The following is a 1147031-nucleotide window of genomic DNA, read 5'->3' as shown; positions in this document are numbered from 1 at the left end:
CATTCAGTTCAGTTCAGTTCAGTCGCTCAGTTGTGTCTGACTCTTTGCAACCCCATGAATTGCAGCATGCCAGGCCTCCCTGTCCATCACCAACTCCCAGAGTTTACCCAAACTCATGTCCATCGAGTCGGTGATGCCATCTACCCATCTCATCCTCAGTCGTCCCCTTCTCCTCCTGCCCCCAATCCCTCCCAGCATCAGGGTCTTTTCCAATGAGTCAACTCTTTGCATGAGGTGGCCAAAGTATTGGAGTTTCAGCTTCAATATCAGTCCTTCCAATGAATACCCAGGATTGATCTCCTTTAGGATGGACTGGTTGGATCTCCTTGCAGTCCAAGGGACTCTCAAAGAGTCTTCTCTAACACCACGTTTTAAAAGCATCAATTCTTCAGTGCTCAGCTTTCTTCACAGTCCAACTCTCACATCCGTACATGACCACTGGAAAAACCATAGTCCTGACTAGACGGACCTTTGTTGGCAAAGTAATGTCTCTGCTTTTGAATATGCTCTCTAGGTTGGTCGTAAGTTTCCTTCCAAGGAGTAAGCATCTTTTAATTTCATGGCTGCAATCACCATCTGCAGTGATTTTGGAGCCCAAAAAAATAAAGTCTGACACTGTTTCCACTGTTTCCCCATCTATTTCCCATGAAGTGATGGGACCAGATGCCATGATCTTCGTTTTCTGAATGTTGGACTTTAAGCCAACTTTTTCACTCTCCTCTTTCACTTTCATCAAGAGGCTTTTTATTTTTAGTTCCTCTTCACTTTCTGCCATAAGGGTGGTGTCACCTGCATATCTGAGGTTATTGAGATTTCTCCCGGCAATCTTGATTTCAGCTTGTGCTTCTTCCAGCCCAGCGTTTCTCATGATGTACTCTGCATATAAGTTAAAGAAGCAGGGTGACAATATACAGCCTTGACGTACTCCTTTTCCTATTTGGAACCAGTCTGTTCCATGTCCAGTTCTAACTGTTGCTTCCTGACTAATCATTCAGTTCAGTTCAGTCACTCAGTGATGTCCAACTCTTTGCGACACCATGAATCGCAGCACACCAGGCCTCCCTGTCCATCACCAACTCCCGGAGTTCACTCATACTCAGGTCCATCGAGTTGGTGATGCCATCCAGCCATCTCATCCTCTGTCGTCCCCTCTTCCTCCTTCCCCCAATCCCTCCCAGCATCAGAGTCTTTTCCAATGAGTCAACTCTTCACATGAGGTGGCCAAAGTACTGGAGTTTCAGCTTTAGCATCATTCCTTCCAAAGAACACCCAGGGCTGATCTCCTTTAGAAGGGACTGGTTGGATCTCCTTGCAGTCCAAGGGACTCTCAGGAGTCTTCTCCAACACTGCAGTTCAAAAGCATCAATTCTTCTGCACTCAGCTTTCTTCACAGTCCAACTCTCACATCCATACATGACCACTGGAAAAACCATAGCCTTGACTAGATGGACCTTTGTTGGCCAAGTAATGTCTCTGCTTTTCAATATGTTATCTAGGTTGCTCATAACTTTTCTTCCAAAGAGTAAGCGTCTTTTAATTTCATGTCTGCAGTCACCATCTGCAATGATTTTGGAGCCCCCCAAAATAAAGTCTAATCATTAGAGGAATTCAAATCAAAACTACAATGAGGTACCACCTCACAGTGGTCAGAATGGCCATCATTTTAAAGTCTACAAATAACAAATACTAGAGAGGGTGTGGAGAAAAGGGAACCCTCCTGCACAGTGGGAATTTAAGTTGGCGAAACCACTGTGGAATACAACATCAAGTTTCCTCAAAAAACTTAAATGAGAGTCGCCATATGAACCAGCAATCCCACTTCTGGGTATATATCTGGACAAAACTACAATTCAAAAAGATACATGCACCCCTATGTTCATAGCATCACTACTCAGAATAGCCAAGACATGGCAACAACATAAATGTCCATTGATAGATGAATGGATAAAGAAGACATGATACATACATACAGTGGAATACTACTCAGCGCCCCCCGCCCCCAAAGAAAGAATGAAATAGTGACATTTGCAGCAACATGGATGGACCTAGAGAGTATCATACTGAGCACAGTAGGTCAGAAAAAGAAAAATACTATATATTATCGCTTATATGTGGAATCTAAAACGTGGCACAAATGAAACTATCTGTGAGACAGACAGACACAGAGAACAGACTTGCGGTTGCCAAGAGCAGGGGATGGGGAGGGGATGGAACTGGAGTTTGGGGTTAGCAGGCACAAACTATTATACATAGAATGGATAAACACCAGGGTCCTACTGCATAGCACAGGGAACTATATTCACTATCCCGAGATAAACCATAATGTAAAAGAATATATATATAACTGAATTACTTTGCTGTATACCAGAATTAACACAACATTGTAAATCAACTATGCTGCTGCTGCTAAGTCACTTCAGTCGGTCCGACTCTCTGCGACCCCATAGACGGCAGCCCACCAGGCTCCCCCGTCCCTGGGATTCTCCAGGCAAGAACACTGGAGTGGGTTGCCATTTCCTTCTCCCATGTATGAACGTGAAAAGTGAAAGTGAAGTCGCTCAGTCGTGTCCGACCCTCAGTGACCTCATGGACTGCAGACTTCCAGGCTCCTCCGTCCATGGGATTTTCCAGGCAAGAGTACTGGACTTCAATTTAAAAGATGACTTCAAGATATTATAGCATATTTCATTACAGTAAAGTTGACCAAGTCTCTCTCTCTCCTTTTTTTTCCTGATAAAGTATTTTATAGGGATTCAGGGTTACCATTCTTTATACCAAGTTTCAATCTCTAAAGTATACCAGTAGGAGAATAAACAGCGTGTATTGACCTCAAGGAAACATTTGACATGTAGGGATTGCTTTCACAAGATACTTAAATTGACATCCTGTTCTCATCATCTACCCCTTTCTCTGAAAATATGTCACTGCCACACTGTCATGGTTATATTGGGGTGGGGGTCTATTATGTCTAGTTTTACTTTAACCATTCTTTTTTTGACCAGTATCTTAAAAAGCAAGTCTAAGGAGAATAATCATTTAATATTATGAAACATTTAACCTCTTTCTGATTCCATTTTCTGACTTTTCGTGTGAAAATTTAGCACTAAGGACTCAGAGTATTTTTCATAATTTTTTTTTCACCAGGAAGGGCAGAAATTCTCTAATACAAAAAATAGAGAAAGATTTTATAGCTACAAGCATATGGAATTTTTAGGCATACAGGTAACTTACTTTTCTTCTTGGTTTCCAATTTCTGCCTACACATGCTATCGAGTTTGTTTTATATATTGAATACATACATATATTGATATATATATATATATCACCACTGAGTACACATAATCTCAGAGATGAAAGGGTTTATCATCTACAGTACAAGAAATAAGACATACAGTACTTACTTATCTTGGGTACTCAGTAGTGGTGAGCCTATACTTGCTTCCAGTTTTTTCAGAAAGAAGTATTTCACCTTAAAAGGTGAACCCAGAGGATACAATTTCTGTACTAGTTATGATACTGTTTGAGTGTTTTTGAACAACAGTCTCTCCTAAAATTATTTCCTGAAGAGTAAGCAAAAATTCAGCCTTAAAAAAAAATCATCTAATAATTTTTTTTCAAAAGTGGGCACTAGTATGATAAATTGTTAAAATATGAGGTGCTTAATAAAAGTTTTGAGTAATAATGTAAAATGTTGCATCTGTTTGTACAGCTTATAAATAATAGCTATGTGGAAAAAATGGCCTTCCAACAAATACATAATTATATAAGGACAGTTTATGATTTTAAGATATAAATATCATTTTTCATTTGTTTTTTGAAATTTCTGAATTGTTATTTGGTAGCACAGAGCATCATGACAGATAGAAGTAAAATGCTCCTAAGCGGCAGCTTAAGGCAGTAATAAGACTTTGGAGTTGGACAGAAATGCATGAGTTAGGAGAAGGAAATGGCAACCCACTCCAGTACTCTTGCCTTGAAAATCCCATGGACGGAGGAGCTTGGTGCAGGCTGCTATCCATGGGGTCGCAAAGAGTTGGGCACGACTGAGCGACTTCACTTTCACTTTAAAACCATAAATGTAATTGATTTTCCTACCTTTTCATGCCAATTTATTCCATTAAAAATATAGTGAAATATGCTTTAAAGAAAAAAAAAAAAGAAATGCATGAGTTAGAAAAGAAGATCTAGCTTAACTAGCCTATTTAATATAAGAATAACAACTTCTAGTTCATAGGTTTATTGTGAAAACAAAATGGAAACATGCAGATACAAAACCACTCACCACCTGGCAGGTGGGTAAGTGTTCTGCCAGAGGAGACATATGACAGTGATGCTGTGCTAACCTGTTGAAGGTCTTAAAACTGTCAAAGGACCATACCCTTTTCTGGAGACTGAAAGAAAGATTGTGAGAAATAAGCAGTAGTGTTTGTATTGGGGGGGAAAGAAAGGTTGCTCTCACCCGCTAAATATTTCCTCTCTTTTCATCTGCAGTGTTCAGCTCCATAGTTCAGAAACAGAGCAAACTGTTCTCAGAAGTTAAAACCCTTAATGAATGTCATTCCCATGGAAACTTCTGAGGAAGTCATGCTGATCAAGGGTAACTGATGATGTATAGAGTCAGACACAAAATTCAGCTCTCCCTGCTTTTCAATCTATGTCTGCTTCTTTTACATCCATCAAGGATTCAGCCTGGCCTTTGCTTGTGCTCATAAGAAATACAAAAGATACTTAGCTTATTATGTTCACAAGCAGAACTGAGTCTTTATTTCTGTTTATCTCTACCAAGTCACTTCACAAATCTTCTTCATAACATAGTCCTGTACTTCTGCACTGTGTAAAGCTTTGGGCCAAGAGACAAGCAGTTCTAACCACGGTGCAGTAACTGAATATAGTTTTGTCTTCATTTTTAACAGTCACGATAAAAGAAAATTCAGTTGTGTCAAATAGCTTAGAGAGTGGTTAGTCACATCAAAATTCCTTTATCATTAGCTTCTTGAAGAAAACAAAGGGCTGGTTGAGAAACATGAAGTTAAAATGTCAGGGGCTCCTAAGCAATGAAACAATGGAAAAATAATCAATTTACAAAACTTTTATTTACAGAGAGTTTGTCAGGGCAAATTTACCTCTGTATACTCCTGGATCTCTTTCAATTTGCTTTAATAATATTAAACAGTTTTTTATAGACGCAATAACTTAGTATATAAATGATTCTGCTAAAAAGATAAATATTCAGAGTCAAGTTAACTTTAAAATCTCTTTCATATATGAAATGAAACCAACCCCTGGGGGATGTCAACTAAAAAAATGCACCTAAAAATTGAGAATTATGTCTTATTCAGCAGACTTTCTGAGGACTTCAAGCCCAAGAGAAAACCTCTCTGCTCAGAGACAGTGCTCCCAAGAGGTAGGGGTGGAGTCAGGATATATAGAAATTTTGCATCAAAGGCCAGGTAGTCCGAAACTTCAAAAGATTACTGTTAAAGAAAACTAGACATCTCACGCTGATGAATTTAGCATTTTTTCTGTGAAGATGCAAGAGTCAGGGCTCATTGAAATCATTCCTTTGATATGCACCTTAGCTCTCTCAGGCCAGAATCCTCTCCTTTCCCATCCTGACTCCCCTCAGGCTGTAGTGGCTGATGGCTTGATGGCCACAGCATCCTTAGTTTGCTTATATGGCTGGCAACATTTTTCATTCACAGGAGCAATGAACCAAAAACACTAAAAGGGGTTCTTATAATTAAGGAGAAATATTTAGAAAACATGGCAAAGAAGTTTTTGCTTCTTTATCAGTCTTTTCGATCAACATCTAACTGAAAGTCAATGACCTGAGTGGTTCTGGAGTCTGGTGGTGTCAGAATCAGTTAGAGGATTAGTCTTCAGTATGCGTTGGCACAGATCTTGCTCTCAGCTGTACGTCACTTTGTTGCTTTCGGACCGCGATAAAATAACAGTTAAGAATAATTGTTCTTTGCTTGAGCTTAATGACATCACAGAATTTTCTAGTTTTGCTTCTGGGCCACTATCAACTTACTGATTCAAATGAATTAGGACATGTACTATGACAGACTAATCAACCCCAATATTTCTTTTTTACAATCTGAACTCCACAGAAGTGAACACTTAGAACTATGGGCTTTTGACATGAATCTTATGCAATATAGAAGAAAAATATCACCCAAAGCAGGGATTTTCAAACATATTTTTTTTACCATGTCCCATGTTAAGAAAAGTACTGTATATCACAACTCAGTGCAAGCAAACTTGTAGATACAGTTGGCGCATATCCACGGATTTGCATCCTCAGACCAACCAATTGTGGATCAAAAGTTTGATATATACAGTATATTTGATATATTTTATAAATGTGACTATTTATACACACATAGGCATGTGTTTAAAAAATTTTACACAACATGAGAGTTACCAGTTAAGTTTTATTGGGGCCAAAATGAGGACTGCAGCCTGGGAGACAGCATTTCAGATAGCTCAGAGAAACTGCTCTGAGGAGGTGAGGGAAGGAGCTAGAGTACATAGGAGTTCTGCAACAAAGGACAGGTACTAAGGAACAACAAAAGATTACTGTTAAAGAAACCAGATATCCCAAGTTCAGAAATGTAGTGCTTTTCTGTGTATGAAAGATGTAAGAGTCTGGGCTCACTGAAATCTTTACTTTGATATGCACCTCAGCTATCTGGGGGCTTCCCTGGTGGCTCAGTCTGTAAAGAATTAGCCTTACCTGCAATGCAGGAGACCTGCTCTTGACCCCTGAGTCAGGAAGATCCCCTGGAGAAGAGAATGGCTACCCACTCCAATATTCTTGCCTGGAGAACCCATAGACAGAGGAGGCTGGTGGGCTACAATCCATGAGGTCACAAAGAATCTGACATGACTGAGCAACTAACGCCTTCACTGGCCGGTATCCTGTGTTTTCACATCCTAAGCTCCTCGGGGCTCATCATATGGAGTGCCTGCAGGGAGTGACTCTAGTCTGATGGCTACTAGGTGGCAGGTATTCTTTCCTTTCTCAGTTCCCTCAGGGCTCATCGGCTCATCATCCATGATTGGCTGCAATTGCTGGTAACTGTGACATCCTTGTTTATTAACACGCAAGAAATAAATCACTGCGGACAGTGACCACAGCCATGAAATTAAAAGACACATGCTCCTTGGAAGGAAAGCTATAACAAACCTAGACATTGTAATGAAAAGCAGAGACATCACTTTGCTGACAAAGATCCCTATAGTCAAAGCTATGGTTTTTCCAGTAGTCGTGTACAGATATGAGAGTTGGACCATAAAGAAGGCTGAACCCCAGAGAATTGATGCTTTTGAATTGTGGTGCTGGAGAAGACTCTTGAGAGTCCCTTGGACTGCAAGGTGATCCAACCAGTCCATCCTAAAGGAAATAAGTCCTGAATATTCATTGGAAAGACTGATGCCGAATCTCCAATACTTTGGCTACCTGATGCGAAGAACTGACTCATTGGAAAAGACTGATGCTAGGGAAGATTGAAGGCAGGATAAGAAGGGGACGACAGAGGATAAGATGGTTGGATGGCATCACTGACTCAGTGGACATGAGTTTGAGCACACTGTGGGAGATAGTGAAGGACAGAGAAGCCTGGTATGCTGCAGTTCAAGGGGTCACAAAGAGTCAGACACGACTTAGCGACTGAACGCCAACAATTCCATTTCTCATATGTGTGATACTATGATTTGTAAGTAAAAAATATATATGTGGTCTTCCCTTTCTGGCAGAGAGCTCCTAAAACTGTTGGAATTTCCTAAGTGCTGAGTGCAATCAATGTGTCTCTTGTCATGTTAATAAGCTGAGTCCTGGAAAGCACCTAAGAATGGGAGTTGGTTGCCTGTGCAGTCTATTGTCTGATTAGAGGACTGGAACTTTCAATCCCACCCCTCCCTTAACCTCCAGGAAAGAAGAGGTTGGAGCTATGCGGGCAGTTAGGTGATCATAATCAGGGAGCACTTCTGTCTGTCATAGCAGAAATGTGGAGAGATGGATGTGACAGAGCTTAGACTCAGAAAACTGGGTTTGTAGCTTCCGCTCCTTGTGTATTACACTGCCTTGAAAATAAAACATTTCACTTCTCTTAGCTTCAGACTAATGACAAACATTTAGGGTATTATCATGTGCCAGATATAGTGCTAGATTTTAAAAGACAAAGATGACTAAATAATAGTGCACACCCCTAACATAAAAATGATAAAACTAGAATAATGTTCTCATAGTATTATTATGAGAATTAAAAGGGAGCAAACAGGGAATATGTTGCACACATGTTAGGATTATTTTTGTTTCTCTCTTTTTGCATTTGAATCCACTTGTTTATGAAATAGCACAGAAACTTTGAAAAGTGCAAAAACACGTCTGTTCCACTAAATGAATTATTAAAAAAGCAAATACTCATTTAACTGAAACCAAGATATAGAAGTAGAATATTGCTGTTTACCCCAGAAATCCCTCTTTGCTTTATCAAATCACAACCTCTCTCTCCCAGAAGGTAGCCATTTGCTTGACTTTTATAGTTGTCACTGTCTTGTTTTCTTCACATATATGTGTGTGTGTGTGTGTGTGTGTGTGTGTGTTGGTGATGCCACCTAACCATCCCATTCACTATCACCCCCTTCTCCCACTGAGTCCAAAAGTCTGTTGTTTGTCTGTGTTTCCTTTGCTGTCCTGCATGTAGGATTAATGTACCATCTTTCTAGATTCCATATGTATGCATCAGTATACGATATTCGTCTTTCTCCTTCTGACTTACTTCACTGTGTGTAATAGACTCTAAGTTCACCCACCTCATTGGAACTGATTTGGCCATGTCATGTGGGTTGCAGGAATTTCATTCCCTGACCAGGGATCGAAGCTAAGCCTCAGCAGTAAAAGCACTGAGTTCTAACCATTGGACCATCAGGGAATTCCTTATACTTATCACATTTTAAAAATTATTTTAAAAACTACCCTCATTGTAAATGTGAGTTGTAGTTAGTTCATTCTGTTGCTGTATAATATTCATTGGAATAAACATACCACATCTTCTACTTTGATCTACTTTATCATTTGAACATTTGCTTTGTTTTTACTCTTTGGCTGTTACACGAAGTGCAGTGATTAAAATTCTTGTCCATGTCTAAGCCTGCATTTCTGTACAGTATATACTTAGGAGAAGAATTGCTGGGTCATACAACATATATATCTTTGTTCCTGCTACATAATGTCTGTTTCCCAAAGTATTTACATCAATTTACACTCTTGAACTTCCCTGACGGCTCAGATGGTGAAGAATCCACCTGGAATGCGGGAGACCTGGGTTCAATCCCTGGGTTGGGAAGATCCCCTGGAGGAGGTCATGGCAACCCTCTCCAGTATTCTTGCCTGGAGAATCCCCATGGACAGAGGAGTCTGGTAGGCTATGGTCCGTAGGGTCGCAAAGTGCTGGACACGACTGAGTGACTAAGTACAGAATACAGCACACTCTAACCAACAGTGGATAAGAGTTGCTTTTGTAGCACTTTCTCACCAACTCTTGGTTATTATCAGACTTCGGCTATTCCAGTGGGTGTAGATCTCATTATAGTTTAAATCTTGCATCCCTGATCACTAGTAAGATTGAACACCTATCAGCCATTTGAGCATTTCTTCTTATGCGAAATGCCTGGTTAAGATTTTGCCCCTACTTTTTTTTTGAGTTGTCTTTCATCATGCTTTGTATATAATCTTTTTGTTAGTATCTATAATATAAATGTTATGTAAATGACTTCTCCCACCCTGTACCTTGTCTTCAATATCTTCCTAGTGTCTTTTGGTGAACAGAAGTTCATAATTTTAATATTAGCCCACTATATCAAATTTTTCCTTTAAGAGCTTTTCTTTGTCCTAATTATGCCTTTTGAAAAATCTTTTCCCTTATTATACTCCAGTGCTCCTTCCGTTATAAATCAAGCGCCCATATATGTGTAGTTCTGTGTGCAGTTTCTTTTTATGTTTCCATTGATCCATGTGTCTATCACTGTAATAATCCCACAAATCTTCTAAATCCTCAGTGATTTTTATCTGCTTATTTAGTCAGCTACTGAAAACTATATGGTATGATTTCTCAATATGATTGTGGGTTTGTATATTTCACTTCATAACTATCAATTTCTACTTCCAACATTTTAAGTCTAAGTTATTAGATGCATACAATTTTTTATTTGCTATAAAATTTCTTACAAATTGAACTTATAATTCTTCTTTATTTCTAGTAATTGAAATAGAAACTTTTTTCATACCATCCATGTTTTTATTTTCTAAATCTGTTACTTATATAGCACCTAGTTTTAATTATCTCAAAGTTTTTGTCTTTTAATTAAATCATTTGATTTATTTACACTTAACACAATTATGGATTCATTGGCTTATACTATTATCAATCTATTGCCTCTCTGCTCCACATTCACTCTTCGCTGCCAAGTTTATGATACTGAGACATTTCTCCCTTGTCAGCTGGCACAGTGCTTAGCGTCATCACTGGAGGCCACTGGAGACACACAGGGGAGTGCAGACGTCAAAAGTATGTAGTATCCCCCATGGACAGCTTCCTCTGGCAGTTAGAGGAAGGCTTCCAGTGAGTTTTGTCATAGGGGAACCTCGCTGGGCTCTGTCATACTTTAACCAGTCCCTTCTCTATGCTATTTCTAGTGTTGAACTTTTCACAGTGCATTATAATTTGTCCAGGTGTCAGAATGTCCACTACTAGGACACAAGCTCTGTAAGAATAGGATCTGTGTGTCTGTGACCTCTGTTCTCCAGTGCTCATCACTGTTCTAGGCAACAGCAGTAATAGCTAACCTATTGTTTATGTTGACCTAGACTATGTAACCTAATGTCTATGTTAGACGTCATCTGGTATGTTTGAATACAGTGGACATTTGTGCAATGTTTGTTGATAAAAGTGTAACTTATTATTCCCATTTTTCAGGAGAAGTAAGTAAGGATCATAAAGGGAAAGTAACTTGCTGAAGGTCACATAACTAGGAAATGGCATGGTTAAAATTTAAACGTAGATATGTTTCTTTCCTCTCTTCTGTGCTCGTTAAGATACAAGAATGATAATGCCAAGAGGGACTGTTTTTATTTGTTGCTTTAGAGTAGAATCCTCTGTTGAATTTGAACTCATTAGTAGGGAATAGTGGAGAAGGCAATGGCAACCCACTCCAGTACTCTTGCCTGGAAAATCCCATGGATGGAGGAGCCTGGTAGGCTGAAGTCCACGGGGTCGCTGAGAGTTGGACATGACTCAGTGACTTCACTTTCACTTTTCACTTTCATGCATTGGAGAAGGAAATGGCAACCCACTCCAGTACTCTTGCCTGGAGAATCCCAGGGATGGCGGAGCCTGGTGGGCTGTCGTCTATGGGGTCGCACAGAGTCGGACACGACTGAAGCGACTTAGCAGCAGCAGCAGTAGGGAATAGGGAAGTGTCTTATGTCACTTTGATTATATGCAACCACTTTTCATACATGCACTGATAAGATGGGTGTTATTATCATCATGATACAGAGAAAGACACTGAAATCCAGAGAAGTTAAGCAGAACTTCTCAAGCCACACAGTTTCCAAATGGCAAAGACAGAATTCAAATCAAGTTGATCAGGGTCTTGAATTTATACTTGACTATCATGAGAAACTCTGGACTGGAAGAAACACAAGCTAGAATCAAGATTGCCGGGAGAAATATCAATAACATCAGATATGCAGATGACACCACCCTTATGGCAGAAAATGAAGAGGAACTCAAAAGCCTCTTGATGAAAGTGAAAGGGGAGAGTGAAAAAGTTGGCTTAAAGCTCAACATTCAGAAAACGAACATCATGGCATCTGGTCCCACCACTTCATGGGAAATAGATGGGAAAACAGTGGAAACAGTGCCAGACTTTATTTTTCTGGGCTCCAAAATCACTGCAGATGGTGACTGCAGCCATGAAATTAAAAGACGCTTACTCCTTGGAAGGAAAGTTATGACCAACCTAGATAGCATATTCAAAAGCAGAGGCATTACTTTGCCAACAAATGTTCGTCTAGTCAAGGCTATGGTTTTTCCTGTGGTCATGTATGGATGTGAGAGTTGGACTGTGAAGAAGGCTGAGCGCCGAAGAATTGATGCTTTTGAACTGTGGTGTTGGAGAAGACTCTTGAGAGTCCCTTGGACTGCAAGGAGATCCAACCAGTCCATTTTGAAGGAGATCAGCCCTGGGATTTCTTTGGAAGGAATGATGCTAAAGCTGAAACTCCAGTACTTTGGCCACCTCATGTGAAGAGTTGACTCATTGGAAAAGACTCTGATGCTGGGAGGGATTGAGGGCAGGAGGAGAAGGGGATGACAGAGGATGAGATGGCTGGATGGCATCACTGACTTGATGGACATGAGTCTGAGTGAACTCCAGGAGTTGGTGATGGACAGGGAGGCCTGGTGTACTGTGATTCATGGGGTCGCAAAGAGTCAGACATGACTGAGCGACTGATCTGATTAATATACTGACTGACCAGGTACCAAAAAGGTAAGGAAAATAATATAATAAATACCTATATATCTATCATTCAACATGAGAAATAAAACATGACCCCATGTATGGATTACATTGTTTAGAATTTGGTGGCTATCATTCATATGCATGTCTTTAGGTTTTTCTATATATATAAAAATACTCTGCAATATACAGTATTATTTTCATGTAGTTATATAAATGACATTCCTCAGTAAATATTTGAATGCGTATTCTGTGCCAGCCACTCTTAAGTACAGAGAAAACAGTAGTGACAGAACAAAATCCCTGCTCTCATGAAATTTAATTCTGGACTGGGAAGACAGACAATAAAGCATAAAAAAAGCAATACATACTATATCTGGTGGTAGCAAGTAAAACAAAGTAATACATAATAAGGGATAAAGAGAGATAGGGCTGAAGAAAAAGGTGAAGTCCTCTTTTATCAAGGGATATTTGAGCAGATATCTGAAAGAGATGAGCAAGTGATGTCTCGCATTATAAAACAAAACAAAAAAACACTCTTATCAGTATGGAGAATAGATGGCGGTGAGCCAGGAATGGAAACAGGGAGATCAGTTTCAAAAAGTCCAGTTGAGAAATGATGGTGGCTTGGATTGTTTAGTAGTCAGATTTTGCTTGTGTTTGGAAAGCAGCATTTATAAAATGGGATGGGGTGGAGTGGACGTCTTTGACTACCATTTTGATTTTTAAAATACTTACTGCTTTCTTCTGATTCTCACTTTTTAATGTCAACATCTTACTTTTCTTTGAATTTTTCCATTTCATTAAACTTTTCTTTTTAAATTACTTTAATTGGAAGATAATTACTTACAATATTGTGATGGTTTTTGCCATATATCAACATGAATCGGCCATAAGTATACATGTGTCCCCCCCAATCCTGAAACCCCCTCCCACATCCCTCCCACCCTAACAAGTTGGCTAGTGTACACTTGTTTGTATTACCATGTTTGCATTTTCACCCCTTTTTTCATTCTGTATTTTGTTTTCATTTTCTCTCTTTTCATGTATTAGTCTTGCATGACTATCTAATTAAACGTTTTGAAGAACAAGGTCTGCAGTTTTTTAAAGCTTCACAGTTTTTATCATTGTCATTTTTTATCCATTTCAAAGTGAGAAGATAAGTCATATTTCCTAACATTTTGTTTTTCTAGATGTTCCTTTATGATTCTCTCTACCCCAGCTTCCTCACTGAATGCTCAGCTTATTCTCATGATTCAAAAGCTCAAAGTACAAAACATTTTACAGTGGAAAGCCAATCTCCTATTGTTATTGTTGGTCAGTCGCTCAGTCATGTCCAGCACTTTGGGACCCCATGAACTGCAGCACTCCAGGCTTTCCTGTCCTTGACTATCTCCTGCAGTTTTCTCAAAGTCATGTCCATTGAGTCAGTGATGCCATCCAGCCATCTCATCCTCTGTCACCCCCTTCTCCTTTTGCCTTCAATCTTTCCTTCAATAAGAGTCTTTTCCAATGAGTCAGCTTTTCACATCAGGTGGCCAAAGTATTGGAGCTTCTGCACCAGTCCTTCCAATGAATATTCAGGGTTGATTTCCTTTTAGGATTGACTGGTTTGATCTCCTTGCAGTCCAAGGGACTCTCAAGAGTCTTCTCCAGCACCACAATTCAAAAGTATCAATTCTTTGGCACTCAGCCTTCTTTATGGTCTAACTTTCTCATCCGTTACTGGAAAAACCATAGCTTTGACTATATGAACTTTAGTCAGCAAAGCAACGTCTCTATTTCTTAATATGTTGCCTAGGTTTGTCAAAACTTTTCTTCCAAGGAGCAAGCATCTTTTAATTTTGTGGCTGCAACCTCCCAAACTTGTACCCATATGCTCAGCTCTTACCATGGTATCTACAGGTGAATAATGTTCTTAGTTCCCCATGTATCATTATAGATTGTCTTTATGTGTACTAAAAGATATGGTTTCATTTTCCTATTTTTTAACAAAAGGTTGCATATTACAAATACTCACCCTGACCCTTCTGATTCACTGAATCATATGTGTTATAGATTTTCCATAACACCACATAAGATACTTTCTAATTTTTTAGAGCTTCATAATATTAAATGCATTTTGTGCAGTCATTCTCCTATTGATAGCCTTTGGGTTGCTTCTCATTTTTTTGCTGTTATAAATGATGTTTGTAACAGACATCACTAGGATCTTTTCAGCCTCATCAGGGTCCTTTTTCACTATTTCCCCACCTTGTGCTCCTATGATGACCTATCTGGAATGAGCTATGGTTTACTCCAACTAGACAGTGCCTCGTCACTTGTCCAACACATGTGAATTTCCCTCCTGACATAGGGTCCCCCTGCTGCTCCTAAGGCATGAGATGTCTCAGGACAGGCTCAGCACACACGCATTCAAATCAGAATTGCAAGAAAGGGAATCTTAAAGAGAATCACAGAGAGCAAATCGTAGAACAAAGAGACATGGAAACCAGCAGAAAAATGATTAATCCTCACTCCTTCCATCTCACAGACTACCCTAAAATGCAGTAGTTTATAGACTCTTAGGATCCCACAAGATCAAGCAATGAGTTTATTTGAAACTGGATGGAAGGCTGCTCAGTAATATACCTTGTGCTGCCTCCCCCTACCTCTTTCTCCCTTTCCTTTGCTCTTGATCTTGTATTTTTGAGTTAAGGTAGCAACATACAGGTGTTTGTCCTGGAGAACTTGGCTAAGAGCTGGATCCAAGGACAGTCCTTGAAAGCAGACCCTTCAGAACATGATTTTGGAGTTTTCTCTCCAGCCTTATGCCAATGGGCTTCCCAGGTGGCTCAGTGGTAAAGAATCCACCTACCAACCAGGAGACACGGGTTCAATTATTAAGTCAAGAAGATCCCCTGAAGGAGGAAATGACAACCCACTCTAGTGTTCTTGCCTGGGAAATCCCATGGACAGAGGAGCCTGGTGGACTATAGTCCATGGGGTCGCAAAAGAGTCAGACAGTTGTTTAGTGAGTAAACGACAGCAATTTAATCCCAATAGGGACTGTATTGCTGATAGTAAGTGGAGGTGGCATTAACTCCTGCTTGAAGTAGCATCAGAATCACTAAGACTTTCATCTAGGGTCAGGTTAGGATGAGGTGTGGTGCAAACTGAGACTCTAGCATGTGCTGAGGTTGTAGCACATTGCATGTCTCAGTGGTACAGGAACAGTCACAAGGGTGAGTCTTATGGAGGAGACTGGGTCCTGTTCACAGCCTTGGGCAACTCATATACGGCCACATTGAGCCAATCGCCAGGGTGATAGTCTGAGAGGTACCATGCTGATTATTTAGCTGTTGTTTCCCAGCTCCAATCCGCTTTTCTTTATAATGCTTTGTGATGCTCTATGAGCCATGTTTCTGTTTTAGCAGCTGGCTCCCTGTTAGGTTTTTCCAAAAGGGAACACTAGAGGGAGACTGAAAGCCTAGAGGAGAAACCACCAAGTCCTCGGTTTGCGTTTGTGCCTGTCAACATCACCCTCTCAAACATACTGGCTTCTAGCACCCCTCCTCAAAGGCCTCAGTTCTTGCTCTATGGAGGCTGCCCAAGGCTCTAAATTTTAATGAATCCAATCTCTTTCCTTTGTCTCCCCCTGTCCCTGGAATGCTGGCTTCTTTCCTTGTCATTATTTCTGTGTTATTGTTTTCCTTTTGCCTTTTCAGTCTCTTAAGTATCTGTTTAACCAATTCCTTATGATACATTGTTTCTTATATAACTGAATTAAGTCAAATAAATTGAATGAGGTACCCTTTCCAGAGATTGTGGAAGTAAAATGCATTACTTTGTACATACAGAAATGGTTCTAACAGTTTACTTGGTTGGTTGACAGAACTTGGGTTCAATGGAAGCGTGCATTCATTGAGATGAGGATGTAGAACTTTCCCCAGTAATGCAGAGGATGGAATTTAAAGGTTTCAGTGGGTGGGGGGTGCAGTGGATTTATCATCAGTGACCTGTACACTAACTCCCTGGACCCCTCCTCATTACGTCATCTTTGATACCTCGGGGGATGCTTCAAGGGCTAACCAAAATTCTTGACCACCAGCCACAGAAATGAAATTGGTAGACATTCTACTGAAATGTTACTTGATCATCATAACAGAAAAAAGTAATCCAGGTCTTGTGGCCAGAGAGTTGACATGAGTCGTCACAATGGAGAGTCAAGACCTTCCATCTAACTTGCAAACCTAAGCCAGTTCAAAAACTCAAAGACCTTTGATTGAAAAGGAGGATGGGTCCCTTGGGAAATACCTGCAAGTATATACTGTCCACAAGTATATACTGTAAATCTTCCTCCAAGCTTTTCTCAGAGATAGAGCAGTCAATTACTATCATGACTGTGTGCTGAGGAAGAGGAAATACTCAGAATCAGCTTCTAGAATGGATTGAAAGAAAATGCTCAGCTCCTGCAGCCGCAAGGCAGACTGTGCTGAAAATCAGGCTCTGGATCTGATTTTAAGGGTGGAGATGATGCAAAGGATGTTATGCACACTTGACAGATTTCCTCTGTAAATGAAAGAGCTTTGATACAAAAAGGATAAGGTCCTGAGATCTGGATTTTAGATAGGTGAGCTTGAGAGTCTGTGACGCCTAAATTCCTCTAAACTCTCTACGCTGGCAAAAGCAGACACTTGCTAGGGCTTCCCAGGTGACACTAGTGGTAAAGAAGCTCCCTGCCAAAGCAGGAGACATAGAGATGAGAGTTGAATCCCTGGGTCAGGGAAGATCCCCTGGAGAGGGGCATGGCGACCCACTCCAGTGCTCTTGCCTGGAGAATCCCATGCACAGAGGAGCCTGGTGGGCTACAGTCCATAGGGTTGCAAAGAGTCAGACATGACTGAAGCGACTTAGCATGCACACATGCATCACTTGTTAGGAGAAAGGCCTTCTTGTACCTGGAGACCAAGCAATGATCTCAGCTATAGCAAGTATCTTACAAAATCTTGCTGATTATTAACACACACACCCCCACCTCATTACCCAGGCAGAAAACCAGGGTCATATTTCAGCACAGGTTGAATGAAGAAGTACTCTGCTCCAGGAAGAAATAGTTTATGTGTCAAGGGAATTGAATAATGTGGATCACATATACAGGCTTGAACTAGGGGAACATGTGAGGGACTAGGTTTTTAGGGCATTGGGGAGGAGTTTGAAATACAAGGCCAGATGGGGTAATTTACTGATATGGGGACACTCATCTATGACTTGGGATTCAGTGCTTTGGCAAAGACAACAGGACCTTGTCCTCCTAGTCTGCTTGCTGAGATGGCTCTTTGAAGTTTGGCTAGAGCAATAGCTTATAGTAAATGAAGAGGTATTGCTAGAATTTCCTTGGCATGAGACTGGGAAAGCATTCAGAGGGCTCAAGCTTATGAGAAGTTTTGAAGGACCCACCACCTAACAGTTAATGAGCGGTCCTAAAGGATGCTTCTTTTGTAAAGCAACAAGATGTACTTAAAGGAGTCATTAGTATCTTTGAGAAGTATGATGGTTTCTGTCCCACATGGGCTGGGTTGACAGTATAAGATGCTGCATGGCAACTGTAATCTTTGGAATTCAGGAGAATGAAAGGATTAAGAAATGGCAGAAGCCAGGTGGCAGCCCTGAATCTTTGGAGGCAAGATGGAACCAGTGACCAGAATGAGTAAGGCAACATACATCATAGTTTGGTCAGGACAATTTTCACTTGTTGTCCCAGTATTATTATTAATGATAGTCCCAACTTTCACTCCCAACATCCTGGTTTAGACAATAAGTCTTTGGTTATAGTAATGGACAGAAAGAGTGAAATGGCCATCAGGATGCCTTCATCCATAGGAATCTAGGGTGAGAGCTAGGTGATGTTTCTAGGGTCAAAATACAAGGATCATGGAATGAAAATCTAGTTGATTTGTACAACAACAAAACAATTTTTAAAAGTGAGAGTTGGTGTGTAGTGAGCTGATGTCAGCTACTATAACAGAAAATTACAATTTCTCATTCATTTTCTAGAGCTAAGACAATTCACAGACCCAGAGCCAACAGATTGAAACAGAGGGTGTATGCCCTTGAGGAAGTACCCTGTAATGTTATCACAAGCATGTCTTTTTCTAGTCATTGCCCCAAAACAATCTGTGATTTTTTTTTCCAGGATAACTCCCCACTGGAGCATGTAGAATGTTCAGACTTTTCAAGGTAAAAAGTAAAATTTATGCAGGCTAGTTGGTAAATGGAGTCCTGGCCCATGTCCATCTCACAGTTTATCTCATGAATCCGCAGATCTATCTTGTGCTAATTTTCTTGGTCCTGAATATAAAATTGGAATAAATATTCTTGGCACAAACAGTAATTTTACATTTGACCATAAGATTTGCAAAGTAAGGACCATGATGCTAGTAAAAGCCAAGTGAAAGTCCCTAAAATTGTCACTCCCCCACTTGGCAAAGATAGTAAGTCAGAAGCATTACCTTCCAAGAGACACTGAAGAGATAAGTAGCACTCTAAGACTGAAAGGATGTAGGAATGGTGCTCCCTATCATCTCAAGGTTTAATTCTTTCTCCTGTAAAAAACATATGACTAATGGGGGATATTATTGGAATATTGTAAATATAAACAGGCGGTAGCCCCAGTTGCAAATTCCATGCCAAATACGGTAGGTTTATTGGAGCACATCAATGTAGCCAATGGTATTTGGTATCCAACTATTAATTTGCTTAATTTTCATCAGTAGAAAGGATCAAAAGCAGTTTGCTTTTATATAGTAAACTCATTGCCTTGACCCGGATCTATGTTAAGTTTCTTGTTCTCAGTCATGTGTCTGCATGCTGTATCAAATCATCTTGATATTTCATGGAACATCATGGGTCTGCTATATTGATGACATTATACCAATTGAATCTGGTGAGCAAGAAGTGGCAAGAATCCTGAATAATGGCATAGCACTAGAAAGTGGAAGAAAAGCCCCAAGGAGAGTCAAAAGCTTGCTATATTGGTAGAATTCTCTGGAGTCACTGGACTGGGAAATACTGGGATACCTCCTTCCAAGATGAATATACTATTGCACCTCACACCTTGTGCCACAGGAAAATAAGAGCTGTGTTTTGTCAGCCTCTGGAGTTCGGAGGAAGTACGTACTGTAGTACAAAATACGGCTTTGATCCATTTATTGGATCATTTAGGAAGCTTCCATTTTCTAAGACATCCAGAACAAGGGAGGGCTTGGCCATAGGTCTGTGATAAGATGCCAGAAGTTTCTGTGCTACTCAGGCCATGTGATCCAGTCATTTACAGTATGTGTCTTTCACATCTTTTTACAGATTTATCCCTAAGTATTTCATATTTCTGATGCTATTTGAAATGTTTTTTTTTCTCAATTTCTGGTGGTAAAATAATGTATATAAAAATACAGTTTATTTTCATATATTATGCTCTGCAATCTTGCTAACCTCATGCATTAGTTGATTGGAAGCCAGATTTTGAAACTCTACCTCATTAAGTACATGTTTTTTATTCCTGTAAATATTTCTGAGAGTTGTTTTGGGATCCAGTGAATTTAGATACAAGGATAGGTTCTTGATGATTCTGAGCAGCTATCACAGTAACATGAGTATAAAACTCTTTTTGTATAAAAGACAAACTTCTTTCTCTTTTAAGCCGTTGTCACTTGGAAGTTTTCTGTATTTGCTTTACATCATTCTATCCTGTACATTAAGTTTGCCAAATTGCCCAAAACCTAAACAAACACCTAGAGACCAAACTTGCCACAAAATATTTTAAGGTTGGAGAAATTTATTTGTGATGATTAAAGCTCATCATTTGGTGTCTTTTTGCCACTTTTCAATCATCATATATGCTCAGTGCTTTCATACTATTTCCTTGTCATCAAAATTGCTTTCAAAGAAAAGATCCAAAACTCATTTACTAGGGTTATTTTCATATTAATAAGGATCAGTACTTTCATCTAAAGAAATTACATTCTAATTGTGGCTTTTGCAACAAGCAGGGTAACTGAAAAAAATTACCAGATTTGTGTGTGTGTGTGTGGGTGGGGGACACTCTTAAAATTCTATCTGTATAGGAGCCTGTACTCAAATGGGAAAGATGGCTTCACCTAACAAGTGGATTTTTAATGATATGCTTTAGAGAGTCAATATGCAAATACACAACTCATAAATGGGCCTGCAGCCTGAATTCAAAACCAGAGGGTAATATCTAGGGGAGATCCTATTACTCCAATTTTCCTCCAAGCTTTTCTCTGAAACTATATTGTATAATTTTGACATGTCTCATGATCATAGAGTTTCTCTTTCTCTCTAGTTTACTCTGGAAAGCTGATGTTTTATACAGAATAGACTCGAGGCTCAGTTGACATCCATGTCTAGTTAAAACATTGACATGTGACCAGTCACAGCAGGTAGAGATAGATAGACAGGTGTTATCTGCTGACCTATATATTTTCATTTTGAATATAGTCCTCTGAGCTTTTGATGGAGGAAAAAAGATCTCTAAGACACAAATGTTAATTTTTTAATTTTTGGTTTTTGTTTTTAATTTTTTGGCTGTGCTGGGTCTTTCTTGCTGCTCAGGTTCTTCTGTAGTTGCAGCAAGTTGAGGCTGCTCTCTAGTTGCAGTGCCTGGGCTTCTCCTTGCAGAGGCTTTTCTTGCTGCAGAGCACAGGCTGTAGGCTCAGGGGCTTCTGTGGCTGCGGCACGGGTCCAGTAGTTGTGGCTTCCGGGCTCTAGGGCACAGGCTCAATGGTTGTGGCACAGGGGCTTAGCTGCTTTGCGGCATGTGGGATCTTCCCAGATCAGGGATCGAACCCATGTCTCCTGCACTGACAGGTAGACTCTTTACCACTGAGTTGCCAGGGAAGCTGTGAATGTTATTTTGATCAATTTTCTCCTCTGCTCTAGCAGCATTTGCTTACTTTACATCTACTCTATGTAGAGGGATGATAAGATAATCCCTTTCCACTCCTTGTGGGATTTATACAAGACTATAACTTTGTGGAGTTGGCAGAGACTCGCTGAGAATTTCTTAGCCCTTGGGATATATTTAATTCTTGGACCTAGTAAACAAACTCATTCATAACTCATATGTATACAATTTAATAGGGCTGCCAAGGACTGCTTGCCTGGTTATGAATTTATATGTACAAATGACAGGTGCATAACATGTTTTTTTAAAGAAGGAAAATGCACTTTGAAAATTTTATATTTTCACATGCCTGGCAATTGGGGGGAAGCATCTGAAAGGGAAATATCCAAAAAATAGTAATGTACATTGCGAACTAAATTATCATTGGAACACTATTAACCAACGGATACTATTAATTCATCTGTAATGCATGCATTTGTCAAGGACATTTGCTCTTGTCTCTGCTCAGAATACTCTTCTCCAAGCTCTCTGTATGGCTATTTCATTCTGATCCTTCAGTTGTTGGCTTAAAGTCCACCTACTTAGAAAGGCTTTCCCTGGCCACCCTGTCTAAGGTGTCTCCCCTGATTACTCTTTATCTCATTTGTTTTATCTCCATCATAAAATGTATCACAGTCTATAATGGTCTTGCTTATTTACATTTTTACTTATTTAATACCCGTCTTCCTGAGAAAAATTGAGCTTTATGAGGGTAGAGAATGTTTTTAATCTTCTTCCTCTCTTAATTTACAGTCTAGCATAGAGTCAAGTATCTGGAATGATCTCAGTTAAATACATATAGTTGGATAAGTTGTAGGAGTGAAACATAGAGTTAGCTCCTACTCTGTGCCAGGCTTTACTGAGCCAAGTGCCCTTGATATACTCAAAGTCTTACAAGGAAAGAAGGACTTGTAAATAGTAAATATCAGCAATATAATAATAGATGTATACATTCTCAAAACATCCTGCATGTACCCAAACCTACTTCTAAGTTTTCTACCACATCATCTGTGAGTAAACATCATTATACTTCTTCCTTTCCAAACTGCACAACTTGATTTTTTCTTCCTCTTGTTTTATGGCTCTGGCTAAGAACTCCAGTGCAATGTTGATTACAAATGTGGAAATGAACATATTTACCTTGTTCCAACTACTGTCACAATGGTTCATAATAATAAAAACATGAACAATGATTTTATTTCAACATTTTATCGAGCCTTTTTACAATGTGCCCAGGGGCATTCTTCTGTGTACTTTTGTAATCAGTCCCCACAACAACTCCTTATGTGTCATGCTCATTTCCATCTTACAAATAGAGAAATCAGGCTGCAGAGAGATGCACTCATTTGCTCAAGATTACGCAGTGAATAAGCGGGGGGTGGGGCGTGTGTGTTATAATTTGGATACCGAGGATTTGAGTTGACTCCAGAACTGGTTTTTACCTCTGCATTTCAAAGCCATAGAGTAGCTGAACAGTAGAAGATAGAGCAAAGACCTTCGCAAGAGAAAAGTTGGGTTTGAATTCTGTCTCTGTATTAGTTTACTTCAGGTCCCTCACATTTAAAAAGGGCAATAATACTTATGTCACACAGAGCTTTTAGGAGAATTGAGTTTTACATAATAAAGTATGTAACACATCATTGGTGCTAAATTTCTTTTTTTTTTTAACTCTTTTATCTATTTTAGGTTTAGTGGTGTTTTTCTCTGGTAGAGTAAAAAATGCACAATATTTTTGATGTGTATCCTTGACTTACTCTCTTCTATCTTTTGGCGTCTTCTCCATCCCAAAATAACATTACTCAATGCAAACTTGAGCGGGCAGTGCACATGACAGAAAAGACTACTGTGAGAAGAACACAGTCATCAGTCTTGCTGTGACCATCAGAGCTGCTAATAGTTCAGGTGCTTTGTGGCGATTCTGTACAAGACACTTATAAGTACATTTTCGTTATCTTGATAAAGGGTCTTCCCAGTACTTTATAATAATAGTTTTAGGAATGTTAGGTATAGTGGAGGGAAGAGAGGCCAAATGTCCAAAAGTAAAAGGGGTGGGCTCTGAAAGCTGAAGGTCTGTGTTCAAGCCCTTCCCTGGCCTCGTTTGTTCGCGATGCAACTTTGAACAAGCTACTCAATCTGTCTATAGTTTGTTTCCTCCTCAACTAGTGGGGATGTTAGCAGCTCTTAACCCTTTGGATTTTTATGAGAATTAATTGTAGTATATAATAAGTGCTCATTAAGAGTTGATTTTGAGACCTAAATAGACATTTCTCCAACGAAGATATAGAGATGGCCACTAGGCACGTGAAAAGATGCTCAACAACATTGTTAATTATTAGAGAAATGTAAATCAAAACTACAATGAGGTATCTCCTCACACCGGTCAGATTGGCCATCATTAAAAAGTCTACAAAGAACAAATGCTGGAAAAGGCATGGAGAAAAGGGAACCCTCATACACTGTTGATGGGAATGTTAAGTTGGTATAGCCAGTGGGGAAGACAGAGTGGGGATCCCTCAAAAAACTAAAAATAGACTTGTCATATAATCTAGCAATCCCACTGCTGCATTACCAGACAAAACTATATTTCAAAAAGATATGTGCACTCCTGTGTTCATAGCAGCACTGTTTACAATAGCCCATATGTACCAATAACCTAAATATCCACTGACCAATAAATGGATAAAGAAGATGTGGTACACATATACAATGGAATATTACTCAACCTTAAAAAGAATGAAATATTGCCATTTGCAGCAACACAGATGGACCTAGAGATTATAATATTAAGTGAAGGAAGTTAGAGAAAGACAAATACCATATTACTTATATGTGGGATCTAAAATATGATACAAACGAACATATCTGTGAAACATAATCAGACTCACAGACATAAAGAACAAATTTGTGTTTGCCAACGGGTAGGGGGAGGGGGGAGAAGGCAATGGCACCCCACTCCAGTACTCTTGCCTGGAAAATCCCACGGACGAAGGAGCCCGGTAGGCTGCAGACCATGGGGTCACGAAGAGTCGGACACGACTGAGTGACTTCACTTTCACTTTTCCCTTTCATGCATTGGAGAAGGAAATGGCAGCCCACTCCAGTGTTCTTGCCTGGAGAATCCCAGGGACGGGGGAGCCTGGTGGGCTGCCATCTATGGGGTCGCAAAGAGTCGGACACGACTGAAGCGACTTAGCAGCAGCAGCAGCAGCAGGTGGAGGGAAGGATTGGGAGTTGTGGATTTGTAGATGCAAACTAGTATATATAGGTTGGATAAACATGGTCCTACTGTATAGCACAGAGCTCTATATTCAGTATCCTGTGATAAACCAAAATGGAAAAAATATGAAAAGAATATGTATATTATAACCAAATCATGCTGTTATACCAAAAACTAACACAACATTTTATTAATAAATCAACTATACTTCAATAAAATAATTTTTTTAATTTTATTTTATTTTTAAACTTTACATAATTGTATTAGTTTTGCCAAATATCAAAATGAATCCACCACAGGTATACATGTAAAATAATTTTTTTAAAAAAAGATAAAAGTTAACATTTGTCACTTTTTAAAACTCATAGAACTCATTTTGAAATTTGAAATGTATGTTGATGTTTTAAAAGTTGTCCTGTTATTTAGTGTTGTTGTTTAGCCACTAAATCATGTCTGACTCTGCAACCCCATGGACTGTAGACCACCAGGTTCCTCCCTGTCCATGGGATTTCCCAGGCAAGAATACGGGAGTAGGTTGCCATTTTCTTCTCCAGGGGATCTTTCTGACCTAGGGATTGACCCAGCATTGGCAGGTGGATTCTTTGCCACTGAACCACCAGGGAAGAATCACAATATTTCTACTTACACAGTAGTATTACTCCCAATGCTAATAGAGTGTGCTCTGCTTGTTTTTTTCCAAGAATTTCTTAGTTTTGCTTGAGTTAATTCTATAATTTTGTCCAGGACTTTTTAACCTTCAGGTTATGAAGCAGCTGGGAAATTTGCCTATAGTTTAGAAGTAAGGGTAATACAAGGCTAATACAAAGCTGATCTTGTCTATAAGTCTACACATTGTAAAAAAAAAAAAAAAAAGGGTATTTGGGTTGACTAAAGATTTAGGTCAGCAACGGAAAGAGAGAATTCATGTTGACTTCATAAAGTTACAAATCAAGGAATTTCTGTTGACTTATTCTTCCCTTAAATCAAGTTCACTGACTGGTATGGTAGAAGTAGCAGAGTAAACATTCTACATTCCTCTTTCTAAGCCCCCAAAGTGTTGCCATCCTTGAAAAAAAGTCTTTCTTCCTTCAATTTTTCCTTCCCTAATTCCTTCTATGCGTGTCTCTGTAAATCCTAAACGTTTGTTGGTCCAAGTACTATGTTTCTCAGCAATTTGATTTTATCTATTAATTTGGGACAAAGAAGCAAATACCTTTCAGTTCTGCAATGGCATATCAAACTATTTTTAGGAAACAATTTAAAAATCCAAAAAGAAAGAGGGGTGACAGCAGTATTTCCAAGACTCAAAAAACTCTAGATTAGAGGAATGCAGAAAGCTGTTTTCACTGTATCAGTGCCCACCTGGATGTGCTTGATAAATAATTCACAGCTAATTTGCTTGTTTGAAAGATTAAAAATGGATTTGAAGGGCTGTTTTCACTCAGTCTGCCTGGTGTTGATCTAAACAGTAAAGACAATAATGAAAAATCTCTCAAGAGATTACACTCCAAAGGAGGCATTTTGGGAGCTGGCATGAAGCCAGTTTTTGTCCAGGACTATAAAAAGCATTTCTGAAACTAAATGCTAAGAGTCTTTGCAACCATCCCCAATTTCTCTCTTGATGTGTTTGGTATAACATTGATCTCTGTATTTTCAGCCAAAAGATGTGTACATCTGCCTCTCAAAGATTAAACCATGGCTGTTGACAAGAAATAGGCATTGGGGAAACATATTTGTTGTTAAAAAGGCATGTTTTCTTTACACAAAGTGTTAAGGGAATGACAATAAATTAGCACTCTCCTGCTTTGTATTACGCTATAGAGTAAATTTTTTGCTGTACAACATTAATCTCAGGAGACAGGATGTCTTGATTAATACAGAAGGGTATAACCATTGGCATCAGCATGAATGGACCTAGAGATTATCATGTTAAGTGAAGGAATCCAGACAGAGAAAGACAAATGCCTTATGATATCACGTGAACATGGAATCTAAAATACGCCACAAATGAACCTGTCTACAAAACAGAAACAGACTCACAGACATGGAAAACAGACCTGTGGTTGCCAAGGGGAGGAGGGCGGGGGAAGGATGGTTTGGGAGTGTGGAATTAGCAGATACTACTATATAGAGAATGGATAAACAACACGGTCCTACTGTATATATAAGAAACCATATTCAATATCACTTGAGAAACTATAATGGAAAAGAATATGAAAAAAGTATGTATAACTGGATCACTTTGTTGTAAGTAAAAAGCAACACTTTGTAAATCAACTACACTTCAATAAAATAATTTTTAAAAAATATCAGAGGGCATAAGATCAAGAGAAAATCAAGAGAAAGTCCAGTAACCTACCTATAATAGTCATAAAACAATATTTAATCCAAAATCATATACTGACTGCAAACAATTATAGACCTCTTATTATAGACACATTCCTCAAGGAATATATATATATATTTTCTTTCTTTCCAATCCCAGCTAGAATTCCCATGTCATCTAAATCAAAAAAGACAAAAAACACAAAAATTAACATTTCAATTAATAATTCTTTGTACATCAGGTATGGTTTTTAAATTATTCAAATGATGTAAATAGTTTGATTTATCTTGACTTTGGGTTTCCTTCTATTTGTAATTATATGTCACCTTGATTTTTTTATTCATTTTAACTACAGGGGAAAAGATAAATAGTAAGAGAACTATCTTGAATATTTTATTTAGTTTTCAAGCATAAGAATTGAGATATAATTTCTTAATTATATATAAGCATTACAGTGGTGCTAGTGGTAAAGAATCTGTCCGCCAATGCAGGAGATGTAAGAGACACAAGTTCCATCCCTAGGTTGGGTAGATCCCTGGAGAAGGAAATGGCAACTCACTCCAGTATTCTTGCCTGGAAAATTCCATGGACAGAGGAGCTTGGTGGGTTACGGTCCATGGAGTCACGAAGATTCGGATACAACTGAGCAATTGACTATATTAATAAACAAAATTTAAAATTTCAGCAAAATCATGATTAAAGGTCCTCCTACTGAGGGGAGGAAACAAAAACAAGACTAAAGGGCAAGAGATACTTACATATAAAAATAGAGCTACTTTTCAATAGATGCACTGAAATACTATCTAGATACTTGTATTTCAGAATTATGCAGAGGAGAATATTCCTAAAATTTATAACACATAATTCAATGAAATAATAGAGAACCAGGAATGCAAATTCTTAAGAGAACATGATCAAAGTGTGAAGGGTTTCTCAGGTAATACCTTTTTTGTTTGATTTAATTGAAAAATATAGGCATTGTCTTATATATTTTCACTATCATCATTAAAAATTGTGTTATTGTTCCTGTTTTTGTTGTTTAGTCACTCAGTCATGTCCAACTCTTTTGCAAACCTATAGACTGCAGTCCACCAGGCTGCTCTGTTCATGGGATTTTTTAGGCAAGAGTACTGGAGTGGTTGTCACTTCCTTCACCAGTTATTAGTTTTAAAATGCTTTTAACAACTGAATACCAAAGATCTAACCAATTAAATCACACAATTAAGTTTGGGATCATAGGGTGGATAGTTTGGAGAATACATCGGGATCATATTCTTTTTGTTGTTTGGGGGAATTATTCCCTTTACTAGTAGTAGTATCTTTTCTTTAACCCTTTCAATGTTGTTCACTAAGCTATTCTATTTTTATGATTTGGACATTGCTATGTCAGTTTCTTGATGTTGATATTTGTCAAAATATTTTTTTTATGCTATTATCTATTTCTGAGTAATTCTGGGGACAGAACACTGATGGAATTACTAATTCTGAGAGTTTCTGTCTTTTAGAAGATAAGTTTGATGCTCATTGTATGATTGCTAATATGTTTGTTCTTGTGTCTGCCATACTATTTTGTGTTTTTAATCTATTATCCCTTTCCTTTGCTTGTTTTTTCTTATTTCTTTTTCCTGTCTCGTCAACTGATTAGTTCTCCCTTTCCCATCCACATATTTGCATATTATTTATTCCTTCCCTTCCTACAATTTTTCTTCCTTTCTTTTTCTTTTACTGTTGACCATTAAAATTTTTAACATTTGTACATATATTTATATTTTCTTAAAGTTCAAAGTTAATTGGCATCTCTCTCCCCTTCTGAAGAAGACAATAATCTTAGCATATTTCACTTTTCTTCAAGCTTTTCTCCAACTGCTATATACTTTCTACTTAAAATATTTACTAAAAATAAAAATTTTTTTTGTTTACAAACAGAATTCATTTTAATTTTTCATTATGGTTTTCTGATTCTTTGCCCATTTTTAATTCTTGTACATCCCTATATATTTAGTTAGTTGAAAAATAGACCTTCAAAGTTTTCCTAATGATGGTCATTGTCTTAGAGGTATAAGTTTGCTTTAAAATATATTCATATATTATAGGCTGGTTATAGAACTATGGTATGGTTACTTTAGGTTTTTTCAGAAAGCTTGCATATAATCTATTTTCTTAGGCATCTTTTCTTTTTAAATTTTGGTCACACCTTGAGACATGCAGGATCTTAGTTCCCTGACCAAGGATGGAACCCATGGCCTTTTCAGTGGAAGCACAGTCATAACCTCCGGACCACCAGGGCAGTCTTTATAGGCATCCATTTTTACTAAGAAAAAGATATAGAATTAATCTGATTTTTATTTTTCTTTTGCAGGATTTTCTCTTTATCTTACTTAATATTCTGCAATCTTGCTATCATATGTCTAGAAGTCAATTTTTAAAGTATATTTACCAGTTTGACACACGGTGGAATCCATCAGTCCAAGGACCCTAATCTTTTTTTCTTTCTTCTTCTATTTTTATTGAGATATAATTTACATACAGTACTGTGTAAGTTTAAGGTGTACTTTATGATAACTTGATAAATATACATCATGAAATGATTTAATAAACATCAATCATCTCATATAGATATAACTCCTTGTCCTTCATTCTGAGAAATTCTCGGCATTCTCTCTTGCCATGTTGCTTTGGGCCCATTTTCTCTGTCCCTCCTTTTGTAGCTCCTGTTAGATTATGCCAGTCTCTCACCTTCAGTTGCCTGAACCAAACATGTTTCTGTTTGATTTTGTTTTGTTTTGCCATTTTTATGGTAATATCTTGGTTTCTGGACCACATATTTCCCCTCCTTGTTTTTAGGTGTGTCCATGAGATCAAATTGCCAACATCCACTGGATCATCGAAAAAGCAAGAGAGTTCCAGAAAAACATCTATTTCTGCTTTATTGACTATGCCAAAGCCTTTGACTGTATGGATCACAATCAATTGTGGAATATTCTGAAAGAGATGGGAATACCAGACCACCTGACCTGCCTGCTGAGAAATCTGTATGCAGGTCAGGAAGCAACAGTTAGAATTGGACATGGAACAACAGAATGGTTCCAAATAGGAAAAGGAGTACGTCAAGGCTGTATATTGTCACCTTGCTTATTTAACTTATATGCAGAGTACATCATGAGAAACGCTGGGCTGGAAGAAGCACAAGCTGGAATCAAGACTGCCAGGAGAAATATCAATAACCTCAGAGATGCAGATGACACCACTCTTACGGCAGAAAGTGAAGAGGAACTAAAAAGCCTCTTGATGAAAGTGAAAGAGGAGAGTGAAAAAGTTGGCTTAAAGCTCAACATTCAGAAAATGAAGATCATGGCATCCGGTCCCATCACTTCATGGGAAATAGATGGGGAAACAGTGGAAACAGTGTCAGACTTTATTTTTGGGGGCTCCAAAATCACTGCAGATGGTGATTGCATCTATGAAATTAAAAGACGCTTACTCCTTGGAAGGAAAGTTATGACCAATCTAGATAGCATATTCAAAAGCAGAGACATTACTTTGCCAACAAAGGTCCATCTAGTCAAGACTATGGTTTTTCCTGTGGTCATGTATGGATGTGAGAGTTGGACTGTGAAGAAAGCTGAGCGCTGAAGAATTGATGCTTTTGAACTGTGGTGTTGGAGAAGACTCTTGAGAGTCCCTTGGACTACAAGGAGATCCAACCAGTCCATCCTAAAGGAGATCAGCCCTGGGATTTCTTTGGAAGGGATGATGCTAAAGCTGAAACTCCAGTACTTTGGCTACCTCATGCGAAGAGTTGACTCATTGGAAAAGACTCTGATGCTGGGAGGGATTGGGGGCAGGAGGAGAAGGGGACACCAGAGGATGAGATGGCTGGATGGCATCACCGACTCGATGGACATGAGTATGAGTGAACTCCAGGAGTTGGTGATGGACAGGGAGGCCTGGCATGCTGCGATTCATGGGGTTGCAAAGAGTGGACATGACTGAGCGACTGAACTAAACTGAACTGATGTGCTTTTCAATTTCTAAAATCTAGTTTATCAAGCTGTCCTATTTTTAGCTGAAAATGGGAGTTTTAGCATTGGTTTCATTCACCATCCTGACCTGGAAGTCACCAGAACTTATTAAAAAGAGACAAAATAAATAACATACCATGGGTACATGAAAATACAGTATGCTAAACTTATGCATCCACTTACTTAACCCGAATCAATATTGCTTTCTCTTCCATAAAATAAGAAGACTAAATTTTAGCTGAGTCACTCTAGCAGTTATGATTGAGTTACAAGAGCATAATTTCATAGCCTCCATTATCTACTCTTAACTGAAGAAAAAGACAACTTCTTCCTTCTAATTCTCTAAGCCAATAGTTGCCATGACTCAAACCCTATTTCCCCTGCAGTTCATATTCCTTCTAGATCTTCAAGGAAGAAGAAGACCATTATCCCAGGTAATTGGCTAATGCAGCCATGCAGTTCTGCAGAAAACAAACGCAGAGCAAGAAATGGCCTCTGATACAGCAGAAAGTGAAAAACGGGAGAAGTATATAGAACAGAGGAAGAAAATATTTGCCATTTTATAAGTCATAGTCAGGAGAAAGACTTTTGAATTATTACATTTGGATCCTTCCAGGTAGGCTGGTAATAGCAGTAGCTGTTCCCATGACAACCTACAGATGATGTTAAAATTCTCCAAATCATGAGGCACTTATATTGTCAATAACAAAGCCTAAAGGAAGCAACTTTCAGTTTTTTGCTTACTTTTAAATATTTAGCATTATTCTGACATTGTGCCATGAGCACATGCTCCCAAATGATTATGCTCCACAGTTTTCTAAAGTAAGCTTAAATAAATGAATAACTCCCCCATAGAAACAAAGATGTTCAGATACAAAGATCAGAGATTACCAGCCTGAATTCCAGAGAAGTGTCAGTGAAAGACCTCATATGTATGAATGTATTGACTCTATGGCTCATAACATAGCACTTAAATCTTCTTCATCCTCAGACCCCAAGATAGCAGTTCTGATACACATACACACACATACCCATGATCCCTGAAGTCAGTAAAGCCAAATCTCTAAATACCATCTTTCTTGGCAGAAGAAAATGCATCATTTGTTATCTGATTTTTTTCTTCAGATCATCTTCCAAGTGATAATTAAATTAATGTCCCAGACTGCACTGAATGAGCTACACATATAAAATTCTAGGAAAATTTCAGAAAGATAATTCTTGTTAGGGTTGGGGAAGCCATGGAAAGAAATATAAAATGCAAGAAGCTATTTTAGTCTAATGTCTACACAGATGAGACATTAAATATCAGAGAGTTTAAACAACTTATTTAAGGTCACACAATTTGTGGGCAGAGTCAAGAAGAGAAAACTTGCTTTCTTAACTTCCAGAGCAGGGCTTTTTCTATTGTATCACACTGCCTATGATTATTTCCTCCCTTAACACAACTGACAGAGTTTGACAGATTACTAGGCAGGTGGGAGTCAGTAATTTGCCGTGGTAGTCATCCTTTGCCTGTTATTTTCATAGGTGGAACAGAAAATCTAACTTTTGTCATGCTAAAAGTAGCATGCGTGTGTGCATGCTAAGTCACTTCAGTCGTGTCTGACTCTTTGCTATCCTATGGACTGTAGCCCACCAGACTCCTATGTCCATGGGATTCTCCAGGCAAGAATACTGGAGTGGATTGCCATGCCCTATAAATGAACTTTCAATTTACATTCTACCAAGCCTGATTTCTCTGTGGCAAGTAATTGTATATCTTAAAATTCAGACTGTTAGGGAAATAGAGAATCAGATATTACAGTGAATTTGAACACTGTTTCTGACAGTACAAAGAGAAAACTCATGGTCACTACTAAAATTACTACCTTTGAGTGACCTTCCACAGTAGCAGAGCAATCAGCCCACTTGGGAGGTGCTTGTTTGGCTGCAGTAGCTCAGCCGTGCCATAGTCCAAGCCTTTGGTCTGGCTCAGTTCCTAGCGATGTTTCCTGATAGCAAATATTCTATCTTTTGAAGACTATCCATGGTTAAAAGACACATAGCCCATCAGAGGCATTTACCACCTCAGCCACAATTGTTTTTTCCACTGCTCATTTTTAATAAACATTTTAAAGAAACAGACTTAACTTTAACCTTCCACTGGGATCACCTGATGAGTCATGGCACATTGAGAAAGGAAAGATGTCAAGAATGTTTAATCAGCAGTGATTTAAACAAGGGACATATTTGAGGAAATTAACAAAATCAGTATGCACATGGCTCCAGGGTGATTTTTCTTGCTGGTAAGACTAAATGAAAATCAGAACCCAAAGCAGTAGAAAGCTTTCAGGTCCAATTCATGCTGCCAAAGTTAAAAGACTGCCAGGATTGAAGACTGAATCACTCCCTATGCCAATTACAGCTGTGTTTTTCATATTTATAATGAATTTCTTGATTCCAACGTTAAAAAAATTCACTCATCCTCCAAAATTTTATTCTTATCTCACACCCTCCATCCCTTCCCTTTCCCCCATGCCCACTCCATTCCTGGGAATTGATTGCAGAGCAGTTAAAGGCATTTAGTATAATAACATCAGTTCAGAATGTCCTGATTTAGCTTGATGTAAACATCCTGAGGTAGAATATTCAGAAGGAGGGCTAAATCGATGACTGGTGATTCTTCTTCTTAGTGAAGCCATCAAAGACAAGTGGGCCAGAGAAAGTGCTTAAAACTAGTAAGACAGAATATATTTGGGAAAAACTATAAACTGTAAGTTAAAAAAAAAATCAATGGTAAAAGTGCAGAATGTGCAACTGATTTAACAACCATCCATGGAAGAGAAGCTGTGAGATTTTATTGACTGAAAGTTCAGTAGGAGCCAGAGAAGTAGTGTGGCAGACGTTTGTTGCATTCTGAGAAGCATGGTGTCCAAGACTAGCCTGGGAAAGATTTAATTCCACCTTGCAGTAGTTCTATGCTACCTGAATCATCGTCTAGAGTTCTGGCAGCCAGATTTTCAAGGAATGTTTCTGGCTGATGTTTTTGGACCCTTTCATGTGACACTTAATTTTCATAATGTGTGCCTGTGCTCTGAACCCATCTACTGAGAATTAGTAGCTCTTCATACTTAGGGGGGAAATGTCAGATAACATATGAAGAAGAATCAAGTGACAAAGAGTGGGCCTATGAATACCCAATCGAAAATTCAGTTCCGTTCAGTTCAGTTCAGTCGCTCAGTCGTGTCCGACTCTTTGCGACCCCATGAATCGCAGCACGCCAGGCCTCCCTGTCCATCACCATCTCCCGGAGTTCACTCAGACTCACATCCATCGAGTCAGTGATGCCATCCAGCCATCTCATCCTCTGTTGTCCCCTTCTCCTCCTGCCCTCAATTCCTCCCAGCATCAGAGTCTTTTCCAATGAGTCAGCTCTTCGCATGAGGTGGCCAAAGTACTGGAGTTTCAGCTTCAGCATCATTCCCTCCAAAGAAATCCCAGGGCTGATCTCCTTTAGGATGGACTGGTTGGATCTCCTTGCAGTCCAAGGGACTCTCAAGAGTCTTCTCCAACACCACAGTTCAAAAGCATCAATTCTTCAGCGCTCAGCTTTCTTCACAGTCCAACTCTCACATCCATACATAACCACAGGAAAAACCATAGCCTTGACTAGATGGACCTTTGTTGGCAAAGTAGAGATGGAGTACTGCCTCACAATCAAATGCTTTCTTCAAGTAACATTAAGATTCCGATGAAGATGAAATTAATCTTTACTGTTCTGCTTAGGACTTCAGATCTCATGGATGCAAAATAAGCAATATGTTTGCTTAATAATGGAAACCAAATGGGATATCAAAGCACTATATCACAGATGCAGAGCCTATTAACTAGAAACCTGATCTCTTTCAGTATGTGTGGGAATTACGACCATGTTTGTATTGTGCTAAATAAATTGTCATATCCAGATGTTTTATCCAAACCACTGTACTTGTTCTATTAAAAGGTGATAAGCTTGGTTAATTATTGCTAGACCTGAATGTTTAGCTTGGGAGCAAGGGTAAGATATCCATGTCAGTGGTTAAGAGTTATTTTCTTCACTTGTGTCTATTGCTTGCTTTGTATGATCCAGGTCCTTCAGAAAGAAAACAGAGGACAAGCTAAGGTGACTTGGCAGCATCAGGAAAGTGATTCAGGTTTATAGCACCATCTTTTGAGCAGGTGTAGAAAGACAAGCTGACCTGGTCACTACCAGTGGCAGTACAGACAACTCACACGGACCATAGCAAACAAAGGAGCAGTTGTTAAATGGTGCACAATTATCCCTCTAAGGCTCAGCAAAAAGGAAGCGGGCAAATTCACCAGTCTCCCAGTCTCTCATAGAAAGCGGTCCATCTGTACACTTGGAAAGCTGCTGCCTGAGGCTCAGACTTGTACTCTAGCCTAACATCTACAGGCTGCCTGCAATCCTCCCTGGAGACCTGGGAAATGTGGAGGAGGGCAGGAGGGCATTATGCTAAGTGAAATGAATCAGATAGAGAAAGACAAATACTGAATGGTATCACTTCTATGCAGTATCTAAAAAAAGGGAACTGAAAGAAACAGAGAATAAAAAAGTGGTTGCCAAGAGCTGGGGGCAGGGGTGGAGGAAATAGAGAGAGATTGGTAAAAGGTACAAACTCAGTTAGAAGGTGAATAAGGACTGAGGATCTAACGTATAATATGGTGATGATAGTTGATACTACTGTTATTGTACAACTGAAATTTACTGAGAGAGTAGAATTGAAATGTTCTCACCCAAAAGAGGGGTAAATATATGATGTAGTGGGTGTGGTGATTAACTTGATGCAGGCAATGCTTTCCCAATGTATACATATATATAATTATCACATTACCTCAATCAAGCTGAAAAAGAAAATAAATAGATTATATCTGGATCCAGAACCAGTGATCTAAATAAACTCAGTAAATAGCTTTCTACAGAGAAGACTTCTACCGTAGTTAACATGATTAAATCACAAGGAAACTTACTGACCCTCTTCTCTTAAAACTGACCTTTTCTAAGGTGAAGTGCTCAATTTAGGAAGGGGAGAAGTTGCTTTGAAACTGCGTATTTTTTTCTTCTTCCAGTTTTATTGAGATATAATTGACACAGTACACTGTGTAAGTTTAAGGTATACTGTATAATGATATGATTTATATGCATCATGAAGTATTATAGTAAGTTTAGTGAACACCTTATCATCTCATATAAATACCACCTTAAAGAAATAGAGAAAACTTGCCTTGTGATGAGAACTCTGGATTTACTCTCTTAACAGCTTTCATATATAATATACAGCAGTGTCACATTTATCATGTTGTATGTTACATCCCTTCCATCATTCTTTTTTGAAAGTTAATTTATTGTGCTGGGCTAGGTCTTGGTTGCGGCATTCAGGATCTCCGATCATTAGTTGTGGCATGCAGACCCTTACTTGTGGCGTCCATCCTTCTTAAATGCCACTCTGTATAACTTAATTAAAGGTGGGGAGAGTGGACTCACAGGCTGCAGATATGAGCGAATGTCACATTTGGAAAATTTCAAATGGTTTGGAATGGTGATGATGAGAAAGTAAGTGACAAGGGATGAGGCTAAACAGAAAAGGGGCTGCCATAAAGAGCTTGCTGGCCTCACTGAGGAAAATGAATTTCTGAGGGTTAGGAAGATTAATTCGTGTGGTTCAGCAGCTGTGTCTTAAATCAGATATACAATTTAGAAAGACCACTTTCACTACAATACAGAGAATGGGGCACTGCTGGGCAAGCCAGCATCTTGGAGGAGACCAGAAGAGATTAGAAAGTTATTCCAATAATTCAGCAAGAATCTGGTGGATGTTGACCAAGTTGGTAGTAGGCATGACACAAAGAAGTGAAGAGAATCAAAGAGATCTTTGAGAGGCAGAACTCATAGGCACTGGAGTCTAGTTTGATTTTGGGACGAGAGAGATAGGGTTAAGGATGACTCCCTGTCTTGGGCAGTGATGTAGATGGAGGAGTCTTCTTGGAGAGGAGACTACAGGAAGAGAGATCAAGTCTTGGGAGAGAAAGACAAAGATATTAGGTTTCATTTTGGAGATGCTGAGTTGAAGTGCCTGTGGGACATGTAAGTGGAGATGTCTGGTAGCACTTAAATGCATGTCCCTGGAGGTCTGAAGGGAGAATGTGCTGGAGCTCCGGACTTGGGAGTTATTGGTATATATGAATGTTAGTTGGAGTCAATGGAGCAAATAAAGTAATATTGGATGCATCTGTAGAATGAAGTGAGAAGCAAGTTGATCCCTGAAGAACATCAACTTCAAAAATGTTGTCAGAAAAAAGGAACCCATGAAGGAATACGAGCAGATGCAGCTTGAGATTGGAGAACTAGCTGAGTACAGGATCACAGAAACCAAGGAGATTTCAAAAAGGAAGATGTGGTAACTGCTGATATTCACATCTGAGAGGTCAAGTAAGATAAGGCCTAAAAGAACACACTGTATTTAGCAATGATTAAAATAGCAATGAGCTGGCCCTCAAGTTTCTTACAATTTACATGGGATTGGCAGGGAACTGGCATAGCAAATACATGGGAAGACAACAATAAAAGCATAAGAACATGCAAATTATGCTATAAGTATATATAAACATAAGAACTTAAAAGGTCTGAATCACATTCCATATAATTAATATAGAAAGGCTTAAAAACAGAATTTAAATGAAGTTTTACAAGAGAGAGAAATTTGGCATCATAAGGAACTTCCCATAGGAGAAACAGAAAATTGATTGCGTTTCTATAAACTTTTGTTGGAGTGCTCTGAATTCTCTTCTCATGTTTCATGTGTTCCAGGTAACTTTCCAAACTGACTATTTTACAGTAGCGATATATCACATTTGTGACACTTGGACTCATTGACACATAGTATGTAAAAGTTTTCTCCCTATGGTCACTGTTGGTTTCATTTCATATATTGTTTTCAAGCCTAAGTTTTTCCCTTTTTTTCCCACAGGAAAGAATAAAGAAAAAAGATTTACTGAGCTAGAGGGCTAAATCTCGGCATGGCAAGTGAAGAAGTTGAGCCTTAGAGGGATTCAGTAACTTGCTTACAATGAAGCTGAATTTTTTCTAACATATGTTATTCTGCTGCCTCTTCTCTTTGTCATTCTTCATATTTTGCAAAGCTGTCACTAAAATAATGGCAAGATTCCCATTCTTTCCTCCTAATAGGTTTCTGATAATATTTCTTCATTCAAATGCTGTCTTATATGCCTAAATTAAAAATCTTTGCAGGTACATACTGCTCTGAAAGAAAATGAAATGCAGAGCTCTTTGCCTGATGACACTCTAAGCAATTAGGATAATTATAATTGTTACCGCCAGCATCATCACTGTTACTATCTCACTGGCAGTTTATTCAGACACCAATAAAACATTTAAAAAGACCTTACAAGGTGGTTCAAAAATCAAAAGTGATTTAAGGTACATTCAGTTAATGAGCTATAATCTCAGTGGTCCAAGAAGGCATGTTTATTTCTCAGATATCATCCCTGCGCCCACATGTATATTCGCTGATGTTTAAATTTCTATGAACTTTCATGTTTAAGATTTTATTAACAGGGAGTAAAGACTTTCATTTCACTAGAGAGATGAGACTTAAGGACATGTCTTTTGGAAAAGGGAAACTGGATGAATAGAATGGACTTCGAGATGTAAATTACTATTTTAATTAGATCTGAATGGTAGAGAATAGAGAATAGAAGTCACTTCATGACTCAAGTGTCAGAAGTTAGAGGATGCCCTGAAAGGGAAGAGGGGAACACAGGCTGAGAGGACCAAAATTCGCAGCATCATGTTTTTGCTTACAAGCATCTTTTAGAAGGCTAACATGCTTTTAACTCATTCTCTTCATATTTTGCAAAAAAAAAAAAAAATTGCAAAATGTTTCTTTTAAATTGTAAATAGATATTGCTTTCTTTAGAAGCTTGTCTCTGCCTTCCACCTCTAGATTTATTAGGCAGCCCCTTTCTTGTTGACATGTGCTTTGGAATGTTTATCCTTATTGATGATTTTAAATTATAAATGCCTTGAGTCCAGGATCTAACTACCTTGCTTACCATAGCAGAATACTATTGGTACATATCTGCTAAACACATAGCAAATATCACTTGGTTTAGTATATGAAAATCAGGAGTATTTGTCCTCTGATTACTTCCCGTAGATGCTTCAAAGTTTGGGAATGGATTGCTACTGTTCTAGGCTCTTGCCAAAAAGGCATCATCTAAACTTAAGAAAAGAGAAACAAGAGAGTGAAGAGGTCAAGGAAGAGCCCAGATAGTTGAAACAAGTGTTGTTGTGACCCAAATTGCTTCTGAGTAGGTGATATAAATTTAAAAAAAAAATTATTTAATCTCTTGAATTGACAAAGATATGGACTTTGTCTATTTAAAATTTTTTTAATTTCTTGAATCCTTGATGTTTGCACTTTTGTATATTGCCTTCTGAGTAGTGACTAGTGAACACTTTTATTTATCCTTTGGACATTCCCTTTCTCAGCAATTAATTCAAAATTTTCATTTGAAATGCCTCTGAATGGAAGTCACCCGAATGTTGCAAGGAATGATTTTTGATCAGAGCATATCAGAAAGTGTTTTTATGTTTTTTAAAACCTACAAATACCTTAATAGAACATTTTTATGTTTCTGACAAAGTACTTGGACTATCTCCATGTGTCTTTTCAGATGAACTCAACTACCAGGGTTGATCAGCCATAGAAAGTGAGAGATTTATTTGAAAGAGCAATAAAGCAAGATGCTGCCTTGTTAGGGACTTTTTTTATGCTCTTAATTGGTCCAAGCACATTTTTTGGTAAAGATCCCAAAAAGGACTGCCAAAGAAATTTCACATAGAACACATAGAATATAATGAAGACCACACGGTGGCCCTGTTTCAAAACACATGGGCAGTCTCCCAGTTCTGCTTTTTGTTCCTCACCATCTTTTCATGCCTCCCATTTTCCTTTCCTATATCTTCACTCAAGTTGGTACAAGAGATTGGTATTGAATGGTCAGAAGGAACCACATTCTCATTCTCTTGATGGAGAATGAGATGAGTGAGCAGTTTAAGGCTGTGTGAGAGGTGAGAGAAGGTCTTCAAACCCTCAAGGATTTCAACTCAATCCAATGTTGTTTGGTACATCCTAGAGAGAAAGGAGTCTCTACCAAGATTCCAGTGGCCAATTCATTGTCAATAAGACCAGCTTAAGTCAGTAGAATATTGAATGATGGTTTGAAAATGTCTCCTTGGGGATTTAGATTAAACATAATGCCGGATTATTTTCTTTCTGTTTTTAGCCTTATTTTTAAATTAGAAATCACCTTATTGAACATTTCATGAACTCAGATTATAACTTAACCTATAAAACATCTAAGTTAAGAATCAGAGATCATATTTTAATAAAATCCCAATTAACCTCACAGAATTTAAAGTATCCTGCAAGACAGTATGGTACTGGCACAAAGACAGAAATATAGATCAATGGAACAAAATAGAAAGCCCAGAGATAAATCCACGTACATATGGACACCTTATCTTTGACAAAGGAGGCAAGAATATACAATGGATTAAAGACAATCTCTTTAACAAGTGGTGCTGGGAAATCTGGTCAACCATTTGTAAAAGAATGAAACTAGAACACTTTCTAACACCATACACAAAAATAAACTCAAAATGGATTAAAGATCTAAACGTAAGGCCAGAAACTATAAAACTCCTAGAGAAGAACATAGGCAAAACACTCTCTGACATACATCACAGCAGGATCCTCTATGACCCACCTCCCAGAATATTGGAAATAAAAGCAAAAATAAACAAATGGGACCTAATTAACCTTAAAAGCTTCTGCACATCAAAGGAAACTATTAGCAAGGTGAAAAGACAGCCTTCAGAATGGGAGAAAATAATAGCAAATGAAGCAACTGACAAACAACTAATCTCAAAAATATACAAGCAACTCCTACAGCTCAACTCCAGAAAAATAAATGACCCAATCAAAAAATGGGCCAAAGAACTAAATAGACATTTCTCCAAAGAAGACATACAGAGGGCTAACAAACACATGAAAAGATGCTCAACATCACTCATTATCAGAGAAATGCAAATCAAAACCACTATGAGGTACCATTTCACACCAGTCAGAATGGCTGCGATCCAAAAGTCTACCAATAATAAATGCTGGAGAGGGTGTGGAGAAAAGGGAACTCTCTTACACTGTTGGTGGGAATGCAAACTAGTACAGCCACTATGGAGAACAGTGTGGAGATTCCTTAAAAAACTGGAAATAGAACTGCCTTATGATCCAGCAATCCCACTGCTGGGCATACACACTGAGGAAACCAAAGGGAAAGAGACACGTGTACCCCAATATTCATCACAGCACTGTTTATAATAGCCAGGACATGGAAGCAACAGATGTCCATCAGCAGATGAATGGATAAGAAAGCTGTGGTACATATACACAATGGAGTATTACTCAGCCATTAAAAAGAAAACATTTGCATCAGTTCTAATGAGGTGGATGAAACTGGAGCCTATTATACAGAGTGAAGTAAGCCAGAAGGAAAAACACCAATACAGTATAATAACGCATATATATGGAATTTAGAAAGATGGTAACAATAACCCTGTGTACGAGACAGCAAAAGAGACACTGATGTATAGAACAGTCTTATGGTCTCTATGGGAGAGGGAGAGGGTGGGAAGATTTGGGAGAATGGCATTGAAACATGTAAAATATCATGTATGAAACGAGATGCCAGTCCAGGTTCGATGCACGATACTGGATGCTTGGGGCTGGTGCACTGGGACGACCCAGAGGGATGGTATGGGGAGGGAGGAGGGAGGAGGGTTCAGGATGGGGAACACATGTATACCTGTGGCGGATTCATTTTGATATTTGGCAAAACTAATACAATTATGTAAAGTTTAAAAATAAAATAAAATTAAAAAAAATAATAAAGTATCCTGCAGCAAGTACAATCTTTGGGACAGAGGAGGGTGAAATAAAATGGTGATTTGAACATGGGCACGGAGCTCACAGGAATACAAACTGACCTGATACCAGAAGTATAATGAACGGAGGCTAACAAGTGTTTTCAATCAAGAATGAGCCCAAAACTAAGAGAGATGAGAGAGAAGATAAAACACAGAAGGTCATTTGGGTCATCTAAAGAATAAAATTCTTTTTGAGGAAAACATTCTATTAAGACACTGCAAAATAAATTCATGAATTGAACAGCTGTGCTTTACTTCTGAAAGATTCCATGGAGAATTTATTAGTATGCATCACATCTAAAAGACTGAAGTTTAATTATACAAAATTATTAAAAAGAGAAAACTTGTGTTTCTCTTTCTTTCAATGATAGAGCAAAATAAGTGCTCAACTGGATACCTTCAGGCTTTTTCACAAATTGAATTGGAAACATCTTTTCTTTTATAGTCTTGGGCTCTGCTCATATCAATCTCTACATTTGAGGAGAGAAAATGCATGCTGGCAAGAGACAATAGTGTATAAGGATAGCATACAATCCAACACCACTCCATTCCATAATTAATACAGTATGATTCCATGTTGCTAAAGCTTTAAGTGGATATGAAAGGTTGATGAGATTTATTTCCTATTCTCCCATCTCAAAAAAAGGAAAGAGTCTAAAATATTAAGACCATGACACTAAAGTTTCACAGTTCAATCCAAGTCAAAGTCAATGAATGAGATGGCTCCATGTTTCTGAAAGCTGACAAGAAGAGAAGTCCCCCAGTAAATAAAGATTAGTAGATCTGTCCAGGGTCCTGACCCCATTCAGCAACATTTCTGGCCCCCTGTCTCCTCTGTCACTATGTTTTCAACACTAATCATCCTAACCCTCAGTGTTCTTTTCAGAAATGCTGACAACTCTTGCCTATTACTCCAGATCACTTCAATACCTTCTTGTGCAACCCAACTGTAGAAAATCTTAGTAGATGTGGCTTTCTTGCCCCTCAACCTGTGGACATCAAGGATAGGGAGCCTGGTTGTTGTTGTTGTTCAGTCGCCCAGTCATGTCCGATTCTTTGTGACCCCATGGATTGCAGCACATCAGGCTTCCCTGTCCTTTGTCATCTCCCGGAGCTTGCTCAAACTCATGTCCATTGAGTTAGTGATACCATCCGACCATCTCATCCTCTTTTGTCCCCTTCTCTTCCTGCCTTTGATCTTTCCCAGCATCAGGGTCTTTTCTAATGAGATGGCTTTTTGCATCAGGTGGCCAAAATACTGGAGCTTCAGCTTTAGCATCAGTCCTTCTAATGAATATTCATGATTAATTTCCTTTAGGATTGACTGGCTTGATCTCCTTGCAGTCCAAGGACTCTCAAGAGTCTTCTCCAAACCACAAAATATGGTCCACTGGAGAAGGGAATGGCAAACCACTTCAGCATTCTTGCCTTGAGAACCCCATGAACAGTTTGAAAAGGGAGCCTAGAACTCTGGATTAAGTGCATGCTTTGATGACCCTGGAAAGACTAAGACCACTCATTTTTTCCTAAGGACAAAGTAATTTACTTACATTTCAAATTTATTTCCTAAGTTGAACTTCTAGATTTTAAAAACATCCATGATTTGATATTCTTGTCCCCAGTGCCTACCAGCATAGTTAGTTATTAAAAGATAAAGTATGACAACATACTCATGGTCATGGAATCAAGGTCAAGATTAAATGGCCAATATAGCCATGGTCACCATCCATCACACACATGTTCCTACACTAGAGCAAACACTACTAACAGGGGAAAACAGCCAGATATTATTACATAACACAGTCTAGTTACCAGGAGGTATTACTGCCACATTTTCTGTCTAAACAAAGAATAGGAGAGACCAAAGAAAGTGTTCTGAAACTTCATTAGGTAAGAATATTCAATTGTCTACTGTAATTTAATATCTATCCTTTATAAATTTATCTTAAGTCTTTCTCTTGAAGCCATAAATGTTTGAAACCCCTCATGTTCATGTAATTGATATGATGGTTTGTGGTTGGATGCTATTTTCCTCTACTCTGGAGATCTAGATCATTATTGAAAATAATATAAATCCACATGGCTAATTTTCCAAAAGCTTCTTTTAAAATCCAGTAAATTTATTCTTAAATAATGCAACTTCTGACCTGCTTAGTATTCAAAACCAAAAACTGAAATTTTGCCACACTCTTTGCAGTCTATTGATTTGAGAACTACAGCTGCTGAAATTAAACTTTATTGTTAGCATAGAGCTTTCAGCTGAGGAAGCAATTTCAAATTGGTTTCTTTTCTAGCCCAGCCTAATATTAAGTAAATATGTGCCTATAAGTATCTCTAGCAGTTTATTACCTAAAGTGGTACAAGCAACTTTGCAGGTGCAGCTCTGAGAAACTAAAATCTACTTTGGTGGTGAGTCTTACTACCCAATGGATAAACGTTAATATTGAAACTCAATACACAGTTACCCTCAGAGCTCTAAGAGTGATTGCAAGTTAGACATTTCTTCATTTAACATACTTTTAAATTTAGTACTCTAAGATACGTGCATACAGCAAGGAAATGGCCACAGTCCCTGTCTTTGGGGAGTGCCCCATCTAGAAAGAAGACAGAAACAGAAATAAATATAATGTAGCATGTCAATAAAGAGAGATTTGTACTTTATATGATGGGAAAGGCTTCTCACTTATTTAGGGGGTAGTTTTAGGGAATGGAAAAGACTCCTGAGAGGAAATCAAGTAAAGATTGATGAGAAAGATGTCTTTGCTTTATTTCTCTAAAATAGCAAGATCAATTTCCTGTTTCAAGAAATAGCTCTTATTCTCTAAAAATAATAAAATAATGTTTCCCCTGCTGGCATAAACACTAACTGAAGTAGCAGAAATAATAACCCATCATTTTATAGACATTCTGAAAGACAACAGGGAAAATGATGAATAGAAGAATAAGATGAAGAGCTGTGAATTTTAAATAACAAGATCAGTAAAGATACCGCCTATTTTGATCTCAAATCTATAGGCAGCAAAAGTTTGGGAACTAGAGGAAAGAAACACAATGCTTTTTGTGAATGCCCTATTTTTTAAAAGAATACCCTGCTTTTTCAAAGTTATGCTTTGAAATATGATGAACAAAAATCTCTCAAAAACTTGTCTTGGAAATCAATAAAACTTGACTTAGTTTGATATTGTACCAATTTAAACTTACATCTGAATTCTATCAGACTTCCCTTCTTAGTAGAGAAAGCCATGGTTACTAGTCTAAGCAAAGATAAATCTCTACCTCAAAAATTCTCATACCAATTTACCTGCTGTGATACATTTTTTATGCCATAAAAAGACTAGGCTGAGAGTATTGAGTGAAACTATTTGTAAAACCCACTTTTATCAATTGACTAAAAAACAAGGAAAAATGGTACAAGCTGTACCCTGTGTCTTTATAACACAAAGATGAGTGACAGCTTGTCACCTTTCTACATGATATGAACAAAAGAAAAAATTAATCTGGGTAATTCAATCCAAGTGTATTTGAGTACAAGACTCAGGAATGAAGAATAAGAATGGAAAACCAGTATATGTGGTCCACAAATCAAAGAGACAAAGCTATAAATGGCAATGAAGTCCAGGGACAACTTTGTCTCCCAGTAAGAGTACATGGGCCAAGCCATACACACATTCTTATTTATATGCAGTGTAACCATCACTACCCCCACCATACCAACTAATGTTTACTCAGCATTTATGCATTTTGTGCCAGGCACTATTCTGAATGACACATCTTTATTAGTTTATTACATCTCTGCAATAACAACATGAAAGTTGTATTTCCACATTCATAGAATCTAAGATATCACTGACAGTGAGATAATGCCACTGTTTTACATGCGTACTGTTAAGAGAATGTAAACAAACTATGATTTGCTTTCCATTTAAGCCACATTTAGATTTTTAAATACAAAATAATGTGCACTTGGGAATCAATGAAATTCAATACTCTGCTCTTTATTTTACAAAAAAGCAAACGAAAGCCAGGAAGATTAAGATAAGTTTCCCAAGGTTATATTCAAGCAAAGAAAGAAAGTGGAGGAGCCAGAGTATTAGCCTGGAAATTAGAGGCCTCGACCAGGAACACTGTCTATTTCTGTGATCCTGAATGATCAACACCTCTTTGTGCCTCAGCCTCTTCTGAAGCAGGATTTTTAGTCTTGAACTAGATTATTTCTAATATCCCATTCAACTCTTACATCTTGGATTTTTATCTTTACAAACAATCAGTGGTTTGGAATTTAATGAGAGAGAGAGAGAAAAAAAAAAGGGGGGGGATCATGCACAGCATAATTTCATGACCATGGAAATGAGAATGGGTCCTTGGAAAGAAATCAGACTTTGGGGCAATGAATCAGTCAAAGCAGCAGTGGCTTTTGATCCAGAAAAAACTGACTTCCAGCCCAAAGACCAGTTCTCCTTTAGCTATGTGACACAGAGATGCTTAGTCTTTTTGAGCTGAAGTTTCTTCATCTAAAATGTAAGAATATGCCTACTTCAAGGGCTATTGTAAAGATGAACTATTACAGTGAAAGTGAATCCCTTGACAAGGGACATTTGCTCCAAAAAGGTCAGCTCCCCATATTCTCAGAGAAGCAGTCTAAAATAACAGTATAGTCTAGGCACAGCATTTTGTGGCTATGTGTATTCTCTTCTTATAAATGTCATATGACAATGGTACCAGAAAGTTGAAAAGTATGGGGGAAATCGTGTATGTATTATTGGTAGATAGACATTTTGGAAAGTAACAGTTGTAGACATTTGTTATTCCCTGCTCCACCCACAGTGTCCACGTCTCCCTTCTCCTGGTGATAGTACCATGGCCACCACTCTTATCCATTCTCAATCCACGTGTTTGAATGTAGTTGGCTGAAACTTCAGGGAGGGGCATGAGACTCAGGCTTGGAAAATGAAATATCTCATCAGATCTGAAGAGCTACAACACGGAAAGTTTTGCAACAACTATTTAGAGGACGTGTGTGCTCTTTCCCTTGGACTTGAACTTGAATTTAATGATGGCCATCTTACTGGCATGGGAGTGTAAGAAATAACGGTGCAGTTGAGAATAGAGTTGAGAGACAGAGACACACAGTGTCCTGATGGCATCACTAGTGGCCACACTGACCCCATGTATGACTCCTGCCTTAGTTCAGGCTGTTATATAAAAAGTACAATAGACTGAGTAAATTTGTTTCTTACAGCGCTGGAGGCTGGAAGTTTGAGATCAGAGTGACAGCATGGTAAGGCTCTGTTATCCTCTCTGTATAACAGACTTCTCACTGTACCCTCAAACAGCAGGAAGAGGGTGAGGGAACTCTCTGGGGTCTCTTTTTTGAGGCACTAATTCCATCATGGGGGCTCCACTTTCATGATATTGATTACCTTCCAAAGGCCCTACCTCCTAATGCCATCACATTGGGGGTTAGATTTCAACATATGAATTTTGGGAGGGACTCATTTAGTTCATTGCAACCCCTGTGAACTAATAAGTTCACTTCTAGCTTAAGCCTTTTTGGGTTAGGTTGTCTGAAATGGCAACCCAGTCCAGTGTTCTTGCCTGGAGAATCCCAGGGACCGGGGAGCCTGGTGGGCGGCCGTCTATGGGGTCGCACAGAGTCGGACACAACTGAAGCGACTTAGCAGCAGCAGCAGTCTGTTACTTATTGCTTGAAGGAATCTGTCTACTGGAAAGAGGAACTGCTACTACTAATTCCCTTACCTAATTCTCTTACTAGGACTGGACAGAATCAGGACTACCAGTATCATTTTGCAAAATTCACTTGCAAGCATCGATGACAGGAAGTCGGGTGGGATTCTGAAGAAGAGCCATGGCACTTTCCTGGTTCCAGTGTGTGGACTACACGGCTTCTAGCATCATCCTTCTTTATCTTCTTAGATACAATCATGACATAATCAAAGGCCATATTCTAGAGATTGCTTTCAGGTTTTTGGGGGTTTTTTCCCTAAACCTTTTAGTTAAACAGGCAAAACTCAACTTCTGTAAAATGGATTGGAGTCAGTTCCATTTTCTCTTACTTGGTACAAGCACTGAGAAGAGGGCCAGTACAGATGACAAGCAGCCTTCGAGAGAAAGAGGAGGAGCCGTGGGGCCTGCGCCAGCTCAGAACAGGTGAGAAAAAGAACACTCAGTGTGTGGGAAATGGGTCACATGAAACACTGTTCACACAGACTTGGAGTTGCTCCTTTTATTTTTTAAAATTGAAGTAGAGTTGATTTACAGTGTGTGTTAGTTGTAGGCATACAGTAAAGTAATTCAGTTCTACATATAAATATATATATGTATATTCAGGTTATTTTCCATTATAGCTTATTACAAGATACTGAATACGGCTCCCTGTGTTACACAGTAAATCCTGTTGCTTATCTATTTTATGTAGAGTAATGTGTATCTGTTAATCCCATACTCCTAATTTGTCCCTCCCTCCCCCTTTTCCCTCTGATAGCCATAAGTTTGTTTTCTCTGCCTGCCACTCTGTTTCTGTTTTGTATATAGATTCATTTGTATTATTTTTTAGATTCTACATATACATGATCATATAATGTTTTTCTTTCTCTCACTTACTTCTGTCCATGTTGCTGCAAATGGCAATATTTGACTTTTTTTTTTTTTATGGCGAAGTAATATTACACTGTATATATTTGCTACGTTTTCTTAACCTAATTGTCTGTCAATGGGCACTTGGGTTGCTTCCATATCTTGGCTGTTGTAAATAGTGGTGCTATGAACATTGCAATGCAAGTTTCTTTACGAATAAGAGTTTTCATTTTTTCTGGACATACACCCACCCAGGAGTAGGACTGCTGGATCATATGGTAACTCTGTTTTTAGTTGTTTAAAGGAACCACCATACTGTTCTCCATAGTAGCTGCACCAATGCACATTCCCTTCCCAGAGTTACTCCTTTTAAGTCAGAACTTTCATTAAGTGGTGCTCTAAATCCTATATGTAATTTAGATAAAATCCAAAGGTATATCTAATCCACATTCCTTAGTCAGCTTTTAAGACACTCTGCTCTGACCCTAGACTAGTTGTTTAGTCTCGCTTTTCCCTCCGTTTCCATATTAACCAGCTATCTTAGCCAGACCCATCCACTTCCATCTCTTGAATCCATTTAGCAGTCTCCTATTGCTATGACTTTTATCTTTCCACCCAAAGAAACTTCTCATTTCATTTTAGCTCTCCTTTCACAAAGATCAAATCAATTTCCTCTTGTCTCATGAAGCTTTCCCTGACCTCCTCAACCAAAAGAGATTTTTCTTTTCTCTCAACACTTAGAAGATTCATCTTCCCTCATTTGACTTGCACTTATATGCTGCCAGGCACCATGGGTTGTCATTGAATGTCTATCTATTTCATTTCGATTGCTTACTTTCTGAGTCCAATCAAGTCAATCATGATTGTATTTTATGTTTCATAATAAGCTCAGTAGTGCCTGGCACAGTGATTTGTATATAGGAAATGTTCAAAAAATAAATTACAGAGGTGTAATGTACAGGCACTACTTCATAATATTTTATAATAACTTTGTATGGAGTATTGTCTATTAAAAAATCAAATTACTATCTTGTACTCCTGAAATTAGTGCAATATTGTAAGTCAACTATATTTCAATTTTTAAAAAATATTAAAAATAAACATTTTAGAAAATAAAAAAACAAGTGTAATAATAGGGCATAATCTGAGTTGCTGTGTCAAAAAAAGCCAAAAGAGTGACTCAAACTAAGTAGAAACTTATTTCTGTCTCATATAATTGGATGAGAAACCATCCAAGGCATGTGGATAGTTATGATCCAAGAGGGTGTTAAGGATTTGTCTCCTTTTGTTTTGATTGTTCCACTATTTTTCAGGGTGCTCCCCTTGTCCTTATGGACAAAGCTATCTTATTATCACCGTATCTGTATTTAAGTCTATAGGGAGTGGGAAAGAGAGAAGTGGGAATTCCCAATAAGAATGTGATTTGGAAGTTGCAATTACAGCTGCTATCCATTTTCCAATGGTCTAAACATAGTCATATAACAATAATTTGCTGCAAGTGAGGTTAGGAATACAGTCCTTTGCTAATTCAGGCCATTATCCCATCTGAAATTCATGATGAAGTTCTCTTAAAAAAGAGAGAGGGAGAGAATGATGTATACTAGGGAGCATCTAATAGTCTCTTCCAAAATACTCAGACAAATTAATAACCCATGGACTAGAAATTTTGAAGAAGTAAGAAGACATAAAATCATCAGGAGGAAAGTAAGGAATCTTATGGGTGGCGTGAAGCTTCAACTCAGCATTAGGATTGTAATACAAATTAGGACTATTGCTAGGCTATTTGTAAATCAGAGAAATGCCAAGTGGCGATCTGAACAGGTAGTGTCTTGTTTTTCCAGTTTGTGGGGAAAAAAAAAAAAAACAATACTGTTATCTAAGTAACTGTATAATCCCTGCCTGTAATAAAGATGCCTTAATGTTTAACATTAAAAATAATAATTAATGATAATAATAAATTGTAGAGTGAGGGTTGAGGTTGAATAAAATGCTTCCCTGTACATGTTTTTCTCACAATCTCTTTCAATAAGGGAGTTGGTGATTGAGTGTCAGATTTGAAAGAGGCAGAAATGTGGCTGTTTGGGAGGGAATGATGAAAGGGTAAATGTTAAATGGAAAGGAATGAAGGGAAAGACAGGGTCAGCTGAAATGAAATACATATGACAGCAGACATGGGGTCTGTGTAGGCACTTCATACTCAAGACCCACAAACTGCACTTAACACAACCTCAAGTGCAGCCGAATTAACCTATATATACACAGGGAATTGTTCAGTCCAAGTTCCCCGTCTTCTTACGGATGCTGAAGCATCTCTTTGCAGACAGAAAGTGATCAATCCTGAGAGAGCATAACAGTTCACTAAGTACACGAGAAAGATCAGCCTTAGGGAAACCAAGCCTAGAATTTTAGGCACATGCACTACAGAGGGTGGACAGAGCTCAGGACCTGGTCGTGAGCTTAGCACTTTGGAGATCTGGTTCCCTCGGCTGTAAGATGTAAGATTACTCTGAAAGAGACCACTACCAGCTTAGCCAATATGCATTTTCCTCCCTCTTCTTACTAGTAGGAACTCTGTATTATTGGGGAGCAGAATATGATCAGCTAAAAGTATATTTCCCATCCTTCCTTGCAGACAGGGGTGAGATCATGGTTCAAAAATCACTGCATGGGGCTTTTTGGAAATCTCTTTAAAGAGAACGTGGAACTTGAAATCTTTAAAGAGAGTTAGGGGGTGTTCCCTCCTAGCTTCCCAGCTTTCTTTCTTCTTCTTCCCACAGGGAACATAAGATGTGATGGTCAGAGCTATAGTGGCCGTCTTTGCAACCACGAAGCAGTCATGAGACTAGAAGCCATTCACTAAGTCTAATGAACAGGGAAATGAAAGAAGCCAAGCCTGGGCCTCTGGAGTTGGACTGGGACTGATTATCTTTAGAGGTTTTTAATGTGAGAAAAAAATAATTCCTTCTCTTGTTTCAGTCAGTTTCCTATCTCTTTTACCAGTGGTAGTGGGTTTGTTGCTAAGTTGTGTCCAACTCTTGTGACCCCACGGACTGTAGCCCACCAGGCTCCTCTGTCCGTGGGATTCTCCAGGCAAGAATACTGGAGTGGTTTGCCATTTCCTTCTCCAGGGGATCTCCCCAACCCAGGAATCAAACCAAGGTCTCCTGCATTGCAGGCAGATTCTTTACCAACTGAGCTACAAGGGAAGCCCCCTTTTACCAGTAACCAAATGCAATTCCTACTTCACAAAACTGATATATAAATTAAATGATACCATATATGTAAAGAATCCATATATGTGCTATTGTTTTTTTCTTTATATCACGCATAAAAGACTTAATTTTGGAATAAATAATGTTGGTACATGAACTTTAATTAAAACAGTCATTTAAGGGTGGTTTTTTTGGTCTACATGTCAGGTTGATGAATATTTTAAAATATTATTACTTCACATACACATAATAATTGCAAACTCTCCACTTCTACTTATCAACTGGTCAACTGCCCTTCTGGGTGTTTTTGTGGGTTTTTTTGGCATTTGTAGATAGGTTCATAGGATCACAGTACTTAATTATATTTATTGCCGTCTCTGTTCTAATCAGGCTGTGGACTCACTTTTTCTCTACCCTGTCCATTTTCCCCTGTTGCTTCTCACACACAGAAAGTCCCTGTCCAACTGTCTACTCAATGCCCATTCATTCTTCAAGCTCATCTGGTTCCCAGCTCATGGTAACCATGCTCCATCAATGCTGCGCACAGATCCTTCCACACCTGAACTCCACTATCAGTTCACTACAGCAAACTATTCACACTGAATAAGGTCCTTCTTACCTTGCCTTTTAGTTGTTTAAAATGTGGAATCCTTATCTTCTGCAGTAAACTGTTACACTCTTGAGAGAGGAAACCACAATCTTTAAGGAGTGTCCAAAGGAGATTAATGCACAGGAGACACACAAGTATATCATTTTTGTTGCTTCAGACTCCACACAACTTGGATTGTTCCTCCCATCCCCCAGTCTCACATAGTCTCCAGCACAGAACTTGGCACAGAGATGAGGCTTGATAAATACATGCTTAATGAAACTGAAAACTCTTTGCTGTGTTTAGGTCATGATGCCAGAGTGAAAAACATTCGAATTATGTTTCATCAAGAACTTTCATCTAAAAATTCAAAGTGCCTGCCCAATGAACTGGATGTACTAGGACAAATAAGTGCAATTGAAAAGAACACTTAGTTAGCCAGAGACGGACGGAAAAATACCAGGCTGGTCAAGAACCATTTCCAAGTTCTCTGGAACTTGGAAAAAAATTTATTTAATCCAATCAAAAAAGTACTTCAATTGAATGCCAGTAAGTTTCTTCCTACCTGGGAGAGACAAAGACTGAGTTTCTCATTTTAGGAGTAACCTACATGGGCATATTTAAAATTTTCTCTTAGAATGGCTGGCACAGAACAATTATCATTTCCACCTATCTCTTGTTTGGAGGAGGTATTTTTATGCTAAGTCAGAGATTAAGCGTAACATTTAATTTTCACTTTTTCATTTCATTTACAGCTTTGAAACAGAAATTACTTTTATTAAAAGTATGAATTGAAAAGTCAAAACAAAATGTGGTGGTAGAGTTTGAAATTCAAGTGTATGAAAAAAGAGTCAAAGGTAAGGACTTCATTTCCATGTCCGAGAATTAAAGCAAGTTGTATGTAAACTAAAATGTGATTAGTAAAAACTCAACGAATATTTTTAAGGGGCTCTAGCAACTGTTGTGGAGAAGGCAATGGCAACCCACTCCAGTACTCTTGCCTGGAAAATCCCATGGACAGAGGAGCCTGGTAGGCTGCAGTCCATGGGGTCGCTAAGAGTCAGAAACGACTGAGCGACTTCACTTTCACCTTTCACTTCCATGCATTGGAGAAGGAAATGGCAACCCACTCCAGTGTTCTTGCCTGGAGAATCCCAGGAATGGGGGAGCCTGGGGGGCTGCCTTCTATGGGGTCGCACAGAGTCGGACACAACTGAAGCGACTTAGCAGCAGCAGCAGCAGCAGCAACTGTTGGGTTTCCCTGGTAGCTCAGCTGGTAAAGAATCCACCTGCAATACAGAGACCCCAATTCAATTCCTGGGTCAGAAAGATCCCCTGGAAAGGGATAGGCTGCCCACTCCAGTATTCTTGGGCTTCCCTGGTGGCTCAGACGGTAAAGAATCTGCCTACAGTGTGGGAGATGTGGGTTCAACCCCTGGGTTGGGAAGACCCCCTGGAGGAGGGCATGGGAACCTACTCTTGCCTGGAGAAGCCCCATGGACAGAGGAGCATGGTGGGCTACAGTCTATAGGGTTGCAAAGAGTCAGACATGACTGAGTGACTAAGCACAGCACAGCAACTCTTAGCTAATACAGTAGAACATGCAGAGAAATTTATTTATATTATACAGTGAATATGTAGTCATTAGGGGATTAGAAAATGTGGATGGAGGGGAAAAAAAAGACAAAATGTTTACAAATCATCCAAGAGCCTACCAGCATAGAAGGGAAGAGCAATGGTAGAAGTCTAGGGGCAGACCCATTAAGAATATGTGTCCTGTTAACAAGGTGATGAGATAGATTCTTCCTGTTCTCACACATTTGAGAATAATGTCATTTGAGGATGAGCAGCAATCAGTACTTTACACTCCAGCCTCAGGGGCCAGCCTTCCTCCTGCATCCTTGCTGGGAAGTACCAGTAGCGTACCTAATACTACCCACACATTTTACAGATGATGAAGAGGAAAGTCAGCAGGATCCTTCATCCTCCACCTCCTGGAGATGAGGAGGCAGTTTTCTCCTCCTGAAGGCCAGTGAGGGGAACTCCAAAAGAATCACCCCTAAATATCAGAGGTGTTATAAGGTGAGCACCAGCACCTCACTCTTTGGCTGGATGCTAGCTCAGGGTCAGGCCCTTGTGTGTGCATCCTGTCTGGAAGCAGAAGACGGTGAGGGGGTTCTTGGGAAGGCATTTGGGGCTCAGAACCTAAGAATATGGTACTGTGATTTTAGCAGATCTTTCCGTCCATGAGGAAAGAGGTTTGCTTGCCATATGTCCCTTGAGGTTTGGAGATACACTTGGTTTGGAGAGCTCTGGAAGTAGGAGACCCTGTTTGGAAGGCCCTATTAGTAGTGCTTGAGTGTAAAGTACTTAGAAAGGAGAGTGGTCCAACACCTTATTTTCCTAGGCGACTTAGAGGGCACACAGACCCTGGTAATGATCTGTGTGTGTGTGTGTGTGTGTTAGTCCCTCAGTCGTGTCCAACTCTTTGCAACCCCCATCGACTGTAGCCTGCCAGGTTCCTCTGTCCATGGAATTCTCCAGGCAAGAATACTGGGGTGGTTTGCCATTTCCTTTTCCAGGTAATGATCCTAACTGCACATAAAGAAGTATGGGAATTTTAAGACAATAACCGTGAGGCTGCCCAGATGTGTATCTGGCAAGTCAAGTAGTGAGGTATTCAATGTTGAGAAGGTATTCAGTTCAGTTCAGTTCAGTCGCTCAGTCATGTCCGACTCTTTGCGACCCCATGAATCGCAGCACACCAGGCCTCTCTGTCCATCGCCAACTCCCAGAGTTCACTCAGACTCACATCCATTGAGTCGGTGATGCCATCCAGCCATCTCATCCTCTGTCGTCCCCTTCTCCTCCTGCCCCCAATCCCTCCCAGCATCAGAGTCTTTTCCAATGAGTCAACTCTTCGCATGAGGTGGCCAAAGTACTGGAATTTCAGCTTTAGCATCATTCCTTCCAAAGAATTAGGAATACATATAGCAGTTGGGCAAAGAGGAGACACTCCTGGTCTCTAAAGGAAGCTCTTGAGCAATGGAAAGGTCCAGGTGCAGGCAATCTTCACCCTAAGAACATCATACTCCAAGCCTGTGAGGAACTCGCCACAACAGCTGAGATCACCAGTATCAGATCAAACCAAACTGAGCCAGAGCAAAAATAGGGGCTTGTTAACACATATGTGAGGAGGGTTCTGCACACTCTTTTGTCTGGATCACCAACACTGGAAGAATTAGTGCCTGGAAAAGGAAGGGAAGGGAGATGGCTTAGACTCTAACCATGTTTCCAACACTTCCACTCCCTACCGGAAGCAAGCAGGGAGAAGGGGAGAGGCCACGCTTTGACTCAAGAATTAAGCACAACATCTTAAACTCAGAAATAAGATTTTTCTAGAAACTGAAAGTGACTGAAAAGGTATAGAATCTAGCCTAGACCTCACAAGCAACCACACACTCATTTATGTCCTATTTGGTGTGTGTGTGTATGCACAAGTGCTGTGATAATATGTAGCACTCTGTTGAACTCTCCTGTTGAAAACAACTAAAAATGATAGATAAGGTTTTAAAAATAAACCTCTTTAATAAACCTGAAGAGCATGGAAAAGACATGAATTATTACTAAATTAAAACTTAAGTATAAGAAACAACTCAGAATGGTAAGTCAAGGACAAAGGCCCTTTTTGTCTTGAGGACATTTGCCTAAGCAGAAGATAATGAGCTGTAGCTTGCATGGCCTGGATGGCACAGGGAAGGAGGTAACGGCCAAGAACTTATCCATAGCTTGTAAAACTTGGATCCCAAATAGCAACACACTCAGTGTTGAGATAAATCATAAGAGACTATCAAACAACTGTGTCTACCCCATTTAAAGAAATGAAAATTAAACTTGAAAATATCTGTAAGAAATAGATAATTGTGAAAAGTGATCTAGATTTTTTTTACTGTTTTTAAAACTTTATTTAATTAATGTATTTATTTTTGGCTACGCTGGATCTTTGTTGCTGTGCACAGACTTTCTCTAGTTGGAGTGCACGGGTGTCTCAATTGTGGTGGCTTCTCTTGTTGTGGAGCTCAGTTAAGAATCTGCTTAGCAGTGCCATGGACATGGGTTTGATCCCTGATCCAGGAAGATTCCACATGCTGCAAGGCAGCTAAGCCTGTGTGCCACAACTACTGAAGCCCGTGTACCCTAGAGTCCTGTGCTCTGCAATAAGTGTGGGTATTTTTAACAGCAACTCAGACACTGAGGAGAGAATTGGTGAACAGAAAGATGGGTCAGAAGGAGTTATCCAAAAGACTGAACAGAGAGAGCAAAAGATAAAAAATATGGAAGAGAGATTAAAAGTCATGAAAAATAAATGGAGAAGTTTAATGTATATTTAGTTGGAGTTCTAGAGGAGAGAGTGAGACAGGGACGTATCTCGATAGATTATGGGCAGAAATCTTTCTAGAGGTGGAAGTCACCAACCAATCCCTTCTAGAAGTCCAGTGATTCCTGAGTAGGGTAAGAAGAAATTCACATTTGAACACACTAGAGTAAAATTGCAGAAAACCAAGCAAAGTAAATCTTAAAACAGACCAAAAGAATTCTAAGTGGAATTACCCTCATACCAGCAAAACAGCATCAGTTATATTGACAGACTTCTCAAGAAATACTGGAACCTGGAAAAGAGGAAAATGATCTACTGAATGTATTGGGAAAAAGAACGTCAACAGATTTTACACACAGCAAAATGTTCTTTTAAGAATAAAGGAAAAATAAAGAAATTTTCAGTTTCAAATTTCAACAAACACTAAAAGAATGTGTGACCATTTGACCCTCTCCAAAGAAAATTCTCAAGGAATACTTCAGGCAGGCAGGAAATAATTCCAGAGAAAAGTTTTGAGGGGTAAGAATTGAAGAACAAAGAACGTGTTAAATAGGGCGTAAAACTAAGTGTCCCTTAAACGTTATAATAATGTGCTTAATGATGGCATTAAAATACATTTAAAAAAATCAGATGGGGTTAAACAGAGTTTAAGTATTTAAGTCAATAACAACAGTAATTTATTGGCTTTACATATTTATAAGTTAAAGTGTGCATGTTGCAAATCTAAAGTATCAACTAAATGAATAGAAATAAGGTAAACAATATCACAACTTATGGGCAGGAAAGCAAGTCCAAATAAGGCAATACAGAAAGAAAAATCAATACACAGAACAAAATTTTAAAATAACAAAATATATAAAAAAACTGAACTAGATAAAATTATTAGTAAATGCTCAAAATAAAGGACAAAGATGGTCCTGAAAAAATACCTTGTATTTTGTCCATATATATAGGGATATGTTTGAAATACAATGATAAAGAAAGGTTAAAAATAAAATGATTTAAAATATATACCATATATAAACTACATACATACATACAAACTATAGTATATGCCATATAAAACTACAATTCCTTCCCTCCCACAAAATCTGGTGTTACAATATTACAAAGAATGGATTTCAAAACAAGAAAACATTACCAGAGAATCAGATAACAATATACCAGAAATACTGTTTTTTCAAATTTGTATGAAATATATAATGTGGTAAAATTCATGAATCAAAAATTTATATACCTATAAGAGAAAATTAATGAATTCATGATTATAGTAGGACCTTTAAGACACACTTCTTTTAGTTAACTGTTCAACATAGAGGCAAGACTTTATTATAAAAACAGAAAAAAGATCAGTATAATTAACGCATTTGACCTAGTGGGCATATATCAAAAGCAGCACCAACATCTGCTGAATATATATTCTTTTGAAGGGCACAGGAAAGTTTATGAAATAAATTACTGACCCATCAAAATTTAAGTAATTGAAATCTTTTGACCACATTGTAATTTAGCTAGAAATGAAAGTGAAAAAGAGAACGAGAAAATCCCCATATATTTGGAAATTTTTTAAATATGTTTCTAAAATAACCATATTATGTCAAGAAAATCATAATGGCAATTAGAAAATAGTTAACTAAATGATAATAAACATACCATATATCAAAAATTGTGGGATATAGCCAAAGCAAGAAGAAAATTTATATTCTTATATGCAAATATTGGGCTTCACTGGTGGCTCAGATGGTAAAGAATCTGCCTACAATGCAGGAGACTAGGGCTGGATCCCTGGGTCAGGAAGATCCCCTGGAGAAGGAAATGGCTACCTGCTCCAGTATTCTTGCCTGGAGAATTTCATGGACAGAGGAGTCTGGTGGCCTACAGTCCATGGGGTCACAAAGAGTCAGACACGACTGAGTGACTAACACTTTCAAATCACTTTTCAACTATGCAAGTATTAGGAAACAGGCTGATAATGAGCTAAGCACACATCTAAAGAGGTTTTGCTGCTGCTGCTAAGTCGCTTCAGTCGTGTCCAACTCTGTGCGACCCCATAGACAGCAGCCCACCAGGCTCCCCCATCCCTGGGATTCTCCAGGCAAGAACATTGGAGTGGGTTGCCATTTCCTTCTCCAATGCATGAAAGTGAAAAGTGAAAGGGAAGTCACTCAGTCGTGTCCAACTCTTCGAGACCCCATGGATTGCCGCCTACCAGGCTCCTCCGTCCATGGGATTTTCCAGGCAAGAGTACTAGAGTGGGTTGCCATTGTCTTCTCTGAAAGAGGTTTTAAAAAAGACCAAAATAAACCCAAAGGAAAAAGAAAACAGAAGTAGAATAAAGAGCAAAAATTTATGATAATGAAAATAAACATACAGGAGAAAGAATCAACAGAGCCAAAATTGATTTTCTGAAAAAAATATTATTGCGTTACAAATTGTGGTGAAAATGATCAAGAATTTAAGATAGTAGATCTTAAGTGAGTCACAGAGATGCTCATTATCACTGCTTCTATCCCATGTGCTAATGAAGGTCTTTACTATCGAGGCCCCAGACTTGAAGTATAAAACCTAAGGCCATATCATCTTACCAGAGAATCAACTTAGAATTGGAACAGTACTGGCAATCATCTCATCTGTTATTTAGAGAACTAATAAAGTGACTTGTTTATGGTCAGTTACATTGGATATTAAGTAACTTTAGCAAAGAACTCATCTATCTGTTAATTCATCCATTTGTCTATATGTCCATCCCATTCATTTATCCTCCCATCTCTTCTATTCATTATCTACCTGTTTGAAAATGCAATTTGAATCCATTTCCTGAAAGGACTCAATATTATTAAGATTTCAAACCTCCCTTAATTGATTTATAGATTCGATGTAATTCTAGTAAAATCTCAATAGATGTCTTGGGGGGGCTGTATTAATATAAGCTATTATTATATTTATATGAAAATACAAAGAGCTAAAAGTATCATGACCTCTTGAAAAAGAAAAATTAAGTAGGAGGACTTACTCTATCAGATAGCAATACTTAATGTAAAAGGGTGGGAAAGATATTTAGACCAGTAGGACAAATAGAGCCAAAAAAAAGCTGTAAGTATAAAAATAGCTGCAAATATATAAAAGATGATAAGGATTATACATAGGATGGATAAACAAGGTCCTGCTATATAGCACCAGGAACTATATCTAATATCCTATAATAAAATATAATAGAAAAGAATATGAAAAATAATATGTATAACTAAGTCACTTTGCTGTACAGCAGAAATTATCACATTGTAAATACACTATAATGAAAATTTTTAAAATAGCTGCTAGTATATATGTATGCTTGATATATATATATATGTATATGTATATATATATATATATATATATATATATATACACACACACACAGTAAGAAGCACTGCCAATCACTGAGAATATTGCAATATTCAATCATGAAGCTAAACAATTGCTAAGAAAATTAATCCTTTACTTCACATCATATGCAAAATTAAAGACCTATAGTTGAAGGAGAAACCCAATAATGCTTTAAAATGTCAACATGTTGCTGCTGCTCGGTTGCTTCAGTTGTGTCCAACTCTGCAACCCCATGGTCTGTAGGCCTCCAGGCTCCTATGTCTGTGGGATTCTTCAGGCAAGAATATTGGAGTGGGTTGCCATGCCCTCCTCCAGGGGATCTTCCTGACCCAGAGATTGAACACATGTCTCCTATGTCTCCTGCATTGCAGGAGGATTCTTTACCCAGTGAGCCACCAGGAAAACTCCAAAACATTAACAAAGAATATCTTCATAGCTTTGAAAGAGGGAAGGAATCATCTAACTATACACAATTATTAATACTCCTAAAGGAAAATAATTAAATCCAACACTGTTGACCCTTGAACAGCTAAGGGTTTAGGGATACCAACTCCCCATGCAGTAAAAAATCCACATATAATTTTACAATCAGCTATCTATACCCAGATTTCCTCCATCTAAGGAGGAAGCATTCAAGCAAACAGAGATCATGTAGTACTGCAGTAGATTTTTTCCTTTTTGGCCATGCCACATGGCATGTAGGATCTTACATGCAGGGATAGAAACTGCATCCCCTGCAGTGAAAGTACAAAGTCTTAACCACTGGATTGTCAAGGAAGACCCATAGTACATATTTATTGAAAAACATTTCTGTGTAAGTGGACCCATGCTGTTCAAACCCATGTTGTCCAAGAGTTAACTACATACTAAAATTAAGAACTTCTATTAACCAAAACCATCATAGAAACAGTGAAAAGATGTGCACAGAGTAGGAAAAAAATTACAACACACATAACTGATAAAAGTATGTATAAAAATGTCATATATCTAACATATATGATAGTTTAAACTTTTGAATAAATTATTTATATGAATACTACATTTTTATATATCTCACATACCAGTAAAGTAATGCTCAAAATTCTCCAAGCCAGGCTTTAGCAATACATGAACCGTGAAATTTCAGATGTTCAAGCTGGTTTTAGAAAAGGCAGACGAACCAGAGATCAAATTGACAACATCCGCTGGATCATAGAAAAAGCAAGAGAGTTCCAGAAAAACATCTATTTCTGCTTTATTGACTGTGCCAAAGCCTTTGACTGTGTGGATCACAATAAACTGGAAAATTCTGAAAGAGTTGGGAATACCAGACCACCTGACCTGCCTCTTGAGAAACCTACATGCAGGTCAGAAAGCAACAGTTAGAACTGGACATGGAACAACAGACTGGTTCCAAATAGGAAAAGGAGTACGTCAAGGCTGTATATTGTCACCCTGCTTCTTTAACTTATATGTGGAGTACATTATGAGAAACCCTGGGCTGGAAGAAGCACAAGCTGGAATCAAGACTGCTGGGAGAAATCTCAATAACCTCAGATATGCAGATGACACCACCCTTCTTGCAGAAAAGTGAAGAGGAACTAAAAAGCCTCTTGATCTTGATGAAAGTGAAAGTGGAGAGTGAAAAAGTTGGCTTAAAGCTCAACATGATCATGGCATCTGGTCCCATCACTTCATGGGAAATAGATGCGGAAACAGTGGCTGACTTTATTTTTTTGGGCTCCAAAATCACTGCAGATGGTGATTGCAGCCATGAAATTAAAAGATGCTTACTCCTTGGAAGGAAACTTACGACCAACCTAGATAGCATATTCAAAAGCAGAGACATTACTTTGCCAACAAAGGTCCATCTAGTCAAGACTATGGTTTTTCCAGTGGTCATGTATGGATGTGAGGGTTGGACTATGAAGAAGGCTGAGCGCCGAAGAATTGATGCTTTTGAACTGTGGTGTTGGAGAAGACTCTTGAGAGTCCCTTGGACTACAAGGAGGTCCAACCAGTCCATTCTAAAGGAGATCAGCCCGGGGTGTTCTTTGGAAGGAATGATGCTGAAGCTGAAACTCCAGTACTTTGGCCACCTCATGCAAAGAGCTGACTCATTGGAAAAGATTCTGATGCTGGGAGGGATTGGGGGCAGGAAGAAAAGGGGACGACAGAGGATGAGATGGCTGGATGGCATCACTGACTCGATGGACGTGAGTTTGAGTGAACTCCGGGAGTTGGTGATGGACAGGGAGGCCTGGTGTGCTGCGATTCATGGGGTTGCAGAGAGTCAGATACGACTGAGCGACTGAAATGAACTGAACTGAACTGAACTGAACATATACAAGGCACTGGTCTAGGCAATGGTAATATATTCCAGTAGGGACAGAGAAAATAAAGTAGGTAAATAGATAAAATATATGTAGTATGTTAAACAGTGATTACTGCCAATGAGAAAAACAGCAAAAGTCATCATTTTTTTGTTGTCAATAAATATACAAGTACATTGTAACTCATTCACAGGTGCCTGTTCTGAGTCTGGGGTAAGTTGGGCCAACCCCAAGACATACATAGGCTTAGGGAAGTCATCCATCAGCACCTATTTCCCCTCCACACACTTCCCTGTGCATAGACACACCTACCTCACTCTTCTGCTTGTGGGTATATGCAATGCCATAAAAAGAAACAAAGCTTTTACTTTTAAAATGCAAAGATGTTTTATAAATATTTAAGTTCATTTGTATTATTTCTTTTTAGATTTTACCTAAAGGATGTCATATGATATTTCTTTCTCTGTCTGACTTACTTTACTCAGTATGACAATCTCTAGGCCCATCACTTTGCTGCTAATGGCATTGATTCTTCTTAATGGCTGGATGATATTCCATTGTAAGAAGAAACAGATCACAGGCTTAGAGAATGAATTTATGGTTACCAGCCAGGAGGGAAGGGTAGAGAAAAGGGATAGTTAGGAAGTTTGTGATTGACATGTATACACTGCTATATTTTAAATGCATAACCAACAAGGGCCTGCTGTATAACACAGGGAACTCTGCTTAATGTCACATGGCAGCCTGGATGGGAGGGGAGTTTTGGGAAGAATGAATACATGCATGTGAATGGCTGCACCACTTTGCTGTGCACCTGAAACGATCACAACATTGTTACTTGGCTATTCTCCAATATAAAATAGTTTTTTAAAAATGCAAAGATGTGTTAGAGGGGTAACTCTGTATTGAATTTACATTTAATTTCAAATTGCCCATTATAGACTATTTACCATGAGAATACATGGACAGAGACAAGGAAGAACTGATTTCTGGTGTTGCCATCAGCAGTGGAGGGGGGCTGAATAGGTGGGCTGTAGAAAACAATGATCATGCAATGTAACTTACAGTTCCTGGAGACTCAGCAAACAAGTGTTTATCCCATTGTTGGGAATGTGTGATGTACATGATGGGACTGGGGCTGGACTGGATGCTGAAACAGGGCATCCGAGTATAATTTAAGATAATTTGAAATGAGGGTGTCAAAAGGAGCTACAGGGGAAAAAATTTCAGGGTGGAAGGAGTTACCTGCAGTAACAGAGCCTTTGTGCCCATTAATGCATAATAAGTAGGAGAACACTTGACTGTCACCTTCTATCATGCACTCCCATATCCTAGGTGTGACTATCTGGGGGAAGATCCCCTGGAGAAGGGAACAGCTACCCACTCCAGTATTCTGGCCTGGAGAATTCCATAGACTGTATAGTCTATGGGTTGCAAAGAGTCGGACATGACTTAGTGACTTTCACTTGACTTCACTTCAAGGTGATCATAATCTCAATAATAAAGTAGTTGTAATCTGGAGCAGACTCAGCTGTGTTGGCACTGCTGAATCTCTGACATAAGTTGGGAATAACTCAGTTTTCATCCCTTTTATTTAATGTTTTCAGCAAAATAAAATATCCATAAAACAGACATTTACATATGCGTGTCTTTCCAAGTTCCTAGCAAACCAAAACATGAGTTTGACAAGAAAATGGAGGTGAGGTCCAAAGAATGAGCACAAATACTCATGAAGCCTGAAAGGAGGGATCAAATATTATCAAGGCAAGAAAATGTCCAGTAGAGAAATTATAGGGGCTTGAAATAAACCCTCGCTTATTACATTGTTTTCCTATGTCCTGGCAATGTTCTCCATTTTTCTAGCCTAGTCACTCTTTCCCTTCCCCAATGCTCTCTAAACAGCTTTAGCTGATGACTTCAAAATGGAGGTAAATGTGTGGGGTGAGCCACATGGAAAGCTGAAATAATTGGGAGCATCCTGTGTCTCCTCCTGTTGCTGCCAAATGCCTGTGTCATTTGATTCCATTCAAGCACAGAATCAAAATCTTTGAAATACATGCTGGCATCATTTGGGCTGAATATCTTGGATTTGGATAATTTCTCATAATAACTCCATTATTCCCCTAAAGCAAGAAAAAGTGAGATTTTTCAGTCATGGCTATGATAACTTTGATTGCTGTTTAGTTCTGAAAAATCAAAAAGCTTTGAAAGTCTGGCATTCCTCTTCCATTAATTGTGAATACACCAAGGTCACTGAAAGCCAACCGCAGCATGCCAACATCTATTCCTTGGTACCACTGAGTTGATTTTGATTTGTTTTCATCAGTCTGTGAGACCATTACTATCCTGCTGTATAATTGAATTGTTCTATATTAGCATCAAGTTTTCTCAAAATGCATTTACCAACAGTGAGTGGGACATTCAGTAGCAACGATTATCTGGGTGTATTTCTCCCTAGCAACTTTTCTTATGGAATGTTCGACTTATGTTGGAGAGTACAGTCTTTTATTGATAGCTTTTTACTAAATCCTCCTTTTCAATTCCCTCCCATCTCTCTATCATAGATACCAAAAATAAAAACCCAATTTTTGGAATGGATGAGTTAGCATATGGCAATTATTCTGTGTATGATTGTCTCAAATCTTTGATCTCTGTAGTCCTTTCATTTGGGGTTTTTATATAAAATTGCCATTGACCTTGCAAGTACCAGCTGTCCTCTTGAAATATGAGGCCGGTAATGATGATATACAGTATTGATAATAACAAATGGTAGTTCATATTTCAGCTGAGTTGGACTTTTATGCTCTGCTATTAAACCCAAAGTATTCAGTATGAATAGAAAATATTAAAATGTAATTCAACTGGATGATATCTTCTTTTTGCTACTGAGCAAGACATCTGGAATTGAAACCTACATTGAGACTGCTCACGAATCAGGTCAGATCTGGCATTGGGGTTAGGTGACTCTCTTAAATGGAAGATTTGAAGTTCTTATTTGGGGAGATTGGATTTTTATCTAAGATGGAGACCATTTTAACATGACTCTCAGCTCTGTCATAGATTGCAGGACAAATTTACAAAACCCTGGACTCTTTCATAGTTTAGAATGAAAATTAAGCCAAAGCAAGGCCTTAGGAATAGCAAACTAGCAAATAAACAAAATAAAAGAAATCTGGATTCAAATTAAATTATTTTGACTAGAAAAGAGAATGTTTCTCTACCCTGTCTTGAAATACTGATCTCTGGAAAAGTTTTGCCTTTTTAAGCACATCCTTATATGGATCTTTCTTCTGGTCATGAAGAGATATTCATACTACCTTGATAAAAAAATTTTTTTATGGCATGGATATAAAGAAAAAGGATTTACAAATGTTTAGTTTTTCTTTTTTTAACTAAGAAAAGACCTTTGATATGTGAAATTTAATTTAAATAAATGATACAATGAACTTATTTACAAAACAGAAACAGACTTACAGATACAGAAAACAAACTTATGTTTTTACCAAAAGGGAACTGTGGGAAGGAGGGCTATGAGCTTGGAATTAACATACACACACTACTATATATAAAATAGATAACCAATGGAAAAGATTTAGAATAGGAGGAGAAAGGGACAACAGAGGATGAGATGGTTGGATGGCATCACCGACTCGATGGACATGAGTTTGAACAGCTCCGGAAGTTGGTGATGGACAGGGAAGCCTGGCGTGCTGCAGTCCATTGGATCACAAAGAGTCAGACACGACTGAGTGACTGAACTGAACTGAACCAACAAGGACTTACTGTATAGCACAGAGAACTCTACTCAATATTCTGTAATAACCTATATGAAAAAAAGAATCTGAAAAAGAATGACGATATGTATAACTCAATCATTTTGCTGTACACCTGAAATGAACACAATGTTAGAAATCAACTATACTCAAAAAAAAAAAAAAAAAAGACCTTTGAGAAAGAGAAGTTCCTAAGGACATAGCATTTAACTGTTAACCATTGTGATGGAACTGGGCTACGCCTTAGATCTCCCTCCAAGACAGGACTTGTGTCTCCTGCAGCTGGAAGTGCTATGAGTTGAGAGCCTTCAGCTGTCAGCTCCTTCAGGAATTGCCCAGCGACAGAGAACTACCTCACTCAAGGTCACAACCTTTGTGAGACAGTCTACTTCGAAGGGTGGATAAAGGCAAGAGTTCAATGATTTGGTCCTTTTGTCTCAATGCCAGGACCCTTTGACCAGCCATTTTAGATCCAGAGTTTCCCCTGCGGCACAAGGCAAGGCTGTCAGGTTACAAAGAAGCTTGTCTTCACTTCTGAGTCAAATCCCACCTCTCTCCTTCCTTGTCACAAGTATGGAACCCAGAAGGACACACCTAATAAACATTCTGCACACAGTGTCAGTTTCAATATCCAACCTGCAACAAGGATAAAACAGAAAATAGAGAGGAGTGAGAGGCAGATGATACTGTCTCTGAACATTTCTGATGAGAGTTTCTTGGACTGGGAAAGAGAGGAAAGCATGATGTGTGCTTGGGTGTGTTGGGGTGGGAGGAATAATGGTCTTAAAGAACCTTAGAGGAGGTAAAATTACAAAGACTCTGTACTAGATGACCAGATGGGAAAGAGATATTAAGTTCTGATATCAATCGAGCATGTGTAGGGTGGAAATGGGGGTCTCCCACATGACACCAAGCAATTTTCACACACCAACTGAGTGTCTCAGAACTCATTTCAGTTCTAACACCATCTACTGGGAGAGAACATCGGATTCCACAGGTCAAGTGTTCAGTCTTACAAGACTGGCCCTCACCCCCACGTCACATGCCAGTTGTTACCTGTGCTTCTGATCTAGCCTTCACAGCATCTGCTACCGAATAAATATTTAATAATGCCTCAGAGAAGTCTAGTCACTTTATGAAATATACCTGCAGTCTTCGTTTAGCAGCCTGCTGGTTGTTTCCATTCAACTCAACAAGCAATTATTTGTACCTGCGATGTAAAGGTGCTAAGAACAGGAAAAAGACCTGGGAGCTTTGATCCTCTGCCAAGAGACCTGCAGTCAGCTGTAAAAAGAAAAGGCATAAACACATGGAATGGCAGTGAATGATCCAAGAAGGGTATCATTAAACGGTACAGGGCTCCAGGACTTCTGATAAAGGAGAGACCAATAAAAATTGGATCCAGGAGGGAAGACTGAGGTGAAGAGACTCGATCAGTACCAGGGATAGATAAGGGAGAAGAGGTACCTGAATACTCCAGAAGATAAAACCAATGTTTTATGGTTTGAGCACAGAATTTGCCCTTTCTGCCAAGATGAAAAATCTTTATTGGGAATTCTAACTCTTCACAACACAGGACATCAGATAACTTAAAACAACAATTGATGTATTAATTATTGATCTTTCAAAACTATATAGTACACAGTGCCCCCCCATTTAAGAAAAAATATATAAATCCAGATTAACCTTTTATGTTAGAATAATTCACTGATATTAGAATTAGTGAAGATATTGAAATAAAATTGTTAAAAGTTATTTTTTTTATTTCTGGGATTTTATAAGGGGTTGAAAAGATCTAGAATCATAGGTACTTAGTAGCTCCCTTCTTTGGGCCTCCACAGCATTTTGTACTTAAATCTTTTTCACACTATATCTTGTAAAATAGAAGCTTAAAAAAAAAAAGAACTGACTTCCATTTAACCAGGTTAAACGGTCATGATGCTCTCTATTCTGTCTGTGAAACATGCTGACTGATGCTTATGACACTTAATGCTTAAAAGATTCTACTCTTCAATTTGCCTTCACAATATTCACATCAGTTGAGCTATTTGCTTACCAAGTCAGTTGGGTTAATTCCCAAAGCCCCTTAATCTGTGAAAATTAATAAAAGGAAACTTCATGGAGTTGGGAGGCTGGAAGGGGGGACCACTCAACATTAATACAGATCCCAACAGGAGGAGACATACTTTGCATGTTCTGGAGGACCAAGCTGGAGGAAGAAAAAAAATTTTTCCTTGCCTGGCAACAGCTCAGCCAATGAGACACTATCACAACTCAGCCAATGAAAAGCCATTATACTTCAAACTTCCAGTTTCCTGCAATGGACCTTTTATTTATCATAGCCCCTCCCAACTTATTCTTCTCCTTTATAAAAGATTTTCCTCTTTAGTAGTTTTACCTAGACTTGCTTGTGGTTCACCATAGTTGCATTGCAATTCTGAAACTACTGTTTTTTAATAAACCTGTTTTGCTGGTAAAAATAACTTGCTGGTTTTTTGCTTGTTTGTTTGTTTTAGGCTAGCGAGTCCAACTATACTTGTTATCTCAATATTATATTTTAACTATTGGGTATGTTAATAAAATATAGGCACAAAAGGGTCATTTCTAAGGGGGAAAAATGGATGATTTAGAAACTATTAGTAAGGCCAAGCCACTAAAAAGACCCTGTGGGAATAGATGTGACATTATTATTTTTTAAAAACTGGGTAAGGGAATCAGACATTATCTTGCACTCAGCTTGATGGAAAATGCCTATAAATTCCTGCTCCACTTTAAAGAATTTGAAACTGGATGTATTTATACACTAAGTGATGGGACCATACTTTTGGGGACTCCATATCAAAATTTTGGTGATATGGACAGACTTACAGATTATCATACTAAATGAAGTCCGCAGAGAAAGACAAATATCATATCACTTATATGTGGAGTCCAAACTATAATATACTATATATAAAATAGATAGCCAACAGTGACCTACTACATAACACAGAGAACCAGAGAACTACGCTCAATGTTTTGCAATAACTACAGGAGAAAAGGACATGGAAAAGAATATATATATATATATATATATATATATATATATATATATACACACACACACACACATATATGTTAAGATATATGGTATGTATATATATGTTAAGATATATGTTATGTATGTATCTATATATGTTAACATATATATGTTATATATACCAAGATGCCATGATCTTAGTTTTCTGAATGTTGAGCTTTAAGCCTACTTTTTCACTCTCCTCTTTCACTTTCATCAAGAGGCTCTTTAGTTCTTGCTGTACACCTGAAACTAACACAACATTGTGAATCAACTGTACTTCAGTTTTAAAAAAGAAAAAAATGATACAAGTAAACTCATTTACAAAACAGAAATAGATTCACAGATAATAAAATATGTTTGCTAAAGGGAAAAGAGGGAATAGAGGGAATTAGGAGCATAGAATTAATTGATACACACCATTATATTTATAATAGATAAATAACAAGATTCTACTGTATAGCACAGGAAACTGTTTTCAATATCTTGTTCAATTCAGTTCAGTCACTCAGTTGTGTCCGACTCTTTGCGACCCCATAAACTGCAGCACACCAGGCCTCCCTGTCCATCACCAACTGCCAAAGTTTACCAAAACCCATGTCCATTGGGTTGGTGATGCCATCCAAACATCTCATCCTCTGTCGTCCCCTTCTCCTCCTCCCCTCAATCTTTCCCAGCATCAGGGTCTTTTCCAATGAGTCAGCTCTTTGCATCAGGTGGCTAAAGTATTGGAGTTTCAGCTTCAACATCAGTACTTCCAATGAACGCCCAGGACTGATCTCCTTTAGGATGGACTGGTTGGATCTCCCTGCAGTCCAAAGGACTCTCAAGAGTCTTCTCCAGCACCACAGTTCAAAGCATCAATTCTTCTCTGCTCAGCTTTCTTTATAGTCCAACTCTTACATCCATACATGACTACTGGAAAAACCATAGCCTTGACTAGACGGACCTTTGCTGACAAAGTAATGTCTCTGCTTTTTAATATGCTGTCTAGGTTGGTCATAACTTTCCTTCCAAGGAATAAGCATCTTTTAATTTCATGGCTGCAATCACATCTGCAGTGATTTTGAAGCCCAGAAAAATAAAGTCTGACACTGTTTCCCCATCTATTTGCCATGAAGTGATGGGACCAGATGCCATGATCTTTGTTTTCTGAATGTTGAGCTTTAAGCCAACTTGTTCACTCTCCTCTTTCACTTTCATCAAGAGGCTTTTTAGTTGCTCTTCACTTTCTGCCATAAGGGTGGTATCATCTTCATATCTGAAGTTATTGATATTTCTCCCAGAAATCTTGATCCCAGCTTGTGCTTCTTCCAGCCTAGTGTTTCTCATGATGTACTCTGCATATAAGTTAAAGGAGCAGGGTGACAATATACAGCCTTGACGAACTCCTTTTCCTCTTTGGAACCAGTTGGTTGTTCCATGTCCAGTTCTAACTGTTGCTTCCTGACCTGCATAGAGGTTTCTCAAGAGGCAGGTCAGGTGGTCTGGTATTCCCAACTCTTTCAGAATTTTCCACAGTTTATTGTGATCTACACAGTCAAAGGCTTTGGCATAGCCAATAAAGCAGAAATAGATGTTTTTCTGTAACTCTCTTGCTTTTTCAATGATCCAGTGGATGTTGGCAATTTGATCTCTGGTTCTTCTGCCTTTTCTAAAACCAGCTTGAATATCTGGAAGTTCATGGTTCACATATTGCTGAAGTGTGGCTTGGAGAATTTTGAGCATTACTTTACTAGTGTGTAAAGATTCAGATATATATATATATATACATATATTCAGTTATGTATATATATAACTGAATCTTTTTGCTATACACCAGAAACTAGCACAACATTGCAAACCAGCTATGCTTCAATTAAAAACAAGAAAAAAAATGTCAAATACTGGTGAATTAACATACATTATTTGTATTAAGTGAGAAAAAAATGACTATGTGTGTATCATACTTTAAATAACCTGTTTTAATTAATATTTTTCTATTAACTGACCAACTACCTGTCTAAGTTACAAGGGAATCCACTATCTTGTAATCACTGGTTTACAAGCTCCTGTGTGGTTGAGGCAGCCACCTAAGGTCAAAAGTTCTGAACTGAACAAGTGGTCCCAGTGTCAGAACACTGGAGACAGAGGATCAGAGATTACAGTGGGCTCCAGAGGACCAAGACAAGCAGGGGTTCATCCCTTTGAAACATCCTGAACTGGTATAATTTTATCGTAACATTTTGTTAAGTAAAGCATTAAATAAGCCTACCATGTGTTACCACCAATATTTTATAAGAACAAGTTTAATCTTACAAAAAAGTAATAATATCAGTTAGACATTTGTTCAAGTGGAATATTATTCTGTTGTTCAATCACTCAGTCATGTCTGACTCGTCACAACCCCATGGACTGCAGCATGCCAGGCTTTCCTGTCCTTCACTATCTCCTGGAGTTTGCTCAAACTCAGGTCCATTGAGTTGATGATGCCATCCAACCATCTCATCCCCTGCCATCCCCTTCTCCTCCTGTCCTCATTCTTTCTCAGCATCAGGGTCTTTTCCACTAAGTCAGCTTCAGCATCAGTCCTTCCAATGAATATTCTTAATACTGTCCTTATTCTGCCCATTTTTTCTCAACTACATTAAAACCTTCATTCACAGTCTGTGCTGATTCAAAGCCTGGAATTCCTGAGGTCCTAAGTATGTTGGTTGTTTAATGTAGTTTACTAAACTTGAATAATGTGTATTCTCAATTTAAATGGAAAGGCATGCACGCCTGCAGATACACCTCTCCCCATGCTGCCTTACACTATTTTATCATAATGTAAAAATATGCACATATTTTATGTGAATATAAAAGAAATACATGCTCATACCTTTTATCCAACTAAAAACAAAAGCAAGTTTGCAAATTACATACTAACAAAACTGTGAAATCATTAAAATTCAAATTAACAGCACTAATTTAATATGATATATGAGGTTGTGTTTCTGCAACTACATTGCTAATGTAGGCTTTAATATACAAGGTTGCCGCCTCAGGTCAGGTTCTATATATAATTGACTTTCATATTTTGACTTCAACCATACTAATGCAAGATAAAATACGCTTTCCCCTAAGTATGATTTTGTTTCCTAATTCAGAATAAACAACCTTCCTGTAGAATCAAAACTCTTCCAGTGAACAATGGTCCTAGAACAATTGTCATGGAGTGTCAGTTCTGTAAATTGTTCAAGATAATTTTAACATTGTGGCATTAAACATGGATCTCTGCATGGGTACTTAATCCAGTTAGTGAAATAATGAATACTTCATGACATATTTATTGTTAATGAATTTTCCGGGTTAGTAACCAAACAATACATCCACTTATAAAGTAAACATGATACCAGATGCTACAGTACAGTTTCTTTTCTTCTTTTGATTTTCTGTATCCACACTCTTATATTTCACATGACCCAGTGCTCTCACCACTTTCCTCTACTGTTATAACATTGAAACCTTCAGTCAGGCAGCACTCCATGATGCCATGTGATGCAAACACAATCATAAATACAAACCCAACTCAGGCACTTGGTTTGCAAGGAACTGGTCAGTTAGAATGTCATCATTTTGATGTCAGAATATGCTTTCATTAATTTTTAAATTTATCAGTGGAATAAAAACATTAACAACTTTTGCCAAACACTGAGATTCCACAGACCATATCCATGGCTATCTCAGGGTTCCAAAGACTAGATTTTAAAATTCTGGTCCAAGGCATATAAAGGGAAGAAGGCCAATGAAATAAAAAGGATTGGGGGTTTTCACAAACTTTCTAGAATAAAGCGTCAATTGTCAATCACTTTTAAATTTAAAAACAAAGGAATACGATTGGCGTGATACAAGAATGGAAAATAAACTTAGAGTGAAAGATTAAGAGGACAAAGACTATAAACAAAGAGGAAGTCAAGAACTAAAGACAAAGGGTATATTCCAAAGGAAAGACCCAACTGATGGGAGAATTTGACAGGTAAGCCCAGCAGGACCTAAGCACAGCAGAGCCAGCAGCGCCTAGGTGCTTAGGAGTTCACCCTGAAAGCTGTCAGACAAGCAGGAATCACCACAGTTCTTAACTCTTTGTGGATCTTTCCAGTTCAGTGTTCCTATCCCCAGGTATTAAGAAAAGGCATTGATCCCATGTCAGTTTTCCTCTTTAGATTGTAAACATAGCAAGAGCTGGAGCATTGTCTTATTAATATCTGTCCCTCCACCACCTCAGACAGTCTCAGGTACACAGTACAGCTCCAGAAAAATATGTAGAATGAAAGCATTCCTGAATTGGAAGGGAACTTAAAGACCTCTAAACCAGGATTTCACAAATTCCAAGCTACCGATTAGGAGGTAAATTTTAAACTCTAGCAAGAGCTACTGTTTCATGAAGGCAAGAATATTTTGATAACATTTATTGAGCATTTACTCTTCAAAACCAGGTCCTTCTGATTCTAGAGACTGAATTGTTAACCATTTTGTTATAAAACCTCCAAACACATTTGAAGTCATTAGTCAAGTTACTAACATTTTTAAAATTTTATTTTTAATTGAAGGATAATTGCTTTACAATATTGTGTTGGCTTCTGCCATACATCAATATGATTCAGCCATAGGTATACATATGTCCTCTCTCTTTTGAACTTCTTTCCAAGTTACTAAAAGTTTAATTTTAGAATAAGCCACAGCATGGGCATTATGGGTTGACCAGCTCTCCACCAACATTCTTACTCCCCTTTGTATAACAGAGTTATTGGAAAGTGGCAAAGTGGCTGCTGGGCCACAGAGTCAGTTCAGTTCAGTCGCTCAGTTGGGTCCGACTCTTTGTGACCCCATGAATTGCAGCATGCCAGGCCTCCCTGTCCATCACCAACTCCCGGAGTTCACTCAAACTCACGTCCATTGAGTCAGTGATGTCATCCAGCCATCTCATCCAGCCTCTCATCCCCTTCTCCTCCTGCCCCAATCCCTCCCAGCATCAGGGTCTTTTCCAATGAGTTAACTCTTCGCATGAGGTGGCCAAAGTACTGGAGTTTCAGCTTTAGCATCATTCCTTCCAAAGAAATCCCAGGGCTGATCTCCTTCAGAATGGACTGGTTGGATCTCCTTGCAGTCCAAGGGACTCTCAAGAGTCTTCTCCAACACCACAGTTCAAAAGCATCAATTCTTTGTAACTCATCTTTCTTCATAGTCCAACTCTCACATCCATACATGACTACTGGAAAAACCATAGCCTTGACTAGACGGACCTTTGTTGACAAAGTAATGTCTCTGCTTTTTAATATGCTCTCTAGGTTGGTCATAACGTTCCTTCCAAGGAGTAAGAGTCTTTTAATTTCATGGCTGCAGTCACCACCTGCAGTGATTTTGGAGCCCAGAAAAATAAAGTCTGACACTGTTTGCACTGTTTCCCCATCTATTTGCCATGAAGTGATGGGACCAGATGCCATGATCTTTGTTTTCTGAATGTTGAGCTTTAAGCCAACTTGTTCACTCTCCTCTTTCACTTTCATCTAGAGGCCTTTTAGTTCCTCTTCACTTTCTGCCATAAAGGTGGTGTCATCTTCATATCTGAAGTTATTGATATTTCTCCCAGCAATCTTGATTCCAGCTTGTGCTTCTTCCAGCCCAGGGTTTCTCATGATGTACTCTGCATAGAAGTTAAATAAGCAGGGTGACAATATACAGCCTTGAAGTACTCCTTTTCCTATTTGGAACCAGTCTGTTGTTCCATGTCCAGTTCTAACCGTTGCTTCCTGACCTGCATAGAGGTTTCTCAAGAGGCAGGTCAGGTGGTCTGGTATTCCCAACTCTTTCAGAATTTTCCACAGTTTATTGTGATCCACACAGTCAAAGGCTTTGGCATAGTCAATAAAGCAGAAATAGATGTTTTTCTGGAGCTCTCTTGCTTTTTCAATGATCCAGTGGATGTTGGCAATTTGATCTCTGCCTTTTCTAAAACCAGCTCGAACATCTGGAAGTTCACGGTTCACATATTGCTGAAGCCTGGCTTGGAGAATTTTGAGCATTACTTTACTAGTGTGTGAGATAAGTGCAATTGTGCAGTAGTTTGAGCATTTTTGGCATTGCCTTTCTTTGAACTAAAATGGAATGGAATGGTTAAATTTAACTCAGATGACCATTATATCTACTACTGCGGGCAGGAATCCCTTAGAAGAATTGGAGTAGCCTTCATGGTCAACAAGAGTCCGAAATGCAGTACTTGGATGCAATCTCAAAAACAACAGAATGATCTCTGTTCATTTCCAAGGCAAACCATTCAATATCACAGTAATCCAAGTCTATGCTCCAACCAGTAATGCTGAAGAAGCTGAAGTTGAACAGTTCTATGAAGACCTACAAGACCTTTTAGAACTAACACCCAAAAAAGATGTCCTTTTCATTATAGGGGACTGGAATGCAAAAGTAGGAAGTCAAGAAACACCTGGAATAACAGGCAAATTTGGCCTTGGAATATGGAATGAAGCAGGGCAAAGGCTAATAGAGTTTTGCCAAGAGAACGCACCGGTCATAGAAAACACCCACTTCCAACAACACAAGAGAAAACTCTACACATGGACATCACCAGATGGTCAACACTGAAATCAGTTCGATTATATTCTTTGCAGCCAAAGATGGAGAAGCTCTATACAGTCAGCAAAAACAAGACCAGGAGCTGACTGTGGCTTAGATCATGAACTCGTTATTGCCAAATTCAGACTTAAATTGAAGAAAGTGGGGAAAACCAATAGACCATTCAGGTATGACCTAAATCAAATCCCTTATGATTATACAGTGGAAATGAGAAATAGATTTAAGGGACTAGATCTGATAGATAGAGTGCCTTATGAACTATGGACTGAGGTTTGTGACATTGTACAGGAGACAGGGATCAAGATCATCCCCACGGAAAAGAAATGCAAGAAAGCAAAATGGCTGTCTGGGGAAGCTTTACAAACAGCTGTGAAAAGAAGAGAAGCGAAAAGCAAAGGAGAAAAAGAAAGATAGAAGCATCTGAATGCAGAGTTCCAAAGAATAGCAAGGAGAGATAAAAAAAAGCCGTCCTCAGTGATCAATGCAAAGAAATAGAGGAAAACAACAGAATGGGAAAGACTAGAGATCTATTCAAGAAAATTAGAGATACCAAGGGAACATTTCATGCAAAGATGGGCTTGATAAAGGACAGAAATGGTATGGACCTAACAGAAGCAGAAGATATTAAGAAGAGGTGGCAAGAATACACAGAACTATACAAAAAAGATCTTCATGACCAAGATAATCATGATAGTGTGATCACTGACCTAGAGCCAGACATCCTGGAATGTGAAGTCAAGTGGGCCTTAGAAAGCGTCACTACGAACAAAGCTAGTGGAGGTGATGGAATTCCAGTTGAGCTATTTCAAATCCTGAAAGATGATGCTGTGAAAGTGCTGCACTCAATATGCCAGCAAATTTGGAAAACTCAGCAGTGGCCACAGGACTGGAAAAGGTCAGTTTTCATTCCAATCCAAAGCCACAGACTACATTTCTCTATTCTGCACACATCTAGATGAGGCCATGTGAGGATGGAATATGAATGCAATTTCTGCATGGTGTTTCTAGAGCAGGGCTCTCAGAAGTACTGCACCTTCTCCACACTCACTTTCATCTTCTTCCAGCTGGATTCAGGTGACAATTTTTAGATCCTAGGGCAGCGGTCAGCAAACATTTTCTGTACAAGTTCAGAGAGCAAATAATTTAGGCTTTCAGGGCATAATATCTCTGTTACAACCATTCAGGTCTACCATTATAATGTAGCCACAGACAATACATAAATGACTGGGCATGGCTATGTTTCCATAACATTTGATTTACAAAAGCAGGCAGTAGTTCAGATTTGGCCCACTGGCTATAGTTTGCTTATTCCTGCTCTAGAGAATGGTAGGACAGCAATACTGAAAGCTTGTATTTTCCATTCTTTTTTTATCCAAATGAGAGCTTTGATGGCATATATCCTATCCCTGCTCTGCCACTACACATTTTCTTTTTCAGTTTGTAGACTGCCTGACCTAAAGAAGACCATGAGACCTGGTGAAGAGAAACGTGCATCACCAAGAGATTGTGGAGTTGAGGTGACTGCAGAAAGTGGATGGTACTGAGGCTTAACTTTTCTGGGGAGCAGTAAGCATGTCCTACGGGTACAAAGAAGGGTGACCACAGATATTTGGCATTAGAGGAGCAGATTGTGCAGAGAGCTAGATGAACATAAGTTTGAGTACTGTGTTCAGAGCATGGAGTTTTCCCCAGGAAGGCACAAATTTCTCTGCTGCTCTTTCATCATAGTATGAGTAGGTGACTAATTCTCACCAAAGGAATGTTTGTGAAAATGACATGTAGCATTTCTGGGCCAAGGCTTATAAGAAGTGGATTATTTCCTTATTTCCCCATCCTCCCCCCTTCTGTTGGCTAGATGCAGATAATAACAATGAGGACTGACAGAAAGATGGAATGACAAGAGAGAAGAGCTGCCTGCTGATCAGGAATCCTGTGTATTGATATATGAGCAAGAAATTAACTTCTATGGTATTTAAATCACTTTCAAGTTTTAAGTCTATTTCTTATGGTACCTAGTGTTACTCCAACTAATACAAAAATTAGAATAATTACTGGATTTTTTTTTTTTGCCTCACCACAAGGCTTGTGGGATTTTATTTCCTCAAGCAGGGATTGAACCTGGGCCTCAGGAGTGAAAGTGCTGAGTCCTAACCACTGGACTACCAGGGAATTCCTGGATTCTTTATTGTTGGGAGCATTAAATGAGGTAAAGCACTTAATACAGTCCTGGAATATTTTGATGATTAATTTTATGTGTCAACTTGACTGGGTCACTGGGTGCCTAGATATTTGGTCAAATGTTTTTCTGGGTGTGTCTCTGAGGTTGTTTTTGATCTGGTTAACATTTGAATCAGTAGGCTGAGTAAAACAGATTGTCTTCCCTACAGTGGGTGGGCCTCATCAAATCAGTTGAAGGCTTAAGTAGGAGAAAAAGGCTGACCCTCCCAGGAGCATGAGGGAACTCCTACTGCCTGACTGCATAAGCTGGAGCATTGATCTCTTCCTGCCTTTGGACTTAAACATCAGCTCTTCTCAGATCCCGATCCTGTCAGCCTTTGGACTGGAATTTACAACATCAACTCTCCTGGCGCAGGCCCTCAGGCTTGGGCTGCAATTGTGCCAGTGGCTGTCCTGGATGTCTAATTTGCTGACTGCAGATATTGGGACTTCCCAGTCTGCATAGTCATGCAAGCCAATTTCTTGTAATAAATTTCTTTCTATACACACACACCCTGTTGGTTCTGTTTCTCTGGAGAACCTGAGTAATACACATATATTAATTGTGCAATAAATATATCGATGCATTCATTCTATTTCTTAGTAGAGCAATTAAATCCTATTTTCTCGTCTGCTACTTCACATCTGCTTGCTTTTATTTCTCATTTATGTGGCAGAGGATATTTGCTTCATTCTGGCCTCTTCAAAGGGATCTTTCTTGCCCAAAGTGAGAATGCACTAAAAGCTTATAAAAGCTAGCCTTGGCTATTAGCTATGGTCTCTGGAAATCATCCAGAACATATCTCGGTGCATTTTATTCCCATGCACAAATCTTTGTCATCTTCCATCATATAACAACCTTCGCTGGGCAGTCTACTGCCTCAATCCAGATTTTTACTTCAGAATCTGATCTTGCATACTGAAGAATATGCATCACCCCTCTTGTGCTCCTGCACCACGCACCCACTACTGGGCCCTGTCCACCATCCCCTTCCCACTTCCCATATCTCTTCGGAGTCCAGAATCTCTTCAGAAAATAAGACTTTTGCATTCAGTCGATTTAAAAGTGGCTCCCTACTACATTTAGTACAAGACTGATTCCAATAGAATCAAGGACATCGTGTAAGCTTCATGGATCATGCTCTTATCCAGGGAACTTTGAAACTTGACCAAATGACTTTACTATGTAAACAAAGAATTGTTACCTACCCCAAGTTGGAAAACCTATCAAGATGTCAAAAAACAAAAGGAGTCCCTTGTGTGCTGTGTGCTTAGTCCCTTCACCCATTTCCAGCTCTGTGTGACCCCATGGACTGTAGCCTCCCAGGCTCCTCTGTCCATGGGGTTATCCAGGCAAGAATACTGAAGTGGGTTGCCATGCCCTCCTCCAGGGGATCTTCCCCACCTGGGGATCAAACCTGTATCTCCTGTATCTCCTACCCTGCAGGTGGATTCTTTTCTTACTGAGCCACCTAGGAAGCCCCTTGGAGTCCTTTATCCATTATCAAAATTCCCCTTTATCACCACCCTCTCCAGTTTAAAGATGTTAGCAACTTGAAGGCAGGAATCTCGGCTTGTTTGCTGATGTTTTCTCAGTCCCAGAAAAGCTTTTAGCACATAAACATTTGTTAAATTAGTGACTACAGATCCTTGCACCTCATATTCTTTTCTTCAGCTGGAAATTTGGCCACCAGCACTACTTATACCTTCATTAAGTCTTCGTCTCACTTATGCCCCATTCACTAAGTTATCTAAGTTGGCAACAAATGAAGAAGCAGGGGAATTACCCTTGTGTGAAACTGTTAGTAACTCAGGCATTTCTGACTCTCTACAGCCCTGTGGACCATAGACCACCAGGCTTCTTTATCCACAGGATTCTCCAGGCAAGAATACTGGAGTGGGTAGCCATTCTCTTCTCCAGGGGATCTTCCCAACCCAGGGATTGAACCCGGGTCTCTTGCATTGCTGGCAGATCCTTTACTGTCTGAGCCAGTAGTTAGTTCCAGTGTGTGAGTAAACAATGGATCTAGTACCTGATTCCAGCAAAGCAGACATATTTACTTTCATTGCTCAAAGCCAAGGATTTTGCAAGTTCAAAGACACTAATTGTGGTGGTGGTCCCTCAGACCAACTCCCACTAGTGCAGTGGAGTCCTGTTAGGATTACTAATGCTTAGAATTACAATATCATCTGAGACAATTACTCTCATTAGTACTAATCTAGAGAGCTGGTTATAGACCAACTCTATAACATTTTGATGAGCATGAAGAAGTAAGACTTTCATGCAATCTACAGCTTTGGGCAAAGCAGAAAGAATAAGTGATGACAGCTTTGCAGAAACACCTCAACCAACTCACATATTCGCTGACAACTCTTCATCTGGTCCAGCATCCCTGCCTTCCAATGAGTCATAAAGGGGATACTCCATGACTTTCTGGAATGGAAGGTTTCTTTATGCACATGAATTTTAATGAATACTTGGTTCAGCTGACCCAGCTGTAACACTGAACCTATTCTGTCTAAAATAGATGAGTCAATGATATCTGAAAAAGCGATTGCTATTTTAACATATTCTACAGAATCAAGAACAGCAGTTTATTCCAAGATTTTTGTGGCTATGAGATTTCTAGGGTTTTCTCGTGATCTACTTCTCATGTCTCAAGGCCAATGGTTCTCCAAGTGTATTTTCCACACTAGCACCATCATTTCAGAACCTGTTACAAATTTGCAATTTCAGGCTCCATCTCAGACCTACTTAATCAGAAACTCTCATGGGCAAGCCCAGCAATGTGTGTTTAACACGCCCTTCAGGTAAATCTGATACTTGCTTAAATTTGAGCACCACTAACTTGATGAATTTTGAACATTACTTTACTAGCATGTGAGATGAGTGCAATTGTGTGGTAGTTTGAGCATTCTTAGGCATTGACTTTCTTTGGGATTGGAATGAAAACTGACCTTTTCCAGTCCTGTGGCCACTGCTGAGTTTTCCAAATTTGCTGGCAGATTGAGTGCAGCACTTTCACAGCATCATCTTTCACGATTTGAAATAGTTCAACTGGAATTCCATCACCTCCACTAGCTTTGTTCATAGTGACGCTTTCTAAGGCCCACTTGACTTCACATTCCAGGATGTCTGGCTCTAGGTCAGTGATCACACCATCATGATTTTCTTGGTCGTGAAGATTTTTTTTGTACAGTTCTTCTGTGTATTCTTGCCACCTCTTCTTAATATCTTCTGCTTCTGTTAGTTCCATATCATTTCTGTCCTTTATCAAGCCCATCTTTGCATGAAATATTCCCTTGGTATCTCTAATTTTCTTGAAGAGATCTCTTGTCTTTCCCATTCTGTTGTTTTCCTCTATTTCTTTGCACTGATCGCTGAGGAAGGCTTTCTTATCTCTCCTTGCTATTCTTTAGATCTCTGCATTCAGATGCTTATATCTTTGCGAAGAGTCGACTCATTGGAAAAGACTCTGATGCTGGGAGGGATTGGGGGCAGGAGGAGAAGGGGATGACAGAGGATGAGATAGCTGGATGAAATCACTGACTCGATGGATGTGAGTTTGAGTGAACTCCGGGAGCTGGTGATGGACAGGGAGGCCTGGCATGCTGCGATTCATGGGGTCGCAAAGAGTCGGGCACGACTGAGCGACTGAACTGAATTGAACTTGATGAAAGTGAAAGGGGAGAGTTAAAAAGTTGGCTTAAAGCTCAACATTCAGAAAACAAAGATCATGGCATCTGGTCCCATCACTTCATGACAAATAGATGGGGAAACAGTGGAAACAGTGTCAGACTTTATTTTTTTGGGCTCCAAAATCACTGCAGATGGTGATTGCAGCCATGAAATTAAAAGACGCTTACTCCTGGAAAGGAAATTTATGACCAATCTAGATAGCATATTCAAAAGCAGAGACATTACTTTGCCAACAAAGGTCCATCTAGTCAAGGTTATGTTTTTTCCAGTGGTCATGTATGGATGTGAGAGTTGGACTGTGAAGAAAGCTGAGCGCTGAAGACTTGATGCCTTTGAACTGTGATGTTGGAGAAGACTCTTGAGAGTTCCTTGGACTGCAAGGAGATCCAACCAGTCCATCCTAAATGAGGTCAGTCCTGGGTGTTCATTGGAAGGACTGATGCTAAAACTCCAGTACTTTGGCCACCTCATGCGAAGAGTTGACTCATTGAAAAGACTCTGATGCTGGGAGGGATTGGGGGCAGGAGGAGAAGGGGACAACAGAGGATGAGATGGCTGGATGGCATCACCGACTCGATGGACATCACTGACTCGATGGACATGAGTTTGAGTAAACTCTGGGAGTTGGTGATGGACAGGGAGGCCTGGTGTGCTGCGATTCATGGGGTCGCAAAGAGTCAGACACGACTGAGCGACTGAATTCAACTGAACTTGACTATACTTTGGAATTCTTTACATGGAGCAAAGGGTTTTCTTGGCACCTAGACATGACTGTGACTTCACAGTCATTGAAAATCTCATCCTTTCAGCTCTAAACCTTACCTACTCTGGTTCTTCATTAGCTTTGATGATACATTATTGGAGGAAAGAACATTCTTTTAGAAGCAGATCTAAGCTCAGGTGGCCTCTGCCCTGTGATTCTTCTAGAAGTTGATCTCAGCCTAGGCCAATTATTCTATGTGGAAACAGGTAGTATTAGGGGTTACAGCTACCTTTAAAATCTGTGGACACTCCCCTAAGGGCCCCTGAATGATGTCTGAGACAACCATGAATAACAGAGGCAAATGTACACTATTTATGCTGATTAAAATAGACCCATTCAAGCTGATACCTGAATCACACGCTCCGCAAACAGATCTGCCTGATTTTAGTATGAAAAACAGAATGTGAGGGGACAGAAGACTCAACCCCAGAAAATCCTCTGACACCTGAAGATAATGTGCTCAGGCAGCAGTGCTGGGCAGAAATCCAGTTCTACATTCTGATGGCCCTGAGGCCATGAAGTATGGTAAATCCAGACCAAGTATGTCTAATGCATAGAAACCCTTTCAAATTTATAATGCAGTCCATCAGGGTTTTTGATGGTATCTAACTTGATCTGAAACCTTCTTTCTAATCCTTCCCTGTCATATCTATCACGAGTCAAGGGACCACTGGACATGCTCACAAACTCAAATGTCCCTGCAATATCATCACCTTCACTTCTCCAACCTCCCCTTTTTTCCTCTAGCCACAACTTCATCTATAGATGGGGCACCTTCTCCATTAAAATGACACATTTCCTTTTCAATATACATCCCCCACCCCAATAGGCCTGTCTCTGCACAATACTATTGCTATTTTGTTCATTTTCTTTCTATCTTTTGTGGCTTAGTTATCTGGTTCATATTTGTCATCCTTTGTCTGTCTTTTCAGCATTAATTTATTGCAAATATTGGTTGAACACCTAGTATACATCCAGGGCTTCCCCAGTGGCTCAGTGGGTAAAGAATCTGCCTGCGATGCAACAGACACAAGAGACATGGGTTCAATCGAGTGGGTTGAGAAGATCCCCTGGAGAAGGAAATGGCAACTGACTCCAGTATTCCTGCCTGGAAAACCCCATGGACGGAGGAGTCTGGCGGGCTACAGTCCATGGGGTTGCAAAGAGTCGGACATGACAGAGTACGATGCACAACAAGTATACATCCAGCATTAAGAACATAGAAATAAATAAGGTTATTTCTTCCTGCCCCACTCTAGTTTTGAACCCATTTATTGAGTACTTGCTATGCGCCAGGCCCTAGGATGATAGATTTATATACATGTACAACATTGAACATGTTGGCCTTTGAGCATAAGTCTACTTACACCAGAATTTTTCTCAATTGTAAATATTACAGTACTGCACAATCCATGGTTGGTTGAATCTGTGAATGCCAAATGATGTCTAGGAGGAAACAAACAGGATATGAAGATCTGATTCTAAGTTATACATGGATTTTCAAGTGTGCAGAGGATCAGTGCCCCAACACCTGCATTATTCAAGGGTCAACTGCATATGATTTTTTCCTTTAACATATGAGGCATGTAAAATTAATGTTTTATTTTAGACATAAGTCAATTAAGGCTCAGATAAGTAATTTTGCCAAGGTTATGTAGCTGGTAATTGGAAAGATTTGGATGACATCAAGTTACATAAAATACATATTAGCTGCTCTAACATAGCCATTCCACTTGTTAGTGACAATTTGTTCAGCTTCTCTCCAAAATAGTGACTCCATCCTATCATGAGCCCTTTAGGTAAGTTCAAGATAGCTGGGTAAACAAGTTTGAGAAGAGCAAGAAGAGCCCATTACCTTACATGGATGGAACTAATGGGCTTGGTCTTATGTCATCTATTGGGATCAACAACTCAACTAACTTTGTCCTCCAGCTTCTGTTTCACTTCATATCATCTAACAACACTTTTGAATAATGTAACTTGGATAAACTAGCATTTTCCCTGAGATCTTGGCATTTGTCCTTAGGCGCTTTGCATCTTGCCAGTGGCTAAGTTACATTTCCAGGCTGTTAGTACTACAGGAATGACTAGTTTCTGATCAACCTCCCCACCAGCGAAAGAACTGGTTAGACAGAAAATTATATAACTTAAAAAAATATTCAAATTTTAAAAACATTTTTTAAAAAACCTAATTGTTCTGGAAAACTGTGGAGAAGTTCAACTTTGCTTGAATTTAACAAGATTACAATCCTGCTAAGTCATTCCTCCAAGACAAACTTTTACACAGCCAGTGTGGAATTGTGGACCATTCCATCTCTGGACAACTCTTAATTATACTGATTCTACTAAATCCGAACTGTGCTTTGCTTTGCGTTGTTTAATCCTTTGTGGTCATGTAGATCAAAACTATTCCTTTTTGCATAGTACTGTCAAATATTTTAATCATCTGTCATGTTCCTTGCTGTGGCCAGGAAACCCTCTCACCCCCAGGTCTTCTCTATTTGGCTAAACTTCCCCTAGTTCATTCAACTTTTTTCATACCAGTCTCGTCCTTATATCAGAATCACCTTCTAAACGTTCTCATCAGTCTAAATCTCTGCTAAGTATAGCATCCAGATTATTACATGATCTTTTGGAACCATCTTTCTTTTAAATGTGATTATGAAATGTTCCAAACAACACACATAAAGAATAGTATAAATAACACCTATTTACCTATTAGCCAAGTTTAAATAGAGTATTATCAAATGATGAAGCCTCCTAAATATTCTCCCCTTCAGCCTCCCCTTATCCTCTAGAGGTAATCACTGGAGGTTATTCTAACAAACAGAATGATAATCACTGTTCTCCATTCCAGTGTATTTTCTTATGTCACCAAAAACCATTTTATGTTGTCTATGCCATCTCAAGCTGATAACTATCAATCTTGTTTTAAAAAATTAATTTTGATATTTGGCAAAACTAATACAATTATGTAAAGTTTAAAAATAAAATAAAATTTTTTAAAAAGTAAAAAAAAAAATAAAAAATTAATTAATTTTAATTGGAAGCTAATTACTTTACAATATTGTGATGATTTTTGCCATACATTTCAATCTTGTTTTTATAAACCTTCCAGAAGAGAGTTAGTGAAATAGCTCTTAATCTCTGTTTACAGTTTTTCATTATCATTCCTCTCAATGATTTTTTTTAAATGTTTAACTTAAATTCTTACTATATTAATCAAGACGATTAAATCTAGAATGGACAACAATGAAGATGAGGACACTTCTTCCCCATCTTCTGATGTAATACTTTCATATAACTTGAAGGCATGTTTTAAATGTTTTATGTAAATATCTCTTCACCAGTCTAGGTAGGTACTAAATATGATCACTTTGTGTTTTCTTTTCAGGAAGTTTCAGCCTTGAAAACTGTAATCTTTTCCCATTATCAGAAGTAATATTAGTTTGGTAGTCTAAGCCTCTCTTGGGAAGATTAAAATTTCCCCCATATCTCTGTGGTCCTGGAAGTCTATTAATAGGTTAATCTTCAAGTTGGATCTAGCAGATATCCACGTAAGCTTTCCTGAAGAGCCTTAAACTTATTGGACATAAAACATATTGTCTGTTTCAAAGTAAGTGGGAATTGACTAAATTTTCCCATATTTAGGCACTGTTGATTCTGCTGAAATCTCAAATTTTTCAAAGGACTTGATTAATAAAATAGAATATGTAGGGAGATGATAGGCAGCTTAGATCTATTTTTTAACACTGTAGCTTCAAGAATATTATGAATATAAATTTCAGAATATTTTCAATTTTCTGTTATTTTAAATAGACCCTTCAGGGAATTGATGTTTGATTTATATGCTGTTGCAATTGAAATAAAACTAATTTTGAAAGTGCTGTTTTTCCATATTAAAGAAAAATGGTTTTAATATCTATTACTATCTGGATTCTGTCTTCATTAGTCAGAAGGCAACAGACAAATCTCTTCTGGCAGATTATACAAAGAGAAAGGAGTTAAATATAGTTTATAGCCTCTAGAAAGATTATATTTAAACATTTAATATTAAATAATCTGGAAAATGTACATATCTCTGTAGTCATCAGAGCAGAATGCTAAATCAAATGAATTCTATAGTTTCAGTATTCGTAACAAAGTTGTACCCTTAATTTGTCCAAAAGAGAAGCTTATGAAACAGAATCAACAATTTCTAGAAAAATTGTTTTAAATTAGTCACAAATGCAAATAATAGAATTAAATAACATGATTTCTCCCCTTTTCAAAAATTATTAAAATATAGAAATTAATTAACCAATTCCTATATATTATTAAACACCAAAAATTAACAAGTGCTGTTAAACATTTTAGCTTCAGTTTTTAAATTTAATAAAGGAAATAAAATATTTCAAATGAAGCTAAAATTACCTTTGTCTCCCCCACCTCAGTTCCAGTGGCCTCCTTTCCTTCTCAGAGGCAATTTCTACTTCACTGATCATGCATGTGACGTGTATCCTTTAGTTCATGTTTTATACTGTTCACTGACAAAAAACACACAACTTACAATTGAGAATTATTTACTGGACATTTTAAGGACTTAAGCTTGGGAGGCAGTCTCTCAGAATAGCCCTGAGGGACTGCTATGGAGAGGTAAGGGGGGACCTGGGATATAAAGGAGTTTTGAAACAAAAAGTGGTCAAAAGATTACTGCTAATTAAAGAAAACCAGATATCTCAACTTAATGAATTTAACACTTTTCTATATATAGGAAGATGCAAGAGTCTGGGCTCATTGAAATTATTCCTTTGGTATGCATCTCAGCTATCCAAGGCCAGTACCCTGCTTGGGTTTTTTTTGTTTGTTTGATTGTTGTTTTTGATGTTGTTGTTGTTTATCCGAAGCCCCTCAGGATCCAGTGGGGGAGAGTATGCCTCAGGGGCTGATGGCTCAAGGCCACAACATACTTTGTTTACTGATATGGCAGGTGACATTCTTTGTCTACAATACTCACTACATTTATGTGCTCCTTTCATTTATTTTTAATTTACATAAATGTTTTCATATGGTATCTATCATTTCTGAAATTTTTTTTAACCATCCTGTTATGTAGAACCATCAACATTGATTAGTATAGATCTAGGTCATTCACTGGAATTGCTATGTATATTTCATATCATAACACAATTTATTTTTCCATTAATGGAAAGTTTGGTCGATTCTAATAGTTTGCTGTTTTAAACATGCTGCTGTTGACATCTTTTACATTTTGTCTTTTGTCTTGTGCTGGAGTTTCCCCAGAAATACATGCTGTTGCATGGGTGCAATTACCAAAACACTCTCCATATCAGTTGTACCATCTACAGCTCCACCCAGTGTTCTTGTTTCTCTTCATCTCCTCCAGGATATGGAGTGTCAGTGTAGTGAACCCAGCACCCCAAAGATCCTCTTACACTTGGAGAATCTCCAATTATGAGTCTCTGCCTCCCACTATAGACATCAAGAAGAAGACTCTCCTTCCCACTCTCCCTAGATTGTTGGTCAGACTCACTCACACCAGATCATGAATGGAAAACCAGTGATTTCACAGGAAACACGTGCTCCTTGGAATTCACTCCCACGGGCAGCAGTGATATTGGTATCCTGTCTCCTGGTATTGGGGACATGAACAGTTGTCGATATTTAGGATTTCTGAATGGCTGTGGAGTTTTCAGTGACCTGGAGTAGTGTGTTTTCTAATAGATAAATGAACACACCTTTAATCAGGGTTGACCCAAGAAACATGCTGCTATGTTGAAACCATTGTTTCTTGACAGACTAGCTGAGTTCAGTTCAGTTTAGTTGCTCAGTCTTGTCCAACTCTTTGAGACTCCATGAACCACAGCACGCCAGGCCTCCCCATCCATCACCAACTCCTGGAGTTTACTCAAACGCATGTCCATTGAGTTGGTGCTGCCATCCAACCATCTCATCCTCTGTCGTCCCCTTCTCCTCCCACCTTCAATCTTTCCCAGCATCAGGGTCTTTTCAAATGAGTCAGTTCTTTGCATCAGATGGCCAAAGTATTGGAACTTCAGCTTCAGCATCAGTCCTTCCAATGAATGTTCAGGACTGATTTCCTTTAGGATGGACTGACTGGATCTCCTTGCAGTCCAAGGACCTCTCAAAAGTCTTCTCTAACAACACAGTTCAAAAGCATCAATTCTTCAGAATATAGCTTTCCTCATAGTCCAAATCTCACATCCATACATGACCACTGGAAAAACCATAGCCTTGACTAGATGGACCTTTGTTGGCAAAGTAACATCTCTGCTTTTTAATATGCTGTCTAGGTTGGTCATAACTTTTTTTCCAAGGAGCAAACATCTTTTAATTTCATGGCTGCAGTCACCATCTGCAGTGATTTTGGAGCCCCCCAAAATAAAGTCTGTCACTGTTTCCATTGTTTCCCCATCTATTTGCCATGAAGTGATGGGACCAGAGGATATGATCGTAGTTTTCTGTATGTTGAGTTTTAAGCCAACTTTTTCACTCTCCTCTTTCACTTTCATCAAGAGGCTCTTTAGTTCTCTTTCTGTGTAACCTCAGGCAAACTAAGCAAGTCTCCGCTTCCCATTCTACAATGTGTGGGAAATAATGACACCTATTTTATAGGGTTGTTGTGAAGATTAAATGAGCAAATACATATAAAGCACTTAGAACTGTACCTACACACAGGGAACAGTGGTAAATGTTAGCTATTATGATTTAATACATTCTTTTTCTGTTTAAACTGTGGTTGGTTTCTATAGTTTGCAACTACAGCACCATGTCTGATCTATTCAGATGCTTTTATTTATTTTTTCTAACTTGATGGATGTGAAATTGTATCTTATGAATTTTATTGCATATTCCTTAATGCTAATGAGTCTAAGTCTTTTTTTTTTCATGTTTATTGGTCATTTGAACTTCATCTGTGAATCTCTTGTTCGTAGCCTTTGTGCATTTTCTACGGGGTTATCTTTCTTTTTCTTATTGAATTGCTGCTGTCTATATATTCTGGATACTAAACCTTTGCTTTATGTGTTGCAAATAGCTACTCCCAGTCTGTCCCTTGCCTTTAACTTTGTTTATAGTGTCTTTTATCATGCTGAAGTTTTAAATTTTGATGTGATCCAATTTATTACACTTTTCTTTTTATCAGTTAGGTTTTTTGTGCCTCATTGAAATTCTTTTCTATCCTGAGGTCATAAATATATTATCTTGTTTTTCCTTCTAAGAGATTGAAAGTGTTCTTTTTTAAAAAAACTTTTCAGTGTTTACACTATATGGACCATGATTATTTTAAATAAATAATAGGTTATAGCAATAATAAGTTTCCATTATTTCTTAGCTGCTAGCTTACTAGCAAGGAGTGCAGCAGAATTGTCTGTTCAGAAATTTTAGAGCCATTTTACTAAGACACAGGAAGCAAAGAGGCTGACTCTCAGGAAAGACAATACAAGCTGACCGGAGTCTAGTTTTTTAGGACCTTACTTAGTATTGAGTAAGTATACTATCTTGCCTTTTTAAAGCTCTTCCAATTGTGTGCAGACACTCCTCACACATGTTTTAAATATATCTCACAAAACATAGATCAGCACTTAGGAGGTAGTGCTTATGTCAGACTAAAATGAGTTTTCATTTTCCCTCAGGTAGGTGTCCCCACCCTCCAGGATCTAATGCCTGCTGATCTGAAGCAGAGACGATATAATAATAACAGAAATGGGATTTCCCAGGTGGTCCAATGGTTAAGAATTCACCTGCCAATGCAGGGGACATGGGTTTGATCCGTGGTCTGGGAGGATTCCACATGCTGTGGGGCAACTAAAGCTAATACGCCACAGCTACTGAGCTTGCGCTCTAGGCTCCACGAGTTGCAACCTCTGAGCCTGCTCCACTAGAGCCCATGCACCACAACAAGGAGTAACCCTCGCTCACCACAAATAGAGAAAGTCCTCACAAAGCAACGACGACCTAGTGCAGCCAAAAATAATTTTTTAAAAAAATTGAAATACGGTGCACAATAAATATAATGCACTTGAATCTTCCCGAAACCACCCCCCTCCTGCAGTCTGTGGAAGCATTATCTTTCACAAAACCAGTTCCTGGTGCCAAAAAGGTTGGGGACCACTGCCCTAAGGGAATTCTAGGCTGAAAGGGTTAAGAACTGAATGAAACGGCAGCATAGGAAAAGCTTCTGGAGCTTAAAGCTGCCAACAGCCTTGCTCTAGCCCTGCTCATGATCGGCACAATGTCCTCGAGCCTCTGCATCAGTGCTCTCGGCTGAGGCTTGAAATGGATTGTGTCATTTTAAATTAATCATTTCCAAACTTCTTTCCATATCTATTTTGGCCCAGAATAGACGTCTGGTGTTTCAAATTCTATCCACCACTCGAATAAAAATGACTGTCTTCATTTGCTTCCATATCTCTCACCCAGGAGTCCATATGAAGCTGAATTTTGGGCACATAAAATATAAATATTCATTTACTTAAAACTAGGTTAGTTTTGCTTGAAATTGAAATCAGCTGGGGCACCACAGTGTAGTGGGAAGGCCAAGCCAAGACCTCTGCAGTTACGTAGTGCCAGTCTGTCCTGGGCTTAAAGTCCTACAAGTAGATATTGAATTGGCCAAAAAGTTTGGGTTTTTCTATAAAAAGCCCAAGAGACTGAGTATTAAGTATTGTTACCCTATACTTGAGACTTATACTAATGGGTTAAGGCATTTATTGTCAAAGGCTAGGATCCATTAGAAACAGCTGGAGAGTTTCTGAAGGTAAGATTGTGGCTTGGTAGGTCCAGAATGAGGGCCAGGCATCTGCATTTTTACATGCATGCCTAATAAAGATAGTCCATGAATTTCTTTGAGGAAATAGAGGTTATGCTAGTTCATCTCTTAGAATCTTCTGTTGAGTTCTAAACACCCCAGAACAGGGTAATACATTGTATGTTAATGTGAACCAATGATCAGTTTTGCTAGTCATTTAAGAACGTTGACAGAAAGGGATCTGGAAAGGAGGTGTTGGTGGGTCAGAACGATGAAAGTACCAGGAAGGACACAAGAAATTTGTGGACTCTGCACAGGGAGTAGAGATGGGTTAGTGGTCATGTCTCACTGGCTGATCCAGCCTTTTCAGCTCTGCCTATCAATGCGCCTTGGTTCTGCACCCTTTTCTCAAGCTACATTCTCTCCCAAGCTGATCTCACATTAATGGGCCAATTTTATCATATGTAAATTGTTTCTCAGTAAAGTTGCTTGGTTTTGTTAAAAAAAAAAAAAAGCTTATTGTATTCTGCAAAAGACAAAGCTAGGGAACTCAAAAAGATGGGTCAACAGAACGTAACCAAAATGAAGCCCCCACACGCAAAAACATCCCCCCCCCACAAAAAAATACACACACAACCCCCCCCCAAAAAAAACGAAAATGCACAAAGAACTTTAAAAAAGAAAAAAAAAGGGATAACAAAGAGTATAAGACATGTGGACTAGGCCAGAAGATCTAACCACAGGTGATTGGAATCCCACAAGGAGAAAAGAGAACAGGGTAGTAGCAATATTTGAAGAAATAATTGTGCAGTTTCTGAAACTGGTAAAAAAAAAAAATCCACACTTAGGAATCTCAGTGAATCCAAAGCAATATAAGTAACAAAGCAAACTACATCTTGGTATATCATAATCAAACTGATGAACACCAAAGATGTTCTTAAAAAACTTAAAAACACTGCAATCTCTCTTATCTGCATTTTGAACACTGGTTCGGGAAGGAATGAATGGGAGAGGAGAAAGTGTTGAGAGAATCTGGACCAAGTGATGACCTTCTCATGACTGGTGACAGACCTAGTACAAAAGATAAATCTTCAGTTTTCTACCTCCTATGTAGGAAAAAAGGCAGTTCTTCCTACTGTTTCTTCTTCCTTCATCCTACTGTTTCTTCATCTTGTGCATCTCTTTTACCGCTCACAAAGGACACTTCCCTCTGACACTCTAGTCTCCAAAAGTGAGAGGGTTTTCCCCACAGCAACAAGTCTCTGACACCAGTTGGGTGTCCTGCAATGTAACTCCATTCTGACACTATCTACCCAGAGCTGCCATCAGACCCCTGGGAAGGACTCAGTCCCACAAGACTCATCCTGCCCCCATTTCAGATGCCAGTCAAAAACTTAGGTTATCACTTGTGCTTCTGAGTGGCTACAGATCAAATGTTTCAGTGACCCCTCCTCAGGTTCAATTAATTTGCTAGAGCAGTGCACAGAACTCAGGGAAACATGTTTGCCAGGTTGTTAAAGGATGTGATAAAGGATGAAACGATACATAGGGTGAAGTCTAGGAAGGTCCTGAGCACAGAAGCTTCTTTCTGTCCCCGGGGAGTTGGAGTGTGTGATCATCCCGGTGTGCATATGTTCACTCAATGGGAAGCTGTCTGAACTCTGTACTTCTGGGGGTTTTATGGAGGCTTCCCTGTGTAGGCATGATAGATCATTAACTCCATTTTCAGCCCTTCTCACGTCTCAAGAGAAAGGGGGAGGGGTGAGGCTGAAGTAACCAGTATTCATCCAAGAACCCACCCAGAGTCATCTTATTAGGCAACAAAAGACATCCCTATCACTCGTATGGCAGTGCCAGGTGCTGGGATCGAAGAACAAATACTAGAGCAAAAGATGCTCCTAGGGCTCTGATCACTTAGGATATCAGAAGGTTTCAGGAGTTCTGTGCTAAGCAGTGGGGGCAGAGAACAATCCATCTGTTTTCTATTATGTCACACCTGGTTGGTATCCACCATGGTTAAATAGGGGTCATAGAAATAGAGCTGAAAGGAAGAGCACTCTCAAAGCCAGGTTGGCACATGTCTTCTGGCTAGCCATGTCCAGCCTCAAGGATCTGGTGAATGTAAGCTTGCTTTGAGTGCACTTTGGTAACAATGTTGGAATTTATACTCATTGATTTAAGCCAATCACAGAAGCTACTAGTAATAAAATTATGGACCACACAGTCAAGTTGGGGGTGGGGGAGGATTAACTCCACAGGGACCTCACCCGATGCACATTAATAAAATAGCCTCCTGAACAGAGGAAAGCAAGACGCCTTAGAACAACATACAGCTGGGTTTGAATTCTAGCTCTAGCACTGACTGATCATGTGACTCAGACTTTGCCAGGTTTGATGTCTTCATCTAGCAAATGGAGATAGTATTTATCTTGGAAAAGCCCTTGAGAAGGTTAGATGAGAATATCAATTTTGATATAAATAGAGGGGGCTTCCCAGGGCACAGTAGTAAAGGATCCGCCTGCCTATGCAGGAGATGCAGGTTCTATCCCTGAGTCGGGAAGACCCCTTGGAGAAGGAATGGGAATCCACTTTAGTATTCTTTCCTGGAGAATCCCATGGACAGAGGAGCCTGGCAGGCTACAGTCCAGGGGGTTGCAAAGAGATGGACATGACTGAGCACACACGCACATAAATGTATAAAATAGATAAGAATTTACATAATCCTGGCATATTGGGTTATCTACAACATTCGTTTATCTTCAACTAGAAAATAAGAGGGTTCATTTCCCAGAATCCATTTCTGATACCACATCATGGTGGCATAGCTCTTGGTACACTCTGGCAGAGCTAATAAAAATGACCTTTGTCTTAAAAGAGAGATTTCTACCTGGTTACTTTATATTAGTTTTATTTCCCAGAGATATGACTTTTTTTCAGTTAATTCAAAATTGTTTGCTCTATCACTATAGTGGTAAGGAAGCTTTTGGCATATTCAACAGAATAGAATGAATACATTTTTGAAAAATTATCTCCAAGGACCTTTTTGCATAAAAGAAAGTAAAATGCTAAAAAGATATCTAGAATGGATTGGCTACTTGAGTTTTAAAATAAATATAATAGAACTCAATCACCACCCCTCCAATTTGTTACATGGATAAACAGTTAACCTGTGGCTTTTGCTTATAAAATTAAATTTAAGAAATAAAAATTTCCCTATTCAGCATACATTCAAACTCAGCTCTGAAGAGCTGAAATTTACTCATTATAAATAATTTCAGGTGTTTCTTTCAGAGTTTTGAATATTTTGTCATATATTTCCTACTTCCTTGCAAGAGAATTCAAATCTGAATGCATTTTTCTTTAGCCTTATTATAAAGATGACTCAAAGACAGCCTCAGGTGGAATTATCCCTGTAACATTTTCTGTGTTAGATACAGTCACTGTCTTAAAAATATATTGCTATATTTGGGGAATTTACTTCCAATGACATCATTTACTTCTAATGCCATCAATTTCACTATATGCATTTTTGTTAATAAGGTTCCCAAAGATTAAAAGTTCATTAGGAGTAAAAAAATAATCTCCAAGATAGAGGAGTTTTGTGCTTTCTCACTTTAGGGAAGTATTGAGTCCTTAAGTTCACTCATAAGTATTTTCTTAAATGTCCTTGGTATAATTTCATTTAAAACTTCTCACTCTATTGTGTATTATTATAGTTAATTGTATTATTTAATCTATGACAGTGTTCTCTACAGAGAACAAAACATTTTAAAATTCAGTTCTTATCTAGTTGGGTGATTTTATATATTCCTTCTTTTGAAGGAGTAATTACTTTTTTCTTTGTGGTCAAGGGCGACAATTTCATTATTATCTGTAATTTAGCAAACACATTAACTATAGTGTTGTTGGAGAGTTACTCCATACACCCCTCCTAGGAAAGTTTTCAACATGCTATAGAGTTAAGAGAAGTGATAAACAAATATCAAAGACCACAGTGTTCGCTCCTGAAATGCTATCTCCCCTAGGGAGAAATTGCCACTGCTTAATAGTGTAGAGTGATGTTTCATGCTGCTTAGGGGAAGTAAGCAAGAAAGAATAGGCCAAGTCACATTTCCAGCCAATAGGAATTCCTTATATTTTAGCAATGTATTCAAAAATCTCTGGAGTCCCATGAACTATGACTCAGGTCTCGGTCCTTTGTGCCCAGTTGAAATGGCATGGATGCCTGAGCTGACAGAATGTCAAACCTATATATAAGCTAGTCTTTAGGACATGAAAGCTGAAGTCTGTACATTGAGCCATACCCATACTGGCAAAGCAAGATGGAGAATTTAATTCATGAGATGGAGAGAAAAAATAATTAAGGTATTTCAGGACAAAATTTCCAAGTAAATAGAATGCTCTTATTAGTTCTGAGAGAACATAGTCTTCCAATGTAAACTGAAATTACAGTGAAATACTATGATCTCTATCTCCTGGTATTTACACCTTTGTGAAAACCCTTGACTGCAAACAAGATGTGTGCTGCTGCTGCTGCCAAGTCGCCTCAGTCGTGTCCGACTCTGTGCGACCCCATAGACAGCAGCCCACCAGGCTCCCCCGTCCCTGGGATTCTCCAGGCAAGAACACTGGAGTGGGTTGCCATTTCCTTCTCCAATGCATGAAAGTGAAAAGTGAAAGTGAAGTCACTCAGTCGTGTGCAACTCTTCGAGACCCCATGGACTGTAACCTACCAGGCTCCTCCGTCCATGGGATTCTCCAGGCAAGAGTACTGGAGTGGGGTGCCATTGCCTTCTCTGACAAGATGTGTGAGATGCTTCTAATTGATAAAATATGGCAAAGATGGGGTGTCACTCATGCTATATAAGACTATTAACATACTGGAGATAATGTGACTGTGGTTCAGTAAGTAGTCAAATAAGAGAAACCTGTGTAGCAAGAACTGAAGGTAGCATCTAGGAACTATGGACAACTTTTAGGACCAGAAAACTTCCAGCCAACAGCCAGCAAAAACCCAGGGCTTTCAACCACACAGTGGGATGAAAACATATTTTGCCAACAATCTTTGGAGGTTTGGAAGCAGATTCTGGCCCAATCAAGCCTACAGATGAGAATGCAACCCAGCTGATATCTTAACTGCAACCTTATAAAACTCTGAACAGGTGACTCAGGTAAATTGTACTCCTAATGCACAGAAACAGTGTTATCATAAATTTGTATTATTTTAAGATACTAAAATTTGTGATTTGTTATATAGCTAGAAAACTAATACACTCATCAAAATCGCAAAAATGTAACACAGAGAATACCAAGTGTTGGCAGGGATGTTGGCAATAACTGGAATTGTCAGGTACTATTGGAGAGAGTATGAATTAGTTTAGCTACTTCAGAAAATTATTTGGCAGCATCTCTTAAAACTGAATATATGAGCATCCTATGATTCAGCAATTTCATTTCTAGATACAAGAATAAATTAAATGTACATGAGTACCAAAAGACATGTCTGATAATATTCTTAATCACATTATTTATAATAATCCCAAAGTGAAAACGACCCAAATACCCATCATTAGTGTACTTGAAAGAATAAATTGTGGTTTATGTATAAATGGAATGCTGTACAGCAGTTAAAATAAATGAACCACAAATATATACAACATGGAACTTACAAACATAATATGATAAAGAAGTTGATAGTTCAAGAACAGGCAACACTAAACTGTGCTATTAGAAGTCAGAATGGTAATTATGCTGGTGGGTATAGTGAGAGGGGCTGGTAGGGGCTGGTTAAGTTCCATTTCTTGACATGGATGTTGTGATACATGGATATTTTCACTTTGTGATAATTCATTGAGTTATACACTTATTATGTGTGTACTTTTCTGTAAGAATGTTATACTTTAACTAAAAGGTTGATCTAAAGATAATCATATTTCTCTATATAGCCTCTCTAAACATTTTATGCCTCCAATTTACCTGTCCCTTTGTACTTTGAGTGCAAAAGGAAAAAGAGAAAGAGGAAAAATTAAAACAGTTAATAAGTGGTAAAACCAGGAAGCAAAAACATGTCCCGTGTTTGTCTAATAGAAGACTTCAGGCTCTTTTATATAGCATGTGTGCATGCATCCAAAGCCGTGTCTATCTCTTCGCAGCCCTTTGGACTGTAGCCCACCAGGCTCCTCAGTCCATGGGATTCTCCAGGTAAGAATACTGGAGTGGGTTACCATGCGATCCTCCAGGGAATCTTCCCAACCCAGGGACAGAACCCGCATCTCTTATGTTTTCTGCATTGGCAGGCAGATTCTTTACCACTAGTGCCAGTGGGAAGCCCTTTACACAGTATACATTTCTGAATTATCAGAGTGTAGGTTGTATATACCATGCCCTTTTATCCTTCAATAGTCCAGTGTGTTTGCTTCTAAGAAAATATATTCTTAACCACAACTTAGTTACCAAGTTTTGGAAATTTAGCATTATCCAATGGAAATTTTCCATTATCCAATACTGAAGCTCCAATACTTTGGCCTCCTGACTTGAAGAGTGAACTCATTAGAAAAGGCCCTGATGCTGGGAAAGATTGAAGGCAGGAGGGGAAGGGGACGACAGAGGATGAGATGGTTGGATGGCGTCACGGACTCAATGGACATGAGTTTGAGCACACTCCAGGAGATGGTGAAGGACAGGGAAGCCTGGCACACTGCAGCACATGGGGTCGCAAAGAGTTGGACACAACTGAGTGACTGAACAGAGCAACAATGATAATTTTATTTAGTCACAGTCCATATTCTAATTTTATCAATCTTCTCAGTAATGAGATTTCTAGCATTTTTCCTTCCTTCTCCCCAATTTGTCTATTATCAGTATGAATTCATGGGTTTTCAATGGTTAATATAACTCATTATTACTCTTAATTATTTTGATGCTTAACTTCCCCAGAAACTGAGGTCCCTATGGAGGTCCCTTCAAACAGTCTCTGTACCCTTTCGCTGCATTCCATAATTTTTGAGCACTTCCTCACCTTCTCATAGAAGATGTACTAGGTTCACATTTTATTTTTCCTACCCCAGCCCTGAAGTCAGCCTTTCTCCAAGGTACTCGGTTTGCTTTTAGTGGAAAATGATATTTTTTCATACAGTGAAAATGTATCTGTTTATATTTAATATTATAATAAAATGACCCAATATTTGGGCCAGGGTGGTCATTGTTACTGGGGTGACTTACTTCTAGCTCTCTTGAAAGACAGAGATGAAGATAGGTTGATACCTATAATCCCACAGACACCTGGAGGTGAGATAGCATCGTTATTATGTTGTGATTTCTTTGGGGTTATGATTCCTACTTATCTTATATGAAACGTATAGGATTTAAGCCATGTTAAGTAGTTCAAAATGGAGTCACAGAAACCCAGGTGAATTTCCATGTTAGTTGTTTTGGTATGTCTGTGGTAGGGCTGTGACTGTCTTAGAATCTGAGTTACTTTAGAGATTTGTTTGACAACTGGAACAGAAGAAACACCTGACAAAGACAAGGCTTCCAGGGCACAATGATTACACTCTACTGACAGATTCCTTAAAGTGATACCCAGCAACTTGAATGAAGGCTCTTTGCTGGGGGACCTGACTCTTTGCTGATGAGAGCTGATCCAGAGGATGCTGCCAGAGGCCCTGTTGGAGCAGAGGGCGATTCCCCACTCATCTTTGTTGTGAGACCCTCTGCAGGACTGGAGCCTCTGCTTAGGCTGAAATGCCCCCTTCCCAGACTTCTCCTTGGAGTAGTTCTTTACCACCTTTTTCCCTACTTAAAGTAACCCGTGCTGTGTGCCAATTGTGTTCAAGAAACCAAGAGATTCATGAATTGAATGTTGCTACCTTTCATACAATATCATGAAACATATCTAATCCCCTGATTCTTACCTTGCCCTGCCACTGGGCCCTGCCACCAACAATATGAAACTGATAGGGCTTCCTGTCAGTTCTATTGCCTCTTTACTTCTGAATTCCTAACCTTTCCTCTAGTATCTCCCAGCCCAGTCTTCCCACCTCCATAAATGCAATAGCATAGTAACTTGTAGTTTGTGAGACACTTTTGTGGACATTCTTTCCTTTGATCCTCAAAACAATCTTCTGATAGAGCCTGGGAAACATATTCTTACCGATTTCCAAATGAGGAAACTAAAACTCCTAAAACCCAAGTGACAAATTCAGGGTCACATTGTAAGGGCCTAAATCCCAAGTCTGGTGTTGTTACAGCTTACATTCCACATGGGAAAGCCCATTGGCCTTCGAACATGGCTGGACACTCTCGGTCCAGGTAATGTAAAGGGAAGTCGGAAGTTCTCTCCCCATCTATGTGACTACTCTATCTCCCTTAGCCCACACCTACACACGTGATGGGTGAGAGAACTGAGCTGCTTCATATCCAGCCTTAGGTTGAACAATATAGTTTCTCCTCCTTAGTTTCTGTCCAAAATATTGTGGCAAACAAGTAACACACTGAAGTTCATCATTTTGAAAACAGTCAGAGCCCCCAGTGGCTAATGAAAATATGACATAAATGGAAATACAAACAGTCTGCATCTTTACAAAATCGTATCAAAAAGATTCCATGTCTTATCATTTTTGAGCTTAAAGAGTCTCTGCCAATAATATAAGTCATGAGAACATTACTTTTGAGAAGAGCTCCAGTTACTTGGAGATAATTTTACAGCATTGTGTTATTATACATAGTATGTGTATCTATCTTATCTAATACCATTTTCTCCACAGAAGTCATATTGAATGAATTCAGTTCTATATCCATGTTTATCTCTAGCTTTATAACTCTGACATTTATACAAAAGATAGAATTTTATGTGACAGTTGTGAAAGATCATGACTTCCTACATTTGCATTACATTTCTCCTAAGAGGAGCTCTTTCTTGAGCATAGAAAATTGATTTGATTTATCTAAGTAATGGGGCAACCACAAAACCCCTCAGAGCTTCTTTTCTTTGCTTTGAGTCGCTTTGCTTATAAGAGGATTAATGCTCTCCTTCGGGGGGCAAAATATCTCATACCTGTTATAGGTGAAATAGCTGTGCTGTGTTAGGGTTTCCTACTTTATGAGCTTTATCCTTTTTTTTAAATTTTTTATCCTGCTTTAAACAGAGCTTCCTGATTTTATGGGCTGTTGCTGTTCTCCTCATTTTAGACTACAGGTAGTGTATATCACCACTTCCTGATTCTGTGGGAGACACTGTTTTTCCGACTTTCTCCAACCATCCACCATCCTTTCCAAACACCTCTCTCCTCTATTGTTCATTCATATTTACCCTCACAGTTTATAGAGGGATCATAGTTCAGTAGGAAAAGTATGGTAATGGTAATGGAAGTCAGTACGCCTGGATTGTGTCTCTGCTTTGTTCAGAAATATCTGCGTCACTTCGAGCTATATCACATTACTTCTCTTGGTTTCAGTTATCCACCACCATGAACATCATCCTTGAAGTTCTTCAAGCTCTGAAATTCTGGATTCTATTTCAAGTACAATGGTACATGCTAGTTTAATGGTAACTAGTTTAATAAGAGGAATTCCTCCACTCTACTTGATTCTGATATGTGCCTTTATGCACATAAATATGAGGCCCAAATAAAACTGAGTATTGTGATTCTCACTTAGGAAGTTAGGCAGAGAGCCTAAGTGAGAGCTTTATTCACTCATCTCTCAAGTATTTTTTTATTTCTATGAGCCAGTTATTCTTTTAGATATCACATATTTAGCAGTAAACGATTGCTCAAGGACCCTGTTGTGATGAAGTTTCCATGTTTAGAATATGTGGAGGACAAAGAATAAATATATGAAGATATTTTTTAAAAACACAATTTCAAATAGTGATAAATATTATAAAAAATAAAACAGGAAAATGAGATTAAAAAGAGCCAGAAAGATGAGCAGATAATTCAGAATGAATCATCAGGGAAGGCTTCTCTGGGATGGTCACAGGGAAACTGGGTCCTCTGGCCAGTTATACAAAAATTTGGTCATAGAATTCTGAGGCAAAGGGAGCAGCACATCCAAAGAAAGCTTTTCCAAGATGGCTTTGTTTGTTGGAAGAAGAGAATGAAAGCCAGTCACTGCAGTGTAGTGAATGATGGCAGAGTGTTGGGACCTGAGGCCAGGGTGGTGAGCAGAGCAGATGAGGAGTCCATGCAGACAGGAGAACCCCTTCTCTGCATGTGCCAGGAATGATGCTTCCAGGGAAGGGTTCTTTCTCCTTGGGAAGAACCAAGTGTGTCCTAGGTATGAGATCAAGAGACATCAACTGTCAGACCAATGGGCTCATCGTTGATTTAGATCTCATCTACAGAAAACCTAAATGCAATTGGAAATCTGAAGATGGAAATCCAAGTTTCAGTCTAAGGCATTTACCATACTTTTCCTCTGGAAAGGCACAGTGTGTCAACAGAGGAAACTTCAGCCTTTCCCTGAAAGGTGGATTGTGAAAGCTGGTAATTGAGAGAGAGAGGAAAAGAGAGAGAGGGAGGGAAAGAGAGAAGGAGAGAAAGAGAGAGGGACAGAGAAAGAGAGACAGAAACAGAGAGAGAGACCAGTAACAGATGATGCAGCATTAAATCATGCAGCTAATTTGTTGGGAGCCTGGGAAAGACGCTTTACCTCTCTTGATGTCTGTTTTGACAGCTATAAAACGAAGGCTTAGACAAGGTAATCTTGAAGTTCTTTTCCCATTCTGTAGTGAAATTGCTTATTTGTAACTCTAAAATAGCTTTTTAAAAAAGGTTTTCTTGCTATTTAAACAATCTGCCACATTAGACTTAAAATTGAATAAGAAACATATACTTTTCTAAGACAGATTGTAGTTTACACTTCTAGCCTCAATCCTATACATAAGTAATTCATATTATTCAGATTATTTCCATTAGCACATGTGTTCTCATTAAATTTCATTATGTTAGCTTGTCATCCATATTTTTAGCAGGATAAATTGAGGACTGAGTTGTGTTACACTCCACCAGAGACCATGATTTAAGGTCACTCATCTAATCATATGGAAACCTCTATATTTCCTTTATTCCCATTATATCATGAAAACTTGCGGTCACTCATCAGGTGAGAATCTACATTATCTCCTTCATCACTAGTATATCATACAAATTCTATCTTTAAAAAAAAAAACAAAAAACCTTTTGTAAAACTCAAGGCAACATTTCCCAGTTTCTAGATATCCAGAAACTCTCCTATTCTGCAAACTTCCTTAAAAAGCAGTCAGCTAATCCATAGAACTAGGACTTGACATTTATTCAACTCATTTAACCTCCTGGAAGGGTAAACTCACTCAAAAGTAAATTCTCTCTGATAACTCTAAACATAGGTAGGATTTCAATTCTTTTCCCCCAATGTCTAATCTACATTTCTGGTATGGCCATCAATCTCCATCACAGAGAATATAGAGTAAAATCAATATATTCTTATTCTTCTCTTCAAGTTAGACCCAATAAGAATGCCCTTTGTTATTTTTTTTATAAATTTTCATTCTTTCTGGATGTTTATCTTTCTGATAATATTATAGTTTGGTCCATGTCATTCTTTAAAGAGTTTTAAATTGTGTGTTCTTTTCATATTTTTTGTTCATTTGCATTAAAATACCATTTTATGAGGCAAAGATATTAAATAGGTAGTTCACAAAGGAGGAAACATAAATGTGGACAAAACATGGGAATATGTGGTTTAGCTCACTAGTAATCAAAATAGTACAAATTAAAGCAATGAAAAGACATATTTACCTGGGATACTGGAGAAGTTTAATAGATAGTATAGTGAGGGAGGGGGGAGATGGAACCTGTCCTAGTCTGATGGTTGGAAAGTAAACTTGTATCATCTTGTCATAAGGCACCATTTGATATGCACTTTTGAGCTGGCTCTTCCCTTGCAAATAATTTTTCTTAAGGAAATAATCAGTTATGGACACAAAGTTATGTCTAGAAAAATACTTACCATAGGCCCATTAGTAATTCAAAGCAATATAAACATCTAACAGTAGGGAGTATGACTTAGAGTAAGGGGATTATGGTACATACTTTCTATGGAATTCTATAAATCTATTAAATTTACATATTTTTTATTTAAAAAATATTTGGCCACATCATGTGGCGTGAGGGATCTTACTTCCCTGACCAGGAATCAAACCCACACTCTGCATTGAAAGTGTAGAGTGTTAGCCACTGGACTACCAAGGAAGTCCCACATCTACTAAATTTAAATTGTTTCTATAGAAAAGAACAGTCTTATGGACTCTGTGGGAGAGGGAGAGGGTGGGAAGATTTGGGAGAATGGCAATGAAACATGTAAAATATCATGTAGGAAACGAGTTGCCAGTCCAGGTTCGATGCACGATGCTGGATGCTTGGGGCTGGTGCACTGGGACGGCCCAGAGGGATGGTATGGGGAGGGAGGAGGGAGGAGGGTTCGGGATGGGGAACACATGTATACCTGTGGCAGATTCATTTTGATATTTGGCAAAACTAATACAATTATGTAAAGTTTAAAAATAAAATAAAATTAGAAAAAAAAAAAAGGAAAAAAAAAAAAAAGGAAATCCTAAATTTAAGCCAATCATGGCAGTTCTCTTCTCGCACTTCTGGTCAGTGTGACTTTAAAGTCTGTGGGTATGTATGGAGGTTGCTTCTGGGAAAGGCGTTCTGCCTTTAAAGAATCACATTGAAAAAGATGAAAAAAAAGTTAAGAACAGTTACTTTGGCTTGATTTTATCTTTTCCAAATATGATGCAAGGAACTGTTCCAGCCTTTCATGTCCATGAGAATAATTAACTATTTCCAGCACTCTTTATTCTTTTGAGTAAATCCATGTTTCTGTCCATTTTATTTTCTGTCTAAAGTGTTTCTTTAACATTTTTTGTACTGTGAGTCTACCGGAGATGAAATCTTCCAGCTTTTGAATGATTGAAGAAGTCTTTATCTCATCTTCATTATTGAAACATATTTGTTGGATGTAGAATTCAATGTTGAAAGTTTTCTGTCTACTTGAAGATTTTTCTCCATTGGGTTTTCACATACATTGTCTCCAACAAGAAATCTGCTGCCATCTTTATCTTTGTGTTCTTATATATGTGCTGCTGCTGCTTCTAAATCACTTGAGTCGTGTCTGACTCTGTTCGACCCCATAGACAGCAGCCCAGCAGGCTCCCCCATCCCTGGGATTGTCCAGGCAAGAACACTGGAGTGGGTTGCCATTTCCTTCTCCAATATGTGACACATATATAAATGTGTTTTTACCTCAGGTTGCTTTTAAGATTTTCTCTTTGCCACAGATTTGGAGCACATTAATTATAATGCACCAGGGTGTGTGGTTATCTTCGTGTTTCTTGTGCTTAGGGTTGATTTGGTTTCTTAGATTTGTGGGTTAATACTTTTCATCAATGTGGACAATTTTTGACCATTATTTTTTTCAAATTTTTTCCATTTCTTCATCTCTCTTCTCTCCTGCGTAGACACTAATGACGTGTATATTAGGCTGTTTGAAGTTATCTCACAACTCATTGATGCTGCTGCTGCTGCTGCTGCTAAGTCGCTTCAGTCGTGTCCGACTCTGTGAGACCCCATAGACAGCAGCCCACCAGGCTCCCCCGTCCCTGGGATTCTCCAGGCAAGAACACTGGAGTGGGTTGCCATTTCCTTCTCCAATGCATGAAAGTAAAAAGCGAAAGTGAAGTCGTTCAGTCACGTCTGACTCTTAGTGACCCCATGGACTGCAGCCTATCGGGCTCCTCCGTCCATGGGATTTTCCAGGCAAGAGTACTGGAGTGGGGTGCCATTGCCTTCACTGATGCTATGTTCATTTAAAGATTTTTTTTTGTCTCTGTGTTTGATTTTAGATACTTTCTATTGCTTTATGTTCTATAAGTCACTAAAATTTTCTTCTATGGTGTCTGATGTACCCAAATATCCATCCAGTATATTTTTCATCTCAGCCATTGCAGTTTTCACATCAAGAAATTTTATTTGAATATTTTTTATACCTATCCTGTCTCCATTTAATTTTCTGAACTCATGGAATATAATCATAATAACTTTTTAAATGTTTTGCTTGGTAATTATAGTATCTGCATCAGTACTGAGTCAGTTTCAATCAATTGATTTTTCTCCCCATCATTGTTCATAGATTTTTGCTTTTTCATTCCTGGTAATTATTTATTGGATGCCAGATATTGTGAATTTTACTTTGTGGGTGCTGGATATTTTTGTATCCCTGTAAATATTCCTGAGTCTTGTTTTAGGATACAATTAAGTTATTGGAAAGAGTTCAGTCCTTTGAATCTTGTTTTTAAGATTTGTTAGGCAGCATCAGAACAGCATTTAGACTAGGACTAATTATTTCTCACTGTGGAAGACTACTCTTCTGAGTAGTCTACCAAGGCTCTAAGAAGAGTGAAGCTTTCTGGTATGGCTAATGGTAACAGGCACCATTCCCAGTCTTGTGTCAGTACTGGGCACAATTACCTCTCATCCTTTTGAGTGCTTCTTTCCTCAGCCTCTGGTAGTTTCCTTATTTACGTGCACTGATCAGCACTCTGCTGAATACTGTGGGGCAACTCTCTGCTTACCTCCAGAGTTCAATCTCTGTGAGATTTCTTTGCTCTGTTCCTCTGTCATATGAATTATAGCCTCCTGAAATCTCTAAGACTCTCACCTCTGTCTTCTCATTTCAGACTTGACTTGGGTCCGACTTTCCTGAACGACAGTCTGGAAGTGATCTCAAGGCAGCAATCTGGGGGCAATTGTAGGAGTTTGGCTTATATGTTACTCATCTTTCAGGGATCACTGTCCTTAGTCACCTAATGTCCTATTCCTTAAAAACAACTTTTTCATGTGTTTTGTCCATTTGTTTTGTTATTTCAGGTGAGAGAATAATCCTAGTCCTTGTTACTCCAATATTTTTTCATATTTTAAAATCTCTATAGTCACATTGGTCTTTCTAAATGCTTCCCATTTGTCTTCCTCATTTACAGTAAAATATTTCTTCATATACTCATTCTAACAATGTAATATCATTATAATCTCTGTATACTATCCTGAGACTATCTTACATTTAGATTCATGGATATTTTGGTGCATTAACTGTCCTCTGAATTTCCATTTGCTTTATCACATATCCTTGAGGTTAGGCTGGGCCATGAGATGAATTCTAATGAATAGCCTAAGAGTAGAAGTGACATGTGCTGTTTAAGGTCAAAGATTTAAAAAGAAAGAGTGAGTTCTCCATCACTCTTCACTGTTACAGGGAAGGCTGAAACCCCAATTTGAGATGGCAGCAGCAGGAAATGGTGGACATTCCATCAGTTTGAGTCTTGGCTCCCTACTAACCTGCCATTCAACATGTAGTGTGGCCAGAATAAACAACTGTAGTTTAAAACCACTGGGATCTGGAGTTAATTTCTTAATGTAGTAAACATGGTTTAATCTGATTGACATTCTAAAATAATATATATCTTTTCTACAAACAAACTTGTTTTATTAATATCAAAATTATAGTAACAGAATTTCAAACAAATCTCAGCTTCTTGGAGATAGCAATAATAAATAAACTAATTTTGGAACAAAAATGTTATTATAAGCAATTTAAGAAATAATGACATGAGGACGCTTTATAAAAATAAATGGAATGCTGCAAAAGCTATTTGCAAAGAATTATTAGTAACTGATTGAATTTAATACTGGAAAATGCATATGACCAAATAAGCTTTTTCCAAGCATGATTTAATGTTAGGAAATTTACTAATATAAAGCATCCATACCAAAAGGTTAAAGAAGAAAAATAATCTCCAAAGATGTTGCACAGAAATCTTTCACTTTAATTTTAAAAAAAGGAAAGAAAAACCCTTAGCCAATGAGGATAAGGAAAGTGATTCTTTAAAATTATAATGAAAAATTGATCTCAAAACAACTATTAATTCCAGTATCATGCTTAATGACTAAACACTGAGATTCCTTATTTAGAAGTAATAAAGAGACAAAGACTTCCTTTATCAGCACTCCTATTTATCATTTCCCCACAAATTTTGGCCAATGTAAGACAATAAAAAGCATGAAAATTTAACTGTCATTATTTGAAGAATCGGTTACCTAGAAAACTCAAGAGAATCCACTGAAAAGATTTTAGAAGCAGTAAAAAAGTTTAGCAATGCAACTATAAATAAACAAAAATTAGATTTTTGTATACCAGCAAAGAGGAGAGTGAAAAAGTTGGCTTAAAACTCAACATTCAGAAAACTAAGATTATGGCATCCGGTCCCATCACTTCATGGCAAATAGATAGGGAAAAAAATGGAAACAGTGACAGACTTTATTTTCTTGTGCTCCAAAATCACTGCAGATGGTGACTACAGCCATGAAATTAAAATATGCTTGTTCCTTGGAAGAAAAGCTATGACCAACCTAGATAGCATATTAAAAAGCAGAGACATTACTTTGGCAACAAAGGTCCATCTAGTCAAAGCTATGGTTTTGCCAGCAGTCATGTATGGATGTGAGAGTTGGACTGTAAAGAAAGTTGAGTGTCAAAGAATTGATACCTTTGAACTGTGGTGTTGGAGAAGACTTTTGAGAGTCCCTTGGACTGCAAGGAGATCCAAGCAGTCAATCCTAAAGGAAATCAGTCCTGAATATTCATTGGAAGGACTGATGCTGAAGCTGAAGCTCCAATACTTTGGCCACCTGATGAGAAGAACTGACTCATTGGAAAAGACCCTGATGCTGGGAAAGATTGAAGGCGGGTGGAGAAGGGGACAACAGAAAGTGAGATGGCTGTATGGCATCACCGACTTGATGGGCATGAGTTTGAGTAAGCTCTCAGAGTTGGTGATGGACAGGGAAGCCTGGCGTGCTGCAGTCCATGGGGTCTCAAAGAGTCAGACACGCCTGAGCAACTGAACTGAACTGATACCAGGGAACCCCAATTTGGGGCAGATGAAGGCAAATTGCCAGAGGGCACACAAGGAGACTTCTGTAACATTTATTGAGGAAACATTATAGAGACTGAAGCAGTAGCATGGTCTGTGAATTTAATATTGCCCTTCACATTCCAAAAAAGCACATGGAGGTCTAATAGGACCAAGTGTCAGATACCAGGAGAGGGCTCCTGGCTCAGGGATAGATACATGACTTATAAATGCTTAACTGGAGAAACACCAGTCTCTCATCAAGCATGATCAAGAGAACAGAAGCTTATTCTCCATCATTGCATGGCCACCTCAGCATTCACAGTTTGGGAAGCACCAATCTTTTAGATATTATCTGGGGACAGTGGAAGATCCTATTACCCAAAAATGGCCACAGCAGTATTTCTGATCCCACATGCTCTAGTAGAACCTTGCCACACTCCACCAAGAGTAGGGTCTATCTATCCTCTCCTTGTGGCTCAGACGGTAAAGCGTCTGCCTGCAATGCGGGAGACCTGGGTTCAATCCCTGGGTCGGGAAGATCTCCTGGAGAAGGAAATGGCAACCCACTCCAGTATTCTTGCCTGGAAAATCCCATGGATGGAAGAGCCTGGTAGGCTACCGTCCATGGGGTCACAAAGAGTCTGACACGACTGAGCATGGAGACACATATCCTGTCCTTGAACCAGAGTGTGCATGTGACTGCTCTGACCAATAGGATACAGAGGAAGGAATATTATATGAGACAAAAGTGCTTCATCTGGTGCTTTCTGTTTGAGAGGCTGGCATTGGGGAAATTAGCCACGATGCCATGAGGAAGCCCAAACTAGCCTACCTGGAGAGACCACATGGAGAGACCTACATGGAGAACTGAGGCTCCCCCAACCAACAGCAAACATCAGTGGGGGCATGTGAGTTAACAAGGCTTCAGATGACTTCAGTCTCCAACCTAAAATCTTCCAGTGAGCCCCAGACATTCAGGGGACAGAGAGGAGCTATATATACTCTGTCCCACCTGGATTCTTAATCTGTAAGTGTAAGAAATGGTTGTCTTATGCCACTAAATGTTGGACAAATTGTTATGCAACCACAGTAACTAGAACAATGACAAGTGTTTACATTTTGCATTTGAAGCTTATTTGATTTGTGATGCATCCACCACCTCATATCATGGCAAAATTGATTACTTTAACATTTGGCTTTACCTAACTAAGTTCCACAAAGTTCTGCAGAAGGCCAGATCTCTGAGAGCCAAATTTCAGGAGATCAATCAGGTTAATCATTACCTCTGAGCCAAACAGAAAATATAAGGGGAAAATGATCACATTCATAATAACAGTCAACAAAACATGTAGAAGTTAACAAAAAATCTGGAGGGCCTAAATATAGAAAATAATTTCTTTTTCTGAAGAACAGAGAGAACTGGTTTCTCTAGAAGAAAACCAATATTCAATATTAAAAATATGGTAACTTTTGGGAATTCCCTGGTGGTCCAGTGGTTAAGATTCTATGCTTTCATTGCCAAGAGCATAGGTTTGATCTCTGGTAGGGGAACTAAGATCCCACAAGCTGAGCAGTGCAGCCAGTATATATATATTATATATCCACACACACACACATATATATACACACATATATAAACTTTCACAAATTAATGTATAAGATTAATGTAATTATAATGGAAAATCTAAGAGGATTTTTCTTGAATTTTACATATCCCAAAATTCATCTGGAAAAATAAAAAGATAATTTATGAGGTTTTGGAAAAAGAATGGTATTGTTGAGGGTCCAATCAGGAGACAGAAAGAAAACAATAATTCAAACAGGGAAGATTTAATAAGAATTATTAACTTTAAGAAGGGGCTTAGTTGAAGTAATGAGGGCTTAGCCAGTGAGAAGTAAAGAGAGTTAAGAATATAAAATTAGCATCTATACTAAGCAGTCATGGGTTTTAGGGCTATTATAAGGAAGAACGGAGAAGGCAATGGCATCCCACTCCAGTATTCTGGCCTGGAAAATCCCATGGACAGAGGAGCCTGATTGGCTGCAGTCCATGGGGTCACTAAGAGTCGGACACGACTGAGTGACTTCACTTTCACTTTTTACTTTCATGCATTGGAGAAGGAAATGGCAACCCACTCCAGTGTTCTTGCCTGGAGAATCCCAGGGACGGGGGAGCCTGGTGGGCTGCCGTCTGTGGGGTCGCACAGAGTCGGACACGACTGAAGCGACTTAGCAGCAGCAGCAGCAGAAGGAAGAATCTCTTAAGAGCTGAGATCTAGACCTTGCTGAAGGCACAGCTGGGGCTCACTGAATGGCAAAGAAGTCATTGTGGTACTTCACCAGTGGAACTTGCTTGAAATTTGCATTCTAGATGTTGGGGAAAGCTGTTCACTGTAAGATAGCTCATTAAAATCTTTTTATCACAAAACTGCCCAAAAGGAGTGCTGGCGGAGCGGAGGTGGGTTGCGGGGTGCGGTGGATCTGTTGGCTGCTACATACCTCACGCTGCTGTGCACTGCCAGAGCTGGGCATTAGAGAAGCCCTGCCTGCTGCCTGTCAAGGGAGCAAGCACTCCAGGACTGAGAGGGCAGGCATCTTCTTTTGCCACGTCTCTTTACTGCCCTCTACTGACAAAGACTACTATCATGCCAGCGAACCAAGAGAAATATTTAAAAGAGCCAGCTCCATTTTCCCAGAGCATTCGATGAAGGGTAAATCTGGAGCTGAGAGGCAATGCATTGATTACTGGCACAAAGATGGTTTGAAGTGCCGCTATCTGATGTTAAAATATGCTTTAACACTGTAATGATGAAAAAATATGAGAGTGACACAAGACTGAAGAAACTGACTAATGGAAAAGAATAAGGGAAGGAAAACCTCAGAAGCAGATACATGTGTATATATGTATGTGTACATATATCTGTGTATACATAAATATATAAATTTAATGTACAAAAGAAGTAGCATTTTGAATCATTGAGAAAATAAATCATTACTTGTTAAAAACTAGCATAAGAGTAGATTTCCATTTCATACTATACCCCAGAGTAAATTTCAGATATATTAAAAAATTAAATTCCAGAAAGTTGGATCCTTTAATTATTACTACATCAGTTCAGCCTGGTCCCATCAAGGCAGCACAGCTTCCAACACAACCCCACTTGCTGGCATCCATGACAAGCAGGACTCTGATAGGGCCAATAGTCCTCTTTCAATTTACTTGAAGGAACTTAATCTGGAAATCAAGGGCTCTGCTGGAAGAGTTTCCATAGACACGTCCTCCAGAGTGATGGGAAGAAAATAAAGGTACAAATAGAGGATGCTGTAGGATAACAGCGATGCTGAGCTATCGTATGCCACCACAGAGAAATAGGTAACTTACCACTTACAAAAATGCTAAGTATGTCACAAATGTAGAATGGTAGGTGAAAGGTCGAAAAGATTACGCCAACAGAAACACCATAATGTGAGGAGCAGGAATTATTTACTTCCTCTTAAGGCAGTCCCAGTAGATGAAGCACAGGATTTTACTAGAGAGAACGGTCTGTCATCTACTGAGACACCTACTCTGAACTGCACGAAGTTAGAGTTGCCTTGTAGGCAATGCTTGCTTCTCAGAGACAAATGAATGATGTGAATATGATCTGTCTCTAAACAATGTAACCTAATTATGTTTCACCAACCACTAACAAACAGTAAAAGGTACAAGGAAGTCATAACATGTAAATCAATTCTCTTCTACCCTAGAGTGCTGTGTATAATTTAATTTACAGGTCACATACTTTAAAATATGTAAGATTGACACAGCTGAACAGTCTTATGGACTCTGTTGGAGAGGGAGAGGGTGGGAAGATTTGGGAGAATGGCATTGAAACATGTATAATATCATTATGAAACGAGTTGCCAGTCCAGGTTCGATGCACGATACTGGATGCTTGGGGCTGGTGCACTGGGACGACCCAGAGGGATGGTATGGGGAGGGAAGAGGGAGGAGGGTTCAGGATGGGGAACACATGTATATCTGTGGCGGATCCATTTCGATATTTGGCGAAACTAATACAATATTGTAAAGTTTAAAAATAAAATAAAATTAAAAGAAAAAAGAACTGGATTCAATTTTTAAAAGAAAGCCTTTTTATTTGCTCAAAAATAGGATTAAATATTTGTCTGAACTCAGAGAATGCAAAGCCTTTCTGATCACAATACAAACAGAAAACAATAGTGGAAAATAGTGATATATTACTAAAGTTTAAAGTCTCAAACATAAAAAGGTACCATAAATAAAAATTTAAGGCTAATTTTTAGAGGAAAAGCTTGAAAATTTTATGAAAAAAGTTGACTATTATTAATATGTAAAGAGTTCTTGTAAATCAATAATAAAAATGTAAAAGTCAGTAGAGATTATGCCAAAAACATTATCATGTATTTTTAAAGTAATCTAAAGCCAATCTAATGCCTCACGAGTAATCTCAGAAATACAAATTTAAACAAAAGTACATTTTTTATCAAATTGGCAAATATATTTTCAACTATATCAAGCATCTTTAGATCATTATATTCTTTCATCCAGCAATTTTATTTCTTAATAGCTTTATCTTAAGGCAATAACAATGGATATTTACAAAAGTATATGACCAAAGTTGTTAAAGACAGTGTTATTTGTAATTGCCTGAAAATGTAAATCCTTTAGAAGTTAAACAACAGGAGATTGGAGTAAATTAATTTTGATAAATTTCTATAATGGGAGAAATACCATAATGTAGCTGTTAAAAGCACAGTGCTCGGTCATGTCTGACTCTCTGACCCTATGGACAGTAGCCCAGCAGGATCTTCTGTCCATGGAATTTTCCAGGTAAGAATACTGGAGTGGGTTGCCTTTCCCTTCTCCAGGGGATCTTCCCAACCCAGGGATCAAACCCAGGTCTCCTGCATTGCAGGCAGATTCTTTACCATTTGAGCCACCAGGGAAGCCCAGTTTTAAAGTAGCTAGATTCAAATTTGAATATTAAAATTCTTACCTTCAGAGCCTTGAGCAAGTTATTTATTTTCCCTAAATCTTAATATAAATAGAGATCCTAAAAGTGCTAACATGATGACTGACGTGAACATTAACTGAGAGACTCCAGTAATGCCTTCATTACGTACTGTCTAGCACATAGGGCTGATGAAAATTAACTCAGTATTTTCTTTTAATAGTGTATCATGTAGACATTAACATAATGCCTCAGTAGAACATGTAATAAAATGGGAAACTGTTTATGATGTATTGTTAATAGATGAAAGCAGGATATAAAATTTTATGTAAAGTATAACACAAATTGCTTAACAAGAGAAACGTAATGCAGGTATTAAAAAGTCAGGAGTGTGCATCAAAATGTTAACAGTGTTCTCTGTAGATTACTATTCTATTTATTCCTTTGTAATTTTCTACATTTTTAAAATTTGTCTGCTCTGAACACCTATTTTGTAATAAAAATAATGATTATCATGAAATAAAATGTAATCTGATACATGTCTAGTTTTCTTCTCCCTGACTATCACAAAATATTATGCCACATCATTCTATTTTTCCAAGGTTCTAGCACTTAATCGACAAATTCTTTCATGGAGGTTATGATTAGATCCAAAGTAGCAATTTTCCCCCTTCACTGCTTTCCTTGCCTTTTGGCAGATAGAATTATCAGGGAGGTATGTCAAGAATGTATTTTCCTGGTAATAGCTGATTTAATGGCAGTGTCACTTTGAAAGTGGTAGCTTAATTTTTTTCCTTTGGACCCTGATATGATTTAGGATACAGATATAACAGCCCACTGTTGATTTGCCAATATGCAGAAGAAATTTTTTTCCATTGTTAGAAATAAAGCCAACACAGTATCTATTTGCACCTTTTTTATATTATCTATTTTAAGTTGCCTAAACAAGTATGAAATAATGCTAATAATATTAGTGATGATGGTGATAAAATGATAGTATTTTAAGTGCCAAGCACATAATATATGATCAACAAATATTTGTTTAATAAAATAGGACTGAAATTGTTATCAGGCACTGTTAAAACATTTATATTAAACTTATTAAATTGTTAATAAATTTCAGAGATGTGTATTTCATTACTTTTGGACAGTAGACTTCTATAAATATTTGCCTAGGGGACACATATTTAGCTTTGGGGACCTGTTTAAGATTTAACTTGGGGACTCATACTTTGTCAGTGGGCTGTGTTATTCAGGGCATCTTTGACAATAGCAATTAGTGACTTTTTTTTACACTTTTAAAATAAATATCTTGGCATTTCTGCCCATCCTACAGAAATCCCTGTCTCCACTTTTCTTCTCCTAGAGTCTCCATTCTAAACCTTTTGCTCAGCAGAGAATTCCATATTTATTATTAGGTATTGTTATGCTTTCTGTTATTATTGTTTGGGTGCAAAAGATCATCTTCTTAACTCACATTTATCGGCATGTGATGAATGCTCAGGAATTAGCAGTTTCACTCATTTTACTCCCTAAACCTCTCTTCAAGATTTAACCTAATATAAAAACAATAAGCTCTTTCTTTTAAAGTCTCTCAGAGATATTACTTTCTTTTCATTCACAATATAATTATCTTTACACAACCCTCAATATATCACATCTAGAGATAATCCCTTTCTTAATTACAATATCTCCTCCTTAAATTCACCCTAAAAAACTTTACAAGATAGATCTTTGTAAAGAGCTGCAGAAAGAGCAGGAAGAATAGGAATTTGGGAACTTGGGATCCAGTTTCAGCTTTGCTCCTTCAAACGGTGTAACCTCATGAAAACCACAAACTCCTTTAAGATTCAATTTCCTCCTCTGTGAGGGAGAGGGGTTGTCGAGGAGGGATGAATTGGGAGTTTGGGATCAGCAGATGCAAAAATATATATCCATCATATATAGGATGAATAAACAACAAGGTCCTACTATATTGCACAGGGAGCTGTATTCAATATCCTGTGATAAACCATAATAGAAAAGAATATGAAAAAGATATATGTATATTGGCATAACTGAATCACTTTGCTGTACAGCAGAAATGATCACAATGTTGTAAATCAATTATATATCAATAAAATTGAAAAAATTTCCTCCTCTGCAGTTTTAAGACCAAAGTAGGAATACAATAAAGTTCTCCAATGATGGAAGGGATAGAAGCAGCATGCCTTACAGCTTTCTCGACTCGAGATACCACAGTCTCCAAAGTGACACAATAATAATCAGTGGTTTAAATCCAAGTGAGAATATACCCCTAGCACAGCCACTGATAAATGGGTAAGGAATGCCCTAGTCTCATTGCCCAGGTACCCTACAATTTCACTGCCCCATGACTCTCCTAAATCACATGCGTCCCTAACGCAGAGGCCACTGATGGCTTCCCATTGCCCATTCATTCATTAATTTAAAAAATATGCATTGAGCACTCACATGTTCCAGTCTTTCCTGGGTGCTTAGTGAGAGGATGGTGTCCTCAGACCATTTGAGTTTAACGGGAAAATCACAATTTAAGAAGCAGTAGCAATAAAATGTGATATATGTTTGGTAAAAAAAAGATGTGTAGGCACTTAATTGGAGCGTTTAACCTCATCTGGAAAGATCAGAGAAAGGAAATAAAGCCGAATCTGCTTTTCTTCCAAACTTTCCGTCTTCTAATCCTAACTACACACACACACACACATATATATACGTAGAATTAGAAGATGGGAAACACATATTTAGCTTTGAGGACATATATAGATATAGATATGGATTTAGATATAGATATACCCTGGAGTGTGAAGGCAAGTGGGCCTTAGGAAGCATCACTATGAACAAAGCTAGTGGAGGTGATGGAATTCCAGCTGAGCTATTTCAAATCCTAAAAGATGATGCTGTGAAAGTGCTGTACTCAATATGCCAGCAAATTTGAATAACTCAGCAGTGGCCACAGGACTGGAAAAGGTCAGTTTTCATTCCAATCCAAAAGAAAGGCAATGCCAAAAAACGTTCAAACTACCATTCAATTGCACTCATCTCACAGGCCTGCAAAGCAATGCTCAAAATTCTCCAAGCTAGGCTTCAACAGTATGTGAATGAAGATGTTCAACCTGGATTTAGAAAAGGCAGAGGAACCAGAGATCAAATTGCCAACATCTGTTGGATCATAGAAAAAGCAAGAGAATTCCAGAAAAACATCTACTTCTGCTTCATTGACTATGCTAAAGCCTTTGACTGTGTGGATCACAACAAACTGTGGATAATTCAGAAAGAGGTGGGAATACCAGACCACCTAACCTGCCTCCTGAGAAACCTGTATGCAGGTCAAGAAGCAACAGTGAGAAACAATTATGGAACAACAGACTGGTTCAAACTTCGGAAAGAGGTACGTCAATTGGGAAAGGAGTATATTGTCACCCTGCTTATTTAACTTCTATGCAGGGTACATCATGCAAAATGCCAGGCTGGATGAAGCACAAGCTGGAATCAGGATTGCAGGGAGAAATATCAACAACCTCAGATATGCAGATGACACCACCCTTATGGCAGAAAGTGAAGAGCCTCTTGATGAAAGTGAAAGAGCCTCTTTATGGAAGTGAAAGAGGAGAATGAAAAAGTTGGCTTAAAACTCAACATTCAAAAAACTAAGATCATGGCTTAGTCCCATCACTTCATGGCAAATAGATGGGGAAACAATGGAAACAGTGAGAGCCTTTATTTTCTTGGGCTCCAAAATCACTGCAGATGGTAACTGTAGCCATGAAATTAAAAGACACTTGCTCCTTGTAAGAAAAGCTATGACAAACATAGACAGCATATTAAAAAGCAGAGACATTACTTTGCCGACAAGGTCTGTATAGTTTTCCAGTAGTCATGTGTGGATGTGAGAGTTGGGCCATAAAGAAGGCTGAGTGTCAAAGAAATTATGCTTTTGAACTGTGGTGTTGGAGAAGACTCTTGAGAGTCCCTTGGACTACAAGGAAGGAGATCAAACCAGTCAATCCTAAAGGAAATTAATCCTGAATATTCATTGGAAGGACTGATGCTGAAGCTGAAGCTCCAATACTTTGGCCACCTGTTGCGAAGAGACAACTCATTAGCAAAGGCCCTGACACTGGGAAATATTGAAGGCAGGAGGAGAAGGGGACGGCAGAGAATGAGATGGTTGAATGGCATCATCGACTCAATGGACATGAGTGTGAGCAAGCTCCGGGAGATGGTGAAGGACAGGGAAGTCTGGCATGCTGCAGTCCGTGAGGTCGCAAAGAATCGGACATGACTGAGTGGCTGAACAACAACAAATCTTCAAGATTTAAGGTAATATCAAAACAACAGGCTCTTTCTTTTTAAAATCTCTCAGAGCCATTACTTTCTAATGGTAATGGTAAAATATAATACCATATATGTATATGTGTGTGCATATATATAATGTGTGTTTGTTACTTTTCCTTGCATATCCTGCTTTCCAATCAAATAGAGAATCTATTCTATGTTGAATATACTCTGCACTCTGTAAGACTGTCTTCTAGATTAGAAAGATATTAATACATACTCTGGAACCCCTCTCTCTTGCCTATTGCTGACATAGTTATTTCCAAGCAGTATTTTAGATATTGGAGAGCTTTTTATTCTAGCCTAGCAGTAAAGTTTTGGGGCCATATTCTTCTGGACTGATTTTACAACGAGTTTGTCTCCTTTACACTTATTTCAAACTCTGCTGTTTAGCCACCACTGCACAACAGTCTCTAATCCACAAAGTAACTTATTGGACTTGTTCTAAGGTACAATCATTTGCTCTAAGAAGTTCATCAATGGCCCCCTCAAGGATTCTGGGGATGTTTGAAATCCATCAAGACAGAGGAGTATACTGAAGACTTTGAATTACATTCTAAAATAGCAACTGAATCCCTTGTTCTAACGTCAGGCATGGGTGCATAAAATAGATTAAGTCCAACCATACTCATTAAGTACCTGTGCTTCACACCATTAATGATGGGAGAGAAATCCAGTTAAGCATTTCCAGCACTACCTCAACAAGCCATTCCCCCAGGAAATCATCACCTTTGGTCAGTCAGATGCTATGAAGTCATTTCAAGTTATTCCATCACTCCTATTTCAGCTGAATGTTTGCTATATTTCCAACAGTACAATCCTTTCTGAAAATAGTGTAAGATACAAATTGACATCAAAGGATTAGCCAGAACAGCGGTTGAACTCTTCTGAGCTTGGATTTCTGCTACTCATCAGCTACATGCCTATCATCAAACATCAATCCACCCACACCTGTTTTTCCATTTGGAACTGGAAATTGATGGCTCTGGGGAGGTATGTACCTAAAAGAGTGTCTGTGAAATTTGTGGAATGCTTTGAAGAGACTGTCATATAATTTCAGTTTATCATTATATTAATCAGCCTTTTTTCTTGATGCATTATTCATGTCAATTAATATAATTATTAATACTCAGCTTTGTCTTTCACAATGAGCATAGCACCTCTTTGTTTTTATTTTTTTCCTCTTATTTGCATTTAGCCTTTTACTTAGCAGTAATCAACGCTACATACTCGACTCATGGAAAAAATAACACATTTATCAATATGAGTCATTAAATAAATTCCTTTATTTTTTAGAAAAAAATTCTCCCTCCCCCAAATAATCTCTACTGTCTGCCAAGATTTAATACAGTGGCTGTTAATAATTGTTCCTGCCATTTACACCCGTAAAAAGCTGAGGGTCTGGAAGCTAGCAGCATTTGATCACCTTTTTCATGTCTTATGTAATAATTCATTCACCTTGAAAACATCAGGACTGGCCTCAGTGATGGACTGAAAATTCTCTTCACTGCAAGACTGAGGCATAGACACAGCCTGAGTGACTTTCAAGTTTTGACTTGGAATTTACATCAAACTCTGGCACCATCACATAGCTGGGGGTTAAGGAAATATTGAGCCAACCTAAGGCAAAAATCATATAAAAGGTAAAACCTACTTTGAATGCTGTCCTTCTATCTTCTATTTTTATTCTATCCCAGTATTCTTATGCTGTCTATAGTTACCCATTTCTTCCCAGCTCTCTTCCCTACTTATGTTTTTCTCTTCACCTATGGAGGGTCTTCCAGTCCAATATTATAAAAATGCTAGAATCTCAGAGCCAAAGAAGAATGCAAGCTTGTCTAGTTCAAACATCTATCCAGCACATCAATTGTGCTTACAATATTTATTACAATATTTTGCAGCCTCTGCTTGAAATCTCCTGAAATGGGAAGTTCACATCCTCTGGAGGTAGCCCATCTTATTATAAAGATGAAAAGGATCTTAATCTAATTGGTTAATGGAATTTTTCCCATTGAATCAAAATCCTCTGTTAGTTTCTACTTGTGTCATCTGATCCGTTTTGTTCGTTTATTAAGGAGTAGACTATTGGACAGAATCATTCAGGATTTCCAGAAGAGAGATGTCCTCACCTCCAGCTGGACAGAGAAAGCAGAAAGAGCAGGCTATGAGAAAGCACAGAAAGTCTAGCTGCAAGTGGTTTAGGGTAGATAGCTTAACCCTCCTTATCTGTTTCTTTTATGCCTTGGAGAATCTTTCATCCTTTACCAGCTATGTTCTTCTCCAGGACCTTGTGCTACCAGTGATCACCTGTGTTATCTTCTGTATTTCTGTCTCTCCTGCATCCTTTCAATAATGCTTGGGTCTTCCCCAACATAAATGCCTTCCATCGACCCTGCCTGTCCTCAAGTTTGCTACCCTCCTTCTTCCTTTCATAAACAATTCATGGCAAGAGTACCTCCATGCTCCTTAAGGTATGGTTTATGAACAACTCACACCAGACTCAACCAAGTCCTTGTTTAAAAAGCAGCCTTCTGAGACTCAGCCCCTGAATTTATAAAAGGTGTGTGGCAAACTGTCATTTTTTTCTTTTAAAACAAAGTTGCACACCACTATATATAAAGTAGATTATCAACAAGGACATACTGTATACCACAGGGGACACTACTCAGTACTATGTAAAAACTTATATGGGAAAATAATCTGAAAAAGAATGGATACATGTGTATGTATAACTGAATCACTGCACTATATATCTGAAACTAACATTGTAAGCCAACTATACTCCAATATAAAATTAAAAAAAAAAGTTGCTCTAGGATTTGAGAACCACCAAAGTAACCAATACTCCCAGTGTCCTCGATCCAATGTTAGAAGCCTCCTCCTCATTTATTTACTAGAGCAGTGCTCTTCAAGGGCATCAATGAACCCCACACTGCTAAACCCCACGGTCTCTTCTCTACAGCAATTACCTTTCCTTTTTAGAGTCAAAAAGTGCAATAACTTAAATATTTACTAAATGATGTTCTCTAAAAGTTTAAATCATTTTTTATTGAAGTATACCTGTGGTTATGTATGGATGTGAGAGTTGGACTGTGAAGAAGGCTGAGCACCAAAGAATTGAAGCTTTTGAACTGTGGTGTTGGAGAAGACTCTTGAGAGTCCCTTGGACTGCAAGGAGTTCCAACCAGTCCATTCTAAAGGAGATCAGCCCTGGGATTTCTTTGGAAGGAATGATGCTAAAGCTGAAACTCCAGTACTTTGGCCACCTGATGCGAAGAGTTGACTCATTGGAAAAGACTCTGATGCTGGGAGGGATTGGAGGCAGGAGAAGAAGGGGACAACAGAGGATGAGATGGGTGGATGGCATCACTGACTCGATGGACGTGAGTCTGAGTGAACTCCGGGAGTTGGTGTTGGACAGGGAGGCCTGGCATGTTGCGATTAATGGGGTCGCAAAGAGTCGGACACGACTGAGCGACTGATCTGATCTGATCTGATAGTTAATACAATATAGAAATATATATATATATATATATATATATATATATACACACACACACATTCTTTTTCAGATTCTTTTCCCTTGTAGATTATTATAAGTATTGAGTATAGTTCCCTGTGTTATATATATGTCTTTGTTATTTATCTGTTTTATATATAATAGTTTGTATCTGCCAGTTCCAAATTCCTAATTTATCCTTCCTCCGCTTCCCCTTTGATAATCATAAGTTTGTTTTTGAAGTCTGTGAGACTGTGTCTGTTTTGTAAATAAGTTCATTTGTATCAGTTTTTAGATTCCACATATAAGTGATATCATATGATGCTTATCTTGCTCTGTCTGACTTACTTTACTTAGTATTATCATCTCTAGGTCCATTCATGTTGCCGCAATGGTGTTATTTCATTCTTTTATGGCTGAGTAATATTCCATTGCATTTATACACCACATCACCTTTATCCATTCATCTGCCGATGGACATTTAGGTTGTGTCTATGTCTTGACTATTGTAAATAGTGCTACTATGAACATAGGGGTGCATATATCTTTTCAAATTAGAGTTTTCTCAGGATATATGCCCCAGAGTGGGAATGCTAGATCATATATAGTAGCTCTATTTTTAGTTTTAAAGGAAACTCCATACTGTTTCCAGCAATTATCCCTTCTTTAAGTTCTATCCCCTTGGTTTCTGAAGTTGCCACCTTTTGATGATTTTTCTCCTTACTTTTGACTCTTTTTTCTGACTTTTCACTTGCTCATGGTTTAAATGAAATTGCTTCCCAGGCATTCATCAACTCAAGTGTAGTTTAATTACACAAAGAAATACAAAAGCAGACAATCCAGGACAGTTGTATTAGCTCCATAAAGTGATGAGGGGGTCTGAGCTCCCTCTAAACTTTCTGCTCTTCTGTCTGAGGCTTTCAGGCCACAGTCCAGCCACATCTTCACTCTAGGCAACAGGGTAAAAATGAAAGAGAAGGGTCCAATCTCTCTCTTCTAAAGAGACTGCCCAGACGTCCTGGTAAGATTTCTTCTCACATTGCAAAGGAGGCTAACAAATGTCATTTTTAGCCTGAGACATTGTCCAAGAAAGAAGTTCTAATGGGAGGCAACCAGCAAACCTGCTATGGAGTGAATGGTCACACAGGCAGTCAATCATGTCTGCTACTGCCCTCGACCATCCCTCCAAGCCATCCCAGCTAGAGACGAAGCATATTCTTTGTTTCTTATCACTTGACATATTATGATTTGTGTGTGTGTGTGAGAGAGAGAGAGAGAGAACATTTAAGATCTATTCTTTAGCAAATCTCAAGTAAACTTCTTTAAGGTGTACCTTGTGATTAATTGATACATGTATGTATTGTGGAATGACAACTGCAATAAGATTAGTTGACACATCCTTTACCTCACATAATTACCATTTTGTTTTCATTGTTGTTATTATGTAGAGAGCTTTTAAGATCTATTCTGTTAGCAACTGTCGAGTATATAACATAGTATTGTTAACAATAGTCACTGTGCTATAATTAGATTCCTAGAACTTATTCCACTTATAACTGGAAGTTCAAACCTTTTGACCAACATCTTCTCACTTCCCCTGCCCCTGGCAACCACGGATCTATTCTGAGTTTGGCTTTTTTAACTTCCACATATAAGGGAGATCTTACAATATAAAATGCAGATTCAAGACATCCTCAAGGAGATCGAGGGTAAAAAAGAGTAGCAATCATCAGATAATTAGGCTCAGTGAAAGTCCTCTGACATTTGAGAAGCACTATAAATACTAGTGCAGACCAGGAGGATTAACTATGTATTATTTAAGCTGGAAGATGCTTAGGTTGGAGACACATCATGACTGAAGAGATCTGAAGACAAATAAAGACAAACAGCTGGGAGATGATACTGAGAAAATACTCCCCCAAGTTTACGTTATAATAACCCGTGTTTATTGATTTAGTTAGTGCCTTTATTTTATCCCACCTTCATGTACTCACTGCTGCTGCTGCTGCTAAGTCGCTTCAGTCGTGTCCGACTCTCTGTGACCCCACAGATGGCAGCCCACCAGGCTCCCCCGTCCCTGGGATAGGCAAGAATACTGGAGTGGGTTGCCATTTCCTTCTGCAATGCATGAAAGTGAAAAGTGAAAGTGAAGCCGCTTAGTCGTGTCTGACTCTTAACGACCCCATGGACTGCAGCCTACCAGGCTCCTCCATCCATGGGATTTTCCAGGCAAGAGTACTGGAGTGGGGTGCCGTTGCCTTCTCCATCATGTACTTACAGGCAAATACAAATTTATCATGAAGTTAATTAAGCTTATGCATAAAGACCCCACAAGTACAAGTGTTTCTTGAGTTTATGGCAGGGTCATAGCTCTGTATTCATGTAGTTGGGTAGATGTTTTTAATAATTTAAAAGTGAGAGCAAAATTTCAAAACTGCACTTGGCTATTGCCAATTATGTGCTTTTATAGAAAACATAGGGTGATGTATTGCATTTACTTTCTTTGGGAATCTCTGTTTTAAAAAAATTTTTTTTTTAATTTATTTTTGGCTTTGCTGGGTCTTCATTGCTGTGCAGACTGTTCTGCCGTTGTGGCGCGTGGTGGCTTTTCTCTAATTGTGGTGGTGGGCTTCTCATTGCGATGGCTTCTCTTATTGTAGAGCACAGGCTCTAGGTGCGTGGAGTTCCATAGTGCAGCACATGGGCTCATTAGTTGCAGCTGCCGGGCTCTAAGCAGAGGCTTAATAGTGTTGGTGCATGGGCTTAGTTGCCTCAGAGCATGTGGGACTTTCCCAGGTCAGGGATGGAACCTGTGTCTCCTGCATTGGCAGGCGGATTCTTTACCACTGAGCCACCAGGGAAGCCCTAGGGAATCTCTTTTTTTCAAACTGAAGTATAGTTGATTCACAATGTGCTAGTTTTGGGTGGACAGCAAAGTGACCCAGTTCTACACATACAGATATATCTATTCTTTAACAGATTCTTTTCCATCATAGGTTATAAAAGATATTGAATATAGTTTCCTGTGCTACAGTAGGCCCTTGCTGTTTATCTACTTAATATATGTTGCTGCTAAGTCGCTTCAGTCGTGTCCGACTCTGTGTGACCCCATAGACGGCAGCCCACCAGGCTCCCCCGTCCTTGGGATTCTCCAGGCAAGAACACTGGAGTGGGTTGCCATTTCCTTCTCTAATGCATGAAAGTGAAAAGTGAAAGGGAAGTCGGTCGGTCGTGTCCGACTCTTAGCGACCCCATGGACTGCAGCCTACCAGGCTCCCCCGTCCCTGGGATTCTCCAGGCAAGAACACTGGAGTGGGTTGCCATTTCCTTCTCCCATGCATGAAAGTGAAAAGTGAAAGGGAAGTCGGTCGGTCGTGTCCGACTCTGTGTGACCCCATAGACGGCAGCCCACCAGGCTCCCCTGTCCCTGGGATTCTCCAGGCAAGAGTACTGGAGTGGGGTGCCATTGCCTTCTCCGACTTAATATATAGTAGTGTGTATCTGTTAGCCTTAAACTCCCAATTTATCTTGTCTTACACGTTTCCCCTTTGGTAACCACAAGTTTCTGCTCCGTGTCTGTGAATCTATTTCTGTTCTGCAAGTAAGTTCATTTGTATCATAGATTCCACACGAGTAACATCATATGAGACTTGTCTTAGATTTACTTCACTTAATATGATAATCTCGACGTCCATCCATGTTGCTGCAGATGGCATCATTTCATTCCTTTTATGGTGAATAATAGTAATATTCTATACACACACACACACACAGCACATCTTCTTTATCCATTCATCTGTTGGTGGATATTTAGATTGTTTCCATGTCTTGGCTATTGTAAAGAGTGCTGCTATGAATACTGGGTTACATGTATCTTTTTGAATGAGAGTTTTTGTCTTTTCTGGATATGTGCAGAGGAATGCCGGATCATATGGTAATGCAATTCTTAGTTTTTGAAGGAACCTCCATACTGTTCTCCACAGTGGCTGTACCAGTTTACATTCCCACCAACAGTGCAGGAGGGTTCCCTTTTCTCCACAGCCTCTCCAGTATTTACTATTTGTAGACTTTTTGAAGATGGCCATTCTGACTGGTGTGAGGTGATACCTCATTGTAGTTTTGGTTTGCAATTCTTTAATATAGCGATACTAAGCATCTTTTCATGTGCTTCTTGGCCATCTGTATGTCTTCTTTGGAGAAATGTCTATCTACCTCTTCTTCCCATTCTTAGATTTGTTTTTGTTTTCTTTTTTGATATTGAATTGTATGAGGTGTTTGTATATTTTGGAAGTTAATACCTTATTGGTTGCCTAGTTTTGCATTCACTCTTAAATCTTTTTAGACTCCTTCAGTCTGGAACTCTTCCTTACTCTTTTCTTGACTTTTCTTGATGTTGATGTTTTTGAAAATTATAGGCTAGTTATTCTGTAAAATTTCCCTCAGCTTGGGTTCATTTGGTATTTCCCTCATGACTAGAGTCAGCTTTTGCATTTTTAGCAGGAACATCCGGAGAAGGCAATGGTACCCTACTCCAGTACTCTTGCCTGGAAAATCCCATGGACGGAGGAGCCTGGAAGGCTGCAGTCCATGGGGTCGCTAAGAGTCCGACACAACTGAGCGACTTCATTTTCACTTTTCACTTTCATGTATTGGAGAAGAAAATGGCAACCCGCTCCAGTGTTCTTGCCTGGAGAATCCCAGGGACGGGGGAGCCTGGTAGGCTGCTGTCTATAGGGTCACACAGAGTCAGACACGACTGAAGTGACTTAGCATAGCATAGCAGGAACATCACAGAAGTAATGCTGTGTTCTCATTGCATCTTCTTGGATAGTACATGATTTCCATTTGTCCTACTACTGCTGATGTTAACTTTGATCATGACTGAGGTGGTGTTTATTGGGTTTCTCTAGTCTAAAGTTACTCTTTCCCCTTTGTAATTAATGTCTTATGGAGAATTATTTTAAGACTATGTAAATTTCCTGTTCTTTCAACCATTCATTTTATTTATTTATTTGTTTTGGCAATGCTTACAAATCTAGAGTTTATCTCAGGTAAAGGGTACAAGATAGCAACACCATTAATGTAAGGAAGGGTATCACAGCCAAAGGCTGTCACCCTATGTGCACAGAACACCTGGGAACAGGACCTGTTCATGTAGAGAATCTAGACGTGCATGCATATTTCAACCATTAGTTTTAGCATTCATTAATGACTTGAACTATTACTGTAATGGTTGCCCAAAGATGATTGTCTAATTCGCTCATTCTTTCTTCATGTATTAGTTGGTATTCTACCAACTAAGAGCTTTCTCTTCTTCCCCATTTATCATTCATTAGTTAACATATATTGGTGTGAATTCATAATCGTTATTCAATAAGCAATGATCTGCTATTATCATACTTTATTTTGATTTAAAGTTGTTCCAGATTTGGCCAGTGGGCACCCATTCAAGTTCATCTGTGTGAATCTTGACACGTCCTCAGAATCTCTTGTTTTCTAAAATAACAATATTTTAGATTTCCAATCTTAGAATGGCCCTGCTCCAAACCTGCAAGGGTATTGACAAACCAAGATCTGCACACTGGGGGTGCTCATTCCTTTGGGAATGTTGCTATTCCCAGGCCTTCTCAGTGGAGAAGTGTATGTGAGGTATGGGCAAGTCAGTCTGGCTTATTCTTGGTTTAACTTAAACTTGATGCTAACTAGGACAGCTTGTCTTATGGCTGGTCAAACATGCATTGTACAGCTGCTTTAATCATTAAAAAAAGAAAACGCTTTTAAAAATAAGAATGGAATAACTGTAGTTCAAGCATCCAAAACGGAGACAGATGACCATAGTGATTGTGGTTTCAGACACATTCCTGCATCACTGAGAACTTAAATTTTCTGAACTGTATCAGACTCAAGGATACTACCAGTCATTCTCAAAACAGTATCTATAAGCAGCTGCCAGCTGCAACCTTATGGTCTCAAGTTCTCCCCGTGTAACTATGCAGGCAATTTACACCCCAACCAATCCTTCCTGTAACAAGCACCCTGACTTCTTGCCAGCTTCAATCCTAATTCTTAGCAAAGGACTTAATCATTTTGCAGTGTTTGCCTTTCTAAGCCTCCTCTATTTTGTAGTCTGGCAGAACACAATTCAAACAGTTATTGTCTTCAGTTTGGCTCAAATAAAACTCCTGGTTTATTCTTATCATTGGTTGGTTTATCAGTTATTTCCATCAACAATCCCCTGTATTGACTGGCACTGGAATGGCCATCAGCATTTTGGGGATTCAGCTAAGGAAAAACTCACTTGGCATTATATTCAGTTGGGGTATAGTAGAATATATTTGTGTGGAATAAATATTGCATATTTGTATTTAACTTTATTTAGCCACCTGAAAAGCATTTATGTGTGACTTAATTTAACAAAGTAAAACAAATCTGTTCAGCTACAACCTGCCACTAGGCAAAATCACAAACACTGTGACTACACAACTGTTATAAAATGTGAGAAGATCTTATTATTGATCATTAATAAGTTTGCAGAATATGTGCCATGTGCAGCTTATTCCGTAGTCCTGCTGGAGAAAACACTGGCCCCACCATTCCTGAGGTTATTGATTACCTTGGTACTTTCTAAAAGCTATATGCTTTCTGGTTCATCTAAATAGAGTTCTAAACCCATAAAACCAATTTGGTTTTATTTTCAGTCTGGATATAATAGTGTGATCTACTGTTATGTTATCTACATTATGAAGCGGTTTGGGATTCGCAACAGGGACACAAGTAAGATGCAAAAAGTTTGCTTAAATTTAAAAGACTCAAAAAGAGAATTTGGTTGTAGTTTGGCAGTTGTTTTATAGATATTTCAATAAAACTAGGGAGAAATTGCAGATTCCTGATTTGGATATATATGACGGGTACTTCCTTTTATCATAATTCAATTTATTTATAAAGAAATATAAAATATGCAGATAAAATTAATGAAATATGAAACATGATAAAACTGAGTGAGTGGTAAAATCTATAGAAATTATTGTGAAACTGAAAACTGATTCACATAAAGAGATAAATTTGGAATCAAAGTAATAAAAAGTCTCATGGATATTGTTTGATAATCTAATTAATTAAAGTGAGTAAAGCATGTGAATATAATGGAAAAAATATTAAATTTCTTGCTGATGACACACTAGCACTGAGGAAGATGATATAAAACACATGATATGTCACCATAATGAAAAGATTATTAATAACAGGATGATCAGATCAGATCAGTCGCTCAGTCGTTTCCGACTCTTTGCAACCCCATGAATCGCAGCACACCAGGCCTCCCTGTCCATCACCAACTCCCGGAGTTCACTCAAACTCACGTCCATCGAGTCAGTGATGCCATCCAGCCATCTCATTCTCTGTCATCCCCTTCTCCTCCTGCCCCCAATCCCTCTCAGCATCAGAGTCTTTTCCAATGAGTCAACTCTTCACATGAGGTGGCCGAAGTACTGGAGTTGCAGCTTTAGCATCATTCCCTCCAAAGAAATCCCAGGGCTGATCTCCTTCAGAATGGACTGGTTGGATCTCCTTGCAGTCCAAGGGACTCTCAAGAGTCTTCTCCAACACCACAGTTCAAAAGCATCAATTCTTCAGTGCTCAGCTTTCTTTATAGTCCAACTCCCACATCCATACATGACTCCTGGAAAAACCATAGCCTTGACTAGACGGACCTTTGTTGGCAAAGTAATGTCTCTGCTTTTGAATATGCTATCTAGATTGGTCATAACTTTCCTTCCAAGGAGTAAGAGCCTTTTAATTTCATGGCTGCAGTCACCATCTGTAGTGATTTTGGAGCCCAGAAAAATAAAGTCTGACACTATTTCCACTGTTTCCCCATCTATTTCCCATGAAGTGATGGGACCGGATGCCATGATCTTCGTTTTCTGAATATTGAGCTTTAAGCCAACTTTTTCACTCTCCACTTTCACTTTCATCAAGAGGCTTTTTCGTTCCTCTTCACTTTCTGCCATAAGGGTGGTGTCATCTGCATATCTGAGGTTATTGATATTTCTCCTGGCAATCTTGATTCCAGCTTGTGTTTCTTCCAGTCCAGCGTTTCTCATGATGTACTCTGCATAACAGGATGATAAATATCATTAATTCAAAGAGAACTGAAGATGAGCCAAAAAGATACAAAATCTTACAGCTTAGGCATAAAAGTACCTTGACACTGTTTCCCCACATTTGAAAACACTCCTAAAAATTTAACATGGCATTAGCAACAAAAAGTTGTAAACTTGAAACATTTTTTCTAAACTGATAATAAGAAAAATCAAATTTTGTCAACTATCACAGGAAAGTTAATGGATTATCTTTCTTTTTTTCAATACATACCACATTGCAAAATTGTTGCCATATGAAGAGGCTATCAAAGAGTGTAAGCTCCTCCAAAATGATAGGAAAAAATATTACAGACTTATGTTAGACAGCTGGTTCATTCACTAATATTCCTTCGGTATTATTGAATATTATTCAATATTGTTTTCCTGGATTTTGTGAGCTTTGCAATATTTGTCAGCTTTTACAGACATAAGTTGTCATCTATTGTCTCTTTCTAAATACATCTTCACTTTAATAAATAATTTTATATTATAAATTTTTACCATTTTTATTAAAAAGATTCCCTCAAGTATATAATCTCCATGCCTCATATCATCTGAATCTACCCTTATAGAATTTATACTATTCAAGCAGGCTGCCAAGTCTTCACAGAGGCTGTTCCCTGTGCTTGGACTTGCCACACACTCTTCTTTTGTTACTTATTAATCAAGATGTAACTCATAGGTAGACTCCTCTCCCTGTAAGGGGAAACCTTATAGCCCCTACCCATCTCCCAGGCAGAGTGCTTTCAGAGCAGTTATATATATCTTATTGTAATAAGATATAGTAATATAATTATATCCCCTAGCCAGGCTTCAGCAATATGTGAACCGTGAACTTCCTGATGTTCAAGCTGGTTTTAGAAAAGGCAGAGGAACCAGAGATCAAATTGCCAACATCCGCTGGATTATGGAAAAAGCAAGAGAGTTCCAGAAAAACATCTATTTCTGCTTTATTGACTATGCCAAAGCCTTTGACTGTGTGGATCACAATAAACTGTGGAAAATTCTGAAAGAGATGGGAATTCCAGACCACCTGATCTGCCTCTTGAGAAATTTGTATGCGGGTCAGGAAGCAATGGTTAGAGCTGGACATGGAACAACAGACTGGTTCCAAATAGGAAAAGGAGTACGTCAAGGCTGCATATTGTCACCCTGTTTAGTTAATTTATATGCAGAGTACATCATGAGAAATGCTGGACTGGAAGAAACACAAGCTGGAATCAAGATTGCCGGGAGAAATATCAAAAACCTCAGATATGCAGGTGACACCACCCTTATGGCAGAAAGTGAAGAGGAACGAAAAAGCCTCTTGATGAAAGTGAAAGTGGAGAGTGAAAAAGTTGGCTTAAAGCTCAGCATTCAGAAAACGAAGATCATGGCATCCGGTCCCATCACTTCATGGGAAATAGATGGGGAAACAGTGGAAACAGTGTCAAACTCTATTTTTGGGGGCTCCAAAATCACTGCAGATGGTGATTGCAGCCATGAAATTGAAAGACACTTACTCCTTGGAAGGAAAGTTATGACCAACCTAGATAGCATATTCAAAAGCAGAGACATTACTTTGCCAACAAAGGTCCGGCTAGTGAAGGCTATGGTTTTTCCTGTGGTCATGTATGGATGTGAGAGCTGGACTGTGAAGAAGGCTGAGTGCCGAAGAATTGATGCTTTTGAACTGTGGTGTTGGAGAAGACTTGAGAGTCCCTTGGACTGCAAGGAAATCCAACCAGTCCATTCTAAAGGAGATCAGCCCTGGGATTTCTTTGGAAGGAATGATGCTAAAGCTGAAACTCCAGTACTTCGGCCACCTCATGTGAAGAGTTGACTCCTTGGAAAAGACCCTGATTCTGGGAGGGATTGGGGGCAGGAGGAGAAGGGGACAACAGAGGATGAGATGTCTGGATGGCATCACTGACTTGATGGACGTGAGTCTGAGTGAACTCCGGGAGTTGGTGATGGACAGGGAGGCCTGGCATGCTGAGATTCATGGGGTCACAGAGAGTCAGACACGACTGAGCGACTGAACTGAACTGAATAGGTATGAGCTCCTTGAAGCCAGGTCAGTGCTGCATTGTCCTCAGCTTTATATTTGTTACTTAGTAAGACTTAGTAAATACTAAGTGACAGATGAATTTATGAATGAGTTGCAACATCACACAGTAGGCTAAAATATTAAGACATACAGTTGCCAATAACCAGAGATGTATGGTGTTTTGTTTTTTAATTTAATATTGTTACTGAGATTTCTGGATCTTTGCCTGAGCTCTTTTGTGCCTGTAATCCAACTCTTATGGCAGGTTTTCTGGTAGAAGAACATTTTGTATTTTCTAAAGTTGTTGTTAAGGTATCTTTACAAACTAGTAATTCATTAGGGAGAATAAAATGGAAGAAAAGAAGAAAGTTGAATCCACAATTTAAGGGCGAGTTTGTCCATTCTTTGTAGTGTAGACAGAGGAACAGGACCTTTTGGAAAGAATTTCATTTCCTGATTCATACAGCAATCTATTAACTTTTCCCCCCTTATACACACTGAGCTTTTTTTTTTCTGCTTTTCTTTCTCTTTCCTCCGAGGTATATTTCATTTCCTCCCTACAGTTCAAGACATTAGCTGATTCTCTGTGTCAGCTCTCATGCACTGCTTAATATCAATGTGTTTAACCGCAGAAGTCACTTGTCAGGCATGCCTGCTACGATTCCTGTTTGTTCTCACCATTGGTTCCAGTCCAGGCTGACTTGCACAAATCCATGCTGGTCTTCTCTCTGGTCTTTAATGTACATGGTGTCCTAGACTGAGTGGGCCACCATGCCCAACACTCACCTGTTCTGCTGTGCACTGCAAAGTTAACTGGAGCCTATCATTTATAAACAGCATGTTCCCCATGTTCTGTATCTGACCATTGTTTATTGAACTGGGGACATAACACTGAATAATATTTAATATGCCTGTTCCTCCAATTCCCACTTTCCAGGCACTTAGTGTGGTGAACATAACCTTGACAGCAGCTCTTGGCTGCTGTATGCTGTTGTATGAATAACACTGAAAGAACTAACTGCCTAACATAATTCTATAACTCCTATTTATCACTGAGTAGTTTGATTATTGGAGAAGGCAATGGCACCCCACTCCAGTACTCTTGCCTGGAAAATCCCATGGACGGAGGAGCCTGGTAGGTGGCAGTCCATGGGGTCGCTAAGAGTCAGACACGACTGAGTGACTTCACTTTCACTTTTCACTTTCATGCATTGGAGACCCACTCCAGTGTTCTTGCCTGGAGAATCCCAGGGATGGCGGAGCCTGGTGGGCTGCCTATGGGGTCGCACAGAGTCGGACACGACTGAAGCGACTTAGCAGCAGCAGCAGTTTGATTATTGCCTTGTGCTTACACTTACTCATAAGTGAAAGTAGCTCAGTCATATCCTACTCTTTGCAACCCCATGCTCTGTAGTCTATCAGGCTCCTCTGTCCATGGAATTCTCCAGGCAAGAATTCTGGAGCGGGTAGCCATTCCCTTCTCCAGGGGATCTTCCACCCAGGGATCAAACCCAGGTCTCCTGCATTGCAGGCAGATTCTTTACCGTCTGAGCCACACAGGAAGCCCACACTTACTTATTCATATGCATTCATTTATTCAACAAACTATAATTGAGTACTTTATATGGATTAGGACCTATTAAGACATTGGGGCTATGTTTGTAGGACTAAGTCTTTGTCTACCAGGAGTTTTGTGTGTAATTAGAAATTTAGGGGAAGGCAGAGGGACTTTGGAGCCAGAACATTTGGGTTTGTGTCCTGTCTCTGCCTCCAACCAGTTGTGAAAGTTTTTATCAATCAGCTTTGTTATACATAAGATGGAGAAAATAATATCCATGTTCTAGTGTTGCTTGGATTAAATGATATAACTTCCAAAGCATTATTAACTGAGATTAGGGAAGGGAGGATTAAGACATGCAAATATCTCAAAGTTTTCTCTATTTTAACTATAAATGTCCTTTTTCCCCCGCATGCTGGATCTTAATTTTCTGACCATGGATTGAACCTGTGCCCCCTGCAGTGGGAGTGCAGAGTCTTAACCACTGGATTGTCACGGAAAACCCTCTGGTTTAATTACAAATACACCTTTTCCTCCTCGAGAACAAAGAAGGGGCCTCAGTGCCAAACCCCAGCCCCAGGAGAGGCCAGCCCAACACAAGGCAGAGGAGATACCTCCTTGTTCCTTCCTAAGCCTTTTCAAAATCAGGCCCCAGGTGCAGAGCTGGCAGCAGTAGTGGCTGGCACTTGATAGTGACACTGACTGGAAGAAGCATCAAGGAGAAAGCTGCTGTGACAGCTACCCCCAGCCCCAGAGCAGCAGCAGGTGTGACAGCACCCAAGACAGGAAGAGTCCAAAAAGAGAGCCCGGTTCCTAAGATTCCCAGCTTCTAGGCACTTAGTACAGTGAACGTGACCTTGACCGCAGCTCTGGCTGCTGTAGGAGGAGCCAATGACTTATCCCTTGTTGCAAAAGGAAACAAAATGGTCAAGGGTTGGGACACAGGAGGGTGGTGTAAGTCCAGAATGATCGTCTAGGAACAGTGGTAACTTGGTTTTGCTGAGCTCTTGTATTTCCTATAACCGCACACCAGCTTCGTGGTTGGGAGACACCCACTTCCTGATCAGAACTGCAAGCCTAGTATATTGAGTGCTTTCCATATACCAAACACCTTTCTAGATATTTCTGTATCTATTCTATCCAAAGGAGATCAGTCCTGGGTGTTCATTGGTAGGTCTGATGTTAAAGCTGAAACTCCAATACTTTGGCCACCTGATGCGAAGAGCTGACTCATTTGAAAAGACCCTGATGCTGGGAAAGATTGAGGGTGGAAGGAGAAGGGGACGATAGAGGATGAGATGGTTGGATGGCATCACCGACTCAATGGACATGGGTTTGGGTGGACTCTGGGAGTTGGTGGTGGACAGGGAGGCCTGGCATGCTGCAGTTCATGGGGTCACAGAGTCGGACGTGACTGAGTGACTGAACTGAACTGATTCCATCTTCACAGCATCACAGGAGCATTATTCCCATTTCACAGATGAAGAAGAGAAGGTAAGTTTCTTTTCCAGGATCACACAGGGGAGACCCTGAATTTCAACCTGGGTGACTGACTCACAAAGCCAAGCTGCTTCCAGCTCCCACTTGGTAGGTGTTTGGCTTTTATGGTTTGAATTGAGTGAATCATGGGCCTGTTTCCCTTTTCACAATGCCCAAGAGATTCAGATATGGGCACTTAGAGTTTTCATGGCTATTACTTACTTTGTCATCTCATGAGGAGGGCAATGGAACTGTGGATTGTACCCTGGGGAACTGCTGAAAGTACTGTTCAATGACCTTGCTCCACTTTAGATAACTCCCTGTGGAGGAGTGTGTGTGTGTGTGTGTGTGTGTGTGCCTGTGTGCACGCACAATGACTGCCTGAGCTAACATTACACAGAGGAGACTGAAGGCTCACAGTCACCAGTAGGAACAGAGCAATATTCCTCTCTAGTGTCTATATCACCTCGCTTCTCCAAGAAACCGACCCCGAATGAATCCGCCAGGTTGTTCAGTCTCACACAATGGCTGTATACAATGATTAAGCTTAATGGATACTTCTTGTTTCATTCTGCTTCATTTTTTAAACACAGGATTACTCCCAAACTAGACTAAATAATGCAAAAGCCTTTTCTCGGTTTTATTGATATCCTTGGTGAAAGCTCAGGAAGTATGGTCACATTTAAAGCGCTGTGATTGTGTTGGCGGCGGGGGTGGGGGGTGGAAAGGAGAAAGCAGTGAGAAGAACTGGGCTTTTGAATAAAAGGTGCTTGCGTGCGTAACCTGCATTTCCCCAGCCGTACCAGCCTTGGAGTAGTGTTGTTCATTCACTCAGTCATGTCCAGCTCTACGACCCCATGAACAGCAGCACACCAGGCTTCCTTGTCCTTCACTATCCCCTGGAGTTTGCTCAAACTCTCCTCTGTTGAGTCAATGATGCCATCCAACCATCTCATCCTCTGTTGCCCCCTTCTCCTCCTGCCCTCTCTTTCTCTCTCTCTCTCTCTCTATATATATATTTATTTATTATTATTATTTTTTAATCAAGGGATTTTTAACAAAATAGTAGCTATCTGGCCCAGTCCTTACAGACGAATCATGGGAAGCTCAGCCCCCTCCAGGGCTTCCTAGGATAGCTCAGGAATCCTCAGAGGGTGTGTGACCTCAGGGACCCCAGGATTTAATCCTCCTGGCTGCACGTGGGAGCCTCTGCTCCCTCTTCCCCAGAGGTACTTGCTCAGGTGTCAGGTTGTGGTCATACCCGGTAACCAGGTGCCCATGGTCCCTGCTCTTTACTTGGGTAACATGGCCCAAGGGATCCCAGGTGGCTGACCCAAATGGCATTTCTGGCGAATAACCACTGCAACCTGTGCCAACCGCCCTCAGGCTGAACTGAGGAATTTACCCTGTCCCCTCCCCCGCATTCAGGTTGTATCCTGTTACAGGCCATGGAGCCGCGCTGCCCGACCTGTATTTTACAAGATGCTGGTGATTAGCTTCTTATCAGACACTCTCCCTCCCTGGACTCTGATCTCCGGATACAGCAAGGACCACAGGGAATCTGAGCAACATAAACCTTGCTAACCTCCGCTCTAACAACGACCCACTGTCCTTGGGCCAGGGGTGCACACCTCAGTCTTTGAGTGAATTCATCCACAAGGTTCCATGGTTCCTCTTGCAAATAACTCCTTGGCAGGCAGGACTGCTTGGCAGATTCTCCAAATCTGGTTGTGGATTATCAGCCTTTGCACTGGTTTCCCTGAGCCAGATCTCACTCTAGAATTTACTAGACCTCTGCTCCCTTTAGTTATTTTCAACAGTGGATTCTGAAGCATTTCTGTGTGCTGTGAGTGCTGCTCTCTAAGATTATGCCCACTCACTCTCTTTACCCACATGAGAGTTACACCCAGCTTGGAATTTTTTTCAGGTTATATCATAAGACTCCTGTTTAGAAAGCTATTTCATTCCTAAATTTTCACTAAAAAAAATAGTCTTTAAATTATTTAGTAACTAATCCCTATATTAAATCCATTGGAATGGCTTAACTACTTTATGCTAAATATATGTGAAATTAGTTATTAGTAAGGGTTATCCTATTTATGAAAAAAAAATGTGGAAAATTAGAAACTTGGCAGTCAGCCAGGAGAGAGCAGTCCATTTTAAACCTTTTGTTTTTTCATTTGGAATAAAGTCCATGCTATCCATCTTCAGTCTTAACTCTTTTTTTTTTTTTTTTTTTTTCTGTCTTGTGACTTGTAGAATCTTAGTTCCCTCACCAGGGATTGAACCTGGGTCCCTGCAGTGGGAGCATGGACTGTCAGGGAAGTCCCCATGCTATCCATATGTAAACCACAGATTTCTCAAAAGTCTATTGAAGAAGGGTTAATGCATTCCCATGGAGGCCAGGATGAAAATTCGGGGCATGAAATTACTTTGGAAAATTTTGAAAAACTCTCCACTTTAGAGACTCTATGGAGAGAAAAGCTAAATTTCAGGCACTTTTCCTACAACTATTAATATCCTTCCCACCAAAAAAAAAAAAAGTTATTTAGAATGTAAGCAATTAAACACAATCACAACACACAAAACAATCATTAACACCAAAAAAACCAAAAACCTTTTCTTAAGTTTGGGTATTTTGAGGAGTTAGCTTCAATTTTTGAAATATTTAAATTAAATAAGTGGAATCTTAATGTATTATCTTAGTTGTTTGGGCTAATCTTGGTTAAGCTTGTAATGTGTTGCTTAGAAAAAGACAACTTAATCTTCTTATTTCTTATCCCCCAAGAAGTTTATGTATTTATAATCAGAATAATCCTAATAATTAAACTAAGGGTCTTTCAGCTTCATGATATTGTGAACTTATAATTTTTTCACTCTCTCCAGCAGTTGTTTTAATTTGGATGTTGTCTATATGAAGTTAGGTGTGTAGAAGTGAATTGTGATGTTTTGCATGAATTTTTTCCTTGACTCATTGAACTCATTTTTATCGAACTAAATGCAAGAGACCAAGAGAAAAATATGCCAGGGATATACTTGTTTGCATGGAGTAGGAAGGACAGCTCTACTGCACAGTAAACAAAGATCAAATGCCATATGGAAAAGAAGCAAGTGAAGGTCAGTCTCTGAGAGGCAGAGAGAGAGAGATGGAGGCACACTGACAGCAACTGATAAACACAAGACCTGAGGCTGATAGGCAGAGAGTGTCAGCACATTAAATACTTTCAAATAATTTATGTAAATTCAACTATGCTTGCTTGGGAGAGAGATGTTAAAATAGCACTTGCCTGCCATCCCCCTCTACCGTCATCCTCCCCAGAGTGAGTCAGACAAGAGACATGAGTCTTCTATGACCTGAGTCTCTGTTCCCTGGGAACCTCTTACTAAATAATAGTCAGTGTGTCCCTTCAATGTAAATCAGTTCTGTTACCCGACGCTCAACCAAAGAAACAGAAATCTACTCCAATGCCGAAAAATGATCTGGCAATGCTAAATTCTTGAGAGATGGTCTGATCTCCAGTAGGCAACTTCCACAGAAGTTTTAAGGTTAATTTTCAACATCCTCACTTGTCTTGAGCTGATTTGAATAATTTGCTCCTGTGACATACAACCATCTCATTACCATTTACCTCCGTCCCTATTTCCACCACCTCTGTGTGAAAGCCTGTGATTTCTATGTACACTTGGCAAAGTATGAGACTAAGTGATTTGCCTCCAGATTGTTCCTCATCCAGGAGGAGCCCAGCAACGCCATCCAAAGCTGGACCACTGCTGACAACACACATGCACCAGTTGCTTCGTCAGTTTCTGCTCAATTTCAACTAGCAGAAGCCCCGATTCCAACTTTTCCAGTCTGGGATTCCACTGTCACCTTCGCAGTGAGGCCTGCCCCCACCAAGCTGTTTAAAACAATATCACTTATCAACCTTCCCAGTGCCTCTTGTCTTGGTGTCATTTTTTTCATTTTCTCATGGCACTATCACCATATCACTTTTCATTCTGGTTATTTTAGTCAGACTTTTATGCTGATACTTCTGACTTTCTTATTATTTTATTGTTTGTTGCCTGTCCCTGCAGGGCTTCCCTGATGGCTCAGCAGTAAAGAATTCCCCTGCAATGCAGTAGCCGCAGATATGGTTTCCATCCCTGGGAGAGGAAGATACTCTGGAGGAGGGCATGGCAACCCACTCCAGTATTCTTTCCTGGAGAATCCGATGGACAGAGGAGCCTGACTGGCTACAATCCATTGGCTCGCAAAGAGTCAGACGGGAGTGAAGTGACTTAGCACACATGCCCATGCCTGTCCCCGCCTCGTGCCCCATAATAGAAGTAAACTCCATAGGACAGGGATCTGTATCAGTCTGTCCACTGATACATCTTACTCACCTAGAACTGTGCCTGGCTTATGACAGGGATTTAACACATAAATGCTGAATGAATATGTGAGGTTTCTTCATCTGAACTTCCTGGGGAGAAATAAGTTCAAGGGTAGTACTGGCTTAAAGCTGATTTTACATCTACACTAAATTCTTTCACTTAATCATCATAAAAACAGGCCATTTTCAAATAGCAAATACTTTCAAAAGTTGCTCATTGGTTACTACACTCACATAAAGGTACAATGTCCAAAACAATGGACCATTTTTATACTAGATCCCAATCCATTACTGCGAGTAGATGTGGAGCAGAAATTTGTATGACAAAAATGTCTAAATCTAGCCAATAGCCCATTTGTTTTAAATTAGGTTCTTAACCACAAAATCCTATTACTGCAAAGTGATTTAAAAAGATTCTTTGTCTTCTCTTTAATGTAACTTAACCTGGGTATTAAGAAGACTTCAATTAAATGGTTTGATGAGAAATCTACATTTTCTAGACCACAAGAGTAATTTAAAACAAATGGCACTTTCCTAAACTCTTTTGTTACTAAACTTTCAATAATGGCTGTCTCTTTCTGAAGTGTCTTAGTTGTGACTTAGGCAAGACTTGAGTTTTTGCCTCTTTAGTTTTCACCGACAAGTGCCCTCAAAGGGTAAAAATAGTATTTTTAAATGTTAGAAGAATTATTTAAAACACCAACCCACATTTTTCTTAATAATGTTAGAAATAGAACACTGCCTGCTCACTTCAGGTGTACCAGGGTGTATCTGATGGAACTGATATCAGTAAATCAATGAAGTGCCATTTCAGCACTGTGGGTCACATTTTTCTTTTTATTAAAAGTCTAGTCCAGAGTCCCATCTTGTCATGTTCAGCCATTGTAATTTGTACAGCTGATTTGAGTCACAAATGTATGGAGATCATATTTTCTGAAATCCAAAAAAAGCATTATGTTGTAACAGTTTTGAAAATCAAATATAGGTTGCTTAGTATTCTCTAGGCACCCCTCCCAGGCTGGGCCTGACCTTTAGGCATGTTGTCTAACTATCCTGAGACTGTTTCTTCATCCATAAAATGAGCCTATTAACACCCAGATTACAGGATTACTGGGCTTGCCTTGTGGCTCAGATGATAAACAATCTGCTCAGAAGACCTGGGTTCGATCCCTGGATTGGGAAGACCCTGTGGAGAAGGGAACAGCCCACTCCAGTATCCTTACCTGGAAAATTCCATGGACAGAGGAGCCTGGCAGGCTACAATCCCATGGGGTCACAAAAAGTTGGACATGACTGAGCGACTAACACACACGCGCATACAGACTCGTATTACTATGGTTAAAGTCTCAATACAGCGTCTGACACTTAGAGGCTATAAACCACAAATCGTAACTGTAATCAAAATCATTAATTTTCCTGACTTGGTCATTAATTTATCTATGAAATTTCATATGGGCATGAAACATAAATCTCTTTTAATTATGTTTAATCAATTGCTTTTATAGAAAAACATTACATGGAGTCAATGTTATCCTAAAAATCCAGGTCATAGAATCATTCTTTATAGATCCTGACTCTTGCACAGGATCTTGGAAGTGATTTTAACATTGTAGGAGACCCAAGGATCACTATTGGTTTGTGTTTAAACAAAGGAACATACACAATGAGTTTCTCATTGTTTTCAGTAGAATTGTGTCCCCCACAAAAAGATGTCAAATCCTAACCCCAAGTACTTGTGAAACTGATTTTATTTGAAATAGGGACTTTGCAGATGATCAAGTTAAGATGAGGTAATTAGGACAGGCCTCATTCAATAAAGGGGAAATTTGAACACAGAGACCACGGCACCCAGGGAGAACACCATGTGGAGATGGAGGCAGAGATCGAGGTGATGCTTCTATAAGCCAACAGAGACAAAGCAAGGAACACCAAATATTGTCAGAAAAATGCCAGAAACTAGGGGAGAAGCCTGGAACATGGCCCTTCCTGACAGCACTCGGAAGGGACCAACCTGCTGACATCTTTCTTAAACTTCTGACCTCCAGAACCATGAGATATTAATCTTTGTTGTTTAAGCACCAGCCTGTGGTACTTTGTTATGGCAGCTCTAGAAAACTAATATATTCACCCAAGTCACACGGTGCCTGTCAATGAAAGAGGGAAGCAGCTTATTGGCAATTCCCAGCATTGTTGCAACTTCTAGTTCTGAGACAGTGAGCAGAGTCTAGAGTGTATATTTCACCTGGAAGTCTAAATATACCTTATTATCTGGTCCTCAGTTGGAAAGATAGAGAAATAAGGTGAAGACGAGTAAGCTTGCTGAAGTGTTCCCCAAAACATGGTGCTGATACAGAAGTCTTAATACCCTTTTTCTGAAGCCTCAGCTTCAGACAGAGAAGTCTTGCGACCATCAGGGCAGGGATTTTTTTCATTTTAGCCTAAGAACACTTTTAGTAACCATACTTTCACTAGTTGCATAAAGTGAGCTTAAGCAGCAGCAGCTGAACATTTACTACAGGGCTATCCCTCTTTGGCCAGCCTTAGCCTGCAAAGCGGAGAAGGAAATGACAACCCACTCCAGTGTTCTTGCCTGGAGAATCCCAGGGATGGGGGAGCCTGGTGGGCTGCTGTCTATGGGGTTGCACATAGTCGGACACGACTGAAGCGACTTAGCAGCAGCAGCAGCAGGCTAGAAGGAGATTCACTGCTTCCCACTTACTCACCAAAGAGCAGACTTCTTCCAGCACTAGCTTCGATCCCTGGGTTGGGAAGATCCCCTGGAGAAGGGAATGGCGACCCACTCCAGTATTCAGGCCTGGAGAATTCATGGAGTGTATTCAGTTCAGTCGCTCAGTCGTGTCTGACTCTTTGTGACCCTGTGGACTGCAGCACGCCAGGCTTCCCTGTCCATCACCAACTCCCGGAGCTTATTCAAACTCATGTCCACTGAGTCCGTGATGCCATCCAAACATCTCATCTTCTGTCGGCCCCTTCTTCTTTCACCTTCAATCTTTCCCAGCATCAGGGTCTTTTCAAATGAGTCAGTTCTTCCCATCAGGTAGCCAAACTATTGGAATTTCATCTTCAGCGTCAGTGCTTCCAATGAATATTCAGGACTGATTTCCTTTAGGATTGACTGGTTAGGTCTCCTTGCTGTCCAAGGGACTCTCAAGAGTCTTCTCCAACACCACAGTTCAAAAGCACCAATTCTTTGGTGCTCAGCTTTGTTTATAGTACAACCCTCACATTCATACATGACTACTGGAAAGACCATAGCTTTGACTAGACAGACCTTTGTTGGCAAAGTAATGTATAGTACGTGGGGTCGCAAAGAGTTGGACATGACTGAGAGACTTAGACTTCACTTTACTCCTCAACCCAGAGTAGACCCCTTCCAGCCCCTGTGGCTAATGTGCCCAACAGAGCTATCAGCTGTTGGCACTTACCTTGAATCAATCAGTGGGGTGTTGAAAAGCATCCATCAGGATGCACACATATATAAATTTGGGGTTACTAAACTATGTAGTTGGGGTTTCCCAGGTGGCTTAGTGGTAAAGAATCTGCCTACCAGTGCTGGTGACACAGGAGACATGAGTTTGTTCCCTGGGATGGGAAGATCCCCTAGAGGAGGAAATGGCAACCCACTCCAGTATTCTTGCCTGGAGAATCCCGTCGACAGAGGACACTTGCAGGCTTACAGTCTGTGGGGTCGCAAAGAATAGGACATGACTGAGCAACTGAGCATGCACTCACGAACGATATAGCTACTAGTAATCATCATTAATCAACTATCCGGTTTACACTAAGCACGTAGCTAAGCATTTCACATGCATCATTTTTGTTTTTATTTATTTATTTTTGGCTGTGCTGGGTCTCCGTTGCTTTTGCTCAGGCTTTCTCTGGTTGTGGTGGGTGGGAGCTACTCTTCATTTCCATGGGCAGGCTTCTCATCATGGTTTCTTCTCTTGCTGCAGAGCACAGGTTCTGGGGCACGTAGTCTTCACTAGAGTGCAGGCTCAGTAATTGTGGCGCATGGGTTTAGTTACTCCATGGCATGTGGAATCTTCCTGGACCAGGGATTAACCCCATGTCCCCTGCACTGGCAGGCATATTCCTATCCACTCCACCAGGGAAGTCCTTGGATGCATTATTTAGCAAACATTCATGCACAGCAATTAAGAGCCTACAGTGTAGAAACCACTGAACTGGGTGCAGAAGACAAAATAAGACAGATGCAGTCCCTGCCTTTACCAGAAATTATTTTTGCTTACAAAATATTCACTACAACCAGTTATGGCCAAGCTCCAGAATGGAAAGTTTGCTTTCGCACTAAAATGAGTCAGATATGGCTAGCTTCAACCCTTTTCCTTTCTTCCAGCTTTGTTTTGGATGTGATGGCTGGAGCTGCAGCCACCCATGAAGTAAAGCCCAAGAGAGTCAAAGGGACATCATGATATTGTTGAGCCTCTGATATATTACCAGTAGCCACTTCTTTTTAGATGAGGAAAGTGGATCTCTATTTGTTTAAGCTACTATTAGTCAGATTTCCTGTTAGTTCTTACTGAATGCACTCTAAAATAAATTCAGTTGCTTTGATGACACTCGTAATCTACCTAACCAACTTATTTCACAATAATTATTTAATTGGCAGTGTGACAAGTGCTATAAAGGAGAATTATAGGGCACTAGGAGCATGTAACGGGTCTATCCAATTCCAAAGTCTATGCTCTCTGAGCTGGGTATAAGCCAGTTTCTGCCACTTAACTAGTTGCATCACTTTGAGCAAATTACTTAACCTGTCTAAGCCTGAATTACTTCTGTAATCTGTGAAATGGGGAATATAATACTATCTCTCATAATACTATTTTGAGGATTAAGTGATAAAATACATGTAGTTTGTAAGTTCCTGGCATATAGTAAGCATAATTATTGTTTAAGTAAGCATTATTATATTATAGTTTTATATTATGTATCACATGTATGTTAATACTACATGATTTCATGGGGTCGAAAAGAGTCAGACACGACTGAGCGACTCAACTGAACTGAACTGAAGTATTCTTATAGTAGGTAGAATTCTGAAATTCCCACTCTGGTACAGAAACCCTGTATAGCCTGCTTCCTTAAGGGTAGATAGAGCTTTTATATAATAGTATAGATTCTGGGCAGAAAACTATATTGACAGAGGTAAGGAATGAATAAGGAGTAAATTGAGTAAAATTTCTTATCATATGTAGAAGTGATATAAAATGTTGATTCCTTTTTGAGTTCAAAAATAAGAGAAATATATTTTAAAGGGTATTAAAAATTTAAACATATCCTTGGGAGAATTAATAACAAGATGTCTACATTCTAAATCACAAAAAAGTAGGCAAAAATTTGTTTATATTTTCAAAAAAACTCAAATCATTATGAAAAGCAGGAAAACATTAAAAATGATCATATCAAACAAGATGATATAAGACCAAACCTAACAGTTATTACAATAGATGTAAACATATTAAACATGGCTCTTTAGAGGTTAAAAGTTCAAGATAGAGTTAAAATTTGAAATTCAAACTAAACCCTAGCATACAAAGTTGGCAGATCTGGGATTCTGTCTTTCTTCTCTTTGGCATTGATGCTTATGCATTTTTTGCTACATAATGCTGTTTATCTAAATATGTTAATGAAATTAAATTATTTACATTTCAGATTTTAAGTTCATTTTACCTATATATGTAAATAATATGTGCTAATTAAATAGTATAATACTTCTTTTATTGTTGAGGGAGTAAATGGGTTTCCTAAAAACAGATCCATTGTGTATATAATACACAAAAATACAAAAATTATTTTTAAGTACTTGAAATTGATGAGATATTGCTCTTGTTATTATATCACCTAGTATGGAGAAGGCAATGGCAACCCACTCCAGTACTCTCGCCTGGAAAATCCTGTGGACGGAGGAGTCTGGTAGGCTGCAATCCATGGGGTCGCTAAGAGTTGGACACAACTGAGCAACTTCACTTTCACTTTTCACTTTTATGCATTGGAGAAGGAAATGGCAACCCACTCCAGTGTTCTTGCCTGGAGAATCCCAGGGACGGGGGTAGCTTTGATAGACTACCATCTATGGGGTCGCACAGGGTCGGACACAACTGAAGCGACTTAGCAGCAGCAGCAGCAGCAGTATGGTGAAAGGAAGGTTATCAAGGTGAGACTGCCCTAATCAGTCAAGTTCTTTTTTTTTCAATTTGTGGTTTTTTTTTTTTGGCTGTGTGGCATGTAGGATCTTAGTTCCCTGACCACGCATTGAACCCACCCCACCCTTCATTGGAAGCATAGAGTCTTAATTAACCACTGGAGCACCAGGCAAGTACCTGGCAAGTTCTTCAAAAGCAATTTTCTCCAGATCATAGGAATCTGAGAAAGAAGTCAGAGATGAGCTCCTGATGGCTTGAAAGGAACAACAACCATGCTGTGAACTACCTGTAGGGGCCATGCAGCAGGGACCTGCAGACAGGCTCCAGGAACTCCGAATGGACCTGCCCTAAAGCCAGCAAGAAAACAGGAACCTCAGTCTGCAGCAGTAAGGAAATGCTTTCTATTCACAACTCGGGAGCTTGAAAGAGGGGACCATGAGCCTTAGATGAGATGGGAGCCCCAGCCAACACATTGATTTCAGCCCGGAGAGACCCTGAGCAGACAACTCACCTAAGCATGACCTACAGATCTGTGAGATCATAAATTTCTCTTGTTTATGGCACTAAGTTTATGGTAATTTGTTATACAGCTATAAAAATGAATATTTTTATTATATTTTTGTGGAAAGATATATTGCACAATGTATTGCATCAGGGTGAAGTCCAAGATGCTTTATCAAAGAGATCCAAAAATACAATGGATTAGAAAATACCGGCATTTATTTCCCTCACACATGGAGGTCCTGAAGTGGGCAGTGCCGTTCGAGGCTGGCTTTCCTCTGCACATGCACTCAGGTACTCATGTTTCTCCCATTTTGTTACCCCTGCAGCCACACTGTTCCCCAAAAGAGTCCTGATTTCAGCTGCATGGTCAAAGATGGGTCCTGGGCAGACTGGGAAGAGTGAGAGAGGTCAGGTCCAGAACACCAGTTTCAATTTAAGTGAATGATGCAGGAGTCGTACTCAGCACTTCCACTCACATTCCATTTTGGAGAACTGAGTCCTGTGGCCACAAACTCATAATCCTCAAATTCACAAATTTGGCCTCTGGTCTCAAAAGAGAGAGGGAAATGCAGTCTTGGGGTGGAATGGGGAAATGCCTAGGAGAGGAGAATGGATCTGTGTTAACAATGAGCAGTTGGTACCACAAATCTTATAAAATAATAATAATCCCTGTGCTATACCACCAGATTACTCTCCAGCCTTGCTTTCCTGTTGAGCTCTTTGTTTTGATCACTTCAGTGAGGGCCACACTGGATTGCAGCAGTGACAACTCACAATTTGCTTTGCTGAGTCACTCATTCACGAGGCAATGTTGACCTCTGCCTGGAAGAGCAGTAACATTAACATCAACTGAACTGTTCACTGCTAATTAGTGCAATTCATAATCAAGTGTACTCTTCCTAGTGAACAGATACAAACATGTTCTAGTCAATGGTTTTATCCACCTACCCATCTTCACCTGTGACCTGGCAGGAAGAAGGGGACTGATGGAAAAGCAGGAGGCGGAGCCCTCCCTACACACAGCCCTGCATGTCCCTACCCTTCATCTGGCTCCCCCTTTGGAGGATTTTAGGAAAAGGCACTATACAGGATATGGGCCATTTTCCAGTCACTTAGTCAGTGAGCTAAGAGAGCTGTGCATTGCTGGGCTGCATTGTATTTGTGGCAAGAAAAGCCATAAAGGAAGCTTCAGGTTTGGGCTTTGTTTGTTTATTTATTTATTTATTTATTTTTGAAGATTAGGTTGATTAAACTACTATACCCCAGACTTCCCTGGTGGTTCACTGGTTAAGAATCCTCCTGCCAATGCAGGGGACATGGGTTCGATCCCTGGCCTGAGAAGATTCCACATGCCCTGGAGCACCTAAGCCTATGTGCCACAACAACAGAAACCACCGCAATGAGAAGCCCACGCGCTGCAATGAAGAGTAGTGCTCGCCCGCAGCAATTAGAGAAAACCCGTGCGCAGCAATGAAGACTTGGCACGGCCAAAAATAAAACTGAAAAAAGGAACAACGCTGTGCCCCTTTGCTGAGACTCCCCCAGGGACTTGCAGATGGGTGTTTTACAAAGATATGGGGAGAACAAATCTCTTTATTTATTAATGAGAGTAGAATGGAGAATCATTCAATAAATGTGAGTGATGTCAATCATAGTATATACATGCAAAATTATCCATTTTAAGGGAAAAAAGGAACATTTCTAGCAAATTTTCAGAATTCCTGTCACAGAATCTTATTGATTGCTTATTTCCTTTCGTCTAAAGGTAGAGCCCAGTGTCAAGGATATTTTTCAAAATATCATGTATTTTGCCAACTGTATACAACTTATGTTATTTCATCCACAGGACTTGTTTCTAATGCTCTTTCCCCTGGGCTGTAAGTTAATGATACTGCCAGGCCTTGAGAAAAAATCAGTCTTCCGACAGAATTGTTATCAAGTAGCAAAAGTTCCCAGATTCTAAAAGCATCTTTTATAAAGGAACTCAAAGCATCTTTCCAATTGATAAGCCCCTTTTCTTGTTCTGTTCTACACTCCCACAGCAAACAAGACACTTTGTTATTAGCAATATTTAGTTAATGTTTTCCTCCCAAGAATTTTTCTTGCTTTCTTTCTTTTTGTTGCACCACATGGCTTGTGGCATCTTACTTCCCCAACCAGGGATTGAACCTGGGCTCTCGGGAGTGAGACTGCAGAGTCCCACCACTGGACTGACAGGGAATTACCCAAAGAGTATTTCTTAAGGAGCAGAATTCATTTTACTTTCAGTCAACCCATCTCAACCAATGGTTCAGTTCTCCCTATGCTGAATTCAATTTCTGCAGAGGCAGAAAGCTGGTCTTTGTAACTGGCTAGTCTTATGTAAGAAAGGAGATCATGAGCCTTTGGAATGGCTCAAAGTATGGTTAATATACTGACCAGACAGCCTGAGAAGGATGGGATCTAAGTCAGGGTAAGGAGGAACTAAGGAATGTGACTCTCCAATTGCTGTCTCCTTCCCAACATTTCTGAATCCCAAGGACAAGGGATGGATCTGTGCTTTATTAAAATACTAGGCAATCATTCAGGTGTGGAGCATGACTGCCAGCAGTGTTAGCTCTCTATCCGATCAGGTCCATACAAAGAAGAAATAACTTTCTTCTCTAAATTTCTGAAAACACAAGTTCTAGGTACCAGTACAGAAGGAGTACTCATTCCCATTATGGTTTGAGAGTTGGTTTTTTCCAGACCTCTGATGAGCTGTTGAGGTAGGTCTAATTAAGCATTAAACAAACTAGCAATATTTTGAATCTGCTTGGCCATCTGTAAATTTTACAGCACTTCAAATCTTTTATCTTAGATGTTCCTTGTGGGAATTTCATGTCTTTTATCTCAAATATTCCTCACAGCAGTTCATGGGATTAATAGGAGTTCTGTCATTGGGCATTAGCTGTGTGCTAAGTGTATATACATGCTCACTCACTGATTGGGTTCTATTCTTAGCCCCATTTTACAGATGAGGCTTATAGAGGCTGAGATTCCGGGGTTTACATAGTGATACGTGACAGAATCAGCAGTGAGAATCAAGGCTCACCACACTTCATTGGCTCCATGGCATTTAGAATATAAATGACCAGTTACAAGTAGCATTGAATCTAAGACCTGTTTGTCCTTTTTCCTTTTTATCTCAGCATTCTGCTGGTGTGGTGGCCTCTGGTACTTTATGCTCCAGATAATATTCCTGCTTAGATCCGCTGTGGCTGTGGTTTCCTCCACAGTGGTTACTCAGGAATCAACCTTTTCTCTCAGGTCAAACTCAGTATTTGAAAACTTTAATTTCCTTCAAGTTGACATTTTACCGTTTCATAGTCTCAAGCCTCCTGCAGTTTATAAAGGAGCGATTTAAGACATCTACTCCCCACAGCTCAGAGAACAATTCATTTCAATCTTGGGACATTGCCCAGAATTCAAGAAAACTAGATGATCCTTTCAGGCTGGCTTTTCATTTCCCTTATTGTCAAAAGCTCTGTGTACAGACACGAACTACTAGGTAAGCGGTGGGGAAAAACAGTGTTCTAGATAAGAGCCTTTACTTGGTGTTTTGTGTTGGGAAAACAAAAAGTCCAGATAACTGATGAGTTTATTTATTCATCTGGATATTGGGGATCATGTATACATTGGAAAATATATTCTATAAGGATTTATTACCATTTAAAGAATGGTAGTATGAACCCACCCAATTTAATCTTAATACAATCTGTTCAATGGATCTAAAATCAAACCAGTGAGTCTAGGAAAAAGAAAAGTTCTAATTGTTTGTTCCAAGGAATGACTTAAAAAAATAAATGTTAGGGAAGGTTCTATAATGGTCTTTTGGTAACCAAAAAACATTCATAGAGCAGAGAGAACAAATACAGTAGAAATGTCACCAGTGACTTAGCTTGAAAAGAACAAAATTATAGCATTCTCCTGGGGACTCATTCTTGATAGGATGGTTATTGATCAAAAACAGTCTTGAAAAAGTGATAAAGAGACTCTGAGGTTGAACATTTATTTTCCCTGTTCCTTAAAGTCTGCATATTTACTATTGGTCACTTTTTAAAAATTCAGCCAAAATTTAGAGTTCTCAGCAGCTAACCTCGTAAGACATTTAAAATTAAATTCAATAACAAAATTCTATTACTATATTAAACATCATTCAGGTGATTCTTTTAAAAAATAAGTATAAAAACCCATTGCCCCAAGTCAATAACAACTCTATAGATTGTTCTAATGAAAAGTAAGGCTATTTATAAGTGTCAGAGTTAAACATTATTTGCAAATTAATAATTTTTTAACATGTCATAAATTTATTAGCAAAGGTGCTGGCGATCTTTAACATACTTGGTAGAGATGACATGGAAAGAAGAAAGGAGGTAGCGTTTAGTGACCCAGAGCTATATATTGAGGAATAATATTAAAAAGCATAAAAACCTTTATGTAGACAAGCAAAAATTTTGCAGCATATCAGTTGCACACCATAACAGTCTATAGATATCCACACCTCACAGCCCACCCAGAGCAGAGCCATCCCTCAACCTGGACTTCTCACTTAAGGATTACAATATGTGAGGGCAATAAACTCCTCATACATTACATACATTCTTTAATCCTGCATAATTTTGGATCTCCTTGAAAAAGCGTCTTAGACTTTACTTGACACGGTGCTCCAGCTAATTGCTTTAGAATGACACCCTTGCCCCAGCCCAAAGGAATTCATTTTTTTAATGCTTTTATGAGTTTATTCTTTGTGTGTGTGTGTGTGAGTGTGTGTGTGTGTGTATGTATCACTTAGGCTACTTGCTTCTTGGGAATCCAATCGATTGGCAATGTTGAGAATTATAGACTAGCTAGAAAAACAAAAAGTCCTTTGGACAAGATCACAATCAGCAAGAAACTCCCTCCCAGTTCCCTTACTTCTGTGAAGATGGGATGGGCAACTACTGGGAAGAGTCTGGGCAAGGTACTGTAATATTTTGACTCATAAAATTTTCACAAAACCAACTCTTTCCCAGTCAAGTTTGGACAGGTCAAGTACCTGACTTTCTTGGTATGGGGATGCCACGTGCTAATAAAACCTTCCAAGATTCAGCTGCCTCTCAGTGTATCTTGTTTCCATTTATCCCAAGACCCCAAGTGACCCAAAAACAAGTTTAAAAAAAAGGAAGAGTGGGGTTCCTGGTGACTTTAATAGTATATTTTATGGCCCATTTTAAATTTCATTTTCATAACAACCCTTCAAGTTAGATAATACCCTGTTCATTTTACAGACAATAACACACTGCAAAAGGACAGGAAACTTTCCAGAAGCCAGTGAGGTGGGAAAACATAAAGCAGGATTTAACGCAGGTGAGTCTGCCTCTAGAGTCCTAAGCATTCCCATCGACTCTTCCCTCTGTGCCATGTCGGCTGTCTTCCACGGCCCCCTAAATACATGCATGTGTGCTAAGTCACCTCAGGTGACTTCTTTGCAACTTCTTTCACTTCTTTGCGACACTATATAAGGGCTTGGCACTTAACAAGGGGTTGCATGGGATACAGAGACAAGAACTGCACCAAGTGGCTGGAACAGAGATGCTCGTTAGAGGACTCTTCCACATACCCAGTCAGTTCAATGAGCTGGGAGGCAGAGAGTACAACAGAAAAAGGGAAGATCTGGAACTCAGATTGTAGAGTTCAGAGCAGGGTTTGGATTCCATCACCACCATTACTGAATGGTATCTATTTCCTGGAATTAGTGTGGTTACATGTGATGTCATATTCCTAAGAGATGCATAATCATTGCACCACACCCTCTCTGCTATCCACTGCATCTCCTCCTCTCTCCTGGCAGAGTTTTGTATGTTCCTGACCCTGGAGCTCCTCCTGCACATTAGAGTATACAGCAGGGGACTCTGAGTCCTCTTCCCCAGTCCTGCCAGGCCTGAGAAGTCTTGTGGTGGCATCTTATTCCCAACCTACCTAGCTTTCATTCTCATTTTAGCCAGGATTAGAACTAAACTTGTCATGGTTTGAGCTTCTTGATGTAGACGGTAGACTCCCTAGAAATCTCCAGTTCCTTTGTTCTCAGTGTCCTCTGATCCTAGCTCCTTCAGTGGCAGCTTACTCACCCCTCCCAGTGCCAGCACAGAACTGCCAGCATGCCCGGTGGCTGTGGTTCCTCAGGTCATTTCCAAGGTCCCAGGAACATTTGCTGAGCAGCACCTGGCATTGAAGGGGATTTGTGCTCACTTGGATCTGCACAGATTGCCTTCAGCCTGAAACTCCACACCCCTCTCCAGAGTGGTGAGGACAAAGCAGAGAGTCTCCAAAACCAGGAGATAAACCTGCCACTTTCCTGGTGAACACCTTTCTTCCCACCTCCCGTCATTCAGTGTCTACATTTCAAAAGACAACACCATATTTTCTGAGGTTTTCTGGGAAGAAAGAGAAGAAAGTGGGCTGAGAGTATCCCTCCACTCCTACAGAATAGATTCCATTTTGATAAGGTAATTTCTAGAACAAGCTTCTCTCTTGACAGTAGAGCTCTTTTTGCATTTGCAGAGAAATGTATTAGTTACTGAATCTTTCACCACTTTGTATTATGATACATTTTCAACATATTCTAAAGTGTATAGAATAGTATAATGAGCAACCATGTAGCCATCACCAGCTTCAATAACTGTCAATTCATGGCCAATCTTCTTTCATTTATATCCCATTCCACATCTCCCATCCCCTAGATTATTTTATACAAATTCAGTTCAAGTTAAATCACTTTATCCCTGAATATTTTATTTATTTATTTTTAATCTCACCTCAGTTCTTTAATGTGCATTTAAGTTTGGTAAAATATATGTTTTTTTATTCCTGGTATTTGAAGTGAATTAAAAACATTTTTTTAATTTAATTGGTGGAAGATTAAATCAGTCATAATTATATATAATACATATTTATTATATAATTACTATATTATGTAATATAGTAAATTATATATAACATATTTATTACACAATTAATTATGTATATATTATATTACATAATTAATATTATATATTTATTACATAATATAATGTATATTTATAATATATGTTGATTACATAATTGTATACATAATTTTATATCCCATAATATATGCATCCCATAAATATATATCCCTTCCCTCCTGAGCTTCCCTCCCCTTCCCCCATCCCACCCCTCTAGGTCAGCATAGAACAACAAGTTGGGCTCCTTGTGTTATTCAACAACTTCCTAATAACAGTCTATTTTACGCATGGCAGTGTATACTGTCAGTGTTACTTTTTCAGTTTGTCCCACCCTCACCTTGCTCTGCTATGTCCACAAGTCCATTCTCTACTATTAATAGGTTCAACAGTGCCATTTTTCTAGATTCCATATATATGTGCTAATATATAATACTTGTTTTTCTCTTTCTGACCTACTTTATATAAGACAACATCCGCTGGATCATGGAAAAAGCAAGAGAGTTCCAGAAAAACATCTATTTCTGCTTTATTGACTATGCCAAAGCCTTTGACTGTGTGGATCACAATAAACTGTGGAAAATTCTGAAAGAGATGGGAATACCAGACCACCTGATCTGCCTCTTGAGAAATTTGTATGCAGGTCAGGAAGCAACGGTTAGAACTGGACATGGAACAACAGACTGGTTCCAAATAGGAAAAGGAGTACATCAAGGCTGTATATTGTCACCCTGCTTATTTAACTTATATGCAGAGTACATCATGAGAAACGCTGGACTGGAAGAAGCACAAGCTGGAATCAAGATTGCCAGGAGAGATATCAATAACCTCAGATATGCAGATGACACCACCCTTATGGCAGAAAGTGAAGAGGAACTAAAAAGCCTCTTGGTGAAAGTGAAAGTGGAGAGTAAGAAAGTTGGCTTAAAGCTCAATATTCAGAAAATGAAGATCATGGCATCTGGTCCCATCACTTCATGGCAAATAGATGGGGGAACTGGAAATAGTGTCAGACTTTATTTTGGGGGGCTCCAAAATCACTGCAGATGGTGACTTCAGCCATGAAATTAAAAGACACTTACTCCTTGGAAGGAAAGTTATGACCAACCTAGATAGCATATTCAAAAGCAGAGACAGTACTTTGCCGACAAAGGTCCGTCTAGTGAAGGCTATGGTTTTTCCTGTGGTCATGTATGGATGTGAGAGTTGGACTGGGAAGAAGGCTGAGCGCCGAAGAATTGGTGCTTTTGAACTGTGGTGTTGGAGAAGACTCTTGAGAGTCCCTTGGACTGCAAGGAGATCCAACCAGTCCATTCTGAAGATCAGCCCTGGGATTTCTTTGGAAGGAATGATGCTGAAGCTGAAACTCCAGTACTTTGGCCACCTCATGTGAAGAGTTGACTCATTGGAAAAGACTCTGATGCTGGGAGGGATTGGGGGGCAGGAGGAGAAGGGGATGACAGAGGACGAGATGGCTGGATGGCATCACTGACTTGACAGACGTGAGTCTGAGTGAACTCCGGGAGTTGGTGATGGACAGGGAGGCCTGGCGTGCTGTGATTCATGGGGTCGCGAAGAGTCAGACACGACTGAGCGACTGAACTGAACTGAACTTATATAAGAGGCTCTAATTTCATCCACCTCACTACAACTGACTCAAATTCTGAGTCAGTTGGCTGAGTAATATTCCATTATATAAATGTACCACAACCACTTTGGCTATTCCTCTATTGATGGACATCTAGGTTGCTTCCATGTCCTGGCTATTGCAAATAGTGCTGCGATGAACACCGGGGCACAAGGTCTTTTAGAACTGTGTTTTTCTCAGAGTATACGCCCAGTAGTGGGATTGTTGGGCCATACGGTAGATTTATTCCTAGTTTTTGAAGCAATCTCCATGCTGTTTTCCATAATGGCTGTATCATTTGTACATTCCCACCAACAGTGCAGGAGGGTTCCCTTTTCTACACATCCTCTGCAGCATTTATTGTTTGTAGATTTTTTGATGATGGCCATTCTAACTGGTGTGAGGTGATGCCTCACTGTAGTTTTGATTTGCATTTCTCTAATAATGAGCAGGAGAAGGCAATGGCAACCCACTCCAGTACTCTTGCCTGGAAAATCCCATGGACGGAGGGGCCTGGTGGGCTGCAGTCCATGGGGTCGCTTGGAGTTGGACACGACTGAGTGACTTCACTTTCACTTTTCACTTTCCTGCATTGGAGAAGGAAATGGCAACCCACTCCAGTGTTCTTGCCTGGAGAATCCCAGGGATGGGGGAGCCTGGTGGGCTGCTGTCTATGGGGTCGCACAGAGTCGGACACGACTGATGCGACTTGGCAGCAGCAGCAGCAATATGAGCAACGTTGGGCAACTTTTCATGTGTTTGTTGGCAATCTGTGTGTCTTCTTTGGAGAAATGTCTGTTTAGGTCTTCTGCCCATTTTTTCATGAATATTTTTGATCTTTTAAAGATATGGATTCTTTCTTTAAGAAATAATAACATTTATTAAACCTAGAAATGAATCATAATTCCCTAATATTCTCAAATTCCTAGTCTTCAGATTTCTTTGATTATTTAGCCTAAGAGATCATTTGTTTACAATGCTTTGTTCAAATCAGGAGCCAATATTGCACATGCATTATTGCATTAATGTATACAGGAGCATATGTTACACATTAATATGTCTCTAAAGTTCCTTGGAATATACATATATCTTTTCCTTTTTTTTCTTGCAATTTGTTGAAGAAAGATATTTTGCCCTGTAGAATTTCCCACATTCTGAATTTTGCTAACTGCCTTCCTGGGATATCCTCTGTCTCCTGTTTTTTTCTATAAAATTGACAGATCTAGAAGCCTTGATAAGAATCTCATTCAATTTTTTATGAGTATTTTACGGTTAGTGTTGTATAATTTTTTGCATCACACAAGGAGGCACAGACTGTATAATTGATTCCCTTTTGTATTGTTAAACTGGATCAGTGGGTTCTGTTATGATCAGCTTAGGAAATTTTTTATGTAAACTTCTCCATTAGTTTTCCACCTGTGGGTTTAGATGTATACAGGAGCAATTGATGATCATTGCCCAGATTCTTTATTTCATTAAGGATCACGAAGTGGTGATATTTAAATTCTAGTGTCCCTTCTGCATTTATTAACTGCGATTCATTAAAAGAAACAAATGAACTTGACTTCATCAACTCTTTGGTTTCTGTGAGCTAACCATGGTTCTTTTAGTAAAAGGATGCTAAGAGCACGATAAATGCTTGATTCTGTCTCTCCTCCTCCTTTTAGTTACCAGTTTACAAAGATGACTCATGAGTATTTTTAAGTATCATTATAAACTTGGGTATCTTTAATACATTTAATAAATTTATATATAGCTAAACATTCTTTAGACTATAAATATGGATATGTAATTACAGATAATGGAAAGGCAAGGGCTAATTCTAATCTAAATTGGGAAATTATGAAAGTATTAATAGACAAAGGACAGACATTTAATCAAGTTACAAAAAGCGATCAACTGTAAAAAAAAATCCTAAAAGATTTTTCTCCAGCAAGTAAGGAGACAGGGAGGATGGAAAGTCCAGGAGTGATGGGGAGATTAAGGAGAGGGCAGAGCCAGTGAGTTAGCACTGGGGGTGGGGTTGTAGTGAGAAATGGACTTTGAATCCGAACTAAAGAAGTAGAGCTGGGAGCCCCTGAGGAAGGTTTGAGTAAACCTGGGATCAAAGGGAGGAATGTGAGGAGGAAACCCAGCAGGGAAGCTTGAGCGACAGCTTTTGAATGAGAGTCAGTCAGGAGTTAGATTACAACAACCTCATCTAAGCCAAAGCAACTGTGCATCTGCTCATTGGCTAATCACATAGGAGATAAGAGGTGCTCACTTACGCTGTTGTGAAGTCTTGCTGAGCACATATTACACCTCAGAGGTAATAACAGGAGGAAGGGAGCACAAGCAGAGGAAAGGAAGGAAGGAAAAAGACTTAGGTTCAATAACATGATTCTCCCAGCAGAAATCTTTCTACTGTTCCCTTTTCTCATACAGCAACCCAAAGACACCAGGAAAATTCTATAGAGCGGTGGTCCCCAGACTTTTTGGCACTAGGGCCTGGTTTCGTGGAAGACAATTTTTGCAGGGACTGGGCAGGGGGATGGTTTCGGGATGATTCAAGCATGTTACGTTTATTAGGCCTTTTATTTCTATTGTTTTTACATCAGCTCCACCTCAGATTATCAGGAATTAGATCCCAGAGGTTGGGGACCCCTGCAAGATTGTTGCAAATCTGTGTTATGTCAACAGAAAGCCATAGTTGACACAAATATTTTCATATTCTGCTTTAAGCTAGTATAAAAATGAATGTCACAACAAATTTGATAAAGATTTCTGCCATTAATTTTAAGGAAAGGTATAATAAAATCCTCAGAGATTACAGTGTAGGAAAGGCTCTTAAAGGTCATATAGTTGTAGTCCTAAATGAGAATAACACAAAAGTCTCATTCCATTAGAAAATGTTGACCTTTAGATGAACTAATTCAATAGAGGGCTAAACTCTTGCCTCCTGGGCATGGATGAAATAACAGCTTTATGAAAGTGTTTTAATAATAAAAAGTAACAAACAAAACAAATATAACTCACAATCAATGTAAATTTTTATTACAAGAAATATTCTCAGTTTTGAAATTGTAGACTGCCTGTTTGATTTCCCTTTTAGAATTAGTAGTTTCAAACCACTTATAAAAGATCAACATTGAGACTAGAATTTAGAATAAATATGGAAGTATTTTGAACTGAAATATGAAATCAAACATGTGGATTTGGGGGAAATTATATTTTGCTGATAGTTTCCTTTTTATTGTCATTGATCTACCCCTAACAAGAAAAGAGAAATTTTATGTTTTTAAAAGATGGTTATCTTTGTGCCTTATTTTATCCTTCCTTTTATTTAAATATAATATTAAGATCTCTGAAAAACAGAAGATTACCAGACAGTCTATTTTCACTTAAGATGTTGTGAACATTTCTAACATGTCTTATGACAACATGGTCATGGGCTTAACGTTAGCCTTTTTTTCCTAATTTTTAGCTGCTAGAGGAAGCACCCTTTCCAGAAATGCCTACAAAAAGTGACATTTAATATTTAAAAGCATAACTTGACTTTTGAAAATATTTTCACTTTTTTATAAAGTAAATCCTCAATGTGAACACAGTATTTTAGGGAAAGTTCAAATATGAAGTTGGAGCTCACTCTTCACCAACATTCCTCCCTAAATATGCAATCTATTTTTTTTTAAGGAAAGGTAAGATGAATAAACATCAATATATGCATGCATAAATCTGAAAATAAGTGTTTAAACATAACACACGTTATTTAAAAGAACATATTTGATTCAGGATGGGAAACAGTGGATTCATGTCAATGTATGGCAAAACCAATACAATATTGTAAGGTAAAAAAATAAATAAATAAATAAAACTGAAAAACAGAACATATTTGAAAAACTGTTTTAATGGGTATTTCATAAGGCAATATTATCACTTCAAATTGTGTGTGTGTGTGTGTATGTGCACGTGTGTATATCTTATGTATGTAACCAACCATTACAGTATTATGGAGTATTATTTTGAGAATAGAAGTGAATTCCATAACTATTCTCTAAAAAATTTGGTGTTACCCTCCTCTTCCCTACAATAGTTTTCAAATATAATTTTAATTATGCTGTGCAGACACTTATGAGCTTAAATGAACCAAATGCTGTCCTTGCATTGAGTGTCAGAAGACTAAGCCACAATATCCAATATTCTATTCAAACAGTAGTAAGAAATTCTGAAGGCCTCATTGTTCTTATTTTAACAGAAATCACAATATATTTCACATGGATATTAAAACCTCAAGCACCAATAATTTTAATTTTCCCATCTAAATAAGATATGATTTATTTAGATATGAAATATCTTAAATCAGATTTGACATATCTATAGAAGGTATTACAGCAAAATAGTTACATGAATTCCATCAGCCAGGACTGAAAACATATCAGGCTTCTTCTGAAGTCCTGAGTTACTCTGTATCCACTTCCTATCTCCCAACACTGTCTTTACCAAAGGAGGTAGTATTCTTAGAAATTCTTTACTCTTGGAAGTGACTGTTACATTATTTGTCAAAGTAAAAATGGTATGGAAAAACTGACCTGACTTAGATAAGAATTACTGATTCCTTCAAACTGCCCACCCTTCTTTACTTTTGTTAAGTGAAGCATAATATATAGACAAAAATAGAGTAAGTTATATGTGTGTGTGTGTTGTGTTCCAGGAAGATTACTTTAAACCAGAGATAAGTTTAGCAATTTTACAGAAAATAGTTGTATGTTTCTCCATGGATCAGTGATAGTCTCATTTTTGACCTCTTGCAGCACAACTCAAATAATAAAAAATTCAAGTTAGACTTGCCATTCATTCCAAAGTAAAACAGACTTTCAGATCCTTATCAGAACAAAAACTCAGTAAACAAACTTTTGAACCATGAAACAAATAACTCCCAGGCAGTACCTCCTAGAGTCAGGCAATTCTAGCCTTCATTCTGGAATACAGAAAATGTTCCCATAGAAGCAAGCCTGTGTCAGCGTCTCAGTTCTATAATCCCCTCTGCCTCTTCATCTTAGGAGTAGGGTGATTTTCAAAGTAAAGCCTGGAAAACCCCTCTCCCAATATTTGTCATTGTTTTAAGGTAGTCATAATCACTTTTAAATAGGTACTGCATTAAATAGGTACTGCAAAAAAAAAATAAAATAAAATAAAAAAATAAAAAAAAATTAAAAAAAAAAAAAAGTGGGCAGAGGAACTGAATAGACATTTTCCCAAAGAAGACGTACAGATGGCCAACAGGCACAATGAAAGATGCTCAACATCCTCATTGTCAGACAAAAGCAGATCAAAACCATAAGATATCATCTCACACCTGGCTATTGTGAAAAACACAAAAAACAAGTGTTGGTGACGATGTGTAGAAAAGGGAACCCTCATGGTGGGAACGTAAATTGCTGTAGCCACTGTGGAAAACAGTATGCAGGTTCCTCAAAAAACTAAAAAGACAACTGCCATAGGACCCAGCAATTCTACTCTGAGACATTTATCCAAAGAAGACACAAAGACTAATTAGAAAAGACATATGCAAAAAAATAAAAAAAATAAAAAAATAAATAGGTACTGCATATCATCATGTAGCAGTGTTGAGTCTGGGGGATGTATAAGGAAGAGGTCCAAAGAAATATGTTTCTGCTGCCTACCTGACTACTTTGGTCCGGTTGCACATAGGAACCCCAACAGGCCAAGAGCATCACCTTCTCCTAACTTGTCTGTCTATGCTAATTAGGTCTCTGTCCAGTAAGAAGGACTTAGCTGATACACAAAACATGGAAATGAGTCCACCCCTTTCAGTCTGAATTCACTGCACCAGTAGTAGGACAGATCTGCATATGACCCATTGCAAAATTTAAATGGTGCTCTATCAGCTTACGGGCTTCCCTTGTGACTCAGCTGATAAAGAATCCGCCTGCGATGTGGGAGACCTGGGTTCTATCCCTGGGTTGGGAAGATCCCCTGGGGAAGGGAAAGGCTATCCACTCCAGTATTCTGGCCTGGAGAATTCCATGGACTATATAGTCCCTGGTTGCAAAGAGTTGGACACAACTGAGCGACTTTCACTTTCACTATCAGCTTATACAATGAAGAAATTAAAATTCAGAAATGCAAAACTGAACAGGCTACTATTTCACAGCAACTTCTGCCTTGATTTTATTATTTACATTAGTTGATCCCTACATATAATTGTTTTGAGGCTTTGGAAGACTAAGGACTATGTTGCATGATTGTTTTACATGTAATTTCATAATCATCTGTACCAAAACTGAGCTTTTAAATAAATAGTACAGAAATTCACAAGTTAGTCTATCTCTCTAACAAAGAGGTATATCATATAAAGGAAAAAAATAGGAATTATATTTCTTTTGTATTCATAAAGCAACTGTCCCAGCACTAAATGCCTTGTAGACATATGGTTCCTTGATTATAACTTATTTGTTAAACTGTTCCATGGTAGCTCTCTCTATAACTGCAATGTTTAAAACCTTTAAATCACGGAAGTAAATTCTAGTAGAATTTACTAGTATCATCTAATTAAAAAATTAGTAACAGCTAACTTATGGGGTACTTATTATATTCCCCAAAGTATAAGTACTGTTACTAGCCCCATTTTACAGCAGAAAAACAGAATCTCAATAAGGTTGCTCAAGTTTACATAGACAGTATGTGATGGAACTGGGATTCCATTGCAGTTCTGTTGAATTCTATCCTGTTGACCACTGTGTTACTCTTTCTACCCTATTTACACATTTAATGTGAACTCGCTATTCTTAAATTTCTATTTTTCATCTTCAAGTTTTTCTAATTAAAAAAAAAAGATGACCTGTTATAGGAAAGAATTTCAAATGGGACTGGTGTGAGGTAGCTATTGGTTGTCCTTGATTCCTTAAGTTTATCTGCCCACCCATGAGGGTTACTGTGTTTTCCATCTTTCTCACTGTCTGCACTTCGAAGGAGCCTGAGAGTATAAAGGCTTCTTACTCATCAGTGCCTTCAGAGTGGATCAAGGGAGAGCAGGTTGATGATGTTCCCCCTGATGTTGGTTCTGGCAAATACCAATGATTTTTATCCGATTAGAAGTCAGGCAGTCTACTGATATTGCTATCAGAATTGAAATCAACTCCAAAGCTGCAAAAACAAAACAAAACAAAACCTCTGGAGCTGGGGGAAAAATACTTCTCAGGAAAGTTGTAATGTTGTAGTGAATATATTTTGCCCTTTTTGCTGCAGACTGGATATTTTATTTAAAGAGCTGCTTGGAAACAGTAGTCTCAGAATTGTGATGGATGGGGTTAGTCTCTGGAGTGGCCCTTCAACATTGGCTGACTCCCCGTCTCCTAGTTGGGCAGTGTCTCCCTGCCTATTGTCCAGGGACCCTTTCCACCTTTACACACTAAGTCTGCCTTCCAAAGGCCAACTCCCCATCTGGTTTCTTCTGTCTCCATAATCTCCATGCAATTTCTACTTGCCAAGCTGCTTGCTAGTTGGTCAAAATGCAAAAAATCAATCTCTGATTATGTCATGATGTTATTAAGTTAATGTTTTACATACCTCAGGTATGTTTTAATGTGAACTTCACAGAGATCATGCCACCTTGACCCAAAGGTTCTCTTTCTAGGAGTGGTAAGTGTAATCTCAGTAAGAGAAGAAAGAAAAACACCACAGTGGTCTCAGAGTCTGTAGGATTAAACTCAGAGGCAAGAATAAAAAAAAATTACTGCTCAGAAAAGAGCACTGGTTGGTGCTTATGTCAAATGATTGGGATCACTGAACAGATCAGATGGGAAAACCATAATAACACAAAGCTCTTGACCCCAATCTATACTTTGGTTAACAGTTTTCCCCTTTTAGAGAATATATGCTATAATGAGTCTTTTGAAAAGATTTCTTTTCTTTTTGGTGTCTTAATAAATCTATAACAGTAGTATAAACATGAATGAGAAATTCTTAATCTTGGTTTAGTAGATAAAGTTTAATAAATTATATTCTCATGAGCAACAATTGAAACAATAAAAATTGCTAGCCTTCTACTACGACAGAAAGCCTTCCTCTGAGCAAGTTATTCAAACATGTTCAGAGATGCTTATCATGGGAACAAATAAGAGGATAAATTGGCTGTGGAAAAGGCAGGGGTTAGTCACTCACAAGCTGACAGTGTAAAGACCAGGTAAAGGGCTGTACACCAGACTGACAACCATGAGATGCTGACAAACAGGCGTCCTGGTTTCATTTGGATGGGCACTTATTTCTTAATGAATTAATGATTTTCCACAGACTTTATTAATAAAACTGCCAAAGAAAGAAGTTTGGAATACAGTTTAATAAAGGGTATTTAAAGAGTTCTCTATTCATGGTATATTCCCTAGGGATTTTTGATTTCCCAATAGTAAAAACAATGGTTAACCCAATTGGGTAAAGTATGAAACTACAAATAAGTGAATACTGAACATGAAGTGAAATGAAGTGAAAGTCTCTCAGTCATGTCCAATTCTTTGTGACTCCATGGACTACACAAGTCCATGGAATTCTCCAGGCCAGAATACCGGAGCGGGTAGCCTTTCCCTTCTCCAGGGAATACTGAGCATGTCAAGTATCAAATGCTAATGTAATGAGAACACATGTTATGCAATTACTTGATTACCTCAAAATACCTGGTCTAGGGTGAAGTCTTGGAGAAGGCAATGGCACCCCACTCCAGTATTCTTGCCTGGAGAATCCCATGGATGGAGGAGCCTGGAAGGCTACAGTCTGTGAGGTCGCTGATTCGGACACGACTGGGTGACTTCACTTTCACTTTTCACTTTCATGCATTGGAGAAGGAAATGGCAACCCACTCCAGTGTTCTTGCCTGGAGAATCCCATGGATGGAGGAGCCTGGAAGGCTGCAGTCTATGAGGTCGCTGAGTCGGACACGACTGAGCAACTTCACTTTCACTTTTCACTTTCATGCATTGGAGAAGGCAATGGCACCCTACTCCAGTACTCTTGCCTGGAGAATCCCATGGATGGAGGGGCCTGGAAGGCTGCAGTCTATGAGGTTGCTGAGTTGGACACGACTGAGCGACTTCACTTTCACTTTTCACTTGCATGCATTGGAGGAGGAAATGGCAACCCACTCCAGTGTTCTTGCCTGGAGAATCCCAGGGATGGGGGAGCCTGGTGGGCTGCCATATCTGGGGTCCCACAGAGTCGGACACGACTGAAGCGACTTAGCAGCAGCTGCAGCAGGGTAAAGTCTTACTACACAGCCATCTTGGTGTTCAGGTATCCAACATAACCAATATAACCAACATAACCAATAAACTACATATAAGGCTACTTTATTTGCTATGTGCTTCTGAGATAAGGCTGATGTTAGCAAGTATTTTATCACTAAACACACTTTACGAGTTCCCTTCCATATCACATGCTGCCACGGTCCACTGTGGATAGGACTGTGTAGAAGCTGGTGAATTGGAAGTGATTTTAGGAAGGGAAGGGTCAGTCTGAGGCTTAAGGAGTTTAGAAGCATCAATGAATATTCAAAAAGGAAAGTATCATTTTCTTTCTGGAACAGAGATGGTGGAAGTAGATAAATGTAAAAGTACCTATTCTTAAAATCCTCAACCCATTCAGCATTTGCAAAAACAAAGTAAGGCCGACTTTCCCCCTCCTACCTCCAGGATTACTGGTATGTATATCAGAGAGAACATATTTCAAAGATGAAATAAACTAAAGACAAATTACATGGTGATATTCCCCTTACCAGTCCTTTTTTTTTTTTTTTCTAAATCTAGTTTAATCTTACAGCATGAGCTCCTAAATTCTTACCTGTAGCATCAGCCAGTATCCAATTCATTCCTCATTATTTCTACAAATCATGATAGTTTTATCCAAAATGCATATAAACACAATACAGAATATTTGAAGTATTTTCCATCGCCCCCATCATGTAAGCCCAATTAAAAATTTCTTGTTAAAATTCATTACAAAATGCAGAGACCTATATGAATATTTCTGATGTTTTGCATTATGCCCCTAATATTTTTTTTGAAATAGCCAGAAAAGAACAGATTATAAAATGCAGTGATTCATTTCTCAGACTTCATTATTCTGTCTTCACAATGTACAACACAATGAAATGACTGACTAAGGACTTTGAATACAAGTAAATATAGAAGCTCTATGTAAATACGCTTGTCGAATCAGGAGACAAGAAGAAAAAGCTCCGAGGAGTTGCTTATGCTTTCTTTCATCTAAAGTGTCATTTTCTCTGTACATCAGATAACATATTGATTTCAGTGTGCTTCAATTCTCAATTTTCCATAAACCATAAAAACCTTAATGACTTCTCCAAATCGGGTAAGAAACAATCAATTAATTTTCCCAGTAGTTCAACTCTGTCAAAATTCAAGTGCTATTTTAATGAATTTTTCAGACATTTAGGATCTACACAGCAGCAGCTTAATGCCTAAAGCCTTTCTTTTACCATTGTGAGAAAAGTTTAAATATATGCCAATTAAATAGAGAGTTCAAATGTTTTAACCTTTGGTATAGACATGAAAATGCAAGTCACTTTACATGGCTTTCTAGGATTTAACCTAATGCTGAATCCACAGCTCTGCAGCTCCAGACAGAACTGTTGCAGAATCATCCATAATATAATAGTCGAATGCATCAGCTACAACCCTTGTGACACCATCCCTCTGTGCTCTGAGTTGAAGAATATCCAAAGGGCTTTCTGGTTTTTCCCCCATAAGTCTCATATCTTACCTAAAATACACACTGCTAACACTACCTCTTTGAGATGAGTCAATCTTTTTTCTTTTTTTATTGAAGTATAAATGATTAACAATATTGTGTTAGTTTCAGCTATACAGAAAAATGATTTGATTATATATATGTATATATTTATACTTTTTTATTCTTTTACACTATAATAGTTTATTATTATATATTGAATACAGTTCCCTGTGCTATACTGTAAATCCTTGTTTTTATATTTTATATATAGTAGTGCGCATCTATTAATTTCGTACTCCAATTTATCCCTTCCCCCTTTCTCTTTGGTAACCATAACTTTGTTTTCTATGTCTGTGAGTCTGTTTCTCTGTTGTAAATAAGTTCATTTGTATCATATTGCTTGGATTCAACATATAAATGATATCATATAATATTTGTCTTTCTCTGTCTGACTGACTTCCCTTAGTATCATATTCTCCAGGTCTGTCCCCATGTTACTGAAATAAGGCATTCTTTAAAAGGCCCCAGGAAAAAAAATAAAAATAAAAAAATAAAAAATTAAAATAAAATAAAATAAAAGGCCCCAGGAAAAATTCCTAGAAGGGAAAAGAGGATAGGAAACCAGCATGCTTTCCTTTGCACAGTAGTGACTGATAGTACGTTAGCACAGTAGCATGGATTTGTTTATCAGATTTGTCAGTTGTGAGTTAGAAAGCAGAGCTCACAATTGAGACAGGTGTAGTCTGGAGATGGTAGAGAGGAGGTGAGGTCTGTGTTTTGAAGTGACAATATGGAAGTCTCCAGGGATAAAAGAATAGTGATGGAAAAGTGGATGCTGAGAAAGGTCAGAATTTCAAAAGTTAGGGGCAGCCTCAGAGTAGAATTTCTTTCAGGCTGCTCTGAATATGACTAGGAAGAATAAAACACTAGTTATTGAAATTGTGAAATGAGTTTAAAATAGAACTAATGAACAAAATGATAGTCTTGTCAATGTTTCACTAGTAGCATGTCGACTGTACTTTGTTGAAGTACAAGTTCAATGGTGTTGCTGGTTTGATAAAATTCACTTTGTTTGGGGGCTGAAAAGATCAGCTATGATCCTGAGAGGATGCCATCATGTCGTTTCACGCAGGGGTAGTTCTGTTTTCATTCTAGCTTCAGTTTAGTTTTCTGATTTGCTGTTTCTGGCTTCATTTGGATTATCATGTAATAATGCTCATTTAATAACAGTGAACTGAGAGGGGTTGTTTTGAAACATCTTTATCTTCTTTATACTTTTCTCTTTTTGCAAGGATCGCATGGAGGAGATATTTCTCTCACACACAACAGTCCCAACAGACTGATTTGCAATTTGCTACTTCTCATTAGACTTCAAGGTGGCTGTAGACAGTCCCATTTTTTGGTGTTCACCTAGTCTATTGTTCCTTCAGAAACTAAAACACTTCCTTTGTCTGCCGTTTAATCATCTATAAGCATTTCCAGAGTAAAGGCCCTTTCTGAAGTCCTCTAGGGCTGACTGCAAATACAGGGCTTGGGTAGCTTCTAAGTCAAGCTCTGGGACTTCTTGCTCCTTCACTTCCAGAAAGCAGGCTGGTATTTCTTCTTGGAAGCTGAACTGCCTCATGGTTTCTAGGAGGAAGCTATTGTCATTCTGAGCTAAGTGCAGTTATGTCTACCCCCGCCTTCATTTCCAGTCGCACTGTTTCTTAAAGCTTAGGCTACTTTGTGGGTGGGCAAAAGGAAGGGCTGATTTTCATTCAGGGCATAAATAAAAAGCAGGAGGCAACCCAGTCACCAAGCACAAGAAGGAAAATCACGTCATAAATCTCGGAAGTTATTTTCCATTTACATAACCAGTAGCAAATATCACTTGCAGGGCTTAAATAATGTAAATATAAACTAGGAGCGACTCTATCCATGGATCTTAATGAAACATCGTATATAATAAGTATGGAATAAAAAGGCTCATTGAACAGATTTTTAAAAGTCAAAGAGAATATAAACAAATGCTCATACATGCATAATACATATGTGTCAGGCACTTTGCATTCAACGCTGAGACTAAAATTTTCGGGTTGTAAAAATAAAGAAGCTTACAAATCGCTAAGGGGCATTTTTTTTTTTTTTAAATGTCTTTTGGTACATAAGACAGAAACTGATCTGAGGTTGGTGTTCCTGGGGATTGCAGTAGATTGGCTGGTCTGGACCCCACAGCTAGCACAGAGACGGATGCTGCTTAGTGATAAATTAAAGGAGAGCTAGATTTGCCTTCACAAAATGCCTTGTTCAATGCTAGGATTCACTGTAATTATGATATGATCTATTTGTTTCATTCTGGATGTTCACTCCCTGCTACTTTGAAGTAGGTGAGTGAGCATTACTGGGTATTTCTTACACATGAGAATAGGAAAATTCTAGAAAACTCAAACTGTTTGTAAATGGCTAGGCTGGCAGAAGAGAAAATGAAACCCAAACTTCTCAAATACAATTTTTTGGCTTATTGACTATAGAATTGCTGATAGATATTCCAATTCCAGAGTAACTGGAAAAAAAATTTTATCTTCAACCATTTGCTTTCATCATTGTTTTTTAAAATAGTATTTACTAATATTTCCCTATTTAAAATGTAATATTGCCCTTTAGAAAAAAAATGTATAAAAAGAGAATAAAATTCACAGATTAATGCTAATATCTAGAGAGAACATATTTTGACACAGCTAGTCTCCTCTAAAAAAGCTAGATTTACACTATATGTAAGTATTATTTTTCATTAATGTAGTAGGCCACACCTATTATATTATAAGGACTTCTATTTTATGTACTATTAAGAAACAAGAGAAATTGCTGATAAAATGACGCAATGCTTAACGATTTAGGATTATTATTTTATACTTGTTGAAAAAATCCTCTACACATAGGTTTCTTTCAAATATTTTGATCTTATATAAATAAAAATAAGTGAAATTGATTGGCTAGGTATTCTAAAACTTTTTAATATTCAAACACCAACTCATGATTCACCCTGTGATTCAGACTTTTTAATATTTGTATTTTTTTACACCGTTATCTTCTGTTTCTGCTAGCCTATTGGTGATGCAGCATTTTTTGAAACTGTTCTAGAACATGCCTTTAAGTTGGTATCCCCTAGCTGTAAGTTTTAATATACACGTACAAGCAATGAAACTTTAAGAAACACAATGACCTTAGATATGTAAAAATACAAAAAACTATGCATCTTAGAGGGCTTTCCTGTTGGCTCAATGATAAAGAATCTGCCTGCCAATGCAGGAGACACAAGAGACATGGGTTTAATCCCTGGGTTTGGAAGATTCCCTGGAGTATGAAGTGGCAACCCACTCCAGTATTCTTGCCAGGAAAATTCCATGGACAGAGGGGCTTCCCAGGCTACAGTCCATGAGGTTACAGAGTTAGACATGAATGAGCAACTGAGCACACACATGCCTCTTAGAATCTATAAAATATGGTATATGCACCTTCTTTTTTGCTGAACTTTGTATCATTAGAACTTATTGCTACCTTTTAAATTAATGATCTTTTAAAAAAATTAATGATATTTAAGAGCTATATAGCATTCAATATAATTTATGTAAACAATTTCCTATTATTGCACATTCAGGACCTCTCCGATTTTTTTTGCCATCATAAATTAAAATATGATAAACATCTTTGAGTGTAAACCTTTGTCCACATCTTTGATAATTTCCTTAAGACAGAGTTCTAAGTTTGCCTAACTAGGCAAAATGATATGCAGTTTCCACTTCCTATACATTGTCAAATTGCTTTCTAAAATGACTTTCTAAAATGTAATCAACTTGTACACTAACTACTAGACTATGCAGGCACACAGCGTTTGCTAACCACTGCTATTCTCTATTCACCAGCAGTATGTACAAGTTAAAGCTTGCCTCTTAATCAACCTACTCTTTCCTTACATTTCTTTTATTTTTACTTATCACCTGCCAGCATGATAAATAATTTCTTTCTCGTTTTGGTATTTACTCCTTTCCTCAGTTCAGTTCAGTCATTCAGACATGTCCAACTCTTTGCGACCCCATGGACTGAAGCACACCAGGCTTCCCTGTCCATCATCAACTCCCGGAGCTAGCTCAAACTCATGTCCATCGTGTCAGTGATGCCATCCAACCATCTCATCCTCTGTCATCCCCTTCTCCTCCTGCCTTTACTCTTTCCCAGCATCAAGGTCTTTTCCAATGAGTCAATTCTTCACATCAGGTGGCCAAAGTATTGGAGCTTCAGCTTCAGCATCAGTCTTTCCAATGAATATTCAGGAATGATTTCCTTTAGAATGATTTCCTTTGGATCTCCATGCAGTCCAAGGGACTCTCAAGAGTTTTCTCCAACGCCACAGTTCAGAAGCATCAATTCTTTGGCGTTCAGATTTCTTTATGGTCCAACTCTCACTCCTTTCCTAAATCCATGAATTTTAACCAAGAGAGTTCTTAGTTATCACTTAGCCAAATTATACTAGATGTAGCTAGCTATCTTTTTTTTTTTTGCTAGCTACCTTAATTTTCCCTCTGCAGTTTCCTTAATCACCTCACTGCTCTAATTTTTTAGATACTCAGGGGGCTAAACCTGAATTTATTATTAGAAGATTTTTGTCATGAAGGTAGGACGAATCTATTTAATTTTCTTGATGAAATGCTTATTTATGTCTAGTCCTCCATTAGATTACATATGTTGGCTTTTTTCATAATAATAGTAAAAATGATAAAAAGTCATTACTCTCCATTCTGACCTAAAAGATTTCTTCTAGAAATATTGTCAAGCCTTGTTGAAATAAGTAAAATTTCCATTACTAGCACATTTACGGTCCAGGTCTTCATGATCATTGGAGACTTATTTAGGAAATGAAAGCTATTTTTAATATTCATCTTTTCAGCAAGCATCCATTGGGTGCACATTACGAGGTGCAGTATTTGATGTTTGCAGTAATGCCAAGAAGAATAAGCCACATTTCTCACCCTATAATGATAATAATAATAATAACAATGGAAATTCATTTCTTCCTTTATGCCAAGTACTGGTCTAAATGCTTGACATGCACTAACTCATTTAATCCATCCAACAACAGTATGAGATTGGTTTTATTATTATCTTTATTTTATAGATAAGGAAACAAAGACAGGGAGAAGAAAGTAATTACCAAGAACCACACAGATGGATTTGAACCTGGACTACTTTACTCCAGAATTAACTTGCCTAACATATACTTCCCTATAAAAACTTAGAGTACAATAAGATAGATTAGACTTACACAACATAACTTGCAAGTAAACACTATTACCAGGAAAATATGATAATACAAGGGGGTTGGGAACTTAGAGAAATCAAGATCCAAAGAAGAAGTAGAATATGAATGGACCTTGAAAGATACAAACAATATTGCTTTGAATTGAAATGAAAGTGCATAGTTACATGGTGGGTGGAAAGATAATAAACTCTAGGGCCCAATACCCCTGGGTTCAAATTATGTCCACAGCACATACTAGTTGTAAGGCAACTTCTCTTAATCTCAGAAACGCAAACTCTTTTAGTTCTAATGAGCAAAGATATAAAAGTTTGGAAGCAGATGATATGTTTAGCGAATGGAAGTGATGCAAAGAAGAGAGGGCTACCGGGGGCAGTTCAAGAAAGGAAGGAGGGGAGGGAGGGAAGAAAGGAAAGGAGAAAGGAAGGAAGGAAGGTAGGGCAAGCATATGTGGGGAGCAGTTGTGGCTGAAGACAAACTGAAATAGATATGAAGAATTGTTGGAAGACTTGAGACAGCAGAAAGAAAGTAGGTCATTTTACTCAAAGCGAAGCCACAAAGGTGGTAGCAGTATTATTTGGAGCAAGGAGAGGCTGAAGAAGTAAACGTGAAGGAGACTATGGGGATTGTCCAGTTGAGCGATAATAGTGGCAAGAATCAGGGCAATGTTTATGGAAAGGAAGGAGAGAGATCCAAGAATAATTTCAAAGGTAGATTTGAAAGAACTTGTTAACCAACTAGGGATTTGGGACGGAGTCAAATATTCCTCTGGTTTTCGCCCTACGGGCCTGAAGTGATGATCATGCCTTTTTTTCAGAGAGAAATTGGAATTAGTTTAGGAGTGAATCAGAACTGCAAACTTGGGTGTCAGCAGAATGGATGACTTTGTGAAAAGTTTGAATGCGAAGGGAAAGAGAAGATGGGAGTTTCAGTGTCATAATCCTAAAGCTAATTTAGGAAAAAGAATCTCTTTTGAATCAGTGCTTTTCTTTAGCAAAACCAAAAGTTAATTCTATTATGGAGTCTTCCTCTCATTCTTTTCAGGGAACTTTATTCTCTTTTTTGGATTAGACATTCCTGTGAGAACTTGATAGGAACTATAGATGTTATTGTATCCCCAAGTGTGTATGTGCCTGTGTGGCAAGGAGGTGTGGGAGGATGGAATCATAAACATACATACAAAAATTTACATACCATTTCAGAGAGTTCTTCTACTCTTTGAAGCTGAGCCCACAAATCTCAAGAGTTTGCTTTCCATAACTTCTTTTTTAACCAATGTATTCCTATTTTTCCAACTATAATTAACTACATTTTAAGTGCTGTGCTAAGTGTCTAAGTATCAGCTCATTTAATCCTCACCATCACATTGCCATATAGGTATTACATTTCAAACATGCAGGAACACAAAGGTTAAATAAATTGCCCTGAGTTACGGAGAAGGCAATGGCAACCCACTCCAGTACTCTTGCCTGGAAACTCCCATGGACAGAGGAGCCTGGTAGGCTGCAGTCCATGGGGTCGCTAAGAGTCGGACACGACTGAGTGACTTCACTTTCACTTTTCACTTTCAGGTATTGGAGAAGGAAATGGCAACCCACTCCAGTGTTCTTGCCTGGAGAATCCCAGGGACGGGGGAGCCTGGTGGGCTGCTGTCTATGGGGTCGAACAGAGTTGTACACGACTGAAGCGACTTAGCAGCAGCAGCAGCATAGAGCTATTATGTGGTAGAGGCAAGAGTTGAACCTAGATCTCTGTATTAGGTTTCTCCAGAGAAACAGAATCGTAGGGGGTATGTGTGTGTCTGTGTGTATATGTAAGTATGTGGGTATGTGTGTGTGTTTTTGTGTCTGTGTGTATGTATGTGTGTCTCTGTGTGTATATCCCTGTATGTTTGTGTTTATAAAGAGACTTAGTCTAAGGAAGTGGCTTATGTACTTAGGGAAGGTGACAAGTCCCAAGACGTGCAGTCAGCAAGTCGGTGACCCAGCAGAGCTGATGCTATAGTTCTAGTCCGAGTCCAAAGGCCTGAGGACCAGAAGAACCAATGATGCAATTCCTGTCCAAAGACTGGGAGGCTTGAGATTCAGATAGAGGTGAAGTTTCAGTCTGAGTCCAAGGACAGGAAAAATCTGAGGTCCTACTTCAAAGAATGTCAGGTGGGAGGGAATTCTCTCTTACTCTGGGGATGGTCAGCCTTTTTGTCTATTTCAGGCCTTCAGCTGATTAGCTGAGGGCCATCTGCTTTACTCAGTCCATGGATTTAAACACTAACCTCATCCAAAACACACTCACAGACATACCTGAAATAATGTTTGACCAAATATCTGGGCATCCAGTAGTCTAGTCAAGGTGACACATAAGATTAACGACTAATAGTTCCAACCGCTGAGACCCATAAGTGTTAGTTGCTCAGTTGTGGCCAACTCTTTGCAACCCTATGGACTGCAGCCCACCAGGCTCCTGTGTCCATGAGATTTTCCAGGCAAAGATACTGGAGTGGGTTGCCATTTCCTTCTCCAGGGGATCTTCCCAACCCAGGGATTGAACCCCAGTCTCCCGTACTGCAGGTAGATTCTTTACCGACTGAGCTACAAGGGAAGCCCATACTGTCATTTAAAAATACATTCTAAAGTTTTTTGTGAATGAACTTTGATTTGGCTTTCACATGTGCCTTACTTAAATTACTCATGTTAGAGCTGCTGCTTCTTGCCCATTTCCCCTTTCCCCATAACGTTCTCCTAATTGAAGATTTTATAGTAATATCCACCTGGATTCATTCTGTTTGCTTTCTGCCCTGTTTTTTTCCCTAGGAAGATAAACTAGCCAAGGAATCTTCCTCTTTCATTTTAAACGTTCAAAGAGGGTTTTGCAGCTAAAAGTGAGTTAACAACATCTAAAAGAATCCTCGGTACCTACTAGGAGTGCATAGCAGGTGTTAAAAGAGTTTTCACATTCACTGCATGCAATAGAAAAGAATCGCTGCATTCTGGTAGCAGTATCGAAACGTTCAGGTGGCTGTTTAGCATGCAGCGTTTGTGTTCGTAAAAGTCAATGCACGATTAAAAAAATATATTGTGGCCATTTTTAGGCCCTGGAGCCAATCCAGAATAACAGCTGGGGTTTTACATCTCCTGGGGGACTCCTCAAACTCATGAAATTCAGTCCCAAGAAGTCGTAACACTCTGTTAGTGTGAAAGGCCCTGTGAGCAGGAGACTGGAAGCTCAATTGTCAGAGTACAAAGGAAACAGAAGGGCAGCTGTGTACTCTCTGCATCACACACATTTCCAAATTTCTTTAATGAACTGAGCGCATCCACATAAGCTTGAAATAGTGATTAAGCAGTCAAATTAAAGCCTTTGGCTTACAGGTTGTGTTTCTTTTCTACCAGGTGAGGGAGGCACTAGTAGTGGGAGAACACGTCTCTTCTTCACTTTACTTTGAAAATTGTAAACAGAAAAATAGATCAACTGAGGCCATGTTTAGGAGTGTGTCTTATGGACTGTGCATTCAACTGTGTACCAGTCAAGGTAAAACAATTAATTTAAATTAACCTTTGATTTCTGTAAACACAGACTGCAAAGCTATTGAAAGTGCATAGAAAACTTGGAAGAAATTATGTTCAGAAAAGGAGCATAAATTCTTAATTTAAGTGAGCTGATGTCTAGAAACAGGCAATGCAGTTGTACTGGGTTGGCCAAAAGGTTCGTTCATGTTTTTCCACAGTATCGTACAGAAAAACCCAAATGAACTTTATGGCCAATTCAAAGTTGTAGTTGAAGTCTGACTTTCAAATTTAGAAAAGAAGAAAAATAATATATCTTATGTCCTGCTGCTGCTGTTAAGTCACTTCAGTCGTGTCTGACTCTGTGCGACTCCATAGACGGCAGTCCACCAGGCTCTGCCGTCCCTGGGATTCTCCAGGCAAGAAAGTAACACATGAACACAAACAATTGTAATGGAGGGTGGTTTCTGATAAATATCATGCTGCTGCTACTGCTAAGTCGCTTTAGTCGTGTCCGACTCTGTGCGACCCCATAGATTGCAGCCCACCAGGCTCCCCCATCCCTGGGATTCTCCAGGCAAGAACACTGGAGTGGGTTGCCATTTCCTTCTCCAATGCATGAAAGTGAAAAGTGAAAGTGAAGTCGCTCAGTCGTGTCCAACTCTTAGCGACCCCATGGACTGCAGCCTACCAGGCTCCTCTGTCCACGGGATTTTCCAGGCGAGAGTACTGGAGTGGGTTGCCATTGCCTTCTCCAATCTTATGTCCTACTGGTTGGTGGATATCTCTTCCATAAAGGTCCCAATAGGACTGCAACTTCCTTGGAGTAGGTTTTTAAATATAATGCTTTGAATATGATGTGGCTTTGGGCAATGGAACAAAATATATCAGCCTCAAGTCTTAAATGATTTAGTTTTTTTTTTTTGGTTTGAAATTACCAAGTGATTTCAAAGTGTCAAGGCCTATTTTCCCTAGATAACATGCTGAAGGTAGCCCAAGTGAGGTTAAATGCCATTATCATCTACCATCATTGACTGAGACATTACCATCACTGGCTCTGGAGATGCAAAGAGAAAAGACCTATTTCCCCCTGCAGAGCTTAGAGCCCAACTGATGACTTAGATGTACATACAAAGATGATACAAGGCACTGGATATTACTGAATATGAGTTGAGACAATAAGTACTTTGAGGTTGGGGAAGATAGGAATCCATTCTTAAAGAGCTTCTTTGCCAGTCTCAGTTGTATAATCTGTGAAGTAATATGTATGAATTTGATCTTCCATTACTAAACATCAATTTCCTCTTATATCTCTGGCTTTTAGCTCAGAGTCTAACACATGGTAGGAGTTTTGTCTACCTCAATTAAAATACTATTATTTTAACAGTTGTGAGCTGGAACTCTCTAGCAACTGTAATCTATCACTCATCTTGGCAGGATAACCGTACCACTGATTGCAATATAAGAATATGGTTTAGTCCCTACCTTATTGAGTATGTCTTCTGGAATTATGCTTGTTAGAGCAACCACATACATATAAAATGCTATGTAACATGCAATTAAAACAAAAAGCAAGCATGCCAATGCTGTAGTCATTTCTATGTCGTCAAAGCCTAAGTCTTTGCCTGTGTACAGACCTGCAGTTCTGGTTAGGGCTTTCCCTTTTGTTGTTTAGCTGCTAAGTCATGTCCAACTCTTTGTGACCCCGTGGACTATTGCCCAGCAGGCTCCTCTGTCCACGGGATTTTTCAGGCAAGCATAGCGGAGTGGGTTGCCATTTCCTTCTCCATTGTCCCTTTGGGATAATCCATGACAAATGCTGTTCTTTACATAAGACTGCTGAGACTCGATCTTGAAATAAGAGTAGGACAAGAGGAAACTACCCAAGGAATCTTGTTAATTTCAGGATGGAGAGTCGGTCATTTAAGGGTGACAGGTGCAACATTCATATTGATTTTCTGGATTTTACTTCTCAAAGAGTCTGGAAGGAAGATTTGAGCAGCTCAGACAGGATTTCTACTGATAACCCCAGGGATGGTTTGACTCTGGTCTTCTTTAGCCCTTCAATTCCATTACTCACTGAGGTGCCTGGGCCTGGGCCTCTCCTTTGTTTAGGAGTGACAGCCACTTGTCTTTGGCAGCTTGGCAGTTCTGTAATGACAGACAGCCACCCAGCCAAGGGGGCAGCAGCAGGAGCAAACATCCCAGCTTGATAAGACTGCTTATGCAGCCGCAGGGGAAAAAAGATTCTATCTTTCTGTCTTTTGTGGTTATTACCTTCCTCTGGCTGTATTATTATGTCTCCGAGGAGAGAGAGAGAGAGAAGTCTGTCGAGAGCCAACGTCCTCAATTTGGGAGGACAAACTGCAGTTCCTTCAGAGGCCAAAATAAACTGCTCGGCAGAAAGAGTCCTAGTAGTGCAGTGGTTGGTCTCTGACAACTACAAACCGGTAGTTATTGCCTCAGGGGCCCCGAATTCTTCAGTCCCCATCAGACACTCAGGAGGTGAAGACTTAGGTGTTATCTAGCCAGAACCCCAGCCTCGGGGCAGATGGATGTCCTAACCCTGCAGGACAGACAATTGCCAAGTGGCATCAGAAAGACTGTCAGAAGCCCCTCCTAGCACTGTTCTTTTGAAATCACAAGCCAGCGCCCCCAAGTCCGGGCGGAATCTTCCAGGCTCTATCGAAAAGCTGCCCCCTCCCCCCTAATTCATTCTTGCACGGATATTCTATGAGCCTATGACAAGGGGAAGAAACTAATCATAAAACCTGTTCATAAAATCCTTCTGATACTTAAAGACTGCGATTAAATCTCCCGGCTTCATTTAAAACAAAGGAGGTTCTCTATTCACACCCTTCCCACCCCAGCAGGAAATGTATTCCGGGCCCGGCGCTGACCATCCGAAAGTTGAGATTTCTCTTAGTCGAGGGCAAAGTTAGCGAATCTGTAGCTGAAAAGTCTCAACTTGGGGGAGGGGGCGACAGCACGGGCGGGGGGAGAGCGGCGGGAGGAGGGACTAGAGGGAGAGACACTGCCCCCTACTTCAGCGAGGTCGTCGCCCGAGCCGGTGGAGCCGCCGGTTTGGGTTTTGGGAGGAGGAGCGGCGTGGGCTCGGCAGCCTCGGCTGGGCGTCAGCTCGGTACCTTGCAGGCCGGCCGCCCGGGGCGCGGAGGGTGTGAGCGCGCGCGCCCTCTTCGTGCCCGCTCGCCTCGCGCGCGTCTCGGGGGAGGCTCCGCCGCCAGGCGCCCGGGGAGCTTGCAGCCTCAGTCCTGCCGCCCGCGGAGCTTTGTGCAGCGGCGGCGGCGACGGCGGCTCCGAATCCCACCTGCTGGCGGCGGAGAGACAAGGAAGGGGAAGAAGGAGGAGGAGGAGGGGACAGAGGCGACAGCGCGAGCCCACTCCCTCCGCCCGCGCCCAACCCCCGGGGGCTCTGCAGTCCCTGCGCTCGGCCTGCACGCGCCCCCGCCCCCGGCCCGGCCTCCCGGCCACACCGCGGCCACCGCGGCTGCAGCCCCTTCTGCCCGGCCCGGCCCGCCCGGCCCGGCCACCGCCACCCGGAGCCGCCGGCGAGTTTGCGGCGAGCGCGGGGCGCGCGGCGCCGCCTCGATGCGCCCGGGAGCCGCCTCGGTGCCCCAGCCCTACTGAACAGTCCCGAGAGCGCCGCGGCCAGCCCGGGAGGGCGAGCGGGGAGGCGCGGGGTGACTCGGCCGGCCCGGGAGACGGAGAACGAGCGGGCGAGGAGGAGCGAGCCGGAGAGCAAGCCCCGGGAGCAGACACCATGCCGGGGTGGAAGAAGAATATCCCCATCTGCTTGCAGGCGGAAGAGCAGGAGAGAGGTGAGCGGGGCGATCGGGCCAGGAGGGCCGGGGAGGGGGTCTGGGCCGGGGGCCGCCCCGGTGCCTCCCTCTCCCCGGGCTCCCTCCCTCCTGTCCGCGGAGGACGGGGGAGGGGCGCCGCGCCCTCGTGGGCCGCGGGCGAGTCCGGGCGGCGGCTTGCGAACTCTATAGGTTTTTTATGGGGAGGGGGGAGGGTGTGGAGTGGAGAGGGTAGGGGGAAGAGGGAAGAAAGAGGTGCTGCAACAGGGAACTTTTCGGTTGTGCAAAGATTTTCTTTCTGGAGAGGACTTGTGAGGACCTGGAGAGCGTCTCCTGGGCCCGCTCGCACGTGGAGCCCCGGGCGGCCGTCTGTGAGCTGGGTGCTGAGGAGGGACGGGGGCGGTCCTGCGGTGCTTGAAGTGACTTCTCAAACTTTCCTCCTCGCTGCCGCGACCGCCTCGGCGGTGTCCCGGCCTATGGCTGGGCTTTGATGGTACTGCCAAGCCCAAAGTTGCTGGGGAATTCAGCAAGGAGAGGAAGAAGAGCTTGGGGGCGAAAAGTGGGCGCTGCCGCATGTCTCCGCAGGGGAAGGGCGAGAGGGGGAAAGCTGCCCCCGGAGGCTGAGGGTCCGGGGCTGGGAGTGATGCCTCGGAAATGAGAGTTATGCCCCAGCGCAATCCCCGCTGTCAAGTTCATACCGCAGGACTGCGGGCTTTTCATAATTGCTGTCTATTTTCTTCGTAAAAAGCGGCTCTCCGTGCCAGGTGGCCTGGAGACCTTTTGTGCTTCAGCCTGACCAGTGTACTGGGCACGTTGCTTTTAAGTGGCTTGCGGCGGAGGAAAGTTGAAGGCCTTTGACCACCTTTAAGGCTCGGTTCTGTTGAGGTCATTTCACAGTGTTTGGATTGTGCGGAGGTCGGCTGGGGAGTTCAGCTCGGTAACCTGGATATGATGTACTGAGTGCACCAGAATTTCCTCTAGCCCCCGGCGGCTAGAGAGGTGTGCGCCGCGGCTGTGTTAGCGTCCAGCGGGAGGATGGCTGGCATGGTCCACAGGCTTTATTCCTCGGCTCCTCTCACCCTGGCCTGCAGTGCTTCGAGGAAAATGCTTTAGGATTGGAAGGGTTTCAGGATGCCGGGTCCGCAAGGGCTGTGCAGCCGTCAGTGCTGAGGTTAAATGAAGCTGCTTGGGTGCGTGGGCGGGGAGAGCAGGTGGGAGTTGCGATCTGGTGAGTGGAGAAGGCAGAGTGGTCAGTGGAGCTGAAGCCAGCTGAGTGATGAGTGGGCATGGAGGGTGGTTTGGTTATTGGTCATGCCAAAAGTTTCAAGCTTTGGAAATAATGCCTACTACTGAAGAACGAATGTACGCTTTTCAGTTTTTCTCTAGGTGGCACAACCTGTCTTTGGTTTATATCCTGTTTAATGACTCAGGGAATTCATCCCTTTTTAACCACTTCCTTATTCGAGATTAGAGATGCATTCATTTTCCAGCACACATTCTGGTGACCGAATTTAGTGTTCATCCACTCAAAAAGACACCCCTGCTATAGAAACACCTCTGCTTTTTCCCTTCGTGGATAGTATCTTAAAAGGTGCAAATAGTAGTACCAACAATTTATAACCAGCTAAAAAGCACTAATGAAAGCCTTCTGTCAGGCATGGAGTCCCTGGGCTCTGAACCAAAAGTCAGGGCACTTGGTGTTAAATGTATCTGGCAGTGCTGCCAGCAAGGTTTATCAGAATGCTGAAATGGGTAGATTTTTGGATTGTGACAAAATGTACCTGTATGTCTTTTAGAAATAAACTTTGGAAGATGATCACCTTGTCTGCTGGATGGAGATAAGACTGAATTTCCTCCAGAACATAACAATGGAAGTCAGACTGGATATTCTGCCTTATCTTCTCCAGTAGGAGAAAACAGGGACCATTTGTTACTTGGTGTCTTTTTTCACTTGAAATGTTTCTTACTTCTTGCTTATATTATGCGATGCTTTTCTAATTAGTATTGTTTTTGTTTGGTTGTGGCATTTCTTTTTGAGGTCCTGCTTCATTGGAAATGTACACATATGTGTGTTTTGTTTCTTTTAAAATCTCCCACCTGATGTTTGTGTTTCAGTTGTGTGTGTGTGCATGGGTGTGTGTGTGTGTGTATTTGAATGAGCTGAGCTGCCTACATGATTTCTAATGCAAATGTCAGAGGACGTTGCTTGAGATGATCATATCCTTTTGAAAGAATTTTATTGTAAAATAATGAGCAGTTTTCTATTCGAATTTGAAATCAGATTTTATTTAGCTTTTTTCTTTTTAAGTGATTCAAACAGTGTTGAATTAGGTTCTTGTCAAATATAAACAGAAATATTAAACTGTCAGGTTGCTTTGGAAAGTAATGAGCGTGGAGGAAACAAATACATTTAAAATTTTGTCTGAGAATAACATTGACTAAAAAGTCGATTTCTAGAATCTTTTAAATTCTAAGGTTAGTTGTGCTCATAGAACCATTGTTCATTCCTCATTTCCCCGGCCCCCAACTCCAATTTACATTTAAACATTCTAAAATCCATTATGGAGACTACTCTAGCATAACATTTTTTTCCTGTAGATTTTATTTAGCTAAATCTCTTTCTGCAACTTAATGCAAATTAATACAGGCTGCTGGCTTCTTTAAGGACCACATACTTGAACATGTATTTTTTAGCATTATTCTTGAAAAAAATGCTAATCTCAATTCAAAGATTTAGGGAAACTGCCTCTTGGTATTGTCACATACAAAGAGAGGTTTGGCCAATCTCTTTAATTTCAAGCCATTCCTACACACCATTCATAACTTGGGTTCATCTTGAATGCCTCTGTCAAAATGATACCGAGTAAACTATTGCTACTGCATGCAGTGCTGAGCAGAGAAACTGTAACATATGGGTTGTTGCAGTAAATGCAGTCACTTCCAAAATGACAGGTTAAGATTCACCCATGTATGGTAAAAATTCACCCACGTACTATTAAAATTCAAGACACATTTCTCTGTCCTCCCCCCGATTTTTTGCCTGAGCTGATAAACCCAATCCTTTAAGAAACCACCTAATACACTTTGGGTAAATGTTTTAGGAGAGGAGAAATGATTCTGAAACCTATTCTATTGAATATTCCTTCCAATCAAATTAAATTAAGCAATTTATTCTTTGTTTTAATCTACTTATTAGCTGATCATCTGTAATAAGAATGGAAGGAATATCTCAATGTAAAGGAATAGGTGCCTCAGTAATTAATGATGCCTTTCTTTTGCCTTGTAGCTTCCCTACTGATTTGTGTGGATTTGGTTAGTGTGTGTGTGTGTGTGTGTGTGTGTGTGTGTGTGTACAACATTCTCTAGAGGAAAATGCATGCGTTTGTATAGCTCCTTTCCCCCTTGCCTTTCTGTGCTTCTCTTAAATTTTGAAGGTCTACAAGTGAACCCGAGAACTTCGCTTTGAACATTTGTAGGAATGATTGTGTCTGGGGTTTTGCTTCTGTCTTGTCAGATGAGAGTATTTCGATCATTTTGGACATAAAGAATTAGTTTTTATAAAACATCCATGTGAAAGTACAGGGGGCTTACGAAGCGTGCCTTTGTTACATCTGCGGCTTGTTTCACTTGGGCCTAGGTAGTGTGCCTTTATTACATCTTTGGTTTGTTTCACTTTCCATATCACAAGGAGATCTGGTGATCTAGAAAGCTGAGTGCTGAAGAATTGATGCTTTTGAACTGTGGTGTTGGAGAAGACTCTTGAGAGTCCCTTGGACTGCAAGGAGGTCCAACCAGTCCATCCTAAAGGAGATCAGTCCTGGGTTGTTCATTGGAAGGACTGATGGACTACCTACCCCACATAACCCACTTAATAAAAAAGTCCAATTTGAAATTGATTTTTGATCAGGGAGTGGCATGGGGAAAAGAGAAGAAATCAAAATGTACAGAAAGTCTGCTATGCATTGACCATGTGTGTTTGACATTTCGTGAGCATTATTTGGTACCGTCCTTACTATATGCCAGTAAGGTAGGTATTATAACTTCCTCTGGAAATGGGACAAATTAATGCCCAGAGAATGAAAAAATTTGCCTAAAGTGACAAAGCCAAGACTTAGGACATCAGTTTCTAAAAAGAAGATAATTTGAAAAAGAAATTGTTACATTTCCTAAGATACAGTTGTTAGCATTATATTAACATTATAATGTCTTATGGGTTTTTTGGACTGAATTTTAATAAACTGCCACCAAATATTTCATTAAGAATTCACAAGAAGAGTTTTATAGTTATATATACTGTGGAAAAGCTTCCAAAGTATATTTTGGACTTTTGACAGACTGACTTTGCTAGATAGGTTTGCTAACTGTAACTGTAAGGATTGGCATGCCAACATATTTCTAAGTGGAATTATTTGATTAAACTTAAACTCATGTAAATGAATGGCTTTTCCCCACAGGACTTGAAATATTACATAGTTTTCCTTTTTTTTCAGAGTGTTTGCCATGAAGGCAAGAATGAACAGGAATTAGGTACTTTTCCTAACTGATGAACTAGGAAACTCTTAATACTATATTGTTAATAACCACTGTGCATTTGCTAGTTTGCCAGCATTTTATTTAATTAAAGCCATCCATCTGAACTCTTAGTCTGGTATGTATCAGAAGGCCAAGTGGCCAAAGGGACTTCAGATAATGCTTTCTTCTGTCGCAGCCTGTTTGGTTTTTCAAGAAGAAAAAAGCATCAAGTTAACTTGGCAAAGGATATTGAGAATTGAATATCATGGGTTTTAAAATAGTTCTATTAGATGCTGTATGATGGCTGATGGTTTAAGGCATTTAGGAACTGATCAGTTTATTTCCAGTTAAATTACAGTAGTATTTTAGTAATACAAAATACAAGAAGAGTAGTAATACAAAGTAGCACGTCTAACAGAGTATGCTGTTCAAACACAAGAGTAAACCTGAGTTTAAACTTCATGTTTTATCTTTTAAGAAAGTTTATTTCTTCTTAAATTGAAAGGTGTCCTAAATGTAAGTATAAAAATCTATTGGTACAAAATTCCGTATTCATGACATCTACTTGTTTAGACAGGTTAGTTGCCAAAGGGTGTTTTGTCAGTTTCATGGGAAAGTTAAGTTCTTTAAGTACATCTGCTGATTAAAATGTTCCTGATTGAATTTCTTACTGCCTTTCAACAGTGATTAAACATTAAGCACCAAATCAGTTGTTGAGTAGAATGTGGAGACAAGGCTAGTGTCCTAGATAGATTCCTTCGCCTCACCCAGCACAGTGGTGGGGAACAAGATATTTGAAGTCACACAGCAGTAAGTTTAAAGCCATTTCAGTGCCTCCTAGCTCTGTGATCTTTTAACTTCTCAAAGTTCCTTGTGTTCTCTTCTTTAAAATGAAGACAGGTAACATCTACATCATGGGAGGAGTAAATGAAATTAACAAGAGTAGGTGAATTTCTGTCAGTTCCTTGTATATAATTCAAGGCTCAGTAATGGCATCCAGTATTATTTTTTTATGATATTTTGGTATAGATCTGTAAACTTGACATCTCAAGGTGTCCTGATGATGAAATTATATGTTTTTATCCTCTAAAAACTTCATAAACCGTTTATAAAGAAAGCCCAGTGTTTTGTGAAAAGTTGTGCTAAAACCAGAGCTCTATGAGGCCAAGGTCTTTGATATATTCTAGTCTGACCTCTCATGAAAAAGAAGAAACTCTGGTATAGGGGCAAATGTGCCCAAGGCCACATATCATACATTTAGAAAACATTTATTGACATCCGAATTACATGATGGGTGCTGAGGATGAGAAGAATCATTGTTCCCATTGTCAAGGGGATTATTAAATATAGAGTCATGGATATGATAGCCTATCTCCTTCTGTACAGATTAATGCCAGGGGAGCAGAGAAGAGGGGTTGAATGTGCTGAGTGCAGGTGGGAAGAGTGAAGCTTCTTGGAATGCTCTCAAAGGATGTGGCACAGATGAGATGGTAAAGGACTTGAAGGAAGGGGAAGAGTTCAGAAGGTTAGGAGGGGATGTGAGGACAGATATTTCAGGCAGGGGGCATAGTGTGTTTCAAGGCATTATGAGACGAAATATTCTAAGAACCACTACTGGTTTCTTAAGGGGCTGAAGTATAGAACATGAGCATGCATATGGACTGTAGAATAAGAATATGTATTTCATGACAAGGTGGGGAAACTGAGTTGGAGAAGATGAGACCAGAGATGGCCAGATTTGGAAGGTCTTTGTATGCCAGGTGGCATACAAAGGTGGCAGAGTTCAGATTGTATCCAGCCAGGGATGAAAAGTTAATTGAAGGCTTTCCAACAGAGAAGTGAAAGGATCAGATTTGCATCTTAGAAAGGTCACCTCGGTAGCAAAGAGGAAAGATTAGGAAAATGAGGGACTGGAGAGGTGGGAATCAGGTAGGAGGCTACTGCCCTGTTTGTTGCAGGCCATGCAGAGATTCTCAGAAGAAGGACTTGGTGAGCAGGTGAACGCAGGGACATGTAGAGGGCATAGGTCTCTGGTGGGAGGTAGTGATTAGGTTCACAGTTGTGGCTTGAGACCCAGCATCTTGATACAAAGCCTGGTATTCCTTCCACAACATGTTGCCTTTCTTTACTCCCTCCTTTACAGTCTATGTAAAAGGAGGGGGAAAATGTAAGTCTAATCTGGTAGAATGAAGTAAAAATAGAGGACCACCAAAGTGACTGGGTGCCAGGCTGGGTCATGATGATAGTTTAATATGCACTAGTTTTTCTTCTAATCATATAAAATTCATATACTGTATAATCCTAAAGGAAAAATAATTATTATTCTGCCCACTTATTTCCTAATACTGATCTGGAATTTAAAATGATTTTTTAACCAAAAAAGAGAAAAGTGGTAGTTATTATCTTACAGAATTGGATGAGGTTTTAAAAAATTATTATTTTCTAAAAATAACAAAATTCTCTGTGAATCAAATTTAAAAATACTTCTAATACTGGACTCAAAATTAGGAAAGTGGATTAAAGTCCTCTCTTGGCCATGTTCTTATTTATCTGGTCTAGGCACAGACCGTGCCTCTGAACCTCCATTTCCTTATCTGAAAGTAGTGATGATTCTTGGCATACTGACCTCCTAAAATTGTTACGGGGTCAGAGCCATTATTGCTACATGGTTATATTACAAACGGAAGAAGTTGTTGAAAGACTGGCATTCTTAATCACATCTATTAGTTGGCCATTTCTGGAGGCGTTCTTTGCCTAAGTTCTGTTTCATAAACTGGAAACTTTCATTAAAGAAATCTTAATTCTTCAGTTCAGTTCAGTTCAGTCGCTCAGTCGTGTCCGACTCTTTGCAACCCCATGAATCACAGCACGCCAGGCCTCCCTGTCCATCACCAACTCCCGGAATTCACTCAAATTCATGTCTATCGAGTCAGTGATGCCATCCATCATCTCATCCTCTGTCGACCCCTTCTCCTCCTGTCCCCAATCCCTCCCAGCATCAGGGTCTTTTCCAATGAGTCAACTCTTTGTATGAGGTGGCGAAAGTATTGGAGTTTCAGCTTCAACATCAGTCCTTCCAATGAACACCCAGGACTGATCTCCTTTAGGATGGACTGGTTGGATCTCTTTGCAGTCCAAGGGACTCTCAAGAGTCTTCTCCAACACCACAGTTCAAAAGCATCAATTCTTTGGTGCTCGGCTTTCTTCACAGTCCAACTCTCGCATCCATACATGACCACTGGAAAAACCATAGCCTTGACTAGACAGACCTTTGTTGGCAAAGTAATGTCTCTGCTTTTGAATATGCTATCTAGGTTGGTCATAACATTCCTTCCAAGGAGTAAGTGTCTTTTAATTTCATGGCTGCAGTCACCAACTGCAGTGATTTTGAAGCCCCCCAAAATAAAGTTTGACACTGTTTCCACTGTTTCCCCATCTATTTGCCCTTAAGTGATGGGACCAGATGCCATGATCTTAGTTTTCTGAATGTCGAGCTTTAAGCCAACTTTCTCACTTTCCTCTTTCACTTTCATCAAGAGGCTTTTTAGTTCCTCTTCACTTTCTGCCATAAGGGTGGTGTCATCTGCATATCTGAGGTTATTGATATTTCTCTTAATTCTTAGTCTCCCAAAATGAAGTTCAACCCTGTTATGAAGTTCCCAGCTTAGGCTCCTGTTTATAACAAAATAACTCAAATGATGTAACTAAATTACAATACATGCTTACAGGCTGCCCAGTTCTTCCAGGCAGCCTCTTTCCCCAGTGGGCTTGGAAATGTTTAGTACAGATGCTGACTGCACCTTGCCACCACTCCCTATTCAGTTTCTGCTGTTCTCCCGTCCAGGCTTCTGACCTTAACACAGTGCCCAAGACACCATTACTTCTCAAATTGAAATTGTGCATGGAATCTTTTTAAAGAAGGGAAAATTCTTGCAGACCTCCACTGCAGACTTTATTTCTGTTACGTTACTTAAATATGTATTAATGTAAAACTACATGTAAACTCCTGATGCTTATAACTCTCATGCAACCACAAAACCCAAACAGATTTTACAAATGAAATATAAACAAAACTACTGAAAAATCAGTCTTTGAAATGAACATATATTTCATGCCATTTGATGTTATTTGCCTGGAACAAAATTCCTTCTGGTGGTATGAGTGTGGTACTTGCTGCTATGGAAAATAGTATTGTCACTTATTCTCTGGTTAAACTCCCATGGAACATTGGTCTTAATAGTCTGATGTCATCTGGTCTTTCTTGGGCATGAGCACATCATCATTTTCTTGTGAAGTCCTCCATTCTCATTGGCCTCTTTTGCGCCGTTGTGGTCCTAAATGCAAGCCCAGTATTGGCAGTGCAGCTGGTGATAGAATTAGGCTGATCTACAGTGCACTCATCTCACATGCTAGTAGTGCTCAAAATTCTCCAAGCCAGGCTTCAGCAGTACGTGAACGGTGAACTTCCAGATGTTCAAGCTGGTTTTAGAAAAGGCAGAGGAACCAGAGACCAAATTGCCAACATCTGCTGGATCATTGAAAAAGCAAGAGAGTTCCAGAAAAACATCTATTTCTGCTTTATTGACTATGCCAAAGCCTTTGACTGTGTGGATCACAATCAACTGTGGAAAATTCTGAAAGAGATGGGAATACCAGACCACCTGACCTGCCTCTTGAGAAACCTGTATGCAGGTCAGGAAGCAACAGTTAGAACTGGACATGGAATAACAGATTGGTTCCAAATAGGAAAAGGAGTTCGTCAAGGCTGTATATTGTCACCCTGATTATTTAACTTATATGCAGAGTACATCATGAGAAACGCTGGGCTGGATGAAGCACAAGCTGGAATCAAGATTGCTGGGAGAAATAACAATAACCTCAGATATGCAGATGACACCACCCTTATGGCAGAAAGTGAAGAGGAACTAAAATGCCTCTTGATGAAAGTGAAAGAGAAAAGTGAAAAAGTTGGCTTAAAGCTCAACATTCAGAAAACGAAGATCATGGCATCTGGTCCCATCACTTCATGGGAAATAGATGGGGAAACAGTGGAAACAGTGTCAAACTTTATTTTTCTGGGCTCCAAAATCACTGCAGATGGTGATTGCAGCCATGAAATTAAAAGACGCTTACTCCTTGGAAGGAAAGTTATGACCAACCTAGACAGCATATTGAAAAACAGAGACATTACTTTGCCAACAAAGGTCTGTCTAGTCAAGCCTATGGTTTTTCCAGTAGTCATGTATGGATGTGGGAGTTGGACTATAAAGAAAGCTGAGCACTGAAGAATTGATGCTTTTGAACTGTGGTGTTGGAGAAGACTCTTGAGAGTCCCTTGGACTGCAAGGAGATCCAACTAGTCCATCCTAAAGGAGATCATTCCTGGGTGTTCATTGGAAGGACTGATGTTGAAGCTGAAACTCCAATACTTTGGCCACCTGATGTGAAGAGCTGACTCATTTGAAAAGACCCTGATGCTGGGAAAGATTAAGGGCAGGAAGAGAAGGGGACGACAGAGGATGAGATGGCTTATGGCATCACCAACTCAATGGACATGAGTTGGGGTGGACTCCGGGAGTTGGTGATAGACAAGGAGGCCTGGCGTGCTGCAGTTCATGGGGTTGCAAAGAGTTGAACATGACTGAGTGACTGAACTGAACTGAACTGACATTAGTACCTCTGACTGCTCATGGTGAAGGGCTGGATTTCCCCCAGTCTGTGTGGAACTAGAGTGATTGCATCATATGAAACTCTCTACCTGAGTCTGTCCACATTGCATCCTGTTCAATAAGATGAGCCCATTCATCACAGATTTAGATGTTGGAGCAATGCCAAATTGCTGCAGGAGTTTCTAAACACCTACCCTCATTTTTACTATTCATCTAACCGTGGACAGGTAACAAGCAGTTTCCTGACCGGCACTGTCTACAGTGCCTGTGTGGACAGTACTGGTTTACTTTGAATAGTGCTGGTTTAGAATATGTTTATGTAGCTGGGGTTGGGAAGCAGAATTCTGAAAGGTGGATGTATGTACGTGTGAAAATGGACTTACTATGGTTTTTCCAGTAGTCATGTATGGATGTGAGAGTTGGACTATAAAGAGAACTGTGGTGTTGGAGAAGACTCTTGAGAGTCCCATGGACTGCAAGGAAGTCCAACCAGTCCATCCTAAAGGAGATCAGTCCTGGGTGTTCATTGGAAGGACTGATATTGAAGCTGCAACTCCAATACTTTGGCCACCTGATGCAAAGAGCTGACTCATTTGAAAAGACCCCGATGCTGGGAATGATTGAGGGCAGGAGGAGAAGGGGATGACAGAGGATGAGATGGTTGGATGGCATCACCAACTCAGTGGACATGGGTTTGGGTGGACTCTGGGAATTGGTGATGGACAGGGAGGCCTGGCATGCTGTGGTTCATGGGGTTGCAGAGTCGGACATGACTGAGTGACTGAACTGAACTGAACTAACAAATGAAATGTAATTTATTTTCTGTAGCTGCTTTCACTTTACCTTCAAGATCTCATTCCTACTGAAGATGGAAAACACCTGACTTTGTCCATTAAGAGCACATTAGTCTCAGTTTAAAGGCTTTTTCATTGTTTCATTTCTGAAGGGTTTCCCCTTTCTCATTCCAAGATGGTGATTAAATGAACAGGAAAGCTTAGTATCCTCATGGCCCTGGGTGAAGGGCATTTTATTCATTGTGTGATCCTCACTGCATCCACTGCCCTGGAGTTGGCATGCTTGGTGACTGGGCCTTGTGTCCTGGTATCCACTGAAGTGAGATTGTTCCCATTTGGCCTTTGAATGTCATTCTGGCAGCTCATTTGGGCTTCCTGGACCTTGCCATTGAGTCTGGTTGTAAGATCCTTATAACTTGTGACCTTTCTGTCAAAACCCAACCTAGGTTGCAGTCCTATCAACATTTCTGTATCCCTCCTGGAGGCCAGAGAACAGAGCAGTTTCCCCTGACACTTTATGGAGTTTGAGGAATGTTGGGAGGTACCATCATCCTTCCCTGTGTTACGGCTCCCTCTGCGTATATACTGTATTGTCCCGATGCCACCTTGAGTTCTGCCTGTGCCCAGTAAGGGACCTTCATGCTAGCAAAGAGGATCATTGGTCAGAGTATTCACTAATGTCCTCAAAGCTGAACAGACATCAGATTTTCTCTCCTCTTGTACTTGGCATGCGTCTTGAATCCTTGCAGGAGAGTGAGTACTTCCATCTGATCTTTTGTCCCTCTCTTCTCTTTTTTTCTTCTTTCTCTGCTGTTCCAGATATCTGGAGTGACTTAAATGACTTGAAAGCTTAAAACTGGAAGGGATGGGAGTCAGAGAGGTGAATAATAGATAAGGGGGGAGAGTCCAGTAGGCCATAATTAGGTGGGCACCTGGCCCTAGGATCTGAATGTCAGGTATTCTTGCTACCTTCTGATGTCAACATCTAAACATATAGAGAAGAACTGTCTAACAACCCAGAGATAACTTAGCTTGAAGCTGGCAAGTAATTTTGACCAATACCTTCTGTCAACCTACCTTGTACACAAACTTTCTCACCTAATAGTTTTATTAGAAATCTGCCCTTTGTATTTCATCAGCAAACGTGTGAAAGTGAGAACTGACGTATTTCTTCTCATGGCTGGCCGTGAAATTACAGTGTGCATGTTCTGTTAGATATTGATGTATTTTAAAGATTTACTTTGTATTTTGAGTAAAGATCTTTAGGAAAGATCACTAGGTACAGTCAAGACTTTTTATATGAATTAATGTTAGAATTAATAAATATATATGTTTTACTGGCAAAGTGTTCATTTCACAGTTGTTAAATATAGCAGACAATATGAAAATTTGGTAGTTTGACAGCATAAACTACTAGAATTTATATCTTGTTTTAGGTACAGTTCATCATTTGAGAAAAGATTAGTAAATGTAGCTTTCACTTTATCACATTAAAAATAACAGCAAAAGAATAGAAATTAATGTAGGTAAACATTCAGATAATAATGTGATAGATATTAATTTGTTTGTGTATCCTGAACGTAACTTGTGACTAGTTCTCCTTGATGCCCTTCTGTTGGCTAGGATTTCTCTTGTTCCCAGTATTCAGAGGTTCCATTGAAAAAGACAGATGTGTGCACGGATGTCCTGAACTTTGATCACCATAAGGATGTCTACCTTGCCCTCTTCTCAAGGGTCACGTTTGTTCATTAAAAGACAGTGGCATTTGAAATTAGACTTTCAGATAAATTCAAGTGTTCCTTTTTAAATATTTACTTTTCTGTGCAGGGCATATTTGCATTAAACGAGAACCTTAAACAAGGGAATATAAATTTGGTCTCTTGGTAACTATTTCACTACCCTTCCCCCCCCAGCTATAATTTTAGTTGAGAGAATGAAAATTTGCCTGGTTGGAATCAGACACCTGTAGTGCCACATCTTCTAAGAAGTAAGGAAGCACCTCATCTGGCTTTTTAGTGAATTTGAATGCTGAGATATATCTCTGTCCCTGTCTATCTCTCTGTCTGTCCTTACCCTGCTACCAAAAAGCAGTCCCAGTTTTTTCACCAACAGTCATGTAAAATTATCAAGTGTGATCTGGGCTCTGCCTTCAGTGACTGCATTTACTCAAAATCCTTACCTTCTCAGCTTCTGTTGCTCATACTGTCAACAAAAAAGGAAGGAGGGCAGTGTATTAGTCTGTCTGAGCTGCCATAACAAAACATCACAGGCTGGGAGGCTTAAAGCACTGAAATGCATTTACTTAGTTCTGGAGGCAAGAAGTCCTTATCACGGTGTCAGCTTGGTCAGTTTCTGGTGAGAGCTCTCTTCTAGTGTCTCCAGTGGCTGCGTCCTCACTGTGTGTGCTCATATGGCCTTCCCTTCAAGTGGGAACATGATCGGGGGTTGGGGTGGAGAGAGTTCTCTACCGTTTCTTCCTTTAAGGACACTAACCCTGTTGGATCAGGGCCCCACCCTTATGATCTCGTTTAATGTTAATGACTTCCTTGGGTGCCCTGTCTCCAGCTACAGTCACACTATGGATAAGGGGTTTCAACAAATGAATTGGCAGGGTTGGCCATGGGGAGGAGTCACAGACATTCAGTCCATAACAGGCAGGAACAGAAGATGAATCAGTGGTTTAGGGAATGTTCCTATGAATTGCGTCTTTAGGTGTCTGAAAACTGCTCCTTTTGAAGAGAAGATGACATAGTCATAGCTTCCTCTGTGCCCTCTCAGTTGGTGGCTGTTTTCTCCCACACACTCTTGGAGGAGGAGCAGAAGGTCCTCTTTGTCCTTCTTTGCTTCTTCCAGACCATTCCTCCCTCCTTTCTAAAAATCCTGAATTTTGAGTATCATGCCATGAGACCACACAAAACCGTGGTTCCTCCTTGTTGCAGTCACTTTCTGTGGTCTTTGACCATATTAACTCCTGGCTTACTATTACTTGTTCCAGCCCTACTTCTAGCATAATTCTTGTGATTTCAGTATGCACATAAGTTGTCCCTCTCGTTTCTTCGTTTTTCAGTCCTGTATCCTCTCTTTCAATTGTGATATCTGCCACATGGCCATACCCTAGACTGGCAAATCTCAAAGTGAGGTCTGGTGGCCTCTGGGGGTCCCTAGGATGCTTTCAGAGAGGCTGTTATTTCCATAGCAATGCTTAGAGATTAGCTGCCTCTTGCACTGTCATGCTCTTGTGAGTGCTCAGGCTCGGTAGTTTTCAGAGGTTCCGTGACGTGTGATGAGCATCTTCATCCTGGTGGCTAGTGGGATGTGTACTTGTGTACTCTTATGTTTAAAAATATTCCCTTTTAATTTGAATTTGGTAAATATGAATAGACCTAACTCACATCACCAAAAACTCACTAATTCTTAAGACTGTTGTAAAGCCATCCTGAGACCAGCATGTTTGAGGGCAGGGTTTTTTTTTTTTTTTATGAGTTAATTAACTATATAATTTATTTTTACTGAAGGATAATTGCTTTACAGGATTTTGTTGTTTTCTGCCAAACCTCAACATGAATCAGCCATAGGTATACATATATCCCCTCCCTTTTGAACCTCTCTCCCATCTCCCTCCCCATCCCACCCCTCCAGGTTGGTACAGAGCCCGTGTTTGAGTTTCCTGAGCCATACAGCAAATTCCTGTTGGCTGTCTATTTTACATATGGTAATGTAAGTTTCCATGTTGCTCTCTCCATACATCTCACCCTCTCCTCCCCTCTCCCCATAAGTCTGTTCTCTGTGTCTGTTTCTCCACTGCTGTCCTGTAAATAAATTCTTCAGAACCATTTTTTCTAGATTCCTTATATGTGCGATAGGACACTATATTTATCTTTTTCTTTCTGACTCACTTTAGTCTGTATAATAGGTTCTAGGTTCATCCACCTCATCAGAACTGACTCAAATGTGTTCCTTTTTATGGCTGAGTAATATTCCATTGTGTATATGTACCACAACTTCTTTATCCATTTGTTAATGGACATCTAGGTTGCTTCCATGTTCTAGCTATTGTAAATAGTGCTTCAATGAACAATGGGATACATGTGTCTTTTGAGGGCAGAGTTTTTTTCACTGTACCACCCCCAGCACACAAAAGAGTACTTGGCTCCCAGTAGGTGCTTAGTAAATATCTGTTGAATGAATAGAGGTGCCAAGGCAGTGATACTGAGAAAGCAAGAGGAATGGTTTTCAGATGATGGAGTAGTTATGTTCCTATTTACATTTTGATTGCAGGGTATGTGTTTGAGCTTCATGCATTTTGATTCTAGGGGAAGAGAAACCAGGAAAAATTTTAGTACCATAAGGTATTTCCTGGTGGCTCAGTAGTAAAGAATCCACAGAAGACATGGGTTCGATCCATGGGTCAGGAAGATCCCCTGGAGAAGGAAATGACAGTCCACTCCAGTATTCTTGCCTGGGAAATCCCATGGACAGAGGAGCCTGGCAGGCTAAGTCCATAGGATCACAAAAAAAGTAGGATGTGACCTGGTGACTACAACAACAGCCGTATCAGTCCCAGTCTCCCCTTTGGGGTTGAAGAAGAAGGAGGATGGCAGATGAGGAGAGAGAGTTTCCCTTCCATTACTGGCAATCTGTAGACTGGCTCTTGAAAAGTGCTCTTTAATGTCTTAAAGCTATAAATATTTTCCTGCTAGAATATACCTCTGTTGATGGTACAGTTAGTGTTGTAAAGCAGAAAAATGACAGAGGAACATTTTACAGTGAAAATCTTTTTCCTGATGTTCTAAAATATGATTGTTGTGTCAGCAGCTCTGTCATAGTCTTATTTGTGTCCACCCCATCTACCATGGTGCAAGGCACTGTGTAGATATTTAACACTTGTAAAATGAATGAATAAGTCAGTTGGCATTGTGAGAAATCATGGTAGGAAAGGAATAAGTCTATTTGTTCTCCTCTCTCTAGAGGCAAAAACCATGTTCAAGTCAAGGGTAAAGTGTTTTTTACCACCTGATGTTAGGACTTAGCATTGGATTGTATCATGCAATTGCTTTAAGTAAAAAATATTTTTTGTTTTTGTTATATGTGGCATTTGAAGAAGTTATGCCAAGGACAAGATGTTTTTAAAAAACAAGTCTGAGTAGTTTACATATTTCCTTATTTATACTTTTTTTTCATTCTTGATTTTAAAAGAGAACTGAAGGCAGTATCTTTCAAATAACTTCCTTCCACCCCTAGATGAGTCCAGTTGGTTTTACCAAGTGTGTATTAACATGCCAGTAAAGATTAGTGTTTTTGCCCTTTTTTTTCTAAGCCAATTCATTGTACTCTAATGGAGTAAAATAAAAAACAGCCTTTAATTGAATAATTTATTATGTCATTTGTTTTTTTTTTTCCTTAATGTGAAATACAGGAAGTAGTACTTAATCAATTTCCTTGTTTATTACTGAAACCAAAGGGCTGCATAGTTATATAGCAAACCTATTAGGGAATATATATATATATATATATATATATACATTTTTTTTTAGGAAAATATAGTGTTATTATATAGCATCATTTTTTTTTTTTTTTTCTGGTTGCACTACACAGCATGCGGGATCTTACCCATGCCCCCTGCAGTGGAAGTATGGAATCTTAACCACTGGACTGCCAGGGAAGTCCCTATATAATTCTAAGCTGTTTTCATAGGTACATGCACTCTTAACTATTAATAATGCAACGTTTTTTCTTTAGATATGATTGATTGCATGGGAGATAATCTCAAATTTCATCATGACCATAAATCATACCTAGAGAAAGGAAACCTATTTAATGCAATTGTTCCTCCCTACAAAGTACCTTTTTAGCAACTAATTTTCCTGTGGAAACTGTCATTTGCTTGTTTATCAGTGATTCTTTATCCTCTCAAGATCCTACTTTATCTCTTTCTAAATTCCCAAAGTATTTGCTTGGTTTCCCTCCTCATGCCCCAACATTAAAATATCAGAGTAATGATCAATTCTTTTCCTTCCTTATTTTTTTTTTTTTTTTTAATGCCTGGCATGAAAAGTCTCAGGCATTAGGAGTCACTTGTTGATGGACTAATCTAAATGGCTATACCTCCTGCAGACTATTTAACTCAAGTGAAAGTCGCTCAGTTGTGTCTGACTCTTTGCAACCCCGACTATACAGTTCATGAAATTCTCCAGGCTAGAATACTGGAGTGGGTAGCCTTTTCCTTCTCCAGGGGATCTTCCCAACCCAGGGATTGAACCCAGGTCTCCTGCATTGCAGGCGGCTTCTTTACCAGCTGAGCCACAATGGAAGCCCATTTAACTCAAGGGAGATACCCAAATGAATCAAAGGCCCCTCATGGGTTCCTTATCATGTCAGTTAGAGTTGGGGTATATGCAGTGGATGAGGAACAATATTCAATGATCAAAATTTTACTTTCTATAGTGGGAAAACAGTTTAGGAAACTTGATTATACTGCAGGATAATTAGAGATTTTGGCTTTTAGAGTTAGAATTGAATTTGAATACTGACTCCTACACTAACTGGTTCTTTGGTCTTAGACAAATTATTTGACATCTCAGTTTCTTCCTTTGTAAAAAGACCATAACAATATCTACTCTGCAGGGCTGTAGTAGATTTTAAGAGTAGGTGTAAAAATGTGTACATGCTAAGTCACTTCAGTCGTGTCTGACTCTGTGTGACCCTATAAACTGTAGCTCACCAGGCTCTTCTACCCATGGGATTCTCCAGGCTAGAATACTGGAGTGGGTTGCCATGCCTCCTCAAGGGGATTTCCTGACCCAGGGATCAAACTGCGTCTCTTGTTTAAAAGTATGTGTCAGTAAAATCTAGAATGTACTAATTATAAGATCACATACAAGACAAGTCCAGGTTTTCTTGTAATTGTGAATGATTAATTTACCTGAGGATTGCTTTTCAAAGTGGGTTCCAGGATATTTGGAGATCCTTGTATCTCATGAGGAGGATAGGGGTTATTCACAAATTTCTCCTGCTAAAATAAATATTTGGTAACAGCAACAATTGGTTAAAATATTTGAAAAATTAATTATGAATATAACCTAGAAGCTCATCTAGACTAATTTGTATCCGACTTAAGGACCTGCAACTTGTAGAATATACATATGTGGATGAAAGGACTGACTTTAAAACCATATGCCTCTATTTATTTTATTGCTGATATGTAGTTTGGTTTGACATCAAGCTCTTGAATCACAATTTCCAGTTCTCTTCCTTGTCAGTGACTTCATTTGAAGAATAGCTTTGTTCAGTTCAAGGCTTTCAAGATATATTAAACCAAGATAATAAACTAAATGTTCCGAATAAACTCTTATCCTTCAGTGTAGAGAACCTGCAATGATGTGATGATTTAGATTTTGTTTCAATGCTCCAGTTATATGGTTACAGAAAAACAAAGGAGAAACAGCAGAGTCACTCTCTGGCAAGGTTGTGGCCGACCTAACCTGGGAACTGAGGGATTGCTTTTGCAAGCCCAGACTCCTTCTGCCACTGGGATCTTGCATTATTTACAGCCAGAGGAGCTGCCTGATGCCTAGGTGTACCTCTTTGACCCCACACTGTTCATTGTCTAGCCTGGTTCCAAGTCTCCCAGGGGAACCCTGCCTGGTGGAACTTGATTTGTTGTCAGAGTCCTCGCTGATGGCTCCTTCTACTTGGTACTCTCTGTCCCATCACAACAGGTTCAAAGAAACTGCTGCCAGGGTACTAGTCCAGGCGGATGATACCCATCACTGAAATAAATCAGGAACGTGGTACTGGCTACAACCAAGCTTTCACACATAACTCCTTCTGCCATATCGGACAGATCATCAAGGGGAAAATTAAAAAAAGAATCCCTCTGCAGAGTGCATTGTCCTGCTCCTAGTAATGAGTGTTGAATAATCAGGCTGTCTTGGAAGCAAATGATTGGCATCCATAGGGATCCCACTTCATGTTGTAGTGCAGCCCAGCTCTTGGTTGGGATGACATGATTGCCATGTCCTTCTGTTGCATCTTCAGGCTCTCACTGCGTCCCTGCTTCCTGTTTTGGGGTCCTGCTGCATGGTTTTCCAGGGTGCTTCCATGTTTACTTTCTTTTTCTGACATTTTAAAAAAGTTTTCCATGTTAACTTTTTTCTCATTCCATTACACTGCCTATGTCCTGACAACATCCTTCAGTGTCTCTTGCCTGGTCTGGCTCTCTTCCAGTCATTGGTCTTTTTCTGTGTCCCCAGTATGTGCTTTGTCCAGGATCCTCCTGAATTCCAGGATACTGACTAGGACCCATCATTTCCCTGGTTCCCTCTTTTCTGTCTGTGCACCCTGGACAAACTCGACTCAGCTTCCTCTCTGTCTCCTTTGAGAATGAGTACCTGCAGAGTTTCTCTGAGGGTTTTTTGTGCAGAAGTTCATTGTGTCTGTGGTATGTGGGTGAGCTGAGGAGGAGGGGTATAGCAATGTGAAGTGGGTGCCAAATTTATTTGCTCACAGGACTCGCTGTTGGAGGGTAATGTAGTTCAGTGCACACTTAGAGAAATGCTACCCCCTAGACTAGTAGTGATATTTGGGGCTTGAAAAACTGTTAAGAGCAGGTGTTATCCTCTCAGCAACAGAAGAGCATCTGTGTTTGATTTTGAACTTTCTTGATGTTTTCTTTGTAGTACTGTAGGGTCACTGTAATTAAAATCTTTCAATTCCGACATTTGGTTCCTGATTGCTCTAGTTTATCTAATTGAGCAAGCTCAGCATTTGTTGACAACCTACCACGTGTCATAATATGCTGTGCTCCATGCCAGAAACACAAATATGAGTAAACTAGGCCTGCTTTTGAAAAACAAATTATAGGGTAAAACAAATATTTTATAAAAGTGGTTCTATATCAGACCAATTATTATATATATATATATTTTTTCATTTCAGACCTCAGACTTTTTTTAAAACAGGGTTTTTCAATCCAAATAATAAAGGATTCCCTTAGGATAGAGAAGGAATTTCTAAGCATGTTACAAAAAATAAGAACTAGAATAAGTGCATAAAAATTTAATATTTCTATACATCAAAGCCTACCGTAAACAAAATTAAAAGGCAAACTGTGCACTAGAAAGAACATTTTGCAACATAAAAGACAAAACTTAACTATCTTTAATAAAATAAGTACATAGTAGATTTTAGTAAGTCATTGTTGGAAGAATGAGTGAGTGAATAAATGAGCAAATGAATTTAAAGCCATAAGAAGGAAAACACTACAGTAGAAATATGAAAAAAAGATGTGAAGAGTTGGCACAGGACAAATCACCCGTGCAGATGTTCACACATGGGGACACACACACACACAGAAGTACAAATCCAAATATACAAGACGAGCAAAGAAATGGAAATTAAAATAGAAGAAGGTTTTAATGATCCTTCATTAATTTGATAATGAAAAGTAAAAGAAAAGTGAAAGTGAAGTCGCTCAGTTGTGTCCAACTCTTTGCAACTCCATGGACTGTAGCTCACCAGGCTTCTCCATCCATGGGGTTTCCCAAGCAAGAGTACTGGAGTGGGTTGCCATTTGCTTCGCCAGGGGATCTTCCCCCACCCAGGGACTGAACCCAGGTCTCCTGCATTGCAGGTAGACGCTTTACCCTCTGCGCCTCCAGGGAAGCCCTGTTAATTTGATAAGTGATTATTAAATACCTATTACTACCATACTGTTAAGTTGCTTTATAAATTGTATTATTTAATTTAAATAAAGTCCATAGAAAATAGTTATCCTCATTTACCAATGAACAAAGGGCTTAAAAAAACTGAGTCTCATAATTGGGGTTTTGGAGGCAAGATTTGAACTCATGCCCGTTTGCCCTTATAGTCCAGGCTCTTACTTACAATGGACTATTACAGGCATGAGTTCCAATACCTAGCACCTACCATAGTGCTCTGTTAGCATTAAAAACACCATGCAGGGCATTTGATGGTGTGGTAAGTTGTCTGTGAAATAGAGTTAAGTAAAAAAACAATTGCAAAGCAGTGTGCATACAGTGTGCACATATGTTCTTTTAAAAATGGTGTAGCATAGAGCAAAGTGTGGAAAGATATACTAAAATGTGAACAGTGCTTATCCGTGACTTTCTGTTTATATTTTCTGTATTTTCTACAATATGTATATATTGTGTTATAAGCAACAATATTTTTACAGTTTTGTCAAATAGGGTGTGTGTATGTCTGTGTGTGAACGTGACACATGTTTTAAAGTTTAGAGAAAAGAATTAATGGAACCAGCTTTGTCCAAAAGAAGACAAAAGAGGAAACATCAGGAAACAGAAGATAGCTACTGGTGCAAGAAATACAGAGTGACTGAGTAAATTGTTAAATAATATGGCTAGGCAGCTCAGAGAGCAGGAAATACAAATGTTTAATACATATTTGGAGAAATAGTCAATACTGGTAATTAAAGACATACAGTAGAACTACCACGAGATAACTTTTTACCTATTAGAGCAGGAAAGCCCTTTCAAACAGAGTGCTGAAATAGATACTCCAAAGGTACAGCTTTGGAGAAAGCAATTTGATGATAGGTATCAGAAGACTTAAAATTGTTTATATAAGACTTGACCCAGTAATTCAACTTCTTGAATTTGATACCAAGTAAATAAATCCTGAAAATCTTTATGCAAAAAGATACATGGCATTACCTATAATAGTGAAAAATTCAGAGCAACCTAAGTATGCAGAGCTACAGTCATGTAGTTATAAATGGTAAGATAAATCATCTGATGATTGATTCATCTGATAAATAGCCAGCCAGTGCTTTGGTGCTAAGGGTACAGCAGTGAACCAAATCTTTTTGCCAAATGATTTTTAAAAAGAGGATTTGCATAACATGGGAAATGCTGCCTTTAAATGTTAGGCATAAAAAGTAAGATATTAAATTGTATATCTTTTGACCTCAATTGTATAAAAAATAAATAGAAAAAAGCTTAAAAGAAAGTACATGAAAATATTAACAGTTATCTGGCAATTGGATTGTGGATGTTTTCTTTATATTTTTCACTGTGTTCTAGATTTTCTACAATGAAAATATATTGCTTTTTAAGTTAGAAGAATATACGTAAACTTAATTGCCATTTTTATTATATGTTTGCAATACTATCTTTAAATAGGAAAATAGAAACTTATGTCCAAGCTATGTTATGAATTTAATAGACCTAAATAAAACTACCAGAATTTGTGATTTTATTGAGCTCCTAAAACATCTTTGGTTTTACTGATATGGTTAAAAGCCTGTAAGATGCTACTTTCATTAAAACACTTCTGTAGTGAATAGTAATTGTGTATCGAATAGATAAAAACTTACATTCAACAGATCAAAAAGTCCAACACAATGTCAATTTGATTAGGTAAATGCAAATTTAACAGAATTACTAAATGTAATTCTTTAGTCTTATTTTGCATGCCGTAGAGAGTGCAGTAATATAATTAAAATTCTGAAAATGGCTGTTTAGGATAATGGTGTGTTTTTTCTTTTTCCTCTTTTAAAGTAAGATGAGGGAATTTAAATTTCCACTCAGGCATTATTTCCTATAGTGAAGGATCCCACTACTGTGATTCTAAGTAAACTTTAATTATGTTCCATACTTACACATAGATTTATTTCATGTAATTCATTTGTGTTTTGAAATGTTTTAGAGTCCCTTAAGTTTAGGCATTGTTTTTATATTTTGTGTTTGAAAACTGGGTTTGAATTAAAAATAAAGATATTTTAAATTTAACTTAAAATTATGAATCAATATTATCAATAACAGCTTACAATGTTGAGAAAGGTCAGGACATTCTATATTTTGGTTGTATCAGAATTTATTATGACCTATGTAAATGCTCCATAAAATTTAAAACTCAGGGCTCGGAATTATTAAAACTAGCCTGAAATTCAGTTGTGTTAGAGTTAGTTGTAGAGCAAAAAGCCAGGTTGCTGTCGTTATTTGGTCACTAAGTCATGTCCAGCTCTTTGCTACCCCATGGACTGCGGCATGCTAGAGATAGAGAGCTGAAGCAGTGCCAAGAGTTTTGGGTAGACCAGAACCCCTGAGACTTGGATATTTGCTCTTTCACATGAGATTCCATCATGGAGGGGAGCGCCAAGGATGGAGGTCCTCTGTCTATATAGCCACTGCTCTCAGCACCATCCTGCACATGTTCCTGCCCCTTCCAGCAGGGCAGGAGATGAGGACTTGTTGGCTTTGACTCGGAAGCTGAATTCAGGAAGCAGAGTTCTGTGAAGAGAGCTCAGGTTCTTTCCAGATTCATCAGATGATCAGGTGGCCGCTGCCCCTCTGCCTCCATCGCTTCTCTGCAGAGTGTTCTCCTTCCCAGAGAGCTGAGTAAAGACAGCTTCACCAGTGGGGTGTGCTTGAGACATCAAAATGTGTATCCCCGAATTGGGGAAGTTGTGTGTGTTTCAGGCTCACGCTCCCTTTCTAAGGAGTCCACTCTTCAGGCTCGACCAGGGTGTCCAGGCATCCCTCTCCTTGGCCCTGGTGCCATGCCAGCATCTGTCTGGTGTTGGTGATCCTGGGCAAAGCTCTCAGCTGGTGTGAAGTGTCATGTGCGAGTGCTGCCTCCAAACAGAGTGGTCTGGACTGGCCCACAGCCAGCATGGCCATCTTCCTCTCTGTCTTTTACTTAATGGAAGTACAACTGTGAGTTGTAACGTGAGGCTAATTCCTTATGGCCTGGGAATTCTGTGGAGTCTCAGACTGGCTTCTGCAGCTGTCTCCTCTCAGTGTGGAGTTTGGTCTCCCCAGACCCCCACACTGGGCAGGGGACTCCTTTTTTACCTCAGGGAATTAAAACATCAGGACACGGCCTTCATGATGGCCTTCATGATGGCCCTTACAGGAAGGCTTCATCCTGTTACAGACGGGCTGTGGGAATGGAAGAGTAACACAGCAGAAAGAACATTTTCTCAAGTAACACAGCCCTTCCTGTCAACTTATTTGGGTTCTAGGCAGTAGTGTGATCTGGATTTTTCTGTTTCCTCAAAACTCAGCAAAAATTGATGTAGGACCTCTGTCTCTCTCTCTCTCTCCCTGCTCCCTTTCCTTATCCCCCTTTATCTCCCTGACACAGGATCAACACGATTTTGCTTGTTAATTAAAGGAAAAAAGAAATCTAACAAAAGGACTCATGTTCCCCAGTGTAGACATGTCTTGATTTTTTCCTAAACAACATATTTTATTTACTTACATTCCTTTATAATTTTTTATTTTTCAGGTGCTAATTATTTTTTAAAATTTGAAAAATTGCTTTTTATTGGAGCATAGGTGATTTGCATTGTTGTGTTAATTTCTGCTGTACAGCAGTGAGTCAGGCCCCATTGCCTCTATGCTGTTTGATTTTTCCTATGGATAGAGCTAAGGTAGGGTTGACGGCACAGACCCTAGAGATGGCCTGAAAAGTGAAAGTGAAAGTTGCTCAGTTGTGTCCAACTCTTTGCCACCCCATGGACTATACAGTCAATGGAATTCTACAGGCCAGAGTACTGGAGTAGGTAGCTGTTCCCTTCTCCAGGGGACCTTCCCAACCCAGGGATCGAACCCAGGTCTCCTGCATTGCAGGTGGGTTCTTTATGGCCTGCTTCCATTCACATTCTGGCCCTGCCATGTATGGGCTGTGTGGTCCTACGCAAGTCTTTCATGCCTTTGTGACTCAGTTTGCTAGTGGTTGAAGTGGAGATAATTACAATACCATCCTCTGGTTATGGTTAATAACCATCTGGTTGTTGTGAGGATTAAATGAGCTAACATATGTAAAACTCTCCGTGCATAAGAAGGGCTCAGTAAAAATTATGATGCTGGCCAGTTCAGACTCTCTTTCTGGATTAGTACATGCAAAAAGCATTTTAAAATAATGTCTTTAGGGCATGGATTGTGTTGTAGAATTCTTTGAGGGTTTTTAAAGAATGTAGAATAGTATAGTACATGACTCTGAATTAGAATCTGTTTAAATTCTGAAACAGAAACGTTGTGACAGTCACTAGAGGAGAATTAGAAGTAGCTGGTGTCAGCTTGAACACAGCAGAATGAGATAAAGAGCAATTGTGATACATAACACATCCTGGGAATCAATGGGAATTTTACAGTAATTATGATTATGACAACAGTTGTACTAGGTTTTCACAGGAGCTTTTTATTTCAAAGATTTTGAAGGGAAATGTACAGTCACTTAGTAAAAGCTATATGAAGAAAAAAAACAGTCATCACTTTAATTTTCTGCAGAAAGTGAATGTGAGCAAGAAAATAGTTGAGAGGTTTAATAATACCAGATCAATAAGTGGTAAATCCAAGCTGCTTAATTTCTGATTTACTTCTTTAGTACCTGCAAATCCTCGTTCTCTCAAAATGGGAGCAATTTGCATGTGAAATTTAGGAGAAAAGTTCTTTAGGTTAAATCTCTTGGGAGAATGTGGCATGGCTTCCTTCTGCAAAGATATATAACTGATTGAAGAAATTCCCTAACTTGTTTCTCCTCCTCCAGTAGGACCCCTGTCCCCCCAGGAACAAACTGATGGAAATAGCTCTGGGGAGAAATTGGAAGCATCATAAGCTTTTGTCTAAGCGTTAGTGTGTCTTTCTAGTTCTTTTAGAGTTGAATATTCAGAATTAATGGGCAAATCTCTTAAGATTAAAACTCATCGCTCTATTACAGAAGGTTGCTCACAGGGTCAGTCTTATTCGTGGGTGGAGTGGGCTCTAAATAAGTTGCTTCAATTCAGTGGCTGAGAAATGCCTTTGAATTCCTTCCAAATGGCTTTTTAAAAAATCTATTCAGTTTGAAATTCCATATTAGATTCTCCCCCTTTTTTTAAACTTCACGTTTTGTGTCTACTGCATATGCAAATATTGCAGGCATGACTAAATAATATGTCCAACTTTACAGTAATCTATTAGTGAATTTATAAACTCTTTTCCAGATTATGGTGTTTTTGTTTGGCCTTGCACAGTTCTGAGTAAAGACAGTGCACCGTGATTCTCTCCATGTTGGGAGAAGAGGCAGGGAGTAAGAAGGTGACACTCTGATGGTGGTGGGTGCATAAAAGAAAATCAGGGTGGCTTGGAGGCCACATGTCACCTTCTTTGTCCCTTTGCTGTGGGATACACCTTCTTTTTTGATCTTTGAGTAAACAAACAAACAAACAAAAAACCCTCTAACTTTATGCCTCCACACTTTCCACTGTATCTCTCTTAAGAGTGGCTGATATATTTTGATCTTGACTAAGAACGTAGTCAAAATTCTCTTGTCCTTTGAGAAGAAAGAAGATATTTGGAGACCAGACACTGACAGTTTTAGTGAAAGTGGGAGGGTTTTCAGATTCTAACATTCCCCTAGCAGGCTTTAGGACTTTTTTCTAGTGTTTAGCCATTCTTCCCATCAGCAGGCTCCAGGAGATAATTCTGTATAATAAAAATGAATATTTAATCCATAGTCCTTAAAAGACTGAAAACCAAAAGAAGAATCTATGCTGCATCGGTTGTAGCGATGGCAGTAGACCTGCAAAGGATCCCAGAGGACCACCCTCTCGGCGGCCGTCCCCGCACCTGCAGAGCCAGCCTTGGCCTCTGTCAGTGAACAGTGCACCTGCTAGCCTTTATCTCCCCACACTAGTGAGGCCATTTAAAGCCAAGACAGCGGGCAGATGGCCCTGCCCTGGGATCCTTTGTCATTCCAAATTGTGCTGTCGTGTGGACAAGTCCATTTGTCCCTCAAGAGGCTCTTCTCTGCCGGTTTCCTTGCAACTTGCCTGAAAGATGTGTTCTGTTCCTGTCTAGACCATCCCTCTGAACACTGACTCTTTCCTTCTCGCTCATATTTAAGAGTCTAACCCATTGTCCTTCGCTCCGTCCCAGCTCCCGTTGCTTAGACTTCACTCATATGCTCACGAATCACAGTCATGGTACACCCCCTGCCTGTCAGACTTCACTGTTCCAACCTGATGCCCCCCATAATTGTTCTCACCACTGAATTATTCTCAGCCCTGGTCTCCCAAATGCTTGCAACCTGGCCTTCTCATAGAGTTATGTTTCTGATAATTGAAGAAACAAAGACATTTAAAGCCAAATACCAGGTAGGAGACTGGAAATTTAGGACACACAAACCATGAGAAACGAGCAAGGAAAGAAATAAAATGCCTGGCAGAGAAATAAAAGTATTTATATCCTGTGAATTGAAATCGAACAAAATTATAGGGTTTGGAGATATCTTTTGCTGCTGCTGCTGCTGCTAAGTTGCTTCAGGTGTGTCCGACTCTGCGTGACCCCATGGACTGCAGCCTACCAGGCTCCTCTGTCCCTGGGATTTTCCAGGCAAGAGTACTGGAGTGGGTTGCCATTGCCTTCTCCGTATCCTTTGACCCTTTGCTAAAGAAAAAATACGGAAAGAGACTGTGAACAATTCTGTATTTCAAAGACATGAAGCTGATTTATTTTATTACCTTTCATAGAGAAAGGGGTTTCGTCTTATGATAGTTTTATGAGCAAAGCCCAGATCACAGAAGCATATGCCTACAAAATCAGTAGGTCATAAATGGATAATCATGTTGTTAACATCACTGTCATTTTTCTAGAATGATGCAAGCATTGGATATGCTCTGAAGGAGCTTACAGTGTAACATAAATTCAACAATAAAACATATAAAATGATTAATTTACTAATTGCAGGTCTTACTTAGCTGTCACTTTTCTTCCTTAAAATTTCTTATAAAAATGAGACAGGCATATGAAAGTTGTTACAATTTATCTGCAATTCTTAGGAATGGGTTCACACTGACATTTTGATACCAAATCATACTTGGATGCTAGGGGAACTACTTTGGGACATTTACTTGGATATCTGGTTTTGCTGAGTATTGATTATCCAGCCCTTTTTTGATTTGAAGAAGTTCAAGGTTAATTAAGCATTTCTTCATTCCTATCTCCTTTGTAGTTGAAATTATAGGATGACCAGAGTATTTGGTTGAATAGTGTAATAGTGATGATGATTAAAAATAATTATGATAGTAATCATATTAGGGTTCTCCATATATGTATGATCCTGGAGAAGGGAATGGCAACCCACTTGAATATTCTTGCCTGGAGAATTCCATGGACAGAAGAACCTGGTGGGCTACAGTCCATAGGGTCACAAAGAGTCAGACATGACTGAACAACCAATACACAGATATATATATGATGACAGAGGAGGGAGATGTTGGGGACTCGTGGGGAAGAGAGAGAAAGAGATATTGATATTTATTATGGAATTGTGTCATACGATTTTGGAGATTTTGCAAGTCCAGAATGTGGTGGTGAAGGCTAGTAGGCTGGAGGTTCAGTGAAGAGCTGCAGTTTGAGGCCAGAGGGAGTCTGTTGGCAGAATTCCCTCTTGCTGGGGAAGGTCAGGCCTTCAACTGTGTGAATGACACCCATGTACATTATGCGGGGGAAGGTGCTTTACTTAAAGTTCACCAATTTCAATGTTTTTTCAGCCAAAAACCATCATCATGAAAACATTCAGAATGTTTGACCAAGTATCTGGGCACCATGGCCAAGCCAAGTTGACACATAAAATTAACCATCATAGTAACCAACCTTCACTGACCATACTTTGAATGCTAGTTCTTTCTGAGTATTATTTCAAGTCTCTTATTAACTCCATCATTGGGCATCTCCATTCCACAGTGGAGGATACCTTAGGGATGAAGTAGATGAATTACCTATCCAGGAGCACATAGAATGTAAGTGGTTGGACTGGGATTCACGTGTCTTTTTAAAATTTTTTATATTTTTTAAACTTTTTATTTTATATTGGAGTATAGTTGATTAACAGTGTTGTGTTAGTTTCAGGTATTCAGCAAAGTGATTCAGTTATATGTATACGTGTATCTGTATCTGTTCTTTTTCAAGTTCTCTTCCCATTTAGGTTGTTACATAATATTGAACAGAGTTCCCTGTTCTATACAGTAGGTTCTTGTTGGATATCCATTTTAAATATGGCAGTGTGGACCTATCAATCCCAAACTCCCTAACCATCCCTCTCCTCACCCTTCCACACTGGTAATCATAAGTCCGTGAGTCTGTTTCTGTTTTGTAAATAAATTCGTTGGTATCTTTTTTTTTTTAGATTCAAAATATAAGCAATATCATAGGCTATTTCCTTCTCTGTGTGACTTAACTTCACTCAGTAGGCCAATCTCTAGGTCTCTCCATTTTGCTGCAAATGGCATTATTTCATTCTTTTTAATAGCTGAGTAATATAGCTCATAGAGTATTTGTACCACATCTTCTTTATCCATTCATCTGTTAATGGACATTAGGTTGCTTCTGTGTCTTAACTATTGTAAACAGTGCTGCAATGAACATTGTGGTGCATGTATCCTTTCGGACCATGTGTCTCTCCAGATATATGACCAAGAATGGGATTGCAGGGTCATATGGTAGCTCTATTTTTAGTATTTTTAAGGAACCTCCATACTGTTCTCCACAGTGACTGCACCAATTTACATTCCCACCAAGGTGGAGTGTGGAATTCATATTTCTTATCTCTCTCTTTAAACCTGAAAAGGACAGATGGGTAACAACTCCTGGGGTCCTATGAAAGGGACATCTAAATTGAGTTCCAAAACACTCTCTCTGAGAGCAAATAGTTTATTCATTTCCTGCGATTTTGATCAAAATAGAGATTTATATCTTCATGGGACAGATCCTAGGACAGGGCTCAGAAAGATTCCCTTGAAAGTGAGCTGACAGACTAAGAAGCATAGTTTGTAAATAGTGTGTTTTGTGTTTGTGTTTGAGGTTGAGGCAGAATCTTTATCTAGTTGTGTGCATTCTCATTTGCTTCAGCTGTGTCTGACTCTGCCACCCGATGGACTAGGCCACCAGGCTCCTCTGTCCATGGGGATTCTCCAGGCAAGAATCCTGGAGTGGGTCGCCATGCCCTCCTCCAGGGGATCTTCCTGCCCAGGGATACAAGTCATGTCTCCTGTGTTGGAGGTAGATTCTTTACCACTGAGCCACCAGGGAAGCCTTTTTCTAGTTACATGGAGTTAAAGACTATTTCAGCTTGCTAGAGTGAGGGCTGGCCATGCACTATTGATGCTCACATAATACACCTTGCTGGAGAAGAATGAGGCATGGGATGGACTCTGCGTGAGCTGCAATTACTCTGCAATTATCTGGAACTTGGCTAATAACCAGAGAGTATGTGAAAAAGGCCCACAGATGCCATAAACATCATGGATTGTAACCATGAGTCAATCTGTTTGCTCTTACCAGAAACACTGGTGTCTAAGCTTAGGGCAATGTAAGAGGCTGTCAGTTAGAAAGGAAGGAGGTGGGGAGAAACCCTCGTGTGGGCAGACAGCTGAAGAGTAGTAAGAAATAACAGCTGGTTGATTAAACTGTTGTTGTTCAGTTGCAAAATTGTGTCCGCCGCTTTGCAACCCTATGGACTACAGCAGGCCAGACTTCCCTGTCCTTCACTATCTCCTGGAGTTTGCTCAAATTCATGTCCATTGAGTCGGTGGTGCTGTCTAACCATCTCTACTTCTGCGTCCCCCTTCTCCTTTTGCCTTCAGTCTTTCCCAGCATCAGAGTCTTTTCCAATGTTGACTCTTCGCATCAGGTGGTCACAGTATTGGAGCTTCAGCTTCAGCATCAGTCCTTCCAATGAATATTCAGGGTTGATTTCCTTTAGGATTGACTAGTTTGATCCCCTTGCTGTCCAAGGGACTCTCAAGAGTCTTTTCCAACACCACAATTCAAAAGCATCAATTCTTCAGCTCTCAGCCTTCTTTATTGTCCAGCTTTCACATCCATATACGACTACTGGAAAAACCATAGCTTTGACTAGATGGACCTTTGTCAGCAAAGTGATGTCTCTGCTTTTTAAAATGCTGTCTAGGTTTGTCATAGCTTTTATTCCAAGGAGTAAGCATCTTTTAATTTTATGGCTGCAGTCACTATCTGCAGTGATTTTGGAGTCCATGAAAGTAAAATCTGTTATTGTTTCCCCTTCTATTTTCCATGAAGTGATGGGACTGGATGACATGATCTTAGTTTTTTTTTTTTTTTTTAATGTTAACTAAACTGGGTAGAAGAGAAAAGCTTAATGAAAGCAAATATAAACCTAAAGCATACCACAACCAGATGTTATGCATATGTAAAACATCCTTTCACATCAAAGACGTTTGACACCATATAGTAATTGTCATTCATAATAAGTTGCCAGGAGTTCAAATCAGGTTTTGAGCACTTAGTTAAGTTAGCCCTGGAAGTTAAGTTAAGAAGCCCTGGAAGTATGTAGTACATTCCAGAAGGATCCTCTGAAAAATTGGTAAGATTTTTTTTCATGCTTAGCCTTCATTTATTTATAAATAGATTTCTCCATAATGTTTCACACTCCTAGAGTTCTGAATATAGTTATCTTTATGAAAAAATAATTATTATTATGAGGCTCTTTTGAATTCCTCCTATTGGTCCAGACCTGGTGTTGTAGTGCTTTTTTGGAAGTGGAGCTGTCAGCCTTAATTGACTTTTGACTAGCACCCATGTTGGCTGTAGTTTAAATAGAGTTAGAGAACCCAGCTGTGCTGAATTCATTTCCAATGTTAGAACTCAAATTCCTTTTGCCTGTGCAGCTAGCCTGACTGCCTTTTAACCTGTCTGAAACAAATTTATTTTCATTTTGTATACTCATAATGGAAGAATCACTATTTAGAATTTATTTTTTTATGTTCCTGTCTGGTAGAATGTGGCATGTATAAAAGACCCAGAGCCTGTTTTCTTTTATCTAAACATGGTTCTCAAATGTCTGAAATAAGCCTGGTATTTAAGCAGTAATTGAATTCGAATGGTGTATCTACGGGTTGTGCTTTGGGGAACTGCCACACAGTTAAAAATGTAAATTCCACCTGATTCAAGTATAAATCTTGTCTAACTCCTGATGTTCAGTAAGATTGTTTATAACTTTAAGTTTTCAAGACCTCTGTTTTTCATTTAAAAAGTGTTTTGGGAATAAGTGCTAAGTCTCTGGCTTATGGCTTTTTTATTGTTATCTGTGCGTAGAGATTTGAGGATGAGTTTGGTCATACTGCTGTGCAGCATAACAAGGCCTGAGGATCTGTTGGAGTATGAATTTGAAGTGAGTACATAGTTATGTTACATTGAAGCACTGATTGATTATATTCTTAGTCAATAGAAGTTAACATATAAGATAAAATGTTTGTTTGTAGCAATCTAACTCTGAGGGGGAAAATGCCCTCTTGATTGGTATAGAATCAGCCTTTGCTAAGAAGGAAGGGGCAGATGCTTGTGTGATGGATATTTTTGGGGTTTCTTCCTCCAACCTTCCCATTCACCACCATATTTTGAAGTTAAATGTGAAATGCCATGGTCTTTGAGAAAACACATTGTATACATTTATACTAACTTATCCATCATTGTCTTTTGGAATAGGCTTGAGGAGCAGTAGCTCAAGGGTTGTTCAGTTCAATTCAGTCACTCAGTCGTGTCTGACTGTTTGCAACCCCATGAATCACAGCATGCCAGGCCTCCCTGTCCATCACCAACTCCCGGAATTCACTCAGACTCATGTCCATCAAGTTGGTGATGCCATCCAGCCATCTCATCTTCTGTCGTCCCCTTCTCCTCCTGCCCCCAATCCCTCCCAGCATCAGGGTCTTTTCCAATGAATCAACTCTTTGCATGAGGTGGCCAAAGTACTGGAGTTTCAGCTTTAGCATCATTCCTTCCAAAGAACACCCAGGGCTGATCTCCTTTAGGATGGACTGGTTGGACCCCCTTGCAGTCCAAGGGACTCTCAAGAGTCTTCTCCAACACACAGTTCAAAAGCATCAATTCTTTGGCGTTCAGCTTTCTTCCCAGTCCAACTCTCACATCTATACATGACCACAGGAAAAACCATAGCCTTGACTAGATGGACCTTTGTTGGCAAAGTAATGCCTCTGCTTTTCAATATGCTGTCTAGGTTGGTCATAACTTTTCTTCCAAGGAGTAAGCGTCTTTTAATTTCATAGATGCAATCACCATCTGCAGTGATTTTGGAGCCCCCAAAAATAAAAAGTCTGACACTGTTTCCACTGTTTCCCCATGAAGTGATGGGACCGGATGCCATGATCTTCGTTTTCTGAATGTTGAGCTTTAAGCCAACTTTCTCACTCTCTTTCACTTTCATCAAGAGGCTTTTTAGTTCCTCTTCACTTTCTGCCATAAGAGTGGTGTCATCTGCATATCTGAGGTTATTGATATTTCTCCCGGCAATCTTGATTCCAGCTTGTGCTTCTTCCAGCTTAGCAATTCTCATGATGTACTCTGCATAGAAGTTAAATAAGCAGGGTGACAATATACAGCCTTGATGTACTCCTTTTCCTATCTGGAACCAGTCTGTTGTTCCATGTCCAGTTCTAACTGTTGCTTCCTGACCTGCATACAGGTTTCTCAAGAGGCAGGTCAGGTGGTCTGGTATTCCCATCTCTTTCAGGATTTTCCACAGTTGATTGTGATCCACACAGTCAAAGGTTTTGGCATAGTCAATAAAGCAGAAATAGATGTTTTTCTGGAACTCTCTTGCTTTTTCAATGATCCAGCGGATGTTGGCAATTTGATCTCTGGTTCCTCTGCCTTTTCTAAAACCAGCTTGAACATCTGGAAGTTCACAGTTCACGTACTGCTGAAGCCTGGCTTGGGGAATTTTGAGCATTACTTTGCTGGTGTGTGAGATGAGTGCAGTCGTGCGGTAGTTTGAGCATTCTTTGGCATTGCCTTTCTTTGGGATTGGAATGAAAACTGACCTTTTCCAGTCCTATGGCTACTGCCGAGTTTTCCAAATTTGCTGGCCTATTGAATGCAGCACTTTCACAGCATCATCTTTTAGGATTTGAAATAGCTCAACTGGAATTCCATCACAAGGCCCACTTGACTTCACATTCCAGGATGTCTGGCTCTAGGTGAGTGATCACACCATCGGCTGTGCTTTCCTGGAGCAGCCGTGAAGAGATAACCCAAGTCCAAAGGTAAGAGAAATCCAAGTAAGATGGTAGGTGTTGTGAGAGGGCATCAGAAGGCAGATACACTGAAACCACAATCACAGTAAACTAACCAATATGATCACACAGACCCCAGCCTTGTCTAACTCAGTGAAATTAAGCCATGCCATGTGGGGCCACCCAGTATGGGCAGGTCGTGGTGGAGAGGTCTGACAGAATGTGGTCCACTGGAAAAGGGAGTGGCAAACCACTTCAGTATTCTTGCCTTGAGAACCCCATGAACAGTATGAAAAGGCAAAATGATAGGATACTGAAAGAGGAACTCCCCGGGTCAGTAGGTGCCCAGTATGCTACTGGAGATCAATGGAGAAATAACTCCAGTAAGAATGAAGGGATGGAGCCAAAGCAAAAACAATACCCAGCTGTGGATGTGACTGGTGATAGAGGCAAGGTCCGATGCTGTAAAGAGCAATATTGCATAGGAACCTGGAATGTCAGGTCCATGAATCAAGGCAAATTGGAAGTGGTCAAACAGGAGATGGCAAGAGTGAACATCGACATTCTAGGAATCAGAGAACTAAAATGGACTGGAATTGGTGAATTTAACTTAGATGACCATTATATCTACTACTGTGGGCAGGAATCCCTTAGAAGAAATGGAGTCACCATCATGGTCAAACAAAGAGTCCGAAATGCAGTATTTGGATGCAATCTCAAAAACGACAGAATGATCTCTGTTCGTTTCCAAGGCAAACCATTCAATATCACAGTAATCCAAGTCTATGCCCCAACCAGTAATGCTGAAGAAGCTGAAGTTGAATGGTTTTATGAAGACCTACAAGACCTTTTAGAACTAACACCAAAAAAGATGTCCTTTTCATTCTAGGGGACTGGAATGCAAAAGTAGGAAGTCAAGAAACACCTGGAGTAACAGGCAAATTTGGCCTTGGAGTACACGGGTTGTTAATAGATACAAAAAAAGCTCAACTGGTGCCCTTAGTTTCTGCAATACTGTGGGAGTTGTCTGATGCTTTTATATTAATGTACATTGTGAAACTCTAAGGATAGACTATATACTCTTTTAATAGTTAAAGGTGTTTATTCCAAGCCACAGACACCCACTGGAATTAAATTGAAACGTGAGAGAGAATTTATTAAGAGGGTTCAGAGATGTCTCATGAAATATGACAGTGGGAATGGAGCCTGGATCACCAGAATGGGCTGGAAAACCTTCAGCGTTCTCTCACATCTCTCTTTCTGTTTCTCTCAATGCCTTGCCTCAATTTCTTCTCTTTCTCTGTTGTTAGCCTTCTGCAGTGAGTCTCCTCAGAAGTCCTTCTTTTGTAAATAATAACAATATAGAAAGTTCTTAAAATGTCATTGGTTACTCCATCATTAGCTGGCTTAGTATTGGGTGGACATATAGCACTTAACAGGTGTCAGATGGCCAATGCAAAATGTATTGATGAGTTTGTTTATCATCAACTTGACTATTTGAAGTTGACAAATAGCTTTTGTCAATTTCAGTTTATTTAGTTCAGTGTATAGCTTCAAGTAGCTTTAGTCATACTAAACCTCCATCTGTTGAAAAGTTGCTTAAAGAAAAGTCTGTGTAGAGTTGTAGTTGATCTAATTTAGCAATCAGATCAAACTTGCTACAGTCTACTTAATGTCCCACTGATAGACTGAATTATAAAATGAAATAAAATTCATAACCTTAACCTTTGCTTGAGAATAAAAGGTTGAGTAAACTTTTCTGGTCATCACCCATGCTAAATGCAATTATACTTCAATAGTTTAGCAGCTAGATTTTGAGTCTTTTACATGTAAGGAAATGATAAATATTTAACTATTTTTGCTTGAAATGTGGCTCATTTTCTTTATGTCTGCTTTTGCTTTATATGAAGAACACCATAATTCCTCTTTGTCACAGTGCTATAAAGTTCCATTTATTCGGAATCCAAGAGCTTAAATAATCACATTTTCTTTCTACTGCAGTGTATAGGGAGAATCAGTGTTCAAAATAATGCCCTTCAGGCACTGCAAGAATTAGCTCCTAAATCTCCAAAGGAAGATTACATTATGTTGTTTATAGCATCAGTGTTAGAATATTTTATTCTCATTCATAGAACATTGGTACAGTACTCAATTTTGTGCTCATAGCACCCAAACCATCCCAGTTTACATACTTGCTATAAATGCTGTGGGATTTTCATGCCTCTGGAAATAGGTATAACGTTTATTTAGTGTGTTTATGTCTTTGGATTCATATTTTTGTGAAATTTAGAAGGAGAATAGGGGCAGGAGGTGGTCAGGAGACAACTTGGAAACCTTGTGGAGAGTGGTTAAAGCTTCGGGACTTGAAGTGCTATGTAGAAAGGGTCTTAGAAGCATTGGATTGGAACGTTAGTAATTTGGAGTTACAAGAAGGGAGGATTTTAGAGGCCAGTGATTTATGAAAAGTGGCTTCCCAGGTGGTGCTGCCTTCCAATGCAGGTTAGATGTAAGGTTAAGAGACGAAGGTTTGATTCCTGGGTCGAGAAGATCCCCTGGAGAAGGGAATGGCAATTCATTCCAGTATCCTTGCCTGGAGAATCCCATGACGAAGAAGCCTGGCAGGCTACTGTCCATAGCATTACACAGAGTTGAACATGACTGAAGCGACTTAGCATGGCACAGATTTATGAAAGAACTTTAATTACGATGCCACATATGAGAGTGCTGTGAAGGTACAAAAGTGCAACCATCTTTAGCCTCTGTTATTATGATTGTTGGAGAAGGCGATGGCACCCCACTCCAGTACTCTTGCCTGGAAAATCCCATGGGCGGAGGAGCCTGGTAGGCTGCAGTCCGTGGGGTTGCTAAGAGTCAGACACGACTGAGCGACTTTATTTTCACTTTTCACTTTCATGCCTTGGAGAAGGAAATGGCATCCCATTCCAGTATTCTTGCCTGGAGAATCCCAGGGATGGGGGAGCCTGGTGGGCTGCCGTCTATGGGGTCGCACAGAGTCGGAAACGACTGAAGTGACTTAGCAGCAGTAGCAGCAGCATTATGACTGTACTCCCTGAGTAGAACTTCAGGTAAGTAGGAGGGGACCCAATCTATTCTCATGATGGTGACTCTGACGGAAGCAAAACAGTATAATGAATTGCAAAAGTTGGCTTCTAAGTTTTTTGTCTGTGTCCAGGCTAATTAATTAGACTTGGACAAGTCATTTAATCAGCCTAAGCTTCCAGTTCCAGTGGTGAAAAGATGGGATTGAACTTGACATCATCCAGTTGTCAATATTGAATGATTTTTATGAAAATTTTAGATAAAGAAAAGTTGTACTTATACCAACTCTCTTCACTATGTATTATAATCCATATATATTTTTTAACTTATTGTAGAATAAATTGCTTTACACTTTTGGGTTAGTTTCTGCTGTGCAACCAAGTGACTCAGCCGTGTATACCCTCTCCCTCTTGAGTCTCCCTCCCACCCACTCCATCCTACCCCTCTAAGTCGTCACAGAGCACCGAGCTGAGCTCCCTGTGCTATGCAAGTTCCCACTAGCTCTCTGTTTTACACATGGTAATGTATTTATGTCAAACCTAATCTCCCAGTTCATCCCACCGTCCCCTTTGCCCACTGTGTCCACATGTATTTATTTTTATCCATTTATCTCTTTAACAACAAAAAAAAAATTTCAAATTTTTTTCAAAAGATTTTTCAAATTTCAAAAAAAAATTTTTTTTGAAAACCAAGTATGTGGAGAAACTGGGCAGTGTTCTAGTGAGAATATAGCATGTCCCTGCTGTCTTAGAACTTATGTTCTATGGGCAGCGGGGCACAACACACACAAGTTAAAAAATCTGTATATATAACACGTCAGAGAGGAAGTGAGCTATTTTAGAGAGGCTAGTTAAGGAAGAGAATTTCCAGTCTTCAAGCAGAATCTCATTATTTCCTCTCTCCTGTTTTCCTGATATTTTTTGATGTCCCCTCAGCAGCCTCACGTCCCCTTGCTAACCTCTCCACTCCACAGGATCACGTTTTCCAGCACATACACCACGGACACTTATTTAGATGCCTCATCACTGGCAACCAAGCAGCTGTGTTCATCATTGTCAGTCCTGATTTGTACGATGTTCCCATCCAAACTTACCTCAGGGTACATTTGCACATCTAATTACAACATTAAAACTATTAATAGCCCGATAAAATACGACTCAGACAAATGTCTAAGCAAACAGCTGGCTGTGCTATTGTGCCCTGAAGGACAGGCAGCTTCAGACTTTGTTCCCTAACTCGAGGGCCTGAATTCCAAACTGCACGGTGAACACCCTGCTGAGGGGAAGCTTAGGCAGAAAGTATCTAATTCAAAGAGATGTCCAGAGATAAAAGAGCCTGCTTGAAACCAGAGCTTGTGGAACTGCATGGAAGAAAAAAAGTGATCCTTTTTCCTTTTATCCAGAGAAAGACTGTGAATAAATTTACATTAGACCAAAAGACAACAGATTATTGGTACAAGATGTTAATAAAGTGCCCAACCATTTTACAGAACCCAGAAAGTTAATATCTAAAATTTCTGAAGAAAGGCTGGTGGTGCTGGTTTAGTCATTAAGTCATGTCCAGCTCTTTGCAACTCCATAGACTGTGGTCCACCAGGCTCCTCTGTCTGTGGGATTTCCCAGGCAAGAATACTGGAGTGGGTTGCCACTCCAGGGGATCTTCGCAATCCAGGAATTGAACCCTCATCTTCTGCGTTGGCAGGCACCTGGGAGGTGGCAGTGGGCGGGGGGTGGGGTGGGGGGGGGCTAGGAATAATTTAATCAGGCTTTTTACATATTGGAAGGAATCATGCTGTTTCTCACTTGCAAGCAATGGCAGGCTCAATTTTCCACAAGTGATTGAGGCTGTGCTTTTATTAAGAGAGAGAAAATTTGGTAAAATTGGTTTTAAAATATCTTAGCCTTCCTACTAGCCAAACCAGTAAAGTGGAATATTTAGGAAATAGAAGTTAATCTTTCTTCCATGGTAAATCTGAGTGCAAGAGGCAGTCTGTGATCCTAACCCAGTGAGGGAGTAAGGACTCCTTCCTCTAGGATTGACCCACGTCCTTTGGCAGATTGTGTTTGCCCAGGTGGATTGAAGCTAATAATTAAACTCTTTTTTGTTGTTCGTGTTTCTGAAACATTGACTGAAAAATATAGACCTCTAGGAAAACTTTTGGATTACAAGAGTTATCCCTTACTGGAATGTACTGTTGAAAGAGGTTTTATAATCTCTTCCTTAAAGCTTTTATTTTTTAAAAATTACATATTCATCAGCCTTGATAGATTAGATATAATACTCCTGAGGGGGAAAGAATGGATTGATACAAATCTCCAAGCTGCTTCTTACCTTCTGGCTCTATTATGTGCTACCTTTTCAGACTCAGCAAGCATTTAGAAATGCGAGACCGCTGAGCTTGATATTTTCAAGTGTATTAATTTGAAGTAATTGTCACAAAGCAAAGGAGATATCATTGTTTCTGTTGTTGGGATGAAGAAACCCAGGGTCCAGAACGTGAGTAAAGTTGTTCATTGAACACAGCACAGAAAGGAAGGGGTTGGGCAAGAGAGCTTGAAACCCTGGCTCAGGACCTGGATGCTGGCTTAGATGGCCCATAATGAGCTCTGAGGTCTCAGCCCATTTCTGGTTGTTTTTAGACTCTAGTTGCTTCATTGGTAGAATGAAAGGGTTGGGATGAGGGGATTTGGAGGAAGTAACACATGATCCTACCTCTGTAACACATGATCCAGGGGGAACTTGAGAGAGGTCAGTATTAATGACCAGAATTTCATAAATACTGTGAGAGCACCTTCTTTAGGGCACAGAGATATATGTTAGATAATAATAGAGCTATTACTAATAGAGGTGTATTCCTGGGCTGGGGATTGTGGGTGTGGAACGCAGATAAAAACTGACATGTCTATATGACCTACTGGTCAGATGCACAGAGCTAGTGGAGGGGTGACATTGTCTTACAGACATCTCTTGATTTTCCTAATCTTCTTCTGCATCTGTTTTCCTATCCCAGATCCCTTACCATCCATCTCCTTTAAAATTTTCTGATCCTGAAACTTGCTATATTCGATTATAGCTATGAGTAAATAGGAGGCAAGGAAAGAAAAAAAATATTATTCTTTAAAAACTGAGTTCTCAGCCTGGGGAAAATTATCTAGGTCTGAGCTGTCCAACTTGGTGGCTGCTAATTGCAAACTCCTGTTAAGTAAACGAAATGTGACTAGTCAACTAATACATACTAGATTTTGAGGACTAGTAAGAAAAAAGAACACCACATACTTCATTCATAATTAAAAATGTTGATTATGTGTTGAAATAATAATATTTCGAATATTTTGGGTTAAATAAAATATAAAACTAAAGCTAATTTAGTTTGTCTCTATTTTTTAATGTAGCTTCAGGGATATTTAAAATCATACAAGTAGCTTGTGTTTGTAGCTTTCATTATTTATCTGTATCATAGTGCTGGTTGAGATGATTCTCAGCCACAGGCAGCTCCCTCCTCTCACTACCCCTTGCATCCTCCAAGGTACATTTGGCAGTGTCCAGGGTTCTGTGTGATTATCACTGCGTCTAGTGGATGGACGCTGCAGATGCTGCTGAGTATCCTGCAGTGCGCAGGACAGACATGTCCCTCTCCACAACAAGAATTGTCGGGTCCAAAATGTCAAGAGTGCTGAGGTTGAGAACTCCTATATAGATGGCTCAGAAAGGAGAAGCAGCGGGGGAAAGATTGGGAGCTAAAACTGCTTATAGGTTAATCTGATTTGAATATTAGACTGAATAAATATTTCACAGCACCAAAGAATGACTTATTGTAGGTAAGATGAAGGAATTGGAGAGGGTTAGTGTTAAAGCAATAGGTTTTGTTAGTTATTTCAAGCAATATTTATTGAGTGACTACAAATCTTTTTTTTGGAACAAGATGAGGAAATAATAAACACATGTATAAACATATACAAAAACTGAAATCTGAATTTTTGCAAAGCTTCTGCAGAGAAAATAGAGATAAATAAAATACGACTCCTGCCTTCAAAAAGCCTGCAGGCTGGTAGGGGATGGCATGAGGAATATACTGTCTGGTGAGCAGCATGTGATGTGAGAAGAGAGATGTGGGAAAAATAACAACAAAAAGAAATGGATTTCAAAGGGAAATATACCAGTGTTGGTTGCAGAGATCAGGTAAAGGCTTCATGAGACTGTTCTGTTTGAAATGTACCCACAGTGGACAGGATAACATCCCACGGAGTTGATGGCAAGGCATACACAGCAGAGAACACACATGGCCCAAGGCAAAGGGGAGTGTATTTGGGGAGCATTCAGTAGTCAGGTTGACTTAAAATCCTAGTGGAAAGCAGTTAAAAATTGAAAACCCCAAACTAAAGAAGTAAATAGAAACAAATTAAGACTGAAGTCGTTTATAACAGATTGTTGTTGTTGTTCAGTCATGTCCGACTCTTTGTGACCCCATGGACTGCAGCATGCCAGGCTTCCCTGTCCTTCACCATCTCCTGGAGTTTGCTCAAACTCATGTCCATTGAGCCATCCAACCATCTCGTCTTCTGTTATCCCCTTCTCCTCCTGTGTTCAATCTTTCCCAGCATCCGAGTCTTTTCTAATGAGTTGGCTCTTCCCATTAGGTGGCCAAAGTATTGGAGCTTCAGTTTCAGCATCAAGTGTCATTCTAATGAATATTCAGGGTTGATTTTCTTGACAAGGTGAAAAGAGAGAAAAGACACATAGAGACAAAGTGTCTAGGGTGAGGTACTTGCCTGGAGGTTGGTAGATAAAGGAAAGGAAGGAATCAGAGATGATCCTGGGGTTTTAAGCTTAGGTGTCTGCGGACATTAATAGGGGTAGGCCAGGAGGGTGGGTTGGTTTGGCAAGAATGGAAAGATGATGAGTTCAAGGTAAGAGTAAGTATTCAGGTGGTAGAGAGCTTGAGGGAGGCCCTAGGAAGGAGATTTGAGGCCAAGACAGTAGTAAGGACAAGAAATAGAAATTTGGGGGATCATCTCAGGTAAAGTCATCACTGAAGTTTTGAGAATGGAGAAGGTGACTTGAGGAAGGTGGTACCCAGTGAGACGGCTAGGATACATCCTTAGGTGTGACGGTCTTTAGATGATGAAATGAGAAGTCGGGGAAGGAAATAAAAGTTGAGGCAGAAGACACAAAGAAAATTCTGTGTAATTTAGCATCACAGAAGTTATCATAGAAGCTGAGAGGAGTTTGCCTTGGGCGTGTTCCTCAGTGGTCAGCAGTACTAAATGTTGAGAATGAAGCTCAAGCAATGTCAAGGAGAGTTGGATTTCACCATCCAAAGGCTACTGGTAGCCTTCTCGTCTCTGTGGAAAGCAGATGGTAAGGCATGAGCAAACCTCTTCTAGGGGACCCAGACTGTCCTGAAGCTTCTGTTGGGAGAACAAGCACATTCTAATTTTGTGACATTCTTTCTCTAGGGTCATTCATTTCTTCAGCAGATATTCATTGAGCTGCTGCTAAATTGCTTCAGTCATGTCCGACTCTGTGTGACCCCATAGACGGCAGCCCACCAGGCTCTGCCATCCCTGGGATTCTCCAGGCAAGAACACTGGAGCGGGTTGCCATTTCCTTCTCCAATGCATGAAAGTGAAAAGTGAAAGGGAAGTCGCTCAGTTGTGTCCTACTCTTAGCGACCCCAGGGACTGCAGCCCACCAGCCTCCTCCATCCATGGGATTTTCCAGGCAAGAATACTGGAGTGGGGTGCCATTGCATGTACCTGCTTATTTTCTCTACACAGGGTGAGTGATTGAAAGTGAAAGTGAAGTCGCTCAGTTGTGTCCGACTCTTTGCGACCCCGTGGACTGTAGCCCACCAGGCTCCTCCGTCCATGGGATTCTCCAGGCAAGAATGTTGGAGTGGGTTGCCATTTCGTTCTCCAGAGTGATTAGATGTGTCCAAAACAACTAAGCTGTAATCTCTACTGCTGCCTCCAACTCAGGACTCAAGAAAACAGAGCTAACAGGGCCACTGCTTGAAAACAAATGACAAAAGGAAATTTTTAGTGATTAGGCTCCTAAGTCCTAGAAGTATGTAATGGTCTTTATTTCTTCTCTGTCAAAGCTCCAACAGTCTTGAGCTGACATCCTAAATAAGGGGGATATGAAAGTGTTAGTTTCTCAGAGGTGTCCAACTCTTTATGACCCCCTAGACTGTAGCCCACTAGGCTCCTCTGTCCATGGAATTCTCTAAGCAAAAATACTGGAATGGGTAGCCATTCAGGATCACATCTAATTCTACTTGCCTTCATGCATTTGGCCTAAGGAGAGTGTTTCTGGTAAAACACATGAAATGGAAATGATGGGTAGGGGTTTAAAATATGTAAGTAAACTCTTCCTGGCACTGATCACCTTTTCATAGTTAGAAGTAAAGTAATTTGAAGTTGTTATTTTATCTACTGTTTTTAAAGAGTTGGTGAAACTGGAGGTCTGACTGCTTCATTTTAATATTTCTTCCTTAGGGAGACCTGGGAAATAGCTGAACAGGTTTTTATGAATTAAAAAGAGAAAATAAGACTTTAAAGTACAGCTCCGAATTGGAAACTTTTGCCATTTGAATATTTTTTTAAAATGTTAAATGGTTATTCTTGTTCTTTTCTACATGTTCCTTGTTGCTAGCGTTATGGTAGCACAATGAGGTAGTGTTTTTCAATCTGGGCTGGGTGGGGGATGTATTTATATTAATATCTTACCTTAAGGTTTACATCCCTGTGCATATTGTGATGCATAACTTTTACTTTGCTATAGCAATAATCTTTTGATATTCTAAGAAAGGTTTATAGTAAGACTCTGGATAAGATTTTTTTTTTGTATATTATTGTTACTGGAAATACATAAATGAAGACATGTAACCAACTCACATTTGAAGAACATAAACACTTTAAAAAGACAAAAGGTATGGGAAAATATAAAAATAGAAACATGGTTGCTAGAAATTGCCTGCCCCATAAATAGTCAAGTTTTAGTCACCATGACTGACAGACGTCCTGCTTTTGTGGGACTTTTATTTTGAAAATAGATGGAAAAGTTAAAACAGTGTTACGTGGTTGCCAGAATTTTGGCTTTGTAGTAAAAATAGATCAACTTTACTTCTGAATTGTCGGAGGTTCATTATTTGACCTTGGTTACGTTTTATGTAAATCTATTTAATATTTAAGGCCAAGATTTCATGTTTATAAAATGAGAATACCAATGAATCTCATTATAAACTTCCCAGAGATTGTCTATCTTAGGTGCTGCGATAAATAACAATCACAAAAACTGGGAAAGTTCTATAGCCAGTGTTCCCCACAAATGGTGTTCACTAATTACTTAAAAAGTTGACTTGTAAAGTATTAGTTATATAAAATGTAAAAAGTGCATTGACTAGGAATGTAGCAAATAGTAAGGGTGCTTCTGATCTTTGCTTTTGGGAAATTATTATACTTCTTAAATTATTGACATTAAAAACATGATATGGAGAAAAAGGGAGAGGAAGTCACAGCATTTAAACTTTTGAGTTAAAGATATTAGAGAGGTAGAAACTATTGAATGATGAGATCTCTTAGAAACTACTCATAAATGCCTGTCTACCAAGCTAGCTATATTCTGCGTAAGAGCAGATAACAGGGGTCTGGGTGATGTTTCCTTTCCAGCAGTCTTTTTACAACACTTTCTACTTATTTGAATATTGAAAATTGCTGACATAATTACGAGTGTCCATTTGATCCAAAATATGCTGGTGAAAAGACTACTAAAAATATCTATTTAAAAGTGCTTCTGTTTAGAGACGGTTCTTTAATTGAAATGTTCAGTTTTTAGAAGGCAATGTTTGAAATCTCTGGGTTTGGTGATTGGTGTAAGCAGAGACTCCAGTTCTCCCCCAAATTCCTAGCAGAATGACTAGAAGGGTATAAAATAGGAAAATCTGCATTCACAAGAGGAAGCAGAAACGAGGAAGGATATAGTCCCTGTGGCAGAAAGTGAGGGAATTTGTGTTAGCATTTCCTTGATGGGTCTGGATTGAAGGGTACCCCAGAGCGTTTTTCTCTCACTGGATCCAGAAAATAGGCAAGTGACTGAGGGAGGCAGCATTTGGCAGTGAGGGCAGGGTGAAGGCTGGCTGGCGAGCATGTGAACGCAGCATCTTGAGACTGAAGTTGCCTCTGTTTGGCTTCCCGCATTACCCTTCTTCCGATTGCTTCTACTCACTGGACTCCAGGGTCCTTTGAAGAGGGAGGTGTGTCAGGTGATTGCTTTGCTTAGTTGCCTCCAGGGATTTGCTTGTATTTTAGGATCAAGGCAGACATCCAGAGCAGGGACCTCTCCTGCCTCGGGTCCACTGTGCCTTCCATGCTGCAGCCACTCTGACCTCATGGGCACCTCTGGCTCTGGCTCTTTGCACTGGCTTGGAACTAGTTCAACCACCTGGACATCGTCTTGCCCCTCTTTCCTAGGTAATTCTTAATCATCCTTCAGGCCGTGGCTCCATCCTTATTTCCTTAGGGGTGTCCGAGATCTGTGCTGTCATAGCGTGCTGTGATTAGAATTGTACAGTCATTTTCATGATTATTTACTTAGTATTTATCTCCCCTGTTAAACTGTGAGCTCCACTTAAGAGTAGTATCTGGCTGGGTGTACCATTGTATCCGTAGCAGTTAGGACAGCACTTGGAATATATTAGATATTCAGTAAATATTTATGGAATCAATGGATGGACTGATGGACAGTAGCGTTTGGATTTCAGCAGCCACCTGAGATACACTTTTGACTTTAGCTTCCTAAACAGGCAACTGCCACAAGCCAAGGACCAAGCAGGGTGACAGGATGTCGAGTGGCTGCCACATCAGACAGCAAAACCTGGGTGTGCGTGCTCAGTCGTGTCTGACTCTTCGTGACCCTATGACCCATAACCCACCAGGCTCCTCTGTCCTTGGGATTTTACCAGCAAGAATACTGGAGTGGGTTGCCATTCCCTTCTCCAGGGGATCTTCCCAACCCAGGGATCGAACCCGCGTCTCCCGTGGTTCTTGCATTGCAGGTGGATTTTTTTGTACTGCTGAGCCACTGGGGAAGCCCCTGCCACATCAGGCAGAAGTTTTAGAAAATGGGGCATTTTCCAAAGAATAGGATCCACACTGGAGGCCCAGAGATGTACATTCTGGTTCCTTTACTGTTCCCACGGGCTGCTGGATATCCTTATCTGATAAAACAGTCTTCTTCCTCCTCCTCTTCTGCTCATGATCATTTTCTCCTCAGTCTAGATAAAGATATGTCTCTAAGAAAGATTTGGATGAGTTCAGTTCAGTTCAGTCACTCAGTCATGTCTGACACCTTGTGACCCCATGGACTGCAGCACGCCAGGCTTCCCTGTCCATCACCAACTCCCAGAGCTTGCTCAAACTCATGTCCATTGAATCAGTGTTGGCATCCAACCATCTCATCCTCTGTCATCTCCTTCTCCTCCTGCCATCAATCTTTCCCAGCATCAGGGTCTTTTCCAGTGAGTCAGTTCTTCGCATCAGGTGGCCAAAGTATTGGAGCTTCACCTTCAGCATCAGTCCTTCCAATGAATATGTAGGGCTGATTTCCTTTAGGATGGACTGGTTTGATCTCCTTATAGTCCAAGGGACTCAAGAATCTCCAACACCACAGTTCAAAAGCATCAATTCTTCGGCACTCATCCTTCGTTATGGTCCAGCTCTCACATCTGTACATGACTACTGGAAATCTGCAACAAATTTTGCCAGAAAGAAGCTCAGTTCCTATTAGGAGATTATTTTATCAGAAAAATAAAAATGGAAATAAAAATGGATTCTATTAAGAGATCCTGTTATTCAAAAGAAAAGGAGCACCATTTTCTCTAAGGCTTCAGAGGAATGGTTTCCTCTGTGATAGCGTGACCATGAGACTTGAGACAGTCTTAGCACACATGCCTTCCTGCTTTTATTTATTTATTTATTTATTTTCCTTCCTGCTTTTAGCAACGCTTGAGGGGATGTTGGTTGTATGAAATTACAGCAAGCTAAACAGGCCATTAGGTGAAGGAAGGATTATATACAGCGGAAAGATGTGGGAGCCAGCGTCAAAGAAATAGTGACAAGAGCTAATGTTTACTGAGCACATACCAGGGGCTTGGCATTTTTCTAAGGGCAGATGTGTTTTAACTCATTTAATCTTCATAACAGCCCTATGAGGGATTTGCAGTTATTAACTCCATTTAGAAAACCTTTGTCGAGGAGTCAGCAGACAGTGGCACGCTGAGAAATAGTCACAAAAAAGTCAAATGGGAAACAAACTTAAAAAAAAAAATCAAACATAAAAGGGATGGAAATGTGGAACATGTGAACTCGGGGGAAACTGTAGTAGCTTTTAAAGGTGTTATACTTGGGTGGTGAGATTAGAGATGGTTTTTACTTTGTTCTTGATACTTTTCAATATTTTAAGCAGAAACTTTTAAAAAGACACTGTTTTTTGAACAAAGAACATAGTTGGCAGAATGCATCAAAGGTTTTCAATAAATAATCTTAAGTAATTCAATGAAATTGCACTAGAGAATGTTTAGGGAGTTAGGCAAGAGTGAAGCAGCCCAGGTAGGAAGTAAACCTCCTAGTTGGGAAAGCAGACCAGAGATTCATGCTGCTGAAGAATGGTGACTGTGCACTTTCAGTCTTCCAACTGGAAAAAAAAAAAAAGGAAAAGAACAGCACTGGTTAGTTAAGAGTATTTTGAGAATTCAGATTAGAGTGCTGAGAAAGCATTGCTGTACACAATAATCAGAAGCTAGTTAATAATGTATGCTTGTAATTTCAATAATTTATTTATTTTAATAGAATGTGCATAATTGCCTGAGTTATGTGTTCTTTCATTTACCCACACCTGGGATAAGGGTCAGGAAACTGACCCTTGCCATCATGACCAAGATACCACCTGGTGGCAGGTGTAGAAATTGCAAGCCCTAGGGAGAAGTAAACCTGAGCTAGTCCCTAGAGGAGAAGGCAATGGCACCCCACTCCAGTATTCTTGCCTGGAAAACCCATGGACGGAGGAGCCTGGTGGGCAGCAGTCCATGGGATCACAAAGAGTCGGACTCGACTGACCGACTTCACTTCACTTCAGTCCCTAGTGGCTCAGACAGTAAAGAATCTGCCTGCAATACAGGAGACCAGGGTTCCATCCCTGGGTCAGGAAGATTCATTCCCCTGCAGAAGGGAATGGCTACTTAGTCCAGTATTCTTGCCTGGAGAATTCTATGGACAGAGAAACCTGTCAAGCTGCAGTCCATGGAGTTGCAAAGAGTTGGACACAATTAAGCAGCTAACACTTTCACTTTTTTCTTTCAGTTCCGCCTTAGAAATTCAAGTCCGTGAATTGACTCTAAAGGTAATGAACATTGAAAAGTGCTAGAACTATCTTTGTAATGCACATTCATTTCTTCTAGCTCATATTTCTATAGAAATAGAAGGATAGATTGTAAGCTTGCCCAGAAGAAAAAAATAATTATAAATTAAATGAATATGGAATTTAGAATTCTTTATGTTCTTAGTTTCTTATGGTAGTCTTCTGTTTTTTGAGTTGCAGAATTTTTTCACAGGCTGTATAATTGCTCTCTTTGGTTATTCTCATAGAAAGGGTTTTATGCTTTCTCATAGTCAAGTAGAGATGGACTCATTCAGAAACTGGCACAGGTTCTCAACCACATCTTTTGGAGGAATCTCTTGGACTAAATTTAAGAAAAACATAGCAGTGAGAAAAATGTTATAATTTCTTTAAATTGAAACAAATTTTTGAATACTGTTGGTGGGAGAACCACTGACGAGGAATACTTACGACAAACATTATTGTGATGATCCTTTGGTTAAAAATGCACGTGTGTCAATCATTTTCTTCCTCTAATTGTACCAGGAATTAAGTTAAAGATGGAAGAGTGGCCATTTGTATTTCTGATGTTTTGTGAGTTACTAGGACTTACTAGAGATCTAAAAGATTTCATAAGTGAAGTGATGAGGGTCATAATACTTTTCCTCTCTACATTTATAATTCAGACTGGGTGCTTGAGGCACAAATAAGATGGTAAGAGCGTTTCAAATGGCTGTTTTATTACAGAGGGAGCCCCTGACTTACAAATAGGTCTGTGAATGGCAAAGGCTGTGAGGAACAATGAACTGGTCAGTTTTATTTCAGATATGCTGCCTCTGCCAGAATGGCCCTCCTTACTCCTCCATGTCTCTTCCATTGCTCTGGTTTAAACACTCTCCTTTCTTTCCCAGTGGTTTTTTCTGTTTCTCCCCCAACTCACTGTAGCTGCAGGTCTGTTCTTTCTACTCTTCCCCTTGCTTATCCCAGTGTAGCCCCAGTCAGATGTCTTTTGAGACACTTTCCTCCTTAGGAGGAATCTTCACATGAATCTTAGTATTTTGGTCCGTCACGGTTAGGACCCTTTGTTTTATCGTTCTCTAGAATGGTGGAAAGTACAGAAAGGCAATATGATGAGCAACGGGAGAGAAACGTTATTACTTTTGATGATTCGTAACTACTTGTTCAGGGAGGATCCAGTGTTCTCCAAATGCAGATCTTCTCAAAAGGGCTTTTCGCTTGCTTCAAGAATCTGAAAGTTGAGAAATGGCTGTGAAGCTTTGGTTTCCAACCATAGCTGAAAGGTGCTGAGGTTAACAGTGGAAAAGAAAGTCAGGGAGCTTGTCTGTAATATCCTCATGAAAGTTAAGAAAGAAGAAGGAAAAAGGAAAACTTAAAGGACAGAGAGCAAAGAAAAAGGAGAGAAACGGTGAAAGAGGGATCTAACCTTGGGTCTCCACTGGGACACACTGGCCAGAGACACCTTACCCTCTGGTTTGATCTCAGACTCTCGCTTTCTAGCCCCTAGTCCACTGCTGGCACGAGATTGATGGGAAGGGATGGGAGTGGAAGTTCTGGATTCCACTGCCTTAGATTCCTTCTGCCCAAACTGATACACAGACCCAGTGTAATCTCAATCAAAATTCCAGCAGACATTTTTTTGTGTGTGTGTTAATTGACAAACTGATTCTAAAATTCCTATGGACATGCAAAGGACTTAGAGTAGCCAAAAACAATTAGAATAATGAAAAAAAAGTTATATGACTAGGTAACTGATTTCAGCATTTATTATAAAGCTATAGTAATCAAGGCAATGTGGTATTGGTATCAAGGTAGATGAATAAGTGAGTGGAACAGAATGGAAATCCAGAAATAGATCCACATGTACATGGACAACTTCTTTTGGGTGAAGATGCAAAGGCAACTCCATGGAGAAAGCATTGTCTCCAACAAATGGTGCTGAAAAAAATTAGATATCCATATTTAAAATTTGTGTTTCAGTCTACATCTTTCTCTCCTCCCTGGCTGCACTTCAAGGCATCTGGGATCTTAGTTCCCTGACGAGGGTTCAAACCCATGCTCCCTGCAGAGCAAGCATGAATTCTTAAAAACTGGACCACTAAGGAAGTCCCTACATCTGATATCATAAAAAATTAACACAAAGTGTGTCATAGGCCTAAATATAAAACTTCAGAAAACATAGAAGAAATCCTTTGTGACTTTGAGTTAGGTAAACATTTCCTAGATACATCACCAAAAGCATAATCTAAAGACAAATAAATTGGACTGCTTTAGAATAAAAAGAAAATTTGCTCTTCAAAAGACACTGAAATGTCTTTTGTTAGTAAATGAAAAGACAAGCCATAGACTAAGAGGAAGTATTTATAAGGCATAATATATCTGATTTTGTATACAGAATCTAAAGAACTTTCAAAACTCACTAAGTAAACAGACAATCCAGTTTTTGAAAATAGGTAAAGGATTCAAACACTCAGGCAAAGAAGATATATGGATGGCAGTTTGGCACATAAAAACATGCTCAGCATAATTAGTCATTCAGTTCAGTTCAGTTCAGTTGCTCAGTTGTGTCTGACTCTGCGACCCCATGAATCGCAGCACGCCAGGCCTTCCTGTCCATCACCAACTCCCGGAGTTCACCCAAACCCATGTCCATCGAGTCGAGAAATGCAAATTAAAGCCACATTGAGATACCCATGCACATCTAATAGGTATAAAATGAAAAGACTAACCATACAGGTGTTGGCAAAGAAGTGGAGACCCTGGGACTCTACTGCATGCTGATGGGATTGTAAGATGGTACAAACACTGTGAAAAACAGTTTGGCAGTTTCTTAAAAGGTAAAATTTTACCTACCAAATAATCTGGCCATTCACTTTTAGGTGTTTGTGCAAGAGAAATAAAAGCATGTATATATTTGAATACTTGAATATTCATATCAGCTTTATTTGTAATAGTAAAAAAACCCCAAACAACACAAATATCTATCAACAGTAAATGGATAAACTGTATCCATACAGCAAACACTACTCAGCAATAACAAGAAATGAACTATGAATACATGCTACAACATGAATGAGTCTCAAAAGAATTACCTCTGCTCTCAAAAAATAGTGCATACTATGTGTTCTCATTTATATTCAATGTGAGAAATAGAAAAGCAGATTGGTTTTTGTTTAGCAACAGGGAAATGGGGTGCAGTGGGTAGAAGGGATTAACAGGAAAGTTGTGAGGAAATTTATAGGGGTGACATTTATTATCATGATGGTGGTGATGATTCCTTGGATGTACACAGAAGTAAAAGCTTATCAAATTACACATTTTAACTATATGCAGTTTATTGTATGCCCATTATACTATGTTAGCTTCCTGATGGGTCAGTGGGTAAAGAATCCACCTGTAGTGCAGGAGACACAGGAGACATGGGTTTGATCCTTGGGTCGGGAAGATGCCCTGGAGAAGGAAATGGCAACCCACTTCAGTATTCTTGTCTGAAAAATCCCATGGACAGAGGAAACTGGCAGGGTATAGTCCAAAGGTTCGCAGTCAGACACAACTGAGCGAGTAAGCACACATGCACTATACTTTAGTTGATAAAAGGAAAGAAAAAAGCACATTAAGTTTAATCCACTAATGTGGATTTATTCTTCTTGATTTAAAAGTGCTTTTGAAAAGTTTCTGCTCCTAGGTTAATATTTTCTGATAGTTTAAGTTGATGATTCTTTTAGTGTCTGTGATATTTAAACATTTTTAGTCATTAAATGTTATACATAGGGCTTCCCGAGTGGCTCAGATATTAAAGAATGTGCCCCACAATATGGGAGGCCTGAGTTTGATCCCTGGGTTGCGAAGATCCCCTGGCGAATAGAATGGCTACCCACTCCAGTATTCTTGCCTGGAGAATCCCCATGGACAGGGGAGCCTGGTGGGCTACAGTCCATGGGGTCACAGAGAGTCGGACACAAGTGAGTGACTGACTTAACTTATAGGTTTAAAATGACACAAACATTGGAAAACCAAAATTTCATCAGAAATTGTGAAATAAACCAAGATTAATTATTCAATCCAAACTTTCTCCACATGACATTGTAGAAAGTACAATAATGTCATGTTATGCTCTGTATTAGGGTTGAGCACTATCATCCTGATTTATTCATTCTTCCTTCAAGTACTTCTGTATGAAGAGCCTTTTGTTTACTTGTGCAAAAACAGAAATTACCAAAAAAAGAACCAACCGCCAGAGGGGTTCACATTTTAGTTGTAAGGTGAGATTAATGTACATAAGTAAATAGCAATTAAGATCATTGAGTATGAATTGAGATCAAGAGTATGGTGGCTGGCATTTGTTTCCTGTAATACTTACCTTTTCAGGCATCAATTGAGAGCTCCAGATTTCTGCAGAAAATAATGACATTTTCTCACGTTCAAGTCTCTACATTAATCTTTCATGTGCACACATTTTATCACGAACCACCTGTCTCTAGTTTAGTAATTACATCTAAGGATTATAGGAGAATTTATTCTGCATTTATCCTCCTCTTTAACATATCTACCAGAGACCTGACTTGATAAATCACTAATGCTGTTGCTGGCCTCGTCACCCTCTCTTGAAATGATAGCAGGGGCTTTCAGTACTATTAGCATTTTTTCTAGACGTTTCCTCTCCAGCTGTGAAGATTTTCCTTATGATTCATGGGACACTTGGAAACTGAAGGGACTTTCTGGAGAAGCACTTACCTTTTCTCCTGCTCTTATTTGGAGTGGCTTTGCAATGACCGTTGATCATGGTGTATGTCGTTAACGTATTTCCCTTCCTTCCGTCGTATTTCAAAATCCTCCAGCACCGCAGCTCTGCATCGTCAGGGCCAGAGGAGCCGCTGAGTGCCTGTGGCTGGCTCCCAGGACAACTGGGTGAGAAGGAAGTGTCTGTATTTACATCTTGTCATCACACCGGGGCCCCTGAGGTGCCCACTATGGTGGCTTGCATTATGTAGCTGCTCACCAGATTCTCAGACAGTGCGCTTCTCATGTAGATTATATACAAGTGTGATTCTGTGTGACAGGTGTGGGCAGAATTTTTAGTAGGCCGTTGGCCTGTTGTGCCTGAAGCCTCATTTTTGAAATGGTTTCTCTGTCCCCAATTCAGGACCCTTTTTTACCCCTTTTCACCCCTTTTCAGGTTCACCAATTGTGTGCTCTGTTCTCCTTATTAAGGGGCTTCCCAGGTGGCTCAGTGGTAAAGAATCCACCTGCCAACGCAGGAGATACAGGTGACGTTGGTTCGATTCCTGGGTCGGGAAGATCCCCTGAAGAAGGAAATGGCAACCCACTCCAGTATTCTTGCCTGGGAAATCCCATAAACAGAGGAGTCTGGTGGCCTACTGTCCATTGGGTCACAAAGAGTTGGGCTCTACTGAGCACGCATGTACACTCCTCATTAAAACCTGTTCTTAGGGAAAAAAAAAAAAAAACCCTCTTATCAGCACCATTTAATGTGAGTGTAAGTCAACTTTCCTTTGATGCATTTGCATTTTAAACTCTTATTTCTGAGTTTGGTGTGCAAGCTTTTCTATCCTTAGAAAGGTTTCGGGCTGGGGGAACAAGTAGTTGGGGGAGTTATGGGGAGGATAGCCTGCCTGGTGCCTCTGAAGTCATGCTATTGATCAGTGGCCTTCTGTTTTCAGTTGCATATCTCTTTCTGCAGAAGCTCGGTGTATAAAATTAGTTTTGAAAAGTGCAGCTGACTGACTGAGACAGGAATAGAGGGTTCAGAGGCCCACGTACCCCCTACCCTTTGTCTCAGCTGCCCTGAGGCCCCACTGTGGACCTTCTAGAGTTCCCTGGGTCATGGTTTAAAAAGGAGTTTCACACTTCTGGCTTCCACCTGGTATGTACAAACCTGACCCAAGAAGTAATATCCGAAATCACAACTTTTCTTGAACCCATCACAGGGCTGAGGTTGCAGGGCAACAATCTGAAATTCACGAGGGAAGCAGCTCTCTCCTCTACACCCCAGGAGAGATTGAATGAAGGCCTTGGCTTTTCTGTTGCAAAACCCAAGAGGGAGGAAGGCAGGACTGCCATGGAACAGGTCCGCTGAATTCAGCTAAAATTGTTCATTACTTGCTAAAGGCCAGATGTGGAATAGTGTAAGGATATGCATCCACTTGAAGTTCTCCTCCACAGGCTTCACTGGGTGGTCATAACAAAGACTGAAGCCCGGGCAGGAGACCGAGAAGGCCTCTTTGGTGGTGTAGGCCTGGAAGAGGAGGGAAAATGGTATTGGTGGCCTTCTACCCCTGGGGGAAGGACAGAATCCTCACTAGAAGGTCCACCTCTGAGACACAGGGACACAGAGCTTTCCTAAGATCAAGGCTGGGCAGGACAACACAGAATATGCACCTCGCTTAGTCAAGCTTAAATCCTCACACTCTGCTGACTTACTGTTTCAGGTGTCTAGATTATCCATCGTCCTAAGTTGGCTATGTTTTCATTTCCTGCCCTTGTTTTTGACTTTCTTGTTATCCTCCTCTAATAATATTCTCTTCCAAATCTGCATCCATTGAAATATTACCCATCCTTCAAGGTCTAGCCTAAATGCCACCACCTTTATGAAAAGGCCGATCATGTAATTTTTCATACAAATGAGGGCTTTTGAAGGTGGAAAAGGCAGCTAAAAGGACAAGTATAAACTAGGATTGTTCCTGACTAACTGGGACATATTACGTCTATTCATGAGCCTCTCCCTAGTTTTTCCATTTGTGAATAATCTTTCCCTTCTGCTGAATTTGTTCATATCTTTGATGGAACACATTCTTCCTGGTATTTTGGGTGCAAATAACTGTCAACACTCTCTTAAATTGTAAATTCCTGGAAAGCAGATTCCTTGTCTTATTTGCTTTTCTCAGAGCATTTAGCACAGGGCTGTGCATATAGTAAGGGCTCAATTGGGAACTGAAGACGAGAGTGGAAAACAGAAAAAACCAATGCTAATATGCTTAGGTCCTAAACAGTGTCTCATGGAATTGACCAGCTGCCATCTGATCTAGGTCCAAGTCATTCTACCTCCTTTCCTAACCTTTCATGTGACCCTGAGCAAGTGATTTAGTATCTGAGCATCTGGGTTTCTTTGTCTCAAAAATGGAGGAAATCACACCTCTGCTGCATATTTTATGGGGATAAGTAAAGGCAAAGGACGTGAGGTATACCAAAGCACTTTAAAATATGACACATGAAAGTGCCTCTGCAGATACAAGGCAGTATCATTATTTCATTTTGTTTAGTTGTTTCCAACTGAGTAGTCCAGATAACCTCTTCATCAGTTGCTAACTTGTTCTTTTCAGTGGAAGTTTAGGCATTGATTCCTTTTTTTCCAGAATTCTGTCTCTGGTTAAAATAAGGTGAAGGGGATAACAGGTCAGGAGTAACCAGGTGCAAGTCTCAACCCAGCCATTTCTGTCTACTGCTGAGTGTGGGAGCAAGTCACTTAGTATCTTTGGATCTCCTTCTGAACTTTTAAAATGAAATAATACCTATTCTGCCCAAGAGGACAGTGTGAGGCTTCCATTAAGTGCTTGTGAAAATGCTCCTGATATAAGTATAAAGGGTCAGGCTATTAGTGATTATTTCAGAATACTCCTTTGTTCGATGGCTGCTTGCCTTATGTTTGGTTATCTTCCAGTTTGTTTATCTATCTACCTGTCAGCAGTAGTTCTTTCTGTTTACCTATCTATGCATCTATGTATCTATCATTTTATCTGTCAATTATCTATCAGTCATTCTTTCTATTGGTGTTCAATCTGTATGTCTATGTGAGTGTATAAGTGAATTTCAGGTTATCCGCTGCTTTTGTCTCTGCTCTTCAAGTGTTTCGCAGGTTTTCGTAATTTCTTCTGTCTTCTTTAGAGGAAGGAACCATTTCAACCTACTTTCTTACATTTACACAAACACAAGCTATGAAGCAAAGTGCTGTTTCTCTTTCAAGGGATGGTATCGTGTGCATCTTAAAGAAATATATAGGCAATTGAAAATACCGTGCTGCAAATGGCACGAAGGACCTCTGACCTCCTAGTAACCCATAGTTACGTGGTTCTGGACTGGAGATGTTATTGTGCCCTTAAATCCTTCCTTCAGCCTCTGGAGAGGTCCACAGAAGCAGATCACAGCAACTGTGGTGCTGCTGGTGGGGCCGGCCATAAGCTACAGCTGGGAGTGCTGGTAGCCAGAACTCATCGTAATTGACCATCAGGTCATTTCTGCTTCGTGCTCTGTGCTAATGCCACATTGTTTTTGCATCTCGTGTGGGGATGATGTTGCTTCTGAGGCCCAGCAGCACTTTCTGATTTTATGCCAACTGTTCTGCTGTCAGCTGCCAAGACTCCTCCTGAACCGTAAATCATGTATTCCTCCTCCTGTAGAAATTGAAGGGAAATCGCTCTCTCGCCATCACAACATGGCTGCGGCCCTGAAGCCAAATTGTTTGCACACGGCCTCCATCAAGGATTATTTGCTTCCTTCTTTGCAAGGCTTTGGGTATTTGACGTTCTAGTCAAGCCATGCATTCTTGCTGCGTTCTCGCTCGCTCCTCGCTCTCTCAATTTAAGATACCCAATGTGGAATTCTTGTCAGAAGTCTTTTCAGAGCGATTCTGCAAAGCTCTGCGGCCTTGCTGAATTCTAAGAATTCGCCAGACCCGAGCTGTAGTGAAGATGCCGGTCTGTCTGCTGTGAGCAAGATTGATTTTAGGGCATCTCTGAAGCTTTTTGTTTTATTCTACTCAGAGTCAAGAGAATGTCTCTTGAGGACAGTGAAATATGCCCTGGCACATTTCTCCTGAGCACATGTTTATATTTCAGCATGAAAGAGCCCCCTAAGCGTGCTAAGAATTTATCTAGCGAAGGTTGCAATTTCTCAAGTCCCTTGTAAAGTCATTACGGTTGATTTGACCTCTGGGATAATGCACATCTTAACAGTGCAGGAGAATATCATGTACACATTTTTTGATCAGAGTAGAGCTCTACTTAAATATAATTACTGATGTGTATGAGTGCATGCTTTTGTTCCTTTTTTCTCTCCCACGTAAGTAGGACCCGTAGCCTTCAAAAAGTCATAGCACCTTAGAAGGCGCTTGTTCAGTTACATAGTAGAGATTCTGTTATTCACCACTCTTAATGAGTCACCACGAAGAGGTGAGGTTTTATTTACTCTTAAAAATGCTAACCATCTTGTAAGGAAATCTTTCTAGAATGTTAAATACTTTTCAACTTTTTAGACAAAAAAAACCACTAAGTGTAATTTGATGACTTTCTTTTGGATGATTCAGAGTCATCAATTACTGACTGCACCTTTTCCCAAATTGGTGTCAGCAGAATTGCATATTAATAGGTGTCTTTGAGCAGCAATGCTCTGTGATCAAATAAATTGGATATGTACTGGGTAAACAAAATTAATAAATTAATTTTTTTTTTAAGGATTACTCAGAACCTGTACCATGTTCATGTATATTTTAACTCTCCAAGGAGAGTTAGAGAATGGAGCTTTTCTCAGAGTGAACCAACAGAGGACCCCTTTGTGTGAGATTGCTAAAGTTCTTGAAGAAAGTCTTTAGAAAATTTAGGGAAAATGCTACTTTATTGTGATAAGCCTCTAGGACCATCGATAACATGTGGGCTTATTTGCCTCTATATTGAATGACTCAAACTGCTGCTAAATTGTGATGTCTCTATTTTCTGTGCATTCTTTGTTTTTATTGTTTTCAGTTGTCACTGTGAGTGTTTTGTCTTCTCCTAAATGCTGGATACTCTCCCCTCACCTCATATCAATTATAATTTGGGCATCCATATAATTGGTTATGGGGCTTCCTTGGTGGCTCAGCAGTAAAGAATCTGCTTGCAGTGCAGGAGATGCAGGAGACGCAGGTTCCATCCCTTGATGGGGAAGATCCCTTGGAAGAGGAATGACAACCTGCTCCAGTATTCTTGCCAGGAAAATCCCATGGACAGAGGAGCCTAGTGGGCTGCAGTTTATAGGGTTGCAAAGAGTTGGACATGACTGAGCAACAGCACACAACACGTAATTAGTTATTCAAACCAGAATACTTTCAGAAGGGAAAGGGAAGTCTGTAATAGTTATACAGGGACAAAAGCTGTAAACTCTGACTCCCCAGGGTGAACCAAGATTCTGATGACTAACACAAAATGAAAACAAACTAACTTAATTAAACAATAGAGGAGTTTTATTGGCTCCTGAAACCAAAAAATTGCAGAGGCTGAGTTGGTGTCTGGTGTGGTTTGATCAGAGATCTGGCTTCATTCTCCTGCCTCCGGGTGTGTGATTTTTATCTTTGCAATGGCCTGCGTCATGGTGCAAAATAATTGCATTATTTTCAGGTTTTACATCTGGTCATTCGTATTGCACAGTTGACCATCAGAAAAGAAGAGCATCTTTGCTCAGAATTATTAGTAGAAATCCTGAGCTTTGTGCTGATTGAACAAACTTGTAAACCAGTCCCCAAGGAATTCTAAGTGGTTATTGGTTTGGATATAGTACAACCATTAGTGTGAAAGGGAGACGGGAAATTCTGATACTACCATGGTTATCAGAGAATATCCTTGGAGGAAGGACTCAAATTCAACTAGATAGAGAGGCTGGTACACATTGGATGTCAGATGGAATGGATGCTGGGCACACACATCTACTGTCTATCCCTCCTTATTTAATTCCCCAATTCTGTAAGAGATTTCATTATCAGACATTTAAGTTTATTATAATTTTTTGTAAAATAATAAGATGGACTCAACAGGCCCAGGAATGTGTGTGAATACTGGATTTATCACATACATGTCTTGGGGCTGTCTAGTGGCTTTTTGCTTTCTTCTTAATTCTCAGTTTTCCAGGAAGTTGAGGCCAAATAACTGAGCAGTAGATAGATAGATGGAATAATTAAGAATTTGGTCAGTAAATTACTGAGAAGTTATTAGAATATATAAGGCTTCCCCAATGGCCTGGTGGTAAAGAATCTGCCTGCAAAGTCGGAGATGCCGGAGATGTGGGTTCCATCCCTGGGTCAGGAAGATTTCCTGGAGGAGGAAGTGTCAATCCATTCCAGTTTTCTTGCCAGGGAAATTGCATGGACAGAAGAGCCTGGCCGTCTACAATCTATAGAGTTGCAAAGAGTTGGACACAACTGAGCATCCATGCATGCTTTTTGGACTACATCCCCTAATCGTATTGTTTTTGATGTTTTATTACACACATAATATATTTTCATCTTTAAAAATATAGAAAAGATAAGCTATTTGAAGATAATAAAAAGCATTTGTAATCCCATTGCTCTGACTCAAAACCAAGAATAATTTTTTGACATCCTTCTGCAACAAAAATGCCTGTTTTTATATATGCTTTTGTGTTTGGAAATGTGAAGTCTACTCTGTCTTTGAAAACCAGAAAAAGCAATATTTATTCTGTGCCGCACCTGATATTTTCTTTGCCCAGCAAATGTTACCCCAAATTACATGATGTGGTAATTTATAATGTTACCTGACTAATGCTTTAGCTACCTGGTTTACCTTCTATGAAATGTAGATTGAAAAATAATAGGTTTTCTCACAAAGGTGAAAATGTTTCTCTTAGACATAAATTAGTTTCTATTTACAAAGCTGCTATATTTATTCAGCATATCTCAAAGGAAAATTGTTTTCCAAAATGATTGTTATGAGACACACATTTCTTCATCATTCCGTCAGAGTCCTGTAATGGATTTGATGCAGATTTCTTTTAGAGAGGCTTATCTTTTGGTCCTAATATATAGGGACATGCTGGGAATTGCATGTCTGCAAATATCGGGGTCTTGGGGAAGGGACATGAGAAGAGACTAGCATAGCCAGACCAGGCAGTGCAGTTGTGATAAGAATACATCACAGCTCCTTCTGGCTCCTGGTTCTCCTTCTTCCCCTTTGCCTGACCATCTCTGAGTCTCAGCTTCCTCTCTGCAAAATGAGGATAATGCCATTCATACATAAATGGTTGTTCAGGATTTAGATAGATCGTGTCACATTAAGTTCTTGTCCCAAAGTAGGACATAGTTTCAGTTCAGGTTTTGGTTCAGATAAGGAGGTGAAAGCAAGGAAATGAAAATGACTGTTCTGCAAAAAGGCTGAGGATATGGGGGGTTAGGTAGTTTCTGAAGTCCCGAGGCCACAGTTGAGGGCACAGGAGGATGGGGGTTGTGTGGTCATTGGCAGGGAGAGAGTGCCTGTTGGAGTCGCTGGGGAGATGATAGCCGTGGTGGTCTGCATCATTAGTGGCTCCAGTGAACCCTGCCTCCCCGTGTCCTGCCCTTACATATCCTCCTTCTCTTGAATTTCTTTTTAAAGAGTTTTGTTGTTGTTACTGTTTAGCCATGCCATGTGGCACATGGGATCTTAGTTCCCTGAACAGGGATCAAACCCGTGCCTCCTGCATTGGAAGCTTTGACTCTTAACTACTGGACCACCAGGGAAGCACCCTCTTCCCTTGATTTTGATCTGAGTCTGTGACTTGCTTTAACCAGTAAAATGTGGCCTTAATGAGGCAGTGCCAGTTCTGGGACTAAGCTTTTACTTATGTGAAAGCCCTAAGATACCATTTAAAAGTCTGGCTTTCTTACTGGAGAGACTACCTGGAAAGGCCAAGTGGAAAGAGAACCCTTTACCCTCCATGGGGAGAGAGGGGGAGAGGGGAGAAAGATGGAAGGAGAGAAGCCCAGGTCATCTTAGCCGAGTCCAGTCCTCAGCCAATCTGTCAGCTGAATGCAGCCACCTGGTGACCATTAACAAGGTCCAGCTAAGCTTAGTCTAAAGTGAAAGTAAAAGTAAAGTCGCTCAGTCGTGTCCGACTCTTTGCGACCCCATGGACTGTAGCCCACCAGGCTCCCCCGTCCCTGGGATTCTCCAGGCAAGAATACTGGAGTGGGTTGCCATTTCCTTCTCCAGAGCTTAGTCTAAACTGGACTATAATGAGAAAAAAGATTATTTTAGCCTCTAAGTTGCAGGGGAGTAGCAGGTAACTGAAGTGATATCTGAGTGAGTTAAAGTGTTAGCCGCTCAGTCATGTCCAACGTTTTGCAACCCCATGGACTGTAGCCTGCCAGTCTCCTCTCCACGGGATTCTCTAGGCAAGAATACTGGAGTGGGTTGCCATGCTCTTCTCTGGGGGATCTTCCCAGAGAAAGATCAAACTGGGGTCTTCCTCACGGCAGGCAGATTCCTTATTGTTTGAGCCACCAGGGAAGCCCCGTTATTTGAGTAAAGAGGCCTAAGTTTAGGAGACAACTAGGGAAAGTGGAGAATGTAAGGCACTTTGGTAGATTTGGTTTTGATGTTCCCCTAGAAGTAGGTGAGCCCAGCACATAACAGCATTCAGCTGTGGCCAGGACAAGAGGTTCAGGAGTTGTGGTATGGAGCCCACATTTCCGTTTCTGCACTCAGCTCTTACTGACAGGTGAGTTTTAATGAGGAGATGTACACACCACCACTAGCCTGTTCTTCCAAAGGTGTTTGGTCTGGCTGGTATCTTCATTCCTTCGGTCCTTATTCATCTGTCTGGTTTTGAAACACCTTAACATCGTTAGCACCTTACCCAGGTATATTCCAGCTTGTCAATGGCTTTCTCAAATATGGCACCCATAACAGAAATCGTCAATTCCTAGTGTGGTTATAGCTTTCATAACAGAAAGGAATTGTTGCATTTTCTCACTTTAGGCACTTCTCATTTAAAATGTAATTTCAGATTGCTTTAACTTTTGGGGGAAGCTGTAATACTGTTGACTCATATTTAGCTTTAAGGCAACTGAAACACTTCTATCATCGTTATTTTTTTTTCTTAACACTGATGGCTATTAGGTCAAATCCTATACTTGTGCAGTCAATTTTTTAATCTAGGAATATAAAATTAAGTTTAATTTGCTGTGTTCTGGCTCATTCATGTAATCTACAGTCACCATGTTGAATCCTGTTTTTTTTTCTTTTATATTACCTGTACTCTTAGCTTCACATAATCCACAAGTTTTAGTGTGTATGTGTATGCTTGTCTGTTTTTTGTTATGGAAAAGAGAGGTTTGGAGACAATGCTATGGCATGCCCAAGGAAGCTTTGTCTAGGTTGACACCAGACAATTGGAAAACAGTTTCAAGTGTTGGTTCAACATGCTTCCTTTCTTTGCTTACTCCTCTCCTGTTAGTAAAAGCTCAATGCTGCTACTGCTAAGTCACTTAAGTCGTGTCTGACTCTGTGCGACCCCAAAGACGGCAGCCCACCAGGCTCCTCCATCCCTGGGATTTTCCAGGCAAGAACACTGGAGTGGGTTGCCATTTCCTTCTCCAATGCATGAAAGTGAAAAGTGAAAGTGAAGTCTCTCAGTCGTGTCTGACTTAGCGACCCCATGGACTGCAGCCTACCAGGCTCCTCCATCCATGGGATTTTCTGGGCAAAAGTGCTGGAGTGGGGTGCCATTGCCTTCTCCGAAAATCTCAATGGGGAGGTTATTTGAAAGTCAAAAGAGAAGTAGCAAGTGCCTGAGGGTATCAGGAGAACTTTTGAAATTCTCTTCCAAGTGGTAGATCTTGCTATTGGTCCCTCAACTAGAATTTCTTTAGAATGGATTCAAAGTTTAGAAAAAACTTTTTTAAAAGGGTGGCATTCGGTTATCGCCAATTCCAGATCCTGTTCTCTGGGTGCACATTCAGGATGTACAACCTCAGAAGCCTTCGTTGAGTCCTGTGTCTGTCTTGACTGGGGATCAACAGATTGTCATCCATTTCAGTCATATGTTGAGAAGCCATGAAGGACATTGACACCATTGAGCAATCCATCTGTAGTCAGTTTTTAATTCACAGGCAGAACCGTTTTGGGGCCAACTATAATTGAGCATGAATCACAAGCTGTTCGTGCATCTGAAGAGTCTGTGTCATATAAAACCATTCTGAGAATGATGGTGGGTAAGAATACGCTCTTTGTGTGTTGAATTCCAATCCTCAATAATATAAAACAAAAGTAGTGTCTTCTAGCTACACTGAATTTTAACAGCACCAATTACATCCCACGTAGCTTTTAGAAGAGCTGTGTACCTGCCTTCCTGCCCAAGTTAAGTGAAAGATAATCATCTACGTCCATGTTTTTAGCAAGGCAGGTGAATCCAGGGGCTAATTACTCTCAGAAAGAAAGCTAAACAATCCCTTTGGTCAAATCTTCAGTAATTAGAGTTACAATACCAAATAAATTACTTTTTTTCTTGCTTCTCAAGGTAAACAGTTTGTAGCTAAGTCAGTCTAGGGACACAAGAAGATGCAGTTTTTAAAAATAGAAATCTTGATTAAAGTAGCCAGCTGCTAGGTAGTTCCTGCTCTTAAAATCTTTCAAACCAAAATCACGGCTGTTTGATGTATAAAACTCTGGTGTCTCAACTGCTTAGACCATTCAAACACAAATGAAATCTTAATGCAAAATGAATTCTTAAACCACATTTTATATCCTGTTTGCACGTTTTCTTCTAGGCCACGAGGTGAAATGACTTTTTTCTTGGAGACAGGAAGGGGTCCGTTTCTTTAATTTTTATAGCTATATGGCATTCATATATTTGTTAGTGAAAGATACAGACTTTTTCTTTTTTAGTTAATAAGGACAACCTGGCAGTTCAGAGAGTCTTCTAGAAGCTTTTATTATAATTAATTGCAAAATACAACATCTGTAGTTTCTTAATTACTATTTGAATCCTAGCTTGGCGCTGGCACTTTATGTATGTTACGTATGTTATTTCAAACATAGCCCTATGAAATCAGATGGTATTCTTTTTGTTTTACAGGGAAGAAAATTGAGGCTTAGGGATGTGAAGTAGCTTGTTTAAGGTCACAAAGCTAGTAAGTTGCAGTGCTGGAGTTCAGGTCCCATCGGCTCTACCTCCAGAGTCTGGGCTCATAGCCACTGTGCTAAATTGCTATTATATCTGCTTGGATTGGATGTGTGTTTTGTTGTGCATGGGTGCTAAGTCACTTTAGTTGTGTCCAACTCCTCTGTAGTCTTGTGGACTGAAGTCCGCTAGGCTCCACTGTCCATGGGATTCTCCAGGCAAGAACACTGGAGTGGGTTGCCATGTCCTCCAGGGGATCCAGGGATCAAACTCACATCTCTTGTCTCCTGCATTGGCAGGCTAATTCTTTACAATCTGAGCCACCAGGGAAGCCCATCTTTTATTGTACATTAAATCAAATTCATTTTTGAAAGTAAGCAGGATGTAAATAGTAAAGTATTGAGTGGCCTTCTGTTAAATGAATTCCTAGCCTTATTTTTGGAAGTCTTTAATATAAGTCTTTATATGCAATATGGTGAATAAATTTGGGACTTGCTTATCTAAACTCCACACTTCCCCCCCCCAGAGATTGGGCTATTTCTGCAGATGTTCTTTTACTTTTATACAGTTTTCTACGTGTGAAGCTATATTCTGAGCCTTAATGTGAGCATTAACGAGGCAGTATGCCTCATCCTCCCCTTTTTCTACCACATGTGAAGAGGCAGTGGATGTTGTCAGCATTTAGACTGGCAGTATCTTTTCAATGAATGTGGAAGAATTTGATGATATTCTGTCATTTGTCAAAAAGAAAAGTTTAAATACATGCATATTATCCTACGTCACGAAAGCCTTTAATATAATTGATTCTTTCTGAAGCTGTATATGATGCAGATGTTTTATTCATGAATTGTTATTTCTGCAGAAACTCTGTGGGCTATTTCGTTTTCCATGGCTGAATATGCCATGATTTGACTTTTTCTTGTTTAACTTATCCTTATAGAGGCAGTGTTATTTCTGAGATGTTAATGCACATCGTAGGGCTGGGACACAGCTGTTTGTAAAACTTAATGATTGTTGACTACAGTTACATCCCCATGAGCTTATGGTATATATTTCAAAGGCGTTGATTGTACAAGAAAATCCTATCTTTGATTTACGTGGCAAAACTTCTATTACACTATGACCTTAATTTTCCTGTGGTGCCAGTGATGTTGGTGGGGAAGGCATCAAAAAGGAAAGATGTGACTAATGATAGTAACAGGAGCAACAAGGGGTATGAGTGAACACATCTGTCTAATAAGCTTTTAACCATTGCATATTTATGAAAATAATCACATCCCTAAGTCTGGACAACATATTATCTTTGCTTGTCGCTCTTCTTTTATATTGCCTCACTCTTTTTGGGGGGAAGAGAAGGGTACCTCTTTGCATTGCTTTTCTACTCAAATAAGAAGGGCTTCCTGGTGGTTCAGTGCTAAAGAATCCGCCAGCCAATGCAGGAGACGTGGGTTCAAGTCCTGGTTTAGGGAGATTCCCTTGAGTAGGGAATGGCTACCCCCTCCAGTATTCTTGCCTGGAAAATTCCATGGACAGAGGAGCTTGGCTGGCTGCATTTTATGGGGTCGAAAAGAGTTGGATATGACTGAGTGACCGAGCCCCCACACATGCATATAAGAAATGTAGTGGATTATTAAAAATTATGAAAGAGGAAGATAGATTGTTTCTTACTGGTCACACAAATTTTGGATATTACTTTTCTGAATAAATGCTGAATAGATTTCTTTTCTTCTCCCATATAAATCTTGTTGTTCTGCATTTGGGAGGATACAGGCATTCCTTGCAGCTGTTATGTGTTCAGTTCCAGACCCCCACAGTAAAATGGATATTGCAGCAGAGCTAGTCACATGATTTTTTTTGGTTTCTCAGTGCATATAAAAGTTATACTATACTGTACTCTGTTAAGTGTGCAGTAGCATTATGTCTAAAATAACAATGTATATACCTTAGTTTAAAAGTACTTTATTGCTAAAAAATGTCAACCATCATCTGAACCTTGGGAGATGGCATTATCTTTTTGCCTCCATGTTAATGACTGCTGACTGATGAGGGTGGTGGTTGCTGAAAATTTGGGTGGCTGTGGCAGTTTCTTAAAGAAGACAACAATGGTATTTGCTGTGTTGATTGACTTATTCTTTCACAAATGAATTCTCTGTAACATGCAATGCTGTTTGATTGTACTTTACCCCTAGTAGAACTTTGAAAATTAGAGTCAATCCTCTCAAGCCCCACCTTTGCTTGATTAGCTAAGTTTATGTATTATCCTAAATCTTTTGTTGTCATTTTAACAATCCTCATAGCATCTTCACCAGGAGTAGACTCCATCCCAGGAAGCCACTGGCAACTCCTCATATGTTCAGTTTTATCATGAGATGGCAGCATTGTAATCCCGTCTTCAGACTCCACTTCTAATTCTAGTTCTCTGTTTCCTCCATATGTGCAGTTGTTTCCTCCACTGAAGTCTTGACCCCCTCAGAGTCAACCATGAGGGCTGGAATCAACTTCACCCAAAGTCAAACGTTTATACTGATATTCTTACCTCTTCCCATGAATCACAAATGTTCTTCATGGCACCTAGAATGGCGAATCCTTTCCAGAAGGTTTTCAATGGACTTTGCCCAGATCCATCAGAAGAATCACTGTCTGTGGCAGCCATATAGCCTTGTGGAATGCATTTCTTAAAACTTGAGAATTGAAGTTACTCCTTGATCCATGGGCTGCAGAATAGATGGTTTTTGTTAACAGACCTGAAAACAAGATTAATCTCATTGTATATTCCCATCAGAGCTCTTGGGTGACCGGGTGCTTTGTCAATGTGCAGTTCTATTTTAAAAGAAATTTGTTCTTTCTGAGTAGTAGGTCTCAATAGTGGGCTTAAAATATTCATTAAATCATGTTGTAAACAGATGTGCCGTCATCCAGGCTTTGTTGTTTCATTTATAGAGCACAGGCAGAGTAGATTTAGCATAATTCTTAAGGACCCTAGGATTTTTCTCAATGGAAAATGAGCATGGACTTCAAGTTAACGTCACCAGCTGCATTAGCCCCTAACAAGAGAGTTAGCCTGACCTGTGGAGCTTTGAAGCCAAGCATTGACTTCTCTTCTTTAGCTATAAAAGTCCTAGATGGCGTCTTCTTCCAATATAAGGCTGTTTCATCTACATGGAAAATTTGTTGTTTAATGTAGCCACCTTTGTTACTTAACTCACGTCTTCTGAAAAACCTGCTGCAGATTTTTGTGTCTTGTTTTCGACTCATACATCAACACTTTCTGCTTCACCTTGTACTTTGATGTTATGGAGACAGCTTTTTTTTCCCCTTAAACCTGAGGAATCAGCCTCTGCCGGCTTCAAATTTTTCTTCAGCAGCTTCCTCACTTCTCTTAGCCTTAGCAGAACTGAAGAGACTTAGGGCTTTGCTCTTGAATAGGATTTAGCTTAAGGGAATGTTGGTGGCTGATTTGATCTTCTATCCAGATCACTAAAACTTTCTCCAATCAGTGCTAAGACTGTTTTGCTTTCTTATCATTTATGTGTTCACTGGAATAGCGCTTTTCATTTCCTTCTTCAAGAGCTTTTCCTCTGCATTCACAAGCTGGCACAAGAGGCTGATTTTCTCAGCCCATGTCAGCATTTGACATGCTTTCCTCACTGAGCATAACTGTGTCTAGCTTTTGGTTTAAAGTGAAAGGTATGTGGCTCCTCCTTTCACTTGAACACTCAGAGGATGTTGCAGGGTTGTTAAATGGCCTTACTTCAGGATTGCTGTGTCTCAGGGAACAGGGAGGCCTGAGGAGAGGGGGAGAGAAAGGGGAATGGCTCATGGTGGAGCCGCCAGCACACACACATTTATCCATTGTTTGCCATCTTATGTGGCCGTGATTTATGGTGCCCCCAAAATAATTACAGGGGTAACATCCGAGATCACTGATCACCTATCACTGTAACAAATACCATCATGATGAAAAAGTCTGAAACATTGCAGGAGTCACCAAAATGTGACACTGAGACATAAAGTGAACAAACGCTGTTGGAAAAATGGTGCCGGGAGACTGACACAACACAGGGTGGCCATAGACTCTCAGTTTGTAAGGAAAAGGCATGTCATAAAAGGAGGCATGATTTTATTTGCAAAGCAGAAGTAGAGACACAGACACAGAGAACAAATGTATGGATACGAAGGGAGTAAGGAGCGGTGGGATGAGTAGGGAGATTAGGATTGGCATGTATCCACTACTGGCACTATGTATACAGTAGATGGCTAATGAGAGCTTCCTGTAAGCGCTGAGAGAACACTCAGTGCTCTTTGGTGATCTATTGGGAAGAAAATCCAAAAAAGAGGGGATATATGTATAGGTGTTGGAAGAAAAATTATGACCAACCTAGATAGCATATTGAAAAGCAGAGACATTACTTTGCCAACAAAGGTCCGTTTAGTCAAGGCTATGGTTTTTCCTGTGGTCATGTATGGATGCGAGAGTTGGACTGTGAAGAAAGCTGAGCGCCGAAGAATTGATGCTTTTGAGCTGTGGTGTTGGAGAAGACTCTTGAGAGTCCCTTGGACTGTAAGTAGATCCAACCAGTCCATTCTAAAGGAGATCAGCCCTGGGTGTTCTTTGGAAGGAATGACGTTAAAGCTGAAACTCCAGTACTTTGGCCACCTCATACGAAGAGTTGACTCGTTGGAAGAAGACCCTGATGCTGGGAGGGATTGGGGGCAGGAGGAGAAGGGGACGACAGAGGATGAGATGGCTGGATGGCATCACTGACTCGATGGACATGAGTTTGAGTGAACTCTGGGAGTTGGTGATGGACAGGGAGGCCTGGCGTGCTGCAATTCATGGGGTCGCAAAGAGTCAGACACGATTGAATGACTGAACTGAACTGAACTGATAGCTGAATTCACTTTGCTGTATAGTAGAAACTAACACTGCAATGTAAAGCAAATATAGTCCAATAAAAATTAATTTTAAAAAACTCACAAAAAATAAAATGAGGCATGCTTGTAATTGTATTGGACATTGGTACAGAGTGTCCTTTTGTCCTTCGTGTGTGTGTGTGTATGTGTGTGAGACAAGAAGAAAATCATAACTGCTACCTAGTTAGTAATTTGAGTTTTTTTTTGCCTCTCCCCACCCCATCCCCTAGCCTATCACAACCATGCTCTCCCTCCCATTATGGACATTAAAAGGAAGTTGTAAAGGTGAGCACTGGTTGCTCATCCCTCATCCTAGCTCTGGATTTCCAGGAACTGGAGGAAACATTCCCCTTGCTTGAATTTGGATCTACAAACCAAGGCAATAGATTGTGTTCATGAAGTTTCTCATGGTAAATGGAAAAACAACACACACACACACACACACACACAAAAGCCCCTTTTGGTTTACTTGTTGCTTAGCTCTGCTTTGGACCAAATTATTTCCTCTCTTCCTCCCTCTGTCTTCAGGTTTATGCCAGCCAGCAGCCTCTTCAATATACCTGAAAGACTCCTCAGATAAAGGCTGGCAGTGTAGCTTTTTAAAAAAGTTGATGCCTACATGACTGAACACAGGTAGTGGTGGGAAAGTGATTTTTGACTTGCCTTTGGTGCTTGCATTTTTTTTCTGACTTGTTTATAGGTGCCTCTTTCTATTCCTTTTCTTATGTTTACTTATGCTTAGCACATCAGGTCATTAGAAAACCTGGCAGCATTTTCCCCTTCAAAATGTATTAAAAGTGACAACGCTACTTAATCCTCACCTTTGGAAAGCCATGGAACTGGCATGTGGATGTGAGGCTAGAAGTGAGGGGAGGTGGAGGTTTAAAGTAGTCATTCCTCACCAGGCAGATTAGCTGTGTGGGTTCCTTTTCTGTACTTGGTCTGAGAAGGTTTTAGGAAATGTGACAAAAATCACTAAGTCTTTATTGTTGGTGCACTTGGCAAGGACACTACCTTTAGAATTTCCCTTCCTGTGTTGAAATGTTGATCTACCTGTGATAGATCAACACGTTTACTAACTGTGTGGCCATGGGCAAGCTGCATAATCTTTTTGTGTGGCAGTTTCCTTAACTGGCTTTACTCTTAGGTATCTAACTCCCAGGGAGGTCGGAGGCATATCTTCATCTGGGTGGTTGTCTTGGGCAGTTCCAGGTGTGCAGTGAGCATTCAGAAAGAGAACTGTGCCATCAGACAGCAGCAGCAAGAGGGAGTTCCATCTGGAGTTAGACTCAGCATTCAAATCGTCACTCTGCTATTTCTAGTCTTGGGATCATGACTTTATATGCTTGTTGGCTGCAAAGTTTCCATGCACATGGTACTTCCCTCATAAGACTTTTGTGAGGACTTAAAGAAATCATCAAAGTTAGCACAGTGCCTGGATAATAGTAGTGTTAGTCACGTCAGTCATGTCTGATTCTTTGTGACCCCATGGCCTGTGGCCACCCAGGCTCCTCTGTCCATGGGATTCTCCAGGCAAGAATACCGGAGTGGGTTGCCATTTCCTTCTCCAGGGGATCTTTCCAACCCAGGGACTGAACCCAGGTCTTCTGGATTGCAGGCAGATTCTTTGACATCTGAGCCGCCAGGGAAGCCCTGGCTAATAATAAGCACTCAATAAAGTCAAATGAACTCAAATCATGTGAATTTCTGATAATTCCCTGACTGTCTGTATTTCAGGACTTTTCAGCTCATAGTGCTTGTGTTTTCAACATTATATTTATGAAGACCTGCTATCTGATGTTGGAGAAGGCGATGGCACCCCACTTAGCAGCAGCAGCAGCAGCAGCAGCAGCTATCTGATGTTATCGCCAGACTCTAATCTGAAAATTCAGATTAGATGTAGAAGAAGGGATGAAAACTTGGTATCTGAAATATCTGAGTATTTCTCTGAGGTGCCAACAGGGAAGAGAGAAGCAAGCCGTTAAGAATATTTCCCCCCATCCTACTTACGAAAAGACTGCCTAGGTCAGATGTTCATAAGGAAGTAAAACTTACTTTCAATGCCCCCAGTGATGAAAATAAGTTGATATTTTATTTGTCTTCTTTTGAAGTTAATGCAGCAAGTCTAGCTTGCTGCTCAGTCACTTCAGTCGTATCCGACTCTGTGTGACCCCATAGATGGCAGCCCACCAGGCTCCCTGTCCCTGGGATTCTCCAGGCAAGAACACTGAAGTGGGTTGCCATTTCCTTCTCCAATGCATGGAAGTGAAAAGTGAAAGTGAAGTCGCTCAGTCGTGTCCGACTCCTAGCGACCCCATGGACTGCAGCCTACCAGGCCCCTCCATCCGTGGGATTTTCCAGGCAAGAGTACTGGAGTGGGGTGCCATTGCCTTCTCCGAAGTCTAGCTTATGACCTTTAAAAATGCTTCCATGGTTTCACTTGAAGATAGTTTTCTCCCATTGCTTTGAATCCTGTGATAATATATTAAATTCATCTCTCTTTCTGGTTACACACATTTCAAATGTTTGTCCATGACTGTGGCCTATCTTAGATAAAACTTGATCAAATTATTTATATTCTATCTTCATTGTTTTCTCAACGCTGAATTTCATTCCCAATTCTGTAATATTTTATTCCTTCCCTTTAAACTTAAGAATTATTTATAGTAGGTTTTGCTCTCACGCAACGCTCCACATTTCACTTGTGGGTTTTCATGTGGTGTCCTAGAAAGTATATTTTGTTTTCTCCCCTGTCCTTTCATTTGCATCCAAACCAGAGTATCCTGGGTGGATCACATTTCAACATATTATATTCTCTGTTTAGCCAGACGTATTAGTTTTGTAACAGTAGACCTTTGTCCTATTCATGAAGTGCTTTCTGAACAGGGTCCTTATCAAGTTCTGAGAGGTATAGTTTTGCCTGCTGAACAATTTCTTAATTTAGTTCAACTCACTTTGCCATTCAGGTGATTTTCCAGATTAAGAATCTTGACTCTTTCAGCTGCTAAGTGCTAAAGGATGACTTTTACAACTGGGGCTTGTTTAGTAAGAATGTAGTATCTCCAGTACACTATGTAATTGAAAGACAGCGTGTAGCTGGCTGGTGCTTCTCAGCCAGTTAAGCCCGTTCCCATCTAGCACTGTGCTCATCTTGTAGTAGGTTGAATAGTGGCCACCCCAAGACACAAGTCCTACTTTTTGTGATTTGTAAATACTACTCTGTTTCAACAGAGAGTTTGTGGATGTGATTAAGGATTTTGAGATGGGGAGATTACCCTGGTTTATTCAGGTGAACCCTATTTGCCATTGCGAGTGTCTTTATGACAGAGAGAGGAGGGCAGTCACATGGCGAGAAGGTGGCATGAAGGTGGAGGCAGAGATTAGAATGATGCAGCCAGAAGCCCAGAAAGGTGGTTTTCCACTTACATTTTGCTTTTATGTTGCATGTATAGGATTGTAGCCCATTTCCTTAGATGGGATTGAAGGCAGGTGCTGCCTTTCCAGACCTTCCAGACAACTGGCACGTCCTCCTAGGACCCAGGACACAGAGGGGCCTGTCATCTGCCAGTGCTCAGCCAGGGAGAGTAGAGGCACGTGGTATGGAGAAACCACGGTGCTGACGGGCAGGGTGGAGGTGTGAGTGAGGACTGACTCTCTCTTCCCCAAGCATCCTTTCCTGGTAGTGACAAGCCAACTGTAATTGATATAACCCTGATAGGGACAAAGGACTTTTGCTTTAGAGATGGAGTTAAATATTAAGGCAAAAGGAAAGAAAGCAAAGGCAAAAGAAACTAATTTTAAAAAAGGAAAGTGGAAAATCTGTTGCCCAGAAAAAAGGTTTGTCTGGGTTATCTTAAAAAGGATTGTGTGACTATCTAAAAATGAGATAAAACTACACATACTACGTCCTGAATCATGAACCTAATTATTCATATAAGGCTATGCTAATAAAAGAAAATTGTGGTTTGTGTTGTTAACCCAATTGAGTGAGTGAGTGAGGAAAAGTCGCTCAGTCATGTCCGACTCTTTGCCACCCCATGGACTATACAGTCCATAGAATTCTCCAGGCCAGAATACTGGACTGTATAGCCTTTTCCTTCTTCAAGGGATCTTCCCCATCCAGGGGCCAAACTGAGGTCTCCTGTATTGCAGGTGGATTCTTTACCAACTGAGCTACCAGGGAAACCTATTAGAGAATTTTAATTTATTTTGGTATAGGAATTGACTTCTGAAAAATGTATCATCTGCTGTTGAGCACCTTGGATGACAGAATCCTTGTGAGGTTGCAAGCTTAGGAGGTTTGCCAAATAAATGTGAAATAATGCACTATACCAGGCTTCTCTTTTCTAGTCTGTTCTGTTACTGGTGTGCAATGTTTACCAATTATTCTACTGGTGTAGTCTATGGCAGTTTTTAATTTACCTTCTTTGTAATATCTGGGTCAGTGAATTTCAACATGAAGACTTGCTGATATAAATGCTTTGCTTCAGGTTGTCTTCAAGTGTTGATGGATTGTACAGTTTACAAACACCATTTTGAGCAGGAAAAAAAAAACCAGTTGTGCTACAATTGATTCGAATAAGGAGGACTGGTTGCATTTGTCATTGCTCTAATGATAACTAATGAAGATACTACATATGGTTCAGTTGAATTTGAATCTGATACTGTTCATTTAATATAAGGACTTAGGGATTCTAGATTCTAAACCTCACATTTCCCTCTTGATTTATAACTTGCTACATATTTTTTCCAGGGTATTTTCCCCCTATCTCATGTGCAGAACTCTCTATCTTGGTTTGTAATCAGCTTTGTTTTACATCTGGGCAAACATACTCTTTCTCTCTCTCTCTTTTTTAATCACATCACATGGCATATGGGATCTTAGTTCCCTGACCAGGGATCAAACCCATGCCCCCTGCAGTGGAAGCATGGAGTCTTACCCAGTGGACCACCAGGGAAGTCCCTGGGCAAATATACTCTTTATCCAGCTAGGATGTCATGCAAATGATTGGTAGGGACAGGGGACCTACTAGGTGTGAGATGTCTAGTTAGCTCATGGAATCTCTGCAGATGGGAAGCAGGAGCCAGGATGGTTGGTTGCATGTGCTTGTGAAAAGTGAAGGGTTGGTTTGAAAGGGTCATACACCCCACAGCAGCTTGTATGTACAGGAGGATGCAGGTGGGGTAATAGTGAGTGGAGTCTTTGGGGATTCTGGGGTACCTCTTGGCTCTGATCTCTGGTTATCATTTAGGAATACAAGACCAGAATTGCGAGGCCTTCTTTTTCAAGAAAAAAAACACAGAGCGAGTTTCAGGATATTATCATTATTAAGTTTGAGTAATTAATTGATAATTCTTAAAACAAAAAAAACACCAAATCCCAAGGATTAAACTCTGTGGGTCATACAAAGCCTGTCTGGATCTGTGAGCCCGTGACCTCTGGTCAACACTGATTGAATGGACTGATTGGAGTTCTCCAAACCCCAGTCTTACGGAAAATATTTATTGCCTCACATCTTCTGCCTCTCTCTCCTCCATGACTTCAGATGTATTGTGACTATTTTTTCTTCTCTCTTTCACTTGTGGAGCCTGCGGAAGAGAATTTCGATAGCTCATCAGCCTTCAGTATAATTCATGTTGGGAAATACTGGTGGTGACTTGGCCCTTTTAAAGCAAAGAGCTGAGCTAGAGCAAAATCTGAAGAGATAATCAGAACTCATTTGAAATATCTCCAGTAGGAACAGAACAAGGATAAGCAAGAGGCAGAGAGATTGGATTAGCTGGAAAGCATCTCTACAGAGATATGTATGACATCAGTGCTAAGTGAAGATGGTTCCGGAAATACGGAAAGTCTGACATTTTATCCTTTAGGGTAGAGTTGCCCTATAAAATACAAACCAGCCAGTTAAATTGCAATTTCAGATAAACAACAAATAATGTTTTAACATAAATATAACCTCTGGAATATTTAAAAAGTATAAGTGTACCCCAAGCATCATAACTGTACTAAAATTTTTTGTTGTTTATATAAAATCCAAATTAAATTTGACATCTTGTTTTTGTGTTGTTTTTATTTGCTTAATCTTGAAACCCTATGTTACAAGCCTGGGTAAAATTCAGAGTCTAAGGCAGAATACCTAAAATTTATAAGCTGGAATATAGTGAAGAATTATAACAAGTTCTTTCAGTTGTACTTGAATTGATTGTCTGCTGTTGAATTGTCCTTATGAACTTGCTGACTTTTAAAATAACCTTTACTAGAACTGCTGCAGGTATGGAGGCAGACCGATCTCTGTGTGTGCAGAGCTATATGGAAGTTCACAGGAAAATACAGTTTACATTTTTGTTCGTAGTTGATTAAAGGCTCTCCAAAGGGATAACAATTTTAAGGAGGTGTTGGAGGTCGATAAAAATGATTAGTTAGACATATTAGCAGATACACAATAATGGAAAGTGATCAGATATTAGTAATGGCCAATATCTAATTCCTATTAACTGGACTAGCAAAGAAATAAAGACTTAGGGAAAATATTGCTAATTCCCATACATTTTATTTTTCGTAGAAACATGGTATTCTTTTTTATATGAAACTGCCACTAAGTATTAGATAATTAAATACATATGGTTTTCTTCTTGCCTTCTCCTGTTCACCTAATTTATTTATAAAATACTATGGTATTTCTCTTTCCCTGGGGAAAGAAAGAGCAGTACAAGACAGAGTTGCCTTCCCCAAAGGTCCCAGGTTCGTTTGAAGGGACACTCAACTTGGGAAAAGGTAGAAAAATACATGTAAATGTATGTGCTGTCATGTAGCTTTTTGCACTGAGTGTTGTATATAGCAAAGATTTTAACATCAAAAAGGAGAGAACTCTTTGAGCCCCTCAGTCTGAAAAATGTAATGGGAGGGAGGAAGAAAAGTTGGGGCTTTGAAATAAAAATGGCATGAGAAAAGTTACGGGTTCAGGAAAGTATAGGACAAACATTTAGGGGAGCAAGTGTCCGGTGTAGTACCTGTGATCAAACCTCTTATTATTAAGACATCTCTCATTGCAAACACAAATGAAATATTGTGAGTAGATGGAGCCATCATTTATAATTATATCTTGATTTTCTCAATATTTTTATTTTTGCTGTTTTTACTATGAATCCTTTTTTGCAGTTTTTTCCTTTAGCCTTCTCTTTTTGCTCCCGTATATGCATTTATTATATAGATAGCTCAATATTATACTTTTCTTTATTGGTGGTCAAGTCATCATTATCCTTGTAACCTTTATTCACTCCCTTAATCCTCTCATTCTTGAAAGAGGGTTTTGTTTTGTTTCTTGATGACTTGACTAAAATATCCATTCAATGAACAGACAAAAAAAAGTGTATGTAGAGTATCTGTTGTAAGGAGGAGCCAGTGAAATATGTTGGTTGAGAGCAAGGGCCATAGGGACAGCCTGCTTAGGTTTGACTCTGGCTTTAGCACTTACTAGTTGTATGGCCTTGGGCAACTTACACCACCTTCCTGGGTCTTAGTCTTCTGAGCTGTAAAATGAGACATTAATAAGATGTTCCTCAAGGCTGTGAAAATTGAATGAAATGACTCATACTCAGACCATGGCACAGTAATTACCATTACTTTATTATTTTTTGCTCCGTTGGAGATGAGCGGTATGAACAAGGCAGACAAGTCTGCAGTCTTAGAACTGTTTTTCCTACTGATATATGTGTTATGAAGAAAACATCCCAATGTAATAGAAACTGTGGATGTAGGTGTGGGCAGCTTTGGAAAGGATGGTCAGTGAGAGGCACCTTGAGGAGATGTCCTTTGAACGGAGACTGGAATGAGGGGAGCAGAAAAAAATGGGGTTATAGCTGGAGGTTCTTAGGGTCCAACCATCCTTTAATAAAAAGTTTTGAGCATGTTTTTATGCTGGTGGGCATGACCTCGTGGAGAGGAAGACTGGTTGCTTCCGAGGAAAGAGGAAGAGTGGCCGAAGTGCAGTCTCTGAAACGTGCAAGAAACTGAGGTGCAGTCGAAGGGGCTGGTCTTTCTAGAAGCTGGGGCTCCTCTTCATTTACACATGCACATGAACCTGACCCAGGAGGGTTCGTGTTCAGCTGCTTTATTTGCTCTTTGAGGAATGAGGTGAAGGTCTTTGGTTAAGAAGGAGCTGTGGGGATTGGAAAGCGAGAGATGGACAGGGAAGAGGATGAAGAAGTCAAGCTTGAAAGGAGAATGTGATTCATGTCGATGTATGGCCAAAACCACCACAATATTGTAAAGTAATTATCCTCCAATTAAAATAAGTTAATTGATTTTAAAAAAAGAATGTGTGAAATGCTACCATGTGTAAAATAGGTAGCTGGTGAGAAGTTGCTGTATAACACAGGAAGCCCAGCATGACAATCTGTGCTGACCTAGAGGGTTGGAATGGAGGGAGGGGAGGGAGGCTAAGAAGGAGATGGTATATATATAATTATGGCTGACTTATGTTATTGTATGGCAGAAGCCAACAGAAAACAGAAAACAGAACATTGTAATCTTCCTTCAATTAAAAAAATGATATTGGGGAGGAGAAAAAGAAAGACTAATGTATGAAATGAAGTTATCAGGGATAGGTAGTGGAAATTCAGGCAATTGAATTGAATCCCACAATTCAATTCCATGTGGGATTTGTGGTCTGTTGAGACTTGTCTGCAGGGTTGCATATACAAGCATTTTTCTCAGAAAGGTACAAGGGTAGTATATTTTCTGAGATTTGTACAGAACTAAAAAATATCTTCTCTACCCTTAAAACAGAAATTCCAACTTCCTTATACAATTACTTGGTTAAGAACTTTTACTTAAAACTCTATGATCTAGCCTGTCCAATATGACTTTCTGCAGTGATGGAAATGGTATGTATCTGTGATGTCCACTATAATAGCCAGTAGCCGTATATGGCTGTTGAACACTTGAACAGTTACTAGTGCCACCGAGCAACTACAAAAAAAAATTTTGTTTTTTTGCTTTCCCTAATTTAAAGTACTATTCTGGACAGCACAGTTGTAGAAATTACCCCACTGTTTTCTCCATTTATTATTGCAGAAGAGACTCTAAACTCTGTCTTGCTTTTAGAAATAGTGCAATTTTATAAATGATGGATATGACTTCTAGATTCTTAAAAATAACTTGCTGAGCACATAGCAATTGCAACTCCTTTCCCAGGTTTTGAAAATTTTCTTTTAGCATCTTTTGGATGCTGTGATTAACAAAACACATACATTTAGCGATCATATACATCTGGATTTGTATCCCAGCTGCACAGATTATACATGTGGCCTTTGGAAAATGCCTTAACCTTTCAGAATTATTTTCCTCCAAGAGAAAAATCAAGTCAAAATACAGGGTGTGTTCCTTTTCCCTTCTCTGTTTAACTCCTTAATTCCTTTAATAATATCTGTTATTCATAGGCAGGTTTTCTGCTCAGACCTTCAGAATGGTTACCTGCAGACTCATCCTTTCAGTTTCTTCTTTTCTTTTGAGTACTTTCTCAAGTCTGTTCTTCATTCCATTTCCTGTTGTGTAAAGTCTGTTTTATATTGCCTCTGGTGTGAATTAAATTTCTTCTGCTGTGCTTTTTCTTTTACTACCCACTTTTCTTATTCTGCCCATTCTTGTTTAACAGAGATGACATCTTCTTGAATCTTAGTGTGAGCAATAAACACTTATGCTCTATGTACTGCATGACTTGTTGTAAAAATACTCCAGAGGAGGATTTTGCATTAAATTCTTAGGCAGTGCCACTCTTATGCTGTAGATTTTTTTTCCAAAGGTTTCATTTAAAGCAAAACAATACAAAACAATGAAACCTTTCTTGGGTAAAGGCAGAACTCCATTATTGGAGAACAGTCAAGATTTAAGAAGTACTTGTTTCTCTGTCAGTCTCTCTGTTCCAGGATTGCCAAGGTCTTCAATTGGAAGCTGTGTGGTGAACTGTTACCACAATTCATGGGATATGACATCAGTGCTGGTTCTTCCTTCTTCCTTTTAAGTGAAAAAGCTTTAGCAAGACTTTCTGGAAATGAAGGTTTTTCTCAGATTTGGAATGAGATGTGAGAGGTAAACGAGGTGAAAGAACTTCTTTCAGTAGGTGGAATTTCATTTAAAGGAAGTGAGAAGGTGAGAGAAATCCATACAATTCCAAAATACTCAGAGGAAAATGGAAACAATGGGATATGGTTTTAGGTAAGGTTCTAATTTCATTCTGCTGTGCCTTCCAGGATAGGCCAATCTCTATCAGCAGCCAGTTCCTTTACGTCATGCCATTTTTTTTTCCTGTGGTCCTGGGCAGGGCTATCAGTGAGTTTGTTTTGGGCTCTGCTGTTCGTTCAAGTACCAAGTGAGCTATTGGAGTGAGGAGGTCATGGTGGTGTGGAAGGGGTGATTCAGCAGGTTCTTTCTAGAGACTCCAAGGCCATTAGGTAACCTCGAGGCAACCAGAGTGTCTCAGTCCCACTGCTTTGCCTGAGGTGGTGGCTGGCCTCTAAAACCTGTATGCAGTCAGATGTCTCTCTTTCTTTTTTAATTGTGAGTTTTAGACCATTAATTTACATTTTTAACAGACTTAATGAGGTCTAATTTATATACCCAATTCACTCATTTAAAGTGTACAATTCAATTTCTTTTAGTATATTCAGAGTTGTACAACCATTACTGGAGTCAATTTTAGAGCATTTCATTGCCCCCAAAGAAAACCCACACTCATTAATAGTCACTCTCTATCCCTGATCCTTCAACTACAAGCACTTGTACACAAATGTTTTCTTTTGGGGATATATCTAGGAGTGAAATTGCTGTGTCATGTAATATCTCTGTTATGCTTCTGCTGCATCTCATAAGTTTTGGTATGCTGTATTTTCAATTTATTTCAAAGTATTTTCTAATTTCCTTTGTGATTTCTTCTTTGATCCATTGTTTACTTGGAAGTGGTTTTTGATTTCCACATATTTTTGAATCTCCAGATTTCTTTCTTATCGATTTTTAGTTTCATGCGATTGTGGCCAGAAAGCATCCTTTGCATAATTTCAGTCCTTTTAAATATGTTTGTAGGTTTGTTTTATGGCCTATCGTATGGTCAGTCCTGGAGAATATTCTTTGTGCACTTGAGAAGAATATGTATTCAACTGTTGCTGGGTGGAGTGTTCTATAGGTGTGCATTAGGTCTAGTTCATTTATAGTACATGTCTTATCTTAAACATTCATTGAATAGACTTACCAAGCTGTTTAATTGGGCCGTGTTGGTAATGTCTCTGAAAGAGCCAACTGCCTGTTTGATCTCAACTTTCTCCCTGAATTGACATATATCCAAACACACTGAAATTGAAATTGCATTAAAAAGTCAAACCAAAACAAGGAATTTTTCTTTAAAAAAATCCCTTAAAATTAGTATTCTAGCAGTCAGGTTTTAAACTTTCAGTGAGGGATGCAGTTTCCAAAAGCATCTTGCTTATTCAGTTTCTGTTACTGAATTATCTTGAAATCAATAGAATTATTGCTTCTCTAAGAATTGTGCAGCACACTGACCAAATTCAGTTTTAGAAGGGATTTACCTTCTAAATTCATGTTCAGGTTTTGCTGAACATGAATCCTGCCTTACATCTCTGTCATTGGTCCTGGATATCTGCATTAGCAGACCACAACCCTTAGTGTGGATGGGATTCAAGATTCAGCTGAGTGCTGTCAACACTATTAAGAAAACATACCCACAATATTCTTGGGAATTTGAGTATGGCTAAAAGCATCTCACTACTACCATGAAATTTCTGTCTATTTAAAGCATATTTGGATGGGATCTGAATGTGTACTGTTCTGTGAAAGTATTTTCTCTTTCATGAAACTGCTGAAATTGAGGCCAAGATCTCCCATTAGTGCTGTTAAACTGGAATCCAGATTGACATGGGCTCTGGCTGAATATACCCTAGAGAGTTAAAAAAAAAATCAGTTTGACAAATTCCAGTGTTTTCGCTGATGTAGTTAATATTGATTAAAGTATACTTATTATCATTAAGTATCATTTTAGGTAGAAGAAATTGTTCTGGCACAGCATTTATATCACCATTGAATATCTAACTGGCTGTATTTCAACTTCGCTATTAATAAATCATTTGGTCCCACAATATGAATTTGTGACTACGTTGCCCTTTATTGAAACAGTCGGTTGTGCCCAAGCTGACTTTCTTTTTTTTTTCTTTACTCTCTCCAGAAATAATAATTTGCAGGAAACACAGTATTTGGACTAATAATTTCATTTTTCACTTTGGCCCTTGATGTTATATACAACTTCTTGCTTTTCCGTCATGCAGGTATATGGAAGAAATATTTGTTTCCTCCATTATTCTCTTTAATTTGGAATTGAAGCCACATCTCTAATCATGACTAAACATTTTTTTATTGCACATTTTTTGGTAGAGTTCACAGAACTGCAGAACTGATTATTCATGAGCATTGTTTAATCTTTTAAATAACCTTTGCTCCCTAGCTCGTTCTCTATTATATCAGACATATTTGTGTATGTAGTGGAAGAACTTGATATAAGGGATTCAAATCCCATCTTGACCACATTATTGTGTGATCCTGGGCACGAAACCCCAAATTTCTGAGCTTTTGGTGAGCCCTACGTGAAATGGGAATGATGCTGGGAAAATAATGTGACATGAGAATAATCATACAGGGTGTTGTAAGTGTTACACGGGTTTGTGGCTGCAAAGCACCTAGTATAGTTCTTGGTGTGCGGAATAGTCTACGGCTGTTAGCTTCCTTTTCTTTCCCGATTCTCCTTTCCAGTGGTTAATGAGCTTCTTCATGTTGATAGGCTTCTGTTCCTCTATATTTTTCAAACTTGACCTAGAACTGGAACCTAAGTGTGTAAGTATTTTATACCTTTCTTTTACACCTGTAACCACGTCTCCTCAGAACTTCCAAAACGACTCCTGTCTCCCTAGGTTTCTAACTTTTCAGAATCTGAGGCAGTATTTCCCTCAATCTTGCTATGGATCATGCTTTTACTAGTCAGGAATAGGCATAATATAATGATTTTAGAACTAGCAGTAACACTTTCATTTATTTTATGAAATCTTACCAAACATCTGTGTACTTGCAGTTTTATCATTTTTCCTTGGAATTAGCAATTTCTTTAACATCATTTATCCTTTTCTTCCCTGCCTCCCACATTGCCACAATCGATAGAGCTGATTGTATTTATTTCTCCAGTTGTAACTAAAATTCCATTAAAAAGGTTTTGGTGCTGTCAGCCAGATCATGCTGGAGCCAGGGATTCCATTTCCCACTAACAAACTAATACCTTCCATTATTTTTCTTCCTTGTGTAGTGACAGTTTATTGTCATTCCAAAACCAATTTAAAGCTTAACTTTAGAAATGCTATATTTTAATCTGACCATAATAAACTTTAAAAAAAAGTCTCTGAGTGTGAGAGAAAGGTTTTCTGTATAATGATGATTAATAACCTATTTAGATGTATTCATCTGAGGAAGTGAGGATAATTTTGCTATCAGGCCATTTGTATTAGGGCACAAACAGATGGATCTTATTCTGAACCCTGATGGCAAACGGATCAGACACCCTTTAATTGCTTGGGAGAGATTTTTCATGGCTCTTTCCCAAGGACACAGTGATCTTCAGTGTGACAAATCTCAAGTCTGATACTTTTCAACAAGGCAAAAAACCCGACTGCATTCATTTGGTAAAAACTTCTCCTGCTGTGCTGCAATTTGTCACTCAAGAGTAACAACAAAGAAGAAGCTCTCCCTGGTGACTCAGATGTTAAAGAATCTGCCTGCAGTGCTGGAGACCTAGGTTCGATCCCTAGGTCAGGAAGATCCCTTGGAGAAGGGCGTGGCTACCCACTCCAGTATTCTTGCCTGGGAAATTCCGTGGACAGAGGAGCCCAGTGGGTTACGATCAAGGAGTCACGAAGAGTCTAGATGTGAATGAGTGACTAACACCAATGAATAAGTTTGTATTTTAATTGTGAAACTGTGGCAAGTTTACATGTAAGAGTATCACATTAACACAGAAATTTAGAAATGTTAGAACACTGGTTGAAAACTGCTGTGACCCTTGGAAATGATGGCGTGAGAGTCCGGAATTTGTGATTCACATGACAGTCTTCTCCAGCCTCTTGTCTCTTTTGCTGTCTGTTCTATGGGACTAGTTATACCTTTTTTAGAAGACTGTTTTAGAGGTAGAATATAAAGTGAGAGTCCGGAATTTGTGATTCACATGACAGTCTTCTCCAGCCTCTTGTCTCTTTTGCTGTCTGTTCTATGGGACTAGTTATACCTTTTTTAGAAGACTGTTTTAGAGGTAGAATATAAAGCACTGGTTCATCATAAGTGTTCAGCAGGTGATAGTTATGATAGCTTTTAGTTTCTGGAAATATTTTTAAATGAAGGTTGTGATCACCAGATACCTTGCCCATCCATTATTCGAGTTCATAAAATTAAGAAAATCTCAAAAAGTCAGCTCTTCCCTTATAAAATTGTCAAATCAGTCCTTTATTGAGAGTTAACCAATAAGCACTTAGCTTCTTAACTAACTGTCTCTTGAATAACTGGATCAGTGAACAAACCACACAATATATCAGAATTTGGGACAGGAACCATCAGAATTTGGGACAGGAACCTAAAGTTCCCAAAGTAAAAGTGAAAGTGAAAGTGTTAGTCAGTTGTGTCCTACTCTTTGCCACCCAATGGGCTATCGCCCGCCAGCCTCCTCTGTCCGTGGAATTCTCTAGGCAAGAATACTGGAGTGGGTTGCCATTTTCTTCTCCAGGGATCTTCTCAAATCCAGGGGTCGAGCCCAGGTCTCCTGCATTGCAGGCAGATTCTTTACCGTCTGAGTCACCAGGGAAGCCCCCAAAACATGGATCAAAAGTCAAGTGGTTGTTATTCAAACATACAAGTTCTGGAACATCAGAGAGGTAGCCCCACACTGTGCATCTGGTGCGTGCCTAGTAAACATTGGTTATATATTGGGCAGGGAACTAAGTGGCACCATTAGATTACAAGAAAGAGTTAATTAGCTCCATTATTCTACACTAGCAGAAAGATTATTGTGTGGACTCCTTTCTTAATTACTTATTGATTTGAAGAATTTGTGACTAGAGGAGACTTAAGTTTATCTGTTTCCGATCTCTGCCTTTATAAATGAAGAAACAGAGGCCCTGGGGGTTAAATGACTTGGCCATAGGTCACAACTTAGTGACTGAGGTCGGCTTGGAAATCAGGGTAGATTTACTGAGAGCATAAAAGAAGAGAAAAGCCCATCTTGTGGCCTTATACACTGTAGTGCTCTTGACTGGCAATTCTGAAAGCAGAGGTGGCATCAAAACTGGCAGAGAAAAGGGGCAGTCTTCTACAAAAAAGACCTTAAATGAAGGGAAAACCTTTTCCTTGCTTATTTTTGGTGGGGCCAGCAAGAGCGTGAGTACTAAGCTTTGGGTCTACTCTGTGGCCTCTCAACCATGTAAATGGAAAGTCAGCTTAATGTGCTCCAGGTAGAGCCCCTTTCCAGAAGGGGTGGGGATTCTTGCAGCTGGACCACAAGGATGACATGTTGAATTCACCTGGGTAGATTTTCTATGTTGGCAGATATCAGTAATGAGAAGACACAGCCCTGCACTGCACTCCAGCTGTCTTCTCCAGACAGAAGTTAGCATCTACAATGGTTGAGACCGGTGACCGGGGAGAATGAGTAGGCTGATAAGTGGGCAGAGGTCTAAAGGGCAGAGTCAGCCATCAAGAGAGGAAAAACTTGGATTCCCATCTCTAAGTGAAATGAATCTCCAGAATTACTACCATCTATCAATACCATTCATTCGTTCAACAAATACTGGTTAAGTTGTTTTAGGTGCTGGATGTATCAACTGTGAACAAACCAACAACTCCCCTTGTCTTCACAGAACTTATATTCTGGCAAGAGGAGACAATAAATCCTGTGTCTCTCCTCTCCTACCTGCTCACCTTGAGGTGCTACCTTCTGGGTTCTTATTCCTCACTCCTTTGTAGAAAACAGCCAGGAGTTCAGCTCTATTCCAGTTTATTTCACCTTCTTCTGACCCTGGTAAGCTTTATCCTGTTAAGCCAGAAAGCTCAAATACTCTTGCTGAACCCTTTATTTGCCTGGCAGACCCTAAATAGGGAAAACTGTTGTATGTCTCTTTACATTTATAGGATGTCTCTGAGCTTCTTGGAATTTCCTTATGTCTCCACATCATTTTCAGATCCCAATTTTGTTAACACAAGTGTATCTCTGCGTGTGGATTCAGAAGGAGTGCAGAAATCAAGATTTCCAATCAAGTTAAGTAACATATAAGATTTAGGTCAGATGGGGGAAGGGCATCTCAGGCTGGAGAACAGTATGTCTCAAGGGCAAAGTGATGATGAAGAGAAAAAGTAAGCAGCACATTTAAAAAGATGACCCTGAATTTTAGACACAAAATGACTCAGCACTTGTAATCAGAATGAAATCAGTAACTGCTGCTGATCATTGAGCAGAGGCACAGGAATTAGTGTTGGAGTTGTTTTCTGGTGTCCTCAGTGAAGGATCTCTAAATGGCATGCCATTTTGGTAAAGTGATCTGAGATTTTGATTTACAGTGTTTTTTAGGGCAGGAGGAAATGTTTCAGAGGTAGTAGGTGTTACTTGAAAATGACGTTTTATCTTTGAAACCAGGGTGGCAGTATACGTTTGTCCAGTTTAACGTGATAGAAAAATTCTAATCTTTCATGATACCAGTCCTGTTTCCTTTTTACCATTAGAGGAGTGATTTAACCTCAGATTAGGTTCCCAGAAGGTTGAACTTGGATCACATACCTTTAAGTTTTAAATGGAAATGTCTTGGAGCTTTATAGTAGGAAATTTAAGCAGTGAAAATTTTATTTTAAAAATAACTTGTGAGGTATTAGGATGTTGTTGACATCACTTATTTTATTCATTTATTTATTGTGTAGGTCTGTTTAGCTTTTGGAAAGCTAATTGCCTTGTTGTGACAGATGATATTTTCCAAAGATGGCTGCCACAATATATCTCCTGCCACCAGCTGGTCTTACAGTATGACTTTGGCACCCTTTCCATCGAGTGGTAGGGTCTGTGTCTTCTTGCTTTGAACTTGAGCTGAATTTATGATTGCCTTGACTAGTAGTTGGAAGTGATACCACGTGACTTCTGAAGCTAAGTCATAAACATGCCATGGACTTCCACTTTATTCTTTGGCATGCTTACTCTTGGAATTCAGCCATCCTCAAGTAAGGAAATGTATAGGTATGTTGGTTGACTGCCCGAGTTAAGGTGTTCTCTGATGACAGTGATCTACTGAATGAGTGAGTGGCTTTTCAGATGATTTGAGCATGCATCCTCCTGCCCCATCAGCCTTTCAGCTACCCCTGGTTGATATTGATATGTGCAACAGAGACATTTGCTGCCCAGACTGTGGTTTCATGAGCAAAAATAAAATGGTTGTTGTAGTTTTAAGCCACTAAGTTTGGGGTGGTTTGAGATATTTTATTTCCCAGCAATAGATAACCAGAATACATGGTTAGCATACCCAAACTTAAGTCTTATTAGTCATATTACTACAAGATGGGTTGCTTACTTAGTTTTCCCACAGTAGAGAACAGTCTCTTGACTCCAGTAGCCAGATTAAGTCTGATCTAGTCAATAGATAATAAAATTTGAATGTATTTTTTTAGTGTAATTTAGAGTGGGATTATCTACACAGCTCTATCACCTCCTAGTTGTTGTTGTTGAGTTGCTAAGTTGTGTCTGACTGTTTGTGACCCTGTGGACTGGAGCATGCCAGGCTTCCCTGTCCTTCACCATCTCCCCGAGTTTGCTCATACTCATGTCCATTGTATTGGCGATGCCATCCTTCCATCTTATTCTCTGTCACCCCCTTCTCCTCCCACCTTCAGTCTTTCCCAGCATCAGGGTCTTTTCCAATGAGTCAGTTCTTCCTATCAGATGGCCAAAGTATTGGAGTTTCACTTTCAGCATTTGTCCTTCCAATGAATATTCAGGGTTAATTTCCTTTAGGATTGACTGGTTGGATCTCCTTGCTATCCATGGGACCCTGACGAGTCTTCTCCAGCACCACATGTGGTTCAAAAGCATCAATCCTTCGGTACTTAACCTTCTTTAAAGTCCAGCTCTCAAATTCGTACATGACTGTTGGAAAAACAATAGTACCTCCTAGTTTATGGAAAAGTGACTTAGTTTCTTCATCCGTAAATTGGGGATGATACTAAAACATTTAACTCATAGAGATGTGAGGATTAAATGAATTGGTCCATGTAAAGCACTTAGAACAAAACTTGGCACACAGTAAGCACTCAATAAATGTTAGGTACTGTTAGCATCATTTTAATTCTGATGCTTTGTGAACACAATTTGAGGATTTATTGAGAACAGTTGAACTCACTACATATTATGACTGTTTTATAGCTGTCTGCATGTTCTTAAGTGTGATACATTGTATATGCTACATAATGGTTTTTTACATTGGTCCTAGCCCATTCCAGTGTTCTTGCCTGGAGAATCCCAGGGACGCAGGAGCCTGGTGGGCTGCCGTCTCTGGGGTCGCACAGAGTCGGACACGACTGAAGCGACTTAGCAGCAGCAGCAGTAGCAGTAGGTAAGGACCCCTGATAAAAGTGGGGACATAGAAATAATCTGAGTCCAAACTAAATTTTTCCTATGCTTTTGCATCTGCTGAGATGTCTGCTTTTTGCTGTAGGCTCATTATAACTGTGTTTTCTTCCTCTTTGCTTATGCTCTTGAAATACAGTCCTTAAGTGCAATCTTGATTTATCTGTGAATTTCTAAGTGTGGCTTTGCTTCTCATGAGTTTGTTCTGCAAATTGCTGGCTGTGGTCATGTAATGCTGTAACTCTAGCCTGAACATCCCCATCTGTGTTTTCTTTGCTGTAATCGATGTCTTCTGTATGCTGCAAAGATAGGAGGTGGGTTTTAAATCTCCCTTGGTGGGAAGAAATGCTTCCTGTTTGGAGTCTGATTTGAAAATAGACACCCCACTGTGCAAAAACAAAGACACCAGGATACTTCTCGGGTAGCATCCTAAGTATACCCTGGATAGCAGTAGCCCAGGGCAATACTGTTTCATCATTTTGTGGGCAATATGCTGTCAGTTACATTGATGATACTGGCTGGTGATGTATTAAGTATCAAACTTAATTGGCTACTTATTGGGCTTATATTTCTGATTTTCTTGTGAACTGTTTTGGAAACATAGAAACAGCTTCATCAAAATTGTATATCACATAAGGGAGAGCTTTAACACCTTATATTGGTATTATTGTTGAATTACATTACAATTTTTATGATCCAGTTATTAAAATAATTACCTACACATTTATTTTCAAATACTTAATAGTAAACTAAAAATACTGCTAAAAGTTAATTATTTAAACGTATCTATTTATTGTCAGTAATTTTATTCGTGGTCTTGACATTAAATGTTAATAATATTTTAGATTTTTTTCAAAAAAAGAGCAATAATGCTTTGTTTTTATTTTATGTGTTTTTGAGAACAAAACAGTTCAATACACCTGTCTGGGTAGAAAGGGAGGCTGTCATTAACCTCCAATTTTATAGAGAAAATTGAACATCCAGCCAAAGCTGAAAATGATTAAATTAGTTAGAATTGCATTTCACTCTAAAGAACAGCACTCAAAGAATGTTTCTTTTTCTTTTGCCACAAAATGTCAAGAGGAAGGCATTCCAGTGTTGGTATGACAGCTCCATGATGCCTTAAGGGGCCTGGATTTTCCCTCTCTTCTTTCTCTACCTTTCTTAGCACGTAGGTTTTGTACTCATGGTTACAAGATGATGGCTCCAATTTCAGGTATCATCTACATTCCAGGAAGAATGAAGGGACAAAGGCAAGTGTCAAAAACTCATGACTGCTGAGTTCATCCCTTTTTATCAGGAAAACAGTAGCTTTACCTGTAGTCCCATTCCCTGGACTTCTTACATGTCATAGGTCATATAGCCTGTACCAACTTCAAAGAAATGGTGTTAGTTATCTGTCATTGCACAGAAAATAATCCTGCTTTAAAAGCTGAAATCACAAACATTTGTTATTGTTTCTGTGGGTCAGGATAGAGTCTTATCTGGGTGCTTGTCTTATTCTCTTAAAGTCATCCTTTGGGGCTATGGTTTCGTTTCTTGAAGACTTGACTAGGGGAGAAGCTACCTCTGAGCTCACTCACATGGTTGTTACTGTTGTTTGTTATTTAGTCAGTCATGTCCAACTCTTTGAGACCCCATGGACTGTAGCCACCAGGATCCTCTGTCCATGGGATTTTTCAGGCAAGAGTACTGATGTGGGGTTGCCCTTTCCTTCTCCAGGGGATCTTCCCTACCCAGGAATCAAACCTGTGTCTCCTGCATTGGCAGGAGGATTCTTTTCTACTGAGTCACCTGGATTGTTGGCAGGATTCAGTCCCTGATGAGTTGTGATCTGCTGGTCTCAGTTTTTCCCTACCTGTTGCTCAGAGTTGCTCTGTTGTCTGTGATGAGATCCTTTTCACAGGTCAGGTCACACAATGGCAGTTGGCTTCCCTCAGAGAGAATAAGGGAGGAGGGAGGGTAGCCCCAAATGGAAGCCCCAGTCCTTTTTTAACCTAATTTTGGGAATGACATCACTTTTGCTCTATTCTACTTACTTAAAGTATCAGTAGGTCCAGCCCACACTCAGTGGGAGGCTCCAGACAAGCACTAAAGGGGGAAATCATTGGGTGCCATCTTAGAGGCCAAATACTTTTAGTTGGGATGTTACCATCACACACAAAGTCAAAAAGAGGCGGAGAAGGTCTGTCAGGTAGGCAGCTGCCTGTTGCTACCACATAGAAACTGACAAAGAATATAGAGTTTGGAGGTAGAAGGAAGTGGATTTGAGACCTAGAACTGCCATCTCTTAAATGAACCTTTGCCACCTATAAAATAAGATCTTTGACCTACTTCCTCAACAATCACAGCATTATTGTCCTAATTAAATAATATAGCATAAAAGTGTACTTTTTAAATTTTCAATGAATGGTAGCTCTTTTATTATTATATAGTGGAGCTGGAACTAGAATCCAGTTTTCCCAAAGGTAAAAGGAGTGCCTCCCCCCAGAATAACACAGTGCAGCCCAGACATGCGAATTCTAAGACTGAGAGTTAGGAAACCTGAAATCTGGGCCCTTTACTCCCTTATTTGGAAGTTATCCTCTTTTTGAGTAGGCCATCTCACCATCTAAGCAAATGGAAAGGACTTGCATATGGCAGAACAGAGTCCTTTCTGCAAATATGCTGTTAGAATATCTTTACCAATTGAAGTATGTGCTTCCTTTATCTTTGAAAAATTATAGTTTTTGTTTGTTTGTTCATTTATCCTTTTAAATAAAGTCTTTATCTTCTTGTCTCTAACCAAAGACAGATTATCTTAGGACCTTGCACCAAAGCTACATTTTTCTTTTCTGCTTTTTAACCTTAAATCTAAGTTACAGGTTTTGTAATAGATAGTAACTGATTCTTGAGGGAAAATTCCTTTATGTCATTTTCAGTGAGTTGAATAATCAATCTATGTCTAGTATTCAGCATATTATTATAGTCGAATCACTAGCCTACAACTATGGCCATTATATATTTATCCAGATATTCACTCAACAAATGTATTTTGAGGGTCTACTTTATGCAAAACACCAAGAAGTTTACTGTGGGAAAGACAGACCTAAAATGTGGCATTGGCATCAAGGAATTTATACTGCAAAAAAGAAAGTAACACAAGAACACAAACAATTGTAATGGAGGGTGGTTTCTGATAAACATCATGCTGCTGCTGCTGCTTAGTCGCGTCAGTAGTGTCCGACTCTGTGCGACCCCATAGACGGCAGCCCACCAGGCTCCGCCGTCCCTGGGATTCTCCAGGCAAGAACACTGGAGTGGGTTGCCATTTCCTTCTCCAATGCATGAAAGTGAAAAGTGAAAGTGAAGCCGCTCAGTCGTGTCTGACTCGTAGCAACTCCATGGACTGCAGCCCGCCAGGCTCCTCTGTCCATGGGATTTTCCAGGCAAGAGTACTGGAGAGGGGTGCCATTGCCTTCTCCGATAAACATCATAAGAAGTGCTAAATGTTAAGGGGATTTAGAGAGAGGCCAGAACCACTTGCAGCTTGTGGATCTTTGGGAAAGCCACTCTAGTCATGGCCAACTTCTGATTAAGTATTATGCACATTAAGCATGTGAAAGAAGACTTGCTGACATTGTCACCTTCTCTGCGTAAGTGCTTGGTTGACATAAATAGGAGCTTTGTTTACTATAATTCAATTGGAATAGAAGGCCTTTTACATCAAAATACTTAACCTCTCTGCCCTAGAAAAGAGTAGGAAACAGCACATTTGAGGAAGAATTGAGCTCTGCTGTGTATGGGTCCTTTGCATTGCCTAGTGGGGATTTGGCCAATGCCCAAAACAGGGTAATGGAGAGCATGGCAGGAAGAATGGAGGAAGATGAAATGTACCAAGCAGAAACAGTGGCCTGGATAAGCTGAATAGTCAAAACTTCATCAGTGCCAGAGAAGCTATTGCATGCCGGCAAGAAAGTCTTGCCGGCTGGAGTGGACTGCCACACTTTTCAAACTGTGGTTCTCCTGCTTTCTAATTATGTGACCTTGGGCAAGTGAACTCCTTCTTGTCTGAGTTCCCTCATTTATATAATCAGGATAACAATATTTTTGTTTCATAGGGGAGGTAATGCGTATGAATTCTGAGAAGAGGGCCTGCCCCACGGTAACTACCCAGTGTATGCTAGTTATGATTGAAGTGTGGTGAATTTCTAGAATGCTCATTACTCCTGTTCAAATAGAAGTACCAGATAGTTTTTCAAAAGGAAATAGATGAACTATTTTTAGTATTCCATCTCATCAGAGAGAACTGAGAATTGAGCAAATCTAGTGGGTGTCACTCAGCCTGATCAGTTTCCTTGAGCTGCCACAACAATGTTCTGTAAACTTGGTGGCTTAAAACAACATGAATTTATCCTCAGAGTTCAAGGCAGACTGAAAGTCCAAAATCAAGAGCCAAGAGGGCTGTTGATCCTCTGAGACGCTGGGTGGCATCCTTTTTAGCCTTGTCCTAACTTCCCATGTTGGGCTTTGATCCTTGTCTTTCTTGGCTTACTGCTGCCTGCCTCTGTATCCTGTGGAGGTCTCTCCTGTGTCTCTATTTTCACAGGGCTTTTTTTCTCTTATAAGGACACCTGTCATATTGGGTGAAGTGAAGTGAAGTGAAGTGAAAGTTGCTCAGTCATGTCCGACTCTTTGCGACCCTGTGGACTGTACAGTCCGTGGAATTCTCTAGGCCAGAATACTGGAGTGGGTAGCCTTTCCCTTCTCCAGGGAATCTTCCCTACCCAGGGATCGAACCCAGGTCTCCTGCATAGCAGGCGGATTCTTTACCAACTGAGCCACAAGGGGAGCCCAAGAATACTGGAGTAGGTAGCCTATCTCTTCTCCGGCATATCTTCCCAACCCAGGAATTGAACCTGGGTCTCCTGCCTTGCAGGTGATTCTTTACCAACTGAGCTATCAGGGCTTACCCTAATGACTTCACCTTAATTTGATTACATCTGCAAAGACCCCATTTCCAAATAGGTCACATTCCCAGGTCACATTTTAAATAAGATCGCATTCACATTCATAGGTACAGGACCATATCCTCTGGGGAGATACAGTTCAGCTGATAGCAGTATCTCTCAAGACTGAGATTTGAAACCTTTGGAGGCACTGCGAGATGTTTGGATGAGCTCGTGAAGACAGAAGCTGTAGAGCTTTGGCTGACCTTTACTGCTGGCTAGTTTGGGCTGTTGCTATGTAAACTACGTTACACTCCCGGGTCCACTCATTGAGTATCTTCCCACCTTCCCCAAATGTATGAATTCACACACACACACACACAAAGCAAAAATAATTCCAGAATCGCCCAGTGGTGATGGTACCTGGAAGATGACAAGTCATTATTTTGTTTTGCTGTTTTTATTTTTAATAGAAGAGAGGCTTTATGGTTTGGGGGTTGTTGTGTGAATCTTCAGGCGGGGTCATGGGAATCAAAATGTTTGAGATTTATTGCTGTTTAGGGAGAGAAGTGTATTTTCTCTTTAATTCTTGGGAAGAGTCACACATGGGATCCCAGCAGGTTTAGCAAATCATATATCCCGGGGCGGCCACCCAGATGGTGTAAAGCTTGTGACCCAGCACAGAGGGCGGAGGCACGCTGCCCAAGGCGCTGAGCCCGGCTGGCCTCCGCAGCTCGGGCTGTGGCCGTGTCATGGTCCTCCACTTTGCCATTGGTCCCCGTGGATCCTGAAAGCTGCAGATAAAATTTTCAGAGGCTTAGCCGCCTGTAATTTAAGAATGAACTTGGTTAGAAGTCAGATCAAGTTAAGAGAAAATGAAAATGTCATTGCACAAGAGAAAAATGAACAAGCTGGTGGAAATGCGGCATTTTTTACAAGCATTTTTGTTTTTTCTTTAGGTGTTTTTGTTTGCTTTTTATCTTTGCTTTTGAGGCAGAGACTTCTCTTTTTGGCTTTAATCTAGTAGTCTTTAAAGTTTGGGGGGAAAATAGAAAACAGCTGGTCTGAAACAGATGAAGGAAATGCTGAAGTGTGCACAAGGACACAATATCTCATATGGTAACATTGCCTCCTTGGGAAAATTAAGACCAGTTTGGAGCTGCTGATGTAACTGTCCAAAGACAGAGGCTTATAGGGAAGAGAGGGATCAGTTTCAGATTATAATTTCAGATGTATGATATGAAATTATGTAATCTGAAATTATATAATCAAAATTACATAATTTTGATATACCTACATTGATTTGACCTACAATCAAAATAGTTTATTTCTGTAGAAGTGCTTTCAAGTTGAACTTTAAAATATTTTAGAGTATAGTACTTTATTATTACTTTTTTCAATGTAATAAAAAGAAGATGCTTTCTTGTATGTGTGAATATGTACTCTACATGATCAAAAAAATCCCCCTAACACCACCCTCTTCTTGGGTTGAATCTGTTTATTAACTCTTGCTGAGATAATTTCTGGATTTGGAATTAAAGTCTAAAATGGAACTCTTTATTAAAAGAAGAGCCCCAACTCTGGAACTAACTATAGTGACTGAGGAAGGCATTCATTAATGACTTATTTTAAAACTTTGAGTGTTTGGGCTATTATTGTTACATGCAGCAACATAATTATAAGAAAAAAGAAACCAGATACAAAAATGTGTTTATTGGATAATTCCCACTATGTTCAAACATAGTCAAAACTAATCTCTGGTGTTAAAGGTCAGAATAGAGGTGAACTTTGGGGAGATATAGTGACTTGTAATGAGCTTAGTAGGGGCTTCTTAGCTTCCAGTAGTGCTGTGCTTCATAGCCTGGGAATTGATGAGTTGAAGGGTTCATTTTGTGAAAATTCATCAAGCTATAAACTTAACCACATGTGTTCTTTTCTGCTGTATTCCTTTTATATTTTATTTATTTAAAAAATTTTTATTTTTTGGCCACACCACGCAGCATGTGGGATCTTAGTTCCCAGACCATGGATTGAACCCTCGTGCTCTGCATTGGAAGTGTGGAGTCTTAACCACTGGACTGCCAGAGAAGTCCCTATTTTACATTTTAAAAAATTGGAAAGATGTGTTAGAGAACTTAATGGACATTCAGAACTCTTAGAATAATTTTACCCTGAAAAATTTTAATTTTGTAGGCTTGCTGATATATCTTGATGAAAATTTGACCCAATCTTGAACATGACAGACTTAAGAATTCTAATGTCTATATTTTGTTTTTTCATAATTGCACCAAAATTGAGGAATCTTTCTCTGGGAGCTGCCTATTGATACACCTTGTAATTAGCAACCTGCTTCTGTTTCTGAAAAAGAAAGCAGTGTCAATTGGTACTTTCAATCATATAAGTGTATTAAAATTAGCTACAGTCTGTATTCAGTGGGGTCAGAATTAGCTACAATTTATATTCAGTTCAGTACATAGAATTTGTCAAATTTCTCACTAGTTCCCAAGGTTCATAAACTTGAATGTATGTATGTGAGTTTTAAAAATCTAAGGACTGGACAAAAGAGAAAAATTAAGAATATGGATGTGGTATAGGAGAATTCAAGAAAAGCAAGGGTAAGTGGAAATAATGAAGACACAAATTTCAGATGTTCGTTTAAAAGGGAGAAAATGAAACATTCTTTTTTTTCTTGGCCAGATGTATGACAGATTCAGTGAGGCATTTGTATTTGACTCCTATTGATTTTGAATGGATTTAGCTGTTTAAACTGTAGAAAGAAGTGGTGATGGTGGTGTAAGGAGTTTAGATTGTATTTAAATATTGCTCATTTAAAATATTTTGGTGGGTGCTAGGTTAGGGATATGAAATAGAAAATATAATTTGTAATATAGTATAAGTCTTCCCATTAAGAACTTCTCCTACTTATTAATAATGTATCATCTAGTTGGAGAAACAAGGCATTTAGAGGTAAAGTGTTTAAATGACATGTATTGGATTGGCCAACAAGTTCTTTCAGGTTTTTCCATATGATGTTACGGAAAGTCTGAATGAACTTTTTTGGCCAACTCAATATATGCGCGATAAATGGAGTAAATACATACAGGGTAACAGTAGTTGACACTTAATGATTGTTTGTGTGCCAGTCAAGTGACAAAGACAGACTTTCTAACAGAAAAATGGCAAAGAACTAGACCCTAAGGTAACCTGTAAGGAAAGATTTGCAAATGAGGAATATGCATATATTAATAGAAATAAATAAGTTCAGCATCCCTCATAACCAAAGAATCTTAAATATTCATCTCTCAGATTGGCCACATTTAGAAAGAATGATAATAGCTGATATTAACACAATTTTAAGGAAACCGGGGGTGTCGATTGGTATAATCTTTCCAGTGGGAAATTGATCGGCCTACATCAAAATTTACAATGTACATACTCTGTGACCCGGGGCAGATAGAGGCTTTGTAGAGCCTGAGGCTTGTACATTGGGAAAAGGGGAGAAGGGGTCCTTAAAAAAAAGGATTCTAAAGTTATGAATACAGCATTGGGTATGAAAGTAAACATTTAGTTTTAACAAGAAAGAAATCACAACTAATTTTTGTAAAGTTGGTGAATACCAGAACATCACAAAATTCATCACTAAGTGGCAAACTTGATTCAGTCTGATTCTTAGCCTTGGCTTAGGACATCTTTGCTTGGACTGCCTCAGAGTTCATCACCATATATGACTGTTGACTATTAAAAACCAAAAGGTATTTGCAACTTCTCGCCTCCTCTCCTGCCTGTGCCCTGATCTAAACCTCCATCTTGTCTTTCCTAGACCACTGAAATAGCTTCCTAACTGGTCTCTGTATTTCACCCTTGAATGGAATTTATGTGTTATGTTTATTAACATTTTTAGTAATGAGCTTCCTGACATTCTTCTATAATAATTTATTTCTCTATTATGTTGTTTACTCTTTGATTGTCTTTTCAGATGACAACGGTTTTGTATTTTCTACAAAGGCATAGGAAAGATAATTAAGTCTTCTAGAATGGTAGATGAAAATTTCTTGTTATTGATAGTTAGGATGCATAGAATGTAAAAGTTCACATGCACACATGCGTGCTGTTTGCAGTACAGCTATGGGTTTTTTGTATTTAAGATTGATATACCATTATTGAGTATATTCTCAACAGGAAATTGCTTCTATTTAGTCTAGGCACTGAAAATGGAATCGAATATTTTGCTTTGATTTTAGATGGCTGATGATTGAAATAATTTTCTACAGACTAGCTCCTGGCACTGTAACTTTCAAATCTTGTTCCTTCTCTGTTGTCCACATACTTCTAGGCTTGACTAGAGGCATTCTCATCATTATATGTGACCTTCGGCCCTAGAGGATGAGTTGGAATGATGGGCAGTAGGCATATTCCTCGCTATTTCTTGTTTGTGATAGCTGTCACTGTCTTTGGAGGTGACCTCAAAGTCCACATGTAAACACCAGTAAACAAAACTGAAATATAATTCCCAATTCAGTTTGCCCTTACTGAATTCTGAAAATGCCAATGGCCATGAGATAGCCACTCAGTATAAGGCGCGACTTGGTGAAAGGGAAAGTGGGAAAGTTGAAAGCAACAGTAGTCATAACAGATGCAGCTCAAGTATCTTATATTTACAGATTTTACAAAAACATATGGCCATGTGAATATATTTTGATGACCCTTCTCATGTCTTGGAGGAGGCTATAGCAAATGAGAGCCCCTGATGATTAAGTTTTATTAGGCACTTAATATATATGCCTTTCTTTATGACTAACAATTGTACTTCCAAGAATTTATTCTAAGACAAGTGTGTAATAAAAATCAATAAGAGCAAACATTTGTTGAGTGCTTACCATGTGCCAGACACCCTGCTAAGGCTTCATTTTGATTTTTCAATAATGAGTATTTTGATTATCTTCTAACAAAAGCTGTATTTCTATTTTTTTAAAAATTCCAGAGAATAATGCCAGTTTAAATGAGGGTGTGAATTTAGACAATGTTGAAATTATAGTCATTTTTACATACCTTTTCACTCCATCCTGTGTATGAACCTGTTCAGTAGATTTAAAAACTAATTTCTTACTGAATGCTAGTGAGGGTTCTATATATTCAAATCCCTGCCTTCATGAAGCTTACATTTTAGATGGGGAAGGTCTAGATAAATAAGTCAACAAATTGAAATGAATTAAGTAAAATCCAGTGTACATTAGATACTTGTAAGTTTTAAGGAAAAATAATATAGCAGACAAGAAGATACAAATGCAGGTGTGTTAGGAGAAGGGATTGAGATTTAAATGGGTCACACAGTAGAAAAGGTGACATTTGAGTAAAGATCTGAGGGAACTAGGCAACTTTGTGGGGCAGAGTCAGGATTTTAGCTTTTTTTTCTTTTTTTGAGTGTGAAGTGTTTGAGGCATGTTGGAGAGTAACCTGACTTAAGTTTTAAAAGTATCTTTCTGGAGGGAATTCTACTCCGTCCTCTGTAGTTACCTAAATGGGAAGGAAATCCAAAAACAGAGGGGATATATGTATACACATTGCTGATTCACCTTGCTGTACATTAGAAACAATTAGTGGCTTCCCAGATGGCTCTTGGAGAAGGAAATGGCAACCTACTCCCATATTCTTGCCTGAAGAATTCCATGAACAGAGAAGTCTGGTGGGCTATAGTCCATGGAGTCACAGAGTTGGCCATGACTGAGTGACTTTCACTCAAGTGCACTAGTGGTAAAGAGTCTGCCTGCCCAAGCTGGAGACATAAGAAACACAGGTTCCATCCCTGGGTGGCGAAGATTCCCTGGAGGAGGGCACAGCAGCCCACTCCAGTATTCTGCCTGGAGAATTCCCATGGACAGAAGAGCCTGGTGGGCTACGGTCCATAGGGTCGCAAAGAATCGGACATGACTAAAGTGACTTAGCAGGTAGTCAGGCAAGCAGAAACTATTAGTAACACAACACTGTAAAGGAACTATATGCCAGTAAAAATTATAAAAATAAAAATACCCCGTAAACAAACAAACAAAAAAAAGTGCTTTCCTTTCCTTGCTGTGTGGGGACTTGCACATGACTCTTCATGGTTGCAAACCCCTAATTGCAATTCTCCACTAATTTTGAGTGAACCCATCTTTACTGGAGAAATTAAAAAAAAAAAAAGATTAACAGTATCTTTCTAGCTTTTGGGTTGAGAATAAAGAGAGGTCAAGAGTGGTATAAAGTGATGGGCTAGTGAACATTCTAGTGATATGACTGGGGAGTCATGGGCCTGTGGTCCAGGGAGGCAGTGTTGTAGGGGGTGTTACTAGTTAAATAGACATCTGAGTCGAGGATTCAAAGACAGTCACAGAGAGTTCTTAAGGGCCAACTCCAGACTCCAGTGGTCAGACTGACTCCAGGTTCTGCCACTCAAGATGATCTAGGGGGACTTTTGTGCATCTATCATGGTGATTTCTTTCTTTAGAACTAGAAAGACAAAAATAAATGTTCTAAAGTTTGTGCAGCAAGATCTAATTTCAAGGAGATAAATTGACATCTTTCTTGCTCTGTCTTCTAGTCAGCTGTTACTAAAAAGTAACCTTCCATGTAGACTTAAATATATAATGTTCCTAGAAATGGTGGCTATAGTAGATGCTCATATTTATTGAATGAATCAGTAATTAGGTCTCACCATAAATGTACATTATATATGTGGTAAGATTGTATTTCAATTTATTTGGCAAGATTAGATTATTGAATAAAAGCTGGGAAAATGGAAAAAAATCTAATAAAACAAGAAGTAACCTTATAAATAATGTCAGGATGGGATTTTCTTTTTCACTTGTTCATTTAGAATTTTTATATTGTAATCACTGCAATTGCTTATTTAATATTTTAAAAAGAGAGAAAAAGAAATGAAGAGAAGGGAGAAAGAAAGTATTCCCCCAAAGCCTGGAATCTAGGGAAACTCTGGACTTTTAATATTCAATATGCCAAAGCGTCTCCTTGTATTTCAATTTATTTGGCAAGATTAGATTATTGAATAAAAGCTGGGAAAATGGAAAAAAATCTAATAAAACAAGAAGTAACCTTATAAATAATGTCAGGATGGGATTTTCTTTTTCACTTGTTCATTTAGAATTTTTATATTGTAATCACTGCAATTGCTTATTTAATATTTTAAAAAGAGAGAAAAAGAAATGAAGAGAAGGGAGAAAGAAAGTATTCCCCCAAAGCCTGGAATCTAGGGAAACTCTGGACTTTTAATATTCAATATGCCAAAGCGTCTCCTTATATAATTTTAAAGCCAGAATTAAATTTGGATGCTAGTAAAGAGAAACTACAGCTGTTCAAATAGATGATGTACTTTTACTTGATATATACTTTTGGTAAGAAGCAATATCTACCTACAAAGTTATTTTAGTGTTATATTACATTTCATCTTTTATGAATGGCATTGGAATGGAATTGCTATTTAAGGTAACAGAATAGCTTTCCTGGAGTTCTTCAAAAATAGGATAAACACTGGCATAGCTGTGATGTTTTGATTTAGGCCAATAGAGGTCAGATTACTTTGACAGACTATAGGTCCTTTGATTTAGTAAGGTGACTTCATTCAGAATTCAGAAATCTTTTCAAAATCAGCCTTCTATATGGAGGCAGCAGGATCTGAATCAAGGGAATTACAGATGTCTTTATTAGACTGGAAGAAGGTTTTTGAAGTGTGTTTTCCTTTTTTAAAAAGTTGTCTTGTCAGTCAGAAAATTTTAAAAGTATTCCAAGACTCTGAACAGGCTAGATGGTGTCTGTGTGGGTTTTTTTTCGTGGTGGGGGGAGGGGAGTGTTAAAGAATGCTTTTCTTAAAAAAGTACTTTTAACCATAGTTCTCCTGAAAATAACATTTACATGACACATAGATTTATAAAAATTACATGTTACCATGTTTATAAAAGAAAAACGATGGGCTATGTTTTAGAAAGAAATTGAAGCAACTTTTGTGTGAAAACTTCTAGCTGGTATTAAAATAGAAGTAGGACTGGGCACTAGAGGGGTCCTGAGGTTTGCTTTCATCTCAGGCTCTTAAGAGTTTTGTGCTATGTTTGAGCTACCTTTAATAGTATCATTGCGTCCCATTTTCTTTTATCTTCCTCTCCTACCCCAGCCCCTGTTGAGGGGGTCAGGGATTTCTTTAGGAATCTGAAGGCAGCTAGGAAACTGTCCTGTCAAAAATGCACATGTATACATAAGAGATTTATATGTAAATTCAGGTGGTGTTTCATGGTTTCTGGAAACCATCTGTAGACCTTAGCTGAGTGTGAGTGAATTAGAATGTGTCAGTAAGAACATGGGATGTTACTCAGCAGAAACTAGCACAGCATTGTAAAGCAATTATACTCCAATTAAAAAAAAGAAGAGAGCATGGAGGCTACAAGATATGCCATGTGAACAATGGTTAGAGCACCTCAGGGTGATTAGAGAACGAAAACTCAGGAAACGAGCCAATAATGAACTATTATACATATTTGTGGAGTTGTCAAGTGGAAGAACTAAGCTTACTCTGGAATGCTTTAAGGTAGGTAATCCAATATTGTAGCTGCTGGCCACATGTGGCTATTTCAAATAAAATAAAATAAGATAAAATTCAGTTCTCCCATCATAGTGGCCACATTCCAAGTGCCCAGTGGCTACTGAATTGAGCAGATATAGGATATTTTATTATTGCAGAAAGTTCTACTGGACACAACTGCTCCAGAGTTTTAAACTTTAAACAGAGTGGATTATGGAAAGGCAGATTTCACCTTATTATGAGCAAAAGCATTTGGTCAATGTAACTGTCCAATGCCTGTTCTGTTGAGTTGGCTGCCATGAAGAGTAGTGAGCTTCTTGCATTGATGGACTCATCCAGAGACTGGACTCCTCCCTATTTGGATTGATGTGGAAGACATTCCCACAGAGAACCTCAGGGTATTTAAATGGGAAGAGCACTCAGGGAGTCAACATTTTTTTGAAAACTAAGGATGAAGATGTACTCAGAGCCAAGTGATGTTGCCCAAGGATCTGCGACTGTTCAGTGGCAGAACCTCGGTGTCTATATGAATGCTAGACAGTATTTTCTTTTTTTCTGTTCCACTCACTGTCTAATGTTTTAATACAAGATTCTCATGGTTCTTGTTGAACAACACATTTCTGAGTCTGGTGTCAGCCAGTGTTTCTGCTGTTCTTTCCTACTGCTCCGCAGCCAAGCTGTAGTGGAACACGTTATTGTGTTATATTGTGTTAGCTGCATTGGAACATGATATTCTCATTACTGCTCCAAGTCTCTCCTATAGCTGTGCCCTTTATCAAAGTGACACTTCTTCAAAACCTTAGTGCTACGTATTTTCTATATTTTTCTCAAGCCCGAGAATGCTTCAACTCACACAGTTCCTTTTCTTTGCTGAACTACCTTATTACAGTGTCCTCCAACATATAATCTGTATGCCTATTACCTTTTGTTTTGTCAGTGTGATTAGCTTCTTAAAGGCTGAGGTTACAGTTTTCATGTGTATATCCTTTTTCTGTCTTTCTTACTAGAATATAAGTTTTGTGAAGGCAGGGACCATAGCTGTCATCTTCATCACTCTATCCCTGCTCTGCAGCACATAGCCTAGCATCATAATAAATGCTTAATAAATGTCATTGAATGAATGAATTTTTGTCTTTCGAAGTCTCTGGTACTATGTTTTGAGTTCTCAGATACTTTCTGTTCTCTATAAAAATAAAATTTAAAATATGAGTATGAAAAGACAACATAAGGAGCTTGGAAATCTTTGCTTCTATTCTTACAATAAACAAAACATGAGCAAACTGAAAGTCAGTGATTTTTCCCTTAGCCCCATCAGCAGTTTCAAGGCAAATACCACCCCAAAATTGGGAGCAACAACTACATCTGACAGTCACAGCTAAGATTTGGTTGCCTGCAGCTGAAGCAGTGGGAGCCATAAGCTGGAGGAATTGCTTAAATAGTAGTTTTGCTGAATTATAGGAGCTAAATGTAGTTCAGCTTTACACTGAGAAACTCCTGGGCACAACAGTTTTAGAGGGGGTCTCACACTTGGATTTTGCCTCTAAAACCCTATCAGGGTCTCATGGTGAAGAGTCGAGAAAGATACTTTGCTTTTTCTGGCAAGAGGAGGAGAAAAGTAACTGCTGTGAAATACTCTCAGAACATTTTCTATAATAAAGGTCTACTCTCTAGGGGAAGTGACTTTAGCAGAGTCTTATACCACCTAGGGAGAGGACATTTTCTGACTCAGGCCCTCCCTAGCTTTTCTGTATCACCTAAGGCAGGAGGGAAAAATCTAAGAAACACTGGTAAAGGTCACAGCACAGCAACACAAGCCTACCAAATGACTGAGATTTAATCATAAGATTCTAGACTGCTTCCCCTTTCCCATTCTATACTACTGCAGCCACAGGGTTCCCCTGTAATAACAACAGATTACAGCTGAAAGAGCTGTGGGATGCAGACTCTACCTTGCCAAGGCGTGCTTCTTAGGAAAGCCCAAAGATAACCGGAAATATCTCCGGATACAGGAGAAATTTGAAGCTTCTGGCACCTATGTCTACAACAAACAGTAAACAAAGCCCAACTCCTGGCCAGCTTCATATAATACCTCACCCTGAAGTTCTGTTTACCTTAGTTCCTGTTATCCCATATATGATGCCTGGCTTTCAACAGAATATTCAAGATATGCTAAAGGGCAAGGGAAAACACAGTCCAAAGAAACCAAGCAAAGCATCAGAACCAGACTCAGGTATGATGCAGGGTTTGGAATGATGAGACAAGAAATTTAAAATATCCATGATTCATACTTTAAGGACTCTAGCAGAAAAGGTAGGTAACATACAGGACAAGTGGGAAATGTTTGTTAACAAATGAAAATGTAAGAAAGAATCAAGAGGAAATGCCAGAAATCAGAAATGCAGTCACAGAAATCAGGAATACCTGTGATGGGCTCATCAGTAGACTGGACATGGCTGGGGAAAGTCTGAGTGAGTTTGGAGTACGTCAGAAGAAGCTTCTCAAACTGAAAGGCAAAGGGAAAAGATTTAAAAAAAAAACGAAAAAACAAAAACAGAACATTCAATGACAATTTCTGAAAGTGAAATCTTTGTGTAATTGGAATTTCACAAGGAGGAAAAAAATAGAACAATGTCAATATTTGAAGTAATAATGACTAATAACTTTCTAAAATTAAGGACAGACACCTAACCTCAAAAAGAGCACAACAATCATCAAGCAATATAAATACCAAAAATCTATGGGACTTCCCTGGTAGTTCAGTGGTCAGGACTCTGCACTTCCACAGCAGGGGGCATGCGTTCAATCCCTGGTAGGAAACTAAGATCCTGCTTGCCGTTCATTGTGGCCAAAAAACCATAAAAAACTGAAAACAAAACCAAAATTCTGTATACATAGATATATGATATTCAAACTGTAGGAAACTGAAACAAAGAGAAAATCTTGAAAGAAATCATAGGGGTGAGTTGAGTCAGGGGGAACCTTACCTATTAGAAGAATAAGAATTACAGAGGACTTCTTATCAGAAACCATGCCAGTGGAGTGAAATATTTAAAAGTATTGAAAGAAAAAAAAGTCAGTTTTAAATTCTATATCCAGAGAAATTGACCTTCAAAAGTAGAGGATAAATAAAGGCTTTCTTAGGCAACAAAACTGAGGAAATTTATTACCAGAAGCCCAGCTCTTCATGAAAATAAGTTCTTCAGAAGAAAAGAAAAGAAAGTTTAGAAACTTGGATTTGCTTAAGGAAAATATGTCAGAGGAGAAGTAAATGAAGGTAAAAATAAAATATTTTTGTTTTCTAATGGTTCTAAAAGAAAATTATTTGTTTAGATGCATACTGGTAATCATGTATTTGATGATTACAGCATGTGGATAAATGAAATGAATGACCACAATATCCTAAGAGATAGAAAGGATTAAATGGCAATATGGCTGGCTCTCAGTATCTGTGGACGCAGTACCCAAAGACATGGAGGGCCAACTGAACTACACCATTTTATATAAGGGACTTGAGCATCCATGGATTTTGCATAGAGGTCCTGGAACTTACCCTTGTGGACACTGAGGGATAACTGTACTGTGTTATAAAGTATAAGCGTGACACATGAAGTGGCACAATGTTGCTTGAAGGTGGTTTGGATCAGCTTGAAACGCTTATTGCAAGTTCTAGGCAACCACTAAAACGATTTTAAGAAGCATAATTGATATACTCAGTGAGAAGATAAAATATCATATAAGAAACTCAATTAAAATAATAGAAGGCAGAATAAGGGAAAAAAGAGGAAAACAAATAGAAAACAATTATAAACATTGTAGATATTGATCCAGCCATATAAAAAATAAATTTAAATGTGAGTGGTTTAAATATATCTAGTAACCAATTAGATTATCAGTGGTGGCGGTTTAGTTGCTAAATCGTGTCCGACTCTAGCAACACCATGGACTGTAGCCCCCCAGGCTTCTCTACCATGGGATTCTCCAGACAGGAATACTGGAGTGGGTTGCCATTTCCTTCTCCAGGGGATCTTCCTGACCCAGGGATGGAACCAGGGTCTCCTGCATTGCTGATTCTTTACCAACTGAGCCACCACAGAAGCCAGAGTAGATTTTAAAAAATAGATGCTACTCTCTGTTGTTTACAAAGAAGCACTTTTAATATAAAGCCTCAAGTTAAAGTAAAAGGATGGAGAAAGATGTACTGTGTTAACACTAATCAAAAGAAAGAATTACTACCTTAATTTCAGACAGAGAAAACTTCAGTACAAAGAGAATTATATGGGATAAAGAAAGACATTCAAGAATGATAAAAGTGTTAATTCTCCAGGGAGACATAACAATCTTAAACATCTATGCACCTAATAACAGAGCATCAAATACATGAGACAAAAACCGATGGGACTGCAAAGAGAAATATAATAGATAATTCACCATTGTAGCTGTAGATTTCAGCAACCCATCAAAGAGGCAAAAACTAGTCAGGCTATAGTTGACTCGAGTAGCACTGTCAATCAACTTAATCTAATTGTCATATGGAGTACTCCATCCAACAAGAACAGAATCCATGTTCTTCTCAAGCTTTCATGGAACATTCACCAAAATGGATCACATTTTGAGCCATAAAGCACATCTTAATGCATTAGAAATGTAGAAACCTTATGAAGTGTGTAATGAGAATTAAACTAGGAATCAGTAATAGATCGGAGAAGGCAATGGCACCCCACTCCAGTACTCTTGCCTGGAAAATCCCATGGACGGAGGAGCCTGGTGGCTGCAGTCCATGGGGTCGCTAAGAGTCGGACACGACCGAGCGACTTCACTTTCACTTCTCACTTTCATGCATTGGAGAAGGAAATGACAACCCACTCCAGTATTCTTGCCTGGAGAATCCCAGGGATGGGGGAGCCTGGTGGGCTGCCGTCTATGGGGTCGCACAGAGTCGGACATGACTGAAGCGACTTAGCAGCAGCAGTAATAGATATTTGAAAATCCCAACATATTTGGAGATTAAACAATACTCATAAATAACACTGGATTGAATAATTCACTACATAAATTTAAAAATATTTTCAACAAACTGAAAGTGAAAATACAACTTGTCAAAATTTATAGGATGCAGCAAAAGCAGTATTTAAAGGAAAATTCAAAGTCTTAAGTGTATATATTAGAAAAGAAACAACAAAACAGCAAAGACATCTTTCAGTAGGTAGATGCATAAGCAAATGGTGGCATAGCCATATAAAAAATAAGTAAATGGGAGAGAAGAGGCTGTCTCATCTGCACAATTCCAAATATTGATGTTGCTACTTTGCCCTTGAGAAGGTGGGCATAACTCTCTACTCCTTAAGTGAGGGCTGTGTGAAGTGACTTTGTTCTAAAAAGTACAATATAGAAAGGATGAAAAGGTAACTTTACAGTGGTTATATTACAAATATACTTCAGCCAGGTGATCAAGATTGACAGCATCAGGCATAAGTGGTGTTGATATTAAATATATACTCTTTATGGGATGTAGTGAAGTGGCTTTTACTTCTGTGGTCTTCATCCCCACACCCCACAAACCTAGTCTAATCATCAGACAAATCTGAATTGAAAGACAGCATACAAAAGTGAGTACTCTTCAAAACAAGAGAAGTCGGGGCTTGCTTGGGGTCCAGTGGTTAAGAATCTATCTTCCAGTGCATGGAACACAAGTTCAATCCCTGATCAGGGAACTAAGATCCCACATGCCCCAGGACAATTGAGCCCACTTTCCACAACTAGGAAGAAGCTTACACTCTGCAACGGGAAGATCTCGCCTGCCGCAACTAAGACCCAATGCAGCCAAAAATAAATAAATGAATAAATGAATATATATTTTTAAAAAATAAATAAATGAGGAAAGTCTAAAAAATTGTTAGAACCAAGAGGAACCTAAGGAAACATGACAACTAAATGAAATGTGTTATCTTGCATGGAATCCAGAAATAGAAAAGGATACTAGTTAAAAACAAAGGAAATTTAAATAAAGCAGGGACTTCAGTTACTGGCTGCAGTCACCATCTGCACTGATTTTGGAGCCCCCAAAATAAAGTCAGCCAATGTTTCCACTGTTTCCCCATTTATTTGCCATGAAGTGATGGGACCAGATGCCATGATCTTCGTTTTCTGAATGGTGAGCTTTAAGCCAACTTTTTCACTCTCCTCTTTCACTTTCATCAAGAGGCTTTTGAGTTCCTCTTCACTTTCTGCCATAAGGGTAGTGTCATATGCATATCTGAGGTTATTGAGATTTCTCCCAGCAATCTTGATTCCAGCTTGTGTTTCTTCCAGTCCAGCGTTTCTCATGATGTACTCTGCATATAAGTTAAATTAGCAGGGTGACAATGTACAGCTTTGATATACTCCTTTTCCTATTTGGAACCAGTCTGTTGTTCCATGTCCAGTTCTAATTATTGCTTCCTGACCTTCATACAGGTTTCTCGAGAGGCAGGTCAGGTGGTCTGGTATTCCCATCTCTTGAAGAATTTTCCACAGTTTATTGTGATCCACACATTCAAAGGCTTTGGCATAGTCAATACAGCAAAAATAAATGTTTTTCTGGAACTCTCGCTTTTTCCATGATCCAGCAGATGTTGGCAATTTGATCTCTGGTTCCTCTGCCTTTTCTAAAACCAGCTTGAACATCAGTTACTAATAATGTATCAATATTGAAAGACTGAGGGCAGGAGGAGAAGGGGGTGACAGTGAATGGCATGGTTGGGTGACATCACCGACTCAATGGACGTGAGTTTGAACAAACTCCGGGAGATAGTGAAGGACAGGGAAGCCTTGCGTGCTGCAGTACATGGGGAGGCAAAGAGTTGGACAGGACTTAGCGAGTGAGCAGCAACAATTGTTATCAGTTGTAGCAAATGCATGTGGAGGTTGTTAATAATATCAGAAACACTGAGGTTATAGGAACTCACTGTACCATCTGCACAATTTTTCTGTAAGTCTAAAACTGTTCTAAAGCTACATTTTATTTAAAAAAAATCACTTTTAGTGTACTTACACTTTTCTTTTGCAGAACTCTTCCCAAGGCCATTTGATCCAGTTTCAAGAATTTCTGCTGAGTAGAACTTTTGGTATTGTATATATATAGTTTACATTTGGAATGTAGCAATTCTTTTATTCCCTCTACTCCCCACAAACATTTGCAAGGACAAAATTGTCTTTCAGTTGTGAAAATCCTGTGTCTTCCATGTATTTTTTCAGTGCTGATGTTATTCATTGTCATTTTACAACTTGCTATTCAAGAACAAAACATGTTGAGTTACAAACGAAGGAAAAAGTCCATCTCTTTCATCTACCCTTTATTTTATCATCACGTTATGAAGTGCCGATATGGAGAAGGCGTCACTTTGAAAGCAGACGGCCTGGCAGAAGCTGTGTTTTGCAAGGGTGTCATCCAAACTCGGGGGAGATCTGTTATTCAGAAGTCTTCCCCGGTTCATTCATGCATTAAGAGGATGAGCCTTTCCGCTTTCTCATCCTGACAGAGGAGAATGTTGCCATGACAGCTGTTAGGAGAGTGGAGATGCTCTAAAGAGCATCCATAATGAGAAGAGAAAATAGCCTAGCTTCTTGGATCTCACTGATGATGCATGGAAGAGCTTCCTTGGATTCTCAAAAGGTACCTTAAAAAATCTGTTAGCAAAAAAAAAAAAAAAAAAAAAAATCTGTTAGCTTCATTTAAGGCATCGTATTTTAAAGACACACACAAATACATACACACAGAGTTCATTTTTCAATAGCCTAAGCAGCAAGTAGAAGAATTAAACATGAACCAAAACCATTTGTAGAGTCCTCCTCTTCCATCTTTAGGATATAGACCAGTCAATGGTAAAGGAAATCAACCCTGAATATTCACTGGAAGGACTGATGCTGAAGTTGAAATTCCAATATGTTGGCCACCTGATGCAAACAGCGGACTCAATGGAAAAGACCCTGATGCTGGGAAAGATTGAGGTCAGGAGGAGAAGGGGACAACAGAGGATGAGATGGTTGGGTAGCATCACCAACTCAATGGACATGAGTTTGAGTAAACTCCGGGAGATGGTGAAGGGCAGGGAACTATGGCGTGCTGCAGTCCATGCGGTTGCAAAGAGTTGGGCACGACTGAGTGAATGAACAATAACCAATCTAATGTAGTGAAGATTTTACAAAGTTGTTTTGTAAGTGATTATTATAAAGGGAAATGTTTTTCAAAAGGAGAAAATCTTTGATTAAAAAATCATTGCTCCTCAAAACCTGAGAAGAGGTTAATGAATTATCTGGGAGCCAAATAGGACTTATCTCATTTGTCCCAGAGAGAAAAATTTGTTATCTTCATCCAAAGACATTGAAAGAATGTTTACTGATGAAAGGATATGGTGTCTGGGCATTTGCTTCACAATAATGTGGGAATGGGGATAGTGGTTAGGACTACAGGTGAAACAAGACTGGCTGTGAGTTGGTTATGGAACAATGTTAGGGGCTGAATTGTATCTCCCCACCTCATTCATAGGTTGAAGCACTAAGCCTCTGCACCTCACCATATCATTGAATTTAGAGACAGGACCTTCAGAGAAGTGATTAAGTTAAAATGAGGCCCTGCCAGTGGGTCCTACCCCGGTCTGACCGGCGTACTTATAAGCTGAGGTTATTTGGACACACAGAGACATCTAGGAAGCACGCCATGGAGGAATGAGCACACGAGGACACAGGGAGAAGGCACCCAGGTCCAAGCCGAAGAAAGAGCTTCAGAAAAAACACAAATACAGCCGCCAGCTTGATCTTGAACTTCTGGCTTCCAGAACTGTGGGAAAATACCTTTCTGTTGTCTATACCACCCAATCTGTGGTATTCTGTTATGGCAGCCCTAGCGAACTGATACACATCCCTAACACATTATAGAGCACATGTCCTCTGCTTTCTGGGCACTTACAGATTAGATCGATGAGTAAAAGAGGGTTTCCCTCGTGGTACTAGTGGTAAAGAATCTGCTTGCTAATGCAGAAGACACAAAAGATGTGGGTTTGATCCCTGGGTCGGGAAGATCCCCTGGAGGAGGGCATGGCAACCCACTCCACTCTTCTTGCCTGGAGAATCCCATGGACAGAGGAGCTTGGTGGGCTACAGTCCATGGGGTCACAAAGAGTTGGACAAAACTGAGCGACTAACATGTATGTATACATAGGGTATGAGGCAGAAGAGGGGAATCCAGGGTCACTCCCAGGCTCCAGTCTTAGGCTCTGAAAGAAGGATAGGTGATGGCCTGAGGCAAGAAGCAGCATGTTAAGAAAGGTAGACTTGGGGGTGAGCTGGAGGAACTGAGTTCAGTGATTGTTGTGTTTAGCTTTGGTTAGCAGAATGCTATCTACGTGGAGATAATCTGCTTGGCTATGTCTGTACAGGAGGGCTGTCTGGGCTGGATCTACAGTTAGGAACCCTTGATTCCAAGGTAAAACAAAAGCCAGGGAGATGATGAAGTTATTCTAGAAAAGTATGTAGACACAGAAGGTAAGAACAAGGAGTTTTGAGAGTGAAATGGAAATAGAGACTCAGAAGGGGCAGTGGGAAGGTTAGTGGGCTCCCCCAAAGTTCTGTGAATTCCTATTGCTATGTTTGTTATTCCTTTTAGAATTTTTTTTAAATTTTATTTTATTTTTTAACTTTACAATATTGTATTGGTTTTGCCATATATTGAAATGAATCTGCCACAGGTATGTATACATGTGTTCCCCATCCTGAATCCTCCTCCCTCCTCCCTCCTTCCTCCCCATACCATCCTTTTAGAATTTTAAGAAGAATGTGTATTTTAAATTGTAGCTCTGACGCTTACAATCTTGGTAAGTTACTTAACCACTTACTACCTTGTTCTTCATCTGTAAAATCGGTCCAGTGATAATATCTGTCTCTATCATAGGTTTGTTGTGAGGAAGAGATGAGGTAGATATAAAGCTTGTAATACATAGTGTGCACCCAATAACTGTTAACTCTTATCATTATTATTTTTAATTATTGTTGTGTTTCTAGTTTGGGACATTAGTGCTTATGGCTTCCAAGATCAACCACAAGAGATGTCTCTAGATTTGGATTGTGGAGTGGGATGGAACACTTCTTTATGTTATGCTTGTGCCTGTATGTGTGTGAGTAATTATTAAAATATACAGTATACATACTAATTACTATTTACAAATTATAAACCAAATGGTATTAAATTCAAAGCAACACTTAATAAAATGCAAACTCCAGGATAAATTAAGTGTGCCATTGACTAAACCTTATTTACTGTTTAATCAGAATTTTACTGTTTTCTCATTTTTGTTTTCATATGGACTTTTGTATTAGTCCTTTAAATATTCCAAAGTCCCAGACTTGTACACAGTTATTGGCTCATTAAAGTGTGTATTTGCAATTTTTAAAAAAATCTGTTGTCTCCTTTAGCTGAGCTTTCCTGGTGGCTCAGCGATAAAGAACCTGCCTGCTGGTGCAGGAGATGTGGGTTTGATCCCTAGGTCGGGAAGATCCCCTGGAGAAGGGAATGGCAACCCACTCCAATATTCTTGCCTGGGAAATCCCATGAACAGAGGATCCTGGTGGGCTATAGTCTATGGGGTCAAACATGCAAAGAGTCAGACATGACTGAGTAACTAAAAAATTCCCCCCAAATTCCTTTAACTGATATCTTGATGGCAGACCTTCCCAGTTCTTGATGGCAAAGAACTGGGGTGCCCAGTTCTTCCTGCCTATTTTCTGCAGACAAGCTGCTTTCATTCTCAAATATCATGCTTTGGTCTAAATGGCATCATTTAGCTATAAGAAAAGCTCATTGCAAAGGCCTTATGCTTGAGTTCACTGCAAAACGCTCCCCTCTGACTATCTTTACCTCATCAGAAAAGTCCTCCCCACCTGGCCCACTTTTCCCATCTCAATTCCATTCCCCTTTGAAGTCCAATGTGGAAGTTTCTTTGCATAAAATTGTTTACGATAATACATTAATCCTGTTAGTAGGTTTCCATACATTTCAAAAAGTCACCACTCCTGAAGATTTCCTTTTATTATTAAAAATAGACTGTTTCCTCTTATGCTTGCATCACTATTATCATGGCTATGGCAAAAATACATGTTTTAATATCCAAGAGGGAGGAAGAAAACTATGACTATAAATATATATACCATTTGAATGAGGCTGACCCCAAGGGTAGGCTCTCAGGCAGGACTGGCCTACTTATGGGTGACCTTTCTGCCTTGAAACATCATTCTTCATGATGTCAGGCTATTTTCTAAAAAGTTTTTACAGTAATTCTGCATAAAAGTCATCCTTTTGAAATACATTAGGGTAAATGTCATTTTAAGAAATAGAAATATATTCATTTGTTTTTTCATCACTCACTCCATAATCAGTTATTATCCTTAGGATGCCAGGCAGTAATGGTAGTTTCTTAGCACTTAGCAGTGACTAGAGAGGGTGTGAGGTGGACTCTCATGAAGCTTATAATTCAGTGAGGGACGTGGACATTAGACAAGTCCTACACAAGTATTTAAGAAATCTCTGATGAACAAATGAGCTGAAAAATATTGGGATTGAAGGTGACCCCAGGAAAGGGGAAGTCAGCTGGCTTTTTCCCCAAACCTCCTAAACCCCCCAAGCTCAGGTCTTCTACAACTTGGACTGTCCGCAGTATCAAAAGATATCACAGGCAAAACAGGCTTTTGTGGTTTTTCCTCCAACTTAACTACTTCTCATAACACTGTGGGAAGATGCATACAGAATTCCAAGTAACAGACTCTTAAACAATCACTTGGAATGCTTCATATCTGTAGGCCAAGCTTCCTTTGTTTCCCCATATAAAGTTATTCATTCTTTCTCCTACCCAAATTCTCTGTCTCCTTCATCCCTCCACCCCTGAAATAGTGATTATCTTGAAAAATAGAAAAATTTAGGAAGTTGACTAAGGCTGGGATTAATGAGAAGTGGGGCAAAATTCCATGTCTTTCTCTCTCTCTGTTTGCCTGTGCTGTGGCTTGTTAAATTATAGCAGAGGTTTGAATATAATTTAGGGGAGATTATAAAAAATATTCTCTGTATGAATAAGACTCTGAACCACTATATATAATAGTTTGTTTTTCAGTATCGGCATTTAGCACTGGTGGTGTTCAGGGCACCAGATACCCCTGGAGTTCCTTCTGGTTCTGTGGCTCTTCCTCAGTCTCTATTCCTGACCCATCATGGTCTTCAGGAGGAGTTCCTAAAGCCCTCATGTCATCACACTTTATGTTGAGGTTTCTCAACCTGGACACTATTGAGATTTTGATTTGGCAGTCATTGTTGCGAAGGCCTGCCTTGTGCATTCGTTGAAGGATGTTTAGCAGCATCCTAGGGTCGCAGAGTCGGACACGACTGAAGCTACTTAGCAGCAGCAGCAGCAGGCCTCTCTTCATTAGGTACCCCCATTCATGACAACCAAACATATCTTCAGACATTTTCAAATATTTCCTGATGGTCAAAATAATGCCCTTAGCCCTGGTTTGTACTCTTCGTAAGCAACTCTGTCCACAGTCTTGGATTCTGTGATGGTCTACATGTTCATCTTGCTCATTGTACCGTCTCAGTTCAGACTTTGTTTCTGATCTCTAGTGACAACACATCTTCTTGGGTATCTGAGAGAGACTGCAAAGCTAAAAGTCACAATGCTGATCTTCTTACTGTACTTCCTCTCTTGCTATTTTCTGTCTGATGAGGCTCTACCATCCACCCAGCTCCTTCATTCTGTTTCTAGTCAGTCAGTAAATGCTGGGGGATTGCGTATTCCCACTCCGCTCCAGTTCCAGTTCCGTCTCTTCATATTTATCCTCCTTCTCACCCCACCCCTTAGCGACTCCAAGTCACGCCACCATCATATATTGCCTGGACCACTCAAAGACCTCAACCCTGGGCTTCAGGGATTTCTACCGCCCTTCAATCCATGCTCTGTGTCATTCAGAGGATCTTGCAAAACAATAAATTTGAACAAGTCACTTACACATGCTTCCGTTTGCTTTTAGGTTAGCGATGCAAATCCTTAACAAGACCAGCTGGCCTGTGTGGCCTGACCCTGCCTACCTTTCCTTCATTTCCTGAACATACCACAGATCTTCCCACATGGCATGCACGTGATCAGGACAGTTTTAGCCAGTTCCTCCTCACCCTACCATTGTAGCTAATCCCTAGTATTAGGGACATATATTTATATTTTGTCTCTTCTCATTTGAAATTTCACTAATGCTACTATAAAGAAGATGGTTCATCAGATCCATTTTCTATATGTGCGTGTTTCCTTTATCCAGAAAATTAGAGAAGTAATTTTATATTCTGTATGACATAGAGAGTATCTATGTTATATCATTTTCTTAAAATGAGAAGAATATATTTATAAAAATATGAAACTACCACAAGAAATGAGGAGATGGAATTATGTACTATACATATTACACATATACATATCTATTGAAAATTATCTTTAAAAATGGTACTTTCTACAGATCAATTTTTGGTGTATGTTTTCCGATTTTTGTCGTTGTTGTTGTTAGACTGTATCAAGATATTTGAAAAATGCTCTGGCAAAAAGTGTACTATATCATAAAGATTCAAGAAGAGATAATTTGTGGCTACTGAGCCAGAAATGTGCATGAGTCATAAATTAAACCTGACAAACTTGTCATAAAATATAAGTTTTAATAGAAGCATAATATTTGCTTTCATGACTATGTCAGAATCAATAATACATCATCAGCTCTTTTTCACATTGGCTCATATAATGCAAAGATATGAAAGCAAACACATTTTTAGTCCATGAGCAAAATTGTAATGTAAAGTGTATTTTACAAAACAAAATTACAAAAATGTAAATATAGCTTAGGCCCCTCAAAACTCTATAAATTTGTTTAAATTATAGAATACAGAATATGGAAGTTTATTGTTTAAAAAGAAATAGGCCATAAGCCAAATTAGAAGACAAATGACAAACTGGTAAAAGATAGTTAAATATGAATATATATAAAACAGGAAAAGAGTTAATTTCTTTAATATACAAGCACTGTTACATAACAATTTAAAAATCAGTCCAACAGAAAAATGGGCAAAGTACTTGAACAGAAAAAAAGTTTAAAAGGAAATTCAAATGGCGAATGTTTAAAACATTGTTCATCCTGGATAGGAATCATTTATAACTACAAAGAAAATTCTGTCCATTAACTAGAAAGTGACCAAAAAAATGATAGATGTTAACACCTGATGTTGGAAAGCATGGACCAATGAGCAGTCATTCTCTGCAGATCAGACTCTGGAAGCCTCCTTCACAATATGCCTCAAAAGCCTTAAACCCATAATTTCTAATTCTAGGAATTTATCCTAAAGAAATAATTAGTCGGGAGTATGATGATTTTGATGCCAGAAGGTTTATCCCAACTTTGTTTACAGTATCAAAATGTATAGAAATAGTGCAAATATAGATGATTAGATGATAGATAATGCATTATGATTTATCCATAAAGTAGAATATGATGCTTTTCAGAAAAAGATCATTTAAAGTGTGTATTTACGTGGGAAAATTACTCATGATGAATTTTTAGATCAAAATGTAGTACACACCTAGCACCCAAATCTTGGTTCCCTTTTTAAAAAATAATTTTATTTATTCATTTATTTTTGGCCGTGCTGGGTTTTTGTTACTGTGCGGGCTTTTCTCTAGCTGTGGTGAGCAGTAGCTGTGGGCTTCTTATTGCAGTGACTTCTCTTGTTAAGCATGGCGTCTAAGGCACCCGGGGTTCAATAGTTGCCACTCCTGGACTCTAGAGCACAGAGCTCAATAATTGTGGTGCATGAGCTTAGTTGCTCCAAGGTATGTGGGATCTTCCTAAATCAGGGATTGAGCCCATGTCTCCTGCATTGGCAGGCAGATTTTTTTTTTTTTTTGAACCATTGAGATATCAGGGAAGCCCCAGATCTTGGTTCTTAAGACCATTTTCTAATGAAAGATATCAGGAGTCACTGGAGAAATAACTGATTCTAGGACTATTTCAGAAAATATACATAATGACCTTCTTGTTGTTTAGTTGCTCAGTCATGTCCAACTCTTTGTGACCCCATGGACTACAGCACTCCAGGCTTCCCTGTCTTTCACTAACTCCAAGAGTTTGCTCAAACTCGTGTCCATTGAATCGGTGATGCCATCCAATCATCTCATCCTCTGTCATCCCCTTCTCCCCCTGCCTTCAATCTTTCTGAGTGTCAGGGTCTTTTCCAATGAGTCAGCTCTTTGCATCAGGTGGCCAAAGTATTGGAGCTTCAGCTTCAGCATTAGTCCTTCCAATGAATATTCAGAATTGATTTCCTTTAGGATTGACTGGTTTGATCTCCTTTCAGTTAGTGGAACTCTCAAAAGTCTTCTTCAGCACCACGATTTGAAAGCATCAATTCTTTGGTGCTCAGCCTTTTTTATGGTTCAACTTTCACATTTGTACATGACTACTGGAAAAACCATAGCTTTGACTCTATGGACCTTTGTCAGCAAAGTGATGTCTCTGTTTTTTAATATGCTATCTAGGTTTGTCATAGCTTTTCTTCCAAGGAGCAAATGTCTTTTAATTTCATGGTGGCGGTCACCATCCATGGTGATTTTGGAGCCCAAGAAAATAAAGTCTGTCACTGTTTCCATTTTTTCCCCATCTGACCTTGGGGCATCTTATAGTGCCTGAAAGTAAGGAAGTGTTAAACTAACAAACTCACAGTGATGGACTATTTCAAAGGAACATGGGAACCAACTGAAAGAGCTCCTAGTGCCCCAAGCTGGTATGATTTGAGCAACAGAATAAGGTGTTGGATTATAATCCAAAGTGTGAAATAAATATTCATGAGTGCACACTAATATAAATAAATGAGTGAACAAATAAATGGAGAGCAAGAGATAAATGGTCCCTACAGAGGAATTCGAAGTAATTTATAAAGATACTCCACCCTCAGGGAGATGGAATGAAGCACTCTATTCATGAGTGTAGCCTGCTAAAAGGGACTTCTTCCGAAGAACACATTATGGAAGAGGGCAGCGAGCAAAAGGGTAACTGTACTGCGGAGGATTATGAGAACATTACCTCAGCCATGTGATCAAAGTAAATATCAGTAGTGGTTAGTTAGGTTGACTGTATGCACCTTTGATATAATGTGGTGAAATGACATTTTATGTCCTCTGATCTTCCTTCTCCAAATTCCAAAGTGTTGGTCCTTCAGTTGTATCTGACTCTTTGAGACCCCATGGACTATAGCCCGCCAAGCTCGTCTGTCCTTGGGGATTCTCCAGGCCAGAATACTGGAGTGGGGTGTCATTCCCTTCTCCAGGGGATCTTTCCAACCCAGGGACCGAACCTAGGTCTCCTTCATTGCAGGCAGATTCTTTACCACCTGAGCCACCAGGGAAGCCCTCTCCAAATCCCAAACCCCAGTCTAATCATGAGAAGGAAACACCAGACAAATCCCAATTTAGGGAAATTCTACAACAAATCTGACCTGGAGTCCTTAAATCTGTCAAGGTCATCAAAAATAAAGAATATCAAGGAAACTGTCACAGCCAAGTGTGGCTCAGGGAGAAATGATGACTCAGTGCAGTGTGTTAAACTGGATAGAGTTTTGGAACAGAAACAGGACATTAGGTTAAAACTTGGCCGACTCTTTGCGACCCCATGGACTGCAACCTGCCAGGCTCCTCTGTCCATAGGATTTTCCAGGCAACAATACTGGAGTGCGCTGCCATTTCCTTCTCCAGGGGATCTTCCCAACCCAGGGATCAAACCCAGGTCTACCGCATTGTAGGCAGATGCTTTTACCGTCTGAGCCACCAGGGAAGTTCCTAAGGAAATCTTAATAGTATGGACTCTACTTAATAGTACATCAACATTGACGATTTAATTGTAATTACTTGAAGACTGAAATGAAGCTGCTGGCAGAGTCAATTCCTTCCAGGGGCCGTGAGGAAAGGATATGTATTAGGTCTCACTCATTGGCTTGTAGATGGCTGTCTTCTCTTTGTGTCTTCACATTGTCTTCCTTCTGTGCATATCTGTATTTGAATTTTCTCTTCTTAGAAGGACACTGGTTGTATTGGATCAGGGCCCACCCTAATGTCCTTGTTCTAGTTTTGTTACCTCTTTAAAGATCCTGTCTCCAAACGTGGTTATTACAATCTGAGATGCTGGGGGTTAGGAACTCAACATAAGTATTTGGGGGCATGTTGCAATTCATCTCATGGTACCAGGTTTCTCACTGTCAGAGAACAGAGCAACAACAGAGGAAGAGCCGCCACCCTGTGGTGTTAGACGAGGGTTGGAGATGTTAGTGGGGACTCGTGCTCACTTTAATATATATGCATATAGATGCAGAAATAAATAGTTATGTGTGGACTCATGGTTAGTGTATATGAACATATCACATAGCTCATGCGCTGAGAGTTGCTAGAAGCTGTGACATTCCAGTAGCAAGAAGCATACCTACTACCAGTTAGTTTCTGAATACCATTGTTTAAGCAAAGGAGAAATGGCTAATTCTAGGAGCGAGACAAGAAAAATACGATTAGTTTGGGAGAAAACTAAAGGAGAAAAAGGATATGTACATAGTCTCGAACTATCTCAACCACCCCAAGTACTTGTTAGTTACTGTGGTGGTGTTTACATATGTCCACAAACACCTTCATATGCCTCCCTCCAAGAGGTGGAGCTCAGTCCTCTTTCATTTGAATGTGGACTTAATGATTCACCTTCTAAAATTATAGAAAGAAAAAGTAGGAACTTTTCAGCGGTGAAACCAGCTGGACACCACCTTAACCAAGTGATCAAGTTCAACATCGCCAGTGGTAAGTCCTGTTGATATTGATATCCTGTATCACTGGTAGGAGGAAATGGGAAGAGCATTTTACTTCTGTCCTGTTCTTCCTCCAAATCCATAACCCCAGTCTATTCATGGGGGGCGGGGGGAAAGAACACTCTCAGATTAAGGGACATTCTACAATATGTTTGACCAATTTGTTTCAAAAGTGTCAAGGTCATGAAAAATAAGGAAAGACTAAAAAACTGTCACAGACCAACATAATGACTAGATGCCACATGTTATCCTGGAGTGGAAAAGAACATTAGAGGGAAAACTGTTAAAATCTGAAACTGAAGGTTAGTTATTAGTAGTGTATCAGTGTTAATTTCTTAGTTTTGAGAAATGTTAAGATGTTATCATTAGGAGAAGCTACTTGAAGGGTATATGGGAATTCTTTATACTATCTTCAAAACTACTACAAACCTAAAATTACTGTAAAAAAGTTTGAAAATGTAGCATACATAATAGCATTGATTCACTCAAAAGCTCTTTATTAAGTACTTGATATGTGCCAGATATTCTTCTATGTGCTGAGAATATTACAATGAATCAGATATTATTCTTGCTCTTATAGAGTTTTTTTTTATTTTATTACCAATTGGTCCTTTTTTTAAAAAAAAAAAAAAAACTATAGTTATATAATATATACTATGGGCTTCCCTGGTAGCTCAGACGGTAAAGAATCTGCCTGCAATGCAGGAGACCTGGGTTCAATCCCTGGGTCAGGAAGGTTCCCTGGAGCAGGAAATGGCAACTCACTCCAATATTCTTGCCTGGAGAATCCCATGGGCAGAGGAGCCTAGCGGGCTATAGTCCACGGGGTCGCAGAGTCAGACATGACTGAGTGAGCAAGCACACGATATATACTATAATGTGCATTTTGCTTTTAAAGTTTAATTTGAGTATAAATGGAAACTTTTGGGTGAAGGTGTTGTTGTTGAAAGAGAAGGTGTATAATTTAGACCAGAATATGGAGATTTGGGGGCTTCCCTGGTGGCTCAGTGGTAAAGAATCTGCCTGCAATGCAGGAGACTTGGGTTTGATCCCTGGATTGGGAACATCCACTGGAGAAGGGAATGGCAACTTACTCCAGTATTATTGCCTGGAGAATAATGGACAGAGGAGCCTGGTGGGCTACAATCCATACGGTCACAAAGAGTCGGACATGCCTGAGCGACTAACACACACACATAGGGATTTGGAGACAGGTCTTGCAGAGATTACCTCATTCCTTTAAATCAGTGGTTTTTGAAGTATGCTGCAGGAACCAACAGCATTAATGAGAGATTGTTAGAAGGGCAGATTCTCAGGCTGACCCCCAGTTTTGTTAAGTTGGAAACTCTGGTGATCAGGTTCAGCAGTCTGTGTTTTTAACAAGTCCTCCAGGTAATTCTGTTTCTCCAAATCACAGTATCCATGCAAATAATACTACTACCAGCCTCTGATGGTCTTATATATAATATGAGTGTGCAGTGTAAACCAATTTAGCAATTGCCTGGCATATTGTAAGTGGTTCAGTAAAAGGTACCAATAAATGCCAGTTATTGCCACTCCTTCCCTCAGGTATCTTCCCAGCTAACTCCCCTCCCTGCTCAGGGGCATTGCTTGAATGGCACTTTATCAAGGAGGCCCTCTTTATAACTGCAATATGCCTGTCTCTCTTGCCCTGCTGTCTGGAACTCCCAATCTCCTTTTGTCCCTGGTGTGCCCCTCCCCCACCCCTCATAGCACTTATCACTGTCTCATCAATAATATAATTTGCACATTAATTATTGTGTTCCTAAACGTATGTCTCCCCTGGCTAGACTGTAACTCCTCAAGGGCAGGGGATCTTTGTTTTCATGTATGGAGCCCAAGTGCTAAAATCAAAGCCTGGCACATGGTAGGCATTTTAATATTTGTTTCCACAATGAATGGTTGATGTGACTGCTTTATGAAAGCAGGCTTCTAAGTACTCTTCAAGCACTTTAGGTGTTCTGAATGTTTGATTTGACTTGTGAAATGCTTCCAATAATTAGATTGTGCTTTTGGCACTGGTTGATGATCTCTGCACCCCAAAGCCATCTGGAGAGCTGCTGGGGTTGAGGCAAGAATGGGGTTCCAGTTCCCTTGTATGCCACAGTCATCCACCCTTCCCTTAGTGCTCTAGTCCCAAATAGTTAGATTCTGGGGGGAATTTCACTGACCACAGAATTGTGTATCTGAAAGAGTTTGAAGCTTGCTTCTCTGTACCATTAGGTTGGAATGAGTTTGTTTTGCCAAATGCTGCTGAAGTCTGCAAGCCATTTTTCCTTGGTGAGAATGGTAGTTAAGAGCTGAGGATTGGTTCTTGGCAGAAGGAAGTAAGTAGAGATGTCAAGAGGAAAGAATTAGGAGATGGAAGAGATGAGACTGGGGGGATTTAGATGGACCAGGCAGAAGCGCAGATCATGGTGAATGAAGTAGGAGAGGTGATAAAGGCAAAGCCCATGTGAGGAAAAGATGTGGAAACCCCATAAGAGAAACGTGAACCCCATGCATCAAATCAGCGGAGGATTCTGAGTGAGACGTGTTGTGACAAGCTGCAGACGAGATGCGTTTTGACAATATTTTTTAACAGATTGGGCATGGGAAGAATCTACTGAGCAAGAGACCAGATCTTAAGTGTGAAGTTTTACTAGAGGATCCTCACTTCCTAGGTGGGAAGTGGCGTGTGCTTGTGTATATATGTGTGTGTATGTATGTATCTGTGTATTTGTATGTATATGTTTGAATGTTTATGTGTATGTTTTTATGAATGTGTATTTTTGTGTATGTTTCTGTGTATATATGTGTGTGTTTATATGTGTATGTACATGTGTATTTGTGTGTATGTATATATGTGTGTTTTGTGTATAGATGTGTGTGTGTGTGAGACTCTCTTTTTGGTCTGTCATTTAGTAGTTGGTACAGGATCACCCAGTGTTATTCACTTTTATTTATTCTTTTTCTTGCCTTCCTATTCCTTCTTACTTTTTCCCTAATCTTTTATAGTACTGCCCTTTTATTTTTTTTTAATTTTATTTTATTTTTAAACTTTACATAATTGTATTAGTTTTGACAAATATCAAAAAGCCACAGGTATACATGTGTTCCCCATCCTGAACCCTCCTCCCTCCTCCCTCCCCATACCATCCCTCTGGGTCATCCCAGTGCACTAGCCCCAAGCGTCCAGTATCGTGCATCGAACCTGGACTGGCATCTCGTTTCATACGTGATATTTTACATGTTTCAATGCCATTCTCCCAAATCTTCCCACCCTCTCCCTCTCCCATAGAGTCCATAAGACTGTTCTGTACATCAGTGTCTCTGTTGTCTCGTACACAGGGTTATTGTTACCATCTTTCTAAATTCCATATATATGCGTTATTATACTGTATTGGTGTTTTTCCTTCTGGCTTACTTCACTCTGTATAATAGGCTCCAGTTTCATTTAATCTGTCATCCTTGGGGAGAAAGGAGAGTCTTCCTAAGAAACCACTGATACCTGCGAGCATTAAGGTAGTGACAAAATCATGACTGTGCTTTAGTGATAGCACTTCCAAAACCCTGCTTCCTCTCTTGTTCTGCTGAGCAGAATTTGTTTTCTTGATGTCTCCGGCTAACCATTGTGAGCATTATGATTTATACCCCAAACAATCAGACTCAAACTACCTCTCTGTTACTTTTCTTATCTAAAAACGGGACTAAGGACATTATTACGCAACTCAGAGTGACTTTGAGGTTCGAATGAGATCATCTTTATGGAGCCTCCTCAGGGCCTGGTGCAGGTGTAGGTCCTGAGTGTACGACATGGCACGCAGCGACACCATCACCACGTTCCAACCCCCAGCTAGTTCTTTCCCTCAGAGCTTTGGCTCACGTGGAACATATCTGTTTGTTCATGCTATGGTTTAGTGTTCAGCACATGGTAGACACTGGATAAATATTGACAAAACAAATCAATGAATACATGATTATGTTGGATTTTTTTAGATTAAAAGACATTCTCAAAAAATGCCATTTTCCGTTTGTTGCTGGCTGGGTGATTTCTCTGGAGATGTGGTGCACTTTCTATACTTTGCGAGCATCCCCCAGTATAATCTTTCCTCTTCTGATTTGGGTTGCAGCTATGCTCAACCAGCTTTGGAATTTAAATTTCTATGTGCAGCAGAGTGGAGCTATACAGAATATTTATAAAAGTCCTCATGTAACTCTGCTCATAAACTTGAATCACTTTGCAAGGGTGCACAATAAAAATGAACTAAAAATGGCAGATGTTTACTCATCAGAATCATGTTCCTTTCAGTCGTCTAGGGCCTGGATCATGTATGCAATTTATGAAATCACTCATCTAGCAGCAAATAAAGAATGTCTTTAATGAGATGTCAAATCAGATTGAATTGTGGTCATGAAAGATGTTGACTATATTGAGTCAGAGAAATTTGAACTCCACTGAGATGAAATATTATGCTTTGTATTAAAATGAAAAAGCAAATGTTTATCTGCCATTCCTATTGTTATTAAGTCCTATTTCACCATAGTGAAGGGCAAGAGGATGCGATTAATCCCAGAAAAAAAAAATGAACAGATTCTGGGGATATTATTTATACTTCTGTTATAAAAGGAGATCGTTGTTCATGCATTTATTGGGTCCTATTAATAGGCCATTGATAAATAATACTTTATGTGATTTTCATTCATAATCTTAAGCTCTGAAACTCTACATTTAAATAAGAGGAAATCAGTGCTTTCTTGATCACTGAGATCTCTGATGCCCTCCATGTCTGAGATCTAAAAGACTCTTTCAGTTCTCATCTTATTGACTCTCTCAACAGCTTTCCACCTGACGGCCACTCCCTCTTTGAACTGCTCCTTCCTTTGACTCTGCTACATGATTTTCCTTCCTGCTTTCTGTCTACTCCTTTTCTGTCTCCTCTGCCCGGCTGCTTATCCTCAAGGTTCAGTCAGCCGCAGTGCTTCTTTCCTCTTCTCTTTCCCTCTCTGTCCTTCCCTTTCCCTCTCATCGCTTCTCACTTCATACTTTTTTTTCTAAATCATCTCATCTTTGTCCCTATCTATCGTCAGTTACCTGCACTGTGCTGTTGATTCCAAAGTCAAAATCCTCAGCCCAAGCTTTTTCTCTGAAGACCAGACCTCCCATCCAAACATCTCCACTTTGCCTATAGGGCATGTCCATGTCTCAGTGTAAAATTCTCTTCCACATCACCACTGCCCACCCAGGTCTCTAAACGAGATATTCCTCCTAGGTATCCTGACTGCACTTCCCTTTGACTTACCCTTTCAAGGCTACTCTGTCACCTGTTTATTTCATCCTCTAATAGCTTCACTTCATCATGAGTGCACCTGTCTTGACACTCTCGGCTAAGGCAGCAAAATCTTTCATATGGACTACAATCGGGATTGCTATTGTAGACTAATCTCCAGACTGGTTTTCTCTTATTCGTTCTTGTTTGTCGCAACTACTATCCATGCAGCTTTCATGTTGCAGCCAGAGTAATTATGTCAAAACAGAAAGTTGATATCCCCTTGCTAAGATAAAAATCTTTAACATGACCACAACTTCCTGTGTGGACCCCTACAACCTATGTCATAGATTCTCCTCACTGTGGTTTCTGCCAGAGCCACATTGTCATCTGTTCAGTTGCTGGAAATGTACCCCGCTGTCTCCTGCCACAAGACCTTTGCACCTGCTGTTTCCTCTGCCTGGAATGTTCTTCTCCCTCCCCCAGCTCTCACTGCACAGGGCTGCTTGTGGTTTACTGCTCACTCTCAAAATCTCAGTTTGAATACCTTTTCCTCAATGAAGTTAATACCACTTAAATATTGTTAATATAAAAATCATTATATTTTTAAATTATTTATTAAAGTATAGTTGATTTATAATGTTGTGTTAATTTCTGCTATACAGCCAGGTGACTCACTTTTACACATATATGCATTCTTTTTTATTTTTTTTTCCATTATGGTTTATTCCAGGATATTGGATATAATAGTTTCTCATGATATACAGTAAGGCTTTGTTGTTTATCCATTCTATATATAATATCTTACATCTGCTAACCCCAGACTCTCAGTTCATCCAGCCCCCACCTCTGTTCCCCTGTGGCAAATATGTTCTCTAGGTCTTGAGTCTGTTTGCAGGCAGCTTCTTCACCCACTGAGCCATCGGGGAAGCCTTCTGTTTTGTAGGTAGGTTCATTGGTGCCATGTTTTAGGTTCCACATATGAGTGATATCATATGGTATTTGTCTTTCTCTGACTTACTAGGATAATCTCTTGTTGCATCTATGTTGCTACCAATGGCATTATATTGTTTTTCTTTTTTAGGATTGAGTAGTATTCCACTGTGTATATGTAGCATATCTTTTTTATCCATGCATCTCTTGGTGCACATTTAGGTGGTTTCCATGTCTTGGCTGTTGTGAATAGCACTGCTATGAACATAGGGGTGCATGTATCTTTTTGAATTATAGTTTTGTTTGGGTATGTGCCCAAGAGTGGGATTGTTGGATCATATGGCAACTCTATTTTTAGTTTCTTGGGGAATTCCCATACTGTTTTCCATAGTGCCTGCCCCAGTTTGCATTCCCATCAACAGTGTAGTAGGGTTCCCTTTTCTCCACATCCTCTCTAGCATTTATTTGTAGATATTCTAATGCTAACCATTCTAAATAGGGGCTTCCCAGGTGGCTCAATGGTAAAGAATTCACCTGTAAAAGCAGGAGATGTGGGTTCTATCCCTGGGTCAGGAAGATCTCCTAGAGGAGAAAATGGCAACACATTCCAGTATTCTTGCCTGGAAAATCCCATGGGCAGAGGAGCCTGGCAGGCTGCAGTCCATGGGATTGCAGAGTCAGACATGAATGAGCACATACACATTCTGACCGGTGTGAGGTGACACCTCGTGGTAGATTTGATTTACATTTCTCTAATAATTAGTGATATTGAGCATCTTTTCTTGTGCTTATTGGCCATCTGTGAAAATAGTATTAAATTAGCGTAAGATATAATACTATTATTTATATCATGATGTTAATAATTGATTTTATTTCTTCACCAGGTGAGGCTTATGCATTACCTTTTTTTCACACATCATAGCATTTAACAGCTTTTGTTATTGTTGTTTAGTCACAAAGTTGTGTCTGACTCTGCGACTCCATGAACTGTACACCATCAGGCTCCTCTGTCCGTGGGATTTCCTAGGCAAAAATACTGAGTGGGTAGCCATTTCCTTCTTCAGGGGATCTTCCCCAGCCAGGCAGGATTTGAACTCATGTCTCCTGCGTTGGCAGGCAGATTTTTTTTTTTTTTTTTTTTTTACCACTGAACCACCAGGAAAGTCCTTAAAGCTATACTTTTACCTTATTTGTGTGTTTATTTGCTTAATATTTGCTTATTATAAGCTCCATGACAACAGTGACCTTGGCTTTTTTTGTTCATAGTTTCCTTCCCTGGGTCTGTCATGGGGCCTGTATAAATTTTTCTTCATAAATGCAGGTTACATGATTGAATGAAAGCCAGAGATACTCAGATATTTGCAACTTATTCTTTTAGGAGCCAATGTTATTAGTCTTCAATTTTGACATATTATCAACTATTTCTTTAGTAGCATCTTCTTTAATCTTGCAGGATGAGCTCAATGGCCAAGCTACACATGACTCACTGTTTCTGAGACATAGAATAAATGGCCATATGCTCATCTGTATTAAATTATTAAAATACGTATTAAATTAAATACTTAAAAATTTTTTATGGAGCATAGTTGCTTTACAATATTGTGTTAGTTTCTACTGTAAAGTGGATCAGATATGTGTATACATATATCCCTTCCTCTTTAGATTTCCTTTCCATTTAGGTCACCACAGATCACTGAGTATGGTTCCCTGTGCTATACAGTAGTTCTTCCTAATAAATGTAATACAATTAGATATCAGCATGTCTTGGAACATTGTTTTTTCAATGTTTTGGGCCACGAGCCAGCTTACCTCATGATTGATATAGATACATGTGCACACACATGACTGAAAACCCCAGAAGCCAGTATTTTCCCTGGCTACATGCAGCGTACTAATTTCTATTCTGTTCTTTTCTATTTTATGCTTTTCTATATTATTTATTGATTAATATGGGTTAGAACTAAATTGATTTCACAGTTAGAAAATATTTTATTTTTAAAGCTGTGACTTTTCATAGATATTAAATGTTAAAATCAAGTAATAAATTAAGATTGGATAGACATTTTATTTCTGAGTCAAGAAAATTATTTTGAGTAAAGAAAAGAAAATGTTTTTGAGGGTCTAAGACACAATCTCATTGAAAGTATAAGAAAGTTAATATATCAAAATTGTTTTCCAGCTAGTACTGGGAAATATTAGTTTTGAGAACTATTGGCTGTTTTGAAAGTCCCTTTTCTTCATATCTAAAGCTATGTAGTACAGTAGGGATATTAAATTTGGTTTTGTGTCCCTGCATTAGTGGAGTCAGAAAGGTTTTGATAATGTTTTGATGAAACTTTGAATGGAGAAAGACAAACAGTAGAGAAGAAAAATTTAAAGAAAAGAGAAACTCTTGATGTCTGTTTATTTCATGACCTTGGATTGTACAGCCAATTTTTGAGAAGCGAAGCATAAAACACCAGGTTGGTGGGACCCACGGCTCATCAAAGTGAGGATGGTTAGTGTTAACACACTTTCCTGTCTACTTTTTAGAATAAGATATACAATTTGTCATTAAGACAGCTAAATTTTAATAAGACCAACATTCTTTCAGAATAAGTTTTAAAAGAAAAAGATAGATTTTCCATTCATCTTTAACTTCTATCAGTTCACTGTGACCATTAGCTGTTGGGCTTGCTAAGTGGTGTCTTAGCCAGAGGTTTGCATTCATGGCACTTTCTGAGCTGATTGTACATAGACCTCTCATTGGACATCTCAGCCTAGTAGTTCAGAGTAAAACTGGAGGAAAATGGCTTTATGAGTCTTGCCCCCAGTAAGAAGGATCATTCTACTTAATCTTTTTGGTTTCCTTTTTTCTTTGCCGAAAGTCTTAAAATTTTTTCTCCCATAACTAGTACAGCTAGTTTAATATACATACTTTTTTCTAACAGCTTTTTATAATTAATAATTTAAAATATGATATAGGGTACTTGAAATTATGTCTTCATATAATGTTCTTAAAGAGCCAAAACCCTCATATAAAACATTTTCAACAAAATTTAAGCAATTGCTGTTTGATGTTTAAGCTAGTTTAATCAGATTAATTTGCTTTTTAAAAAAGGACAGATAATGCTGAATTGTAGGGGCAGCATTCATTTTCTTCTTACTCTTCTCTTTCTTTCAGGTCAGCTATATGCTTCTAGTTTATGCTTTTAGCTGCAACACATCTTTAGTAATTTATTAGAGAGATTCCATAACATTGGCTAAAAATGGAAGTGAAAGTAAGTGTAAAGTGAAATTCTACAGTTCTGACTTTCTGTTATAGGAAGTTAGGAATTTGTCCTTTATGCAAATTGAAGGAAAGATAGAACCTGTATGAATGTTTTTCCTTTCTCTCCCTTTCTCTTCTTCCATTTGCTAATACATCCTTGGAAACTCAGCTCAGCCAAAGCCTCCATTTGAAGTCACCTTCATATCCCTAGGAAGTGAATCTCTCTTTACCTAGCATTCCCAGTATAGGTATTTGTTCATTAGTTTTACAGTAATTTATCTAGTTATATGTCTGTCTCTCCCTCTGAACTATATTCATCTTTAAGACAGGTACTATCACATATCCATCTTGGGCATCCTTCTGTATGACACTGTTTATAAGACAGTCTCTACCCAATAAGATTTGATGATTAAATAATAAGTTTCCATGTCACGAGTTCTTAAGTATAATCATGCTCCAGATCATTGAGCTAAACAAAGTAGAGAAGAACAAGAGAAGAAAGAACAAACAGGTATCTAACAAACCCAGTGTCAGAGGAACTGACTGAATATTGGACAGATTTAGAAGTTCACTGTCCCCCAGAAGGATATATAATGGCCATTTAAAGTGTTAAAATATTTCTAATATCTGAGAAACATACATTCTATAAATCAGTCTTTTAGTGTGTGCCAAGTAATCAACATTAATCTACTCTACACGTTCATCACCTGAGCATACAGGTTTTCTGTTTTCATGAAAAATCACCTCATGATGCTACCTTAGCCCCCTCCTCCTCTTTTCCCAGTAAATCAGACAGAGATTTCAAGCTATCACCCATGAAAAATTTATCTGTGACTAAAAAGACATATCTGTTATTTTAAAATTAAATTTAAAAAAATCTATTTAATTCTCATGCCAGCTGAATTTCTAGCATCTCTAAGAACAGGTTGGTAAGAGTGAAAAAATGGGACTTCTCCATACCAAAAAAAAAAAAAAAAATCACATTTAATGTAAACCTTTAAACCCTGGCCTTGGAAATAAGGAGCTTCCCAGGTGGTGCTAGTGGTAAAGAACCCACCTGCCAATGCAGGAGATGTAAGAGATGTGGGTTCGATCCCTGGGCTGGGAAGATCCCCTGGAGGAGGGCATGGCAACCCATTCCAGTATTCTTGCCTGGAGAAACCCCATGGGCAGAGGAGCCTGGCAGGCTATAGTCTGTGTAGTCGCAGAGTCAGACACAACTGAACTGACTTAGCATGCACCCATTTGGAAATAAGCACAGCATCTGATTTTTAGTTTTAAGGGTTTTTTTTTTTTTTTTTTTTGCTGTGCTGGAAGGGGCTTGTATATCTTGATGTGATCTGACACTCTGGGGTGAACCCACTTTGAAGAAGAGTTTTACTGGCCATTTTTATATAAACAATAAGGTCATGGAGTCAGGAAAGAGAGAATATGGGAGAAACTTCGCTTTCTGCACTGAACCATTAAGGTGATTCTTTAATTTCAGCCACAGATGTTTCTTACAGAGCCTGTCACTGTGTTGTGTGAGTTTATGTATTATACATGCTTATCGATTAGGTTGGTAAATTTAAGCAATCCTGCAGAAACATCTGATTTCAGGAGAAATTTCACTGGTAAGAAGATGCTGAGTAGTTGATGCTGAACAGTGGCTAAAATTTTGATTGTGATTCTTGTTCACAAAGCCTTGTCAATGATGTCCTGGGAGCACCCATCAAATCAGAGCATCAGTCCTTTCTATGCCTGAAGTCACCCATCTGTCACCTGCTCAAAAGAATACAAAAATTATTATCATGTTTACACACTAAACACATGAAGCATCGAGTACCATATCAACTGTTTTCATCTACCTCAAAATTTTCATTCTTTACATATTGTCTCCCACCAGCATTCCAGAGTAATCAGCAACAATCACCGTGATTAAGGGAAAACTATAGGGATGGAAATAAACATCATCTTCTACAGTTTCACATTTATAATGTAAGCCTTGAGCATATCCTTACTGTGATGACAGGGGTCTGGGCAGGATGATTAATGTGAGACCACACGGGCCCTCGCTCAGTAGATCTTACAGGAAATAGACTAGAATCTGTGGGAACAGCATGATTCATCACTCTATGTGGGCTGAAAGGGGACAGGTGAAAGTATTTGCTACCTACCCCTTTGGCAGAAAGCTCCAGCCATTATGTTCCTAAAAGCACTCTGATGCGCTTCTGCCCTTCTCAGGTGGAGGGATGAGAACTTGTGTTAAAGCAGGGATGTTTAAAGGGCCAGTATTAGCAATGCACAGAACAAGTTGAAATGCAAATTTCCAAACGGTCCAAAACTAAGACTCTGGAGATGAGGCCCAAAAATCTATGTTTTGCCAAGCTTCCTAGTTGATTTGGATATGTTCTCAAGTTTGAGAATAACTGTATTAATGTATAAGATTATAATGAGTAATACACTTGTAATGTCCCCTTTGGAAGTCATGATATTATAATACACCTTAGGCTAACTTTTGTTTAGAGTTGATGTCCATCATTTAGGGCACATATTTGAAGATATCTGTAATGGTAAAATGTCATTATTTAAAACCAGGACACTATGTTAGACTTTGTGATTATTTTTAAGGAAAGGCTCTCCACTGGGTTTGCATTTTTTAAAACTGGGCCTGAAATTGAGTTTATAAGAGGAGCATGGAGAGAATTGAATTGCTCTAAATAATAAAGAGAGATTATGTAGAATTTTCTTGGGCAAGGTGGGAAATAGAGGGAGAGAGACGGCAAGCAAAGAGTGAGAAATCTAAATAGAATGGCTCCATGAGAATTCTTGGAGGGAAGGAAGCAGAGAGATCTTTCCTCTCCCACCCGCCACACACAGGACCTTCTCACATAGATCAGCATGCTCTGCTGCGTGCTAGCACTCAGAGTTGTACCCCTCCTTTGTCTTCATTGCTTCCAATGGGTAGACTGGCCCCTCTTTAATAAAATGGCCCATTAAAAATATAAAGTCTTGTGACTAAATGAATCACTTGATCAGTGTGAATTTCTAGCCTGTATGTCACATCTGCCTAAAAGGACATAGCCTTTTACATGGCTAAGATAGACTTTTTAATGGTAGCCTCGAGGTCAAGCTCTCTGTCACACTCCACGTCTATCAAGGAGGAAACCAAGTTGGCCACAGTTCACACAATCATTGCACATGAGAGCAGAGAGGACCTTAGAGATTGTATTGTCTAACCTCTTGATCTAACAGATCGAAAGCCTGAAGGGTAAATGAGTTGCCTCTGCTAAAGAGTGTGCGTGGTTTCACAGTACAAAAGCCTCTCAAGGTCCTTTCTATCAACAACAAAGAGAAAGGCATCAGATGGCCCTGCCACTGGCAGTCTGCACAGAAGAATCTGTAGTAATGTAACATTAACTCCTGAAAAGCCTGGGAGCTGGAATTATTGATCATCTCAGGGTATCAGGGAAATATTAGGGATGGTATATTTTTAACAGTATTGGCTTACATGAGTCAAAGTGAACTTTTAAAAAATGATTAGCCTATGAGGATATTGGAGAAGGAAATGGCAACCCACTGCAGTATTCTTGCCTGGAGAATCCCATGGACAGAGGAGCCGGGTGGGCTACAGTCCATGGAGTCGCAAAGAGTTGGACATGACTGAGCAACTAACGCACGTGAGGACATTAGTCAGGATCCAGCTCTCTTCTTCAAATGGTACAAAGGGAACTTGAAGGCTAATATTGCAGCTATACGATTATATGTGCGTGTGTATGTATATATATGTAATGAAATTCTTCTACTGATTTTGTAGATTTTTAGTTAGGCTACATTTTTAAGGGACCGCTGAAGAGCCTTTTTAATTCAAAACCCAAAACACACAAACCAAAAGACCTTTTAAACGTTTCACGGTCCAGAGATTAAGAAGATGGTGATATCTATCAAATGAAATTTCACAAGTGGAATAATCTATAAATGCATTTTATAATGGTGCTTCCCTTTTAAAAATTTAATCAGGGAGATGCTTGCTGCCTTTCTTTCCTTTTGCGTTTATTATGAACTGAAGCAACTTCACGGAAAAGAAGACTATAGATAATATTAAATTCTAAATATTTGTAATGCTACCTTCTTAATAAAGATGTCTTTAATGCTTATAATACTTAAATAGAGGGAATCAATTAGTGAATATGTTATGTTGCTAAATATATTGTGGTTCCTCATTTCACTCAAAGACCCTCCCATCAGAAAGTCCCTCCTTGGCAGTATTCCTCTCCCTTCCCTCTCCCTCAGCCTGGTACTTGTTCCTGGAAAGCACCAGCCTCCCCAGCTTGGCATCTTGTACATGCTGGGCCTCTTGCTGTGAAAACCCTAACTCCCTGTTCTCTGCCCCATTCCTTTCCTTCTGGGCTTTCCATGTGGCTCAGTTGGTAAAGAATCTGCCTGTAATGCGGGAGACCTGGGCTCAATCCCTGGGTTGGGAAGATCAAGATCCCCTGGAGAAGGGAAAGGCTACCCACTCCAGTATTCTGGCCTGGTGAATTCCATGGATAGAATAGTCCATGGGGTCACAAAGAGTTGGACATGACTGAGTGACTTTCATTTCTTCCTTAGTCCCTAGTGGCTCAGATGGTAAAGCATCTAAACCCGGGTTCAATCCCTGGGTTGGGAAGATGCCCTGGAGAAGGAAATGGCAACCCACTCCAGTATTCTTGCCTGGAAAATCCCATGGATGGAGGAGCCTGATAGGCTTCAGTCCATGGTGCCACAAAGAGTCAGACGTGACTGAGTGACTTCACTTTTAGGCAGCTGAGAAATAACAGAAAAACTGAAAGAAAGAAAGAAAAGACTGGAAAAAGAAAGAGAAATTACTTTCTTTGAAATTCTTACCCCAGGCCCTGGTGGCAGCCACTACTGGCTTGGGGGTCTTGGGTAAATTCCCCTGTGTCTTTGGGACTCAGTTTCCTTATCAAAAAATGATGATCACAATAGCACCTACTTCTGGTCATTGTGAAGATTAAGTGAGTTAATGCATGTAAATGTAAATCACTTGAAACTGTGCTTAGTACACCGTAAATGCTCAGTGAAAGTTATATGATGATAATAATACTATTAACCTTTTTTAGGTTAGTACCAGTTTTTCTATGGGTAGTGCTTGTCATGATCAAGGCATAGAACGTGACATGTAGTTGGTATTCAGTAAATGCTTATTGTGTGATTGGATGATTCTGTCTTTGAATGTGAAAGATGAAGAGATTTGATAACTGTTGATCCTGACAGAGAGAAATTATAAATAATCTTCCATGCAAGAGCGCCACATATTTCAGGAATATCAATAATCCAGGATGAGTGTAGTTATTGATACTGGTTGCCTTTTAATTTTACATTGCTTTATTTGTCAGTCTATGCATGATTCCATTTTAAACACCTCAGGGGTATTATGAAATGAAAATAGAAAGGTGGCAGGAAATGGGAAGGTAGAAATGAGCAAGGATTTTCTGACATCGTACTTTGATGACACCCATAGCAGCACCTCATGGTAAAAGCAGATGGGAGGAAGGAATGTTTAGCTTTTTTTTTTCGTTTTTTGGCTGCTCAGCATATGGGATCTTAGTTTGCCGACCAGGGATCAAACCTGTGCCTCTTGCATCAGAAACAGAATCTTTTACTTACTGGACCACCAGGGAAATCCCAGCGGTGTTTAGTTTTGATATACAGAGAGTTCTAGAGGACACCCCCTTTGTGGAGGAGGGATTAGATTTATGCTGTGTGGCTCAGGGCCAAAGGCTAAAAATAACTGGGGAGACGATTTAGATTTCAGAAATGGCAACAGTGACCTTATAAAAAGAGTGAGTCATTGGACCTATTAAATAGAGAGCAAATAACCACATGTCAAGAATGTTATTGAGAGGATTCCTGTGTGGCCTGGGAAGCTGAATAACTTCAGTGGGGTTCCAACACTAAGTGTTTAAAGGAGAGCAAATAAATCAGTTGATGTGAGTTCTGGTCCACGTAGGCAGTGTGACCTTGGGCAAGTCACTCACCTCTCTGAGCATTCTCACCCATATAGTTGGTTTAAAAATATCTACTTGTTCTAAATGACTTTAAAAAAAAAAAATTACATGAATTGATGTATGGCCTTGTAACATGTTGTTAAGGCATACTTGCTTTTTCTGCTTGTTTGTCATTTCCTGCACATTCAGTAAGTGTTCTAATCACTGGAGACTGTGCTCAGCATTGTGATTTATTTTAATCAAATGGAGTATTATTTTCCCTAGGAACTTTTTTGTGGAAATTATACTTACTCAAATTAAAAAAAAAAAAGACGTTGCTATCAAAAATTGAAAAGCTTTGCTCAATAAAAAATAAGTTTATATCTTATTTCTTTTTACAGATGCCTTAAGGTAGGTTATTTTTCTGATAAAACACACCCTCTTAGGGTTATTTTAAGACATAGTTCTTCTATTGAATTTTAGACTGTTGGAATTCAGTGAATGAAGTTTATGAGCCTTTATTCATGCTGATAAGGAGATTCTCATCACAACTTTCTATAATTTGCTTTTCAACTTTGTAGAAACTGAATCAATAGTCTGTGATGGCCCTCATGATTTTCCTGCTCTTCAAGGACTATTCAATTAGCTTGGATTAATTTTGCTAGAAAATCCTTAAGCAGTTAATTTTTACAGAAATTAATGACAGTTTTATTTTAGAACCATGTTCTTTCATTTTAATACACAGGATGTGGTTGACTGCTTTCACTGATGCACTGATACCTTTAGAAGAATAGCTATTCTGCTGCTTGATACAGCTTTGTCATTCTTTTGGAGGTAGATGGCCATGACCAGGTCTGAAGGGGCAGTGAAGTTTGTAGGAAAGAAACATTGGAGAACTGACACTGAGTGCCTTCCTATTTAGCAGATTATTCATTTAATTTTCACACTGCTCTGGGTGTGAAGCATATGAGCTCCATTATCTTGGTGATAAAACTGAAATTCTGAGAAGTTGTTCACATTCCCAAGGTTCTAAATTTAGTAAGCCATAGAGATAAGATTTGGATCCAGTTTATTCAGATTCTAACACCCTTTGCCTTTGCTCCATCATGGACTTGTTCTAACCACAATAACTAGAGCCCCAGAGATGGTCAGTTCTTGCCCCAAACACACATGTATGTGCGCCGCCCCCACCCCACTCAATAAACACATGCAAACCAGTTGTTATTAAAAGTTATCTTCACCTGACTGTGGTACCTTTGAACAATGAGAAGAACCAGAAAGGTCAACACAGGCTGATTTGTTTATGCTAAGGAGATTTTGCTGTTTCACATTATACCTTTTAGAAACTAACTGTACCAAACACACTGTATTTTATTTTTTAAAAGAAGTTAGGAAAATGAAAGAAATATCCTCTCTTGTAACCATCTGGCATCTTAAGATAGTGAAAGCAGGTAGCAGTTGTGTGCATATTTTGTTTTATAGAAAGTCTTCTAAAAATAATATTGCAGGATATAAGCTGGTGTTTTTAAATTTTTTTTGAATGAAGGATAATTATAGTTTAAATGAGAAACAGTTGAGTACGTTTGTAAACTATCAGTTATTTTCCTTTATATTTGTAAAAGTAGTATGGGAAAAACATGTTTTCCCCCCAGTCAAAAGGTTTAATGTTTTTAAGTAAAAGAAGGCATGACCCTTTTGTCGCTAGAATTGAAACTGTGCTGAATGGACTCTTTCTACCACACATGACCCAATGGAAACAGCACACAGGCCTTAAGCTGTGGATATCTCACTGTCAGCTCTGACCCCAGGGCTTAGTTTACACACAATTATTGTACTTGCCACGATTTGTATTGGAGTTGGACTTCACTGGTGGCTCAGATGATAAAGAATCTGCCTGCAGTGCAGGAGACCTGGGTTCTATCCCTGGGTTGGGAAAACCCATGGAGGAAGAAATGGCAACCCCCTCCAGTATTATTGCCTGGAGAATACCCATGGACAGAGGAGCTTGGTGGGCTACAGTCCATGGGGTTGCAAAGAATTGGACATGACTGAGCAACTAAGCACAGCACATATTGGAATTTATCTATTTTTATATTCTTGTTTATCCTACTAACCTGAGAACAACTTGTGGGCAGGAACTTACTCATTTTCAGATCTCTAGAGCCTAGGATGTGTTAAATCCTTAATAAATGTTTGCTAATTGACTGTATTATAGTTGGATGACTTATTCATCCACCTTACTTTCCAAAAAGAAGTTGGTCTTAACTAAAGGAAATGCTATCAGCTTTGGAATCAGCCTGGGGGTAGGTGAATGTCAAAGTCCCTGCCTCTATTGTGATTTTATTTACCAACCTGCCCCTGACACTTGAACTATACCTATTTTTTTTTTTCTCTCTCTCTTTTTTTTTTTAAACTGAAATACAATTGACATAGCACTGTGTAAGGTGGGGCTTCTCTGGTGGTTCAGACTGTAAAGAATCTACTTGCAATGCAGGAAACTCAGGATCGATCCCTGGGTCGGGAAGATCCCCTGGAGAGTGGGATGGAAACCCACTCCAGTATTCTTACCTGGAGAATCCCATGGGCAGAGGAGCCTGGCGGGCTACAGTCCATGGGATCGCAGAGTTGGGCATGATTGAGCAGCTGAGCACACCTGCACACACTGTGTAAGGGTAAAGTGTAAAGGGTGTTGATGTGATACATTTATATGTTGCAATATGATCCTTACCTTGGCACCAGGTAATACCTCTGTTACACTCTATCACATCCTTTTTTTCAAATAACCCTTTACTTCCTTCCTGATATTGAAAATCAGCTTTCCCATGAAGACATTGCTTCTTTAGCAGACTTCTCTAATGATAGCCATGCTTTCTTTCATTTCTTCAGATTCATTGAACTGATACTAAACACTTAGAATCCGTCATATACCCCTAGACACATCTAAACATGTCTGTAAGTGCTCCCAACAGAAATACAATGCTAGTCCTCAGATGTCATTGAAGATGTTCCTTTAGCCACATTAAAAAAATTAAAAGTATTAATTTTATTTATTTTAGTCTAATATATCCCCCAATTGTCATTTTAACATGTATTAATAGCCAATATGAAAAATTTTAATGATATATATTCCATTTTAAAATTCATACTAAATCTTTGAAATCTGGTCTTCGTTTCACACATTCCAGCACATCTAAGTCCAGAGTAGTCACATTTCAAGGGCTTAATAACCTCTTGTGTATAACAACTACTGTATCCAACATCTGGTTTCAATTATTGTTCCCCTGCAATTTCTCACCATTTCAAAGCCTTTCTCTTATATCACCTGATTTTCATTATCTTCACTGTGACCAACAAGCACTTTTTGGAATTATAGTAGCATCAGGTGCTATCCACTTTCCCCCTGTTCCTTATCCTGTTATCCATCCTGTGGTCCTACATCTCTCAGTGGCTTAGCTCATCCCCACCTCACTCATCACCATCTTCACTCCTAATATCTCTTAACCTGCACAGTTCCTTTCTCTGAGCATTCTGTTGTAACCTATCGTTGTACTTTGCCTCCTTTTTGAACTGTGGGGAAATCATTTTTACAATTACTTCAGAAATAAGCCTGTGAATTACCAGCAAATACAATGGCCTCAAACCTGTTTGTGAACTGTTGCTAATAGGAGGCTGTAGAGAAAATCATCCCGATGAAAAAGCAATCCTTGTTTTCTCCTCCAAACTGAGGCCTAATGGTAACAGTGAGAGAGAGGAAATCGCAGAAGCCACTACCGAGTCCAGCCCTTTCATTCTACTGAGGAGAAAATTGACACTCAGAGCAGTTACGTGACTTGTCAAGAGCACAGAGATATTAAATGGCAGGTTTGATCCTGGACCCAGCTCCCCTGACTCTAGACCTGATTTTTTTTTTTTTTTTAATTCATGCTGAATCAATATGGCACTTGTGTAGTTACCATAGTAGAACAGTATCATACCACCACTACCTCCTGGAGATTCCACAGGTCAAGGGCAGAGTTCCCAGCAAGGCTGCCTTCACTTCAGATGCCAGTTGCAAGTTCTGGGTTTCTCCGGGCCACCTTCACTTATGATCAGCTGACTACAAATTCAGGGGTTCCTATAACCCCTTAAGGTTTGATGATTCACTAGAATGACCCACTTAGGAACTTAGGAAAGCACTATTGTTTATAGTTACAGTTGTATTATAAAGGATACAAATCATAGAGTCTCCTGGACTGCAAGGAGATCAAAGCAGTCAATCCTAAAGGAAATCAATCCTGAATATTCATTGGAAGAACTGATGCTGAAGCTGAAGCTCCAGTACTTCGGCCACCTGATGCGAAGAGCTGACTAATTGGAAAAGACCCTGATGCTGGGGAAGATTGAAGGAAAGAGAAGGGGACAACAGAGCATGAGATGGTTGGATGGTATCACTGACTCGATGGATATGAGTTTGAGTAAGCTCGGGGAGTGGTGATGGACAGGAAAGCCTACTGTGCTGCAGTCCATGGGGTCACAAAGAGTTGGACTGAACGACTGAACTGATCTGAACAAATCAGAACCAGCCAAATGAAGAGACTTATAGAGCAGGGTCCAGAGGGAGCTTTCAAGTGTTCTCTTCTTAGGATCAGGACAGTGCCTTCCAGACACATCAGTTTGTCCATCTACCAGAAATCCCACCAGAGCCTTAGGTCCGAAGATTATATTGGGGTTTTTATTGCATAGGCGTGGCTTACTGAACCATTGGCCATATGATTGAATTCAATCCTTAGCCCCACTTCCCTCCCCAGAGGTCAAGTTTTTTATCACAGGGCTTTAAGTCCCATCCTTGTAATCTCATGGATGATCTTTCTAGCACTACTGGCCTCCAACCCAAAACTAGGAGCCCACCTAGAGTTGCTTCATTAGCATAAACTCAGGCATGGTCTGAGAATCTACCATGAGTAACAAAGATACTCCTGTGACTTGGGCAGTTCTGAGTTTGGAAGCTCCCTTCCAGGAAATCAGGACAAAAGCATTCTTCATTATATATTGGAAAAGACTCTGATGCTGGAAAAGATTGAGGGCAGGAAGAGAAGGGGGCGACAGAGGATGAGATGGTTGGATGGCATCATCAACTCAATGGACATGAGTTTCAGCAAACTCCAGGAGATGATGAAGGACAGGGAAGCCTGGTGTGCTTCAGTCCATGGGGTTGCGAAGACTCGGACACAATTCAGCGACTGAACAACAATTATATAACATTCTTTATTATACATTATTATACAACAGACAGAAATTCAAAACCTATTTGGCTTAGGAATTTTACTAAAAAGATAGCTGGCCCCAAAATAAGAAAGTAGCAACTGAAAGAGGCAAAAAGAAAAAAAATAAAGCCTGCCTGTGAAGGGGATCCGTAACCAAAGTGCAAGTTCATCTTTTTGTTAGAAGGACAGCTGCTCAGGGTGGGAAAAAACCATGAATGAAAACGGGGCTAACTCCCATTTCTCATCCAGGCCCCTTCTGGAGGACATGGCATTGCAGATAGATTCAGATTGCTCAGGATAAGGTTGATGTCACCCGTTCCTTGCCTTGAGGGCTTTGGCAATTCCCTTTTCATTACCTCATAGGTGAAGGAAGATCTTTGCTAATGAAGTTCTTCCTGGTGTCTCCTGGGCAGAGGGTAAATCTCATAACAGATATTTGTTCAGTTGCTTACTGTGTTTCCTCTATCAACTTCCACGATCCCTGTAGGATTTTTCAAGTTTAAACAAGCGTTTACTTGTGTTTAATATCTAGTTAAAACCCAGAGCTTAAAAAATAGACAGCTTGTGTTGAAAAGAAGGAAAACATTGGGACCAAGTTAAGAAGCATTCTTTCGTTTAGGGATCTTGATAATTTTGTAAGTTTTTGTCACTTGCTGTTTTTTCTGTTAAAGAATTTTACTGAAGCATGTTTTTAAATTCACTGAAGTGTTTATTGGGCAAATATGTCTTTATTGGGCAAATAGTATCTGGCATATGGAGGGCACTGTGCAAGACATAAGTTCACAAACATGACCAGGACTTGAATCTTTCCTTTTAGATCTGCTGCCAGATGATTATAATACCGTGTGGCAAGTTCAGTTAATATAGTTCGTTCTTGTGTACTGTGCCAGCACAGAGAACTTAAAGGACTCCTGGGGAGCCCAGATATAAAGCTCAGAAAAAGTTTCTTGGAGAAGGTAGAGTCTGAACTAAGTATTCAAGGATGAAAAAGTGTTTTGCCCCAGAAAGAATGTGGCCAAAGCCTGTTCCAGGTGGCATATAAAGCATGAGCAAGGGCTTTGGGGGTAAGACGGAGCATGCGTGTTTGAGAAATAAAAGCCATATTGTGGACTGTAAAGTGAGTTGTAAGAAGTGACCTGAAAAGATAAGAAGTGATCACACTTTATGCCACATTAAGGAGACTTTGGAGATCTTGTAAAAGACGAGATCAAGGCCAAGAAAGTACCATTCAAAACAAGGTCCTGTCATATGAACATACAATCTGCAAAAGAATATTTAGTACACTTTGGGAGAATGAGTAATGCTGCAGGGGGAGGGTTGGTGAGGTTAAGACTGGGAAAAAATAACCTCCATTAAAGGTAACTTATGCAAGGGAGAACAATGTGCGGTAGGGGGAAAAAGCCCACTGAATATCACACGAATCTGCTAAAAAGTTGCTGAGTGACTTCACTTCAGTATGCAGATGTTTCCAAAGCTAAGAAAGAAAGCAGATCTCACTGTGATGGAAAGCACTGCTGCGCTGTTTAGTAGATGGTGCATTTGCGTATCCATCCACTAAAATGTAAGCTCCGTGTAAGTTCCATGAAGGCAGAGAGCTTCTTCCTTATGTTTCCTTATGATGTCCTCAGAGCCTGTTATAGCAGCTAGCTATAGTAGGCCTATTAACTTTTCAATTAATTTCTGTTAAAAGGACTGAGTATGCAGAAACTAAGATGTATACCCTGGTTAAAATATGTAGAAGAAGGAGTTAAATAATTGATGTTATGCATTTAGTAGGATAAATGAATTTCAAAATCAACAAAATGCTAGGCTGCTTTTATCCTCAGCCTAGAGTTATGTGTGGGGAAAATGTCAGCAGTCATTTCCATATAATATGACAGAATTTATTTTTAGTTTAATTACGCACAAGTGAGCTCATCTTATACTGTAGATTTCTCTGGAGAATTAACATGTTGATGATCCCAAACTCCTCTACAGCTCCTCTGGGAAGAGGTACACTCTTGGTCATGCTTGTATATTGACATACGACTTGAAAAGTGGTGTCAGCCTCCATTTATGTTGACTGTACTTAAGAAATAGGTTAGGTCAGATCATCGAAAGGTTCTTTGCTATGGAAAGTTAGGCTCAGTTGACAAGCCCAGTATCCGGGAGAAAAATTAGATTAGAGGCTGAAAGATGTTATAGGAAAGATTCTTAATAAAAATGGCAGTTGCCACCTATGAGAATAATGTCATCCCTAGGTGGGTTTACTGTCACTTAAGCACATGGATAACCTGTGAGTCTTTTCTCTCCCTCTGATTTTAGCCCCTTGAGCCTAATGCTTTGGATATTGTTTCTTAGTATATATGATCTTTATCCTTCTGCTCACATAACGAAGAGACTAGGTTCAGTATTGGTGCCCAAATAAATGACCTGTTTCCTCCAGTCTTAGAGCTGAAACATAGGAGTCTTCAAATATTACTTGTATGAGTGCATCTCATTTTATTTTACTGTTTTTTTTTTTAGTATTGAAGTATATATTTGATTTACAATGTTGTGTTAGTTTCAGGTATACAGCAAAGTGTTTCAGTTATACATATATATGTTTTTTCAGATTCTTTTCCCTTATTGGTTACTGCAAAATAGCAAGTATAGTTCCCTGGGCTGTATAGTAGCCCTTTGTTGGTTATCTATTTTATATATAGTAGTGTGTATATGTTAATCCCAAACTCCTAATTTATCCCCCACTTTGCACTTTGGTAACCACAATTTTGTTTTCTATATCTGTGGGTCTATTTCTGCTTTGTATATACTTTCATTTGTATCTTTTCTTTCTTTTTTTTTTTTTAGATTTCACATTTATGCAGCATATGATATTGGTCTTTCTCTGTCTGGCTTACTTGAATGAATCCCTTTTTAGAAGTTAAAATAGTTAAGCAGTTGATGGGTTGAGGATTCTTCTCCAGGGCAGGAATTCTCCAGTGGCAGAGTTTGCAATTCTCTACCTTTCTCAAGTGACACATGAAGTAAAAGTGGCTAATAGATGGTTAGACTAATGGAGTGATTGTCTGCTAGTGTGTGCTTTTGTTGTTCCTGGATGGGTGGGATCTTCTTGGGGCTGTCTTTGGGGTTGTAGATCATAGCTGAGATGCACAGTACTCCTGGTTCTTGGGTTCCAACACTTTTACCAAATTTGCTGGTGGCCAAGATCCTTTGTGTTGTCACTTAGTCTTGCTGGATGGTGGTTGAAAAGCATAGCTCTTTGATGCTCTCAGCATGTGAGAGATGAAAGGTAGTATTTAATGACTTTTCCTTACCTATAAAATGCATATATTTTAAACACTCTTCAATGGAATTTCACTTTTTCTTCTGTTATAATCTTTGTGCTCAGTGAGTATGGTAATGTCTAGCCATCAAGTCATACAAGTTCAGTGTTCTATTTAGTTATAAGAAGCCTTCAGTATTTGGCAAGAAGCCTACAGAATAACCTGTAGTTGGTATTGGAGCCATATAACAGTTTTACAAAATTCTAAAAAGAGAGGTCCCCAAATTCCATGGTACTTAGTGGAATTAAGGGAGAAATTATTGGATGCAGTGTTCAAAAAGCCACGGAACTTCCCCTTATAGATTTTTTACCTAGTTTTCTCAGATTTCTAATTTCTGGAATTGTGTTCTTTCCCCTCATCCCACTTATGACCCTTTATTTTAAAAAAGAGTGTACTCGTGGCTCCTCTTATGTTTTCTAAACCTGAGATAGTCTTCCCCAATGCAAAAAGGGCAATCACACCAACTATTTTTACTTAGAGATTTAAATAGTGCTCACAGATTTTAACATCTCTCCTACAACATTGAAATAGACACCCACTCCCTATTTCTCTCCTGTATTTCACTGTCAATCTTTCTCAGCAAGCATGCCCTGGTTTTCCTTTCTTCATCGTTTTATTCATTGCTTAATTACCTGCCAGAGTGATCCTCTTCATTATCCCTCTGAAGAGTCCACGGACATGAGGACCTCCCAGTCACGCAGTATTCATTCTTTTTCCCTGATGCAATCGCTGACGCTGATGGTCACGTCTTCACAGTATTTCAGCTTTCCTTCTGCCTCAGGTCATCTCTGTGACATTACATGGCTGTCATTTAGCTCTTGGACTGCTGCTTCTCTCTCCCTCTCTTCCTCCAGTCCTTAATTTTTGCAAATGGTAAGGTTCAGTTCTTGGCCTCTTGCTTTTATTCTTTTACTTCATTTCCTGTGAAGAGGCTTAAATTCTGTTCCCGTTGCTTTCAGTATCCATGTGAAGGCAATCCATTTAGAAAGCAACAGAGTGAAACACAGCGTAGAGGGGGCTGGAGGAAGAGTGCACTGCGTCTTAGGGAATATTTCACCGCATGCACATTGGTGGCCGTGGCTTTTCCAGTTCTTCTGAAATCCATCATTTGATAAGAATTGGGAGTATATCCCACGTAGGTCCATTGGAGCTGCTCTAAATTAGGCTAGATTCTTGCAGCCAGGAGAGAGCCAACACACCAAACCTCCCTTTGCTTTACATCCAGGATTAGCCCTCTTCTCTACCAGACAGTGATAGGGATAAGAGCTCTCTGAATAACCTGTTTGGTCAATATATGAATCTGACTAGAACTCCCCTCCTTCTAAAGATGAAAACAGGGGAACTTCTAAGTCTGGGGCCCACACAATAACAGCGGAGGCTAAGCGGAAGAGGTGTCAAGCTGAAGGATCAGAAGAAGAGAGTACTTCTGAGGAAAATTTATTACAGGAAATAGCATGCTATTTTAAATAACTTAGGCATCCTCATCAACTACAAAGAAACAGAAGCTCTCTAACAGCACAGAAAGCCCAAAGGAAAGAATACTGTGAGGTAAAAAAGAGAACCTGGATGACAGGAGGAAAAGGACACATTGGGGAGGGGGGGAACAAATGAAATGACAGAATTAAAATTTGCATTGAAGTGTTTAAGGAACAGAATTGGCATAATGGAAAATACAGTTAGTCATGTGTAGGATAAGCTTGATATGGTCTTCTAGAACCAGAAAAAAATGCACTGAGATGAGAAAGGCAAATGAGCAGGTGATGGGAGGGAAGGGCTAGAATCAAAGGTCCTCCTATGTTAGGATCTGGGTGTATAAACATGAATAAGACAAGTTTCCTATTCTCCATGTCCTCACTAGCTAGTTGGGTAAATAGATCTAAGGGAGGCTTCCTGAAAGAAGTAAGATTTGGGTTGTCCTTAGTATGGATAATACTTGAAAAGCCAAAGATGAAGGAGGAAAGTTGTTGTAGGAGAGTGGGAGCTTGGAAAAAGAGATAGGACAGCATAGTGTCCTTATTTACAATTAAAAAGTATTTCTCAAACATCTTCTATGTGCATACTCCCAATTCTGGTGTTAACAATAACAGAAAAGGTCTGTTCTGTGTAGAACTTATGTTCAAGCAGGAGGGAACCAGAAAGGGAACAAATACATACATAATTTCACATTGTGGTATGTTCTATGAAGGAACCAGATCAGATTGATATGGTAGAACATAGCTGGAGGTGGGAGGACCACTTCAGATAGGGTGGTCAGGGAAAGCTGCTTTTGTAGAACAGTAATGTCTCAGCTGGGGCTTCCCAGGTGGCTCAGTGGTAAAGAATCCACCTGCCAATGCAGAAGACAGAGGTTTGATCCCTGGGTAGGGAACATCCACTGGAGAAGGAAATGGTAATCCACTTCAGTATGCTTGCCTGGGAAATCCCACGGACAGAGGAGCCTGGTGGACTACAGTCCATGGGGTCACAAAAGAGTCAGACATGACTTAGCAACTAAACAATAACAACAAGGTATGAGCTGAGATAGAGATGCTGGGATGCACCCAGCCATGGAGGGAGTTAGAAGAGTCTTCTAGACAAAAAGCAGAGCAAGTGCAGTCATTGAGGTGGGCATTTCAGCATATGACCCACAGTCTCATGAATTTGGGGACACCTGTTGCTAAACTTCCAATTTATATTTGGTCTTATTTTCTTACAAAGATCAAAAGAAGCATTTGGTCTTGGAAGTTACAGTGAGCTTGAGTCTGTTTTCAGCTCTGCTAGTAATATCTTATGACCTATGGTCAAGTTATTTAACCTCTCTTGGCCTCTGTTCTCTGATCTGTGACATGAGAGTAATGGTTGGGTAAACATACCATCTGCCCGTGGGGACACACAGTGGTATGTCTGCAGGACAGCCTGCAGACAGAGCAAAGACAGTGCTCATCTTCCTGGGCTATTAATTTCACTAAGGGCTTGGGAAAGATTATATGTGAATAATATTCTGCCCTAGAATACAAAATCCCCTTGCTTTTTAAAGATTAAAAAGTCAAGTGTCGAAGATATTTCACACTTTTGACAGGTCACTTTAGGCATGATTTCCATTCTCATAAACATTTCCCTTGTGGTTTTCAGTGAAAGAGTTTGAAAGGCATTCATCTAGACACTCTTGTAAGGTTTACTTCCACCTGTGATTCTATGACCATGATTCTTTTAGAAGTTTTTCATCTTTGAGTTTTTTATTATTAATTTTTTGCCTCTATGAATGAATGAATTATCCAATGAATATTGCTTTTTGTTGCTTTTAACTTAAAGGAAGTCCTTTTCAAATCACAAAAGAAACTTTAAAAGCAAACATCAAGGGTATTAAATATCAAATTTTGAGAGAGGGAAAAGAACCTTATAAATTATTAATAGTAAATGTTGTTTGGACTTTACAGCAATAATCATGGATGCTTCACTCTCTAGCTGGGTCTTGGAGCAGATATTCTGCCCTTCTGGTCAGAATTTAAATTTAAATGCATTCTTGTATTCTAAAAGCACATTTCTTTTCCCATAATGTGGAGGTCAACAAATAGCTTCCAGAGGATTTTATCAAGATACTTTTAACTATAGGCAACGAAAAACTCCACTTAAAATGCTGTAAATAATAAACAGATATATTACCACACTGGAAGCCAGAAGTCGGACAGTTCTGGCTTCATTTTTCTAATATCTCAGATCTACTCTGGTCTCCATGTCATCCTTTTTCTAAAGCTAGCTCCCACCATGGTTACAAGATAATTGCCACCACTGGCAGCAGTTGTCCCTAATTATAGTGGAAGAAAGGACTACTTCTCTGGCCATAGACTAAAAATCATTTCCTTTGGTCTGACTGGTTGACTTAGGTATGTGCTTACTTCTGAACCATCAACACCAAGGTCATTGAGATGATCACAGAAAGAGTACGTTGTCTAGACTCAGCCGTGGATCTGGGAGAGGATCGGCTTCCTCTGAGAACTATGGGCCACATTGAGAGGGGGAGACTTGAACTAAATCGTGGCTCCATTAGGGAAGGGGAAGGGGAGGATGGGTACTAGGAGGCAACCACGCCTATGAGGTGGATGTCCACAGAAATGTCTAAAGATGTTTTAATAATGAGTGCTGGTTTGTTCTTTACTGGTGGTAGCCAACTCTATGGAGTTAGCAATATCCTTGTGATCAGAAACAGAAATTTAGAAACTTCTAAATGAACTTTTTCATTTAGAAAGTATTTACGAGTTCCTACTGTTTTTCAGGAACTCAAAGCCACAGGACAGTCACATAAATAAATAATAGGAATAGTGATGAGAATGGCCAAGAACATAGGACCACATCTTACGGATCTTACACACTTTTCATCAATATCTGCTCAATGATAAGTCTATAGCATGGTTACCCCACTGCTGTGTTCACTGTGTATATCTAACACCTAACATGCTGCTTGACACATACTAACCTTACCACACATATTTATTGAAAAAATGTTCATTGGAACCAGAATCATTAATAAATTCTGAAAGGATCATGGCATAATAGAGACATGTATAACAGAAGTCCAGTTATGGGCTTGAGTAGTTGAGGTTCTGTAAGGTAAGAAGTCTGAGGGGATAAACCAACTCTTTCTCCGCTGGAGGATATTAGCATATAGTGAGGGTCTTCTGATGTCAAGAAAGCTCAGAGACTTTAGCATAATGTAATGAGTTGGGTGATATCTATGCTTTAGAAAGCTTTAAAAAAATTTTATTGAATGTGTACCATGTGTCTAAGTGCTGTGCTAAATATAAAACTATTATAAATATAAAATTTAGCACAGCACCTAACACATAGTACACATTCAATAAATAATGAATGAATGAATGAATGAGCAAATAAATGGTGAGCCATCTAAACAGATTTACAGAAACATCATGATTGGATTAAACAGTTCATATCCAACTGTACCTCCATGAATTTATTTTTTTCTTTGCTTTAGTGGTATGATTTGTGATAATATTAGTCCTGTATGATTTTAATGGCAAGCGTATTTCTAATGGAAAAATGTAACTGAGTGAAATGTGCTTTGACTCAATATTCCATGTTAAAAAAAAAAAAAAAAGTCAGTTATTCAGAGAACACGGGAATAGACTTCACACCTAAAAGAATTGCCTTCTTAATGTCTGAAAGCAGGTAACCTCAAGGTCTGCCAATCAAATATGCAAATGGACATCTAAAATCATGTAGAAGAGCTTGACAGTGTATTTGGGAAGAACTTGAAAGACCATTTCATCAAACCCTCCCATCTTGCAGATGGAAAACATGGGACCAGGCGAGCAGGGTGAGGGCATGCTACTTCATTGCTGGTAAGGGGAGAGGCAGAACCCAAACTCAGGTTTCTCAACTGAACTTCAACCCTGTGAAGAAATAAAGGAGAACTGAGAGCAGCAGGCTTATTTTAAAAGTTTGATTTTAGGCAATAGCTTAGTTTGGAGCCATGGGGGTTCTTGCAAGTGTTGAATAGGCCTTTATTTCACTAATGGGCCATTTGGAATAAGGAGCAATCTCCTTAGGTGGTGGAGAACATTGTTATGTGTAAAAGACTGAAGTTATTGTCAGAGGACCTGGTAACACTGACTGTATAACACTGAGAATTTTAAACAAAACCCCCTCGGTGACTCCTCCTGAAGTGCATGGCGGGTAACGACTTTGCTGACATTGAGGAAGGAAGCATGCCTTTGAAATGCTGCTTTAGTCGCCTGTGTTAAGGAGTCTATCAGTTTACTTCTTAGAATATCTGTTATCGTTGTTCCAATATTAAAATATCTAATACTTTTAGTCAGTTTATTCATTCACAATTCCTACCTTCGTGCTGTTTATTCATATAGTTCAGGAAATTTCTCAGACAGATTTAACTATAATCCATATGGTTTTAGGACATCCAGGCCGTCCTGTCACTCCTTACCCTCTCTAATGACCCAGACAGATGAAACCTCAGTGTATATTCATTCACTCTACTTTGTGATATAAGAAGGATATTGTGTTATACTTCCCATAGGCCATGCATACTCTCTTTTTCAAAATAATTATTTCCTGGAGTGTCATTCCTGACCAAACTGATGGTAAGTGTGGGTACTTTGCATTGGCTCTGGTGATCTGTCCTAAACCATTTCCTTGCTGTTAAATTTTGTGTCGCTTGAGGCATCACTGTGTTCGTATAGATCTTTACTCAGCTATTTTTTTTTTAACATCTCTGCTTTTGTGTATGGGATGGTGATTTAAAAATTCTTCTGGCGTGGTTTCTTGAACTCATAGCATTCTGTGGATTTATTCACTTACCTTCCCAAGTGCCCCAAATCTGTTAGAAAAGTAAGAGTCTCATCATTTCTTTTAAGATAATATCAGTTATAGTATAATTTACTTATATTTTGAAAGGGAAAATTCTTATGTTGTTGTATTAACTTTTATACAGCTTCTCTTCTGAGCTGGCATCATTTGCTTTGTGATATGTCTCAGCGTTCTTTCAGTTCAATATGTTAGAATAGGAAACAGGAGTCCAGAAGGGTGGTGGCTAAAAGACAAGGAAGAGAAAAGCCCGGGAAAATAGAACAAAGGAAGGTCCGAGGACTGGAGTGAGGGCCTCAGGTAGAATAAACAGCACTCCTGGCTAGCCCAGTTTACCTAGGGCAGGCCCAGGAGGAGGAAAAGACATATAAAAAGAGGAGCCAAACGGCCGGGGGTCTCTCTCTCTGTCTCTCTCTCCTGCGTGCTGGGGTGCTTTTCTCTTCGCGTCTTTGGGTCGACATGCCCTCACGCCTCAAGGATGGATTTTCTTACTATTATATAAATGAAATAGAGCTGTAACACGGAGCTGTAATACTGATTTGTCTAAGAGCTGTAACACGGTCTGTTTGAGACCTGAGAGCTATAACAGGGTCTGTCCAAGACCCGAGAGCTGTGACACACCGAGGACTTTAATGTCCATCACTTCAAATCTTTGTTGTGACGAGGCAGAACCGAGGAGCATACACTCGCCTGACAAATACAAGATAACTGTTTTCTCTTTTTAAATTGCTTTGTTTGACAAGAGGTGAACCTTGTTCACATAAATGCCCTATCATTTTGTTTTTGGCCGCACCAGTAGGCACATGGGATCTTAGTTCCCCGACCAGTGATCGAACATATGCCCTGCAGTGGGAACAGTGGGAACTCAGAGTCTTAACCACTGGATCGCCAGGAAAGTCCCAAGATCACTGTTTAAATCAGCCAAGCACATCTTCATACTGTCAGGCGAGTATTTTCTCCTTGTCCCAACAAAAATTTGAAGCTACGGACATTAGAGCCCTCAGCATGTCATAGCTCTCGGACAGACTGTGTTATAGCTCTCGGGTCTTGGACAGACCATGTTATAGCTCTCAGGTCTCGAACAGACCGTGTTATAGCTCTTAGATCAGTGTTACAGCTCCTTGTTACAGCTCTATTTTATTTAGAAAACAGCAGAAAAATCCATCCTCGAGGCGTGAGGCCATGTCGACCCAAAGATGCGAGGTGAAGAGAGTAGGGGAGTGTGCCAGCACCCGGGGGAGAGAGAGAGACCCCCAGCCCTTTGGCTCCTCTTTTCATAGGTTTTTCCCTCCCTTGGGCCTGCCCTATGTAAATTGGGCTAGCCAGGAGTGCTGTTTGTTCTACCTGAGGTCCTCCCTCCGGTCCTCAGACCTTCCTTTATTCTATTTTCGTGGGCTTTTCCCTTCCTTATCTTTTCGACACTGCCATTCTGGTCTCCTGTTCCTATTTTAACTACCTAACAATACCAAGTCTGTCACCTAGAAAAAGGCAAAAGAAATCAGAGAATGTGATCGTGTCCGTTGGCTTGTGGTGCACCTCTGGATGAGTTACACAGACATGTATATCACTTTACCTGTAATATGGGCTCAATTTATTTTCCAGGGATTTTCCCTAGATTTTAAATGGAATTTGTTTTAATGGATAGTTCATTCAGCAAATGTTTATTATGTGCCTCCAGTTTATCAGGCTCTTTACCTTGTGGTGACTGTGACAGATAGACTTAATTACAGTAGGAACTAACATTGTTTCAGTGCTTTCTAGGTTCCAGGCATCAGCATGCAAAACATTTATCTCCTTTAATCCTTTCAAAAGCTCATGAAGTACAGATACAATTGTTTGCATTTTATAGCTGAGTTGAAGCTTAGGCAGGGTAAGGAATCTCCCCAAGGTTTCTCAGAGAGTGGACAGGGTTCCAACCTGGTCTTTCTGCATCCAGAGTCTGGCCTCTTAACCCATACTGACTCAGAAGTAAGAGAGGGTTTATGAATTTCCTGGAGGGAGCTGTGTTGGCCCTTATCTGATGATTTCTACATTTCTTTTCTCCTAAAGTAGAAGATGAGGTTGTTGAGAGGTGAGTGGGATTCAAAAGACGATGGAGGTTTGTGGAAAGCTGAAGAGATTTGGAAGAACTCTTGTTCAGTTGGAAGGTCAGATGATGGTGGGAACTGAGTAGTGTGCCAGGCATTTCTGAGGAATCAGTTGATATTGCGGAGCATGAACTAGTGGTGGTCTCAATCAGCCAAATAATGTATAGTGTTGCAAGACAAATTTCTTTAAAAAGGAGTCAAATAACTTCTAATACTGTATTGAGAAAGTTTCAGCTGCCAGTCATAGAGACCTGAGATACTAGTAACTTTAGAGGTTCATTTTTTTCTTATGCAGAAGAAATCTTAAGGTCGGTAGATTTTTGATATGATACACACAGACACACACACACAGACACACACACACACACAATCATCAGTGGCTCAAGTGTTTCTATTATATTGTTCCGTTCTTCTTAGGCCAGGCTTTCCATTTTCAAGGTCACTTCCATTCACAAGATAGCTGCTGGAGTTCTGGCCATCATGTCCACTTTCCAGAGAGTAGGAGGGATAAAGGTGAAGGCTGTCAACCCTTTGAATAGCATTTTCTAGAAGCCTGTCAATGACATTTGTTCAAATCTTTATATTCTCCTTTATACAAGAGAGTTTGGGAGTTATAGATTTTTTAAAACTCAATTACATTGCCACCCATAACAATATGGCAATCTGCTTTTAAAGAAAAACAAAGAAAAGAGGTATGTTGAGAACAACTGCAGTCTCTGCAAAACTTTTCTATTCCCAAACCTTTTGTTGTACACCCAACATTTGGAAACTTGAGATGAAAATTAGACATCAGATAGGTACATTGTGAAATTCTCTCACAAGTTTAGAATGTAAACAGCTACTATTGTTTTTTATTTTAATATGACATAAGACCATGGAGTCATGATTTTATACAGGAGAAAAAAGGGCAAAAGAAATTGATGCTTCCTCCTCCCGCCCGCCCCCCCCCCCACCCCCAGTACAGGCTTAGCACTATGTAAATTGTTCTAGGGTTACTGATGTATTCCAGAGGCAGGGAAATTGGGTATATTAAAAAAGTGGTTACTGCTGATTGTTCTGTGTATTTATTAATTGGTCTTTTACATTCTTTCCCAAAGAGAATTTCACAGTCCTTGGTTCTTCTTATAAACAGTTGGCTTCCAAATGAAATATAAACTCGATACATCCTTTCTAAAAAAATAAACACTTTTGAAATGAACACAGTTTATTTATTTCAGATTAATAATTTTCCGTACTTCTGTTCTTGGAAGCAGTGGTCCTTTTCCTAATTCTCTTTTCTTTCACATGGCAGGCAAGTGGAAAAATTAGCAGGAGCCTCTGTAGCTACTTGATAGTGACAAGAGGAAGAAACTAAAGATAACCTGAAATCATAAGGACCTGTTGAAGAGAGCTGAGGAAAAAATAATACCTTTAGATCTCTAGAACTGATCCTTCAAATGTTGAAGTGCCTCCAGATTGAGCTTCTGGTCTCTCTGTCTAGTTTTAAGCAGGTTCAGATTGATAATTTGCATTTTCAGTCCTGGTTATCTCCTGCCCCGAAGGGGACAAACAGGTGATGGAGTGTGATTAGAGGTGGGAGGCACCCAGGGGGTCTGCAGTGTGTGCAACAGGGCAGGTCAGTAGCACTGGGAGACAGAAGTGCAAAGGGCCTGGGGGTGAGCAAGTAGGTTTAGGTAGGAATTAGAAATGAAAATGGGAAGGAATTACTCAGAAGCCTGGCTGGAAGGCAGCCCAGGTTCCTTCAGATGGTCTTTCTGGGATTGTTTTGTTCTTATGTATCAATGTGTCAACCAGAGGCCCAGAGCCAGGAGCTAGGAGCAGTCCCCTTTGTCAGTCTTGTGTGTGAAGTCTTGCATGGGGCTTTAGGCAGCTGACACATCCTGGATTTATGGGAAACAGTTTTCCTGGATATTTTGTCTGTCTTTCAGGATGACATATCAGGCGGGAGGCTCTGGTAGTGTTTTCTTTGCTGTTATAAATGGTTGTATGAGCTGAAAGACTTCCGAACTCATCTCTCATTTCCCTCAGGGTGGCAAGTGATGTCTCATGATTGGTAACGAAGGTTCACATGTCACCTGCCTTTCATGGTAACATCAGGGCATCTCATTTCCCTGTAGTATGACCTTAATTGCCTGTCAATCTGGGTGGTGGTTTTCAGGGGCTGGGTTGTGCCATGACAAATGAAAGGGGATGATAGGAAGCATCCTCACCTCAAGTAACAGTACGCCACAAAGCATTCTGAGGAGTCCTTTTGTGCCTTATGCCATGTGAATGGAGCCCACTGTTGAATTCCCACTGTTTGATGATGGGACAGGGGTGTTGGAGAGGTAGAGACTGTTAAACCCAGAATAAGTGGGAGTCTCAGCAGGGGAGCAAGTAACCCTCATGGACACTGATAAGCTGTGAAGAGGCTATTCATGCCCACCAATGAAAAAAATATTTTTGAATTAACATAATTTTTTTGCACTGAAACCATGAAAATACTGAGTGATCAGTGATAGGGAGATGATTCTGAACTAGACACCAACAGGTCTTCTTAGTCTTTGAGTTTCTTCCATTGTTTTCCTAAAGGGACTTTTCACTCAGGACAAATTTTCTTGGTATCTCTGAGAGTCACCAGATGGTGCTGAGTGCCTTTTGAGCTCTTGGGACATGGATATAACATGTGCCTTGTTACTGTGGTTGTGGGTTTTTCTTTAGCCAGTTCAGCTACTTGGGGAGAGAGAGGTTTAGGTATAATCAAGTGATCCTACTGTTGAGGGAGAAGGGTCGGGGTGAATACGAAGGGGTGATGACAGTAGTGGGCTGGGAGACGTGAAGCTGGGTAAACAGGAGAGTGGGGACACCAGAGAGGTGAAGAGCAGATTACTGACATCCTGCATTAATATAGATGGAAGAGAACATGTGTTGACAGTTCCAGGACAACTGAAACATTAATATTTAATCTAGGTCAATTAAAATTGGGCATTTAGGGGGCTTCCCTGATGGTCCAGTGGTTAAGACTCTGAGCTTGCAATGCAGAGGGCCTGGGTTTGATCCCTGGTAAGGGAACTAGATCCCATATGCTGAAGCAAAGATCCTGAGTGCTGCAACTGAGACCTGGTACAGCCAAATATATAAAAAGAAAATAAATTTTGAAAAATTTTGGCATTTTGGGATAACTTAATTTTTTTCTAGCTTCATCCTAATTTTTGATAATCTTTATGGGCGTTATGATTCAAATTGATTTATAATTGCCAAAATTAAATGCACCAGCAAATAACCTATTTATATAAAATTTCTTTATATATCTATAAAATTTTCATCTCCATTGGATTTATATTACTGATAATTGTTTGTTCATCTAATATTTCTGGTTAATTGGCATTATTTGAGTAAGTTTATGTAGTATCTCCAAGGTACTATTTTCACCTAGAAATATTTTAGCTTTACCAAGATAGATTTTACTTAAGGTGTTTTTGTATATAAGACTTAAAAAATCTGTTAATAGTTCCTTAACACATCCAGTCTTTTTCCTTATTTTAATGTCTACTGCCTCCTCCATCGTAGTCTGGTGGAAAGGTACATCAATATTATACATGGTGACACATATTTCTGGTTTACTTCCTGTCCTTATCCTCTCATTGGAATGAATAATTGAGGTAATTCTCGGAGGGTAAAATCAAGCCCCAGACCAAATTCTTGCTTCATTACACTGGTGTCATTGAGGTGCCTCCCTTTATATTATTAGGAAACAGACAACAGTCTATTACGTAAGCCAGAATAAAGGAGAATGAGGTAAGAATTGTAGACAAGTTCTTGTGCAGTCTAGAAAAGAAAAGGGAGTTGCATAGAAAAAATCTGTAATTTTTCTCCAACACTACCCAGAGGGCAGGTGTTCTGATTATTAGTGAATTATCCTGCTCTTTCCACAAAAATATATCCCCAAGGTAGAGAGGGCTCCACCGCTCAGCTCAGCTTCCCTAAGGAATATCATAATCTGTGCTCTCTTCTGTTCTCACCAGGCCAACTTCCAGTTGCTAACTTGGCTTTCAGGTGAATATCCTGCCCTTCTCTGAGCCCCAGCAAAGACCTGTTCCATAGAGAGATGTCTCTAGGTCTTGGGTCAAACAATATCTTACACTTAAATAGTTGATGATTTAGGATTTAAATGGGTTTCTTTCTCATTAGATTCGTGTGAATCCATTACATTATACACATTACAGCATGGGGGAACCAAACAAAGCTGCTTTTCTGAAACTGTAAAAAGTCAGATCATGAATCATAGTGATGACAAAGGTTCAGCCGCTAGTGAGCCTGAAGCTCAAATGACCATCTGGCTTCACCCATTTATGAACTATTGATGATGGATGTTCAATATTTCTGGTTTATTTTTTCATATACATTGTAAGGTTGTTATAAAGCTCTAAATGCTTAAGTGATAAGATTCTGTGACATTTGTATTAATTTATTCATGTATTCTTACTCTTCATTTTACATTTTTATAAAATGTCTTTACCTGATATCTTTAATGATATCCTGGAAGCTTGGAGACAAGTTTCCAAATGAAGATTGGTATTTAAATATAGGCTTAACATTTTCTTTTAGTTTATCTTGAGGGTATCGCTACTTTATTGTGAGAGCTAGCTAACATAAATAATATGGAACTTTATAAATATGAGAAAGGAAATATCATTTTTCTGCTTGAGGAGAAAACTTATTGGTGCTGATAAGGTTTTTCTGAATAATTTAGAAGAACTGTTGTTTGGAAACATATCAATCCTCCAAAACTCAGAAATTTGGGAGAATTGGGGGAAAATATATCAATAACCTCAGATATGCAGATGACACCACCCTTATGGCAGAAAGTGAAGAAGAGCTAAAGAGCCTCTTGATGAAAGTCAAAGAGGAGAGTGAAAAAGTTGGCTTAAAGCTCAACATTTGGAAAACTAAGATCATGGCATCTGGTCCCATCACTTCATGGCAGATAGATGGGGAAACAGTGGAAACCGTGGCTGACTATTTTTGTGGGCTCCAAAATCACTGCAGATGGTGACTGCAGCCATGAAATTAAAAGATGCTTACTCCTTGGAAGGAAAGTTATGACCAACCTAGACAGCATATTGAAAAGCAGAGACATTACTTTGCCAACAAAGGTCTGTCTAGTCAAGGCTATGATTTTTCCAGTGGTCATGTATGGATGCGAGAGTTGGACTATAAAGAAAGCTGAGCACTGAAGAATTGATGCTTTTGAACTGTGGTGTTGGAGAAGACTCTTGAGAGTCCCTTGGACTGCAAGGAGGTCCAATCAGTCCATCCTAAAGGAGATCAGTCCTGGATGTTCATTGGAAGGACTGATGTTGAAGCTGAAACTCCAATACTTTGGCCACCTGATGTGAAGAGCTGACTCATTTGAAAAGAGCCTGATGCTGGGAGGGATTGAGGGCAGGAGGAGAAGGGGACGACAGAGGATGAGATGGTTGGATGGCATCACCAACTCAATGGACACGGGTTTGGGTGGACTCTGGAAGTTGATGATGGACAGGGAGGCCCGGCGTGCTGCGGTTCATGGGGTCGCAAAGAGTCGGACACGACTGAGTGACTGAACTGAACTGAACAGAATAAAAGGTAGCATACATGGGATATCATTGTTTGGTCTGATGGTTAATTTTATGTCAATTTGTATGGGTGACCATACAATCTTTATGGCCACCAGGGTGCCCAGATATCTGGTTAAGCATGAATCTGGATGGTTCTGTGATGGTGTTTTGGCTGAGGTTAGCATATAAATCCATAGACTGAGTAAAGCAGACTGCCTTCCCTACTCTGGGTGGGCTGCACCAAATCAGTTGAGAGCTTGCATAGAACAAAATGGCCAATCCTCTCATGAATATGAGTAAGAGAGAATTCAGCCTGCTTGACTGCCCTTGACATGGAACGCAGGATTTTTTCCTCTTTCTTCAGGCTGAGGGTGGAAACTTTGGATGTTCTTCCGCATCTTGAGCCTACTGGCCTTTTGGCCTGGAGCTGTACCCTTGATTCTCCTGGTTTTCAGCTCTTTGGCCTCAGACTAGAACTACACCATCAGCTCTCCAAGGTCTGCAGCTTGATGAGTCACCTTAGGTCTTGTGACTAACACTGTATAACTGTGTTAGCCAATTACTTGTCACAGGTTTTTTTCTGTCTATAGAGGGGTCTGTCTGTCTATCCACATCCTTTTTGTTTTGTTTCTCTGGAGAACCCTGACTAATACAGTTAAACTAAGTAGTTTTGATTCAGAGATATAAAGAGAGAGATGAGTAATTATTTTGAAAATTACAAACACCAGAGGGAACATTATATAAAATGACTTAATTTGTCCAGTTTAATGTTTCCTAGAATATCTGATTTAAGAAGAATTATTCTGAGAAAACAGGGGAAATTGAAATGATGTATTAAATGTGGCTCAGAACGTTCTTTAAAATGTCTTGTGATTGAAATTAATGCAGTAAATTTCCCCTCTGGCAGATTTTAGGTGTTGGATAAATAATGATTAAAGCAGTGCACTTGGCATGTGATAAAGGAAATCATGTCTTTACCTTGCGTTTATCAATTAATGTCATACTTTAATTATCATGAAAATATACAATTATAAACCCTGATTTATGCTCAGTAGGCATCATGGCATAGTTTTACCATAAGCAATTAAGAGTAGATCCTATTTGATGAGATTTTTTTACTCTCCTGTTACTCAACAGTTCTTTTCTGGAATAAGGAAAGTGCCTTCACAATATTGGGAAACTCTTTGCTTTGCAGAAGGTACTGTATTTGAAACTATGTGTTAGGAAAGCATAGAGATTATTGATTACTGAGCTTTGTTGTTTTTCTATTGATCAGAATGGCAACATGTGACTGTGTCCTGAATTAGGGCTATGCTGATAAAGTATAGAAAGGTTAAAAATAAGCATAAATAAAACATGAGATGAACTCAAAAGTATTCTTTAAATATATGGGATGCAATTTGAAGATTATTGTAGACTCCCAGAAATCCCTCTCTGCATTAAATTTTGTAAATCCTCTAGATATGTTTCATATCTCTTGAAAATATATCTTGAAACTTGGAACGTTTGTAAGGAAAATATACTTTCTAGCTTTAACCAAACAAACAAACCAAAGTCTATGCTGATGTATTTTATAAAGATATTTTCCTAGTGCTATGTGCCATCTTCCTATCTTGTGCTGAACAGAGTTAATTTTAACACAGCAAAGGTGATGTAAATGATCTTTTCAGAATATCAGGCCTCCAGGTAAAGTAAATGCCATTTGATCCTAGGCCAAAGGGCATGTAGAAGAAACTCTATTTAATGTTAAGATTTTTTTTCTTTACTCAAATCTTCATTTCCTAGATATTCTTAACTTTTTTTTTTTTCTGATGTGGCTCCCTTAACATTTTTGTAAAATAAAATAAAGATTTTAAGCACTCTTTGTTTTTTTTTTTAATCGCCTAAGAAACTTGTTGGAATGTGAGATTTTTAAGTATGTGCATTTTTGCCTGTAAAAAACAAAACGCTTCTAATACTTTTTGTTTGAAGGTGGGATATTTTAAACATGAAAGGCACTTTATAGTACACGGGCAGCTTCCAAGGGGGGTTGCTGGAAGGTGCTGAGACTGTTGTCTGTACAAAATCAGGACCTCCCGGGGGATGTGAGCTCTACATGCCTCGACCTGATTAGGTCTAAACTGTGTGTGGGTGGAGGGGAGCGTGAACACACAGATGCTGGCTCTCAAATTCTCCAAATACGGACATCCCAGACCCTGAGAGGGCAGCCATACAGATATCCTTTTGTCATTCGTGGGTGTCAGGACCTAAAACATCACATAGGACACTTTGTCTTTTAGTTGTGAATTTAAAAGATCATTTCATTTACCATTTTCCTTTTTTATGAGGCTTTCTTATAACATGGTTTAATAGGTAGAGTGGGGGTGGGCATCCTCAGTGCTCAGAGGGGCCACACCATGCACTCTTCTGAGCATGTGCACACACACGTGCTTGTGTGCACGTGCCTGGGGTGCCATGGTATTCAGCCAAAGCTCAGTAGGTCCCCAGCCACCTACCCTTCCTGCCTACCCCCAGTGGTGTCTTCCGGCAACACTAGTCCTTCGCAAAGGGCTTCTGCGGAAAGAGTGTTCTGTATCCTTCTTTGCACTTTGCTTCCAGTTTTTGTTGTTGTTTTGTTTGTTTTTGGCCGTACCAGGAGACTTGTAGGATCTCAGTTCCCCTGACCAGGGATCAAACTGGCACCCTTTGCATCGGAAGCACTGAGTCTTAAGCACTGGGTGGCCAGGGAATCCCTGCTTCCAGTTTTGATTGAGTGTTAATAGGTGTAGGACCACCTGAAGGTAGACGGGCTTAGACTTGGCCTCACCCTCTGTGCCAAGCCCAGTGTCTGGCCCACACTGTTAACTCGTTAGCTTTGTTTATGGAGCAGCAGGAAACAATCCTGAGGAAAAGTCAGGCTTGCAGCTTGGCTCGCTTATTATCCAGCATACAAGACGTCAACCCCGCCCTAATTCACCCCATTTAATATCTTCCTCATTCACTGAAAACCCCATGCGAAGCAGCTTCCCAGTTGGGAGATCTCGGGCACCTGCCTGGTTGGCACACGGTACCAGGATGAGAGCAGTATCCAGGCTGCTGTTCTGTTTGATGCCCACCCACATCCCAGGCCTGCGGAGAACATGGGCTCTGCATGATCTCACCCTTTTTCTGTATCACTCCCCTTTGCCACAATAGACTTTTTGTTTTTCTTTCCAAGAGCTAGCTGTCTTCTTGTCTAGACAACCCCCTCTTCCATCTCCAGATGGCTTTGTCTGGAAAATCCATACACTTTCTCACTAGAGCTCCTTCCTCGGGACGCACAGGCAATTAAGCTAGTCTGATTCTCAGGGTGTTACTCCAGTTAGTAAGCCTTTGCCAAATAAGTAAGATTTTGCCAAAAAGAAAACGACAGTATTTTTTCTCAATCAGTGAATGTCTTTAGGATGTTTATTCCTTTCAGTGGTTAAGACGGTTTACTTGGAACATGTCAGGATGGGCATCTCAAAGGCAAGGTGCTGGTCTTGTTCCAATGGGACTTCATGTAGAGGGCCTGGAGTTTAGGAAATGAATTTCCCAAAGATGGGGTAAATTGGGAGATACAAACTGGGATATCCAGAGGCATGCTTTATGTCTCTCATAAAATAGGAAGGCTTGTTTTCTTTCTCAGCTTTAATCTGATTTTGATTTAGCTTTCTGATTAGATCCACCTTCAGTGCCCTCGTATTTGTTTTTCTCAAGCCAAGGTGCATGCAGCTTCCTTGGCTTTCAGGTCGTGGGGTCATGATCATTATGCAGTCTGTGATCCACCAAACTTGGGCTGGGCAGCCCTCTCCAAGGGCAGTTTTTAGTACAGACATGTTTTTCACACTGTGACATGATGTACTAACTGATCAATGATGCCGTAACAGATCCCAGGATTTTCTAATGATTTTCTTTTTTATTTAGATTCTGATTTATGCCTATGATGCTGCTAATTGCTTTATGATGTTCTTTCTTAGGTAGAAGAAAAAGAGTAGAATAGAAACAAGTAGAACATGAGTTGCCAGTCCTCTGTGGTTATTATTGTTGTACCAGTAAAAGTTTTGATAATTGCCTGGTATATTAATGTCTACATCACAGTTATTAGCAGAACAGCAGGAAAGATGATGATGCAAGTGATATTTGCAAAAACATGATTTATACTCATTACAGGTTAAAAATCTGTAAGTTCTATGTGATTTGAAAAAACAAGACAATGTATTTTTTATGTTTATTCTTCAATAATGTATGCCTTTTGTTTAATCAACTTACCTGTAGAATAGCTTTGGGAAAATAACCTCACATTGAGTCAGTGTATGTTTTGAAATAGTAGTAACTTTATTCATTTTCTCCTGCATAAAATGACAAAATTTTGAGGTCTTGAAAATTGCAGTTTCTTGACCCATATGCCTATAAAATACTTTTATAAATACCATAGCAAAAATTCTATCATACTCTCAGTTTATTTTATCAGATTTGGTTTTGTCAAAAATAGGTTGAGGGAAAAAATAGGGAATATGTCATATGTGAACCTCATCTGTTGAATGTGGTGTGGAGAAAATAAAGGTAAAGAATTGTTTCTAGACATAATAAATTGAATCAATCAAAAGGAAAATGCCTATTCAAGAGTATTTATAACCTTTACCAGTATTGTTAAAAACAAACAATGATATCCCAAAAGAATTAAGTAGTGAAGAAGGATTTAGCTTATCATGCCTGAAGCCAGCATTATTGATTATTTGCCTCCCACAGTCTTTGAGATAGATATCATAGATCAAATTAAAAGCCCTTATGATCCCAGAATTTGCTATTTGCACAATGAGAAAAATGGTTAAAATTTAGAGATAAAGAAAAGATCTCCTTATTTCTAATAGTGTCCTTCTGTAGTCCATAAACCATTCCTCATTGGTTAAACAGAGGTGGCAATAATAATACCACTCTCTTAGGATTGTTATGAGAATTTAATGACTTACCATGAGTCTATCATGACATACAGCACGTAAGTATTGGCTGTTATCATTATCGCACCCAGCCTGATGATGATTCTTCAAAACCAATATTTATCTTTCTTTTTAAAAATGGAAGTATAGTTGACTTACGTTATATGAGTTTCTGTGGTACAGCAAAGTGATTCAGTTATACATTCTTCTAATAATATTTTCTGTTATGGGTTATCTCGGGATATTGAATGTAGTTCCCTGTGCCCTGCAGTAGGACCCTGTTGTTTATCCATTCTATGCATAATAGTTTGTGCCTGCTAACCCCAAATTCCTGTTCCATCCCCCCTCCACCTTTCCAACCCTTGGCAACCATAAGTCTGTTCTCTATGTCTGTTAGTCTGTTTCTGCTTCAAAACCAGTATTTCTGCTTTTTTTGATGACAAGAATGAAAAGAAATTATCTGCTTAGTAGACTAGATTTCAATATCAAATGATATGTTGTTATTTAGTCGCTAAGTCGTGTCCGACTCTTTCACAACCTCATGGACTGTAGCCTGCCAGGCTCCTAGGTCTGTGGGATTTCCCAGGCAAGATTACTCGAGTGGGTTCCCATTTCCTTCTTCAGGGGATTTTCCCGACCCAGGAATCGAACCGACATCTCCTGTATTGTTGGGTGGGTTCTTTACCACTAAGCCACCAGGGGCATTCATTCTCCATTAAAACAACCTCACTAAATGGCATTAATACTATGCCGTCAAATTTTACACATCTATGTCATACATGAAATTATTGGGATTGTTTTCCAGCCTTTTACTGTGTGTTTTTGTTGAAGACATGGTATTACTAAGTGTTCCATGTTTAAATTTCCTTGATTAGTACATCTTGATAAACTCTGGAATTTAGTAGTAGAAATGTTTGTTTTTTCCTTAAAAAAAAAAAAATCCCTTGAATATTTGATCTTATCGGAAGCATCAAGTATAATTAAGTATTCTTTCATGTTTTCCTTTTTGCCCAGACTGCCAGAAAGATCAAAGTCAAATTTAATACACACCATAGTAATATCTGCATGTGCTTTTTAAAATTTAAACAGGCCCATATACTACTTTAATTCCCTTGGAATTAGGTGGTGCTTAAATTTTATGTGAACAGTGAAAGATACTTCTTATGCAGCCTGTGTTCACAGAAAATTTATCTTCAAAACGTTTTAACTGATAAATTTTTTCATGAAAGTAATGTTACGTGTGTGTGAGATTTCATGCTGGCCTTCAAAGCTTAATTCATTACATAGCAAAATTACCATGCACAGAGATTGAAGTTAAAAAGAAAAAGAAATACTGAAATGCTTTATAAAATTACATATGTAAAACAGTTTGGAAATTTTTTTTAAGCATGATGATTTTCTAAAGGTTTCAATAATTAAAAAGTAATTAAAAATAAAAGTAAAATTTTAATGAAAAATAGATTCTGGCTATGAAATCTACAAAAGTAGGTAATATTACTTTCTTGTTTGTTGTAGATTGACCTTCCTAGATTACTTCTTGGTGTAGGTTTATTTGGTGAAAATCCAAGACATAGTTATCTCAAGCCGTGGAACTCAGATGCTCATGCAGGCATTGATGGGAACTGTTGGTACTCTGTGTTCATTCTGCTTTTCAACAGCATATTGAGCTATGCATTTTAATGATGGCCAATACCTTAAACGTGTCATGTGTTGTAACTTAACATCAGTAAACCATTTTTATGTATGTTCTTATATGTTTTTTGTCACGCTGTAGATTTCCATTAATTTTGAATGTTAATTATTAAGAAAAATGAGTGTTCACAGTCTGCAGTCACATTTTATTATGTCTAATTTCGGTTTACATATTTTTTCTTGTTCCATGATAGTACCAGGACCACTCTTAAAACTATCCCCCAGAAAACAAAGTTTTCACATAGAGAAAAATGATTTCATCGAGTCCTCATTCTCCCCAAATTCTCTGCCTTTTTTTCACATGAAGCTATAATACAATTGGTATAAATGGAGGCTGTATAGCTAGAGAGCAGAGGCTCCAAAAAAGGGAATGATGACTGAACTCAAATCTTTAGAGGCAGTTTTGTGGAAAAGACGAACAGACCTGTCTATGTAGACTTAGAACCAGAGCCGATGGGTTGAAGCCACAGGAACATAGATTTCAACCCTAAGGAGGAAAATTGCTAATAATTACAAGTGTTAAAAATAGAATTGGCTACTTTATAGAATTACCCACCACTGGATATATCTAAGCAGAGTTTCAAAGTCAATTTCCAAGCCAGTTTCCAGATGTTACGGCATCTGTTTAGTGTAATCTCAATGTCCCCTGTTTTTCCCGCTCATAGCACCCAGTCACATTCTGCCCTGATTTTTGCATCCTTTGTCTATCTTCCCATCTCCAGGAAGAACTTCTGGTGGACAGCAACTATGTGTAACTTATTTTTGTGTCTCCATGCCTTAGCACAGTGCCTGTCACAGAGATGCTCAATAGATGTTTGTTGAATGGATGAATGCATGAATAGATGCAGTTTGAAATAAGATTTTTAAACTTTTTTTACAAGCTGCAGAACTGGTCCTTCAGGTTGAAGTCTGACATGTGAAAGAGATAAAAATGTTGCTGCTCTGGTTAAGTGGAGTTGGAGACCTAACAACCACTTAGTTCTTGAAGCATCTCTGAAGAATACAGTTTAGAATCACTGATCTTGAAAGTTAAACTTAGAAGATTTCTTTGGTTTACTTTTTGATCTCTAGGTCTTTGATTCTCAATCTTTTTATTTCAAGTTTAATGTCTTTCATTTTCACACTTTTTCTTGCCCTCAGAATGTTTCCTGAGGTTAAAAGCTAGACGCTAAATAGGAGAGGCCTATGCTAGTGTTTACCCTCAGACACAATTTCATAGGTTCTTTAGGTGGAAAGAATGTATGTTGCATTCCACAGTTCTTTCTGGAACATTTTTTGTAATGGGCTTTTGGTTTTCATAAGTCTTGGGTTCTCAGTGTTCTGGCTTCTGGCTTTGACTGTGGTTAAACTGGAAGTTGTATAAGCCCATGGTCATTACCAAACCATGAAATTACACTTGATAAAAGCCAAGATCCAACCCTGAAAAGGGAAACAGGTGTCTGGATGGCCCTCAGCCCTGCTTCCTCTTTAGGCAGAGAGAGAGTGAGAACTGGGGATTAGGGCTGGTGGTGGATCTGTCAGCAAACTGGCCAAGAAGACAGAGGAAACAAGACTAATGAATGGCAAGAAGAGGGGAGAGCTGGATCCTTGGCCTGAGTATTGCTTTCGAGCAAGAGAGATTCATAATTTAAGTGCTTCCTTGTTTGGAACTCCATGTACTACCTGAATTAGTCATACTAGTAATAGTGCTCTTCAACCTTGACAGCACATTGAAAGAAAGCTTTGGGGACTTCCCTGGTGGTCCAGTGGTTAAGACTTCACCTTCCGGAGAGGAGGTACGGGTTTGATCCCTAGTCAGAGAATTAAGATCCCATGTGCCTCATGGCCAGAAAAGCAAAATATAAAACAGAAGCAATGTTGTAACAAATTCAATAAAGACTTTAAAAAAAGTGGTCCACATTAAAATCATCTTTTTTGAAAAAAGAAGACTTATTAAATTGCTGGGGAGAGATTATGATTTGCTTGGGTGATATGAGAAGTTGAAGCGGTGGAGATGAGATATTTCGGATGCTAGCTGTTTATGGAAAGTCTTTGATCCCATTTTCAGAAGAGTTGACACTTATTATGGAAATAGCTTAGAACCATTTTATTGTTTTTGGTCAGGTAACTAGAGATGGTAGTTTAAATTAGAACAGACAGTCTGGAGTAAAGACAAAGAGAAGGTAGGCGAGGGGATAAAAAGAAACAAAGGGAGCCAAAAGATGTTTGGAAGAATACTTTAACCTTGTGCCCACACACTCTGTTCCCACCTCCACGATAGTAGTTCTCTCATATATTACTTGCATGATTCAAAAAATGCATTCAGTAGGCACTGAACACATCCTAAGTGGGTATAAGAAAGAATGAAGTAAAAGAGTAGAGTGCAGAGACAGAACTGACGGCTGGCAACAAGGTTGAGGGCCCTGTGAGCCCTCAACCTTAAATTGCCCATGTGAGCTGATGGTGAAACATCCCTGTTGAGCTGTTCTGTAAACACATTTTAGGTTGAGACCAGTTTTGCATATGGAACAGTTTTCAAAATCCTTATCAGTACTGAGCAGGTGAATGCCCGATTTGTTGAACCAACCTGGATTTAGCATTCACAGCAAGCTACGTGCACCCCGTCATCTCTCTGTCCCCCAGCAGGTCACCTCCTCTCCAGCTTCATGGAGGACACCGGAAGGGTGTGGCAGCTGGTGTGAGGTGCGGTGGCTGGTTTGAGAGAGGTCAGTTGAGGTGGAGGTGAGGGAAGAAGCAGAAGCTAAGGCATCAGCATGTACCGACAGGCAAAGTAATAAAATAGAGAAAGGAAGACGAACATGGACTAAGAGAGGAAATGAAGGAAAGCGGACTAAAAACATTAAGTTAGCAAAAAGTATTTTTTAATAGAAACCCATGGACAGTATTAGCAGACAATTAAAAGAAAGGGAAATACCAAAAATATCAAGGAATGTGCTAAAAAGGAAGAAGGATGTTTGGTGCTGGGCTCTAAGTTAGCACCTGTGATGAATGACGTTTAAAGTTATCAGCTCCATTGAGGGGCAGAGGCAGTCGTGCAGGTGCTACAGACTTCCCTTGCGTCCTCTTAAATCTGGGGTTTGTTTTCAGAGCAGATTTTGGAGGGGCTAGTGTCCAGGCAGATATCTTGCATCTACTTCTCTCTTTTTTTTTTTTTTTTTCTTCTCTTTTTTGGTTGTGCAGTGCAACACATGGGATCTATTTCTCTGACCAGGGATTGACCCCAGCCCCCTGCATTGGGAGCATGGAGTCTTAGCCACTGGACCACCAGGAGAGTCCTTGTCGACCTCTCTTAGACATGCAATAAAGGTATCTTCGTGGCTGAAAGTTACTGTCTTCACCATTCATCCGAGGACCCCTGCAGAAGTGCAGACCTCTTTCAATCAGACCTTTTCTTGGCTCACTCCTTCCCTTTGGTCCAGGAAGAGTGTCCTCCAGAAAAAATGCCTCTTCCACTGTTTATTCAGTGCCCTCTTATCTCATGCCTTTGCCTCTTAGGAAAACTCTCTGGGAGAGAGTTTTCAAAACAGAGCACTGTTTCTTCAGATCAAATTCCTCCTCAACTTGTTTTAATACAGTGTCTTGTGCCTGTCTATGACTACGCTGAAACCGTTCTAACACAGGTCACCCATGACAGCTAACCTGCTAAGGACCAGTTGACATGAATCCTTTCAGTGCCCTGCCTCCCTCGAAAATCTCTATGGGCAGGTGTGCCCCCTTGAAGTCCTCTCCCTCTCTGATTTCAGTGACTGAGATTTTCCTGGACTTTTCCTTCTTCTTTGGTTAGCCTTGCTTCTGATCATCCCTGGCTTTTTGTCTGCCCACCACACCCTGTGTATCAGTCTCTGGCTGCCTCCTGCCAAGCTGTGTTCTGAACTCTTTGATCTGTCTCATGTTCTTGTGGGTTTTGATACTGGGTATCATCAGAATCTATATTTTTAGTCAAGATCAGGACATTTAGAAACCATAAACCCTGATATTTTCTATGTGATGCAATTCAAAATAATAACATTGCTGAGCTGTTAGAATAAGTTGAAGGAAGTTTAACAGAGTGCTTACAATGTCCCATGATGTTGATGCCTTTTTGGGAAAATAATAAATCTCTTTATTTTTCCAAAAATTGTCTTCTTACTTTTGTTACTCTATTTTTGCTGATGCCCTCGTCTTTGCCATGTTGAAGGGTAATCCAGCATTGTTCTTTTTATTTTTTCCTTTTTTTTCAATTTTTAAAAAAAATTTTATTTTATTTTTATTTTTATTTATTTTTTAAATTTTATTTTATTTTTAAACTTTACATAATTGTATTAGTTTTGCCAAATATCAAAATGAATCTATCACAGGTATACATGTGCTCCCCATCCTGAACCCTCCTCCCTCCTCCCTCCCCATACCATCCCTCTGGGTCGTCCCAATGCACCAGCCCCAAGCATCCAGTACCGTGCATTGAACCTGGACTGGCAACTCGTTTCATACATGGTATTATACATGTTTCAATGCCATTCTCCCAAATCTCCCCACCCTCTCCCTCTCCAACAGTGTCCATAAGACTGTTCTATACATCAGTGTCTCTTTTGCTGTCTCATACACAGGGTTATTGTTACCATCTTTCTAAATTCCATATATATATGCGTTAGTATACTGTATTGGTGTTTTTCTTTCTGGCTTACTTCACTCTGTATAATAGGCTCCAGTTTCATCCACCTCATTAGAACTGATTCAAATGTATTCTTTTTAATGGCTGAGTAATACTCCATTGTGTATATGTACCACTGCTTTCTTATCCATTCATCTGCTGATGACATCTAGGTTGCTTCCATGTCCTGGCTATTATAAACAGTGCTGCGATGAACATTGGGGTATTGACCCTCAGTGTCTCCTGATGCTTTGTATCTGCTAGTCTTACATTGACTTGGCCTTTCTCCTTTCTCTGTGCACCAGCCATCCTCTTCCCAAATAGCTCAGAAAACAAAAATTTAATGGAGCTTATTATTTTGTGTTTGATGTAGGAGTCTCATTCTCCTTTACTTTTCTACCTCTGTCTTCTCTTATTGCCTTATTTTTATTTGAAATTTCTCATCTCATATGTAACCAGCAGTTACTCTTCCCAATCTCCCTGAGCCCCTCTTCTTCACACCATCACCTTCCACTGTGTGTATCACTAAAGCCAATTTGAAGTTACTGTACTTCCTCAACTTGTTTTAATTAAAATTAAAGTACTCCTGACTCCAGGCATTTGCAGAGACTATTGCCCCTTTCTGGAACACTCTTGTCCTCCCTTAACTGGCTATGGTCTGAATAGATCTCAGCTTACTGCCTGCCATTTCCTCTAGGGAATCTCCCCTTGCCCCTTAGATGAGGTAAAATCCATTTGCTGAATGTTCCCCATCCTCCTTCCCTCCACTTTGTAATTTCAGTGCTCTTGTCATGATTCATTTAATACCTCATAAAATACAGAAGAGCACAGACCATTTCTGTCTTGTTCAAGGCCATATTCACAATCCCGAAGAGTCTTCCCATTACTATATGTTGGGTTGAACAGATGAAATATAAATAATAAATCAGCAAAGTCCTACTTTATTTTTCCATACTAGGTCAAATGTCATCTTCTATGAAGTCTCCCCACCCCCAGGCAAAAACATAGTTCCCTCAAACAATTTGTGCATTCCATTATGACTGTTCAGAAGTCAACTAACAGAACGGTCAACATCATGAAAGGCAAGGAAAGCCCAAGAAATTGTTGTAGATTGGAGGAGACCAAAGAGACAAATGTAACATGGGCTCCTCACACAGAAGAGCATCAGTGGAAACACTGGTAAATTACAAATAAAGTGTGTAGGTTAATTCATAGTATTGTACCAAGGTCAATTTTTAAAAAAAAATTTTCATAATTGGTGTGAAGATTATATGGGATATTAACATTAGGGCAAGCTGGGTGAAAGGGATGTTGTAATCATTTGTACAACTTTTAAGATTCTTCCCAAAGTCCAAAATTATTTCAAGATCATAAGTTAAAGTCAACTAGGAGCTTTCCATAAACAGAAAGTATGCCTTAACAGTTAGATCTTAGCCACTAACAGTGCCCAGCCTAGTAGGTGCTCAGTAAACGTCAAATGAATTTACCCTTGCTTGCTCCCACGTTGGTTATTTGCGGTCTGTGTTTTCTCCTTGCCCTTCCTGCCTTACCTAGCAACAGCTTGGCGCCTTTAGGGAAGATCTGGTCCCAGAGTGCATGTGCTTGAGAGGCCAGCATCCTCACTTTTGGTGGCAGAGATACTCTACTACATACATTCTGTGTACTGGCAGTTTGCTTCTGAAGGTAATAAATACAATAATAATAAATTATATAAATAACCTATTTTTATATATAATAAATAAAAATAAATAATAAAATAAACCTTTATTACTGAAGGTAATAAAGAATTGTATCACAGAAAAACAAACTAGAAATGGGAAATCTGGTCTCCTTATAGCTTGATTTTTAAATTGTTTGTATTTTACCTTTGAAAATTTTTGTTTCTATTTTTTTCTTAAGTCTTTATTGAATTTGTTGCAGTACTGCTTCTGTTTTATGTTTTGGTTTTTTTGGTGACGAGGCGTGTGGGATCTGAGCTCCCAGAACAGGGATCCAACACGCACCCACTACTCAGGACGTAAGGTCTTAAACACTGGACCACCAGGGAAGTCCTTTTTGTTTCTATATGAATGCCAAGATATTCCAGCCAGATTCCCAACTGAGAATCTTTTTCTTTTTCAATGATTTAATTCAGTCTTATTTTATTTTACATGTTGAAGGCTGACCACCTTTTTTACTAACCGCTAATCTCAAATTTTGTGTAGAAAATGTCCCTCTAAAATGTCTTAAACATATAAAAGAATATCATCATCCTAATACATTGTGATAGAAATCCAGAACCCTGTAGCTTTTAGGATAACTTGTAAAAGTTGAAAAAATAAGTTCTAAACCTCAGAAATTCTCTTAAGAAATTCCCTGAGCATTTCTGAATATTCTAAACTTCATTCATCACTTTAGAATGGCTATACAGTAGCATGTGTAGTTAATAAGAGCTATAATAAGGGCCTCTAATCAGCTGGCAATTTAAGAAAAAGACTTCTAAAGGTTGAATCCTTGGTAGACATTTAGGGTCAGTGTGTGGTTGTTTCCCTCTTGCTCATGAAGCCTTTAACTTGCAATTATTTCCTACTAAAACACATTTCAACCTTAACTTCACTGTCTGCTTGCATAAACCATATACTACTAACAACAGGGTTCAGGTTGTCTTAGCAAAGAAAAGTCTCTCTTGCCTCGCATCCTCCCCTAGGGCTTCCTGCTTTGCTCGGCTACCTACCTGGGTATTTCTGTGGCATCTATCATTTCTGTATCTAAGCATTCACATCTCACAAACACAAACATCCACAGACCTGAAGTGTGGAGCCTGGAGCAGAAGCTTCCTACAGAGCGCATTTTTACAATTTAACATGGCAGCTTTCCACACTTTTGTTCCTTTAACATAAAAATGAATGGGGCCATTTCATCTAGAATTTGAAAGAAAAGAAGAAAAAGAGAGATCCCAGTTTTCCTAGATAAGGCCGCTTTGAAAGCATTTACTGAATACCTCAATGCTACCCACTTTGTGAAGTATCATACATGCTTCTGTGGGGTCAACATGTATGAAGACTCGGGAACATTTGCTGTATCTGAGGACCTTAAGGGGGAGTTGACATTTCTCTGAGTGCACTGCAGGAGTGACCTAGCTCCTAAACTCCCTTTTGCTTTTCCATTAAAAAGATGAAAAATACCAATACTACATTTTAACAAGTTTTCTAAATTTAAGGGTATGGGGCTCCGTACACAAAGAACTAAATATATGGTGATGTCTCTCATTAGGTATATTTTTAGGCACTATCTTAGAATAGAAATTTCCAGCATTTCATTACCAGTTCCTTACTTTTATTGTTTATTGTTTATTTTATTGAACATCAACCAGTTCTCACATCAACTAGTTTTCCACCTGAGAGCCTTGCTTCTTATCATTAAAACTAATGCTGTCATGATTTCCTTTTTTTTTCCATGCTATTTTATATAACAGAATAAGAAGACATATTGAAATACTCAATTAAGCACTGCTGCTCACTTCAAGAAGGCATCACTATTCAACTTAAGTAGGCAGGACCACCATGCAGTCGTTTGAAGTATTTGTTCTGTAACTGGTGTGCAAAAGTCTGGGTTAGACAAAGGTTGAAGACATATCTACAAAGATTATACCACAGTGCCCTCTAGCCTATGTAGCAGGAACAAAGTGTTTCCCCTCCCTGCTGTTCATTTCTGGAGCTACAATATTTAGCAACAGCTTTTTAGCTGTGGCCAGGCTCGATATATATGTAATATAGAGAGTATGAACCTTTCATTGAATACTCCCTATGATGCATCATCAAGTCACTTTCTTGAAGAGCTGGTACCTCCCAGCAGAAGAAATATCCAGTTTCCTAAAGTGTTAACAGGTGCAGAGACAGCACCACTGTGTCAATCTTTGTTTCCTGGATTGGGTCAAGGGAGACAAGAGCTTCACTTCCCACCTCTCCTCCCTTCCCTCACTGAAAAGCAGCAATCCGTAAACTATCCTTGAACATGGCAAAGGCAGGTGTCCTTGGTGTTATCTAATTATCCTTGATCCCAAACTCATTACTGTCTGTTACCTGCATTCTCTCCCTTCATATTATTTTGGGAAAGAAAGAAAGAAAGAAAAATAAAAACTATAGATGTAAGCCTTCCTGGCTATGTTGATTTAAATTCAATTTTAAGAGAAAGATTTAGTATTTCCTTGAAGCTTTTGTGATTATTAGTTCTCTGTGGTTTTCTTCCCTGCCTTCCCTTTAAGGTGCTCAAATGCTCAGTCATGTCTGACTCTCTGTGACCCCATGGACTGTAGCCCACCAGGCTCCTCTGTCCATGAAATTCTCCTGGCAAGAATACTAGAGTGGTTTGCCATTTCCTCTTCCAGGGTGTCATCCCAGCCCATGGATGGAACTGCATCTCTTAAGCAAGCTTCCTGCATTGGCAGGTGGATTCTTTACTAGTGCCACCTGGGAAGCCTCCCCTTCAATCTTGAAAAGCTAATTAAGTGAGGTCCACAATACATATTTTCTTTAGAGATTAAAAAAGGTTTTTATCTTTAAAAATCTCCAAATTGCAGAAGTAGGTAAATAATAGAACATAATTTATTCTACTCTGTCACTAAGTAACCTTGGAAGTTTGCTAAAAAGGCAGTCTCTTTCCTGACTATAGAAAACATTTAATGGGGAAAAGTACTCCTGAGGTTTGCAGTACATAGACTTTTTAACTTAAAAAAATATACTGCTACACATTTACACTCTGCCATAAAGTACTATAATGAATAATTAAAATAGAGCTAGAGTTGTCAAAATAAATGATAACTATGGATTGTGGTATGGGGCTCTTAATTTTTTTTCATGCTTTTTTTTACTTGTTGATTTGCATAGCATAGTAATAGGCAAAGGGTTTCCCAGTCATTAAATGTGAATTAACAAGAAGAGATTTTAATGGGCATTTTGGCCTCATTTCAGGCTTTAGTATATTAATTCTGTACTCTCCTTCTGCATCGGCTCTAAAAACTAACTTATTTATTTGTACAAATAGTGTTTGAAGGTAAACAGATCAGAACTTCATGGTTGGAAAAATAACATGTAGCAATTAATTTTTCACATAGACGTGGAGCTTTCCCTAGTGCTCGATTCTGAGTGTTGAAGAAATGAGCAAGTTAGACAGAACATGTATCTTCACTGTTAAATAATTCAAAAGGCAGTAAAAAACAGTATATTTTTAGGATCTTTATATTTCATCATGATGTATACATTCTTAAAACAACAACAAAAATATTTCTGTGTCTGTATCCAAAGATATTAAATGATTTCTAAGTGAATTTTCCCAGTGACTGTTCCTATTTCCTATGTTAGGTGATTGGTACCGGAAAATCCAGTTCACTCTCCCTCTTTCCCCGTGTCTCTTTTGCAACATTCCAAAACGGCCTTCCCTGGTGATTTCAGCCTTGAGCTCTAACTGAGCTCAAGAGAGCTCATTGAGAGCATGAAGTCTTAGCCACTGGACCACCAGGGAGTTCCCTGACCTGAACTTTGAAGCTGATGCTCTTCCCATATCCCTGTACTTTGCTGGAACTCTTGCCTTATGCATCCCTCAGGGCAACTGTTTCTTCTGGGTCAGCACCCGGAAGTACACTTCACACTGTGAAGGAGCGGATGTTTTTTTATCCATGGCTCTACAATGGCAACCCACTCCAGTACTCTTGCCTGGAAAATCCCATGGACGGAGGGGCCTGGTAGGCTGCAGTCCATGGGGTCGCTGAGTTGGGCACGACTGAGCGACTTCACTTTCACTTTTCACTTTCATGCATTGGAGAAGGAAATGGCAACCCACTCCAGTATTCTTGCCTGGGCTGCCGTCTATGAGGTTGCACAGAGTCGGACACGACTGAAGCGACTTAGCAGCAGCTACTAATACTGGTATGCTCATTTACCCTCACAGTGTATTACTGTGATCAAATTGTGCTAAACATGTGAGCCAAATTATTTTTTGTGAGTGAAGGTAGAATGGATACTGGAGAAGGGAATGGCACTCCAGTATTCTTGCCTGGAGAATCTGACAGACAGAGGAGCCTGGCGGGCTATACAGTCCATGGGGTTGCAAAGAGTCGGACACGACTGAACAACTAACACTAACAAGAGAATCTCAGTGGTCAGTATAGGTTTATTAAGTTTAGAGTAAGCCCCAACTTTCTTGAGTTAGCCGTGAATTCACATGCTCTTTAGTCTTTGCCATAAAAGCAATCTCTGAAATGTGTACCGTCTTACATATGTGAGACTATTCCATAAGTTGCCGTGAAAGAAAAAAGTCCCCTGTCAAGCCATATGATCTGATCTTCTATTCAGAGAGCATATTGACTGTAGCCACAGGATATCAGGAACCATAAGGATAACCTAGTGAAATATTTAGGGTCTCTCTCTCCACCAGATGTGTCCCACACATGGTTGAGTGAAGCCATCCCTTTTGTAAGCAAGAGTGACAAGTCTGAGGCTCCATCCTGCTTTCACTTTGTCTTTTGTCTATCGCTTAAAATAACTAAGCTTTTTATTCTCTTCCCTCATCACGTGAAATTGCAGATGTTTACTGGTTTCATTCTCTTGTTGAATTAACTCCCCCTCTAATAGATGGTTTTTGTTTTCAAAACAAAGCTCTACATTCCAGTTTGAATAGCTCCCTCTGACATGATCAAGTTCTGTTATTTTACTTATATAATCAAGATTTCCTTTCATTTCCAAGTTAAAAATACTCTGAAGAGATGTGAGTGATAAATTTCCATGCAGCTGAGTTAAATATCCTGATCTGTTTTCATCCCTGGGTTTCCACTGCTCTGGGAGAAATGTGAAATTCGGGGAAATGCTTTTAAATAATATGTATTGCTTAAGTCAAGACCAGATGTGTTTTGTCTAGTTATCTTGTTACAAACTGATAGTTATCTACCCAGTATCCATTCTAACTTCACTCACACACACACACACAAAACCTAGTTTTTTTTCTCCAACTGGCAATGTGCCTGGATTAAACACCTTTGTTTCCCAGAACCCCTTAGGTGGTCAATGAAAATCAGCTGCAGTGGTTGGATCGGCTTTTAGGAAGGCTGTATTAGGCAGACTGACTCCGCTGAGACGTATGACTATAAAGAAAGCTGAGCACCAAAGAATTGATGCTTTTGAACTGTGGTGTTGGAGAAGACTTGAGAGTCTCTTGGACTGCAAGGAGATCCAACCAGTCCATCCTAAAGAAAATCAGTCATGAATATTCACTGGAAGGTGTATGCTTCCAGTGCTGATGCTGAAGCTCCAATACTTTGGCCACCTGATGTGAAGAACTGACTCATTGGAAAAGACCCTGATGCTGGGAAAGATTGAAGGCAGGAGGAGAAAGGGACTACAGAGGATTAGATGTTTGGATGTCATCACCAACTCGATGGACATGAATTTGAGTAAGCTCCGGGAGTTGGTGATGGACAGGGAACCCTAGTGTGCTGCAGTTCATGGGGTTGCAAAGAGTCAGACATGACTGAACGACTGAACTGACTGACTTCTTGGTCCTCTTTCTGCTTGAAATGTAGTATCTGGAAATTCACCTTGGACTTCCAAGATGAATGCCATGTAGAAATACATAATTCAGGGTTTCTGTCGATTTTGGAGCTGACATGGCAGTATATATCACCTACATATTTAGGATCTTCCATCGGTATCCATGGGACGCTGGTGCCAGCACCTCACAGATACCAAAATCTGTGGATGCTCAAGTCCCATATATACAAGGATGCTCAGTTGGTTGAATACAAGGATGCAAAACCCGTGTGGATACGAAAGGCTGACTTTATTTTCCTTGTCTGTATCAGAAGTAAATTTCTGACTTGTTTAAGCTACGTATCTGAGGTTCCTGTTATATGCAGACAAACCTGATCATACCCAATAGGTGTGATTTAACTTTCCCATGACTCTAATGCGGAACCATTGATTCCTACTTCACTTGTCTCTTCTCTTCTCCCAAGTCTAACTCCCTCCTCTACTTATTACCAGCATTTAAGAGGACATTCTCAGACTGGAAATGCCTACCCTAAAATCACATCCACAGATTGGTCTGGCTGGAAAATGTAATTGCAGCTATTTCTACTTCTTCCTTTGTTCTCCTTGGAACACAAGAGTTTTCAGAGGCCCAGGGACTTTTCACAGCAGTGCTCACAGTAGATGTGGGATGGGCTGGACAGTACAGGGCAACTGTTTTGCACACATGAGCCACTAACTTTTAAAATCTAGCCTGCAGCACAGAATGCATTGCACAGAGTCAGAGCAGTGGGCCCCAACCTTTTTGGCACCAGGGACTGGTTTCATGGAAGACAATTTTTCCACAAGACTGGGGTCAGGGTGGGGATGATTTCAAGATGATTCTCATTGAGAGCCTGCCATCAGGATCCCTCGCACATGCAGTTCACAGTAGGGTTCCCTCTCCTATGAGAATCTAATGCTGCTGCTGACCTAACAGGAGGCAGAGCTCAGCAGCAATGCCAGAGATGGGGAGTGACTGTAAATACAGATGAAGCCTTGCTTGCTGTGTGCTGCTCACCTCCTGCTGTGTGGCCCAGTTCCTAATGGCCATGGACCACTCCCTGGTCTGTGAACTGGCGGGTGGGGACTCGTGGGTTAGAGTCCCCTGGGACGGGAACATAGCTTCTTTTCTATGATGTCTACAGGAGTAGATTCTTTGCTGCCAGCAACACTTCACTGGGTGTGTCATGGACCAGTGAAGAAGAAATCTGCCTTTAAGCCTTCCTGAGGGGCAGGGGCCTCTTAATTCCTTCCTGCAACTTTCTGTGGGTTTGCTACTGTCAAGGAAAATAGAGGTCACAATCAGGCAAAGGTAAATTAAAGGAGTGATCCACTGAGAAGAAAATAAAACCCTGAAGGACCAGTATGGACATAAATTGGGAAGCTGGAGTGAGTTACTCCAAAGAGAGGTGCAGGAATACAACCACAGAGAAACGAGATAACCTGATACCTTTCTCTGCCTCATGCCTCTGCTCAAAGGACGATGCTGTTACGTGCATACTATGCCCTGCTGCTATCACCCTAAGCCACTGTCAGGATGCGGGGTGTCGGGGCCTTACGTAAACGCCCCTGCTGAGCAACCCAGCACCTACCAACATGCTTTATTTCCCCTCTAGGCACCAGAGCATTTGGCACGCTTGTAGAGAGTAATTTCAAGGTAGATTGTAATTGCTGGTAATAAACACACTACATTGAGTACAAGCTGGACTAGGAAAGAGGGTCGTAACAAGAGATCTGCGATGATCATGGTTTGTAAGTTGATCTTGACTATCCTAACAAGATAAAGCTTTTATTAAAATTATGAATCAAATCTCATTCTTTCTCATATGAAAAAAATAACTGGGAAGGATTATTTTAGGTGTACTTGGCATAGGTTCTTTACTTTAGGAGGAGTGTGTGTGTTAGGAGGAGGGTGTGTGTATATAAATACACATACATATATGTGTATGTGTGTACATGTATATATGCATGTGTCATATACATTATATATGATATATAACAATATCATTATATATTACTATATATATTGATAATGATATTATATAACACACTATCATTATATATTATCTATTATATTATAGAGTATACATACCTTTCTGGTGGCTCAGTGGTAAAGAATCTGCCTGCAATGCAGGAGACACAGATTCAATCCCTGGGTCAGGAAGATCCCCTGGAGAAGGAAATGGTAACCCAGTCCAGTTTTCTTGAAATACCAGGGACAGTGGAGCCTGGTGGGCTATAGTCCATAGGGTCGCAAAAGAGTCAGATATGACTGAGTGTCTAAACAATAGCAATTGTGTGTGTGTGTGTATAATAGGCATTTTGAGGCAACTTCAAGAGCTTGGAATGGGTCCAGAGAAGAACACATGCATTTATCAATAGGTAGGAAAATCGGGCCTTTAACAAAAGGTTGGATGCATTTAGTCTGGAGTAGAGGTGATGTAATCACAATTAAAGAGTTGTTATTAAGGAAGACATTGACCAACGTTCTCTCTCCCCATAGAAGACATAAATAATAGGAATTGTGTAAACTTGAGAAGAAAGGGGTCTAGATTAAATATTGGGAAACATTTCTTTAAAGTGAGCATCATTAAAGAAAAAAATGTCACAAACTGTAACCAGTTATTGAGGAAGGCTGAGGAATCTATCTGTGTCTCATGATATTAGTGTCGTGGGCACAGCACAGGCTCTGAATTCGGAACTGATTTTGAACCTTCTTGCCTTAGTTTAACATGAGTAAAATTGTCTTTAAAATTCCTTCACTTTGTAGGATTTTCAGGGATTATGGAACAGTTAGCATTCGGACAAGCAGTTAGGTGATAAAGGTGGTAAATAAACATGATTTCCCCCCCTTAGCTTCCAAACTATTGTTTGTTTGAGATTTTACAGCACAAGGGCTCGGCAGTATATTCTTGTCAGTATTGATGGTTTTCCTTTGCTTTGCAAAGGATTTGGCTTTTATAGAAAAATGAATCCTAGCATTTTGTGGCAGGTGATTATTATTACTGGGATTTACAAAGCCCTGACTGATGTGTGTGCATGTGTTTGGATTCATACCAATGCTACCAACAGAACAATATAAAAAAGTATTTCAGGATCAAAGTCAGGAAAATGAGATACTATAAGTCACAAAAAGAAATCACTGGTCTAACACTGTCCCGAGGCAGAGTATTAATATCCCCTGTGTTGTTATAACTGGATCTGTTCACATTACTAGGCTTATTGTCACTTTGTCACCTCTTTGTGAAAACATCCGTATGGAGGCGACACTGCACTGTTTGATCTCAAATGCCATCTCCCACTTGTGCGTATGCTAGGCTTTGAGGCAAGTGTTCTGAAGCAGCTGCTTGCCCACCTTGGCTGTATCACGGTCTTAATCAACTTGAACGGAATGCATTTTTCTTCCCTACGTGGTATGTAAGCATGTGCAGGTGTTAATCCAGTGTCAGTTTTCTGCATTGCCAGAGCTAATCAAGAAGAGGCAGAAATGCTACAAGTTGTTGTGCTTTGACCTTCACTTTTATTGATGGTTCCAAGAGTCTTAGGCTTTGATCCTAACTTTTCTTGCTAAACGGAGGGACATGATTCTTAGCTTTCAGGGCTGGAGTTTCCAGAGCTTTCAAGGAGCTCTTTCCTTATTATTATTAAGGGAACAAACACATATTGAGTACCTTCTGGGTACCTGCTTCCAATCTAAACGCTTTACATGTGTTAGTTCATGACGTCCTCCCAACAACGCCATGAATTTAGTACTGTTTATTATCATTCACATGGTATAGGGAAAAAATGGACACAGAGACTTATGAGTAGCAGACTCATTGTAGACTAGGAGGGTCTCGCAGCTGGCAAACGAATGAGTATTTGGATTCAGGCAAGCCAGCATGTGCTTGTGCACTAACCGTGATGCAGCCCTGCCTCTCAGTCTGAGCAGCTTCCTCTTGCTGTGGAAGCAGGATTTAGGAAGGGTCTGGAAATTTCCTTGACACATTCTAATTATTGTTCCCTTATCTTGGACATGGTTCTGGAAATTGTGGAACCAGAAAACTGCCAAGCCATCTTCCTAATCCTTGTTTCATGACACTTAGAATGAAGAATTTGTTACAGCTGGTTAACTTGGAACTCTCTGAATTCTAAAAACAGCTTCCTGACTTTCTCTCCAGTCTGCCAAAGCAGTTCTTTGTGGCAGAATTTTAACCCCCTTATGTCTTCCTTCCTGTCACCTGGACCCGATCTTATACCACATGCTTGTGGGTGCTCACTCGTATTTGACTCTTTGCGATCCCATGGACTGTGTGTGGCCCACCACGCTCCTCTGTCCGTAGAATTTTCCTGGCAAGGATACTGGAGTGTGAAGTGGGTTGCCATTTCCTCCTCTAGGGAATCTTCCTGACCCAGGGATCAAATCCGTGTCTCCTGCATTGGCAGGTGAAGTCTTTACCGCTCTGCCACCGGGGAAGCCTGATCTTACACCACAGCCACCCATAGCAGAAGTGGGGAGGTGTCTCTGCACATGCGGAAGCACACTGCAGGTGGCAGCTAAGCCTCTTTGTTAGGATTCCAGAACACTGAGTTCAATCCTCTCTTCTACATCCCAGGGGGGAGCCCAGACCCAGGAAAGACTTTTTGTTTTTTTGGATAAATTCTCATAGTCATTCTAGCTTTGAGCTTTGGTTCCCATGGAAGGCTTGGTTGGTTTTTTGCTCTTTTCTTCCCTCTGCTTCATATTGACCTATATATGACTTTTTCACCTCTAGATTTCCTGCCAGTTACTCAGATAAGACATTTTTAGGTTTAACAGTCTACTGCAAGCTTGAGGCAGCAGGGGAGAGTGAGCAGTTACACCATCACAATGCAAATTAACTGGAATTGAATTTATTTTTATATATTTACTTTTGTTTTATATTGGAGTGTACTTGATGTACAATGTTGTGTTAATTTCAAGTATGCAGCAAAATGATTCATTTATACATACACATATATTCATTCTTTTTCAGATTCTTATCCCATATAGGTTATTACAGAATATTGAGTAGATTTCCCTGTGCTATGCAGTAAGTCCTTGTTGTTTATCTGTTTTACATATGATAATGTGTGTATGCTAATCCCAATCTCCTAATTTATCCCCTCCCCCCACCACTTTTCCCCTTTGGTAACCATAAGATTGTTTTCTATATCTGTGACTCTATTTCTGTTTCATAAATAAGTTTACTTGTATTATTTTATTTAAGATTCCACATGTAAGTGGTACCCTATGATATTTGTCCCTGTCTGACGTACTTCACTTAGTGTGATCACCTCTAGGCCCATCCATGTTGCTGCAAGTAGCATTACCTCATTCTTTTGTATGGCTGAGTAACCTAGAATTGAATTTAGACTTTCCTTTTCCTAAATGTCCCTCATGCACTCCGTAGGAGAGAATATTCTCACAAGTCACTCTTGCCCATCCACATGCCACTCCAGTTCTCTCTACACTTCAAATTCAGTTTCTCTCACTTTTTATGCAGTGCAGTAGCACAGCCCACACTTTGGCTCCATGCCTGCCTCTATCTGTCTAAGGATTCATTACTATCTCACCACGCAAAATGGCCATCCGCCTTTACCAGTGCAGCAGAACTGGCAGCGGCTTGGAATTTCAGCCTTGCCTCTCCCTTCTCGGTCATGTCTCCTCACCTCTGTCTCATCTGTCCCATCCCTCACTTCTCCGTAAGTTCTGAAACTGCAAAAGATCAGAGCATAGCACGTGCTTTTTTTCCTCAATGATATGAATTTTGGCTTTCCTGTTAGATGCCAGAAGTAGCTACAGTCAATTTGAATTTCAATACATTCAATCTTTGGGCTAAACTAGTAACAAATCTGTATTAACATTAGAATTAAGGCGCTAGGAACAGCAGGGTACTACAAGATGTGTATAACCTCCTTTCTTTCTGACAAATGAACATTAATATGAAATTAAACCAGTGGCACACTGATATGAACCGTGGGAGGTAGTGGCAGGTCTAGGCTACCTTTACCTTTGAGGGCAAATCCTTGAATATGGCAGTGATTGGTAAGCAAGGCTCATTTTTGCTTATCAGTGGTGCTCAGGGGAGCCTGCAGTGAGCTTAAGGCATACAGGGCTCAGGCAGAAACAGAGAATTCAGATACAATAAGGCTGTGACCATGCTGTCAGGGCACCTGAGTAACCCAAAGATGTGTCTGAAGAATATGGGTGTGTTGAATGTGGATGGACCTGGTGGGCATCATGCTTAGTGAAATAAGTCAGAGAAGATGAATGCTGTATGTTATCACATACAGTGAAATATGTGGAATCTAAAAAAAAAAAAAATAGTAACTACAGAAAAACTGAAACAGACTCACAGATAAACAGAATAAACTGGTGGTTTCCAGTGGAGAGAGGGAAAGAGGAGGGAGCAAGATAGTAGTAGGAGATTGAGGTACAGACTGTTTATATTATACAGCACAGGAAATATAGCTAATATTTTATCCTAACTGTAAATGAAGTATAACCTTTAAAAATTGTAAATCACTGTGTTGTACACCTGAAACTTATGTATTTTTGTACATCAAGTGTATCTCAATAAAAGATTTTTTTTTTAAGTCATCTAAGGTCATTCAGAAAAAGAATGGGTGTGCTTAGCAGTCAGTGGTCCCACAGGTAGATCGTCTGGCAGATGGGGTGCATTGTGGCTGCAGTGCCCTCTCGGTGGGCAGAATCAGCACAGCTGCGCCACATCAGAAAACCCTGTTTCTTCCCAGCAGAATCCCAGCCACTGGCTGGAGGATGACAGTAGGATCCCAAAGGAAGGGCTGTGCTGTGCTTAGTGCTTCAGTCGAGTCCAACTCTGTGTGACCCTATGGACTATAGCCTGCTGGGCTCCTCTGTCCATAAGCTTCTCCAGGCAAGACTATTAGTGGTTTGCCATGCCCTCCTCCAGAGGATCTTTCTGACCCAGGGACTGAACCCAAGTCTCTTATTGTCTCCTGTATTGGCAGGTGGGTTCTTTACCACTAACGCCACCTGAGAAGCCCAAGGGAGGGGTTTAGTTCAGTTCAGTTGCTCAGTCGTGTCCGACTTTTTGCGACCCCATGAATTGCAGCACGCCAGGCCTCCCTGTCCATCACCAACTCCCGGAGTTCAATCAGACTCACGTCCATCGAGTCAGTGATGCCATCCAGACATCTCATCCTCTGTCGTCCCCTTCTCCTCCTGCCCCCAATCCCTCCCAGCATCAGAGTCTTTCCCAATGAGTCAACTCTTCGCATGAGGTGGCCAAAGTACTGGAGTTTCAGCTTTAGCATCAGCCCTTCCAAAGAAATCCCAGGGCTGATCTCCTTCAGAATGGACTGGTTGGATCTCCTTGCAGTCCAAGGGACTCTCAAGAGTCTTCTCCAACACCACAGTTCAAAAGCATCAATTCTTCGGCACTCAGCTTTCTTCACAGTCCAACTCTCACATCCATACATGACCACTGAAAAAACCATAGCCTTGACTAGATGGACCTTTGTTGGCAAAGTAATGTCTCTGCTTTTGAATATGCTATCTAGGTTGGTCATAACTTTTCTTCCAAGGAGTAAGTGTCTTTTAATTTCATGGCTGCAGTCACCATCTGCAGTGATGCTTTATTGACTATACCAAAGCCTTTGACTGTGTGGATCACAATAAACTGTGGAAAATTCTGAAAGAGATGGGAATACCAGACCACCTGACCTGCCTCTTGAGAAACCTTTATGTAGGTCAGGAAGCAACAGTTAGAACTGGACATGGAACAACAGACTGGTTCCAAATAGGAAAAGGAGTACGTCAAGGCTGTATATTGTCATCCTGCTTATTTAACTTAGATGCAGAGTACATCATGAGAAATGCTGGGCTGGAAGAAGCACAAGCTGGAATCAAGATTGCCGGGAGAAATATCAATAACCTCAGATATGCAGATGACACCACCCTTATGGCAGAAAGTGAAGAGGAACTCAAAAGCCTCTTGATGAAGGTGAAAGAGGAGAGTGAAAAAGTTGGCTTAAAACTCAACATTCAGAAAACGAAGATCATGGCATCTGGTCCCATCACTTCATGGGAAATAGATGGGGAAACAGTGGAAACAGTGTCAGACTTTATTTTTCTGGGCTCCAAAATCACTGCAGATGGTGACTGCAGCCATGAAATTAAAAGACGCTTACTCCTTGGAAGAAAAGGGAAGGGGTAGAGGGATGCAATCACAGTGACTAGGGTTCCAAGTCCCAGAGGGAACCTAGGTTAATGGCCTGTATATCCAGGAAGATTATAGAAATAAAAAGGTATCACAACACAATGCCTTGAAAATAGCCACTGGGAGGCCCCTTGGATGCTTCCTGCTTGTGCCCTGTTGGGGTTGATCGAGAGCACAGTTTAATTCTCAGGTCTGGGTCTGGATGGCAGTCTCTGTCTTCTGATCAAACTCTTGCCATTTTCAGAATCAGCCCGGGAACCAGGGCAGGACTGGGCCTGTGAGGACTTGGGAAGGCAAAGGCAGGGGAATGTGGCCAGGACAAGTGATCCCAGAGGCCTGCTCTGCACACTGTGGGTACGAAGCACGTGGCCTCTCTCCTGGGTTGGTGGTCAGCTGGAAAGAGCATCTTCCTGTCTTCACAGTGAAAAAAAATATAAAAAGCACTTCAAACCTCAAGCTCATGTTTTTCTAACTCGTTGGAGAGTTGGTTGCAGCTGACCTCACATCTAAGGAAACAGGTTGCTGCCAAAGAGACAAGATGCAAATGCTGGCTGACCTGCAGCAGACACAGCGCAGCGCTGGGCAGTAATTAGACTATGGAAGAGGGAGAGGATGCAGAGGCCTTAGCGGGGGCAGTGGCGGGAGTGCACGCTCTCTTAAGGGTTTTTCTCCATGAGCCTCAGTAGACACTCATAGAAAAGAGTGGAGAAAGACTTTCAAGTGTTCTCTCTGAACAGACCTTCTGAAAAGAGATGGTCATGCTAAGTGAAGTAAGTTAGGCAGAGAAAGACACATATGACATACTTCCTGTGTGGACTATAAACAAATGATATAAATGAATTTATTTATAAAACAGAAGGCCTCAGAGACATAGAAACAAACTCAGGTTACCAAAGAAAGGGGAGGGCAGGGGAGGGATAAATTAGGAGTTTGGGATTGGCAGATACAAAATATTGTAAATAGATCAGCAATAAGGACCTAGTGTATAGCACAGGGAACTATATTCGTGCCTTGTAATAGTCTATAATGGAAAAGAATCTGGGAAAAAAGAAATTGCTTTGCCATACACCAGAAACTAATACAACATTGTAAATCAACTGCGCCTCAAATTTTTTTTTTTTTAAAAAGAAAGCAACATGTTCTTTCTGGATAAAATAAAGGCCTGGCCTTGAGAATGAGCGAGGAAGGCACATGGACTTCGGAGGGACAAGTGGTCCAGGCAGAAGGCTCAAGTTGGAAGGAGCTTTGCTGATGAGATGAATAGAAAGGAGGCTCATGTGGCCGAGCAGAGTCAAGCCACAAGAAATGAGGTGAGAGAGGTAATAGGGACCAGATTCTGTAAGGTGTTTGAGAGGACTGAATGGACTTTGGCTTTTAACTGGAAAAGCCCCTGGAGGGTTTTGAACAAGAAATGACATAGCATGATGTTTGATTTAAAATGATCGTGAAAATAGCTTAGTGGTTCCCAGTAAAGGTTGACATACACTTACCATTTAACCCTGCGATCACACTTCTGGGTATTTATCCGAGGGAAATGGGAACTTGGGTTTGCACAAAAACCTGTACAGCTGCATAGCAGCTAAATTTTCACAGCAGAAAATGTTCATAGCAGCAAACTGGAAACAACCCAAATGTTCCTCAGTGCTCAATGAGTGAATGGAAAAACAAGCTTTGGTACATAGAGATAATGAAATACTACTCAAGAGTAAAAAGAAAGAACTGTTAAATACACACAACTTGGATGGAGCTTAAGGCTGTTACGCTAAGTCGCTTCAGTCATGTCTGACTCTTTACGACCCCATGGACTGTAGCCCACCAGGCTCCTCTGTCCATGGGATTCTCCAGGCAAGAATACTGGAGTGGATTGCCATTTCCTCCTCCAGGGGATCCTCCCTACCCAGGGATCGAACCTTGTCTCTTACATCTACCTCCTTTGGCAGGTGGGTTCTTTACTACTAGCGCCACCTTATGCTGACTGATAAAAAGCTGATCTCAAAAGGTGTTATAGCCTATGATTCCATTGATATAACGTGTTCTAAATGGCAAAATGATAGTGGCGGAGAATGGTTCGATGGTTGGGAGGCTGAGGATTGGGGAGGGTGTGATTGTGAAGGAGCAGCACAGGCTTTTTTTCTTATTGTGGAGGGAGAGTTCTGTATCCTGATTATAATGTGGTTGCACAAACTTATTTGTGTTACAATGTTTCACAGAACCAAACGGTAAAAAAAAAAATAATGAATGCATGAAAAAATGTGGTGAAGAGCCTCATAAGGTCTATAGTTGAGTTAATGATATTGCATCCGTGTCCTTGCTTAATAATATACTCTGGGAAGATTGGGGGAAGGGGACGCGGAATCTCTTTGTATTATTTTTGACACTTTCTTGTGAGTCTAAAATTATTTCCTAATACAGTTTAAAAAAGGATCTCCCTGGCAGTTACACTGAGGCAACACTGAAGGGGGAAGGGATGAAATGGGAGACTACGGTGCCATCCAGGTGAGAGATGATGGTGGCTGGGGCCAGGGTGGGGCCAGGCAAGGGAGCCTCTAGCTGTCCTTTCTGAGCTGTACAGTAGAGTGACTTTCAGATGTGCCAGATGTCTAGGCTGTCACCATCCTGTCACCATCTCTCCTGTCTCTCCTGTCATCTCTGGACCCAGTCCCTTGCCCATTGCTTATCCTGATGCTGCTTTCTGCCATCGAAGCTGCCATTTGAGCTTCACAGTGGGCGTGCTGCCCCGGTGTCACTGCCGCTGCGTCCTTGTGCCAGAATTGCCCGCACCTTCCCAGGTCCCTGCCATCTACTCTCTGAGCTGCATTTCCTCTGCCCTTCCAGTGAGGAAGGCAACCAGCATGTGCCCCGTGTGGTTTGAACTGGACTTCCCCGCAGTCTCCCACTGGAGGTGTATCACATTCTGCTCTCCCCACGACCATTTCCTCAGGGAACGCGGCGGAATCCTCTTGCGAAGCTTCCAATTCCTTTTCTACACCAATGGGGAAGAGTTTGCTTTGGCATCTTTCCCAAAGGGATCTCCTCACTTCTTAGCTCTCTCTCAAGACGCATTCTCATCTGAGATAAGGAAAGAAAATCTCTGTATCAAAGCATTGCCTGCGTGCGATCCAGTTGTTTCTTGGTTAGTTTCTCAGTCATGTCCAACTCTATGACCCTATGGACTGTAGCCCTTCAGGCTCCTCTATTCATGGGATTTCCCAGGCAAGAGTACTGGGGTGGGTTGCCAAGCCCTTCTCCAGGGAATCTTTCCAACCCAGGGATCAAACCTGCATCTCCTGCATCGCAGGCAGATTCTCTTGCGCTGAGCCGTGGGGGAATGGTATGTATTCTCACCCTCTCTTAGGAGCATGGCTAGCTCTGTGACCTCTGGGGAAGTACCAAAGTCACGTCATTCCAAGTTCCAGGCCCTGGGATGTGGAAGACGCAGCTGCCTTCAGGCAGCATCCTAACCTCAGCACACTGGCCCACACCCTTCCAGTGTATCCTTCTGGTAGGAGATAAATCTCCCCTCATTGATTCCAGGCCACTGCCAGGCCCTCCTCCATCCCATCCTCCTAGAAGCGTATGTGACTTTGTGATCACTCAGACAGGAACACTTTTCCAGGGCTGATAGCCCCGCCAGGTCCTTGATACATAACATTTACATTAAGTCCTTGAGCGGTTCTGGACCATTGAGTCATAACTGCAGCCTATTTCTTAGTAAGGTTGTGAGAATCCCTGTATAAATTTTGAATCAATATGGCATTATCTCAAAAAAATGGTTGGAACTTTTGCCAATTGCTTCCAAATGTAGAACTCAACCTTTATGGAGAAATATAAAAGCTTTACCATGCTTTGAAGTCCTTCTCCTTTTATTGCATTAAAACAGACTTCTAGGCAGCTTATAATGATTATAAAACTGCTACTAGAAAACCAGCTATACTGAGGAAACCAGAATTGAAAGAGACATGTGTACCCCAATGTTCATCGCAGCACTGTTTATAATAGCCAGGACATGGAAGCAACCTAGATGTCCATCAACAGATGAATAGATAAGAAAGCTGTGGTACATATACACAATGGAGTATTACTCAGCCATTAAAAAGAACACATTTGAATCAGTTCTAATGAGGTGGATGAAACGAGCCTATTATACAGAGTGAAGTAAGCCAGAAAGAAAAACACCAATACAGTATACTAATGCATATATATGGAATTTAGAAAGATGGTAACAATAACCCTGTATATGAGACAGCAAAAGAGTCACTGATGTATAGAACAGTCTTTTGGACTCTGTGGGAGAGAGAGAGGGTGGGATGATTTGGGAGAATGGCATTGAAATACGTATAATATCATATATGGAACGAGTCGCCAGTCCAGGTTCGATGCACGATACTGGATGCTTGGGGCTGGTGCACTGGGATGACCCAGAGGGATGGTATGGGGAGGGAGGAGGGTGGAGGGTTCAGGATGGGGAACACATGTATACCTGTGGTGGATTCATTTCAATATTTGGCAAAACCAATACAATATTGTAAAGTTTAAAAATAAAATAAAATTAAAAAAAAACCAACTATATAATTTTTAGATCAACATGAAAATATAGCAACACTTTACTTGTTGACTCTCTTCCCTTGAAATCTGCATGTTCTCTGTGATGGTATTTAAGTCTCGAGGAAACACATCATAAAGTCATTGAACAACCACTGGTAATCCTGTAAGAAGCAAGACCCACAGCTGTAGTTTCAGTTCCTGCATTGATGCAATTCTTTCTAGACATAGCACATCTGTTACCCTGTTACATTCCCTGCCCTCCTGCTAAGATTTATCTTTAGTCAGATAATTTATTTTGGGGGGTCTTAAGATGATTAACCCATTAACATGTATAATAAACTCATTTGTATTCCAGTTATAATCATCTGAATTATTTGCATTTAAAAATGTTTTCTCTCTGCCTGTTTTTCTGATTTTATATTCCCTGGTGCTCACTCTCAGGTACAGAGCAGAGAGTGATATTTCGTTACAGGTGTGTCACTTCTGAACCCTGTGTCATTTTTCTGTCACTTGGACAAGGGCTTCTTCAACTCTCTTACATTCAGGATTCATCAGTGTTAATCTTCATCTTCATCATCAGTGTTTTCTCAGACAGTTGGGGTTTTCTCAACCTAAATTATATTTAATTCAATTTCATCAAAAAATTTTGGTCTAATTTTATATTCAACAAAATTTAACTTTGAATGTTTTCAAATCAATTATTGCAGCAGTATAAATTTATGGATAAAAAATTACCTTTGAGATAAACTGATCTGGATTGGAATCCTTGTTTTGCAACCAAATGGCTATGCTTGTGAACACTTTAAATTTTCTGAGCCTTGGTTTATCCATTTATGAAATTTATATAATAAATTTAAAGGCTGCATAGGTAACACCCTTGGTACCATGCATGGCATATAATAGGCACTTGATAAATGACAGTTATTATCATTGCTGTGGTCTTCTCAGGTGGTGCTAGTGGTAAAGAATCTGCCTTTAATGCAGGAGACATAAGAGACATGGATTTGATCCCTGGGTGGTGATGATCCCCTGAGAAGGGCATGGCAATCCACTCTGGTATTCTTGCCCAGGAAATCCCATGGACAGAAGATCCTGGTGGGCTACAGTCCATAGGATCATTTATATAATAGTATTGTTATATAATTATAAGTGCAGTCCCAAACTCAGTGATGTGAAATATAACAGGTTAGCACATTATGACACATGCTGACACATTATGACACATTCTCTACTCAGGAATATAGCCAAGGTGTCACAGATTAATGCTTTAAATATTATACAAGTAGTATAAAATTACAGTTAAGAAAATTAGCATTCAGTTCAGTTCAGTCAGTTCAGTCACTCAGTTGTGTCCGACTCCTTGCGACCCCGTGAATCGCAGCACGCCAGGCCTCCCTGTCCATCACCAACTCCCGGAGTTCACTCAGACTCACGTCCATCGAGTCGGTGATGCCATCCAGCCATCTCATCCTTTGTTGTCCCCTTCTCCTCCTGCCCCCAACCCCTCCCAGCATCAGAGTCTTTTCCAATGAGTCAACTCTTCGCATGAGGTGGCCAAAGTACTGGAGTTTCAGCTTTAGCATCATTCCTTCCAAAGAACACCCAGGACTGATCTCCTTTAGAATGGATTGTTTGCATCTCCTTGCAGTCCAAGGGACTCTCAAGAGTCTTCTCCAACACCACAGTTCAAAAGCATCAATTCTTCGGCGCTCAGCTTTCTTCACAGTCCAACTCTGACATCCATACATGACTACTCTCACTCTTATTAAAATTTGGAAGGCAACTAAATATATCTATTCTGATCAGAAGCTAAGGATATATTTTAGCTTCTGTCACTGACCATTTAGCACAGTTTATAAGCATGTTTTTTACCTTTGTATTTTATTCAGAGTGTAGCCATTTAACAATGTTGTGATAGTTTCAGATGCACATATAAGCATATTAAAAATTGAACATATATAGCAGATAATGTTCAGTATTGGATCACAGTTTTTCAAAAATCTGTGAAACTGAAAAAAAAAAAAGAATGCTTTGTGCATACAAACAGCTAGACCTAATACAATGGAGGAACTGTGGCAGGGTAGGAAGCAAGGTCTGATACCAGAGTCTGCTGCTGGCTTTGTTCCCTTGGACAAATCATGTACCTTAGAGTTTCACTTCTCTAGATCAACTGTGTTTTCTAGCATTACTTCTTCATTAACATCCCATTGTGGTTATGCATGCATGCTAAGTCGCTTCAGTCATGTCCGACTCTGTGCAACCCCATAAATGGCAGCCCACCAGGCTCCTCTGTCCACAGGATTCTCTAGGCAAGAACACTGGGGTGGGTTGCCATTTCCTTCTCCATGTGGTTATAGAGAAGCACATTATTTTTTCAAATGTCTTTAAACTTCGTAGGATATTGTATTCTTCAGGTCAAAATGTGGCTTCATTTATTTGAATGTGTCTTTTGAAGTCTGAAGAGAGCTAATCTGTTTTTCAGTAGTAAAACATCAGAGACTCAAAATTTTTGTTCCTATTAGCAAAATAGGACCTTGGATATTGAATTTTGGTCTATGATTCTCAACCCTGGCTGCACATTCTTATAACGTGAATAGGTTTAAAATGTTTCAGTTCTTGAGCCCCACCTTTGATCAGTTGGATTAGAATCATCAGGAGCAGGACTTTGTTAAAAGCTCTCCAGAATCTAGATGACTCAAATGCACACAGAGGACAGAGAACTGCTGATGTAGGCCTATCCTTATCTAAATTAAATTTCCTTCTAATTAAAGTAACATTTTGTTTCTTCTGATAGGGGGCCATCTGGGAATAAATATTAATATCTTCACATAATCTTGATTGGTAAAAAAAAATCTTTGGTTAAAGAGAGGTACTTTAACATGGGATGCACTGCTCTGTTGCTTTTAGTAAAATGAAATTTGAGATTTATTTCTAAAAGTTTATAAAATTTGTATAAAATTCATTTATAAAAAGCTTATAAAGAAACTTTTAAAATCTTCATAATCATATCTTACTGGTCAATTCCTTAAGAGATTTTTTTGTCTTAGAATAACAATATGTAAAACATGGTAGTCCAAACACACTTTCAGAACATACGTCTTAGTCCATTTGGATTGCTATAACCAAAAAACCAGTCTGAATGGCTTATATAGAATACACATTTCTCTTGCAGCTCCGGAGGCTGGGAAGTCCAAGACCAAGATGCCAGCAGATTTGGGGTCTCATGACGACCATTTCTCATAGGTGTATGTCTTCTCTTTGTCATGAAAGGGGCAAGGGAGCTGCTGGACTCTCTTTTATAAAAGACTAGAACCGTTTATGAGGGTTCCGTCCTCATCACCTAATCACCTTCCACAGGCCCACCTTCTAATACCTTCACCTTTAGAATTAGGATTTCAATGTACGGATTTGGGGAAGGATATAGACATTCAGTCTGTAACAACATATATAGAATTTTCTAACTAGGTAAAAGGCAACTAAATATTAGAAGTAAATCTCCTTGACCCCAAAAAAACAAAGACCTGGATGAAGATATCCATAGTTTATTATTCTACCTTTAGAAATAATAATGCCACTAGCTAATATTAATGGGCTCCTGGTATTCCAGACAATATTCTGAGTGTTTTAGGTCAGGATTTCATTCAGTCCTCACAGCAACCCAGGAGACAGATACCGTCTCATTTTACCCATGAGAACATTGAGATAGAATGAGCAACTTTACATTTATAATTACTTAAATATTGTCATTAGTAATTACAATTTGAATTCTAAGCCTTCTCAAAAATTTCTGTGCCTTAGTAGTCCTTATTATGTCTAAGGACTGCTAGCATTTGAAATGCCAACCTTTATTAAAGTATGTTTTGCTCCTAAGGCAAAGCCAGAAGGCAAAGTCTTCAAAGCAGTTGAATCTCCTAGGCCGACATGGTTAACAAAGCCTCAGAAACAAAGGGTAAGATCAAGTGGTTCATACATCACAATTTTAATTGCTTTGCTTCTCAATTCCCCAACTTTCAAAATTTGAAATTCATTTAACATCTAAGGAGTGATGCTTGGAGATCGTGAGCACTGGGGAGAAAGAACCCAGGGAGACAGAGAGGTCTCATTCCAGCTCTCACTTAGGGGTGTGATCTTGCAAAGAAACCCTTTGAACCTGTTGAAACCTCCTGTTGTTCTATCCAATAGAGGAAGTGGACTGGTAAGAGCAGTAATTAACAAGAGCAGCAACGGTTGCCAGAGCCTCTTCACAGTATGGTTGGCACAATCAAATGAGATATCTGTTGGAGAGCACTTTTGGCTATATGATGGTGTATAGATACTGCTGCTGCTGGTGCTAAGTCACTTCAGTCATGTCCGACTCTGTGCGACCCCATGGACTGCATCCTACCAGGCTCCTCCATCCGTGGGATTTTCCAGGCAAGAGTACTGGAGTGGGGTGCCATTGCCTTCTCCGGTATAGATACTAGTTTTTCCTATTACTATTACCTTGTCATTATTACTATTACCTTGTTGCTATTATTGTCTTTTTATTTGTGCTTATGTTTACCACCAACCAAAAATGGTCCCACCTTTCCAGAGTAGATGGAGGGTAGGATGATTGAGTGCTCCTGAGCCAAGCTCAGGAGTCTAACCTTTTAAGATCATACGGGGAGCTTAGACTTTGGGACCTGAAAGTAGTTTTAATTGGGAAATCTCTAAGATTTACTTTCAAGAAAGATATTTTTGACTGAAGAGGGAGAAGATATGGAGGGGGGTGGGGTAGATTATAAATAGGCTTAGGGAGGAAACAGAAATTGAAGAGTAGAAGCTACCCAGGATATATAGATCATTGTTAATTTATCCCTCCAAATGCAAAATTTTTCATTTTTAAAACTAGTCATTTTGTTCTATTTGTTATGAGCATTTTTAGCTTGAAAGTCTCTGTTACATATGACTTAAAGATAATCCTTTCTTTAAAAACTATAAAAAAAATAAATAATAAAAAGTCCTTTTTTCTATAACTTTAAAAAATTAGCTTTAGTAACATAATTTACATATAGTAAAATCTATCCATTGAAAATGTACAGCTTGAGTTTTAACATATGTATCTAGATGTGTAATTGCCATCAAAGTCAAGAAACAGCATTTCAGTCTTCCCCACAGAATTCCTTCATGCCACTTTGTAGTTGATCTCTTTCCCCAACTACAGCTACAGACAACCAATACTTACTATAATTTTGACTTTCCAAGAGTTTTATATGAATGGAATTAAATAATGCTTAACTTTTTGTGTCTAGTTTCTTTAACAGGATGCTTTTGAGATTCATCCAATATGTATCAGTAGTTTGTTCCTTTTTCTTATTGAGTATTGTTTCTCTGTATTGATAAACCTCAATTTATTTTCCATTCATCATTAGATATTTGGGTTGTTTGCTGTTTGATGTATTATGAATAAAGCTGCTATGAACATTTGCTTATAAAAAAAAATAAAAAAAATTAAAACTATATTATATTAAGGCTTTTACCTAGTTATGGAGTTAATTCTCAGCTCATTTACCTACTTTAAGTGAGTATTTTCATTTGAGTTTGAAAGAATTCATACTAAAGTATTAACAATACCTTGTGGTGCACTTAGGTTCTCTGATTAGAGGAGGCAGCAGACAAACCGTAACCCCTGCAAAAAATGTAACCGCCTTTCCAATATCAGCTTCATTATGATTCAGGAAATTCAGTTCTTTAGATATTATGCCATCTAAATTGGTGGTAGGCATCTTCACAGCACATATTGTGAAGCACACACTGGAATTCTATTCCTCAGCCTTTTCCCCCGCCTCTAGATTTCAGGTGCTTACATCAAGTTTGATTCTGCTTTCAAGGAAAAGAAAGTCTGGACTTTGGGGAGTTAGAAACAGCTGGGTTTGAATCCCAGTTTTGCCTCTTATCAGCTGTGTGACCTTGTCCAAGTTCACTGACTTCTGTGACCCTTGGACTCTTCCATAAAACAGGGATGCTGTTGCCCGTGTCATCTCATGCGGTGGTTGTGAGGATCGAGTACAGAGTATATTGTGATACCAGGTTGTAGAAGGTCTTCAGTACATTTTAACTACACTGCTCCTCACTCCCTACCCCACAGTGCTTTTTCTACAATTTTTCCTACCATTCCTTACTTTAAAATGGAGACTTTTTTCTAGGGTGGCAGGAGGAACTAACTTTTGCTCTTTGTTGGATCTTTTCAGCATTAACTTTGAACACAAAGAGGCCATCAATTTAATTTTCCATAAGTTGGACATCAGATCAAATCAGATCAGTCGCTCAGTTGTGTCCGACTCTTTGTGACCCCATGAATCACAGCACGCCAGGCCTCCCTGTCCATCACCAACTCCCGGAGTTCACTCAGACTCACGTCCATCGAGTCAGTGATGCCATCCAGCCATCTCATCCTCTGTCATCCCCTTCTCCTCTTGCCCCCAATCCCTCCCAGCATCAGAGTCTTTCCCAATGAGTCAGCTCTTCGCATGAGGTGGCCAAAGTATTGGAGTTTCAGCTTTAGCATCATTCCTTCCAAAGAAATCCCAGGGCTGATCTCCTTCAGAATGGACTGGTTGGATCTCCTTGAAGTCCAAGGGACTCTCAAGAGTCTTCTCCAATACCACAGTTCAAAAGCATCAATTCTTCAGCACTCAGTCTTCTTCACAGTCCAACTCTCACATCCATACATGACCACAGGAAAAACCATAGCCTTGACTAGATGAGCCTTTGTTGGCAAAGTAATGTCTCTGCTTTTGAATATGCTATCTAGGTTGGTCATAACTTTCCTTCTAAGGAGTAAGCATCTTTTAATTTCATGGCTGCAGTCACAGGGTCACATACCATAACTTCAGTTTCCTCTAACGGTAGCACTGGTCTCCATTTCCTCATAATTTTGCCCATTCAAGGTAAGAAGGTCATTTTTAGGTGAATGCATTCTTCTCTCATGGAAAATCTTAGTCTTTCCGATTTCTTCTCCTTTTCTATCAGGCATCTGGGTATCAGAGTGCAGTGTGGACTCTGCAGCCTCCAGACCTTGGTGGAGGGGCAGCAGCTGGCTCCCCAGCTGCCCCCGTTCTCCCTGCCTCCTCTGAGATGGCTCATCCTGCCTGATCATGGGCATCAGCCCCTGCCATGCATCTGCTCCTGATGTGTCTCTGATCTGATCTTAGCACAATCAGTACCTGAAGCTCCTTCTCCTCTGACTTTGCCATCCCTTTGGCTTTCTCCTCATGCTGTTTTCTCGCTGAGATTCCACCATACTTGCCTGAAAGCCTGGCTTTGGCCTACGCACAGCTGTTGCTGCAAATTCTCTGTCACTGGCTACCCGGATAGGATAGCATATTGGCCCACTGCTTAACCCCATCCCCTCCTGCCCCTCCATGAGCCTTTCAAGGGCCCATGGGAATTCTCAGCTCTCCTCCACACCTTGCTGGTGCCCACAGGGACTGGTATGGAGGGAAGTGGGAGTGGCTAGTTCTCTCTGCCTGAATCTGGCATTTCTGCTCCGTTGCAGCCTTCTTGATTTGGCCCTGGAACCACTGGGAGTTTCAGTTGACCAGGGACCATCCTCTGCTTTTGGATGCTGAGTCTTTTTAGAGTTCCTGTCCATTCTCCTGGGGTGTTGATCTCAGTGGGCAAAATCTACCAGACTCATTGTGGATTTTTATTCCAAGTCCTTCAAGCTAGCTTTGATATTTAAAGCACATCTTTGGAGTCCAGGAAAAGTACCTCCTTTAGGTAACAAAGGCAAAAATCAGTGTTTTCATGACCTGTTTTAAAATAAGGCTACCTAAAATCTAAGATGGCAATGGCTTCTTCTTACTGCCTGGGCCTGCTCTCTTCTTGAAGCAGTGAATGCCTCCGCTGAGTAAAGGACTTTGAAGTAATAAGAATTGCCAGGGATGATGCATATTTAGGATTATATTTCAAAATATTATTCTGTTACCTGAAAAAGTAATATTCTTTTATTTTCTATTTTGCATTTAGTTTCTTTATGCCCTGCTTTTCAGTCCAAGAATTTGTACATCAGATATTCATTGTACAGCCCTTGTATTCAAGACTAAGTTTTATCTTCATAAAACCTGAGACTTCTTTTCTTATAATCCATTTACAATTTTTGTCTCTTAAAGCTTTTGTTTCTTATAACTTCTACATTTCATGATTATTCATTTCCAATTGATGTCAACTCTGCTGAATAGTAATACTTTAAACTGCATTAACTTTCCTTCCTATTCCTATGTGTTTTGATTCTTATTTCTCTAAAATAAATGTATCATTTATCATAAGATGATTCCAGAGGGTAATAGTCTCATTTTCTAGTCTTAGCCGTCTCTACCAATTATAGATCCTCAATGATATGCTTTATTTAATTATCAGAGGCTGGAGAGATGCAGTTTTTCAAACAGCTCTCTGTTCCCTTGTGGCTGATGAGAGTTCTAATACACCAGTGGGAGTACAGGTCCCTGCTCTTTGTAGAAAGCAAAAGTGCTAAGTGGTTTCACTTAAATTATTAACAAAATACGCAGGTCAAGCATGCAGACTTTTGCCCTGCTTTCCCCATTTCTCTGCTCTTAAAAGCACTATTGTGATGTTGCACAAAAGGCACTCATACATGCTCTGCTGCTGCTGTTGCTGCTAAGTCGCTTCAGTCGTGTCCGACTCTGTGCGAACCCATAGATGGCAGCCAACCAGGCTCCCCCGTCCCTGGGATTCTCCAGGCAAGAACACTGGAGTGGGTTGCCATTTCCTTCTCCAATGCATGAAAGTGAAAAGTGAAGGTGAAGTCGCTGAGTCTTGTCCGACTCTTAGCGACCCCATGGACTGCAGCCCACCAGGCTCCTTCATCCATGGGACTTTCCAGGCAAGAATGCTGGAGTGGGGTGCCATTGCCTTCTCCGATACATGCTCTAACCTGACTCAATTTGTTGGAATGTGTTGGGGAGCTAACATTTGGTAACTGCATTTTTTCTGCTCATACATGCAGGCACACTGGAGTGATCAGTTTCTCTAATCAGGTGATAATAATAGACAGCTTTAACATCTTTGAGCCAGGTGCCAGGCATTATGTTACTCACTTCTTTGCAGGCATCATCTTGTTTAATCTTCACAGTCCCATAAAATAAATACCCATTTTGCAGATGGAAATTTAGAGAAATTTAGAGAAGTTGACCGAAGTCACGCATCTGGAAGGTGAAAGTGAAAGTGTTAGTCACTTAGTCGTGCCTGACTCTTTGTAACCCCATGGACTGTAGCTTGCCAGGCTCCTCTGTCCATGGAATTCTCCAGGCAAGACTACTGGAATGGGTTGCCATTCCCTTCTCCAGGGAATCTTCTTGACCCAAGGATTGAACCCGGGTCTCCCGCATTGCAGGCAGATTCTTTAGCATCTGAGCTACCAAGCCCAAACCAGGTCTGCCCTTTTCCCCATCCTGTAATACAGCATTTGTATGGGGACATCTTTGAGAGTAAAGTGGGATACAGTTGCTGTTTTTAGTTGGATGAAAGTTACAAATCAGAGCTTTTGTGTGCAGACTAGGACGTAAGTTTACCCTGACTATAAGCCCTTTTGGTTGGGAGCGTTCAATCATTGAGACAGTAAAGGAAGACTCTGGGGTCCTTTCCCCAAGATTGGAAACCCTGGATTTAATCAGATTCAGTTTTTACTCAAAGGAGGCAGTTTTCCATGAATGTGTCCACTGATGCCATACTGTGTAAATGCAGTCAGGGCTATACCCCCATTCCCCTTTATTTGATTTGAGTTTCCGTTTGTTTGTTCAACAGATATTTGCTGAGCATTTACCATGGGTTGGGTATTTTGATGGGTCGTGGGAGAATGAAGATGAAAAGACATGGTCCATGCCCTCAAGGAATTTATAACCTAGTGTGGAAAAAAAGCCAGCAATGAAACAGAGCAGGGTGAACAGAGATCTGAGAGGGGAGGGGGGATGAATGGATTCACTGGGACCATGACTGGAGGAGTCTGTCTGGGCAGATAAGGGGAACCCCTGAAGGAGAGGGACACGATGGGGTTTTCTGTGGAGAAAGGTTGGGAGGGGCAGAGACCAGAGGGACAGGATGAACATCAAGTTACAGTTTCAGTCATCCCAGTGAGAGATGATAGAGGCTCTGGCCGTGAGGATGGAGTGGAGAGAACAGCAATGAATAAGGCAAAGAGGGTCGAGTACACATAACGTGCGTGGGGGAGAGGGAAAGACCCTTCCTCCCAGTTTTAGTCTCTTACCTCGCTTATGTGTTTGTCTTCCTCATTTCTGGAGCCGGAATCCAGGAGTTCTTTAGGTATGAACTTCGCAGAGAATGGCAGAGGAGGACAATTAGGTAAAGCAGCTCAGATTTCTTGTCCGTGGAGCAGAGATGATAACCCTCCCACCCCACAGGGCTGTTGGGGAGCCAGAAGAGGAGCATAAAGAAGGGGCTTCTGAAACTAAGAAGCAAAACGTAAACAGAATCCTATTATTATAATTAATATTAATGATCACAATTCCAGACTTATCTTAAAATAAAATGATGATGGTGGTGGTCATGGTAGTTAATACTTTAAAGTAAAGTGAAGCCACTCAGTCGTGGCCGACTCTTCGCGACCCCATGGACTGTAGCCTACCAGGCTCCTCCGTCCGTGGGATTTTCTAGGCAAGAGTACTGGAGAGGGGTGCCATCGTCTTCTACAGGAGATCTTCCTGACCCAGGGATTGAACCCGGGTCTCCGACATTGTAGGCAGATGCTTTACGGTCTGAGCCACAGGGAAGTCAGTTAATACTTTATTTGACGCTTAATACATTCCATGGACAGAGGAGCCCAGTATTCTTGCCTGGAGAATCCCATGGACAGAGGAGCCTGGCAGGCTACAGTCCATGGGGTCTCAAAGAGTCAGACATGACTGAGCGACTGAGCACACACGCGTTCCTGACACTGTTCTCAAGGTTTGAGATGTATTGACTAATTTCATTCTCACAGTGACTTCGCTTTACAAAGACAGAGGCACAGAGAAGTTGGGCAGTGATTCAAGGAATCAAGTGAATCATCACCCATTTAATGGCCTCAAATAGGTTTTGGTTCAGGTCTACTGGATCCTCTTACTTCTTTTTCTCCTGTACCATCCTCATCAGATCCCAAGTACAATTGCATCCCGTTGTCCTCTGGCGATCTTGGAGATGTCCTGCCCATGTGCCCTGCCCTGGCTGCCAGCATTCCAGATATAGTTTACATTCTCACTTAATATTAGTCTTGTGTTGACTCAGGTGCTTGAATGTCTATTTTGATAAAGGTGTGGTCCTTGAAGCGAAGGCAGACTGCTTACACAGGGGGTGCAGGGGATGGGGTCCAAGGCTTAGGTCTCTGGTGGGTGTCTCACGATGAGGTTCAATACCTGTTCTTCCCATGTGACCCCAGAGGAGCGAAATGGTGCCTCTGCATGTGATGGAGGGTGTAAGATGAGCAGGAAAGGACGAGGCGGGTAAGAAAAGGAATAAGTACACAGGAAAGAGAAGACTACAGAGAGGAAGACAAGGAAAAAGTGAAATAATGGGAGCTTGAATTAGGAATTAGATGCTGTCTCTCTGACTCAGTGGATGAATGAATGAAAGGACAAAATTTTAAGTGCCTGCTGTGTACCAGGCATGCTCGGGCCTTGCCTTATCTCCATTCATCCTGGCGACGACTCTACCCTTTATTGAAGAAAATACAGTCTGACCATCTTATTTCTAACAGCCCACAGCCACACACCGCAGTGTCAATGTTTTCTTCTGGCTGGGTCCCAGGGTTCTTGAGGAGACAACTGGGCTGGGAATTTTCAAGCTGCTCAGCCTTCCACAGCTTCGTGCCTGACTGTTTCTCCTTGCTTTGTGAAATTGTCTGTGGGTTTCATGCCTGCAGTCCTTAGATCCTTTTAACAAGACCTTCAAAAGCTGTAAAGCTCAACAGTGCATGTGATGAGGAAAGGCAGGAAAGGCAGTAAACTGAACATTCTCCATCCCTATCAGGTCCTGTGAAGGAAAGAGTGTGAATAATGGGTTAAATAGAGCTCTTAAGTTATAAAAGTCACAGTTATAGATGCATGTAATTTTTAGCACAGAGATTTATTAATTTGCATTCAGATCATTAGAGCCAATTAGCAGCTTCAGCTTCTTCAGCAGTGCCTTAAGTCTTTTACCCTTTACTTCCCCTGTGAACCCCAGATCACATCTTCACAGACTAAGGCTTAAAACTCCCCTCTGATGTTAGTGTCCAGAAAAAAATGAATCTCTACACTGCTGCCCCCTGATTACCGAGGGTAACTATACCCAGAAGCTGCTGCTTCTCTTTCTTTCTTGTTCAATCCACAGGGCCTTTTTCTTTAACTCTATTTACTGTTCATCAAAGAGTCCATTTGTAGCAATACCTGCAGGAATTAATAAGTGAAGGGAAAATAAGTGAAAATTCCCTTTGGTCCTCCTTTTCCCACTCAGTCAAACACGTGTAATTTTCAGGAAAGGAAAAGAACATAAGAATAACAGAAATTCTGCTTGAAAACCGGTCTTCTAATGTGGAGCCACAGGTAAAATCTAGAGATTTCTTCATTCATCTCACCACTTACTTGGATACTGTATCTGTAGGGAACACATATAAATGAACCTTGAGAAGCATTAACAAAAGTCTGCTTAATTTTAAAAACTCTACCTATGGAGTGGTACAGGTCAGTTAAAAGTCTGCCTGTGGAACGGTACAGTGCAACATTCTTTTGGGATTCGTTTCGCTAATCTTCAGCTACTATAAATTGGTTGCTTTCGCTCTATTCCAATTACATTATAAACTCGGAAGCAATAGACTCTGTGTTCCTTACTGCTACGACTCATTGAATCCTTATAAAAAATTTAAAAATTAGTCCAGGAATCCACCGTGCCCCACCCTGATTGTCTTTATCTGTGGTTATTGCTGCAGCCTCTCTGGTTCCCATTCCCAAGTGGTTGAGAATGGATCAGGATCTCCCAGCAGTGGTGTTGATCAATGTGTGCACTGACCGGTGAACTTGGCGTCAAGGCACTTTACCTTCACTGCATCCTCAGCTTTGTCATGGTGCATTAATTTCGGATCACCTGTTAATTTCCTGTCAGGTTAATTAACATGGCTGTTTCTGACCTTCTCTATGCCAAAGCTTTTACCTGCCCCCCACCTCCCTTCCTCTTAGCAGATGATCCCATCAAGCCCAACTCTAGAAAATGTGAGATTCTCAGGGTTCATCTGCTCCCTCCCTGGCACCCTCATTTGCTCTTAATTACCCCCATCCTTCACTCCTTCCTAATTTGGCCTAGCTAACCATCCCCTGGCCCCTGTTTACTGCTCCAGCTGCATCTTTTGCAAATACACTCCCTTTTGTCTCCCCTGTAGTGTGAACCATCTGCATTTCTTCAAGTAAACCTTGGGGGATGCACCTCCACCTACTGTGAGCAGACATCTCAACCTTTGCTTATCCGTTTCACTTCCTCATCTGAATGTAGCTCTGAGATCTGGGTTTTATATATGCCTCCCACAGGCTCCCAAATCTCTGGGCATATCTTGATCATAGCACTGATCACACCATATTCCAATAGCCTGTAAACGATCTTATCTTGTCTTATATTGCTGCATCTAGAGTAGTACCTGATACATAAACATCAAGAAATGTGCAATCAAAGTTGAACAATGAAAAGAAGAAATTAATGAGTGAATGTTGTAACAAGTTGCCATTCAATCCATTGTGTCTTGAGAGTGACTCAACTTTATTGCTGTCTTTGTCAGCCCTTCTTCATGTTCAATTTTCTTTAGCTCAGTCTTTTATTTATTTTCGGGGAGGCGGTTTGGTTCAGTGGTTTCACGTATTGTCTTTCCACAACCTTGTTTTGGAGCCCATGTGGCTTAGTTTGCTAGTTGTGTGTCCAGATTTCCTAGTCTCTGTGCCTCATTTACCTGTAAATGAAGGGGCTTCCCAGGTGGCGCTAGTAGTAAAAAAACCCGTCTGCCAATGCAGAAGTAAGAGACCCAGGTTCAATCCCTGGGTTGGCAAGAACCCCTGGAGGAGGGCATGGCAACCCTCGCCAGTCTTCTTGCCTGGAGAATCCCATGGACAAAGGAGCCTGGCGGTCTACAGTCTGTAGGGTCATGAAGAGTTGGACACGACTGAAGCAACTTAGCACAGCACAGCACAGCATACCTATAAATGAAAGATAGTAGTAACATTCATTTCATAAGGCTGGGCTGTGAATTAATTGAGATGTTTCCTGTGTAGCCCTTACTGCTTAGGACATAGTAAATGGTAATTATATATGAGTTGTTTTAATTATTTCTAGCTTCTACTTTTACATTTTTTTCTATTTTTGTGAACTATTTCAAATATGCAAGTAGAAATAGAGATTGATGTAACAAACACCCATGCACCCACTACCAGCTTGAGCAAGAAATCATCAAAATCTGTAAAAGCCACCTCAGAACCCTTTCCTATTTCAACTTTTCCTCTCTCCTTTCCTTTTCTTCTTTCTTCCTCCATCCCAAAGATAACTGCTGACGAAATTTGATGTTTATCATTTGTACATTTGTTTTTACACATCGACTGTGTGGCTAGGAATAATGAACAGAGCATGGGTCCAGTGCATTGTCCAGCTTATCTCTCTACCTTTAGTTACCTGCCTTTCCTAATGCAGCCCTCAAATCAGTAAGTCATATTATTTCTAGAGTTATCATCCCCAGATACAAATCGGTTTCTGTAAATCATTCACCTTTCTTTCTTTTTCTTTCTTTCCTCCCTCCCTCCCTTCCTTCCTTCCCTTCTTTCTAAGACTTTGTGTTTTCAGGACAGTTTGAATTTGCAACAAAACTTTGAATTTACAACAAAGATTTCCCAAATATCCCCATTCCCAAGTATGCATAGCTTCCCCCATTATTAGCATTAGTCACCAAATTGGTCCTTTTTTTAAATGTTAACCAAGGATGAACCTACATTGAACATCACAATCACTCCAAGTCCGTAGTTGACCTTAGGGTTCACTTGTGCTGTCATACATCCTGTAGGTTTAGACAAATGTATAATGGCATGTATTCATCATTATAGTATCACACAGAGTATTTTCACTGCCCGGAAAATCCTCTGGACTCTGCCCACTCATCTCTCTTTCCCTGTCCCTAGAAGAAACCACTCATCTTCTTATTGTCCCCATTGTTTTACCTTTTCCAAGTGTCCTATGGTTGGAGTCAGAGGCTGCAATATGTAGCCTTTTCCAGCTGGCTTCTTTCAATTAATTATATCCATTTGAGGTTTTCCCATGTCTTTTCCTAGAGTAATAGCTCATGTCTTTTTAGTGCTGAATAATACGCCATTCTCTAATGTATCACGGGTTATTTATCCAACCACCTCCTGAAGGACATCTTGGTCACTTCCAGGTTTGGGCAACAATGAGTAACACTGCTATGTGCGGATTTTTGTGTGGATACCGATAACTTTTATTTGGTCAAATACCAAGGAGTGCAATTGCTGGTTTAGATGGTTAAGAATATGTTTAGTTTTTGTAAGAAACTACCAAACTGTTTTCCAAAGTGACTGTATTATTTTGTATTCACTTTAGCAATGTGAGGGGCTTCCCAGGTGGTTCAGTGGTAAAGAATCTGCCTGCCAATGCAGGAGACACGGGTTCTATCCCTGGGTTGGAAAGATTCCCTGGAGAAGGAAGTGGCAACCCACTCCAGTATTCTTGTTAGGAAAATTCCATGGACAGAGCAGCCTGGCGGACTCCAGGCCATGGATTCACAAAGAATCAGACACGACTGAGCATGCGCGCATGCACGCAGCCTCCTATCGCTCCACATCCCCGTGTTGTCAGTGTGCTGAATTTTCGCCATTCTGATTGGCGTATAGTGGTCACAATCTATTCTTAAATCCCTATTACGTATATTCTCATCTCCTACAAGCTGTTGTTCAAATGCCACCTTCTCAGTGAAGCCTTCCCAGAACATTCTAAAATGGCAACATCCCACTCCTCTTCCCGTCTTCCTTTTTTCTCCACAATACTTTTCCATTATTCTTTTCTTAAAAATTTTTATTGAAATATAGTTGATTTACAATGTTGTGTTAATTTCCGGTGTACAGCAAAGTGAGTGAGTTATACATACACACGTATCTACTTTTTAAAGGCTCGTTTCCCATATACGTCATTGTTTAGTCTCTCAGTGATGTCTGACTCTTTGTGACCCCACGAAGTGTGTTCTGCAAGGCTCCTCTGTCCATGGGATTCTCCAGGCAAGAATACTGGAGTGGGTTTCCATTTCCTACTCTAGGATACATTATTACAGAGTAGAATTCCCAGTAGATCCTTATTAGTTGTCTGTTTTATGTAGTAGTGTATATGAAGGGCTTTCCTGGTGGCTTACTGGTAAAGAATCTGCCTGCTATGCAGGAGATGCAGGTGAGACCCCTGGGTTGGGAAGATCCCTTGGAGAAGGAAAATGACAACCCACTCCAGTATTCTTGCTTGGGAAACCCCGTGGATAGAGGAGCCTGGTGGGCTACAGTCCAGGGGGTGGCAAAGAGTCAGACACAACTTAGCAACTGAACTACAAATGTGTATATGTCAGTCCTGATCTCCTAATTTATTCCTCCCCACCCCTCTTTCCCTCTTGGTAACCATAAGTTTGTTTTCTGCCTTTGTGACTATGTTTTTGTTTTGTGAATAGGTTCATTTGTACGATTTTTTTTAAAGATTCTATAAATAAGTGATATCATATGATATTTGTCTTGGTCTGATTTACTTCACTCAGTATGCCAATCTCTGAGCCCATTTATGTCACTGTAAATGGCATTATTCCATTTCTTTTTTATGACTGAGTAATGTTCAATTGTCAGAGAAGGCAATGGCACCCCACTCCAGTGTTCTTGCCTGGAGAATCCCAGGGACAGGGGAGCCTGGTGGGCTGCCGTCTATGGGGTCGCACAGAGTCGGACACGACTGAAGCGACTTAGCAGCAGCAGTGTTCCGTTGTATACATGTATCACATCTTCTTTATCCATTCTTCTGTCATTGGGCCTTTAGGGTTGCTTCCATGTCCCTGATGTCGTAAATAGCACTGCAATGAACACTGGCATGTACTTATCCTTTCAGATTCTTGTTTTCTCCAGTTATATGCCCGGTAGGATTGCTGGATCATATGATAGCTCTACTTTTAGTTTTTTAAGGAACTTCCATACCGTTCTCCATAATGGCTGTGCCAATCCAAAGACTTTGTACTCAGTGACATACTATGTATTTGTTCTTATTTATCTCTCCAATTACTTTGTATATTTCTCTAATTATGTAAGCCCTGTGAGGTCAGGAATTTTTTTCTTCCTGTTTTCTGCTGTTTCCCTACTGCCTAAAACAGAGTCTGTACATAGTTGGTGCTCTATAATGTTTGTTTAATGAATGTTGAATATATAGAATACGGTCCCAACTCTTCAACTTGGATTTCAAATTTATCTTATTTCCACCCGCTCCAGGGTCACTCCCCACCCTAACACCATCAGTCCAATTTGCTCTACATCCTCTCCTGTCCCAGACCCTGGTTCAAGCTGTTTCCTGTGTCTAGGCTACCTCTTTCTTCTACTCATTTCTGCCTAACAGAGCTTCTCTTCCCTTCAGGCTTAGTTCAAATCCTACCTCCTCCAAGGAGCATTTTCAGATTTCCCCAGTTGAAATGAATCTCTCCTTCTCCCAGGCCAGGTCAGTGCTTTCTTCCTCTCTTACAACTTGCTTCATGGTCTTCCTCGTTTCAGATTTATTTAGCTATGTGTGTCTTGCAGGAATGTGCAGAGCAGGAATCCCTGCATTCCCATCACGCTTCATGGTACTCGGCATGGTGCTCTGCCCATCTGCTCAGTGGGGGCTCACTTCATCTTGTTTAGTCAGTGAACCTGAGAGGAGAGACGTTAGAAAGGCTATCATACCCCTTTGAAAAAAGTTCTGAGCTCTCATTTAATAACTATTTGACAAAGTGACATTCTGATGACAAAACACTTGGGAAACTTTAAGCTCTTCTTTAGTTAAGATGGTGATACTTTGCTGTAATTCTCTGAATATTTTCATAATGTTGGCCCACAGTGCAGAGTAATCAAATTACTTTAATTCCACATCATTTCTCTCATTTGTCAGCCATTGTTCCTGTTGTTATCTTTTTACTTAATTTACTATATTTTTTTCATTTAAAATTAATTTGTAAGCATAGTCTCACTTCATTTTCTAATTCAGCTGACTTTCTGTCAGATATGTTTTATGTGTGGGTTCAAAGGGAAGAATGAATCTGTGGGGGTGTATGTGGAATGTCATTTTCTGCTTCACAGACTAGGAAAGGCACTTCCATCATAAAAATGTGCAAATTAGAGAACTTCCAGAAACATAAGTCTGTGTTCTGTGAACAGTAATGCAAAATACGAGGGAGTGTGTAATTTACTTTTGATTTTGGCTATAGCCACTTTTGTAGAGAAAATCACTGGCTATGGCTTTATTTAATAGAATAGAATAGAATCTTAAAGCTGAGTGAGACCTTAGAAATCCCTAGTCCAGAATTTCTTCATCTTCTCAGAACTAGTGCACCCTTTTTTGACAAATATTTAGTGACAGTGCCTTATTGGCTTAGGCTTAATAAACATCACCAACAATATAACCAACACAAAAATTTTAAAAAATCAATATAACAGCCTGATTGAAATATCAAGGAAAATAAAAAATGTATCTAATAAAATTAAATATTTATATATGCATATAAAATTATATATATGAAATTTATATATAAAAGTATGTTTATAATAAAAATTCTACGAGTACATATACATGTATCAGTATCAATATATAATTCCTTAAGCATGACTCTTCTAGAAACATATGAAGTAGTCAGATGATTGTACCTGTACATAGAGTGTATCGCGAGTGCAACAGCCAGGAATGCCTTTGGATACAGGTGTGTTGAACTGGCAACTCAAATACCATAGTGTATGATTTTCCCAGATGGTGAACTATAATTTTAAAGATGTTCAAAGTGAAGCACCTTCACTCATCCATATAAGTCACCCACACAGACTGTTGTTGCATTCCTAGAGAAATCAGTGTATATTAAAATAGCACAAAACAAATGTGGAGAAGGAATTACCGTGTAGGCTCAGATTGTTATACAAAGAATTTATCGAATGTCTGGTGGAACATTTGGAAAACCATGAAGAACACAGAACAGTTTTCCTCTAGTGGAATTATTCCACTCTTTACAACTTGTGACTGACCCTGCCCGCCCCCGCCACAAGCCTGTAAGAGTGGTCCGCAGTCATTGTGACCCCACCCCACTGTGAATGTGCAGTCACTTCCTAGCAGCTCATGCCACGCAGATGCAAATCTCTAGTCTAGTTCTACCACCTTCTACAGGACTTTGAAAACCAGAAAGTTTCATTTACCTGAGACTGGTCACATATCTAGTAAAATTTTATGAGGGTCATGAGCTGCTTGACAGCTTTGCTGAGTCTGTAGCTACTGTGTCTATCAGAGCTATTGTCAGAAATATCTAAACAGATCTTAATTATGAGAAAATGTGAAATTAGACTGCCTAGAATTTTAACCTGCCACTTACAATGTTTGGGCAAGTGATCTGTGCTAGTTAAATTGTTTGAGCCTCAGTTTCTTCAATAGTAAACCGTAGGTAATAATAGAACCTGACTATAGTGTTGTTCTGAGGATTCGCAGAAAGTGTGTATAAAGTGCTTGCTATCAAGTAAACATTTGGCAAAGGATGGCCATGATGATGGTGATGACAATGAAAACGAAAAAGAATTTTACTTGAGATAAAAATTCCTTATCCTTGACTTTTTTCCTAACTTAACTAACATTTTTTGTATTTAAGCAGCAAGATTGCCTAGCCTGGTTTTTATTTCTTTTCAATCCTTATTATCATTCTTACAGATTTCTTTAAATGCTCATCCTTTTCCTTTTAGCTAATACTATAATTTAAATTACCTAGCCCTTGAAATCTTTCCTTCACTGACACAGTAGAGATTTGCATATGTGACTTTAAATGAAATTGTAGTAATAAAATCCTATTTACATTGGTAGAAAATAAATATCTAAATTTTATCTCCCCACTGTCTCCCTTCACTTTTGCAGAGGCCGTATTCCTTAGCTGCTTAGCTGCTATAATGGTTTCTTTAGTAGCACACAAATTTTATATGTTAATCTCTCAGCAGTTTTTTCAGTTAAGTTCATTTTTATGCTTGGCAGGATTAGGGTAGTCTAGGAAAATTAAGTTTTCTTTTCTTGTTACTTTTCCTGTTTAATTTGTAACCGGTTAAAACACCACAGTATGATGGATGATTGACCCTAGTAAAGCTGCAAAGTTAAGGGATAATTGGCAGACTTTGGTAAAGCAATGAAGTCTTCCACTCCCCCTCAACAGCCCTTAAGACAACTTCATTATTAAAATGTACATACTAGCAAAATTCTGAATGTGTGTGGAATTTGATTACTGACTAAGTAGCACCAATGCCAGCGTTTTATTTTTACTGTGGATGTGTAATGTTTGTAAAGCAGCCTGTGGAGTGGGTGAATCCTGGCACTCACGGAGGAGTGTACGTGGAAATGGGATTTTGCAGCCAGCTAACTACCTCCCTATCACTTCCTGTTCACTTAACAGGAGCACATACCTGCACACCTCCCATTGTCCAGTCTAATCCAGAATCATTCCTAGAAATTGAGCTCAATTTACATACTTTGCTTGTGAAAATTCAGTCCTTCCTGGTAATGACAAACCAGGATATGAGCCAGTTAAATTCTTAAGAAGTGAAGGCTGCATTCTATAACTATGTGGATATTACTAACTTTATTTTGAGAGTGAGATGGGTTCATGAGATGATGAATGAATAAGACAAGGTGATCTCAGACCCAAGGATGCCTTGTTCTTTCATTTATTCAATCAATCATTGCATCATTTTACAGATGTTTTGTTGAATCCCTGCTCTGTGTGAGGCACTGCTCAGCTCAGTGCAGGGAATATATAAGGTGTACATGGTCCTGACCTCATGTGTCAGGACCTTAGTACCAATTCTGTGTCTTAGTATCAATTTTGACTTTGATGTTAGCGTACAGACAAAGTATACATGCAAGAAGTGTAAATATTCTTAGAATGTAAATATAATGAGCAGCTCATGGAATGTCAGTCATCTTAAGTTTAAAAATTTAGATTCCTAGACAAATATAAAAGAGCCAGCATTGTGGTGCATGAACTGTATATCCATGGAAGCAATGTATAATCATAAAATTCTTGTCAACAGACATTAGGTAAAAAAAACACAATGTAAATGAACTGGGTATTTGTGGATAAGACCCAAGCCCTGGCCTTGAGGAACAATTGTACGTTCTATTAAAAAAGACACTGGGTATATTTTCTTCCGGCTTGGTACCTTAAGAGTAATTGCTCTCAGTTTTTACCTTTGCCATCCATCAGATGATCAAAACTTTAAAATTTTCTAAGAGAATAGCTGATGAACATGTATCTTGAAATAGCATATATCTCCCCTGGATCACATGCTGATGAGAAGAAATGTCCTTCAAGAATCATAAGTGACTTTTCCTTGCAGAATCTGTTTTTGCCTAGAAGAGAGTCAGGAAAGATTTCACTGCATCTTTTGACAGTGGTGTTAGAATGTAGAGAAATGTAATTGAATATTTCAATGGAAAACCCAGCTGCAATGATCTGTACAGTCAGTATGATATAAATTATCATGCCATTATCAACACCATCTTCCATTTATAAAACTAGAGGAAATACATGAGCACCATAAAAATCCTTTTACCATCAAAAGGATTTTATATTCATGACATTGCTCTGAAAGCAAACACAAGATTTTTAAAGAGATCTTTATTTTGCAGAGAAATCATAGCACCAGGGACTTATGATAAGCTGGAAGAAACACAAACTATATATTAATTTGGACTATTAGGGAGAGATTTTAATGTTCAGGAGGTAAGTAGTCACCAGATTTCTTCTAGACGGATATTCCATAGTCAAATTATGTACTGATGGATGAAAGATAGAAAGTAAAATTGAGAAAGTCAGCTTATGAGACCTATACCAGATACAGAATATTATGATACAATCAAGCCTCAAAGTACTCCAGCAGTCTAAATGTCTGACTCTGACTCCTAGACACCTTTGGAATTAACATTTGGGTTTTAAATCCATTTTGCAGGCATTTAGTGTCACATTTTCTTTTCCAAAGATGATGCAATAAATAGCACCTTTCATTGCCACCTCCTTATCTGGAGGTGAATTGAATTTCCCTCCTCATAATCTGGGCAGACTTGTCAGTGCTTTGGCTAGTAGGGTATGCCAGAATTAACACTATGTGGTTTCCAAGATGGGTCATAAAAATTAGTACAGCTTCCCCCTCATTTATTGGATACTTGAGCTGAAAACTAACAAGTCTGAGTACCCTGAGACAACCACCTTGTGAGGAAGCCAAGACATCTCTAGATGCTCCAAACAGTGGTCCTCGTCTTTGAGTCGTATCAGCCCAGACAGCGGAGATGATCAAGGAAGAAGGGATCTACTGAAAAAAAAAATCAGTGATAAGATAAACTCAATATTATAATGCAAAGCAGTATTAACTGCAAAGACCAGGGCAAAGGCTTTTTTCTCTCTGGAGAAGCAGAATTTTTTGAAAACATTGGAGGAGAAATTTGCATATTTATAGTAGGCATAATTATATCACCCACCATTTAAAAACACCAGGTGGTTTATATATATTCCTGATATAGGTTGGTGCCTGTGTTCCCTTTCAAGGTAGATGCAGCACTTCAGTTAAGATTTTTAGGGAGAAACAATACAAACCAACTTGGGCTGGTTAACCAGAAAAGGATTTTATGATAAGAATATTAGATAACTCAAAGAATTGTGATGGAGGCTGGAGCCTAACCATAAGAGGAGTTGACTTTGAGCTTATGGGAACTATACTAAAACCATGCCTGATGAGTAAACTGCAGCTGCTTCTGCTGCCCCCTGACAACCAGGGGGATCCCCCGGGCTGGCTACCCCTGATTGTGGATGCCTCTGCTGCCATCAAAGCTAGCACAATGGCCTCCTCCCAGAGCTCATCCCCTCAAGTTGCTTGTTTCCAAACCAGAGTCAGGAGCACAGACTGGCTGGCAAAACCTTGTCCAAGCACCTTCTTCCTAGCTGCAAGGAAGCTCTGGGAACTTGACTTTACTGGATTCGGATAAAATGATAAAATCAATCCATTACGCTGCAGATTTCCCAAACATAATGAGAGTGTTTGGAAGGTGCTGGTCAGCTTGAAATCATGATAGTTATGTATGAAATGGAATACATTAGAAGAAGACAAATAGAAGTCTTGCTGCCCACAGCTCAGAAGATTGCATCATTCTAATGGTGCCAAAAAGCAAAACTAGAAACAGCTGATGAGTGTTCAGGTCTACCTGAAGGCTAGGGTGTTAAATTTTATAGCAGTGTACGTAGGTCAAGAAAAATCCCTTGGTATAATACAACATCGTTCAATCTTATTTTAATTTCAAGTCTCTCTTAGCAAAACCCCTACCTGGCATAATGTGGAAATAGGGAGAACTATTACATGAAGAAATGAAATAGATGAGCTTAACTCTAGCCTTTACACTTAAGGATGGGGATCAGGGTCCCCTGCCCATCAGTATCTGTCTCTTGACGAAGTGTGATCCTGAGAACAAATGATGATGATGATGATGGTGCCAGTGCTTATTGAGTACTTACCACTTGCCAGGAACTCTTTTAAGTACCTTATAGTTATTCATTCATTTAATACCTTATAACAACCTGTGAGGCAGGTGACTTTATTATCTGATTTTACAGATTGAAAACCTGGATGGCACAGAGGGGCCAGGTAGTTAATAAGTGGTGGTGCTGGCATGTGGACCCAGGCAGTCTGACTCTAGATCTGCTTTCTTAAACCTTAATCAATAGGGATTTTACATGGTATCTTCGTGGTTGTGCTTTTGCCCCTTGTCAAAATAGATGCCAAGAGTATGTAATGTTTATATATTAGCTACAAGGAAAAACAGAAAGTGTTCTAAAACAGTTATCACAGGTTTTCATAAGGAGGTCATTTTTGAAAAAAGAGAAAAAGGCATGGAGTTATGACATTGTCTCATCCTTCAACAGTCTGCCTTCCAGACCCTACTGCCCAGCAAACCATCCTTCCACCACCTATGACCATTCGAGCTTTGGCTTTCTAACCTTGCACCTTGTTGAATCATCACACCAGTGCTGAGAGAATGGTCATTATACTTGCATTTTGCACATTAAAAAAAAAATGAGTCTCAGAAGGTTAAGTGTTGTGGTTAAGATCACACAAACCATAAATGGTAAAAACCAGATTTTGAATACAAACCCTACATTCTCCACTGCTGGGTACACTCTTCTGTTAAGGATCTCAATGAAATGCAGTAGTTCAGCACAGCTAAACAAGGTCAAAAAGCAATAATGTCAAGGACACCAGATTGAAGTGTGGTCTTTGGAAATGGAGTGACTCCTCATGAAATGGCAACATATGAAGCCATGACTATAAGTCCTGACATTTATGAAGAGTTTGTACCCATCTTTCCAGTCTGACAGCACTTGTCAATGATGCTGTGAGAAGCATGAACCCAATCACTGTCTCTTTTTCCTCTGTGTACGTATGCCCAAGTTTGGCTAGCCTTACATGAGAAATAACTTCTGTAGTTTCATCAAATGCATTTGGTGAGACCAAGAATGAGTAGAACACATCAATATCAAAACTGAAGAAATCAGCTAATATCTGAGTAACAGTTATATTAGCTACGCTGGTATTCTGTCTGTCTTTGCATCAAGAAATTATTTGTGAAGGAACGGCATTGCCCTCTAAAAGATTAAGATTAAAAATAAAACTTTGGGATCTGCTATACCTGATTTTGCCAAACATTTCTCCAACCTATTTTTGTCAGATCCGGTCCATTTCCTGAGGTAAAATTGCATTTACAAGTTTGCACCCTATATAGTAATACTTTATAGTTAAAAGTTACTTAAAAGTGCCTTCCTTCAGCTACACCTGGGGTCCTGGAGTTTAGCAAACATGTGCGTATTTGCATTCTCTCATCCAATATTTATTTCTGTCATATACTTACCAGATTTCTTCTCCAGCTGGGGACTCCAAGGAACTTTAGAGCAATGGTTCTTATATTAAGCTTTGCTGCCCAGGGAACATTTGTCATTGTATAGAGATACTTTTGGTGGTCACAACTGGGAATGTGCTGCTGGCATCCCGTGGGTAGAGGTCAGTGAAAAGTGAAGTGTTAGTTGCTCAGTTATGTCCAACCCCATGGACTGTAGCCTGTCAGGCTCCTTTGTCCAAGGAATTCTCCAGGCAAAATGGGTTGCCATTCCTTTCTCCAGGGGATCTTTCTGATCCAGAGTTCGAACCTGAGTTTCCTGCATTGCAGGCAGATTCTTAACTGTCTGAGCCACCAGGGAAGTGCAGGGTAGAGGTCAGGGATTGTGCTAAACATTGTGCAGTACCATGGACAGCACCCACATCCTCAGTTCATTTCAGTTCAGTGGCTCAGTCGTGTCCGACTCTTTGTGACCCCATGAATCGCAGCACGCCAGGCCTCCCTGTCCATCACCAACTCCCGGAGTTCACTCAAACTCATGTCCATCAAGTCGGTGATGCCATCCAGCCATCTCATCCTCTGTCGTCCCCTTCTCCTCCTGCCCCCAATCCCTCCCAGCATCAGAGTCTTTTCCAATGAGTCAGCTCTTCACATGAGGTGGCCAAAGTACTGGAGTTTCAGCTTCAACATCAGTCCTTCCAATGAACACCCAGGGCTGATCCCTTTAGAATGGACTGGTTGGATCTCCTTGCAGTCCAAGGGTCTCTCAAGAGTCTTCTCCAACACCACAGTTCAAAAGCACAGTTCAAAAGCACCCACATCCTAACAACAGAGAATTATTTACCTACAATATCAATAGTGTGGAGGTTGAGTGTCCTGCCGAGGTGTCTATCTTTGGATCCTTTCTGATCTGTATGTCTGTCTCTCTTTAGGCACAGTCCCAGAATCTGGATTTAGTGCAAAGGGAAAATAATACCCCTTGCATTTCCAAACACTGTTTGGTAATACTTGGAAGGTTTTGGTCTGTATGTTTAGAAAATGCCTGAGTTTAGGGCCTTCCTTGTTTTCCAGAATTGTTACCAATGGCTCTGAGTCTCCAAGTTGATCATCCTATATGTTATTTCTGTATTTAACCCTTAGTTGGCACTTGTCTTCAGTGTGTGTCTGTCACTGCTCATTCCACTCATCTCTGCCATTTTCTTTGCCATTTATGTTCATCAGCTTGACTTCTTATCTCTAATCTGAAACATGTTATGGCTTCATCAGCCAGATGATTTATATCTTAAAAAGATTAAATAAGGTCATCTGCAACAGACTATTTGTGGTTAACTCCCTTTCATTTAGGGAAATTATACACTTTTCCTTCCTTCTCGTTTGTAGTTTTGAAACAGTTTTCTTCCCTTGACAAAACATTTTATCAATTACCATGCAATTCAGTTGGAAAAGTGTGTCCAACGGTTCTCCTTGGCCACAAACTGATGTCAATCTTTTAAAGAATTCTAGATCAGTGAAATGGCATTTCCCCTGACAGAAACCACAGTTGCCTTTCCACTCAGCAGTTGTGCTTGCTAATATGGTAAGAAATTGATTCAATTAAATATTGAGTATCTGTTGTGTACAGGTCAGTATGCCAGGCTGTCAGGGCATACAACATGAATAAGACATAGCCTTTGCTAAACAGTGTAAAACCTAGTTAGGATGATAAGATATGTACATAAATAACTGTAATATGCTATAGAAATAGATGTGCATATACAAGAGATATAGTAGAGTTTCCATGGTATGTCTGAAGCATCAGACTTGTGCAATGCCTGCTGGTCATACATGAAAGTTCAAGTTACTGATCTAGGTCTCAGGATCCCATATTCCATGTTAGAATCATACTGGAAACCTTCCAGACTCCTCACTTCAGGATAATTTTGTAAATGACAAGTGGTACCTTTTGACCCAGTGTTTCATCCTGAAATTCCTTAGCCCTTTAAGGTATATTACAACCACTCCTGGTAATTTACATATGTCCAGGCTGTCAGATAGACTCATAGCATCACATATTCTGAACACTAATTTGACCTCTCTGCTTTAAAAGATGATTTTAGCTTTCTGATCTCCATAATAACTGCCAAAGACAGGACTCGAATGAAATTTTGTTTAATTTCTGTGTGTGTTAGTTTCACCTTTTCAGGGGTAGATGATTGCCCTCTCTTCCCTCCACCTCAGTTACATTCGCTTGACTTTTCTCTACTTGAGGTGGCGTGGCTTAAACCTGTAAGGTTTGGTGTCAAATATATTTGCATTGAAATCCCTGCTATAATTTTGTGTCTCTGGGGATAACTTCTCTAAATTCACGGAAGAGTGATTTCTTCATCTGTATGGACAGGATGATAACATCTAGTTTTCATAGTTTTGAGAAGATTCATTAAGATGACATATAAAATGCTTGCCAAAAAATGCTTCAGTGAGTCTTCTCCCCAACTGTTTATCTTCCTCACTTGGATAATATATCTAAAAGGAACTCTCTCCTTCTCTCTCTCCGATTCTGTGGCTTCTGTTCCTTTACAACTTACCAGCACAGATTTTCCTCCCCATCCCTTCCTGGTCATTCTGATCAATAACATACATTTTCCCACATGTCTTTAGAAAAGTTATGTTTAATGTAAAGTGTTAACTAATTCCATACTTTACCGTTGCTCTCCTCTGAATGCTTGTGATTCCTCAAATTCACCTGTTGAAATTCTGCATGTATTCCTACAGTGGAATTTTGTTTCCTATTTATCAATCTTTTTTGACATCAGCGTGGTTCATTGAGTACCTGCTGTATGCAAAGCAATGTGCTAGGTGCCTTAAATTAATTATCTAACAACTCTACAAAATGTTGTGAAGTATCTCTGTCATGAATAAAGTTCTTTAGAGTTTTCTAAAGAGATAACACTATATGTATCAATTATTTTCAAAGAATGGGCTTTAATAATTTTGTTTTTAATGTATATTGAACATGGTGGTGGTGGTTTAGTCACCAAGTTGTGTCTGACTCTTATATGACTCCATGGACTATAGCCTGCCAGGCTCCTCTGTCTATTGGATTTCCCAGGCAAGAATACTGGAGTGTGTTGCCATTTCCTTCTCCAGGGAACTTTCTCAATCCAGGGATCAAACCCACATCACCTGCATTGGCCGGTGGATTGTTTACTGCTGATCCACCATAGAAGCCCCATATACTAAACATAGACAAGATAATTATATATATATATATATGGTATAAAAAACAGAATACCTTATTTGTAAGGTATAAATAACAAAAGCCACCAAACAGTTTAAGAAAACAAACAGGTGAATTAAAAAAATTATTGAGACATGGTTGATTAAATGTTGTGATAGTTTCACATGTATAACAAAGTGATTCATATTCGTATATATAATATATTCTTTTTATATTCTGTCCCATTATAGGTTATTAGAAGATACTGAATATAATTCCCTGTGCTATACATTAGGTCTTTGTTGGTTATCTATTTTATATATAGTAGTGCATATATTTTATTTCCATACTCCTTATTTATCTTACCCCCTACCCTTTCCCTTTTGGTAACCATAAGTGTGTTTTCTGTATCTTTGAGTCTATTTTCTTTTGTAAATAAATTCATTTGTATCATTTTTTTTAAGGATTCACATATAAGGGATATCATTCGATATTTATTTTTCTGTGTCTAACACTTAACTTAGTATGATGCTCTCTAGGTCCATCCATGTTGCTGCAAATGGCATTATTTCATTCTCTATGGCTGAGCAGTGTTCCATTGTGTATATGTACCACATCTTGTTTATCCATTCATCTACTGATGGACATTTAGGTTACTTCCATGTCTTGGCTATTGTAAATAGTGCTGCTATGAACGTTGGGGTACATTCATCTTTTCAAATTATGGTTTTCTCTAGTCTATGCCCAGGAGTGGGTTTGCTGAGTCATATGGTAGCTCTGTTTTTAGGTTTTTCGATGGAACTCCGTGTTTTTGTCCATAATGGCTGCACCACTTTACATTCTCACCAACAGTGTAAAAGGCTCCCTGTAGTGCATACTTTCTCCAGCATTTATTATTTGTAACCTTTTGGACGATGGACATTCTGACTGGTGTGAGGTGATACCTCATGGTAGTTTTGATTTGCATTTCTCTAATAATTAGCAGTTGATCTTTTCATGTAACTGCTGCTGCTGCTGCTAAGTTGCTTCAGTCGTGTCCAACTCTGTGCGACTCCATAGACAGAAGCCCACCAGGCTCCCCCGTCCCTGGGATTCTCCAAGCAACAACTGTATTTAAAAGCTCCTGTGTGCCCTTTGCCTACTCCAGCCCTTCCCAAAGAAAACCTCTAAATACTTAAACTTTATATGGTGAAATTTATAATGAAAGCAATGATGCTAATTCAGTGTTTGAAGCTTTTCTGATATTTGGTCATTTCAGTTAAGGGGCAGCAGTATCTGTCTTGGAAGGTCAAATTCTGGTCATGGGTTTTTAATGCATAATATGAAGTAACTGCCTTTTCTTTTCCCAATGATTTAGGAGGAGCAGTTTTTTCTCTCATTTCTTATAGATATTTTTCATATGGCTTTGCTGCTGCTGCTAAGTCACTTCAGTCGTGTCCGACTCTGTGCAACCCCGTAGACGGCAGCCCACCAGGGTCCCCCGATCCTGGGATTCTCCAGGCAAGAACGCTGGAGTGGGTTGCCATTGCCTTCTCCAATGCATGAAAGTGAAAAGTAAAAGTGAAGTTGCTCAGTCATGTCCGACTCTTAGCGACCCCATGGACTGCAGCCTACCAAGCTCCTCCGTCCATGGGATTTTTCCAGGCAAGAGTACTGGAGTGGGGTGCCATTGCCTTCTCCTCATATGGCTTTAGGTTATTTCATATGTTTTTTTTTTTTTTTTCTGAGTGCAATGCTGTCAGAAAAGCCACCAAGTTAGAAGTCTACTTGGGGCAGCAAATAAAGTCAGCACCCCAGGGGGAGAGGGGCTTCTGATAGAAGACCCAGCAAAGGAAGTCCTGGAGTCCTTATTCTGTTCTTGCTTTACAAAGATCCCTAAGCAAAAGCTATGGTGTTCATTTAAATTTGCTTCTGCAAGCTGACAGAAAGAAATGGGGAGTTATACAGTGAAGAAAAAGGTTAGATTTAGGTTAAAGAGAAAACTGAGATAGGGAAAGGCAGAAATAGGAAAACTGCTGAAGAAAGAAAGATGATTATCCGGGAATATATAGAAAGAAAAGCATAAAGATATGCCTAGTGTTTTGTTTTGAATCTTAGAATCTGGGGAAGAAAACTTCATTATTTTTACTCTGAAGAATACAAAAAGAGAGAGAAATCAAGTGATCAATTGATAAAAAGATGTGAGTGAGTGGATGGATGGGCAAATGGATGGATGGGTGGGTGGATGTATGGATTGATGGATGGATGGGTAGATGAACAGATACAGTATAGACTGTGTTGCTAACTACTGTAGATTGAATGTTTGTATCTTCTCCAAATTCATGTGTTGAAATCCTTAACCTCCAAGATGGCAGTATTGAGAAATAGGACCATTGGGAGGTTATTTAGGTAATGAAGGTAGAACCCTCGTGAATGGGATTGGGGCTCTTATATATAAGGCCTAAGAGATCCTCCATCCCTTCTGCCTTGTGAAGACAGAGCATACAGGTGCCATCTGTAAACCAGGAAGTGGGCTCTCACTAGACACCAGAGCTGCCTGGGCCAGATCTTGGACTTTGCAGCCTCCACAACAGTGAGGAAAACATTTGTATTGTTTATAAGTCATCCAGCCTGTGGTACTTTGTCATAGCAGCCTGAAAGGACTAAGACCTTTTAAAACTCTATGTACCGAGGTAGTGAGATCCCTTTACAGCTAGGAATGAAGACATCTCTGCCATGCAGAGAAGCTACAGCAAAGACCTGCTGCTCTAGCCTGGGTGGGAGGGGGTTTGGGGGAGAATGGAAGCGTGTATATGTGCAGCTGAGTCCCTTTGCTGTTCACCTGCAGCTATCACAACACTGTTTATTAATTGGCTATACCTCAATACAAAATAAAAGTGTTTTTTTTTTAATGTGTTCCTGAAAAAAAAAATAAATAAAGATCTGCTGCTCTGTTTAGATAGTCCTTACTGTCCTCTTCCTCTTTAAAAGATTGTCCTCTCTTGTAAGGGAGAAAGTTATATATTTGAGAAAAATAATAACATTCTCTGATTGGGAATGGTGTTTTCTTTTTTGAATCAGGAATTTCATCGCAAATGGTGATTCAGTCCAAAGACTCAAATGCTCAAGAATGTACAAATGACTCTGTTTCTGTATAGTAAAAATGAAGTTAGACTCATCGTATACTTTTTCATATTGGGTTTTAGAGAAATAATCCTGCTATGCTTCTTTGAGCTAAAATAGTGAAAGCTGAATTTTCAACTTGCTGCTGGGTTTTTAGTCTTATCCCTAATCCAGATGTTTAATTATTTCCCTACACATTTAACATAGCAGATCATTACTTCTAATTTGGAAAGTAGATACAGGTCTGTGACATATAAAAACAATGCTCTTTCCTGGTGGCTGATTTTTTAAGGGAGCAGTTAAATTCTTAGCCCTGCAGGTCAAACTACATTATACCAGTTTCATTAGAAAAGATATCTATATAACACTAAGATGGAAACAAGTTCCAACCAATGTATTTCATGTATTTCAAGAAATATGCTATAAACAAGAGATTAGAACTATTGAACACAAAAGTTTTGAACCAGTATTGATTTTCTGGATTTGATCTGCAGAGTTACAGGGAGCTTGAAAAATGTCAGCCCTCTCCAAAATGCTGTAAACAGGTCTTTAAAAGATTGTTTCATATAGTCATATCATATTGATGACTGATCTTTATAGATCTAGTTTAGAGTTCAATTTGAGCACATGTATTGAGTGTCAGGTTAACATAATAAGTATGAGATTTATGAAGCAGTCTCTGCTATTTAAGAGCTTGCAGACTATAGGGACAGATATGGCATGTACTCAAAAAATCCTAATATTGTGCAGGTGAGTGCCATGAAGAGTAGACCAAGAAAAAGAGAGGAATTTTCATTGAAAGTGATTGCTTTGGCTGGGGTTGGAGGAGAAGACACAAGATGAGGTTAATGCATGACTGTCAAGTGCTCACAGGGCTCCTGGTTTAAGCTATTCTCTGTAAGTGGTGAATATGGTTCTTGTTACTGAGTGAGCTCCTACCACATGGCACTGTGGATGCAGAAGGGAGCAGAGGGCTCTCTGATTGAAACCTTCCAGTGGATTTTTCAATGATGACCATTCACGCAGACATAGGGAGGAGATTTGTGAACACCGTCGGGGAAGGGAAGGATGGGGATGAATTGGGAGACTAGGATTAGCATAAACACACTACCATATATAAAACAGATAGCTAGTGTGAAGCTGCTATATAGCACAGAGAGCTCAGCTCGTTGCTCTGTGATGACCTAGGAGATGAGTGTGATGGAGGTTGTGGGAAGGAGGCTCAAGGAGGAGGGATACATGTATAGATATGGCGGAGTTACTTTGTTATACCCCAGAAGCTAACACAACATTGTAAAGCAATAATATTCCAATGAAAACCAACCTTCTAGTGGTGGTACGGCTGCTCAGAATATAATTCACAGCGCTGACTCTGGCCTCCCACTGCTGTGCCGTGTGCCCCCCACCGCCCCCATCATTGCTTTTCTGAGAAGAGCGGTGGATCTGTGAGGAGACAGACTCAGAAGCTTATACAGCCCTAGACGTTGCTGTGGCATTGTAACTGTACTTGATAAAATACTTGCTCTGCCATGGGTTACAAGCACAGAATATGTCCTTTACCACAGAATGTGTGAGGAGCACTTACCTTTACTACCCACCTGCTGCATCTTTCGCCTTTTCCCCTCATTGTCCATCCTCTATCAGGGGGCACCAGCAGCCTCCTAACTGTTGCTTGAACTTGCTGAGCAAACAGTTCTCAGCTTCGATTTCCCCCTACCTGGGATGCCCCTCCTCCAGGTAACTATACCTTTCTCTCCTTCACTTCCTCCAGAGCTCTGTTTAGATGTCATTTTACCAGAAAGGCTTTCCCTGATGACTTAGACATACCTGTCTCATCATTCTGTCTCCTTACTTGCTTTATCTTTCTTACCTAAGTAATTCATCCCTGGTAGATTGATTGGTTTATTATTTACTGTCTGTCCCACCCTCCTAGATGTCAACTCCATGAGTCCGGGGACATATTTATCTTGGACACTGCTCTTGTCTTACCACGTGGAACCGTGCCTGACTCAAAGGTGGCCTTAATATTAAATATTAATATTTGTTCAGTGCATGCGTGCTGGAATGAGTGAGTGAGAGAATAAATGGCAAGAACAGTTACAGTGGGGCTTGAAACTACAGAGGTGCGCTTGGGGACAGGAAATAATTTAATTTGGCTAGAAGGAGAGGAGAAAGTTTTAGTCAGCTCTCGTTTCAGTGCTAGTGGGTAGAGTTCTAGACTTAAGCAGTTAAAAAAAACATTCTTCTAAATTTTCTAAGCTTTACCAGAGGCCCTGTTTCCATCAGGAATACTTTTCCTAACAAGCTTGGAATGTGTTTGTTTTGGAATTTCAGTCTTTAGAGCCATAGCGTTCCATATCCTAAGTTCCATCATCTTACCCTGTGAGAGTGTGCTCACAAAACTCTGGTTCAGCATTCTTGAAACTGCCACATATTGGAAATTCGTATGGATGCAAACAGGGAAGAGTTTGCTGTCTTAACCATTTGGAGAGATGGAATGTAGGTGTGGCTTCCCTTCCAGTGCAGCTGGGCCTTCTGGCAGTGCTTAGTTTATGAGAATGTATAGTTGGGAATCCACCCACTGAGGGTGGTGAAGGCCCAGGTTGGGGAGGTGGGGGAGCCTCGACAGTTGGATAGAAAGGTCAATTTTCCCGACTACTGAGGCAATCCCACAAGATGAGACAAGACAGCTGCATGGAAAATCTGCGCCCACGTGAGCTCCCAGCCCTCCTGGCCTCGCTGCTGTTTCCTTCCAAGAGCCTTTTGGAGCGCTTTTGTCTCACTAAGAGGAAAGCAGTCCATTTATGAGTAGTAAGGAAGCCATTTTCTCCTTTTGCAGAGGCCTGGCATACAAATAGCATACATAATTAATGTACTCCAGAAAGCTGTTTAAATTAGTTATGGGATTGTCCCCCAAAAAGAATTCTACAGGATGAAGTGCTTTAGATGTTTTCAGCTAGAATCTGAGTCCCGGGGATTTTTTTTCCCCTCACTGTTAGCACTTTGTGACCTCAGGCAATTCACTTGATGTTCCTCTAAAGGACCTGTAAGATACTTTATTGATCCATATTTTATTCATAGTTTCTACTTCTGAATCTTTGGAAAACCTCAGTAGAGCCATTCTGAGGGTCATTGAATGAAAGCCCGTAATACCCTTTGAGATCCTCTATAGAGATTTGCTTAAAAGGACCTGGTTACATATATTTTCTCTAACATTCCAAAGTAGATATTTCACAGCACTAATCATATGTCCAGTTAAACTCATCTGCTTAATTCTCTACAATGGAAGACTGCCTAAGTCCTATGTGATCAGCTCTCGCAACTAGACTGAGTGTATATCAGACAGGAAGTTGTTAAATCCTTTCAAAATTATATTACTACTCTGATTCAGCAAGTTGCATTTTCCTTGAAAGATGTCAATAAGAAAGTCTTGTCTAAGCCTCCCATCTTTCCCATTCATTCCTTTCTTGTCATTTGTGCTAAAGAATTTGACCAGTGTTAAAGCAGAGACATTACTTTGCCAACAAAGGTCCATCTAGTTAAGGCTATGGTTTTTCCAGTAGTCATGTATGGATGTGAGAGTTGGACTGTGAAGAAAGCTGAGCGCCGAAGAATTGATGCTTTTGAACTGTGGTGTTGGAGAAGGCTCTTGAGAGTCCCTTGGACTGCAAGGAGATCCAACCAGTCCATTCTAAAGGAGATCAGCCCTGGGATTTCTTTGGAAGGAATGATGCTAAAGCTGAAACTCCAGTACTTTGGCCACCTCATGCGAAGAGTTGACTCATTGGAAAAGACTCTGATGCTGGGAGGGATTGGGGGCAGGAGGAGAAGGGGATGACAGAGGATGAGATGGCTGGATGGCATCACCGGCTGGATGGCATCACCGACTCGATGGACGTGAGTCTGAGTGAACTCCGGGAGTTGGTGATGGACAGGGAGGCCTGGCGTGCTGTGATTCACGGGGTCACAAAGAGTCGGACACGACTGAGCGACTGAACTGAACTGAACTGAAGGCTCAAGGGGAACTTGTGTCCATGGTGAACTCGAATAGGATTTATATTTTCTATCGGTATATCTATTTCTTGCTGGGGGTGCTGCAAAATAATGTGCACTAGTATTTTGTTGATTAAGAGTCATGTGAACTCCAGTGGCTCCAAGAAAACAAGATTTTCTTTGAAATAAGGAAGCAGTTCTTTCTTCTCCCTGACTACATGAGGATTTCTGGATTCAATCGTTAGTCCTGTATCAATATGAATATCTTTATAAAACTGTTCTACTTTTCTAAGCAAAAGGACATAGATGCTGTACAATATTCTCTCCAAATAAAATAGTGCAAAACAATAGGAAGTTGCTTTGATTTGCATAAATCTTATTGAAAAGCTGCAGAAATCTTTATTATTCCCAGCCTTTATTATTTCCCCCTGTACGTCAGGATCTGTCCAGCAGATGGCGCCATGTGGTAACTGGATGACAGCTTCCTTTTGCAAATATGGCTATGTGCATTTCTGGCCTATATTATTTATAAATACTCATTCTGTTAATGTAACTGTGGTGGAGGGAATGACACCTGTTTGAAGTCCAAGGTATTAAATGTCACAGATTTGTAAATTTGTGCCTTATACTAGCACATTATTATATAGTGTAGCCCTCTAGAAGTATAATGAACCTGTTCATTGTTCCTTAAGGAGCTTTTTATTTTCTGACGATTAACAGGAGTTCACTTAATAGCTGTCCTAATAGAGTAGCCATATATCAGCAGATAATCCCCACACAATATAATCCTGGGTGTCCCCCTCCTCTGTGTTTGCATCCGGCAAAGGATACCGTTGGGCTAAGGGTGTGTGCTAAGTCGCTTCAGTCATGTCCGACTCTGTGTGACCCTATGGACCATAGCCTGCCGGGCCTCTCTGTCCTTGGGATTCTCCAGACAAGAATAGTGGAGTGGACTGCCATACCCTCCTCCAGGGGATCTTCTTGACCCAGGGGTTGAACCTGTGTCTTCCTTGTCTCCTGCATTGGCAGGCAGGTTCTTTACCACTGGCGCCACTTGGGAAACCCTTGGTTAAGGGTAACAGTCATTAAAGAGCTGCTCACAAATAACTCCCTGTTGCCACTTCACGGAATATTGTGGGGTCCAAAAAGAAAGGACAGGAGAGGAAACTAGCACTTAGTTACTCAAAGTGCGATCCTGGCAGCATGCATCTCTCTGGATGCTTGTCAGAAATGCAGTGTTTTGAGGCTTACCTTCCCTGGTGACTCAGACAGTAAATAATCTGCCTACAAAGCGGAAGACCTGGGTTCAGTCCCTGGTTTGGGAAGATCCCCAGGAGAAGGGAACAGCTAACCACTCCAGTATTCTTGCCTGGGAAATCCCATGGATAGAGGAGCCTGGTGGGCTACTGTCCACGCGGTTGCAAAGAGTCTGGCACGACTGAGCGACTGACACTTTCACACTTTCCAGTTGGTAATTCACGAGAATATGCTTTTTAACAAGAGTCCCAGGTAACTCATATGCATATTCTAGTTGGAGAAGCACTGACAGTTAATTGCCTCCTCTTCCTTTCATGTAAAGCTTACGTTGAGCCTGCTATAAATCAAGCAATGCACCTGGCCATTCAGCTATGGCCCAGTCAGGACACCAGCAAGCAGGGAGCTCAGAATCAGGGGATGGACAGCATATTTAAACAAAGAAACAATTCAGCCATGGAGGTACTAAGAGAGGTATGTGCTAAGGGCAAGCGTGTGTTTGGTAGTTGGGCTGAGATTCACGTTTAATCTTTATGACAGCTCTGAGAGAGGAATGACTGTCCCAGAAGAGGAGACCATGCTGAGTCACTCACACAGCCCGCCAGTGATGAACAAAAGCATAAACCCAGCTCTGGCAGGCTCCAAAGCCCAGGGTTTTCAGCAAGCTGCACCCTAGAAGCCCTGGCTCTTCCAATAAATTATCTGTCCTTATAACCTGTGTTATAGATTTCCAGACTAAGGATATGAGGACCTTACATTAAAACATAGTTTTTGGAAAGTTTGTGAGTTCAACATTGAAGAGTGACTTCCCAAAGAAGGGTGGTGATCCCAGCCCGCGCATGTGGGTCATCAAAGTTCCTATGTCTAACACAGCCCTGCCATCTTGAGGAAGTCAAAACTGGCAACAGATGGGTGGTGATTGGGGACCTTTAGATGGACAGTTTGTGATTGAGTGGGATTATATTAATGTGGAGCTCAGGAGATCTAAGACCCAAGTATTCTCTCCCAAATCCAACCAGGTGCCACTTGCAAATCAGCATTTTCAGGTCATTGACTGAGCCCTGCGTCACCCACAGAGCTCTGGTTTTAAGTTGCCCACATTGGCACTGATCTTGTCAAAACCATTTTCAGGGCTTAATATAGTTGTAATTGCCAATACTTACAGGATTCTGGTTGTTTTTGTTAAATGCGTTGATGGGTCTCCCACAGAGAACAGAATTAGATAGCTCAGTAAGATAAGGATTTTTTTGTTGTTACTATTTTTTGTTACTATATGTAGAAGGATTGTTGCTAAATCTGAGAAAATTGTTTCATTCAGAGCCTTTTTTCTTCTTGTATTATCTTTTATTAATTCACGCATTGAACATACCTGTAAGCAGAAATGAAAATTAAATTTGAATAATGGTTTAGAACAGACTTACATGTATTTGGCAACAATAAAACTTGCCTCCTAAGAGGAAACCATGGATCCTACAACAAGGCTAAAGGAACTAACTGGCCTGTAGGCCATCTGTGATGGCTAACACTGGCATTTTTCAGAAAATGCCGGGAATATTTATTCTAGTCTTTACAGCCTCATTTTGTTATTTCCAGGTAATTTGTCGCATTTCATATCCTGGAGTCAAAAGTTGTTCTGCTTCTGGCTTATTTATCTGATAACAGTGGTGAATGCCTATTCCAAATAAGCCTCATATTCCCAAACAAAGTGGTGCAGGGTATAATAGAAATTGTTAGGGGAAATTATATATCTGCACAAGTCACAGGAATTGGGTAATAGAAAAATGAGGTAGAAATGGTCACTCATGATGGGTATGCTGATAATTTGTCAGTGGGCTCTGTTATCTCATTCTTTCAAGGAATAGATCTGATATACTGAGTCTCTCTGAAACCAACAGCAACAAAAACAATAATTGAATTAACACTAAAGTCCTAGATATTTGTTCCAGGGACAAGCTTTTCCTCCATTTCAATCAGTACTTCCCTCGTATACCCCTAAATGCCACGAGGTCATTTTTCATGTTTAAATTTGCTTCAAGTCATGTCTGCTTAGAGTCAAGGACTTTGTTTTAAATATGAAGAGATGACTGCCCTTACTTGCAACTCTGAAAGAAACTTTCTGTGACCTGTGTCAGATGATTGTCTCAAGACCCTTTCAAAAGTGGGCTCTTGACCATTTTTTAAAATAAATTTATTTATTTTAATTGGAGGCTAATTACTTTACAACATTGAGGGGTTTTTGCCATACATTGACATGAATCAGCCATGGGTGTGCATGTGTTCCCCATCCTGAACCCCCCTCCCACCTCCGTCCCCATCCCATCCCTCAGGGGCGTCCCAGTGCACCAGCCCTGAGCACCCTGTCTCATGTATCGAACCTGGACTGGCGATCTGTTTCACATATGATAATATACATGTTTCAATGCTATTCTCTCAAATCATCCCACCCTCGCCTTCTCCCGCAGAATCCAAAAGTCTCTTCTTTACATCTGTGTCTCTTGCTGTCTCGCTATATTCTGTTTTACGTTCACCTTTCTCTATAAGAAAATGAAATGTTTCCAAGGAGAAAAGTAGACATTGTTATCTAGTATTTCATCCATGGGAAGGCTGCTAACAGTTACAATCTGCAGAAGAGACAAAAATGCCATGGAAAAAATGTCAATCTGAATGATTTATATTTTTAATAGAGGTTCTGAGACATGACATAAAATCAATTCATATTCATCCTAACATCTTAAACATACAAAGATCAGAGTCATAAAACTTACCATGGTGATGAAAGTAAATTATTACAAAGAAACAGTAAGGGGTACCATATGTATTCTGAAATATGTGGAACTTTGTTGTAGTTAACAGCATACCGATCATTTTGAAAAGTAGAATAAAAAATATCTCTTGTATATGTAGTAATCCTCTACTAACCATGTTGGTTCATTAAACAGAACATTCTTTCCTTTACCTGGCTGAATAACTTCACAGTACTGATAGTGAAAAAAATATATTTTAAAAAAAAACAAACAGAAAACACATGATGAAAATTGTTTCAAGGGTTACCCTAGAATATATGATCAAAGGAAAGCTGGAAAGTGTACCCTCCATAATCCCCGTGCTTCAGCTATGATGAGTGGCCAAGAGCCCCGTTAGTGTGCTGTGATTCCACACTCCCATTCTCCATGTTAGTACTGCCTCAAACTGTAGTGTCAACTTGGATACTCCATCCTGTCTGCACACTTGATGAATTTGCACTTATCTTTCAAGATTCAGATCAGGTAGCCCTTAATCTTTGAAGCCAGCTGATCACTTCTTCTCTTCTTTTTCTATTATAGTCTTCTGGTCTTATTCCTGGAGCTACCCCAGTGGCTTAGTGGTAAAGAATCTGCCTGCAGCTCAGGAGACACAGGAGATGTGTCGATTTGATCCTTGGGTTGGGAAAATCCCCTGGAGGAAGAAATGGCAACCCATTCTGTTATTCTTGCAGGGAAAATCCCATGGACAGAGGGGCAGAGGATGCTCATGGGCTACAGTCCCTAGGGTTGCAAAGAGTTGGACAGGACTAAGCATGCCCTCACTCATTCTTATTCTTATCTGTGTTGAAATTTGATGATGATGTACTTCTTCTTCCCTACCCCAGATGAGCTTCTTGAAGTCAGGAGCCACAGTTCATTCATTTATTTATTTTAAAATATTTATTTATTTGGCTGTGTTGGGTCTTAGTCACAGTATGCAGGATCTTTAGTTGCAGCATGGGGGATCTAGTTCCCTGGCCAGGGATTGAACCCAGGCTTCCTGTACTGGGAGCACGGAGTCTTAGCCACTGGACCACCAGGGAAGTCCCAGTTTGTTCATTTATGTATCTTCACTCCCTAGTTTGTGAATGAAAAATATATGGCCACGTGCCTCCATTCTTTAATTCCGTATCTGTGGCAGACACTACAAGTTAATCATGGTACTTTTTCTCTTGGAAATAGGCACGGTATTTTTGAACACCGTGCCTTAGTCAGACACTTACTACAGATTCACTGTGATCGACACCCTGGTTTCAGCTGCCTTGCTACCCTGGCCTTGGAGAACACCTGGCTCAGAGTAGGCCCTGTTTTTATGTGAAAAATTGTAGTAAATGGAAATCTTGTAAAATCCATGTTTGCTTTGACTTTTGATTTAACTAATTGCTTGGAGTTGAATCTAGAAATGTTATAAAACTTTCTGGGCTTTCAATCACTGAGATTCAACCACTTCTATTGTTTTGCTTTCATTGTTTGAAGCACTCTGAATTAAATAACGTCAGACAGGTTCTTTTACATTATAAGGCTTATCAAACTTTTATATGCCCGAGTGCACTAGGAATCTGCATAACGAGAATAAGATATTTCACGTTTCACAAACATATTGGAACAATAAGGGAGTTGTTTTATGGAACCCATTTTGGAGAACACTGCTGTAGCCGATTCCAGCTAGTTCTGTTCATGTCATCAGCACACCGTGTTACTCTGTGTTGATATTTAGTAATCAGTACTGGAGATAATTGGAGAAGGAAATGGCAACCCACTCCAGTACTCTTGCCTGGAACATTCCATGGACTGAGAAGCCTGGTAGGCTACAGTCCATGGGATCACAAATAGTCGGACACGACTGAGCAACTTTGCTTTGCTTCACTGGAGAGGATAAGAACCTCAGGTTTTTCTTTTGCTACCTTAAAATAACATAATCTATGATATTCTTGTAGAAACATGGTGAAATACTGGCTTTTTCTCATTGATTTGTAAATGCTTTAGCCTTCAAAAATATACTAGTAAATAAAAAAGAACTTTCTAAAGTAGGAAGATAAAGCATTAAGTAATGTGTGTCAACAGGCTTGGATTCAAGAACCAAATCTGACATTCCCAAACTCTGTGAAAGCATACTTGTCATTTCTCTTCATGCCCTTAGTTTTCTTACCTATAAAGTGGGAATATTGAATCTCTTACTTGAGAATACAGACTCATACAGAACAAATGATGCCAAGATGTAGTTTTGCTCCATTTGGTTTCAGATTTAACAGTTGTAAAGCTGTCTTTTTTTTAAAAATCAACTTGCTTAGAGAGTAGTTTCATTTCCAGAAGATAGGGATGTCCATGAAAGTGACTAACAGCATATGACTGGTTATATAATGTGCCTTGTGTACAGTAGCAGCTGGTAAAGCTTAGTATTTCCAACTCAGTCTTAATAACTTCAAAACATAGTTTGAGACATTTGATAGTAGTATCCAGGTTCGATCCCTGGGTCGGGAAGATCCCCTGGAGAAGGAAATGGCAACCCACTCCAGTATTCTTGCCTAGAAAATCCCATGGATGGAGGAGCCTGGTGGGCTACAGTCCATGGGGTCACAAAGAGTCGGACATGACTAAGCAACTTCATTCATTCATTCAGTGAAGTTGCTGAATCGTGTCCAACTCTTTGTGATCCCATGGGCTGTAGCCTACCAGGCTTCTCCGTCCATGGGATTTTCCAGGCAACAGTACTGGAGTGGGTTGCCATTTCCTTCTCCAGGGAATCTTCCTGATCCAGGGATCAAACCCAGGTCTCCTGCATTGTAGGCAGACACTTTTACCATCTGAGCCTCCAGGGAAGTCCAGACATTTGATAACCAATGTGATTTCTCCCCAGCCTTCTTCCTTCCTGCCAACCTCACAGCACACCCCCCAAAAAAGCAGATGAAAAAGGAAGAATAGCCTGAAAGCGTCACTTCAGAAAGTGGCGATGTTGACAAAGACGGCCACTGTAATTTAAGAACAAGTAATTTCTTTTCACAAAGTGCTGTGGGAATGAAGTCCATAAGAGAACATGTTGAAGTTTCTCCATGTTACCTGCCCCCTGGGTAGTGGGGTAGTCATGTTCCTGTCTTTGGCCCCATCTCAGATTCTTTCTTGCATCAGCCCTATGACTTTTAATTTGTAGCAGCACCCATGTATTGATCATGAAGCTTACTTAGGTGGCACGTAAGTTGCTTATATTTCATTTTGCATTTTGCACAGCATGTTCATGCCATTGGAAAGACTGGAGACTGGAAAAGGTCAGTTTTCATTCCAGTCCCAAAGAAGGGCAATGTCAAAGAATGTTCAAACTACCATACAATTGCACTCATCTCACCCACCAGCAAAGTAGTGCTCAAAAGTCTCCAAGCCAGGCTTCAACAATATTTGAACTGTGAACTTTCAGATGTTCAAGCTGGATTTAGAAAAGGCAGAGGAACCAGAGATCAAATTGCCAACATCCTCTGGATCATCAAAAAAGCCAGGGAATTCCAGAAAAACATCTACTTCTGCTTTATTGATTATGCCAAAGCCTTTCACTGTGTAGATCACAACAAACTGTGGAAAATTCTTAAAGAGATGGGAATACCTGACCACCTTATCTGCCTCCTGAGAAATCTGTATGCAGGTCAAGAAGCAACAGTTAGAACTGGACATGGAACAACAGACTGGTTCCAAATTGGGAAAGGAGTATGTCAAGGATGTATATTTTCACCCTGCTTATTTAACTTTTATGCAGAGTACATCATGCAAAATGCTGGGCTGGATGAAGCACAAGCTGGAATCAAGATGGCCGGGAGAAATATCAATAACCTCAGATATGCAGATGATACCACCCTTATGGCAAAAAGTAAAGAAGAACTAAAGAGCCTCTTGATGAAAGTGAAAGAGGAGAGTGAAAAAGCTGGCTTAAAACTCACCATTCAGAAAACTAAGATCATGGCATCTGGTCCCATCACTCTATGGCAAATAGCTGGAGAAACAATGGAAACAGTGAGAGACTTTATTTTCTTGGGCTCCAAAATCACTGCAGATGGTGACCACAGCCATGAAATTAAAAGACGCTTGCTCCTTGGAAGAAAAGCTACGACCAACCTAGAAAGCATATTAAAAAGCAGAGACATTACTTTAACAACTAAGGTCCGTCTAGTCAAAGCTATGGTTTTTCCAGTAGTCGTGTATGTATGAGAGTTGGACTGCAAGGAAAGCTGAGCACCAAAGAACTGATGTTTTTGAACTGTGCTGAGGAAGACTCTTGAGAGTCTCATGGACCACAAGGAGATCAAACCAGTCAGTCCTGAATATTCATTGGAAGGACTGATGCTGAAGCTGAAGCTCCAATACTTTGGCCACCTGATGCGAAGAAGAGACTCATTTGAAAAGACCCTGATGCAGGGAAAGATTGAAGGCGGGAGGAGAAGCAGATGACAGAGGATGAGATGGTTGGATGGCATCACCAACTTGATGGACATGAGTTTAAGTAAACTCTGGGAGTTGTGATGGACAGGGAGGCCTGGTGTGCTACAATCCATGGGATCGCAAAGAGTCGGACATGAATGAGCAACTGAACTGAACTGAAGTGTGACCCAGGCAGGATTTAAATTCCAGTCTTACCAGTTATTAACGATGTGAGTTTGCCAAATCATTTATTTTTTCTTTTTCTCCTTTCCTTAGCCATGAAATGGAGGCAGTGATATATAGGATTGTTGTGCAGATTCCATGAGACAGTGGATGTAAAGAACCTGGTGTCCAATCAATGCTTAGTAAAGGCTAGTTCTCACAGAGCCCTCCTTCATACTGCTCCTGGAGTAACTAATATAAAATATTCATCCGTGCTTTCTATCTCATTGCACATTTTCATTTTATTACAGTCTGTTCTCACAACATTGCAAATCAAGGGTCCAAATATACCCTATTTGTATTTATATCCCCAGTGTATAATATCTAGCATCCAGCAAGCACTCAATAAGCCTTTGCTTTATGGATTTTCTCACTTTATTTTCTTTCTTATCCCTGTCAATCCAAAGAGTTTGAAATGATTTATCATTATTTATTAATCCTAATAGAGTCAGATGTGTTTTAGTAATTACATGAGTCAGAAAAATAACCTACTATTTTTAATATCTATTTAGAAATGATAGGTTTGAATGTATATTTTTAAATCTCCAATGAGAGGAGCTAATCATATTCATGAATTCCCAAATTATATTCTTATAGAATAAGTGCAGTCGAACTTCAGATGTTGAAGTCTTTCTGCATCTTCAGCATCATATTTATTCTGCATCCTCAGCATCAATTATCTTCTCCAATTATTCTCAATAATTGGAGAAGAATTCTGGTGTTAGAATGCATGCCAGTAATTGTTAGCTCAAGAATTTATGAAAGGTGCACACTTGATTGGGGTTTTAACTTTGGCTCATGATTTATAAGTGTGTAGATGGCAAAAAGACATTTCAAAATTTTATATATTCAGAATTTTATATATTCATGGATGTGATGCCGAGAAGCTGGGATTCGTTAGAACTGAGCTGACATTTATAAAGACATAAAACTCCTGTGTAGCAGCAGCTTTAATTATTACTTAAGAGCAGAGTTGTTAAAATGGCTCCCTCAGATACTTGAGCTTTTGATTATGTAAGGAGAAAAAGAAAGATAAATTTCAAAAATGGAGTTCAGTCATCCAGTTTGCACTGCCAGTTACTCTATAATTCATTGCAGGGACGACTTTCACATTTAGTTTAGGAAAGAAGCCAAGTATCAAATGTGTCACTGACAGGTAATGATAAAGTCTTAAGGAAAAAGACACCTTGCCCCATATAAGAAAGATGTGGGGATATTTACAGAAGTATTTGAGCAGCTTCAAAGAACATGAGTTCCACAGCAATGGAAAGATTGAGAAATTTCCTTCTCCTGTTATTCATGTAAAGAGTTCTCTCTTGGTTACTTGAGAATGCTCCCAATCAGAAGAAAAAGCCCCCCCGCCCCCGTATTTGACCCATGAGATCCAAACTCTGAGCCAATAGCATCTTAATCATCTGTTACTTTTCCTATTTATCAAGGGGAACTTTAACAAGAAGAGTGGTTGCATGGGAGGGGTAAGATGTATTCTGCCAGCATGGCGTGTTTTACTTACTCATGTTTGCAATAAATGGAGGTTGGTTTGTCTTAGGACGTGAAGCTATTCTCCAAAGACATATATGCAGATAGCACTAATGATTTGCAATATTTAACAGCAAATTGTTTTACTTGCAGTGACTTCAGGCTTTGAATTATAAATGGAGTCCTTTTATATCTTTTGTCATTAGTTGAAATACATGGGAATTGGTCCAGATTTCCCATTAATAATGTATCAAGTAAATATTTCAAAATCATTAGAGTTGATATCTCTATTTAATTGGTATTTGGAAAAATAAATTTAAGCAAACTAAACAGTTATAAAATTTATATACATTTACACTGATTGGAAAAATATCTAAATTTATTTCAACGTATACAATACTGTGTTATGTTTGTGTACATAAGCGTTTTTAATTTAATTATTATTTGGGGTGATTAAAAATTCTGCCTAACCTTAAAAGGTATTAAGAGGTGGTTTTAGACTGTGGTCTCATTCTAAATGACATTTTTCTTTTTCTTTGACCTCAAATTTCACTTCCTGGAAAGACTGCTAGCTTAGCTTGATAAGTAAGTCTTGGCCTCTTTCTTGATGTAAAGCTAATCATAATGCAATTTTGGAAAGGCATCGAACTTGCTTTTGAGAATCCCTGGCACAGCTAATATGAGAGATCATTTTCATGACTAAAGTAGGTACAAGAAGGTCCAAAAATGGAAGAATGAATTTGTGTTTCCACAGACAAACCTTTCCAGAGTCTGGACCCAGTCCTCCTCAACTGAAGTTACTGGGTCTATTTATGGAAGTCTTTAAATACCTCTAAACTGCAATTGAATTTTTTTTATTTGAAATTGTATCCCGTCTGTTTAGAGATATGACTCTAATGCATGATGATGTGATGAGAAAAGGAATGTTAGTTGTGAAGAAGTCAGAATTGTGAATGGTGTGACCTGTCCTGATAGGTTTTTTTTTTTTGATGAAGTATATTTGATTTACAATGTTTTTTAGCTTCTAGAATACAGCAGAATGATTCAGTTATATATATATATATATATATATATATATATATATATATGCATTTCCATTAATGTTTATTGTAGGATTTGAATACAGCTTCTTGTGCTATACTGCTGCTGCTGCTAAGTCGCTTCGGTCGTGTCCGACTCTATGTGACCCTATGGACAGCAGCCCACCAGGCTCCTCTGTCCACAGGATTATCTAGGCAAGAATACTGGAGTGGATTGCCATTTCCTTCTCCTATACAGTAGGTCCTTATTGGTTACTTATCTTATATATAATAATGTGTATCTGTTAATCCCCAAATCCTAATTTATGCCCTCCCCACCTTACCCTTTGGTAGCCATAAATTTGTTTCCTATCTCTGTGAGTCTGTTTTATAAATAAGTTCAGTTTATCACATTTTAAATTCCATACAAGTGATAGCATATGGTATTTATCTTCCTGTGTCTGACTCTTCACTTAGTATGATCATCTCTGGGCCCATCCATGTTGCTGCAGTGGCATTATTTCGTTCTTTTTTATGGCTGAGCAGTATTCCACGGTATATATGGACCACATCATCTTAATCCATTCGTCTGTTGATGGACATTTAGGTTGTTTCCATGTCTTGGCTATTATAAATAGTGCTGCTATAAACATTGGGGTTCATGTATCTTTTCTAATTAGGGTTTTCATCTTTTGCAGATATAGGCCCAGGAGTGAGATTGCAGGATCATATGGTAGCCCTATTTTTAATTTTTAAAGCAACATCCATAACATTTTTCCAGAGTGGCTGCAGATAGTTTAGTTTTCTGTATAGTTTATAAATATGATTCTGTGAAGACACACTTTCAACCTAAAAAATGCAAGTACTTTGGGATTAAAGGAAGACTGCTTAGTCTTTTCACAGTTTGCTTGTTTAACATGAGGAAGAGAAATTATATAAAAAGACAACAATTCAGAGAACAAAGAAAAAGGATCCAAGATCCTGCTCAGCCAAGTACTAGTGAGTACTTGGTGATGTTACCCCATTTCCATGGCAGCGATTCTAGAGCTGAAAGGGAACTTAAATTAGCCCACGTTATGTATAGAGAAACAGTCCAGGATGTTGAAGTTGGCGTGCCGAAGCACGCTTCATCTGCAGCTTCTGATTTCCGTTGCATCATAGTCACTTCCAGAATGGCCCAGCTGGTCAAATCTGCAGGACGACTGGGAGCTCCTGCATGATGATGATTTGGTTAGCTGTTTGAAGTATTAAAAGGCTGTATAAATTTCAAATGTAATTATAATAAGACTCTATATTTTGGCTTTGGGCAGCTGAGCTCTTGGCTGGACAGCTGTTCTAGCCTTGAAAACATCCTCCTGCCCAAAACTTCCTCTTTTCTTGGTGACAGAGGCACTTGCCAATGTTCCCACTTTGATGTGTAGCCTCCTGTTTCCACTGCAGATGTGCTGTGTCTTGTGAAAGGGTGTCATTCTCTCAGATGGGGAAAGGCTGTATCACTTACTAATAGTTGCTCTCCATACCCTTTATTCCCAAATTCTTCTTGCTTCTCAGTTTATCTTTCCCTCTCAACAAAGTTAGGAGTAATTTGAATGGAGTGAGTTCAGTTCAGTCACTCAGTCGTGTCCGACTCTTTGCGACCCCATGAACTGCAGCACGCCAGGCCTCCCTGTTCATCACCAACCCCAGAGTTTACCCAAACCCATGTCCATTGAGTTAGTGATGTCATCCAACCATCTTATCCTCTGTCGTCCCCTTCTCCTCCTACCCTCAATCTTTCCCAGCATCAGGGTCTTTTCCTATGAGTCAGCTCTTCCCAATAGTTGGCTGAAGTATTGGAGGTTCATCTTCAACATCAGTCCTTCCAATGAACACCCAGGACTGATTTCCTTTAGGATGGACTGGTTGGATCTCCAGGGAGGAGAGGAAGGAAATTAACATTTCTTTAGCACTTACTATTGGCCAAATAGTTCCTCAAATTGCTTTTGGCATGAGGTCAATATGAATAGATAAGTCAATATAAGATCCCAGGTATCATGCTAGATACTTTACCTACATTGCTAGTTGCTGAATAAATCAAGGCTCAGAGATATTAAAGAAGTCAGGGAGAGAAATTATAAAGCTAGGAAGTCCAGAAGGAGAGACATTGCTCACAGAGAGGTCAGATTTTCCTTTTCTCATTAATTAAAAACAGAAGAAAGGAAGGGAGGGAAGAAGGGAGGAAGGAAGGAAAGGAATATGATTTACTGACTGCTCCTATCTGAAAATAGTAAATAAATATATTTACATATTTTTATATCAGGTGTGCTTTTAAGAAAACATGTTCTGAATTTCTTTGTCTGCTAACTCTATTCAGTAACACTTGAAGGAATATTCCTGATGTCCTAAGCATCCAAGAGCCACCTCTAAATATTCCTGAGAATGCCCTTTGGTTTCACTGAAAACATTTTATTTCTGGTATATCCCTTTCCCATCTCAAGCTAAGACTGCATCAAGATCTGAGATTTCAAGATACAAAGTTAAAATCCATTCTTATGAAGTGTTTAAACAAAAACTACATGTAGGGTGATGGATGTTAACTTATTATGGTGCTCATTTCACAACATATGCAAATAGCGATCATTATATTGTACACCTAAAATTAGTATAATGTTACATCCACTGTTGTTTTTAGTCCCTAAGTTGTGTCCGAGTCTTTTGTGATCATTATACCTCAGTAAAAAAGAAAACAAAGAACAAAACCACATAAAAACCTTGCTACCTGCAAATCCAGTAGGGTGATATTATACTAAGTCTTATGGTACAGTTTCATCATCTGACAGCGGGCTATCCTGACTGTGAATCCCTAACTGTTCTGAGATCTTGAAAATTGTACAGTCAACTCTCAAGAACCCAGATCTGTGTTCACAAAGAGGGCTGAATGATTGAACTACAAACTGCTTGAGTTATCAGCTAACTTTCTAGAGAGAAAATGTGTTCCCAGAATGAGCTGTTAACCTCCCCTCACGATAGTTTTCCAAACTCATGCTCATCCGTGGGGCTTGTAATATAATTCATCTCTTCTTTGTCTCCCCTTACATTGTCTGGTGCTTCCCTCTTTAATCAGTTACTGCTCTGCTTATCTATAAATGCCCTGAGGGATAGAATGTATCTCAATAAAGTAGAGACTGAAAAGGGACTTGAAATATTATGTGGACCCCTCTCCTTCGTCGTGTAGATGAGAAAATTGTGACACAGAGATGTTAGAAAACTAGACCAGAATTATTAAGCTGGAGACTAGCAGCGTCAGAATTGAGCTTGGAAAACCGGGCTTCTAGTTCATTTCTTTCTCTGCTAGACCACATCTGCTAGCCAAAAGGTAGCTGATCCTTGAAAATAGAGAGAGCAATTGTTTTTGTTTGTGGTCAGAATGGCAGGAGCTTTAATAGACATTTAGAACTTCTTAGCTGAAGACTATTTTTCATCTTTTCTCAAGGGCCTCAAGCTATCAGCATTGACCCCCTTCCTGAATACTGAGGAACTGAAGCGAACAGGATGAGGAAGGGGTGAGTGCCTGGACTTCTGGGTGCCCGAGCAGGGAAAGACTCAGACACTGTTGAGTGATAAGAGAGGCCCATTCGTGCTGGGGCAGGGCTGATACTGGGCAGCTATGAGGATAAGTCCAGGGCACTATCCTCCACCTTTGGAAGGCAAAGGCCACCTGGTAGATGTTGGCACTGGGACTGTAAATAGGGATATTTTGTTTCTAGGGCAAGCCCACACACGTGCCTTTTGGGAACTGGGTAAAAATATGTCTTCATTTGCATTCACTTCAGGAGATGTTCTGAGCTTAACAGTATTAACAGAGAGGGTGGTGAGGAGGAGAGGTAATAAAAGGATTTTTAAGATCTAAAAGCATTTGTAATATCATTAGGGACATGAAAAAAACACAAACTGTGGTGTTGGGTAGAAAAAGGAGGTTTCAAAATAAGGGGCACAGTAGATGTTTAGAGAAAGGGGAGTCAGCGCAGGCTGGAGTGATCTGTAAAGGCTTCACTGAGAAGGTGAAGATGAGCGATGAGCTTTCTGTTCATATAAGAAATGACCAGATAGAAGAAGCGGTTCGGAGCTTCTTAGTAGGAAGGAGCGGGTATCAGTGTTCCCAGCTGGGTATTCCCTGGCGTCTGTAAAAGGTGGGAGGCTTATCCCAGGAGATGAGGTGGGACTGCTGACACAGGGTAGATGAGTTGCTGTCTTGAGCACCACAAATATCCTGGAGGTGAGATGTGACATCGAGTGGTGCCTTAGGAAGATGAATTTGGCAGCTGTTTGCAGGTTGGATGGAAGTTGGGAGAAACTAGGCAAACCAAAGACAAGAAAGAGCCAATGGACTCCAGAATACTTACCATTAGACTCTAGGTCAGCATCCTTTCTATTTAAATGGAAATTTACTTGGAATGGCCCTCTGGCTGATTCTTTGATGTCTCTTCTTTGAGAAAGCCCTCTGTGACCCCTGGGCTCAGTTTAGTTTCCTTTCTAGGTGCTTTCATAGTGCCCTGCACTTTTCCTGCCGTAGCATCTCCCATGCTAGACTGTAATAGTCCAATGGTGGGTCACTTGTTTGGACTGCGAGCTTCCTAACCACAGGACTCTTTTCTGTCTTATTCACTGTTTTATCCGCAGGGCCTAGTGTTGTGTCCACAGAGAGGAAATGATCATTAAATTCTTATTGGATAACTGAGTGACAGATCAGCTAAAAACAGGAGAGACAAGAGAGCAGGAGGTGAGGGAGTCAGGAGAGAGACAGAGAAAAGGGTAAGAAAGAAAGAAAGGAGAAACAAAGATTCAGAGATAAAGAAAACTCATTTAGGGTTATTACAAAAGAACTTTTTTTTTTTTTTTTTACAAAAGAACTTGATTTTCAACTACGCTTCCTGTGTCTTTCCACAAAGCCCATTCATTCATACTGATTGAATGTGATGTTTTTGGCATCATGGACTTGGGAAGTCATATATAAAGTAAATCTTATCACTTATTGACTGTCTTGTCTGCTGGTAAAATGAATCAAAATGTTCAAATTAGTGAGAGAAATTATGACAAACCCAAGGATCAAATAAACTGATTTGCTGCCTCTTCAATAAATGTTTTATTTAAAATGATGATAATGCATCAATAAAAAAGAAATTAAAGCACATTCTCATATCCGCTTTCCACAATTTAAATGTTGTAGGAAAAATTTCATCTTGAAATGAGTTTTTAACATGCTACGATTGGATCCTGAGGATGTTTATCCGTCTAGTGGAGTCGTCAAACACATCCTCAAGCAAAACTTTGCCTCTATTAGCTTGGAAGTTCCTGGAAACAAGGATTTTCTGAGCAGACTATTTTCATTGCAAGATTCAGTAATTGGATTTCAGATGTACACCTGAAACCTACTCTCTCTGGAAATAAATCCAGCGATTTTACCTTCAGGGTTCATATAGTGATGCAGCTAAGTATGTGTAAAGGATAGCAGCATGTGATTAATTAATGTTAAATAACATAATTTAATTTAGCAAGTAAAAATAAGTCATAGAACTGGAATTGATTTAGGATGTTCATTAAATTTCCTGTAACCGATGTCTTCTCAGCAGGAAAGTACCTTTTTGTGGAGCAAATGACAAGGTAGATAACAGGTAGGTAAGAATTAAGTATACAGTGAGAGGAAGCAGGGAGAAACTGTGCCTGGGAAGGGGAGAATTGCAGGGTATTCAGGGGTTCGTAAACCATGTTAGCGGAGAAGGCAATGGCGACCTACTCCAGTACTCTTGCCTGGAAAATCCCATGGACGGAGGAGCCTGGTAGGCTGCAGTCCATGGGGTTGCTAAGAGTTGGACACGACTGAGTGACTTCACTTTCAGTCTTCACTTTCATGCATTGGAGAAGGAAATGGTAACCCACTCCAGTGTTCTTGCCTGGAGAATCCCAGGGACGGAGGAACCTGGTGGGCTGCCGTCTATGGGGTCGCACAGAGTCGGACACGACTGAAGCGACTTAGCAGCAGCAGCAGCAAACCGTGTTAGAGAATTCTGTCTTTATTCTGAGAAAGTAGGAACCTCTGAAGGATTTTAGGGGAGGGTGGGGAAGTTGTAGAGATGGAAGAGAATGATGGATGGGAGACCTTTAGGAGGCTGTTACAGGAAATGGTCCAGGGAGATATACTTGTAATAAAGTTTAAATGCAGTCTTGACCCTGTTTAAGGCTTTGGCTTAGAAGCTGGTCAGTTCCCCTTTGGGAGCAGCTGATTAAGTCCACACCGCCAACCACCTTCTTTCTTGGGCCTTCATCACCCTAAGGCCAGGTGTCAGACACAGCCGTGATACCCCCAGTGCTTGCTGAGTTTATTCAAATGAGCTGATGATAAACTAGCTGATCCTACCTAACCCTTTCCTTCCCATGGAAACCAGAGTAGAGGCTCTTGCCACAGTTCCTGCCTCTCCTTCTGCCTCAAGACTGACCCCTGTGATTCCCTGGGTGCCCCACCCCGACCCGTGGTGTGACACGTACTTCCTCTCTTAGGATTTGTTGAGTAGAAGAAACAGTCTTTCAATGGCCGTTATCTTGGCATCTGTTGGCTTTACCATACCTAAATAATAAGAAAACCTATTAAAACCATGCTGGACTAGGTTGGTGGTGGAGATAGCAAGTAGCTGGAAAATGCAGAGATAAGTAGGAGATAACTTTATTCCCGGAGAGGCCCATCTTGAGAATGAGAGAAAAGTAGGTGATGAAGATGACTTGTAGATTTCTGGCTTGTATCATGGGGCCATTCATCAAGACCAAGAAAACCTGAAGAGGCCCTAGTTGTGGGATTAAAATCTTGAATTCAATTTGCGGGCATATTGATATGGAGGTGACTTTGAGATACTCAAGTGGAAATATCAAAAAGACAGTCAGATAGACTGTTCAGAACTGGTGACTAGGTCTTACTGAGACAAGAGGATTATATAAATAATAAACTTTTAGAAATCCTAGCGAGTGAGAATTATAGATGGTAGCAATCACCGAAGATAGCAGACTCCAAACTGTTTATCAGAAGGAATACTTCCTGCAGGGAATGAGACGTGAGCATTGCTGGGTTGAGGCAAGAGGACTCTAAGCAGGAGAAATGCACAGTGTGAACAAAGGTTCAGAAGCAAAATGTGTGTTGCAAATTTGGACAGCAATGAATAGTCCAGCTTATGAAAGCAGATAGTTGCTATAGAGGAGGCATAGAGTGTCTCAATACCAAAGCATTCCCTCCTTGAAAACCTAAAAGGTAAGGACTTTATTAAGTGCCAGCAGTCCTCTGGGCACTTCATTAAGAGAATTAAATAAAGTTTCTCTTGTCCAGGATTTTCTGTCTTTTGAAATAGATGTTCTGCAGAATGGAAATTCTCCTTTGCCTGCTGATTACTCTCAACAAGTGTAGAGGGTATTAATGTTTGAGGCTCAACAGAAGATTAACCAAACATTATTATGTTAATTTTGTTAGTGCCAACTACCAAAGATTTATTATAAATCTACTGTGGGCCCAAATCAGGGGACCCAGTCCATGATCCCACAGAAATTACGGTTTAGTTGGGAAAACAGAACTTATACTTGCACAATGATTTAAGAGAGAAGTGAAGCCTAAAATTTAAAGCCAGAAAGAATTATCATGAAATATTTCTATGTTTATTCTTAAAAATTTTTATCATGTATTTCTTTTTAATTGTGGTAAAATATACCACAATATAACATAAAGTTTGTCATCTGAACTTTAAAAAAAAAAACTTTTTGTTTTGTATTGGGGTATAGCCAGATTAACAATGTTGTGATAGTTTCAGATGAATAGAGAAGGGATGCAGCCATGCATATACATATATTCATTCTCCTCCAGACTTCCCTCTCATCCAGGCTGCCACCTAACTTTGAGCAGAGTTTCCTGTGCTTTACAGCCTCTGTTTAGTCACTGAATCATGTCTGACTCTTTTTGTGACCCCATGGACTGCAGCCCACCAGGCTGCTCTGTCCATGGGATTTCCCAGGCAAGAATACTGGAGTGGGTTGCCATTTCTTTCTCCAGGGGATCTTCCCAACCCAGGGATTGAACATGTGTCTCCTACACTGCAGGCATATTCTTTACCACTGAGCCACCAGGGAACCATGCTATACAGCAGGTCCTTAGTTATCCGTTTTAAATATAGCAGTGTGTACGTGTCCATCCCAAACTCCATGTCATCTGATCCTTTTTTAGTGTAGGGTTCAGTAGTGTTAGGTACATTCACATTTTTTGCAACTAATCTCCATAACTGTTTTCATCTAGAAGAACTAAACAATTAAATTAAACAAGAACTCCCCATTCCCTTCTCCCTTTCCAGCCCTCAACAACCATCGTTCTATTTTCTGTCTCTGAATTTGACCACTCTAGGTAGTTCATATAATTGAAATCATATAGTATTTGGTATTTGTCTTTTGTGACTGGCTTCTTTCTTTCTTTTATTTATTTATTTTTAATCATGCCACGTGGCTTGCAAGCCCCTAGGAGTGGAAGCATAGATTCCTAACCACGAGACCACCAGGGAATTCATGACTGGATTATTTCATTTAACATAATTTCCTCAGAGTTCATCCATGTTTTAGTTTGTGTCAAATTTCTGTCCTTTTTTAAGACTCAGTAATATTCCATTCCTGTATTTACCACATTTTGTTTATCCATTCATCTATTGATAGGTACTTAGGTTACTTCCATGTTTTGGTTATTGTAAATACGGCTGCTATGAACATGAATGTACAGGTATCTCTTCAAGATCTAACTTTTAATTCTTTTGGACATATACCCAGAAGTTGAATTACTGAATCGTGTGATAATTCTATATTTAATTTTTTAAGGAATCACCATACTGTTTTCCATAGAGGCTATACCATTTTTTATTTCCAACAGTACATAAGGGTTCCTTCCAGTTTCTTTAGATCCTTAACATTTGGTATTTGGGGGAGTGTTTGATAGTAGCCATCCTGATGGACATGAGGTGGCATTTCATTGTGGTTTTAATTCACACTTCATTAATAGTGATATTGAATATAATTTCATTTGCTTATTGGCCATTCATATACCTTCTTTGTAGAAATGTCTGTTCAAGCCCTTTGCCCATTTTAAAAGCAGGTTGTTTTTTGTTGTTGAGTGGTAGGAGTTCTTTATATATTCTGTATACTCACCCTTTATCAGATACTTGCTTTGCAAATATTATCTCCTGTTTTATAATTTACCCCTCATTCTGTTGATTATATTCTTTCTGCACAGAAGTTTAAAATTTTGAACTAGTCCAGTTTATTTGTTTTGTCATTTATTGCCTGTACTTTTGGTGGCATAGCCAAGAAACCATTTCCAAATCCAATGTCATAAAGATTTTCCTCTATGTTTTCTTCTAAGGATTTTATAGTTTTAGCGCATATGTTTAGGTCTTTGATCCAACTTGAAGGTAAGAGTTCAGCATCATTCTTTTGCATGTGAATATCCAATTTTTCCAGTACCACTTGTTGATAAGTCTTTCTCCCATTGAATGAGCATGACACCGTTGTTGAAAATCATATGACAATATATGCAAGAGTTTTTTTCTGGGCTGTTTTTGTTCCATTATTTTTCTTGTTTGCTGTTATTCTTGTATCACAAGTATTCTGGTTACTACAGTTTTGTAATACATTTTAAAATTGAAAAACATGAGACCTGTCATTTTATTGTTCTTTTTCAAGACTGTTTTCACTATTTGGGGATCACTTGAAATTCCATACAAATATTTAGATAGATTGTTCTATTTCTGAAAGAAACACTGCTGGGATATTGAGAGGGATTGCATTAAATCTGAAGATTACTTCAGGTAGTAGTAGTATCTTCAGTTCAGTTCAGTTCAGTTCAGTCGCTCAGTCGTGTCCGACTCTTTGCGACCCCATGAATCGCAGCACGCCAGGCCTCCCTGTCCATCACCAACTCCCGGAGTTCACTCAGACTCATGTCCATCGAGTCAGTGATGCCATCCAACCATCTCATCCTCTGTCGTCCCCTTCTCCTCCTGCCCCCAATCCCTCCCAGCATCAGAGTCTTTTCCAATGAGTCAACTCTTCACATGAGGTGGCCAAAGTACTGGAGTTTCAGCTTCAGCATCATTCCCTCCAAAGAAATCCCAGGGCTGATCTCCTTCAGAATGGACTGGTTGGATCTCCTTGCAGTCCAAGGGACTCTCAAGAGCCTTCTCCAACACCACAGTTCAAAAGCATCAATTCTTCGGCGCTCCGCTTTCTTCACAGTCCAACTCTCATATCCATACATGACCACTGGAAAAACCATAAACTTGACTAGACGGACCTTTGTTGGCAGAGTAATGTCTCTGCTTTTGAATATGCTATCTAGGTTGGTCATAACTTTCCTGCCAAGGAGTAAGCGTCTTTTAATTTCATGGCTGCAAATAATATTAAATCTTCTTATGCATTAAGTGGGAAGTTTTTCTACTTGTTTGTGTCTTTAATTTGTTTCAACAATGTTTCTTATTGTTAGTGTACAAGTCTTTTGCCTCCTTTATTATGTTTAAGTACTTTATTCTATATGATACTATTATAATAGAATCTTTTTCATATTTAAACATTTTGTTATCAATTCAGAAATAGTAGCCCAAATTTCAGAAGTTGGTTTAGGATTTTTCCCCCCTCTCCACTATTACTTGGTATTTTGTAAGAGTTTTATAAGGAATTTTTTTTGACAATGAAAGAATCTCTTCCCAAATACAAATTTATGATATTTCAACCACTTTAACAACCTTTGTTTTATTATATCAAGTAGTTCTACAGACTGATTCTTTGATTTCAAAGACATAAGAAGTTGGTGGCTTTATATATATATATATATATATATATATATATATATATATATGTATATTTAGTTTCCAGAGAAACATCTTACACATAGAAACAAATGAAAATATGATCTGTATCCCTAAGCCAAAAGCCATTGGTCTATGATTCATTGATTAATTCACTCAGTAGCATAAATTGGGTATCTATTATGTGCCAAATGTTGGAAATCTATACAAAATTTCATTTCTGGTAATATCAGAGAAATTGGTATCAGTCCTACTGGAATTTTTCTATTTTATTTACACTCTTTTGTTCTGATTTTTCTAGCTTCTTGCCTTCAAATGATATACAAAATAATTTTATCATAATTACAAAAATATTCATAGCTAATATCATTCAGAATTCATAATGTGGTAGGTAGTATATAAGTGCTATACTTATTATTAATGCATTTATGACTCATCACAACAACCAGAGGAAACCAAGGCAGGGAATGCTAATGACCACACAAGGTTAACTGGAGATATTAAGGTCCAACTTAGGAAGTCTTGATTGGAAACACTTACTAAAATATAGACAAGTGATGAATTATGAAATAGTCTTTCAATATAAAATCATATGTGTAACACATATTCAGTAGTGCATGTACAAAATTTTATATAGGATAAGATTATAAGTAATTATATATTGTATAAGTTATATATATATAAGCTAGTAAGGAATACGTTATCAGCAAGCATTCTAGATGTTTATTTTTCCAAATAATTCATTTAAAAACTTTTCTATTGTGGGCATATATTTTTATTTTTAGAAAAAAATTTTAAAATATGCCTCTTTTCAGTGAGGGGACTAATAACAAATCACTTGAAATTAATCTCTATGTTGGGAGTGGTGTAGGGGCAAAAGTAGAAAAATCACTGATGATCTTGTTTTGGCAAAGATAACTAGGCTTATGTGGCTCAGGCGGTAGAGAATTTGCCTTCAGTGTGGGAGACCCAGGTTCGATCCATGGATCGGGAAGATTCCCTGGAGAAAGGAGTGGCAACCCACTCCAGTATCCTTGCCTGGGAAATCCCATGGACAGAGGAGCCTGGTGGGCTACAGTCCACAGGTTGCAAAGAGTCAAACACGACTGAACGACTAACACCTTCACTTTCATGAAGATTATAGAAAACTTTTATACCTATTTAAAAAATAGTGTTTTGAACGTGTGTGTTTAATAATTTTGCCTACTTAACCTTTGCAAATGTGATTTGCAGAATAGGGGAATATAAGCCTTGTGCTTGGTATCTTTGAAAAGAGAATGTTCACCCCAAGATGTTCCCCAGAAGTAATGAAGGTGTTCTTGGGCTGCTGGGATGGCTCCCCAGTTTCTGTGGCCTGGTTAACTATGGCCATCTTTATGGACTTACTTTATGAAATCCCAGTTGAGATTTGACATTTGAACCCAGCTTAACTGAGTCCAAAGATATGAGACTGAGCTGATACCTGTAGGAAATAATTTAGGGAATAGAGGGTAAACCTCAAAATATATGTTGAGGGATGTGAAGGATACTGACAGTGCTCCAGGTGGAGCCCTACTTTATCTCACATCTTTGTGTGTTGGAAGTATTTTAAGGAATGTTCCCTTACTAGATAAGGTTGCATGTTTAACCAGACTTGACCTCTCTCTCTCTCTTTTAATTTAATTTTATTATTTTATTAGAGTATAATTGCTTTACAATGTTTTGTTAGTTTCTAAAAAGTGAATCAACTATATGTATACGTGTAATCCCCTTCCTCTTAAATCTCCCCCTCATGCCCCTCATCCCACCCATCTAGGGCATCACAGAGCATCAAGCTGAGCTCCCTGTGTTATTCAGTGGCTTCCCACTAGCCATCTGTTTTACACACAGTGGGTATATGGGTCAGTGTTACTCTCTCAATTCATCTCACCCTCTCCTTCCCCACTCTGTATCCACATGTAGAATGTGGAATGGTCTATGTCTGCATTTCTATTCCTGCCCTGAAAATACATTGATCTGTACCCTTTTTCTAGATTCCATATATGTGCTTTAATATACAATTATTTGTTTTTCGTCTTCTGACTTACTTCATTCTGTATGACAGACTCTAGGTCCATCCATGTCACTGCAAATGACCCAATTTTGTTCCTTTTTTATGGCCAAGTAGTATTCCATTGTCGGAGAAGGCAATGGCACCCCACTCCAGTACTCTCGCCTGGAAAATCCCATGGATGGAGGAGCCTGGTGGGCTGCCGTCTGTGGGGTCGCACAGAGTCAGACACAACTGAAGTGACTTAGCAGCAGTATTCCATTGTAAATATATATGCCACATCTTCTTTATGCATTGCTCTATCGATGAACTTTTAGGTTGCTTGCATGTTCTGGATATTGTAAATAGTACTGCAGTGAACATTGGGGTGCAGCATCTTTTTGAATTATGGTTTTTATCCTCCTCTTTGGCCCCAGCACATGTCATATTTCCTTATATGACTGTATTTGTTTTAGCAGTAGTATGCTCACATAGGACAGGGACATAAACTTCTTGGCATTTCTTCAAGGCCCAGTAGAAGGGCAAGAAAAGAAGAGAAAGAGAAGGAGGAACAAACACAGGGGAAGCCTCTACAATATGCAGCCATTCAGAAAGGTCTTCAGTTTGGGTTCCTTTTTGCCTCCCACCCCGACTCTGAACATTTCTCTCATATACTGAAGCTCTCAGCTCTACCAGATTTTGCAAATAAAATATAGGATGCTCATTTAAACTTGAATTTCCGAAAGGCAGCACATGCTTTTCAAATGGAAGTATAGCCCATGCAATGCTTGGTATATACTTACATTAAAAAATTATTCATTGCTTTCTAAAATAGGTGGCACTAGTGGTAAAGAAACCTCCTGTAAATGCAGGAGACATAAGAAAATTCGATCCCTGAGTCCCGCAGGTTTGATCCCTGAGTCGGGAACATCCTCTGGAGGAGGGCACTGGAGCCCGCTTCAGTATTCTTGCCTGGAGAATCCCATGGACAGAGAAGCCTGGAGGGCGATGTTCCATAGGGTCCCAAAGAGATGGACTCTACTGAAGTGACGTAGCACACCTGTATTTTACCTGACAATTCTTTTAAATTTTAAAAGAATGGTTATACATATATATACATATGTATATATATATTAGGTATTTAGGTAGAAAAAGTGGACAAATGACCAGACAATTAAAATAAAAAAGATTCATTGAGCTTGTCTGTACACGCTTCTGTGTAGTGTTGTCAGTCAGGCACTGGAAAACCACAGGTTGACATGGTCTTGAACACGCCTCAGGCAGCCCAAATGACCAATCAGAGGGCTTGGAAACTCCTGTTATGTCTGACACATAGTAGGAGTTCAATAGCTTTCAACATAAACAGATTTCTCAGTGACATGAAAAACCTTAAGATTCTTTTAGAGTTAATACTATACCCTGATGTTGTAAAATGACTTCACTTTAGAAGATGAACGATAACATCACTGGCAAGAAAAATGTCGGTCAATCAGTAAGGAAAAATTTTACCTCCACCTCATCTACAGAGCAGCTTGTGCTCAGCTTTCTTTATAGTCCAACTCTCACATCCATACATGAGTACTGGAAAAACCATAGCTTTGACTAGATAGATATTTGTCGGCAAAGTAATGTCTCCACTTTTTAATATGCTGTCTAGGTTGGTCATAGCTTTTCTTCCAAGGAGAAAGTGTCTTTTAATTTCATGGCTTCAGTCACCATCTGCAGTGATTTTGGAGCCAAAAAAAAAAAGGTCTCTCACTGTTTCCGTTGTTTCCCCATCTATTTGCCATGAAGTGATGGGAACTGGATTCCATGATGTTAGTATTCTGAATAGTGAGTTTTAAGCCAGCTTTTTCACTCTCCTCTTTCACTTTCATCAAAGGCTCTTTAGTTCTTCTTCACTTTCTGCCATAAGGGTGGATTCACCTGTGTATCTGAGGTTATCGATATTTCTCCCAATCTGGATTCCAGCTTGTGTATCATCCAGCCTGGCATTTCACATGATGTACTCTGCATAGAAGTTAAATAGGCAGGGTGACAACATACAGCCTTGACGTACTTCTTTACTGGTTTGGAACCAGTCTGTTGTTCCATGTCCAGTTCTAACTGTTGCTTCTTGACCTGCATACAGATTTCTCAGGAGGCAGGTAAGGTGGTCAGGTATTCCCACCTCTTTAACAATTTTCCACAGTTTGTTGTGATCCACGCAGTCAAAGGCTTTGGTGTAGTCAATAAAACAGAAGTAGATTTGGAAATCTCTTGCTTTTTTGATGATCCAGAGGATATTGGCAATTTGATCTCTGGTTCCTCTGCCTTTTCTAAATCCAGCTTGAACATCTGAAAGTTCACGGTTCACATACTGTTGAAGTCTGGCTTGGGGAATTTTGAGCATTACTTTGCTAGTGTGTGAGATGAGTGCAATTGTGCAGTAGTTTGACCATTCTTTGGCATTTTCTTTCTTTCGGATTGGAATGAAAACTGACCTTTTCCAGTCCTGTGGCCACTGCTGAGTTTTCCAAATTTGCTGGTATATTGAGTGCAGCACTTCAACAGCAACATCTTTTAGAATTTGCAAGAACTCAACTGGAATTCCATCACCTCCACTAGCTTTGTACATAGTGAGGTTTCCTAAGGCCCACTTGACTTTGCATACCAGGATGTCTGGCTCTAGGTGAGTGATCATACCATCGTGATTATCTGGGTTGTGAGGATCTTGTTTGTATAGTTCTTCTGTGAATTCTTGCCACCTCTTCTTAATATCTTCTCTTCTCTTAGGTCCATACCATTTCTGTCCTTTATTGTGCCCATCTTTGCATGAAATGTTCCCTTGGTATCTCTAATTTTCTTGAAGAAATCTCTAGTCTTTCCCATTCTATTGTTTTCCTCTATTTCTTTGCAGGGATCCCTGAGGAAAGCTTTCTTATCTCTCCTTGCTATTCTTTGGAAATCTGCATTCAAATGGGTATATCTTTTCTTTTCTCCTTGGCCTTTCCTCTCTTCTTTTCTCAGCTATTTGTAAGGCTTCCTCAGACAGCTATTTTGCTTTTTTGCATTTCTTTTTTGGGGGATGGTCTGGATCCCTGCCTCCTGTACAATGTCATGAACCTCCATCTATTGTTCTTCAGGCACTCTATCAGATCTAATCCCTTGAATCTACTTGTCACTTCCACTGTGTAATCATAAGCAATTTGATTTAGATCATACCTGAATGGTTTAATGGTTTTCCCTACTTTCTTCATTTTAAGTCTGAATTTGGCAATAAGGAGTTCATGATCTGAGGAACAGTCAGCTCCTGGTTTTGTTTTTGCTGACTGTATAGAGCTTCTCCATCTTTGGCTGCAAAGAATATAATCAATCTGATTTCGGTGTTGACCATCTGGTGATGTCCATGTGTAGAGTCTTCTCCTGTGTTGTTGGAAGAGAGTGTTTGCTATGATCCGTGCATTCTCTTGGCAAAACTCTGTTAGCCTTTGACCTGCTTCATTTTGTACTCCAAAGCCAAATTTGCCTGTTACTCCAGGTATCTCTTGACTTCCTACTTTTGCATTTCATTCCCCTGTGATGAAGAGGACATCTTTTTTGGGTGTTAATTCTAGAAGGTCTTGTAGGTCTTCATAGAACTGTTCAACTTCAGCTTCTTCAGCAGTACTGGTTGGGGCATAGACTTGGATTACTCTGATATTGAATGGTTTGCCTTGGAAACGAACAGAGATCATTCTTTGTTTTTGAGATTGCATCCAAGTACTGCATTTTGGACTCTTTTGTTGACTATGATGGCTACTTCATTTCTTCTAAAGGATTTTTGCCCACAGTAGTAGATAGTAGATATAATGGTCATGTGAGTTAAACTCACCCATTCCAGTCCATTTTAGTTCTGAAAATGCCAGTATCTAAATTAAATGAGGGCTTCCCTGGTGACTCAGTGGTATGAATCCACCTGCCAATGCAGGAGAAGCAATTTCAATCCCTGGGGTGGAAATAGTCTCTACAAGAGGAAATGGCAACATCCCACTCCAGTATTCTTGCCTGGAGAACCCCATGGACAGAGAAGCCTGGCATGCTACAGTCCAAGGGGTCACAAAGAATTAGAGATGACTTTGTGACTGAACAACAATAACAACAAATTAAATGAATTTTCTGTTTTGGTCATGGATCAAATTGTATTGAATTTGCAACCTCATGTGTTGTATTTGCTAGCTAGAATATCTGTTGAACACAGTGTCAGCTCTAAGTGGTAATACTGTAGAGATAAGAGATGAGATTGGTACAGAGCGCCAATGAATGGGAATTCTTCTTACCCTCTGTGGATCTGAAGCACTTGGCATTGAGTCTCATAGAGAGCAAGGGTGAAATTAACACGTGTTGAGGTGAACTTTATGTCCCCCTCCCAGTTTGAAAGTAGGATAGCCATTCTCTTAAGTAAGCTGTCACTTAACTGACTACAATCTATACTGTTTCAGAAATCCACTGTGCTGTGAATTCTTATTTTCTTTTTTGACTTTCGAAGCCCAAGCTTGTCCCTTTGGGGATATATCTCTTCATTGTTTCTCATACTGCACAGCTGCTGAAACGGAATTGACAGAGTTGAATTTTTCAGGCGTTTCTTCTATGACTGTGAGTCTTCATATAGTCTCATACATATATGCATGGACTGAGGCATTTGTGTATGCGAAGACATATTTAAACTCATAGGTGAATATTATATATAATTAACTTGTAGGATTAAATCCTTTGGAAAATTCTTATCCCATAGAGTTGCGGCTTCCTCTAGAATTGTATCTGTTAGAGTTTGACCTCATAAACTGTTAACATAGGAGCAAGACAACTGGGCCTGTATACTTAAATTACCTGCCCTCAGTGTTCTCTATAATAGGTACACTAGAGATTCTAGAATCACCGATTTGGCTATTTCCCTACTAGATTATTCCACTTGTCTGTTAATTACCGGCAGTGAAGGGGGAGGAGTCTTTCTGTTCAGTAAATGCAAGTTTTTTCATTTTTCTCTGTTTCCTTTTGTATTTTTACCTTAAATACGAGCCTGTTGGGAGTTAAATCCAAATTAGTCTAATGTTCTTTCAGAGCAATGATCCTATTACAAGTAATGCTCATTACTGCAGTGGCCAGCTCTTAGTGTCTTGATTTCATTCCTGGGCTAGAAAACGCTGAAGTCTGTGCCAGAATTCTAGTTGTATTTGTGACCCAGGCAGCTCGTTGTTTCTGCCTGTGCTCTGACTTGCCCTTTAAAATGTCTTTTTCACTGCTAAGTTTAAAATTGACCTTTATACATAGGAGGCTGCCCTTATCCACGACCCCAATATTTTACTCTGACAGTTCCGTTATCCTTATGCCTCTTCGGCCATCCTTTCTTATTCATTTGGCTTCTCTTTTTTTAACCTCTTCTATTTTCTCATTTGCCGGATCACAGCCATTACCAAACCAGGAAGAATCACCTGACTCTCTCACCTATTTTTATCAACCCAAACCAAAGTATACCCTCCCCCTCCCCCCCGCCCCGCCCACCCCCCCACTTATCATGTGATGTTCTGTCCTTGTGCTTTCCTTTCCTGTTATTTTAACCTAGTCACTGATCCCAAACATTCCTAATCAAATCCTTTGGCTTTATTATGTCTAAGTTGATTTGTCTCCATGCATGAGTGAGCATGTCACACCTTTGCTCCTGGCAGGAGTCTTGTCTGATCGGAGAGGGCATCTCCTGCCTTTGCTCAGGGCAGGCAGTCCTGTCTCGTTAATGTAATTCTGATGGTCTAACCTCATCTCTCTATCTGCTAACGATTTTACCCATCACCCACCAAGCTTTCTCACTTTGAAACACTTGGAGTATTTTTAAAGGTTTTAAAATTAGTACTCTAAAATACATAGAAACATAAGTAGTACCCAGGGATAGATGAATGAATGAAGAGTATTTCTTCTACTTCACGCATTGCTGTTCTGGAAAGGATGAACTCACTCCCTTACTCCTAATACTGTTCTCCTGTGGGATTTGTAACAAGGAAGAGCCAATTCTGACTCCATGTTGGATCTGTTTCTTTGACTTTCACCTTGGTTTTCGGTTGGTTTTGTAATTATGTGCGTGCATGCTAAGTTGCTCCAGTCGTGTCCAACTCTTTGGGACCCCATGGACTGTAGCCCACCAGGCTCCTCTGTCCGTGGGATTTTCCAGGCAAGAATGCTGGAGTGGGTTGCCATGCCCTCCTCCAGGGGGTCTTCCCAACCCAGGGATGGAACCTGAACCTGTGTCTCTTATGTCTCTTGCATTGGCAGGCAGGTTCTTTACCACTAGAAAGCAAAAGCGAAGTCGCTCAGTCATGTCGGACTCTTTGCGACCCCAGGGACTGTCACATCCATGGGATTCTCCAGGCAAGAGTACTGGAATGGGTTGCCATTTCCTTCTCCATCTTTACCTCTAGAGCCACCTGGAAAGCCTTTTGTATTATAATCATACCTAATGGCCTGCTTCAGGGGACCCTGCCCACTTGTGAATGGCTACAGAAAAGAAGTTAACATCTCTTCCTATTTTGCAAGACAAAAGGTCTTTTTACATACATCCTCACCTCCTCTCCTTCTCTATTCTATAAAAGAAGCTGGCATCCAGACACTGATGTTTTTTTTTTCTTTGGAGACACTAGTGTATCATATTCTCTGTCTGAATAAAGTCATATTCCTTGTGTCAACACGTCACCTCTCGGTGTACTGACCTATCTTGCAGCAAGCAGAATGAGTTTGGACTTGGTAGCAGATTCTGTAATCCTTTTCTCGAAGAACTCAGGTTTATCAATGGATGCTCACCTGTTTATTCTTCCTTCAGAAAACATTTGACCTTTCTTCTCCACCCTGCCACTCCTGCCCTAGTTCCTACCCTCTGCCTGCCTGGACTACTGCCTGTCTGGACTACTACCGTAGGTTTCTTATGGGCTCCCTACCACCCTTCTGCAGTTCACTCTCCACGCTGCTCATCAGTGATTTTTCTAAAACTCATATCGATTTGTGACTATTAACTGTTTGCAAGATCAGATATTAACTCTGATATATGTCCTTCTATTACTTTACCTTTCCAAACTTTCCTTCCTATTTATACTCTTCCTGCAGACATAACACGCTGGACTAATTATACTGGGCCTCTGGACCTTGGTGCCTGTTGTAGGAAAGCCCTTCTTTTTGGAAAGTACAAAGTACTGATCAATGATTGGCTCAGTCATTGTTTGCTCTGAAACCTTCCTTGACTCATCCAAGCAGCATCAATCAGTTGCTTCTTTGTCCTTTCTTTGTACAGTTTTAGCTACCTTTGTTAGTACAACTCTTCCCTAAATCTCCCTCTTATTCTAGGGTGAGATTTTGAAGATTAGAACAATGCCTTATTTACCTTTGTATCCTGCTGGTGTGGTATTGTTGCAGGAAGGGGGACCCCTTCCAGGGCCTGAAACTGGGCTTTTGTCTAACACTCGGAAATGAATTGTCCGAGGAGACACATCTGCTGACAAAGCAAAAGATTTTATTGGGAAAGGGCACCAGGGTGGAGAGCAGTAGGGTAAAGGAACCCAGGAGAACTGCTCTGCCCCGTGGCTCGCAGTCTTGGGTTTTATGATGATGGGATTAGTTTCTGGGTGGTCTTTGGCCAATCATTCTAATTCAGAGTCTTTCCTGGTGGCGCAGGCATCGCTCAGCCAAGACCGATGCTAGCGAGAGGGATTCTGGGAAGTGGACGGACATGCGGTGTCTCCTTTTGACCTTTCCCGAGCTCTTCCGGTTGGTGGTGGCTTATTAGTTCCATATTCCTTATCAGGATCTCCTGTCATAAAACCACTCATGCAGATGGTTACTATGGTGCCTGGCCAGAGTGGGCGGTTTCAATCTGTGTGCTTCCCCTAACAGTATGGCTCATGGTAGGGACTAGGTACATATGTATTAATTTAATTTGATGAGAGAATAAAGTCATTACTAACTTTTTCTTGGAAAAGGAAAAGCCATGAATAATGAGTTTAGGGAAATAAATCATAAGTGTCAGAATCTGATGATTTGGTACAAATGGAATTGATTCCATGTTAGATTGTTTGACATCAGTTATCATTTGGATAAAAGCATGCATTTCCTCCTCTATAACCCTCATTTAAAGGATGGGCTTTGAAGAGAAGGACATCATGAATGTACCCTTCCTTTCTTTGAAAGAGCAGTGGACTGCTTTAATGGTCTAGCTTCCCAACTGTGAGCCATAAACATTCTCCTCCTCAGATGAACTAATCATCACTCATTCTTTTAGTGGAGCAACCCACTGCCAGCCTGCAAATGAGGCCTATTAATGATATTTCTTATTTCAAATCTGGAAGCGTGAACACAAAAGAAGGACTCCTGCTGGCCATTAATCCATGATATTAATGAAGGCGTTTTTATCAATGCTTGTGTCTCATCTTCCTAATGAAGGAGTTCTCATTATTTCATTATTTACAGCTAAAAGTAAAAAGTACATGTGTTTAAAAATAGTATACTTGTTGGGACTTCCCTGGTGGTCTAGTGGCCAAGACAAAAAGCTCCCAATGCAGGGGGCCTGGGTTCAATCCCTGATCCGGGAACTGCATGCTGTAACAAAGACTCAGCACAGTCAAATAAATAAATATAAATAAATATTTAGGAAAAGTATACTTGTTGTAATTTATCTCCAAATTTAGTGTAATCAATTTCAGAGAAGGTGGTGTGGGACTCCTTCTGAAGACGTTTTTACTCCAAGAGCTATGGCTTGTTTTAAAAGATGTATTGAAGAGCACGCTAATGTAATTGCCACTGCGTTTCTGCCTGAAAGCTCCCATTATCTAGGGACAGGCTTGTATAATAGGGCGGTGCATGTGAAGACCCAGATCTGGAAGCCAGAGAAGGCTTGGGGGAGGCAGGCATTTTCTGGAGGATATGAGGTCTTGCTCCTAGGCCTGGGCTCTTTCAAACATTTAGAAGTGTGTGATGTTAGCCATGAGGAATACTTACTCATTGTATCTTGGATGGGCACGGAGATCCTAGACACACTGGGATGGTGAAACCATCATGTCGTGTTTGTTATTTTCTTGGAGCCTTAACTCCTTACCAATAGCAGTAGCAGGCTTAGATAAAAGAGCTCTTTTTATTATCTATGTGTACCAGGTGACTCAATGGTAAAGAATCCACCTGCCAATGCAGGAAACACAGGAGACGCAGGCTTGATCACTGGGTTGGAAAGATCCCCTGGAGGAGGAAATGGCAACCCACTCCAGTATTCTTGCATGAAAAATCCCATGGACAAAGGAGCCTGGTGGTCTACAGTCCGTGGGGTCGCAAAGAGGAGGACACAACTGAAGAGACTGAGCACGTGGTCTAGCCAGTTGTATGCTCCTGCTAAAAAGATAGGAATCACCAGCAAACCTCAAATATTTGAAGCTTATTTGAAGCAAATGCAATGGAGAACAAGATACAAAGAAATGCTAACATACTGGTTGCTAATTTGACTAGTATTAATTGCTGTTTAATGAAACCTTGGTTTTCCTTGATCCTAAGGAAGATCTTTAATTTCATTTTCCCCTTAGGATTATTATCTCTTTATCTTGCTTTATCATACATCTGTATTAATTCAGAGTTACTGTTTTCTCATACATATACTAAGCTGTCAGTTAGCAGTAGAAAGCCATTGCTTAATTATTTCACAAAGGCAGTGAAATATATGATTTAAATCCTGATTCTACCACTTATTAAGTGTGTAAAGTAGAGTGATACAATATCCCTAAAGACTCAGTGTAATCATTTGTTAAGTGGAGCTAATAAGAGTAATGCCTAACTCATTGGTCTGTATGGAGGATTAAAGGATATAATCCTTTTAAACTGTTATCTGATGCTGGGCACATAGTAAGCCTTTGATACACTTTGTCTATCATTATCTATTAAGGCTTTTCCCTCTATTCTCAATTCTTGAACTTTTTTTTTTTTAAAGGAAAGTAAAAATGTGACTTGTTTTGCATAGCTGTACACAGTATCCAACTTCAGGGTGATTTTCAAATGCCAGTAATCATGATGACAGGAATCCTAAGTCTAAGGTTGATGGTGAGGGTTCCCACTAGGGTTTGGGAGGGTGCGGGTTCCTGGTGAAGGCAGGGAGGATGGATGTGAACGGAGGAGGAGGAGGAGAGAAGAGGTGGAAGCTTGGGCTCAGTGACACAGGAGAGAGACCTGCTTCGCCAGCAGAAAGGGACACTGCATGGCAGAGTCACTGAGTGATGTGAGGACACCCTGGATCCCTCTGGAGAAGGGGTGGGGTGGGGAGATGGGGGTTTTAAGGGTCTCACATCTAGCCCAGCAAAGAGTGGTTGACCATAGTGGTGATGCTTCTGAAGAGAAGGAAAGCAGCACTGCTCTCAGGCCAGAATAAAGAGGAGGATGGCAAGGGTCAAATACTCAGAAGGACCACTATGGGGTGTACACCCTGCCTCAGAGCCCTGACCTGGGGCACCTGTAAAATAGACAGCCTTGTCCTAGCCTGCTGCTGCTGCTGCTGCTAAGTCGCTTCAGTCGTGTCCGACTCTGTGCGACCCCATAGACGGCAGCCCACCAGGCTCCCCCGTCCCTGGGATTCTCCAGGCAAGAACACTGGAGTGGGTTGCCATTTCTTTCTCCAATGCATGAAAGTGAAAAGTGAAAGTGAAGTTGCGCAGTCGTGTCCGACTCTTCGTGACCCCATGGACTGCAGCCCACCAGGCTCCTCCATCCATGGGATTTTCCAGGCAAGAGTACTGGAGTGGGGTGCCATTGCCTTCTCCATGTCCTAGCCTAGACCCACTCAAACACTGTCCTTGATACCAGCACTTACAGCAGCCAGGAAAGCTGGCTGCTCTGTGTAGTGATGACCCCAGGTTTAAGCAGCATTGGGCATTCCTGGGTCAAGTTCGGCCCTTAGTTCCATCCTTAGTTCCATCGGCTAGGTTCCATCTCCCTGTCTCTGTCAGCCACGTCCTCACTTTGAGAGCCAGCGGGAGGACCACCTCTTGATGCAAACCCTCTTCTGCAAAGGTGGAAGGAGCTCAGAAAGTTGAGGCACCTGTGGTCATGCTGCTGGGATTGTGGGTCAGAGACTTTGCCTGGTGGTGTCCAAGTCTTCCCCCCACCACCCCCGCCAAGAACCACCTGTTACACAGTATCTTATAGTCACTGACACGCTTTGCTTAACATGATCTCAGTTGATTGTCACAACACGCCTTTAAAATAAGCAGCATAGTTATCATCATCCCCTTTTTATGGGACTGCCTAAGGCCAGATAAACAGTCAGTGTATAAAGCCTTACACACTTTTTATCTGCCTGTTGCTACTGCTGCTAAGTCACTTCAGTCGTGTCTGACTCTGTGCGACCCCATAGGTCCAGGCAAGAACACTGGAGTGGGTTGCTATTTCCTTCTCCAATGCATGAAAGTGAAAAGTAAAAGTGAAGTCACTCAGTCATATCCGACTCTTAGCGACCCCATGGACTGCAGCCTACCAGGCTTCTCCGTCCATAGGATTTTCCAGGCAAGAGTACTGGAGTGGCGTGCCATTGCCTTCTCCGTTGTATCTGCCTAAGGCCAGATAAAAAGTCAGTGTTGCAGAATCTGTTTCTTCTTATTCCCAGGCTAGAGGTTTTCTTAACACCTCACTGTTACCAGTTCAGTACTCACCCCTCACCCTCGCCCAGCACAACCCCAGTTTGCTCCCTTAACACAGCTCAGTTTGCAGTAAATCACTTCCTTACTGAGCTCTGCAGTTCTGAAAGGAACATAACTTTTTTTCCTGTACAGATGATACAGTTTTTAAATAGAGATATTCATTAATTCCAAGAACCGATGAAAGGAAGAATGGGCTAGGCATTGATTTAGAAGGAAGGATACCAGCTGAAATTCAAGAAGCCCCTTTGTAAAATGGCCCAGGTCTCTAGAGGAAGATTTTAGGTATTCCTGACCTCATGCCCCAGATGAAGCCCACAGCACAGTGCTCATGGCTTTGGGTCTGTCCACATCTGACATTTGAATCAGTTACCATAGGAAGCCATAAAACCTCTTTCTCTGGAGCTATTTCCAACTGAGGTAGATAATTTCAGAAGAGACCAAGCCACAGCATGAAGATGAGTTAAGTGACCTCTTGGTATTTTCTAAGCATGAAACTAATTTGGTAGGAATGTACAGGTCGTAAGTGTACACAAAGCAAGTCTCAGAGGTAACTCGTCTCAGTTCACAGCTTGTCCTGATCTTTTGCAGAAGCCAGGATTTCTTCAAACACAACTCTAGATAAAATACAGAGAAGCACAGAATTACTGTAGAAGGCCTGGCTCATAACTCAAGTGAAAGTGAAAGTCACTAGTCCTGCCTGACTTCTTTGCAACCCCATGGACTATACAAGTCCATGGAATTCTCCAGTCCAGAATACTGGAGTGGGTAGCCTATCCCTTCTCCAGCTGATCTTCCCAACCCAGGAATCGAACCAGGGTCTCCTGCATTGCAGGCAGATTCTTTACCAGCTGAGCTACCAGTGAAGCCCTTCATAACTTAAATTTATTAATAAATGACAACCCTGGTTAAGAATATATACTGTACGATTATTCCAGGGACTTTTGCGATCACCATTTACATGTTAACTCATTTAGTTTTCACTGTGGCCTATGTGATAGGTTTTTTGGTTTCCTGATTTTACAGGCAAGGAAACAGGCTTCCAGAGGATAGTTCAGTTCAGTCGTTCAGTCATGTCTGACTCTGCGACCCCATGAACTGCAGCACGTGAGGCCTCCCTGTCCATCAGCAACTCCCAGAGTCTATCCAAACTCATGTCCATTGAGTTGGTGATGCCATCCAACCATCTCATCCTCTGTTGTCCCCTTCTTCTCCTGCCTCAATCTTTCCCAGCATCAGAGTCTTTTCAAACGAGTCAGCTCTTCACATCAGGTGGCCAAAGTATTGGAGTTTCAGCTTCAACATCAGTCCTTCCAATGAACACCCAGGACTGATCTCCTTTAGAATGGACTGGTTGGATCTCCTTGCAGTCCAAGGGACTCTCAACAGTCTTCTCCAACACCTCAGTTCAAAAGCATCAGTTCTTCGGCACTCAGCTTTCTTTATAGTCCAAGTCTCACATCCATACATGACTACAGGAGAAACCACAGCCTCGACTAGACGGACCTTTGTTGGCAAAGTAATGTCTCTGCTTTTTAATATGCTGTCTAGGTTGGTTATAACTTTCCTCCAAGGAGTAAGCATCTTTTAATTTCATGGCTGCAGTCACTATCTGCAGTGATTTTGGAGCCCCCAAAATTAAAGTCTGACACTGTTTCCACTGTTTCCCCATCGATTTGCCATTCCATAGGTTAAGTAACTTGGCAATTAAGAGGTAAATCTGGGTTTTACAACATGTGCCTCCAAAGGGGCCTTGCCTACCTCCTTGGAGAAATCTATAAAGAACATATGCCTTGGAACAAGACTGACCTGGGTTCAGATTCCAGCAGTGCCATTTTCAGGCTGTATGAGCTCAGCAAAGTTATCTAACTTCTGAGTCTCAGTTTTAAAAACTGTAAATGAATGATGAAGTATTTGCTTTGAAACATTGTTTGTGAGCATTGTTAGCTGTTATGACTTTGAAAGATGTCCAATGAAGTTGGTTGGATCAACAGATGACATTTTGAAAAGATCTTGATTAGTCCTGTCTTTAAACTTGGGGTGACCCAGCCAGCTCATTCTTTCTCTTGTCATTCTTGAGGGAAATTGCTAATGTAAGATATCTCAAAGTCCTTGACAATATCAATAATATTAACATAATGCTAATGTGAATACATCAACATGAACTAATCAGCTTTCCTGGAAAATTAGAGCCAAGTGTCACCTTGTACAGGTAAGATAGCAACTTGCTGTGGACATCTGAACCTGGCTACATGGCCAGCTCCCAAGTAGTTGTTGGAAATGAGACTCAGAAGTTATTATTGCCTTGAAAGTGAAAAGTGTGAAAGTGTTAACTGCTCAGTCGTGTCTGACTCTTTGTGACCCCATGGACTGTAGCCTGCCCAGCTCCTTTGTCCATAGAGTTCCCCAGGCAAGAATACTGGAGTGGGTAGCCATTGTCTTCTCTAGGGGATCTTCCCGAACCAGGGATTGAACCTAGGTCTTCTGCATTGCAGTCAGAGTCTTTACCTTCTCAGCCACCAGAGAAGCCCCAATTGCTGCCTTAGAGAGAGAGTTTCAGGTGCTTCCTGAGGCCTCTGAGAAGGTCCTGGGGTGGCTGAGTGGCAGGCAAGGTAGACCTGTTCCCCATCCACCACCATCCCCTTTCATTAGAGCAAAATGGCTTTGATCTCTTTTATATATTGAGATTTCCATATAAAATTTTGGATAAAAATTCTGTTATTTTTTAAAAAAGTTTAAAAATCACCTTTTATTAGTAGAAAATATGCTGGACTATATAATGCTTTAAAATATTAATAAAGTACTGCAAATAGTTTGTAAAATGAGTATCAGTACCTAAGGTGGGAAAAAGGTGGTCACTTTTTTCAGCCTACCACAGAGACAGAAGGACAAGTAGGGGAAATGTTTTCTGAAGATCCTTTCATCAGCAACCAAGTGTGAGATCATGGGTCCCTTTGCCGAATGCTTCTATAAGCAGGAGTACATTTATGAGGCATACAGCATAACCCCGACCAAAATTAAAAACAAGTGAAATCCCTTCCCTTGGTGAAGCCTCCCTTCCAGCAAATGAAATATAAAATATCCTTGAAAACAACTGAATGTTCAGAGTAAGAGACAGAGTAACGCAAAGCTCTTCTGTGCAAAGACACAAAAGTAGAAGAATGTACTAGCAGGGGCCAGAAGGCTCTCTCAGAAGGCTTCTTCAGGCGAAGAATAGTTGGAGCTGATATTTAAAGAAAAGATGGTAATTTAATTTCCATTGTAAAAGAGAGATAAAACTCACTACATATAATAAAAGTCAGACTAAAAAGCAATAGAGGTAAATGAATCATCCTTGATTCCATTTTTACTTAACTAAAGTGAAATAATAGTTATAAATATCTTCTGAAAATGTGAAAGCTATGGGGATGTGAGGTATTGGTTACTAATAATGTCAGTAATCTCCACATCATATTATATGAGTACCGCATATCAATAGATTAGAAAACGGATGGCATGGCCTCACATTTTAAAAGGTGAACTCAATTATGTCAAGAATTCCAGGTATCATGCCTACTTGTAAGTTCTTTTCCATATAGTCTTTGGCAATCTCTTTAAGCCTTTACTATCACATAGAGCATCATCCATAATCATGATCATGTCATCTACAATTCACAAGGACTACCTTGAATTTGTTTAAGCCTGTAGAAAGAGTGGTGTCGCATGAATGTTGAACTAAGATGAAGTCACCATCTCACCATATTGCTGGTAAATTATGTCATCTTAGGACAAATATCTGGTCCATCTTGAATTCAGAGGCATAGGAATGCCCGGTAAGCCCAGTGTTTGATAGTGATGTCTCTTCTTCCTAGTACAGGCTGAAGGATTTCCCAGTGAAAGATCCTTGAAAAGACTGTGTCATACTCTCTTCTCAGCAGCCAGCCTCCAGCCACTGAGCAAGTGCTTAAAAACACTAGAAGTCTAAGCACCAGCCTTTCTAGAACCTGACACACTTATTCTGTGCTAGGCCAAAAAGATACGTTTTTACGAAAAGGAATCTGTTTTAAAATTTGAATTATAGGCAAATGTATAGCTAGTGTTCACCATCATTTCAAAATAATACATCAAAAAGGCCACTACTCAATTATTGAGAGGACAAAAGAGAAAATGTGGAATGTAGACATTTTAGGCTTAAGGAAATCAATATTGTCATCCTTCTCTTCCACTAAAAACGAATCTACTAAGTATTAAAATACATGAGTGCAGATTCTGTTTTTAATAGAATGCATTAAGTTTATGTATTTATTGATGGCTGTGCTGGGTCTTTGTTGCTGTGTGAGGACTTTTTCTAGTTGCAGCGAGGTGGGGGTACTCTTCATTGCAGTGTGTGAACTTCTCATTGCAGTGGCTTCTCTTTTTATGGAACACGGACTCTAGAGCACTGGCTCAATAGTTGTGACAGACATGCTTTATTGCTGTGTGGGGTGTGGGCTCTTTCTGGACCAGCATCAAACCTGTGTCTCCTGCATTGGCAGGCGGTTTCTCGACCACTGGATGGATCACCAGGGAAGTCCTGCAGACAGATTCTTAAGGTTCTCCATGCTCTTGCCTGCGGGTGCCTATGCACTATGTGATCGAAGCCTTGACTGTAGATAGTGATTTGCTTCCAGTCAATAGAACAGGGGAAAAGTGACAGGGCATATGTGATTACTTGTATGTGATTATGTGATGTAAAACTGCAGTGTCTGTCATGCTGAGGCCCCTCTCTCTCCTTTCCTGATTTTGAGGGGGCAAGCAGGCACATTGGGGAACCTGGGGTAGCCAAGATCTACAAGCAGCTTCTACAGGCAGAGGGCAGCCACCAGCTGACTTCCAGCAGGAGGCTGAAACTCAGTCTTACAGCTTCAAGGAGCTTCCACCAACAACTGAGTAGGCTTGGAAGTAGACCCTTCCCCAGTTGAGTTTCAGATGAAAGCTCAGCCCAGTTGACATGTTGATTGAGGTCTGTGAGACCCAGAAGAGAGGACCAAGCTAAACCTCACTCAGACTCAGACCCAGAGTATGTGTTGTTTTAAGTCACTGTGCTTGGGTACTCTTGTTTTGATATGCAGCAGATAGTAATACAATGAAGGCAGATTTTTCTCTTTATATGCAAAAGCTTACCTCAAAGAGAGAAACACAAGCCATATGTATTAAATAAGATGCTAATCATTTTGAAAATGCTAAAATATATTTAGGATGTATGTTGTTTATATGTTGATTTCGCTCTACCTAGACTCTCTTTTGGCTTCCCTGGTGGCTCAAATGGTAAAGAATTAGCCTGCAGTGCAGGAGACCCAGGTTTAATCCTTGGGTTGGGAAGATTCCCTGGAGAAGGGAATGGCTACCCACTCCAGCATTCTTCCCTGGAGAATTCCACAGATAAAGATTCTCTTTTATGCATTTTCAAAGCCAAACACAGACTAACCAGGTGAATATTTTGAAAAGAGGAATTGAGCTTATGATACATTCAAACTTTGAGAATTATTCTCCCCTTTATCCCAATTTGTATGTAGTTCAGTGGAGTTTAAAATTTTTGAGCTTTAGAGGAAAATCATTGTTTCTTTACTTTTAAGTTATTTTGTCCTTGGAGAGAATGTAATACAGTGTTGTTTTTTCTTTTCTGTGGCTTCATTTTCATCTAATATATGTAGTACAAAGATTTCTCTAGATGACACTTTACCTAACTCCAGTAGCATTTGAAGTAGGAATAGAACTGAAGACTTAGACTCAATTAACATAAAATAACATTTTGCTAACTTCTCAATTTGCCTAATTCTTTATAAGTACTTTGGAATTATAGAAACTGAATATTAGTGGAAGATATATGCAGGGGTTAATAGTCAGCCACCTGTTGCTCTGGCTAAGCCAGGAGAAAATCACCATGGGAAAAGAAGAAAAGCAAAATACAGCGATACAGCATAACCCAAATAAAAGTACATCGGGTTGATCAGTTGGGGTTGTCATGCCCTGCTAAGCTAAGGAAAAACATAGTGTGGACCTTAGAACGCCGGGTCAGCGCAGGTTCAGATCGCTGCTTGTGCACACACTAAGATGTTTTCCAAAGGCATATATGGGTCCATGACCTCCAGCTAGGTGATAGCCCTTGTACAAGAAAATAGTAAAGATAGTTTAAAGTAATCAATAAAATGGGAGATGTGACCGTGGACACAGGAGGCTGACTTCATCGTAGCACAACAGATACTTTCTGCTTGCCAAGACACTAAATAAAAGTGATGTGGTTCTGAGGAATAAGGCTCTTGACCCAAGAGGTCTTGAGTTCCCTGGTCCCATCTTTAAAACTTCAATTCTGTCTCTAGTTTCTTTTTCCCAAACTGGGCATCGACTACTTTCGATCCCTACCTGCTGTGCTGGCTGCAGCAGATATAATTCTTTTTTTTTCTTTTGGCTGCACTGACTCTTCATTGCAGCACATGGAGTTCTCTAGTTGTGGCACACGGGCTCTAGATCACGGGGGCTCAATAGTTGCAATACCCAGGCTTAGTTGCTGCATGTGGTATCATAATTCCCCCACTAGGGATCAAACATGGGCCCCCTGCATTGGGAGCACAGAATCTTAGCCACTGAACCACCAGGGAAGTCCCAAAGGTTTAGTTCCTTAATTCTTAATCCAAATTTTAATTTCAGAGACAAAGGATACTTTTTAATGTTTTTAAATGTAGTTTTATTCCTTAAAAAGGGAAAAAAGAAATTTGCTATTAGTCATCCTAAGGGCATCCACATCATTTTATTACAACAGCAGCAGCAGCAGAGTAACGGCTGACATTTATAGGTGCTGATTATTATAAGAATCTTTACAAACAGATGCTGAATATCATTATGCCCATTTTACAGATGAAGAAACTGTGGGATAAGGGCAAAGTCCTGATCAAACAGATGCTGAATATCATTATGCCCATTTTACAGATGAAGAAACTGTGGGATAAGGGCAAAGTCCTGATCTAAAGTCTCAGATGGCAGAGGAGGATGGCAAACAAGTTGACTCTAGAACTAATCCCTGAAAATAAGGATGGAGGCATTTTTATATTAAACTATCTTCCCATGGAGAAAAGGCAGTTAATTCCATTTGTACTACATAATATTATCATGCCTAATAAGCAGACTCCTAATAAGCATAAGTATTTAACTTATGCTGTGTGTGTAAAATCATACAGAGAAAAGTAATAACAATAATGCTGTTAAAAATTCCTGTTAAATGAATTTCAAAGCAAAAATGGTTATAGCATGAAAAAAATTTACTTAGGAATCCTGTGAAATTTGTGCTTATGAAACCACCTCTCCTATATTCACTATGTTTGCTTTGCCAGTTTTTTCAGTCATTCTCCCTTTTTAAGAGATCTGTAAGTGTCTGCTGTTGCTGATTACTCTTTATGACAATGAAGAACTGTGTAAATTGAAAATCTCATCAAAGTTTCAGAGTTTTATGAGATGGATAAGGAAATGTGGACAAACTGCTCAAACCTAAACATAGAATTGAACTAGTTAAAAACTGAAGATGAAAAATAGACAAAAAATAGTGGTAATATAAGCACTTCAAAGAAGATGATTTGTGTATCAAGGGAGTAGGAGAGGCGTTTAGAAAAATTAATAAAGCCCTTGAAAACTTACAGCGGTGACCTTTTTTAAGCTGAACTGTGAAAGACTTGCAATGTCAGTGTCCTATGAAATCCCCTGAGTTATGTCAAATCAGTCAAATCAGAAAGCCCCAGTCAGAGTCTTGAGGCGAGCAGTAACTGCCCGGTGCCATTCAAAGAGGGACTGATCCTGTGAGGCAGCCCTGGGGGAGAGGTCTTTTCTGGGCCTGGGGCCTCACCTCAGCTGCACATTGCTGCGTCTTTCTTCACCTTTCTTTTCTCTTTGGAGCATTACCTGAAAGCAGCCCCTCTCTGAGAGTACCGGTTCAATCAGTAGCTCTTGCTTCTCTACTTCCCACCTCTCTGTGTGTATGTATGAGATTTTTCTGGTTGACAATTAAAATGCCTCATCCTTGAAACTGTGTTTAGGGATGTGCCTCACCCATCTTTTTAAAATCCTGGCAGACTCAGGGCGCCTCTGCTATGGTTACATTACGGCAATCATGGCTAATACTATTAACAATTGAAAACTTGTCAAGCTTGTACAAAGAATGAAACATTAGGTCCTCAGGACAGCTGGAGCCCGTTTGTATGTACTCTTCTAGAAAGGACAGAGCTATTAGCACAATTAGAACTGGTTACACTTGGGAATTACCAGGCTGTCTATTTCAGAGCTGAGGATGGCATTGCATTTTCTTTCCTACATGTTAAGAAATGTAGTCCACTCATGGCAATAAGAAGCACGTGGATACAAGTTGGTGTTTGGGGCCTGGAAGGGAGGGAGGTTTGTGCTCTTACCCCAGTTCTGAATTCTTTCAGAATTCTTTACCCATGAGTCCTGGGTAAAGGCTTATGAGTCCCAGCTTGCACAGTTGCTCTAAGTTAGCATCAAGATCCTCAAGTCTAGCAAGCATTGTATAGAGAAATGATCGAACCCGGGTTTCCTGCGTTGCAGGCGGATTCTTTACCAGCTGAACCACCAGGGAAGCCCAAGAATACTGGAGTTGGTAGCCTATGCTTTCTCCAGCGGATCTTCCTGACCCAGGAATCAAACTGGGGTCTCCTACATTGCAGGCAGATTCTTTACCAACTGAGCTATGAGGGAAGCCCCAAGTTTTTTGAAGTGAAAGTCGTTAAGTTGTACCCAACTATACGGTCCATGAGATTCTCCAGGCAAGAATACTGGAGTGGGTAGCCTTTCCCTTCTCCAGGGGATCTTCCAAACCCAGGGATTGAACCCAGGTCTCCCACATTGCAGGCAGATTCTTTACCAGCTGAGCCTCAAGGGAGGCCCCCAAGTATCACAGGTGGTTTTTACTGAGTAAATACTTGATTTCCAGTGTTGCGTCTATTAAATGTCTCAACTTTTTCAGTCAAAGAAGTGAATTCTAATTTGTCTGCCATAGAGATTGATACGTGTGGTTGTTAGATGCCAGAGCATGTACTAAATACTGATGAAGAAGAAAGATGAATCTTAATGAAGGTACAATTTTCTTATAAACTGATACTTTAGCAAGAGAAGCTTTAAATGATCATCATTTTTTATCCTGAAAATGTTAATGTGCAAAACACTTTACTAGACATTATTGGGCAATTAACCACATAGAAATCTAGAGATCACCATCCTCAAGGAATTTTAATCTCCCCAAACAGATACAAAGATAGCAACTTGAGAACCATTACCAACATGTACCAAATAGCACATAATTGTAAAAAACAGTTCTTTTCAACACTCCCTTAATTTCCTAGGAAGTTTTAATATTCAAGGTGTAAATTTATACATCTGAGGATATGTAATCAGATTTAGAACTGTCACATAAGCTGTCGTATTGTTCGATCCTCTTATTTCACAGATGAGAAAACAAGTCTAGAGAGGTTAAGTCATTTGCCCAAGGTCGTGCAGTTAGTCATCAGGTTCTGCTGGAAGTAGTAACCAGGTCTATTTTCAGTAAGAGACCTATTTCTGCATCACTAGCTTTGGCTTTGTAAATGGAATGGCATACTGACCTTTGGAACCTTTCATAGGTATGCTGAGAAACTGTAAGCTTTTGTTAGCTGTAAAGCATTATAGGTGAAAATAAGAAAACAGAATGATGAAGCCACCCTCTATCACATACTCTGCCTCTCCATATGTTGCTTTATGGCTTCTAGGCTTTTAAGTTACTTACGGTCAGTCTAATTCATTTCCATCTGCATATTCCAACCTCAAGATGCTTTCTGAATAACAACTCTTTGAAAGGAAAAAAAAAAGCATTTTTTTAAGATTTTTTTTTTTCATTTGGACCACTTTTAAAGCCTTTATGAATTTGTTACAGTGCTGCTTCTGTTTTATGTTTTGGTTTTTTGGCTGAGGTACATGGGATCTTAGCTCCCCAACCAGGGAGCAAACCTGCATCCCCTGCTTTGGAAGCCAGGGAGGTCCCAAGAAGGCGTATTTATTTGGATACTATGCATGCACATGCACACACACACACACACACACACACACACGATACAATCACTTAGCCCCTATTCTACCTCTGGTCCACGGTAAGAAATGCTCATCACCTGGGTGTTCATCCTGGGATGAATGTGGTTGTCCAGGGATGTGATGCTCACAACCCCCTACCCCCAGGTCATGAACTGATTGTTACTTACTTGATGAGCTTGATAAGATGTGTACAGATGCCCTCCTCATTGGAGTGGGGGCTCCGTATCCCATAATCAGTCCCACATTCCATAAGAGATCACATACTTCACAAGACTTTCAGGAGAGTGGAGTTACTCATGATCTCAATGGTTTATTTGTTTCTAAAAACAAAAGAATAAGTGTGTATTAAAGAGATTTTTAAATTACTATCAGCTTGATTTCACTAGGAGACTAGTTAGCAGTACCAAAAATTAAAATATATAACACTGGCTAAATTATGTTGACAAGAATAATGTTTTTATTTCTATAGGCTGATACTTGTTTAAACTTTTCCCAATCCAAGTTATAAAATTATAAAAAACACAATATTTGTATTTCTTTATTCCTTATGGCAAAAAGCAAAATGTTAGGAGACAGTCATAGTTATTTGTATCATGGTGCTTCTAAATTGAATACTCATGGCAGTTGCGAAGAAAAAAAGCCAATAATCATTGACCTTTAATCACCTGTAACTCTATAGTTTGGCTGAAATTCACAGTCTTTAGCACCATTTTTATAGTACTTATTATCTGATGATAAATCTTTAAAACAATGTCAAGTAAAAGTTCTTACTGTATTTCACTCTTTTCTACCAAGTTCATAATTTTACTATAAATGCTTGAATAGGATTAGGTTGAATTTTGACAGTGACTACTAAAAATTATCAGTTTAGTGTGATATTTTGAACCTATATATCTCAGAAATTAACTTATAATGGTATTATAAGAAATATAATAGTTTCAGGGCTTCCCTGGTGGCTCAGCAGTAAAGAATCCGCCTGCCAATGGAGGAAATGTGGGTTCCATCCCTAGGTCGGGAAGATCTGCTGGAGAAGGAAATGGTAACCCAGTATTCTTGCCTGGGAAATCTCATCGACAGAGGAGCCTCACAGGCTGCAGTCCATGGGGTTGCAAAGAGTCCAACAAGACTTAGTGACTAAAACAACAACAAACTTAATAGTTTCAAATAGCAAGGTGTGTTATTTTAAAATGTCTTTATTAAGTATTTTGTCATGCCCAGCCCAGTCCCTAGTACATAATAGCTATTCAGTAAATATTTATTGAGCGAATGGTTTAATTTATGTGTTTTTGCTATCATTGCCCTGTGACATAAGTAACCTAAAAATGGATATGTGTGTGTGTGTTAGTTGCTCAGTAGTGTCCAAACTCTTTGTGACTCCATGGACTGTAACCCACCAGGCTCCTTTGTCCATGTGATTCTGCAGGAAAATATCCTGGACTAGGGTAGCCATTCCCTTCTCCAGGGGATTTTCCTGACCCAGGAATCGGATCTGCAATTCCTGCATAGGCAGGCAGATTCTTTACCTTTCTGAGCCACCAGGGAAGCCCAACCTAATAATAATATAGGGTAATTACTTACAGAATACATTTGAAAGGTTGATTGCTTAACATCTTTAAACACTGATGTTTCTATCACAATCTACCATGTGTGTTGGCTGGAGGTGGGTGTGCTTAGTCGTGTCCAACTCTCTGTGACCCCATGGATATCGCTACTACTTTATGGTATACATTGCTCTATTTGATTTTTAAATTTTGTAAAACTTTTCACCAGCTGAGCTCATGAACTGAAAAAAACTGAATTAGGAACCCTAGCCTTAAAATCACCAAAAGAACAAGGTTTTGACACATACACAACAGTTTGGGTATTACCTACCAAGAAAATCGGATAGAGGCAGATCTATTAACTGAGGTGGGCAATCATAGGGCCTCTTCCACCAATGCATGTGGAAACAGTTACAAACATATTAAATTAAAAGTTGTTTCTTTCACATGTACTACATCAAGTATACGTAAAAGACAAGTTGTTGGCATTTATACTTGTGAAATGATTAAAGCTTTACATTGCACTAAAATTTGGGGAAAACCTTTTGTTAGAACTTGGAGGAAATAACAAAATCAAGGCTGTTTTCTGTTTTACTTCACAGTGATTCTGTTTAGCAGCGTTCTCAAAGTATAATCCATAGACTCCTGGGGGGTCTACATTATTTGCTGTTACTTGATGGTGGATAATACCTCTGGAGCTTTAGTACCAAGTCAGTGGCATCAAAATGCATCTGTGCCACCAGGGAATCCCTTCAAAATGTGCTAACAGTCATTTATTCTTCACTATCGTATACTTGCAATTAAAAATAAAAAGTGGGTTTCACAAATGAGTGCCTTTGGTAAAACAATAAGCATGTTTTTATACTCTGAGTCACAAAATGGAAGGTTCTTTTAGAACACTTCTGTTGCATACAAAAGTATCAATACTATGGCTGTCTTGAGAAAAAAGCAGTGGCCAGACTGAGTTGTGAATTGAACTAGCCACTTTGCCATGAAATGACATGTTATTGAAAGAACTGACAAGCAAACTATGGTTATTCAGACTTGGGTATTTGGCAGGTATTTTCTTGAAAATAAACAAAATGAACCTGTCACTTCAAATATAACAACAGATAGTATTTGTTGCCAAGGATAAAATTTGAGCTTTCAAGTGAAAATTGGAAGTTTGGGACATTTGTATCTACCATCATGAGCTAGTCATTTCCCAATAATGACTTTTCTAGGAAGAGTGGTGACAATTATTGTGATGTTTTATATGGTATAATGAAATACATCAACATTTGCAAGACTACATAATTCATTGAACCATTATTTTCTAAGTGACCAAAACATGGTGCTATAGAATCATGTGTAAGTGAAGTCCATTCACATGTCACCTAGATTGATAAATTTTAATGTAACAGAGTACAAAAAAGTTCATTGACAAAGTTTCAGATTCCACATTGCAGCTAATTTTTAAGAAACTACCCCTTCTTGATTTCTGGTGTAGTATCAAAAATATTCAATATTTATTCAAAAATATTCAAAATATCAAAAATTATCTGAAAAGGCTATTAAAATACTAATTCCCTTTCCAACTGAATGTCCATATGAAGTTGGATTTTCTTTGTATGCTTTGATCAGATGACATATTGCAACAGATTAAATGCCGAACCTGACATGAAAATGCAGCTATTTCTTATTAAGCTACATATTTGATTTATAAAAGTATAAAACAGTGCCAATAGTCTTGCTGATTTTTTTTATTTTGAGAAATGTAGATATTTTTATAAAATATATTACTTATATTAAAAGTCATTTTAAAATAAATTACTAATAAATATGCTTTCAAATTCTCAATTTTACTTTATTATGGTAAATATCAATAGATATAACTTATATACCCTTTGATGTCCTCAATAATAGTTAAGACAGTAAAGAATTCTTGAGACTAGATAGTTTGCTGCTGCTGCTAAGTCGCTTCAGTTGTGTCTGACTCTGTGGGACCCCATAGATGGCAGCCCGCCAGGCTCCCGTCCCTGGGATTCTCCAGGCAAGAACACTGGAGTGGGTTGCCATTTCCTTCTCCAATGCATGAAAGTGAAAAGTGAAAGTGGAGTCGCTCAGTCGTGTCCGACTCTTAGCGACCCCATGGACTGCAGCCTACCAGGCTCCTCCGTCCATGGGATTTTCCAGGCAAGAGTACTGGAGTGGGGTGGCATTGCCTTCTCCCTAGATAGTTTAAGAACCACATAAAGTAAGGTAGTCCATGAAAAAAAAAAATACAGTGTGATGAAATGTTTACTTCATACCTGAGAGTCACAATGCACAGTGGCATAGAAGCTTGAAGTCCTTCGGTTGAAAAACATGTTTAATTTTGTTTCACTTGGCAGTTCTCAAACTCCTTGAATAAAATCCTATTTGTTTTCTGAAGAAGTGTTTGTGAGGAACAATATTTACAAATATTGCTTCATTCACATCTCGCTTCAAAGATCTAGTGCCTAGCTTAAATTAAGAGGATATTATTGTAGGATTTCATTTCTTTTAAAGGCTGAATAACATTCCACTGTATGTATATAGTAAATTTTCTTTCTCACCCATCAATCTGGGTTATTTCCACAACTTGGCTATTGTGAATAGTGTTGCAGTGGACACGGGAGAGCAATTATCTCTTTGAGATCCTGATTTCAGTTTTTTGAGTAAAGATCCAAAAGTCAGATTGCTGGATCGTATGGCAGTTTTATCTTTAATTTTCTGGAGGCCCTCCGTTTTGTTTTCCATGCAGCAGCACTGTTTGGCATTCCCGCCAACAAGCTCGGTTATGTAAGATGAATCAGTTGTAGAGCTCTGCTATACAGCATTGTGTGCATAGTTACTAATACTACATTGTGCATTTAAAAACCTGTTAAGAGGGTACTTCCTTCCAGTAGTTAAGACTCTGTGCATCCAGTGCGGGGGACTCTAGTTCAATCCCTGGTCTAGGAGCTTAAGATCCTGCTTGCTGTGTGGCGTGGCCAATAAATAGGTCAAATAAAATAAAAACCTGTTAAGAGGATAGACCACATATTAAATGTTTTTACCACAGTAAAATAAAAATTTTTTAAATTATTATAAACCCCACAGTTCTCTAGAACAGAATTAAAGGGTGACAAGCTTAATCATAAGTAAGAGCAATATGTAATGACTTAAGTGACTAAGGATCTCGTTTTTTAAAATTTCAAATGTTTTCAAGATTATATAATAAATTCAAAAGTCTTTAACCAACAGAATTCTTGTTACTTGTCCTTCAGAAAATTTGCATTGGTGTGGGATAAAAATAAGACTGTTGATATTAGAATAATCACTTGAAAATTCTGACATTGCTAGTGAAAGATTTTGAGGCTAGATTTTAAAATAATGGCCTAAAGTTCTGGTGTTGACTTAAAACATGCCAGCATGCTTCACCGTAACAACTAGGGATTTGAAGAGTCACACAAGCTTGGTTTCAAGTACTGAACCCACTATGTATTGAGTCTTTACATGGGCTTGTTTATAAATATCAGCACCTATACAACGGACTTATTTTTCCTTGCTGACTGGTTATTGTAAGAAGAAAATGAAATTTCATTAGAGCCTATACTACAGCTAATGCACAGCAATTGAATGCTCCTTAGAGGCCTGGCCCCATGCTTGATACCAGGGTAACAAAGATGAGTAGAATACAGGTTCTTTGCTGAACAGACTTTTTGAAATCAGCACCCGCAAAGACCAAACAAGTTCTCAGTTACAGCAGAGAATAATAATGATATACTAAAGTGAGGGGTGATGATCAGATATCCTCCAATACCAATTTATCCATTCCTTGGTGAACTCCCATTACCCCTGTTCTTAGCACAAGAACAAGGGTAATGGGAGAAACCACCCATTTCAGCTGGAGAAACCAGCTTTCTGTTACATGAGTTCAATAAGCTATGGCCATATACTGCTGGCAGCAGGCAGAAGTAGTATGTGCAATTTACTGGTTCTGCTCTTCAAAGGAAACTTTACCATTTTTCTACTCCTTTGGACTGAGACTTGGCCATGGCAATGGTTAGCCAAACTCTTGGCCGTAAAGAGAGCACGCCAAGCTATAACATTTCAGATAGAAAGAACCCAGGTCTCTGGGTGACTTTATATAACAATGCTACCTGCCACCTACAATGTCCTAACCCCCAGCCACTATCCACCAGCTCAAACTCTAAAATGAAAAAGCAAAACAAAACAAAACCCTCCATTGTGTTTAAGCACTCTTACCAACTTGTTAGGGTCCCAACTAGTAGAGTAAAAGGTCTTTAGGACACTAACTCCCAGACCTAGATCCCTTGGAAAAGATGGGGATAGGTGAGCCTAGGACAAGCCTTCCTGGAGGAAGGGGTCATTGACCTGGGTTTTGATGGGTCTTTGAGAGTTGGAAAAAACTCCTTTCCAGGTGATTATAAGTTCCCCTTCTTATGAAACCCACACTCATGAGAATTAGTGATATGCATGGTGTTCATTCAGTAGCTCAGTCCTCTCTGATTCTTTGTGATCCTTTGGACTGTAGCCCACCAGGCTCCTCTGTCCATGGGATTTCCTAGGTAAGAATACTGGAGTGGGTTGCCATCTCCTTCTCCAGGGGATCTTCCCAACTCAGGGATCAAACCCGTGTCTCCTGCATCTCCCGCATTGCAGGTGGATTCTTTACCCGCTGAGCTATCGGGGAATCACTGATATGATACCTTATAATGAAATTTGACTTTTCTGTATTATGATACCATGGAATCATGGAGTTCAAATTAAATAGTAATTGCTTCATTCTTTAAACAATTGTATATGGAGCACTTACTGTATACATATAAATAAAGAATATAAATAACCAGTGTAGGACCTTCTTACCAATTTTCTTCATTTACTTTTTATAAAAACTTGTTATCCCTCCCTTCCCCATGTACACTTCATTGTTTCATTAGATATGTGCATTGTCTATTTTTATTTTTTATGATATTAGTAGTACTCAACACCACTCTCACACCATTAACATTCAGTAAATTCTTTGTTGAAGGAACCAATGAACAAAGATGGCTCAGATGGTAGAGAATCCACCTGCAACGTGGAAGACCCAGGTTTGATCTCTGGGCCAGGAAGATCCTCTGGAGAACAGAATGGCAACCCACGCCAGTATTCTTGCTTGGAGAATACACAGAGAATACCATGGACAGAGGATCCTTGAGGGATCCCCATCCTACAGTCCAAGGAGTTGCAAAGAGTCAGACACGACTTGGTGACTAACACTTTCACTTTCAAGGAGAATAATATATGCTTAGACATTCAGCTCACAGCAATAAAAAGGGCAGTTTTGCCCTGAACTCATAGTTAAGCAAGCAGATGATTACAAGTTTGTGTAAAGGGCATATGGTAGTATCGATGAAGATAGTCTGTCATTTAAACTTTAACAGTCGTTACTATACAAATTAATTGAATCTTATTTCCTTGGTGGCTCAGATGGTAAAGACTCTGCCTCCAATGTGGGAGACCCAGGTTCGATCCCTAGGTTGGGAAGATCCTCTGGAGAAGGGAGTGGCAACCCATTCCAGTATTCTTGCCTGGAGAATCCCCATGAACAGAGAAGCCTGGCAGGCTACAGTCCATGGGGTTACAAAGAGTCGGCCACGACTGAGTGACTAACACTTTTCACTTCTTTTCATTTCTTTAATAATGCATTACTGAAAGAGCACTTATATATGTTCGTCTGTAGCTGGGCTTTGAACAGTTCAATTGTAGTTGTATCACTAAAGTAGCTATATCAATTCTTGAGAGTTTGAATAGGATTTTACTCAGTGATGTACCAGTGATAGGAAAGAAAAGTCAAGATGGGTATGAATAATTGACTTGTAGTGTCCACAAGGATCAGATGCAAATCATGACTAAAACTAACCACTTGAACCCTACAGGATAAAGCTTCCATACTGGGGAACAGTGTGTATTGCAACTGAAAAGAAAATTTCCTTAGTTCGTATCTGTAAAATTCAATGTTTGATTAGTCAAAGGAGAATTTTTTCTAGGATGTAAAATCTGCATGAATAATTTGCCTTTTGATAATGTGTCACTGAAAATTGCTACGGAGTAACAATTTTAAAATTTAATAAATAAAAACTCAACACAAGGTTTTCACATACTAAGTGGGATTTTGGCATTGAAATTAGAAAGTATGTTATGAGTGGGTTTTTCATGTGTTTTCATGTTGTATCTTTGTTACCTTTACTGAGTAGCTGATAAATGCAGATGACAAATGAAATGACAGTATTATGAAACCAAATATGTTTAAGTAAAGCTTCCTTTTTACACATAATCTAAAAATGAAGGAAAGCACTAATAAATTCAGTAGTTACCGAGAACTCTAGCACTCAGCCCTCATTTGATATCTCTGACTCCTGTATAATCTGATGATTTCTTCAATGAAGGTATTTTCTTGCTTTCATTGGAATCAATGCAAACTGTTTAAAGAAATTTGCCATTAATAGTAGAAAGCGGAAGCAAGTTTATAAAATCTTGGAACACACACACAAAAAATATTCTTTATCTTTAGAAGGCTTTTCTCGAATAATTCCTAATTAGGTCTCTAATTTGATTCTGTCAAATCACTAATTATTTGTGTTGTTTATTAAATAAAGCATAGAGCCACCTGCCTGAACAGTAATACATATAGCCTCAGTTAGCTAGTCTGCAAATTGATGAATAAACTAAGCCGATTCATCCATCTGTGAAATATTTCAAGGTCGACCATCCATTGGCTAGAAGATTTTAAGTTAAAAAGACAGTGGAGGACAGTGCTTACAGTTTGATAATGTTTGCTTACTGAGCGTGAAATGAAATTTAACTGTGGCATGTCTGCATTTGTAAATTTATTGTGGTTGTTTAGACTTCTTGCAAAATGAAATGTCAAGCAGTCATTCTGAGGTTCCAAGTATATTAGGATTCAAAAGGCTTGGAAAATTGAGTTTATTCTTTAAGGTTTTAAAGATCTTTTTTCTGTTTTTTCTACCACATAAAATTAATTAATATATTCAGTCAATAACTATGTGTGGAATAAGTGTTAGTTAAAAATTTAAAATAATTGACAAATTCAAAATCCTTCATGTGCCATCCAAATGTTATAGGACTTTCAAAAATTTGCAGAGTATCAGAATTCATATTTTCCCTGAAGATGTATTGTTGTTGGATTTAGACTAGGAATCTCTTCTAGCTGGAAAATGTTATAATTTTTATATAAGTAGGTACTTTCAAGTGATCAAGAAAAAATAGTGCTGATTATGAAATCCTCTTAGGTAATGTGAGAATGTGTGTCATCTATTTACGCTTTATATTGATGGTTCTGAACAATATATTACCAATGGATTCTGTTGCCTGGGAGTTCATTCATACTTCCTTCTGTCTTCCCATCTCCTCCTATTTCCCCTCCTCTTCCTTGTCTTCCTTCTCCTCTCTCTCTTTCTCTCTCTCTTCCTTCCAGGCTACAGGCCACTAAAAGCAAGGAAAGTCTATTTTTAAATGGCACACATTTATTTGTTTAGTTATGTTTCATGGTTGGTTGATTCATTCTACCAGAGCACTGCATTTCAAAAAGCTTAGGGTTGTTGCTTTTTTTTTTCCTTCATCAATTCATTTGGCTACAGAAACATTTTCTTGGTATTTAAAATAGTTTCCTGTAGTCTCACTTCTCTTTTGAATGGTGATGACTAATCTGATTTAAATTTCTCTTCTTTTCCTTCCTATAAGTGCTTTGCCATATGATTCATCTTAGCTTCTTGACCTTCTCCTCTTAAAGCCATTTCCTAGACCCCTAATTCAAGCTGTCATTTACAAGCATGCTTGCCTGATTTGCTATCAAAATACTTCAGTTCAGTTCAGTTCAGTTCAGTCACTCAGTTGTGTCTGCTTATTTGTGATCCCATGGACGGCAGCACTCCAGGCCTCCCTGTCCATCACCAACACTCAGTTTACTCAAACTCATGTCCATCGAGTCGATGATGCCATCCAACCATCTCATCCTCTGTTGTCCCCTTCTTATCCCACCTTCAATCTTTCCCAGGATCAGGGTCTTTTCCAGTGAGTCAGTTCTTTGCATTAGGTGGCTAAAGTATTGGAGTTTCAGCTTCAACACCAGTCCTTCCAATGAATATTCAGGACTGATTTCCTTTAGGATAGACTGGTTGGATCTCCTTGCAGTCCAAGAGACTCTCAAGAGTCTTCTTCAATACCAAAGTTCAAAAGCATCAGTTCTTTGGCTCTCAGCTTTCTTTATTGTCCAACTCTTACATCCATACATGACTACTGGAAAAACTACAGCTTTGATTAGACAGACCTTTGTTGGCAAAGTAATGTCTCTGCTTTTGAATATGCTGTCTAGGTCGGTCATAACTTTTCTTCCAAGGAGCAATTGTCTTCTAATTTCATGGCTGCAGTCACCATCTGCAGTGATTTTGGAGCCCAGAAAAATAAAGTCTGTCAGTGTTCCCATTGTTTCCCCATCTATTTGCCCTGATGGGACCAGATGCTATAATCTTAGTTTTCTGAATGTTGAGTTTTAAGCCAACTTTTTCACTCTCCTCTTTCACTTTCATCAACAGGCTGTTTAGTTCTAATAGGCTTTCTGCTATAAAGGTGGTGTTATCTGCGTATCTGAGGTGGTTGATATTTCTCCCAGCAATCTTGACTCCAGCTTGTGCTTCATCCAGCCCAGGGTTTCTCATGATGTACTCTATATATAAAGTTAAATAAGCAGGTCCTTTCCCTATTTGGAACCAGTCTGTTGTTCCATGTCCAATTCTAACTGTTGCTTCTTCATCTGCATACACATTTCTCAGGAGGCAGGTAAGGTGGTCTGGTATTCTCATCTCTTTAAGAATTTTCCACAGTTTGTTGTGATCCACACAGTCAAAGGCTTTGATGTAGTCAATAAAGCAGAAGTAGATGTTTTTCTGGAACTCTCTTGCTTTTTCGATGATCCAGCGGATGTTGGCAATTTGATCTCTGGTTCCTCTGCCTTTTCTAAATCCAGCGTGAACATCTGGAAGTTCATGGTCCATGTACTGTTGAAGACTGGTTTGGGGAATTTTGAGCATTACTTTACTAGCGTGTGAGATGAGTGCGATTGTGTGGTAGTTTGAGCGTTCTTGGGCATTTCCTTTCTTTGTGATTGGAATGAAAACTGACCTTTTCCAGTCCTGTGGCTACTGCTGAGTTTTCCAAATTTGCTGGCATATTGAGTGCAGCACTTACACAGCATCATCTTTCAGGATTTGAAAGAGTTCAACTGGAATTCCATCACCTCCACTAGCTTTATTCGTAGTGATGCTTCCTAAGGCCCAATGACTTCGCATTCCAGGATATATGGCTCTAGGTGAATGATCACACCATCACTTATTGTGATTATCTGGGTCATGAAGAACTTTTTTGTACAGTTCTTCTGTGTATTGCACCTCTTCTTAATATCTTCTGCTTCTGTTAGGTCCAAACCATTTCTGTTCCTTATTGTGCCCATCTTTGCATGAAATGCTCCTTTGGTGTCTCTAATTTTCTTGAAGAGATCTCTAGTCTTTCCCGTTCTATTGTTTTCCTCTATTTCTTTGTATTGATTACTAAGGGAGGCTTTCTTATCTCTCCTTGCTTTTCTTTGGAACTCTGCATTCAAATGGATATATCTTTCCTTTTCTCCTTTGCCTTTAGCTTCTCTACTTTTCACAGCTATTTGTAAGGCCTCCTCAGACAACCATTTTGCCTTTTTGCACTTCTTTTTCTTGAGGATGATCTTGATCCCTGCCTCCTATACAATGTCAGAAACCTCTGTCCATAGTTCTTCAGGCACTCTGTCTTCAAATCTAATCCCTTGAATCTGTTTGTCACTTCCATTGTGTAATCATAAGCGATTTGATTTAGGTCATACCTAAATGGTTTAGTGGGTTTCCCTACTTTCTTCAATTTAAGTCTGAATTTGGCAATAAGGAGTTCATGATCTGAGCCACAGTCAGCTCCCGGTCTTGTTTTTGCTGACTGTAGAGAGATTCTCCATCTTTGGCTGCAAAGAATATAATCAATCTAATTTCAGTATTGACCATCTGTTGATGTCCATGTGTAGAGCCTTCTCTTGTGTTGTTGGAAGAGGGTATTTGCTATGATCAGTGCGTTCTCTTGGCAAAACTCTGTTAGCCTTTGACCTGCTTCATTTTGTACTCCAAGGCCAAATTTGCCTGTTACTCCAGGTATCTCTTGACTTCCTACTTTTACATTTCATTGCCCTGTGATGAAGAGGACATCTTTTTTGGGTGTTAGTTCTAGAAGGTCTTGTAGGTCTTCATAGAAGTGTTCAACTTCAGCTTCTTCAGCAGTACTGGTTGGGACATAGACTTGGATTACTGTGATATTGAATGATTTGTCTTGAAAACGAACATTCTGTCGTTTTTTAGATTGCATCCAAGTACTGCATTTTGGACTCTTTTGTTGACTATAAGGGGTACCCTATTTCTTCGAAGGGGTGCTTGCCCACAGTAGTAGATATATAATGGTCATCTGAGTTTAAATTCACCCATTCCAGTCCATTTTAGTTCACTGATTTCTAAAATGTCATTGTTCACTCTTGCCATCTCCTGTTTGATCACTTCTAATTTACCTCGATTCATGAACCTAACATTCCAGGTTCCTATACAATATTGTTCTTTATAGCATCAGACTTTACTTCCATCACCAGTCACATCCACAACTGGTTGTTGTTTTTGTTTTGGCTCCGTCTCCTCATTCTTTTTTGGAGTTATTTCTGCACTGATCTCCAGTAGCATAATGAGCACGTACCGACCTGGGGAGTTCATCTTTCAGTGTCCTATCTTTTTGCCTTTTCATACTGTTCATGGGGTTCTCCAGGCAAGGATACTGAAGTGGTTTGCCATTCCCTTCTCCAGTGGACCACATTTTGTCAGAACTCTCCACCATGACCTCCCATCTTACACAGGACTGGGAAATAGACTCTTGGAGGGCACAGACAGAACTTTGTGCGCTCCAGGACCCAGGAGAGACGAGCAGTGACCCCCAAGAGACTGATCCAGACTTGCCTGTGAGTGTTCAGGAGTCTCTGGCAGAGGCATGTGTCAGAGGTGGCCTGATGCAGAGTTGGGGGCGCTGAGTGTAGCAGTGTGTGTATGGGACCTTTTGAAGGAGGTTGCCATTATCTTTGTTACCTCCACCAGAGTTTGGCCCCAGGTAAACAACTGGGAGGGAACACAGTCCCGCCCATCAACAGAAAATTGGATTAAAGATTTGCTGGGCATGGCCCCACTCATCAGAACAAGACCCAGTTTCCCCCTCAGTCAGTCTCTCCCATCAGGAAGCTTCTATAAGCCTCTTATCATTCTCCATCAGAGGGCAGACAGAATGGAAACCACAACCACAGAAAACTAACCAATCTGATCACATGGACCACAGCCTTTTCTAACTCAGTGAAACTATGAGCATGCCCTGTAGGGCCACCCAAGACAGATGGATGGATCAAAGTACTTACAGGTTGTTTATTTTTAAGGAATTGTTTATCCAACTTGGATTAACCTTGTTCTTACCTCTCTTCTTTACTTTTATTATTGAACCTTTGGCTGTTTCCTTCCCTTTTGCATTTTGTTGTTGTTTAGTTGCTAAGTCATGTCTGATTCTTTTGTGACTTCATGGATTGTAGCCTGACAGACACCTCTGTCCATGGGATTTCCTTGCAAGAATTCTGGAGTGGGCTGCCATTTCCTTCTCCAGGGGATTTTCCCGACCCAGGGATCGAACCCATGTCTCCTGCATTGTAGGTGGATTCTTTACTGCTGAGCCACTAGTGAAGCCTGTTTGTGTATTTATTCACTGAATTATTTCCCACATACGTATTACACACTTAATATTTAAGTAGTGGGTGTGCAACAGGAGAGAGGGAAACTCAAAGCCATCGTTCTACTTGATATTGATGTGAAGTGAAAGTCGCTCAGTAGTGTCCGAATCTTTTAAACCCCATGGACTATATACTTCATGGAATTCTCCAGGCCAGAATACTGGAGTGGGTAGCCTTTCCCTTCTCCAGGGTATCTCCCCAACCCAGGGTTTGAACCCAGGTCTCCCCCATTGCAGGCAGATCCTTTACCAGCTGAGCCACAAGGGAAGTCCCTAGTTGATGTTAGCTTTAGTTATAAGGTTAATGAAGAGCTTGAAACCATTAGCTAAAATGGGCTTTTGGAGCATCCATAGCTTTAAAGATTGATTTATTCACTCTATAAAGTATATTTAGCATCTGTGTCATGTTAGCTACTTAATGCATGCCAGCTCTGACCAATCTTTAGAACTGGCTCTATTTCATATTCTTGGTGGCATATTTTGGTGTTTAATACACTTTCAGGAAGAACACTTTAAAGATCCTTGTGTAATTTAAATAGTATGTTTCCATTAACAGTCACACTAAATCTGATTCATTCATTGAACAAATGCTTATGGTTCATCTGCATTGCCAGGCAATGTTCACAGCTGGGAAGTAGAGCAGCATACATGAGGGTAAGAGGCTTCCTAGATGGCGCTAGTGGTAAAGAACCCACCTGCCAATGCAGGAGACATAGAAGACTCACGTTTGATCCCTGGGTCGGGAAGATCTCCTGGAGAAGGAAGTAGCAACCTACTCCAGTATTCTTGCCTGGAGAATCCTCATGGACAGAGGAGCCTGGCAGGCTACAGTCTGTAGGGTTGCAAAGAGTCAGACGCGACTGAAGTGACTGAGCACGCATGCACACACATGAGGGTAAAGGTCCTTCCTCTCACAGAGATCATATTCTAGAAGAGAAAAAAACAGATCACATATAAGTAAGCACATTATGAAACAAAGTAATTTCTGACAGGCAGAAGTGACAGTAGGCTGTATCACAGTGCGGGCATCTGGGGTGACCTATGCTATATGGTGGAGATGGCAATGGCACCCCACTCCAGTACTCTCGCCTGGAAAGTCCCATGGACTGAGGAGCCTGGTGGGCTGCAGTCCATGGGGTCGCTACGAGTCAGACACAACAGCAAATTCACTTTCACTTTTCACTTTCCTGCATTAGAGAAGGAAATGGCAACCCACTCCATTGTTCTTGCCTGGAGAATCCCAGGGACGGGGAGCCTGGTGGGCTGCCGTCTGTGGGGTCGCACAGAGTCGGACATGACTGAAGTGACGCAGCAGCAGCAGCAGCATGCTATATGATAGGGCCTTGGTGTTTGTCCATCCTATATGTAATCATTTGCCACTGCTAATCAGTTTGGGATATATTTTGAAGATATAGCTGATAAATTGGATATGGGAGGTCTAAAGGAGAGATCAGGGATGACTCTGGTTTCCGGCCTGAACAACTAGAAGAGTAACACTGGCTAGTAAGATGAGAGCTAGGATGAGAGATGCAGGGTTGAGGACTGTCTTTAGAGTTTCTGACCTTGTTATCTTGGAGATGTCTATTATGCATCTTAGTAGGAAGTTGGATATGGTTAAGTGAATCTGGAGCTTGAGGGATCATAGTACATGGAGAATATAAACACAGCAGCCTTCTCCTTTTATTTAATGCGATAGGACCAATTATAAATTGCACCAAGATACTTTTGTGTTTATATAACTTTGCTGACTTCATTTGAAATACTTAAAAAGCATAATATACTACATACCTGTTTGGTGCACTGTATAACCAGTTGGTAAAATCAGTGCAGAAAAAAATTAATTTAGACATATACTAGATAGTATGCACACTTGCAAAACTAATTTGGTTATTTTGAAAGAGTTAGAAACAAACTCTATATTCCATACAATTCTTTTGAAAAAATAATCCAATAGAAAAGAATTTACATTATTTTTTCAAATATATGTATTTTTGTACAAAAACAGATTCCAACCTTTCCTGACAAGATTTTACATTTTGTTTTTGCCATGAGGCTAAATTTCCTGGCATGAAATAATTAGAATAAGTGAAACTTTCATAGGTAGACCAGAAATTCTTTCCTTGGATTGGCCTTTGAGTTACATGGATTATGAAATTATTCTCTCATAATCCAGAACTCCAGAAACATCCAATTCCAAAAACATCTACTGGGGGTTAAAAATAGAGAAAGGCAGAAATGGGTTTTTTTCAGTGTCCAAAGAACATAAGGAATGGTTGATGTTTTTTTTTAAGAGTTAAGATCAAGCCTAATTTAGTTTTTCTAACAGATAGCCATTACTAATTCTCAAACTGAAAAGAATCTTTCATAACCTGACCTTAATTTCTGTAGGACCCAGATAGGATTCTCTTCATGGGTGCATTGTGTCAAGATAAACCTTCTTGGGGCAACAGAAACAATAATCAGTGCCAGTCATCATCTGGGACAAATTCCTTGACATTTCCTAGGTGGTCACTGTTCTATTTCTAAAGCTCCCCCAATATTTATTTGGGCCAACTCAGTGCCTGGGGGTGGGTGCTCAAGTGGTTTCAATCAGAACTGAAATAAATTTGATAAATTATATAAGACTCATCCTTCCATCCATTCATTTCATCTTTAAACATGTATTGAACATCTACTCTGTGACCAGTGCTCTTCCAGAGACCAAAGATCTAAACTTAGTAAGATCTTAAGTTAGTAAGATATGACTCTTGTTCTATGTCCTACCAGTCTAGAAAAAAAGTGTTTTAAAATGAGGCCTTTGCAACGCAGCATGAACTGTACTAGGTAAGTCGGCAGTGGTACGCTAGTCAACCTACTCTAATATATCCTCATTATGCTGCTGCTGCTGCTAAGTCACTTCAGTCATGTCCGACACTGTGCGACCCCATAGACGGCAGCTCACCAGGCTTCCCCGTCCCTGGGAATCTTCAGGCAAGATCACTGGAGTGGGTTGCCATTTCCTTCTCCAATGCATGAAAGTAAAAACTGAAAGTGAAGTTGCACAGTCATGTCCGACTCTTAGTGACTCCATGGACTGCAGCCTACCAGGCTCCTCCATCTGTGGATTTTCCAGGCAAGAGTACTGGAGTGGGGTGCCATTGCCTTCCCCGGTCCTCATTATGAGCCCCACTCAAATCCAGTGGTTTACAACAAATGTCATTTCTATTCTTCTGCTCACAGGTATGCAGGGAGTTTGCAGTTGGGTTAATTAAGTCTGGGCCCAGCCTGGGCTTCCCTCTTGACTCAGCTGGTAAAGAATCTGTCTGCAATGCGGGAGTTAGATTCCTGGGTTGGGAAGATCCCCTGGAGAGGGGAAAGGCTACCCACTCCAATATTCTGCTCTGGAGTATTCCATGGAAGGTATAGTCATGGGGTCACAAAGAGTTGGACACAACTGAGCGTGTCTTTTCACTTTCCAGTCTGGCAGCTCTGCTTCAGGCTGCAGAGCTTCAGTGGTGGGCGTAGGTCTGCTCCATGTCTCCATTCAGGTCTGTCTCCCCTTTAAGATGTAGTGACTTACTGGCTGTATTTTCTTGGAACATCACAGGGAAGTCAAGACAGCAAGTTGAAATTTGTTTTTCACGCCTCCACTCACACCTCTGTCTTCTCCATGCTCTGTTAGCCTAGTGGATGTGGACGTGGCTATATTTCCACTATGTACAGCTCTCCCACTCTCGGTGAGCAAGGTTAGGCAAATCTTGTCTCTTCAGCCATTCTTCATCAATTATTCATTCATCCATTTATTCACTCTTCATTCCATCTTTCATCCGGTCATCAGACATTGAGCATATAACACGATCTCCCAAATGAGAACACAAAGCTAAAAAAAAACACCGTTACATTCAGGCAGGGGCGTCAAACTTTTGCACTAAGGGAATTTGAAAAGCAAATGCATTCCGCTTGCAGATATTTAACTTCACTTCACATCTAAAGTTTTTCACCATACTTTTCATCATTTATATATTTGCAAAATAGATAATTTCCAGCACACTGTAAAATTTAAATAAATCTTTAAGATAATTCATTTGAGTGTTTAGAGCGACAGCAACATTCAACTAGCTATAGCAATTTATTATAATTGTCATTTAAAGATACTGTTCAAGTAGTATAACTCTTGAGAGACAGCATAGCATGATAGTTAAAAAAGCATAAACTCTAAACTGCCTGGTTTACTATTAGGAAGTTATATATATTATTAAAAAGCAGAGACATTGCTTTGCCAACAAAGGTCTGTCTAGTCAAAGCTATAGTTTTTCCAGGAGTCATGTATGGATGTGAGAGTTAGACTATAAAAAAAGCTGAGTGCTGAAGAATTGATGCTTTTGAACTGTGGTGTTGGAGAAGACTCTTGAGAGTCCCTTGGACAACAAGGAGATGCAACCAGTCCATCCTAAAGGAGATCAGTCCTGGGTATCCATTGGAAGGACTGACACCGAAGCGGAAACTTCAATACTTTGGCCACCTAATGCGAAGAACTCACTCATTTGAAAAGGCCCTGATCCTGGGAAAGATTGAAGGCAGGAGGAGAAGGGGAAGACAGAGGATGAGATGGTTGGATAGCATCACCAACTCAATGGACATGAGTTTGAGTAAACTCTGAGAGTTGGTGATGGACAAGGAGGCCTGGTGTGCTGTGGACCATGGGGTCGCAAAGAGACATGACTGAGCAACTGAACTGAACTGTATATATTAAATCATCTATTTAATGGTTATATGGTCTATGGTATGTAATGGTTACATGATCTATGGATTTCATTTAAAACTAGTAAATATGCCACCATCAGCTGTGCAGCAGAGAGCAAGTTACTTAACTATTCTGTGTCTCCTTTTCTCATCTACAAATAAGGACAAATTACAGTACTAACTTCATAAAATTGTCGGGAGGATTAAATGAGTTCATGAAGCTCTTGGAGACTGGCTCAGTGCAATAGATACTTAAATTTGTTTTTGCCATATTGTTGTTGTTCAGTCGCTCAGTCATGTCCAACTCTTTGCGACCCCATGGACTGCAGCACACTAGGCTTCCTTTTCCTTCATTATTATTATTATTAAGGGTTAATTGAAAACAACCTTATAGGAAGCAAGAGCAAAGGGAGGTAAAGGTGATAAGTAAATGAAACATATATTTATAATTCTCCCTGAAATATAACAATGATAGCAGATAAGGAAAAATATGAATGCCATTTTACATACCATGCATTAACTAACTAGACTGTTGAGTCGAGGGAGATTGTGAGGAGGCAAGAGTTATGTTAAGAGAGACAGAAGCAGAGAGTAGTCAGAGTGTAGAGGAAACATCGTTTATTCTGCTCCAAAGTAGGGTCAGAGGTGCACCAGAAGACATAGGTCCATGGACTTCTCTGGCAGTCCAGTGGTTGACTCTGCACTCCTAATGCAGAGGTCATGGGTTCTGTCCCTGATCAGGGAACTAAAAATCCTACATGCTGCATGACATGGCAAAAAAAAAAAGAGAGAAAGAAAAAAGACATAAGTCTAAGAATGGGCCTTGTATAATTTCTGGAGAATCTGATGGGAACCTCAGGTTTGAATGTTCGTGGGGAATAGAGAAGCTGGGAGTGATGTCTGAAATATTTTCAAACATCAAAATTTTGTGAATCTAAATTCTTTTTTTTTCCTTTTTATTTATTTATCTTTTATTTTTTAACTTTACAATATTGTATTGGTTTTGCCATATATCAAAATGAATCCACCACAGGTATACATATGTTCCCCATCCTGAACCCTCCTCCCTCCTCCCTCCCCATACCATCCCTCTGGGTCGTCCAAAATTTTGTGAATCTAAATTCTTAAAAAATATATGTAATTAGATTACCTATCTTTTGTTAAGTAAGGTATCTTCACATTACTATCATTACTACAAAAAGAAAAAAGGATTTATTGAGCATCTGCTCAGTGAGTGCCTGTCTCTGTGTGGATGTATCTCTACCCACAGATATTACGCCTGAGGAGAGTTTAGAAAACATTTACTTGTACATTGAAAGCATTTTACTTCAGGCTCTGGTGCTGTTTTAACCATGAGCTATTGTTTTGTCATTTATTTTTTTAACAGTGAAAACAAGTGTTTTCATTACTGAGATAAATGTACAAACTAGAGCACTGGTAGATTGCAGGGCTTTGGTGATTTTATCTAGAATGGCTTCATTCTAGTATACCAACAGTGTTTTCCTTCTAGTAAATCTGACTGCTGTTACTGGCAAAATAATCATTTAAATTCCTTGGATATGCTGTGAAGGACTTGTTTTTAATTTGAAGCATTCCTTTTGGAACTTAGTTTCTCTTAAATTTTGCACAGATTCATAAAGAGCAAGAAAGCACAAAGGATTAGTATTATGCTGTTCATATTTCTTAGGATATTACCTGTCTTTGAATATCAACTGCTGAAATAGTTGAGTGATAAAATTAGTCTTCACACTTCAAAGTATCTTAAACAGGAGAACAAAGGTAGGGTGGGGGTTCAGTTCAGTTCAGTCATCTTATCCTCTGTTGTCCCTTTCTCCTCCTGCCCCCAATCCCTCCCAGCATCAGGGTCTTTTCCAATGAGTCAACTCTTCGCATGAGGTGGCCAAAGTATTGGAGTTTCAGCCTCAGCATCAGTCCTTCCAATGAACACCCAGCACTGATCTCCTTTAGGATGGAGTACTTGGATCTCCTTGCAGTCCAAGGGACTCTCAAGAGTCTTCTCCAACACCACAATTCAAAAGCATCAATTCTTCAGTGCTCAGCTTTCTTTATAGTCCAACTCTCATATCCATACATGACTACTGGAAAAACCATAGCCTTGACTAGATGGACCTTTGTTGACAAAGTAATGTCTCTGCTTTTCAATATGCTATCTAGGTTGGTCATAACTTTCCTTCCAAGGAGTAAGCATCTTTTAATTTCATGGCTTCAATCACCATCTGCAGTGATTTTGAAGCCCCAAAACATAAAGTCTGACACTGTTTCCACTGTTTCCCCATCTATTTCCCATGAAGTGATGGGACCAGATGCCATGATCTTCGTTTTCTGAATGGTGAGCTTTAAGCCAACTTTTTCACTCTCCTCTTTCACTTTCATCAAGAGGCTTTTTAGTTCCTCTTCACTTTCTGCCATAAGGGTGGTGTCATCTGCATATCTGAGGTGATTGAGATTTCTCCCAGCAGTCTTGATTCCAGCTTGTGCTTCTTCCAGCCCAGGGTTTCTCATGATGTACTCTGCATAGAAGTTAAATAAGCAGGATGACAATATACAGCCTTGACGTACTCCTTTTCCTATTTGGAACCAATCTGTTGTTCCATGTCCAGTTCTAACTGTTGCTTCCTGACCTGCATATAGGTTTCTCAAGAGGCAGGTCAGGTGGTCTGGTATTCCCATCTCTTTCAGAATTTTCCACAGTTTCTTGTGATCCACACATTCAAAGGCTTTGGCATAGTCAATAAAGCAGAAATAGATGTTTTTCTGGAACTCTCTTGCTTTTTTGATGATCCCACGGATGTTGGCAATTTGATGTCTGGTTCCTCTCCCTTTCCTAAAACCAGCTTGAACATCAGGAAGTTCACGGTTCACATATTACTGAAGCCTGGCTTGGAGAATTTTGAGCATTACTTTGCTAGCGTGTGAGATGAGTGCAATTGTGCGGTAGTTTGAGCATTCTTTGGCATTGCCTTTCTTTGGGATTGGAATGAAAACTGACCTTTTCCAGTCTTGTGGCCACTGTGGGTGTGGGTAGGGGTAGGTATTACACACACACAGGAAGAATTCCAGGAGTAGGGCTTCATTTCCTTGGTTAATTTATAATTTAGCTCCACGGTTGTCAGAAAGAAGACCCAAGATGTCTCTATTGGAAATGTATAAGGACATTTTGGATTGTCATAATGATGGGCTAAGTTTGAGAAAAGGGGAGGGAGACCAGAATTTTGTGGATGGGGGCTTGGGGTTCAGTAATTCTAATTGATAAAAGGAGAAACTCTTCCAAATATCCTGCATCTTTACAACATTCGAATATCTATATGAACAAATATTCCTGTAAATGAAGGCTTGTTTGTAATTATTTGAGCCTAGATGCTAGTGCTGCTATATACAGAGGCATGCGTGTTGTTCTGTGTGTGTATGTCTGTGTGTGTCTGTGTGTGTGCTCACTCAGTGGTACCTGACTCTTTGCGACCCCATGGACTGTAGCCCGCCAGGCTCCTCTGTCCCTGGGATTTCCCAGGCAAGAATACTGGAGTGGGTTGCCATTTCCTTCTCCAGGGGATCTTCCCAACCCAGGGATCAAACCTGCATCTCCTGCATTGGCAGGGGGGTTCTTTACCACTAAGCCCCCTGGGAAGCCCGTAGTATCCTCAGAGTAGTTTAACAGAAACCCTGTGTGTTCTGCCTTCTCATCCCTCCCTCCCTAATAACTTCTAGCAACCACTAATCTTTTTACTGTCTCCATAGTTTGCCTTTTCCAGAAAATCATATGACTGGAATCGTCATGTTATGCAGCCTTTTCATATTGACCTCTTCCAATTCAGTCAGTCCAACTCTTTGTGGACTAAATATACATTTGTGGATCTAAATATGAATTTAAAATTCCCCTGTTTCATCCTGGCTTGATAGCTCATTTCTGTTTGACGCCAAATAATATTCCATTATCTGATGTATCAAAGCTTATTTATTCACTCACCTACTGAAGGGCCAGTCATAAACATCTGAATATGGATTTTTGTGTGGACATAAGTTTTCAACTTCTTTGGGTGAATACCAAGGAGTGTGATTGGTGAGTTGTATGTTAACAGTATGTTTAGTTTGGTAAGAAACTGCCAAACTGTCATCCAAAGTTGCTGTGCCATTTTGCATTTCCACCGGCAGTGAATGGGTGTCCCTGTCGCACATCCTCGGGCATTTCGCCGTCAATGTTCTGGAGTTTGTCCATTCTAGTAGGTGTAGTGGGTATCTCTTTATTGATTTCGTTTGCAATTCCTTGATGCCACGTCATGTGGAACATCTTTTCATATGCTTATGTGTCAGCTGTAAATCTTCTTTGGTGACATGTCTATTAGAGTCTTAGCCCATTTTTCAACTGGGTAGTTTGTCTTCTTATTGTTGAGTTTTAAGTGTTCTTCGTATATTTTGGATAACAGTCACTTATGAGATGTGCCTTGTGCGGATATCTTCTCCCAGTCTGTGATTAGTTTTTTCATTTTTTTGACATGAGATATTTTTCACCATTTTAATATACAGTGAACACACTAATTTTTACTGTGCTGTCTACCTGTGACTCTACCCTTTTATTTTATGTACATTGTATGGAATGGCTTTTGATTATCTCTTAAGTTTGAAGTTGTTTATTAGAAGTAGGTGCAAAGATCTAACGCCATCTTCTGGTGTCCTCAAATTTACTAATTTAAATATCTATTATTAAATTAATAGATAGTAAATAGATTAATAATTAAATTAATCTATTTAATAATAGATATTTAAATGTAGATTATTGGGTAAGGTATTTTATGTTGAAGTTATATGTTTATGAGTTACATGATCTATGAATTTCATTTAGACTAATTGGAGCATGTTACAAATCACATGCTGCAGTAAAGTGGTGTTGGGTCTGACAGGTTTATTGCCAGGGAACGGTGTGTTTTCCCTGTCTCCCCTTCACTATGTCTGAGCATCTCCCCTGTGGTAACAGGGAGTCTACCACAGTGTTTGGCATCATGCATAATCACCGTGGCATCGAAAAGAGCCAGATTGACTTAATGTCTCAAAGATTTCTCTAGTAGATTGGATGTTCCATATTACTATTCAGAAAATACTCTAACCACTGCTCAATCTAAATAAACACAGAAGGGCCCGAACTAATCAGAGATCTAGGGAACACTGTCAATTGAAGACTTAATCTCAAAATTTGATCTCTTCCACTTTCCCTAAAAGGCAACGGCGAATCTAATTTAGAAGAGTGGGGAAACCATGTAAATGGAATTCAGGCAACTATTACCTACTTCCTAGAAAGAAAAGAATTAGCGTTTAAAAAAATATTTGCTAACATGTATCTGGTATTCTCGGTTGAAGCACATTTTGTTGAATAATTCAATCTGCTTTATTTTCCCATCTTCCCAAGTTTTTTTCTAAGACATTTAATTTTACAATTTAGTGAACATTTAGTTCAACTAAAACCAATTTGTCATAATAATCCGCTTTCTTTACATGAAAATATAAGGGAGCTGAAATTTCTCTTAAATTAGTGTTTTGGAACTGGCAGCATACTACCTCAACCAAGGTTCACAAGTATAAATGCCTGCAGGGGGCAGATGGTAACTGGATGAGTGAATTGGGCCCAGGGGAGGGACTGTGGCTCAGTGGAAAGCACATGTTTATTTATGGTGGCAACCGCCACTCAGTTTTAGTCCATGGTTGCTATGTTGGAACTGGATTCAGAGCTGTCAGATCTTTTGACTTTTCAAGGGAAAAAAGAATGTTTTATTTGTGAAATTCCTAACTTTTAAATGTTAGCCCATTAAAAAAAAAAAAAAAAACTTCAGTGTGAGCCAAACCAAATACATTTGTGGGAATTGCTTGTTCTGTGAAGTGCCATTTGCAACCTCGAAACCTTCCCATCTGTTCAGACTGCAGAGTGCAGTCACTGGGGAATAGCACCACTTACCAGTGTCTGTGGTCTGGGGTGAAAGAGCGCCTCTACAGAAACAGTCCTGTACTTAACTGAATGTATTTGAACTTCACTAATTTGCAAATTGTTGTGGAATCTTAGTTCATTATTGCGTAGCATCAGTTCTTTTAGATTTTAGTTTGCTAAGCTTGGAGTATTTAGGATAGAATGAGGGAAGAATTCTGGGCCCAGAGGTCTGGGCTGGAGGAAGATGGATTAAGGGATCCTGACTTCATGCACCCCACCTCAGGCAGGGTAGCAGGTGTCTCGCCTTCTGTCTTTTGGACCGTGACACATACACAGTGCTCCCTTTCCCTCATGTCATTCACTTCCACCTTTCTTCATCTTCTGTGACCCAAGTAGACCTCCTCTAAATAAAGCGGATTTCCTATTTCTGCTTCCCAAGCATCTGTGATTGTTTTAATAGGGCTCTCACCTCCTCTACCACTCTCTTCCAAATCTGTGGCTGAACTTGAAACTCTTCTGTAGCTCCACCAAATCTCATCTTCTATAATAATCTTGTTATAATCACATACCAGAATGTTAACCTCTCAAAATCCTACAAATCTAGGAAAATAATAGAAAGGTGCTTAAGCATGATATCTGTGTATTTACAAGAACAGTCTCAATTTTACTTTGCATTGGTTCTTGTTCAAAAAATGGTTATTTATCATTGCTTGGGAAACTCTTAGTCTCTTTAAATAGTAGAATTAAAAATCAGTAAACTATAGTGGAGTGTTTTAAGACTGATTTCTGCAAAGAGGTTCTTTTTTTTCAGGGGGAGGGCTGAAAATTTTTATTCAACTGTGTCTTTGATAATTACATTTTTTAAAATTTAAATTTATTTATTTTAATTAGAGGCTAATTACTTTACAATTTTGTATTGGTTTTGCCGTACATCAACATGAATCCACTATGGGTGTACACGTGTTCCCCATCCTGAACCCCCCTCCCACCTCCCTCCCCATACCATCCCTCTGGGTCATCCCAGTGCACCAGCCCCAAGCATCCTGTATCCTGCATTGAACCTGGACTGGCGATTCGTTTCTTATATGATATTATACATGTTTCAATGCCATCCTCCCAAATCATCCCCCCTCCCCTTCCCACAGAGTCCAAAAGACTGTTCTATACATCTGTGTCAAAGAGGTTCTTTTATAAAGTATCGTCTATTCTGTATTGTCAGTTCTTTCAGGCTGAACTGGGAGCTAATAACTATAAAGCTTAATGTGGACTCCACAAATTTAGGAGTTATAATAAGTCAGAGGTAGTTGTATAAAATTTGTTGCCTATACAGTCTCACCAGTCAATTCTGAAGGAGATCAGCCCTGGGATTTCTTTGGAAGGAATGATGCTAAAGCTGAAACTCCAGTACTTTGGCCACCTCATGCGAAGAGTTGACTCATTGGAAAAGACTCTGATGCTGGGAGGGATTGGAGGCAGGAGGAGAAGGGGACAACAGAGGATGAGATGGCTGGATGGCATCACTGACTCGATGGACGTGAGTCTGGGTAGACTCCGGGAGTTGGTGATGGACAGGGAGGCCTGGCATGCTGCGATTCATGGGGTCGCAAAGAGTTGGACACGACTGAGCAACTGATCTGATCTGATCTGATCTGATACAGTCTCTGGGGGAAAGTATATTTGATAGTCATATAACCCCGGATATATGTTTAGCTCAATTAAAAAGAAAAGTCAGCAACTGTTTTCAAACTCGATTTCAATATCACAAGTACACAGAAAGAAAAATTGAATCACTGAGTGAAAAATACTTCTTGAATGGGCAAGATAATCTCTGAATTTGTATGATAAAATACTTGGTACTAGATAATACTTGGCAGTGTTACCTGCGTGATCTTGGATAAACCAGTAAAACACCTTTGAACCTTCTTTCCTTATCCATAGAGGTGTCACCTCCTTATAAAGGTTGTTAGGATTCAATGAAAGAAAAGGTTATGTATTGTTATTATTATCATTTATTTAGTGATCTACTCAAGATCCTGACTCCAGATCTTCAAATTGTTAGCTCACCATTTCTAAATCATTCTAGTTTATTTTGGTTGAGGGTGTCAGAATAATAAATGATTTGAAACCACCAGACAGGTGATTTTTTTGTTTAAAGTTGTTCATAAAACCTTTTATAGTATCTTTATGTCAGCATCATTAAGTTTGTGTTTCTCTTCATGGGCATAAAAAAGGGAAATCTCTAGGAATAGGGGAGATTCATGTAATCACTGAGTCTAACTGTAAATCTAACTACACATCTTAGGGCCAAAATATTCTTGGTTGACTAATTTTTACCTCTTTGAGTAAATGTCTCCCTACTCCATCATTAGTAATTAATATCTGAAAATAGAGAGCTGTCAAAATCTAGAGGTGAGACAGATTGCTTGTGAATCTAAGAACAGATAATGCAAAGTGCAGTCACTTTCCTCTGGAAGACACTCTGAGGTGTTCCTACAGACTTGATATTGCATAGATATTGAACGATCTTTATACAGTAAGGAGCTTTTTTTAAAATTACATTTCTGGGAATATGGAGCTACAGAATATTATTAATTTAGTAGGTAATATGCTGACATGATTTGATTCATTATAGTGTAAACAAATCAAATTTTTCCTGGTGTTAAAAATTCGCCTTCATTGAAAGATCTGAAAAAGAAACTGGAGAGAAAAAGATTATTCCCGATTAACACTGACCTGTCTAGTCCTTAGTGTACCTCTTCTGCTAGTCTGAGGTGTTTCTGATTGTCATACTTAAACACACGCAAAAAATGGTTGAGATTATAGAAACAAAGGACAAATAGGGTATGAGCATTTTCCAAAACTTCTTTCCCTCCTTACATCTTCACCAAGAAGGAGTAAATTTTATTTGCTATTTAGCCCATTCCTTTTCATATTTTTTAAAAAGGTGTAAAAACACAGCCAGATTTATATTTGAGTTCAGAGTAAGCAGAGTTGGATTTTTTGTATTTCTTTCCCCAAAGCATGCAGTTTCCTTTATTTGCTGATTATGGTGTGGTGTTACTAAGCCTATGAGAAACCTCTCTGTGAAGTGCATTTTAATATTTAGATCAAACAGCAATTCGAATACATTAATGCCCAGTGGGTAAATGTGTCATTTGAAAGCAGCTGCTGAGCCTTCTCCCTGCTGCTCCAATTAACACATACTGCACACTTTTGTCAGCAAGAAGCAGTGCATATGGATGAAACCACTTTGCAGCTCGTTAATATGATATGCAAGAGAGAACTAAGGGTTAATCCATCAGCCCCATGCAAACAATAGTTTGCCAAGACTTTTCCCAAGCCCATGCTTGGGTGCTGGACTCTAGGGTAGGTGAGGAGGGCTGAGCAGTAAGAAAAAGTCTGTTCCGTCTCCAGCTTTGGTTCAGTCCATTGACTAACAAGTTTCCCCGCCCCTCTCTCCTCCTACACCCCCGTTCCTGATGATGGAGACATTGGATAGTGAAATTCTAGTGCTGGGACTCCTCCAGTCTCAGCGGAATCGCTGGTTGAACTTTATTTTGTTTTGTTACAAAGCGATTTGAAATTCAACGCTTTGCCCTTGATTTTTTTCTCGTAGTCTTTCATGATCATTTCACTTTCTCTCTCTTTTTCTTTTTCTTAAATGCTTTCTAAATTACACACTTGAAAGGGTATTGAGCAAAGTAAGAAATCTGGTCAGGGTAAACTCATACCGTTGTTATTTTTTCCTCCCCACCCCGGCTAAAAATCTCTGCCTTGCTGGTGGCACCGAGGCAGATGGAAGGGTAGCGCGTCCCCCAGCCCCAGGTTCGGTGTTGGGCATTCATGCTCCACCGAATCCCAAGCAGCTGGGCTGTTGCTCCACTCCTGTGCTGGCTGAGCCAGGTGGTGCGGGGAGCGAGAGATGGACCGCTTCCTGGGATTTGTCAAGCAGATAAGAAGATCCAGGAGAAGAAAGGGGAAAAAGTACCGACCAGAAGAGGATTACCACGAGGGCTATGAGGATGTGTATTATTACGCTTCAGAGCATTTTCGAAGTAAGCGCTTACCCTCCACCCTCCTCCTGTTCCTTCTCGCATGCTGGGGCTCACAATAAACCTTGCGTTCAGCTTTAATCTTAAATGCAAAAGGTTTTCCAGATGGTGTTCTCTAGGAGCTGTTCTGTAAGTACTCAAGTGCTACATTTTGCTTGATTTGTTGCAAGGATAGCTATCAGCATCTAAACAGGATAAAGGGTCCAGATCTATACACAGATTAATATTGGGTTGGCTAAAAGGTTCATTCAGGTTTTTCCCTAAGATGTTATATTTTCAGTGCAATTAATTGATAATGTTAGTATTTTAATGAGTCATTCAAAAAAGTATCTTGCAAGTCAATGTAATAGGTGGTTAGAATATGTTCTGTTGTAATTGTTGCTTTTAGATAACTGTTTTTTTTTTTGTTCTGAGTAAGAGACTAGTTTATTTGCAAGAAATAAATGTTCTTGTTCAAATTGATGCTGATAATTACTGTTCCTCATGCAGACTTCCAGACAGTTATCTATGATTAATCCAAAGTGTTGTTTGTAGAAGGAAGTTCAAATGCTTTTCTCTGATGCATGTTTGTAATTTTATTATTAAGGGGACTCTTACTTGCTGGCAACTAGAAGCAATGATACCTTAAGAAAAACAGAATATATCCATATTAAGGTATTTGTAAAGGAGCTTCTAAATAGCAGAGAACTGGAATTTTGTCTTATACTTATTGCTGCTTTAAGTTCCTCGTGAGATTTGCACTTGTCCAATAGTTTTTAAGTGCCCAGAAATGCCTAAAGGTGCAGAGAGAGAGAGCAGCTACATGATTTATGAGGTATCTTAAATGGGAGACATTGGCAGTTATGCATGCTCCACACTTACAAAATGCGAGTTATTTTTATCTTCTTGAATAAGAATCTTTATAAACTTGTATTTCAGTTCTAATTTGTCCTGACCTTTTTGATCTCTAACCATGAATATATACCATTCACAACTTTTGAGTGTTGACTGATAATTTAGATTCTGTTTCAGTGATATTGAAATCCATGAGAGTTAGTTTTAAATGCCAGAAATCCTGTTGTGGCTGATGAAAGTTGAGATTTGAAAATTCATGTGATAGCAAAAGCATAATAATGCAAAATTATAATTCTTTGATATTTACTTGAATAATATGGCTGTGTTGCTTTTCCACAGTAATTCCTGAGTTTTAGAGATGTTTCTTTCTTTTTTTTTTTTTTTTACATGGATAGTCTTCTATTGTAGTGACAATCCATGTTTCCTGAACTTAGTTTCCATTGAATTTAACTAAGATTTGTGTCATATCAAAAAGTGCTGTCAGTTTTCATGCATAATTCTGAAAACTTGGAGACTGAAAAAAAGGGAATTTAGAAACTTTTAGTTACTTTGGTGTTCATGGTGCATATTCTCACAACCGAGTCAAATTCACACCTTCTTGGGTTTGTATTATGATGTGTTTGTGCAGATAGAATCAAACAGTCTCAAATGCCTGCTTGTTTTGATAAGAATTGAAAAACAACAAAAGTACTTTATAAGTTTACAAAATGTACCTTCGAGGAGAAATATTTATGGAGATATCTAAAAAATATCCCTAAACTAGACTTTGGAAAATGATATATCAAGGACAGTAGTCATTATACATTAAGTGCAATTTCTTAAAGAGAATCATGTCTGAATCTGATTTGTCAAAGACAAATTTTAAGAATAAAATACTGAACATCGAAAGTCATTTGCCTTAGATGCAAAACTGACATGTTTCCCCTGATGCTCTCTCAAAAAGTACCCAGTATGTAACATATAATTTTGTGGAGTTAGATGTGCATTGAATCCCCAACTTCAAACTGCTGTGTAATAAATAGAAGGTGTCACAATGGGCTCTGACACTTGGGATTTGACATTTCATTAGATGTCAAATAACCAGGGCTTTTAAAGAAGTCCTGTCATATAACATAATGACCTCTCATTGCATCTCTTGGCTTCAATTTCAAGGCCTCTCTGAATGGGATAGGAGAGACATCCCCTTGTATTTTACAGTTATAGGAAAATAGTGATAGTGACAATTGTCTTAAAACCAGTCCTTAAGTAGGTAATATGGTTGGATTCAATTACATTTGCAGCATTATCTATTCTAATTAGCCTTTGACACAATTTGAAAATTTTATGCCCTGTATTTCCCTAGATGGCTTAGAAAAATTATTTATATTAAGATTTACAAGTTAGTGAAATATACTGATGACATTCACATCTTAGTTAATGGTGCTGTTGGTAAACCAGAAGTGTCATTATTATTTTTCTCACTGTGATGTTTGTTTCTTGAAAGAAACATACCTCTCTGTTTTGTCAATTTATCCAGTGGTTCAGACTACCACAAGGAATAAGGAACAATTGAACTAGAAAGACCTTCCCAGAAAATTCCTCAATAAGTCTGCCCTTCCTTTAGTTCATTCTCAAGTCTTTGCTGAAATTTAACTTTATCCTAGATAATGTCTCTTCTACTGTAGGGTTTCTGGTTTCAAATTTTACCATCTTTCCTTCATCTTAGATAAAACACAGCTTATAATTTCATGAAATGCAAAAACTTGAATTAAAATGTCAGTAGGGTCTGATGCTGTGAGAGAGAAGTTGTTCTAACAACGGATAAGTTTTCTGTAACTCCATCAAAACTGAGTTTTAGCAATGATCATGACGATAGACTGATTTTAAATCTTCCCTGATTTTATGTTGACCTAGTGAATATCTCTGCACATAGGATGACTTTGCTTAGCTTTTTAAAATCTGATTTCTTCACTCATCTATCCTTTCATAATTCTAAAGTTAGAGTTTAAAACATTGTTTGGGGAAAATCACCATACTTTTATGGGGTTTTGTTTCATAAAATTTAATAGGAGATGAGTTTCTTAAGATTTTTCAAGTTCTAGAACTCTGTGGTTTTAAACTTTGTTTTATTTTCTTAAATAATTCAGATAAAGGTACTTAGTGAAGGATTTCAACCAAAAAATTCACCTATGTCATGAGGATATTGTTTTTCTGGCAAGAATTGTCAGTAGGGAGATTCCTGTTCCTCTAAGTTAATAATCTATTACTGAATATCAAGGAGTTTTGTAGAGTGTTTATCAACTTACAAAATTCTGACCATGTTGGTAAGTCCCAGACTTCATCTTTTATATAATCTTATCTACCCAAAACCACCATTTATTCTGAAATTCTCACATAGATGATTCATTTGGTATTTTCACTTAAGAAGACCTGGCACTGATTACAGAACTGATTTATAAACCTTAATGCAACAAAAAGCTAAAAAATGATCCTGAAATTCAATTTCATGATATTTGATGCTTTTGTTTTCCACCAAATACTTGGTTTTATAGTATTGCCTTTTTAAAGACTCTGATAGATCATATTTTGATTAATTATCATGCAAATATAAATCCTGACTCTATGTGTATTTTTACTTAGCCACACTGGATAATTTTCAAGTTCTAAGACAGATAACGTGCATTTTATAAGCATTCTCTAAGTGCTGTCATATCCATGATAGAGATACTGATGTGCCAGAATCCAGGCAGGGCAGGGTTAAGGAATGACTTTAAAAGGAAGAATTTGTTTATCCCTTTTGGATATTAAAGTATGTGAACCACTTCCACCTGTGGCCCTGGCACCTTTCTGCACGTGTAATGCCTTTGAATTAGTCATGGAGTTCCTCCAAGGTAACCACTCTGCTCTGCTTTCACCCTCACTCACCTGGGCAGGTGAGCGCTGAGCAGTGAAGCTGCTCAGGGCAGTCCTCAGTGACCCATTCACCTTTCCAGATGAGGTCCTTTCAGGAAAATCAGAGAAAGAGGGGGAACGGGAATGTAGGTTAGATCTTTTGAAAATAGATCATTTGCATTAACAATTTTTTTGTTCTTTTGTTGTTGTTTGCCTGTTCTAATAGATATTGAGCAACAATTGTGATGTGCATCCATAAAAGTCACTTTATTAAACAATGTCTGCATCTGAAGTCTGGATTAATCAAGTAAGGCCTTAAATTGCCTGAGATGTTCAAAGTGCATTTTAAGAGAGCTGTTCACTTTCTTTTATTTCATTTTAAAATGTCCTGCATTGTTTTTGTGGAGAAGAAAAGTTTTGGTAGTGGGTATTTGTAGTGTGAGACTTTTTAGGAATTGGTGTAATTAGTTCAAGTAACTTCTTCTCACTAGTTTCCTCTACAAGTTTGGTTTTTGTAAAGTCATGCAACCACATCCTCTCTGCTTCCTGGAATTGACAGATTCGGATTCTCTCTCTTGATAAGTGTGCCAGAAGGATAGAGTGAGAACTTTCACATACACTTGGGACAGATGGCTGTCCCTGCTCTTCTGTGTGCAAAAGCTGAACACACAATCATAGGGGGTAGGGGTGGGAGCGGGGGAGGAAAAGGGAGGGAAGAGAGGGTAGCACATTTCATTGGTCAGCCTTACTTCTCCAAGTTTTCCAAGCATCAAAGCCATTTATTTCTATGTTAAAAACAGTAATCTTTGAACTGGCAGGTCTTGGATGTAAGATCCTGGATGATTCAAACCTTAGCTGTACTTAGTTTGATTCGCAAACTCCCAAACCGAAAACATTGCTTATATTTCAGAAACAGGGTAAACTTGCTTGTTTATGGACTACACTGCTTATTTTTCTTTTCTAAAAATTGCTTTCCATCTCTAGTACATTTGTTGGTTGAAAATTGATTGGCCACCATGTTCCATTTGTCTGGGATGTTTTGTATCATCAACTCTATTATCTCAAACTGTATTTTTTTTCCACATGGAATAGTTTAAAGGAATATTAGCACTGAATATTAGCACTGAATATAAGAATTCATTTGTCCACCTGAGTCTTTTTAAATGAATAAAGTAGGATACAAACAAGGTATGTGACTTATGCGCACCTCCACTGATCCTTACAGAAGGCAGACCTCTTACAGTGTGGTCCTCTATCCTTTATTCCAGACTCTTTTAGATCTCTGAGGACTCTTCTGATATTTAAGGGCTCAGATCCATCTACAAATGAACTAGAATCCTAATTTCCCTTGTAGGTATCTTTATTCTTTTGAACAGTGGGTTGTCTTATCTTAAACTAAACTCTTGAACAAAAACTAATTTCTAATATAATACTGCAAGTCAAATTAGCCTGGTGTCTTACTGATTGTTGTTGTTTAACTGCTGAGTCCTGTTCAACTCTTTTGCTATCCACGGACCTTAGCCTGCCAGGCTCCTCTGTCCATGGGATTTTCCAGGCAAGAATACTGGAGTGGGTTGCCATTTCCTTCTCCAATCTTGTTTATAGATGATGCTAATAACAGTGATTGACATTGACTCAAAAATCAGCCAACAATATTTTTGGTATCACCTCCCATTTTCTCTGTGGTTTGCAAATACAGTCACTTCTGCTAATGAGTATCCCCTCAGGAGACTAACAATGGCATAAGTCTATCAGGAATATTAGAATTGGAAGGATCCTTAGAGCTTAGTTAGGGAGGCCTGTTATTTCATATAGGAAGTCCTTTCTCAGCATCCCTGCTATGTGAACCTGGAGCTTCTATTTAAATCATTCCAGTATGAACACTTTCACTTCCAGATCAAGCAAGTCATTGAATACACCTATGTCTCTTTTAATCAAGCTGTAAATTTTATGTGACGTTGTTTGAGTATTCCAACAAATACACTAATATGCTTAAAATTTTATCTTGACCCAGATAAACATAGACCTTGTTAGATTTAATATGCAATAAGATTTCACTCCTTCCTTCTCTTCACATTATTCTTTTGCTGATGTAACATATGGTATGTGGAGGTGAGTAATTCCTTCAATGCTATTTTTGTTTTAACTGTACAAACCCAGAAGAGTTTTGCATTGGACCTACATCCATTTGGTAATTTTTTCTTTTTCCTTCTTTTTAAAAATTTTTCTTGGAGGTCATCAAATCTCCCATTTATTTAATGAAAAATACATCCTGTGCTATGTGTCTCCATGATGTAGTTAGACATCTATTTGTCTGCCTTGAAACTCTTTTATTCTCCCCTGAGAGGAGCAGTTCTCATATTTAAAATATCCCTGTTTCCACTGCAGTTTGGTCAGCCTTGATTAATGAAAACCGCCATAGTTATATTATTCCATTGTTATGGAATAACAATGGTTATGGGTGATTGGTCTGACAGTGGACACGTAAACCAAGCTGGGTCAATGAGAGCACTCCTCTGGGAGTTTGTAAATTCAACTCAGTGCCCTCGACCACATGGGAAAAAACAGTCTGGAATAGGAGAGAAGCAAGTCAACCTGTACAAGGATGAGAATGAAAGATTAAGAGCCCTCTCAGAGTTTTACAGTCACGAGTCCAGACCGTGGAGTCTCTAGGGCTGCCCACATTGAAGTTCACATAGCTCGAAAGGACCAAAATAACACTGGAACTCAGATCAGCTCATTTCTAGTTTCAGAGTGTGGGTAATTTTTATTTTTTTTTTAAGTTGGAAAATATTGTTTGGTATTTTCATTTAATAGAAATAGATGCCAGAGGTAGAAAAACTAGAATCTTTCAATTAAAGTTCCTACCCTCCAAAAACAGACTTCCCTGGTAGCTCAGCCGGTAAAGAATCCACCTGCAATGCAGGAGATTCCCTGGTTCGATTCCTGGGTTGGGAAGATTCCCTGAACAAGGGAAAGGCTACTTACTCCAGTATTCTGGCCTGGAGAGTTCATGGACTGTATGTCCATGGAATCATAAAGAGTTGGATACGACTGAGTGATTTTTACTCACCCTCCAAAATAGTAATTCTCTAATGAGACTAAGGAACTCTGACTTTAGAAATATTTCTTAGATCTCTATGCTTCTTCGGTTTCTTATTTGTAAAATGAAGGCCTCCATCCCAGTGCAAAGAGCCAGAGACCCTCAAAGATGAATCATTGAAAGGTCTAGATGCAGTACTTAGAGCTGTGTCTCTTAGGGCCTCACACAGCCAAGGCAGCTGGAGGAAGACAGCTGTAGACAGATTTGAGCAGAAGACATGATTTCAATTAGCAGACAAACTGCTGTCCATTTAACATTCTCTGTCCTCACTTCCTGTTTAGAGTTAAATCTCATTTGAGAGGGGGCCACATGACTTCCCCATCCACATGTCACCAGGGTTCTGCCAGCACTATCTACAGTGGCATAAAAGAGGGCTTGGACATACACAAGGCAGTTCTTTTTCATCAGTATATGTCCTAGAATTAGGTGCTTTAGAATACCAAGTACAGGACAATTAGCCCTCCAAAAGGACGTGCATATGCTCTTGTGTGTATGTATCCACCGCCCACCACTGCCCCGACCCCGGACTTATATAGGTATATGTGAGACAAAGAATAACACCCTTTCCTTACTCTGAGGCCATACCTGTTTCTCCAGGCAGCTGTGTCCTGCTGGTTAAGGATGTGGGACCTGGGTGAGACTACCTGAGTTGGAATTCTGGTGTTCTCTCTTCACTGAGTAATGAACTTGGCAAGTAAATCTGCCTGTGCCTCAGTTTCTAAGTAAAACACATCGGATAGTTATGAATAGCAGACTAAGAAGCTTACATGCATTATGCAGGCACTGGGGCACTGTGCTAGGGGTAGAGGTAGAGCTTCCCAGGCGGCACTAGTGGTAAAGAACCTGACTGCCAGTGCAGGAGACATAAGAGACACAGATATGATCCCTGGGTCAGGAAGATCCCCTGGAGGAGGGCATGGCAACCCACTCCAGTATTCTTGCCTGGAGAATCCCTTTGACAGAGGAGCCTGGCAGGCTATATAGTCCATAGCGTCGTACAGAGTCGGACATGACTGAAGTGACTTAGCAGCACAGAGATGTACTTTAGGGAGATTAGTGTGGTATTAGTGTATAAAAGGGATTAGAAGTGGAGACATAAAGAAAAGGGTAGATATGGCAGTTGTAGGAAAATATAGGTGTGAACAGAAAAAAATATATTCAACACACTGAATTTGCATTGCCAAGATGTCCAAGGAGAACTGTAAGGAAGCAGCTTGAAATGTGGAAGCTGGAGTTATGGAAAGGATTCAAGAGATTTGGAAGAAAAGGGTATATAGATTTGGTGGATAAATCATGGGGCAAGATGAACTTAGTAAGAAAGCAGTCTTTCAGTTGTCTTATGCTGAATATTCTTGGAGCTAAACCAGGAACACTGATTAAACATACAATTCTCATCATGTAAGAGAGAGGGTCAACAGATAGAGGAATCAGTTCTGTGGATACCTTAATAAGGGAATTCACAATGGGTACTGAATAGATTGCCCATTTGATTAATTTCTTACAATGCAGATGTAAAAGCATTAAATGCAAGTTGATTATGCAAAGGGAAATGCAACTCAAAATAGGTGTTAGGATTCAAACACTGGGTTTTTTGTTAGTGCTGTACATTTGGTTGTGATGTCCTGGAGAGAAAGCAACTTCTAAATAACTTTAGAAAGAGAGGGGACTAGTATATGCTACAATATGGAGGAACTGCAAAGTATGCTAAATGAAAAAGCTAGACTTGAAAGGCCATGTACTGATGCAGATGGGCACGTGGAATCTGCATATCCTTATGGGAGGATAAAACATTTTTTTAACTTTATTAAAATATTTTTTCTTCCAATTTTATTGAGATATAACTGCCAAGCTGTGCTTAGTCGCTCAGTCATGTCTGACTTTTTGCAACCCCATGGACTATAGCCCGCCAAGCTTCTCTGTCCATAGGGATTCTCCAGGCAAGAACACTGGAGTGGGTTGCCATGCCACCCTCCAGGGATATTTCCAACCCAAGGATCGAATGCAGGTCTCCCGCATTGCAGGTGGATTCTTTACCAGCTGAGCCACTAGGGAAGCCCAGTTGACATGCAGCACTATGTAAGTTTAAGGTGTACATCATAATGATTTGACTTACGCCATGAAATGATTATCCCAGTAAGTTTAGTGAATATCCATCATCTTATATAGAAATGTTTTAAAATTAGACTGTGATAATGGTTGCATAATTCTGTAAATTGCTTGAAAATTATGAAATTATTTTTTTAAAGGACAGAGGAATAAGTGTGCTAATGAATATACATAAAGTTTTTGGTATTGTTTTAGCAGCTCCCAAAATAAGTAATGAGAGCTTATTTTGCACTGTGGAATGTCCTAGGCACCAGTTCAGCTATGAAGTGTTTATTAAGTACCAACTCAGAAAAAAAAGTCAAGTAAAATATGGAATACAGAATGATTCACCTTGGTGCAAGAGGGAGACATTCCCAGTGGTATTTTAGAATATATAATAGAATTGATTATATGCCTTTATATTTGAAGTGTTAGAATTCTACTCTGGTTTCTCATTAACTATTACATAAGCTTAAAGCCAAGAAGCATTTCTGAAACATTGAACGATAGAACTGAGCTCTTTGGCCAGTGGATTTGAAGCAATATCAGCACTTAAATCTATAGTTATGTGGAAATTGAATTGAACTTCAGTTAACTTACTAATATATCTTTGAAGTGTATTACTTAATATATTAATATACCTTTGAAGATCTCTATTCTAGAAACTGCTTGAATTGCATCCAAAATATTATGGCTAAACAGATTATCATAATTAAGTAATTTTATATGTATTTACTTAGATTAAGTAATATTTCATATATAAGCTCCAGTGTAATGCTTGAATTTTCTCCTTTACTTCCCTCTCCTGCCAAGAATAGGAAGATAGTTGGTGGTAAGCCCCACCATTTTTATTCATTCACCAAATTTACTTGACGATACTCCTCATGTGTCAGGCGGCATTCCAGGTGCTAGAGATTGAGTGATACGGAAGAAAGAGGGTTGTTGCTTTCCTGAAACCAGGAATCTAACAATCTAAATGAAAAATCGTGTCCAGTACAATGGAGAAAATCAAAGCTTAATGGGATAGAGTGTTAGCGGTGGTAAAAAGGGGGGTGAGTGTTTTAGCTCAGGTGATCTTTCTTTGAGAACTAGATGTTTGTGCTGACTCTGAAAGAAACGACAGAGCCACCATGAATAATCTGCATCAGAGTCAGGGCATGAAACCTACCAGAGTTAGAAATGTATTTATTCATCTCCATACAGCACTTACATTGACATCTTCTGAATAAGCTGTTTCCTTTGTCTTCGTTTGTAAAATCAGTTGTTTAGAATTGCGGATGCATTTTGCCCTGGCTCTCAAGACAGGCCTGACCATAAAGGCTTTTTCAATATTTCACTAACAGGTAAAATATAGCTATGGCCAAATGAGGCTTAGTTACTGGAGAAAACGTTAATTTTGCTGAAAACAAGTAGGGCTGCAGTTGCCTTTCATGTGTGTGTGTGTTATATGTATATATCAGAGTCTTCTACTAGACGATCAAGTTAGGGCATCAAGAATGGCAGTGGGGTTTCGGAGGAATGAGAACCTGGTTTACTTACCTTTAGATTAGTGTCAGCTGTTCTAAACATACATAGAGCACGTTTCTTAAGGTAAAAGTGTACTTCTCATATAATCAGAGGATACTAAAATGTATGCTTGTTTTTTAGTTTCTTGCTTTTTTTTTCCCTGCAAGACAAAAATATATCCCACTTCTCCCAAATCTTTGAAAATCACCATAGTATAGAGACTCTTAATGGCTTGTTCATTTTATAGAAAAGATTATATGTCAAAGAAATTTTTTCTGGAGACTGAGCAGTCATACAGGTTCTTTGGGTTATAGCCCATAGCATTGCCAGTCTCTGTACTTTATGGAGAATTGCACCCTTTACATTTCTGTTATTTATTATTTTACTAGCAATAGATAACCAGGGAATTTTATATTGTTTGTTGGAATAGTATATTTTTTTAGATCAGTGACGATTTGTTATAATTAGAAATAAATTCAGTATAAAATTTTAAAAATCTTTGTTTCCTGGTGATCATCTGAATTGCTTTTCTGGAGATGTGTCTATCCAACAAACAAAAAATTATACCTGATTTCAGTATTGTGAAAATAGGTGCTTCTGATTACTGCTGAGCTGGCCTTATGTTTTCATGTTGCTCTTCTGCTGGCAGTAGTATGTGATTCATGAATTTGAAGGTATGGAAAATATTTGATTTATGAAGCCCCATTTTTAAGATAAAGCTAGGCACGTGTCATATGCCCTGGTTACATGTAAAATGTAACTGATATAGAATGTGAAGTCAACAGTGGCATCTTGCTGATTCTAAAAATGAGAAGTAGGTTAACAAATAGCCACAGTGGAGAGTTTTATAAACAGGTGCTGTTGTGGTTAACACTTGTTTTTATAAACCGTGATTGGCAAAAAAATTAACTTGTAGAAAAAATAATTTCTGCAAGTATTTGAAGATATGAACAAGAACTTACATTGCTCAGTGACTTTCATCCTTCCTGAATCATAGTCACTTTTCAGGGAGCAGCTGTCAAAATTTAGGGTGAGACATATAGGTGCTCAGTTGCTGGTTATAAATTTCCACTTATGGATTTATAGTGGCCTTTCATTATTGGAATAGAGTGGGGGAATTCCCAGCACTTAAGAACTGCTGTTTATGGCTGGTTTTATCTACCAATATCAAGTTTTCATAATTTACAAGGACAGGCACCTCTTTCATTCTTAAAAATCGCAAAGTTTTTGTGTAATGGTGTATTTTGGACCATGTGGAAGATGATCAGGCATAAAAGGAACTCTAGAGCTAAGAAAAATTACTGGGATCTTCTAGTGCTGCCCTCTAATATTACATATGATGAATATCCTTAACAACATAGGAGTTAGCTCAGTAATTGATTTTTAAGGTTTAAAGAGAGGAAATAACACTCTTTAGGAGAGGGGGCACATAGCTAAGAACAGAACTGACATAAGTGTTTAAGTCTCTGAACTTGGTATATTTTTAATCTTGTCTTCCCTCTAAACATTTCCTGTTGCTTCAAATACTATCTTCAAGTGAATTTCCACTCCACCCCAATCTGAAAGGTTAGATCTGGGACACATCCAAATGATGCCTCACTTAGTCTGTCATTTTGTAATTACCTATATATCTTTCCTGTGAGTACCAGGCCTTATATTCCAGCACCTAGGACAGTGCCTGGCTGCCTGGCTCATGCTGGGCCTTGCTTGAGTGTCTGTGGAGACTGATTCCCATGAGCCACCCACAGGTACTCCTCTTACCACTTTATAGTCACTTATTTGCATATCCAAAATGATGAGGAAGTTTAGAAAAAGTACTCTTTGGTGGGAAAAGATTGCGTTCGTCCTATCCATAATTCCAATTCTGCCCTTCTCCTATTTCTCCATGTAGCATAAAAGAACACAGCTCTTAAAACTGATTTTTAAGAGAAACTGAATACAAAGAAAATAAAAGGGGAAATGAAATGTTTGTACCTTAAAATATTTTATAGACCTACCTTCTTTTTTCAACACATATTTGTTACACACTTCTTGAGGCTTGGTCTTCTGAGATTAGTGCATGCTGGGCTGTGTGCTAAGCACTTTGCATGAGTTATCTTTATCTTATACACTTCTCTCAGCCCTGTGAGATGGATAATATCATCCTTGTTTTCCATAGAACTAGATGAAACAAGCTTAATTCTCTGAGCTGTTAGATGTTATTAGCAAATATTCATTTAGTTCAGTTCAGTTCAGTGGTCAGTCGTGTCCGACTCTTTGTGACCCCATGAATCACAGCACGCCAGGCCTCCCTGTCCATCACCAACCCCCGGAGTTCACCCAAACTCATGTCCATCGAGTTAGTGATGCCATCCAGCCATCTCATCCTCTGTTGTCCCCTTCTCCTCCTGCCCCCAATCCCTCCTAGCATCAGGGTCTTTTCCAATGAGTCAGTTCTTCACAAGAGGTGGCCAAAGTATTGGAGTTTCAGCTTCAGCATCAGTCCTTCTAATGAACACCCAGGACTGATCTCCTTTAGGATGGACTGGTTGGATCTCCTTGCAGTCCAAGGGACTCTCAAGAGTCTTCTCCAACACCACAGTTCAAAAGCATCAATTCTTTGGCGCTCAGCTTTCTCACAGTTCAACTCTCACATCCATACATGACTACTGGAAAAACCATAGCCTTGACTAAATGGACCTTTGTTGGCAAAGTAATGTCTCTGCTTTTGAAAATGCCGTCTGGGTTGGTCATAACTTTCGTTCCAAGGAGTAAGCGTCTTTTAATTTCATGGCTGCAATCACCATCTGCAGTGATTTTGGGGCCCCCCAAAATAAAGTCTGACACTGTTTCCACTGTTTCCCCATCTATTTCCCATGAAGTGATGAGACCAGATGCCATGATCTTCATTTTCTGAATGTTGAGCTTTAAGCCAACTTTTTCACTCTCCTCTTTCACTTTCATCAAGAGGCTTTTTAGTTCCTCTTCACTTTCTGCCATAAGGGTGGTGTCATCTGCATATCTGAGGTTATTGATATTTCTCCCAGCAATCTTGATTCCAGCTTGTGCTTCTTCCAGTCTAGCGTTTTTCATGATGTACTCTGCATATAAGTTAAATAAGCAGGATGACAATATACAGCCTTGATGTACTCCTTTTCCTATTTGGAACCAGTCTGTTGTTCCATGTCCAGTTCTAACTGTTGCTTCCTGACCTGCATTATAGGTTTCTCAAGAGGCAGGTCAGGTGGTCTGGTATTCCCATCTCTTTCAGAATTTTCCACAGTTTCTTGTGATCCACACATTCAAAGGCTTTGGCATAGTCAATAAAGCAGAAATAGATGTTTTTCTGGAATTCTCTTGCTTTTTCGATGATCCAGTGGATGTTGGCAATTTGATCTCTGGTTCCTCTGCCTTTTCTAAAACCAGCTTGAACATCTGGAAGTTCACGGTTCACATACTGCTGAAGCCTGGCTTGGAGAATTTTGAGCATTACTTTGCTAGCATGTGAGATGAGTGCAGTTGTGCGGTAGTTTGACCATTCTTTGGGATTGGAATGAAAACTGACCTTTTCCAGTCCTGTGGCCACTGCTGAGTTTTCCAAATTTGCTGTCATATTGAGTGGATCACTTTCACAGCATCATCTTTTCAGGATTTGAAATAGCTCAAATGGAATTCCATCACCTCCACTAGCTTTGTTCATAGTGATGCTTTCTAAGGCCAACTTGACTTTACATGTCAGGATGTCTGGCTCTAGGTGAGTGATCACACCATCGTGATTATCTTGGTCGTGAAGATCTTTTTTGTACAGTTCTATGTATTCTTGCCACATCTTCTTAATATCTTCTCTTCCCTTAGGTCCATACCATTTCTGTCCTTTATCGAACCCATGTTTGCATGAAATATTCCCTTGGTATCTCTAATTTTCTTGAAGAGATCTCTAGTCTTTCCCATTCTGTTGTTTTCCTCTATTCCTTTGCATTGATATTCATTAACCATTTACTATGTGCTGAGAGTGGTGCGTCATATCTCCCAACTCCCCTGCTGTGTGCTTCCCCCCCATGTTTCTGTTCGGGGATGCTTGTGTGATAGGAGCCTCTACCCTCATGACAGGTCGATGACCTCCTGGGTTATTTTGGGCAGAATTCCAAGTCTCCTAGGCTATAAAGACATCAGAAACAACTGCTGTTATGACTATTTTTGTAACAAGATAAATTTTCTTCTCAATCCTGTTCATTCAATTATTTTGAAATCAGTTGTGCTTTTGAACAGGACAATTTGCTGTATTACATTCTAGTGTAACTTTGTGGTGTATGCGTGTGTGTATTCTTTCCCACTGAATCTTTAATTAGGAAACGATGTATATAATTCACTGCATGTTTGGATTAGAACTTATGATTACCAAGGTTAGCAAGCAGATCTAATGTAGGGTTGGGTCCTTGACTCAGCCTTGTTCATGATCCCATGAGAACACGGGAGTGAGAGCAGAAGGGCTGGGACACATCTGGTCATCTGAACATGGATGTGTGTGGTGTCTATGCTACCCAAAATGCAGATTATTAAAAGTTGAACTGTCCAAAACCAAAGCGTCTATGTGAATATGAATATAAATCTATCATAAAAACAAAGAGTTCTCTTAGGGGTTGCAAATAAATCCTAGAATTCATGAGAGTTAGAAATTATTTGGGAACTAGTCTTCTTTATTTATTTTGTCTATTACTAAGTCACACATGAATCATATCTGTCCTATATAAAATGCTCACTTGTCAAGTTTGCTGATGGGAAATACTTATCAAGGAGAGTGAAGTTATTTACTATAATGTATGAATTTTAAGAGTGGATAATATTCTAATACTTGACAACCGTGATCAAGGAACTCTCAGTGTCAGGTTATGTCATTTATATTTTCCAGTTTGAGCTTGACTTTATTGAAGTATCTTCCTTATGGTTTTGCAAATGTCTCAAATATTTAGCTGTTTGTTCTTTTTTGATTTGGAAGTTTTCTGTTTTTTACTTAAATTTTTTTCCTTTAAATGCAAGTTTCCCAAGTAATCAGAAATCACAATACTTTAACCTGACAGGGATGCCTTACTTTGAAATATAACAGCAAACCTCAGAAATTACCTATTTACCTAGATTTCTATAATGTCAAAAGCAAAGGATAAAATTTAAAGATAAAAGTTATAGGGAAGTGTATCATTTTTAAGGTGTTTTATCAGTTATTTTGAATTCAGACACTGGATAACTTTTAATAGTATCAGAGTTTTCTATTTTTAGATCCTTTTCTTTTTCAGAAGTCTTGTTAAATTCCTGAAGAATCCACGTGTCAGAATGTTGCTGAGTTCTTATTCCTTCATTAAGGGTCCAGTTGCCTGTGCAATCACCAGCCGCCTTGAGTACCTGTCTCCTCTGGACCACAGCCTCACATGCCTGCCAGTGCATGGCCTTAGTGCCACCAAACCATCCGTGGTCTTTACTCCTGTTCCCAGGTTACTGACTTTATTGGAAGAAAAAGACTGTACAGCCATGGAGGTTGGCTGCATTACAAAGTGATGAGTTCCAGCCTCAGCTGGGCTTTCTCCGCTAGTCATCAGTCTTTGTCTTTATCTCTAGCCACTCTCTTACCCTTTCCCCAAGCAATTATTCTGCTGTTGTACCTCTCTTCTGAAGTCCCAACCTGCTCTTTTCCTCCCAAACCACACTCTCAACCAAAGACATAGACCATCTCTCAGTTCTCTTAAACTCTCCCGCACTTCCCCCCAACCTCCCAAATGTCTTTTACCAAAAAGAGAATTCCATATATACACCTTGGACATTGTCATCCCTAAAGCACGGAGAAGGTGCTCAGGTAATAGTAGACTGATCGGTGCCTCCAGGTCCTCTGGCTTCCACATCTGCCACTTCTCTGAAAGTGATCCAGCAAAGGTAACTGGTGATCTCCTGAATGTATACTTATTACTGTTGTTCAGTTGCCCAGTCACGTCCGACTCTTTGTGACCCAATGGACTGCGGCACGCCAGGCCTCCCTGTCCCTCAGCATCTCCTGGAGTTTGCTCAAGTTCACGTTCATTGTATCGGTGAATGTACAGTTAGCAGCTTTTAAAACTTCTTAACATTGTTGATCTTTCTGTGGCGTTTGACAGTTGGTCATCATTATATATTTTGAGTGTTTCCTCTTTTGGCTTCTATGGTTCCATCTTTTTCCTGGTTCTCCTCTTTTCTGATCACCTACTTCTGCTCCCTGCTTTCCTGGCTCTTTTGCTTAATCCCTTCTTATAAACTCTTCCTGGGCATCTCTGCCTTCTCTTCTGTGTAGTTGAGATGTCACACATGAGATCCATATTGCCATCTGTCATCTGGCTACTCCATCGCCTCAGATTTCAGCATTTCCTAAACTGTACTCAGTACCTTATCGTCCACCCACATGTTTGTTCCACCTTCCTTCTCTCTTTTAAGGCATAGTCTTCTAAAATCTTATCCAGAATAAGAAGCTCAAAATCATTCCTCACCTTACCTTTTCTACTTTTTTCAATTATATTTTATCTACATCAAATTTCCTCTTTGTTTTTTTTAATTTAATTTTATTTTTTAACTTTACAATATTGTATTAATTTTGCCATATATCAAAATGAATCTGCCACACGTATACATGTGTTCCCCATCCTGAACCCTCCTCCCTCCTCCCTCCCCATACCATCCCTCTGGGTCGTCCCAGTGCACCAGCCCCAAGCATCCAGTATCATGCATCGAACCTGGACTGGTGACTCATTTCATATATGATATTATACACGTTTCAATGCCATTCTCGCAAATCATCCCACCCTCTCCCTCTCCCACAGAGTCCAAAAGACTGTTCTGTACATCAGTGACTCTTTTGCTGTCTCGTATACAGGGTTATTGTTACCATCTTTCTAAATTCCATATATATGCGTTAGTATACTGTATTGGTGTTTTTCTTTCTGGCTTACTTCACTCTGTATAATAGGCTCCAGTTTCATCCACCTCATTAGAACTGATTCAAATGTATTCTTTTTAATGGCTGAGTAATACTCCATTGTGTATATGTACCATAGCTTTCTTATCCATTCATCTGCTGATGGACATCTAGGTTGCTTCCATATCCTGGCTATTATAAACAGTGCTGCGATGAACATTGGGGTACACGTGTCTCTTTCCCTTCTGGTTTCCTCAGGGTGTATGCCCAGCAGTGGGATTGCTGGATCATAAGGCAGTTCTAGTTCCAGTTTTTTAAGGAATCTCCACACTGTTCTCCATAGTGGCTGTACTAGTTTGCATTCCCACCAACAGTGTAAGAGGGTTCCCTTTTCTCCACACCCTCTCCAGCATTTATTGCTTGTAGACTTTTGGATCACAGCCATTCTGACTGGCGTGAAATGATACCTCATAGTGATTTTTTTTTTTTCATAGTGGTTTTGATTTGCATTTCTCTGATAATGAGTAATGTTCAGCATCTTTCATGTGTTTGTTAGCCATCTGTATGTCTTCTTTGGAGAAATGTCTATTCAGTTCTTTGGCCCATTTTTTGATTGGGTCATTTATTTTTCTGGAGTTGAGCTGTAGGAGTTGCTTTTATATTTTTGAGATTAGTTGTTTGTCAGTTGCTTCATTTGCTATTACTGGCACAAAGACAGAAATATAGATCAATGGAACAAAATAGAAAGCCCAGAGATAAGTCCATGCACATATGGACACCTTATCTTTGACTAAGGAGACAAGAATATACAATGGATTAAAGACAATCTCTTTAACAAGTGGTGCTGGGAAAACTGGTCAACCACTTGTAAAAGAATGAAACTAGAACACTTTCTAACACCATACACAAAAATAAACTCAAAATGGATTAAAGAACTAAACATAAGACCAGAAACTATAAAACTCCTAGAGGAGAACATAGGCAAAACACTCTCCGACATACATCACAGCAGGATCCTCTTATGACCCACCTCCCAGAATATTGGAAATAAAAGCAAAAATAAACAAATGGGACCTAATTAAACTTAAAAGCTTCTGCACAACAAAGGAAATTATAAGCAAGGTGAAAAGACAGCCTTCAGAATGGGAGAAAATAATAGCAAATGAAGCAACTGACAAATTTCCTCTTTGTATTCCCTCTTCACCTGGGCTAGCCCACAGATAGAGCTTAATAAATGTTTAATTTTATTTTACTTCATACCAAAATGTAGACAACTAGAATAGTGGATTCCCAAGGACTTATCTATTTTCAACTTTGATGTGTATATTAGTATTTAGGCCTGCTGGAAAGATACTTGGCAGTTTATGATGCCCTGAGGCTAAAATTTTTCTGAGGTAATGTTTTTGATATGTCATAGTATTTCGGTTCACGATTTTGACCTTGTTCATTACAAGTAAAGTGTCCAACTTGAGTCTCAAGGACCCGTGTAGCTGGAAATATTAGCTTGGAGTCTAGAATTCAATAACCATTGATTGCCTCAGCCCAAAGAGTTTATTGTTGATATCTTTCCCCTAAAATGGAATCAATTATTCTTGCCAATGCATTTTTATTAACGCACTGGCTATTTGAACTGGAATAATGAATCGAAGTGTAGGGGTATATTGAAAATTTGAAAAATAAAGTGTTTTCTAGTGACCTCAAAATGTTGATCTAATAAATCACAGAGCATGTCAGAGGAGGTTTGGTGAAGAAAGGCAATAGAAATAATGAGAACATTTAATTGGTTCTAAGTAGTAGCTCTAAACATTGTTTAAATTTAACATCAAAGAAAATTTTGTCTCTTTTTTTTATAGGACAGAAACTTTTTTGCTTACAAAAATCATTAGTTAACCAAAATGATTAGAATTTTCAAGTTCCTTGTCATTCTCACTCAGGTTTTTAAAACAATTACAGTAAGTATTTTCTCACAGAGAATAAATTTAAAGAAAAATCTGAGAAGTTTAAATTCAGGAGAGATAATTCACATTGCATGGTTTTGGAAAGAATGATCAAGACTAAGCCATCTTTAGAGTGCAAATTACAAATTTAAGGATATATTTAAGTTGTTAATAGAAAAGAAATTTCACATGCTAATAACAAATTAATTATGAATCATTCTAATCTATTTCTATAGTGAAGTCTGAATATTGCAGTTTTGATAATAAGCACTACAGTAATTATACTTTTATTTTATTTTAGAATTTTGTGATACTTTTATGTACATTTTACTTTGTCATCCTTCTAGAAATTTTATGGGTTGATAAATTAGCTGGAAAATTAAATGGCTGTCCAGTGTCACACAGTTAACGAGTAATGGCACTCCTCTTGATTCTTCTGGACTTTTCTTCTTTTCTGAACGAACTCTGAGCTCTATGGAAACAGGCTACTCTGTCTTATTTATATGAATGTGCCTGCAACATAACAGATACACAAAATGTATTTGTTGAACAGATTACGCCAGAATGAAATTTCAACTGTCAGTCTTTTAAAGAATCTTACTGCTCAAATATGGTATTTTATCTATCTAATAGAATTATGCTGCACACTTGAAACCATTGAAACTGCATTTTTAAGGTCCTCTGAATGAAGTACTCTTTATAAGTTGAGAATTGTCATGGGAAACATAAAGAGGCAAAGGATGAGTATTTTATTTTTAATCTATTTTGGGTTAATTGTATTCTATTACTTATCTATGGCTGCTTGACAGATTATCCCCAGACATAGCAGCTTAAAACAACACACACTTATGTTATTAAAATTCCAGTAGGTTGGAAATCTTGTGTAAGCTAGCTGCGTCCTCGGGCTCACTGTGTCTCATGGAGCTGTAATCGAGGCGTAGACTGGGCTGGCCGAGGATCCTCTTCCAAGCTCGTTCTTGTGCCTGTAGTCTTAGGTCCCTGCTGGCTGTTGACTGGAGACATCAGGTTTTTCCCAAGGGGGCCATCTATTAGGTAGCTCAAAATGGCAGCTGCTTTCCCTTAGAGCAAGTGAGCCGAGAGAGAGCATGAAAAGGCATGCTGGACAAAAGCTACAGTCTCTGTAACTTAATCTTGGAACTAACAACCCATTACTCCTCCTTCTATTCATTAGAAGAGAGTCACAAGGTCAGCCCACATTAAAGAGGATGGGATTGCACCAGATTCTGAATAGTACAGTATGAATTAATGGAGGCATCTTAAGGCTGTGTAGTCCATTTGTATGAAATGCTCTTGTTCAAACAGATTAAATCAGAAGACATAAAATTCCAGTAGAGTGACCTTCACCTTGTTCAGACATTTTAAGGAAAAAGTTAAGAAACCCATCTCAAACTGGCTTTAGACCCACACCTCTAAAATCAGTCTGTTTACTGAATAAAATCGTCACGAGGTTGCCCTGACTCCAGGTACCGCAGGATTCTGTTGTCCCAGCACTCAACTCTGCTTTCTTAAATAGTCCTGAAGGGATTCCATTGACCTGTCTTGTGCTGCATGCTCATCCCTGTGGCCATCAGGAAGGGAACTCCCCAACCGACCAGTCCTGGGTTATCTACCACCCCGGGAACCTGGGGAAGAGTGACAGGCACAGAAGTCCAACTTGTGTGCACTGAAAGTTGGGCAAAGAAAAACTGAGGCGCCCTTCCCGTGATAAACACTGTGGCTTATGGGCAAGCAAAACACTATGTGCAACTCATCCATCCCCGTTATGCCCATGCTCATTCTCATTTATGCAATTTACTGTGCCTGTGGAGGGCATAAAGATGTACAGCATGGCACATCTTACTTTGGTGGCAGGGATAAGATCTACGCTCTTGAACAAAAGAGTTCATGCTCAATAATTGTGTAAAACTAACAACAAAAGGCAATCCATAGTTTTTGCAGTGTGTTCCTTCTGGAATCAAAATGTTTCTTAAACTTCTTTGTGTCACCTTTAATCATTAACAGAGCACCTCCCTGGGACTGAATCCAGTCCTTCTGTCTGGAGTTTAGCATGCATGTAAAGCCTTATTAATATGCTGACTCACAGAAATCACAGGTGTGTGTGTGCCCAGATATTAATTGGGGTCAGCTAGGGCCATTGGGGGGGTCAAATACTAGGTATCCAAGGTCGCTGATGTGTAAAATTAAACCTAATTAGCTGTACCCATGGTTTATAACAGCTTGTTGTTTTGTTTGGGTTTCCTCCCCATCCTACTTTCTTTTACGTATCTAAAAGATCAGAACTGAGGTGTCAGCTGTGCTCTTTTTCAGAAAGAAAGTGGAGTTATCAGACTGCCATTGTAATTCGGTTAAACTGTGCGTAAATTTGATAGCAAAACCAGTGCTCATATTTGGACCTTGGAACCGTGTGTATCCATTTAAATGGGACCTTGCTTGGCATAAGCTGTGGGTTCCTCCTCTTGCTAGTCTTGTGAGGACCCCTTGGGAGTCAGCATGTCCTGGAGAGCCAGCCAACGAAGGTTCTCACACCTCTGCTTCAAGCAGTAGCACCTCAAAGGCTGGACATTTGGTGGGGAGACTGTCCAGAAACATTCATTCTTGAGTGCTTATTGGGTGAGGCAGTGGGGATGCTGAGAAAAACAGGACATGGCCCTTGTCCATGGGTGATAAGAAACGCAAAGCATCTGCACTGGGGTTCATGAGAGAAGAAAGCGGCTTCTTAACTGGCCCTGGGGTAAATGGCCGTGAAGGTGAACTTGCTTCCTGAAACCACGTTCACAGAACTCCTGCTGTCCCCTGCTTGCTGCTTGGCATCCTCATGATATTCTTTCCAGGTCTGCCCACCAACAAAGTACTTATGGCCTGTGTGTGTCTCAGGCATTTGTCTCCTGTGCCACTTCAAAAGTCATCTGCCCTCTGTTTATCTACCAGTACTGACTTTTATTTTGCAAAACAACGTCATCCTTCAGAGAAGACTCTGGTTTTCTCCACACAACTCCAACCAACCATTCCCAAATCTGCAGTACCTTCACCTTCTCCCTACCGCTTATCCCAGCCAAAAAGTTATCATCTCAGCACCACAGTGTACTGTCCTTCGCTAAATCAAATTGCTTTCTTTTTAAAACTCCCAACGTGTATGATTGTCTGGTAACCCACGGGATTGTGAATAAGCTTCATGTTAGGCTTTTTTAAAAAATATTTTTTAGACTTTAAATGTCAGGATTAAAGAAAAAATTATTTATTTGGCTGCCTCTGGTCTTTGTTATGTCCCATGGGATCTTTCGTTGTAGCGTGCAGGCTTAGTTGCCCTGCACCACGTGGGATCTTATTTCCCCAGCTGGGGAGTGAACCTGTGTCCCCAGCATGGCAGGGTGGATTCTTAACCAGTGGACCACCAGGGAAGGCCTTTTGCTTTTGTCTTTGTTTAGTTTGCTTATTAAAGTCAATAAATCTTCAGCTGATTGGACTTCAGGCAAAGTAGGAGAGAGTGTTAGGACTCTATTGCTTTCACTAGATTTGGAGAAATGCCAAATAACCTCAGATATGCAGATGACACCACCCTTACGGTAGAAAGCGAAGAGGAACTAAAGAGCCTCTTGATGAAGGTGAAAGAGGAGAGTGAAAAAGCTGGCTTAAAGCTCAACATTCAAAAAACTAAGATCATGGCAACTGGTCCCATCACTTCATGGCAAGTAGATGGGGAAACAATGGAAACAGTGAGAGACTTTATTTTCTTGGGCTCCAAAATCACTGTGGATGGTGACTGCAGCCATGAAATTAAAAGACACTTTTCTCCTTGGAAGAAAAGCAATGACAAACCTGCTGCTGCTGCTGCTAAGTCGCTTCAGTCGTGTCCGACTCTGTGCGACCCCATAGACGGCAGCCCACCAGGCTCCCCGTCCCTGGGATTCTCCAGGCAAGAACACTGGAGTGGGTTACCATTTCCTTCTCCAATGCAGGAAAGTGAAACGTGAAAGTGAAGTCGCTCAGTCATATCCGACTCTTCGTGACCCCATGGACTGCAGCCTACCAGGCTCCTCCATCCATGGGATTTTCCAGGCAAGAGTATTGGAGTGGGGTGCCATTGCCTTTTCCATGACAAACCTAGACAACATATTAAAAAAGCAGAGACATCACTTTGCCTGCAAAAGTCCATATGGCCAAAACTATGGTTTTTCCAGTAGTCATGTATGGATGTGAGAGCATGACAATAAAAAAGGCTGAGTGCTGAAGAATTGATGTTTTCAAATTGTGGTGCTGAAGAACACTCTTGAGAGTCTCTTGGTCAGCAAGGAGATCAAACCAGTCAATCCTAAAGGAAATCTACCCTGAATATTCGTTAGAAGGACTAATGCTGAAACTCCAGGACTCTGAAGATCCAATACTTTGGCCATGTGATGTGAAGAGCCCACTGTCAATATCAGAAGCTGTCAATATCAGGAAAAGACCCTGATATTGGGAAGGGTTGAAGGCAAGAGGAGAAGGGGACAACAGATGAGTTGGTTGGATGGCATCACCAACTCAATGGATGTGAGTTTGAGCAGACTCTGGGAGATGGTGAAGGACAGAGAAACCTGGCGTGTTGCAGTCCATGGGGTGTCAAAGAGTCGAACATGACTGAACAATAACAATCAGGACACCTTGATATAAGAATCTTCAGCCTCTTCTGGAAGCAGTTCCATCTCCACACCCTGCTTCCTTCAACCAGTACTTAGCTTTTCTCTACTTTCCTTTTCTCCTATCCAGCTTCGTTGACAGTTGAGGGCTATGCTGACTTAGCAGAATATGAAATATCCTAAGTCCACAGAACTATGCAGTTGGTTTAAAAATCAGTCCTCGGGTATGATCACGAGAGCCAGAGTCTGGAAGGGAGGGAAGGCCCTGCTGCACTTTGGCTGATCAGATCTCACTAGAAACAGTCTTTGGGCTTCAGGGAGATGTGGGCAAATGGAAGCAGTGCCAGAGAAGAATGACTAGAAGAATGACTAGACAGGAATGGCACATACGGACAAGCTGGAAGAACAGAAGGTGTTTACCTTAGTCAAGAGGAGACGTTGCAGAAAAAGACCACAGAGGAGGTTGGAGGCACAGTATTGCTGCAAGTGAAACTCCAGCATTTGCTGTATGTGGTCTTTAAAAACAAGGCTAAAGCCAGTGTAGCTTTGAGGAAAGGGTCTTCGTTCAGAAAGCAAAGCAGCATCTTTTCTATGACTACTGTTAGCAGTGCTATGGGAGAAGGTAGCCATGGAGAACCAGGGTGACATCTAACTTACATATAATGTGCTAACTCCACTCAGTTGGTGGAAGCTGGCTGTAATGGAACATAGAAGTATAATGAACTTGGCTTTGAATGACAGCTCAGCACCTTCCACTTGTGTGACTTAGCATCAGACTCTCAGTGTCCACGTGTCGAGAAGGGGAATACCTGTCTCACTAGGTATATTAGTAGTAGTAGTGGTAGTGTTAGTCGCTCAGTCATATCCGACTCTCTGCAACCCCATGGACTGTGGCCGGCAAGGCTCCTCTGTCCATGGGATTCTTTAGGCAAGAATACTGGAGTGGATTGCCATTCCCTTCTCCAGAGGATCTTCCCAACCCAGGAATTGAACCCGGGTCTCCTGCATTGCAGGCAGATTCTTTACCGTCTGAGCTACAGGGAAAATCACTAGGTATATTGTGAGGCTGTTAAAAAGAGATGATACATGTAAAGCAGTTAGTATAGCACCTTATACATGATAAGTAATACATGGTAGCATTGAAAAAGTTTGTGAGGTCAAAAAGGAAAGATTATGAGAGCATGTTATATGAGAAGGCAAGCCCTGATCAGTGATGTCTGCCATGGGAGTGAAAGAAAGTGCCCCATGTATTTATCATCTTTGGGGTATAGTTAGAATGAAATGATCATTTATACTCAGTCATATTTTATTTTTATGTTACATAGTTATCTACTTACATCTTAAAAAATAAATTAGAAGGATCATTGACTTAAATTAGGGACCTTCTCCCATGCATATTTCCTGTCTTTCCCTCCGTATCATTTGTATTTCATAGGTTTGAAATTATGACAGTTATATGGAAGGAAAATACAATTTTTGTTCTTACTGTTCTGTTAGCCTTGCTAGTCTTGCCACATGAATGAATTGAAAGGAAATACACTTTACAATGCATAATGAATGAGCCTGTACTTCTCAAATGTGTTAGTCCTACTACACATTATCTATTTGGAGAGCATGTGAGGGAAATCAAACCTGAAAGCACACTATCTGTTGCCAAATCAAACGCATCTTATCTGACTATACTTTTACTTGTATTGAACTCAAAATAGTATATTTTCAGCACTTGAGGATATGAATAGTTAATTAAACTCCACTTGGAGTACCTTATCTTAAGCATCCACAGTTACTTAAGAAGAAAACTGTAAAATTGATATGTTGGCTGTGAATCTTTAACACTGCCTGTTGTATATTGTCAAGAATGTGGCTAAGGACATAAAGATGTGTCATTAAAAGAGGTGATGCATGGTCATCTCTTCAGATATTGGATAACTTCTAGAACCCCAAACATAGCCACTTCATCTGGAAATGACTATCAAAAGAGGAAAATGTGAGTGCCTACTTAGGACAGCCTTGATCCAATGGATGTGTCTTCCTCAGATATGAATGAATGAGAAAAGCTAGATTTTAACATGGAAATAAATTACCTACTTACTTGGTTTTTTTTTTTTCCCCAAGACATAATGATTAAGGAACAATACACCTATTTACTCATTTACTCTCCAGCTCAGAAATATGGTAATGTATTGTTAATTCAAGGAAGCAGTATTGTCCCTTGGTTAAATCTCAGGTGCTAGAATGAATTTAAATCCTGTCTCCTCTGTTTTATTAATTTTTAACCTTGTCAAGATATATGAACTTTTCTAAGCATCTCCAGTTTTCTCCTCTGTAAAAGAGGGAAACCATGATACTTGTTGCCTCTTGTGGAGATTATGTTAGATCCAAAGGAGTTTGCTACCTGGTAAGCCATAGAGTAATAAGCATTACTAGTAGGAGTAGTAGTTTATGAGTCAAGAACTCAGAGTCATGAACCCAGCTTTATCACTAACTAGTTGCTCAGTTTAGGGCAAATCCTGGTGGTTGCAGCCTTGAAATTAAAAGACTCTTACTCCTTGGAAGGAAAGTTAAGACCAACCTAGACAGCATATTAAAAAGCAGAGACATTACTTTGCCAACAAAGGTCCGTCTAGTCAAGGCTATGGTTTTTCCAGTGGTCATGTATGGATGTGAGAGTTGGACTATAAAGAAAGCTGAGCGCAGAAGAATTGATGCTTTTGAACTGTAGTGTTGGAGAAGAATCTTGAGGGTCCCTTGGACTGCAAGGAGATCCAACCAGTCCATGCTAAAGGAGATCAGTCCTGGGTGTTCATTGGAAGGACTGATGTTGAAGCTGAAACTCCAGTACTTTGGCCACCTGATGTGAAGAACTGACTCATTGGAAAAGACCCTGATGCTGGGAAAGATTGAGGACAGGAGGAAAAGGAGATGACAGAGGATGAGATGGTTGGATGGCATCACCGAATCGATGGACATGGGTTTGGGTGGACTCCAGGAGTTGGTGATGGACAGGGAGGCCTGGCGTGCTGCAATTCATGGAGTCGCAGAGTCAGACACGACTGAGCGACTGAACTGAACTGTCAATTCTCTGGACCTTAACTGTACAGTTCCCTTAACTGTAGAGCGAAATAAATTGATTGAATGACCTTAAATATTGCTTCCAACTCTAAAGTATATCCTTGTTAGCAGAAGCATTTAAAACCTCTAAAGCAAAAAGCTTCCATTATTCCTAAGTGGTAGTTAATTATTTCAGTTTTTACTTAAACATTCCTTTATGTGAGGGGAAGACCCTTTGCTTTTCCCACCTCTGTTTCCCTAGGAGTTTCAGTGCCTCTAGTTCAAGGAAAAGGTGTTAAGGAGAAAATTAACACCTTGTTATTGCTGCCTGAACTCTAAGTGTCTCCACTGCTCTCTTGAAGGTGGCTATCAATTAATGAGCTTGGAAATTCTGTTTCAGTGCATATTCTTAATATTTCTTTGTCAAACATAAATCTATCCATTTCTGAGTAAGCTTTTTTAATAAGATTTTTTTAAATGTGGACCATTTTTTAAGTCTTTATTTAATTTCTCACAATATTGTTTCTGTTTTATGTTGGGATTTTGGTAGATCTTAGTTCCCTAACCAGGGATTGAGCCCATCCACCTAACATTGAAAGGTAAAGTTTTAACCACTGGATTGCCAGGGAAGTCCCTTGGGTAAGCTTTTTATTGAAGTCTGCATTCGTATAGAAAAGTACACAAATCATAAACATTCAACTTGTGGAATCTTGGCGACGTGAACTGTGCTGTGCCTAGTCACTCAGTTGTGTCTGACTCTTTGCGACCTCGTAGACTGTAGCCCACCAGGCTCCTCTGTCCATGGGGATTCTCCAGGCAAGAATACTGGAGTGGGTTGCCATGCCCTTCTCCAGGGGATCTTCCCGACCCAGGTATTGAACCCAGGTCTCCCGCATCAAAGGTGGATTCTTTACCATCTGAGCCATTTGGAGATCACTTGGCGAAGTGAACACATTCATGTAATTAGGACCCAAATCAAGAAACAGAACATTCTTAGCACCTCAGAATTTCCCTCAGGCCCCCTTGCATCACTAACTCCTGTCCATAGTTAACTGCTGTCCTGATCTGTGCTATTGTAGATTACTTTTGCATGTTTCTAAAGTTTATGTAAATGAAATCATATAGCAAGTAGTCATTTCTTCGCTCATAGTATATGCATACATGCAACTTTAATAGATCCTGCCGAAGAGTTTTCCAAAATGGTTCCATAGTTTTTATACTCTCTCCACCCCATGCCTAGCCTCAGAAAGGAAGTGAAGTAAAAGTCACTCAGTTGTGTCTGATGCTCTGTGACCCCATGAACTATACAGTCCATGGAATTCTTTAGGCCAGAGTACTGGAGTGGGTAGCCTTTCCCTTCTTCAGAGGATCTTTCCAACACAGATATTGAACCCAAGTCTCCCACATTGCAGGAGGATTCTTTACCAGCTGAGCTACAAGGGAAGAGAATTCCATTTCTAATTATTTATCTGTTTTAAAATCATGTTTCTTAAAGCAAGCTACTGTTTTGAATTAGGTTATATGGATTTCTTCCTAACACTTATACCCTCCACTTCAGGTGATAATATACTCTGACTTGCCCTGGACAGACCCTGGATAGACCAAGTTTATACCTATTGTCCTTGTATAATTTTTAATGGTGCTCCCTTCACTTTTAAATTGTCTTAGGTTGAGGGGGTGAAAATGTTTTAAAATTAGATTTTAGTAATTAATGACTGCAGCCATGAAATTAAAAGACGCTTGCTCCTTGGAAGAAAAACTGTGACCAACCTAGACAGTGTATTAAAAAGCAGAGTCATCACTTTACTGATGGAGCTCTGTCTAGTCAAAGCTATGGTTTTTCCAGTAGTCATGTATGGATGTGAGAGTTGGACCATAAAAAGGCTGAGCACCGAAGAGTTGATGCTTTCTAACTGTGGTGCTGGAGAATACTCTTGAGAGTCCTTTAGACAGCAAGGAGATCATACTAGTCAATCCTAAAAGAAATCAACCTGAATATTCATTGGAAAGACTGATGCTGAAGCTGAAGTTCCAATACTTTCACCACCTGATGTGAAGAGCCTACTCAATGGAAAAGACCCTGATGCTGGGTAGGATTGAGGGCAGGAAGAGAAGGGAAAATAGAAGACGAGACGACTGGATGGCATCACTGACTCAGTGGAGATGAGTTTGAGAAAACGCCAGAAGCTAGTGAAAGACAAGGAAGCCTGGCATGCTGCAGTCCATGGGGTCCAAACAGTCAGACATGACTTAGTAAGTGAACAACAGCAACAAATGGTTGCAGAACCCTGTGACTGTAATTCTAAAAAACATTGAATTGTATTTTATATGGGCACATTTTTTGGTGTGTGAAATAATATCTCACTATGCTTTCGAACTGTGGTGTTGGAGAAGACTCTTGAAAGTCCCTTGGACTGCAAGGAGATCCAATCTGTCCATTCTAAAGGATATCAGTCCTGGGTGTTCTTTAGAAGGAATGATGCTGAAGCTGAAACTCCAGTACTTTGGCCACCTCACTCAAAGAGTTGACTCATTGGAAAAGACTCTGATGCTGGGAGGGATTGAGGGCAGGAGGAGAAGGGGATGACAGAGGACGAGATGGCTAGATGGCATCACTGACTCGATGGACGTGAGTTTGAGTGAACTCTGGGAGTTGGTGATGGACAGGGAGGCCTGGCGTGCTGCAATTCATGGGGTCGCAAAGAGTCGGACATGACTGAGTGAACTGAACTGAACTGAAAGCTATTTTGAGAAATTTGTCTAGTTTGGATGATAAATTATGTGGTCATTCTGCTTGACCCCATTTATACCACTTTCAACAGAAAGATAAAGAAAAAAAGAAATAAAATTTAACATGTCTGGCTGCTTCTTTTGGAAAAAACAAACCTTCCTGGCATGGTTTTATAAGCATTTGTTAATGAGATGCCATCCAAAGCAAAGGAAAATTGATTATGCTGCACTAACCCATTAAGCTATTTTTTGAAAGGGTAACCCTTCCGCTGGCATTGAGCTTATTTCATAAATTTACCAAAATTAAATAAAACTTTTTAAAAATATAGATGCCTTGAATTTTGGCTATGAGATCAAACTTTTTAATTTAAACTATGCTCTGTTACAATTTCTAGGTAACTTACCACCCTAAAACTCAAGAGTGAAAATAACCATTTCACCATGCTTTTGGATTCTTCAGGCCAGGAATTCAGATAGAGCACAAGAGGGGTGGCCCGGCCACTCTATACTTTCTAAGACCCAAGCCTGTTATTGGCTGGGCCATCAGCTCAGTTGTCAGCCAGACTCTACACGTGACTTTGTTTGGGCTTCCCCACAAAATGGCAGCTGGATTCCAAGCAGGAGCATCCCCAAAGGGCAAGGTAAAAGTGCATGGCATTGTTATGGTCTTGCCTTGGAAGCCAGGTGGAGTCTACTTTATTGTTTGTCACAAAATTCTGCCCAGATTCCAGGGGAAGGGACATAGACCCAATCATTTGATGGGAGGGGTGTCAAGGTCACCATGTAATAAGAGCATGTAGAATGGGAGTTTTGTGGGGTGCATAAATATGCCTTCCACTTACCTGGATCTTCTCTTTCCTTCACCACTGTTTCTATCCTGCTCAGGTTTGATTCCACGCCCAGTAGTTTCTCCTGAGTCTGGGATCCTGTCCTGGATGGGATCCCTGGATGGATCAGATTTAGAAGGTCACAGGGGCTAGTCTGCATCAGATCAGGCCTTGCCGTCATTGGCTCTTGGACTGCGAAGTTTCAGCCACTATGATTGAATTGGTCTGCAGCACTCTCTAGTGAACCTGTTGGCTCTTTAGGGGTCTCCTGTTGTCAGATCACCAGAGGCCTCGCTGCTTCTCTGCTTTCTCCTGCACAGATGCTGACATTGTGTCTCCTGGTAGTCTGTCCTCACCAGGTTGGAATTTGGAAGTCTGTCAACTACATAGTCTTCTAGTTTTGTATAAGTGTTGTCATTAGGGGTTTGGGCTTTCCCCAGTGGCGCTAGTGGTAAAGAACTTGCCAGCCAATGCAGGAGACCTAAGAGACGCGAATTCGATCCCTGGGTGGGGAAGATCCCCTGGTGAGGGCATGTCAGCCCACTCCAGTATTCTTGCCTGGAGAATCCCATGGACAGAGGAGCCTGGCAGGCTATAGTCCATAGGGTTGCACAGAGTTGGACATGACGGAAGTGACTTAGCACACATGCATGCACATAGTTGCTTTATCATATTGTGTTAGTTTCTGCTATACAATGATGTAAATCAACTATATATATACATATACACCTCCCTCTGGAGCCTCCCTTCCAGCCTTACCACCATCCTACCCCTCTAGGTCATCACAGAGCACTGAGGTGAGCTCCTTGTGCTATACAGCAGGTTCCCAATAGCCATCTATTTTACACATGGTAGTGTATATATGTAAATTCCAATCTCCCAATTTGTACCCCCTACCCCCATCCTGTTTCATACATCTGTTCTCTATATCTGCATCTCTATTCCTGACCTGAAATAGGTTCATCTGTACTATTCTTCTGTTGCCTGGTAGCTCAGCTGGTAAAGAATCTGCTTGCAATGCAGGAGACCCTGGTTTGATTCCTCAGGTCAGGAAGATCCCCTGGAGAAGGGATAGGGTACCCACTCCAGTATTCAGGCCTAGAGAATTCAATGGACAGAGGAGCCTGGCAGGCTACAGTCCAAAGACTGTAGGGGTCGCAAAGAGTCGGACACAATTGAGCAAATTTCCCTTTCATTACCACCTGCTGCTTATTCTTTGGGCTTCCTTGGTGGCTCAGACAATAAAGAATCTGCCTTCAATGCAGGAGATACGGTTTGATCCCTGGGTGGTGAAGATCTGCTGGAGAAGGAAAAGGCAACCCACTCCAGTATTCGTGCCTGGAGAATCACATGGAGAAGAGGAGCCTGGTAGGCCGCAGTCCATGGGCTCGCAAAGAGTTGGACACGACTGAGTGACATCACTTTCACTTTTCACTTTCATGCATTGGAGAAGGAAAAGGCAACCCACTACAGTATTCTCGCCTGGAGAATCACATGGATAGAGGAGCCTGGTGGGCCGCAGTCCATGGGCTCGCAAAGAGTTGGACATGACTGAGTGACTAACTTTCATGGTAGCATTCTTCTAGGTTCCACATATATGTGTTAATATATGATGTATTTTTTTCCTCTTTCTGAGTTACTTCACTCTGTATGACAGACTCAAGGGTTTAGACTTGGCTGTCTAGTTACTCTCTTTTTATGTGGGGATCTAGGGGGATCCAAAATTGTGCTGCCACTGCTACCATCATTTTATCAGAATTCACCCAAAGTGATCTTTTAAAAATGTGAATCAGATTGTGCCAGTGCTACTTGAAAGTGTCCAATAACATCCCACTGCAATGAGAAGGAAATGCAAATGTCTTACCTTGTACATTTCAGTGTATCGGGACTTTATGTCCCTTCCACTGCCTGTGCTCAGGCCATACTAATGAATGTTGAATCCAGATTCCCTGATTCTACGATAGCTGTCTTTATGATCTCTAAGCTGCTTTGTCCTGAGGACCTCAGTTTACTGAATAGCTTTCCCATCTCTAATAGTCTCTGACACTGTTAACCTGTGACATTCATAGGGAATATGTCCTGGGGCCTTCTTATTTCCACAAACACATAAATATTATAAAATGTCCTCCATAAAATGCAGTAAAGTATAACTAAAAAATGTAAGTGACCTCTTAATGTTTCTTTGAATACAGAACTAAAATCATTCCTAAAGCCTTTAAATCCAGCCACTAACATAAATGCTACACTACATTACACAAGCTTTTTATTTCAAGAGATGCTTATTATTCTCCTCCATGCCCTCTGATCTGGCAGATAGTGAAGTCCAGCTTAATTTGAAAACCTGCCATATTGACCTGGACTAGAAAAGACAAACTATCCTTGGGCACCTGAAATCTGATTATCACTTTTTAAAAAAATGTTAAACAAGGCATCTTCAAATATAGCTCTTCATTTCTCTTGAATGGGTGTTCCGGTTTCTCCCTCTGGTCCTCTATGAATTCCTATGTTTTGGGGAGATAGGCTTTCAAAAGGATTCAATCAGCTGATGTGTCCCCTGCCCCAAATCTCTCAAGCTTTTATAGAGCACTTCCTCTTGTTTTCAAATCAACTCTTGCTTGGAGGTGAGGCCAGGTCAGACCCTGCCCTCATGTTTGGGATGAAGGTATATGCTCCTTGTCTGTCCATCAATTCTAATTTCCCTTTCCTATCATTGTAATTTTCACTGTTGAGCGATTTGGCACCTCCTGAATATTATGCAATTATTTGCATATAGAAATATGGCACTAATCCTGTACTGAAAATTCAGCCCTTCATTCCTTCATTCATTTCCTGCTTGTGTTTTTCTGTGTAAGATGCAAATCTTTATTGTGTCTTTAATTTTCCTTTCCCCAAGGAAACGCAGTCTGTACAACAATGCAGAAACATGGTAACTGGCCCACTGCTTGATGGTAGGGCTCATGTTTCATACGACCCTTATGAACTTTTCCTCTGGATACACAAATCCAAGCACTATACCAAGTCCTTTTATACACTTATTTCTTAACTTCTACCATAATCCTGCAGAGCAAGGGATCATATCCTCAAAGAAAACTAAGGCTCAAAGACTTCCCTGGTGGCTCAGTGATAAAGAATCCGCCTGCCAATGCAGAAGAAAACTAAGGCTCAGGGAAGTTAAGTAGAAGAGCAAAACTGATTTTCTTTACGGATCTGACTCACTCGAGAGCTTCCCACGTGGTGCAGTGGTAAAGAACCTGCCTGCCAGTGCAGGAGATGCAAGAGCCGTGGATTTGATCCCTGGGTCGGAAGATCCCTTGGAGTAGGAAACAACAACCCATCCAATATTCTTGCCCGGAAAATTCCATTGACAGAGAAGCCTGGTGGTCTACAGTCCATGGGGTTGCAAAGAGTCAGACATGACTGAGCACACACACACACAACTAATTAAAAGTCTCTTTACCGCTCTTCTTAGTGTGTGTGTGTGTGTTATGTGGATATCTATATTACTTGTTTTTGGAGAGAGAGCAGTACTGTTCAATAGAAATATAATATGATCCACAAATGCAAGTCAGATACATGATTTTATATTTTAGTATAGCCATATTTTTAAAAGGCTTCCTTTGTGGCTCAGCTGGTAAAGAATCCATCTGCTGTGTGGCAGACCTGGGTTCAATCCCTGGGTTGGGAAGATCTCTGGAGAAGGGAAAGGCTACCCACTCCAGTATTCTGGCCTGGAGAATTCCATGGACTGTATAGTCCATGGGGTCACAAAGAGTCGGACGTGGCTGAGTGACTTTCATGTTCACTTTTCACTTTCACAGCCATATTTTTAAAAGTTGGAAGAAACAGGTGAAGTTAAATTTAATGATATATTTTATTAAACCAGTGTATCCAAATTAGTATCATTTCAACATGCAATCAATATAAAAATTGTTAATGAACTATGTTACATTCTGTTTTTTTTTCTTTGTACAGTTCTTCAAACTTTGGCATGTGTTTTGCACTTAGAGCATGTTTCAACGTGGACTAGCCACACTTTCGGTGCTCATTAGCTGTGAATGGCTTGTGGCTGTCTCGTTGTATTGCACAAAGGAAGGAAGGAAGGGTGAAAGCAACATATTAAAGGTTGTGAGGTACAAAATAAGACTTCCTGCCTTTCTAAACCTCAGTTCTTCCATCTTTCTCCTAAAAAGCAAACAGAACTTTTTATGTACTTTTCAGAGTTATTCTGAACACCAGATATATTTTTCCTCATTTTTTTGGACACAAAAGTACACTGTATACACTTTTGTTGGAAAAGGAAAATGCTACCCACTCCAGTATTCTGGCCTGGAGACTTCCACGGACTGTATAGTCCATGGGATTGCAAAGAGTTGGATACAACTGAGTGACTTTCATACATATATACACTTTTATATTTTGCTTTACACTTAACACCATAATTTGGAGGTTATTCCTTAATAGTATGTGTGTGTGTATGTTTATGTATGTGTGCCAGTATGCTTGTGGGTGTCTGTGTGTTTTCATTTAAATTCAACAAATATTTATTGAGGAGCTACTATGTGCAGCATGTGCAAGGCACTTGGGTTCTATCCGTGAACAAAACTGATGGACACTTCTGCCTCTGTATGTTATGTTTTAGAAGAAAGAGATAAACAATAAACACTTCATTTAGTGAACTCAGTATATTATAATACAAAGTAAGAAATACAGAAATCAAATTGCCAACGTCCATTGGATCATTGAAAAAGCAAGAGAGTTCCAGAAAAACATCTATTTCTGCTTTGTTGACTATGTCAAAGCGTTTGACTGTGTGGACCACAGCAAACTCTGGAAAATTCATGAAGAGATGGGAATACCAGACCACCTTACCTACTTCTTGAGAAATCTGTATGCAGGTCAGGTAGCAACAGTTAGAACTGGACATGGAATAACAGACTGGTTCCAAAAAGGGAAAGGAGTACATCAAGGCTGTATATTGTCACCCTGCTTATTTAATATGCAGAGTACATCATGAGAAAGTCTGGGCTGGATGAAGCATAAGCTGGAATCAAGATTGCCAGGAGAAATATCAATAAACTCAGATATGCAGATGACACCACCCTTATGGCAGGAAGTGAAGAGCAACTAAAGATCCTCTTGATGAAAGTGAAAGAGGAGAGTGAAAAACTGGCTTAAAGCTCAGCATTCAGAAAACTAAGATCATGGCATCTGGTCCCATCACTTCATGACAAATAGATGGGGAGACAATGGAAACAGTGTCAGACTTTTTTTTTCTGGGCTCCAAAATCACTGCAGGTGGTGATTGCAGCCATGAAATTAAAAGATGCTTACTCCTTAGAAGGAAAGTTATGACCAACCTAGACAGCATATTAAAAAGCAGAGACATTACTTTGCCAACAAAGGTCCGTCTAGTCAAAGCTATGGTTTTTCCTGTGGTCATGTATGGATGTGAGAGTTGGACTATAAAGAAAGCTGAGTGCCGAAGAATTGATGCTTTAGAACTGTCGTGTTGGAGAGGACTCTTGAGGGTCCCTTGGACTGCAAGGAGATCCAACCAGTCCATTCTAAAGGAAATCAGTCCTGAATATTCATTGGAAGGACTGATGTTGAAGCTGAAACTCCAGTACTTTGGCCACCTGATGTGAAGAGTTGACTTGTTGCAAAAGACCCTGATGCTGGGAAAGATTGAAGGCAGGAGGAGAAGGGGATGACAGAGGATGAGATGGTTGGATGGCGTCACCAACTCAATGGATGTGAGTTTGAGTAAACTCTGGGAGTTGGTGATGGACAGGGAGGCCTGGTGTGCTTCATTCCATGGGGTTACAAAGAATCAGACACGACTGAGCAATTGAACAGAACTGAATAAATACTATGGGAAAAAAGGAAAAGGAAAAGTTGAGGGAGCAGGAATTTCCATTTCAAATGGGGTGCTAAGGAGAACCTCATTGAGAAGGTGAGATTTGCTGTGTCTTGAAGGAGGTGAGGAATAATCTGTGGGTAAATCTAGGGGGATGGTGTTCCAAGAAGAGGGAGGGCAGTGCAAAGGTACAGAATGGGAGGGTTCCTGGCATGTTTTTTATTTTTATTTGTTTTCATTGAAGTACGGTTAAATTACCATATTGTGTTAGTTTCAGACGTATAGCAAAGTGATTCAGTTATGTATATAGATATTATATATATAATGTATATATATATATATATTCTTTTTTCAGATTCTTTTCCAATATGGGTTGAAATATTGAATATAATTCTCTGTGCTATAAAGTAGGACCCTGATGGTTATCTATTTTATACTGAGTGTATATGTCAGTCCTAATTTCCTAATTTATCCCCACATTTTTCCCTTTTGATATCTGTAAATTTGTTCTCTAAGTTTGTGTGTTTATTTCTGTTTTGTAAATAAATTCATGTGTTTCATTTTTTTAAGATTCCACATATCAGATCAGATCAGATCAGTCACTCAGTCGTGTCCGACTCTTTGCAACCCCATGAATCGCAGCACACCAGGCCTCCCTGTCCATCACCAGCTCCCGGAGTTCACTGAAACTCACATCCATCGAGTCAGTGATGCCATCCAGCCATCTCATCCTCTCTCGTCCCCTTCTCCTCTTGCCCCCAATCCCTCCCAGCATCAGAGTCTTTTCCAATGAGTCAACTCTTCGCATGAGGTGGCCAAAGTATTGGAGTTTCAGCTTTAGCATCATTCCTTCCAAAGAAATCCCAGGGCTGATCTCCTTCAGAATGGACCAGTTGGATCTCCTTGCAGTCCAAGGGACTCTCAAGAGTCTTCTCCAACACCACAATTCAAAAGCATCAATTCTTCGGCGCTCAGCCTTCTTCACAGTCCAACTCTCACATCCATACATGACCACAGGAAAAACCATAGCCTTGACTAGACAAACCTTTGTTGGCAAAGTAATGTCTCTGCTTTTGAATATGCTATCTAGGATGGTCATAACTTTCCTGCCAAGGAGTAAGCGTCTTTTAATTTCATGGCTGCAGTCACCATCTTCAGTGATTTTGGAGCCCAGAAAAATAAAGCCTGACACTGTTTCCACTGTTTCCCCACCTATTTCCCATGAAGTGATGGGACCAGATGCCATGATCTTCGTTTTCTGAATGAATGAAAAAGCTTTAAGCCAACTTTTTCACTCTCCACTTTCACTTTCATCAAGAGGCTTTTTAGTTCCTCTTCACTTTCTGCCATAAGGGTGGTGTCATCTGCATATCTGAGGTTATTGATATTTCTCCCGGCAATCTTGATTCCAGCTTGTGTTTCTTGCAGTCCAGCGTTTCTCATGATGTACTCTGCATATAAGTTAAATAAGCAGGGTGACAATGTACAGCCTTGACGTACTCCTTCTCCACATATAAGTGTTATCATTTGATATCTGTCTTTGTCTGACTTACTTCACTTAGTATGATAGTCTCTAGGTCCGTCCTTGCTGCTGCAAATGGCATTATTTCATTCTCTTTATGGCTGCATAGTATTCCACTGTATACATGTACCATATCTTCTTTAACCATTCATCTGTTGATGGACATGTAGGTTACTTCCATGTCTTGGCTACTGTAAATAACGCTGCAGTGAACATTGGGGTTCATGTGCATTTTCCTGAGGAACACTGAGAAGGCCAGGGGAGTGGAGTGAAGTGATTATTGAGGGCAGTGGATCTTGTTTGCTTGGCCGGCTCCTATAACCCCTAGAAATCTTACTTTGAGGGTAAGGAAGTTCACCAGGTTCTTACTGACAGCCACAAAGCAGCCCAACATTTGAAGGTGCCATATGCCAGTCTCCTGTTGAGAGGGACACTTAGCTTGTTTCTGATCTGTTTGATATTCTAAACAGTGACATAGCATATGTCTTTGAACCTATATGTTTTTTCTCACACGTGAACTTTCATGTAGAATAAATTCCTAGTAATGAAATAACTTGCTGAGGAGATGCTTATTTTTAACTTTCCTAGATAGTGCTAATTTGCTGTCTGAAGAGCTTGTACAAATTTTTATTGCCATCCATGGTGTAGGGGAGTGCTGTTTTCTTATTACCACTATATCCATTAGTCAACAATTTTATTTTTTGCCAATTCTGTGAGTAAAAGTGTTCCCTTACTGGCATGATTTGGGGATGACTCCTCCTCCACTCTAAATCATATAATAATGTGGATTGTATTCTGCTTCTCTTCCATTTCTCATGGCTCCCAACTACTTTGCACTTACATCTCTTCATAGCATGTATTGCTTTGTGTTTTAATTGGTTATGTCCCTGCATCCTAGCTCTTAATCATAAGCTTCTCAAGAGACAGACTAATGTCTTATGGTTTTATACCCTCCCCCCATGCATAGAACTTTACTTAATTCACAAGGAGCAGTTATTATATCTTTATTGATTAATAAGTGGATGATATGTCTGTTTGAATTATACTGTATAACTTACACTTATGTTATGAATTTGGTAATTAAAATGATAGCAGTAGCTGTCACTGAAACATTTTGGTTTATTGGATTGCATGTTTCTGACTGCTAGCTGAGAAAAATTATGTATTCCATCCTGTAGTGTTCAGGATGGAAATAGTCAATGCACTATCTTATTTCTAATCCCCAGAGTAAGCATTTCTTTAAATATACAAAAAACTGAGTGGGACTGAGTTGGATCCGTATGTAGATGACAATATATACATTCAGTCAGATTTCTGTAGTTTCGTCTGCTTCTGTCTAGCTTGCTATCTTGAAACTGAGCAGCATTTTCTGGTTTGTAGCCTTGGGCATCTGGCTGCTGAGGTCATGAGGCCACTGGCTGTACTGCCACTTAGTTTTGAGACTCTTAAAGATGTGATTTGAAAATGGATTTGGGCAGAGGATTGTGTGGGCTGAGGGAGATGAGCCATGTTTGCTGGGCTGGGTTCCCCTGTATACTGGGGTCCCTGGAGAGAGTAACAAATGTTCTATTTTGGAAATGTTATACTGAATCTCTCTCCTCCACACACAGAATCATATGAAGGGTTCTGAGAAGCCACACGGTAAAGAAAACTGTTTATCCCAGTGTTTCTCAAATTGATTTGACAACTGGAAATTATCTTTTTCCTAGTAACACCTATCAGGATATCAGTATTCCACAGAATAGAGTTGGAGAAAAACACGAGAAATCATTTTGTTGGGGTTTTTTTTTTTTTCCATTTTTATTGTTGCTGTTGTTCAGTCACTAAGTTATGTCTGACTCTTTGTGACCTCATGGACTGCAACACACTAGACTTCCCTGTCCTTCTCTGTCTCCTGGAGTTTGCTTACATTTTGTACCAATGGAAATAATTATAGAAATTTATCATATTTATCACTAAATATACCTATTTTCAGTTCAGAGCATATATTCATCAAATGAAGAGTAGCCATCTAGTATGGACTTGTTTGCAGCTGTTGACAACAGGAATAGGCCACAGAGGAATTGAACGTTAATTTAGCAATCTATTTTATAAGTAGACTACATCCTAAGACTAATTAGAAACATTAAAGTTAACCTGAGAGTTGTTTAGGAACAGGTATAAGCCTGAAAATGGGTAATGAAGAAAGTGATAATTTAAAAAAATAAACCTAGATATTAATTTCTCCTAAGAATAAAAGATCTAAAGATCTTCAGATACCTGAAATGATGTCAGAGGAAGGCTAACTTCTGCCTGTATTGTCAAAGAGGCCAACTGATGACCAGTTTTGCTTGTATTTTAAATTATAGAGATTTAACAGACTGCAAGGAGATCAAACCAGTCAATCATAAAGGAAATCACTCCTGAATGTTCTTTGGAAGGACTGCTGCTGAAGCTGAAACTCCAGTACTTTGGCCACCTGATGCGAAGAGCTGACTCATTGGAAAAGACCCCAATGCTGGGAAAGATTGAAGGCGGGAGGAGAAGGGGACAACAGAGGATGAGATGGTTGGATGGCATCACCGACTCGATGGACTTGAGTTTGAGCAAGTTCCGGGAGTTGGTGATGGACAGGGACTTGTGTGCTGCAGTCCATGGGGTCACAAAGAGTTGGATATGACTGAACGACTGAACTGAACAGACTGAGAACTTTAATTTGTGTATGGAAATTCTTAAATGGGCCTCCCCTCCTTGTGTTATAGCTCGTGTTTTTCAGGCTGTCTAATGCACTCAGCTTGCTTCTTCCTCTTCTCATTTCTCTGTCTCCTCTCTGTGCTCCTTAAAAACATTCACTAGACTGGCAATTAGGACTGAGCACAGATGCAGCCTTTAATTTAATTTCACATTCCATCATTTGAAACATGACTGAGTGCGTGCTGCTTCTGGCCTTTTGAGTGCTGGGAAATCAATATGTTAATTTACTTCCATCTTTTCAAATCATTTTTGAGAGAGAGCAAGCGCCTCCTGTGAAATGAGAGGCTCCCCCCCCAGGAGGGGTGGCTGTGGGTCTGAGACATAGCCCCAAGTACTTGCATTCTCCCACCCTACCCTGCTTTGTGAATCAGTTGTGTTTCATAGTGTATTTGTAAATTGGCTGTTTTGGACTTCGAGCACTTTTTTCCCTCTTACTGGAAAGTGTTGCTCATGATTATTATGAATCTATACCAGTCCTTAAAAACCCATTAAACCCTGCTGCTGCTGCTGCTGCTGCTGCTGCTGCTAAGTTGCTTCAGTCGTGTCCGACTCTATGCGACCCCATAGACAGCAGCCCCCCAGGCTCCCCCGTCCCTGGGATTCTCCAGGCAAGAACACTGGAGTGGGTTGCCATTGCAACCAATGCATGAAAGTGAAAAGTGAAAGTGAAGTCGCTCAGTCATGTCTGACTCTTAGCGACCCCATGGACTGCAGCCTACCAGGCTCCTCCATCCATGGGATTTTCCAGGCAAGAGTACTGGAGTGGGGTGCCATCACCTTCTCCGCATTAAACCCTAGTGTGTCTAAATCAAGTTACAAACACTTCATGGAAGCTGCATTGGTACAAATTGATTTCCAGTTGAAGAGAAGGAACATTCCTACTCTCTTCTATAGGATTCACAGACCATTAGGGCAGCTTTTGGTTCCATTTCCTTGTAGCATCCAGATCTTACTGGTGACTCGTATGCAGCTCATGGTAAGATGAAACTGCCAAGGTTTTTCCTGCATCAAATGCTCCAAGGTTAAAGCTGTACCATCCCCCACTTTCTTGTACCTGTGCAGTTAAAATATTTTATGTTGATGAAAAATACATCCTCGTTCCATTCCCTCTTGGTTTTGCTCGTGCAAGTGGAGTGCTTTGTGAATCTTCATTTTATCACCATTGGACACACTCGCTTTAACTCAGTTGTGTCACTTTCATGTTGGGTTAGCTTCATTTCTGTACCTTTATACAAACTGTGGATAGAAATGTGGGCCATGGAAGCTTCAAGAGCTTCAGTTTTCAGAGCATTTTCATGAGAAAACATAGTTCAGTTGAACATCCCTTAAACTGTGAGGATGAAGCTAATGATCATATTGATCTTTGTCTTTATGGGTGGCAAAGTAGAGGCAAGAAGGTTATGAATAATTGATGACTCTGAACCATACTCTAAGCATTTAGTTATCTCACGGATAACTCAGATATACTGTTGTCTAGTTTTTGAATGTATATATATTTTAAGCTCCCATTTTCTAACACCATGTAAGTTTACCATGACTGCAGAGTTAACCACAGTAGTTCTTGGATTCAGGAACTACTGTGGTTAATCTCTGCAGAGCTGTGGAAAACTTGAACATACTATGAATGCAAAAAAGGTGGTCAGCACTAATTTTTTATTTTGATACTTTTTTAGCATTGTACAAAAGCAAGAACAGTGGTGAACAATGAGTTGGTCCCTTTCTTTGTTCTTTCCAAGGCCAGATCTTATATTAATATAATCAACCTGAGCTTTCCAAGGTGCCAGAAACCTGACGGTATATGAGGGCCTCAGTAACTATTAAATTGTCATTTCTAGGCTGGCTTTCTGTCATGATTTCATTTTGCATCTGCCACCACCAACAGAATTGCAAGAATTCCTTCTCCCCTTAAATCTCCTCCACATACCAACTCTCCAATTTGTTTTGGAAGTCTTTTGTTCATTTGGTCTAGGAAGTTCTGTTTTCCCAGCAGCCATGTGATTCGGAGCCTACCTTACAGCTTTGTGGGTCTCCTCCCACTCCTGAAGCTTGGAAGCATGGCCGTCTCTCTGTGTTCAGTCCCCATTCGCATCTCTAGTCAGCTTCAAGGATCCACCCAAATGGGCAAAGTTCTTTTCCTCCCACTTGTGCTATGCTTTGTAACTTGGATGTTAGAGCGGATCGCTCTTCAAAGTCTAAGGGGCTTTAAAGAAGCAGTGGTGTTCTGTCTCCAGTCTCCAGAGTTCTGACACAAGCCTAGGGACTGAGAGTAACACACTAATGACTCAGAATCAGGTGTCTCTCTAACCTGACACTATTAGCCTTTTAGACTAAGCCTTTGCATGGCAGCAGGCTTCTCTCTTAGGATATATTATTCCCTTGGTGGTTTCTCATTCTTCTGTTAAAGATGTAACCCCATTAGCCCTTCAGACTGCTCAGCTGTGGCTTGCAGCTGTGCTTGCAGATGTATGTTCTCAATCTTGAATCCCATCAATAACATGTCCTTTTGTGTCATTTTCAATAATATGCCAAAAGGTCTGGCTTCTTTGGGCTTCTAGCTCCCTACAGTGGCCTTCGGGACCTCACTTTAATATTCTTTCTTGATTATGTGCCAGTTCTTCCATGCTGCATGATTTATCATTTAAGATAAAGAGCCACGGAGGAGTTCCCTGCTCAGGTGCTCTCCACTGAGGCAAACTAGGGTGGGGCTGAGGGTTCCAACTCTGGACTTCCCAAGCCCAGGGTTACATTCTAGCTTTGCACATGACTTCGGGCAACTCACTCAGTGTTACTAAGCCCAGTTCCCGAAACCATAACATGGGGATGATGACATAGTACCCATATCATGGGTTTATTGGAGCATCAAGTGCGATAATCCTTTATAATGCCTGCACAGTATCTAGAATATATTAAGCTCTTAATAAGTCTCGGCTGTTTGGTTATTGGGCTTTCCTGGTGGCTCAGTGGTAAAGAATCTGCCTGCCAATGCAGCAGCCAGGTCAGAAAGATCCCCTGGAGAAGGAAATGGCAACCCACCCCAGTATTCTTGCTTGGGAAATCCCACAGACAGAGGAGCCTGACAGGCTGCAGTCCATAGGATCACAGAGTCAAACACGACTTAGCAACTAAACAACAACAACAAATTTGGTTATCTCCAGTATTATTATCATTTCTATTATGCCATTCAAGCATTTTTACATGTCATTTATATGTGTAGGTCCTGTCTGAATAAGCTGAAGATCCTTCTACCAGTTTTGACACATGCAATGTTCCTTCATGGTCTTACCCTCTGTGGTAGATCCTAGTTTTGGCTGTATGTGGCCTGAATAGAAAAGACTTGGGTTCTATTCAGAGCTCGTGAGATAACTTTTCTTGTTTACTTCAGGCCTAAAGGAGTTACTTTTTTCCAAAACCATTTAGCCTAGAGATGACCCTTGTTCACAAGAGTCCCTCCAAGAGCCAGGTCTTCAAAGTTGTGAAACCCTCTAAGTAAATTTGAGTGAGTCTTAGAATTCACCTGTTCTTTGGAAGGAACTCTGGCCTGGAGTGGCTAAAAGCAGATTGTATCTGAAGCTCTTTAGACCAAAATGAGTCCCACATTTAATTCAGCCTTAATATCTACTCTACAAATACAAAACAACAGACAGTGAGAGGGACTTATTTTATGATGTACTCTGTGGTTTGATTGTTTGCTTGGATAGGAGTGGCTGCATCTATGTGAGTTATGTGTGTGTGTGCAAGGTCTGTATGCTTATGGCCCAATATGTATATTTTAATACAGTTGAAACTTAATGGTGCATTGTGTTGCTATATTAGATTTGAGTATCAGTTGGAAAAATGTCATAATGAGAATAAAAGTATCATTATTAAAATGAATTTTCTTTAAGCATTTTCTGAATGTAAGTGGGAGGTTAGGACTCTAAATGCTGAAATGGCCTGTGGTGTTGCATCTTCGACATGTCTGAGTAGTAAACCAGAACACACAGGCCAGCTGCTGAGTTTTGTGTTGGGGGATAGACTGATAAATTAGGGATGCTGGTACCATGAGATAGAGAGTACAGCTTGTTATGTTTATTAACATAAAGGAAGAAATCCCAAATACATAGTGAAGTGAAAGCAGACCCCTGGTGCATCCAGTTCATCTTTGCAAGCTTCGTTGTTCATGTGTTTATTCCTCGGTTGCCTGCTTCTCTCTGGCCATCTGATGGCCCTCTTCCAGTTGCCCTGCCTCAGCTTCCCCCTGGGCTGAACCAATGGGTCAGCCTCAGGACATCAATTCCCACTCTGCTGTTTGCTGTTCTGTCCTGGTTAACTCTTTGCCCCATGGAATGCAAGACCACTTCCACAGAAAAAACTTGGACCTGGGGACCCAGCTATAAAAATAAATGTCATACCACATCTGTGAATGTACTTCATACTGAATCAAACTCTCCATCCAAGCACTCTTAAATTTTAGATCCCCTGAGCAATAACTTAGTCTGAATTTGAAGTTTGATCGACCTAAAGACTACCTTTCCTGTTGTTTATTTGGTTAGTCATGTGTTTATTCATTTATTCCATCCTTTTGTTAAACATCTGTTGAGCATCTAGTGTGTCATAGTAAAAACAGAAGCTCACATTTATGGAACACTTATGTGTTAGGTGCTGTGCTATATATATTACATGTTTATATATATTTTTCAGATTCTTTTCCATTTTAGGTTATTGTAAGATATTGAATATAATTCCCTGTGCTATACAGTAGGACCTTGTTTATTGTATGTATTACATTATACTCTATTATAAGAGTGTGTATTTGTTAAACCCAAATTGTTTTGGAAATAAATTCATTTGTATCTTTTTTTTAGATTTTACACATAAATGATATCATATTTTGTCTTTCTGTATTTGACTTCACTTAGTATGATAATCTCTAAATCCATTCATGTTGCTGCAAATTGCATTTTTCATTCTTTTTTATGGCTGAGGAATATTCCAGTGTGTGTGTGTGTATCACATTTGAATGGCTCTAACACCCAGTCTTCAACCAAGTTACCAGAGCAGTTTTAAATTATAAACAATGAAGCTGTTCTATTATCCAGCCCTCTTAGTCCTCATTAATTAAACTCAAGAGTGTCAGCATGGTGAGTTCAGGAAGAAAATATCTCCTTTCCTAATACTCTATTATTTTTTGTGAGCTCAGGAATGGACAGAGAAAGCAATACATGCAGCCAAGAAGATGTAAAGTAATACTGCAAAAAATTATTGGTTATTATGATGAACTTGGTGGAAAGGAGGATTTTCTTCTTAGATTCAAAGGGTTTGTGGCAGTCAGAAAAATAATGAATGATTCTGTTGAAAAATAATAGATACATGTATGTGTACAACTGAGTCACTTTGCTATACACCTGAAGCTAACATAGCCATGTTAATCAACTCTGTGCCAATACAAAATAATAATTTTAGAAAAAGATAATGAAGAGATGCTCAGCATGCTGGAGACTTTTCTCTATGACAGAGTCAATTTCTCAGATGCTGTGTTCTGAAAATGACACCTGTGAATTATGCAGTGAAGAAATCACATCTCAGGGGATTCATTCTTTCCCACTTCTCTGTTGGGGCCCAGTGGCCTTTCCATGCTTGATTCATTTGATTATAAGGCGAGAACTATTTCATATGCATGGGTTTCCCTGGTGGCTCAGATGGTAAAGAATCCGCCTGCAATGCGGGAGACCTGAGTTGGATCCCTGAGTTGAGAAGCTCCCCTGGAGGAGGGCATGGCAACCCAATCCAGTGTTATTGCCTGGAGAATCCCCATGGACAGAGGAGCCTGGTGGGCTGTAATCCATGGGGTCACAAAAAGTCAGACACGACTGAGTGACTAAGCACAGCATTTCATATACATACAGGAAGAGGGAGTAAAGACGTGGTTCTCGACTTCACTGAGCACAATCACAAGAGCAGGTAGTACAGTGAAGTTTCTGGGGTCTCATCCAGAGTGATTCTGACCTAGCATATCTGGAACAGGACCTGAGAGTCTGCATTCTCAATGGGCACACAAGGGGAATTCGATGACAGTGGTCTGAGGACTACACTCACAGAAAGGGTGATGTAAAAGCACATTTCCAGCCAGAGAATCTATTTCATTGAGGCGGTAATCCTCAAAGTGTGGTCCCCGAACAGCCCAGCATCACCTGGGAACTTGTTAGGAAAGCCAGCTCAGACCTCCTAAGCCAAAACGTCTGGGAGTAGGGCCCAGCAATCTGTGTTTTAACAACGACTCCAGGGGATTCTGAGCAAGAGCTGCTGGCTGCAGGCAAGCCAAGAGCTGTTGTAGAGTCCTGCACCATTGGTTCTCAGATGCAGCTGCACATTGGAATCACCTGGGGAGGTTTAGAAATGGGGTCACATTGCCAGAGATTCTGATTGAGTCGGTCTGGGATGAAGGCTGGATATCGGTATGTTTCCAAAGGTCCCCAGGCTGCTCTAATGTATAACAAAGTTTGAGAACCACTGTCCTACAGCTCTGGTTGCAAGTTTTTTTTCTCACTCTGTAATGTGAAAACTCTGTAATGGAAGTGCCTTTGTCTGTGGTCACAATAAAATGCCCATGTATCAAGAAAAGGATAAACTTCATTATATATAAACAATGTCTAGCTGACTTGTTTGTTTTCCATAATATACCCTTATACTGAGCATGGAAAAGGCACAAAACTTTCTCCAGGATGAAATAAGAACTCAGTGTTCCTGCCTTCACGCCCTCAGCCTGCTCGCCAGTCCACCAGGCCACATAAACTCTCGCATCACCGACTTCTCAATTCCCGCAGGTGCAGCATCCCCTGTGCTGGCAGAGTCTCATCTTTATTACCATAGAAGCAGTTGGCAAGGTTGCAAGTCCAAACCAACCAAATCAGTAGCATCCCCAGCTGCATGTGACTATACATGAGTGTGCATTTGTAGACGAATACGTCAGTGATGGTGATAGTAAAAAAAATGTCTTTTGGGGAAGAGGATGCCTGCTAAACCAAGGTTATATAAAATGCTAATTTCAGTGAAGTTCATTAGAAAGTGCCGGCAGTTTGCAAATGGCGTTCCATGATGGAAGACCCCCTTACCTGGTTTTCTCCTCTAAGCCTGGGCACGCAGTATTAATGTGCTGCCCCACCTCCATCTTCAATACAATATATAGCAAATAGAGCATTTAATCAGTGTCACTGAATGTATAGCTCTGTGACTCCAGCATTTCTCAAAGTGCTTCTTCAAGGACATAGAAGTTATTACTCATTGCTGGAGCGGATTGATTCTACCTTTTATAAGCCTGCAGGATATAAGCGTGTGACAGGAATTGTGTTGATTCTTAACCCTGTGTTCTTCCTGTTATGAGGTCTGTGGTTGTTTTAACAAGGCACAGCACAAATGAGTCATTGGACCTCAATGTTGTTCCAAAGGGAACAACCCAAGGCTATTATCTTGTTCTAAGACATTACCTCACATGGCACCAAAACATGTACGCATGTTACGTCTCTGGTGGATAAAGCTGAGGAGAGGCAATCTGACATCCTGGCAGGGCTGCTCCATCTCAATTGACTCATGTATAAATTATTTGCTTGTCTTTTGCTTCAGTGATTATGTAGTTTTCTCTCATGCTAGTTGCAATTTTTCAGCCTACTGTGAGAAATCATGCCTGGTAGGCTATTAATCCTGTCAAAGGTCAGTTATACTGATTAAAGCTATTTTTTTAACATAGAGACCACCACTTACTGGGAAGGCAAAAGCGGTGATGTACAGCGTTCTTCTTCAGCTTCTACTGTTTAATTAGATCTATCAGAAAAGTCTAGTGTCTTTAATCCTGTTCAGACCTTTGCATTGAAATAACTCTTTAAACATCTAAGCCCAGATGCTGTGAATAATGAAAGTCATTTTGTTTGTTTGTTTGTTTGTTTGTTTTCCAAGTCCCTTATCCTTAGATGCATCTTCTGGGAATTTCTTCCCTCCCTCCCATCTCCCCTCCTCCTTATCCCCCAGAGATGGTTGAATTCTTCTGATTTGGAGTGTGTCTGGAGATACCTTGTTAATGTAAAGTACTTTTAAATCTGGAATTTAAAGGTGTCTCTTTGTAACAATAAGACTAGCTTAAACTGATTTTTTAAAGCAAATCAAATTAAACCATTTATATTCAAAAGCTGTACAAAGGCTTTTCTGAGATTTGAAGATGATTAGATTGGTAGCAGGATTAAAGAAATTAATCACAAAAAATTGTGGACCGTTCTTTAAACCTCTGCTTTAATGCCTGTTACCTAGAAACGCACACACAAAAGGTTTAGTGAAGGGTGTGTAATGCAAGCACACCTCAGGCAGTTGCTTGCTAAATTCTACATCACTTCAAATTTTGTCAAGTGTTTCCTGTCTCATGGATGAAGAAACTGAGGCAAAGATGTGTTATGACCTGCCTTTGAGCCAGTGACTTTTGGGTTAGGTTTTGAGAGTACCTTTAGTCCTTGAGGAACGTAAGAGTTTTAAGACTCACTTACTAATTTTGCTTTTATACATGCACTTTTCATAATGAAATTCAATTAAAAACCACCATCCCTTTTGATATGGGAAATGTGTTTATTGCAATTAGTGTATTGTACCTCTGATTAATTATAAAAATCTTTTTGCAGTTCTTTTTATTAGTCAAACATATGGATTTCAGGAATGATTTTCATTTAAAATGACTGATTGTATTTTTGTCAAATTAGAGACTAATATTAAAAAGATATTCCACTTCCCCACTGTCGGTTGTTACTTAAGCCAAGGCATGCCAAATTGACTTTGAGTCTTTAGTATTTGTGCTTCTGGTCATTTTTTGAGTAGTTATCAAAGCAATTAGGTCACCTGATCTACTGCTCAGTCATCAGGCTTATCTTCCTTTAGTTAATGGTGTCCTGTTCATTTTTAAGTCATTTCAAATTTTTATTTAAATGCCTTAAAACTAAATCCTTGAACCACAGAATTTTGCATCTCCTGTAACTTAAAGATGATTAAGCCCAATGTATTTTTAATGGGTAACAAATTGCAGTAGAAAGGGGAAACCAGAGTGATTTCCTTATCCACACGTTCATTCTCTTATTCATAGTCGGTGCTTGCTTGATGGCAGGTAGGTTCTTTAGTAGGTATTACTCAAAACTTCAGTTGATGAGAATATGCTTGCATGAACTCTGTATTAGAAAGAGTATGTTGGAACTCCATTAAATAAAATTCACAAGTATGCCATTAGCAAATTTATTTTTTAATGAAAAGATTAACCAATCTTGGCCTTGATTGTTGATCTTTAAGTCAAGGTTTTGTCCATATCCAGCAAGGTATTGTCAGAACTTCCTGTACTGTTACTGCATCTCCTTAAATGTAAGACAGACATGCCTGAGTGACTGAACTGAACTGAACTGAAATGTGAGACTGCCCATGCAAGGCTGTTTCTCTCATATTTCATTCCTCACAAGTCAGCCATATAGGAAGGATGGATGATCAGGCAGGTCTGATACAAAGTGCTGGGAATCTGAAGTTGACCAACACAGTCTCTGCCCTTAAGGGGCTAACAGTCTGGTGTGGGGCAGACAGACATATGAACTCAGAGTATGATAGGGTAGATAATTTCATGGAGGTATGTGTGCTGTGTGCTAGTAAAAGTGCTAAAAAAACAAGTGACAGTTCTGCCTAGAATGCCAGCCACCTTCTGAAGAGAGATTCTATGTACAGAGAGCTGAGAAACTTAGATGAGCTTTTATACAGAATACAAGGGGAGCTTCAGGAATTGACGGAAAGGACCACTGACATCCAAAATATCTTTTCCACTTGCTCATGGATACACTAAGTTCAGGATCGGCACTTCAGCTCTCTAACATAAGGTTTTAATTCCTACTGAAAGTGTTCTTTTGATGGTACTAATACTTCAGTTGTCACCAATCAATTATGGCTTAGTGTGGATGAATTAGTGTGGATGAGCAAACTCCAGGTGATAGTGAAGGACAGGGAAGCCTGGCGTGCTGCAGTCCATGGGGTCGCAAAGAGTTGGGCACAACTTAGGGACCGAACAACAATGGATGATCTTGAGGGGTTTGGTTTTTTTTTTTTTTTTTTTTTGAGCATGTTTTCAGAGTGTAAGGGAAAAAACCAGAGCCACAATGCAGTGAATTCTAGAGAAGGATGGCTAAAGGGGCTCAGAAAGCTGGCTAGTATCCCCAGAAGAGTGAGTATACTTGTGTGGTCTGGAAGTTCTGAAGATAACTATGCCTTCACACCTTTCCTTAAAGAGGTCCTATTCCTGCAGTCATCTCCTCTTCCTGTTTCCCCCCACTACTTCCTCCTACCTCCCCTATCTTCTCCATCTGCCTCTTCCTTCAAACCCAGTGTATAATTATTTCACTCAAATAGAATAGAGTAGTGAGTTTTCACACCATTTATAAAAGAAAAATTGCTTCGACTTCACTTTATCAAGGGCTTCCTGCTCAATGTAATTCTTACTGTGTTTTCACTAAGGCAATGTGAAGGAGTCTTAGCACAGTCCCCAATGGAGAAGCCAGAGGAAGCAAGGAGAATATGACCACCAGGAAAGAGGATCAGTCTCCCAACTCACAAATGGAGACCAGCCGCCTTCATTACATTATATGTAATTCTGTGATATCAAACTCTTGACTTTAGCTATGTTCTATTTTTAAGAACAAGTTATGAATATTTAAAAAAAACATGAGGATTACATATAACATCTTTAAAACAATAGGAGGTAGTCTGAGGAATATAGTAGTATATTTAGAAACTCCTCTAGGGATAGAGAGACTTTAAAAGGAAGAATTGATTTATCCTGCATCATTCGTCATGTATTTTTAGTAGGGTATTATTTTGTATATGTTTAACCATTCCTTTAACCTTTCATTTAAAGTAGCCCTTTAGAGCACCTGATATTATCTTGCAATTATTACCTAAAATAAAACAAACACTAAAATGAAAGGAAAACTAGTTATGACATTGCTCTTGACTATTTCACTTGCATAGAGTAACACTACAAAGGACGAAGTTCTTGATTGACTAAGAAAAGCCATTTCAAAGAGTGTCAGGGGTGTGAATCAACAGAAGTGTGACATCCAGAACACTTCATCCACAAGATGGACTAGAGGTGCTCAGAGGAGAGCTTGAAAGCCATTCCAAATGGATGGTTTTGCAGTGGATTGGATATTGCCCTAAATGACTCCAGCATCTTTTTCAATTTTAAGAGTGTTTGAGTCTATGAAGTATCATCATCAGATCAGATGAATAGGCTGTGACCAAGGGCCTAGCCCATCAGCCAGTTAAGACCAATGTGCTTCAGTGATGAATGTATATTTAGTGAGATAAAGAACTCCATCTTTTTTCTAGTCATATACTGAATTGATATTTCAAGAAAGTAACTTATGAGAAAAAAATTAATACATATATTTGTTTCCTTCTCTGTCAAATAAGGATCTTAATACAGCCTACTTCATACTGTGTTATAAAGATTACATGAGTTAATTCATGTAAAGATCTTAGAACAGTGTCTAGAACACAGGAAGCACTTAAGCATCAGCTGCCATCAGTCATATTGTTATGTTCGGCAGTCTATGTAAGTTGCTCTCCTTCTAATAGGTAGGTGAATACAGTAGTGACTCTATAGGGCAGACAAGAGATAGAGGGCTTTGCTCAAATTCAAGTGACTTTCTTTGTGTCTGATTACATTTTACTGCAACAAGGAAGAATACAAAGAAAGGAGAAAGAAAACAAAATTTTCTTTCCCACCCTTCATTCTTTCAAAGAACTGCTAATAATTGGTTTTAATAAGTGTATAAGACTTCTAAAATTTATTCATGACTAGATGGCATTTCGGTAATTATAACCCATTCATTTGCTGTGAGCTGTAGGTGAAATGCTGGTTATAAAATAAAGCACATCCCTGAAAAGTTTAGCTTACATTAAATTTTGGTCAAAGGTCTCAGTATAATTTAAGCTGTAACTATTAACAAAATTGTTTTGTCATCTCTGAAGTTTTCCTGAGGCATCCATTGAGGTTGCAGTAGGCTAATGTCAGTATGGAGGTGCTCTAGCCAAGCTATATGGTCTACTAATTAATAGTGAAATGGCTGTAGCCTAGAGCCAGGATCAGGGAATTGCAGCTCCTTTCATCTTTAATGTTTACACTAGATCTTCCATTCCTTGTATTAGTGGTCTCTGATTCTTTCCCATTTAGTTTTCACTCTCCACCCAATTTTTCTGTGGCCAGGAGCACAAATGGAATCTATTTTCCAAGCGATTGTTTATAAGCCATTTTCATTTGGACAGCCAGGTGGCCTCTCTGCGTGGTCCACATCACTCTTGCCTTTCTCGTTCACAGCTGCACAGTCCTCTCGGCACATGGAATAGAATGGAGAGGCTTGATGTCCCATAGCTGCCTGTGGCAGGCTGCATTTGCCTTCTTAGGCAATATAAGTGCTTTGCTGTGCTACTTTGTAATTTGTGTCACTTGAATACAAGTGGAAAGACTTAGAGAATTTTCAGAGAAAAATATAAAACAAACTTTTGGAAAATGTGAGAACATAATACATGCTTAGCAGATAGCACTGTCATGGGTGATCTGTATATAATTATTACTCAGCTTTAGGTGGCACTTCAGCCCTTTGTCCAGGATGAGAAGATTCATTTGTATACATCATCATTATCCCTCCTGACATGGGCTTTGGTGACATTAATCTGTGTTTTATTTCCTGCAGCAGTAATGACGGGGTTGTCTTCTGTGGCTTTATTATGTTGTCATGTTTTCTCAGCGATCGTCCTCACAGCACAAAAGAAATATCTCATGTGGGGATAAACTCCAAAATAGCTGACATTTAACAGTCATGCTGGCAGGCATCTAGTTTTCTTCCATTCCATTCTTTTACCTTGTCAACCTGAGTCCTGGGGAGTTATCCTTGACTGTGGTCAGCCTGACAGTTGTTTGTAATTTTATATCAGAACATGTTTCTGAGGTGGAGCTCGTTTCTAAAGACTAGATAGCCTGCACAGGGGGGAGGTGAGATGGGACGTCACTCTAAGCCTGCAGACAGTGAGCTGATTTGAGGGAAGCTTGTTGCAGAAGAGTGGATCGCCAGGCTGACTGATCTGGAGCAACCACCCAGTTACAATCAGTGGCCTTTATGTAGTTCAGGGGTCAACTTCTGAATCTGGTGATGGAGACACCACAGGGAAGAAAGGTAGCCAATCCTGTTTCAAGGACAGCAAGGATTGGTGTAGTACTACACCAATTTTAAAGCTACAGTTTTTCAAAAGGTATCTCATATGACTTTTATTTGCATTTGGAGTAATCGAACAGTGTGAGCATGGCGTCTGTAAACACAGTTTTCAAGAATATGATGATCGGTGACTATTCTCTGTACGTCAGCTCAAGAGCCCCTGGTAACAGCCTCATAGACAAAAACACATGAAATACAAGGAATGATGAAATGAAATTGACCAGCATTGTCTGTTATATTCTTTATTTAAATATTTTATTTTATATTGGAGTACAACCAGTTACTGGAGAAGAAAACAGTACAACCAGTACTTCTCCAGTACAACCCTGGAGAAGAAAACAGCAACCTACTCCAGTATTCTTGCCTGGAGAATTCCATGGACAGAGGAGTCTGGTGGGCTACAGTCCATGGGGTCACAGAGTCGGACATGACTGAGTGACTAATAACACACACACAGCCAATTAACAATTTGTGATAGTTTCAGGTGCACAGTAAAGCCATCGAGCCATATATATATATATATATATATATATATATATATACACACACACACACATATACACACACACACCCATTCTCCCCAAACTCCCCTCTCGTCCGGGGTGCCACATAACTTTGAGAAGAGTTCCTTGTGCTACATAGTAAGTCCCTGTTAGTCACCCATTCTAAATACAGTAGTGTGTACATGTCAGTCCCAAACTCCCTAACTCTCCCTTCCCCTCACACTTCCCCTCCCTGGTAACCATAAGTTCATTCTCTGTGAGTCTGTTTTAATAAAGCCAATCCCCAGGGCAGACTCAATCTGTGTAACCACTGCACATTGTCTAATCTCTTGTTGAGACACTCAACACATTTACCTTAGAGTTGTGTGTTTCCATGTCAGTCTCTCTCAGAAAGAGAACGTGACCTCATTTCTCTTGGATTCCGCGGCATAATGCCCAGCACAAAATGTTGGCTGGTGGTGGTTGGGGAATTGAATGGAACCAAATGTTGAGTCAACTATTGCATCTATCTGCTGAAAAATTTAAGCACATGTTTACTTACAGACCTTCAGTTGCACAGCACACGTTGTGAAATAAAAACAAGGGGAAACTAGGAAGGGTATTAACAACAAGTAATAGGAAAATGAGACTAGAACGGAAGACAGAAGACACGCTTCCAGCCCCCAGCCCCCTTTCCTCACTGTCAGCAACTTTGGCCAGGGATGGGGGTGCCCTACAGCCTGTTCTGATCAGGAAGAAATAAAACTGTCGACACAGTTGTTTAGCAGAAAGCTTCCTCCAGGCCAGGTGAATTGCCTACAGCCTGGAATCTCCTTGTTGACAATTATACTTTGACATTTAATGGAACGTAAAGCTCATACTGCAGTCCATGGGGTCACAGAGTCAGACACAACTGAGCAACTGAACTGACTGAACCGAAATCTCATACTAAGTCACTATAAAGGGCTGAGAAGTCTTGTCCAAGTTCACAAAACCATGCTCTCAAAATATTTAGAAGGTGACTATCACAGAAAAAACAAAAAGCATGGAGACCAGTGTAGGGTAAGGGAGTTAGAGAAGGCGAGGTTCAGAAAAAGAAGACCAACACTTTACAGGAACAGGACACCTTTAATGAGGCGAGAAGGGGCAGCAGTCAGATTAGTGAGCTGCTGCACTAACCCAAGAAAAGAGCAAGTATATATAGGCATATATGTGTAAATCTACTGTCTTAAGGGGGCCTGTTCTTCTCCAAGGTTGTTCGGGTTAGTTATCTCTTAAATGGCTGGGGCCAGGAATTCTGAGATCGGCCAGAGTCTGGGACCAGCTGGGAGCTGGGTGTAATCAACCTTAAAGTCCGTTTTTTTCTTCCAGTGAGAGAGTTCTTTGTTTTGCATAGAATGGTGGGGAGGATCTGGAGGGGAGTTTTAACTCCAGGCTATTTCAAGCAGTGTAACTTTCCTTCACCCGGTTTTAATATTATTTTAATTTATTCTGTATAGGCACAGAGCTGAGTGCTGCTATACAAATATTAACTCATTTATTTTTCTTAATAACCCTCTAGGGTAGGCACTGTAATTACCCTTATATTACAGATGAGGAAACTGAGGCAGTGGAAAATAAAGACTAAAGAAATAAACCTGTTCAATGTCACTTCATGGCGAGTAAGTAGCAGAGCTGAGACTCATCCTCAGGCTGTGTAGCTACAGAAATCTGTGCTCTTTCCAGCTGAGCTGGGTTGCTTCACTTTTGTTCAGCTGTTTAATGAAACACAAAGACTCAAGGCAGCTGAGGTTTGACTCTTCTAGCCTTGTTGCTGCTGCTAAGTCGCTTCAGTCGTGTCGGACTCTGTGCGACCCCATAGACGGCAGCCTATCAGGCTCCCCCATCCCTCGGATTCTCCAGGCAAGAACACTGGAGTGGGTTGCCATTTCCTTCTCCAATTCAGCAAAGTGAAAAGTGGAAGTGAAGTCGCTCAGTCATGTCCGACTCTTTGCGACCCCATGGACTGCAGCCCACCAGGCTCCTCCGTCCATGGGATTTTCCAGGCAAGAGTACTGGAGTGGGGTGCCATCGCCTTCTCCGCTTCTAGCCCTAGGATTTCTTTAAAATTCAGCTTACAAATACCCCAAACCCTTGAGATTGATGTCTTAAAACTCCTTTTTCCATTAAAAACTTACTGATATTTAATGACGGAGAAGGTGATGGCACCCCACTCCAGTACTCTTGCCTGGCCCCACTCCAGTACTCTTGCCTGGAAAATCCCATGGACGGAGGAGCCTGGTGGGCCGCAGTCCACAGGGTCAGGAAGAGTCGGACACGATTGAGCGACTTCACTGTCACTTTTCACTTTCATGCATTGGAGAAGGAAATGGCAACCCACTCCAGTGTTCTTGCCTGGAGAATCCCGGGGATGGGGGAGCCTAGTGGGCTGCCGTCAATGGGGTCGCACAGAGTCGGACACGACTGAAGTGACTTAGCAGCAGCAGTAGAGCTCAGACCTTTCATTGAATTATGCTACCTATCTGACATCCTGCCAGAATCATGGTAACAGACGAAGGGGCCCCAGACTATTTGGGGAAAACAATAAAGGATACTCACTAACAGGATGAGGCCCTAACATTGAAAAGAGTTCCAGATCAAATTAAGGATGGACAAAATATTGGTAGTGCATAATCTTCATTGTGTGTGGATATTTATCCCAAATTAATTTCACAATACTCCCATTTCTAGAAGTACTTCTTACTTTTTGTTTTTCTAAACTAACTACATTTTGTAAATATGTATTATTCTTCACAATTTCATAAATTTTCTGTCTTTATTCCTATAATAAAGTATACAAGAAAGGTTTATTTTCTTTCTAGATTTGTTTGGGAAAATGATAGAATTTTATGCATCTTTGAGGCTTTTTCATTTCATAGAATCGTTTTGGGGACTTTAACAACAAGAAGATAAACATAAAGTGTTAGCAAAGTTCCTGGCACATAGGAGGACTCAGATTGATTTATTTATCTCAGATTGATAGATACCACACATGGTTAAGAGCCAGGCTCTTAGGGCAGAAAGGCTTCATTTCAAACCCCAGTTCTGCCACTTCTTAGCTCTGTGGCCCAAGCCGAGTTCTCTGTTCGTCTTGATAACCTCAGTTGTGCATCTGTCCTGTGGTGACAGCAAGACTTACCTCACCACAGGTGGGATTAAATGAGATGATACAGAGCATCTGGCCCAAGCAGCTCAGTAACGGTTAATTGTCTCTACACTAATCACATTGCTGCCATCTGCCTCGCCTCTGTAGCCCTCCTACCACCATTACTGGGGCTTTTGTGGCTGGTTTAATATCTACAATAAAAAGTTAAGATTAAAAACCAGGTACTTTAAGGACTTAGCTGGTGGTCCAGTGGCTGAGATTCCATGCTCCCAATGCAGGGAGCCTGAGTTTAATCCCTGGTCAGGGAAGTAGATCCCACATGCCATAAGAATTCATGTGCCACGACAGACCAAAAACCCCATGTGCTACAACTAAGATTTAGCACAGCCAAATAAATAAGGTATTTTTTAAAAAAACAAAAAGGTACTTACTACAAAAGAGTACTTATGAAATATTATGTTATATATGATATAATTTTCTAGACTAGTCCTAATATCCAAGTCATGGATTTATCTCCAAGAGATAGGTTTATTGCTCCAATGACTTAATTCTCAGGTGTGCAGAACACTATGTTCTAGCCAGAATTTTCTAGAGACTCACCTGAAGCAAGGATTGAAGTATTAGTGATTTATTTGGGATATACAAATCCAGGCCAGTGAGGTAAAGAAGCAGGGAAGGGAGTCACGAAAAGACAGGTGAGCTATGGAAAGCTGTCAAACTTAGAAGCAGAAGGAAAGGACGTTGCCAGGGGATGGGGGAGGAGACATGGGGAGTTGCTAAATGGGTACACACTTTCAGTTTTGCAAGATGAAAAAGTTCTAGACTGAATATACTTGGGTGAATTCACTCTAGAAATTTCTAGAATGAATAAAAGTTGCAGTGTGAATATACTTGATGTTACTGAACTGTAGGTGTACGTACGGCTAAGATGGTAAATTTTATGCCATGCTTGTTACCACAGTTTGAAAAGGGAAACAGGACGGTTACCTTCCCTCCTATCACCCTTAGGTCAGAGTTTGCCGCTTGGGGAGTTAAGTCCCCCGCATTTGCAGGTTACACTGGGCTTCTTCAGCTGTGATGTGGGATGCCAGCCCCCATATCTGTAAGGAGAAGGAGAAGGCAGAAGCTCCAGGTGGGTGACTGATGGGGCCAGCTGCCCAGCAGCAGCCACGGGAACATCCGACACTCCCAGGACAAGTGATGCTGCTGATGTACACTGAGCCCCAGGAAGCAGGGAGCATGACCAAGGGAGTCTGAAGATGGCGGCGGTCTCCCTTTTTGTGTTAATGAAATAATGGTTTCTGCACTCTACATTTCTTTAATTTTTTTTTTAATAACATAAAAGCACTGCTGTGAGTCTGTATGCCTTGCATTAGAAACCAATATATCATTATTACTTGGCTGGATGCAGAACATGATTGTTCCTCTTGTTCTTTGCCCTCTTTCCCTTTGAAAATAAAGTGAGCCCTGATTACTTATCCTAGTTCCTTATTTGTCACATAATGCAATGAAAGAGGAAGCAATTTTAAGGTATTTTGTATTTTTTTGAAAAATATGAAAGTCTTGATTTTTCATGGCCTTTTTAATATTCTAAATATTAGCAAACATCATTAGCAGTTGTGCTCTGAATTCTTGCTTCTGGGCATTTTCTCATAGGAAAATTTCCTAATAAACATCACAGGTTCCCTTATGTTTTCTTTTGGTCCAGTTTTCTTTACTAGAATCATCACTATGGGAAGACAAATCAGTCAATATTTCCTAGAAAAAAATTAAATATAGTTGCATTTAAAAAATGTGTAAGTATTCAATACTTACACATTTTTTAAAAAAAATCACAGTTAGAAAATGTGAAAATCATGCTTATTTACCTCTTGATAATGGTGGCATAGTTTTGTGTGTAGGGAAGTGAAGTTTTGATCATAACCCTCAGACCAAACTCATATGACAACCAAGTAGATAAAAAGATTTTGCAATGAGACAGACTCTGGAAATGGACTTCCTAAGATGCTGGAGTATAGAGTTATTTAGAGGACTGTCTGGGCTTTCCTCCATTTACTGCTTTTTGCCCTTCACTTGCATCCTCAGATGCGACTGTCCTCAGCCTGAGAGTTGGAGAGTCAAGAGAACTCCATGTTAGGCTTACTTTTTCTGGGATAATGGTAGATACCTGAGTTTTCAATGGCAGTGGTTTAGGAAGAATTATGGCCTTGGATCCTGTGAGACCCTACCCTGAGTGGACTGTCTGCCCGTGCTCAGGGTCCTGAGGGCCAATAGAATCTGCACTGAGATACAGTATTTGGTCTCTTTCATTAATTAAACCAGGGATTGAATCTAGTCATATTGTCTGTGTGCATATGTGTGAGCTTTTGCTCCATCCCATTTATATCTCCAAGGAATCCCGTAGTATGGGAATGCAGCCTGGGGAGAGAGGCAGACATGTAATACTTACGAACTTGGAAATGGATGGGTTTTGTTTTAATTTTGACTTTCTAGACTACAAATTGAGCCTTTACATATTTTCAGTTTTACATTAACGTTCATTTTGCAGGCCCTTGAAAATGATTTCTGGCTAGATTATTTTTGAAGGAGTACCAAAGGTATTCTTCCAATGATCTCTTTTTGTTTGTCAAAGAGAAAAGTAAAACTACTCTAAAAATTGCAACAAATCATTATTATTTACCGGCCTGTTGTCCCTTAAACCCTAGGGTGCAATTAAGAGTTAGAGTAAGAGGAAGCACATTTTGATAGCTTTATTTGGTGGTTGAATTGCTACCCATGGTAAAAGAGACGAATAAATGAAGCATGTTTATCCAAAGAAACGTTACTATTTAAGCATGGCATTCAAGGGCAGGTTGAATACACTGTTGGATCCAACAGTTGTATTTTCTCACCAACTATAAAAGAGAAGTGTTTTCTTTTGTGTTTTAAATCAAATTCATGAATAAACATTCTAGTAAATTAATACAACGCTCTCCGATATCATCCATTGTTCAAGAACTTTCAATAAACATTTTTTGACTACTTTGAACGAGGTATTAAGGATTCCCAGACGAATAAAACAGGGTCTACCCTCAGGGAGCTCACAAGCTAGCTGATGAATTAGACACCAATAAATAATAAATATACATAATAAATGCTCTGGGAACACAAGGAAGAAGGTAATTAATTCCACCTGAGGGGATTGACAAGACTTCACAGAGGAGGAATCTTTCATCTGTGACTGAAAGATAAGTAGGTGTATTTGTTAAGGTGAATAATGCTGGCTACTGTTAAACTCCCACATCCTAACACAATAGGAGATTATTTCTCACTCACATCATAGGCCAACAAGCCAAAGCAGAGACGAAAGGTGTCTCTGCTTTACACAGTGATTTGGGGACCCTGGATCCTTTCTACGGGTTGCTTTATTTTTTTGCAGATCCTTAGAATCAGAGGTCTACAGACAGAAGTTCTTATCGGGCAGACCAAGAAAGTGTCCCCATCACTTCCATTCACATTTTGTTTTCTGAGACTCAGACTTGGATGCACCGCATCCAAGTGCAAGGGAGACGGAAAACGTATTTCAGCCAGATGCCCAAAGAGAAGAGAACACAGATACTAATCAATGCTAGTAATCTGACTACAGTGAGTAAGGATGGAGATATGCAGTACTACATATAAAGTAGATACACAGCAAGGACCTCCTGCATAGCACAGAGAACTGTGTTCAGTATCTTGTAATAACCTGTGATGGAAAAGAATCAGAAAAAGTTTATATATGTGTGTGTGTGTGTGTGTGTGTGGAAAAGAATCAGAAAAAGTTTATATATATATGTGTGTGTGTGTGTGTATGTATATATATATAAACTTTTTCTGATCCTTTTCCATCACAGGTTATTACAAGATACTGAACACAGTTCTCTGTGCTATGCAGGAGGTCCTTGCTGTGTATCTACTTTATATGTTCCAAATAGGAAAAGGAGTTCGTCAAGGCTGTATATTGTCACCCTGTTTATTTAACTTATATGCAGAGTACATCATGAGAAATGCTGGACTGGAAGAAACACAAGCTGGAATCAAGATTGCCAGGAGAAATATCAATAACCTCATATATGCAGATGATACCACCCTTATGGCAGAAAGTGAAGAGGAACTAAAAAGCCTCTTAATGAAAGTGAAAGTGGAGAGTGAAAAAGTTGGCTTAAAGCTCAACATTCAGAAAATGAAGATCATGGCATCCGGTCCCACCACTTCATGGGAAATAGATGGGGAAACAGTGGAAACAGTGTCAGGCTTTATTTTTCTGGGCTCCAAAATCACTACAAATGGTGACTGCAGCCATGAAATTAAAAGACGCTTACTCCTTGGAAGGAAAGTTATGACCAACCTAGATAGCATATTCAAAAGCAGAGACATTACTTTGCCAACAAAGGTTCGTCTAGTCAAGGCTATGGTTTTTCCTGTGGTCATGTATGGATGTAAGAGTTGGACTGTGAAGAAGGCTGAGCGCTGAAGAATTGATGCTTTTGAACTGTGGTGTTGGAGAAGACTCTTGAGAGTCCTTTGGACTGCAAGGAGATCCAACCTGTCCATTCTGAAGGAGATCAGCCCTGGGATTTCTTTGGAAGGACTGATGCTAAAGCTGAAACTCCAGTACTTTGGCCACCTCATGTGAAGAGTTGATTCACTGGAAAAGACCCTGATGCTGGGAGGGATTGGGGGCAGGAGGAGAAGGGGATGACAGAGGATGAGATGGCTGGATGGCATCACTGACTCGATGGACCTGAGTCTGGGTGAACTCCGGGACAGGGAGGCCTGGTGTGCTGCGATTCATGGGGTGGCAAAGAGTCTGACATGACTGAGCGACTAATCTGATCTGATCTGATGTGTGTGTGTGTGTATATATTATATATAATATATAAATGAATTTCTTTGCTGTATTCTTGAAACTAACACATTTGCAAATCAACTATACTTCAATGTAAAACCTGGGGAAAAAAAGTGATGTTGAATAGGAATATAAACAGGAGAGAAGCGCATGAGAAACACACTTGCAATCTGAGTTTGGGAAGGAGGGAATGTTCTATTTTGGCTCTGGGCACAGTCTAGTAGGCAGGTGGGGGGGTCAATGAGAAACAATACTAGGAAGGTAGTTTGGGGCTGGATTATAAAAATCTTACTGAGAATTTTCCACTCATCTTAGAACTATAGCTCTTCATTGTTGTTTTGACTTCCCTGGTGGCTCAGATGGTAAAAATCCACCCTGGTTCAATTCCTGGATTGGGAAGATCCCCTGGAGAAGGGAATGGCTGTTGTTTTAACATTGTAAATAAGTATTAATTGACTGATTTTCTGGGTTGAAATTTTTTTTGAAGTAGACTTTTTTGCTTCAGATTGGAGGCATTATATTTTCATTTTTAAACAAGCGTTGTTTTTACAATAGGATTATAATCTTGAAATTAAGGGCCACATTCATACTCTGTATATTTGCCAATAGTTTTCCAGGCCACTGAGGTAAAAAAGTACTCAATGTTTAATTAATTACCTGACAGCTTGATAATAGCATCACAGAAATGGCTTTTATTTAAATATCAGAAAGGACTGTCACTGGCCCATGGTACGGTTTCTAAATAATTCAGTTCAGATGGACTAGCATCAAAGGGGTATCTGTATTGAATCGTGAGATCAAACATGTCAGTTGCCCGAGTGTCCAAGGCTTTAAGTTGGGACAGAATCATGAAAACTATTCTTATTCTCTAGGTATTTAAGATTTCTATTAACAAAAATGTATATCATCCTTGGGAAATCTTTATGATATTTTTGAGAGTATTTAGTCCTCCATCAGAACATGGGTCTAATTTACTATAAAACTAAATATTTTATTTCAAACTAGAAAACATGTAAAATAGACTTATGAACTCAGTCAGACTGAAAATAGTAGATTAATGTGGCTGTTAGTTAGAGGATTATGCAGGTGTTTATAAAAGTGCTCGCTACTCCAACCAGTCCACTGTTCACTCCGTGCCAAGGCTGTTATAACGATAGCCTCAATTGTTACTTAAACGGAAGCGTCTAACCATAATAAATTGTTATGTCAGACTTCGTTATATGGATAAATATTTCCTCTATACTAGAAGCATTCTCGCTGGTAACTTGTTGAGAAGTTGAGGGCCTGACTGTGAGAATGATGGTCTCTCTGCACCTACTGCTCTGGCCTCTTGGACTTGTGACATTGCTTACTGATCATTCCTTCTGATGGCTCTGTGCTTTGCTTTTATTTGAAATTGCAGCGGGGTAATTTAAGTCACTTTAGATTTCACTTCTCACCTTCAGAGCCTAATGGAGACTTTAAGTCGGTGACACATGTTGTCAACACTCTCAGATTACATGGGAAACTTAAAAGCAAATTGCCAAGTTTATGAGTGAGGCAGATTTGGTACAAAATCTAAATCTATCCATTTTAACTAAACAAACTGTGAATTGTTTCTCATTGGGATTAATGAAAACACTACACTAAATGTATCTTCTTATTTAATTCAGTACTCCTTCAGGGATCGTCTGCCTGAGAGCCAGTTGTGAATCGCAGAGAAGTCCTCTGCGTCCTGCCCTTTAGCGAACCCAGTGGGGAGAAAGGGCCTCAAGGAGGAGGTGACTTTTGAGCCACATGACTCAGTGGCAAAGAACCCGCCTGACATTGCCGGAGATGCAAGGGAGAGTGGGGTTGATCCCTGGGTCAGGAAGATACCCTGGAGGAAAAAATGGCAAGCCACTCCAGAATTATTACCCAGAAAACATCATGGACAGAGGAACCTGGTGGCCTGCAGTCCATGGGGTTGCAAGGAGTCAGACACGTCTGAGTGACTGAGCTTACGCACAGAATTGCAAAACACCAAACCAAGCACTCAGCAGTTCTTCTATGGGCTCCACCCTGGCCTTCTGGAAGAGACAATCCTGAATATTCCTTTGCCTTTAATTTCCAAAGTGTGTGACTAGGGTGGGGGTTCTAGGAGCTATGGAATACAAAATAAGGGGGGAGAGAATAGTTTCCCACTTTGCTATTCACTTCTCTTCTGTCCCTACTTTCATGCATACATCAACAGGCACATCTCTCCTAGATTCCCTGCTCCCCAATTCTTCTATGTGCTTCAGTTTTCTTAACCTTTTTTTTTCTTTTCTGTTTTTCCTTCTCCATTGCAGCTAGAAGTCATAGAGGCAAAACTTGTTCCACAATGAAATACTGTTGACAGCCATTCCAGCATCCCCACCTTAAAGTCTAATCATAAGACCTCTGGGTTCCACAAGCTGTACCTATAATTTTCTCCCTTTCTCACTGAAAGAGTATTTATCTTTAAACCTAAAACCTTTCTTAAAATCAGTACTACACCCCCACAAAGCAAACTATCATAATAAACATGTGAAGGTGACAGAGAATGAAGTTATAGCAACCTTAGAATATTTTAGTCTTTATTAGTTTAATTCAGTCTGCCTATTACTTTAGGAGACGCATTGCAGCTCATTACCTATGCTGTTTTAACAATCACATGTAAAGAATTTAGATTCTCTGGTATCTATAGTTTGGTGACTTAACCCCAGTTTCACAAGTCTTCTGCTGATTTTTTGGAACTCTATTGCTCTTAGTATGTGTCATTTAAGAGTGATTTTAGATTTGTATTCCCTTTACTCTCTGTAGGTATTTTGGTACTCTGATCTGATCTAACAGATTTTTTTCAAAGTCATTATTCAAAAGCAACTCTGTGACTTTAGAAATGTACAGGGAGTGGCAGCCCTGGCTTGACCCTGTTGATTCTGGGTTTCCTGGACAGTAAGGCAGCTGGGACAAGGTGGAGGAGAAAGGGCCGCCTCCTTCTCCTGGTGAGTGAGGTTATACCAAGCTCAGCTTCCTGCTGGACCTGACTCTTCCTCCCCCAGATAGCTCCACCACAGCACCCAGATGCTTGGCTTTCTCTGGCCCTTCATGTAAGCAGCTGACACCCTACATTGGAGCTGCCTGACAGTGAGCCCTGAGCACTGAAGCGGCCGCTTCTCATGCTTGTCCTAAGCAGTGGAGGCTTGCAGGGGAGCGAGATTCCTCCACTGGAACTCAGACTCACACTGTGGAAACAGCAACACCACCACCACCCACCTCCAGCAGCATGCTTCTTTGTGGGATGATGAAAGCATAGACCCTTGGCTTACATTAATTTTCCTAATAAAGCCTATTCTTTAACTCATGCCACGTGGCGTTGGATAATTCTCCCCAAATCTTGGTACTTGACAGATGGGACTCATCATCAGTACTGGACAAAAGAAAGTAAGCTGATATAATCTCTGCCCATTAGGGAGAAAAAGGCATGAAGAGTCCCTGTGGAATAGCCAATGGACATATAAATTGTCACGCATCACCCCTGCTTTGTTGGGACTGACTGTGGCAGTGGTGGAATCCATAAAGAATACCTCTACTGGTACTTGGTTGTCTGTCTGAGAAGTGAGGGGAGTATAGAGGGGTAACCCAATGAGATCATCTGCTTTTCTATTAGTTAGGACATTAACTAAGGTACAAATTTATTTCTCTCTCATGTACCCTTCTAGGCAGAAACAGTCTATGGCAACAGGGACCCAGGATCCTTCTACCTTGCTGCCCTCTCATCCCAGGGCATTATCTTTATCCAGGATATCACACCACCACTGTATCTGCATTTCAGCCAACAGGAAGGGTGAGAGAGGCAGAGAGGGAAGGTTAGAAGATGCATGCATGGATTCTGCTAGAGAGGAGCAGATGGATAATGGAGTCATTCCCACTGACGTTAGGTGGCAACACTGCCGAATTTACCTCCACAGGAAATCTGACTGTACCATATACTAGTCAGTAAAAAAGGATTATAATCTTACAAAATTGGCATCTAGGAAGAGCCAGTGAAACACCACACACAATGAGCAAATGGCTTATGGAAAATTCAGTTAGGGAACAGGGAGAGCCCCATCAGTTTTCTCATAGGTGAGCCATTGCCTAATATGTGGCTGGGAAAAAGCCAGTAATCTGGGGTGAATGACAAGCTAAGGACCATGGAGAAGTGAACTTGTTTCTTTCATGATGTGTGCTGACTACACAATCTGGGAAAACAAGTGGACCAAAAATGGGGTCATTCATTCAACATTTGCTCTATGCCATGTAGGTGCCAGGTACTGTGTAGGAATTATGACATTGAGATTGAAGGAGACGTTGTTTTTGTTCTTGAATAGCTTATATTATAATGAGAGAGATAAGCATGTAATTAAAATATTATGATGGATATACCCAGATAAAGTCAGAGGTCCTGTATAAGAAGGAAGAATGGAAAGAAGGGGTACTGATGAGCAACTAGCAGTCTCTGAGACAGTTGGTATAGTAATTAGTTTATCCAGCAGATATTTATTAATTGTCTGCTATGTGTTAGCTCTGCTGTAGGTGGTAGAGCTCCAGTAGTGATTTATCTATCTTTGTATCTGTCTATTATCCTATTCTCTATTTTATATGCACAGTGCAAAGTCTGGAGTTTATACACACTCTTAAGTCCACAAGAGTCATCACCTCTGCTGATAGATATACTTCTATAGGGGATAAGCATTTTACAGAATATATATTTATCCATATAATTTAAAAATTATTTTAAATGATGAGTGTGTATGTGTGTGTGTGTGTGTTTACTTCAGTCACATCTGACTCTTTGCAACCCTTTGGCTATAGCCAGCCAGGCTCCTCTGTTCATGGGATTTTTCAGGCAAGAATACTGGAGTGGGTTGCCATTTTTCTTCCAGGGGATCTTCCCGACCTAGGGATCAAACCCATGTCTCCTATGTCTCCTGCATTGCAGACAGATTCTTTACCTGCTGAGCCATCAGGTTTTAAAATGGTATTAAATAGTAGCAAACAAATTGGAGCTATCAAATAGACTACAAAATACCCAGGAAAATCTGGCTAGGAAAAAACACACGAGAAGTCCATACACCCAAGAAACAGCAGACTATTTGTGGACTCAGGGCTCGTCATTGGAGGCAACGAAATTAAAATTTTCTACACAACAAAGATGGAACTGGACTTTAAGTCTTTGTGGATCATAAGGTTGCTACACACACAGTATTCTTGACATAACTTTTGGCTGATTACTGATGATACTTTGGGGTACATACCATCAGCAACTGGGAGGTAAAGGAATGTACTGCTGCTAATTGAGTAGGGAGGGTAACAAGACAACCAAGCAAGAACAAATACCACAGGAAATATGTAAGATACAGGGATTGTGCTTAGCTTTATTTCACAGATGAGGAAACTGAGCACATAGTGTTAAATATATCTTCTAAGATCCTACATTTAAAAATGGTGATGCTAGGATTTGTACCCAGGCAATTTGGCTCTGTTGCGTATAGCCTTGGTACAAGTAATTTATAATGATGGCTTAGTGTATTGGAGAAGTTGTAGAATAAGCATGCAAGATAAAAAGGAAAAAAATATATATATATATAGCAAAGAAGCAGATATATACATATACATGCATGTGTGCATGCGTGTTAAGTCTACTCATTGGTGTCCAGCTCTTTGTGACCCTATAGACTGTAGTCCGCCAGGTTCCTCTGTCCGTGGGATTGTCCAGGCAAGAATACCGGAGTGAGTTGCCATGCCCTCCTCCAGGGGATCTTCCCAACCCAGGATCAAACCCATATCTCTTATATCTTCCTGCATTGACAGACAGGTTCTTTACCGCTAGCGCCACCTGGGAAGCTCTATACATATACATGCTTATACATAAATGCTAATATGTATAAATTTCTCTTCCTCTCTTCTTGACAATTTTTGAACTTTTATTGAATATGAATTACAGCTTATTATCCTCAAAATATTATTGTAACTCAATTTCATTCTCTGTGGGATGAAAAGATCAAACATTTATTGACTGTTTCTGGGCAAAACAACCTACACTTTTCATGAAGTCCGGGAGACAACCATAAAAAAAAGTAGGCATGGTTAAAGTCAGTTTTCAAATTAAGAAATCACGTCTCAGAAAGTTTGAGTAACTTGGCTCTTGCTGTGTATAGCTTCTGCTCACATCAAGTCAGAATTGTACCTGCAGAGCTTTTCTTATTTTGTTTGTGATGCTGAACAATATTCTGTTTTCTATTGTCCAAAATTAAGTTCCTTTTGAAATAATTTTATTTTCCTCTTGAGCCTTACCTACCTGTTTAGTCACCCAATGAGAAGGTACAGAAAGAAATGCTTCTCTTGCTTCACATTTATTTTAAATAATTTAAGTGTTGGACCCCTGTCAAGAACATAGAGCTTGCCTGATTTTAGGAGCATCTACTGAAGTTTGTTCTTTCCCTGTACACAATTGCCTCTTGGATTGTGTAGGCAGTACTGCTGTGATTATTATTCAAATTAGAAGTGCCACCATTTGATAACCCCCTTTTTCTAGTTTCAATTTTTAAAATAATTTATATGGCCAATCTGGACATAACTTCTATTTCCTTAGCCTTTCTTATCCCTTATATTTTTTTCTAGATAACATCTTAAATTTGATTTTTTTGATTGAGTATATAATCTGTTAATTTCCTTCTCAGTTCCCTTCTTTTCACTCCTACCTAAACATATTCTTTCATTTTCTCTAATCCTAAACCCAGTTTACTGTTCTATGTACACAAGCTGTCTTATTTTGTCATAGTATGTAATTTAGTCTTAGCCAGTCTGCTTAGCTATCATCACCATTATTTCCATAACTCAGAAAAGTATGGTTTAATTTATTGTAACAGTATTTGATCCATCAGTTCAGTTCAGTTGCTCAGTCGTGTCCAACTCTTTGCGACCCCATGAATCGCAGCACACCAGGCCTCCCTGTCCATCACCAACTCCCGGAGTTCACTCAGACTCACGTCCATCGAGTCAGTGATGCCATCCAGCCATCTCATCCTCTGTCGTCCCTTCTCCTCCTGCCCCCAATCCCTCCCAGCATCAGAGGCTTTTCCAATGAGTCAACTCTTCACGTGAGGTGGCCAAAGTACTGGAGTTTCAGCTTTAGCATCATTCCTTCCAAAGAAATCCCAGGGCTGATCTCCTTCAGAATGGACCAATTGGATCTCCTGCAGTCCAAGAGACTCACAAGAGTCTTCTCCAACACCACAGTTCAAAAGCATCAATTCTTCGGCACTCAGCCTTCTTCACAGTCCAACTCTCACATCCACACATGACCACAGGAAAAACCATAGCCTTGACTAAACGAACCTTTGTTGGCAAAGTAATGTCTCTGCTTTTGAATATGCTCTCTAGGTTGGTCATAACTTTCCTTCCAAGGAGTAAGCGTCTTTTAATTTCATGGCTGCAGTCACCATCTGCAGTGATTTTCTTCTTAAATTGTGAGCTTTCCATATACTCGACAGCAGCCAAAGCTCCCCGTGTCTGGGTGTGGTTGAGAGCTGGAGGCCACCAGCACTCACCAGCTTTGCCGCCTCTGGCCCTACTGTTGTGTCACTGAACATCTGCCCTCTCCTGTCTTCTGGGACACCTCTGTGTTCTGCTCCTAAATGGTCCTTTTCAGGGCATTTTGCTGTCTTGAGCCCCTTGGGTGTCTCCAACCTTTTCTTATACTCTGAAATGTCCCTGTATCTCTCTCTGCATGTCAAGTCTTACTCCCTTTTAAGACAGGATTCAAAGGTTATTCCTACCTGCTCCATGCAGTTGATTACATCTGTCTGCTCTGTAAAGGGATTTGCATAATTCTACTAGAGCAATTACCAGCTACTGCAATGTTTTATTTATGTGTTTGTCTTAGCACTAGAATGTGAGGTTCTCAAGAGCAAAAGTATCATCTTATTCATTTTTTTATTTCTGTAACTCCTAGTGTAATACCTGGGCTTCCCTGGTAGCTTAACTGATAAAGAATCTGCCTGCAATATACCTAGGGCCTGCTGGGCACAGAATAAATGTTAAATGAATGAATACATCTATTATTTTTAATGTGTTGATATTTTTATTGAAGTATAGTTGATTTACAATGTTGTGTTACTTTCAGGTATACAGCAAAGTGACACACGTGTGTGTGTGTGTGTGTGTGTGTGTGTGTGTATTCTTTTTCAGGTTCATTTACTTTATAGGTCACTAAAAATATTGAGTGTAGTTCCAAGTAGATCCTTATTAGTTATCTAATCCCCGTCTCCTTATTTACCCCTCCTACCTCCTTTTCCCTTTGGTAACTCTAAATTGTTTTCTGTTCTGTGGGTCTAATTCTGTTTTGTATATAAGTTCTTTTTTATCATTTTTTTTAGATGCTACATATAAATGATATCCTATGATATTGGTCTTTCTCTGTCTGAATTACTTATTTTGATAAGCAGAATACATTTGTGGATCAGCCTCTTTTTTCTTACCATTTACTCTGTCTGATTCCCCCTTTATCATTTACCTCACAAAACTTGCCTTTTCTCAGCTTTGGTTTATCTACAGTCTTAGCCAAACCAGGGAGAAGGCAATGGCACCCCACTCCAGTACTGTTGCCCGGAAAATCCCATGGATGGAGAAGCCTGGTAGGCTGCAGTCCATGGGGTTGCTAAGAGTCAGATACGACTGAGCGACTTCACTTTCACTTTCCACTTTCATGCATTGGAGGAGGAAACGGCACCCCACTCCAGTGTTCTTGCCTGGAGAATCCCATGGACGGAGAAGCCTGGTAGGCTGCAGTCCATGGGGTCGCACAGAGTCGGACACAACTGAAGCGACTTGGCAGTAGCCAAACCAATGATATAAATTATCCATAAGTCATTTGTTTATTTTCTGCTGGGCTTTACTGACTACTTGAATGCTGAGTCTATAAAGCTGCAGTCCTTTCTATTGACTAGTCTATATAGTCAGGCCTCCTGTAGGGGTAATTTGGCAGCTTTGCCACCTGGGAGCAGTAGAAGCTTTGACGTTACTCACCAGCTATGGACCTCATGTGATGGGCCAGTGCTTCAGTTACAGTCGTCGGGTGATTCACGAAATGCTTTGTTCCTGCCGTTCAGGTGGGCCCTGCAATGCACTACTTCCTACGTTTGCCTTTTATTTCCAAAGTGACTTTGTTAGAACTGGTAGCCTGATTCGTTAATCTGCTGCTGGCAGTAGATAACATAGCCGCACAGTACTCCAAGTTTTGTCAATGTTTACAGTGCTAATAGAACTGTTTGTATCATAATCGGGCAGGCTTTCTGTATGTGGAACTAAATTGTGATGAATGAGTTACTCAAAGGATGAAGGAAAATCACCTTTAGATTGTGTCAGAGCCTGGGTGGTGCTGGGTTGTCTAAGCAGAATGTCTCAGACCGAGACACCGGGGGCTGGGCAGGGGTGCAGACAGGAGAGACAGAGGGTGGGGGGCCAGGCCTCTGGAGGGTCTGGGGACACATGGTCAGTGTTGAAGTCTGCCAGACCTAAGACAGACAAGACATCCTCCTGAGGATCCCTCAGGGATCGTCCTGAGCAGTCTAGAAGCAAGAGCAACCAGAAACTCAGCAAAAACTGTCCAGGAGGGATGGGCACCATGCTTTATAATCTCCCAGGCACCAGTGCCCCAGGAATGGAGCGACTAGAAAGGAGTGAACAAGAAGGCTTCTCTTACAGGAATGGACCATTTTTTCCTCAGGAATAGAGGACCATCTTGATAAATGCATTGGTGAAGAATGAAGGAGAAAGGGGGATCTGAAGTAAGATTAGTGTTAAGCAGAGTTTAATTAATCTCATTTTTAATGTTTTTGTGTATTCCTTTGTGTATTAGTTGACTGCGCTGCTTACTTCAGTAACTTTCCACTACCACCATCTGGAAGAATAAAAGCCAGGTAGATCTCTAGGGAATATGCCCATGGAATGAAGATAATACTTTAATTCCAACATAGGAAGCAATGGAAAAACACTGAAGGCGCCTTCTGAGACAGAGGTAACTATTATCATCAGTCCCAGCAAGGAGGTCTGCACAGCTCAAATGTCTGTATTGGTGACTGGAAGGTACGGAGGCTACTGGTCATGAGAATTTGCCTCCCTCCCCATAAGCATGCACATGAAGAAAAGGTCCTCCAAAGATTTCAGTCTTTCTGTGCCTGCAGCCCTGTGGTAATCCATGGGGAACTGGTGGCTTTGAATAGAAGATAGGTTAACTTGTTGCCATGCTAACCTTACCACCCTCATAATTTCATAGAATGTTAACTTCCCCTCTTTGTTTCCCATAGCAACATCCTAGACACGTCTAAGTCCTGCTAAAGGTCAAGTGCCTGATTACAAAAAATATCTGCATGTATTGTGGATATGTGTACTCAACTTGCTCCATGGAGGGAGGGGTCCCTGGTCTGTACCAGCTGATGGATTTATTTGTATCTTCCAGGCCTCTGGCTCCTGATTCATGGAATGAATCAGTCAGACCTTGGCTTCCCAGTAGAGTTCTTCCTCACAACCCCTATTCTCATTTGTTGTTGCTCAGTTGCTAAGTCGTGTCCGACTCTTTGTGACCCCATGGACTGTATCACGCCAGGCTTCTTTGTCTTCTCATTGGGATCCTATCCTCATTGGCATCCATAGTAAAGTTCCTTTGGATCTTTCAACCACCTCAGATAATAGCAGGTCCCCTGTTGCTATTCAGTCTTAGCCCTTCCACTTTGGGAGAAGTTGCCACTGACCCAGCAATTCTCAACAATTTTTTCCACCTCACCATATTTGGGAATAGAACTGTACCCACTAGTAACCTGCAGCTATAGCCATTGCCCAGGAATATTTTCAGCAAATATTTAATGAGTACCTGCTGTGTGCCCAGCATTACAGTAAGCCCTGGGGTGAATAGTGAATAAAATGCAGACTCTGCATTCTAGCTTCAGACCCGGTCTCTTTCGTGTCTACTGTCAGTGGGTTTTCAGGGGCTGTTTGTTTGCCTTGAGAAGTAGACATCTCTTACTGGCCTGTTTATTTGCACATTCCAGTCTGGAAAAGCTGCTGGCACCATGGTAGGTTGAAAAGGTTCTTTGTCAGCTAGATGTTAATTGGTCTGTTCACAGAGAGGTGTATCCTGCTCTTTTTTTAGATATGAAGTTGATTCTTAAGTTATTTTAGGGATTGTGCTAGTCACTGACTGCCTTGAATTAACCATTATTTTTAATTGTCAAAATACAAGTTATAAATCGGACTGACATTCTCTCTTTATGTTTTATTGCTTCTTCATGTTTCATTTGCTCTTTTCTTCTCACAGCTTTCAGTCTTATATTATCATCTGGGGGAAATGCAGCCAGTTCCTTACATGTTATTATTTCTTTTTCCTGTTCCATTTTTCACTAGAAGCAATTTTACAGTGCAATGTTTTAGTATTTTTCTGGGTAAAAAGTGAATGGCATGACACACCAGACACGCCCACAGATCCATTCATCTAAATAGTTTTAACCCGTTTCTCACCTCATGTTCCATTCACCATCCTTCAAGATGATCTTGGAACTGCTGTGGTGATTTTTCTCTTGACTTTCTAATTCCCTTCCTGTAATGTATGTTTTACTTCTGGAGGGTTTGGGGAGTTTGTCAGGACGCCCTTCTGGGCAGGATATCTGCTTTAGGCAGCTTCATGCCAGTTATTTGATAATCTCAACCACACATTCCTGTCTGGTGTCTGTTTTCACTTGGATTCTGTTCTTTCTTTGTCTCGCTCTTCTCCCCCTTCTCACTTTTTCCTAAGGAAACCATTTTATTAATATTGCACTTGGAACAAATATCCCACCTTTTCTGAAAGAAAAGATGAGTTGAGGAGGCTTGCGGTAAAAATGCCAATAGAGAACAGGAAGTTACCATCAGAAAGTAAGATCAGACTCTCATAGAGGAAACTCTTCATGGAGTTTTCAGCTGAAAAACCACTGAAAAACTGGCAGTGGCAACCCTTAGAAATCAAATGCAAGATAGATGAAAGTAAAATAATACAAGTGTAGGGGAATAACCTGCTGCTGCTGCATCACTTCAGTCGTGTCCGACTCTGTGCGACCCCATAGACGGCAGCCCACTAGGCTCCCCCATCCCTGGGATTCTCCAGGCAAGAACACTGGAGTGGGTTGCCACTTCCTTCTCCATTGCATGAAAGTGAAAAGTGAAAGTGAAGTCGCTCAGTCGTGTCCGACTCCTAGCGACCCCACGGACTGCAGCCTAGCAGGCTCCTCCATCCATGGGATTTTCTAGGCAAAAGTACTGGAGTGGGGTGCCATTGCCTTCTCTGAGGGGAATAACCTAGGTATTGTATAAAACAGAGGGAAGAAAAGGTACAATGGTGTATAATTTTACATTTATGTGTTGTGGTCTGTTGACAGGAAATTGTTTTCTCCAGTATGGACTGAGTACAGAATTGGTAGAGATGATGGGGGACGGTGAAAGGAAAAGTGCCAGGAAAGAAAAAGATGAGGAGGGAACTAGCTGTTTTTTGAAGTTTGGAAACTATGATGCTCTGAAATTCAAATATTCAGATTTGTCACAGTTCAGCTCTTGTGCTATCCGGTACCATGGTTACTCACCTCTTGTGACTACAGAATACATAAAATGTGGTTAATGCCAATTGAAATGTGCTCTTGGTAGAAAATGCATACCAGATTCCAAGTCTTAGCATCATATACACATATATATGTGTGTATATATATAATCTTTAATATGAGCTATATTCTTTATAAGTTTTAGATTGATTACATGTTTAAGTGATAACTTGTGATACATTGGGTTAAATAAAATGTCATTAAAATTAGACTCACTGCTGCTGCTAAGTTGCTTCAGTCGTGTCTGACTCTGTGTGACCCCATAGACAGCAGCCAACCAGGCTCCCCCGTCCCTGGGATTCTCCAGGCAAGAACACTGGAGTGGGGTCGCCATTTCCTTCTCCTAGTTTTTTTAATTATTAAATATGGCTACAGAAAATTTACACATGTAATTCATATCATATTTCTATTGGATAGGACTGGTCCAGTCCTATACCACGTTAATATGACTACCTTGTATATCTGATATTTTAACTAAAGTTAACTTTATTGTGTGATGAATTTTGCTTTCTCCTCACATTTGTCCTGGGCATGAGTTCGTTTTTGTTTTTTTTTTTTTTAACGGTTCTTTTTGAAATTAATTTTTATTGGAGTATAGATGCTTTATAATGCGTTTCTTTATGCAGTAAAATGAATCAGCCATAAATATACATCCATCCCTTCCCTTTTAGACTTCCTTCCCATTCGGGTCATCACAGCACATGAAGTAGAGCTCCCTGTGCTGTGCAGTCTGTTCTCATTAGTTATCTATTTTATTGTTGTTGTTTACTCATTTAGTCCTGTCTGACTCTTCTGTGACTCCATGGACCATAACCTGCCCTGTTCCTCTGTCCATGGCGTTTCCCAGGCAAGAATACTGGAGTGGGTTGACATTTCCTTCTCTAGGGGATCTTCCCGACCAAGGGATCGAACCCATGTCTCCTGCGTTGGCAGACAGATTCTTTATCCCGGGAAGCCACCTGGGAAGCTGTCCATAGTGTCAGTAGTGTGTGTGTCATTCCCAGTCTCTTAGTTCATCCCAAGCCACCCTTACCCCTCGGTATCCATATATTTGTTCTCTACATCTGTGCCTCTATTTCTCCTTTGCAAATAAGAAAGAGGTTGTTTTTTTGTTTTGGAAATCTTATTTTTCAAATAGGAGATGGATATGGGTAAAGAGAATGAACAGCATAATTGGAGAAACATTTTTATGGACAAGCCCTGGAGACAATCCTCTGAAATAAGGGATTTTAAAGTACTTCTTAAGTAAAAAAAAATCCTATCAGATTTTCATTATTGATAGATACACCACACAAAAGCACCTAGGAGAATAAATTGATTTTAGAATTTTCTCTTTTATCCCTATTAGTAAAAGTAGATGTTGCATCTTTCTTGAAAAAGAGAGCTGTGAATGATTTGTTGAAGAGTGGGGCTGTTTTTCTGAGCATCCTTCTTCACCATTCATCATTCATCTTTCTTTCTTATAGATTCCAGAAGACTTAGTCAAATTGGTTTTTTATTCTTCAATTACATTTTTAAATTTGAAATTCAAATTTACATACATTTAAAACATATGTGTCCATATCCATATCTTCAGTACCTGCAAACATGCTGAGAGAAACTATGAACCCTTCCACCCAGAATTGAGAATGAGGACTTTGGCTGGCTCCTAACTCCTGTCCTAGCTCTGTGATCTTAGACAAGTTCTCTTTCCAAGTCTAATTTACCTCAAATGTTAACATCAAGGTAATTATAATAACTACTCAGTGGATTGTTGTGAGAATTAAATGAGATAATTATTCAAAGTATTTAGCACAGTATCTGGCACATAAGTGCTTAATAAATATTAACAGGTTTTATAACTTTATGAAAACACCATCTTCATTTACCTCCCCATGTTTTGGCCCTGAAATCTTCGAATGGGATGAATCAACAGAAGGCTAAGTGATTTTTCCAACAACCTTAATGAGTTAAAAGCACTTTTGGCATTAGAACTCAAGTTTCAACCCTTGTATGCCTTGGGCCAGCAGCCAGAAATTGTTACTGGCTACAGTTCAGATTCTGGGAGAGATACTAGGATGACTGTAGGCCTAACATCCCTGGGCTGAAGTCAGGACCTTACATGGATGCTGACACTGCCCTTCATTCATTATCACTTTCACCTCACAGGCCCTGACAGGGCTGGGGATGACCCAGTTAAACTTAGATGCCTTAGAGAAAACAGAGAGGAACGTGTCCTGAGATTAGATCTTTCCCACGATAGGGTGGAGGTAGGGACCAGAAGGCCAGGCAGAACACAAATCAGAGGTTATGGCAACAAACAGATTTATATTCATCATTCGCGGTCCGACATATGAGGCATTGTAACAAGGACCTCTCTTTACCAGACCACACCCAGTCACTGGGCTTCTGGACACTGGAAATATTTGAAGATCTTTTTATTCACATCAGGGATGTCTACTAGAAGAGCCCAGATAAAAATGCCAGACTCAGTACTGCAGAGGGGAACTGGAAGAGACAGGATCACCATCCTAAGAATACAGGACTTGCTGCTGGGAAAGAAGCTCAGGAAGGAATCTGTTTACTAGAACTTATGTATGAAGAAATGAGAGCCCGATAGCAGGAAGAAACTAGCTCAGAGGACTGAGCCTCAACAAGCTCAGAGGACTGAGCCTCAACAGGCTTGTTGCAAGATTCGCTTGATGTTGATTTTTCCAAAGTTGATCCAATATTGTTCCTTAAATCTTTCTTGCCTGAGTTTAAGAAACTGACATGAGGTTGAGTTTATAGACAAGAAAGTGGGGGTTGGGGAGAGGACTGAGTAGGGGACTATTAAATTACTCCTTCTCCTGGAAGAGAACTCATCCAAAGAAGTAGTCAAGTTATGATAATCTTAATAGTTGGTTTGACAAATGTGAGTATCTCCAAGATTATGGGAAATCCCAGTAATACCTTTTTAACTGGTCGATGGGACTTGGAGCCATAGATTCCTTTAGAAGAAATAGCCTCGTCTTATGAGATGTGTAGTACCTTAGCAGATAGATAAATGAGTTGCAGAATTGAATTACTGGCTCCATCATTCTCTGTGCCTTTGTGCAAATTCTTTTACTTTATAAGCCTCAGTCTGCTAACTGCTACTGCTGCTAAATCGCTTCAGTCGTATCTGACCCTGTGCGACCCTGTAGACGACAGCCCACCAGGCTCCCACGTCCCTGGGATTCCCAAGGCAAGAACACTAGAGTGGGTTGCCATTTCCTTCTCCAATTCATGAAAGTGAAAAGTGAAAGTGAAGTTGCTAAGTCCGACTCTTAGTGACCCCATGGACTGCAGCCTACCAGGCTCCTCTGTCCATGGGATTTTCCATGCAAGAGTACTGGAGTGGGTTGCCATTGCCTTCTCCTCAGTCTAGTCATCTGTAAAATGGAGGTTAACTATAGGACCCACTTTATAGGAGTTCTGTGAAGCTTAAATTAGATTATCTACCTAGAATACCTGGCATATTTTTAAGAGCTCAGTAAATATTAATAATAATTTGTATTATCTACTTTCTAATCTTAGTTTTCCCATTGACAGGTATTACAGTAGACAGTGTACTTCTTTGATGACTTCAATAGAATGATCCCTTTAGGCCAGAATTTTATCGTGACCCAAGCAAAGTGTTTGTAATCATTGGAAATACACTGACTACTCATGCTAATCTGTGAAGAAACATTTAAGTCTCTCCTTGTCAAGGATTAAAGTTCTTGAGGAACATTTGAGCAAAAGAAAGACAGAAGAATATTGAATATGTACAGGAGGAATTGGCAGTATGGATTTTTAGGAGGCATGAGAGACAGTGTAGGAAACTAAACTTCCATCCATATGAGTTTAACACCTTCATGTTATTGCAATAGGAGAAACATCAAGGGCATTTATTAGTTGCCTGTTTTTTTCCATAATTGAGATTTCCATTCATTCCCACTGCTGGCACCCTCGTCTCTTGCCTGGAGTGCCTCTGTGATCCAGTCTCCTGTGTCCTTTCTTGCTTTGCTTGGTCCATCTTCTCCATGTCACAAAAATACTCTCTCTCAAAACATACTTTGGACCTTGCCTCTCCTTCCTGCTTAAAATCCTCCAGTGGCTTCACATTGCTCTTAGAATAGTGAAGTGAAAGTCGCTCAGTCGTGTCTGACTCTTCAACCCCATGGAATTCTCCAGGCCAGAATACTGGAGTGGATAGCCTTTCCCTTCTCCAGGGGATCTTCCCAAGCCAGGGATTGAACTCAGGTCTCCCACATTACAGGCGGATTCTTTACTAGCTGAACCACAAGGGAAGCCTAAGAATACTGGAGTGGGTAGCCTATCTCTTCTCCAGGGGATCTTCCTGACCCAGGAATTGAACTGGCATCTCCTGCATTGCAGGCATGTTCTTTACCAACTGAGCTATCAGGGAAGCCCTCTCTTGCAATAAAACACATCAGGTCTTTAACTTACAAGGCTGTCATGCTCCACCCCCTGCCTCACCAATTCTTCTCTTGTTCTATTCCCTCTCCTCCAGGTCCCTCTCTGCATTTCTTTCCAGTCCTCAAACATTTGTGCTTCTTGCTGTCTTGAGACCTTCCAGCCAAGGGGCCCTGGGGTCCAGAAATGGATCTGCCTCTTTTCTGTCCTGTCCTTCTTCTCAAGTAAAACTTTCCTTGGTTTCTTTGAACTGGTTTTAGGTACTCTCTTCGCACTCCACCTTTCTCCTTTGCAGTATGTCATCACAACTTTGTGAAATAATCACCTATTTGGTGTCTGCCATCTCAACTAGATTTATACATTTAAAATTAAATTTTCAAATATAAAGTTTAGATTTTATGAGGACATAAAATAAGTCAGCCTTATTTCTTGTGATATCCTGAATGCCTAACATGTTACTTGGCACATGGTGCATTACTGTTAAATATTTGTTGTTGTTGTTCAGTTGCTAAGTTGTGTCCAACTCTTTGTGACTCCGTGGACTGCTGCATACCAGGCTCCTCAGTCCTCCACTATCTCCTGGAGTTTGCTCAAATTCATGGTCATTGAGTTGGTGATGCATCTAATCATCTCATCCTCTGTCATCCCCTTCTCCTCTCACCTTCAATCTTTCTCAGCATCAGGGTCTTTTCCAATGAGTCAGCTCTTCGAATCAGGTAGCCAAAGTATTGGAGCTTCAGCTTTAGCAGTAGTCCTTCCAGTGAATATTCAGGGTTGATTGATTTTCTTTAGGATCGACTGGTTGGACCTCCTTGTAGTTCAAGGGACTCTCAAAGAGTCTTCTCCAGCACCACAGTTCAAAAGCATCAGTTCTTCAGCACTCAGCCGCCTTTGTGATCCAACTCTTATATCTGTACATGACTACTGGAAAAACCATAGCTTTCACTATACAGACCTTTGTCGGCAATGTGGTATCTCTGCTTTTTAATACACTGTCTAGGTTTGTCATAGCTCTCCTTCCAAGGAGCGAGTCTTTTAATTTCATGACTGCAGTCACCGTCTGCAGTGATTTTGGAGCTAAGGAGGGACAAGAGTAAAGAAAAAAGTCCAAGTCAGAGCAAAGAGATGTGACAATATTGTTCGCTTTTAATAATAATCTCAAAGGGATACTAGGTTGAAGGGAGAGGAAGCGGGAGATAGAAGTTATGCTGGAAAGACTAGAGAGATAAGGAGTAATGAGGTGATTTTATGAGGTGCGAGTGTGTGAAAGAGAGGTGAGTATCTTTCCCAGTATCTCCTTACATTTTTCACGTAACTTTTTCTTGCTGGGGATTTTTAGCAGCAGCGAGTAGCAATTCAAATACTTAGAATGAAGTTCACCTTCGCTGTCCTTTTCCTGGGTGCCGCGTGCAGGTCTGTCTCAAGAGCCCTCTTCTTACTTAACTGTGTCATATCCTAAGGATCAGCTTTGCTTCCTGGCAAGAGGGGAGGGGAGAGCCTGGAGTTACTGTTTAATGCTGAAGCCTATTCCCTGGGGGATGGATTCATGCCGAAATTGATAAGAAATGGGATTATGAGAAGATTTGTCTTGCTAATGGCAGCCTTTGTTTCTGGAAGGCCCGCCACTTATGATGGATTGCCTCTGTCTTCCTGGAGCCTTGCCTACGTGGCCTGTTTTCTCAGACACCTGTGATGGTTTCTTTCCCCTGACACCTTACTTTCCACCTTCCTGCCACCTTTGTTCTCGGGCTTTCTCCTCTCTTGTCACCTCTATTCTATCTTTTTTTCCCCTCCTGCTGCCACTTAAACTTTTTATCTTCCTACCAAGTTTCATCAGGTTTTCCCCTCTGTCATAAAGGATTCTTAGAAAGACTCCAGGCAGTATGGAGCAAGTCAGAAATTTATATCTGGACTCTGGGCTTGTTATCCTGCTAGGGTCCCCTGTCACCACGGCCACTGGGCTACTGAGAGTTTTTAGTATTGACTCCACAGTCTCTTCAAATGATTTTGTTCCTTTAACTTTAGGCTAGAATTCTTCCTCCTTCCCAGTCCCTTTTCTGTGCCTCAGAGAATTCGTATTATCATTTCAACATTGTGAATGCTTGGCTTTTAATATCTGTATGAGTATCTGAAAATCTGCTTATCTTTCTTTTATAAAACCATGGAAGTCTGGTATAGTAAAGCTTACTATTAGTAGAGTTGTACACAATCCAGGGAAATTATCTTCTGTGTTCTTAAATAGAATCAGGAAGAATGCAGAAGGGCTCACCTCTTCCTGCCTGTCACTTCTCCAAAGACAAGTATTTGAGCATTTCTTCACTCTAGTTTCCATACCTGTGAAATGGGAATAATTAAAGTACTTACCTCCTAGGATTGTCACTAGTGTTAAATGAGTTTATACTGTAAAAATGCTATCAAAAGACCTGTTCACAGCTAATGCTCATAAATTTTAGTTATTATACTTAAACTTATTAAATATTGAAACTTGACATAGTATGCAGCCTTTCAGTTCAATTCAGTTCAGTCATTCAGTCATGTCCAACCCTTTGCAACCCCATGATCCACAGCACACCAGGCCTCCCTGTCCATCACCAACTCCCGGAGTCCACCCAAACCCATGTCCATTGAGTCGATGATGCCATCCAACCATCTCATCCTCTGTCGTCCCCTCTTCCTGCCCTCAATCTTTCCCAGCATCAGGGTCTTTTCAAATGAGTCAGCTCTTCGCATCAAGTGGCCAAAGTATTGGAGTTTCAGCTTCAGCACCAGCCCTTCCAATGAACACCCAGAACTGATTTCCTTTAGGATGAACTGGTTCGATCTCCTTGCTGTCCAAGGGACTCTCAAGAATCTTCTCCAACACCACAGTTCAAAAGCATCAATTCTTCGGTGCTCAGCTTTCTTTATAGCCCAACTCTCATATCCATACATGACCACTGGAAAAACCATGGCCTTGACTAAATGGACTTTTGTTGACAAAGTAATGTCTCTGCTTTTGAATATGCTATCTAGGTTGGTCATAACTTTCCGTCCAAGGAGTAAGCGTCTTTTAATTTCATGGCTTCAGTCACCATCTGCAGTGATTTTGGAGCCCAGAAAAATAAAGTCAGCCACTGTTTCCACTGTTTCCCCATCTATTTCCCATGAAGTGATGGGACCAGATGCCATGATCTTCGTTTTCTGAATGTTGAGCTTCAAGCCAACTTTTTCACACTCCTCTTTCACTTTTATCAAGAGGCTCTTTAGTTCTTCTTCATTTTCTGCCATAAAGGTGGTGTCATCTGCATATCTGAGGTTATTGATATTTCTCCTGGCAATCTTGATTCCAGCTTGTGCTTCTTCCAGCCCAGTGTTTCTCATGATGTACTCTGCATACAAGTTAAATAAGCAGGGTGACGATATACAGTCTTGATGTACTCCTTTACCTATTTGGAACTAGTCTGTACCATGTCCAGTTCTAATTTTTGCTTCCTGACCTGCATACAGGTTTCTCAAGAGGCAGGTCAGGTGGTCTGGTATTCCCATCTCTTTCAGAATTTTCCACGGTTTATTGTGATCCACACAGTCAAAGGCTTTGGCATAGTCAATAAAGCAGAAATATGTTTTTCTGGAACTCTCTTGCTTTTTCCATGATCCAGCGGAGGTTGGCAATTTGATCTCTGATTCCTCTGCCTTTTCTAAAACCAGCTTGAACATCTGGAAGTTCACGGTTCACGTATTGCTGAAGCCTGGCTTAGAGAATTTTGAGCATTACTTTACTAGCATGTGAGATGAGTGCAATTGTGTGGTAGTTTGAGCATTCTTTGGCATTGCCTTTCTTTGGGATTGGAATGAAAACTGACCTTTTCCAGTCCTGTGGCCACTGCTGAGTTTTCCAAATTTGCTGACATATTGAGTGCGGCCCTTTCACAGCATCATCTTTTAGGATTTGAAATAGCTCAACTGGAATTCCATCACCTCCACAAGCTTTGTTCGTAGTGATGCTTCCTAAGGCAGCCTTTACATACAATCAATCTTAGAAAGATTTCACTCTTCTTTAATCCTCAGTTCTTCTACTGATATTTCTTCCTAGTAGAGAATCTGCTAATACTGCCTTTTTGCTGTGTATTTATAACTCTCTTTCCAGCCTTCACAAAACTCAGATGTTAATTCCCACCCATCTAGGGGAAGTTCCACTTCTGAAGTCATTTTCTTCTCACAATTGATCTGAATTGATTCCTTCTTAAATCTCTCACTTATTTTGTTTTTCTCAAAAATCATTGCATCGTAGATCTGTGGACCAAGAAAATTAGCACTTCTATATCATAACTCTGGTTTCCCTCTTTAAAGTACAGTTCAGAGAGGTGGTTTTAATTCCTAAGCACTAATCATTTTGAGCGTCTGTTACTGTAGAAACCACAGTTGTCATCCTAAGCATGACAGCAGTGATCACCCCTGACAGTTCACGGACCTGAGTTTCAGACAATCAAAGGAAAGTAATTTGAAGGTCCATTCATTTTGAAATTTCTCTTTCACAGTTTCAAGGAAGCACGGCTCAGGCTCTCTTCCAATTTGTCAGAAGCAAGAAGAGACATGGAGGTGGAGAGTGGAATCCTCCTCTCAGGCCAAGCTATCAGTCCCTCACATGTTTTTATTATTCTCTGGAAAATAAGGTTGTAAAAAAGTAATTGCTGACACAACCTTAATGACGGTACTTTAAGTATGCTGCTGTAATTAAAATAGGAATTTTATTATCCTAGGCCTCCTAGAGCTTAGTGTATATACCATTTCCGATCTCAGGATTTACGAAGCAAGCAACTTGGATTCTTGCTGTTTTGCTGCATGGGCCACACGTTGCCTGTGTGCCTCTCCCAGTTGCAGCTTATGTAGAAAACCTGGCAAATAGCAACAAGCATCTGTGCTCAGAATGATGCCCGGCGGTGACAGTGCCATGGCTTTCAACACACTAAACCCTGAAATGGCACAGAAGCTACTTCTTTCTCCTTTGATTTCCTCTAGAATAAAATGTTTACCTATTGTTCTGTGAGATCAAAACCTGACAGGCTATTTTGGTTACAATTTGAAGAGGGCTCTCTTCTTTCCATGGGATGTCGTATCGATTTTATTCATACTTTACCTAATAAATTAGTTAGAAATTTTATAGCTGCTAGTTAAAAGGCTCCCCAGGTGGCACAGTGGTAAAGAATCCAACCGGCCAATGCAGGAGACATAAGAGATGTGGGTTCAATCCCTGGGTTGGGAAGATCCCCTGGAGGAGGAAATGGCAACTCACTCCAGTATTCTTGCCTAGAACATCTCCTGGACAGAGGAGCCTGGTGGGCTACAGTCCATAGGGTCACAGAGTCAGACACAACCGAACACAGCACAGCAGCTGGTTATAAAGCCCCAAAGAGTTAAAAAAGTTAATTAAAAAAGTTAACTTAAAAAAGTTAATTGGGAGAATTCTTATTCTCCCATGATGAGAGGAAAACTGTTTTAGAAGTTGGCTATTCATGTATGAAGATACCATAGCCTACAGTGGAATCCAGACAGCTTTCATTTTTTCAGCTTGCTGCTGCGGCTAAGTCGCTCCAGTCATGTCCGACTCTGTGTGACTCCATAGATGGCAGTCCACCAGGCTCCCCTGTCCCTGGGATTCTCCAGGCAAGAACACTGGAGTGGGTTGCCATTTCCTTCTCCAATGCAGGAAAGTGTAAAGTAAAAGTGAAGTCACTCAGTCATGTCCGACTCTTAGCGACCCCATGGACTGCAGCCTACCAGTCTCCTCCATCCATGGGATTTTCCAGGCAAGAGTGCTGGAGTGGGGTGCCATTGTCTTCTCCTTTTTCATCTTAGACATCTTTATCATGTGGTGGTTCCCTGGGGCCCCAAAACAGCTGTCAGAGCTACATCCATCTCATCCAAGTCCCAGGGAGGAAAGAATGTTAAACGAAAGGGTCACATCCTAGCTAAATCAGCCCTCTTTTTAAGGAGTTTTCACCAGAAGTCCCATTGAGAAACTTCACTCACATCTTACTAGCCAGAGCTTAGTCACATAGAAAACATACAGCTTGTCACCTGAATATACCATTTCTCCAGAAAAATCAGTATTCTACGTTAAGGAAGGAGAGAAGTGGTAGTGGTTGGGCCGTTAGCAATGATTGGCAATGTATGAAAACAAATAGAGACAGTGGATTCCTCTCTCTTGATGTTGTGTTTTCCACAGCAAACATTTATTCAGCATATAAATAAGCAGATAAGCTGTAATTCTTTTCTGTTGATAGGAAAATGACTCTTCATCATGATAAAGTTTAGCCCTAGCACAATGCTTAATAACTTTAGAATCATTGAATACTTAAAGAAGTACAATTTTTATGGTATTTTAGTGTTTTAAATTATTTGAAAGTGGGATGTTTGGGTATGACACTTTGCTGCTAAGTCACTTCAGTCGTGTCCAACTCTGTGTGACTCCATAGACGGCAGCCAACCAGGCTCCCCCGTCCCTGGGATTGTCCAGGCAAGAACACTGGAGTGGGTTGCCATTTCCTTCTCCAATGCATGAAAGTGAAAAGTCAAAGTGAAGTCGCTGAGTCATGTCCGACTCTTCGCGACCCCATGGACCACAGCCAACCAGGCTCCCCCATCCATGGGATTTTCCAGGCAAGAGTACTGGAGTGGGACCAGCTAAAAAGAATGTTTCATTCTCTTCCACAATACATTTCTTAATCCTTTGAATTAAGACAGGATTCTTATAAAGCTGAAATCACCTGCATATATGTTTAAAAAATTAAAAGTTCCTTAACACAGTTCATGCACTAATACGAATAAGTCCTATTGCTGTTATTAGCTCATGGCAGTCCATTTTGTGTTTTTCTTTCTCTATTATGACCTGATTATTTTCCTGTCTGCTGTAGTTTATTGCACAAAGAAATGCTCTATCAATTGTTCATAAATTTTTAGGTAACATGTTCCCACCCTATTTATTAGGGATTCCAGTGATTAAATAAGGCGAATACTTTACAAATGACCACAAATGGGTCTAAATGGACAATATACTCCATAAGAGTAAATTTTTTATCCAAAACTGTGCACAGGTAATTTTATGCAGCTACAGCATCTTCATCCCATGATCTATAAAACTGAATTTAAGACTTGTCAAACTCCAAATGACTAAGATCATCATTATGACGAGAATAAAGTGTTTTCTGAGCCTAATATCTTACAACACTCAATGATAGTCCAGAAATGTTTCTTATTTTAATCTTTTTAATGGTCATTATAACAAAGACCTTTTTATCTTATATTCTATTTCATTCTGTCTTGCTTTTAGCTATCTATTCTTTTAGAATCTATCCTTTTTTTCTTTGGCAATCCAATCATTTCAGTCGCTCAGTCATGTCCGACTCTTTGCGATCCCATGGACTGCAGCACACCAGGCCTTCCTGTCCATCACCAACTCCCGGAGCTTGCTCAAACTCATGTCCATCAAGTCAGTGATGCCGTCCAACCATCTCATCCTCTGTTGTCCCCTTCTTCTCCTGTCTGCAATTTTTCCCAGCATCAGGGACTTTTCCAATGAGTCAGCTCTTTGCATCAAGTGGCCAAAGTATTGGAGTTTCAGCTTCAGCATCAGTCCTTCCAATGAATATTTAGGACTGATTTCCTTTAGGATTGATTGGTTTGATCTCCTTGCAGTTCAAGGGACTCTCACAAGTCTTCTCCAACACCACAGTTCAAAAGCATCAATTCTTCAGCACTCAGCTTTCTTTATGGTCCAACTCTCACATCCATACATGACTACTGGAAAAACCGTAGCTTTGACTAGATGGATCTTTGTAGGCAAAGTAATATCTCTTCTTTTTAATATGCTGTCTAGGTTGGTCATAGCTTTTCTTCCAAGGAGCAAAACCATCTGCAGTGATTTTGACAGAAAATAAAGTCTGTCACTGTTTCCATTGTTGCCCCATCTATTTGCCATGGAGTGATGGGACCAGATGCCATGATCTTAGTTTTTGAATGTTGAGTTTTAAGCCCACTTTTTCACTCTCCTCTTTTATTTTCATCAAGAGGCTCTTCAGTTCCTCTTTGCTTTCTGCAGTAAGAGGGGTGTCATCTGCATATCTGAGGTTATTGATATTTCTCCCGGCAATCTTGATTCCAGCTTGTGCTTCATCCAGCCCCGCATTTCACACGATGTACTCTGCATATAAGTTAAATAAGCAGGGTGACAGTATACAGCCTTCACATAGTCCTTTCCCAATTTGGAACCAGTCCATTTTTCTATGTGCAGTTCTAACTGTTTGTTGCTCCTTGACCTGCATACAGATTTCTCAGGAGGCAGGTGAGGTGGTCTGATATTCTCATTTCTGTAAGAATTTTGCAGAGTTTTTTGTGATCCATATAGTCAAAGGCTTTGGCATAGTCAATAAAGCAGGAGTAGATGCTTTTCTGGAATTCTCTTGTTTTTTCTGTGATCCAGTGGGTTCTCCTTAAAATAATGAAATCCATCAGCAGAGAAAATATCTAGTAAACTTTCCCTAAGGGGAAAAATATGTGTATAGAATATCTCATGGGCTCTTTATGACCCCAGAGCTGGAAGAGTAGGCTTACAATCTCCTGTTGTTATTTAAGCAAGGATAAAAATGATGAATTTTAACATTGTTAATCATGCTTTCCACATTTATTTGGTGCCTTTTCTTCTCAAGAGTACAGAATATTATATTTTGACATTGATTTTCCAAATTTTCTGTATAGGTCTGGCAACTCAAGACACATAAAGAAACAGAAGTTATATATAAGTTCTTTGCAAATTTGGAATAAGAAGCCAGTTTCTCTGCATATCAGCCACTTTCTCTGCTGTGCTCTTTGCATGGGAAATGAGCACAGGAAATCATACATATGTGTCTTCTTTCTTGATGACCCTTATGGCATCTTATCCTTAGACTAGCATCCAGTTAAGATCTGAGCCTTGTTAAGAACAAGCATATTCTAGGTTAGCAATTTGTATCTTCTTTGAGTAACCTACTTTTGGAAAAAAGATGTGTAACTTACATATATTTTTGAAAGTAATCATCTTTTTTAGGACAAATAATTATAAATATTGTAATATCAGGAGATTGCTGCTGATCTTTAATAACAGGAAATGTCAATATAATCATGGACTTCCCTGATGGCTCAGACAGTAAAGAATCTGCCTGCAGTGTGGGAGACCCAGGTTCGATCCCTGGGTTAGGATGATCCCATGGAGAAGAGAATGGCTACACACTCCAATATTCCGACCTGGAGAATTCCATGGACAGAGGAGCCTGGCGAGCTATAGTCCATAGGGTCACATGGAGTCAGATATGACTGAGTGAGTAACACTTCCAGTTTCACTTTTTTCAAATATAATCATAAACAATAAATAATGCATTACCAATCATTCATTCTTCTAAAATGTTTCAGCAAACTATGTACAGATAGCTCAAATATTAAGGCGTTTATAATTACAGCTACTTATGAAATTCTACCACCACCACTAACCATTAGTGATAGATGATATTTTATAATAAAAATTCTGAGTGGTGAAGTTAGATATAGTGTGGAAAATGTGATGTCAAGTGTTATTTAATAACAAAAAGCATTAGTATGGTAAATATGTATTAGAAAGTGGATGAAAGTGAAAGTCTGAAAGTTAGTCGCTCAGTTGTGTCAGCTTCTTTGCGACCCCATGGACTGTAACCTGCCAGGCTCCTCTGTCCTTGAAAGTCTTCAGGCAAGCATACTGGAGTGGGCTGCCACTTCCTCCTCCAGGGGATCTTCCTGACTTCAGGGTTTGTACCCGGATCTCCTGCATTGCAGACAGACTCTTTACCATCTGAGCCATAATTTCACATTTCATTCAATCATCCCACAACTATCCTGTGGCTATTATATATGAGTTACTTTCCTGGATGCTGGCTTTGTGATGAATTAGAGACAAATTTTTCTGAATATTCATTTAGTGAGATGGTAAGACAAAAAGAAAATATAAAAATAAAGGCAAATATGCAATTATCTAGTTATCTGTAAAACGTATACCGTTTTTGTTAAGATATGTGCTGCAGTTGAGCAGTGGTGAAGCTTGTGTCTAACAATCAGAGTCACTTAAATGTGCATTCTGGTTTCACCTTCATCATTTAGTGATGTGTGACCATAAGCTAATTGCCCATTTCAAATTTCTGTTCCGTAATTAGGCAAATACAGTAGTCTCTCCTTCTAGGTTTATTTTTTATAAGGAAATAAAGTGAAATAAGTAATGTCAGACTCAGAACATGGTACCTGGCACGTATCAAATATCCACAGCATGCTCACTGTTTACTTTTGTATTGTCATTACAGAAAAGCCACAGGCTATATAGGAAAAAGCTGAGTATAACATATATAAATTATTCTGCACATTCAAAATAAGCATTCTGTATGCAGAAAAAGATTAATGTTAATATGGCTTATCTTAATGTTAACCAAGACCCTTCCAGATAAATGATATCAGAAGACAAACGATATTATGTGCCTCATTTTCATCAAATTTAGGTCATTAATGCTGGTGATTAAGATGAACATGTTTTGTCTGAAGAAAGCTTTCTTTCCTTTTCCCCGCCATCTTAACGAGGTGTAATTGACATATAAAATTATAAGATACTTAAAGTGTACGTGAAAGAAAGTTCCTGTACGTATATTGTGAAAGTATTCTTCCAGTCAAGTTAATTAACAAGTCTATCACCATCTGTGTGTGTGCTGGAAACATTTAAGTTCTATCTCAGTAAATTTCAGTTATACAATACAGTGTTATCAATTATAGTCACCATGTTTTACATTTGATCCTTATTAAGAAAGCTTTTACTTAATCCAGTTAATTCACCAACCCTTTTTGATCTGACTGGTAAAATGTTTTGGATAATGTTAAAGATTACTGGATTTTGGATGTTAATCTGCATTAAGAAAGAAAGGAAGGGAGGGAGGCAAGGAAGGAAGGAAGGGAGGAGGGAGGGAAGAAAGTTTATAGCTATCACCTTAGTTTTATGTATGCTGGGATACTGTGAGCTAGTGTTGTAGTGTTTCGTTTAGTTCTTGAAATTAAATCCTGTTGTGTTATTTCCGGAAATTTCTGTCCTTGGCTTGCCTAGTGACTTAGGGCAGACTATTGAAGTCCTGCATGTTTCTTGTCTGTATGTTGTAAACTTGACAAAACAAAAATTGTAGAAGAGGCTACTGCTTCCCTAAATCCCTTCTTCCCATCTTCTTTAATAGCAGATCTCCCCACTGTCATCTGTTTGTTTGTTTTTAACCTGGGTGCATTTCTTTAAAGCTACCTGTGAATCTAAGCTCCAGTTAATATGTTCAGTTCAGTTCAGTTGCTCAGTCATGTCCTACTCTTTGCGACCCCATGGACTGCAGCACGCCAGGCTTCCCAGTCCATCACCAACTCCCAGAACTTTCTCAAACTCATGCTCGAGTCAGCAATGCCATCCAACCATCTCATCCTCTGTCGTCCCCTTCTCCTCCTGGCTTCAAACTTTCCCAGCATCAGGGTCTTTTCCAATGAGTCAGTTCTTCGAATCAGGTGGCCAAACTATTGGAGCTGAAGCTTTCAGCATCAGTCCTTCCAATGAATATTCAGCACCGATTTCCTTTAGTTTGGACTGGTTTGGTATCCTTGCAGTTCAGGGGACTCTCAAGAGTTCAAAAGCATCTCCAGCACCACAGCACCACAGTTCAAAAGCATCAATTCTTCCGCACTCAGCTTTCTGAGCAACTCTCACAACCATATGTGACTACTGGAAAAACCATAACTTTGACTGTACGGAACTTTGCCAGCAAAAAATGTCTCTGCTTTTTAATATGCTGTCTAGGATGGTAATAATTTTTCTTCCAAGGAACAAACATCTTTTAATTTAATGGCTGCAGTCACCATCAGCAGTGATTTTGGAGCCCAAGAAAATAAAGTCTGTCACTGTTGCCATTGTTTCCCCATCTATTTGCCGTGAAATGATGGGACTGGATGCCTTGATCTTCGTTTTTTGACATAATATGACATAAGCTAAAATGCCAGTTAATATGACATAAACTAAAATGTAGCATGACATGTCTTGGAAGAGCCCTGCAAAGAAACGGTATTATCTTCTCCATCTCTTCCTCTCTTCTGCTTCCTTACTATGGATGCGATGGCTGGAGAGCAGGAAGCCATTTTAGAGCTGAAAGGAAGATTTATGTGCTGAGAATTCTGGGGCAAAATGAAAAAGACCCTGGGCCTGGAGCACTGTGATGAGACAATCTAGCCCTGCATTTACTGGCTCTGAAATTTTTTGTAAGACAGAAGAAATCCTGCTGTGTTCACGCCACGATTAATTTAGATTATCTGTCCCTCATAACCAAACTTAATCCTAGAAACTAAAAGTGACATGGAGAAATTTTTATATATTGTAGAATATGAGCTGTATTAAAACCTGAATTCTCTTCCTCCATTTCATTTTTGTAACAAGTCGGCCCTCAAGGTGGATCTTTTGTCTTGGCAGTATGTCTCTTGTGGTGTTTTCGTGTTACAGGTTCCACGACTCTTCTACAGAGTCCTAACATCTGTAAGTATTAGTCAACCTGTTTGCATGTGTGGACTTTTGGGTCAAGAGCATCTCTGTTCGTTTAAACAGCACTGCTTAAAAAGTTAACATTTTTCTTGGCCTTCTGTTTATATAGAATTTCCCTGGGTTTCTTTGAGTATATCAGCAGCTCCTCAGAGTTTATATACAATCTCTATACCCGTTTTCTCTGTTTCAGTTTCTATATTTGATCTTATAGATCCTCACAAGATAACCATTCTTAATTTCCCTGGTATTTCTATTATTTTTCTACCTTCTTTCAAGAGTCTAATATGTTTAAAGAGTGGAGAATTTGTAGAAGTAGTTTTGGAAACAGATTTTTTAAAGATTCTATTTCTGTGTTTTCCTCATTTATACCAGTTAGGTTTTTCTCCACTAACACAGCATATTAGACAATCCCAACATTTCAGTGCTTACAACAACCTCCATTTATATTTCTGTCTCCTGGATCTATGGTGTGGTGGGGAGCTCTACTTCTGATGCAGATTGGGCCAGATCTGCTTCATGTGGCTCTCATTCTGCAACTGGCAGCTACCCGGGTCATATTCTTCCACTGCGGGAAAGAGCAAGAGGATTGAGCCTCTTATGGACTCACCTCTGAACTGTCATCCTATGACTTCTGACATTCCACTGGGCAAAGTCAGTGAGGCTGGGGTGTCTATCCCGCCTCTTCCACTGAGATGCATTGCAGTTAGCAGTGAAGGTTTAGATCTATTATCCTATTACAGAAAACTGAAAATTTGAGGCAATACTTTATTCTACCATTGTGAGTGAATGTATGCTTTCCCTTGATACACACACACACACACACACACACACACACACACACACAAGCACAGAAACATCTAATTCTGACTTTAAGCTCTAGATGGAGTAATATTCCATCATATATATGTACCACATCTTCTCTATCCATTCATCTATCCTTGGACATTTAGGTTGCTTCCGTGTCCTGGTGATTGTAACTAGTGCTTGACATATATACACTGCCATGTGTGAAATAAATAGCTAGTGGGAAGCAGTTGTATAGCACAGGGAGCTTAGCTCGGTGCTCTGTGATGACCTAGAGGGGTGGGATGGTTGTGGGAGGCTCAAGAGGGAGGGGATATATGTACACATATAGCTGATTCACTTGGTTGTACAGCAGAAACTAACACAACTTTGTAAAGCAATCATACTCCAATTCAAAAAAGAGATCTAGATGCAGAGAAATCCAAAAAGGAATATATGTACTTTGGAAGGTATGAGCTGTATTTTAGAGAACTCTTTATTTTTACAGTCTTTAGGGAGAGAGATTTTACATTTTATATTTAGTAATAAATCATAAGTTAGTATTAAAATATAAATGAGTTGGTCAGTTAACCAAACTACATGTGGTATATTTTTAACAGATTCTAAAGGCCAAGGCTATCAGCCAGTATCCTGAAGGGCATGTTGGGTCTCTTGAGGAAATTTGCTTTTGCTTCTGATAACTGGTGTCACTTCATTTTAGGATCCAGCTGATTTTACTTAATGGACAAAATGAAGCTAGTGGCTAACTTTACTGCCTCAGATTCTTCCAGCTCAGTGATGCTTTGAGAACCGTGCTAAAAATACTCTGCTTAACAGAGTATAGTTTCTCTATATGATTGCAATATACTTTGGTGGCTCTGTGGACATAAAATATTATAGCTCCATGATAGTCTGCTTCATTGGTTGTTAGAGGTCAGGCCAATTATAAATAGGTGCTTAAGCTTTTAAAAATTTATCGTTCATGCCCCCAGATCATAGTTTGAAAAATAGAAACACCAATCATGATGATATGTTGGATACTACAGATTTATACTTGTGAAGCTGAGGAATATGCACAAAAATAGCTCGATGTACTTAGTTGGTTTCTAACAATTATAGTATCGCTCAATATAGTTAGTTGGTTTCTAAAAATTATAGTGGTTCGGTGTAGTTAGTTGGTTTCTAACAGTTTTGGCATCATTCGCCAGGAGAGGAGAGAACTTTACTGCTCTGTGCATGTCCTTGGGTACCCTCACATTTTCTGGCTCCCTAGCAGTTGGGTCGGGCCGGTTACTAGATCCAGACAGTGATCTGGGAGTAGGTAATCGTTGTGATGTGCTGGGCGATGCTAAGAACCAACGTGCCACCCTCTTGCTCATTTTCTCCTGTTGTATTGACTTGAAAGCCACATGTGGAGATGGTTTATACCACATGATTGCCGCAGCCTGGGTCATGGGCTGACCGTGGGGAGTACAGTCACTTCGGGTGCTCACTTAAGCTGCTATAGGACTGGCAGACAAGGAATAATGGATGTTGGATTACGGCTTGCATTCTTTCTGGTGTTTAGGGCCGTTATTTCCATTTTACAGATAAAGTGGCTGAAGTTCATAAAGTCAATATATTTTGCCAACCCACTGAGTGATAATCTGATGTTTTCTACAGTATGGTGGTAATAGTTATCCCAACTACTGACTTGTATCTGTAATAGCTTGATCTTTATTCATTTGTAGAAATTTATTGGACCTGCCAGCTTAGAAAATGATAAAACTGTGTGAGAAAATTTAGTCATAAATATTAAGTTAGCTTTAGTTTTTGTTTTTCTTATGGAAAATGTTGATCATTTTTCTGTATATTTTGGGGTGCTGTGTGCTCCCCCATTATCACCCTCACCACGTGCACACACAACACCCACACATAGACATCTCTGTCTAGGATGGTTAGTGATTCACAGTATCTGGGAGATGCAGAGGTGGTGCAAAATGGGAACAAGGAGATCTGGTCCTAATGATGCCAGTTATTCACTGTGTGATCTTAGAAAAACACAATTTGTGAGCCTAAGTTTTCTCCTCCTTAAAAGAAGGGGTTTAATTAGATGAGCATTTTGTTTTTTTTCAAACTGAGTCCCAAAAAAGTAATGAGTTATACATGTACAGAAGATATCTACTAGCATTTTTAAAGGACTATTTTTTAGAGCAGTTTTAGGTTCACAGCAACATTAAGAGAAAGGTACAGAAGAGTTCTCATATTCTGTCTTCCCCCACACGTCCATAGCCTCCCCCGTTACCAGCAGCGCCCTCTAGAGTGGAGCATTTGTTAAAACTGATGAACCCACACTGACCACATCATAATCATCCAAAGTCCATAGTTTACTTTAGGGTTCACTCTTGGTTGTATCCGTTTTATGGGTTTGGACATATGTGTAATTCCGTGTATTCATTATTATAATACCCTGTAGAGTACTTTCACAGCCCTAAAATCCTCTGTGCTCCTCCTTTTCATTCCTCCTGCACACAACCCCTAACAACTTTTTACTGTTTTAGCTAAATATCTCCATAGTTCTTCTAGGATGTTATAGTTGTAATCATGTAGTAGGCAGCCTTTTCAGGCTGGCTTTATCACTTAGCAATATGCATTTAAGGTTCCTCCATGTCTGTTCATGGCTTGATAGCACATTTCTTTTTCGTTTGTTTGAATGGACCACAGTTTATCCATTTACCTACAGAAGACATCTTATTTGCTTCCACGTTTTGGCAGTTATTAATAAAGCTGCTCTAACATCTGAGTGCAGATTTTTATGTGCCCATAAGTTTTCAACTCCTTTGGGTAAATACCGAGGATTGCTGGATCCAGCTAAATTACTAGAATGTATAGGGAGAGTTTCCCTGGTGGCTCAGATGGTAAAGAATCTCCCTGCAATGCAGGAGATGCAGGTTCAATCCCTGGATCAGGAAGATCCCCTGGAGAGGAGAATAGCAAAGCACTCCAATATTCTTCCCTGGACAATTCCATGGACAGAGGAGTCAGGCGGGTAGTCCATGGAGTCACAAAGTCACACAAATATACAGTCATGGTTTGAATAGATGATCTCTTACATCTTTTCCATCTCTAACATTCTTTGATTCTGTGAATTTTTACACACATACATATGCACATACACAATTTAGTAGTTTTAAAAGATATTCGTAATATACTAAGTGAAAAAATTTTCCTTCCGTAAAAGCAGTACATATACATTTTGTGTGAGTGTGTGTGTGTACGTATAGTAAAAATATATGTATATGTATAACAGAAAAAAAACAATCAATCCTAAAGGAAATCGGTTGTGAATATTCATTAGAAGGACTGATGCTGAAGCTGAAGCTCCAATACTTTGGCCACCTGATGCAAAGAACTGACTCAGAAAAGACCCTGATGCTGGCAAAAATTGAAGGCAGGTGGAGAGGATGACAGAGGATGAGATGTTTGGATGGCATCACCGGTCAATGGGCATGAGTTTGAGCAGGCTCTGGGAATTGGTGATGGACAGGGAAGCCTGACATGCTGCAGTCCATGAAGTCGCAAGGAGGCAGACACAACCGAGTGACTGAACTGAACTGATAATAGAGAAAAAACTGCAAAGTTAACACCAAGATTAGCTCCAGCTGATATTTTAAAACGTATTAGTTTCTTTGCCTTTACATTATATAATACTCACGTATTACTTCTTTTTTAAATGTACTTCTAAAAGATTTTCTTGTTCTGAAAGGAATCCCTAATTGGTGGACTTCCATTGAGTGATAAAGCAGAGAGAAATAGGTGCATGGTAGGGGGAAGTGTGGGGCTTCCCCAGTGGCTCAGCGGTAAGGAATCTGCCTGTATTGCAGGAGTTGAGGGAGATGCAGGGTCAATCCATGGGTTGGAGAGATCCCCTGGAGAAGGAAATGGCAACCCATTCCAGTATTCTTGCCTGGAGAATCCATGGACAGAGGAGCCTGGTGGGCTATACCCCATAGGATCACAAAGAGTTGGACACGACTGAAGTGACTGAGCCCACACACACGCATGGGAAGAGTGACTTGCAGTCAGGAGCTGGAAATGCCTGCTGTCCTCCCAGTGGGTGACACAGGGTCATGGAAGGACTCTGCTTTGACATGGTCCCTTCCACTTCTAGAGGCCAAGATTCTCTGAACTCCCCAGAATTTTTTTGGGGAGCAGCAAATGGTGATGTGGGAAACCCAGAGTGGCGGTAGCTTTACTTATCTATTGCTAATGGACGTCGGAAGAGGAAATCACTTCTAAAGGAAAAGTTGTAGGGTACAGAGCACCACATGGTCACCAGCCTCAGACAGTGAAGCTACTGTTAGTCTTGTCTCCATTTTGGACATCAGATGACCAAAGCCCCCTGAATGAGTGATTGAGAGATCAGTTTTAAGGAAAACAGCTGAAGGCCACCAGCTAACTTTTCACTGAAATGTTTTCTGCTTAACTGACAAGCATGACGTAGGACAAGGAAGAAAGAAGGAGCTGAGATGCAGCGAATTTCTCTCTGCCTCTGTTGCCTGAAACACTCAGTATAACATCAGTGCAGCTCAGCACCTGTGAGCTGCCTGCCCAGGAGCTGACTGAGGAAAGGTCACCCTAGTGTTCTGTTCCCCTGGGTATCAGAGGCACAATCTGCTCCTACTTTCATGAAACCATCATGGGGGCAGTTTGCTAAAAAGTGCTAATTTGTGTTAAGAGAGGACTGCCAGCACCCTCCCTATTCAGGTGTGTCCAAAAACTCTCACTGTGGGAGATCCAGAAGAAGCTTTCCAAAAAGCGATTTCCAACCTAGCAGAGCTCTGCACAGCCGTCTTCTCTCACTACTCAAGTGTGAATTCCCAGAGCCTCCTGAAAGTAACTGTGCACTAGCTCGACTCCCAGACTGATTTTGGACTGGAGGAGTGTCACGGTGTTCGGACACACGGGCTTGATGCTCTCCTGCCCCTATCATTTCTACAAAGCACCACTTCCCTGTTTCATCTTGTTTCTGTTTCCTAACCCATCTTCTCCCTGCCACATCACAGCTTAATCTATGGCCCACTGACCTCAGAAAATAAATGCTCACTTTGTGAAACCACTGTATTTTATTCATCAGATGTGTGTTTGCAAAATGACCCCCAAAGTGGGTAGCTGTGCTCAATTCTTAGTGCTGAAGCTGCCCCAGAAAATTGCTCATTCTGTTTCTCCTTCTTCTTGGTATAAAAGATCTCTGATTGTTTTGCCCATAGATCCATTGCTATTGTGTGACTTTTTAGAGCCTCAAAAAAACCTCCATGGTAAAGAGGGTGTGTGTACAGAACTCTTGTGTGCATTCTCAAACCAGAAAAAAAGTGAGAAACTCTTATTTGGTGGGGCATTCCCATGTGTGAAAATTTAATTATGTTCTTTCATTTATTTGTTTTCCAAAAGCTGTGTTGCTCTAGGACCTGTGGCTCCCCAGACTTGATTGAGGGTCAATTTGCCTAAAGACAATTCAGTTCAGTTCAGTCGCTCAGATGTGTCTGACTCTTTGCGACCCCGTGAATCGCAGCACGCCAGGCCTCCCTGTCCATCACCAATTCCCGGAGTTCACCCAGACTCACGTCCATCGAGTCAGTGATGCCATCCAGCCATCTCATCCTCTGTCATCCCCTTCTCCTCCTGCCCCCCAATCCCTCCCAGCATCAGAGTCTTTTCCAATGAGTCAACACTTCGAATGAGGTGGCCAAGGTACTGGAGTTTCAGCTTTAGCATCATTCCTTCCAAAGAACACCCAAATGGATCTTAAAGATGTAGGGTTTTCTGTTTTGTTTTTCCTTATTGATTCAATGAAAGTACTTCAAAACAATGAAATGTCAAAGTTAGTATTGGCAAAAAAAACAAAAATTATTGTGGGAACAGGCAGACAAAATGGAAATACTACTGTACTCGTCTTCAAGTGACACGACGGGTTAGAACTCCAGTTCTTCCCATTTTAGCTGTTTGACCTGAATCCTATCATTTACCTTTCCACCTGTAAAATGAGAGATTTTGATCCTATAATTTATCATTAGTAAAGAGTATTAAAATTGAAGTGATTAATTACTTCTGTATTATATCTTTATATTGAATTTCCTTTTCTAGAAACTAGAAGGATAGAGATTTATTGTAGAAACCATATAAATCACTACCTATTTTGACAAAATGAGAGAATTCAGCACCTTGCAGTGCCTGAAAGTTCATCTTAATTGGTTAATGTGCTGTTTTCTAATGTGAGAATAGGTAAAATAACTTTAACTTTCTGTATATGTCCTACAGATCCATAGCTAGATTATGATTTCAATTATGCTCCTAAGCTACTGTGTGATATTGGACAAGACATTTTATGTATCTCTAGGTGTGTCTCCTTATGAAGAAATGAACAAACTGAATTAGAGTGACCTGCAAATTTCCTCCTGCTTTACCTTTTATTTATCTATAAATTGCACCTAAGTCTGAACCTCCAAATTCTTTAATTTTAACGTCTCTGCCTCTAGGAATTTTCAGAGTCTTCATTTTTACATAAATCCAGAGGTTTCTTCAAAACCCAAAACCTCATGGCAAAGTGTCAGTGTGATTTAACTTGTGTGAAACTCAGTTACTCAAGTTTGCAGATGTTTCTTTTCTTTAGTACTGGTTTCTTTATATGCCTTTGGGGAAATGGTTCAGTAGAAAAAGGTGGATTATGGTACATTTTGAGTCCTCCCTTGAAACAATCATGTTTACTTAGATTGAATTGTGGGGATGTCTCAGGACTTTGCAATAAGTTCCTATTAGTGAAATCATAGAATTATAAAAATTAGTTGGTTCTTAGAATGTATATGTTTCATGCTCAAATAGTATCCATCATTCATCAACATCCAGTCTGTTGGGACACCTTTTGGGAGAGAAGGCAGAGGCACATCTTCCCAACAGAATGTATTCCCCTTTTGGATGAATCCAATGTCAAGAACCAAAGCCTTGTGCTTACTCCTTGGAAGAAAAGTTATGACCAATCTAGATAGCATATTAAAAAGCTGAGACATTACTTTGCCAACAAAGGTCCATCTAGTCAAAGCTATGGTTTTTCCAATAGTCATGTATGGATGTGAGAGTTGGACTATAAAGAAAGCTGAGAGCTGAAGAATTGATGCTTTTGAACTGTGGGGTTGGAGGAGACTCTTGAGAGTCCCTTGGACAGCAAGGAGATCCAACCAGTCCATCCTAAAGGAAATCAGTCCAGAATATTCATTGGAAGGACTGATGCTGAAGCTGAAACTCCAATACTTTGGCCACCTGATGTGAAGAACTGATTCATTGGAAAAGACCCTGATGCTGGGAAAGATTGAAGGCAGGAGGAGAAGGGGACAACTGAGGATGAGATGGTTGGATGGCATCACCGACTCAATGGACATGAGTTTGAGTAAACTCTGGGAGTTGGTGATGGACAGGGAGGCCTAGCATGCTACAGTCTATGAGGTCGCAAAGAGTCGGACATTACTGAGTGACTGAACAGCAACAAATGTCTAGAAATTTCCTTTTTACATTGTGTAAAAATCTTTCTCCATCTAATTTCCCCCAACTCCTATTGTTACTGTTGCTGTTGTCATTATTACTGCTACTGTTTTTGTTGTTATTATCGTTGTCTTCTAGAGCAAAACAAAGTAATACTCATGTTTCTTAAATATTATAGCCTTCAATTTGGGAAACAGTCTTATGATGGCCTTCCTGTTATATTTAGCCCTCCAAGTGTTTTATTTTATGCTGCTGGAACCATATATCCCATTCAGGATAGTCTCAATTTATGCTATTTTCTTAGCATAAACATTAATGGCATTTCTTTTCAACCTCAAAAATTTCCTAATAAAGCAATAAAGTGTATAGTCACTCCATGTCTCTGTAATACTGTCTACCAAATTTATTCTGCAGGCTTCTAGATCTCAAGAGTTCTGTATGAGGAAAGAGGAAAAAATATTTAGGAATCATTTGCATATGCCATCACCCTTTCTATAGATTCACAAAGAACATTGATGAGAATTTCTGGAGGAAGGAGATCTGTTTTATTTTGTTTATCTAACTATTTTTCAAACTTTAAAAATCATCATGGAAATACCTATTGCTCCAAGAAAACAATTTAAAATTTTCTCCTTTAGAACAAGAGCTTAGGTGAATCTTGAATTTTAATTCCAATTATTTTAAGATTCTTTTCCAAATTCTTAGACAATTTTCCCCAGAATATTAACCACACTAGTTCTTTGTTTTCTGTCTGTAGAAGGAGGGAATTACAGTGGGCTCTGAAGCTCAACAAGTTAGAAAAACCTTGGCAACCATCAGAGAAGGACCTCCCTCATCGTATTTCTCCAGTGTTGGTGACTCATGGTAACTCAGCATCAGTGGGACATTGGGATGGTGGCAATCCTTTGACATTAATGAAGAGCATCATTGTAGCCTGGTGGATTAACCATTGTGTGAATGATAACTGGAAACTAGTCAGGGGATTTGAAGAAAATTGAAGAGCAGTTACCCAACTTTGACGTCAGAGGCAGAGCTCCACAGAAACCATGTTGTTATGGCCCCATCAGCACTGATTCCATCAGTGCTATTATCTCCAGGAACCCTTCTTCCCCAGGACACAGGGTACCACCTTCTAGTCATCTCCTATAATAGAGAACCATGGATTTGTTATTGTCTAGTCCAAGAATAACTGTTAAGCAAAACAAAAGTGGGAAATAGACATCTAAAACGTCTTATTTGGTTTTAAAATCAATACCTTTTAAAGTCCACTAATTTAATTTTGTCAATTGGGTACATTGGATTTAAGTGCAACGTCATTTATAATTAAAGAAAAGACCAACACAATTACTGTTTAATATGCATCACCCTTACAAGGCAGAGGCAGCCATAGAGCGTCAATTTTAAAATGATGTGCTGAAGATTACATTTTTAATTGTCTTTCAACTGCACTGACATAAATCACTCTGGCAATACATTTCTTGGATTTGCATAATGACAGAGTACGGCAAGATTAGTTATCATTTTTAGCTACTGGTTTTTCTGGCATGGTGCTTGTCATCACATCTGTGTGTATTCCCTTTCCAAGGCCAGAGTGACATTATATGCATACATTTTATGAACCAAAGAAATGAACACATCCCTGGGTCATATAGCCCATTGTATTAGTAAACAACTAAACAATATTTAGAGGTTTAAAAGGACCATTTTGCAAAGATGTCTTAGAGTGTTTTCTGTAAAATTGACACACAGGGTTTTGCTTGTACAGTTGGCTTGTGCATGCTGCCCTCTGCCTACAAAAATTCAAGAAAAATAAAATTCTGCCCTAAATTGTCTAGAAAGAACAGGCTGTTCCAAGTACATGTGTTCTGTAACTTGCTGGACTTGTATTTATAGGGTAACAAAGACCATTTCAGATGTAAGGATAAGTTCTGTTTCTATAAAGCTCACTGTGACTAAGGATTTTGGAACTTGGAACGTATTCTGATTCTGTCTTAAAAACAGAGCTATATAAATAGTAAATGGGCTCTCAGGAAGTTTATTGATTTCTTGCTTCGGCTGTGTGTTTGGCTATGAGAAGGGTTAGGAGGAAAGACTGTTAAAGTAGCTGAAATAGAATACCTCAGACAAGCCTGCGTTTCCTTTCCTGAGCTGGGACTGTAGAGTTTATGAGGCTGTCAACTTTCCTCCACTTCTAAGTGCCCCACCTCATCCCCAGCATCCCTCCCAGTCGAACTCCCAGGATTGCAGTCATGAAGAGTGGGGCAGGCATGGTTAGCCTCCCAGATCTTACCTGTCTGGGATCCAAACGTCTGTGTTCATCATATATGCGTCCACTTAGAGGTGAGCCTTCTCAAAGATGTGATCCCGAAACAGATTTTCCACCTCGTAGGTTATGGGAGTCCCCCAGAGCTTGTATAAACCTGCAGATTCCCGAGCTTCTTTCAGAGCCCGATTTCCAAGATCAGAAGTGACCTGGGCATCTCTATGTCTCCAGGAGCCTGTATTAAACATCCAGGTCACAAAACCAATAATCAAAACATCTAAGTCGCTTCCCTACTGATCAAAAATCCTGTTTTCCTCAAATCAGTTAAACTCAACAAAGGGGAAAAAAATACAAATTAAATAAACTCACATAAGCTGGGGGTAAAAATAATAAAGTATATTTGATATTTTTAATTCTTCTCAAAGTAGTTTCACTTCATCATATTAGAACTTTATAGCAGAAGGGAAAAAAAGGAGATTATCATCATTTTTTAGATAAGGAAACTTGCCTTGTATATCAGCAATAGCAAATCTTTCTTACCACAAAATAAAAATAAATCCTTCTCAAAATCATCATCAATGATAGGAATTATAGATGAGAGAGTGGGATCTTCAGACCAGCTGAACAATGTACCTTTTGGTCACAGGGATACCCAGAGACTGACTGGGCCTATTGAGTGTTCTTCTGTGGGAAAAGCCTGTTAAGTCATTCCAAATGGTCAGTTTCTTCCCTTCTGAAGCCTCTAAGATCTACAGTGTCTTCATCAAAGCTCCCACAGCAGAATCAGTGAGGACAGGCAAGGAGGAGAGAGATGATTAGAGATGGGTAAATTAAGCTCTTTATAACTCTGCCTGTATTCCCACTTACTACATGTTTTCGTGTTTTCATAGTTTCTGGCACAACTGTGAGCAGGACCAGTTTTAGGTATGGGTGAAGTAAACTGCTGTTCATTTATTCAACCTGTGTTTACTGGTTTTCTTCCTTATGCCAGGCACTCCTCTTGACATAAGGGCAACAAAGATGAAAAGAAATACTCATAGCCATAAGGTGTTTAATCTAGAGGAGAGAGAGACACAAAAGCAAAAACTACAGTCATAAGATTGCTGTGGTGGACTTATGCTGAAGCTTAGATCTGATGGATAAAATAGGAGTTTGTCAGTCCAATAAGCGAGAAGGTTCTAGAGACAGGGATCGTGTGCTCTGCTAAGGAGGAGTGAGACCAAGTGACAAGTTCCAGAAAGTGCAAGTATAATGAGCGCTGTCTGAGGGACCAGAGCCAAGTATAAATTTTGCCTGGGAGGCAGATCATAAAAGATTCTGTGTACCTCGCTGAAGAGTTCAGATTTTCATACCCTTGTCAATTGAAAAGAATTGAAGACTTTTTAGCTGGGAAATTAGAAAGATCAGTGGCCGCAGCTGAGGAGGGAGGAGCTAGAGACAGGAAGGCCTGCACTGGAGCAACAGAAGTAGGCATAGGAGAGAGCTGGGAGTTAGGTGAGATACTTGTGGGTTGTGAAATATGGAACCTCCGTTTAACTGATGGGTGAGGTTGGTGGTATGCATGGATGGATGGATGGTAAGGGAAGAATCTAGGCTCACTCTCTGTTTTCTTACTTAATCATCTGGAAGATTGATAACACTTTACCAAGTGAATATAGAAGAAGAGACACTTGAAGAAGTCATATAAATAATTGCTCATCAAATAAAACTTGATGTACAATTTTCTCATAGTATACTGAATAAGATAATGCTCATTGTAAACCATGCATGAAAAATGCAGTGACTGTTTAATAATTACCATAACTATAAAAGAAGTAAACATTTTATGCTCATCTCCTTTGAAGACGTTATTTGGTACAATTACAAACAAATTAAGATTATGTGATATATTTAGGTTAGAGTCTGACATAAATTTTATAGTAACAGAATAGAAAATGAAAGATTTGAAGGACACATGTGGTAGTCAGATTGATAATTAAGCCAGTTGATATTCTTTACTGATTTCTCTCCTTATGTGTTTCCCTTAATTCTTCTAGCCTCTTGTGCTCATAGTATTTCAGAGAGTCAAATTATCATTTTAAACAAATACAGTGTGAATACAAAATGTTTACTTCAAGCACTTCACATCCTAAAAACACAAATCCTTAAGTTACTAATTTTCTTTTCTAAACAAGTCATCATTAGATTTAAATCAGACCAAACTGATCCATTGGGTAGATTTAGAGAAAGAAACAAAGATATATTTTCACATTGGTTTAGAATACTGAGTCCTGAACTTAGAAATTACTACTGAAGACATCTTGTAGGGAATTCTAAAATAACAATACAATTCTAGGTCTTGTCAAAACAACCCTATAGTTGGGGGAATTTGACTGTCTAGGGTCACTGAGCTGGCAACAGGATGAATTTCAGTGAATTTTTTAATGCCTGGCAGTCTCTGATGAAGGACATTCCCAGACATATCTATCAGGGAGCTTTTTCAATTGTTCCATTTTATAATTCACTAAGTGTTCTGGGGTCACAAAGAGTCGGACACGACTGAGCGACTGATCTGATCTGATCTGATCTGAAGTGTTCTCTGACCATCCATTGCATACAGTTACTGTGCTAGGTCCTGAGAAGAAGAGATGAATGGGACTTAGTTTTGTTGACAGAACCTGTGGTCCACTAAAGGAAGCAGAGGAGTAGAATAATAAATTACACATCAGCATGGTCAGCTTGTAATTGATAGAATGGTTTCAAAGTAAACAAAGAGTCAGAAAGAGAAGAAATTAACTCTATAATTAATTCTTGGGGGACAGGAACAATCAGGAAAGATTCCTGGAGGAGGTAGCCTTGGAGTGGAACAATGAAGAGTAAGTTAAGTCGCTCGCTCAGTGTGTCTGACTCTTTGTGATCCTGTGGACTGCAGCCCACCAGGCTCCAGAATCCGTCCATGGGATTCTCCAGGCAAGAATACTGGAGTGGGTTGCCATTCCTTTCTCCAGGGGATCTTCCCAACCCAGGGATCGAACCCAGGTCTCCCACATTGCAGGCAGACGCTTTAACCTCTGAGCCAATGAAGAGTGAGTAGGAAGGTAATAAAAGTGGTAGATATTTTGGACAAGCCCTGCAGCACAGGGGGAGGGGAGGGGGATTTGGGCAACGGCACTGAGTGGGGAGTTCAGGAGACAAGCTTGCTAACTTCTGATTCCATTGTTCTGAGAAAGAACCCAAGAATCTGCATTTTTGACAAGTACCCCAGGTGATTCTTATAGGCAGACTATAGTCTACCTAAGTGCATCCTTAGATTTTAAATTACTTGAGCCTCGATCGCCATACTTATCACTGAATCCATAGTACCTAACACCATCTGACACAGAGTAGGTGATCAACAAATGTATCTTGAGGAACAAGACCAGTTGCTAAACATTTGATCATAAGAAATAATTCCTACTCAATTTTTTAGCTACTTTCTGTTTCGACTGTGAATAGGTGAGTAGTGACTATTGTCTCATTCCCCTTTGAGAAAGTGAGAGGATTGACTGTCATAAAGACAACAATTAGGGAAGGAAATTTTTAGTAGAACAGTATTAGGTTATTTTAGTGGAAGAAAAATTAGGCTGCTGGTTTATTTTCTGTCTTTTCTGCTTCAAAGGCTTAAAATAAAGATAAGAAAAGTGGTCTATGAAAGTACTTTCAACTTTTTGACTATGTAGTGTTCTCTCAGCACACACCAGCCACCATTTTTTTTTAATTTAATCATCTACTGATAAAGTCCTAGGAATATAGAGATGAAAAAGACTGCCCTCAGCAAGCAGTCAACCTAGAGATGAAGACAAACAAGCAAAACTCAATTACTCAACACAGTGACATATGCTAAGGACTACAGAGTAAGTGCCAGAGTAAAGGACTTCTATATGCTATTCTCTCATTTACTCTAAGAACCTTATTAGGATAAATATTTTTCAGATGATGAAACTGTGTCTTAGGAGTAAAGTGATTCACCCCAGTTCACATAATATGGTAGCAAGGGCTGAAACTATAATCTGAATTCAGCGTCTGTAAAAACATGTTTCTATTACTCATTGCATTTCTCCCTCACTATACCCTCCTTTTGTTTGTGTTGGTTTTATCTGTTCATGCCCAAATAACCAGGAAATATAATTGAGCCATATCAATAACATGTTTCCTCAAAATTCAAGTTCGAAATGGAAAGATATCCTAGAGGAAACAGAATCTCTGTCATATCAATATGCTCAGTGTGCTATCTGACCTCAATCATTCTTTTAGTGCCTTTGTATTCAAAGTCCAAATGTGCATTATCCTGAAAATTTAGGTTTTGCCACTTGTCCAACTCTTATGGGCTCTTAATAATGTTAGTAGGTTTTAGCCATGAATAATGTCCATTTTCTTTTACCCAAAGTACCATTTTCTGCATGACAATTTTATTAATATAAAATATTTTCCCAGTTAGTAAGTTCCAAAGTTAACTTAAAATGAAAAAGTGACAATTGTGGTCAGAAATCAGACTGCTTGGACACAGTACATTTCATTGAGTGTGAAGTAAGAGATGGATAGGATTGTACTAAATTTCAAAGTTTGAAAGCACCCATATTTTACAAAATCATTACTTTTTAAAAAGAAAACCTGACACTAAGATAAAAAATAAACTACAGTTCTTGGATAACTCAATTCAGTTGATTTTTCACTAATGTGATATTTTTACATGTGCATGCTTGCTCAGTCGTGTCCAGCACTTTGTGATCCCATGGACTATATAGCCCTCCAGGCTCCTATGTCCTTCGAATTTTCCAGGCAAAAATACCAGAGTGGGTTGCCATGCCCTCCTTCAGGGGATCTTCCCAACCCAGGGATCAAACCAGCATCTCCTGAGACCTCTTCATTGGCAGGGGGGTTCTTTACCACTGTGCCACCTGGGAAGCCCCCATTTTTACATGAATATTTATTTTATAAAATGATGCTAAAAAAAAAATAAATAAAATGATGCTAGTCCTAAACCACGTGAGATTTTTTTCTGTTCATACCAGCTAATGGTCCAGCTTTGATTTACCCATTAAGGATCTTTGACTCTTGCTGTGTAGGTTGACAAATAATTTTGAGTTTTCTCAAACTCAGTCCATAAACCAGGATGTTATTTGTTATACTTTCTCAGGTATAACCGATTGAAGCAGACTCAAATAGGCCAGTTCTAGTTCCAAAAGGGCATTTTTCGTAGGTGGATTTTTATTTTATCCATTACTTGTGTAATGCCCTTGGATTTACAGTCATTCAATTTATAAGACTTATAAATTTACCAAGGTTTGCAGCAGTGTAAGCTCAATTATTGTAAGAAAAAACCCCAACATTGAATATAAATATGTGTTTTTATCTATCATATTTTAGGCTTTTAGTATCTTAAGAGCACAGTGAATTTTGTTTTATTGATGTATTTCAAGGCTTAGCCAAAATTTAATTTTCTTGATGTCAAAACCTTTTGTTGATCTATGATGAGATAAAATTTACCCTGCTCAGAAAACTTTCTTGATCATTTAATTATGCTTATAAATTCTTAGAAATCTCTAGACTTTTACATAGACATTTATAAAATTTTGTTTCTCAAGGACATTCATTTACTAATAACTGAGATGCATCAATTTTGAATCCATCTTTAGGGAGTTTGCTTTTTACTTTTAAATGGAAGCTTTTAGGAATACCCTTCATTAAGAGCCTATATTCTTCCTTTCCTGCTAAATACACGTTTAACCAAACATTTTGAAAAGACATGTTCTTAAAGCAGAAATCAGAGCAAACAAGCTCCAGAGGAGGTTATCCATCTGAGCTCTAAATCAATACCCAAAGCTGTTTCTATACTGGTCTAATAAATGATATCACTATGTTTGAAGAATGAAGAAAAAGATATCCTCTATAAAGTCACAACAGATTGCTTTTAGAGACAAATCTACCGTATCTGAGCCAAACACACCATATTATCTAGGATTTTCAGAAACTTATGTCCTTTGTACTACTGTCGTAAACTATGCTGAAGCAACCTAAAAGGACAGAAAGCTATGGTAGATTCTTCTGTAATTCACTTTAAAACTGTTTAGACTTGTTCATATATTGTATCCCTTCCTCTTCAGAAGCCTTAGTTTGAATTGCAACTTGTGGTTTTATTTTTTAAAAGAATTGCATGAATATTTAAAATGTAATTTGGTGTACTATGTTATTGATCATGCATTATTTATGTTAAAATTCTCTTTAATCATAAGGACTTGAAAAGTGTATGATAGGGAGAGTGGGGTGAACTGCTTTTTTGTATTTGGGGTCATTAACTCCGGGATTATAGCAACAATAAATTCTCAAGGTAAGTGCATTGGTTTTTCTGCATTTTATTTATAGAAGTGCAAAAGTTCTCGTAAAGGTTTGGAAACAAACTGCTTAGGCTTGGAAATACCCATCTACCACATTCATGTGTTTCAGCAAATAAATATTAACTTCCTATAAGAATAAGACAGACTTAGAAAAGACGAAAAAAGCATCATGTTTGACCTGCTTGTTTCCAGTGAAAAGGAAAACCATAGTACACCTCTCAGCTAGAAATGTCTTGGACATAGAGGCTCTACTTATTTCTTTAAAAGACTATTTATTATTCTAAGAGCTCCCAGGGCTAGTTTACAATCACCCAAAGAGTGAGGGTATTTTATTTACTTTATTGAGCTTTTCCTCTTCTTTCTTAAGACATAATTTGACCCTCTTCCATTTTTAAAAACACTTTACTGAGGTGGAACATATACTCCTCACTCCTTAAGTGTGATCAGTTCCTTTAAGTATTCTCAACAGGATCTAGACTCAAGTCCCTTTTTAATCCTTTTTTGATGGTGCTGTAGTTGTAAAAGTGCAATCATGAAAGTCAGGATGAACTGAGGTTAGATGCTGGTTTTGCCACCTAATAACTATGATCTTTGCATCCATTATTTGACCACGTTAAGCCTCAGTATTCCCATCTGTAAAATGAGAGTAAAAATTTTACTTTGCATAGTTTTGTAAAGTAAGAGATAATTTATATAAAATGAGTAGTAAAAGGTTGGGCAAATAGCAGACATTTAAAAAAAATAGCAACTCACTATAAACTGACTTCTTTTTATTAAGGAAATTATATGTTGTATTATGTTCCTTATTACACTCAGTCTCTTTTCTGCAGTTGTGCTGTGGAGTTTTTGGTCTGCAGTCACCATCTGCAGTGATTTTGAAGCCCAGGAAATTAAAATCTGTCACTGTTTCCATTGTCTCCCCATCTATTTGCCATGAAATGATAGGACTGGATACCATAATCTTAGTTTTTTGAATGTTGAGTTTTAAGCCAGTTTTTTCACTCTCGACTTCACCTTCATCAAGAGACTCTTGATTTTCTCTTTGCTTTCTGTCATAAGGGTGGTGTCATCTGCATATCTGAGGTTATTGATATTTCTCCTGCAATCTTGATTCCAGCTGTGCTTCATCCAGCCCAGTGTTTCTCATGATGTACTCTGCATAGAAGTTAAATAAGCAGGGTGACAATATACAGCCTTGACGTACTCCTTTCCCAATCAAGTATGCTAATACTTTTGCAGTGAGAAATGTGGATATTCACACTTAGTCCCTTGAATAGGGACTAATAAAGATTTACATTGAATCTTATTAGCTCAAGTCAAATTTTGCCACCAAAAGGGTTAAAAACAATGTTTAGTTTTTCATGTTCTTGGTTTAGGATCTGTAGACAAGAGATTAACTTCAGTCAATCCATGGGCCACCTTTGAAGATCACTTTGGTCCAGAGTCAGTCATCAACAGTACATGAATGTTCCTTCCTTCTGAATCATCAACAATTTTATAAATATACTTTAAAATATTTTCAAGTCACTATGATAAAAACAAAGTGAGGAGAAACTTTTTTTTTCTTGTAGGTCTGACCAGATCTTGAGACATTCATTTTTCATTTGCTTAAAAAAGCAATTTGCCCTTAACAGGATAGACCCAGAAACATAGAAAACAAACTCATGATTGCCAAAGGGGAAGGTGGAGAGGAATAAATTAGGAGGCAGGATTAATGTATACATACTATCATGTATGGGCTTCCCTGGTAGCTCAGTTGGTAAAGAATCCACCCTCAATGTAGGAGAGCCTGGTTCAATTCCTGGGTCAGGAAGCTCCCCTGGAGAAGGGATAGGCTACCCACTCCAGTATTCTTGGGCTTCCCTAGTGGCTCAGACAGTAAAGAATTTGCCTGCAATGTGGGAGACCTGGGTTCAATCCATGGGTTGGGAAGATCCCCTGGAGGAGGGCATGACAACCCACTCCAGTATTCTTCCCTGGAGAATCCCATGGACAGAGGAGCCTGGTGGGCTGCAGTCCATGGGGTCACAAAGAGTTGGACACGACTGAGCAACTAATCATGCATGTATTATCATATATAAAAATAGATAACCAACAAGAGCTTACTATATAGCACAGGGAACTATATTTTTAATAACCTATAAGGAAAAGAATCTGGAAAAGAAGATATATATGTATCTGTGTATGTGTACATATATACACATATATTTACAGATATATATGTACAACTAAATCACTGTGCTGTACACCTGAAACTAACGTGACATTGTAAATCAACTCTACTTCAGTTTTTAAAGAAGTTATTTGTCCTTGAATATAATTACCAAATACTCAGTTAGACTCTAAAAGTTGTTTGACAATACTTTATTTCGAATATATCCTTTTATTTACTGTATAGTTAATGCCCCTAGGAGATTTTTTATTATTTGTGTGTGTGTGTGTTCTAATTCTTGATGTTATATTATCTTTTAATTTCCCTCTAGCTATTAAATTCATGTTTCATGGTAATGTTATTCATTTGTCATATTTTACAAATTATAATTATTTTATCTGTCAGAATCTTGACAGATGTGTTTTCATCAAAAATATCATTATCAGCCAGTAGAGGGAGTCAACTACAACTAAATGTAGTTTACCACATTCAGAGTGAAAGAGTATAGACTTTAATTTGTGAAATTTTAAGATATATAGTCATATAAATTTTTAAGTATACACATGTAATATAAGCATAAACATAACCTAACTTCATATATTTTCATTGTGGCCAGGCTACAAGTTTATCTTTTTATATCCATTAGCATATTCATCTATTCTTCTGTTCTGCCTAACATTCTTTTAATACAAAATATTAAAAGGATAAGAATGTTAAATGAACATATAAAACATGTGTTTATGTTTGAGGGCTGTGTAAAATCTAATCTCTCTTAATATTTCAAAGAAGTGATAATATTATGGGCTTTCCAGGTGGTGCAGTGTTAAAGAATCCACCTGCCAATGCAAGAGATGCAAGACATGTGAGTTTGATCCCTGGATCAGGAATATCTCCCAGAGTAGGAAATGGCAACCCACTTCAGTGTGCTTGCCTGGCTACAGTCCATGAGGTTGCAAAGAGTCAGACATGACTGAGCGTGTGCATGCACACACACACACACACACACACACACGGTAATATTATTGCCCTGAAGTATAATGGTATCAAATCATATCTTTGTACCTGTGACTATCGTTACCAAATTCAGTTCAGTCACTCAGTCATGTCCAACTGTTTGTGATCCCATGGACTGCAGCATACCAGGCTTCTCCATCACCAACTCCTGGAGCTTGCTCAAACTCATGTCCATTGAGTCAGTGGTACCATCTAGCCATCTCAGTCTCTGTCATCCCCTTCTCCTCCTGCCCTCAATCTTTCCCAGTGTCAGGGTCTTTTCCAATGATTCAGTTCTTTGCATCAGGTGGCCAAAGTATTGGAGCCTTAGTTTCAGTATCAGTCCTTCCAATAAATGTTCAGGACTGATTTCCTTTAGGATTGACTGGTTTGATCTTGCAGTCCAAGGGACTCTCAAGAGCCTTCTCCAACCCCACAGTTCAAAAGCATCAATCATTATCAAAGGAACTTTAAAAACTGTTACAATGTCTTAAGGTGGAAAAGTATGTTATTGTTGGTTTTCCTTAAAAACTGTTCACTGGTCCTACTGTGTGTAATCACCACAGTCGGCACTACTTCTGTATCAGTGAGAAAAGCTGGCCGTTCTGTGCTGTCTTCTCACTGCCCTCTGCTGCTGCCCGTGTACCTGTTCCTTGTTACAGCGTAGGCCTCTTTCAGATTAGTTTGTTTTAATTTGCTGCATGGATAGGGAAGAATATGCTTTAAAAAGCAGTAACAGGGATTCTGAAAACATGCCCTTTAAACTGTTAGCAACTTTCTTAGAATGTGGACTGTTATACCAATAGCCATTGCTTCTCTCTGTTTCTTTTCTCTTTTCAGTTATATTTAGGTGTAACCAACAAATAAAGCTGTAAGATATTTCAGCTATACAACATGACGATTTGACATCCAGTGTATTGTGAAGAGATCCCTCCATTGAATTAATTAACATTTCTATCACCTGGAATATTTATACCCTCCCCCTTTTGGGATAAAAACGTTTAAATTCTACTCTCACCGTATTAAACCTTAGATCCTCAGACATTATCTTAAAACTGAAAGTTGGTACCCTTTTACCAACCTCTCCCTGTTTCCTTCATTCCAATCCCTGGCAATCACCTTTCTACTCCCTATTTCTAGAAGTTTGACTTTTTCTCTAAGACTCCACATATAAGTGCAGCATGCAGTGCTGGACCCTGTTGGTGAGAATGGAAACCGGTCCAGTGAGTATGGAGAACAGTATAAAGTTTCCTCAAGAAATTAAAACTGGCCCATGGTCCAGCAATCCCACTTCTGGGTACATATCCAAAGGAAGCAAAAACGTTATCTAAAAGAGATACCTGTATTCCTGTATTGATTGCAGCATTATTTGCAAGAGCCTAGGTGTGGAAACAAATGTCCGTCAGTGGACGAATGGCCTGGAGAGCTGCAGTCCAGGGGTCCCAGAGTTGGACATGACTGAGCGACTAAGCATGCAGCACATGCGTATATTTTGTTGTTCAGTATATAGAATAGATAAATAGAAGAACATGTGCATCTTATATATGGAATATTATTCAGCCATGAGAAAGAAGGAAATGCTGCCATTTGTAACATCATGGATGAACTTGGAGGGCATTACACTAAGTGAATAAGCCAGACCTAGAAAGATAACACTATAGTATAAATTGAGGTGGAACCACATTAAAACTGATGGAAGACTTTAAGCAAAAATGCAGGAATTTTCAATGCATAGCATTCAGTACAGGGCAGTGAAAGAAATTTTAGGAGTGGTTGAATTATGGGTATATTCACCATTATACAACTTTGTGAAGGAGAAATGAGTAAAAAGGAATTTCGTCAAAAAAGCCTACCTCTTTTTAAAATAAATAGTATTTGAAGTGCCCAAGAGGGTTATTAAAGACAATGTCAATTGCTCTAAATAGGCCAGAACAAATTTGCACACTTTTAAAAAAATCAGTCATGAACTTGGCCATAAAATCATAGGTTGCTGCTTCTCAGAGAAAAATGATCGTGTTTACTCTTTTAAAAAGACATTGTAAAGTATAAGTTGTTTTATCCACATTGCTTATTTACATGGTATGTTTTAACTCATCAAAATAAGTGTGTAAATTTGCAGAAGTAATAAATAATTCCTGAGATGGCTAAATCTGGGACGTGCTCAGAGCAGCAGCTACAACTTAGAAACCGCAGCAAGCAGGCTCTGAAGTTGGCCGTCTCTAAGAATGTGTGGACTTTGGGACCGAGGGAAGGTTCCAGAGTTGTCCGAGCACGAACAGTCCCATGCATGGGAACCAGCTTTCAAGTGGTAGTTCAGTGTGTTTTCATTTTTCTCCAATTGAAAAGTTAAATATGAATCTGAAACAGATGTTTTCATTAGTTTTAAATCCTCTGTAGTATCTCACAGTTTATTTATAGCATTAATTTTCAGTGCAGTAGGCTAATTGTATGGAAGGATGCTGTTATTTTATAGCTTTTATTGTAGGTATTCTGAATGGAAAAGTCATGTAAGAGCAACTTCGGATCTTAGGGGAAAAAAGAAAAGTAAGCATGGTTGTGTCAGGGGAGTGTTATCTCCTCGGTTCTGTCTTGTCTCAACAAAAATTTGAAGTGACAGACATTAAGCTCTCGGCAGGTCACAGCTCTTGGACAGTCCGTGTTATAGTTCTTGGACTGATCAGTTTTATTTAGAAAATAAAGGAAAATACATCCTCGAGGCGTGAGGGCATTTCAACCCAAAAGGTGTGAAGAGAAGAGAGAGAGAGTGCACGCGCACGCGGGAGAGAGACCCCCGGCCCTTTGCCTCGTCTTTTTATGTCTTTTCCTCCCCCTGGGCCTGCGCTAAGTAAATCGGAGTAGCCAAGAGTGCTGTTAGTTCTATCTGAGGTCCTCACTCCGGTCCTCAGAGCTTCCTTTGTTCTATTTTCGCGGGCTTTTCCCTTCCTTGTCTTTTAGCCACCGCCATTCTGGACTCCTTTTTCCTACTCTAACTACCTAACAGTTGTAATTCTGTTTCTCAGCAATGATACATTCATTCATTCATGAATTCACTCAATAAGGACTTGGCTAAGGAGTCTCTTGGGTGACTGGCATGACTTTTTTATTGATCCTCGTGAATTCTTACGGAGTAAGAGTAACCTTTTTTTCACATTAATGTTAAATTCTTTACCATTCTGATTTACCTTTTATTTCTTTTAACAGTAATATTTTTAAATATGAGCATTTATTGATTTTTCTTTTTAATTTCTTCCATTGCTTTTATGCTTTGAAAATTTTTCCCTATCCACAGGTTGAAATACTCACCCAAGTGTTTTTCTAGATAGTTTATGTTCTTTGTTTTATATGTTATGCTTATTAAGCAGGAGTTTATTTTGATGTTTGTGCAGTGTATTTAAATTGACTATTTTAGAGGAGTTAGCCAATTTTACCCCCTGTTTCTTTGGTACTGATGTCTGGTTGTCATCTACTGCCTGCTGAATTGGGATCTGCTTTAGACCTATTTCCTTTCATTGACACACGTGTACTTCTCATACCTCTGTCACGTGGTTTAGTTTTTGTTTGTTTTTTTAACCAGTTTAAGTGTACCATTCACTGGCATTACACGCGTTCACAGAGTTGTGCAACCACTGTTACCTTCCATTTTAAGAAGTTTTTCATCACTCTAAACATAAATTCTGTACTTATTCAACAATAACTACTCATTCCCTTCTCCTGCAACATGATTTGATCATAGATTGTAGCATATTAATGTCTAACAGGCCGAATATCACCCAGCCCGTGGCTTCTCTTTGAAATTGATACTCCTCATTTACATATGTGTCCTGTTGTTTGAGTTGCTTCTCCAGGTTTATTGCCTATCCCGTGAGTGGCTCCACCCTCCAGCAGTCACTCATGCCAAAACTCTGGGTGTCATCCTAGGCACTTCTTTCTTCTTCTCTCCTCATAACTATCAGTATCCCTTTGATCCTCTATCACTGATATTCCTTGAACCTCCACTTTGTTTCTCCCTCACCCAGGCCCTAGTCCTATTCAGGTCCTCATTACCTGCCATAGGGATCACTGCCTCACCTTCTCCTCCCATGCCTCCACCCCTCGATCTTCCACACTGGTGCCACCTGATTGTCTTTTTAATGCAAGTGTGATCATGCCACTGCTGTGGCTTAAAAATCTTCCTGAAGTTTATGACTTTCAAGAGCAAGCTCAGATTCTTTGTCAAGGCCTGAGAAATCCACTCTAATAAAGGACTCTGCTCTCCCCACTGCAAGCATGTGTGTGTGTGCACGAATGCACACACACACACACACACACACACCGAGCCAGCAAGCTTAAGCCTAACTGAATTGCATTCACGATCCAGGAAGGCCAACCTCTGTCAAGGTTCCATATCTTTGCTCAAGTCTGGAAACCTGGCCTGTTCCTTTCTTTCTTCCTCCCTCCTTCCCTCTCTATCCCCACCACCACCTCCAGACTATGAGGCATCCTGCCCCTGAGTTTCAAGCTCTGCTACATCCTCTATCCTGGAAGTCATCACATTGGTGTGTAATTGTGTCCACTCCCCTAAGGTTTCTGGTAGGATCTCAGTCTCTCAGGAGCTTAGTTTGTGGCACAATAAATATTTATGTAACCAGAATGAGGGTATAAGTGTATGCATGGGCTCACTTCATTCATCTCAGTGTTTCTTTAAAACTGATTGAGGTTAACAAGATTTGTCTGAAATAATTTTTCACAAGGTAACTGGAAGTTGTTTTCTTCCTTGAATTCTAACTGCCACTTCCTATTGATCATAGAAGAGACCCTTACCCTTTCCCAGTCCACCTCTTGTTAAATAGAATGATTCATTAACTTCTACATGAAAGAAACTTCCATTTTCCACCACCCACTCTGTATTTAGCTTTTGAATAAGCTATTAATGTGCATTGTTTTATGTGTCTTTTTTTGCTTTGTTATGGTGACTTTTAATTGAGGTTGTCTTTATTACACTGCCTCTTAAGGGCACTTTGTTGTAACTTATTTCCAAGTAATTGGATATGTACCTTCTCTGAAATGTAATTTTCTTTAGGCTTGTAAAATGCACAGAGCAAGCCATATACATAAACCCTTTCATAGAACTTTTGTTGTCATTAAAAACAGAATCAAAAATTGCTACCCTGAAAGCAGAACTCTGGATATTTAAACTGTGATTGGAAGCTGTCAAGAGAACAAAAGAAGTGAATTTAGCACAAGAGATCCCAAGTTAGGAGAGCAAAGCATAACTCTAGAGCATTATTAAGATGAAAATATTGAATCACAGTGAAGAGAGACATTTAGTCTTTTCTGGGCAGAGTATCTGAGATTCATTTCCTTGAACAGTAAATTAAATGAGCCTAATTTAGTTCAGTTCAGTTCCTCAGTCATGTCCAACTCTTTACGATCCCATGGACTGCAGCACACCAGGCCTTGTCCATCACCAACTCCCGGAGTTTACTCAAACTCATGTCCATTGAGTCGGTGATGCCATCCAATCATCTCATCCTCTGTCATCCCCTTCTCCTCCCAGCTTCAGTCTTTCCCAGCATCAGGGTCTTTTCAAATGAGTCAGTTCTTCACATCAGATGGCCAAAGTATTGGAATTTCAGCTTCAGCATCAGTCCTTCCAATGAATATTCTGGACTGATTTCCTTTAGGATGGAATGGTTGGATCTCCTTGCAGTACAAGAGATTCTCAAGAGTCTCCTCCAACACCACAGTTCAGAAGCATCAATTCTTTGACGCTCAGCTTTCTTTATAGTTCAACTGTCACATCCATACATGACCACTGGAAAAACCATAGCTTTCACTAGATGGACCTTTGTTGGCAAAGTAATGTCTCTACTTTTTAATATGCTATCCATGTTGGTCATAACTTTTCCAAGGAGCAACTGTCTTAGAATTTCATGGCTGAAGTCACCATCTGCAGTGATTTTGGAGCCCCCCAAAATAAAGTCTGACACTGTTTCCATTGTCTCCCCATCTATTTGCCATGAAGTGATGGGACCAAATGCCATGAACTTAGTTTTCTGAATGTTGAGTTTTAAACGGACTTTTTCACTCTCCTCTTTCACCTTCATCAAGAGGCTCTTTAGTTCTTCTTCACTTTCTGCCATAAGGGTGGTGTCATCTGCATGTCTGAGTTTATTGATATTTCTCCTGGCAATCTTGATTCCAGCTTGTGCTTCTTCCAGCCCAGCATTTCTCATGATGTACTCTGCATATAAGTTAAATAAGCAGGGTGACAATGTACAGCCTTGACGTACTCCTTTTCCTATTTGGAACCAGTCTGTAGTTCCATGTCCAATTCTAACTGTTGCTTCCTGACGTGCATACAGATTTCTCAAGAGGCAGGTCAGGTGGTCTGGTATTCTCATCTCTTGAAGAATCTTCCACAGTTTGTTGTGATTCACACAAAGGCTTTGGCATAGTCAATAATGCAGAAATAGCCGTTTTTCTGGGACTTTGTTGCTTTTTTGATGATCAGTAGATGTTGGCAATTTGATCTCTGGTTCCTCTGCCTTTTCTAAAACCAGCTTGAATATCTGGAAGTTCTCAGTTCACGTACTGTTGAAGCCTGGCTTGGAGAATTTTGAGCATTACTTTACTAGTGTATGAGATGAGTTCAGTTGTGTGGTAGTTTGAGCATTCTTTGGCATTGCCTTTCTTTGGGATTGGAATGAAAACTGACCTTTTCCAGTCCTGTGGCCACTGCTAAGTTTTCCAAATTTGCTGGCATATTGAGTGCAGAACTTTCACAGCATCATCTTTCAGTATTTGAAATAGCTCAACTGGAATTCCATCACCTCCACTAGCTTTGCTCATAGTGATGTTTCCTAAGGCCCACTTGACTTTACATTCCTGGATGTCTGGCTGTAGGTGAGTGGTCACACCATTGTGATTATCTGGGTCATGATGATCTTTTTTTGTACAGTTCTTCTGTGTATTCTTGCCACCTCTTAATATCTTCTGCTTCTGTTAGGTCCATACCATTTCTGTCCTTTACTGTGCCCATCTTTGCATGAAATGTTCCCCTGGTATCTTTAATTTTCTTGAAGAGATCTCTAGTCTTTCCCATTCTATTGTTTTCCTCTATTTCTTTGATCCCTGAGGAAGGCTTTCTTATCTCTCCTTGCTATTCCTTGGAACTCTGCATTCAGATGCTTATATCTTTCCTGTTCTCCTTTGCCTTTCACTTCTCTTCTTTTCACTGCTATTTGTAAGGCCTCCTCAGACATTTTGCCTTTTTGCATTTCTTTTTCTTGGGGATGGTCCTGATCCCTCCCTCCTGTACATTGTCACGATCTTCCATCTATAGTTCTTCAGGCACTCTACCAGATCATTCCCTTGAAGAGTAAATTAAATGAGCCTGGTGGTCTCCTTTTAATGGAATATCATGAATGTAATACTGCCAGCATTTAAAATTTAATCTGACTGAGTATACAGCCTGGTGTAAATAGGTAGAAATGGCAAAAGTAATACCCTTGTTGGGGTACTGCTGGCGGAATCTGTACTCCCTCTTCCCCGTCTATTTACAACCCAGACTTCTCCAAATGGAGTTGGAATTTGTGTTGCAGGACCATTGTGACACTTGAATGTCTGGAGATTTAGATTTTTGAATGATTGCATTCACTGTAATACCAACATCCATAGTAATAATTTTTTCAAGTACTAGTAGCAGGGGAGTTCTAAAGAGAGATTGATGACCAATTAAGTAGATAGCTATTGCAAAAGTAACCATGTAACAGCTATGTGAATGGGTTCTATTAAAGGTTTACAGGAGATGCACCATTTAAGCTAGCATGAGGTTAATTTACGGAGGTGTAATTAATCAGCAGGTATTTATTGAACACCTACTGTGTGTCTGACACTCTGATGTAAGTGTAAAAGCCATTGCCCTCAAGGAGACAAGGCTAATATTTAACAATTTGAGGTGAATTGTGTACTTAACTGTGGGGTACTGCTTTATGGATAATAGGAGGGATCCAGATGAAGAAGAAAGCAGTGAAGGCAGGAAGGAGATGAAGAAACAACATTCTTATGGGCAGCGCAAAGCTCCTGTATCTATTTATGTTTATGTACATCCTGTATGTCTTTCCAGGAGTAGTCCATAAACTGATAACTGTTACAGAACCCAGGGTCAGTTGCTCACCGCTCAAAAGCCAATAATTCAAGAGGCAAGTGTCAGTAGAAAGGAAAGTCGCTTTAATCAGAAAAGCTGGCAATCTGGGGATCAGGTAAACTCGTGTCCTGAGATCAACTCCAAAGATTTTGCTCAGCCAAGACAGTTAATAAAGAGAAAAGGGTTGAAGGGGCAGAGGGGAGAATCTCTGTGCATCACTGAGAAAGGAGGTTGGGTCTGCATCCTTCATTGTGTGCAGACTGGCTGACTCTATCTGCAGATGTTATCTTGTCTGCATGATCTGCCTGCAGGATGCCTAGGGGGCTGCTGGGGGTAGTCATTCTTTAACTACTTAATTCTTCATTCTTTCTTCTTTTTATCTAGGAAAGGAGCGGATTTAGCCAATGCATGGCGTGCATTTAGGAGAGCATAAATCAGAAGTTACTTTAAATTGCCTAGAGATCTTATTCCTATAATTAGGTTCTCTCAGAATTAGAGGGGAACAGAAATAGGGAAACACGAAAGGTACCAAAGAGCTGTATTCAAAGGTAGTTGCTTCTGGAGAAAGGACCTGGGGGAGGACTCACATTTTTACTCTATTCTCAATTAGATTGTTCAGATTTCTCACCTTGTGTGTGCGTCAATAAGCTTTTATTTTTATTCCACCTCCTTTTACTGAGGGATCTTGATTTGCCTGCTGATTAATTTGTCTGCACTGTCAACATGAAATGTAGTTTGAAAAGGGTCAATACTTTTCTTATAAAGAGAATAAGTCACTTAAAATACCTGCAAACCCATTGCTTTTCATATTCCTTATGTTATAGCCAAATGCTCCAGGAAGCAAAATCACTCAGAAGGACAGTGTGGACAGTGGAGTGCAGTTTATTACACCAGTGGGCCCGAGGCAGAGTTTCCTCTTTAGCCAGGGACCCCGACCGACTTTTGTGAAAACCTTATATACTTTAAGTGTACACGCTCAAGCCCCCATCCCCAAATTCCTTAAACCTAGCCTGGAAAATGTTAAAGGGAAATACAATTAGGTTACAACCATGATTCATAATCAGAAGGGTCAGCTGGTTAAGCATTGTAGCCTACACCAAGGGATGCCATAAAGGTTGCAAGGGCGATTAAGTGCATAGGGGATTATTACATTCTATGTGGAGATGGGAAATCTTGGTATGGAATCTGGTGTTTATCAGTCCAGGAGGCATGTTCAGTTGTAGGTATGTTATCTCCATGGCTACCAGGCACATAGTCCGAAGTTCACTGAAAATGCAAGCAGGCGTATAGTCCAGAGTTCACTGGGAATGTAAGATGGAGCTTCCTTCTTTTTCAAGATGGAGTCAGCTCAGCTTGTTCCTTTCCTCCTTCACTTACACCCTCTCTCCAGGAAGTTAGCTCAAAATCAGGGCTTTCAGTAGACAAAGAAAGATGCATTCCTTTCATCCTCACTTCCACTTCGTTCAGCGCAGACGGATTGCACACTTCCCAGCCATTCACCACACAACCTAAAGTAAGGCCTTTAATTTATGATTGCCCCTACCACAAGTGAGGCCGGGATCCCAGGTGGCGCTAGTGGTAAAGAAGCCACCTGCCAATGCAGGAGACATAAGAGATGGGGATTCCATCCCTGCGCTGGGAAGGTCCCCTGGAGAAGAGAATGGCAACCCACTCCAGTATTCTTGCCTGGAGCATCCCGTGGACAGAGGAGACTGGTGGACTACAGTCCGTAGGGTTGCAAAGAGCTGTACACGACTGAAGCGACCTAGCACGCATGCCTGCTACCAAAAGTGAGCCCTGGTGAGTCCAAGGCTGAAGACCAGGTGGGTGTGTTTTGTTAACAGCTTTCTCTACTGACACATAGCTCATTACCTGTTCTAGATGAAGATATTGGAGATGTCATAAAAAATGGTTTGTTTAAAGGTTCAATATGCGATTCATGGGGTCGCAAAGAGTCAGACACAACTGAGCAACTGAACTGAACTGAACTGATCCCTCTTAGATCTAAATTTCTGTCATTATCCTTTTATTTATTTTTTTCTTTTTATGTTCCTTTGGTATCTGACCTTTATGACTATTGGGAATAAAGAACTTGCAGAATTTCTTTTTTTTTTAGTTACTCCTGCCATAATAATATTTAGATTAGTATTCTACTTTAGGCTAACTTCTTACTCAGAGCACAAAATTTTTAAATGACAAGGAGCATGCAATTTTCTGTAGGTTTAGGAAACTGAATGGGGTAGACTTCTATTTCTATACGTTCACCGAGTCAAGGAACCATTCCTGAGACATAGAAGTAACCTGAATTTGTAAAGAGTCCCACAGATGGGAGCTATTGTGGTGCATTGTCTTCTTAATAAGATGGGGCTTTGTGTGTTTGCTTATCCTTAGCTTCTCCAAAATTTATTAGCTAAATTACAGTTTCGAACCCTTCACTGAGTTCTTTAATTTTTATCTGCCCCAGGTTGCGTGCTGTTTCTTCTACCTGAAGTATTTGCCTCCTTCTCCTTCATGGACCAACTTCTACTTAGCCTTGAAGCTAAGTGGATCTCCAGGAGATCTTCCCAATGCAGGGATCAAACCCAGGTCTCCCACAGTGCAGGCATACTCTACCATCTGAGCCACCGGAGAATCCCTTAGCCTTGAAGATCCAGCTCCAATTCCACATCCTCTGGGAAACGTTCCCAGTTTCCACACATGTCCCTAATTTCTTTCCTCCTGTTTGCTTCTACAACTTTCTACTGGTGGTACCAGTGTAACATGTATCCTGTTGAATTAGTGCTGCTTGTTTCAAGTGATCCTGCAAATGTAAATTACATTGCAGAAAAGGTGTTCATTAAAAGTGCTTGTATTGCTTTTTATCATTTTCAGTAACCCCCTAAGAAACTCCCTACAAACAAGGATCATCATGCTCATTTTGTACCTCCAGTAGGCTCTCCAGCATTTGAAACATTTGCTTTTAGACTAGTAGGAGCACACAGTAGCAGTTTGGGATGGAATAACCTCTCACATGCCTAGCAAGGTCATTCAGATTTATGCTCACTGATCAATCCCCATCAGCGGTGAATGTGAGCTAGAGCCAAGAGGAGGAGTTGCAGCCAAATGCTGACAAGGCGGCAGGATCTCTTCTACATGTGTGGCCCCTAGCCCATGCTGTGTGTGCCAACCTCCGGTTAATCAGTCCATTTCCAGAACAGGTGTTCTCTGTCCTACATACTATTGCTGAGAGCAGAGGGAAAGAGTTGGCCACCTGGTCAGAATTTGTGTAAACAGATGCTCTAAAGGAAAAGCTTAGATCACATGCCATGTCAGCGGTTTGGGAATGCTTAAGGAGTGTCTTCCCTTCTAAGAGCAAGGCTCCTCTTCACCGGTGTCCTGTCCCCACCCCCACTTCCAGGGATCAGAGCCTTTTCCTGGAACCAAGGTCTTTTATGTTGCTCATTCCTCCTATTGAGTCTAACACCCCTCACTGCACTGGAACTTTATGGCTTGGGTAGGGATGGAAGACTGGGAGGTGCCTTTCTCTCTTATTCTAGCAAGAGTTGACTTGTTTTTTTATGAAATTAAAACAGCAACTGCTACTGCTGCTAAGTCGCTTCAGTCGTGTCCGACTCTGTGCGACCCCAGAGGCGGCAGCCCACCAGGCTCCCCCGTCCCTGGGATTCTCCAGGCAAGAACACTGGAGTGGGTTGCCATTTCCTTCCCCAATGCATGAAAGTGAAAAATGTAAGTGAAGTCACTTAGTCGTGTCCGACTCCTAGCGACCCCATGGACTGCAGCCTACCAGGCTCCTCCATCCATGGGATTTTCCAGGCAAGAGTACTGGAGTGGGATACCATTGCCTTCTCCGAAAACAGCAACAGTAATAGCCAATAAGACTTCAGAGCTCCAGAGGGATGTCAACTCTCAGATAAGATCGAAAAGTAGAAGGTCCCTATTAGTCATACCCCCAGCCTGGAGCTGGTTCTGCCTTTAGCTTCTGGGTATGTGCTGGTCATTGGCACGCTAAGTACAATCATCCAAAAATTGGTCACATGTCATGTCATCTACCTGCTGGGGTTTGAAAACATCTCATTAGTAATGATTGTGTGTGTGTGTGTTAGTTGCTCAGTCATGTCAGACTCTTTGCGACCCCATGTACTGTAGCCCACCAGGCTCCTCTCTCCATGGGATTTTCCAAACAAGAAACTGGAGTGGGTTGCCATTTCCTTCTCCATAGTAATGATTACTTGTGGTTTTATACCTAGAAAACTGGAATCACAGTATGCTAGAGAACTGTGGGTTAGGGGAGAACATTAGACCACAGAAATAGTAACAATAGGTTATGTCACCACCAGTATCAACAATAAATGTTTCTGTATGTCAAGCAGTATGCTGAATACTTTCTATGAAATTTAATATAATCTTTATACTGGGATTCCCTTGTGGCTCAGCTGGTAAAGAATATGCCTGCAATGGGGGAGATCCCTGGGTTGGGAAGATGCCCTGCAGAAGGGAACGGCTACCCACTCCAGTATTCTTGCCTGGAGAATTCCATGGACTGTTTAGCCCATGGGGTTGCAAAGAGTCAGACACGACTTAGCAACTTCCTCCTATACTAGATTTTATACTATCCTTATTAATATTTAAGGAAACCAGTGCTACCACATGATAACAACATACGCGCACACTGGGCATTGACTGTGACCTGTGCTCATCTGCCAAAATCTTGTCGGAACCATGATTGACACCCTGCTTTGTATGGCTATAAAACCAAAACTCTTTCGGGGGAGTCTGGGACTCATGAAAACTCTGTTTTATTTCTGCAGCTTTTCATGGAGTCCAAAAGTAGTTCAAAATAATGTTTAAAAAAAATCTTAGAACAACACAGCTCATCAGCACTGCTCTTTGCTGCTCCACTAGGGTAACAAACAGCCTTGGGGTAATAATAACCAACACAAGTCAGGGAGGCTGACAACGCAGATCATGCTGGAAACTCTCGTGCAGCTTTACAGAACCTCAGGAGCCCTTGTTCAGGTAGTGCCATTCTCCTATTATACGTGGTGAATAGTACATAGTTAGTATGGCACTTTCCCCCAGCAGATGGCAGTAAAATGTCTTGAAGAAGAGATGTGGTTTTGTAATGCACTCAGTGCTACCCTTTGGGCTAGCAGTGACCCTGGCAGTGAGAAGAGAAGACATGGAGAAAAGGGGATGGAGTTGAGACGTGTTTAGGAGGTGAAATGAGATAGCAAACTCAAATAATGATTTTATTTTAAAGATGTCAGATTTGACTGAAATCGAATCAACCACTAAACTCACCATCAATTCAAAGCATTTAATTTTCCTAAGCATGCTGCTGCTGCTAAGTCACTTCAGTCGTGTCCAGCTCCGTGCGGCCCCATAGACAGCAGCCTACCAGCCTCCTGTCCCTGGGATTCTTCAGGCAAGAACACTGGAGTGCGTTTCCAATGCGTGAAAGTGAAGTCGCTCAGTCATGTCTGACTCTTCGCGACCCCAGGGACTGCAGCCCACCAGGCTCCTCCGTCCATGGGATTTTTCGCCTTCTCCTTTCCTAAGCATAGTCCTTCAGTTTATGTATCTGCATAGCTTACCTTATTTTAAACACATTACCACCCAACCCCCTGGAGCACACAGTAGTTGTCTAAGGAAGAGTGAGGATTGGTAGAATTTTCCTGTCCATGAGTAAACCCTTAGAACTGGAAGTTTTCCCATGAGTAGGGGGAAAACTTTTAGGCGGTCCATGATCCCTCTGGAATTATCATGTGGTGTGAGCATATGAATTTGTGTGTATTTTACTGGGGAAAGTTTCCCTAACTTTAACTAGATTCTCAGATGGAGTAAAGATCATAAGAAACATTCTTTATGAGAGCATGGTACTCAAGGAGTCCTAGAAGAGATTGGAGGGTGGCAGGGGCAGCAAACACAAGTACGCACAGAGCCAGCCAGATAACACTGAATGAAGGCAACCTGGTTGTGGGGTGGACTGGGGTAAGCTGCGTCATTTATGCACCAAACATCTGAGGAGGCCACTCTTGCTCAGCCCCAGCTGAGAGTCAGCAGGAGTGCAGACCCAGTGTAGGATGACCTCTTGCTCTTCCAAGAGGAGCCACAAATCCTTTTTTGTTTTTTTGGCGGGGGCAAGAAAAACTTTTATTCTTTTTGAAAAAAGTAAAACATTTCCAGACATTTTTAAACTAGGGAAGAATCTATTTGCATAGAACAATGAACGATTTTTTAATCTAATAAGTTCTCAATTTGCCACTTTATATTTTTTTTAATTTTTAATGGAATATTAGTTGGTTTAAAATGTTCTGCACAAACCCATAATTTTAATTGAACTGCAGAAACTTCAAAAGTGTGGAACTCATTCAGAGTTCTACAAAGTTGAGGCAAAACGGATGTACCTACATGTCGCGTGTGACCCTCGAGTTGCCAGTTTGTCTCAACCTGAGATGAGATGTCAGCCTGTGACTGATAAGCTGAAGACATGACTCTTGGGATGGGAGACATAGCACATTAGGGAATGCTCGTACTACTACCGATTATTGTTATGATTCCAACAGCAACATCTGTGATAGCAATGACTAATTTGCAGCAACATGGATGGTCTTAGAGATTATCGACTAAGTGAAGAAAGTCAGAAAGACAAATACCAGGTGATATCATTTATATGTGGAACCTAAACTATTTCACAAATGAACTTATCTACAAAACAGAAACAGACTCACAGACATAGAGAACAGATTAGTGGTTGCCAAGGAGGAGGGTGGATAAGCAACAAGGTCCTACGGAATAGCACAGGAAACTATATTCAATATCCTGGGATAAACCATAATGGAAAAGAATATGAAAAAATATATGTATATTACATGTACATATATAACCAAACCACTTCAGTGTGTGGCAGAAAACATCAACACAACATTAGCACAGCATTGTAAACCAGCTGTACTTCAATAAAATATGTTTTTAAAGAATAATAGCAAAGGCTCTTGGCATGTACATATACTAAGCACTACTCTGAAGACTTGGTTCACAGTAACTCCTTTTACCATTTCTGAAGTCTTGTGAGTTAGGCTACTACTGGTTTTGCAGATATTTATGACTTCCCCCGTGGCTCAGTGGTAAAGAATCCGCGTGCAGTGCAGGAGCCACAGGAGGCACGGGTTCGATTTTTGGGTCAGAAAAATCCCTGGAGGGGGCCATGGCAACCCACTCCAGCATTCTTGACTGGAGGATCCCCATGGACGGAGGTACCTGGGAGGGCTACTATCGGGTTGCAAAGAGTCGGACATGACCGAAGCGACTTCATACAGCACACACGTATAGCTTTACTACATGTCAGATACTGTTCTAGGGACTTCTAGGTATAAGCCTTAGGTCATTTAATCCTTATAATAATCCTATGAATAACTAGGCATACTGGGGCTACTTAATACATGGTCCCAGTCATACCCTTATTCCAACCCTGGCAGTCTGTCTCCAAAGCCTGCAACTCTTAACCGCTATGCTGTTCTGACTGCCTCTGCAGTGCTCTGGGAACTGGCCACTCTTCAAATACCTCTCAGCTGTGGTGCCTAGCTGTCCCAGAAAAACCCTGTCCATGTTGGCATGGCAATGTGGCATTTCTGACCAAGTGCTGTCAGCCCTGGGTCTTTTTTGAAATCCATCTCATTTTTATGCATCACCAGACGTGCTTTATTCAATCTTTGGAGTATTTTTAATCTCCTCTGAAATGAGCAGATCGTAAATCCTTTGCTAGATGAGATTTCTAAGTAATGGTGATAGATGGCCTTGCGTTTTGTCTCTCAACAAGTTTAGCCCTGACTGACATCATCTGAGCGGTGGAAGGGGTGGAATGAGAGTGAGATTGCAGTGCCAGAGAAGAAAGCACCCACTTAGCTCTCTACTCAGATTTTTGTTTCATCTGAACCTCCTCAAACAAGTGAGGCTTTCTGAAAGTTTACACAAAATAAACTCCTGAAATAGGTGAGAAATTACAGCTGTAATGATAGAGAATTGACTTGAAGTGCAGCAGTACACGTGGAATCCGTGTCTGATGTACAAGGATGAGATTATGACATGAGGGCATATGCTGATTTGCAATGCACACTCATTTCCAGTTCTGTCTACTGGTGCCAAAGTTGAAATCCAAACCCTGCTGAGAGACTGATAATGGAAAGCAGAGGGAGGGAGAGAGGGAAAGGACAGGGTGTGAATTTACTCCAAAGCTGTCATATGCCGTGAATTATATCAATGAGTCTCTAATTTCCTGCCTAGAAGATGTCCCTTAGATTTGCCTACTGCTTTACAACTTTGCATTTCCATCAGCTCATGATGCTTCCCGTAAGCAGTAGGACTTAGTTGGTGCACATCCATTAGCTTATGCTTCTGCGAAATATTTCCTCCTCCTGTGGCTCCCTTTTGGTCAATTAAGCTCCTGTAATTCCCTCTCCAGACAAGTTCAGAGAGCAGGTCTGCAGAAGACCTTTTCTTACTGGGGACTAGCTTTACTGTTACTTCTGAAGTAAAACTATATTTTATTTCACTTTAACTTCATATCACTTCTGAGATATGAAGCCAAGAGGAGGGTAAATTTGGAATTTAAAAGATGCCAGTAAAGAGAACTTTTATTGACTGTTGGAACTCACAACCAAAAATATGAAAGAGTGAGTGAGCAAGGGCATTCTGGGGGCATTGTAGAATTCCAGGCTTGATTTTACAGCCAACCATTAAAAACCATTCAGAAATCTACACATTGGGAAGGCAGAAATTGATGGATCTAAGTACCCTTTGAAAAGTGTATATATTCTCTTAAATCTTGTAAGGACTTGAAAGTAAACTTTTCCTATTTTATTTTTGATTAAATATTTAGAATTTTTTTGCCTTTTTTATGAAAGAAAAATCTAGTGTGTCCATTTGATACTTTCTCCTATTGGGCCTAAACACACATTACGGGATTTTCACAAACCTAATGTTTCTACTAGTTTGTGTCCTTATTTAGCCAGGACCACAGATGCAAGCAACTGAATGCCTGTTGCTTAAAGAAAACCCTTCTGGTCAGAAATGACATTATCAGAATTGCTTTAGAAAGTGCAGTTTTAGTAGCAGCAGCCCTGGAGTTGAGCATGTGAAATTAGTTCTAAAATGTTACCAAGGGGGAAAGTGGAGGGTGGGGCAGGGGAGAGATAAAATGGGAAATAGGGCTTGGCATATACATACTACTATATATAATAGGTAACTAATATGGACCTACTGTGTAGCACAGGGAACTCTACTCAATACTCTGTAATGACCTATATCAGAATAGAATCTAAAAAAGAGTGGATATGACTGGTTCACTCTGCTATACAGCAGAAACGAAACAAGATTGTAAATCAATTGTACTCCAAAAAGAAAGAAAATGGTCAAATCCCACTAAGTAAAATAGACTCTTTTCCTTATAAGGCAAAAACTTTTTTCAAATTAAAAAAAAATAAACTTAGAAGGTGAGGCAAAAATCTCATAAACTCAAAATTTCCCCTGACCGATCTTTTTATTTCCTGGGCTTCCCAGATAAAATAGCCAGCCAAAACGTAGGGGCTGGATTATAATCAAATACAGAATCATCTTCAATATGATAAAGTGTTCAACTGATAAGAATCAAGCAAGAACTGAGAACTCTTGTAGAATGAGAGAGAGAGGGAGGGAGGGAGAGGGTGAGAACTCAAAGTTGCTGTAATGATGTTAGTTAAATTTATAATGTAAATTGACTCCACTGTATTGCATGTTTTAATTATAAAAGTTTCAAATGTACAGAATTATAACTGGAAATCTGTATACACTCCAAAGTGATAACCAGCACAAGTCTAGTTCCCATGCGTCACCATACAGTTGACTCCCTTCAACCATTTTGCTTGCCCCGCTAATCCCTTTTCCCTCTGGTAACCACTAATCTCATCTCTGTATCTATGGATTTATTTTGTTTTACTTTATGTGTTGTTCATTTGTTTTGTGAAATCATATGATATTTGTCCTTCTTCATCTGACTTATTTCACTTATTTCACCGACTTAGTATCTTCAAGATCCATCCATGTTGTAGCAAATGGCAGGATTTCATTCTTTTTTATGGCTGAGTAGTATTCTGTTTTGTATATATTCTACATCCTCTTTATCCTTTCATTCATCAGTGGGCACTTAGGTTGTTTTCGTATCTTGGCTGTTGTAAATAATACTGCAGTGAGCATAGGGGTGCATAGGATGTGTATATTTTGAATTAGTGTTTTCATGTTTCTTAGACAAATATGCAGAAGTGGAATCACTGGACCATATAATAGTTATCTTCTTAATTTTTTGGAGAGTCCCCATAGTCTTTTTTCCATAGTGGCTCTACCAATTTACATCCTTATCAACAGTACACAAGAATTTCCTTTTCTGCACCCTCTCCAATATTTATTTCCTGTCTTTTCAATAGTATCTGTTTTAACAGGTGTGAGGTGGTATCTCATTGTGGTTTTGATTTGAATTTCCCTGATAATTGTGATGTTGAGCATGCTTTCACGTGCCTTTCGACCATCTGTGTATCTTCTTTGGAAAAATGTCTATTCAGATCTTCTGCTCATTTTTTAAGTGGGCTGTTGTTGTTAAGTTACATGAGTTCTTTATATATTTTTGCTATTAATGCCTGTTTGAATATATCCTTTGCAAATAACTTCTCCCACTCAGTAGGTTGCTTTTTCTTTCTGAAAAATGGTTTCCTTCACTGTGCAAAGGTTTCCTTTCCTTTTTGTTTCATGTGGTCACAACTGTTTATTTTTGCTTTTGTTTCCCTTGTCTGGGATCGAGATCCACAAAACATCACTAAAACCAATGTTGGTGAGGTCACTACCTCTCAGGTAGTACATTCAAGTCTTTAATCCATTTTCAATTAACTTTTGTGTCTATTGCATTTTTGATCCAGCATGTAGTGATTTATTTTTTCTAACTACAAATGCAAGTTGCATGCTGTCTTCCAAAGCTTGCTTCTTCCATGAAGCTTGCCTAAAAGACTCAAAACCCCAGTTATATTTTCTTCACTCTGGGTAAGTAGATATATACTGTTGAGAACTATTTCCTGATGCATTTATTTGGATCATGACCTTAAATCTTCAAGGCAGATACCCCTGTCTTTTGTCTGTTTTATATCTTTTATATCAACATGCTTATCACAAGACAATGTGTATCATTCAATGGATGTTTTTATTATACTCGATACTAAACATCTTTAGTTTGGGACATGTATTTAAAGCTATCCCCATCTCTTTCTTCAATTAGTATTTTTCATGTAGACTGCATTCTGTATCTGAACACTTCTTATTGACTTAATTCACAGTTTACAGCTGAGAATTATATTGAGAAATCTCTTGACCTGAAGAAAATTGTCTGTAACAGATAAGTGTTCCAGATGGTTAATGCTTTTATAACTGGTGTTGATTAACTTTTTTGGACAAAATCTCAGCCTTTTTTGGAAAAGGAGGGAGGAAGGGAATGGCTTTAGAGATTTGCCAGGCCACTCTTTATATCTTTATCTATAGATATATATACACATATATTCATATATATATATATATATATATATATATATATATATATGTTTCAGACGTACCACCTAGGAAACCTATAGATAGATAGACAGATGTGTCTTCCCTGGTGGCTCAGCAGTAAAGAACCTGCCTGCAAAGCAGGAGACGCAGGAGACAAAAGATTCAGTCTCTGAGTCAGGAAGATCCCCTGGAGGAGGGCATGGCAGCCCACTCCAGTATTCTTGCCTGGAGAATCCCATGCACAGAGGAGCTTTGGCAGGCCACAGTCCATGGGGTTGCAAAGAGTTGGACATGACTGAAGCGACTGAACATGCACTCATGCATGCACACATATGTATATATTCATTTTATACATAAGTACATATAAATTATATAAGTATTTTTACAAACTATATAGATTTATATATGATAATTTATATAGCAATTTTATAGGCATTGCAGTTAGTAGGACAAACATTATAATTCAGATTTTATAGGTGAGAAATCTGATGTTTGGAGAGCTTAAGTCACTTGTCTGTGGTTATGTAACTAGAAAATGATGAGGTCACATCTCAGACTAAAGTTTCTTGAATTTAGCTTTTCATTCATCCATTCATTCATCATGTGCCTTCAGTGTTTAGTTACTTGTTCAGTGCTCCAGAGTCAAAGACCAGCAAGACCCATCTCTTCCTTAAGGAGTTCTCAGTCCAGTAGAAGAGACGAACAGGTAAACTAATAACAATTCACAGCATCCCAGGCAAGAGTGGTACAGGGAGCAAAGGCATGGATTTCAGGGCAGACTGGGGTGTTCTGGTTCTCCTTGTTGTTCCATATGGCTGGAGCTTTACAAACAGGAGTGGTGAGACAGGGCTGGAGAAGCAGGCTGCAGATCATTTCACGAAGATCCTTAGCAATGCTACAGGGACTGCAAAGAATTAGGAGAGGGATAATCAGGCTTTTTTAAAAAGCAAAATCAGAAAGATGGATCAAGGGAGAGTGAGATGAGAATACAGAAGTTAACACTAGGACTAATGCAGAGTTTAGAGCAAGACATGACATGGTTGTAAAGGGAGGCAGTAGCCATAGCATGTGAAGCATTTGGTGGGCCACAGGATGTGGGCCTGAAGAAGTCCAGGATGGCAGCGAGGAGTCTGGAGATGATGTGTCATTTACCAGGATAAGAGATGCAGGAAAGGACAAGAAACAGGATTTGTCACACAACAAAATGTATCGTCATGAAAATTATTTTCATAATTGTTATAATAGTGTGCATTTGGCATATGGTATTCAATGTGATAGTCACACCTGGCTAGTAGATACTTGAAATAGAGCTTCTCCAAGTTGAGATGTGTTGTGTGATATACACACCAGATTTCAAAATCTAAATATGTGGAAAAATGTAAAACTCTCATGGATAATTTTTTATACTGATTACATGATAAACAATAGTATTGAGATAGATTAGGTTAAATAAAATGTTAATTCATGTTTTATGAATTTATTTCATCTGTTTATCTTTTCTTACTGTGGCTACTGGAAAGGAAGAAATTATAAGTGATCTTGCATTTCAAGCTTGCATTAAATTTATATTAAATGGCACTACCTTGAAAATCAGTAGATAATAGATGTTTTGAAAAGCTTAGGGCATGAGGGTTTGGGAGCAACACCTTAGAACCCCTGGCACGTGCCTCATATGTGAGGCTGTTTTTCTGTGGTCCCTCAGGATAATTTTAAGAGCTGAGGCCAGAGTGGACTGGGTATGTTTGGAATCTCCTGGCCCCTAAAGTCCTTCTGCTGTGTATTCTGAAGTCAGGGTGTGTTTCTAAAACTTTCTAAGAAAACTCCCAAGAGACTGGGAGTTGGTACACCGGAAAAGTTTGCTTAGAGGGGAGGCAGAGATATAGGAAGCCTTTGAGAACACAAAGACTGAGAAATGGGGAGAGAGGCCCTTGCCTTGACCCAGCTTTCCAGAGCCTTCTTAGCCAAGAGATGCTCCAGAAGCATCTGACCCTTCAGGTGACCTGACACCAGAAAGCCCCAGCCCATTTGGAGTGTCAGATACTCGCAGTGCCTGCCCCCAGCTCTTGGTTACTATGATGTTCCCTGAAATGTCTGTTTATTCGGCTTCTCTATTACAAGAAGGGCCCAAAGAAAGAAAGTGTCCAGAGCTAGCTAGGAAAATAAAATCTTCTGATGAAACCCCACTCCCTGGAGTGAGGGGCCCCCATTAGAGCTGCTCTCTGAGCACACAAATAGAGCTACCACTCTTCTGGTTAGTCCTCAACCTCTTAGATCCCAATGTCTATTGACCATGCACTTCAAAAGAGAACATTCTGGTTCTCCTGGTTCTTTCCTCACATGTCCACCTTCATTCATTTATTCTTTCATTCAAAAAAAAAATTATCAAGAATTTGTTGTTCTGTGGTAACTTCCCTGGTGATCCAGCAGTTAAGACTCCACACTTGTAATACAGCGGGTACATGTTTGATCCCTGGTCAGGGAACTAAGATTCCACATGCCTTGCAGAGGATTGGCCAAAAAAATAAATAAAAAGTTTTTTAAAAAAAGAATTTACTGTTCTTCAAGTGCTAGACCTTGTAATCCTCAAAAATGAAAAGCCTGCCTCTGTCCTCCAGAAGCTTTCAGTACCCTGGAGAGTTGGCCAGACCAATTCACCATCATTGCTCCAAAGTACAGTGGGCAAATAGAGAAGAAACTCCCTCAACTGCCAGAGAGGATTATGAGGGTTCAATAAGGACATGTAAGTCTAGGCTTGGGCCATAGCCAGCATGTATGGAGTTGCATGGAAGTGCTTGTCATGCTGCCGCCGCCGCTGATAATGACAATGATGATGAAGAAGAGGACAGCAGTTGTCATGACCAGTTGACATAACGGGTTCCCTGAATTATAAGCCAGACTCAGGTTCCCCTAGCCCCCTCCCCACTCTTCTTGACTTTGGCTCCCCCATGGCTTGTCCCTACATCCCTGGTTTCTTGGTGACTCTTCACTTGTACTCCTATCACTGGATGCTTAGGCAGTATCCTTGCATTACTATTGACACAGGCTTTGTCGTGAGCCATAGAGAACTTTGAGGGGCCCCTGCGAGTTAATCCTCCCTGTCTTATGATGGGCTGGGCCAAGGTCTTCTCTAGGCTGCTGGCCTATTTGGTCAACTGTTCAGTTCCAACCGGCTTGACTAAACCCTGCACACCCCTTTCTGATCCATTGCTGCCTTCCAGTAGATCCTTGCCCCGTAGAGCATCCAGACACAAGTTGATCCTCCTCTGCAGGGGACTCACAAAACTGGATCTTTTAATTTTTCTAATTTTATGTTAATTTTATTACTTTCTCATTCATCCTAATGAATATTAGGATGCCTGATGAGAGAAGAGACCAAATTTAGAAGGACCCTCTAATAGACTTCTTTTCTATTTTTGTTCATTTCTGTATTCCTTCCATCTTTGAAAAGTAAGAATATTAGTCACTCAGTCATGTCTGACTCTTTGTGACCCCAAGGACTGTAGCCTACCAGGCTCCTCTGTCCATGGGATTCTCCAGACAAGAATACTGGAGTGGGTTACGATTCCTTTCTCTGGGAGATCTTCCTGACCCAAGGATCGAACCCCGGCCTCCTGCATTGCAAGGAGATTGTTTACCATCTGAGTCACCAGGGAAGCCCACTTCCACCCCACTCCAGTACTTTTGCCTGGAAAATCCCATGGACGGAGGAGCCTGGTAGGCTGCAGTCCATGAGGTCGCTAGGAGTCGGACATGACTGAGCAACTTCACTTTTACTTTTCACTTTCATGCATTGGAGAAGGAAATGGCAACCCACTCCAGTGTTCTTGCCTGGAGAATCCCAGGGACTGAGGAGCCTGGTAGGAGGCCATCTTTGGGGTCGCACAGAGTCAGATACGACTGAAGTGACTTAGCAGGAGCAGTTTGTCCCATCAGGAATTATTAGAAGGCTGTTTCCTCCTAAAGAAACACCTTGACTTTTTTTTCTCCTGGGTCAATGATCAGTGATTGAAAGTGTTTGCAAAACATCCCCAAGGAGCCCTTTAATGTTATTTTTAAAAGGGAAAAATGTGAAAAATGATGGACACTATTTTTTTAAACAAGAAGTGTGGAAATGAACTTAGGAAGACAGGATGTGGTTAGTATAAACCTTTGTATTTAATAAAACATCATTTCCTTGGAGAGCAAGACCTGTCTCGCCTTTGTTTTCTGAGTCTGTACTCCTTATTGTTATTGTCATTTAGTCTCTAAATTGTGTCTAACTCTTTGCAACCCCATGGATTGTTTGTCTATTGGATTTCCCAGGCAAGAATACTGGAGTGGGTTGCCATTTCCTTCTCCAGGGGATCTTCCTGACCCAGGGATCAAACCCATGTCTCCTACATTGGCAGGTTCTTTACCGCTGAGCCACCAGGGAACCCCTGTGCTCCTTACATAATTGTGTTATAGATGGATAGATTCCAGAGCCTAACGTTTTTCCAACACACAAACACACACACATGAATATTATTATTTTCAAAAACCCTCGTACTCTTTTAACTGACAACATACTTTCCTATTCACTATTTCATTTGATCACCTCGGTAACCCTGTAAGATAGGTGATGCAGTGTTGTAATAGGAGCAGCAAAATTGTAAGGTATTTTACAGAGACAGCCTCCTTGTTTTACAGGTCAAGTATCTGAAGCTCAGAAAGACGTTTAGTTAGTCAAGACATTTTTGATCCCAAGTGACAGTAACCCAAGTCAAGCTAAATTAGCAAAAGGCGAACGATATTGACACATCTCACCAAAAAGTTCAGGGTTTATGGTTTCAAGAGAGGATGGCTCCAGCTGTTCCAACAAAATCTACAGGGATCTGTTACTCTCCGTCTCTTGATTCTTTTTTCCTCTGTCATGGCTGGCATGGTTCAACAAGAGCTTCTCCCAAAGTTATGATGAGACGGCAGCTCTGGGCACATAACCTACCATTCTTGGTTAAATGAGAGTATCTTCTTTTTTTACAGTTTTAGCAAAAATCCTAGGATTGCATTTCATCAACTTGGTTTGTATGACTGCCTATTTTTGGACCAGTTTATGTGGTCAGCCCTGAGGGGACTGTTGGAGGGAGTGCATGGCGCACTCCCATCACATGGCCTGAGAGTGGGTCCTCAAAAGAAATTCGGAGTATTACTGTTCTTTAAAGGGGGAAGGGGCTCTTGATGCTGCATAGGCCAGAGCAGTTTATAAGGCTATGTGACATTTTGTGTAAAGTGTTTACAGGGTCTGTTCGTTGAAATTCTGGACTGTGTATTCCAAGTTGGGATTTATCACCACGAATGTAGGTTTGTGGCAAAGATGCTATGTCTGTTTCACCTCTGCACTCGCAGGGCTCATCATGGTGGTCAGTATGAAAGAGGTGTTTAGGATCACCTTTTATCCAAGAAATGGCCAGTCAGATCTGCCTCAGAACTTCAACCTGAGACTTCTGACTCCTTAGGGTGCCTCCTGATTCTGCCATCCTGTTTCCTGTGTTGTTTTTTTATACTTCTGCCATCATTCCATGTTATTTAATTAAAGTATTCTAATGGGTAGTGACCTTTGTTATCCGATAGTATATGTTTTAAGGACACACAGTACTCATTGTTTGAAGGAGTGAAACATTTGTTCATTTTATCATATTAGATATGGCATTTATATCCAGGCTTACTTTTCCCTTATTTCATTAAAATTATTTAGATTTTTATGTAGCTATAGGATGTCTTAAAATATTCTCAATTTTATTTGATAAGTCAAGTGTCTTAGAATTGAGGGGCCTTTTGCTGTAGTTTGTTTTCAAAGTAATCCATTCTCACTATTGAAACTTTAACTCCAATATCCACAAATTGAAAGCCATCAAAATAATTCCATACCCCAAATTTATCCTTTCCCTTTCTCCTTTGGTAACCACAAGTTTACTGTCTATGTCTTTGAGCCTGCTCCTGTTTTTTATGTAGATTCATTTGTATAATTTTTTATATTCCACATATGAGTGATATGACATTTATGTTTCTCTGTCTGACTTACTTCACTTCTTATATTCTTTTAGTCCATTCAGTTGCTGTAAATGGCAACATTTCATGCTTTTTTATGGTTAATACTCCATCATACACACACACACACATGAACCCACCTGCCAATGCAGGAGACATTAGAGACTCGGGTTCAATGCCTGAGTTGGGAAGATCCCCTGGAGAAGAGAATGGCAACCCTCTCTGGTATTCTTGCCTGGGGAACCCCATGGACAGAGGAGCTCGTTGGGCCATAGTCCATAGGATCGCACAGAGTTGGACATGACTGAAGTAACTGAAGAGTATGTGTGTGCTCAGTCACTTCAGTCACGTCTGACTCTTTGCAACCCTGTGGACTGTAGCTCACCAGGCTCTTCTGTCCATTCTCCAGGCAAGAATACAGGAGTAGGTTCCCATGCTCTCTTCCATGGGATCTTCTCCACCTAGGGGTCAAACCCACATCTCCTGCGTTTCAGATGATTCTTTACCCATTGAGCCACCTGGGAAGTCGCCCCCTCACACACACACACACACACACACACACACACTTGTGCACACACCCACATATTCTTAAACCAATAACCCTTTGATGGACACTTAGGTTGTTTTCATGTTTGGCTGTGTAAATAGTGCTGCTGTGAACACACAAACTACTATAACAAAATAGAGAACAAAAAGGATTTCCTGTGTAACACAGGGAATTATATTTAATATCTTATAGTAACTTATAGTGGAAAGTAATCTGAAAAAATACATTTGCACAGAAAACGGAGTCACTTTGCTGTGCACATGAAACTAACACAGCATTGCAAATCAGCCACATTTCAGTGAAGGAAGGACGTTAAAATAGCAGCCGAAACAACAACAAGGTCAGTCTGGAGGTTAATTGTTAGAGTACAAAGCTCTGTTGAAGATGGAATTTCAAAGTTTTCTTGCCATCTGTCACTGCATATAGAAACTTTTAAACAGATGCATCCTGTTACTTTAGAGATGCATTATATCCTTGACAGGCGATAATTATGCTTGTTACCCCAGAATCTACTATCAGGATGAGTATATATTTACTACTTTCTTTACTCACAGAGTCAAGCCAAAGAGAGAATTCTTTTACATTTCAGCATCTTTTACTTTGCTTTTTCCTGTGTTACTCTTGCTGCCTCTGACTTCAGTGAAAAACTAGCTTGGTTGTGTGTTTCTTCATATTTGGAAAAGGACACGGTCTTTATGAATCATCTTGTCAGAAGCACCAGCAATAAATCTGAGATGTGTTCTGAAAAGGAGGGTACATGGTGCGTCTCTTTTTTTTTCATCTGCAAACAAGTAGTCTTCAGGAAACATGTTTGAAAGAATGTGAACTTAACAAAAGTTCAACCTGAGACTTTTTTTAAAAAGTGATTTGTTAACTTCATCTTTTTGTAGAAGAGCTTTAGAAATAGAATTGCTGATAAAAGAAGTCTACTAGAGGAGAAATCTCCCGGAATTTAGTTATTTAACACAAAATTTATTTAACATTGGCCATGTGCTATTCACACTTCTAGGTAATACAAAAAAACAGACCCAAAAAAACCCCACCCTCATTAAAAAAAAAAACAAGAAGAAAATGTATCTCCAGGTACAGAAAGGCAGATTAATAAATAATTAAAATAATGTGTTAGATGGTGCTTGGATTTGGGAAAAAATAAAGCAATAGATTGGGTGTAGAGGGTATACTGAGAATAACCACTTTGTCCCGCAACAATTTCATTTCTTCCCTTATTCTAAGTTGGTTTCTGTGTATGTACCACTCCTTACCAGTAGACGTTTGGATTAGTTGTGTTTCTTGCCTTGTCAGTAACACATAAACTTATGAACACATCCTGGGGATGTGGGATATGAACATTCCTTTAAATCACTTTAGTCTGTGCTCCTACAGTTAGTCTTTTTACTTTAATAACTAGGACAAATTGGGAGAATAGCACTGGCACATATACACTGCCGTGTGTAAAATAGACAGCTAGTGGGAGGCTACTGTGTAGCACAGGGAGCTCCACTCAGTGCTCTGTGATGACCTAGATGCGTGGGATGAAGGGGGTGGCAGGGAGACTCAAAAGGGAGGGGATATGTGTATATATATAGCTGATTCATTCATTGTACAGCAGAAACTAACACAACATGGTAAAGCAATTACACTCCAATTAAAAAAGTAAAGAACTTCTCCCTATTGGATTTCCCACTTTTCTTTTCTTTATTCTTCAAATAATATATTAATACCTATCTTCCAGGTGATTATCCTCATTTTATACTTAAAGAAAGTAGACCAAAATCAGCCTGACCTCTTAAACACAATGCTATGTTAGGTAAGATCATCTCTAAAGCCAAAAACTGTCTGATTCTGTGTTCATTCAAATTAATGGTTTCTCTTCAGTTAAATTTTCCACCTCATTTCACAATCATTAGTCGTACACATGTAAATTGCTAGCTACCAATATTTGACATAACATGGGTTGCATGTTATCCTAATCATGAGATTATTTATATGAAAATCCCCTTTAATTTAAACCTAAAAAGAACAAAATTTGACTGGGACTACAAAACTTGAAGAGAAATCCTGCCCCCAAAGAACTATTGAACTGAAAATGTTAGTCACTCAGTCGTGTCCGACTCTTTGTGACCTCATGGACTGTAGCCCGCCAGGCTCCTCTGTCCATGGAATTCTACAAGCAAACATACTGGAGTGGGTAGCCATTCCCTTCTCCAGACCAGGGATTGAACCTGGGTCTCCTGAATTGCAAGCAGATTCTCCATAGTCTGAACCTCCAGGGAAGCCCCTAAAGAACTATTCAGTTATTAATAAAAATGAAAACAAATATTGGCCACTGATTCTGGGATAAGTTAGGAAGTATTCCCACATGGGGCCCAGTGCCCTAGTGCCCAGAACAAAACTATCGATAAATGTCTGTGAGAGAAAACTCCTGCATACAGTGACCATCCAAATTTGGACTAAGATGCCAGTCAATCAAAATAGGAATGTGTCAGGAGGGATTTTAAAGGTGGCCTTGAAAGGAGTGGACCGCTGAGGAAGAAGGTGGTGATGCCAGGACTTCATGGAGAAGGAGCAAACCCCTTGTTAGGGATAAAACTAAGGAGCTAGATCTGGTTCAAGTCTAGTTTGAGATAGTGATAAAGGGTGTCCATAGATCTTGGAGTCAAGGATCAGGGAAGTTGGTTTTGAAATAAGAGAGCAACTTGGGGCTCAAGATGGAGATTTGGTGTTAAAAGTTAGAGGTGATTACTAGAGTCCTGGGAGTAGGCAAAATGCTGAAGAAGAAGACCAAAATGCTCTGACAGAATGTGGGGGCATGAGAGCAAGAAAAGGCTGTGAGAGTTGAGGGGAAAAGATCACTTTGTGGTATTGTGATCTTGGAAGACTTTGTGGAAAATGGATTGTTTTAGCTGTGAATCCCCAGCCCATCTAGAGAAACTGGGCTCTGTAACCAACTACCAGATTACAAGATGGTATTCTCTACCAAATTCCTAGTGACTTATAAAACCTTTTACTTTCTGTGTTCAAGTCACTTTATATAAATAACACAATCATTAAAACAACCTAGAAGTGATTTTCACCACTTTACAAATGAAGGACAGAAAGGGAAAGAAATTTGCTCAAGGTCATACAGCCACTTAGTGGTAAAAGCAGGATTCACAGTCAGGCAATTTGATTCTAAAGCCTGGGCTTTTGGCCACTATACTGCCTTCTCTCTACATATGTGCATGCGTGCTAAGTCACTTCAGTCGTGTCCAGCTCTTTGCGACTCTATGGACTGTAGCCTGCCAGGCTCCTCTGTCCATGGGGATTCTCCAGAGAAGAATACTGGAGTGAGTCGCCCTGCCCTCCCCCAGAGGATCTTTCCAACCCAGGGATCGAACCCATACCTCCTGTGGCTACTGCATTGCAGGCTGACTCTTTACCACCGAATCACCAGGGAAGCTCTCTGTACATAATGCCCCAGTAAATAGTTGGGTTTAACCTGGGCTAAGGAGGATGCTTTCTGGCAGGTTTCCTCTTGTATGGCATTTCTCATTTTCTGTATATTCCGTGCTTTAACATTTTCCACCAGATGCTTTTAGCTGACGAATGTCAAAGGTCCTTACCCTAGTGGGAGCTTTCCTGGCCTTCTCATGTTAAGTGGAAGCGACCTTCTTCCCCTGGCACCAGGAAGGGCATTAGAGCCTGGACGACGGAAGCATGGAGTGTGGATTATACACTCTCTTTAGTATCACAACACTCCAGAGGCTCAGAGCCACTAAGTGCTTTTTAATCACCTCAGATTTGCAAGAGTATGTCCTAATGACACTTCCTAAAGGGCATCATTACTTCTATAAAAATGTTTTCTCATAAAATATTTGTTAAAAATGCCTAATAAATCCTGTCTTGGGCAATTACACCCTCTGCACTGCTGTCAGCAAATTAGGTCTCATTCTTCCTTCTTCTCACAGTAGCCCTTAGCTGCAGCAGGGCGGTGGCACCTTCTGTGTGCATCCAGGTCCTATTATTTGGGTTTATGTTGACACACTCCATGAATTAAGTGGCAAGCAGTGGTCACAGGCTTCTAACATGTTTGAGGCTCATCGTTGATTTTTTTTTTTAATTTATTGTGGTAAAAGTCATATAATATAAAACATACTATTTTAACCGTATTTAACTGTCCAGTTTAGTGGCACTAAGTACATTCACATTGTTGTACAGCTCTCCCAAATGTTTCACCTTCCCAAATTGAAACTCTGTTCTCATTAAACCTGAATTCTCTCTTATCCTTCCGTACCCCACCCCCAGCCCCTGGCATCTACCAGTGTACTTTCTGACTCTATGAATTTGACTATTCTAGGTACCTCGTGTAAGTGGAATCAAACAAATCAAAGTATTTGTCTGTACCCAATATATGTTGGAATGCATTTTTAAGATTAACTTAGTATATGTCCTACAAACATGTTGTACCTTTTCCCCCCTCTGTGCTATACAATAGGTTCTCATTAGTTATCTATGGCAGCAGATTATAATTAGTCAGTGAGATTGACCATAAGAAGCTAAAAAGGGAGTTGTGGCCACATTTTAAGACCTCCATGAAAACTGTGCTCTAAGATACCCTGAACACTTGGAAATGCCTAATAGTTATTAACTGTGATGGAAAAAAATCAGTGTATTCTGCTGCTGCTGCTAAGTCGCTCCAGTCATGTCCGACTCTGTGCGACCCCAGAGACGGCAGCCCACCAGGCTTCCCCGTCCCTGGGATTCTCCAGGCAAGAACACTGGAGTGGGTTGCCATTTCCTTCTCCAATGCATGAAAGTGAAAAGTGAAAGTGAAGTCGCTCAGTCGTGTCCGACTCTAGCGACCCCATGGACTGCAGCCCACCAGGCTCCTCCGTCCATGGGATTTTCCAGGCAAAAGTACAGGAGTGGGATGCCATTGCCTTCTCCAATCAGTGTATTCAGTACTAGCCAATTCAGGATGTCCTGTGCTGTTTAAATAATGACCTAAACATGCTTACCATTTTGAAGTGAAATAATCAAATGAAATCTATCAAGTGTGTTTTGTAACAGAGTGTGTTACGAAATAAATTGAAACGAAGAAGGTACAAATTATTTCAGTACTTTAGTCAAATTGACTCTAATGAAGTAAAATAGTGTGGTATTTATTTGTGGAGTTAACCCCATTGTTATGTTCTTTATTTTTTAAATGAGTTCCCCAGGTGTAGATATATGGCAGGAAATTTATGTTTTATGATGATTCTTTCTTGCTAAGAATCAGAATCTGCAAACAGCAGTGTTTATTCTTGGAGTGGAGATACTATATAGAAGAATGAATTTAATGGAGAAAAATTAAAGAGATGAAAAAATTAGCAGAATAAGATTTGTGTGTGTGTGTGTGAATGGCGAGTTGTTCCCACCTACCAATGGTGCTGTGGAATGGTTTTGAGAAGATCTTGGAATGCTTGAGCCAGTGTGAAAGGTTACTTTGTCCTCACTTCCCTCCCCTATCCTAGGATAAAATTGATATCACACTGTCATTGGCAGTGATATTCATGATATTTAAAAACGAGCATGACAAAGACAGCAACCAGTCTAGATGGACAGACTGTCCAGTCACAAGGGACTCCTGTGGTAAAGGCTTGGTGTGAATCCCGGGAAGTACTTGTCTTAACTGCCTCTGGTTTCTGGTTCCTTCTAGTCTCTGTGGCTCTGGACACATCACCTGTGCTTCAGAGGGGTGTGGGCACAGGTGGGGGAGAAGGGGAGGTGGAAGAAGTGATGGACTTTAGATTAGCCTTCTAGTGTAAAATGTAATTGCACTTCAGTTCAGGTCAGTTCAGTCACTCAGTCGTGTCTGACTCTTTGCGACCCCAGGCCTCCCTGTCCATCATCAACTCCTGGAGTTCACTCAGACTCACGTTCATTGAGTCAGTGATGCCATCCAGCCATCTCATCCTCTGTCGTCCCCTTCTCCTCCTGCCCCCAATCCCTCCCAGCAGCAGAGTCTTTTCCAATGAGTCAACTCTTCGCATGAGGTGGACAAAGTACTGGAGCGTCAGCTTCAGCATCAGTCCTTCCAAAGAAATCCCAGGGCTGATCTCCTTCAGAATGGACTGGTTGGATCTCCTTGCAGTCCAAGAGACTCTCAAGAGTCTTCTCCAACACCACAGTTCAAAAGCATCAATTCTTCGGCGCTCAGCTTTCTTCACAGTCCAACTCTTGCACCCATATATGACCACTGGAAAAATCATAGCCTTGACTAGACGAACCTTTGTTGGCAAAGTAATGTCTCTGCTTTTGTTGTAATTGCACTTAAAAGTTCTCTATTAATTGAATTGTAACCCCTGTAATAGGGATCACATTTTCTATCAATGCAAAAGGGACACAGTGAAAAAGCAAAGAGTAGAAGGCAGATTCATCCAGATTGAAAAGTCTTGGATTCCTTCCTTTTCTTTACCACTTGCTAGCTGAGTGACTGTGATGAAAAATGCTTTCTCTGAGAACTAGGTTCCTTATCTGGAACAAAAACCTGTAACAGAGTTGCTGTAATGATACATTATGTGTAGGTGTACTTAGTAATCTGTTTTTTATATATATAAGAATTATCATTCTAAGATAATAATCAACCCTGAATCCAGCAAGCTCGTATTTTCATATATTGAGTTTTTTTTCCAAAAAAAAAAAGGAGTAAACGTCATGAAGCAACTCTTCGGCAGATCACCTTGGAACTTAATCAGAGATATATTTTGTATAATTTTTCCTGATTTTGTATTTCCATAGTCCTCACTTGTTGACCCTCTAAGAGCATGTTGACCCTCTAAAAGTCACCATAAGGACTGCGATTGATTAAGGGGCTCCAGAGACACCTGCTGACATTAGTCTGTGACTGAGAAAGGGAGGTTTCTCCACCCCAGCGGTGGCTTGTGGCAGGAGGCTATGATCTAGTTCTACCAGCTGCCTTGAACCTCTTGGGACCTTTGCATGCAGGTCAGTAAATTTAGAGACTGAAAAAAAAATTAAAAATTCACACTAATGGGAGGCATTTTGCCAGCATTTGTTCAGGATCTGAGGCTGGATTCAAAGTAGCTGACAGGTGAAGGAGGGACTTAGGGCAAGTAGACTGAGCTGGGAATGGCTCCCAGGGAAATCTCTGAGGACTAGAGACGCCACCCATGGAAGAAAACACATGGCAGATCCCTTCATTCCCTGACAAAGCCTTCCTCCAGGATGGCTGTATTTCTGTAAGACTCCTAGAGCTTTGAGCATGAGCTCAGCAGGATTAGCAAGCACGATATACAAAGAGAAAAAAAAAAACAAACCCTAATTTGAGCCCTGTGTATGCTAGTCGCTCAGTCTGTGTCTGACTCTTTGTGACTCTGTGGACGGTAGCCTGACAGGCTTCTCTGTGCATAGAATTTTCCAGGCAAGAATACTAGAGTGGATTGCCATTTCCTTCTCCAGGGAATCTTCCAGACCCAGGAATCGAACCTGTGCCTCTTACATCTCCTGCGTTGGTATTGGCCAGCACATTCTTTACCACTAGCGCCACCTAGGAAGCCGTTTATGGCTCTAGGATGGGTTATTTCTCCTGCCAGAAAACAATGTTTTAGCAGTTCCGAAGATCTTTCTAGGGCCAGAGCCCAGAGCCTTAAAAAAAAAAAAATTGAACATTCTAGTAAAAGAGGAAATATTTGATTATTTTAGCCTGAAGGAAAAAGCAAATTAGATCTGAGTAGGCATAATAGCAGGGGGCAAGAGATTTCTGAGTTTTATTTGAATAGACATTAATAAAATGGGCTGGAGTGGTGATGTTCCACTGCCAAGGTTTTACTAATGTTATTTGACGGCTGCATATTCTGAGTGCCTGGCTTTGAAGAGACAAATTTGGGGAGGGATCTTTTTAAAGAGCTAACTATAAATGTTTATCTCATTTTCACTAATAACCCAGTTCTCTACCACTAAGGTACATCTCTATTTAAAGAAAAAATAATCAAAGAGGCTTAACTATTACTAGGGAATGACCTAATAGAGGCAAAAATGAGATGGGTTGAAGTTCAAAAACAGATTTATGCTCATTGGAACAGTTATAAAAATTTGATTCTGCAATACAATCCATTTAATATACTTTCCTATTGATTAGTGGTGGCTGACTGCTCTAGCTAGACCATCCTTGGTAAAAGACTTTCAAAGACCTTTAAAGTAGGTGCTTATAACATTAAACTAGTCTACTGGATGCCCAGTAGGAAGCATACACATTTCAGTTTCAGTTGGTTGAAACTGACTTATTATGGCATTTATGAATGGAGAGGAAAAAGCTCTGTCTTTCAATTTGGATTATTGGGAGTTATTTTAGAAACCAGCTTGAAAGTGTTTTTTTTTTTTTTTTAAAGCAGCTCTAGAGTAGAGAATAAGACTGCATGAATAATTTATATAGTTTTAGAAATACTAATCAAATAGTTTGGGCAGTGATATATCTTTTTGTTTTGACTAATTGACTGAGTTCCTGGCCAGCTATGATTTTTTTCCCTTTATTTTCTGAATGTTCATCGAGGTTCTTGAATTAAAATTCCATACCAAATGTTAGTTTGTATTGACTGTATAGTGAGTAGGCTGGTGCTGGCAGAGGAAGAACTGTGCTCCGCCTTCTTGTCATTTTGTGAATGGGTCTGTTCATTTGCTCTGCACTCCACTGAAGCAGATACTCCCCAATATCTTCTCTGTCACTAGACTGTTTTATTTGCATAACGAGAAGAATGGGCTTGGGGGAGGGTTGTTTGGCAAATGGGATAATAAGGTACTTTAAAAATAGAAATACTTGGCCTTGTTTCCTTTTGTTCTTGGTATCTTTAGAAACTATCTTGACTGCGTTGCTCTCCAGCCAAGTCCTTTTTTGGAAAGCGTGATTAACGGGGCTGGAACTCCATCTGCCTGGCGATTGCCTTGTATGAGCCCTTCTTGCATTTCCTCTCTCCATCTAAGCTGGCTTGACCCTCGTAGATTAGTAAAGTGCCACATAGTTCTTTCTTTCTGACTCTGTCACAGGGCTGCTGCTCTTCTGTAGGCAGAAATACTACTCTCTACTGCATCCCAGAGATGGACTGCCTCCTTCCTTTGCGTTTCTTTTTTGTTGTTAAAAGAACATAGTATATGAAACATACGTTTCACCCTAAAGTAAGAGTGCAAGCATTTTACTTGCCTTTCCAGTTACATGACACCCCCTAAGCACACTGACTTGATGCTGAGCCGGAAAGGGAAGGGAGTTAGGGGATGAACTGGCTGGAAAACAGAGTCCTTTGCCTAAAACTGTAGGCATTGCTCAGTGTTGAGTATTAGATTTATGGCATGGCTCCTCTCCCCGCGTCGTCCCTGCTTTCTACAATTTGGTGCTTTGTTGCTATCGAAACAGCCTCACTTTCTAAGCCATTGTGATGGTGCAAGGAGGGAGGAGGCTGTGGCGGGCAGGGGTGCTCGGAGTTGTGAATGACACAGCTTTGCCAGATGACATGTAGGGGACCTCTGCATCAGCCAAGAGGAATTAAGCTTTGTCACTCCCCGCTGGGACTACCTTTCTCCTGGTATGTGCGCAAGGAATTCATATGCTGCTGCTGCAGCCACCAGAGCACAGCCCTGAGTACTCTTTTCCACGGCAAGCAGTGAGCAAGAATGATAGCTGTCTCTTTTAAATGCCGTTGTCAAATTCTGAGGCGACTTACTAAAGGTACTGTGATTTCCTTGCTATTCACTCCTCAAGTCCGTTGCAGTAGCTTAATAAACTCAGGTTAATGGGTTTTGTTTTTATTTTTACTTTCAAATATAACTGCCTTTACAATTGATTGTCAGGCAACAAAGAACTCTGAAATATGTACAGATAGACAGACATGGACAGGTAGACTGGGCTTTGCTTTCTGTTCTTAGATCCTGATTGTGTTCATGCTGAAATCATGAACCCAACTGGTGTATGTACGTGTGTGTGTATGTGGGTTTTTTTCATAGTGACTTCATTCATTGCTGAAAAGAAAATGTGTTTGTGTCCGGTGCTGAAGTTATCATGGGAACCTGTCATTTTGCATGCTGATTAACTGGGCATGAGAATTCACGTGTGTGTTACTGTCCTTTCCATGACACATGTGCTAAATGCGGCTGGCAGCTTCAGGACCCGCACAGCTGGCGAATTCACAGAATCATTGTTTATTCTGTTAATTTCCAACATATCATGAGCCTTTTCCCAGGACAGCTTTATTATTTTTTTTTTTTTTAGAATTTCATGTTCAGAAATGTAGGTAATTTAAAATACTTTGATCCTATGTGCTATTTGAAGAAGTTTATTTGAAAGTAAAAAACCATTGCTTTGTATCCTCTCTTCAAGAATTCCTGGCTTGTGATTGTCTTTCTTAGAACTCTAAAATATTAATTACATCTCTCCGTAATATTTTAAATATGCTTTTCTTTGAAATCACTCTCTCTGTGTCAGCTCATTTACTTTGTGTGAATTCTTTTGCAAACTTAGTGAATGTTGATTTTAAAAATCTTGCCTTAGGTACAGATAGAGATGTGAGCCTTTTTGCCTTATTTCCTTTAGATAGAATCTTCTTTAGAGAGAATTTATTATTTGAAAAAACTTCACTGATTAAAAGTGTGTATCTGCAAATGCCTTTCTTTTTCAGCATGTAACATAAGAGTACTGTCAAGTAATTAATGGATGTAATTATGCTCTAGGAACTCTGAACCTATAAATATGTTAATGGATGCTATTTCTATCAGTTTAGCTTGACATATCAGAGTTCTTTGATCACCAGCAGTGCAGCTAAAAATGCAATTAATATTTTATTTGGCAGAAGAATGAGCACAAAGCAAATAGTGAGAAATAGGTCTTGAGTCAATACCAGGAAAGAGAATGAATACTACTGGATTCATTTGCAAGTTGTTTGGATAGCAGAGCAAGTCCTTTAAAAGGTACTTTGGGGAAAATATAGGAAAGACTATCCATTTTAAATTAGGCTGTTAGCATGGGGTAGTAAATTCTGTTCTGACTTTAGGCACTTGGTACAAATGTGCCATTTCTGTTTATGAAAAACTTAAAAGACTATCTTTTATATGATGGTTTGGGCTAGGACCAAGCTCTCTTATTCTAAAATAAGCTCTCTTATTCTAAAAAGTTCTTTTCTTGGCTGATTTCAGCATTTACTCATCTTGATGTTGAGAAGTTGATGCCTTCATTACATTATAATCATGAAACAATTGGTATTTTCTATTCATGTATATTGGAGATTCTTTTACAAATCCTATATACCAGGATGAACCTAAGCAATTTTTAGTGCTTACAAATATTTTTAAACTTTGTCCAGTTTCCTATGTCTTACAGAAGCATTGATCTCCATTCATGAAAGGAGATTTAAATGTTTACTAAGAGAGTTGCTAGAAATCTAGATAAATGAGGCAAGGATTGATACTTCTTTGCAGTTGCTATTTCCCTTTTTTCCCCCCAAATCTTTGTGTCTGCTGTTTTCTTTTTGGCATTTGGCTGAACACTGCCAATTGACTAGTGAAACAAAATCTCTATGTGGAGTCAATTTGCTGTTATTTGTATCCTTTGGGCATTTACCTGGATGTTCAAGTAACATACCACCTACCTCATCATCTCCTTATCATCCTGTCAAAGTTCAAGTCCGTCAGTGATACCTGTTGTTCCAAACGGATGCATTGAGTTCCAGCAACCCGTCCCTACCTATCCTGCTATTTTTCTTAGGCTGTAGTAATGCAACCAAGAACTATATGTAATTATAATCTTAAATGACCCTTCTTTGTTTTTTGGGGGTGGATGCAGGAGTAGCGTGTGGATATATATTGAATGATGTTTCTTTCCTGCCTTGTCTCCCCACACAGCTCCCACACCCTCACCCTCAACCCCCAAACACACATATTTCTTTATACCCACTGAAGGTTGCACCTAATCCACCTCCTCCAGATATTTACCCTTTGCCTTGCAACTTGTCTGTTAAAAGGAATCAGATTCGCCTAGTTCACAGTGGTAGGATTTTCAAATTTTCTGTGAATTTTTGGCAAATGCTTTCAGTTCTTTATTGAACCCCTTGTGACTAGAACCTCACCCAGCTCCTAGGTGGGTCAGTGAAGATTTGCTCTGTGTTTCTGAAACTACCTTGCAATTTGTGGTTGATGCCACACACTAGAAAAAACAATGTGGTAATTATAGTATCTTTTAAATTTTCTTGAAGAAAAAAGGATGCAATTAAAGGCACTATTTTCTACACATGCATACATTCTTAATATTTTACTTGTGTTCTAGATTTCTTCAGGCATCCATCTATTATCCATTAAACAAGTATCTATTGAGTATCTACCGTGTGTGCCAGGCACTGCCATTTTGGGCACTAAAATCCTGGGCTGGGCCACTTTATAAGGGTAGAAAGCATTTTTAAATCAATATATTTTTAACAATAAATAAATTGTTCTTTTCTGTGAAATGATTTTCTATAAAATATACATTTACAGGCAAATCCTTTGATCATCCTGCATAGAAGCATGACCCACAGGTTTATGGCACAACTTACTTTAGGTGAACTTAGTACTTTTCAGACTTGGGAATTGAGTCTGTTTTCTTATTAAGGCTTCAGGTGACTGTTTTGCTTTGTTTGCCTTATGGGCCTCCTCCTAAGGTAGCTCAAGAGCAGGAACATTTAAAAAAATAATAAAAATAAAAGAACAAGAAAATAATCTTTTTTCAAAAGCCTGCCCCTGCCATTAAGATAGGAACTTTGGATCATGAAGAGACTAAAACTGTCCAAAGTGTTCTTTTATGTCTAATATTGAAATCTAGAGAAGAGATGCTGTCTTCTGCCTCTGTTTTCCCTCCACACTGAGACTGCCTACTGATTACTCAGCCTTGGAGCCAAATCCAAAAATAACATTTTCTCAGCTTTCCAGCCACACCTGACAAAGGACTTTTCTCAGGCAAGTAGATCCAGGCTTCTTGGCACCTATCTTCACAACTGCTTACCTTTGTGACTCCTGCTTTCTTTGCCAGGGGCTACATACAGTACCTTAAGAGAAGTGAACGTGTTCTTGGAGAAGGGAATATATTTGCACAGCTTCTGCAACCTTTTTTCTTTTTCTCAGGTCATGACTGTATCCTTTCCTTCTCCTTGAAATGGGTTGGCCTCCTAGGGCTTCCCTGGTGGCTCAGATGGTAAAGAATCTGCCTGCAATGCAGGCAACCCAGGTTCAACCCCTGGGTCAGGAGGATCCCCTGGAGAAGGGAATGACTACCCACCCCAGGGTTCTTGCCTAGAGAATCCCATGGACAGAGGAGCCTGGCTGGGCTACAGTCCATGGGCTCACAAAGAGTCAGACATGACTGAGTGACTAACACTGTCACTTTTTCACTTTCTTTAGGCAAAGAACCATTTTCTGTAGCGATGACTGCTGTGACCCTGTTTCTTTCTGAGGTGCCACTGTTTTTAGTTCGGAGATCAGAGCTTCAGTGCTCCACAGGCAATGGCATTTTTCTTCACACGTTTTCTTCTGTCTGCTAAAGTCAACATCAGCCAACACATGTTTACTGATGCTCCACAGGGAACATCTGGCTCTGGTCACCTTTCGTTTTCAGTCTCCATTCACTTTATGTCCTCATCTTCTCTCTCCTGGCTCAGGTCTCATGTCCCAAAATCTCTGCCTTCCCTTTAGTGTAGATGTCGAGATCATTCACCATAGCTGGCCTGAGTGTCATTTTATGTTCTACTTGCCTCCTCTTCCTCTCTCGTCCCAGACATGCATATGGCCTAGAATAAAGTGAACTTTCCCTGTCCCTTTCCCATCAGCTTGCTCCAGGCAGCTCCATTGGCCTGAGTCCCAGTGGGGTGTCTGAGCTTGTGGCTGGCACCCCACTGCCCCCTGCTGTGCACACTTTCTTTCTCCTTCTTGATTTCTGCCCCAACCCAGTAGCCTTTCATCTCTTCTCCTGCCTGAGCGCTCCTGGGCCTGACTTGATCCACTGGCACCAAACAGAATTTAAAGGCTCTTCCTCTCAGTCTTTGCTCCTTATACTTCCTCCAGTCATGGAATCATCGTGCTTGAAAGGGAAGGTCAGACATTCATCTAGGACTTGTCTTCTGAGGGAAGTGAAACCATCTTAGACAGCCAGCAATCTTCTTAATTCTCTCCAAGATGAACAATCTCACCCTGTCTGGTAATCTTTCAGAGGACTATTCATGTGACCTCTGAGTCTTTTTAAACTCTTCGACACTCATCCAGTGTTTAAAACTTTCTCTGTTCAGAAATTCATCTTCTATGTGTAATCTCCATCAACTTCAACAATACATTGAATTATTTTTGGTTTTAATGGAAGAGGAAAAATATTTCCTGTGCTCCCTTCTGCAATATTCTTTTAATCTAAAGATTCTGTATCAGCCATTGACTTCAGTGTCATTGTTCTGAGTGTGATTGCTCTTCTTTTGATGTCTTCAAATTTTCTGCTCAGGTCCCTCTGCACTTTGCCATCTGTCTGTGTCTCATCTCCCAGCTCCTCCAGCATTCTCCTCTGATGGCTCCTTATCCACTCTATGATATGATTCAGAATTGATTATCATCTGGGTTAAGAATGCTCTCTCTCCTGAACCTTATTTCTCCCATCTCCCCATCCTCATTTCTCCTGCTAACCCGCACTGGCCTCCTCTGTCAGATCCTGCCATCTGGAACAGCTTGACTGTCTCTCTCTCTCTACCTCATTAACTTTCCATCCCTTTTCACATCTCACCTGAAAATGTATCTTTTCTCCTTGGCCTCTATCTCTTAATTTCATACCATCAAAGCTGGTTTGCTCATTCATCATTCCAGCCTATACATTTTTAAAAGTTCCATGCCCTTCAAAGTTGTTGCACAAAATCAGATTGCCTCATTTTGTTGAATTGTCATCTGTTGCTAGGGCACAGGGCATATTTCTCTCACAAGTGGGGAGACCCCAGTTGAATAGGACAATTCTTCCACCAGTGCTCTGAGGGAGTTTACATGGAACAGCCGCTTGGATCGTCTTATTCCTCATGCTCTGAATCTTTTCTTTTGTAAAACTGGCTAGACTTATCATAGTTGCAGGTTTATTTCTTTCCCACTTTCTGGATGAAAATTGCATACTAGAAATTCTTTTTCTCCTTCCAGGAGTCACCCATCCTTATGATGGAGTAACTGGTCATCATATAACCTCCTGTGAAGAAGAAGAAGTCCAGACCCTTCTGATATGATCATGTGTGTTCAGGAAGGAAAAATTGGTTCATTACTGGGGAAAGGAAATCCAATTTAGAATAGACATTCTCACTTTGAGAAAATGAGACCCAATATTTTTTCTTGGCCCCTCTTTTTCTAATGTAGGAGGAGATGGGAGCCATATACCTAGTCACCTAAAATATTAACAGAAAATCAACCAAGGTAACACACCACTAATCCCTCAACATTCAATATAGGGACAATAGAGTTGACTTGGAAGTGGGAAGACCTGTGACCCTGATTCAGCTCTTCTATTTTTTGTCTGTGTGGCAGGAAAAAAAAAAAAAAGAACTGAACCTCCTCAGTGAATCTGTTTCCTCATCTATAAATTAAAAGTCATATGTTAGCCATAAGAAAATTGTTTAATTTTCTACTGCTAATTGATTTTGAAATTTTGTCTTAGTAAATTCACTTTTTTCTTGCAGAAAACATAATTTAGTTTATTTGAGAAAAGGCAAATATGTATTCTGAAAATTTCTAGGAATATAAGGGAGAAGTCAATGTTTAGATTCTTCTTTTCGTCTCTTTTATTTAGTTTCTTGGCATTATTCTGCTCATATACACGAGAATTATATGTTCACCTAAAAATTAATCATCTTTGCCTTATTAAACCTACAGAAGAAAATATATGGTTGCAAAATTTCTTTGGCAATTACTTTATTAAAGTTTCAATACCTCATATATCTCAAAAAAAGCCATGCACATTTAGCTTCTTGAAGGATGTTACTTCACTTTCCAAACGCAGAGAAACTTTGACCTTGCCATTACAAAAGCAGTTGAAACAGAATGGTCTCATATTTCTCAAGTCAATGGTGACCACCTAAATTCAGACAAAGCTTCTCTGGCTATTAGAAAATGAGAAAGATTTGTTATATTAATTACTATTATTAATTCTTATTAATAATTCAAACTAGGTTACTAATAGCTGAACATATGAAGGAAAGCACAGTAACTGAAATTCATATGGAGTAAATTTTCTACCTAATTTTCAAAGCGAAGATGAATTAGGAGGAAAAGTAAAACCTAATATTGTCACTTAAAATATGTTGCCAGTGTTATAATAGGGGCGTGCATGGCAAGTTAATTTATAATTTATTCTGTTCTATGTGCTTTTTAATAAGAGTTTAAGATATACTGTCTATGAACACATATTTTTGCCAACATTTACTTCTGAATATTCTACCCACTTGTGCATTATTAGCACACCATTTCCATAAGAAAATATTATTGACTCACTCTAACGAACGATGGTAATAGGTATCTTTAAAGAATGTTTTTGTACCATTTTTCCAATTTTTTAGATTCCACATATAAATGATATATATTTGTCTTTCTCTGTCTGGCTTACCTCACTTAGTATGATAATCTCTTAATCTATCTGTGCTGTTGCAAATGACATTATTTCATTTTTTTATGGCTAATAGTCCATTGTATACAATGAATATACCACATCTTCCTTATCCATTCATCTGTTGATGGATATTTAGGTGGCTTCCTTGTCTTGAAGTCGCTCAGTCGTGTCTGACTCTTTGCGACCCCGTGGACTGTAACCTACCAGGCTCCTCCGTCCATGGGATTCTCCAGGCAAGAATACTGGAGTGGGTTGCCATTTCCTTCTCCAGGGGATCTTCCCAACCCAGGGATTGAACCCGGATCTCCCGCCTTGCAGGCAGACGCTTTAACCTCTGAGCCACCAGGGAAGCACTGCAGTGTACATTAGGGTGCATGTATCTTTTTGAATTATATTTTTCACTAAATATATGCCTAGAAGTGTGAATGTCAAATCAAATGACACAAATGAAATTATATACAAAACAAAAATAGACCCACAGACATAGGAAATAAACTTATGGTTACCAAAGGGGAAGAGGAGGGAGGAATATGTTAGGAATTGAATAATAACATATACATAGCATTATATGTAAAATAGATAACCAACAAGGACCTAACTATATAGCACAGGGAACTATACACAATATTTCATAAAAACCTATAAGGAAAAAGAATCTGGAAAAAAGATGTTTATTTATGTATAACTGAATCACTTTGCTGTATGCTTGAAACTAACACAACTTTGTAAATCAGCTATACTTCAATTAAAAAACGAAAGAGGAATTAGAGATGGCGGGAAAAAAAAAGAATTTCTCTTGTATTCTAAATTGTTGCCTTAGTATATTTTCACTTTAAAATCTCCTGACACATATCTCCTGAGAAACTGTTTAGGATCCATATACCCCACATTTGTTCTCAAAGGCATTTTAAAGCTAACAAAGGTGGCAGAAATGTGTTTGGAATGCATCCCCCATATATGTTCTCAAAGACAGAAAGTAAAACAGTGAGGAAAGCAGCATTTATGTGCCATAACATCCAAAAAGCAAAGCAAGGATAATATTTCAAACAGGGGGAGAGAGAGCAGCGTTTGTTGAGAAAGAGAGTAACAGATGAACAGCCATTCAGCTTTGTAAGTGGGTGGTTGCTGACCTTTGAGCGAACAATTTCAGCAGAGTAATGAAGTCCACACTGGATTATAAGGGTTTCAGGCACCCTCAAAGACTGTGAGTACCCGCCACTCTTCAAAGGGGCACAGTGAAAGCTAGGCTGCAGCTGGGCAGCAGCCTCTGGTAGTGGAAGCTGAGGCCATAGGGAATACAGAAGGGTATGATGAGATAGAGATGTGAACATTTTTTTTTTATTTTAAAGGAAAGAGCCAGGAGAGAGGTGAAACTTGAAGATGCAGATCAGAGGAGAGAGGATTCCAGAGCAAGGCAAGGCAAGTTGAGAGGAGGGAGTGAGAGCCACACGCAGGTGGAGGATACAGATGGAGGCCCCAGACTGGGCCAGCGAGAGGAATGAATGCCTCTGTCATAGAGATGGTGCAGCACGGGAAGAAAGCTTTTGAGGTAGACACTAAGGAAATTAACCTAACTCGACTTTCTTAATAAATTAGAAGGGGATTTGAAAAATTAATGTTCTTATGAGCTCCCAGTTCAGGGGTTTCTGAATTTGTCTCTGCCTTGGAATCACCTGGGAGCTTAAAAAATAATGACACCTGCATCAACCCCAGAGTGTGTGATTTAATTGACTGGAGATGTGGTCTCTGCTTAGGAATTTTTCAAGATTCCCCAGGTGACCCTACTGTGCAGGTGATTTGGGAGCCACCAGCCTAACCATTTAGGCAGCTCCATAGGGACATCATGCTGGTCCTCGGGAATCAAACATGCTTTCACCAAAGACAAACCTGGGGTTTTGTTCAGCTGCTGGGAGGGAGATACTGAGCAGATTCCCATTCCTGTGATTTTGAAGGCAGAGCCTATCTGAAATGGAAGTGGAGCCAAAAAGAAAGAGATAGGTCCCAGCGTCATCACCTGAGCCTCTCTACTCAAGAACTGCCTTAAGTAAGGTCTGAGCTCTACCCTAGACTTCTTCCCTTACATTGTTGTTTAGTCACTAAGTTGTGACCCTATGGACTGCAGCCCGCCAGGCTCTTCTGTCCATGGAGTTTTTCCAGGCCAGAATACTGGAGTGGATTGCCATTTCCTTCTCCAGAGGATCTTCCTGACCCAGAGATCCACCCTGCGTCTCCTACATTGGCAGGCATATTCTTTACCACTGAGCCACCAGGGAAGCCCCTTCTTACATTATACTAACCAATAATTTTCCCCAATACCTGAGCTAATTACAGCCAGGTTTTTTTTCAGTCACTTGGAATCAAAAGAAGCCTGATATATGGGTGAGAACAGTTGAGTGTACACAGTTTGTTAAGAGCTTTTAAGATACAGTTTAAAAATGACAATTGACTCAACTACTTGTAGCCTCCTGTATCAGTCACATTCCCCAGAACACCATACAGCCTCAATAGGTCTTGGTCCGCTAGCTCCAAGCTGAGCACCACTGCCAATTTAGGATTTCCACTGAATCATTTTGTTTAGTGGACCACTGGTCACATGCACCGCCCCCCCCCCCCCCCGCCCCCGCTGTCTCGGTGGTCCACATTAGCATAAGCTATTAGAAGGGATGTCCAGATAGGGAGCTAATTCCTCCCCTCCCCTCCGCTATCCTCCCCTCCCCACTAAGCAGAAGGTGATTATTTAACAAGAGCATGGTTAAAAATCAGGGTTTTAAAGCTGTGCTGCTTTAACTCTGTGGAGCAGACTGTCTCTGGGCATCATCAGCTCTTCCCATTACTCCTTCTTCCCCTCTGTTACCTTTCTCCTTTAGATTCTGGCGTAGACACACTAATGGTAAAGGATTCCACCCTCATTTGTGTTCTGTCCGAAGTCTGTTGCCCCAGCCCCCAGTTAGGGGTAGTTGCATGTGAAGCCAGCTTGTTCTGACTCTAAACAGCCAGTACTGTACTGTACTGATTAAATTTTCAAGTTTTGCAAGCCAGTTGTTAAGCACATCTATTATTAAACATTATCTTATGAAAATTTACAGGTAAAATATATTCAAAACAAAAAAAGTTCAAATTTCATCACTTCTAATTATTATTTTACAGCATTTTATTATCTGTACTCTTAAGCTCTAGTGTATCAATATGGTGGAAATGCTATATAATGGTATGCACATTTCTCCCCAATTCCATAGTCAGTGACATCACATGGTTGTTGAGTCACTCAGTCATATCTGACTCTTTGTGACCCTGTGGACTGCAGCATGCCAGGGTTTCCTGTCCTTCACCATCTCCCAGAGCTTGCTCAACCTCATGTCCATTGAGTCCAACCATCTCATCCTTTGTCACATTAATAGCTTAAAATTTGCTATGGTGTGTTTACACCATGGAAATTGGCAAATGCAATAAATCAGAGCTTCCCCATAAATCCCAGAAATCCAGTTGTTTAACATTTACCAACACACAACTGATAGGAACCTCTACTCTATGTATTCATAAAACATCTATAGATATCTTTCCTTATACTTTGCAAATGGGATTGTGATTATCTGTGATTACAACCATCAGACTGTGAATTCCTTGAAATTAGTATATATACTTTACTTGTCATTATATCCCCAGCAAGTACAGAGTATTTGGTGCAAATAAAATGCCCTGTTGAAGGCATAGTGTTCATTTCTAAAGGTATCTGGGATTAACCAATCTCACATGTTCATTTTGGACTTGGCATGTTTCAGATAATTCTTTCCCCTTCTTTGATTTTTGAAAATATTTTTTCAAGTTTTCATATCACATGAAGAAGTAAGCCATAGGACCACTCCAAGGAGCTTTCAGCATCCTCTAACACCTGCTGATTTTCCAGTTTCCCTCCTAACCAGAGGGGTGTTCCGCACCCTCCTCCTTCCCCTCCTCCTCTGGAAGCCTACTCCCAGCAAGCTGGAGGAAGTTTCTGGCAGGATGCCAGGAACAGCACCTGGAAGCTGGAGGCTGAAGGACAAACTGTTGTTAAATTCTGCATGACAGAAAACCCAACCGAATTCAGTCTGGGGAATATCTAGGACCCCACAGAGTTTCTGATTGAATTGAATCTTTCCTATTCTATAAAGCAAGGTGACCTCATACAGATCAAAAGTGAGCTCATTTATTGCCTTTGTATTTAAATACTTTGTTGGTAAATTTGGTCCATAAACTGTTGAAGACTCAGTTATAAAGTCTCAGAATCAAGACAGTTTTCAAGAATATTAATTCCTAATGATATTTTTATGTTGATGATATTTATTTGTTTTAGATATATGCCTCCAAAATGTTAAACTCTGTATAAGGATTGGAGACTCAAATCACACCAACCAAAAGCTTTCCCTCAGCTGTATCCCAGATGTCAACATGAAAGCAAAAAGGACGGTTCTAAAAATGGATGCAATGGATATCAAGGGGCCAGAGATTCTCAGAAGTTTCTGAAAGATGGAAAGTAGATAAACTAAAGCAGAAATTATAATCCAGAACAAATACAAGAAAAATGGAAGAGAAGGTATGCTTCCTGGTAGTGGAGGCACAGATACGCTCCAGATTAGTGTTGATTTGGGAGATCAAGAAGAAGGGGATAGAAAATAATGTGATCTTTTTGTTGAAGGATGAAGCACCTGGGAAGGTTAATTAACCCTGCTACCCTTTAATCACTCTCCATTTAATATCATTCCCAAATCTAAAACTATAAAACCAATCTTTTGAGATGTTCATGAATCTTTAGTGATGATGACCCTCAGTGTAAAACCCTCCCCATTTCGGCATTAACTTAGTGAGAAATATGCAGGTATAGCATGCCTAACTACCTCTTTGTCTGTTCCTGGCCCAAGGCCTTTGGGTAAACCCTGATGGTTTTCACATCCTGTCATTCTGAGGAAGGAAAGGTTGACTGAAGAACTGTATCTATATAACTCACACTGCTGCTGCTGCTGCTAAGTCGCTTCAGTCGTGTCCGACTCTGTGCGACCCCATAGACAGCAGCCCACCAGGCTCCCCCGTCCCTGGGATTCTCCAGGCAAGAAAACTGGAGTGGGTTGCCATTTCCTTCTCCAATGCATGAAAGGGAAAAGTGAAAGTGAAGTCGCTGAGTCGTGTCCGACTCTTTGCGACCCCATGGACTGCAGCCCACCAGGCTCCTCTGTACATGGGATTTTCGAGGCAAGAGTACTGGAGTAGGGTGCCATTGCCTTCTCCACACTAGCTACTTGTATTCTCAACTTAGTTCTCTATTAAGAAATGTAAGCTAATAACAACTGATGTTTGAGGGATAACTAACTGGAAGAAAGAAGAGGTAATTCAAGAACAAAGGATACATTTTTAAACATTCTAATCATTAACCTCAGAAATACTCAAGAAGATATTACATACATAAAACAAGACCAGCTGTAATGATACAGAGGCCAAAAATATGCAGAACTGTTAGAATATAAAAATATGACACCAAAATAAATATTCACTAATAGAAAAAATTGACAAAGTAAAGGCAGATGTTTGAAAAAAGTAGGTACCCAGAAATGAATTGAAAAGACACAGCAGAAGGCATTGGGAAAGCAAAGAGAGAAAGAAACTACAACGTATGTGATTGATGTAAATTCCTGAGACAAAAGAATGTTTTCAGATTGAAAGGATCCATGGAATTCTAAGCAGGATAAATAAATCCTCTTGAAATTCTAGGACATTATGAAAAAGAAAAAATCCTAAAAGTTTCTCAAGGAATGAGAATTAACTTGGTATCAGACTTTTTATCAACACTAGATTCTAGAAATTTTTTTCAATGTTTTCAAAGTTCTGAAAAAGTATGCTTTTAAGCCCAGAACTGTCAATCAAGGGTGAGCATAAAATAAAGACATATTTAGACATACAATGACTCAGATAGTTTATATCCTACATGTACTTTTAGAAAAAAGTTACTGAGCCCTTTTAGAAAAAACATGCTGAGATAGTTAAGCAAAGAAAAAATATGTACATATATTTATGAGTGTATATATAAATATATGTGTGTATATATATATGTGTGTGTATATAAATATATGTGTATATATATACACACACACACACACACATATACACTTGGTACTCAAGCTTCCCTTGTGGCTCAAGCTTCCCTTGTGGCTCAGATGGTAAAGAGTCTGCCTGCAGTGTGGGAGACCTGGGTTTGATCCCTGGGTCGAGAAGGTTACCTGGAGAAGGAGATGGCAACCCACTCCAGTACTCTTGCTTGGAAAATCCCATGGATGGAGAAACCTGGCAGACTACAGTCTTTGAGGGATCTCAAAGAGTCAGACACGACTAAGTGACTTCACATGTACACATGGAGAGACAGAGAGGGGACACCTAGGAAAGAGGAAAGTGGAAAAGTAGAAAAGCGGTGCATCTAATTTAAGAGTACAGTAGAAACATTTCCTAGAATGGCAGTTACGTAGTGGAGAGCAGTCAATTCAAATTAGGACGTATCACCAGAATCAGAGGTCCTGAAGAATAACATCTTCCAAAGAATGGATTTCTTACAATTATTAATGCATAAATTGGATAAAATTAATGATGAAGTATATATAGGTATGTATATATATGTGTGTGTGTGTATATATATGTGTGTGTGTGTGTACGTATGTATATATGGAGAAGGAAATGGCAACCCACTCCAGTGTTCTTGCCTGGCGAATCCCATGGACGGAAGACCCTGGTGGGCTGCAGTCCATGGGGTCGCAAAGAGTCGAAGACAGCAACTGAGCATGCACACCCACAAACACACACATCTTTTTCTTTTGTCAGCAAGAAAATAAAAGGCAATTGGAAACCCTGAACAGTACAAAAGCTGGACAAATAAACTAAGAACCCAAATATGAAGCAAAGTAAAATGTGTCATATTTTCAACAGTTGTTGAAGAATAACCTTGACTTTTATACTTGGAAGATTCTCCATTCATTGAGTAGCACAGATTTAGTAACATAGAACTGCATTCCCTGCTGTAGGGATTTCATCACATTATTTCATTTGGCTAGTGAATAATATTTATATAGTCATAATTTTGTAATTGTCATTTATTGGGTTTTTAATTTTTATAGTCTAGCTGTACAAGAAAGCACAAATAAAGTTATAGTTAGAGAAGAGAATGTAAATTAAACTTTTATAATATAAAGATAATTATATACTTAATAGGCTTGGAGGTTTGTGTAAGAAAGAAAAATGGAAGTGTAGGGCTGCTAATTTCCTCAGTTTATGTGGAATATATTTTAAGGTATTATGTGAAGTTGACATATTAAGGGGGGAAAGCCCACAATTAAAAAGACTGGAACTATCAAATGTTGGCCTGCATGAGGCAATTGAAACTTTCATGCAGTTCTCAAGGAAGTATAAGTTGGCACAACCACTTTTGGAAAACTGGCAATGTCTACTGAGGTATAACTTTTATACATCATCTAACCCAGCAATTCCACTCCTAGTTTAATACCCAACAAAAATGCATAATACATATGATTCAAAACATTTGCACAAGAATGGTTATTGTAGCTGTAATTACACTAGTATAGAGCTGGAAATGGCCCAGATATCCCTTAACACTTGATGGATAAATATGATATTTAATGGCATTCTGTACATAATAAAAAATACAGCACTACTGCTATTAATGTATTCAATAAAGTGGATGAATTTCACTAGAGTAATTTTGAGTGAAAGAGACTAAACACACACAAAAAATGATTGATTTATTAAAAAGTTTAAAAGTACTCAAAATCAAGCAATGAGGATAGAAATCAAGATGGTGGAGACAAGAAGGAAATTTACGGGACACTGGTGCCGATCTGTGTCTTAATCTGGGCAGTGGTTACATGGGTGTGTTTACTTTGTGAAAACTCACATAGCTGTTCCCTTTTTCATCTTGCACTTCGTATGTGTACAATAAAATGTTTATTTTAAAAAGCCAAAGATGAAGAATACACTATTTCTACTTCATAAATATAGCTAATACAAGAACTACCAATATGCAAATTTCCCTCTTTTATAGACAACATTAACAAACACTGTTTAAAAATGATAAGTGAAGAAATGGTAACATTTATTTTGGTAGTTTCAGAAATTTGGAAACTGAAACAATAAAAAAATAACGTTTCCTATTGAGGTTTGGGAGTGAGGATGAGAAATAATAAGAAAGGTAACTTTTACTTTTTATGTTTTACTCTTCTCTACCATTAACATTAACAAGAGAAAGGCAAAAGTGATATTAACATAGATAATAATCATGGCTACCGTGTTTACCATGATTGAGATACTGAACAAGATATTCTGTACAATTTATCTGAATTAAATCTTCACACTTGATATTCTGCACTGCATTTATTAGGGTGGAATTTATTAACCCAGTTATAATTGTATAAGCCAAGCATCAGGATACCCAATTATAATACAAAGACATTAAACATTATTTAAAAAGAAAAATTTTCAGCAACCTAGAATATGTTATACAGTTAGGTGCATTTATTTGAGTTTGAGCTTCCTAGCATTCAAAGGTGGGGAAAGCTCTTATTGTTTATTAGTCTCATTGCCCATTAAAAAACCTGTAGATATAATCAGTAGCTGGCAAGAAATTCTGGAAGGAATGAACACTATCAATGTTTATCTAAGGTGTGATAGATGCTGTAATTATGTTATGGCAAAAAGAAAGCTTATTTTAAAAACTCTTTCTCTTACTGACTATAAAAGGCAAGCGCATCATATTATATCATAATGCAGGGAAGTAATTTCTTCAGGAAATGTGGTTAGTAGTGTCAAGACATATTGATTTCTGGAGAGTTTCCCAATCTTTGTTCTTCAGAAAAATAATTATACTCGATGTTAATAGTTATTTGATAAAAAATAAGTTCAAGGTAAATTGTCTTGGAAAATGCAATAAACTGTAACTCTGTTCTTTCATAGATTCAAAATTATACTAGCCTATTAAAGAGACTTAGAAGTTTGATAGAAAATAGAGCTAAATAATTTTGTTTAACCCAGTTTTTCCCCAATTTATTTAATGATGAGACCTTCCCTCAAGTTGGGGCTTCCCTGGTGGCTCAGATGGTAAAGAATCTGTCTGCAATGCGGGAGACCTGGGTTTGATCCCTGGATGGGAAATATCCCCAGGAGAAGGAAATGGCTACCCATTTCAGTATTCTTGCCTGGAGAATCCCATGGACAGAGGAGTGTGGCGCACTACAGTCCATGGGGTTTCAAAGAGGCGGACACAGCTGAGCAACTAACACTTCCTCAACAAACACTAACACTACAGATAGCAGAGTTTGGAAAACTTTCGTTTTCTCGGTAAAGGTTGGAAGACAGCAAGCAAACAAGCACCCGTGACAGCAGCTTTCAAAACTAGTTGTTTCAGATACCTGTTGGCAGGTACTGGAAGATGAATTTTCTGAAGCCCATCAGAGTTGCTTCAGGTGCCAGTATTCTCCAGCTTCATTTATAAAGTTAGACCAATATGATACAGGCTTTAGAAATGTAGAAAACAGTTTGTGTCCTGTTACCAAAACTTAGGAGTCTGACGAATTCTTTCCTAAACATATTCCTCCCACTTTCACGGGGAAATAGAATGCAGGAATGTCTGTAGCTAAAGGATGAGACTCCCTCCCCATCTCTTCCCCCTCCAAAGTGCAGAGCTGTCTGTGGTTTGAATCTGTCAAATCATTTCAAGTCAATATAGGATCTGTGTCATGAGCACTAGATAAATGATTTAATCCATAGCATTTAAAAGGCACTATTATAAACTGGCCCACCCAGACAATGAAAGAGGCAGAAGACCTTCAGACATTGTCTACTTTTGACTGTAAATACTTCCTCTGGGCTGCCCTGGTGGCTCAATGGTAAAGAATCTGCCTGCCAATGCAGGAAACATGCGTTCAACCCTTGGCTCGGGAAGATCACCCTGGAGAAGGAAGTGGCAACCTGGCAGACTGCAGGCCATGGGGCAGCAAAAGAATCGGACACAACTTAGTGACTAAACATCAACAGCAGCAACTTCCTGAGGAATCTGGCAAACTGAGTTCTGTACAAAGTATGCCCTTCCTCAGAATGCTGAATGAGTGAACTTTGGGGTGGAGATTCGGTTTTTCATTTATATAGGAGAGAATATCTGCCAAATAATATAATACATATTATTATATCTTATGCTAAATTCTTTATAGTAAAAATCAATAAATATATTTTGATAATGAAACAGTGGCATATGATCAACTTTTAGTTCAGAGAACCTATGGGCATAATTCTAATTGAGCTCAAGACATTATCAAGTTACCTTGATTAAGGTTAACAGGAAGGGGGATGCTACACTATTTAGAATTAGAATTTGATCTATCAGACATGCATTCTTTTCCACACTGATTCTAACAGTGGTGTTATAGTATACCCTTTGAAAAAGTGTGAATAGCGTGGGCTGTAGTCCAAGAGTGTACAGCTTGACTCATAGATAGTTCCTGTTTACAGAATCAAAGGCAAAAAAGATCAATTAACACGACAAAAAGTCTTACCTCGTCTCAGTGTGAGAGAGCAAGGGGAGAGCAGTAATCAACAATGAAAAACTGACTCTCTAGTGCAAGGTAGTAGGTTGAGGGACCCAGACTTACTATTTTTCTTTGTTTTTGTGAAGAAAATGAGTCATAGTTTTGCACTGTGAATGAAATATAAGGTGGTTTCCCACTTTGAAAGGAGAGCCCACAGGGAAGGAATTAGCGTGCCAAGAAAGCCATACAGCAAATGGCCGGATAGAAAAGACACAGACGCATGGGACAGAATCATAATAATTCTTGGAGAAAAAGATATTATCCTGAGATCCTTTTCAACATGAGGGAAATGATGGAATAATTTTAAAGAGGTTTTTGAGGCAAGAAATGACAGGTGTTGGAGAGGAAGTGAAGAAAACCTTCATGTACTCTTGGTGGGAATGTAAATTGGTGCAGCCACTATAGAAAACAGTATGGAGGTTCCTCAAATCAAAAATAGAGCTGCCATATGATCCAGCAATCCCATTACTGGGCATTTGTCAAAAGAAAACAAAATCACTAATTCAGAAAGATATATGTGCTCCTATGTTCATTGCAGCATTATTTATAACAGTCAAGATTCAGTAACAACCCAAGTGGCCATCAATGGATGAAAGCATAAAGATGTGGGGTGTGTGTGTGTGTGTGTGTGTGTGTGTGTGTGTGTGTGTGTATGGTTTCCTTGGTGGCTCAGACGGTAAAGAATCTGCCTGTAGTGTAAGAAGACTTGGGTTTGATCCCTAAGTCGGGAAGATCCCCTGAAGAAGGGAATGGCTACCCACTCCAGTATTACCTGGAGAATCCCAGGGACAGAGAAGCCTGGTGGGTTATAGTCCATGGGGTTGCAAAGAGTCATACATGACTGAGTGACTTAGGTCACAGACACACACATACACATATACACACACACACAATGGGATATTTGTTGCTGTTCAGACCCCATGGACTGTAGCATGTCAGGCTTCACTGTCCTGCACCATCACCTGGAGCTTGCTCAAACTCATGTCCATTGAGTCAGTGATGTTATCCAACCATCTCGTCCTCTGTCGTCCCTTTCTCCTCCCGCCTTCAATCTTTCTCAGCATCAAGGTCTTTTTCCAGTGAGTCAGCTCTTCGCCATCAGGCGGCCAAAGTGTTGGAGTTTCAGCTTCAGCATCAGTCCTTCGAATGTATATTCAGGATTGATTTCTTTTAGGATTGACTGGTTTCATCTCTTTGCAGTCCAAGGGACTCTCAAGAGTCTCCTCCAACACCACAGTTTAAAAGCATCAATTCTTTAGCATTCAGACTTCTTTATAGTCCAGCTCTCACATCCATACATGACTACTGGAAAAACCATAGCTTTGACTGTACGGACCTTTGTTGGCAAAGTAATGTCTCTGCTTTTTAATATGCTGTCTAGGTTAGTCATAGCTTTTCTTCCAAAGAGCAAGTGTCTTTGAATTTCATGGCTGTGGTCTCCATCTGCAGTGATTTTGGAGCCCAAGAAAATAAAGTCTGTCACTGTTTCCATTGTTTCCCCATCTGTATGCATTGAAATGATGGGACCGGATGCCATGATATTCGTTTTTTGAATGTTGAGTTTTAATATTACTCAGTTATAAAAAGATGAAATCTGCCATTTACAACAACTTGAATAGACCTAAAAAGTATTATGCTAAGTGAAATAAGTCCAATGGAGAAAGATACTATATTATTTCACTTATGTGATGTATACAAAACAAACAACAAACCCAGCAAAAACAAACACGTAGATCCAGGGAACAGAATAGTAGTTATCAGAGGGAAGGAAGAGGGTGAAATGCATAAAGAGGATCAATAGTATGGTAATAGATGGAAACTAATGTTTGGTATGAGCACACTGAAGTCAAAATACTATACACATAAAACTTATTTGTGTTATAAACCAGTGTTCCCTCAATAATAAATACATAAGGAAAATATGTTTTGGTTTGTTTTAACCAAATTTTAGGAAGAGACAGGCCTGTCCACTATAAAATGTGGGGAAATCATCATGAAATAATTCACCCAACTATCTAAAGAAACATGTACTTCTCTCCTTCCTTCTGGGGACTTTATAACTCAGATGGCAACACACAAGAACCTCAGTTCTTCTCAGTCAAAAATATCCACAGAAACTTACTAAAACCCTTCCCCCAACTCCAAGGGAATATGTTGCTCTGAAAAGATTTCAAAGTTAAACAGTTTATGCATGATACCCTCCAAACTTTGTTTAACCTGTCCAAACTTTTGACGGGAGAGCAGAGTGGGGAAATGGGCAGGGAAGCTGGTAAAGAAGAGGGAGAGGAAGGAAGGAAGTTTCCTGACTTCAGCAGTGAACTGAAAAATAACAAAGGGGCCATCAAGATGAGTAGATATTGGTCAGCTGTGATTAGAAGGGAACCCTCTCCAGAAAAATATTTTGAATGGAGTGAATCTGGATCTTTCTCAGCCTAGCTCCTCATCTGAAACACAGAAGACAGAATATATTTTGAATATTTATTTCTTAATCCTTAAAAGGATGATACACAATTAGTGTCATTCTACATGTGCAGGGGTATGAATACCTTAAAATATTAGGGCTTACTTCTCTCACTGAGCCCAGAGTGGGAAAGGCTGCATTGTTACTGATGAGAAAGAAAAGATTTTGCTTCATCTGAACCTTACATGTTATAAATTTCACTGTTCAACTGATACATATGGTGAAATCTTAGAATAGTTGTATGAAGTACTAAATATTCATTTGAGGATAAATTAATCATTTTCCTTAAAATATCTTTAAGAGCAGAGCGATAGAAGCAATGGATGGGTAATTGTATAAATAGGAAGCTGGTCATTGTAAAGCCTTGAGAGAGTGCTTTATATGATGCTTAAACTTAAATGAGGACTCAGAAAAATATTAGTGCAGGGAAAAGAAAATGTTGCAATTGTCTTTTCCATCACTTGGTGAAATTTTAGACAATGCTGAGTGAAAAATATATGTTATATAGTGTCTGATATTCAAATGAAGTCCATCTGAGATTATAATGAACACTATGATGAATTGTCTGGACTGGGCTGTCCCCAAATCAAACTGAAAAATTGTAGTGGGAATGGTTGGTTTGGGTTTCTTTGCCATTTCCCCTATTTTCCAGAATCTCACCAGGGTTTCATTTTTACAGAACTTCACTTTCAGGGCTAGTATTTGTTTGTTTAGAAGAGAAGTAGTCTCTGCTTTGAGATACTAACTTCTAGGGACTTCAGTGGTTTCACCACTCCCGCATTTGACCTTTTTCATTGGAAAGTCTAGATGAGCAAAATCTGCTTAAGACTCAGATCTCTAGGGGCAGAACTTTGACCTCTCTGGTGGACTGACATTTAACACAGGAAGTTAAATCCGCTGCATAGATTGCTCTCTATTCTTAAGAGATAATCCTGCTTCCTGATTACTCTATAGAAGCCATTTTTCTTCAAATATTCATCAGTTTCTATAAGGTCATAGATCTTTCATCACAACTGGACACTTAAGCATATTTCTGGGCTTCTAGTAAAGCCACCATATATCTGCATATTTAAACCTTTATCTTCCTGAAAGTTATAACATTCATTCCAACTTGTGTACTTAACGTGTATTCAGAGTATAACTAATGACTTAGATCAGAAGATATATGTTTGTGTAATCTGCAATATTTGTTTATATGTAATGGATATGTATAATTTATATATATAATACATATACTTGAATACACATATATACATATACAAATATGTGCACACAAATTTATTTGATGCTGTGCAAAAATACATTTTTTTCCCCATACTTAAGCAGTCACTATTGTAATGGGCACAGCCCATATCTTACTCCTCTTGGTATCCTCAGCACTTGGAAAAATGCCTGGGACATATCAGGCAATCTATAAATATATAAATACATGAGATTTAATTGATATTAAATTAGTAACTTAGTCTCTGTTTACCTGTCTCCCTCTAAAACAGAAATGTGTTAGTATGAAATAGTAGAGTGAAAATGACTTATGAAAATTGTATGTGAAAGTGCTATGTAAAATTTTATACAAATATGGTCTAGTGTCATGTTCTTATGAAATATTAGCATTTGGAGTAATTGTACAATGTACATAGTTTTAGTAATAGACCCTGGATTAATGATAATCAATTGAAACTAGGTCATTAGCTGAGGAATAGGTCCTTGACTTAAAATATCAATAAGAGGATAACTCATGGATGTAATTATTTTTCTTCCTTGCCTCAGACAACATTAAATGTTTTTCTGTAACACAGAAACAACTTGATAGTTTTTTTAATATTAGTATGCTAGCAATTATTTAACTGTGTAGGCACATCATTTTAATGGGTAGTCTGTTATGATATTGATTTCAATATTTAATATTTAGCTCTTATTGTAGGGTATGAATGCTAGAAATATTTTTTGGTTTACTTTTAATTGAAGTATAGTTGATTTACAAGTCATGTTAGCTTTTGTTGTATGGCAACATGATTCTGTTATATGTGTGTGTGTGTGTGTGTGTGTGTATACTTTTCCATATTCTTTTCCATTAGTTTGTTACGGGATATTGAATATAGTTCCCTGTGCTATACAGTAGTTCTTGTTGTTTATCTCTAAGGTTTCAAGATACATGAGGAAAATTCTAATGAGGATACATTATTGATTCCTTATCCTTATCGAGGGCCAACAGTTCACCAGAGGAGAGTTGGGCTGAGGCTGTTGAATTGTATGCAGTGTAGTCACCAATGTGAGAAGCTTAGAAAACTGTAGATAGTTTAGTTTTTCTCTCTAAAGAAGCAAGAACATCAATTTATTTTGATGGCTATCTTTGTTCAGCAAACAGAATCTTTTAACAGAAAAACAATCCTTTGTTTATTTTGTGTATAGAACCAGTGTGTTAACTTGAGATATATTTGGGGAGTTTGTGTTGTAAACGACCATTTTTATGCTCTAAAATCCAGGTATAACTCCTTTTTCTTTTCCACTGGAAAGAGTTTACAGGAGAATTACATGGCAACAATTCACTAGGAGTTAATATTATTGAATCTCTAGTGGGTACATGGTACAAAACTGGGTCGTTCAAGAAATATATCTTTTAAATGTCCATGTTTAGAGGACATACTAGATACACTGCCAGAGTGAACAACCATTTGAAAGGAAAAAGAATTGTTCTCTTAGATTGAATTCAGTGTATATATATACAGTTTGTGTTAAATCAAAGTCGATTCTGAGTCTGGTAAATGAAAAATGGAAATAGTACCTTAATATTCACATCCTCAAGAATTGTGTGACACTGTATTACATGCATGTGGAAGTGTAGCTTTTAAATGTTCCATTTTGAAGGAAATAGAACAAAGTTGTTTTCAAAAAGGAATGTGCAGTGACAGCTTCATTCATTCCTTCACAAGTATTTATTGAGCATTCAAATGTCAGATAAAGCTGAGTGGTAGAGGTTCACACCACAATGAGCAAAACAAGTGTCTCTCTTAAACTATGGAGCCTAACTCTTAATGGTAAAGTCAGATAATAAACAAATACACTAATAAATGTAGATTCTCAGTGTTATGCAGAAGTTAAAGGGGGACGGCACTATTTGAGGTGGGGATATCACCTCATCAGGGATGGTCTCTGATGAGATGACATCTGAGCTGAGACCTGAAAGCCATGTGAGTGTCTGGAGGAAGAAGTGTTCTACACAGAAAGAACAGTAAATGCAAAAGCCCTGAGGTAATGTGCTTGGTACATAAAGCTCATCAAGGGGCCAATATCATTAGAGCAGAGGGAAACCAAGCAAAGAGTTGAGGAACTACTTTTTAAATAGGGATTTTAAGTTGATTGTTTATCATCTCCATATGCAGTTGCTCCCCTGAGGATCTGTAAAAGTACAGATTACAAGAATATAAGACTTCAAGCTTATTTAGTACCATACTTTACTTTCTAGGCATTTTTTCATGTTTATGAGGATGGTTCCAAGCTGCTAAGGGAGCCCTCTTTCAGATCTACAGTCAGCATAGATTGTATTTAGTTCTCAAGGTAATTTGCTCATTAATGGTAGCAGTAATCTTGTGCATTGTTTTCATTGTTCTTATTGATTCATTTTGTCTCTACCTCTCTGAGGGTTTTTTTTTTTTTTTTGCATTAACATGTCAATCAACATTCTTAATCACGCATATTGTTTGTTAATTATTGAAATCATTGTATACCATTAATTTCACTAATAAGTGCGCTTTAAACTTGAGAATTTGCCTTCCTACAGGCTTATCAGGAAGGAATTACCTTCTAAGGGTGAGAGAAGACTGTAAACTATTATGAAATTTCAAGTGTCTTTGCTTCTGTTAAGTTAAATCCCCCAAACAAATAGCTTTTTCAAATAATGAAGACTAAACTTGAAAATCATGTAAAATAGAGTCCCTCCTATTACCTGGAAGACTGTAGCACTCATGCTTTGTGTATTGTCTTTCTCTTATCCATCTAAGAAGATTTTATTAATTGCCTTGGCAGTTTGGTACATATGTGTGTGGGGGAGGGGGAATCTTTAAATGCAATGAAAAAGAAACCTGCCTTAGCTGGTAGTAAACCTGGTCAAACCCATCTAGCAGAGAATGAGGAATGGTGCAGCTTTTAGAGGGACTTCCCTGGGGCCCTAGTGGTAAAGAACTTGCCTGCCAACGTATAGGGGCTTCCTAGGCGGCACTAGTGGTAAAGAACCCACCTGCCAATGCAAGAGACTAAAGAGACGAAGGTTCCATACCTGGATCCGGAAGACTCCCTGGAGGAAGTCATGGCAACCCACACTCCAGCATTCTTGCCTGAAAAATCCCATGAACAGAGGAGCCTGGCAGGCTACACTCAGAGGTCACAAAGAGTCAGACACAACTGAAGCACACAGGCATAGCTTTTAGAATCTACTTCTCCAAACAGTTAGAAGTCCTTTGGTTTTAAGCCTGGGGGAAAAAACCTTCTAATCAAAGACCAATAGCTCAATAAAAATAATCTTCTATTGCTATGAAGAACCTAAAAGGACTTATTTCATTTGAGCAGAAGATTAAAGCTTGGATTTTCGACCACAAGGATACCCCCTTAAAATCACAGCCTACATGTCCTCATCACCTTGTCTAATGCTGTTTTCTGTCCAGCTATTAGGATTGGGCCCCAAAGTGAAAGTGAAAGTGAAGTCGTGTCCGACTCTTTGTGACCCCATGGACTGTAGCCTATCAGGCTCCTCTGTCCATGGGAAAGCGACTCCAAAAGACAGAAATGTTTCTCTTTGCCTAGGGGTCCTCTTGAAGTCTTAGAGGGCCTTCTCTGAGGGATCACACCACATGCTTACAGCCCATTATCTGTCTTCTGTCAGGACCCTTGCTGGTGATGCATCTTTGTTGGAGAAATTTTCATTAGAGAGTTGTCTTACGTCATTTAAAGGTGACAGCTTGATAAAGCAAATCTAACCTTTCGATTAATTCCCTACCACTGGCAATGCTAGGCTAGAGATAAAGTGACCCACTCCCATATTTTCTCATTTTAAATCAAACTACAATTTCAATTTTTAGAAATATTAGATGTGCTCTTAAGTTCTGCCAGAGTCATGACTATTGGGTCATTGACCCAGTGACCTAATAGGTCAATGACCTATTGGATTATTCTAGTAGAGAAAATAGAGATTAGGAGGATTTTCAAATTATTAGGAGTTTCTGTTTGGGATAAAAACTTCTTGAGACTAAATACTAAAAAGCTAAACAAAGTTTCTTACATAAATACTGCATACTAAAAGAATCTGAGTAAAGAGAACTGCAACTGAAATGACAACAAGAGCCAGGAATCTCATATCTATTTAATAAATAAGTAAGTGCCATCCCCAAAGACCTAGACTGACCTGGACACACTGCTTAGATGTTAAACACCTAAGGACACAGTCTTTTCAAGGAAGTATGTTTTCTCCAATTTTGTATGAATCACTGTGGCCTCTAGTCCATCTGTATTTTTCTCTCTTTCTTAGAGGCTAGGATACAATGAAAAATTTCCAAAGGAAAGGGAAGCAACAGTGCAGGCAATAATCTGTGGGGAGCTGACAGTTGGCCTTGGTGTCACAACAGTTGGAAGGAAGTTGTGGTGTTACTTCGGAAATACATGGTCTGTTTAAAGGGTGGCTGTAGCTCCTCACCTTGATCGTTGCCAGGCAGGAGCACAAGCCTGGTATTGACAGATATTTAGATTTTGTGATAAAATCAAGGAATCTGGTTTTTAATAGGAAACCTCCCAATTTAAAAATGTTCAGTTCACTTCAGTTGCTCAGTTATATCTATTTGCAACCCCATGGACTGCAGCATGCCAGAATTCCCTGTCTATCACCAACTCCCAGAGCTTGATCAAACTCATGTCCATCAAGTCCATGATGCCATCCAACTATCTCATTCTCTGTCGTCCCCTTCTCCTCCTGCCTTCAGTCTTTCCCAGCATCAGGGTCTTTTCAAATAAGTCAGTTCTTCACGTCAGGTGGCCAAAATATTGGCGTTTCAGCTTCAACATCAGTCCTTCCAATGAATGTTCAGGACTGATTTCCTTTAGGATGGACTGGTTGGATCTCCTTGCAGTCCAAGGGACTCTCAAGAGTCTTTTCCAACACCATGGTTCAACAGCATCAATTCTTCAGCATTCAGCTTTCTTTATAGTCCAACTCTCACATCCATACATGACTACTGGAAAAACCATAGCCTTAACTAGATGGAACTTTGTTGGTAAAGTAATGTCTCTGCTTTTTAATATGCTATCTAGGTTTGTCATAGCTTTTCTTCCAAGGAGCAAGTGTCTTTGAATTTCATGGCTGCAGTCACCATCTGCAGTGATTTTAGAGCCTAAGAAAATAAAGTCTCTCACTGTTTCCATTGTTTCCCCATCTATTTGCCATGAAGTGATGGGACCAATGCCATGATCTTCATTTTTTTAATATTGAGTTTTAAGCCAGCTTTATCACTCTCCTCTTTCATCAAGAGGCTCTTCAGTTACTCTTCACTTTCTTCCTTAAAGATGATATCATCTGCATATCTGAGGTTATTGATATTTCTCCCGGCAATCTTGACTCCAGCTTGTGCTTCATCCAGCCCAGCATTTCGCATGATGTATAAGTTAAATAAGCAGGGTGACAATATATAGCCTTGACATACTCCTTTCCCAATTTGGAACCAGTCTGTTGTTCCATGTCCAGTTCCTACTGTTGCTTCTTAACCTGCATAGAGATTTCTCAGGAGGCAGGTCAGGTGAGTCTGGTATTCCCACCTCTTTAAGAATTTTCCAATTTGTTGTGATCTACAGAGTCAAAGGCTTTGGTGTAATCAACAAAATAGAAATAGATGTTTTTCTGGAATTCTCTTGCTTTTTTGATGATCCAGCGGGTGTTGGCAATTTGATCTCTGGTTCCTCTGTGTTTTCTGAATCCAGCTTGAACATCTGGAAGTTCACGGTTCATGTACTGTTGAAGCCTGGCTTGGAAAATTTTGAGCATTATTTTGCTAAGCATGTGAGATGAGTGCAATTGTGCAGTAGTTGAACATTCTTTGGCATTGCCCTTCTTTGGGATTGGAATGAAAACTGACCTTTTCCAGTGCTGTGGCCACTGATGAGTTTTCAAAATTTGCTGGCATATTCAGTGCAGAACTTTAACAGCATCATCTTTTAGGATTTGAAATAGCTTAAGTGGAATTCCATCACCTCCACTAGCTTTGTAGTGATGCTTTCTAAGGCCCACTTGACTTCACATTCCAGGATGTCAGGCTCTAGGTGAATGATCACACCATCATGGTTATTTGGTTTATTAACATCTTTTTTGTATAGTTCTTCTGTGTATTGTTGCCACCTCTTCTTAGTATCTTCTGCTTCTTTTAGGTCCATAAAATTTCTGTCCTTTATTGTGTCCATCTTTGCATGAAATGTTCCCTTGGTGTCTCTAATTTTCTTGAAGACATCTCTAGTCTTTTCCATTCTATTGTTTTCCTCTATTTCGTTGCATTGATCACTGAGGAAGGCTTTCTTATCTCTCCCTGCTATTCTTTGGAACTTCGTATTCAGATAGGTATATCTTTCCTTTGCCTTTTGCTTCTCTTCTTTCCTCAGCTATTTGTAAGGCCTCTTCAGACAACTATTTTGCCTTTTTGCATTTCTTTTTCTTGGGGATGGTCTTGATCCCTGCCTCCTGTACAATGTCACGAACCTTCGTCCATAGTTCTTCAGGCACTCTGTCTATCAGATCTAATCCCTTGACTCTATTTGTCACTTCCACTGTTTAATCATAAGGGATTTGATTTAGGTCATACCTGAATGGTCTAGTGGTTTTCTCTACTTTCTTCAATTTAAGTCTGAATTTGGCAATAAGGAGTTCATGATCTAAGCCACAGTCAGCTCCCGGTCTTGTTTTTGCTGACTGTAGAGAGTTTCTCCATCTTTGGCTGCAAAGAATATAATCAATCTGATTTCGGTGTTGACCATCTGGTGATATCCATGTGTAGAGTCGTCTCTTGTGTTGTTGGAATTGGGTGTTTGCTATGACCAGCACGTTGTCTTGGCAAAACTTTGTTAGGCTTTGCCTTGCTTCATTTTGTACTCCAAGGCCAAATTTGCCCGTTACTCCAGGTATCTCTTGACTTCCTACTTTTGTATTCAAGTCCTCTATGATGAAAAGGACATATTTTGGGGTGTTAGTTTTAGAAGGTCTTATAGGTCTTCATAGAACCATTCAACTTCAGCTTCTTCAGCATTACTGGTTGGGGCATAGACTTGGATTACTGTGATATTGAATGGTTTGCCTTGAAAACAAACAGATCATTCTGTCATTTTTGAGATTGCACCCAAGTACTACATTTCAGACTCTCTTGTTGGCACTGAGGGCTACTCCATTTCTTCTAAGGGATTCTTGCCCACAGTAGTAGATATAATGGTCATCTGAATTAAATTCACCCATTCCAGTCCATTTTAGTTCGCTGATTCCTAAAATGTCATTGTTCACTCTTGCCATCTCCTGTTCGACCACTTCCAATTTGCCTTGATTCATGGACCTAACATTCCAGGTTCCTGTGCAATATTGCTCTTTATAGCATCAAACTTTACTTCCATCACCAGTCACATCCACAGCTGGGTGTTGTTTTTGCTTTGGCTCTGTCTCTTCATTCTTTCTTGAGTTATTTCTCCACTCTTCTCTACTGGCATATTGGGCACCTACTGAGCTGGGGAGTTCATCTTTCAGTGTCCTATCTTTTTGCCTTTTCATACTGTTCGTAGGGTTCTCAAGGCAAGAATAGTGAAGTAGATTGCCATTCCTTTCTCCAGTGGACTACATTTTGTCAGAACTCCCCACCATGACCCATCCATCTTGGGTGGCCCTACACATTATGGCTCTTAGTTTCACTGAGTTTGACAAAGCTGTGGTCCCTGATCAGTTTGGTTAACTTTCTGTGATTGTGCTTTTCATTCTGTCCACCCTCCAAAGGATAAAATGTTGCTTCTGTTTAAAAAATACTGTGTTGGCAAATACAATTCACTTAAAGTTCAGATTTTGCATGTGGTTGCTAGTTTCCAAGCTAAGCATTACATGTCCTGTAGCAAAAAAAAGATGTTTATTCATCCATTTATTCATTTAACAAACATTTGTTGAGTGTTACATCATGATTAGTGTTATGGGGCTTTCAAAGATAAATGAAGTATGGGACCATTGCACCAAAGGACTAAATCTAGTGGATGCCTCCCCCTAGCCTGGAAAACAAATCCATATTCATCATTCAATTATTGCCTGTAGTATTATAGGCTTTGAATCAACACTTACAAGTCCAGTGTCTCACCTGACCTACAGTGTATTTATTTTCCTTCCACTATGATATATCAGTAAACCAAGACTAATTGAATCAGCAGGAATACATGTTCAAGGCATAATAGTGAGAAAAAATTCAAGTTGCAAAGAAATATGCAGAATGATTTTATGTGATATTCTAGGCACACAAAGCAATACTATATATTATAGAAACATACAATTATAGGAAAAGCATAAAAACCTCCAAAGCCAAAGGATAACAACACTCACTGAGGGCAGTGGTTGCCTCTCGGGGAGAAGGGAGGAAAATGAGATGGAGATGTGGGACTGTAGCTGTATTTGCAACACTTTATTTAAAAATATCTGATGGAAGTTTGACAACATGTAAGCATTTGTTAAATCCTGATGATGGGAGACTTAAGCATCCCATGTTTTCTCCATCATCCTGCTTACAATACTTTAAATTGATATGAAATAAGGTAAGGATGTAAAAAAACAACATGATAAAATTATATTTTTTCCCTTATTCCTGAGAGAATGCTTTTTCTAATTTTCACCATTGCTTTAGTGGCACTAGCCTCCCAGACTTAAAATATTTAAGTTTTCCCTCTTGTTTATACCTGGGGACTAATCCAGTCCATTACTTTCAAAATCTGCCTTCAAAACATCTCTTTCTGAATGAACCTATGGTTAAGGTGCAAGGGGGGAGGGATAGAATGGGAGTTTATAATTGACATGTACACACTGCTATATGTAAAATAGATAATCAGTAAGGCCCTACTGTACAGCACAGGGAATTCTGCTCAGTATCCTGTAATAACCTAAATGGGAAAAGAATTTGAAAAAGAATATGTACATATGTATGTATAACTGAATCGATTTGCTGTATACCTGAAACTAACACAACATTGTTAATCAAGTATATGCCAATATAAAATAATATTTTATGAGTCTCTTTGCATTTTCATTGCATCATTACGGCACACACATCATCATCTACCACTCTCGTCACCTGCCAAATGCCCGGCAACCGCCACACTCCCCCTCTTCTCCATCCTGTGTAACACAGTTGACTTTTTGTGCATCACATCATTGTTGTGCTGCCATGTTCCCAAAGCAAATTCAGCTTCTCTTCTTGGCACTTAGGTATCACCGTCTCGATTTATAAAGTGTATCTCCCCCTCACAGACAAAGAGAATAGATGTATGGATGCTGGGGGCTGGGGTTGGGCTGGAAGTGGAGTGGGATGAATTGGGAGATTGGGACTGATGTATATATATACTGCTACATATTAACTAGTGAGAACCTACTGGATAGCACAGGGAACTCTACTTAATGCTGTGTGGTGACCTAAATGGGAAAGAAACCCAAAAAAAGAGAGGATATAGGTATACATATAACTGATTCACTTTGCTATACAGCAGAAACCAACACAACATTGTAAAGCAACTATACTCCAATTAAAAAATTAATTAAAAAGTGTCAGTGGAGTGGAAATCTTCCATCACATTCTAAGAAGAAAAGTAAGACTTCTGGTGAGTCAAATCAGCTCTGGTCCCAGAGAGGGAGAGCACCCGGAGAGCATGCGGACATGGACCCCAGCTCATAGGTGAGATGCTTTCCCAGCATCCACTGTGCAAAGTAAAGTATTAGTTGCTCAGTCGTTTCCAACTCTGTGACCCCATGGACCGTAGTCCACCAGGCTCCTTTCTTCATGGAATTTTCCAGGCACGTATACTGGAGTGGGTTGCTTTTTCCCTCTCCAGGGGATCTTCCCTACCCAGGGATCAATCCCACGTCTCCTGCATTGGCAGGTGAATTCTTAACCACTGCACCACCTTGGGAAGCCCAGCTGTGCAAAGTCTCCACTTACTGTTGACTTTACTCATTGACAACCCAACACTACCTGCCCAATGTCAGTTAATTTTCAAACTCGTGTTTTCTCTCTTCTGCTATGAATATCTGCTTCATGATATTCAAGAAGGCAAAGAACTCTCTCCTGTGTTTCCCTGATTTCCTCCAGAGCCCCTACTTCAGGACTTGCATATTTGAGTAGTGAAATAAAGACTTGCTTCATATCATTTGACTTTTCATTAATAAAAATTTTCACCTTTCCCCACAAATGAAATACTTCTCTTCCATTCAATTTGAACATGCTACCAAAAACTCCTTTTGCTTCTTAGTATTTTAATTTTTACCACAGTCAGTTCCAGATACCACAACCTTTGCTATAAAACTCTTAAAATACAATGCACATTGTAGTGGGAAATGGATCTGGGTAGCTCCATGTGCTTCTGTCCTGATTCTAATACTTTTTCTTTAAAAAACATAGTATTCAGAAGTGATGGATGATATTATTTACTTTAGAAAGAGTGAGTAAAAGCTTTCCTTCCTCCTCCTTAAAATTGTGTCCATAGAGGTTTCTACCAAGCAAAGGAATTTTTTTGTTCATTACCCAGTATTATAGAATTCTGCTTAACTCGGAGAGCCAGGGAATGGTTACAGGCCTACGGACACAATCCTAATGCTTGTTTGCTGTTTTTCCCCCAATTAGTCATGGTGTATTAAAGTGAATAACATCTTTTAAAGTCTTGTGGCAGCTATTTTTGCTGAAGAGCTCATATCCATGCTTTTTAAAAAGAACAATAATTGTGAGCATTCTGATTTGGAAATAGAAATGGAAAATGTTTGGTGGAGGGAGCTAAATGACGTAGGAAGAAAAACAGTCCCTAGAGCAGAACACAATAGTGCTTAAAGCTTTAGATTTAGGAAATAATTTAAATTTTGCTGATACCTCTCCTCCAGCCTCTGACTTTCCTGGGCTCTACAGAAGATTCTAGAATGTGAAATGAGTTAAGTATCAATCCTGCTTTAGGATAATCCTTTCATTTATGGGCTGTGAATTTAAGGAGATTAATGGATATATTGAGTGAAATTCTATGTTTCTTTTTATGGTGCTTAATACTCCAGAGTTGCTACACCACTCTGTCTGGAAAGGTGGAATCCAACAAAACCACAAGATATGCATCCCAATGGGAAATGAATGTTCTAGCAGGAGTGGCTGGAGGATCTAACACATGTAGGTAATATATGCGAACATACACTAGGCAGCGATAAAAGTAAAAATTGCTAAGTATGTTTCCTGAGCACTTTCCATGGAATTAGGCATTGTTCTAAGCATCACCCATACTGTCCCCTGTAATCACTGTAACAGTGCTGTGAGTCAGGTATTACGACCATATTTTAGAGATGAGGAAGTGTAGGGACAGAGAAGTTAAGTATTTTGTTCAAAGTCTTGCAGCTGATTTTGAAACTAGTCCATGTGGTACCCAAGCCTGACCCCTGACCTCTGCTCTGTATCACCTTCCTATATTTACATTAGATGTTTGTTGAATAAATGAGGAGGAGGAGGCGGCGTTTGAGGGAGGCATTTAATCCTCAGGTACATAGGGGATTGCCAGTTGGGTTTGTAGAAGAGTTTTATACAGTACTGTGATAAGCCATTACTCTGGGACTTCCTGGCTGTGTAGTGCTTAGGACTCTGAGCTTCCACTACACAGGGCACAAGTTTCCATCCCTGGTCAGGGAACTAAGATCCCAAGTGTCATGTAGCAAGGCCAGAAAAATTAATAAATGAAAGATTTTTTAAAAATCTGTTACTGTAAAATATTACATACCCAAAACTGCAAGACCCAGCGAGCACACCAGTATATGTTGGTATCCATTATATACTGTGCACCAAGTTGCTAGCAGACAAATGTTAAAGAGAGTATCTTTAATATGTAATGCCCTATGTGTTTCAAGCATTGGTTTCTTCTTGAATTCTTTCTCAGTGGTTAAGATCAGCCTATGATCTAAGTGACAGTTTGTGTAAACTATCCTTCAGTGAAGGATATTGTCATACTGCCTGGCAATTAAAATAATGTTTGAGGTATCTCCATTAGCTTCCTTCTACTGAGAAAACTGAAGTTGCATCACTCTATCTTTTGCTAAAATTCATATTCCAAAACATAGCATGTTCATGGCTTGCTCTTTGAGAGCTCAAAATTTCCTCTGAAGAAGACTGACAACTGATAAGATAATATCTCTCATAAAATGTGCTTTTGGATTACTTAGTTTCCTGGAGGAACCCCACAAAATTAAGGCATATTTCTGCCCTGTCGCTTCTTTTCTCCCTCATCATCCTGAGATCAATAGGTGGACCCTGACCATTGAGATATCTCATTGGCTAGAGGACCCAAGCAGACCTGTAAAAGCATCAGTCTGTGAATGGCATAAAATGGGGTACCAGTTTCTGGGTGCTGCACAGGTGGGATGGGGTACTCTCACTTGGATGTGAAGCTGAGCACGATGGGGTGCAGGAAAGGAGTGGCCAGGAGAGTCTATACTGGTTTCACTCAGATGTTGGGGGAAAAACATTCGAGGAGGAAATGCTGGGATGTGATAGAAAGAATATGAGCTCTGAAGCTTTCAGTCTCAGATCTCTCACTCACTACGTGTATTCCCTGTGAAAGTGAAGTGAAAGTCACTCAGTCGTGTCTGACTCTTTGTGACCCCATGGTCTATACAGCCCATGGAATTCTCCAGGCCAGAATACTGGAGTGGGTAGCCTTTCCCTTCTCCAGGGGATCTTCCCAAGCCAGGGATCAAAGCCAGGTCTCCCGAATTGCAGGCAGATTCTTTACCAGCTGAGCCACAAGGGAAGCCCAAATGAAGATGTGTCAGAAGTATTCCCTGAGGGCTCTCTCAAAGCTTTCTAAGGCTCAGTGTTCCTTTTCTTTAAAATTGATGTCATACCTAACCCTAAAACTCACCACTTTGCTCCATACAGTGTGGGATACAGTATCTCCAGCCTTTTCTGTCACCATCTGACAACCCAAGAAATTTGGATCTACCTCTCCATCTAAGTTATGTATGTGGTTTTTCTATATCGATGTCTTTTGACTTTGTTATTCTTTATTCTTAACATATCCATTTTCCTCATTTCCATGGGTCTGAAACCTACCTCTTTTGTAAGTCGTAGTTTTAAATACTGTGTCCGAAAGGAAACTTACCCCTGTTCCACCAGACAGAAGTCATTTCTCTCTTCTCTGTGTTCCAGCTGCCCTTGGGGGCACTCGATGCCATTTAACGTGCCCTTCCTTGGGTGATACTCATTTATATGCTGCTTTTATCCTTCCTGCTGGACTTCAAGCTCCTTGTGAGGGAGAGAACATCTAGCCCATCACTGTATCCCTATCCAGTGCTAAGTGTGTCCCCTTGCACATTGGCGATCAATAATGGTGTGTTTAATTGAGCTAATGAGAGAGGGAAACTGAACTTTGTGCAAATCTCTGGTCCTTTCTCTCTGCTCTGGCTTCAGGGATTCACTGCTTTGACTGAGTCTGCTGCTGCTAAGTCGCTTCAGTTGTGTCTGACTCTGTGCGACCCCATAGATGGCAGCCCACCAGGCTCCTCTGTCCATGAGATTTTCCAGGCAAGAGTGCTGGAGTGGGGTGCCATTGTCTAATCTAACCTAAAATGATAAGGGAGACAGAGCTGATGACTTTTTTTACTCCTCTTATGCGTAATCTTCTCTATTTTTTAGAATCAGTTGCCTGGTGGTAGATGGATGCACTCTGAGGATTTTATGGATTGAATACATTTTTAAAATACTATCAGAGAATCAAGCCAGGCCAAATTCAAACATGACATTGCCAGGGGAAATATCTGAACAATCTGCATTTTCTTTGATTTATGGTTAGGAAATGTATTGATTCTTTTTTCTTAATTATTGCAAATGGTATTCTTGCTTTTTAAACAAGAATGATCATCCCTTTCTTTGCTTGACTTCTATGAGTCTATAATGATGAGAAACTAAGAAATGAATTTGTGCATTGCCATGTATATTGTAAAAGGAAAGTCACAAAATAAACTCATATTTATAGTGTTCAGTTATTAGGGTCATTAACATATTTTATACATTGAGTTTTCCTATATCTTATTTTAGAAAGACTTAGTTATCAACTTTCCTTTACAGTGTTATTCATAAAATTAGATGATACAAAAAAAGCCTTTAAATGTCTAGTTGGAACTGGATTTTGAACTGTTAGTACATATTGAACAGTCTGGTGTGAAGGAGCTGCCGTAAGTGAACCCAGCATGGGTAACAGTCTCACCAGCTCTCATTAACTTCTTGCTCTTGGTGCATTTTAGACCTTCTCTCATTAAATCCTTGATTTAAATATATTATTCTATTCACCTGTTTTGTTGCATCTCAATAGCTACTAATAAACCCAAAGGACTCCATCTTTCAGAGCATTTTCACAACTGCAGTAATCACACAGGAATGCTTTATAGTGAAAGGAACATTTTGACTGAAATTAAGTTCAACAATCACCTATCAAGCAACTGCCATGGGCTGGAAAACTGGGGTTACCACCCATTCCTTATTTTGCTTAAACTTAGAGAAGGAAGGAGACACCCAGCTATCATGTAAGTCAAACCACAATGCATATGAGAGTGGAGAGGCCAAGCACCAAGGATGAGGAAAGGAAAAACAGCTTCTCAGAGGTCAAATTCAAAACATGTAGCACTCTGTATGTCCAGACACTAACCAAATAGATTGGGCATGAACCATAGCCTGGAGCAGAGTCCTGGAGGGCGAGGCAGTACCCCTTCAGTTGCTGGATCATGGAAAGGTCTGAGGGCTTCTGGGAGTAGAGGGTTAGAGCTGAAGTAGCAAGAAGGCACGCTGAGGGGTATGGATGCAAGTGAAGGGCAGCAGCTTTTTCCAGTTGTTTTGAAATTATTTCAACATGTTACCCCTGATGTGGCCGTCCTGGTACAAAACAGCAGAAGATCAAAAAAAGCCACCGCATGGGCTAAGTGTTATTAAGCAGAATTTAAAATTTAAAATGATATCCGAGGGAAAGGATGGAGGCATAAACTCATAAAGGATAGAACTGAGATTAACTCTCATCTCCTCCTTCTGAAGCCCATTGTCTGTAATGGTAAATAATTGGGCTGTGTGCTAAGTCACTTCAGTCGTGTCCAACTTTCTGCAACCCCAAGCATTGTAGCCCACTAGGCTCCTCTCTCTATCCATGGGATTCTCCAGGTAAGGATACTGGAGTGGGTTGCCATTTCCTTCTCCAGGTGATGTTTCCCACCCAGTGATCAAACCCACATCTCTAAAGTCTCTTGCATTTCAGTTCAGTTCAGTCGTTCAGTCGTGTCCAACTCTTTGCAACCCCATGGACCACAGCATGCCAGACCTCCCTGTCCATCACCAACTCCTGGAGTTAAACCAAACTCAATGTCCATTGAGTCGGTGATGCCATCCAGCCATCTTACCCTCTGTCGTCCCCTTCTCCTCCTGCCTTCAATCTTTCCCAGCATCAGGGTCTTTTCAAATGAGTCAGTTCTTCACATCAGGTGGCCAAAGTATTGGAGTTTCAGCTTCAACATCAGTCCTTCCAATGAACACTCAGGACTGAGCTCCTTTAGGATGGACTGGTTGTATCTCCTTGCAGTCCAAGGGACTCTCAAGAGTCTTCTCCAACACCACAGTTCAAAAGCATCAATTCTTTGGTGCTCAGCTTTCTTTATAGTCCAACTCTCACATCCATACATGACTACTGGAAAAACCATAGCCTTGACTAGATGGACCTTTGTTGGCAAAGTAATGTCTCTGCTTTTTAATATGCTATCTAGCATTTCAGGCGGGTTCTTTACCTCTAGCGCCACCTAGAAAGTCCCCTGATACTGACAAATCCAGGGGAGGGGCTTCCCTAATGGCTCAGATGGTAAAGAACCTGCCTGCGATGCGGAAGACACCGGTTTTATCTCTTGAGTTGCGAAGATCCCCTGGAGAAGGGAAGGGCAACACACTCCAGTATTCTTGCCTGGAGAATCCCATGGACAGAGGAGCCTCGTGGGCTATAGTCCATGGGGTCACAAAGAGTCAGACATGACTGAACGATTAACATTTTCACTTTGTTTCAATCCAGAGGAGAAGGTGAAGGAGGAAGATGACCATGGCCGTGGTTTACAAAGACAGAGCATTTTAAGCTGGGCCTTTAAAGCCAAAAGATTTTTTATCATTGTATCTCCAAGAATGTGTAGTATCAGGTTAGTTTGTTCCACTCCTGGTAAGGATCTTCTGATCATTCTTTTCCTAGCTGTCCTTCCTTCCCTCTGTTTCTTTCCCCACCAATCACTTTCTTTAGATGGAAGTTCTTAATTTAGAATTCATGGGGGCAGGGGGCATGCCTGAGCTTCTGGAACCCTAGAACCCATTGTGTTTGTATTTATTAATGTGCATTTTTGTGGGAAGATGATCCATAGTTTTATTCTGGTTGTCAAAGGCTTCTATTTAACTCCATTACATTAGAAGAAACTAGAAAAACATTCCACAGGTGAAAATTGTAAGTACTATGATGTCATATAATGTAACATTCTGAAAATTCAGCATATCCACTTGAATTTCAAAGACTCAAAAAGTGAGTACTCTCTCTTTGACACTTATGTATATATTATTATCAAATACATGGCATTTCCCCTTGCACACACCAGTGACTACTCTCTAAGCATTTGAGAGAAATAAGAGACCTCAGAATTTAGGCACCCAACCTTGGTAGTCCTTGCTGGCACATTATATGTGGCTGACATTTAGAGATTACAAGTTACATTACAGGTTACACAGGCCGTTTCGGCACATGTGGGGCAATGGTCTGGTAGTCAAGTGCAGTGGTTAAGTTCGACCTGGGAATCTGACTGCTGAGGTTCAACCTTGGCTATTAACCTTGGCTGTTGTTTCCCTTTAGCTTTGAACAAGATACGTATTCTCCATGTGTTACTCTAATCTTATTTTGAAAATGAGGGTACTGCAATGCCTGTTTTTAGTAGTTATTGTAGAGAGTAAGTGGTTCGTGCAAGATGATAATAAAGAGGTCCATAGCTGCTAAACTCTTGCACTGAGGTCAGAGTGACAAGGTCACAGGGCCCAATGCCCACACTAAATCCTACTCCTGTCTGCACTCACTTCCTCTTGTTCCCTGGTCTCTGCCATCACTGTTGTGCCAGGGCCCACTGTGGTTGTCTTCTTGTCTTCACATGTGCTTTCCCTGCCTCATCAGTGTGGTGGGAACAAGTGTATGGAATGAAGACTCTCTCATGATTCTGAAGGCTTGTCGTGTCTTCATGTGGTGAATAAATTTATCTCAAGATTCCAGAACTACTTACACAGTTGAGGAAAACTAAAAATACAGGAAGGCAAGCCCTCTGTTTCGTGCTTTACCTAACAAGGCTTCAATTCTTAGTTCCTCATGTTTACAAAGTCCAGTTCACACTTGTGGCCATGGCAGTGAAACTGTCAATCAACAAACATTGCTTGAGAGTGTACTATTCATAAAACATAAAGAGGAATAAAAAATAATTTCATTTGTAAAAAAGCAAATATGTAGGATACAAAGATTAGCAAGGATCCTGTGAGTATTATCACCCATTCCTGTATTAACTGAAATCATGTACACCTTTTTTTATGTCTAGAGATTTTTGGAAAATGAATGGACCTTGCAGCCCATTTGAGAAAGCAATGGCAAAGTCAGTTAAGAAACATCACTTTAGCACTTCTGAATCTTCTGTTCCAGCATCTTTAGTCCTCAACAGCATCGCTTTTAATGTTGATGGTTCCATCCAATACAAAGAAAAGCCATATTCTTCTGCCTCTGAAGCCCTAGAAGCTTACATTGATGATTTCCATTTAAGCTGTGAGCTTCCTGAAATTAATGATACAAAGGTTAACCTGGATCAGAGCCCTCTTGAATTTCTTGCTAAACTAAACAGGGGTAAGCTTTCATTATTCTCTGACTTCAATTTTTAATTTCTCTGTAGAAAGCTGATGCTTTGAGAAGATATATGATCTAAAAGATATTCTTCCTTGGGAAATAACTGTCTTACAGTATGTGAGTGTTTTTATCAGATTGCTATATAAATTTAAGTTTCCAAAACTTTTTCAGCAGTGGATTCCTTCAAATTGAGAGTTAACTAGAAAAAGCATATCCTAGTCTTGATTTCAGAGGGAGAAAGTTCTGGCCTTGGTATAAAGCCTTGGGCTTTGTGGCTAAAAGTGTTTCGCAGTCACTTGAATTCTCCAAGTGACAATTACCCCTTTATGCAATGAGAATGATATTAACCAGCATCAGCATCATTCCTCACAGGCTTATTGTGGGATCCAGTATGTGTGGTGCAGTCTGTACGTGGCGGTGGCTGTAGGGTGCTCAGGCTCTCTCTGCAGCACAGTGAGTACTTACAATAGAGAAAGGGGACTGAGGTCTGGCTCCCATCCTGCTAATGACCCTTGAGATATGAGAAGAGTTGCTTGGTCTCCCTGGGCTTTAGTTTCTTTGTCAATATGAGAAGACTGAATTTGACATCTCCATAAGTATTCAATTCTATATTATATAGAAGGCAGAAAAAGAAAATTGGTCAACTCCAGTATTTCTCATTGAAAAATAGTCATTCATATTTGAAGCTGAAAAAAGTTATACACCTCAGACTTCCCTGGCAGTCCAGTGGTTTAGACTCCACTCTTCTATTGCTGGCAGCACAGATTCGATCCCTGGTTGGGGAGCTAAGATCTCACATGCCATGGGGCACAGCCAAAAAAAAAAATGCCACTATGAAAGCAATACTGGGTGTGAAGCTGAATTGTGGCTGATTGACTGAGAAACCCTTGGGAAAATAAACTCTTATAGTAAGTTTTTTCTATATATATAGAAACAATAATAATAGTAAAAATGCCTGCTTCTCCACTGAGCATGGTTTGTTGGAGGCTTTAGATTATGTGTACAAAAGAATATTGTGTTACAAAAGTAAGGTGGTATTTATTGATTTCAGTCTTAGATTATTATGAAAAAGATATCTACCATATTAGTGCTTGATATGTAAAGTTAGAGTACATGAAACAGCTTCTTATTGTTTCATAAGTGAAAAGACAGAGTAATGTGAGGATTCCTATGAATGGGACGTAGTCCCACACCAGAAAAAAGCATGTTCCTCAAAGCTAAGTTGTACTGACTATGGTATTTGACATGGTTTGATAAATGGGCAGACACGATGTGGGGATTGCTTCTGAAACTGCAGTTTGAGTGTCTACATTATCTATGCAATTGAAGTGCAAAATATATTGTAATTTGTTCAGTAACGCTGCTGGTTTTCGTGACAAGGATTTTCATTCTTCTTTTGAGGTTCGGTGTAGAAAGAGTTGTTCTGTGTCAGTGTTTCTCCTTGAATCCAGAGAGGAAACACCATCTAGCTGGCACTTGTCAATGGCTTGGAGTGTGATGCAGGCACTTGCTCTCCTCTTGAGTTATTGACTCCACTCTCAGCGCTGTTCTTGACACTTCTTTGCAAAGGGACGTAGAGTTTGTACTTTTCATGATAATAAAAGTAATATATACTCTTGGCAAGAAAATTTCATAAAACACCTAAGACAAAAACAGAAACCAACCATAATCCCAAAACCAGAGAAAGCAACTGTTGGTGAGTCTATGTAAATTTCTCCTTTCTATGTACAAATGTATAATAGGGGCTTCCCTGGTAGCTCAGCGGTTAAAGCATCTGCCTGCAATGCAGATGACCCGGGTTCGAGCCCTGGTTTGGGAAGATCCCCTGGAGAAGGAAATGGCAACCCACTCTGGTATTCTTGCCTGGAGAATCCCATGGACGGAGGAGCCTGGTGGACTACAGTCCACGGGGTCGCAAAGAGTCAGACACGACTGTATATATTATGTACAAATATATCATAGAATTGTAATATCCACACAGTACCACAACCTTGCTTATTGCCAGTATATTACGAATGTCATTTTTTTCATGTCATTAAAATAATTCTTAACCTTTACAGAATTCATTGTCTCTCTCATCACATTTTAGTGGTCATTAATATCTTTACTGGGCTTCCCTGATAGCTCAGTGGTAAATAATCCACCTGCAATGCAGGAGACACGGGTTCGATCCCTGGGTTGGGAAGCTCCCCTGGAGAAGGGAAGGGCAACCCGCTCCAGTATTCTTGCTTGGAGAACCCTACAGACAGAGGAGCCTGGCGGGCTATAGTCCATAGAGTTGCAAGAGTCGGACATGACTTAGACACTAAACAGCAACATATCTTTATTATTCAAAATGTTGCAATTGCCACCATTATATACACGTTTGTGTGGTTATTCAATTATTTCCTTCAGATAAATTCCTAGGAATAGAGTGTCTAGGTAAAATGGTATATTTTCAAGCATCTGTTTTATACTGTTAAATCATCTTCCAGAAAGGACATATCAATTTTGTATATTCTCACCAGTGGAATAGAAGCATCTTTATTTCCCTACTGTAATCTCACTGTCTGTGGATATTATGAGCTTTTTAAATCACTGCCAATCTGCTAGGTAAAAATTGGTATCTTTGTTTATTTAGTGTTTGCTTTTCTTCTTTTGTGAATTGCTTAGTAATTATTTTTACCTTTTTAAATTCTGTACCTATTTTTAAACCTTTACCTAGAATCTATTTTGTTGTTAGATATGGTGAAAGCCTAATTATTTTTATTATTTTTTCTAATTATTTTTTAAAAGGATGCTACTTGCCATCTTAACGATAACCTAATTCCCATTTATACTTAGGCTATTTCTTGACTTTTTGTTCCATTCATCTGTCTATACCACTTCAGCACTTTTATCAGTCTATTTTAATTACAGTAGTTTTATTTTACAATGGACTTTGTGTCTTGACTAAAATAGAGGGTGGAGGGCTTAGAAGGAGTCATGCTTGTTCTCTTTCATTTATTCTTCCAGATGGACTTCAGAATCAATCTTGATGATTTCTAAATGCTTGTTTTCAGATTACTTAAATTCCTAACCACGCCCGGGGCCTTGCCTGGTCCCCTCCAGCCTGTTCTCCACCCTGCAGCTAGAAGCATCTTCTAAAGCACAATCTGCCTCTGTCGTGTGTGTGCTGCAGGAGCTACCGATCCAGCTTCAGTTTTCATCTCTGCTGCCACCATACACATACATTCACACACCCCACACACACCACAAAACATACATGCTATACATCATACACACACCACACCATATGCACACACCACACACACACACCACTCACACACACCATACACATGCACACCACTCACATGCATCACACGCACACGCACACTTGCCCGCACGCGGCGCTCCTTGCCCCATTGTGAACTAACTCGCCGCTTCTTGTCACATGCATCACACGCACACGCACACTTGCCCGCACGCGGCGCTCCTTGCCCCATTGTGAACTAACTCGCCGCTTCTTGTCACATGCATCACACGCACACGCACACTTGCCCACACGCTGCGCTCCTTGTCCCATTGTGAGCTAACTCGCCGCTTCTTGCCTTTGGACCTTTCACCTGCTCTTCCCTCTCTCTGGAGTTCTCTCGTCCTTCCCCTGCCCTTCTGTGGTAAACTCTTCATTCTGACCTCACTTTTCTCTCTCTCCTCCTAAAGTCCAGTTTAGTCGCTCGTCTTGGGTCTTCTCTTAGCACCTGCAGGATTACCCAGGGCAGCATGTACTCTGCTTTATTAGACCCTGTTCACTGCCTGGTCTCCCCACTACTGGACTGGCTTGATGTCTTGTCTACCTTGTCAGCCCCCCTTGTAAGCTCGCACTGAGGGCGCAGAGTCACCTCTTGTTGAAGAATGAAGCAGCGGATGAAGTACTGCTGCTCTGGTTATATCGTGTGTCACTATGACTCCATGATTTTTTTCCTTCCAGTTCTAGGCTGTACCTGTCCTCTCTACAGCATGGCCCCTACAGAAACTGCTGCCCTCCCTTGCATCTTTGTTGTTGTCATTAATCTAGTTTGTGATTTTCTTACTCAGACTAGAAAGTGGTACTATTTACTTCCTCTTCATCAGATCAACCTGAACATGATCTACATATTGACAGGGCTTGAGGACACTGAGAACCTTCTAAGGTATGTCTGAAATGAGGAAGAGAGATGGCTCATCTCATCAACACCTTTGAGAATCCTTTTGTTTGCCTGTGTGCTAAGTTGCTTCAGTTCTGTCTGACTCCGCAACCCTGTGGACTGTGGCCCACCAGGCTTCTCTGTCCATGGGATTCTCTAGGCAGGAATACTGGAGTGGGTTGCCATGCCCTCCTCCAGGGGATCTTCCTGACCCAGGATCGAACCCGCATTTCTTACGTCTCCTGCATTGGTAGGCTTGTTCTTTACCACTAGCGCCACCTGGGAAACCCCTGGAATCCTTTTAGGTCTTACAAAGTTCTCAACTGATGATGTCTTTGGGGCAACCTCTCAGAGACCCATGCCCACCACCTCTTCAGTCAGTGGGACTCATTTCGGCTCATCATGTAAGGCTCACCTCACATGTTACCGTGTAAGGGTCGCTTCTATGTTAACTCACTTCACATGTTTCACATGTAAGACTCACCTCACATATTTTGCAGTTTTCTCAGAGCCCCCACCAGCTGGTGGTAGGACCTGTGCAGATCTTTGAACTCACACGTCTGACTGCAGTGTCTGTTTCTGAGTTCGTTCTCTGAGGCATCAACACTGTCTCAGTTATTACTGTTTCACAGAACCTGGCAGAGTTAAGTGAACTGAACAAAACTGACAAACAACCCTAAAGGATTCCTACCTTAATGTGCCAGATAAAGCTGTGTTTGTCTAAAAGGAGTGGGAAGATGAGACTGCATCTGCTAGATGTACTCAGCCTATTCTAGCATATCTTACGTACAGTACAGAAATGTGGATGATCCTCTAAAAAAGTTATTTCCTCTCTTTGCACTGGTTTTTTTCATTGCACAATTCACTGTTGTGGTCTTCTGTTCTTATAGTATTGGGTTGGCCAAAAAGTTTGTTCAGATTTTTCCATAAGATGTTACGGAAAATCTCAAATGAACCTTTTGGTCAATTCAATAAAAGGACCTTTTCCTCCCAGTGGGATTTGCAACTATTTCCTGGCAATATTTTGTCTGTTTTTGCCTTGAAATTCAAGTAATTTTTTTCCCTTAACATGGAAAATGTGCTTTGGGAGAAGCAGAGAGAGGTTCTCTTGAAAGATTAATGGCAAAGCTTTCCATGGCTTTTTTCACTTGAATCATTTATCCCTTGAATAGTCCTCTTTTAGTTTTTAATGCTCATATGTGGAGAAAATAATCCAGCAGTGCTTGTAACAGACTATTTCGTGGATGAGAGAGTTGTCCTTTCACAATAATGAAAAATCATAACTATTGATTGAAGGTAGTCTGATTGGAAAGCCAAAGTAGAGCTTCAGTGGACAGAAGAAAGGGAAAATTCTTAATACTCCCCATAGCAACTTTGAGAAATATTGTCTGGAATTTATGTCCTATTTTGGGTGTCTCAGGGCATTTTGCCACATAATCTATTTATAGTTTTGAGGTGGAAAAACAAGGAATCTGTTTTTTAAAGTCTCTTGTTATTCTAAGAGTGATAAATTTATTTTTCAAACTATGCTTGTCTGATGGTGAATCTACAAACTATTAGAATTTATTTGGTGTCAAATATGCTGTAAGTAATATAGTTGGAATTAGGGGTCTCTGATCTAAAGAACCATAATGCCTGCCTTCGAGAACATTATAGTTTATTGGTAACTCAAGAATAATTGTACTTCAGTGTGGCTAGTACTAAGATAAAAGAATGCATTATGTCTGAGGCCAAAAGAATATGCAGCAAAAGCAGATTGGAAGATTGGAGAAGCCTCTCAGAGAAAATGACCTTTCAACTGAATTTTGAAGGCCAAATAGAAGATATCAGGCCAAAAAGAGTGAAGGGCTAACATTCTAGAGAGAGGCCCATGGGTGTGTGGAAAGGCACATCGCATATTCAAGAGGTTACTGGTAGTTCAGGATTGACAGAAAGAGGGATGATGCTCTTTAATTCTGTTTCCTTAGAGTTTGTCCCAACTTCTACTTTAATTATTACTGATATAACTATGCTTGTACAAAATCCACCCGCTTCCTTGTGTCATGAGGAAACAGATTTTGCTCATTCTCATGTGTAGTGATTTTTAATAGAAAAAGGGCAGCATGGATAATTGGTGCAGATGTTTTCTACAACTTTTGTCTTTGAAGCTATAGACTTTCATAACTAGAATATGTACATATAGTTCTATATCATCTTTTATATTATTATCACAATTTATTATTGTTTGGAAAAATATTTCTTTAATGCTAATTGCCACTATTATACAGAAATAACATCAGGAACATATTTTTAAAAAATTAAGAATTGGATCGCAGTTCAAGTGGACATTTTATACTGGATGATGACTCAGTCTTTTCTATGGTTCTAACTCCTAGAACGAGTACTTAATCTCTTCACAGCCTGCCTACTTGAAAGAGTCATTTTCTCCTTGCTACCCCATCCCTGTGGACTCACCTCAATTTGATCTCCACTTCGACTGCTGCACTGTAATTGGCCCCATGACACGGATATCCTGCCCTCAGACCACCCTGTTCAGTTTGCTGTTTTGTGCTGTGCAATTTCACTAATGCCGTTCTCTCTTGCCTGAAATACCCTCACTCCCCAACACACATGCCTTCTTTGTGTATCTGACTCCCACTCACACTTCGATACCCAGTTCAAGCCTCGTCCAGAAAGTCTTCCTAATCCTTTTCAGCCCAGAGACCTTGTCTCTGTGCTCCTGCCTTCTCCTCCAAGGCCTGAGTACACTGATGGTGGTATCCTCAACTGTTAGTATATTTTCATAAGAGTATAAATACTAATAAATACTATGCTTTTGAACTGTGGTGTTGGAGAAGATTCTTGAGAGTCCCTTGGACTGCAAGGAGATCCAACCAGTCCATTCTGAAGGAGATCAGCCCTGGGATTTCTTTGGAAGGACTGATGCTAAAGCTGAAACTCCAGTACTTTGGCCACCTCATGCTAAGAGTTGACTCATTGGGAAAGACTCTGATGCTGGGAGGGATTGGGGGCAGGAGGAAAATGGGACCACAGAGGATGAGATGGCTGGATGGCATCACCGACTCAATGGACATGAGTTTGTGTGAACTCCAGGAGTTGGTGATGGACAGAGAGGCCTGGCGTGCTCGATTCATGGGGTTGCAAAGAGTCGGACACAACTGAGCGACTGAACTGAAATGAACTGAAGTACTAACAAGTAATATGAATGATAATAAATGCTAGCTATGATGGTAACTTGGAGAAGGCAATGGCACCCCACTCCAGTACTCTTGCCTGGAAAATCCCATGGACGGAGAAGCCTGGTAGGCTGCAGTCCATGGGGTCACTAAGAGTCGGGCATGACTGAGCAACTTCACTTTCACTTTTCACTTTCATGCATTGGAGAAGGAAATGGCAACCCACTCCAGTATTCTTGCCTGGAGAATCCCAGGGACAGAGGAGCCTAGTGGGCTGCCGTCTATGGAGTTGCACAGAGTTGAACACGACTGAAGCGACTTAGCAGCAGCAGCAGCATGACTGTAACTAATATACTAGTGACATAACCATATTGCATACAATAATTGTTATTGTATATATAATTATAACATTAATTAATAATTATAATAATATAAATAGTTGTGTATATCATCAGTATATCAGTCATAGTCATAGCTAACATTTATTAGTATCTATGCAATTGGATGGCATCAATGACTCAATGGCCATGAGTTTGAGCAAGCTTCAGGAGTTGGTGATGGACAGGGAAGCCTGGAGTGCTGCAGTCCATGGGGCCACAGAGAGTTGGACAAAACTGAGCAACTGAACTGAACTGAACTGATGCAATACATATGTATGTGTGTATATGTTCATTTACTACTAATAGTAATACCTAACGTTAAGCTCCTATTATGTGCCAGAAACTACTCAGAGCTTTAGATACATTATATTATTTAATCCTCACAGTCACACACTATGAGATATTATCCCCATTTTACAAAGAAATTAAGGCACAGAGAAGTTATGTAAAATGCCAAAGGCACAAAGCTGTAAGTATTGCCCCTGGATTTGTCACCAGATATTCTTACCCCAGGGCTCCCACTCTGGACCAGCAGTATACCACCTGCACTTTATGTGTGTTGTAAATAAAGATATAGGAATACAGTTGAGACAGAAAGAAAAGAAGGAAGGAAAGGAAGAAGGGAGGAAGGAAAGAAGAGAAAGACAGACAAAAGAGAGGAGGGGAGGGATCCTAAGACATCTTAAATATAAATTGACAGATTGGTTTCATATTTTATTTCCTTGGTTCATCTTAGAAAGAACTTGTAGATGAGTGGAAATATGGCCCAAAAGATAGGAAAAACCTTTAAAGTGGAGGGAAAAGCTAATAACCTGGCTGATTGATTCTTGTCTTACTAATTATTTTTTCTGTCTTTTTTAGAAACTATATTTTAAGGCAGTCATAAAGAGTATAATGGCCAAGGTACTGGACTTTGAGTGAGATGAACTAGGTTTGCATTCCAACAGGCCCATTTACCTGCACTGTCTCTCTGGGAAGTTTCTTTCGCTCTCTTTCCCTCCTTCCCTCCATATATAAAATAGGAAAAGTAATACCTATCAAGGATGTTATTTGGGTATTAAATACAATGATGAATATGAACTAAATAGTTACGTGTCACATTGTCAGTGTACCCAGAATAATTTGTTTACCCTGGTAGAATAAAGTGTTAAACAGGGCATTTCTTGGTAGTTTTCATGTTGTTTTTTTAACTCTTGGCTCTCACTCTTGCTAACATCTTACCATCACTCCCACGTCCAGCCATAACACAAATAACTCTACTTTCACATGGACAGCTACATTCGTACACCAAGAGGAAGAGGTTGCTCTTGGTGTTGTGTATGTAAGCTTATGGCATGTATCTAAATGGCCCTCGGCTTTTCAGATCTGATGTGGAGTTTCAGTTAGCACTCAAAAGAGATTTTTTACTCTTTATGGTACATTTGGATTCTGCAGCTCCTCTAGTAAAATGAAGATTTATGTAGCCCACTCTCTTAAGCAGTTCAAGTAATTTATTATATCAGAGTTATGCTTGCTTAGTTATCTGTCCCAGTAATGCCCTGAAACTTGAAGTTTTATACTCTATTTATTTATGATCTTCCATTTCTCTCTCTCTTGTGTTATCATATGATAGACACTTACGTGGGGAAATTGTATAACAATTTAAAATCAGTGGAGGATTTCACTCTCTTCATGGCAGATTGGCTTCCAGGGGGCTCAGTTTTTTTAATGGACAAAATAAAAGTTGAGATCTTTAAGTTCAGTAAAATTACTTTTTTAAGCTCTGTATGTTTTTTTGTAAATTGAAAAAAAAAAGAAAGCATAAGAACCTAGCAAGGAGAGAGACATAAAATTTTTAACAAAATTTTTGGACCAAAATGGATGAAAGATAGTTAAGCTCTATGCTTTGGGTACTGCATATTGTCATTAATTTCACTTATTTAATTGTTAATAAATAGTCTGTGTGAAGTACAAGTATGCAGAGTAAATATTTATGTTTTAAAGAATAATAAGACATCCACATGCCCGCCACCCAGCTTAAAGTATACAATATTGGGAATTGGGTGAAGCCCCTATACTCCTCTGAAAGATATCATTGATATATATCATATGATAGACACTTGCTCTGGGAAATTGCACATCAGTTTAAGATATGAATACTGGAGTGGGTTGCCATTACCTTCTCCAGGGGATCCTCCCCATGCAGGGATCAAACCTGTGTCTCCTACATTGACAGGCGGGTTCTTTACCACTGAGCCACTAGGGAGCCGTTGTTCAACTGTTACTGCAATTCATTTCCAGAACGTTTTTCATCTTCTCAAACTGTAACTCCATATCTATTAAACAATTACTTTCTATCCTCCACTTCTACCGGCCCCTGGCAAGAGTCATTCTACTTTCTATCTCTATGGGTTTGACTATGTACCTCATACAGTAAAACCATACAATATTTGTCTTGTTGTGCTTGACCTATTTTCACTTAGCACAATATCTTCAAGGTTCATCTATGTTGTAGCATGTGTCAAAATCTCCTTCTTTTAAAGGCTGAAGAATATTCCATTAGTTAGTATTCCATTTGTCATCAAAACACAACTTAAGTGTAGAAGAATTTATCTTTTTTTTTCTTCTATGACTTCTTATTTAAGAAATCTTATACCTAGAAGATATTAAGATATTTAGTTTTTTAATTCTAGGTAAAGTAAACATGGTATCTTAGAGAATAAAATATGAGCTATGTGAGAAATTTAAAGTTAAATTCAAAACTTCCTTTATCAGATATTTATTGAATCCTACTATATATACCACGGGCTTCCTTGGTGACTCAGCAATAAAGAATCTGCCTACAGTGCAGGAGCCACGGGAGATAAGGGTTTGATCTCTGGATCAGGAAGATCTGGAGGAAGGTATGGCAATCCACTCTAGTATTCTTGCCTGGAGAAGCCCTTGGACAAAGAAGCCTGGTGAGCTATAGTCCTTGGAGTCAAAAAAGCTGGACATGACTGAAGCGACTTAGCATGTCTACATGCACTATGTACCAGACGCTATTACAGCCCACAGATTCTTTACCCTCATGGAACTTCTATTCTTTCTAGGAGAAAGACAATAGTCAAGTGAATATGTAACATGGTGCCAGGGTGTCGTGAATGCTATTAATATGAACAGAGACTCAAAGAAGTTCCTGTCCTTAGGGCTAGAGCACTCTCCTAGCCCTGTGAGCTATTTGGATAACAGAAGAAGAAGAAAATAATATTCAAAGCAGAGTGAGACTGAAAGGGTACCATGGCAGCCCATAGATGGACTTCTAATCCAGGCTTGCTCCCTATTGCTGTGAGTTGGGTGAAACTCATGAATTAGTTAAATGTGTTGATTGAATCACATAAGGTATGATACCTTTCCCCTTGAAAGCTTTTCTAGAATCTTTAAGGTTTATGCTTTACTACACCACCTTGGGATAAACTGTTTAGAAGGAAATAATAGGATATTTTAAATTTTCCTAAAGCTAAAAGAACACAGTTCACTTCCAATCGTAATTCTTAACTCTGTGTCCCAGGAAGAGTAATTTTTCATCATTTCCAATAAAACCAATGTTAGATTCCAGCTGAAGCACTGTAAATGGATAGCCATTTGTAAAAGAATTTCCCTATAATTAAGATGACTCTGCAGAGAAAGCTATAAAAGCAAGTCTTCCGTGATTGGCTGCAAAAAGTAAAGCACTAAAATTGCTAAGTAATACTATAGATTTCAAAATTTATATGTATCTTTAGAGCTAGTCTCACAAAAGGAATGATTATTTAACAGTCTAAATTCCTGAAAATTATTTTCATAGTAGGAAAAAAATGTAAGACATACTGCTACACTTCTTTATCTATGAACATTAAAATGTAAATTTCACCTTGGAGCGTGTGCACAATCTTTTCATGGAATTGAATGCTAAATTAAGTGGGACAGGTGATTGTGATTAATCACTACTCATTACTAGAGGAATAGAAGTCTTTGTTGCTGAATCAAATATGTAACACAATCCAAAAGGAAAATGCAGAGATGGACCATTTCTGAAGTAAAATATAAACCATTTCACATCTTTTTGAAATACTGAATGAAAGCATATGCATCTCCTACATCCCATCATTTGAGGGTCACCCTGGACTCAGACTCTCTTGAACTTGAAGGTTCAGAATTCCTTCAAGATGGTCATCCTCAACTCTGCTGGCAACTTCACTCTGAGATGCCCAGTAGAGACGGATGAAGCCAGTAATGCTCAGGCTGTGACCAGACATAACACAGGGCAGATAATAGCACAGCCTCTGAAACGCAGCTTCCTGTTCAAATTCTAGTTCCATCCATTTCTTATAGCTAAGAAAATGTGAGCAAGTTATTAACTTCAGGTCATTTCTACTCTTCAATAAAATGGGGCTAATCATAACTTAATCTAGTCTTTACTGATTAAAAGAAACAACATGTGACCCTCTTTAGATGCTCAAAATTTATAAAATTTCCCATTTCCCTCTTTCTCCACTCCCTCCTTTTTGGTTTTTTGAATTTGAGATGCGATTTTCACTTATAAAGAGTAATCTTAAAAAGGTAGTCTTATACCTACTGTAGACATTGATAAATTCCTTAATCTGCCCTTTACTGGCCCTAGAGCAAGTCATTGCACCTCTTTGAGCTTCAGTTTTCTTATTTATGAAGTGAAATTGATACCAATTCATAAGGATCATAGATCCCAGGAACTCTGAGTGTTACACCCGATGTCAATATGTAATGGATCAGAGCACTGTGCAAATTTATCTTAAGCAATGATTTTAAACCTTGAATTGAAGCATGAGTTTCTAGAATTCTGGAAATAATGTATGTTTATATTTGTGAACATGGCTTTTTCTGGAAAGAAACTCTTTATCTTTCAAAACATTCTAAAGGAGTTTATGATTCAAAAAGCTTAAAAACCACTTCCTCAACATGAGACCAAATAACTACTTAAAAAGCAAGACTTTACTGCAACCTGCTCAAATGTAATAATATATATCTATAAAGATATATTAATATATATCTATAAGGAAAGTATTCATAAGAACAAGATTTGGTTCTCACTGGAAGCAGACCAGAAAGGAGGATCACAGAAGAAAATATAGGCACCATCCGGGGAGGAGATGGTCTTCCCTGATAGCTCAGTTGGTAAAGAATCCGCCTGTAATGCAGGAGACCCCAGTTCGATTCCTGGGTCAGGAAGATCTTCTGGAGAAGAGATAGGCCACCCACTTCAGTATTCTTGGGTTTCCCTTGTGGCTCAGCTGGTAAAGAACCTGCCTGCAATGGGGGAGAGCTGGGTTCCATCCCTGGGTTGGGAAGATCCCCTGGAGAAGGGAAAGGCTACCCACTCCAGTATTCTGGCCTGGAGAATTCCATGGACTATCCATGGAGTTGCAAAGACTCGGACACAACAGAGTGACTTTCAGTTTCAGGGAGGAGAGGAAATCTTAGATAATTGTTTCGAGAGGTCCAACTCCAATACTTAGATCATTCCTAACATAGAGGAGTGTTGTCAAGCTGTTCCTGTTGCAAGGGCTCCTACTTCAACAGCGTTGCTATCGTTTAGATATAGCTCCTTTTGTTTCATTCCCCCCTTACCAAGCAACCTTCTGTATATATTTTGTTTCCCATGCAGTTTGGCTTACAGTGAATATTCTTACACTCATGACAGCTTTCTCATTATATATACATCCATCTCAATATATACCAGTCTTCTCAGTTTAGAAACTCACTGCTGAGAAATGGGGCCATGCTGGGTGAACAAAGCAAGTTTCTAGACCTTCAAGACAGAGGGGCTGAAGGAGAACCAGGGTTAAATTGCCAAGGAGTTGAATGCTACCTCAGAGGGCCTCATAGGAGACAGGAGACTTACTGCCCCTGTGCAATACTTCATGTCATTTTCCATGTTGACTTTCTCCAGGAAAGACGACCTACCTCATAAGATTATACAAGAATGAGATAAAAATGATACATGTAAAATACTAACCAGGCATTGGCCCATCTTCCATGTTAATCCCTGTTCATTCCACTTTTCCTCTAGTTCTGTCACCTTAAAACACACCAGTGACAATCCTCTGCTTGGAAGGAGATTTCTGATTCAGCCAGTTCACATGGTGGAACCGCCAAGCTACGATGTGTCACCAGTCTCATAGTGACAGGAATAGTGTCATTTGTCCTTGTAGAAAGGCAGGTGGCCACAACCGATGGCTTTGTATTAAGAGAGAGAAATTTCGCCTCTTTCTAATGCTTAGTGAATGAAGGAAAACAACAACAAAAAACAGAGCTACGCTATACGTGTGTTCTCAGTCAGTCATGTCGAAACTCTGTGACCCCATGGACTGTAGCCCGCCAGGCTCCTCTGTCCGTGGGGATTCTCCAGGCAAGAATACTGAAATGGGTTGCCATTTCCTTCTCCCGGGGATATTCCTAACCCAGGGATCAAACCCAGGTCTCCCGCATTGCAGGCGGATTCTTTACCATCTGAGCCACCAGGGAAGCCCATCTTTAGTATTGCTATCGTAGTCAGGTTGTGTATAGGTACTGTTTCTTTTTCTCATTATTAAATTTCCATGTTATGTTTGAATATTACCTGTAATATCTCTTTTATCCAAGCAGTAAGCAAAAGTCAATGAACAAATACTTATTAGGCACCTAAAAAGGATAAGATGTTTTGTGGGGAACAAAAATGAGTTAAAAAATAGTCCCAGATGCAGTGATTTTCCAATCCAGCCCACGCCCAAGGAAACACTAGCTTTGCCACCCATCTTACTATCATTACTGTAATAGGAAGTTTCACTTTCTTTGTCTACTACTTTCAAAATTATCCCAGTAAATTCAGCCAATGAGTATGGAAATTTAGATCATGGCATCCAGTCCCATCACTTCATGGCAAATAGATGGGGAAACAGTGGAAACAGTGGCAGACTTTATTTTTGGGGGGCTCCAAAATCACTGCAGATGGTGACTGCAGCCATGAAATTAAAAGACGCTTGCTCCTTGGAAGGAAAGCTATGACCAACCTAGACAACATATTAAAAAGCAGAGACATTACTTTGCCAACAAAGGTCCATCTAGTTAAGGCTATGGTTTTTCCAGTAGTCATGTATGGATGTGAGAGTTGGACTATAAAGAAAGCTGAGCACCGAAGAATTGATGCTTTTGAACTGTGGTGTTGGAGAAGACTCTTGAGAGTCCCTTGGACTACAAGGAGATGCAACCAGTCCATCCTAGAGGAGATCAGTCCTGAGTGTTCATTGGAAGGACTGATGTTGAAGCTGAAACTCCAATACTTTGGCCACCTGATGTGAAGAGCTGACTCATTTGAAAAGACCCTGATGCTGGGAAAGATTGAAGGCAGGAGGAGAAGGGGACAACAGAGGATGAGATGGTTGGATGGCATCACTGACTCAATGGACAAGAGTTTGGGTAAACTCCAGGAGTTGGTGATGGACAGGGAGGCCTGGCGTGCTGCAGTCCATGGGGTCACAGAGTCAGACATGACTGAGTGACTGAACTGAACTGACATGGAAATTTGGTTTTGCAGGAATGTTTTTTGGCTTTTTCTTTTCTGTATGGCAATCCTAATAAAATGCTAAGAACAGACATTTCTCCTCCCATAGTGACTTCCATCTGTTGGAGAACGTCTTTTATCACATCTGAAAGTACAATGGGACTTCCTTGATAGCTAAGTTGGTAAAGAATCCGCCTACAATGCAGGAGACCCCAGTTTGATTCCTGGGTACAACGAATACAATGTACAAAAGTACAATGAGAGGCAAAAGCAGGTCCTGCTCTGTGATTCATGAGATAGTAACCAAACCATTCCAAGGTCTTGACTCCCTTGGACTGTGCAGACTTGTAATGATAGACTGACTCAGTTTTCAGTGTATTCCCTTAAAAGATATCCCCAGAAAGATATCCTTTATTTTAAGATGCTTTTTAAACTAACCTCTATAAGCCTTAGTTTTCTTACTGGTCAAAGGAGATCTGTTCTTTCACTCAAAAACATTATTTTTGCACAAATTGAGTTCAAAAGTCCATGTTCTGTCCCACGAGAGTTTAATAAGCTCCTTGAGAGCAAGAGCAAAGGAAAAATAGGAGAGATTCTAGGATTTGATTTGATGATTGGGATTTGATGACAAGAATTCTGAATTTTTTACATCTTGAGTACCTAGCCGAAAAGGGCCTTGTATGTTGGAGTTGCTGGATACAAAAACCAAAAGAAAAGGTGCTTAAAGTTTCCCAAGTTTTTATATTTGGTAGAGTGAGAACCAGATACACAAGAATTTTCAAGAGGAAAAACTTTTTTAAAGTCAAATTAAACTTGTATCATTTTAAACAAAATCTTGAACTTTTTTCATGGAAAAATTTCAACAGGAGAATCTAACAGATGAATGCATGCTTTCAAATGCAGCTTCTGTGTTTATTTAAAGAATTCACTGCCTCATGGAGAAGGTAAACATCTCTGAATGAAAATAATCCCAGAGTGCCTTTGTGGCACGTTTTTAAGGATGGTCTAGGTCTATAAACTAGGATTCCCTGATACATTCCCTAAAAAAAAAAAAAAAAAGTATATATATATATATATATATATATATATATATATATACACACACACACACACACACACACACATATACATGGAGAAAGCAATGGCACCCCACTCCAGTACTCTGGACTGGAAAATCCCATAGATGGAGGAGCCTGGCAGGCTGAAGTCCATGGGGTCCCAAAGAGTCGGACACGACTGAGCGACTTCACTTTCACTTTTCCCTTTCATGCATTGGAGAAGAAAATGGCAACCCACTCCAGTGTTCTTGCCTGGAGAATCCCAGGGACGGGGGAGCCTGGTGGGCTGCCATCTTTGGGGTCGCACAGAGTCGGACATGACTGAAGCGACTTAGCAGCAGCATACATATACATATATATTCCCTGATATATATTGGGATTCCCTGATAGCTCAGCTGGTAAAGAATCCTCCTGCAATGTGGAAAACCTGGGTTCGATCCCTGGATTAGGAAGATCCCCTGGAGAAAAGGAAAGGCTGCCCACTCCAGTATTCTGGCCTGGAGAATTCTATGGACTCTATAGTCCGTGGGTTCGCCAAGAGTCAAACACGACTGAGTGACTTTCACTTCACTTCACAGGTCTATAAACTAGTTACTTTTTATTTTTATAAAAATAGTGTATCTTGGTATATTGTTTTAGATTTGTTTTAATAATTAACTGGCTCCTTTCTCCAATGTTTTTACATTGTAGTTCTTCCAGAAATTGACTTCTATATAAAAGTCACATTTTAATGTTCACTTGAGGTAAAGCTGCAAGGCAAATATTATGACTCAGTATTATAATGAGAGGCTTTAGAACTTCCAGGCACTGCAGATTCAATTCAGTAGAATGCAAGCTTACTGTTCTTAGGTAGGAGATGGGAAGTATAGGAGGCTGTATTAGCATTTACTTCAGTGATATTTTTTAATAAGGACAAAAATAATAATTTATGTGTTTATTAAGAGAGGATTGGTTAAATAAAATATTGTAATACATATTATGAAATACTACTAAATACTATGTTATGAAATACTATGCAACAGATTGAAAGAGGCAAGATGATTTTTTCTGCAAGTATTTTTAAAGTAAAGACACAAAAGAGCATATGTATACTGAGCCCCTGTATATTAGCAAATATAAATGTTTATTTATCTAGTCATGAGGTATAGTTGCTTTACAGTGTTGGTTTCTGCTGTACAACAGAGTGAGTTGGCTACATGTATATATATATCCCTTCCCTCTTGAGCCTCCCTCTCACCCCTGATCCCATCCATCTAGGTCACCCCAGAGCACCGAGCTGAGCTCTTTTGCTATACTACAGGTTCCCACTAGCTATCTATTTTATAACTGGTAGTATATATGTATCAGTTCAGTTCAGTTCAGTCACTCAGTCGTGTCTGACTCTTTGCGACCCCATGAATCGCAGCACGCCAGGCCTCTCTGTCCATCACCAACTCCCGGAGTTCACTCAGACTCACGTCCATCGAGTCAGTGATGCCATCCAGCCATCTCATCCTCTGTCGTCTCCTTCTCCTCCTGCCCCCAATCCCTCCCAGCATCAGAGTCTTTTCCAGTGAGTCAACTGTTCGCATATATAGGTATATATCAATTCAAATCTCCCAATTCATCCCACCGCCCCCATCTTTCCCCTACCTTGTGTCTACACGTCCAGTTTCTACATCTGCCTCTCTATTTCTGCCCTACTTCAGGGTTTTTTGATGATCTCACTGTGCTAACTCTACACATGCTAGCCATCACACATTAGGTTTCCCACCAGTTGTGCCATGAAGGCTTGTCAGTTCTGTGTATTACGAAGTATGAGGGATTATTACGTAGCTGGAGTCAAACATTCTATAGATCTTCCCAAGAATTTCCTAATACATTAAAACTAATATTTTCATATGGAATATTTTCATTTTGGAACAGAACCTCCTCAGGTAAACTAAAATACAACCATGCAGTCGACAACTTTTTTCCTAGAAAATGATCATTGAGTACAGAGAATTGCATTTGTCTTTCCTTGCAGGAAAGGAGAAATCGCTTGATTATTGTATTCTGTTTCAGAGAGTAGAGTTGACATTTCTTTAAAGACAACATTCAATAATTGATTGCTGAGCCTCTACTACTTATGAGTCTTTGGGAATATAATGGTGCACAACAGACTTAGACCCTGCTTCTTGGAACTTACGGTGCAACTGAGAAAAATACATTCATCAAATAATGACAAAAATAGATCAATAGTTCTAAACTGTGGAGATTTATATAAGAATTTCTCAAACTCAGCACTACTGATATTTGGGCCAGACAATTCTTTGTCATGGGGAGTGGTCCTCTGTTACAGCATCCCTGTCCTTACCCACTACATGCCACAAGCCACCTCTCACAATCAAAAATATCCCCAGATGTCATCACACATCCTGGGGAAGGGGGAGCAGAGTCACTCACTCCTGGTTGAGAAGCACTGATTTCTATAAAAGAGAAATGCCAGGTGTTTTAAGAATATGTAACAGAGAAACTGGACCCAAATTGGCCAAGCTTTCTGATAACTGACAGGAGAATGTTTATGTGACACTCTAACAGGAGGTTATAGCTAAGCTAAAATGCTGGGGAAGGGAAAAGCGTAATGGGGAGGGGAAGGGATAAATGAGCAAAAAATATAAATATACATATTAGATTTCTTTCTGAAGGCTGGTTCTCTGAATGTGATTGTTATCCTGGCAGATTCCACAAGAGCAGGGCCAGCCTTCCACTCTTATTTGAACCCCACCTGCCTTCAATGTAGGGCTGGGAATATAGAGGCATTCAAGGAATTTTCACCAAAGGTATACTGTTTATCCAATCTAACTGTGCGCTAATCTGCTGTGCGCTAAAAGATACAAATATGACCAAGCCATGTTCTCTAGTGTCTGAGTTCACGATCTGTTAAGAACAAAGTAAAGGTACCGAGTAATCCTTCTGAGAAGGAAAGCCTTCCCTGAAGAGGTGATGTTTGAAGGTGAAGAGACATTGAAGAACAGTGAAGAAGAGGGAGGTTCCAGGTGGATGTGCACTTCCCCAGCTGCTTCAGGGTTGCTTCCTTACCACCTGACACTCTTGCTGTGGTTTGTCGGAGAGTCTATCATTGCCCTTAGAACTCGGGGGCACAAAGAGGTCTAAACACTCAAATGTTGGAATTAGCACCTGATTAGAGAAATAGATAGACGTAGATATCCATATCTATTTATATATCTATATATCCAAATCTACCCATGTGTTTGTGTGTTAGTCCCGTCATGTCTGACACTTTGTGACCCCATGGACTGTACCCCATCGGGCTCCTCTGTCCATGGACTTCTTCAGGCAAGAATACTGGAGTGGATCCATTCCCTTCTCCATGGGATCTTCCCCACCCAGGGATCGAACCCAGGTCTCCCACATTGCAGACAGATTCTTTACTGTCTGAGCTACCTGAGAAGGCTGGTTCTATATAAAGAGGTGCTAAAAAAGGGAGAAGTGAAGTGAAGTTGCTCAGTCATGTCGGATTCTTTGCAACCCCATGGACTGTAGCCCACCAGGCTCCTCCGTCCTTGGGATTTTCCAGGCAAGAGTACTAGAGTGGGTTGCCGTTTCCTCTTCTAGGGGATCTTCCCAACCCAGGGATCGAACCCAGGTCTCCTGTATTGCAGGCAGATGCTTTACTGTCTGAGCCAACAAAGGGAGAAATGGTTGCTAATTAGACAGAAGCATCACTGGTTCACTACCGCCACCTATCTGAGTCACCCCTTCCTGACAACACCGTGAACCCTGCTGTGTCACATTAACTCTTGTAAGACACCTGGGAGCTGTTCAGTAAATATTATGAATTTTTGTTGAATTAATGAGTGAATAAGCAAATGGCCTGGTATTTTCCTTTTGTTTTACATGCAGTATTCTGATGATTGAAGAAGATCCAGGAAAACCAGTTAGGAGCCTGGTGGTCCAAGACACGGATTTGGCAAACTTTGGTCATTGTGTTGAATTTCAGGGTTGCAGTCTCCTTCCTAGCTTAGAGCATTAGGTTTCTGCCATGAAGAAACCGTCTGATGAAGAGCCGATAGTATTAGAGTCTTCCTAAGGCGGGCGTTGAGCTGCCTTGAGAGATGAGGAAGAACATCTAGGTGTTCTTCATTGAAGGAAAAAGTACAGCTGTCCTCCTGCTCTGTAGGACAGATAATGGCTCAACAGCCAGTGGCAGATTGAGCAAGGGCCTGATCTGTGATCAGAAAATAGAAAGGCATGGTGTGCAGTGACATTTGAAGCTTAATATCCATGCAAATGAATTACTTGGATCAAGCGGAGACGGTCAGAGAGCATAGGAGCACGACTTCTGGCAAAATAGCATCCGTGCCAAGCCCCAGGGAGTCCCCACTCAGTGTCCTTTCTTTTCTCCACCTGCAGAGTCACCTCTAGAAAGAAGTACATCTCTCGCTCATCAGGATTCTAGGCTCATTTCTCAACAGTGAAATGTGGTGTTGTGATGCTGGCTATACCTGCTTTGAATTGAGACAGGAATACGTTCTCACCTTCTCTAGCTCCCAGGAGGAAAGGACAGAATGTAAGCCAGTGGCAGAGAGAGAGGCCAAGAGAAGTAAGGGCAAGGCCAATAAATTAGGGCAAACCATAAGCAAATGTTTTTAAGAGATGGGTTATCCAGCTACACCTAGCTTCTACTGGCTTATATGCAAAACATTGAAGAAATATAGCCTCAATTTTCTTAATAGAAATACTATTATGTACCTCCATTCAGTATATACATGTATACTGCTAAGTCACTTCAGACGTGTCCAACTCTGTGCGACCCCATAGACGGCAGCCCACCAGGCTCCTCCGTCCCTGGGATTCTCCAAGCAAGAATTCTGGAGTGTGTTGCCATTTCCTTCTCCAGTGCATGAAAGTGAAAAGTGAAAGTCAAGTCGTTCAGTCGTGCCTGACTCTTAGCGACCCCATGGACTGCAGCCTACCAGGCTCCTCCGTCCATGGGATTTTCCAGGCAAGAGTGCTGGAGTGGGTTGCCATTGCCTTCTCCGGATATCCATGTATATGTGTGTGTATTTACATATATATACACATGTTTGTACATGTATGTTGTGGGCTTCCCAGGCGGTGCTAGTGGTAAAGAATTCGCCTCCCATGTAGGAGACACAAGAGACATGGGTTCAAGTCCTGAGTCAGGAAGATCCCCTGAAGTAGGAAGTGGCAATGCGCTTCAGTATTCTTGCCTGGAAAATTCCATGGACAGAGAAGCCTGGTGAGATCATGGGGTCGCAAAAGAGTTGAATACAACTGTGCCCCCCCCCCCACACATGTATGTTGTTAGAACACAGTATATGCACCTTACTTATATTAATTTGTAATTGAACTTTTGTTTGACTCTTTTAGCATGTAGTTTAAACATAAGTATAGTTTTCTTATATATTTGAGTCTAATGTGCTTGCTCTGGCCTCTGCCTGGAACCAAACATCCCAGAGATGGGGCTGCTCCTTTTCCTTCTTTGAGTCACAGCATTTGCTCGCTCTTACCCAAGAACTCTCAGTATCTGAGATTCTTAGTAGGCATGAAACAGATATTTGTATTTGGAAGATAAACTTGTAAATGTCTCTATATACTCTTTATGCTATGTATATTTTTGGCAGAATTCTTATCTAAATAATCCCTGACTCCTCAAATTCGATAGGTTATCTTAAAATTATTCCTTTCTAGAAGCTCCATTTAAAATTTATTTATGCTTGCAAAATTTTTCTATAATTCGATAGGTTATCTTAAAATTATTCCTTTCTAGAAGCTCATTTAAAATTTATGCTTGCAAAATGTTTCTATCTCAGTAACATTTTCCATCAGACTCTAACATTTAGAGAATTGTTTACATAGACTCAAGCTTTAAGATTAATTCCATCATTCTGAGTTTCTTCATTTTATGCAGATAGTCAGAGGGTAATTATATTAAAAAATGACTAATATCAATTATGTTTTTCCTTATGTAACAGTACGTATGACTATATTTCAGTCTAAATTTATAAATATTTTATCACTTTGTTGAGTCCCTTTGAAAATTACTGTAGTAATTTATAATATAATTATTCACAAAAGAATGTTATAAGACCTTGTTGTTGTTCAGTCACTAAGTTGTGTCTGACTGTTTGTGACCCCATGAAGTACAGCACACAAGGCTTCCTGTCCTTCAGTATCTCCCAGACTTTGCTCAAACTCATGTCCATTGAGTCGGTGTTGCCATCCAAACATCTCACCCTCTGTCGCCCCCTTCTACACTTGCCCTCAATCTTTCTGGTCATCAATTCATATGGCAAAGTATATCTCTGAAAATCTGTCCATTTGCAAATCTGATGCATGAGCCAGATCAGGGGGTTAGTTTAGTTTTGGGTAAAATATATAGTAAGCCATCCACAATGAAAGGATTATAAGATACATAAAAAACAACTTCTGAGCTGTATTGGTTAACAAAAAATGAAGCCACTATAACATATGTGACTTGGAGAACATGGCACCATCTGGCCCTTTGAAGACCTGTCTTCAAATGGCAGATTTATAAGTACAGGGTCATGACAGATGTGAACATGTGTCTTCTCCTCCCTGAGACCTTCCTGCCATGTGTTTTAAACAAAGAATAACATTACAAGCTTACCACCTACAACAAACCTATTTTTCTGAAATAGGAACTGAAATACATGCTCTAAAAGTAAAATATAGCCTTGTCTTGGTTTTTATTTGCATTTGGCTTTTAAACATGGCAAAAAAAAAACAGTAATGTGTTTTCACTTTGAGCTACTTCTAAATGTTATGTTGGAAATTAGCTGCAAGTGTTACATTCTCTGGAACAAGTTAAACTGGTAATGTTGTCCATGCTAAATGAAAGATACCCACTAGCATTCTTAACCATGAATGAGAATTCCTGAAAGAAAAATGTACTTTTCATATAACTTTTAAAGATTCACTGCATAATATGAGAAATTTCACATGAGGAAAACTAAATAATAACGACTGTCTTTCCTTAGAGATATATTTAAAAGGGCAAGAGGTATGAAAATGAATGTATGTGCTATTAACTACCAGCCTAGCGCTTGCTGCAGAGAATGATTTTGATTCTTTACTGTATGTCCTTAGTATAAATGATTATTTTACAGGCTTTATTTCTCTAATACATTCAGAGAGAATCAATAAATTATATTTATTATTCAGATGCAAGAGATATTTTGCAATTTATCTAATGGTAAATCTCTAATGCATCCATCTTGCCTTAAAATGTTACTATACTTCTAATTTTTTTCTCTCTTTTAGGGGATTAATTCACGACTATGGTACCTAATATAAACTTTGACTTAAATCATTTTGTTATATATTTTTGTACTTTCTGAAATGAAGTGTTTTGTTTCATTATTCAAACTAAGATAATGAGATTGACTTCTATGTCACTGTATTCTAGCCTTTTCAAAGGGCAAATGTGAGTATGGAAAAAGAGGATCCAATTGAAATCATTTTCTTACAATTTTTTTCTAGTATCTCAAATCATATAATGGCTTGATTTCCTTGATATTGAACACACCTTTTAATATTTTTTAATGGAGGGTATTTTTTTTTCTCCTTGTTTGTTTGATCTTTTGACCCCACAGCTAGGCATGTGGGAACTCACTTCCCTGACCAGATCTCAAACCCGCACACACTGCATAGGCAATGCCGAGTCTTAACCACTAGATCGCCAGGGAAGTCCAGACAAACCTTTTTATTTATTTATTTGTTTTTTTAAGTTAAATGTAAAAATCTTTTTTTTATTTTATTTTATTTTTTAACTTTACAATATTGTATTGGTTTTGCCATATATCAACATGAATCTGCCACAGGTATACACGTGTTCCCCATCCTGAACCCTCCTACCTCCTCCATTCGCATACCATCCCTCTGGGTCGTCCCAGCGCAGCAGCCCCAAGCATCCAGTATCGTGCATCGAACCTGGACTGGCGACTCGTTTCATACATGATATTATACATGTTTCAATGCCATTCTCCCAAATCATCCCACCCTCTCCCTCTCCCACAGAGTCCAAAAGACTTTTCTATACATCAGTGTCTCTTTTGCTGTCTCGTATACAGGGTTATTGTTACCATCTTTCTAAATTCCATATATATGCATTAGCATACTGTACAGAGTGAAGTAAGCCAGACAGACAAACCTTTTTAAATGGGACAATACTGAGGGAAAAAGTTCTGTTTCCTTCATCTAGCATAGCGCCTGGCACCTTGACAATACTGAATGAATGAATGAGTGAGGGAAAGAAGGGAAAAAGGAAGGAACTGTGTTTGAAGAGATACCTTGCTATATAATATTAATAATAATGTGGCTGGATTACTTTCATTGAAGGCAACTGAAAAACAATAAAAGAAAATAGTTCTAATATTCCTTAGGGTAATAAGCTGAGCTTCTACCAGCTAAAATTGAGAAAAGGATCTAAGGGTCATTTTAGATCGTTATTTAAATACATTAGTCAAATTTAAAGTAAAGAAGTATCAGAAACCAAGTGGAAAGTTTTATTTTTAATTCTGGGAACGAGTATGGTCTATCTGTACTTGAAATGCTCAGTGCTTCCATCAGCTGAGCCTCTGGAGGGAATGAGGAAGTGAGCTCAGGTTCTGAGAAAGGAAGTTCAAAGATTTAAGGGATGAAAGGTTTGTGAGCCCCAGTTAGGAAACGTGGGACTCCCCAGAGGTAAATCGACCCTAAATCTGAGAGGAGTGTGAGCAAAGTTTAGAACATCATAAATATTATGAACTTGACCTTTCTTGTAAGGCTGGAATGTTCAGATATATACTGTTTCACATTAGGTGGAACTCATCACAGTCAAGAGATGGTACAAGCTCACCAATTCTACAAGCTGACCAATTCTGATTGGGCTCAAGCCCAGTTAGTAGCTGTGTGACTATGGGCAGGTTACTTAACATTTCTGTGCTCTTGTGTCATTCCCTGAAAACTACAGATAATAATGGGACCTACCTCATCAGGCTGTTATGAAGATTAGATGAATTAATATTTATAAAGTGCTTAGAATAGTACCTTGATTAATGGTCTGTTAAATAAACTTTTCAAAAATAGAAATCTGGGAAATTTAGGATGTATCTCTAAATTATATACCTTCCCATGAGAGCATTTAACTACTGCTAGAAATAGAACACTGGGTTGGAAAAGCTATTAGTCTGCTTTATTCATTAATTCATCAGATATTTACAGAGCATAAAATGTGCCAGGAATCATTCTAAATACTAAGGATATAGTGATAATAATAAATTATAGATAGAGTTGCTGTCCTTGTGGATTGAGAATGTGAGACAGCTAAATAAATAATAAATCTGTAAAAGATATCATATAGGATATTGTAGGATCTCAAAACTAGCATATTAACCTTCTTGCCAGATGAATATTGGTTGGAAATAGAGGCAGATTGTGAAACTTCCTAAAAGTGCTGACTGACTTAAGACTTGAAGGATGACAAAAGGTATCCTTCAAGACACAAGACACCAGTAAAGTAGGACACCAGGCATGTATGGGATATTCCAGAGACAGGAAATTCCAGATTACTGAGGTTAGATGACAAGGGAGGATGAGACTAAAGAAGTAAGGTAGGGATCAAGTCCTAAAGGAAGACTCATGTCACAGAGTTTGAATCTTAAGGGTGATTGGAAACCAATATAAAGTCACCCATGCATCTATTGCTTTTTAACCCATCACAACATAATTGGAATTTATTTGGGAATCAATCAATTTGTTGTAAGTGATTTATAGAGTAACCCAAGAATGCTACCTAAAGATGATATTTGAGGTTAGTCAACTGGAATCACTACAATGATTTCTTGAATAGGACATCAAAAGCCAGGCATCAAAAGAGAAAAATAGATAAATTGGATTTCATCAAAATTTAAAAATTTGTAGGACATTATAGACAGAGTGATAAGGCAACCCACAGAGTGGGAGAAAATATTTTGCAAATCATATATCTGATAAAGAATATATCCCAAAATATATAAGATCTACTACAACTCAACAACAATAAAAACAACCCAATTCAAAAATGGACAAAGAGCGTAAATAAAATTTTTCCAAAGACAACATAGAAAAGGCAGATATGCACAACAGAAGATAAAAGATACTCAACATCATTAGTCATCAGGGAGAGAAATTATAGAGACATTTCACTTCACATTCAAAAAAACTAAGATCATGGCATCCAGTCCTCATGGCAAATAGATGGGGAAATAGTGGCTGACTTTATTTTCTTGGGCTCAAAATCACTGCAGACAGTGACTGCAGCCATGAAATTAAAAGACAGTTGCTCCTTGGAAGAAAAGCTGTGACCAACCTAGACAGCATATTGAAAAGCAGAGACATTACTTTGCTGACAAAGTCCGTCTAGTCAAAGCTATGGTTTTTTCCAGTGGCCCATGTATGGATGTGAGAGTTGGACTATAAAGGAAGCTGAGCACCGAAGAATTGATGCTTTTGAACTGTGGTGTTGGACAAGACTCTTGAGAGTCCCTTGGACTGCAAGGAGATCCAACCAGTCCATCCTAAAGGAAATCAGTCCTGAATATTCATTGGAAGGACTGATGCTGAAGCTGAAATTCCAGTGCTTTGGCCACCTGATGTGAAGAGCTGACTCATTTGAAAAGACCCTGATGCTGGGAAAGATTGAGACCATGAGGAGAAGGGGACAACAGAGAATAAGATGGTTGGATGGCATCATAGACTCAATGGACATAAGTTTGAGCAAGGTCCAGGAGTTGGTGATGGACAGGAAAGCCTGGCATGCTGTAGCCCATGGGGTCGCAAAGAGTTGGACACGACTGAGCGACTGAACTGAATCACTTCATACCCATTAGGATGGCTATTATTCAAAAGCAAACACAAAACAATGGAAAATAATAAGTATCAAATATTGGCAAGGATGTGGAAAAATTGGAACTTCTGTGCATTATTAGTAGGAATATACAATGATGCAACCACTGTGGAATATACTTTGAGAGTTCCTCATAAAATTAAAGATAGATTTGCCATATGATCTAGCAGTTCACACTCCTACATGTTTACCCGAAAGAACCGAAAGAAAGCAAGGATTCAAACAGATACTTGTACACCAGTGTTCATAGTAGCATTATTCACAAAAACCAGAAGGTGAGCACAATCCAAATGTTCATCAACAGATGAATGGGTAAACAAAATGTGGTGAATGCTTGCAATGACATATTACTCACCCATGGAAAGGAATGAAATTGTAACTATATTCTACAACATGGGTGAAGCTTGAAGACATTATGCTAAGTGAAATAAGCCAGGCGCAAGGGGACAAATATGAAATACTGTATATCTCCACTTATCTCAGGTACCAAAGAGTCAAGTCCATGGAGAAAGAACATAGAAGTTACCAGATTCTGAAGGGAGAATGGAATGGAAGGTATTATTTAATGAGTGTAAAGTTTCAGTTTATAAGATGGAAAAATTCATGAAGACAGATGGTGGTAATGGTTGTACAACATTATGAATGTGTTTGATATCACTAAACTGTCCACTTAAAAATGGTTAAGATGATAAATTTTACATTATTTGTCTTTTACTACAATACAGAAAAGGATTTTAATGCAGTCACTATGCCCTGCAGTTTATAAAATATTTTTCCAAAGATAACCTAAAACTTTTCTTTATACAACAATCTCTTTGGAACTTTAATTCAACTCATTATTTGCTTGCTAACCTTGGGATTTGGGGAGTGTGTATCTTTGAGCCAGTTAGAGAGTTTGGGGCAGGAAGAGGTTTGTGCTCTTTAGTGAGTAATCTCAAGCTCCACCTTCCAGACTTCAAAAGAGTTTCTACATCCTGCCTCTTAATTTGGGATGAAGAAGAAGCCCCTTATGCCACTCTTCCCAACCATAGACTCAAAGATGCTTTTGGCAGGGGTAGAGAGTGGGACAGGTCAGGGAAAACCAATGTTTTTAAAAGCTCTGGCCCACAGCTTCCTGAATATCTTATTTATGTTCTCGCTCTCATGAAAGGCATAGTATCCCCAGAGAGCTATTACTGGAGTATAAAATCAAAGATGCAGACTCCTTAATTGTTTATTGTTCTTTAAACATGTCTAATTGTTAACACCTGTCCGACATTGAAATGGGATGTCCAGAAGGTAAGAGCAAAGCTTTGCCAGGATTTCAGGGCCACTACTTGGGAATTTGAATCAAAGGAAGATCAATTTCTGGCTCAACTCATGGCTCAAAATCAAATTGACCTTTTGCGTACAGGGAATTGAGGGTCCTAGGTGCTGGTGGTCTATCAGTGTATCTTGTAACTATCATTGAACCGATTTTTGAGAACTCTCTCAGCAAACCATTAGCGAAGACCGTCAAAAACATCAGTACCTTTAGTCCCTGGCTGATTACTCTAGAGGGAAAATGAATGCTTTATTTTTTAAGGATGATTTGCACTTACTCTTGAGGGTCTATGGAGCACAGAGCACAGAATTCAAGTTGTGATCGGGGTTTGAATCTCTGCTCCACTGTGTTCTACCTGTGCTGCCTCAAGCGGGTAGTTTAATGCTTCTGAGCATATGTCACTATATATTATCTGTACTAAGGGGTGATAATATCAGTTCATCAAATGAAAAAAATCAACGTAAAATTACACTGAAATTGTAAATGCCTTCTAAATAAGAATTGTTTCTGTTAGAGGTTTGTAAGAGACAGTAATTTTTGCCACAAACAATAAATTACTCTTCTTTGATCATCAAAACCGTGTAATACTAAGCCAGTATTTCTTAAATCTCATTCTTTTTTAATCCTGTGTACATGTAGCATTCTCTTTGAATTTGTGCTCTCACTGGAGAATAAAAATCAGGTGGACAGTATCCAGTCATCTACTTTTTGTAACCATTTTGAGAAGGTTATTCCTACATACTTACCCTCAAATCTCATTTTCTTTCTCTTTTTGATTTTCTTATATAGGCAGATAAACATGAAAAAATTGTGTATTTGGCCATTTTATCATCTTCATTGATTTCACCTTCATTGTTCATTTATTATTCTTTATTTTGCCCAAAGCATGGCAAGCACCTTGGGTACAAATACTGGGAGCTGGATGCCCCCAGGAAGAAAGCAAAAGTCACGTGATATGCACCGTGATTTCGCCTCTTAATGACTGCCACTGCCGATATCCACTTCCTCCTCTTCACTAGCCCAGTAGGCCCAGTGGTCTAGTACCCAGTTCTCAATGTGTCATTTTAAAGCTGTGAACATATGTGCCCATCTGAAAACACCTTATGTGACTTTTTGGTTGCTTTTTTTTTTTAACATGAGAATTTTATTTTGAAATAAAACTTTAGTTTTAGAGTAGTTTTAAATTTATGGAAAAATTATAACGATGGTACAGAGAGTCTGTGTATACCCCACACCTTTTCCTGTTGTTAACGTCTTTAGTGTGGTATCTTTGTCACAAGTAATGAAGCAATATTTTATGTTATTATTGGAGTATAATTGCTTTACAATATTGTGTTACTTTCTGCTGTACAACAAAGTGAATCAGCTGTATGTATTCATATATCCCCTCCTGCCTGAGCCTCCCTTCTGCCCCCTCATGCCACCCTTCTAGGTCATCACAGAGCACTGAGAGGAGCTTCCTGTGTTGTATTCTCTTTTAAAAGAAAAATATGGCTTCTATATTGTAATACTATATATATTATGTGCCCTATGGCTCCTGAACTGTTTCTCTAATCATAATGTTTCCTTTGAATTTAATGTGTACAGGTTAGTTTATCTTATTTTGTCTTATGTCTTAATTTTGATACCTAGATTTCTTTAATTTTAATTATCCAGGCAAGATTTTAAGTAGCTGCAACAACAAACTTGGAGGAAATGCCATTTATACTTTTATCTGAGTATTTTAAATACCCTTGGTTCACATGTACCTGAACATCATTTTTAAGAGTAATAGGAGTTGCCAGTCCAGGTTCGATACACGATACTGGATGCTTGGGGCTAGTGCACTGGGACGACCCAGAGGGATGGTATGGGGAGGGAGGAGGGAGGAGGGTTCAGGATGGGGAACACATGTATACCTGTGGCAGATTCATTTTGATATTTGGCAAAACTAATACAATTATGTAAAGTTTAAAAATAAAATAAAATTAAAAAAAAAAAAGAAGTCAAAAAAAAAAAAAAAAGAGTAATAGGAAATGGCAACCCACTCCAGTACTCTTGTCTGGAGAATCCCAGGGACAGAGGAGCCTGGTGGGCTGCCGTCTATGGGGTCGCACAGAGTCGGATATAACTGAAGTGAGTTAACAGCAGCAGCAGCAGGGTAAGAGGTATTTTAAGCAATAGGGTAACTTCCTCATATTAGAAACCTGTAAAAATAGACAGATCCTTTATTTGTCTAACTAAGATAATATGTGAAAGCAAAAGCCACTGTTTCATTCTTTGTCTTATGCTTAGAGGTGATAGTAGTGCTTGTCTTTTTCCAGCATTTTCCATCTGATAAGCTTCAGTTCGTAATTATTTCGTAAGTAGGACATTTAATCAATGCTAATTCTCAAGAAATTTAATTCACTACATGCATTAATGGATCTTTAAAAGTGTTTCATCATGCACATGCATTCATGTAATCTTTCAATGTTTATATTTTAATATTTATTAGACTTCCTTGGAAAAGAAAGCTGCCAGAAAAAAATTTCAGTATGTTCAGGAATATATATGCACTGTGGTTTTGGAAAATCCAGAAATTGTGACATCCTAATCAATAATGCTTTATTTTACTTTATTTTTTGAAGAGGTAGATTCAGATAAGCTGGATTCTGGTACAACCAGATGGTTCAATACACAGAACATATAAAAAGATATAAAATGAAAAGATTCATTCTCTTCCACAACCCCAGCCAGCCAGTTCTCACCACTGTGTACACAAAATGAAAACCACATTTATCCACTCCTTAGAATTCCTCCAGATGTTCTTTATGCAAATATAAATTCATATTCATAACTTTCCTTTTTAAAACAAAATGTAGCATTCTATGCACATTCTTCTGTATGTTGCTTTTTTTTCCACTGAAAAAATAAATCTTGAGCATCTTTCCATATTGGCACAAAGGTGGTTCGTCATTCTTTGTTTATAGCTGCATGATGTTCTGTTGTAGGAAGAGATTCTAATTTATTTAACCAATCCCTCATTTGTGAATATGTGAGTTGTTTCTAGTCTTTATGAACTTTTGAGTTGTTTCCAATATTTTGCTCCTATGAAATTGCTATAATGGATATCACTTTTCATGTATTATTTCATACATGTGTACGTATATTTGTAAGATAGTGAAGTGAAAGAGAAGTTGCTCAGTCATGTCTGACTCTTTGAGACCCCATGGATTGTAGTCTACCAGGCTCCTCCATCTATGGGATTTTCCAGGCAAGAATACTGGAGTGGGCTGCCATTTCCTTCTCCATGAGATCGTCCTAACCCAAGGATTGAACCCAGGTCTCCCACATTGTAGGCAGACGCTTTACCGTCTGAGCCACCAAGGAAGTCCCATATTTGTAAGATAAATCACAATAATGGAAATCTGGGTCAAACACTGTATGCATTTGTATTGTTGATCCATATTGCCAGATTGTCCTCTTTAAAGGTTATCCTGGTTCATATTCCTCCCTATAATGTATGACAGTACCTGTTTCCCCAGAACCTCACCAATATGTATGTCATCCAACTTGTAGAATTTTGCTAATCTTAGAAATGAAAAAAAAAAAAATGACACTTTGTGTGGCCTTAATTTGCATCTCTTATGAGTAAGATAGAACATCTTTTCTTCCTTTTTATCCCTTTTCTTACTTTTAAGAGCCATTTGTATTTCCTTTTTTGTGTATGAATTCTTGATATCACAGGCCCATTTTTCGAAAGGATTTTGGCTATTGTGTGTTAAAATCAAGTATGTATAATATCTCAGATTGGGGCAAATCTTGGAAACTGTTTTCTAACTCAAACCAGTCTTTCTGTGACCTATCAGACTTTTGTAATATGCCCACCGTGGGTTGAAAAGTGGAATATATAGGTCATCCCTGAGATTTTCACTTTCTTTGGGAAATGATTCTAATTAATACTGAGAGAAATAAAGAGAGGATGTGATGAAGCATTCATACTGCTAAATTAATTCATATGGTGATTCAAGTACCCTGACATCATTAGCTTCGATTAAACATCATTCTTGTAAAAACAATTAAGAACTAAAGCTTATTCGATGGTAATGTCACTAGAAAAAGATGAATAGAACCACCAACACAGTAATTTACCAGCATCTTTTTTCCCTTTGGCTATGTGGAAGAGAGAGCCAGACCTGAGATGGAGTCTTTTTGGATCCTTAGAGCTGGGTTATCCTAGCCCCCCATAGAGCTGGTTTTCTGACGTTGAATCAGACTTTAGGCTATACATCTCTCCATCTTCCCCAGAAAGACAGACGGATGGACAGATGGTTATTTTTAGCCCCATATAGTTTCTTTGTACTTTTTTGCTCAAGGAGAGGTGTGTCCAGGTGCAACATTGCAGCATTGCAGCAAAGGGTCCCAGGACCCAGGCCTATCACATCCTCACACCACTTGCTTACAGTTAGCATGAAGGCAGAAAGCAAAGGAAATCAGATACACAAAATCCACCCTGGGTGTTAAGAGGATCACTTGGCCCAGATTTCACCACCATAAATAACTGTAATCTTGGAATTTTACCGTTATTTGAATAAATACGTCCTAGAGAGTCACAGCAGAGAAAGCAATGGCACCCCACTCCAGTACTCTTGCCTGGAAAATCCCATGGACGGAGGAGCCTGGTAGGCTGCAGTCCATGGGGTCGCTAAGAGTCAGACTCGACTGAGCGACTTCACTTTCACTTTTCACTTTCATGCATTGGAGAAGGAAATGGCAACCCACTCCAGTGTTCTTGCCTGGAGAATCCCAGGGACGGGGGAGCCTGGTGGGCTGCCGTCTATGGGGTCGCACAGAGTCGGACACGACTGAAGCGACTTCGCAGGAGCAGCAGCAGAGAGTCACAGACAGCATTGCAAGAAGTAGGTGTTCCCCTTAAAGTGTAAAAATGTGTTTCCCTACAGTAAATCATGGAGCCTCCAGTACATGAAGAATAGGAATTATTTTTAAAATTCTATAATGTTTAGGCACTCTTTGGGGGTTTAATATGTTAATATGTATAATGTAATTATTTAAAATATTCCATAATTTTGGTAGCTTCATCTAAATATTTCTTTATTGAAAAAAATACCTATTGTCTCAAATATTTAAAGTGGTCCAGGCCTCTCTCAACTTCCAGGGGTCCCTGGGCATGCAGTAGGGGCATATTATATATATATTAGAGACATAGTTAATGAAATGCAGTTATGCAGATTTTGAAAGTGCTGTTTATGGACAGCTTTGGAGAAAAACTATAAAAGTTAGTTAAAACTTTACTGGTTATATTTTTAAGAGATATGTGCCATTCAGTTGTCCCTGAAAAACTTTCTAAATTCTTTTCTACTGGAGTACAATTGCTTTACAGTATGTTAGTTTCTACCGTACATTGGAGTGAATCAGCTATATGTATACATATATCCCCTCCCTCTTGAACTTTTGTCCCACCCCAGCTCCATCACACCCTTCTTGGTCATCACAGATCACTGAGCTGAGCTCCCTTGCTACACAGCAGCTTCCCACTAGCTAATTTACACATGGTCATGGGCTCCCCTGGTGGCTCAGATGGTACAGAATCCACCTGCAATGCAGGAGACCTGGAATCCCTGGGTTGGGAACATCCCCTGGAGGAGGGCATGGCAACCCACTGTAGTATTCTTGCCTAGAGAATTCCAGGGACAGAGGAACTTTGCAGGCTACAGTCCATGGGGTTGCAGAGAGTCCTACACGACTGTGACTAACTCACATAGTGTATATATGCAAATCCTAATCTCCTAATTCATCCCACCCTCTCTCCCTCCTTTGTCCACATATCCATTCTCTCTGTCTGCATCTCTGTTCCTCCCCTTGAAATAAGTTCATCTGTATCCTGTTTCTAGATTCTGCATATATGCATTAATATCAGTATTATTTTTCTCTTTCTGACTTACTTCCCTCTGTATGACAGATGTTAGACTCGTCCACATCTCTAAAATGACCCAGTTTTGTTCCTTTTTATGACCAAGTAATATATCTTTGTATATATGTGCTGCATGTTCTTTATCCATTTATCTGTCATTGGACATATAAGTTGTTTCCATGTTCTGGCTATTTTAATGCAAGCATACTATTAATTAAAAGATTGCCATTTATTATGAATATTAACATATTCATTTAAGATAAACCAAACTTATGATTCAAAATAATATTTTTACTTGCTGTGCATAATGAATCGCACTTTGGTGCTGGATTTGGGCTTCTTTGTATAGTCATTGAGTCTATAAAATCACCCAAGTGTGCTATATAATAAGGGCAACCAGCTGTATTTGATGCTGTAGGCGAACCTGACCAGGCCTGACTCTGCCTGTCTTTCACTTTGAGAATTGTTTTTGCCTGACTGCCCCTTTCTAAGCCTCATGACGTTGTAAAATTAGAGGGTTTATTATAATTTCTAAGACCCTTCCTAGTTCTTGACCTCTCTGACCCAGGAGCATGATTTTATTATTTTAAATTATTATAAAGAATTTTAGTTGTTATGTTTGAATCTAATATAGGGTATATCTCTACTACATTAGATATATGTGATGGTCAGGAATGCATTCAGAATATTCATTCACCACTAATTTATTGCATATCCACTATGTGCCAAGACATATAGGCAATATATGCAAGGCCCCTGGCTCTTACGGAGTTTATATTCTAGTGGAGGAAACAGGTATTAGAAAAGCAAATAAATGGACACTTCAGATAATTTTAGGTGTTGAGAGGAAAATAAGAATAAGTTAATGGATAGAGAGTGACTTGAGAAGAGAGGACTTGGGAAAGGATGCTCGGGAATGAAGAGATGACATTTTAGCAAGATCAGAAGAAGAAGGGACTAGTTGTTCAAAGACCTGGTGGATATCATGTTACAGTTAGAAGGAATAGCAAAAGGAAAAGCTCTAGGTGAGAATGACCTTGGTATGGTTGAGGAGCAGGAGGAGTGCCCACGTGGCCAGAGTGGACAGAAGAAATATGCAAGACAAGGTGAGAAAGATGGCTGAGGGCAGATTATAGCTGACACCATGCTCAGGTGTCTGGATAGTTCCCTAAGTATAGTGGGAAGCCTCTGGATAACTTTAAAGCCAAAGAGTAATGTGATATTGGTGGGGAGGAGGTTAAAAATTCTGGCAGCCATGTGGATGGTAGAAAGGCAAGTTACAGGGTCTGTTTGCATAGTGCAGAGAGGTGATGGTGGCTTAGACCAGAGTGGTAGCAGTGTAGGTGATAAGAACTAAATGAATTGGGGAAACAGTCGAAAAATGAACCAGAAGCATTTTCTTAGAGATTCAAGGTAGAATGGAAGAGCAAGAGGAAATCCAAGATAATTCAGAGGTTTCTGGCCTGAGTACCTGGTTGAACAGGGATGTTATGGGGTTGGAGTGAGGGGGATCAATCATTCTGTTTTGGACAAGTTAAAATTAAAATGCCTTTTTGATATTCAAGCAGAGATGCCAGATAGACAGTTGTGTATTATGAGTCTGGAGCTCAGGGCGAGGTCACGGCTGCAGATATAAATGTGGGAGTCATTAGCATTTTAGAAATGGATGAGTTAAGGAGAGAGGGGTGGAGATAAGTCAAAGAGGGTCATATCCATATTTCAAGGTCTGAAATAAGGAAGAATAAAAGAGAGGGAGGCACCAATAGAGGCTGAGAAGGTGTGGTCACTGAGGTAGGGGAAAACCAAGACCAACTGCTACATCCAGAGCCAAGAAGACAGAGTGACTCCAGTAATACTGCCAAAATGTCAGGAATAAAGAGATCAGGGAAGATTTTAAAAATAATAGCAATGCTAATATGTCGTAAGACATGATTTCTGGAGAACCTTCCGACTAGAAGTGAATGCTACCTGTACCCATTTTAAGTGTGTAATAATTCTATAGTTTTAAACTCCAGGATGCAGAAGCATTTTTTAAATGCTTGTGCAAAGTAAACCTAAAGCCAATGAAAAGTAATTGCCCCTAATAGTGATTCAAGGAAAAGAACATATCTGTGTGCCCTGGGCAGCCTTCCAGCCGATCTCTTTTCCTAGCTGGGAGAGAGATGATTTATAATACCCAAGAGTACTAGCTTTTTGCCATATTTCACTTTTGAAAATAAAGTTTTATAGAAAGAAATTTAAAAGTTCTTTTTTTTCCCCACAGTTGTTGCCAAATTGCATAGGAATTTCACCCTGTCCTTTGTCTTTATTTATCATGTGAAGCAAGGAGTCTAGTGTATATTCATTCTTTAAAAGCTGTGGATTCTTTGCTATTGGACTGTTTCTCATCTACTTACTAAAAATTTTGAACTGAATTGTAACAAGTTGGAAACTTCCCGTATGTAGACAGAGTGTGCATCTCAGCGTTGGGCTGTGTGCAAAGCACTGTCATTGGAGGTACTTTGATGCAACAAATACAAACCCGATTTGTGCAGTTTGTGATAATTATGCATAAAAGATCAGATGAACAAATCATCTCCCTCATTCTAACTAAAACCTTTACAAGGAGCATTAGTTCCAAGCCACCAGAGGGCTCTGAAAGTGGTAATTTAATAAATGGTATCTTAGTACCATAAAAGAATTGGCATTTGCCCACCTGATGTGTCTGGTTTAGGGGACTGAGTTATGCTTCTGGGAGGATTTACCCTATAACATTATAAAGACATGTTTTATACTTAATAGGTTTCTTATGTATTTTTCGGATTATTTAGCTAAGCTTTTAAGGAGCCATTTTTAGTGCTCTCAGAGCTCATCTCTAATTAATTCAATTATGTGTGAACAGCAGTGGTTTTGTATTCTGTTATTGGGTTCTGTCTTTTCCACATCAAAAAATGAAAACATATGAAAAAAATTTTAGGTTTTTAAAAACTCTATTCCCATTATTTTGATTCCTACCAAGTAAGATCAAGTAACATGTATTGAATGCCCAAGAGGTCTATGAAAACATACCAGGCCAATGGTATGAGAAACTGATTTTGTTGAGCATGAGATATATACCAAGGTCTTTACACATGCATATTCTCCCAATTAATTCTCATAAGTTTGAAAAATAGATATTGTTATCCCGGTTTAAGGGATGATAAAATCAAGGCTTCTGTAACTTACCCAAAGTAAATACAGAAACCAAACAAATGCCTGGGGAGTTGGTGATGGACAGGGAGGCCTGGCATGCTGCGGTTCATGGGGTTGCAAAGCGTCGGACATTACTGAGCGACTGCACTGAACTGAATGTCTGTAGTGCTTTCTACTTCGCCATGTTGTATGTTATGGTCAGTCTCTTCAGTTGTGTCCAACTCTTTGCAACCCTACCAGGCTCCTCTGTCCATGGGATTTTCCCAGCAAGAATACTGGAGTGGGTCGCCATGCCCTTCTCCAGGGGATCTTCCTGACCCAGGGATCGAACCCACGTCTCTTGTGTCTCCTGCGTGGGCAGACTGGTTCTTTACTGCTGAGCCACCTTAACTCTCCTCTCTACAAAAGAATTCCCATTCCTCTGTTCAAGTTGTTTGCAGTTCTGTTAGCCAAGAAACATTAGGCCTTGCATGCATGGAATGAAAGCATGGTACCCCCCACCCCCACTATAAACTTTAAGAGGAAAAGCTTTAGATGAAAAATAGAGAATTGCCTCTCTCACCTATTTCCAATTGGCTTATCTTTGCTTATGACAGGAAAAGCAAATGTGGTCAATGATGTCTTCTTTCTATTTATAAAATTAGTAATAGACTCGTGATTCACAGTCGTGATAAGAGGAGGATGTGTATCCTCATTTAGACAATGTGTATTCAGTCCTGAAGTTTGGTAGAGTTACTCACAACACAGCTAGCCCTCAAATGATTCTGAAGGCTTATAGGATAAGAGTTCAGCCTTTGCTTTATATTTCGTCTCAATTATGCAAAAATATGCAATACAGAAAGGAAATTCTGAGGTCAGAAGAATAAAAGATAAAGGAAACGAGAAAAAGATGTTTTAATTATGCAAATTGCTTGAAGCTTTCTGGTACTTCTCCAACTAGTCTTTTTTCTTTCAATTAAGTTTGTAGATATTTAAAAAAGGTGGAAAAGCTTTCTACTTCGTTTAACAAAGAATTTTTCTGACCAAATAGATTTTTAGCTAAAATTTCTAATACTTGGGATTTCTTAAAGTGTCCCTTGAAATTGTTTCCTACAGAAAAGATGCTGCCAGGAGTAAGCACCAGCACTGCTTACGTATTTCAGTTTTATTATATCTGTTTGCATAAATGGAGTGTTTTTCAGATAATGCACAAATGCTTGCAATACATCCCTAATTGTCAAAGAAGCAAATATCTGAGCTTTATGGTGCCCAGAATAGCCATTACGTGTTGTTTACACTTTCTATCACAATAAATATCAGATGTTCTGTTAAGCTTGTCTTGAGCAAACTAGAAGCCAATAAAAGCTGCTGTTGTACAGTAAAGAAATGTGAAGGCAGGCTGTGCTTGAAATCAGTACCCAAATTGTGCAATAGATCTACACACACATGCATAACCTTTCTAAGCTACTTCTTTATGCAATAACTATGTGGATAGTGCTTGTCCATTGGTAACCACTCCCACCTCTACAATGCCTGCTATGCTGTGCTTGAATTACTCACTTGTGACCACTGAGATCAACTCATTTCTCACATAGCTCTTCTGTTCTTCTACATGCTGTGCACCTTTGTTATGTACTTGTAGGCTGTCTCCAAGAGAAATGACAGTTTCTCTGAAAGCATCTTTGGCTAGAATGTGGCAATCCTAAAAATAGAATTTCAAAGTCCATGAATTACATAAATTATAGCAAAAGTTTGCATATATTTTCTGAAGATTTAAGTTTCTGGAATATTACAAAAGCTTTTCCATCTTGGGCCTTGCCATTAACTCTAAGCTTCTTGTCATTGTACTGCAAGGCTAAATAAGTCACTGGGATAAAGATGGTGGTCTCCAACTTCTCCCGAATGTATTGAATATTTTGCCCTGCAGAACAGGAAAGGAGGGATGTCCTTAGGTTGAGGGTCCTTTCAGATCTCTTGTTATTATGTGTTCTTATTCCTAGTAGTGTTCCTAAATAGATACATATATACAGATGAATATATCTATGAAGTATGTATGTGTATGTATGTATATGCACGTGTTTGTAGATCTTTGTGCTTTTCTCATGTAGCATTGATGTACACTGATCTGGAAAATGTAAACAACATTTACATTGAAAAATGCTGAGTGATTTGCCTGTCAGTATTCAATTTCATAAAACATCTCTGTTTCAAAATATACTGTGGCTCAGAGTTAAATGCTTAGGAGTACTCTTCTAAAGCTTTGACAGTGTGATTTTAAAATACCTTAAGGTGAATTACATGATAGATGAGAGTGAGTCAGAGAAAGTTTCAGTTTTCATAAATGAACCTCCTCTAAGGTCTTATTGCTAATAGAATCCAATATAGTTTTACATGATTACTTTCATGATTGGAGTGTCCCAAAGCAGACCCAAAATTCAATAATGAAGCTGACAAACAGTGATGGAAGGAAAGGTTTCTTTTATTCTAGATGTTTGTACATGTCAGTAACTCTTTAATTGGAAAATTGGAAGAGTCCTACTGAGTATAATGCTACAAAATCAGTTGAAAATTAAACATTCACATTTTGTAGAGTTGAATTGCATTTTCCTTGTTTGTCCTAATTAACTATGAAGGCTGAATCTTTGCTCAGGCAAGATTTATGGGGAAAAGTCATGAAGTTGATGAAGTAGACATAACCCAAGGAGAGTTAGACAAGCAAGTAATTCATGAGGAAATTGTATGTCTGAATAATTGGTCTCAGAAACAAATGAAGATAATTTGATAATCTTTGGGCTATTAAATCTAGGTACCTAGGTTTTAATTTTTATTTTGCCACTGACAAATTGAGTCATAATAGACCACTTAATATCAGTGAATTTCTCCAACCAGAAATTCAGCATATAGTAGCCCAAGGCCTTGGAAAAAAGATATGTCAAATGTTCACATCTTTATTATGATAGAAGGTGGAAGGACAGGTTTGGGCAACACTCAGATTAGTTTGTTGTGGCCCAATAACAGACTTTCCTCTCCACTAAGGTCTGTTTGTCATGGAGACTCTTTTTATTGAGGCAGTGGGACACTAATGGGAAAAGAATGGTCTTTCCTGTCAGGTAGAATCATGTCTGTGCCACTTATTAGCTGTTTAGCCTGAGATTCAGTTTTCTCATCTGTAAAAATGGGGATAATAATATCTGTGACTATGGAAGAAAATTCCCACCTAAAGGAGTTCATACCTTGGAGATAAGCAGATTGATTATTGCAAGATGGTGCAGTAAGTAATGTCATGGGAACATGTATTTGTTGCTGTGTTGTTGTTCTGTGTTGAATTGATGCTTTTGAACTGTGGTGTTAGAGAAGACTCTTGAGAGTCGCTTGGACAGCAAGGAGATCCAACCAGGCCATCCTAAAGGAAATCAGTCCTGAATATTCATTGGAAGGACTGATGCTGAAGCTGAAACTCCAGTACTTTGGCCACCTAATGCAAAGAACTGACTCATTTGAAAAGACCCTGATGCTGGGAAGGATTGAAGGTGGAAGGAGAAGGGGACAACAGAGGATGAGATGGTTAGATGGCATCACCAATTTAATGGACATGAGTTTGAGTAAGCTCTAGGAGTTGGTAAGGACAGGGAAGCCTGGTGTGCTGAAGTCCATGGGGTCGCAAAGAGTCAGACACGACTGAGCGACTGAACTGAACTGTTGTCCAATCACTCAGTCATATCCAACTCTTTGTGATCCCATGGACTGCAGCACACCAGGCTTCCCTGTCCTTCACTATTGCCCGGAATTTGCTCAAACTCATGTCCATTGAGTCAGTGATGTTATCCAACCATCTCATCCTCTGTCACCCTCTTCTCCTCCCACCCTCAGTCTTTCCCAGCATCAGGGTCTTTTCCAATCAGTCAGCTCTTTGCATCAGGTGGCCACTGTATTGGAGCTTCAACTTCTGCATCAGTCCTTCCAATGAATATTCAAGGTTGATTTTCTTTAGTATTGACTGGTTTGATCTCCTTGCAGTCCAGGGACTCTCAAGAGTCTTCTCCAGCACCACAGTTTAAAAGCATCAATTCACCAGGGCTTCCCTGGTGGCTCAAACGATAAAGAACTGTTGCTGTGGGATCCTTGTTAAGCCTGGTCTGTCACTCTGCTTCTTCATTCACCAGATAGATAAAAGTGATGTAACCACCCCCTCTTGAAAATCAGCTAGTCCTGGTGCTTTGTTTACATAATTGTATTCAGTCCTCACAGCAGTTCTATGAAATAGGTACTATTTCCATTGGATAGGTGAGGAAACTGAAGCTCAGAGAGAAGTGACTTGTCCAAGACAACATAACTAATAAGTGGCAGTGCAGTATGAACTACGAAAATTGCTTTATAGTAAAATTCTAGTGTATTAAAAATAAGTTTTGTGTTCTCCATGCAAAAGCTATATCTTGTCTAACACCCTGGTAAGGTTTTGTCTGTGTAATCACCACCTCTCAAGGTAAAACCAGAGAGTCTCTAAAGTACAGCTTTAAATAATGAACATCACAGGCTTCTTGGCTTCTGACAGGCATGATAAATCCTGCTTTAATCATGCATTAAAAACATGTCATCTGTTTGATAAGCAGTCATCTGCTATTGCTTGACCTAGCAATGAATTAATAAAGCAAAATACATGACAACTCAAGGCATATGTGTGAAATATGTTACTCCCAAGGCATCTAAATGTGATTCTCACTCCAAAGCCCGGGTGGAAAAAGGTGTTGGCTCTAAAATAGTGTATAGCAACACTAGCTCACACCTAGAAACTTGACTTAAATCTTGGAATTTTCAAAACTAAAAACCTATCAAAAAGGGAGCCCAGAGATAGGTCCTGAAATGAGCCAAAACCAAAAGAGATGACAGTCTTGGAAAGAATGGCCGATGGGTGCTCATCTGGTTTCCAAAAGTTCTCTGTGAAATTTAGTTTAGGGAAGAGTCTGCGCCTATCTGCCCAATGACCCTGATGCACAGAGCCTCTCCAGAGTCTGAGAACAGAGGTTGCAGCCTCCTACTCTGGAGCCCAGCTATTTGTAGAGGTGGGCTGTAAGAGCCAGAGGGAGAAAAAAGACAGATTCAATCATCTCCATTGCCAACCACACAAGTTATCCCACCATTTTCTTCATTGCGTTGCTCCATGTCACCTGGTCTAAGATCTGTGTTACCCCTCTAGCTGCATGAACACTAATGAAAGGCTTGAAATACTGTAAGCAGCAGGCTCTGAACATGTTGTCTGGAATACAAGGAGAAAATAAGGGTCCCACTACTGATTCATTTTGAGATGATAAGCCACTTGGAGGAGCCAGTTCATAGTAAATACTCTCTCAGTGAGCATGGTGGGCATAGAGAAGGAGTTTGAGAGATAAATTCAGCCAAATTTCATCTCCTAAAATGCTTAGAACTTCTTGGCTAAAAGGCATTCTTTCAAGTGATTTGTTTATGTTCTGGAAAAGAAAACTGAATCTTATAAAGTAAGCCAAGAATTCATGAGAAGGAAGTAGATTTTAAAACTTCTAGAAATGATACGTTGTTTTCTCAACTGAAACTTTAGGGACTCTTCAAATATAGTTCCAAGTCCCTACCCTGTATCAGTGGTATAGAGTCACCCAGAGTACATCCAGTAGTGACCACTATATGAAAATGTGCCTTTCTTTACACACACACAAACGAACACTGTAAAAAAAAAAGATGTGAATCGAGTTTGGATGAATTTGTGGTAAAGAGCATGTAAGTTAAAGCTTTACTTCTACCCTTTGCTTCCTGGGAACATTTAGGCACCTTATTTCGTCTCCCTAAACCTCTGTATCCTCAAATTTTCAGAAGCATTAATTCTACCTATACCTGTGCAGTTACATTGTCATAAGTACTGACAATGTAAATGAAGTACTAAGCACAGTGCTAGGCATGTATATGTATGGCCACGTTGTTCAGCAGTGATATAATAGCTGTGCCATTTAGAATTCACCATGGAATCTACCATTAGCCTGGCCAGTTCTTCCTTAAAACCAGGACTGCTTTTGTAAAATGAATTTATCTTTTTTTGTTGTTGCAGTTTTAAATATTACTGAGTGGTTGAGATGAAAAAAGATAGATACACATATAAAGGACTTAGGTTCGTGCTGTCACACAGGGAATCCTCAGTAAGTATTTGCCATCATTGTGTGTAGGAGTATCAGTATTATTGACAGAAACTTCTGGTTGACTCAGTTTGCTTTTTTCTTCATGTTATTTGTGTCCCTCATGTACAACCCAGGGCTTCAATCTGAGGTTTACTTTTCCTTCCCTCTACTTTGTGCTCTGATAGCTTCTGGCTTAATCCATTTTCTCCATTACCACAAAGTCTTGTCTCTTGGTGTTTTGATTATTAATGAAAGTAGAATCTCAGTAAAAAATGTTACTTTCCCTCAGCATATTGGAACATTCTTTGGAGTATTCATTCTAAGACCACTGCACACGTCAGTCCGTGAAGGAAGGAGTTGGTGGTCACACGGGGTTTTGACACATGCATGGTCCTCGTTCTGCAGTCAGATCAATGACCCTGGGGAAAGAGTCCGTGCTCCAAGCTCCAAACTATTGCTCTAGCATGCTAGATAAAGAGACAGATTTTCAGCTCCTGTATTGGAAACTGAGTCTGGACAGTGGTGACAATATTTATTTTTCTAGTTTCATTAGGAATTTGTCAGCAGTAGTAGCAGTATCTGATCATTTATTTGTATAATGTAATTTTCCAGCAGTTGACATTTTTTTCCATTTACACAATGTTTGGTTAATGGAAAAGAAAAGAAGAGAAAGAAAGAAAAATACTGAGCCACTGAACCAGGTTGGAAAGTTACCTTAGTTAAAATGTTGTCATGTTCCTGATTGTCAGGGCAGCAGGTGAAGGCCTGAAAGGCTATTTTCGTGATAATCAAACCTAGACAAGAATGCTCCACTCCACAGACAAATGTGACTCATTCTTAGTCTTCCAATGACACCCGGCATTTAGCCACACACTGGCACAAATTCAGATCTCTTAGAATAAAGTCATTCAGATTGCGTTTTGCTTCCTCTCATTTTCCCATCAATCTTGACCCTATTCCAGAAACCACTATACTGAAAATTTCTAAATCTAAAAACATTTGCAGTTATATCATGTAAAAAAAAAATTCTTGGAGAGACCTGATTTTACAAAAAGCTCCATCTTTTTGTCTGTAGTTTATATTAGAAATGCAAAAAAAGGCCTAGCGAAGGGGCAAAATAGAGGTGAAGGAGACCAAGATTCAATCCCTGTGTCGGGAAGATCCCCTGGAGAAGGACATGGCAACTCACTCCAGTATCCTTACCTGGGAAATTCCATAGACAGAGGAGACTGGCAGGCTACAGTCCATGGCATCACAAAGAATCAGACATGACTGAGAGACTAACACACACACACAAACACACATCCAGATTATTATTCTAATGCTTAGAATTTACTGAATGAAGTGAAGTCGCTAAGTCGTGTCCGACTCTTTGCGACCCCGTGGACTGTAGCCCACCAGGCTCCTCCATCCATGGGATTCTCCAGGCAAGAATACTGGAGTGGGTTGCCATTTCCTTCTCCAGGGGATCTTCCCGACCCAGGGATCGAACCCATGTCTCCTGCATTGCAGGCAGACGCTTTAACCTCTGAGCCACCAGGGAATAAGCCTGAACTTTCTGAACTATGTGTATTTCATAATGTTGAGGTATGAAGAATGTCAGCTGGCATAATATGATGGTCAAGCCAAAGATTTAAAGCAGATACGCTTCTTTATATATAGAAAATATAGAAGCTGTACTAAATTTAAAATTTTTAAGTTTTAAACTGGGATCTGATATGGTAACGAAAATGACTTTTTTGGCATAGAGTCCATTCCTCTAGAAATTTATAGTGATGAGGCCAATCTGTGACTCTTGTTCATCTGTCCTTGCTGGAAACAATACTAGGAAGAAGCATAGGAATTATCATTTGTGATTCAGACTCATGAGCAATAGGAATGCCAGAGGCAGGAAATGTGCAATTTCATGCTCGTTAATTTCAGAGAGGATTTGCAAATTAACCTGGCTCCAGATATGACTCTTCCAAAAACCCCGCAGGCATCATGGAACAGCAGTTAGCACAGACCACTCCACAAGGTTAACCAGATGCTGGGGGGCCACTGTGATCCTATTTACTCCCAAGTGAAGATCATAGGTCAGGTTCTGTGCTGGAGGCCTTCTTTGCAGACGTAAGGAAGTGACTTTGTGTCTGAAGTAAAAAGAGTTTAAGGAGATAGTGCCTTGGAAAATGGAGCTCCCCCGGTGGCTCAACAGTAAAGAATCCACCAGCCAAGCAGTTTCGATCCCTGGGTCAGGAAGATCCCCTGGAGAAGGAAATGGCAACCCATTCCAGTATTCTTGCCTAGGAAATCCCATGTAAAGAGGAACCTGATGGGCTACAGGTCGTAGGGTCACAAAGAGTTGGACACGACTTAGTGACTAAACAACCACCACCATAGAAGGTTCTTCTTCCATGTCCCTGCTTCAAGGTGGAATATGAGTTTTCATTTTCAGCTGTTCTTTACTAGCTTGGGGGTAGGAACTCAATGCTATTTTCTGTCTCCATTTTAAGGTGTAAATTAACTAATCATTATTATTATTACAATCAATCAACTTCTCCAGATAATCTGACCTTAGATGTATCCAGATACCCCTGTAAATCAGCCATGTTAGGACTGTTAAAGAGTTTAAAGTGGATCTGGAGAAGATGAAATTCACTCAAAACCATAGCCTTGGAGAAGTTTTCATTTTCATTTGAGGAATTCATTCCATAGGCAGTTTCATAATTCTGGTATTTGAGGTCTAGGGATAATATTGAAGCCATTTTGCCAGCTTCTTTGTGGGCTGCCAGTGACGCCGTCAGGTAACAGCACAGATGGATCCTCACTACCTGTGCCTTTGCTGTTTTTCAAATCAATTAGAAGAGATCTTTCCAAACTTCTGCTAGTGGTAAAGAACCCTCCTGCCAATGTAGGAGACTTAAGAGACGCAGGTTCAATCCCTGGTCAGGAAGATCCCATGGAGAAGGAAATGGCAACCCATTTCAGTATTCTTGCCTGAAGAATTTCAAGGACTGTGGAGCCTTGCGGGCTACAGTCCATAGGGTCACAGAGTCGGACAGGACTGAAGCGACTTAGCACAGAATACCAAACTTTAACGTGTGTAGAGATCATCGGGAGATTTCATTAAATGCAGGCTCTGATTGCATAGGTCTGAATGAGGTCTGAGATTCTCCATTTCTGATAAGCTCCTGCTGCTGCTGCTGCTAAGTCGCTGCAGTCGTGTCCGACTCTGTGCAACCCCACAGACGGCAGCCCACCAGGCTCCGCCATCCCTGGGATTCTCCAGGCAAGAACACTGGAGTAGGTTGCCATTTCCTTCTCCAATGCATGAAAGTGAAAAGTGAAAGTGAAGTCACTCAGTCGTGTCCGACTCTCAGCGACCCCATGGACTGCAGCCTACCAGGCTCCTCTGTCCATGGGATTTTCCAGGCAAGAGTACTGGAGTGGGGTGCCATTGCCTTCTGATAAGCTCCTAGGTAATGCCAATGCCCTCATCTGTGAACCTCATTTTGAGTAACAAGGTGTTGGATAATGGAGCTGTGAAGGAGACAGATGGTCTTATAAGACAGGCCAGTAGCAATACAGGTGTATGGTTGGTATTCTTTTTAGCTGTAATATTGAATTCCTGAGATGGTGATGTGACTGTGATTAATATAATTTTAGAGGACAGTCTGTCATTGTGAAGAAACCACCAGACATTCGTTTTTAAAATGAATTTGTTCTGTTGAATGACTGTTTTTTTTAATGTTCAAAATCAAAAGACCTGATCCCCTTTAAGAATATAAAGTACCTAGGTGTAAGGAAACCTGCTGAGTCAAGGATAGACAATGGAGCCGTGCAGACAAAACAAATGACCAAAGAGAGGAAGAAATAGAAGGTTGGAGAGAGGAAATCATCTCCTAATAGGAAAGAGACTGTAATGGAAAAACACGCTACCTTCTGCCTCCTACCTTCAAGCTCAGATCATTCTTGCTCCCTTCTGCTTTAAACCTAGTTGTGTGGATCACTTTATCCCATTAGGGAAGGAAATGAAGTCAATTCATTCTCAAGAATTCATGCCAAAGCAATAGCGCTAAAGCCTATGTAGCACCCAGAATCCTCTGACTCTAGGGAAGATTAAGGGTGTACATTTCATTTGCCCTAGAAAAACAGGGTCATTTTAATCAGGAATTAAGAACTGTTTCAGATTGCAGAAGGATATTTGGCCATATGATTCTGTTTGCATTTCTTTAAATTATGCAGGACCCTATGCTTGTAGTTATATCTTGTTTTGATAAGTGGAGAAAGACAGGATTAAGGTCTGTGATCAAAACCTTGTGCCAGCCAGCCCTCAGGGAATCTTGCTTAAATTTTAGAGTAAGCCATCAAACCAGCAAGGCAGAAACTGAACTAGAGGTCTGATGTCAAAAAGAGAGAAACATATTATCTCTGGCTGCTTTTTGGCTCCATTGTCAATCTCGGTTTCTACTACAAAGTGACAATGGAGCCAAGAAACAACCGGAGATGAAATGCAAATGAATGTCTGTAGCACTGTGCAATGTGCTCCCATTTCGTAACAAGGATGAGCTGCACTGTCTTAGGGCCACAGTTTATCAACTGTTTTCAAGAGTAAAGATGCTTCTTTGTCTGAGTTTTATATCATGAATATATGTTGAATTTTATCAAATGCTTTTTCTGAATCTTTTGTGATAGTAGTTCTCTTTATCTCCTTCATTCTGTGAAATTTTCTGAATTGCAGTAACTGATTTTCACATGTTAACAATGTTAACAATGTATGCCTATTCAATATAACCCAACTGAATGTGATGAATTATTTCTTAAAATTTTTTTATAGATTTGTGTCTGTGTGTGTGTGTGTGTGTTAGTCACTCAGACATATCTGACTTTTTGTGATCCCCTGGACTGTAGCCCACCAGTCTCCTTTATCCATGGGATTTTCCAGGCAAGAATACTGGAGTGGGTTGCCATTCCCTTCTCCAGGGGATCTTCCCAATCCAGGGATCGAACTTGTGTCTCCTGCATTAGCAGGCAGATTCTTTGCTATCTGAGGCACCAGGCAAATTTTTAAAATATATTTTGTTAGTTTTTTATTTTGCTTGTCCTGTTTTAGATGCACAGTGCTGTGATTTTTCTTCCTTATACTATTTTGTCTTTTCTATCAAGACCATGTTGATTAAACTTTAAAAAAGAGAAAGAGAGAAACAGCCAACCTATAATATATTCCTGCTGGGCTGGAGTAAGATGTTCACAGAACCCAAATACTGAAAAGATTATGGTTCCACACCACACAAAACTTCCAGGTTAACTGGCAATTAACATCGCTTGTTTCTTGATTTTTCTGATTGCAAAATTCTGTATTAATTCATCGCGATGTAGCTTCCTTTCTCCTCCTGTTCCCACCTCCACCGGTACCGTAAGCCCTTGCCTATTTCTCTCCTCAGCTAATGAAGTATATGCTCCAGTCTCAATCCTAGGAAGTAATAAGGATTCTTCCATCACCATTCCACTTAAAGTCTCATTGTCATATATCCACTTTCTTAGTTTGCACATGTGCTGTGCTTAGTTGTATTCAACTCTTTGAGACCCCATGGACTGTAGCCCGCCAGGCTCCTCTGTCCATAGGGATTCTCCAGGCAAGAATACTGGAGTGGATTGCCATGCCCTTTTCCAAGGAATATTCTCAACCCAGGGATCAAACCCAGGTCTCCCACATTGCAGGCAGATTTTTTACTGTCTGAGCTACCAAGGAAGCCCAAGAACACTGCAGTGGGTACCCTATCCCCTATTCCAGGGGAACTTCCCGACCCAGGAATCAAACCGAGGTCTCCTGCATTGCAGGAAGATTCTTTATCTGCTGAGCTACCCGGGAAGCCCTCGCACATAGTAGGCACTAAAATTTGTGAAATGCAATCAAATTCTATGGACACATTACTTCCTTCATAGTGGAAGTCATTTTGTTCAATCACGAAAAACAGTTTTCTCCCCTGCTCTTAAGGATGTACATGAGCGTTGTGGCATGAGCTGGCTGTCTCCCTGCTGCTAGGAAATGGTCATAATGTGTAATTGCACAAAATGCCTCTTTTTTTTCCTAATCAAGAAGTTGAGGGATCTGCTGGCTTAGCAGGTGCCTCAATTGTGCATTATTAGTTGTTAGAAATTGTTTAGCATAGGCTGATTAGTCTCAGCCAAAGGAAATTTAATTTTTTTTTCAACAAAGCCCTGAACACAGCTAGAGATTCTTAAAACTATAGTCATATCTGGTTCCTCTGGGAAAAAGCCCAGACTCAGAATAGGAGAAGTAGAAGATGGAGACAAGGACTAGCCTGATTACACATGGGTGGTATTTGATGCTAGGCAACCGTTCAAGGTTACAAGAACATGAGGGGACATGAGTCCATTCCTCAAGATGGGATTCTCCCAGCTCCAACCTGAGCTTTGGTCATGATGCAGAATGAAGCCCTGCTTCTTGGGTGCCTGCTGTTTGCTTGCCAAGTTTGTAAATACCAGCTTCACTTGGAACATGTAATCAAAACAAATGATCTGTGTTTGCCCCTCCTGTGTTTAGTACATAAGGAGACTGGTCAAATTAGGAGGAATGGGAGGGACAGATGGTCCCCCCATTGTTCAACTTCTGTTTTAAGTATATGCTTGACTAAGCCCTTTCTGTCTCTGTCACAGTGTCCATTCTCCATTTAATGGAGGGCATTTTCCCTAGCCTCTTAGGGGTGTCACCATAAAGGGGACCCATGCTCTTTCTTGTTATGACCAGTGGCAGTGGGCAGCCATCATATGTGACAGTGATTATCTAGCTGCTATGATGCCATTTTAAAAGGCCAACAGTTCTTTAAAAGGCCAATACCCTGTGATGCCCTTGATGATTACTTGCCACGTTGACTCACTTGCTGAATGCCTTCTTTGTCCTGTAGCAACTTTCCATAAGGATCCCTTGCTAATAATCATAAAGTCAAGGTGGGAAGTCTGGTATAAAAATTGGAATTCTTTTGTTTAAAGGCATTATGTTAAAGGTTACTCAATAAACCTTTTGTAGTCTGAATGGAAATTAAAGGAAATATATTTCAATATATTTTTATAAATAGTCACAAATTTTGAACATGCAATAAGGCAATACTTAATAACTAGTAGATGGTGATATGGCTTTAAAACGAATAGGTGTAAACCTAGAAAAAGAAATCAGAGGGAGGAGGGAGGTTAGTTAATAACAAGTATTTGACTTTCTTCAGGTTGCTTGTTTACAATAAATGCTCTAATTTGAAAAGTTAAATACAATTTAATTGTCTATCAGCAAATGTTTAATGAATGCATACTAGGGGATGGGCACTGTCCTAGAACTATCTATAGATTGACTCCTTTTTTGTTATTTCACCTATTTTTTAATTCACTTATGGAATTAGTTGGAACTTGAAAGCCTATTTAGTGTCTTCCTGATAAACGAAAAGTATTAACATAGATCTTGTAATTCACTGAAACTTTTGAGCCCTTTACTAAGCAACAGTGAATTAATTGTATTGGCATTTATTTTATTTTTTACATTTTAAATTGAAACATAGTTGATTTACAATGTTGCTCTAATTTCTGTTGTACAGCCAAGTGACTCATTTATAAACATATGAACATTCTTATTTTATATTCTTTTCCATTATGGTTTATCCCAGGAGACTGGATATAGTTCTCTGTGCTATACAGTAAGCTCCTATTGTTTATCCATTCTAAATGTAACAGTGTGCATCTACTAACCCCAGACTCCCAGTCCATCTCTCCATCCCCCGCATTGGCAACCACAAGTCTGTGAGTCTATTTCTGTTTTGTAGATAGACTCATTTGTGTCCTATCTTAGATTCCACAAAGGTGATATCAGATTATATTTATCTTTGTTTGACTTCACTCTGTATGAAAATTTCCAGGTCCATCCTCATCTCTGCAAATGGCACTATTTCTTTTCTTTTTATGGCTGAGTAATATTCCATTGTATTTGATTCGTGCAAAAGTAATTGCGGTTTTGCATTGTTGAACTTTGCCATTTGATATTACAATCCATTATTAAATGTGGTTATATTATACATCATTTTAATGTGCATTTCTTGCTTTATGTTTTTGTACTAATGACTTATTAAACTATGGAAATGATGTTAGACAAAAAAATATTTTTTCTCTTATTCTGTGCAACAACAACAAACCATTTCTTGATTGAATTGTGACATGCAGTGAAAAGTGGATTTTACAGGACAACTGGCAATGATTAGCTCAATGGATGAACCAAGAAGAAGCACTTCTGAAAGCCAAACATGCACCAAAAAAAAGGTCATGGTCACTATTCAGTGATCTGCTGCTGATCTGATCCACTGCAGCATTCTGAATCCCGGCAGAACCATTACATCTGAGAAGTATGCTCAGCAAATCAATGAGATGCACCAAAAACTGCAATGCCCGCAGCTGGAATTGGTCAACAGAATGGGCCCAATTCTTCTCCACTACAGTGCCCAACTGCACATCACGCAAGCAACGCTTCAAAAGTTGAACAAATTAGTCTACAATGGTTCGCCTATTCGACTATATTCACCTGACCTCTTGGCAACTGACTACCACTTCTTCTAGCATCTTGATAGCATTTTGCAGGGAAAATGCTTCCACAGCCAGCAAGAGGCAGAAAATGCTTTCCAAGAGTTCTGGAATCCCAGGACACCAATTTTTACACTACAAGAATAGGCAAACTTATTTCTCTTCGGCAAAAATGTTTTGATTGTAATGGTTCCTATTTTGATTAATAAATATGTGTTTGAGCCTAGTACTAATGATTTAAAATTCACAGTCTGAAGCCACAATTACATTGGTACCAACCTAATATTACAGAGGTATCAGCCACTGATTCATTCAGTGTCTTCCCTCCATTTCTATTTTCAAAGTTTGAGTCAAGATTTGACTTGGAATAAATCACATCAAGAGAACTGATGCCCATTCTCTGATGGGTAGGTTTTTATAAAAGACCTATGATACCTCCTAGGGGTTTAAATTAAACAGATGTTCCTGGGAAAAGTTTCTTTAAAAATAAATGTTAAAAGGTGCCATGCTGCTCTGTTGCTGTGCTCACCTTAACTCTCCTGATGAAGGTTGCCAAGATTCTGCCTCATTTGCATGAGGAATTATTGCCTTCATCCTGACTAACTTCAGAAACCTATTCTTAGATAATATCGAACTTATTTTGGTCTGATCCTTCAACCAATGCAAATTTTGGCTTCTAGGTAATTGTTTACTTTCATCTGTGCTTGATAAGGATGGTCTTAACGCTGGAGTGCGGTCAGGGGCTGGGCAATGGATAAGCAGAGGCTGGCCAGGTGGCCATCTATAATTCAGTTTCAACCTTTTAAGGATGTGCATAACTAGACTATTTCAGCTCTAAATCAAGGAAATGGTTCTCCAATATAAGTAAGAAAACAGTTTTGCCAGGGTTGACTACTTCTATAATGCAAACTAGGTAACTTTCTAAAGACATAGCTCCTTAAAATAGAGCATCAAATGCAAAGCACCCCAGAGTCTCCTGGTCAGATCTCTTACTGCCCTGTAAGAAAATCCAGCACTGGATTCAACTCAAGACTTTAATTGGCTAGAGTCTAGACAAATTGAAAACTTGAGAAAGCCTTTAGGCTTCCAAGATGCTGTCCCTGAAACTGATTGTTGTGATCTCTATCTCCTGACTCAGTGCTCTGTAATCAAATACATGGTTTCAAAGCTTTAGATAATGAAAAGAAATACATTTTTAAATTGGTTTTATAAAGAATCCAGATTTTAGCATATAGTAAGTTTGGTTAAGCATATGGCCTGGTTAGTAAGTCAGTATTGTGAGAAAAGAGTTCAGATACGCAGGTGGGCATGGAATGGCAAAGACTTATGTAATATAAGGCAGGCATTTTGTTTTGTGGTTTGTGTTTATCCTCAAAATCGCATTTACAAAGAGAAGAGTCAGAGATCTAGGCTATTGCTTCATAAGCAAAAGTGATACTGTTGATTGTACTGATATCTGAACGTTGTGGTTTGTCTTTATGGTTGAAAGAATATAAAGAATTGTGTGACAAATGGAATATAAACATGAAACAGCATGACTGCCGTTTTTTAAGTTAATTGTAGCTTACAGTAGTGTTAATCTTTCCTTTTTGTCATTGCTTACAAAGACCTTGTTAGTTTTATGAAGAAATCATGAATCATTTCAACCAGAAGTATATCCTAAAGAGGAATTGAGTTCCTCAATTTTGCAACATGAACTACTTAGTTGGGAGAGTTAATGTTTTCAGATGACAAAAGCTTGTTGCTGAATTAAATCCTTGTTATATTTAATAGTTTGCATATATAATATAATGCTGTTTTTAATCCTTTAATGATTTCTTGTTACAACAACAAAGCAACCTGAGAGTATGACCAGAAGTAACCTTTGGGTCATCTAGCTTGAGTAGATCTACTAGGTAATTATTGTACATTGTATCTACTCAGGCTGTATACATCCTATGCTTGAAAATGTTTAATGTCACTCAGACATCTCTTTTACTCTATACAAATGTCCTATGCTGACTAAAAAGAATATTTCCTTTCCATTTCACTCTAATATTTGCCATCCTGGATCATTACTCCTATATTCCAAGTCAGACTAAATCCTTTCCTAGATTAAAAAAAATCATTTTACTTAGAATTTGATGGATCCATCGCTTGTATGGTTTTTTTCACCTAATGTTTTGCTCATTCAGCTTCTTGACTAACTGTCACAGATGCACTGAGCTTTAGTTCTTCTGTCTCTTCAGCTGATCTTTCTCTGGTTCTCCAAGTTATTTCCATCTCTTTCTAAGAGGGCGAATCAGCTCATTGCAATATGTGTCTTCTTTTCCCAAACCATCTTTCCTTCTCTATTCTTAACCTAGCTTCTGTGGTCTTATTCCGAATGTCCCTTTCCCTTTATTTTCCACTGGATGCCCATTCATACTTTCAGTAGGAACCCACTAATTCTGTGTGTCTTTATTCCCCTGCAATACTAATACTCTGTCATCTGCTTCTCTGAAATATAATATTTCTTTTCCTTTCCTTTGTTCTTCTACTAGCTTATTCTTAGTGCCCATTGAGCCCTTTTATTCCTTCCTTGTCTTCCTGTTACTGATATTCATGGATATTTATTTATCAATGAATATAGGTGACAGGCAAATCATCTGTACACTGTTTTTACACACTTCTTACCATTCTATGCCTTCGTGTGCATTATAGCTTGATCCTGACAATCCTCAGAGATGGGTGTGAACGCATATCCCTCTTTCATAGGGGAGTAAACTGATGTTCAGAGCATATTTAAATGACTTGACCAAGTCCCATGGCTAAACCCAGGTTAGGACCCAGGTCTACAGACTCTTTCTACCATACCATACCACCTGTCTCTGGCAGAAGGATTGCAATCCATTGAAAGACCTTCACTACAGTAGAAACTGGATGGAAATTAACCAAAGCCTTCATTGTACCTTTGCAGATGAGAGTCCCTACACTAAATCCGCCAGCCAGACAAAGCCGCCTGATGGAGCATTGGCTGTGAGGAGACAGAGCATCCCAGGTTAGACCAGACTGTTGGATTTTTCAGCTGTTTTACTTTTGATCCCTGTTATTTGGTGACCTGAATAGTTCCAACTTGGTTTAAAAAAAAAAAAAGGCAATGCTATCTCATAGAATGGAGACTGCCTTCTATACAACTTGTTCAAAAAACATTCATGAAAGCAAGATTCTGGAAAAGCTTGCCAACTTGTGAAAATTCATCTTGTGTGCAAATCCTTTGTAAAATGACTTGAATTTATATCAGCTCTCGCTCATTGACTTACTTTCACCTCTGTTTTCAGGAAATGATTCTCACAGCAGCATCTATCCCTTTACTAAGGCAAACCCAGCCAAACAAAGTGGTTCAAAATTGCTGTGGCAGATCATATATATGCTGAATAACAAATTACTCCTTTCTTCTTGTCTCTTTGAACTTGGATTTACTTCCACTGAGCAATTCTTGTAAAATTCTGGGACTTTGTTTCTTTAGGAAGCTGTGATGAGGTTTCTTGTAATACAGTATATAATACCTTTTTTCCTCCACAAAATATTTTGAAGAAATATCTTCTAATGTCTTTACCTCCAAACTTCCATAGTTGGAAATTTTGAATTTGTGAATGACACACATTCTAAAATAAATGTAGGAAGGAAATTGAAAATATTATTCAATCTTTATCTGAATTAGGTGATTCATGGAAAACCTCTTATGGTAGCAACTGTCCTTAAGAGAAGTGTTAAAAGCATAAGTACATTGAGTATCAAAAGTATAGTACACTTAGTATCAAAAATAATGCCTGTCTGTATTAAATACAAGTAAACTGAGTACAGCTAAAGTTTAGTGGCAGGATTTTAGAGTGCAGTAGTTTGACAACTCAAGATAAAACAAAGCAGTGTTTCGAACATTAAATTGGATGCTTTGGCAAATCTGTCAGTAAAGGGAGAATTTTCCACTTGAGCAAAGAGCAAGACAAGTCCAGTTTCTGCCCTGTTCATGATTATTACTTATAAGAACTACCTGTGGTTATTTCTTCTTATTATGAAGACTTTGATTTATTATGAAAGTACATGGCTTATAAAGAGGCATATTGTGAATGATCCATATCTTTGTTTGTGTGCTTTGAAGATTCTAAAGTAATTTGAAACCTCTAATTATAGGGCTTCACCCAGTGCTGAGATTTCTTCTATTCCAACCTATAAAATTTCATTCTTAGTGCTGGTCATGTTTAGAAAAACTACTGCAATCAACTATGGGCCATCTTCTCGCTTTCTCCTTGTCAGCAATAAGGAAGTCCTGAAAGTTTGAAATTCAAGAATGCCAGTTATCTATCAATTCCTTTTCAGCTTCTCTAATTAGCTGGTACTCAGTAATCCTCTGCTGGGAGGGGTAAAGAGACTTCCCATTGTCCTTTCCACTTTATATGGTACTAAACAAAAGCACTGACTGTGTGCATGCGTGCTTGGTCATTCAGTTTTGTCTGAATCTTTGTGATCCCATGGACTGTAGCCCATCAGGCTTATCTGTTCATGGGATTCTCTAGGCTAGAATGCTGGAGTGGGTAGCCATTCCCTTCTCCAGGGGGTCTTCCAGAGACAGGGATCAAACCAGGCTCTCCTGCATTGCAGTGGATTCTTTACCATCTGAGCCACAAGGGAAGCCCTGAACTACTCTCATATTTTCCTTTCATGGGTTTTCCAGTGTTACATACTAAATTACAACACAGGTTTATGGGCTAGGGTTTACCTTAAAATCAGTAAGTAGTTTTTAAAGTTACATGTTAGGTACACAGAAGTTGTTAATTACAATCCTTAGTTCATGACACACAGTGATTCTTTGTAAAAGAATGTTTCCTTTTGTTCTTCCTTATGTCACGTTTTTTTTTTAATTGGTAGGTTTTTTGTTTTTGTTTTTGTTTTCTGGTTGTGCCACACAGCACATGGGATCTTAGTTCCCCAACCTGGGATGGAACCTGCACCTTCTGCATTGGAAGCAGAGTCTAAGCCATTGGACCCCCTAGGGAAGTCCCTTATATCAATTTAAAGTTACTGAAATCAAGGAACCTTTTTTTTTAATAGCATCAGAGATTATTTTCCTGGAGTTTGAACATGAACAAACACACTTTTGTTCTTTCTTAAAAGGTATCAGCCAAAAGGGTTGGACGTCTTCAAAATCCTCTTAATTATTTAGAACAGTTCAAGAGAAAAAGGAGTTCACCAGCCAGAAGGCTAAGAAACCAAAGTAGTTAATAGGTGATTATGACTTCCTGTTACATCTTAAGGAAAAAATTTAGGAACTTTTTGGAAACTGCTTCTTGACTGAGTTCTGACAATTGGAGTTCTAAACTTCTACTGTCTTACTTAAAAATACTTGTTAATTCTTGTGCTGGTGAGAGAGAGAGAGACTGCAAAAGAGAGAAGTGCACAGAGACCTGGAAAATGCACCCTCTTTATTGTTTGCTGAAAAAATCCCCAGGTGTCCTCCTGATAAATTAAGGTCAACACCAGACAGCTAACAGAGCAAAGTGCAAGTTCACAGCCTTTGTTCTTCTGTGCTCACCTCCCAACCTTACTTCCCTCAAGAGTATCATTACCACCCTAGTGGCAAGGAAAGATGTGTCTAGGCGAAAAATGTACCAGCGAACTGAAAGAGACCTTTAAAAAGGCTTGGACCCTCTACTAGCCCCTGGATCTTCTCAGTAAAAGGCATTTCTCAGGGCAAGTGCAGTCCTGGGGCCATTTTGGTGCCCCATTTGCTAGGGAGTAAGCAAACACTCAGAAGCTGAAACTATAAAGGAACTGTGGCTTTTCCTCACATTTCTTCCCAGTGAGCCAATGATGGTGATTGAATTTAACCATTCATGTGAGCACTCTCTCTGATGGAGGGACTGGAGGAAGAGTACAAGGTAGTAGAAAGCATATTAAAGTTCTTTATAAAAGTTTTTATGAAAGATTAAGCTGTTCTTTTAAACTAATTCTATAGAAACCTAATGCTTCGTGGAATAAATATTTGTAAACATACACACAAACATAGAGAAGATTTCTTAACATTGGTTCCACTATTCCCATGGCATAATAAAGGGTAACTTTTAATAATTCTGACCCAGAGAAGTAACCTTGAATGTTAACAGAAATATAATTTGTTTTTCATTCATATCAAAATTCACTACTGCTGTCTAAACTTGAAATTGTTACAGCAATTATTTTATAATCACAAGTCAAATATGTGTCTTTCATTAAATGACAATTCTAACTGTAAATCCTTTCATCCCTCTGCTATCTCTTCTCAAAAAAGAGAATAAATTAAACATCTCTTAGGAGCAAAATGCATTTGCTTTGGATAAAGGGGAAATGCATTTTTCATGTTATTTGGGACCTTGTCATTTTAATCATGTCTCTTATGGCATCATGAGTAAAAAAAGATTTTTTGGTCTTTCATAACGTTTTATAAAATTTTTAGTAATGATAATAGTGGAAAAGAAATGACATTACTGTCTCTATGACACTAAAGTTTAAATTTAGATTAAAAATTTAACATTCTGTTAAAAAGATTTTAACCTTATTTCTACTCATATTCTTTTTCAAAGAGAAGATGAATTCCAAGTATTTTGAACTAGCAGATTCTATTCCACATCTATGGTTATTTAAAAAAATCTGTCAGTCTAATCTTCCTTTGTTTGAAAGATTACTGGTGAATCAAAGTTTGACCACATGGGAGGGTTTGTCCAAATTATTGCAGACTCTTGTTTTAACACATTTTATAATAATTTGTGGCTTATTTAATCATGTCTATCTAATGTTCATGAAAAGACAGGATACCACACTAGACCTGAAAACCTAGTTAATGTATTATTTATTTGATTTACCTCCTTTTTCCAGGTAGTATGGCTTTCTTTGCTTATTTTTGTCATGGCAAAGACTTTGGGGCAATTCACAAAAGCAGGAAGAAGTCAAGTGTTCATATCTATTGCACTTCCAAATTCTTGATGCCCCAGGAAAATTATCTTAACTCTGTAGCCAAAATGAGACCTCAAAATTTTGTGTAAGAATTTTATTTTCTCCTAGAGTATGAGAAAAGACATTTATCAATTTGGTCGTAATAGGATAAAGATGATACATCTTTCTTGTAGCTCACATTTGGGTGTTTGCAGAGGATGTACAGATTGAGAGTCTGAAATGTTAATCAGCCCAAGATGTGTACACATACACTGTTTCAAATACATCCAGGAAGTATCGCTGCTGCTGCTGCTGCTGCTGCTGCTGCGTCACTTCGGTCCGACTCTGTGCGACCCCACAGACGGCAGCCCACCAGGCTTCCCCGTCCCTGGGATTCTCCAGGCAAGAACACTGGAGTGGGTTGCCATTTCCTTCTCCAATACATGAAAGTGAAAAGTGAAACTGAAGTCACTCAGTCGTATCCAACTCTTCGCAACCCCATGGACTGCAGCCTACCAGGCTCCTCCGTGCATGGGATTCTCCAGGCAAGAGTACTGGAGTGGGGTGCCATTGCCTTCTCTGAGGAAGCATCAACACCTACTGAAAAATCAAAGTGTAGAAAATAATACAGTGCCCTTGGCCCCACAGAGAAGCTGGCAACCTTGAATTAAGAGGGAAGGACAGGAATTTTTAAAGTTCTGCCCTCTCTGTTCAGCATTTTCCTCTTTGTTAACATACAATTTGACGCTTCATTGGTCTAAATTTTCATTATTACAGCAGATATATAGTGACATTTACACTAGGATTTTATAGCTCTAATACTGTTCAGGTGGGTGAAGGGCATTTCCTCTGATTTTCAGGCCTAGTTCTCTGCCTGGTTCCACCACTGAGCCACTCCAAGAAATAGAGCATGTCTCACTAATGGGAAACCAGTCAGTTGACTCAAGCAAGTGCGTCATGTCATACAAAGCATGGTGCTGCACAGTACATATGCCCATCAAGTCGTCACATTGTACACTTTAAATGGTTTATGGCTTTGTCAGTTACATCTCAATAAAACCAGGGCAATGGAGGTAAAGGGCCATTATATTTGCAATGTACACTCAAATAATGCAAAAAAAAAGAGAGAGATGTCTGTGTGTGTGTGTGTGTGTGTGTGTGTGTGTGTGTGTATGAAGGATATCAAGGAGTGAGTGCTTTATAGTGTTCCTGTAGCTCTCAGACAATTTTAAAATCATTTCAAAAATTAAAACTTAAAGGAAAAAAAGGCATGAGGGACTTCCCTGGCTATCCAGTAGTTAAGACTCTGTACTTTCACTATGGGGGCATGAGTTTGATCCCTGATTGGGGAACTATTAATAAGATCCTGCATGCCACACAGCATAACCAAAAAAGAAAATTAATAATAAATAAATTCTTTTAAAAAATATGGTGCTAGGGTGCTGCAGATGTTGCCCAAAGATGCTGAATCAAACTCTGCTCTTAGTGAGGGGATCACCCATATGGGAATATGCCAAGAGGCAAGCTTCTCAGCTGCTCAGTCGGGCTGTCCCCACATCCTCCAAGACATCCCAGTGGGCCCAGGTGAGGACTGTGGGGACCACAGTATAGGGAGTCTCCTGCCAGAGCAGCATCAAGACCAACAGTCAGCATCAAGAACTCAAAACAGTGATACAAGTGTTGTAATTACTGAATATTTAAGAAATTGTCAAAGGTATATCACTTCTTTAGAGACAAGTTTCTAAGATCATAAAATCAAGACTCTTGGCAGCATTACAAATATGTCGGAGATTCTGCTCATGCCTCCGTTTATTTAGTTTTCCATAGTACTTATCACTATCTGAAACTGAGTGATACATTTATTTTTTTTCTCATTCTCACACTAAAATGTAAGATACCCTAGGTCAGGTTCTTTATATGTCCTGTTTACTGCTGTTGTCTCCAGCGCATAGAGCAGTGCTTAGCAAATAGTAAGGATCCAGTCAATACTTGTGGAATTGATGAGCAGGCAAAGATCAGCAGGACAGTTTTCCTTGTGCTGAGTTGGTCACCTCATGACTAATATACTTTGCTACCAAAAAAAGAAAATTCAACATAGTCTCCGTTTACCATGCATTTTCTGATTCATCGTACGCCATGAAATAGCTATTCACCCAGGCCTTGGGGCTGCACCAAATGTGGCATTTCTAAGGAAATCATCTGCTGCCTAAGACTAATGAATGAAATATAGGTCAGTTAGAAGCTAGAGAATTTTAGAGACCAAAGATCTCGCCTCAGTCTCATTTGTTCCCGTTTGAACAGAAAATGTCCCTGCAATCCTCTAACACCTAAAGAGAATATTTAAGCCCGATTTAACAGTAAAATTGACAAGATGAAACTGATTCATTTGAGAATGCATGCTGCTATAGAAAAAAAGGCCAAAAAATATGTGAAAATAACTGAAGTCTATAAATAGAGTGATGCAAAGCAGAACTTATTACTTCTTATGGCAGGTACACATGAAGGATTTTCCCCCAGAGAGCTGATCCACTTTGCTCTGTGGCTGGTGGTACATACTGAGTTTTCAAATTGCGCCTGGCAAAAAATGAGCAGCTTGATTTGTGTGTTCAGCACTGCGGCTTTCATTAGCAATTCAGAGAAATGACAGTCTATTATGTTCAAACCTCTCTCCCGCCTTAGTAAACACGGGTGAAATATAATGAAGTGGTACATCAGCAGCAAATGATTTTTAAACAATCATTCTTCCAGCATGCAATTTACGGTAAATGATGTGTAATGAATTAGTCCTGTGCTTGGATCTTCCCCGAGTCCCCCTGTGTTACAGAAGTGGTAGCTGTTCGTCGATGTCGTGCTCTGGGTACACACAGTGATCAGAGTGACTCTGACGAGCCAGCACAACCTCCAGTGTCTGAAAACATTTTACAAGGAGGCTCAAGGAGATGTACACAAGGAGAGAGTCTTTTTTGTCTCCTAGGCACTGAGGAAAAATGAATTCTCCTCCTCTGCAAGTTAGGGAGACCGTCAATTCGGGGTTTTTTAGTTAAGTTGCTTGAGAGAGTTAGACTGGGTGAAAGTTGTAAGGATAAAATAGATAACCAGCAAAGATCTATGTAGCACAGGGAATGCTACTCAGTTCAGTTCAGTCACTCAGTCGCGTCCGACTCTTTGTGACCCCATGAATTGCAGCACGCCAGGCCTCCCTGTCCATCACCAACTCCCAGAGTTCACTCAGACTCATGTCTATCGAGTCAGTGATGCCATCCAGCCATCTCATCCTCTGTTGTCCCCTTCTCCTCCTGCCCTCAATCCCTCCCAGCATCAGAGTCTTTTCCAATGAGTCAACTCTTCGCATGAGGTGGCCAAAGTACTGGAGTTTCAGCTTTAGCATCATTCCTTCCAAAGAAATCCCAGGGCTGATCTCCTTCAGAATGGACTGGTTGGGTCTCCTTGCAGTCCAAGGGACTCTCAAGAGTCTTCTCCAACACCACAGTTCAAAAGCATCAATTCTTCCACACTCAGCTTTCTTCACAGTCCAACTCTCACATCCATACATGACCACAGGAAAAACCATAGCCTTGACTAGACGGACCTTCTATAATAATCTATATGTGTAAACAATCTGAAATAGAATGAATATATGTATATGTATAACTGAATCACCTGTGTTGTACACCTGTGTTGTAACACAACATTAAACCAACTGAGAGAGAGAGAAAAGAAAGTTGTGTGGATTGATTGACACTAGGAAAAGAAATCATATATATATTTATATTTTGCCCCCCCACCCCCACCAGCCACATGGAGAAGGCAGTGGCAACCCACTCCAGTACTCTTGCCTGGAAAATCCCATGGGCGGAGGAGCCTGGTGGGCTGCAGTCCATGGGGTCTCGAAGAGTCGGACGCGACTGAGCGACTTCACTTTCACTTTTCACTTCCATGCACTGGAGAAGGAAATGGCAACCCACTCCAGTGTTCTTACCTGGAGAATCCCAGGGACGGGGGAGCCTGATGGGCTGCCGTCTGTGGGGTCACACAGAGTCGGACACGACTGAAGTGACTTAGCAGCAGCAGCCGGCCACACTGTGCACTTTTTAGGGAATCTCAGTTCCCTAAAAGAGCAGGGGTCGCCTCATGCTCCCTGCAGGGGGAGTGTGGAATCTTAACCACTGGACTACCAGGGAAGTCCCTGCACTAGGGAAATAGAAGGACCATCTTACATAGTTTACTATAGAACGGAAAGCATTCGGGCCTGTTAATACCTCTTTCTAATCCATCAGGCTGACATGACTGAGAACAACTTCCCAGATTCAATCACTCCCATGTCGTCTTCATGTTTGTTATGTATCTGTGTTCTGCCTTGACTATAATTAATATGATTTTCGGAGAATGTAAATTGACTCCTTAGCTTTATTATGTTGAATGTGATATGCTAATTATATTTTTCTAGTATAAATTTTAAATTAATTTTCATTGGAGGTTAGTTGCTTTAGTTTGTACTGTGCAGCAAAGTGAATCAGCTGTGCGTATACATATGTCCCCTCTTTTTTGGATTTCCTTCCTGTGTAGGTCACCACAGAGCATTGAATAGAGTTCTGTGTGCTATACAGTAGGTTCTCATGAATTCTCTATTCTATATGTAGTATCAATAGTGTATATGTGTCAGTCCCAATCTCGCAATTCCTCCTACTTCCCTCCTTTCCCTGCTTGGGATCCAGAGCTTTGTTCTCTGTGTCTCTGTCTCTATTTCTGCTTTGCAAATAGGTTCATCAGTATCATTTTTCTAGATTCCACATATATGCATTAACATAAAATATTTGTTTTCCTCTTTCTGACATACTTCACTGTGATGACACACTCTAGGTCCATGCACGTCTCTGCACTTGTTTTTTTTTAAAGGTTTGTTTGTTCCCTCAAATACATCCATGAATGTTTATATACCATATCCTTCGGGAAACTCTGGCTTGGAGTGAGATTCTTCTCCAAAGAAATGACATTGAGAACCCCAGTTTGTCAGTATATTGATGAGTGGTTGTTGATTTATAGTGCAGCAACAGGGCATTTGGCCGGGAGTGCAAGGCATATGGGGCTTTTGCTATAAAATGACAAGAAATACTGATAGAGAGGAGATTGAGCAATATTAACCCAAAGCCTAGGGAATAACACAAATGCAGTGATCACAAGAGTAACCGAATCTAGAAAGAGAGAATGAAGGAAACCATAGATAATTAGAAAAATACTTGTTATCATTCATTTCATGCCATGTTCCAGGTATCGACCTAATCATTTTGATAAATAATGTTACCTTTATTCCACAACATCTCCAGGAATGAAGTTTTCTTCATTTCCCTCTTAATAGATGAGGGAGCAAGTTCAGAGAGCTAAACTAACATGGCCAAGGTCACAGGGCTAGAAAGTAGCGGATCAAATAAAATCTTATCCAAAATTCATTTAGATAGAAATGAATTTCCACCAGAGTCCTGAGCAGTGAGTGAAAAGAGAAGGTGATGAGAATTCTTAATGAAAATGAGGTGAAAAGACTTTGACTCCTAGTGGCCAGTTGAGCCTCTGCTCTCAAGTAACATAAGAAAGTGTCAGGTGAGCAGGACCTTGGGTAGGAGTGGGCTCTGTCTGTCCGAGTCGCAGAATCCATCTCAGTCATCACTGATAGCCCCGTGATTACAGGTGGGCCAGTAAGTAGAGGCAAAGGTCACGCCATTGTTTCTCTAAGTAACTGAGGGCTAGCAGAAACTGAGGAGGCAAACTGATACTATACTGTAGGCTGTGCTGTAATTTATTCTATACATTTGTGACTTTCAAGGAAAAAAATTGAAATTGGCCAAGCAGGTTTTTAAATAATTGTTTTTAAGCTAGTAGCACCATGACTCTCTGCTTCATGTTTCCCTTCTAAAACCTTAGGATAACACAGAGTTTTAAGACAGCACTAAATGGATGAAATGAGTCACTTTGTTCTGCGGCAGAGCATTTCATCTTGTGAAGAGATTTCTAAAATCAGATCATATATATCTCCCATTATCTGATTCAGTGAGTTAAGAACGACTCTGAGCCATGGGCTCAATATGTATATTTTCAATTCTTTTATTATTAAACATCCTTGCACATTTCTAAGGACTCTTACTGAGCTAGGTGGTAAACTGATATTGTGAAGATTTCTGCTTTGAAATTGGGAGGGGGAGGAATACTTGATAGCAGCTGGCAGATCCTTTTCTCTTTAGAAGTTTGATTGCGCCCCGGGGCTTTGCTGCCTTCTACATAGAATGTAAACTGCTTACGCTTTGATTCCACGCATTTCACCCTTGCCTATTTCCCCTTCAGCCAATCTTTTGCTTGCTCCCTAAGTCCATTTTAACTAAATGATCTTCTCTTATTTTTTTGTATGTGTCTGGTAGTGTTCCAGAAGCTCTCAATATCCTACATGCTTCTGTCCTTCTGGAGTTGGCATGCTAGCGGGGGAGACAGACACTCAACAAACATTCACTGCCTAACATAAGATCAGGCTGTGCTAGGTGCAATAACGTGAAATAAACTAGTGCAATAAATCCCCCACATACTCACAGGTTCCATTTGAAAGTCCCATTTGTTCGTAAATCCAACAGAGCTAACCTAAGTATCCAACTAACAACGATATAGTACTGTACATAATAAGTTTATAATATCTTTCATACAAATAATATATAGAAAACAAGCATGCACAAAACATAATAAAAAACATTTTTAATCTTTCAGTTCAGTGCCTTGAAAAGTACAGTAATACTGTACAACAGCTGGCATACAGGGGCTGGTATTGACGAATAGGCAAGAAGAATTACTGACTGGAGGTGGGAGATGACAGAGTTGAAGGACTGTCAACAACAGGAGACGGAGAGCAAGCTGCAACATCACTCATGCCTGACACCAATGGAACACACATTCACATCTTTGAAAGTTTGAAACTTGAAGATTCATATGTAGGGGACTTACTGTGTAAGGGGGCTTCCCTGGTAGCTCAGCTGGTAAAGAATCTGCTTGCAATGCAAGAGACCCCAGTTCAATTCCTGGGTCAGGAAGATGCCCTGGAGAAGGGCTAGGCTACCCACTTTAGTACTCTTGGGCTTCCCTGGTGGCTCAGCTGGTGAAGAATCCTCCTGCAATGCAGGAGACCTGGGTTGGAAAGATCCCCTGGAGAAGGGAAAAGCTACCCACTCCAGTATTCTGGCCTGGAGGGGATCGCAAAGAGTTGGAAATAACTGAGCAACTCTCACTTTCATTTTCACTTTACTGTATAAGGAAGAGAGTGCTGGACAGAAAGACATGTGTTTGAAAAGAAAGTCTTGGATAGCCTCAATTAGTTGTTATATAGCCTCAGTTAGGCAGTACTCTTGCCTGGAGAATCCCATGGACGGAGGAGCCTGGAAGGCTGCAGTCCATGGGGTCGCTGAGGGTCGGACATGACTGAGCAACTTCACTTTCACTTTTCACTTTCATTCATTGGAGAAGGAAATGGCAACCCACTCCAGTGTTCTTGCCTGGAGAATCCCAGGGACGGGGGAGCCTGGTGGGCTGCTGTCTATGGGGTCGCACAGAGTCGGACACGGCTGAAGTGACTTAGCAGCAGGCAGTAACAATTGTGTGAGTCTAAAATGAAGGATGAACCCATAATGGTCTGGAGGAAGGGGATTCTACGCCAAAAAGACCAGCAAGTACAAAGGCCCTGAGGTCAGAACAAGCTTTTCTTGTTCAAGAAACTGAGAGAAAGCCAGCATGGCCAGAAAGGGAGAAGCAATGCTGAGAGTGGTGAGAGATGAGGTTGGAGAGAGAGACAAAAGTAGGTTCTGCAGGACTTGTAGCCAAGGTAAGAGCTTGAGTTTTATTCTGAGTGTGACCGGAAACGATTGCAGGGATTGAGCAGTTGAGGTACTGATGCGTTTTTAAAGTCTCTCTAGCTTCTATGTGGAAAAATAGACTTTAAGGAGGCAGGAATGGAGACAGGGAGGTCAGTTGCCATTGCAGTATTTCATTCAAGAAATAAGGGTGACTCCAACTAGCTTGATGGAAGTAGAGGTAGAAAAAATCGTCATATTTTGAAGAAAGAGTCCAAAGACCTTTCTGACAAATTAGTTGTGAAATATGAGAGGAAAAGAGAAGTCTGGGATGAATCCATGGTTTTTGCTCTTAATTGGGTAATTAGTGATGCCATTTACTAAGACGACGACCCACTGAGGAAGAAATGGATCAGTGGAAACAGGGAATGGGGAACTCAGAGTAAAGTTCAGTGGTGGGATGAACGCCAAAGCATCATCTTTGAAGAGGTTCAAGGTGGGGCTGCCCAGCACGCAGCAGAGGTGTCAGTAGGAGGAATGGCAGATGAGTCCAGGGGCACAAAGGTAGGAGGATTATGGTAGATTCCTGCTAAGAAGACACATAAATCCTCTTCTGATGTCTCTGTTCTCTTCTTGAAATAATAGGTGAGGTCATCACCGAGAGGAAGGAGATGATACAGGCTTGTAGAGGAGGAGGAGGTGTCATTTCAAAGACTGAAAAGTGGATTGCCATAGGCGACATCCAGGATTACCCTGCAGCCCTGTAGATCCCTAACTAAATAGAAACCTCTTCTCTCTTAAAACCCTGACTTCTTCAAATCAAAAAGGGATAAAATGAACTCACACATCTGATGCTGATACCCCATGTCATCCCCACATATCATATTCCATCTCCCCTATGGCCTTTCATAAGCATTTCTTTTTATGAACACCTGGAGTATTATGTGTTTTTATTAAACCTTTTGGCAGGTTAGCTCATCCTGCTTCAAGGTGCTCTGCAATTATTTTCGTATGTTCTAAACTTATCTCTAATTTAAGGTTGTGTGAATGCATGCTCAGTCGCTCAGTTGGGTCCTACTCTTTGTGACCCCATGGACTGTAGCCCATCAGTCTCCTGTGTCCAAGTGATTTTCTGGGCAAGAATACCGGAGTGGGTCGCCATTTCCTTCTCAGGGGATCTTCCTGACCAGGGATCACACCTGCATCTCCTGCATTGGCAGGAGATTCTTTGCCACTGTACCACCTGGAATTAATGTTAAAGTTCCTTATAGTCAAGAAATGTCTCTTTATTAAAAATTCTCCCACCCAGCAGGGTTCATAACTGGGTGTGGTCCATGATTGTTATATAAAGACGTCTTAATTACCTCCTTTAGGATCTGATCACTGTTATGCATCAAACCTTACAAAATACTAAGATGGAATGATGAGGCATCATGCTGTTTCTGTTCCAAACACCAAAACCTAGCATAGTCCTCACACGTTCACGCACATCTTTCCTTTTATTTCCCTCTTTCAATATAGGAAACTTCACATCTAACTCCTCCTGCTTTATTATTTTAGTGACAGAATATTTACCATCTATTAAAGGTAGCCCCCGCTTTTTAACACATTATTGACTGGGGGATTTTTATGGAAACTAAGGCCGACAGTATTGATATGTCTCTGGTCAATAATGTGTTAAAATCTCTACCTGTTAGGAAATATGCCTTATGCCAACATTTTACCTTATACCTCTACCCAGTGGCTCTTCTAATTCTTCTGAGCTTCTCCAAAAGTCTTTCAAACACTTGAATGTAGCTATCAGTTCTTCCTTGAATCATCATTGTTACTTAACCAGGTAAACCACATTCCTCCCTTCAACCTGGCCTTTTGTGTAGTATTTTTCACACCCTGGGAGGCTCTCTAGCATGTGGCAGCGAAAACTGAATTCTTCTTCCAGTTGAAGAGCACAGAGTACAGGAAGACCAGAACCTTGCCCAATCTGGGTATTCTACTCAACTAATGACAATTAAGATTGTATTTTTTAATGAACAAATGATGTTTGTTTACATTGCACTTGCACTTAATAGTCCTTGTTCTCATGTACTTCTCTCAGGAGCTAGGCTTCCTCCCTTCAACATAGAACTGCATGTCACACTGGGCAGCACGGTACCCTTTGTTCAGTTGTCTATACATGTATTTCGATTATATTCAGCTAGGACCATTATATCTACTACTGCAGGCAGGAATCCCTCAAAAGAAATGGAGTAGCCATCATGGTCAACAGGAGTCCGAAATGCAGTACTTGGATGCAATCTCAAAAACGACAGAATGATCTCTGTTCGTTTCCAAGGCAAACCATTCAATATCACAGTAATCCAAACCTATGCCCTGACCAGTAACGCTGAAGAAGCTGAAGTTGAACGGTTCTACGAAGACCTATAAGACCTTTTAGAACTAACACAAAAAAAAGATGTCCTTTTCATTATAGGGGACTGGAATGCAAAAGTAGGAAGTCAAGAAACACCTGGAGAAACAGGCAAATTTGGCCTTGGAATACGGAATGAAGCAGGGCAAAGACTAATAGAGTTTTGCCAAGAAAATGCAATGGTCATAGCAAACACCCTCTTCCAACAACACAAGGGAAAACTCTATACATGGACATCACCAGATGGTCAACACCGAAATCAGATTGATTATATTCTTTGCAGCCAAAGATGGAGAAGCTCTATACAGTCAACAAAAACAAGACCAGGAGCTGACTGTGGCTCAGACCATGAACTCCTTATTACCAAATTCAGACTGAAATTGAAGAAAGTAGGGAAAACCACTAGACCATTCAGGTATGACCTAAATCAAATCCCTTATGATTATACAGTGGAAGTGAGAAATAGATTTTAGGGACTAGATCTGATAGATAGAGTGCCTGATGAACTATGGACAGAGGTTCGTGACATTGTACAAGAGACAAGGATCAAGACCATCCCCCTGATAAAGAAATGCAAAAAAGCAAAATGGCTGTCTGGGGAGGCCTTACAAATAGCTGTGAAAAGAAGAGAAGCGAAAAGCAAAGGAGAAAAGGAAAGATATAAGCATCTGAATGCAGAGTTCCAAAGAATAGCAAGGAGAGATAAGAAAGCCTTCCTCAGTGATCAAGGCGAAGAAATAGAGGAAAACAATAGAATGGGAAAGACTAGAGATCTCTTCAAGAAAATCAGAGATACCAAGGGAACAGTTCATGCAAAGATGGGCTTGATAAAGGACATAATTGGTATGGACATAACAGAAGCAGAAGATATGAAGAAGAGGTGGCAAGAATACACAGAAGAACTGTACAAAAAAGATTTTCATGACCCAGATAATCATGATGGTGTGATCACTGACATAGAGCCAGACATCCTGGAATGTGAAGTCAAGTGGGCCTTAGAAAGCATCACTACAAACAAAGCTAGTGGAGGTGATAGAATTCCAGTTGAGCTATTTCAAATCCTGAAAGATGATGCTGTGAAAGTGCTGCACTCAATATGCAAGCAAATTTGGAAAACTCAGCAGTGGCCACAGGACTGGAAAAGGTCAGTTTTCATTCCAATCCCAAAGAAAGGCAATGCCAAAGAATGCTCAAACTACCGCACAATTGCACTCATCTCACATGCTAGTAAAGTAATGCTCAAAATTCTCCAAGCCAGGCTTCAGCAATACGTGAACCGTGAACTTCCTGATGTTCAAGCTGGTTTTAGAAAAGGCAGAGGAACCAGAGATCAAATTGCCAACATCCATTGGATCATGGAAAAAGCAAGAGAGTTCCAGAAAAACATCTATTTCTGCTTTATTGACTATGCCAAAGTCTTTGACTGTGTGGATCACAATAAACTGTGGAAAACTCTGAAAGAGATGGGAATACCAGACCACCTGACCTGCCTCTTGAGAAATTTGTATGCAGGTCAGGAAGCAACAGTTAGAACTGGACATGGAACAACAGACTGGTTCCAAATAGGAAAAGGAGTAAGTCAAGGCTGTATATTGTCACCCTGCTTATTTAACTTATATGCTGAGTACATCATGAGAAAGGCTGGGCTGGAAGAAGCACAAACTGGAATCAAGATTGCTGGGAGAAATCTCAATAACCTCAGATATGCAGATGATACCACCCTTATGGCAGAAAGTGAAGAGGAACTCAAAAGCCTCTTGATGAAAGTGAAAGTGGAGAGTGAAAAGTTGGCTTAAAGCTCAACATTCAGAAAATGAAGATCATGGCATCTGGTCCCATCACTTCATGGGAAATAGATGGGGAAACAGTGGAAACAGTATCAAACTTTATTTTTCTGGGCTCCAAAATCACTACAGATGGTGACTGCAGCCATGAAATTAAAAGGTGCTTAGTCCTTGGAAGGAAAGTTATGACCAACCTAGATAGCATATTCAAAAGCAGACATTACTTTGCCAACAAAGTTCCATCTAGTCAAGGTTATGGTTTTTCCTGTGGTCATGTATGGATGTGAGAGTTGGACTGTGAAGAAGGCTGAGTGCCGAAGAATTGATGCTTTTGAACTGTGATGTTGGAGAAGACTCCTGAGAGTCCCTTGGACTGCAAGGAGATCTAACCAGTCCATTCTGAAGGAGATCAGTCCTGGGATTTCTTTGGAAGGAATGATGCTAAAGTTGAAACTCCAGTACTTTGGCCACCTCATGCAAAGAGTTGACTCATTGGAAAAGACTCTGATGCTAGGAGGGATTGGGGGCAAGAGGAGAAGGGGACGACAGAGGATGAGATGGCTGGATGGCATCACCGACTTGATGGACATGAGTCTGAGTGAACTCCAGGAGATGGTGATGGACAGGGAGGCCTGGTGTGCTGCGATTCATGGGGTCTCAAAGAGTCGGACACAATTGAGCGACTGAACTGAACTGAACTGAGGAAGCTTTGAGAAGAGGAACAGAGGAGGGATACTAACAGTTGTTGAGCATCTATTGTGTACCAGTCTTATTTGTTCAAAAGAGATATTTAATGTTACCAATTTTATGGAGGAAGAACTGAAGGCTCATGAGGCTCATGTAACTTGCCCAAGTTTATCCAACAACCAAGCTAATATCTGAGTTTACATTACTTTAATCCAAAGCCCCTCATCTTTCAGCTCTTGTAGCCAGCTCTCAAATGATTCAGCTCATCTTTCCAACATAGTGGAAATCATTTCTATTCCTGCACCTCACCTATATTTACCACTCTTCTTAGCAGTGAATTGGCCATACATTTTACAAGCATCTAACACTGTTAAGAATTTTGAGCATAGCAGTATCAAGGACAGAGCTCCACAGCACCCAGGCCAGAAGCCTTGACACTCCTCCATCAACAGTGATTTTCAGGATATCACTGTGGATATCATCCTCCGTGAGCTTCAAAGCCACAGACTTTTAGTTCACAGAACTCTGTACTGTCTGCAAGATACCACGAGTTCTTTTTCAAAGCTCACTTGAACTACTCAAATATGTATTTACATTATATTGCGTTTATATGTTGGTATCTCTTGGAGACTGTACAGGTTCTATTCCAGACCACTGCAGTAAAGTGAATATCACAATAAAGTGAATCATATGACCGTTTTGTTTCCCATCGAATATAAAAGCTATGTCTGTACTTTACTGTGGTCTGTTAAGTGTGCCATAGCATTACGTCTTTTTAAAATGAGGTACCTATCTTAATTTAGAAATACTATACTGCTGAAAAATACTAGCCATCATCTGAGTCTCCAGCAAGTTGTAATCTTTCTGCTGGTGGAGGATCTTGCGTCCGTGTTGATGCCTGCTAACTGATCGGGATGGTGGCTGTTGCAGGCTGAGGTGGTTGTGGCAGTTTCTTCAACAACACAGTGACATTTGCCACATCAACTGACTTTTCCTTCTGTAAATGACTTCTTTGTAACGTGCAGTGCTGTTTGATAGCATGCTACCCACAGTAGAACTTTCAGAACTGGAGTTAATCCTCTCTCATACTCTGCCTCTGCTTCATCAACTAAGTTTATATAATATTCTAAATGCTTTGTTGTCATTTCAGCAATCTTCATAGCATCTTCACCCTGACTAGATTCCATCTCAAGAAGCCACTTTGCTCAGCCATGAGAAACAACTCCTCATTCATGACAGTTTTATCAAAGTTTATAGCAATTCAATGACATCTTCAGTCTCCACATCTAATTCCGTTTTTCTTGCTGTTTGCACCACATCTGTAGTTACTTCTTCCACTAAAGTCTTGAACCCCCCAAAGTCATCCATGAGGGTTGGAATCAACTTCTTCCAAACTTGGTAGTGTTGATATTTTGACCTCTTCTCATGGGTCAAGAACATTATTTACGGCATCTAGAATGGTGAATTCTTTCCAAAAGGTTTTCAAGTTACTTTGCCCAGATCCATCAAAGAAATCACTCTCTTCCACAGCTATAGCATTACAAAATGTATTTCTTAAATAATAAGACTCAAAAGTAAAAGTTACTACTTGATCTGTGGGCTGCAGAATGGATGTTGTGTTAGCAGGCATGGAAACAACATGAATCTCATCGTACATCTCTGTCAGAGCTTTTTAGTGACCAGATGCATTGTCATTGAGCAGTCATATTTTGAAAGGAATCTTTTTTTCTGAGTAGTACCTCTCCACAGTGGGCTTAAAACACTCAGTAAACCATGTTGTCAACAAATTTGCTGTCATCTAGGCTTTGTTCCATTATGAAGGCCCTAGGATTTGGGGAATGGTAAGTGAAAATTGGCTTCAACTTAAAGTCATCAGCTGAATTAACCCCTAACAAGAGAATCAGCCTGCCCTTTGAAGCTTTGAAGCCAGGCCTTGACTTCTCCTCTCTGGCTATGGAAGTCCTAGATGGCAGGAAGTCTTCTTCCAATAGAAGGCTGTTTCATCTATACTGCAAATCTGTTGTTTAGTGTAGCCACCTTTATTAATTATCTTAGATCCTCTGGATAACTTCCTGCTGCTTCTGTGTTAGCCCTTGCTGCTTCACCTTGAACTTTTATGTTTTGGAGATGCTTCTTTCTTTAAACCTCATAAACCAACCTCTTCCAGCTGTAAACTTTTCTTCTGCAGCTTTCTCACCTCTCTCAGCCTTCATAAAATTGAAGAGAGTTAGGGCCTTGCTCCAGGTTAGGCTTTGGCTTAAGGGAATGTTGTGTCTGATTTGATCTTCTGTACAGACCACTACAACTTTCTCCAGATCAACTCGAAGGCTGTTTGGTTTCCTTATTATTTATGTGCTCACTGGAGTAGCACCTTTAATTTCCTTCAAGAACTTTTCCTCTACATTCCTGTTTGGCACAAGAGACCTAGGGTTTGGCCTGTCTCCGCTTTTGACATGCCTTCCTCACTAAGCTTGATCATGTCTGTGTATATGCAAGCATGCTAAGTCACTTCGGTTGTTTTCAACTCTTCGCGACACTATGGATTGTAGCTTGCCAGGCTCCTCTGTCCATAGGATTCTGAAGACAAGATCTCCAGGATCTTCCCGGCCCAGGCATCAAACCTGCATCTCCTGCAACTCCTGCATTGCAGGCTGATTCTCTACCTCTGAGCCACCGGGGAGGCCCAGTCCTGTCTATATTTCCTTTAACTTTCTTTCTTTCTTTTTCTTTTTTTGGCTGAACTGGGTCTTAGTTGCAGTATGCGAACTCTTAACTGTGGCATGTAGGATCTAGTTCCTTCCAGGGATGAAACCCAGCCCCTTGTGCATTAGGAGCATGGAGTCTTAGCCCCTGAACCACCAGGAAAGTCTCCAATCATGTCTGTCTTTTGATTTTTTTTAATCACGGAGTATTTTCTATTAATTAGAGGATAATTACAATGTTGTGTTGTTGATTTCTTCCATACAACAATGCAAATCAGCCATAACTGTCTTTTGATTTAAAGCAATAGACATGTGAATCCTTTTCACTTGAACACTTGGAGGCTATTGTAATTCTATTAATTGGACTTATTTCAATATTATTGTATGTTTTAGGGAATACAGAGACCAAAAGAGAGGGAGAGAGAGGGATAGTAAGTGGAGCAGTCAGAACACACAGTATTTATTAAGCTCACCATCTTATATGGGCACAGTTCTTGGCACCCCAAAACAATGGCAATAGTAGCATCAAAGATCACTGATCACAGATCATCACAACAGACATAGTAATGATGAAAAAGTTTAAAGTATTTCAAGAATTACAAAAATGTGATACAGAGGCATGAAATGAGCAAATGCTGTTGGGGAAATTGTGCTAAAAAATCTTGATATAGGTTTACCACTAACCTTCAGTTTGTAAAATCTTAATAAAGCAAAGCACAATGAGGTATGCCTGTATAATGTTAGTTTGCATGCCTTTTTCTTCAGTGGTATAATAATCCTTTCTAAAATTTTGCCAGGACGTGCCATCAATCCCAGAGATCTAGAATTTCCAAGCCCTTCATTGTAGAAATCTAGATGCTCACCTGTTCCCAGCATTTTGGCATATCTTTCATTTTTATCTTTGTCTCATTATTATACCTGCATACTTTTTAATTCTCTGAGAGGTAATTTACTGGACTCTAGAAACTCAAATATATTTTAAACACCTAAGGGATTATTTGAATATCACTTTACTTAGATTTAGCATAAGTTTCCTCTTACATTAAATTCTATCCTTTCTAGTTAGACTATTCTACTTAGAAGCTACCAGAGATGCATCATTGAAATTGGGTAGCTCAGCATCTCACCATGCTAAAAGTAACTTTACACCAGTTTCTACTAGAAGTAGACTTCTTCCCCAGCTTCTTCTTGTTATGGCCTAGAGAACTTGGAAAAATTCTTCCAGCTGACCTTACCATCTCCTGTTCACTATAGTTCTTGCATGATAAAAGTTGTCCATGTTCTAGTAAAGCGTATTCAAGAGCTGTTCTTTCCAGGAGGCCAGATGAAAGTGGTAGTAATTATGGTGACAAGGACTCTTCTGCTCTCTGTGCACAAGGAATAAAGGAGAGAAACAGTAGGAGTTTTCAGCTGATTCTACACAGAGTCCACACACTTGTACATGTTCATCCTTGTGTCAAGAAGACCATCTGCAAGAGAGAACAAAGATGTGAGGGTATTGCTGTTCATTTAAAGGAGAAAATAGAAGATTGGAAACAGGAATCATCCCTTGTTTCTAATATTTGAAGCCATAAAGAAAGCTGAGCACCAAAGAATTAATGATTTTGAACTGTAGTGTTGGAGAAGACTCTTAAGAGTCCCTTGGACTGCAAGGAGATCCAGCCAGTCCATCCTAAAGGAAATAAGTCCTGAATATTCCTTGGAAGAACTGTTGCTGAAGCTGAAACTCCAATACTTTGGCCACTTAACACAAAGAACTGACTCATTGGAAAAGACCCTGATAATGGGAAAGATTGAAGGCAGAAGGAGAAGGGGATGACAGAAGATGAATGGCTGGATGGATGGCATCACTGACTCAATGGACATGAGTTTGAGCAAGTTTCAGGAGTTGGTGATGGACAGGGAAGCCTGGCATGCTGCCATCCATGGGGTCACAAAGAGTGGGACACAACTGAATGACTGAACTGAACTGGTGGAAAAGGGGTCCATGTGTTCTCAGAACTCAGAAGCATAATAAGAACTCATATGTCTGAGGTCACCAGCTAACACCCTCCCACTGGTTGAAGGCAGCCTAGATGCACTTGGCCAGTGAATACCATGAGGTAGCATCTGTTGATCTGCAGTCTGTTTCATGTCACACCATAGTGATCAGGTTACATACAACCTGGTAATTCATTTAGTGTATCTGGTTTGTCATTGCATTTGGATTTTTCACTCATACTATAAAGATAATTTATAGAAATCATATTTGGAAGCAACTTGAAATAGAAGTTTCTAAGAAGTACAGAAAGGCAGCATACCTTATTGGTGAGTAATATAGCTACTTCGGTATTTAGTTATTTGAGTTCTGGCCCTGCCAGAACTGTTCAGGGCCACTTCTGGCCCTGCTCTGTAAACTTTGACTGGTTGCTTATGTTTCATGCTTCATGTATCAGTTTTCCCATTGTGTGAAATGAGACAGTAATGAGGACTAAATTAGTTAATACCTATAAAGCATCTATATTAGTTATCTACTGCTGTGTGACAATACTATTGCAGATTTCACAGCTTGAAAACAATACCGTTCATAATCTCATAGTCTCTGTGGGTCAGTAATCAAGGCACAGCTTCTCTGGTTCTCCTTTTTAGGGGCTCACAGAGCTCAACCAGGCTGTCAGCCAGGGCTGCAGCCTCATCTGAGACTTGACTGGGGAAGGGTCTGCTTTCAAGCTCACACAGAGTGTTGGCAGAATTCAGTTCAGGGCTTTAGTTTCTTGCTGGCTCTCAGCCAAAGACCTTCAACCCTAACACAGCTGCCTGCTTTTCCAAAACGCACAAGGCAGGAAAGTCTCCAGCAAGATGGTTGCTACATCCTGTGTGAATGCTAAGTCGCTTCAGTCATGTCCGACTCTGTGCAACCCCATAGACGGCAGCCCACCAGGCTCCGTCATCCCTGGGATTCTCCAGGCAAGAACACTGGAGTGGGTTGCCATTTCCTTCTCCAATGCATGAAAGTGAAAAGTGAAAGTGAAGTCGCTCAGTCGTGTCCGACTCTTAGCGACCCCATGGACTGCAGCCCACCAGGCTCCTCCATCCTTGGGATTTTCCAGGCAAGAGTACTGGAGTGGGTTGACATTGCCTTCTCCACCTGTGTGCATAATCACATACATGTAGTCACATACATCCCAGCACCTTTGCCATATTCTACTGGTTAGATACAAGGCACAGGTCACACCCACTCTCAAAAAAGGGGGATATACAAGGTCTCATGGTCAGAAGTTATGTATCATGGACTTCCTTTGTGTTCTAGTGGTTAAGAATCCACCTGCCAATTCAGGGAAGCCAGGTTCCATCCCTGGTCCGAGAAGATCCCACAAAGCGCAGGGCAACTAAACCTGTACACTGCAACTGCTGAGCCCACCTGCAGCAACTGGTGAAGCCCAAGTGCCCAGGAGACAGTGCTCTGCAACAAGAGAAGCTGCTGCAGTGAGAAACCCATTTGTGGCAACAGAGAAAGCCCGCACATAGCACCCACACATAGCACCAAAGACCTAGCACAGTTAAAACCAGCTAAGAATAGCTAAATAAATAAATAATTTTTAATAAAAGGTGAAAAGACAGCCTTCAGAATGGGAGAAAATAATAGCAAATGAAGCAACTGACAAACAACTAATCTCAAAAATATACAAGCAACTCCTCCAGCTCAACTCCAGAAAAATAAATGACCCAATCAAAAAATGGGCCAAAGATCTAAATAGACATTTCTCCAAAGAAGACATACAGATGGCTAACAAACACATAAAAAGATGCTCAACATCACTCATTATCAGAGAAATGCAAATCAAAACCACTATGAGATACCATTTCACACCAATCAGAATGGCTGCGATCCAAAAGTCTACAAATAATAAATGCTGGAGAGGGTGTGGAGAAAAGGGAACCCTCTTACACTGTTGGTGGGAATGCAAACTAGTACAGCCACTATGGAGAACAGTGTGGAGATTCCTTAAAAAACTGGAAATAGAACTGCCTTATGATCCAGCAATCCCACTGCTGGGCATACACACTGAGGAAACCAGAAGGGAAAGAGACACGTGTACCCCAATGTTCATCGCAGCACTGTTTATAATAGCCAGGACATGGAAGCAACCTAGATGTCCATCAGCAGATGAATGGATAAGAAAGCTGTGGTACATATACACAATGGAGTATTACTCAGCCATTAAAAAGAATACATTTGAATCAGTTCTAATGAGGTGGATGAAACTGGAGCCTATTATACAGAGTGAAGTAAGCCAGAAGGACAAACACCAATACAGTATACTAACGCATATATATGGAATTTAGAAAGATGGTAACAATAACCCTGTATATGAGACAGCAAAAGAGACACTGATGTATAGAACAGGCTTATGGACTCTGTGGGAGAGGGAGAGGGTGGCAAGATTTGGGAGAATGGCATTGAAACCCGTGAAATGTCATGTATGAAATGAGATGCCAGTCCAGGTTCAATGCACGATGCTGGATGCTTGGGACTGGTGCACTGGGACGACCCAGAGGGATGGTATGGGGAGGGAGGAGGGAGGAGGGTTCAGGATGGATTTTCTTTTATAAATAAAAAAAATAAAAATAAAAAAATAAAAATAAAATAAAATAAAATATTTAAACATTTTTTTAAATAAAAGCAAACTGGTTTCTTAAAAAGAAATAAATAAGTCAGGCTTCATGAATGACTACCTTAGCATCTGTCTGACACAGCAAACTAAGTCAGGCTTGGTACCAATGAGGTGCCTAATATATGTAGTTAGTATTCATTCAAACTGCCTGAAGAAGACATAGGCCCTTTCTGAGAGGATTAGTTTCTCACACTGGGGCTACTCCAGACTGGATGGTGGCTGTAAAGAAAATCAAATGAGGTAGGTCTTAAACCAGATGACCTTTAATATCATCTACCATCTGATTCAGGTCCCAGACACAGTGAACTAACTGCTCTCCTCCTTCAGAGACTCCTTCAGCATCTTCCTGGGTTTGTTGCTGCTCTTCTCCTTGCATGCTGTCTTACCATAAATGGATGTTGATTTTATCAAAAGCATTTTCTTCATCTGTTGAGATTATCATATGGGTTTTATTCTTTAATTTAATGATGTCATATACCCACTGATTTACAGATATTGAAAAATCCTTGCATCCCTGGGATAAATCCCACTTGATTGTGACATATGATCCTTTTAATCATAACACCACATGTTGGATTCAACTGGCTAGTATTTTCTTGAGGATTTTTCTGTCTATGTTCATCAATGATATTGGCCTGTAATTTTCTTTTCTGTGGTATCTTTGTCTGGTTTTTGGTATCAGGGCAATGGTGGCCTCATAGAATGAGTTTAACAGTGTTCCTTCCTCTGCAATTTTGGGGAGTAGTTTCAGAAGGATAAGTGTTTTCCTTGGTGTCTTTTACATGTTTACCTGACTTCCCCTTTGTAAACGGGAACTGGAACATCCTGTTTGATTTTCTCTGAGATCTGAGAGTTAACTTTGGTCCTTCTTACAAGAGCCAAGCTTTCGGGGTGGGGTGGAGAGGAAGGAAAGAAATGCATTTTACCTTGACTAAGATTTGCAGAGGTACAGGCCCTGCTCTCAGCATCTGGGTCTCTCAAAACCCTCATCAGGTTTGTGTACCTAGACTGCACTCAGTAAAGGCAGAGTGACATTACTGAGAAGAGGGAGAGATGATGGACTGAACTTCTAGGCTGTCTGTGGATCTTGCTGCTGACAAACAAGGGTTTTCATCCATCTGATTCACTCCCCAGCTCAGCCTCTGCTGTTTGCCACGTCAGGCAGTTAGTCAGTTCAGTCGCTCAGTTGTGTCCAACTCTTTGCGACCCCATGAATCGCAGCACGCCAGGCCTCCCTGTCCATCACCAACTCCCGGAGTTCACCCAGACTCACGTCCATCGAGTCAGTGATTCCATCCAGCCATCTCATCCTCTGTCGTCCCCTTCTCCTCCTGCCCCTAATCCCTCCCAGCATCACGGTTTTTTCCAATGAGTCAACTCTTCGCATGAGGTAGCCAAAGTATTGGAGTTTCAGCTTCAGCATCATTCCTTCCAAAGAACACCCAGGGCTGATCTCCTTCAGAATGGACTGGTTGGATCTCCTTGCAGTCCAAGGGACTCTCAAAAGTCTTCTCCAACACCACAGTGCAAAAGCATCAATTCTTCCACACTCAGCTTTCTTCACAGTCCAACTCTCACATCCATACATGACCACTGGAAAAACCATAGCCTTGCCTAGACAGACCTTTGTTGGCAAAGTAATGTTTCTGCTTTGTAATATGCTGTCTAGGTTGGTCATAACTTTCCTTCCAATATAAACTTTCTGTTTAGTAGCCCAGCTGTGGAAGAGGACAAATAAGTCAGTTCCACTGGGGCAGCACAGAACCCAGAAACCTGTTTTTTATGCTTGAGAACTTATTGATTTAAGACATACATAGCCTTGCATGTGAATTGCATCAGCCCAATTTCTGCATCAGCCTCTGAGAAATATGACCAAAGACCCACATATGCTACACGTGCAAGCACCCAAGGACGCCCCTAGCCACATGACAACCAGCACCTGGCCCTGTTGTGCTGGGGAGCAGGGAGGGGAGTGACTGAGGCACTCTACAGCCATGTGAGTAACTAAATATTAGAAATACAATAACCATGATATATCCCTGTTATTTCTTTAATTTAAGCAATTTCATGGGAGAGCATTGAGGTGTTAATTGCTTTTGCACTTCTTTAGTTGACAGATATGTTCTTTTTCACCTGGGTAAGAGAACTAATTATTGTAATGTTCTCCTGGGCTTGGCAAGATATTCTTTAATAGATTTTAAAGGCATTGGTAGGGCAGTGTGCTTTTAAAAGGAAACTGTCCTCTGCTGTGTTCATACTTGATAACGTGTATGTGTATTGTATTCAGACCACATGATGAATCTGTTAAAGAGGAATATGCGGTGGAGGAATAAAAGACAGGAGTAATATTTTTTCAGGAATTATATATCCAGATTTCAGATATGATAAAAATATTTTCCTGTGTGTGTATATCACTGAGTGGAACAAAGATTAAACAAAACAGCAACAAAAGAAGAGTAAGCTTTTTCTTTCAATATTCAGCCGGGCGTATTTCTCATGAGCTTCAACACAAAGATGTTATTTTCTGGGACTGGTGTGGCCTTCCAAATGAGGGTCTGGCAGGTCACTGACTCAATACAAATCAGAAAATATTCTTTTCCCGTTGTTTAAAAGTGAATTCACAATCTGCTTGAACCTCAAGTAGTTTTATGTTTCATACATATATTCGAGAAGAAAAAAAACAGGAATTTTTGTTAGAATTTGGAACTTTATTTTGGCCAGACTCACTTTGGCAACTTGCCAAGCCAAGGCAACCCTTGTTAACCAAGGTGGTGTATGAAAAAGAAGACTGCATTCATAGTGAGAGCACCTGGTTTTAAGTTCTAACAAAATGGTTTGCCTGATAGGGTGTCCTTAGGCAAATCATCTAACCTCAAAAAGCTTCAGTGTTTTCATCTTTGAGATCCTGAATTTCTGTAAGAATCAAGTGAGAAAATATGTGACTTTACTAGGCACCTCTTCAAGTGGTATACAGATGTAAAGTGCTGTGATCAAAGAAAATCTAGGTTTTCTGGTACCCAAAGCTTATACCATTTGAGGGAAGGCAGCTCTTTAAGGAGAAAAATACAAAAGTATATTTTAAAAATTTTACAAGACCATGTGACCATGTGAACACCTCACTAGGGCCTCTCCCAAGGCTTGGAAAGAAGCCTGTGGTAGTGAATGTCCTGGAAACTTACGAGTGAGTAGCTTTACTTGTGTGTTATTATTACAGCCTTACAGAATGCCAGAGCTGGGAGTGGCCATGCCATAGGATGGGTCTTCACACCTGTTTTTTTCCCGGTAAAGAAACCTCTTTGGAAACAAAATTTTACTTGGAGGAACAGAAAAGAAAACAGAAAAGAGGAGCTGACGTTAGGACAAGGGATTTAGTTATTACTGTGTCTGTGTGTTCTCCTCCTCAGTGGGTACCTAAGAGCTTTAGCTGAAAGTGAATTTAGAGAAACAGTGTATTTCATTTATTTGAAGGATGCCTTCCCTCATTTTAACTACTGTGAAACCAGGATGTACCTTACAGTTGTGCTCGAACCTGCAGTCACTGTTGCCTGTGCGTGCTCTTACTTGGTTGTAATTCCTGATAATATGATTGGATAAATGCAGCCCATTGAAGTTTCAGGAAATAAGTCATTTAAGGACCATTTGAGGTAGGAACTTGCATTGTTGTCTAAACCATTCTGTTGACACTTTGGGGAAAGATCAAGGAAGCCTAAGCATCGTAACTTGTCAGATGGGTCTCAGCAGCTTGGAGGAAAAACCAAGAGACAATAGCAGAGCCCTCTCTCGGATATCTGCATTATCAGTGTGTTGATGTCCAGAGGACAATGTCATATGGCAAATAAGGGCTTCTGTGACACTAGTTTAGGAGTGAATGTGAAGAAGATGTAGGAGTCCCTTAACTAACTTATTTAATGTACATTTTCCTTCTTATGTATGTACTTTGAGTTCCTTTGTAATTATAAAAAAATTTTTTTAACTTAGTGAAAAGAAAGCATTATGTTGTAATTTAATTGGCAGCATTTCTTAGTGGTGAATAAAACAGCAATGTTCCTTAAAAGTGATGGCAGTGAAGTCAGTGAAATATGGTCCTTCTAAAACCGTTTAGTTTAATTCTCTCTTTAAAATTAAACTAAATGCAATGTGCCCAGGGCAATATGGCTGGCTTTTCCAGGACATAATGAACTAGTTGCAAATATTTTTCAAGCAGTTGTTCCCTAGTTAGCCTCAGACTAGAACCCTCACTCTTTGTTTCACTAATCATACTTGTTATGATTTTGAAATGCTTAGGATCTGTATTTCCTACTAAAATATAAATTCCTTGAGGGCAAGGATTAAGTCTGTCTTGTTTACTGCTTGGTGGCAAGATGCCAGTAGCAAATCATCAATAGATTTTCCAGTGGAGGGGTGGTTGGGTGAATGAAGGGAAGGGTAAATGGAGAAAGGGATAGACGAATGGATGAACGGAGAAAGGGAGGGATGAGGGGAGGGATAGATGGCGGGGTAGAAAGGACTAAAACATTTCATGCTCAGATTGAGGCTACAAGATACTTGGATAAGGTGGCGTTATATATGGCAGTTGATGTACTGATACAAGTAGGCACTGAGCGAAGGAAATAATGACTCTGGTTTGTCTGCTCATTACCTTTCTGCTCACCCTAATAGAGAGCCCGTCCACTGGGACAAGAATATGGTTGTTTCTCAAGGAGGGCAGGAAGGAAAAGAGCTGGACCAAGAGAGATACCCTGCTTGTCAGGGTAAAGGAAGCTGAAAGGGAGGATGTGGGTGTAGGACGAGGGAGGTGTCCTTGACGTGGGCAGCACAGCTTCCTCCAGTTCTGGTCCGGTGGGGCCCCAGTGAGGCTCTCATAACGGAAACTGACTGCAGCAGGTTGCCTGGCTTCTCCATGGAGGGTCCACAGGGCTCCCTTGATGCCTTGCCTCTTGGTTATCTGCAGTGACTGCTCTATTAGTTTTCCATCTGTTCCTTTATTTGAAATGGATCAAATCTCATAAAACAAGAGAAAGTCATGTAAATGCCCCTGACATCTGTAAAAAATGAGAGGGACAGATTTACTGATTTACTGTTGCCCTGGTGGCTTGGAGTCAGCAGAGGCTGGCCTTATTTTTCAGGTCTTTTCTCAGTGGTGCTTCATCTACACATTCTTGTGTCCATTAGTGTAGCAATTATTTTATGACTGTCTGAACATGTATAGCGATCAGTTTTATGAGAAGGCAATCTCCTGCACCTAAAACGGATGCAAACTTCTTCTTAAACCAATCTTCAAGCCTCAAGTTTCTTAATCTATAAAATGAAAGTGTTGTCCTGTTTACAAGGTTATCCTGAAGGCTAAATTAGAAGACAGATGTGAACCATTTTGAAAAGTACTAACTGCTTTAAAAGGAAAGATAATCTTAAATGGTGTCAGAGATTTCTTCGTTTTACGTTTTCTCTTCAATTCTGCTCTCACTCCTGGAAGACTCATGGGGACATCTCTGTGGGAAAAGGAAGCCAAGTAAATGTAGCTCTAAGTCCCATCTTGTCCTGAGTATTTAAGAAGTCTGATTTCCTGTTGAAATTTATCCTCCCTTCATTTGTTTTTCAGGTAGAGTGCCCCCCACAGTCATGGTTCTTTCAATTGTCTTAGGAGAAGTAGTGCCTCTAAGCCACATTTAGCTCCCAGTGTTAGGCACTAAGCCCCTGACTCCCTGACGACTCGCTCTCACTAGCTGCCAGGGCAGCCTCACCTGATGTCTGTCTTCTCAGGGTTTCCCTCTGTTGGTCTTTTTGTACTTTTGTTTTTAAATTTTATTGAAGTATTTACAATGCTGTGTTAATTTCCTCTGTACAACAAAGTGACTCAGTTACACATGTATCTACATTCTTTTTCATATCCTTTCCCATTATGGTTTGTCTCGGGGTCTTGAACATAGTTCCCTGTGCTATACTGTAGGACCTTGTTTATCCATCCTATATATAAGAGTTTGCCTCTGCTAATCCCAAACTCCCATTCCTTCCCTTCCCTACCGCCTCCTGCCACCTTGGCAACAACATGACTGTTCTCTATGTCTGTGAATCTGTTTTTGTTTTGTAGGTATGTTGATTTGTATCATATTTTAGATTCCACATATAAGTGATATCACACGGCATTTGTCTTTCTCTGCCTGACTTATTTTGCTTAGTGCGATAACCTCTTGGGCCACCCATGTTGCTGCAGATGGCATTATTTCGTTCTTTTTAATGGCTGAGTAATATTCCTTTGTATCTATTAATATGTACCATATCTTCTTTATCCATTCATCTGTCTATGGACACTTAGATTGGCTCCCTATCTTGGCTATTGTAAATAGTGCTGCTATGAACATAGGGGTGCATGTATCTTTTTTAATTTCATGGTTTTCCTTTGCTTGCAAGTGTTTCTTCTCACTCACACAGCTAGATAAGACATACTTCTCATCCCTTGTTGTTCAGTAGAACTCTCAGACCAGACCATCTGATCACCCTAATCCTAGCATGGGAGCTCTGGTTTTTCATATCTAAATAGTTATTCAATGTAAGATACTACCCAAAAGGATATTCTAAAAGACATACAAAAATAAAAGACTCTTCCCCCAACGATATCTCATTAATGTACTAAGCAAATTCTGATACCTCCATGTCTCCAATTATTAGACCTAAATGCTAGTAATATTTGAAAGTTATTTTCACCTAAAGAAAGACATTAAGTCTCCAAATACACATTCATAGCCTGCAGGGAGTTTGCCCTGGACCAAAGGTTGAACTGTTTGTTATTCTTCAGGCTCCTAGGCCATGCTGTGCACCAGCCACATTTCACTGAAATTATTAGTATAGACATTTGTCTCTTAGACGTTTAGAATGTAAGCTACAGAAAGGTAGAGGCTGTGATTATGGGGTCTTGGAAATGCTAGCCCCTGGCAGAGTCTGAAAATAACAGATCCTCACAAAATGTTTTTGGACCAAAATGATCCACAAGTAGCTGTGGAAATGAAGTTAGCTTCTCTAGGAAAACATTGAAGATCAGAGTGATTTCAAATTTAGCCATGCCAGTTGCTTAGTTTCACTTGTAGAATCTCAGTTTCAATCGTGTCAACACTTTAAAAATTTGAGTACAACCACCTGCAAGTAAAAAGTCACAGATGGGGAAGTTTTCCCGGAGAAAAGTTGCCTGGGGCTCTTGAGATAAGTGCAGTTATTGGATCTCCTGGCCAGTGCCTTTTTCTCGTCCTTATGGATTCTCAGATATAAATGTCTACCTCTCAGGCCATCCCACTCAGAAACAAGGGGAGTTTCACCGAGACAAGTCACTCCTGTTTCTGAAAAATTGAATATGGTGTCATCTTGATTTTTAGATGACTCCATAGAAACATATCACTGATAGGTTTGACATTATTTGCTGTTTCATGACCCCTACCTGAAATGCACACAGATTATAAAATGTCAGCCAGCAGAGGGTGTTCTTTGATTTTCACCTTGCTCAAATCTAATCTGACTTCAGATCTTCAGGATTTCTTAAGTAGAGTACATGGATGGAGTTTAGGGTATCCCTGAATTCCCCTGAAATGGTAGCCACAATTTTTTCTGAGAATAGAACCCATGGCTTTCATTAGATTCTCAAAGGAATCTATGTTTCAACAAGTGGTTAAGTACTGCTGCTAATGGTTTTGTCTTCTCTTCATAACAATCAAAATACAGAAGAAGATTAGCAACCTGCATACCTGAAATTTTTCCTATGTCCAAATAATAATAATGATAACAGTAATACCATAACTAGCATATATATTGAACACTATGTGGCAGGTACTATAGTCAGTTCCTAATGAGAATTTTATTACTGAATCTTCACAACACCCTAAGAGTAGGTCATTTTTTAAAAAAATTATAGTTAGTTTAGAGCGTTTTCTTGCTTCCAGGGCCTGCTTCTCACGAATGTGGTGGTGTGGTGTGTGTGTGTGCCCTGTGCACACGTGTGTGCCTGGGCACTCGTGTGCACAGGAATGTACATGTCTCAGTGATCCTGGACACCACCTCACAGTTCTCTGGAAACCATGCCCTTGACTCATATTCTGAAAACAAATTCTTATGCTTCATCTAAAAGCAAGAACAGAGAATGGTATATGAGAAGCGGTAAATGTTTTATAGCAAAAATTATACAACTTTGTTTGAAGGTAAATATACACATATTTTAATTTAAATCAAGTATAATTGATTTGCAATGTTGTGTTAGTTTCAGGTGTACAGCAAAGTGATTCATATTTTCCAGATTTTTCCCTTACAGGTTATTACAAAACATTATTGGTTATCTATTTCATCTACAGTAGTGTGTATATGTTAATCCCATCCTCCTAATTTACCCCTCCCCACATATTCCCCTTTGGTAACCGTAAGTTTGTTTTCTATGTCTGTGAGTCTATTTCTATTTTATAAATAAGTTCATTTGTATCATTTTTTAGATTCCATATATAAATGTTATTATATATTTGTTTTTGGCGTACTTCACTTAATACATAATCTCTAAGTCAGTCCATATTTCTGCAAATTTCATTAGTGCATTCTTTTTATAGCTGGGTAATAATACTATTTTATATGCATATGCTGTGCTGTGCTTAGTCTCTCAGTCACGTCTGACTCTTTGCGACCCCATGAACTGTAGCCCACCAGGCTCCTCTGTCCATGGGGATTCTTCAGGCAAGAATACTGGAGTGGGTTGCCATGCCCTCCTCCAGGGGATCTTCCCAACCCAGGGATCTAACCCAGATCTCCCGCATTGCAAGCAGATTCTTACCATCTGAGTCACCAGGGAAGCCCTTATATGCATACATCTGTGTGTGTGTGTGTGTGTGTGTGTGTGTGTGTGTGTGTGTGTGTATAAAATGTGTGTATAAAATATGTATACCACATCTTCTTTATCCATTCATCCACCAATGGACATTTATATTGTTGCCATGTCTTGGCTACTGTAAACAGTCCTACAGTTGAACATTGGGGTGCATGTATCTTTTTGAATTAGTTTACTCTGGGTACATGCCCACAAGTGTGACAGCAGGATCATATGGTAGTTGTATTTTTAGTTTTTTAAGGAACCTCCATACTGTTCTGCCTAGTAGCTGCACCAATTTACATTCCCACCAATAGTGTAGAAGGGTTCCTTTTTCTTCACCTAAAGGTAGATACTTTTATTATCCTTGTTTCAGATACGGAAGCTAAGACCCGCTCCCCCCAAAACAATTAAATGACTTATAAATTGTGACACTGGGAAACTTAGTAGCAAATTTTGACAGTTAAATCATCGATTTTGGAAAAACAGAACGCTGAAAGAATCCTAGTATTGCAGTAATTTAAAAGCAGTGATGTTTTTTCTAAATGCTTCAAGAGACATATTTAAATCATTTACACCAAGAATCCACATGTCTGCTTTATCTATTTTTAAAAAATGCTGGTTATGCATCATGTACTTTCCGGGATCTCAGATTTTTGTGGCTGGTCCTGCATATTTGTGTATCCTCTTTCTCTAGAGGTGACCTGAGAAACACGCAGATATTAATCTAGCCCACCCCGTCACCGTGGGAGATAAATACAGATCATAATTTTATTTCACATGAATATTTGTGAAAGGTAGTATTTATGTGCGGTACATCCCTGCCATGAATCTAACTTATGTTCAGATTCCCAGGGGATGAGAAAAATTCTGGTACATCCCTCATGTCACTAAACAAAGGTGCAAAGTGCCAGAAGACCTTCCCTACTAGTCTAGGTGGCAAGAACTGAGACAGAAAATGCAGCCATTTATCACAGAAACCCAGCTTTGAGCCCAGCAGCTTTGCTGAACCAGGGGATGTTAGGAGGAACTTGAAATGAGTATTGGAAAAAGCATCTGTTTATTTCCTGAGGGGGATAAACTTCCCAGTGGCACCTCTAAAAGTAATATACAGACAAAACTGTATTGTGAGCAATAATATTCTCTCCAATAGTATTCTGGTGTGAGCTTCAATCCCCCTTATGAAGGCAATGGTAAAAAAATAATCAACCAAAGAAGCTCAGGGAAATAACTGTGTGATCCTGCTTTATCATTCTGCCTTGGCACCACCCAGCAAGAGCTGTTTGCCACAAGCTGATGCTCATCTCCAGGTCGTAATTCCCTGTGTTGGGACTGATGTACCCATTCATTCAGCAGCTCCCAGGAAGCACCTACCACAGTGCCATTCTAGGCACTGGACACACTGCTGGGAAGAAAACATCTCTGTCACTAGCATCTGAAAGTTTGTGACTTTGTGTATTAAGTTTTCATCAATAGCATTTCTATCTTACTGTTTATGATATAATTTTTAAAATCTGCTAGTGAATGGAAGTTCAATAAGTAAAGAGCTCCCTGGTGTCTCAGATGGTAAAGAATCTGCCTAAAGTGCAGGATACCCGGGTTCAATCCCTGGGTCGGGAGAATCCTCTGGAGAAGGGAGTGGCTCCTGGCACACTACAGTCCCTGGGATTTCAAAGAGTCAGACACGACTGGCTGACTAACAAAGAGCTCCACCAGGGCATACTTTGCTGAATGTGCCCATGATGGTTGCTTTTTTTTTTAAGTTTTTAAACATTTTTATTTGTTTATTTATTTTGGCTGTGTCAGATCTTAGTTGTGGCATGTGGGATCTTTAATTGATCTTCAGTTGCAGCATTCAGGATTTAGTTCCCTCACCCAGGGATCGCACTCGGGCCCCCTACATGAGGAGCATAAAGTCTTAGCCACTGGCCCACCAGGGAAGCCCCAGTGATTGCTTTTAAAATGCCTTTTCTCTTTTTGTGATATGACTCCAAGGTGAGGGTCTTACAAACCCTTTGTTTGGGATGTGACAAAAACCATTCAAAGAATAGGTTTTTTCTGGTACTTAAATTTCATCTCAGTTCTCTGTGAAGTCATGTGACTTCACCTTCTCCAATCAGTCTCAGCAATACAAACTTTCTCTCTTTCCTTAATTCCCTTTTAGTGACTGGTGTCAACAGCCCTAAATCAAACAAGGTGGAAACCTTGAGATCCATCATCCCTCCCAGTTCCTTGCTCCCCACACACTAATGCATGTCTAACTCAGGGAAATTCATCCCGGTGTATCTGGAGTTAGTGCCATCCACACAGCTACTGATGGATTGCAGTTTCTCACGTTTTACCCACCTGTCCCCTCAAGTCCATGCCTTCCTTTTTGTCTTAGCATCTGTCCACACTCCAGTTCTTAGCTTCCCTTACAATTAGATGTAGATATGGAATCAGTTCTTGCCCTTGGGATATGAACAGAAGCAGGCCAGTGGTGGCTGTTAAGAGAGTTATTTATCTCCATCCCCCAGGGAAATGCAGACAAGATACTGTCCTAAGGCAAAAGTTTCCAAACTCCCTTTGTTCACAGAGCCCTTGACATCTCAGTAGTTTTTGCACTGTACTTCTAGGTCAAATGAAATATCAGTAGCCCCACTTATTAGTATCTAGGTCCAAGCAATATAATCCATATTATCTCCTAACCATTACCATGGATAAATTTAAAGAACCACAGTTCAGTTCAGTTGCTCAGTCGTGTCCGACTCTTTGCAACCCCATGAATTGCAGCACGCCAGGCCTCCCTGTCCATCACCAACTCCCAGAGTTCACCCAGACTCACGTCCATCGAGTCAGTGATGCCATCCAGCCATCTCATCCTCTGTCGTCCCCTTCTCCTCCGGCCCCCAATCCCTCCCAGCATCAGAGACTTTTCCAATGAGTCAACTCTTCGCATGAGGTGGCCAAAGTACTGGAGTTTCAGCTTTAGCATCATTCTTCCAAAGAAATGCCAGGGCTGATCTCCTTCAGAATGGACTGGTTGGATCTCCTTGCAGTCCAAGGGACTCTTAAGAGTCTTCTCCAACACCACAGTTCAAAAGCATCAGTTCTTCGGCGCTTAAGTACTTAGTAATGATATGTTTGTTGGGCATTGCTGTTTCTCAAACCTTCAAATCAAATGAAACATTGACAAGTTCATTTCCTGTTCCACATCGTGCCACATGGACCTTTCTTTCTTGTCACAGAAACCACCACCTAAAAAAGAAAAAAGCTTTGGAAAGATAGGCTATCAAAAAAAGCAGGGCTGTGTTCTAATGTTGAGCAAAACTGTCTGTATCTAGTAGGTGGTATTGTATCCAACTGATACCAAGTATGGCTGTAATTCCCTCGCATTTTAAAGATAGTTCACCGTAGTTCTGTGAGTTCACTTTGGAACCGTGGGGCGCCTTGTGCACAGTTTGGGAACCAGAGCCCTGGGGGATGACAGAGGCACAAAATGGAAGAAAACACAGATCCCCGCATCTCCATGTGAAGCAGAGAAGGCTGCTGATTGGGAACACCCACCCGGCTCAGGCTTCCGTGTGAGTGAAATAAGCTTCTTTTGTGGTTGGACCATTATTCATTTTTGCATTTGTTGGCACAACCTGAGTGTTAAATCACTTCAGTTGTGTTCGACTGTGCGACCCTATGGACTGTAGCCCATCAGGCTCCTCTGTCCCTGGGGATTCTCCAGACAAGAATACTGGAATGGGTTGCCATGCCCTTCTCCAGGCATTCTTCCTGACCCAGGGATCAAACCCAGGTCTCTTATGTCTCCTGCATTGGCAGGCGTGTTCTTTACCACCAGCGCTACCTGGGCAGCCCTGACACAGCCTAGCCTAAGTTATTAATATCTTAGAGTACTGCAGTGACCTAATGGTTCTCCTTGACCCAAATCTAATGTCTTTTTCCCAAGTTCATGTTGTCATCACAAAATCTACTGCTTTACCCTAATAACAGGCTAAACCTAAATAAGTGTTTCTCAATCTTGACTGCATGTTAGAATTACCTGTGGAGGTTTTAAAAAAGATCCCAGTGCCCAGTTCCCCACCTGTAAGGATCTTCATCTAATTGAAACAGACTAATTCCTTGACGAGTACAAACTACCCCAACTCACCGAATCTCAAATAGATCATTTGAACAGCCCTTTAACTATTAAGGGAAATGAATTTGTAATTTAAAAACTCCAGACACAGATGGCTTCATTGAAAATTATACTAAATGTCTTAAAAAAGAATAAACAGCAATCCTACACAATCTCTTCCAGAAAAACAGAAGAGGAAAGGATGCATTTCTCAATTCATTTTATGAAGCTAGTATTATTACACTGATACCGAAACCAAAGGGGGAAAAAAAAGAAACTACAGATGGTATTTGTCATGAATATAGATGCTTCCCTCATAGCTCAGTTGGTAAAGAACCTGCCTGCAATGCGGGAGACCTGGGTTTGATCCCTGGGTTGGGAAGATTCCCCCTTCAGTATTCTGGCCTGGAGAATCCCATGGGGTTGCAAAGAGTCAGACACAATTGAGCAACCTCCACTTTCATAGGTGCAAAAAAAGTCCTTAGCAAAATATTGGCAAATGAAATTCAGCAATATTTAAAAAAAAAGAATTATACACTGTGAGCAAATGGAGTGTATTTCAAGAATGCAAGATTGGATCAATATTAGAAAATCTATCAATGTAATTCAGGATATTTTCAGACTAAAGAAGAAAAATCACATCATCATATCAGTGCAAAAAGAATGTGGCAAAATTTAAGCTCAGGATAAAAACTCTGTGGGTAAAAAAAAGGAATAGAAGGGAATTTCCTCAACTTGAAAATCTACAGAAAACCTACAGGTAATATAATACTTGATGGAATACCGAAGTCTTTTCCCTTAAGATAAGGAACAAGGCAAGAATATCTATTTTCATTACTCTTATTCAACAGAGTACTGGAAGTTCTAGCCTATGCTTTAGGCAAGGAAGGGAAATAAAAGGCATATAGATTGGAAACAAATAAAAACTATCCTTTCTTGCAGATGACATGATTGTCTACATAGAAAACTCTAATCTACAAAAAAAAATCCTAGAACTTTTAAGTGAGTTCAACAAGGCCACAATGTATGCGGTAGCTATATAAAAATCAATTGCATATCTGTATACTAGCTATGGACATATGTACATCAAAATTAATAATGCAATACCATTTTCAATTTTACACCCAAAATAAAATACTTTGTTGTAAAACTAACAAAACATGTATAGGGCTTGTATGCTGAAAACTACAAAATGCTGATGAAAAAAATCATAGAAGTTTCTATATAGTTAAAAAGACATATTGTGTTTATGGATCAAAAGACTCAACATAGTAAAGATGTCTATTCTTTCCAAATTGATATACAGCTTTAATCCAAATCCTATCAAAATACCAGCAAAAGTTCCTATAGATATAGACAAGATTAGTCTAATATTTATATGGAAAGGCAAAGAAACTAGAAGAACTGAAGTAGTTTTTATAAACAATAAAATAGAAGCAATCAGCCTCCACAGTTTCAAGACTTACTATATAGATACAGTAATGAAGGCTGCATGGCATCTGTGAAGGGACTGTGTTTGTTGTTCAGTTGCTCAGTCGTGTCCAACTCTTTTTGACCCCATGGACTGCAGCACACCAGGCTTCCCTCCTTTACTATATCCTGGAGTTTGCTCAAACTCATGTCCACTGAATCAGTGACAGACTGATTTTTCACAAGGTTCAAAAGCAATTTGGTGGATAAGATAGCCTATTCAACGAATGGTGCTGGAGTAATTAAACACCCATCCCACTCCCCGCCCCCCAAGTTATATGAACCATGACTAAATCTCATACCTTATGTAAAAATTAACTTAAAATGGATAACAGACTTAAATGTAAATATTGTGGTTATTACATAATATTATAGAACTTAGAAGAACTTTTGGAAACTGTAGAAGAAACAAGAGAAATTTCCAGGATCTAAGGCCCAGCAAAGAATTCTTAAAACTTAACAACAGCGTGACCCATAAAAAGAGAAACTGATCAATTAGACTTCATCAAAATAAAAACTGTTGGCTCTGCAGAAGACCATGTTAGGAGAATGAAATAAAATCTCCAGACTGAAAGAATATATTTGCAAACCACATATTCAACTGGGGACTAGTATCTAAAGTATATAAGAAACTCAAAACTCAACCGTAAAAAAAGCAAACAATCTAATTAGAAAATGGGCAAAAGACCTGAAAAGACATTTCACCAAAGAGGATATGCAGATGGCAAATAAGTACACACACACAAATTTCACATTTCCCATTAGAGAAATGGCTCAACTTAGCCAAGAATTAAAACTGTAGTTAGATATCACTAATAGCCATGTATTTATTTAAGTAAATACATATTTATTTTAAAGATTCAATTAAGTGTCTCACACATATCAGTGTGGCTAAAATAAAAACAGTAACAATCAAGTACTGGCGAGAATGCCAGTGGATCATTCACACGCTGCTGGTGGGAATGCAAAATGGTACTGCTATCTCGGAAAACAATTTGACAGCTCGTTAGAAAACTAAATATGCAACTACTGTATGGCTTAGCACTTGTACTCCTGGGCATTTATCCCTGATAAATGAGTAATTATGTCCACACAGAAACTCACATATGAATGTTTGTAGCAGCTTTATTCATAGTAGCCCCAAACTGAAAACAACCAAAATGTCTTTCAACAGGTTGATGGTGATACCAACTTTGTATGTCTATACCATGGGACACTACTTAACAAGAAAAAGGAACTCTTGCTACGCACAACTTGGATAACTCACCAGAAAATTATCCTGAGTGTAAAAAGTCAACCACAAAGTTTTCACACTGTGTGACTGCATTTATTTAACATTCTTAAAATGGTAAAGTTATAAACACAGAGAATAGGGTCAGTTCAGTCAGTTCAGTCACTCAGTCATGTCCGACTCTTTGCAACCTCATGAATTGCAGCACGCCAGGCCTCCCTGTCCATCACCAACTCCCGGAGTTCACCCAGACTCACGTCCATCGAGTCAGTGATGCCATCCAGCCATCTCATCCTCTGTCGTCCCCTTCTCCTCCTGCCCCCAATCCCTCCCAGCAGCAGAGTCTTTTCCAATGAGTCAACTCTTCGCATGAGGTGGCCAAAGTACTGGAGTTTCAGCTTCAGCATCATTCCTTCCAAAGAAATCCCAGGGCTGATCTTCAGAATCGACTGGTTCGATCTCCTTGCAGTCCAAGGGACTCTCAAGAGTCTTCTCCAACACCACAGTTTAAAAGCATCAATTCTTCCACGCTCAGCTTTCTTCACAGTCCAACTCTCACATCCATACATGACCACTGGAAAAACCATAGCCTTGACTAGACTGACCTTTGTTGGCAAAGTAATGTCTCTGCTTTTGAATATGCTATCTAGGTTGGTCATAACTTTCCTTCCAAGGAGTAAGCATCTTTTAATTTCATGGCTGCAAGGAGGTTTAAAAAAGCGTTGAAGTAAGAGAGTAGTGGGTGATCTGTAAAGGATAATATGTGGGACCCTTGTGGTGATGGAAATGCCTGTATCTTGACTTCATCAAGATAAGTATCCTACTTATATATAAGTATTATAGTTCTACAAGATGTTACCATTAGGGGAAAACAAGGTAAAGAGGATCAGGGGCTTCTCTGCATTATTTCTTGTAACTGCATATGACTCTTACAATTAAGATTCACTTAAAAAATTTCCCTGCTGGTCCAGTGGTTAAGAATCCACCTTAACAGTACAGGGGATGTGGGTTTGACCCCTGGTCAGGGACTAATATTCCACATGCTGCAAGTAAACCCAAGTGCCACAGCTACCCAAGTGCCACGTGCTCTGGAACCTGTGTGTCACAATGAAAAAGATCTCAAAGGATGCAAAAAAGATCCTGCACGCCGCAGCTAAGACCTGATGAAACCACATAAATAAGTTAATAAATAAATACATATTTATTTAAAAGATTCAATTAAATATCTCACAGTTAAAACGTTCGGCTTCAATCCCTGGATTGGGAAGATCCCTGGAGAAGAGAATGGCAGCCCACTCCAGTATTCTTGCCTGGGAAACCCTATGGACAGAGGAGCCTGGCAGGCTACAGTCCGTGGGGTCACAAAGAGTCCGACATGACTGAGCCACTGAACCAGCACCAAGAGGTGGTGTTCAGATTGATTTGGTCTGGGGTGGGTGCACACGCTGTTATTTCCAAGCCCCCCAGGTGCTTCTAACATGCATCCAGAATTGAAAAAGTGTACATCCCAAAACCTAGGTCATCATCTACCATTTCTTGTTCCTCTGCCTTTAACATTGCCCTTCCATTTGCTGAGATGAGGCTGCCTTCAAGACCTGGCTCAAAATAACTCCTCTGAGGAACTGTCCAGAGCACGACTTATCCAGTCTGGTGATGGATCCTCCCAGGCTGCACCATGGTGACCCTGCACTTACTCTTGTCGTCACTCTTTGCTGTAATTGTCATTTTTTGTCCATCTCCCTGATTTCAGCAAGTGTGATTACAATTGTTCACCTTGCAATTGCCTGATCATTTAGCCCCTGAATTTTAGGGACCTTCTAAACATTACAAGTAACTCTCTTTTCCTGCTGTTAAGCCTAATTGTACTTTTTAAATAATCAATGAGGCAAGAATTTCTGGACACCAAGAGTTTCACAGAACAGAACAAGATGATTATGCTGTATGTTTATTCTATGCAAAACATTACAATCTTCATACTACAAAGCACTAAGATGGTCTGATCTGGGTTCTGTAGGCCCTATGCCTATGATACGTCTTTGCCTTCTTTCTTCTTTAATCTCTCTCAGGGGTGATACTTTTGGTGGCGTAACATCCAGTCATAACCCAGCATCTCTTTCAGTAGCCTGCCTTCCTGCAAAGGCTCTTTCTGTTCTTTCATAGCAACATTAATCAGCCAGCTGGCAGACTTTAGGAATATCATTTTTCACAGAAACTTTGCATGGAAGCATGTTCCATTTTTGCAATAATGTAAAATATACTTTGTGTCTCACAAATCCTATTGGCATTTTTTTTGATATTGTGAACTTTATAATTTAAGGAGCATTGCCATATTTTTTATGTTGGATTATAGAATATCAGTTCCTTAATATCTGGGATTTTCTCTGGTTGGTTGAGTTCTGTATCTCCAAAGGCTAGAACAGAACCTGGTACATAGTAAGTGCTCAGTTTTTACTGAATGAATGAGTGAATGAATGGGATAGCTTTTCTTTTGTTCTGGGCTTGTATTCCCTCAGAAGTGTGTTAAAGTTTTCTTCACAGAGATTGTGTATATTTTTCATTAATTTTTTTTCTTAGGGATTTTAGTTTTTTGACTATTGTAAATGGAGTTTTTTCTTTTACAAGAACATTAACTAGTTGGTATTTGTTTATAAAAGGCTATGGTTTTCTGCATATTAATTTTTAACCACCTATGTTATTAAATTTTTTTATTCATTTGCAAGAATTTTTCATACTTCTCTTGTTTTTGCCAGGTACTTCTCTTAAAACTTTCCAGAGTTTTAAGAGGATTGAATTACAAGCCCAGAGAAAAACAGCAAGCAACTAAATTTCATTCTAGCAGTGAGATTCTTATTGGTTGTGCATGTACTGGTACACATGTGAACCTGCAATTTCTTTTCTAAGGTAATTAAACATGATGATTAAGGAAAATGTCAAATCCACGACCGGCTCAGTCATTGCCAGTTAAGCATCATCTGTTCCCTGAGCTGCTTGCTGATATGGAGAGACTGCCGTCTTTACTACAGAGTCCTCTTAATTTGGGGAGGGACATTTGCAATTTAAATCACAAAGAAAGAAATTGTCAGTATATACTGACGTGTTTCACTGCGAGCTTTGTTCAGTAAACCTTGCTATACAAGGGAACTCATGCAATTGAACGCATCTGTCTTCATTTCTCCTCGCCATTAGGTCATTATGCAAACATTAAGCACCAAAAAAGACATAAAATGATTGATTAGTGTAGTGGAGCGCGCAGGTTAGCAGAAAGCCAACTCAAGAAGCCTGTTCCTCCCTCCCCACATTGCTGCTTTTCTCCTCTCCCATTCGGAAACACCCATAAATGATTTAGTCAGTCCATCCACTTCAGTGTTCTTGCCTGGAGAATCCCAGGGACGGCAGAGCCTGCTGGGCTGCTGTCTATGGGGTCGCACAGAGTGGGACACGACTGAAGTGACTTAGCAGCAGAAGCAGTGTCTGGAGATATTTATTGGCAGTTAACATTCTTGTGATTCAGCACATTTTCTTGCGACAATATTCTATCCTTACTCCTGAGTTTTGCCTAATTTAGATTCCCCCTTTGGTCTGTTCTACTCTGCTAATCCTGATCGATAAATACAGACGGATTAGACAGAAGACAAAATTGTGAAATTGATGTTCTATTTGGAACAGCAAGTCTTCATTTCACATTGTTGCCAAGACCACCTCCTCTGTGGCCACCTCGCCCACAACCCACACTGTGGCGTGGTGCTCTCTGATTCATCTGCCTCTGTGGCTGTGCTTTAAGTATCTCTGACTTTTTCCATCTTTGAGTTTCATCATCTGGTTCATAGTAAGCACTCAGTAAATGCTAGAATCAATGAATACACAAGTTACTCAGTTAAGTGGTACAGTACATTAATGTTTTCTTTCGTGTTATTAGAACTAACTATTGGGGAAAGGTTTGAAATCTTTTTAAACAAGAGGGTAATTGACTATTACTACTTTTAAAAGTAACCCAGATGGATTTGTATTTTAACAGAGATCAAATTAAACTCATTGAATTTAGCTTTTCTAGATTCTCAGATTCAGCCAGAGGTCTGGGAAGGACCTAGATACCTTCTGGAGAAAATTGCACTGTCCTCATCTTATAAGGCTGAATCTATGGGGCTTCCCTGGTAGCTCAGTTGGTAAAGAATCCACCTGCAATGCAGGAAACCCCAGTTCAATTTCTGGGTTGAGAAGATCCCTTGGAGAAGGTCCATGGAGTTGAAAAGAGTCAGACACGACTGAGCAACTTTCACTTTCTTTTCATGTCCTATATCCCATGTTATTCAGAAAGTACTCTCTTGAAAACCTGAGTAGGAGTGAAGTTCTTATTAATTGAAACTTAATTCTCCCTTGCTTGTTACTGTTTTAGAGTTGCTTCTCTGTGTATTTCTAATTGACCTTTAAGACATACCCTTAAAAATCAAGGCTCCCAACTCCTCAAGTACAGCTCTGTAATGAACTGCTTAACCAAAGGGAATCAATCTACATAGTTAAAGAAAATGCAAACAATTCTTTCGTTGGGCAGAGTTGTTGAACACATTATGTCTCTGTAATGTGAATAGCCATCATCTATTTTGTAATTTTCGTTCCTTTATTGTTAACCTTATTTTTACCTAGCCTTTTGCCAAGGAGGACTTAAAGGGGTTGCTTGTTAAGTGACCTCTTCAGGTATCAGCTGTGCCTGTGTATTTCTTTATGGAGTGTAGAGAGGGTTGCTTTGTTCTATGTTGAGGGGGCATATGAACTGCACACTGTCACGGACTTTTGTTACAAATGCACCTGGTCAATGATGTAAAAAGCCCTGTGCTTTTATATATTCGACAAGAATTTTACTTCTTGTTCAGTCACTAAGTCGTGTCCAACTCTCTGTCATTCCATGAACTGCAGCACGCCAGGCTTCCCTCTCCTTCACCATCTCCCAGAGTTTGCTCAAACTCATGTCCATTGCATTGGTGATGCATTCCAACCACTGCATCCTCTGTCACTCCCTTCTCCTCTTGCCCTCCTCAGCGTCAGGGTCTTTTCCAGCAAGTCTGCTCTTTACATCAAGTTGCCAAAGTATTGGAGCTTCAGCTTCAGCTTTAGCATCAGTCCTTCCAATGAATATTCAGGGTTGATTTCCTTTAGGATTGACTGGTGTGATTTCCTTGCTATCCAAGAAACTCTCAAGAATCTTCTCCAGCACCACAGTTCAAAAGCATCAGTTCTTCAACACTCAGAGAATTTTACTTCTTGAATTTCGATCATTATTTGATCTCTCATTCAAAATGTAGTAAATGAAGCTGACATCACTCACACTCATAGCCTCTTCCGTGGGTTCTGTTTTAAATCAACAACAACTCAGGTATGCACTGTCCTGAAACTGCCATGAAAAGAGAAGAATGCAAGGCTGGCATTCCCAAGCCTAGACTGACATTAATACATCGAAATCAGTGGCCTGTTCCTGTCTTCCTTCTCCAGGTACTCTGTTCTCCTCACTAGACAAGATGAGAAATTATTTCTTTCTCTAACACAATTTGACTTTTTTATTGGCTAATTGGATGGGAGACCAGCAGCAATAATTCAAAAACCTTTATGATATGCATTCATGAAATTTTGAAATGATAATTAACACTGCCATATGTAGTTAAGAAAAGGGCAGAAGTGTGCAAATAATCTTTTCGCTCTTTTGACTTTGAAAAGGAAAGTCTATTCTTGCATTTTAACATGAGAATCTCTGATGTCCTAGGAGTTCATAATCCCTGAAATTCATAACCTGATTCAGGAAGAGTTGGAAAACTGTTGAGTTTCCCCATTCCTACCCAGAGAGTATATGCAGAGTTGGGGATAACAAACAGAATTTTGAAATAATGCTTGTCATAGTTAATCTCTGGATGGGTAAATGTTGAGGCATTTCTATTTCTGAAAGCAAGGAGAGTCAAGTTTTCTTTCTGTGGTGCCTTCAATCAAAAGATTTGGGTTCTCTCTTGGTGTGTGGGGCTTCCCTGGTGGCACAGTGGTAAAGAACCCACCTGCCAGTGCAGGAGATGCAAGAGATGCAGGTTCAATCCCTGGGTCAGGAAGATCCCCTGGAGTAGGAAATTGCAACCCACTCCAGTATTCTTAACCTAGGAAATCTCATGGACAAAGGAGCCTGGTGGGGCTGCAGTCCCTAGGGTCACAAAGAGTCGGACCAACTGAGCATGCACGCATACTTGGTGTGTAGATATGACCCCCACACGATTGGTAAGATTTAAAAATTTCAGGAGAGAATGAGAATTAACAGAATTCCCTGGGGATTCTGAGGACCAACCCTGCCTTAATATAGTGTGACACATTTTGTAAGAAATGATGTAAGTTGTAACATGACGCTATTGTACTTTGTTTTCTGAAAGACCAAAAAAAAAAAACTAGAGTCAATAATATTTTTCTTGAACTTGTAGAAAGCTCTTCTCTTATGTCATTCGTCTTCCTCAGCTAAAAGGTATCGCAGACTTGGAGTCTGCTGCTGCACTGTATTATTATTTAAAATTCCATTACAGCCCCTTTACCTTATGACTCTCAATTGCTCCCTTTAGAGTTACAAGGAGAAACATGAGAGAAAGTCACTTCAGAATGACAGGAAACAAAGGGCGAATATTATCCTGTACATAAGCCATGTCAGACTATTTATTGTGAATCTAGCACGAAGTACCCCACTGGTACCCATTTTAATAACCTTTAGTGGAATCGCTGCTCTGCCTTATCTGCATGCTCCTCTTTACAAGACGCTTTGCAAATGGCAGTGGAAAAGAGGCCGCAGAACTTTTCCCACAAAAGAAAAAATGCAGAGCGTTTATGGGGAGGAATCACCTCACCACCCACAAAGACAACCCTTTGTGCTCCTGCTGTCATTAACTAAAGCAGATTATTTTCTTTTAACAGAGGAATTCAAGGGCTCCACTGTGGTTGAACTGATGAAGAAGGAAGGCACTACCCTTGGGCTGACGGTCTCGGGCGGAATTGACAAGGATGGCAAACCCAGAGTATCTAATCTGCGGCAAGGAGGAATCGCTGCTAGGTAACTGCATCGCAGGGAAACGTAGAAAAAGGAGTGAAGGTGTAATTAATTCAGAACTTAAAGCTCCATCAGAAAAGGTCACCAATAGATAAATGACACTGCCATCTGCCAGGTGGAAGCCCAGGGGGTGGGGAGGAGGCAGATTTCAGAAGGATGGCTTTTCTGGCCCATGCCAAAGTCACCAGGGAGCTCTTGTGTCATCTCAAGAGCAGTCAAGTCCTCCTAAGATATTAATTTTAAAATGCTTGTGTCTGGACTTCTCTGGCAGCACAGTGGTGAAGACTTCACCTTCCAATGCAAAGGGTGCAGGTTTGATCCCTGGTCGAGGAGCTAAGATCCCACATGCCTCGTGGCCAGAAAACCAAAGCATAACACAAAAACAATATTGTAATAAATTCAATAAAGATTTTTTAAATGGACCACATCAAAAAAAATCTTTAAAAAAAACCAGCCACCCGTATGGATTTAGTCCTCAAATGTGCCCCTACTGCAGTGGGAGTGAGACTGTCCAATCATCTAACGGGGAGTGGGTGACCCATCTTCTGTGGACAGGGGAAACTGCCACATGAGGAGCCCAGACAGCGAGGGAGGCCCAGCTCCAAGCGTCTCAGTAACAGTTTTACTTGTCCTACATATTCTCAGCTTTTCTACTTGTGAGATTTTCCTTTCATCGGGACAAAGAGATGATTTCCAAAAGGGCAGAAGGCTTAGCTGAGAAGGACTGGTTTTGTCCTTGTTCTTATTAGACTGCAGACGGCACTAGTTCTTGCTGATGACAGAGCGTCCTGAGTGCTGGCCAGGAGTGGGTTTGCTCTGTAGCCAAAATCGAAATCTACCTCGGAAAGAAAGGGTGGAATGGTGAGGTTTCATTCAAAGTGAGGTTGCTGCTGCTGCTGCTGCTAAGTCACTTCAGTCGTGTCCGACTCTGTGCGACCCCATAGACGGCAGCCCACCAGGCTCCCCTGTCCCTGGGATTGTCCAGGCAAGAACACTGGAGTGGGTTGCCATTTCCTTCTCCAATGCAGGAAAGTGAAAAGTGAAAGTGAAGTCACTCAGTCATGTCTGACCCTTCTCGACCCCATGGATTGCCGCCCACCAGGCTCCTCCGTCCATGGGATTTTCCAGGCAAGAGTACTGGACTGGGTTGCCACTGTCCCTTAAATCCTGGACACCAGAACTCGTGTCCACAGAATCCCAAATTAAGTTTTAGAGTTCTTACCTTATTAAGTGCCACCTGAAATAGTGGTTATTTTCAATGATCAGCCTATTTGTACAATTTATAAGCTCAAGCCAATTGATTGCTCCATGATCTGCAGTACTGTTTGTAAAACCAAGTTGATATCAACACAAGCAACTTAATCTCCTTCCTTCAGGGTTTGTGGGGGGTTTTTTTGCATTTTTTAAAAAGTTGAAGTATAGTTAATTTAAAATGTGTTAATTTCTGCTGTACATCAAACTGATTCAGTTATACATATTAATATATATACAGGGCTTCCCGGGTGGCTCAGTAGTAAAGAATCTGCCTGCCAATGCAGGAGTCACAAGAGATATGGGTTCAATCCCTGAATCGGGAAGATCCCCTAGAGAAGGAAATGGCAACCTGCTCCAGTATACTTACCTGGAAATTTTCATGGACAGAGGAACTTGGTGGGCTACAGTCCATGGGGTCACAAGGAGTCAGACGTGACTGAGCACACACACACACATACACGCACACATATATATGTATTATTTTTATATTATTTTCCAATATGGTTTTTAAGAGATTTCTTTCCACCATAGCCTCCTTTAATTTTTAACAGTCATAGCCAATTCGTGATGCTGGAACTTCATGTGTCTCCAAGGTTTCTTTGTATGTAACCCCTAAAGCAAGCATGACTGGCAAGGGAGGGGGTGAGAATGTCGTTCACACATGTATTGATCTTATAATTAAAAGTAACACTCTGCCAGTTAGAGTGAGTATTATTGATCACCAAATATTTATTGTTTAAGCCACTACCATTTCACAGGTAGTAAACCAAAATAAGTCAAGATAAGATACCTGCCCTTAGGGGGTTTATAATCTATTAAGGGAAATAGGGTATTAAAAAAAAACATGAAAAGTTTGGAAACAATAATCACATTGTGTAATAGTAAAAAGCAACAACATAAGAGTTGTCACAGTGCATGAGACAATTAAGTTGCCAAATAAGTGTCAGTCAGTAAACCTGGGTTAAGAGTGACCATGTGTACTCTAGAGAGGATTATGGAGGTTCTGAAGAGAGAATGACTGGAGCTGGGCTAATGTAAAACAAATGAATTCATTCTTTTTATTTGGGAGAACATATTATTGAATTAAGTCCTATCATTGGTCTTGCTGCCTGCTCTTGGTTTAGAAGTAGAGTTTGACTAAACGCCCCAAAGTAGCCACAGTTCTATTATGATGGTGAGGAGAGAGGAGTCTGTTACTGAATTCCCGTGCCTTCGTTGTAATTTCTTCTTCACTGATACTTTTTGAAATCAGTCCTGCTATAAGTAATAAATAGCAAAATAAAATGACCTTCTATATGGCCCTGGACATACTTCTAGTGAAGATACCGAAAGTGGTGAAATGTCCAAAAGGCAAGCAGCAACATTGAAAGGGAATAAGAATGGAAAACTTCTAGTGTGTCCAGGATACAGATAATCTGCCCCAGGAGAACCAACTGTTTAGGGGCAGAGCAACTACAGGTAGTTTTCTCTTTATTTCACTTTTTGATGCTCTTTAAAAATAAAAGAGGTAAAGGCTTGGGGAAAAAATCAGAGATAGCAGCAGATGCAGTAGAGGACTTGGAAAGCATATAGTCAGCGTGAGTGAGAGGGATCCCTGAGCGTCTCATCCACCCTCAGCTGCACTCCTGCCCTTAGGAACCAGCCGCATCCTAGGAGGCAGGGACCCTGCTGTGTCAGCCTTCTGGGCTTGCATGTTTATCCATGATAGCAAAGTGGGAAATACGATCAGACTGGCCCATGGGGATGAGAGCTCTACTAAGTGACTCTTTGTTTTGCAGAAGTGATCAGTTGGATGTGGGTGACTACATCAAAGCAGTGAATGGCATCAACCTGGCCAAATTCCGCCACGATGAGATCATCAGCTTGCTGAAGAATGTCGGGGAAAGAGTAGTTCTGGAGGTGGAGTATGAGCTGCCGCCAGTCTGTAAGTCATCAACGGGCAGAGGCAGAACAGCTGCACCATGTTTTTGCTTCAAACTCTTGGTTCTCCTTTTTTTTTTTTCCCCCTCTTTTGCCATCGTTGTCTTATTACAGGAACAGCAGAGCATACTTTCTTAATATTTAAAAAATTATCTGAATTTCTATTGCCTACTCTGGAAGAATGTAAAAGAGCATAAATGATATGAAATTATCTAGGACTCGTGTTTCATTAAAGCCATCTGTGAACATCAGAGCTGAACTTTAGTTCAAATAGACAGTCAATTTCTAGCTCCAGTTTTTACTAGCTGCATGCCTTTGAAAAAGTTACTTAAGCTTCTTTTGTTTCACTTTGCACATCTGAAAAATGGGGATGATATTAGTAACCTATGATACTACTCATGGTTACTACATAACAGATCTCATGGATCTGTTATGAGGATTAAATGAGTTAGCGTTTGTAAAGCATTCAGGACAGTACCTGGCAATATAAAAATGTTTGGTAAATAATACATATACAAATCAATCAAAACTATAAGGTAGGCATTATTATCATTATTATTCTCATTTTACAGATGCTTAAGTTAAGTACGTTTTCCCAAATTAGTAGGCACCGAAATCAGAGCTTTGCTCTTCTGTACTACTGAGAACTGAGATTGATTATTCTTCATAACTGGTGATAATTTATTTGTTTAGTGATGACTTATTGAGCATTACCGTGCTCCAGCCTGTCCCCCAATGAATGTCGGTAGAATTTACACTCTAGGAGGGACTTCCCTGGTGCTGCAGATGGTAAAGAATCTGCCTCAGTGCAGGAGACCGAGGTTCCATCCCTGGGTTGGGAAGATCCTCTGGAGGAGGAAATGGCAGCTAACTCCAGTATTCTTGCCTGGAGAATTCCATGGACAGAGGAGTCTGGCAAGCCCCAGTCCATGGGATCGCGAAGAGTCAAAAACGACTGAAGAGACTAGCACTACTACTACTACTAGAGGAAGACAGAAAATAAAATAAAACCACAATAAATAAGTTAATTACAACTGATCCTTGAACAATGAGGGGTTAGAAGTGCCAGTCCTCCTTGCAGTTGAAAATCAATGCACAACTTGTATTTGAGCCTCCATATATATGATTCCTCCAAAACCAAGGTTCTTCCATATCCTAGATTCAACCAACCAGGTATAGTGCGGTACTATAGGATTTACTATTGAAAAAATCCACAGGTACATGGACCCACACTGTTCAAACCATGTTGTTCAAGGATCAGCTGTATGTAGCATGAATGTTATGGGTCATGAATGCTGTCGGGGGAAAAAAATAAAGCAAGGAGAAGGGTTGGGAGTGTGGGCGGGGAGTGTCATTGGCAATGTGAAGTAGAGTGGTTAGGAACAGTTTCATTGAGAAAGTGATATTAATCGGTGACTTGAAGGAGGTGAGGAAATTACCTATATGATTTTCTGAGTTAAAAGAGTTCCAGAAAGAAGAAAATGCCAGTGCTGAAATCAAAAGACAGGAATAATCTGGCCTTTTGTTTGGCCAGATTAGAATAATAATCTGGCCAATAATCTGGCCTAGTTCTAGAAACATAAAGAAGGACAGTATGGCTGGAACAGAGTAAGCATGAAGAGAAGTGGGGGAGGTGGTAAGAAGTGTAAAGGATAGCGCATCCATGTAGGCCAACGGAGGGACCTTAAGTGTTGCTCTGAATGATGAAGGAAAGCATTGTATGGTTTGGGCAGAGGAGTGACATGATCTGATTAACGTTTTCAAAGGCTCCTCTGGCTGCTGTGTTGAGAATAGGCTGCGAGTCAAAGGTAGAAGCTTGGGAGACCATTTGGAGGACTATTGCAGTGATCCAGGTGAAGGTGATGGAAGAAATGGTGAAAAGCACTCATATTCCCCAGCTATTTTGAAGACAGAACCAACAGGATTTCCTGATGAATTTAATGTGGGTTATGCAGAAAGAGGGGGCTTCTCTGGTAGCTCAGCTGGTAAAGAATCTGCCTGCAATGCAGGAGACCCTGGTTCAACCCCTAGGCTGGGAAGATCCCCTGTATTCTTGCCTGGAGAATCCCCATGGACAGAGAAGCCTGGTGGGCTACAGTCCATGGGGTCACAAAGAGTCAGACATGACTGAGCACCTGCAGAAAGAGAAAAGTCAAGGACCATCAGAAGGTTTTAAGCCTGAGCAACTGGAAGGATGGAGTTGCCATTAATGGGGGTGGATAAGAATGTGGGCAGAGCTGACTTGTGAGAAGATCAGAAGTTTATTGCTGGAGGAAATTGCCTTGTGGTCCAGCGATTAGGCATCTGTGCTTCCAATGCAGGATGTCCAGGTTCGATACCTGACTGGGGAAACTCAGATTGCACAAGCTGTGCAGCGTGGCCAAATTAAATAAATAAAATTTAAAAAAAATTTTTTTTAAAGAAGTTCATTGTTTAAAATACTACAGTTGAGGTGCCTATTTGACATGCTAAGAGAAAATGTCAAGAAAATGTTGAAGATACAGTTTGGCATTTGTGAGAAAGATCTAGAGTTGAAAAGTAAATTTAAGAGTAATGGGACTAGAGATGATGTTTGAGACTTTGGGATTAGGAGATAGCACTCAGAGAGTGAATGTATAATACATACCAATCATGAGTTCTTATTCTTAACATAAAATCTAACACCGAAAATCTCATGGTGATTTTATAACAAAATCAATTGGAATCTGAGTTCTAAAACTTTGCTACAGTGTTTTTATTTTCAGTAAGAGCCGGCAGTAAAATAGAGTGTTGAGAGCTAGCACTGTGTCACTAGCTAAGTGTCAGTTTTGTCCCTTTCTAGCTTTGTGACTTTGGGGAAATTATTAATAAGTTCGCTGAGCTTTAGGTTTCTCAGCTACAAAATGACTGTAATGGATGTAGAATTTTTGTAAGATTCCAAGGCTGTAACCATGTATTTAGATCATAAGCACAGACTCCGTAAGCCATAGTGTATCTTAGCCATATTACTATTATTATTGTTGTTGTTATTGTTATTACACTGAAAGTACTATGTTTCTTGAACTTAAAGTCAGTTTTTTTGAAATCACTATCTTACACCACTGCCTGGGAGTTAAGAGGAGTCAAATATCTAGAGTTAATGCTCTTTGATTAAGCATTTTTATTCCACTGTGTACATACATATTCAATAAAACACAACCTGTTCCTAAGAGGAACTCTTAGTATTGCTCTCAGGGTAAGGCAGTTGTGGAGATTTGTTGAGCATTTTGGGTTGTCCAGAGCTAGGGACTTCACAGTAGATTAGAAGGCATTTATGCAGGTCCAGGAGGAAGACTAACATTCCAGGCATAGGGTATGGCAAGGAAGTATGAAGATAGTGCAGTTCACAGGTTGAATCTCCAGTTTGGAATTACTGGAACACAAAAGGAAAGAGAGGGCCTCAGAGGGACGAGGTCAGTGAGGTAAACAAAGTGAAGGAGGGCCTTGTAAGCCGTGAATGGTGGGCAATCAGGAGCCTTTTTTTTTTTAAGGTTTTTAAGGCCAAGGAGCAGCATCCTCAGATCAGAGTTTTGGTTTTGGTTTATTCTTATGTTTTGGCTATGCCACACAGCACGTGGGATCTTAGTTTCCCAACCAGGTATCAAACCCATGCCCCCAGCAGTGGAAGCATGGAGCCTTAACCACTGGACCACCAGGGAAGCCCCCCAGATCAGAGTTTTTAGACTTATTTTAAGAGGTCAAATGGAAGCTATAAGCCCCCAGGCTGTTACAGTTTTCCAAAAGAGAGGTAATACTCTGAATAAATATAGCATTAATAGAGTTAAAGAGGAGAGGGTGGACATCAGAGATATCCAGGGGTTAAAACCTCTCCTGACTTGGTGATTATACCTGCCTTTTCTCCCTCACACAATAAAGCTGATGGAAAAATAGAAAATATTTTTAAACACAAAAGTGTGAAGTTTTTAGTAGAAATCAGATAGCAGAGGTCTATTCGCCAAGGATTATCTCTGTCTCTTTCTATTATGTTTAGATAAATTAATAAGATCTTTGTGTTCAGGGAGATCGAAGGGATTAATAAGCCTCCCTTTCACTGAGCTCAGACAGTTAGAGCAGGCACAAGCCAGACCCCAGGGAGAGAGCTGCCTGCTGAAAGATAGGCCACCCAAGGCCAAGACTGTAACTCTCTCAAGAATCACAGCAATCTGAGACTTAGCCAGCCCCATAGTCCAGCAGGAATTGGAGAAAGATCTGTATGAGAGAGTGTGTGTGTGTGTGTGTGTATGAGAGAGAGGGAGAAAGACAGAAAGTGGTGCAGAGAGACAGAGAGCAGATAGAAGGAAAATGGAACTGTGACCCTGGGTAAGCAACTCCCCTTTTCTGATACTCAGTTTCTTAATGACAATGAAATAGTCGACCTCCGTGAGCTTAGCATTCTTTTCGACTCTAGAATTATGTGGTATTTCGAGACTGTATTTAGAGAGCATGTTACCAGACTGTATCTTGGGCATTTGTATGTTCAAAGTTGGTCTAGAGGAGTGCCTTCAAATTTTTTGTTCCCATAACCCTTAAAGAATTTTGAAATATTACCTAATTCTCATCCACTTTTTAGTTAACACCTAAAATTCTTTATGATAAGCTTTAGTAGTTAGACAGCATATAATTTTGGCATGAGGTTTATTTCACTCACTTAGTAGTTAGACAGCATATAATTTTGGCGTGAGGTTTATTTTATACATCTTTAAATACCATTTCCATTCAAATCTTAAAGCTACAGATTTACCTCATTTGTTTTATGAAAAATGTCTGCCATGGAATTTTATTGTCAAAGGCAGTCCTCGCTGCTAAACCATTAGCTAAATCAGGCTAGCTTTTTATCAGAAGAAGTTTTTCCATAATTCAAGTAAATGTGTTAAGGTATGTCCCTGTGACAGCCTGATTACTTCTCATGTCTAATTCTAAGAGAGATAGAAAGACTATAGATGATGATGACAATGGTGATGATGATGATATGGTTGGGGGGACAGGGGGTCATCCCAGGTCTTCTCCACATGGTTCGTTAGGGGATGTAGTCTGAGGGAATATCAGCTACCCAAGGGAAGCTCTTCCTGTGCCAGTTGCAGAAGGAAAACAAGACAAGCCTAACCACAGGAGCACATTTGCAGATTCTGCTCACATCTCCTAACACCCCATAGGCCAAAGCAAGTTAGCTATGCATAACCAACATAATGAGGTAGGAAGGTGCACAACTCCTGTTCTCCTATAGGTATAGGTGTTGGGGAGGCGGAGGAGTAGTATATAATTTAGAAAAACCAAACCTACCATAATAAAATAGAGTGTCACTTTATGATATAGAAATACATACATATGCACATATAGAAACAAGGGGCATCAGAACAACTAAAATACTGAGGAGTAGTGTTGTTGCATTATAAAATTGGTTCTACCTCGGCCTTTTATGTGCTCAGTTTGATTCTTTGGGTAAGCCCCTTGATTGGATCTCTGCGTCCATACACACACGTGAAGTTGTGAATAGAATTCACATGGCCAAACCGGATGTCTGGTGCTGAATATGAAACCTCAGTCACAAAGAGCCAGTCACACAAATATAAATTATAAAGACCAAATCTATTTCATTAAGTATATTAAAATGTAGTGAGGAGTCCCATTTTTCTTTGCCCATGATGAAGAGCAATAGTGTGGATAATCTAAAGCTGTAGATAATCCCTAAAGTCTTGATATTGACTTTAGATTTGATTGTAAGATTTTGTGGTCAGTAAGATTTAGTTCAAGCAAAATTAAAATTACAGTGTTTTGCTTCCCCAGAACAGACATTCAGCCAACAAGGACAGGTGGCCCAGAATTAGAATTTGGTTGTATATAATTGAAAGTTGATTTAATGATTAAATTAAATACAATTTGTAAACCACTTTCAGAGTTTCTGGCACACAGAAAACATTCCATAGATGCTCATTAATTATTTCTCCCCGTATCTTTTCCTTAATAGGAACAGAAAGATCATGTTCTTAACCAATTTCTTCAAGTGGCTTGTTGGGTCATGGAAATAAGAAACCATTCGGTTTGAACTCAGTTTTTGTTTTTTTTTTTCATTTAATTAAAACTGTATCTCAATTCTTTTGAATATTTGTATGCACTGCTCCTAGCTGATTAGAATAAACTGAAATCCCCCTGATAGCAAGAATATGACATTTAATTAAATCAGCAGTATACCAAAACATTTTGTTCAGCTGTAGATTTATATTGCTTTTGAGCAAATCCAAGTTCTTATTGTACTTTGTTCCAGCTGCATGTGTCCAGTTTTGTGAATTTACCTGTGTGCTGTTCATAATGGTGTCCACTCCTTTAAGGATTCATAATTTATGATAATTAACAAGTAATTATAATTAATGCTTCATTAAAATTATTTTTTACTCCTATGAGTGGAAAGAAATGTTCTTTTCAAAGATGCCTTTAACTTTTGTCTATAAGTTTCTTGTTGATAGTGGAGTGGGGAGCCATTCCCTTCTCCAGAGGTTATTCCTGACCCAGGGATCAAACTGAGTTCTCCTGCATTGCAGATGGACTCTTAATCTTCTGAGCCACCAGGGAAGCTCATAATATAACTTATCTCCTCATACTGTGTATAATGTAATTAGAGATAGCAACTTGGCAATGCAATTTCATTTGGTGAAATGAGAGCAATAACCAGGCAAACATAACCTGAGCATGATGGTATCAAGTAAAATTAAGTAGATCTTTATTTTATAGTTAGTAGTAATATTTTGAATGTACTTCAAATTTCTTTTACTCTCCAAGTTTCATTTGGGTTGTTGATGTCTTTGTTTAATTGCTATGCATCATGTCAGAAAATCAATTTGCATCAGCTTAACCTATTAATGGCAATCTGAGAGTAATACTTTTCTTCTTGTGCTAGCTGCAAAAAAGATAATTATTAGTTACTCAAGAACAGTTATGTTTTATGAGTGTTATCCAGTTGTCATCACCAATTAGAATGATACTCAGATGTGTTCTTTCTATAAAATTTTGTAAGTAATAAAAAGGAAAAAATAAAATAAAACAATTATTTTGTAAGTTTTACAAAAATTATGTATAACTTTTGCATAATACAAAGGGAAAACAATTCTATTTATCACATGAAGATTGTCTCTCTTGTTATATAAAGTTTTAACAATGTGAATATTATGCTGTAAAAACTGGCTACACAGGAGGAAAGGAAGTATCTCTGGTTTTGATTCTACCTGGACCTTAATTATATAAGTCATTTATACAGACAACTATTTTATGATATTTGTATGTCATTCCAATTTTTTTCTAATATTTTCTTTAAAAACAGATTTTTAACTGTTTAATTACTCAATAAGAATTATTTGCAACAAGAAATCTCTACTGTTTTATTCCCATCAAAAAAAAAATCTAGAAATGTTATTATGAAATAAGACTTATTTCCCTCTCTTTTTCCTGTTTTTAGCTGTTCAAGGATCGAGTGTTATTTTCCGAACGGTGGAAGTCACGTTACATAAAGAAGGAAATACCTTCGGTTTTGTAATACGAGGTAGGTGGCAGTTAGAAAATAGAACCATCAGATACTCTTGGAGAATTTGTCATTGAACTGTTGGGAGTAAACTAGAAAGTCATTTCAAAAAAACTGATGTTTTCAGTGCCTGAAGTCACCTTATGTCTTCTCTGGTGCTCAGAAGGCAAAGACTCTGCCTGCAGTGCAGGAGACCAGGTTTGATCCCTGGGTCAGGGAGATCCCTTGGAGAAGGAGATGGCAACCCACTCCAGTATTCTTGCCTGGAGAATTCCATGGATAGAGGAGCCTGGTGGGCTACAGTCCATGGAGTCACAAAGATTCAGACACGACTGAGCAACTAATACACACACACAATGTTACCTCATAATTTTGCATCCATTTTTCTTTAAAGAAATAAAGCCATAATTGGGAATCAAAATGGAGTCCAAATGATCTAGCTAATTTATTTCAGTTCATTAATACACAGTAAGAAGTCATTGTAAACCTTGTCAATTCATAGTCATCCTGCTTTTGTCAACATGTCTTTTGCTTCCCTTATATATTTTTCTATATCATTTATCATTGAGTCAAAAATGTTGGTGAATATTGCTTGATTTGATTGAATACACTAGGGTTCAGCAACTTTGTTTAAATTATTTTTCCCTAAAATGCACTTTGTTATTGTAGCTTCCTAAAAAGGAATTGCAGATAATCTAATCCCTTGAGCACCTTGGTACATCAGTCCATCTTATTTTTGAATGATATTACTAATAAATATTTCAGGTGAAATTTTGTCCACAGTCTGTCTACAGGACCATTAATTCTGAGCTACAATGCTGGCTTTTAATGTTTTATTTTATTATTAGCAATTTCATCCTTAAAGTCTACGCATGCATTAACAACTCACAATTTCTAGTATGACACTGAGGTTCAATAGGAAACTAGGTAAGCATCAGGAATTTTTTTTAACATTTCCGTATGGTTTTTTTGTTGTTGTTGTTTTTACCTATTACATTTTGTACTTCACCAGCAGCAAAACTCTATCAACATTTTTGACATTAATTAAAATTAACTAACCATCTTAAGAAATAGACATGCCTCAAGGAATGAAAGAGATGTATTCATTATACAAACTTGCCTTAGATGACCAAGTTTTAGGCATAGGTTCAATTCTATGTCAGTCATGTAGCAAATCAATCAATCAAATATTCATTAAGGACATGCCAACATGTCAGCATAGGGCAGAGTCCTGTGAAGTCATGAGACAGAACCCTGATCCACAGGCAATTACAGTCCAGTGAATTTTAAGACAGAAGTTGATATAATGCCCAAATGAGTGTTAGAGAAAACAGGCAACTATGACCCCATTCAGTGATTTAGACCACTAGTTATTATACTTTACTGACCCAGTCCTACATTTAGGTGGAGCCACAAACCCCAAGATCATTTACCTTAACCATTTTCAAATTTCTGTGTAAAAAATTAGATGAATGTAATGAAAAGTCAGTATACAAGTAATTTTAGCTTGGAGGGTGGTATATTCAAATCTAGTTTTTCAACATAAGTATGAAAGAGAGGTACACTTGAATCACGTGCTTACCAGTCTAATTATTGAAATGCTGCAGTAAAAAATACTGCTGGTGCAGATATTCATCACTAGTTGCTGTCTGGTTAATCAATAACAAATCAAATTGCTAATGAAAGAGCTAAACCAACAGTAATTTATCATTTAAGAACTAAAAAGAATAGAAGCAATTTCAATCTGCAGTCACCTCAAGACAACTGATGGTATGATGGTAACAGATGCCCTTCCCACCGTTTGCAGGAATTTCAAATATCTGTGTGTTCATGCTTCATAAGAGTTTTTATAATATGAACCTAAACACCTACCTAGTACATCGTAGGCATTTAATAAATGAAAGTATGGATGAATGATGCCTAGATTTGTGTGGACATCAGACTTTTTGGTATTGTACTGGTTATAAAACCTTAGAAATAATGAGCCAATTTTAGTTTATGTCACTTAGTCATGTCCAACTCTTTGTGGCCCCATGGACTGTAGCCCACCAGGCTCCTCTGTCCATGGGAATTCTCCAGGCAAGAATACTGGAGTGCATAGCCATTCTCTTCTGCAGGGATCTTCCCGACCCAGGTATCAAACCCAGGTTCTCCTGCATTGCAGGCAGATTCTTTACTGTCTGAGCCACTAGGGAAGCCTTTTAGTTTATGAGTACCAGATTTTTGTAGGTTTTAATAACTCCCTTAGTACGTTGGTTGAACACAAAAATTTGTCAAATTTTGCAAAATTTTTTTTTTTTTTTTAAACACAAAAAGGAACCTTTAATAGAATGTGACCATGTTGGAAGTTGATCCTGAACTTCCCTGCCTCCAGAACTGTGAGAGCAAACTTCTGTTGTTTCTAAGCTATTCAGTCTGTGGTAGTTTTTATTTCTTTCATTTTATTTTTTTTATTACAGCAGTCCACAAGGACTAAAATAGTGGGTACAAATTCAAGATCCGTTTAAGTTAGTACTGCTGCTGCTAAGTCGCTTCAGTCATGTCCAACTCTGTGCGATCCCAGAGATGACAGCCCACCAGGCTCCCCCGTCCCTGGGATTCTCAAGGCAAGAACACTGGAGTGGGTTGCCGTTTCCTTCTCCAGTGCATGAAAGTGAAAAGTGAAAGTGAAGTCGCTCAGTCGTGTCCGACTCTTAGCGACCCCATGGACTGCAGCCTACCAGGCTTGCAAAATTTTTAATGAGCATAAATAAAGAACTTATATTTGAAACCAATTTGAGGCCCATCTGGAGGGTCTTCCATGCTCAAAAGGTGGCCAGTACCCATCCCTTAAGAGTTATTGGTTAATCACAAAGTTGCAGAATGAAAAAGTACTGTGGATAAATGCTATCATGGCAGATAAAACATTATGACATAGGAGGGATATGAGCTTAACTTAGATCAATGGGGAATACCAGGACATTTCAAGAAGGAAGGACAGGAAGATATTGCAGATGAAGCATGTTCATTTAGTGCTAGAGAATTTCTTCTTACTCACTTAGGATGGGTCTTTTAACAGTAAGCCAGGCCTTTAGCTGATGAATTGAATTACCTTTCTCATGCTGTATGTCACAATTCAAAAACCTTGACTGCATAAACAATAGAACCTTGCACCCATGAAATAAAAAATGTTGTTCCAGCCTAAATCATGGAGAGTTAAATTTCTGTTAATTCCTTTGCCACCAAGCAGAAGATGGTTTAGATTAACAGGAAGAAAATCAATGAATTTATTTACAAAACAGAAATAGAGTCACAGATATAGAAAACAAACTTATGGTTACAAGAGCATAAGGAAGGAGGAGAGAGAAGTTGGGAGATTGGGATTGATATATACACACTAGTATATGGAAAATGTTCAGTTGCTCAGTCGTGTCTGACTCTTTGCAACCCCATGGACTGCAGCACACCAGGCTTCCCTGTCCTTCATCATCTCCCAGAGCTTGCTTAAACTGATGTCCATTGAATTGTTGATGCCATCCAACTATCTCATCATCTGTTGTCCCCTTCTCCTCCTGCTTTCAATCTTTCCCAACATCAGGGTCTTTTCCAATGAGTTGGCTCTGGGCATCAGGTGGCCAAAGTATTGTTACCTATATGTCAAAGTATTAGTTACCTATATGTAAAATAGATAACTAATAAGGACTTACTGTATTGCACAGTAGGGCTTTCCTGGTGGCTTAGAAATTAAAGAATCTGCCTGCAGTGCAGGAGACCCGGGTTTGATCCCTGGGTCAGGAGAATCCCTGGGTTGGGAGGATCCCCTGGAGAAGGAAATGGCAACCTACTCCAGTATTCTTGCCACGGAATTCTTTAATTCCATGGACAGAGGAGCCTCTTGGGCTACAGTCCATGGGGTCACAAAGAGTTGAAAATTGAGTGACAAACACTTTCACTTTCACTGTCTAGCACAGGAACCTCTACTTAGTACTCTGAAATGACCTATATTGGAAAAGTATATTAAAAAAGATGGGATATATGTATATGTATAATTGATTCACTTTGATGTACAGCAAAAACTAACACAACTTTGCAAATCAATTCTAGTCCAATAAAAATTTTTATAAATAGATAACATTTTGTGATAAATTTAAAAAACAGGAAAAATCACTCTACTACTAATTTGCTTTTCACTTTGGATGAGGCAGTTTCTCTAGTCATTTTCAACTGTAAAAACTGTAGCTATGTGTCCTCATTTAACATATGGAGCCCAAATTCAGATTTGGTCTACATTGTTTCCCTGGCATTGATGTTTTTAATAAAGCATGCCAGGTGGTTGATGTTAATGAGCAGCCAAGATCTAAAATACCAGTGGGCTCTGAATGGTCTTTATTTTGCTTTATAGCTTCAAACATCTAGCACCTAAGTGAATCACAAACTAAATTTGGCTCATTATTTCAAATAATGATAAAATGTCACATATCAAGTAATTTAGAGTTACCTCTCTCACATTTTGACATGTATCCACTGTTAACATACTTGCATTTGGACCTTCGAATCAAAATAGTGGAAAAGTTTCTTGCTGCCTTCAGCCTTTATCTTTTTCTGAATCAAAACCCTTCAAAGGAAAGTAAACCTATCTTTTTATAATTACCTTGCAAAAAAGAAGTTACATGATGGTATTTATATAAATATGGTTAAGCATGTGCTGTAACTTGTTGTCATAATTTTCATTAAAAATTTTCTTCCGAGAAAGTCGTAAATTTCCTATTTTAAATAAGGGGGCTCAAAGAAGCCATCAAACTGAATTAAAAAAAAATACTGAAATGGAGATTTTACCAATCAATCAGACTGAATAAATCACTTGTAACAGAAATGAACATAAAGGAAACATTTGCTTTCATCAGGAACCATGAATGCCTTTTGATTTCTCTCTTAGGCTAGGTTCTTTAGGTCAGCCTCTCTACCTGTACCAAATATGGGAAATGTCAGTCTGTTCAACCAGGCAAATATTAAAGAAGAAGTTCCTAATGGTAACATTAATATTCATCAAATACTGGCAAACTAGAGACCATCCAGATGGGTGGCCAGGAAGGTGATGTATGAGGAAATCAAGTCAGACAAACAATAGTGAAAAAAGTGGAAATGGATAGAAAATGGTTTAAGATGGCAGGGTTAGAAGATCCTGAACTCACTTCCTCCCACAAATACAACAAATATACAGTTACATATAAAGCAGTTTACTCTGAGAAGAACTGGAGAAGTAGCTGAATTCCTGCTTCCCCCAAAAGGATAAGAGGGCCATGTCAAGACAGAGACTGTCCTTCAGGACTGAGGAGATAGCTGTTTTGCATACTAATAGAAACAGAGTCAAGCAAAATGAGGAAATAGAAGAAAATGTTCTAAATGAAGGAACAAGGTAAAACTTCAGAAAGGAAAAAAAAAACCCTAATGAAGTAGAGAGAAGTAATACATCTGATAAAGAGTTCAACGTAATGGTCATAAGGATGCTCACCAAACTCAGGAGAAGAATGAAGAACACAGAGAGAACTTCAACAAAGAGAAAGAGCACATAATAAGGAACCAAGCAGAACTCATAGAGTTGAAGAATACAATAACTGAACTGAAAATACACTTGGAGAAGGCAATGGCAAGCCACTCCAGTACTCTTGCCTAGAAAATCTGGAGAGGTTGAACAGCAAACTAGATGAAACAGAAGAACAGGCAGGTGACTTGGACGGCAAGGCAGTAGAAGTCATTCAAACAGAATAGAAAAAGAAATTTTTAAAAATGAGGATAATTTAAGGAACTTGTAGAACAACATAAAGCATACTAGCACTGACATTATAGGGGTCCAGAAAGAGAAGAGAGAAAGAGAAAGGGACAAAAAAGTTATTTGAAGAAAAGGGTCACTAAAAATTTTTCTAACTGGGGGAAGGTAACAGACATCCAGGTCCAGGAAGCATAGAGAATCTCAAACAAGATGAACCCAAAGAGATTCACACCAAGATCATTGTAATTAAACTGTCAAAAGTTAAAGAGAGTATCTTAACAACAGAAAGAGAAAGACCACTCATTATATACAAGGAACTCCCATAAGACTATTAGTTGATTTTTCAGCAGAAAATGTGCAGGCCTGAAGGAAGCACATATTCAAAGTGCTAAAAGGCAAAAACGTCCAAGAATACTCTTACCTGGCAAGGTTAACTGTCAGAATTGAAGGAGAGACAGTTTCCCAGACAAGCAAAAGTAGTTCATTACCACTAAACTGGCCCTACAAGAAATGTTAAAGGGACATCTGTAAGCTAATTAGAAAAAGGCCATAAATATATGAATATAAAGGCCCTACATAAGAAAATATATGAAAGAAAAAAATCTCACTGGTAAAGTCATATATATGGTAAAGGTAGTGGGTCAATCACTTATAAAGTGAATGTGAAGGTTAAAAGACAGAAATAGTAAAATTAGCTATAACTACAAAGAGTAGTTAAAGGATACACAAAATAAAAAGATAAAATGTTACATCAACACACATAAAATGCAGGAGGTGCTAAAAAGGTAGTACTTGTAGAATGCACTAATACTTATTTTGAACACCCCATTTTTAATGGAGGCCACTTGGCCGCTTGAATTTTTTTAATATTTCGATTTTTTTTCTTTTCCTATAGTTTTTGCTTCATTTCACATTGTAGACTCACCTATATTATAGCCCAGGTTGGTTGGTGCCAGGTATACCCACCTACACTTTGTTCATAACCAACGGCTGCTCTAACTGGACTAGTATTTGTAATTACTTGATGCTCTTATCATACTAGCCGTTAAGCATTTTATAGCTGACCCATGATTACAGCCACATATTTATTTAGAAGTGGGGAAATGTTGACATCAACAGTATATTCTATATAAAATGAATAAGATTTTATTATGTGCCAGAGAGAAAGCATATATGTTCCTTCACACAACAATAAAATGTATTTCAGTTTCTCCACTGGCATTTTGTAAGTGAATTTTTTAATGGCAGCAATAAAGAGTGTTTTTTTTATTTTTTTTAAATTTTATTTTATTTTTAAACTTTACAAAATTGTATTAGTTTTGCCAAATATCGAAATGAATCCACCAGAAAGAAAAACACCAATACAGTATACTAACGCATATATATGGAATTTAGAAAGATGGTAACAATAACCCTGTGTACGAGACAGCAAAAGAGACACTGATGTATAGAAAGAGTGTTTTTTAAAGCTGTTTTCCTTTTCTTTGCCAGGGGGAGCACATGACGATAGAAATAAATCTCGTCCAGTTGTAATAACTTGTGTTCGTCCAGGAGGGCCTGCTGACAGGTAAACTTCCTCTTTCTGTGTCACTATCCAAGTGGACTAAATGAAGCTGGGGACTTTGGCAGAGAAGTTGATGAATTAAAAATTTCATAGTAACAAATAGATATTAAATAAATATGTCAGAATGTGAAAACAAGAGCGTTCAGGCTGAAGAATCAGAAGAAAGTTAAGTTTGACCCCAGATTCAGCGCTTACCACACTATGTGTTTGACGTGTGACTTAACAGTTCTCCGCTCACTTCCCTCCAAATGTAAAATGTAGAGGATAATGCCTACTTTTCAAGGTTTTTCATTTTGTTAAGGATTAGAGATTTATGGTGCATTGCAGGGGGCCTGTCATACTGGAGGCATTTAATAAAAAGCATCTGGCCCTTTTATAGCAGGTCCTTGAGATGTATCCTTGCCAATTGCTAATCTCCTAACCTGGAAAGATAGATGATGGGGTTCTGACTCCTACTACTTCCAACATCCTTGTCATGATTATTATACCTTGATGATGACTATGAATGTCAAAGTCGAAGTGATTTTTAGTAAAAGGGAAGGAATATTGTTGGTGTTAGTGTTTCTTCCTTGCTAATTTGAAGATTTCCTACATAAACCTTTTGGATGGAGAAGTCCCAAATGAACACACAGCTTAGATGTCTCAAGAGACATTTATCTTTGTATTACTTCCCACAACAAAAGTCTGCTCCATAATGGTAGGGAACACAACTCCTGCCACTGGATAGGAGAGGAGAAGAGGAAAATGCACTGATTACCCCCAACTCTGCACAAAATGTTTCAGCCTAGAATGGATTTTTAAAAACCTTTCATAAGCACTAGATATAGCAATAATAATAGTAAATACTGCTTGTTGAGTGATTACCATGGGCCAAGAACTGTGCTGAGTACTTAGCAGACATAATCTTATTTTATCCTCACAACCATTCACTAAATGAGGTATTTTTATCCACATTTACAGATGACTAAACTGAGGAACTATATGCTTAAATGACTTGCCAGCTAGGATAGGAATTTAGATTTATTTTCCTTCAAAGCTCATACTCTTAGCTCAGTTTTTTAAAAAACTTGAAGTTTAATTAATATACAATAAGAAAATATGAAGACACTTAGGTTCTCCCCTCTGCTAAAGTTATTTGCCTTTGTGGAGGATAATACAAAGTATTTTGTTGTTGTTGTTTTTCTTCTTCTTCTCATGCTTTTCTTGTGAATTATTCTTCCTGGAGCAAATAAGAATATTTTCATTTGTTATTAACATTGTGAGTTGGAGTTGGCAGAAATGTCAAGAGCAGGCTACTAGTTTGTGAACATTTTACCAAATTAATGTAAAACTAAAGGAAACCCTGGTGGCTCAAACGGTCTGCCTGCAATGTAGGAGACCCAAGTTTGGTCCCTGGGTTGGAAAGATCCCCTGGAGAAGGAAATGGTAGCCCACTCCAGTGTTCTTGCCTGGAGAACTCCATGGACGGAGGAGCCTGGCAGGCTACTGTCCATGGTGGAGTCGTATAGAGTCGGACTTGGTCGAGCAACTAACACACACAAAGGGAACCAAAAATTTTAAGATAAAATTTTAGATTTAAATTACGTGGAGAGTTGCCTGGGTGAAAGATGTTTAAGACATCATTTTTATTCTTCCCAAAGCCTAAACTTGTAATCCCCACATTTGGTTTTCTCTTCTTTGTTGACTCTCCTGCACCGGAGGGTTATAATCTGGAATCCTCTCTGGCTGCACTTCAGTGGTGTCAGTATTGTGCTGAGGCATCTTCTCCCACTGCCTTGAGTGTCTGTGTCTACAGAAGGGAGAATAGTATTTGCTTGCCTTTTCCAGGGAATATGAGACTGAATCAATTTAATGATCACCAAATGGCCTTATAAATCAGTAGGAAAATGCAGAGACTAGGGAAATTTTTCACCAGCGTTCTTTCTCCAGCTTGGGTTCACTGGTGATAAATGAAATGGAATCAGCAGGCTTTTCTGCTCACCAAGCTTTGGGAAAATAGGTGAGTGCTATTTCCTTGGCTTTAATAAATCAATTTTAGACATTTTGGCAAAAAAAAAAAAAAACCTAGAAAAGAGAAAATGTGCCTTTATTACTCTTGCACCCCAGGAGTTCATTGTGGGTAACTTGGTTATTTGCTATTGTGTTGTTATTTTCTTATTACTGATTTTCATATTGCAGCAATTTTCTGTTCAGGGTTCCTTCTGTTAATGTCACACTTGACGCTTAGAAGAAAATGCAAAGGGAGTGGATGGTAGACTGTGTAAAAGAGCCACTTTGGCTAAGTGACTATTAATGTTGAGCCCCACGATGCTAAATTAATGACTGTTTCTTTATTCTCCCTTCAGAGAGGGTACAATCAAACCTGGTGATAGGTTGCTCAGTGTGGATGGAATTCGACTTCTTGGAACCACGCATGCTGAGGCCATGAGTATTCTCAAACAGTGTGGGCAAGAAGCAACGCTCCTGATCGAATATGATGTCTCGGTCATGGGTATGTCAGATACTAAGGTTGGGATCTCGAAGTCTACATCATGTCACTGTCCATTTCTGATAAGCCACTTTGGATTAAGAATGAACTGTTATGTCCTCCTGTAGCAGACAGAATTTCATCAATGCTATGTTAGTCCTCTGAGTTCAGGAAAAGGTGAGGATCACTTCTCAGCAATTTAGAGTTCTCATGTCGATAGAATCTATAAAAGCATCTCATTCTGTCAGCATGTTTCACCTAGCAATCAGCTCTTATGCGTAGATTACCCTTTGGCAGGAAAGTATTTTCTCCCTCCAATTCATAAAAACAGTATTACTAACTTAGGGGTTGGTACTTTTTCTTTTACTACAGGGAGACTGGAAACAGTAGGATGTTCCTTTCCTTCTTGTAACTTCACAATGTGAAGCCAGCTAATCAGAATTAATATAAATTACCATTTTATCATCAGACTTAGGGACAAAGAAAGGAAAGGGGACATATCGCATCCTTGACTAAAATGAGAAGTTGAATACAGTATCCTTTCCTAAAATAATGATTCCAATAAAAAGTAATTCTATTTCTACCTTCTCAACTATAGTAAAACTAGAAAGGTATTCTCACATGCCTTTTCAATGGGAATAGAGTGTCAAAGTTTTGTGTAATGTTGACTAAGGCAGAGAAATTATGAGATAATGAATTGAAACCTGAAATGGAAACTTAAATCATGCTCTAAAACTTCTTAAAATTTTCAGACTTGATTGTGTGCCTGACTTAACTAGCAAGTTCTATGTTGGTAAAATGTAGCTGAGCAAAAGAGACTTACTCTGTAACTGCAAACTCCTTTATTTCCCACTCTGTATGATTCATGTAGAAGAATGTTGCTTGAAAGTGTTCTCAATCTGTCTACTGGCCTGAAATGTATGAGGTATGAGGCTTCCTAAAAGATGTAAAGTTTGAGAATTACAGAGTTCTCAGAGTAAGTGGCGTGGTATGCTCTTGAGATGGAAAGGTCAGGGATGAATGAGCGCTCCTCCCTCTGTTCTTCCTTTCCCTTGTTTTCTCTTTCTTCCTCTTTTCTTCCTCTTTTTATTTTATATGTCTTTTGAGTTAGACAATTTGGGTTCTGTTTTCAATTCTACTGATTTCTAGCTATTAGTTTAACCGTGTGAACTTATCTCCCTGTGCCTTAAGTTACCTTCTTTGTCAAATGGAGACTAGGAATGCCTATTTTGAAAGGCAGTTAAGAAGATAAAATTATACAAATAAGATATATTTTAAGTGATGATCCAGTGTGTTATTGTTAAAAATGGAAGCAAAAGTTTGACATGTTTAACTCATTCAGTCTACAAATATTTCTTTTTTTAATATTTAAGCTCAGTGAAAGTACAAAGACTATAGAAATAAAACAGACATGGTTTCTGCCTTTATGAAGCTTGAAATTGACAAGAAGGAGAGATAGTAAACAGGTACATGCCAAACAAACACTCAGAAAGTGTGATCACAGCAGAAACTAACACAATATTGTAAAGCAATTATCCTCCTGTTTTTAAATTTTATTTTCAACTGGAGGATAATTGCTTTACAATGTTGTGTTGTTTTCTGCTGTACAACAGTGTGATAAAGCTGTAACTGTACATATATCCCCTCCCTCTCGAGCCTTCCTCCCACCGTACTCCCATCCCACCCCTTCTAGGTCGTCACAGAGAACCAAGCTGAGCTCCTGTGTATACTTCCGTTTCCCACTAGCTATCTGTTTTACGTTTGGTCCTGTATATGTTTCAGTGCTATTCTCTCAATTTGCCCCACCTTCTCCTTCCCCTGTTGTGTTCACAAGTCCTTTCTGTACATCTGTGTCTTTATTCCTGCCATGCAAATAGGTTGATCAGTACCATTTTCTAGATTCCATATAAATGTGTTTTTTTCTTTCTGACTTACTTTGTTCTGTATGACAGATTTTAGATTCATACACCTCACTTCCCAGGTGGCACTAGTGGTAAAGAACCTGTCTGCCAAGGCAGGAGACACAAGAAATACGAGTCCAGTCCCTGGGTCAGGAAGATCCCCTGGAGGTGGGCATGGCAACCCACTCCAGTATTCTTGCCTAGAGAATCCTGTGGACAGACGAGCCTGGCAGGCTGCAGTTCACATGGTTGCAAAGAGTCGAACACAATTGAGGTGACTTAGCATATAAATAAACACAGCAAAAGGTGAATGTTCCCATTAAATATAAACATTACAGATATTCATATATGTAAAACAATACTTAATAAGGACCTGTGTCATAATCTTGAGTGGGAAGTTTTAATATCTAAAAATATATCATTTCTCTCAAATGCATCCATAAATTCTGTTCAAAATCTCAGAAGGATCTTCAGAGGACTTTTAAGAGCTATTTCTAAAATGTATATGGATTAAGAAAAGTGGAGATGGGGAAAACAGCCAAAATGTTTTTGAAACAATATGAAAGTAGAGAAACTTGTTGCATCCAACATCAACACTCATTCTAAAATTGTGCCATTAAGTCTGTGTAATATTTACATGGGGTAATAAATAAACCAATGGAAGAGAGTCCAATGCCACAGACCACTGCAGAAGTGTAGCCTTACATTAGTGGGGAACGACTGAGCTAGTCAGTCAATGATACTGGGTCAATTAGTTAGCCGCATGGGAAAAAATTCAATTAATTTCTTACTTTATACCATACCCAAAAATAAAGCCTTTATTTACATAACCATTTCCCAATAGAATGCTATTATAAATAACTGGAATTAATATTATTTTACCCAAATCTTTGTATTTCTGACTTCATTAAGTCAAAGGGCATATTTCTTTTTAAAATATTTGATACATAATTCTGGTTGTCTTCTATAAAGATTATACTATTTTATATTACTGCCAGCAATGTTTTAAATGTACCTATCTCATCAGAGCACCAGATACAACTTTGAATAATATGTTTTTAATTTTTTAATTTAAGTAAAACATTGCATTTATATTTTAATTTACTTTAAAACAATTTTCTAGTGCAAGTAAATGTTTTTTCACATGAACACTAGCCATTTTTGTTTTGCATTGTCTGCTTATGTTCTGTATTCCTTTTTTCTATTGGAGGCATTCTTAGTTTTATTTTCCTATTGGAGCTTTTTTTTTTTTAATTGTTTTGTGTAGCTATGTATATATTAAGGATACTGGTTCTTATCAGTGTTTTGTAAAAATTATTTTTAGTTGTTTATATGCCCTTTCTGACATATGTAAGTTTCTTTTTTTTTTAACTTAGATCTAGTGTTTTTCTTAGAATTTAAATATTCATTTTTTCTAAAGTTACCTAATATCCCTGAATTATTTAATAAAGATTCCATCACATGTCCACTAATTTTTAGAATCATACCCTAAGTTGTTAAATATAACTGGACTCCACATGTGGGCTAGCCAGTCTGATTATATCTAGTTTCAGACCAGATTTCAGCATAGGACTTTTGAATTGAAAGTCTTAGCATAAGAGTTCTTATTGTCCTAAAAAGACATTTTTGAGGATAAAATTATTTATCCATATAGTACATTTATTGTATTATTCTTCTAAGTTCTGCTAACTTTATATAGCAGGTGAGCAAACTTTGATTTTGATTTTTTATTTCTTTTTAAATTCCTTTTTGTCTTTGTTCACCTCTCTTGCACCTGCTGACTTTCTCTCCTCCATCCTTTTCTCTCTCCTTCTGTTCCTCATTCTCTTTCTCCCTTTCTTCCTCCTTCCCTTTCTCCCCTTTCTTTTTTTGCATTCTACTCAGTTTTTCACATGTCAATACTTTTCACTATTCTAATTGTCTTACTTAGATTTTTTTCTGATATTTCTTTTCTGTTTTTCTCCTTTTTCTCTGTTTTTTCTTTCTTTTTCTATTTCTGTTTTACTAATTATGTTAAGATGGCATTAGGCATAGATATGGTCAGATAATTAAGAATGACAATTTGTGGAAAGAAGTAAAAATGGCCCTTTAGAAAATCAGAATATGAGATACTTTCAGTTAGAATGGCTGTTCATCAAATACTAACCAACCTTTCCTTTTATAAAAACAAAGAATTTCCCCTGTTTTTGCAACATGTTTTTTTGTTGCTGTTGTTTGTTTTTGCAGCTTTTGTCATTCTTTCTCCTTAAGAAGAGTGAAATGAGCGGCTTATACAGCATAGCCTGCTACTTACTTTGAGAGGTCCAATTGGTATTTCTTTTAAACTACCTGAAAGTCAAAGTACCATTAAAAATAGTTTACCACTCTCGTTTTTTGTTTTTGAGAAAAAAATTCTAGTATTTTTAGAATACTTGAAAAAAAATTGGGAGGCCTGGTGTGCTGCAGTCCATGGGGTCTCAAAGAGTCGGACATGACTGAGCAACTGAACTGCTCTTTGGTAGGGGAGGATGGAACGTATGTTGAACAGAATGAGTCAAAAAATGGCACTTCCCCAAAGCAGATAATGTTGAGTTGATGAAAGTAATAGATGCCCATTCAAAGACACAATCAAATGTTAAATATTTTATTCCCACTAACGACGTATGAAAATTTTCATTAATTTCACATCCTCACCAACACATGGTATTCTCAGTCTGCTTTATGGTAACTATTCTGATGGGTATGCAGTGGGATTCCATGGTAAACTGAATGTATGTTTCCCGGATAAATCATGAATGAAGCACCCTTTCATTTGCCACTTAGAACATTCTTGATGCTTTAATTTTACTTTTAACACTTTCATTTATTTATATACTATTAAAATGATGTCACATTATAACTCAGGAAGCAGGTGTATGTCTATAATCATAAATATAAATATTGATTGTATTTATTTATATGCTACTAAAAATACACAAATTATTTTGCAGGAAACGCATGCATGTGTGTGTGTGCAGAGATATTGATTATCCCTCTGACTCATTGATATTAATCAGATATATTTTTTAGTAAATCTCAGCTCAAAAATTTTAGCATATTCAGTAGTATATTTGGGAAAGCTGTTGAAACTATCAATTTTATCAACTAAAGTTGAATTTAGTTGGTGATAAAATTTTCCAAAAAATTTATTGCAATAATACTGGTAAGACAGGTCTAGGAGGAAGTAAGAGTTTAGTTTATCTATTCTTACAACTAATCATCATTAAGTGGGTGTGTATAGGATAAAGCAAAATATCAATGTTTATCTTGTAGGTTTAAAATGAAGTTACTTCATGGTATCATCTTACCTTACCAAATGACATTATGAATCTTTAAGACACAAAACCTCTTAACCTTCCTGTGGTGTTTTTCTGAGTTCCTATAAGTCATGACTCTCAATTATTTCTCTGCTTGGCTTCAAATTTTTCCTTCTATTTCCTTGGACTAAATCAGCATGCAAAATCAAGAATACTGAGAAAAATGTTACTCTTTTCTTAGACATACCCAACTTATTACATCTTTGCCCAGCTGTATGGCTAATCCTTACTTACATTCCTTCCTAAGCAAACATGAAATAATATTAATGATTTTCAAGTGATTGTTTCATCAGGGATGGATTGAGGATGTTATGAGTCTTCAGAAGAGATGATTACTTTTGTTGCAACCAAAAAGTTATATAGGTTTATCGGTGTTACCACACTGAATCTTGGCTGTTCTTTGCATTTCATTTTTCTAGAATATGAAGATCAAAATATATAACTTCCAGTAGTCACTTCTCAGTCATAAGTACCAAGAGTAAATTGACCACTATTTGTATTTTCTAGGGGCAAATCAGTTTCTTCCAGATGATCTCAATTTACTAGAAACTGGATTTTTCAAGGGCCTTAAAAGTATTTATGATCCACGTGCTTCCTTGTGAGTCCCCAGAACCTATTCACAGAAACCTTCTCCTATTCATAAAAAATATCATAAACAGAAGCCCAGGGAGTTTCCTGTATAAAAGAAGTCTAACTTTTAAATGGCAGCAGCAGTTTATTAAGAATGTTACTTTTCTATGATTAAAAATAGATTTTGTTATACTTTCTCCATTTGTATCTACAAAATGAATTTTTGAAGAATCCTCTTATTCCTAATCATCTCACTCACTTCTCCGTATTTGAATTCAGAGCCACTTGTCCTATTTGGGAAATAGAAGAAGTAGGTAAGGAGAAAGTTACCCTAAGCTTTAAAAACTAGATTTTTTATTTTAAATGAATAGATTTGTTTTTAATTTACTTTCATAGTATAGTAACATACAAATAGAAAAGTGCTAAGATTTTACTTGTACAGCTTGCTGAATTTCCACTTATGTATTTTCTAGCCAGGTCAAGAAAGAGAAAACAGCAACCATTATCACCAGAATCCACACTGTGCCTCCTCTCAATTGCTACCACATCTTTGCTACCAGTTTTTCTCCTGTCTTGACTTCCTAAGCCTTGAATGTATTCTAATTCTTGAACTATCTGTAACAGGAATCATATGGTACATTTCTTGGGTATTAGGCTTCTTTTGAAGCAATTTAGATAATTTGATTTGAATGTAAGAGGTACTCATTGGCAATACCTGAGTAACACTAATGTAAGAATAGAGTACTTTGGAATATCTTTCAGGGGCTACTTCTAGAAGTTTGGTATTACATTTGGTATGAAGAGGATGAATAGTGGTATCAGAGTGGGAGTGACATGGAATAGTAAGTTAATATTTATCTTAAAATAAAAGAAATTTTATTGAAATATGGTTGTTGTACGACGCTGTAAATCAACCATATTTCAATAAAATTTCCTTTAACAAAAGGTTGTTTAAGTTCATTTTACAAAGAGGAATATACAATTAGTATCCAACCACAGAGAAAAATAATCTTGAATATATATGTATAACTGTATATTCTGTTATATACACATATACATACACACACACATATATATGTATGTATGTGTGAGAATTAAGTTGCTTCAGTCTTGTCCAACTCTCTGCAACCTTATGGACTGTAGCCTGCCAGGCTCCTCTGTCCATGGGATTCTACAGGCAAGAAAGCTGGAGTGGGTTGCCATGCCCTCCTCCAGGGAATCTTCCTGAACGAGGGATCAAACCCACATCTCTTATGTCTCCCACATTGGCAGATGAGTTCTTTACCACTAGTGCTATTTGGGAAGCCTATATATATATATATATGCTCAGATTCTTTTGGGGTTTATTTGGGATTCACATATACACACTACTATATGCAAAATAGTAGATATAATGGTCATCTGAGTTAAATTCACCCATTCCAGTCCATTTTAGTTCGCTGATTCCTAGAATGTCTACATTCACTCTTGCCATCTCTTGTTTGACCACTTCCAATTTGCCTTGATTCATGGACCTGACATTCCAGGTTCCTATGCAACATTGCTCTTTACAGCATCAGACCTTGCTTCTATCACCAGTCACATCCACAGCTGGGTATTCTTTTTGCTTTGGCTCCATCCCTTCATTCTTTCTGGAGTTATTTCTCCACTGATCTCCAGTAGCATACTGGGCACCTACTGACCTGGGGAGTTTCTCTTTCAGTATCCTATCATTTTGCCTTTTCATACTGTTCATGGGGTTCTCAAGGCAAGAATACTGAAGTGGTTTGCCATTCCCTTCTCCAGTGGACCACATTCTGTCAATGGACCATTATACCTACTATTGAGGGCAGGAATCCCTCAGAAGAAATGGAGTAGCCATCATGGTCAACAATAGAGTCTGAAATGCAGTAGTTGGATGCAATCTCAAAAACGACAGAATGATCTCTGTTCGTTTCCAAGGCAAACCATTCAGTATCACAGTAATCCAAGTCTATGCCCCAACCAGTAACGCTGAAGAAGCTGAAGTTGAACGGTTCTATGAAGACCTACAAGACCTTTTAGAACTAACACCCAAAAAATATGTCCTTTTCATTATAGGGGACTGGAATGCAAAAGTAGGAAGTCAAGAAACACCTGGAGTAACAGGCAAATTTGGCCTTGGAATATGGAAGCAGGGCAAAGACTAATAGAGTTTTGCCAAGAAAATGCAGTGGTCATAGCAAACGCCCTCTTCCAACAACACAAGGGAAGACTCTACACATGGACATCACCAGATTGCAGCCAAAGATGGAGAAGCTCTATACAGTCCAGCAAAAACAAGACCAGGAGCTGACTGTGGCTCAGATCATGAACTCCTTATTACCAAATTCAGACTTAAATTGAAGAAAGTAGGGAAAACCACTAGACCATTCAGGTATGACCTAAATCAAATCCCTTATGATTATACAGTGGAAGTGAGAAATAGATTTAAGGGCCTGGATCTGATAGATAGAGTGCCTGATGAACTATGGAATGAGGTTCGTGACACTGTACAGGAGACAGGGATCAAGACCATCCCCATGGGAAAGAAATGCAAAAAAAGCAAAATGGCTGTCTGGGGAGGCCTTACAAATAGCTGTGAAAAGAAGAGAAGCGAAAAGCAAAGGAGAAAAGGAAAGATATAAGCATCTGAATGCAGAGTTCCAAAAAATAGCAAGAAGAGATAAGAAAGCCTTCTTCAGCGATCAGTGCAAAGAAATAGAGGAAAAAAACAGAATGGGAAAGAAATCTCTTCAAGAAAATTAGAGATACCAAGGGAACAGTTCATGCAAAGATGGGCTCGATAAAGGACATAAATTGTATGGACATAACAGAAGCAGAAGATATCAAGAAGAGGTGGAAAGAATACACAGAAGAACTGTACAAAAAAGATCTTCATGACCCAGATAATCACGATGGTGTGATCACTGCCCTAGAGCCAGACATCCTGGAATGTGAAGTCAAGTGGGCCTTAGAAAGCATCACTACGAACGAAGCTAGTGGAGGTGATGGAATTCCAGTTGAGCTATTTCAAATCCTGAAAGATGATGCTGTGAAAGTGCTGCACTCAATATGCCAGCAAATTTGGAAAACTCAGCAGTGGCCACAGGACTGGAAAAGGTCAGTTTTCATTCCAATCCCAAAGAAAGGCAATGCCAAAGAATGCTCAAACTACCGCACAATTGCACTCATCTCACATGCTAGTCAAGTAATGCTCAAAATTCTCCAAGCCAGGCTTCAGCAATATGTAAACCGTGAACTTCCTAATGTTCAAGCTGGTTTTAGAAAAGGCAGAGGAACCAGAGATCAAATTGCCAAGATCCGCTGGATGATGGAAAAAGCAAGAGAGTTCCAGAAAAACATCTATTTCTGCTTTATTGACTATGCCAAAGCCTTTGACTGTGTGGGTCACAATAAACTGTGGAAAATTCTTCAAGAGATGGGAATACCAGACCACCTGACCTGCCTCTTGAGAAACCTATATGCAGGTCAGGAAGCAACAGTTAGAACTGGACATGGAACAACAGACTGGTTCCAAATAGGAAAAGGAGTACATCAAGGCTGTATATTGTCACCCTGCTTATTTAACTTATATGCAGAGTACATCATGAGAAACGCTGGACTGGAAGAAACACAAGCTGGAATCAAGATTGCCGGGAGAAATATCAATCACCTCAGATACGCAGATGACACCACCCTTATGGCAGAAAGTGAAGAGGAACTAAAAAGCCTCTTGATGAAAGTGAAAGTGGAGAGTGAAAAGTTGGCTTAAAGCTCAACATTCAGAAAACAATGCTCATGCCATCTGGTCCCATCACTGCATGGGAAATAGATGGGGAAACAGTGTCAGACTTTATTTTTCTGGGCTCCAAAATCACTGCAGATGGTGACTGCAGCCATGAAATCAAAAGGCGCTTACTCCTTGGAAGGAAAGTTATGTCCAACCTAGATAGCATATTCAAAAGCAGAGACATTACTTTGCCAACAAAGGTCTGTCTAGTCAAGGCTATGGTTTTTCCTGTGGTCATGTATGGATATGAGAGTTGGACTTTGAAGAAAGCTGAGTGCCGAAGAATTTATGCTTTTGAAGTGTAGTGTTGGAGAAGACTCTTGAGAGTCCCTTGGACTGCAAGGAGATCCAACCAGTCCATTCTGAAGGAGATCAGCCCTGGGATTTCTTTGGAAGGAATGATGCTAAAGCTGAAACTCCAGTACTTTGGCCACCTCATGCAAAGAGTTGACTCATTGGAAAAGACTCTGATGCTGGGAGGGATTGGGGGCAGGAGGAGAAGGGGACGACAGAGGATGAGATGGCTGGATGGCATCACTGACTCAATGGACGTGAGTCTGTGTGAACTCCAGGAGTTGGCAACTCACTCTAGTATTCTTGCCTGGAAAATCCCATGGACAGAGGAGCCTGGTGGACTACAGTCCAGAGGGTTGCAAAGAGTCAGACACAACTTAGTGACTAAACAAAAACAATAGTTGATTTACAGTGTTGTGTTGATTTCTGCTGTACGGCAGTGATTAAGATATATATATATATTATATTATATATATTCTTTTTCATATTCTTTTCCATTATGGTTTATCATAGGATATTGAATATAATTATCTATGCTATACAGTAGGACCTGTTGTTTATCCTTTCTATACATCATAGTTTGCATCTACTAATTCCAAACTCCCAGTCCTTCCCTCCCTGCCTCGCCCTTGGCAACCACAAGTCTGTTCCATCAGAGCAGTCCTAATGCAACATTTATATGATAATTCTTAAAGCTAAATGTTTAGAGCTGACTTTGACTTCTCCCCTCAGCCTATTCCCCTCCCATCTTCCTCATCTCAGGCATTAGTGCCTCCATTGGAGCAGCTCTCAAATCAAGAGACTAGGCCATCCTTTGTTTTTCCTCACCCCGCTTATACCTAGCTCTTCTGCAGAGTACACCTCTCCTCTTTCCAGCCACCCTCCTTGTCTGCATTTTTACTTTCTCTGCACTTGTCCTCACGTCTCACACCCAGAAGCCGCCCTCTCTCCCAGCCACCTCTCAGCTTGTGCCTGGCTCCACCCCTCACTCCCATTCCCTTCTCCACGCTCACATAGAAGCCCAAGAGACCTTTACATGGCACTCATGGAATCATATCACTCTCATCCAATGTCATCCACTAAATCTCAGATAAAATTAAACTCTATACAGTGCCCATGAAGCCCTGCCTGCTGTTTCCAGAGCTGCCTCCCCCATCTCCATTCTCCATGGGTTCTTAGGAGTGCCCTTCTCTTATTCCCAAGACTCTTTTTTTTTTTCTTTCCTAGCTCCTCCCACCTACCAGGCTCCTGCCCTCTGGGACTTTTCAAGTTCTGTTCCCTCTGCCTCAGAAGTGATTCTCCAACCCCAGCACATGAACAAACACACATTCTTTACCCAGCTATTTTGTACATATCCTTTAATGTCACTACCTCAGAGAAAACCTCTGACACTCTCTCTAAATTAGGTCTCCCTGTTTCACTTACCCAGGGAACTCTTACTTTTCTTTCACAGTAGTTATCACCATTAAAATGCTAATTTGTTGGTGAGCTAATCCGATATCTCCTTCACTAAACTGTAAGCACTATAAGGGCGGCAGGGATAGGGAGATAATATATATATTTTAACCACTGTATGCACCATATATGCCTGAGGCACAGAAAGTTCAGTTCAGTTCAGTTGCTCAGTCGTGTCCGACTCTTTGCAACCCCATGCACTGCAGCACGCCAGGCCTCTCTGTCCATCACCAACTCCTGGAGTTCACCTAAACTCATGTCCATTGAGTCAGTGATGCCATCCAACCATCTCATCCTCTGTTGTCCCCTTCTCCTCCCGCCTTCAATCTTTCCCAGCATCAGGGTGTTTTCAAATGAGTCAGTTCTTCGCATCAGGTGGCCAAAGCATTGGAGTTTCAGCTTCAGCATCAGAGGCACAGAAAAGTACACATTAAATATTTGTTGATGGAATGAAAGGCAGACAGCTTAAAACTGGTATGTCCACTTAGTTCACTAAGTTGACAGTAAATATTTACTCTGCTCTGAAGAACTCCAAAAGTAGTAGTAAAAGATGCAATAAAGCCTTAAGTAACCAATTTGCAGTGCTATTCTGTTCATCTTATTTATTCTTTCCTCCGCTTCTCTTTTCTCTCCTCTCTCCTCCCCTCACCACCCTCTTCCCTTCCTTTCCCTTCCCTTCAAGAAGTATTTCCTCCAGTTATCAGTAAAAGCATCAGGGTGTCTGAGTCCCACAGAGCTACATGGAAGGGCTTTCTGTGACTCACTGGCCCGTAGCCACAGTTAATTTTCTTGCCCAGAGTTTCATTAGCCATTTTCAGTGATTCCAGAATACCATAACTGCAGAGTCTAACAGTAAGCATTAGTCTGGAGATCCAGACTGTTAGGGAATTTACCAGACTCCCCCAAAGAAGGTGCACTGGTGTACAAGAAACAAATTATTTCTCTCCAGGTCTCTGAAGATTAGGAAATACTGGGATCAGAGCACAAACTGGCCTTTATCACCGTGTGCCCAGCTCTTCTCTATTTTAGAAAACCCTTGTTTTCACCAAGCAGCAAATATGAGTCTTCATGACTAAAGTCCCTAATATATGGATTTTGAAAGCTGCCCTGCTATGGTATGGTAATTGGTTGAAAGCTTGGTGTTTTGTAGCTCATTTGAGGACCTGAAGCTTCTCTTTAGTTACAACTGTTGTTCCTAATTGGGAGTGTAAGTCAATTATATCATCCAGACTCATTGTCCAAACCCTGTCATTCCCAGACCATTCACAGAGGTCTCATCCTTGTAAGCACTGGTACAAGGAAAATTCTCTTCGACACGAGGGCATGGTTTCAGATAAACATAAGCATCGTATGTTTGAACCAGCAGAGTATTAAGACCTGACTCACTGGAGACTTTCATTCTGGCTTAAGTTTGTGCCTCTCAAGAGCTAAAAAAAAAAAAAGCCTACTAAGCCACACACACATTCTCTCAGAGAGTGGGAAGGAGTGGTTATCATTAATTCACAAGAACTCAAGTGATATTTCAGCTGCACCCATGTAAAGTCCCACCAGACTTTTTGCCTTATATGATTTGGTTCATTGCTGTTGGTTGCCTACTTCTTAGGACCCTCTGAGGATCTACTGCAGACAGATTATTTAAAATGTCTCACCCTGTGGACACTTGCAATGGGTGACCCTAGGACCTCCTCCTTCTCAGAGGTGATTTCCATAACTTGAACACATCTTTTGAGCTCCTTAAAAGACAGTTTTGTGCTGAGTGGTACATTCACCTGTGGAATTGGCTTCCCTTAAGCCTTATTATCCAAACAGAATTATAGTAAAAGCTTGGCAGACTTCCCAGCAGAATTCTCACACTTGGGAAGACATATGGTGGTGGGGGTGGGGTCTAAGATAGGTTTGAGGCTGGTCAACCAAGTTGAAGATATCATTTGGCATGCCACCTGTGAAAAAAATGAAAATTCATTTAATTTTTATAATTGCTGTCGTTGAAAGCCTCCATGTATAGTTTTTTTAGTACCTTGTCCAAGATATAGATTCATTAGTTATAGATTATAAAACTCAATCCATAAGTAGTGTAGTGTGGATAATCTGAAAATGCAGAGAGAGTTAATATTGAAATCATTTACAGCACTTAAAGCTAAGTAAGTGGAACAACACATGAAAATCTAACTAGGGATACACTACACAGCTGTCTAGCTCCCTCATCCTGTCCTCCTTTCTCTGTTAGAACATTCTCTTGATGACATCACTGTATCTTACATAGATGCAAACACTAAACGTTTTGGAGGCATGTAAATCATCATTTAATTTTTTTGATATTAGAGTCTTTTGTCTAGGTTTTTCTGGTCAAGTAAAAAAAGTAATTTTCTCAACATCTACCAGGAAATTAATTAGTCAGCATAGATACTAATGACATCAGCATGTCCTGGATTTAACCCAAGAAATTGTAGAGGAGGAGAGAACTAACAATTTATGTGGTTAGTTTCTGCCAAAAGTTGTACGAGGTACTTTGTACATTTTATTAACTCTGTCATAGCAACTCTGTGACATGTACACTATTATCCTTGTTTTTCATAAATGGAGTAATGTCTCGAAGAGATTACAGTAGTTGCTCCAAATAACACAGATAATATCATGTTAAACCTAGGATGGACCAGACGTTAAAAAGTCTGCCTGCGTTGTGGGATACTTGGGTTCAATCCCTGGGTGAAGAAGATCCCCTGGAGGAGGGCATGGCAACCCACTCCAGTATTCTCGACTGGGAAATCCCATGGACAGAGGAGCCTGGCGGGCTGTGGTTCATGGGGTCGCAAAGAGTCAACATGACTAAGCAAACATGTCCATCCATCCGAATCTAGGATCTTAAGTCTGATAGTGCACCCACAGAGGATTGAGGTTAATCATAGCCAATCTATGAAGCAATAAATGTTTCAAGAATGGATGCAAGTTCTGAAAGCAGCAGAAAAACTAGTGGAACATGTCTTTGTTTTATTCTAAAGTTAAGATTCTGAAATTGAAATGTAAGACTCAGTGAATATTCTTTCAAAAATAAAAGTTTCACAGGGAATACTTTAAAGATGAAATCTTACCATTTAAATTATAAATTGTTTTAGGCCCAAATTCATAATTGAACCCCCTCCACTAAAAATCCCAGAACATCAAATATTTAACAGTAGGTACCTAAGAGAGTTCTGAATATGAAAGAAGAAAGTGAGACACTGAATTAATTATCTACTGGTATTTAATCATTCAGGCATTTTTATTGATTTGAATTCAGGTAAAGTTACTCAGACTAAAGAAGTGAGACATAATATTTCAGAAATGCTCCTACTTTTTTCATTTGAAACACAGCGTTTATTTTCTTATTTTTGTTTTTTTATTGGAATATAGTTTATTTACAATTTTGTGTTAGTTTCAGGTGTACAAAAAAGTGAATCAGTTATACATATTCACTTTTTAAATATTCTTTTCCCATTTAGGTCATTACAGAGTATTGAAAAGAATTCCCTGTGCTATACAGTAGGTTCTTATTAGTTCTCTATTTCATATACAATAGTGTATATATGTCAGTCTCAATCTTCCAATTTATCCTTCCCCCGATTCTTCCCCTGGTAACCATAGATTTGTTTTCTACATCAGTGACTCTGTTTCTGTTTTGTAAGTAAGTTCATTTGTTCCATTTTTTTTTTACAGTCCACTCCTACCTCTTTTTTCTTTACTGTCTTAATATCTTGAATATATGGACAGACATCATCAGAGATCCTGGGTGCTACATCAGCCTCCCAGATTTCTGTAGAGAAGCAGAAGTGTTAGGCTCTAGCTTGTCTCCCAAGTGAGAGGAGGAATAGATAGTCCAGGAGAAGGCCACAAGTGTCCTCCCAAAGCAGGGTCTGTGTTCACTTTTTAATATAATAAAGATACCGTGAATGATGTGGCACCATCATCAAAGTTGGGGTTCCATGATGAAAGGTTTAAAATGGAGCAGTCTGTTAGCTCTTGCCTTTAGCAAAAACTCTCAACCTTCCCTGATTCCATAGATGCGTCCAGAAACTACTTGCCCTCCATTAAATCCTTAATTTCTTGCAAAAAGAGTGAGCTCCACTTCTTGCTGTTTGTACTGGTTTAGGGAAGTTTCCTACTCTCATATTTCAAAATATTTCAGGAGTTGTTTCAATTTCTGTTAATAAGAGTATGTCTTATAGTAGTGTGAACTGCTATTTATCACTTTCAAATGCCCTCCCTTGTCAAGAAATGCATGCCTACAGAAAATACTATGTAACCCAAAAGGCAAAAAGATAATGTTCAAAACATGCTTCTGAAGGCATGTAAGGCTCCCAGGAGACACTGTTCTTTAAAGTTGACAACCCCACAGTAACTGAATCTCAGCATCATTTGTTTGAACCCCTATCTAATGCTAGAATTTCTTCAGGACTTTTCTTGCCAAGCTCTACTTGAACACCTCTGATAACCAATATCTTCCTGCCCATCAAGCCTATATCCCCAAACAAGAGCCCTGCACCCTCGCCGCATGATGGAATCACTTGCAGAGTGTTTCAAATGCCCGGGCCTGTACCAGAGAGCTGTTGTGACAAACAAAACAAGGTGAAATACGTGAAATCACCTTGTAAACTATAACTTACAGTAAAAACATAAGGCACATCATCGTACACCTGTTAAAAATAATTTCTAAATATCCACCCATCATTCCAACCTGTCTAAACTTTTTTAGATCCTGATTGTGACATCCTACTTATTTTGTATCCCTTCCAACCATATGTCACATTTTCTATTTAAAATTTCATTTACTTTATGACTAATAAATGAGTATTATTGAGGGCCTACAGGATTCAAGACACTGGCCAGTGAGACTAGTATTTCCATCCAGTGGTCACGTTGACCCAAGCTGGGGACCCTCTTAGTGCCTCTGCTCTGTTGATGCCCTGATCAGGCTTTCTTTGCTTCTTCATTGACATGGCATTGGTCATTTTAATACATAGTAATCAAATTTTTCATTTTTTAAATCTAACCATTTCTTTAGACCTGTACATTTGCCCCATGTTGGGTTTTTGTTTTTTTTTTTTTTTAATATTGCATTTCTTTCCTGTCAAGCTCAAGGTCAGTCAATAAATACAGATGCTTTAAATATTTCTGGGCTTCCTTTTGGCTCAGCTGGTAGAGAATCCACCTGTAATGAGGGAGACCTGGGTTTGATCCCTGGGTTGGGAAGATCCCCTGGAGAAGGGAAAGGTTACCCACTCCAGTATTCTGGCCTGGAGAATTCCATGGACCATATAGTCCATTATTTTTGACACCTTACAAGTAAACTGGCTTTTAGGATATCTGCATAGTTTGTATTCATTTGTCTATTTTAGATCTGTTCCTAGAGAACTAGAATGCTTTTTTCAAATGTAACCATAAAACCTGACCTAGCACAGGAGGCCAAGGAGAGCCTGAGTCTTGTCATTAAGCCATTAACTCTTCCTGACTGACAGTTCCCTCCCAGTCCTGGAGATTAAGAACCCTTAGTGGTAAGAATTCTTTATCTATCTTGCAGGCCCTCACTCCTACTTAAGTAGTTTCTCTGCCTCAGCACAACCTAGTGGAGGCTCATCCCATTTCCTGTGGGGATCACTCATCCAACTCAGAAAAACCTGACACTGACTGTTTTTAGATGGAGGAGGAATCAGGCTTTCTGGAAAACGATGATATGGAATATGATGACTGTGCAATGGCCATGTATATATGCCACATCACTTAAATAACCAGGCCAAAGGATTTTTCACTCTGTGCCTGATGGTTCTATTTTCCTATTGGTATCAGTCACTTAAATGCCAGCTTCGCCTGGCTGTTTATGCTTTTTACAGCAAGTAGGATGTAAACCTTTTGAGTGTGCTGAAAGCTTGCTCCTGGTACACAGAATTATGCCCTGAAAAAAAAGGAAAAAAAAAGTCCTCACATTGGTACTGACAATGGAAATGCAAGCTTCCAGAGCTTGTGCAGGAAAGGGGCACAACCTTGTTTACAAGGAGTGCCCAGGTCACTGGGCCTAAGCCCAAAAACCTCTGTAAGGAATTTGTGACCTGATTTTTCTCACCCTCTCTTTTAAAAGTATAAAAACTCTTTATCATTTTTCTCTGTAGGATAAAATTAGAGCCCTAGGAAGTTTTTAAAAATAGTTATTTATTTGGCTGCACTGGGTGTCTTGGTTGCAGCATGTGGGATCTAGTTCCCTGACCAGGGATCAAACCTGGGCCCTCTGCATTGGGAACGTGGAATCTTCGCCACTGGACCACCAGGGAAGACCACCTAGAAATTTAAATTGGAAGATTTTGTTAGTATTCTTAAAAAAAAAAAAAAGGTTAAATATCTATAAAAACTAAGTCAGACTATCAATTTTAATACTGAAACCCACCATGTAAATTCTAACATGATTATTTCATATGTTATTACTCACTTAGCCAGGAGCCTTAACTCTCTCACTTATTTAACAAATGTGTTCTAGTTTCCCTTGAACTAAATACATAATAATACATTACTCTATAAAAGACCAGGAAAAGCCAAGACCGTCTTAAAGAAAAATAACCAGAGAACTCATACTACAAGGTATCAAGATCTATTAACAAGCTGAAGTAATTAAGACGGCATCATCCTGCCATAAGGACAGACAGATTGATCAATGAAACAGAGCAGAAACAGAACTGTAGGTATGTAGTCATCTAATTTATGACACAAGTGACTTTGTAACACACTGAAGAAAAGCGATCTTTTCAAAAAATGATGATGGGTAAGCTATACCCAGGTGGAGAAAATATATGGTGACTCTCCTTATCCCACACCATACACAGAAATCAATTCCAGATAGATTGCTGATCTAAATGTGAAAATTAAATAGTAAATCTGGCAAAAAAAAAAAAAGTCTAGGAGAACATCATCATGACTTTACAGCAAGCAAAGATTTCTTAAAGAGAACACAAAGTACTAACCATAAGGAAAAAAAAGAATAAGAACTCCTCTTTATAAAAAGACTCCATTAAGAATCTGAAATGGTAAGTTATAGACAGGGAAGATATATTTGTACAACAAATATCCAAAAAAAGACTCATATCAGATTATGTTTGTTTGTTTTTTTTAATTCCCACAAACCAATAAGCCAGACAACCTAACAGAAAGTTGGAAACAGAGAGATTTGTGCAATTTGTAAAAGAGGGCTTCCTAGGTGGCGCTATTGGTAAGGAATCCACCAGCCGATGCAGGAGCCATTAAGAGCTGTGGGTTCGATCCCCGGGTTGGGAAGATCCCCTGGAGGAGAGCATGGCAACCCACTCCAGTATTCTTGCCTGGAGAATCCTATGGACAGAGGAGCCTGGCAGGGTCCACGGCGTCGCAAAGAATCGGACACAACTGAGCGACTAACACATATACACACTAACCTATGCTGCTAGATGTCAAGATGGCGGTTACCTGTGGGTCAGGGAGGTGATTTAAAGGAACATGTGATGCAGGGATTCTTTGATGCTGGTATTTCTAGGTCTGGTTACACAGGTCTGTTTATGAAAATAAACACAGTTTATGGAAATCTCTCAGGTTTCAAACTTAAGATTTATGCATTCTCCACATGTTTGTCACGTGTGCTGTGTTCAGTCCCTCAGTCGTGTCAGAGTCTCTGCAACCCCATGGCCTCTAGTCCACCTGGCTTCTCTTTCCATGAAATTTCCAAGGCAAGAATACTGGAGCAGGTTGCCATTTTCTACTCTAGGGAATCTTCCCAACCCAGGGATCAAACCTGCTTCTCTTGCATCTCCTGCATTGGCAGGCAGATTCTTTACCACAGTGCCACCTGGGAAGCCCTATGTTTATTATACTTAGTAAAAAATTTAAAAGCAGTATAGGCCAGTAATCCAGGTGCAAAAGAAAGATGAGTCCCATAAAATGGAAGGGGCAGTGTCAAGATATTCCAAATAAAATTACTAGGGTGAGGCTGCTGCAGGGAATGAAAGTAATCATCAACCATGCTTTAGCCAAACTCAAGTTAACATGGGTGTATTATTGAATTCTACTTGCATTGTTTGGACTCTTCTTTCAGTACAATAACTGCATTCAAGATGGTCCCTTTAACTTCCCAAGAAAAACTTAGGATTTCAGATAAAGCTCATTTGAATACAGAAGGTATACTTTTTGTTGTATGGGTGTATTTTCTGAGTAGTGAATTTCAATTGACAAAACCAAACCAGCAATTTTTTAAGTTAAGAAATATTTATTAGAGTTTTGCTCATCTGAAAAGGGTTGAAATTATTAGTAGCATTATTTGAAGAGGATATCACTGATAAAAATACTTTTAACTAATGGGTAATTTGAAAAGCCCCCCAAAGGTACTTTTTATCTGAAGGAATGTACAGCCGTCAAAACTACTGTTACCAAGCAGTCTTTTTACCACCCCTGGGAGGTTCTAATCAAGCCTGGAGCTCTGATTGAAATGCTGGGCTCAAAGTGGGAAAACTGATTAACAAAATAAAAAATCCAAAGTGTTTCCCATGCAAACAGTCATCAGCGTATCTTATGTAATTATGTAGCCCATAAATCAACACAGCGTGCAAGGCTTCACTCAGGGTGTAAATATCTTAATGACTGAGACGTCTTTAACCATGAATAATTTATATCTACATGATCCATTTTTCTCAGCCATGCTTCACTTCAGCAGAATAAACTAATCTTCTGTCAGGGGATGGGCTCTTGATTATTTCTTCCTGATTTTTCTTCTGTTAGTTTTTCTCATTTTGACACAGTCCATTTTTTTCTCTTGCACTTTCTTTAATAAGGGGGCCCCATTCATCTACCCTGTCTGCTCGCTTTTATTCTTCCTATGCATCTTATTAGACATCTTGGAATAAAGCCAGGGCTTTTGGACTCTGGCTTCTCATCAGACCCTCTGTGGATGGAGCTGGATGGCAGCAAGGGAACTCGGCTTAATACCACAAGGTGGTATGGGCTTCCTGACGTTGCTGTGTGGAAACATGTATTATGGAAAACAATTGCTAGAAAAGGCTAATGATCAATTAAACGTGAGCATTTGTAGATCCTCTTCTGTGATGCGGAGAGTAACTGCCACATGGGTAATTCTGGAAAGCAGTACTCACTTAAAATAGTTTTGTTTTCCTAGAGCCCATTAAGATAAAGGCAGCTGAGAAGCATTCAGCTTCTCAACTAAGAAGCTCATCTTGAGCATTCCAGCTCACCATGCTCAGTCTCCTCAGACCCCCATAGGTCTCATATCATCGCCATTCCTTTGACTTGTACCGTATGTGTGTGTGTGTGTGTGTGTGTGTGACTCGGTCATGTCCAACTCTTTTCAACCCCATGGACTCTTGCCCACCAGGTTCTTCTGTCCATGGGATTATCTAGGCAATAATACTGGAGTGGCTTGCCAATTCTTTCTCCACGTTATCTTCCCAACACAGGGATTGAACCCAGGTCTCCCACACAGCAGGCAGATTTTTTTATTATCTGAGCCACCAGGGAAGCCCTGTACCATAGATACTTGGTAATAATTGCCTTTCTCTGGACAGTCCTATGGACAGGGAGCTTCAATCACCTTCTGTGGGTGGTGTCATACCTGATATACTTGTTGACATACTTGAGTAAATCTTCCTAGAAAGCTGGAAACCATATCCTATTAGATAACCCAGTATTTTATAAGCATTTTGACTCTTACTGTATTAAAGTTTTCATAGGGTTTGGGAAGATTGCAAACATTATGTGTCCTATAGTTTAAGAACAAGTAGAAACCTCATGAGGTTCATCAGAATAAATTTCTATCAGTTCAGTTCAGTTCAGTCGCTCAGTTGTGTCCGACTCTGCGACCCCATGAATCGCGGCACACCAGGACTCCCTGTTCATCACCAACTCCCAGAGTTCACTCAGACTCACATCCATCAAGTCGGTGATGCCATCCAGCCATCTCATCCTCTGTCGTCCCCTTCTCCTCCTGCCTCCAATCCCTCCCAGCCTCAGAGTCCTTTCCAATGAGTCAACTCTTCGCATGAGGTGGCCAAAGTACTGGAGTTTCAGCTTTAGCATCATTCCTTCCAAAGAACACCCAGGGCTGATCTCCTTTAGAATGGACTGGTTGGATCTCCTTGCAGTTCAAGGGACTCTCAAGAGTCTTCTCCAACACCACAGTTCAAAAGCATCAATTCTTCGGTGCTCAGCTTTCTTCACAGTCCAACTCTCACATCCATACATGACTACTGGAAAAACCATAGCCTTGGCTAGACAGACTTTTGTAGGCATGCTGCTGCTGCTAAGTCGCTTCAGTTGTGTCCGACTCTGTGCGACCCCATAGACGGCAGCCCACCAGGCCCCCCGTCCCTGGGATTCTGCAGGCAAGAACACTGGAGTGGGTCGCCATTTCCTTCTCCAGTGCATGAAAGTGAAAAGTTAAAGTGAAGTCGCTCAGTCGTGTCCGACTCTTAGCGACCCCATGGACTGCAACCTACCAGGCTCCTCCATCCATGGGATTTTCCAGGCAAGAGTACTGGAGTGGAATCCAAAAGTTCTATCCCACTCCTCTGTCTTATTGGCATGGGCCCCAAGGGGTTATGTGAAGGAAGGGATAATATATTTTCATGTTTGAGTCCCCAGTGCCTTCTGAGGTTCCTGGAATATATAAATATAGTCAATAAATGTATTTTAAAATTCATGTTGTTGCAGGAATGATGATGTAACCTGCAGACTTAGAAAGCCCAGTTGTGTGAGAATATGAAGTGGGTGATCTTCTATCTTGGCAAGAGTCTAATTAGGTTTCCCCAGCCTCCTGAGACTACATGAATCCTTCCTCTGACTCATGCGATGGCCAGAGCATTTGGATCTGGTCTAAGTCATGTATACGAAAGCCAGCATACCAGGGTCTCCTCACAGAGGACCATTTGAATTATCTAGTATCCACCTTTTGCTGGAAATCTGAAGTAAGGTAAAAGATTGCTATTTAGGTAGGTCCCTAGAGAGAGAGCCAATCTATCTGCCCTGGGGTCTGTCTTTTGATTAAGTGGACCATCACATTATCTTGTCTCGTTATAGAGACAGCATCACTGATTTGCTTTTTAATCATATGCCTCAAGAAACAGCCATTATGAAAATACATTGAGGACATCACCCCATTATATCAGCACTATCTATTAATATATATGGGCTTCCCTGGTGGCTCTGTGGCAAAGAATCTGCTTACAATGCAGGAGATCCAGGTTCAGTCCTTGGGTGGGGAGGATCCCCTGGAGAAGGGAATGGCCACTTCAGTATTCTTGCCTGGAGAATTCCATCTACAGAGGATGCTGGTGAGCTACAGTCCATGGGGTCTCAAAGAATCGGAAATGACTGAGCAACTGACACTTACACAATTCCACGGAAAAGATATCTTTTAGAGCTCCCTGCTACAAGAGTCTTGTAGAATCTTTATTTCCACTGTAGGGACTAGAAGACTTCCTCTTTTCCAACAGTGCAGGATTGACCGTGGTTTCCAGGAAATTTAGTCGTATTTTTTAATTGTAACAAAATTCACATAACGTATAATTAACCACTTAAAGTCTAAAATTCAGTAGCGTTTACTACATTCACAGTGTCATGCTACCATCAGCTCTGCCTGGTTCTAAAATGGTATCTGCCTGGTTCTGAACAGTCACTCTCTAGTCCCCTCTGCCCCCAATCCCTGGCAGCTACCAACTACTTTCTATCTCTGTGGATTTCCCTGAAATTTAAAGTCATTTTTGTAATTCAGTCAAAGCATCTCTATTAACCCTTGTGGGCAAGGTGTTCTTAGGTCTTTTTACTCTTCCTGATTGCTCCTTTATATTACATTTGTTTCTTTGTTTGTTTAAAGCAAGCAGCCTCCAGACCTTTGTGGAAGGAAGTTGAGTAAGAGATATGTACAAATAAGGATATCCTCCTTTGAAGCTCCAGAACCATTTGTCCCTGAGTAATGCCAGTCTCTTTTAAGAGCTCATAATCCTAGGGGTAGCTCATTTACTTGGCCATTTCTAGCTGCTGTGTTGTTGTTCAGTCGCTCAGTCATGTCCAACTCTTTGCGACCCCATGGACTGCAGCACTCCAGGCTTCCCTATCCATCACCAGCTCCCAGAGTGTGCTATACACACTTATAGATGGGAAATGACCAGTAAGTTCAAGTTCCATCTGGAAAAAGGTGGGTTGACTTTCTTCCAGTAGGCTGTTCTCTAATTCTTTTTCTATCAGATAAATTCAAACACTTCTCAGTCCAATATTATGAGGCATTCAATGCCTCATAATATTCAGTGCCTCATAATGATCTAACCTACAGATCATTATGCAGGTTAGAATTTAGACAAAGGAAAAATATCCCTCCTCATCAATATCATCCGGGTATGCGTAGGCACTCTGTTACAAGAACAGCCATTCAAAGGATTTAATAATGGGGTTAACATGATTTCAACCACACTAAGAACTCTCAAGCACAAGAATGTGACTTAAATATCTGCATCATGACTATTGCTAGCATTGCATCTTGAATAAAATACTAGGCCTTCATTCTTTCACTCATTCCATCAACAGATCACATTGAGCACCTACTGTTTACATAGAAGCTGTATAGATACTGTAGAGAGTCACAGTCATAAGGAAGACATACACAACCCCTACAGCATGGAGCTTACATTATTCATCAAAGAGCAAAGAGGTAATTGAACGACTAATTGTTGAGTCACATTTATTAGATGTGCGGTGAAGGGAAAGCATAGCGATGCTATTAAAGCATATGGCAGGCAGGTTGATGTGGTTTGCAGGGCAGGGCAGGCTTCCTGCAGAAGTGACGTTTGAGCAGAGCAGTGGTAAAGAAGCAGGTGATGCAGGGACCAGGAGCTGGAGAATTCCAGATGGAATAGTATATATAAGGGACCAGAGGCAGGAAAGTATGCAATGTTTTTGAAGAATTGAAAGAGGAGTAGGAAGCTGGAGAACAAGAACAGCACGGTGGTAAAGAAAACAGGTGAGGTAAGCAGGAGCCAGGTCCTGTAGGTCCTTGAAGATTATGATAATATATTTTACCCTGTTATAAAAATGGCTGTTGAAGGGTTTTAAAGCATAGGCTAGCATGATGAGATCTGCACTTTTTTAAAAATTGGATCTGGATTGGGGAAGGTGGGAGCCATGGGAGGATTGGGGTATATCAGACAATGGTACTTGGATGGAAATGGTGATTGTGGAGATGGAAAGAAAGAATGAAATTGAAATCTGTTTAGGAATTAGAATCAAGAGGGATCTGTGAGAGTGAGGAGAAGATGGAGTTGGGGACGACTCCTGAATTTCTGGTTTCCATAATGGATTAAAATACGAGCCATTCACTAGGAGGAGACCTGGAGAAGAACCAGTGGAGTGGGGTGGACTTGCCAGTCCGCTTGGGTATGTTGTGTCTGATGGGCTTATGAGACACTCAGGAATTGTTCAAGGTATCAGTGAAGGATGTGTACTAGTGAATGAAAGTTGTTCAGTCGTGTCTGACTCTATACAGTCCATGCAGTTCTCCAGGCCAGAATGCTGGAGTGGGTAGCCTTTCCCTTCTGCAGGGGATCTTCCCAACCCAAGGATCAAACCCAGGTCTCCCTCATTGCAGGAGGATTCTTTACCAGCTCAGCCACAAAGGAACTCTGAATGTGTGCTGGACATATGAATGAGAGTGATCATGGTGAAGTAAAATTCTAGGCTGCTAAAGAGAGAGACCAGAGGGCTGAGCTCATATTCCTTAAACAGTTATCAACAATCTATGGTCATCTTTACATAAGATAAGCACCTTCTTTCCCTCATCATTTTTTTTCTGCATAAGTTAAGAACTCAATATGACACAGTTTCGATAGAAAGTTAAAAGTTGTGCCCTAAGAAGTCCTTCATACTATGCAATGAGGGACAATCCCTCAAACTCGGTCTTTAAAGGATGTTATCATTGTCATCAAAATATTTAAGGGTCTGAGATTTTGCATCCCATCTTGATAAACAATAATTATCTAGACTCACTTTCATATCTTGTAGCTCCCCTCTTCTCCCCATTAGTAGGATGTGCTGTGCTCAGTCTCTTCTGTCCTGTCCGACTCTTAGTGACCCTATGGACTGTAGCCTGCCAGGCTTCTCTGTCCATGGGATTCTCCAGGCAAGAATACTGGAGTGAATTGCCATGCCCTCCTCCAGGGGATCTTCCTGAAGCAGGGAGCAAACCCGTGTCACCTGCATCTCCTGCGTTGGCAGACAGGTTCATTACCACCAGCACCACCTGGGAAGTCTCATTAGCAGGATACTGGAATTTAAATTCAGCTATTGCATATTTTCATAAAGTTTACCAAGTTTCTCTCATTTTTGATGCCCAGTAGGCTCTTCCTTACCTAACATTGCTATTTCTCTGAAGAGACATAGATGATCAGGATTAGGGAGCTTTTACTGAAGTCCCCTAATTTTACAGAAGAAAATGAGGTACAGGGGAGATGATGGCTCAGGCCACATGGTAAATTAGTGCCGTAACTAGGACCGTACCTCCAGGCCTCCAGACCTGAGCCCAGCTTAGGATCACACTGCTTCTTCCTTTAACCATGAGTTTATGGTTCTCTTTTCAGAGTTCTGAAGCTTTCCATTTTAAATTAAAACAAACAAACAAACATTCCTTGCACATTAGGCTGCCCTAAATGGAAATATTTCATTTGTTGTTCCTTCAAAGCCTTAATGGGGCAAGTACTACTTAAAGAGAGACTGTTATTTCTATTAATAGTTTCCATTCCAGAGGTGCACCAGAACAGCTGTGAGTACAGTCTCTCTCCCCCTCTAAATTAATGATGGCAGAAAATATGACACCCTTTTTCTATGTTTCTTAATGTTCCCATTCCTATCATTTCTTCCTATGAGAAAAAAATAATATTAACTCTTCACTGTAACTGGAACATTAGAACCTTACAAAAATAAAATTTTTAACACCTTGACAAATATATAGGCCAGGAAAAAAGAATAGCACTGTAAGAGTTTATATTTAAATAACTTTTACCTCTGCTGATAACCTCTTTACAAACTAATCTTTAATCCTGATGTAATACTTTTAAGAAACATGAAAACCTAGTGTGTGTACTGGGTCATGATTGATTGTGGCTTTATAAAATTTATGTCTGAAAATAGCTATTAATAGTAGCTTCTTAGAATAAAAATTCAAGAAAGGTATTTTGAGGGGGATAGACTCAAGTGAAAAGGCCTGTCAGAATAAAGATTCAGCTGGCAACAAAAATTCACACTTACCCTACTAGCTTAAATGTGATAGTTTATTTCTTGGGAGAGTAAACAGTCTCTGGAGATATGATTTCAGGAATCTAAGGTCCTCTCTCTGGTGGCACCATGCCCATGTCTGATGGTGGAAGATGGTCACCAGTTCTGGGCCCACAATGCAACGTCAAGAAGGGGAAAATGAGACAGAGGAGGGCACCACCATTCTTTCTAAGAATGTATCATGTCTCACTTCTGCTCACTTCCTGTTGACTGGAACTTTGTCACATGGCTGCATCTCACCAGAAAGGAGGCTGGGAAGTGTTGTCCTTAGCTGGGCAGCCACCCAGTCAGCTAAAACTTAGAAAGCTTATTACTAAGAAAGAAGGAAAAATGGGATACCAAGAAACAGTTCTCAGTTTCTGTCATGTCTTAGAGATTAGGTTATAAGTAACAGAAAAGTGTATTACTTCCATCTGGGAAGCCCCATGAATTTATATTTAGATAGAAAAGCATGTGGAAGAATATAAGTGATTGTCTCCTTACAAAACTATCTGTTAAAATCCATCAAGTCTTTGGGATATCTGTCCTTCTAAAATTAGTCCTCCTAAAGATTAATCCTCCTCTGTAAAGATAATCTCAGAAAAGACTCCAGTAGGCCAGAGCTCATGTGAGGTTCAACCTGAACAGGAAGAGACATTGCAAGGGAGCAAACTCCAAGAAGAGAAGGACAATAGACCTGGGAGTGGAGCTATGGGCATCAGATTATGTGCATTTGCTGTAGCAGTAGCACTTTGACTATTAGAGCTGAGAAGTAGGAAGAATCACCTATATTCATGATGGAAGGATAACTCAAATGTGGGTGACAAGGACTGACCAGAATTGTTTACTAGGAGGTCCCAGTGAGGCAGGAGAGGTGCAAACCACTGTTTCAGATAGCCCTGGGGACTGCTGTCTATAAACTCCAAGGTGAGAGTAAGGCAGGACCCTGGGGAGCATATGACCAACAGAAGCACTGGAGAGAAGCAAACAGGGAAACAAGGAGAAGAGAAGCCAGATCTTGTCAATGGCCCAAGGTCAGGCTGTTAACACAGCAGGGTGAGCAGAACCTGAGAGTAGCCACCACCATAGAGTTAGATTCACGGGAAAATTATAGCCAGCACACTTCAGAATCACAAAGTCTTCTTAGTGGACTAAGACCCTTGGGTCCTCCCAGCTATTATTAGTGAGACTCTCCCCTGGAATTGACAGGAAGAAATACAGCCCCTAATGGTCTCTTAACTTTTTCTAGGACTAGATATTTAAGAAACACAGTACATGCAAGAATCCTTAGGCCTGGAGTATGAATGTGGTTGGCATGACTGTTCTCATCTTTACCTTATTTAACAAATATCTTGTTTCATCTGCGACTGAAGATGACTCTATCCCAGGGGTCTTTCAGCTTCCAGAGTCAGCACATACTGTCTGAGCTTCACTATAGGAATACACTTTCTAGTTCACCATATCTGAGTGCTGGCTTGTTGATATGAAGATATACTTTCAGGAAAACAAACTTGTATTAGTACCAAACACCAGAGTAGTAGAAAGTCATAAAAATACTATTGAAAATATACAGTCTTAAAAAATGAGATGATTCAAAGGTTTGCGGTCATAATATGCAATAATATTCTATGTGTACAGCACTTTGTAAAATGCTTTAACTATACATTGATTCCCATTGTAGTAAATGCTGAGGTAAAGATAACACTTTCTAGGTAAGCAAGCAGACTTAGTTTTTATAACTGGTCTGTGTTACCATGACCAAAATATTGTGAAAAGAAGAAGTACAGGTATTATATCCACATCCAAGGCTCTTTCCCATATGATCTCTTCCTCTTCTGAGCTTTAAATAGCATCATGCATTGTCTCATTTATCCATACATTCATTCAACAACTATATATGCACAAGTCTCTATGCCAGGCACTGAGGATGCTGTGATGGACAGAACACAGGCTCTGTCCTTACAGCAAGCTTGCTGTTCGGCAGAAATCAGAGGAATGGCATTTGTGCAACAAAGCAGGAAAATAGCAGGAGAAAAGGTTCTCACCAGATCATAAGTCAGGAGAGGCTTCCCAGAGGAATTGAAGTTTATACCCCCAAGGGTGAGTACCAGTTGAAGGAATGAAGAGCATTCCAAGCTAAAAATAAAGCATGCACCCGAGGGAGAGATGACCGTATATCAGATCCAGAATAAGGAAAACCTAGAGGATTCACCAATTTAACTTGGTTATGCCTTCCTTTGTGTGTGTGCTCAGTCACTCAGTTGTGTCCGACTCTTTGCAGCTCTATGGACTATAGGCCGCCAAGCTCCTCTTGTCTGAAATTTTCCAGACAAGAATGCTGGAGCAGTTTGCCATTTCCTACTCCAGGAGATCTTCCCACCCAGGGGTCAAATCTGCATCTCTGTGTCTCCTGCATTGACAGGCGGACTCTTTAACACTGCACCACTTGGGAAGCGTATGCCTTCCTACCACTTGCCTACTTAGAGACATTGTCTATTCACCCTTCCTTCCCACCCATCCATCCATCCATCTATCCATCCATCCATAGAAGGTGCTAAGATGTTTACTGAGTTAATTAATTTTTAAAACCTTTCTTCAGAGACCCAGTATTTGTCAGGCACTGTATCAAGCAATTTAGCATGCACACAATATCAAGTAATGTAGAGGGCATAAAGAAACATAAGACATTATCCCAACTGATGTGAAGCTTAAATTTTAATTGAAGAGGTAAACCCATGCACATATTACTGTACTACTAGCTGGATAGAACAGGCATCCTAAAAGATGCCCTAAGAAGTTACCACTCACTGGACGTGGAGATGTTAAATGGAGGGAAATCTGAAGTTTTAATAACATTAACAGATCAACACCAGACTGAACCTTCTCCACCTTTTTTCTGTGTCTGTTTGCTTGTTTACTGTGTTTTGTTTTCTGAAATTTTCTTCCATAGATTCTGTGGCAACAGCATCCGGACCACTACTAGTTGAAGTTGCCAAAACTCCGGGTGCCAGCCTTGGGGTGGCCCTAACTACCTCAATGTGCTGTAACAAACAGGTCATTGTCATAGACAAAATCAAATCTGCAAGTATTGCAGACAGGTGAGTGTCATAGAAAGTGCCTACTTTTCCAAATTGCACGTGTGTTAAACTATGTAGAGATATATTCATATATGTATACACACATATGTAATACCTACACACATGCACACACAGGTAAAACAAAACAGCTCTTCTGCCAGTTTATACAAGCTTCATATACAAAACAAGTTAGTATTCTAGAGCTTAAAAGTTCACCTTCCTTATCAGCTACCGCGTGAAGTAATGTTGCTTCACCCGAATGTTTGGTGTGGCCTTTAGAAATGAGAAAAAGTCAAGCAACTATGTACATTCACCTACTGTGTCCTAGAGTAATAGCCCATTTTTGGTTGAGGGTAGCTAAGCAGATCTTTATGATGCTCCATGCAGAGAAGTCCTGTGGTTTCTTGAATTGTGAACAATTAAATCCTGCCACCATACAATCTTATTCCTTTTTTCTTCAGGAAGTAAAACAACATTTTAAAAATGATAGTCTTTAAAGAAAGGCCCTCCACTGACGTATGTTAATCTTAGAGTTTCACTATATTCAAGGGTCCCCCAAAACATCGTTCATTCTCATGACATAAAAATGCCAGTCTTTTATCCCGAATTCTTCTTCTGATAGATTTACAAATTGCAGGGGTGGGGGTGGGGGAGGAAGACTACCTTACCACCTAATAAATTATTTAACCACTCCTGGTAAGAAAACCCCCACCTCCCATAGCTGAAGCACTCCAGGTGCACCCAAGTGGCATTTTATTTTTAGATGGGAGGGATGACTTGAAACGTTTTTGTCCTGAGAAGTAGACTGTGGTCATCGTGCAAGTGTTTAGATCTACCCCAATGCCCAGTCTCCCTGCATGTCTCCATCCCTCTTCTGCCCTTCCTGGTGAACTTCTGACTCTGATGCTCTGCGGCTACCCCTGTAGTGGTCAGTCTGTAGCTCTACTGTGCTCTTAGCTCCGTTCAGGCATTTAAGAGTGATGGATTCAGGGATGCCCTCCCGTTCAGTGGTGCAGGATGCTTTCACGTTCTCCCTCTGTTTCTGTCCTGTTGCAGAGGGTAGGCAGTTTAAGCAGCTGTCCACTTGACTGGCACCTTGAGATGCTGACTGCTGTGTGTGCTTTTCCCAACTCACTCAGCCTCTTGAGTTCAGCAAGGCGTAGCAGCCCGCCCCTCCTGCTCCCCAGCTTCCCCCTCACTCACCACAGAGGCGTCCTTTGATTACTCTTTGACGCCTGCCTCATTTCCATCATCTTTGAGAGCTTTTGCACTAATAAATGTTTATCTCCAGAATAACAAAATAATCAAGAACTGGTGATCTGGGAGCATGTGTGAGATGATTCCGAGCAAGCACTAGCTGAATCTTTCTCCCAAGTTATCCTCCCAAGAAAATCGTAAATGACCCAATTCCCATTCTGCGAGTCCCATCTTTACATTCTGAATATTTACCAACTCGTATTTATAGATATAAAAACTCAGGGGGAAAAAAATCACAGAAAAAAAGTCAAAGGAAAACATTTTCCTATTCTTCCCTCCTTGCTTGCTCACTTCCCCTCAACTTTCAGCCCTGCCACCCTCAAAATAATATATTTTTTATAAAGGACAAGGAAAAACCTTTCCTTGAGTTTTTCTGTATTTTTCTACAAGGTTTTACATTTCTTTTCATACCCAAGATAGTTAATATTTGACAGGTAGTGTTTCCTATGACATTCAAGCGTTTCCTTTTCCCCTTAAGAAAATGAAAACTGTGTGAAGTTTTAAGTATGAGGACGTGAAAGTCATAACCCAAAGAGGAAGGCGCGCCATCATCTTCTCCTCCTCATAGGTGTGGTGCTCTGCACGTGGGCGATCACATCCTGTCCATCGACGGCACCAGCATGGAGTACTGCACGCTCGCAGAAGCAACCCAGTTCCTAGCCAACACCACCGACCAGGTCAAGCTTGAGATTCTTCCCCATCATCAGACCCGCCTGGCCCTGAAGGGACCTGACCATGGTGAGAGGATCCACCCACATAAACCTCTGTTGTCTTCCCCTTGCAATGATTGCTTCTCCAGCAGAGTTAGAAAGCAGAGAGAGGCCAAGTTCAATTCTGCCTCCATCGTTTCTTCTCAGACAACAGGCGATCTTCGTTTACTCTCTTCATCTTCCCAATTCCTTTGACCAAGCCCCGGGTGTTTCACCTGAAACCCCCAAATTGAGGAAACACTGTTTGAAATAGAATTTTCATATTTGTACTGTTTGGTTTTTTTTTAAGCCTTTGGTACAAATTGAGTGTGGGAAGAAAGGAAATAATTTGACTTCCTGTGATTTGCATTGAACTTCCTTAAAGGCAAATACTAAAACTCCCACTGTTTAAAAACAGTTATGAAGTGGGCATTCATGCCAGATCCTTCAAATATTTCAGGGGGAAAACAGTTTCATGAGAGATTTTGTCTGTTTTTCAGACTAGTTGTTTTCCTTAGGTTGGAGAACAAACTTCTGACCAAATATTTCTCCTAGGAGTGTCAGAACACTTGACTAGGATTATGCAGTAACAAGTTCCACCTGAGGGAATCTGGATTTTCACTGTCTTGAAGCTTACAGATCTTTTGCTGAGTGTTTATACCCTGTCCCACCTAGGCATCCTTAAATAAAACCCAGTGCAAGAAAAAGGACTTTGAGCCCAAAATCAAATGAAGAACAACTCTCCGGTGGGGTCTTTGTTCTAACCGCTCCCTTGCTCCTCTTCCTTAAATCAAGCACTCTCCTTTTTTATTCCTTGAAACCAACTTCTGATCCCCACTAGTACTTATCAGGCTCCCTAGAGGTGAGGAACACATTTCTTTATGTTTAGAGAGAGAGAAGAATTTTCTCTGGAACCAAAATTTTGCTTCTGAGGAGGTTGTTTGTTTCCTATGTCTCCAACCTTCTAAAACATGCTGCACTTTCCCACAGTTTGAAAAAAAAGCAGCACGAAATAATTTTCATATTGAATGAGTCAGCTGGATGCAACCTTTTTTAATTAAATGGAGCTTAGACAGCTCTGGAGCTAATGAAAATCTCCAATACAGCATTCCCTTTATCAGATTTTAATTTTACACATTGGAGTTGGAGAAATGAGGCAGCTGAGGCAGGTTATGAACAGAAATTCTGCCTCGTTTAAATAGAAATGATAAGGGGGTACGATTCATGGGACTGTTCCATTCCTGTCAGGAGGATGTGCGGGTCTTTCCTGCTCACTGACTGAGAAGGGAGATTTCTAAAGCTGTTACGTTTCTTCTAAATTAATCTGAAGGTGCCACTGGATTTGGAGCCCACCAGGCATAACAGTACACACTGCCTAGTGCTTTTTCAGCAGGAGATTCTGCTTGGTAAATTCTAGGATCAGAATCAGAAATGTGAACAGACCCTATAAAAATGTCATTGTCTTTAGCAACCTCATCTTCCCTGCCTCTTATTCGCCATGTAAACAAATCATAGTTCAAATAGTTTCCACTCATGAAATATTAAATGTTTTTATCTGCCAAGACAGTCTGAGAAGATGAATTTATATATAAAGGGGATGGAGACCAAGAACTAACTTTTTTTTCTTCACTGTGGAAAAGCTGATGTCATTTGTGATTTTGCAGCGGGGTGAAGGGCTGGTAATTTTAGTAATTCTAACTCCCGCTTCTGACCCTGTCATCCACTATTGTTGAAAATTGTTCACCATCTTCTTTATCTAACATGCAAGTATCTCCCTACATTTTATATTAAAATCAGACTTGTATTTCCAAAAGGAAATAAATAATGGGTCTTAAACATAATTAAATCCCAATTAAGAAGAGAAAATATACCCCAAAATTGTTATAATGTTTATGATTCTCAAACTTCTGTTTTGAGATGTAGTAGAATTGTTATGTAGTTTTACCTTTTTCCATAAGAAAGTTCTAGTTGTTTTGTTTTGTTTTTTTTCAAGATTTCTGATGCTTAAACAGCATGCCTCTCATCTCATGGGTAGATGGAGATAAAACATTTCACAGATTTTGCTGAGCAAGAAAGCATTCACAATAGTATTTTTAGGGAAATACAGAAATGGACACATCAACCAGGAACAGATTTGCTATGCCTTTTGCTGGGAAATAGCAGCATTCAAAAAGCCATAAGAATGAGTTTTTAAGGTTAGAAATTGTGCCCCTGAGAGTCTTTGGGAGACGGTCTTGCTTGGAGGAAACTTTGGAAAAGACTTTGGAAAAGAAAATGTGAGCAGAGTCTTGAGGTTCTATGATTCAGTACCAGGAGAACTACCATTTCTGAGCAACCAACAGCGTACCTATTGCCTATACCTTTCAACTCCTGGACTAGATAAGAGGGTGCAGTTAGAGAAGAGAACAAAAGTACCTCCCATGTCAGATACCTCAAGATTTCAACAGCAATGTCACCATGGAATGATAGAAAAAACATTATATTTTCCTTACTGTTTGTTTATCTGTAACAAAGGACTTAGGAACATGCATAGGAAGAGGCAAGTATAGTGTGGTGGCGGAGGGCAGGGACTCAGAGTCAGGCTCTCAGAACTGTAATTCTGGCTCCACCACTTGGGAACTTAGCAAGTTACTCAACTTTTCTATGCCTCAGTTTCTTCATCTGTAAAATGGGTGTTATTATACTATATACCTCATAGATGTATTATGAGTATTATCTGAGATAGTCCATGTATAATCACTTAGCACTTAGGGCCTGGTATATAGTGAGGACTCAGTGAAAGTTGACTGTTATTAATATTATGGGGACCATTAAGTGGGAGAATGTAAATGAATTTTTTTCAAAATGAAAGAGTATGTCAAAAATGTGACATCTTATTTTTAAACTGAAATCCTTGTCTAACATATGAGTATAAAATCCATCACCATAAAACAGAATAGATTTAGAGTGCATGTTCAAAATAGGCTACAGCTGTCTTCTCTGGGCTACATTGTTTGCTGAATGCCTTTTAAATTAATTATACATGGCAGGCAGTTTTGTGCATTAATTATATAATTTTTGTCTCTTAATTATTTTATGTATATGAAGATTTAGTCCCCAGTTCAAGTCAAAGTAAGTATTATGACCTACATTTCAGTTCAGGTCAGTTCAGTCACTCATTCGTGTATGACTCTTTGCAACCCCATGGACTGCAGCATGCCAGGCTTTCCTGTCCATTACCAACACCCGGAGCTCATTCAAACTGATGTCCATCAAGTCAGTGATGCCATCCAACCATCTCATCCTCTATCATCCCCTTCTCCTGCCTTCAATCTTTCCCAGCATCAGGGTCTTTTCAAATGAGTCAATTCTTCACATCAGGTAGCCAAAGTATTGGAGTTTCAGCTTCCGCATCAGTCCTGCCAAGGAATATTCAGGACTGATTTCCTTTAGGGTGGACAGGTTGGATCTCCTTTCTGTCCAAGGGACTCTCTATAGTCTTCTCCAACACCACAGGTCAAAAACATTAATTCTTTGGCACTCAGCTTTCATTATAGTCCAACTCTCACATCCGTACATAACCACTGGAAAAACCATAGTTTTCACTAGATGGACCTTGGTTGGCAAAGTATTGTTTCTGCTTTTTAATATGCTGTCTAGGTTGGTCATAGCTTTCCTTCCAAAGAGCAAGCATCTTTTAACTTCTTGGCTTCAGTCACCATCTGTAGTATTTTGAAGCCCAAAAATATAAAGTCTCTCACTGTTTTCATTGTTTCCCCATCTGTTTGCCACGAAGTAATGGGGCTGGATGCCATGATCTTAGTTTTCTGAAAGTTGAGCTTTAAGCCAACCTTTTCAGCCTCCTCTTTCACTTTCATCAAGAGGCTCTTTAGTTCCTCTTCACTTTCTGCCATAAGGGTGGTGTCATCTACGTATCTGATCAGATCAGATCAGATCAGTCGCTCAGTCGCGTCTGACTCTTTGCAACCCCGTGAATTGCAGCACACCAGGCCTCCCTGTCCATCACCAACTCCCGGCATTCACCCATACTCACGTCCATCGAGTCACTGATGCCATCCAGCCATCTCATCCTCTGTCGTCCCCTTCTCCTCTTGCCCCCAATCCCTCCCAGCATCAGAGCCTTTTCCAATGAGTCAACTCTTCGCATGAGGTGGCCAAAGTACTGGAGTTTCAGCTTTAGCATCATTCCCTCCAAAGAAATCCCAGGGCTGATCTCCTTCAGAATGGACTGGTTGGATCTCCTTGCAGTCCAAGGGACTCTCAACAGTCTTCTCCAACACCACAGTTCAAAGGCATCAATTCTTCGGCGCTCAGCCTTCTTCACAGTCCAACTCTCACATCCATACATGACCACAGGAAAAACCATAGCCTTGACTAGATGAACCTTTGTTGGCAAAGTAATGTCTCTGTTATAGATGGAGAAGCTCTACACAGTCAGCAAAAACAAGACCAGGAGCTGACTGTGGCTCAGATCATGAAGTCCTTATTGCCAAATTCAGACTGAAATTGAAGAAAGTAGGGAAAACCACTAGACCATTCAGGTATGACCTAAATCAAATCCCTTATGATTATACAGTGGAAGTGAGAAATAGATTTAAGGGCCTAGATCTGATAGATAGAGTGCCTGATGAGCTATGGAATGAGGTTCATGACATTGTACAGGAGACAGGGATCAAGACCATCCCCATGGAAAAGAAATGCAAAAAAGCAAAATGGCTGTCTGGGGAAGGCTTACAAATAGCTGTGTATCTGAGGTTATTGATATTTCTCCCAACAATCTTGATTCCAGTTTGTGCTTCATCCAGCCTGGCATTTAGCATGATGTACTCTGCATTTAAATTAAACAAGCAAGGTGACAACTTGCTGTACTTGTGTTCTGACTTGGAACCAGTATGTTGTTCCATGTCCAGTTCTAACTGTTGTTTCCTGATCTGCATACAGATTTATCAAGAGGCAGGTCAGGTGATCTGGTATTCCCATCTTTTTCAGAATTTTCCAGTTTGTTGTGATTCACACAGTCAAAGGCTTTGGCATAATCAATAAAGCAAAAGTAGATATTTTTCTGGAACTCTCTTGCTTTTTTGATGATCCAGCGGATGTTGGCAGTTTGATCTCTGGTTCCTCTGCCTTTTCTAAATCCAGCTTGAACATCGGGAAGTTCACAGTTCATATACTGTTGACACATGATTTGGAGGATTTTGAGCATTACTTTGCTAGCACGTGAGATGAGTGCAACTGTGTGGTAGTTTGAGCATTCTTTGGCATTGCCTTTCTTTGGGATTGGAATGAAAACTGACCTTTTCCAGTCCTGTGGCCACTGCTGAGTTTTCCAAATTTGCTGGCATATTGAGTGCAGCACTTTCACAGCATCATCTTTCAGGATTTGAAATAGCTCAACTGGAATTCCATCACCTGCACTAGCTTTGTTCATAGTGATGCTTTCTAAAGCCCACTTGACTTCACATTCCAGGATGTCTGGCTCTAGGTCAGTGATCACACGATCATGATTATCTGGGTCATGAAGATCTTTTTTTGTACAGTTCTTCCGTGTATTCTTGCCACCTCTTCTTAATATCTTCTGCTTTTGTTAGATCCATACCATTTCTGCCCTTTATTGAGCCCATCTTCGTATGAAATATTCCCTTGGAATCTCTAATTTTCTTGAAGAGATCTCTAGTCATTCCCATTCTATTGTTTTCCTCTATTTCTTTGCACTGATCACTGAGGAAGGCTTTCTCATCACCGAGGAAGGCTTTCTTATCTCTCCTTGCTATTCTTTGGAACTCTGCATTCAAATAGGTATATCGTTCCTTTTCTCCTTTGCCTTTAGCTTCTCTTCTTTGCTCAGCTATTTGTAGACAACCATTTCGCCTTTTTGCAATTCTTTTTCTTGGGGATGGTCTTGATCATTGCCTCCTGTACAATGTCACGAACCTCCGTCCATAGTTCTTCAGGCACTCTGTCTTTCAGATCTAATCCCTTGAATTAAATGACTTACATTTAACCTGCCACAGATGTCACAGAGCCAGACATACATAGGTGGTCAGAATCTTCCTTACTGAGTTATCAATTTGGTTTGACAGCACTCAAAACTGCCCAGTAATTTTAACAGCACTCCATAAAGAACTGGGTTAAAAAATGAGTGGAGAATTCTAAAGTTCACACACTGTGTTGTTCAGTTGCTAACTCATGTCAGACTGTTCGCAAACCCATGGACTGTAGCATGCAAGACTCCTCTGTTCTCCACTCTGTCTCTGAGTTTTCTCAGATTCATGTCCATTGAATCAGTGATGCTATCTAACCATTACTCACTGTACATCATTTGAAACACATGATATTTTATAGAGCTCAATAAGTGGCTATGGGTGTAGATTAGCCAGACCCAACACTGACTGCCTCTTGCTAAAAAGTCTTCTGGTACACCCAAAAGTAAAGTGAGGATGGCGAAAGAGACTTGCCTCGAAATGCTCTTTATCACAAGGAAAATGCTGCTACAGTGTGTACATGGACCCTCTGGCTGATATTCTTATTCATTCACGCATGTGTTCCTTCACTCATTTACTCGTTCATCAGCCATTATATGCCAGGCTCTGTTCTAGTTGCCACAGTGCATCTAGTGAGCAAGGCAAGCAAAGTAGATTCCTATTCTCATGGGATTTACATTCCAGTCTAGAGAGACAAGCATTAAAAGTATATTAAATCAATAAAGCCCTTTCAACTATGAGGAATATATTAATAAAAAAGCAATGGAATAACATAGGAGAGACAACTTCTTCATCCAGGGAGGTCAGAATGACTTGGCACCTGAGCCAGCCTTGTAAACAGGTAGGAGAATATTAGAAGTAGGAAGTGTGCGAAGGGGTGAAGCTAGAGAGATAAGTAGGGCTCACATTTGATTCTCTTTGTTACTGTAACCCATTGAAATACCTTAAATGGGTGTTGCATCATCTAATTTATGTATTTAAAATATTCTGTACTATGGATCCTGGAAGGTTGGTAGGTAAGAGATGAACCAGTGAGCCAAGTCTGAAGATTTGGCAGTGGTCGAGGTGAAGGAGGTGGTAGCTTGGTAGCTTGAAAGTAGACTAGTGGAGAGGGAGATAAATCCCAAAACTAGAAACTGAAGTATATAGAAGCAAAAGACCATATGTTCAGGACTACAAAATGATGGTGGCCATGAAAGTGTGCTGCAGATTTCTCAGTCTCTCAACTTGTGTCCAGTGAATGAAATTTGTAGCGTGAGAGATATACCTGTTTCCTTAAAAAAAAAAGAAAAAGTATTCATTGGCAAGTAGATAGAAAGTATATGGTATCAATGCTATTAAATAAAGAGTCACTAGTTTTTATTCTGTGTGCCAGCACCATGCTAAGCACCTTGGTGCATATTCTCAACAGTTGGCCTCTGGGATAGATGCTTTTGTGATCTCTACTTGACATAATGAGGGAACTGTGACTTAGACAGGTTGAGTAACTGGTCAAGGTCTGATAGAGAAGATGGGTTGGAACTGGAACGGAAATACAGGTGGCCTCAGCCCGTGGTGATCTGTCATGCTTTTGTTCCATGATCTGTCTCATTCCAGAAAGGCTGAGATGTGTCAATGAGGCTGATGTCACTGATGGTGTAATTTAAACTCTTACCCAAAGAACTCTCCTTTAAATACTTAGAGTATCTGACCTCACTCCATGAATAAATACTGCAAATTCATTCATATGTAAGGCACCTAGTCTTAGAATCATGACAATAGAGATAAAAGTCCATATTTTATTTTTCATTCTTTAAGACAGTTAAGTGAAAATTTTCCAATCAATATAGTAACAAACATAAAAGCGCTCATACTTTCAGACCACTGAGTAGAAAGTCAAATCAAACAATATTGAAATTAGAATGGAAGTATGATATACATTTTTTAAAACATAAAGTGGACACCAGCATTTTGAAATTAGCTTTATTAAAATTTTGTGGCATCTTAAAAAATACAAGAATATTTGAAATAGTTTTAATAATTAAATGCCTTCTTTCAAATATAAATACAGCTTTTAAAAATACCCCCCAAATTGTAAAGTATGTTGACACTTGCATCTTCTTATTAGGATATGGATAAGATCCTGATAGAATAGTTTATTGTGGTTCAAGTGATGAATAGTAGTGTAATTAAAATGTCAGAGCAGTAAATTGTGATATGTGACTAGTACATCCTTTGAATCAGGAGCCAGTATGATTTATCATTCATTCTTTTCTTTTTCTCAAAACAAGAGCTACTAACTGGCCAAGATTTGCAAATCTCTAATTACTAATCTTGTGCCATAGATCTTGCAGGGTTGACTTTTAAGTTAAAGAAAAAAATGTTTTAATCTCTGCTGTGAAGCACAGGGGGAGATTAGAAATTGATTCAGTAGTCATCTTAAAAGGAGAAAAAAATGGGCTGGGGAAAGACATGCATTATTGTTGGGAAGATGAAAAGTTACCATCTCTGGTGTTAATCATAGGTTTTGCTGACCACTGAGAAAAGGGCAAAGCCAGTTTTTTTCCTTTTTTTGTGCAAGCAGGCTTCATTTTTTTGTTGTTGTTGTTACTTTTTATTTGTGCAGTTCAGTTACTTTTTCCTCTTTTTTGGTTCTTTGTTTGTTTTTTCTTATTTCTCATCATCACTTCATGTGGGCAGTGAAAATTCAGAGGAGCGACAGGCCACTTCCCTGGGACTTCTGGGCCAGCAACCACTGCAGCCTTCACACCTACCATCACTATAACTCGTTCCACCCTGACCATTGCAGAGCGCCAGCCCTGACAGTCATGAAAGCGCCTCCTCCAAACAGCCCTCGTAATGTTCCAGGCTTTCTCCTCCTGGTCTTTTACTTAAATTATATTCTTCTCATGCCTTCTTCATCTGATTCATACCATATTTGGTTTCATAGGTGTGGTGTCTTTTTTTTTTTTGTAGTAGCAACTTCTCATTTCTGTCATCTCTTAAGTCTGTCTTTTCCATTAGAAAGCATTTGTTGTTAAGAGAGGATGTAAATGTTCAGAATGATTTATGTGTGGTCAGGAAATAGCAATGAAGAATAGTATATAGAAGATAATGTTCTCAGACCTTATTTGTGTATATGGAACCACTTGTGAAATTCATGCCAGAAGCTGTCTATGAAAATGAGATTATGTATCTGAAGCATTGAGTTGTTGTTTATGGAGAAACTTGCTTTAATGTTTTCTTTTTTTGTCTAAAGCAAAACTCGTAGAGCCTCTCTGTGTTGCATTGTACTTACGGAGATCGATGCTGCTCCTTAGGCATTTCTGGGCTCTTATAACACAGATTCTAAAGCACTGTCTCCATGGCTCCTGAGACTTGGTCTCTGATTGGTTGGAGCCACCTACTAGCCAGGTCTCTGATTGGTTGGAGCCACCTACTAGCCATTGCTGTGCATCTTGTGTGTTTTCTGGATTGTTGCTGGTTGACAGGTGTGGCAGGCTTACACGCCCCCTGAGAATGCTCTGTGCCAAGTCTTCACTCTCTTACAGCAGCTTTGGTGTCTTCATCCTTCTCTCCCACCTCCATGAGTGCATACAGCCTGAGTTCCCTGAACATGGGGACTTTGCCTCGAAGCCTCTACTCCACTAGCCCACGTGGAACCATGATGAGGAGGCGACTGAAAAAGAAAGACTTCAAAAGCTCACGTAAGTGAAATGTTAACCGATGTCTTTTGGCCTGAAAAAACCTGTGGGTCCATTGGCATCTTGGATGTAAGGAAACCTATAGGAAGAGTGTTTTGCAGGAAGAAGATAAGTAGCTCACTACCCTGTGCCAAAGACCATTGAAATGATATCCCTTATCGACATAACAGTTGCACCACATACAATTTCAGACTGGGTTAGTTCGTACTACCTTTGCCTACAACGTTTTATTTGAATTTTTTTTCTTGCTCTTTTGATCTGATAAAATCAAAGATGTAATTTTTTTCTTTAAGACTCCTTCCTTATATTCTGGGTACCTTTGAACATAAAACCATTGTTCTTTGTTTCTTATTGACTAAAGATGGGTCCACCTACTCACTCTGAAAACTGTATCCCCTTTTGGTAAATATGAGTCCCATGTATTTGTGTAGTATTATTATAAATTTCCAGAGAAGGCAATGGCACCCCTCTCCAGTACTCTAGCCTGGAAAATCCCATGGACGGAGGAGCCTGGTAGGCTGCAATCCATGGGGTCACTAAGAGTCAGACATGACTGAGCGACTTCACTTTCACTTTTCACTTTCATGCATTGGAGGAGGAAATGGCAACCCACTCCAGTGTTCTTGCCTAGAGAATCCCATGGACGGAGAAGCCTGGTAGGCTGCAGTCCATGGGGTCGCACAGAGTTGGACACGACTGAAATGACTTAGCAGCAGCAGCAGCATTATAAATTTCATATTTCATGAACCATCCCTGCAAAAAAAGACGATAATAAGTTTAAACATGCCTTTCAAACTATAGCTTATTCCCCTTAAATGTGCCTTTTCAATCTGTATTTCATACCTCAAGATTCTAATACTTTCACAGGGAACCTGCTCCACTGACAAGCACTGCCCTAACATATATGTTACCCACTTAAGTGTCAGGAAGATTGAAAGGATCCTTATCTTTACAACAGGTATCCTAAAGACTAGGAATTTCAACTACGACTCTTAGAACTATGATCTTCTGGGACAGGCAAGCATGTTACAGACTAGGAAAAACTAGGAAGATGTGGTTGGCGGCCTGCTTCTGGATAGCTGCTTGTCCATGTAAAGAAGAAAGGGTGATCAAATGCCTTAGGGAAAAAGGGAAGAAACACATCACTCCTGAATTTTTCTTTTGTGGGAGTGGGAGGGCAGAGCATAATCTCTCATCATAATCATGTAAGTTTTAAAGAAAGAGAACACCTAGTTTTCCAGCCAGATCTAACCAGTGTAGAGAGAGGTAAGTGTTTCTTGTATTTTTTTTTTTTCTGGTGGCCATGATTGTGTTTCCCATAAAAACAACTCAAAGAAGATGGGATCTCTTCTTGTGTTTACTATGGAGATAAAGTAAGGAACACTCTTAAGCTACCTGCTGCTGCTGCTGCTGCTAAGTCGCTTCAGTCCTGTCTGACTCAGTGCGACCCCATAGACGGCAGCCCACCAGACTCCCCCATCCCCGGGATTCTCCAGGCAAGAACACTGGAGTGGGTTGCCATTTCCTTCTCCAATGCATGAAAGTGAAAAGTGAAAGTGAAGTCGCTCAGTCGTGTCCGACTCTTGGCGACCTCATGAACTGCAGCCTACTAGGCTCTCCTGTCCATGGGATTTTCCAGGCAAGAGTACTGGACTGGGGTGCCATTGCCTTCTCCACTTAAGCTACCTAAAGATAGCTAAACCCAAGTACTTCAAGACTGGTGTTAAAGAGAAAACATTCTTGTGAAGAGAGGTGGTTGGATCTATTGGCTCTTCAGCTTGTTTGCCAGAGAGTCATCTTCAGAAGTGGGTCTGTGGCCAGGCCTCCCAGCACCACCAGCAGTGTGGGAGACTGGCCATCACCCATACTGGGAAATGGTCTCTTCATGTTATAGGAACGCGAAGGTTTGCTTACAAAGGAAACCATGGCTAACCACTGCTGTGGTGTATTCCTGGTTTTGATGTGCATATCCCTTCAAATATAAGATTTGTCATCTTTAATATAGGTAAATGGAAGGAAGATTGAGTTTAGTCAAAATGCGAACAAGGAGCTTCTAGATATTTCTTAGCTAACACTAGAGGGTAAATTATTTACTCTTGAAAGAAACAAGTTGAAGGCAGCATAGTGAACTGGTGATGAGCCCAGATTCTTCTCATCCCAAAGTCATTACTTTGTAGCAGTAAGACCTTGAGCAAGATTTTTAAGCTTTCTATATCTTGGCTTTCTTAGCAACAAAGTGAGGCTAATTATAGTACTTACCCCATTGGGTAATTGTGAAGATTATATGAAAATGCATATATATATATATATATATATATATATATATATATATATATATTATTGCCAGTCAGTTCAGTCACTCGGTCATGTCTGACTCTTTGTACCCATGGACTACAGCACACCAGGGCTCCCTGTCCATCACCAACTCCCGGAGTCCAACCAAACTCATGTCCATTGAGTCAGTGATGCCATCCAACCATCTCATCCTCTGTTATCCCCCTCTCCTCCTGCCCTCAATCTTTCCCAGCATCAGGGTCTTTTCAAATGAGTCCGCTCTTCACATTAGGTGGCCAAAGTATGGAGTTTCAGCTTCAACATCAGGCCTTCCAATGAACACCCAGGACTGATCTCCTTTAGGATGAACTGGTTGGATCTCCTTGTAGTCCAAGGGACTCTCAAGAGTCTTCTCCAACACCACTGGTCAAAAGCATCAATTCTTCGGCTCTCAGTTTTCTTTATAGTCCAACTCTCACATCCATATATGACTACTGGAAAAACTATAGCCTTGACTAGACAGACCTTTGTTGGCAAAGTAATGTCTCTGCTTTTTCATATGCTATCTAGATTGGTCACAACTTTCCTTCCAAGGAGCAACGGTCTTTTAATTTCATGGCTGCAGTCACCATCTGCAGTGATTTTGGAGCCCAAAAAAATAAAGTCTGACACTGTTTCCACTGTTTCCCCATCTATTTCCCATGAAGTGATGGGAACAGATGCCATGATCTTAGTTTTCTGAATGTTGAGCTTTAAGCCAAGTTTTTCACTCTCCTCTTTCACTTTCATCAAGACGCTCTTTAGTTCTTCTTCACTTTCTGCCATAAGGGTGGTGTCATCTGCATATCTGAGGTTATTGATATTTCTCCCAGCCATCTTGATTCCAGCTTGTGCTTCATCAAGCCCAGCGTTTCTCATGATGTACTCTGCATATAAGTTAAATAAGCAGGGTGAAAGTATACAATCTTGACGAACTCCTTTTCCTATTTGGAACCAGTCTGTTTTTCCCTGTCCAGTTCTAACTGTTGCTTCCTGAGCCTGCATACAGATTTATCAAGAGGCAGGTCAGGTAATCTGGTATTCCCATCTCTTTCAGAATTTTCCACAGTTTATTGTGATCCACACAGTCAAAGACATTGGCATAGTCAATAAAGCAGAAATAGATGTTTTTCTGGAACTCTCTTGCTTTTTCGATGATCCAGCAGATGTTGGCAATATGATCTCTGGTTCCTCTGCCTTTTCTAAAACCAGCTTGAACATCTATAAGTTCTAGACTATATATTCATATATATATGATATGTTCATATGTATGCATGAATAATTATATATTCTAATATAATATTCACAATTACCCAATGAAATAAGTATTATAATTATATATATGCAATATATAATATGATGTATATATATGCTGCAATAATACATAGTAAATAGTAAGCACTATTTAATTGTTAGCTATTTTGAATAGTTTACGTGTTTGCTATTAAGGTGCCTAAATTTGAAATATTAACACTGCTCCAAGACTTAGGCATATTTCACCACATTTCCATTTAGGCATAATATAGAAGTTGAATATTCCCATATAGTGAATCAGGATTTGTAGTGGATATTTGTAGATGAAATTTTTACATAAAATGGCTTCATGTGCAGCACCGCTTACTGAGAAAGCAGGCTAACAGCCCTCATCAGGGAAGAGCAATTAAAACAAATGCATTCATGCTTGCGCTTCTGCTTTAATGGCTAAACATTTGTTTGTGTTAGGTAAGACTGCTAGGTTGATTAAGGACATTAGTCATGACAAATAAATGATAATCTGTTTGGCTATTGCAGGTTGATATTTATACATCTTGAATTTTGTAGTAGGAAACAAGGCCAAGGCCACACTGTCACCAATACCCATAACCTAATGATAAATTCTCTCTTAAACAGCACGTTATTCTCGAACATAATAGAAGTATAAGCAGAAACCTGGTTCTAGAAATCTGCTCTTAGCATTCGCTGTAGATGTTAGCCACTAGAGCACCACTGACCATATATCTGCCAGGATTTATGTGTATCTCAGGAAATTATGCATTTTATATTTTAATCAAACAAGAGATTCAGAAAGCTATAAACTTTTATTCCCACTTCAGAAAGACCTAAGAAACTAATGTTAATTTTCCAAAATCAGAAGAAAACTGAGGATTTAGTTTTTCGGTTTTCTTTCTCTCTCTATTTTTTGCTTGAACTTGGTATGGTCACGTTAGAGGTAAAGGTTTTCCCAAATAACAGATAATAAAACTTTTATTGCCACTCTCACTATATTATGGTTTATTTCCACCACTTTATTTATGTCTTTATTTGGTGCCACCATTTACTGCCCCTTTTCTAATACTTACGTTCCTATAGCAACCAGGCCATTTGTATGGATGGTGAATCATGGTAAAGTCACAACAAATATAATAAAAATCTCTTAGCTGTATTGGTGATCAGTTGAGGCCAGAGCAAAACAGAAAGAAAAAAAAAATTCTTACTTATGTTTCTAATACAAAGGAAGGACATGGCCAGAAAAGAATGAAATTTTCTCACATAAATATTAAAACATTCTCTGTTATTGACCAAGGAGGAAAATACAGGAAGCCTGTTACAGCATGTTACAAGGATTAAAAGAGGAAAGTCATGTTTGTGTCCCAGGGAAAATGTTAAGTACCCCCAGCATCGGTTTCCAGGAGTGTCACAAAGCCCTGGGACGTGGCAGAGCCATGTCACAGAGGGAACCCACTTATCACCTCTTCCGTATTCTTACTGACCTTTCCCCCACAGCATGAGCTGCCCCTTTTTCTGCCATAGAGGATCAAGGCCCCTCCCAGAAGCCCATCATCCCCTGTGATGGCGGGGCATGACTGAGCAGTGGATCTGGCTATTCCGCCCAGCTTCCTGCTCCGGTACACAGGGCCAGTGTAGACGCTTTCCTGTTTGCAGTCTGCCTGAATTGCAGCAAAGGGTAGACCTTACAACACGTTCTCAGAATGATCCTTGCCTCTTCTGTGGTCATCGCTTACTGCTAGGGAGGGCACCACTGGAAAGAGCTGAAAGGAAGAGAATGAAACAACCTAACAATTTTTGTGCCTGCCACCAGCCCCTGAAAAACAACCGGAATTCAAAGGCAGCTCATGGTAAGCTTTTAAAATGACCATGCACAGAGCTCTCGAAGGGGTCAGCTTAAGAGCTGCCCTACCCCTATTTGGAGGAGGGAGCTGTTGACCACTCCGACTGTCTCCTGAACTGGATCATGTGATGTACAATGTGGACTCTAATGTGGAACACTTAGTGAGATATAGGTCTTCAGTTACAGAATCCAATAATTGTAAGCACAGTATATGAATAAATCTTTGATAATTACCTGGCAGGGGAGATACCATGATCGTGTAGGTGGTCTTCCCAGGGTGGGGCTTCTCCATTGTAGTCCACATACACTGACCCCTACAATTTCCCCAAATGAGGGAAATTCTACTACAGAATTTGTGATAGTAGGGGGACTGTGTTTGTGCTTTCCCTTTTTAAAAAGAGAATCTTTGAGGTCCATTTCTCTATATACTTTTCAGATGCTTTTTATATCTGACAATAAATTTCACAGCTGTCTAAATTAAGAAAACATTTGGCAGATTTTTAAACCTCAGAGCTAAGAAGTCATCTTTGGCCTCCCATTACTTGGCCTTTCCTTACAGTAGGAAACACAAGGATTGACAAAAACACAGGGTGAACTCCTGCAGAACCCTCCAGAAAGGAGTGAGAAGAGGACAGAGCAGATGTAAATCCCGAACACAACCTTGGCACACACGCGTTAGCAGTGTTCAAACACAGCACGTCAGCAGTGTGGTCATTTCCATCTTCACTTGTGAGTAGAAGCGGGCACACCACAGACCAGAGCCAATACCTGGCAGGAGTATTTGCTGCTTTGCTGCTGGAGGGAGAGAATGCATTATACAGAAGTTTAAACTACCCGGTTGTAACTCATAAATAACTTTTATTTTCTCCTGCTTTTTGACCACATAAATGAAGCAGGATAATCAAACTCATCTTTTTCTCCTCCAAGTAATATTAGTTTTTTTTTGTTTTGGCCTATCATCTTTAAATCTGTAGTTTATCTTCTTTATCTCTATTGGTCATTTTCAAGACTTTAATATGTGTGAGTAATCAGTACAAGCAATTTCCAATGAAATTGTACTATTTCAAAGAACAGATTCTAGTACGTCAGAGGACTTTCAGAGTTAATGGTAAAATCCTAAGGTATTTAATATAATCCTGTACTCTTCATAAAATTATAAAACCAGTGTTTAATACATTTTTAATTCTAAATTAAATGTCCTCATAATTTCTACCATCTCAGCTTGCCTCCAGGTAGAGGTTATAGATTTAATGATACCCATATGAATTAATACTTATTTCTATTTTCAAAACCTTCTAGAAAATGAAATTCCTCAACTGTCTTCTGATTCAGAAAAATATAGCACGTCTTTCCCTCAGAAAGTCTTTGCTAAATCTAAACTAATCCCCCCATTACTATTAAAGTGACCTATTCCTTCTTGATTCTTTCTTAGTGGAAATGGTAATCAGCTGACTTAACAATTCAGACTTTTAACTCCAGTTGAGTAGTCCAAAAGTCTATGCCAAATTGGGATGGTAAATGGAAAAAATATTAATGTGGACCTATAGAAAGTTCCATATAAAGTAAAATATACTTGTTGAAGTCCAAAAATCTTCACTCAGAAGACAGAGTGCCATCTGCCTAAGGGTGATGTTCTAATATTATATTCCCACCTGCTATGAGTACTAACTGGAAAGAAATGCAACCCTCCAGATTTTTGCTGACATGAAATGGTACCTTCTACTGGTTTTGTGCCACCAATAACAAAATGTGTGATCTGGAGAGCATTCAGAATACAGTTATGATATTAACAAAGCCACACTAGAAAACCCAATCTGAATTGACATTTGATTATGTGTCCGATCTTGGGATTGTAAGCCACCGTCTATAGAAAGATGAGGGTTGGAGGCTACTTTCACCTCCTAAAGCAGGCCACTTTAACCTCAGTGACATTAACCCTGCTGGGAAAGAACAGTGACAGTGCCTCTTAAGAAGAAGTAGATTTTCCTTACTCCTCATGGGAAAAGGATACACCTCACCATCCTCTGCAGTGTCAGCCTGAATGCTGGAATGATCCACATGGTAGAAGAATTGGAGTCCTGAAGGACCAGTCTCGTTCCATAACTCAGCAGACCAAGGGCTGATTCCAAAAAGGAAAATATTGATGTTATAGAACCGGATTCATCCCACATGGCTTTAGCCATGGAAATTCCAGGCACTGGAATTTCAGAGGGGAAAAGATCTGGTTCCAGTCTTTAAGGAACTCAAGAGCCTAGTGACGAGACAAGAAGGAAAATAAAAAGCTGATAAATGCTGAAATAGGACCATGTATTAGAAAAGTGGAAATGTATAAAAGTCATTTAAATGACTCCATCATGCCAAGCCAATGATAGATGAAGGTTGATGACCAGTTACATCCTTACCACCTCAGGAGCCAGACTTAGATCAATTGTTTCTTCAAACCTGAAGGTCAAGTTTTTTGTAAAAAGCTAGAAACTTAGGAACAAATATCTAAAGTAGGGGGGGAAAGTTAGATCAGTTAGCCCAACCCCCTTTCTCCTAGATAGGAAAGAGATTAATGACTTAGTCCCAAGGTCACCCAGCTGGTTTCTTAGTGGTTGAGCCACGACTAGATCCCAGGTACCCTGACCCCAAGACCATGCGCTTCCTACAGTTGCCACAGCTGTCCTTGATATGAGAGGTGGGTGTGACGAGGGGCCACACTGATGCTATGACTTAGATGTGACAGATATTGGGCGATTCATTTACCCCATTCAGCTCTAGTTAAACTTTTGCTTAAAGACCAAAACCTCATGTCCTGCCATTAACAGTAGGCTTTTTTTTTTTCCAGAGACATGATCTGTTTCAGAAACACTGGCCTTCCTGGTGCCTGTTCCAGTTTAAAGTCATTTCTGCTGTGTGTGTTTGTTCCTCTAGTGTCGTTAGCCTCTAGCACCGTGGGCTTGGCTGGGCAGGTCGTTCACACAGAAACCACAGAGGTTGTGCTGACCGCGGATCCTGTCACAGGATTTGGGATTCAACTGCAGGGCAGTGTGTTTGCTACAGAGACCCTCTCCTCTCCACCTCTGATTTCCTATATTGAAGCTGACAGCCCAGCCGAGAGGTGAGATCCTTTCTTTCACAGCATCATTTTCTGCCCTGCATTTCTTGCTGGCTATCTTCGACTGGCTAATAAATTATGGAACAGTGCTCAATGCAGGAAATGCAAGATGAGATGAACTCTCTGTTCTGACAATAAAATTTTATGTTCTTGATCAGGTTTGAGAAAAATAGTGAGCCTGGGTGGTGCCTTTAGCAGATTTTTGTCCATCGGGGACTAGAGGCTAAATTAATTAAAAAGAAAAAATCCATTACAAAAAAAAAAAAATCTCTGAAGTCAAAACTTCATGATAATTTCTCTGCCATGGGGAATGCACATTCATCATTACTGTATATTGGTTCACGTCAGATTATAATAATATCATGGTGCTAAATTATGCATTACTTCTCTGGGATATTTCAAGATTCCTTTGTTCACATTGGTAGCCATGAAATAGAAGAATGTTGGACTTGCATATAACTGAATCACTTTGCTGTATACCTGAAAGTAACACAGTATAATAAATCAGCTATACTTTTATATAGAAAAAAAGAATGTAAGACATAGCAGTTGACCTAATAGGATGCCCCACAGCAATGAATAAACAAGAACAAATGCTATATTGAAAGGATCTTGGCAATGTCAACTTGAAAATCATTTACTCTGTCTACAACCTGTAATGTCTGGTTCTAAATTTAGATGTGGGGTGCTTCAAATTGGAGACAGAGTGCTGGCCATTAATGGAATTCCAACTGAAGACAGCACCTTTGAGGAAGCCAATCAGCTCCTCCGAGACTCTTCAATCACAAGCAAGGTCACGCTGGAAATTGAGTTTGATGTTGCAGGTATGATCATATAATCTCAAGTCAGCTGCATAGTTGGGAGTGGACTGCATGTGAATTAAGTGGACTATATGGCAGAGAATGTGGGAGGGATGATCATTTTTTATATACTGAATGTGTTTTTGTTTGGGAGGTTTGGGGTGTCATTTTGAATTGTGCATTGCTTTTGTATTATTCATTAAAATGTCACCACAAGAACAATTGAAAATAAATGTGACAAAATGAATAAGTAATAGCTTTTGTAAAGGTGATAAAAAAATCATGTAGCCTGTATTCTTCCTGACTTTTCCCGTATATGCTTGAGAAACCATAGTATTCAGTCATGAGGACAGGCAATGCCTCTCTTTGACTCTTCCTACTGCAAAAAAAAAAAAAAAAAATTGAAGGTTCTGTAGGAAACAATGAAAATTCATTAGATGAATTTATGTAGGCCAAGTAGGTAAGTATTTGGTCTTTGGTGTTAAAGAGAAGTTGCCACCAGACACTTGTTAAAAATGACAAAGAAGACTTTATTCAAGACTATTTCCATAGTCATCAAAACTTGCCATAGGAAAGAGAGGGTGAACTTAACATCAAAAACAGCAAGGGTGTTTATGTTTAGTCATGGAGGAGGTGTTTGTCAGTAGCTAATAGGTATACAGGTTTTAGAGGTAGGCGCTAGTTCTCATTTAATAAAGTTGTCTTCTCTTAGTGAAGTGTTACTACCATCTCACAGACCTAATAACCATTGCTGCTAAGTCGCTTCAGTCGTGTCCGACTCTGTGACCCCATAGACGGCAGCCCACCAGGCTCCGCCGTCCCTGGGATTCTCCAGGCAAGAACACTGGAGTGGGTTGCCATTTCCTTCTCCAATGCATGAAAGTGAAAAGTGAAAGTCAAGTCGCTGAGTCTTGTCCGACTCTTAGTGACCCCATGGACTGCAGCCCACCAGGCTCCTCCGTCCATGGGATTTTCCAGGCAAGAGTGCTGGAGTGGGGTGCCATTACCTTCTCCAAATAATCATTAGCAATCAATAAAGATATGCCTTTGGGCATAGGGATCGCATTATGCCAACAAATATTTGCTGAATAGTTATCATAGGCCAGTTATTCTACTATACAACAGAGATACAGCAGCAGACAGGAGAGGCAAATAGCAGGACAGAAGTTAATTTTTTTAATATAAATTTAGTTGGCAGTCATACTTTGAGGGAAATAAAGCAGAATGGGAGTTAGAGAATGTCTGTAGGGGGTTTATTTTCATAGGGTGACTCTCTAAGGAAGAGACATTTGAGCAGAGATTTGAAGGTTGAGAAGGAGCAACAAGAACATTGCAGGCAGAAGGAGCAGCCAGTGTAAAAACCTGAGCCAGAATAATAACCTTGGCGGATAGGAGCAACAGCAAAATAAAATTAAAAAAATGCTCATGCTGGAGCATATAAAGGAGTTGGGGATAGGAATCAGATTTGGCTTTGGAGTTGGGGTAGGAGAGGTTGGAAGGGGCCAAGTAATGATGTAGTGCCTTGGTAAATTTTTAGATTATAGTCCAAGTGTAATAAAGTCATGGAGCATTTTATGGAGGAGAGTGAGATAACCTGATGGATGTTTTGGAAAGATCTTTATGAAGTGCAGGGGGGACAGTAGCAAAATCAGAACAAACAAAAGGTTTAGCCATGGAACAGGTAAGGAATGATGATGGCTTGCACAGCATCCAAAGTGATAGTGCCAGATATGGTGATAGAAAGTGGAATTTAGGACGTGGCTTGAAGCAGAGCTTGCATAACTTCCTTATGGATCAGATATGGACGATGAGGAAAAGGGAAGATCCTAGTGATTCTGCGTTATGAGGGTGTGAACGGTTGAGTAGATAATGATTTTTTTAAACTGAGAAGACTTGAAGCATACAAGTTTGGGGATTACAAAGAGAGTTCTATTTTAAACATGAGTAGACAAATCCTACTCATCCTAGAGGGGAAAAGAGAACAAGCACATCCATTACTTACTCAAAAGACAGTTACCATAAACCAGTTACTAAGTTCTAGGCACTGTGCTACGTTCAGATCATTGAAAGAAATAATTGAAAGGCTTGACATATTCAAGGACCTTGTAGCCAGTTAGACATGAGAAAGAACTGCAGAAAGATAAGAACAGACTTGCTAGAAGTGATTCGCCACTGGGATGCAGAAGGAAGTGCCCAGAGACTGCAGGCTATACCTCCCAGAGCCTAGGACTGGGGTCTGTGCTAAAGAGCAGAACAGAGGAGTGACCAACACAGTGGTGATGGTTAAAGTCATTGGAATAAAGGACACCACTAAGGAAAGAGTAGTGATAAGAAGGGGACTGAGGTGGGAATTCCGTCTGAGGAATACTGAGATTTAAAGGGAAAGGATGCTAGTAAAGGAGGTGATGAAAATGATATAGGAGAAGTAAGAGGAGAACCAAAAATGCTGGCATTTTGGAAACCAAAGCAAGAGTTTCAAGGCAAAAGTCATGGTCGATAGCATGAAAAGGCTATGGAGGATTCACGCAATAGAGGCAAGAAAGAGAATGTCCACTGGGTTCGGCAATTAGGAAGAAAGTCATGGCGGAGAAGTTTCAAGGAATCAGGGGACAGAAGTCAGATTGCAGGGAGCTGAGGGCTGAGGAAAGAAAGGGTAGGGAAGTACAGACAAGCTGTTCTTGTTGTCTGCCGAGAAAGTAGGTTTTGGAAGATGGATTGGCAGGACAAATGCAGTGAATAGATGAAAAGGACAGGAGGCCATTGGGGGCTCATCTTTTGAGAACTTCTACAGCATTTAGTTACATACTTTGTGCTCTAGTTTATACTGTCTTATCTTCTAATCAGTGGTTCTCAATCAAGATCTGTTTTGCCCCAGGGGACATTTGGCAACATCAAGGGATTTAGCTGTAGGGACTGGGCTTCCCTTGTGGTTCAGCTGGTAAAGGATCTGCCTGAAATGCAGGAGAGCTGTGTTTGATCCCTGGGTTGGGAAGATCCCCTGGAGAAGGGAAAGGCTACCCACTCCAGTTTTCTGGCATGGAGACTTGTATAGTCCATGGGGTCGCAAAGAGTCAAACACAACTGAGCGACTTTCGCTTCACTACTTCCCTGTCAGTCCAGTGGTTAAGAATCTACACTTCCATTGCAGAGGGCATGGGTTCAGTCCTGGTCAGGGGCCTGAGATCCCACATGCCATGCAGTGCAGCCAAAAAGTAAAAAATAAATTAAAAAAAGAAAATGAAGACATTTAGCTGTAGATGAAAGGAGATAGAGGGGATTCCAGGTTCAGATGGGTGTTATTTTGTTTTGTTAAGATTGGAGAGATTTGAGCATGTTTGGGGCCCAAAATATTTGAGAGAAAAAAGATGTAATTGGTAGCTAGGAGTTTCCAAAGGGATGAGAAGGGAAGTTATCCAGAGCATAGGTAGGTAATTTGTCTAAGGCAGAAAGTAGAAGACCTTCGCCTAGGAGTGTGAAGAGAAGGATGTGAGAATATAATTACATTTTAGCTGTGCTTAGGAAGATCGTGTGAGAACTGTCAAGCAAGAGTGAAAGGGTCAGCACCTTGGGGAGCTGAAAAGAACGATGAAGGTTCAGAATAGCTAATGGGGAAATGAATGAGATAACCAACCAGATTCATGTAAAGGGATTTTCAAGCTGGGTGGTAGACCAAGCAGAATCCAGAAGCTCTCAGTCTATAGCAACATCAGTCTTTGTGGTCAAGTTTTTTGTCAGGAGACCTCCGCTGCTCAAGAATAAAAACAGAGATAGTAGATGGTTATATTGATCCAGAGACTGTTTCCAGGGAAGTTTCAAAGAAGGAGCACGTAAGTCACGGAGGTTCAAATCATCACAGGAAGAGCAGAGATAATTATGGTAATCACATGAAAATTTATCATGATATTTATCAAATGCTTGCTCTATGGCTTGTTACTATCCTGTGTGTGCATTAGCTCATAGTCTTTAAAACAGCAATGGAGAAGGTTACTATTGGGTTGGCCAAAAAAAGTGTTCGAGTTTTTGTTTCATCTTATAGAAAAACAATCTGAATGAACTTTTTGGCCACATGAATATTCCTATATCCCCAGTAACAGAGGCTCACGTTAACGGTGGGGCTGGGATTTTAACACAGGCAGTGAGGCTCCAAAGGCCATGTTGTAAGCACTACGTATACTGCTTGTGCTTGAGAGAATGTGTAATAGGTTAGAGAGGCACAGAAATCAATATAGGATCAGCATGAAAGACCAGACAGAAAGGGAGCAGTTAAGGAATTAGGAGTCTTCAGGGAGAAGAAAGTAGGGGAGTGAGAGAAAGGGGATTTGAGAGCTAACAGCTGGGAGACTGAGGTCAAATGGCATATTAGAGTTTAGGATGTCAGACATAAAGCAAAGTTCCAGGGTAGTGAGTTGCTAAAGCAAAGCAGAATGGAGGCAGTTATTCAACCCAGAGGTCTGAGTGTTGGGCACACAGTGTGATGGGAGGAGCACTACTTGGTGAAATCTCGCAGAAGGGGTGCAGGACTCGGGGTGAGGAAGGCATGTGAACTGGCTGCCCCTGACACCCAAGCACAATCCTATCAAAGAATCTCTGTAGTTGCTGTTCCTCTGCCTGGGCAGCTCTTCCCCAGCATATTTGGGTGTTTGTTCACTTCACTTGCTGCTAAGTCGCTTCAGTTGTGTCCAACTCTGTGCGACCCCATAGACGGCAGCCCACCAGGCTCCCCCGTCCCTGGGATTCTCCAGGCAAGAATACTGGAGTGGGTTGCCATTTCCTTCTCCAATGCATGAAAGTGAAGTCGCTCAGTCATGTCCGACTCTTCACGACCCCATGGACTGCAGCCCACCAGGCTCCTCCGTCCATGGGATTTTCCAGGCAAGAGTACTGGAGTGGGGTGCCATTGCCTTCTCCTCACTTCACTTAGATCTTTGCTGAAACATCAATTGCTCAAAGAAGCCTTCCACAACATTTATCACACTCAGTCCCCTTGCCCAGATTTATAGCTCTTCTTGGCCCTTCTCATACCCTGATGTTATGTCATATACATAACACACTTATTGTTATGTTGTATACAAGTATTATTATTGTCTTGTTTTCTCCAGTAGAAATATCTGTGATGTCTGAGACTTTGTGCCTTTTGTTCAAGAATATACCACAGCACGTAAAATAGTGCCTGGAATTTAGGAAGCTCTCGGCCAATATTTGGTCGATGACTGAATGAAATACAGTTGGCTCTCCTGAGGGACTAGGATCAGAAACTTCAATTTGCACCAAGAATTGATTTTATACTAATTGCATCTCTGAGGTTCCTGCGCTCTCTGTTTCTTCATGTCTACTCCCTTTGTACAAGTTTTCTCTGATTTTCTCAAGTTTTTTCTGATTGTATATAATTGCTTCATCCTTGCTAATGTGCCCAGCCAGGACCAGCCAGTTTTAATTTCTAATTCCCAAAAGAGAGCATCTATTGGCACAGGCTAGGTGTAGCATCTTCCCTTTCTTGTCCACAGTGGCCAACAGTCAGTAAAAGACCTTGTAAGGATCAGTCAGATACACTGAGGGTCTAGTTTGCAAATAAGTCTGTCCAGTGGCCCCAAAATGTATTTACTATAATTGTAGAACATTTATGACGGGCAAACTATTGTAATCCAATACCTTCATTTATTTGAGAAGGGAAAATTGAGATTCAAGGGCAGAAACTCAAAGTCATAGAGCAAAGTGAATGTTACATAAATCCTGGGTCTGTTGACTTGCACCTGTCTTTATCTATATTGTATTACACTGCCTCTTTCAAGAGATATTAAGGTTCCTAGCATGAAAGAGCAGGATTTCTGAGCTTCTGCCCTACTGACATTGTTTGTTGAATGGAGATGCTTATCCTGTGCACTGTGGGATGTTGAGCAGCATCTACTCACTACATTCCAGTAATGGAATGGCCAGCACAGCTGACTTTCTCCATAGCAATATCCACTAAGTATTTACTTGTGCTATACATGTGTCTTTATTTTATATGTATCCTCAATATTTGTTCATTATTTATGTAATCCATTATATATATTTGTCTAATCCATTATATATATATAATGTATATACAAATATAAGTATATATATGTTAATTAAAGGTTAGGTTTTTAGGTTTTAGCTTAGGTTTAAGCTCCTAAAAAACAGGAACTATGAATATTCATTGGAAGGACTGATGCTGAAGCTGAAGCTCCAGTACTTTGGCCGCCTGGGGCAAAGAGCTAACTCATTAGAAAAGACCCTGATGCTGGGAAAGATTGAAGGCAAAAGGAGAAGGGAGTGGCAGAAGATGAGATGGTTGGATGGCATCACCAACTCAATGGACATGAATTTGAGCAAACTCCAGGAGACAGTGGAGGACAGAGGAGCCTAATGTGCTCAATCCTTGGAGTGGCAGAGTCTGACAGTGACTGAACAACTATTAAACCCACTTTGCTTAATTCCAACTTGCTATATAGGGGACTGGAAAAATGGACCTAAAGCCGTCTCCCCTGTCTTCCATTGTCCCAGAAATCAACCCATTTCAAATGAATAGAAACGATATAAAATAGGGCCAGGAAAAATATTTTTCCATCCTGTCATTCTCTCCTCCATTGCTCATGGCAGACATCACTAGTTGATTTCTGCTGAGCCTAGACACAGCATCAGAACCTCAATAAAACACTCTAATTAGTCATTACCAATCTACTGGTATATATTGAAACTGCTGGAATCCAGATAATCTTTTTTAGCCAATTGAGAACGTGAATATTTGTAAGATATCACTGCATGAGATATGAGCTATTTCGAGACTGCCCTGCCCTTTTCGATTCACTTCTGATTGTCTGGATGTGAACCACCATCCATTTCCAGTTCTTCCTCAGATATATACCCAGATACTAATTCCCAAACTGCTAGATCTCAGAGATTACCTATGTCTGTTTTATAAACATCCTAAGTGACACAGACAGTGGTTAAAAAGCTTGATTGTGAGTACACTTTGCCTGAGTCAGACACGACTGAGTGACTGAATTGAACTAAACTGATCTCTTTACATGGGCACCACCACCCAAAAAAAATTGTAGTAACATTAAAGGAATTTTTCTTATGCTAAAGTTGCTTATAATCCCATCACTCTAATAAACAGAAACTTTTTATATATCTTTACGAAAGTCCTTTACCATACATATAATTTTGTAAAGCTATAATCATATGCACAATTTACAGTTTGCCTTTTTCAGTACTATCTTTTAAATACCAGTGTACAATATCATGAATTCTTGAAGTTTCTACTTTAATGCTGAAATTATTTTGTTGGAAAAAATACAGCTTTGTCTTTGAGAGAAGCCTCAACGAAAAATTCTATCAAATGATGTTTGCCATTATTACTAGAGTCCCCAGTGTTTTTCTCTGACTGAGTGGGACTTAAACATTCACATTTACCCACCTTATAGTCCCTTTATTTTTTTGAATCTCACAAGGTGTCCCGATTGATGAATTATTATGTGGTGGTTATCTTACTGTGCCAACAATGAATGCTTCAGGCTGAAAGAGCAGACCATTTGGAAAGAAGGAGGCCTTTGTTTACCCAAATGTGTTTTTAATTATAGTATTAACAAAGATAAAGCAAAACCAGGGAAGCACAAAATAACCACATGGGAGTCTAAGAAAATAAACATCTTGTTTACTCTTCTAAACCTATTGTTTCTCCAAATATTGGCTCTTTTTCTTCTTTATTAGCGTTTCCTTAAGAAACCCCAAATTAAACGTGCCTTCACTTTAACAGACAAATAATTGTATGGGGGAAAAAATTACCAAATAGAAAATAAATCATGTTGATGTTTAAAGATTCAAATGAAGCCACAGCTTGATCAAAGAGATTCATTTGTTGATATTTGTTCATCATTATAAATATTTCAAATCTTATGTAGTCAAAAGTAATCTATTACTGTTTTCCAGGAAGTGATAATGTCTCCTCCTGTGTCATTAACAATATTAATCTTGGTCAAGATTCCCTGCATTAAAAATGTAAAGCAAAATTTTGCTATAGTAACTAATTTAGATCTGTGTTTTCCGCCCTTATGAATTAACGACTCACTGTATAGCATCTTGGGCAAGATGTCATAGACATACATGGACACATATATACAAACAATACATTCCCCACCCCTTTCACAGAACAGAGACATCACTTTGCCAACAAAGCTCCATACGGTCAAAGCTGTAGTTTTTCCAGTGGTCATGTATGGATGTACATGAGAGTTGGACCGTAAAGAAGGCTGAGTGGCAAAGAATTGATGCTTTTGAACTGTGGTGCCGGAGAAGACTCTTGAGAGTCCCTTGGACTGCAAGGAAATCAAACCAGACAATCCTAAAGGAAATCAACCCTGAATATTCATTGGAAGGATTGATGCTGAAGATGAAGCTCTAATACTTTGGTCACCTGATACAAAGAGCCAACTCACTGGAAAAGACCCTGGTGCTGGGAAAGATTGAGGGCAAAAGGAGAAGTGGGGGCAGAGGATGAGATGGTTAGATAGCTTCACTAACTCAGTGGACATGAATTTGAACAAACTCTGGGAGATAGTGAAGGACAGGAAGCCCAGTGTGCTGCAGTCCCTGGGGTTGCAAGGAGTCAGATACTACTTAGCGACTGAACAACAACCCCTTTCACGGAGAATGTTTTCATAAAACCAGCAACACTAAAACAAACATACATGAAATGAGTTTTATAAATAGTGAAGCTTTTTGTTCCTCTAAAGCTTCTAGGACATTTACTTATGAACCATTTGGGATACTTTATCCAAGTAATAGAATAATCTATTCCTGTTACACTCATCACGGAGAAGGCAATGGCACCCTACTCCAGTACTCTTGCCTGGAAAATCCCATGGACGGAGGAGCCTGGTAGGCTGCAGTCCATGGGGTCTCGAAAAGTCGGACATGACTGAGCGACTTCACTTTCACTTTCCACTTTCATGCATTGGAGAAGGAAATGGCAACCCACTCCAGTGTTCTTGCCTGGAGAATCCCAGGGACGGGGGAGCCTGGTGGGCTGCCTTCTATGGGGTCGCACAGAGTCGGACACGACTGAAGCGACTTAGCAGCAGCAGCAGCAGCAGTTACACTCATGAACACTTAGGTGGGGGCTGTCTGTTTGGCTCCCATCCTATTTCCTCTACTGGATCAACATGTTCATAAGAGATCTTTCAGTTGCAAGCCACAGAAAATGCACACAAGCTAATTTAGATGGGAAAAGGTGTTTCCTAGGAGCATACAGGTGTTTCACAGCCTTTGGGGACAAGGAATGTAGGCAGTCCCAGAGAAGGCTAGAACCAGGAGCTGTCGAGGCCAACCACTGGCCCTGTCCAAGACCTTGCACATCTCCTTAAGTACATTTGTTTCTTTCTTCTTCTTCCAATAGCAGCCTAGCTATTGGGGCATTTGGTCTAAATGAGCTTCTTCCAAATGCCCTCTCTGCCCCCAATCTGCATGCTAATTCCAGATTCTTAAACTTTCTCCTTTGGTGGTGGGAAGAAGATAACAATTAGCCTTCACAGAGACTCAGGAAAGTGATGAAAGGAAAAGATTGAGAAATCTTTTAGAAATAAATATTGGTGATTCTTGTAGCACCCAAAGTAAGAGAGTAAAGCACACCTTGATGGTTGCTATTGATACTTAACTGCATTTCTCTTTTTCTGCCCCAGTATATTCAAATTGGCCAGTCATCTTGAAGTCTACAGGTTTCCCTGGTGGCTCAGGCGGTAAAGAATCCACCTGCAGTGCAGGAGACCTGGGTTCAGTCCCTGGGTTGGGAAGATCCCCTGGAGAATGGAACGGCTACCCACTCCAATGTTCTGGCCTGGAGAATTCCATGGACTGTACAGTCCATGGGGTCACAAAGAGTTGGACACAACTAAATCATTTTATCTACCTCAGATGGGAAATGGGAAGGACACAAATTCCTCTTGAATAAATAAGCAAATAAATGTATGTTGTTCTTCCTGGCACCTCTTAGTTGAGTCTTCATTGAGGACGACAGCAAGGCCGAAGATAGGAGCTCAGGGTCTATGTCACTGACCGAGCCACAGATGACCCACCAGGAGCATTAAGAAGAGAGGGAGGAAGTGGGGGAAGGCAACAGATTCCCTCAGGTGCTGCCTGGGAAGTGAGGAAAGAGCTGGGAGGAGAGGAAGGGCCCAGAAAGGGCAGACTTGCCTTTATCAAGTGGCCCCAGCTGAAACTGACGAGGGCTATTTGGGAAACCTTCACACATGAATTTTTAGACGCCCAGAGCGCCCAGAGAAATAAAAATTTTACTGTCTTCTCCAGTTTGTCTATGGTGATTATTCTGAGTTAGAAGATCAGGTTCTTCTAAAAGGTTTTCTGCCCAGATTCCTCATGGGAAAGTAGAGAAGACCAGAAAGATCAAGTTAAGGCAGAACCAGGAAGGAATTACTGTGTTTCTATGGGGCCATCCCAACTTTCAGCTCTACAGAGACTCAAAATGTGTTAAATATGTGATTAACAAATTGGACTCGGGCCTTGGGACCTTGTAGTTCTACCCACATCACAGCTGCTGTAGTTAATTCTGTGTGTGCAGGCTGGGGAGCCACCTTGGGGCAGAATCAAGCAGAAAAAAGTGACCTCACTGAGCCATCCCACAAACTTAGCCTTATGCTTATGTTTCCTTTGCTCCTGGCTAGCCCTTCCCACCTTTTCCTAAAACTTCCAGAAAGGATCATAGTCGTTAGCTACTTAGTATGAATAGATATTATCTCTTCAGAGGCGAATATTTCCATTTTAACCGCATCTCTAATTGAAGGCTTCCCAGACTTCTGAAGGAATTTTAAGAATGTATTTAAGAATATGTAGCAATTCTTTGCTTTTCAAAAATCAGTCATTCCTGGTCAACTCACAGTAGCTCTATACAGGGCTGAGAGTCAAATAGGACACAGTGCTTCCCTCTCTACTGCTAGGCTAGCTTACTTCTCTGTTGCTTGGCCAACATCTGAACCCACCTTTGCTCTGTCCCAGCACTCCCTATTCTCCTCTTCTCTGAATCCGCCGCATGATCCAGAAAGTAGGGTCATCTTTGGTGCAGCTGGGACCTCTTGGGTCCCCCTGTTTCAACTCTGTGCTCAGCATTCAGTGCAGTTGGTTGTGGTCAAGACCATTCTGGTTGTGAGATATTTTGAATATCAATCCTACTACTGCGCCTTTAAGTGTTCTTTTTACCTATTGACCTTACAAATTAAGGTACCTCCTGCCTCCTCCATGTCAATGGCCATCACAGCTAATTGAAGTCTTTCCTGAAATCTGTTACTACCAGCCATGAATGGAAAAACAAACAAAAAACCTGCTGAATAATTGTTGTTGTTCAGTCACTAAGTCATGTCCAACTCTTTGCGACCCCATGAACTGCAGCACATCAGGCTTCCGTGTCCTTCACTATCTCTCAGAGTTTGCTCAGACTCATGTCCATTGAGTCAGTGATGCTATACAATTATCTCATCTTCTGTTGCCCCCTTCTCCTCTTGCCCTCAATCTTTCCCAGGATCAAGGTCTTTTCCAACAAGTTGGCTGTTCGCATCAGGCAACCTAAGTATTGGAGCTTCAGCTTTAGCACCAGTGAATATTCAGGGTTGATTTCCTTTAGGACTGATTGACTGGTCTGATCTCCTTGCTGTCCAAGGGACACTCAATAGTCTTCTCCAACACCACAATTCGAAAACATCAATTCTTTGGCACTCCACCTTTTTTATGGTCCAACTCTCACATCCGTACGTGAACTACTGGAAAACCCAGTTTTGACTATAGTGACCTTTGTCGGCAAAGTGATATCTCTGCTTTGTAATATGCTGTCTGGGTTTATCATGGCTTTTCTTCCAAGGAGCAAGCATGCCTTAATTTCATGGCTGCCATCACCATCTGCAGTGATTTTGGAGCCCAAGGAAATAAAATCTGCTGAATAATAAACTCTGGAAAAAATAAAGCTGGGGAAAAAAGAGCGTAACTACTGTTGGTCCTTCAACTTTACTATACCTAAGAATTACCTGGCGAATATGTCTGAAATGTAGATTTCTAGTCTTTATCTTCAGCAATTCTGATCCCATAGATGTGGGATATTTCAGAAATCTATATTTTAACTTGCATCCTAGGTAAATTTGATGAGATGCTATCTGAATCACACTTAAGAGATACTGAACTCGATTGTTACTGTGAATTACACACCGTTGCCTGTGGGTAGGATGTCTGTTCTTTACCAGAAGCTTAGTTTATCAGGATTTTACATCAGTTCTCACAGCTTTAACTACAGATGATGACAATACAAGTATTCCTGATGCCTTGTCATTGACTGGGGCTCCATTCTTCCTCATCTTCTATAAACACCTTCTTTCTTGTTTTGAAATTACAGAGTCTGTCATCCCCAGTAGTGGAACATTTCACGTAAAGCTCCCTAAGAAACACAATGTGGAACTTGGAATAACCATAAGTTGTAAGTAGAAGTGACTTTTTTTTTTAATTTAGAATTTTAAGGAGACATTAGCAAGTTGTCTTGTCAAATGGTTTACAGGTGTGGCCAGCGTCTTAAGTGTCATTGCCAAGTTTCACCTAAAGATACAAAAGCGTGGAGCCAATCACTCACTTGCCGACACTTAATAGCCCTGTGAATGGGGCAAGTTACTAGGTTTCTTCAGTCTTAGGTTTCTTCCCCTGTTGAATGGAAATAAGGATATCTGCAAAATATCCTCATTTTGTAAATTATTCAAAGTATTAAATAAAATAACATATTTATATGCCTAGTATAGCCCCTGGCAAACAGTAAGTACCCAATAATATGTGACTCACACACCCCACATGAATAATTACATGAGCGTATGAAGGCATAGAGGCTCTCTATATTTCAGTATATCGCAGATTGTTTTCACAGTAATCTATTGAGACTATCTTCCCATCTGTCCACTATGCATCTGTAATCCACTTGCAAGAATAAAATCATGTCTTTTTCTTCAGTAACTTCCTGAATTCCTCCATGGCACAAGGTGCTTGGGTAACCAAGCCAAAAAGAAAAGCAGAGCATATAAATGTGTTTAATTCCCTCTTTTCTCAGACTCTAGATTTATAACTGCTGTGGTTAAAACAACTTTGAAAATTTCAGCCCCACTGGAATTCTATAGAATGGAAATTGAGGTTTCTGTGCTTTTACTATCCATAAGCTAAGTTCATCCATAAATGCTCCAAGAAAATGAAGGAAATGATTAATTCATGAAGACCAAAGGAGACTTAGAAGCAACATCTGTGACCGAGGGGTGTCTGTACCGGAGACGGTGAGGAGGCTGAATAAAGTGCCTCACTGTGCTCTGTCAGATAGCATTACATCAGTGGCTAAGGCGAAAATAGAGAGTTCTCAAATGGTCGTATGAGATGGGATCTGTCCAAGTCAACGCTAACAGTATAAATTCAATACTGAAAAGGAAGTCTTCTTAATAACTGATAAACCACACATACCTAATGCAACACCAAAAATAGTGCTACTATAATACAGAATCAGTGTTAAGAACAATAAGCCTTATATACGAGGGCCTATATCTCCCCCAGTCCCCTTAAATGGAGAGAAAAGTAGGACTGATGTATGTGATGTGTCTCTGTAGCGTAAGCAGAAAGATGAAATAGGATTTTGGAGACTCCAGACCTGTTCTAGGTGCCGCTAAAGTCATTTGTGCTTTTCCCTGGGTCGCTAACCCCTCAGTTTATTCATTACGAAGCAAAGATGGTATGCTGTTGTTCTGTCAACAGCTCTGCTTGTTGAGATTGAGAGAGAGTTCATCAGAACTTACTACTCGGAAAATCCTTGGGGCTCTGGGTGGCTTCCGTGACCCCCATGTAACTTTAACCTTGCTCTCATTTATTGTGTTTATTCTATTCCATTCATTCAGTCCATCTAATTAGCCATGAACGTGGAACTCCTGGGAGTTGGGCAGCGCATAGTTTGCTGGCTGCATGCTGAGGCCCTGCCTTCATTCAGCAAAGACACTCAGTGCTGAGGCCCAGGCTGTTTTGAGTCTTAGAAGTGCTCACTACTGGTGCACATACAGAAGACACCTATTCCTCAGAAGCTTCTGTTACCACATGTTTTGACACACTGTTACTTTACTCTCAATTTTACTCTCAAATTTTACTTAAGAGAATGGTCTTTTTTAATGCAATAGATTTATTCTTTTTCTGAAGAGCAACTTTATTAATTTTTCTTTTCCATCAAGGTTTATCACGGGATATTGAATATAGTGTCCGTGCTATACAGTAGCGCCTTGTTGTTTATCCATTCTGTATGTAATAGCTTGCACCTGCTAATCCCAAACTCCCCATCCGTCCCTCGCCCAGCCCCCATTCCCCTTGGCAAGCACAAGTGTGTTCTCCACATCTTTGAGTCTGTTTCATCGATAAGTTCGTTTGTGTCGTATTTTAGATTCCACGTATGAGAGATATCATGTGGTATTTGCTTTCTCTTTCTGACTTGCTGCACTTAATATGATAATGTCTAGGTCCATCCATGTAGCTGTAAATGGCATTATTTTATTCTTATTTATGGTTGAGTAGTGTTCATAGGCCAGAGAAGGCAATGGCATCCCACTCCAGTACTCTTGCCTGGAAAATCCCATGGACGGAGGAGCCTGGTGGGCTGCAGTCCATGGGGTCGCTAAGAGTCGGACACGACTGAGCGGCTTCACTTTCACTTTTCACTTTCATGAATTGGAGACAGAAATGACAACCCACTCCAGTGTTCTTGCCTGAAGAATCCCAGGGACAGGGGAGCCTGGTGGGCTGCTGTCTGTGGGGTCACACAGAGTTGGACACGACTGAAGCAACTTAGCAGCAGCAGCAGTATTCATGGGCAGAGGACCCTGGTAGGCTGCAGTCCATGGGGTCGCGCAGAGTCAGACATGACTGAGCGACTTCACTTTAAGTTTTCACTTTCATGCATTGGAGAAGGAAATGGCAACCCACTCCATTGTTCTTGCCTGAAGAATCCCAGGGACGGGGGAGCCTGGTGGGCTGCTGTCTGTGGGGTCACACAGAGTTGGACACGACTGAAGCAACTTAGCAGCAGCAGCCACAGTATTCCACTGTGTATATGCACCACATCCTCTTTATCCATTCATCCATCAGTGAACATTGACGTTGTTTCCATGTCTTGGTTATTGTAAATAGTGCTGCTATGAACATAGGGGTGTATCTTTTCAAATTAGAGTTTTGTCCAGATACATGCCCAGGAGTAGGATTGCAAGATCATGTGGCAACCTATAATAGATTTATTCTTAAAAATTAATGTACATAAAAATATAATTTAACTATAAAGGAGAGTATCCCTTTAAAAACTAATCCTGTGATAAATTCTTTTTTTTAAGTCAGTATTTTTCATGTTCAGTTTGTTTCAGGTGTAGCCATGTACACACAATGACAAAATATTTTATTCATGTAGAGAACCATATAAAATTATACTTTATGATGATGTTATATATGTTCTAAGTATTACTTCTTCTAAAACTGATTTTAATACCAATCATGAAAAAAAACACAAAACCCACACAAGAACTTCCTGAATTTTAGCAGCTGTGAGCTAAAGCTATTCATGGTTAACAGTGGTGAACTAAAGCTACTCATGGAAGCTAAAGTCTGTGCTGTTCCTGGGTGAAGAAATGATACGTAAGTTTGTCACACATGCCTATCAGCCCTTCCAGAGCTCCAGCTCCGTTTACACAACTAATCATCACCATCCTGAGTTTGTGTCTTCCTGTAGAAAATACTCAGATTTTGCCAGTTGAGAAAGTAGAATTTGCTAAAGGAAAAAACGGAATCCGTTTCCTTGTTATGGAATAGCAGATTCCTAAGGTCTGGCGCAGTTCCTGGCACACATGAGGTGCTTGTTTAACACCTCTTTGTTGAGGGGGTGAATGAGGAGTCTGTACAGAGTGTTGTTCTAACCCGTGTGCACTCCAGGATATGAGCCTCTGAGGGAGATGAGGGATACAGATGTATACGCAAAGGCTACTGCATGACCTGAAGAAGCGAGAATGTAGAAAATCATGACTAGCAAGGACTCAGAGCCCCAAGTGCCCCACTTTCCAACCCTCTTGATCTCTCTGTACTGAGTTTCTTTGTCTATAACAGGGAGTACTTGGTACATTCTCTGTAGCATTATTGTGAAGATTAAATAAGTTGCTACGTGTAAGGTGCCCAGAATACATTGTGAACCGTAATGAATGTTACTTATTATAATAATCGATATTTCTTTTCCTCATAGAACCTCATGAAATATTTTAAACAAATCACTACCTCACAAAATTTAGTGCCAATCATAACTGTCCTATCTGAGTAGGAAATCAAAGGACCCTCCTGTCATACAGATACATAGGGATGGTAGGAAAGCCAAGGCACTACAGGGGTTCATGGGTGTTTCTCACTATCTTTATACAAAGTCCTCTTTCTGTATCTGCATCTTGTGAAAGCTCTGAGTAGTGGGAAGCAGGCCTCCTTCCTGGGAGACATGCCTTCAGACCCTTCTCACTTGGCTTAAGGCTCACTCTTCATACCTAATTGACTGAGAAATGAGTCCCTCTGAGTCTGGATATGGTGAGCAGTTTTAGACTAATTTTCTTAAGTTCCTGATGAGACATTCATAGCACATTAGCATCAGGCATTACTTTTATTGATGTTATTGCTATAATATGGAGTCATTTATAATGGCAAATAAAGCAGAACAGCCTAGCAGAAGGGTGCAGTTTGGGACCCAAAGCAGCATCCTGAAGCTCTGACACCTCAGCCAATCAGAAACCAGAGCCCATACCTTTCAACACAGCTCACCTGCCCTTCCAGTCAGAGATCTCTGGTTGTCTCTGCCATGTCTGCTGCTGCTGCTGCTGCTGCTAAGTGGCTTCAGTTGTGTCCGACTCTGTGCGACCCCATAGACGGCAGCCCACCAGGCTCCGCCATCCCTGGGATTCTCCAGGCAAGAACACTGGAGTGGGTTGCCATTTCCTTCTCCAATGCATGAAAGTGAAAAATGAAAGTGAAGTCGCTCAGTCGTGTCCGACTCTTCGCAACCCCATGGACTGTAGCCCACCAGGCTCCTCCATCCATGGGATTTTCCAGGCGAGAGTACTGGAGTGGGGTGCCACTGCCTTCTCTAGTTGTCAGTAAAGACCTTTTGGTATGGATGTTTTCTTTTGAGGTTTTATTACATAAGAGTTTTATCTGCTTTGTACCGTGCATGGCAGTAAATAGTTTGTGTGTTTTCTCATTTCATCCTGAAAGTGGCCTTATAACATCTGTGCCCATTTTACAAAGAGGAAAGTAAGACTCAGCTGGATAACCTGCCCAAAGACCCAGAGCTAATAAAAGGCCAAACGGGGATTTAAACCCTTTCTGTTTGACTTCACGTTGGCTGTGCTGTCAGACTACCACTCATCCCTGTCACCCTCTGATTGATGAATCTTCCTGGATCCTAAATCACAAAAGCAAAAGACAGCATTTGGGGAGCACAGTTAATTTGTCAACTTTCCTTTTCAGTTGACTGGACTGTTTGTAGGAGCAAAGGCTTGCTTTATTTTTTTGTAAAATCATAAAGCAGCCTTTCTAACAAGCACAGTAAATCTGTCATTTTTGCCTTAAATCTCAAATGTTTTTAGAAGAGAAAGTTTCATGTTTTTTTGGCCAATTTTGCTAAAAACTCTCCTCACTGCTCCATCTCAAATCAAATAACTAGTTTTACTTGTTAGGTAGTATATATTTTAATGTATATGTATATATGATTATAATGAAAGTAAAACTGAATGATTGTGTGAGTGTGTGTGTGTGTGTGATTACATCTCCAATGTAGTTTGCACAGTTTATCAGGCCCTTTGAACAAAGTCCTTTGACGAGCAGAGGAAGTCCCATGAATGACTAGACATTATAGAATGCTCTTGGAATGATTCACATTTAATTAGCTTCAAACTTCAAGAGATTTCACCTATCTTCAGATATAGAAAAAGTATTTTAAACAAAAGATAGGAACTATCATTTCTACCTCTTCCAACAACTGTTTGAGAAGAAAAGAAGCCACATTCACTGTAAAAACCGGTTTCTGACAGGGACAGACAACCAGTGATTTTAAAACGTGAGGAGTCAATAGATGAGAGCTTGACCACAGGCATTTAGCTGTGTTCCTACCCCATATCTTCATTTTAAAATGGTACTATAAGCTTTTTCAAGAGGCAAAAACCCATAAGGAGAAGAGGAAATGAAAAATAGATAACAACAACCAAATTTGGAAGTGGCAAAGAAGATGGAAAAAGATTAAAGAAGCAGAAGGAAAAACTGACAATGAACTTGATTTGAGTTCCGAACTCCCGACAAGTCTGAGTGGTGGAATCAGGATGAGAGAGCTAAGAAGACAAGGGGACTGGCTGAACCTCTGTTAAGAATCAATGAGTCCCAGGACTTCCCTGGTGGTCCAGTGGTTAAGACTTCTCCTTCCAGGGCAAAGGGTGCAGGTTGAGTCCCTGGTCAGGGAGCTAAGATTCCACATGCCTTGTAGCCAAAAAACCAAAACATAAAACAGAAACAGTATGGTAACAAATTCAATAAAGACTTTTTAAATGGTCCACATCAAAAATAAATAAATAAAAAGTCTTAAAAAATGAAAAGAATGAATGAGTCCCTTAGATGCCTTCCCCCACTCAGAACCACAAACCATCCCTCCCATTCCTGGCAAGCCCAGTTTTATCCTCTTGAAAACGTGAAAGGGAGGGTCTCTGGCTGAGGAGGCATAGCTGAGTGTCCCAGTCCTGCTCTGAAAGCAAAGATCCAGTGAAATACTGAATGCGGAGGCTGCTGTTCTCCCTGAAGCTCTAAGAAGCCAGGTAGCCAGGCTTAATCCCCTCTGAGCGGAAGGAGGAATCAAGGCCATCTGACCCAAAGAGACAACCTGGCCAGAACTCTACAGTGACTACCATTACTCCAGGAGCCCCACTTTGGAGCACCAAGCTTTCAAACAGCTACTGTGCAGGGCCATCTGTAATGTGAACAGACAGCTAAGAAAAACACAAACACTTGGAAGAAAGAATCTAAGATGCAAGACTATCAGCAGAAACAAAGAGGAAACACAGAAACAGCACATGCAAGAAGAAGAAAACTTTAAAAAAGAAAACAAAAAAACACTCATTAACATCATCTGTATCCATGGATGGGGGGCACTGAGTACTGTTAGTCAGTAGCCACTAGACAGGGAACAAACAGCTCTTGAAAAGTAAGAATATAGCAGAGATAAAAAAGTTCAACAGAAATATTGCATAATAATGTTGAAGATTTCTAGAAATTAGGACAAAACAACAAATAATGAAGACTAGAGACAGGAAAATTATACAAGATGAGCCCAAATAACACAATATCCAAATAATGGGCATTACAAAAAGAAAAGGAGACAAAAGTATAAGGATTACTTTCAGAGACTACCCTGGTGGTCTACTGGTTCAGATTCTGCACTTCCACTATAGGGAGTGTAGGTTTGATCCCTGATCAGGGAGCTAAGATCCCATATACCTAGTGATGTGGCCAAAAATTGAAGGGAAAAAAAAGGAAATATTATCATAAGTTTTCTAGAATTGATGGCTATAAGTTTCCTAAAGGATGGATGAAAACAGACCCACACCAAGGCATGTCATCATGAGATTTGAAAACACTGGGAGAAAAAGACAATCCTACAGGCTTCTGGGGTCGGGGGTTGTGGGGGGTGGGGGATGTTTTCACACAGTGTATCAGAACACAATAAATAGAGATGGGAATACCAGACCACTTTACCTGCCTCCTGGGAAACCTGTATGTAGGTCAAGAAGCAACAGTTAGAACTGGACATGGAACAATGGACTGGTTCCAAATTGGGAAAGGAGTACATCAAAGCTGTATATTGTCACCCAGCTTATTTAACTTATATGCAGAGTACATCATGCAAAATGCCAGGCTGGATGAAGCACAAACTGGAATCAAGATTGCCAGGAGAAATATCAATAACCTCAGATATGCAGATAACACCACCCTTATGGCAGAAAGTGAAGAAAAACTAAAGAGCTTCTTGATCAAAGTGAAAGAGGAGAGTGAAAAAGTTGGCTTAAAGCTCAACATTTAGAAAACTAAGATCATGGCATCCAGCCCCATGATTTCATGGCAAATAGATGGGAAAACAGTGGAAACAGTGGCTGACTTTATTTTTCTGGGCTCTAAAATCACTGCAGATGGTGATTGCAGCCATGAAATTAAAAGACGCTTACTCCTTGGAAGGAAAGTTATGACCAACCTAGACAGCATATTGAAAAGTAGAGACATTACTTTGTCAACAAAGGTCCCTCTGGTCAAGGCTATGGTTTTTCCAGTGGTCATGTATGGATGTGAGAGTTGGACTATAAAGAAAATTGAGCACCGAAGAATCGATGCTTTTGAACTGTGGTGTTGGAGAAGACTCTTGAGAGTCCCTTGGACTGCAAGGAGATCCAACCAGTCCATCCTAAAGGAAATCAGTCCTGAATATTCTTTGGAAGGACTGATGCTGAAGCTGAAACTCCAATACTTTGGCCACCTGATGCAAAGAGCTGACTCATTTGAAAAGACCCTGATGCTGGGAAAGATTGAGGGCAGGAGGAGAAGGGGACGACAGAGGATGAGATAGCTGGATGGCATCACCAACTCAATGGACATGGGTCTAAGTGAACTCCGGGAGTTGGTGATGGACAGGGAGGCCTGGCGTGCTGCAGTTCACGGGGTCGCAAAGAGTCAGACACGACTGAGCAACTGAACTGAACTGATGGTTTTTCCAGTAGTTATGTAGGGACATGAGAGCTGGACAATATTTGAGCAAACTCTGGGAGATAGTGAAGGACAGGAAAGCCTGGTGCTCAGCCTTTTTTATTGTCCAGCCTGGCGTGCTTCAGTCCATGGGTTACAAAGAGTCGGCTGAACAACAACAACAATCAAAATGACATCAGGCCTCTCAACCCATAGCAATTCTGGAATCTAGAAACCAATGGAAGAGTGCCTTCAAAGTTCTGCAGAAAAGGAATTTCTAGCCTAGAATTCACCATCTAGCAAATTTGAAAGTAAAACAAAGACAACTATGAAGGATTCAAAATACTCTCCTCCCAAGCGCTCCGTCTGAGGAAGCTATTAGAGAATGTGTTGTTGTTTAGTCCCTAAGCCATGTCTGACTGTTCTGTGACCCCGTAGACTGTAGCCCTCCGGGCTCCTCTGTGTCCCAGTCACTGAAAGTGTAAAGCCAGGAGGGAGAATTGGATTCAGGAGGCAAGGGCTTCAAGGATGCAAGAGGGAAGTGTTAAAAGATAAAATAAGGCATATTAAAAATTTTAAGAGTCTATTTGAGCAAAAACTTGATTCATATCTTACAGTGTCAAACCAGAAGTAGTTAGGAATGCTCTCCGAACAGGAGTCTGGAGATAGACATATACAGGAAGATTGGAGGCAAAGAAAGGAAATGATTTGATTGGCTATAAACCCTACTTGGCTACTTGTGACTGGTTGTCCTTAGTATTTTGATTTATAACCTTGTAAAAGCTTAGATTTTGGTTGGCTTCCATGGGCCAAGAAAGATAGATGAGATTGTTGGATGGTGTCACTGACTCAATGGATATGAGTTTGAGCAAGTTCTGGGAGTTGGTGATGGACAGGGAAGCTTGGCATGCTGCAGTCCATGGGATCACAGAGTCGGACACAACTGAGGGACTGAACTGCACTGATATGATATCACTTTATGTGCCGTGCTAAGTCGCTTCAGTCATGTCCGACTCTGTGTGACCCTATGAACTGTACCCCGCCAGGATCCTCTGTCCATGGGATTCTCCAGGCAAGAATACTGGAATTGATTGCCATTCCCTTCTCCAGGCAACCTTCCCGACCCAGGGATCGAGCCAGCGTGTCTTAAGCCTAACCCGCTTTAGCAGGCAGGTTCTTTAACACTAGTGCCACCTGGAAAGCCCAATATCACTTTATATATAGAATCTAAACTATGATACAATGAACCTATTATGAAATAGAAACAGACATGGACATAGAGAACAGACTGGTCGTTGCCGAGTGGGGAGAGGGCTGGGGAAGGGATGGAATGGGAGGTTGGGGTTAGCAGATGTAAGCTTTCATATATAGGATGAATAAACTAGGTCCTGCTGTATAGCCCAGGGAACAATATTCAACATCCTGTGATAAGCCATAATGGAAAAGAATATTAAGAAAAAATGTGCATATATGTATAACTGAATCACTTTGCTATATAGCAGAAATTAATACAACATTGTAAATCAACTATACTTCAAGAACATTTTTTAAAAAGAAAAAGCATGGTGCTAGGGTGTACAAACCATGACTGAGCCCTCAAAGCCCCAAATCCCTGGCCACCTTTAAACATGCATGGTAAGCATGGTAGTGACCGTGTCAGGGGCTCTTACAGATTTGGGCCCACTTCTGGGTTCAGTTTCATCACTCCAGTGGACATCCACCCTGATGAACCTTTCAAACCTCAAGTTGGAACTTGATTAAAAGAGAAACAGAAGAAGGTAGTAAACATGAAATGGCCTCCATACATGTCTGCTGCTGCTGCTGCTGCTAAGTCGCTTCAGTCGTGTCTGACTCTGTGCGACCCCATAGACGGCAGCCCCCTGGCTCCCCTGTCCCTGGGATTGTCCAGGCAAGAACACTGGAGTGGGTTGCCATTTCCTTCTCCAATGCATGAAAGTGAAAAGTGAAAGTGAAGTCGCTTAGTCATGTCCGACTCTTAGAGACCCCATGGACTGCAGCCTACCAGGCTCCTCTGTCCATGGGATTTGCCAGGCAAGAGTACTGGATTTGCCATTGCCTTCTCCAATACATGTTTGTAGATCATTTGAAGTTTCAAACCTCTCTGCCAAGCTGTGTGGGTTTGTCCAGAGGTCAGTGTTATTTTCCTCTGTTAGAAGGATGACAGAGATGAATTTGATGTATTTTTGTTGCCTGTACTATTATTTTGTTTTAGCCCATTTCAGTGGACCATGAATTTTTTTAAAAACCAAAAGAAATATCAAATGCTCTTTGACGGTCACTAAAGCTTGGGAAAATACTGTATAAATTCATTGGCAGATGGTAGGAAAGCTGTATTTACTGGTCAAAGTTTTTGTTTTTGTGCTCTATGCCCAGAACAATTTGCTGTTCTGAAATATAACATGAGTAAAACTGCTGAGTGTTTATATTTCTCTGGTGAAATTATAGCAGATCGTTGAGTAGAGGTTTAAATCATGAATTAATTATAGTGAACAGAATGTTTTGCATTCTTTGCTAGAAGCTAAGAATAATGATTGGATGAAGTCCCATTAACATTTACTGTGGACTAACTCAGTGGGTAAGGTATTGGTATATGTGTTTGCTTTTTCTTTCAATGATGTGTTGAGATATTAAACCATCTGTTCTTGTGCATAAACATTTTCCTGGGATTCATATGGGATTATGGGATATGATATGGTTCTACGATTATTATGGGGTGATCGACTGTTTATAATAAAATCTTACTTTAGGGGCCTTTTAATGATCCTTAAAAGGAAATCACTCCAGGCTTCAATGTTGGCAAAACATCTCCTCTTGGAGGCATATTGTTGTTTACAAATGTTGGTATGGTTCATTTTAATCATCAAATTCCTAAATTAAATGTAAATTTTCTAGGTCAAGATGATACTTTTGTTCTTACATGTACTATAATTCATTTTGAGGATTAATTATAAGACTAATTCCTAATTACTTTTCATTATTATTATTTCATTATCATCAAATAGAAATATTCATAAGAAAAGCTATAAGCCCATAACTGACCCCTGTTCAGAATAATAGTTTTAAACTCAGTAAAAGTTACGTGTACATGTTTAGAATATAAATGTATATAAAAATACATAGAATCAGTTCACATTTCTGAACATTTTCGGAGCACTCTAGGTATGAATTTGTGAACAAAACTTTAGGATTTATAGTCTATCTAGCAGAAGATTTCCTTCTGGGGGGAAAAAAAATTACATCAGTGATTCTCACCCACTTTCCACACAGTACACTTGAGTAGTATGACAGGGCCCCATAAAAGAGTGGCACCTCCTCGCTGGTAAGGAGTGAAAGAAGGGGTGGGAGAAGGGATTACATGTAAGTATCATCAAACTGCTGCTGCTGCTAAGTCACTTCAGTCATGTCCGACTCTGTATGACCCCATGGACGGCAGCCCACCAGGCTCCCCCGTCCCTGGGATTCTCCAGGCAAGAACACTGGAGTGGGTTGCCATTTCCTTCTCCAAAGCATGAAAGTGAAAAGGGAAAGGGAAGTCGCTCAGTCGCGTCTGACTCTTAGCGACCCCATGGACTGCAGCCTACCAGGCTCCTCCGTCCATGGGGAGCCCCTAATTGCTTTTAATACTGTACTGTTGGACTCTTCGTCCTTCACTTCACTCTGCTGAGAATCACAGATTGAAACAGATTTAATCCTGATGGACAGCTTTTCACTTGCTTTCTCCAGTTGCAAATTTAAAATAACTTTGCTTGCATTTTTAAGTTTCTAAGTACTTTAACACAAACATATTTTTGTATCAAGAAGGGATAATGTGCACATTTTTAAATTCATTTACTGATTCTCTTTGCTTTGCATACAAATTGAGCTTGTACTAACAGTTGCTATAAAATGAGACTTGTACAGTAATGGGTGAATCATGAATATAAAGGTGTGACTGTTCTATCCTCATTATTACAGCACCTTCCAGTAGAAAACCAGGAGACCCCCTGGTTATATCAGATATCAAGAAAGGCAGTGTGGCACACAGGTAAGAAAGATGGATTTACTGGTTCATCCCAAGGTATTTCTTAATTACAGCAGGAATGACTTCTTCCACACATGAGACAACCTTGTTAATGGGCCATGGTATTCTCAGTATTTTCCAGGCAGCCACAATTAATTGATCATATTTGACATCCCTAATGTTAATGGCATGTAGAGCTTTTCCTCAGTGTCACTTTATTTTTGCACCTAGTGCAGATAACCATCACCTAAAGATGCTTTTTAGGGTCTTTCATGAGTCCAACGTAGCCTTTCCTTCACTGATCATCTTCCACCCTTCACTTTTCCAGCTAAAAAACTGAAAGTGGCCCCAGTTATGAGAGTCACCTCACATGCAAATAATAGATTTGGGGAGAGTTTTACTAAATGCTAGAACGTCCTCCCTAGTCAAGCCAACGTCCTCCCTTGAGCCTCAAACAATGTGTATGTCTCCTATTTGATCCATTGACCTTGGACCTTTGATCTAAGGACTCTCAAACTTTTAATTTCACAGATCAAAATATTTTTAATTGATTAGGAATATTGATGTAAGACTGTTAACTTTCTTTTTCTTTTTCAGTTAAGGATTTTACAAATCTCATCTATTGTTACAGTCATTTCATTAGAGGAGCATTTTAATACTCAAAAAGTAGGAAGGGCATTAATTTAGGTATGTAGGTATAGGTTCAGATCCTGTGATAAGGAAACTCGTAAATAGTTAGTTTCTCATACAGCAATTGGCAGGTAGGCAGGCAACACAGGGCTGGAGAAGCACATCTGCCTGTCCTTTCCAGCTGGCTCTGATTGTTGTGATTTTCCAACCCTAGAGGGGCTCAGGGGTGGTGCCCAGAGAGTCTGGCATGTGCGTCTTTAGGGGATGACCCAGAAGAAGGAAAGGGAGAGTGGAGACTAGGAAGCAGTTAGCAATCAGAATCATAGATATAATGCATAAAGGATGGTTCTTAGCAAAACGTAACCTTCCTTACAAATACGTGTGCATATACATATAGAAGCACCTATAAGCAAATATACATTCTCATTGTTTTTCTCATCTCATGATAGACCTTAAAAACTTTCAAGACCTGCAGCAGTCCATAACCAGTATGAGACCCTCAGTGGCCATTTTCCAGTTCACCTTTTCTCCCCCCTGCAGCCACAGTGAGTTCCCTGGTGCAGGTGGAGATGCAGAGACGCCAAAACCCTGACCTCCCCCAAGCCCATCCCACCTGACTCCCCCCGCTCCCTCTACCCTCCCCTATATCTGGACTGCCAAGGACCACAGGTGCAACAACGCAAAGAAGCATAAGGACGCCAGGGCCGTGTAAACCCAGGCTCGTTACACACCTTCCTGGGAACCTCAGAACTCCTGAGTGACACGTAAATGGTTGTCCTGATCTAATTAAAGAAAGTAGAATAAAAATGTTTCTTAATGATCTGCAATTGAATGTCACAGCAGCCATCCACAATAAGACTGGAGAAAGGGGATATGTCAATAAAACGCAGTTTTTCAAAGTTGAAGAATCATATTTCCCCTAAAGACTACCATAATGCTACTTTATGCTGAATGCCTTTAACCTAGTTAAGTGTTCATCATTAAGCATGCATTTGCTATGCCTTTACTAACAGAACAGGAACCTTGGAACTTGGGGACAAGTTACTAGCCATAGATAACATCCGGCTGGACAACTGCTCCATGGAAGATGCAGTGCAGATCCTCCAGCAGTGTGAAGACCTGGTGAAGCTCAAAATCCGCAAAGATGAAGATAATTCAGGTATTGATCACCTCCGCAGTTAAGACTGATTTCTCTAACTGCCCATCTGTCACCAAAGATACTAGATCTTGATTTTTTACATACAACAGCTGGCTAGTGACATTGCAGCAGTGTTTTCTATAGTTAAGAGGGTCTTTAAATCGGGCGTTAAGAGTGTAGTTTGAATTTTAAATAACAGGGTTTTTTAATGATGTAATTAAGATATTTACATTACATAAATGTTACAGCTGTATTAAAATAATTTTTAAAGATGAAAAGTAAATCATCACCTGATACCACCCTAACAGAATAGAAATAATCATTTGCTAGTTGATGTTATATTACATAATAATAACTTCAGTGCATGTTCTATTTTTTATGTAGCTATATATACATGGTACCACTTTACAAATCCTTAACAGCTATTTTAATTTACTGCCCATAGTTTATTCACCTTTCTTTTCTTCTGTCTTAGATTGCTCCCATTTGTTTCATTCTGTAGGTGGCACAATAATGGATATTTTCATGTGTAGATATCTTTATTCAACTTTTCTTCTTTTGAATTATTTCTTTAGGAAATATTCCTAAATAATAGAATGGCTGAGTCAAAATAAAAAGGGACTTTTTATGATTCCTGATGAGTCTTGTGCCATGTTGCTTTCTTAAAGGGCTATATCCATCTTCAGTGCTTCGAGTAATGTGTGAATACAGGGGTGCAGTGCTTCTCAGACTTGAGAAGGCCTCAGACCACCTGAAGACCTTGTTAAAACACAGTCCCTGAGCGCTAACCCCAGGTGGGGACTGAGACTATCATTTCTAGCAAACTTCATTTTGATGCTGCTGTGGCCAAGACTCAGTAATCTGAGTAGTCGCCTGCAGATCCCCTTTTATCTGATTTGGATAAGAACTCAAGCTAATCAAAACAAGAGTCAACTAACATGGGGATTTCTAAAAAGTGACATATATCTATAACATAAACATTTTATTTAAAAATGTACCGATCTTATGCGTGAAGCCAATACTTTCTGCTGACTATAGTTATAAATCTTTCAACTTGTTTGCCTAAGTCATACCCATAATACACAGTTTAAGATTTCTAGGTTTGGGGGAGGATGTTGTTTTGCTTTAATACAGTGAGATTTTAAAGAACTTAAAGCAATCTGAATGCTTACTCCAACTAGATTTTTATCTCCCTAATGTTTTCAAGTTTTCCCTCTATTTAATTATTCGTTGATTTTTGCCCAATAATCCCCCTTATTGAATCTTTCCAAAGCATTTTACTTTTTCATAATTCCAATATACTCATATTTCATAGGTTATATAAGATTCATCAAATTATACAGTTAAAATAACAAGTGAAACCGGCAGAAACAGGCTTGGAAATAAACCTAATTGACTCTAAATGTTAAGCTTTTGACTCAATTGTATACATATATGGCTCAGATGATACAGTGTCTGCCTACAATGCGGGAGACCCAGGTTCAATCCCCGGGTGGGGAAGAGCCTCTGGAGAAGGAAATGGCAACCCACTCCAGTACTCTTGCGTGGAAAATCCCATGGGAGGAGCCTGGTAGGCTGCAGTCCATGGGGTCGCAAAGAGTCAGACACGACTGAGCAACTTTACTTCACTTCACTTTGACTCAATTGGTAGCAGAAACAGAGGTACATAGGGTGCTATTGATACAAAGGGAAACATTATTCTGAATCATTCAATGGCATTGGTCAGTATAAATTACAAAGAGGATGGAGAGTCACAATAAATCCAGTAAATTGGTTACAGGGAGATGGTTAAAAGAGTTTCTACTGAATAATTTCATCCCAACCAATAACGAGTAGTTCTCAATGTCCTGCAATCTCCTGGAATCTAATCCTCTAGATCCAGAGTTCACGGTCACATCAGGCCATGTGTTTGTGAGTACTATTCAGAGCCAAAACAAGTTGGTAGTTACATCCGTCAGTACTACTGGTAAGGATAATTATATCCAAATATACTTTATAATGAACCTTTAAAAATATGCACAGATTTCTTCTAGTTATTTCACAAGCAACTGATTTTCCTCACCAACATTTGCATTTCTCTCCTAACAAGCATACCTCAATGGTACTTTTTGGGGGAGGATTTGTTTTAAAAGAAGGATAAAGCCTCCAGCATCAGGCTGGGTTCTGTCCTAGTGAAGAGGCAAAGCCCTGTGGAGAAACCCATTTCGCATGATTTGCCAAGCTAAGCAGATCTTAGCTACCTTCCTTGCAGAGTGCAGAAGCCAAGCCAGAGATGAATATGTATGATGTTTGTGGCTGGCAGTGTTCCCAGTTCCAAAACCAGGCAGTGCACACACACGCTGAGAAGTTTCAGAAACAACTGAGCACTTGGAGAGCCACGTCTTACTTCAGTTGCTTCTTCCCTTTGGCTCATTTTTTCCCCCTTTTAGTTCTTTCCCCCTACAATCCCTATGCCTAATACTATGGTAAGGATCATGCTTGTTAGGTACTTTTTAAAAATTTATAAGTGTTTTCAATTTTTTAAATCTTAAAATCTCCCATTGAAAACCATTCAACTAACCAAAATAAGACTGTAAATATAGGTGTTAAGAGATATTTACCCAAACCAGATTTTCTCAAGTCAGCATACTGAAACCTATACTCAGACACATTTTTATAACAGACCACTAACTGAACATTATCATCTGATCATTGATTTGGAACAATTTGAGTGTTTCCATATCCTTTTCCACTGTGAGAATACAAGTATAATTTGAGTAACCAAGTTCTTTTTTATTCACAGCAAAGCAAGGAGGGGATTATTCAGTGCAAAACTTGGACTTCGACTAGTTCAAGGCCGACTACATAGTCATAAAGAGCACACTTTTAAATCAGACCTGTGTTTAAAGTTCAGTTCTACTACATTTGAGCTGAATGCGTCTGGGCAAGTTACTTAACCTGCCTGAGATTCGGTTGTACTTTCAGTAATATGTGCAAAATAATACCCTCCTCGGGGTGCTGCTGTGGCTTGTTGAGAGAGTTACTGGCACAGTCAGTATTCAATAACTTGGGACTATTTGATTATTATTATTATATTCTGAAATGCTTTTCCCCACATTAGTTCTGAAGCTAGGTCAAGATATAAGTGAGTGGAAAATAAGCACTATTCATGACAATAGTCACTGATTTTGAAAGTCTGACACTGTGCTTAATCTGAAATTAAGCTGGTGATTTAAATTGTCTCAATATTTGTCTCAATCCTTTGTCTCAATATTTGAATTGTAATCAGAATGGTAATATCTCTAAAATATTACTTAACACGAATATTGAACTTTCCATACCAGTAGACTTCAGGAGTCTTCCAGTTCTCTTTTTATTTATTTATTTACCTTGTTTTATTTGGTTGAGCGGGATCTTATGCTGCATGTGGGCTTTCTCAGTTGCAATGATCAGGGGCTACTCTTGGTTGTAGAGCACAAGCTTCGCACGGTAGTGGCTTCTCGTGCTGCGAAGCACAGGCTCTAGGGGCATGGACTTCAGTAGTTGTGGCACAGGGGCTCATTAGTTGTGGCTCTCGGGGGCCCTAGAGCTCAAGGGCTCCAGTAGTTGTGGTATACAGGCTTTAGTTGCCCGCGACATGCGAAATCTTCCCAGACCAGGGATCGAACCCATTTCCCCTGCATTGGCAGGCAGATTTCTATCCACTGTACACCAAGGAAGTCCCCAGTTCTTTCCTTAACTGTCTGCTCCTCTCCATCCTTGGTTCTGTCATCAGTTACAGAAAATTTATAATCGAACTTGGTTTCCTAAACTAGTAATACTGCAGTTGAGTTTAACAGATGTTGCTTCTTCCAGCTGTACCAGTTTCATTGCTCTGCCTTGCACTTTACCCAGGGAGATGGCAGAGCTATTTTCAAACATTGTTAAAGTGTTTATTTCTCATTCAGTCATGCCATTGGCATTTATTTAGTGTCTGTAAGGTACTAGGGACTGGCAGTCCTTAGACTAAAAAGGACACAATCTCTGCCCTAAATCAGTTACCACCTTATAGAGAAACAGAAGAAAATAATTAGCAGTATGATGAATGTTCTAGGTGTGTGTACAAAATGTTAAGAGAATATGAAGGCACCCATTTGAGACTGGGGAACTCAAGTAAATGCTTCTAGCAATCCTGATCTCGAAGGTATTTGGGATGTGTTATTAAAAATTAACAAGAGGAACCAAAGGAAGTCAGAGAGCATGATACATCCTAGTAGCACATACACTTAAAGTAGAAAGTTTGTGTAAGGACTCAGTAGTAGGTGAGGAGATAGATACACTGAAACCAGATCATTATGGTCCTTCTAACCTACTGTTTAAATTTTAAAACAAAAGCAAGATAAAATATTATTCCATTAAACACAATTTTTTTTTCATTGGACTACATTTCACCTCTTAAGTGTGGAAAATTTAGGATCCAAATTGAGACATCGTAAATATAAAATGGGCTTCCCAGGTGGCTCACTGGTAAAGAGTTCACCTGCCAACACAGGAGTTGTGGATTCAATACCTGGATCAGGAAGATCCCCTGAAAAAGGAAATGGAAACTCACTCCAGTATTCTTGCCTGGAGAATTCCATACTGAATTTTTCAAGACTTAGTACAAAAAATATAGAATATCTCAGTAATAATTTATTTAGATAGATTATATGTTGAAGTAGTACTTTGCCACATTGGGTTAATTATTAAGATTAATTTTTTTAGAAAAAGGAATTTGAATTTTATCCCAGAAGCCAATGGGGAGCCATTAAAAGATAAAAGAGCAGAGGAATGAGGCCATAGTATATTGTCAGTGACCAGTGCTTGCAATCACTTACTGAAGCATTAAAGATGCATTTAAGAGAGTCTGGATTAACTCTGTTTCTAGCCCAGGCTGGGGGAAGCAGTAGAACATAATGACTAAGAACACTAGACTGACTTCACAAGTGACAAGCTGGCGAACTTGGGAAAATTAATTTCTCTGAGTATTAGCGTCCTCATCCATAACATCTATTGAATGTCTCCTACACAAGACTGTTTTAGGGATCAAAGGAGGCGATATATTTAAGCACTCAATAATGTATGGCACTAAGTAAGGCCCAGTAAATGCTGACTACCAACAGCCATTATTAGGATGTTTTAAAAATTAATTTTAGCTTTATTTTACTATAGCCAAACTTTTTGAAACACTTGGGAGTATAGTGGTTCCCCTCCCTATATTCTGTGGCTGCTCTGCCTAGAGGAGCTTTTGCATTTGTCATCTTTCACTACTACAGAGAATAAATCAAGTAGAGTCGATGATGGGTGGGCTTCCCAGGTGGTGGAGTGGTAAAGAATCTGCCTGCCAATACAGGAGACCCAAGAGATACCTGAGTTCTATCCCTGAGTCGGGAAGACCCCCAGAAATAGGAAATGGCAACCCACTCCAGTATTCTTGCCTAGAAAATCTTATGGACAGAGGAGCCTGGCAAGATATAGTCAATGAGGTCACAAAGAGGCAGACACAACTGAGCGATGGAACACACACAGAGCCAGTGGGTGCTTTTCTGGGTCTGAGCATTAAAACAACGGCTGTTACCTAATTACCAAGACCTCAAAGATGCAATAACCCCCTTGAAAGAAAACCTATAGCCTTGTCTGCATCTAGATCAAAATGTGTATGAAGAGGGGAGAGTTTAGAGCTCTGAGAGCAAAATAGTAGAGAATTTGGGGGAAATTGTGGCAAGAAATAGATGGGGGCTTCCAAATCCCTCCCAGATAATTTATAAGGGTCCGCTTTGTGTCACTGCCTTTGTGCCAGTCAAACTCATAGCTGCTACTAATATCTCTCTTGATGTAAAGCACCTCACTTCTAACATACAGCATGTTTCTTGAGACCATAAATTCAGTATTTTCCCTTCACCAGCTCTAATCTGCATAGAGAAACATTTCCAGGCTACAACTTGTCCTATCCAAAGCAAATGACTTTTTCACATTTCCAAATAGAGTCTTATGCAAATATAGCCTTAGTACCAGTTAAATCTACCTTTCAAAGATTTGGCCTTTCATTTTTTACTTTTTCAGTTCATCAGTGTTAAGCCAGCTAAGTAATTTTCAGCAGCTTTTTCCCCATCAAATCTGAAATAACAGAATTCAATAACAGATTGAAATAACAGAATGCCCTGTCATGAGCAACCAAGAATGATCCTGGCTGTGCAAGGAACAGTGGTAGGGCAAGAGGCTGGCTGCAGGAAAAAAACTCCTGATAGATTTTTTTTTTAAATACTCTTCCCTTGTTTCTGCTTTATCGCAAAGCAGTAATGGCTTTCAAACTGAAATCAACATCACAATCACCCAGAGGACTTGCTAAAATACCGGTGACTGGGTCCCACTCTCTCAGAGTTTCAGATTCCTACAGGTCTGGGATAAAGCTGAGAATTGGTATTGTTAACAAATTCTCAAATAATGCTGAAATTACTGGTCCCAAAACTATACTTTGAGAAGCACTGTCATGAGACAACCTAATTTGGAGACTTATAAATGATCGCTTACATAAAGAAATTTAGCAGACTCCCCTCATAGTCCAGTGGCTAAGAATATGCCATGCCTTGCAGGGGATGCAGGTTCAATCCCTGGTTGGGGAACTAAGATCCCACGTGCCGCGAAGCAGCTAAGCTCATGTACCCTAACTCCTGAGCCCACGTGCTCTAGAGCTCACACGCCACAGCTAAGACCAGTCGCAGCCAAACAAACAAACAAAGAAATTAAAATTCTCCTAAACACTCAACAATTCCTTGGAACATTATTTGGATAAAGCCAGGTCACATGACTACACAACAGTCAGGCAGCTGTTGTCCAGTGGCTAAGTTGTATCCGACTTTTTGTGACCTCATGGACACCAGGTTTCCCTATCCTGGAACAATGTTTATTTTTTCATGTGAATATCTAAGTTAATCAGCATTATTTATGGAAAAGATTGACCTTTTCTCATTGCATTCAATGGCAATCTTGTCATAATCAGTTGTTTCACAAATGAATCTTTTTTGGATTTCGTCATTTAATTCCATGATTGTTGTTGTTCAGTCGCTCAGTCATGTCCAGCTCTTTGCAGCACCATGGACTGCAGCACACCAGGCTTCCCTGTCCATCACCATCTCCTGGAGCTTGCTCAAACTCATGTCCATTGAGTTGGTGATGCCGTCCAACCATCTCATCCTCTGTCATCCTCTTCTCCTCCTGCCCTCAATCTTCCCCAGCACTGGGGTCTTTTCTAATGAATCGGCTGTTTGTATCAACCAGCCAAAGGATTGGAGCTTCAGCTTCCGCATCAGTCCTTCCAATGAATGTTCAGAGTTGATTTCCTTTAGGATTTGCTGGTTTGATCTCCTTACTATCCAAAGGACTCTCCACATTCTTCTCAAGCACCAAATTCAAAAGCATCAATTCTTCAGCACTCAGCCTTCTTAATGGTCCAGCTCTCCCATCCATAAACGACTACTGGAAAAACCAGTACAGGCAGCTGTAGAGGATATTTTTTAAATGCTTCATTTTCTCAGGTCTGTCCCCCTCCAAGAAATATAGCCATACTCGATGACATGAATTCCATCATTTTTAGTTGAAGTGAACTTTGACTGACCTGTATATTTATGCATTCCAAAGGCCCTCTCCCAAATCCAAGACTCCTATTTGGCCACTTAAGCAGATGCCATGATGAATTCAAGCTAGATAGTGCTCGTTTTGTTAAACAGACGGCACTCAAGAAGCCCGGGAATAACATTGCAGATAAGTAATGCTGCAATTTTGCATCTGTTCCATGGTCCCATTAATTTCCTTAACTGGGGAGCTGAGCAGAACAAACAAGTTGGCTGGCCCCCTTTCATGTCTTTCATTAATAGTGGTAAACCTTCTGTTGTGATATAGAAGCTGTTTATAATATCATTAACATCTGTTTAGGCTCTCTTTGCAACTTCCTGGTGATCCACGTTCTTCCTTCTCAGAAAGTTTCTGTTCTGGTTCAACACTCCAGTTGCTCCTTTCTTAGCTGGAACAGCCTCAAGGAGAGAGTATCTTGGAGGGTTTCCACCTCCAAAATGGTCTGAGCGTAAATGGCAGTTATCACCCTCTTCGCAAGCTGCAGGGCTGTACAGCTGCCAGTTGGGCTGCTGCCCGAGAAGGCAGATGGATTTGGAAGTGCAGCCTGCAGCTAACTCCAGCAGCTCAGGCTTTATTCTCACTCTTTGAATGAGCTTGATTGCGTTTGCATCACCTTGGAGAAGGAAACTAGACCTTGGAGCAGCCAGAAGGGTGACTCACAAGGCTAGGAACCTGTAACTGCCTGCTAACAGGTATTTGTCCTTTTGCTCATTTGTTCAGGCACTTACTGAAGTCTCTGTGATGCTAAGCATAGTTCTAGGCTGTGGGCACGTGAAGACGAAAAATACTTTCCACATGCTAGTGTATATGTCAGTCCTAATCTCCCAACTCAGCCCATCCTTCCTTCCCCTGCTGTGTCCATATGTCTGTTCTCTACATCTGTGTCGTTATTCCTGTCCTGCATGTGGGTCCATCTGTAGTAGTTCTCTAGATCCAGCATGTATATGTTAACATATGATACTTATTCTTCTCTTTCAGCTTTCCTTCACTCTGTATGACAGACTCTGGGTCCATCCACGTCTCTACAAGTGACCCAATTTCTTTCCTTTTTATGGCTAAGTAATATTCCATCACATATATGTACCATATCTTCTTTATCCATTCGACTGTCAGTGAACATTTAGGTTGCTTCCATGTCCTTGCTATTACACTGCTGCTGCTGCTGCTGCTGCTAAGTGGCTTCAGTCGTGTCCGGCTCTGGGCCACCCCATAGACGGCAGCCCACCAGGCTCCGCCGTCCCTGGGATTCTCCAGGCAAGAACACTGGAGTGGGTTGCCATTTCCTTCTCCAATGCATGAAAGTAAAAAGTGAAAGTGAAGTCGCTCAGTCGTGTCTGACTCTTAGCGACCCCATGGACTGCAGCCTACCAGGCTCCTCTATCCATGGGAGTTTCCAGGCAAGAGTACTGGAGCGTGCTATTACACTACCATGTGTAAAATAGATGGCTAGTGGGAACCTGCTGTACAGCACAGATAGCTCAGCTCAGTGCTCTGTGAGGACCTAGACGGGTGGGGAGGTGAGGGTGGGAGGGAAGCACAAGAGAGAGGGGCTACATGTGTACATATAGCTGATCCACTTCATTGTACAGCAGAAACTAACAACATTGTAAAACAATTGTATTCCAGTAAAAAAAAGAAAACATGAATTTTCAAGGTGATCCTATTCTGATAAAGGAGACATGTAGAGAGAGAATTAAAACACAGAGCGGAAAGCATATACTAGACCATGAATTCCCAATGGGGGCAAAAATTGGTTCTCATGTAGAAAGGAAAAGAATCTGAACAAAAAAGATATATATGTATGTATAACTGAATCACTTTGCTATACACCTGAAACTAACATAACATTGTAAATGAGCTATACTCGATTTTTAAAAAATTGGTTTTCAGGGAGCAAAGAATCTTAAATATTACATTACAATGGTGTGTGAGCCTCCAAAGCTCAACCTGACCAAACCTTATTCCTTTCTGTTTAATTTCGTTAATTAGGAAGAATTTAAATTCAATTTTTCTTCTCAGTGGGAAGAGAGGAGGCAAAAGAATTTTATAAAGAAGTATGGGAACACTGCAAGAATACTTAAGAGCTGTAGGATCTCATGGAAAAGGTCTCTAGTCTCAGCTAAGGAGCCTGGAAGGTTTGCAGAAAGATAAGACAGCTAAGCCATGTTATAATGCCATTTGCAGCAACACGGGATGGACCTAGAGATAGTCATACTGAGTGAAGTGAGTCAGGAAAGGAAAAATATCATATGACACCGCTTATATGTGCAATCTAAAAAGAGATGATACAAATGAACTTACAAAACAAAGAGACTCACGGACTTAAGAGAACTAACTTATGGTTGCTGGGGGTTGGGGGGGTGGAAAGAAAGGAAAATTGAGGAGTTTGGAATGGACATGTACACACTGCTATGTTTAAAATGGATAGCCAACAAGGACCTACTGTATAGCACATGGAACTCTGTTCAATGTTTGTGGCTGCCTGGATGGGAGGGAAATTTGGGGGAGAATAGATACATGTATCGGAGAAGGCAATGGCACCCCACTCCAGTACTCTTGCCTGGAAAATCCCATGGATGGAGGACCCTGGTAGGCTGCAGTCCATGGGGTTGCTAAGAGTCAGACACGACTGAGCGACTTCACTTTCACTTTTCACTTTCATGCATTGGAGAAGGAAATGGCAACCCACTCCAGTGTTCTTGCCTGGAGAATCCCAGGGATGGAGCCTGGTGGGCTGCCATCTATTGGGGTCGCACAGAGTCAGACATGACTGAAGTGACTTAGCAGCAGCAGCAGCAGCAGTAGCAGATACATGTATATGTATGGTTGAGTCCCTTTGTTGTTCGCCTGAAACTGTCATAACATTGTTATCAGCTATACCCCAATACAAAATAAAAAGCCTAAAAATTTTTAGAAAGTGAGAATAAAGTTCTCCAGAGGAAGGAAGATGTTTGTGCCCAGGGAGTAACAGGTGCAAGGTTAAAGATGCAAGACAGGTGCTTTTCAAAGGGACCATTGGGGAGAGAATTAGATTGGATTGGAATGGGAAAGGATGGCAGAAGACATAGAGGCTTCAGCCCTGTTCATGCCAAGAGGTTGCATTTTATTCTTCAGTAATCGGGGAACTAATGGAAAGCTTTAAGGAAGAGAGCCACATGTTTAGATTTATTGCTTTCAGAATATCCTGAGAAGGAAAAAGAAAGAATTCAGTGTTGACAGGGCTGGTGAAATAGATGTGGCAGAGAAGGACAAAGAGTAGGAAAAGAATTTAGGGAGAAACCATTGCCGGCAGCAACTGGGCAGAGCTGAGATGGGGCCTCCTCAAGAGCACGTGGCTCCCTGCTTGGTGGGCAGCTGGCTCATAGGGTCTGGTTGTTGTTTAGTTACTAGGTTGTGTCTGACTCTTTGTGACCCTAGGGACTGTAGTCCACCAGGTTCCTCTGTCCACAGGATTTTCCAGGCAAGAATACTGGAGTTTTGTCATTTCCTTCTCCAGGAGATCTTCCTTACCCAGGGATCGAACAAGTGTCTCCTACATTGGCAGGCAGATTCTTTACTGTTGTGCCACCAAAACCTTAACTGGATGGGCCTGGATGGGAGGGGAGTTTCGGGGAGAATGGATACATGTATATGTATGGCTGAGTCCAATTTGTTGTCCATCTGAAACTATCACAACATTGTTAATCAGCTATAATTCAATATAAAATAAAAAGTTTTAAAAATAAATTAAAAATTAATATGAAAATATATTTTAAAAATAAAGACTGTGTAATGAACCATCTACATCACCTAGCATTAATAGCTATTAACTTAGAATCAATCTTGCTTTAGATCTACTCCCACCCTAATTTCCTCATCCCACCCATACACTGAATTATTTTGAAGAAATTTTAGACATCATATCAATGAATGTTGCAAATATCATTAATGTATCCCTAAACAATACTCTTATAAAAGACTTCTAAAATTCAAAACTAAATATCATCACAATAGCAATAATTTTTCAGTTTAGTCGCTCAGTCATGTCCCACTCTTTGTGACCCCATGGACTGCAGCATGCCAGGCTTCCCTGTCCATCACCAACTCCCGGAGTTTACTCAAACTCATGTCTATTGCATCAGTGATGCCACCCAACCATCTCATCCTCTGTCGTCCCCTTCTCCTCCTGCCTTCAATCTTTCCCAGCATCGAGGTCTTTTCCAATGAGTCAATTCTTCACATCAGGTGGCCAAAGTATTGGAGTTTCGGCTTCAACATCAGTCCTTCCAATGAATATTCAGGACTGATTTCCTTTAGGATTGACTGGGTTGGATCTCCATTTAGTCCAAGGGACCCTCAAGAGTCTTCTCCAACACCACAGTTCAAAAGCATCAATTCTTCGGTGCTCAGCTTTCTTTATAGTTCAACTCTCACGTCCATACATGACTACTGGAAAAACCATAGATTTGACTAGCCAGACCTTTGTCAGCAAAGGAATGTGTTAGCTTTTTAATATGCTGTCTAAGTTGATCACAGCTTTTCTTCCAAGGAGCAAGCATCTTTGAATTTCATGGCTGCAGTCACCATCTGCAGTGATTTTGGAGCCCCCAAAAATAAAAGTCTCTCACTGTTTCCATTGTTTCCCCATCTATTTGCCATGAAGTGATGGGACTGGATGCCATGATCTTAGTTTTTTTAACATTGAGTTTTAAGCCAGCTTTTTCACTCTCCTCTTTCACCTTCATCAAGAGGCTTCATCAAAAGGCTCTTGAGTTCTTCGCTTTCTGCTGTGAGTGTGGTATCATCCAGCCCAGCATTTCGTATGGTGTACTCTGCATATACATTAAATAAGCAGGGTGACAATATATGTACTCCTTTCCCGATTTGGAGCCAGTCTTTACTCAATGTTCCTGTCTCCCTGGTTTTCATATACATGGATAGATAAGTTTTTCTAAAAACAGTTGCTCTGAATTAGAATCCAAAAAGATGTATTTATTGCTTTTGGTTGTAATGTTTCTTAAATCTTTCCTTTCAAGTTTTTGTTTCGAAGAATTTATTTGTTGAATAAATCAGAAATCAGCTACATTCTTGACATTGTCTAAATATAGCATCACATCTTCATTAATATACTGCCATTTTTTTGACTTTCATCTCATCACTATTTAAACTCATTGAGTACCCTAACAAGTGCCTTTTGTTATTGAAACACCTCAGCTGCCTGATTAAAAGTGTCCCCCTACAGAAAGTGGCCTGAAACTGTCCTAAACACGTTTACTCCTTTCCTGGTGTTATTTTGTCATCTTAGTGATACAAGTTGCAAAACTGTCCGGAAATAACACAGGGCACTGGCTGTTATGCGCGTTCAGATAACTGGGTTACCTGAAGAACAAGTTAACTGGAGTTGGTTTCTCCCCACTCTCCTAGAGAGTGGGACTGCACCCAGCTCAGCTTCCTACAGGCCAGCGGTTGGTTTCATCCGGACTGAAGTTTCAGTGGAAACTTCCCACAGTTTTCTGGGCTCTGGGCAGCTGGGTTCCATGTACTTGGTAACCGGCATTTCCCACAACTCCCGTAAAGAGCTGATGGCCAGATCCAGAATGCTTGGTGCCCATTGACATGCCAGTGTTCATGATTGCCCTATAAGGAAGAAGGGCAATAAAACGGCCAGGTCTTCCCACTGGCAGGCACATCAGAGTGCCTCCTCGGTAACTAACATTTACTGTACCAAGGTTTACTAATCAATGCCGAATATAGTTGTTGGCAGAGACTGCAAAGTACGTGTACTCTTCCAGTAGTACCCTAATCGTTTATGTAAAACCCAGCTCTGATGGGAATGATATGTCACAGTGTAGAAAAAGTTAGACTTGTGACTCTGCCTCCGTTTTTGGTTACTCTGTATCCTGGTATTTCTCTCAGCAGCTGCTTGGCAGGCCAGCACCAAGCCTACTGACCACAAGTAAAACAGAACCCTGGTAAACCACCAAATAGAGCTGTTGAAGGCTTGATGTGGAGGATTCTCAGCTGCCAGTATAAATTTGAGTCTAATGTTGAAGATGTTTATACCCTAGATGTTGGTGTAAGCATTGCAGTGTGGGAGATGGTTTTTATTCTCTATGTATAGAGCTTCTTCTGAGTAGATGGAGCAGTGAGGAAGTAGAGGTGATGGGTACATCCCCAAACTCCTAAACGCCAGAGGTGAAGAAAGTGCTGGCTGGAGAGTATACATCGCTTCCTACATTTCTCTACAGACCTTTCTATTTTATATTCATTGTAATTCTTCACTGCACACACAGATAATTGAATTGTTAATTCAAGCTTTTCTATTCCTCCAATTTTAGGGCCTCATATCATAAATGAACAGCTGCTCATTGCAGAAATGTGACTGTGTTAATGCTTCACTGGGATACAGCCTGACTATAAAAGCTGACTATTTTGTTAAAGTATCTACTGAACCATTTCACTGTATCCTTTGGTACAGCAATGAACAACTCCTTAACCATTCACAGCTCCCAGGCCCAAGGAATAAAACAAGATATACCCAGAATGTCTTGTTTCAGCATGTCATCAGCAAATAAAACCCTCTGAATTTTGAGACTTCGTATTTGCAACCTTGACATTGTCAAAATACCCAACCATGTTGAAGGTGTCCCATGATATCTTTCAAGCCAAGGCTTTAAGCAGACCATACTCACAAATATTTTCCTTCATACTAACATTAAATGGTAAAAATTAGGTCACTACAGTGTGGCAACATGGTATATACTACTGAAATGTTATTTACATGACTCCTAGTCTCAGGAACAGAGGGGAGAAAAATCATTCAAACCTGTGTTTTGGGAAAAGAATCTAAAAAAGAGTGGATATATGTTTAACTGAATCACTGCTGTACAACTGAGACAAACACAACATTGCAAATCAGCTACAACAAACAATTTTTTAAAAACCCTCTGAATATCTGTGTATTTGTGAATAAGATTCACATTTTAAGACACAATCAATGAAACGATAGATAAGGGGCTGCAGATTTCCAAGCCCCACTTAACCATGCATATATTCAACTTTGCTGTAACCATGAGTAAAATCAACTTTTCTCTATTGAGAGTTAGCTTGCTTGTAAAGCCTGAAAACAGGAATTGCATGGCCCAATCTCTTTGTTTACTGCATGATTCTTTCCACCCTTATTGCCTCCTTAACCATGTGTTCAGCCCCCAGATATTTATGACACACTCACAAAACACTAGGCAAGCACTGTGCAAGGCAGGAACACCATATTAAAAGGCCTGCAGTGCCAGCTGGGTAGCTCCCTCACAGGTTTAAAACATAAGTCATTAGGCAGAGAACCCCTTCCTTGATACGTGACAGCAACACCCCTATTTTAGAATGTTACAGCCAACTAAGGAAATGCTACTTCCCAAAATAATTATTTTCTGAGACATAATGCTTTAATGATGATGTTTTGAATTTCTTATTTCATGTATGAAGATATGTGTCTTTTTACTCTGCTTCTTCCAAAGAAACCAATTATGATTCATTGGCATTTATTGCAGATGAACAAGAAAGTTCCGGAGCAATTATTTACACCGTGGAGCTGAAGCGCTACGGGGGGCCTCTTGGCATCACAATTTCAGGAACTGAAGAGCCGTTTGATCCTATAATCATTTCAAGCCTCACTAAAGGGGGATTAGCTGAAAGGTACCACTTGAATCAACTGCTACAAGTACCTGTGTCTGAAATGGGTTTCCTTCCTCACAGCCGCGTAAAAACATGCTTCCCTCTCCTGCTTGTTTATCTGTTGACTTTTAAAAATCGGCACAAAGGATTGATTTTAGAGCTTGAGAACTCTCAGGCAGAGCTCTGACTTGAAGGGCATCTTATAAGCAGTAAAAAGTGTCCTGGGCTTAGCCTTGATATTAGTCTCCAGAAACGTATCAACTGACCACAATCGACTAGAGGTAAATTTATCCTGTGTCCATTTTGAGAGGAGGAGACTAAAGTGCAAGGAGGTTAAAAGGCTTGTCTGATTCAATTCAGCAAATGTTTTCAGAGCTTCTGTTACCTGACAGGGACTTGGCTTAGCTGCGGAGAGAATGACTGACATAAGCTTGGTCTTCAAAGATTTCAGACCACAGTGTAGGGACCTAATAACATCTTGAAATTCGGAATGCACATTTGTCCCTTTGGCAGTTTGTTTCTGTTTGCATGCATCCCACCACCACCTATCACACTTATTGCTTCCCAGGACAATGTTGTGGGACATATTTCAAACCCCATAACCAGATCTATCCTCCAGTAACCTAGCTCAGGTGCACACATACGTTGCTCATGCTGACACTTGAAGACAATGGTTTGCAAAATAGAGATGCAGCATCACAGAATTTTGGAGCTGCAAGGCACCTTAGAAAATCAGCTCATCCGGCATCCTCATCTGGTAGGTGAGGGCACTGAGGCAGCTCCAAAAGGGTGGTCTGATGAAAGTTTGCATTCTGATGTTGACAGAGACACCTATGACATGGTACCCTCCAGCCATCCCCCCGGGCTAGGTTTCATCCGTTAAGAGAGCCAAGAGGGAATGATTAATATTGATCTGGTTCAGCAACCTCCTAGTCAAGTGTTCTATGGTTCACAGTATGGCTCTTCCATAAACTGGAGATTTTTTTTAGTTGCCAACCAGGAATTGAACCCAGCCCACAGCAATGGAAGCGTGAGTCCTACCATTGGACTGCCAGGGAACTCCCTGGAGACTATGAAAGAATGAATTGAATTTTTTTTTTTTTTTCAGGAAAAAAAATATTTCTCAAGAGTAAATGCATCAATAGACTCGTTAGGCAGCCCCTTATAATCTGTGTGACCCAGTGTCACCAACGATGCCCACCACCCCCAGAGCAGGCTGGGGTCAGATGACTCAGGCACGAGCAGCCTGTGAGTTGGCTTCCTTCACTCATGTGTTTAAAATGAACCAGCACCACAGAGGCTAGCACATGGGATTCCCACTCTATGTCCTTCAGCCCAGGTCGAGAGATCTTTAAACCTTTCCTAGGGGGACTTTCCTGGTAGTCCAGTGGTTAAGACTTCAAGCTCCAACTGCAAGGGACGTGGGTTTGATCCCTGATTGGGAAACTAAGATCCCACATGCCGCATGGTGGCCAAAAAATAAAATTAAACCTTTCCTAAGTTTGACTGCTGTGAGTCTGTTCCTTCCCTATCTGTGCTTCCAAACAAAGATAGATATGGTGAACATCAGAATTATAACTTCCAGTCTGCTAGTTCAGAATTGGGTGAGGATGGGAAGAGAAGGGAAAACATTAAAGGTTTCTCTGATCAGTAAATTAATTTTATTTTTCCACATTTCAAGCAGAACGTTAATCCCTTTACATGTGTTTTCCAATTTAGTCCTCAGAGATTCCCTGTGAGATGATTTTCTCCATTGTAGTGATGAGGAAACTGACACCTAGACAGGTAAAAATTAAGTGCCCAAGTCACACGGCTGGTAGGTGACAGAGTTGGCATCAAACAGATTGATTCCTGGGACCTCTATGGCAGTTCAGTGGTTAGGACTCTGCACTTCCACTACTGGGAGCACAGTTTCGATCCCTGCAACCTGGGATCTAAGATCCTGCAAGCCATGTGACGTGGCCACAAAAAGAAAAAAATGTATTGATTCCTGAGTTCAACCTTTTCAATCCTTGGAATCACCACCACAGTCTTTTGTCTAAGCCTGCTTCCAGTAAGCTGGGATACTGATTGTGTTCAATCATTTCTAAGTCTGTAGAAAGAAGGACTGCTCCATGCTAAACATCACTATGTTGATTGACCAATATTGTTTGTTTCCTTGGGATTTTGCAGAGTGTTATCAGCTAACTCCACTTTCTTGGAATTTAAAAAGCACACAAGTCCTTTTTAAAAACTAATTAAAACTTTTTTTTATTTTATTTGAAACTGAAAAGTAATTCACAATGGAAGGCAGTCATCTTATAACATTGCCCAGGAGACAGCAAGGAGTGACTTCGAGAGACCCTTGCCAAGTCTTTATTGTTGTGAATATATGAAGTATGTCAGGGAATTTACATTCAGGGATTATTTCTACCTTTCCTATTATTATTTGTGTTTCAGAACTGGTGCAATCCACATAGGAGACCGAATCCTAGCCATCAACAGCAGCAGCTTAAAAGGGAAACCTCTGAGTGAAGCCATCCATTTGTTACAGATGGCAGGAGAGACTGTCACCTTGAAAATTAAGAAGCAGACAGATGGTGAGTGGATCAAGAGCCACAATTAAGGATTTCCAGTGCATTTCCTTCCCTAAAAGAATGTGCAAATATCTACGTGTGTATTTCTGGGGAAATGACTCTTCAGCCAGGGGGTGTTGGCATATCTTTGTATTTATATTTACTCTGATACTTAAGCTCTTTTCCTTAAAGCCCAATCAGCATCAAGTCCCAAGAAATTCCCTGTTGCCAGCCACTTGAGTGACCTGGGAGATGTGGAGGACCCATCTCCAGCACAGAAGCCAAGCAAACTCAGCGACACATACCCCTCCACTGTGCCCAGTGTGGACAGTGCTGTGGATTCATGGGATGGCTCTGGAATAGAAAGCAGCTATGGGAATCAAGGTATGTCCTAGCCGCGGGGAACCGGAGATTTATCATTGGTGAAGCTCACATTTCTCAAAGATCCATCTTTTGTTCCATGAGAAGAATATTTTAGTTGTGTCTGCTGCTACTGCTGCTGCTAAGTCGCTTCAGTCGTGTCCGACTCTGTGCGACCCCATGGACTACAGCCTACCAGGCTCCCCTGTCCCTGGGATTCTCCAGGCAAGAACACTGGAGTGGGTTGCCATTTCCTTCTCCAATGCATGAAAGTGGACAGTGAAAGTGAAGTCACTCAGTTGTGTCCGACTCTTCTCGACCCCATGGGCTGCAACCCACCAGGCTCCTCCATCCATGGGATTTTCCAGGCAACAGTACTGGAGTGGGGTGCCATTGCCTTCTCCCTGTGTCTACATGAATGCAAACATAGCAAACACATTGAATATTGTGGCCTTGAATTTCCTCCTCTTTAATGCTATGAACATTTAACAGTTATGAACATCTATTCAATACTAGGAGACCCCTGTTAGATCTACTGCTGTCCAAGTGTTCGATCCAGGGCTTGTTCTTCAAGCATAGATTAATATGAGGCAAACCCCATGATATGTTGGGTCAATGAAGACCAGCTGCATTGTCTTACTTTTTCAGCAACCTCTGTACAAAGGTGGAATAGAGAATGCTGGAGGCATGCAAGGAGATGAGCCAAAGATTTGTGACCCCATTTATTCCTGCCTCTTCCTGACTTTTCATAGCAACTTGTAGGGGTTTCCTCCAATACTCATCCTTAGAGTTTTCTATACTGTTAATCATAGTATGAAAAGTGAAAGTTGCTCAGTCGTGTCCAACTCTTTGCAACCCCATGGGCTATACAGTCCATGGGATTCTCCAGGCCAGAATACTGGAGTGGGTAGCCATTTCCTTCTCAAGGGGAATCTTCCCAACCCAGGGAATTAACCCAGGTCTCCTGCATTGCAGGCAGATTCTTTACCAACTGAGCCACGAGGGAAGCCCTAATCATAGTATGCAAAAGTATATAGTAGTTTTTCTTCACAAACCTCATCTTCATGTGATGAAGTGTAACCTGTATGAAAAGTTAAACCTTGGTAACAGATTCTGAGTACCAAAAAGTGTTAGACAGAAGACAGAATATAAACACTTATTTAATTTATTTTTTTAATATTTATTTATCTATTTGGCTGTGCCGGGTCTTCGTTATGGCACACAGGATCTGTGGTTGCGGCATGTGGGATCTAGTTACCTCACCAGGGGTTGAACCCTCGCTACTTGGTTGGGAGCACGGAGCCTTAGCCGCTGGACCACCAGGGAAGTCCCTAAAGGCTTCTTTTAAAAATAAGCTTCCTTCTCAGTGATGCTTAGCATCCAAAGATAAGTGAGTCAAAAACTCTCTGTATTTATTCTCATCTAAGCTTTGTGTGTGTGTTGTACTAATCATTCAGTTCTGTCCGACTCTTTGTGACCTTACCGTCTCTCTAATGCTCTGTGTAAATTCCAGCCTACGAATCCCTTTTCTGCTCTAGGTTTAAGTCAAAGAATCAAATAGATAAATGGCTTGGAGAACACATGTGTGGATGAGAGAGTTGCTTTGTAAATTCGGTACCTGCTTTTGAGGAGAATCTGTATCCAGTTTGCTCTCTTCCTGGTTCTAGTTTTTTCCTCTCAGCCCACTTCTGCTTATGACACTTTCTATTAAATCCTTTGAAGGGTGGAGAAGAAAGAAAAGAAATGATATTTCAAAGTTGTCAAGTCATTACTTGTTAGAGATGATATTGGAGTTTGGTGGAAAAAGTATTTTGAAGACCCCAAAGAGGATTGGGACTTTCATTTATCTGGCAAGTAATTTATCCAAGTCCAAATACCTTGTGAAAGTTAGCTATGCCACCAAATAACAGATATTATTATTCCCAGTGAGTTCATGAGATCCCAGAGAGCACTCTGGATAAAGGGCCCAACTCAAATTCTGTCAATGTAGACTGAAGTTTATTTATTAATGTGTTTGTTTATTGTTTATTTACTAATGTGGAAACTTTTTATTGCACAAATTTCAGTGAGCTATTGATTATAAGGAGCTCTGCCCCTGAGTGATGTGTGAGAACTTAGCTACTCTATACTTATACACAATAAGATCAGGCCCAGGTTTAGCATGTGGAATGTAAGGCCTTTCCCTCATTTATAAAAGAAGAAGAACCATTTATTATTTATGAGGGATTTTGGAAATTTGAAATCCTAGATGGGGAATAGTAGTCATCATAATAAGAAATTTGGCATTTATAAATTAAAAATCATTACAGGTTTGAGGAGAGAGAACAGAGATATAGAGAAAATGGCAGTTGGAGTAGAACTGACATCTTACAAGATGATGAAAAATTAATAATAATACCTTGTATTTGTAAAACACTTTAGAGTTTATAAAGCACTTTTACGTAACTCATTTCAAGTGATTCTCATAAGGAACATGGAAGCTGAAACCACAGGATTTCGATGTTGGGAGCGATTTTGAAGTCAGCTGGTCTCACACCCGGTACAGCCCTTGATGGCCTGTCCAGCCTGGCTGCCCGCTGTCACACGACATGGGCTGCAGTGCCTGCAGCGACAGGTTGCTCCCTAACTGCTAAGGCAGCTCTCCCAGCTCCCCGTAGCAAGAGCTCACGGCTTGCATTCTCACTTGTATTGAGCTGAAATGTGTCCGCATGTAGCTTCGGCCTATTAGTTCTAGTTCTGCCCTCAAGGTCATCTGAACTAAAGCCTCCTCCACTTGACAGCCCCTCAACTGCTCAAAGACAGCCCTCATGCCTCTTTTGAACTTTTCCTTCTCTGAGCAAAATAGCCCCGGTTCCTTTCCTGGTTCCTCACATGACTTACTTTGGAACATCTTTATCATCCTGGGAGCCTCTCTTCTGACGATGTTCAAGTTTAACTCTGTACAAGTGTAGCGCTCAGAAAGGAAAGTCATACTACGGTCTGGCAGGCCAGAGCCACGCAAGTCACTCGTCTGTCACCTTCATCCCTGGAGACTGTAGAACCCATCAGCGCAGTCTACCTCAGCATAAGAATTCTGGTGATCACTTCCTGTCACTCATTTTTTTTTGGCCACCTCTTGTAGCATGTGGGATCTTAGTTCCCTGCCCAGGGATCAAAGCTGTGCCCCCTGCATTGGGAGTGCAGAGTCTTAACCACTGGACCACCAGGGAAGTCCCCTGTCTGTTGCTCATCTTGAGCTTGTTGTTTACCAAGATCTAAAGTCTGTCTTTTTCCCCTTTCCTTGTGATGTTGAGCTTCAACCTGATCTCTCCAGATAGTGCTTGTGAAACTGACTTTTTAAAGGAAGGTATAGAAGGTATCACCTTTTCCCCCCGTGATATATCATATTGTGAGATATTCTCTCTCCATCCTGTCTGCGCAGCCTCTCAGCAGACCATATCTCAGGAACACTTTTACCTTCAAGTCTATAATAGTTGTCCCATTACCAATAGGATATTGTACCTCCATCACACACATCTTCCTCCACAGGCCAGGAATTCTTTTCTCTGTGGGCACCTTTCTTATTGGTCTCTGCATCTAGTCCAAAAATGTCAAGCTTGCTGCATGCATTCATTCAGCAAATATGTAATGACTGGCATAATAGAAGGCCAGCACATGATGGGTATACAAGATTGCACAAAGAGACAGCTTCCTGATTCTTGTGGAAGAGGTCACCCAGCTGAAGGACCAGACGGTTAACAAGTACCAACAGTGTGAATTTTTACTTAGTTAAAGAAAAGGGAAAAAGGATGGTGTAGTCAAAGCTGGTGGAGAAAGAAGGAGTGAGTTTAAAGAAGTCTCACAGTGGGATGACTCTCAATTCTATTGATGTAGACTGCATCTAACCTGCCTCTGGGGACCAGCTTCTTTCACACCCCATTCTCTTGACCCTTATATTCATGCCCTTCTGCCTTATCAAGAGCTTATGTTTATAGGCCCCTTATAGCCCTTTATTCTTCCTTCAAACTCTAAGAAAAGCCTATAATTGCTTTCCTTAGAATTTGCAAAGGTCAATCAATACAAGAGGAGACTGACAAAAAGGTGGTACCTGGGCTCTGTCGTACTCCTAGATAGTGAGACTCGTGATGTCTGTATTTCTTGACTCTTAAGTCAGGCAGTCTTATCCTGTTGTACATATTCTTTAGATAGTTCTCTCCTTTGAGTTCATTTTTTTTTTAGTTTTAATGAGGTGTAATTGACAAAATTATATGTATTTAAGGTATGCAATATAATGACTTGATATCCATGTATATAGTGAAATGATTACCACCAAGTTGATTACCACATCTATCATCTCACATAGTTACCGTGTGTGTGTGTGTGTGTGTGTGTGTGTGTGTGTGTGTGTGTGTGTTTGGTGAGAAGGCTTAAGGTTTACTTTCTTTGCATCACATATACAATATAGCAGTATGCCAGTTCTGATCCCCAGAAATTATCCATCTTATAAATGAAAGTTTGCATCCTTAGACCCATATCTCTCCATTTCTTCCACCCTCCAACCCCTGGCAACCACATTCTACTCTCTGTTTCTATGAGTTTGGCTTTATTTTTAGATTTCACAGATAAGTGAACTCATATAGTATTTGTCTTTTTCTCTCTGGCTTATTTCACTAGCATAATTTCCTCCAGGTTCATCCATGTTGTCGCAAATGGCAGAATTTTCTTCTTTGTCATGGCTAAGGAGTTTCCCTTGTATGTATACATATATCCCACATTTTATCCATTCATTCATTGGCAGGCACTTTGGTTGTTTCCATATCTTGGCTATTGTGAATAAGAATCCAATGACATAGGAGTAAAGCCATCTCTTCTATACAGATTCTATTTCCTTCTGATACATACCCAGAAGTGGGATTGCTGGATCCTTTTTGAGGTCATTTTGATCATTTGTATTCCCTCAGAAAAAATAAAGCAACTCCATTTCATCCAGTTTTTCAAATGTATTTGCTTATAATTACATAATCTCATTTGGGTCTTGTCATTTTTTCTTGGTTTCTATAATTATATTCCCAATATGGTTCTGTATCCAGTGTATTTGTCCTTTTATTCTTTTTCCCCATGATTATATTGGTAGTGGTTTATTTTTTTTTTAGCTCTTCTTTTGTACAAGGAACTTGCTCTTGCATTTATTTAATTTCACTCTGATTTTTTAAAAAATAAGTCTTTGCTTTTAATTTTATTAACTTTTTTCTGTTCTTAGATTTTGTTCTGCTTATGATTCATCTATCTCCATACTTTCTTATAGTTTTCATCAAAGATGATGGTGATTTGTCAGAAAAAATCACCAACATGGACAGACAGTCCGACTTTCCTTGAATGTAGTTAGGGAACACAAAATGGTACAAAGAGTAGCACAGAGCAGGAAACTCAGCAGGATTTTCTCCATTGGGGAAAGAGCAGGGGCATCTTTCTTTTCCATTTGTTTCCTTATCTCTATGAACTCATGTTTCATCTCCTTCAGTGACCCTGCCTTGCCCAGTTTTTCTTGAGTTCTCATGTCTATCATCTCTTGTTTTATAGAGACGTGTTTTTTTTAATTTTGTGATAAAATATTTGGTCATATTTATCATTTGCTCCATAACAGCCTTTTTCTCATGAGTATCCTTCATCTGTTCTTTCTTTGTTTTTCAATTCCCTCTCTCTTTTTGTAATATTAACTTAGTATATGTCTTATAGTAAGTAAGTGAAGTCGCTCAGTCCTGTCCGACTCTTGGCAACCCCATGGACTGTAGCCTACCAGACTCCTCTGTCCATGGAATTTTCCAGGCAATAGTACTGGAGTGGACTGCCATTTCCTTCTCCAGCGGATATTCCCCACCCAGGGATCAAACCCGGGTCTCCTGCATTATAGACAGACGCTTTACCATCTTATAGTAGTTCCCTTTAAATTATTGCGTATCTTTAAATGCAGTGACTTCTTCATGAATTGAAAGTGAAAAGTGAAAGTGAAAGTCATTCACTCGTGTCTGACTCTTTGCAAGCCCATGGACTGTACAGTCCATGGAATTCTCCAGACCGTAATACTGGAGTGGGTAGCCTTTCCCTTCTCCAGGGGATCTTCCCAACCCAGGGATCGAACCCAGGTCTCCTGCATAAAGGTCTTCTTCATGAATTGGAAGGGTGCAAAATTTACCCACAGTTCACAGTTCCTGTGATGAGTGCATTCTTTCTCTGCCAGCAGAGGGCAGCACCTTCAGGCCAACCACAATACAGAATTTCTGCCACCCTGCCTCACTAAGAGATTGCCTCTTCCAGTCTGTGGCTCATCTGGAGGTACTCTCAGCCCACCTTGCTGGCTTGGTGCCAAATGGGCTGTAGGGCACTTTCTGCCCACCAGTCATTGCAACCATTCTAGTGTTCCAAACAAAACATTGTTTTGCCTCACGCCGGGGCCCCTGCTTTGGAGGACTGGACTCCAACATCTCTGGACAGGGACTTCCCTGGCAGTATAGTGGTTAGGACTCCGTGCTTCCACTGCAGGGACTGTGGGTTCAGTCCCTGGTCTGAGAAGTAAGATCCCACATGCTGTGTGTAGTGTGGCCAAAAAAAAAAAAAAAGTTTCTGGTCAGAGATGTCTCCTCTTGGCTTCCTAACACCACTGCTCATTTGCCTTTCACTGAACTTAGTTAAGTTTCCCTATGCATTATGGTTCGGTATTCTAGGTTTGCTGAAGATAGAGTTTGCATTCTGTTATTTGCCATCCATTTTTGTTTTGAGGTGATTTCTAAGAGAAGGTAGAACTATTTTTGCTCTGCCTTTCTAGCATTGGAGAGTGAGCCAGAGTTCACTCCAGTTCCATCTAAACACTTTGAACATTTCTTGGCAAGTGCAATTGCAAATAATTACACAAATGTATGATTTGATTTTCTCATTTTTAACAAAATTGGGGCTGTAGGAAATAAATTTGGCAGGAAATTATCTGGCTCACTCTCCTATGCTAAAATTGGCTTCCAAAAATCAAATTAATGGCAGGAGCTACAATCACAAAATTGTAGAGTTGAAGATTGATCCTCAAAACTATTTTCTGATTTTAAACTTTATGAATAAGAACCAACATTGCTTAGTTCACTTTTCTAAATTAATAGGAATGTGAATTAATAGCAAATGGAAGATATTTATCTGCACAGTATTGTGGTATTAAAAACCAAGTTGTGTAATATTGGAGTATCCAAACTTTACAAATTTCTCTGAGGTGTAGTTGCACTAAAAATAAAAACTATTATACCAAAATTCCATCAACATTCAAAAGTACCTACATTTGTGAAGACCTATTTTTCATCATGCAAGTGAATAAAATTAAACTCTTAAAACACTAAAATTAAACACCTAAAATTAAACTCTTAATGAAAAAAAATCTAGACTGATTTTTTTTTTCTTTTGGCCACACCTCAAGGCATGCAAGATCTTGGTTCCCTGACCAAGGATCAAACCCATGCCCTCTGTAGTGAAAGCATGGAGCCTTTCTGCTAAACCGTCAGGGGTCCCTGACCCCCAGGATCTAATGCCTAATGATCTGAGGTGCAGCTAATATAATAATAATAGAAATAAAGTGCACACTAAATATAATGTGCTTGAATCATCAGGAAAGCATCCCTGCCCCCCCAACCCTATCCATGGAAAAGCTGTCTTCCAGGAAACTGGTCCTTGGTTCCAAAAAGATTGGGGACTGCTGCCAAGCTGAACTGTATACCTTGTGTTAGTTTGCTTGGGCTGCTGTAACAAAGCACCACATACTGGTGGCTTAAGCAACAGAAATTCATTTTTTTATTGTCTGGGAGGCTAGAAGTCCTTGATCAGGTGTTGGCAGGTTTGCTCTCTCCTGGGGCCCCTCTGTCCTTGGTCTGCAGATGGCCACCTTCTCAATGAGTCCTCACATGGCCTTTCCTCTGTGTATGTGCATTCCTGTGTGTGTCCACATGTCCTCCTCATAAGGACACTCATCCCGTGGGACCATGGTCCCACCCTCAGGATCTCATTTAACCTTACTTACCACTTTAAAGGCCCAATTTCCAAATAAAGTCCCATTAGAGCAAGGTCTGTCTAGTCAAGGCTATGGTTTTTCCAGTGGTCATGTATGGATGTGAGAGTTGGACTGTGAAGAAAGCTGAGCGCCGAAGAATTGATGCTTTTGAACTGTGGTGTTGGAGAAGACTCTTGAGAGTCCCTTGGACTGCAAGGAGATCCAACCAGTCCATTCTAAAGGAGATCCGTCCTGGGATTTCTTTGGAGGGAATGATGCTGAAGCTGAAACTCTAGTACTTCGGCCACCTCATGCGAAGAGTTGACTCATTGAAAGACTCTAATACTGGGAGGGATTGGGGGCAGGAGGAGAAGGGGACGACAGAGGATGAGATGGCTGGATGGCATCACTGACTCGATGGACGTGAGTCTGAGTGAACTCCAGGAGCTGGTGATGGACAGGGAGGCCTGGCGTGCTGCGATTCATGGGGTCGCAAAGAGTTGGACACGACTGAGTGACTGAACTGAACTGAACTGAGGGGATCAACTTATGAGTCGGGGGGACACAATTCAGTCCATAACATCCTTCGTATTATGATACAAAGTATAAGACCAGATACTGAAACCTGGATGTGAAAGAAAGAAGGAAGGGCAAAAGGGAAAGGAGGGGAAAAAAAGAAAAATGAAAACGGTTTCCAGTTCTAAATAAAAAGAATAATTACTTAGGAAATACATTCTTAATTACTTCTATATTTCAATTTTTAAGTGATTTTGCATTTTAAAACTAGTTTGCAGTATCATACCTGTTAATTTTATGTGCTTACATCATCACTCAATAAAAACAAAGTCTAATTATACTTCTGGCAATTGATTTTTCTGATACCTGGGCTGCCTCATTTATTTTATTCTTGTCATGGCTTTTAAGTTTGGTGTCTAATGTAAAGGTATATTCCTCAGAGCCTATTAACATCTTCTCAGCTATGGAAACCAGCCTGCCTTTACCCAAACCCGATTTCCCCGAGATATTCTCTATTTTAAATTATGCTGTCATCATCTACCTGCATCAGTTAAGGAGCAGACTCACTTACATAGAAAAGAAAATACAAGGACAGTGTTTAAACAAGATAGTGGGTTATTTTTCTCCCATTGTTGGAAACAGCGTGGGAAGACAGGTAGCCCCACAGTGTTATCAGGACCCAGGCATCTTCCTGCTTTCTACTATCTTAACATCTCTTACTGTTATCAAAAATGTGGGGTCTGGCTGCTTGCCACTTCAAAGCCAATAAACAGGCCAGGTTGGTGGAAAGGAAAGTTTGCTTTATGTCAGATGCTGGCAACTGGAGGGGGTGAGGTTGGATATCTGTCCAAAGGCCGACTCCCCTCCACTAACAACCACTGGGACCAGAACTTTTAGGCAGAGGGAGGGTGCTACATGCAGAAGCGGCACAGTCAGCTCGGACTGTCATCTTCAGATTGGTCATCGGCCATCTGACCAGTGTCATCTTGGTTGTTTTAGGTAGTTAGTCTTCAGTTCCAGGGTCAGATTGTTTCCATTTCTTTGAGGCCAATTCTCAGAATTGTGGCAGCTTATGTCATGGGTATAGTCTGGTCATCATGTAGTTAACTTTTTCCATCTGATGGGGGTGTCAGTATCTATAAGACAGCTCACAGGACATGGCTCAGATTATTATCTATAGCCCTTGAGAAGGAACTAAAGGTCCTTGACTATGCTTAATGTTGTTGTTCAGTCACTTAGTCACATCTGACTCTGTGTGACCCTGTGGACTGCAACATTCCAGGCTTTCCTATCCTTCACTGTCTCCTGGAGTTTGCTCAAGCTCATGTCTATTGAGTCAGCCATCCAACCATCTCCTCCTCTGCTGTCCCCTTCTTGTCTTGCCTTCAATCTTTCCCAGCATCAGGGTCTTTTCCAGTGAGTTGGCTTTGTGTCAGGTGGCCAAAGTATTGGAGCTTCAACTACAGCAGCAGTCCTTCCAAGGAATATTCAGGGTTGATATCCTTTCAGATCAGATCAGTCGCTCAGTCGTGTCCTACTCTTTGCGACCCCATGAATCGCAGCATGCCAGGCCTCCCTGTCCATCACCAACTCCCGGAGTTCACTCAGACTCACGTCCATCGAGTCAGTGATGCCATCCAGCCATCTCATCCTCTGTCATCCCCTTCTCCTCCTGCCCCCAATCCCTCCCAGCATCAGAGTTCCTTTAGTATTGACTAATTTGATCTCCTCGGTGTCCAAGAGACTCTCAAGAGTCCTCTCCAGCACCACAGTTCAAATCCAGTAATCATGTACGGATATGAGAGTTGGACCATAAAGAAGAATGAGGGCCAAAGGATTGATGCTTAATGACTACATTATTATTGTTTGGCCTCTTTTTACTGTTTTCCTTTGTTTCTGCATGTTCTCATTTCTCTGATTAAACTTATTCTTTGACTACAGTTTTCCACAGACAAAAGACAGGCAGAGGACATGGGGGTGGCGGGGAGGGATGTGCCAAGAACCATAGGGTGCTGCTCTGCTTCGTTCATCTCTCCATTCACCGCCATTGCCTTTGTTATAAAGCTTCATCAGGCTTGAAACAGTTATTTCCTCGATCATCTTACTTTGAGCATGTTACCATTCTGTATTACTATCAGTGAGCTTTAGAGAAACTAAAACAATCAGTTAAATTAGTTCAGTTGCTCAGTCGTGTCCGACTCTTTGCGACCCCATGAATTGCAGCAAACCAGGCCTCCCTGTCCATCACCAACTCCCAGAGTTCACTCAAACTTACATCCATCGAGTCAGTGATGCCATCCAGCCATCTCATCCTCTGTCGTCCCCTTCTCCTCTTGCCCCCAATCCCTCCCAGCATCAGAGTCTTTTCCAATGAGTCAACTCTTTGCATGAGGTGGCCAAAGTACTGGAGTTTCAGCTTTAGCACTATTCCTTCCAAAGAAATCCCAGGGCTGATCTCCTTCAGAATGGACTGGTTGGATCTCCTTGCAGTCCAAGGGACTCTCAAGAGTCATCTCCAACACCACAGTTCAAATCATCAATTCTTCGGCACTCAGCTTTCTTCACAGTCCAATTTTCACATCCATACGTGACCACTGGAAAAACCATAGCCTTGACTAGACGGACCTTTGTTGGCAAAGTAATGTTTTGAGTATGCTATCTAGGTTGGTCATAACTTTCCTTCCAAGGAGTAAGCGTCTTAATTTCATGGCTGCAATCACCATATACTGTGATTTTGGAGCCCCCAAAAATAAAAGTCTGACACTGTTTCCACTGTTTCCCCATCTATTTCCCATGAAGTGATGGGACCGGATGCCATGATCTTCGTTTTCTGAATGTTGAGCTGTAAGCCAACTTTTTCACTCTCCTCTTTCACTTTCATCAAGAGGCTTTTTAGTTCCTCTTCACTTTCTGCCATAAGGGTGGTGTCATCTGCATATCTGAGGTTATTGATATTTCTCCCAGCAATCTTGATTCCAGCGTGTGCTTCTTCCAGCCCAGCATTTCTCATGATGTACTTTGCATATAAGTTAAATAAGCAGGGTGACAATATACAGCCTTGACGTACTCCTTTTCCTATTTGGAACCAGTCTGTTGTTCCATGTCCAGTTCTAACTGTTGCTTCCTGACCTGCATATAGGTTTCTCAAGAGGCAGGTCAGGTGATGTGGTATTCCCATCTCTTTCAGAATTTTCCATATTTTATTGTGATCCACACAGTCAAAGGCTTTGGCATAGTCAATAAAGCAGAAATAGATGTTTTTCTGGAACTCTCTTGCTTTTTTCATCAGCGGATGTTGGCAATTTGATCTCTGGTTCCTCTGCCTTTTCTAAAACCAGCTTGAACATCTGGAAGTTCACGGTTCATGTATTGCTGAAGCCTGGCTTGGAGAATTTTGAGCATTACTTTACTAGCGTGTGAGATGAGTGTAATTGTGCGGTAGTTTGAGCATTCTTTGGCATTGCCTTTCTTTGGAATTGGAATGAAAACTGACCTTTTCCAGTCCTGTGGCCACTGCTGAGTTTTCCAAATTTGCTGGCATATTGAGTGCAGCACTTTCATAGCATCATCTTTCAGGATTTGAAAGAGCTCAACTGGAATTCCATCCCCTCCACTAGCTTTGTTCGTAGTGATGCTTTCTAAAGCCCACTTGACTTCACATTCCAGGATGTCTGGCTCTAGGTCAGTGATCACACCATCGTGATTATCTGCGTCGTGAAGATCTTTTTTGTACAGTTCTTCTGTGTATTCTTGCCACCTCTTCTTAATATCTTCTGCTTCTGTTAGGTCCATACCATTTCTGCCCTTTATCGAGCCCATCTTTGCGTGAAATGTTCCCTTGGTATCTCTAATTTTCTTGAAGAGATCTCTAGTCTTTCCCATTCTGTTGTTGTCCTCTATTTCTTTGCATTGACCGCTGAAGAAGGCTTTCTTATCTCTCCTTGCTATTCTTTGGAATTCTGCATTCAAATGGATATATCTTTCCTTTTCTCCATTGCTTTTCACTTCTCTTCTTTTCACAGCTATTTGTAAGGCCTCCCCAGACAGCCATTTTGTTTTTTTTTTTCATTTCTTTTCCATGGGGATGGTCTTGATCCCTGTCTCCTGTATGATGTCATGAACCTCCGTCCATAGTTCATCAGGCACTCTGTCTATCAGATCTAGTCCCTTAAATCTATTTGCCACTTCCACTGTATAATCATAACAGATTTGATTTAGGTCATACCTGAATGGTCTAGTGATTTTCCCTACTTTCTTCAATTTAAGTCTGAATTTGGCAATAAGGAGTTCATGATCTGAGCCACAGTCAGCTCCTGGTCTTGTTTTTGCTGACTGTATAGAGCTTCCCCATCTTTGGCTGCAAAGAATATAATCAATCTGATTTTGGTATTGACCATCTGGTGATGTCCATGTGTAGAGTCTTCTCTTGTGTTGTTAGAAGAGGGTGTTTGCTATGACCAGAGCGTTCTCTTGGCAAAACTCTATTAGCCTTTGCCCTGCTTCATTGCATATTCCAAGGCCAAATTTGCCTGTTACTCCAGGTGTTTCTTGACATCCTACTTTTGCATTCCAGTCCCCTATAATGAAAAGGACATCTTTTTTGGGTGGTAGTTCTAAAAGGTCTTGTTAGGTCTTCATAGAACCGTTCAACTTCAGCTTCTTCAGCATTACTGGTTGGGGCATAGACTTGCATTACTGTGATATTGAATGGTTTGCCTTGGAAACGAACAGAGATCATTCTGTCGTTTTTGAGATTGCATCCAAGTACTGCATTTCGGACTCTTTTGTTGACCATGATGGCTACTCCATTTCTTCTAAGGGATTCCTGCCCACAGTGGTAGCTATAATGGTCATCTGAGTTAAATTCACCCATTCCAGTCCATTTAGTTCACTGATTCCTAGAATGTCAACGTTCACTCTTGCCATCTCCTGTCTGACCACTTCCAATTTGCCTTGATTTATGAACATAACATTCCAGGTTCCTATGCAATATTGCTCTTTACAGCATCGGACCTTGTTTCTATCACCAGTCACATCCACAGCTGGGTATTGTTTTTGCTTTGGCTCCATCCCTTAATTCTTTCTGGAGTTATTTCTCCACTGATCTCCAGTAGCATATTGGGCACCTACTGACCTGTGGAGTTCCTCTTTCAGTATCCTATCATTTTGCCTTTTCATACTGTTCATGGGGTTCTCCAGGCAAGAATACTGAAGTGGTTTGCCATTCCCTTCTCCAGTGGACCACATTCTGTCAGACCTCTCCACCATGACCTGCCCGTCTTGGGTGGCCCCACACGGCATGGCTTAGTTTCGTTGAGTTAGACAAGGCTGTGGTCCATGTGATTTGATTGACTAGTTTTCTGTGATTATGGTTTCAGTGTGTCTGCCCTCTGATGCCCTCTCGCAACACCTACCATCTTACTTGGGATTCTCTTACCTTGGACGTGGGGTATCTCTTCACAGCTGCTCCAGCAAAGCGCAGCCGCTGCTCTTTGCCTTGGACGAGGGGTATCTCCTCACCGCCACCCCTCCTGACCTTGAACGTGGAGTATCTCCTCTCAGCCCTCCTGTGCCTGCACAGCCACTTCTCAAACAATGCCACTCTCTAAAAGCAAAGAAACAAAACAAAACAAAACAAAAAACCTCTTTTGATGATTCCCTGTTTTAGATGATGCCAAAAATCCTTAGTTTAAAACACCGAGTTATTTTCATTCTAGTCCCCAACTGTTTTATGGATTTCATCTCCTGATAGTCCCTTGCAGTATCTTGTACTCTGCATCTTGAATTTTTCACTCTTCTCTAAGCAAGCTTTGGTTTTTAGTACTTGACAGCACTAGATGTTTCAATGTTAAGCAATCCCTGCCTTAATCAGTTCTAAATCTGTTGGGAAATAGAAACTGGAGTCAGCAGTGGATTAAAATATCAACTTTTTACTTTTTATTTTTTGGCAGACTTGGGAGTTTTTAGAAAAGCTGAATTGAATGTACAGCCAGACTCAGGATTCTCATTTCTCTACCCTACCCCAGGTCTGCTGTTGGGACTTTAATAAGGGGGAAATCAGATCTATGAAGGCTTCCCTGGTGACTCAGACAGTAAAGAATCTGCTTGCAATGCAGGAGACCCGGGTTCAATCCCTTGGTCGGGAAGATCCCCTTGAGACAGAAATGACGACCCACTCCTATATTCTTGCCTGGGAAATCCCATGGACAAGAGGGGTCACAAAGAGTTGGACACAACTGATTGACTAACACTTTCACTTTTCAGATATACGAAGCAAACTGTAACCCCAGCTTGTCGGTTGGATTTGACTTAGTTGAATAGAACTAAAAACCCTGATATCAGAGTGACTTAAATCATAAAGAAATAGGCATTTCAGAGCTAGTATATAACTCCACAGTGTCATGAAGGACCCATGCTCTTAAGTATTTCTTCTCTAATATGCCTAGCACTTGGTTTCCATCCTTGGGTTCACTCCATGGCCCAAGATAGTTGTTGGGGCTGCAGCTGTTTCTTCTACATTCCATCTACATTCCGGGCAGCAGAAAAGAGGGTTGTAAGGAGTCCTTCCAGAAGTTTCATTTACATGTCATTGGCCAGAACTTTTTACATAGTTAAATTACACTTAACTTTTAAGAGAGGCTAGGAAATAAGTCTTTCCCTGAGCACCCTCAAAATATGCACCCTCAAAACTGGTAAAAAGATGAAAAGAAGAGTGGATGTTTGATAGGCAACTAGGAGTCTGCCACAGCCATAGCTGCAGTCTTGGCCTCCTGCCACCTTTGAGCTCAATGAGCCTCGGGAGTGGAACTCAGGTTGGCTTACCTCATGGTGCTACAGCAGTGGGAGAGAATGAGTCCAAGGAGAGCCGGAAAGGGCCCAGGGTTACATTCCCAGGGCTCTTTTCCAGAGCTGGACCAATTGGGTAAATCGATGCTCATCCTCTGGGGAGGAATAAGTACAGATGGTTAGAGGAACCAGAAGATCCCTGGACTACTGCTCACGCCTTGAGAGTGAAGCAGGCACCCTCTGGCGGACCATAAGCCTAGGCAGCAAGGTCTACCATGAGGGCACCTCTTCAGTCCTCCTGCTCCGCTTCTCCTGCTCAGCTTCCCCTGTGCTTCCACTGGTGAATGCGCACTTAGCCTCTTAAGTCCCAGCTCCTATGTTGCCGTTCCATTGGCACCCTTCATGACCTGCTTTCTGATCCCCAGACAGATCTCTGTTCTTTTCTATCAGTGTGTTCAGATGGAAAGGGTAACAATTCTCACATGCATATAGAACTCTCACTTCCTATCTCTGCCTGTTTCTCTTCCTCTTTCTCCCAAAGCTATACTAAACTGTGCATTTTTTTGAAGACAAGAACCTGGTTTTATTATCTTTGCATTTCAGCTCCTCCTGCTGAAAGCCTTAGAGGTGCTGGTGCATGCATGCTGGCTAAGTCACTCCAGTCGTGTCCAACTCTTTGCAACCCCATGGACTGTAGCCCGCCAAGCTCCCTTGTCCATGGGATTCTCCAGGCAAGAATACTGGAGTGGGTTGCCATGTCCGCCTCCAGGGCATCTTCCTGACCCAGGGATCAAACCCACGTCTCTTATGTCTCCTGCATTAGCAGGCGAGTTCTTTACCCCTAGAGATACCTGGGAAGCCCCTGGAACATTTACTAAGTCAGAAATGCTGATTTCCTTCTTTCCCTGTTTTATAATGAGACTGAGATCTTGACAAATTGAGTTGCTTAGTAAATAATAAAAGTAATGGACATTAAATGAGGTTTCATTAAAACATCATTGTGTTCCAGGCATGTCCATGAGTGTTTATGTGTATTATTCTCCTCATTTTTCATATCAACCTGGTGAAGCATGTGTCACTATCCATGTTTTAAATGGAGGCAAATTGGCCAAGACTGCAGACAAGCAAGTGGAAAAGCTGGGATTTAAACCTGGGTTTTTCTTACTTCATTCTCTGTGCTAGCATAGCATGGACAAGACCAGGTCTTCTAAGTTTATACCTAAGCCCCAAATATTTGAATTGTATATCCCCTTTTCATGCCCTGCTTTGTTGTAACATGATAATCCTTTAGATAATCAAAGAAGACTTGTCCAAAGACAAGTCTTTGATATACACAGACATGCCTTTTTGTAGGAAGGGGCATTTTCCTAGTAATGATGCTTCATATCTGCTCAAGCCCATCCTTACAATCTTGCTCAAATCACCAAGAACTACTTAACATCAATTGGAAGAAAAATCATAAAGTTAATCTGCTCAGTTTAAAACATGTTGGAATTTCCCTTGGGAACTGAATCGTCATACGGGTTAATGCCTGTCAGAAAAGGATGCCCCTGGGAGGACATCACCATTTAGCATTTTGCTCTTAGCAAATTTAAAGCCTTTAGGGGAAGTGAGGTGTGGACTTACTTCCCCTAACTCTTTTTAAGAGATGTCACATATTTGGGCATCAGTTTATTTGCTTCCCTGGTGGCTCAGAGGTTAAAGTGTCTGCCTCCAGTGCAGGAGACCCGGGTTCCATCCCTGGGTTGGGAAGATCCCCTGGAGAAGGAAGTGGCAACCCACTCCAGTATTCTTGCCTGGAGAATCCCATGGACAGAGGAGCCTGGTAGGCTACAGTCCACAGGGTCGCAAAGAATCGGACACGACTGAGCGACTTCACTTTCTTTCTTTCACTTATTTGCTTCAGAAGATGGATAGCCTTGCAGAGGGAGCAGGTGAAATGTAGTGTTGCCCCATCACTCCCCTTTAAGAAGAGACTCAAGGGTTCCACACAGTTCTAGCCACACTTGCAGTTACCCAGGAAAGAAAATGAGATATGGAACTGTAAATATTGCCTCTGCGCTGAGGACTTCTGATGCTTGGTTTCCTAAAACAGGAGATGCATCGGGTATTTCCATGATGCGGCTGTGGGCTTTCCTGTATGGTGGAGGTTAAATCCTCTTGATCAAACAGCATTATCCTTGGATGTCCCGCTTTCTCTGGGCTCTAACTAATAGTAAGGATAGCATTATGGTACTAAACCAGTAGAGGGAAAGTGAAGGGGGGAGACGAAACAAAGGAATGGCATGCAGATAGTCATCTCATGTTGTTGGGTCATTTAAATGAACGTGAACTTGTGGCTCTAGGCCTGTTTGCTAGATGATGTGTTTTAAGCACAGTAAGAAATAAGTGTTATATTGCAACCCGGTACACACATGTGGGCTTCCCAGGTGGCTCAGTGGTAAAGAGTCCACCTGCCAGTGCAGGAAACACAGGAGACGCAAGTTCAATCCCTGGGTCAGGAAGATCCCCTGGAGGAGGAAACGGCAACCCACTCCAGGATTCTTTTCTGGAAAATCCCATGGACAGAGGAGCCTGGCAGGCTACAGTCCATGGGGTCACAAAAAGTCAGACATGACTTAGCGACTGAACACAGAGCACACACACACGTAAGCAGAAGTCACGTACGGTGGTTACAGCAGACCCTACCTCACACTTAAAGGTTGTCATCCTAACTTTTCCCTCCCCAAATTATGATACATACAAAAAAAAAACGTGATTTCTAGTCTGTGGTAAATATGCTTTAAATATATTCTTGTCAAAATATGAAGCCACAGATTTAGCTCATATTTGTAGGAAATTGTCTATTATATAACCTGATTGTCAAAACCATTCCTCACTTTCTCATCAAGCTAATCAGACTTAAGTCCCTTCAGAAAGGAAGTCAGTCTTTGTTTTGCAGGTCAAATAAACATCAGAATGTGCACCTCCTTACCCTGACAACTGTCCTGAATTCTAATTCTGAGATGCAGGGAGATAGATGGATGAGAGGGGTTAAAAGCTTTGCACTGAGTTGGTGCCTGGTTGAAATAAGGCTCCGCTCCAAGACCTTCCCTCAGGACCAAGCCTTTCCCTAATTATCTATCTCTCGACTGATGGCTGGGAGCTTTTATATCCCACGGTCAAGCTCGTTCAAAGATTTGATATGGATGAGAAATATGCCTCTCATTTGTAAAGGGGCAGGAAAACAATTGTGAATTGGGAAGTAAGAAGGGAGCCTTGACTGATCTTAGACATCCCCCTCTCCCCCCAGAGCTTTCTCAGTGAGGTCGTTTTAGGAAGACCTGCCTGTGGAATGGGAGGATCTGATTCTCCTAAAATTAGGACTGGAAGCCCCGGGAAGGTTTGCAAGTACCAACTAGGTCCTCAAATGAAAATAACAAATACCTACCTTCAAAGATAATTATGCAGAATCAATAAGGTGATACAAATGAAGGACTTTTAATCATTTTATTTATTTATTTTTTTTTTGGCTGTGCTGGGTTTTCATTGCTGCGCAGGCTTTTCTCTAGTTATGGCAAAATAGGGGCTACACTCCAGCTGCAGTGCACAGGCTTCTCATTGTGGTAGCTTCTCTTATTGCAGAGCACGGGCTCTGGGGCAAAGCGCAATAGTTACTGCGCATGAGATCATTTGCGCCATGGCATGTGGGATCTTCCCAGATCGGGGATCGAACCCATGTCTCCTACATTGGCAGGCGGATTCTTTACCACTGAGCCACCAGGGAAGCCCCAAGTAAAGGACTTAATGAAGCTCTGGGTGCATAGTTAACGCCTGCTCTGGGTTTAGTATCATTGCTGTTGCTGTAGTTAATCGACCCCTCTACTAATAGTGCAGATGAAGTAATCCTCAGCCCCATGCCTAACATCTGTGGGCCCCAGCCAGTTTTTCTGTGCTCGGTCCACACCCTGCAACCAGCACCCCTTGGTGACTCCTTGGACCTAGAACCCACCTCTGGTGGCAGATTCCACTCCCAGAAAGACAGACTTGGGTAAGAAGCCCTCTTGCACCCTGCAGGTGGACACAGGGTATCTGGGCAGGCAAGTCAGGGTTTTGACCTCCTGGAGCTTGCTCTAGAAAGGGCTGGATACAGGTTTTGATATATCCCCCCTCCTAACAGATTTCTCAGCTGGACAGGGGAGGGCAGGAGCCCTGTATATAATCAATTGGGATTAGACATGAGTGTGTCTTTAATGTAAGAATTAAGTGTTGTCTTGATGGCCTTAATGATCACAAATTCAGTTAAAGTCAGACCCCTTGAATAAACAAATGGAAACTACAGAAAAAAGACAAGTTACTAGATAATGAATGCCTTGTTTTCGTTGCAGGCACTGGCTTTCAGGCCTCAGGCTACAACTTCAACACCTATGACTGGAGAAGTCCCAAACCAAGAGGCAGTTTGTCCCCAGTCACTAAGCCTCGAAGCCAGACTTACCCAGATGTGGGACTAAGTAATGAAGAGTGGGACCGGTCCACCGTCAGTGGGTAAGGTTTTCACCAAGTGCTGCCCTGCCCCAACTGCTTCCGGGTCATTTGGGCTGGATGTGGACTTCTGTACTTCCTGTGGCACCTCCTGCTCATGTTGGAAGGGTTCATGAAGCCACTGTCACCGTCCATGCTGGCCCCATGGCTGATTCAAAGACTTGAGCCTGCCCAGCAGGAATCTGGGCTCTACCACACACACGTTTCCCCAAATGAGAACAACAGTAGTACATGAGGAAAATCTCCTTCTATAAACCATGCCCTCACTCTGTGACTGGTTCCCTCTCCTTTCACTTAGAAGGTGGTTTCACACTGTGTGTGTGTGTGTGTGTGTGTGTGTGTTAGTCGCTCAGTTGTATCTGACTCTTTGCGACCCCAGGGACTGTAGCCTGCCAGGCTCTTCTGTCCATGGGATTCTCCAGGCAAGAATACTGGAGTGGGTTGCCATTTCCTTCTCCAGGGGATCTTCCCGACTGAGGGATCAAACTCAGATCTCAGGCATTGCACGTGGATTCTTTACCATCTGAGCCACCACAGAAGCCCAGCTTCACATAAAATTACATGAAAAAAAAATTTTTTTTAACTGAGGATTTGATATTTTTAACTGAGACTCTATTTTAGCAGTGTGTTCCTTACCAAAAGATTTTAAGGAAACTCATAAATCTGATAGCATTTAACTGATCTATACTGATGTATGGGGAAAACATTTTTCTCTCTCAAGGAACAGTTTGATTTCTTCTTCCCTTCACATAGGGTAGCTGAAAGATATCCCCACCAGTGCCATGTTGACGCAACTCACTCAGCAATATCCGTGAACTCAGTTAGTAAGACCATGGTCTTTCCAGTCTTTGAGACATTTTTAATGCCCTACAGTGTCTTTCTGTTAGAACTGGCCTGACTTGGAGGCCACAACTGAAAGAAAGCCAGATCCAAAATGAATCTCTATTTTGTGTGTGAGATGAAGGGGAGGGAGATTCTGGATCCAAATACATGTGTATATATATAGGCTTCCCAGGTGGTGCTAGTGGTAAAGAACCCACCTGCCAATGCAGAAGACATAAGAGATGAGGGTTCAATCCCTGGGTCAGGAAGATCGCCTGGGGGAGGGCATGGCCACCCACTCTGGTATTTGTGCCTAGAGAATCCCATGGACAGAGGAGCCTGGCAGTCTACAGCCCATAGGGTCACAAAGAATTGGACACAACTGAAGCAGTTTAGCACAGCATGACACACATGTGCGCACACACAAACACACACACACACACACACACGTATGTATTTGGGCTTCCCAAATGGTGCAAAGAATCTGCCCGCAGGAGATTCAGGTTCAATTCCTGTGGTTGGGAAGATCCCCTAGAAAAGAAAATGGCAACCCACTCCAGTATTCTTGGCTGGAGAATCCCATGGACAAGGAGGGCTACAGTCCATAGGATTGCAAAGAGTTGGATATGACTGAGTGACTGAACACACACACACACATGTATATAAATGGATATATACATATATATCTGGCAAGGTCTTAACCAAGACTGTGCTTTTGGACAGCAGTTTCACAGGGGCTCCCGACAGTACCGAGGCCGAGCAAGAGGAGAACTTCTGGTCCCAAGCACTGGAGGATCTGGAAACCTGTGGACAATCCGGGATTCTGAGAGAACTCGAGGTAGCCTCGGTCCTGCCACTTACTCTCATTGTTTCTACATTCATTTTTTTTGGTCCTTTTGAGTTGGCATTGGTCACACCAGTTCATTTAAAAGCTTTAACCCCTTTCCACAGGAGAAAGCTGACAGGCGTGTGTCTTTGAGAAACATGAATCTCTTGGTAGCTACCCTTTCTGTTTATATTTTTGCTTGTGAAGCTGCCTTCCCTGCCCCCTTGCCTTTCGGACAGTGATTTGATTTTATCCAATGCAGTTAAAAGTATTTCTTTCCCCTTTCTGCCCCCACCCTGAGCTTACTGACCTGTGGCTTCTCTGCCATTGCTCCTTGCTAACCCTGACCGCCCCTGTTTGCCACCGGATCGCTCAGGCGAGCTCAGTCTCAGCAGTGGCGTCTCTCATTCTCTGATTTGCTTTAGAAAGGTTTCTTTGGCATGTTTTCATTTGTACCTGGTAGAGACGTTAATTTGATCGTGAAGAGGAACATAAGAGGAAATTTGATTTTACTTCATTTTGCCCTTAAAGTAGATGACAATGCGGCTGGTAGAAAAAAGGCCAGTCTGTTTGATCAGCAGCCAAAATATTACAGAGTACATTGCTGTTAATTGCAAATCCTGCTTCTGTGCTAACTTAGTGTGAATTCAAGGACTTGCAGAGAGATGGAGTATAATAGCAGAACTCCTGGGGAGTTCTTTAATCAAAGCCGTAAATTTGCTGACAGTGTTCACACTTTGGTCTGGGAAGTCCTGGACTGTTTCCTTTTATGTTCTTTTAAATTTTCTGAGCTGTAAAAAAGAAAGTGGCAAAAGTCTCGTTTTTATTTTGATGTCGTATGAGGTCCCCAAGTCACCATAAGGAATGTGAATGGCCTAACTGGGCGGAACTCTTGCAGTTCTAAAATGATGACTCATCTTTATATTATTTTGCTTCTCAGTTGCATGTGTGGATATTTTATGTGACTCCAATGTTTGTGAATCTGCAAAGAGAATTATAAAGAAAAATATTAGTTTGAATTTGTAAACATCATGGTATTACCTGGCATGAATTTCAACTTCAGAGCACAGTTAAAGGACCTGGAGATGGATACTCCTACAAAATGTAAATAAATTAAGATGTTAGCAACTGATTCGTTTTCATGCAACTTTCAAAAAATATAGAATGCTTAAGTATCAGGTAGCTTATTTAAACTTTTACCACTTCCTGTATGGAGAATGATCAGCATTGTACCAAATTGAATAAAGATCTCAGTTCACATTTTTTTAACATAGTACGGCTTTTAAAAGCATGTTTTGGCTTATATGCCTTTTGCATTTTTCATTTTGAAATCTCATTTGAAGAACCCATTTTTCTTCTCATAGCTTCTTCTACATTAGGTATTAACAAAGTGAAGATGATGTAAAAAGTAATACAGTCAGGTTGTGTTTTCACCCAGAAATTGAGTTTCCTGATGAAAACAACATCCTTCAGTATAGAATTTATGTTGCAACAGCCAATAGATTTTTTCTAACCTCACTTCAGGCAGGTGTGGCCCTTGAAATTATACATTCAGGAAAAAAAAAGAATGGGTTGAATTTAATAGTCAAAAAGAAATAAAATTTTCAACTAGAAAGAATGATTGACAAACCCATAAATTAGAGTCTTATTCACACTTTTAGCACAAGGAATATTCACTTATTAGTTTGAATGAACTCTGATCCCTTGATTTCAAGTGCTACTATGCCAAAAATATTATTGGAGCTAGGTTCCTGCATATGAAATTTATATCTAGCATTAAAAGTTAAAGCACACTATAAATGTAACAAATGTAGAAGATTAGCTAAGATAAAAAATGATTACAATTGAAATGAAAATGAAAATTATACTAGTCATTTTCCCCATTGCTAGCAATAATTTAGGTTCAGCTTTAGGGCTGAAAAACGTACAGTTTTAACAAGAGAGAGAAATTCAAACTAAGATTTTAGACAAGTTACTTAATCTCTTTTATCAGTTATTTCTTCTTTAAAATACAGGGATTATAATGACTAATGCTTCTATGACACAACACAGAACATGGCACTTAATGAATGCTCAAGAGAAGTTTTTTTTTTGCTACTTCTTTGAGTAATGAATACTGTCTTAACTATTTTTTCCTTAGTATAACATAAGAAGAAGGTTTAACTAAATGTCAAATAGAGAACTTTTGGACATACTCCTTCTAAGCTGTATGCACATCGGTTATCTCACTGATGATTTTGAAAATGTATAAATTACAAATTGTGCAAAATGAAAATCAGTGGTACATACTTGTGAAGCAAAAACAAGTCTTAAGAAACTTTAAATAATTACTTTCTTTTTAGTTTTATATTTGTGTTTTAATTTTAATATTCCTGCAGGGATGTCACTAATTCAGTTGATATTCACTTTAAACAAAGCCATCAATTCATCCTTTGAAAATGTGATCTGAAGACCTTTTGATACTATGTCATTGCTTCCATCAGAACCATTTCTAGATCAGATTATAACTTCTGTTATGGCTAAGGCTTATCAAAGTAGAACAGTTGTCTCCCGCTGTAGTGATCATTTGATTTCCAATGTGCTTCCTGCCAGTCTAATGAAAAATGAGTATGAAAAATAAATGTTAACAAAACAAATAACTAGTCTAAGTAGGTAAAAACAATAGGTGGATGCTCACCACAGCAAGAAAATAATCGTCTAATGGTTTCAGGAACAGCACATTAAACAAGGAATGATATATGTGAGTTAAGTACCATAAAATAAAAGGATGTCCCATGTTACCAACAAGCTAGTAATAAAAAGGTTTCAATTAAAGGAAATTTATCTGAAATAAACCATGATATGGATAATTCACACTGGATAAATAATAAGGTTTTTTTTATTTACTAAAAAAGCCAATTTTAAATGTTTCAACTTCATATTCGACTGAGAATCAATATAGCCTAGTAGGCAAGAATAAAGGTTTTGGAGACATTGCTAGGGTTGCAATCCCAGACTCTTGGGCAAGTTGCTTCATTGATCCAGGCATCCCCTTCCTAAGTGAAATGAGGAGGTATAATAAGTATAATACTTTATCATATAGAGTTATTGTAAGTATTTAATGGTATTCTACATATACACACACATATATGGTACTTAGCACATATTAACACTCTAACTTCTTTTTTTCTTTTTTTTTTTCTAACTTCTTTTTTTCAAAATTATCATTAAGATAACTGATGTAGTCAAGATATTCGTAAGTTCACTTATTTTGTTTCTTTTCTACATACCTGTGTGCCAATACTTGGCTGTCATTTAGAAATCTTGTTAGTGGCATGTATATAGCTGAACACCAGGTGAAGCTTGGAATTATAAAATCCTAGTGAGGTAACAAATAAAAACTCTACTCACTTTGCAGTGTTCCCTCCTGAGCAGTAATTTTAGATGGTGTGCTTGGCTCATTTACTACCTATGGGACCTTGGGTAGGTCAGTCTCTTTGTGCCTTAGATTCCTCTCCTATAAATTAGGAGGAATAACAGCACTTAACTCATAAAGTTGTTAAATGTGTGCATACATTCAAAGGACTCACATTACACTTCTGTTACCTTTAGCATCAGTATCAATATAAACCACTAGATCATGTTGTAGCCAGTCATATGGCATGCGGAATTTTTTTCGGGCAGATTCGCTGATGCTGGTATACCATTATGTAACTGTTATATGGAAGAATACAGAGCTGGCTACAGGCATATTTGCAGAATTTTAGCATCCAACCATGAGAAATGAACATTCCCAACATGATATTGGTTTCAAATGCTTTTTTTTTCTTCCACTTCTGAGACTCAGTCATTTTTGAGAGCTAATCTTGCCATTTGTTGTGTATTATACAGGACAATATATTTGAAACTGAACACTTTTCAATTCACTGGTAAAATTCAAGTCCCTTTGCTTTTGAGCAAAGGGTTGATTCCAGTAGCACGTCTCTTTGAGGATCTTACACATGGGTCATTTCTAAGAAACAATGACCTACACCAAGTAATGTGGAGACCTAACTCATCTACTGACTTCTCGGGGTGGCCACGTGGCCAAAGAGAAGACAGTACACCAAAGCTAGGCAGGCAACATTGAGTAGGAGCCCTCGCTTCTGTATCAGTAGCCTCATTTCAGCCTGTTGTTACCTACGGGTGGGGCTGGAGGTGCCATTGCCAATAGGGGCTGCCTGATCTCCAATAAGAAGTTCTTAGTTCATTTCTGTAAGATATATTGAAGGTTGCCTGATAAGTCCCATCTTTAGAGCCCTATTCAGTGGAAAGTTTCTGCTTAAAAATGTAGTTTGCAGTAAGCAGATGTTAGAGCTCTTCAGTGTGCCTCCAAACTGCCAGGGGTGGTATTTGCTTAAATAAACTCAATGGCTTAAGTACTTAAATTGGATTTGTTATGTGCATTGTAAATGTCACTTGCGAAGCATTTTCCCAGACTTTCATGGTGCAGTCAGTACCTCCATTCTCCAGCCTTTGGCTATGCCCTGAAGAGACTGTATTTTGACTGAGCAGAAGGAAAAATGTGCTTCATGTTGAGCAGCCAAACCTTCCTCTTACTCGATGGCTTAATTGTTTCTGAAAATTGTCACTGCCGCAGGCAACGATCATGTCGGGGAGCACGATGAGTTTGAATCACGAGACCCCTTCATCTCGCAGTCAGCTGGGGCGACAGGCCAGCTTCCAGGAACGGAGCAGCTCCCGGCCACACTATAGCCAGACCACTCGCAGCAACACTCTGCCCTCAGATGTGGGCAGAAAATCTGTCACCCTGAGAAAAATGAAGCAGGAAATAAAGGAGATCATGTCCCCAACTCCTGTGGAGCTGCACAAGGTCAGGAAACTCTCTTCTCTTCCCTTGGGGATCATGTTTCATAGCCATTCTGCTCAGCATGAGTGCCCTGATTTGAGCATGATCATGACACTCCACTGTGGGCTCAGCCGAGGAAAAAAGCCAGAGCTTAAGGGCAGATCATCAGAGACCGGTGGTTCTCAAAATATGATCTTTGAGAGGTGATCTCATAAAACAGAGAACATTGGCTTTCAAGTAGTGAATTGATCACAGATGTATTTATGGCCAAAATCTTCCTGCAGAAGCTTGAGGTTCTAGTGTCAAGTGGAGCTTCGATGAGTTGATCTGTTATTTCAACTTGATTGGAAGGGGAAAACATTTTCTAAATGCTGTATACTCCTAGCTACACTGATGTTGGAAGGATTAATCATCAATTACAGATTTCTCAGTAGATGGTTATGTTATTCACAGAGTGTAAACTTCTCTTGAGACATAATTTAGATGTCCTTGGTCAGGACAAGATAAGGCCTGGCTATGTTTCATCTCTGCTAAGGCGGTTGCCTCACTTTGCTTCATGGATGAAAACTCACAGTTGCAAACAAAGCTGAGTTCAAGTTGCTGGCAGAGTTTAAACAAGGCAGGGGTAGGTGACAGTACCTGTGGAGCCCAGGGCCAACGAAATCAATGGAAGGGAGGTTTCTCTGGTTTTCTTTTGTAGAACTTGCTTTTTGTTGCAGTTAATACATACGGAGGTATAGTTAGTAACTGTCTCACTCCATTCTTCTTACAGAGAAGATCTGTAGTTAGTAATCTGTTAACTAGAGATAAGTTATTTGTCTTACCCAGAAGAGCAAATAAATGTCAGGTTAAGAAGGGGTAACAGGCCAACTACTCTCCTTTTCCTCTAAAGACTTTAGTCTCCCTCAGTTCAGTTTAGGCGCTCAGTCGTGTCCAACTCTTTGCAACCCCATGAATTGCAGCATGCCAGGCCTCCCTGTCCACCACCAACTCATCTCCTTACCCACCTATTAAAAGTAGCTATTTTGCTGCTGACAAAGGATATGGTGAAAGAAAGGATTGTGTGGGAGGTTGGATTCTGAATTCCTGTTCCAATCCTACGTTCATTCTTTCATTACTCATTGATTCATTCATTCAGTATGTAGATTGTGCATTTATTTACTTAAAGAATGTATTGTAAATCTCCAAGGAGCACATTGTCTACTGGGAAGACAGTCCAGGAAACAGTGGGAAGATAATGGGATTAGCACAATGACAGACACAAGACTAGACTGTCTTTGGAGATGGGGGCACCCTAACCCACTTAGGGCTTCTCTGGTGGCTCAAACAGTACAGAATCTGCCTGCAGTGCAAGAGACCCAGATTCGATTCCTGGGTTGGGAAGATCCCCTGAAGAAGGAAATGGCAGCCCACTCCAGTAGTCTTGCCTGGAGAATTCCACAGACGGGGGAACCGTATGGGTTACAGTCCTTGGGGTCGCAGAGTCAGACACAACTGAGTGACTGACACTAACCCACTACAGAGGAATGGGAAATGCTTCCTAGATGTAGGTGTTGACTCTGCAGGAAGGTGGAAGATGGGAAAGCATTCCAAAGCACAGAAAGAAACATATACAGAAGGATGTCGAAGATTGCAGTGTACTGAGAGAGTGCAAATATGCCAGCATATTAAGAGACATTACAGACTTTACAGAAAAGTCAAGACATTTCTGATATTTTAGGGTGGGGACCCAGCTTTAGCCTATTGCCACAAGTTAGTTTATCCAGTTACCCTGAATTGATGTGTCTGTCTGGTAAACATCAGGCTTCACCACCTGTCACATATCCTAATTGGCTAATTGACAAACACCATTAGGAGGCTGTAAGGACTCCCTTGGTGATTAAATTGCAGACGCTGCATAGTCACTGCTAATTCTGCTGCACCGTGAGGAGGGCTGGCCCCTCCTGATTCTCTCAGTTATTTAGGAACACTGCCTTCCCGTCTTCTCTAAAAGTCTGCTGCCCAGGAAAACAAGTGTTCTGGGTAACTCACCTTCCTTCAACACCAAAGGGAAAGGGTAACAATGAATGCCTGCTATGTGTTGTATTTTTGCTCTTTTTTAGCCCCTCACACAATAGCATGTCTTAGCATTTATTTTTCCCCATCTACAGGATAGGGAAGGGCTTCCTAGGTGGCTCAGTGGTAAAGAACCCTCCTGCCAATGAAGAAGATTCAATCCCTGGGTCAGGAAGATCCCCTGGAGGAGGAAATGACAATCCAGTCTAGAATTCTTGCCTGGAGAATCCCCATGAATAAAGGGCCCTGGCAGGCTACAGTCTATGGGGCTGCAAAAGAGTCAGACATGGCTGAGTGATTAAACAACAGGATAGAGAAATAGCAAGTGTAGAAGAGAGTCGTTTTTCCTTCTGGAGTGAAGCAGTCTCTTCAAAGGAAGATTCCTTGGCAGCCCAGCAATGCAAAAGGCTTGTCTCCCCATCCCTCCTATACTGAAAGCAGTCAGCAAAGATCATGACGGTAAATTGGCTATGCAAGTTGTTATAGCTGACGTTTTTAAAAGTGTGCTGAAAATAGATCTCTCTTTAAAGGCATCATGCACTTAGCACCGTGAGTGGCAGTGGCTGGGCTGGTTGGAACATTTGTGTGGCAGTGTGTGAACGGAGAGACCGCAGATCACAGACTATGCTAGACCCGCTTGACCTAGCAAACGGGCTGCTTCTTTTCTCCTTCACTTTACTCATTTCCCTCTATAGTGGCACTAAGCGCATTTCCCATGTGGCTTCACTCTTCTTCCAAATTGGTGCCAAACAAAATAAGGTGCTCAGAACTAGATGGTGTCCTGGGCATTATAAAACACCCAAAATGAGCTTGTGACGTGAAAATGTGGCAGAGGAGCCTGCAGCCTGACGGTATGGAATTGTGGGAATGGTGGATGCTCCCATCTCAGGCACCTTTGTGTGTGTGAATTCAGTGACCCTGATAGTCCATTCAACGTTTGCTGCTAAACCCACACTCCAGTTTCGAAACACTTAAAAGGAGAAATGGTGATTAGAAGAGTCACTTTACTCAGAGCAGAGACTGGTAATTGTATTTGTGTCTTGATTGTGGGCACCCTTTGAACAAAGATTACCTGACACCATGAAAAAGCAAGTGCCTTGTTGATTGAATTGAATTATCTTCCCGTTGGGGTGCTTGGACTGTAGCCCGCCAGGCTCCTCTGTCCATGGGATTTCCCCAGGCAAGAATACTGGAGTCCATTGCCATTTCCTTCTCCAGGGGATCTTCCCGACCCAGGAATCGAACCTGCATCTCCTACATTGACAGGCAGATTCTTTACCTCTGAGCCACCAGGGAAGCCCAGGGTGCTATTAGCCTGGACTAAACCTTCATAGAAGTAGGAAAAGGTACTCTTTGGGGGGTGGTATGGAGATGGGGCCAGAGAAAGAGAAAAACATCCCTTCCTCAAGTTGAAAATAACCCGAAGTCAGACTGCATGCATGGCTTGCCGAGCGGAATGAAGGCTGATTCTCATTGAGCCCCTTGGGTGGACTTTTCTCCACTGACCTAGTGGAGAAATTTCTAAGGGGCTGCAGAGACCAGAGTAAAGAGGCTGGGTAGGGTCAATAGCACCCCATTCTGAAAACACGTGGTGTTATTTTCCAGTTGCCATCTTTCTCGGGGCTGTGTGCCTCTTGGTGAAAGCTGTCTCCATGAGAACAAGTTGTGGATCTGTCTGTCCAAGCCAGTACCTTCAAACTCTTACTGTCACTAGAAGCTGCATCAAGAGGATAGGAATGAATGGGCCAGTATCCATCCCCATTCCTGGGGAGAACAGGAGAACACAAAGGCCACACCATCTCCTGATGATGGGTTACTAGCATCATCCTCATACAAAAAGAATAAAGTGTGGGCTTAATCTTCCAATTTCTTGAGTTTCAACAGACTCTTTATCATCTGCCCCTCATTTTCCACCCAGTCCTCCTTGCCAATCCCGTGTCTTCCTTCAGACCTTCCAAAAATGCTGAGCTCAGGTGAGAGGCTACATTTTTTTTTTTTAATTTCACACCATCTACTGTGTCCAAGGGTCTGCCATCTCCTAACAAGTCTTCTGTCCTTCATTCCTGAACCCCAAAGACTAGTTATCCTTCCTGACACTTGAGAATAAACACAGAACACAGCCTCACTTCCCCTTTCGGCCCTGTGGTTGGAGGAGGACGTTGGAGCTGGAGTGATGATTTGATACTTAGACTGGGGGGGAGGGACAGTGAGGGCGTCACAGGGAAGTGATGCTGGTGTCTCTCAGACTTTTTTGGCTAAGACGTTATCCAAAATACATCTTACCTCACAACTCAGTACACACATACACTCACACTTATATATTGGGTTGGCCAAAAAGTTCATTTGGGTTTTTCTGTAAGATCTGATGTAAAAATTCAACAAACTTTTTGGTCACCCTAATACGTATTGAATAAATGAATCCAAAAATTGACTTGTTTTGTTTCTTTTCAAATGCTGTCATATTAAGCTGATTTCAAGACTTATATTAGAGACTATAGCCTTAGAGAAAAATTTGGCATGTGAACCTCTGATGACATTTACCATCATCACATGGGGTGCCTGTTAAAATGTGGGTTCCTAAGCCCAACCCAGACTTACCTGGTCAGCATTTTCTGGGAGTTGAGGCAAAAAAACAACATTTTAACAACCCCTTAGTGGAATCTTTTGCACCTGAAGATTGGGAATCACTCCTGTAGGTTTTGCTAGCAGGAGGTGGTTATTTTGTGTCAGGGAGATCTAAGGCAACAGCTGAGTGGCTGAGCAAAGAGGAAATGAGTTTGCATTGTTACCCCTGGAGCTTCTAAATTTTATCTTTAAAATTAATTCTGCTTTGTATCACTATTTTAGCTTATCATAGATTTTTTTTCTCTTTGCAGATAAGGAGCTTGTGATCTTAGCTGCATTTCATTGATAACCCCTCTTTTCCTTCTGAAGCTTAAATATTCTTTAGTGTCTGCTTAATATATTTCTGAGATAAATTCTAGCTTCACTTCTTTTTGCATATTTTAAGGCAAAAATCTTTTTTCTATAGATTCACATTCAGAGCATTTGGACTTAAAAAAAATCATTTCCTTTTGTCCTGTCATTTGTGTTTTTCAATAAGATTGTATTCCTTTATTGTAAGCAACTGTTTTGTTTTTTACAGAAAGTTTTTTAAAATTATTTTCCAGAATCTTCTGCTATTTATAGCTGCGGATGGCTCGACTCTTGAACATTTGAGTCACTCACAAGGAACCCCTTTATTCTTATAGCTACATTTGCTGCCATCAGCTTTTCTCTCAGCCAAGTTCACTTTGCAATTTCAATATATTGGAGTGTTTTGAGAGTGTACTTTTGTTCTTCTTTATATCATAAAGTTGTTTTACTTCTTGGAAGTAGTGTCATTTTGGGTGTTTAGTGCCCACGTCTTTTCCAATATTCTCAAGTCAGGCTGAACCCTAGGAGGAAATATGAAATGGAAATACATATCTTATTTTCAATGTGACTCTTCACCAAATATTTGCAGTTGGTACTCAAGATTAAATGAACTGTCAGGCCAAGGTTTGGCCACAACTTGCCAGTCATGAGTCACATCACTTTTCTGAACCTCAGTTTGCTCACTTACCAAGAAAGAGACTGGATCACTCATTATCATGAGAGAGTTCACAAATAGCGTTTCCCAGGTGAAGTCACCTTCAGTCTTATCTCAACTCTGCAGTGACAGAAACCCAGGAAATGAGAGCTCCTCAGAATCCTAGCCTTAAGGATGATTCAGGCAGCCGTTTTAGAGTCTCCACAGATGGAGTTGTACACTGGAATAACACCCTCTTTACAAAGAGAAATGGATGTGTATCACGTCAGTGTGACAAGCATATTCTCTCCCTGAAAAAAACCAGGGGCAGCTAACAATCAATGTGGAATTGTAGAATAAGGGTTGGAATTTAGGTTGTACATTTTATGTGAGCAATGACATCCAGCCCTGACAGCCCTTAAAATGGATTTTTTCCATCAGCTTCCCTTGTCTGTAATTCTAAGACATATTTCTCAAAAATGTAAAAAACAAAATTATATACAAATGATTGGCTCGTGTGGAAAAAAAAAAAGTTTTTTAGCTCAGGATAAAACAGTGGGATAAAAACATTTGTGCAAAGGGAAGATAAAGAAAATAATATATATGTATCAGTCCAAGGAGGGGGAGAAAAAGAATGTCAGAATAAGATTTCCTAGTTAAAATGAAAGCTGCTCAATGACTTACAGTGAAATACAAGCAAAGCCTTTGAGCTTATCTCCTCTAAGGGACAGAGCTCTATTTGCATCCTATCTCTTCTCATCAAGTTGCCGTCCTCTTTTACAGAGGCTGAGCTCTGAGCCATAGAAATGCTAAGTTAAACAGAGGTGCGGTACCTTAGACTCAGATGACCCTTAGGCGGGCTTGTTAGGCAGTGTTCCAGTGTGCCTGATTTCCCAGTCTTTGATCCCTCATTTCTGTCAAGGACCCACCACCATCCCTCTTCAGAAATGCTAATAACTTCCCTTAAGTCTAGCCCTTGCCTGGGGATCATTCTTCCTCTTCTGATGGCTTTGCTTGTCTCTGTTGTGATCAAATGCGTTTATTAATAGATTGTATTCTGTTATCTACGGAATGTTCACTTACAAATGAGGAGACTCCCTGAGGGTCACTGTGTTTCTCTCCAGGTCCTTGGAAAGAAACCTGCTGGAGCTCTCCGTCCAACATCCTTCTGCTCCACTGCATGTCTATTGAGGTCTGGCAGGGCTGCAGTGAGGATCACATTGATAGTGGTTTAGCCTAGAGCTGCTCTCTTTCTTCCCCTTAGATGAAGCACAAAGTTCGTTCTTTTTCGAGGACCTTTGTAGTGCCAAACCACAGCCTTCCTCGGAATGAGGAAATCACACCAGCACTGTTAGTGCTCAGTGCAGGGAAAGTTTGGTGGGTTGTAACTTGGCCAACAAAGGTCCATCTACTCAAAGCTATGGTTTTTCCAGGAGTCATGTATGGATGTGAGTTCAGTTCAGTTCAGTCGCTCAGTAGTGTCCGACTCTTTGCGACCCCCTGAACCGCAGAACGCCAGGCCTTCCTGTCCATCACCAACTTCCAGAGTTTACCCAAACTCATGTCCACCAAGTCGGTGATGCCATCCAGCCATCTCATCCTCTGTCGTCCCCTTCTCCTCCTGCCCTCAATCTTTCCCAGCATCAGGGTCTTTTCAAATGAGTCAGCTCTTCGCATGAGGTGGCCAAAGTATTGGAGTTTCAGCCTCAACATCAGTCCTTCCAATGAACACCCAGGACTGATCTCCTTTAGAATGGACTGGTTGGATCTCCTTGCAGTCCAAGGGACTCTCAAGAGCCTTCCCCAACACCATGGTTCAAAAGCATCAATTCTTCGGTGCTCAGCTTTCTTTATAGTCCAACTCTCACATCCATACCTGACCACAGGAAAAACCATAGCCTTGACTAGATGGGTCTTTGCCAAAAAAGTAATGTCTCTGCTTTTTAACATGCTGTCTAGGTTGGTCATAATTTTCCTTCCAAGGAATAAGCGTCTTTTAATTTCATGGCTGCAGTCACCATCTGCAGTGATTTTGGAACCCCAAAAAATAAAGTCTGTCACTGTTTCCCCATCTATTTCCCATGAAGTGATGGGACCGGATGCCATGATCTTTGTTTTCTGAATGTTGAGTTTTAAGCCAACTTTTTCACTCTCCTCTTTCACCTTCATCAAGAGGCTCTTAAGTTCTTCTTCACTTTCTGCCATAAGGGTGGTGTCATCTGCATATCTGAGGTTATTGAGATTTCTCCTGGCAATCTTGATTCCAGCCTGTGCTTCTTCCAGCCCAGCGTTTCTCATGATGTACTCAGCATATAAGTTAAATAAGCAGGGTGACAATACACAGCCTTGACGTACTCCTTTTCCTATTTGGAACCAGTCTGTTGTTCCATGTCCAGTTCTAACCGTTCCTTCCTGACCTACATACAGGTTTCTCAAGAGGCAGGTCAGGTAACTGGCATTCCCATCTCTTGAAGAATTTTCCACAGTTTATTGTGATCCACACAGTCAAAGGCTTTGGCATAGTCAATAAAGCAGAAATAGATGTTTTTCTGGAATTCTCTTGCTTTTTCTATGATCCAGCGGATGTTGGCAATTTGATCTCTGGTTCCTCTGCCTTTTCTAAAACCAGCTTGAACATCTGGAAGTTCATGGTTCACATATTGCTGAAGCCTGGCTTGGAGAATTTTGAGCATTACTTTACTAGCGTGTGAGATGAGTGCAACTGTGCAGTAGTTTGAGCATTCTTTGGCATTGACTTTCTTTGGGATTGGAGTGAAAACTGACCTTTTCCAGTCCTGTGGCCACTGCTGAGAGTTGGACTATAAAGAAAGCTGAGTGCTGAAGAATTGATGCTTTTGAACCATGGTGTTGGAGAATACTCTTGAGGGTCCCTTGGACTGCAAGGATATCCAACCAGTCCATCCTAAAGGAAATCAGTCCTGAATATTCACTGGAAGCACTGATGCTGAAGCTGAAACTCCAATACTTTGGCCACCTGATGCGAAGAGCTGACTCATTGGAAAAGACCCAGATGCTGGGAAAGATTGAAGGCAGGAGAAGAAGGGCATGACAGAGGATGAGATGGTTGGATGGCATTACCAACTCAATGGACATAAGTTTGAGTAGACTCTGGGAGTTGGTGACAGACAGGGAAGCCTGGTGTGCTGCAGTCCATGGGGTCTCAAACAGTGGGACACGACTGAGCGACTGAGCTGAACTGAATGAGTTGCTTTTTAGATGCACTTAAGGATGGGGGTTGATTGCCAGTGGAGCCAGCCCTGTGATTAGAAGTTTGGAGGTTTCAGTCCCACCACCGACCTCCAGGGAGGGTTTGCAGGTGAAATCAATCACCAATGGCCAGTGGCTTAAACAGTCATTCCTGTGTAGTGAAGCTTCTGTAAAGCCCCAAAAGGATGGGTCTCCAGGAGCTTCCAGGTTGGTAACCACATGGGATGTGGGGACGGGGTTGGGGAGGGTTGCGATCAGAGCCTGAAGGGAACATAGAGGTTTCGCAACCTTTCCACAAAACCTTCCCCAAAGTATCTCTTCCATCTGGCGTTCCTGAATTATACCATTTTATAATAAACTGGTGATCTGGTAAGTTTTGTGAGCCACTCTGGTAAATTATTCAAACCCAAGGAGGAGGCTGCTGGAACCTCTGAGATACAGCCGGTTGGGCAAAGGTATGAGGGACGACCTGGGTCTGAAGACCATTGTCTGAAATGGTGGGGTAGGGGTCGGGTAATGTTGTAGGATGGAACCCTTAACCTGTGGGATCTGACGTGGCCTCCATGTGGATAATTTCAGAATTAAGTTGAACTGGAGGACACCCATCTAATGTTGCAGAGTTGTTTGGTGGTGTGGGGAACCCCCTACCCTCAACATACACAACGACATTTTGCCCACATGGGTCTGTAGGTTATGGAGGTTGGTGAGCTGCTGGTGGAACTGGGAACTTGAGTTGAGAGCTGGAGGGGAGCCAAGCCAGAGTGCACCTAGGAGCCAGAGAGCAGGGGCGAGTGTGGGGAGGGCCAGCAGACCATCCTGAGTTGACAGGCTGGAACGGTCTTTGGTCAAGCTTGGCTGACTTGGTGCTGGCTGGGCAAGTGGGAAGGCCCAGGCGCAGAGCTGATGGTAACCAGCTGGAAAATCCATACTTTATTATTTTCTTCCAGCCCCACTGGTAGTATAGGATTGTCCTCAAAGTCGATTCATGCCTTGAATTGTCAAGTTTAAAGGAACAGGGTTACCCCAGTGGTGTCTGGAAGAATAAACTCAAGTACCCGGTGGTTTGTGGGCAAACTGGAACCGTCTCTGATAAGCAGGTATTGGTTTGGTCCTTAAGGGCCATCAAGCAAAGGGCTGACCACAGGGAGGCTGGCTGCCAGGGCATAGGGACTGCTTCTGGGGTGGCTATCACTCACCATGACATGGTCAAGACACTAGACACACTTGCCCTTAAAATCCAAGTGCAGAGACCTGGCTCTGCTGCTAAGGCTTTTCATGGGACTCAAAACGGAAAACACAAGCACTACGTTTCTTTGCCTCAAGGACATTATTCAGACCTGTGGATGAACTTGCTTAGAAATACCAATGAAAGCTCAACTTGAATTATGGTGAAGTCCTGCACCTCCTGTTAAGGCTTCTGTTCTCAGGAGGGATAGAGGCAGTTGCAGCATGTGTTAACAAGTGGTTACAATTGCAGTGAGTTTTGTAGAACTGTATCCTTACCCAGAGTGTTGTTTCAAGAGGCTAGTTGGCCCTTTTGGAACAGAAAAATCTAGCTTTGTGTTCATAATCCAGATTCCCCCAAGGTAGCCTGGCACAGAATAGAGACCTTACAAGAAAAATCTTGATTTTCTTGGGTGAGGGTGGAGCACGAAGAGCTGGAGCGGAAAGAGCTGGAGCAGCTGGGAGCAGTTTGCACAGATGCTGGGGGAAAACACAGAAGAGCTCTGATGAAAAGAAATACAGCAGATGTGATAAACTATTCATCTTTAGTTTGTTGGGCCGTTGGAAATGGATAAAAACTGCCTGACCAGCTAGGAGAGTAAGGAAAAAAAAAAAAATCATGATTCAGTGGAAGGAACACAGCAGATGAGGTCAGATACTCTAATACTGAAATCCTCAGGCTTACTGTATTCCACCTGGACAAGTCCATTCGTCAAGTTCAAAGGTCAGTGTCCTCGTTAGTGGGAAAGGCATGCTTCTGCCACACAGAGTTGCTGGGAGATCAAAGCAATCATATACCGGAAAGTGCCTGGTTAAGGGGTTTATCTGTGGGGGGCGGGAAATGCAACTCAAACCTTGGAATTCTTAGAATTATTTTTGGACAGGAAATACATCAGAGGTAAGCACTACCCGTCTGCAGCTAAGCAGGAGAGCAGCAGCCACATGGCACAATTTATTGCAGCTGATTTTGAGACCAGCCAGCAGTGTGTCCTATTTGTGTGAAATTATTGATTCCTGGAGTCTTACCTCTGTATCATTTTAAAGCTTCATTTTGTTGTTTTGCTACTTCTAAGAGAATCATAGAATTGGCTATTAAAATTCAGTCTCCTCTAACCTTAGGAAATCTTTCTAGAGAAACAGATTACTTTCAGATTTAAACCATATATTAGTCTCTCATCCTGAGGAGTTTGCCATAGAGATACATCAAGTCTAAGGTTCCGGAGAGCCAAGCCTCTTAGCCAGCAACTGTGGCTTTACAGTTAATGAGCTAATCTGCTAACCTGGCACTAGTCGGCATCCATTTCTACCGTTGTGGTTAGTGTATCCCCACTGCCTGGTGTTGGCAGTGTTTCATGACACTTACCCTTTTACCCCTTCTGGGTTCAATAACTGTGGGGTAAACACCCAAGACTCACAGGCCAGGTGAGCAATGAAGAACTTTACTATTATTCTAGGTCTGCAACAAATGTTCCCCCTTGCAGGGATTCCAGTTCACTGTGTTGAGAAACATGTCTCAGAGCTAAGACAGAAGTGGGCTTCCTAATGTCCACTGCAAACATAGGCTTTATGACTCATATTCAGATATGACTGAAGAGTGTGGCGAGGCTTGCAGAGAAAACGCCAGCCCACGTAGCAACCAGCCAGAGGGTCCACAGGACTGCTGTCCAAGCCTATGCTTAATTACTAATGCAACAGAGATAACTAAGATGTGCCACCATCCCCCGTAGGTGTGCTGCTTGTCTGGGGAGAGAACATGACTGGGAACAAAAGTGGAAAGGGAGAAGAAGGGTGAGAAATCCCACAGACAGAGCCAAAGAGGGGTGCAAAAGCTGGGACCTGGGGTAGAGACATTTCATACACTAGTAAACAGAGTCCCAAGAGTAACAGACTGTCACCAAGCATGTTAGCTGTTTGTCACCTCCGCCCCCTCCTCCTTTGCACCCATCTCCCCCGATTCCTCCCCTTCCTACCTTCAATGAAAGAACATGAGGACGAAAGGGCCTAGAAATAAACCTGAGTGTTTCCTCCAGTCGAGGCAGGAAGTATCCATGGTGAGTCCATGAGGTGCCTGTGTGCTCAGTGGCTTCAGTTGTGTCGGACTCTGGGCGATCCCATGGACTGTAGCCTACCAGGCTCTTCTGTCCATGGGATTCTCCAGGAAGGAATACTGGAGTGGGTTGCCATGCCCTCCTCCAGGGGATCTTCCCTACAAAGGGATTGAACCCCCATCTCCTGCATTGTAGGTGGATTGTCTATTGCTGAGCCACCAGGAAGCTCGAGTCTATGATCAGTTCAGTTCAGTTGCGGTCGTGGCCGACTCTTTGTGACCCCATAGACTGCAGCACGCCAGGCTTCCCTGTCCATCACCAACTCCTGGAGCTTGCTCAAACTCCATTGTTTGAGTTTGCTCAAACTCAATGGACCTCATGTCCACTGAGTCAGTGATGCCATCCAACCATCTCATCCTCTGTCGTCCCCTTCTCCTCATGGTCTCAATCTTTCCCAGCATCAGGGTCTTTTCCAGTGAGTCAGTTCTTCACAAAACGTGGCCAAAGTAGTGGAGTTTCAGCTTCAGCATCAGTCCTTCCAATGAATATTCAGGACTTATTTCTTTTAGGATTGACTGGTTTGACCTCCTTGCAGTCCAAGGGACTCTCAAGAGTCTTCTCCAACACCACAGTTCAAAAGCATCAATTCTTTGACACTCAGCTTTCTTTATGGTCCAACTCTCACATCCATACATGATTACTCAGAAAAAAACCATAGATTGGACTATACAAACCTTTGTCAACAAAATAATGTCTCTGCTTTTAAATATCTGTCTAGGTTTGTCATAGCTTTTCTTCCAAGGAGCGTCTTTAAATTTCATGGCTGCAGTCACCATCTGCAGTGATTTTGGAGCCCCCCAAAATAAAGTCTGTCACTGTTTCCATTGTTTCTCCATCTATTTGTCATGAAGTGATGGGATTGGATGCCATGATCTTCATTTTTTGAATGTTGAGTTTTAAGCCAGCTTTTTCATTCTCTTTCACCTTCATCGAGCGACTCTTTAGTTCTTCTTTGCTTTCTGCCATAAGGGTGGTGTCATCTGCATATCTGAGGTTGTTGATATTTCTCGTGGCAATCGATACCAGCTTGTGCTTCAGCCAGCCAGCGTTTTGCATGATGTACTCTGCATATAAGTTAAATAAGCAGGGTGACAATATACAGCCTTGACGTACTCTTTCTCAATTTGGAACCAGCCTGTTGTTCCATGCCTGGTGTTCTAACTGTTGCTTCTATTAGTCTGTGATATCTTGTGCCAAAAAGCAGAGAAGTTATCAGAGCAAGTGGGTCATATAATGATATCAACACGACATCAACATGAAGGACTCCACTTGGCCAAAAATGAGGAAACTTGAGCTTGCAAAAGAATGTTGCTGTTGATTGTAACACATTATATATAAAAGGACCCATAGATTCATATCGGAGAAGGCAATGGCACCCCACTCCAGTACTCTTGCCTGGAAAATCCCATGGACGGAGGAGCCTGGTAGGCTGCAGTCCATGGGGTTGCTAATAGTCGGACACGACTGAGCGACTTCATTTTCACTTTTCACTTTCATGCATTGTAGAAGGAAATGGCAACCCACTCCAGTGTTCTTGCCTGGAGAATCCCAGGGACAGGGGAGCCTGGTAGGCTACCATCTATGGGGTCACACAGAGTCAGACACGACTGAAGTGACTTAGCATAGCATAGCATAGCATAGATTCATACTGATAATGTACTTTTAAAAGGTCATTCCCCTCCCCACTGGAAAAAACCTCCTTGGGACACCACTGGAAATATTTAGTCCACTAATTCCCTATTTTAAAAATGAAAGGAAAGAACTGGCATTCATTTTGCCTTTCTTGTACAAACTGTATGATCTACTCCACAAACTTGGTAGAAAAAGTAGCATCCAGTTTGCTTTTTAATCTACTCACACAAGTCCCACAGCCTTATTAGCAAGAAGTCCTGCATCTCAAGTTGGAGAACCCTACATTCCACCCTGGAGCTTCCCAGATGGTGCTCATAGTAAAGAACCCGCCTACCAATGCAGAAGACATAAGAGACGCAGGTTCAATCCCTGAATGGGGAAGATCCACTGGAGGAGGGATGGCAACCCACTCCAGTATTCTTGCCTGGAGAATCCCGTGGTCAGAGGAGCCTGGTGGGCTACAGTCCATGAGGGTGCAAAGAGTCAGACACGACTGAAGCGATTTAGCACACACATCCCACCCTACTCCCTGTACAAGACTGGGGCTTCCTCATCTCAAAGGGACGGCAGACAGACCTGGCTCCAATGTCATAGGTGCTCTCCCTCTCATGACCACATGATGTCACTGTGGAGCTTTGTCCTGCCCAGTCCCAGCCACCCTGCAGCTTTGTGCCTTGCTCATTTCCAGCATGGCCCTGGAGCCATGGAGGCAGGGCGCGGCCTGACCCTCAGAATTAAATCCCTCTCCATTCACACACACAGCACATCATGGCCAGTTCTGACTAGTTTCCAAACTCAACCACATGGTGTGTCAGAACCAGTCACTTCATCTATTCAACAAAATACTAGCTCTACAATGTAGCAGGAGTTTGGGATTTAAGGAGTTTGGGATATATCAGTAAACAAAACAAGGATCCTTGCCCCCCTCAAGGAACTTGCAGGGTGAACATCTCCCACATCTCCCCTCAGGCCTTTATCTGAGCCCAGGTTACCAACAAAAACATATCCTCCCCTCCTGATGACTTTGGCTTTGGGTGAGGGGATGTTCTCTCATTCATGGATCATTCTCTCCCCATGGATCATCTGACCCACTCCTGTATTCTTGCCTGGGTAATGGCACAGACAGAGGAGCCTCATGGACTACAGTCCTTGGGGGTCGCAAGAGTCAGGACACGACTTGGCAACTGAGCACGCGTGCATCATTAAGGTACATGTCAAATGTGGGGACTGGACTTTGCTAATACACGCACCTCTTTATAGTCAGGTAGGATTTTCTCATTGTATAAGTGAGTGCCACAAAAGTGATCCTTCCGCTAATATCAGGTCTTAAAACTTCACATACACTACTTCAGTTAAAATTGTGTTTCTTACCCATCTAGCACATCGTAAAGTCCAGGTGAACCTACAGTGTGCTGGGTACTATTTGAAGGGCTGAGGATATAGCAGTGAAAAAAAGATATAGCAATTAAGCACACCCATCATGAGTTTACCATCCAGTGATGATATCTGACTTGACCCTAACAATCCTGCAAGATGGGTAAGAAACACAATTTTAAATGAAGTGGTATTAGTCCCCTCATTTCCTTTTCAGAACATGTACTAGCCCCTCTGGTGTGTGAAGTACCACGGAGAGCAAATTTCAGTGTGCTTAGAACTTGGCAGACAGCAGTTCAGAGTGGGGTTCAAGACTTTGCATTTTCACACCATTCTGAGAGATGGCGATGCATCTGTTCAGGACCAACCACCCTTTAACTGGCAAGACAGGGCTTTTTTCTTTCTCATAAAGCAAAGATGTAACAAAATTCTGGCCCCTTTCCTTCTAGTGTATTGTGGGAAATACGCAGGTGGGGTGAGATGTTGGTATACCCTATTTCATAGGACCTAAGATACCCCTGCCTATAAAACATGGCCTGATTTCAGAGAACTGAAAACATGAAGAAAAAAAAAAAAGTACATCTTAGAATCTATGAAATAAGGCACTTGAGTGGCATTAGAATATAACAGTTGAGTGGCTGGAGTCAGACAGACGTGCCCCCACTATTCAGTACCTCTGTGACTGTGGGCGAGCTTGAATTTCCTCACCTCCAATATGGCAGAAACCACCGAGACTGCCTGGTGATTAGACTTGACCCAGCCAGCATGATATTTTAGTTCTCTGCCCAGTGACATAAAAATCCACAAATGACCACTTTGCATTTCCTTCAACATTCCATACCTCTCTGAAGTGAAATAACTGGGTATAGAAGAATAATACTCTCCTGCTTGGAGAGTACTAATCTTCACATTTTGCCCTATATAGTTCTAAATTGTTTTACTCCTTTGCAAGAATGTATTTCGGGTATGATGTGTGTTAAAAGAAATATACATTTTAAAATATGCTCAGTCGCTCAGGCGTGCCAAATTCTTTGCATTCCCATAGACTGTAGCCCACCTGACTGTTCTGTTCATGAAATTTTTCAGATGAGAATCCTGCGGTGGGTTGCCATTTCCTCTTTCAGGGCATTTTAAAATAATCAAGAGTTAAAAAGCAAACCCCAGTCATTGCTTGATATGTGCATTGGTTGTTGCAGAGGGTGTGCAGCAAACCTTACTAAAAAAAGCCGTCACATTGTTAAATGAGTGTGTCTTGCTGAGCACATTGGCTGGTGTCCAGCACAGTGGGTCTCAGTGGACATGACACATGAATGTGTTTCCCTCTGGAAGGCAACCTCTTCTCTCTCTGCCCCCCTCTCACTGCTGTTTCTCAGCACTTGGAACTGTGCTCAGAACATGGAAAGACTCAGTACACATTTGATGAACTTGTGACCCTCAGACTATCTCTTGTGGGTGGTCAGAAGGAGGCCTGGGGGGTGGGGAAAACTTTAGCTGGTGGCACTGGCCTTAATGCAGGGGGAACAGGCTGAGGCCCAGAGCTGAGAAGGGTGAACGGCTGGAATTGCGAAACCAGACCCAAGGAAGGGAGTGAGGGAGCTACTCAAGCCGGGCCCCAGGGGAGGGTGTTCCTTAAAGGAGTACTTCTAGGTCTTCTAAGACTTCTTAAAGCTCAACATTCAGAAAACGAAGCTCACGGCATCCGGTCCCATCACTTCATGGGAAATAGATGGGGAAACAGTGGAAACAGTGTCAGACTATTTTTTTGGGCTCCAAAATCACTGCAGATGGTGACTGCAGTCATGAAATTAAAAGACACTTACTCCTTGGAAGCAAAGTTATGACCAACTTAGATAGCATATTCAAAAGCAGAGACAGTACTTTGCCAACAAAGGTTCGTCTAGTCAAGGCTATGGTTTTTCCTGTGGTCATGTATGGATGTGAGAGTTGGACTGTGAAGAAGGCTGAGCGCCGAAGAATTGATGCTTTTGAATGTGGTGTTGGAGAAGGCTCTTGAGAGTCCCTTGGACTGCAAGGAGATCCAACCAGTCCATTCTGAAGGAGATCAGCCCTGGGTGTTCTTTGGAAGGACTGATGCTGAAGCTGAAACTCCAGTACTTTGGCCACCTCATGCAAAGAGTTGACTCATTGGAAAAGACTCTGATGCTAGGAGGGATTGGGGGCAAGAGGAGAAGGGGACAACAGAGGATGAGATGGCTGGATGGCATCACTCATCATTCACTGAGTCTCAGTGAACTCCGGGAGTTGGTGATGGACAGGGAGGCCTGGCGTGCTGTGATTCATGGGGTCGCAAAGAGTCGGACACGACTGAGCAACTGATCTGATCTGATCTGATATTGTACTGGTGTTTTTCTGATTTACTTCACTCTGTATAATAGGCTCCAGTTTCATCCACCTCATTAGAACTGATTCAAATGTATTCTTTTTAATGGCTGAGTAATACTCCATTGTGTATATGTACCACAGCTTTCTTATCCATTCATCTGCTGATGGACATCTAGGTTGCTTCCCTGTCCTGGCTATTGTAAACAGTGCTGCGATGAACATTGGGGTACACGTGTCTCTTTCAATTCTGGTTTCCTCGGTGTGTATGCCCAGCAGTGGGATTGCTGGGTCATATGGCAGTTCTAGTTTTCAGTTTTTTAAGGAATCTCCACACTGTTCTCCATAGTGGCTGTACTAGTTTGCATTCCCACCAACAGTGTAAGAGGGTTCCTTTTTCTCTGCACCCTCTCTAGCATATATGGTTTGTAGACTTTTGGATGGCAGCCATTCTGACTGGCATGAGATAGTACCTCATTGTGGTTTTGATTTGCATTTCTCTGATAATGAGTGATGTTGAGCATCTTTTCATGTGTTTGCTAGCCATCTGTATGTCTTCTTTGGAGAAATGTCTGTTTAGTTCTTTGACCCATTTTTTGATTGGGTCATTTATTTTTCTGGAATTGAGCTGCATGAGCTGCTTGTATATTTTTGAGATTAATTCTTTGTCAGTTGCTTCATTTGCTATTGTTTTCTCCCATTCTGAAGGCTGTCTTTTCACCTTGCTTATAGTTTCCTTCATTGTGCAAAAGCTTTTAAGTTTAATTAAGTCCCATTTATTTTTGCTTTTATTTCCATTACTCTGGGAGGTGGGTCATAGAGGATCCTGCTGTGATTTATGTTAGAGAGTGTTTTGCCTATGTTTTCCTCCCAAGCTTGTTTTAACTATTTTTGGTCTTTTGTGTTTCCATACAAATTAAAAATTTTTTCTACTAGTTCTGTGAAAAATGCCATTGGTAATTTGATAAGAATCGTATTAAATTGGTAGATTGCCTTGGGTACTGTGGTCATTTTCACAATATTGATTCCTCCAAGCCAAGAACATGGTATATCTTTTCATCTATTTGTGTCCTCCTCAGTTTCTTTGATCAGTGTCTTGTAGTTTTCAGAGTACAGGTTTTTTGCCTCCATGGGTAAGTTTATTCTTAGGTATTTTATTCCTTTTTGATGTGATGGTAAATGGGATTGTTTCCTTAATATCTCTTTCTGATAGTTCATTGTTAGTATACAAAAATAAAACAGATTTCCGAATGTTAATTTTGAATCCTGCAATTTTATCAAAGTCATTGATGAGCTCTTGTACTTTTCTAATGTCATTTTTAGGATTTTTCTATGTATATCACATGCAAACAGTGAGTTTTACTTTTTCCTTTCCAATTGGGATTCCCTTTGTTTTTCTTCTCTGATTGCTAGGACTTCCAAAACTATGTTGAATAAAAGTGGCAAGAGTAGGCATCCTTGTTTTGTTCCCGTTCTCAGAGGGAATGCTGTTAGCTTTTCACCATTGAATATGATGTTAGCCGTGGGTTTGTCATATATTGCTTTTATTATGTTGAGGTAGGGTCCATCTATGCCCATTTTCTGAAGACTTTTAAAATATAAATGGATGTTGAATTTTATTTCTTTTTAAAGTTTTGTTAAGTTTTTTTCTTTGAATGTTGAATTTTTATCAATTTTTATAAAAATTTTTATCAAAAGTGTTTCTGTGCCTGCTGAGATGATCATATGCTTTTTATCCTTTGTTAATGTAATGTCACACTGATTGATTTGTGGATACTGAAAAATCCTTCCATCCCTGGGATAAATCCCACTTGATCATGGTGTATGATCCTTTTAGTGTATTGAGTTTGCCAATATTTTGTTGATAATTTTCTGCATCTATGTTCACCAGTGATATCTGCCTGTATTTTTCTTTTTTTGTGATATCTTTGTCTGGTTTTGGTATCAGGGTGATGGTGGCCTCACAGAATGTGTTTGGAATTGTTTCTTCCTCTGTAATTTTTTGGAATAGTTTCAGAAGAATAGGTGTTAACTATTCTTCAAATGTCTGTTATTAATTCCTTCTAGTGTATTTTTCATTCTAGTTATTGTATACTTCATCTGCTGGGTTGTTCTTTGTATTTTCTAGTTGTTTATTGAAAACTTCTAACTTCTCACTCTGTGCATCTATTCTGCTCCCAAGTTCTTTGATCATCTTTAAGATCATTACTCTGAACTGTTTCTCAGATAGATCATCTTTCTCCACTTATTTAGTTCTTCTCCTGGAATTTTATTCCTTGATCTAAAACACAATCTTCTGCCACCTCATTTTGCCTCAGTTGCTGTTTGTATTTTTATGTCTATTGCAGATTAGTTATATTTCTCAACCTTGGACAAGTGGCCCTGTGTAGGAGACGTCCTATGCGTCCCAGCCGTGTACTCCCCTTTCATCACTGAAGCTAAATGCTCTAGGGGTTCCCCCTAAGAGGGCTCCAAGGGTCCTTCTTTGTGGTGGGCTGATCATGCAGGCAGTCTAGTAGGCTTGGTTGGTTGACATGCCCTGCCCTATGCAGATGCTGTTTGTACTGTTTAGTTGGGCCAGGTTACCAGTTGGTTGATTGTGCAACCCTGGGAGGCCTTGGAGGTGGTGCTGGCTCACTGGTGGGCAGATACAGGGTCCCAAAGACTCGGGCTGTTGCCCACCCACTGACAGGTGAAGTCAGATCCTGGGGTTAGTGCTGGACTACTAGTAGGCAGAGCTGGTTCCTAGAGTCTGGCTGGAGGGCCCAGGGGCCTCAGAGCTCATTTCAGATCAGTGATTTAGGGGGTCAGAAGGAGGGTGGGGAGTTTCCCAATACAGCTATGAAGTTCGTGGTATCCAGAAGGCTGCATTGGCCTGCTAGTGGGCAGGGCCAGGGCTCAGCTGGCACCGGGGTAGGGTCCAGCTTGCGTTGTGGGATCATAGTTTTCGGGCTTCTGGTGTCTGTCCCCTGGTGGGTGAGGCTCATCTGGAGGCCTGTGCAGGCTTCCTGAAGAGAAAGCCTAAGCCTGTCCACTGGTGAGTGGACCTGGGTCTTGGCTCTCCAGTGGCAAGGCCCCTGTCTTGGGGTGAGTCCAGAGGTGGCTTTGGGCCTTAAGAAGTTAGGCAGCCTGCCTGCTAATGGGCAGGGCTGTGTCCCTGCCCAGGTCATTGTTCGCCCTGAAGCATCCCAGTCTGGGGGCTTCCCAGGTGGCACTAGTGGTAAAGAATCCACCTGCCAACACAAGACACAGGAGACATGGGTTTGATCCCTGGATCGGGAAGATCTGGAGGAGGAAATGGCAACCCACTTCAGTGTTCTTGCCTGGAAAATCCCATGGAGAGAGGAACCTGGAGGCTACAGTCCATCCAGTTGCAAAGAATTGGACATGACTGAGTGGCCAAGCATGCACTTGCCCCAGCCCTGGAGCCTATAGTCTGTGGGTGAGGCCAGGTCTTGGTGCTAATGATTCAGTACGGCAGCCACCAGGAGTGTTCACGTGGCTGAATATTCCTCAGTATGTCTGCCATCCATGTCCATGTACCCAGGGTAAGCCAAGCTCCCGCCTCTCCAGGAAACTTTTCAAGACCAGCAGGCAGGTCTGGCTTAGCCTTCTGTCAAATGGATGCTTTTGTTCTGGGTCTTGGTATGCATGGGATTTTGTGTGCACCCTTGGTGTGCATGGGATTTTTGTGTGCATCAGAGTGAAGTCTATGTTCCCCCCAATCCTGTGGGGCTCCTGCAGTTAAGCCCCACTGGGTTTCAAAGCCAAATGTTCTGGGGGCTTATCCTTCTGATGCTGGACCTTGGGCTGGGGAGCCAGACTGTGGGGCTCAGAATGCTCACTCCGGTAGAACCTCTGCAGTATAATTATTCTCCAGTTTGTGGGTTGCCCACCCAGGGGGGATGGGATTTGATTATATCACCAGTCCACCCTACCCGCCAAGCCCTCATCTCATTGTGGTTCCTTTGCCTTTAGTTGTAGGTATTTCCTGGTATGTTCTAGTTCGTCGATGGTTGTTCCCCAGATAGGTGTGATTTTGGTGTGCTCGTGAGAGGAAGTGAGCTCAGGGTCTTTCTACTCTGCTATCTTGGCCTCTCTCCCTTTCACAATATTTTTTGCCTACAGTACTGAAGCACTGATTAGAATACCAGAGAAGATACAATGATGGGCTTCCTGGCTCTTGCTTAGAGGCAGAGGATATGCTGAGCGCTGTACCCAGCACAGCGCCAGGCATGGTGAGCAGGAAGGAAAGGTCTTTGGCTTAGTCCTAATATCCAGCTGCAAAGGGCTAACTCTGGCTTCTCCCAACACCTGGGGTTGCTCCAGAACAGAGACAAGAACATGCCCCTGAGAAATTCTCACCTGTATACACCTGATGATTCCAAGTTTTTAAAAAAAAATCTCTCCAGCATGTCTCCTCCTTTTCCAGTTCTGAGTGGGACTTTGGAAATTCCAAGGATGTTCTTGAAGAATAGAAAAATCTTCACAATTGGGTGTGTGTGTGTGTGTGTGTGTGTGCTATGCTCAGTCATGGCTGCTGCTTTGCGACCCCATGGACTGTACCCTGCCAGGCTCCTCTGTCCATGTGGTTTTCCAGGCAATAGAGTGGGTTGCCATTTCCTCCTCTGAGGACCTTCCTGACCCAGGGATTGAACCCAAGTCTCCTGCATTGGCAGGTGGATTCTTTACCACTACTGCCAAGACTGGGGGGGTGGGGGGAGCTGCCTAATCTATTATGTTACTGAAATTAGTTTGAAAAGATGCTTCGTCCTCAACCTACCTAAATACCGCCCCCCGCCGCCCCCGTCTCACATTCTCTCACCTTCCAGGTGACCCTGTACAAGGGCTCTGACATGGAGGACTTCGGATTCAGTGTAGCAGATGGCTTGCTGGAGAAAGGAGTCTATGTCAAAAATATTCGCCCAGCTGGGCCAGGAGATCTTGGTGGGCTAAAGCCCTACGATAGGCTCTTACAGGTAAGACCTCAGATGAAATTTTATCTAACTCTTTAAAGTCTTATTTGACCAGTGCTCACACATCCTCCTTTGCCTCAAGACCAGATCAGAGGCCCTCCTAGAGAGCATAGACACTTTTTCCCTTAGTAGAATTTACCAGTTACTGAAACAGCGTGTTTCCCTGAATACATTCCCCAGCAGATTCTAAACTTGAGAATAGGCATGTGTGCGTGCTGTTGCTTCATGTCAGTCTCTTTGCAACCCTGTGGACTACAGCCCACCAGGCTCCTCTGTCCATGGGATCCTCCAGGCAAGAAAACTGGGGTGGACTGCCATGCTAGTACCTTATTCTCCCATTTCCCATTTTGCAGTGTTTGATATCTCATCTCACACAGTATCTAAAATCCAAAAGCTGAACCGTTTTTACTTAATGGAGTAATATCATGATCAGGTTTGGTTTTACTGAGGAAAGCAAATTCCTGGATCTTATGTCCAGTTTTCAGGAAGAGCATTTTGCAGGAACAGGAGAAGGGTTGCCATCAGTCTTGAACGTGTATTCAAATAGAATGAGTTTGTCCCTAAATAGCTGACTTTCAAAGCATGAGGCTGCTCTGCTGGCTGGCTTTTACACACATGTTCACCAAAGCAAGTTTACACTGATTCATTAGACAGTTTTAAAACCAATTCTGATGATCTTTTTACCATGGCAATATAACAATTAGACTTATCCTAAGAATATGGAACAGTTTCGTTTTCCATAGATACTCCAGTATTTGTTGAGTAAATAACGATGGACAAATGATTTGACCTCTGTAAATTAGAGATATACCTACTTTTGTGGAAGATGAGGCTATAAAAGCAGACTGGACTCAGAATTGTGAAGGGCATTGAATGCCAAGCTTTTAAGACTTTATTCTGGAGGTATATTAATTTCTTAAGCAGAATGATATATTTCATAATTCAGAAAGACAATACAATTATGTCATAGGTGGACTGCTGTAGGGTGAAGAAGGGGAGGATCACAGGAAAGGAGACCAGGAGGTAAGGGTAAGACACTTGTGCCAGACCTGAGCCTTTAATGCCTCTGTGCATCCTGGTGGACAGTCTGTAACGCAGCCTACAGTTTGCATTTGTTGCTAAAGAGAGATGTTAGAGACAAAACTAAAGATTTGGGATACTGAACACATGGATTTGGATAAAGTTGCCTAGGGTGGATTTCTAGTAAGAAAGAGAACTAACGGTAGTCAGACATGACTTAGCAACTAAACAACAGTACAATATAATGGTCAGGTCCCAAACTGAGAAAATGGGAGAGAGAATGAAAAGTCAAGGAATGGAAGGAAGCAGCATGGAGATGATTTTTAAACTTGGGGTGGGGGTGGGAAGAATAAGGAAACATGAAAGAAGATGAGCACACGTACAAGCTCAGAAGGGGGTGGGATCATGAGAACTACTGAGAGAGGTAGTTCAGTATCATCAAGAGCACGAGTTGTGGGGGACTTCCCCAGCAGTCTACTGGTTAAGACTCTGCCTTCCAAGGCAGGGAGCATGGGTTCAATGCCTGGTCTGGGAGCTAAGATCCCACATCCTGCAGGGTGCAGCCAAAAATTTTTTTAAAGAAAGAAAACAAAAAACAAAACACAGCACAAACTTCGGAATCAGCCAGACTGCCTGAGATCACATCTTTGCTGGATCACTCACCAACATCCTCTCTGGACCACTTACCAACTGCTGGTCTTGGGCACTTCTCCTAACCATTATGTGCCTCACTTTCCTCATCCGTAAATTGGGGATGACAGCACTTTGGAGCACCTGCCATGAGTAAGGCTATTTGCTCAGCTTGGGGATGTTAGATGTGTCCCTGCTGCCTGCCATCAAGGGCCTTACAGTTTAGTAGCAGAGAATAAGTAAGCTTATACCCCTCTTATAGTGTGCTCAGGGCTGGGATAGACTCTCTGTACAGAGTGCTCATTTAAGCACTTTCAAGACTCTTATCAACCTGTTATATCTGAAATGTTACTCTGGGTTCTGGGAATTCTATCTGTAACAATAATTTACCGTGGTGCTTCTTGCCATTTCAGGTTAATCATGTCCGAACGAGAGACTTTGACTGCTGCCTCGTCGTACCCCTCATAGCGGAATCTGGTAATAAGCTGGACCTGGTTATTAGTAGAAACCCCCTGGCTTCACAGAAGTCCTTAGAACACACTCTACCAGGAGGAGAATGGAGTGAACAGAACAGTGCTTTTTTCCAACAGCCGAGCCACGGTGGTAATTTGGAGATACGAGAACCCACTAATACACTATAGCAACGCTTCTTATAAAGTGGGACAAAAGACAATATCTACATGGTGCTAAAAAACAAATCCCTTTAAGATTTCTGTGACATCTGAAGCACAGATAATCGCGTGGCATTAACCGCAAGCACAGGGGTCTTTTAAATCTCTCATGGCTCATGTTCACTTCCCTTTTCAAGTTGAAGAGGCTTCTTTGTTAGTGATCACTATGGTATATGACAGGCAATCCCCTGCCAAATCCAATGGTAGAGAAAAAGAAAAACAGGCCACCCCTCTCTACAGTTAACATCAGAGGACATTTTTTTCACAAGTCCATCTCCCTGTTCCTTTTTAAAAAGAGAAATGTCTGTTTGAAAATATTCTCTAAAATAATTTCCTTAATTCACTTTGAAATCAGTTTCTTACTACAAAGTTATTCATGTTAAGAATTTAACTGACAAGGCTTTTCATAAAGCTGGCTCTGCTAGAACTAGCCTAGTGAACTGCTGGGACTGCTGCTATGGGAGGGGTACAGGTATAAATTATCTTACGTTTCAGCAACGGTGCACGCAGGAGACCATAATAGGTGGTGGTAAATGTTTTGCCCAAGTATAGGAATGATTTTAACTAAGATGTATGCTATTCCCTATGCAACAAATGATCAAACAGGATATGTCTTGTGACCTGTTTTTTTGGTTTTTTTTTTTTTAAGGACACATTTTTTTAATAGCTGAAAACTCTCTGGTAATGAATTAGGGTGTTTAGTAACACTGAGAATTAGTTAAATTATCTTATTTTTAAAATTCAAGACTAAGAATTTAAGAGAGAATGAAGAGTCTATTAAAATGAGGTTTATCTTAAGGATAGGCAAATGAAACTCATATTGCTTGACATGTTTTGAAAACTGGTTATACTGAGGGGTGTACAGCACATGTACGTAAATGACTCTGGACTGTCTTTTGTTCTGAGCCATGCCACTGACTGAAATTGTAAATACATTTTCACGAAATGCATTGCCAATTATTACCATCCCCCAAAGCAATAAACTGTGACGGTTGCTTTTAATGTCTGTCAGCAACTGTTTTCATTTGTTCAGATATTTTGAATAGTTACACTAATAACTGTTATTTGGTGAATATTAAAAAATAATAGATCTGTATATTGATTGTAGAATCTCCATACTGAAAAATTATTTTCCAAACATTTTTATTTTGGTCAATAATTAAAACAACTGCTTAAGCAAAGCATCTGAACACTGTGTCCTTTGTTTAAGGAAAAAGTTCACCTTTTGTTTCTGTGCAAAGAAATATATTATTTCAATCATATTTCAGAACCGCCAGGGCAAGAAAGTATAAAGCAGAATCATGTTAAGAAAAAGATCATGAGTCACTTAAATATGTATTTTTATTTGTAACAAACAAGTATTAAACTGTAAAGTATTTTTGTACAAATTTAATACTTTAATAGCATGGTATTTATCGTCTATGTATGGTTTTGGGGAATTCAAAATTGTTGCAAATATTTGTATGGGAATAAAAAACCCTCTACCAAATGGAATAAACAGTGATTTTAAAAAGCCAAAAAAAAAAAAAATGACCTTTTTTGGTGCTTTGGATATATTTTAGTGTTCTATACTGAGCCCTACACAACACTAATGGTTGCATAATTTTCTAAAGGAGGAAGGTTTTGCCATAAACTTGAAAAGCACCATGGAAGAGAAGAGCTATGGTTTTGATATTTGATCTGGGCTTGAATTCCAGCTCTGATACTCACTGGGGGTATGAAATTTACTTTCTTGAGTCAGTCTTCCCACCTGTGATACTGAAGGTCATATCTACATTCCAATACTTCCATGAAGAGAGGTGTGACACATATGTAAAAATGCTGGAACAGCTGGCAAACAGGAACACCTCTAAGACTAATGATACACTGATATTAGGTGACAAAGCTTGATCTTGAGTCTAACTTAAGGATCATATCTACCCCCTGAGAACACTGTATGTACTCCATAAAATATATTTTCAAAAACTACTAGCATGATTAAAATTTATATATAAAAAAAAGAAAACTATACCTTATAGTCCCAATGTTTTCATTTTTGCAAGTTGCCTAGCAGGCTTTGTAAATTCACGGGCACAAGGCAGGATGTGCATTCTTGCCACGTCTACTTAACAGGGTACCAGAGGTTCTAGCCAGGGCAGCATCACCAGGAAACGAAATAAAAGGCAACTAAATTGGAAAGAAGTAAAACAAACTCTACTTGCAGATGACACAATCTTGTATATACCAAAATCTAAGGAATCTGCTAAAAAACCTATTCAAATAAATGAGTTTTAGCAAGGTTGCAAGATACAAGATCAATATATAAAAATCAACTGAATTTCCATACAGTATTAATGAACAAAAATAAAATAATTATATTCTCAAAGGATCAAAAATAAAATACTTAGGAATACATTTAATGAAAGTACAGAGTAGGTGTGGAAGACGGCAGAGTAAAGACCCTGCACTCACCTTGTCTCACAAGCACCAAAGTTACAACTATCTGCAGAACAACCATTGACGGAAAAAGCCTAGAACCTACCAGAAGAGATCAGAAGGAACCATCACAAGAAAGGAGGAGAGGATCTGCAGTATAATCAAATCCAGTGACCCGTGAACTGGAGAATAATTATAATGGAAGGAACCGTCACAAGAAAGGAGGAGAGGATCTGCAATATAATCAAATCCAGTGACCCGTGAACTGGAGAATAATTATAATGCAGAGGTTCTCCCACAAGAATGAAAGTTCTTATCCCCCACATAAGGCTCCCCAGCCCAGGCGTCCAGCACTGGGAAGACAAGCCCACAGAGCATTTGGCTTTGAAGGCCAGCAGGGTGGTACTGAGGGCTTCCCTGGTGGCTCAGAGGTAAAGAATCCGCCTGCCTATTCAAGAGACACAGTTTCAATCCCCGGGTCAGAAAGATCCCCTGGAGAAGGAAATGGCAACCCACTCCAGTATTCTTGCCTTGTAAATCCCATGAACAGAACAGCCTGGCAGGCTACAGTCCATGGGGTCGAAAGAGTCAGACACGACTTAGCAACTAAACAACAAGGCTGGAACTGCAGAAGCCTCACAGGACTGGGAAATAGAGACTTCACTCTCAAAGGGTACACACAAAATCTCACACACACCAGGATCTAGGGTGAAAGCAGTAATCTGATAGGAGCCTGAGCCAGACCTACTGCTGGTTCTATAGACTCCTGAAGAGGTGAGCTGTGGACACAGACACTGGTGCCAGACATTGGGGAACATTCAACTGCATGAACACTCCTGGGAGCTGATGTGCTGGATCATCAGCACCAAGACTTGGCCCTACCCAACAGACTACAGGCTCCAGTGCTGGGGACACCTCGGGCCAAGAAACTAGCTGGGCAGGGACACAGCACAGTCTGCCTAAAGACACCCTGACTCCACCTCTAGACATATACCTAGACATGGCCCTGCACACCAAGAGGCAGTATTGGCCTCCATACACCAGTGGGCAGGCATCAGCCCTTCCTGACAGGAAGCCCACACAAGCCTCTAGACCAGCGCTCCCCAGTCTTTCTCTCACCAGGGACAGGTTTCACAGAAGACAATTTTTTCACAGACGGGGGCGGGTTTGAGATGACTCACGCACATTACATTTATTATGCTGCTGCTGATCTGACTGGAAGTGGAGCCCAGGCAGTAATTCAACTGATGGGGAGCAGCTATAAATACAGGGGAAGCTTTGCTCGCTCACCCACCACTCACCTCCTGCTGTGTGGCCCGATTCCTAATAGGCCACAAACTGGTGCTCTAGACCAGCCTCACCCACCAGGGTGCAGACACCAAAAAGAAGACAACTATGATCCTGCAACACAGGCCAGACTCCACCCTGGGACTAGCTGGGCCCTCGTCCTGCTCACTAGCAGGCAAATGCAACCTTCCAGACAGTCTGGACCCCATGATCAACAGTCAGGAATGGGCCCGCCAACAACAATCTAAAATGCATTCTAGGATCTCTGGGCCCTGCAGCCAAACTCCAGAAAACATCCCTTAACTGCTAGTAGCTTGGCACTACTCCCAGGATCTGGCTTCACCTGTCAGTGGGCATCTATAGCCCCAGAGTCTTTGGGATCCTGACTCAGCCCACCAGTGAGCCAGCACTAGCCTCGGGGCCCCCTAGGGTTCCGAGACCAGCCACTCTGTGACCAAGCCCAGCTAAAGAGCAGCCAGCAGCATACACACAAGGCAAGGCCAGGCAAACAACCAGACTAGGAACCAACCAAGCCTACCATACCACCCACGTAGCCAGCCACAAAAGAAAGATTCATGCAACCCTCTAAAGGAGCCCCAAGAGAATACAGCTTCAGTGACAAGGGAGTGCACTGCTGGGACACACAGGACATCTACACATGCCACTTCTCCAAGAACCTACCACGTGCATAAAAATATAAATAGCAACAGACAAAACAAGGCCTCAGAGGACTATGTTCAAGACAAAGTAACAAGATAAAACTCCAGAATAAGAGCTAGGTGGAGATAGGTGATCTACTCAAGAAACAGTGAAGAGTAACAATTGTGTAAAGATGATTGAAGAACTTGGGAGAAGAATGGATGCACAGAGCAAGAAGTTACTTTTTAACTAAGAATTAGAAAATATAATGAAAAACCAGAGATGAATATAACAACTAACATGAAAAACACACTAGAAAGAATCAATAATAGGCTAAATGATACAGAAGAGTGTATCAGAGAGCTGGAAGACAGTAGTAACTGCTGCTGATCAGAAAAAAGAAAGAAAAAAAGCAAGGACAGTTTAAGACAGCTCTGGGACAACATTAAACACAATAATATTCACATTATAGGGGTGCCAGAAGGAGAAGAGAGAAAGGACTTGAAGAAAATATTTGAAGAGAGAAAAGCTGAAAACCTTCCTAACCTGGGGAAGGAAACAGTCAACCCATATCCAGGAAACACAAAGCTTCATACAGGATTAACCCAAAGAGAACCAAACCCACCAAGACACACTGTACTCAAAATGCCAAAAATTAAAGAGTGAATACTAAAAGCAGCAAGGGAAAAGCAACAAATAATATACAGGGGAATTCCCATAAGCCTGTATGCTGATTTTTCAGCAGAAACTACAGGCTGGAAGGGAGTAGTAGAATATATGGAAAGTGATAAAAGAATCTACAACCAAGAATATCCTACCCAGCAAGGTTCTCATCAAGATTTGATGGACAAATCAAAAACTTCACAGACAAGCAAAAGATAAAAGAATTCAGCACCAACAAAACTAGCTTCACTACAAATGTTAATGGAACTTCTCTAGGCAAGAAAGAAAAGGCCAGAACCAGAAACAAGAAAATTATGGAGGGAAACAATCTACCAGTAAAGGCAAATAAATACACAGTAAAGGTAGGAGATTATCCACATACAAAGCTAGTAGAGATATTAAAAGATAAAAACAGTAATATCACCTGAATCAATAATAAGCAGTTAAAGGACACAAAAAACAATTAGATGTAAAATATGGTATCAAAAACAGTAATCATGAGGGGAGGAGAGTACAAATGCAAGGAGGAGTATTTAAAATGCATTTGAAATGAAGAGATCAGCCACTTAAAACAATCACATTTATATACAGACTGCTATATGAAAATCTTAGGGTAACAGCAAACCAAAACTCGATACTAGATATACATGCAAAAAAAAGCAGTCCAAAAGAACACTAAAAATAGTCATTAAATCATAAGAAAACAAAAGGAGGAGAAACAGACCTTCTGAACCAACTAACAAAACAGCAACAAAACATACACATCAATGCTTATCTTAAGTGTAATGGGACTAAATGCTCCATCAGAAGACACAGACTGCCTGAATGGTTACAAAAATAAGACCTGTATATATGATGCCTACAAGAGACTCACTTTAGATCAAGAGTCAGAGAGAGACTAGAAGTGAGAGGGTGGAAAAAGACATGCCATGCAAATGGAAAAAGGAAGAAAAAGTCAGAGTAGCAACACTTGTATCAGACAAAACAGACTTTTAAAAAAGACTTTTACAAGAGACACATTTTTCTTATGGTGGGCTCTTACTCCACCATATAAAAAAATTAACTCAAAATGAATCGGAGTTAAATGGAAGACCTAGAACTATTTAACTCTTAGAAGAAAAAACAGAAGTCTTCATAATGGATAAGCAATGGTTTCTCAGATATAGCACCAAAAGTACAATAATAATAACAAAAATACATACATTGGACATTATCACAGTTAGAAACTTGTGTTTCAGAGGATACCATAAAGTGAAAATAAGATCTACAAAATGGGGAATTTTTTGCAAATAATGTTTCTAGTAAGACTGGTATACAGACTATATAAAGAACTCATACTAGATAATGAAAAATAACCCAATTTGTAAGTGGACAAAGGATCTGAACAGACACATCCCTAAAGAAGACATACACATGGCCAGTGAGCACATGAAAAGATGATCAACATCATTAGTCACAGGGAAATGCAAATCAAAGCCATAGTGATATGTCACTTCATATCCACTAGGACGGCTCCAGTTAAAAAGTCAGGTAATAATGAATGTTAGAGAGAATGAAGAAACTGGAGCCCTCACACCCTGCTGGTGTCAACATAAAATGGGACAGCTGCCTTGAGAAGTCTAGCAGTTCCTCAAAGCTAAACAGAGTTACCATATGACCCAGCAATTCCACATCAAGGTATATACTTAAAAGAAATGAGCATATATACCTGTACGAAACCTTGTACACAGCGTTATTTATGATAGCCAAATAGAGGAAACAACCACTAATGAATGGATAAATTCAATGTACCACATCCAAACAATGGAATATTTGGTAATAGAAAGAAATGAAGGGATTTGCCTCACGCACTACTGAAAGCAAGAAGGGTTATTAGCAGCTCTCCTAGAGCCACTTGCAAAAATTCAGCCATGGTTCCTGATCTCACAACATCAGCTCAAACCAGCATGGTCAGGGATATAGGCTTCATCAAGTTGGATGGAGTGATACTTCTTAAATGAATTATTCAAGACATATATAGCCAATAAAAGAAATAATGCTAGTTCTTTGCACATAATTTTTTTTAATCTTGAGAGAGAGATGAATCACTGTTACATGTTACAATGTGGATGAAGTATGAAAACATTATTCTAAGTCAAAGAAGTCAGTAACAAGGGACCATATATTGTATGATTCCATTGGAGAAGGGAAATATAGAAAACTCTCAAAAAAAAAAAAAAATCGAATCACTCTGAGAGAAAAAATATCTTCAAAGTGTAATATTTTTAAAACAATAAGAAATGATAATAGTGTGACATGATAGATATGTTAATGCTACAGTGGTAATATTGCAATATAGAAGTATTAAACCAACACGATGCACATTATATCTTAAATTATACAAAAACCAATGAAATTCCTGCTCAGAAGGAATTTCTAGGAAAGTGTACCTAGAAGACCCAGGCAGCAGTGATGGAGCAAATGGCAACCTTGTGACGTGACCAGTTTAAAGTACATAAAAATACCCTAGAATCTGTGTTAATAATTTAAGAGATATAATTAGTTTATCTTTACCATTGCTTCAACCCATTAGCAAAGATCACCCACAATGATGATGGAAGTTAATAAGGCATTATTCTAAAAATAAAACAATTTTAAAACACTTTTAAAATTCCATGGGCAGAAGAGCCTAGCAGGATATACAGTCCATGGGGCCGCAAAGAGTCAGACACAACTGAGCAACTGAACATGAAAAGTACAGAGTTTTTAAAAATACATATATAACATATTTTTCCATCATATATGACCAGTGCTACCAGTTCTCCTGATGACAGATGTCAATATCATTAAGATTTTCTTTGACGAATAAATTGAAAACAGTTGCTACTACAAATACCTTAAAATAGAACTCGTTAACAGATGTCCTCTTTTGTCTTAATCCTTTGAGCCATGATTTCATTTTGTATTGCATGGAAAAAACAGACAATTATTTTGAGCAATCTGAAATAAAACTAAGTTTCTTGATTATTTGTGGATTTGAAAAGTTGCTTGGGGGTTAAACTATTTAGTCTCAGATTCTGAAGCTTAGAAGACACTTGTGGAGATGATTCTTCCACCTGTTGGAACAATAAAAATAACGTTAGTTTTATAGAAATGTAGTTGGTCTACCCTATGTACTTCTATTCCCTCTGCTTCTCAGGAACTTCATACATTTTCTCACTTCTTGAGCACACCGGAACAATCAGTTGTCATTCTGCTTAGGCTTATTGTGAAAACACCAGTCCCCACCTCCAGGACTGGCATACAGAAGTGACTGTTCGTGAATAAGTACATGTGTCTAACTTCGAAAAGTGTGGACAGGGTCCACCACATACTTTGGCAGTGCAGAAGTAAAAGAATGTGGGCGGGCTTCCCTGGTAGTATAGTGGGTGGGAATCCACCTGCCAATGCAGAGGACACGGGTTCAATCTATGGTCTAAGAAGATGCCACAGGGCAACTACGCCTGTGAGCCACAACTGCGGAAGCCCACGTGCCTAGAGCCTGTGGTCTGCAACAAGAGAACACGAGAAGCCCAAGCACGGCAACACGGAGTAGCGCCCGCTCGCCACAACCAGAGAGAGCGCGCACACAGCAACAAAGACCTGACACGGCCTAATAAATACATAATCAAAAAAAATTGAAATGTGGGTCCCTTGTCCAAAAATTAGGAATTTCAAGATGACAAGCAGAGAACATTGCAAGCATAGGGTTCCTTCTAAGCAGGAAGCCCTGTATGACCGACTGCCCAGGATGCCCGTCCATGATGCCAGCCATAGGTGTGGTTAAGCTGAAACACTGCAACTACATAAGTGCACTCATGGTACTATAAGTATTCCCAAGCACTAGTCAGTGGACCAGTACAGTCACGAAAAAGATTCACCACCACAGAGACAGAGAAGAATAAAATTCAATTCATCATTCATCTTGCTAAATCTGTTCAGTTTAGACAACTGTGATAGTTAATTTTATGCGTCAATGTGGCTAAGCCACAGTACCCTAATATTTGGCCAAATACTGTTCTACATGTTTCTGGGGAAGTATTTTTTACTTGAGACTAACAGTTAAATCAGTAGACTAAGTAAAATGGGTTACCCTCCGAAGTGTACATAGGTGGGCTTTATCCAATCAAAGCCTAAACAGAAAAAATTGATCTCCCCCAAAGAAGAAGGATTTCTGCAGTAGAGCACCATGAAATGAACTCTTCTCTGAGTGACCTCTCGGCCAGCCTACCTGCACATTTTGGACTCTACCATCACCAGCCCTCACAATGGCATGAGCCAACTCCTTAAAATAAATCCCAAAAGATAGATTAGACAGATTAGATAGACAGATACAGACACACACCCTATTGGTTCTGTGTCTCTAAGGAATGCTGGGTAATACAAGGACTATCTTTATTCAGGGACTATATGACATCTTTCCTAACTTTTAAGTGAAAGTGTCACTTGCTTTCAAAAAATTCTGGAAATCAATGCTTTAAATAGATAAAATTTAGCAGTATTTTACATATATGTTTTTATTTTAAGGTTTGTTTTTGTCCCCCCCCCCCGCCCCCCCCCCCCGCTTTTTTTGTTCCCTGGTGGGAGGCTAGGCAAAAGAAGAAGAAGAAAAAAACAGGTCAACATTTTCTTTGAAGATTCTTTTAAAAACTCAGAGCTATGAATTGATGAAAAAGCAAAAGTTTTCATCTAGGAGGGACAGGCTTGGGCATTTCAGTCATTGGTATGTGTCGAATTTAAAGACTTGGCTCTCAGGCAGCAATGTGAATATGAAGGAGGAGAATGCGGGCAGCCCTTGTCATTGAATTTGATCTTTTACAAATGACACATCTCGATGCACCTGGAAGTGTATTATTACAAAACATGAGAAGTCCTTAACTTATCAGTCCTGATGCTTGAATTCTAGTTTCCTTGTTTCTAGGGATTCTTGCAAATGCCACATACTTCTGGCAAGGCATGTGAGACACGGATCCTTTTCAGGCAGACAGCTTTGTTGGTGCTGCGGCCACCATGCAGCGCTAACAGCCAGTGCTGGCAGCCCCTGCCGTTACTCTTTGTGCTCACACACCTTTTGTGACGCTAGCCTCCCCCTCAGCTTAACAGCCTTGGCAAGCTCAAAACTGAAGATAAACAGTGCTGCCAATTTCTCTCTGCACCATCATACAAACCGTGATTCCTCCCTCCAACATTGGTGCTAAGAAAGAAAAAGCAGAAACTTTTAGAAAAAGATTCTTTCTTTCCTAGGAATTGCCTGTTTTCTGCTCCAGGTCAAAAGCTTTATTTATCCCAGGGTCTCTGTAAGAGGTAACACAGTTAATTTTTTTTTTTTTTTAAGTATTTTTAGCTGAGATGAAAATTCAATCTCAGCCAGTCGATCTCCAGTACAGAATGAAACAGGCTTCCCAGGTGGCTCAGTGGTAATGAATCCACCTGCCAAAGCAGGAGATCCAGGAGACTTGGGTTTGATCCCTGGGTCAGGAAGACTCCCTGGAAAAGGAAATGGCAACCCACTCCAGTATTCTTGCCTGGAAAATCCCAAGGACACAGGAGCCTGGCAGGATACAGTCCATGGGGTCGCGAAGAGCTGGACACAACTTAGCGACTGAGCATGCACACCGAATGAAACCATATCAGCAGTGATCTTACTGCTTTGAAGAAGAAAAAAAAAATCTTTTTTCTGCCATGTCCACTTTCATCACTTTCCACATAAAACCTGTCCTTTGGCCTCTTTTCCCAATTCTGGTTAACGTTACTTGGAACCACCTCTTTTCCCAATTCTGGTTAATGTTATTTGGAGCCACCCGGATGTCCAAGGCAGAAGCCTAGGAATCATCCTCGGGTTCAACCTTACCTACAACTGTCCATTATGCCCACTGACTCTATCCCTTAGCATCTCTGCTACCTCTTTAGAACCTAGTCATTTTGCCCAACCTATTGAAATGATCTTTTTGCTGGGAACTCAGTCCCTAGTCTCTCCCTAACCATATCCACTGAACTGCAAAGTCAGCTTCATAAATTTCAATTGACAGAGCTTTTAAAATGCTTCCAGTGCTCTCCACTGCAATCAGTAGAATATACAATCTCTTTAGAAGAGCCTTGGTCTCTTTCCCAAGTGTCCTCAGCTCAACTTCTCATTTGTATGCCGTGTTCCACCCACGCTACTCCATACCTGTTGTTCTCTAATATGCCTTAGAGAGCCTTTTGTGGGGCACCCTGTTCGAGAATTTTTGAAGATCTCACATCCATGCAGGCTCAGAAGTAGAGAAGTTTCCTTTAGAGCTCAGCCTGGTAAAGGCAGGTTACATTAACACTTTCTCCTCTGAGTTCCCACAGCAGCCCCTTCTTGTCACCATGTTGGAAGCCTAAAGACTCCCCTTAACAAGTCTGCTGCTGGCACATAAAGCAATTCTTAAGCTTGTGTAAGAACTACATTTGGAGGTACTTTACAATCCCATCTTTTTTACACAAAACAGCATCACTGACTTGGATCGTCTAACTTCTAAAACTAGGAAACAAATGATTTTGGATTATTTCTAAAAACCAAAAGAGGTTTCAGTAGAAGTTTGCTTCCCTTATAAACATTCAAAAGGATCTTTTACTGTCTCTAAAAGTGATTCTCAAAGGAATTCTTAAAGCAAGGAGGGAGCACTACAAGAACAAGTAGGACTTTGAGCATGAACCTAAAAGAATACGCTGGAGGTCTGATTTCTTTTTTTTAAAAGAGGCTTCCCTGCCATACTCAGTTTACATTTTAATCGCTGTGCATTTTTAAAGTGTTATCATGTGATGAGCAGTCATGTGATACAAACGCTGTCCTCAAGAGTCAAGCAGACAGCGGCTCCAAGTGCAGCACAGGGGGCGTACTGTGCCGCCCAACCACTTTAGGAACAAACCAGAAACTGAGCTGGACTCTGCGAGGGAAAGAGAAAGGACGGGAGAAGGCAACCCGACAAGAACTGCTTCATCTTCCCTCCACACAGCCCAACAACGCACTGCACTCCTTCCCTTCAAGTGCAGTGGAAGAAGGAGCCCCTGTTCCCAATCCTATCTGCTCACGCTCTGGACTGTCCGCATCTCACCCACTTCAGGACTCCATTCCTGCAATGATCCCCTCTCTCTCAATCATGAATTTCTTGTTTTCCATTGAACCATTCCATTAATATTCCAGGATCCTCCAAAAATAATTAAACCAATAAAGCTTTCCTTGACCATGAGTCCTCCATCCACATATAACTCTCTCTGCTTCTTTTCATAGAAACCTTCTTCTAGAGCCCTGGCTCTACTTTTCCCGTTACTCCCTCACCTCCTAGTCCCTGACCAAGCCACTCTAGGCAGGCTTTCGTCCCCTCCCCACCACTTCAGTCTCCCTTCTCTCTCACTCATACTTCTTTTCAGTCTCCTTTGCCAGTTCCTCCTTCTCTGCCAGATCTCTGAAAGTTAGGAGTATCCAACCAAAAAAAGTCTTAAGGTCTCCTCTTCTACCTGTGGTGTCTCCTCAAACTAGTCCACCATTATATGCTAATGACTCCTAACTGGACATTTTGGGCCTTCCTGGTGGCTCAGCGGTCAAGAATCCACCTGCCAATGCAGGAGACATGGGTTCGAGCCCTGGGTCAGAAAGGTTGCCTGGAGAAGGAAACAGCAACCCACTCCAGCATTCTTGCCTGGGAAATCCCATGGACAGAGGAGCCTGGCAGGCTACAGTCTATGGAGTTGCAAAAGAGTCAGACGTGACTTAATGACTGAACAACTTCCTAACCTACCCTGAGGCTCTAAACTTCTCTACCAACCACTGCCTTTCTCAATAAATCCACATATACATCTAATTGATAACCTGAACACAACATGTCAAAAGAGATCTCTTCATTTCCCCAAACCCAGTTCTCCTCATGTCTACTATCTCAAGAAACGGCAATACAATTCACCAAGTTGCTTCACGCAGAAATCCAGGGTTACTGTTTGTTTTACCCCCTCACATCCAATCAACAAGTCAGACAGACCCCATCTTCAATGGGTATCAAGACTCCAACCACTGGGGACTTCCCGGGCAGTCCAGTGGTTAAGACTCAGCACTTCCAATGCAGGGGCCACGGGTCTGTTCCCTGCTCCCTGTGGGAGCTGAGATCCCACATACTGTACAGTGCAGCCAAATTAAAGGAAAAAAAGAATCCAACCACTTTCCATCCCCTTCCCTGCTCTTTCACTGCTCTCCCTGGGATCACTGGTCTTCCTTCCACCTTCCTTTCCCCAGGTCACTCTCCACAGCAGCTGGAGGGATGGTTGTCAAGCATACATTAGATGGTATTATACCTTTGCTAAAAGCCCAGCAATGGATTCCCACTGCAAGTAGAATAAAATCCTAGCTGCCTTCCGTGGTTCTGCCTATCTCTTTAACATCACATATTCTCTCTTTCTCACTCACTAGGCACACAAGTCTCTCTTCCTCTTCTAATGAAGTCATTCCTTTTCAGGCCTTGCATCTTCTACACCCTCTGCCTAGGACACTCTTCCTTGGAGCCCCACCTGGCTGGCTTATTTGCATCCTTTAGTGCTCAGCTCAAACATCACCTCCTCAGAGAGGACTTAGCAGACCTTCATGGCCCAGGACCACCTCCTGCCCCTTTAACCCCTACTGACCACTGCCTACCTCATCACCTGTATTTTCTTTATAGGATCTTTCTTAATCTGGGAATTTTATTTTCTCTGGTATGGGTTGCCTTTGAACAAATGGTACAACGCAATGGCCATGAAGCCAGGAACCTGTTTTTTTCCCTCTAGACCACTTAGATCAGTGACCAACAGAAGAGCTACCTTTTTTTTTTTCTAAATGCTGAATGAGGGGATACAGAGAGAAGGAGGCTTCCAAGCCAAGTTGCAGAACAAAAACCAAAAGGAAGAGACATGAATACGTTTGGTTAAATGTGGTAGAGATTAGAGTGACAAAGACAAAAGCAAAAACAAACAAACAAAAAAAAGGGAATAGTGGGGAAAGAAATGATGTTGGGAAAGATGGAATCAAACAGAGAAAAGCCTCAAATGCTGAGCTACAGCACCTGGAATTTACGCAGCAGGTCCTAAGGAGCCACTGAAGGCTTCTGAACAAAGCGATGAGCTCAGCACTTAGGCGGTGAATCTGGTAACAGGGTATAGGGTACATCAGCAGAATGGGAACAAGAGAAGGGAAGGCAGCCAGGTCAGCAATCATCCAAGGTCAAGATCTAAAACAGCGCAGACTTAATAAGATGGAAGAAATCCCCAAGAGACATATTTTGCAATAAACCCAGCAACTATCTGGAGGTAAAGGGTGAAAACAATGCAAATCTAAACAGACTCCAAGATTTCAACTGGGAAAACGGATAAATGTTTTAAATGGAGAAATTAGAAAAGAGAGTAAGAGACTGGGCTGTGGCTCCAGAAAGTCAATCTCCAGGAACAAATACATAGATTTGGGGTCGGGGGGCAGGGTTTAGGAAAGTGGTTCATTACCTCCTCTTCAGCATTAACAGTATTCAGTGAAACACTTAGCTTGGTGAAACATTTACTGAAATACCAAATTTCTTACACAGCCTGTCCATCTCCACCACAGGCCACCTAGGCATGAATTCCCAGTACCCGGAATGTAGTTGACAGCTGAAAACTATTTGCTGAACAAATCACTAATGCAAAGATTACAGCTAAAATTGAGAACAAGATCAGTTCTCAAAGGAAAAGAGAACTGAACCTTGGAAAGATGTCTCTGGTCCAAGAAGAAGAAATGGAGTGAAGAAATGAAGGGAAGATGAGCCAGAGACAGAGGGGAAGTATTAAATCAGAGAACACTGAAACCAAGAGAAGGAAACATGGAAATAGCAATTGCAGTTAAAAATATTGACTGTCAGGGGGAAAAGTCCAGAATGAGACCTAAGAAAAGACCTCTGAAGTTGGCAAGAAGATGACTGGGACCAGCCACTTCAATGGAGCTGTGAGGAACAAAGTGAGATCACACCTATGGAAGGGAGGGGAAGGTGATGAGGAAGATGAGCAAAGAAGGTGATGGAAGGTTAGGAAGAGCCTCCTGGCATGCCAGCCCCACTCATCAATCCATCAACACGATCCAGAGTGCCAGCCTCAAGCAGAGGGAGAATCATCCAACCAAGATCAAACCAAGATTCAACTGGATATAGATGTAGAATGGAAATCTGACAGGCATGAGAGGAACAGTTGTTTTTTAAGTCCTGCAGGACTATGTAGCCGTAATAAAAATACACAGTCATTTATAAGCACACTGAGGCCAGCAATATTTAAATAAAACCTGAATATCGGTCCTACCATAAGAATTTTGCTTGGACTTTCAGCATCATTCGAGCCACATGTTCTTTTGGAGCCTCTCAGTTGTGACGGATCCTCAGTTGCATCCACTTCATCATGTGAAGATAACTCCCATCCTTCAGCAAAGGCAAGCAGCATGTCATCGGCCACAGAGTCACCGCTTCTGGGGCTGTCATTTGTCACCGTGTCAGCTGTGACCGTAGAGAGTGGAGATGCTGACGGCTGTGTGCCGGGTCTCCTGCTGTCTTCAAGGTTCTTTGATGAGGAAGCAAACTCTGCTGGAGATGTACAGCTCCTGGAAAGTTTGTTTTGCAGAAAATGTTTTAAACGCGTTTTCCTAGGAACGCTCTTTCTCGTGATGGCACTCCGAAGCTGAGACTCTTCTGCGATGACGTACACCTGGCAGCGGCCCCGGGTCACGGCGGTGTACACGTGCTGCCAGTGCTGGCGGCCCGCCTTCCCCACCACGTACACGACTGTCTTCTCCTCCGACCCCTGAGAGGAAAGAATGCATGGGGCAGTCTTACTACCACGTAAGGGGTTCACTTCCCGGACAGTCTACAAAGGTAGAAAGGAGACAAGTCCTCCAAGTGCTCTCAAGCGCATTCAACCCGGCCAGAGTACTCAGATGAATCCCCCTGAGGTGTTCCATTTTATTAATTATCCCAGAATTCCCACTTTCTAACTATGCTGCTAAATTTAGGTGTCAAAGACCCACAACTGGTTTATAGAAACCCAGCAATAGACTTCAAAGTGCATGCAGTGCTAAAGCTTCCCTAATAAAAGGATTTGAAATGGCTGTATGGGCTTTATGTATGTTACTTATATAACAAAAGCACACACCTGAAATATCCAGGAACAGGACAACAGATAGACAAATATAGGTGAACATATTTATTTTTCTACATCAAGTATCTATATATGTTGCAATATCAAAGATGCTTTACAATATAACAAAATTTTTAAAAACTGGAGACATATGTATAAAAATGATCACAACCATGTAACACAAAATAAAATTATTCTGATCTAAAAAATACAAAGTGAACATAAACATGTAACAAAAACAAGATAAATAAAACAGGAAGGAAATTCTACCAAAAATTTAACCAGTCTGTTAAACCTACGGATGATTTTTTTTCTTCCACTTTCCATATTTTTCCAATGTTGAACCATTTATTATTGATACGATTATCAAGATAAAAAAATGGAACGATAAACCTTTGATTTTGGGGTTTAGCTAACCAAGTACTGTATAGGACAGAAAAATGCCCAACGTCACCAAGTAACTGTGAGAAAACAATTTCAAGAAAACAATATCAAACTGTGGCTATCCTTAATGCCTATGTTTTCAGTGCCAATGTAGACTAAGAAAGGGTTAGAACCATTCTCTCTCCCAATGCTCCCACATTCCTCTGCTGAAAGGGGAGTTGTGGAGAGACAAAGAACAAGATGAAGCATGTAGAAAATACAGATTTGCACTTAAAAACAAACCCCATACACACCAAACACTTCCACCTTCCTGGACATAGAGAGTTTGAATCAACACTTCAGACCATAAAAGTTTGATAAACATTTCTTTCTAATGCTGCTGAATCTCAGAAATGAATTTAAATGACACTTATTTCTACAAAAGCTAAATACATTTGCCAGACATACAGCACCAACACCCTGCCCTTGTACTTTATATTGTGTTTTCCTAAACAGGTAAATGTCTACCTAAACTTAGCTGAGTTCTTAAGTATCCTATAAGTCTCACTGAGAAAAATTTAACAGCTTCGTAATCAGTCTCCCCGTACCCACATTACTGCAATACACTGTCCTCCAAGCAGCCACATCTGTTAAATGCAAATCCAGCCACATCAGATTTTGCTTAAAACCCATTAATGGTTCCCTGGGCTCTCAAAGAAGTCCTAACTCCTTTATATGGCTCCTACAGAACTTCCAGATGTTCAAGCTGGTTTTAGAAAAGGCAGAGGAAACAGAGATCAAATTGCCAACATCCGATGGATCATCGAAAAAGCAAGAAAGTTCCAGATAAACATCTATTTCTGCTTTACTGACTATGCCAAAGCCTTTGACTGTGTGGATCACAATAAACTGTGGAAAATTCTGAAAGAGATGGGAATACCAGACCACCTGACCTGCCTCTTGAGAAACCTGTATGCAGGTCAGGAAGAAACAGTTAGAACTGGACATGGAACAACAGATTGGTTCCAAATAGGAAAAGGAATACGTCAAGGCTGTATATTGTCACCCTGCTTATTTAACTTCTATGCAGAGTACATCATGAGAAACGCTGGGCTGGAAGAAGCACAAGCTGGAATCAAGATTGCTGGGAGAAATATCAATAACCTCAGATATGCAGATGACACCACCCTTATGGCAGAAAGTGAAGAAGAACTAAAGAGCCTCTTGATGAAAGTGAAAGAGGAGAGTGAAAAGTTGGCTTAAAGCTCAACATTCAGAAAACTAAGATCATGGCATCCGGTCCCATTACTTCATGGCAGATAGATGGGGAAACAGTGCAAACAGTATATGACTGTTTTTCTGGGCTCCAAAATCACTGCAGATGGTGACTGCAGCCATGAAATTAAAAGACGCTTACTCCTTGGAAGGCAAGTTATGAACAACCTAGACAGCATATTAAAAAGCAGAGACACTACTTTGCCAACAAAGGTCCATCTAGTCAAGGCTATGGTTTTTCCCATGGTCATGTATGGATGTGAGAGTTGGACTGTGAAGAAAGCTGAGCGCCGAAGAATCGATGTTTTTGAACTGTGGTGTTGGAGAAGACTCTTGAGAGTCCCATGGACTGCAAGGAGATCCAACCAGACCATTTTAAAGGAGATCAGTCCTGGGTGTTCATTGGAAGGACTGATGCTGAAGCTGAAACTCCAATACTTTGGCCACCTCATGTGAAGAGTTGACTCATTGGAAAAGACCCTGATGCTGGGAAGGATTGGGGGCAGGAGGAAAAGGGGACGACAAAGGATGAGATGGCTGGATGACATCACCGACTAGATGGACATGAGTTTGAGTGAACTCCGGGAGTTGGTGATGGACAGGGAAGCCTAGCGTGCTCGATTCACAGGGTCACAAAGAGTTGGACACGACTGATCGACTGAACTGAACTGAAGTAACAGTGCCATGCCAAGTGACACTGGAGACAGAGCAAGGGGGAAATTCAGTCCTCCTGGTCCTGTTCCCTCTCCCGGGAGACAGAGGAAGACGACCTGCAGAATGAGGCTTTAACTACAGTGTCTTAGATCTGGAAAATACAGAGAGCTCTGAAGCAGAACGAGCAAAACGTTAGGGTCTGTAGAGTAGTTTCTGTGCTATTGTGTATTTTGTTTACTAATTTAAAAAAATAATAAAAGCAATAAAAATTAGGAAGAAAATAATGCAATGTACTCCATCTTGGCAAGCTATTTAAATCACTTTATAAAAGTCCTCTCTTACCTGAAAAGTATGAATCGTTCTTGCCCACGCATGTTTTATGTGACAATATTGCATTAGTTTCCCAAAATCCACAGTTACTTCCAGGCCAGCCATATTATTAATGGTCAAAAATCTTTTCTTTCCAACAGTTACATCAGTTTTATCCTGTCACCAAAACAAATAACTGCTCTTTATGTTTTCAAATACATACTCTGCAAAGGTCTATTTGGGATTGAACATAAAATGCAAGCACCTTATGAATAAAATAGCATGAATCATTGTTAAGAATTTCAAAAAGCTTAAAATCTACGCTTGAGCACCAACTGAATACAGACACACCCAAATACTTTAATAAACATAAGTGAAAGTTTTTGGTCATTGAAATTTAACCTTAATTTGACTCTTCGGAGAACAGTCTGTGTTGCTGTTCTTACTCTGAAGACTATGCATTTTACTTCTTGCAGTGATTGTATAAGTCTGCATATATTTTTGGCAAAGAGTTCACTTTTCTTTACAAATTTTAAGGAATAAACTTTAACTTTACAAAGGTGTTTATACAATGAGGGCAAATTCAAGAAGACCACTTCTATAGCTTCTATATTTAAGCAGCAACCACGGAAATGTTGCTTTGTAAAACATAATATAATGTCACTTGTCCCTTGGTTTTGTTACTTGAGCACTTCAAACTTATTAAAAATTTGTTTTTTTCACAAAGTCTCCCAGAAAATGTAAGAGAAAGGAACATTTCCCAACTAATTTTATGAGGCCAGCATTAGTTGGCCTCATAAAATCAGAAAAGATGTCACTGGAAAACTACAAATCAAGATTCCTCATGGATACAAAGCCAAAAATTCTTAACAAAAAATTATGGAAGCAAACTGTCAGCTCTCATATGATTAGATTCTGAATCAATCCTCAGGCAATAAAAAGAAAACCAAATCTATCCCTCAGAGGTAAAAAGGTACTATTTTTTTGTTATCACCTACCGCTGTTATAAAAAATATTTCTCCGTTGCAGAGTCGAGTACCACTTTCAAAGTCATGCTTATTTTTAGCAAAACCAGGAGTACCACCATTAAAGTCTTTACCACTAGCTTTTAATTCATTATTTCGTTGACTGTTGAAGGTATTTTCAGGGAGTAACTCTGAGAGATATGCATTCTTGGTACAACAAATTTTATCACCAACTCCAAATTCAAGTCTATTCTGATGGTTTCTGGGATAGAAAATTAGAATACAGTATGAGAGTTTGGAAAACCTTAATTTCATTTTCTTTATGCACTGACTCCCACTCAGATCTGATCCAGTTCTCAAAATAATTTCCACAGACTCTTTACATCACTTTTGGTCTCCAAAGGTCACCAAGAAATCAGGAGGCTCCCACAGCTGTGGTCTGATTACCTACACTCACTGAAGCACCTCAAACTCAATGACATTTCCCAGCTGACTTTTTCCCAAGCCAGAAATTTTGGCATAAAGGCTGAGGTCTGACTTTCCCTTCACATTCCAAAAGTTAGCAAAACTCTTATTGACTCTACCTTTTAAATTCATCCTCTCCTCTCCAATCTCTGTTACCACTACTCCAATTCACATCTCACACATTTATACATATTTCTATTATAATAATTATGACACTGTATCAGAATAGCAGCAAATTGGTAAGTGCTTTCGGTATGTTATTTCATTTCACCTTTACTACAACTTTATGAGGGAGATTCTGAGTAAGTATGCTCTTTTACTTACATGGAAAGGTGAAATTAACCTGCTCAAAACTGAGACCCAGACTTGATGGCCCCAATCATGTGCTTTTTAACCCTTTGTTGGGGGTACCTATCATGGTTTTTTGTGTCTTTCCTCAATAGACAAGGAGATCCTCTAGTAACTTAAACATTTCCGGATTCTCTGCACTGAATAAATGGTATTATTATTATTATTAAGTGAAAGTCACTCAGTTGTGTCCAACTCTTTGTGATCCCATGGGGTCACTACGTGTCGGACACGACTAAGCGACTTCACTTTTACTTTTCACTTTCACGCACTGGAGAAGGAAACAGCAACCCACTCCAGTGTTCTTGCCTGGAGAATCCCAGGGACAGGGGAACCTGGTGAGCTGCCGTCTATGGGGTCGCAAAGAGTCAGACACGACTGAAGCAACTTAGCAGCAGCAGCAGGACTAATACAATCCATGGAATTCTCGAGGCCAGAATACTGGAGTGGGTGGCCTTTCCCTTCTCCAGGGGATCTTCCCAACCCAGGAATCAAACTGGGGTCTCCTGAATTGCAGGTGGATTCTCTACCAGCTGAGCCACAAGGGAAGCCCTATTGATAAATGCAAGAGAAGTTATGTAGCCTGTCCTATGTGTGAACAGCATGGCTTTTCTATTCATTTATTTCCCCAACAGATGTTCACCTAAGGTGCTCTCTGCAGGCATGCTGTTGCTAAGGTTCTTGAATACATTTCACACATATCTAATTTGAAAAACTGCCATAAATTCTCAAAGCTCAATCTGCAGAGGCTAGAGGTAGGAAGCCACAAGGACAATTTTATTCCTTATTTTTCTCATTACACTGATTACCAAAAATTCCTAAGGCTCTATATCATACTTAATTGAAGAGATCAGCTGACTTCACAATGGAGAAAAAAGATTTTTAAATATGCAACTACAATGAAAAACGTCAATGATAAACTACAATGATAAACAAACAAAAATACAGTGAATTCAGGAAGCACTGTCCTCACTTGATTAGATGTCCTGTGTAGTGCTTACAACAGCAGGCGTTGATCACGTCACAGTCCTGCCTGCAACACAGGAAAATGCAAGGGTCACTTTAATGGAATCTCTTTTGCATAGATTTCTATTACCAACAATTATGATATATGGGGTTCTATCAAAAATTTCCAGAACTTTCCTCAGGAAAAGGTATTTAGTAATTTTGATTTAAATGTAAGTATTTCTTCCATTCAGATTTTCTATTAGTTACCAAATACAATATTTGGTAGAAAGAGCCCTCTTTCAGGAATTTTCTGGTGGTCCAGTGGTTGGGACTCATTGGCCTGGGTTCTATCCCTAGTCAGGGATTTAATATCCCGCAACTTGTGCAGTGTGACCAATAAATGAATGAACATGTGAATGAACAGCCCTCTTTAAAAGCTGCCTTCTGCTGGGTCTACCAAAGAAATATCTCAAAATAAGAGAGGATTCACAGTGATGAACTACTAGAGTCTCCCATTTCAATAGCATCTAGATTAACAAGGTATGAAATTTAAAAGCTGCACTTTTAAAAACAATAAAATATTGTAAAGGCTTTACCTTCTAAATGCAATAAATTGTGATGTTTTCACGTCTTCTAGGTCCTTTTCTTTGAGTAAAGTACTAACTGCAGAATATAAATCTGATAATTCGAGAAAAAGGTTAACACAGAAACGCACTGAATTATAACATTGTTTCAATCAATCAGTTCAGTCTCTGAGTCGTGTCTGACTCTCTGTGACCCCATGGACTGCAGCACATCAGGCTTCCCTGTCCATCACCAACTCCTGGAGCTTACTCAAACTCATGTCCATTGAGTCAGTAATACAATCCAACCATCTTATCCTCTGTCGTCCCCTTCTCCTCCCACCTTCAATCTTTCCCAGCATCAGGGTCTTTTCCAATGAGTCAGTTCTTCCCATCAGGTGGCCAAAGTATTGGAGTTTCAGCTTCAGCATCAGTCCTTACAATGAATATTCAGGACTGATTTCCTTTAGATGGACTGGTTGGATTTCCTTGCAGTGCAAGGGACTCTCAAGAGTCTTCTCCAACACCACAGTTCAAAAGCATCAATTCTTCATCACTCAGCTTTCTTTATAGTCCAACTCTCACATCCATACATGACTACTGGTAAAACCATAGATTTGACTAGACAGACCTTTGTCGGCAAAGTAAGGTCTCTGCTTTTTAATATGCTGTCTAGGTTGGTCATAACGTTTCTTCCAAGGAGCAAGCATCTTTGAATTTCATGACTGCAGTCACCATCTGCAGTGATTTTGGAGCCCAAGAAAATAAAATCTCACTGTTTCCAGTGTTTCCCCATCTATTTGCCGTGAAGTGATGGGACCAGATGCCATGATCTTAGTTTTCTGAATGTTGAGTTTTAATCCAACTTTCTCTCTCTCCTCTTTCACTTTCATCAAGAGGCTCTTTAGCTCTTCTTTGCTTTCTGCCATAAGGGTAGTGTCATCTGCATATATGAGGTTATTGATATTTCTCCTGGGAATCTTGATTCTAGCTTGTGCTTCATCCAGCCCACATTTTGAATGATGTACTCTGCACATAAGTTAAATAAGCAGGGTGACAATATATAGCCTTGATGTACTCCTTTTCCTATTTGGAACCATCCTGTAGTTCCATGTCCATTTCTAACCTTTATTTCTTGACCTGCATACAGATTTCTCAGGAGGCAGGTTAGGTGGTCTGGTATTCCCATCTCTTTAAAAATTTTCCATAATTTGTTGTCAGGTTGGATGGCATCACCGACTCAATGGACATGGGTTTGAGTGAACTCTGGGAGTTGGTGATGGACAGGGAGCCCTGGCGTGCTGCGATTCATGGGGTCACAAAGAGTCGGACACGACTGAGCAACTGAACTGAACTGAACACAGTCAAGAGCTTTGGCATAGTCAATAAAGCAGAAGTAGATGTTTTTCTGGAACTCTTTTGCTTTTTGATGATCCAGTGGATGTTGGCAATTTGATCTCTGGTTCCTCTGCCTTTACTAAATCCAGCTTAAACATCTGGAAATTCACGGTTCACATACTGTTGAAGCCTAGCTTGGAGAATTTTGAGCATTGCTTTGCTAGTGTGTGAGATGAGTGCAATTGTGCAGTAGTTTGAACATTTTTTGGCATTGTCCTTCTTTGGGACTGGAATGAAAACTGACCTTTTTCAGTCTTGTGGCCACTGCTGAGTTTTCCAAATTTGCTGGCATATTGAGTGCAGCACTTTCACAGCATCATCTTTCAGGATTTGAAACAGCTCAACTGGAATTCCATTGCCTCCACTAGCTTTGTTAGTAGTGACCCTTCCTAAGGCCCACTTGACTTCACATTCCAGGATGTCTGGCTCTAGGTGAGTGATCACACCATCATGGTTATCTGGGTCATGAAGATCTTTTTTGTACAGTTCTTCCGTGTGTTCTTTCCACCTCTTGTTAATATCTTCTGCTTCTGTTAGGTCCATACCATTTCAGTCCTTTATTGTGTCCATATTTGCATGAAATGTTCCCTTGGTATCTCTAATTTTCTTGAAGAGATCTCTAGTCTTTCCCATTCTATTGTTTTCCTCTATTTCTTTGCACTGATCACTGAGGAAGGCTTTCTTATCTCTCTTTGCAATTCTTTGGAATGCTGCATTCAAATGGGTATATCTTTCCTTTTCTCCTTTGCCTTTTGCTTCTCTTCTTTTCTCAGCTATTTGTAAGGCCCTCTCAGACAACCATTTTGCCTTTTGGCATTTCTTTTTCTTGGGGATGGTTTTGATCACTGCCTCCTGTACAATGTCACAAACCTCTGTCTGTAGTTCTTCAGGCACTCTATCAGATCTAATCCCTTGAATCTAGTTCTCACTTCCACTGAATAACCATAAGGGGTTTGATTTAGGTCATACCTGAACGGTCTAGTGGTTTAAGTCTGAATTTGGCAATAAGGAATTCATGATCTGAGCCACAGTTAGCTCCCAGTCTTGTTTTTGCTGACTGTATAGAGCTTCTCCATCTTTGGCTGCAAAGTATATAACCAATCTGATTTCACTATTGACCATCTGGTGATGTCCATGTGTAGAATCTTCACTTGTGTTGTTGGAAGATGGTGTTTGCTATGACCAGAGTGTTCTCTAGGCAAAACTCTGTTTGCCTTTGACCTGCTTCATTTTGCACTACAAGGTCAAATTTGCCTGTTACTCCAGGTATCTCTTGACTTCCTACTTTTGCATTCCACTCTCCTATAATGAAAAGGACATCTTTTTTGGGTGTTAGTTCTAGGAGGTCTTCATAGAACAATTCCTGGTTGGAGCATAGACTTGGATTACTTTGATATTGAATGGCTTGCCTTGGAAATGAACAGAGATCATTCTGTCGTTTTTGAGACTGCGTCCAAGTACTATATTTCAGACTCTTTGGTTGACTATGAGGGCTATTCCATTTCTTCTAAGGGATTCCTGCCCACAGTAGTAGATATAATGGTCATCTGACTTAAATTCACATCCCAGTCTATTTTAGTTCGCTGATTTCTAAAATGTGAATGTTCACTTTTGCCATATCCTGTTTAATCACTTCCAATTTGCTTTGATTCATGAACCTAACATTCCAGAGTCCTATGCAATATTGCTCTTTACAGCACTGGACTTTACTTCTATCAGCAGTCACATCCACAACTAGGTGTTGTTTTTGCTTTGGTTCTGTCCTTTCATTCTTTCTGGAGTTATTTCTCCACTGATCTCCAGTAGCATATTGGGCACCTACTGACCTGGGGAGTTCATCTGTCAGTGTCCTATCTTTTTGACTTTTCATACTCTTCAATGGGTTCTCCAGGCAAGACTACTGAAGTGGTTTGCCATTCCCTTCTCTAGTGGACCACTTTTTGTCAGAACTCTCCACCCTTGTCCGTCTTGGGCTGCCCCACATGGCATGGCTCACAGTTTCAGTGAGTTAGACAAGGCTGTGGTCCATGTGATCAGCTTGATTAGTTTTCTACAATTGTGGTTTTCATTCTGTCTGCCCTCTGGTGGATACGAATAACAGGCTTGTGGAAGCTTCCTGATGGGAGAGACTGAGGGCAAACTCATTCAGAATTCCTGCTGAGGGGTCTCATCACACGGGATACAGGTTCACCATGGGAGCATCAACCTTATTTGCTTCATCAGCCAGAACAAAAGAAAACAGAATGAAGGCAGTGTTCCAGACATTCTTTCTTAACCACTAGCCCAGACAGCTCCTAATTTGTAGTATTATCACTGAATATTTATCGATGGTTTGTGAATGCTAAATTTAAAGTATGAGCAAGAAGACAAAATATGTAACCGAATTATTAATGTATGACTTCTGTTTTAAGCTCTGGTGGCACTAGTGGTCACCAGTTATAGTTTGAGAATCTTATATGCTTTGCATCTGTGATTTGATCTTTAATTCAATCATCACAATATGCATATAATGCACGTATTATTATACCCAGAGCTGACATTTAGCTGATACAGACCTGTATAAAATAGGGAGATATTTCTATAGTATCTAGACTAGAGAACAGCTACTCCCCAAACACCACAAAGCCCTCCCTCACACCCCAACCATGTGGTTCCCTCCTCCAGAATCCCTAGATCTCCCCATGATTCAACAGCTAATAGGTTAACCCTGACACAGGAAGGGCATCTATTCCAATAGTGACCAGACTCTGCCAGCTATTAAATAGTTTAACTCTCACCACTGACTACATCCTTGCTACGAAAGTGAAACTGAGGCCCTTGGAAGTAAAAGAAGTTTTCCAGCAGGGTAGGGTGGCCAGCCTCCCTCTTATAGCACTCAGATCACTGACAGTGATAATGTCCACTTACAACTTGTCCTTCCTCACAGCCTGAGAAGCTGGCTTCCTCTCATCTCTCTTAGCAATGTTACAAATCAGGGAACATTTCTCAAGAAAGAAGATATAAAAATTGGGGAAAAAATATTTGGGGCTTTTAGGTCTTTCCCTCATAGATAAATCAAAAGGGAATGAAAAAGCCCAGTACTTGTAAGCCTTGCTCTAGGAAGACTGAATTAGTTGCTCATGGAGCCCTTCATTTTTCAGATGAAGAAAGGGTTATCAGTAAAACATGGCCAACACTCAGCTTACCTCCAGCCAAGCCCTGCTTGCAAAGGTCTCCCAGAGCCCTGTTTTCTTTCACACATACAGGATCATGCTGTTCTGCTCCTTGATTTGTTCACTCTCCCTACATCTTCCAGATCAATATACACACTGTATTTCCTTGATTCTAAGATATGCATTTTTTCTCACATTTTAACATCACTGGAATTCCAGCCCAGCTACGAAGCCTGTCTCAGGGCTTTGTATCTTGCAATAATAGGAATAACTGGGTAATTTATTAAGAAATACTTATTACTTAAGTGTTAAGTAATAATACTTAATTATTCATGAAAAAGTACTATATGCCTCTCTAATGAGTATTTATTCAATTCTCTTAAAGAGATTCATTTTCCAGCTGAAGTTTATAATTAAGATAGAGAAACAGCATCAGCTAAGCTCTGCTACCATTCTGAAACTTTTTTTTTAAGAACATTCTCATTAATGTAAAGAATGAGTGCCAGAAATAAAACTAAACTTATTTCAAGTAGATCTAAATGGAATAGCAGAGAAAGAAAGTTTCTTAACCATAGCTGTCTCATTTTCTTCAATTGTACTGATATCTAATATGAACTAAGCTGTGGTGAGGATAAACATTATCTAAATTATTCACAAAATGTGGAATAAAAAACAAGCCAAAAAACAATACACAGCTTATAATCCAATTTATATAAAACTAAATTGGTCTGTGTATGCATGGCAACCCACTCCACTATTCTTGCCAGGAGAATCCCACGGACAGGGCAGCCTGGCAGGCTACAGTCCATAGGGTTGCACAGAGTCGGACACGACTGAAGTGACTTAGCATATACACATGGATCTAATTAAGTTTTATAAAGATAAACACCAAGTTCTTCCTAAGGATGTAACTTTTATGGGAGTTGACTCAGGGGAAGAGGAGTGGGAATGATTAAAGGAAATATTAATTTTTATTTCAAACGCTTCTGTACCATTTGACTTCTGTTAAGGAATATAAATGATTTCTATAATTAAAAAAAAAACACCACCAAGAACACATTTATAGAATCCGATTATTACACGATCTCATTTAAAAAAAGAATATTGTAACGTGTGAATGAACACTAACCCAAGGGAACTGAGATGGGACACACACAGAGGAGGAAAGGCTTACAGATAAAGTTGGATGTCAATGAAAGTCACAAGCCGAGTGAAAGCTGCCAAGTAATAAGCACATAATTTGAAGAACTGTGGCAACTACAATAAATTCTCAATAATAACCATTTAAATCTTCGCCAATTCAATTTTGACTAAACCACTACACTATTTTTAAAAGCTTGCTAAGCAAGTTTATAATATAAAGATTCAAAGGTATAATCTATTTAAATAAATTCATTTGGAGTAATAATTTAATATCTATTATTTACAAAAAAATAACATTTACATGACTCAACCAGTCCATTCTAAAGGAGATCAGTCCTGGGTGTTCATTGGAAGGACTGATGTTGAAGCTGAAACTCCAATACATTGGCCACCTGATGTGAAGAGCTGACTCGTTTGAAAAGACCCTGATGCTGGGAAAGATTGAGGGCAGGAGAAGAACGGGACGACAGAGGATAAGAAGGTTGGATGGCATCACCGACTCAATGGACATGAGTTTGAGTAAACTCCGGGAGTTGGTGATGGACAGGGAGGCCTGGCGTGCTGCAGTCCATGGGGTCAACAAGAGTCAGATACAAAGAGTCGGACTGAACTGATTTACAAAAAAAAATAACATTTACATAGCTCCCCAAAACTGACAAATTCCCTCAACCTTCACAACTGTTCCATGCTGTCGCTGTGACCCCCATTTTACCAATGGTGGAGTGATGAGACACGAGTCATACACACAGGGAGAAGAGTCCCTTGTCCCATGCATTTTCTCAATCCTATCACACTGTTACCCTAATACTAATTAGAAGTGATGTTTGTCCATTTTATTAGAAACTGAACTGTTAGGAACTCAGCTTAGCAACAGTTTGACAGCCATTACTTTTGTTTCACAAATGTCCTCAAAACAACAAATGTTTCCAATTGCTGTAAAAAAAAAAAAGCTTCATTCACTAAGAATAAACTTGGGATTACTGGGGCTTTTGCTTTATTGTAAACTAATCATCTTCGGCCCTGGGGTCAGGAAGATCCCCTGGAGGAGGAAATGGCAACCCACTCCAGTATTCTTGCCTAGAGAATCCCATGGGCAGAGGAAGCCTGGCAGGCTACAGTCCATGGGGGTCACAAAGAGTCAGACATAACTGAGCAACTGAGCACAGCACAGCAATCTAATCATCTACATCCACTTATTTACTCAACAAATATTTACTAAGTCCTTTAGTATGCATGAGCTTACTTCTTTACAAAATTTGAAAGTAATCTGCTTTTGATGATTAATAAATTTATTAAATTAATACATTAATTTATTTTCAGTGCCTAATGTTTTACTAGCAATATTTATATTACTGTCAAATAAAATTACAAGTAGTTATTTAATAACTGAATTATAAAACTGAAATATTTAACCCTATATAACATAAAAGTTTATACTTACAAGACTGATGATCACTTTTTGAGGACTGAGAACTGGCATCTTCTTCTGGGAGTCTGACAAAAATAAATGATTTATCTTGTACTGAAACAGGGAATGTCAGATTATCAGAGATATTCAACTCTGCATCAAATGTTGGAAACTGGCGTCTTGAGATTCTTAAACAAAGATAAAATAATACACCAAGAACATTAGCATCCAAAAATGTGTCTTCACATACGAGCAGAGATAATGTCATTATAACAGTATCTGTGAATAGGTTATAAACAGGGTGAAAAGGCCACCCATACATGCATTATAAATACTAAATGAGTTTCAAAACAGACTTAGCCAAGACCACAATGCTACATTTATCCATCAGTCCCCTACTCCTAGCACATTTAAAGTATTAGAAAAAATTTACCAAGCAACATTCTGAGAACTTGATCTACTTTTCTTCAAACCACAAAAGAACCACACAAGGTAGGTATTATCCTCATTTCATAGATGAAGCAGCATGATGCTTAGTTAACTACAGTGGGGATGTCCAAGATCACAGAGGTGGAAAGCAGAAGAGCTCGGATGGAAATTTGGACCCAATGGGCTCCATATTTCTTTCTATTTAAATTAATTTAGACTCTCTGGGGGCTTTTCCATACATATACATTACACTCTTTCTTTTCTCCTTTCTTCTATTATATATCATATCTATGGGCTCATCTTCTCAACTGAACCAAGTATTAGCATCTTCTCTTTGCTTCTATCCCCTTCTCAATCATTTTTTATTCTTGTACACCCCAAGATTAGCAAGCCGTAACAGAAAACATAGTAAGGGCCAGTGGCATGATCACACTAGAGTCCCTCCTTGGCTATTTGTTAGAAAACTGACTCCCCATAAAGACCAACCTCAGCCTAGCTATCAAAGGTCTAACCCTCCTGTGTGTCATCTTCAACCCTTCCCAAAATGGTGGGAAGAGAAGGAAGGAGAGAGGAGAAGGCTGGCCCTGCTGAACTATCCCAGGTTTAACTTGGGGTGCTGAGAATCACCATGGATTTCCTGTTCTGCTTCTGACCCAGGACATGTAACACTTCTATCTCTGTTCATGGTATCACTGGGACTCATCTGTCATTAATCACTTGGTGATGATGACCAAGAAGAAATGATGAAAGGAGCACAGCTCAAAAGATACTGAAAAAGTTACTAAAAGGAATTCCTAAGTTTCAGAGAAAATTGAGTTCTAAGACATCTAATGTGCTTCATATTCTTCCAAAGATTTCTAGACTTTAAAATGACCAATCACTCTTTCTCGACTCCATCTTCGCGGTAGTGGCAGCGGTGTCCGCGATCTAGTCGCCAACATGCAGCTTTTTGTCCGCGCCCAGGAGCTACACACTCTCGAGGTGACCGGCCAGGAGACGGTCGCCCAAATCAAGGCTCATGTAGCTTCGTTGGAGGGCATCGCTCCAGAAGATCAAGTCCTGCTCCTGGCTGGCTCGCCCCTAGAGGATGAGGCTACTCTGGGCCAGTGTGGGGTGGAGGCTCTGAGCACTGTGGAAGTAGCCGGCCGCATGCTTAGAGGTAAAGTCCATGGTTCTCTGGCCCATGCTGGGAAAGTGAGAGGTCAGACTCCCAAGGTGGCCAAGCAAGAGAAGAAGACGGGCAGGGCCAAGAGGCGTATGCAGTACAACCGGCGCTTTGTCAATGTTGTGCCCACCTTTGGCAAGAAGAAGGGCCCTAATGCTAACTCCTAAGTCCTCTGTAATCTTGGCTTTCTCTAATAAAGCCACTCAACCCAGTCATAAAAAAAAAATAAATAAATAAAATGACCAATCATCTACCAATATTCCAAAACCGAGGTTGCCTTTATGTAGGGGCAGAAGAGTTACAGGTGAAGAATATTACACATCAACTACATTATTTTTCTTACTGTCTCAATATGAATCTGTATCATCTACACTATTCCTATCCATTCTTTCTCTACCTCTCTGTTCTCTCCAGGGTAGACAGGGACAGGGAGATAGTTTTTGCTGACATCCAAGCAAGAAAATGTTTAGACAACAAAAACAGCATCTTGTAGTCTAATGCAATATCCTGTCCTGCTGAATATCTGAACCAGATAGCTACTGCAAAGACCTCCATATAAGCTATCAAGTTTTCCATCTATCATTAAAGAAATAGGAACTCTTCTGACAGAAAACAAATCATCATAAAGAAAGTACTCTTAAAAAAAAAAAGTACTTCTTTGAGCAAAATCTACCTTTCAATTTAATTTGACATTAATTAGTAAGTCATTTTTGGTCCTCAAGTACAGTCAAAAATCTAGTTCCAGATTCTAAGCCCCAGATGGATACATACCAGGTCCAATGGCAGGACAGAGGTACAAAAAATGTTGTGCAAAGAAGACCTAAGATTTCTTTGGTGACTTCTAGCATGAAATGAAGTTTCATGCTAAATTTGTGATCATAGCAACAGTTCAGGACCCCTATTGTATTTTTATGCCAATCAACTATAATCCTCTGCCATTCAGTTGATTGCCCCATGATCCCAAGAATTCCCTAAGCAACGGCTAGTGATAAAGTAGAACCAAAAGTAATGCCATGCAGATACAGAAATAAACGATGCACTACAGCCAATGAACCAAAAATAATGCCATGCACATACAGAAATAAAGGATGCACTACAGCCAATAAAAGGAAAATGAAACCAGAAAAAAAAAATAGAAAAAAATAGCAACTTGTAAGAGTTGGAAACAAAGATAAATTGTGGTCCACAGAATAAAACAGTTTCTTAATATTCTGTAGCCCCATTACATCTATTACAGAGGATTACTCTAAAGGCTTATGCAAAGATTACGGGAACAGAAGGATTCTTTCCTACTCTTAAAGTCATATGCCACAGGTACCACCAGGATTCATCGAGGAGTAAAACATCTTTTTATGCTTTGGGTTCTCCCCTTATAAAAATTACAGGGAATGTATTCCCCACTTGGCCCTTGAATTCTAATGAACTCATTTCCAATTCTCTGTTCCCCTTGGGTTTATTCTGGTGTCTAAGCTTGATGCAACTTTATTTCACAAATATACTTTTAAAATGTAGAAAACATATTTATTCTTAAACTTCAACAACAATTTCAGTTCAGTTCAGTCACTCAGTCATGTTTGACTCTTTGTGACCCCATGAATCACAGCATGCCAGGCCTCCCTGTCCATCACCAGCTCCTGGAGTTCACTCAAACTCATGTCCATTGAGTCAGTGATGCCATCCAGCCATCTCATCCTCTGTCGTCCCCTTTTCCTCCTGCCCCCAATCCCTCCCAGCATCAGAGTCTTTTCCAATGAGTCAACTCTTTGTATGAGGTGGCCAAAGTACTGAAGTTTCAGCTTTAGCATCATTCCTTCCAAAGAAAACCCAGGGCTGATCTCCTTCAGAATGGACTGGTTGGATCTCCTTGCAATCCAAGGGACTCTCAAGAGTCTTCTCCAAAGAAAACCCAGGGCTGATCTCCTTCAGAATGGACTGGTTGGATCTCCTTGCAATCCAATCTCAAGAGTCTTCTCCAAAACCACAGTTCAAAAGCATCAATTCTTCGGCACTCAGCTTTCTTCACAGTCCAACTCTCACATCCATACATGACCACAGGAAAAACCATAACCTTGACTAAACGGACGTTTGTTGGCAAAATAATGTCTCTGCTTTTCAATATGCTATCTAGGTTGGTCATAACTTTCCTTCCAAGGAGTAAGTGTCTTTTAATTTCATGGCTGCAATCACCATCTGCAGTGATTTTGGACCCCCCAAAAATAGTCTGACACTGTTCCACTGTTTCCCCATCTATTTCCCATGAAGTGATGGGAACAGATGCCATGATCTTTGTTTTCTGAATGTTGAGCTTTAAGCCAACTTTTTCACTCTCCTCTTTGACTTTCATCAAGAGGCTTTTTAGTTCCTCTTCACTTTCTGCCATAAGGGTGGTGTCAACAACAATTTATGTTGGGCCAATAATGAAAAATATTAATTTTTCTTTTCTAACTATGGGACAAAAAATATACATATACTGAAGGACAGAAAAGTTTTGCTAAAAGAGTATAGTAAGCACACTGCACTGAATCACCTTAATTCAAAAGCCTGTATTTTCCCTTTATTTCCAATACAACAGAAAGAAAACACAGAATTTTAGTCATAATATACCTTGTAGCATTGTCCACAATTAGTTCAGATTCTGCTCTATGGTTTGTCTTTAGTTCAATAGCACAATTTCTTGATTTAAGAGTTTCAAAAAGATCTTTCAGCAAGTTACCAGGCTCAATGCTAGGTAACTGTCTAACATCACCTGAAAAGCAGAAAAAGCAGATACAGTAGGTTTTAAGTAACTAGGATCTTAAAATTGAGAAGTTATTTTTATTTCTCCCTTCTGATAAATGCTATAATTATAAAGACTTACTCTGAGAAAAAAAGAAAAAAAAATCTTTGTTTAAAATTACTTAAGAACATTAAGTCTTCAAAAATATTCAACAACAAAAGCATTCCAATTAAACAATATAAAGTATAAAAACAGTGATAACATGGTAAGGTAAAATGTGAATTGAACTTTTTTCATATGTTTACAGATATGTGTTGGGGCATATATTTTCACCAACATGTAAAGACAAAAATAGGTCTTAGGTAATTTAGTCATTTATTCAATCCTGCTCAATGTCTTACTAAACATGGAAAAATTTATGGCCTCAAATAAATAAAATTAACATTAAAATGTGAAATAAATCCAGTGCATTTAATAACAGATAAATTTCAGTAATGTAATGATAATGTTCTGCTCTATTACACATCTTTTTACTTTAAACAAACAAGCAAATCCTAGAGAAAAGAGAAACTATTTTCTGGGAAACTGAGAGAATGCTTAACTATTAAAAGAATCAACTGCTTATACAATATTCTCAAATACCTAAAACAATAATTTATAAATATATTGATTCTCTCATTGCAATTTTATTTTCTCCTCCATTAAATGATATAGTCTACACGTCAGTACTACCCAATAGAATCTAACTAAATCTCACCAAAATTGGAACGGACTTAAGCTAGTGAGGTTTCATTTGCACTATTAGCTTAAAATCATAAAACTACTTTTAAGTGGTCTATCGTTCAGACTTTTTATTATTTCCAAATGATCTACATCCTGATTTACTCTGAGTCTGTGACAATTCTACTATTTTAATAGTCATCATTTAGGTAATTACTGTAACCCCTCACAAGTGTATTTCATTCACAACCTAGCTTGCTAATAATTAACCGAAACAAAAAGCCACTGAGCTGATACAGGTGGTCAAATGGAACTCAGTGTGCCTTTAGTGTGGGCTCTGAGAAATGCCTTCTCGCCTGTAGGATATGGATATTAAAACACTGAAATGGTATAAACAAGCTACTGTGTGTGTGTGTGTGGGTGCGTGTATGCGTGCTCAGTCGTGTCTGACTCTTTGCGACCCTATGGACAGTAGCCTGCCAGACTCCTCTGTCTATGGGATTTTCCAGGCAAGAATACCAGAGTGGGTTGCCATTTCCTTCTCCAGGGGATCTTCCCAACCGAGGGATTGAACCCATGTCTCTGGTGAGACTCCTGCATTGGCAGGTGGATTCTTTACCAATGAACCACCTGGAAAACCCCAAAACAACCTACTAATCACAGTGATTTGAACCAAACAATTAGGATTCCAATAATATTTTAACTTACCAAGGATAATAAGTTTAGAAAGTTTGGAGTGCTCACACAATAAATTTAAAACCGACTTGAAGATTGCTACAGATACCAAACTCCCTTCATCCACAACCAGAACTCTAACCGAAGAAAATTTCCATGGCCTGTTCTTGGTCTTTTTTTTTTCCTTCCATAAATAGAAACTATAATTGACCTACAAGCAAAGTATGACATTTCTAAATTCAGGTTAAAAAATTCACCCAAAAAAAAAAATTTTAACAACATGTTCTTTTAAAATAAAACTCTTAAATGGGGAAGGGATGGGGAGGATATAGGTACAATAACATGGGGGAAAAGATGAAAGAAATAGAGAACACAAAAGTTATAGAATGGAAAAATAGAGGAAATAGTTCAAAAAATTGCTTCCTAGTGAGTACTTAATGTGTTTAATTCCACAAACAGCGCTCTTCCACCACCAGAATCCCAACCGTTCGCTTACCACTCCTGAGTGCTAAGCAGAGTGAGCTCCCTGCTCTTTCCAACTGCAATTAAACCTTCTCTTGGCCTTCTGAGATAGCCCAAACACTTAAGGCTCACTCTTCTCGCAACTAGAATATTACATTCTGGAAATAAAGGGCTGCCTGCCTGAACTAACTATAAAAATATTATTTTTCTTCAAGTACTTCCCCAACACTGAAAAACTACCACCACTACAACCAACAAGACAACTAAAAAAAAAAACCCTATTACAGAGGTAAAAATATTTACTATTAAATTTACAACCAGAGAATGTTAAATGTTTTTGGTGTATATCATTCAAAAAATGTTTCTATGTTGTTTATATATATATGTGCATATATATATGTGCAGTGTGTGTGTGTGTGTATGCTCATTGTCACTAAAAAATTATCTGCATTATCTGCTGGTATCCCTAGCCCAAAAATGATAAATAAATGATATAACAACCACCTCAGGGCTCTCCTGAGCCTAAATGTAGCTTCAGAAATGTCCTCCCAGCATTCCAACCCAATATTAAGATACTACTAATTGATCAGAGTTGGAACATAAGATGAAAATCAGTAATGATCCTTCGCTGGCCTCTCCTCTTCTAATTCAGTCCTTCAGACTAACCAGACATGAAGGCATAATGGACAAAATCATACACTGATAAGAAGATTCCCCCACCAATGAGCTACATTGAACTTCTCTAGCACTATGCTCACTCATGTGATAAATGTAACGCAAAAGTAATTTCTGAGATGGCGCGTGGGTCTATGAAGGGATCTTCTCGACCCAGGGATCAAAACCGGGTCTCCTGCATTGCAGGTGGATTCTTTACCACCTGAGCCACCAGGGAATCCCATGATTCTAGGCAGCCTTCCTCAGAGCTGCTTTCTCCATTTCACTCTTTGGCCTGGGAACCTAAATGACTCCCCAGTAATCAAGTCCAGGCTTGTTTGTTAGGTGTTCAAAGTCTGTAGTAAATAAAGGAATCGTGGCACGGTGGAAAGAGCAGCAAGCTGGGAGGTTACAAACATGAAGCCCAGGGCGAGCTCTGCCCTTGGTTAAGTTTGGGGCCAACTGTTTGACATCCTCAAATTTCTACTGGCTCTTCTGTAAAATGCAGGTAACATCATTTTCCCACTTCACTCCTTTGTCAACGACTTTATGAAACAGGAAAATACAAACTTTAAAGCTCAAATTCCCAGTCTAAACCAAGTGCAATCTCCATTATTTTACACACACTTCATTCCTTTCAACAAAGTCCCCTCAAAATCTCTACACCCTCTTGATGATTTTCCTCAATGCCTCTGGGAAGGCCTTTCCCTTAAATAAAACATTCTTTTACCTGAGCTTCACCATCCATTAGACTCCAATTATTTTTTCCTTCAGAAATCTTCCAAGGACTAAGTTCCTTGATCTATAAAATGGCAGGTCAGAGCTAAAGGAAACTCTCCAACTCTTTATAAGTTCAAAACTTCATAACTCTCAACTACAGCCACAGTTATTTTTTTCAAGCATCTTAATTCATTTGAAATGCTTATTATGCAACCACTATTTGCCAGGCACTGTTGTAGGCAGAAGAGATAAAGCACTAAACCAGATGACCCAAGTTTTCACTTTCACGGAGCTTTCATTCCACAGAATGTGGACTCTGACATGTTTGTAACCAGTCGCAATGAGAACAGGGCCATATGCCAGAATCAAAACTAACTACAGCATTGCTGCTGCTGCTAAGTCACTTCAGTCGTGTCCGACTCTGTGTGACCCCATAGACGGCAGCTCACCAGGCTCCCCCGTCCCTGGGATTCTCCAGGCAAGAACACTGGAGTGGGTTGCCATTTCCTTCTCCAATGCATGAAAGTGAAAAGTGAAAGTGAAGTCGCTCAGTCGTGTCTGACTCTAGTGACCCCATGGACTGCAGCCCACCAGGCTCCTCCGTCCATGGGATTTTCCAGGCAAGAGTACTGGAGTGGGGTGCCATTGCCTTCTCCGAACTACAGCATTAAGCATACACTTTAGTTGACTTTTTTTTATCATAATAAGACTGCCTTAAAGAAGGAAGCAGCACAGTGATAGCATGAGCACCTACTTCCCTGTAAACAGTTAACAGTTTATAGACCAGCTGTTTTGAGTCGCATTGAGTTAAATCAGCTGTCTCCACCCTTTTTGGCACGAGGGACTGTTTTTATGGAAGACAATTTTTTCATGGACAGATGGGGGCAGGAGGAGGGTGTGATGGTTTCAAGATGATTCAAGACTCAAGGGCATTACATTTACCGCACACTTTATTTCTAATCGAATGCTGCAGCTGATCAGATAGGAGGCACCAGTCCATGGCCTGGAAGCTGGGGCATCTCTGATCTAAATGATTAGCTACCACAAGGTAAGGGTCTAGAAAACATTCAATAAATGCCCACTAATTGTTGTCAGGAAGAAATGAAAAATAAAACCATTAAGTCCATCTTTAACTGTTTTATGTGTAGAAAAAATGTAAGAGGTTTTACCTGACATAGTGTATAAGCATTAAAACCAGTTTTCTGTCTCAGTAAGCCAGCTGCTTTCCCTGTAGGTGCCGTAAGTAAAACTTCTATAGCCTTGTCCAGTTCCTGCTGACTTTGCTCGGCGAAGGTGATCCATTCTTCTGGTACATTCCAGTCTTGTTCAAAATCTTCGCAAGCTTTTTTCACTTCTTTTTCTTCCAACAACTCTATGTGCTTAAAAAGCTGGCTAACAATTGTGGTCTTCCCACAACCACCTTTCCCACTTATGACTGTCACAGCATTGGAGCAAATCATGTCCAGAGCAGTCATCTGGTCCTGATCCAGTTGACCCTCACTCATTTCTGCATTCACTTCCTTTTCACCATCATCCCAAATATGGTCACTGCTGTCTTGCGTGTCCAAAATATCCACAAGATCTTCTAATCTTATTTCATCAGGTTTACTTTTATTCAGTGTATCACCACTTCCTGAATTCTCAGGTCTTGTGGTGCAAATAGACGCAAGCACCTTTTTGACATCAACCTGTAATTGCCATGGAGGCCTGGTCATCAAGTCACAGACTGAAGAGGCAATGCCTCTCTCAGCCTGGTAAAGGTCATAAAGAAAGACACAGCCCTTCTCATACGTCACCACACCAATATCCTTCAAGAACTTCAGAGACTGCCAAGCATCGTGAAAAGACATGAGGTCCGACAGTTGAAAAGTTAAGTCAGCTTCTTCAACACACGTGTGCCCCTGCTCTCTACATATCTGTTTCAGGTGAGAATATATTATTAATGCATTCTTTTCCAAATCTGTCATTAACTGGAAAAGAGACTTGCATTGACGAAATGACGTCCAATTTGCTTCACATCGCAAAAGCTTCAGTTCTCTGTAGGTTATCTTTAAGAAAATAAAGTTCATATTGTTTTATAAGAGTGATAAAGACTGATAACTATTACGAGAATTACAGTGAAAACTATGGCATTTATTAATAATTTTTAAGTTCTAGAAGACATGTGTTTCAATGAAATTTGGAGGAGAAAAACTATGTACCTAACACATCACTATTTTTTTAATTAATTTTACTGTGATTAGAGATCTATATAATGCTCTAATTAAAATTATATTTTCTCAAAGCAATACATACGCAGTTTTAAAAGTCAAGTAACACTAAGAGCCTTATCACAAAATATATGAATCCCTGACTTACCCTTTCCATGACGTCTCAAGGCAACACCTCCAACACTTTTAGCTATTTCTTCCAGAATTTATCTCCACATTTCTAAGTATTGTTTATACTATTCTTTAATTAAAAAAAAAAAAAATTAGATACTTAGTGTTACCTCCTTACTTTGGAAAGTCTTTCTTCATGGAACTTGCTCTTTTTTATACTATCACCTAAAGACATACTTCTCCCATCTTTGAAAAAGTTACAGTACCATTTTGAAAACTGATTTTGGTTAAATCAGTATAAATGGGATCCACAATTGAGTGACATAATATGCTGTGATTACATAAATTATATATTGAACTCTTGTGTGTACTGTGGAGTTAATGACTGCCTCATTTTCTTGACTTGTTTAGTTCTCCATGTGCCTATCAACAATTCTGCCCAAACTCTACTGAAAAGGTATAGGACTTCCTTCATCATGACCCACTTAGTAGGTCATGTACTAGCTCCATGAGGTATAGAACTTCCTTCATCATGACCCACTCAGTAGGTCACCTACTAGCTCCATTTTTTTTTCATGGAGACATCACCCCTGGAGCCCTCCATACAACTTACGAGCTGAAATGTGTACCCCACAAAATTCATATGTTGAAATTCTAACACCCAGAACCCTGAATGTGACCATATTTGGAGACAGGGTCTTTAAAACGATAATTAAGTTAAAATGAGATGTGGGATAGGCCCTAATCCAAGATGACAGGTGTCTTTATAAGAAGACTTTAGGACCCAGACAAGCACAGAGGGAAGATGGTGTGAAGACACAGGAAGACAGCTCCTCATAAGCTAAGGAGAGAAGCCTCAGAAGAAACCAACCCTGCTAACATCTTGATTGGATTTGGATTTATAGACTCGAGAACTGTGAGAAAATAAAAGTTCTGTGGTTTACACCACCCAGTCTATGCTATTTGTTACAGCAGTCCTAGCAAACGAACATAAAACCTCAATAAAAATCTTTACTCTGGGTGGTGGTTTACATGCTGAACAGGGGACTCCAAGCCTCCTTTTCCCACTTGAATCCCAGAAGGTTCACTGCTCTGCCTCTCTGTCCTACTGAATAAATATAGATAATAGTGCTCCAGAGTCTTTTTTCCCCGAGCATATTGAAATCATAGTCCTTTTACAGAGGGAATAAATTCATTATTCCAGTATTTCTCAAGAGGGAGGGAATCTGTAAACATTCTTGGGGAACCCACGAAATATATCAGAATCTTTAAACTGTATTTTCATTTGGAAAACCACTTATAACCAAGTACTGATTTAAGTGCCACATTTCGTTTTCAACACCTCTGGAGCCTCACAGTATCGCTTTACTACTCCTGGCATCTAATAACAAAAACAGAAGTGCCAAAGAAATTGAAAATGACATTATTGTGCCAAAGAAAAAAATCAAATGACATCACGATGTACCGTATGAATAATGAAGGCTTTTGAAAGTTCAAATAAGAAAGTGAGGAATTGTGCTACATAGCAGAATGGACTTGCCAAACTCTTAAGAACTTGTGTCTTCAGTGAGATCTATACTCAAGGTGCAACAGCAATTTAGTTACAAAAAAAGTCATGAAATTAAATTATGTAACTAAAGTACTGATGATATGAATATCATTTATTTTGTTATTTTGTTTTCCTTTGTAAATTTATTGTATAAGAGGATAGGTATTAGAAGTTTATATTTAGTTGTAACACTGAAAGGAGAATAAATCAACATTGAGGTCATACAAATTTCTTTCCTTTGAAAAAGATGCAAAATTGTAAATTTTGAGATATCCTGCCTTGTATAAGATTACAAAAAGCTAAGCAAAGGTCTTACTTACTTTACGAAATCCAAGTTTCCATGGCTGTGTACCTAAAATCTCTTCTATCTCTTCCAACACCTCTATAGAATTTGAGGTTATGAGCTGTTTGAAGTGTCGGGGCAGAAGAACTGGAAGGAATTCCATTATTTTTGGAAACTGCAAAGCTCTCATCACCGTTATAAATGGAACTACAGGATATCAGAAAAGAACAAATCCAAGCTAACAAATGAGCTCATAAAACAACTGATTTGATGGACTTTCTCATTTAGCACAACTAGTTAAAGAAATTCCAATCAAAGAGAGAGTAACACATTTACTTTAAGCAGGAGAAAACTGATTGTATTATAACAATTGTTTTTGTACCAAGATGGCTTTCATTGTGTTTAACATCAAAATTTATGTTATTCAAATGCTTAGATAACTACCTCTTAGACTTTTGTTTCCTCCTACTTGTAACAGAATAAAATTTCTGACTAAATGATATATACATTCAAAGCTAAGCATTAAAAACCATTTACATATTAAACTTTATAATCTTTTTTCTTATTATAGTCATGATTCTTTCATCATGGAAGTCATTCAATGATGTACTTACTACTTACTGCCAAATTCATTTGATAGAATTAAGAAATAAAACATTCCATATATGTGAATGTCCAGATAACAAACCATATTTAAAAGTTATTTTAAATCATTTTGAACTGAAATCTTTCCAAAATGTATTGTTCTTTTCCTGCTTTTCTTCTCTGCCTTCTTAAACAGAATAATTGACAACCGAACTTTTTCTTAACAACTCAAGGTAATCCTATGGATACAAAAGTTAGAGAGAGACCTAGAATCATACTTTTAGAGCAGGTCAGGAACTGAAAGGTATTTAAAGATCATCTAACCCCAAGTTAGTCACTCAGTCGTGTCCAACTTTTTGTGATCCCATGGACTGTAGCCCACCAGGATCCTCTGTTCATGAATTCTCCAGGCAAGAATACTGGAGTGGGTTGCCATTTCCTTCTCCCATCTCACCCCAAATCTTCACATTATAGATGAGAAACCCACAATGTTAATGACATACTCCAAAAGCAATACAAACACATTTTTATCAAACCCGATCTTAAAAAAGAATACTATACTAAGATACTGTAGTGGTGATATTTTAAACACACTAGTCATCCAGTACCTCAATTACACTAAAACTCCATGAGAAAATCACTTACACGTGAATTCCAGAGGAAGCGGCATCTCACGATCTGGTGGTGACTCTTGTGTTTTCTGCGTAGACTGTTTTTGACTATTCCCTTCAATTTCCTCTTGCCAAGTTCTTAAATTTTCCATAAGATTTTCAAAATTGAGGTCTTTATACCTTGACTTATTATTTAACCATGTAAAAAACTTAATTCTTTGCTCACTGGAGACACTACACTCTTTAAGAAAGAGGGAACAGATGTGGATTTGATTTGGTGGTGACATATCTGACTGTAAAAAGTAAGATGGAAATCCTTGAACCTGATAGCTCCCTGATCCTACAGGCTTTACCTGTACCTTCACTCGCCACCAAGCATCAGTTAATGGAAAACGTCCAAGCACGTCACATTTCTGCTGAGTGTTTTCATCAAACACAGAAACTTAAAAAAAAAAAAAAAAAAAAGGAAATGTTAATTTAGGATAATTTAAAATCTTTCCCAATGTTTTGTCAACTCCACTACTCTCTTTAATCCCGGGACAGTGCCCTGCACAGATGTCTATCGCAGTGTCTATATTCCACTTACCTGTTTATCTGTCTCCCTCTACTACACTGTCGGAGGACATGGCACCCCACTCCAGGATTCTTGCCTAGAGAATCCTGTGAACAGAGGAGCCTAATGGGCTGCTGTTCATGGGGTCGCACAGAGTTGGACTCGACTGAAGCTACTTAGCATGCATGCATGCACTGGAGAAGGAAATGGCAACCCACATCCAGTGTTCTTGCCTGGAGAATCCCAGGGATGGAGGAGCCTTGTGGGCTGCCGTCTGTGGGGTCCCACAGAGTCAGACACAACTGAAGCGACTTAGCAGCAGCAGCTACTACATTGTAAGCTTTCTAGAATAAGATGATGTCTTATTTGTCTTTGTATTCCAGGAGAGAGGCATAGTACCTGGCAAGTCTGCTGTTCCTCTCCTAAAAGCAGTTCCCTCTCTGCTACTCTGATCTCAGCCAATACTGACCTCCAAGGAGTATCTAAAAAAAATGTCAGGGTCAAAAAGACACATGTACCCCAATGTTCACTGCAGCATTATTTACAATAGCTAGAACATGGAAGCAACCTAGATGTCCATCAACAGATGAATGGATAACGAAGCTGTGGTACATATATAAATGGAATACTACTCAGCCATAAAAAGGAACACATTTGAGTCAGTTCTAATGAGATGGATGAAGTTAGAGCCTATTTTCCAGGGTGAAGTCAGAAAGAGAAAAATAAATATCATATACTGATGCATATATGTGGAATCTAAAAAGATGGTACTCATAAATTTATTTTCAGGGCAGCAATGGAGAACCAGACATAGAGAACAGACCTATGGACATGGGGGGAGGGGAGGAGGAAGAGGGTGAGATGTACGGAGAGAGTAACATGGAAACTTACAATACCATATGTAAAATAGACAGCCAGTGGGAATTTGCTGTGTGCCTCAAACAGCAGCTCTGTGACAATCTAAAAGGGTGAGATCCAGAGGGAGATGAGAGGGAGGTTTGGGAGGGAGGAGATATGGGTGTACCTATGGCTGATTCTTGTTGATGTATGACAGAAAACCACAAGATTCTGTACAGCAATTATCCTTTAATTTAAAAAAAAGTCAAGGTCCCTCCTACCACACAGTCTTTGCAAAAGCTGTTGCACCTGCCTTAAATATTTTCTTCCTTACTGTTTACCCTATTCACTACCAAACTCAGATTAACTGTCACTTCCTGAGAAAACCTTCCCTGAATCTCATAAATATAACCTCATGGCACTTCATACTATTTCTAGTAAGCACTGATAGTACAGTTACATCCCAGGTGGCGCGAGTGGTAAAGAACCTGCCTGCCGAAGCAAGAGACACAAGAGACGATGGTTCGATCCCTGGATCGTGGGGAAGATCCCCTGGGGGACGGCGTGGCAACCCACTCCAGTATTCTTGCCTGGAGAATCCCATGGACAGAGGAACCTGGTGGGCTATAATCCATAGGGTTGCAAAGAGTAGGACATGACTGAAGCGACTTAGCATACATAGCGCAAACACCTGTGATTATTTGTAGACTGTCTGTTTAAGGCATGTAGGGGGGAAGCTCCATTAAGAGAGCAACCTCATCATCTAGTCTCTCCAGGGTATCCCAGCAACAAACATATCTTGCTTGGAACACAGTAGCCAGTCGCTAACACTTGTAGGATAAAAAACTAAACCCTCCACAAATACTTAAACATTTTCTGTCTAAACTTGTGCTGCCTACTCACCTGTGACTATTTAAATTTAATTAAAATGAAAACTTTAGATTCAGCTCCTCTGGTGCACTAGCTGCATTTGAAGTTCTCAGTAACCACACATGGCTAGTAGCTATTATATAGGACAGTGAACACATACAGCAATGCCATCGTCACAGAAAATTCTACTGGACAGCAACTGGTCTGAACATTCAAACATTCTTAAACATCAGTCACCAGAACACACAATAGGTCTAATTCTTAGGACAGGAAACTAGACAAGATAAATACAGATCACAAGATTAACAGGTTAATGAGTCAACAGTGCTTGTGGTGTTTCACGTGTACGTGTGTTTAAGTAGCTGAACAGCAACCACATATTCGACTCCAGGACAGACAGGGAAATAGTTAAAAGCCCTGATTCGGGGTGTTAATACTGGCTGGACACCCACTGTTTCCTTGTTTATAAAATTACCTCAAAAAGTTGTGAACATTAATGAGATACACGTGAAGCCCAAGCTTAACATACAGTATTTGCTCAAGTCTCTGGTATTATTGTTATTTTATTCTAAACAGGACGAAGCACTTAGGCGATTCCAAAGGAAGTCTGTTAGCAGCGATGGAACGCCGTACTTTGGAGGAGGCCATAACAGAAACAATTCAGTAATCCGCCGATCCCACCCCCGAGGGGCGAGTTATTTCCTCACCACGGAGCAGCCCAGGGAGGCTACCAGCATTTACGCCCCCACTGCAAAGCTCCTCTGCGTCAAGAAACACCGTGTCTTCGTCCTCCTCCGCATCCTCCCTTAAATACTCGTCTTCCTCCTCCACCAGGTCCTTGGGTGGGAGTAGAGGTCCCTGCAGCTCCAGCAAGGGCTGACTCGACGAGGCCATAGTCCATTGTCCCGAGCTCAACCCCAATTCCGGAAAACCCCGGGCTGCGTAGACGCCCATGAACAGCCAATCAGCTCCGCGACTGTAGGACCTTCGGCTTCCAGGGGGTGGGCGAAATGTGTGACTTGAGTTAACCGTATGGAGACGGATGGCAACTAAACTTGTGGTGATGCTCATGCTTTAGTATACACAGACATTGAGCTATAATGCTGTACGCCAGAAACTTGTTTTAAAAGGTAAAGGCCATCCACTTTCACAAACTTACCTCCTCCCCCGGAAGCTAGTTTGCGCGGAGCTCCGCCTCAAGTTCCCAGCGGAGGGCCGGGATAGGATGGAACGCCGAGATTCGGGAGGTGGGGCGGGGCAGGGGCGGGGCGCACTCCTGCCCACGCTGCACAAACTCCAGGCTTCTCCAGGGGCTGGGAGGAAACTAGCTGGCTGGGCCGCGGCATAAATAGCACCTGCAGAGCTGCTAACCCACCGCGTCTCCACCTAGAGAGAAACTCGAGGGAAGGTCAATATACTGAACCTAAAGAGCTAGGAAAAGCAAGCCCTCCCAACGACTCCAAAACAAAAATCCAAATACCCTTCCTCCAACACCCAAAGCTCAAAGCCGCGAATCTCTAGCCAGGAGACCCGCCTAGGCGTGACTGCTTTGGGCCTCTTGTTTTTTATTCAGAAGTTGAATTTGTAAGATCAAAGGCACTTTATTCAAGGAACAGATCTCTAGGCCTCATTCCATACAAATTGTATCGGGATCTAGGGCTGGGACCCAGGATTCTTTTTAATGCACGTTCGTTTTGATGCTCAGCCAGATTTGGAAAGCAGTGCATTCAATAACTTTCACAATGCTCCTCATTTCCTCTGTGAGTATACCCTGGCCGCCCAAACTTTAGGCTGAACTGCCATCTGCTAGTGCGTGCTAAGTGGCTTCAGTGGTGTCGACTCTGTGCGACCCTAAGGACTGTACTCCAGGCAAGAATACTGGAGTGGACTGCCATGCCCGCCTCCAGGGGATCTTCCTGACGAAAGAATCGAACCTGCATTGCAGGCGGATTCTTTACCGCTGAGCCACCAGGGAAGCCCCACAGTGGGGCAAAAGAAGTCTAGTTATAGCCCAGAGTATAGACAAGAATGGGGGAAGGCAAGCAGAAGAGAAAGAAGTGATTTAAGAGTTATTCTGGAGCCATGGCTCCAATATGTTTGAAAGTCATGGTACTTTTTGAGGAACAGCATAAAATATATGACATTACTATTTTGATACTATTATGAAATTACTCAATAATATGGTTTTTCCAGTGGTCATGTATGGATGTGAGAGTTGGACTGTGAAGAAAGCTAAGCGCCGAAGAATTGATGCTTTTGAACTGTGGTGTTGGAGAAGACTCTTGAGAGTCCCTTGGACTGCAAGGAGATCCAACCAGTCCATTCTGAAGGAGATGAGCCCTGGGATTTCTTTGGAAGGAATGATGCTAAAGCTGAAACTCCAATACTTTGGCCACCTCATGCGAAGAGTTGACTTATTGGAAAAGACCCTGATGCTGGGAGGGATTGGGGGCAGGAGGAGAAGGGGACGACAGAGGATGAGATGGCTGGATGGCATCACTGACTTGATGGACATGAGTTTGAGTGAACTCCGGGAGTTGGTGATGGAAGAGGGCTAGGGTGCTGCAATTCATGGGCTCGCAAAGAGTCGGACACAACTGAGCGACTGAACTCAACTGAAACCTAAAATAAGCATACAGTATTTGCTAAATCCAAAAGCATCTTATTGTATAGATTCTAATATAAATAACAGCCCCCACCAAAGTTTTTAATTTATAGGACCATACACATGAAACTAACACAGCTTTGTAAATCAAATATACTTTATACTTCAATAAAGTTACTTTGTTCTTTAAAAAAACCTTATGGAAAAAATGCTAGAATTGATTTTCTTTTCCTTTGGGTACAAATGTCAACTTTTGTTGCTTTTAGAAACACACTCTGTTGCATCAATGTTTCCAAGGATGTCTGTATGAGGCTAAATGCCTTAACACTCAGGATAGCTACACCACAACATGGAATCTGTCCTGACTAATATTTTACCACTCATCTCTTTGTTACTAAATCCAGTGGATACAGTTCTGCCTTTGTCTTTCCCCATTTCTCAACAGTATTTAACATAGATAATTTTTCTTTTTAACTATTTTCTTCTTGTAACACTTTGCTTCCTAGGCTTTTGTAACTCATTTTCTCAGGTTTTCCTATCTCTCTGGCCATTTATAGCTTCTTTGGGTTCCTCTACTGGCTTCTAAAGTAACTGTGTTCCCCAGGGTTCCATCCTAAGCACCTTCTCACTCTGTAATCCTTCCCTCAGTCATATTTCACCTCCTCTGTCACCTACATGCTAATAACCCCTAGTCTAATCTTCAAACCTGTGCAAACAACTGCCTATTAGATGCCAGGATTGGATGCCCCTTGGCTCCTCTGACTCAGGTATCCAAACTGAAAGGTATCCACTGCCCAAATGTGGGTCACATATGTGTGTATTCATAAGATAACCTTTTTACCAACACAATGATTTGGGCACAAGACTCCAGATACTAAACTTCTGTTTCTATAACTCAATTGCATTCTATTAGGCAGTGCAGGGAGAAGGCAATGGCACCCCACTCCAATAGTCTTGCCTGTAAAATCCCATGGATGGAGGAGCTTGGAAGGCTGCAGTCCATGGGGTCGCTGAGGGTCAGACACAACTGAGTGACTTCACTTTCACTTTTCACTTTCATGCATTGGAGAAGGAAATGGCAACCCACTCCAGTATTCTTGCCTTGAGAATCCCAGGGACAGGGGAGCCTGGTGGGCTGCCATCTATGGGGTTGCACAGAGTCGGACACGACTGAAGCGACTTAGCAGCAGCAGCAGCAGCAGCAGCATCTACCTCTACAAGCTACAATCTGCAGCTGCTGATTTTCAACTCCCCATGAAAGGAGTTAGAGCAAAAATGAGGCACTCTGTGCTCAGGGAAAAACTGGCAAAACAGGTCTTAAGTGGGCTTCCCTGACGGCTCATTCATTAAAGAATCCTCTTGCCAGTGCAGGAGACGTGGGTTCAGGGGAAAACTGGCAGCCAAGTCTTCAGCTGGTTAGATATTATCAGGAGCTGATTTTATGAGCCCAATTCTTGTATCTCCTCATATCTAGGAAAGTACTAAATCCTTCATGGTGACAACTATTCATTGTGACTAGCAGAAAGCTTCACGAGACTAACAGAAACCTTCTGGAAAAATATGTGCCTGTTTGCATATACTCCCCCTTCACCATAATCACACATATACTGACCTTCTCCCCTGCCTCTTTGGAGCAGTTTCTCAGAGCTATTTGAGGTGCTGTCTCCTGGGCTGCCATCCTCATTTTGCCCCAAATAAAACTAAACTTGCAACAAGGTGGCCCTAGTATTTCCTGCACCAGAAGGCAAGGAAGCACTCAAAAACTAACCTGGTTGTGATGAAAGGATTCAGGAGCCAGCTTGAAGGGCATTCCACTAGCCAACTTTAGAGAGATCTGAATATCAAACAGAATAATGCCTGCACTTGATTGCAACACACTGAGTAAATGAAAACTGATGTGCCCATTGTGATACTCACTAAAAGATAATTCTTTTAAGGGAATAAAGGAAAGAATGTCAGTTAAGAAATTTAAATAAGGAACATTAAATAAGGAACAGTACGGAGAGTCCTTAAAAAACTAAAAATAGAGTTACCATATGATCCAGCAACCCCACTTCTGGGTATAAAACCAGACAAAACTATAATTTGAAAAGATACATGCACCCCACAGTTCAGAGGAGCACTATTTACAGTAGCCAACCTAAATGTCCATCAACAGATGAATGGACAGAGAAGATGCGATGTGTGTGTGTGCGTATATATATACACAGATATATATAGCCATATATATGGACATCTTCTCCATATGGATGGAATATTACTCCACCATGAAAAAGAATGAAATAATGACATTTGCAGCAACATGATGAACCTAGACATTAGCATTCTAAGTGAAGTAAGTCAGATAGAGAAAAACAAATACCGTATGATATCATTTATATATAGAACCTTTTAAAAATGATACAAAGGAACTTTTTACAAAATAGAAATATACTTATAGACATAGAAAACAAACTTATGGTTTCCAAAGGGGAAAGGGGAGGGGGAGGGATAAACTAGGAGTTCGGAAACAGATACACACTATTATATATAAAATAAAAAAAATAAACAAGAAGGATGTACTGTATGGCACAGGGAAGAATATTCAATATCTTATAATAACCTATAATAGAAAAGACTTTGAAAAAGAATAAATATATACACACATATATATATGAATCACTCTGCTGTACACCAGAAACTAAGACAACCATACTTCAGTAAAAATCTTTTTGAAAAAGTAATAAAAAATAAATGTAAGATGAAATTCCAAAAATACAAAACATGATGTTGCAATCTTTACTGTAATAACTAACTCAAGCAAAGATCACCCAAGGATACTAAAACCACTATGTGCAAATCCACTAGGAAACTGATCGCCCAATAGCTGTAAGAAATTACAAATTGTGAAGGGGAAAATGGACCTTTACAGTGGAGATACTTGTCAGTCACCCCTTAATCAAGTTATCAAACTTAGTGTCAATAATACTGGGACAAACTGTGTGTGTCTCATGCTGTGATGCAATATGATGTACGTAAGATCAGCTGTAAGTTGTCAAAAATACTTAACTTTACTTTAATTAAGTTTCTAGACCAGCACTCTCCAATGGAAATATAACGTGAAGCACATAGGCAATGTAAGAGTTTTCGGTGGCCACATTAAAAAAAGAAATAAGTGATATTAATTTTACTGATGCATTGTATCTAATCCAATATACCCAGAATATTATTATTTCAATGTGGCAATCAACATAAAAATCATTAATGAAATATTTCACATTCTTTATCACAAATCCTTGAAATGTGACATGTATTGTACCCTTACAGCACACCTCAGTTTAACAGAGCCACATTTCAAGTGCTCAACAGCCACGTGTGGATGGCAACTGCCATACTGGACAGCACAGTTCAAGACGTAATTTTCCATTTACCCTAAATCCAAGGAACTGAGGTACAAAATGAATAATACCAGGTGGAAACAAAAAGTTCTAGAACAAAGGCGAGAAAGCACATACCTCTTAGTTCAGTTCAGTTCAGTCACTCAGTTGTGTCCGATTCTTTGTGACCCGATGGACTGCAGCACGCCTGGCCTCCCCGTCCATCACCCACTCCCGGGGTTTACTGAAACTCATGTCCATTGAGTAGGTGACACCATCCAACCATCATCCTCTGTCATCCCCTTCTCCTCCCGCCTTCAATCTTTCCCAGCATCAGGGTCTTTTCCAGTGAGTCAGTTCTTCCCATCAGGTGGCCGAAGTATTGGACTTTCAGCTTCAGCATCAGTCCTTACAATGAATATTCAGGACTGATTTCCTTTAGATGGACTGGTTGGATCTCCTTGCAGTCCAAGGAACTCTCAAGAGTCTTCTCCAACACCACAGTTCAGAAGCATTGATTCTTTGGTGCTCAGCTTTCTTTATAGTCCAACTCTGACATCCATACATGACTACTGGAAAAACCATAGCTTAGACTAGATGCACCTTTGCTGGCAAAGTAATGTCTCTACTTTTTAATATGCTGTCTGGGTTGGTCATAACTTTTTTCCCAAGGAGCAAGCATCTTTTAATTTCATGCCTGCAGTCACCATCTGCAGTGATTTTGGAGCCCCCCAAAATAAAGTCTGTTACTGTTTCCATTGTTTCCCCATCTATTTCCCATGAGGTGATGGGACCACATGCCATGAGGTTAGTTTTCTGAATGTTGACTTTTAAGTCAACTTTTTCACACTCCTCTTTCAATTTCATCAAGAGGCTCTTTAGTTCTTCTTCGCTTTCTGCCATAAGTGTGGTGTCATCTGCATATCTGAGGTTATTGATATTTCTCCCGGCAATCTTGATTCCAGGTGGTGCTTCATCCAGTCCAGCATTTCTCATGATGTACTCTGCATATAAGTTAAATAAGCAGGGTGACAATATACAGCCTTGACATACTCCTTTCCCAATTTGGAACCAGTCTGTTGTTCCATGTCCAGTTCTAATTGTTGCTTCTTGACCTGCATACAGATTTCTCAGGAGGCAGGTCAGGTGGTCTGGTATTCTCATCTCTTTCAGAATTTTCCACAGTTGGTTGTGACCCACACAGTCAAAGGTTTTGGCATAGTCAATAAAGCAGATGTTTTTCTGGAACTCTCTTGCGTTTTCTATGATCCAGTGGATGTTGGCAATTCGATCTCTCATTCCTCTGCCTTTTCTAAATCTAGCTTGAACATTTGGAAGTTCACACTTCATGTACTGTTGAAGTCTGGCTTGGAGAATTTTCAGCACTACTTTGCTAGCATGTGAGATGAGTACAATTGTGCAGTAGTTTGAGCATTCTTTGGCATTGCCTTTCTTTGGGACTGGAATAAAAACTGACCTTTTCCAGTCCTGTGGCCACTGCTGAGTTTTCCAAATTTGCTGGCATATTGAGTGCAGCACTTTCACAGCATCATCTTTCAGGATTTGAAATAGCTCAACTGGAATTCCATTGCCTCCAGTAGCTTTGTTCATAGTGATGCTTCCTAAGGCCCACTTGACTTCACATTCCAGGATGTCTATCTCTAGGTGAGTGATCACACCATCATGATTATCTGGATTATGAAGATCTTTTTTGTATAGCTCTTTTGTGTATTCTTGCCACCTCTTAATATCTTCTGCTTCTGTTAGGTCCATACCATTTCTGTCCTTTATTGTGCCCATCTTTGCATGAAATGTTTCCTTGGTATCTCTAATTTTCTTGAAGAGATCTCTAGTCTTTCCCATTATATTCTTTTCCTCTATTTCTTTGCATTGATCACTGAGGAAGTCTTCCTTATCTCTCCTTGCTAGTCTTTGGAACTCTGCATTCAAATGGGTATATCTTTCATTTTCTCCTTTGCCTTTAGCTTCTTATTTTCATAGCTGTTTGTAAGGCCTCCTCAGACAGCCATTTTGCCTTTTGACATTTCATTTTCTTTGGGATGGTCTTGATCACTGCCTCCTGTACAATGTCATGAAACTCCATCCATAGTTCATTGGGTACTCTATCAGAACTAATCCCTTGAATCTAGTTCTCACTTCCACTGAATAATCATAAGGGATTTGATTTAGGTCATACCTGAATGGTCTAGTGGCTTTCCCTACTTTCTTCAATTTAAGTCTGAATTTGGCAATAAGGAATTCATGATCTGAGCCACAGTCAGCTCCCAGTCTTGTTTTTGCTGACTGTATAGAGCCTCTCCATCTTTGGCTGCAAAGAATATAACCAATCTGATTTCAGTATTGACCATCTGGTGATGTCCATGTATAGAATCTTCTCTTGTGTTGTTAGAAGACGGTGTTTGCTATGACCAAAGCATTCTCTTGGCAAAACTCTGTTAGCCTTTGACCTGCTTCATTTTGTACTACAAGGTCAAATTTGCCTGTTACTCCAGGTATCTCTTGACTTCCTACTTTTGCATTCCAGTCTCCTATAATGAAAAGGACATCTTTTTGGGGTGATAGTTCTAGGAGGTCTTCATAGAACAATTCCTGGTTGGAGCATAGACTTGGATTACTGTGATATTGAATGGCTTGCCTTGGAAACAGAGATCATTCTGTCGTTTTTGAGATTACATCCAAGTACTGCATTTCGGACTCTTTGGTTGACTATGAGGGCTATTCCATTTCTTCTAAGAGATTCTTGCTCACTGCTGCTGATGTTGCTGCTAAGTCGCTTCAGTCATGTCCGACTCTGTGTGACCCCAAAAACAGCAGCCCACCAGGCTCCCCCATCCCTGGGATTCTCCAGGCAAGAACACTGGAGTGGGTTGCCATTGCCTTCTCCAATGCATGAAAGTGAAAACGAAAGTGAAGTCACTCAATCGTGTCCGACTCTTAGAGACCCCATGGACTGCAGCCTACAATGGTCATCTGAGTTAAATTCACCCATTCCTGTCCATTTTAGTTTGCTGATTCCTAAAATGTCAACATTCACTCTTTTCATCTCCTGTTTGACCACTTCCAATTTGCCTTCATTCATGGACCTAACATTCCAGCTTCCTTTGCAATATTGCTTTTTATAATATTGCATCAGATTTTACTTCCTTCACCAGTCACATCCACAACTGGGTGTTGTTTTTGCTTTGGCTCCATCTCTTCATTCTTTCTGGAGTTATTTCTCCACTGTTCTCCAGTAGCGTATTGGGCACCCACTGACCTGGAGAGTTCATCTTTCAGTGTCCTATCTTTTTTGTTCATCTTTTTGCCTTTTTATACTGTTCATGGGGTTCTCAAGGCAAGAATACTAAACTGGTTTGCTGTTCCCGTCTCCAGTGGACCATGTTTTGTCAGAACTCTCCACCATGACCTGTCTGTCTAGGGTGGCCCTACATGGTATGGCTCATAGCTTCACTGAGTTAGACAAGTCTGTGGTCCATATGATCAAACTGGTTAGTTTTCTGTGATTGTGGTTTTCATTCTGTCAGGCATCAGCTTTTCAAAGGCACACAGCGTCTCCCTCACATAGTTCCTCTTTTCCCCTCCTTCCTTCTCATCCCCTCCCCTTCCTTTTTTATTTTCTTCTTTAAAAAAACCTTTTTAAATGTAAAAACTATTCTTAGCTCTAGGGCTGCACAACAATAGGCCATAACATGCACACACTCAATCGGGCATTTGGGACATTTCACAAGACAACTGACCTGGATTTTCAAAAAAATCAGTGGAAATGGGGCAGGAAAGAGCTAGATGGATCCAGGATTAACAAGGGCTGGTAGCTGAAGTCAAGAGTAGAGGGAGAGGGTAGGAGATGAGGCCAGAGAGAGCTGGGCTGGAGCTAGGACTTGCAGCACTTTGGGAGGCCATAGTGCGAAGTTTAACCTTTTTCTTCTGAAAACATGGCTACTCGTCTCACAAAAACCAAGCTCTCATTTCAATATCCCCTTGAAATCCAGGCAACGCTTGTTATATAAATCAATTAACCTGTATCATGAAGCAAAGGATTTCAGCATCTGATTCATATTGCTTCTCACATGCAAGGCTTTTTTCCTTTACCCAGGATGTGTTTTCTGGTTACATTGGAAATCCATTTGTTTTAGCGTGCCTAGATGGTATTAAGGCAGCTAACACACTGTGAAGTTGTCATTAATAAAACCTAAACATTTTACTAGGAGAGTAGGGAGGGAATAAGGTTTAGTGACCTGTTTAATTAACGTGATGAGGTAAAGCATGCGGTTAAGGTGTAGTCATGATAATGATGGTTTCGCAGTTATGGGAAAGCACTTCAAATTAATTTATCCAGGTGAATGCTTAAATTAGCATTTTGTCTGTTTTGTTTATTAAACTGGGGCCCAAAGGGGAAAAGCAGAATTAAGAAATGAATTAAATAATAGGATTACCAAAGAGATTGACAATTATATACAGAGCAGAAATCCTAATTTAAAACGTGCTAGATTTCATTCAGTCAAGAGATATGCAGGGAACTCCCTGGCGGCCTAATGGTTAGGACTCTGTACTTTCAATGCCAAGGGTGTGGGTTCAATACCTGCTTGGGAAACTAAGATCCTGCAAGCTTCTGGGTGCAGCCAAAACAAAACAAAACGAGAAATGTATCTGTGTGGCAGGAAGTATTACTGTCCACTGATACCTCATTCCCCTCTCTTTCCAGGCACTCGGCAGGGCTGTACTTCACCTATTTGGAGTTGATTGAAACCATCTAACTTGCTTTGACCAATAAAATGATAGCAACGCAGCACTTTAGGGTGGAAGCATTTAACTTTAGGTCTCAACTCTCCTTGCTTTGGTGATCATGAGGGTGTGAAGTGCAACAAAGAGCCATTATCTAATGGACAGCTACTCTGGACAGTTCCATGGACCTGCTGTAGGGCCTGAATGAGAAGAAATCTTTGTTGTGTTAATCCACTAAGACCGTGGAGCTCTTTCTTAAGTCAGCAGAACCTAGCCTATCCTTCCTGACATGATATCCATCACAGACTAGATGATGTGTTTGGTGAGTACAGCAAGAGTCATAAGAAAATAATAATGGTCCTTACCAAAAGTTTCTATTATTTAATTCAGGTATGCAGATTTGCAGTTAATGGGACACAGAGCTGGAACACCATTTTGGGAGACGGATTCAAAGGAGTTTTGAAAACTGAAGCATTGTGATAGTATTGTACAGTCCCAAAATGGATTTAAAGAAGCAAAAAGGGAAATCATACTCAATATTTTATAATAACCTATAAGGGAAAAGAATATGAAAAAGTATGTGTGTGTGTGTGCACGCGCATGTGCGTGCACGCATGCATGCTTAGTCACTCAGTCATGTCCAACTCTTTGCAACCCTACGGACTGCTGCCCACCAGACTCCTCTGTCTGTAGGATTTTTCAGGTAAGAATACTGGAGTGGGTTTCCATTTTCCTCCTCCAGGGGATCTTCCCAACCTAGGGATTGAACCTGTGTCTCCTGCTTTGCAGGTAGATTTTTTACCCTCTGAGCCATCAAGGAAGCCCATGTGTGTGTGTATGAATCACTTTTCTGTACACTTGAAACAACCACAACATTGTAAATCAGCTACACTTTAATAAACAAGAAACAAAAAGACTTACTCACAATGAGCTGACATCTAGTTCCATAGTTCTCTAATCAGAAATCCAGACTCCTGGTAGGTGAGTGGTGATATGCCAGAAATGGACAAAAGACTCAAGAGAAAAAGCTCTGGGGGAAGAAAGTCTTTTTGACATGTCCAGTTGTCTCACAATATATTATCTGATACACTGTTCTAATATTTTTAAAAAGTAATGATGCACTATATAGAATGAAAATTTGGCATCAATTTTTGAGGTAAAAGATAAAACTTAAGAGTAATGTCACCTTTTGGGGGACAGATTGTGTAATACCTCAAGATCCCATAAGGCATCTAAACCCTCTTCTTTGCCATATGGGCATTTCAGCAGAAATGCTGATGAAATTAACTGAATTTGACATTAAACCCTTGTCTCTAAGCTCTACAAAGAAATGGCCCCAGTCACCCCAATTGCAATTCAATTTTGTTTGTATTATTACATAAGCTTTTGCTGAAGCTAAAATATTTGTAGGGCTAAATCTATGCCCTTCTATATCTGTTTCAGTATATGAGATTTTAAGTTGTAGGATAAAATGTTGATTAAAAGTTATTGCCTCCTTAGATGCTCCTTTCCAAACAAACACACACTAAGTAAGGTAAACACCAAAGCAAAAGCGTTCAGCTCTGTTACCACAGGGAGATGCTGCTGGGAGTCCAGCCCTAGCCAGCTATATTGGTCTTCATTTGTGAGCCTTTTTATGAAAATTATGGATCTAATCTTGTACAATAAGTGAAATAAAAACAGCAAATTTTGGGAAGTATTTGTAAAAAGATTACAACTCATTTATTCAGTAAATATAGATTTCAGGACAGTTATTGTTCTGGGTGGGCTCCCCAGGTGACTCAGTGTAAAGAATCCGCCTGCCAATGTGGAGATGCAGGTTCGATCCCTGGGTCAGGAAGATCCCCTGGAGGAGGGCATGGCCACGTGTTCTAGTATTCCTGCCTGGAGAATTTCATGGATAGAGGAGCCAGGTGGGCTACAGTCCATGGGGTCTGACAAAGAGTCAGACGCAACTGAGCATGCACACATGCACTGTTCTGGGTACTAGAGAAGAACAGTGAACAAAACAGACCAAGCCTCTGTACATTCTAGTGAAGGGAGATAGTCCAAGAGTAAGTGAATATGAATATTAAGAGATGATGAGAACTAGGAGCAAAATCAGAGTAAGAGGATAGAGAATGTCTAGAGTGGTGCTTCCCTGGTAGCTAAGGCTACATGCTCCCAATGCAGAAGGCCTGGGTTCAATTCCTAGTCTGGGAACTAGATCCCACATGGTGCAACTGAAGGTCCCACATGCTACATCTAAGGCCCAGCACAGCCAAATAGATAAATAAATATTAGAGTGGAGGCTTGTTGTTTCAGACATGCATTGACAGAAATAAGAGGCAGAAATATTAAATTGACATTGATAAGACAGTGTTATATTGGCTATGGGATGAATTACGGAACAAAATGAAAGCAAATCAGGGAATAAGTAAAAAGCACTATGCCCATGCAATTCATAATCAGCAATAGAAGACTGACTTCACAGGACAGAAATATATTTGAATATTCCATAGGTGCCACCTTGTTTAAGAAATCAAGCTGCCTTCAGATTAGCAGGTGTGTTTTCCCGGGTTTATTTTAAATGGCTGGAAAATTTCCTCAATTTGTGAGGTGAATTCACATACAACATGTACCTCTGCCCAAGGACAGAAAACCCATAAGCTTATAAAGCACAAGAGAAAAGTAAGATATAAAGAACTAGGTTGCAATGATAAGGCACAAAAAAGGAAGGAATGTCTGAAAGACAGACAAGGAGTAAGATGCAGAAAGGGAATTCAGTTCAGTTGCTCAGTCATGTTCAACACTTTGCAACCCCATGGACTGCAGCAAGCTAGGCTTCCCTGTCCATCACCAACTCCCAGAGCTTGCTCAAACTCATGTCCATCGAGTCAGTGATGCCATCTAACCATCTCATCCTCTGTCTTTTCCTTCTCCTCCCGCCTTCAATCTTTCCCAACACCAGGGTCTTTTCCAATGAGTCAGTTCTTCACATCAGGTGGCCAAAGTATTGGAGTTTCAGCTTCAGCATCAGTCCTTCCAATGAATATTCAGGACAGATTTCCTTTAAGATTGACTGGTTTGATCTCCTTGCAGTCCCAGGGACTCTCAAGAGTCTTCTCCAACGCCACAGTTCAAAAGCATCAATTCTTTGGCACTCAGCTTTCTTTACAGTCCAACTCTCACATCCATACATGACAACTGGAAAAACCATAACTTTGACTAGACAGACCAAACTCAGGATGAAGGAAGCAGACGTAGAACAGGAAAGAAAAGAATTTTCAAATTCTCCTTTAAGAACAAGTCATGGGGACTCCCCTAGTGGTCCAGTTGTTATGAACTGCCTGCCAATACAAGAGACACTGGTTTGATTCCCAGTTGAGGAACTAAGATCCCCCATGCCCTGGGGCAACTAAGCCTGTGCACCATGGCTACTGAAGGCTGGGTGCTATAGAGCCCATGCTCTGCAAAAAGAGAAGCCAACAATGAGAAGCCCAAGCACTGCAATGAAGAGTAGTCCCCACTCGCTGAAACTAGAGAAAGCCTACACATGGCAATAAAGAATCAGCGCAGCCAAAAATTATTAATTTTAGAAAACAGAACAAGTCATAGTATCGTAATACCACCTCATTTTCTCAATGGCAGATTTCATGAAGGATATAAAATCTCCCAAAGTCCATTTTTGATGGAAAAAAAAAGAGAATGTGGAGAGTGTAAAGAAAATTCTTTCAAACTTAAAAAACACTTATGTATTTTTATCTTTCTTTAATGATAATAATAATGGCTAATCCTGAGCGTCTATGATGTGTCAACCACAAAGTGCTCTTTGTGAATTAACTCATTTATTCTTCATGACAGCCCTATGAAGTGGTAACATGAAAATGTCCATTTCATTTTGTAGTTGTATTAGGATTTAAAATCTTGCATTAAAAATCTCAAATATTTCAATAATAATAATAAATGAAATGCCCATATTAATTATGAGGAAAGTGCTACTGAGAGGTGAAATGACGACTAAAGTCAAAAGTGGCCAAGGTGGGATTGAATTGAACCCAAGAACTCTAGCGCTCACACTCTTTGCTGCTGTGTATTCAGGCACAGCTCTGGGTTCTCAACTTCTGCGCATGTGCCCAGGATGCTCTGGGATTGTATGCAGACTCACCCTGCAGCAGGATAAAACTCCTTGATTTGTTGCCTCTCTTTTGTTTGTTTGAGATTTGTAAAATGTACACATAATTCTCTGAGATTTCACAGTAGATTTAAAACTTTATAATAGATACCTACAGCCTGATGTCATCGATAAGTGACAAATAACTCAAACTGCATGGAGGTTACTTATTTTTCACATAGCTACTGGATTAAGCTGTAAGAACTCTATACTCAAGGGTCTAAGATTAATAGTACACGTGGGAGAAACAAATGCTCCTTACTGCTTTCCTGGATGGCTTTGTTTTGGAGAGATCATTGTTGGCTGACACCTTCCCCATAATAGTTGACCATGACCTCACATTTTGAGAAAAATGACTTTCTTATATCTCACACAATGGTCTTCAAAAATCTCCACCTGTTATTTCTTTGCTAAACCATACAACTGTGAAATGATGGGGGTAAGCACAAAACTAGAGGCTTAAAAACAGCACAATTTAGTCTCACCCATTTCAGCTCAAGCTCCAATGCTCTGGCCACCCGATGTGAAAAAGTGACTCATTGGCAAAGACCCCGATGCTGGGAAAGATTGAAGGCAGGAGGAGAAGGGGACAACAGAGGATGAGATGGTTGGATGGCATCACCGACTCAATGGACATGAGTTTGAGCAAGCTCCTGAAGTCAGTGATGGACAGGGAAGCCTGGCTTGGGCAGTCCATGGAGTCACAGAGTCGAATACAACTGAGCAACTGAACTGAAGTCCAAAATGGGTGATCAGGACTGATTTCCTTTGGGAGACTCGAGGGGACAGCTCATTTCTTACACATCACTCCAACCTTTGTCTCCAACATCATGTATGCTTCTCTGCCTCTACCTCTGACCCTTTGCCTCCTTTTATAAGGACACTATGCTTACATTAAGCCCATCTTTCCATTTCAAGGTCCTTAACAAAATCACATCAACAAAGTCTTTTTTGCCATGTAAGGTAACATATTCAGGGTTCTGGGATTAGGATGTGAATATCTTTACAGGGAGGTGGGGGTGGGGTGTGGTGACGGTGCTATTTCTCAGTCTTCTTGTTGTTTAGTTGCTAAGTTGTGTCTGACTCTTTGTGACTCCATGGACGGCAGCACACCAGGCTTCCTTGTCCAGCACTATCTCCCAGAGTTTACTCAAACTCATGTCCATTGAGTCAGTGATGCCATCCATCTCATCCTCTGTTGTCCCCTTCTCCTCCTGGCTTCAATCTTTCCCAGAATCAGGAGTTTTTCTGCTCAGTTCTCAGTTGCCTTTTCACCTGACCTATTAGATGCACTTGATCTCTCCTGCCTTGATAAATTTTTGTCCTCTGGTTCTGGGGACATCACAACCTCTTGAGTGTCTCCCTCTGTTGTGGCTGCTGCTTTTGAGTTGTCTCCCTTGCTGGTCTCCCCTATTCTCCCTGACCACTTGATCTTTGGTCTTCTCTCTGTTTAGACTCCATCCAAGTCTTTAAATATCATCTATATGCTGTGATTAAATCTCAGCACCTCCATTTGTAACTTAACATGGCCAAATGTGAATTCCTGATCTTTCTCCCTGCTTGAATCTGTTCCACCTTCAGACTTTCCCACCTTGGTTGTTGGCAGCTGCATCTTTTGGTTGCACTAGCCAAACTCTTTGGATTCATCTCCAACTCCTCTCTGTCTCCATCCCACACCCCACCCATCAGCAAATCCCATTGGATCCACTTACAACACACACCTAAAATCCAGCACGTCGCCACAGCTTTCATCTTGCTCCCATCTCTGCCCTCGTTTTCTGTCCAAGCTTATTGCAAACACCTCTAACTAGTCTCCTGCTTCCAGTTTTCCTCCCTGTAGGCTTTTCTCAACACAGCAGCCACAGTGATCCTTTTATAAAAGGTCTTGGTGTATCACTCCTTTGCTTAAAAACCTGCAATGGCTCCACGTCACCCTCATGATGAGAGTGAAACCCTGTAAGTTCCTCCATGCCCTGCCCATCAATCTTGCTAACATTCTCTTCTCTTAGGCTCCCCTCTGATCATTCTGCTTCAGCTGCATTGACCTCTTTCTTGTTCCTTGAACACATCAAATGAGTTTTAGCCTTAGAGTCCTTGAACTGTCTCTTCTCTCTGTCTGGAGTTGTCTTTCCCAGGGATCTGTGTGACAAATTCCTTTACCATCTTTAAGTTTTTGCTCATTTAACATCTTCTCAATGGGACTTTCCCTGTCCACCCTGCCAGAGGCCTTTCATGGGAATGTGAATTGAAAGTAGCTGCAGAGTGTCTATTAAAATCTATAGCTGCATCCTTTAGTACAGCCATTCCACTGGGAGAATCTCTCCCATTGAAACAGAAAGCACAGAAGCACCACTGTGTAAGTATCCATTTATAAGGATAGTTATTGCACCATTTTTCATAGGCTAAAAAGCAGCTGGAGCAATCTAATTGCTCATCAATAGAAAAATGGTTGAATTAATTATGGTAAATCATATTAAAGAACATTATGCAGCTATTAAAAAGAAAGAAGTTAGATACATTGTTACTAAGCTGAAGGATGGCAATGCTGCATAATTAAGCCAAAGCAGCATGTTGCAGAGTAACGTGTAAAGAATTACTACGTTTTTGAAAAACAGAAACAAAAATCTAAGTAATGCTTTAAGACCATGGGAAAAGTGTAGCTGAATACACATGAAGCTGTTAACATCAGTTACCTAAAGGATATAGGAATGGAGCAGGAAAAAAACTGACCTTTTCTTGAGACATTTCCACATTCTTTCATTCAATAAAATGGGCACATAACAATTCAGTAATTACAATGAAAAAATTTAAACTGCAAACCACTCAGTAATACCTTGCTTACTACGACCACACTGTCCATTTTCACTCACTTAAGTAACAGCTGATCACCTGCTGTGTGTCAGGAACCATGCTACATGCATAGAGGATGAGGGTGGGGGACATGGTGTGCTTGTTTTCCATCCAATATTTGGGTTTTTTTTAAAAAATTAAGTTATTTGCTCCAATTAAAAAATCAGAATATTTCATTTACACGTGTTGACCTCTCCTAAATTGGGAATATATGTCAACACCGGGGCTGTATTCCCTTGTGGTGAAAATCTGCTTAGACTAAGTATTCTGTAGTCCTCTTTAAATGAGGCCTGTTGTCTCCAGGCCTGATCCCAGTCCTCACTGTCCTGTGACTGGCATGTGTCCTATCTCATCTGCTTCTCTCCTGGAGACATTTTAACCTATGTCTCCTGGTCTAGACTAAGGCTGAGAGGATGTGATGAGTAAAGAAATGTCCAGGGGGCAGATATGAGAGGGCTTGGTGACCAATTAGTGAGGGGGAGAGGGACCAGGAGACTGGTAAGTATGATGATGTCACCACCTAAGACATGAAACACAGGAAGAGAGAACCCAGTTTGTGGGGGAATGATGGAAGAGATGAGGTTTCAGTTTTGGACTAATTATCTGTAGACCATCTGGGAAAAGATACTCAGATAACAGCTGAAAATACAGATTCCAGGAAAACGATCAGAACTAAAGATAAATATTTGTGAATCAAAGACGTGGTTTTTAAGGTAACCACAACACTGGTAGTTGATAGACTGTTCAGGGAGGGAAGGTGAGGGAGTGAACTCTCAGGAACATTCCTTTTTGGAGAAGGCAATGGCACCCCACTCCAGTACTCTTGCCTGGAAAATCCCATGGATGGAGGAGCCTGGTGGGCTACAGTCCATGGGGTCACTAAGAGTCAGACACTACTGAGCGACTTCACTTTCACTTTTTACTTTCATGCACTGGAGAAGGAAATGGCAACCCACTCCAGTGTTCTTGCCTGGAAAATCCCAGGGATGGGGGAGCCTGGTGGGCTGCCGTCTATGGGGTCACACAGAGTCGGACACGACTGAAGCGACTTAGCAGCAGCAGAGGAGGAGCATCAGGAAAGGGAGGAGACAGTCTAGGGGGGAAATGGTCACAGAAGACAAGACCTACAAGAGTCTCCTAGGAAAAATGTCGTTACTAGTGAAACATCTCAGAGCATCATATCTAGTCCTTCAGAACCTAATCTTAAACATACCCAGGAGACTTGGACTCACATCCCAACCCTGGCACAAGTTTAGTGTACCATCTTATACAAATCTTTAAACTCTGGGCCTTGGGTACCATATTTGTAAGTAAGAAGGTTGGATCACATGATTGATCCCTTTGAAATACTAACATCCTAGGATTCTTAAAGGCCGCCTCCTCCAGCGGGTTATCACTATTGCCCATTCTTCCTGAAACCATGCAGCAGTGTGTGTGTGTTGGGGGGCGGGGGGTGGGGGGGGGGTGGGGGGCAGGGGATGTATTATGTCACTTCTATATCCAGAATAATAACTAAGGCTAGATTTTGTCAGTTCTTCCTACATCAAAAGAAGCAGCAAACAAGTGCTCTCTGAGAAATGAAGGAACTTAAAGAAGACCCTACTGTTAACTTGCCCAATTTCATGGATCACTTGTAACATACTCATGAATTCTCTTACTCTGAGGTTACACTTCCAAAAGTAAATTCATAGGAACATGGGAACAGTGATTTTCAAAGGGGCCAGTTGTTCTCTGGCAACCTGGATCAATCACTTCTCAGAGTGAGGGTTTCCCCTCTGGTTTCTAATGTTATATTTCATTAACTAGATTATGAGGTTCTTAATGATGAACCTTTTCCTACACAGTAAGCTCTCAATAAATGTGTATTGAAATGAATGTCTTGAATTATTCAATGTTTTCATTTTAACAGTTGGATTAAGAATGGATGTCCCCACTTTAATTAGAGAAAGATACACTTAAGAAGTCAAATTTCAGGAGAGGTCAAAAAAAGAAAATGAGTCTTAAGGGAGAGGAAATGTCATAGGAAAGAATATGTGGGAAATGGCAGATTCTGAAATATAAGAGAATGGGATAGTTATGCAAGGTAAGAGACCACAAGGTCAAAAAGGGAAGGCGAATGGATACAAGTTACAACGGTCACACTGTGTGGGGTTAAACAATTACTACTCAGTCTGTGCCCACAAATGAAGATGTTGCACATCCTCTTTCAACTGTTACCATCTGTTTCCATCACAAAGCAGGCAGGGACAGAGGAAAGGCCTGTCACCCTGATCACTCCAGGTACAAAGTCTTTTTTTAATATTGGCTGACCTTGAATTAGCCAATCCCCATGTGATGAGCATGTCTATTTGATCTTGGTAAGCTCACCAACACTTTTCCCATCCAATTCCTCCCAAAAGATACCTACTAAGGAACAAGGTCATTTCTTGAGCATCAATTTAGTTCACATACAATGGCACTTAACAGAGTTGCCAGATGAAATGCAGAACACCCAGATAAACTGAATTTCACATGAACAATGAATAGTTTTAAAATATAAGTATTCTCAGAGGTCCTGTATTTTTATTTGCTAAATCTAACAACCCTGCACTTTGTACTCCTTAACATTTCTGTTTCTGAGGTTTCTGACTTTGACTTGGTTGCAACACTTCAACCATCTCTTCTGGGGTGCTTTTTGTACCTCTAATGGTCACAGTTGGTCACTGGCACCAGAGGGATAAGCCAAGTGGCTTAGGTCTAAAAGAAGGCTGAGGGACAATGGATCAGCTTGTTCATTCAGCAAACAGTCATGGAGCACAATATTACTTTATTCCAGGTAGTGTGCTAAGCTAGGTAACAATTCCACACCCCCAAGGAACTCCCAGGCTAGAAGATGAAAGAGATCTGTACAGAGAGTGTACTGGATTCAAAGTCAGAAGTCTCAAAAAAGAAAAAAAAATCTGATTTAAAATCTATCACTGACAAGCTATGCAACTCTGAATTCACTAAGGATTTGGAGGCTTCTGTTTTCTCATCAGAATAGAATGTAGACAGTAGGAAGGAAATTTTTTACTGTTTGAAAAGTGTAGCAGACTTCATCTGGGAAAGTGAACAGCTTTGGGGAAATTCTTGGCTAAGCAAAGCTTAGCAAGAATGAGAAATATTAAACATAAGTAGATAAAACTGCTGTAGATCAAATGGAAAAGGGCATCATCCTTGGAGGCTTTCTTTGGATAAGTGGTTTGGAAAGGGGCTGGGAACAAAGCATTGGGTTCCTAAAGAATGGGGAAGAGATGGGAGATGCATTGTACGTGAGAGCACAGTTAGCAATATGGCAGCTGGCAAGGCCTTGGAGGTGCACCAGTAGGGCCAACAGTATGAAGGAAATGTCTAGTTTTCTGAACCTAAAGTCTTTTATTTTGCTGAGTAAATCTGCTCTATATCCTTCCAGTCCTTAATAAAGGAAGTTGCAGACAACAGTGCTAGGCTCATAGGGTCTTAGAAATAGAAATCTGGGGTTGTGTAGCCAAATTAAAATGAAGTGCATTTGTTTACTCAACAAATATTTATTGAATGCTTATTTTGCACCAGACATGGCTGGATAATGGTGAATAAAGTTATACCTGGAGCTCCAGCTGAGTCTGAAAGTCAGTGATCAATCAAATAATTACCAGTGTTTAGTTAAACAAGGAAAACATTAGATTAAGGGGATTCTCATGCCACGATGCTGCTGCTGCTAAGTCGCTTCAGTCGTGTCCGACTCTGTGTGACCCCATAGACGGCAGCCCACCAGGCTCCCCCATCCCTGGGATTCTCCAGGCAAGAACACTGGAGTGGGTTGCCATTTCCTTCTCCAGTGCGTGAAAGTGAAAAGTGAAAGTGAAGTCGCTCAGTCTTGTCCAACTCTTAGCAACCCCATGGGCTGGCAGCCCACCAGGCTCCTCCGTCCATGGGATTTTCCAGGCAAGAGTGCTGGAGCCATGGCAGACTACAAAAACAAAAATCTAAGCTAGAAATGCCTCAGTATTACAAAACTGAAACATAATGACAAACCAACACAAATAGCCAACTAGGCCTTACGCTATAGCCAATCAATAACTTCCATACTTTGCTTCCACCTTTCCTCTTTAAAAATCTCTACCTCCTGTAGGTGGAGCTCTTCTAGCCACTTCCAGTTTGTGGCTGCCTGATTCTAACCAATTTTTCCTTGAGGAAACTCTTAAAATGTTTAATATGACTCAGTTTATCTTTGAACATGAGGAAAGTAATGCAAAACTTCAACAGTGATAAGGACTGCAAAAGAGTATTTAGAGCTAACAGAGAACATTTGAAAACAGAAGTCGGACCTAATCCAAGGGGTCAACCCTTCTGTTAATGTCCAGAAGAAGAAGAGTTCTTTTCATTGTGAGCAGGTAGGGTGTTCCAGGCAGAGGACACAGCAATGTCTTCCCATTATTTCAGAAAACACATGCATTGGGGAACTGGAGTAGAGCTGGCCAGAAGCATTCATGCAGGTCAGGGTACTCCAAGAATTCTTTCCAAAATCAGCTCATGACTGGACTTCCCTGGTGGTTCAGCAGTAAGGAATCTGCCTGCCAATGCAGGAGACATGGGGTCTGGGAAGATCCCACGTGCCAGCGGAGCGGCGGAGCCCGTGCACCACAACTACTGAACCTGTGCTCTAGAGCCCAGAAAATGCAACTCCTGAGCCCACGTGCTGCAACTACTGAAGCCCAGGCACCTAGAGGCTGTGCTCCACAATAAGAGAAGCCACCACAATGAGAAGTCTGTGAACTGCAACCAAGAGTAGTCCCTGCTTGCCACAACTAGAGAAAAGCCTGCGTAGTAACGAAGACCCAGCACACAGCCAAAAAGAAATAAATGAAAGAAACTGTATGTGTATATATGTGTGTGTGTGTATATATATATATATAAACAAATTGATATGACCATTCCCGAAATAAGCACACCCTATGAAATGTACTTATACACATGTTATGTTTACTTAATGTATTGAGTGGATAGGTTCCCTGACATAGTATGGAGAAATAACCCACATCCATATGTAGTCATTAGAGAAGGAAACTTCTGTTAGCGGATGGAGACATGTCATGAAATTTCCCCAAGCTAACCAGAAATACTCCTTGCAGTCCTTCCTATTATATCAAGCAACCATCCTTCCACTAATTCCTCCCCTGTGATCCATCAGTGCTTGTGGTCAATACAAGCACCTCATGGTAATCATTTGTTGATGCTTCTGTGTACTAGAAGGTTGACAGTCAATATAAATTCAATGTTCCAAGAGCTGTGATATTACATTTGCAGAGTTGCTAAGAACAATATTTTCCCTTAAGAACAAAATCTTGATACCAGGGCTCTTTTGGAGGCCAGTCAAGTATAATATTAATATATTTGAGAGTAACTAAAATATTAAAGCATTATATCTATGATAAGTGTATTTGCACTGTACTTAAGTGGCTCTTAACTGCTAGTAAAATCAGTTTCTCCCTCTTTTGTTTCCCTTATTAAAATCTCTGTGGTATGAAGCAGACCAAGATAATCAGTAGGAGTATGCCATTAATTTTGCAACTGAGATCAGATGAGAATAAGTCTGGTAAAGAAATAAAGGTTTAGAAGAACAGGCTTTGAGATAATCTATAAAAAAACATATTTGAAATGAACTATCTAAATATTAACCTTATCCAAGGATATGAACCTAAAAATATGGAAGAAACTCTCATGTAAATTCAGTGATCTGAATTTTTAATATGCAAAATTAAATGCCATGTTCAATTTTGTTTTTTATACAAACATGAATATTGACATTATCCATACAACCAGAAAGAGCTGGCCTTCTTACAGTGCTTCAAGGCTTGTACATGGCAGAGTTTCAGTTTCCATTAAATAAACAACAAATGACTTTTAAAATTTAAACACAACGCTGAATTTTTCATAGAGAATTGATTTAGTAAGTGCCTGCCCCGTTTCTTCCTAAAACGTACAGAAAGTGACCTCTAGTGGGATTTTGAGGAAGCATTTCTCCAATGTTTTTCATGGATCTCTTTGATCTCTGTATACTCAGATGGTAAAGAATCCATCTGCAATGGGGGAGACCTGAGTTCAATCCCTGGATTGGGAAGATCCCCTGGAGGAGGGCAGGGCAATCCACTCCAGTATTCTTGCCTGGAGAATCCCCATGGACAGAAGAGCCTGGCAAGCTACAGTCCATGGGGTCACAAAGGGTCAGACACGACGGAGCAACTAAGCATAACACAGCATAGATGCCATGCTGCTGTGTGCCGGGCATCAAGCTAGGCTCCAGGGAAAAAACATGACTGAAAGTGAAGTTCAGCATGGCTGAGAGAGGCGACATTTCTAGAACCAACCAGAGCTGCGTCCAGATAGACAAAGTGGAAACAGCTAATTTGGCAAGGGGCTGGGCAGAGAGTCAGGGGTGGTCGTAGAGGAGTGCAGAAATGGAGACAGGCTACTTGAATGGAGAAGCTGGAGCAGTATGGTAGCTTCTGGAAACTGTCAGTGGTTCCATTTGGTGAAGCATGAGCTCTTATAGCAGAGTGGATAAAGTAGAAAAGTAGGCCAGGACCAGGCCTTTATCCTGTTGGATAGGGTCCCCCACACTGTGCTTGATGGGTACAAACAGAGCAGTAACAAATAACGTACCAAAAACATCAAGAATATCAGTATTAACTAGGCCTTACATAGTATGGGAGACTACGGGGTTTTGAAGACAGGCTTTTTAAACTTTGCAGCCCAAAGAAAGACCAAGTCAGACAGAAGATTATTCAAGTCAGGAAGTCAAGATAGAGCACCCCTCTCTTTGTGGGTTAGACATGAGAAGAAGCAGAGAGCAGGCAGCAGCTCCAGATGTTGTGATTATGGACAAAAAGAGGTGCCATTGGGCAAAAAAAGTGTCCACGGTCTCTTCAATGGGAGAGAGCAGGTGTGGGTGAATCTTACAAACACCCAGCAAGGCTTGAATAACAGTTACCCTTAAATAGCATCACCATTAACAACAGCAGCATCACTGGCATTTATTGAGTCATTTATATGTGCCAGGAACTGTGCTGTTTCTGCATTATTTGAATCCTCACAATAAGCCCTTAAAGAAATCTATTACTCACCTTATCATACAAATGAGGAAGCTGAGACTTACAGAGGTTAACCAATTTGCTCCCAGTCCATTCAGCTGGTCCGAGGAGTGGCTGATCAATGTTGAATTTGCTGTGCTACTTCGGTGCAGTGGGCCTGGAGCCTGGCACTGTGGGCTCATTAGAAAATGGAGAGTGGTTACAGCCAGGAGAGCAAGTGAATTCATCAAGGGAGGCTGTGACAGGAGAAAAGAAGGGTGGAGGTGGAAGCCCAGAGAATGGGAAACCTGAGGGAAAGGAGGGTGTCTTTTTATTTTTCCTTCTGAAGTAGGGAGGAAGGGGAAAGAGAAGAAGAAAGGAAAGAGAGGGATGAGTCAAAATGGTAGAAATATAACCAGGAGAGAAGGGGAGAGAGACAGAGAGAGAGTGAGAGAGTGAGCCCTACTAGAAGGAAGTAGAATTTTGCAATGTCAGACGCTGCAGAGGAATCAGAGGTGTGGTGAAGACCAACTGTTGATTGCCCTTAGAAGGTAACTGTCTCAGAGAAATTTTCATGGAATGGAGGGCAAACCCTTTCTTCAAGGATCTGAGCAACAAACAGGAAGTAAAGGAAGGGAGTGAGCCAGTGCTATCTGCTTTATTAAAGAGCCTGGCTGAGAAAAGTAGGAAGTTAGATAAGACATGATAAAGAAGGGGTTTCCCTCCTAAACAAGGGGGAAATCTACATAATCATGTTTCTATGTTGAGGAGAAGCAGACATGGGAAATAAGAGCCTCATGGTAAAGTCCGAAGACTAGCTGACCAAATGCAGGAGAGACAGGAGGTCTAGGGCACACAAAGAAAAGGCCAAGAAGATCCATGAAGAGCAGAGGGTACGCGGGCTGTCCGTCAGACGGAGGCCGAGGTAGCCCACTGTCGGCTTTTTCCTTCTGAAGCAGGAACTGAGGACAGTAGCTCGGAGTCAGAGGATAGAAAGGAAAGGGAGCTTGGAGAAAAGCCTTCTAACAAGTGCTGTTAGGCCGACCTGAGACTCCGAAACCGGGCGGAGGTACAGCAAGGAGCGGGGAGCGGAGGCGGCGTGCGCGCAAGCCCACGCCTGCGCGGTGCTGCCCTGGACCTTCCCCTGCTCACCTGGGTACAGGTGCGGAGAAAGCCCATCACAGGGAACTGCTGAGGAGCTGGGCAGCGTGTCACAGACCAGACACTTTGCAGATCAAGTATGGCAGAAAAGAATGAAATGCTGCCAAGATGTTTAAGGGAAGTGAAGCCTGGGGATGAGCGCAGGTATCATAAGAAACTTGACAGAAAAGGGAGAAGTTGAGAGTCAGGAATTCTTAGTGTTGGAGGCCAGTTTGATGGATGAGAGCCAGAAGGATAGGAAGGTGTGATCCCAGAGGAAGGTGCTAGCCATTCCATGTGAACACCCATGTCCCAGGCACCATGCATAGTGCATCTTGTATGTTATTTTAATTTAACCTTACAGCAAAACCATGAAATTAATAGCACTCTCCTTATTTTACAGGTGGGGCCCCTGGGGCTCAAATACAGCAGCTAACTTGTTCAATGTCATGCAGCTGATTGATCTGCCCCAGAGTTTATGGATTAAATCAGGACCCCAAGGTTGAGACGGGGAGCAGTTGGATAATACAAAGGAGGATGGACTGCAGGAGCAAATCCCTCTCCTAGACCGGACTTAGGCATGTAGATGGGTCCACACATTAGTAATGGATTGCCACACCATGATGGCTAGGAGTGGGGATAAAGAAGCTAGACAAGGAAGCAAATTGTGTGAATAAAAGCCAGAGTATTGAAGAGAAAGGGTGAAATAGCAGACTGTACGAGCCCTAAAAGTGCTGATCATTTTGTATGCAGCTCAGCAGGGCTATGTAATTTGTAGGGGCCAGTACAAAATGAAAATGTAGGAGCTTTTGTTCAAATACAGTGATGTTAAGAGTACAGAAATATTAAAAACTCTCTCCTTCTTTCTGTAGTCGCTCTCTCTTGACCTGTCATGTTGCTTTTATTTACTATTTCATGCCTTGCTCCCTTGGCCACAGGGAATGCCTGCAGAGTGGGTGCAGACCCTCACAGATGCCCAGTGGCTGCTCTGTCCCATGACTCAGGGCATGATCCACTAGCTTTGGAATTCCACTTGAGATGCTGCATTCCAGCTGGAGGCCAAAAAAATCGGTCTCCCCTTCCCTCAGCCCCCTGTCCACGGGATTCTCCAGGCAAGATACTGGAGGGGAGCTTGGAGAAAAAGCTTCTAACAAGTGCCGTTAGCCATTTCCTTCTCCAGGGGATCTTCCTGACTGCGGTGGGCTACAGTCCATGGAGCTACAAAGAGTGGGACACGATTGAGGGACTAACACTTTCACTTTCCCTCAGCCCACCACCCCACCTTGGTGCCTGGGTTTGCATGGGCAAGAGATTCAAACACACACTGTGGCCCCGCCAGTCTAGAGAGGAGGTGTGTTTCCATCCTCCTTGAAGATAGCACAAGGCAATGTTCCCCCAGCCCCACCCTGCCTGCGCCTGCATCCTGTCCCTCACCATGGGCAGAGGGCAGCAGCGGGGCACAGGTGGGTTTGTTCTGCTGACATGACCCGGTCACTGTCCTGGGGAGAGGACAGAAAAGGGAAGGTGGATCCCGGGTGCTGGGAGTCACGGAAGGGGAGACTGGGAGGCAAGAAGCTAACCAGGGAAGGTGTAGAGGCAGTGGAAGGTGAAACCCCATGTGAGCCAAGGTTCCGAGCCCCTGATATAGGCTCCCCTGTTCCATCAGACCTCACTTACAAAATACAAATTAAAAGGTGAAACTGTTATGTTAGTTTGCTAAGGTTGCTATAACGGTGAATTATAGACTGAATGGCTTGAACAACTGACATATTATCATGTTTCTGGGGGCTAGATGTTTGAGATCAAGATACGGGTAGGTTTAGTTTATCTTGAGGCCCCTCTTCTTGGCTTGGAGATGGCCATTTTCTCCCTGTGTCTTTATGAAGTCTTTGTGTCTGTGTCCTTATCTCGTCTTCTTATAATGAATCTTATAAGATTAGGAATCTCCTTTTCTTGCCAATCATACTGGATTAGGGCCTACCCCAATGACCTCATTAAAGGGTCCTATTTTCAAACACAGGCACATTGTTGAGATACTAAGGATTAGGATTTCAAAATATAAATTGGAGGGAAGTATAATTCACTCGTAACAATTGTGAAGAATTTCAAGATGACTGCTGCAGCGCATTAACCCCCAAGCCTGGGACATTCCTGTGCACAGGGGCCCAGTCTGATCATATTGCACACAAAGCTATGAAGACTTCTTGGGCTGGGAGCTGCAGTGAGCAGCTGGAAGGACAGGACTTCCTCCTCCCAGCCCTGGAACTCTCAGGTTCATGGAAGAACGAGCACCCTTCCCTGGACCTAACTGTAAAAGAAGCATAGCAGTATTCGTTGTGAGAGCCAGGTTTTGTGAAGATAATGGGAAGGGTGACAATATCTTGAGCAGGCTGAGAATAAAAAGATGTTTCTTTGCAAGCAAATGAACATTCCATCAGAAAGAAGTGGGGCTGTCTGGAAGGGAGGTGGGCAGTGAGCAAAGAAACCCTGGAGGGAAGATGAGTATAGGAGGATGAGAGAGAACAGAATCAGAGGACTTTACATTTTATTACTTTTAATTATGCTGGTTTTAAATCCTCTGAATTCAGAAATTGAATTAAATTTTAATTGAATTATGATAAAATATTAACATTCCTTGATCCAACTGCTGCTGCACTTCACCTACAAACAGAGCATGACTGATGGATCAGTGGGAGGATATTTCATGCTGGTCTATCCTGTGTTCTCCTGTGGGCTCCCTTCCAATCAAGCAATATTTGCGGGGGATGGTCTAGGAAGAAGAACATTCTGCAGCTTTCATAGAGAATCTACTATCTCCACATTAGAAACAAAATTGTTATCACGTCACTGTAGTATTGTAACAAATTCAGCTGAGTCCCTTGACTATTTGCCTGGGGGTCATTATCCTCACTATCTTTTAATAGTTTCCTCCTAGAGAACAACAACAACAAAAGACTTGTCTGCATTTATACAGATAGAAATACAGGCAATTAATAAGTTTAAAGAGCTCCTCCAGTGGACTATCACTACAGGAAATTAACAACATGTGAAGTAGAAAGATAAAAACAGCTTTCTTACACAGAAAGCTACACAATAAAAATATTGATATATTGTTGTGTATGGTTTTCTTTTCTGTTCAAATCCCATCAAATAAGATTATAAAAATTAATTTTCAACTACTTAATAATGGCAATCATTTGAAAAAGTAATACATATGCATTGCAGAAAAAATTTAAAAAAGGAGAGCCATCATTATAACCCTACCCACATTCTTTTAGTACTCTTGTTAGTTTTCTTCTAGTCCTTTTTCTACAATTATGTATCCATATAGTTTCTTTTTGCAAAAAATAGGATCCTGAGACTTCCCTGACAGTCCAGTGGTTAGGAGTCCATGCTTCCAGTGCAGGGGGTATGGGTTCAATCCCTAAGAGCCCACATGCTGCAGGGCACAGTCAAAACATTTACAAAAAAAAAAAAAAAAAAAAGTAGGATCCTGTTTTACATAGTATTGAGTAATCTGCCTTTTCCCACTTAACATTGTAAAATGAACATTCTTTATAAAAATGTTAATAACTATTGTTGCTCAGTTGCTCAGTCACGTCTGACTCTTTGCGACCCCATGAACTGCAGAACCCCAGGCCTCCCTGTCCATCATCATCTCCCGGAGCTGGCTCAAACTCACCTCCATTGAGTTGGTGATGCCATCCAACCATCTCATCCTCTGTCGTCCCCTTCTCTGCCTGCCTTCAATTTTTTCCAGCATCAGGGTTTTTTATAATTTATTTCACAAATTTCCTGTCATTGAACATTTAGGTTCTTTACAGCTACTTACTATTGTAAACCACGTGGCAATGAACATCCTTCTAGCTATAATTCTTGCACCTCCATGGGATATGATTTCCAGAGAAATCACAGAAGTGTCAATCATGTGTCAGAGTTTTTAAGCCTTTCAAAAAACTGTATGTTTAATCAGGTAAAAAAGGGCTAAGAACTAGGCCTGCTTGCATAGTTACTGGGAATTTCCACATGAAAACAATAATAAAAAGCATAAAGATTAGAGCCACAAGACCAGGGATGAATGTCTGCCTCATCCACTGACAAGTTCTGAGACCTTTATTAGTCACTCAGCCTTTTTAGGTCTTGCTGTCATTAAACAGGGTTGCCAATGAGGTGAGAATATAGTTGTCCTTAGAGTTAGATCAGTTAATTCTGTATACAATAAATATGAACAGGAACAAACCAAGAGAGCACCGATGATTATATAAATGGGAAGAATGGGAACTCAAATACAAACAGAACCTTATCATCAGACATTTAATGAAATTTCTTTAAGACCTGTCTAGGCCAAAAAATGTTGGTTGACCACAGCTGCACAGGAAATAAGAGTTAGCAGACAAGTTGAAGGGGGTCACCCAGGTCCTGCCCAGGGGGTAGCAGTCTTGGTTAAGCATGAAGTTTCGTTGGCGAGACTATTTCTCTAGTGCATGAGACAGTCTCAAGCTTGCTTAGATCAACAAATTCCCCTGGCCATATCATATTGCTGCAAATATAATTTGCCTGCAGGGGGACAATGCACTAATAGGCTGCCTTGAGAATTTCAGTTCTCTGTACAGTTATATTTTTTCATTAGAAAGTAGAGAAGGATTATGCTGATTTCTATAAACCTCCATGAACCTGGTCAATGCAGTTCTGCCACTGAGAGTAAGCCCACTCCAAAGAGATTGATGAATTCAGGTCTCTGAGACGTCAAGGCTAAGATAAATCCCAAAAAACACCATGGTCAGTGCCAACCTTGATGAAGTCAGTCCTTTTGAGGGTGACCTGCTTTCTTTAAACTGCAACAAATACTGAACTAAATATTTCATTATGTTTTAAATTTATTCAGTAAACAGCAATGAGCATCTAACTTCATACCTGGAGGAGGTCACCATCTTAACACTGAAAAGAGACATAAATAACATGGCTATGATTACAAACAATAAACAAAAGATGAAAGTGGAAAAATCTAAATTACTGAAGGAGAGCAGAGGAGTAGGTGAGTAATCACTCAGGACAGTTTGAGAACAATTCATGGGAAAGTGATTTAGGGAGGTTATGAATGGTATATAAAGATGCACCAACCTGGAGGTGGGGTGGGGAGAGGAGGGCCTTCCAGATAGCTGGAATGCATGTGCTCAGACATGGAGATGAGAAGGGATGTGGTATGCTTCAGGAATCATAACAAATTTACTGGGACTAGAACAAGATGGAGAAAGCAACGGCACCCCACTCCAGTACTCTTGCCTGGAAAATCCCATGGCCGGAGGAGCCTGGTGGGCTGCAGTCCATGGGGTTGCTAAGAGTCGGACACGACTGAGCGACTTCACTTCCACTTTTCACTTTCATGCATTGAAGAAGGAAATGGCAACCCACTCCAGTGTTCTTGCCTGGAGAATCCCAGGGACAGGGGAGCCAGGGGGCTGCCGTCTATGGGGTCGCACAGAGTCGGACACAACTGAAGTGACTTAGCAGCAGCAGCAGCAGAACAAAAGATACAGAGTCTATATAAAGGTGACAGGAAGCAGGTAGTGATGAAATATAAATGATGGAAAAACAGTTTGGGACAAGTTTGTAAGTTCCTCTTGTTCTATTTGAAGAACTTTGGATCATATCTTGCATTCAAGATGGAGAAGTATATTTTTAAATATGACATGAAATCAGAGTTGGTTGACTTTATTCCTAATTTTTAAAAATTATGGACAGATGGACTTCCCTGGTGGTCCAGTGTTTAAGACCCCATGCTTCCACTGCAGGGAGCATGGATTTGATCTCAGGTCAGAGAAGTTCTGCTTGCCATGTGGTGTGGCCAAAAAAAATACTGGAAAGACATTTGTTGTTGTTCAGTCGTGTCTGACTCTCAGCACCCTAGGCTTCCCTGTCCTTCACCATCTCCCAGAGCTTGCTCAAACTCATGTCCATCGAGTCAGTGATGCCATCCAGCCATCTCATCCTCTGTCATTCCCTTCTCCTCCTGCCCTCAATCTTTTCCCAGCATCATGATCTTTTTAATGAGTCAACTCTTGGCATCAGGTGGCCAAAGAATTGGAGCTTCAGCTTCCACATCAGTCCCTCCAATGACTATTTAGGGTTGATTTCCTTTAGGATTGACTGGTTTGATCTCCTTGTAGTCCAAGTGACTCTAAACAGTCTTCTCAAAGACCACTGTTAAAAAGCATCAATTCTTCGGCACTCAGCCTTCTTTATGGTCCAACTCTCACATCCGTACACAACTACTGGAAAAACCATAGCTTTGACTCTACAGACCTTTGTCAGCAAAGTAATGTCACTGCTTTTTAATACACTGTCTAGATTTGGTGGTTCAGACAGTAAAGAATCTGCCAGCAATGAAGGAGACACTCCCCAGGTGGCTAAGTGATGAAGAATTTGCCAGCCAATGCAAGAGACACCAGTTCGATTCTGGGGTTGGGAATATCACCTGGGGAAGGGAATGGCAACCCACTCCAGTATTCTTGTCTGGAGAATTCCATGGACAGAGGAGCCTGGCAGGTTATAGTCCATGGGGTCACAAAGAGTCAGACACGACTAAGTGACTAACACACTAGGTTTGTCATAGCTTTTCTTCCAAGGAGCAAGTATCTTTTAATTTCATGGCTTCAGTAACCATCTGCAGTGATTTTGGAGCCCAAGAAAATGAAGTCTGTCACTGTTTTCATTGTTTCCCTATCTATTTGCCATGAAGTGATGGGACCAGATGCCATAATTTTTTTGGATGTTGAGTTTTAAGCCATTAACCTCAAAGAAAGTACTTGGTGGAGTGCCACATGGTCCTGAAATTGGCCTTATCCTGTAGAGCACTTTTTATCAACATTTTTGAAAAGAGAAAGCAATCTCATCAAACTGGCCAATGATACAGGTCAGAAAGGAACTTAAAGGTTGGATAATCAAACTAAAAATTATAAGACAACTATCATGTGGAATCTTCCTCAGTGATCAATACAAAGAAATAGAGGAAAACAATACAATGGGAAAGACTAGAAATCTCTTCAAGAAAATCAGAGATACCAAGGGAACATTTCATGCAAAGATGGGCTCAATAAAGGACAGAAATGGTATGGACCTAACAGAAGCAGAAGATATTAAGAAGAGGTGGCAAGAATACACAGAAGAACTGTACAAAAAAGATCTTCACGATCCAGATAATCACGAAGATGTGATCATCCCACTCATCTAGAGCCAGACATCCTGGAATGTGAAGTCCAGTGGGCCTTAGCAAGCATCACTATGAACAATGCTAGTGGAGGTGATGGAATTCCAGTTGAGCTATTTCAAATTCTAAAAGATGATGCTGTGAAAGTGCTGCACTCAATATGTCAGCAAATTTGGAAAACTCAGCAGTGGCCACAGGACTGGAAAAGGTTAGTTTTCATTCCAATCCCAAAGAAAGGCAATGCCAAAGAATTCTCAAACTACCACACAATTGCACTCATCTCACACGCTAGTAAAGTAATGCTCAAAATTCTTCAAGCCAGGCTCAGCAATACGTGAACCGTGAACTTCCAGATGTTCAAGCTGGTTTTAGAAAAGGCAGAGGAACCAGAGATCAAATTTCCAACATCCCTTGGTTCATGGAAAAAGCAAGAGAGTTCCAGAAAAACATCTATTTCTGCTTTATTGACTATGCCAAAGCCTTTGACTGTGTGGATCACAATAAACTGTGGAAAATTCTGAAAGAGATGGGAATACCAGACCACCTGACCTGCCTCTTGAGAAACCTGTATGCAGGTCAGGAAGCAACAGTTAGAACTGGACATGGAACAACAGACTGGTTCCAAATAGGAAAAGGAGTACGTCAAGGCTGTATATTGTCACCCTGCTTATTTAACTTCTATGCAGAGTACATCATGAGAAACGGTGGGCTGGAAGAAGCACAAGCTGGAATCAAGATTGCTGGGAGAAGTATCAATAACCTCAGATATGCAGATGACACCACACTTATGGCAGAAAGTGAAGAAGAACTAAAGAGCCTCTTGATGAAGGTGAAAGAGGAGAGTAAAATAGTTGGCTTACAGCTCAACATTCAGAGAACTAAGATCATGGCATCTTGTCCCATCACTTCATGGGAAATAGATGGGGAAACAGTGGAAACCATGGCTGACTTTATTTTTCTGAGCTCCAAAATCACTGTGGATGGTGATTGCAGCCATGAAATGAAAAGATGCTTACTCCTTGGAAGGAAAGTTATGACCAACCTAGATAGCATATTCAAAAGCAGAGACATTATTTTGCCAACAAAGGTCCATCTAGTTAAGGCTATGGTTTTTCCAGTGGTCATGTATGGATGTGAGAGTTGGACTATAAAGAAAGCTGGGTGCCGAAGAATTGATGCTTTTGAACTGTGGTGTTGGAGAAGACTCTTGCGAGTCCCTTGGACTGCAAGGAGATCCAACCAGTCCATCCTAAAGGAGATCAGTCCTGGGTGTTCATTGGAGGGACTGATGTTGAAGCTGAAACTCCAATATTTTGGCTACCTGATGCAGACAGCTGACTCATTTGAAAAGACCGTGATGCTGGGAAAGATTGAGGGCAGGAGGAAGAGGGGACAACAGAGGATCAGATGGCTGGATGGCATCACCGACACAATGGACATGGCTTTGGTGGACTCTGGGAGTTGGTGATGGACAGGGAGGCCTGGCATGCTGCAGTTCATGGGGTTGCAAAGAGTAGGACACGACTGAGCAACTGAACTGAATTGAACTGAAGAAATAATACAAATGAATTTATTTACAAAATAAAAGCAGACTCACAGACATAAAAAACAAACCTGTGGCTACCAATGGAGGTAGGAACAAATTAGTGGTTTGGGATTAGCAAATACAGATTACTATATATAGCATAAACAACAAGATCCTGCTGTATAGCACTAGAAACTATAGTCAATATCTTGACATAAACTATAATGGAAAAGAATCTGTGTGTGTGTGTATATATATATATATACACATATATTATTAAACTGAGTCACTTTGCTGTATACCTGAAACACAATATTGTAAATCAATCAATTTCTTTAAAGACTAGTTCTTGTATTTAAAAAATGTTTATGGAGCATCTGCAATGTTATAGGAAATTTTCTAAGTTGGTAGGAATCTAGGTGTGAACAAGTGAAAGTCCTTGACTTTCTGGATTTTATACTCTAGAGAAACCTGATGATAAACAAATAAATATATAATACAGTGTCATGCACTGACAAATGAAGAAAACAGACACAACATAAAAGGTAGTAGAAAGTAATTACAGAGGGAGGAATTCTGGGGCGAGAGTTCCAGGCGGGAACTACTAGGGTAAAAGTCCTGCAGGGGAATGAGCCTTGCGCGCAAAAAGGCTAGAAAGGCTGGAGTCGATGCTGAAAGGGGGCGTGATGAGAACTGAGTGGGAAGAAATGGAAGGTTAGTCAGGAGCTTCTTCAAAAGGTGAAATCAATAAATCAAAACAAGCAAGATGGCACTGAAGCACGACGCTATGAAGTCATTTAAAAATGGTTGGAGAGTGTTATAAAATACAAATGTAATACACTCTGGGTTTTATTTCATAGAAATCAATTACACAGGGAAAGGATGAAGGAGAGGTGTGCTGTCAGCAGTTTATGTGAAAAACACGTCAAGGCCTTCATAGATCCACAAGCTCAGTGAGAGCTAGTATAAAATGATGAATTTGAGACACACACACACACACATTCTCCAGCAACAAGCACATATACAGATGTGTATGTGCACGCATTTACCTACGCTTAACACAGCTTTCAGTGGTAAAGAATCTGCCTGCCAATACAGGAGAGGCAGGTTTGGTCCCTGGATCAGGAAGATCCCCTGGAGAAGGAAATGGCAACCCACTTCAGTATTCTTGCCTGGGAAATCCCATGGACAGAGAGGCCTGGCAAGTGGAGTCTTTACCACTGAAAGTTGTGTTAAGTGTGAGTAAATGCATGCACATATGCACGTGTATGTGCTTGTTTGTGGGGCGCGTGTGTGTGTCTCAAATTCATTTTATACGGCTCTTACTGAGCTTGTGGATCTACCGCGGCCGTGAGGTGTTTTTCACATGGGGTTGCAAGAGAATCAGACGTGACTTATCGACTAAACAACAACAGCACAACGTTAGACAAAATGAACAGTGCATACCCAAATTAAATGACAGAATAAACTAATATTCTTTTTACCCACCACATTGAAAGTATTACATTTAACTTGATGATACATTTTATGAGTTATTGACGATTACAATTTTTTCCAGGACCAGGATGCTGTGAAAAATAAAAATACCCACTCACGTATGTTTTTGGCTTTCCATCCATTCTTCCAAGACTCTGAGCTCTGCTAATTTAAAGGTCCTAGATCTCAAGTGAGAAATGATCCCATGTGGACACAACCACGGTTTCACTGAATTGGAATTTGAGGGACTGGCTTTTGGGGCTCTTTCTTCCACTGAACCAAGAAGAAAGAAGTAGATTATTATACTGTTTCTGGGTATTGATTGCAGTTATCAAGGGGAATCAGATTGGTGAGCACAGCAAGGGCAGGGAGGTCTGAGTTGGGAATCCAGGAAGCTGTGTGTGTACCCCCATCCAGGAGTAAAAGTACACGTGCAGTTGTCACACACTAATAAAGGCAGGGCCAGCGGAGACACACGTTCCAGCAATGAAGGTTTACTGCACACCCTCAAGGAAGGAAACCCAGATCACCAGGGTGCCGGCTGAGGGCAAAGGGAGCATGGAAGGAGACTTAGAAAAAAAGCATATTATACACGCAAATTGCAGACTTGTGACAAATAATAGAAACAAAAACCATAGCAGCCAAGCATATTTCCTTGGTTTTGTATTTATCTGTGTATTATTTACCAATTTTTATTTTTCCTCTCTTTTCTGCTATATAAGAAATGTTGGGGATGATTGCCTGTATAGTTAGAAAATCCAGGTGGAAGAAACATTAAGATCACCTAGAGACAGAAACGGAGAAGGCAATGGCACCCCACTCCAGTACTCTTGCCTGGAAAATCCCATGGACGGAGGAGCCTGGAAGGCTGCAGACCATGGGGTCGCAAAGAGTCGGATACGACTGAGCGACTTCACTTTCACTTTTCACTTTCATGCATTGGAGAAGGAAAAGGCAACCCACTCCAGTGTTCTTGCCTGGAGAATCCCAGGGACAGGGGAGCCTGATGGGCTGCCGTCTATGGGGTCGCACAGAGTCAGACACGACTGAAGCGACTTAGCAGCAGCAGCAGCAGAGACAGAAATGATGACTGATGAGAACTTGGGTCTCCTCTTTGGGCAGAACAACAGCATCTTGAATTATTTAAGTGTTATTAGTATGATACTGTCATTGTCCCTGCGAAGTTAAACATAGGGTACGAAGGTGAGGATAAAATGCTGAATGACTGAAGAATAGGATTTGTCTGTTGGCTTTTAGCTCCATGCTTGTCCTTCTGTGCTTTCCACTATAGTTCAGACAAAACTGTACATCCTAGATGCCCTTGGCAGCTAACTTCTCATTATGGGATGTGGAAGAAATGGAGAAACTTTTTCTTTCCCTGCTTCTTACCAGGCCCCTGGCAGTGGCAATAGCCAAGGGTCGTGTCCAAGTTCCTGCTTCTCTCCTTGGCAACACTATTCCAGAAGCATTAGTAGCAAGTTCTCAGCAGCCTCAGAGGTCAGTGGTCATGAGCTCTTAATTACACATTTTCCTTTTTTTTTCTCTTTCATCTGTAAGAGTGAGAATGGCTTCCTATAGTATTACTCTCTGGATAACTTTGCATTTTTCTCTGCACTTCTAGCCTTTCCAACCCTTTGATGGTCAATTCCCAATATTAAATTCCATCTGTTTGAAATAGCTAGTAGGCGAGTAATACTACGGGAAGCCATTCTCACTCTTACAGATGAAAGAGAAAAAAAAGGAAAATGTATAAACAGTTAAATGTAATACGCTCAGTGTGGTGGGTAAAAAGTAGAGATTCTATTTTTCCATAAGCACAGTCACTGATTACAGATGAACCCATGGCCCAGCCTATGCAAAGAAAAAACATGGAGTCAATTCGAAGAGGAAGAGATGGTCACGGACAGGCAGGGCAACATGGAGAGATCAGATAAAGTCTATGAGCTCAAGGACAACATACTGTGATTCTCTGGTGCCTGGCAGCTTCGGGGGGTTATAGGGTCCAGCGTGTGGCCTTGGGAATAGTGGCTGAAGGGGAGTTTAAGTGTGGCTTCAGTCTAATCCATGAGCTCTTTTAACTGTGATGCAGCAATGCTGCCTCGTTCACTCACATGACCATAGAAATCAAGAGCAAAAAATGCCAGGATACGAAATGGGAAGAAAGATGAACACATGTCAGACCATGCCTCCTAAAATATGGTGATAATTTTTTATTAAGGAAATACATTTTAATGGCCAAAACAGGATACTGATAATCACATGAATTATCACTCCTTCTTCAAACTGCCAGACAAATGCATAATGAAAATGTCAGAGATTGCTCTGCCTACCACAGCAAGCAAGAGCCTCAGAGCTGCAGGCAGTGAGTTAACATAAACATGCGTATCTGGGTTTGTCCGCATACTGGAAAATAAGTACGCATTTTTCTCCAGGTATATAAAATACAAACAATAAAAGGTCATTGATTAATATGTGCCCTTGGCTGAAGTCATTGCAGCCTTTTTAAAAGTCATATGATATAAACATTCAAAAACCCCACAAGATCCAGTGTTTAATGGTCCTGCAAGTACATTATAATTCACCTGTACACTTTCAGAAGGACATGAAATTATCATCAGTAAATAATGGGACTAAGAAGACCGCCAGAAATTTATACCTCACTCTAGTGTGCTGTTCAGAATGATTCCATTTTACATTGTATTTAGGTATTGGTTTCCTTTTCTTTGTTGAAATTTTTGTAGTGATGGCGCCATTGGTGTGACCTGGCATTTCTTTCCTAGGAAACACAAAAACAGCACCAACACATTAATTTGGTATAAAAGACCAAAATTTGTGGCTGTGTTATGCTCTTAAGAAGTCAACACTCATTTATCTTACAGCTAGATTTACTAAGGAAGTGTTTTTATCATATTCCTATACTCTGTAACTTCCTTATGTCCACAACTGTCCCAAACAGAAATCATTAGAGTTGGTATTTTACCCTGGAGTATATTTTGCTTTCTCCCTTTATGATGAACACATTACTGTGGATCCCATTACACTTGTTTCATAACCTCCATGTCTACCTGCTGGAGCAAAGCTCTGTGTTCAGTCATTCTTTCTCTGCACACTTGCAAGTTTTATTTTCAGTTGGTAACTACAATTAGAGTCTACTAAGTTCAGCATGGATAGTGGGGCACCAGACTAGGATATGGATACCTTAGGGTGAAAAATTTACCTCCCCAAAGATCTTTAACTGTAGGTTGTTTCTTGAAGTAAGCATAGATGTTAAAAGTAACTTTTAAAGATTTTACCAAAATCAACTAAAATTTGATTACAGATATTCTCAGTTGTGTACTGTGATCTCTTCTCCATTCTTCCGTATTTCTGCTCATCTGGTTTTTGCTTCTTGGGCTGCCTTTTACCTCTAAAAACTTGTTACTCCAAGGATACCAGACAAATCTGTATGGAAGTGTCCACATCATGGAGGTTGGAAGACAAAAAAAAATAAAGGGCATTGGAATAAAAGCAAGATTACAAGTTGCCAGGTGCTATCAAGGACACAGCTGAGCAAAGAGTCAGACCAAGGTAGAAATGTAGAGAATATTTTCTCCAAAATAAAAATAGCTTTATTATTTTCTGATAATAAAAGTGATACATGCTCATTATAAAAATTTCAAATACATAAAAGTCTAACAAAAGTAATGATCACCCAAATACCGCAGCCCAGAAAGAAACCATTACTAACTTTTTAGCAAAGATTTCTCTATGAAACATATATTATTTAAAAATATCCAGTATTATAAATGGGCTCATATTAAACACGCTATTCTGTGGTCTGCTTTTTCATTCACTAACATTTCAAGGACAAATTTTCCATAGCAGTAAACATAGATCTAAACAATTTTAAATTAGGCAGATGTGTATAACTCAATTATAGACTTGTGCTATAATTTATTTAACCTGTCTTCTATTGAAGGATATGTACGCTGTTTCCAGTATTTTAATATCATAAACATTAAAAAGTACCTATTTGCCCTCATGTGTACACACTTGTGAAGTTTTTATTCATTACGATGAATTCCTAAACAAATTTCTGGGTAAAAGCAATGGGTAAACAGAACCATTTAAAGTTTTGATACATACTGCCTTCTAGAACTGTGTGTAGTCGCTCAATCGTGTCCGACTCTTTGTGACCCTGTGGACTGTGGCCCACCAGGCTCCTCTGTCCATGGGATTCTCCAGGCAAGAACACTGGAGTGGGCAAGCTGTACCAATTTCCACTTGCATGAACAGTGTAGGAGGGTTCCTTTTCCTCCATACCCTCTCCAGCATTTGTTGTCTGTGGATTTTTTGATGATAGTCATTCTGACTGGTATGAGGTGGTATATCATTGTAGTTTTGATTTGCATTTCTCTGCATGAAATTAAAAAGACGCTTACTCCTTGGAAGAAAAGTTATGACCAACCTAGATAGCATATTGAAAAGCAGAGACATTACTTTGCCAACAAAGGTCCATCTGGTCAAGGCCATGGTTTTTCCAGTGGTCATGTATGGATGTGAGAGTTGGGCTGTGAAGAAAGCTGAGCTCAGAAGAATTGATGCTTTTGAACTGTGGTGTTGGAGAAGACTCTTGAGAGTCCCTTGCACTGCAAGGAGATCCAACCAGTCCATTCTGAAGGAGATCAGCCTTGGGTGTTCTTTGGAAGGACTGATGCTGAAGCTGAAACTCCAGTACTTTGGCCACCTCATGCGAAGAGTTGACTCATTGGAAAAGACTTTGATGCTGGGAGGGATTGCGGGCAGGAGGAGAAGGGGACGACAGAGGATGAGATGGCTGGATGGCATCACCGACTCGGTGGACATGAGTTTGAGTGAACTTCGGGAGTTGGTGACGGACAGGGAGGCCTGGTGTGCTGCAATTCACGGGGTCGCAGAGTCGGACATGACTGAACAACTGAACTGAACTGAACTGAATATAAGTTATTCCTCTTCAGAGCAGATATGTCCTGGGCTTAAATAATTTTCACTTTGTATCCCCAGTCCATCATCAGTGTTACTTAGGATGAGAGTCAACTTCTTTGAACCTCATTTCCCTTGATCTTATGGTAACAGAACACAGATCAGTAGTTTAGATGATGTGTGACTGCAGCTCGCACACCCAAATATTAACTGAGTCTGACCCTCCTTCAAGTACACTCTTCCTACCTTCTTATATTCCATCCCAATTTACATCAGTCTGTAAGAAAATTTCAAAATTAAGGAGTCACTGAAAAACAATGGAGATGTTCAAATGATTATATTTATAGAGATGACCATAAAAAATTGCAGTAAGGCAGATGACATCAATAAGAAGGTTCTTAAGTGAAAGTTTGGTGAGCAATGAAGGTTTGGGAGGCATCTTCAGAATAAAAGTGCTTCCCAAGAAAATACTTGCAATCCAGTGGACCATTAATATACCTAAATAACTTGGGACATAAAGATGGACGCAAAATACAAGAAACATCAGCTTCTCTGTCAAAATTCAAAATGTTGGCTTATCATTGCCTACACATGATTTGGGAATGTTTTTCACCATGAGGCAAATTTATAAGCCGTGTACACAACTTTTAATTCTTTTCAACAATGCCTCAGATATTAATATTTGAAATTAGACTTTCAACCAAGAATGATGAAGTGGAACTATTTAAACAAATGACCGATGACAGTCTAGATATTAGAAAGACAGACTTGGGAGCAAACTAAATGACAGTGTTGAGATACTAGATACCAATGATTCTGAAGAGGTTTGAAGGATTATCCGATTCAGTCATTCACTTGGTGGGCCATATTATGTGTCAGGTACTGTGCTAGCCATTAAGGATACCAAAAAGAGCACGATATAGCCTCTACCCCCAGGGAAGTTTCAGTTTTATGAGGAGACAGAAGTCAACAGGCAGTTCCAGTGTGGGGTGATGGTGTGGTGAGGCATGTGTAGACGCTTCAGATTCCTTACTGGAAGCCTGCTGAAGATGGCATCAGTCCTAGTAATCTTTGCCTCCTCCTTACTCTTTCAGCCCTTACTTTCGGTTCCAAAAGTTTGTGGCTCAAATAACAGGTGTTGTAATAGAACAGTTAACTTGGGCAGATGCCTTTTCATCCTTAATAAAATGTTTGCTTCTTACCTAGTACTCTAGTAGCTAACATAGTACCTTGATTCTGGCAGATGCCTCACAAATGCTTCTCATGTAACTTTCACTTCCTAGACTCACTCTATCTCAGGTCATAAAAGCTGTTTTACACAAGCTGTTCTATCATCCCATGAAACTCCACAATGACGCAGTGGGTCACAGATCATTACAATTCTCCAGAAGCCAATAAAATTGACTATGCTAGAAATCCCATAGCTGACTTCCAAAACAACAAAACACTTTCTTCATGTTTTGGGGGCTATAAAATGGGACAAAAATCTATCAAGTAAATAGGATCTACCTGGAGGATAGCCCACGGTACATTACAAAGATGAAGGTGAATGAAATTCTTTACTAATTTATCTTTACTGATCATAGGAAACACTTGGGGCCTCTTGGTTTCTTCATGTGTCTTAGTCTTTATATCATGAGGCCACTAAAGTATCCTCTTACTGCCTATAGCAGGATGGGAGATTTAATTCCTATCAGTTAACACTTATCAACAAACCCACTAGAAGGCAAATCTGGTAAGGAGTACTGGGTCACTCAATAGTAAATTCTGGTTATTTCTAACCACAGTAGTATCTGCTTACCATATCGTTAATTAGGTTATTGCCAGTTAATCTGACTTGGTTTTTAAGATGTCCAAAATAGTCACACCCAAGCAAGGTGATCTAGTTAAAAAAAAACTCATTGATGAATAGTATTTCTAGACCTTCTACTCAATGCTAAGCAAACTCCTATGCAATAGTTTGGGAGCTAGCAATCTGTGTTTTTAACAAGCCTTCCATGTCATTTTGTTGCATGCTAAAGTTTGACAAACGCTGCTTCAAGTCAATTAAGCAAATTCCAATCAACATCATACCAACAGATTATACATGTGCTGAATAATGGTGTGGGCCTGGTGTCAATGAGAACTTCCTAATGATTTCCCTTTGAAGGTACTGCGAGATTCAGATTCAAAGTGAAAAGCAGTTTAACAAAGAGTCAGTTCTTTATTATCTTGATTACCTCATTTGAATTATTAGTGGCAACTTCATCCGATTCCAAGCTTATTTGCCCGATTCAGCCAAAATACATTCAGCCTACATGAAACAAGCTAAATCGACCTCAGAATGGCTAGCTATTTATAAAGCCAAATGTCAAAGACTTTCACAGCTTCCTGTGATTAACAAGGAATCAAGAGTTGGGTATAATCAAAAGAGTTTTCAAACTAGGCCAGGTCATCACAAGAAGCAAGATCAATGAAGTCTAGTGCAACCCCTTCCCCCGACAGTCTCAACATAGGGGCAGTTTGGGAGCATTGTGAACATGCTTCATGCTCAGATGGGGAAGACAGCAATGGGCAGTCAGAATGTGTCAGACCAGCCCTCGGAGATGGCCTCTCCCAGCTGCTTGCCTGGGGCTTTTATTTGACTTGTCAATCAGGCTACAGCTTACTGTGTTTTGAATCTCACTTCCTGCCGTAAGATCCTTTTTCTCAGAACCATAGCTCCATGTTTTAGACCTTAGTCTGTTAACCTGACCCTGATTTCTGATGATTTCCTTCTTTGAATAATTGCTCTTGAATCTGGACTCCAATCTGACGATCATTAACTCAACTGTACAGATTCACCAAAAGAATAAAATAAAAACTTACCCAAAAATGGGCCTATTCCTTTGATACAGAGAAAACTAGAGGTCTGCCCTTATATAGTAAACATCCTGGAGAGGGAGATTCTGTAAATCCTCTGGAAATGGTTTTCATGAGTGTTTCTGTCTATCATCATAAAGACAGTCATTATCCCTACTTGGTTAATTTACTCAGGAATGTTTACTATAGCTGACTTTTTTATTATGTGGGTTCACAGAGATAATGTCACTCAATTTAACTTATAAGGAAACACCTGCTCTGTATAGGATAACATGCTAGGCCTAGAAGAGATGGACCCTACACAGTCAGGGAGTATGATAAACAGAGTAATGGTCCCAAAGATGTCCATGTCCTAATCCTGAATACACGACTTTATAGGAGAAATGGGACACTGTGGCTGTGATTAAACAAAGGATCTTAAGATACAGAGATTTTCCTGGATTACCTGAGTGGGCCCAATGCCATCACAAGGATCTTTTGGAGAGCCAAAGGAAGAGGAAGAGGTGATGAAGAAGAGCTCAGAGAGACAGAAAGAGAGATCTAGATTTAAAGATGTGACAGATACTGGCTTTGAGGATGGAAGAAGAAGGCATGAACCAAAGAATGCAAATAGCATTTTGAAGCTAGAAAAGGCAAAGGAACGAACTCTCCCCTAGATCCTCCAGAAGGAATGCCAAGGACTTCTGACCTCCAGAGCTGTATAATAATTAATTTATGTTGCTTTAACCCACTAACCTACTGTTGTGATAGCAGTAGGAAACTAATACAGGGAGTTTATCATCTAGTAAGAGAGAAAAGATATCATAGGTAACTTGGATATGATTCAGAAAGTGACAGGTATAAACGAGAAATGCAAAGAAACTGTTACAGATGATACAAATAAACTTATTTACAAGATATAAACAGACTCGCAGACACAGAAAACAAACTTATTAAACAGGAAAGGAGGTTTAGGAGTTTGGGATTAGTAGATACAAACCATGATATATAAAACATAAACAACAAGGTCCTACTATATAGCCCTGGAGGAGGGCATGACAACCCACTCCAGTATTCTTGCCTGGAGAATCCCATGGACAGAGGACCATGGCAGGCTATGGTCCATGGGGTCGCAAAGAGTCAGACAGGACTGAAGCAACTTAGCACACAAGCACCTACTGTATGGCACAGGGAACCATATTCGGTATCTTGTAGTAAACCACAATGGGAAAGAATATAAAAAAGAATATGTGTATATATATACAGGTATATGTATACATATACACACGTATAACTGAATCATTTTGCTGTACATCAGAAGCTAACACTGTAAATCAACAATACTTCAATAAAAAAAACTTTACAAATGGGAAAAAAAAAGAGAAATTGCTATGGAAATGCTGATAAAGTAAGTAATATTGGCTGGAAAGATTAGGAAAGCTTCCTGGAGGAGGCAATTATGGTGGGCCCTGAAAGACTGGCTAGAATTTCAAAAGGGAGAGATCTGGTAAACACTAGGAGTAAAGGCATAGAGTTGGAATCAAACAAAAAGCTGACTGAGGCTTTTATGACCAGCCAGTTTCTTAGGAACAAGAATTATTTGATTAAAATTTCATCATCTACTCAGGATATAATAGTCTCTAAGTATGTAAAAAATTATAATACTAGTCATATAACAACTATATTATATGAAATAATCTAAGATTTAAATACAGAAATACAGATCTTGGGCATGTAATGACCAAGGGTGAAACTGGCTCATTTTCACATATGCAGACTTGACAGGGATAAAAGAAACATACTAAGAGTCAATCGAAATAAGCAAAAAGGCAATTCTTTAAAAAGATTTCTATTAACATTTACAAATCAGACATTTCCTGCAACCTCTGCAGGCAGGCTAAACCAAAACAATGGAACCCAACTGAACTGAACATACTTGGAAGCAGATTGGAGGCTCTAAGGACTCACATGGATGTGACAGAGAAGACACTGTAATCCAGATCCTTTCTAGTAGGTTTTGACTGCTCTGTCTGAAGTCAGAGTCCACAATCTTAAACAATTCTGAATGGTTTTAATTTAGCCCAGGCTGGATCATGAGGCAATGATCCTACTAAAACAAACTTTTAAGCCACTCTGTTCTACAAGTTGGAAGGGAAGGAATGGAATGGGATTGGTCACACTGTTGATGGGCATCAGCCAAATGTATCATCCCTTATCCTCCAGCACTACTGATGAAGACAGTGGCTTCCCCAGATGAGACCTTACTCAGTGCCTCAGCAATTCTTGCTTTCTTCTTTATCCTCATCAGAAACCGATGCCTTTTTGTACAGTTTGCATTCATTCCATGAAAATATGGAGGAACAGCTAGTCTCCACTGGCCTGCTCCTATAGGAATGGCCTGGAGCTTCTGCAGAAGTGTCCGTATGCACACTGGGGGCCCTCAAGTCCAGGGATGGAGTTGCACACTTTGGAGACCAGCTTTCCTCACAAGGAGACCCGGACCTACTGGAAGAGTCCTCATTCCCCCTACTACCCGTCTTTTTGTCAAAGCCCAGGAATGTGACCTCAGACTGGCTGCATTCAAAGGGAGTCTTCTGAGTCATTCTATCTTTTCTCAAACTTTGATCATGAGGCGGCGATGGATTATTCTGGTTTTCGTCATCTTCCACTGGAATGCTCGGAACATTATCGAAGAACAGAGGAGAAGGACTCCTGAAGGACTTGAGGGATGTGGGAGGATCTTCCGCAAAATACAAGCTGGCTTGAGTACTTTCAAGAATATTTAGGACCTGAATAACCAAGAAACAAACACACACTGAATGAAGTCTCAATAACCTCTCCTTTAACCTTTTTTTCTGTCTACCTATTAAGGAATATTCTCTTTTTTCATGAAATAAGTTTAACTAATGTGGGAGACCTGGATTTTATCCCTAAGTTGGGAAGATCCCCTGGAGAAGGGAATGGCAACCCACTCCAGTATTCTTGCCTGGAGAATCGCATAGATAGGGTCTACAGTCCATGGGGTTGCAAAGAGTCGGACACAACTTAGCAACTAACACATTGTCTTTATAGAATTTGAAATGAGAAAGAATTAAAGATTAGCTAAAATTCTTCATGTTAATAACTAAATTAAGTGACTTAAAGCAAAGTAGAAAAGCCACTGAACTGAATTCAACATCAAGAGATCTGGAGTGTCTTGCTGGTCCAGTGGTTAGGAGTCTGCCGGCCAATGAGGGGGAAACGGGTTTGATCCCTGGTCCAAGAAGACATAACATGCTGCGGGGCAACTAAGCCTGTGTACCACAACTATTGAAGCCTGCACACTCTAGAGCCTATGCTCTGCAACAAGAGAAGCCACCACAGTGAGAAACCTGAGCACCGCGACTAGAGAGTAGCCCCTGCTTGCTGAAACTAGAGAAAGCCCAAGGGCAGAAATGAAGACCCAGTGCAGCCAAAAATGATAAACAAGTAAATAAATAAAAATTTTTTTTAAAAAGAAGAGAACTGACTTTAGGCCAAGATTTGCCACTAACTACTTTGTGACCTTGGACAAATCTCTGATTATTTTTTATTTCAACCTTAGTATGTGAAAGATTGGAAGGGGTCAGGGAATAGTGAACCCAATCCATAGTTCTCAAATACTAGAACTACCTAGGGAAGCTCTCTTAAAATACCTTAAAAAGTCTCTCTTACAGATCCCTTAGACTGACCTAAAGATGCTCATTCAAAAAAATATGGAGATAGGAGCCCAGGAATCTGTATTTTTAAAGCTTCCCAGTTGATTTGGATGTGCAGCTAAATTGAGAACCATTAACCTGATATAAAATAACATACCTTCACACATACATGTAATTTTAAAAATACATACAAAGAGCTTTATAATTTACAAAGTGTTTTCCCACACATGACCTCATTTAATCTGCACAAACATTATTAGCCTCACTTTATAGATGATAAGGTTGAGTCCCTTTCAGAAAAGGAAATCACTATCATAAGCCAGAAGGAGCAGACCTGCGGCTTAACCCCACATCTCCTGGCTCCCAATTTCATGTTCTCTCCACTATGTATTCAGAGCTCAAAACTGCTAGTTACATAGCTCTCACTGGCAGTGTCAGGTCTAGAACACAGCTCTCCTGATTCCCAGGCCAATGGTCTTCATATTCTGATTATGTCAACTCCTTGTTTAAAAACTTTTCCATGGCTGACAACAGATTCAGGATGGAATCCAAATTCCTAGAATGGAATTCATGCCCCTCGATCACCTGGAACCTCCTATTATTTTAAAACAGTCCAGCATTTCCCTCTCTGTCCTCGTACTTCCATGATGCAGGATTATCTGCAGTCTTGGTGCCAGGGAATCCACTGCACCTCTGAGCCTTTGCAGGCATACAGTCTCTCTGCCTGGAATATCCCTCCATCCTAAGGCCACCTAAATCCAACCTATTCTTCAGATTATAGCTCAGTTATCACCTCCATCAAGAAACTTCTTTGCTGGGACATATTCTGACTCTATGCTCCCATACTGGCCTGTGTTCTCATCTATCATGATGCTTATCTTCTTGCATCGAAATTCCATGTTTATCCATCTGACTCTCCGTTTGGACTGTGAGCTGAGAGCAGCAATTCAGTATCCTGATCACTGTTGCAGCACCAGCATCTAGTCCAAAGTCTGGCACACAAAAGCAGGTACTAAATAAATATTTGTTTATTATAAACAAATACCTAGATGATTAAATTTATGGGCAGATGAATAAGCTTAAAAATCAGCAAGAGAAATACATGCTGCATTTTAAAAAAAATTTGGCCACACCATGTGGCATGTAGGATCTTAGTTCCCCAACCAGGGACTGAACCCAGGCCCTGGCAGTGAATGTGCCTGAATCCTAACCATTGAACCACCAGGGAATTCCCATTTTATTGGGCCAGATCTCTTAAGGAATGTTGAATAAAATATTCTCTCCAAATTATTCACTTATGTCTTTTCATCAATTTTTTTTGGTTGCCCTGGTTCTATCCAATGATGCCCTTTTTCAGAGTACCAAACTTTCTGATTTAGAAAAGCTATCTGTTAGGTGAGAAGACTGTTGGGGACTGCATTTGTCACACTGATATTCACTTAGATACACAATTTATCCAGTTTAGATTTTCCATGGTTCAACAGACTGTTTTTAACAAAATCACATGTATACGCACTTCATCCATCGATGGTCTTAATTTCGCCCGTGTTGCAGCACACCGGCCTGCCAAAGAGAACAGCTTGGCAGAAAAATTCTGTGGACAGGGAGGTACTTTCTTATCTAGAAAGGAGATACATGAATCGAGGCCTCTTTTCTCCATCAATTCTATAAGAAGATCCCGCTAGGAAGAAAAGAAGACAAGCTCATCATTTAGAACTCAGAAACGATCAGAAAAGTGACCAAGAGATAGGGGCAGAGGTGGAGACAACTCTTACCAGCTGGATATGCTTTGGCTCATCTAACACCACTTTACAACCTGTCAGAACTTCCATTATTACCTACAAGGAATATATAGAAAGTTAGCTACATAATATTAATAATATACACAATAATTATTATATTATTATAAATATTTTTAAAAGTGAAAGTGAAATTACTCAGTCGTGTCCAACTCTTTGCGACCCCATGGGCTGTAGCCTATAGGCTCCTCCATCCATGGGATTTTCCAGGCAAGAATACTGGAGTGGGTTGCCATCTCCTTCTCCAGATCTTCCCGACCCAAGGATTGAACCCAGGTCTCCCACATTGTAGGCAGATGCTTTACCATCTGAGCCATACTCATAGTTAGTTGTGGCTCTTTTGAAAAAATTTTAATTGAGGCATAACTACAATATTGTGTTGGTTTCTGCCATATATCAATATGAATCAGCCATAAGTACATAAGTTATACACATAAGTATGTGTATCAGCCATACACATAAGTCATACACATAAGTCCTCTCCCTCTTGAACCCCCCTCCTACCTCCCATCCCATCCCACCCCTATAGGTTGTCACAGAGCATCGGATTTGTGTTCCCTGAGTCATACAGCAAATTCCCACTGGCTATTTTGCATCCTGAAGAAGGGAATGGCAACCCACTCCAGTATTCTTGCCTGGAGAATTCTATGGACAGAGGAGCCTGGCAGGCTACAGTCCATGTGGTCATAAAGAGTTGGACATGACTGAGTGACTAACACACACACACACACACACACACACCTATTTTACATATGGTAATGTGTATGTTTCAATGTTATTCTCTTAAATCATATCATCCTTCCTTCCCCTACTGTGTCCAAAAGTCTGTTCTCTATGTGTCACCTTTGCTGCCCTGCAAATAGGTTCATCAGAACCATCTTTCTAGATTTCATATATATGCATTAATATATGTTTGTTTTTCTCTTTCTGACTTACTTCACTCTGTATAATAGGCTCTAGGTTCATCCACCTCATTAGAACTGACTCAAATATATTCTTCTTTATTGCTGAGTAATATTCCCTTACACTAACATTCCATACATACCACATCTTTATCCATTCATTTGTCAACGGACACCTAGGTTGCTTACATGTCCTAGCTACTGTAAATAGTGCTGTTGAACACTGGGTACATGTGTCTTTTTTCAGTTAACCTCAATACTGAGTATAGTTCATTCTAATTAATCACTTTATGTTTTACTGTTTGATTACATAAAATTAATGTATTGATATAAGACAATGAGTAACAGGAAATCAATAGGTCTAAAAGTTAAAGTCTTTAAAACAGTTCTTAGAATTTAGAGCATTCTTGGTGATAAACTCTTCTCCTTCATTAACTGGTAGTTGGTACTTACAATTCCAAAGCTGTAGATGTCTGTTTTAATGGAAAGTTTGCCTTGTCTGATATACTCTTCTGGCATGTACCACACATGCTTACTGCTGCTGCTGGTCATGCTTATGGCAGAGCTTTGAGGTTCTAGGTGAGGTCGGAAGTGTGCCATGGCAAAATCAGTTAGTTTGGGTTGAAACTGATCATCCAGAAGTATGTTTGCACTGGAATTGTGATCATGGGCAAACAAGACAAAAACATCATAATGGTATTCCGGTGGAAAACAACAGGACAAGCTCGCTTTCATATTTGGTCAATTCCAAATAAAGTCATACATTACTTTCCATGAACTTTTTAGAGGAGATTTTCTCAAAGTATAAATCCAAGCATTATATAAAACCTAAAACAAAAACCTGACATAGGAACAGCAGGCATTTCAAATTTACAGGCCTATATATGGAGTTGGTGGATGAAGTTGATGCTTTGTCAATAGGAGAAACTAAAGTTAACCAAAGCAGCTTTCCTTGTGTTCTACTTATATGTAATAAGAACATTAAATGAGTTTTAATCAGATAGTAATTAAGTATCTGATATGCACAGGGCTGTGCTGTGGAACGCTTGCCTTAGAACCACTCAGCCAATACATTAGAGCCAGATCCTGCCTTTGCTCTAGCTCTAGATTAGGACAGACATGTAGTTCTTAATGACTTCTTCCCCAGATGTACACTTCACTTATTCAGATCAAAGCTGGGGCTTCTGGAGATGCCCTGATCATTGGGTACCTAATGCAGGAGTCTGCCACATGTGCCAGGAGGTGAGGTGGGCAGAGAGGTTCATTAACCCTCATTATCAGGACCCAAGCTTCTACCCCTCCAGCTTCTGCCACTCTGAGAGTCTGGTTCTCTTCTGCACCCCTGCCCTACCACTGCCCCCCACTTTATTTCAGCAATAAGAGGAGGAATGCAAAGATCTGAGTGCCAGATTTTCAATGTCAAGCATCTCATCCTCCCTTCTTCTTCCAACCCAGCTTTAAAGAACCTAAACTTAAACCATAACTTAAAAGAGAATGCAAAAAGCTGAATTTGTGAAACACTTAGAATCCCTAAAGAACAGGTCTTTTCCAAGTACAAAAGGGGAAAGAAGCAGCAACATCACTCATAATCTAATCCATTTATTTGATCCTCAGAAAAACTGGGGAAGTTTGCAGCAGCTGGTGACTCATACTTCTGTTAAGAGTTAGGCAGAGGGGAGCTGAGTAACCACAGCATGTTACACAATAAAACCCACAGATGACTTTGGGTCAGTGAAAGGCCATCAATAAGAATGCGAAATTGTTCCAGGGCACTGCATTCACACTTTGAATAATGGTATTTGGTGAAAAGAAAGTTGTTTACCAGCAGACTTTAGTGTATAACATAAATTTTAAGTTCAGTTACTCTGTTCTAAATAAAGGTTAATGGCAGCTGAGGAAGAAGGATGTTCTGTTTTAGGAAAGTGGGAATTCCAAAAGGCCCTTCAACAATCAATTCTACTCAAACTCTTTCTCCTGCTTCAACCTCAGATAGAATATTCAGACATAAAGTGCCTTCAGCTACCTTGCAGGTCAACTGAATACATTCTTTCTATGGGAGTAAAAACAGACTAACAAAATAAAGACAACATAAAGTAACTAAAATCATGTAACAATATACTGCAACAAACAGGTGCCGCGCAAGCTATGCTTAGTCACTCAGTTCAGTTCAGTTCAGTTGCTCAGTCGTGTCCGACTCTTTGCAACCCCATGAATCACAGCACGCAGTCATGTCCAACTCTTTGCAACCCCATGGACTGTAGCCTGCCAGGCTCCTCTGTCCCTGGGGATTCTCCAGGCAAGAATACTGAAATGGGTTGTCATGCCCTCCTCCAGGCGATCTTCCCAACCCAGGAATCAAACCCAGATCTCTGGCATTGCTGGTGGATTCTTTACCATCTGAGCCACCAGGGAACAGGTAAGAAACACCCAATGGCCCACACCTTCAATTTAGTGTTTCTACAACCTATTTCTTCTAGTCTTTCCCACAAGCTACTTTCTGTAGCAGAGAGACCATCAGCTCTCTAGACAACTCTTCTGGCAGAAGGACTAGTCATGGTTCAGTAAGGTGATGGGAAAAGTCTCACACAAAGTGGTGAGTTTGTATTCTGAATCTGGGGATGTTAGTTCATCTCTATGTAGCTAGGGGTCTCTAGAACAATTCTTTTTGGGTACCTAAGCCCTTCCAAAGTTATGAGAATTGCTTTCTTTGCTTACATTTGTCTCCTAATTTAAAGTTGAAGTTCTTGGGCCTTAAATATAAAGCAAGATGATACACCTAGATTATAATGCAGGATCTGAATCTAAGTGCAAATTTTATGTTTGACATGTAAGCGCATGATTGGTTTATAAAGATATATATTTTTAATTTTAGGAAGAGTTATTAGTGCTTAGTAGCCCAGTCCCTGAGTACTTTGCAATACTCCAGAAAAGTCCAGACTTCACTTAATTGGGTTCAGAGATAAAGAGCACCCCACTGGGTTCTAAATGACAGCCTGAGGCAATAGGATGGCTTGCTGTCTGTGTCACTGCTGTTTGAAGCACTAAGACACCCCTCACCAGATATCTTACCTTCCCTCACCAGATGTAACAAGACACAGTTTCTGTATGAACCTGCAGATTACTGGGAAAAAGCATACACATCCTCCCACCGCCAACATCAGTATGCAGTATATCCAGCATAAATGATACAAAACTGAAACCCTTACTCCCTTTTGGCATAAACAGCCTTCTCGATCTTTCTTATTGACCTAGACAGCACTTAGTATTATGGCTTGTTTTTGTTTTATTGGTACCTAATGAGTCCTAGGCTCTCTTGAGTAAAGGCTTAGTCAAGAAGGGGTAAACCTTTCAATGTGAAATTTCATCTCTGATCAAACTAGCGCAACTTCCCTAAGCCTTGATTTTCTTGTAGGTAAAAAGATCTGATAATGCAGACCTCACAGGGTTGTTGTGAGGGTTAAATGAGAAAACCTAAGCAGAGTGTCTGATGCACAGGGAGAGCCTTGAAATTTGTTCTGAGGATATAGGCTGCCCACTGTCCATCCTATACTTGTCTCTTTACCTGAAAACCCCCCTGGACCTGGCCGGGTAACTCTAGAAGTTTAAGGACACCAATTTGATGTAACAAAGGGGCTGCAGGATAAACCTGGAGCTCTGAACATCCTTGGGTTAATCAGTTTCAATGTATCATCTGTATTTCAAAATAGTTCTAGAGAAGTGTTGGAAGAACCTGACTAAACTAATATTCTCAGATATTTTAAGACCATGGGGATAAACATATACATATTGTTTGGTATGTGTGTATGCAGGCATGTATGTATCCATGTATATAAGTATACACTAGAGCTTAGAGACAGTAGCGGTAAATAAAATTACTAGGGGGAACTTTAATTTACGTAACATTTGTTTTGGCATCCCTTAGGAAAAAATGAACATATATGGATTTTTAGAAGAAGGCAGGCACTAAAAGGAAAATAGAAAAAAATCTAAGGAAAAGAATTGCTGTATCTAAAATGTTTTTTAAAAACAAAAGTAGTTTTCTTGCAGGGTAGGGGAAAATGGAGAGGGAGGAGACTGATGGTTAATTAAACCACCAGTCAAATAAACATTTGCATTCCCTGCAGGCTTTCTATCCCTGCTAAACACTGAGCTGGAGCCCAGCAGCCTCACCACACACATCAGGTCTTGGGAGTGAAGGCAGTAGCTTGGGTCCTCCAGCAAGGGTGACATGTTCACAGGAAGGAGTCCCTCTGCGGTACCCCAGCCCCTTCCCAACCACTCAGTCTTTCTGGTCCCTCACAAAGGAAATTCCCCATGCACTTACTACGCCCATACATCTCTGATCAATTTCCATTTAAAAAAAAATTCATTTTTAAGCAAATGGCCACTTCCTTCCTTTTTTTCTGAGACCACCTCCCTAGGAAGAGAGTTTGTTTCACTTGGCAGGAGACCCAAGGCCATAGCATAAGACAAAATGATCTTGTAGGAAACATTAGAAATGTTCCCCGAGATTATCTCCTCGCTTTGGCAACATGAACAAGAATGAATGTCTGGGATGAAAAATGCCAGGGATAAAAAGCATTTCAATTTAAAATCGTTCATAAATGTGAAAACAATTAAGCTCGCTGAGGGATACGATGGAAATAAGAAGGTTTACTGCTTTCAGATGCTTTTATGTGATCCCGTAATTCAAAAACATCTTTGTTTCCCCCAATAAAAATGTGAGCGTCTTTTGCCAAGAATAAAGACTTCAACTCTTCAAGATTCTTTTCTTTAAATCCTTTTCCTCCTCAAATTCCACCATCTGGAAATGAATTTTGTTTTTATAACATGCTCTTTGAAGAGTTCGAATTACTAAGACATTTTTGGGCTAACTAAACCAGCAGACTTCTTGAAAATAGCTTTGAAATGTGGGCTTGGCTTCCTCCTTGGGTGTTCTGCGGCTGTGTCCCTGATAGCGTATTCCTTCGAAGGCTATTCACTCTCTGGTTGCACAAGGTGAAGATTCCAAATGCAGACCACCAGGCCCTACCTCCCCACCCCCCGCAAAGTCTGCTGCCTGCAGCAGTTCTCACTAGAAGCCCAACGTCCACGTTTCCAAATTTGCACATACTAATTACGTTCTCCTCTTCTGCCCCATTTCCCTGTCTCTGCTGTTGAAACCAACATGCTCCCAGGAGTCTCGGCTTAGTGACCTAATATGAGCATGCTGTTCGACCCACACAAGCATGGAACCCCATCTCCTCTCCTCCATCTATCGGCATGTGACCAAGGCAGGTTACTAACCTCTGTAAATCTCAGCTTTCTTCTCTGTCAAACCAATGATAACACCAATGATATGTAAACTCAGTCCACTGGCTTTCACTGAGTTCCCTAATACGTCTCTGCAGCCTATCAGTCACAAGGAATCTACTAACACTCATCAATGCGGTCAGGATGTGTGTGTGCTTGCTAAGTTGCTTCAGTCATGTCTGACTCTGTGCGACCCTGTGGACTGTAGTCCCCCAGCCTCCTGTCCATGGGGATTCTCCAGGCAAGAATACTTGAGTGGGTTGCCATGCCCTTCTCCAGGGGATATTCCCAACCCAGGAATCGAACCCAGGTCTCCTGCATTGCTGACAGATTCTTTACCGTCTGAGTCACCAGCAGGGAAGCCCAAGAATACTAGGGTGGGTAGGCTATCCCTTCTCCAGGGGAACTTCCCAACCCAGGAATCGAACCAGGGTCTCCTGCACTGGCAGGCAGGTTCTTGACCTCTAGCACCTCCTTGGAAGCCCCAGATAGACTGTGGTTACTGCTATACTGGGGGCTTTCTTTGTGTTCCCCTTACCTGGAAAGTACTCCCCTCCCACTTACTGTTATCCAATTCCTCTATGCAGCTTGATTAATTCCCTCCAGAAAGTTTTCACTAATCTGAATTCCAGTGGCCCTCTTTTCTCCCAAGTTCCTACTGTACAGCCTGTACTCTTTCACGTGGCACTCCCAGAGAGGCCAGCTTCTGTTTGCATAAGCATAATGCTGAATCTATAGAAGATACTAAATAAACATCTGATGATATAATCAGTTTGTAAATGAAAAGAATCTGAAACCATACATACCCTTGGACCACTCGGCATATGGCAAATATGTGACCCAAACGCTGCCAAGACATCCTCCTCCCACATTCTTGGCAGACATCACTAATTGACTTCAGAGAGTACCCACCCCAGATTCCCTTTCAACTCTGCCCATGGGAACTCATTACCAACCAATCCAAGATGGAATGTGAGACGAAACTGATTTGTCATCGCTTCTATAAGCACAATTGCTTTTTTTTTTCAGATGAGGCAAATGAGGCCCAGCTGGTTGAAATCACTCATTCTATGCAAAATAGCTTATGCTAAAGCCTAGCACTCCTACGTCTCTGTTCAGTGCACTTTCAGCTTGTAGTTAACCGAAAGAAACATCTTTTTATTCAGCTATTCATAAAAGATTAAGAAACTGTTGATTATAAGGCAGAAATGAAGTGAATTTTCTCTTCTTCCCTTGAGTTGTAGGTAGGTAATTCTAGTGCCAAAACAATGGCAAATGGGTGAGTCATTGGAAGACAGATTTTAGCTCAATACAGAGGAAGTTCTAACAATCAGAGCTGTACCCAAATAGAGCTCTAACAAGGTGCTGTGCCAGGGTCCAAGGACAGGTCAGATGAGATACCTGAGTCCCCATCAGGTGAGAGGAACAATATTTACTGCCAACTCCTGGGCTGTGCTTCACAGAAATTAGCTCATTTCATTCTCACAGCCCTGGGAAGAAGAGCAGAGGTTCCAGTTTCAGATAAGGAGACTGTGCCCCAAGGAACTGAGTGATTTACCCAAGATCACACTGCTGGAAAGTGGTAACGCTGGCCTTTGTACTCAGATCTGGGAGAACCCGAAGGCCACACCCTCAACCAGTGACAAGAGACTGGAGCAGCAATGAAGTCACTGGGGTGGCTGCTGGAGAGGGGGCAGGATGGGGGCAGGGCAGGGGCAGGACAGGAGCAGGACAGGGGCAGGGCAGGGGCAGGACTGGGGGTGTTTCTGGAGAATGGGCGTGTCAGGACTTTGCCTGACCTGCTCCAGGATGAGCAGCTGTCAGAAGGTGCCTCCTGAAACCTGTCTGAGCTCATCCTCGCTCCAAGTTGGCCTGGGTAAGTAAGGCTTGGTCAAGATTTAAAAAAACATGGGGTCATGTCCTTCTCCTGCCATAACCCCTAGATATGTGAGCCTTAGAGCATGGGACAAAAACAAGCAGGTGTAGCTGTACAGAATTTGAAATCAAGAAGAGGTCCAACTTGAGATGATCTCGGCTGGCTCTGCTGCACAAGTGAGGAAACCGTGGTCTAAGAGAGGGAGGCAGGACCTGGGCGGGAACACGGATTTCTGGTGCTCTTCCCAGGTCATCCCCCATGACGGCATTTCATTTTGCTCAGACAAAAGGTGCTGCTCACACTTTGGGCACCAGGCTGCTGAAGGATGATCTTCCTTACAATCTTCGTTTTTCAAACTATTTTTAAAACTACCAAGGTATGAGATTATCAAGCTTCTCTGTAGATAGAGTGACTAAAATGAAACTTTGGGGTATTATCCACTAACTAAAGACTCCTTGAAATTTCTCATTCCCCAGTTCGAGATAGAAAGATCTGATGTTATTTTTTTCCCTAATAAATTTCATTTTTATTATAAAAGAAGATATAATCCTTAAATAAGAATTTAACATCAAGTAGAAGTAAAAATGGCACCCCACTCCAGTACTCTTGCCTGGAAAATCCCATGGACGGAGGAGCCTGGTGGGCTGCAGTCCATGGGGTCGCTAAGAGTCAGACACGACTGAGCGACTTCACTTTCACTTTTCACTTTCATGCATTGGAGAAGGAAATGGCAACCTACTCCAGTGTTCTTGCCTAGAGAATCCCAGGGACGGGGGAGCCTGGTGGGCTACCGTGTATGGGATCACACAGAGTCGGACACGACTGAAGTGACTTAGCAGAAGTAAAAAAAAAAAAACTAAGCCATTAAATGAAAAGCCACGGTCTCTCCATCTAATGAAAGTTTTATTTATATTTTGGTCTGTTTCACTTTTAATCTTTTCATTCCTGAATTTGTAATTTTACAAAGTTATAACTGTATATTGTTTACTATTTCAATGTGTCTTTTTTCACTTACTGTCACTTTATGTATACTGTATGTTACTTTATACAATTAAAAGCAATGCTTAAAATGTCAAGTAATGTATGGTAACTCTTCTGTGACTCATTGGTCTGAGGCCCAAATACAGAAAAGAAAACAAAGGTAACAGTATTTTTCATGTCTCACTTCAACAAAAACAGAGCCCCGACTTACCCACAGAAAAGGTCACTGTTTAACACAGTTCGAGATGTCCTTTTCTGAGCCAGTTATCAGGCTGTACAATAAAATGACATCTGTCCTAGAAGCTGCCTTTCCTTGCAAAGAGTGAGAAAATGAATATGATGAAGTCAGAAAAGCAGGGATTTCAGACCTTCCTGAAAGCACATGGCTATACACAGAGGGACTGAAAATCAGGGAGGCCCGAGGTTAGAGCCAAGTGAAGGATTCATTTAAGAGATTCAGGAGGGTCATCCAGCTCAGCCAATTCACGTTTGGCCAAGGCTGCTGGGAACTGAATGCATTACCATCTGACAGATGTTCAGTGCCCTGAATGAAATGAGTTGGTCTCATTCCAGTTTGTAAAGAACAGGTGTGTACATCACCAAAGAAAAGAGGGAAAGTCAACTGTTATAGTTGGCACTCATTAACATCTTCCCTGGCAGGCTCGGCAGAAAGGCCAAGAGTTCAGAGGCTGTGGAGGGGGCTGACTGGCCCTGGAGCAGAGAGGGACACGCTGATGAGCCCTTGTGAAACCACCGTTCTCACATCAGTGCCCACAGCCTTCGCACCCCACACCCTGACACATGCCTGGGTGGGTGTGATCTAAAGATGGTTATGTTTGAGTCCTCGACCCCTTTGGAAAACCCAGAAAGGAGACAATCAGCAGCAGCTCCTTTACCAACAAAAAAATGAAATAAAATACACTGCTAGCTGCACTTTCAGTTCAAATCCTGCTCCATCCATGAAATTTGCTCTTTCTCTGATCAGATCTCTTTTGGTACTCATATCTACATTACCTGGTAGGCACTCTGTCTAACAGTGTTATTTAAGTGATATTATAGCTTGGCACGGCTTCCCTGGTGGCTCAGTGGTAAAGTATCTGCCAGCAATGCAGGAGATATGGGTTTGGTCTCTGGGTGGGGAAGAAGCCCTGGAGGAGGGCATGGCAACTCATTCCAGTATTCTTGCAGGGAAAAATCCCATGGACAGAAGAGTCGGGTGGGTTACTGCCCATGGGGTCATAAAGAGTCAGACATGACTGAAATGACTGAGCGTGCGTGCGCACACACACACACGCACGCACATAGCTTGGTACGTCTAGACAAATACTTGAGATACTGTTCTGGAAGAAATAGCCTCCTTTTAAACTGTGATACCACCTAAGAATCTTCAGAAATTTTCTGTTCCCATTTAGACCCCAGAGAGAAGAAGCCTCAGAGTCCATTGTAAGAGCTTAGCTTATCAAACCCAGGTTGTCCACCTATTAAGTATTCAAAGTATTATCCAATCCTCATCCCATCACTGCCTTATTTTTATCCACTCTTCTTTCCTTATTCTCCAATCTCTTCCTCTCTTGTCCAACCAACCCTTCTTGCTTTCATTATACACCCTGCAATTCTTCACTCCATTTCCCTGAACAAATTACTGCCTTCCACCAGGAATATTCTTGTCGCTTCTTTCAACCAACCCACTGTCATAACCCATCTCCTCAAACAGTTGGCTTAGAACTATCTAATTAGCATTAGCCTTCTCAGACCAAACACACATTGGGAATATTTAGTGTCATACCATGTATTATATTCTCTGTGTTTTTATTATCTTATCTGATCACCAAGTTGAAGCTTTCAATTCAAGACTATGATTACCAATGTTTTCCCCCACTGTGGTGCAAGTCAATGCTTTGTACATGGCAGATGTTCCATAAATATTTGTGAACTAAAAGGAAAGTGATTTTCAAAATGTTCAATAAACATATGCTAATACAGAAATGATTTTTACTAAAATAGAGCTAGTTTGTGGGTCCACTTTTCAAACACAATAAATTGATGATAGAGGTAAGTGCTATGGGCTGAATGCTTGTTGTTGTTCAGTCGTCAAGTCATGTCCAACTCTTTGCAGCCCCATGAACTGCAGAATGCCAGGCCTCCCTGTCCCTCACCATCAACTGGAGTTTGCCCAAGTTTGTGTCCACTGAATCGGTGATGCCATCCAACCATTTCATCCTCTGTTGCCCTCTTCTTTTGCCTTCAATCTTCCCCAGCATCAGAGTCTTTTCTGAGTCGGCTCTTTGCATCAGGTGGTCAAAGTGCTGACGCATCAGCTTCAGCATCAGTCCTTCCAATGAATATTCAGGGTCAATGTCCTTTAGGATTGACTAGTTGGATCTCCTTGTAGTCCAAGGGACTCTCAAGAGTTTTCTCCAACACCACAGTTCAAAAGCATCAATTCTTCGGTGCTCAGCCTTCTTTAAGGTCAAACTCTCACATCTATACATGACTACTGGAAAGACCATAGCTTTGACTGTATGGACTTTCGTCAGCAAAGTGATATCTTTGCTTTTCATTACACTGTCTAGGTTTGTCATAGCTTTCCTTCCAAGAAGTAAGCGTCTTTTAATTTCATGACTACAGCCACCATCTGCAGTGATTTTGGGCCCCAAGAAAATAAAGTCTCTCACTGTTTCCATTGTTTCCTCATCTATTTGCTGTGAAGTGATGGGACTGGATGCCATGATCTTAGTTTTCTGAATGTTGAGTTTTAAGCCAGCTTTTTCACCCTCCTCTTTCACCCTCATCAAGAGGCTCTTTAATTCCTCTTTGCTTTCTGCCATTGGAGTGGTATCATCTGCATATCTGAGGTTGTTGATATTTCTCCCAGCAATCTTGATTTCAGCTTGTGTCCCCCTAAATTCATATATTGAAATCCTAACCCCCATTGTGATAGGGTTAGGATGTTGGGCCTTTGGAAGTTAATTAGGTCATAAGGATCCTAATGGATGGGATTAGTGCTCTCATAAAAGAGACTCCAGAGTGACCCCTCACACCTTCCACCAGAGAAAAGATAGCCACCTGTGAACCAGAAAGGGAGCTTGCCTGGGAGAGAGAACTGGCCAATACCATGGTCTTGGACTTCCCAGCCTCTGGAGCTGTGAGAAATAAACATGTAACGCTTACAAGCCACTCAGTTTACAGCATTTCTGTCAGAGCAGTCCAAATGGACTAAGACAATAAGCAAATGAGTGATAAGTAAAAAAGCTAGCTGGCCGACACGTCTCAGCCTCTGCTTCTCCTACCACTTCCTGCTACTGTAACAGGAGCCAGCCAGCATTTAGTGAGTGCATCCTCTTTGCTAAGCACCATGTATACTTTATGCCATTTAACCTTAAGAGTTGGAAGCTGCTGTGCTCAGTCATGTTCAACTCTTTGCGACCCTCTGGACTGTAGCCCACCAGGCTCCTCTGTCCGTGGAATTCTCCTGGCAAGAACACTGGAGTGAGTTGCCATACCCACCTCCAGGGGATCTTCCCAACTCAGGGATCAAACCTGGATCTCTTAAGTCTCTTGCATTGGAGGAATCTTTACCACTGAGCTAGCAGGGAAGCCCAAGAAAAGAGATCACCCAATGTGGGGCTCGAACCCACAACCCTGAGATTAAGAGTCTCATGCTCTACCAACTGAGTCAGCCAGGCTCTTTCATTAGCATTTGCAGAGGAAACAAGCTGAGGCTTAAAAGAGGCAAGCAATTGGGTCAGAATCACATTTTTATGTGAAAAGTCGGCTTCTTAAAACAGATCTGTCTGATTTAAACAATGGTGGATACTGAACAAAGAGGAAAGGATGGGAAGAAGTGGGAGGAAAGTACATGCAAAAGAAAATCATTTAGAGATGTTTTGCAAAACGTCATCCAGCCAGCTCTTCCGAACTGTAGTGGCTGCAGGGCCATGGGCCCAACCCTCCCTTAGGATCCAGGAAGGCACACACTTGCTGTGAGGGAGGGGTGGCTGCTGATGGCTCCCAGCTAAGCCCCCACCTGGGAACCACCAGTGGCAGAAGGGAGTTGCCTCATCCCCTGTACAGCCCCACTCGTGGCTGGTAGGGTACAGGGGTACAAAAATCTGTGCCTTGCCTCATCTAGGGACAGCTTTGAAGGGCCACCCCAGATTCAGCAGTCCCCATGGCATCAGCCAAGGCCTCTGGTGGTGGTGGTGGTTTAGTCACTCAGTCGTGTCTGACTTTTGCAACCCCATGGACTGTAGCCCGCCAGGCTCCTCTATCCAGGGGATTTCCCCGGCAAAAATACTGAAGTCGGATGCCATGCCCTCCTCCAGGGGATCTTCCTGGCCTCTTCTAGAAATATAATACCCCAGCTCAGCATCTCCAACTCTCCAATTCTGTCTTCCTCTCTTACTTTTATTATTCCTGAGAGCACTTAAAAAATTCCCCTGCATGCACATCTCTGCCACTGCACCTATTTCCTGGGAATTGCCTGAAGACACTAGCCAATCCTGAGAAAGCAGCAGTCAGGGTCACAGCCTGTGCTTAGACCTAAGAGTGGGAGAGGGATGCTGGAAGAGTGCATGCACATCTCCCCGCCCAGTGTCCCTGGGGAAGCCCTGTGACTCAGGCAGAGCTCGAATCTGTGTCCTTCACCCTAATGTTCCCTTGGGCTCTGATCGGTGGACTTCCCTATCCCCTTCTCCCATCAAGCACCAAATGAAGAAATTAAAACAAAAGAAGAAATTCTACTTATTTATTTATGTACCCAGTAAGAGAAACCTATATGCAGGTCAGGAAGCAACAGTTAGAACTGGACAGGGAACAACAGACTGGTTCCAAATAGGAAAAGGAGTACGTCAAGGCTGTATATTGTCACCCTGCTTATTTAACTTATATGCAGAATACATCATGAGAAACGCTGGACTGGAAGAAGCACAAGCTGGAATCAAGATTGCTGGGAGAAATATCAATAACCTCAGATATGCAGATGACACCACCCTTATGGCAGAAAGTGAAGAGGAACTAAAAAGCCTCTTGATGAAAGTGAAAGAGGAGAGTGAAAAAGTTGGCTTAAAGCTCAACACTCAGAAAACTAAGATCATGGCATCTTGTCCCATCACTTCATGGCAAATAGATGGGGAAACAGTGGAAACAGCGTCAGACTTTATTTTTTGGGGCTCCAAAATCACAGCAGATGGTGATTGCAGCCATGAAATTAAAAGACGCTTACTTCTTGGAAGGAAAGTTAGGACCAACCTAGACAGCATATTCAAAAGCAGAGACATTATTTTGCCAACAAAGATCCGTCTAGTCAAGGCTATGGTTTTTCCAGTGGTCATGTATAGATGTGAGAGTTGGACTGTGAAGAAAGCTGAGCACCGAAGAATTGATGCTTTTGAACTGTGGTATTGGAGAAGACTCTTGAGAGTCCCTTGGACTGCAAGGAGATCCAACCAGTTCATTCTGAAGGAGATCAGCCCTGGGATTTCTTTGGAAGGACTGATGCTAAAGCTGAAACTCCAGTATTTTGGCCACCTTATGCGAAGGGTTGACTCATTGGAAAAGCCTCTGATGCTGGGAGGGATTGGGGGCAGGAGGAGAAGGGGACGACAGAGGATGAGATGGCTGGATGGCATCACTGACTCAATGGACATGAGTCTGAGTGAACTCCAGGAGTTGGTGATGGACAGGGAGGCCTGGCGTGCTGGGATTCATGGGGTCGCAAAGAGTCGGACACGACTGAGCAACCAAACTGAACTGAACTGAAGAAGGTCAGAGAAGCCTGGCATGCTGCAGTCCATGGGGTCACAAAGAGCTGGGCACAACTTAGTGACTGAACAACAGCAACTCAGTTTGAACATATATTTGAGCACCTATAGTGCTCAGTGGGCTACGAGCTGGGTAGAAGAGGGATTGTTTTAGGCTGCAGGTGGCCACCTTAGCCCTCCAGAACCAACCTCAGTGGTTGATTCCACTGACCTCTGAGACTTTCACCATCCATCTGTGTCCCAGGTCCCCTGAGGCTACACCAATTTTAAGGTGATTCTATAAGGTCACTGGCAGTTGATGAATTGCTATGGGGTCGCACAGAGTCGGACACGACTGAAGCGACTTAGCAGCAGCAGCAGCAGCAGGAGAAAGTGGGGATTCCCTTGTGGCTCAGATGATAAAAGAATCTGCCTGCAATGTGGGAGACCCAGGTCCAATCCCTGGGCCAGGAAGATCCCCTGGAGAAGGCAATGGCTACCCACTCCAGTATTCTTGCCTGGAAAATCCCATGGACAGAGGAGCCTGCTGGGCTACATCCTTGGGTCTGCAAAGAGTGGGACACGACTGATGACTAACAGTTTCATCTTCCCAACAGGAGAACCTAGTGGTTGTGCCCCACCCCACCCCTGCCACTCCCCCAGGATGAAGTAAAATCTAGAGGCTTTTTATATGAAGTTCACTTCACCAGCAAAACAAAGTAAGCAATCAGTTCCTCTTCTGCTCAAAAGCACACTAAAAGCTTTTTCAAAGACACTAGATGATGGCTCAGAAGAGGCAGAGCCTTTTAAATCCAGTCTTCCCTGCCATTCAGCAAAGGTATATTCATTTTGGGACAAGTCCATCATGAAGGGCACACAGGAAAAATTCACAGTGGGTGGAGGTTTGGAGGGTATCTACTCTCTGTCTGAAAGATTCATGTCTGCTGACGAGGGAAAAAGATGGAAGATGTTGCTTCTCATCTTCTCATGGATCAAGAAGGAACACTGGGAGTGCTGCTCGGCTTCTCACGGGCAATACGTACAGCTAGGAGGCAGCAGTGGCAACGCAAGACACTGGAGACTCAAGGACAAAGAACTAAATTGCCGATGACTACTGTTAATCTTGTGAAGAATCCCTGTATAAGCCGCTTAATCTTTTCTTAGACTTCAGTTTGTTTGTTTTTTAAGTGCAATGAATACAGAAGATTGTTTCACAGTTTGCTATGCAAAGTAATTAATAAAACACACAAAACTGTCTATCCTACACTGCTCATCAATAATTCCTAAAAATAATGTAAACTCTTCCATTGGCAATACAAATGTAGCTTTTAAAATTCGATAGACATGTTTTCATTAAAAAGCTAAGATTTTAAGTACGTTCATGAGAATTCTTAACACATAGAGATATATACCAGGGAAACTGCAGATAGAAAATAGGGTGAAGTCTGACTTACCAGTGATGATGAAAGGAGCCTTCAGTGTAACCTAGAGCCCTGGGATAATTTACCTGGATATACTGCCACAGATGACGGAGCAGAGTTCCGTGTTGTGCAAGTACTGGATGGCTTTAGATGTTCCTATTAATACACCGATTCGAATGTGCCAAGACAGTGGGGCTGTGTCACCCTGAAAAGACAACAGTGGTTGGTTTCGTGGTATTTTCTGAGTAAAAACCATGTTTGTATTCACTACCTCGGTGTATGCTAGAATAAACTCTAATGATAAAGAGGTGGGTGAATCAATATTTTAGTTAACCATAACCTATTTTTAATTCAAGATGGGTTTTCCTCTACTACCCATGCTGGTTCTGGGTCCCTTTATAGGCAATGAAAATACCCAATAATTTTAATGTTGCATACATTGAAATATGGCTAATAAGATAACTATGCTTAAAATTTCACTGTATAAGATTTTTAGATTATTTGTGGCACAACAGTGTGGGTAATTGAGAATAATCTGTTTTTATTCTCATCTTAACTGCAAATTTACAAATTTGGAATCTATTTTTTAACTTATCTTTCAAAAACATCACAAGAGAAACCATGGCATTTATTCAGCCTCCTTCTTTTTAAGTGATATAGGTATCACTTTTATGTCTACCCTCCATATTGAATGGTACTTTGCATAAAGTTATGCAAATAAAAATTACCTGCTCAATAATGGTAGTTGACATAAACTCATTTGAGACATGGTACCAATGAGGAGTGAGGACCCAGCAACTCTTTTGGCCACCATTTTGCACAACACACAACAACTCGGGTATTTATGCAACCTTCTAAGAGTAAGAAATTAATTCATGGGGAAGTCCTCTACTTTCTTGGGAAACCCACTGTTGGCATCCCTTCACATGAACACATGTTGGCCTCCTGGTTCTCTCAGAAGGTTTCAGCAGCTCCCTCAGGGCTTAGAGGGTCAGAATATCAGGCAGAGTGATGGATATGACTTACTACACACTGTAATCTGTCAAAGAGTGATCCATTTCTCATATATGGATAAACCAGGCAAAACTTTTCACTCTCTGTAAAATATGCAGCCAACTCCAGTATGTTCGGATGACGGAACCTTGAAACAAAAGATTTTTTAAATCTATCAAACTGGTTATTCAAACAGGAAATGAACAACACCCTGTTTGCGGGGTGGTTAGGTGGGCTGTGGAACAGGCATAAAGCAGAATATAAATCTGGCCAAGGGAGAGGGAATTTCACTGGACACGTGACAGTTTTCCTTCCAAATTGGCTTAAAGTATTCTAACAAATGGGCTTCCCAGGTGGTGCTAGTGGTTAAGAACCCATTTGCCAGTACAGGAGACAGAAGAGACATGGGTTCAGGAAGATCCCCTGAAGGAGGGCACAGCAGCCCACTCCAGTACTCTTGCCTGGAGAATCCCATGGACGGAGTAGCCTGGTGGGCTACAGTCTATTGAGTGCAAAGAGTTGGATACGACTGAAGTGACACCACACACACATGCACACATTCTAACAAATACCAGCTAATATCCAAATAGGACAGAAATGTTCAGAAATGAGAGTTCTTAAGATGTGGGGTGTTGGGAGCTTTATAATATAGAAAACAATATTCAATATTACCTTATTTATCAACATAAAACCCAATATAACTTATTTTTTACATAAATAAATATAATGCAACTGAAATGATCCATTTCATTGCTTTTGATATACATGTGCAAGTAAAATCACCAAAAGAGAAGAGTACAGAAGACTGTTTTCATTTATCCATTTACTGAATGCTACTGTGTCGGGGACTAAAGTACTAGGCACCAAGTCACACAATTAAGAGACATCCAATGGCTTCATGAAGTTTGTATCGTTACCTAAGATCCATGTGACTAGTAAAATCTGATGTTGAAAAACACACCACTGATTTTTAAATCACAGAATTCTATGTCCGTATTGTATACATTTTTCAGGTTCCTTTTTAAACTATTTCTTGAGGGCATGTGTCATCACAGTGAAAACCAATGTAACCCTTGTAACAGCTATGAAATACAAAGCATGTGAAAGTCACACATACTGTGAACTCAGTTCAACAATTATTTACTGAACACCTTTTATGTCTTAGGCAAGCTTAATTGTTGTTGTTTAGTTGCTAAGTTGTGTCTGACTCTTTTGCAACCCCATGAACTGTAGTCCACCAGGCTCTTCAAGGCACATTTGGGGATATTAAAACAAATAAAGCTATTTTTTACAAAAAAAAAAAATGGTGCTATATATAAAGTCCTATTACTCATTTCTTCAGTTGTAAAGCTTACCTATGAAACGTATGTGTATACACACACATCTATATAATACATACATATATATTCTTGGGCTTTCCTGGTGACTCAGACAGTAAAGAATCTGCCTGCAATGCAGGAGACCTGGGTTTGATCCCTGGGTTGGGAAGATCCCCTGAAGGAGGGCATAGCAACCCACTCCAGTATCCTTGCCTGGAGAATTCCGACCCCATAGACGGCCGCCCACAAGGCTCCCCCATCCCTGGGATTCTCCAGGCAAGAATACTGGAGTGGGTTGCCATTTCCTTCTCCAATGCATGAAAGTGAAAAGTGAAAAGTGAAAGTGAAGTCACTCAGTCGTGTCTGACTCTTAGCGACCCCATGGACTGCAGCCTACCAGGCTCCGCCGTCCATGGGATTTTCCAGGCAAGAGTACTGGAGTGGGGTGCCACGTGACTGAGCGACTAAGCACACATACATCCCTTCTGAGTCCCTCTGTTCCTACGTCAAGAAAGGGAGTGTGGGTGTATGTACGTGTGTACGTGTGTGTGTGTGTGTGTGTGTACATAAACACATACGCAATACATTAAGTAGTTCCCTTAATTTTATAACCAAAAAAAAACTCATGCTCAGGTCTCAGCTTAGATTTTACTTTTTCCAAGATGTCTACTCTGCCACCCACCCCTCCCGCAAATTAGCATTTCCTCTTCCCTCAGCACTCTGTGTATGTGTGAGCATGTTCGGTCATGTCCAGCTCTGTTGTGATCCCACTAACTATAGCCCACCAGGCTCCTCTGTCCATGGCATTTCCCAGGCAAGAACACTGGATTAGGTTGCCACCTCCTTCTCCAGGGGATTTTCCCAACCCCTGGGGATTTTCCCAATCCCTAACAGGGATTGAGTCTATGTCTCCTGCATTGCAGGCAGATTTTTCTACCACTGAGCCACCAGGGAAGTCCTCAGCACTCTGCACCTGCTTATTATTTAACTTACTGAAACTATCTGTTGTTTGTGCAGTTCTCTCCTAATTCCACTCCAGACAGTATGTTCTAATGCCTCTGACTTACTCACCAGTAAAAGTCTAAGAAGAGAAAGGGTGAGTATGACTTAGGAAATAAGTTGGATCTTGCAAAAAAAAAAAAAGTAGCATCTACCTCAGCTTCCTCATCTACAAAATGAGGATAGTCACAGGACCAGCTCAGGCCTGTTGTGAGGATTAAAGAATGAATACACATGAAGCACTTGGAATAGCGTTAAAGCTAAAGAAATATTAGCAACATAAATGATAACGATGGCATACCAGAAACATCCAATGCCATAATGTTGTTAATTCTAAAGTAATATGTAAATGCCTCAGAAGAATAAATCCAAATGGATCAGGTATAGAAGTGAAAATATAAAGGTACTTGAAAAAATGGCAAAATTATTTTAAAATCTCTCAGTTGGAGAGATCTTTAAACTATAATATAAAACCTAGAATCCATAAAGGAAAATATAGATTAAATTCAACTACATGAGAACCATCTCCAAATGGTACAAAACTAGAATAAGCAATGACAAATGAAAATGGGGTAAAAATAATTATTTGTATCTTAAAACATAAAAATAAGGCTAATTTTCTCTACTATATGAAATGCTCTGACAAACTATTAAGAAAAATACTCAACAGTCTAGTTAGTGGGAATATAAATTGATACAGTTTCTATGGAGAACAGTATGGAGATTTATTTAAAAACTAGGAATAAAACTACCATATGACCCAGCAGTCCCACTACTGGGCATATACCCTGAGCAAACCCCAATTCTAAAAGACACATGTACTCCAATATTCACTGCAGCACTATTTACAATAGCCAGGACATGGAAGCAATCTAGATGAATGAATAAAGAAGTTGTGGTACCAAAAAAACAAAAGAAGAAGTTGTGGTACATATATACAATGGAATATTACCCAGCCATAAAATGGAATGAACTCGAGTCGGTTGCAGTGAGGTGGATGAACCTAGAGCCTGTTATACAGAGTGAAGTAAGTCAGAAAGATAAACACAAATATCGTATATTAACACGTATATGAAAGTGAAGGATGTCTAGAAAAATGGTACTGATGAACCTATGTGTAGGGCAGTAATAGAGATGCAGACATACAGAACAGACTTGTGGGCACAGTGGGGGAAGGAGAGGATGGGGTAAACTGAGAGAGCAGCACGGAGACATACACGTTACCATATTAAAATAGATAGCCAGCGGGAATTTGCTGTATGGCGCAGGGAGCTCGACCTCCCTCTAGTTACAACCTAGAGGGGTCAGATGGGGTGGGAGGTGGGAGGGAAGTTCAAGAGGGAAGGGACATATGTATACGCATGGCTGATTAATGTTGACGTATGGCAGAAACCAACACAATATTGTAAAGCAATTATCCTCCAATCAAAAACAGAAAAGATCCAACAGTCTAATAAAAAATGGGCAAAGAACATTAACAGATATTTCACAGAAAAGGAAATAAATCTCTTTATATGTAAAAAGATTCATTCATCATAGAAAAAGAAATTTAAACTACACTGAAAAACCATATCCACTTAGCAGATCAGAAAAAACTGATAAAAGAATAAATGCTATATTGGCAAGAATATGGGGAACCAGGCACTCTTATATATGACTGGTGTTAAGTGTAAACTAGTATAGTTTCTACTGAAGGACAATTTGGTGGCATGGAACATGACCCTATAAATTTATTTATATGAAGTTTTCTTAGATATACTTTAACACATCAGATCAGATCAGATCAGTCGATCAGTCGTGTCTGACTCTTTGCTACCCCATGAATCGCAGCACGCCAGGCCTCCCTGTCCATCACCAACTTCTGGAGTTACAAAATAACAATATATAAAGTTTTCTCATTGTAGCACTATTTTAAGTAAAAGATTCAGTTGAGTTCAGTTCAATTCAGTCGCTCAGTCATATCCAACTCTTTGCGACCCTGTGAATCGCAGCACGCCAGGCCTACCTGTCCATCACCAACTCCCGGAGTTCACTCAAACTCACGTCCATCGAGTCAGTAACGCCATCCAGCCATCTCATCCTCTGTCGTCCCCTCTTCCTCCTGCCCCCAATCCCTCCCAGCATCAGAGTCTTTTCCAATGAGTCAACTCTTCGCATGAGGTGGCCAAAGTACTGGAGTTTCAGCTTCAGCATCATTCCTTCCAAAGAAATCCCAGGGCTGATCTCCTTCAGAATGGACTGGTTGGATCTCTTTGCAGTCCAAGGGACTCTCAAGAGTCTTCTCCAACATCACACTTCAAAAGCATCAATTCTTCGGCGCTCAGCTTTCTTCACAGTCCAACTCTCACATCCATACATGAACACTGGAAAAACCATAGCCTTGACTAGACGGACCTTTGTTGGCAAAGTAATGTCTCTGCTTTTGAACATGCTATCTAGGTTGGTCATAACTTTTCTTCCAAGGAGTAAGCATCTTTTAATTTCATGTAAAAGATTAGGAAAATCTAAAAATCCATTGATGGGAAAATGGTAAATTACGTTATAACACAGGCACACAAAAGTGTACGTGAAAGTCGCTCAGTCATGTCTGAGTTTTTGCGACCCCACGGACTAAACAGTCCATGGAATTCTCCAGGACAGAATACTGGAGTGGGTAGCCTTTTCCTTCTCCAGGGGATCTTCCCAACCCAGGGATCGAACCTAGGTCTCCCGTATTGCAGGCGGATTCTTTACCAGATGAGCCACAAGGGAAGCCCCAAAATACTGGAGTGGGTAGCCTATCCCTTCTCCGGAGGATCTTCCCAACCCAGGAGTTAAACTGGAGTCTCCAGCATTGCAGGCGGATTTTTTACCAACTGAGCTATCAGGGAAGCCACAGCACACAATGGAATACTAAAATAAGCAAAGTGAACAATGTGTGTATGCTGTCTCTTGTGTGCGAAGAGGAAAGTAAGAAAACAAAATACACATATGCTTACAAATAAAATATTTCTGGAAAGACATATAGGAAACTGATAACACTGTTGCCTTTGGGAAAAGTGGCTGGGTGGCTGGATGAGAACATGGAAGAAAATCTCTTCTTGGCTTACTCTTCTGCCCTTTTGGAATTCTGGAGTGTCTGAATTTATTATTTATTCATAAGCAAAAAAATAAAGCTTAAATATAAAAACTTTCTTATTACAATTTTGGTTTTCGTTTTTTTGTTGACTAAATGATGTATTAAGTTTTTATGCTTAGCCTCTAACATTTTGATTTCTGATCTTGGGTATAAAAGGAGAAGGATTTAGGATAATACCTCCCTCCCCCGAATTCACATATTGGTTTAGGAAACATCTGAAAAGAACATTTTCTATTTGTAAAGGGTGATGACTGAACTCTATAGGGTTAGGGGCCTTCGATGAAGCAGGCTGCACAGCTGCAGATATGAATATATATGAAAATGAAGTCATTTTAGTTTGTCTCCAAGGACTTTCAGGCTCATGAATGAATTCCCAGAAAATAATATGCACATCAAAAGCACTTGATTTCTTTGTCTAAACTCTCTTCCAGAAGAGGTTTATATTGATGAAACAGTTTCTTGACTGGAATGTCTCTTAAGAAAGAGGAGCAATGGTAAAATATATACAATTCTAATGTTCTAAGAATCATTTTACATTCAGTCATGTTAGCCACACATGATTTAATCCACTTCCTTGTGACAGTTTCTTGTTAAAATAGGCTCAAGTGAATTATGTAAATAGTATATTTTTAAATGTATTCCAAAGAATATACCAAAGCAGATGTCAAAAATTTACCCAGTGTTCTAACCTCCAACCCGCATTTATTAAATGCCAACCATGCCAAGCTCTGTGCTGTAGAATCAAAGATGAACAGAGATGAAAACCAGGCACAAGGGGAGAAATTTCAAGCAATATACTCACAGTAGCAAAACTTCAAGCTCAGACAAAAACCTCTTCCATTGTTTCTTACATTGCATCTTTCCCCCCTAAATACAGAAAAACAAGGAAAAAAAATAAGGAAAGGATCTATTTCTGGTACTCTTAACCTAGGGTCTATGAAATCAGACACTTTTTGGTATAAACGCATATGAATGTTTTTCTGGGGAGAAAATCCTTAGCTTTCAAAAACCCATTAAAGCCAAAACAGATTTAGAACCGCTGCTTCTGAATTAAAAGTTTTTCATGAAATGTATCAGATTGCTGCATTTTATATTTAAACCTTTTCACCGTATTTTGTATACACTTACATAAATTCAAAAATATTTTATGTAGTCGAAGAAAATCTCATGACAGAAACTCCCCACTTGATCTCAAAGAATCCAGATTGTGATCCTACTTAGAAGTGATTTCAATAATTGGGCATTCATGACTTGGGTCACTTGGCTGTTGGTTTAAGTTTACCTTTGTATTAATTTTGAAAAAAAAAGGTGTACTAGGAAAATGAAAAACTTAACTCTTTACTTCAAAAAAGCTTCAGAAGCTAGCCCAGTGCCTGACATATGGACAAATTAATGAATTCAATAATATTATCTGGAGGACTTCTTCTGTACCTGGCACTGTCTTTGATGGCTTCCTACATCTTACAGCGCTGCATGTCTCTGAATCTCAAATGCCTAACTTCTCCCATGAAAGGGTTAAAGTGTGTTCCAGTTACCATATGTAAATTGCTAGAAAGGGCAGAGTTTTTAGAGTTCTCTGTGCTTAGGAACAAAGGGAGAGAAAGCCAACAGGAATCCTGGAAGCTATTTTCTAAGTTAACCCAAGAAGTCAGAAGCAATAAACTCAGCCAACAAATCATTTTCAAGGACCACATTATGGGAATTTATATTTAAAAAAAACCACGGTACTGAGAACCAAGTGGACTGGGTCTCAAGCCCACCTCTATGCTATGCTATGCTATGCTAAGTCACTTCAGTCGTGTCTGACTCTGTGTGACCCCGTAGACAGCAGCCCCCCAGGCTCCGCCGTCCCTGGGATTCTCCAGGCAAGAACACTGGAGTGGGTTGCCATTTCCTTCTCCAATGCAGGAAAGTGAAAAGTGAAAGTGAAGTCGCTCAGTCGTGTCCGACTCTTATCGACCCCATGGACTGCAGCCTACCAGGCTCCTCCATCCATGGGATTTTCCAGGCAAGAGTACTGGAGTGGGGTGCCATTGCCTTCTCCACAGGCCCACCTCTAACACTCACTATTTGTGACTTATTGTCACTGAACCTCCCTGGGGTCCGCGTTTTCTTAGCCTGAAAATGTGAAGGGTCAGCTTTTGTGTTCATGCTACCCTACCAGTCTTGCTGCTTCAAAGTGTGTCCTGTGCAGGAGGAACACCAGCTTCTCCGGGAGCTGGTGGGAAATGCTGAGTCTCAGGTCACTACATGAACCCACTGAATCACAATCTGTGCTGTAAGATCCCAGGTGATTTGGATGAATCTAACACATCTAGTACATCGCCCAGCCTCAGGCCCTCTAAGAAAGGTTACTGAAGTTAAGGTCCCAACTGTTACAAAACTCCATTTCTTATTAACAAAAAAAAAAAAAAAGGCTCTGTGACTAAAGCTTCATGAAATTATCTCATTTTTTTTCCTGATGTGTGTATAGGACTTTGTTCAACTTCTAGATCTTGGGTAACTTTGCTACCTTCTATCTTTTTACTAATAGTGAATTGCAACTAAATTCATAAAGACAGCATATGTGCTTCTTTCAATTCCCCTAACAAACATTTATTGAACAACTACTATAGGCCAGGCCCTGTAATAAGGCACTGAGATACAAACATACATAAGAGCTCTCTAAAGAAAACCATCCAGTCCACTGGGAAAGGCAGATAAAGAAGGTGATACTAAGAGATAGTGCTATTTTGCTGTGGCCACAAGGAGGGGCTTCCCCAGTGGCTCAGTGGTAAAGAATCTGCCTGCAATGCAGGAGTCGCAGGTTTGATCCCGGGGTCAAGACGATTCCCTGCAGGAGGGCATGGCAACCCACTGCAGCATTCTTGCCTGGAGAACCCCATGGACAGGGAAGCCTGGCGGGCTACAGTACATGGGGTCACAAAGAGTCAGACACAACGGAAGTGACTTAGCACACACACAGCTGATATACATACAGCTGATTCACTCCGTTGTATAGCAGAAACTAACACAACATTGTAAAGCAATTATATTCCTTTTTTAAAAACAAAAAACCTTCCTGGTGATTCTAACATTAGACTGGAGAATACAGGTTTCAGCCCTATCCACTTCAGTTTACACGTCTGAAATACCCTCTGCCAGGTCTTTCCACCTCTAGTCTAATTCCTGCTGTCTTTCCTCCAATTTCCAGTTCATCATCCAACCTGTAATCAAAGTGATATTTCAAAACACAAATCTAGTCCTTTCACTCTCCTGCTTAGAAAGCACCAATGGACTTGACCTCTTTCCAGTATCACCTGCTGCCACTACGTTCACACTAAACGCTCCCACACTAAATTCTGCTCTACCAGTCTGGTATTTGTGAAAAGACATATGCTCCCATGCATGCCCCCGTAGATCTTGGCACCTGCTATATCTTCCATCTTCCCTCCCTGCCTGGCAAAAGTCTCTTTGTCTTTCAAAATCAAGCTGAGAGGTCACTTTCTTGTATCCATTTTTCCATTTGATTACTGCAGACACATTTATTGAGTAGTTACTCTGTGCCGGGCACTCTTCGGGTGCTGGAGGCACCAGCCTCTCCTCTGGCTGTCTTCTATGTGCTCCCATGACCTTTAGGGCAAATCTCTGCTCAGGTACTTGTCACGCTACAACTTAATCTTTTCTTCACCTGTTCCCCCCACAAGACCGCGAACTCCTAGAGGATACAACTATGCTTTCCTGGCTGTTCTCGGCTGTGTTCCAACCTCCTGCTCTGATGGTTGCCTTGCTGCCCTTGAAGCCTCCTCTTTCCTGCTCTCCTGGACTGTAACTGAAGACAATTTAGTAGCACCAAATACCAGCCTATGGTTTAACCTGTGAAGCAGCCTGGAGAGGGCAGGAAAAACTGGAGCAGACTGACACAATCTGACCATCTTAAGCAAACTCCCAGTGGCCCTAAAAGGCTTCTCAGAAAAGTCTTTCTCAGGCCATACACCTGGGGAGGGGAAGGATTTAACTCCCACAATCCTGCAAGACAGGCATTCATTTCTTAGTCATTTCTTCAGTCACCTGAGGTCATATATCTTATTTCCATTTATGAAATTTTATTCTCCAGTACACCTCCTTTCAATGCTGATGAAAAATGACACATTTTAATATGAAATATGAGCAAATAAATGGAATCGATATCCTGTGATAGTAATTCTTTCCATACCTGTTTAAATAATTTAATGGCATATGTTCGGTTTTGGATTTCCACTCTGTATACCTCAAAAATTTCCCCTTCTCCGATTAAAAAGTCTTTGTGGAAATTTTTGGTTCCTTCTACGATGCTGTGAAAGCTGATGGAGGATTTTAGCAATATTCCTTTGGAAGGAAAGTAGGGAGAAGATAAGTTATCTTTCTGCTTTTTAAGAATCAGCCATCATTATAAAGAAACAAGACCTCCCTATTAGAAACAAATCAGAGTCCAGTGAAAAGTCAGTAGAGACATCCCAGGAGCCAACACCAAAGCCTATCGTGAGCTCTCTTGACTCTCATTTGGGTCTGGCTCCCACCATCCCACAGAGCAAATAGCTTCTTAGATACTCAAACAATAACACTGTGATTCTATCACCTTTCCAAAGAGATTAGCCAGACAACTTAGTTGGGGTAATTTTCCTAAGGTTATTTCCTTGTCATTAGATCAACAGATTACTGGTGACCCATGATGAACCCCAAACTAGTAGAAAAAAACATATATATATATATATTGAAGTTGAAATCTTACTATGACTAAATAATATTCGCTAAGCATGACTGGTAGAAATATTTCTCATGAGCCAAATCCAACTTACTTCCCCAGAGTAAATTGGGGAGATGCTTCAGCTCTTTAAGAAAATCATCTCAAGCAGAGAATGGGAGGAAACATTTCAGAGGTAACCAAATGCAAATTCAAAGGGAAAAGCCTAAATAAATCCTGCAGAGACCAATTCTGGCTATACTTAACACATTTCCTGTTTCATTTGGACCTTTTTGCAAAATCTTAAAAGACCATGGGTGGTTCAGATGAATCTGCCTGCAATGCAGGAGACCCGGGTTTGACCCCTGGGGGAGCCCCTGGAGAAGGGAATGTCATCTCACTCCCATATTCCTGCCTGGAAAATTCCACCAACAGAGGACCCTAACAGGCTACTGAACCATGGGGTGGCAAGTAGTTGGATACAACTGAGCAACTAACACTTTCACTTTCAAAAGACCATAACCTTATCTAACTTTTTAAATTCTCTTTTGAACCAAAGAAGCATCAGATCTGGTGGCGAAGATTAGGCAAAGCAGCCTTAAACAGCCACTAAAGTTTATCAGGCTGATTTCCAGATAGAAGGAAACTATTCTCTCAGCTGATAGAATAGGAAAGTTGATGTGGCAAATAATTGTTTTTCATAGTGACCACCAGCACCGCTTTACAATAACCGCTAAAGATTTCTCTACAAGTGCAATGAAAATTTCTAAAAGTATACAAAACTCAACATAATTTTTAAATGTCTTCCTATGACACATAAAAATAGCAAATGTCATGAAATTATAAGTGAGACCACAATTATGCTCTTTATTGGACAATGAACTTGTAAAATAATAGCAACATATCATCCATCAGAACAATGGATTAGTCAAAATTGAGACTATTTTGATATCTATGAAAAATTTATCCTGAACCTGCATATTAATGGTTACCATGTTTATTGGATATGTCTAAATGTCACTTAAAGGAATTCATGAATTCACTTAAAGGAAAGCATGATTTAAAGGAAAGTTGGTTTGTTTGTTTTTTTTACCTTTTTCATTACGTTCAGGAATAAGAACATTATCCACTGTGACATTGGCTGTTTCCTAAAAGAAGAAATACATATTAAAGTAATTCAATTTCATAAGTCTAGAAAGAACAGAACCTCAACAGAAATCCAAAGCTACCCCTGGGACTATACAGTGCAAGAAAGTGGAATATAATTTAGAAGAAAGCTAGTAGAATGCAAAGTTATTTTATTCTATTCAACAGTATTCACTGCCATATATATTTAAGGCTTCCACACCAACGCAGGCTTCCACACCAATGCAGGACTCCACACTAATGCTAAAAAATCAAGTATCAATGTCACAGTCAGTTATAGTCAATTTTAAATGACTTCTAGTCCTATAAAACTGATTATCTCTAATTTGCTTTAATAAAAACTAACAACAACATGCAAAATGTCAACTAGAACAGGAAAACTAAAAATTGAGTTAAGACAAATACATAACTCACAGTACTCTTAAATGTTCTATGACTCATCTCTGACAGATCACTGAGAGGAGAAAGCCCTCAACTCTTCAAACAGTTACCAAAAAATGGCAATCCACTCCAGTATTCTGGAGAATCCCATGGACAGAGGAGTCGGGCGGGCTACAGTCCCTGGGGTTGCAAAGAGTCAGACATGACTGGGTGACTAACACACAATCTCCTGAATTCCCAAATAAGTGAAGAAGAATGAGAACGAAAGCTTTCCTGGCTTTAAAAAAGTAGCTGCAAATAACAGCATTTTTCTGCCTCATAACTTCACTCCTTACACTCGATTATAGATGCAACAGAGTTCAAGGGTCATTATCTACGCACACACATTCTACCTTTTGTAACATGTTTGGAAATTCTTTCTCCCGATGACTCTGCTCTATAGGATTCAAGGTTGCTCCTGAAAGAGAAATGAGGGAAGTTAGGTATAATAACTGTTACGTTCTTAACAAACACTTCTTTTTTCTTTATTACATTGTGAAATAAATACCTTGCTAGTAAGGTTCATTTCTAAAGCTCAGTTTCATTCCCATTGAATGGTTACAAATGTCCATACGTGAAAGAGCTTTCTAATGATCAAATATAAAAACATACTTTTGTTCACTTAGAACATAAGCACCTATCTTTTTGTTTGTATTATTTATTTTTTTTAACAAAAAACATGTGGCATGCAGGATCTTAGTTCCCTGACCAGGGATGGAACCCATGCCCCCTTGCAACAGAAGTGTGGAGTCTCAACCACTGGACTGCCAGGGAAGTCCATCAGCACCTATCTTAAATTATTCTTCAGTTCAGTTCAGTTGCTCACTTGTGTCTGATTCTTTGTGACCACATGAATCACAGCATGCAAGGCCTCCCTGTCCATCACCAACTCCCGGAGTTCACTGAGACTCATGTCCATCGAGTCAGTGATGCTATCCAGCCATCTCATCCTCTGTCGTCCCCTTCTCCTGCCCCCAATCCCTCCCAGCATCAGAGTCTTTTCCAATGAGTCAACTCTTCGCATCAGGTGGCCAAAGTATTGGAGTTTCAGCTTTAGCATCATTCCTTCCAAAGAAATCCCAGGGCTGATCTCCTTCAGAATGGACTGGTTGGATCTCCTTGCAGTCCATGGGACTCTCATAAGTCTTCTCCAACACCACAGTTCAAAAGTTCAAAGTTCAAAAGCTCAGAAGAGAGCTCAGCTTTCTTTACAGTCCAACTCTCACATCCATACATGACCACTGGAAAAACCATAGCCTTGACTAGACGGACCTTTGTTGGCAAAGTAATGTCTCTGATTTTGAACATGCTATCTAGGTTGGTCATAACTTTCCTTCCAAGGACTAAGCATATTTTAATTTCATGGCTGCAGTCACCATCTGCAGTGATTTTGGAGCCCCAAAAATTAAAGTCAGCCACGGTTTCCACTGTTTCCCCATCTATTTGCCATGAAGTGATGGGACTGGATGCCATGATCTTCGTTTTCTGAATGTTGAGCTTTAAGCCAACTTTTTCACTCTCCACTTTCACTTTCATCAAGAGGCTTTTCAGTTCCTCTTCACTTTCTGCCATAAGCATGGTGTCATCTGCATATCTGAGGTTATTGATATTTCTCCTGGCAATCTTGATTCCAGCTTGTGTTTCTTCCAGTCCAGCGTTTCTCATGACATACTCTGCATAGAAGTTAAATAAGCAGGGTGACAATATACAGCCTTGACGTACTCCTTTTCCTATTTGGAACCAGTCTGTTTTTCCATGTCCAGTTCTAACTGTTGCTTCCTGACCTGCATACAGGTTTCTCAAGAGGCAAGTCAGGTGGTCTGGTATTCCCATCTCTTTCAGAATTTTCCACACTTTATTGTGATCCACACAGTCAAAGGCTTTGGCATAGTCAATAAAGCAGAAATAGATGTTTTTCTGGAACTGTCTTGCTTCTTCCATGATCCAGCAGATGTTGGCAATTTATCTCTGGTTCCTCTGCCTTTTCTAAAACCAGCTTGAACATCTGGAAGTTCACGGTTCACGTATTGCTGAAGCCTGGCTTGGAGAATCTTGAGCATTACTTTACTAGCGTGTGCTGCTGCTGCTGCTGCTAAGTCGCTTCAGTCGTGTCCGACTCTGTGCGACCCCAGAGACAGCAGCCCACCAGGCTCCCCCATCCCTGGGATTCTCCAGGCAAGAACACTGGAGTGGCTTGCCATTTCCTTCTCCAATGCATGAAAGTGAAAAGTGAAAGTGAAGTCGCTCAGAGATGAGTGCAATTCTGCAGTAGTTTGAGCATCCTTTGGCATTGCCTTTCTTTGGGATTGGAATGAAAACTGACCTTTTCCAGTCCTGTGGCCACTGCTGAGTTTTCCAAATTTGCTGGCATATTGAGTGCAGCACTTTCACAGCATCATCTTTCAGGATTTCAAATAGCTCAACTGGAAATCCGTCACCTCCACTAGCTTTGCTCGTAGTGATGCTTTCTAAGGCCCACTTGACTTCACATTCCAGGATGTCTGGCTTTAGGTGAGTGATCACACCATTGTGATTATCTTGGTTGTGAAGATCTTTTTTGTACAGTTCTTCTGTGTATTCTTGCCACCTCTTCTTAATATCTTCTGCTTCTGTTAGGTCCATACCCTTTCTGTCCTTTACTGAGCCCATCTTTGCATGAAATGTTCCCTTGGTATCTCTAATTTTCTTGAAGAGATCTCTAGTCTTTCCAATTCTGTTGTTTTCCTCTATTTCTTTGCATTGATTGCTGAGGAAGGCTTTCCTATCTCTTCTTGCTATTCTTTGGAATTCTGCATTCAGATGCTTATATCTTTCCTTTTCTCCTTTGCTTTTCATTTCTCTTATTTTCACACCTATTTGTAAGGCCTCCCCAGACAGCCATTTTGCTTTTTTGCATTTCTTTTCCATGGGGATGGTCTTGATCCCTGTCTCCTGTACAATGTCACGCACCTCAGTCCATAGTTCATCAGGCACTCTATCAGATCTAGTCCCTTAAATCTATTTCTCACTATATTCTTACTGTATAATCATAAGGGATTTGATTTAGGTCATACCTGAATGGTCTAGTGGTTTTCCCTACTTTCTTCAATTTAAGTCTGAATTTCTCAATAAGGAGTTCATGATCTGAGCCACAGTCAGCTCCTGGTGTTGTTTTTGTTGACTGTATAGAGCTTCTCCATCTTTGACTGCAAAGAACATAATCAGTCTGATTTTCGTGTTGACCATATGGTGATGTCCATGTGTAGAGTCTTCTCTTGTGTTGTTGGAAGAGGGTGTTTGCTATGACCAGAGCGTTCTCTTGGCAAAACTCTATTAGTCTTTGTCCTGCTTCATTCCATATTCCAAGGCCAAATTTGCCTGTTACTCCATGTGTTTCTTGGCTTCCTACTTTTGCATTCCAGTCCCCTATAATGAAAAGGACATCTTTTGGGGGTGTTAGTTCTAAAAGGTCTCGTAGGTCTTCATAAAACTGTTCAACCTCAGTTTCTTTAGCCTTACTGGTTGGGGCATAGACTTGGATTACTGTGATACTGAATGGTGTGCCTTGGAAATGAACAGAGATCATTCTTTCGTTTTTGAGATTGCATCTAAGTACTGCATTTCGGACTCTTTTGTTGACCATGATGGCTACTCCATTTCTTCTGAGGGATTCCTGCCTGCAGTAGTAGATATAATGTTCATCTGAGTTAAATTCACCCATCACCTTGCTGGTGATAGAAGCAAGGTCCAATGCTGTAAAGAGCAATATTGCATAGGAACCTGGAATATCAGGTCCATGAATCAAGGCAAACTGGAAGTGGTCAAACAAGAGATGGCAAGAGTGAACGTCGACATTCTAGGAATCAGCAAACTAAAACTATTCTTAGATATCATAAAAAATATTAAAGTATGAAGGTGAGAATTGACAAGAAGAAAGCAACACTGTTATCAGTTTTCTGCACATATATTTAAAACTTTTACAATTATGGGATTATATCCCTCTGGCTTAGTTTACTTGTTATCCTATCTTGCACCATAAGGTATTAGAGGGGTGTGTGTGTGGGTATGTGTGTGTGAGAGAGAGACCAACCACAAACGCCCACACTCTCCCCAGCTGGACTATTACTTCTGTCTGTTATGGTTCTGCCTGAACTAAGGAAGTCTGTGGTGGCTTCCTACAAAAAATTTAAGCTGCAGTTACTTTGCAGTTACTTCTGATGTTTTGATTCAGACTTTAGAAAAGTTTTATTTCATTTTATAGTTTTAGATTGTATTCTAGTGTTTCTTAGATTGTTTTGCTTAGAAGACTAGCAACAAACACAATAACAAACCTTGAACAAAACTACAAACCAATTAGATCAAACAGACTTTTATAGAACATCCCATCCAAAACACAATATACTCATACTTTGCAATTGTACACTGAACATTCTTCAGAACAGATCATGCGTTAGGCAGTAAAATGAGCCTTAATAAATTTGGAAGGATGAAATCATACAAAGTATATTCTCTGACCACCTGGAATTAAAGTAGAAATCAATAACAAAAGGAAGTTTTTGAAATTGACTAACACATGAACGTTAAACACCAAATTCATAAATAATGAATGAGTCAAGAAGTCACAAGGGAAACTAGAAAAAGCTTTATGATAAATGAAAACAAAAACACAACATGCCAAGATTTATGGCATGCAGCAAAAGCAGTGCTTAAAGGGAAATTTTTTTGCTGTTAATGCTGTCCTTTAAAAAGAGGAAAGATATCAAATAAATAGCCTAAACTTTTGCATTGGGGAATAAAAAAGAAGAGAAAACTAAACCAAAGGAAGCAAAAAGAAGGAAGAATTAAGATTGGAGTGGAAATAAATGAAACAGAAGAACAGAATAGAAAAACAAAAGAGAAAAATCAATGAAATCAAAGTTGGTTCTTTGAAAATATAAACACAGTTGACAATCCCTTAGTTAGACTGACCAAAAGAGAAAAAAAGAAGACTCAAATTATCATAATTAAGAACAAAAGACATAACTACTGACCTTACAGAAATAAAATGAATTATAAGGGAATACTGTAAACAACTATTTGTCCAAAAACTAGATAAATAATATGGACAGATTCCTAGAAAGACACAGACTACCAAAACTAAGTCAAGAAGAAATAAGCAATCTGAATGGATCTGTAACAAGGGAAGAAATTTAACTAATATTTTAACACTTCTCATAAGGAAAAGCCCAGGTCCAAATGGCTTCACAAGTGAACTCTACCAAGCATTTAAAGAAGACTTAAGACCAGTTCTTCACCAATTTTTCCAAAACAGAAGAGGAGGAAACAATTCCCAAATCTCTTTGAGGCTAATATTATTCTTATATCAATGCCACACAAAACAGCACAAGAAAACTATAGACCAATAACCCTTATAAATGTAGATGCAAAAATGCTCACCAAAATATTAGCAAATTAAATCCAGAAACAAGAAAGATGAGATACTATGACCAAGTGGGATTCATCCCAGGAATCCAGGGTTAGCTTAATATTTGAAAACCAATCAATGTAACACACATTAGTAAAATGAACAAAACTCATAAAATTCAATAAGCTATCATGATAAAACTCTAGGGAGAAAAAAAATTCCTTAATTTGATAAAGGGCATCTGTGAAAAACCTGCAGTGAACATCATACATAATAGTGAAAAAAAATGTTTTTCCCTTAGATCAGGAACAAGAAAGAAGGTCTAGTCTTACCACTTTTATTCAATGTTATACTAAAGGCTTCTGGCAGGACAATTAGGCAAGAAAAATAAACAACAAACATTCTGAGAAAGGTATTGCTGTATAGAATAAAATTTGAAGTTTTCAGGTTGCAAGGAGACTAAAAGCTATTATCCTGTTGTTGCATATAAATAGACAAGGCTTCATTGTTGGATAAAATGGAAGATTCAAAATGGCTCTCCTAAGAAGCCAGCAGAAAGCTGCGGATTTCATGTCCAAACTAAAAGACCGGGCTTCGCTGGTGGCTCAGAGGTAGAGTCCGCCTGCCAATGCAGGGGATACTGGTTCCATCTCTGGTCCAGAAAGATCCCACTAAGCCTGTGTACCACAATCACTGGTCCTATGTGCTGAAACCCACGTGCCTAGAGTCCATGCTCCACAACAGGGGAAGCCATCGCAGTGAGAAGCCTGTGCACAGCAACTAGAGTAGCCCCCGCTCAACTAGAGAAAAGCCCGCATAGCAACCAAGACCCAGCACAACCATAAAAAAATAAACAGAATTATAAAAAGGAAAATTAAAAGACAACCACTGACCATTGAGATTTACATGCACAATGCGATATGTAAGGACATATGCATGCATGCTAAGTCACTTCAGTCATGTCTGACTCTTTGGGACCCTATGGACTGTAGCCCGCCAGGCTCCTCTGTCCATGGGATTCTCCAGGTAAGAATACTAGAGTGGTTCGTCATGTCCTCCTCCAGGGAATCTTCCTGACCCAGGGATCGAACACACATCTCTTGTGTCTCCCGCACTGCAGTGGATTCTTTACCGCTGAGCCACAGGGGAAGCCTATGTAAGGATATGCATGCCAGAAATATAATGACAGCAAGTAAAAATTCTAGTTTCTTGAACAACTTGGTTATGCCCTGAGATCTGAGGGCATGTTTCCTGGATGTGAAGACACCACCTAGTGGCAGCCACCTGAATTGCAGGAAAAATGCCTGGGAAGAAATACAAGGCCTTTCTCTGTAACACAGTCAAGTCCTCTACATATGAGCCTTCAAACTGAGAACTTTCAAAGATGCAAACGTGTTCCCTCAATGTCAGGTGTTAATTGCAGCTTGCCGTCCATTTCCTGTTGCTAACAATCCTTCAGCTCTACCATCTCCTACCTCCTCTCTCTCTTCCAGTCAGTGACTCTTCTTGCCTGTTCACTCACTGCCAGGCCCTGAATGCCAGCTGCTGTACTAGACCACTGTACCTTTCAAGGTCCTGTACTATAAGATTAAACATACTTTATTTTTTGTGTTTGTTTGCTTTTTATGTTTTATTTGTGTGAAAAGTATTATAAACCTATTAAGTACAATACTTTTTAGCTGATAGTGTGAGTTGGGTACCTAGGCCAACTTTATTGGACTTACAAACAAATTGGATTTACAAATGCACTCTGGGAATGGAAGGAACTCTTTGGTATGTAGGGGATTTACTACTCAAAAGAACTTCCAAATCTAGAAAGTGATCTCTGGAGATTGGAATATGACATGCCACAAAACCCTCTAACATGAAAATCACTCCCCCAAATGAAACAATTTTAAGGAAAAGTAGACAAAAATAGATTATTTGGATAATTGATAACTCTGTTCATGGTAACAAGAAAGAAAGACTAACTTTTTAGTCTTTCAGTTAGGAGCTGCAACTCCTGACTCAGTGAGTTGATGTCATAGGAAACACAAATGTAGCAAATTACACTTAAATGTTTCCAATGTGGGACTTTCCTGGTAATCCAGTAGTTACAAATCCACTTTCCAGTGCAGGAGACTTGGATTCAATCCCTGGTCAAGGCACTGAGACCCCATATGCCCAGGGGGTAACTAAGCCCACGTGTTGCAATTACAGAGTCCACATGCCTTGACCAAGACCTGATATGGCCAAAAATAAATGTTTCCAAGGAGTCATCACCTGGCTGCTTTTAATAAGCTATATAATTAATGTTTATAAGATTAAAATTCAAAGCATTTACTCAATAAATTCCAACTAAATAATGCTATTTTCCCTAGCAAAGGATTCAAAACAAAACACTCTTTTCACGTCAAATTTATCTATCTTCTGGTATTAGGGCAGTATATTGTCTTTCCACCAATCAACTAATCCCACATTTTAAAAAACGAAGGGATTTCTCTGGTGGCACAGTGGATGGGAGTCCACCCGCCAGTGCAGGGAACACAGGTCTGACCCCTGGTCTGGGGGGATCCCACATGCCTCGGAGAAACCGGGCCCATGCACCACAAGCACTGAGCCCATGCTCTAGCGCCCACAAGTCACAACTACTGAGTCCACATGCTGCAACTCCTGACGCTTGTGCACTTAGAGCCTGTGCAAGAGGCCGTACAAAAGAAGCCACCAAAACGAGAAGCCCGTGAGCCAAAACCAGAGAGCGGCCCCTGTTCACTGCAACTAGAGACAGCCCGAATAGAGCAACAGAGATCCAGCACAGCCAAAACTAAATAAACAAAAGGAAGGGAGGAATCAAAAAAATACTCAGGAAAAAAAAAATGAAATTTTGCATGTGCCACAGCCTTGGAGTCAAACCAAAGATGTGGAATTTTTGTCCACATAATTCCCCATTGCATAAACAAACAACATGGAGCGTGAGAAGACGCTCTGCAATCAATTCCAGAAAACCGAAGTATAAAATATACTGAAGTATAAAATATATTGGTGTGAGTCTATACTGTGAACAACCAGTTGCATGGGTGGTGAAGGTGGCTGGACAAGGCTCAAATAATGAAAAAGCATTACTTTACAGCTCCCAGAGACTCAATGGCACTTTACTAGATCAGTCAGTGGCATAGTGAAGCATTCTGCTGTATAAAACTCAGTGAAGAAATAGTGTGCAACAGACACAATGTATTAGCCAAGTTATACGTATATCACTAATAGGATAATATCATGCTAGAAACCTATGGGAACTGTCTAATACCTGCTGCTGCTGCTGCTAAGTCACTTCAGTCGTGTCCGACTCTGGGTGACCCCATAGACTGCAGCCTACCAGGCTCCCCCGTCCCTGGGATTCTCCAGGCAAGAACACTGGAGTGGGTTGCCATTTCCTTCTCCAATGCACGAAAGTGAAAAGTGAAAGTGAAGTCACTCAGTCGTGTCCGACTCCTAGTGACCCCATGGACTGCAGCCTATCAGGCTCCTCCGTTCATGGGATTTTCCAGGCAAGAGTACTGGAGTGGGGTGCCACTGCCTTCTCCAGTCTAATACCTACTTCATGTGAAAACCCTACAAAATAAAAGTCACTCTGAAGCTACAGTTTTCTGGTACAAATCTCTCAGGATTTCTTCTCATGTGTGTAAAGCTTCTTTAAGTGATGAGACAGTGGCTTGCCTGGACTAAATATATTATCAAACAGCATGTGTGCAAATACACAGAACTACAAATATGCCTAGATGAAAGATTCAAAGAATAAGGCTGCTGATCTAAAGGACTTTCCCACCTAAGAGTCCTGCATCCATAACCTAAGACCCAAGATAACTCAAGATCATTCTTGTCAATATCAATGAATCCAAAGTGGAATAAACAGAACAAGGTACATTAGGAGATTATTTTATTTACAAAGACTGTACATGCTTTACTTTCCAGGTAACTCTAAATGTAAGGAATGACACAGCGTCAGAAACAGAAGACAAAGAGAGGGAAGAAGCAGGACATGGTGAAATAGATGTAAACAGGTAAAGCAAAGTTAGAAGCCATGGCATAAACTCAACAGTGACGATAACAGAGAAATTCCAGGGTTATTCTGGAGGTTATCATTTGCACCAAAATACACAGATGGTTGCTGTTGTTTAGCTGCTAAGTCATGTCCAACTTTTTGCAACCCCATGGACTGTAGCCCACCAGGCTCCTCTGCCCATGGGATTCTCCAGGCAAGACTACTAGAGTGGGTTGCCATTTCCTCCTCCAGGGAAGCTTCCCGACCCAGGGATCAAACCCATGTGTCCTGCATTGGCAGGAGAATTGTTTATCACTGAGCCACCAAGAAAGCCCTAAAATACACAGGGGAAATTCAATTATTTTTAATTTGTTATTATAGGGTAAAATAAATTACAGCATTATTTTCATTTTACTCATATTGTGGTTCTGATCATGTTTATGACTCAGTTTCAGATTCTTGGAAAGAGAGCTGATTCTCTTAACTAAGTAAGAACATTTTAAGAAGTATAACTTGTAAATAAATTTTAAAAAGCAACTATAAAGTGGTGGAAAGGAATCTGTTGTATAAGTTAGGCAATAAGAAAAGAAAGCGTCACAAAAATATGAAGCTGCAAACTCCCCTTCAGGTAAAAGCCGTAGGTAAGTAATCACTGACATACAACATGACTAGTCAATGTCTTGGATAAAATACAATATTTACAAGTTACGATTTATATAAAATGAACCAAGAGCAATATCATTTGAATCAATGCTTACCATAATTTGCAATTAAATGGATAGCTCGATGATGCCCCATCTCCTGGAGGATCTGTAAAAGGTCACCGATGGTCTTGTTTTTCTGAGCCCAGGACCAAAGCAATTCTCTTGTTCCACTTTTACCTTGGTCTACATATTTTTCAATGTGACGAACATCCAGCCAGCTGCTTGAAAGCCGCTCCGCTGTGGAAATTGTAATAGGAAGAACCAAAGAATAATTTACTTTCATTGGTATGTTTTATTACCTTTTATTTACATTTACGTTTTGAACTAATTTTAGCACGTACTCCTTTAACTTCCCCTAATGTTAAGACCTTACATAACCACAGTCAGACCCAGTGGTTACTAAGCTGCAAGTGCAAGTGAAAAGTCACTCAGTCATGTCCAGTTCTTTGCGACCCCATGGACTATACAGTCCATGGAATTCTCCAGGCCAGAATACTGGAGTGGGTAGCCTTTCCCTTCTCCAGGGGATCGTCCCAACCCAGGGATCGATCCCAGGTCTTGTGCATTGCAGCAGATTCTTTACCAGCTGAGCCACAAGGGAAGCCTAAGCTGCAAACCTCATTCTATTTTCACCCATTTTTTTATTGATGTGTTTTTTCTGTTCTAAGATCCTATCCAGTTTCTCACATTTCAATTACTCGTTATTTCTCCCTGGCTTCCCTGGTGGCTCAGAGGTTAAAGCGTCTGCCTCCAATGGGGGAGACCCGGGTTTGATCCCTGGGTAGGGAAGATCCCCGGGGGAAGGAAATGGTAACCCACTCCAGTACTCTTGCCTGGAGAATCCCATGGACGGAGGAGCCTGGTAGGCTACAGTCCATGGGGTCACAAAGAGTCGGACATGACTGAGCGACTTCACTTCACTTCACTTCACTTCTCCTTAACTTCCACTAATCTGATGTTCCTCAATCTTTCCTTGTTTTTCAGACAGTGAAATCCTTGTATCCTTCTCTGTGCATAATATCAAGAGGTTCGTGATGCCCATGTCTTATTACTGCCTATATTAATCTTGATCCCCTGGCTAAGGTAGTGTCTGCAGGTTTCTCCACTATAAAATTATTATTAATTATTTTAAACTAATAACTATGTTGGGGGAGATACTGGAGACTATGGAAATATCTTGCTTCTCAGATTTTGCCTACAAATATTTGCAACTACAGTGGTTCTTATTAATCATAATCATTACTGCAGGATTTGCTTAATGGTCTTCTTCTATTTCACTCTTTTCCACCTATGTTCATTAACTGGTAATTCTGTAAGAAAGTGTTGTTTCTTCTTCTCCATTTGTTTAGGTAATTAATTTATCAATGTGGCCTCATGAATATTTATTTTATTCTACAAGTTAAAATCCAATACTATCATTATTTATTTTGCTGCTACAATTGCTCCAGCTTTGTCCATTCAGTTTGGCTTCTGTATTCTTCTGACAAGCCCTGTCATTTTTGGAACAGTTCCTTATTTTCTGGCTATACAAGTTGCTCCAGGTTCATTCTGCATTTTTTCTCCTCGTCTTCAATATAATTACTTTTCCCAAGAGTCCCGGTTCCTTTTCTTGGATAATGGTGCTTAGAAAGCAAGAACTAGATGCTAGAGGTATTCCCTGTTGCTAGGAAAGTTATGACCAACCTAGACAGCATATTAAAAAGCAGAGACATTACTTTGTCAACAAAGGTCCGTCTAGTCAGGGCTATGGTTTTTCCAGTGGTCATGTATGGATGTGAGAGTTGGACTCTAAAGAAAGTTGAGTGCCGAAGAATTGATGGTTTTGAACTGTGGTGTTGGAGAAGACTCTTGAGAGTCCTTTGGACTGCAAGGGGATCCAACCAGTCCATCCTAAAGGAGATCAGTCCTGGGTGTTCATTGGAAGGACTGATGTTGAAGCTGAAACTCCAATACTTTGGCCACCTGATGCAAAGAGCTGACTCATTGGAAAAGACCCTGATGCTGGGAAAGATTGAGGGCAGGAGGAGAAAGGGGACGACAGAGGATAAGATGGCTGGATGGCATCACCGACTCAATGGACATGGGTTTGGGTGGAATCCAGGAGTTGGTGATGGACAGGGAGGCCTGGCATGCCGCAGTTCATGGGGTGCAAAGAGTCAGACACGACTGAGTGACTGAACTGAAATGAACTGAGGTCCTCCAAGCAGACAGAGGTGGGAAACACATACATGTAGGTTCTCTCACCCATACATCTGTATTTTTCTATAGGTACACGTATGAAAAGCCACGATTTTCTACTGATTCCCTTGATCCAAGTCAGTACCATATGGCACATTTTAGTCCTGTCTCATGTATAGTTTCATTCTCACACAGTGAGAAACTGCTCTCATTATCTACAATATATTTACTGTTTGTTTCCTTCTACCATGTACATGAAGTACTTTCAGAATGGCTAACCCAAATCCCTGTGAGAAACAGACTAGCTAACCAAATTACAGCATTTGTGTACACTTGTTTTTGTCCTCAGCCTGAGTATTCTGGGAAGAGCTTGTTTTCCAAGGTTACTTAGGTTAGTTCTTTTCTTTCTCATTTTCTTCAGTGTGGTCACTGATAATATATTACTAGTTCGGTTCATTTGTTGAAACTTTTATGAAATGCTGTTTTAAATTTTTATTCTAGATTGTCTTGCTGAACATGTTTGAACAATTAAAAGTTATCTGGGTAGGGTCTGAGTAGGGTCAGGGAAATATGTTCTGCTGGATAATAGGATTTAAATTACTCTAAAACAGTCTCTATGACTTTTTTAGGGTCCCCTATAAATATCTTAAATGAAAGTATATGATTTAAAAAAAAAAGTTTTATTAGAGTATAGTTGATTTAGTATGACTTTTTATGGCACTGTGAGATAAGAGGATTCTTTGAGTAAAAAATTATACAATCTTTCCACATAAATTCCAAATTTTAAAGTGTATTTTAAGGCAAAGGAGTGGGGAAATCAAGCAAATTACAGATGGAAAGGTAGCTTTCTCATCCCTGGGACGGTACTCGAAGGGTAGTCCAACCATCTTGAGTACTAAAATGAACGATGTGTTTTAGGGCCAGTGATGGTAATAGCAGCAACCCTTCATACCTTTGTCCTCCAGAGAGTCTTAAAACTCCAGGAAGTCAGATACAGGTCTATAGGTCAAAATCCAGCTGCCACCTGAAAGTCGTCATGGGGAACCCCAACACCTCACCATGACTGGCTGTGGGAATCAGCCCCCTCTCCCTCTGACACACACAAATTTGGAAGCTGCCCTCCAGTAGTAACAGAGGCAACCTCACTTAAGGACTCACTTAGCCACCAAAGACGTTCTCCAAAGGCTAATGTCCTTTTAAAAGGTGAACAGGCTCTCAGCTCTGACCAGAGCAATAAGCCTAAGGTGACTATCTTTTTGTTCAGTCTGCTTCAGACTCCACAGGTTTTAACATTTTCTTAAGGAACTATGGGGTCGCAAAGAGTTGGACACGACTGAGCGACTGAAATGAACCGACTGAGCACCAGTTACAGTATTTGAATCAAGACATCAGAAAGGTAAATATCTTCTGTTTACTATGGCATCCCTCCCCCCATGTTTTCAGTCTGACATGGGTTTGCAGGACTATTAATTTCCTTCAGTTTTATGTTTCGGCTGAGATTATAAGTAAATCCTGAAAGTTGAAAGAGATCACAATATGATACCACTGTGCTGTGCTAAGTCACTTCAGTTGTGTCTGACTCCTTGGGACCCCATGGACTGTAGCCCACCAGGCTTTTCTGTCCACGAGATTCTCCAGGCAAGAATACTGGAGTGGGTTGCCACCTGCTCCTCCAGGGGATCCTCCTGACCCAGCGTCTCTTATGCCTCCTGCGCTGGCAGGCGGGTTTGTTACCACTAGTGCCACGTGGGAAGCCCTAAATGATACCACTGCTATCCCTCTTCCTGAGAAAACAAAGCAGATTTGGTAGATAGTCCTAGTACCCACCAGTACTTCCAGCTTCAATCTCATCAGAGGATAAGATTTTCCTGCTCTAGGTTGGTGGTTATGCCCATGTGTCTCTTCCAGCCAGAAACACCGATGAGCCAGGGTGCAATTCTCCAGGCTCCCATCCCTGCCACAGCAACAGTAGAAGCACATGTCAAGAAAGGAGTGCCCAGAGATGCCGCACCACCACAATGGACACTGGCTGTCCTGGACTCTCAGTGCTCCTCCCACAAGCAAACAGGAAGTTTCTCTAAGGTTAGGTTAACCACTGAGATTTAGCTGCTGTGCTTTTTTTTTTTTAAACTGCAGTATAATTTAGACTAACCCAACTAATACATACAAAGTTCTTATCTTGAATGTTTTATTTCAGTTACATCTTATACCCGAAATTAGTGAAAGGAAGTGAGTACAGGAAGTGAGTACAATCAAACAAGGGAAGATAACGTTGAAACATTCAATCTGAATGCATGCATGCTTTGGCTTAAGTGGTGGGGTGGGAGGGGAAGAGTTACTACAAAATATCTAACATCATTCATTTAGTTAGAACGTCTTGCCCTTCTTCCATATTTTAGGTTCTGGCAGTAACATCTTCATTTCACGTCTCTTTGAACAGATGATGTCTCATGAAGAAGCAAGGACTAACCAAATGCCAATATATGTTTGAGACAAAATATCACTAAAAAAAAAATAGAAAGGTACCTTCAAAGCAAAATATTTGGTAAGATATGCTAATTCTATTTTAATGTATTTTTAGATGATGTCATTTGTCTATTTGATTGAGACACAATTTTATGAACATTTGTGGTTCAGTCACTAAGTCATGTCCAACTGTAACCCCATGGACTGCAGCACACCAGGCTTCCCTGTGCTTCACTGTCTCCTGGAGTTTGTTCAAACTCATGTCCATTGAGTCAGTGATGCCAACCAGCCATCTCATCCTCTGTAGCCCCCTCTCTTCTTGCCCTCAATCCTTCCAGCATCAGGGTCTTTTCCAATGAGTCGGTTCATCAGGTGGCCAAAGTACTGGAGCTTCAGCATCAGTCTTTCCAGTGAATATTCAGGTTGATTTCATATAGGACTGACTGGTTTGATCTCCTCACTGTCCAAGGGACTCTCAACAGTCTTCTCCAGTATCACAATTAGAAAGCATTGATTCTTTGGTGCTCAGCCTTCTTTATGGTCCAACTCTCACATCTCACAACTCACTCATCACATGAACACTCCAACTCTTTCTAAAAGTTCCTAGAAGTAATACCACAAATCAGTGTCATTCAAACATCTGATGAGCATCTACTGACTGTTAGCAATGCAGTAACTGCACATAGCAAGTGTGAGTGGAGCGTGAAGACAGGTCCCTAACTAAAGATGGGGCATCGTGGGCTCCCTTGAGGAGTGCTTTCCAGAGCCTGAGTCAAAATCAAAACTTTGAGTGTTTCTAAAGAGACGCCAATTCCTAAGGAATAACTGGATAGAGTATACTACTCTGGAGAGAAAAAAAAAAAAAATCACTCAAGTTCCAATTTGAAAACAAGACAAAAGAATGATCTCTGAGCCCCATGGTCTATACCCTCTTTTCACGAGAAAAGTCACCAGTCCAGACATCATTGTGGCCCAGTGAATATATGTAGGAACACGTGGGTTTAGTGACGGATCTGCCACCAACCTACAGTTCAACTCCAGACAAGTCACAGTCTCATTGAGCAATCTCAAATTTCTCATCAGTTAATATCCTTTGACAAACAGTCCCTCCTAAAAACAGATACCACATTTGGTTGCCCTTCACTGGCCTGCTGATTTTTAAAAATTATTTTTATGTATTCATTTGGCTACACGTAATCTTAACTGTAGCAGGATCTTCAGTCTTCGTTGCATGTGGGATGCAAACTCTTAGTTGTGGCACAGGGGATCTAGTTCCCTGGCCAGGGATCAAACCCAGGTCCTCTGCTTTGGGAGCATGGTAACTTAGCCTCTGGACCACCAGGGAAGTCCCTGGCCTGCCTTATATAAGTACGGACTTTAAAACACTTTCAGTCTTTAAAACATTTCCCAGTCTCAAAATTAACATTCCAAAAAGGGAATGCTAAATATCAAATTTCAGCAAAAGGAAAGTTTAGATTTCCACTTTGTCTATTAGTAAATCAACCAGCTAACATTCATAGGAATTAGGCATAATGCACCAAGTGTGGTTTAGTCTCTGTCACTATCTGACTCTTATGACCCCCATGGACTGCAGCCCACCAGGCTCCTCTGTCCACGGGACTCTCCAGGCAAGAATACTGGAATGGGTTGCCATTTTCTTTTCCAGGAGATCTTCCTGACCCAGGGATCGAGCCCAGGTCTGCTGCATTGTAGGCAGTCTCCTTACTGACTGAGCCACCAGGGAAGCCTCTAAGGTACCATAAAAATTAACAATATTTATATACCATACAGCAGGACTTTATTTTTCCTTAATAAAACAGTTCTCTTTCCACTTCAACTGTGTGAGATAAGACCCACACATAACTTCTCAGGGGTGAAGAAAGAAGATGCCCGTGTTGGTTGCCACAGCCAGGGAAGGAAGCAAGAGGCCATGGGACATCAGCTCACTTTGCAACAGTTGGGGGGTTAAGGCCTCTCAGATGGAGAACTGTTCCAGAAATGAAGAAAAGGACGTGAGGGGCCAAGAGGAGACCAGTATGCTTGCAGGAGAGGATTCACGTTAAAGAGAGGGTGAGCAAGCTCAATGAAGTCCATGTTACCTTCGTAGGAATGTGGTTAGCACATAGTCCACATCCAGGGCATATTTGCTGAATGACAGACAGAGGCCCTGAGTGTCAGCCTAACTTAAAACTTTATCCTGAAAGTAAATGGGACAAATCTAAGATTCCTGAGGAGGTGATGAGGAGATGAAAGCTTTAGTTTTCAGAAGACCCATCTGGTAGCAATAGCAGCAGGAGTCTTATAGACAGTGAAAGTGAAGTTGCTCAGTCATGTCCAACTCTTCGTGACCCCATGGGCTGTAGCCTACCAGGCTCCTCAGTCCATGGAATTTTCCAGGCAAGAATCCTGGAGTGGGTTGCCATTTCCTTCTCCAGGGGGTCTTCCCAACCCAGGGATCGAACCCGGGTCTCCTGCACTGCGGGCAGACGCTTTACTGTCTGAGCCACCAGGGAAGCCCATATGGTGTCATAGACAGTATTTGCACATAAAAAGGTATAAACTTTTTATAGCTCACAATTCTCACAGTAGGAAAGCAACAGTTTATAACTATTAAGGAAATCTGGAGTTAACTTTTCAAGTTCCAGGGCATGTCAGCTTTCCCACATAATTCGATTACCCATTTTTCTTTCTGTTAATTTCTGAATTTACTTTTTAAAAGTCCAAGAGGCCATGATTCCCTTGAGATTTAGCTGGAGGGTGAATGAACAGATGCCAAATGTGCTGAGGTTCTTACAGTTCCCTAACCCTGACCTGGGGCAAAGGTTTCTGAGTTTGCATTAAGTCTAGGGAAAGCTAAAGGTGTTTTTCTAACAGTAAATAGTTGACAGTGTTGAAACTGACTCAGCTCAGTGAAAATGGATCCTGAAAGCATGTGTAGCTTCCAGGACTGGAAATGAAATGTATTCTCTTTCTGTAGCTGGTGATTCATGGCATAACCTTAATAGCTTTTCTCCAGTGATGACACATTGGGAAGAGAAACACTACTAAAAGAATATTATTAGCGTCCATAAAATGCATAATTCATTTAAATCAAATTCTGCAAGACAACATTAATTTGATGTGACAGGAATACAAATTCTTTTTTTTAATTAATTAATTTTTTAAAAACCTGTTTATTTTGTATAGGGGACTGACTCCATGGTGGCTGAGGTGGCAAAGAATCTGCCTGCAATGCAGGCAACCTAAATTCAATCTGTGGGTGGGGAAGATTACCTGGAGAAGGGAATGGCAACCCACTCTGGTATTCTTGGCTCGAGAATTTCATGGACAGAGGAGCCTGTCAGGCTACAGTCCATGGGGTCTCAAAGAGTCGGACAACTAAACAACTACACTTTTTCATAGCCTATTAATGATGTTGTAATAGTTTCAGGTAAAAAGCGAAGGGACTCAGACATACATATACATGTACCCAAGAATACAAATTCTTGATTCCTATTATGTTCTTCAATATGCAAAGTCTTCTCTAGTCCTTCCTTACTTGTTCCAGAACATAGAAATTTATTTATTTAAACAGTCCTAAACAAAGAGTGAGTTTCTCAATGACCATAGTGTTGTGAAAGTGAAAAGCATTCTAAATGAAAAGATATATTTGGAAAAATATGCTGTAGTTAAACACTGTTTTAAATCATTTTTTGGAAGGCATTTTTTTTTTTTTTGGTTGAAAGTCATCTTGGCATAATATAAGCCAAAAAGTACCTGAGAAGTCCAGAAAGAAATTAATCTGAAAATACTGATAGCTTAATTATTCAGTGCTCAAAGGTCGCCGGGGCTCTGTTTTGAGAGGGCAGAACTATCTAGGAGTGCTAACCGCTGGGGAATTCAGCTGCAGAAATCACTCTCCACATGCAAATTTGTCTCTGAAGGGGTTTTTTAGAATAACGCAACATACCCTATTTGGAATCTTTGTATTTGCATATAACCACATGCCAAAACCCCTAGGAAATTATCTACATTCTTGCAAAGTTTGTTTTGAGATAACAAAATGGGAAAAGGAAAAGATGTCTTTTTTCTTTTTTTCCCACTAGCACACAAACAAATTAGGCAAAAAAAAAAAAAACCTTTAAGATTGAAATATTTTTAATTCCCCCAAAAAGCAAAACAAAACTCAAAAGCGTTAAGTGAACTCGATTCCCCTTACCAGACCATAGCATTAACACCCACTAACTCATACATTTTACAAGAAACAATACTTGTCCATACTTAAGCTTATGTGTACTTTTTATTCCCTACCTGAGTAGGACTCATATTTCATAAATGGGAAGGCCTATGCATGAGGGAGCCTTCCATCTGTCTTGATCTCTCAATCCCTGACCCAGGGAAGGATCTAACATTAGTGACTTCGGGGAGATAACTGAAGAACATTTCACCTTCAACAGCAGTGTTTCTGTCTGGAACTCAGAAGCTGTGTCCTTCCACACTCAGGTAATGATCAGTACAATTTTTCTATACTTCCTTCTTGTTAAAATTTATAGATCTATGTTGGTCTGTTGTCTATGTTAAATTTGAAAATCCTTACAAGCAGGGGCCATGGCATTGTATCTAGTATAATGCTTTTTTTAAGATTCTGCCCAACAAGGTTTTGGATGTTTAACAGACATTCTTTAATTCATTCAATCAACAGGTATTTACTGAAATGTCTTCTCTATACCAGGTACAATATGAGATGCTCGAGAAGTAAGCAGGAAACAAAGCAAACAAAAAATCCCTGCCCTCATAAAGCTTATTTCTAGATGGACAGTAAACAAAGAAATATATGTATGTATATGCATATATATAAAGTATACAAGGAATGATAAGTGATATAGAGAAAAATAGAGCAGTAAAGGAGCATAAGGGAGCATGTATGAATTTTAAAAGCATAGTCAGGGTACATAATAAGTCATCAAAATCCATGAAGGATGTGAAGAAGGAAGACTCAAGGCTACCTATAGGAAAAAAATTCTTGAATGTCCATGGAGGCCAATTAATCTGGAGTTGAGCGATTAAGAAGAAGGAAATGAGAAAAGCAATGTAGGGCTTTGGTGTTTCTGTGAGATGGGACTTCCCAAGTGGCACTAGTGGTAAAGAACTTGCCTGCCAATGGAGGAGACATTCGAGATGTGGATTCAGTCCCTGGGTTGGGAAGAACCCTTGGAGGAGGGCATGGCAACCCACTCCAGTATTCTGGCCTGGAAAATCCCATGGACAGGGAAGCCTAGCAGGCTACAGTCCATAGGGTCGCACAGAGTTGAACACCACTAAAGCAACTTAGCATGCATGCATGCTAAGGCAAGCCTAGCATGAGATGGGAAGCTACTGGAGGGTTCTTAATAAGATAATGGTATAAGACACTTTGGGCTTCCCTGGTGGCTCAGCGGTAAAGAATCCACCTGCAATGCAGGAGCCATAGGATATGCAGGTTCCATCCCTGGGTCAGGAAGATTCCCTGGAGGAGGGCATGGCAACCCACTCCAGTATTCTTGCCTGGAGAATCCCCATGGACAGAGGAGCCTGGCGGGCTACAGTCCATAGGGTCATAAAAAGTCAGTCATGACTGAAGTGACTTAGCGCGCGGGCACACATACACACACACACACACACACACACATAAGACAGTTCACACTTTTAACAGGCTTACTGGCTGCCGTGTTGAAAAGAAACTCAAGGGGCTTCCCTGGTGGCACAGTGGATAAGAATCCACCTGTCAATGCAGGGGACTTGGGTTTGATCCCTGATCTGGAAAGATTCCACATACCTTGGAGCAGCTAAGCCCACATGCCACAACTATTGAAGCCTGTGTTCCACAGTCCATGAGCTGAGCTGCGACTGCTGAGCTCGCAAGCTGCAATGACTGAAGCCCAGGCAGAACCTGTGCTCCGCAACAAAAGAGGCCGCCACAATGAGAAGCCGGCGCACCACAGCAAAGAGCAGTTCCCACTTGCCGCAACTCTAGAAACGTAGCACAGCCAAAAATAAGTAAATAATTAGTTGATTTTTTAAAAGAAACAAAGAAAGAAACTCGAGGTGAGGCAGGGTGACTGACTAGGAGCCCAACTAGGAAACTGCTGAATTATCCAGGTGAGATCTGATCGTGGTTTGCCCCAGGATGGCTGTGGTGGCAGAGATAATAAGAAGCGGTCAGATTATTAGATAGATCCTGAAGGCACAGTCAATGGCATTTACTGAGAGACAGGAAGTGGTTTGTGAGAGAAAGCAAGAAGTCAGAGGAGACTAAACTTTTGGCCAGAACAAAGAAGGATGGGGATGCCATTGAGATGGGGAGAAACTCTGAAGGAGTGGAACACTTCTGGACTGTTATGGTGGAGAAGACTGTCAAGTAGCCAAATGGATGGATGGTGCTGAGTTCAAGATAGAGACCCCAGCGAGAGATCTGGGAGCTATCAGCACATAGATGGTACTGACAAAGACAGTGGGTAGGATAGATAAACAGCAGAGAAGAGGCCCATGGACTGATCCCAGTGATATTCTAAGAGATCAGGACAGAGAATACGAGGTAAGAAGAGAAGGAAGAGAGTGTAGTGTTCTAGAAGTAAAGTAAAGCTTTCAGAAGCAAGGAATGATCAAATGTGTCAAGTAAGATGAAGACTGAGAACTGACCGTTGGATTTAGCCACAGTGACCTTGGACAAGGGAAATGTCAATGCAGCAGTAGGGTAGGGCGGTGAAGACCTGATTGGAACAGGTTTAAAGGAGGATGGAGAAACTGGAGTATAAAGAGCCCTTTTGAGGAATTTTACCATAAAGGGGAACAGAGAAAGAGGTGGCAACTTAAAAGTCTGATCTAGACAGAACACTGTAAGATGTGAGAAATGATATAGTGGACAAAGAACATGGGTTCTACTCCACCTTCAGGGAGGGGAAGCTTAACTCTCTATGTCTTAAGTTGGGCCACACAGTGACTTCCTTCCCAAGAGCATAACATGGAAAGGGGGTGCGGCAGGGTGATTTCACAGTGTCGAAACCTGACAGACTCTACTCCAGCCATGGTTAACATCCACAGTGATCAGTCCTGTAAACAGTGTGTTCCCCTGATATGATGTAATAAAAATGGCACTCTGCCTCTTGTGGTCTGCTCTCCCCCGAAATCCACAATCTCAGTCTAGTCATGAGAACAATATCAGACAAATCTTAGTTGAGGGACATTCTTCAAAACAGTAGACCAGCCCTGATCAGTAGTGACCAGTACTCCTCAAAACTGTCAAGGTCATCAAAAACTAGAAAAGTCTGAAAAATTATCACTGCCAAAAGCCTCCAAAGGATACACGATAACCAAATGAAATATGATATACTGGGTGGGATTCTGGAAAACAGAAGAGACTTTAGGTAAAAACGAAAGAAATCTGAAAAAAGTATGAATGCAATTGAATAATAGTGTATCAATAGTGGAACAAATGTACCTTACTAATGTCAGGTGCTAATAACAGGGGAAACTGAGTGCAGAGTATACGGGAAGGACGGAGTATATGAGGACTCTTTGTCCTATCTTCTAAACTTTTCTGTAAACTCAGAATTGTTCTAAGCAATAAAGCCTATTTAAAATTAAATAAAAACAACAACATAAACTCTGGAATCTGACCATCTGGTTAGAATCCTAGTCTGCAACTTATTAAACTATGATTTGAGGTACATGCTAAGTCGTTTCAGAGATGTCTGACTCTTTGCAGACCGCATGGACTATTGCCCACCAGGGCCCTCTGTCCACGAGATTTTCCAGGCAAGAATACTGGAGTGGGTTGCCGTTTCCCTCTCCAGGGGATCTTTCGAACCCAGGGACTGAATTCGCGTCTCTTACATCTTTTGCATTGGCAGGAGGGTTTTTTGTTTTTTTTTTTAACCACTAGTGCCACATGGGAAATCCCTGATTTGAGGTAAATTACCTAAATTCTCTGAGTCAGTTTTCCTATCTATAAAATGGAAATAGGACAAGTACCTGGGTGATACCTCTCAGATACGAGTACCTGAGAGCTTTTGTGATAAATAATGAAATAATCAGGTAAAGTGCTTAGCACAGAGTCTCTGGCAAATAGTAAGCACTCAACAGGGGCTTCCCAGGTGGCTCAGCGGAAAAGAATACCTGAGTCAGGAAGTGCCTCTAGAGTAGGAAATGGCAACCCACTCTTAGTATTCTTGCCTGGAAAAGTCCCATGGACAGAGGAGCCTGGCGGGCTATAGTCCACGGGGTCACAAAGAGTCGAACATGACTGAGTGACTCAGTACGCATGCACAAGCACTCAGTAGATGGTGGCAACTATTAGTATCATTATTATTGCTTTAAATCTTTACTAAATATTCAAATGCACATTTAATGTGATTTTTCATCTAATTTGTTTTAAACAGATTAATAATCATTTCTATGGGAATTTTCTTTCCTTTTTTGAGAGGAAGAAAGTCAGATATAACCTATCACATAGTATCTGTAAGAAGGGTTTCTCTCATTGTACCATAAGTGTTGAGAGGTTTTACAAAGTAAGCTGCTCCAAACAATTTAAACACTAGTTCCATGTAATGTAATGAAATCAGTTGTCACCAGAGGCTCTGCATATATGTTATTATGTCTTTGAGTAGTATAAGATAAATGGATTTTTTTTTTGCATTTTCTAAATTGGGTTCCTACTTTCATTACAAAGCCATAACATCATCAACATCAACCAGAGAATAAATTATCTTGTGAATACACTATTTTAATAACAATGAAGTAAAAGTGATTTAAAGATTAATGTGTAGGATGTGTTTAAAAATGGAAAGAATTAAGTGGAGTAGTGAAAGACTACAGTAAAATAACTGCTATATTAAGATACTATTAAAGAAGAGAATTTGGCCTAAGCACATGCCTCCCAAACCAGACTGTGCATCAGATTCACCTGGGGCTTGGCAGAAAACAGAAAGAAGCTGTACCTATGCAGGGGTGGAACCTGGGCACCTGCAGCTTTAAAAGACTTTGCAGGTGATTCCCATTTGTCAATGTCCAGTCTACCTTATCAGTATACACTGATCACATCATATAGGCCACCATAAGATCTGCCTTTGTCAGAACTGCCTTTGTAAACACAGCTTGATATTCACCATCATCAACAAACATGATCAGTTCAAGTGAGAACCAACACTTAGTTCAGTTAATCTTCCCTTTTGCTTTTCTCTTCTCTTCAGTTCAGTTCAGTCGCTCAGTCATGTCCGACTCTTTGCGACCCCATGAATCACAGCACACCAGGCCTCCCTGTCCACCACCAACTCCCATTACAGTTGTTTTCTATATGGAATTTTGGACCCTCTGCATCCTCAGGCTTTCAGCTGTCCTGAGCATAAAATATACTATCTCCTCGGGGCTTCCCTGGAGGCTTGGTGGTAGAGAATCTGCCTGCCAATGCAGGAGACACGGGTTCAATCCCTTATCCAGGAGCGTGAGAGCCACAACTACTGAGCTATGCGCGACAACTACTGAGCTATGCGCGGCACCTACTGAAGCCCATGATTTGTTGAGCCTGTCATCTGCAACAAGAGAAGCCAGCACACCCCAACTAGAGAGTAGGCCCCCGCTTGCCGCAACTAGAGAAAAGCCTGTGCAGCAACGAAGATTCTGCATAGCCAAAAATAAATAAATAAATAAAATGACATATATATAAAAGAAACTATCTCCTTGATTCAGTCCTCCAACATTCTCCCCTCTGCCCTCTAAAGTCAAGTTTCCCCTCCCTGCACCTCTTTCCTTCCTTCTTACTTTCACTGTGCCAGTGGGGAAACTTGGTCTATTTAACACAGGCAGTTTCCCTCAACAGCCAGGAACCAATCCAGCCTTCCTTTTCTGCTGAGCCAACAATTCATGAAGTAGCCGGTCCATGCCTGGTCTCATTTCAGAATATGGTCCAAGCAGTCAGGGGCACAACCCCCTGCACAGTGAATTATAGCTAGAGTATGAAGGAGTAAACAGCTTACAGTCTCCCCCTATGAGAGAAGAAATTTACAAAGGAACAATGGTTAGGCTACCTATAAAACAGAACCCTGACCCACAACGTGCATCAGCTAGCCCAGGAAGCTAATGTTCTATCTAGAGTAACCAGTCTGCGAGGTCAAACTACTATCGGTAGCAACTAGTCCAGGAAACCAAACAATAACCCTTACAGCAATTGGCCCCAAATGGCCAGGGCTTCATTAATAGCTGACAGCTTTCCTAATTTTTGCCCCTAATTCCAAGTTACAGTCAACTGGAGAAAGCCAAATATGTACCCTTATCACACATACACACACAGAAGTCGCTCAGTTGTGTCCGACTCTTTGTGACCCCATGGATTATAGCCCACCAGGCTCTTCAGTCCATGGGATTTTCCAGGCATGAATACTGGAGTGGGTTGCCGTTTCCTTCTCCAGGGGACCTTCCTGACCCAGGGATCGAACCTGGGGCTCCCACATTGTAGGTATACGCTTTACCGTCTGAGCCACCAGGGAAGCCCTTATCACACACAATGTCCCACTTCTAGTGGCCTGTGTGCAGCTTCCCCGTGCCAACAGCCTCCATTCGGGGCATACCTGAAGCCTTCTCTTTTTGAGCTATAGTACTTCCACTTCTCTGCTTGCCTTTGCCTCTCGGTCAAATGCAAGCGATGGGGGCTGACTCCCTTGCTTTGAATAAATAGCCTTTGCTTGTTCTCATTTGGGTGGTCTTCATTGATTTCCACTACTAGGAAAATAGGGCTATGTGTTTGAAATGGCTCACTGAATGGTTCTTTCATGGCAGAAGTGGCTGTACTTTAGGGAGGCTGTGAGATGCAGCTGAAAGAACACAGCAATATTTGTGACCCTGAGGAAGTCATAGAGGGAAGTTGTAGGTTATCAAACTCCAAGGTCTACATGTCTTTTTTCTTTTTAATTTCAAATAGACCTTATTGTTTAAAACAGTTTTAAATTTACAGAAAAATTCAGAAGAGAGTATAAAGAGTCCTCATACACTTTATCCTTTCTGTATGCTATGCTATGCTATGCTAAGTCACTTCAGTCGTGTCCGACTCTGTGCAACCCCATAGACGGCAGCCCACCAGGCTCCCCTGTCCCTGGGATTCTCCAGGCAAGAACACTGGAGTGGGCTGCCATTTCCTTCTCCAATGCATGAAAGTGAAAAGTGAAAGTGAAGTTGCTCAGTCGTGTCCGACTCTTAGCGACCCCATGGACTGCAGCCTAACAGGCTCCTCTGTCCATGGGATTTTCCAAGCAAGAGTACTAGAGTGGGGTGCCATTGCCTTCTCCGATTCTTTCTGTAAACTCTGCTTCAAATTCTTGTTTGCACTTTCCGGCTTTGGACTTTTTACTTTATTGGCTTGGACCAGTAACTTAACCAACTTGCACCAGTTTCCTCAGTTGTTCAAACACTGATGATGATAGCACCTGCCTGACAAGGATATTGGAAGAGTTTATGAGACAACCCAGATAATGGATGAATATCTGAATTTCATGGGGAGGGAGAGAAAGAGAGAGGGGAGTGGGAGAGACAAGATTCAGCAACATTGAGCTGAACTTCCTGAAAATGAGCGGTGGCCTGGGGCTGAGTACTAACTGCCCCTTTTAGATGAGACATGTTCTTCCCTTGGGTTTCAAGTGGGTCTACACCAACCCACTTCCCTCATTTATGATACCTGCTCAGCCCTAACATTCTTTAACCATGGACTGAACTAATGACATTTTTCTCTTCCAAATTTGGTAACTCTAGGAAACAAAGGGATGCAAAAACTGCCATGCCATCATCCATTTCAAAAAGATATGGTGTGGGAGGGATCTTAACTCTCAAATGCATACTGGAAATGTCCATGGTCTCCAGAAACCAGAGTTTTCTGATTTTTTACTGCAGGGCTATAATATAAAATTATAGAGCTTATAATACCTAGAAAATCTTTATACAACTAGAAACTCAATAATGCCACATTTCATAAAGTGTGACTGTATTATTCATCAACAACAAATTAAACTTTTTTCCTCTTTTGTGTTCTGCTATTTTGGGTAAGAATAATAGATAGCTATTTCAGAGAATTAAGGCTATACTGGTTTGACATATTTGTGTTTATTTTCAACTAATATTAAATGTGACATCATGCAATATCAAAAAGAACCATAAACGCAGGTGTTTACAGATTTTTGTCTGAATTATTTCTGTTGATCACACTCAACACTTCCAATAGGCCATGACTTAACTTTCCAAAGTCTGCATAAAATGGAGTCTTGGAGGCAACTTACTAAAGTCAAGAACCATTCTCTAACCTAAACCTTCATTCCACCAGATTGGGTAAATAATAAAGGTACATTTAATGAAGAATACTGGAAGCCACGTTAATTACAAATACTTTTTTACTCTAGCATTTCACCTGAAATGTAATTAAGGGGAGTGCACTGAAAACAACACTTGATAAACATTTTAAAGGTATAAGCACATCTTCATACGAAAATTATACCCTGGGGGTCACTTTACATGACAAGAGACATTTCACAGGCGTTTCTTTTTTAAAATATTCCGAACCAGGCAAGGCAGGAATCGTGGCGAATCATTAGATGGTTTCACGCGGGTGGCTGGTTTCCCCACGGGCTCCGCTCATTTAATCTCACCCCAAGTTTTTGTGACGAAGGGGGAGCTCTGGGGTGGGTCTCGGGAGTATCGGCGTCCCTCCCAGGGCGAATGAGTAAAGGGCAAGTCCGTAACAGAGCCTGGGAGGCCTCGCGGTCCCCGAGCACCCAGGGCCTGCCCGCTGCGCGGGCAGCACGTCTGACCGAGCGCGCGCGCCGCCGCCTCGCCGCCCCGCCGCCTCGCCGCCTCGCCGCCCCGCCGCCTCGCCGCCCCGCCGCCCCGCCGCGCCGCCGCCCCGTCGCCCCCGCCGCGCTCACCGAGGCCGCGCCAGCCGAGGGCGCCGTCGCAGCTGTCCAGGACCGCGCAGAACTCGCCCAGCAGCGCGGGCGGCAGGTCGAAAAGGAGAGTGTGAGACGAGAGTGCCCTGCGGGTCCCACCGCTCCGCGCCGCCCCCGCCGTCCAGGCCATGGCTGCGCTGCGGGGGACCAGGGACCGCGCCTGGGAGGGATGCGGAGCCCAGGGCTCTCCGCGGCCGCGCGGTGCCGTTACACAACCGCGGAAATCCTGCTAGCACGACGACGGCCAAGGAGGCCGCCCGCCCGGAGCCCGGGCCGCGCCGAGGGCGGGCCCCCCGTGACGCACAGCGCGGCTCCCCGGAGAGGCCCCAGCGGCCGCCCCGGTCTGGTGAGCGGCTCACCAGGTCCCGGCTTCTCCCTTGCTGGTTGGCTTTCGGTTCCTCCGGCTTTGAGACGAGACTGAAGAGGCCAAGAAAAAAGGGAGGGGTGAGAAAGACCAGAAGCGCAGAACTGATGGAGAGTCCGCCATCCCCTCGACCTGGCCTGGATGGATGGGAGATGATCTGTACTGACTTTTTACCAAGTTATATCTTTTGATCCTCTTCTTTGAGGAAACACTTGGAAAAACCCGGAAAAATTGAAAGAGGAAAATAATCACTCATAGGCCCACTCAGCTGAGGACAACCAACCACTCTAAACGCTTGGCACATTTTCCTCCGACCTTTTACCAAAGTTAGATAAATGGGCATGTCTGAAATGATTATTGGAAAAGACGAACCTGGATAAAGACAACAGAAAAACAAAAGACAGAACGAAGTGGGATAAAATTGTGGCCGTCTTCTTCATGAAGTTGTCCATTCTCCAAACTATTTGGTTTTACTACAGTCTTTTGTCCATGGATTTTCCTGATGAAATATTGTTCGACCACTTTTTCCTTCCTCAAAATGCTTCGCAGAATTTTCCTCTAGCTTTCAACAAGGAGTTTAAGTAAAATCGCATATTGTTCTGAAGTCTTCTACCATTTTTGTTATAATATCCCACCGCAGGCATGATATGAATGCTGTGCTTAGTCGCTCAGTCGTGTCCCACTCTTTGCGACCCTATGGACTTGATACGAATGCTACTGCCAAAAAAAAAAAAAAAAAGAGCATGGAACATTGGAACATGGTGAGAAAAATCCCAGCTTGAAGGACTGAAGAGTGGACGATGGCCATTGAAAATTTTGTTCTTGTTGTTTAGTCGCTAAGTCGTGTCCGATTCTCTGCGACCCGATGAACTGTAGCCCGCCAGTCTCCTCTGTCCATTGGATTTCCCAGGCAAGAATACTGGAGTGGGTCGCAATGTCCTTCTTCAGGCGATCTTCCCTGCACTGGCCAAGAATTTCTTTACCACTGAACCTCCACGGAAGCCGCCATTGAAAAAGATCAGCATCTGTTTGCAACCTTTCTGATTTGGTCTCTTTGGGAATGACGCCCTCTAGGGGTCAACAGTGATAATGCACCATCGTTTGGTAGCTGCCTCAATTTCAAAGTCGTTCTCAGCTAAAGTATTTCACAAAATATACTTGAAAATTGGTTATATATATTATCGTTTGGGCAAGGGTTTCTGTACCCCTTTTTCCAGTGTTCAAATGGCTAAAGTTTTCCTGTCAATCTGCACACATTTAAGAAGCCCTATATTCCTCGAAGGGACTACCTGAATAAGCTTAGCAACAGTGGCTAGTAGAGGCGGTCAAGTATCTAGTAGTTCTTGAATTGCTGGAACCGAAGAGCCAAATTTAAATACGCCAAGGAGCCAGGAATTTGCTGTGGCTCAGTGAAGCAGTCTGCGAGGCCTGCTTTGCCAGAGCGTCTGATTTACAGAAAATCAAGAATTGTACGTGAAAGCGGGATTATGGGAAATCGATATAGATTATGTGAAATGTCTTTTATTTTCAGTATTGGCAGTTAGTATCAGACCATGCTTCTTCCCTATTCCTTAAAACTGCCTTTGACTTTTGAATTTTATTTCATCAGGTTGTATGACTACTACTCTTCGCTGTTGCTATCATCCACGGCTCTCCCCCTCCTCAATTTCTCCTCCTCTTTTTTCAACTAGATAGCTCCTGCTTACTGTAGTTTTTTTCCAATGCTAATTTCTGCTTAATCCTTGGTGATTTAAAATATATGTAGAATAGATGATAATCTCTAGTACCCTGGACTCTCAGTTCCTTGATATGTCTTCTCCATCAGTAATTTTCTCCTTCACGCTTTTTCAGCCACTTACTCATCCCCAGAACTTGTTGTTATCAATAACTGCACTGTGTCTGTAAATTCTACTTCAAGAATCTGTTCTCTGATTACATCTCCTATCCTGTAGTACTCTGACCCCAACAATCCCTACCCTCACCAGAATACCAAATCCAAAATCTTGCCACCTCTTCTCTGGCACAACCCTCTTGATGTTCTCACCTTTCTCTTTATCCATAAAGTTCACGTTCAATTATTATAGTCCCTCCCTTGCACATGCTCTCTCTACTCTTGCTCCCTTGTCACTTTGTTGAACTCCCTTGGCAAATCTAGCATCCCGATTGACTCCCAATTTTCCAATTTGGGGCTCTACCCATACACCTGATGGAAAAGACAATGGCACCCCACTCCAGCACTCTTGGCTGGAAAATCCCACGGACGGAGGAGCCTGGTAGGCTGCAGTCCATGGGGTTGCTAAGAGTCAGACACAACTGAGCAACTTCACTTTCACTTTTCACTTTCCTGCATTGGAGAAGGAAATGGCAACCCACTCCAGTGTTCTTGCCTGGAGAATCCCAGGGACGGGGGAGCCTGGTGGGCTGCCATCTATGGGGTTGCCCAGAGTCGGACACAACTGAAGCGACTTAGCAGCAGCAGCAGCATACACCTGAATGTAGCTGGAAGGGGGAGGGGCAATAAAAACCCTATTCAGTTCAGTTCAATCACTCAGTCGTGTCTGACTCTTTGCGACCCCATGAATCGCAGCATGCCAGGCCTCCCTGTCCATCACCAACTCCCAGAGTTTACTCACACTCACGTCCATCAAGTCAGTGATGCCATCCAGCCATCTCATCCTCTGTCGTCCCCTTTTCCTCCTGCCCCCAATCCCTCCGAGCATCAGAGTCTTTTCCAATGAGTCAACTCTTCGCATGAGTTCTATTAGTTGGACACAATTTAAAATCAAAGACTTGTCCCTCATGTGGGTTCTTTATGCTGCCAGGCAGTCACATCTGTGCTTTTATTTTACTCTTATGAACTCCTTGGCAACTGGTTTATGCCATCTCTCTTCTCAATCCCATCACCTTCTCTCCCATCCTCATGCTCATCTAATGAGCTTGAGAGCACTGATGCATCAGGAGAAAACTTCCACAGAAGCAGAATCTCATTACCACATACCTACCTACCTACCAGCATCTGTAGCAATATACACTCCCCTCTCCCCAACCTTTTTCATGGATTAATTATCTAGGCTCCTAAATCTAATCCCTTCACTTGGGCAATAAATCCTATCTCCTCTCCTGTACTCCTAGGCATTAAAGACAGCTGTTCTCATGATCTACAAAATCAGCAATTTCTCACTGTTTACTGGATCAGCTCTGTGCTTGTGCTTAGTTGCTCAGTCATGTCCAACTCTGTGCGACCCTATAGACTGACGCCTGCCAAGCTCCTCTGTCCATGGGGATTCTCCAGGCAAGAGTCCTGGAGTGGCTTGCCACGCCCTCCTTCAGAGGATCTTTCCAACCCAGGAATCAAACCCAGATCTCCTGCATTGCAGATGGATTCTTTACCTTCTGAGCCACCAGGGAAGCCGAAGAATACTGGAGTGGGTAGCCTATCCCTTCTTCAGGGGATCTTCCTGACCCAGGAATTAAAACAGGATCTCCTGCATTGCAGGCATATTCTTTACCAGCTGAGCTACCAGGGAAGACCTATCCATTGTTTATATGTACCACAACTTCTTTATCCATTGTATATATTATGTACCAATTCTTTATCGATTCATCTGTTGATGGACATCTTGGTTGCTTCCATGTTCTCTTAACTCTTAATGTCAGAGCACCCAGGGCTCAGTCCATAGTTCTCTGTATTGACACCCACTCCCTTGGTGAGCTCAGCCAGTTTGGAGGCTTTAAATACCAACTGTCTACCCAGGTCTGCCAAATGTACTTGTTTAGCCTAGACCTCTCTCTTGAACTTCAGACTCAGGTCCAAAACTGAACCCTCGATCATGCCTTCTGAACCTACCTTTCGATACTGTTCCTCATCTAGATTACACCATCCTTCCAGTTGCTTGAACCAAAAACTACAGTGTCATCCTTGGCTCCTCTGTTTCTTCACAGCCCATGTTCAGTCCACCAGCAAATCCTGATCCACTCAATTCAGAATATATATTTTTTCCACTTTCTCAACTACCACCCTGGTTTGAGCCATCATGATGTCTTGTCCAGATCACTGTAGTTGTCTCCTAAAAGTAGTTTTCACTATTGCTTCCTGCAGGCTTTCCTCAACACTGCAGCCAGCCTGATCCTTTTAAATCAAATCTGATTATGTCTCTCCTCTGTTCAGAAGCCAACAATGGCTTCTAATTTCAGTGAGAAGAAAAGTCAGATTCTTCCTATGAGCTACATTCTCTCTCCCACTCCCCCTCCACCCTCTTACCCTGTGATCATGTGTCCTTGTTCATTCTACATAGCCACACTGATTCTTGGCTGGTCCTTGAACACAGCAGGCAGAACCCCACATTAGAGCCCTTTGTACTTTCTATTCTCTTGCCTGGTATACTCTTCCCATATTCTTCTGGTCTACCCTGACCTCCATATTTAAAATTACTTTGGTCCTTGTACTCAGATTTAGGCTGGCATGTGACTGGAACTGGCAACAATTTATGGCTTGGGGGACCGAAATCTCATTCAGATATCTCTCTCTCGACCTCTCTCGATCTGAAATAAGAACAAGTGACAGCTCTGGCTGTCTCTGGAACCATTTTGCAACCACACAGAGAAAGAGTGACGTCAGTCCTAGGGATGGTCTGGTGAGAGAATGGCCTTAATAAGGTCATTAACCAGCTCATTTGTTCTATGCCTGGAGAATGTCCTGCTCATGGACTTATATGACATAAATTCCCTTATTAGATCACTTTTTACACCAGGGACCTTGTCATTTGCAACTAAATGTATCCTAATTGATTCACTGAACAGACATTTGGTAATGCTCCCTGATTTTGCTGAAGGCCTGTAAAACCTCTAACCTCTATGCAAAACTGGAGCTCAAATGGACATATGCAGCTGTATCTGTGGAATGTGAGACGAGCATGAAACTGGATTGCAGAGAGAGACAACTGAGCCCCTGAGAGAAAGTGAATGTTAGTGGAGAATGAAGAATGATTCTGGCAGTGGGGGTGGAAGTAACGTGAAGTCCTAGACGTGCATGTGACGTCCAGGCAGACCCAGACCCACCACCAGCATACATGCTTTCTAGTGAAGAGAGGGCTGTGGTGAAACCTCTGAACTGCTTCACACTGTGACCTAGCCCTTCGCCATAGAATGCTCTCCAACTCCACCCTCTCCCTCAAGGTTTGGACATTAGAAGAAAGTGTTTACACTGCAGCTGGAGGTAAGAGAGTAATGAACTGCAAAGATGAACAGACAGAGAAGCTAGGGAAACCCTGAAGGCCAGAGTGACAGTGGCACAGATACATGGTGTTATCAGTGGTGAAGCCCCAGGTGAGCACAGGCATCAAAACCTCAGAAATCTAAAAACAGGTGAGAGAGAAAGTAAGTGAGGCAGATAGTAGCGCTTCATATGTGTGAGACAACTACCTTGGCGACAGCTATTTGCTCAGTGTCTGTAGGGCTGAATGTTCAAAGGACACCCAGGCTTGTGGGTTATGGGGGATTTTCTGGTTTCAGAACTTTAAGACAAAGATCACTAATCTGTCCCACGTTTGAGCTGCATCCCATCCCTGAGCCTTATCCTAGAGGGTCATAGGTGCCCCAGGGTTCAGGAATAGGGTAAAGATCAGTAATGGGGTGGAAATGTTTGTAGTGCACATTAACTTGATAATTTTAAAAAGTGGAAGTTCAGTGGTTTCTTGGGCTTTCATCAAAATGACCTTGTGAAAATAACATGCAATAATTATTCCCCCAGGTTTCTTTTTCTCTCTCTCTATTTTTAAAGAACATTAGGCTTACATTGTCATGTAACTCAGCCTTTTCAAAAAGTATCAAAACATTTTTCTATAAATCTATTATTTCACAACATGATATACACTAAAATTTTAACAATTATCCTTTTTAGGGTTGATAGGATTTGGGGGATTTTATTCTCTTACATTGTGTTTTCCAGACTTACTAAAGTTGACAGGTATTATTTCTGTGATTAGAAGACCCTCAACTATAGAAAATAATTTCTTCCAGCACTTAAAAAAATATTTATTTGTTTATTTATTTGGCTGCACTGGGTCTTAGTTGTGGTATGAGTAATCTTTAGTTGCAGCATATGGGATTTAGTTCCCTGACCAGGGACCAAAGCCAGACCACCTGCATTGGAAGTACAGAGTCGTAGCCACTGAACCCACGGAGGGAAGTCCCTCTTCCAATACTTTTATGATTCATCCTATTTGACTATTTGATTTTAAAATCACTTTCATAGTAGTTTTCATCCCAGAATATATTTCTGTAATAACTTTTGCCTAGTCACCACTGACTTCTAAAAGTCTGATTTTTATAATTGAATAGTTTTTAGTCAAGGGATTTTAATGGTAATTTCAATATTCAGATCAGATCAGTCGCTCAGTCGTGTCCGACTCTTTGCGATCCCATGAATTGCAGCACGCCAGGCCTCCCTGTCCATCACCGACTCCCGGAGTTCACTCAGACTCACGTCCATCCAGTCAGTGATGCCATCCAGCCATCTCATCCTCTGTCGTCCCCTTCTCCTCCTGCCCCCAATCCCTCCCAGCATCAGAGTCTTTTCCAACAAGTCAACTCTTTGCAAGAGGTGGCCAAAGTACTGGAGTTTCAGCTTTAGCATCACTCCTTCCAAAGAAATCCCAGGGCTGATCTCCTTCAGAATGGACTGGTTGGATCTCCTTGAAGTCCAAGGGACTCTCAAGAGTCTTCTCCAACACCACAGTTCAAAAGCATCAATTCTTCCGCACTCAGCCTTTTTCATAGTCCAACTCTCACACCCATACATGACCACAGGAAAAACCATAGCCTTGACTAGACGGACCTTTGTTGGCAAAGTAATGTCTCTGCTTTTGAACATGCTATCTAGGTTGGTCATAACTTTCCTTCCAAGGAGTAAGCGTCTTTTAATTTTATGGCTGCAGTCACCATCTGCAGTGATTTTGGAGCCCAGAAAAATAAAGTCTGACACTGTTTCCACTGTTTCCCCATCTATTTCCCATGAAGTGATGGGACCGGATGCCATGATCTTTGTTTTCTGAATGTTGAGCTTTATGCCGACTTTTTCACTCTCCACTTTCACTTTCATCAAGAGGCTTTTTAGTTCCTCTTCACTTTCTGCCATAAGGGTGGTGACATCTGCATATCTGAGGTGATTGATATTTCTCCCGGCAATCTTGATTCCAGCTTGTGTTTCTTCCAGTCCAGCGTTTCTCATGATGTACTCTGCATATAAGTTAAGTAAACAGGGTGACAATATACAGCCTTGACGAACTCCTTTTCCTATTTGGAACCAGTCTGTTGTTCCATATCCAGTTCTAACTGTTGCTTCCTGACCTGCATACAAATTTCTCAAGAGGCAGGTCAGGTGGTCTGGTATTCCCATCTCTTTCAGAATTTTCCACACTTTATTGTGATCCACACAGTCAAAGGCTTTGGCATAGTCAATAAAGCAGAAATAGATGTTTTTCTGGAACTCTCTTGTGTTTTCTATGATCCAGTGGATGTTGGCAATTTGATCTCTGGTTCCTCTGCCTTTTCTAAAACCAGCTTGAACATCAGGAAGTTCACCGTTCACGTATTGCTGAAGCCTGGCTTGGAGAATTATGAGCATTACTTTACTAGCGTGTGAGATGAGTACAATTGTGCGGTAGTTTGAGCATCCTTTGGCATTGCCTTTCTTTGGGATTGGAATGAAAACTGACCTTTTCCAGTCCTGTGGCCACTGCTGAGTTTTCCAAATTTGCTGGCGTATTGAGTGCAGCACTTCACAGCATCATCTTTCAGGATTTGGAATAGCTCAACTGGAATTCCATCACCTCCACTAGCTTTGTTCGTAGTGATGCTTTCTAAGGCCCACTTGACTTCACATTCCAGGATGTCTGGCTCTAGGTCAGTGATCACACCATCGTGATTATCTGGGTCGTGAAGATCTTTTTTGTAAAATTCTTCTGTGTATTCTTGCCATCTCTTTTTAATATCTTCTGCTTCTGTTAGGTCCATACCATTTCTGTCCTTTATCGAGCTCATCTTTGCATGAAATGTTCCTTTGATATCTCTGATTTTCTTGAAGAGATCTCTAGTCTTTCCCATCCTGTTGTTTTCCTCTATTTCTTTGCATTGATCGCTGAAGAAGGCTTTCTTATCTCTTCTTGCTATTCTTTGGAACTCTGCATTCAGATGTTTATATCTTTCCTTTTCTCCTTTGCTTTTCGCTTCTCTTCTTTTCACAGCTATTTGTAAGGCCTCCCCAGACAGCCATTTTGCTTTCTTGCATTTCTTTTCTATGGGAATGATCTTGATCCCTGTCTCCTGTACAGTGTCACAAACCTCATTCCATAGTTCATCAGGCACTCCATCTATCAGATCTAGGCCCTTAAATCTATTTCTCACTTCCACTGTATAATCATAAGGGATTTGATTTAGGTCATACCTAAATGGTCTAGTGGTTTTCCCTACTTTCTTCAATTTAAGTCTGAATTTGGCAATAAGGAGTTCATGGTCTGAGCCACAGTCAACTCCTGGTCTTGTTTTTGCTGACTGTATAGAGCTTCTCCATCTTTGGCTGCAAAGAATATAATCAATCTGATTTCGGTGTTGACCATCTGGTGATGTCCATGTATAGAGTCTTCTCTTGTGTTGTTGGAAGAGGGTGTTTGTTATGACCAGTGCATTTTCTTGGCAAAACTCTATCAGCCTTTGCCCTGCTTCATTCCGTATTCCAAGGCCAAATTTGCCTGTTACTCCAGGTGTTTCTTGACTTCCTACTTTTGCATTCCAGTTCCCTATAATGAAAAGGACATCTTTTTTGGGTGTTATTTCTAAAAGGTCTTGTAGGTCTTCATAGAACCGTTCAACTTCAGCTTCTTCAGCGTTGCTGGTGGGGGCATAAACTTGGATTACTGTGATATTGAATGGTTTGCCTTGGAAACGAACAGAGATCATTCTGTCGTTTTTGAGATTGCATCCAAGTACTGCATTTCGCACTCTTTTGTTGACCATGATGGCCACTCCATTTCTTCTGAGGGATTCCTGCCCGCAGTAGTAGATATAATGGTCATCTGAGTTAAATTCACCCATTCCAGTCCATTTGAGTTCGCTGATTCCTAAAATGTCGACATTCACTCTTGCCATCTCTTGTTTGACCACTTCCAATTTGCCTTGATTCATGGACCTAACATTCCAGGTTCCTATGCAATATTGCTCTTTACAGCATCGGACCTTGCTTCTATCACCAGTCACATCCACAGCTGGGTATTCTTTTTGCTTTGGCTCCATCCCTTCATTCTTTCTGGAGTTATTTCTCCACTGATCTCCTGTAGCATATTGGGCACCTATTGACCTGAGGAGTTTCTCTTTCAGTATCCTATCATTTTGCCTTTTCATACTGTTCATGGGGTTCTCAAGGCAAGAATACTGAAGTGGTTTGCCATTCCCTTCTCCAGTGGACCACACTCTGTCAAATCTCTCCCCCATGACACGCCCGTCTTGGGTTGCCCCACGGGCATGGCTTAGTTTCATTGAGTTAGACAAGGCTGTGGTCCTAGTGTGATTAGATTGACTGTTCTGTTTCTGAAACATTTATTTATCCTTAGAAGAACCTCAAGCGTGAAATAAATCTGAGGTCATGGCAAAATTTTTTCACTTGCAGTAAAGTATCTGCTCAGATTGTTTGCAATTTGAGACTGGAAAAGGGCTTAGAAATCCTAACCCAAGTCCTGCACTTTGCAGATGGCACAACAGCTGCTGGGTGTAAGAACCCTGGAGGCTATTTGTTGAAAAAATCCCTGCCCTCCTCCCCAGCCTCATTCAAGATTTCCAAAATTTCCTTGTCAAGTTACAGCATAAGTCTTGTTTATTTTTCCCATTCTAGGAGTTGGCTCCCTTTTCCTCACTGTCCCCTCAGTGAATCCCTTTATGAAGTCTGTTTGAGCTGGCATTTAATACCACAGACTGTGTCACTTAAATAACAGAAATTTTATTTTCTCACAGCTACACAGGCTACAAGTTCAAGATCGAGGTGTCCGAGAGATTCAGTTTCTGGTAAGAGAGCTCCTCCTGGCTTATAGATAGCCTTTGCTGGCCTCTTGCTTATACACAGAGAGGAAGAGGAAAAGAGAGAGAGATGACATTCTGGTGTCACTTCTTAGAAAGACACTAATCTATCTGATCAGGGCCCACCCTATATGACTGTTAGTATAACTGGGCCATCTTGGGCCTGTTCAGTTCCTCTTGTCCTTCCACTGACCCTACCTAGGGCTGTACTGTGTAGTGAATCTCTTTTCTGCCATCAAGAGTTTTGTAGTTAATAGATATTGTTTAGTGATCATTAGGTCCAGAAGGCCTCTATGCTCTGCTGGTCTCCAAACAATGATGAGGACTGTTGCTGACTTATTTTCTGTGCCCACAAGGCTAGTTACCTGTTTATAAATCTTGATTTATGAGTTCACGTGCTGTTTCCAAGCATCTACCCCCATGCCCTATAAAACTGTCTCAATGGCGTCTCAGCTGTGTGGAGTGCAGCTTTGAATACTTTCAGATTGTTGTCCAACTGATCCCACCCTGTGGGTGAGTTACCCTGTAATAAACATCCATCGACTATATGAAGCTGCCTGACTCACTTTTAAGTCTCAAGATGCCTTCTCAGCTCAGTGTATACTTTTCATCTCCTCCATTCTCCAACACACCTAAGACCTCATTTAAGCTTAATTACTTCCTTAGAAACTCCTTCTCTGAACTCAGCCAAACTGGGGGTTTGGTCTTCAACATATAAATTGGGGTAGGGGGAATGACACAGACTTCAGTTCATAATAAACTCTCTGTACATAAATTCACGTAAGAAATGACATCATGTCATCCAGGTTCCAGAGTACACACCCTAACAACACTTCGTTAATTAGTTATCCACATCACCTAGCCTTTCATAGTGGTCATAGTTCCTTTTGTTATGACTTTATTTTATTGTTCTGAACTTCTGAAAGAAAAATAAAAGCTTGGATTTTAATCTGGTGCCTTGATAATGAAAGCAATAACAGGTCTGTATATGAAAATACCCAGCATATTTGAGTCATATGTAATTTTCCAGATAAAATGGCTTCTGTGCTTATTCTGACAGTTTCATAGCATCAGTCCCTTATCAGAGCATCTTTCTTGAATTTTGGCCTTTTTTCCCCTCTATGATGATGCTTGGTATTTTCTTTGTATATTCCTGATGGTTTCTTCTGTTTTCCTAACTGACACTTCTCTAGCCTGTAATATGCACCCACCGGCTGAATTCTTGGATCTTTTTGTTCCAGGTCTTAGAGATTTCATATAATCTCATTTTCATCTATTATCTCTTTGTGGACAACACTCATATTTATGTCTTCAGTCCTAGTCCACCGTGCAGACTCCTTTCTCACTCCTGTCTCCAGTGTTTATTTCATTTCCATTTTTTTTTTTTTTTTTTTTGCTTTCATCTCAAATCAGCGTGTCCCAAACTGATCACTTCCTGAAAAATCAATTTCCTTGTTTCTGGTGAAATAGGCCAACAGAACTCTTAATAATTTAGATTGATTTATTCAGAAAAATTTTCTCAGCATCTACTGTGTCAGACATCGTGCTTTGTGCCTATATTCCAATCTTGTGCTTCTATAATGTCACCCATAAGTGTCTGTGTTGTTTTCAGTTTGTCTTTACCAGTTATTTCGTGCTTGTATTTTTTTAGTTTTTTAGTATCTCCTGCCAGGTGAACCCCTACTTATCCAATAAGACCAACTGAAAAGTCACCACTTCTGTGTTGTGAATTGACTTGTGTAACCCCAAAATATGTGTTTAAATCTTAAACCTTGATACCTCTAAATGTGACTGTAATTGGAAATAAAGTCTTTGCAGATGCAGTCAAGACAGGGTCCTACCAGATGAGGGTGGGCCTTAATCCAGTGATTGGTGTCTTATAAAAAGAGGGAGATTTAGACATGGAGATACAGAAAGTAGAGGCCCTAGTGACAATGAAGGCAGAGACTGAAATGATACAGCCACAAGCCAAGAAAATCCAAAGGTTGTTGGTACATACCAGGGACCAATGAAGAGGCACAGAACAGATTTCTCTTTAAGAGCCTCTAGAGCAGTGATCCCCAGTCTTTTTGGTACCAGGGACCAGTTTCATGAAAAACAATTTTTTCCACGGACTAGGGTGGCAGGGGGTGGTGTCAAAATGATTCTCATAAGGAGCTTGCAATCTCACTCACTCACACGCACAGTTCACAGTAGGGTCTGTGATCCTATGAGAATCTGGTGCTGCGAGTGATGGGGAGCAGCTGTAAATACAGATGAAACTTCACTCACTTGCCTGCCCACCATTCACTTCCTGCTGTGTGGCCCCGTTCCTAACAGACCATGAACCAGTACTGGTCCATAGCCCCAGGGGTTGGGGACCCCTGCTCTAGAGGAACTAACCCTGAGCACACCTTGATTGACCTCCAGAACTGTGAGAAAAGAAACTTCTACTGTTTTAAGCCCCAGTTTGTGGTACTTTGTTACAGCAGCCCTAGCAAACTTAGATACTCTGTGAAGCCATTTATAATCTCCCTAAAGTTAATCAGTTCTTTTTTGGTTCCATAACACTCAGCACTTATTTCCATCATCATGTTTTTTTGTTGTTGTTATTTCCCTGTGGGCTTCTTGAGGGTTGGGGTGTAGTGGGGCAGTTCTAGTCATCCTGGGTAATTTACACTTTGCATACTGCTTAATAAATGCCTAATGAAATAAAAAAGTGACCTTGCCTCTTGCCAATAATTACCGCTATCATTTATTGGGCACCAATAGCCTGTATTGGGCACCATGTCAGTAATTTACATCAGTGTTCCAACTACAACATGCTTATCCCAACTGAGTGTCTTACTGTTCAGTCTAATTCTAACACTCACTGCTAGAGTTAGCGTGGACCCCACAAGTTAAGGTCAAAGGCCTTCATTTCTGACACTAATTACCCAGAGTTAATATAGGTCCTTTAAGTTAAGGGCTCAGTCCTGCATGACTTCAGATGCCAGTTGCAAGTCTCAGGTATCCCCAAGCTGCCTGTTCTTCTGCCTATTTTGCTATGTACTTGAGGATTCCCAGAATCCACGCTTTGTCCCAATTTGATAATTCACTAGAATGACTCACAGAAGTCAGGAAAGTACTATCCTTATGATGACCATTTTATTATAAAGGGAGCAAATGAATAGTAAGATGAAGAGGTGAATAGCATGACAAGATCTTCCTTGCTGCCTCCAGGTGTACCATCCTCCCAGCTACATGGGTCCTTTCATCAACCAGCAAGCTCCCAGAGCCTCACTGCTTCAGAGTTTATATCTAGGGTTTTGTCACATAAGCATGATTGGTTAAATCATCAACCACTTGGTTGAATTCAAGATCTATGAGGGTGTGGCTGAAAGTTCCAAGTCTCTAATCACATGCTAGGTCTTTCCGGAATGGCCAGCCCCTTCCTTGTAACTATCTCAAGGCCCATTGTAAGCCACCTTGTGAATTAGCATACATTCAGATATGGAGGAAATGGGGTATCTGTGAATAACAACAGATACTCTGATCAGAAATTCCAAGGTTTCTTGAAACTCTGTGCCAAGAACCGTTAACAAAAACAAAATGCATTTTTTATTATACTACACACACATATATGGGCTGGTAAAGAATCTGCCTCCAGTGCGGGAGACACATGAGATGTTGAGGGTTCAATCCCTGGGTCAGGAAGATCCCCTGGAGGAGGAAAATGGCAACCCACTCCAGTGTTCTTGCCTGGACAATCCCATTGACAGAGGAGCCTGACTGGGTCCAGTCCATGAGGTCACAAAGAATAGGACAGGACTGAGTGACTAAGCACTAGCACAATAAGTATTCACACAAAGACTCCTTAAAGTAGGTATCAATGCCATCTGCACCTTACAGATGAGGAATCTGAGACTTAACCTCAAAGCTGTGCTGCCTCTAGCCCAGCTTTCTCCCAATCCAGTTTATTTCCAAATTAATCTCCCTTAAACAGAGATTTCATCACATTACTTCCTTAGTGACTTAAAGCTTCTTAAAGTCTGTTTCAGGGTGGTTGTGTTTATTTTTACCTCGGGCCATTCTTAATGCTTGCTGTTCCTGCCTCCTGACATTCTCCCCATTCCTCAGTAGTTATCAGATCCTACCTATTTCGCTTCAGTGAGGGAGGGGCAGTAGAGCACCTGCTATCACAGAGCTGAATGCTTTCTCTATGTTGTCTCCAACTTGACATATGTTAATACTCCAGCAACACAGTTTAAGTGTTCTAATGCTTAGCTTAATGGCAGAAAAACTCTGTGCCTGGAGATGTAAGTTTGGGTTTGAAAGTGAGTGAGTGAGTGAGCTAGGATTCAGACTCAAATTTATTTAGCTCTAAAAGCCCATGCTCTTTTTCTGTAATTCCTGAAATTTGTGAACCTCTACTGTTCTGGCCCCTAAACTTGAGTCAAAGATAAAACTCTATAAAAAAAAATTGAAGATAGTAGTAGTGTAAGTCCCTACTTCCTTCAATGCCAATTGCCAAAGATTATTTAGAAACCAAAAAAGAAAAAAATGTTCTCAATCTAGGAATAACGATAGAATTATTACAGGGAATAATCTAGAAGAGATTTTAGCTTGGAGTTGATAGAACAAAGAGATGAAAAGGAGGGGAGAAAAATGAATAGAAAGAAGAGCAAAGATGGGAGAAGAGGAGAGATGCAGATAGGTCTTTAAAACCACTGAAATTTCTTTTTTTTTAATTTTATTATTTGTTTACTTTTTAAAATTTATTTAATTGGAGGCTAATTACTTTACAATATTGTAGTGGTTTTTGCCACACATTGACATGAATCAGCCATGGGTGTACATGTGTTCCTCATCCTGAACCCCCCTCCCACCTCCCTCCCCATCCCATCCCTCAGGGTCATCCCAGTGTACCGACCCTCAGCACCCTGTCTCATGCATCGAACTTGGACTGGCGATCTGTTTCACATATGATAATATACATGATTCAATGCTATTCTCTCAAATCATCCTACACTCGCCTTCTCCCACAGAGTCCAAAAGTCTGTTCTTTACATCTGTGTCTCTTTTGCTGTCTCACATATAGGGTCATTGTTACCATCTTTCTAAATTCCATATATATGCATTAATATACTGTATTGGTGTTTGTCTTTCTGACTTACTTCACTCTATATAATAGGCTCCAGTTTCATCCACCTCATTAGAACTGATTCAAATGCATTCTTTTTAATAGCTGAGTAGTATTCCATTGTGTATATGTACCACAGCTTTCTTATCCATTCGTCTGCCGATGGACATCTAGGTTGCTTCCATGTCCTGGCTGTTATAAACAGTGCTGCAATGAACATTGGGGTACACATGTCTCTTTCAATTCTGAATAAAACCACTGAAACTTCTTTAGTGACTTTATTACAAAGTACTTCTCTTAAAATTGCAGCTTTAAAGAAATAAAGCATCCTGAGTTATTGGATTTCGTATCTGTAAGTAAATGCTTTATTGTCATAACTATCTTATCTAGTATAATACACAGAGCAGTATACAAACCCTTAGTATAAGCAGCTTGCTATTATCACAAGAAAACAAGTGTAATCAGCCAGAAAGTAGAATATTATCTTATTTAGACTGAGAGGTAGCAAATAACTTTTTTCCACTTTTTAAAATACAATTTAAAATTTTAGTATATTACACAGAGCAGTACACAAACCCTTAGTATAAGCAGCTTGCTATTATCACAAGAAAACATGTGTAATCAGCCAGAAAGTAGAATATTATCAGAATTCCAGAAGTCCTTCTAAGTGCTGAGTCATAGACCTTGTTGTGTATGTTCAGCTTTGGTAAACACTGGCAGTTTTCCAAAGTGGTTTCTCTGTTACAGTGGCACTCGCAAAGCCAGCGACATAATATGCGGGGCCCAGTGCAGAATAAACATGTGGGGCCCCTTGTTTCAAATGCAGGGAGAAGTCCCATTAAAAGTGCTAAAACACAAAGCTTTTTCATTTCTTTTGCAGTTTCTTGACTTGCCATGATTTTTTAACTTGCTATTTAATGCCATTTTAAGTAAAGATATCATTTAAAGTTATTAGCATAAATTTTACATTTGATCATTTTTTTAAAAGAATTTTTATGATGATTATTTATTTATTTTTGGCTGCATGAGGTCTTCGTGGCTGTGAGCAGGCTTTTTCCGTTTTGGTGAGCAGGGGCTACTCTCTAGTTGCTGTGTGGGAGCTTGGGCTTCTCGTTGCAGTGGCTTCTCTTGTTGCCAAACAAGGGATATAGGGTATGGGCTTCAGCTGTTGTGGCACACAGGGGCTTACTTGCCTCTTGAACCTGTGTCTCCTTCATTGGCAGGCAGGTTCTTAACCACTGGACCACCAGGGAAGTCCCTACCACTAATCTTTATATTGTGCAATGCCAGTTTTAAATGCAAACTGATGTAAGAAATGACCTAAATTACATAATTTGTATTTCATAGCTTGAACATGCAGATGACACCATCCTTATGGCAGAAAGTGAAGAAGAACTAAAGAGCCTCTTGATGAAAGTTAAAGAGGAGAATGAAAAAGTTGGCTTAAAGCTCAACATTCAGAAAACTAAGATCTTGGCATCTGGTCCCATCACTTCATGGCAAATAGATGGGGAACCAGTGGAAACAATAGCTGACTTTGTCTTTCTGGGCTCCAAAATCACTGCAGATGGTGATTGCAGCCATGAAATTAAAAGACACTTACTCCTTGGAAGGAAAGTTATGACCAACCTAGATAGCATATTCAAAAGCAGAGACATTACTTTGCCAACAAAGGTCTATCTAGTCAAGGCTATGGTTTTTCCAGTAGTCATGTATAGATGTTAGAGTTGGACTATAAAGCAAGCTGAGTACCGAAGAATTGATGCTTTTGAACTGTGGTATTGGAGAAGACTCTTGAGAATCCCTTGGACTGCAAGGAGATCCAACCAGTCCATCCTAAAGGAGATCAGTCCTGGGTGTTCATTGGAAGGACTGATGTTGAAGCTGAAATACTTTGGCCACCTGATGCGAAGAACTGACTCATTTGAAAAGACCCCAATGCTGGGAAAGACTGAGGGCAAGAGGAGAAGGGGTCGACAGAGGATGAGATGGTTGGATGGCATCACTGACTCGATGGACATGGGTTTGGGTAGACTCCGGGAGTTGGTGATGGACAGGGAGGACTGGCGTGTTCATGGGGTCACAAAGAGTTGGACACGACTGAGCGACTGAACTGAACTGAACATGCTTATGTATTTCACTCTCTACCTTCTGCTTATGGATAAGGATGGACTGAAAGGAAAAAAAATTATGGTTGTGAGGATAAGCATCTTTATACGTTTATTAGTCATTGTGTGTGTGTGTGTGTCTATTTTTCTATTGACTGCCTGTCTCTCTTTTATTTCTTGATTTGTAACAATTGTTTTTATATTCTGGAAAGGAGCATTATGTACATTCCATGGGTAGTAAATATCTTCTCCCATTCTATGACTTCCTTTTTATTCTCTTATTGTGTACTTTACTATAAAGTTCTTCATTTTAATATAGTTTGTCAATCTTCTCCTTTGGGGTTAACTGCTAGTTTATACTGGAGAAGGCGATGGCACCCCACTCCAGTACTCTCGCCTGGAGAATCTCATGGACAGAGGAGCCTGGTAGGCTGCAGTCCATGGGGTCGCTGAGTCTGATACGACTTCACTTTCACTTTCACTTTTCACTTTCATTCATTGGAGAAGGAAATGGCAACCCACTCCAGTGTTCTTACCTGGAGAATCCCAGGGACGGCGGAGCCTGGTGGGCTGCCATCTACGGGGTCGCACAGAGTCGGACACGACTGACGTGACTTAGCAGCATCAGCTAGTTTATACATGGTTTCAGAAATCTTTTCTTTACTCAGATCATAAAGATATTCTCCTATATATCATCTTCTCAAAGCTTTATTGTTTTGTCTTTCACATTTATGTCCCAGATCCATCTGAAATTTCCTTTTTTTGTAATTGGTACGAGGTAGGAGATCAAACTTGGCTAATGCTACTTTTAGTCAATAAGACAGTGGATTCCCAGTCCAATCTGGTTAGTTCTATATACTAAATCCTATTATGACTTGATAGTAAAATGAGTAATGTGTTTTTGAAATGTTTGTAAAATCATAAAAAGATAAGTTTTTTGCTTGTCATTATGAAAAAGAGGTTAGTTCTTTAGACAAAAGCTTCCAATAAAGTCAAATTTAAGAATTTAATTTCAGAATAGACAATTCCACAGCTATTCTGAGTTCTACTTGCTAAGTCTTTTGAGTGTTATGGTTAAAGTGAGGATGGCAAATGTAGGTGGATCAAAGTAAAGTGTTAGTCGCTCAGTCGTGTCCGACTCTTTTGCAACCCCATGGACTATAGCTCGCCAGGCTCCTCTGTCCGTGGGATCAAAGTAAATTTGTTAAAAAAAAATCCAGGGGACCCTGAGATATTACTCTGAGTATATCTACAGGTTGTCTTTGTAGTGGAATAACAGCAATACCATGAATATTCACTTTGATCCATCGTGTTTGCCACCATCATTTCTTTCATTAGTAGAGCGCAACATCCTCTTCCCTGCCTGTGGTCATGACTCTCTCCAGAAGTCTACATTTGGCATATAGTGACCTGGCCTTTATCGTGCCTCATTCTTTGCAGTCTGTGCCCTTACTCCCCCTGAGCTTTGCCCCTTGTGCCCTTACTGCTTTGCAGATGCTGGGCCCTTGAGAACCTACCTATATTACTCCACTCTTCTCTGGTTGGCTCTGCTCATGTCTGCCAGCACTAAGCATTATCTCATTCAGAAAGCTGGGTTTTTAGAAAGTGATCAACAATTTTAGGGATTATTATTGAAAGTGAAGTGAAGGTCACTCAGTCGTATCCAACTCTTTGTGACTGTATAGTCCCATAGGCATTCTCCAGGTCCTAATACCGGAGTGGGTAGCCTTTCCCTTCTCCAGGGGATCTTCCCAACCCAGGGATTGAACCCAGGTGTCCCATATTGCAGGCAGATTCTTTACCAGCTGAGCCACAAGGGAAGCCCATCATTGAAAGTAGTATAATTAAAACCAACTGTACTTCAATAAAAATAACGTAGGGACTTCCCTGGTGGTCCAGTGGTTAAGATTCTGAACTTCAATGCAGAGGGCTTAGGTTTGATCCCTGGTTAGGGAACTAGCTCTCACATGCTGAAACCACAAGTTCACATGCCGCAACTAGGACCCGGTGCTGCCAAATAAATAAATATTTTTTTAAAATAATAATTTAATGAAAAGTATCTCCTCAGTGTGATTATTGCGGCAGTAAATGAATGAGATGGGGGCTTCCCTGGTGGTTCAATGGTAAAGAAACAACCTGCCTATGCAGGAGACACGGGTTTGAGCCATTCCTGGGTCGGGAAGATCCCCTGGAGAAGGAAATGGCACCCCACTCCGGTATTCTTGCCTGGGAAATCCCATGGACAGAGGAGCCTGGCGGGCTACAGTCCATGGGGTCGCGAAGAGCAACTAAACAACAAGAAGAAAGAATGAGAATGGGTATTTGTTGAACGGAAGGATGAAAGGGGACTTCATTTTTATCACTTTTAGCAACTTCTCTTGGTCAGAGGATTTAAGAAACTTGTGGAGGAAAATCTGAGAAAACCTTCACTTCAGATGACACTGAAAATGTAACTCATTTTCTCTCCCGCCCTAACATGAAGCAAACTCCTTTTTCCAGCCTAACTGAAGCATTTTAAAAAGCAGAGACATTACTTTGCCAACAAAGGTCCGTCTAGTCAAGGCTATGGTTTTTCCAGTGGTCATGTATGGATGTAAGAGTTGGACTACAAAGAAAGCCGAGCTCTGAAGAATTGATGCTTTCGAACTGTGGTGTTGGACTCTTGAGAGTCCCTTGGACTGCAAGGAGATCCAACCAGTCCATCCTAAAGGAAATCAGTCCTGAATATTCATTGAAGGCCTGATGTTGAAGCTGAAACTCCAATACTTTGGCCACCTGATGCAAAGAACTGATTCGTTGGAAAAGACCCTGATGCTGGGGAAAATTGAGGGCAGGAGGAGAAGGGGACGACAGAGGATGAGATGGTTGGATGGCATCACTGACTCAATGGATATGGGTTTGGATAAACTCCGGGAGTTGGTGATGGACAGGGAGGCCTGGCGTGCTGCAGTCCATGGGGTCGCAAAGAGTCGGACACGACTGAGCGACTGAAGGGAACTGAACTAACTGAATGTTCGAGGCTACCTCATCGATTGGTTGGGGCTTGGCTCGGGCGCGGCCGCTCGGCTAGTTGGGGCTGGATCGCTTCCTCAGGAAGTGGAAGGCCTGAGGCCGTTGTGGTGGCGTCGTCAATTTAGCTCCGCGGGGGCCCTGGGGTGGGGGGTGGTGCTGTGCGGACATGGCGGACTTTGACCCCCGCTACCCCTGCTCTTCTATCGAGGACGACTTCAACTATGGCAGCTGCGTGGCCTCCGCCAGCGTGCACATCCGAATGGGTACGTCGCCCGGTCCCTCCCGGCCGCGCCTTGTCGGTCGCCTGGCGTCGCCGGCCTCTGGGGGCTGGTTTCCGGCTTCTGAGGCGAGCATCCTCCGCGACCAGGCCCTGGGGATACCGCCGATCTCTTGGGTTCAGAGGACAGCCTTCCCTCCTCCTTCCGGTCCCCTGGCTGGGAAGAAGGGCTTTCTCCCTCCGCAGGGGCTGAGAGGGAGAGGTGAGGTGGCTCCTCAGCTGTATGCCCAGAGACCTGAAACTGAGTCCATCCTATCATCTTCGGTGGAAAAGGGGTTGAAAACCTCACTAGCTTGAATTTGGCATCTTTCAGTTAAGAGAAACTTGGGTTATTTTTTTCCGTGAAAGTAAGTTTATTATATGATCATTGTGACGTATATCTGAATGGAAAATGAAAGTGAAGTCGCTCAGTCGTGTTCGACTCTGCGATCCCATGGACTGTAGTCTACCAGGCTTCTCTGACCATGGGATTTTCCAGGCAAGAGTACTGGAGTGGGTTGCCATTTCCTTCTCCAGGGGATTTTCCTGACCCAGGGATCGAACCCAGGTCTCCTGCATTGCAGGCTATGTTTTTGATATAAGGGCTGATTCTGTGTCCTCGTCTGTCTTTGCAGTTTCTATGTCCTGGTATGAGGCTGTGTTCACCCATCTGGAAGCCCTGCATACCCCGTACTATTGGGGTTTAATGGTGGCTTCCTCACGAAAGCGTGATTAATTACCTCCATTTTCAGCCCTTCTCTCTTCTCAGGAGAAACGGGTGTGGGGCTGAAAATTCTAAGCTTTAGACATATGTTTAGAAAATGATAATCATGGCTCCTTTCTTGGTAACAGCTCTCATCCAGGAATTCACCCAGTGTGATCTCACTCCTATCAGGAAATTACCAGTAAGGAACCCTGTGTCATGGTCATTGGACCTGTGACTAAGCTGACTGCATCTGTAGTTTAAAATGGTATCTGGTCTGTCAAAATTTTTTATGAATTTAAAGGTAAAACAGAAATGCCTCCCTCTATTTTTTAAGCAAATTAATCTGGCTGATCTAACTAGTGTCTTAAGGTGAGCAACTGTGACTTCCAAAACTTCTTTCCTCACTACCTTTACATGAAGGAAAATGGGGTTGTTTTGAAAATGTAATACGTACATCTTCTGGAAAATACTTTTGGAATATTATATATTTAAATAGCCAAGGCTTATTGGTAGAAAACAACAAATTATGAAGCTACAGAAAAATGATGTGAGAATGAAAGCTGAGTACAATCTCTACCTTGAGCACTTTTATAGTACCATTAAGTTAAGTTTATATAATTAGTTGTTACATATGTAATATACATAGTCTATTAAACTAATCTGTTTTAGCAGTCTACTATATTTGTATTTTTGAAACACTAAGACATACTGTTTTATACTAAGAAGCACAATGTTATGATTCTTACATTTCTGCAACTTTGTATTTTTATTTAATGTTATCATATTGAAAAATAGCAGTACATATATTTATAGCTTTATCATATTTTTAACTATGGTGATCATCTATAATATGTATGTTCCATAATTTATTTAATCATCCTTTCTTGATGGGTATTTAGATTGTTACTTTTCATTCTTTTTATTCCTTCAAATAGAGCTTTAGGGGCCATTCTTCCATATGGTTGTGAATTTCTCCAATTATTGTTCTATAAATTTTTAGCAGTGAAATTATAGGTCCAAAGAATATGTGCATTTAAAATTTGATGTCGTCAACTACCCAAAGAGATTGCACCTGTTGACTCTCCAGCAAACAATACATGAGGGTACTTTCTACTGCACTCTCACCAGCACTGAGATCATCAAACTTCTTAGTATCTGGCAATCTGGTAGATCAGGGATTAGCAAACATTTTCTCCAAAGGGCCAGATAGTAAATATTTTCAGCTTTGTGGAGTCATAATAAAGGACTCTGTGGCACAGTTACAAAATACTGCCATTGTCATGCAAAAGAAGCTATACAATTACAATTAGTCACTCAGTTGTGTCTGACTCTGCAACCCCATGGATTGTAGCTTGCCAGGCCCCTCTGTCCATGGAATTATCCAGGCAAAAAAAGAAGCTATAGAGGACACAGAAATGGCTGTGATTGTGCCCAGGAACAGAGAAGGCAATGGCACCCCACTCCAGTACTCTTGCCTGGAAAATCCCATGGATGGAGGAGCCTGGTAGGCTTCAGTCCATGGGGTTGCTAGAAGTCGGACAGGACTGAGCGACTTCACTTTCACTTTTCACTTTCACACATTGGAGAAGGAAATGGCAACCCACTCCAGTGTTCTTGCCTGGAGAATCCCAGGGATGGGGGAGCCTGGTGGGCTGCAGTCCATGGGGTCGCACAGAGTCGGACACGACTGAAGTGACTTAGCAGCAGCAGTGCCCAGGAAAACTTTCTTATAAAATCAGGTGATGTGCTGGGTTTGGCCCTTAGCCATAGTTTACTGCGTCTTGTTGTGGGTAAAAAAAAAATGTAATCTTGTTTTAATCTACATTTTTTTAGCCAGGTGAGTGAAGGTGAGCATTTTTCTTTTGTTTATACAACTTTATTGGGCTCCCTGCTGATATTAAGGATATAGCAGTAACCAGATAATATTTGAGTCCTCTAGATTTATTATTTGTGTGGAGTAGTAAGGGAGATAGGCCCTAAAGAGTTAAGCAAATAAATAGACTACTAGCAGTGTTAAACTCTCTAAAGAAAAGAAACAGTGATGAAATAGACACTAGAGCCTAGAATAGTAGCTTAGTAGCTATTTTAGTTAAGGAATGGTCAGGGAAAGAACTTTTAAAGGAGATGGCAGTTGTGTTGTTGAGAAGAAGCTAGCTAGGTTGTATTTGTTATCTATTGCTTTATTAAAATTTATTCCAAATTTTAGAAGCTTAAAACAACAGTTATTACTTAACACAGTTTCTGAGAATCAGAAATATGGGATAGGCGTAGCTAGGTGGTTCTGGCTCAGGGTGTGTTAGGAGAGTCCACTCAAGATGTGGGCTGAGACTGCAGTCATCTGAAGACTTCACTGGGTTGAAGATCTGCTTCCTGGAAACCCCACTCATGCAGATGTTGATACAAGGTGTTAATTCCTTGCCATGTGACCTTCTCCATTGGCTGCTTGAGCATCATGGCGTGGTAGCTGACTTGTCAAGAGCATGCAACCCAGGAGAGACCATTAAGGAAGCTACCGTGTCTTTTATGACCTAGTTATGATAATCACGGGCTTCCCAGTTGGCTCAGTGGTAAAGAATCCCTCTGCCAATGCAGGAGATACAGGAGGTACAGGTTCAAGCCCTGGGTCCAAAGGATCCTCTGGAGAAGGAAATGGCAACCCACTCCAGAATTCTGTTCTGAGAAAGCCAACAGACAGAGGAACCTGGTGGGCTGCAGTCTATGGGGTCACAAAGAGGCGGACAAGACTGAGCATGCATGCATATGTCATGTAGGGCTTGTTGCTGCTGCTGCTAAGTCGCTTCAGTTGTGTCCGACTGTGCAACCCCATAGACGGCAGCTCACCAGGCTCCCCCGTCCCTGGGATTCTCCAGGCAAGAACACTGGAGTGGGCTACCATTTTCTTCTCCAGTGCATGAAAGTGAAAAGTGAAAGAAGTCGTGTCCGACTCTTAGGCCCCATAAAAACTTTAACATTTTATTGTAAGCAGAAGGGAAAGCATTACAAGTACTTAAGCAGGCAGTCACATGATACAGATTACTCTACAAAAAGATAGCTGTCAACAGCTGTGGGACTATAGGTGGGACCAGTGAAAGCATGCAGACCAAATAGAAGGCTACTATAACCGTGCAGGTGCGAGATCGTAAGACTGACTGGAAATGTAGCAAAGGAGACCAAAGAGGTGGATGACTTTCACTTTGCAAGTAGAAGCTACAGTAGTTGTTGATGGATTGGGAAAAGAGGGAAATCAGAGGTGACTCCTACATTTTTGGCTTGGGGGAGGTTGGTGCTGGTTACAGATTGGGTAGAAATGAAAAGTTCATGTTTCAGCCTGTCAAGTTTGAGTAGAAAGGGAAGAAGTGGAAGTAGAAAGCCGAAAAGTAGAAAGGCAGAAATAGGACTCAAAAAAAAAAAAAAAACACAACTGAAAGATTGCAGTTTGACTTGTTTTCTTATCAGATCTTTTATTTTTTTCTCTGGGTGTGTATGTATATCTTTTGCCACTTTTTATATTAGTTATTCAAAATGGGTGTCAAATGTTACTTTTTGTGGGATTTGATTTAAGTTCTATTTTTAAAAGAGTATAGAGGACTTCCCTGGGCATCCAGTGGTTCAAAGTCCATGTTGAAATGCAGGGGACACCAGTTTGATCCTGATCCGGGAAGATTCCACATGCCAAGGAGCAACTAAAGCCTGTGCGCCACAACTATTGAGCCTGTGTTCTAGAGCCCAGGGGCCGCAGCTACTGAAGCCCGTGTGCCCTAGAGAGTAGCCACCGCAGTGAGAAGCCCATGCAACTAGAGTAGCCCCCACTCACTGCAAACAGAGAAAAGCCCTTGCAGCAGTGTACACCCAGCACAATCAAAAAATAAATAAATACTCTTATATTTTAAAAAAGATGTAATGGGAGGGCCTTTAAGGATTAAATCTTTATTATTTATGAACATTCTCTTATTCTTATATTTATTTTACTGCTTGATATTTGGCAGACATGCCATCAAAGCACTTCATCATTCCTTGAGGAATGAGGTCTTTAGTAGGAATTTTTTTCAAAGAGAACATTTATCGCATGCATATTGTCATGAGAGTCAAGAGACAGTACCATATCTTTTGTTGGGTAAAAATCATTCCACAGTGTTGTTCTTGCCTAAGAAATTATGTGGCTCCATTATTGTGTCAGAATAACACCTTTTCTCTGGCAAAATTTACTTTTCATTAATTCAATATAAGTTTATTTAAAAGCAAATAAAATTTAAGGAGTATTTATTCTGTGCCAAGGGCTTCCCAGATGGCTCAGAGGAAAAGAATCTACCTGCCAATGCAGGAGATGCATGAGATGTGAGTTCGATCCCTGGGTTGGGACAATCCCCTAGAGAAGGAAATGGCAACCCACTCCAGTATTCTTGCTTGGAAAATCCCACAGACAGAGGGGCCTGGCGGGCTGTAGTCCACAGGGTCACAGAGAGTTGGACCAGAGTTAACGATTAAACAATATTCTGTGCCATCCCTGGCAGAGTGGTAGGAACTCATGCTGAGTCGTGTCCTAAAATGGGAAACTTAAAATGAATATTAATATCCTATTATTAGGGAGCTCTTTAGTCTTCATAGTCTAATAGTGAAAGACAAGTAGACATCACTATAAAATAAAGCATTTAGAAGTCTGTTTAGGGTCCTTCAGGAATACGAGGAACTCTTTGTGACCCTGTGGACTGTAGCCCACCAGCCTCCTCTCTCTGGGATTCTGAAGGCAAGAATACTGGAGTGATTGCAGTGCCCTTCTGCAGGAGATCTTCCTGACTCAGGGATCGAACCCATGTCTCTTTTATCTTCTGCATTAGCAGGTGTGTTCTTTACACTAGCGCCACCTGGGAAGTCTTCTATGTATCAGAAGACTTTTATAAATATTTTTAGATCATTGCGCTTTGGAGTTGATTTATGGATGTTGGTAATAAGGATGTTGGTAATAACGTATTTTGAAAGTCAGAATTTCTTATATAGAAACTAGAAGCAAAGGTACTAGAAGTGAGAAATAAAAATAGGTGAGTGAAAGTAAGTTTATATATTATTTGCCTTTTATGGAGAAGCTTCATTTTAGGGAAACATTTGCACCGCTTGGAAATTAAGATTTCTTTTTAAATTTTATATCTAACCATATGCTTTTTATTCCTGCTTTTCACTTTCAAGATAACTTCGTTATTTAAAACATGTTCTGGTTTTAATCCTTTGCTTTGTTGTATGTTGCACAAATATGGATTTGATGGTTTCGTTTTATTTTGATGGAAACATTTGTATTCTGGCCCATTAACTTAATTTTTTAAGCTCATGCTTCCTGGAGTATAGTTAACAAAATTTTTTATTTTCTGGGAGGCTTTTTTTTTTTAAGTTTTAGTTACAGTTGTGATATTTGGATTAAGATTTAAGAAAGAATTTACATAGTAATTTAATGTGTCTAAGAAGAAACCTGATCTTGCTGTACTCTGATAAATGCTTAAGAAAATAGTCATGTGTAACTTTTTTCTCTTTTCAGCCTTTCTAAGAAAAGTCTACAGCATCCTTTCTCTCCAAGTTCTCTTAACTACAGTGACATTGGCATTTTTTTTATACTTTGATTCTATACGGACATTTGTACATGAAAGGTAAGGTAATGACATGATTCAGAATCATTTTCAGCCACTGCATGTGACTCAAAGGGCATAAGATGAGCAAGGTAGTGGGGTTTTTTTCTATTAACTTTTGAGGTTAGAATGTAAAAAGGATTGATTAACTCTTGTGAATAAATTTTTGCAAGAAAAATAATCTACAATATGGTATTTACCGCCAACATTTTTAGCTTGGTTTCATAGAGTTAACCTCTCATCTCCATTAAGAATTTTTATTGAATGTAATTTTTTGAGTGTGTCTTTATTAGACTTATGCCCTGTCCCCAAAGCCCAAGACAGTGCTTGAAAAGTTAAATTTACCTTAGTGTCAGTTCACAGCTAGGAAAATTTCACTGAAATCCTTTCAGAGGAGTTCCATATGGTTCTTCCCTAATTTGTTTAAGATTTGACCTCCAAAATAATTATTTCCATGGGTAAGAGTAATATAGACTTTATATTAAAGAAAAGTAAAGAATGAATATTTTCTTAAAAGTAGATAATTTCTATCCTTCCTTTACAAAAGGGGAATCTTGAACTATTAGTTTGCTATTTGGAGTAAGTTCTTTAAGTTACAGCTATATAGTAAATGCCCTAAAAAAGTAGTTAGGTATAAAATTTGCTTATTATTTAATAGTTTTTCTTTATTGAGTTTTAGTTTTTAAAAAAGGCAGTATGCTAATTGAAAAAATTATTCAATATAATAGAAATTCATGATGTAAAAGGGTTACATTTTCCACATTCATAGTGGGAAAGATTCTTTGTCTTCCTGCTCCTTCCCATCTCACAGTCTCAAATTTTCCCCATGGAAAAATAATTTCTTTGGTCAGTTTGGTTTAGATCCTTCCAAATTTTTTTTTCCTGTACTTTCATGAACACATAGAGAAATTTTATTATTAAATTGGATGTTATTTATGGTATTTTTTTAAGTTGAGAATGCTTTTAATTTTTTGTCTTTCAGTCCTGCCTTAATTTTGGTGTTGGCCCTTGGATCCTTGGGTTTGATTTTAGCCTTGACTGTAAACAGACATAAGCATCCCCTTAACCTATACCTGCTTTTTGGATTTGTAAGTACTTTGACAATGTGTTTCCTTAACATTTATTCCTGAATTTCAAATTTATTTATTTGAATGCATATATATATGTAACAGTAGCAGAACCAAATTAATGAGTTTTTTAAAAAATCAAGGCATTTCCTTTATGATAATTGTCTATCAGATAAAATCTAACTAGAATAAACAATTAAAACAAAGATATAATTAAGGGGAAAGAAGCTTGAGGATGAAGCTCAGTATCCCTAGTTCTTATTTAGGATATGAGTTCAGCTACTTTTGACATGGCTTAAACAAGATAGCTTATGTCTCTTTCATATAAAAATCTGAATGACTGTTTAGTGAAGTTGTCAGGGGCCCAGACACTGCTATAGTTTAGACATTTCTAAAGTTGCATTGGAAAAAATAAAATAAAATAAATAAATAAAGTTGCATCGAATAAGATAGCTTACTACCATACCTGCATTCTATCTATTTAAAAAATGAAAAGAGAAAGGAGAGAGCAAACCTCTTTGCTCCTCGGGGTTGTATGTCTCTCTATTCACATTCTATTGACTAGAATATATTCTATTCTATTCTATTCTAAAAGCTAGAATAATCACACTATATTCTAGCTTTTAGATATAGATTCTTGCAGATCTAGCTGCCAGGGAAGCTGAAAACATAATGCTTAATCTGAATGGGTATATGTTTAGGCAAAATTCTGTTACCAAGAAAGAAAAAAAGAATATTGGGGGACAGTTTCAATACTCTGCCACACCAAGTTCAGTTCAGTCACTCAGTCATGTCCAACTCTTTGCGATCCCATGAATCGAAGCATGCCAGGCCTCCCTGTCCATCACCAACTCCCAGAGTTTACTCAAACTCATGTCCATTGAGTTGGTGATGCCATCCAGCCATCTCATCCTCTGTCGTCCCCTTCTCCTCCTGCCCCAATCCTTCCCAGCATCAGGGTGTTTTCCAATGAGTCAGCTCTTCGCATGAGGTGGCCAAAGTACTGGAGTTTCAGCCTCAGCATCAGTCCTTCCAGTGAACACCCAGGACTGGTAGAACTGGACATGGAACAACAGACTGGTTCCAAATAGGAAAAGGAGTACATCAAGGCTGTATATTGTCACCCTACTTGTTTAACTTAGATGCAGAGTACATCATGAGAAATGCTGGGCTGGAAGAAGCACAAGCTGGAATCAAGATTGCCGGGAGAAATATCAATAACCTCAGATATGCAGATGACACCACCCTTATGGCAGAAAGTGAAGAGGAACTAAAAAGCCTCTTGATGAAAGTGAAAGAGGAGAGTGAAAAGGTTGGCTTAAAGCTCAACATTCAGAAAAATAAGATCATGGCATCTGGTCCCATCACTTTATGGGAAATAGATGGGGAAACAGTGGAAACAGTGTCAGACTTTATTTTTCTGGGCTCCAAAATCACTGCAGATGGTGACTGCAGCCATGAAATTAACAGACGCTTACTCCTTGGAAGGAAAGTTATGACCAACCTAGACACCATATTGAAAAGCAGAGACATTACTTTGCCAACAAAGGTCTGTCTAGTCAAGGCTGTGGTTTTTCCTGTGGTCATGTATGGATGTGAGAGTTGGACTGTGAAGAAAGCTGAGCACCGAAGAATTGATGCTTTTGAAGTGTGGTGTTGGAGAAGACTCTTGAGAGTCCCTTGGACTGCAAGGAGATCCAATCAGTCCATCCTAAAGGAGACCAGTCCTGCCACACCAAAGTACTATCTAAATATTATATTCTTTCCGTGTTTGTGTGAGGTAGTGAGGTTTTTTAAATGTGCATGTGATTTGCAGTTTCAACTTTATTTACATCATAAAGAGTGAGAAAAATAGAATTTTCTATATTACTTCTAGAATCTCCCTGTTGCAGATATGAAAAATCTAGTTGAGTTTAAGGAATAATGGTATAACAATTGGAATCTGTTCTCATGGAAATACCCTGGTTGTCCTGTGGTTGGGACTCATTGCTTTTACTGCTGTGGTTGGGGAACTAAGATACCACAAACTGTGCAGCACAGTCAAAAAAAGAAAAGAATCTAAATATTTTCATTTAATACATTGAGGTCTCATTTTTATTATGGTGGGCTTATTATATGTCCCATATACTTCAAAAGGCTGCTCTGAAACTAAAATGAGATCATTGGGTATGAAATCACCTTGAATTCCTGGAAATCAGAACATGTACTTAACAGTATAAATTTTACATGCATCTGTGTAATTTCAGTCTCTTTTTCTTAGACACTGTTGGAATCTCTGACCGTGGCCTTCGTTGGTAAGCCATAATTGTGCTTCTGTATATTACAGTAACTTTTTAAAGTGGATAAATCTTTTGGGTAAAAAAGTGTTTGGGGCTAAAGCTTAACATCATGTAATGTCATATTAAAAAATGTGGCATAGAATGAAGAATTCCTAAAATATAAGCAAAAAATAAATGTTTATATTGTTTTAGCTGAGTTTAGAGGAAGTCGAAAAGAATTAGGAAAACAATAGGAACAGAGAACAATATTCATTTTGTTTATCCAACAAGACAACATCAGATACTTCCCTGGCAATCCAGTGGTTAATCACTCCGCCCTTCCACTGCAGAGGATATGGGTTCAATCCCTGGTCAGGGAACTAAAAATCTCACATGCTGCATAGCGCAGCCAAAAATAAAAAAAAGACAACTATAGCTAATCTTTTTTCTTGTTTAAAGGGATCTTAAAAGAACTAATAACATGTTTGGAACCATGCTCTTTCATCACATGAGCTCAGTATCTCAAATTGCCTGCACTGAACTGTACCTTATTACATCCTCATATTTCATCAGAGGGCACTACAAGAAACAATAGTCATTTCTGTCTTGTATTTTGTGTTAAATATATATAATATTTAAAAGGAAGTATCTGTTATAATTATTTGATGTACCCTATATAATAATATCTCAAGTAAAAAATTTTGTGATTAACAATAAAAATTCTGATTGTTTCAAAATTATTTATCTGGGATACCAAAAAAGATCAGAATGTACTGTTACTGTCAATAGCAATAAATTGTGGATCCATATTGTTAATGTATTTTTCTCTTCTTCTTTTGTCATTACTGTTTTTAACTTTTTCATGCTAGGTTTTGTCTCTATGTTTTTTGGTAATTCATCTCTTCTTTTTATAAAAGAATCAGAATATAAATAAATAATAACCACCAAACTAAATAGGGTTGAAATTTCTCAACATGGAAAGGAAGTATTATTAATACTTAACTTATTATCAGTGTTATTATCTATTACTTACTACTATGTTATTAAGTCTATCTCTGTCCTCTGGCATCCACCATTTGTAAGGGATGTTGGAGAGAGATGGAATCCACCCGAACTTACTGAAATTTCTGAGAAGAAGCAAAAGTGATTTCATGTTTTATCTTTTCTGCATATTCATCTTCTTAACCCTGTGTGGGATAAATAAAGTCAACTACTTAGAAACAGAAGGAACTTGGATAATTTATCCCTCTCAGATTAAAAATTACTTAAATGGATTTGAGTTCAAAACACTCAATTACCTTTAAAGAGGTTATAATTCAGTATTCTGTAAAATGTTGAGCAGTTTTATTACAATTGCTATAGTCAGTCTAGATGGTCATTCTAAAATTTCTGGAGTAAATTCGATATATATCCAGTAAACCCCAATAATGTTCTCCAGGATAATGCAGACTTGGATATAAAGCAATTCGTGGTTGGTTTCTATTGCCTACAGTGCTGGTAAATGGCAGACAACCCCAGACAGCCCCAATATTTTTCTTGCCTAGGAATTCCCAGCCAGCCACAGGACCCAGAACCATCACTATTGATGGTTTAAGCCATAGTTGATAGTCACCACAAATGGTGATGAACTGCAGCTGGGATAGAAATGGGTGAAAATCATTTCACCATATTCCCTAAACTCCTAAACCAGCTGGCTGTGTATTATCTTCTAGCCATTTCTTTAACTTCATAATGATGTGATCTCCTTATGTTGTATATTTTGGAGCCTGCTTATTGCACTATGGGTGTGGTTTTACCATACAAGAGTTGAAGACTGAATAAGGAATCTTTTCATAATTGTTTTTATTGGCAAGTAGTATAGGACAAAATAAGGCATTTCTATTATATGACAGAAAAAAAGCTTTTATATGGTTTATATGTATTTTTAATCAATGTTTTGTAATTTTACAGTTACTTTCTATGATGTGTATGTTGTCCTGCAAGCTTTCATACTGACTTGTGCAGTATTTCTTGGTTTGACTGTATATACTTTACAGTCTAAGAGAGATTTCAGCAAATTTGGAGCAGGGTAAGTGATATATTTATCATGGCTATGATAGATAGATATCTTCACTACTACCTCGTTTTGAGAGAGGTGCTGTACTGTTAGCATTGGATACTTTAAAAATGGAGGTAATGAGAAGTCATCCCTTTGGGTACTAGGGCCCTACTCTCCTGGAGCATACATGATAGGAGATGGAAAGTAGCTTTGAGTTTTTTGCTTCACCTCTATATTGAAAGGGAAGTGAATGCCCTGAAATTTAAGCTTTCTAGAGAGGCTATAGGCTTGCATGCTTTATAAATGGTATGAAATTTACCTGAATTATTTAGATCTTAACATTAACTGTGGGAAATGTTACCATCCACATCTTTGTGGCAAAAGCAAGGTAATTGTGACCCAGGTGCTAAGGAAGTCTGCATGAACTTTAAATTTTTTGATCCATCTTAAGTAACCTGTATCCTTCTTCAAACTAATATAAGGAATGATCCTTTTTATATTAGGATAATGGTACTGTGTTGCCCTCACCTTGGTAAGAATGCATAGAATCTTTCCTAAGCTCACAATGGCTTTCTTTTGGCACATAATCACCCAAACGTTTTCTGCTCTTTTTTCCTGTTAAAGCACTAAAAATTTACAAGTAGTCTAGTCTTGCAAAACTTTCTTTCCTCCCCCTTTTTTCCTGGTACTCCAGATAGTGGAGATAGTGAAGGGACTGGGAAGTCTGGTGTGCTGCAGTCCATGGGGTCACAAGGAGTTGGACACAACTTAGCAACTGAACAACAACCAGATTATCAGAAGTCTCTACTGGGATAAAATATTAATTGGTCAGCCAACACTGACAATTGTGCAGGATGCATAAACAGTTGTATTAGAATGGAGTATGATTTAAGGAGAAGCTATATATATATATATATAATTTTTTTTTTTGCTTCCTGTTTTGCATATGTGTTAGGTTCTGTTCTTCTAGGAAGCAATTAAGTTCTTTGGAAATGGTCTGAATCTTTTGAGGCTTGTTTTTAAGCTCTGTTAGCTGGATCCAGAACAGCTTTTAGTTCAGGGCTAATTTGGCCCCACTCTTGAGATAGTATCCTTCTGAGGATTACTCAAAGCCCCATGTCTCAGGTCTTTTCACTCTAGCTGGTGTGAATCAAAACTATTTCTGGCTTTATTGCGTCTGAGGATTTTTCTGCCTGGTTCTCTCTGGTGGTGGTTTCTCCAGACTTTGGTACTTCCTCACAAATATGCATTGATAAGTACTTAGCTAAAGACTGGAGGAGAACCCTCTGCATGCCACCAGAAATCTCTGTATAACCCTTTTTTTCTCTAGAACTTGGATCTTCAAAGTCTACCACTTTAGCTTCTCTAACCTCTGAATTCTCGTCTCTTCAACTCAAGGAAACCACAAAGCTGCATATGGATTCCTGTCCCTGCACTGTGGCCTGGGAACTCTAGCTGGGTCATTTGTAGAGCTCACCTTCTTTGTTTCCCTTATCTCAGGACTCATTGTCCTGTGCTGCTTATTGTTTGAAAACTGTTGTTTCGTATATTTTGTCTCATTTTTATTTAAGGAGGGAGCATAAATTTGGTCAGTGTACTTGTGGCCTGAGGCAGCAGATGTATATTCAGGCTTCCAAGTCTCATAAGATAATAGGACTGACTTCCTAGATGTCCTTGTCATATAATTATATCTTACATATATAATATATAATTTTATTTTATATATAATGAATGATAACTCATAAAATTATAGCAGTGGCAAATTTATGTGCATAAATTAAGTTCTTTAATACATCAGAATAAAACAGAGTGTACATTGGGAACTCTAATGGATATGCGTGTTCACAGAATCATTTGTTATTTGGTTAAAAATGAAATTATGCTTCATTGGTAAATTTATATATTTTTAAGAAGTTTTATAGCTCTCTGAATTAAATGATATTTCTAATGATATTTTGCTTATGTCAGTATTTTCTTTATATTCCAATTGAAACTTTAAAAATTATACTCTTAATTAGTCTTATACACCATAAAAACAAATGTTGAATAGATAGCTGTTCTTTCAATTTCTGGGTATTCTGTAATATTCATTGTAGGTTTAAGAATTCTTACATTTCAGTGATTCTTTGCCAAATATCAGGATGGATTTATTTATTCAGAAAATGCTGAATGAGTTTACAAAGGTTTTTGGTTAGGAACAATATTCTAAATTATTAAAATTTTTGTTTTTATAGACTGTTTGCTGGTTTGTGGATTTTGTGTTTGTCAGGAATCTTGAGGGTAAGTTGTTTTAGAATGATAACTTGAAATACAAATAATCTCAAAAAGCTGTAAGAGACATGTTACTGTAGGACACTTGGTTATAATTATCTGGAACATTTGTATGTAGAATGATTTTAAAATGATATTTTAAAAATCAAGGTCTTATGTTAATATTATTGGTTGAAAGAAAGATGAACAAATGAGTTAAATGAAATAGAAAGAGGTCCTCACTTGCAATTGCTAATCTTCAAGTGGCACATGTAATTCTGAGTAAGAAATAGATTTTAAATAATTTATGTTTGGAATGTTACTGTTCAAAGTCAGGTGGGTAATTTAATAGAAAGGAGAATATTCATTGGTTCCTCCCTTCACCCATTCATCCAACACAAGTGGACCTGCCCTGCCTTTTTCTACTTTTAACATTTGTATTCAAAGTTGTACAGAATTATTAAATATGTATGTAGAGTATAAGTAACTTAAGTATTCTTAATGCTGTTCTTAAATATAAAACTATTACAATAATCTCTTGCCTTTAGTTGTTTTTTTACAGTGAGACAGTGGAGTTGGTCTTGGCTGCTGGGGGAGCCCTTCTTTTCTGCGGATTCATCATCTATGACACACACTCACTGATGCACAGGCTGTCACCTGAAGAGTATGTATTAGCTGCCATCAACCTCTACTTGGATATCATCAATCTCTTCTTGCACCTGTTACGGGTTTTGGAAGCAGCTAATAAAAAGTGATTGAAAGCAGTATATAGAAACTGATTCCTTAAGTAATAAAGTTTGAGATATAATTGTTAAATACTTTTAAGATCTTATTTGTATGCTGTGTATTATAAAGTATAAATCTCCTTTGACTAGATTTTAATCTTATTTAGAAAGGAAAAAGTATTAAAGATAAATTACAGGGAATTATTCAGTATTACAATAAAATTATATTAAAATGTTAATGACATTTCATTACATTATGATGCATTAAAAATTAAAAGTGTGCTTAAGTCAGTTATTTTGACATAGAAGTTAACATTCTTAGTTTTTAAAGTACAAGTTTCATTTAAAAATTATAGCAGTATACCAGTGACCAATAAAACTTTAGCAAATTCCTGACAGCATTCATTTGCTAAGGTGCCATAACAAAGTACCACCGATCGCATGGCTTAAACAGAAATTTACTTTCTTTTCTAAAGTTCTGGAGATTGGAAGTGTGAGGTCAAGGTAGGGTTGATTTCTTCTGAGTTCCCTCTCTTGCCTGAATGATGGTCATTTCCCTGTGTCTTCACGTGGACTTCTCTCTGTACTTGTCTATATTCAAATTTCCTCTTATAAGGATACCAGTCATATTGGACTAGGGCCCACCCTGATGACTTCATTTTACTCTAATTACTTCTTTATAAAGATTCTGTCTCCAAATACAGTCACATTCTGAGGTACCAGGAATTGGGACTTTGCACTGGTCCTAATGTTTGCATTCACTAAATAATTTGTTGATACCTAATGCCCCCTGTGATGCTATGAGGAGGTAGGGCTTTGGGGATGTGCTTAGGTCATGAGGATGGAGTTCTCACGAGTGGGATTAGTGCTCTTTTTTTAAAAGAGAGCCCACAGACACCGCTTACCCTTTCTGCCACATGAGCTGATGATGAAAAGACAGTCTATGAACCAGGAAGAGGACCTTTAAACTAGACACTGAATATGCCTGCACCTTGATCTTGGACTTCCCAGCCTCTAGAACTGTGAGAAGTAAATTTTTGTTGTTTATAAACCACCCAGTCTCTATAGTGTGTTGTTTTGGCTGCCCAAATAGATTAAGACAGACTTCATTATATGAATTTTCAGGGGGTACAACTCAGCCTGTAACACTCACTAAGCATTGTTTCCCAGCTATTAAACTGAAATAAATTAGTAGTATATAGATACAGCCTTTGGTGAGTTTTAGATGTAAATTTGACCCCATCACTATCAATTAATTATTGAATATCCAGTTGCATAATGCTATACTCACGTTAACATAGCATCGTAGGTAAGAGAATCTAAATTGGAATCCTTGCTGTGTAACCAACTGGTGATTTGACCTTTGGCACATTACTTATCCTTCCTTCCTTAGGTCTTTTACCTCATCTTTATAATAGGAATAACACCACCTTCTTTACTGATTGTTATAAGGATTAAGTGAGATGAGTATATCATATAAACTAAGTGTTTATTAATGTCAGCTGCTGTTATTAATGTTATTATTGTTGGTCAAAAGGGAGAATGTACTGAATTGTGACTAAAGATAATAAATAAGCAAATGCAGATAAAAACGACATTTAAAAAATGTAAAACAATACCGTTTTTTTAAATTTATTTTTAATCGGAGGATAATTGTTTTACAATTTGTGTTGGTTTCTATAACTATATATATCTCTCCCCTCCCTCTTGGCCTCCTTCCCACCCCTGTAGCTCATCACAGAGCACTGAGCTGAGCTCTCCGTGTTACACAGCAGCTTCCTACTAGCTCTCTTTTACACGTGGTAGTGTGTATGTCAGCACTACTCTCAATTCATCCCACCCTCTCTTTCCCCATTGTTTTCACAAGTCCATTCTCCATGTCTGCATCTCTGTTCCTGCCCTGCAGATAGGTTCAGCAGTACTATAGAACCGTATAGATTGCATATATATGTATTAAAATATGATACTTGTTTTTCTCTTTCTGACTTACTTCACTCTGTAACAAGGTCATTTTTTTTTTCTTTTTACCCAGCAAATCATTGTTTGGTTTGGGAAATATAGTTTTTAACCACTGGTGTAGTTTTATATTTTGTAAAAACAACCATCCATTCAGTTCAGTCGCTCAGTCGTGTCCAACTCTTTTCGACCCCATGAACTGCAGCACATCAGGCCTTCCTGTCCATCACCAACTCCTGGAGTCCACCCAAACCCATGTCCATCGAGTCAGTGATGCCATCCAGCCATCTCATCCTCTGTTGTCCCCTTCTCCTCCTGCCCTCAATCCTTCCCAGCATTAGGGTCTTTTCAAATGATTCAGCTCTTATTGGAGTTTCAGCTTCAACATCAGTCCTTCCAATGAACACCCAGGACTGACCTCCTTTAGGATGGACTGGTTGGATCTCCTTGCAGTCCAAGGGACTCTCAAGAGTCTACTCCAACACCACAGTTCAAAAGCATCAATTCTTCGGTGCTCAGCTTTCTTCACAGTCCAACTCTCACATCCACACATGACCACTGGAAAAACCATAGCCTTGACTAGATGGACCTTTGTTGACAAAGTAATGTCTCTGCTTTTTAATATGCTATCCAGGTTGGTCGTAACTTTCCTTCCAAGGAGTAAGCATCTTTTAATTTCATGGCTGGAATTAACATCTGCAGTGATTTTGGAGCCCAGAAAAATAAAGTCAGCCACTGTTCCCACTGTTTCCCCATCTATATGCCATGAAGTGATGGGACCAGATGCCATGATCTTAGTTTTCTGAATGATGAGTTTTAAGCCAACTTTTTCACTCTCCTCTTTCACTTTCAGCAAGAGGCTCTTTAGTTCTTCACTTTCTGCATTAAGGGTGGTGTCATCTGCATATCTGAGGTTACTGATATTACTCCCGGCATTCTTGATTCCAGCTTGTGCTTCTTCCAGTCCAGCGTTTCTCATGATGTACTCTGCATAGAAGTTAAATAAGCAGGGTGACAATATACAGCCCTGACGTACTCCTTTTCCTATTTGGAACCAGTCTGTTCCATGTCCAGTTCTAACTGTTGCTTCCTGACCTGCATACAGGTTTCTCAAGAGGCAGGTCAGGTGGTCTGGTATGCCCATCTCTTTCAGAATTTTCCACAGTTTATTGTGATCCACACAGTCAAAAGACTTTGGCATAGTCAATAAAGCAGAAATAGAGTTTCTGGAACTCTCTTCACTTTTTCCACGATCCAGTGGATGTTGGCAATTTGATCTCTGGTTCCTCTGCCTTTTCTAAAACCAGCTTGAACGTTTGGAAGTTCACGGTTCACGTATTGCTGAAGCTTGGCTTGGAGAATTTTAAGCATTACTTTATTAGCGTGTGCTGCTGCTGCTAAGTCGTGTCAGTCGTGTCCGACTCTATGTGACCCCATAGACGGAAGCCAACCAGGCTACTCTGTCCCTGGGATTCTCCAGGCAAGAACACTGGAATGGGTTGCCATTTCCTTCTCCAATGCATGAAAGTGAAAGTGAAGTCACTCAGTTGTGTCCGACTCTTAGCAGCCCCATGCACTGTAGCCTAGCAGGCTCCTCTGTCCATGGGATTTTTCAGGTAAGAGTCCTGGAGTGGGGTGCCATCGCCTTCTACTAGCGTGTGAGATGAGTGCAACTGTGTGGTAGTTTGAGCATTCTTTGGGATTGGAATAAAAACTGACCTTTTCCAGTCCTGTGGCCACTGCTGAGTTTTCCAAATTTGCTGGCATATTGCAGCACTTTCACAGGGTCATCTTTCAGGATTTGAAATAGCTCATCTGGAATTCCATCATCTCCACTAGCTTTGTTCGTAGTGATGCTTTCTAAGGCCCACTTGACTTCACATTCCAGGATGTCTGGCTCTAGGTTAGTGATCACACCATCGTGATTATCTGGGTCGTGAAGATCTTTTTTGTACAGTTCTGTGTATTTTTGCCACCTCTTAATATCTTCTGCTTCTGTTAGGTCCATACCCTTTCTGTCCTTTATCGAGCTCATCTTTGCATGAAATGTTCCCTTGGTGTCTCTAGTTTTCTTGATGTGATCTCTAGTCTTTCCCATTCTATTGTTTTCCTCTATTTCTGTGCATTGATCGCTGAGGAAGGCTTTATTATCTCTCCTTGCTATTCTTTGGAACTCTGCATTCAAATGGGTATATCTTTCCTTTTCTCCTTTGCTTTTCGCTTCCCTTCTTTTCACAGCTACTTGTAAGGCCTCCTCAGCCAGCCAGTTTGCTTTTTTCCATTTCTTTTTCTTGAGGATGGTCTTGATTCCTGTCTCCTGTACAGTGTCACATACCTCCATTCATAGTTCATCAGGCACTCTATCATTTATTGCATCAATGAACTTTATATGGCTCCTCCGTTTTTACTATCACAATCAGTATTGCCATGTACATCCCTGTATTTCCCCCAATGTACATAGATATGAGAGTTTGCCTAGGTAGGGAATATACCTAGCAGTAGAATTGTTGGATAAAAGGGCATATGCAACCTCAGTTTATTAGTGTAATAAAGGTGAAAATATGCAGACTGCACAAAGAATAAGAAAATCGAATTAGCAGGACTTTGACCAAGTGACAAGTACCTGAATGTACAAAGTACAGCGGGGAAGTAGGAGGAAAATAGGAAAGAGCAGTATCTGAGAACTTTTTATTGCATATAATTTGGGGGGAAAAAGTGCAATAGGCCCTTTTGCCCACGTTCATTTCATTTCTGCAGATCTCACACCTGGCTTTTATCCAGGTATGACAGCCAGAGCAGGAGTTCCGTGGGTAATGTCTGACTGTAGAGGCACCATTAGCTGGTGGTGTAGCATGGCTTTAAGATGGGAAACCATTTTGCTTGCCAGGTATTCAAGTGCCTCCCATCCATCCCATAGGCTCCTTCTGGCTCTGTAATGGAGCTGAAGCAATGTCCAGTTTGATCCTTAAGCATTATCACATCAGAGGTTAAAGTTTCCTAAAGACAGTAGTTTGGTTCCCGTCATTGTATCAGAGAAGGCAATGGCAACCCACTCCAGTACTCTTGTCTGGAAAATTCCATAGAGGAGCCTGGTGGGCTGCAGTCCATGGGGTTGCTAGAGCGACTTCACTTTCACTTTTCACTTTCATGCATTGGAGAAGGAAATGGCAACCCACTCCAGTGTTCTTGCCTGGAGAATCCCAGGGACAGAGGAGCCTAGTGGGCTGCCATCTATGGGGTCGCACAGAGTCGGACACAACTGAAGAGACTTAGCAGCAGCAGCAGCATCTTCATATAGCCAGCACAGTGCCTGTCACAGAATGCATACTCAAATGTCTGAATGAGGGAATGAATTAAGGATTTTTAAGTATACCAAGGCCATTTAACTCTTCTGTTGGAACTGCTTTTATATGAACTGATGAGGAACATGTTAAAAAATTTTTTTGCCCTCAATAATGCAGTCAAGTGAAAGTGAAAGTCGTTCAGTCGTGTCGGACTCTGTGACCCCGTGGATAATCCATGGAATTTTCAAGACCAGAATACTGAAGCCGGTAGCCATTCCCTTTTCCAGTGAATCTTCCCAACCCAGGGATTAAACCCAGGTCTCTCACATTGCAGGCGGATTCTTTACCAGCTGAGCCGCCAGGGAAGCCCAATGCAATCTAGGATTCAACCTTTTAAAGAACCAATTGTGCAGAATTATGGCATATATTTAACACCATGACATTTTCATAAGATAGGGTTTTTAAAAAATCTTTTTTGTGCCAAGTATCTATTCAAAAGTCTTGGCCAGGTATGTTAAGCAAGGTGGTGTCAATTTGGACTGTCTGAAAGTGAGCTCTAATTTAAAATGCAATGTGAACATTATTTTTGGGAGAGGTGGCTAAGATCTAATATATAGTTAACTTTATAATAGAAATTCAGTTGCTGTAAAGGAATTTAATCTCTAAAGAAATCAAGTTTTTCAAGCTTTTTTTTTTTTTTTAAATACCATGTCATGAGCTTTTTCCAGCTTCTGTTCCATTAAAAAAAAAAAAAAGCTTGCTGTATTCATATGGAGTTTAGTAACTTCCATATGATGCACAGTTTCTTCAAGGGTGCAAATTTAAAGAAAAAAGGTACCCATAAATTCTTAGAACTCTTACAAGTAACCTGACAGGAGTTTACTAGGCTATGATTATAGAATTTATTTCCTAGTTTTAGGTATATGTTGTAAATCTCTAGAAAATACTGTTTGCAAATAGTCCTGTGCATGTTTGAATTTATTATGTAAAAATGATAAGAGTGGCCATTTGCTGAACTCTTATATCCCCTACCTTGGATTATTAGGTTGTATTAGCTTCATTCTATAGATAAGGAAGTCCAGGCTCTGAGATACTCATGTCATTCACAAAAAGTGTTAGAACCATAAATACCACAAACCTGTACGGTTCCAAAGCCAATACTATCAGAAACACATGTAAAGCAATCATAAAAAAGTGGTTGTGATCAATGTGACCACCACCTATGCCAAGTGTCCTAGGCTAAGCACTGTGTCTGGTATACGGTAAGTGATGAGTCAGGTAAAAGTGAGTTGAACTGAATTAGTTTGATCATTTTACCCTTTGAACTTTTATTTGGGATGAAAAGGGGGTTTTTGGTAACAGCTTTTAAGTATAACTGACATACAATGAATTGCTCGTATTTAAAGATATAGTTTGACAAGTTTTGACATGTGTACAACGATGAAGCCATCAGCTGGGATGGGGAAGTTTAAGGCTGCAAATAAAGATGATCTTAATTTGGCATCTAGAAGAACAGGTGACAGTGGTGAAGGTCCTGCGAACGGGGAGGCGTGACAGGAAACCTAAAGATCAGCTCTGAGCTCTCTAACTGACGGGCAAAGTCGTCTGGCGGTTATCCCTCCGTGGGTTAGTGTCAGGGCTATCCCGCTCATGCTCAGGACGCAGGCCTAGCTCGTGTCAAGAACCCTTGACTCGGGCACTCCGTTGCACTCTCCACAACCAACTTCAGAATCTATCTGGGAGGAGCCCAGCTCCAGGTACGCAACTTATCCAAAAATCAGGAAGTGCGTCAGCTTGGGACTCCAGAGGACCCCACCTCTCTACGACATCCGGGACATTTTGGCTTCCGGCAAGCAGCGCGCCACCCGGGAGGGGCGGGCCAGAGGAGCGGGTTGGCCGGAAGGCGGAAGTGCAGAGAATTCACGCGGCTTGAGCATCGTGCGTTATTTGAATTCCTGGGTTTTCGCAGGTGGGTTCTTTACCGCATGGCTTCAGTGACGGGTGGGCCGTGGTACTTGATTCCGCCGCTAATGGAGCGTTCCTCTCAAACCTTGTCCCTCTCTGGGCAAGCTTGAGCCCTGTCCAGAAAAGCAGGCCTCTCCTAGGGTCTCGCGTCGTCTTGGCGGCTCTGGTCGGGCTTCCCAGTGCTCTGTGGGAAGTGGATTCCTTCTTCAGCCCAGCTCGGGTTAACCGCGGCCCTCAGAGTTGTGTTCCGTAACCTTTTTCTTCCTACCCCTCGCAGGGCTTGAGTTGTACATAAGAAGACAGAGTTAGTTTGTGATTGCTGGCGTCCAGAAATGATAACTCCGCCAGTCATCCGTTCAACGAGTGTTTACTTAAGCTATACTGTGTGCACAGCGCTAGGCACTGGGGGATCCAGCAGTGAACAAGATCTATTTATCCACTGCCTTCGTGGAGCCCACAGACCACCGGGAATGACAGAAAATAAACTTAATTTTAGATTGTAAAACGTGTTAAGAAGGAAAGAAAAGAATGATACAGAGAATAAAAGGAGGCGAGCTTACAGAGGTCAGAAAAACCCTTTCCGAGGTACTGAAGGATTAGTTCCTAGGCAAAAGAAGGGCAAATGTAAAGATACTGAACTCAACGTCATTTGGACATTTCTCTTTTTTTTTTCCCCAAAATGTCATTTATTTAACTGCTTTATTGATGTGTAATTAGCACAACAAACTGCACATATTTAAAGTGTATAGAATATTTTGAAATATATATACACACAAGGCACAATTAAGATGAGGTTATAAGTCATACCTACAAGTTTCCCTCTAAACTCAATAATCCCTGCAATCTCTTCCCAGCCCTCATCACATTCCCACACTGTCCCTTGGTTGTCTTTGATTGGGCTATTCTCAGATGAAATTGTGGAGGGGTGGAGCATAGAAGATAGGAGTTGAAGGAGGCAGGAGCCAGATCATAAGTAACCTTGTAGATCTTGAATATGTGAGGTGGAAAATTGTTAATTTCAAGAAAGACTGTATATACCCTTCAAGTTTTTAAAAACTCACATTGACTACTCTGTGGGGGACAGGCTGGGACTAAAGGGTGGAGAGAAATCAAGAATAGAAACATACAAGTTTGAAATACCTGCTGGTTTAGTCACTAAGTCATGTCCTACTCTTGCGACCCCATGGACTGTAGACTGCCAGGCTCCTCTGTCCTTGGGATTCTCCAGGCAAGAATATTATGGGTTGCCATTTCCTTCTCAGGGGATCTTCCTGACCCAGGGATCAAACCCGTGTCTCCTGCATTGCAGGCAGACTCTTTATCAGCTGAGATACAAGGGAAGCCCTTGAAATACCTAGATTGACTTAAAAGGGTGGATAATGAGGAAAATTGGGGTGGGTAAGATCACTTGTAGGTTTGGGAGAAATCAAGATGCAGTTAAAAGATTTATAAAATATAAGTTGTTACATGAATGTAAGGAGACAGTGCTCTTCGTGTTTTGGAGGAAATTAAATTTCTACATCATATATGGTTAAATTTCTGCATCTCGTATGGAAGCTATAGGAGCTTTCAGAATTGGCTGACATACAGTACAGTGTGCCAGTGGCCACAGGGAGTTTGGTTTGGTATTTGTGTTATTTAGTGGCTGTCAGATTTGGTGTTTTTAATTGTTATTTAGTGGCTGTATATGCCTAATTGATCCTCACGTAATTTGCACATTATGCCATCATAATCCATGAACAAAGTGAAGAGTTTACTTTCCAATTGTTCATGTGTTGCAGAGATACCTTTTGACTTGGTTTTCCAAAGATTTGCCTTTTTTTTTTTTTTAGTAAATAGTTGCTTTTGAAAATGTTGTTTTGTGAACTTTCCAGGTAAAATATGGCTAAAAGTTTACGGAGTAAGTGGAAAAGGAAGATGCGTGCTGAAAAGAGAAAAAAGAATGCCCCAAAGGAGCTCAGCAGACTTAAAAGTATTCTTAAAATAGATGGTGATGTTTTAATGAAAGACGTTCAAGAGATAGCAACTGTGGTGGAACCCAAACATTGTCAAGAGAAAACGCAGTGTGTGGTGAAGGATGAAACAGGTGAGATTATGTTTAAAAAAAATTTTTTTTAATTATATCAAACTTCCCTTTGTGACTTTTTCCTTTTCAACTATCTTCCATTCTTTCTCACACTTGCTTCTCTACAAACCTGCCATACCACATAATTCTTTGTAGGTGCTACTGGAGATTCTATGCTAAGCTATTTTAAAGCCAGTTCATGTGAATAAGCATGTTTTGGATTATTCAGAGCCTTTGGTGCTTATACAACAGCCTAGGTGAAGTGAAGTCGCTTAGTCAGGTCCGACTCTTTGTGACCCCATGGCTCTCCCGTCCATGGGATTTTCCAGGCCAAGGTACTGGAATGGGTTGCCATTTCCTTCTTCAGGGGATCTTCCCAACCCAGGAATCTAACCCAGGTATCGAACCCAGGTCTACCCGCATTGTGGGCAGACGCTTTACTGTCTGAGCCACTAGGGAAGCCATTACAATAGCCTGAGCGTCTCAGAAATAGACAGTACTATGGGAATAGACAAACCTAGACACACGCTTGTTGGAAGGGTACACAGGCATCAAGAACTAGGCAGGATAGAAGGAGGTCTCCTCATTTTACCCTTTGCATGATCTAGCTTCCATTCTGAGAGTCCTCTGTCCTTACTACCTTAAGGATCTGTTGCCCTGTATTAGATTTTGACAGATTCTGGGTGCTCTGTGTTTTAATATAGTCTGAAGTTGGAGGCTGTATATGTGTCATTATATAATATGTATATGTCTTATACGTAATATATATATTATATATGTATTATATGTATATTATGTATGATATGTGTATATGATGTCTCTATATAGTAGTCATTATCCCTGGTCTCTCTTTCCTTTATCACCCACCTGTAAGCCATCAGCACATCTTGACTATCTCCAAAATACATTAGGAATCTATCCATTTTTCTTCTGCTTTCACGCTTTTACTTTAATGACAGTTATCTCTTGCCTGAACCACAGTAGTAGCCATTTTACTTCTGTCTCAGCTTTTTCTCATTTCTGATTCATTTTTGTCACATCACCCAGTATGATCTTTTCAGGATATAAACCAATTATGTCACTCCCATGCTTAAATCACCTCATTATCTTTCCATGTGTTTACCACAGCCTGCCTGGTCCTAGTTAATCTCATTTCAATACTTCTCTTTGAAAAGGCTCTAACCACAGGTTTTGTTATTCTCCCCTCAACAGACCATTGAGAAGTCCATGAGGGCAAAGCTTATTTGGACCATTGTATCCCTAGAACCTAGAACAGCACCCAGAATAAACATTCACTGACCAGTTATTGAATGGCTTATGTATATCAGGCACTGTTCTAGGTCCTGAGGCAACAATGATGAATAACAGAAATGGTCTCCATCCTAATGGGATTCACATCACATTGGAGGAGACAGACAGTAAACCAGACAAATGAACTAATGTAATGTCAGGTAGCAGAGTTCACAGAACTCTGGTGAGTTCCCAGAGGAGGACATTCTGGACATGTCCTCCACAATAGATAAGGTTGGTGATAGATGGACCACAGCATTGCTGTGCTGATCTTCCTGTTAGAAGAGCTGGATACCTTGAGTGTGACCTGGATAAAGAAGTGTGGCAGCCCCAGGGTATCAGGTCTGCTCTGTCATCAAAAGCTTGCTGCTTGCTGCTGTACCTCTTCCAGGTACGCCTCATTGAAAGTGACCAGTCATTCCTAATAGTTTATTTTCTTCTTAAGGCCTGTCTGTTAGAAGGGTGAGTGTACTTCTTACTGATGCAACTATTTTAGTTAGCTCAAGAAAGCAACTAATCTGAGAAGTGTTCTTTTAACTCACATTTTCAGAACCATATACGTAACCCCTAATGCAGTAATTCAAATCCGTATTTCCTAAATGTTTCCTATTTAACTGTTACTATCGTAAGGACAATCGTAAGTGTTCTCTTTTTTTAATTTATATTTTATTGAAGTATAGTTGAAGTATAGTTTAATTACAATGTTATGTTAATTACTGCTATATAGCAAAAGTGTTTTATATATATATATATATATACACACACATTCTTATTCATATTCTTTTCTTTTGTGGTTTATCACAGGATGTTGACTATAATTCCCTATGCTATACAGTAGGACCTTGTTGGTTATCCATTCTATATATATGTGTTTGTATCTGCTAATCCCAAACTCCCAATCTAGCCCTCTCCCATTGCCTTCCCCCTTGGCAACCACCAGTTTCTTCTCAATAGCCCTGATTCTGTTTCAGTTTTATAGATAGATTCATTTTTGTCTTATTTTAGAGTTCACTCCTGAGTGATATCATGTTATATGTCTTTCTCCATCTGACTTACTTCACTTAGTATGATAATCTCTGGTTTTATCCATATTGCTGCAAATGGCATTATTTCATTCTTTTTTTATGGCTGAATAGTTTTCAATTGTATATATGTACCACATCTTCTTTATCCATTCATCTGTTGATGGACATTTAGGTTCTTTCCATGTCTTTGCTATTGTAAATAGTGCTGCTGCAAACATAGAGGTGCTTGTATCTTTTTCAATTAATAGTTTTGTCTGGACACATGCCCAGGAGTGGATTGCTGGATTATATGGTAATTCTATTTTTAGTTTTCTGAGGAACCTCCATACTGTTTTCCACAGTGGCTGCTCCAATTCCTACCACCAGTGTAGGAGGGCTCCCTTTTCTCCACACTCCCTCCAGCATTGTTATTTGTAGACTTTTTAATGATGACCATTCTGACCACTGTGAGGTGGTACCTCACTGTAGTTTTGATCTGCATTTCTCTAATAATTAGCGATGTGAACACCTTTTCATGTGCTTATTGGCCATGTGTATTTCTTTGGAAAAATGTCCCTTTCAGACTTTGCCTTTTTTTTGATTGGATTGCATACCAACCTTCTTTAGAAAGTTTCTTAGTGATTAAATAGATGATGTTTCTAGTTTCTCAGAGATAGTTTCTATATCTTTCATGGTTGTAGGAACACATGGCATGTGTGTGATTCTCCTGAATGTGCTATAAGGAGTGTTTTGATTATTAGTCAAAGAGCATCGCACAAATAAAGGATGTGTATTTTTTTTTGCTTTTGTAGTTGCATGCCACTTTTAAATTTACCGTCCTCATTACATTAATGTGCTTTATCATGGGGCTGTTTCTTCCTTTGTGAGTATTAATAGTTTTTCCATTTTTTATTCAGATGACATGAAAATGGAGACTGATATTAAGAGAAACAAAAAGACTCTTCTAGACCAGCATGGGCAGTACCCCATATGGATGAACCAGAGGCAAAGGAAAAGGCTGAAAGCAAAGCGAGAGAGAAAGAAGGGAAAAAGCAAAGTAAAAGCCATGAAGGCAGCAAAGGGTTTGACCTGGTAGACTCTAAAAACTTGAAAAATGCAACATGAGACAAATCTTTGATTAGAATGTATACATGGATTTCAGCTTCCACCAAATGAAAAGTTTATTTCCATTTTTTAACTTGGCCTTTTTCTTCAAGCCCAATATAACTCCTCAAACTTGGTAACTTGAATAAAATATTTTATTTGATGAGTGAAAGTACACTGATATTTCCACTGAATGTTGTCCTGTATGTGGGGATTATCAGACATCAGAATTCTCTCAAGTGTTAATGCAGTTGTAATCGTTCAGTTTTAGAAAAAGTAAAATATGACATCATACTGACAAATTTGAGATAACTCAGATTTAAAGTAAATTGTTGTCTCACTTGAAAAATATACTTATTTGGAGTTTTGATTTTGTATAATTCAGAATAAAAGATACATCTAGATCCTAAAGAACTGTTCTTTCATATATCCTTAAGGTTTCCTAGTAGTAGAGAAGACCAGATTCTTCAATTTTTAAAAAATCTTAAACTTTTAGGTAGAATATTAACATGTACAAGTTAATGTGTTCTATCTTTTCAGAAGATTTAAAATCCTGGGAACTAGGTTAATGTTCTTCAGTTTTTATATTATTCTCAGAGTATAGTTCTCAGATTTTCTGGATGTGTTGTGAAAAAAATACATTACATGGTCACATCAGTTTCGGAAGTGCTACATTCTTGAGGATTCAAAGAAAATATTAGCTTAGGACAGCATATCTTGGAGATGCTGCACAGTGTTCCAAACCACCACAATAAAGGGAACCACAGGAGTTGTTCGGTTTGCTAGTGCATATAAAAATTATGTTTATACTATTTTGCAGCAGCCTTTTATGTTAAAATATATGTCTATAACTTAAAAAAATAATGCTGTTGGGAAAATGGCACTGATAGGCTTATTTGACAGAGGGTTGCCACAAACCTTCAGTTTGTTAAAAAAAAAAAAAAGTTCTATGCAGAGCACAATAAAATGAGGTCTGCCTATGTGGTAGTGTAGAAATCTAGCAGACTTCCAGGTGTTAGGGACCCAGGGAACAAGGCAAGGTGTTCACCCTCATGGGTGAACTCAGAAGAGGCTGTTAGCTTCTCAGGAAAACCAAGTTAAAAGTGAGACCTATTAGAATAGTCACTTAATCATAAGGACACAAATGTGGTACTGGGCATGTTGCTAGGCTGGGACACAATATAGAAATAAAAAGGACAACCCAAATCTTTCAGGAGATGTGAAGCTGAAATTTAATGCTAGTAAAGTCTTAGAATTATTTTATATAATAAACTTCTCAATCTACTTAGTGGTTAGTTCACCAAAAAGTGGATTATTTTTAAATACTTAAGCTAATAGAAGATGTGAGTTGAAAAGTTCAAAAAAGTTCATGGCCTTTTTTTGCCTTTTGGTGTAATTTTGAACAATAGAGTTTGTGAGTAACAGGAAATACATAAATGTTAATTCATGAAATAAAAAGTCGCTAATATTGTCTATTTAAGCCATGACAATACCAGCATAAATATACCAGCTAAGTTGTTTACTCTTCACCATCATAGGAATTGTCTACGTCAGGGATGTTACACACTTGGTGTTTATTTAAAATTCAGCAGCATTGTCAGGTGTTACTGCCAGATTTTCTTTAAGTTGGAGGTTAGAGGCCAGTGCTAAGTATTTGTTAATGTATTTTGAGACTGATAATCTCCAGTTTGACTCCCAAAGGAGTAGCTTTTTTTCCATCCAGGGCCTTTGAGTGATGTTAGGCTATTCACTTAACGTTTGTCTACTCATGAAGTTTATACAGTCAGGATTTAACATAAAGGTTAACAGAATCAAAATAGTATAAAGATGTATTTGAGAAATATGTTTTCAAGAGTCCTATGTCCTCTGACAAGTTGGCTATCAAAAACTGGCAGAGTTTGTGATGGGTGCCTCTAAGGTCACTGAGTTCCTGAACTGTGTGGTCTGCAGGATTTTTGCTACCTAATTTTGGTGGGAACTGTAGCATTCAGAAATAAGTACAGCGTATGATCACTTCTTTATTGCCTTTTTCCTGACGGTTGTAAATTAGGAAGTATAGCAAAGTCCTCTAATCCCTTAAATGATTTAGCCTAGCTTTTTGTCATCTCTGACTGATGTCTTTAGAGAATTCTGTAAAACCACCAGATGGAGCTCAAGCTAAGCACCAAACCTTTTTTTGGAATGAGATTGAGTGGGCTAAATCACATTAGGGATTTAATGTGACATTTTATTTTTGTTTTTTAAAAAATGAAGTTTAAAATTAAAATATTATCTAAGGACAATAAAAATTGCTTTCATTTATCGATTGCATATCAGGCCTTAGTCATTTAGTCCTAAAAATCTTTCAAGTATTAACTCATTTAATCTTCTCAGCAATCCTATGAGCAATAATAGTAACAATGATAAGAGCAATCCTATTATCTCTATATACACCAGTGGAAACTGAAGCAGACAGGCCATATAGCTGGGACTCAAATTCAGACAGTTAAGCACCAGAGCCTATCCTCTTATAATGCCATTCTGCCTGTTAAGGGTGTGCAAACTTGCTAAGAAAAAAAGTAGTTTTAGGATAGAATACTTTTGGTTCAGTCCATTTGGGATACTCAAGATCAGATAAAGAGCAGATTTCAATAGAGAAATGATGTATAGACCTCTTCTCAAATCTCAAATCTCCAGGCCTAAACCAGACTGGCATTCCTTTAGTAGCACACCCTTAGAATGGGTTGACCCCATCCTAATGGTATAGCACACATTCATTGGTACTCAAGCTGCTAATCAGAGAAGAAATGTAAACTGCAGTTGAAGCTCTAAGAATCAAGTGGTTTTGACTACATCTCTTCCTCTAGTGTCATTTTATATAAATTTCCTGTTAATAGTTCACATGCTGCCTAGAATAAATAGGTAGCAGAATATATTTGCTTATGAGGAGATTGGATATTTTCAAAATTTGGCTCAATATATCTGGGATATGATTTTTAGGAGTTAGAGAAAGCAGTAATGGGCTATAAATGACTTGTTTTAAATATCTGAAATGTGTGTTAAATATCTGGAGTGTGTTGATGGTGAAGGGTAGTGTGTAGGAGTAGTGAAGTGAAGTGGTAGCCACAAATAGAACAAATAGGAGGAATCTAAAGAGACTTTAGGGAATTCCCACATATTTAAATACTAAACTGGGATGCAGATGGTGGGTTGTTGACTAAGCTTACGAGCTGAGAGACTGACTTCTGATGCCACTTGGCAGAGTAATTCACATTCACATTCATGCCAGACACAAAATATCATGCTTTGTATTTGTATCCTCTGTATTTGCCAGAATATAAAAACTCCATTGCGTTAGGTGCATACCAGTTTAACAAGAAAATGTTTAGGGGGATTGTTGTTTAGTCACTAAATTATGTCTGATTCTTTTGAGACCCCATGGACTGGAACCTGCCAAACTCTTCTGTCCATGAGGGGTATTAGGGAACTGTTAAATCCTCGTGCCAGTTTAAGGCCACTCTGTTGTTCGTGGGGTCCCATCAGGTAGCAGGAAGGCCAAGGCCAGCTTTGTGCCTGCTTACAAAGCCCCCTAAAGTTTACACAGTTGAATGCCAGGAGTCTCCTGCACATTTTAGAGCAGGAAAAAAAGGTGCGTGTGTGCTTAGTTGTGTCCGACTCTGCAACCCCATGGACTGTAGCCCACCAGGCTCCTCTGTCCATGGGATTTCCCACTGGAGTGGGTTGCCATTGCCTCCTCCTAGGCATCTTCCTGACCCAGGGATCAAACGGGCATCTCCTACATTGGCAGGAAGATTCTTACCCATGAACCACCTGGGAAGCCTAATTTCCTAGGATATTAGTAATAACAGCCAACATTTAGAGATTGCTTAATGGACTTCCCTGGTGGCTCAGACAGTAACGTGTCTGTCTACAATGCAGGAGACCCAGGTTCGATCCCTGGGTCGGGAAGATCCCCTGGAGAAGGAAATGGCAATCCCCTCCAGTACTATTGCCTGGAAAATCCCATGGACAGAGGAGCCTGGTAGGCTACAGTCCATGGGGTCGCAAAGAGTCAGACACGACTGAGTGACTTCACTTTCACTTAATGTGTTAAATTCTTTACCTATATATACTATTTCACTTAATCCCTAAGACAATACTGTGAGATCAATGCTCTTATAATCCCTGTTTGCAGAGCAGGAACCAACTTTGGAGAGGTAAGTAAACTTGCCCAAAGCTATGCAACTATTAAACTGTGGTCAAGGCTCTCTGGTGTGTAGAATGGATGTCTCTGATGGTATGCTTCAGAGACTGGTTTCTATTCAGTCTTAAGGAAGAGCCTTCTAACTAAGATGTTTGTTGGGAAATTAAACAAGTAGCCTTGGGAGGACTGTTCTATCGAGGTAATGCTGGATAGCCACGTGGTTGGAATGTGGCAGAATGGACCCAAATATTGTACTTGGAATTTCAGTGGAAAGCTGGGTAAGTCTTCCAGCCAAGGAGTGCCTTGCAGGAAGTTGTTCACTTTGAAATGTGCTGTACTTATTTAGCCTTTTTTTAGTTTTTTGGCGCCCCATGATTGCAGACTTAAGTATCTTTTTGGCGGAAATAACAAAATCTGAAATCTTAAATTTGTTAATGTCGTTAAGTCTGGTATTCATTCCAAGTTCCGCTTTAAAGTATGGAAAAACGTTATAAACATCTGCTTTAAACAATGAATAGGGTGAAGTCCTTCGCATTTTAATTTAAAGAATGGCCTTGTTTTATAATACATTAAGTTTATAATATGCAGAGTATATATTTAATTTCCTAAAGCGATGACTTGTCTTGGCATTATGCTATCTTATGAAACACTTTCTCACTCTCACATTGTGTCTTTATAGTTCTCAATATCAGCAAAACCTTTAAATAGTCTTAGTTGGGTGTTGTGTATCACTGTACAGTAACGGCTAGTACATATGGTATTTCTGATCCGTGTAATAAAGTACATTTGTCATGTATCTTGTGATCTGCATACCTTTCAGCTGTTACTTCATAAATCTGTTCCATCAGAGAACTGCTTTGTACAGCAATGGTTGAAGCTGCTTTTAATAAACTAATATTTTGTGTCTTTTATATGTAATCAACAGGGAGTATTACAGACTTGTGCCTCTGTGGAGAAACATTCCACTAAACTTCTTTTCTCTTGACAATAATGGGAAAAAAAATAGCTTAGGAAGAACACAGATGTTCAAGAACATATGTCGTTTGCTCCTAAAAGTCAGCTGAAGATCTTTTGTATTGCTCCAGGGTTTTATTTTTATGTTTGTTTTTATTTTTTAATTTTTTTGTTTTTTAATCCTTTAGAGAAGAAACTATACTATGTGATGAGAGGCAGGGAGATAAAATTACAGTGGGAGACCAACATTGGGTACTATTTTTCAAAATTCTTAAATACTTCATCTTGCTCACACAAAGAGGTGATATTCTTGAGCAGAGCGGTAGGCAATTGGCCAAAGATTGGTCATTCCTATATGCTTCCCTGTGCAGACATAAGCACTCACTCTGGGTTTACTCTTTGTTCCGTCTGTCTTCAAACTAGTATCGTCTTCACAAAAGCGTAGATACTTACTAATGCAGGAGTCCCTTGAGTAATTGGATAGGGGCTGTTGTGTTTATTCATCTGCAGAAATTTGCTCAGTGAGTAACCTCTCCACGTCTGGGCAATTGGTTATTGATAAATATAATGAAATATTCATGGAAAATACTCAGGGAAGCTGTACGCCTTGGGTGAAATTGGTATGGTCGTCCTTTATAAGCCTATGAATCTTTAAGAAGAATCACCGTAAAGAGAATGGGAACCAGCTGTTCTGAATCTCCACTGACGAAATGGGTTTTAACTGTAGCAGAAGGAATTTGGGTTAAATGTAAAGAAGAACTTCCTGAATGTGAGTGTTATTTAAAGCCAGGTTTGGATTGAGAAGAGGCTGTTGAATTGTCTCTCTTGAGGAGAGAGAAAGAGAGTGCTGCTGCTGCTGCTGCTGCTAGGTCGCTCCAGTCGTGTCTGACTCTGTGCGACCCCATAGACGGCAGCCCACCAGGCTCCCCCGTCCCTGGGATTCTCCAGGCAAGAACAGTGGAGTGGGTTGCCATTTCCTTCTCCAATGCATGAAAGTGAAAAGTGAAGGTGAAGTCGCTCGGTCGTGTCCGACTCTTAGCGACCCCATGGACTGCAGCCCACCAGGCTAGAGAAAGGAATAGAAGGGGGCGAAGAGTGGGAGTATGAGAGTGGGAGGCCCCTCACTTAATCAAGATGGTTTAAGTGTAATTCTGCCCAGTGGTTATGAGTTCTTTATTCTCTTTTCTCACACATACCTCTCAGGTTTTGAAGTTTGAAAGGTCAGACTTGAAGCGTATACTCTAGTCATTAGAACTAAAGAGCCAGAGGACCCCTAGGTCTGGAGGTCATTTTGGTGTGATTCTTAACTGAAAGGAAATGCTAAGGTGTGACCAGTGGATGAGGAAATTAACCCAGGGTTGATTTTCCACCCTTGTCATTAAAGACCAGTGTACACTCTGAGTTCATAGTGCCAGGAAGGAATTTGACATTGAGCTGTTTCTGGAAAGGCAAGTGGGTGGTAGGCTGGAACCGCTTGGGTTTAGGATGAGTGAAGGGGCTGTGCTGGGCATGTGCCAGCAAGATTTTTTTTCCAGGAAATCTCCAGCAAGATCAGAGGGTTGCAGATCAAATTTGGCACTTTAAATTACAGAGAGCAGAGACTGAGAGGACAGGGAAAGTTTACACTTTTTTTTTTTTCCTGACTGTCACCACCCTGTCCTGTCCTCATTTGATACACTTTTGCATCTCCCTTTTCTCTGTATTCCTTCAGTCTGGTTTTCTTGCATATAATGTAAAAACATTTTTTTTATTAATAAAAACTTAAAGCTCTGAGTGAAACATTCTTTACTTCTTATGGGAAAAAAATCCCATCAAGTTTAGTTGTGTTTTTGTTTATAAATGACTCCTGGCATTTTTTCTTTGTGGAAAATTTGTCCACTGACAATAGTTGAAATAGATTTCCTACTTCTGTGCTGTTTTTCTTATCTTTTTCACTTTGTCTTTCTCTCTTCCTTTTTCCTCTTAAAAATGTTTTGTTGTTGTTGTTGTTTTCTACACTGACCTCTTTTTCTGTATGGATATTATTTTAATTTCCTCCTTAGGCTCAAATCACTACTCATCTTGCATTCTCTCTCTGCCTCTCCACTTGGCTCTTCCCTTTTCATCTCAGTTTTTCTGCTTACTATATTTTTCTTCCTCTTCCTTTTTACCCTCATCTTTTAAGCTTAACTGGATGCATAAAGAGAAGATGTGCTTTACAGCAGGGTCAAGCCAATTGGCTGGCCATCTGTTTTTACAAATTAAGTTTTACTGGAACATAGCCACACCCACTCATTCATGTACATTATTTTCTGTGGAAGCTTTTGTAAGAGGCAGAATTGAATATTTATGAATGAGACCCGTCTCTAACCTGAAAATCCCAAATTATTTACTATCTGGCCTTTTAAGAAAAAGTTTGCTGAATCTTGCTTTAAAATATTTTCTGTACTTACTAAATGAAGGCTTATGTCTTTTTCTGGAAATTAAGATGAGTTGGGTCTATTTTGTGTCTCCCTGTGCTATGCTGTGTTAATCACTCAGTCATGTCCAACTCTTTGTTACCCCATGAACTGTAGCCCACCATTCTCCTCTGTCCATGGGATTCTCCAGGCAAGAATACTGGAGTGGGTTGCCATGCCCTCCAGGGGATCTTCCCAATCCAGGGATCGAACCCAGGTCTCCAGCATTGCAGGTGGATTCTTTACCATCTGAGCCACCAGGGAAGCCCTTATGTCTCCCTCCTTAGTGAAATTGAGTTGTGTTTTATGTTTTCAAATTTCCCCCAAATTTCTCAGTTAATGGTATTGGTGTCTAAAAGAAAAATACAAGCTAACTGTCTATCAAAGCAAAGTAGGTAATACCAAAAATATCCTTTATGGTCTGTTCTTGTCTGTGTGTTAAGAAGTCTTCCACATCTTTCACCTCTAGTTGGGCTCTTTTCCCAATTCGATTCCTGGGTTGGGAAGATACACTGGAGAAGGGAAATGCTACCCACTCCAGTATTCTGGTCTGGAGAAGTCCATGGACTGTATAGTCCAGGGGGACTCAAAGAGTCAGACATGACTGAATGACTTTCACTTCACACTTTATCTTGGAGGGAAACAGAGGATAATTCCATTGTAAAGCTTTTCAAAAGTCTCACAGCTAACTTTTAAGTTTATGAACCATTTTTGGAAATGTTAGATGATGGAGAAATTACTCTTAAATTTAATATGGCACCTAGAATACTGGCACATATAAAAAAGCATTTCAGTTTTATTTGGTGGATGGTCTATCTGAAAATGTTTCACACAAATATTCTTATAGGTTGATTTCACTAACATGAATTAATATGGACTAAAATAGTCTTAAGACTTAAAGCTGAAAAATGTTTTAAAAATCGTCTGTTTTAACCCTGCACTTGTTAACAAATGAGGAAACCTTTGAGATCCCTAGGTATTAGGAGTTCATGACTCAGTTCAGAGCCCAGGTCTCTTCTCAAAACAATCTTTTTCTAAACTGTAGGGGAGTGACAACTGGCCACACAAATGTAGCATTCTGACTAAGGTCAAGATTAATAATATTCTTTTCCTCTGTATAAAAAGAGGGACTGCTAAAGCATGGGTGGAGGAAAGTTTTGGGGAAAACAGATCCATGTATATGTATGGCTGAGTCCCTTTGCTGTCCACCCAAAACTGTCACAACATTGTTAATTAGTTATACTCCAACATAAAGTAAAAAGTTAAAAGAAGAGGGGCAGCTAGATGAAGCCATGGTATGTAATTAAGTTGTCTTTCCTGCAGCTCTGTTCCTGCTGTGGTTAATAACTAGGCTTTCCAGTGGTGCCTCTTGGCCTCATAGGCAGTGTTACATCTTTCAGTTAAAACAGCACAATAACAAACTTCTCCTCTTGCCCTGTGCCCCCATAAAAGGCTAGATTTTTTGCTGTTTCTACTCTCTTCTAATCACCCTGTGTAGTTATCAATTTCTTATTTTTTTCTCATAAAAGTAACTCAAGTATTGTAGAAAATTAGAAAACCCAGTAAGGTCTACATGAAATATAGTCATCCATAATCCAACTACCCAAAGAATATATGTGTCTATATCTTCATAACTGTCTCAACACTGTACAGTTTTATATTCTGTTTTTTTAACTTTACATCATGGGGATTTTCCCTACACCAAACAATGTTTTCAAAGGTAGCCTCATATTCTATCTTGTGGGTTAACTACATTTTCTTACTTGCCTATGTTTGGGTGTTTAAATTTTTTCCGAAATATTTTTGTGTGTGTGTGATTAAAATACTTATCTGTTAATAATGGACTTACTAATCCTTATCTGATATATTCTTATAGAAGAGTTTTAGAAGAGAATGAACTTTTCTTAAAAAGATTCCTGATCTATATTGCCAACTCACTTTCCTGAAAGTCTGAAACAATTAATAATCCTTCCTGGAGCGTGTGACTGCCTGTCTGGGTTATACTGGAAGGGCTGTAAATTAAGCTTTTAAAACATTCCTTTCAATATGTCACTCTCCAGCTAGGAAACTTCCCATGGCTGCAAAATCAAATCTAAGCATCTTAGTGTGTACATGCTTCCATTTCTTTACTTCCAACTAATTTCTCAACCACCAGAATCTGACATCTGCCCTCATCCATGTGCCTGGAGGCATCCAGGAAATAGCCCTAGACTGGACCAAGTGTCAGGAAACTAGAGTTCAATTCCAAGCCTTGCTACTCGGTCGTAAGGGCTTTCCAGGTGGCACAGTGATAAAGAATTTGCCTGCCAGTGCAGGAGATGCAGAAGACTCAGTTTCGATCCCTGGGTCAGGAAGATCCCCTGAGGAGGAAATGGCAACCCACTCCAGTATGCTTGCCTGGAGAATCCCAAGGACAGAGGAGCCACTTAGTAGTATGTGACATTGGCAATTAAGTAACTTAATTTCTTTAAGCTTGTTTCCTTGGCTTTAAAATGGAAATAATAAAACATACCTTGATTTGTGGGTCTCCTGTGAGATGGTGACTGCAGCCATGAAATTAAAAGACGTTTACTCCTTGGAAGGAAAGTTATGACCAACCTAGATAGCATGTTCAAAAGCAGAGACATTACTTTGCCAACAAAGGTCCGTCTAGTCAAGGCTATGGTTTTTCTTGTGGTCATGTATGGATGTGAGAGTTGGACTGTGAAGAAGGCTGAGCGCCGAAGAATTGATGCTTTTGAACTGTGGTGTTGGAGAAGACTCTTGAGAGTCCCTTGGACTGCAAGGAGATCCAACCAGTCCATTCTGAAGGGGATCAGTCCTGGGATTTCTTTGGAAGGAATGATGCTAAAGCTGAAACTCCAGTACTTTGGCCACCTCATGCAAAGCCACCTCATGCAAAGAGTTGACTCATTGGAAAAGACTCTGATGCTGGGAGGGATTGGGGGCAAGAGGAGAAGGGGACGACAGAGGATGAGATGGCTGGATGGCATCACTGACTCGATGGACGTGAGTCTGAGTGAACTCCGGGAGTTGGTGATGGACAGGGAGGCCTGGCGTGCTGCGATTCATGGGGTCACAAAGAGTTGGACACAACTGAGCGACTGATCTGATCTGTGAGATAATGGAGGTAAGTTTTTAATCTGGAGAGCAATGTAAACATTTGGGGGTGTATTGTAATTGAGACTCCTCATGGGTAGTTAGCAGAGCTGTCCACCAAATATTTCTGATCTCTATTAGGCTCATGGTAAAATTTCACTTCCCCATCCCCTGCATTTGGATTTGGCCACATGGCTGGCTTCCGGCAGTGAGATATGAGCAGAAGTAACATGTGCATTTATATGTGAAATCTTTTATGAGCTAGGCCTTAGTCAGCCACCCTCCTATTCTCTCTCCCATGCAAAGGGCAGTGCTTCAGATGGTGACTACCAGGTCCTGGAGAAAGAACATCAGTGTGGAGAGGAATTCCAGCCACCCAGTGAGGGCCATGTATCTTGAGCAAAGCTTTGTTTTCTAAAGCCTGAGGTTTGGTGTGGATTGCGACAGCACTCTCACTAGTGGTAGGAGCCTAATCTTGTTCCATCTTTCTCTGTAGCCTTTGATGTTACTGAAATTCTTGAAACCTTCTTTTCCTTTGACTTGGTGCCATTCACACTCTTGGTATTTTCCTTCATCTCTAACAAATCCTCAGGCCCCATTGCATGCTCTTCCTTCATTTTCCACTCAAATATGCATATAAGATGAGGTTTTTTTTACCGTATCCTCGTTTACTTTCACAGCTTTATGTCTCTCTTAACCCTGTATGTTTGAAAAAGAGTTCCAGTTTGAGGATTACTGGTCTACCCTTTTTTATGCCTTGAGAGCAGAGACCCTAAATTGGAACCAGATGGCCAGCTGGCTCTTCCACTTGTCTACCTGCCAGAGACCTAACCTCTTTATACCTCTGTTTCTGCATCTGTAACATGGGGATAAATATAATTCCTACCTCACAGGTGCTTGAGAGGATTAAATAAGAAAATACATGTAAAACACTTCCAGTGCCTATGTAGGACGCAGTAAGTTTACTATAAATGGTGGTAGTTGTTTCGTTGTTACATATCTCCTCTTCTCTCTCCTTTACTCCCCAAGTTCTAGCTCCAGTTTCTGGTAGCATATGCTTAGAAATAGAAACCCCACAGTAAATATTTATTTTAGTTCTAACATCACATTGATGGCTGATGACAGGACTGAAAAACTGGTATCCTTGCCCAGAAGATGCTTTGTGCAGTGTTTGCTTTGCTTTTTAATTGAATATTGCCTTTAGGCGGGTCAGACACTTGTAAATTCCCTCCGCCCTCCCATTTTCTACAGTTACCTGACCCTGGGAGGAAGTCTATTTTCTGCAATCCTGTTCTACCAGCACTCACTCATCTTTCCCTTGTGTACTCCAGACACCTCTGCCAGGCACCTTGGCTTCCATTGTCTTTTCCCTGAGACTATCTTTTCTTTAATGGTGAATATACATAATATAAAATTTACCAATTAATCCATTTTTTAGTGTACAGTTCAGTTGGTCTTAAGTACATTCAAGATGTGGTGCTACCATTACCACAATCCATTTCCAGAAGCTTTTCCACCATCCGAAACAGCAACTCTGTCCCCATAAACAAAAACTCCCCATTCCACCCTCCTCTCAGCCTCCAGTAACCATTATTTGACTTTCTGTCTCTACGAATTTGCTTGTTCTAAGTATACCCCATACACATGGAATTATACAGTGTTCATTCTTCCGTGACTGGCTTCTTTCACTTAGCATAATGTTTTCCAGGTTGTGGCATGTGTCAGACTTTGATTTTAAGGGCTGAATAATATTCTATTGTATGGATATACCACAAATTGTTTATCTATTCATCTATCTATGGACACTTAGATGGTTCTGTTGAGAATATTTTGAAGCCCATGGTGCTGGCCCATCCAAGTCCTTCTTTCTCAGACACCCTTCCATTCTTGAAATGCCTTTGTACACTTTGTCTGCCTCAGAGTCATATACTGAGTGAGAAAATTGTTGAGGACAAAGGTTGAGAAGGAGCAGAGGGGGAGGTCATGGACCATATAAATATGATGGTGAAAGTTAAAGTCACTCAGTCATGTCCAACTCTCTTCAACCCCATGGACTGTAGCTTACCAGGCTCCTCTGTCCATGGGATTCTCCAGGCCAGAATACTGGAGTGGGTTGCTGTTCCCTTCTCCAGGGGATCTTCCCAACCCAGGGATAGAACCCAGGTCTCCCACACTGCAGGCAGATTCTTTACCACAGATCTTTAATTTCTTTTTGCAAACAAATATGTGATTTAAAAAAATACTCTTATGTTTAACAATTATAATGCAGGTTTCACATGTTTTTTTTGGTAGCTGATTTCATGTGTTTATCAATACGTTTTGACTGCTACAAATAGCTTTCGTGTTGTTGTTTGGCAAGCTGGTGGTAGGAGCCACCCAGTGCCCCTCAGTGCTGTACTCTACTTGTCTCATCTAGTATTTTGTTTGGGATTTGACTTCTGAATTTAGGGGGCTGCAAATCTCATGTCTTTGGCACTATATTTTAAGTTTCTGCAGGGAGGAGACCATTCTATGGTTTGATATATCCAGACAAAAAACATTTCTTTAAGAACTTGATGCATACTTGGCACTCCCTAAATCATTTTTGTTTTTTAAATGGGTTTGCCAAAAAGTTCACTTGGGTATTTTGTTACAGCTTAAGGGAAAACCATGAATGAACTTTTTGGCCAGCCCAATACTTTCTATTTCTTTCAGCAACATCAGCACAACATTATGCAGCTAGTAAGTATGCTATAGTTTACTGCTTAACAGCTTGGTTAGTCTATGAATTCTAGCTTTCCAGAGTGCCTGCTTTTAAAAAATATCAACATTAGAATATTTAAAATAGTCACCTTCCATTATAACCACCAACATTCTAATTAGGATACATTCAGTGCTGATCTTGAGCTACAATACAAAGTTATCCATTTATATCAGCCCTGAATATAAGGAAAAAAAATTCAGGGACAAAGGATGAAGTTTTTCCTTGCTAAATTTTATCTTTCTCTGTGAGCCCTGCTAGTTTGCAACCCTGGTTTATATAATAAAATATTTTAGTGCTTATTATAGTATCTTAACTCTGTGAGATTTACCAAGGACAAATGTATTTTTAATATTACATTGTATTTCATTTCACAGGTTTGCTTCATAACCTCAATGGTTATTTCTATATTTGCAATTCTGTTTCCTTTCTAAATGTGTTAATAAAACGCTTGCACTAAGATTGGCTTGACTCCAGAATCTGATACAGTCATTCTTCAAGTAAGTGATAAAACTTGTGACAATATAGCACTTGGAGATCTTTGGATTCATCCTGACTATCCAAGTGGGGAAACTCTTAGTTCCTTATAGAGTTAAATTAAGGTCAGACCTGGTTTCCGACACGAAATTCAGATGTATTGGCAGATCCCCATGCTTGCATTTATTATACTGTAATTTGGGGCTTAAAGAGTTATATCCAGTCCATCCTCAACATCTGGATAGTGTTTATAATGATCACATTTGATCCTAATGTAATTTTGTTGGGGAATTCACTAGAATTCCTCTGTTGGCTACATTACAACTGAACATGAGATCTGCTAAAATATTACCCCAAACTAGTGACTATCCACGGAGAATACAAAAATAGATAGATTTCATCCCCTGTCCCCCACCCCCCACCACCACTAAGGCATCGTGTTCACCTATCTGGGCTTCCTTGTCTCCACTGATAAAAATGGGGGTGACCCTTTAACAGCAGCCAGCGTTCAAGGGCTTTGAACCTGGAAAAGCGGAGCAGGTACAGAATCTTTCAAGGCTGATTATTGTACACTTACAACCACAATGGCAGCGTCATAGACTCAACAGATAGAGATGACATGAGCATGTTGGAGATTTTTCCTTTCCTTTTCATTTTGATTTAGGTGCTGTTCCTTAAGGGTTAGGAAAACATGACTTGAAAAGTAGAGTCAAAGGTTTGGAGTAGAGTCAAAGGTTTGGTTTTGACCACCCTCCCCCATCAATGGAAGCCCCAAATGAATTAAGTCAACCTTTTAAGGGCTGTAAAGGGAGCCTTTAATTATATGAGGGGATAGGATGGAGTTGGGGAAATGGGGAGGGTACATGGGAAGTTTGAGAGTGGAGTTTCAAGACCTCCCAGCCCTGCCAGCAGGAAGGTTATTAGCATATTTCATGTAATTTGTGCATAACCATGTACTCTTCCCATGAAATAATTTTAACATTCAAGAAGAGACAGATGAGAAAAGAAAAAGACAGATAGGGAAGGACAGAGACTATAACAGTCTTTAGAGAAGAAAAATTATTTCATTAAATCTAAAGAGCATATGCTTTTCTGATGTATAGCATATGCAAGTCTATGCAAATTATTTAATAGCAGTGCACTCAGCGTAATTTCCATTTCCTCCCTCGCTTGTGACGGGAATATTCCTTTTAATCAGATTAGATGACATCCTCTGCAAACTTTTGGGGGTTTCAACTTAATTTACCATGCTAAGTAGTTAGGGTAATTTGAAATAAAGCAATCAGTGGGCTGAAATGAAGCCAAACCTCATTTCTGTCTTTGAGATGAGGAGCTGGCTGGCTATGTGAGCCCCATAGGACTTCTTCCCCCTCTTCTCCTCCTCCTGCTCCCCAGCACCCGAGACCTCAGCAGAGTTACTAATGGCCAGTTCCATGCTTTGATGGCACCTAGACAGATCTGTTTCCCATCCACAGAGCTTGCATTCCATTGGCCTTCGCTTGACTGTCACAATTTATGGTGCTGCCTCAAACAATGATGGAAAGATGAATTCACACTCCTTAAAAACTTTTTCACCTGGGAAGGTCATGGACTGATGAAGGCTCTTTAAAATGATATTCTCAGTCTAAAGGTTCTGGGAAAAGGGAGCAGTGTTTAATCCAGTACCATCAGTGCACAAGGAGAGTCCTTGCAAAGAATTCATGCAAGACCCATACCTAAAGGTGACAGCCACTCATCAATTGTGTATGCTGCAAGAGTTGTGCCTTGGCAAAACTGTGAAGCTTGTTTTGAGGTGTTGCTCACAGTCGTGCAGGTTTGTGGACTGTTGTTAGTCTCTCAGTCGTGTCTGACTCTTTGTGACCCCCACGGACTGGACTGTAGCCCGCCAGGCTTCTCTGTCCATAGAATTCTCCAGGCAAGAATACTGAAGTGGATTGCCATTCCCTTCTCCAGAGGAACTTTCCAACCCAGGGATCGAACCCTGGTTTCCTGCCTCGCAGGCAGATTCTTTACTATTTGAGCTTCCATTTGTGCAGGCTTTGTGGCTCCCAATTCCCAGAGGGCCATTGTCTCCAATGAACCTGGATAGTTCATACCTACAGTTTTCCAGCAGATGGCAGTAAAGGGTCTTGAGGCAAGGTACTTTTAAAATTAACTTGCAGTTGGTGCTGGGCTAGGGGCTTCTTGGCCACCCCTTTCACTGGTCCTCTGTTTTATGGGTGGTGGTGTTTGGGGAAGGGAAAGATTTTAATTGCTTAAACTAATTCCCTACAAAGTGTTAGCAGATGAGGTTTAAGTATCATCTATACCAAGGCTGCTAGGGATTTACTAGCCACTGGGATATAAAAGAGAAGTTTAATGGTGAAATTTCATGTACCAAGACAAGTAGTAAAAGTTTCTTTCCCTCTTTTGCCTTCAAACCCACCTTTTCTCTCATGGTAATGTCTCAATTGGGATCTTGATTTTGAGGCACCAAGGTCTGTTCCCTGTGGCATAGGGAGGCATTCCTCATTAAAGACTATTTTACAACCTTTGAATGAGGCAGAGATGAAAAGGGACAGCCTGCAATCAATTAACTCTTTAAAAATTATTAAGGACATCATATAACCAAAGCAAGTCCCTTCCTACATGCTAGGAGGGAATCGGAGTTAGGGTTTTCTGAGTGCCTGCTGTGTTTTTCCATTCCTTCCCTACAGTAGTTATCATTTCCGCCATTTCACAGAGGAGAGAGCTTCAGGGAAGTTAAGGGACCCACAGAAAGCCTCTCAGTTAACATGTGGATTCAAACCTTAACCTGGTTCACCCCAAAGTGTGACCTTGTGTCAGCAGAGCCCTTTGTGCTCCCATGGTGCTCAGTTGCTCAGTCATGTCCAACTCCTTGTACCCCCATGGGCTGTAGCCCGCCAGGCTCCTCTGTCCATGGGATTCTCCAGGCAAGAAGACTGGAGTTGCCATTCCTTCTCCAAGGGAACTTCCCTACCCTGGGATTGAACCTGTATCTCCTGCATTGGCA

General features: G+C 40.2%; 5 protein-coding genes, 2 long non-coding RNA genes, 4 other non-coding genes and 1 pseudogene across 29 annotated transcripts; 7 read left to right on the top strand and 5 right to left on the bottom strand.

The window, feature by feature from the left end:
* Window positions 1–78072: 78072 nt before the first annotated feature.
* On the bottom strand, window positions 78073–78144 carry TRNAE-UUC. Its single transcript has one exon. It is a non-coding gene; the product is annotated as a tRNA-Glu (tRNA).
* Window positions 78145–177187: 99043 nt separating this feature from the next.
* Window positions 177188–933127, top strand: GRIP1 (glutamate receptor interacting protein 1). 14 transcript variants are annotated; one of them, XM_027542468.1, is made up of 25 exons: window positions 177188–177461; window positions 717870–717950; window positions 764474–764609; window positions 767639–767784; window positions 775246–775329; window positions 782549–782624; window positions 784967–785112; window positions 814678–814825; window positions 816630–816799; window positions 825414–825569; window positions 826265–826420; window positions 834756–834942; window positions 835618–835763; window positions 848152–848232; window positions 860529–860598; window positions 862218–862363; window positions 877498–877642; window positions 880061–880200; window positions 880369–880560; window positions 900205–900361; window positions 901904–902018; window positions 902132–902176; window positions 906625–906858; window positions 929178–929324; window positions 931385–933127. In XM_027542468.1, exons 1-25 carry the CDS (start codon window positions 177404–177406, stop codon window positions 931610–931612), a joined length of 3390 nt encoding a protein of 1129 aa, XP_027398269.1. In that variant the 5' UTR covers window positions 177188–177403; the 3' UTR covers window positions 931613–933127. The 14 variants fall into 14 exon arrangements, with proteins under 14 accessions (XP_027398269.1, XP_027398273.1, XP_027398265.1 ...); XM_027542464.1 differs by lacking the exon at window positions 177188–177461 and adding an exon at window positions 474956–475608 and having other exon boundaries at window positions 826268–826420; XM_027542465.1 differs by lacking the exon at window positions 177188–177461 and adding an exon at window positions 474956–475608 and having other exon boundaries at window positions 901907–902018.
* On the top strand, window positions 664465–664536 carry TRNAC-GCA. The gene has a single exon. It is a non-coding gene; the product is annotated as a tRNA-Cys (tRNA).
* On the top strand, window positions 832066–832230 carry LOC113893873. The gene has a single exon (XR_003511392.1). It is a non-coding gene; the product is annotated as a U1 spliceosomal RNA (small nuclear RNA).
* LOC113892951 lies at window positions 902499–913884 on the bottom strand. The gene is made up of 2 exons (XR_003511182.1): window positions 913523–913884; window positions 902499–902988 (listed from the first exon to the last, which is right to left on the bottom strand). It is a non-coding gene; the product is annotated as an uncharacterized LOC113892951 (long non-coding RNA).
* A 5561-nt stretch (window positions 933128–938688) lies between the features above and the next one.
* Window positions 938689–976918, bottom strand: HELB (DNA helicase B). 3 transcript variants are annotated; one of them, XM_027542462.1, is made up of 14 exons: window positions 976649–976847; window positions 974634–974716; window positions 973716–974123; window positions 972523–972692; window positions 969502–970380; window positions 966530–966707; window positions 964990–965131; window positions 960825–960979; window positions 953724–953805; window positions 953153–953212; window positions 951400–951628; window positions 950435–950578; window positions 946973–947467; window positions 938689–939741 (listed from the first exon to the last, which is right to left on the bottom strand). In XM_027542462.1, exons 3-14 carry the CDS (start codon window positions 973966–973968, stop codon window positions 939637–939639), a joined length of 2892 nt encoding a protein of 963 aa, XP_027398263.1. In that variant the 5' UTR covers window positions 973969–974123; window positions 974634–974716; window positions 976649–976847; the 3' UTR covers window positions 938689–939636. The 3 variants fall into 3 exon arrangements, with proteins under 3 accessions (XP_027398263.1, XP_027398261.1, XP_027398262.1); XM_027542460.1 differs by lacking the exon at window positions 974634–974716 and having other exon boundaries at window positions 976649–976918; XM_027542461.1 differs by lacking the exon at window positions 974634–974716 and having other exon boundaries at window positions 976417–976860.
* Window positions 962104–962601, top strand: LOC113892947 (annotated as a pseudogene). Its single transcript, XR_003511180.1, has one exon. The product of XR_003511180.1 is annotated as a ubiquitin-like protein FUBI pseudogene (transcript).
* Window positions 976919–1021642: 44724 nt separating the features above from the next.
* On the bottom strand, window positions 1021643–1082981 carry IRAK3 (interleukin 1 receptor associated kinase 3). Of its 2 annotated transcripts, XM_027542459.1 has the most exons (13): window positions 1081877–1081950; window positions 1068321–1068447; window positions 1064370–1064552; window positions 1054564–1054628; window positions 1053738–1053792; window positions 1052138–1052289; window positions 1048745–1048809; window positions 1042540–1042654; window positions 1041600–1041718; window positions 1026656–1026854; window positions 1025277–1025339; window positions 1025018–1025182; window positions 1021658–1022613 (listed from the first exon to the last, which is right to left on the bottom strand). In XM_027542459.1, exons 3-13 carry the CDS (start codon window positions 1064407–1064409, stop codon window positions 1022098–1022100), a joined length of 1554 nt encoding a protein of 517 aa, XP_027398260.1. In that variant the 5' UTR covers window positions 1064410–1064552; window positions 1068321–1068447; window positions 1081877–1081950; the 3' UTR covers window positions 1021658–1022097. The 2 variants fall into 2 exon arrangements, with proteins under 2 accessions (XP_027398259.1, XP_027398260.1); XM_027542458.1 differs by lacking the exon at window positions 1068321–1068447 and having other exon boundaries at window positions 1021643–1022613; window positions 1081877–1082981.
* Window positions 1037965–1038037, bottom strand: TRNAK-CUU. The gene has a single exon. It is a non-coding gene; the product is annotated as a tRNA-Lys (tRNA).
* Window positions 1082982–1083594: 613 nt separating the features above from the next.
* LOC113892945 lies at window positions 1083595–1098812 on the top strand. 2 transcript variants are annotated; one of them, XR_003511178.1, is made up of 4 exons: window positions 1083595–1083730; window positions 1092264–1092314; window positions 1097737–1097779; window positions 1098775–1098812. It is a non-coding gene; the product is annotated as an uncharacterized LOC113892945 (long non-coding RNA). The 2 variants fall into 2 exon arrangements; XR_003511179.1 differs by lacking the exon at window positions 1083595–1083730 and adding an exon at window positions 1085825–1087476.
* Window positions 1098813–1102607: 3795 nt separating this feature from the next.
* On the top strand, window positions 1102608–1119054 carry TMBIM4 (transmembrane BAX inhibitor motif containing 4). Its single transcript, XM_027542457.1, has 7 exons — window positions 1102608–1102810; window positions 1109034–1109142; window positions 1110104–1110209; window positions 1112449–1112482; window positions 1114397–1114514; window positions 1116719–1116764; window positions 1117283–1119054. Exons 1-7 carry the CDS (start codon window positions 1102714–1102716, stop codon window positions 1117487–1117489), a joined length of 717 nt encoding a protein of 238 aa, XP_027398258.1. The 5' UTR covers window positions 1102608–1102713; the 3' UTR covers window positions 1117490–1119054.
* Window positions 1119055–1124561: 5507 nt separating this feature from the next.
* LLPH (LLP homolog, long-term synaptic facilitation factor) lies at window positions 1124562–1130480 on the top strand. The gene is made up of 3 exons (XM_027542456.1): window positions 1124562–1124668; window positions 1126539–1126750; window positions 1129941–1130480. The coding sequence occupies exons 2-3, from the start codon at window positions 1126546–1126548 to the stop codon at window positions 1130117–1130119; spliced, it is 384 nt and encodes a 127-aa protein (XP_027398257.1). The 5' UTR covers window positions 1124562–1124668; window positions 1126539–1126545; the 3' UTR covers window positions 1130120–1130480.
* Window positions 1130481–1147031: the final 16551 nt, after the last annotated feature.

Source organism: Bos indicus x Bos taurus, chromosome 5 (assembly GCF_003369695.1).
Source record: "Bos indicus x Bos taurus breed Angus x Brahman F1 hybrid chromosome 5, Bos_hybrid_MaternalHap_v2.0, whole genome shotgun sequence".
Taxonomy (NCBI): Eukaryota; Metazoa; Chordata; class Mammalia; order Artiodactyla; family Bovidae; genus Bos; species Bos indicus x Bos taurus.
This window is presented reverse-complemented; position numbering and strand designations above follow the sequence as displayed.

Coding starts and splice junctions, on each gene's coding strand:
- GRIP1 (XM_027542463.1), top strand. CDS start 475,476: ATGGACCGCTTCCTGGGATTTGTCAAGCAGATAAGAAGATCCAGGAGA. Junction 775,330..782,548: donor CTTCGGTTTTGTAATACGAG/GTAGGTGGCAGT, acceptor TTTCTTTGCCAG/GGGGAGCACATGACGATAGA. Junction 835,764..848,151: donor AATTGAGTTTGATGTTGCAG/GTATGATCATAT, acceptor TTGAAATTACAG/AGTCTGTCATCCCCAGTAGT.
- HELB (XM_027542460.1), bottom strand. CDS start 976,895: ATGGGCGTCTACGCAGCCCGGGGTTTTCCGGAATTGGGGTTGAGCTCG. Junction 953,213..953,723: donor CAATTTATTGCATTTAGAAG/GTAAAGCCTTTA, acceptor CCTGTGTTGCAG/GCAGGACTGTGACGTGATCA. Junction 950,579..951,399: donor AAATATTTTTTATAACAGCG/GTAGGTGATAAC, acceptor TTTTGGTGACAG/GATAAAACTGATGTAACTGT.
- IRAK3 (XM_027542458.1), bottom strand. CDS start 1,082,027: ATGGCCTGGACGGCGGGGGCGGCGCGGAGCGGTGGGACCCGCAGGGCA. Junction 1,064,553..1,081,876: donor CCTCGGCTGGCGCGGCCTCG/GTGAGCGCGGCG, acceptor CAATTTCCACAG/CGGAGCGGCTTTCAAGCAGC. Junction 1,025,340..1,026,655: donor ACATCTACAGCTTTGGAATT/GTAAGTACCAAC, acceptor TATTCCTTGTAG/GTAATAATGGAAGTTCTGAC.
- TMBIM4 (XM_027542457.1), top strand. CDS start 1,102,714: ATGGCGGACTTTGACCCCCGCTACCCCTGCTCTTCTATCGAGGACGAC. Junction 1,102,811..1,109,033: donor CAGCGTGCACATCCGAATGG/GTACGTCGCCCG, acceptor TTCTCTTTTCAG/CCTTTCTAAGAAAAGTCTAC. Junction 1,116,765..1,117,282: donor GTTTGTCAGGAATCTTGAGG/GTAAGTTGTTTT, acceptor TCTTGCCTTTAG/TTGTTTTTTTACAGTGAGAC.
- LLPH (XM_027542456.1), top strand. CDS start 1,126,546: ATGGCTAAAAGTTTACGGAGTAAGTGGAAAAGGAAGATGCGTGCTGAA. Junction 1,126,751..1,129,940: donor TGTGGTGAAGGATGAAACAG/GTGAGATTATGT, acceptor TTTTTTATTCAG/ATGACATGAAAATGGAGACT.